This window comes from Camelus bactrianus, chromosome 5 (assembly GCF_048773025.1).
Source record: "Camelus bactrianus isolate YW-2024 breed Bactrian camel chromosome 5, ASM4877302v1, whole genome shotgun sequence".
Taxonomy (NCBI): domain Eukaryota; kingdom Metazoa; phylum Chordata; class Mammalia; order Artiodactyla; family Camelidae; genus Camelus; species Camelus bactrianus.
The window spans coordinates 42,100,683-43,117,852 of NC_133543.1; the positions used below are offsets into that span (position 1 = coordinate 42,100,683).

At 39.8% G+C, this 1,017,170-nt stretch overlaps 5 protein-coding genes, 1 long non-coding RNA gene, 2 other non-coding genes and 1 pseudogene across 41 annotated transcripts; 3 read left to right on the forward strand and 6 right to left on the reverse strand.

Annotated features, from left to right (window-relative positions):
* Nucleotides 1–15,806: 15,806 nt before the first annotated feature.
* Nucleotides 15,807–82,936, reverse strand: LOC123613197 (pancreatic progenitor cell differentiation and proliferation factor pseudogene; annotated as a pseudogene).
* Nucleotides 82,937–90,438: 7,502 nt separating this feature from the next.
* On the reverse strand, nucleotides 90,439–191,553 carry ACVR1 (activin A receptor type 1). Of its 2 annotated transcripts, none has more exons than XM_010971338.3 (11): nucleotides 191,412–191,553; nucleotides 157,831–158,013; nucleotides 140,147–140,220; nucleotides 122,088–122,351; nucleotides 119,680–119,891; nucleotides 116,096–116,195; nucleotides 112,353–112,499; nucleotides 105,983–106,258; nucleotides 102,730–102,927; nucleotides 92,390–92,520; nucleotides 90,439–91,657 (listed from the first exon to the last, which is right to left on the reverse strand). In XM_010971338.3, exons 3-11 carry the CDS (start codon nucleotides 140,211–140,213, stop codon nucleotides 91,523–91,525), a joined length of 1,530 nt encoding a protein of 509 aa, XP_010969640.1. In that variant the 5' UTR covers nucleotides 140,214–140,220; nucleotides 157,831–158,013; nucleotides 191,412–191,553; the 3' UTR covers nucleotides 90,439–91,522. The 2 variants fall into 2 exon arrangements, with proteins under 2 accessions (XP_010969640.1, XP_010969641.1); XM_010971339.3 differs by having other exon boundaries at nucleotides 157,719–158,013.
* Nucleotides 191,554–269,046: 77,493 nt separating this feature from the next.
* On the reverse strand, nucleotides 269,047–269,153 carry LOC123613209 (U6 spliceosomal RNA). The gene has a single exon (XR_006720563.1). It is a non-coding gene; the product is annotated as a U6 spliceosomal RNA (small nuclear RNA).
* Nucleotides 269,154–290,572: 21,419 nt separating this feature from the next.
* Nucleotides 290,573–616,552, reverse strand: CCDC148 (coiled-coil domain containing 148). Of its 15 annotated transcripts, none has more exons than XM_074363720.1 (23): nucleotides 616,323–616,552; nucleotides 616,047–616,210; nucleotides 598,436–598,561; nucleotides 564,041–564,103; nucleotides 562,941–563,062; nucleotides 556,559–556,662; nucleotides 551,440–551,522; nucleotides 548,519–548,670; nucleotides 547,044–547,139; nucleotides 546,782–546,963; nucleotides 524,856–524,994; nucleotides 522,418–522,624; nucleotides 480,422–480,562; nucleotides 459,679–459,797; nucleotides 426,407–426,521; nucleotides 424,200–424,340; nucleotides 394,120–394,229; nucleotides 316,255–316,455; nucleotides 308,385–313,230; nucleotides 303,589–303,784; nucleotides 299,517–303,495; nucleotides 295,249–295,313; nucleotides 290,573–291,322 (listed from the first exon to the last, which is right to left on the reverse strand). In XM_074363720.1, the coding sequence occupies exons 2-18, from the start codon at nucleotides 616,069–616,071 to the stop codon at nucleotides 316,362–316,364; spliced, it is 2,019 nt and encodes a 672-aa protein (XP_074219821.1). In that variant the 5' UTR covers nucleotides 616,072–616,210; nucleotides 616,323–616,552; the 3' UTR covers nucleotides 290,573–291,322; nucleotides 295,249–295,313; nucleotides 299,517–303,495; nucleotides 303,589–303,784; nucleotides 308,385–313,230; nucleotides 316,255–316,361. The 15 variants fall into 15 exon arrangements, with proteins under 15 accessions (XP_074219821.1, XP_074219816.1, XP_074219815.1 ...); XM_074363715.1 differs by having other exon boundaries at nucleotides 308,385–309,714; nucleotides 313,137–313,230; nucleotides 616,047–616,552; XM_074363714.1 differs by having other exon boundaries at nucleotides 308,385–309,714; nucleotides 311,001–313,230; nucleotides 616,047–616,552.
* On the forward strand, nucleotides 358,038–389,709 carry UPP2 (uridine phosphorylase 2). Of its 3 annotated transcripts, XR_836488.3 has the most exons (8): nucleotides 358,038–358,369; nucleotides 363,795–363,912; nucleotides 369,782–369,940; nucleotides 372,686–372,800; nucleotides 376,508–376,717; nucleotides 378,871–379,017; nucleotides 388,011–388,137; nucleotides 388,461–388,597. XR_836488.3 is itself a non-coding variant. In XM_010971340.3 (7 exons), exons 1-7 carry the CDS (start codon nucleotides 358,308–358,310, stop codon nucleotides 388,610–388,612), a joined length of 963 nt encoding a protein of 320 aa, XP_010969642.1. In that variant the 5' UTR covers nucleotides 358,041–358,307; the 3' UTR covers nucleotides 388,613–389,709. The 3 variants fall into 3 exon arrangements, 2 of the variants coding, with proteins under 2 accessions (XP_010969642.1, XP_045363648.1); XM_010971340.3 differs by lacking the exon at nucleotides 388,011–388,137 and having other exon boundaries at nucleotides 358,041–358,369; nucleotides 388,461–389,709; XM_045507692.2 differs by lacking the exons at nucleotides 358,038–358,369; nucleotides 363,795–363,912; nucleotides 388,011–388,137 and adding an exon at nucleotides 366,216–366,334 and having other exon boundaries at nucleotides 388,461–389,709.
* Nucleotides 616,553–616,702: 150 nt separating the features above from the next.
* On the forward strand, nucleotides 616,703–826,754 carry PKP4 (plakophilin 4). Of its 17 annotated transcripts, none has more exons than XM_074363696.1 (22): nucleotides 616,703–616,849; nucleotides 681,734–681,870; nucleotides 727,964–728,076; nucleotides 753,205–753,239; nucleotides 771,197–771,328; nucleotides 771,439–771,629; nucleotides 774,399–774,951; nucleotides 779,979–780,167; nucleotides 781,804–782,027; nucleotides 787,667–787,795; nucleotides 788,894–789,107; nucleotides 804,095–804,278; nucleotides 806,999–807,116; nucleotides 808,586–808,777; nucleotides 808,978–809,151; nucleotides 811,965–812,115; nucleotides 815,270–815,465; nucleotides 819,272–819,356; nucleotides 819,478–819,595; nucleotides 822,120–822,248; nucleotides 823,930–824,003; nucleotides 825,751–826,754. In XM_074363696.1, the coding sequence occupies exons 2-22, from the start codon at nucleotides 681,739–681,741 to the stop codon at nucleotides 825,997–825,999; spliced, it is 3,582 nt and encodes a 1,193-aa protein (XP_074219797.1). In that variant the 5' UTR covers nucleotides 616,703–616,849; nucleotides 681,734–681,738; the 3' UTR covers nucleotides 826,000–826,754. The 17 variants fall into 17 exon arrangements, with proteins under 17 accessions (XP_074219797.1, XP_074219799.1, XP_074219800.1 ...); XM_074363698.1 differs by having other exon boundaries at nucleotides 781,807–782,027; XM_074363699.1 differs by having other exon boundaries at nucleotides 771,197–771,322.
* A 63,126-nt stretch (nucleotides 826,755–889,880) lies between these two features.
* Nucleotides 889,881–896,814, reverse strand: LOC123613202 (uncharacterized). The gene is made up of 2 exons (XR_012506999.1): nucleotides 896,560–896,814; nucleotides 889,881–895,831 (listed from the first exon to the last, which is right to left on the reverse strand). It is a non-coding gene; the product is annotated as an uncharacterized LOC123613202 (long non-coding RNA).
* Nucleotides 896,815–920,316: 23,502 nt separating this feature from the next.
* On the forward strand, nucleotides 920,317–940,962 carry DAPL1 (death associated protein like 1). Its single transcript, XM_010971354.3, has 4 exons — nucleotides 920,317–920,471; nucleotides 929,120–929,207; nucleotides 932,858–932,918; nucleotides 940,680–940,962. The coding sequence occupies exons 1-4, from the start codon at nucleotides 920,414–920,416 to the stop codon at nucleotides 940,794–940,796; spliced, it is 324 nt and encodes a 107-aa protein (XP_010969656.1). The 5' UTR covers nucleotides 920,317–920,413; the 3' UTR covers nucleotides 940,797–940,962.
* A 54,128-nt stretch (nucleotides 940,963–995,090) lies between these two features.
* Nucleotides 995,091–995,278, reverse strand: LOC123613215 (U2 spliceosomal RNA). Its single transcript, XR_006720568.2, has one exon. It is a non-coding gene; the product is annotated as a U2 spliceosomal RNA (small nuclear RNA).
* Between the last annotated feature and the right edge of the window lie 21,892 nt (nucleotides 995,279–1,017,170).

Consider the following 1,017,170-nt stretch of genomic DNA (forward strand, 5'->3'; position numbering starts at 1 on the left):
TGCTAGACATAAGACATGATTTGTTCATCCTTTTACCAATTCAGAACCATTCTGAACACTTGAGTCTCCTTTCACACACCCAAGAATTCACTATATTGATATGAAAATTTTAAAGTTTTAGGAATTGGAGCCTTGCAAAATTAAGGTTAAAGATGAGAGCTGTGGATCTAGGGGTTAGTGAGCTTTGTTTCTGAAGCTCTGCCTTGCTAATACGTTTATACATTATGTGGGTCAAATAAAAACCATCTCCAGCTCTTGCCATTGCTACTTTATCTTTGTTTTAGTATCATGATTCTGTTTTTAACAATTTAAATATTATGGCCATGGATTTCTTAGCTCAAGTAATTATTTAATAATTGGACAATATCCTCACTGCAGAAATATCAGACCCCTTATGACTACCTACAATAAAGAAAAGATGCATATAGTGCTAACTGTACGCTAGGGGTGTGCTCTGATGCTGTCATACATTAGCCCACATTATTTTTACCACACTTTTATAAGGACAGTTACCCTTCTCATTTTAGAGGTGAGGTGGACACAGATTTTAAGTGACTTGCACATTGAGTGTGAAGCTTTGATTTTTAACTCGAGTTTGCCTAACTCTAAAGCCCTTGTTTCTCTGACTAGTCAAGAGGGATACAATTAATTTCATCAGAAATAATGAAAGGAACTTTATAAAACTGTGTATTTTTGAGCCCCTGAAGCTTCTAGTTCAGTAGATCTAAGTGGAACTTGGGAAACTGGTAAGGACTTGATTAATGGTATCTATTGTTAATTATTAGTTATGCTGCTTCAGTTTTTCTAATAAGACCAAGAACATTAGAGAAGGATGTATTAATATTCAAAGCATTGTGTGAATATGCAAATGTGCATCTCACTGGGAAGCATTCCATAACCTTGTTCAGATTCTCAATGAGGCCCTTGATCCAAGAAAGTTAAGAACCGCTGGATAGGGCAAACACAAGCGGGTTTGTTCCATTTTTTAAATGAAGGTTTCTATTCACACCTGACTACACTTTATTTGTCTTTTAAGAATACCAATGTGCTCAGGGTAGTTGTGTTTATTTCATATATTGTTACTCTCAACTCTATAGGTCACAAAATATCCCAAATTACAAACACCTCTGGACCACTCCATTTTTCATACTAATGCTTCTTCATCTATCCCACAGCCTCTTGGAATTTCAAAAGTCCATGTGATTCAGATTCACAGCCAGGTTTGGGAACAACTAGTATTTACTGAAACTCTTTGTGTAACACTAATCCTAGTTATTAACTAATACCTCTTTACTAACTAGCACCCATTGGTGGCCTGAAATACTAAAATTTCCCTAAATACATCTCATATATGCATAGATGCTACAGACGTTTTTAAACAGTGTATGTCTAAATTCGTGATAGTTATTGCTTTTGTACACCTTTCGTTATGAACATAAATGCCTGATCATTAGGAGTGCCATTTTAGTGTGAGATAACACTCATCATCCTATCTCTAGAGTCTATTCTTCAAATTGATTCCTCGATGTGAATGAGCACATACTATTGATTACTGCCCCATCACTCATTATCTCCTTCCTTCTGATTTGTTGGTTGCAATGTTTCCGGCCCCCTGTAATAAATTATCATTGGTCCAAGTCACTCCCTTTGCCAGTGATTGGTCTTGTAATAGGCATATGACACAGTTATTACTCGTTAACAAAAAAATTGAAAGTGGGCAGTCTCAGCGTTGGTTTGGTAGGTCACATTGTCATAAAGAACCAAGGTTCCATGCAAGTCTCAACTCTGCATGAATGATGTATACCCTACTTTTTTGAAAAAGAACTTAGGTTCTTACCACACATTGATCTAAATCTATAGTTAAGCATTATTGTTCTCAGTAAAAACAGAATGATTTCTGTCAGCATCAAAGCTGGAATTATCCAAAGACATTTGATAATATCTATTAAAATAGATAAATTTAAAAATAATATCTAGTAAAAACTGATTAATTTGATTATATAAATGATCAAAGTAATCAGTTTCCAGTGAGCATGGCTAACAAAATTGTCTTGAAGAGGATATTGTAGGCAAGGCAAGGAAATGGATGCCAGGGTTACACTGGACAGAAGAGTCTATATGAAGCTGAAGAGACGCATAATCGGTTGCCCCACTGCAATGGTAAAATATTCCTTGGTTTCTTCAGATTGTGAGAATCCCTGCCAAATTGATTTAAAAACAAGAACTTCAACATTATGAAGTGCTACAGACAATGTTTAACAGCACAATTTATTCATACTATTCAAAGTGATCATGGCTCAAATAAATGTTATGATTTTAGTAAGGGCTCGCAAGAGCTCACCATTTGATAACCAGGATGTCATTGAGAGGACACAGCCAGTCATGTTTCCCTTCAATTCACCTTGGATGATTTTTTTAAACCACTGTGAGCAAACTTGACTTGAAATGTATTCAGTAGCTTATGTAAATGCTTTACATAACATATTACATGTGAGAAAAAGAATTTTCTATCTAGGATTATTCATGTAGTCCAAATTTTTTGTCATTGTTCTCATTTTGTCTTGTTTTTGCTTAAGAATGCTTTCTCTTTGCTAGCATTTACTTTTAAAGGCTCCAGCAAAAAGCCCTCATCTGAGAAAGCATGCTAAGTTTTAGGTGTTCAGGGGCGAGGTCAATGACAAAACTAGGAAACGTCTAGTCTGCCATAAAAGAGGATCAGGTAAACTGCTGGAGTAACTAGAATGCAGGTCAGAAAACTTGAGGTCTTTCTCTGGGTCTTCCACTAACTAGTATGTGTTTTAGGGCAAACCTATTTAACCTATTATGACAACCAACATGTATTTAGTCCTTGCAACATGATAGGAATTTTACCAAGCATAAAAAGGGGGTTTTCTCATTTAAACAACTTATTATCCCTCGTAGGGACTTAATATTATTGGCTTCATTCTCATATCAGAAAACTGAAGCCTAGAATTTACAGGTAAGTTCACACAGCTAGGAAGTGGTGAAGCCAGGATTTGAACCCTGACAGTGTGATTCCATAAACTAAGCTTAACCACATAGTCTTCCCTCCTCTCCTAACCTCATTTTCCTCTTGTATATAATTGCAAGAGAAATATATTAATAAGATAATTTCTAAGGCTCTTTTACACTTCAGTATTTTTTAATATCTGTTTCCATGTACCTTGCCCTTAAGCAAGCTGTAATTCACCAAGAAAGATAAGTCTGCAATACAAATATATATACTGCAAGGCTATCCATGGTAAAAATGGTAAAGTTCAATTTCATAAATATTAATTCAGCACTGCAGATGTACCAGATGTAGTTCAATTATTTAATTGATCATGCATTGTGCATTTATACATATAAATATTCAAGATGGGAAAGCTTCAAGTTTGGGGAGGAAATGGCAAGTGTGAACTGATCATTTTAATAATATGAAAGAAATGCCATAATAGAGAGATTCTTAGGACACTCAATACAAGGAAGCACAAGGCAATTCCTCCTGAAATAAAGGGAGAAGGAGGTGAGGTCAGAAATCTCCTCCTCTGGAAGAAGATGTCCAAGCTGAGCCCCAACCAGAGAGCAGAACTGGCCAGAAAGGGAGAGGGTAAGGGATGGAAAGTGTAGGAGCAAAGCCACATAGCAGCGGACCAGAACTACACATGTGGGAAACAACAAATACTTTACTGTCATTGGAGCTTCACATATGAGGCAGGATAGAGTGGATGATGAGACTAGAGGAGTAGGTGGGGCCATGACATGAAGTGATTTATTATTTTTAAAAGCACAGATTATAACAAATTGATGATGATCAGCAAAGAAACTATACACAGACCACCTTTATCCCTGTCTTTGCCCAAGGGAGACGTCACTAACAGATCACCAGTCTTTCCTCACTGAACCTGGTTGCAGTCACACAGCCCTCCTCAAATCAGTGCTCAGGGCAACTACCACTAATGGACTGCATTTTGCATTCAGGATGGATCCCATCTGCCATTCCAATTGTAGCTGATGGGCTGCTATCCAGAAGCTCTTGTCAGGCTAGCTGTATACAGTCAATAGAGGAACTTGTTAAAAATACAGTTGTAAATATAGTACACTGAGTGGACCCTGATACTTTGTATGTTTTTAAAACACTGTTCAGCTCTTTCACATTATTTTATGATATAACCGTTGCCAACCACCACAGTAAGTTTTACAGCTTTATGTACTTCTTTTTCTTTTTTTAAAAACTGAAGTATAGTTGATTTACTAGGTTTCAGGTGTGCAACAAAATGATTCACTTACACATATATATCTATTCTTTTTTAGATTCTTTTCCAAAATAGGTTATTACAAGATATTGAATATAGTTCCTTACGATTATCTATTTTGTTGGTTATCTATTTTATATATAGTAGTATCTGTTAATCCCAAATTCCTAATTTATCCCTCTCCCCTTTCCCCCTTTGGTAACCGTAAGCTTGTTTTCTATGTCTGTGAGTCTATTTCTGTTTTGTGAATAAATTCATCATTTTTTTAAGATATCACATATAAGTGTTATCATATGATAATGGGTCTTAGTGATAGCCTGTATTTTTAATAACTTCCACAGATAATCCTTTTGCACTGCCATGTTTGGGAACCTATGATGCAGAGCATTCAGGACAAAAGGAATGACATAGATCCAAAGTTGCAAAGTGGTAGGCCCATAAGCTAAATTTCTTTCATATGTTTTATAGGGCTAAGTGATTTTTATATATTATATTTTGCATTTATATTTTATATTTCCCAATATGTAAAAATCAGGGAAAATCACATAAAATTAGGATTTATTCTTTTTGCTTCTCCTTAAAAATTAGAAAACCTGTAACACTGAACTTCCATTCCAACATAGTAACAACCAGCTAGAACTGAACAAAGCCACCTCTTTGGATGGGGCATGCACTTACTATTTTGTCACAGTCCTCTTCATTCCCTGATGCCTCCCTGCTACTGCAGATGAATATCACTGCTGCTTAACATTATGCTTTCACTCTTGCTTTGCTTATGCATGTAGTGTCTACAGACAAGAAGAAAGTGAAATATTTTTTGGACCCTTGTCTTTGTCAAAAGCAGGAAAGCAAATGACAGACCATAAAAGGCCATTCTTAGAGGCAGAAAATTCATGAATATTAGAGCATCAATCCCTTTCTCATGAAATTTCAAGAAAGATTAATGATGTTCTTGTGCAATGGCTTTGCCAAACAACTGTTAAGTCAGTTTCACAATTTTAATGATACCAGGGAAGTTTCATTCTGCCACTGTTTTTCTTATATGTTAAAGAGTAAAAGTTCAGTAGGATTGCAGCAGAGAAAGAAAGTCCGTCCCAGAATGTGACACTACTTGCTGCAGTGCAGAATTTAGTATGATGGGGCTCATGCAGTTTGTCAGCAAAATCACCTCATTATAACTTGGCACCAGCTCTAATGAGGACCTCGGCATTTTCTAAACATGTGCTGGGCCAAAGCCAGTCCAAAATGTAGTGGTTTGTGGCAATCTTGTTATACGCCCTGATTATTTGTGATCTCATAATTGGTTTTCCAATTGTATTCTGAAAATATAAATAACCTTAGGTGAGATTTTAGAAGTAACTCTTCCATTAAACTTCATGGTAAGGAGTACTGTGTAAGGATAACCATGATGTCATTTTTGTTAAGTTTTAGTCACACAAGTGTTGACTACATTCTAGTGAGAAACCTTTAAACAACAAAAGGTGTAGAGAATAAAAAGTGAAAATCTCCCAAACTCTCTCTCCTACCTCCCACTTCCCTCACCCCAAAGGATCCCACCCTCCTCATCAGAAGCACCCTAATATTTAGGTATGCGTTTTCCCAGACATTCTTCTACATAGTTACATACACCATATGTACTTTTCTCTGGAGGATTTCTTATTACTCTGGAATCACACCATACATTTCATCCTGCAACTTGCATTTTTCTTATAATAATATGCTTGGGAAACCTTTTCTCAGAATTTACCACGTGATTTTTAACCGTTATATAGCATTTCATATCAACCATTCCTCTATTGATGGATATTGAGATTGTTTCTATGTTTTCTCTATGATGTGGCAATTAATTCCCTAAATCATGTAGAACTTAATATGGGACTATTTAATATTTAATAAGGTGAATAAATTACACTAATCCATACAAGGGAATACTTCAGAGTCAACAAAAAGAAATAGCAGCTCAAATAGACTACTATTATGAAGTTAAAAAGCAAGGCATAGAGGGGTGTATAGATTATGGCAGCATATATGAGGGAAATTTTTGTATACACACACACAAACACACACACACACACAGAAAATCTCTGGAAGAATTCACAAGAAAAGGAAGGAGATAGAGTGGTTGAAAAAATAGGAGTGTGAGAGAGGTTGATTTTTCATTTTCATCATATACTCCTGTGCGCCTTTTGAATTTTGAATCAAGTATAAATTTTACTTATTAAAATAGTAGTGATTAATGTTATGGAAATTTATAAGGATATCTTCAACAGGAAGCACTTTTTTTTATAGAAAAAAATGTTGAAGGCAACCTCAATGTTTATCAACAAAGACATAACTTTTTAAAGTTACCTGGAATAATGTGTAGTTGTTAAAAAATTAAACTTGTGTTTATACATGGTTGTTCAGTTTTAAGATTAAAAAACATGTCACCATACAGTAAGTATAATCTAGTCCCAATGTTTATATAACAAAGACTACGTATGTATATGTATATGCACATATCTAGGAGTGTTCGTGAAACCGGGCCTGGAATTTTACACTCTATGGATACTTGAAAAACAGGGTAGTGGTAGGTAATCACTCTCGTTTTTTATTCACCTCTGTGTTGTTTGAATTGTACAAGATAATGTATTACATTTATCATTAAATATATTATCCATGTAATTAAAGTCACTGAGACCTTATTTGTATTTGGAGAATGGAGAAGTCAGAGACCTGGTGATTATATAGCATTACTACCTTGTGATTTTTAATTATTATTTTATTATTACTTTATTATTTTTCTCTGAGTTTCACAGACATGCATATTTTCTATCCAGTATATGCAATATACTCAAACATTAGGAAATGTATGTAAAATAAATGAGAAATATTTACTTGTTTACCATATGTTAAAGTTTATATGCTGAAATTAACCTACAGTCAACATTTAGACCTCAATGAAAAGAAAAAGTGCTTGATTAGGTTAAAACAACAACTGGGATTTCACATTAAGTTAAGAAAATGAAGGGGAGAGTATAGCTCAGTGGTTGAGTGTGTGCCAAGCATGCACAAGTTCTTGGGTTCAGTCCTCAGTGCCTCCATTTAAAAAATAATAATAATAATAAATAAATAAATAAATAAATAAATAAATAAATAAATAAATAAATAAATCTAATTATCCCTCCCCCCCAGAAAAGAAAAAAAAAGAAAACAGCCTCAATTCTAACTCTAAATTTTTTACTATGTATTTATCCTTTTGAAGCCCTGTGTCAGGCCAATTTACAGATGGTCTGGTGAGCCATAGGAAAATAACCCAGTTAGCTCATGAATCATAAATAGTTACTGCAAATAGTTATTAATGCAGCTTCTCAAGGCATATGCTTTACCTCAAGGGAATATTTTACCCATAAGTTAGAATCTTGCTCAAAAGCAAAATAGGTAGGTTGTTGCTCTGCTTGTAAGTGAAGCTGCCTCATAATGAAGTCCTTTGGGTACTTCATAATCTAAATTCCTCACCACAAAGAAGGATTAAAATTAATTCAGTTTCATACAGAAATTCTATTCTGTAGTTAACACAGTTTATAAGAATCATGTTCTATAGTTTTCACACTTAAAAACCCTAGAGCACTCCCCAAAGTACTAGAAGAACTTTACTTTCAGATTTTTTAGAATGTCAACTCTTATTGGAGAGAAAGCATGTTTTCCACATGTTCTTTAGCGTACTTGAATCTTTAATTGTATTTAACAGATATTAACCAACAATGAGTTTTGCATTTTCAAAAGAAGTCACTTATCTTGCAGATGCCTAACGAACTAGACCTGGGATGGTTATGAAATCTCCAAGAACTGAAGAAGGTAAGTCAAGTCCTGTTCAGAGTTACCCAAGTACAGTTTAACTTTATTCCAAGAATGTGGATGTTTAACTTTATCGTTTTAGATATGAGAAATGTATACTGTGTTTTTACAGTATAACTCAATTTGAAGCACTTCTGAATGATATTAAAGAGAATGAGTAAGAATACTGACCTATACAATCCTTCATAATTAAGGACATTGGTGGTAAAATGACTTCCCTAAAAAGCTAAAGATGGTTGATATTCTATGCCTTCCATGAAATGTCCATGCTAACAGGGCCAGGGAGATATGTAAAAATATTCCAAGAATCCTATTTTGATCAATAGGCTGTCTCCATCCTTACCAAACATTTTACTTACGGAAGAGTAAAGAGCTTTGGTTTCTGCATTTTTTTCCCTTATAAAGTGGACATTCTGGTGAAGATTGTATTACCTAGAAAAAAAAGGCAAAGTATAATATTAGAAAGATCACTCTCCTGGAAATCAGAAAATGTGAATTGCACTCAAAGTTCTGCCAAGAATTGGCCAAAGGAAAGCCAGTTCTCAGTGCTCCTTAGCTCCTCATTTTGAAAAATAAAAGGCTAAAATTAAAATTTCCCTAAGGTCTTGCCAGGCCTAAGGCAATATAGAATAATGTTTAAAAGACTATCCTCAATGATATATACTAAGTATATATATTGGGGCAGATTATTAATTTTCTGTGCCTCAGTTGCCTCATCACGAAAATCAGGGCAATAATATCTACCTCATTTGATTATTGGGAGTTATCAATGAGTTAATATGTGTCAAGAGCATAGCATTCTCAATAATAATGATGGCAGTGATGAAGGTGGTGGTGGTGGTGGTGGTATTGATGATGGTGATTTTATGAACTGAGCCTTATGAGAGGAAAAAGTAAGGTAAAAATATTTGGATCATCTACAAGCTGTATAAAATTCTAGAAAATACAAAATGTGATTATACATAATGATCAAAGAGAAACTCAGTTAAGAAACTTTGTAATGTTAAGTCTTGTCTATGTTTATCATTTTTAAGCCAACTTTTACCTTAGACAATTAATCATTGAATAAATAAATCCCCAATTCTATTAATTATTTTAAATACACAATCACATTAAACTTAAACATTTGACTTCAAGTTATAGGCACTGAAAAAGAGTCAAATGTAAGTTTTTCATTAGACATAGAGATTCTTTGAGAGTGATATCAAGTCTATTATTCTTTACTTTGTTCTCATCCCACAGTATCCCCCACACCATGCTTCTCTCACCATCCTGACTTGGAGACAAATGTCTCTCAGTCACTTGGTCATAAAATGTTAACCCTGGAAGAGTGGGCAATTTATCAAAATGAGTTCTAAAAACATGAGACTAGAACATGTAAACGTTTGAGTGAAGGGATCTGTGATGTATTTCTGGCTCTCCCCATTTTGTCTTACTCTGCTACCCTTGGTCAAAATTCTGCGTTACTCTGTGTCCACATATGTAATTTTTAAAAGTGGAAAGAACATTACACTTCCCTGCATCATTCAAAGAAAAACAGGAACTTATAGTTGATAATTCACTCTCAGATTCAAAGATTCACCTTTCCTTAGGTGACTGACATAGAACAATTCTTCAAAATATCAAAATGGAGCCCTCTGGTACCCTTTTTCACTTCCTCTTTTTCTCCCTCAAGAACAGAGCCACCACTGGATACTAGTTTATAAATCCATTTTCAGAAATAATTAGTCACATACTCCTAAGAAGAAGAAAAAAAAGACTCTTCACAAGTCAACAAAGTAACCTGTATACCACCTAAAAATGGAAGTTCTTAAGCCAAGATCCATAATCCCACTGCCAAGATAGCTAGAATTTCGTCCCTGAATTTAGTGTGCCCATTGGTTCTCCTCTGCTTCATAAGGACTCCTCTCTTATCAGAGTAGCTGTTTCCTGAAGAAGCCTAGTCTAGTGAATGACAACATGAAACACCTTAGGCAAGCCTCCAGGAAGCACTGTTTTGCCAAAAGATGGTGAAAATCTAGGTTAATGTTCTCCACCTCAAGTCCATGTCCCTGGGAAACTGGGGGTGCAAAACTGAAAACCACTCATTTCAGGTTTGCAGAAACTCTGCAGGTAATGACTGACAGGAGCTATTATCAACACATGAGAGCCATGCTCACCAACCAATGAGAGATGAGAGGGGATGCAGCAAAAGGGTAAAGGATGCAGTTGCTTTCAGAAAAAGGTATTGTGGTTTTGAAAATGACAAACTCAATCATACGCTTCATAGGAAAGCCAAATCAAATGTGTTTGTTTTAAACTCTTTTAAATAAATTTTCCGCACTATCTCCCAGTTCCAGTGGAGAAAATCAGCCTTCAGCAAAATTATTAATAAGTTTTTTGGGGGTAATCTAATCTCTTCTTTTTTTCATCCAATGCCCAAGGATAAGCAAGTTTCTTTTTTAATTTACCGTAAGCTGCAAGCAGATATCCAATTGTGTTAAAGTTCTGTGAGGTAAGAGTAACATGGTTGAAAGTGAGGGCCTGAATTGTCTCCCTGCAAATAAAGTACATGAGCTTTAAATAGACTCAGTGACTTCTATTTTGGGTACTCAGAGGTTTATTTTTTACTTATTGGATGAAAGTTATCTTTCAAAATTTGAGATTCTTAAGTTAGTGAGCTGTTGTAGTTAATGAGCACACTTGTCGTTGCCTTACAGTTTTGTTCAGTCATCTCCATGTCTGTGATGTCTGTCATGAGGTGCAAACGTTCAGAGCAGAGTCTCTGCCTAAGCCATTTTGTACTGTTTCTACTCAGCACGGGCCGTATAGCAAGTATACTCTTAAAGCCAAGTAAAAGCAATACAAGAGATTTGAAACAACAAAAGCAGCAACTCAAGTTTGTAATGAAAAATGAAATTCATGTCTTCCCATTTGGCATAGGTCCCCATAAGGGCAAAAACAGTGACTCATTTACCGCTGTATTCCCAACACTGAGCACAGTGGCTAGCACGATGTATGTCGGTTGCCTTAATCATTACTTGTTGACAATGAATTAATAAAGGAGGTCTTTTTAACCCACTCATAACCCAGTGTGGCATGGTGAAGTGGCTAGAATACTTGTTTCCTCCTCTGTCAAAGAAATGATAGTATTTTATCCTACAAGGTAATTTGTAAAGAGTGAGTGAAAGAGCATGTGCAGACATAGGACCTGGCCCAGAGCAGGTAGTATTTGCTGAACTAGAATCTTAGAAACTTTTAAATCAGTTAATCAGCAGGAAAAGACGTGGATTCCACTTATTCGCAGAGTTTATTTGGGTTGAAACAGCCTGCTTCAAGAAGAGGAGGTAGACTTCACCCTTGATGTAGGGATCATTTGTATGGGGTCCTCATTCCCTAGAAGTGGAGGCTGCATTTATAACTGCAAAGGATTTGATGAGAACAACTTGCCATAGTCCAGAATTTTAAATCCATATAAATGCTCCCTGAGCTCCGGGGCACTGTGTTGTGCAGGGTAGTAGGGAGCACCGCCGATATTTAGGTCTGTCAACCCCCTTGGGCCAGCGTCCCCCACCCTGCCCAGCTGAGAGCCTGCTTCAGCAAATCTATAGAACCAGCTACATGTTTCAAAGGCCTGAGTATCCATTTTGGAGTATCCAGATCTCTTCTGTTTCTCTCTCTTTTAGACATAATTTTTATTTTAACTGATTCATTTGAATTTGCATCAGGGAAATGTAAAGTGAGATAAAGAAAAATATATTAAAATCAATTGAATTTATTAGTTACTAGCTATAAAAATGGATGTAGTAAGGGCAGGAAAAGATGACATCAAAACCACGGTTTCTAAACAAACCCTGTCCCCAGGTACAGTGGTGAATTGAGAGTGATTAGAACTACTCTTCTCAGGGTCCAAAATATACAAAGTGTGCTTTATCCAAATTAATAAGCTAATAGATTTAGAGTGTTCTTTTCTCTTTGACAAAAGGATCTGAGCCCAAGGTTAGTGAAATAAAAATCTTGGGCAAAGCAACAGCAACCAAAGCAGGCAGACAAACCAACTTCTCATGTGTTCCTCCCTGTGACTAAATGTTACAGTGAAGAAGCTGATGAGATTTATGAAATTTCCCAGTTGACACACTGGAACCACTTATTTGCCACAACAAGAGAGCACTCTGTGTCCATGACTCCAGATTTTATTTCAGATTGTTTGGGGAGGGAAAACAAATCTCCTGCTCTAAGAAGGAACACCATGTGCTACTGGAGACATTCACTGCCTTGCCTCTAAGTAACTTACAGAATATTCTACAGCTTTTACTGGTATTCACATGGAAGCATTGTTTGATGGCAATCAACTTATTTCTTGCGCTCGAACAAATACTATCAGGCTGTCTCACGGTGGCCTATGTTTATGGGTTTCAGGAGTATCATTATGCTAACAAGCCATACTTTATAACCTCAAGGAACAGAACCTTAACAATGGAATCTTAAAACTATGGAAACTGACTAGGTGACTATTCTAGGGGCCAGAGAAACTCCAAGCAGTCCTCAAATTGCACTATTAAGAAGCCACATACTTGGACTCTGAAGGAGAACAAATCTGAGCATTTGTTGAATCCCAGAGCGACTCTGAAGGATCATGGTGCTGGTCAGAAGCAACTGCTGTTTTATTACATGCCTCAGTGCTCCATTTTATTGCAATGACAAAAATGCCCACTCTCTGTGTGTCCATCTCACTGTTTCTGATTTCTTTTCCTCTGTGGCTGTAGTTGGTACTGATGGCTTTGAGAGGGGAGAGGCTGACTGAACTTTTTAAAAGTTATTTGCTATCCATAATGTGCTTTGGCATCTATTGGGAATATTTTAATTACTGATTCAGTTTCAGTATTGGTAATTGGTCTTTTAGTATTTTCTATTTCTTCCTTGTTCAATCTTGGGAGACCGTACCTTCCTAAGAATTTTTCCATTTCTCCTACATTGTTTATTTTATTGGCAAGCAGTTGTTTGTAATAGTCTCTTATGAGCCTTTATATTTCTGTGGTGTTGGTTGTAACTTCTTTTTCATTTGTGATTTTATTTATTTGGGACCTCTCTCTTTTTTTCTTGATGATTCTGGCTAATGGCTTATCGATTTTGTTTATATTTTCAAAGAGCCAACTCTTTCATCAGTTTTTTCATCAGTCTTTTCTATTGGCTGTTGGACAGGGTGGGTCTGCGTGTTGAGGCTATTAAGGTAATAGGTGCTTGCCAGCACCAGTGTCCATGTGGTAGAATGGGCTGCTGCCAGTGTCTGTGAGCTCCAGTTGCCTCCTGCCTCTCCAGGTGATCCTCCAGGATCAGCAAGTAGGTCGGACACATGCTCCTTTCAGTTTACTGCTTCTGCCCTGGGTCCCAAAGTATGTGAGATTTTGTGTGTGCCCTTGAAGAGTGGAGTCTCTATTTCCCACAAGTCTCTGAAACTATCCAAATAAGTCCCATTGGCCTCCAAAGCCAAACGTTCTGGGGGCTCATCTTCCCAGTGCAGGACCGCTGGGCTGGAAAGCCTAATGCAGAGCTCAGATGCCTCACTTTGGGGGGAATCTCTGCAGTTGTAATTATTCTCCCTTCCTGGGGATATGGGACTTGACTATACAATGACTTCACTCCTCCCACCCACCTTGTTGTAGTTTCTTCTTTATATTGTTACCTATAAAGGAATTTTCCTGGTACATTCCAGACATTTTCATCAATACTTATTCTCTAAATAGTCGTAATTTTGGTGTGCTCCTGAGAGGAGGTGAGTTCAGGGTCCTTCTACTCTGCCATCTTGCCTTATATCCAAGAACGTAATTTTATCAAATTGGGAAAGTTAGGAAAGAAGGACATCTAGTTTTTGGAACGAAGTAATGAGTTCAATTTTCTAAATGTTAAGCTGGAGATAAAGTTTTAGAAATGATAAAAAGCATTCTGGGATTGAATTCTTTTAGGTAACATTTAGTTAAAGGTTTCTTTACTTCTTAGTCCCTTTAATACACTAACTTGCAAGAGGAACCCCAAGAGGGAAGAAACAACATATTATCCAAACTTAGTTGATTGTAGACTGTTTTCTCAAAGAAACTGAGACTGATGTTCTCCTATTTTAATCTCTACCAAGGTTCAAATTTCAAATGCTGTGGCAGTCCACTCAAGGAGAGTGAAGCCTGACTTTGAAAGTGATTGTATTAATTTTAATGTGCCCATGTGCTAGGAGAATATTCTAAGATTCTAGGGTCTCAGTCCTGAGTGAGAGACAGCTACTACTTTGTAAAGATCAATCCTGACACTCAAATGCAGCAATCTCCAACAGCCTTGTATTTCAGTCCCATTTTTACTAATTACTAACTACCATATGCATTCATCAATTACATTCAGATGTCTAGGGTTTTTTTTCTCCCCATCACCAAGAAATTCTCAGACACCAGCTAGATGTCCTACATCAACCCAATTCTGACACTATCTACTGGAGATAGCATCAGATCCCACAGGTTAAGGACTCAATCCTATAAGGCCACCCTGCTTCAAACACAATCCTAAATCCAGGTTGTCACCTGTGTTTCTGACCCACTGGCTGTAGATTAGTGGTTCCAATGATCCTCTTTGGTTTTGATTAATTTACTCAGAAAAACATTTCACTCACTAGATTACTGGCTTATTATAAAAGGATACACATCAGGACAGATGGAAGACAAGTTATGAAGAAAGGGTGTAGAGATTCCATGCTCTCTCTGGGATGCCACTTCTCTGCATCTCCACATGTTCCCCAACCCAGAAGCTCTCCTGACCTGTACTTTTGGGTTTTTATGGAGGCTACATAGGCATGATTTATTTAATCATTGTACATTGGTGATTGACCTCTATCTCCAGCCCTTCGCCCCATGGAACCCCCATGGGGGTGATGGAACATGTGTGGGGAAAGGGGCGGATTGGACTGAAAGTTCCAACTTTCTAATCACATGATTAGCTCCACTGGAAATCTGCCCCATCCTTAGGTGCTTTCTGGGCACACACAGACTGAATAGGGACAGCCATAAGGAATACCTTGAACACTGCAATTAGCAACTATTTCATCTAACTTCATAGAGACAGAGAAAGTTAATCAAAATTAGAAGGGAGAAGAATTTTTCTCAATTGAAAGAGCAAGATTAAAAAACCTGAAAAAGCAAGTAATGAAACAGAAATAAACACTTTACCAGATAAAGAGCTCAAAGCATTCATAGTAAGAATGCTAACTTAATTTGGGAAAATAGGTGAACATAGTGAGAATTTTAACAAGGAACTAAAAATTCTAAAAAGAAACAGAACTGAAGAATACAATAACTGAAATAAAAAACATATTAGAAGGAATTAACATCAGACTAGGTGATACAGAACACATAAATGATAGAATAATGGAAATCACCCAATCAGAACAGCAAAAAGAAAAACAAATTGAAAAATGAAAACAGTTTAAGGGATCTCTGAGACAACATCAACATAACAATATTTGCATTATAGGAGTCCCAGAAGGAAAAGTGAGAAAGAAAGGGATCAAAAATGCATGTGATGAACTTATGGCTGAAAACTTTCCAAACCTAAAGAAGAAAAAAGATATTCAGGTACAGGATGCACAGAGGGTCCCAAACAAAATGAACCTACGCCAAGAGATATCATAATTAAAATGGCAAAAGTTAAAGATAAAGAGAGAATTCTAAAGACAGCAAGAGAAAACAAAGAATCACATACAAAAGGACCCTCCATGAGGCAATCAGCTGATTTCTATGCAGAAACATTGCAGACCAGAAGGGAGTGGCATGACATTTTCAAAGTACTGAAAAGGGACAACTCGCAACCTAGGATAGTCTACCTAGCATGATTATCATTTAGAATTGAAGGACAAGAGCTACCATGTGATCCAGCAATCCCACTCCTGGGCATATATCTGGGAAAGATGAAAACTTTAATTCAAAAAGATACATGCACCCCAAAGTTCATAACAGGACTATTTACAATAGCCAAACCATGGAAGCAACCCAAATGTCGCTCAACAGATGAATAAAGAAGATGTGATAAATATATACACAATGGAATATTACTCAGCCTTAAAAAAATAAAATATTGTCACCTGCAGCAACATGAGTGAACTTAGAGAATATCCTAAGTAAAGTAAGTCAGGCAGAGAAAGACAAATACTGTATGTTATCACTTACATGTGGAATCTAAAAAATAATACAAATGAATCTATATACAAAACTGAAACAGAAGACTCACAGACACAGAAAACAAACCTATGGTCACCAAAGGGGAAAGGAAAGTGGGGGAGAATAAATTAGGAATATGGGGTTAACAGATACAAACTATTATGTGTAAAATAGATAAGCAACAAGGATTTACTGTATAACACAGGAAACTATATTCAATATCTTGTAGTAACCTAAAATGGAAAATAATCTGAAAAAATATATAACTGAATCACTTTGTTGTACACCTGAAACTACACAATATTGTAAATCAACTATACTTCAATTAAAAAAATAAAAAATAAGGAGAAAGAATTTATTCAGACACTGAGATGAACTAAAAGAGTTCATCAATGCCAAACCTACCCTGAAAGAAGTGTTAAAGGGTCTTCTCTAAGGAGAAAAGACTATAAGACTATATAACAAGAAGTAAGAATCTATAGAAAAGGAAAAATCTGACTAATAATGGCAATAATAAAGGTTGAGGATCATCCACTTAAATAAGCTAGTATAAAGATTAAAAGACAAAAAAATTATAAAATCAACTATGACTAAAGGAATAAACATGAAGATGTAAAATATGACATTAAAAACAAAATGTGGGGGAAGGAAGTAAATGCAGAAATTTTAGAATGTGTTTGAACTTAAAGGACTACCTATTTAAAACAAGTAGATATAGTTATAGATCAACATATATGAACTGGTAACAGCAAATCAAAAACCTACAATAGATACATAAAAACTAGAGAGAAAAGAATACAGCATACCAGTAAAGACAATCATCAAACCACAAGGGAAGAAACAAAAAGAAGAAAAGAATAGAGAAGAACTACAAAAGCAACCAGAAGCCAAGTAATAAAATGACAATAAGTATATACCTGTCAATAATTACTTTAAATGCCAATGGATATACACACACACACACACACACACACACAATGTATATGTATATATACTATAGAATATTGCTCAGCCATAAAAAGAATAAAATTCTGCCATTTGCAACAATGTGGATAGACCTAGAGGGTATTATGCTTAGTGAAATAAATCAGAGAAAGACAAATACTGTATAATACCACTTATATGAGGAAGCTAAAAAATAAAACAAAGGAATCTATGTAACAAAACAGAAACAGACTCACAGATATAAAGAACAAACTAGTGGATACCAGTGGGGAGAGGGAAGGGGAGAGGAACAAGATAGGGTATGGGATTCAGAGATACAAACTACTAGGTATTAAATAGATAAGCAACAAGGACATATTATACAGCACAGGGAAATATAGGCATTATTTTGTAATAACTTTAAATGGAGTATAATCTATACTCTGATGCACTGCCAGTCTAAGCACCAGTAGTGGCTGCCCCTGTCCTGCTCAGATGCCGCTTTACATCTGAGCCGCCTCTGTGTCTCACAGCTAAACCCTCGCACGAGTGTGGAGCTGTGTTGTAAAGCAAGAAGGACTGGAGCATTTGCTTGGCTGAGGCTGGCGTGTGCTTCAAGGCAGTTGTGGGAAACTGATCAGCCACCCAGGCAGTTTTCATTCCATCCTCTCTGTCCTGATTCAGGAGCCAGCAAGTGTGTAAGTGCTCCTCAGGAGCAGGGTCCAGGCTTCCCACGGCCCTCCTGTTCGTCCTACTGGCCCTCCAGTCCAGCCAAGGGGGCATGTCTTTCCGTATTGGACCCCAGGACTGGCGCACCCAATATGTGGCTTAAAACTAGTCACTCCTCAGGGAGAACCTCTGCCTGTATAATTTCTCTTTTTCTCTGAGTCCCCTCCAAAGGCCACAGGTCTTGACCTGATCACTTCTCTTTCCTGCCTACCAGATTCCGTGTGGATTTTTCTTACAGCCTTGGTTGCACGAGAGTCTTTCGGCCAGTCTCCAGTTAATTTTCAGTGAGAATTGTTCCATATGTAGATGCAGTTTTGAAGTGTTTTGGGGGGAGGTGAGATCCATGTCCTCCTACTCCACCGTCGTGATCTCTCTGTGTGCATTTTCTTTTATTCTGGCACGCTCTATAATATTTCTGTCAGCCACACGTTTTTTTTTTCCCTTTCAGATTTTTGGGGAGAAGAGAGAAAATGGTCATGGCAGAGGGGGATGAGATAGTGTTAGGGATGAGGTGAAGAAACCTAGTATACAATGATTTATAATATTTTTTAAGCAAAAACATCAAAACATTGCTTCACCTGGGAATAGACTTCTCAGTTTGATATGATTTCCCTTAGTCTTACACAATATGGAAATTCAAATGGTGATTTTTTTATGTGACATCTTCTAATATTTTTAATGTTTGAAAATAATTTTAAAACTTATTTTAATAAAATTTCTCATTTAAAACAATTCCTTTGCAACTTCGTCGTTGAAAAATATCTCTGATTCTTTCTTCCTCCTAAATGGAATTACTGCTGCATCTTCTCTTAATTTTTCTCTCAACCAGTGTTGGCTTACTTCCTCCATCCATTAGACTCACTCTTTTTACTGCTTCTATAAGCTTGTTCAAAGCCATATGAATCCTCTATCCCACTATTGGACAACTTAGAACTTTTTTTTGTTGGAGTTGTGAGTTTAGATACAGGAACCCCAGGAATTCCCTAAGTGGTTCTTTATTTTAAAGAAAAAATTTTATCTTCCATTTCTTAATTGTGGAAGTAGCCATTAGGTATAACCCTTTGGTAGCAAATATGAAAAACTATCAAAGGAGCTAAATTAACAGTTGTATTTCTTATTGCTATAGAATGTCTCAGGCATCAAATGCAGAAAGGCTACTGAGCCACAGGAAAAGACCAGAACTAGTTACTGAAAATCTTTCAATCCTCTTTCTCTCTTACCTCAGCATCTCTCTACGCATCTTCTTCATTCTGCTTTCTCTTTGCAGCCAGCTCCCTTTGTCTCTCCAGACTACAGATCAGACAACAACCACCCCAAGTTCCTGAGTTTACAAATTATCATTTAGTCTGTACACAGAAACTAGCTTGATGTTATTGTCATAAGTCTGCATTCCATTGTCATAAATCTGCATTCTGATTGGTTCTTGCTTGGTCCCATTTGCCATACCCAGGTGACTGAGTCACACCAAATAAACATGGCTGCAGTTCAAGTAAAGAAAATTTCTCAAGACAGTGTGGGATAATTTAGTCTGTGTGCTGGGTGTATACCCCAAAGTGTGACTCACTCAAAAAAATCTCACTTAACCAATGAGACTTATCAAACAGACAGTGTAATATAGTATGCTTTCGCAAATTTTAGTATCTGCATACCACCAATATAATTTTTTTCCATTTTCAAGAACCAACTACCCTATTATTTACTAAATATACTTCTTAGATCAAATTTAAGGTACCATATTTCCCTGTTCCTAAGCAATTTTCTGAAGTCACAGGGTTGGTGTGTTTTTTCTAATGTACATTAATATACATCTATAACTACTAAATTAAACTGTTAAAATAGGAAAAAAATTTCATGGATGGTCCACTAATGAATCTCTTGTCTGGACTACCTAGTCAGTCTCCAAACTAGTCACCTCAGATCCAGCCTTGACCGTCCCCAACCCATTTTCCATATTGCAGCCAAGTGATCTTTTAGACACACAGATGTGGTCGTGCTGTCCTCCTTCTTCAACTTAAATGCCTAGTGGCCTCTCCTCATTCAGTGAATGGCAACTCCATTCAGCCTTCAGTTCAGGTCAAGCCCTTGGAGTCATCCTTGACTCCTTTTCTTTTTCTAACATCCTTCATCCAATTTATCTGTATATCATGTAGTGTCTATCTTTGAAATGCATCCAGAATCTGACTACTCCTCACCACTCTTGCTACCACCCTCATCCAAGCCACCATCATTTTTCACCTGGATTATTACTATAGATCCCCAACTGTTTCATTTATTTCTACATTTACCCTCTTACAGTCTATGTCCACATGGAAGCCAGGGTGATCCTTCTGAAACATAAGTCATATTATCTTATTTTTATGCTCAAAATGCTCCAAGGTTTCGTATCCCATACAAAGTTGAGAACTTTAGCTCCAATGTTCTAAGATTCCCTCTAAGATCTCTTCCCAGACCCTCAATCTTCCTTTCGCTGGCTAGGTTCTAAGAACACTGGTTTCTCTGCTGTTTCTTAAACAGTCTAAACATGTTCTTATCTCAGGACATTTGCCTGAGCTGTTCCCTTTACTTGGAACACTCTTCTTATAGCAAAATGGCTCCCTCCTTTACTTCTGTCTTTGCTAAAAATTTATTTTAACAAGAAATCTTTCCTTGTCACCCTTTGTAAAATAGTACTTCATACCACCATTCTTTGTTCCTCTTTCCCTGCTACATTAATTCTCACGGCACCTATCACCACCTGACACATTGTATTTTTTGTTTATCTATTTGTTATCTTTGTCTCCCTCCCCATATAATCCCCATGATGGCAGGGAATTTACTGTGTTCATTGTTCAAACTTTGGTGCTCAGAACAATACCTGTTTCTTGATGGATGCTCAAAAAATGTGTTGAATGAATAAATCAATGATGTAAGAATGAATAAGTAAATGAATGAATGAATGAACATGACCTTCACAGTTTCATGGTCTACCTTCAAAGTCCCCCTCCAGTCTTCTCTCTTACCACCCTGCCCCTCCTTCTCTGTGTTCCAGTCTTTTTTTTTTTTTTTTTTTCCCTAAACTTCTAAAACTTGCCCTGTTCCTTCCTGTGCCAGGGCCTTTTATGCATGCTATTGTGCCTACTAGGAACATACTTTCCCTTCCTTCCTGCTTAAACCTCAGAGAAGAGTTCCTCAGGTCTACGGGCAGACCATATTCTATTATGTGTTCTCCTAGCATTGTGTGCCTTACTTTGGATCACTTGCCACTGCTCTAATTCTACATTTATTGATGGGATTATTTGATTGTCTCCCCATAAGAGTAAGATGGTGTCTTTTCCATCTAGGTGCCAATACAAATATTTGTTGAATAAATAAATGAATGCAGATCTGGGTCCTAGTAATAGACCTGTAAGCTAATTTTCTGTATAAACTTGGGCAAGTCACTTTTTCTTGCTAGCTGTCCCTAACAGTAAAACGGGGAAGCTGGTCTATACGAGGCCCCATTCAGCTTTCCCTTCTAGCCCTTTGATTTTCTGTGGAGTTGAAGGTAGCCATACTCAATACATGCCTTCTGTTTAGATGAATGAAATCTAGTGAACTCAAAGTACATCCTACATACTCATTGAAGTAAGCTCTGTATTCTTTGTTCTTGAGCTCAAATCACTTACAGGCAAAATTTATTTCCTAAGAGTTCTTTTTGTTCTCTGATTCTTTCTGCTGGGAGGACACAGTTATCATGAAGCCTGTCTGACAGTGAGGAAGGTAAGTTGAGTTATGGCAGAGCTATGCCAGAGTCCTCTCCCAGTCCTGACTCTTCACACAGATCATACTGCTTCTTGACAATGTGTTGACCCCTTTAGGTCTTGTCTGTTACCTCATTTATCTAAACATAAGAATGTTGGGGACAGTGTTTGCTTTAAGAGGCTTACTGTGGGATAAAAGAAGGAAATATGCTCCTGCAGTTATTAAGCAAGTCCCAGGAAAACATTTTATGGAAGGACGGTTTTCCAATTAAAGCCTTTTAGCTCCTATACTCAAGTCTTCTTTAAGTTCCCTGTTTGATCTCTGAGACTTGCAGAATTAACAGTAAGGGACCTTATCCAATCCAAGCCCCAAAGTCTGTGGATAAAGGAACTGAAACCTAGAGAAACTGAGTGAGAGTGAGTTGTCTAAGGTCACAGAATTACTTAAATGCAGAACTAGGAATACAATCTAGGTCTGCTTCCTTGTCTAGTGTTTTCCTAGGAACCTAACATCAGTTACCTAAGTTGATGAGGTGGGCATGACTAAGTTAATGCAAATCAGCACTCCCACCGCTGAATTCAGCACTGAATTTCAAGGCCCCACATCACAGCGTGGGGTGTTCAATTATCTCTATTTTTAAGTATTCAAGAGTCAGATTGTGTTACAGACCAATCTGGGCTTGGTGGAGGCAGGGTAACGGCACCCAAAAACCCTGCATTTCAAATTAAAAGTAAATTCACTCCAGTTTTCCTCAGGGTGGCTCTTTGCTTTAGCTAGAACTTTCCCCTCACATCTGAAAGCCTTACTCTTATGGGCAAAGCTCAACAACTTCAAGGCCATGTGGGTCAGAACCAATTGCCTGAGGAGGAAGATGTATTTAATTAGAAGGTTCTTATTTCAAATGGAGAGCAACCTGAGGATATTGATGAGTGATGAGTGGCTTTTTTTGGAGGAGCTATGAGATTCCAGGTGGCACTTAATGAAGTATATCTGGAGTATGTCACTAAAAGGGGCTAGGCATCTTTTTGACCCTGGGACAGCACAGTCTGATGCCAGACTATGGTATCCTGTCCTTGCCTCTCCTCTCTCTGTTGTGTAGCCTTAGGCTAGCCTCTCTCTCAGCCTCAGTTTTTATGATAAAGTGGAGATTAAACATGGTGTTCACCTGGGAGGGTTGTGAGTTTTCAGTGAGTTAAAACATGCTTTGAACCATGCCTGGCACATAAAACATATTTACTACAGTTTTTGTTATTATAGTTATTGATATAATTCCTTTTACCTTCCTTTCTTGTCTTGGAAACACTTCAGTGGAAGGTGGATGATCTCTCGGAAAAGACTCCCCCCCACAGCAGATGCCACATGGGACACTCTGAGGGTCCATATACTCTTCAGTGCTCCCCCTTGTGTTGGCAGATGCTTTGTTGAGCCTGCATTGTAGTTTGATTTCTGCTGCTGTCCAATCCTACTTCTTCCTCCTGACTCCCTCAGAGGTTGATCCCTGATTATTACTCTGTATGCAAACTCCATCTCAGCATCTAGAGAACCCACTCAATGAACATCGACTTCCAAAGGAAGTGAGTAACATGTAGCAGAAAGAGTTTGGGAGCCAATAACAAAAAGTAAAAATATGGAAAAACATTTGAACTCTCAGGTTCTCGGTTTCCATATCAATAAAATGAGGGTAATTATCTTTAACTTGCAAGGTGTTGTGAGGATTAAGGGAAAGAGTAAAGGACCAAGCCCATAGTAGTGTACACTGTAAGAGTTAATTTGAAACCCCCGCACCATTTTACCCTTTTGTTTTCTTCAACTTACTTTTTGCTCTTCCTTTTCCTAACCCAGTCATAGTTTTCCTCTTATTTCACATATTCTTTTTCCTCTCCCTTTGCTGTCTCTTCATTTTTCATCCCCTTTTAATTTAGTCCTTTAATCAATGTTATTGAGGTCCACTTTATGTACAATGAAATGCAGACATTTTAGCTGTGCAGGTGAAGAGTTTTGAAAGATGTGTACAAAGGTAAATCCACCACCACAATCAAGATATAGAACATTTCCATCACTGCAAAAGGTAGCCTTGTACATCTTCCCAGTCAATCCTCACCTCACAATCCCAGCATAGTTAGTCATTGATCTACGTTCTATCAGCATAGATTGGATCTGTCTCTTCTAGAGTTTCATATGAATGTAATCTTATAGTATGTACTCTTTTCTGTCTGGCTTCTTTTCTCACGACATAATGTCTCTGAGATTACCCATGTTGCGTGTGCACCAGGGTTTGTTCCTTCTCGCTGCTGTGAAGTAGTCTATTTATTATGAATGTATTACAGTTTGTTTCATCATTTGCCAGATATTGGGCATTTGGTTGTTTCCAAATTTTGGCTATCAGGAATAAGTCTGCCATGAACACTTATAAGTCTTTGTGAGGATACATATCCTCATTTCTTTTGTAGAATTGCCAAGTCATATGTTAGGTGTATATTTAACTTCATAAAAAATGCTGATATCATGTTGCATTCCACCTAAAAAAGTAGGCAAGCTTCCATTGCCCCACATTCTCTTCAGCACATGGCATTCTCTGTCATTTTAACTTAGCCATCCTAGGTGTGAAGTGAATGTATCTCATGATTTAGTTTGCATTTCCCTGATGACTAACAATGGTAAACATTGTTTCACGCTTTAATGACCTTTTGTATATTTTTTGTGATGGTTCTGTTAAATATTTTACTAATTTTTAATTTTTTTTCTCTTAATTACTGGGTTGTATAATTTTGGCATGTTATTTTCCGTGTAAATTATTTCTTAGATATATGTATTATGAATATTTTCCCCAATTTTTGGCTTGTCATTTTCTGTAGATCATTTTTTCAAAGAGAAATTTTAAGTTTTGATGGAGGCCAGTTTATTTTTTTTTTTTATCATGGTCTTTGTGTACTATTTAAGAAATCTTTGTCTACTCCGAGGTTGCAAAGACTTTCTCATACATTTTTCCCAAGAAGTGGTACAGGTTTTACATTTTTTAGCTTTCATATTTAGGCTGATAGTCCATTTCAAGTTACTTTTTTCACATGATATAAGGTACAGATCTCACTGCTTTCCATATAGATACCCAGGTCTAGTACTACCTGTTGAAAAGTCTTTTTTTCCCTCCATTGAATTACTTGGCATCTTGTCCAAAATTATATGACTATAAATATGTAATTTATTTCCATTTCATTATCTATATATCTATCCTTATGCCAGCAACAAACACTCTTGATTGTTGTGGCTTTTTAATAAGCCTTAAAATAAGATGTATATAAGCCCTCAAACTTTGTTTTTCTTTTTTGAGTATAGTCTTTTGGCTATGTTAGGTCCTTTGCCTTCCATATAAATTTTAGAATCAGCTTGTCAATTTCTACATAAACCTCTTGACCCATTGCAATGAGCCTTGTCTTGAAGTCTACATTGTCTTGTTTTAATTTAGCCATTCCAGCTTTGTTTTGGTTACTATTTGCAATATATACCTTTTCCATGCTTTTTAAAAAACTTACTGGTGTCTTTATATTTAAGGATTTGTTGAAAGCTGGTATACATCTTGCATTTTTTTACTCAGCCCAACAATCTCTGACATTTAATTGTAGAGTATAAGCTCTTTACATTTCATGTATTTATTGATATGTTTGAGGTTAAATCTAACAATTTGTTTTTTATCTGTCCTATCTGTTCATTGTCTATTTCTTCTTTTCCTGCCTTCTTTTCAATTAGTTCCCAATTTTTTCCCTTTCATTCTATTTCCACTAGCGGTTAATTAGGTATACCCATGTGTTTTGTCTTTTAAAGTGTTTGCTGTAAGCTTTACAATATGCATTTTAAACTTAACACAGTCTATCTTCAAACTACATCACAAAACTTCACATATAAAATGTAAGAACTTTACAACAGTATAACTAACATCCTTTCTTCTCTCTTTTGTGGCATAATTGTTATGCATTTTACATTATAAGCCTCCAAATACATTGTTTTCATTATTACTTTAAATAGCTATTTTTAAAATTTTTTAAATGAAAAAATGATACCTTTTCTATTTATCTACCCATTTATCATTGCTGGTCCTCCTTATTTAAGCTGGCATCTGATATAAATTTTTTTCTTGTTCTGCTGGCAATGCAGTCACACAACTTTTATTTATATGAAAATATTTCATTTTTGAAAGATATTTTCTCTGAGTATAGAGTTTAGATCGACATTTCCCCCCAGAACTTAGATACATTGTTATATTGTCTCCTGAATTTCATAGTTTTTGATGAAAAACTTGCTGTGATTCTTATCTTTGTTCACTATATAATGACATTTTTATCTCGGGCTGACTCAAATGGTTTCTCCTTTATCACTGTTTTCTTTCTTTCTTTTTTTTTTTAAAGCAATTTGATTATGATGCACTGTGGTTTTCCTTATACTTGTCCTGCTTGGGGATCATCAAGCTTCTTGAGTCTTGGTTTACAGTCTTCTTCAAATTTGAAAAAAATTTTGGCCATTACACGTTCACATGTCTCTGTGCCCACCCCTGCCCCTTGTTTCTTTTTCTTTTTCTTTTTTTCTTTTTCTGGGATTCCAGTCATACGCATGTTGTTGTTGGAGTTGTTGGAGTTGGAGTTGTAGTTGCTGTTCTTCTCTATGCTTCATTTCAGAGAATTTACATAGAATTTTCTTCTAGTCCACTATCTTTTCTTTTCTTTTTTTTTTTTCCTTCCAATTTCTAATCTGCTGTTAATTCTATCCAGTGAAGTTTTTATTTTAGATTTATAGTTTCCATATGTTGGAGTCACTTTTTGATTCTTTCTATATTTTCTATGTCCCTTCTCCTTTGTATTCACTTTCCCCCTGAATTCTAAAGCATAATGATCACAGCTGTCTTAAAGTTTCTGTACTAACTCCGCATCACTGTAATTTCTAGATTCGTTACTACAGACTGATTTTCCTCCTTGTTATTGGTTATATGTTCTCTTTTTATACATATGTAGTAATTCTTTATTAGATTCTGATCATTGTAAATTTTATGTTATCAGAGTGCTGAATGTTGTTGTAGTCCTTCAAAAAGTGTTTTTTGAGCTTTGTTCCGATAGTCATTTAGGTTTTTGTCAGATGAGTTTGATTCTTTCCAGGGTATTTTTAAAAGACTTTATTAGGGCATGTCTACTATACACGTCACTTTATGGCAAATTAATCACTCTTCTGTGGTCTCTACCAAATAGTTTTTCTGTTTAATAAAGACTTTCACCCTGACTATTGGGAACTCAATATATTTCCAGTGATGTATGAACTCTGTGGTTGTTCTGCTTCCAACTTCCTGGCAATTGTTCTCCCCTTAGAAGTTATTCTTTGTGTATTTGTAGAATGTGCAGATTGATATTTAATCAAACACTAAAGGAAACCCTATGGATATTTTTTCTCTCCCTTACTCATCCCTGTATACTCTGGCTCCCCCAGACTCCTTGGACTCTGAATTGTCTCCTCTACCCAGTGAGGTTGCTAGAGTCCTTTCGGTTCCCTCTTTCTGCACTGAGTTTGAGAAAGTACCTCCAGGCAGAACTCCTGGCAGTCACAGGGTGTACCTTGTTAGTTTCCCATATGTCAGCTATCACAGTCCCGTGCTACCTGTTGTTAATATCTGAGAATTGTTGTTTCATATATTTTGCTCAACTTTCTAATTGATTATGGCCTGACAGTAAGTCCAAACTTTATTTCTTCCTAATGGCTAGAAGCAGAAATCCTAATTTTAATTATTATCCAAGGTTATACATAGATAGAGATTAAAGAGTCAATTTTCCAGTATTTTCATAAAATAAAACAAAACAATATCAGTCCCCTGTTCTTGACCCCAATACTCACTCACAAAGGCCATCAGTTTCAAATGTTTCTGTTGATTGTTTTCATATTTACTTCAATTTTGCTTATGTTGCTGTTTCTTGAGTCTTTTGTTTTTAAACATTGAATTTCTGCCAGAGAACACAGAGATTTGGCTTTTTGTCACATTTTTCACCCTTACTCCATACATAAAACTTGGCCCTCATTCCTTCCCAATACCATCTGTCCCTTCTAGCTCTGTCCCTTCTAGCTCTGTCATCTTACTGAAGAAGTTTCTACAGCCTAGAGCCTTTGGACCTTCTCTGACTTGGTCTCCTTGTCATCCAGATCCTTTGTACATTTTCCCTGACATCTCCCTTTACCATCATCCTAGGGATTCCCTTTGCCTGTCTATTGATTTAGACTGCCTGTTTCCTGTATCCCTTGTTTTCTTTCTTCTTGGTTTACCACTTCATTTTTTGGTGGATCAAATCCTCTGGTAACTACGTGAGAAAAGATACATGAAAATATTTTTGTTTCGTTATGTTATTTATTTGCTTTTTGTGAAGTTGTATGCCTTTATTTTACCTGCATATTTGGTCGACAGTTTTGCAGGTTATATTTTTATAAACAGTTTTTATTTGATTAAAAATATTTCCTCTTTTCCTTGTTTGCTAAGAATTTTTTCATAAATAGGTGGGTTTTGAGGGGGTTGGGGTTTCTTTCTTTTTGATTGCTGCTTGGAGTTTATTTTCTACTTGATGCAAGGCACAGGGTTATAAGGTGTCAGGAAGGCTCTCATGTGGCTTGGGTAGTAAAGAGGGGGTTCTCTCAACCTCCTTTTTGGTGTTTCGCTGTTTTGATATTAAAGAACCCAACTGTTTCTGCTGGCTGTAGCCTGCTTCGTCTCAGGGAGGGGAGGGAAGAGAACGGGGAGGGCTCTTATGAGCCTAGCGCCTTGGGAGGAAGCCTGGCAGCTTATGGCGGCCACTCAGGATGAGACCAGGAGTTGGTTTTGCCAGGCTGCCGCCAGGCTGCTGCCTCCCCATGTCTTCCTGACCCAGGTCACAGGTGATCGTGCTGGTGGAGGTCTCGGGCGATTCCAGGTGCTCTGGGGACTCCAACACTGTGGCCATGAATGGGAGAGTGGACTTCCTGAAAAAGAAGCTAGCCCACCAGTGACCCGGGTCGGCTTTGGGGAGACCGGGTTGGGGGGATGGCTTCCCCAGGGTACCCCGCACTTCCGCAGCACCTGTTACTGGAAGTGGAGCCCGGGCGGCGCCGGCAGTAGTCGTGGGTGGCCACGAGCGAGCCGCTGGAGCGGGTGGCTGCCGTGGTTTTGCTTGTGGGCTGGTGGAAACCTCGGTGGCGACCCCTCGTGGACCTCGGTGCACGATCACAGGTGGCGGGGACCAGGATGCTAGGCCACGGAGCCCATTTGCAGAGGTGACCGCGAGCGACCACTCCACCACCCAGACACACGGGCCATGAAGAGATGTTGAAATTTATCAAATGCCTTATCTACGACTCTGGTTATAGAAAAATTTTTGCTCTCAGAACTTGAAAAGCTTGACTTCATTTTTTTTCTAGCTTTCTGGTGTTGTGATATTTGATCTGTATGTAATGTATTTTTTTTTCTCTCCAGAAGCTTTTAGGATTTTTTTAATCCCTAATGTTCCAAAATTTCATAACGATATAGCTTCATGTATTTTAACATTGGTTTCCTAGGTAAGGAAATGTTAAAATTGTGTGAGCTTCAAATAGATTTCTGGGACATTCCACTCTTTAGTGCCAACAGAAAAGCCTCAGAGCAGGAATCAAGAGGCATGCAGTATTGATTTGAGGTGAGATGTATGTGAACCTTGTTGGAGCCGGCAGATCTGGTTGCCATAGCAGTGACTGAAACAAGAGATCAGGAGGATCTGATGTGTTACTAAGAGGTGTCTGATACAGTGTGGGTCTTTTTGCTTCCATCATACTGAGCTTTTCATGAGCCCCTTTAGTCTACAAAATTATGTTGAGTTTTGGAAAATTTTCTCAAATTGCTTTTTGACAACTACCTGTCTTCATTTTCTGTTTTCACTTTCTGGAACACCTCTTAATCAGATTTTAGACTACCTAGATTCTTCCTGAAATCTTCTGTTTTCTGTTATTTCCATACTATGTCATACTGCCTGACTTTTGAAGAGATTTTCTCAGCCCCACCTTTTAATTCTTTGTATTTCTTCATTTCTACTCTCACTTAAATTTCTAAAGAATTTTTATTGTTGTTGTTTCCAAATATATGTATGTACACACAGACACACACACAGAAACACACACAAACACACATTTCTGATCTTATTCAATGCTTACAGCATTTGTCTTCGAATTTTCTGAATATTAATTATAATTCATGTGTTGTTTTCTAGGTTTGCTTCTTCATAAAAATAAATTCTTTGTTTTATCTATGTTTTATCTTTTTCTTGACAGTTTTGATCTCTGTATTCCTGTTGGAGTTGTTCCCCAGGTGTTGCTGATTATCTGTAAGAGTGGGACTCTGAAAAGTTGATTGAACTCTGTCTGTGCATGGGTGAAACATTTAATTAAAGAGCTTCCAATGTCATTGTCTCAAAGACTTTTCCTCTTGGCTGGTCAGATTCCTTAGAGACTCTTACAATCTTTGACCCAGAGGGTATATGCTAGGCTGCATTGGAATCCAAATGGGGCAAACGGCTGAGAGCAGGACATTTAATATGCAAACTCTTATACATCTTCTTTTTCAGGTTAAGAACCCATTGTCAACTGGGTTTGGGGTCCTCAGCCACAGACTCTATATTTTACCTTCTCTAGAGAGTAACTCTGATCTTTTCACAAGAGGGAGAGGGAATCTTGGAAGCTAACTTTTTCTTAAACACAGTTGGAACCAACCACTCTAATTTTAATCCCACCTTCACACCATCTCTAGAGATACCTAGTGTGAGTAATTTCTGAGCCTTTGGAGGTTCTACATTATAAAATGAGTTACTTCTTAGCTCTCCTATCAATTTAGGATTTAGCTTGTGGGGTCTGCTAAGTCATCTGTTTTCCAGCTTCCAAAAATTTGTGACTGAAATCTCTTCTACTGTTCTTACTGTGGAATTCTTTCCCAAATCTCTTTCTAGTGGAAAGTAAACATACACTTGAAGGTCTTCTCTTCCCCCAACTCTAACAAATAGAGATGCTGACTAAATTACGTATGAGGCAATTCTACTGTTCCTTATGTCTTGAAAAATTTAGGTCTCAATGTGTTTGTAGCATAATAGAATTTGTGTCTCTTAATGTGTCAATTCTGGCTTTTTGGGGGTTTACAAAAGGCTACACAATTAGTACATTATATAACACCTCATTCATGAATTTTTACACCATTCAAGTACAATATAGTAGATCTGCAAATGCTTCAATTTATTTGATTTTATTCCTCTGCACTCAGTTTCTAGATTAGAGAAACAAGTTCCTGACAGGAATTTAGATAAAATAAAAATTAACATTCTGGTATCTATCTTGAGGCTGAAGAGATGTGGGGCCACATTCTATACACTTTTATATCTAAATGATAAAGAGAATTGATGTTCCAAATGATAACCTTAAGACATTTTAATACCTCTATGAAATAAAAATTATGTTTTATCTTTATGAGATGGAATCTTAAACATTTCAGAAAAGTTTTTAACAATAATAGTGGAATGTGAAGAGATTTCAGGTTAACTGCAATTCACCAGAATGCTAGATTCCCTCAAAGAAGTAAATAAACTAACAATTGTCCAGACTATTTAACTTAGGGATGAAAGAACCTGAGTCTATAGAATTGTAGGCTTGAGCCCACATTCAACAGTAGCAAACTTTTCCACTAAGAATCTGTTTTAGTAATTGCTTTACAGTTGTTGCCTCTAATGAAACTTGCAGAATCACAATGAATAACCGAAGCAGTCTTCTGTGGAAAATCAGTGCTTCACATGTCAATTAAAAAACAAAACAAAACAAAACAAAAAACCGAGAAAACATTTTTGAGACAGTTAGACTTTCATCTCTGAGCTCTGATGGATTCAAACTAGTATGAAACAAAGTTTTTGTCACTGAGGGTGTTACAATTTAGTCAAGGAGAAAGACATCATACATAAGTATTACTATAAAGTAAGAGAGTACATGCCATGTTAGTGGTAGGGATGTTAATGGCTTTAGATGTAATATAAAGGAGGTAGGAAAACTGCATTCAAGGGGCAGGTGGATCCACTTAACCAGAGGTGAAATTAGTCAAGATGGTTCTTGCTTTTGTTTCTGAGCTCATCCTTAGGTCTTGGGTGGTAGGAACTCAGGGGAGTCATTTTGATGAAGCAAGTTGGAATATCATATATAATATATATATAAAATATATATATACATATATATATATAAAATATATAATATAATATAATATAATAATAGATATTTCATATATGTTTGTGTATTAATCAGGTTTCTTCTGGTGACAGAAACACATTGTAAACTACTTTAAGCCAAAAAACATTCTACTGATCAATGTGATTGACAAGGTCAGTGATAAAATGGATCGGGTATGAATAGATCTAGATGCTCAGGTAATGTCATGAGGAATTTATTTCTCTCTGTCTCTTGGTTCTGCTTTACTCTATGTTGGCTTGATTTTTGGTGGTTTTCTCCACATGCTGTGAGTTATGAGCATCAACTTGAGTCTTATGTGGCTGGTATAGCTTTCCATTTCAGATTAGAGAACTTTCCTTCTTAGCACCCATATTTAGGAAGTGTCTGGGAGGAACTCTACTGGCCTGCTTTGTGGACCAGTCATGATGGACAGAGGATGACTGACTGAATATTAATTACATGGGAAGCAGAGCTTGAGTCTGGTACCTTAGACCATTTGGTCAACCTGACACCCTTTGTCTTAATCACCTGGGATAACGAAAGAGCAGTTTCTCAGTGGAAAGGAGCACTGGAAAGGGGGAGTCAAGAAGTGTTGTTACAGACCTGAAATTACTCATTTTAGCTTAATTTATGCCAATCAACTGTTAAACATGGCTATTCCTTGAGTTTCAGGTTGTATATAGCAAGAGTCACTGACTTTAGACATAGGTGAAAGAATGGACAGTTGCAGCTGGGGATGTCACATATGTTAGATATGAATTATCCCATCTTTCAGGTATTTCCAATCATCAAAGATCCCACTCTTGAGAATATGTTATTCCTTGGGGACCCAGCTCCTAGCATGACCATTAACACATCTGGCACTCACAATGATAATGTGCTTTTGAAGAGTATGAAGACTATGCATGTTCAATAGGACCTCAAGATTCTTTTTAGGTTCTTTTGCTCATGGTTCCTAGTAGTCTTCACACTTCTTTTCTTTTTCAGTGGATTCAGAAGCATAGGGAATTGTACTTACTAAAGTCCCATCTGTAAGACCTTGGTAGACTGAGAGGAAGAACCAAATCTTCTTAATCCCATGTGAGAAGGAAAGAAATACTCATGGAGAGAGGAATGCTAGTTGTTTGAAGTCCAGGCAAAATACTGAGGCCTTGAGACATCCAAGAATTGAAAGAGTAGGGAAAACTTCAAGGCCCCAGGACAAGGAAAACCTTGATAACTGTTGTAGCTTTTCAGATTTGGGTTTTTAGGTGGTTTAGGCACATATGAAAGAATGAGAATGAGAGAAAGAGAGAAAGCAAGAGAGAGAGAGAGAGGCAATGATTGGGAAATCATGGAAGGTAGACCAATGGTATGGGTAGATAAATGTTGGGCATCATAAATACTGCCTAGGCCTCATCTTGTTGTTTAGTAGCAAATGTCTTGAGCAATATGTTAAGAAAGTTTCAGAAGCTGCAGGGAGGAAGGCTATAATTAGTTCAAAAGATCAGCCAGGGGCTTGAGCATGGTAGGAGATGTACAGGCCCAATTATTCTTTCTAGGCCACTTGGTAGAATAGTCTAAGTAAATACCCAAAGCTCAAACCTAAACACAAATATTTAGACTGCTGCATGAAACAGGAAATCAGAATTACAAAATGCTTTAATCTGTCAAATACTTTAAGAATTAAACTGAGAAACACATTAGTGGACTCCTAAAGATGGTTGGTTAGAGATGGGGCTTGGGGAAACCCAGGAGAAACACATTGAAAAGATTATGTCAATAGCTTCAAAAATCACCTGTGAGTTTTGGGGTAAGAATTTGTGCTTAGTAACCAGACAAATGCAAGGACGATTGGAGCAGACTACTAATTAGCAATCAGTCATTGCCTAATGTTAGTGTGCTTGTCAGTTTCAGTTGCCACTCAATCAACTTAAGGATGCTACTTTATATATGAAATAACACAAAGTTTCCAAGCACCTCTAAAAGGGCTGTCCTTCATTCAGCGATCAAATATTTATAGAACATCTACTATAAGCCAGGTGTGCTAGGCTCTGGGATATAAAACTGTTTATGATACACTTCTTCTCTATATGGAGTTACACATGTAATAAATGCCAAAATAACCCAACAGCCACAGAGCTATAAGAACAGAGAGAAAGGAGAGATTCATCCTGCCTCAAAATTTAGGGAACACTTCACAAAGGAGGTAACATTTGAGACAGGCTTTTAAGGGTTGACTAAATGTTGTTGGCTTCACCTATGTGCTTTATCATTAAAAAAATTTTTTGAGCTCCTTTATAGATAAGGTATAACAAAGAGCTAAACAAAGGAAGACTGGGATAAAAAAGAGTTTACTTAGTTTAGCTGAGTGGAGAACATCAAAGGAAGAGACAAAAAGCTTTGAGTAAATGGTATGATCTAATTATATATTGCGTGGTGCCAGCTTCTCTTCCTTTTTTATTATTATTGTAGTAAGAACACAATATGAGATCGATCCTTTTCACACATTTTTAAGTGTACAATACAGTATTGTTAACTATAGGCACAATGTTGTACAGCAGGTCTCTAGAATTTACTCATTTTGCACATCGAAAACCTTATACCCTTTGTAAAGTAACTCTCCATTTCCCTCTCCCTCCAGACCTTGGCAATCCCTATTCTACTCTCTGTTTCTTGGAGTTTAACTATTTTAGACACCTCATATAAATGAAATCATGTGATATTTGTCCGTCTGTGATTAATTTATTTCACTTAGCAAAATGTCCTCCAGGCAAACCCATGTTGTTGCATACGGCAGGATCGCAGCCTTTTTTTAAGGCCAAATGATGTTCTATTGTATGTATATACCACATTTTCTTTATCCATTCATCCACTAATGAACTTTTAAGATGTTTTCCTAGCTTGGCTATTGTGAATAATGGTGCAGTGAACATGAGAGTATAGATATCTCTTCCAGATCCTGATTTTAATTCTTTTGAATGAAATTGGTGGATCTCATGATAGTTCTTTTTAATTTCTTGAGAAACCTCCCTACTGTTTTTCAAAGTGGCTGCACCATTTTGCCATCCCACCAACAGTATACAAGGTTTCAACTTTTCCACATCACCACCAGTGCTTAATTTTTTTTTTTTTGATAATAGCCATCCTAATTGATGTGAGGTAGTATCTCATTATGGTTTTGATCATCTCCCTGTTGATTAGTGATGCTGAGAATCTTTTCAGATCCTTGTTGGCCATTTGTATGTCTTCTTTGGAGAAATGTCTATTCAAATTCTTTTGCCCATTTTTTGATTGAGATATTTGTTTTTTGTTTGTTTTTGCTATTGAGTTGTAGGAGTTCATTATATATTTTGGATATTAATTCTTTATGAATATATGGTTTGCAATTATTTCCTCCCATTCTGTGGGATGCATTTTTACTCTGTTAATTAATTCCTTTAATCACAAGGATTTTTGGTTTAATGTAGTCCCACTTGTCTATTTTTGCTTTTGTTGCTTGTGCTTTTGGTCATGGCCTGCATGTGCTTTAATTTAATTGCCAAATATTTATTGCATATTTACTAAGCATAATCCAGAGATCCAAATAAAGACCTGGAGGTGGTAGAAGCAAACCCATGTTTCTCAGTAAAAAGTATCATAGTCCTTACGTAAAATTGAATTCCAAAGGAAATGGCAATCTTTATTTTGAAGCTATGTAGCCAAGTGGTAAAAAGTGCAATTCTGGAGCCAATCTGCCTAGATTTCTTAGACAATTTACTGTGTCTCAGTTTCTTCATCTGTAATATGGGATAATAATATTACCTACATACCAGGGTTATTGGGAATATTAAATGAGTTAATGCATGCTGAATTCAATATTCCTTGGCACATAACACTCAATAAATGTTAGCTAATATTATTACTCTTTTTTGAAGACCAATAACTAGGCTGTATTAAGATCTTTATTCAGGCTCTATTTTATCAGGTGTCATAAACTTCCAGACCCTTGCAGGTTTAGGCATCCTGGTTAATCAGATGTGAGATCTGAGTGGGAACATTGGTATATCACTGATGATGAGATTTGCTTATTTTATCCATAAAGAAAACCTAATTTAAATGCTTTCTTAAACCACCAGATGCTGTTTTTGACCACCAATGGCAAACTTCTCTCATTTTTATTCTTTTTTTAAAAAAAAATTTAGGTCTAATTAACATATAGCAAAATGCACAGCTCTTAAGTATGCAGCTTGATGGGGGTTTTTTTACATATGGGTGTACCCATGTAACCATCACCCAGGTCAAGATATTGAATATTTCTATAACCCTAGAAAGTTCCAAGGCCACCCTTAACTGGTGTTTTTAGAACACTGATTGCCTGGCCACCAAGGAGCTTGTTTTCTCTTAGTTTTCATCTTAAGATGCACACCATGCTGCTTTAGATGACATCTGCTGTCTCATCAAAACTTTCTACCTCATGGCCCTTTCACTTAGGACATACCTGCCTTTTGGCTGATAAATAAATAAGGTTTATTTCATACAATGTTAAAAACTAATACTTAAGTTATCATTTTTCCTTAGATAATATTTTAAATAAAACCTTCTATGCTTTAATTCGCAGAAATGATTAATGGTAGGAATTTTAATTACCATGGTATTGTTTTGGTATTGTTTTTGCACCAGAGGTCTGTCATACTCCTAAAGCTACGTCAACTTTGTGGTCATATACACCGCTGGCATCAGTCTGACTGATTCAGCTGGCACAGTGCAATCAGGAATCTAACGGTGGGGTCAGCAGATTTTTTTCTGTGAAGGGCCAGACTATAGAGCTTTTTTGGTTTTGTGTGCTATACAGTTTCTGTCAAGACTTCTCTGTCATAACTCATCAACTGCTGTTCTAGGGCAAAAGCTACCACAGGCAGGAGTCTAAAGTAGGGCGTAGCTGTGTTCCAATAAAACTTTGCTCATAAAAACAGGCACTCACTGCAGTCTGCCCACCCCTTGTCTGAGCTTGGCCTGATAACTATGCAGGAAAAACGGATGTGGGGCGTGAGGACGGCCGTGTCCCAGGCTTCGGTTGAGCCCCTGGGACGTGCCTCGCTAAGTGTGGGTCCTTGGTTTTGTGCAGGAAAGAATTCAAGAGCCAGCCACAGTTGCGTAAAGGTAGATTTATGTAGAGAGATACATTGAAAGGCAAGAGAAAGGCCACGAGGTGTGGGGGTTGGGTGACCAGATTAAAAGTAGGTACACTCCATAGACAAGAGTGTGAGCCCGTCTCCGAAGAGGGAGAGAGAGAGGGCGGCAGCTGTGAGGGGCAGTGTTGCCCGTGGGCTCAGTAGCTTCATATGTTAATAAGTGGAAGGACCAGTCAAACTAGCCTGCGGAAGGGTCTGGGATTCCCAGGAAGTTGGCCATTTCCCACTCTTTGACCTTTTGTGGCTAGCCTTGGGGCTGTCATGGTGCCTGTGGGCATGTTATATACCAGGCTAATATATTACAATGGGCGTATAATGAAACTCAAGGTCTATTAGAAGTTAAATCTCCCACAATCTTGAGCCTCAAGGCCTACTGGGGGTTGAATCTTTCACCATTTTGATGTTAATTGCTGTAGCATTCCTTGAATGGGTGGGCTCTGCCCCCTTCCTGTATAAATAACAGCTCTGTGACCTTGGGGGAAGTCACTTAAAGTTTTTTTTCTTCATCAGTGAATGAGGATGTTGCTACCATCTCAGCTAACATATAAATATGAGAAGAAAGGATCAGATTAGACAATTTTCATAAAATCACTTTATAAAATGCTTAATGCCAGAGTAATTAGTTAATAACAATACATAAACATGGAGGCTTAACCAACTAATATTGGGTCTCCTGGAAAACTACCACCTTTGTTTTCTTTTTTTCTCTCCCTCCACCCCATTCCCTACCTGTTAATCCCTGTTCATAATGCCTCAAACACACACATACACACACAAATACCACACCACTAGAACTCTGTTCTCACCTGCTCCAGCTGCACCCTGGGCCGCCTTTTCCCACTCACACCCACCAGGCTTGATTGTTCCTCTTCAGATTAGACCACCAACTACAGAGTACATATCATGACTGGCCCAACTTTCTTCCTACAAGGGGTGATTTGTGGATAAATAGCTTGTTCCAAAATGCCCTTGGAGCATCTTACAAGAAGAGTCTAAAAAATCAAATGGAGTTTATGATTCTAAGTATATAAAATTACTTCTGAGAAATTCACTTATAGCCCAAAACAACAAACTCTGGGAAACTAGGAGAAGTTCAGGGTTAGAGGATGCTGTGTGAAACCACTTGCCCACATAGAGTCGCATTTACAGAGGGGAAGCCATTGACAGCGTGGATAGGCAGGTGGGCTAGGGAGAAAGACTGAGTCTAGACCCAGCATACCTGTGCCAGTTGCTAAAATGTACAAATTAAAAGAAATAGTGGGTTTGTGGCAGTGGTGTGCTAGTAAACCAGCTCCCTAGGGGAAAGCAGGAAAGCAAGCCAGCCCTGTTTGTAGCACTTCTCAATTTCCATGGTGTAAATACTCCACCAGGGATGATATCAGGCTACCAATGGATTAGCAACCAGCTCACAGAATTGTTAACTCTTTCACAATCACTAGCACTGACACCTCCCTGGATCCACAGTTTCAACTAACAGGCAGATTAGGTAAAATAAAACAGTTTACCTGTAATAATCCTTAAAGGAGTGAAAGCCCTTCAGTTTTCTAACTCAGACCAGGTAAGTTTACAGGCAGAACATTTTCTCCATTTCTTCATCCTTGGTCCTAAGAAAATGCATAGATACTAAGCTCTTCCTCTGAATGAAATAGTATAACTAGTTAACAAATTATTCCATCTATACACACACACACACACACACACAAACCTCACTACGTTCTTCATGAGCTAATGTCTGCTTTCTCCCCCAAGTTATGCGCTCTGTATGTTCTTTGTACATATTAGGAGGATTTTTGACGGAACTTTTGGTCCTTGCTTATTTGAAATACAGTCCTCAGATAAGCAGCACCACTTCACCTGAGAGCATTTTAGAAAGCAAAGTTTCAGGTTGTACTCCTGATCTAATGAATCAGCTCTTTAACGAGATCTGAATGTGCATTAAAGTTTGGAAAGATCTGCTCTGTGCTTCGTTCAATTTACACTTAGGAGCTAGACATAAACCTTGATGAAATTTGCTATTTACCAGACCACGAAAATAATAATCAGTCTCGTCTCTATATAATGATGTTTTGAAAAATTCTATGTAGATTTTTCTTCACTTAAGACATAAAATACAATTCCAGAATTAGTCTGATTTTAAACACAGAAGAAAACTGTCCTTTGCAGAATCATGGCAGTAAACTCTTAGGTAACTACCAAAAATAAGGTAAATTGGAGAGATGGTCTTGTCTTGGTTCAAATCTTCCCCTTCAGCCTTATGTTTGTTATTTAATTACATGCTGTGATAGAAAGAATAGTGCCCCTCCCCCAAGATGGCCATGGCCTAATCCCTAAAACCTGTCGATACGTAACCTTCCATGGCAAAGGGAACTTCACAGATGGAATTAATTAAGGATCTTGAGCTGGGAGAGTATCCAGGTGTTGCCCAATGAAGTCACAAGGTCTTAAACGGGAAAGAGGAAGGCAGGAGAGTCAGAGGAGCTATGATGGCAGAGGCCCGGGCAGGGCCAGGGGGCCTCTAGAAAGTGAACGCGGAAAAACGACAATTCTCTGCCAGAACAGCCATGATCCTGCTAACACCTTGATTTCAGCTCAGTGAAACCCATTTCAGACTTCCGACCTCCAGAACTGTAAGATAACAAATTTTGTTGTTTTAAGCCTTAAATGCGTGGTAATTTGTTAAGAACCCAAAACATATGCCTGTCTCCCAATCAGGCTGAGCATTTCAAAAGGATGACACTATATTCTCTATAATTTGGTTGACTGCAGTGCCTTTCTAGTAGGTTTGTCATAAAGGTTTGGGGAAGAAATGAGTGAATGCTGTGGTGATCCATTCTCCTACAGTGCAGCTAAACCTGATCTCATACTCTCACTACTTAAAGCCTTTCAGTGGTTGTCCATTCTCTTAAAATAAACATAAGCCTTACCACGGCTACAAGGCCTGCGAGGCCTGCATGGCCAGACTCGTGCCCACTGAGCTAGCCCAGCCTCCAGCCCTCAGCACTCACTCCCAGCTACACTGGCTGTTGTTCATGTTTCAATTCCTCCCCTCCCCCTCCAGCTCTCCATGTACACGATTAAACCCTATTTCTTCCTTCAGAGCTCCCTCAAACATTACTTCCTCCAGGGAGCTTATCCTTTGCTTTATAGATTGAATTCCTTTCTTTCATAGGACTTACTTCCATTTGTAAATATAAAGAGATTTGTCTCCAGTATGAGATTCTAAGCTCTATGAGAGCACAGCCCACGGTCTATTCTGTATTTCAGTGTCTGTAGAGAGCAGGGAACCCCACCCCCACCCCCCACTTGCCCCTCCTCCACTATACCTACCCCTACACACCACTACCTGGAGTCTTTTCTTTCAGAGGCTTATCAAGCGGTACAGCGCGGGATATATGAAGCCTTGAGGCATTACCAACAAATCCTACTTTGCGGGCACCAACACTAAATTTACTGTGTCACGTCAGGCACTGAGAAAGTTGTGTTCCCTCAAACCTCATTCTATCAAGGAGCTCTCACTTCTCCCCAGTCAAAATCAATGATGTTTGAGTGGTCTTCAGTCCCCCTTAATATTAAGTGTTCTTCAAATTCAAACACAGTGCTTTGCCTTAAAGAAGCTGGGCATCAGGTCCTCCTGGGCTGTGAGGTTGTCAGGAGGGAGAAAGGGTATGAAAAAAATCCCAAAGATATATTACTTTACATTCACACCTCATGTGTTACCATCATTTAATATTATAATCGAATAGATGCGTGAGTATGGGCTCAAAGAGTTTAGACCATGTAATAAAAACTGTGCTTAAGTAGCCCAACTTACATTTCAAGCAGCCTTATAGTTTTGCTCAAGCAAAAGCAAGTTCATTTCCCTACCCAATAAAGGTCTTGCACCCTCAGAGGAAGATAGACAGGACTCCTGTACTGACCACCTGTGGAGCAATAGCTTTGAGTAATTACCTTCTCCTAAGGTGAAAGAGCTCATATAAGTGATTTTTTTTTCCAGGGCTTCAGTTTACTAAAGATTCTGATCTCACTTATCAAATGCTTAATAGAGTGATAAAGTACACAGTCTGTTTAAATCCTGTCAATGTTCTACACACAGTAGGGTTTTACAGTTTTACTAAGCGATGGAGAGTGATTTTTAACCAATTTCTTATCATTATAAGTGCCCATTAGCATCTATTAATATAAAAGTTAATTAGTTGTGGGGTTTTTTTTTTTTAAATACCACTCCCATCTGCTTGAAAATCTTACCCTTCCACCCAAAGTATTTTGAGTGCTTACTTTAGATCTTAGCAGTGTTAGATGTAGAAAAGGGAATTCCATTCTCAGTGAATTAAGTGCGTAATGGAAAAACTACATTAGTATGAAGTTTATCAGTAGATAAAAGAGAACACGTCTTAAAAGAAACAATAAGGGTAAAATCAAAATCAAAATCAAGAAAATGAATTCTACTAGTCTTACACTTGATTTTCACCATTTAAAAATATGGGCCCCTAGATGTTTCTAAATATTTGGAATAAGAAATGCTCAATAAATAACACCTATGAATGATATTTAGTGTTCTAAGATTGGTATCTTGAACTTGAAGCTACAAAGAAGTTGATTGTATGGTCCCTTAGCTTTCCCTAACTAACCCAGCTATAAGCAAAACAGAGACACTTTCTCAAAGTTGAGCAGTGAAGAAAAAATAAACACATTTGCTTATGCATTATCCAATTTTAAAGTAACTTTTTAAAGAAGCTGTTTGTAGTTGTGTACTTGGCAAAATATTAAAGGGCAATTTGCCAGTAGCTATTAGAATTTAAAATTTCATTTCTAAGAATTCTAAAGGATAATTTGCACAAGTATATAAAAACATACGAACACCTTCTGCTTTGTAAAACACTAATAATTTCATTGCCTAATAAGAAATCTATTAAGCAAATTGCAGTGGGGCACCATCAACAGCTGTTTGGAAATACCAAGTTATTAACACAAATAATAGCCATGCTACATTATGCTGTGATAAAACACTGTGTAACAGTATTTATAGCTTTAAGTGTTTATTTTTGCATTGAAGTCTAGAATGATATGATAAACTATTAATAGTGAATATATCTAGAAAATGGGATTGGGGAAGGAGGCAATATTATCACTTTCTATTTTTATAGAAATAGGTTTTATTTTTAATTCACTAACAAAAGTATAAATGTCTTTTACCTTATTTGCATGTGGACATATGTTTTCAGTTCTTTTGTGCAAATACCTGAGAGTGGAATTGGTGACTAATGACATTCCCACCTGCAATATTCAGATGTGATGCTACTTGATGCTATTGTAAGTGATACACACTGTTTTTCGTTTCTGTTCCCAATTGTTGGCTGCTAGTATGTAAAAGTACAATTGATTATTATAAATTGATCTTGCTAACCACATTTATTCTAGTGGCTATATCCTTAGGATTTTCTATCTACATGATCGTGTTGTCTAGGAATATAGTTTTACTACTTCCTTTCTAATCTATGTGCTTTTTACTTTTTCTTGCCTTATTGCCTGGCTGGGATCTTTTATACAGGGTTATACAGGGTTAAAAAGAAGGTATGTTCTTGTCTGGTTTCTAGTCTTAGAGGGAAAGAAACTTAATATTTTACCATTAAACGTGATGTTAGCTGTAGGTTCTTCATGGCTGCCATTTATCAGGTTGAAGAAATTCCCTTCTATTTCTATCACTGAGAGCTTTTTTTTTTTTTTATCATGTTAGGAATTAAGTTTTGTCAAATTCATTTTGTACATCTACTAATCTTATCATGTGGTATTTTTCATCCTTTTAATATATAATGAAATACATGAATTTTTGAATGATAACCCAAACTTGCATTCTTGAAATAAACACCTCATTTTTCATTTGTGGCTGGATGCAAAGTATATGTTGCTGGATTCAATTTCTATTATCTATCCCCTAGTTTTAGTGAAAAATAATTAACATATAACATCATATTAATTTAAGGTGTACAGGATAATGATTTCATATTATCTTGTGAAATGATTACAATTAATATAGTTAACATTCATCACCTCACATTTTTATACATTTTTTGTGATAAGAACTTAAGATTACTCTTTTAGCAACTTTCAAATACACACACAATATTGTTAATTGTATTTATTGCCATTACATTCCCAGAAATGTTTTTTCTGATTATATTCTATTATAGGTTATTAGAAAATATTGAATATAGTTCTCTGAGCTATAAAGTAAATCCTTGTTGCTTACTATTTTATGTATAGTAGTTTGTATCTGTTAATCCCATACTCCTAATTTGTCCCTCGTCCCCTTCTGGTAAACATAAGTTTATTTTCTATGTCTGTGAGTCTGTTAGAATTTTGTATATAGATTCACTTGTATTTTTATGATTCCACATAGAAGTGACATCATGTAAAATTTATCTTTCTCTATCTGACTTAACTCTACTAACTATAGTATTTTCTAGGTCCATCCACATTGCTGCAAATGTCAGTAATTCATTCTTTTTTATGTCTGAGTAGTAATCCATTGTATATAAATACCCTATCTTAAGCTAATCATCTGTTGATATGCATTTGGGTTGTTTCCATGTCTTGGCTATTGTAAATAGTGATGCTATGAACTTTAGAGTGCATGTTATCTTTTCGAATTAGAGGGTTTTTTTCAGATATATACCCAGGAGTGGAATTACTGGATCATATGTCAGTTCTATTTTTATTTTTTTAAGGAACTTTTGTACTGTTCCCATAGTGGCTACACCAATTTACATTCCCACAATGTAGGAAGTTCCCTTTTCTCCACACTCTCTCCAGCATTTATTATTTGTAAACTTTTTGATTATAGCCATTCTGACAGGTATGAGTTGATACCTCTTTGTGGTATTGATGTGAATTTCTCTAATAATTGGTAGTGTTGAACATCTTTCCATGTGCCTGTTGACCATCTGTATGTCTTCTTTGGAAAAAAAAAATGTCCATTTAGGTCTTCTGCCAATTTTTCAATTGATTTCTTTTTTCTTTATTGTTGAGTTATATAAGCTGTTTGAAATTTTGGACATTATCCTCTTGTCAGTTTCATCATTTAAAATATTTTCTCCCATTTTGTAGGTTCTTTTTATTTTGTTGATGGCTTCCTTTGCTGTGTAAAAGCTTTTAAGTTTGATTAGGTTCCATTTATTTATTTTTGCTTTTATTTCTTTTGCCTTGAGAGACAGATCTAAGAAAATATTGCTACAGATTATGTCAGAATATTTTGCCTATGTTCTCTTCTAGGAGTTTTGTGGTTTCATGTCTTACATTCAACTCTTTAAACCATTACGGATTTATTTTGGTATATGGTGTGCAGGAGTGTTCTAATATCATTGATTTACATGTAACTAACTGTCCAGCTTTCCCAACACCACTTGTTGAAGAGATTGTCTTTTCTCCATTGAATGATCTTGCCTCCTTTGTCATAGATTAATTGGCCATAAGTGCATGGGTTTATTTCTGGGCTGTCTATTCTGTTTCATTGATCTATATGTCAGTTTTTGTGCCAATACCATGCTGTTATGTTTACTCTACCTCTGAAGTCTGGAAAAGTTATACCTCCAGCTTTGTTCTTTTTCCTCAGGGTTGCTTTGGCAATTCTGGGTCTTTTGTAATTCCATATACATTTTAGGATTGTTTGTTTTAGTTCTGTGAAAAATGTCCTGGGCATTTTGATAGAGATTGCTTCGGGTAGTATGGCCATTTTAACAGTATTCTTCCAGTGCAAGAGCATGGGGTATCTTTCCATTTCTTTGCATCTTCAGTTTCCTTTGTCAGTGTTCTATAGTTCTCAGCATACAGGTCATTCACTGCCTTGCTTAATTGTATTCCTAGGTATTTTACTTATTTGATGTTATTTCAAGTGAGATTGTTTTTCTACTTTTTTCTTATACTACATTTTTAGTGAAAAAAAATACAACAGATTTCTGTATGTTAATTGTATCTGGCTACCTTACTGAATTCATGTACAGGTTCTAATATTTTGAGTGGCTTTATGGCTTTTGATAGAGTATTATGTCATCTGCAAATAGTGGCAGTTATACCTCTTCACTTCCAATTTAGATACCTTTTATTTCTTGTCTGATTACTGTGGCTAGGACTTCCAGTACTATGTTGAACATAGAAATGGTGAGAGTAGGCATCCTTGTCTTGTTCCTAAATTTAGTGGAAAGGCTTTCAGCCTTTCACCATTGAGTATTATGTTGGCTATGGATTTGTCATAAATGGTTTTTATTATATTGAGATATATTCCATCTATACCTGCTTTGATGAGAGGTTTTATGATGAATGGATGTTGAATTTTGTCAGATGCTTTTTCTGCATCTTTTGACAAGACTATGTGGTTTGTCTTTCCTTTTGTTAATGTGGTGGATCACACTGATTGATTTGGGTCTGTTGAACCATACTTGCAACCCTGGAACAAATCCCACTTACTCATGGTGTATGATCCTTTTTATGTATTGTTGGATTCAGTTTGCTAATATTTTGTTGCAGAATTTTTGCAGAATTTTGTATCTATATTCATCAAAGATACTGACCTGTAATTTTCCTTTTTGTAGTGTCTTTGTCTAGTTTTGGTATCAGGGTGGTGGTGGCCTCATAGAATGCATTTGGTGGTGGTGCCTCCTCTTCAATTTTTTTAAATAATTAGAGAAGGATAGGTATAATTTCTTTTTATGATTGATAGAATTCCCTGGTGAAGCTGAGTCCTGGGGTCTTTGCAGGGATTTTTTTTTATTACAAATTCTATTTGTAGGACAGTTTTTTTTTTTGTTTTGTTTTGTTTTAATTACAAATTCTATTTCACTCCTAGTGATCGGTTTGTTCAAGTTGTTTCTTCTCAATTCAGTTTTGGCAGGCTGTATGTTTCTAGAAACTGGTCCATTTCTTTTGTCCAATTAGTCGGCATCTAAGTGTTTGTAGTATTCTCTTATGATTCTTTGTATTTCTGTGGTATCAGTTATTTTTCCTCTTTTGTATCATGTCTTTTTCTTTTTTTCTTTTGGTTTGGGTTTGTTGATTTTTGTCTTTTCAATACACCAGCTCTTGGTTTTATTGATCTTTTCTAGTTTTATTTTTCTCCATTTTATTTATTTTCTCTCTGATCTTTATTTCCTTCCTTCTGCTGGGTTTTGTTTGTTCTTTTTCTAATTCTTTTAGGTGGTAGGTTAGATTGTTTACTTGAGATTTGTCATGTGTCTTAAGGAGGTTCTGTATCACTATGAACCTTGATGTTAGAACTACTTTTGCTGCATCCCATAGATTTTGTAAAGTTGTGTTTATACTTTTATTTTTTCAAGATCTTTTCTGATTTCTCTTTTGATTTTTTCATTGAGCCATTGATTTTTTATTTTTTAGTAGCATGTTGTTTACATTCCATGTATTTATTCTTTCTGTGGTTGGAATATAGTTACAACTATTGTGGTCAGAAAAGTTACTTGCAATAATTTCTATCCTCCCAAATTTGTTGAGGCTTGTTTGAGACCTTTTGAGGCTTGTGACCTAGTATGTGGTCTATCCTAGAGAATGTTCCATGCAAGCTTGAATGTATATTCTGGTTTTGTTTTGTTTTGTTTTGTTTTGTTTTGTTTTGTTTTTATGTAGTGTCCTGTTGATATCTGTTGATTCCATCTGATCTATTATGTCATTTAAGACCTCTGTTGCTTTATTTTCTGTCTGGATGATCTGTCCATTGATGTCAGTAAGGTGTTAGCTTCCTACTATTACTGTGTTATAGTCAATTTCTCTCTTTATGTTCTGTTAGTATCTGTTTTATGTATTTAGGTGCTCCTATATTGGGTACATACATGTAAACAAGTGTAATCTCCTCCTCTTGTATTGATTCCTTTATCATTACATAATGCCCTTCTTAGTTTTTATTTATGGCCTTTGTTTTAAAGTGTATTTTGTCTGATAAGTGTATTGCTACCTTGCTTTTTTGTTTCCATTTGCATGGAGTATCTTTTTTCCATTACCTCACATTTCCATTTGCATGGAGTATCTTTTTCCATTACCTTGCTTTCAATCTGTATGTGTCTTTTACCTTGAAGTAAGTCTCTTATAGGCAGTATATTTTGGGTTCTTGTTGTTAATCCAATCTACCACTCTTCTGATCGGAGCATTTAGTCCTCTAACATTTTAAGAAATTATTGACAGGTCTGTACTTGTTGCCACTTTAATCCTTTTTTTCTAGTAGTTTCTGTAGTTCTTTGTTCACTTTTTTGTTTTTCCTTTTGTGATTTGATTTCCTTTAGTAGCATGCTTAAGTCCCTTTTATTTTATTTTATTTTGGTTTTTGTGGATCTACTGTATGTTTTTTGATTTGTGGTTACCATGGAGGTCAAGTTTGTTGACCCATAACTGTCTCTACTTGCTTTAAATTGATAGTCATAGCAGTATGAAAACATTATAAGATATCTAGGTTGTTACACTCCTCTCCCCTACATTTTGTGATTTTGATGTCCTATCTTACATCTTTCTTTGTATCCTTTCACTGTGTGCTGTATTTATAATCTTTTTTATTATTTTGTTTTTTTAATCTTTATACTAGTTTATTTAAGTAATCTTCAATCCTTTTATATATTTGCCTTTCCTATTGGATTTTTCACTTTCCTATAGATTATTCCTCCTTTTCTATTTAGAGAGACCCTTTAACACTGCCTTTAGGGTATGTTTAGTACTGCTAAATTACTGTAGTTTTTGCTTGTCTGAAGATTCTTTCTTCTCTCCTATTGATAATCTTGCTTTGTGTATATCCTAGGTTACAGGTTTTCCCCTCTCAGGACTTTGAATATACCATGCCACTCCTTTCTAGCCTGCAAAGCTTCTGCAGATAAATCAGCTGATAGTCTTATGGGGGCTCCCTTGTAACTGATTCTTTTGCTGCCTTCAGAATCCTCTTTAACTTGATCATTTCAATTATGTAAATTGCTTGAAGTTTTTTTCCATTCTTTAGTTCTGTATGTGTCTTTATGGCTAAAATGAGTCTTTTGCAGGCAGCATTTTGTTGGATCTTGTTTTTTTCCTCCATTCATCTGTTCTATGTCTCTTGACTGGCGAATTTATGTTTAAAGAAATCCATTTGTGTTTAAAATGATTATTGATCGATAAAGACTTACTACTGCCATTTTGTTCATTGTTTTCTGGCTGCTTTGGTCCACAGTTCTTTTTTCTTATCCTGCTGTTTTTTGTTTTGAAGCTTTTTATTAGCAGGATGCTCTAACTTTTTTTTCTTATCATGTTCTTTTGTGTAATAACTACAGGTTTTTTCCCTTTTGGAAATCATGAGGCTTACATAAAATATATTAAAATTTATAACACCCTATTTAAAACTGATAACAACTTAACATCAATAGAATTCCTAACTGTTACACTTTTATTTCTTCTTCCCTCACATTTTATGTTACTATGTTATAGTTTATATATATTTTTATGTTGTATATCCAATAACACATTGTTATTATGGTTATTTTTATCAAGGCTATCTTTTACTTTTAAACTAGAGTTGTAAGTTACACACCATTATTATCATTATACAGATTCAGACCTTTACTATATGTTTACCGTTACCAGTGAATTTCATGCTACTGTCTTATGTTTTTATGGTGATAATTAGTGTCCTTTTTCTTCCACTCAGAGGATTCCTTTTAGCGTATTTTGTAAGACAGGTCCCGTGGTGATAAAATCCCTGAACTTTTGTTTATCTGGGAAAGTCTCCTTGTGAAGATCAGCTTTGTCAAGTATAGAATTCTTGGTTGAGTTTTTTTCTTTTAGTATTTTGGATATCTCATACCATTCTAGCTTGAAAAGTTTCTGTTGAGAAATCTGATTGTCTTATGGGGTTTACTTATATGTAACTTCTCTTTTCTCTTGCTGCTTTTAAAATTTGTTGTTTTTGACAATTTGATTATAATATATCTTAGTGTAGCCCTATTGAGTTTCAACCTATTTGGAGTCAGAGCCTCATGAATCTGGGTGTCCATTTCTCTCCCAAGTTTGGGAAGTTTTCAGCCATTATTTCTTTAAATATCCTTTTGGTCCCTTTCTCTACTCCTTCTTGAATTTCTGTAATGCAGTTATGGGGGTTTTATTGTGTCCCATAAGTCCTGCAGGCTTTCTTCACTCTTCATTCTTTATTTTTTCTCTTTTGACTGGGTAATTTCAAATGTCCTGTCTTCTGGGTCATTGTTTGTTTTCTTTATGGTCAAGTTTGCTTTTGAAGCTCTCTATTGAGTTCTTCAGTTCATTTGTTGTATTTTTCAGTTCTAGAAATTCTGGGGTTTTTAATGGCTTTTATTTCTTTGAACCTCTCATTTTGTTCATGCATTGTTTTCCTAATGTCATTTGTTGCCTTTATATGTGTCACTACATTTAAGAGAATTTTTTAAATTCCTTTTCTGACATTTCATAGATCTTCATTTCTTTAGGGTCAGTTACTGGAACTTAATTTACCTTGGTGTCATGTTTACCAGATTTTTTTTTATGTTTTCTGATTCCTTACATTGGTATCTGTGCATTTTAGTGAGCGATATCTTCTTCCAGACTTTATGGATTCCCTTTGATGGGGACGGTTCTTCACCTGTCAGCTCAATTTGTATTTCTGGATATGTCAACTGATAACATTCTTGGGTAGATGGGGCTTACTAGCATTGTCTATTGTTGGTCATGGCCACTGCCCAAGCTCCCAGTTTGGGGAGTTGCCACTGAGAAGAAATTAACAGGACCGCTGGCTTGATCCCTGTGTAGGACGGGTTCCCCAGTTGCCTGGGTGCTTTGGTCTGACTTCCTAGATGATAGGGATGATACTATACTCATAATAGGTGGAGCTATGAATTAGCTTTCATGTCCCGATAGAACAGTAGAACTGACTTGAGGGTCCACATGTCTTGCTCTTTGGGAACCCAAGTGAAGCAAACTATGTGCTGAATTTCCTGGCTAGATGGGGACCTTGGTTTTTTTCTATAGATGGGGAAAATCATGGACTATGCTGTCTGCTCAAGTGCCACTGTAAGCAGGGCTACTGGATGAGCTATACAGGTTTCCTTGTTCTCTGGGTAGGTTCCCTGGGTGGGGAATGCCGAGGGCTGTATTTAGTAATAGGTAGGGCTATGAATTAGTTTCCCTACCCAGGCAGAGCAGGAGAAGCAGCTCCAAAGTCAGTAAGGCTCTTTGTTTGTGGTCTTAACTCTTAGCTGACCCATGCCCCAAGTTTCCTGGCCAAACAGGGTGGTTGGCCTTACTCTGCAGATAATCAGCTCTGCCTGCTGGACTTTGTTCTAGCATTGCTAGGCTAGACAACTCTTTGAGTGCTCTGGTCAGTCTTTATGGTCAGGCAGGGATGATAGTTTTATTAGCAGTGGGTGAGGCTATGAATTAGCTCCCCTGCCTAGGTGGAACAGGAGGGCCAATTTCAAGCAGCTTCCCAGGTGTTCCTGACCAGGCTTTCTGGTTGGGAGGGACCAAAAGCTATTCTCAGCAACAGAAAGGGTTACGAATTAGTTCTCTTCCCTGGGTGGAATAGGGGAATCAACTCCAAGCCTAGCAAGGCTCTTGTCTGTGGTCTTGAGTCAAGCCAACCCACTCCTCAAGTTCCCTGGCAAATGGCTTTGCTCTGTGGACAATCAGCTCTACCTGCCCTACTTTCTACTCTAGCACTGCTGGGCTACACGCTTTCCAGGTGTTCTGGCCAGCCTTTTTGGTCAGGTGTAGTCAAGACCTATACTCAGCAGTATGTCAGGCTATGACTCAGCTCCCCTACCCGGGCAGGGGCAGAGCAATGTCCAGGGCTGGCATGACTCTTCATTAAAAACTCAAATCAGGCATTCCCGCACCCCACCACGTTCCCTGATCAAACGGCACCACTGACTTGGTTTTGCAGATGAGCAGAGCTGCTGATTGGGATTACTGCTTGGGCACTGCAGGTAGGAACATGGTCTGCCAAGATCCAAGTGCCAGTTGTTGCAAGCCCCTATACCCTTCTTATTCACAAACAGAATCCCAGTGGTCAAGTCCACAAGCAGACTTCCCTGCAATTTATGTGGGGTGAGACTAGAGCCAAGATTTCCAAGAAATGACCCACAGTGCTAGTAAAGCTGAATGTCCACTCTGGGCTCTCTTTTCCCATTGGAGGATCTGGAGGGTCAGCGAGACCTTTCAAATGTTGTGCTATGCTAGCGTACGGAAGAGCAATGTAGTGTATAGCCATTCTTCTTACCCTTCTAATGTGGTCTGTTCTGATTTCTGTTGTGCAGGGGGTGCTCAAACTCACCCACATGTTCTAGGATTTTCTCAGTAGTGTCTTGTCCATGAGTAGTTGTTATTCTTATGAGGGGGAGTAAAGTTAGGAATGACCTATATTGCTGTCTTGGTGATGTCACCCTGGTTTTATTCAGTTAATCTTTCTCATTTTTCATGTATGTCAACATCTAACGTGACCTTGGGTACCATAATTGCAATTAGGAGCATGCTTGAGAATGATGTTATTCAGAGGCCAATTAAGTTTTTGCAGCAAGTAACAAAAGCTAATGAGGCCTAGGCCTTGTTGAGTATTAAAATAGTAGAGAAAAAGCTGACTGTGTTTTGTAATATTACAGATCTCAAGAGTGTGCAAAGAATAAGCCTTCATGTGTGAAGAGAAATTGGCAAAGAAACTCTCAGCCAAAAGTCAGAATGCATGTTTTCTTCTGATTTCTCTCCTTTCCTCAGTCTTATTTTGCAACACACTCCCCTTCAGCTGGCTTTATTTTCTACCCAAGCCAATTGTACATTTCTGAAAATGTAGATATCACAGCTTTTCTTACCTACCATTGCTCGGTGAAAGTTGCTTACAACTATACATGGTGCATAAAAGGTGTTGAGCAAACATTCATAAATATTAGAAAATGTTTCTCAATCTCCTGAAGATGACGCCATCTTTCAAGATTTTCTATAAATTCTGATTTCTAAAAATTTTAAGAAATTTTAAACGCATTCTATATGAACCTATGGTATTTCAAAATCATCTTTTTGTGAAAAAAAAAATATCCTTGTATGAGGTGTGGGCCTTGCTCATAAGAAACATTAATAAAGATTTGTAGATGGTAGGCAAAAGGAGTTCCTAGAAAACACTTCCACAAGGTAGATTTTCCCAAGTAAGCAACCCAGAAAAACATTCCCCCAAACTCCAAACAGATGAGTCTGCCACCCTGTCACTTTGACACCACAACAGCAAGGCATTACAACCCCTTAGCTGCAGCCTATGAACAGACATTAGTGAGAGAAGAGATTTAATGAATGCCTTATTTGAGCTAGCAGTTAGATATTCTACACTTCTCCCTTCATCTCTTTCCCCACCTTTGTTCTCTCTCCTTTTGAAATCTTTGCTTCTATCTACTAGCCTCATGATTCATTTGGTCTGGCTCTGTTACTGCATGTTATCATGAACTACCTTTTTTTGTGTGTCTTTGTCTCTACATGCTAAACAAATCATCTAAAAGACAACTATTATTTAGCTCTTTTTAAAAAGTAAAATACATAGAATGCATGTAGAAAATTTGGACCTTAGATCCTCTTGGTTTTGCAATGTTTTTAAATTTGGCAGATTTTATGTAACAATCTATAGTTCTGACTTATCTTAAAAATTGGAAAATTTGGCAGCCTGAGGTCATCGTTTTGTAGGGCAGCAATCAGCTGGAAATGAGTAACAGTTGCCTCCTTTGATTGGACACATACTCTTCAGTGTGTCTCATTCCCCACTCTTTCCCTCTTATATTACCCTCAGGCTACCTGATTTATTTATATGTAAGAGCCCTAGATTAGACACAGCTGTCAAGGAAAGCAGGTACTATAGGAAGGTCCAGCAGCATTTAAGATACATTCATTCAGCATCTACTACAAAGGGAGGCGGGGAAAGAATATTTACTAGATATCAAGTATGTGCCAAGTGATCCCAGCTATCAAAAGGCTCATGCTGTAGAAGGAGAGACAGCCAAGGAAACAAACAGCCCAAGTACAATACGATGCGTGCTAAGAGCCAGGCAGGGAAGAAACAGGTTCTTGCTTGCAACCAGTATTCCTCTAGGCAGGCACTGACAGAGCATGATTCCAGCAGCAAATATAAACTCAGTCATCAGAATCTGCATTTAGGACAGAGCTTCAAAAACTAGGTGAGATTATCATTACAAGGCAGGAATGAGGAGTACCTAAATTCTCCATACCTCGATTTTCTCGTCTGTAAATGGGAATAATAATGACCTAAAGTAGTCTCTCACTAAATTGCTGTAAAAATTAAATGAGTTAATGTATTAGATAATGTTAAGCCCTTAGAAAATGTTTGCACATATCAAATGGCTTATAAATGCTAGCTATTAATGATTATATAATAACTTTAAGACAGGGCTCTAAGGTAGGAACTTGATAATGGTGGCAGTGGTGAGGTGAGGCAGTGAGGGGATACAACACTTGGTCACAGAGAACATGGACAGAGGTCACTGAGTGTACCCAGACAAAAGAGACAGTGTAGACCTTGTAGCAATAAAGAGCTCCTGGCCCTGGACTCCTGTTACCCTGAGAGTACCCTTTCCATTTTTGTATGACCGTCTTCTTTAAAAGCAGGATGGCAATTGTTTTTTATGTTTCCTAGGATCTGCTACAAGCTTAGCTCTTAGTAAATTACCCATAAGTGGTTGTTGAGAAAAGTATATGAACATTTGAGGAAATCTGAAACTAGATTGTTACCAGAGCCTTGGGTATGGCAGGGTGAAGCACAGAGATGAGGGTATGGGGGCTCCAGCTGGGGACCTCAACAATTCTGTGGGCAAAGAATATGTGGTACAATTCCTGAGTACTCACAACTTTTGGGCAATTGTATTCAGCTGTGTATGTTGTCCAGCAATTAACAAAATCAACTTCTTTTTCTCTATATATAGTCACTCTTTCATACTACCCAAGGTGTTCCTCAGGCTACAATCTTTCCTTCCTAAATTAGGGTCTGTTCAGGAAGAGCCTATTTAAGTATGAATAAATTTACTCTTTGGCAAGGAAGAAGCAAACCACTTACTGAAACAGAGTAGCAACTTTTGTTTCTTTTCAGTCCTTGTCCCATTTTTGACTGGCAAAGAGGATAAGAAGGGCCACTGTGTAGCCAAGAGAAACGGAGTGAAGCCTTTTGGACAAACAAACCTTGCCTGCCTGGAAAACTGGCCCACTGCTGTCAAAAGGCCAATTTTTTCAAGATAAGTTCTTTTGCCCAATATTGTTGCAACTCCTGTCTAAAGCATGCTGCCCTATGTCATGAACTTCTCTCCTCTTTTTTGATGTTGCCAACGTCCCCTCTGGAGCCAATAGCCTGTTTACCAGGCATAGCATTAGGGACCGAGAAATCCCAAAAGCTGGGGGCATGGTCCCTGAACACAGTTCCTTAGTTTGTTTCCCTTGAAAGCCTTATGTACATACTACTATTAGTTACTGCCAGTGCTCAGCTCTCTACAACCCTCTCATCTCCCAAACTCCTCCCTCTGCTCTAAGAGAAGAGGAAATTTGGAAAGAATTTTCCTAAACGAGAAACTTTCCAAGAAGAAAGACTGTTTTCTCCTTCCTATATTCTCTACATCTTGAATAACCCCATCGTCTTTAATTCTCTTCATGATTAGGGATGACTTGTATGCAAGTGAGATTGGCAGCTGCCTGGTTACAAGGATTCAATGGCATTTGAAATGTTACCTAAGACTCCTTCCCTCTTTATTAAAACTGTGGGTTCTAAGGCATTGGTTCTCAAGTTTAGCACCCATCAGAACTATACGGAGGGCTTGTTAAAACCTAGATTTCTAGGTCCACAAAAAGCCTCCCCATCCACAGTTTCCAATTCTGTATGTCTGAGATGCAACCTAATTTCATTTCTAAGAAGTTACCAGGTGATACTGATATCATAGGTCTAGGGACCACATGTTGAGAACCATTGTCATAAGGTATCAATTCAGTCTAAAAACTTAATCAGTAAAAACTAGAGACAAAACATACTATGTAAAACAATATAAAAGATTTCAAGTGAGATCTGGAAGCAAAGTCCTATATTACAAGAAGAGTATTCACCTGTGTTCGGGTCAGTGCATGGAAGTGAGGAAACTACCCAAAGCTGGAGAAAAAACAACCTGAAAGGATGAAAGGCAACTCCCCTTGGTCTTCACACAGGGCCAGAAATAATGCCTATTTCTAAGGTTGAAAATGATCATTCATGGGCCATTGGGTAAAGTACATGGAAAAGTCTTGCCTCAGTAGTGGGGGATAACTGTCTCCAGGCAGGGCAAAATTCCAGACCCACCTAACAAATTTTAAAAGCAAGAACCAAAAGTGCTAAAATGTTCCCAAATAACAACTACAACCTAGAACAAAGTTTATAAATATTTAAAAGAATACAAAAATAACTGGCATCCAGTAGGTAAAACTCTGAGTGTGTGACACCCAATAAAAAATTGCCAGGATTATAAAGGAACAAAAAAGTAGGACCTATTAAAGACTTAAACATAAGACAAGACACAATAAACCTCCTAGAAGAAAACGTAGGCAAAACATTATCTCACATACATCTCAACAATGTTCTCCTAGGGCAGTGTACCCAAGCAATAGAAATAAAAGCGAAATAGACAAATTGGGACCTAATTAAACTTATAAGCTTTTGCACAGCAAAGGAAACAGTAAGAAAAACAAAATGACAACCTATGGAATGGGAGAAAATACTTGCAAAAGATGAAACTGACAAGGGCTTGATCTCCAGAATATATAAACAGCTCTTATGACTTAAGAAAAAAGCAAACAACCCAATCCAAAAATGGGCAGAAGACCTAAACAAGCAATTCTCTAATGAAGACATACAAATGACCAATGGGCACATGAAAAAGTGCTCAATATCACTAATTATCAGAGAAATGCAAATCAAAACTACAATGAGGTATCACCCCACACCAGTCAGAATGGCCGTCATTCAAAACTCCACAAATGATAAATGCTGTAGAGGGTGTGGAGAAAAGGGAACCCTCCTACACTGTTGATGGGAATGCAGTTTGGTGGAGCCACTGTGGAAAACAGTATGGAGATTCCTCAAAAGACTGAAAATAGACTTACCATATGACCCAGCAATCCCACTTCTGGGCATATATCCAGAAGGAACCCTACTTCAAAAAGGCACCTGCACCCCAGTGTTCATAGCAGCACTATTTACAATAGCCAAGACATGGAAACAACCTAAATGTCCATCCACATGCCTGGATAAAGAAGTTGTAGTATATTTATATAAGGGAATAATACTCAGCCATAAAAATGACAACATAATGCCATTTGCAGCAATGTGGATACCACTGGAGAGTGTCATTCTAAGTGAAGTAAGCCAGAAAGAGGAAGAAAAATACCATATGACACCACTCATATGTGGAATCTTAAAAAAAAAAAAAAAAAAGACAAATGAGCATCTATATATATAGTCACTCTTTATAAATATAAATATAAAACAGAAACAGACTCACAGACATAGAATACAAACTTGTGGTTGCCGGGGGGAGAGGGGTGGGCAGGGATAGACTGGGAGTTCAAGATCTGTAGATACTGACAGGTATATATAGAATAGATAAACAAGTTTATAGTGTATAGCACAGGGAAATATATTCAAGATCTTGTAGTAGCTAACAGTGAAAAAGAAGATGAAAATGAATATATGTATATTCATGTATGACTGAAAAATTGTGCTCTACACCAGAAATTGACACAATATTGTAAACTGACTATAGCTCAATAAAATATAAACAAATAAAAGAAAATACAACCTATTAATAAGAAAAATCAGTGAATTTAAAGTATCCCAGGATTGACACATATTAGAATTAGCAGACAAGGACATTAAAGCAGCTAGTTTACCTGTATTCCCTATGGAGAAAACTTTGAAACATGGAAGATTTTTTTAAAATACTCATTTTGAACTAAAATTCTAGAGGTAAAAAAAATCTATCTGAGATGAAAAATATATTAAATGGGATTAATGGCAGATTGGACATTACAGAGAAAAAGATTACTGAACTTGAAGATGGAGAAATAGAAACCCTCAAAAATAAAACAAAAAGAGAATTACAAAAAAAAATGCACAGAGCATAGTGAATAGTGATAACTTCAGGTGGCCTAATATGTATGTAATTGAAGCCCCCAGATGAAAGGAGAAGAGCATGGTGAACTAAAAAGAAATTTTGAAGAAGTAGTGAAAAATACTCAAATTTGATGAAAATAATATATTCACGGATTCAAAAAGTTCAAACACCAAACACAAAAAAAGAAAAAACCTACACAAAGGTACATTATAATCAAATACTCAAAAGCAGTAATAAAAACACAATCTTAAAACCAATCAGAAGGGTAAAAACCCACATTATTCTAGAGAGAACAGAGATGAGGACGGTGTCAAATTTCCCATAGGGAAAATGCAAACAAGATAGTGGAACAAGAAAAGTGTCTACTGAGAATTCTATGCTCAGTGAAAACTGAAGGTGAAATACTTTTTCAGACATAAAAAGCTGAGAGAATTCATCACCAGCAGATATGCATTACAAGAAATGTTTGATTCTTTCAATTCAAGGACACAGTGTATCTTTCCATCTGGTTGTATCATCTTCAATTTCTTTCTTTTGTCTTATAGTGTCTTATACTTTTGGAGTATAGGTCTTTTGCTTCCTTCAGTAGTTTTATTTGTAGGTATTTTATTCATTTTGATGTGATAGTAAATGGGACTGTTTCCTTAATTTCTCTTTCTGATATTTCATTGTGTATAGAAATGCAGCAGATTTCTGTATATTAATTTTGAATCCTGCAATTTTGCCAAGCTTATATATATATATATATATATATATATATATATATATATATATATATATATATATATATATATATATATATATATATATAGTATCATGTCATCTGCAAACAGTGACAGTTTTAAGACTTCTTTTCCAATTTGGATTCCTTTTACATCTTTTTATTCTCTGCTGTGGCTATGACTTCCAAACTATGTTGAATAGAAGTGGTGAGAGTGGGCATCCTTATCTTGTTCCTCATCTTAGAGGTAATCAAGCTTTCAGCTTTTCATCACTAAGTATGATATTAGCTGTGGGTTTGTCATATATGACCTTTACTATGTAGAGATGCATTCCATTTATGCCCACTTTCTGGAGAGTTTTATCATAAATGGATGTTGAATTTTATCAAAAGCTTTTTCTGCATCTATTAAGATGATCATATGGTTTTTATTCTTTAATTTGTTAATATGGTGTATCGCACTGACTTGCAGATATTGACAAATTCTTGCATCCCTGGGATAAATCCCACTTGATCATGGTATATGTCCTTTTAATGCATTGTTGGATTTGGTTTACTAATATTTTGTTGAGGATTTTTGCATATATGTTCGTCAGTGATATTGGCCTGTAATTTTCTTTTTGTAATATCTTTGTTTTAGTATCAGAGTGATGGTGGCCTCATAGAATGAGTTGAGAAGTATTACTTCCTCTGAAATTTTTTGGAATAGTTTTGGAAGGATAGGTATTAACTCTTCTCTAAATATCTGGTAGAATTCACTTGTGAAGCCATCTGGTCCTAGACTTTGCTGGGAGTTTTAAAATTATTGATTCAACTTTATTACTGATAACTGGTCTGTTCATATTTTCTGTTTCTTCCTTCAGTCTCGAGAGATTGTGCCTTTCTAAGAATTTGTCTATTTCTTCCACATTGCCCATTTTATTGGCATATAGTTGCTCATAATAGTCTCTTATGATCTTTTATATTTTTGTGGTATCAGTTTTAATGTCTCCTTTTTCATTTCTGATTTTATTGATTTGGCCCTCTTCTTTTTTTTGATGAGTCTGGCTAAAGGTTTATGAATTTTGTTCATCTTTTCAAAGAACTAGCTTTTAGTTTCATTGGCCTTTTCTATTTTTTTTTTTTTATTTTTAGTCCCTATTTCATTTATTTCTGCTTTGATCACTATGATTTCTTTCCTTCTACTAACTTTGGGTTTTGTTTGTTCTTTCTCTAGTTCCTTTAGGTGTTGGCTTCATTGTTTATTTGCAATTTTTCTTATTTTGGAGGTAAACTTGTATTGCTGTAGATTTCCCTCTTGGAACTGCTTTTGCTGTGTCCTATAGGTTTTGGATTGTCATGTTTTTGTATTCATTTGTCTCTAGGATTTTTTAATTTCCTCTTTGATTTCTGTAGTGATCCATTGTTTTTTCAGTAGCATGCTGTTTAGCCTCCACCTGCTGGTTTGTTCTTGTTGTTTTTTTCTTTTTGGACTTTTTTTCCTTGTAGTTGATTTCTAGTCTCATAACATAGTAGTCAGAAAAGATGCTTGATATTATTTCAATTTTCTTAAATTTTCTGAGGCTTATTTTGTGGCACATGTGATTTATCCTCGAGAGTGTTCCATGTGTACTTGAATGAGTATTCTGCTGCTTTTGGATGGAATGTTCTATACACATCTATTTAGTTTATCTACTCTAATGTGCCATTTAAGGCCAATATTTTCTCTTTTAATTGAAGTTTAGTTGATTTACAATACAGTGCTACTTTCAGGTGGACAGCAAGTCATTCAGTTACACATAATTTTCAGATTGTTTTCCATTATAGGTTATTACAAGATATTGAATATAGTTCCCTGGGGTATACAGTAAATCTTTAATCCTTAACTATTTTATGTATAAAAGTTTGCATCTGTTAATCCCATATTCCTAATTATTCCTCTTCCTCCCTTCCCCCCTTGGTAACCATAAGTTTGTTTTCTATGTCTGTGACTCTTTCTGTTCTGTATATATGTTCACGTGTTTTTATGATTCTACATATGTGATATCCTATGATATTTGTCTTTCTCTGTCAGACTGGGGCTAGTGCTGGACTACTGGCCAGCAGAGTCAGGTTGTGGGATCTGGATGGACGGTCCAAGGGTCCCAGAGCTGGTGTTGCATCATTGGTGGATGTGGCCAATTTCTGACACAGTTGGCTACTGGACCTGTGGTGGCTTGAAGTTTGTGTTGGCCTGCTAGTGAGGGGAACTAGGGCCCAGCAGGTCCCGTGGCAGTATCTGGCCTGCTAGTGGGTGAGCTGGGACCATCATTTGTGGTTTTCTTGCAGCTGGTGTCTGCCTACTGGTTTGTAAGGATGGTCCAGAGGCTAGACCAGGCTCATTGGTAGGCAGAGCCAAGGACGAGCCAGTCACAGGGCAGAGTCTGAACTGCTAGTGAGTGGGTAAGGTCTGCAAGCTATAGTTCTGCAGGTTTTTGTGGCTGGTGTCTGCACACTGATGGGTGAAGCTGAGCCTGAGGCTAGAGCAGGCTCACTGGTGGGCAAGACCAGGGCCCCGCTGGTCCCAGGACAGGGTCTGCTGATTTGACCTTCTTTTCAAATGCTACCTGTTTGCTACCCTCTTCCACCTTTTGACTTCATTAACATCCCTACATCCATCGTACAATTAACCATCTCTACCCATCCGTATACCTAACCGAAGCTTCTGCTGTGCCATATGCTGGTGTCTACCAGTTGGCTGGTGATGCTAGGCCCGAGGCTAGAGCAGGCTCACTGTCAGGTGGGGTGGGGGTCCAGCCAGTCTGAAGGCATGGTTTGACCTGCTGGTGGGTGGAACTGGATCCTAGGGTCTCTGGCTGGAGGGTTCTAGAGGTCTCGAGTCTAGTACACCTGTACATTGCTGCATAGGGTCCAGTCTTGGGGCCTCTGGTGGGCAGGGCCATGTCCAAAGGCTGCTGTGGACTCATGGGGTCTTCAGGCAGTTTGTCTGCTGGTGGATGGGGCTCCGTCCATACCCAGTTAGCTGCTTGGCCTGAGGCATACCAGTACTAAACCCTACAGGCTAGTGGGCAGGGACAGGGCTGAGTCCTAGGGCTAGTAAACTAGAGGGCGGATTCCAAAATGGTGCTTGCCAGCACTAGTGTCTACATGGCAGAAGAAGCTCCAAAAATGACTGCCGCCAACGTCTATGTCCCCTGGGTAAGCTGTAGTTGCCTCTTGCCTCATCAGGATACCCTATGATCAACAGGTAGGTCTGACCCAGGCTCCTATCAAACTACTGCTTTTTCCATGGGTCCTGGAGCATGTGAGATTCTGTGTGTGCCCTTTAAGAGTGAAGTCTCTATTCTCTATTTCTCTGGCCTTTAAAGCCAAATGCTCTCTGGGGGCTTGTCTTCCTGGTTATAGGACCCCTGGGCTGGGGAGCCAATGTGGGGCTTGGACCTTCACTCCTTTGGTGGAACCTCTGCAAACTGTGGGTTGCCTAGTGGTGTATGGGACTTGACTATATCATGACTCTGCCCCTCCCACCTGTCTCATTGTGGTTCCTTCTTTATATCTTTATTTATAGATATTTGCTGGTATGTTCCAGTCTTTTTCATTCATAGTTGTTCTGCAAATAGTTGTGATTTTGGTGTGCCTGTGAGAGGAGGGGATCTCAGGGTTTCTCTGCTTTACCATCTTGGCTGATCTCAAACTTTTCCTATTCTTAGTATGAGTTAATGCATCAGCAATATTACCAAATAAGTTTAAACAAGTAGGCCAAAAGAAGAAAAAATTATCAAGAAGACTTTTAAATTTGGATTGACAGACATTATTATTGATAATAAACAGTACTTTTAGTAATATAACATAATAAAAATATTATTTTAATTATAAACATAACTTTATTTCAGTCAGCTTTTTAGTGTCTTACTCTGGACAGCCAAGGATCTTCAATCAATTAGGAATTCCTTTAAAGGGAAACACAGAAACTTAGAAAAAAAAAAAACTTTTAAGAAACAGAAACAAAGGAGTTAAAAAAACTTAAAAAAAGTATACCAAAAAAACTTTAAAAAAATGTGTAACATTCTAAGTGATATGAGAAAATTCTGCATCCTAAAATAAGAAGTCTATAAAATGGTTTTTAAACAACTTTTGGAAATTAAAATATTGTCAAGAAGTGAAATAATGTGAAACAATACTTTGTGAAATATATAATGAAATATTGATGAGAAATGAAAACTTCAGTATAAATATTGGAAGGTAAAACTGCAAAAATATTAATATCTAAATTTACTGTGTCAGGCACTATTCTAAGCACTTTACGAATATTAACTCATTTAATTTTTACCAAAAAACCTATGAGATGGGTAGTGTTATCTTCATTTTACAGAAGAAACTAAAGCACCAAGAAGTAAAGTGGCTTGCCCAGAGTCAGACAGCTACTAAGTAGCAGGACTAAGATAAACATTGATGCAGCTGTTTGTAGAGACAATGTTCTTAATCTTCATGCTATGACAAAGACAAAGATCTGGAAAATAGGAGATAAAAAGTTTATTGTTTTTAATTGGAAGACCAGCCCAGAAGGTTCAACATCCAAATAATAGGCAATCCTGATAGAGAACTATAAGGACAAGGGTACAAATCCTAAAAATTTTGCTGAGAAAAAAAATGTCACTTAAACAAAGACTGATAATCAGATTACATGAGATTTTCAATATCAACACACAAAGCTAGATGATTCTAGGGGAAAAGTCTAACTTAGAATTCTTTACCAAGCCAAATTCTTAATTTGGTGATATAATATAATAAAGACACTTCAGACCTGAAGGTCCTCAAAAAATTACTTAACATACTCTTTCTCAGGAATTTCCTGGAAGATGTGCTTCAACAGAACAAGGGAGTAAATGGTAAGGAAGATATTAGGAACCAGGATTCTTACACAGGAACAAAGTAAGGGAAACATAATTGTGAAGGGAGACCCCAGGACAACAGTAGTGGGTCTAGACAGAAACCAGTTAAAACTGGAGCAAGAAGATAGAGGGCTCCAGGAAGGGATATCTTTAAGAGAAAATATTGGTAAATTACTTTGTGTGGATGGATTAAGGGATTAACACACTGGCAGTGTGTTTGATTAGGAATTAAAGGTTGGATATTGAAAACTAAGCCAATGCCTAGAGAATAAAATCATCAGAGAAAATAAATTTATAGGAAAGGAAATGTAATCATTGGTGAATGTTTAACTGATGGTAATAAACAGTGGATACTGACAACCTAAAATTATACTCTGTAAAAATCTATGAAGGAAGAGTTGTTTTTTTTTTTTTATCACTGCTGCTTTTCTTGGTAGTCAGAAGTAAGATGAGGGTGAGGAGAAACTGAGAGAGAGCTAAATGTTCATCTTCTCTAGAAGTTGATAGATAATATCTACAACTTAAGCAAATATAATTATGCTATCCAGAAAAACAAAGGCAAAAGATCAGTAGAGACCATTTTAAAAGGAGAAAGTGGTTGTTGCTGTGGAATGGGAAAACAGAAGCAGGAAATGGCTGAAAATTGCTATTTTTTTTCCATTTTATTGAGAAATAATTGACATACAGCACTGTATAAGTTTAAAGTGAACATCATAATGGTTTGACTTATGTAATTTTTATGAAGTGATTATCACAATTAGTTAGCATCCATCATCTCATATAGATATAAAAAACAACAGAAAAGAAAAAAATTCCTTGTGAGAATTCTTAGAATAAATATTCCTAGTACTTATTTATGTTATAACTGGAATCTTGTACCTTTTGACTGACTTCAGTCAATTCTTTCTCCCCCAGCCTCCTGGCATATAATAACCACAAATCTCTTTTTCTTTGAGGGTTTTTTTTTTTTTTTAAGATTCTACATATAAGTGAGATCATACTATATTTGTTTTCTATCTAATTTGTTTTCCTTAGTGTAATGCCATCAAAATCCATCCATGTTGCTGCAAATGACAGGGTTTCCTTCTTTTTAAACTGAATAATATTCCATCATATATATGTACATTTTCTTTACCCATTCATCTGTTATTGGACACTTAGGTATTGTAAAGAATGATGCATGAACAAAGTGGTGTATTTATTTTTTCAAATTAGTACTTTTGTTTTCTTTGAAAAATATCAAGATGAGGAATTGAGGAAAAAAGAACAAAGCTGGAGGCATAACCATCCCAGACTTCAGACAATACTATGAATTTATAGTAATCCAAACAGCATAGTATTGGCACAAAAACAGACATATGGATCAATGGAACAGAGGAGAGAGCCCAGAAATAAACCCGCACATCGAGGTCAATTAATCATTAACAACAACCAGTAAGAAGCCTGAGCAATCCATCTTACAGCTGAAAGGAAATAAATCTTGTCGTCAACCTGAATGAACTTGGAAGGAGATTCTTCCAGTCATTCCCTGTCAAGTCTCCACAGGAGAATCTGATTTTTATAAGACCTTGGTAGTAGCCCAGCAGACCCCGAATACAGGCCCCAGTTAAGCCTTGCCAAGATCCTGATACATAAAAACTGTGAGTTAATAAGTGGACATTATTTTAAGCCACTAAGTTTGTTATAATATATTATGTAGTATAGAAATCTGATACCCTTGATACTTGAAACATAAAAGGAATGGTTAAAATATAGGGAAACAATTTTTTTTCCTATAAAGCTTGAGTTTCAAGCCTTATTTTTCTTAGTGATGTTTAAAGAAAGTCACTTTGGGATGCAAAAAAAAATCATCAACAAAGGAGGCAAAAATATACAATGGAGAAAAGATAGCCTCTTATGTAAGACATGACACCATAAAACTTCTAGAAGAGAATGGCGGCAAAACATTCTCTGACATAAATCGTAGCAGTTTTTTTAGGTTAGGCTCCCAAGGCAACAGAAGTGAAAGCAAAATTAAACAAATGGGATCGAAGCAAACTTACAAACTTTTGCACAGAAAAGGAAACTATAAACAAAACAAAAAGACAACCTATGGAATTGGAGAAAATATTTGCATAAGATATGACTAACAACGGATTAATTCCCAAAATGTACAAATAGCTCATACAACTCAATAACAAAAAAACCCAAACAAGCCAATCAAAAAATAGGCAGAAGACCTAAATAGACATTTCTCCAAAGAAGACATACAGATGGCCAACAGGCACATGAAAACATGCTCAGCATTGCTAACTATCAGAGAAATGCAAATCAAAACTACAGTGAGGCATCACCTTACACCAGTCAGAACGGCCATCATTAAAAAGTCTACAAATAAATCCTGGAGAGGGTGTGGAGAAAGGGAACCCTCCTACACTGTTGGTGGAATGTAAATTGGTGTAGCCACTATGGAAAACAATATGGAGGTTCCTTAAGAAACTAAAAAAATTACATGATACAATAATCCCACTCCTGGGCATATATCCAAAGAAAACTCTAATTCAAAAAGATATATGCACCTTAATATTCATAGCAGCACTATTTACAATAGCCAAGACACAGAAGCAAACTAAATGTCCATTGACAGATGAATGGATAAAGAAGATGTGTATGTATATATATATGTATATACATATATATACACACATACATACAATGGAATACTACTCAGCCACAAAAAGGAATGAAATAATGCCATTTGCAACAAAATGGATGGACCTAGAGATGATCACACTAAGTGAAGTAAGTCAGAGAGAGACAAATACCATATGATATCACTTATATGTGGAATCTAAAATATGATACAAAGGAACTTATTTACAAAACAGAAAAAGGCTCACAAACATAGAAAACAAATTTATGGTTACCAAAGGGGAAAGCAGGTGGGAGAGGGATAAATTAGGAGTTTGGGATTATATCTATGTATATGTATAACTGAATCACTTTGCTGTACACCAGAAACTAATACGACATTGTAATCAACTATACTTTATATTAAAAAAAAAAGGAGAAATAGTTATACCAAAAAAAGAAAAAAGATGTGTAATTTCTGGATCATATAGTAGTTCTATTTTAAAGTTTTTGAGAAACCTCCATACTGTTTTCAATAGTGGCTGTACCAATTTAAAATTCCACCAACAGGGTGGGATTCCCTTTTCTCCACAGTCTTGGTAAAATTAGTTATCTCTTGTCTTTTTGATGCTAGCCATTCTAACGTGTGAGGTGATATCTCATTGCAGTTTTGATTTGCATTTCCTCGATGATTAATGATGTTGAGCATCTCTTCTTGTGCCTATTGGCCATCTGTGTATCTTTTTCGGAAAAGCATCTATTCAAGTCCTTTGCCCATTTTTGATTGGATTTTTTTTTTTTTTTTGCTATTGATTTGTATGAGTATTGATATATTTTGGATATAAACTCCTTATCAGACATATGGTTTGCAAATATTCTTCCCACTCATTAAGTTGCCTTTTCATTTTGTTGGTTTCTTTGCTGTGCAGAAGATTTCTAGTTTGATGTAGTTCCGCTTTGTTTATCTTTGATTTTGTTGCTTATGCTTTAGGTATTATATTAAAAAAAATCATTGCCAAGACCCATGTCATGGAGTTTTTTCCCCTATTTTTTTTCCTAGGAGTTTTGTGGCTTCCAGTTATATATTTAAGTCCTTAATATACTTCGAATAACTTTTTGTGATTGGTGTAAAATAGGGATCTAGTTTTATTCTTTTATATATGAATATCCAGTTTTCCCAGCACTGTGTATTGAAGAGACTGTCTTTTCTCCATTGAGGATTCTTGGCCCCCTTGGCAAATATTAGTTGACTGCAAATGCATAGGTTTATTTTTGCACTATCAGTTCTTTCTCATGGGTCTGTGTGTCGGGTTTCTGTCAAATATCATACTTTTTGATTACTTTAGCTCTACAATAGTGCTTGGAATCAGGAAGTGTGATGCCTCCCACTTTGTTCTTTCCCAGGAGTGCTTTGGCTATTAAAGATCTTTTGTGGTTCCCTATAAATTTTAGGTTTGTTTTTTCTACTACTGTAAAAAATGCCATTAGATCTTGATAGGTATAGCGCTGACTCTATAGATGGCTTTGGGTAGTATGGAAGTTCTAACAGTATTAATTCTTCTGGTCCATAAACACAAGATACCTCTCTATTTATTTGTGTTTTCTTTGATTCCTTTCATTAATATCTTACAGTTTTTGCTGTAGAGATATTTTACCTTCTTCCTTAAATTTATTTCTAAATATTTTATTGTTTTGATGCTATTATAAATGAGACAGTTTTACTTCTTTCTTTTTCAGGTAATTTATTGTTAGTGTATATAGAAAAACTACTGATTTTCATATGTAATTTTGTATAGACATGTTTACTGGATTTTTTGATTAGCTCTTTTTCTTACAGTTTTATTGAGATATAAGATATATAGCACTGTATAAGTTTAAGGTATACAGCATAATGATTTGACTTACACATATCATGAAGTGATTATCACAATAAGTTTAGTGAATATCCATCATCACATATAGACAGAAAATTAAAGAAATGGAAATTTTTTCCCTTGTGATGAGAACTCTTAGGATTTACTCTCTCTCATATACATCAATATTAATTATATGTAATGTGTTGTAAATTACATTCCTAGTACTTATTTATCTTATAACTGAAAATTTGTACCTTTTGACTGCCTTCATTCAATTCCCCCTCCCCACAACCCCTGCATGTAGTAACCACAAATCTGATCTCTTTTTCCTATGAGTTTGTTTGTTTTTGAAGTATAATTGACCTACAACAGTTAGTTCCTGTTACATAACATAATAATTCGATATTTCTATACATTTCAAAATAATCACCATAATCTAGTTATGATATGTCACTACACAAAAATATTACATAGTTATTGTCTATATATTCCCAACACTATGCATTTCATACCTGTGACTTATTTTGCAACTGGAGGTTTGTACCTTTTAATCTCCCTCACCTATTTCTTTCCTTCCTAGATCCCCTCCCCTCTTGTAACCACCTATTTGTTCTCTGTATCTACAATTGCTTCTGTTTTGTTAAATATTTTTAACACCTTTATTGTGGTATAATTCCTGTACAGTAAACTACACATATTTCAGATGTACAGTTTGATGAATTTTGATAGATGTTTCATCACGTTTGTTCATTTTGTTTTTCAGAGTCCACATATAAGTGAAATCATACAGTATTTGTCTATTAGATTTAATAGCTTTTTTGGTAGGGTATTTACAATTGTCTATGTATAAAATCATATCATCTGTATATAGAGATAGTTTTACTTCTTTCTTTCCAATTGAATGTTTTTTTTTTCTTTGCCTGATTCTCTGGCTAGGACTTCTAGTACTATGTTGAATAAAAGTTGTGATAGCGAGTACCCTCCTCTTGTTTTTGATCTTGGAAGGAAAGTTTTCAGTCTTTCACCATTGTGTATGATGTTTGCTGTGGGCTTGCTGTGTATGGCCTTTATTGTGTGAGGTACATTCCTTCTGTACTTTAATTGTTAAGAGTGTTATCATAAACAAATGTTGAACTTTGTCAAATGATATTTCTGTATCTATTGAGGTGATCATATGGTTTTTTTCTTTCATTCTGTTAATGTGATGTACCACATTGATCTGCATATGTTGATTCATCCTTGCAACCCAGAGGTAAATCACACTTGATCATAGTGAATGATCTTTTATAATGTGCTACCAAATTCAGTTTGCTGGTGTTCTCTTGAAAAATTTTGCACTTACATTCATCATGGATGTTGGCCCGTAGCTTTCTTTTTTTGTGGTGTCCTTTTCTGGCTTTGGTATCAGGGCAATGCTGGCCTTGTAAAATGAGCTTGAAGTGTTTCCACCTCTCTTCAATTTTTTTTTTGTTTGTTTGTTTTTTGTTTTTTGTTTTGAAAGAGATTAAGATGGACTGGTGTTAATTCTTCTTTTAATGTTGGTAAATCTCACTAGTAAAGCCATCTGGTCCTGGGCTTTACTTTGCTGGGAGACTTCTGAGTACTGATTCAATCTCCTTACTAGTAATTGTTTTCTTCACATTTTCTATTTCTAATTGATGTAGTCTTATTAGATTTTATGTTTCTAATAAGAATTTTCCCATTTCTTCTAGGTTGTCCAGTTCATTGGTGTATAGTTGTTCATAGTAGCTTCTTATAATCCTTTGTATTTCTGTAGTGTCAGTGGTCAGTCTCCTATTTAATTTATAATTTTGTTGGGTTGTGTCCTTTTTTTCCCTTAGTCTAGATAAGTTTTGTCAATTTTGCTTATCTTTTCAAAGAACCACTCATAGCTTTGTTAATCTTCTCTTTGTTTCCCTGTTCTTTATTTTATTTATTTCTGCTCTAATCTTTATTTCCTTCTTTCTGCTAACTTTGGGCTCTGTGTGCTCTTCTTTTTCTAGATCCTTAGGGTATAGAGTTAGGTTGTTTGAGTTCTTTTGTTTCTTATATTATAGGTGTTTATTGCTATGAACTTCCCCTTAGATGTTTTTGCTGCATCTCATAGTTTTCAGTATGTTGTGTTTCCATTTTCATTTGTCCCAAGGTATTTTTAAAGTTTTCTCTTTAATTTCTTCTTTGATCCATTTGTTGTTCAAGAAAGTTCGTTTCCATGTGTTAATGAGTTTTCCTTCTGTTATTGATTTCTAGTGTAGGTCATACCATTGTGGATCAGAGAAAAATACTTGGTATATTTCAATTTTCTTAAACTTGCTAAGGCTTATTTTGTGTCCTAACATATGGTCTATCCTAGAAAATGTATAATGTGCATTTGAGAAGAATACGATGTTGTCAGGTGGAGGTTCTGTATATATTTACTAAGTTCATTTGGTCTATAGTGTTGTTCAAATCTGCTGTTTCCTTCTTGATTCTCTGGATGATCTATCCATTGTTAAGACATTGGTATTAAAGTCCTCAATTATTATTGTATTGATGTTTATTTCTTCCTTTAGCTATTAGTTTTTACTTTATATATTTGGCTGCTCCAATGTTGGGTGCATAAATATTTACAATTATTATTGCTTCTTGATGGTTGATGCCCTTTATCATTATATATTGACTTTTAAATCTTTTTTTTTAAAACCATTTTTAGTTTGTTTATTTTGTATGGTAGATGTGTACCTACCCCTGCTTTTGGGGGTTACCATTTGCTTGAAATTTTTCCATCCCTTCACTCAGTCTATGTATGTCCTTCAGGCAAATGTGAGTCTCTTGCAAGCAGCATTTTGTTGGATCTTGTTTTTTGGGATTTTTTAAAATCCATTCAGCCATTCTATGTTTTTTGATTGGAGAATTTAATCCACTTATATTTGAAGTAATTACTGATAGTCGAGAACTTACTGTTGCCATTTTGTTAATTGTTTTCTATCTGTTTTATTTATTTTTTAATTTTTTTCATTGAAGTACAGTCAGTTATAATGTTGTCAATTTCTGGTGTACAGCACAATGTCCCAGTCATGCATATACATACATACATATGTACATTTCCATATTCTTTTTCATTAAAGGTTATTACAAGATATTGAATATAGTTCCCTGTGCTATACAGAAGAAACTTTTTAATCTATTTTTATATATAGTGGCTAACATTTGCAAGTCTCAAACTCTCAAATTTATCCCTTTCCACCCCCTTTTCCCTGGTAACCATAAGATTTCTTACTCTGTCTACAAGTCTGTTTCTGTTTTGTAGATGAGTTCATTAGTGTCCTCTTCTTTTTTTTTTTTTAGATTCCACATATGAGTGATATCATATGGTATTTTTCTTTCACTTTCTGGCTAACTTCAATTAGAATGATAATCTCTACATCTATCCCTGTTGCTGCATCTATCTGTTTCAAAGATCCACTGTTTCTTTCTTATCCTGCTGCTTTTGTTGTCTTTTGATATCTTTTGGTATCAGTAAGATTTGACTTCTTTATGTTATTTTGTATAATTACTATAGGCTTTTCCCTTGTGCTTCCATGAGTCTTCCATAAAGTATGTTAAAATTATAACATCCTTTTGAACTGATAACAACTTCAGTAGAATTGCTATACTTTACACTTTTACTACTCCTACCATTCACATTTTAGGTTATTAGTGTTACAGTTTAGATATTTTATAATTATATAACCAATTTTAGATTATTATTGTTATGGTTACTTTTACCATGCTTTTAAAAAAAACTTTTAAACTAAAATTGTAACTGAATTACACATCATTTTACCATATTATAGAATAGAACTTTGACTTTATCATTTCAGCGAGTTTTATGCTACCTACTTATATTTTTATGATGTTAATTAGCATCCTTTTCCTTCCACTCAAAGAGCTCCCTTTAGTATATTTTGTAAGGCAGGTCTAGTTGTGATGGACTCCTTGAACTTTTGTGTGGGAAGGTCTTTATCTCCCTTTCATTTCTGAAGGACAGCTTTGCCAAATATAGAATTCTTGGTTGAATTTCCATTCTTTCAATATTTTTAAATAAATCATAACATTCTCTCCTGGCCTGAAAATTTTCTGTTAAGTAATCTGCTGATGTTCACCTGTATAATTTATTTTTTCTCTTGTTACTCTTAAAATTCTTTGTCCTTGACTTTTGACAATTATTGTGTCTTGGTAGGCTCTTTCAGGTTTAACCTTTTGGAATTCTCTGGGGCTTATGGATGTGAGTGTCTATTTCTCTTCCTAGACTTAAAAAGTTCTCAACTATTATTGCTTTAAATATACTTTTGGTCCCTTTCTCTTTTCTCTTTCTGGAACTTTCATAATGTGGATTTTGTTTCTTTTGATTGTGTTCTATAATTCCTGTAGTCATTCTTTCATTCTTTTTGCTCCTCTGACCATATAATTTCAAATGTCCTGTATTCTAGGTCACTAGTACTTTCTTCTGTGTGATTGAGTTTGTTCTTAAAGCTCTATTGATTTTTTTTTTTCAGTTTAGTCATTGTATTTTTCAACTGTAAAATTTGTTTTGATGGTTTCTATTTTTTTGAACTTCTTTTTTGCTAGTGCATTGTGTTCCTAATTTTATTTAGTTGTCTGTGTGTTCTTGGACTTCACTACTTTAAAATGGCCATTCTGAACTTTTTGTCTGACAATTCATCGATCTCCACTTCTTTAGGACCAGTTATTGGAGCTTTATTAGTTTCCTTTGGTGGTGTCATGTTTACCTAATTTTCTGTTATCCTTTATTCCTTATGTTAGTATCTGTGCATTTGAGTAAGCAGCTTCCACTTCCAGACATTACATGCTGACTTTGGCAAAGACATTTCTTCACTATAGTTCAATATGAGTATCCAGATATGACTGCTGATAATGTCCTAGGGCAGATCAGGCTGGCTTGCTATCAGCCTGATGTTTTGAGCTAGGCCACTCCTTCAGCTCTGAGGTCAGGGGGTAGGGAGAGCCACTGGCTGGCCCAAGTGGAGTCTTTAGGAGTCTCCAGATTCTTTGATCAGGCTTCCTAGACAGTTGGAACTGAATACAATCCTCAGCAGTAACAGACTACGAATTAACTTCCCTGCCTTGGCCAAGCATCATGATGTGCCCCAGGACCTGTACAGCCCATTTTGGGGATGTAAATCAGGCAACACTGTGCACTGAATCCAGATGGGACCACAGGATTTTCTTCATCTTGGTGACATACTCTGGACTGCTACTTTTTATTATAAACCTTGAAGAACTATTAATCATTTTAAACAGTGATATGTATAACTTAGAAAAAAATGAGATTACAAATTCACTAAGATAATTATTAGTCAACCACTGAGTCTCTTCGTAATTAGACCAATCTGACTTCCCAAACTAGCACAAAAGTGCCATTCCTTCAACATTCCATAATACATTCTCACTATAGAAAGATGGGAAATACAGTAAATATGAAAAAATAACCCAGAGTAATACCACTCAAAGATAATGGTTAAATATTTTGTATAGTCTGAGTTTTTTCTAGACTTTTTTTTTTAAACAACTCAGTTCATATCTGGCAAGTACACTTGTGTCCTATATTCATATCTAAAAATGTTGCAGCTATATAAGAGAAGATCATTTGTTGGGGGAAAAAAAGCCAATCTCTCATTCTCATAGTACAGCAACTTACTATGCATATTCTACTGAAAAGAAAGTCAATGACATCATTCTCATCCAAAAAAGAAAGTAGAAAAATGAGTAATGTCTTTTAACAAGTGGCAATACATGGTATATTAAGAGCACAGGTGCTAGAATCAGTGTGCCTGGGTTCAAATCTCAGCTCTACTGCTTTTTGTTGTAGGTTGGACATTGTCAAAATCACCTTGAGTGTCAGTTTCTCTGTCAAATAATAATAATAGTGCCCACCCACTACTATTGCTATGAGGAGTACCTGTAGAACAGTGAGCACAGTGCCTGGCAGGTAGTGAACATTCAGTAAACATTATTATTATTTTTATTATTAACAACTATCTAGTGGATAAAATTTACACCACAAAAATATATAATACCAGATAAGATGAAGAAGGGGCTGTAACCACACCAAACACAAAGGTCGCCAGTGTGAGAGGAAGGATGGGAGGGAAGCCTCTCCTCTCTGGAGAGGCTTAACAGACCCTTAATATTTATTTGTTAAAGTGCATCCACAATTCATCTATTTAACAGAAAATCTAAAGAGTTTTGGAGTGACTTTGGCAACATCAGATTTGGGTATAAAGAAAAGATTTTATGGGGGTGGGGGTTTAGGTAATAGCTACTTAGGGTGATTCAGCTGGTGCAAACTGTCAAAATCACACTGCAGCCGTAAACTCAGTGTAGGCTTTGCATAGCAGGAAACCTGAAACATGTGAATTAATTAGGTTTGGAAAAACTGTGCCTTGGGTCCCTGATGGAGGGACAGTGTGAGGCAGGATGCTTTGGAAAGAGAGATTAGGAGCCAAAGATAATAGAGACCTCTAGTAATTAAGGGAATCCTTCAGGGCATTCTAATTTAAGTGGAGAAAATGTCATTTATTTAGGGACACAGGTGGAGAGAGAAAGGGAGAATAGCTCCTCTGTGGAGAATCTAATATTCTAGAAGATGAGTCCAGGACATGTGTCACTCTGGAGTACAAACACAGTAAGAAAGAAAACAAATGCCAGACCAAATGATCTTCATTTTCTTAGCCCTTCTCTTAGGGAGATACACAAACTGGGATAGAGGGTGGGAAAAGGCCAGGAGGAGTCACAAGGTAGATGAAATCCCCAAAACTTAAGAATCTGATTTTAGTTCTGCTACTAATTAACTGAAGTTAACTTCACTATTGCCTCAGTTTTCTGACCAGTAAATTGGGGGTATAACATCTGTTCTACCTCAGAAAGGATCAGGAAAGAGAAAGTGCTTCCATCAGTCAGAGTTCAGTCAGGGGACAGAGAGACCGCACCAGATTTTTGTCACTTTTTAGTAGTAAGGATAAAAAAAAAATTATTTAATAGGGTAACTGAAAAGGCCAAAAGACACATTAAGATATGGTGAAGGAAGAAAGTACCAGAAGCAGCTTACAGCCCTAAGGGTTGAGCAACAAAGGGGAGAGGGTGGAATTATTAGAACTTAGAGGCTGAAAGCAGAGGACCACAGAGCTGACATTCAGATCTCAGAAGAGAAGGTCCTGAGGGGCTGGTACTGGTGGCTCTGAGTTTAGAGATGGGGCCCCACATAGCTGGGGTCTGCCCTCTGAGGAGTGAACACTCATCAGTTGGTGCTGGTATCTGGAGGTGGGAGCACAAGAAAGCTACTTCTGCAAATTTTAGAGTAGCTGCAAACTGGGGTCCACCTGCTGCTAATGGAAGGCACTGCTAGTGCTGGAGTGAAGCTGAGAGAACAGGAAGCAGGCTGCAAGGAGCAAGTCTCTTTCTTCTCTTGCCTCCAGTCTCCCTCTAATACCTCCCACCCCCCATCCCAGCCATTATGGCAGTGCCAGGCTGGTGTGCTCTTAGCCCAAGCATCACAAAGTAGCATATAAGAGAGAGGGTTTTCAACTGGGAGACAGTAGCTTCAGGACTGGTACAATGCCCACGAGAGATTGTGAGAGCTCCTGTCTTATCTTATAGGTGCTTCAAAATAGGGCATCTCTAATATATTAGAGAACAACTAGGGGCTGCTTCAAGGAACTGTGCAAACTGAACGTGTGCTCGCTCGCCCCAGCACTTTTCAGTAGTGGCCGTGCAGCTCAGAGGATGTGACCCAGTGCAATGAAGGTAGAAAAGGTTAACTTTGAAGACTGATGTGTGGCCTAGAAAAGTTGACACTGTTTTTGGAATCAAAAAGTCTAGTCCTGACACATCAGCAAACCTCTTTGAGCCTTAGTTTCCTTACTGGGCACCAAGATAGTATGATTCTGTGTAAACCTGGCTTTTCCCAGGGGCTGTTTTCTTAGTTCACCCATTCCCTGGCCCATTCAAATACATAAACCTTAAGTGAGGTTAGGTTCCAAGGTCAGCAAATAAGGGGGAGGTGAGCTGTGGTCAGAATTGCTTAGAAATATGCCATTTTGAGGCCCACATAGAACCTATCCATCTACACAGCCAGATTATCCTCTAGAATTAGAACATCTCTTTCAGTGAGTGAGTACCAGATGAAATCGTTAGATTGCTGAAAGGGCCATGTTGTACAAAACATACTGTCACTAAATGGTTAGACTACACTCAGCCAGTACATGGAATTGAACTCAAATCTATACATTTATGTCTTAGAACTTGCTCCCATATGAGTTCTGGAGCCACCAAGGAGTCACTAAGAATGGTAAGAGATGTTTGAACAGTATCATTTACTACTCTAGGCCTTTTGTTTCTTTGTTTTGTTGAATTATGTGTACAACACCCAGCAGAATGACTAAAATGAAAAAAAGTCTAAGTGTTGTTGAAGATAAAGAACAACCAGAACTCTTACACATGGCTCGAATATAAACTGAACAACCCATTTTGGAAAGTGGGAACATATGCCAAACCATATAACCAGGATTCCACTCCGGCATACGTACCCACCACCATCCATATGGTATGATTTTATACAATGCTCAGTAATAAGTGGATGCAATCTATGCTGTTAGGAGTCTGGATAGCAGTTAGTCTTGGGGTCTAGAGTGAGACTGGAGAAGAGAGGCTTCTAGAGTACTAGTAATGTTCTGCTTCTTTTTCTTAAATTGAAATATACTTGACATATAATGTTGCATATATTAAATTTAATATAAATGTAATGTGTATAGCATGTTAATTTGTCACATTTACATATTATAATTTGATTGCCATTGTTGCAATAATTAGCACCTCTCTCACACTACATAATGATCCTCTTCTTAAGTGGTGTAGAATAAAGTCCTAATCTTTTAGAAAGTTTGTTGATTACAATACAATATCATTGTCTATATCCACTATTCTGGACATTAGAGCTCCAGGACTTACTTACTACTTGTAAGTTTTTACCCTTAAACATCTCTCCTATCCCCCCACCTCCATCCCCTTGTAATTACCTATTACTCTGTTTTTACTAGTTTGGCTTTTTTAGATTTTACATTAAGTGATAGCATGATGTGCACAAAGTCCATGCATGGTGTCACAAATGGCAAGACGGCCTCCTTTTTCATGGCTGAAAAATACTCCATTGCATACATATTCCATATCATCCTTATCCATTCATCTCTTGTGGGCACTTAAGTTGCTTCCATATTTTGGCTATTGTGAATAATGCTGCAATAAACATGGGAGTACATATGTCTCCTTTAAATCCTTTCTTCATTTCCTTTGAGTATATACCCAGAAGTGGATTTGCTGAATCATATAGTAGATCTATTTTTTTTTGTTAAAACTACTAACAATTCTTTATTCTTCATCTCCCTCTTTATTCTTATTTTTATTGAAGAATGGTTGGTTTACAATATTGTTAGTTTCAGGTGTACCACAAAGTGATCGGGATATATTTTTTCAGATTATATTCCATTATAGGTTATTACAAGATATTGAATATAACTCCCTGTGCTATACAGTAAATCCTTGTTGCTTATCTACTTTATGTATAGTGGTTTGTATCTGTGAATCCTACACTCCTAATTTGTCCCCCATCCTTTCGTAACCATAAGTTTGTTTTCTCTATGATTCTGTTTCTGTTTTGTATATACTTTTTTTTGTAGTATTTTTTGGATTCCACATATAAGTGATGTCACAATATTTGCCTTTCTCTGAATTATTTCACTAAGCATTAAAAACCTCTAGGTATAAATACCACAAATGGCAATATTTCAATCTTTATTATCTATCTAGATAGATAGCTAGCTAGCTATATAAAATTATAAAATAATCAATCTTCTTAAGCCAGTCCCTGTTGATGGGCACTTGGGTTGTTTCGATGATTTGGCTATTGTAAAATAGTACTGCTATGAACACTAGGGTTCATGTAACTTTTCGAATTAGAGTTTTCATCTTCTCTGGACATATGCTGTGAAGGGGGATTACTGGATCATATGGTAGCTCTATTTTTATTTTTAAAAGAACTTTTAATTTATTTTTAAGAATACTATTCTCCGTAGTGACTGTACCAATTTACATTCCCACCAACAGTGTAAGAGAATTCCCTTTTCTCCACATCCTCTCCAGCATTTATTATTTGCAGACGTTTTGATGACAGTCATTTTGACCATTCTGTAAGGTGATACTTCATGGTGGTTTTGATTTGCATTTCCCTAATAATTAGTCATGATGAACATCTTTTCATGTGTCTATTGGCCATCTGTATGTCGTCTTTGGGAAAATGTCTATTTAGATCTTCTGCCCATGTTTTTTATTAGGTTTTTTTTTTCCATACTGAGTTATATGACCTGTTTGTATATTTTGGATATTAACACCTTGTCAGTTGGCATCATTTGCAAATATTTTCTCCAATTCCATAGGTTGTCTTTTCATTTTGTTGATGGTTTCATTTGCTGTGCAAAAGCTTTTAAGTTTCATTGGGTTCCATTTGTTTATTTTTGTTTTTATTTCTTTTGCCTTAGAAGACTGAACTAAGAAAATGTTGCTACGATATATGTTAGAGTAGGTTTTGCCTATGTTTTCCCTCTAAGAGTTTAATGGTGTCGTGTCTTATATTTAGCTCTTTAAACCACTTTGAGTTTATTTTCATATATGGTGTGAGGGAGTATTCTAATTTCATTAATTTATGTGTAGCTGTCCAGCTTTCCCAACACCACTTGATGAAGAGACTGTCTTCTTCATTGTATGTTTTTGACTCTTTTGTCAAAGATTAATTGACCATAAGCATGTGGGTTTATTTCTGGGCTCTCACTTCATTTCTACTGATCTATATGTCTGTTTTCATGCCAAAACCATGCTGTTCTGATTACCGTAACTTTGTAGTATAGCCTGAAGCCTTAGAGGACTACACCTCCAGCTTCGTTCTTTTTCCTCAGGATTGCTTTGGCAATTCTGGGCTTTTTGTGGTTCCATATAAATTTTAGGATTATTCTAATTCTGTGAAAACTGTCATGGGTATTTTGATAGGGATTGCATTAAGTCTCTAGATTGCTTTATGTAGTATTGTTAAAATACAATATTAATTCTTCCAACCCAGGAGCATTAAATATCTTACCATTTCTTTGAATCCTCTTCAGTTCCCTTTATCAAATTCTATAGTTTTCAGCATATAGGTCATTCATCTTCTCAGTTTATTTGTGGTATTTTTTGATGTGATTTTAAATGGGATTATTTGTCTCTTTCTGATATTTCATTATTAGTGTAAGTAAATGTGACAGATGTCTCCATATTAGTCTTATATCCTGCTACTTGCTGAATTCATTTACTAGTTCTAATAGTTTTTGTATGGACACTTTAGGGTTCTAACAATGACAGTTTTACTTCTTCCTTTCCAATTTGGATTCCTTTTTTTTTCCCTTGCCTGATTGCTGTGGCTAGACTGCCAACACACTATGTTGAATAGAAGTGGTGGGCATTCTTGTCTTGTTCCTGAATTTAGCAGAATGGCTTTCAGCTTCTTGCCATTGAGTATTATGTAGGCTGTGGGTTTGTCATAAATGGCTTTTGTTATGTTCAGATATATTCCCTTTATACCCACTTTATAATGAATGGATGTTGAATTTTGTCAATTTGGGGGGGGGAGCATCTATTGAGAAGATCATATGGTTTTTGTCTCTCCTTTAGTTAATGTGGTATATCACTTTGTTTGATTGCATATGTTGAACTATCCTTGTGACTCCAGAGTGAATCCATCTTGATCATGGTGTATGATCCTTTTTGTGTATTGTTGAATTCAGTTTGCTAATATTTTGTTGAGGATTTTTGCATCTATATTCATCAAAGATATTGGCTTGTAACTTTCCTTTTTGGTAGTGTCTTTGTCTGGTTTTGGTATCAGGGTGATGTGAGCTTCATAGAATGACTTTGACAGTGTTCCCTCCTCTTCAGTCTTTGGGAATATTTTGAGAAGGATAGGTATAAGTTCTTCTTTGTATACTTGGTGGAATTCCCCAGTAAAGCTGTCCAGTCCTGGGTTTTTGTTTGCAGGGAGTTTTTGTTTTTTAATTACAGATTCTATTTCACTTCTAGTGACCAGTCTTTTCAAATTGTGTTTCTTCTTGAATCACTTTTGGCAGGCTGTACGTTTCTAGAAACTTGTCCATTTCTTCTAGGTTGTGCAATCTGTTGGCATACAACTGTTCATAGTAGTCCCTTATGATTTTTTATATTTCTGTGTTAATCAGTTGTTGTTCCTCCTCTTTCAGTTCCTATTTTGTTTATGTGGGTCCCCTCTGTTTTCTTCTTGGTGAGCCTGGCTAGAGATTTACCAATTTTTTAAAAAACTTAAACAAAACAAAACAAAACAAAAAAAAACAGCTCTTGGTTTCATTGATCTTTTCTATTTTTTTAAATCTTTATTTCCTCTCTGATCTTTATTCCTTCCATCTGCTGACTTTGGGTTTTGTTTGTTCTTTTTCTAATTCTTTTAGGTGGTTAGTTAGATTGCTTATTTCAGATTTTTGTTTCTCGAGGGGAGGCACATATCACTATGAACTTCCCTCTTAGAACTGCTCTTGCTGCATCCCATAGATTTTGTGTTTTCATTTTCATTTGTCTTAAGGCATTTTCTGATTTCTTCTTTGATTTCATCATTGACCCATTGGTTTTTAAGTAGCATATTGTTTAATCTCCATGTGTTTGTTTTTCCCTCATTTTTCTTTCTGTGGTTTATTTCTAGTTTCAGACTGTGGTGGTCAGGAAAGATGCTTGAAATGGTTTCTGTCCTCTTAAATTTATTGAGGCTTGTTTTGTGACCTAGTCTTTGGTTTATCCTAGTGAATGACTCATGCACATAAGAAAAGAATGTGTTCTGGGGTTTTTTTTGGATAGAGTGTCCCGTAGATATCAGTTAAGTTCAACTGGTCTGTTGTGTCATTTTGGACCTCTATTACCTTATTGATTTTCTATATAGATGATCTGTCCATTGATGTCAGAGGGGTGTTAAAGTCTCCCACTGTTACTGTCTTTTCTCCTTAGATGTCTGTTAGTATTTGTTTTACACATTTTAGGTGCTCCTATATTGGGTGTGTATATGTTAAAGAGTGTAATATTGCTTTTTTGATTCCTTTATCATTATACAATGCCCTTCTTTGCCTTTCTTTATGGCATTGGTTTTAAAGTCTATTTTGTCTGATATGAGTATTGCTACCTCTGCTTTCTTGTTGTTTTGCATGAAATCTCTTTTTCCATTCCTTCGCTTTAAATCTGTGTTTTTTACCTTAAAGTCAGCCTCCTGTAGGCAGCATATTGTAAGTTTTAGGGTTTTGTTTTTTTTTTTATCCAATTTGTCAGTCTCTGTCATTTGATTGGAGCATTTAGTCCATTGACAGTTGAAGTGATTATTGATAGGTATGCACTTATTGCCATTCTAATCTTTTCCAGTTGTTTTTGTAGTTCTTCTTTGTTTCTTCTTTTTGTTTTTACTTTTTTGGTTTGAAACTTTTCTTCTGTAGTATGCTTGAGTTCCTTTCTTTTTGGTTTTTGTAAATCTACTGTATATTTTTGCAATGTAGTTACCATGGAATTTTAGTATGTTGACCTAAAACTGTGTGTACTAGCTTTAAACTGATAGTCATTCAGGTTCTAACACATTCTAGAAGATTTATATTTTTGTACTCCCCTTCCCCACATTCTGTGCTTTTGATGCCCTAATTTAAATCTTCATGCCTATACTTCTCTTGTTTATTATAGCTGTAATCACTTTTACAACTTTTTTAATCCATGTCCTGGCTTATTTAAGTGATCTTCAACAGTTTTATATATTTGCCTTTCCTATTATGATTTTTCCCTTTCTTATAGATTCTTCTTTTCCATTTAGAGAAAACCCTTCAATATTTCTTTTACAGTAGGTTTAGTATTGCTGAATTCTTTTAGTTTTTGCTTTCCTGAGAAATTCTTTATCTCTCCTTCTAGTCCATTGATAATCTTGCCCCAGCAAGAGTATCCTGGGTTACAGTCTTTTCCCTTTCAGGACTTTGAATACATCATGCCACTTCCTTTTGACCTACAAAGTTTCTGCAGAGAAATCAGATGATAGTCTTATGGGGGTTTCCTGGTAACTGACTTTTTGTTTTTCTCTTGCTGCCTTTAGAATCCTCCTTGTCTTTAACTTTTGCCATTTTAATTATGAAATGTCTTGGTGTGAGTCTGTTTTGGTTCATCTTGTTTGGGACTTTCTGTACTTCCTATACCTGGATATCTATTTTCTTTAGGTTTGGGAAGTTTTCAACTGTAAAATCTTCAGATACTTTCTTAATCCCCTTGTTTCTCTCTCCTCACCTTCTGGGACCACTATCATGCATAGGTTTGCATGCTATATATCATCCTTATATCTCATATGTTACTTTCAATTTTTTTCATTTGTCTTCCTGCCTGATGTTCTGATTGTGTGATTCCCATTATTCTATCTTCCAGATCATTGATTTGTTCTTCTGTGTCATTTATTATGGTGTTCATTGCTTCTTGATTGGTTTTTATCTCAGCAAGTGAACTGTCTCTTTTTGATTGGCTCCTCTTTATACTTTCTAGTTCCCTGTTATAGTCATCTTTATTTCTATGGATAAAATTTCTTAATTACTTTAACATGTTTATTACTTCTTTGTTGTTGTTTTTTAAGTATAGTCAGTTACAATGTGTCAATTCTGGTGTACAATACAATGTCCCAGTCATGCATTGTTACCTCCTTTTTGAACTCAAGTTCTGGTAGACTGGTGAGTTTTTTAAGACTGGTGAGGTCTGTTTCGTTATTTGTTATTTCAGGGGATTTCTCTTGTTCTTCTAATTGGAGTAGTTTCTCTGCCTTTTCATTTTACTTAACCTTGTCTAACTATGAATTTAGAAGAAGCAGTTATCTACTGTGGGCTTGAAGAGGTGCTTTTATGTGGAAGCACACCCGTGTAGACTGTGTGAATCCAGTATTTTTGTTGCAAGGGGTGGTTTTGGTAAGGACACCAGCCGCATCTTTCCTCAGGGTAGGCTGGCCATTATCCACTTGATAGTGGTGTGGTTGGTGGTGTAGTATCTAAAGCCTGTGCTGGATTTGAGGCAGGGCTTCATCTTTGCTACTTGGCGGTCACCACCCTGTTGGGGACAGGGTCTGCTCCCCAGTTGTTGGAGTAGAAGCCCTGAGGGTTGGGTTCTATCAGCTCTGTCGCCCTTGAATGTGTGCCATGCCCCAAAGGAGGCAATTGCTGAAGCAAGTGAGGTCTCTGCAGTTACAGAGGACTTATGTGCCACCTGTATAGATGCCTGCAGTTCTGTTGAGAGGCATCCCAAGGTCATGTCTCCTTCTCTGTTTGTCCAGATCTAGTGCAAGTTTGTGGTATGGAGTGTGTTAGGGGTTGGGGTGTCGTGGCTGCAGGAATTGAGGTGACTGTGCTACCTTAGATCTGGGCTGCCTCTGTGGCAGACTTCTCCCAAGATCTGTCTGCCCCATATCTAGTGCTAAGCTGCAGTGTGGGATGGATGGAGCAAGGTCACTCTTGCTGAGAAACAAATGGCTGTGTACTCCTGCCCAGGATCTGTCTGCCCAAGGTGCAGCATTTAGCCACTGAGAACTCTTGTGGTGCCACCTGATGTACGCTCTGACAGTATTTGCTGCAGCTTTACCTGCTGCCCTGTGCCCATGCTGACAATAGATTCCATAGCTCCACCTAGATCAAAACCCAGGCACTCAGCTCTCTCTCTCCATAGCTAGACTGAATCTTTGCCCAAATCCCACACCAGGCTGTGGTGTAGAGTGAGTAGGGCGAGGGTGTTTGCCCTTTTGGACTGGGAAGTGCAGTGAGGTGGCAGCTGCCAGTGCAAGGTTCTCTCTGCCCTGATTATTAGCAAGCCAGCACACATGTACTCCTCTTGAGTATAGGCTTCTCCAGCCCTTCGTTCTGTTTCAGCCCATTCCCCAGCAGGCAAAGGGGCTTTTTCCCTCTGTGCCAGGATCCTGGGACTGGGATTTACAGATTGTGGCTTGACCTGCTCACTCGCAGGGAAGGTCCACCCACAAACTTCATAACAGATCTCTCCCAGGGGTGCAAGTGCTAACCTGATACCTTGTTTCCCCATCCTACCTGCTTGCATGGAGATATTTCTTACAGCTTTGGTTATATAGGAATCTTTCTGCCACTTTCCAGTTAGTTTTTTTTGTGAGAATTATTCCATTTGTAGCTGTATTTTTAATGTGTTCGTGAGCTCCATGTCCTCCTCCTACTCCATCTAGATCCCCCTCCTTCTTATTTTTCTTCTGTAGATCTATTTTTAATTTTTTCAGGAACTTCCTTGTTGATTTCTGTAATGGTTGAACAACTTTGCATTATCACCAACAGTGTGCAAGTGTTCCCTTTCCTCCACATCCTCACTGGTGCTTACCTCTTGTGTTCTTGTCGATAGCCATTCTAACAGATGTGAGGTGACAGCTCATTATGGTTTTGATTTGCATTTCTGATTAGTGATGTTGAACATTTTTCATGTACCTATCAGCCATTTGGATGTCTTTGGAAAACTGTCGATTTAGTTCTTCTGCACATTTTAAAATCAAATTTTAATTTGTTACTGAGTTGAATTCTTTATATATTTTTTATGTTAGTCCTCTGTCCAATATATGGTTTGCAAAAATTTTTTTTCAGTTCTGTAGGTTGCCTTTTCATTGTTAATTGTTTCTTTTGCTGTGCAGAAGTTTTTAAGTGTGTCATGCCCCCATTTGTTGACTTCCGCTTTTGTTGTTTGTGCTTTTGGTGTCATACCCAAAAATTAATTGCTAAGACCAATGTTGAGAAGCTTTTCTACATTTTCTTCTAGGAGTTTTATAGTACCAGTCTTATGTTTAAGTCTGATCCATTTCAAGTTAATTTTTGTAAATGGTGTAAGCAGTGGTTCACTTTCACGGTTCTGCATATGTTGATCCAGTTTTCACAACACCATTTGTTGAAGAGACTACCCTTTCTCCATTGTGTTTCCTGGCTCCTTTGTCAAATATTAAATGACCATATATGAAGGGGTTTAATTCTGAGCTCTCTATTTTGTTCCATTGGTCTATTTTTGTACCAATATCAAACTATTTTTATTACTATATTGCTTTGTAGTACAATTTGAAATCAGGAAGTGTGATGCCTCTGGTTTTGTTCTCTTTCTTTAGTATTGCTTCAGCTATTTGGAGTCTTCTGTGTTTTCATACAAATTTTAGGTTGTTTTCTCTATTTCTGTGAAGAATGACATTACTGTTTTGATGGGGACTGTATTGAATCTATAGATGTCTTTGGGTAGTATGGATATTATAACAATATTAATTCTTCTGATCCAAGTACACATGATGTCTTTCCATTTGTAGATGTCTTTGATTTCTTTCAGCAATGTCCTGTAGTTTTTATTGTATAGATTGTTCAGTTCCATAGTTAAATTTATTTTTAAGTATTGTTTTTGAAGCTATAGTGAATGAGATCATTTTATTTTCCAAATGTTTCATCATTAGTGTATAGAAAAGAAACTGTTTTTTCTATGTTGACTTTGTATCCTGCACTTTAACGAAATTGTTGGTTAGTTTCAATTTTTTGGTTGATTCAATATTTTCTATATACAAAATTATATCATCTGCATATAGCAACAGTTTTATTTATTCCTTCTCAATTTGGATGCCATTTCTTTCTCTGTCTTACCTAATTGCCTTAGCTAGGACTTCCAATACTATACTGGGTAAGAATGGTGAGTGTGGGCATCCTTGTGTTGTTCTTGATCTTAGAGGGAAAGCTTTCAATCTTTCACCATTAAGTATGATTTATTGTGGGTTGTCATATATGGCCTTTATTATGTTGAAGTATGATCCTTCTATACATCTTTTGTTGAGGATTTTCATTATGAAAGGATATTGTATTTTGTCAAATGCTTTTCATCTACTGAGATGATCACGAAAATACGATTTTTACCTTTTTTTTGGTATGATGTATTACCTTCTTTTTTGTTTCTCATGTGGCAAACCATCCTTGTACTCTAGGGATATATCCTACTTGGTCATGGTGTATAAACCTTTTTAATGTGTTCTTGAATTCAGTCTGCTAACATTTTGTTGAGAATTTTGCTCCTATATTTATCAGGGATATTAGTCTACAGTTTTATTTTCTTGTGGTGTCCTTGTCTGGCTTTGGTATCAGGGTAATGCTGGCCTTGTAGAATAAATTTGAAAGTGTTCCGTCTCTCTCAATTTTTTGGAAGAGTTTGAGGAGGGCTGGTGTTAATTTTTTTAATGTTTGGCAGAATTCACCAGTGAAACCATCTGGTCCTGGGGTTTTCCATGTTGGGAGGGTTTTGATTACTGTTTCAATCCCTTTACATGTTATTGATCTGTTCAGATTTACTAATTCTTCCTGATTCAGTCTAGTAGGTTGTGTTTCTAGAAACTTAACTTCTAGATTATCTAATTTGTTGGCAATAATTATTCATAAGTCTTTTTATGACCATATGCATTTCTATAGTATCAGCTGTAACGTGTTCTCTTTCATTTCTAATTTTATTTGAGTCTTCTTTTATTCTTAGTCAAGCTAAAGGTTTGTCTGTTTTTTAATCTTTTTGAAGAATCAGCTCTTGGCTTTGCTGATCTTTTCTATTTCATTTATTTCTTCCCTGATCCTTATTATTTCCTTCCTTCTGGTAAATTTGGGCTTAATGTGTTCTGCTTTTTCTAGTTAGGTGGTTTATCTGAGCTCCTTCTAACTTTTTAATACATGCATTTTTATCACTACAAATTTTCAGAACCAGTTTTGCTGCAGTCCATAAGTTTTGGTGCATTTCCATTTTCATTTGTTTTGAGATAACTTATTTCCATTTTAATTCCATTTTTGACCCATTGGTTGTTAAGAAATGTGTCAGTCCACATATTTGTAGATTTTCCAGCTTTCCCCTTGTTGATTTCTAGTTTCATACCATTGTGGTCAGAAAAGATAGTTGGTTTGATTTCAGTCTTCTTAAATTTGTTAAAGTTTGTTTTGTGTCCTATCATACAGTCTATCCTGGAGAATGTTCTGTGTGCATTCAAGAAGAATGTGCATTCTGCTGCTGTTGGATAGAATGTTCTATAAATGTCGAATCCTTTTGTTCTAAAGTATGGTTCAATTCCAATGTTCCCTTGTTAATTTTTTGTCTGGATGACCTATCCACTGCTGACAGTAGGGTATTGAAATCCCCTGTTACTATCCTGTTATCTATTTCTTTTACAGCTTTTAGTATTTGCTTAATTTTTCAGTATATATATATCAGTTGGGTGTGCATATATTTATGATTGCTTTATCTTGATGTATTGACCCTTTTATCATTATATAATGACCTTCTTTGTCTCTTTCTACCATTTTTTTGGCTTGAAGTATACTTCTTCTGGTAAAATTATGGCTACTTGCTTTCTTTTGGTTTCCACTAGCATGAAATATCCTCTTCCATCCCTTCACTTTGAGCCTTGGTGTGCCTTTAGGGCTGAAGTGAGTCTCCTGTAGGTAGCATACAGTGAGGTCTTAGTTTTCTTTTTAATCCATCTAGCCATTCTGTGCCTTTCAGCTGGTGAATTCAGTCCATTTACATTTAGAAAGATTATGTAAGGACTTACTACTGCCATCTTATCATTTGCCTTCTGCTTGTTTATTGTCTTTTTTCTTCTGTTTCTGCATACCTTGGTAAATCTGTGGTTTTCAATGATTTGCTCAATCTCCCCTATTTTTTCTATGTTTCATGTCTCTATTATAGATTTTTGCTTTGTGGTTACCACAAGCTTACATAAAACTTCTTATAGATAAAACAGTCTTTTTTATTCTGATAGCAACTTATCTTCGTTCACCTATAAAGGTTCTACACTTTTACTCTTCCCCTTTTATATTTTTATGTCAAAATTCACCACTTTTTATGCCATAAATTAACACATTATAGTAGCTATAGTTTAATTTTTTTCTTTAACCTTTATACTACAAGTAAGTGGATAATACACCATTCTAGTGTAAAGTTAGTTTTCTCATTCTAATTTCACCTTTACCAGAGTATTATGTACTTTCATATATTTTTGTAACACTAATTAGTATCTTTTCATTTTAGCTTGAAGAACTCTTTCAGAATTTCTTACAAGGCAAATCTGTGGGGTTGAACTTCCTGTTTTCCTTTGTCTGGGAAAGTATTTCTCCTTCATATCTGAAGAATAGCTTTGCTGGGTAAAGAATTTTTGGTTGGCAATGTTTATGCTTCAACACTTTGAATATGTCATTCCCCTCTTTAATGGCCTGTTGAGTTTGTGCAGAGAAACTCAGTGATAGCCTAATGGATATTCCTTTGTAGATTATTTTGTTTCCCTGGTTGCCTTTGAGATTTTTTCTTATTATTGATTTCTGACAGTTTCATTAGAATGTGCCTTGGAGAGTCTTTCTGCATTGGGATAATAGGGTGTTTGATCAGTTTCATGGACCTGTACATCCAATTCCTTGCTCAGGTTGAGGAAGTTCTCAGCTATTATTTCTCTAAATAAATTCTTTGCCCCCTTCTCTCTCTTCTCCTTCTGGTACAATTAATCTTGTATTTGCTTTTCTGGTAGATTAGAATCTGATAGCTCTCATAAAGTTTCTGCCCTTTTTAAAAATCTTAGTTCTCTCTTCTAACTGAATCATTTCTAGATCCCTATCCTTTGAGTCATTCATTCTTCCATCAGATCTGTTACCTATGCTAGCTGCTATTGCAGTCTTCAGCTTATTCACTGAATTCTTCTGCTCTAGGATTTGTTTAGTTCTTTTTAAAACTTCAGTCTCTAGTAAAGAAAGTATGATCATTAAATTTACCGAGTTTATTGAATTGCCTTTCTCAGTTTTCTTAAGGCTTGTTGAATTTCTTTGTAATAGCTATTTTGCATTCTTTATCAGTTAGATCACAATATTCCATGCCTCTGAGTTCAGTTGCTGAAGAATTATCATTTTCTTTTTGTGGTACTGTATTTCTTTGATTTTTTTCATGTTTGAGGTTATGCACCTCTGCTCTTGCATTTGAAACAGCAAACACTTAGTGAAGGATTTGTTTACTTTGGCTGTTACAGGTCAAGAGGCTGGTAGTTAAAAACCTTTCTTTTGTGTTCCAGAAGGTGACACTATAGCTCAAGTTTTTGGTTTTTCCTACTGGAGTTGGCTCTCAAGGCTGCATTCAGGAGTGTACAAAGAGTTGGGATGTGTGGGCTTAGCATCTGGGACTTTGGAGGTACCCATGATCTGACAGGGAGATCCAGGTATCTGTGAGTGGACCTTCTGCGTAAATCTCAAATCAGATAGCAGGAAACTCATTTTTTCAGTGCCCTCTGGCATTCCTGTCTGCCTCCTTCCCTTTCCTCTTCCTCCCCCTCAAAGAAAAGAAATCCCTCCTCAGAAATCCAAGTGCTGCTGGAGACAAATGGGTCCCTCCAGCTGCAACTCATGAAGGTGGGCAGCCTGTCACTCATCACTTGCACTTTCCACCTCCTCTGGCAGAGAGGCAGCCACTGATGCCAACAAAAGCCTAGAGTACTGCAATGTCACCATGGCAAGGAGGTTCCTCTTTCTCCTCCGCTTTCAAAGTCATCTCTATCCAGCTCCAGTGGTGTGCTGGGATCTCCCATCAGGTTTGCTGGATCTCTACAAATTCTCTAACTCCCATGAGTGTCCACTCAGTTTTGTACTCTCCAGATTCCCCCTTTCCTGATCATGGCAGGGACAGGTAGGGTAGGCTCAATGACTCCCTTGGATCCACAGCCCTCTCTGAGGTCATTTGTACCTATTTTCAGATGCGCCTACTCTCAGATGTCCTGGTACAATGTACAGAGGCACTTTTGGTCTGTTATGGATGTCTAATTAGTTAACAACCAAAGGGGAAAGAAAAAGAACAATTCATGCTGCCATGATCCTAACTTCACTCCAGAGAAGTCAGTGTTCTGCTTCATGATCTAGGGCTGTTTCCATGGATACAACCACTGTATAAAAATGTCTCAAAATGCATCAAGCCATATACTTTTATATATGTATATACAACTTCAACAGATGTTAAATGTGACTCCATTCTACTTCTGGTGGGTATTTAGCCAAAATGATTGAAAAGAAGGACTCAGAGATATTTATACACCTACGTTCATGGCAGCATTATTCACAATAGCCCAAAGGTAGAAGCAACCCAAGTGTTCATCAACAGATGAATGGATAAACAGAATGTTGTATATATACACACAATGGAATATTATCAGCTATAAGAAGGAAGAAAATTCTGCTGTGTGCTATTACAAAGATGAACCTTGAGGATATTATGTTAAGTGAAATAAGCAAATCTCACAAAGGACAAATATTGTATGATTCCACTCATAAAAGGTACTTAGTCAAACTCAGAGACAGAGAGTAGAATGATGGTTGCCAGGGCCTGGAAGGAGTGAGGAATGAGGAGCTATTTGTTCGGTAACTGATACAGAGTTGTAGTTTTACACGATGAAAAAGAGCTCACTGGACAGATGGTGGAGATGGCAGCACAAGGTGAATGTACTTGATACCACTGAACTGTACACCAAAAAATGGTTAAGATGGTAAAATTTGTTCTGTGTGTCTTACCACAACTTAAAAAAAAGTTAAATGTGACTTTAGCATTCATTTAGTTGGAGGGTATATATTAATGACGTTATTAACTTACCTCTGGTGAATACTGCAAAATTGTAACACCTCTACCCTTATTGGGCTACTCTAAACTACATTTTCAACCCTGCTGAACAAAAGCAGTGAAAAAAGCCAACAATGGACTTTTCTCCCCAAGCAGCAAGGTGAGATGCATGAAACCACTTTCCCATCACACAGTACCTTATACCAAACAAAATGCTTTGACTTCCTTTCACTTAAACTCACAACTCCCTTGTAAGGAAAGCAGGTCAGACAGGTCTGTTACTCTCATTTCAAAGTTGGGGAAACTGACCAAGAAAAAAATCACAGCCAAAAAAGCCCAAAATTTAAGCTTTCTGATACCAAATTCAAGCTGGAAGGCATCCTCATAGAACCCTCAAGTTCATTAATAGACTTAAAAAGCAAATTTGATTTACAAACTAGTTTTTTGCTCCAGTTGTTTCTGTAAGAAAATGCTTTATATTGTGTAGGTCTTTTTTGTATGCTGGAAAAATTCACTTTTGACTTGAAAACATTTTATTTAATTTATACAAATAACTACTAAATACAAAAAGTAGATTAAAACAAAATAGTTATTTTTTTTTCTGGCAGAGTTTAAATGCACATAATGGATAATTCCGAAGAAAATGCATTTTCCCCACAGCGTTCAGGACTAAAATTCTACTGAAATCTTTGCTTCTAAATCAGTAATATATTCGGTGGTGTCACATGGGTAATGGCTAAATACGTTCTGCATATGAACTGAAAAAAATTATAGTCTACACACATATAAAATGTGAAGCACTTAAAGTGTGAATTTAACTGATAATAAAAGAAAATGTCCATTTCAGAGTATAGTGTTAAAAACATTTCGGTAATAAAATCATAAAGACCACATAAAAATAAGCTTTAACATATGCACGAAGTAGTTTTGTAAAAACTGCTAAGTGCACAAGTAATAAATAATTTGCAAAGTTGTGTATAAACAATTCCTAATGTTCAGCATCATTGTAAACATCAGCACATGTGTAAAATGCAGCAAAGTCTGACATTACATTTTGTTTTGCCAAATTGAATTCCTATTATCCAAAGACAGACCAGTGGAGTACGCAGCCAACGTTTTGGCAAGTTGGGTCTTTAAAATTAAGAGTAACAGTGCAAGTAAGGAATGCAAAGAATTCCTAGTGCAATAAAGAAGAGAAGCACAGGCAATATTGCTGATTAAAAATTCACCACCTCCTTGAGTTTCCCGTGGGGAGTGTCTAGGAGACCTGTGAAGATATGCAAAGCCACTGTCTTAATGCCCAGATCTCTTTCAGGATTTCTCTGTGTTCCTCCAGTTCCCTACCTTTGCAACAGTGTCTGTCCAACATTAGTCTCTGCAGTGTGAACAGTTTGTGAAATGCCCAGTTCAGTCATTGAGCGAGGTTAGGGTGGTTTTGGTGTCTCCCCAGCATGCGGCTGGGTAAGATGTCTGCCTTGTCCAAGCAGCCATTTGGGGAGGCAGACAGACGGACTCTGTTCTGACAGCCAGTCAGGCCAGCCTTAGGTCCCAGCTGGACGACAACAATGTCAGACCTTCCTTCTTGACACCATGAAAATGTCAACAGTCAGTTTTCAATTTGTCTAGGGAATTATCAATTTTGGTCAAAGTCTTTTTGATACGCAGGGCTGTGAGTCTTGCGGATGGATTTTGATACCAGCATTCTTTCATCAGCTTGGCCAGAGAGGTTAATGTCTGAGGAGAGAAAGAACCAACAGCACAGTGAAAAGTAGCTGGGCAGGTGTTTCTGTCAACCATTTTGCAGGACTCTGCAGGTCTTGTGAAGTTAGAGTGACAATAATGCCATCTTCCTTAAAGAAAGCCTTGACCACTGATAGAGAAGCCACTCTTGAGTTTCTTAAACTCTGTCCTTTGGACTCCTCATGCTGAAGTCAGTTGGAACTGACTTTATCGAGCCAATTACTTAGACCAGACTGGACCCCTTGATGGTTTTATGGGTGCTAAAAGCAGTAATACTAAACCAGAGTTAATACTGGAATGTATAGATAAGGTCATTTCTCAGTGTCGTAAATTTGCTACTACTAAAGAGCGGCAATAAGGATCTTCAGCATTAAACAGCTTATGTTTGGAATTTTAAGTATGCAGAGATGAAAGGAGGGTAAAAGCACCACTCGGGTCTCTTGCTTTACAGGTGAAACTGCAGTCCTAGGGCTAGTGGCATAGTAGGAGCTAGGCCATAGGAGAAATTTTTGTGAATGTTGTCATTCATTAGCAAAATTTATTGGATGTGTAGCTCCTTCAAGAATGAGAGCATTTTGTGAACCTATTAGGCCCTTCTGTGTAAAATCGGGAGACACAGCAACAGCTAGGGCAGAGCATTCAAGAACTAGACCAGCTGAAACTCAAGCACCTGCAACAAGCGAACAGATGAAAACAGCTCTGAAACTAAGAAAGCAGCACTCTTACCGGGTCTGAGAACCATCTGTTAGGTATGTTGGGCCTCTGCTGATCCACACAGACTACCTTCCTCATGTCTTCAAAACTTGGGTCGTTGGGAACCACATCATAAAATGGTGGCTTGTAATCCTCCACGATACCTGCACACACAGACAGGAATGGTGTCGGGTTAGCGAAAGGGCAGAGGCTCCCCAGGGTTTTAGTGATGGGCGTCCCAAGTCACCATGTGACAGGAAAACGTACTAATCATCTTCCTCAAAATTCAAGGTAATGCTGAAAGCTATAGGTAGGTCTTAAAATAAGTGGAGAACAAAGCAATAAATCGAAGCCCTTCAGAGAAATGGAGGAAAGTAATTATTAGAAAAAAAGTGACTACTTCTCAAGCAATTATAATTATTAACAAAACGCTCCCGAGAGTGTATAGAAACAACTCTTCAATGCCCAGCAGGGCATAGGAGACAGAACAAGAACTCCTTCAGTGATTAAAAAGGGACAAGACACCTAAAGAAGGCACATGAATCTAGTGGTTTCAAACCATAAACTTCAACAAAAAGTTGTCCACAAACTAGAGCTAGAGGTAAACAAATAACCCAAGACCATCATCTAAAATACCCTTTTTTTGTTATGATATGGTTAGGGAAAATCATTGCTATAAAATAATCCCTCCCATTGGGAGGATGCAAATAATGTTCTATGAAATACTCATTTCCTCATTCATTCCTCATTCCATGTGTTCTGAGTACCCACTGTCAGACACAGCTGTCTGTTTGATGGCTCTATCATTTCTTCTCAGAGCAAAGGCACAAAATGTAGAGGACAGTCATTTGGGAAGGAGAAGAATGGCTGAAAAGAATAAACACTCCCCTTACTCCCAAGCAAATATGAAAGTGGCTGATTTCAGCATCTGCCCCTGTGTGGTTTCCACTGCCTTAGAAACCTTTTTCCCCAGCAAAATTACCTTGGTTCCTTACTTTTCACAGAGAAAAGTAGTTCCACAAACTGAAAAAGTTAAAGCAGTAATTTGGAATTAGAAAATTGATGAAAGAAAAGAAAGGAAAGAAACCCACAAAATCCATTATCTTTCTTCCACCATCAAAGGCTTCAATGAAGAGGACAATGGATTACTTGGTGTAGTGCCTTTTTTCCTTCCTCCATGCAACTTTCTCCTATTTATAAATACCTACCAGATTGTTGGTGCAGACAGAAGGAGGCTGTTTTAATAATTAAAACCATTATTAAGTTTTTCTAGTTCCTACAAGCCACCTGAAAAGCTTCAGTCTCTCTTTCATTTATCAAAGAAATTAACAGTAAGAAGCTGTTCTCAGAAATTCCATATAAATACAAACCAGTTATGCAAAAAATTAGCCATCATAAGGAACATCTATTAAACAACTACAGATTTTTTTTTGTTAAACTTCATAGATTCAGCTAAGTTTATTTTTTAAATAGGACAGAGTCTAAATTATATTTTTAAAAATTCTACTTGCTGTTAAGTCTAAGTAACTTACCCACTTTGCTTGCCTGTGTTGGTCAATGGATTAAAACCTTTCTCGGCAAATCAAAACTTTCAGAAGACCTGGGATGCCTCATCTCAGAGGCCCTATCTACGTCTCTTGTAAGGGCCCTAGGAAGCCTTCAAAAACTATTTTAATTCTTTTCAGTACATGTACTACTAGGAGACATCACATAAAATAGAGCTGGACCTAGACCTGCAAGATAATTTATACCTTTATAAAGGCCACATGAATTTATAAGGAACAATAGAATTGTGCCCTGCATCATCTCTTGACTTATCTAAAAGCCTGGTTTCATTCTTTTAAAATCTAGCATAATAGACAATATTTGGAGTAGTTGCCTGGCTAGCTTGGGAAGGGTTCTGTGAACGTAAATAGTAATACTACATTGAATTTTCCTCTAAATGCAAAAGAACATGGCTGGATTTTTAATACACAGAATCTAGGGATATTAAACTTCACTATACAAAAATCAAGTTTTCCCTTGGGTTTACATTTTCCATATTTTAATCTTACTAAATTCCACCATGTTTTAACAAAAGGAATGAAGTTTTAAAAGACCATTTAGTTGATTATGCATGGGATTTTGTCACACCTCTCTTTCTTCAACAATTGGTCAAACTGTTGACTGTTTCCATCTGATGTTGGTCATAATTCCTCAGAATAAAATAAACCTGGGATTAAGCTCCAGCAGTCACATAGAACTCCCCTCTGGTCAAGGAAAGTATTTCAATCAATATAAAGTACACGATATACCTACAATGTGTGGAACACCATACTAAATGTTGAGGATGATAAAAGTATAAGACATGCTCTTGGTCTTCAGTGAACTCAAAATCTAGTGGAAGATGAGGACAAGCCTCTTTTTTCCTTAGATAATGGAAATCTTGTTTTTAAAAAAAAACCCTCAAACATTTTTTTTATCCCTTTGTATGCTTACTTTATATCTTGAAAGAAAAGAGAGATTAGAAATTCTCACTTATGTTTTACTTGCTAGTTCCCAAACTGGCTCAAAAACCATTTTGATGTCTCGAACTGTGTTACCCGGAGGTTGTCCCTGGCACTAGGGGCATAAAAATTAAAAAGATGCAATGTTAGTGATGAGACTAACGGGAAAGGAAGACACGAAAAAATAAATTACAATCTATGAGCAGAAAGAAGAGGTGGAGGACATGGTACTGAGCAGGTTTGTTAAGTACCAGATATGAAGCAGGTGCCGTGGAAGCTCAAGTAAGCTTTCCAGGAGCTAGGGCTTGGGTGAACACGGAAAGATGAATTTGCAAGACAGAGAAGATGATGGGACAAGAATACACCACGGAGATGGGTCATTGCATTCCAGGAAGGCAGGGTGGGCAGGGATGGGGCAACGACAAAGACTTGCAAATGATCCTTCTATGTTGGAGAGACAAAGGGAAATTAAGTTCCCTCTGGCTGAAATCAATGCACATGGTGGTGGGAAGAGTGAGAGGTCAAGGTTGGACTGTGAAATTACTTGTATTGTCAAGGTAGAAAGTTACTTACTACAATCGTTCCTCACTTCTGCCAGAAAGTGACAAGCAATCTGGATAGCAGGAAAAAGTGGACTCTCACCTCAGTCCTTTTATGACAGCATCCAGTGAGCAACTGCCAAATTGTGAGCCAGCAAATGACGGCAAGAATTCAGGAAAAGTGACTAAAATACAAAATACTTCGAGTGCCAAAGGAGTGGTACAAGCAACAAAGGACCCAGGAATGCAGCGGAAGAGGAGCTCTTAAACAATGGTCAAGGAGGGGCCAACCCCCCAGGTCTTGCTTTTGCACATAAGAGGGTGTGATTCAAAGGGCCAAGGAAAGAATCAGAAATTATTTATAACCTCCTCTCCCACAACTTTTGACACATGTATCTGATCCATACATTTTTTTTTCTTGGACACATGTCTGAAGTTTTTCTTTGCAGCAAGTACATCTTTACCAACCAAAACCCCATATCATTAATTTGCTGCATGATTCTGAGTAAACCTCTTAATCACCTGTTTCTGGTTCCAACATCTTTAAAGCACAAACCCCAAAGCTGATGTACAGATCAAGGACGCCCCAGACGGTGCTTCAAACAGCAGGAAACACCAGAAGGCTCTTTCTAAAATGCAAGTCTCTGGAAACAAGGCTTCCTCGCGATCCTCCCTATCCAAGACCAAAGGTTTTGGGCTTTCAAAGCTGTAGGGATTTCTCAATTGCAGATGAGGGATTGTGGATTTGGTTACAATTTGAATAATCCGAAGGTGTAGCTCACAGCCATCCTTTCCTTCAGAAGAAGAAACAGAACCATCCAGGGAAAACTTACTTGTCCAAATTCACAACTAACTGATGACAAAAATTAACCAGAATCCAGTTCTCCGTTTGTATCCTAGAATTCTTCTAAACAAACCAGAGGCAGGGAAATGAGCTGATCTCACTCAGCAGCGCATGTTACTCCCTCTCCACGGCCCTCCAACCTGTGCGGCTCCACTATACCCAGCATCTACCTCCACGCAGAGAGCTACTGCTAAGGGTTAACTCCTACACAAATTATGAAATCCTTCAGAGATCAGAACATTACAACTAAAGCCACTTTAGAGAGAATTAGAATGGTTCATGTTTAGCTTCTGAGAGGACTCTAAGTTAATATGGTGTTTCCTTCAGGGATGGCATGTGACAAAATTGGATGCGGTTCATGGACAAAACTTTTTCATCATATTCAATAACCGCATATGTATTTTTAACATCACCTTCCATTTAATGCCATGTGATACCAGTTTTCCCACTCCCAGGACTGACATTAATTTCCTTTTAAAAAGAAACTAAGATTGAAAAAGCTGATTTAGAGGAACTGATTAAGAAAATAATGGTACAAGTGGTACTCGGGTATGAAAAATCATAAAGGTAGTACATGTATGAATGAATCTTGGGAAACACTGTTTGCAGAGAGGCATTTTTTTCCTGGTAAGAATAGGATTCGTAAAGGTATATCTACCATATGCTTTGCTTTGCTTGACATTCCTCACAGGAGGACTTCAAAAGTCAAAAATGACCAATAAACAAATAGAAGAGGCTGCTCAGAGCAGAGGTGATGACAGCCCAGGGGTTTCTGGTACCCCCTGACCCTGCCTCCCTGCCAGAGACTGCAGAGAATCAGCACCTCAGGCATTCCTGTAAGTCTACAGTGAACACGGGCTGGGAAGCCCTGCCTTACCCCAGGGAGCGGAGATGGAAAGACAGCTCTGTTCCCTGCTAAGTAACATACATGTGCGGCAGCTTTGACCTCATCCTTCACCCCAACTGCATTCATGGGCACATGGGACCATGCACATCATTCGAAGTCAAGACAACTGCATTCTCTGAAATCCTGTTAAAAGTAACTTCTGTTACTAGGATTCTCGGTAATGGAATAGCCAAAGTAAATAGTTTACAGATTATAGTTAGGCACTATTAAAAATATTTATTAATCATTTACTAATATTACAGTTGTCAGAGGGGAGGCCAAAGGGCCAAGGAGAGATGCAGAGCCCTGCTCTGATGAGCTGTGACCAGACGCCTGATACCTCACACTCCCAAACCTGAGAGAAGCTCCACACAAAGTCTGAGGCTCTGTCCGCGCCCCAGGGGCAGTCTTTATTCCCTGCCCTGGGTGAGACTGAGGTAACATGTTCTGTCTTACATGAGAGCTCCAGAGTTCGGTCCCTAACCCAGCCACATCAACATCACCTGGGGCCCTGTAAGAAAGGGAGGTTCTCAGTCCAACCCTACACGTATGAAATCAGAAATCCTGGGCGTGGGTTCAGCACTCTGTTTCTAGGTCATTCTGTTGCACACTCTCCAGTGTAAGAACTATGGATCCAAGCAAACCCCTGCTTTAAATTCATACAGAAATTTCACCCCAAAAGGGTGAGAAAATGGTTTTCCTTCCTACCAATTCCAAACTCAGTGTCAGTCTAAACACAAAGAATAAATTCCAAAAGACACTACTGAGAAATTTTCAGCTGTGAAAATGGACTTAGCTCTCATTTCCTGTACAGACACAGCATGAAGTTTATTATTAGTAGCAAATAAATATAAAATTCCTATGAAAATATAAAATGCAACATATTTTTATACTCATGGTTCACTTGAGGATCATATTGCTCCAAGAGAACTATCTGGTCATCAATTTTTATAATGGAATCAGAAACTCAAAGGATGCATAATTATAATGACCGCCTATGATAAGATATTCATATATTTAAATGAGGTACATTTTATATGCAATAATTTCAAAAATATATATTCTTTTAATGACACTTCTTAAAGCTGGTAAGGAAGTGAAATAGGTATATCACACCCTGGGGTGAACAGGATATTGTAAATTAGAACAACTCTTATGGAAAGGAACTTGGTAATATGTGTCAAGTCTTAAAAACTCCCTCCATAGTCTTTGACCTAATGGGTCTATTTTTTTTCAGATTAACAATAATTCCCCAAATGAAAAAGTTATATGAAAAGATGTCTAGTACTGGCCCCAGGTGGAGGAGACAGGATGTCCAACAATATGAAAATGGTTAAATTAATGAAATCTCATGTGACCATTTAAAATAAAAACAGACTTTTTAACAACATTAAAAAAACACAAATGAAAAAGGTGATACAATAAAAGCTATATATGACAAACCTACAGCCAGCATAGTACTCAACGGTGAAAAACTCAAAAGCTTCCCACTAAAATCTGGGACAAGACAAGGATGCCCACTATCACCACTCCTATTCAACATAGTCCTGGAAGTCCTAGCCACAGCAGTCAGGCAAGAGAAAGAAATAAAAGGGATCCAAATTGGAAAAGAAGAGGTAAAAGTGTCATTATATGCTGATGACATGTTACTATATATAGAAAACCCTAAAAGGTCCACACAAAAGCTACTAGAGCTGATTGAAGAATTCAGCAAGGTAGCAGGTGACAAAATTAACGTTCAAAAATCAGTTGCATTTCTTTACACTAACGATAAATCAACAGAAAAAGAAAGTAAAGAAACAATCCCCTTTAAAATAGCACCCAAAGTAATAAAATATCTGGGAATAAATCTAACCAAGGAGGTGAAAGAATTATACACAGAAAACTATAAACCATTGATGAAGGAAATTAAAGAAGACTTTAAAAAATGGAAAGATATTCCATGCTCTTGGATTGGAAGAATCAATATTGTTAAAATGGTCACACTGCCCAAGGCAATCTACAGATTTAATGCAATCCCTATCCAATTACCCAGGACATATTTCACAGAACTAGAAAAAATCATAATAAAATTCATATGGAACCATCAAAGACCTAGAATTGCCAAAGCATTACTGAAGAGAAAGAAAGAGGCTGGAGGAATAACTCTCCCAGACTTTAGACAATACTATAGAGCTACAGTCATCAAGACAGCATGGTATTGGTACCAAAACAGACATATAGACCAATGGAACAGAATAGAGAGCCCAGAAATGAACCCACAAACTTTTGGTCAACTCATCTTTGACAAAGGAGGCAAGAATATACATTGGAATAAAGACAGTCTCTTCAGCAAATGGTGTTGGGAAAACTGGACAGCAGCATGTAAAATAATGAAGCTAGAACACTCCCTTACACCATATACAAAAATCAACTCAAAATGGATTAAAGACTTAAACATAAGACAAGATACAATAAACCTCCTAGAGGAAAACATAGGCAAAACATTATCTGACATACATTTCAAAAATTTTCTCCTAGAAGAAATAAAAGCAAGAATAAACAAATGGGACCTAATGAAACTTACAAGCTTCTGCACAGCAAAGGAAACCAGAAGTAAAACAAGAAGAAAACCTACGGAATGGGAGAAAATTTTTGCAGGTGAAACCGACAAAGGCTTGATCTCCAGAATATATAAGCAGCTCATACGACTCAATAAGAAAAAAATAAACAACCCAATCCAAAAATGGGCAGAAGACCTAAACAAGCAATTCTCCAAGGAAGACATACAAATGATCAAAAAGCACATGAAAAAATGCTCAATATCACTAATTATCAGAGAAATGCAAATCAAAACTACAATGAGGTATCACCTCACACCAGTCAGAATGGCCGTCATTCAAAAATCCACAAATGACAAATGCTGGAGAGGCTGTGGAGAAAGGGGAACCCTCCTACACTGCTGGTGGGAATGCAGTTTGGTGCAGCCACTATGGAAAACAGTGTGGAGATTCCTCAAAAGACTAGGAATAGACTTACCATATGACCCAGGAATCCCACTCCTGGGCTTGTATCCAGAAGGAAATCTACTTCAGGATGACACCTGCACCCCAATGTTCATAGCAGCACTATTTACAATAGCCAAAACATGGAAACAGCCTAAATGTCCATCAACAGGTGACTGGATAAAGAAGAGGTGGTATATTTATACAATGGAATACTACTCAGCCATAAAAACCGACAACATAATGCCATTTGCAGCAACATGGATGCTCCTGGAGAATGTCATTCTAAGTGAAGTAAGCCAGAAAGAGAAAGAAAAATACCATATGAGATCGCTCATATGTGGAATCTAAAAAACAAAAACAAAAACAAACAAACAAACAAAAACAAAGCGTAAATACAGGACAGAAATAGACTCACAGACAGAGAATACAGACTTGTGGTTACCAGGGGGGTGGAGGGTGGGAAGGGATAGACTGGGATTTCAAAATTGTAGAATAGACTACACTGTATAGCACAGGGAAATATACACAAAATGTTATGATAACTCACAAAGAAAAAAATGTGACAATGAGTGTGTATATGTCCATGAATAACTGAAAAATTGTGCTGAACACTGGAATTTGACACAACATTGTAAAATGATTATAAATCAATAAAAAATGTTAAAAAAAGAAAAAGGTGACACAAAATTGTATCTATACTATGATTACAACTAAGTAAACAAATATGTACATAGTTGCATAGAGAAAGAGGGGAAAGAAAGATGAATGTTGGAAGGTAAAAGCAAATTTTTCTTGTTTTTCTCTCTACTCATTTTTTGGTTTGGGGGTAGTAATAACTATAATATTAATAAAATTAGTTTGCAAGCAGCTCTGAACACTTTCAAGTTTGAGTTTAAACTGATTTCTGTGTGTGTTGTGTGCACATGCCATGTGAATATTCATGGGAGAAGGGGGACTAGAGAGAGAAGAGAAAATATCAAATCAGTCACTGCCGAGGGACAGTAGCTGATTTAAAATGAGACATGACATCCCCTTAACCGCCCCCTAAAAATCACACCACACCACACCACAGAAACTCAGCCCACAAAGTGCTAGGAACTAGAGTACAACCTAAATCACGGTGTCAGGGAAATCAGATCAGAAAGCCCCCATCATAGTCTCTCTGCCTCTACCCTTCCCTATTTTTTTCAAAAATAACGTTAAACACAACATCAAGAAAACTACTATTTGCTGAGCTACATTTTCAACTGATGGCTTTAATTTCCAACAGACTCCTATTCATCACAGCTGATCTTCAGAAGCCATTTGAGTTTAAGCTTGTGACACAGGGAACAAATTTGCAACATGAGTTTTTACAAAGCCGAAATCCCAAGTTTCTGCCAAGTTTGGCTTTCATCACGCAGGCTAGCTTGGCGGGGCTCCAGCACACCCACAGCTGGACTGCTACCATCCTGGCCATGGAATATTAGCCTCCTCTTCATGTGGGGCAAGTTCCCCACCACACGGTTTATTATAACACCAATTCTTCCCTAAAGTGTTTTTAAGACTGACTAATTAGAATTTGATTTTAAGTCCTAAGGTACTCAAGAATTAGGGTGGGGGATGGGGAACTGAAATCACTGTGCAAAATTTCAGGCAAAGTTCAGAGCTTTATAAATCAGCAAAACAATCTCTCTGTTGCAAACAATTCTCAAGGCACTGGAATGGCACAAAATGCCAAGTCAGTAGCTCCTGACAATTGAGAAACAATTACCAAGAAATGTTCGTGACTCCATCCAAAAAAAAGTACTTCAAAAGAACTGTCAGGTTACAATGTATGTATGTTTATGCATAATCTGAAACATGGGCTTTGATAACCTTAGACAGTTTGTTAAAAGCAAACATACTGTGCTCTTAGGGGGAAAAGAAACCTACCACAAAAACTTATCAATTTTAATTTTTGCACACTAAAACTATGTTACATTACCCAGATTCCAGAGTACAGTGTACTTAAAGTTCAACAGTGTATTTGTGGCGGATTTGAAAGATGGAGGTGAGAGTTTACTATGTCGGGTAATGGGTTAAAAATGATACACACACGCCTCCCTAACTGCTGAGGTAAGACCATTTCTTACACTTACAAGAGGACCAGCACTGAGCCTCCCACTCAAGGTTTCCTGAATTTAAACTTCACTTACTCAGCACATACAGCCTGCTGCTTACAAAGGTGTGAATTCTGAGTGGACAACCTGAGTCTCTTCTCAGTAATCCAAACTTAAGTAAAAAAAAAAATCTACAGTAGCCGACTTCACCCTTAGATTCCCTTGAGCAGTCTCCTCGCACTAAACCTCCCTTGTGAGAAGCGCAAAGAAGGGTGGGAAGGAAGGCAGCATAAGGAAGATGGAGGAAGGAAGGATTTAAAAATGGACTGGTCAAAATAACGAAAAACAAACATACAAAGAGGGAATACATAGTCTCTTCCAGAAATTCCACAGTTAGAACAGACATCCCTCATGTGCCTTCGACCAGCCGTAAATCAGATAAAAATGCCGACAGCTTGGCAAGTGTAATTCACGGAGCACCATGGACTTAAAGGCAGCAGCATCAGCAGGACTGGGACAAGGGCAGTATTGCATCACATCAGATACTTACCATTGCTCACCATCCGCCTGGCCACTTCCCACAAGACAAGTCCAAAGGCCCAAATGTCAACTCTCTTATAAGAATCGAAACAATCCACCTGAATGGTCTCATCGAGAACTTCGGGGGCCATGTAGCGCTTGGTGCCCACACGAGGGTTGTTCCCCACGTCCAGCTGATTGGTGCTCTGGGAATGCATGACTGCCAGGCCTGAAGGGAAGAAGATGACAGTGTCAGACCACTCGCCGCCTTCCTCATGGAGGGTTGCCGAAGGATTTGTAACCAACCCCAGTCAAAAGCGCCGTCTTGTGGTGTCTGTGGTCACTGCCACACTGCACCCAGAGTCATCTCTGGAGGCCACTGTGATGACTTGTGTGAGAGCAGAAATGACAGGCCAGGCACATTCTGAGGCTATCAGGTTAATACATGAACCTCGGAGACAGAAAGTTTTGGGGAGATAAACTAATGTACCAAACCAACGTGAGGCTGGTGTCCAAAATCCACGGGAAAGCAGGCTCACAAGTTAAATGGGAGCCTCAAAGTGGCCTAATGAGAAGCTAATTAAGCTCTCAAGCTCCACCACAGCTCCAGTGAGGCTGCAGGCACAAACTGCAGAGATGCTGAGGTAATTCCTCACCACAGAAGGGCTGGGTGCGCGGGGCACTGCTCCGTCCCTGATGGAGGACTGCTCATCAGTACAGTAACACCACTCACACCCGCTGGCTTTTCTCTACACCCTTGGGTCCAGAGAACCTTAAACTGGATCTCAATTCAAAGCACAACTCTCACATTAAATGGTTTTGAAGCACCTGCTTAACTCATGACTCATTTCAGGATTCCTCAGCCAATTAGAGAGACTTGGCATTCTTCACAGATCGGAGGGAACAGACAGGTACATGCATGGTTTGTTCAGGAATGGAATTACTTTTTGAGGCATATGCAGACCAACTGAAAACGATTCCTGTAACATGCAAAATAACGAAAATTGCCAACGTGGGGCAAGAAGGCCATGTAAACCTTGGCAACACTACGGGGATCTAAGTTATCGATGGAGATGCTTCTCCTCCCACTCTATGGCTCTGAAAGTGTGGGATGATGACTATATAAAGCCAAGGAGATAACACATATGTCGTCTCAGCCTTAATAATTACCAAAGATATTGGCAACCACATTTGACTAAGTCAAACTGGTGCCTCTTTCCCTTTTATAAACCCCAAGAGTCTATGGCAATGATATTAAAAAACAATTGATAACTTTTAGATGCGATAAACTGTGATTATGCAAGAGATGTATTTTGAGGTATTTTAAGGGATGCATTTTGAAATATTTCTGAGTAAAGAGCTGCAAATTATTTTCAAACCAATTTGCAAATATATATACACACAGCCACATACAGATAAAGCAAAAACAGCAAAATTTTAATAACTATTGAATCTAGGTGTTATGGATATAAATGACCACTATACTATTTTTTAAACCTTTCTGTTTAGAATACTGGCATTTATGCTAAAATACTGGTAGTTTTGCAGTATTAATAATACATAATTTCTAACAAGTGGTCCTTAATTTCTGAGTATAAAGTAAAAAATTACAAATTATGGTCCTATAGGAGCTGTCTCCTGTACTACGAATCTACTCCCCTAAATAATGACCCCTTAACATAGATTTCTGTACGAAACCACATATCCAATTGGAACACTATAGGCCAAAACAAATGCAGTTAAAGAATTAATTAATTAGTTGGATTTGTACAAAACTCCTAAGTCCCATAAACCAAAACCAACAGCTGTCTCAATTTGTTCATCTTCCCTAGGCCTCTGGACTATAACAGCATAATCATCTCTGAATGATTGTTCGCCAAGCATTTATAATAATTTTGGAATCTTGTAAGAATTGTGTGAGGTGGGCATAACTGATTTTTAGTAACATGAATATACATAAACACACTACTATGAAAGTTTCAAACAGCACAGAAGTATCACACAGAGTGTCAAACCCTGACGTCCCCCGTGCTGAGCCCCCATCCTTGCCCTGAGTATAAGCAGGCCAAGCACTTAGGGCAGGTAAATAGATGAAAAGACCTGCACAAAAGTAAGAGCCAATAATTGGGAAACTCAAATCACTTTAGCTCCATAAGCCATGGCAGAGCCATAAAAGTCTTCTATACTACAACTCAAACTGCCCACAAAAACTTTAGGGCCACGCCTGTTCATACCAGGAAAACACTATAAAATAATTCTTCAGTGTAAATGCAAAGACTTTAAAGGGCTTCAAAAGAAATAAATTTTCCTGCCTCCCTTGTGTTTAAAAACAAACAATAGATTTTATCAACTACATAAATAAGAGTTAATACTGCCTAAACTTTGATCAGTTTAACAGTAACTACAATTATATGAATATAAGATAAAACCATTTTTTTATTCAACTAGAGTGAGGATCCTCAGTAGTCCACTGAAATGCATAACCAACATTACAACTCAGTTCTCATTAGCATAAATACTCAGCCAATATTCTAGGGGTCTAGAATGAATAGGTTTTATATAGAGTGCCACTAGAAATGAAAATAATCTTATTTATAATGCAATTAAAGCTACATTAAGCACTACCCTAACACTGTAAGAAGGAGCTATCCAAGCAGGGCAAATGGTAAAGTGGTTTGGGGACTTTTTCTTCTTTCTTGGTTGATCATTTTGCCTTGGTTACAGAAGAACAACTTAGAACCCAGTTTTTAAGACAAACTCATTCCATAGGTTATTTAATTGTGTACCTACTTTGTGTAGAGACTTGTAAAATCAGAATGCAACCCTACTGGCTGCCTCTGAGGGTGGGCTGGAGTAGGGACTGACTGAACAAGCATGAGGTGACTTATAGGAAAATGAGAAGGTCTGTATCTTGATATAGATTTGGATTTTACAGCATTTGTCAAAACTCTGAGAATGTATATTAAGACGTGCATTTTATACAAAGGTGTGTATGCTGAAGACTCTGGAGGGAAGGGCTCTTTTGTCTGCAGTTTACTTTGAAATGTATCAAAGATTAAGATGTATTGATAAATGGAGGATGGAGAGATATGCGGTAACAGTAAAATGTTCATGGGAACATCTAGGTGGTAGATATACAGATGTTCTGTGTGGAGTCCTTTCAATCTGCATGCTTGAAATTTTTCATAACAAAATGTTAGAAGGGGAAAAAGATGCAACCTGGCTAAACAATGGAATACAACAAAAGTAAAAACAGTAATTTAAATATATTTTTAAAAATTTACCCAAATCTGCTATGCAACACTGTCCATTCTTCTTAACCAGGATGTTTTTGCTTTTTAAGTCTCGGTGAGCGATGGCTGGTTTCCCTTGGGTCCCAAATATCTCTATGTGCAAATGTGCGAGGCCACTAGCTATGGACAGCACTATTCGCAGGCAGCTAACTGTATCCAGGGTAGTAAGCTGAAGATAGTCATACAACGACCCCATTTCATGATAATGCGTGATTAACCACAACTGTGTACTGGAGTGTCTTGATGTCATGTCAGAAGCAATGAAACCTAAAGAAAGCAAAAACAAAATTAAGAGACATGAGAATTCCATCTCATAGCTTTTAGTATACAGAAATAGTGACCATACAGTAGAGATCACCTAAAACAAAAAATAAACTCACCAACTACCATGAGAGGAAGTTTACAGAGACATCAATAGAGAAAAATAATATATTTATTCCTTAAAAAGGCACTGCTAGTGAATGGGAAATTCTTACATTCATTGTAACTAATCCTTTAAATAATCCTTTAAAATATTTTACATTGCATTAAGATTCAGAAAGGAATAATATCTTTGTGCTTACTCATAATGATAGTGTCAAACCCTTTATCACATTGATATTCAAAGCACAGATCATTCAGCAACCACCCAGGAAGAACACTAAAACCCAGAATCTAACACTTGTGATCTAGCCTTGCTCTGCTTGTGATCTGCTGTGTAATATCAGGCAACTCATTTGGGCTCTTTGGATTGTCTCTGCTGTAAAATCAAGGGGGTGGGTTTGTATTAAATATCTGACTGATTCATCAAATAAACAAAGGAACCCATCAAGTAAAACAAGCACCTGGGATGTTTTCTTGTCAGTCACACAGAAAAACCAAGATGATGGTGTTTGTTGGTTAGAAAAGAAGACAGATTTGAAAAGGAAAAATTGTGATATAATGTGAAAAATCCTGTAGTACATATCTGCACAGGGCAAGAGGAGCCCAGAGCAGGGAATCATAATAATTCAGACTAGATAGTACCACAAGCTACCATCAAGAAGTGACAGCTGAAGTGGTCCTGAAAAGAAGTGATATAATGAAAGATATAGATAAAGAGGAAGGCAGACATTTTTCTGGCCATTCTGAAGGGATTTTTCAGCACACTGAAAGAACTTGAAGTCGGAGGCACTTCCTAATCTATGAAATAAATTGTGATATGTGTGCCTGTCTTTTCTGCTACAGAGGCACTGTCCCAGCATGAGGGATATACTTTAGGGACACACAGACAGTGAAGTATAGGACTTAGAAATATGAGAGGATTTGGGGGGAAAAAAAAAAGATGCATATGATATGAAGAATTAAATGACTTATGCAAGTGTAAAGGAAAAGGCAAATATGTAAAAATTCCTTACTTTTTATAAAGTACTTTATATAAAATTCGATTTATAATTTAATAATTTATATAATAACATGATTTATAATTTAATTTATCACTTTCACAAATATTTTCTCATGGGATTTTTCTCAATAGGTCAGTAAGATAAGTATCATTATATTCGTTTTCCAAATAATGAAGTTGCTGCTGGGAGGTGCCAAGGATCACACAGCTATTAAGTTGCTACCAACTCCAAGTTGGGTGCTAGCTGATCTGGTGCACCATACCTTGCCTAGGAAAGCTCTGGGGAGAAAGAAAGGTTCCCTATTTGATCATCATCATCATTGACAACAATGGAAACAGTCAATAATTAGTGAGAACTAGCAATGGGCCAGGCACAGTTCTAAACACCCCACAAGCCATCCTCCAACAACCACACAAAGGAGGCAGAGTACATCACGCACATTAAGGTCAGTGATGGTCCCCAGCAGCCTACTCTGGAACCCATACTCTTACCTGCCATACTACCCCCCAAACAAGCTGATTTCAAATCACAGAAAGACAATTTGTCATCTGTATCCATGGGACATCTGTAAAGTGAACTGAATGACACTTCCGCACCTTGGTCCCCTATCTCTTTCTCCCTCTTCCTGAGCTGGTCCTCACAGCCAGCTTAGTCTCTCACTCTTCCCTGTTCTCCAGTCTGTCTTTGTCTCCCAGAGCTGATTCTCTTGGAGCCCTCAGCTGGCCATAATATCAGTCAAAATGTGCACTTAGACATTAGTTATTCTTGCTAAAGAAAATGTTTCTGCTTTATCATTTTAAACCAAATGATATTCATCTTTAATGACTTTCTCAAAAATAAATATCATAAACTATAAAAGCACCACTCAAAAGAAATTAAATTACTGCCGTATATTTGGGTAGCCTTTACTGATTTCTCTGCCCAAGAGAGAGCAGCATCTAACTGACTAAGTGATTACATAAATGTTTATTCTCTCACCTTCCCTAAGTCCCCAGGTTCTTAGAGAAGGATTTTGTCTGTCCCATTAATTATGCTCTAGACCTTCAAGAAAAATGAGTTTTAAATAAGCAGGGTTAAAAAAAAAAAACCTTTCTCTCTTGCATGAATTATATAGCTACATTTGCTTCAACATGCTAGAGCATTTTTATGGGACTTTCGCATTCTGAGTCAAAGAACTTTGCTCCTAGTGGAGACTGAACAGGTGCCTATAAGTTGGAACTCTAGCACAGCCACTGGATGTGTTCATAACATGGAGAGAAAGTGATCAGGGCAAAAACCTCTTATATTAACAGTCACAGTCATCCTCCCAGGCTCCTCAAGAACTACAATAAAACCCCAAATCTTAAGAGAAGTAATCAGTGCCCTTTGTGAGCCTCTCACTGGCAACTCTCACGGGAACCAGGCTCTGGGCATCTGGACAGCTGCAGAGTGCGGCCACCACACCGGGGAGCACAGTGAGACGCTGAGCCCAGGAGCTGCACTACTGGGCGCCCACTGGGCTCCACCAGCCTGAGCTGGGTGATCCCACGTATGCCACATGAAATGGCTTCGTTGGTTTCTCGTTTGTAAGATACAGATAGCATCACCCTGTATCTCAAAGGGTTATTGTAAAGATAAATGTTATTACAGATAAAATGCTTCAGAGGATGCCTAACACACAGTAAGTTTTGAAGAAAACTGGTTATTATTATAGTTTAAAATAGCTCAGGGTTCAATTAAAACCACAACAATTTTGTAATTTAATATCTTTTTCAGGTAGTTTCCTTCACTTCCAACTGATCTCAAGAAAGTCTGACTGATTAAATGGTTAGGAGTACCTTTTAAGAGCATGGGCCAGTTCTGGAGAGGGAGGGTGGTGATGGCACAATGTGAATATACTTAACTGTCACTTATACGATTAAAATGGTAAACTTAATGGATACTGTACCATAATTTAAAAAAAAAAAAAAAAGGAGTATTAGATGAGACTTTGGCATGAAAGTCTAATTAACTTAACCTCCCTGGTTTTTGTGAGGAAAAGCATGCTCAGAAACACACAACTTTGGTCCCTAAAGATGCTAGAGCAGAAACCAGCTTCTCAAACTCCCAGACACTGTCCCAGCCACTACAACACAGCCTCCCATTATTCATTTATTTGTTGGCTTTTACACCCGATATAGCAGAAGGATGAGATGAAATCCAAACTAATCACTGGGAAAATATCATTCTGGGGGGATAAACAATGAGGACCCAAGAGTTTGTGTGTGTGTGTCTGTGTGTAGGTAATTTAACTATAATTCAGTGTGGGCTAGAGTAATTTAATTGTGTATTTTGCAGGGGCTAGAGTTAGCAATACTCAAGGGTGGAGGGAACTCATAATCTGATATTCAAAATAATATGCTCTTTTGACAGAAAAGAAAATGATCATAGAAAACCTTCAAGTCTCTACATCCAAAATACCGCTAAAGCAGTGAAAGAAGTTTAATCAAAAAGGATAGTGCATTTCTACAAGCTTTCTCTGCTAAAAGGACTGACTACACAGTAAGATTAATCCATATAGCTATAATTATGATGAGGGTAGAAAAGAGCTCATGAATCCAGAATTTCCATGGGTCATTAGGTAATAAGAAGTGGGCAATGTTTTGCCCTCTGTGATCACACTAAGGGAACCTAACTTCTCTTACAGGGATCCTATTGCAAAGGTAACTTTCAAATTTTCCTTGTGATCAAATCCAATTTAATAAATACTTACTGGGCACCTACCATATGCAGGGAACTGTCCTCAGTACTGGGTGTAAAAGCCAAAACAATGGAAATAATTCGTGTCCTTGGTGTACAATGGAGTGGCATCACAGGTCATTTAACTCAAGAGCATGGATAAAGTGACTATTTGCAGAGCACAGCACTATGTAGAGCGTTTTGCTCAATGAGCCTGTGAGCCCCAGGGGAATGAGTGGGGCTGCCTGAACACACCCTTTCTTCAGTGAGTCTCCGAGCCCATGTTCTTCTCAGCGTACGTGCACCTGCCCACTAAGAGTAATTCTGCTGTTCAAAGGTAAGTACTTCTTATACATCACGGCTTCTAACACAACCAGGGCTTTAGCTGTTACTCAGTCTCAGTCTGCTCCAGTGTCAGAGAGAAAAACTGGGGCATTTAAAGATAATTTTGACTGTAGATGAATTTTCACCTCACACTCTTGACTCTAGAATCTAAGAAGCTATTCCACGAGCTAACTACCATGTGGTTAAGAATCAGACCATCTGGTGTGATTCTCAGCTCCATTATTTAACTTGCTGGGTGATGTTAACCTTTCTGTACCTCAAAACCTCATCAGTTACAACTAAGAAAACACGTGTACCTAACTTCTTACAGTCATGGTGAAGATTAAATGGGAAAAGGCAATAAAACACTTAAAGCAGTGCCCACTGCATAGTAACTGGTCATTACTGTTGTTATATACATATCTAACTGCATCATCAAACTGATGTATATAACATCACACTGTTAGATACATCATACTGTTACATACATACATCATATGATGTACTTAACATCCTACTGTCGTTACATTCACATCTAACTGCAATATAGGGCAGTCTATGACAGCAGATGTGCAAAGTGCAGGAGTACAGAAAAGCACAATCAAATCCCATGGGAGAGTCTGGAAGGGAACTGAGAAGTTGTGATGGAGGAAGGGGCGGTTGGAAAGGGGACGGCGGTTGGAGAGGGGACAGGGTTAATGAGTGATCAGGAGTAACATGAACAAAGGCACAGACATGTGAACGTTGATGGCGATCCCAAGGAATGGCAAGTACTGGAAGTGGCTGCACGTGGACATATTCATAGAGGAAGCTTCAGAGTGAGCCTCTCTGAGACCCCAAAATAGGGAATCTGGAATGCCAGGCTTGGAAGTCACAAATGTTGCAAGCAACGTGGGAGTCACCAAAGATATTCTGAGCCAAAGTGTCTCAGCTCCCCAGTGGAAGATAAGTCACTGCAGCAAGATGGACTGGAAAGGGAAGACCAACAACAGCAATACTAGAGAGGAGGATTAGGTGATGGCAAGGGCCCAGGGGGTAAGGGAAGGAGAGAGAATGACAGCAGGAACTGAGAATTCTGACACGGAACATACCACCAAACTGTTAAAGCAAAGCTTTGGACAACTGTCAAACCATTATTTGCAGACAACCTGACTCAGGTTTAATACTAAATTGGCAGTACTGGAAGAGAAATAAATTCTGGCAATGGCCTTTCTACAAGCCAAACCTAATCCAATAGCTACACAGTGGCCAACATTATCCTACAAAGAGTCAAATTCTGTGGAAACTCTGTATCCACTATTAGAGAAGCATTCCAGGCAGCCTTCATCATACATGTATTAGTGTAAACACATTTAGAGAAGCTTTTCAAAAACAGAGAAGTCACACGGGCTAAAGGAATTTTCTAACCCTTTCTACTTCAGTATTTCAATGGGCTCGTCACACACTTCACAAATGTTTCCAAGCTTTAGTTTCCAAATTAAAATGTATGCTAAATCCCTCTCTAAATCTGGGCTTTAAAAACGATGCCTTGTTTGAAGGAATGTGCATTTAATTACGACGTCCCTGGGAGCTATGAATCTCTATGAATCTCTAGGAAATCGTCCAAAGATCTTTCTTCGTTTGATTCAAGTAATAAATATTCAAAAAGGGTGGGGTAGGCAGAACTATGGAGGAAGCCTTGAAGTGAACAATATGGGGCAAATTTTTGTTATTTAAATAACAACCTGCAGAGTAAGAACTCAGCAATAACAATTTCCTTTTCATCATCCAGAAAATCTTCAAACTTAGCTTCTCTGCAGATTTAAACAAGAAATTTGTGTTAAGAGATAATTAGACAGTGTATAAATGCTGATAATCCCCTATGCCACTTTTTAAGAGAGATCTGCAAATTCATGTACACCAAGTCAGAGAGGGCAAAGGAAGGCAATTATTTCTTTCTAGATAAAAATTAATGAGAGAATTACTTCTGTACTCACCTAAAATATTTTCATGCCTCAGCATCACAGTGTTGTACAATTCTGTTTCCCTGAACCACGACTTCTCATCCCGGGAGGAGAAGATCTTCACAGCGACATTCTCCCCTTGCCAGCTGCCCCTCCACACCTCACCATACCTGCCTTTCCCTGTGGAAAGCAACACGGGGGGACATTGGACAGGAGGACAGGACAGGCAGCCAATAAACTTTGTGCCTGCAACTCTTAACTCCTCCCACGGAAAAACACAATTTGGGGAAATAAATACCATAACCTTTTGCCTGTAAAGACATCCAAAAATAAGGTGAAACATGTCCCTCCCACCCACCCCACTGTGCTATCAAATTAAATCCTCTCAGAATGTGCATTTGTACAATCAGCTGCTAATTACAAGGTTACATTTACATTCCTCTATTAAAATGTAAGAAATGCATATGGTTTGCAAAAGCATGTGGAAGTAAAATTTAGAAAATGGTAGATTATTAGATTTTAATGTTGATGAAAGCCAAAAAGTGTATGTGGCTAAACTGAATAGCTTCCTTGATTCCTTCCCTTCATAAAAGATCAACATAGGCATTTTCTAAGAGTCCAAATTTGTGAATTTACATATGCATTTATATTTTTCACAAAGGAGACTATTAAGTTTGAGATGTGTCTTCTGAGGGATTAAAGATAACACACACACACACACACACACACACACACACACACACACACACACACAATGCTGTGTAGGAGACTGACAGGCAGCCACTGCCATCCGTAAAGGGTTTCTTGGTGGGGGATATATTTCAAGAGAGAATTAGCAAAGTCTTAAACACATAATGCCAGGACAGGACAGTCCTGATTTCTGACATTGATCATAGGGGTTCGCTTGTGAGACAGCCCCCGTGATGCCAAAAGGCAGTGACTTCGAAAAGGCCACGTGGAGAAGACATTTTCAAAACCACAGTGAGTAGTCATGATCTGATCCACTGCGTGCATGTCCCTTCCTGCAACCGCAGCACAACTGTCAGGTTGTCAACTCCACACCCCCGCTTCTATTCTCCTTAATTACAGGTAGGGGTGATCAGGGAAGATGGGAGGAGGAGGTAATTACCACGAGACTACAGGGATCAACCCAGGGTATAATTGAGGGGAAAGACAGATTCGGCACCTAGAAAATGACGCAGCAGGAGATGTAACTGGCAGGGCAACGGGGCTTTCTACCAAGGCAAGTGGCTGCTGGGAATCATGGCTTGTGATAAGCACCGCCCGCACGTACAGGAATACAGAGCTTTGCTGAAAAACTAAGGCACTGAAAACCCAAACATGGAGAGAAAAGCATGTCTGTCCAGGCGATTATGTCCTAAAATATAATCAAAACCGCCCAATCTAGATTCCCTTACGATAAGCAAGGTCCCTATTAAATACTAATGACTAATCCAAAGAGGTGTTAAATGTAGCCAGTAGGTGGTCTTTGTGGGCCACTGTCAGGTCACAAAAATAGTATTTAGTGCAGGATTAATTTTAATAAAGCCCTAGCAATTGCCCAGCATTTGTAGTTTAAGATGAAGGCTACTGCTAAGATCTACAAAATCAGCTCCTAGAAAATGGTACACTAATCTCTTTCTGCCTTTGGTTCCGTTCTGTATCTTTATTTGCCCTTTGTCCTCATATTCTCATTAGGAAAGAAGGGAAAATATCCCAGAGCATTGTGGACATTACTATAAAGTTGCCTTAAATCCTTTTTTTTTTTTCAAGAAAAAAAAGATAGACGTCAGTGCAAGCAGAATTGAACCAGAAACCTACTTCAATGGTTTTCAAACACTTTCAAGTTGTCAAATGCTTTTTACAAATGCAACCTAATGCAGAAGTCCCTAAAAACAGAAGCAGAGCTGCCCCAAAGTCCAGGCCATGAAAACCCAAAAGGGGATTCCTAAGGTACCTGAAATTTGAGGGTTCACTGATCACCATCTGTACCGACTGATCGAGTCCAACTTCCCATGTATCTGAACCAAAAATGGTAACATATTATCCAAGTAATTCATTACATATATTTTTATACAAGGCTGTACCACATGAGCACTAACTAGAAGCTACTGAAAAGGCAGTGTTTTTATTAAAGTCTTCAGCACTAAACCAACAAAATGCTCTGACTGAACTTACACTCTTTCAAAAAATGCTGAAGAATATCTATACAACAGGAAATAGTATGCATTTTTTTTAGTACGTATTTTTAAAGGTGCAGTGTTATTTTGCCCTTTGGACTCTGGAGTCCATCTCTGAGGACTGACCTTGAGGGCTGCTGCTCTGTGAAGGGTGAGAGGCCCTGGGACAGGAGGGGAGGGAGTCATGTCCCCCTTCACCGCCTTCTACCTACCCAGGTACCCTTGTTCATCAAAAACAAAAACGAAAAACAAAAAAAAACCAGGATGTCATCTGGCACAAGAGGACAACCCTGGCTGTAAACAGTGGCACACTGGGGGCTCTCCATTCTCACTTTTCTACTCCCAGTCCACCGTGGAGAAGCAGCAGGAAGCAGGGGTTCAGAAATAGCCACAGTAGCTACAGATCCAGAGAAAAGGCGACAGGCCCCTGCTGGCCGCCTGTGTGCCTGAAGGTGGCAGTCGCTGCTTTGACTACCTCTGCCCACCCTCTTCCACTCCTGCATTTGAGGGTGTCCTGGTTTCCAGGAAAACAGGAAGAAAAGTTGGAGGATAGCAGACAAGTGGTAAAGACAGCTTATGATGGCCAGCCACCTCCCCAGCAGGAGCTGCAAAGCCAGCCCAGAGAAACCAGGAGAAGTAGGAGGAGAGCGTGGAGATGTTTCTAGTCCATCATTGCTACTGTGGCCAACCCCGAACGCCATCTAAGGGGATGTGAATGAAAACTATCATGTGACTTGCAAATGACCACCTCACAATACTACAACTAATACAACTCAGGACTTACGGGGAAAAAAAGCATTTTGCACCATCTTCCTAGAGGGCAATCCGACAGTAAATAAGACAAGCCATAAAAAAATCGCAAATTTTGACCCAGGAACCCCAATTCCTGGGAATGTATTCTGTGCACTCAAAGAAGCAATGTGCGCAAAAACTTTTTCAAGCAGTATTATTAAAGTTATCATTCAACAGACAATTACACAATCTTTCAAATTTCTGTGATGTGTACAAATACATGGAAATGTATGTGAGCTTAAAACTGAAAAAAAGGAGCACAGATTATTATATACACACTATGATTACATCTCTACACAAATAGGTTCCAATATGGGAAAAAATGTGTGGCCATAGAGAAATGTACATAGCTCTTGCTTAAATAAAGCAGTTATAGATGTAGCTTTGCTACATTTCTTTCTTTTTTGGTTAAGGCAGGGGAAGAGTGAGAGAATTGCAGTCACCAAGTTAATTGTCCAAAAGCCGACTTACCTCAGCTCCTCCAATGCCAATGTCAGGAGCAGCCATGTTAATTTATTTTTAAGCAATCCCATCATCCTGAAGGGTCTAATTTAAACTAAAAGGTTTTGACGAGGCATTCTCTGTCCTAACTAGTGGCAGACTACTTTGACAAGAGCTTCACCAAGTTCTAGTGCTCCAACACAAGTCACAGAGATTAGAGGCATAGCCACACCACACAGCTACCTCACATTTGACCTTTAACAAGCAACAGGCAACAAGAAGCAGATTTTCCAAGGTCCATTCTGTTCCTAGAACCACAGCTATCACCGCACATAACCCGCAAAGGAAAGGGAAAACAATTACCGACACACTCCAGCAGTGTGATCTGACGAGCCACTGTTCTTTGTACCAGAAAAGGAAGACCAGAGCCGCTTCCCGATGTACACGAGTGATCCAATAAATCCTGTGGTTCAAAACAAGGAGAAAGAGAAGCTATTGAGGAACAGCTCCCAGGTTAGAGAATGAGCATGCATGTGGGTGTAACTTGCACAGGGGCAGCAATCCTGGACTGTTCGTGTGTGTGGAAAGCCCCACCGGAGGAAGGCCTGCTTTTATTTCAGAAGCTAGCATTCTCCCTAATATATGATAGGTTTTTTAGAGGGATAAGTAGTTCTTTCTTGTATCTAGAGTTTTAGAATAAAATACACAAAAAAGAAGCTGAGTGGACAAAGTCAAAGATGCAAACTAGAAAGTCCAAGATGCAGGCAGAGCTAAGCTCAAGGGGAAGCAGTAGACAGAAAAGCGAGTGGAGCAAAAAGAGGAGAAAGGGCACGCAAATCCAAGAGCTGGGCAAAGCTGACTGTGTTCTGCTCTGCTCATAGGTATCTACCGAAGGATCCACTTTAGTTGACATGCCTAATGTTCTAATAAGGAACAAACAAACTAGGAATAAGGAACAAGCAACTCTAATGCTGTTTGTCTTGGAAAGACTCCAGTGGCCATGTGAGGTCCTTTAAACTGGTACACTCAAGAGGAGAGGGTACGTGGATGGAGGTTACCTTGTAGGTAGGTGAGGAACAAAAGAATCACAAAATTAACTCCTCTATGTCATTTCTTGATGTCAATTTCCCACAAAGCAGGGAGAGAAAAAGTCTTTCATTAAAACATAAAACCATACCCCAAATCTACTTCTAAAAATGAACACAGTACAAAAAAGATTCCCAATTAGTTCATTCATAAATTTTCCCTTCTTACTCTCAGTGCAAGCCAAGAAGCAGAAGCCTTCTCAATCAGGAATGGATTCTCTATAATAAGCAATATTGTGCCCATGGTGATTGTGGTAAGGGTGCAGTGACGTTGAGCTAACGCTCCCCCCCAAAGCTTGTCCTTTCCCAAACATTTTAGCTGGCCTGTTAAAGTAATACATTCTTTGTTTGAATTTCATCATCTTTTACTTACTCTGAGCATCACTGTGAAGTACTGTTGATCAGCAAAATTACCAAAATCTGAACATCCAAAGGAAGAAATTTAGAATCCTTAAAAGCCACAAAATGGATAATCAACAAGAAACTGAATGTAGATGAAGCAGAGTTTCATATCTCCTTAACCCTCTCTTTGGCTGTTCTTTTTTTCTCTTTATTCATTCAATTTTTTTGAGAGAATAATTCTGAAAATTAAACTAATGTGTTGTTTCATCATAATGTATAATCCTGGTTCTAAACCTAGTTCACAGACTTCAGGGAGGGGGTGGTATCAATCAAAGACTAACTAACAAACATCTACTTCAACTCTTGGATCCCAAGGCTTCTTTTTCAATGTAGGGGAGCTGTTTAGTCAGGTATGCATTGCTGTATCACATAAATGAGCATCTCACTTAAATAAGCTAGTATGTAGACCGATAATGACAACTTGTTTTAAACAGTGTTCCTTACGGTGTCATTGTATCATGATAGTCATCTAACATGGTTGGGTTGAGACTATTTTAACATATACTTCTGTTCCGCTTTCAAAATTATAGAAGCCACTGAAACAGTAATTTACACTGGAAATCCCAATCATTGCCCAACATGATCAGTTACATTAGTAGCTCTGAGGAGCTAAGTTCTGACTGTCTCAGAATCTTGCTTTGCTAAAAGCTTTGTCGGGATGCAGAGCCTTGTATCTTCCTTGCTACTAAGTCAATGAACTCATTTAATTTGCCTTAAAACTTGAAAGAAAATTCCAAGTACCTTTCTAATGAAAACCTGTATTTCTACACTTTTTAAATGAAACATCCTTATTTCTTCTTTTCCCAGTTTCGCTGTACTACCACGATTTAAATAGGTAAGTTAAAGGAGCCAAACAAGATTGCTTCCCCCTTTTTTCATACAAAAAAGTACATCTGACTGTGGTCCAGTGATGGGGAAGGCAGTAGGATGGGATATTTCTCAGCCTGGATCAGCCATCATCAGATGTTTTAACAACTCGCCAAGGGTTGTAGTCCAGCTGTACCAACTGAGCTAGGAAGACTGGTGAGGTCAAGTCTTCTCCAGCAAAAAAAGCAGTCGCAGGGCAGGCTTAACTGCAGGACTCCCAGACACTTTTAAGTTTGTCGTCGAGGAGAACAAGACTTAATACAAGATGATCTTAGGTGATACATGGTCATGGCATTAAATAACACTGAATAACATAAAAGCTACCACCTTGATCACCTTTCTTTCTTTCTTTTTCTTTAATGGAGGTACTGGGATTGAACCCAGGACCTCGTGCATGCTTAGTACTGATCTACACCCCTCTCCCCTTGACCATCTTTCAGTTCATCAGGTTATGACAAGAAGAGTCTCAACTGGGTAACAGCATGTCTTTAACATCTCACTAACAGTCACAAAGCTTTGCCTTTTTCAGAGGAGCACCGGCTCAGCACAGTATCCCTGTAGAATGTTATTACTTTTCCCTTTGGCACTTGATGGCACCCCATCCACAGAACGTGATTCCCTTTCCTCACTTAAAGTTTAAAGTTGTTTTAAAAAGTGAAAAAAGAAAGACAGTCACTTTTTAATGTCATTTCATCATTTAAAAATGTGCAAAAGAGTAACTCTAAAACAAATAAAAACAATGGTTTCTAGCCCTGTGCTGTCTGCTAGGATAGCTACTAGACATATGTTGACACCCAGTCAGAGAAAGGTGGCTGATCTGAACCGATACGTGCTGTATATGTAAAAAACACAGCAGATTTTGAAAACTCAGTTCCCAAAAAAAAAGGGGGGGGGTGCAAAAATATCTCATTAATAATTATTTATGATTATATGTTGAAATGATAATAATTATATACAGTAGGTTAAATATAGTCTTAAAATTAGTATCACCTGTGGTTTTCTTTTTTAACTTTTTTAAAAATGGCTACTAGCAAAATTTAAATTACATGTGCCGCACGTTTCTATTGGACTGCCCTGGTCTAACCAAATGACTGCACTCCACAAGGGGGCAGCACAGGAACATGAAAAATTTGATAGCCACTTTTTTGGATGTCGGGTTTTAAAGTCTTAAATTATAGTGTTGAAATAATCTAGAAGGGATTTTTAATATTAAGCAAAAGATGCTGTTTTTGAAAGCACTTTTATTGCTAAAAATAGTGTTACTAAGTAGCATAAACTCCAAGCCCCCCCCAAATTATAGGCAACCACTGTCTGTCCCTCTTCCTTTACTCTCAAAAGAAAAATAACTACCAAGAGTCAGCAAAAATAAATCCACTCCCTCAATTAATGTAAATGTCTAAGATAAATGTTCTCACATAGAGGAGACTAAACTTACACAGAGTATCAGCATATGCTTGCTTAGGACATAATTGACCAACGGCATGTATACACACTGTCTAGTCACCAGTTACTGGTTAGCATTTATGCTTGAAATAAGAAAGCATCTTCAGCCATCTTTGTTATGTTTGGGGTCCCCTGGGGCCACAAACTCACTGCTAAAGTGCTGTCTCCAACATTGGTGGTGATGAGCCCTTCGATGGTGCCGTACTCCACATCTCTGGGATTGAGGCGTTCTTGGTTGCGCCTTTTAAATTTTCGGAAAGCGACTCCCAGTAGGCAGGCTAGAAGGCAAACTGCAAACACTACAGACAGGATAATGAGGCCAATCTCCAAGTGGAAATTCTGTGTTCCAGGAAAGGATTTCCCTGGAGATGGGAGAGGAAAGGGTAATTGGCTGTAAGGATCATTGTTGACTTAGTATTTAGCATAACTGATACCTAACGAGTAGCTCCTGCTCCTGACCACACTGTCTTACAAGCCGCATAGTGTTAAAACTAAAACACTTCCTAACACCTGGCCAACAGCCCAGTCATTTAGTCCTTATTCATTTAGACACAACTGGAGTTTGAAAAAATTCCACTGAGAACCAACTGTATTAATGCATCTATGTGAAAAGTATTTTTAAAATATAAGGTACTATACAAATCTCTGATACTGTCCTTATTAACGTAGATTGGATCTGTAAGGATATTTTATCATCAAGCCCTGACAGACGGACATTACACTGAGATATTCCTATGAGAAAGTGTTACCTGAGTTAAGACCAAATTACCCAATCTGTGGTCTCGCTCTTCAGTGTACCTTGGACATACATTGCTGAATTCTCGTTGCTCTTTTTACATCATGATTTTTGCCAAGGAATCTATTCATTCATCTGATCTATAACTCACTTATTCAACATTCATTCATTCGCTCAAAACAGTCATTCACTTACTCATTCATTTGCCGAATCGCTTATTCACTCCCTGGCTCAGACATTGTTCATTACCTTTCAAACATGCATGCGTGCACCCAACACTCCCAGGTCACTCAAGCAAATATTCAGAAAGACTTTCATCTTGCCTAGTGAGTTAAATCAAAATTTCTTAGTTAGATGGTAAGGGCCAAGATTAAAAGATCCCAAAGCCATAATCACCTATGAATCTCAGGTCCCTTCGTGACATTATGTCACCAAGCCCTGTTTGCCCCAAAGTATGCTTTACTCGTTTCCACATCCCTGGCCCCTTCAGCCATCCAATCGCAATCCTAACTTCCTTTTGATATTTCTTTTAACTTTCCAAATCAAATTAATCAACAAGTTGGCACATAATACTCCATCATACATGTCATTTGTACGATAAAGTGTAAAACTAATTATATACAACATTAAATTATAAATATTGGGCCTCCCTAATTAAATTAGGAATTCTTTAAGTAAAGAAAATAAATTTTCTATTACAACTCTTATCTGGCAGAGTATTCTGCAGATTAGAAACTTCTCATACTGTAGATAAAATTTTTGTATAAATGCAGACATTTCTCTGTGGTGTCTCCACTCTGTTGATAACAATTTAACTCACAAAGTTTAAGAGTAAAGTTTATTCCATCTAGCACCCTTTTAGTTGTAACCATTTAAATACTTGAACTCTCTTTCAAAAATCTCCTTCATTATTCAACCCTATTTGCTTATCAGAATTTACCTTTCCCATATGCCTTAAGGTCCTCACCATAACTTCAAAAATTATATGATCTTGTATCAGCTTTTTTTCATTTTTCTGCCTCCTCCCTTACTGGCTGACATTTCTGGCCGTGGATATTCTTAGTAGCCTCTCCTACAGTATATTTCTTCTTTTGTGAGTACAAAATTGACTATTTACGTCTATTAAAAATGTACCATATACTAAGAGAATAAATTCGGCTTCAACTGAGTCCACAAAGACAATTTTTTAATTAATTAATACTTGTAGGGACTTTGGCATCACAATTTAGTGCTCATTTTATGGGGAAACAGTTTCAGAGGAGGACTGAAATCCATCGTGATTATTATACAGAGAAGATTCCACAAAAACCACAAGGTTGATATGAAATCTCACCCAGCTTCAAGTTTCAGTGATAGATCACTGGGCATCAGATATGGGAGACTGTCTTTGTCTCCTTTCTCATAAAGAAGGGAAGGTATTCCACTCGGGCACTGAAGCCTTATGTTTCATTTTCCTCCCTACACACTCAACATAGATGACTATTTACCAAGCAAAATTGTTTCACGAATTATGACATCATAGCTCCTTAACAGAAAAGGGTGCCAGGAACTGTTCACCTCTCATGACAACCAAGAGAGATCTGGGCAGCCAAATGGTCCCCAAGGTAGACATCACCTTGCTCACTTTCCCCCAAACATCCATCCTCCTTGTAGATTCCAAAAGGCCATGCCTTTCTCTTCCTCCCTACAGCTACCCACCTTGCCACCCACTGTTCAAAGAGTAGGAGGAAAGCCTTGTGGCTACTTACATCTTTAACCCACACAGAGTCAGGAAAATACTAACAAAAACCCTTGATCTAGAAATAGAAAAGCCCATGGGAACCTTTAGTGGGCAGCTGGGCTGTGATGTTCCTGTTACACCAGTCCCCTTGGCAGCACTCCACAGCTTGGCCAGGTGACGGCGGGGTCTTACAGGTCATCTTCCCTTGCTCATAGACCTGGAAGCAGCCTTTCTGGTAGACGTGGAAGCCATCGTTTATGCTCAGCGAGGAAAAGCACTGCTGGCCTTCACAGTGGTCCTCATTCCCACAGGAGAGGCCTTCACACACACACATGTAAAGTTTGGGGTTTACCTTGGGCTTCTCATCTGCAAAGGAGAGAGAGGAAGGAACACAAACAAACAAAAATCACTGCATGGGTTTTGCCCCCATTGGGGGAATGATAGTTTCGCCAAGACCATTACAGCAAACACACTAACCAAACAGCAAGTCAGGTGAAGCAACCCCACTGACCGTGATGTCCATATTCTGTTATTTTGTATCCCTCACCTGACCAACCACCAAATAATAACCACCTCTCAAGATACAAACGTGTTCATGTAAGTTGGGTATTCTTTCAGGACCTACTCGGCCAAAGAATGGTTGGTTATCATCTGTCCACAGGCTTCTGAAAATGAATTTCTTCCACTGTGGTTCATGTTATCATTGGTCTCATGGGTTCTCCTATCCCAATACTTGAATCAAAATAAAATGTATTACCGGAACATAACACTCATTACCTTAATTTTTTTTTTTAAAGGCTCCTATAGATGGTTATCTGTTAATACCAGCTCTTGCTAGCTCCAGATAAATCTCCACCAACTAGCAACACGAGGACTGCTGACGTTCCTGCCATCAGCTGTCTGCGTCAGAAATATACCAGCATAGTGACAGTGTACGAGGATGCACAGTCTCTGACTACAAATCCATATTATCAATATTTTCAGCTAGATGTCTAGATCATTTTTCAACAGCAGTAACACTGAAGTTTTTACATTGAATACAATGGGATCTCATTGCTGTTTACTTCAACTGGTAGGAAAAAAAAAATTGGAACCAATTACTGAGGATGAGGGCACAGAAAGACAAAGGGAACAGAACGATGCCTGAACAATACGGTAACCAGAGGGCCCAACGGAGCAGCCCATACCAGATGGGTCCAAGGTGCAAGATGGATGGTCAGCGAAGCTCACCTAATCAGACCTCCTGTCTCTTTCCAAAACACTCACGTGCAGTTTCATCTTTCAAGTCACTCTCTTTCTTTTCCCCTCCTTTGTTAGGATAAATAGTTCAGACCTGCTGGTCCCAACAGCTTCCACTAGTGGGGAAGGGAAGTGAAAACAGAATGTAAACAGCCAAGTCCTGGAGGCCACAGATTTAGTCAGATGAGGCCACTCTCACCCAAGTTCATATATGGAAAGTCTGCTCTCATAGCTCCCTCCGAAGGTCTACAGCACAGACAGGCCGCCTCCTAATCCTGGAACCCCCTGCAGCAGGTCTGCAAAATACCTGCTTCTCTCTTAAAATAACAGGTCAGGTGGCCGTGCTTCCAAGAGGAGACCTTCAGGTAAGGTCTTTGGAAATGTCAAGCTCATTTACACGGATTTATGTGGGTGTGTGTAGAGGTGTGGGTTATCTCAAAAAGAGAAAAGCATTCTTAGGCTTTCTTCTTCCCTCTTCAAAGAAGCGAAAAATAGTTCACTGCCCACTGCAGTGTGGGTGCCTCGGCCCACAGAGTAAAGTGCATGCGGACACACAGACACAGGCCTTCTATTTATAATTGACTTGCTAGGTCTTTTGAAAACCACAAGGGGCTCATCCAAGAGCAAAGACTTGCCTGAAAGCAGAAAATCTAAAATAGCCGCTGACAGTGTATGTATGTCACCAGTCTCACCCCCGAGAATCAAGAGCTCTCAGACATTTTTAATGAGCAAAAATTTTAATGAGCCAAGAGATAGTCTTTATTTTCCCTGCCTAGAGAAATCCAAGAGAAGTTCCACCACCAATTCTTTTCTATGAGGATGAGAAACATATACATCTGTTGACATAATCCGGCAAAAAGTTTACACTTGCCAAACGCAAGTGGAAAGATAATATTTCTAGGGAGTCTAGACATGCTTGCCACTGTCAAATGGCACAGAGCTGGACTGAGGGTTGCCAACTATGCTGCCCAACAGGTGAGGATTCTTCGGAGGGAAATAGATGAGGGGAAGGGGAGGGTTAATGGTGTCATATTGATTTGTTTGTGATCACAGCAGAGAATTTTTTGTAAAAAACAAACTTTAAAAACCGTGCGATAGTTCAATGTACACAAATTTGCAACACAAACACGTATTTTATAACCCTAAATAATTTTTAAAGGTCAGTAATATCCAAAAATACATACTTAACACATTAAGGAGGTTGTATCTGTTGGTGCCAGGCTGGGGATGAGGGGTTAGAGTTGGGATGAAGGGATAAAATGAAAACAATATAGGAGAGGAGCTGCTCATGGACTGATAATGAATTGAGGGGTATGAATCATTCAACTCGCTGCACCTAAGTCCACCAGGAACAATAAACAAGCAACTGCAGACTACAGAAGGCGCACTCATCACTGATCCTACGGAAATGGATGGTCCCGGGTACCAAAGAATTACTGACACTCCGTGATCCTAATAAAAAAATGTCAATTTTTAAAAATATAAAATAACAACAATAATAATTTCTCTGATACGCTCTCAGAGTAAACTGTGCTTTAAAGTTTCACCCCAAACTGAACTCTAGGTCCACAGATGCAAGATGCACACTGCCTTTCCAAGTTCCCCAGGGGGCGGTCTAACAGATGTTTAAACTATAACCTAAAGAATTTTGCCAGAATTGGGCAGCCTTCAGTAAATACCATCTTTAGTAAGATTCAACCCACTCTATCCAACTGTGCAATGCATACAGGCATAACAGACTATAGATCTTAATCAGATCTTACCCTGTCGGGTCATAAACTAAGTCCAGACCCAGGTTTTTCATTTCTTCCCTGCCCCAATCAGAAAAAAGAAAAAAACGGGAAGCAAGACAGTTCTTAATTATCTGTAATAATTAACTCAATCTCTGATACGGAGGGACCGTGAGCTCAGTTCAGCAGTTAGCAAAAGCAAAGTACAAAACCTTCACCAACTTTGCTTCCTATTTTGCTTCTCACCAATGTTCAATCTTCTTAATTTGTATATTCCCATATAACTAATTAGCAGAATCCTTGATGAATCGATTTTTTTTTACATAGAGTCAAATATATATAAAGACCCTAAATTCACAAAATATAAGAATGACCACATGCACCCACACACACATATGCACATAAGCACACTTGTTAGTTAAATGCCACTTTGGCAATTTCATCCAACGGAGTGGATTAGTTGAAGAGATGCCAAAAGGATTTTCTGGGCTAGGATTACCAATTCAACAAAGAAGGTTAAAAGCAAGGTAGTAACATTTTCAGATCTTAATATTCACAATTCAAAGGAATACAGCAGGCCCCAAAATGCCTATGACTCACTGTTTTAGTCTTGTTAAAATTTAGGAATAACCATAACATGTGTGGGCCTGTGATATCTTATTTGGGATGGGCTTGTGGGGCAGGGAGGTGTGAGAACTATCACAAAACCTTTTTTAGGGCCACAGGCAAGGGTCCGTGCACCTCTAATCTCTCAGACCGTGGCATAAATACACTACACATCAGGGAACACTAAGGAAGGATAATCACCTTCTGCGGCCGATTTTCTACAGTCTGGCCAGGAAGCACCCTCTCTGACATGAAACATTTTACACTTGCCTGTGCAAAGAACTCGGAAGTGTCCTGGCAGAAGGCAGCAAGTCTACTCTTCCTAATTGACGCTCATTTAAATAATTCAGTAATTGAAACGTCAAGCCAGAGGTATTCCCTCTCTGCGGAGCTCACCCACACTGTTTGTTCTAAAGGCACCTCCTGGCATTACTCAGTGTTATGGCTGGCACTGTGTGCCCTTTGTATCCCAAGAACCAGGCCTGTGTGAACACACTCGCAACCCGCGTCTGGCTGGGAGCGGCAACAAGTTTACAACACTCGACACCCCTGGGAGGATGCAGGGCTGGCTCGTCAATCAGAGGCACAGGCTCGGAATCCCAGGGGCTCACTGTGGCCAAATCTTTGAAAAGATTTTTCTGGTTCCGAGAGATACTCAGCTCACCATCTGGACACACCTCCTCTCAGAGCCTAATCCTCGACTGGCAGAGGAAGAGGCAGAGCAAAGAGCATCGCGGACGTTTTAAGACTGTCCCCAGTTCGGGATAATCTCATGCCTCGTAGTAAGAGTATCCACATTTACGTCTTAAGTGGGACTTGAGCAATCTGGGCACAGCACGAGGAATGGATCTCCCCGTTCTCCCGCCCACCTGCCCAGTCATGCACTCCAGAAGGCTTTAAGGCATTTAAACTGATTATCATTCTAAATGGTGCACCAAACCCCACGTTTCCCACTAAGTCTTTGACACAAAAGACAAACGGGAAAATGCTCCAAGTAAACCAGCCTGTAGCTGATCCCAGGAGTCAGCAAAAGGAACAGGCTGAATTTCTTACAGGCTCACCTCAAAGGAGCCTAAACAACAATGCAGCTATTAGACTATTGTTATAAAGTCCAACAGCTCAGAACTTTATAGGCTAAAATAGGAACCCCAAACATCCCTGGACTCTTTCCAACAGTATAAATGATTCATTCATTTGAAATGACAGCTTATATTAGGCTCACTGACACGGGAGTCCTTCCATCATTCCTAATCCGAGAGTGTGGTGGGCACCTCTCCAGAATCTGAAAGCATTTGAGATCTCTGGCATTAAACAAAGGCTTATGGATGGATTTTGCAATGCCAGGTATCACAGCCAGCAAGCCTGCTCCTAAGACAGAAACACAAAGGTCCATCCGGAATGCCTAGTGAAGGGCATTTGATGGTCTGGCAAGAAGGCAGGCTATATGCTCAGGAAAAAAAGACGCCAAGTGCCTAAAGGCTCTCATTGTACAACGCCCACTTAGGGAACCCAAATCACATTTTTTTTTTCTGATCAGAGAAACTGATACTTGGTAAAGCTGTAAAAGCCAAGAAGGAAGTATGTTCCAGGAATTAAAGAGAGAGAATACAGACATCCGAACAAGATCACCAATACATTAGAACAATAACAACAAATAATTTTAGGGTTTCCACGATCTTGAACTCATCTGTCCTCTAGTCCACATGTGTTCTTCCTCCAAGTGTTTGTTCCCTCACAGAGTAATGGCTCCCCTCTTCAGATGTACAAGCCTGATTCCATGAGCCTCAAAATGGAGACACTGTGGTTCCCATGATCTCTGCCTTCTCCTCCTCCTCCCCTCAGATCCCCTCCGTTCTGGGACTGCCTCTTCCTGCTTCAGGACCTCAGGCCCGCGAGGTATGGAATTCCCTCCACAAGGAACACTTGGCTCCCTCCCTGCCAACACCCCCACCCACCCAGTCAGTGCCCATGCTCCCCACAGAGCTCACCTCACTTGCTGTTTCCTCAGAGAAGCCTTTGTTCACACACCCAAATGTAAAGCTGGAGCCACCCGTCTACACTCGCATACGTCTACACTTGCATATGTGAGTCTGCTGGCTGCTGAGCACCCCAGCCTCCCTCTAGACTACGCGCACCCTGAGGGAAGGGACCGGGCCTACGCGCTCACCGTCGCACACCCCACACCTGCCTCAGCGTTGGCAGGAGGGCAAGCCCGATGAACATTTGCTTCAGAATGAATTTTCTCTCCACAGAAAGGATTTAGAGGTGGGAAGAGACATGACGCTGGCTTTCAGAGCAGCCTGAGCCCATAAAGTCTTTAAATGTCAGCAGAGATCTTCAGGCACGGCTTAGTCACCGAGCCAGCATGTCTGTGCAAACCTCTTCTTTCCACAGGAGCTCGCCACGGCGTCACATCTGTTCACCTACTCGGGCTTGCAAGGGTGGAAAATTAGCACTTTCTGTGGTGTGCTAGGTTTTGTGTTTGCTTGTTTGCGTGCTAGAAGAAAGAGGCAAAACACAAGGGTTCCTACAACAAGGAGTTATTTAATACATTAACAGAACAGCAGGGCTTTTACCTCCTGCTCCTTCCGTGGATGACTGATTTGAGGACTTTTGGCTACTCTGACGCTACGGTGATCAGGACGATCAAAGCACTCTAGCCAGTGGAGGGAGGTCATGCAGGACTTGCCTGCTCAGCAGGGAAACAGATGCCCCTGGTCTCCGCTGCCACTTTCCTCCTATCAATGAAAATAATGGCGTTTTCAGCAGGGAGTGAGGAAGAGTGAATTACATCATTTTCCCCTTCTTGCTTTGCTGAAGGTGATAAGGATTCCTAACTCACCCTGCATTTGAACTGCTGAAGCTGAAAGGGGGGAAAAAAAGAGCTCCATCTGTTTATTTTGTGTATGGGCTGACTCCTTGTCTCTGAAATAATCCATGTAAGTTAAGCCTATTGCAGCAGCCACATCTATTTCAAAGCCAAAAACCCAGTCTGTGTTTAAATGACTAATAAGTTAAAGAGCATTGTGGGGTGCTAACCCAAGACAATACTGGTCTGTCTTTTCCATGCTTTTTAAGATTCCCTGAATGTAGCACAGACTTAGCTTTAACATGTGTGCTGTGTCCATGAAGCCACTCCTTCAAGTGCGGGAAAATAAGGACTTCTTCATTTTGTCTTCAAACTTTTGCATCGTTGCTTTAGAGAAACAAATGATTACAAGGTCCAATGAAAAGTACCTACTAAGGAATTCTTTCAGCCGCCACAATACACCCCGACTTCACCCCACCCCCACACATTGACAATTCTTGAGTCTGAGTGAAGCTCCATTTATTGGAAGAGCGACGGGGTACCACAGACTGAAGGCAGGGGGTAAAAAGAGCTGGGGAATTACAAACATTTCACAGAAGTCATTTTTTGTTTTGATTCAGAAGACGCAGTGATGCGGTACCACCTATAGAAAGTCTGAGGCTAGACGCTCTGTTCACAGGATGGGAAGACATGCTCCTGACTCATTTGGGTTGGCTCCCCCTTACCCCCAGGACATCTGGGGAGTGCACACTGTTCCAGTGAGGGTTTCCTACCAGGCTCTATACTGACAATTCTGATTTTACAGGAAACCTTAAGCGAGGGCTGTACGTGGAACTGGACAGCAGAGAAGGCGCCATGGGGCGCTTCAGCGCCCAGCTCCCACCTCTGTTTCCCTCCAGTGCCCTGCTTGACCTTCTTCTCTGGGAATCAGGGACAGAGCCTCCAAGGCTGCAGATCTTTGCTCTGCTTACCAGCAGCAAGCCGCCACCACACCCTCACATCCTTTCCGGAAGCTTTCAAACCACAGAGATAAACCCTTCAAAAGATGGGCAGGGCTCCAATTTGTTAACAGCAGTCGTAGAATGCCAGCCTTTAGGCATCGTGGCACCCAAAGCTAAAGGTGAAAATATATAGAATTAGTGAAATTCAGCTCAATTCCTCCTCTCCAGCTCCCTACCATACCCAACCCCAGAGAAAAGCACAGAGGAAACAAGGTAATGTCTAGACCAGTTTCTTTCCAGCCCAAATGAAGCCAAAGAGATGAAGATATTCAAAGGTGAAATACTGGGGCAGAGCCCAAGCCTCTGATATTGCTACTTCCTTATCCTCCGATTTCCCATCATGTCCCAAGGCCCTGCCAGGTCCAGAACTCCACGAAAGGTTAGGGGAGAGAAGACTCCCATGTCTTCAATCCCATGAATATATGCTGTGTGCGTCTTTATTCCAGCCTTTATAACTTGATCTTCGCTTTGCCTATCTTCTTTACCCCATCAGTCTAGTTAATTTGGTCCACAAGAATTTATTAACTCCCAGATCCAGCACACTTAGGAAGACTGGCTCCTTCATCCTAGATGAAAGACCCACCAGTCACCACGAGACAGCTGAATGCGGGTCATTTTGAGTTTATTCTTTTTTTACCCCTGAGCCCACAGAAAGGCTCCAGGTGCCTATACTCCAGGTAGAAACAGAAAGCATTTCTTCAGAGTGCTACAAACCAGAACCGGCTTTTTAAACACCCGTCCCCTGCCCCCCAACCCCCGCCCCCACCGAGTCTCTGTGGCTGAGCCCACTATCCCCAGCTTCCACAATAATCTTGGACCTTGGCAGAAGACAGGCAGCTAAATCTGAGATGTGTCACGAGGCCACTGGCTGGGGAGCAAGAATATCTAAACACAAACCAAGGCGAGAGCAATAGGCCAGGGTTTCTGCAGAGTCCCTTTTGGCTCCTGTGGCTACAGAGCCCTGACAGCCTAAAGATAACCCCAGGCTCTCAGAAGGGTCACTTTTAAATAGTAGTTTTAATACCACCAGTCATTTCAGAAGTATTTCCTTCCAGAGCCTGCTTCCATCCATGATGGCGTGCCAAGCCTGCCCAACGATGGCAAGCCCGCTGGAGAGACGAAAGCCCAGAAGGAAGTGGAACAGTCCCAAAGGGAAACAGACAACTCCTAACGTGCTGGGATTCTATTCCATGCCTACACTTGGACTGCTGGGAAAGAATAATTTAGCAAAGAGATACCTTGTAGAAGTGATCTACTGATAATCACTGGAGATTAAAGAGCAGGTAGAAAATTAAACAAAACAATTTATCTCAATGTCTCCTCTTTCTAAAACTGAAGCAGGATAAACTAGGATAGCTACCATCCAGGTTTTCTTTTGGAGGGGGGCGGGGATATATATATATATATATTTTTTTTTAATAATACTGGGGATCAAACTCAGGACCTCTCTACCACTAAGCTATACCCTCTGCCCCTAATCCAGGAGTTTTTTAGGAAAGCCTTTCCATCCATGAGAAAACTTGTACCTCTTAGTCTGTTTGCTGGACCACACTTTGGCTGAGCAAGGAGAACAGTGTGGAGCCTTCAGCACACACTGTACACACGCAGCCGATGCAGCTGCCAACCAACCACAAAAGTGCCCAGTGGAACCACTCAGAAGAGCCTGCTGCTTTTTTGTTTCCTTTTAAGCCGGGGCCAGAGTTCCCAAGATCTTCCTAAGAACCACTATAATCTGCTCAGCCCCTCACCTATCCACCAAGTGAGCCCTCACTGTCCTAAATGGCAGTCAGCCAGGGGCTGGTGTACAAGGGACAGGTGCTCAGTGGGCTATTTTCAGTCGCTATCAGCTCAAGCGCGAGCTGCACATGCTCAGTAGGCAGGCAAGTTCTGATTGCATTTCAAACTCTGGGCAGCCAAGAGACATCCACCTTTCACAGCTGCCAGGGCAACCAGCTGCCCAGTGCTCCTCCCAAGACGGGAGCAATGAAAACAGTGTAACCTGGCCGGCCACCACGCCAGCGAGCAAGCCGCACCTCTCATTTCACTGCCTGGGTTATTCTGAGCTGGGCTTATTGACACTCCATGGCAACATGGGAACAAAGGGCCAGCTAGAGGGATTTACACGTCTTGCAAAAGTTGCTAGAAAAGTCAGCAGCTCAGCCTTCAGTCTTCATAATAAAGTAGCAGTGGAATTACTGTTAGATCATCGTTGTTTGCTGCTGTTGTGATTATTTGTGAGCTACCTGGAACAAAGGTCTACTCCTGACCCTAAGGTTGTGTTTTTGTTTTGTTTTTGTTTTGTTGGCCACCACCAAGTTGCTATAGTTGGGATGCCTTTGAAAATGCAGCATGTGGGCCTGTCTGCCCCAACCCTGCAGGGGGACTAGTTTTTCCCATCCCTTCACCTCTTGTCTTGCCGGAGCCTATGATCCACCTCCACCACACAACCCTTTCAAAGCACACAAGTTACGTCTCATTAATATTTCAATAGCTCTCACTGCCCTCAGGATACAAGACAAACACCTTAGGCACATGGCCCTGCCAGGGTAGTAGGATCTCAACTCAACCAAAGTGCCTTCCGGAGGCTGCTCCGGCCATGCTGGTCCACCCGGGCGGTGTCCTCTATACCCTCCACGTCTCTGGGCTGGGCCCTTCTTCTCTCTAAAAAGTCTCCCTCAGTCCTTCCTTTGCTGGTATAATGCCTGTTCATCCCTCCAAACCCGACCTCCCTGGACCGCTGTCCTCAATCCTAGCCCAGTGTGCCACAAGGGCCCTTCCTGTCCACACCCCCAGGGCAGTGCTGTAAACTTGGTTTCCTCTAACTAGACTGCGACTTCCTGACAGCAGGAACCCCTTCTAGGTGTGCTGACATCACCAGTGCCTACCCGTGTGCTCAGGCTTACTTATCAACTGGAAGGATGTAAGGCTGTCTTATAACTGATTCTCTTTCCCAAACTCGGAATAAATTCTTCGAAAGGATGTGCTTTCTTACCATATCCTCAGCCCAGATCAGTTCCTCAGTCTCTTATAATATTATCTTTTTGATATTGTGGTAATATTATTGTAGCCGGCAGTACTTTATTCATTCAGCACCGACAACACACCAGGCAATGTCATAGACACTAGGGATAAAACGATGAACACCACCAAGTCCCAGTCTCTCTCAATCTAGGGCTCACTTTGCACGGATGGCTCCTCACCACCATCCCATTACTGGCCAGCACGGTGCTGTGGTAACGGTGCTGAGAGGTGCAGTAAACCACACACAGAGAGACACAGGAACAAGGAAGAAGGTGGCTCCCGACGGTGTTTGACTCTACTGGTTCCTATGCATGGTCAAGAGCCTTCCCTTCAGAAGATACTCATTGGCAACATTATCTGTATCAAAAATTACCCTAACCCTCTGCAAATGTGACACATATGAACTAGGACATGATGTTAAAGATAAACAAAAGCCATGACTGCAGCATTATATACATCACAGGAGTCAAACTGTAAACTGGACTGTGGTTCGGTTTTTTTTTTTTTTTTCTATCTACTCTTCACAACTTTCCTGAATGGGACTGGGTTTTGGGCGGTGGAGATTGTTTTTTTGTTTTTAATTCAAACTGGCTTAGTGTAAGTACCAGAATTCAGAAAGTCAAACAAAGCCAGCAAAGAATAAAGAGGGAACTCTCCCCCTCCAAATCACTGTTTGAATTAAAAAAAAAATACAGGCAGAGGTTTGGGTTTGTTTTTCTTTTTAAAAGGTGAATTTCACCAACCACTTCCAAGAGGAATTTCTCATTCTTCCTCCTTTCCTTCTCTTCTTCCCACATCCCCCAAAGATACATATCCTCAGAAAGTCCATGCTCCACTCTGACCCATAACAAAGAATTAGATGCAGCATTACCGTGGATCTAGGAAACACCCCGCTCTGCAGAGCTCAGATTCAGCTGATTAGAATCAGGCAGCAGCTGTTCCAGTGTTATGACCACGGCTGAGAAGGCACAAACGTAAACTTCCCTCTTCCTGTCAAATCACTGGCTTGGAGAGAGGGGACGGTCAGGCTACATGAAGTTGTTATAAAAAAAGAAAAAAAAAAAAAGTAAAAGGTTCGGGGCCAGCACTGTCGGAGACTCCGTGGGTGAGCTGCCAGAGCTTCCACCTGAAGGCGGCGGGGACTTCCGGGCAGCCAGCTGCTGGGAGCAGGCTGGAGTTGTCTTTTTTTAACTGTGGGTTATGACCCATTTGTGGGTAGTGAAATCGATTTAGCGGTTCAAGACAAGGTTTCTCTCTTTCTTTTTAAATGAACTAAAACCAAGTAGAATAAAAAAAGAGAAGAAACAAGAGTACATTAAACACAGTAAGAGTAATCACTCTTTCACGAAATTTTCTTTTCAGACGTGTGCGGGTCCTTCTCCAAAATGTTTCCAAATGTAGATGTACTAGGTCCAGCTCTAAAATGTCTCTTACTGTGAGTCACAGTGAAAATTTTGAAGGCCACCCCGCCCCGTGTCTTAACACTATCTTGGAATCGACATGAGTCGATATCTGAGTAAGTATGACTATTTCATATAACCATTATCTATGGAAGCTTGCCTGAGGTCATGCTGGGCTGCAGAGGAAAGTTCTGGAGGATGGTCAGCTGTGTTTGGGGAGGGATAAATTAATTTTTAAATGTGCTTTGTTTTCCTTCGTGTTTACTTTTCAAGAGCAAAAGTTGCACATTCCTCCAAATCCCCAGCTTCACCAGTTTTTCCATAAAGAGGAGGCAGCATCCGTCTTCTCCCTCTTCAGACCTCTCTCTATGAAAGAGAAGCTTCGAAGCTGTTGCACGCCCACTCACTGTTGACCACAAGGAAACCATTTAATGAGCTAGGGTCTTGGATTTGTTTTCCCATCTGTTCCATACTTGACTTCGAATTTTTTAGAGTCCTCTCCACACCCTACTGCTAACTCCTGTCATATAAATGCATTGAATGTGAACACTTTATAATGTTCACTGGAAAAAAAATTGGACGTGGCTTTAGTTTAACTGCCCACAGCTGAAACAAACATCCCGCAGGAAGGAAAGGCTGAAAGGCAGTTCTGTCACAGCTCACTTTGCCTCAACTAACACACCAATGTTCTGCTGAGGTGAGAAGTTTGACGATGAAGAAGCAGTATCTCCAAAGTGTGCAGCTCCATCAGAGATTTACATTTGAGGTCCTCATAGTGGCAGATAACTCAGTACATCTTGTTTCTCTCCCTAACAAACCCCTGGTATGATGATGTGTCAATGAAAAAGATTTTATTCTGAATGACAGGGATAAATTATAGTAACAAGAAATGAGAGCAACAAACTGAATACTGAGACTTTTCTCTTACATTCATTCACCCCTTCACGAACTTCCTGAATTCTCAATAATGAGAAATTCAAAGAAAGGCTTATTCTATTCTTCATCCTTGGTGGCAAAAGAGGGGCACCTTTGTGGACCCTGACAAAAAGTCTATTGAAGTGATCTCCTCCCTTCCCTCATTGGGTAATTGGGCTGGAAAGTCTGAGTAGTGATGGCTTCAGAAATACTAAAATCAAGTTAACCCAGAAAATAATTTAGTACTTAGCAATCTTCTCTAGGACAGGCCAACATGTCTTGTGACAAACTCTGCAAAAGTCCAGTCTTTCTTGCTGCAATAAAATCTAACCATGGCTTGCAAATTTAATAAAATGCATGTCATCTTAGCTTTGAAATATTTCTGAAGCAGCATTCTGCTTCAAGTTACTTGTGTCATGGTTGTCCCTGCAAATGCTCACAGGGATCATTATCCCTGTAAAACCAAACGTGGAGGTTCTGGAACAAAAATGGACTTCTGCCGGGCGGCACGACAGCAGTATTACAGCATGAGTAGTCTTGCTAATGGGAAGGAAAGGAAGGATATACAGGTAATTAGGGCTCAAGTGCTCTTCTTGGTGAGAGCAAATAAAACTCTTCCTGCAGCTGAAGTTGTATACATAATGAACAAGAAAAATGAATACTGGTAGGAGAGATGAGAAATAAAAAACACAAACCCAGTTAAAAGGGATTCACCATTTACTATTATAAGCTCTCACCTCCATCTCTGAAGTAGATCGGATTGAGCTGGATTCTAGCACATACCAAATATAATGTGAATGTGCATGTGGTTAATTTAGGGTCCTAAAAAATGCAAAATTCTGAAGACAGATAATGACTGAAACTCTTGAACACCATTCCTCAAAAGTGTATCACACCTTTTACTGGCTGTGTAACCTTCAGCAAGAGTTTTAACCAATTCAAAAGCACACTCCCACTAACCGATCTCACTGGGACAATCATGAGGAACACGGGAAATAACGCAGATGAAAGAGCCCAGCGTCTGGCACGTGTTACCCACTCAGTAAGTGTTGCCTACAAGCCATCAAAGAGGTAGTCACAGGAAACAGTATTTTCCAAACTTACGGGGTCTTTCTGGTCCCAGAGCATTTAGGATAACATAGAAATAGAGAAATTCTATTTCTCTCACTTATACTAGTCAAACCTTGCCAAAAATCGCTGTTTGTGACCTATTATTTGAAGTGTTAACACTATACCTAATCAATACTTAGGAGACATTTGGAAATAATTTGGGAGACAAAGGGAAAGAAGGTTTGTTTTTAACAGACTAAGAGGACTACGATACCCAACAAAATATATTAGAACAAAATCTCTATGACTTTCTCATTTATGCACCAAGAATGCCATCTAGCTCCACGGAAGCCCAATTAATAAGGTGCTGTGGCTGCTTCCAAACATCAAACATGGGTCTGCTTCCTTCCAAACGTGGTGGTCTAAAGCCCGGCACTGGACAGTCCATGAGGCCAATATAAAGCTTTTAGTTATCTGCCCTATTATCTCCCTCTTCTGGTTAAGTATTTTGTACTGAACATTTGCTTTATGACTAATGTTGAGTGTATTAGAGTGTACTACACACAGTGAGGGGTTCTCAGTGGTCTTTTTTAAAAATTCCTAGTAAATATGCAAAAACAAAGAGCCTTTTCATAGACTATGCTGTTGACAGTTAACAAGGAGTTGAGTCACAGAGGGAAGATAAGACTAAGGCAAGCGCCGTTGTGATTAGAGCACTCTAGATTTAGCACTCACTGGATATCCTACTCAAAAAAGAAAAAAAGAAAAAGAAAAAAAAGCTATTGCAACTGAAGGATGCTGTGTTCTTCCATATTTGTAAACGTCCTAGTGGTGGTGTTATATTAAATAGCAAAACCTTAGTGGCTTCCATTTCCTTTTCAGCCAGACTAATGTGTTTCATTACAGATCTTCACTGTGGCATTAAGAGGTCACTTGCTGGATTCTTTGGGCAGCTTAAGAGCTTAAAGCAGGAAAAAACAACCCATGGCTTGGTTGCTAATATTGTTCCATAAATGCCCTTTTCACCTCTCTTCCCCATGCTTTCTCCACTTCTCCTTCTCTATTCATACTCCATTTCCACTCTTTTTTTCCCATCCTGCCCACACCATGGGTCCACCAGGAGAGGAGACAAAAACTTAAAGACGGGCACCATCACCCAGAACTGACACAGTACGTGGGGGAGGAGGTGGGGGGTGCATGGAATTTGGGGGGACTTCATGTCACAACATTCTTCAGGTTTTTTTTTAATAATGATAATATTGTGTAGCAATTAAAAAAGGAAAAATCCTAACAACTTGCCTATTATAATAGTTTCCAGACACTGTCAAGTGTCCTTGTATAAAATTCACCCCTCAGCTGAGAACTACAGTTAACCCAGCAAATCTTTCCAGCCCACTTCTTCTTAATTCCTTCAACCTAGGAGCCAACCTCTCTTCTAGTTAAAACACTTCCTATTCCTTTAAACTTGCCACGTAGAATCCTTATTTCATATCTTTTTGGTACTAATTAAAATGATTGTGATCTTATTAGAATGTATCAAACAACACTGCTTAGAAAAGGACATAAACTATAGATACCTAAATTGGTTTACATCAGCACTTTCCAACACAAACTTTATGTCATATACCTTATGCAAATGTAAATTTTCATAGTAGTGAAAAGGGAACAGGTAAAATTCACTTTTTTAATTGTCTTCAAAACCCAGTGGGTACTTTACACATACAGCATATCTCAACTTGCCTTAGCCACACTCTGACCGCTCAACAGCTACCTGTGGCGACCAGACAGGACGATGGAGGTCCACGATGCACGTCAATGAACGCGGGATGGAGGGAGGAGCAGATCAAGTATTATAAACTGAATATGTAACAAAATAGAGTTCTAGTATGTTAAGCACTGATTTCTCCACAGTGTTGGCTACACTAATATTATATGTCTCCTTGGAAACTTACCAAGTATATAAAGCTGATCACCACACCCACAAAAGCCTGTACTAGGACCATCAGTCTTACTGTCTCATCTGATCACAAGGCTGGGAGTCACACTATACGCACCACTCTTCATGGAGCAACCTTTGTAAAAGATAGTGTGAACTGCTCAGTGAACAGTAAAATAGAGTTTGTTTATATATCTAGAAAGATGTATACCAACATGCTAATGCTAAAAGCAGTTACATGTAAGTTCAGGGAATTATAGACAACTTTTATTTTCTTTATCTCTTGATTATCTCTTTTGTGGACTCTGATAGGGGCAGTACCATCCCTAAGTAGCTTTTGGCAAATGGGGAGAAGGGAGGATTGCAAGTATGAGGAAGAGCCTGAGATGCCAAAGGCTCTCAAACGCCTGTGTGGTCCCACACAGCTCAGAGTTACCCTGTGCCCCCACAGGGTCTGACTGTCCCACTGAACATTCATTTACATGAAAAACCTTTGTATAATTAATTGAGATTAATACCTAACTCTGTCATACATAAAAATACAAAGTAGGTCTTATCACTGTCTTAACATATACAGAATTGTCCCAAAATATAACTACTGTGAAAATCAAGGGACAACAGTTCTCTGTTCTGTTGGGACACTACAAAAATTTGTTCATCAAATGGGAAAATTCAATAACTGAAGGCAAGACCGCGTGAGATAATTAAGTCACCAATACAATCCGCTAGTACCAACCTGTTTTCTGTTTTCTAAGACATCAAAGATTATCATGTACATGTGTGTGTGTTTATACATATATTATTACTTCATTATATCTTCTAGTGCACTCAAACCCAACTACACTAGACTATATTACATTTGTTTTACATATCATTTTAATTATATGACATGACATATTTAATTACATAATATTTTAAAAGAATTTTCTCTTTATTTCAGATAGGGAATTATACTGAATTTTTAAAATTTATGTTTATAAGAATGATGTAGTGTGTATAAGAATTACACTTCAAGAAAATCAAAGGGCATTATCAAATATATATCATAAAAAGTGTTCACATTAAAAAAAATGAAATCTAGACACAGACCATATATCTTTCAGAAAAATTAATTCAAAGTAAATCACAGACCTAACTGTAAAACATATCACCATAAAACTATTATTAGATAACATAGGAAAAACCTAGATGACCTCACTGAGTATGGGAATAACTTTTCAGAGGCACGATCCATGAAAGAATTAATTAATAAGCTGGACTCTATTAAAATTAAAAACTTCTGCTCTATGAAAGACAATGTCAGAAGAATGAGAAGACAAGCCACAGACTGGGAGAAAATATAGGCAAAAGACATATCTGATAAAAGTCTGTTATCAAAAATATACAAAGAACTCTGAAAACTCAACAATGAGAAAACAAACAATGCAGTTAAAAAATGGGCCAAAGACCTCAAAGATACCTCACTAAAGATATGCAGATGGCAAACAGGCATATGAAAAGATGCTCCACATCATATGTCATCAGAGAAATGCAAATTAAAACAACGAGATACCACCACACACCTATTAGAATGGCCAAAACCCAGAACACTGATAACACCCCATGCTGGCAAGACTGTGGAGCAACAGGAACTCTCATTCATCACTGATGGGAATGCAAAATGGAACGGCCTCTTAGGAAAACAGTTTGGCAGTTTCTTACAAAACTAAACATACTCTTACCATACAAACCAACAGTTGTGCTCTGAGATATTTACTCAAAGGATTTAAAAACTTACATCCACACAAAAACCTGCACATGGATGTTTATGGCAGCTTTATCCATTATTGCCAAAACTTGGAAGCGACCAAGATGTTCTTCAGTAGATGAATGGATAAATCAACTATGGTACATCCAGACAATGAAACATTATTCAGCACTAAAAAGAAATGAACTATTAAGCCATCAAGAGACATGGAGGGAAGTTAAATCCATATTAAGTGGAAGAAGAATCAGCGGTTGGCAGGGGTTGCGGAGGTCGGAAGGGATGAACAAGTGGAGCACAAAGGATTTTTAGGGCAGTGAAATACTCCATGATACTATAATGATGGATAAATGTCATTACACATTTGTCCAAACCCACAGAGAGTTCACAAGAGTGAACGAATCCTAATGTAATCCATGGACTGGGGTGATTATGATGTGTCAATGTAGGCTCGTTAACTATAACAAATATGCCACTTTGGTGGGGGATCTTGAAGATGGGGGAGGCTATGCATGTGTAGGGGCAGGGGGTATATGAGAAATCTCTGGACCTTCCTCTCAATTTTGCTGTGAACCTAAAAAACAGCTTTAAAAAAATAAACTCTCAAAATCGGAGGGAAGGGAGGATTGTTAAATCTGATAGGATTAAGAATGAACTAGTGTAAACAGAACAGTATCTTATCCTACCCCAAATAGCTGTGAGCCACTTACCTTCCATACTAGGGGAAGGGAAAGCAATCATCACTAGCACAGGAAGAATCATCACTCCATCTACCATTGTACAACTGTGGAGGGAAAAAAGAGACATCAGGAAAATTAAAAAATGAAACTGTAGGATGACAACTTAAATTAAGCACACCATCTTCAAATTGCCATTCAAGGCCTTTCTTACAAATCCCCCTCACATATGTTGCCTTATTTCTTAGTACATTTAAACATATACCCTTTTACACGGATCTAAACAAATCATCTTAAAGAGGTAATCAGATTTACTTCCCACGGGTGGCCCCTCTCAGGCAACTTTCTCTGAGTCTTACAAAGAACTCAAAAGGGACATGAAAAATTCTCAGCTGGGCCAGGCATTCCTGAAGGACCTGAGGTTTGAATTTTGTCTTATCCTATCAGATGCAAAATTGGCATCAGGTTAAACCCTCTGAGAAGCATGAATACACTGTTCTAGTATGATGTTAAAGATTAAGTCACTGAATAATCCAAGCCGAACTACTATGTTTGAGTCTTACTTTTCTTTCAAAAGGATTAGAGGTAGAGCAACTACATCAAAGATAAAACAAAACAGAAACTGTAACTTATCCCTCATCTATGGCAAAGCAATGCATTCTTACATGAATCTCAAACTTGACAAAGCACAGACACAGGACAGGAAGAAATCATATAAAATTTTAACATATCAAACTATAATGGAGAAAACATAAGATACATTATATAAATTTCAAGTTGATATTGCCCTAAGACTACACTGGCAGAAGCTCAATTTTCTGAGTCAAAGGACTACAACAAATTTTCCATTTGAATAATTCCTGCAAAATTTTGGAAATATGATGCGAGTTTGGTTATATGAATTCTTTATTACACGGAATAATTTTAAGAAATTAAACATTTAGCTAGTTGCAATTTTCTGGATGGTAAAATGAAGAGGAAGCCGGTAAAGTCCTTTAATGACTAGGTTAGTGTGCTATCTTACTCCTACAGCTTTAGAGCAAAGAGTAGAAGCCCTGCTATTGAAGGGGTCTAGAATGTCGGACACCTTTTGACTCATCAGCTTAAAATCACACTTTTTGGTTACTAGTCTGATTGTTCATTCCGCATGCCCCTATCCTCTTACCACACTTCAGTTTGTCCATAATTGTATTTCAGACTATGCCTTCTCTAATAGCAAGGTGAGGGAGGGGGTAAAGGAGAGTTTAATGGACCTGGCTTTTATATTTTTGAAAGCACATGGAACCTGAGTGATCCCCTTTTACTGTTGTCGTTGTTGTTGTCATTTCCATGTTCACATAGATCTTTTCTGCAGCAAGCTCTTATTTGTGACATACAAATGCCTCACTTGACCTTGGGGCCCTCACAACCAGACATTGGCTCCTCCATCACCATCTCACCTCCATGCCTTGGAACAGGAACACACTGTTGGTTCCTTCCACCTCAAATGCCCGGCGTCTCCTCCCCCACCCCTCTCCTACCCAATTCCCTCCTCCCGTCATTCATGATCTAGCTCAAAAGGCAAACGCTTGGTGCAACAACTCTTTATCAGCAGTGATTTCAATCCCCCAGCACTGGTCTAATGCCACTCGGAATCAATCATGTGTCTATGTCAGTCTCCACCACTAGCCCACTTGCCTCCAAAAGGGGTACAAGCATCCAAGGATCACACAAGACAATTCATTAAATTATGGGATGAAGATGCTAACATTTGCATCTTACAAAAAATGTTTGAATCTAATACAGCAATAATTAACCTGAGCCTTTATTTGGTCTCTGTCTCAGTTCCTTGTGACAGTCTAGTACAAGAGGTATCCTGCAGAAAAAGTGGGAGTTACCTAATGTGAAAGAATGGACATGGTTTGCTTATAGAATACAGCCATGTGCTATACTTTGGAGGGTCCATTTAAGTGGAATTACAGGTTGTAATGTCTAGTTATAATGAAATGAGCCCTCCCCAAATTGCAAGTATTCAAAAACATTAAAGAAACTACAAATTGAATGTTATTAATGAAAGCACCAGAGAAGAGTTAAGAAAATGATGGAGCTGGTATCTCTATTCCTAGTCGTTCTTTCTTAATCACTTTAGAAAAGCAATTAACACTCAGTGCAATCCAGACATGAAGCAGGCTCCCCAAAATCAAAATTTAAAAATACCTGAAAAACTCATTTGCCTCCAGTATCCTAAACAATAAACTTTATCCTGAGTGACTTGAGATTTTAGTCCATAATACAATGTCATTACCATTAGCAATACGTTAAATATTTCATCTTAAATCTTTTTAAAATTCTATTCTATATGTTTTATAATACCTACTTTTACTTTATATAAAACTTATAACCAACATACATATTGAGGGTGCATGCTCAAAAAACGTTTTAACTGATAGGACATACCATTAAAAGCCTTTGAAAACTACTATACTATCTCAGTCTTATCTCTGAAGCCCGAGTCTATCTTCCCTTACTTCTACAACTATGGAGAGCCTACTACATACTAGAAACTAGAAACATAAAATGATAAAGGTATAAAAATATGGTTCTTACTATCATGGACCTTACATGATCTATCTATGGTGGTAATCAAATAATCACCTAGAAGATGCACAATTAAAAACTGAACTAAGTGTTAGGAAGAAACAAGGCTAAACCAAAAAACAACTAGAGATATTCTGGAGGGTGGAGGAGTTTCCCTGGGGAGGTCACATCTAAGAAGGAGCCAGAAGGATGAGCAGGAAGTCCTATAAAAAGGCTAAGCGTCCGTAAGCCAGCACGTGTGCGTGCGCATGCGCGTGATGGGGTGGGTAGCCAGCTGGGGCGGAGACAGGAGAGCGTTTAAGGATAAAGGCACAGCTTCTCAGCTTCTCAGCTTCTCTACAGGCCCTGTGGCCGGGGGAGCATGGTGTGTCCTAAAGACTGAAGGCATATTTCACACGTGAAAAAATAACCAGGCTAGGACACCGAGAGCCTAGACAGGAGTTACAAGGAGAGGAAACCCAAAAAGGCTGGAGCGGTAGCCCCCGGTCAGAACCCAGGTGGAACATGGTAAGCCCTAGCAAGCCCGCTACTCACCTCTCTTCATTCCTTGCCGAGGCCCCTCCCCACCCCATTCTCTCAGGCACCCCAACCAGCTGGCTTCCGGCCCCTCTCTGGACCTTTGTATATGTGATGCTCCCGGTGACTGGGCCCTTCTTTCAGGACCCACCTGACAAGTTTCTACTTATCCTTCAAGTCTCAACTTAAATGTCACTTCCTTCTAGAAGCTTGCCTGAACCCTCATATGCCCTCATTACACTCTCATATACCACTTCGTTAATTTTCATTCACAGCACTTATCATGATTAATAATTATATATTCATACTTGGGTGATGCTTATGAACATCTGTCTCCCTCACTACACTGTAAACGTCATGGTAGCAAAATCTAGTCTATTCTGTTCATCACTACCAGAGCCAAGTAGGTGCACATTTAACACCTGTTGAATTCAAATTTTCCAAGAATTAATCAGCTCAATTTAACTCTAAATCCCAAAGAATTAGAAACTACCCCCCCGCCCCACTCCTAACACACAAGCACACACACGCCTGCAAAGAAGTAGCACGATTAAGACATTTATCGTCTCTGTAACTTTAATCTCTAGAACTTAGTTCAGGTGATAAATAAAGCCAGCAGGTAACAAGCTTCAAGCTTCAAAATCAAGAATCCTTTCCTATTTAAAAAATAATTCTAAAAGACAATCATCATTGGCAATTTTTTCTGTCATAAAGCCAACAAGAGCCCATGCCCCCAAACATCTTTTAACAGATTATTATTGTACAAGCAAAATTAAAACACAGTAATTTAGGCTCCTAAATGGAAAATAGGGGGAAAAAAGTTATAAATTCAGGCTTCCAAACTAATCTGCTATTTCTAGATAGCTAGCTCAAAATCTGCCAGAAGTCTTTGGGGAAAACAATGTAACAATGTCAGCATCACTTGGTCGCCATTTTGTTCATTGTCTGCAGTGTCTCTGCCGACCAGTTAATTCGGCTATTAAAAATGATACTTTCAAAAGGAAAGGTGTGGGAGGGGAATGTAGAAAGGAGAATGTTCTGAAATAAATTTCCTGATCATATTTTAATCATAAAAAAAAAATCAATATGCTTAAGTCCCAACTGGAAGCCCCAAGGATCGATGTCTAATTTCAAAATATCCTAAAAAGAACATATTGTTTTTGAAAGTAATTTTCAACCCCTTTACTCTCAAGTATTTTTGGCTAAGGAGTTTCAGATGTAGGTTGGCAAAAAAGTGGAACTGGTGGTGGAAAAGGGAGTGGTAATGCTTCAAGAGTTCAGGGATGTTTTACTCCAGTGGTTTCCAAACTTTTGGTCTCAGAATCTATACTCTTAAACGTTATTGGGGGGGGGGGGAATAAATTGGGAGTTCAAGATTTGCAGATACTAACTACTATATATAAAATAGATAAACAAGTTTATACTGTATAGCACAGGGAACTGTATTCAGTATCTTGTAATAACTTATGGTGAAAAAGAATATGAAAACAAATATATGTATATTCCTATATGACTGAAGTATTGTGCTGTGCACCAGAAATTGACACAACATTGTAAACTGACTATAAACTTCAATAAAAATATATTTTAAAACAAGTCAATACAAAAAAAAAGTTATTGAGGACTCTAAGGAACTTGCCTATGTGGGCTATTTCTATCAATACATACTCTATTAGAAATTAAAATGGAGAATGTTTTAAATACTGTATTTGTTTTAAAATAACAATAAGTATATTACCTTATATATTTAAATTTAAAAAGAACTACATTTTCTCCCCCCAAAATATGTATATAGTGAGGAAAGTGGCATTAGTTTGCATTTTTGCAAATTGCTATAATGTTTGGCTTAGTAGAAAGCACTGGATTCTCATATATGTCTCTGCATTCAACCCGTTATGACTGACTGAATGTTGTATTGATGAAGTATATATGGAGAATCCAGCATCACACATGAAGCATATATGTCACCAGAAGAAGGACCTTGTGGGACCCCTGAGAAAGTTTTGGAAACTCCAGAGAATCCTGGACCACACTTTGAGATGCACTGCCTTACTCTTACATGATCAGTCCTTCTACAATACCAGGTAACCAGATGGTACCAGGTATTTTAGGCTGAGCATGTGCTCAATACCTGACAAAAATGTTACTGCTCCATAGGTTTAGAAATCTCATTAAACTCTCTAACATCAAGGAAGTCAACAAGTCTAATGGTCAAGGAAGAAGGCATTAGATATGTATTTCATGTAGGAATAATACTTTATGTACAGAACTAAATATTTTTGAATGAGACATAAAACTCTGATAAGAAGGTACTCCAGTGTCCCATCTCTTTTAGGTCTAACCAAATCCTTTTGCAATGTTCTAAGGCCAAAATCCCTAACTGAAAAAATGCATAGGCTACTAGGGATTACAGAATATTATCTGAAAGGTTCATAGTATGAATTCTGCCCCTAGTATATACCACCTCCTTTCTGTTCTTGGATGGGACCCTCTATCCCTGGTAACTGATCTTACTATTTCAGACCAAGGCAAGGAGCTATTTAGAAAAAGGTTAGGGACCTCCTGTCTTAAGTGAGATACCCTCTTTAAATCAGTACCACCTCTCACAATGTCTCAAGACTATTCTCTTGGGAGACAGAACAGTTCCATGATATTTTACTAAAAACAAGACCACAGGGCAAAACAGAGCTGCTCTCTAAATCCCATGGGACTTTTCAAACTCCATTTATAGAGCAGACTGATATTCGGTTAAGGAGCTAGTGTTAAGCTCAATTTTTAACATGTGCGGGCTTGAGACCAAGCTTGGCACTTCTTTTGCTCATCACAATTTTATAGCTGGATAAAGCCACACATATACTGCAATACATTATTCCCCCCAAAGTCACAAAGCATCTTGATGTCAGTCACAGAATAATCAAGGGTATAATATACTCTATCTTCAACCTTTAGAACTCAAATTAAGCAGTCGACTTGATAATCTACTATAAGAATAAAAGATATTTCTGAAACCTAGACTTTGAACAATACACAACTTGTTATCTGTATGTTGAGGATGAAGGGAAAGCTGTAAGATCTACTCTCAGATTCTTTCCCATTGGAAAATTCTAGAAAGTGTTCATCTGCCTGGCCTGGTGGCCTAGACTCTTTTGGTTTATCCATTTATTCAGCACATAATTTACTGAGCACCTACTCATTCAACACGGACTTTCTTGTTACTTTCTCCGTTCAACTTCTAATAATCCCCAAGTTACAAAGAATCTTGAAAGATAAGTTGTACATTCACCCACCCCTATTTTGAGTGACTTTTTCACCATCCATGTAAAGTCATTCACTCACCATTGGTGACGGCTCTCATGACTGTTCCACAGTAGTTTTTTCTTTATATCTTTTGCTGGCCTATGCTATGCCTTCCATAAGGAAAAAAAAAAATCACTCTCTTAAATATAAAAAGTAGAGGCAAACAGAAGAAGAATTAGAGTGACTCTGCTTTGCTCTTAGTTATCGTCAACATTCCACCACTATTGCAGTACCTGCAGTGGGGCTCACTAAGCAACCAGGCACGTGCTTAGGGATTATACGTGTTATCTCATTCAACCCCTCCCCAAAACACTCTAAAATAAATACTCACATTAATCCCATTTTACAGCTAAGAAAATGTGTTCGTAGAAGTAAGTTGCTCAAGGACACAAAGTCAAACACAAGGCCTTCTGACCGGAGTTCAGCTCCTAATCAGCCACCACTCACAACCTTCATTAAACTAGCCAGCCACAGTCTGCTTCTGTTGCCCTTAACATTTTATCCGAGTTTCAACACGTTGTGAGCTTTAACCATCCTGATTTTCCTCTTGGAGAACAATCTTTACTCATGGTTATTTGGGCCACCTTTCAATCATGCCCTCTTTCAATTTCTCTAACCTCAAAATTAACGTCATATACTCTGTAACCTCAGATTATCCCCTTACCCCTGAAAAAAAAAACTTGATGTGAAAGGAGAAACAAGCCACTTTGCCAGTGCACATGTGGTCCCTACCTCCCACCTCCCTTCATTCTTCAGTTCTCTTGTGACTCATATCTCAAAATAAAAGCAGGAATTAGTGTAAGTCAGGCACACTTGAGGGGCAAAGTTAGACCCAGTCAGACAAATTCTAGACATAAAACTTTGAGGGAAGGTATACTTACAACAACTACCGCCAAGTGGGACAAAAATCAGCCATTATGTGACAACAGCTATGTCTCTTCTCTGCTCAACAAACAGAGAGAGAACTCAAGGGCAGCTTGCTCCAAACTACCTGGGCCTTTGGAAAGGGTGGAGAGAGACCTGGGCTGTCAGTTACAGCTGCAAAGAAAGGCTCAACCAAAGCCATCATACCATGTAAGTTAAGTCAGGGTCTTTTCTCTAGTTCACCAATGACCTGTGAAATATTTTTAACACCACACTCTGTCTGAACTGACAATGTGCAAGTTGCCAGGGCGCGGTTTTATATAGACCCCAGTGCTGCCGGAGGGTTGCTGGTGGGGTGTTACTTTCAGAATATTAGCATGTAATTTGATCTTTCGAGATAGATGAATACAAATAGCTTCTTGGACAAGTCCTATAGAACTGAAACCCAGCCCCTGGATCAGTTCATCCTGTAGTTAGAGGAAATAATTACAGATTATTTCAGGAAAGAAAGGGTTTTGACTGAAAGAGTTACACTACAAACATTCCAGCTGTGACAGATGGACCCAAGATACGGTTTGGAAAGAACAGGAAAGAATAATATAATCTGTTTAAAAAAAAAAAAAGGCAAGAGGCAGGGAAATGAGGCTTAATTGAACGAAAATAAATAAAAGGTTGACATTAAGCTACCATAGAAGAACCCAAGAATCCCCAGTAAATTTATTTTAATTATATACAGGATGAAATTGACTCTGTTACACCCTACCAGATATACAGGTAATTAATGAAGCTAAGCTTCTGGGAGTCCAATGTTTAGACCGCCCACCGCCTGCCTTGCTGGTATCTTGAGACTTGGTTTTATTTTGACATGCTTGACTACATGGAAACTGTCCCTCATTTTCCACTTCATTCCCTCTGTATCAAATAGCCATGGCTCTCCTGCTTTGTTTCAACTGATAGGACCCCATCATCTCCCAGCTGTTTTGTTCTCTTCTCCTAGGCAGCTCAGGGCTCCTCTCCTACCAGTCCACAAACTGACTGGGACCTTTTTTTTTTTTTTTTTTTTTCCAAACCTACTGGTAGGAAAGACCCTGGTATCCCTACCCATTCCCCAACAAAACTGTGAAGTCCATCTAAAATCTCACTTCCTCCCAAAGTCCTCAGCTAGGTGCCTTCTCAGCCCTCAGCCTCATGTCTAATTCTGCCTGCAGCTCCCCCATTAGCCTAAGGCTGCAGACCTTCTGCCCTCCCATTACCAGACATGGTGTCTCAGGCACTGGCCCCCTGACACAACTGTCCCAACTCTAAGGCTCAGATGACTAACCTGTAATAATCTGAGGGCATGGGCAGGGATTAAATAAAAGAGATGTCAGCACCAGGGACGTATACTTCTCTCTTTAAAACAAAACAAAACAAAACAAAACAAAACAAAACAAAACAAAAAAAAGGGAGATGCTGGAGCATACTTTTGTGGTGGTGAGAAAAGCCACCCTTTATAAACCAGCCTGACCAGAGCCCTTCTCACCCCCACGCCCCCCACACACTCAAGCCCATTCCTGCCTCAGACCTTCCCACCCTCGGCCCTGAATTTCACCTCTGGGCCTCTTCTTCACAGCACTTAACAACACGGTGTGAAATTTGTCACTTGTGTATTAGTTCATTGTTTTTTTATTATGTTTCACCCTCTCCCATCCCTCCTTACTCCACATACCAAAATTTAAGCAGTATGAGGGTAAGAACTCTGTCTGGCTCACGGCTAAATCCCTGTGCCGGGCACATACTAGGCACTCACTATAAATTACAACACATTTATTTTAACTTCTTAGTCTACCCCATGCTTTGGTTTGGGTGGGGAGAGGCAGGTGAAGTTTAAGGAATTTTATACAGCCCGGCAAGGAAATGACTGGGACAGGGGGCTGCTCCTTATCCTCAATGCAATATAGTTGTAACCAGGTATTTGAGATAAATTAAAAGATATCATTTGTTACTTGGACTTCAGTTTTCAAGGGTGTCATCCAAGAGAAGCAGCCAAACAAAAAGACGGCTGGCAGACTCCGGGTATACCAGACAACTCCCTGGTGGACAATATCCCATTTGGACAGGACTGCTTGGCTCTCCAGTTGCAGACACCAGCTGATCTGCCCAGACCCATCCCCAGTGACCTCTGAGACAGCTTCTGCAGCCTGAAAATACATCTCCTACAAGTCAGAAATTGACATTATCTTCCCCCCACCCTCCGCCTCCTGCCAGTCTTCTAACAGTTATTGACGCTATTTGGAAAGCCATGCTTCCATGCCTATTAATAACATTCAGAAAGAACCCTGAGGAAGTGTCAAGAGAAAAATAGATCTGGCTGATGAAAGCCAAAGACACAATCAGAGGTTACAATTAGCAATTAATACATTTGAAGAAAAAGAAAAGTTGTAACATCTTCTGAATCATGTATTATCTCTTCAGGCTTAAAACAAAATATTTAGCCAATGAATTCAAGGAATGCTGAGTCAAGAATACCAGTCTTGACAGAAAGAAACACTTTCAAAGACCCTGTATCTATTTAAATAGGCCAGCTACTCACTTCATCCCCACATCAATTCCAGGGAATTTAGCCTACAAGGCTGATTATAGTTACTTACATCTTCATAATGTTTCTCCAGGTGACACCTTAAATAGCAACCAAATCAATCTATTCTAAAATAATGGAACAACTAATTAACATTAATCTTTAAAAAGACTTCTTCTTAGTGGTCTTTCTCCTCTCCCCTCCCCCGGCCAGAATGTGATTAATGGAATTCTCTCACAACTTAGCTTGAAATGTGCTTTTGCCAGTCGAGCAGCTAAAGCAGAATCAGATAATTGTGGTATGACTCAACAAATGCACAGCTGTTCATTTAAATATATCCATCAAAAGTATAAATACGATCATGAGAAAGAAAATGAGCCGTGTACACAGGGTCAGTGTACAAGTTGAACAAGTTAGCATTGAAGTAACCACAACAGAAAACAAGGAGGAAAGGAGATGAGGCAGAGAAGGAGAGGCTCTGACACCAGGTAAAGTGACCGGAAAGCTGGGGTAACCGAGAAACCACCCACCCAACCCACTCATTGACCTAAATAAGAAATTAATGGTAAGTTAAAGGTAAAAAATAAACGCATTCTACTAAGTGAGGAGAAGGAAACGAAATCTAGGAAATAGAGGATGCTCCCAAGTACACAGCGGCAGAAAGCCTACGGAGCAGAAGTGATGAAGCCAATCTGCGATGAAAAACAAAGACCCCGAGGCAGAGAAAAACAGGGGAGGGGGATCCGGGTACTCACCTCAGTCCTCTCCCCATTGCCTTCCAAGACTGACATTAGGAAACCTGGAAAACGTGGGAGCCCCTCCAGTAGTCAGTCCCAAAGCAAAGAACTGAAACATACCATCCTGTACCCGGCAGCCCCTCTCGGAGGTTCTGCACGTATGAGAGTGCCACCTGGACACGAAGAGAAGGGAGTCAAGAAAGAGAAAACAGAATGTGAAGGGGCAGGAGGGGCGCTGAATAAGAAAAGAGGGCCGTCGGACACGCAGACCCCACTCCCTCCTTCCTAGGGCATGGGCAGAAGGCCCACTCGGAACTTGAGAAGCAGAGATACTGAAAAGACCTGGGTACCTCTCCTATTTTAATATGTAATTCAAATATTAGCAAATAGAAAGAACATCTAATCCATGACAACGATTTCCAAGCTTTCCTTGAACGTCAAAAATCAAGTTCTCAGTAGTGGGGGGGAGGGGCTCAACCTCATGCTTGGCCTGACCACTCAGTCATCATCCTGCATGAAGAACCATTCACGTCCTCCACACGGACAGGCAAACCTCTCTTACGTTATTAGAAGCAACAACTAATTCAGCAGCCGCCGCCACTTCCCTCAGCCCCAAGTCCGCGCATTTCTACCCTCTTCATCATCTTGCAGACAACTTTCTAGAAAGAGCACTCTACAAAGCTTCTTCCACATCCTCCCTCTCCTCCATCCAGTCCATCACTGAAACGCCCTCTGACTAAGGTTCTAACCCTTTGTAGACATCACCTGATCCTTCTAATTTGAAGGGGGGCTTCCTCAAAACTCAGATTCTGAAGCTTTACCCACAGAGATTTTGATTTCACTGACCTGAGATGAGGTCTAGGAAGCCCCCAGCTTCCCGCCTCCAGCAACTCAGGTGAGGCAGAGAATGCTGAGGGTGGCGTCACTGGTCCACTGTGCAGCGTGGTGGTGCTGGAGACCCCCTTCCACCCCTAGGTTCTTCCCTAGTGGGGATTCGGTGGCTCCATCTCGCTGGTGTCTTTACTCTTATGGTTTGGACCTTCTCAGTTTCCATGGATGGGAGTTCCCTCTCCTGCTAGTCACTCATCTCTTAACTCGTCTGGTTTCCCTTGAGGCCTCACATTGCAGCCGTCCCTTCTTCTCAATCAAGATGCTACCCAGCTTCAAGGCCACTGAACCAAACCACCAGGTTAAGAGTCTTTACTCATGTTCTTCATTCCTTCCTTATCACCTTCTTCCCCTATCATATGTCCTTGTCTTTTCACTGTATATAAAATTTTCATTAAAAAAAAATTTTTATAATAGGCATTTCAAGTTATATAGAGAGAAAAAAGATAATAAACCCTATTTTTAACCTCCCAGTTTCAAAAGTAAGCAACATCCTACCACCCAGTTTCAAAAATAAACAATCTTATTTCCTCTTTTCTCCCCATTTTCCTCCTGGGGTGTGGTATTTTAATGAGAATCCCAGAAGTCACAGCATTTCACCCACAAATTCTCTGACAGATAAGGACTTTCTCTAAACATAACTATAAAATCAACGTCTCATCTAACAAAATTAAAAGTATTCCTCCTCCAAATATCATCTAAAAGCTAATCAGTGTCTAAATCTGCCAATTTTCAACAACTATAAACATCCCCTACTTCTCCCCCCCAAAATTAAGAGGAGAATGGGGATAGCATATCAAAAAGGAATGGTTTTTATCGCTTTTCAGTTATCATAGTTAGTGGCACAGTGTTAGGATTGTGGCGGTGTTGAGAATGCTGTGTGAATCCCATGGAAGACAGCAAATGAGTAACTACGGTGTATTCAAATTCTACCGTCCCCTGCTATTGCAGAGAGCCAGAACTCTCTGTGTGGACTAAAGGAGTTAGAGATGTGATATAGAAAAGGTTAAGTAAGAACCTTACAAACTGATGAACTCATGGAGTATCTATTATTTTCTGTCCACTAAAAAGGCCTTGAAACTATGACCTACCCAAAAGTAGTGAGCATTCCCAATGCCCAGACTTGGGGTAAAACTACCATTTCCCAGTAAAAGAAAAAGAACAATTTGAATTGAACCATGAGGATGCCATCACCAAATCTAGCCAGTGGAAAATTAGACATCAAACAGCTGCATTCTTCAACAGATAAATGGCAAAGAAAGGAAAGGGTTGGAGGGGGAACCTGAGGGTTAAGAGACTTCAAAGACATAAAAAGATGTGCAAGAATGAACTGTGGTGCCTAGTTGTACACATGCAGGTGATAAAACTGCAGTGAAGCAATTACTATAGAAGTGAGGAAAGTGGTTACCTCTGGAGAAAGACAGGGACTATGACAGGCATGGGACAAGGCAAGGGGCTCGAGGGAGACCGCTAATATTCAGTCTCTTTACCTGTGTGGTGGTCACAAAAAATATTCACCTTCTAAAAATGAACTAACCTATGTATACATTGTGTGATAGCCGTATCTGTGTTTTATTTCACAATAAAAAGGTAAAAAGGAGAAAACTAAAGAGGAATGTGTTGTTCTAAAAAAGGTGCAGACTAACACACACACACACACACATTCTTTGAGGAAGTTACAACATTGCATATCTCATAGACATGCAAAAATTTGCCCAGGTTTGTGTTACAAGTAAGTTTACATAATAACCCTCTGAAATGTCAAATGTTTTTTACCTTCTAACAAGAAAATTGTTTTTTCAAGCTCTAAGTTAACTAATTTTCATAGAGAAATAGGCATATTGCCTAACCATTATCAGAAATCTGGTATTAAAATAAAAGTAATACAACAGCTTATGATAAACTGTTCCTTCCTCTCTCCTACTTCAATTATATAAGTTTTATGAGTCAAGGAAATAGAAAGATTGTAGAGTCCAGATGAATGTTTTCCAAACACCATGCAACATTCTCATCAAATAAGAAAAATTAACATCACAAAGATGTGAAGCTTTCCTCATAAAATTTATCTGTACATTTAACACAATCCTAATAATCATATTAACAGGTTTTCTTCTTAGGGGGGAGGGAGTGGTAACAAGATATGATCATTTGAAAGTTGATATATTTTTTAAAAACCACACACACAAATTAATATGAAAATTCAGTAAACTGGAACTTTAAAGTTCTGTAAAGGGGAACTTAAAATAAGTATGAAAATTTAGTTAAATGAAACTACCCCAAAAGAGGAAAAAAAAACATATTAAGTGCCAAGAGTTTAAAACAAACAGTGTGATCCTGGTACACACATAGGCAGAGAGATCAATGAAACTAAATGGATATCCTAGAAATAGAACACAGTGTATATGGAATTTATAATACAAAATAAATCAAAAAAGAAAATTTGGAACTATTCAGTAAAATTGAAATGACTAGTCAATGTGATGGACACAGCTTATTTTCCACTAAAGTTCCTTCTTGGCTTCTTCCTGGGCACATGCTGACCAGCACTGCATTCCTCACCCTCCTTCACAACCAGATGTGGCCACATGACTAAGTTATCACCAATAGAAGTAGAACTGACATGTGATCACTTGCTCTGGACTTTCTCCTTCATCCTTCACATTGAGGGAACACAGATACGGTAGCAACCCAGCGACGACCACCCAGACAACTACAGTGACAATTACTGGAGCAACGGGACAGAAGGAACCTGAGTCTCAAAGACCATAGGACACGGGCAGGTCTGCTGACCTGCTGTGCTCACAGTGGAACTGTTAGGTGAGGAAAAAATCAACATCTCTGTTCTTTGAACCATAACATATTTCAGTCCCTTGGTTACAGCAGCTCAGCCTTACCCTAATTAATAGAGCACCTAGAGAAAAATTAAGTTGGATTCATACCCAACATTCCAGATGGATCAAAGATTTAAGTCTAAAAAAAGAACCACATGACACTACCAGGAACCATGCGGTAAGTTTTTAACTCTAAGAATGGAAAAGGTCTTTTAACTGTGATACAAAATCCTGAAGCCACAAAAAGTTTGGTTATATATTTCTCTCTATATTTTAAAACATCTTTCATTACCATCTCTGCCACCAGAATACAAGCTCCATGGAGCAAGAATTGTGATCTGCTTTTTTCACTATTTGTACAAACCTACTGCCTAGAACAAATGCTTAATGCAGAAGGGGTAGGCAATAAATATTTGCTGAGTAAATTGGTAAATTTAAGTATATAAAATCTTAAATAATGTACACAGCAAAATAATTATTTTTATACAAATGACCAAATATAAATATCATGTATCACAAGAAGGGGGTGTGTGTGCTAATTTTGTTAATGCAAAGGAGTGCCTATGAACAGATAATAAGAAAATCAATAACCCAATAGGAAAACAAAGAACAGTAACAAAGAACAGAACAGGAAATACAAATGGCCTTTAAACTTATAAAAAGATGCTGAATGTCAATCGAAATAAGCAAAAACACAAATTAACGCTACATTAAACTGTCATTTTTCACTTATTGATTTGGCAAAGAAGAAAACCTATTAGTCTGACAATTATACTGTGATTGGCAAGGGTATGAGGAAGCAGGGTTCTCATCCATTGCTGGTGGAATCTAAAACTTTGCAAGCTCTATGGACAGAGCACGTTGGCAATAAATTTTCATCCAAATTAAAATGTGATATCCTTTGACCCTGCAATTCCACTATTAGAAATGGATCCTACAGATATGCTCACAAACATGTATAAAATGATATATGTATAAGGTTATTCCCTACAGCCTTGTTCATGATAATAAAACTGGAAATGATCTGTATGGCCGTAAGTATAGTACGGGTTAAATAAATTACAGCCCATCTCTACAGTAGAATGGTAGGCATCCATTAAAAAACAATGCAATATTAATATGAAAAACTTCCAAGAAACATTATTTCAATGAAAAAAGCACAGAAGAGTGTATGTTGTTACCATCTGGGGGAAAAAATAGAAATGGCAATAATCTTTGGATTACGTGCTGGCATGTTACATATGCCTGAAATCTCTGAAAGAATACATAAGAAGTTGATAACAATGGTTGTCCCTAGGGAGGCTAACTGGGCACTTGGGAGACGGAGGGAGGAGGAAGACTTACTTTTCACTCTTTTGTAGCTTTTCAATCTTACAAACATTGATTACAGCATTCTCTTTTAAAAAACAAATATTTTATAAAATAACAACAATACAAATATTCATTCTCAGCCCCAGATATCTGAAAACTTGTCTGATGATTCTCACTGTCAAGTACACTAGGAAGCTATCAAGCTGAACAATTTTAACCCTGTTTCATAATTAAGAATCACAAGGTTAGCAATTAACTAACACCATCATCTCCTCCTCTTCCGTCAACTATATATGCAAAACATAGTCATTCTCTTAATTCCATCCCTGTTATTCATTACTTCCTCTTGAAACTCATTCAACCTCATCCTACCTTAAGTGGGCATGAAAATATCTCAAAATGCTCCAAGGATGCTAGCCAGAACTAACAACTATGCTCATCTATTAACACAACTGAGCGCCAAGGAAGTTCCTTCTAGGCCCCCAGAAGATGAGAACTTGACATAACTGACACCTTGTCAACAGCCCAAAGCTGTGCAGCATCTGCCTTGGAAAATAACTCACATCCGAATAAAAGTCCAATGTCAACAGTCATAGCTTCTGTTTCTTCCCTAATGTGAAGGTCTCCCCGCCCTCATCCCCGCATCCCCCTTTAAATTACAGGCTAACCCCTCACTTGAGGACTGGCTGTTATTACATTACAGCCATATAAGGAACACTGAGCAGTCATTACTTACACAGAGATTCTGCTTAAAAGGGAAAACTCTGCTTAAACAGAAAAACGTCCACAACACAGCAGCAGAAGGAAAAAGCAAGCTGTAAAACTCAATGTGCAGTCACATTCCATCAATTTTTTAAACATAATTAATATCCATATTTTGTGTGTCCATGAAAAGATTTGTATGTGAAAAATTGTGTGTTCCAAATTATTAGCTATAGGTAAAAAAAGGAAAGGCGGAAAATTCATCTTTATACTGTTTTGTACTATTTGAAACCAAACAATCAAAAATAAACTTTTACATAAAAGAATAAAGTTTTTAAAAGAATAAATTAGACTTTTCTTAAAAAAGAAAGCAGTTGACAAGTACTAGAGACTTCCTCCAAAAGTTCTGAACCTAAGAAGCGGCAGAGACCTCCTGCTTCTGTGTCTATGGACAAGTTTCAAAGCACATCCGGGCAATCTGGACATTTAACACAGAGACACACTCACCAACAACATTGAGCATTTCAGGCCCCCCCTCATAGAAACAGGCTCTATTCTAAAGCTGGCTTTTGTATTACCAGCATAGCTTAACACAACTTTAATAGCATTTCATCCTGAGAGTGAGACTTCTTACATAGGTTTCAAAGTACTCCAAGGAAGCATACTATGAAAATGTAGTTCTGGGAAAGGTAAAAGTATGGAGACAATAAAAAGATAAGGGGTTGCCAGGGAGTGGGGGGGGGGGGATTACCAGGTAGAGCACAGAGGATTTTTAGGGCAGCGAAACTTTTCTGTAGGAAACTATAATGCTGCATATATTATACATTTGTCCAAACCCATGGAAAGTACAAGGACAAGAGCAAATCCTAGTGCAAACTATGGGCTTTGGCTGATAATGATGTGTCACTGTGGGTTCCACTACTGTAACAACTGGACCACTCTGCTGGGGGAGACCGAGAGTCTGGGACAGGTTGCGGAGGGGAGGGAATCTATGAGAAGAATTCTCTGTACTTTCTGCTCAGTTTTGCTGTGAACGTAAAGCTGTTCTAAAACACAGTCAATTTAAAAAGAAAGAAAAAAAATATGTAGTGACACTATAAAGTGAAAAGAATGGCAGAAGTATTTAATATGTAGGGAAATGCGGGTAGTATCTAAACAACTTAGCCAGAGTTAAAAGATAACTGAGCAGTTCCACCAAAAAAAAAAAAAAAAAAAGCCTACCTTGGAGGTAATGCAAGAATAAAGGAACTTTATGGCTCGATCCTAACTTTCTTATATTGGATTCATATAAACCGACAAAATGATCACTGTGGCTAAGAATTTACCGTGTAGGTTTGGTCTCTGCCAAAGCACTAAAAGAGGCGGTTTGTTGCGAGGGCTCTGCCGGCTCCGGCAACGCCGCTCTGAGCGCTCCCGGGTAAAGGCTGACTCGGCTACCTTAGCGCTGGCTCCGGGGCATCTCTCCCAGCTGTCCTGCCAGCAGTCGCTCTGCCCCGGGGCTCCGCTCACTCGCTGGCTGGAGCCTCGGCGGTGGGAGAGCGCTGGCGCCCGGGGTCTCCGGGAACGGGACGTTCTCCAGTAGCTCTCGCTGGCGGCGGGACGCTCACAAGTGGCTCAGGGCTGCAGAAGGAAAGGAGAAAGAAAACCAGCTAAGCAGAAGAAAATCCTGCAGTTGTGAATGGGCTGGCTAAAGGCAGAGCACACTTGACGAGCCTCTCAACTGGGACCACGAAACGACGGCGGATTTACATCAATCGAACCCAGGGTGGAAAGGGTTGGAAACAGACACGCAGGATGCTGAAGTCATAGGTCCACACTGGTCTTTAAATATTGTTCTAAATGACACAAAACCCAGTAGAATCTGCAGTTGGTAAATTTCAAAATCAAGTTCCTTTCAAGTTCATATACCAGGTACTCGAGCCCATTACAAAAACAAAACAAAACAAACAACAAAAAAATGGCTTTGCCTACATTAATTATTACATGTACCTGGGAAAAACGAAGTTCAAGCAGTCCACAAGTATAGAACGAAAGTTTCACTCCAGACTCCCAGCTGCTCCCAGAGACATGCATGTACCAGAGTAACCAGGTTCTTGTGTAACTACCCAGATATAATCTGGTTTGGGTCCATTTGCAACCACCATTCTCAGCAATAGAGATCTAGTTCAAAGACTCATAAAACAATGGTGGGGTTTGGAACACAGAGCGGAAGGCAAGGGGGCTCAAGATAACTATCAAAAAAACAAAAAACCACCCAAGCTCCCTTTTCCTTTAGGAAGACTTTAGAAACATCAACATTTGCCAAAGGAAGAGGAAATTTTTATTAGAACCAAACTTTCCCATTCAAATAGTTAAGTAATACAAACATTGAAAAATTTATTACTTTCAGAAAATAGCACCTCTTTTTTTTTTGTTTGTTTTAATTTCAAGGAACACTTTACCAAGAAAACTTTCATGTAAATAAATCTAAGCTGAAAATAAACCCAAAATACAGCATTCCTCAATAATTATTTGTAAGGAAAATCACATCAACCTTGAAATTCAAGGGAAATGCTTTACAAATAATATCAAAACTTACCTCACTTCAGTTTAAATTGAGGCTGTCAACCAATTTGAAAAGAGAATCAAGAATGTAAAAATAAGACACTAAAAATAAGACACACAAAAATATCCCCCCGTAGAAAGGTCAACCAGAAATTTGACATTTTCAGCAATCATTTAGTGAAGATAAAGAGTAATGATCCATTTCTAGAATGGACATCCTTAAAAACAAACTCTTTGGCTAAGCGGCATGCACAAACCTTGAGTTTCAGAACAAACAGTTGAAATACTGAAATTTTCCAAGATGCTGGGGCCAGGGAAGTTTGGCAGTTTCACACTGAAGTGCCTTCCTGTCTGCCAAAGATTGACTGCGTTTTAAAAGGGGGCCAGCACTCGGCGCCCTGTGTAGGGCCAGCTGTGTCTTCAAGTTTTAGGGACTGTTTAGGGGGGAGCTTTAGATAGCAAGAAAATAGAGAAATGCTAGTGCATAGTTCTTTTAAAATGATTCTTTTTTAAAATGAGAGATTTTTTTAAATTACAAAGGTACTTCTAATTTCCCTTCCAACTTCTCAGCCCTATCACCGTTCCTGCAGGGAATTCCTTCAAGACTGTGCTCAGACTCTCCTGCCTCGGTTCAGCCTGCCCTAATGACTCTCACACTTTCCAGATCTTTCCATTCTAATTCCTCTGGTAGTTATAACCTATATGACTCAATTCTATAGGACCTGGCACTTAATCATCTGCCTTAAATTTAAATTGAGTTTGTCTTTAAAAAAAAAATTTTTTTTTAAGTAGGTAAGGATCAAATACTATGCTTCTGCAATAGCCTTTTTTCATTGTACCTAGCATATAGTTGGTGCTCAAGAGTTACTGGATAAAAATCAAGTCTTCAAATTAAAGATAACTTAGTACTTGTTTTAAAATTCATCAGGCTCTCAGTAATTCATGAACTGAAGTCAAAACTGTGGTGTACTATAAAGAAGAGCAGGTCAGTAAAATGAGAGCAAAGATAGAAAGCAAATTCCAAATACTTAATTCTTCCCACGTTCTACCCAGGACCCATCTCCGCACAAACACACTTCATGCCAATAAGCAAGGCTGACAGATCCTGAAAGGCAGTGGAAAGGAGCTGTGCTCAAAACCCCAAGAGTGATTTAAAAAGTGAAAACAAACAAAAAGAGGCATGTGCACCAATTAAAATCAGTGCTGTAAGATAAATTCCTACACAGGTCTTCTTCGAATTATGATGCAGTTACACCCCAATAAACACATCGTAAATTGAAATTATCATTAAGCTGAAAAATGCATGCACTACGCCTTACCTACCAAACATTATAGCTGAGCCCAGCCTACCTTAAACTTGCTCAGAACACTTATATCAGCCTAGAGTTGGGCAAAGCCATCTAACACAAAGCCTAATTTATAACACAGTGCTGACTGTCTCATGTACTTTACTGAATACTGTACAGAAAGCAAAAAACAGCATGGCTGTAAGTGTACTGTTATTGACCCTTGTGATCAAGTGGTCAACTGGGAGCCGCCGCTGCCCAGCCTCATGAGAGAGGATCGTACTGCATGTTGTTAACCTGGGAAAAGATCAAAATTCACAATTCAAAGTCCAGTTTCTACTGAATGCGTATCCCTTTTGCCCCATCTTGTGTAAGTCAGAGACCATGTGCATATGGCGAACTGTGGCAACATGTCACAAAACTTTCATTGAGCTGAGTTTTTTCCAAAACCTGAGCCAGTTTATTTGTTCAGCTATGGAGGCTTAATTATTGGCAACTATCTCGCCACGTGAAAATCTTGCCCTTAAAGGTCAGAAGCACACTTCTGTGAAGTGGTGGCAAGAGAGTGTGAGGAAGTGGAAAACGAGAAATCCAAAAAAATGTTCTAACTGCAACTGCAGGCTTATCATAGCAATATCTTTTTCTTTAATTCAATTTAAGAGAATATGCATAGTTCCTTAAAGGCCGTTGTAATAAGATGGGACTGAGTGACAGGCAAGCATAAAAGGTACTTAAAATCAAACATGTTCTTAGCAGTCAATACAGCAGCCAAGCAACAGGGAAAAAAATCAGGGCAAGTTTTCTCAACTTTTTAATTATAACTATATCCTTGGCTTCTAGAAACTGTGGCTTCTAAACATTACAAATGCTCACCTTTTCAAGACATCATCCCTTGTATAGTGGTGGATGTTAAACAGACTTACTGTGGTGATCATTTTGCAATATACACAAATACTGAATCACTACATTGTTTACCTGAAACTAATATAATGTTAAATGTCAATTATACCTGAATTTAAAAAAACAAAAAAAGAAAAAAGACATCATCCCATATCCTCCCCATCTACCTACCCAGCCTCCTAACCCAAATAAACCATGCTGTATCTTGCTTTAGAATTACTGTTAGCTGAAATTACTTTAAGCAGCATATGGTAGCAAGATCATGGACTTAGGAAAAAGCTAAACCCGGTTTTCCAATCTGCTAAATGTGATCTTACACAAATCATTTAATCCTTGTTCATTTCAGTTTCCTTTGCCATGAAACAAGGTTAATATCTCACATCTTTAAGAGTTAATAATAATGCCACCTTGTCATTTAGTGAGCCCTTAGTTCCAAAACTGTGCTAACCACATACCTGCATTATCTAATTTAATCCTAATAACACAAAAATGGAGAGGTGGACATTAGGATTCCCATTTGAAAGATAAGAGAACGGTGTTAGAGAGGTTAAGTAAAACTGTCCAAGATCATACTTCTATAATACGTGACAAAACCAGTCAACCCAAGTTCCGCTGACTCCAAAATCTGTGTTTTTAATTACCAGTAAGTATAATTGTATCCTGACTATTTGTAAGAACTGAATTGAATGCTTATAGTAGATATTCTTAGTATCCTTTCCTGTCTCCTACCCCTTAAAATAATAGAAATGCTAAAGCAGCATGGTAGAAAGACATAAAGCAAGTCCATCCCAGAAAACAACACAAATCATCCACATCACACTACAACTGTCCTCTTGTTTTGGCTCTAAAGTAACATCTCTATAACCAAGTGTATAAATGTCAAGTATCCTTGAAAAATAATCTACTCTAGACATTTGAACACCTGGACAAGACAGGTATTACCTACTAGTAATTCTGAAGACAGGTAATAGAGGTATCAACTGGTTGCCAAGATTCCCAGTCTCCCAGTGGGGAAAAAATAGGTCACATGCCCTAGACAACTGATAAGCTCGGGGACACCACAGAGCTCAAAGAACAAGGAGGCCCTCATAAGGTGAGGAAAGACAAATGCTGGCTGAATCAGGAAGCACAAAGTGTACAAGGATACAGCAAGTTCCCTTCTCCAGCTATTTCCAAATTCTCTGTAGATCGCAAGCTTTGGAATGTGGGAATGAGAAATGGGAATTTCCAAGAATTTCTCCAAAATTTTCCAAATTAAAAGTTATTAAAAAAAATACTTCAGACATCCTCTACTCATTATTATGGACATCTAAAAAAGTGTTAAGTAAGAAATAAACTTAATAGTATTTACAAAGAATTGTAGCCGATAACAAACATTCAAATGCTGGAGAATATCAGTGAGCATTATTGGGTAGTATTCCAATAGCAAGCCAAATCCAGGCCACGGTCTGTTTTGGTAAATAAAAGTTTTATTGGAACAAGCCCCACTTGTTCATTTTATATATAGTCTATGGCTGCTTTCACACTAAACAGCAGAGTTGATAGTTGCGACAGAGTCCAAATAGCTTGCAAAGCCTGAAATATTTACTGTCTGGCCCTTTGAAGAAAAAGTTTGTTGATCCCTCTAGTAACCTGCATTTGGATCTATGAGGAAGGTTAACGGCACTACATAGAAACTGCCATGTTGAAACTGCCATTTTTAAGGCTGATTTTGCTTTGAAAATGTATTTCTTGGAATACCACTCACAGGATTTGTATACAGTATGCCACGCATATACATTTATATTTATTTTATCTACAAGGATGACTCACCAGTAGCAGCAGACAGGGCCATGGACACACATTTATAACACAGCAGCAGCTACCAGCAATCATGACCAGTTCTCTCCTCTGCGCTCCTATCCTGTCCTGGTTCTGGGAAATGTCAATCTTACCCTTCAACTCCACAGGTTAGCTTTCAACTTGACATCAGCAGATTCCTTCCATCAACTAACGTTTCTGTTCATTGTTTTAATTCTCACAGAAGAATTAACACTTTTCCCCATTTACCTTTTTTCTTAACTGATTTTGGGGGGTGGGTGGGGAGGGATTTGGAAAAACATAAATTTCCCAAGAAATCCTGGGCAGGAATTCTGCCAGGAAAACACTAGTCTCTTCCTGTGTATATTTAGATACTACACAGGGCTCAAACTCACTAGAAAAAGAGATGAGGAGAAGAGGCAGGCATGGGGATCAAGTCTCCAGGATGTTTTAAGGAAAAGATTAAGGTCTGTTTCAAAGCCATGGGAGAAGACCAACCAAAGTGGCGACAGGGTGAAGGCAAGATTTCCTATGCTTTGGCACCTGATATGGATTAAAGGTCCAAATATGAGAGTATCTTTCTGCTCCAGAAGTTAAATTATAATTTGGCTAAGATGAGAGGTATCCACTGTGGACTATGACATGAGTGAGTGCAATTAAGTACCAGACCATAGTTCTGAAGATAACCTGATTGTAACTTATAACCTCAAACACCCTCATCCAAAGTGGTTTGGGGCCCATCAAATTCCCAGTTCTCTGTCCAGCCAAAGGCTTATTTGTGCCAGAAATATGAAGCACAAGGATCATGATAAAACTCAAGAGAACAAAGGCAGTGGGAAGTAGTAGCAGCAAGAGGGTCCTGGGTTGAAGCCCAGCCCTGCCCATCACCACACAGGTAATCCTGGGCCAGCTGTCTGAGCCGCAGTCTCTCACAGGCAAAATGGGCGTCATGACTTCCTTGCCGAGTTGCCATATGGGACATACACGGCATATGGTGGGTGGTAATAAATGATAGCTATTATTATAAATTTAATACTTAAGGAGCAGGTGTAAGAAGAGGAAACAGTGAGTAAGACTGAGACTCACAAGGGTTGAATTAATCGGTTGAATCATATCAAAGTGCCAAGATTTGACCATTTTGACCCATAAAAAACTGTAATTTTAAAATAAATATTATAAAGAAAGCCTGAAAGGAAAGAACATGAAAGACTAATATCCCGTACTCATTCCCCTACTGGTGGCAGCTTAGAAGAAACCCAGACACCAGACGAGAAGGCTACAGACTAAAATAGAATACACCTTCATCAACTCCTCACTAGACAGGAGGTGTGACTTCAGGGAAGAAAAGATTCAACAGAGACAGAAAGACAAAGAAACACAAACACACACGTATACACACACACCTCACTCATAGGTAGCCCAGTAACTCACTCGTTCTCCCTCTTCCTTCTCTATCCCTACTCTCTGCTTTTCTCTCCTCATTTATTTCCCCACACAAGGCCCAAAGCTGGCTTGTTAACTATTTTGGGAAGGAAACAGAAGCAGCATTTTTGGTCCACTGATGTTACCAACTGCATGGCAAGCCTTTCTGCAGGCCCTGGAGAGCAGCTGGTAGCTCAGTAAGAAATCCACTGGATCCATCACATTTCCCCCCTCATTTTTCTATCTTCCCTTCATACTACAGGTGTTAGTTTTCTCAAATTCTGTTAGTCTTCCCCTAGTTAATGGTTCTGTGGTTGATTCACAGAGTCATGTCAATTCCTGGATGAGATCTGAGTTTCAAGACACCGAACTCGTCCAATCCCAAGCAGCTCTATTCCAGCAATGTCTAAGTCTCCAAAAAGGGCTGAGTGAGGAATCAGAGCACCCTGAGTAGACAGGGATTAAGAATAGGCAGAGGTAAAAGAAGGAACTTGTCTTTCTTCCATCCCCTCAATGCACTACTCTCTAAACAGGGCCAGACTTCACTGGTAATCAGATCATCTTTCTCTGTTGGGCCCCGCTTTTGCATATGTAAACCCCATTCTTGCAGAACTTCCGTGCTCCCCATTTCCATGAGACATACGCGTTTTATCTGCTGTAACGTGGTAATCCTTGATGATTACCCCTATATGTGATGCTACGGAGGCTTTCATCAGTGGATGACCTCAAAGCCCTTTTTACAAGAGTTTGCAGGATGCCACCCACCTGGGCCGGAACCAGATTTTCTAGTTTTCTAATGGGGTGTTTGTTTCTCCAAAGCTTCACTCTGGGGTTCCTTGTCTGTATACCTTTACTAGACAGATATTAGCAAAGCTTCAACAGGGAGCTTCTTGAAAGTAGGGACTCTGTATATCCAACCTCCTGCTGTATCTCCAATGCCTGGTCCAGTATCACACCAGGCTTATTTAATTATCTGTGAAATGAATGAAGCTTAAAATTATAGAAAAGTGAGAAGTTTTAACAATTTCAAGCTCATAAACTTGCTAAGTAAAATGTCTCAAGCACTAAATGGCTAAGTTTCTACCCTAGACATAAATTCAAAACAGCGCAAAATGTACCAAACTCTTATTTGACAGGAACAGGTTAACACAAACATAAAGAAACTTATAATGAATTGTACTGTAAAAAACTATAATGGAGAAGATTTTTTTTAAAAAACAGATACATATATATATATATATGTATAACTGAATCACTTTGCTGTACAACTGAAAAAAATATTGTAAATCAACTATACTTTAATAAAAATTATAGAAAAATTACTGTTTTGTAAAAGCAGTCTTCATTTTAGAATGGCAGTAAGTTTTCCTAGTACATTTATTAACCAAACAACTACTCCAAATTAAGGTTAAGTTTTTCAGAACCATATCTATAGAAATTTCTAGAAACATTGTGGGGGGCAGCTTTTCCAATAGAGAGGTACCCAAATAAATGAACAGAGAACTAACGCTTTTAAAAACCATTCTTTCAGTGCCCTCTTGCAAATATTCACATCAGTTATCAACCTAAATGAAGTTTTCACCAGATCATTCTCCCTAATTAAGGTTCAACAAGAATAAACTGAATAAAAGGCGACCGACATTCTTTTTCTAATTGTTCAGTTTAGTGTATTGTTTGTCCACAGGCATATAGGCATGTCTAAGGCTAGGTGGGAAACTGCTTGCCCCTGTGTGGACAGAACAAGGAAATAAACAAAAAAAGACCCAGTATAGTTTAAAAAATATTAAAAGTAAACAATATTTTTCATGGCTTTGTTTTCTTAATGCTGTTATAGTGTGCTGTGTGTACATGTATTACATTTCCATAATTATGCCAAACAAGCTATGCATATTATAAGTAGTTGCCAGACCTGTAATAAGTTATCTGAAAAACTAACATGCAAGCTTACTGAAGAGAAAAATAGCCTCTTATTTATCACTTAACTTTATAATAATTGGGTACCATCCCTTCCACACTACACAGTCAACAAATATTTGCTGACTGATGAACAATGAGATTAACCTAAAGTAAGATTAAAGTCAAGAATCCAGGGAACTCTGGGTCTACCGGTGACTGAGAAGCCTTGAACATTAGATTTCAAACTCTGCTCTATCATCTCCACGGGATCATTGCAGGGAATCATCAGGCGCAGCGGAGAAAACACCGCCCTGATGAGCAAGACACACCCCTGCACCCCTGACACCGGGAGGCACCTGTGTCCTCTGGCATCCGTTTTTCCTAACTAGAAATGGAGAGTGGTGGCCCAAGCTGCAGAGTTTCCTTCTTCCTCAAAGATTCTCTGTTTAGATACTTCTTTTACCACTGCTAGCAGGATTCGTCAAAAATTACGTTAACAGGAAAGGTTACCCCTTTACTTAAAGACGGTTTTCCAATCTACTCATGTACTGAGATGGCAACCAACCCACTCATTAAAAAAAAAAAAATAACATCTTTCATTTAATTTAGCAATTTCGTTCTTAATTTGCAGAGGTTTGCTTTTAATTTAATTTGCCTACCAATAATTTATTGGCCAAACAAAGGATAACTGGGTAAGAAAATGCACAAAAGGGAGTAGAATAACAGTGCGGGTTGCAGGGGAGGGGGTCTATCAAGAACAGTCTCTCAAGGGGCATGAGAATGCATCCAGTTCCCAAGACAAGGAGCCCGGATTAACAAAACTAAAGTCAAGGTGTCCACCTCACCCATCACACCAAATCTGCTCATCTTTCTTTACGTCCAGCCTCATGCAATGGAACCACCAATGAACACTGATGAGCAAGTTGGAAACTGAGGAGTTGCCTTTAAAAATCCCACCACTGTCTTTGTCCCAGCCCTTCCTGTCTCCCACCAGCAGCACTCCAACTGCCTCCTCCATGATTTCCCCTAAGTACCTGCCAACAGTGCTGCCTCTTCCTCTCCTGAGCATGTGCAGATCCCTAATTTCCAGGACCTAGCCCGAGACCTCTCCAACCTCATCCAGTCATCACCCCACAGGTACTGTGACCCTCACTGCACCTTACAGCTCCCTGAGAGCACCTCTATCCTCGATCTTGTTCACCATCTGCCTCTGTACTTGTCCGCCTGAGATGTCTTTTTCCATCTGTCAATTCCTAAGCTTCAGGATCAGCTCAAGAATCACCTCTCAATGGAAATCGTCCCTGAAACCCCCAAGCCCACACCCTAAGATGCATGCATCCTCATTTGCTGTTTCCAAACTTAATTATCACGGCACCTAAAAAGTGCACTTCAATTTATTTTTTAAATTTCACTGTCTAGTGAGTCTGATTTCCTAGAAGATAAGTAATATTTTTCATTTCTCAAACATCAGGGATTATAAACAATAGGTCCTTAGTAAATGTTGATGGGTGATAAAGCCTGATAAATGGATTCAAAACAGAAGCACAACCCTCCAAAAGAAGGATGAACAATAAAAATTGAGAAGTAATTATGCTAATGGAAAAAAGGAGGTAGGCCTACCAGAATCCACTTTTAGTGTTGTCATGGCTTTTAATTCAAAGGGAAAAAAAAAAAAAAAAAAAAAAAACCCTCCCCCAAATCCCAAGTTACAGAGTCTGAGAGAGAGCTAAAGTGTTTACTTCATACAAAAAGATAATATGTAAATTAAATGTACACACTAAGCCATAGCTTCCTACTGATTTACATATGATAAGAAGGAAGTATTCCCTACCCCAACATATTAGACCATAATCTTTTTCTAAGTTACATATATATAGAAAAGTAGCTTGAGAGCAACACTCAAATACGATGCTCACACTGTAATATTACTGGAAACTAAGATGTTGTCAGTAAAGTGTAAGAAGCGAAATGCTTCATCTCATGAGAATAATGTTAATTTTCCGAGAAAACTATTCCCTCAGTGGAGCCAGGCCCCCACACGATCCCCGAGGCTTGGCTCTCACTCTCTGGCCTCCTTCCAGACGTCTTCAGTCCAGGTGCTGGGGGCCGGAGTGGGGAAAAGATGACTTCTTCTTACCATGACAAACGCTATCTTTTTAATGGTTCTCCCCCTCAACCCAATTTCCCAACCCCAACCTTTTTATACCACATAGTGGGAAGAAAAGAAAAAATACATAAATTGTTATATAATATAATAAGCATAGAGAAGGTAAGAGAAAGGAGGCCAGGGCCAAAATTGAGCGTTAAGGAAAACAGAAGGAAGATCCAAGGAATGAGCGCGCCTCTTATTAGCACTTTCTGGCTGGGATCACTTTAAGTTTACACATGAAATTGCTTAATGCATGAGTCATTTCAAATCACGACTGTATTGATTCACTTAATGTGTTCACGCAAACCTGCAATGAAGATGACCTAGAAGTCTTGAGATGCGAATGATTCTCCAATCAAAGTAAGGAGGGGTGGAGAGGTGGCAGACATTTGAAAAATCAAAACCATAAATAAAGTTTATAAATTTTTAAAAATCCTGTCATTACCCCACACCTCATGGTCACGCATGCGCGCGCGCGCGCGCTCTCGCGCCCCCTCCCCCTCCTCTCTCTCTCTCTCTCTCTCTCTCCCTCTCTCTCCCTCTCTCTCCCTCTCCCTCTCTCTCCCTCTCTCTCCCTCTCTCCCTCTCTCCCTCTCTCCCTCTCTCCCTCTCCCTCTCTCCCCCCTTCTGAGATGGCCCACACTCTGTCTATGGAGTATCTACTTTTACTTTAAACTAAACACCCCACACCTCTTGGCCTCTCTTCCTCTGAGACGGCCCACATTCTGCTTATGGAATGTTTACCTCCTAAGTCGCTCTCCCTTCTGAGTGAGATGGACCTCACTCTATGGAGTGTGTGTCTCCCTGAATAAATCTACTTACACTTAAAAATAATTCTTTAATAAATAAAAATTAAAATCTTGTTTTCTCATTACAAATGGGCAGGAAAATGTGAGATTTCTTAGTTTATCAAAATTGAGCATAGGTTTTAAAAAAAAAAAAAGGTTGAGGATTTATTTTTCTGGAGGATTCTGTGACAGGAAAGGAACACTAGTGTCAGTGGAGGTGGGGATGGGGGAGGTTGGTCCAGGAACTTGGCTTCTACCCTCACTTAGTTCACAGGATAACTGGGAGCCCAAACTTCAACTTCTATTTCAATGGTCTTAGATTGAAAATCAGTCTTACATGCTGATGGTTTCTTTGGGGGACGATGAAAATGCTCTAATGTTGGATAGTGTTGACAGTTGCACAATTCTGTGGATTTACTAAAAGCTACTGAATTGTACATCACAAAAGGGTGAATCTTTGGTAGATGAACTAACTCAATAAAAAGATTATCTTTAAAAAAATCAGTCTGAAAGCTCCTACTCCTTTTTCTGTACAACTTAGACCTCGAATGTGTGCTTTGCCTGTTAATGGCATGGACATACTTTGTCTCTCATTCCATTTTGTGGAAAGAGCCCAAACTTTGGAATCACACAGTTTGGGAACTGAACCAAGGTCTGCCACTTCCAAGGCCCTGGGAACTTGAGCACATTACTGTCTGAGCCCCAGTCCCCCAGCTATAAAACCAGCAGACACTACCTACCTGTCAAACGAGGAAACCGAGGATCTGCAAATCACCACCACTCAGGCTGATGGTAACTGGCAGAAAATTAAAATGGGGTGCGCTCTAAGAAAGGACATATGAGGGGTGAAGAGAAAGAAAAAGGGAAGATGCAAAAGCAGGAAGGATATGGCAAATGCAGAGTCAGGGCCACAGCCAGCTTACCTAGAATCAGGGCAAACCCCTCTGGAATCCTCTTTATGGTTTCAATGATGCTCTGGAGTGGGGGTGCTTGGAGTGGGAGGGTGGGGAGAGGGCTGTTCCCAGAGCAAGTACTGTGATCAGACTAGGTTATCTATGACATTTACATCTCTGGATCCTTACTCAAGTAGTTTTATGTGAGTAACCCCAAAGCAGAGACATTTTCTAAACTTTTAACCTCCTCAAGTGTCATTAAGCAATCAGTCCACTAATGGAATTATAGCCTCTTGATTTAGGTTGCTTTTAATTAGAACACATAGTTTTGCACCAGAATTCATTTTTTATAGATTAGTTTTATATAATAAAACATGCCTGAAGTTGATTGTATGAGCAGTCTTTTCATCACAAGCCTCAAGATTCCATACCTGTGATTAATTTACATCAGCACAAGCTGAAACTTCAGCTTTTCCATCATTTGCAATATTGTAACTCTTCAGAAGCAACTTACCTGACAATTAATACAAACAATCTATATTTACCATCAATAATCCAAATTCCCAATTGGGCCAGAATTTCTAATGTGAATGTCTTTATCATGGCTTTAGCATCATTCTCATTTAAAATGTGCACTACTTGTCAAGCAACAATTAAAAGAAGAAAAACAAATTATATATATATATAATGTATATATATATATATAATTTGTATGTTATGTACACACATATACATATTTATTTTTTAAAAACATATAAACTTTCAGGGGAGGGTACAGCTCAGGTGGTAAAGTACATGCTTAGCATGCTCAAGGTCCTGGGTACAATCCCCAGTACCTCTATTAAGAAAATAAACAAATAAAACTAATTACCTCCACCCGCCAAAAGAAACATATAAACTTTATGCCACATGTTTCTACCCTTGAAAAGTAATTCAAGAAGAGCTAAAGAGAGGAGCAAACTGTCCTCCCCCAAGTTAGAGGCCACACCACAGCCGACTAAATTCTCTCACTCCAAGTTGCTCAAGACACCAACGGGTTAACAAATCAGTCTTCCTCAGCAGCATGTTAAAGTGCCCGGGAGATCAGAATGAATAAAGAAAACAAAACATTAGCAATTGTCTCTGTTTACCATTCACACTGTCAACAATTCTGAGAAAAATTCCACTGAATTTCAGGTCACTAAACCCTGGTCCACTTCATAAATATTTGTCTACTGATTTTGCTTTTTTACTTTTTAAATCCCAGAGGGAAATGATAATGTCCTATAAGTGTTAGAGTGGCTTCGTTTCTAAAATTGGCAGGAAGGAAAGGCTAGCTTCTGTTAGTTCTAATTTTGAAAGCATTAAGTATTGGGGGAGGGACCTCTCAGATAATAACTTTTTTTTTTTTTTTTTACATCTTAGTTGTCTCGTGTGCGTTTCTGTTGGTTCTACCAGCACTGCTGTGCAGTCAGGTTTATTTTAAGGCGACACATTCTAGCATAAATTCAACTGAGTCTCCCAGAACTTAACAGCCAAATTTAGACTTAGACTGGCTTCCCACACCCGGCAGGTGCCCTTCCATGGCTGCTCACGCTGGACATCTGAAGAGTCGGTCAGATCCATGTCTAGAAGCTGTTTTATTTTAAATATAATTTTGTATGGTGAACTTTCCCAACATACACACAACAAAAAATGTTTTAACTTCGACTTTAGAGTTTCAGTCAACACCCAATGCCTTTGCAAAGACAAGATCCAGTAAGTAAGATAGTTTAGGGGAAAAAAGGCAAAGATAGAAATATTCCACAGAAGCAGGGGCCTGTCAGGGTTGGGAAAATCTTCCACTGCTACCATATGTGAACATATTCTCTCTGGAGAGAGAGAAGTGGTTCCCAACTGTGGGGCTTATTATACACCAAACATCAAGATTGGTAAGGAAACTAGTATCTCACATACATTTACTGTCATTTCTCAAATAACTATGAATTCCTGGAGAAAGATATATATCCATGTAACATATATGATATGAATATAATCAGTTTATATACAATAAATATATACACAATGAAAATGGAACTACAACCTTTAGTGAAGGCTCTAATTATTATTTTTATTTTTAGGAGATTACCAGCACTCCACGCCCTAGCCCACCCCTGGGTGTCCTCCAACACTGTCTTCTTCCTCCCCTACACGGTGGCTAAACCCCAGAACAGAGTCTGGACTGCCCTTCAGCCCAGTCATTTGCCACCTTTAGTGCCTCAGGCACATAACTTAATGTGCCTCGTTTCCTTCATCTGCAAAATTAAGATTAAAAAGAATTGGACCTGCTTCACGGAGTAATAATCATCAGGGCAAAATGAGTGACTACAGGCCAAGCACTCAGAGCAGAACCTGACAGATGAGCACCGCAAAAGGGCAAGCTGGTACTGAGACTGACGTTGTTGTTATTGTTGGAATCAGAATCTTGACTTTTGTGATATTCATTTCCTTGCTTTTCTTAATAGTTCTTATCTTTTAATGACTTAAAAATAGTTACTTAGACTCGTCTCCGAACTCCCTCCTCTCTGGAAGAACGCAAAGGAGAGGGTGGTGCTGAACCAGCTCTAACGCTCGTCAGAACCTCCCGACCTCAACAGTGAGCAAGAAATGACTCGCAGAGCTCACGATGAACAGCAACTCTAGCTCTGCCACAGGGCAGGACTGAAAACCACTGGTAAGTCCGAGGATTCCTCAACCAGTAGTTTATTGATGGACCACAGGAAAGCCCACACACTGATAGCAAGTATGCAGACTCCATCCCCCAAGGCTACCTAGTGAGGAGGCACTAAGAGCTAGTCACCACCACCCAGCCCGCCACCTGCCGCCTTTAATGTAATACACATACTCCTCTTCATCAGTAGGGATGCACATACGAACATCTATCAAGGACACTAGGGAGCCATTCACACTATAAAATCTAAAACTGAAGCCCGAAGTGTCACATCTGGAACTCACCCAAGTCCTTCAAACATATAAAATAAATACAGTGATACCCCAACATTTAGAAAAAGACAAGCTAGCACAGTAGTGCAAGCATATGTTAAATAAAGGCCATTTAATATCTAGTACTAATCACTGAGGAATTTATTTCCTCAGAATGGTCTCTCTAGTTTGCCAGCTAAAGAAATACTATCCTAGGAAAGGCCACATACTTTTCAAAAATGACTAAAATAAAGGCTTTATCTAGAAGAACACAGTCTGCCCGTAGACCTACTTTGCTGTCCTTAGTCACAAGAGAAGAAACTATGCTTAAGACATTATGGCCACTGCCACTGGATGTGGCCGGAAGTGGCCTGGGAGGGAGAGGTCTGCAGCCAGGACCCTTGAGGCCACTCACAATCTACAGACATTTCCATAGGGAAACACAGGCAGCACCTACAATCTTGACTCACTGCTCTTCCCTACACATTTTATCCAACATCTTCCCTCTGCGGTCAAAACCCTCTATTTCAAGAAAGTAACCTGGGCAAGCTTCACTCCCAGCCAAGCCACCACCAGCTATTTTTGTCAAGATTCACTTCCTTCTGGGTGCTTGGACACACATCCCCTGCCCTGGCTTTGCCCCGTAGGAAGTGACGGCCACCCTCTGACAGCAGGACTTTCCTTTAGCTCTGAGTCCCCAGGCCCTGGTGCCTGACTCAGGGCAGTCTGCTGAAAATAACTGTCTCTCCTCCTCCACAGAGCCTTCCAGGATTTAAAACCAGTGTCTACTCCCAGCCCTCCCTGCCAGCATTATGACAGGTCTAGATAAAGAACACCTCACCACCTCTTCTGGATGCACGCTACAATTATGGGCAAAAAATACCACACCATTGGTTCATACAATTTGTTTCATTCCAGCTACACCCAAGAACAGCAGGAACAGACTCTGCAGCCTTAAGGAAGTTAATTCCTCAAGCTTTATGTTTCTTTCACCTGTAAAATGAGGCTACAGATACCAACTTCCTAATATATATAGTCTGTGGCATAAGACTTGGCACAAAAGTAAAATCCAAATATCTGTTCCCTCCCCCCATATACCACAAATTAAAAACCCAAAGTAATTTAGATTTCAAACTCACAGAAAACAGGTAGGACAAGGGCATCGGAACACCTCTCTTTTGAATTTTCGTAACTGCTTTCTACACCACTCAAATAGCACTTCTTTCCTTCCCTTCTCTGGAGACCCCAGTGCTTACGTGGCTGTGAAATGGGAAAGGACCCAGATGAGGTCTCCCACATGCAGCCCTGCCTGGCCCAGGGTCCAAGCAGAGGACAAGCTCAGAGAATGCGATCAGAAAGCACACAGAGAATGAATGTAACTAAACTAAGTCTGCGCCACTCTCCAAAATGAGATTTTGTGTGTGTGTGTGTGTGTGTGTGCGTGTGCTAAGTTTGAACACTGGAAATTCAAAGATACTTGGGGGGAAACTAAAGCATTACATCCGTGACCAACAACTTCTCCTGGTTCTTAAATAGAACTATCAAACTTTAAGGATTGTAACACTTAGATACATTTTGCATAAATCAACGATTTCTATTGTCACAAACTAGCATAAATAGGTCTGGAAACTACCAGCCAACTTCATTCTGTGAGGAACCATTAAGTTTTAATCAGATGTGGTTCAGTTTCTGGAACAGTGAGCACTAAGAAGGACTCATCAAGGAAAGTGGGCAGAAGTGAGAAGAGGAGGAGGAGGGAAGGGGGAGGAGGAGGATGAGGAACAGAACAAAAGAACCGCCCCCAAGCCAGCCTTGTAGCACAGACTTCTGACTGAACACTTCTGCCCCTCTTTGCAGCTGTTGTCTCCTGCAGTTGGCACAGAGCGCTGCCAGTCTGGGACCAGCTTCCAGTGAGGACAGCATTGTTTTATTGGCTACTTAGGCAGTGCACACACCATTAATGGAGTTTTTATCTCTCCATTTTCCTGTCAGTACAGAACCAGCCAGTCTGACTCTGTTATTATCATTAAGAAAGCTTTTTTTCCCCCTCCCCACACACACTCTTTAATCCAAACAACATCTGGGAACTTCAGCCTCTATCATATAAAAGGGAAACAGATTTAGAGGGAAAGGGGGGGTGGGGGATACAGTTCCAGCCACACTGAACAACCAAATCCCACAGCCAAACTTATCTGGAGTCACCTAATATCACTGAAACACTGTTCACTTCAAAAGGCGAGGTACTTTTCACCACATTGCTTTAAACTTCCTCTAGACCTTCACAATATGGGAGGGGGAAAAAAATCTCATTTTGACATGTAGCTTTAAAAAAAAAAAAAGGAAAATGAAAATTGTATTGCTGCTTTCCTAGAGGGGAAGTTCACTTGTGAAATAAAAGAATAATATTTAACTTATTAAAGAATGATTTTTTTCAAAAAAGAAAAAAAAGAATGACTCTGTATGAGATGTCACTAGTGAGTACATCTCCAGTGTACACACTAGCAGGAAAAAGCTGGCGCCATTAAACCCAGAAAATATGCCCTCCTGTAACAGACAGCTGTCTCCTCTGTCCTTTAAGTGTGCTTTTTGCTTAGATCATGCTCCACGAGTCATGGAATCAATACTGGGAAATGCACAGAGCCGGCCACGCTGCAGCTTCACACAGCAGAGCAGGTTCAAGCCACACAGCTCCGCTGTCCCTTTCCGGTCCCAGGCACACGCACCTGGGGAGAGCGCACACCCGCTTTCCACTTCACACTTGAGCATGCCTCGTGGGGGCCCTAACGTTGGTCCTTTCAGCATTGCTTTTACATAAGCAGAACCTAAAAGTTACAGACCTCAAATATGCAGATGTCCAGCAATCCATCATGCCCCTCCCCCCTACTCCTTTCTGAGTTTTCTAGAATGCACCAAGAGCAACTATTCTCAGACTGGAAGGGATTTACTTCCCCAGAAATGCTCATCACCCACGTAGAAGACACAATCAGAACTGAGCATTTAAGGAAAGCCAAAATGTGAGTGTCAGCAAAGGTTTAATAGTTTATTTTTAATTTCTCTTTTTGTTCCATTCAGCAAAAAGAGGAGGAAATCACTGACTGTCTGAGCCACAGGCTCCCGCTCCCTGGAAGCTTTGCCTTAGAGCCCCTCAGTCTGCTGTTAATGACAGTCTCAGTAACCTGATCCTCTCACAGTGGGAGACTTGAGTAAGCACTGGCCTCTCTCCGGTCTCGCCTTTCCATTGTCCCACCCTGCAGGGCCAGCTGTTTCTGACAGCCAAATTGCTGCGTGCTAAGCGGTGAATGCTGTCAGAGAAGGAATTTTCATTTCTATAATGCATAGGCCTCTGCGGACAAATTATCCAGCTTATGGTGCTGGCTGCAGGATGCTGCTCCGGGCTGGAAGCATGGCCAAAATGCAGCCTCTCCTCCCTTCTCCCCAGCTCCAAGCTGACAAGACTGTCACCCAAAAATGAATCTGAATGGCCAGAGAGAAACAGAACATATGCTTTCAGGTACAAACAAAATATATGTCAAGTCGAGCTGTCCAGCTACAACCTTTGATGTAAAGGCATACAGTGAAAGCTAATTGAGCTAATGTCCCACCAAAGAGCTACGTAGTATGGCATCCATTAAGACCTACTGTAATTTGATACCCCGCAGTGAGCATCCCTGAGGCATCAGCAAAATCACTGGCCCTGTGCTTCCAGGGGATGTCAGACTTACCTAGAAAACACCCAGAACTTAGAAGGCGGTAACCATCAAGCAACAATCCAGGAGGTGGAAAAACAATACTCTTTCACGATGATAAAAAAAAAAAAAGGCCCCCAATATGTGATTTATAGAATAATTTTGGAGAAACTGCCTCCCTGGCTTCGGTCCACACCACCCCCCTTCCAGCAACCACCCCTGACTCTGGGCTGGGGTACAGCCCCCCTGTTCTGAGTGGATGCCAGGGTAAGGGGACCAGGCTAATCAGCACGCTGGATTCCACTGAGGTTGGGACGTGGCCCACGCTGGTCCAATCAGTGATTCTTGGGATTTTATAGGAATTGCTAGAAAAGAAAGTTAGGTTTTCTCACTGTACTTAAACCTCAGAGAATATGCCACAGCCATTTTGCTAACTCGACAGGGGAGCCCGCTGGAGAATGGAGCCAAAAAACAAAAAGGAATTAGGGGGAAAAATACCTGGGTCCGAGGGACACTGGTGGAGTCCTGGGTCAGCCTGGATCGAAAACCTGCCTCACCCTAGACTCCCTAGTATGGCAGCCGTGTGATTCTCCTCTTACTAAGGCTAACCTGGATTGTGTTTTCTGTCCCTTGCAAATGCAAACTAACAGGTGAACCACATCATTCCATCCTAAGAACACCCACTGGTGAACACAAAAGCTCATGCGATGCCTTAGCATGTAAACAAGGAAAATTTCTGCATTTTTGGTCACTTCCTATGAGAACTTACTCTTTCTCTTCTCTCCTCTAGACTTTATACCCTAACATGAGCTAACATACACAACACATCATCTGGTCCTGACCTCCTCTGCATGGCAAGTATAAATATCTGACCCGAATTCAAGGAGAGATGAGGAAGCTAAAATCACGATCCATGTTTTCTTTTGGGGTCATAAATCTTCACACGGCCCGGCCCGTGTGGCACAGAGAAAGTGGACACTAGTTAGTGAGTTGTCCATCCACGCCATGTCAATGAAGCCAATGCAGGGAAAGGCCAGGAAACCTATGCAGTCCTGACCAGAAGGGGGAGGGGGACACCTGCCCTGCGCTAAGCGCTCAGGTCGGCCAAAGTGTCAGCACCTGCAGGCTGTGAGCCGCCACGGCCCTCGCGTGCACCATGTCCTGCAGCCATCCGTTTTATCATTAACCACTGTCTGGCCAGCAAGGGCAGGGTTCGGTTCAAGAACACCAGGAACTTTAAGGCAGGAGGCATATCCACAACTGCGGTGGGCCCACAGCCACTCACTAGGACTATAAATATCCTCCTGGCTGCCCGCCCGACAGCAACCACAATTCCTGCTCCCTTGTTGGTAACAGAGCTGCAGGCCTTTTCCCCCAAGAAATTCGGCACAGCCCACCAGGTATGGTGAAGACGATGAAATGTGCACATGAGCTGACTCAATGCCCTGGCAAGCCTGTTTCTCACCCCCTTCTTGTCTGTACTTGGCTTCTGATCCACAAAGATCAAAAACAGGAGACTTTAAAGTTGAAAATCATACAAGATCTCAGTGTGGTGCTTAGCAAAAAAACTGAAAAACACAAGGGCTCAAAATTGTGAGAGAGAAAGGGAGGGAAGAAAGGAATAAAACCAGCTTGCTCTCAACCCCTTTTCATCAAGACAGTCATTAAGGAATTCCAAACCCTTGTATTCATTCTTTTATCTGAGGATATGAGGGGGCAGGGTGGGGGTGAGGGGTGACCTTGCCCTGACTCCTCACTTGAGGTGGTGGAGAGCAGAAGGAAGCACAAGATGGTCACTGGGATAGGAAAATCATGTAAATAAATAAACAAACGACTGCATTTACCCAGCTGCTTCTCAGGGATTAAAAAAAATGGACCAAAATTCTCAGGACTGACTTAGGCTTAATGGTTAAAGATCCATCCAATCCCTTGACCCCAAAGATCACCCCAGTGCTGCAGTAAGTCGTCCCAGGGAAACGCCCCTTGTTACAGCCCCTGCTGAAAAACAAACCATCATGATTCAAGTCCTGAAGAAGGCCCGGGATACAGTCTTTTGAACCATTTCCTGTCCCGTTCCTGGCACAGCGCTGTCGCACAGTCGGTGTCCCAGTGTGGATGGGTCTCTCCTCCAGACAACTTCTTGACCCTTGGGAAAGGCCAATTTAGAAACAAACTGCATAGAGTAGAGAGGGTATTCTGAACCCTACCAAGCCTACTGCCTTTTCTCCCCGCAGCCATTCACTCACTTGACCAGCATGTACTGAGCACCTACCAGGAGCCAGGCGCGGTTCTGGGCACTGGAGGTAAAGGAGAGACCAAGTTCCTACCCTCGTGCAGATCACATTCAGGCAGAAAACGCCACATGGAAGTTCTTTCATGCATCTGACCTTATGTCTCCTGCTCTAAGGTCCTAAATCTGAGACGATTCCCTCCGTTATTTTTTAATTAATTAATTTATTTGGGACGGGGGGCAATTAGGTTATTTATTTTTTTAAATGGAGGTACTAGGGATTGAGCCCAGGACCTTGTGCACGCTAAGCACATACTGTACCACTGAGCTCTACCCTCCCCCTGCCTCCATTATTAAGAACACCGCATGCCCCTACATAAGGATTACTCTCACTCATGGACCCACTAACTCTGGCGAAAGCCTTCAACATCCAGTCACAGAACCAATATCCAATGGCAGGTGACGGCCCAGTTTACTCAATTGCTAGCACTCTGTGCCCTATCTTCCCCCCAGCCCCAGAATGGTCTGGCACACACAGGGGTTTAGGGAAAGTAATTTTAATCCAAAATATTGTCTCTGGGCAGGAAACTGTTCTAAGGCTCTTCAGTCTGAAAACCAGCAAGGCAGCAGATGAATTTAAGGCTTCCTAGTGCAAAGAACAATGCATTTAATCACACCTTTATTATAAAAGCCAAGCGATACAGAATAAACCTCTCATACTTTAACAGTCACAAAATTATTGCTAACAATACAAATTGAACACTAATTAAACTATACTCTAAACTCTATCCCTCCATTGAGTCTGCAGGTAAAGGCCTTGAACTAATGAGAAGTGTAGCTTCACAGAGCCAGCATGATAAATGCTTCAGCTCAGGAATATAGTCACTAAGTGTGTTTTTACTCATATCATTTTTCTATCTTTCTACAAACCAGCCAAATAAACACCATACAGCCAGGCTGCAATGGCTAACGTATTCAACACACACTACCCAACACACACTGGACTGTTACTAAATCCTGCGAATTAGAAGCTTATTTGCTTCCTATGGGTGACTTGGAAACATCCCTCAATATCACCAGTGTCTTGATTCTCCCTGAAAAATAAATAACAGGAGCCACAATTATTTTTTAACATTTCTCAGGCACCAGAGACTACTATGCTAGAGATATGCATGCACATTACCACACTTAATTCTCCCAGAGGGCATGGCAATACAATAAGAACTATTATCTCCATTTTGCTATGATAAAACTGAAGCTCAGAGAGGTTAAGTAGCTTTCCTAATGACACAAAGCTGGGAAAGCGGCAAAATGAAATTGAAACCCACACTTGCCTGACACGATCAGCCATTCTTACCCATAAAGTCTCCACCCATGATGTCACGGCAGAGAGTGAACATGCACCTTTTGGAGCAATCCTGCCACAGAACGCCGTCACCATGAGCAATGGTTAGATTTCACAGACTCAAGCAGTTATATCAGGATTCATGGATATAACAAAACTCCAAATCAAGGTATCACCAGCTTGAAGATATTAGAAAGGCTAAAAATCAGTCACCTTCAAATGTTTAGCACAAAACAAATCAGAACACCTGCATCCATTCAATGTAAGAGAGACCAAAGAAAAAGGAAAAAATAAGGTATTATCAGATAACCTTGAAATTAAGCCAAATGAAGAAAATAGTTGGGAAAACTGCCTGAGACCTGTGCTCACTGCTGAGCTTTCAAGAGCAGCTGTGGGGCCGGGCGAGGCCAAGGAGAATGAGACTGTAGGGCAGGTGACCCTGTGAAGCCACCTCCTGAGGAAAAGTGAGGTTGGGGGCTGCCCCCAGCACGACTCTCCACGGTGCTGAGGGAGATTAAGCTCCAGTGCTGATAAGAACTGTCCTCAAGGTTTATAAAATCCACCAGAAAGGATTCCAGCGAAGATCAACACTTCCAAGAGACCAGGTAGACCCAACTAACAGCGATGGATCTGCCAATCGGTGCGACCTCCAAACCCACTGTCCCCACTACGTTTGCCCTTGCGTTTCTCTGCTCTGTTTCAGATCTGCAGCTCTGCTGCCAACTCTGCTCTCTCTCAGGTACTCACCTAAGTTTCCTGAAAAATAAAAAGCTCCCCCCCAAAAAAAGAGTGCCAAAAATAAACAAAAAACTGCAGTGAGAAAGATCACTTGCTCTATTTCAACACAGCATCCTGGTAATCACTATGCCAGGATTTTACCTTGCCACTTTTTATTTTATTAAAAAAAAAAAAAAACCTTTATCACTTTCTTAAACACCCTGCCATGAGCTAAGGGTTACATAGCAAAAGAAGCCTTCTTGCCCTCGAGCCCTTATAGTCTGGCCATGCAAAATAACAGGACAGAGATGAGGGGTTCCAAATCATGTAATTATGCCAGTGATGTCAAGAGGTCAAAGAAAGAAACCACGACTGCTGGCTGAGGTGTTGTAATAGGTTGAATGGTGCCCTCTCCCCACCCCCAGCCTCAAGAGATACATCCACATCTAAACTCCCAGAACCTGTGAGTGTGACTTTATTTGGAAAAGGGGTCTTTGCAGATAAAATTAAATTAAGGATCTTAAGAGGAGACTGTCGTAGATTATCTGGGTGACTCCTAAATACAATGACAAGTGTCCTGATAAGACACACAAAGGAATCATTCACAGAGAGAACAGGAAAAGATGTGAAGATGGAGGCAGAGACTGGAGTAATGCAGCCACAAACCAAGAAATGCCTGGAGCCACCAGAAGCTGGAAGAGGCCCTCAGAGAGGACATGGCCAGGACCGACATCTTGATTTCAGACTCTGCTCTCCGCAACCATGAAAGAATACATTTCTGCTGTTTTAAGCCACCAAGTTTGTGGTAATTTGTTATGGGAGCCCTAGGAATCGCATACAGATGGTGGAGAAAATGCTGCTGGGAAGGCCTTAAAGGGCGAGTGCAAGGAACCAAAGGCAGGAACAAGAGACCACAAGGAAAGAGACAATCTGGTCATAGAGGAACAATGAGGAAATGAATGCTGCTGCTTGAGAGACTGAAAGACAGAGACAGAGAGACAGAAAGAGAGGGAGGGAGAGGAGCCTGAAATGTACTTGGGGTGACACAGCAACTTGAATGTCTATCTAGGTCACATTATTTTATTAGCTAATAGGGGAGTCACCAAAGATGTCTGAGTAAGGAAATAAAATGTACAACGTCATGTTTTAGGAAAAGTAATCTAATATTAAAAAGAAGGCTGAACTAGAAACAAATATCCAGCAGACTTTCCTTCTGTGAAGAAAGATTCTTGAAGAACAGAAATCAAGTGTCCACGTTCTAATCCCCAGAATCTGTGAATGTTACCCAATGTGACAAAGGAGCTCTGCAGATGGGGAGGTTCACAGCAGAGAGAAGACAAAGTGACAAGGGAAACACTGGAGGGATGTGCTTGGAATCTGGAGGGAGGAGAAACAAGCCCAAGAAAAGGGCCTCTCCTCTCAACACCTCCTGAACTGGAAGAGGATACACTTGTGTTGTTTCAAGACACTACACTTATCACGATCTGTTATAGTAGCAGTAGAAGACTAAGTTTTATGTTTCCTCCTCTGAAATTATGATAAATCTCCCCTCTCCTGAACTCTTTCCAAAAGTGTTCTTTCTTGCTTTTCCCCTTGGCTCACCCAAGCCAGTCCCGTTTCATGCTTCCAACATTCACGTGCAGTGTCCTCTGTTTTCAAACACTTCCTGAGTTTCTTTAGACTTTTGTGCTCAAAACTCAACATTATCACCAATATATGCCATCCAAGGTGGGGGGGGGGGTGGAGAGAATCTGCTAATCTACTCACCCACCCACTTTGTTCCAGAAAGGATTAAGAAGAAGCTGTTTCCACTATTTACAATAGCCAAGATGTGGAAACAACCTAAATGTCCACTGACAGATGACTGGATAAAGGAGTTTTGGTATATTTATACAATGGAATACTACTCAGCCATAAAAAAAGAATAAAATAATGCCATTTGCAGTAACATAGATGGCCCTAGAGATCATCATTCTAAGTGAAGTAAGTCAGAAAGAAAGAAAAATGCCATATGATATCACTCATATGCAGGATCTACACAGACATAGTGAACAATCTTATGGTTACTGGGGAAAGGGGGTGGGAAGGGATAAATTTGGGAGTTTGAGATTTATAGATGTTAGCACAATATATAAAAATAGATTTTTAAAAAAAGTTTCTTCTGTATAGTACAGAGAACTATGTTCAATATCTTATAATAACCTTTAATGAAAGATTATGAAAACAAATATATGTATGTATATGCATGACTTGGACATATGCTGTACATCAGAAATTGACACATTATAACTGACTGTACTTCAGTTAAAAAAATAAATAGTGGCCTTAAAAGCAAAAAAAAAAAAAAAAGACAAAAAGAACTTACATAAGAGTGCCTTCCAAAAAAATTTGACCCCAGCTGTAATAAACATTACATTTCAACTTATTACATGCCTACAGATATAAAACTAAAGAAACAATTCATGAAGCATATCTTGTAGTAACCCATAATGAAAAAGAATATGAAAAGGAATATATGTATATATATATGTATGACTGACTGAAGCATTGTGCTGTACACGAGAAATTGATGTAACATTGTAAACTGACTAGACTTCAATAAAAAAAAAGTCATCATCAGGGAAAAAAAATTCATGAAGCAATTCTTCCCGGGAAAAAAAATTCATGAAGCAATTCTTCCCTTGCAACACATGACTTTTTATTTAAAACTTTTATTTCTAACGCTGAGTCTAACTCACTAAATTGATTCAGTAATAGATCGAAACCTAGTTTGCAAAAACAATAAAGCCGGGGTAGTAGGGACTAAACTGGACAGGAGGAAGAAGATAATTTCAAAAGGCAACTCTCCTCTAATTTTATGGCTACAGGGGAGAAAAGTTTAAAAAAGTTTTACTTTGCAACAGAGAGTCAATTTTTAAAAAATCTTTGAAACAATTTGTATTAAAAGGAAATGATCTGTATTAAAAGGAAAGTTTTTAATATTCTCATTAAAATTTTCTTCTTAACCACTGCCAACTCCCAACAACCCAGCAGGATCTCAATTTTGAGACTCAGTTTGATACTGAATCTTCAATTCAAGGAATCTATATGCTATGACATATGCAAAGGTAAACAAGATATAATCCTTACCTTCAAAGAATTTATAACCTACCAATAAAGAAAAAAATGAAAAACACAGAACAATTATGAACAATAATGCTGTGGGAACACTGAGGAAGGAGGAACTGGTTTTAGCCAGAAGATGAACTATGACAAAAGCTGTATGGAGAAAGAAATGGCATTTGAACTGAGGAGGGGGTAGAACAGAGGGGAAAGCAGTTTACATATAGAGGGACGTAGACACAGCAGAGGATAGAGGTTGGCAAATAAATAAGTGGCTGTGGCAGATTTAAAACATGGCCGTCAAATTCTTTGGCCCTGTTTCCATCAAGAGATGGGATCTATGCTAATTATTAGAGGAATACAAATCAAAACGACAATAAGGAACCACCCTACACTGGTCAGAATGGCTACCATCAAAAAGTCTACAAATAATAAATCCTGGAGAGGGTGTGGAGAAAGGGGAACCCTCCCGCATTGTTGGTGGGAATGTAAATTTGTGCAGCCACTGTGAAGAACTATGTATGGAGGTTGCTTAAAAAACTAAAAATAGACTTACTATATGATTCAGCAATCCTACTACTGAGCATATATCTGGAGAAAACTCTAATTTGAAAAGATACATGCACTCCAATGTTCATATAATACTATTGACAATGGCCAAGACATGGAAGCAACCTAAATGTCCATCAACAGATGACTGGATAAAGATGTCTCACACACACACACACACACACACACACACACACACACACACACACACACACATTACTTTGTCATAAAAGAAAATGAAGTAAGGCCATTTGCAGCAACATGAATGGACCTAGAGATTATCATACTAAGTGAAGTAAGTTGGACAGAGAAAGACAAATATCATGATATCTCTGATATGTGGAATCTAAAAAAATGACAAATAAACTTCTTTATAGAACAGAAACAGATTCGTTGACATAGATACCAAAGGGGAAAGGGGAGAAGGATAAATTATAGAGTTTGGGATTAACAGATACACATTAGTATACATAAAATAGATAAACAACAATGACCTACTGTATAGCACAGGAAACTATATTCAATATCTTGTAATAATCAATAATGGAAAAAAATCTGAAAAAGAAAAAACATATATATAGAGAGAACTGAATCACTTTGCTGCATACCTGAAATTAACACAACATTGTAAATTAACTATACTTAAATTAAAAAAAAAAAAGTGGAATCTGTATAGCCCTCACCCCATGCCTTGAATCTGGGTTCTGTGACTGCTTGACCAATAGAATACAGAAGTGACATGGTACCAGTTTCCGGGACCACACCTTCAGAAACTAGCAGCTTCCATTTCCTGTCTCCTGCAACACGTGCTCTTGGAACTCAGCCGCCATGCTCTAAGGAAGCTCAAAATCGCCCATATAGACAGACCACATGTAGGTGTGTCAGCTGACAGCCAGCATCACAAGCCAGACCTGTGACTGAATGAGCCTTCAGATGATTCCAGCCCCCAGCCTTCAAGCATTCCAAGCTGAGGCCCCAGACATTGTGGAACAGAGGCAAGCTGTCCTTGCTGTGCACTTTCCAAATCCCTGCTTCACTAAACTGTGAGTACAATAAAACGACTTTTGTTTTATGCCACGACATCTGAGGTGATTTACTGTGCAGCAATAGATTGACGGAACAGCATAGGCAAGAGCATAAGAGGGCATGGTAGAAGATAACCATGGAAAAGAGTTTGAAAGAAGATGTCACACATCTTCAAGTCAATCTGAACAATTTAAAATTTCTTCTCTATGCCATGGTGAGCAGTTGATGGGTTGAAGGTCAAGAAAATTATATAACTGGATTAGGAAGATTATATTAGCAGCAGCATACAGGGAGGCGTTCCAGCAAGCTCAGAGAAACACAACATAGATACAATAATCTTAAGTGTAGATCTCATAACTGTCCCCATTTTACAAATGAAGTGCTTAAGAGGTAAAGATCATCTAGAATAATCTGACATCTAATTCAGTAGCAAAAACTCATTGGCTCTGTCATCAAAATACATCCTGATTCCAGTCAACTTCTCATAGCTCCAAGCCTGGTCCAAGCCATTACTATCTCCCAGCTAGACCACTGATTATCCAACTAAACTTGCCATTCATAATAGGTGAATAACTCTGCAGAATACCCTATTCAGTGAGTTGGGTCCCCTCACCACATGTTAAGTCATGCCAATGTGAAACTGCCATAACAGCTTCTAAACACATAATCTCACTTTCTGTACCTATCACATTATCGCCTGTCTTGGGACAAGCCCTATGGGCTATGGTTTCCAAATTCCCTACAGACCTCAATCTTTGGGATTTGGAAGTGAGAAAATAGGATTCCTGAGAATACTTTAAGTCACAAATTATTTTTAAAGTACTACCAACATTCTGCACTCTTTACTATTAGGAGTATCTTTTAAAAATTGTTTAATAATTAAGAATGTTAAAGTCTGGAAGTATTTACAAGAACTGAAGCGTATAGAAAACATTCAAACAGTGGAAAACGGCAACAAACATAACTGCATAGTATTTGAATAACTTAGCAAGGTTAGCAGCACCACGCAGAATCACATGTCAAAATAGCCAATTTAAGGACTTATTTTGCTTCCAAAACTTATTATCTCTTGGCACACTACACATAGGGTTTTACTTTAAAAATACTCTACACATAAACGTATTAATGTTTATTTGCAAAATGACTCACTGTTAACAGCAGACAGGGCCACGAACACACTATACAAGCATAACTTGGCAACAGCAACACGCAAGTCTGCTGATTAAATCGTGACCACTTCTCTCCTTCGTGCTCTTCTCCTGATTCCCAGAATAGTCAACCTTAACCTTCTACTCCATGTGTCAGCGTTTCCTGCTCTGGCTTTCCACTTGAAGTCAGTAGTTTCCTTAGGGCCAATAACATCTCCATGTGGACTGTGGCTAGTGGCTACCTTACTGGACAATCCAAGTATCAAGAATCTTAGAGGATGGAAATTGGGAAAAAGAGGAATAAGCTATCTCAGAAAATTCTGAAATTTAGGGGAAAAAGAAAGGAAGTCAGCAAAAACCAAGTCAGAGAGGATCAAGTGATCAATAGAGGCTTTGGAAAAATAAAAATGAGGGGGAAATGCCAGTCTGTAGACACAGACCAAAGTCCCAGGCAAATCTGAGAATGGATTTTAAATACTGAGTGAGTGATAATCCCTAGGGACCCTAGCACTAAGAGCAGGTCATACAAGGTTAACCTAACTTTCTTTTCTACTAAGATTCTAAAACTAGAAGTTCAAGGAAACACAGATTTTAGCAAGACGTCTAACAAAGTATCTTATGAAATATCTGTGGACAAGATGGACAAAAGGTAAGCAGATATATCCACAAGTTACTGCATTTAAAGGGTGGGGCAGGAGAACTCATGTCTTCCCAAAGTAACAGAAGTGGAATCCAACATATTCAACAGGCTAGTACTGTGGGTGAGCCCTGACAAACTAGAAATTAGTCAAGGTAACTTTAAGTAAAGGAAACAAAAGACAAGGGCACAAGGAGACAAGAAGAATTCAAGAGAAACAGGCCTTAGCAGCATCCTGACATGAGACCGATGCGATACGAGAAATTTTGAGATTTTGGTGGGTAGTCAACTCATAAGTAGGACAACGTGGCTCTCAGAAACGCAGCCGTTTTGGCTGCATAATACAAGCATGGGAGCCAAACAAAAATAGGAGAGAAAATCTACTCAAGAATATTGTAATCAGTTCTAAATACCAATTTTTAAAGGCTTTCAAACAAACAGAAGCATGAGCAACAAGGTGGGCAGAATGGTGGTGACCACGCAGAGCCTCTGAAGACACTCTGCTCAGATAAAAGAATATCGGGGTGAATACAATGGGTCTAATCCTGGAAATAGAGTACTGTACTCTATTCCTTAGAGCTGAAAAAAGAGGAGCTATGACCAAAGGATAAACAGAAGCTGCATTTACCATAGACAAAAAAAAAAAAAAACCAACCTAAAATCAACCTTCTGATGGTCAGCATTGTCCAAAGACACAGAGGGCTTGTAGTAGAAACTGCATCCCCCAACTTGCAGAATTTCAGCGCGGCCTAGGGATTCACTCGGAGGATATGATGCAAAGCACTGCAGACCGTGGATGGTTGGACTAAATAACTCCTCCCAACCTTGTGACGCGACCACTAAGAAGAGGCCACTGAGGAAGTGATGGACACCCCTGAGGTACTCGCATCTGGTCCTGACCAGGCAGTTTGTGAATATTTAATGAATGGGAACAACTTCATAAGAATATGGGGAGAGAAAGAATATGATGTTTCAGAGAAGGCGAGTGGGGGCTAGAGAGGGGGCTGCAGCAATGAACACAGACTCGTTTTCTGAAATGCTTCCTCAGGAAATAGCTTGTGAAAGTCATAGGGTTTAAAACATTTCGTTTAATGACAGGAAAGATGTAAGCTATTTCTAAGCTCAAGGGGAAAAGCCAACAAAGAGGACAAATTGGAGGAGGTTGGGGAGAAAAGGACAGAGAGAAAGAATAAAGAGCAAGACCTTGGGAAAGGAGACCAGACTCAACCTGAAAATGTCTGGCCCAGAGTAAGTGCTGGATAATATGCTTAAGACACATTTTCACATGTACAAACTAAAGTATTTAAAATTGTTCTCTTTTAAATAGTTATGCAAACACACCCAAGATAGGTACCAATTTTACAACAAATATCACGGTCTGCCATAGTTCTGCAATCTTCTAAATGGTATTAATTCCCAGCAAATATAGCTTGCATGGAGTTCCTAAAACCATACAAACATCAAGATTCCTTTAAAACAATTTATATGTCATGGTATCAAAATTACACAAAGCAGGGGAGGACTGTCCAACAGATTTAACCGTCAAGACATTAGGTACTGATAATTGGGCTATACCAATATGCAAAATAAAACAAAATAAAAATTCAAGACATTAGCAGATTACTTTAATGAAAGGTAGTATGCCAAGATATTTAATAAAATTCTCTCATAAGACTTAGCAGTGATATCATAACAATAATATCTCAAAACAAGATTTTTTAAGTTAAAATGAATAGTTCCAGGCTCAAATATTTTTCAGAACAGACTAGTAGCCAAATGATTGTTACTTACTTGAATTACTGTAATATCCTTCCTGATCAGAGTCTCACAATTACCCAAATGTATAAAATAAATTATATTAGTCTGCTCAGAATGTCATAATAAAATACCATATGCTGGGTGGTTTAGACAACAGAAATTTATTTCTCACAGTTCTGGAGGCTGGGAAGTCCAAGCTCAAGGTGCTGGCCAAGTCAGTCCCTGAGGAGGACTCTCTTCCTGGTGGCAGATGACCACCTCCTTGCTGTGTCCTCACATGGTGGAGAGACAGCAAGCCCTGTGGTGTGGCTTCTTATAAGGGCACTCATCCCACCAGGAAGGTCCCACCTCATGATCATCTACAGTTAATTACCTCCCAAAGACCCATCTTCAAATACCATCACATTGTGAGGCGGTTAGAGCTTCAACATAGGAATCTGGGGGAAACACACAATTCAGTTCATAGCATAGATAGACAGATAACATTTTTAAAGATCATCCTCAAAACTGTTGCCAGTGGTGGCTCCAAAATCCAAATCTAATCAGATCCTTTCTTATCTAAAATTCCCCAATAGTTATTGTTCAGCACAGAGTAAGGAGTCCTCACAATGTAGCCTTCACCCGCCTCTCCGGTTTTATGTCACATCAATTTCCACACGTTCCCCTAAGCTATAGTTAAACCAAACTACCTGTTACCCCCAGCGTGCACCATGCGCTCCTTACGCCTTCCTCCTTTACACCGAATGTCTCTACACTAGAACACCCTGCCCTGACATCACCAGGCTCACTTCCATTTATTCTTAACTGTGCACTTAATCTCCTTGACCCAGAACCTTCTGTACACCCTTTCCCCAAAAGTGAGTTAGGTGTTTCTCCCCTGGACTCGCTGCAGCATCCTCCACACACCTCTGTGGCAGGCAGCACTTGCCAAGCTGTACATGAACTGCTGATTCATGAGTCTCCCTTACTAAGCTGTGAATTCCCCTGGGGCCAGGAATAGCACCTTTGGTCCCGGTGTCACCAACACATATCAGCGCAGAGCCTATAACATAGTCACTATTTCAAAAAAGTAAAAAGTAGAAGAATACAGTAAAAGCATGAATCAAATAGATCATAAAAGAATTGGAAAAAAGAAAGAAGATGGAAGCATTTTTTAATCCTAACACTTCACATCCATCTCCCATAGACATATTTCTAGTTAGTCAGAAATCTGGACAAAGTTCTGGCAATTATCTCAATCCCCAGCAAAATGGAACACAACACAGAAATCACTGAAGGATCAAGAGCAAAGAGAAAGGAAAAGAATGGCTAGGACTGGCAAGCACGGAACTCACAGCAGCGTGTCCATAAGACACACTTTACACTCTTCCAACGTCACAGGTTAGTTGACTACCTTTTAACATTTTTCATACAAGCCAATGAACAACTGGTGGGCCCCTCACAAAAGAAAACGTCTCAATCAGACTTGCCGTGGCACTTTTAGGTTATAAATTGCCAAAAACTAAAAACAGACTTACCATATAATCCAGCAATCCCACTCCTGGGCATATATCTGAAGAAAACGCTAATTCGAAAAGACACACGCACCCCACTGTTCAGAGCAGCACTATTTACAGCAGCCAAGACATGGAAACAACCTAAATGTCCATCGACAGATGATGGGATAAAGAAGTTGTGGTATATTTATACAAAGGAATACTAGTCAGTTATAAAAAAGAATGAAATAATGCCATTTGCAGCAACATGGATGGACCTGGAGATCATCATTCTAAGTGAAGTAAGCCAGAAAGAGAAAGAAAAATACCATTTATCACTTATACGTGAAGCCTAAAAAAAAAAAAGGCACAAATGAACTTATTTACAAAACAGAAACAGACTCACAGACATAGAAAACAAAACTAACTTATGGTTACTACAGGGGAAGGAGGTGGGAAGAGATAAATTGGGAACTTGAGATTTGCAGATACTGGCTACTAAATATAAAATAGATAAACAAGTTTCTACTGTATAGCACAGGCAACTATATTCAATATCTTGTAGTAACCTATAACAAAAAAGAATACGAAAACAAATATATGTATGTTCACAGATGACTCAAACATTATGCTGCACACCAGAAATTGACATACTGTAAACTAACTATACTTCAAAAAAAATAATAAATTTTTTTTAAAAAGCACCTTCCCTAGAAAAACAACTCACCTGTGTCTCCCTCGTCAGTAGTACCAACTTTATATACAGAAGTCAGAGCAAACCTGTGAGTGGTCTTGGGGAAAAGGCTTTATAAAATGGAAAGTCCACTACAAACGCCAGCGGTCATTACTGTCTGAATTACCCATGCCGGCTGCTGGTCCTTCAGCAGGAGGGGGCTGAATTAAGCAGAGGAAAATGACTTTATGCTCATGACTCATATTTTGCCTTTTTCTCCTCTCAAGAGAAACAAGCTCTAATGATACATTTTCTGATGACCAAACATTAACTCATCTGCTGAACTCTCCTCAATGACTAAAAAGTTCCTCACTTTGTAATGAGGCAGCAGCTTGAAATTTTAGTGTAAATATGAGAGAGTCAAAATGTATTCCTCTTCCTCAACCCATGACACCCTAAAAAATAATAAAAATTTTTAATGTAATCTGAAGTGCAGATTTTTAGACATGACTCTAAGATTATCCACTATTAGCCCTTAGCAGAGGTAGAAAAAAAGGTGCTCTAATATGCCTCTGTCCTGTGGCTCTAATTAAGTTTGATAAAGGTCTTCAGTTTTCCCCTCTAAGACATCGTCAGATTTGAATTGCTCCTGTCTCCTCATCTCTCCTCAGTGTGCTCTTTTAAAAGTGTCTCCACATCTTTCCAGTTTCCCCTGAGTCACTCCTTCCTGCTTTCAACTTTTCACCGCTCACTCAAAGCCTCTCCTCTCTTGTCCTGAAACTTGCTGATTCCATTTCTTTACTCTCTTTCATCATTCCCCTCCCCCAAATCCTAACACCGGACATTTAACAACTCCTGGGAAAGATCATTTTAAAAAAAAATTTGACAATGGCCCATTGTGATAGAACAGACAATACGTAATACAAAATAACATCTCCCTTGTTTCAAAGTAACCAGTATTTATTGAGTGCCCACTGTGTGCCATATAGGGGCTATGAAACAAGATCAGCTTTCAGTAAAGCTGCGAGCTTTGTGAGGAGGGCTGATCCACCTGCACGTCCCTCCACTCAACTCATCAGACTACCCCATACACCAAGGAGGGCACCTCTGAAGTCCAGAGATGTTTGGGCCTCTTCCACTGTGATGACTTCTGGTATTAAAAATACAAGGAAATGTCAAAAGAGAGGGACAAAAACTGTATTTTAAATAGTTACAAAACATTCCAGGCAATATTATTGGGCTGGTCTCAAGATAATGACATGGTCCAGTAATGAGACACAAGTTCAAAGTTGCAGGATCCAGGATACCTTCTTTCTATCCTGTTGGTGTGTTTGGGGGGTACTATCATTCAAAAATAGTGTCAAGACCAGCATGAAGCAAGGTCTCTACAGAGTAGTGAGTGGAGGAGTCAGTAAACAACAGTGACACAAGGTCTCTGCCCTCAAGGAATTTACAAACTAATTGGAAAAAAAAAAAAAAAAGACACACTCTCCAACCTCATTCCCCACCCCCTACCAATATAATGGAAGAAATATTGCACCAGGAGCCCAGGATTCCATCCCAGATCCATCAGTGATCCATCACTAAGTCATTAACCATGAGCAAGTCCTCCTCAATAGATTTAAACTTCAGTGTTTTTATTTTTTTCTCCTGTAAAATGGAATAATACAATTTTTGGTGCTGCCTTTTGTACAAAAGTTATTGAGAGGCTCACCTAAGATGTGGTGCTGTTTTGGTCAACTGCAAAGCCCTCCATGAACGTGAGCTCCGTAAGAACAAAGGGTGAAAACTTAATCACATGCTGCCTTATCATCGCTGTAAAAGAAAGTTAATGACATTTATAAACACATAAATTCTGAACTTGGCATTGTTGTGTCCAGGGAATAATAAGAGAAAGACGGGAAGAAAAGGTGTGTGGCTATGATCTAAAAGTAAAGCAGTTTTATGGGGCCCCGGAGAGCCCTGGCAATTTTCCCGTGAATATCTAAATATTCCTTGTAATCGTTATTCCTTGTTGAAATAACTTCCATGAATAACCACAAAGATGACTACTCCCCAAACAAACCGAGATTTATTCCCTAAGGTCCCATACTATCTTAGGCTTTTTTGGCAGTTAAAACTTCTAGTCATTTGCTCTAACAAGTCTCCTCTCAATCCACTGTAATCTTGCTTCCTCCCTCACGCTAAACTTACACAAACACGGCTTTTGCCATCCTAAATTACCAAAAATCAAACTTCCCTGGAGAACTCTTACCCATTTGGATCACAGGACTACCCTGGGGAGCCTTCCCTGCCCCCAAGTGAGTGAGAAGACACTCCCCTTGGTATCCCTCCCACACCTTGGCCCACACTCTTCGCTCAGGGTCCCTTCTTCCTGCACTCATTCCATGGACCCTGGTGTGGATCACCCCCTCAACCCTTCTCCCAAGTAGATGGATCCCCACCTTGAACTTCAGGCCACCGGAACCCGGAAGAGACTCTCATCCATCTCCAGCCCAGCCCTTTCTCCTGAGCTAGTGCTTTCCTTCTGGCAACCCAAAGGACAGCTCCCCTTGGATGTCCCAGGGCCTCTCAAACAGGACTTGTCAAACTGAGCCTGTCACCTGCCAGCATTCGCCAGGCCTCCCTCCTCTGTTCTGTAATCACCATCTATCCCCAGAGCGGCCTGAAATTCTCTTATCTCACTACCCAGATCAGACCAGCCAGCTCGACCTCCTAAACAGCCCTGAAATCTCCATCATCCCCTCCAGCCACATTTGTCACTGTTTCTTGGCCACACTGCTGTTCTCCCTGCCTCCACATGAGTGTTCCCCAAAGTATGCAACATGTTCTACTGGTGGTCCCCCAACATGATGCTCAGAGGTTCTTAAACTTCTCTTTTCAGGGGTTGTTTTTCTCATTATATGTTAAAATAAATTCTTAAGGTGTACATCAAGACCACATTTTCACAGGTACAGTTTCTTTGAACAATCATCCACATTAGAACAACCTGGGGACCTTTAAAAATTCTGGGTACATTCCAAACTAATTAAATCACAATGGGGGGTGGGGAGAAGGGCATCGGTTTGGAAACTCCCTAGGTGCTTCCAACGTGAAGACAAATTTGGGAAAATTCCATTAGAATGGGCCTGAACCAGACATTTAAAGGAAAAGACCGAACCTATCAAAAGAAAATGAAGTAATTAGTCAAAGGCATGGTAAACAGATAGGAAAGGTGCCCAACTCACCATGGTTTACCCAGGACTTTAGCACTGAAAGTCCAGGATCCCGGGATAGCTCTCCGTCCCAGACAAAGCAGGAGAGTTGGGCACCGCATTCAGATAAGGTAGTATCTGCAGTTTGGGGACAAGACTGTGTTCAGCAAAACACTATCCACTCTCCCTGGCATGTTGACAGCTATGCGGCTGGAAAGGGTTCCACTGTGGAATAAACTTGAAAGACCCCAGGGATATCCCAGAATAGATGATTAAATTAATGGTTGTCCTCAATGCTGGCTTCTCAGAACTTCCAATACTGTACTCTGGTCATTTATATTGTCTGAAAGAAGGACACGTACTGCATTTCTCAAGCTCATTTGAGGACCTTTTTTGTGGAGCACTTTGTGATTGAGGGTTCCAAGAAACTTCTTGTTAAATGTTACCTCACTCGTACTTCCAGACAATTTTCAGAAAAAAGTAAATCTGATAATGTCATTTCTTTATTAGAAAACTCGTGCTTTTTTAAAAAAAAGTCCCAACTCCTTAGCAGTGGTCTCTGTCTTCCCAGCTCTCCCATCCTACCCCTTCCTGTGTCCTGATCTAATGAATTTCAAATGTTCAGAAGCATCCAGATGATCTAGAGCTACTGCTGCAATGCCGATTCTGATTCAGTAGGGCTGGGGTGGGCCTGAGACTCTGCATTTCTAGAGATGCCAACTCCCAAATGGGGCCACTACTGCTGATCCAAGGACCACACTTGATAGCAGGGCTCTGGTCACACTCAGTTCTAAGGGCGCTGTCCTTCCTGTAAGCCTCTGTGCTGTGAAGGCCCTTTTCCCACCTGATACTTTCCTTCTCAACCTTCAAGATGCTCGAGAACATCACTGCCTTAAGAATATGACCTTGTTGCCTTCTCAGACAGAACCACACATCTCAGCCTTATCTTACGTTTACAGCTCCATTCAGGTGCTTCGTTGTGGTGTGACTTGGCTATTTATTTTTCTGCCTCTCTCCCGCTGAGCTAACAGCCTTTTCATCATCTGTGTATGCCCAGTGCTGGGCATACAACAGCTAGTCAGCAAATCTATACAGAAGGAAGGGGTGGTCACACAAGAAAGATGCACGAACTTGGTCTAGGGAAGACTTTTAGAAAATGGGGTTGTTATACACAAATTATCAGTCTGGAGTTTTGTGGTTGAGGATCTTCAGCAAAGAGAAACAAGTAGAATTCACGCTATCATTGTAGAGAGTCAAATCACAAAGGAATACCATCGCCTATTTTTTTGCTCCATACAAAATAATAAAATTCCCAGTTTTCTTGAAATGAAATCTAAATCCAGATAATCTTCTGATTAACATTCAACAGACTGAAATCACCAGGCACAGTGCAACAGGAAACACCATTTGACCTCTAAGTATGCGTTCATTTACTTTACGAAGAAGCCTTCTGACAAGTCTAAGTTTAAACAAACTTTGTGAAAAGACTACTCCGGCAGGTTTAACGCAGTTACAGCTGTCAAAAGCATGGGCAATGTATCACACTTAAGAGAGCATTTGAAAATGTGTCAATAATTATAACTAGACACTTGTACCAGATCTAATATACTTTCATTATCCTTTAACTTCAACTGATGTAAAATTAAAACCAGTTTCTTAAACATGCAACTCTCAGATCGTAATTTAATTCTGAAGTAGATATAAAACCTGTCACACTAGAGAGATACAGTACATTTTACTGAAGAGGATAAAAGGCCACAGTATTGTAATATATCATTTTAGGTAAGGTGACCACCTTTAATGCTGAAAGGGTAAAATACATTACTGAGGTGACAAAATCTTCCAATATTTACTTCACCTGTTTGTATTTAAAGTTTTTCTCCTCAAAATGATGTATGACCCATACAGCCTCGAGATGATAACTATTAATATTCTGGCTTACTTCCTATTAATCTTTTTTTCTCTATATCCATATGAATATAACTACAAACCTGAATTGTACTATATTTTACATTTGTTTATGTTTATGGAATTGTACATAACTTATGTCTATGGGATTGTACTATTTTAGTGTCTGTCTTTTTCTGTTTAATGTTGTCTTGTATCATCTCCATGGTCATTCTATTCATTACAAAAATCTTCTGTGTGCCTACAATGGACAAGGCTAGGGACCAGGATACACACATACACACACAATACAGAGTACCAGACACAGTCCCTGTTCTTGGTATTTACCCTACAGATAGGCTGGCAGTGTGTATAAATATATATGTATGTATGTATTTAAAATAGTTAAGTGCAAGGTACAGAAAAGAAGGCTCTAACTAGATGGAATAGCCAAGAGAAACCTCTTTGAGAAGGTACTTTTAAGGTGGAATCTGTCCCTGAAAAGTCATCTAAAATAATATTTGTGATTACATAATTTCTGTATTATTCATATTTTTTTTATATATAGCCTGTATGTATATATCTAACCTTTATAGGTTATTGTAGAACATTTAAGTCATTTCTATTTTTTTCTTTTTCTTTTTTGCTACTCTACAGAGAGTAGAATAAATTTGTATAAAGAGCTTTAGTGTTTTTTTTTTTTTTGATGAGTAACCAAGGGCTCAAAATCTTTCCTAGAATAATTACATTTATATTAGCAACCTAAAATTTCTAAGTCTTTCAAATGAAAAATTCAAGCATGCTGCTTAATTTCAGGGGAGCCAATTCTAAAGAAAAAAAATGCAGTACAGGGAATAAACATGAATTTTATATTACATTTTATTTACTTGGGTTTGAATTTTTAAATACATCTAATTTGGTAACCACCAGGAAATCTAACCATCTTATTAAACTACACCAGCTAAATATTTCAAAATTTTAAATAATCCCCTATTTTACCTACTTCATATTACAAAACAGTTTGAAGGAGCTAAAGCAACCCACTCTGGTCTGCTGCGAAGTCATAAATAAAATTTTGCTGTTTCTTAAAGGCTGTCTATCATAGGCCTATTGCTTTTTTTAAAAAGCTATTATGAAAATAAAACATTTTTCCCTAAGTGTAAAATCCATTGCCTCTAATCTTGATCAATAATAAAAAGCTGACTATATGAGTTTCTTGGTCACTAAAATGCCTTACCATCCACCATATTAAAAAAAAAGAGAGAGAAAACTAACCATATAAGCTTTGCTTTTAACATAAAGCACAAAACAGATACAGTGCTTTAAAACAATCAAAGTAAAGCTGTGGTTATTAGCAAGGCTCCCAAAGCCCAGGGTTCTTCACAGATTCAAACTCACACAGGGGGAAAAAAAATCATCCAGCTTCATTCACTGCAAGGACCAAAAAGGAGGGAGACTGAAAGAGAAGCAACAAATTAGCAAACTTTAGAAATAGCTCAGTCTATGCCCTTCTTGACAGATGAGGAGGAAAAAGTACCACAAAGAAAAAGGTTAAGAAAGTGACTTTCCTGGGCCACAAAATCGGTTTACACCAGAGAATGGACTAGCGCTTGGGTCTTACGTTGCTTTCTCATCTCCCCTGTGCCCGTTTTGCCTCACTGACACACCCAAAATCCAACTCATGATACAACCTATACTGTAATGTCAAAATGTAAAAAACCTTTACTTCGGCAATTCCAATCCTAAAGACTTACCCCCAGATATACAGAAGATAGAAAGCCAGATGGATCTCCATTTCCATCTATATATAAATCAATATGTAGATATCGTAGTAAATGTAAAGATAGTCACTGCAACACATGTTACCTAAAATAACAAGTAAAAGACTGGCTAAATAAATTGTGATACATCCATACAATGAAATACCTTTCAAAAGAATGAGAAAACCCTGTGGTATGGATAAGTGAAACATTTCCAAGATAAATTAAATGAAAAAAGCCAGGTATAGAACTGAAAGGTGCACAATATGATACAATATATATATGAAAAACACATTAGTATGTGTCCATATATGGAAAGACTAGCACTGGTAAGATACACTGAGTTTTAATCATGGTTTTTCTCCAGAAAAAAGTAGAAGGCTGGACGACATAAGTTACCGTTCATGATATGCCCTTCCTACACCTCAAATCTTCCCTTGAGCATATGTAACATAACATGCATTTCATTTGTAAAACACAATACCACAATAACAATCATAATATTACAATGAATAAAAAAACATGATTTTTAAGAAAAAATATATAGGAACCCATATGAACATGTACATGTAATGAAATAAAGCTCTGTAGGTATTAGAAATAAAAAGCCAATTTGAAATTTTAAAAAAAAAAAAAAAGAGTAGGATGACACAAAAAGGAGACTGAAACATGTAAGATAAAAGTCTCTATGAGAACCAAAGCAATGCCCTCCTGGAAGATTTCCATGTTCAATACCCACATCTGAAAAAGATTCACTCCACTCGTGCTTGAATGTCCTCGAACAATACAACCTTTAGGGATCACACGGGAACCAGGGAGGAGAGAGGACCTGGCTGCTTAAGTAACAATGAGTCGGAGGGAATCCTAAACAAACAAGCCAAGATAAGGGGAAAAGCTCATCTGCATTTGAAAAGGACATTCCATTCTAAACTGGCTAAAGTCAAGAGTAAGTCCCAAACTGAGCCATTCTCTTTGGACAATCTTTCCCCATTCAGGATTATAGCAACTTTTTTCCATCACCTGCAATCCAAAAAAAAAAAAAAAAAAGTCATTGTTTTAATCTCTCACCTTAATAAGGCTCAGTAAAATAGGCTTAAACATAAATTACAGGTGTCACTCATCAAAAAGTGTATCTGCCTTCGATTCTGTGAGCAGATGTTCACCAGTTCCCATGTTCCAAAGTTGAAGATTGTTATTGTACTCCTTTGCTAGGAAAAACATGTGGTTTATTTGCAAGACAAGGCATTTGACCCAAAAAAGTCAGTAAGAGACTCTGGACTGTTTGTAGCTGCTTCCCTTTATCATTCAGACCTTAGTCCACTTTCATTTCCAGACGGCATTTCCATCCTCTCCCACAGCTCCAAGCCCTCACCTCCAGGGTTCCAGTACCGTGTTTCCAACTCCTCACAAGACTCAAGTAAGCCCTCTTCCATGCCCTTGTCCCACCAGAGCCTCAGTCCCAACACCGTGCCCTATCTCAAACCAGCTCCTCTTATCAATCTCCCCTTTTCTGTTAAGATCAACACCATCTTGCCAGTCACCTAGTCTCCAAAAGTCAGATATGCTTGCCCACCACCCAACCCTCTCTCTTGTCACAAAAATGGTTTATTCAGTCTATGGCTTCTCCAGCCCAACACCAAAACCCTAATTCTACCCACTCCGATTTCCCCTTAGCTGTCAACCATCTCACCTCACCACTAGACTAATCATGATGGACAACAGAAGGCTATCAAATGGGCTCTCAAACTCATCTGCCTACAGGGACGATGCAGGCAGCAGACAGGAGTGAGGCAGGCCAGGAGTATGAAGAAATAAACAATAAACAGCAACTGACGCTGGGCCTCAGTGTGTGGGGGAAAACAGGGTGAGCCCAGGCTGCGGTGAACACAGCACACACACCCCCTTGGACAGACACGGTCACAGGTTCCTGCAGGAACACAGGCTGAGTGTTGCCAGAGCATTCAGATTTGCAGAAGCAGGTGGAAATCTGGACTTTTTATGGGAAATTTTCCCATATTTAAATGTTGGGAACCATTTTTTAAAATGTTTTAAATGCAATATCAAACAGGACAGAACTCTGAGGAGCATTCAGCTCTGAGACCATCAGTTTTCAACTTCTGCTATAGAGCATGGTGACCTGGGGATTCACAGCCTGGGTAAAGCTCAGATGTGTGACCCTGGACATCTTCCATCACCCCTCTGAGTCTCAGTTTCCCCTTCTGTATATGGGGGATTATAAAAGGAAGTACCTCATGGAGTAAGTGTGAGCCTTAATGAGAGAATGCAAGTAAGGGGCTTGATCAGGCCCTCTTTTACAGGGATCACTTTATTGTTGCTATTTAAAATCAAGTCAAAAACCTCTATCTAGCCTGGCATTCAAAGTAAACCACAGTTTGGCTCTAAATCTCCCTTTCGAAGTTTTCTTCTAAAGTGCTCACCTTAAGGTACTCCAGTCACATCACAAAGAGCTTTTAACTTTTTTAACTTCCGGGAGTTACCATATATGCTTGGCCAAAAAAGTAGAAAAGGAAAGGACAAAAAAAAGAAAAAAGGAAAAGAAAGGTGGGGGAGGGTATGCAATATAACCATTTAAATAGCACTGGCCATTCTACTTGGGACCCCTTGGCCCTGGAATGAGTGTAAACCTGGAGACATGAGTCTGCTCTTCCTTTTAGATGTCTCACATCTTGATGCCTCTCTAAGAAGCTGCACCTCAAGACTCAGTCTGACTCTGGTGACTGAAAATACGTACAGCTCTTTTTTTTTTTTTTTTTTTTTTTTTTTTTTAACAACTTGGCTCTGAAACAAAAGCCAACTACCTCATTTACTTGCCCCATTCCCTGGGTTTGGAATGTTGCCTATTCCACAACCTACACACATATAGATACTTCGCCAAAGGATAACGTCAAACTGGTACTTCCCTCCAAGGCCAGCCTAACAGCCACTTCCTCAAAGGTGTTGTCTGATCCTTATCCATCTGTTTCTTGTGACCAAGGTACTCGTTCTGCCCTTTATAGTTACATGTGCAATTCTTCAACCCCTTATTCAGGTACACCTTAAGATCAACTTCATTTTACTGAACTTGATAAATGCTTAATAAATGAAGGACAAAGAGGGGAAATGATGATGGAGCAGCAAGCAGCAAGCAGCAAGGCAGGGAAATGTTAATGATAAGGACAGTGACAACAGTGGTTGCTGCCACTGGATTATGCGCTTACTTACATCTCTGAATACAAAGAGCTGTCCCCTACTAACCACATGCTATATAGTTAACTAAGTAACCATAGTGCACATCTGAACACTAAATGTATGGGGTCATCTTCCCCACCTCCCTCTCATCCGTTCAGGACACGTGACTTGCACAGGCACTCCTACTGTCCCCGTATTACTGGAAGTCACCATCCCATTCAAACATCATCTAATAAACTGGGAGCCAAGTGGCTCCTGCCACCAGTTTTAATTAATTAGCCCTACCTTCAATGCTGAGTGGGATCAAGACAAAGATGCACTCTTGAAGCTGGTCCAAAACATACTAGTCTCTTTAATCTGATCTGGAGAAGCAAAGACCCCTACACAGAGAAAAGAACAATGAAGTGGGGGTATAGTGGGAGAGGGCTATCTGTAGAACTACTGAGACTCAATACAAAATGAAAAACAAAATTCTCATCCAGATTAGCAAATAAACAAATTAAGGCTGATTGTCACAATACCTAGAATAGGTTTTTTCAAACTGCTGTTTAGAACCCATTAGGAACTTGTGAAATCAATGTAGCAGATAGAGACCAGAATTTTTTGTAACGAAACTTGAATAGAAATTAGAAAGCACTGCAACATTGTTTTGTAAAATGTGTAATTCGGCTTTATTTTTAACATGGATGTGTGTGTGCGTGTACTCAGTCATGATGCAAAATGAACTGCCGAGAGTCAAAAATGTTTTTAAAACACTGAAATAGAACGTTTGTGTTTACATAATCTCTGGGGACTAAGATTTTCCATTTTTTTTACTAGGCCATACTTGTAAAGTAAGAGAATGTTTGTTCTTGCCACCTGTTGAGCACAATAGTTCAGTTCTTCAAGTTCAAAGAAGCATATAAAAATATCATTTGGCACACTTTTCCCTTCCCATTTTCCTTATTCTCAAAAAGGGAGCTAAGGGTCACTCTAGAAAACCTCCTACACTTTTTCTTCCTACTGGTTGTTCCGCCACACATTTCTCTCTCATGTAAGTCCCTGACATTAAGTTACAAGCCCAAAAACTCTGGCTCTCTTGGTGGTATCTGCTTATCCACATTCACCTACCACTTAAGGGAAGTGAACAAGTGTACTGGATTTTCACCCGGGGTGCAACATCACTCATCAATGGATGCAAAAGTGAAGAGTCAGACCTTGGTTTAAAATATCTCCTCAACCCATCCCCTCTACACTAGAAATGCCTTTTCTTGAGTTCTTTTTATGGCACATTTTTCTCAGTACCTGCTCTCCAAACTCCAAGTATCATCCCACGTCTAAGACCCAGGGTTGTCCAAGATCACTCCTACCTTCCTTTATCCCCTCTGCATGTTTCTCATCAAACTCAAGGTTATTTTTTAGTTTAGTTAATAATTCTTCTGTAATTGGCTCAAAAAGAAAAAGAAACAAAAACTAGCATTGTCTTATTTTCAATGGCATCCATGCTGCTTGGTGGCCACAAAGACCCAGCCTGGCTTTCATAGACAAGCAAGGGACCCAGCCGTCAAGCATACAAGCAGAAAAGGTCTACACGGGATACGCATTCAGTTCAGCCCTTAAAAACCTACCGAAAGAGGAGTTTACTTTGGATTCCATCCATTTTCCCAAGAGGTCATCTACCTTCCACCTCTCACATGAGCACTGCCTCCCACACTATGTTCACTGGCAACTGTTTGAGGACACATGCAACAGGAGAAAGTCAGTGTCAGGGAGTCAATTCACCAAGGGTTTGAGTCCCAGACACACAAACACAAGGTACTGCAGGATTTCTTGCTCTGAGGGATAGGAAAAATTAGTTGAGATATTCTTCTCCCCAAAAGAGGTGTCATCCTGAAATCCAAAAACAATCAGGAAAGGAAACATATACTGAAAAGAATACAACAGATGTTTGTTGAATTCACTAAGTACAAGTTACAATATCAAGCATAATAAAGGGATATCAAAAACAGTTCCTTTTACCTAGAGTGTCTTTTGTCCCTGGTTCCCAAATTCATCCTTAAGGACCACTGTGTCTGGCATCATCTTCTCTGAGACTCCCTCTCTGATTGTCTAAAGTCCTGGGTTCCTTTGCTCCCCTATGTGCAATCATCCATTCACCCCCTCAGCAATTAAAAAAAGAAAATTACTGACAGTGTGGTCTGGGATAGGTATTATATTGGGAACAGGAGATATACAAGAGAGGAGTAAGACACAGTCTTACCCTCAAGGAGCCCAGGGAGAGAATATGAAAAGTTTTAAATTGGTGATGGGGAATGAACTGTGTAGAATTAAAAAAAAAAAAAAATGGAGGGTTGAATAACTTGAATTCCTTTCCATCTAAGAGATCAATTAAGCCCCAGAATGAGCAGTGAAGATGACAAAACACTAGGAGAACATCAAAAGGCAAGACCACTCGTGCTTGCAGTGAGACCACTCTGAGCCCTGAAGGACCTGGCTCTCCCCAAAAGTGAGGACAAGAGGGACAGAACAGCCAAAGCTTAGCCTGAAGATGAGACAGCTGAACTCCTACAAACCCATCAGGACACCTGTGCTAAATAGGACCCTCTGATCTCACTCCTCCTCCAGAAAACAAACTTCACCTACTACGTGAACCTCCACAAAATTGGGAAAGACTAAAACTTAAAGTTACTTTCCTAGTCACAGAAATAAAGGTCAAATACCGAGAGCAAACAATGAAGCAACCCTCCTGGGCAAAGTGGGATGCTGGTCAGGGACTGAAACCCAAAAATCAAACGAGTGAGTAGCGGTGGCTTTGGAAAACAAAGCTCTCATGGATCACGGACGAGTCTTTAGACACAAAAACAAGCTTGGGTTTCCAGAAATGCATATAAGGGCACGAAAATATTATTCGATTGTGCAGCCGGTTTGAATACTGGGGATGGGGGTAATATTTGTTTTAACTTCGAAAAGGAAGCCACTGGGTCTCATTAATTTTGGAAGGATAAGTTCTAGTAAAACTACCTTCCATCCGAACCAAAGGCCGTTATATGCCAACCACACCAACTTGATGAAGCTCTTTCATAAGGGGTCTTTAATTGGAAGGCCCTTCTCAACAGACAAATACTGGTTTGGAACTTCTGATTCTTAAACTAGCACGGCCAGCAAGAGCAGTCTACAGCCAAGTGCCGAAAAAGAAGAGGTAAATCTTCCACTTGGTTCTTCTAAGAGTTGGAGTTGGCCACAGAAAGAAACACAAAGTTTTCACTCTGAAAGATCAAAGAAGGCATTTTGTACCAGGAAACCCAATTCAAATCCTCTTTTCCAGGAATAAAGCCACAGTGCCCAATATTTGCTTGGGAAAATAAAACAGGAGACTCTGTGGACTCCAATTAAAATCTCTGATGGCTTTATTTCCCAGCCTCACCAGTGAACATTTTAGCCAGGCATTGCTTTAATTTAAATACTGGCTTCCTGGTCTGAACGGTCACACTTACCACTGGGTAAAAACAAATGCGGTTTAACACTTCATGACAGCATTCTCTGCCCCATCCTGAGCGCTGGATGTACAAGACAGGGTGATGCTGAGAAGCGCCAGCTTCAGCCCAGCCCGGGTCTCCCACAACTGCAATCACGAGAAACTACGCTGCAGCCCATGCTTTAGTCACAATATTGAAAGGAGAAAATGGGGACGGGGGAGGGGGGTAGACATACTTCAATCTTACTCAGGTGTGACAACAATCAGCTTGCTTTAAAATGATCACCTGGGGTCTTGTCAATCAGCCAATAGCTCTTGCATGCCTACTACACACAGGCACCAAGCTAAGCCTGTAGTCAGAATAGTGCCATGAAATATTCCCCAAGTAATCATTATGTTAATGGTTATGTGTTTAATTTTCTTTATCTTTTTACTAAAATGTATGTATCGTGTATGTAGGTTATAACGGCTAAAAATAAAATCAGCACCCATGAACCCATCACTCAATCTAAAAGCCAGAATATCAACCAATACTGTACAATCTACCTACCTCCTCCAGCCCACCCATCCCCAGGTCCCTGAAACACACACACACACCAGGTATTCATTACCCTGAATCTGGGTTTCAATATAAGTATGAACACATCTTTAGGATTATCTCCTAACCATTAACAGGTGAGTTGGCTTTCCAACCACAGCAGTAATATATTATTTCTTTTTAAAAGATGATGACTTTAAGGTTTTTTTTCAAAGGTGAATCATTGCTTTAAACAAAAATACTAATTAATAGACTAAGTAAGACAGACTTAGTTATGGTAAACTCATAAAGACAGTGTACGAATGAATGAAATTAGCAAATGCTGGCAAGAGTGGCTGAGAACACGCGTTCAAGAGTCCCAGAAACTCCTGGTTCTAATCCCTGCACCACCATTGACTTTGACTAGCTCTTCAACTTTGGGCTACTCACTTAATTTTACCAAGCCTCAATTTCTTATTGTAAAGGAATGAAATAATAACAAAACATACAGTGGTTGTGAAAATATAATAAACAAGTGCATGTAAAGAGCTGAGCATGGTGCCTGGCATGTATCCAGTCCCTCTCCTCCCCAAACCATCATGTCTGTCATTAAACTCACTCAAAACATATCAGAGGACTTTTGCCACCATCAGTAGTTTACTTCTCCTTAATTCCTAACACGTAAAAATAAATCAAGAGGCAGGGAATCCAACAGCAGAACAAGCACAGAGGACAGTTCCCAGTCCCGGCTCCTGTTTGCCTAAAGTACAGTACATACGCATTGATTCCATCTTCACCTCATGACCTTGAATAGCTGGATCATTTTTCAAATCTACTCATTCTGCCACATCCCTCCCTCCTCTAGAAGGCCGGACTACTCAGTCCTACCTTACCTAGAAGCCTAGCACAATCATCACAGGACTAGTTCAGTGCAACTGAGGGTAAGACAGAGGCACAGTCTCTGTTTGTTGATTTAATCACTGTTATCTGTTCTGTGGACAGATGTACAAAATTTGGCAAATTACTACTCTGAAAAAAAAAATCATTAAAATACTATTAATGGCACTGAGTTCCTCACTTCTGAAATTAATTAATTACATTCTTGAATACGGCATACAACTCCATCCTTACTCCACAACCTTAGCATTCTTTTAAATTACTTATAGGTAACAAGAAATGTTATTTGGATTCAAATGATCACTCTCTTTCTTCCAAGGTACAAAAGTTGTAAAACTACTACCTATATCAATTTAATTTAAAATCACTCTTTCCATGTCAAATAAAAGTCACCAATACTGCTAGAAAAGGAGAAAATGAACCCATCCTGGCCCTTGATTTTTTGCCATCTATCCAGAACTGACTGCAACACCATTCACCACCCTTGATATTTTCATGAAGTGGGACAGGAGAAACGTGATTATCCAACACACAATTCCGTCGATTTAAGGCCTACACATCTTGGCCTCAAAAGACTTCTGCTTTTTAATCCCAGGACAGAAAGCAAAAACAACTGAATCACAAAAAAAGCAATCTGGTCTTAGGCAAATGATTCAAGTCCTGTCTAGGCCTGATCCCTGTGTCCCCATCAGTGAAATGGGTAAGGCCCATATTTCATACTTCAGCACACTGTAAAACTGGATGGCAAGGCCAGGGTCTGAGGTCAGCACTAGTCTAGTGTCTGCTGGCTGCCCAAGCCCGGGCCCCCAGCCAGCCACCCACCTCCAGAGACAAGTGCCAGGACATACTATAGTGTTTCCATTTAAGGCCCGCCACTTGGATCAACCCATCTCTTGAAATTTCTTACCACCACCTTTCCAGGAAGAATTTTTTTGGAGGAAAAGGGAGGTGGTGTCTATTTTTTGCCACCGCCTTTCCTTGAGCTGTCAGAGCAGTCTGCATCTCTGGGACAGGATTCTTTAAAACCACTGGGTTAGTCTGTGTCTAAATCCGAGGGCCTCTTTTCAAAAATATACAAATTATGTATGAGATCAGTCCCTTTTCTCATCATCTTATTCCCATAACACACACCTCAAAAAAGAAAGAAAAGAAAGCTCAATAAAACGAACAAATCCTTTGTATTACTTTGTTACCTCTCTCCCAAAGCCACAGTAAGCACAACTTTTTAACGGAGACTTTTCTTCTGCTACTAAGGGGAATGTTTTCTTCCCCTAGTAGCTTCCTCTATAGCTTCTCTCCTATGCAAGGAGCGTTCAAAACTCCAGGGGAAAAGGGGGGGGGGGGGTCGGGGGAGAGTGGGAGACATATCTGGCACAAACTGGACAGAGCTGAGCCAGTCTAGAACCCGACGGAAGTTAGAGAGTCCAGGAGCTCCAGAGGCCCACATCTCTCCCCAGCGCGCCCAAGGTTCTAGCCTCACTGTTTTGGTTACAGTGTTGAAGGAAGGGTTTTAAACTTGGCAAAGTACCGTGCAACATCTGTAACCACATTTGCCTTCTGGGGATCGGAAGATGAATCCCACATTCCTGGCTTTGAAGCTTTTAGAAACTGCAGCTAGGAAGAACGGAGGGAGGGAGGGCGTAGAGCAGAGTTTATTGGCTGTCTCTCCAGCAGAAAATTCCTCTTGGAAGAGACGGATATTTTGAGGGTGGGGGCGATTCGCCCATCCCTTTACTCTCGACCAAGCTCAGCGAGGAAGGTGAGCCCCGTGGCCAGGCGACCAGATCGATTTACAAGTCAGAGGCGCACACCCTGAAGGAGTTCACCACATGCATAGACACACGCGCACTGCAAACCAGAGACCACCCGACTCCATCCCTCTGCCCTCTCCCATATCCCACCAGCAGTTCAGGCCCAAAGCAAGACAGTTTCGTTCCGCGACTGCTTCCCCCACCGAGAGTGGATTGGCAAGGGGGAGAAAGGAATGAAAGCGAGGGGGAGGCACCGCAGACGCCTACCCTCCCACCTCCAATCCCTGCCCCTTCTCCCGTTAGGCTTCCTCCTCCCTCGGTCCTGCCGACTCCGGCAGGCTCGGCCGGCGACCCGCCCTCACCTCTGGTCCCGCGGCGGCGGGGGGCTGAGCCGGGGGAGGCGGAGTGCGAGCCAGCCGGGCGCTGCAGGTCGGCGCGGCGCGGCGCGGCGCGGGGCGGGGCGGGGCGGTGCAGCCGGCGAGGGAGCCCGGAACTCCGCGGGGCCGAGGGCCGGCAGCCGGCCCCGAGCGGCGGCGGCGGCGGGTGCGGCGGGCCGGTGCGGGGGGCCAGGGGCTTTCCAGCCCTCGGGCCGGCGTGGCTGGCCTTGGAGCAGCCTGGTGGTGGCAGCGGCAGCAGCGGCAGCCACCCCGGGGAAAGAGCCGGGGGAGGGAGGGGAGGCGGGGTGAAGAAGAGGCGGAGGAGAAGGAAGGGGAGGAGGGCGGGCGGAATAAACTTCCCGAGGCGCCGCGGCACGGGTTGGGAGGACGGCCGCGGGCGGGGCGGGCGGGCCGGGTTGGGGCTGGCCGGGGGGGTAGCGGGGGAGACGGTCACTGAGAGTAGAAAAGTTCCCCAGCGCCGAAGGGGAGGCTGCGGCGGCGGCGGCGGCTGCAAAGAGCAGGAGCCGGAGCGGGAGGAGCGGGGGGAGGAGGAGAAGGAAGTGGCTGCGGAGCGCTCGGCCAATGAGTGTCTGGAGCTGTGATTAACCAGGCAGCAACACATCATTTCCTCCCGGCGCGGATCCAGGGAGCCGGGAGGGAGACGGAAGGCGGCGGGGCGGGGCCGTCCCCGCGCCCCCTGCAGGCGCCGGGCCGGGGGCGAGCCCGCCGAGCCCCGCCGAGCCCCGCCGAGCCGCCCCCGGCGCTCCCCGTGCTGTCTGGCCGGCCCGGAGGAGGCTGCGGGCGCGCGACCCGCGGGGCTCCTCGCAGGCAGGGAGGCGGCGGGGCAGGCCAAGCTGGGCTCCCACGGCCGGGGTGGGAGGCGGAGAGGCCGCGCGGCGGGGCGAGTGCCCAGGTAGGCGCGGGCGGGGCTGTCTGGACAGCTCCAGGGGCGCGCGGGGCGCGCGGGGCAGGCGGGCCGGCGGGCCGGCGGGCGGACCGCCTCCCGGGCCCCGGGACTGCGGGCGGCGCGCGGCTGGAGTCCTGCATGGCCGACTTAGGCTGGATTCTCAGAGAGACGCCTCGGCATTCTCATTCAGGCCATTTCTGACCGGCCTGCATATCCCCTTCCACTTTGCTCGTTTCCTCGCAAGGTCTGCGGTCATGCAAGAGCTTGCCATTTTCGCAGTGGGCCTCCTTAGTAATAAAAATGCACTGGGGACAGAGCGGGGTTGAGGGGGTGCTTCTGCGGTAATCTAGCCCTGTCCTAGGCGCCATGGGAGCTTACGGTGGAAAGGAAGGAACATTCCCCGCCAAAGAGAGGCTGACAACCTCGGTCCTTAGATACACAAAAACACTCCAGTGTGCTAATATTATCCAGAGCATCAAAAAGGCATGCGAGGATCAAATTTTGCATGGTGCCTGCTGAGTGTAAGGAAAGCACCAAGCCATTTTCTCTTCCTTCTAGAAGTTAGAACGTACAGTCCTATCACAAAGCCAAATAAGAGCGTGAAACCAATAAATGTGAATACCATTAAGTATTTTTATCTCTACAGATTCATTCATGCAGCAGGCATTTACTGGATGACTGTCTGCAGTACTGCAAAAGGTTGCAAAGAAAATGGAAGATCTAGTCCCTGCAGGTCAGGAGTTTAAAATCTAATTAGAAACACAAGGCAAATACACACGAAACCCCTAGAAAAGAATCCCCAGGTATCATATAAGCAAGAAGATGCAGAAGGCTAGGGATATCTTTCCATTTGAAGGGCTTTGTACCTGTATGATTGGTAAGCATCAGGAGAGGAAATTTCAGGTCAGTCGAGCAAGAGTGTCTGTGCGTGTCCTCACTCTGTAGAACAATGTAGCAGGGACCTCAGTATCACTTGGCTGAAGCAGCAGCCCCTGCCACTTACAAACTGTTTGACCTTGGGCACATTTTTAGCCTCTTTAAGAAGGGAAAAGAGCCTGTCTTATGAGGTTTGTTGCGGGGTTCAATGTGGGAGCTTCTCAAGCTGCTTTGTAAATATTCCTCAATCAGGTCCATTTACGGAGTCCTCATGTTACTGGGCTCTTCTTGGTAACCTCCATTGTAGACTCTGCTGGGCTGTAAGCTTTATGAAGGCAGGGACCAGGCTTTGGTATGCCAACCATGTATCATCATGCTTAGCAGAGTGGCACGTGTGAGTGCTCAATAAAGATCTGCTGAATAAGTGAATAAACAAACTAATGAATCCTGTTGTGCTTTTAACTGTTCCTTTTATCTTTTCCTTAGTAGTGGTCTTATTGTGTGAATGGCTCAATGCAGAACCCTCTAACTCAACTCGCCTGTGACTACTCCTGTATTCCAGGAGACTCTGGGAGGATTCTGGATAGTTCTGTGGCCTTGTAACATAGATAAATTGAGAGAGAGAGAGAGAGAGAGAGAGAGAGAGAGAGAGAGAGAGAGAGAGAGAGAGAGAGAGGAGAGAGAGAGAGTGTGTGTGTGTGTGTGTATAAAACAGGATACACAAGGATACGGCCCTCCACACACCCCACCTATACAAGGAAACAGCCCAAATACAGTCCTTTGGCCTGGATCCCTTAATCCAAGGTTTCTCAGCTGTGGTTCTATAGACATTTTTGGTTGGATAATTGTGGGGTACTATCCTGTGCAGTGTAAGAGGTTTTGCTGCATCCTTGACCTCCATCCGTTAGATGCAAAGAGGACTCCCTCCACAGTCATCACAACCAAAAGTCTCCAGACATTGCCAAATGTCTTTTGGGGGTGGGGTGGGGGGAGCAGAATTACTGTGCTGGTTGAGAGCCACTGCTTTACATCTAATCCATTGATTTAACTGGTGGAAAATCACACTACCAAAGTAACTTGAAGGAAACACATCTTCTGTTATTCTAAGATTCACAGATCTCCTCCATCGTATGTTTCAAGGAGCACGACTCTTGCTAATTAATTGCCTGCTGCATTGTGAATTGGCAACTCTTCTGTTTTCTGCATATCCTCCTCCTTTACGCCCAGATCAACATGTTCATTTCTAAAAGTCAACAGCTTTCAAAAACTATTAGGAAACAGGGTCTTGAGCAACCGGAGAGACCTGTACAATATTTTCTTATAAAATTGAGGGAATTTATTCCATAAAATTTTGCAGATTGGAAGTGATACAGATGTAAGTTGTACTTTTTATAAAGTATTTCATTTAATCTTATCCCCCCCTGCTTTTTTTTTTTTTTTTTGGCTGGGAAGAGGCAGTTAACTAGGTTTACTTATTTATTTTTTTCTTGGAGGTACTAGGGATTGAACCCAGGACCTCATGAATGCTAGGCATGTACTCTACCACTCAAGCTATACCCTCCCTAAAGTATTTCATTTAAAATATCTAAGTAACTACATTGAGTGATTTTCACTCATCTTGAAGCCATTTCTTTTTGGCTCCAAGAGAGTTTTCCTTTCATAATGGTATAAAAGAACATGGTTGATTAAAACCTATAAAGCAAAAATCAGCTCAGTTATATATATCAACTTTCAGAAGCAAATTCTTAAGAAGAATATTGGTGAGATATTTGAGAGCTAGTGTTGAGAATCTTGATGGATTGATGTGCTGCATTTCAATTTCTAGAAATTTCTGGAAGAAAAGATAAAGGGTTGAAGGAATGAACAAACAAAACAAACAAATTCTGAGAAGTCTGTTCATTTGATTTAAGCATGTGGAACAACAACAACAAAAAAAAAAACCTGCACCCAGCAGGCAATAGTGATTAAAATGTGGGCAGACATTTTTGTTCAGCAAGACAGTATCATCTGTCTCATTAAACAGTTATTTGAAGCATTGGCTTTATAGTTTTGTTCATATTTAGTTTTGGTTTTATAGTTGTGTAATGGTTACAAGCATATGGAGATTAGTTTACATCTCATTTAGTGATTGTTCACATTTAACTTGAGCATGAAGACTCGATAGGCATCCAGACTGCTTAGAAAAAGGGCAAAGTTTGAGGGCAGATGTGGTGTATGGTAAAGTGATTCTCCTATTTCTATTTCGTTAGACTAGAACTAGGACACATACTCTTAGGGGATCTCCAAGTTCTCTATGAAATCCATGGAATTTATGTTTTTGCTTCAGTTACAATATTTTCAAAAGAAATTAATATCATATTAAAGTAACAAATATGATGCATATTCTGGGTCAGATGAATGCCTACCATGCAACCATTATTCCACTACCCTTTTCTGCTATGTACCTATAAGAACATGCAGTTTATTTGAAATGAAATTTTATTTAAAAAAAATAAGGCATCACTGAAGGTCCATGGAGTTTTTTTCCTTTTAAAAGTGTCTATTTCTCAAGTGTGAGAAATACTGACCCTGCTGCATCATAACTATTCTTGGAGAATGATGATTTAAAAGAGCTTGAGATCTGGAATTTGGTCCTAATCCTGAGACCCATAAGAAACCAATGTTATGTTCCAAAGATTGAAATGACTGGATCAGAATAGTAAGGAGTGGAAGGGAAAATCATAACCTGAAAGGATCACTAAAAATGCTATCAGGACTGGCACTCTTCTTCAAAAAGTAAACATGTAACCAGTCAGGTCAGACCCTTGTTTATCTTACAGTTAAACTTTTCCGGGTGTATGAATGACTCATTAGTTGCTCATTACATACAAGACTTTATAAGCCATCTACCATATTCAAAGACCTGTGGGAGCTACACAGGACTCCTCAACCTGCCTGCAGTCACTCCCCACTTGGGATAGTTCATCCAGTCACTCCTGGCACAGCAGGTTACATGCAAACCAGTGTGCGGCTATGAGCCAACCGTGTGATAAGAGGCATCACAAGACCATTGCAAAAAGGGAAAATTATTCATTACATGATAGTGAGGCACTTGGACAAAAATCTTGTTAGTGCTTCCTTCCACACCATTCCTGAAAATATTTCCAGAAGGAATAAAGGGTTAAACATTTTAAAAATTATAAATTAACTCAAAGCAAATATAGGTAGAGACCTTTGTATGGTAGATTTTCTAAACAAAAGTGATGGAAGAAAGAAAAAAGATTGGTTGGCTTAACTCTAAATTTTTTTCCCTAAAATATTTTAGGGAACAATCAAACAAAAGAAGAAGGGAAAAGAGTCAAGTAGTGAAACTACTTACAATATATACTCAAAGTGTTAAAATCTTTACTCTATCTTTTAAAAACTCTTACAAAGCAACAAACTGTACCTTTTAATAGAAAGTTGGGCAGATGTCATGAATGGACAAGCAAAAATAAAATTTTACAAATGAACATTAGGAAAAAAGTTTACTCTAAAAATTGAAGAAAAGGTAATGAAGTCAAAACTGAGATAAAATATTTTACACAATTTGTCAGCAATTGAACATATTCTGTATTGGTAAGATTGACTTTATAAAGAACATTCAGTTGCTGTGGAGAGTGTAAACTGGAGAACAGTTTCTTAAAGAGAACTAAGTGATATAGATCTTAAAATATTTATACCCTTTGATACTTTAACCTCATTTCAGGAATTTATGAAAAGAATCATCAATCACACAAAAACTTGTATAAAAGGATGATCATCATCTAATAATTTTGGACATGCCAACAATAAGGCATAAGTTGAAAAAATGAGATACAAAGATAATATTCCAACTCCATGACTCTTACAAATGCATGAATCCTTCACACATATATACAAAGATGAAAGACTAGAAGAAAATATTTCAGGATGTGTAGTAATTATCTTTGAATCATGGATAGGATTGACTTTTATTCTTTACACATGTCTGTATGTTCCAACTTTTCTATATTACTTTCATAAGCAGAAATGATTGTTATAAAAATAGAAATACATATATTGTAAGAGGGTCTGACAATCATAGAACAAAACCTATCTGGTGAAGAAAGTATATGGATTTATATGTGTGAAGAGGGAGTGAGGATGTGGAGAACAGAATTCAAATTGCACATTTTTGTGCTCTCCTGATAGGTCCATTTCTTTCAGAAGAAAATTTCCCAGAGGACTCAGAACCTTATCTCTTTATTTCTCATCATCTGTTTCTTTGTGACCCATTTCCTTGCAGGCTTGAGGGCTAGATGCCCATCAGCCCTGTCTAGTTCTTGCTCACATTCTGAAGTTGCGTGAGTTTCTAATTCTCTTAACTATGGTTAATTTAGCTACATCGTAGAGATGGAGATTTTTAAAAGCTACTCCCATGGATGAATGCCCTCAGGATGACCAAATTAATTTCTTCCTCAAATTAAACTAATATATTTTGAATATAATTGTGCAGTTCTTGGTAGGATCCAGCATTACAGCGGGTTTCCATTTTTGAAGGAACATTCTTTTCCCTGATTGGTCCCTCTGAACATTGGCATCATGAAGATATTTTCATGGATAAGAAATCAAATTAATTTCCCAAGTCTTCATGTAGTCCTACTCTACCAATATCTAAAATCCAAAGACTTCCTTTTTATTAACCTACTTTGGTTTAATGAAACTCCAGAGATCAGCAACTAAGGTTAATTACATATAGCTGGGAGCTAGCCGTGTGACCTTAGGCAGGTGACTTCAGATTGTAGAGCCTAACTTCAGCCTAGCTTCTCCTACGGTGTAAAGTGAGGGGTGAGTTGCATTTCCGAGGTCTCTCAGTTTCAAAATTGCACGACTTGAGTTAGAGTTCCTAAGAAGCTTATTATCTGAAGTTGCTGATGCTGTGTTTGCCATTTGGGGGGACGAAGAGCTTAAGATCTAGGAACTGACAAAAGGCCACTGTGACTGGAGTGAAAGGAGCATGTGGTGAAATGACCACAGAGGACTGAGGTGGTCCAGTTCCTTCACGCAGGTCTCACAAGAATGAGGCAAGGGAAGTGATCAAAGTGGTTTAAGCAAGGGAGTAAGTGACAAGTTTGCTTAACCTCATTTATCATCAAACCCAAGACATCTATATTCCTTATTAGCAACATTTTTTTCCCTAATAATTATTTGTTTTTAAAAAAGATACAAAGTATGCAAGAACAAAAGGATATATCATATAATGAAAAGTAAATTTCAGGATCATCAGTTTCCCTGCCACCTACCCTCTCCCTAACTCCACTTCTGCATTCACCCACAGAAATGTTGTAGACCTGTGCAGCTATACACGTGTTCTCTTTTGCTTTAACACACAGGGTAGCATGCTCTGCACTCTCTGTCCTTTGCTTTCTTGATTTATCAACATATCAGTAGTACCAGTCCTAGTGATATACAGTCTTTGCTATTACAATGAAGTAATTACAACACATTTTTAATACTATTTTGGGGCCCCCCTTCAAGGAAGCAGAGACTCACAGAAGTCTGAAGTCGGAGGGGACCAAAATCTCACCTAGTCCCAGCCCTGCCATTTAACCCATTTGAAGTGTATAATTCAATGATTTTTAGTACATTCAGAGTTTCAGTCATCATTACAATCAATTTTAAAACATTTTCATCACCCTCAAAAGACACCCTGTACACATTAGCTCACCATATTTACACTTCTTATTCTTATGTATTTCCTAACAATTTTGCAGTAAGTTGTACTGTTACAATAAAAGTAAACCTATTAGGCACAAGATTAAAATAATGCAATATTCACTATGAAAAGATACAGAGAAAATAGAAAAAGGTATTTCAAAGAAAGTAAAATCACTTAATTTTACTCTTTCTGATAAACAGATACAATATTTTAGATAATTTTCTTAGTCTTTTCTGTGCATATATTTATGTATTTTATAGAAATAAACATAGTTTTCTCTTACTCATCTTGATTATATTATGAGCATTTTCCCAGGTAACTAGGTATTTTCTGCGAGTATGATCTTTTGACTGATTTAAATCTATGGCTATACCACAACCTTGACAGCATCTCATTATTTCCTTGGGATAGATTCCTCAAAGTAGGACTCTAGATCATATTTCCAATTGCTAAGTAATTTGAACTGCTTCCAGTAGCTTGTCCATCTCACCACACCCTCTATTATCCTTGCCAATTTGGACGTTTAAAACATTCGTTTTAATTTGCATTTTTTGATTGTTAATGAGGTTGTACCTTACTCGTAAATATACCCACTGTTTGTATATTTCTAATTTTCTTTGCAGTGAATGCCCTTTACCCATTATTCCATTGGAATGTTAGTGTTATTTTTTATTGATAAGAGTATAAAGAGCTTTCTATGTTTCTTTCCTACTAAGCATTGACCAGGTAGAAATTTCAATCTATAAACAAGTTTTAAAGATAAACTTGGTTTCCACTTATTATTTCCCACATTTTTGCAGTGGGACTTGCTGCCTTTCTTTAAGGGGACTCTTTTCATTTCTCTTTTATTAAAGAAATTGCTAAGGATGAGGCGTGGGGCAGTCTGCGAAGTTTTTAGAGTTTGATAAAACAGTAGTTCACCAATTTCATTCTAAACCTCCCCAAATAATACTGTATTTACTACCAATAACATAAAACTGTTTTAATAAGGTTTCATTTTCCTGAGTAGCTGAGAAAGTTGTGTTCAGCCAAGTACATCCATCGCTGTAAAAGGTAACATCAATGCTGGGCCAAATATATGAGGGTATATAAAATGCACCCAAGTCTCACTTCATTTTTCTCTTTGACAAACATGAGCTTTTAAGCCAATGAACAGTCTAAAGTTTAACTATGACTCAGTTCCTTCTAGTGCTTCACCACAGAGTACAAAAGGTTACCAGATCCTCCAATTTCTAACACAGAGATCCAATTTGGAATGAAGGAAGTAAACTTATTACTCTTAAGCAGCTAAAGATGTTATACTGATCACATCTAAGAAACTGGAGTTTCAACATGTGAAATGTGAAAACATTTGAATCTCTTGAGGAACTTGAAAGGGGAAAAAAAATCCACAAACAGCAAGGAAAAAGTATTGATGACAGTGATTATTCCTGGATAGAAAACTGCCACATAACCCATTTGGCGAAGAGAGAGGAAAAAGGCAATTTATTGATCTGAGCAAATACACAGCAAAGGCCATTCCACACAGCCTCTCACAGAGCTGAGATGAGCTTTCGATTTAGGAAAGCTTAGTCTATGGCTGCTAAAGGTCGTGGTTCCCTGTTGACAAATCAAGTGTAGATTTGTTGACAAATCAAATGTTCATCAGAAGTTCCTCTACCATGAATTGTCTGCTTTACTTTTCCTTTGAGGATTTCATAATGTTATGGTTTCTTTTTAAGGAAAACGTTCAAACATAAACATAAAAGAAAAAAAGTAGAGTAATGAGCCCCATGTACCTATCACCAGGTTAAACAATGATCAAGATTAGGCCAGACTTCAGAAGACCTAAACAGACATTTCTCCAGTGAAGACATACAAATGGCCAATAGGTACATGAAAAGATGCTCAATATCGCTAATTATCAGAGAAATGCAAATCAAAACTATAATGAGATATCACCTCACACCAGTCAGAATGGCCATCATTCAAAAGTCCACAAATGATAAATGCTGGAGAGGCTGTGGAGAAAAGGGAACCCTCCTCTACTGTTGGGAATGTAAATTGGTGAAGCCACTATGGAAAACAGTTGGGAAGTTCCTTAAAAAACTAAAAATAGAGTTACCATATGATCCAGCAATCCCACTCCTAGGCATATATCAGGAGGAAACTCTAATTCAAAAAGATACATGCACCCCAGCGTTCACAGTAGCACTACTGACAATAGCCAAGACATGCAGGCAACCTAAATGTCCATCGACAGACGACTGGATAAAGAAGCTTTGGTGTATACACACACATACACACACACACACACACACACACACACACACACACACACACACACACACACACACACAATGGAATACTACTCAGCCATAAAAAAGAATAAAATAATGCCATTTGCAGCAACATGGATGGACCTGGAGATCATCACTCTAAGTGAAGTAAGCCAGAAAGAGAAAGAAAAACACCATATGATATCACTCATATGTGGAATCTCAAAAAAAAAAAGAAAGAAAGAAAGAAAGAAAGAAAAGACACAAATGTACTTATTTACAAAACAAAAACAAACTCACAGACATAGAAAACAAACTTACAGTTACCAAAGGGGAAATGGGCAGGGAGGGATAAATTAGGAATTGGGATTAGCAGATACAAACTACTACATATAAAGTAGACAAACAACAAGCTTCTACTGTATAGCACAAGGAACTATATTCAATACCTTGTAATAACCTATAATGAAAAAGAATATATATATGTGTAACTGAACACTATGATATGATACCAGAAACTAACACAACATTGTAAATCAATTATACTTCATTTAAAAAAAAAAAAAAAAGATTAGGCCAGACTTGATTCATCTATTTCCCATTCCCTCTTTCTCACCCCTTTTTTGTGAGGGGGAAGATATTATTTAACAGTAAACTTTAGCCATCATGTCATTCCATTTGTACACATTTCAGCAAGCATCACTAAAACATATGGACATTTTCTTAACCATAATGCCACTATCATACCTAACAAAATGAATGACTACTTGGTATGTCCAATCCCCAGTTTAAATTCTAATCATCTAGATTTTCTCAGAAAGGTCTTTCATTAAATCAGGATCCAGACAATACCTGCTTGTCTCATTTGGTTATTTGGCCTTTGATTAAGTCTCTTTTCATTTTGAGATCACTTAGTACCCTCTCCTTCCCCCAACCCCATGCATTTTTGTTAGTGTTGTCATTGGTGATGGTGGTGGTGATGCTGATGCCATTGGTTTGTTAATGAGACCAGGTCACTGGGCTCCACCTCCATTTTGCCTTTTAACTGTAGAAGAAATAGAGGCTTAAAGAACTTGAGTGAATTCCCCTAGAAGAGGTAGTTAATCAACAGAGTAAAATTCAGATCTCCTAATCCTGTTCTATCTTGCCCTTTTTCCATATATCATGTAGTCATGTTGTTTTATACTGTCGATGATTTTAGTGTTCTAGTGACTCAGAAAATATTAGAAACATTTTGAACTTTACTTCTTCCATGTTTGTTTACATTTAAAATTTCTACTATTTTCCAAAAGTTAGTCGGATTTAGAATTTGCAGCTTGCTCTTCCCCAGAGCCTGGCCCACTGAAGTTACTCTATAAATGCTGCTTTCTGAAAGTATACCAAAATTAGTTGAAAAACTCAAGTTTTCAAAAACCAAAATGAAACAAAATCTCATAGCAGATCAATAAAAAGTACTAGAGCTTTACATTTGAAGCAATATTAATCAAACAAAAATGCACCAAAAATTAAGATCAAGCATTAGAAATTTAGAAAACCTCAAAAACAAATTGATTTACTGAAATCTATTCAGCTAAGCAGGGCTTATATTTTTTCTATTAGTGATACAATTAGTACAAGAAATAAATTGTGATTGTTAGTAGTTTATATGTTCCCAGAAAGCGTGAAGGTAGAGAGGACACAGGACAAATGAGGGCCGAAAAGACGTCTTCCCTCATCCATTTCTACAGTCTCCAGAGCAGATGGAGAGAGGAAACCAAAACTCAAATCCATTTTAATGGCTCCTGCTTTGTCCTTTTTAACAAGTCAACCAAGAAATCATTTTTTAAAACCAGTTTTTACTAATAGAGACTTTTATTTGCATATGCTATATGCGATCTTCCTGTGTTCAAGAATTCTGATTAGGAATTGTTGCTTTCAAACACAACTTCCTTGCATAAAAATGAAAAATTCTTGGCTGCATTTTCCTCTTAGTCCTTATAAGGCTGTTAAACCAGGGGTCACCTACCACTCTCTGGACTTTGTTTATTTCAGTCCTTAAATATATCTGAAGAGATTTTAAAATATTTGTTACAGTGGAATAGATTCTGCATGGTTGCTGCTGAATCTTTCGAGAAAGGAGGAAAAAACTCATTGTTTTGAAAAACATGTTTTTAAAATAATTTTATGGAGTGCAGATTTTGTAAATGATCATGTTAATTGTTGGGAAGGGGTTCCCAACCTTGTTAATGTCCCCTTCCCATTAGGCTTTTGTTCCCCAGCCTTGAATATGTCATTTTCTCCCACAGACTGCATTTCTAGGGGTATAATTGCTGTCTCCATGTAAAAGACAACTCATGTGCATAAATTTCCACTCACTGAAACAAGACTGCCTCCCCTAATTTTAATGCAGATGTGAACCAGGGGGTAGGGTTACACTTACTTCCCCAAGCAAAATGAAACAGATTACATATTAAATATTGTCTTTGGAACCAGGTGCACAGAAACAACCAATTACCTAGACAGCTCATCAAGTCCTGATATGTTTACCACATTGTTTTTTGTTTTCTCTTTAAACATTTGGCGAATTATTCTGAGGCTTTCATTTCTTTATAATGAACAGAATATGCTTATTAATAAAGCCCCCTTTGTGTGATTCAGTAACAGTTGACTCACAAAAGCCTTTAAAACCACGTTTGAAAGTTTCTGAACTGAGCTTGAGTTCCTATGAAGACACAGCCTTAGTACGGCAAAGAGCAGAGTTCTGTCTCTTCTACTTCTGGTTCCTCCTCTTTGCTAAAGATAATTTAAAGGAGGAGAAGGGATGTGAATTTGTCAAGAGAGATGGGGGGGTGGGTGCTTCTGTTCCTCCTTTAGATTTTTTTTTTTATTCATACTTAAACGTTACAGTATCCGTATTAATTTACCAGGTTTTGGTCACTGCTCATTCTACCATCTTGAACTCGTATGCATATCATTACTCCTTTGGGGTTTTTAATGAATTGGAAATGCTGATGAATTCAAAAGCTCTTTCAAGACTGGTTTCTGTTATTCCAAGAGACTTTTACCACTTCCTGAGGTGGAGCTGTTTTAGATTTCCACAAAGTCATTAACCTCCCAAAGATTAGTGGGCGGAATTGTGCAAACCATTAGGAAGGTTGGAGGCAAGGGGTCTTTGTGGTGAACATGCCTGCCTCCAACCTTTCTAATGGTTTGACTTCCTAATAGTTTGGACTGAGGGGAGGGAGGATTGGGGATAGGGAAGAGGAAAATGTTACTGGAAATTCCATGGAAAGGCTTAGTGGTAAGTGGCCCAGAGATCAACCATCTGCTGGTTGGTGGTCCCACTGGGACTGACCTGCTGAGAGTCAGTCCTTAAACCCTTTATCCTCTGAGCTTCCTTTGGAAGTTCAGGGGAGCTCGAAGCAAAGTAGGTGAAAATGCATAACAGGAAAAATTCTGTGTATGTGTGTATGTGACCAGGGGGCAGAAACTGAGTGTAAGCCTTATGTTTTTCTTTTTACTAAAACAATTTGAGACATCTTAGAGAAGATGAAACTTACAGATATGAAAGTAGAAAAAGAACTTGAAATCATCAAGAATACTACAAGTTACTCTCATGCATTATGGTCAAACTGGAAGTTCATCCAAGATTTGTGGAGAACTATTTGACAGTAGTATACTGCAAAGTTACAAATGCACACACCCTTCGACCTTGCAATTCCATTTTAGGAATATCTCCCCCACATATCCTCATCCACTGTGAAGTGATGTATGTACAAGGTTTTCTTTGCAGTGCTATATGTAAAAGGTTGAAAACAACCTAAATGTCTGTTAATAGGATACTGAGTCCTTAAATTATGATACATCCTTACAATGAAATACTATGAAGTATTAAAAAAGAAAGTAATAATAAGGAAGTTCTTAATGTATTGATATGAACTGTACCCCTCAATATAGCAGTAACTGGAAGGAAACAGCAAAGTTCAGGAAATTGGATCACATGCTACCATTCGAGTTTAAAAAGAAGGAAAGCCATACGTCTATATTGACAAGTACAAGTGGACAAAAATTCTCGGAGATGGCTGGGTTGGGGGGATGAAAACAACAGAAAGGCAAGGACAGGGTAAGATGTTTCACTACTTGGAACAGGAAAAAGTTCCGAGGAAAAATTGCCAGGTCTGGAGGGAGGCAGTCCCAGCTCTGGTTACCGATTCTAGCACTTTCTGACTCTGTAACTGCAGTTTCCTTATCTGTGAAATGGAGAAGATGATACGACTTGCCGCATGAGGGAGTTGAGGACATTAAATCAGGGACACATATAACCTGGAGTGGAGGTGGGACGGTGCCTGGGATATGTTCATTAAGTGCGGGTGGTCACCATTACTCTTCTTAATTACCATCACCATGAGCTTTCTCACAAATAACTAGGTATTTGGGGGAAGAGGGTGGGAAACGGGTTATGGAAGTGATCAACTAAAACAGAGCGTTTCCAGCTCCAAAAGAGTTTGCTGAAGGGATTGACATCATCAAAAGCATTTATAGATCACCTCTCTACATTGGCACTCTCCTCTGCAGAACTGACAAGGACAGACCCTCTCCTGAGTTTCCTATCATGCACCTCTTTTTCCAAGTTCTGATGGAAAATGGAAAGACACTGATTGGTGTCTGGCTTGGGGCAAACAAAAACAGGTCCCAACTGCAAAACTTACTATGCTTTCTGATAAAAAAAAAAAAAAAAAAAGATGGGGAGGGAAGGAAGAGAGTGGATATTTCTGTACTACCAACATGATTGCAGGAAGCAGCCTGGGTGGCTCTGCCCTGGGCCAGCAGTGAAGGAAGATGGTGTTCCTTGCAGAAGTATAGAAGGTCTGGCTTAAAGGTTCAACTGACCTGTGAACTTAGGAAAGCAGAGAATGAGGTTGTCAAGCAAGTGGACACAACCTTGAATGTATGTGGCCCAGCTCTCCAAGAGTCCACAGATGGACTCCAAGTTGTCCTGAAAACCCAGAAATTATATGCAAAAGTGTGTTTGTATACAGTAATATGCATTTTGGGGGGAAATTTATAACTTTCATCAGATTGTCAAAGAGGGCTGTGATCTCAGAAGGATTAGAAGCCCCCACTAAACTGATAATAGTGTGTCATCCAGCATCGGGAGCCGGAGGTGCATACAATAAATCTTTTCCCAAAACACAGAAGGAAAGAATAAAAGAACTACATCTCTGCTATAGCTGCTTCCTAAGCTGTCGGCCTTGGACTTTTGTTTTGCCATATTCGCTTTAATTATTATTTGCTGAATCTTCTTTATGTTTGTTCAGTTTTTAAACTTAAATGCCTAGTTTAGCCTCATCCTATGCAAAAACATCTGAGACATCATGGATATGTTCTGCCACTTGCAGTTTATTTCCTAATGTACGGTAGAAGACAAGTATTTTTGGAGGGGGGTGGTAAACTAGGTTTATGTATTTATTTATTTATTTTGATGGCAGTACTGGGGATTGAACCCAGGACCTCCTGCATGCTGAGCACTCATTCTACCACTGAGCTATAGCCTCCTCCCCAGAAGACATTTATTACTTTTAAAATTTAAAGATGTTTGTATCATTTCCAAAATCATTTCTTGCATGCACAGAGTTGGGCTTAGGGCACTTTAGAAAACCCTGACTCTAGGTATTCTAAAATTCACATCATGCATTCCACTTCATAGGGAAGGAACCTGAGGCAGGAGGCAATTAACGCAACTTAACAGAGATTTTAAGCAAATGGGGGAAAACTTTAAGTCAGGTACCCGGCAATGCTGTATCTGCTAATGACTCGGCCACGCTGTTTCTCATTGCTATGCAGACAGTTTAAAGAGATTTTTAAATGCTCTCACATTTCCCCACTACCACATAAAGAGAATCAACTAGACTAGAGGAAAACCTTGATCGATTTAATACTCTGGTAATGATCCCAGTCCCCAAGGAGGGGGAGGGAGGAGCCAGTGAGTTTCTTTCTACTCAAATTCCATCTCATTTTTATTTTCTCTTAATGTTTTTTTTGAATCCCAAGTTCCAAAACCTGTCCCCTATTATGCAGTGCAAACGAGAACAGATGGGGAAAAGTTATGTTGGAAAGGGCTTTGGAGGGCCACAGAGAAGAGAAATATGACTACTCAATGTGTCACACACCAACCTGCAGCTGCCACCAGCCCTTCCACACGACACGCTGCGTATGGAACCAGCCCGGTACTCGGAGGAGCAGGCTGACTGCAGGAAGGGAGCGCGATGAAAGAACAGTCGCTTTACTTGTGTTTCCTTGAAAATATGAATAACGAGCATAGCAGCAGCACAGCCAACAAAAGAGAAATCAATCCAGAGGCCAGCCTGGAAAACAGTGAGCTGTACCCTCAAGGTTCCCACATGCTAACTGAGAATTGGCTTTCTCCTGCCTTTTTATAGCAAAGCCATGCCTCAGCATTTTTCAGTCACCATTCAGGTCTTTGTGCCGTCTAGGAATTCTTCCAAAAAGGTCGTCCTGGCTTCCATGCTTGATGAAAGCAGGATTTTTCTCAGGACACACAAGGTGCTGGTGAGTTCACCAAATATTTCAGGGGGCGAGGCAGCCGATCTGGTTTCCAATGGCAGCCACTAGCTGTGAGACCTCAGGCAAGTCACCTTCTCTGAGCTGGGTCGGGGGGACGGGGTCCATCATTGAAAAAACAGCTAACATGACTTCCTTCCGAGGGTGTCTGTATTCGAGGTGATGTATAAAAATGCCTGGCACAAGAGCATAGCTCAATATACAGCAACTGTAATTACGGTGATCATCAGAAAGCGTGGAACACGTTGTTCTCTCTTTTCTTTGAATTCAATATAAAGATATTGGCTAAGAATCCCTGAGAATCTCTGTTGAAAGCAATTATAAGGTTAACACAGTTTAAATTATTTGCTTCAAATGGTGATTCAGGTCACACAGATGGTATCTGTGAGCAAATCTTCATGTTGTAAATAGTCGTGTTATGAAGTCCCGCAGGGACTTCCTCTGAAATTGGGCCCATCTTTGTAGAGTAAATGTGCAAAGACTTTATATAGAGAACCCTGTTTTCCTTCCCAGGCTGTTTAATAAAACTACCTAGATCAGAATCTCTATGGGAGGGTGTTAACATTGCAACATCTCTAAGCTATGGAGTTGAGGGATCCTCATTTTAAATAAAAATGATGGAGATTCTCAAGCATGTTGGAAGTTGGAGAACCACTTCCTAAAGGAACAGAGACAATGATAATTGTAATTCTGAGCCATTTCAAGCTACCTCCCCTTTCTCACCACACACAGGCAGGCCCAGAAATGCAACAGCTGCTATTGAGACAGAGGTTTGGGTCTGGCCATCTGAGCTTCCTTCCCCACAGCATGGTCCTCTGGCTTTGCATGGTGTTTAGTTAAGGCTGCATTATCAACACTCTCTTTGTCCATAGGAGACACCCGTGTGGTTATAGTTCATCAGAAGAGAGTGGCCATGCCTCCCAGTTTGCCTGGGGCAGCCCTGGAGTGCCCCATATAGTTATTAAAGCACTTGTTTTCATTATCAAAAGTGTCCCAGTTTGGGTGATGACTTACATCATTACCCCAGTTCTAGAGGAACCTGGATAAGCACATTTAGGATATGAATGAGGGCTGGAAAAATATCTAAGATCTGTTAATCACCAGCACAGGTAAGACACTCCTAAACACCGTCAGCAACAATGAGGAGGTGTGTTGGCTGAAGTGACATGGGAGTGACCAAAGAAAATTGTTTTATTTCAAGTTATTCCATAAATTGGCATTAAGAAAAGAAGGGCATGGAAAAATTAGGATTCTAGACTGGTTACTATCTCCCCTCTCACAGAAGCAGCTGAACAGAAAAAAAGCACAGATCTTGGCACCACATAGAGTTAGATATTATCTACCTTTCAACTTACTGGCTGTGACCTTGGTTAAGTTATTCAATATCCTTGATCCTCACTTTATTCATGTGTATAAGTGATAATAAAGCTGAACTTCAATTGTGAGGATTTAATGAAACATGTGTACAAAGCACCTGGTGCCATGACTGGGTTCTTAGTAACGTTAGTTTGGCCATTATTCTTTCCATCATGGCCACTTCGCACTGTGGTTCCACCAAAGAGATGTGACCTTTAAAATAAAGAGACTTGTAAGAGGAGTCACGAGGGTGCTGTGAGAATGGGAATAGACTGTAGGCAGGAAAACATTCTTCCTTCCTTTCTTCGTTCCTTCTTTCCCTCCCTCCCCCCCCCTTCTTTTTTTCTTTCTTTCATGACAAACTCAAAATCACAAACTTTTTTTGGAAGGAAAAGAAAGTAAAGGGACAAAGGGAAAACTGTGACTCAAGACTGATCAAGAAAGGCACTTTTATAGTCCTAGGTGAGGTGAAAGCAAAGGAAGAAAGAGAGAAGATATGAAAGGAAAGAAAGAAAGAAGGGAGGGAGGGAGGAAGGTAGGAAGGGAAGGAGGAGAGGGAAGAGAGAAGGAAAAAGAAGAGAAAAGCAGTGATGATATGTGATCACAGGTCAGCCAAAACCTGACTAGAATTTGGCCTGAGAACTTCCGTAAGAGGTGCTGCTATATGTTGGGGTGGGGGTGGTGGACACAGTCCATCCTATGGAAAGGATGCTACTGTTCATCTAACTGTTGCCTCTCAGCCATCCAGACTGCTGTTTGGGTGGGCGGGATGGAGAAATACTATTCTGTTAAAACTAAGAGCTTTGAAGTGGAGACAAACACAATCTGGTAGTATTACAGAGGTATTATTCACCCTGATGACTCATTCTCTTTGGCTCCCACACAGCAGAGGCAAGAAGTAAAATCAGTGACCTTGAAGATGTTGGCCAAGTATAGATCCAGACTTAAGGCCTGATTTCTCAAATGAACACCTGTGTGTGTGTGTGTGTGTGTGTGTGTGTGTGTGTGTGTGTGTGTGTGTGTGTAAAAAGAGAAAGGAGAGAGGGAGGGAACAGGGGAATACATGGTAAACAGTAAGAATGTATGGTGAGCAATTCTAAAAAGCCAAAATAAAAACTCTTAATATTTAAATAGCTAACTCAACTAATAACAAGCACTTACAAGGAAATAACCACTGTGTGAGTAGGTCTCAGCTCAAAGCATTGAAAAGGCAGTTCAGTGTGGAAACATTCAAAATAAGAATTCTTAGCTAGGAGCTGAGTATGGAATCCAGTCCTGGTCCTGGATTCAGTTCTCTCTCATTTCCATTTATCATGACTCCATGAATCCAGTTTGCCGAGAGTAGTATTTTGTTTTCCAAGCCACACACTGCTCTATGCTGAGAGCCCTACAGACGAAATTCAAACAGATGCAGTCCCCAGGCCTTTGACAACATGCAAGAGAAAGCAGAAAATAATAAAAGGATGCAACAGAACATACAGATGTGCAGGCAGCTGCACAAATGGCAAACAGAGTCACGGCCTTAGACCAGATGGATGGTCCCTGTGATCTAGCAAAAACTTATCGACGTGGAAACCAGCAATCATTTCAGGTTGACAGAGATAGTCTTAGAATTGTACACTGAAGCCTCAGAGAAAAATACAAGGAAAACCATTAAAATATTTGAAGCTAATCCCCCAAAAAAGAGAACTACAGGAGTCAAGTACCAAACAGCCAGGGTAGAAAGGGTTTCCAGTTACGGCGTGCACCCCATGGTAGTGGAGCACAGCACTGTAAACCTTGAAGAATCTCAGGCTGGTCACCGTGTCTATATGGACAACAACAGAGGGCTGGATTGAAAGGGTTCTAAAAGATGGCTTACAGGTAGACTTGACACAACCAGCCTCCTACAGTTTGTTCTTAAGGCAAGTTTCCCAAAGTTTATAGTTATGTTTTGGGTTATATTTGTCCCTCGGTGTTTCTACCTATATAAAATTTTTACTTTTCTTGGGTGCATATAAGTTACAGGAAGTAAGGTGCTGTTTGCTCAGAATTCATAGCTATAATCCTAAACAAAAAACTCTTAGGGTTTTTCTCTGCAAGTAGCAGGAACTCAACTCAAAACAGCCCAAGGAAAAAGGAGATTGTATGAAGAAAAAATTCATGTTTTTTCCATATCCCAAGAATGGAAACATTGCTGGTCTCAAAAACAACTGGAACCACACAAATACCATGAGCATTCTCTATCTTCTGTCTGTGTCTCTCCATCCGTCTGCTCCACTCTCTTCCCTTGCTGACTGCCAACCTGTCTGGGGTGCTGACAAGTGCACACGGGAAATACAACTGCCAACAGGCACAAGTTCACCTTTCTTCCACTTTAAAAAGCAGTAAGACTGAGCTTGAATCTCTTAGTCTAACTCCAAACTCCTGGGGAAGGACTATGATTGGCCCAGTTTGGGTCAGGCACCCACCCCTGAATGAACTAACTGTGCCCCGATAGTCACACTATATTATCTTAGCTTTCATCATGACCCGGTTTGTTTAGTACAAGGGACAGTCCTGGAAAGGATGCTACTGTCTAGACAAATGGTATCTGTGTACCCAGATGCTTTGGGCTGTAAGTAAGAGGGTATTTATTACCTCACATAACAGAAAGACTTGTCTGAAATTTGGTGAGTCTCAGATTCAGATCAATTCAATTCAGCCAGTATTTCCTGAGCACCCACTGTATGCCAGTGCTGCTTTATGTGCTGGAGACGTTTGAGTGAGCACAGCAGACAACAGTCCCTGCCTTCAGGGAGCTTATGCTCTGTGGTCGGTTAATTCAGGGACACAACAACATTAAAAAGTTCTCAGGGTTTTTGTTTTTGTTTATTTTTAACTCTGCCAAACCCAGCATGTCAGCTCTAACAATCTCTGACATGAGGAACTGAACTGAGACACATAAGTTTTAGTAATTTTCCTACAGTCTCGCAGCTACTAATGGAGGAATTGTGAGCCCAGATTCTTACCTGGTGTGTGGTGCTGCCTCTTGCTCTGGGGCTGGAGGGCCCAAGCCTGCCTGACGCATGTGGTTGTCTGATACCTGAATAAAATCAAGGATCTATGAGCCAGGAACAGGTGTAGGAGGGGTTCTTCTACAGAGGGAACTACCATGATTTCTACAGGCTGTTTCATTGGGACTTCTTGGGACAACTGTATTTCCAGATCTTAAAACTGACCGTTTATTTATTGGTTAGATGCAGTCCTGGAGGTCACGGTCAGGAGAGAACCTGGGGGTAGCTCACACAGAATCAAGGTGCCTGTAAGTCAAGGTTCCTATTTGCAAAGGTGTTGACCAGCACAGAAGAGGGGGTGGCTGATGGCCTGTCAACAGGCAGTTTTCCAAAAAACCAGAAGAAGAAGTTTGATACGGCAGAAAGCGTACAAAGAAGAATTTAGAGGCTCTGGGCATAAGTCCCTACAGTGGAACAATCAGAAAGTCCTTAAGGTATGTTGAGGCATCATTTTGGCAGAGGTTGAGGAAAATTATCTTCATTTTCTTTAACCAAGAAAGGTGCTTTTGAATCTCAAGTTCCCAACCTTGATTTAGGTGATTACTATGCAGTGGTAGAACCTAGGAACTTCTGAGGGGGAAAAAGCAACAATTTACAGAATTTAGATAAAATAATGTAGGAGGAAGAGGAGGAAGAATCATAGATACTTCTATGAGATACAAACTGGAGGCATATATTTAGAACAACAATAAACCTTCATATTAAGAGACAAGGAAATCATCACAAAAGCTGATAAATATGCAGAGGAGACTCAATCATATGTGCAATGTTTTATTTCATCTACTGAGCAGCGGGTAGACAGGTATGTGTTATTCTCTGGGCCTTCCTTTATTTTTTCTGAGATATTCCATTAATAAGAACAAATTTAGTATCGTTTTGCTTGTTGGGAATCTGTCATTTGTAATTTGATGAGTTGCCCTTAGTGAGCAGAGAGGTGGGGAAGAGGATTTGAGTTCTGAGGTCTCCCTCCTTCCAGGAGGGACCAGATCTTGGGTCCCTGATCTTAGATCATCAGCGACATTCCTCGTATCTTTGTGGCCACAGTGCTGCCTTCCTCTCCCCTGTACCCTGCTCCCCGGCAATTTTTCCCCTTTACATTTGGGAACTCAGTTGGGTTCAATTTGCCACTGCCCCAGCTGCACTGAGGATTGGGTGTAGCAGAAATTCAGTCTCCACTGGTATGTGTCATTGTTCCTGAGTCAACTCTGCTTTTCAAAAACACAATATGTTATTAAACAAAATCTCTCTTCTATTCTGAACAACAGACTAGCGGTTTGTTTTTTTGTTTTGTTTTTTTTTTTAATTTAGATTTAAGAAAATAGTACACATGCCTAGTCCACTCAAAGGCTAATCGTCTATCAGGGTTTACTGAGAGTTGCTAGGGTGGGTTCCCCACCCCCAACCCCAACACCAGTTTTTGAGTCACATTAATGGCAACGTTTTGCTATGAAAATGCTAACTTCTCCTCTGTTGTGCTTCTGCTGTTATTCAAAAACAGCCAAATGGATGTTATTGAAATCCGGTCCCAAAAAAGGTTGAAATTGCTCCCCAGCTGGGCCTGAGACCCTGTGTGCCAAATTTCAGCCTAAAGAGAATTCTTATATTTGAGTCACTGTGAGCAGCTGAAAATATGAGGTTTGGGGTGGAAATGCTAACAGACTCTTAACTATCATTTTGCAAACCATGTGATTATAACACAATGCAGACCTCCTCTGGAGCAACTCTCTGGCAAAAGCAACAGAAACAAGACGTCTGGGCCCCAGAGTTCTGCCTTTACAAGCTTCTGCCAGGCTGGCAGCAGGCTGGGAAGGCCTGAGGACGACACTGCTGACATTTCTGTTCTCGCTGAGGTTAAAAGACGGGCCCCCCTGGTGAATTTCTGAGGAGTAACAGAAGTGTGTGCAGCTCATTCCTTTACAGGGCTCCTTGGAACACGGATGTATGGTCACCCTTGCTTGTTCTGGAAGTGTTATCGCCAACACGGTGCTCGGTTCCAACCAGACACAAATTGTTTGCCACCTCTAGTCCCATTGGCTTAGTCACACTTGCTCCCATTCCAACTTGGCAAAAATGCCTGCACGGCTTGGCCACTTGCTTCTATCATCTGGCATTTAAACGTGGGCTGAATCTCTCCTCAGTAACGTCCGGGGCCACGGAGATGCTTTAGTTCCAGGCATTGAACACATGCTCCTGGTGGCAACTGCCCAAATATAGGTAGAGTTTCCATAGGCCAGCCCATTCACGACCCTTCACGTGATGGAGAGGTGATTGCAGCTTCTTGGGGGAAGCCTCCCAGGAGGGGTGTTTCCAGAAGAGCCCCTCACACCTCCCACAACACTCAGCCCTCTCTTGGGGCTGTGGTAGAAAACTTTGTTCCCAGAGCCCAGTCAGAATGTGGCTAATCTATTCCTGCCACTTAACAGCCAGTCTACTTTGGGCAAGACATTGAACCACACTGAGCCCTAGTTTCTTCATCTATAAAACAGAGATAGCACGTGCCTTCAGTCCAGTTGCAAGGATCAAAGAATGTGAGAGTGTTTCCTAAATTGCAATGCACTATACACATTTTTGGCAGTGTTATTATCTCCAGAATCTCATGATGTCAAAGTTCAAATCTGAGTTAAAACTATGGTTGAAGTCAGTAGAAGTGGATTTAAAAGATCTGCTCCCATCAGGCACAGCAGGCCACAGGTTCTAAGATTCAGTAAGTGTTTATCAGATGCCTCCTATAAGCTCAGTTCTCTGCTAGGGGTTACAAAGGATACACAGAAAGTGAAGACATAATCCTTAACTTTAAGAACATAATTTAGCAGGAAACACAAGATCCCTGATAATGAAGCGAAGATGCTTTAGATACAGTATCGTTTCAGAAGTGGAGAGGAATGAGGACGGCTAGAGAAGTAGGGGTGGCTTCACGGGAGGTTCTATCGTTTGTGTGTATCAAGATTCCTTCTCTGGAGGATTTGATCTTCCACCCTCCAAGTGGTTTTAGTGGGTTTGCCAGTCCCAAACCCATTACGTGAATATAGCACAATGCAAACCTCCTCGGGAGCAACTCTGGCTACAAATGAGGGCCCAGGCCCCAGGCTTGGCTCCACAGTAGCCCATCCTCCTAGCTGGCATGACTGAACAAGGGAACGGCACTTGATGCAAGGCAGGCCAATCAAAAATCCCTCCCAAGATACTAGTCTTTAGCTGAAGATGGTATTGAAGGTGAGGGCTTCAGCCATTTTGGAAAATTACTCAGTTTCCCTGGCTTTTTCCCATGTGTACATGTTATTAAACATTGGTTTGATTTCTCCTGTTAAAAAAACTCAAGTTATGGAAGGACATGTGGAGCAGGATAACAGATCAGTGGGGTGCTGGAGCTGGCTCACACTTAGTGGCTCATCTCCTCCCCTCTCTCCATGCCCTGACATCATGCGGTAGCTTGAAATTGGCCATGGTGGGAATGTTTACACCACAGAAACCGGCAGCCGCTTTAAAGGTCTTTTTTTTCTTTTTTTTTTTTTTCCTCTTTGGAGAGCCTCCATGGTAAATGCTGTTAAATATTTACTGGGATACTATTTAATAATATTTTTATAAATATTAAAATATTTAAACACAATATACCATAGTAACCATATAAAGACAGGTATTTGGTGTGATAAACATCACATTCAGGATAATGATTATTTCTTAAGAGGAAGGAAAGGAATGTGATGGGAGGGTTCCACTGATCTTGAAATGTCTATTTCTTAAACTGAGGAGCAGGTCCATGAGATTTAGTTCTTTCATACTTTATACTTGGTGTTTTTCTGGAATATTTTCAATGAGATATGGAAACCAGCATTCCCACACAGTACAGTTATGTGGACAAGGCAGGGGGAGGCACTACACTTGGTCTCTATCCTGGTGCCATCCTGCTAGCTTGACAGCGATGGGGAGTCTGTGACTCTCAGGCTGGGTGAGTGGATGGACCAATCTCTATCCTGGTGCCATCCTGCTAGCTTGACAGCGATGGGGGGTCTGTGACTCTCAGGCGAGTGAGTGGATGGACCAGATGAATCTGCAGTATCTCTGAGGCTGCAGGCAGGGGCCACATTTGATTTTGAGGTTTCAAAGGAAAGAGGGAGTAAATAACACAATGGAGAGATGGGATGATCTGAGGGGAATCTTTTAGATGGTTAGCACGATCTTTTCTGGAGGACTTTCAGCTCTAACTGACCACTACAGGCCACCAAGCAGACGGGGGCAGTATTTGGTTACAGGCAGCAAACAGAGCTTATGTTGTTTCAGTGCTTGTTTCTAGTCAGCTTGGGTCATAGAAGAATTCTTCTAGAAAGGGTCACGTGTGGGAAATGGTAAGGGCAGATTTACAGCAAACACAGGTCAGGAGCTACTAGGAAAGGGTGACTGTCACTAGGGGACGATCTCCCAGCCTTTCTGTTTGGACTTCTGGCATGTTTTCATTCCTAGGTGAGTTCCATTCCCCTCGCTCTTGAAAGCAAGTTAATAAAGCATTTATAGGCTGATCTGGACATTGTATCTCCCCCTGACCTCCCTCCTCTCCTTCCCATTTAGTGATGCTTACAGCTTGCTAAACACACCATAATGTTTCTGCACATGCTGTTCTCTCTGCCTGGAACCCCCAACCCCACCCACAGTCCTTCTCTTTCTTTAAGCCACTCCTGTGTGAAAACTTTCCTCCCACCCCTCCACGTGAGCAGAGTTTCTCTCTGTCTCCTCTGGGCCCTCCTCTTCCTAGGGCCTGCCTTCATCATTTCTCTCTTCACACAGCATGTAGTCGCTGCTGTTCAAACACCCATCTCCTCTGCTGTAGTGTTGAGTGCCTTCCTGACAAGGATCCTGTGTTATTTAACTTCCTATCCCTAGAGCCTAGCATCCTTCTCTCTTACTCTATCTTTTCTCTTTAAAACTGTCTGCTGGGGGGTGGGTATAGCTCAGTGGTAGAGCACATGCTTAGCATGCACGAGGTCCTGAGTTCAATCCCCAGGACCTCCATTTAAAAAAAAAAAAAAAAAAAAAGACTGTTTAAAACTGTCTGCTAACACCTATGCAGACTTCAGTTGTAGGCAAAGAAGCAAGGTAAGAGGGGTCAAATATGCCAAAGACAAGGAAACGGACACTAGTTGGCACAAAGTCATAATCCATTCATTTGTGGAACTTCACTTGCTCTAGTGCAGTTTGTGGCAGATAAACCAGCCAAGACACAAAGGTGCACAGAAGGCAGGGGTGCAGGGAGGATAACAAACTCCTGGTACCACCCCTTCCCCTTCACCTGTGAACCTCTTCTGCTCTGTTTTTGTGTCTCCTGACCTGGCCTGGAATCTCCTGAATTGTTGTCAACAGGCAGCTATTTCATATGTGTTATGCCCTGAATTCTGTTCTGAATACAACGCTAGTAGGTTCCACTAATTAATTAAATTGTACTTCATAGACTTGGAGTCAGGTCTCTTGAATACAAGATGCAAATTTATGCAACATATGCAAATCACTCATGTTCTCAAATTCCATGAACAAAATCTGGTAGCCTTGAGATAAAAAAGCCTCTGCCAAGCATCATCTCTTCTAATTATTGCTTAATTTCCCCCCACCCCCCACCCCCACTTTAGCATTGAACTAATACTTTCAGGCTTGGCAGAAACTGGTAGAAATACAACAAGAGTTGAGTCCTAAACAGGAAGTTCCTTAAAGGCAAAGACTCCTTAATCTATTTATTTTATGTTCTCCGGTGGCTCCCAATAGACTATTGAGCACACATAGTCTTGTGCAGTGCACACCACCACCAGTCCTGCCTAGTACATTAGGGATGATGCAGATGAACAGAAGTCAGCAGCTCTGCAAGCTCTGCAAGCTCTGCAAAGCATGGCAGTGAAGTCTAGAACAAGGAGATGGAGACCTGCACCGTGGAACACACATGGCTACAGAAATTCAAGTTAATTAAATGTAAATCTTCAAGTTCAGTTCTCAGAATAGCCACATTTCAAGTGTGTAGTAGCTACATGTGGCTTATGACTTGCTTATTGGGCAGCACAGATAGAGAACATGTCCATCATCACAGAAAGTTCTATTAGACGACACTGGTCTAGATCCTTGCTCCGCAAAGTGTGGTCCTTGGACCAATAGTAAGGCATCACCGGGGAGCTAACTGGAAATGCAGAATCTTGAGCCCTACCCCAGGTTCACTGCATCAGTATTTTAACAAAATCCCCAATTCACTCACATTCATATTAGAGTGAGAGTCGTTGGCCTCTAGAATACATCTAGAATAGAAGTCAGTGGTTCTCAGATTTTAGTGTGCATTGGAATCATCTAGAAAGCTGAGGAAACACAGATTGCTGGACATCAATGTGAGTTTCTGATTCAGCTGGTGTATTAGTTTCTTAGGGTGGCTGTAACAAATGACTACAAATTGGATGGTTTAAAACAAGAGAAACATATTCTCTTTCTCATTCTGGAGGCTAGTAGCCTGAAGTCAGTGTTGGCAGGGCTACGCTCCCTTTGAAAGCTTCCTCAGGTAGGAAGAATCTTCCTTGCCTCTTCCTAGCTTCCAGTGGTATGCTGGCCATCTTTGGTGATTCTCGGCTTGAAGCTGCAGAACTCTAGTCTCCACCTCCATCATCATATGGCATTCTCCTCTCTGTGTCTGTCTTGTCTTATTCTAAGGACGCCAGTCATATTGCATTAAGGGCCCGTCCTACTCCAGTATGACCTCATCTTAACTTAGCTAATTATATCTGTAAGGACTCTATTTTACATTTTGATGTGCTAGGGGGCTAAGACTTCAGCCTATCTTTGTGGGGGAACATAATTCAACCCATAAGGCGGGGGGGGAGTCTAGGGTAGAACCTGATAATATGCATTTCTAACAACTTGCCAGGTGAGGCTGATGCTGCTCAATGGACCACACTTTAGAAACCACAGGTTTTTCTAAAACACCTACAAAAAGGACTGCATAGAACTAAAAGTTAGATTATGTTATAGTGATAACTATTCAACTTCCCAAATGTGCAGAATTCCATTTTAAAGCATACTTGAAAGATTGTCATCCAGCCTGTGCATGAATACTTCCAGTGACAGGGTTCTCATCACTAGCAGAACAGCCTTCTCCTCAGCTCTGCCTGTGAAAATTCACACCCTTGAACTTTCTGAATATCTGCTCTATCTAGATGGATCTAGATATCTGATGGCAGCTGAATGTCTCAATATTGAACTCTACACTTCCTCTGTGTGACAGAGTTCTCAGAATCCTCTAGATTCTGGCTTGCTTCTGAGGGCACATTTGTTGCAATTTTTAAGGGTGATAATCATGCCTCCAGTTGGTTATGAATTAATTCAAAATAGACACAGGAATCCAACAGATGAAGATCAAATGATCAGCTTTATTTCTGGTAAACATACACTGGAGAGTAGAACCTGGGCCTTGACCATAATCAGCCTTCCTACTAAGCCTCCACCTAACTGAATTCATCTGACACAGTCAGAGAGAAGCAGGGTGACAATCTACACTACTGTGCAGGGTTTTGAGGGTAAGAGTTACAGCTACTACCACATAAAGGCACCACCATTAGGAGAGGACAGGTTTCCCTGGAAGAGGGAAAGGAAAGCTACCTACCTTCTCTTCCCCCAAACACACCCATCCAATAAGATCTTCCTTCTCCTCTAACCAGGTTTAGCATCTATTTGGCATTCATTTCCACTGTCTTCCCCCTTTCAAAAAGAACCCTGATGTTATTTACAAGAGCCCTCCTCTTTCATGTTGCCTAAATGTCTCAGGAAGCTGATCCTATTTTCAACTCAAGGCAGTCGTAGTAACTCCAACCCTTCGCAAGGGACTGGTTCCAGAGTGCAGGTTTAAGGCAATCAATGCATGGCATTATTCTCAAGCCTGCTGTTGAACCAGGGATGGGTGCATGACACAAACTAGCTTAATTAATCTAAAGGTGAGAACTTTTATTCACTGACTGGAGGAGAGCATTTCTAATAAGGAAGCATTTTGTACCAGGACTGATGGTAGCCATCTTCTAACCACAGGTGGAGGAAGTCTGGAGAAAAAGCCTCCACCTAGAGGCTGGAAGAGTTCAAAGAAGAGCAGAGAAGTTGATTCCTGGCTCCAATTAGAATATGTTTGCTCTACCTTCGAATTTATTGTTGTTATTATTATTATTATTATAAAACTCTAAATTTCCTTATTGTTTGAGTTAGTTATGTCAGTGTTTCTGTCATTTTTAGGTAAAATAATTCTTAATAAAATATCCAAATATTATTCCCGTGGTTTAGAAGTTTCCTCAAGGAATCCTAAAGACATAGGACTCAGTCTCTACCCATCAATGCTCCATTTTAATTCATTAATGATGCTTTTAAAATATGTGCCCTTAGCTGACAGATAATTCCAGACATTGTACTACCATCAGCTCCCAGGACCCAGCACAGTACCTGCCATGGAATACACACTAAGCAATCATTTATTGAACACATGCAGCTGGAGACTGCATTAACATTTCTAGCAGACACATAATAGTTGTCATATTAAGTTCCAATGAACTAAAACCCTTAGAACATTTTTATATAAATTTATGTCAAAGCTGTCTGTCTCCACCTTGTATCTGAGCAGTTGCATTGTGTATGGAGTTTTCTTTTGAAAAAAATTTAACCTAAATAAAGGCCTTGATATTTACTGCTATTCAAGTGCTTCTAGGAGGGTCTAGCCTGGGTCACACACTCAATTGAGATGATTTTTAACTGGGGTCCCATCATTTGTCACAGCAGCTAGTCTTCCTATTTTGGTAACAACTTGAAGAGAGAATACATTCGTTCTACATCTTCTTATGAGTCAAATAGCAAAATGTGGACTGAAACAGCAGCAAGAAGAGAGGACCGACTTAAGCTCCTCTTTGCCAGAAGTAACCACTCAATTTCTCTTCATGCATCCCTAAATTGGCTGGGAAAATAAGAACTTGTGCCCTTCCAGAACGGTCAGGATCATGACACCTACCACTTCTAGTCCACTCCCTCTACTTCCAACCATGCTTGGCGAGTGGTGAATTTTGAAGAAGTTACTGAAAATGCCTGACTGAGTCCTCTGTGAGTTCTCTGAAGTTGCCTCTGCTAAGGACATGCAAAATCTCCTCCTCCACCAAGCCCTGAGCTGCCTGCTAGTGGGAAACCCACAGTGGTCTGGCTAAGCCCACAACTAGTTTAACTGTGTGAGCGATGGAATGTCAGGAATGATTAGGGGGTAGATTGTGGGCACATAACCAGCCATGTTCTCTTTTCAGTTTCACCAAAAAACAAAGCTGAGGGTTTTTTCTCTACCAGGATGACATCTATCTTTATTTATCCATTACTTCAGAATTTAGACAGGTAGGAGCAATTTATTATTAATAAACTACTACCAAAGCTTAATCTTACACAACATTCTATGCTTGATTTTTCAATGGCTTCAAATCTATCAAAAAATATGTATAGTTACTGAGGCTTTCAACCTAACCAAGATTAAAGCAGGTTGATGACACTCCCCTAATCTGACAACTTAATAGACCAACTAAAAAGGGAAAAGAAATGAAATTGGTATGACTTATTTCGAGTAAACCCATCATAATTTGAAATGATTACTTTCATAGTTCCGATTGCTATAATGAATTACCATAGACTGAGTGGCTTAAACAACAGAAATTTACTTCTCGTAGTTCTAGACACTGAGAAGTTGAAGATCACAGTGCCAGCATGGTCAGGTTCTGGTGAGAATTTTCTTCCTGGTTTGCCATCTTCTCCTCATGTTTTCACATGGCGGGGGGCGGGGCGGGGGCGTGGTGGGGAGGGAGAGGGGAAGCTCTCTGCTGTCTCTTCTTACAAGGGCATTAATTCCATCATGCGGGCTGCACTGTCATGATCTATTTAGTGCCCAGAGGCCCCATCTCCAAATATTATCACACTGAGGATTAGGGTTTTAACATATGGATTTGGGAGGGGGGAACCACAAACATTCCGTCTATAGCCATTACTATGTTCTTTTAAAAAGTTATAAATCATCTGTTGCTTAGTGGACACAACCTTGAATATATGTGGCCCAACTCTCCAAGAGTCCACAGATGGACTCCAAGTTGTCCTGAAAACCCAGAAATTATATGCAAAAGTGTGTTTGTATACAGTAATATGCATCTTTTGGGGGCAATATTAAAGCAAATCAGCCTTTAATTTACACATTTGCCGTTTCTATGATCCCCATTTTTCCCCTTCCTGGAAATCAGACTACTTCCTCCGTATCTTGTCTTTTGAAGCCACTCCCGCGAACCACCATTCCTCTGAGGTTTCTATGGCTGTCAAATAGAACTAGAGTTTCCTTTGGTCCCACGGAGTGGAATTCCAAAGATCCAGAGACTTGAACTCATACAAACCACCAGGTGAACTCCCACCAAATCTTATCTCTTGAGAAAATTAAAACAAACTATGGCAACTATCACTCCCTATTTTCAACTATCTATGAGGGATTCAGAGATCCACGGTTGGCAACAATCTGTAACTTTGCTGAGGCACTTGGCTCTAGCCCACTCTTATAATGGTAAGTGGCACCAGTGTGACTAGCTAATGACAGCCTCGTCAGTTGCCCCACATCCCCATCTCAACTGTGTGTTCTGTGTTCTTACTCTTTACCCATCACGATGACTGCAACTTCTCTGTCTTTATGAAAATGAGGCTGAACAGAAAGCTATCACCTATTGCTGTGATGGAAGTAAAAAAGGCTAAAATAAAGATGACATTCTTGAATTTAGAAGTTGTGAAGACCTTAAGTCAGATGCTTCATGAATGCCGGGGCTCATGCACTTTGGTGGCATGATAACCTATGGAAACACAGACTTACATCGTGTTCTCTGTATTTTTCTCCTCCCTTCATTCCAGGAAGGTGGTTAGGTCGTTGGTTGGCTGAACCTGAAGCTGTTTCAGGGTACTTTTGCTTCTTATCTTCTGTGAAAGGCTGAGTATGTAGAAGAGGTGGTACTAGGAGTTCTACAGGAAGGTCAGAGAGAAGTAGAAAGAGCTTTTCCTTAGAGAGGGAAGAGTTAGAATTTGCTGGGTCCGTGATGCCACTTACCAGGAGAAGTGGCAAGACCACAATCGCACAGAGAGCACCAGGATTCCAGGGACCATGTGGGGTGAAGAGAGAGAATAACAGAAAGAACCGTGTGGCCTGAAGATTAGACATTTTAGTAGAGATTGCTAAATTTCGTCAGTATCTACTTTGCCTCTCCTTCCCGGGCACACAGGTCAACTCTATTTCTCTGCCAGCCACCTTTCATCTAAGTGGAGCCAAGTGACTGAGACTGGCTGATGGAATGTGGGCTGAAGTAGCCTACACCACTTTTAGACCTGGCCCTTAAAGATATCCTCGTGATCTCTCCACTGTCACCTCCAAGGTGACATTTCTCATCTAAGAGGCAGAAAGCAAAGGACTGCAAAGCCTAGACAGTGACTGGAAGAACCCATGATGGAAGGAGTCTGGATCCCTGCATTCCTGCCTGAGGACAGCTGCCTGGGATGGCTTCCTGACAAAGGAACATCCATGTTGGCCTGAGTAAGAAATAAACTTCTCATCTCCAGACACTGTGGTCTGGAGTCTTTGCCTGGTAACTGGCTTTGATTGCCCTGCCTAATGCACACGTCTTACCCCTTTCCCACATCACACACATGCCTCCCAGATACCGCTATCTGAAGCAGAGGCGGAGACACAAATAGCTGAGATTGACTTTCTCATCAGCTCAATGGGATCCTAAGAGTTGCATTTCATTTGACGTAAAGAAAATACATTACTTGGAAACAAGACTTGACATTGTAGACTCAGAGCTTTATCTCATTTCTCCATCTGAACTCCTTTTTCTTTCTGGAAGAGACAGAACTAAGGAAACCGGCCTCTGACAGACAAGATGCCCCAACAAATGCCTAACAGTAATGCTTCCCACCGAAGTCAGCTTCAGCTTCCTGACCTTCCATTCCCACCTTTTTATCTTCAGCTCTTCTCGTCCTTCCAGGGTATGGAAACGAGCCTTAGTGGTCTGGTTAGCAAAGAGTTAAACTTTTCTTTCAGGTTCTTCGCTTCTTCAGTCGATTAATTAGATTGAAACTTCAACTTCAGGCTGCCTGGCTGGTCTCTAGCTAATGCTGTCTCCTGAAATACTGCCCACCACACACGCGCTTTTGACAGCGAGAGCCGCTCAAAAGCCTCTCCACGCCTCTATTCCAGGAATAATCCAAGGAGAGGGTTGATACCTGTGAAAGCTGAGTGCTAAGGCCCTCTCTGTCCACCGCTTCAAAAGAATGACTACCCTCAGCCTGCCTTTATTTTGTGTTATAGCTCTTCTTTTTCAATGAAAAGTCCCTGCTCTCTTTTCATTATAAAGAATAAAGAGCTTTTCAAGTGTGAGTTGCTAAACCCAGAAGGGAACAGAGCTATTTTTAAGAGGGTTTCAACTCTGAGCTGTTACACCAGGCCAGCCTGCCAGCCACAGAGGTCTTCCGGGGAGGCCGAAGGCAATGACAGCCTCCCTTCAGGAGGGGATACTCAGGAAGGAAGCTCCTGGGGCAGAAGCACACTAGCTCTCTGGCCCACAGACAGCCCTGGTGCCTGCATACCTGGCTCCTCCAGGCAAAACCTCGCAAGGGGGTCGGGGGAGTATTTTTCATTCTCACCCACTTGAGGTTTGCCTGCTGCCTTAGGTTTCTCACATCCACTTCCTCCAAATAGGAAACAATCTGCTTGATTCTCATCCGGGAGCACAGGGAGGAGGGGGGCCGCCTTTATGTCCTCTCCTATCTTTGTCAAGCCATATGCAACTGGCAGCCACCACGCTTCTCTCTGCGGGAAGAGGATAATCAGAGCCGGATTCCGAATGAAAGGGGGAGCACGCAGAGTCGCCTGCCTCCCATCCAACAGTAGTGGAATCCTTGTGGCCCGGGGCAGGCCAGAGCTCTTCTAAAGTCAGTACACTTTAAGGGTGGGACTGGGCTCTTGGATTCAGATCTAGAGGACCTGGGTTCAAGTCTCCCCTCTTAGAGCCTCTGTTCCCTTGGGGTAAATTGAGGATAATACCACTGCCCTCTCAGAGGTGCTGTGCGGAGGATTATCCACCCTCATGTGGGTATGGAAAGGTTTGTCAACCCTGTGGTGTTACACACATGTTAATCATTGATCTGAAGGCTGGTGAGATAGGCACTCAGATTTCTTTCAAGAGCAGAAAATGGTGCTGCTGGATGACAGAGGAGATACTGTCAATTGGATAGAAACTATTAATGATTTGGGAGGGTTGAGATTATGTTTTCTATCTTCCCATTTCTTTAAGCTTCTCCACCAGAGAAAAAGGTCAGGGAATTAAAACTATTTTATTGTTCTGGTAGCTTTGGGGAGTAAAAGACTTGCATATACCCTAACATAGTGAAAGGGAACAAAAATGATCAACTATTTTTATACAAAGAATGGCTAAATGATATACAGATAGAGAAAGTTATTTGATTATGATGTACCTTGTACTATAGAGGTATAGAGTTTACAGATATATAATTATTTAAAAATCCTCTTAGAAAAAATATAGGCAAAAATAGGATGAATAGACCTAAGGGAAAAGAGTGCACATATACGGAGGTGATAAGGTTAAACTGTTACAAAGACAGGGCAACCGAAAATGCTCTGAGCTTCCGAGAGGCCAAAGCAAAAAGGGAAATATGGTGTTACCAAATTTATATCTTTCATAAGGAACCCCCTACTGCTACCAGTTCCTCATCCTTTTTTATCATAAGACTCATAAGCAAGGATATTTATCTTCAGGAAGAGAATACTTAGGGAGTTTCATTATGGTCTTCTTCGTGTATTTGATGGGCTGCCAAGTACAATAAGGAAAGATTGCTTTGGGTAATTCCAGACCACAAAACTAGAATCAATGAGTGTAAGTTAAAGGGAACAGATTTTGGTTAAAAATAAAGAACTTTCTAACAATTAGAGTTGTCCATAAATGGAATGAGCTGTCTGGCAAAGAAGTGAGCTCCCTGTTACTGGAAGTGATCAAACAGAGGCTGGCTAACCATCTGTTAAGTATAAAAAGGATTTGTGCATAATGAGAGAATTATGCAACAACATAATACAAGATTCTTCATGACAGTTTTATTTATAATAGCAGGAAAGAAAATAGAATCAACCTACATGTCCAGTGATAGGGGATTAGCTAAACTGTTTATGGTACTCTCACATGATTTATTATTTACAGATTTTTACAGATGTTAAAAATCAGTAAAATAATGACATGGGTAATGCTTATAGTCTATTACTAAGTGAAAAAACAGGCTACTAAAATAGGATGTATATTGTGATACCATTGTGTAAAAAAATTTTTTGAAGAGAAAAATAACTCTAAAGAGTGCATACATGAAAACATTAATAGTGATTACCACGAGGGTTTGAATTACAGGTGATTTTCCTCCTCTGAGCTTCCCAGGGTTTTCCAAATTTTCTACTTCTTGCACTTACCACTTACAAAATTGAGGGGAAAAAAGTAAAAAGAAAAAAAAAAACTCCCAAAGAGTCTTATTAACTAGTAGTTTGAACTAGAGGATCCTGATAATTTTTCAAACCTAATATCTTACCATTTTGATTTTAAACTTAGGTTGATCTTTGTCTCCTATACAATATTTGCCTTTTAAAACCATTTTAATCAAATATAAACACCTCCCCGCCAAAAAAATATTGGCTTCAATTATGAGGTTTTGGTATAATTGAATGCATTTCTGATTGCTAGGGCCATTTTAATCTGAAGTCTCTTTTGGAATTATGTGGGATATAAATTTAAAAGTCTACACATGAGAGGAGAAAGAGCTTTAAGAATTGGAGTCAGATACCCCTGGGCCTCAAATTTTGGCTCTGCTCCACGCCACTTCAGTTTCCTCAACTTTAATCTGGGATAATAATAATAGCTAAGATTTGTAGAAGATGCTCTGTGTGCCAGGCACTGTTTAAGTGCTTTATGTGCAATGGAATCCTCAAGACAATCCTCTGAGGTGAACTCGATTCTCCTTATTTTTTCAGATGACAGAACTACAGCACAGAGAATTTCAGTATCTTGTCAAGTCAGGGAGCTAGAAAGTGATGGAGAGAATACTAAACCGCAGGCAGTTCAACCTGAGACTCCACGGTATTAACCACAATCCTATGCCGCCTTACAGAGTTGTGAAAGGATTGATGGAATCAACATTCATAAAGTACCTAGCAGAAAAGTGGGCAGCCAGTGTGTTAAATTTCTCCTTAAATTTCTCTATAACTATTTGGCCCCAGAAATACTTCTAATTATCTTCCCCAAGATTGCATTCAATCAACATATTGCGGGGGTGTGGTTCTGTGGTAGGTAGTCTTCTGAGTTCCTTATCAATGGCACTCATGTCAAACCAAGGGGTATTAGAAATCATATCCCAGACTCTCTTCTGGGACTGGTTCTTTAATATTTCATCAATGATTTGCATGGATAGAACAGAAAATAAGCTCCTAGAGCTGACAGATGATACATGCTGTTAGCAGATGACACCCATCGTCAGTTCGGAAGGCGGGCATCCAGGACAGGATTAGAATTCCAAATGGCCTGGCAAGATGGAGAAGAGGTGGAGGCAGAAAGAATGAACTTCATTAGCAGCTAACACAGTGTAATATGTTTATTAAGAGGGGAAACATTACACACCGGCACAGCAAGGGCAGTGCCTAGCAATGAAGGACCATTGCTGGAAAGAGTGAGGGGATAAAGTTGCTCCTAAGCTGCTGCAAATGAGACAGAATGTCACATATGATTCCGGAAATGTATGAAAAAATAAGACCTAGGTTGGGGTAAATCAATTTTCCCATTATATGCCATATTTTTAAAACTCTTTTTTTTCCAGTGCTGTGGGGTTTTATTTCAACCTTGTCCTGGACATTTTGGAAAAGGCACATGGAAAGCAAAAGAAATCTTTATGATTGCAAAATCCAACTTGAGAGGATAGTGAAGGAACTGAGATCTTTTCAATGAAGACGGCAGTAAGTGCTGACAATTCACGTAAGAATTGTTGACAGAGTGGCATCTGTGTGCCAGTCTTTGAGCTAGGTGCTGGGAGACCAAGAAAGTCAGACCTGGTTCTCAAGAAGCTCAGAGACAAGAGGATAATCACTTTTCAGTTTATAAAGACTATTGTGTAGAACTCTGATATTTGTGTCATTCCTGGCGAACTCCTATGCCCTCTTTCTAGTATCTCCTCTCCTTTCCTTTCTTTCCCTATTTCCTCTTCTTTTCTCTTTCCTTCCCCTCCCTGGACTTTAGGTCTGTGATTGGAACCCACCAGCAGGGCAGGGTAGCCAGGTGTATTCAATGGAGCCCCATCTGAGACTTTGCCAGGATACTAAGACCCTCCCTTCTTATAGTTCAAGGTATTTCTATAAACTTATCTTTCACTCTCCATATACTCCATTAAAATTGCAGGCAATAAAGCAAAGCTGGGAAAGAGAAAAATAAGTTCCCAGATGGTAAATAGATCAGTTTGGCTGAAGAGAATGCTAGAGTAGATGCATTACGAATTTTATAATATTAAGGAATTCAAATTTTCTCTTGTTGATGACAGAAAATCAATGAAAGTTTGTGAGAAAGGGAATAAGATCAATTTGGGGTTTTCGGAAGAGTAACTTTATTGTAGTAGACAGAATGATTGGTTAGGAGACAGACTGGAGGCAAGTGTCCCTTCAGAGGGTGGTTACTGTGCTATAAAAAATAAGGGCCAGGGGAGGGTATAGCTCAGTGGTAGAGTGCATTCCTAGCATGCACAAGATCCTGGGTTCAATCCCCAGTACCTCCATTAAAAATAAACAAACAAATCTAATGACCTCCCCCACAACATAAATAAATAAATAAATAAATAAATAAATAAATAAATAAATAAATAAATAAATAAATAAATAAATAAATAAATAAATAAAAATTTTTAAAAAGGACCAGAATTTGGCAATTTGAAGAAGAGGCAGAAGATACATGGAAATGAGAGCCACTGTAGAGGAAAAGTCAATACAATTTGGTGCCTAAGTAAATATGAGCAGCAAAGGAGAAGGGAAATGAAGAGAATCCATAGGTAGTAGACAAGGAAGTTTGGGAAATGTCATTAACTAACATGGGCCAGTGGGAAGGTGAGAGTGGCTTTTGGGAAGGGGATCATGATGGGTTCAGGGCTAGACAGGTTGTCTTTGTGTTGATGGTATAGATAAATAAAAGCCATATATCCAACAGAGAGCTAGGAATAGATTTCCTAGGTGATCATCCTCACGGAGGTAATAGTGTGTTTTGGACACCTCCACCTGTATATCCCACTGACACATCACACTCTACTTGCCCACCACTGAGCTCTGCTGTCACTCATGAGCACGAAGCGTAATTTGCATTTCTCCTCAAGGTTAGTCTTGCTTTTAAACACCCAGGCTACTGAACTCAGTCATATCTGGCACCTTCATCTCCCACCCTTCTGCTCCTACGAGCAACAAGTCACTAAAATAATTGATTCTAAGAGCTAAGTATGCGGTGTATCGATCCTATTGCCATAATCAATGCTTGCATGATTTGTTCCCTTAACTATTACACAGTTTTATAACAGGTTTCCTTGCCACAGAAGTCTGTATTTTTCCACTGCTTACAGAGTGAAATTCAGTGTCTTCCAGGAATGAACATACCTGTCCAGTCTGCTCCCCAAGAATATCTATACCTACTCAAGCTGAGAGCCCTGCCAGCTCCCCTGCCTTTCTTTAATGATGCCAGGCATTTCTATGCCTGGGGTGCCTCTATTGCTGCTCTTCCATTATTTTGCAATAATTTTTTCCACTTAGGGAGAATATCTTTCAAGTTCTGAGTCACGTGCTAGTCCCATTGTGAGGGCTTCTCTGACCTCCTGTTGCTTGTCTGTCTTCACTCATGTTGCTTTTTCTGAAAGCCAGAGCCTGAACCAGGGAGGTGGGAGTAGGCATGGGAAGAAGCAAAGGATGTCACAAAATCTAAGCAAAGCATTGTTGGGAAGAGAGACACAGAGACAAGAGAAGTTAAAGATAAAATGACAGTCTTGGCCAGTCCTTGTTGCCTGGGGAAAATTAGAGTGTGCTAAAAAAAAAAAATTTTTTTTGGCTTTGAGTATGTTTGGGTTGAGATACCAGCAATGAACCCAAATCAAGCTGATAATTTTAAAGCCTTACAGAAATAGAGTGGTTAGGCTAGAGGAAAATATTTGGAAATTACACGCAAAGAGATAGTACAAGATGCGTAGAGAATCAAGGAAGAGAGGATGTGTCCAGAGAAAAGTCTCTTAGAGACAAGGCTGGTCTGAGGACAGAGCTATAAACGTGTTACCAATTTCTAAAATGAGAGGAAGAAGTTCGACTAGCAAAAGAGCCAAAGACTGGCCACTGGTGAAATGACACATTTTAGTTTTCCTAAGAGTTTTTTTCTTTCTTTCTTTCTTTCTTTCTTTTTTTTTTTTTTTTTTTTTTGTCCTTAAGCTTTTCTGGGAAACTTTCCATTTCTGAGATATTGTGCTTCTGACTTGAGGAAACTGCTGATTCTCTGCTCAAATTGGGTCAGTTTTGATTATAAATCTTGATACTCAGTGGTGTGAAAATTAGTCATTTTTCTTTCAAAAGAAGTATTCCAATCTTGTATGAGGATATCTAACTAAAACCAACAACGACAAAATATTAGGCTGTAGAATTTAAAGAGAAGTGCATTAGCAGGGGTCTGTTTTCACATGATCTGACAACATATTGGGGGTGGGGTGGGGAGCTAGGATAAGATATGTTAAGATGGGTTCAATTTGTCCAGATCACAGCTTCTGAAAGAACTTCTGTTTAGCACAGGAGTTCTTTGTTGTCTTTGGAGAAATTCATTGAAATAAAAATATTATAAAAATACATGCTTATTGTAAGAATAATTCAAACAATCCACAAACATAGACGTAACTTTGAAAACCCCACCATAATAAACAAATTGGTATACACCCTTTTAGGCTCTTCAGAATACATACACAATCATATATGCATAGACATTTTCTATATGTAATTTGTCTGACTTCTACCATCTCATTTCCCCTAAAAATAACAAGCTATAGCAATGAGCAATTACACTAATAAAGGTTATATTTGTATAGCACATTCACACACATTACATTTCACATGCATTATCTCCTAGATCCTCACTCTTACGTTCAGAAGTAGGCAGGGTGGGATTGTTGGTGTCATTTGATAGACAATGTCATTTGTCTCAAGTCTCAAAGCTATTGTGCTAAAGAAGCTGCATCCGGACTTGGGTCCTCCATCCCAAACAACAGGTTCATTTCCTACATTATGCTGTTTCCCACAGGGGGATTTCCACATCCAGGTCCCCCCAGCCTCAGCTAAAATGTTCTATAGAGTGTGTCAGTTCAAAATTTGGATTAGGATACACATCTGAATGTCACCATGCAGTTGCCTGGTAGTTTTCTTGAGATGGGAAAAAGGTGGCCTTGCCAGCTTGACCTGCCAAGGATCTGGATTACATCTTATAGTGATGACAATGGAACGTACAATAAAAACTCTAGAGAACCCTGCACTAATGTCTCTACATGTAACACTGACATCTCTGTGTGTAATCCAGCTAATAAATAATTTTGCAATGGGCACATCTACTACTGAAAAAAGTGCTGTTAAAAAACACAGGACAACCGGCCCAAAATGGAGTCCCTTATGCTAAGTCCCAAGTCACCAAACTGAGATTTAACTTCATTACAGTTTCAGCTCTCCCAGAAATGGAGTCTTAAACCAGTCAATCAAGAATCTCCAGAGGTAGGGTATAGCCCAGTGGTAGAGCACGTGCTTAGTATGCATGAGGTCCTGGGTTCATCCCCAGTAACTCCATGATAAATAAACAAACAAACTAACAAATAAATAAACTGAGAAACCTAATTATCTCCTCCCTGAAAAATTAAAAAAATAAATAAATAAAAAACTAAAGGAAAAAAACAAAGAATCTCCTGATCATCACTAGTTAGGTAATCTGCCTGCCAAATCCCTGCCATTCCCTAAAGAAAGTCATCGTGCAACGAACCCATTTTTTGCCTAGTATAACTTCCTTCTTCCTGCTCCCTTCTGTCTATAAAAGTCTTTCATTTAGTACAGCTCCTCAAAACTCCTTTCTATCTGCTATATTAGATGCTGCCAGATTCAGATCGATTTTTGCTCAAATAAGCTCTTAAAATTTTTAATATGCCTCAGTTTATCTTTTAACAGTTCTAAAGAAGAGAAATTTCAGAGAGAGATGCAAGATATAGCAAAGTGGAAAAAGCACTACTATATTTCATTTCTGAGAAACATACTTTCCCCCACATTTTAATACCTGGAAATAGGCATTCATCATACAAATCTATGGGTCTTTGATTTGGTAAAGAGCAGTAAATGGGGACTCGTTAAAACTAGATTCTTGTCTAAACTCCTGCATTTCTCCATCTTGGGCAGGCCATTGGAGATCCCAGGGTTGTGAACATGAGGTGACATATGTGATGCCCAGTACCAGCTACCCAGGAGGTGCTCTCAGCGTTTGAGTTTGCCCCATTCCAGTTACTCTTCTTTGCACATTGAGAGGATTTTCTCATTTAATCCTCACAGTGAACCTCTAAGGAAAGTCCTCTAAATACCCCAGTTTTATAGATGAGCAAAATGAGATTTTAAAAGTTTGAATGAATACAGCTATAGGTAATAACTAGTAAGTGGCAAGGCTGGAGATTGAACAAGGTAATACAAAGCCAGGGACTCCCCAGTAACCCCAACACTATTGACCTACTTGTGTCCTGTGATTTAGCATCACTGTCCTTTTATTTTCCTTCTTCTTTTCCCATTCCTCTACAGGTTTACTAGCTGACTTTGATTTATGATAAACTAGATGCCTTCAGGATTATAAATGTGGAACTGGTGAGGGATGGCAGACATTAGGAATGGTAAACAACATGATTCTCAGTCTGTACACGTGTGCGCACACACACACCCCCCCTCACCAGACTGACCTTTGGATTACCTTTTGCACAGTGGCAAAAAAATTAAACAACACATCAAATTAAACAAGCCGAAAGAGAAAACAGCAGCAACCACAACCCTGGACTGGGTCTTAAAAAGTAAAGCGAATTAAACTTACTAGAAATCCTTGCAATTTCCTCAAAACATTATTGACTTCACCTATTAGTTTGGGAACTTCTGTTAAGTCTCCAGTAATAATATATATTCCAGATGGATTACAGCAATACTTGAAAAAACTTCAATAAAGCTAAAGGAGACAGGGAAGAGGAGAAGTTAACCCAGGATGGATCCATAGCTTCCCAGAGAGGAGGTCTCCAAAATGGTGCTTTTATTGAGTACCACCTATCAAACAAACACTAGGTACTTTCTTTTCTCTCCTGTGTCTTTTCCTCACATCATTTCTGTGGCCAGGGGGTTCCATTTTACAGATAACACAATTAAGGCTCAAGAGGGGGAGTAACTTGCTCAAGGTTCCCCAAGCCTCAGCTTTTCTAGTACACATGGCTAGGGGGCAGAAGCAGAGGTGGTGTAAGCAGATAGGGTTGGGGGTCCCTGGAGAAAGAGAACTAGGAATGGCTTTCTTGACATAAGAGAAGCCATTTTTCAGGGGGAGAGTATAGCTCAGTGTCATGTGCTTACTTAGCCTGCATGAGGTCCTCAGTTCAACCCCCAGAACCTCTGTTAAAATAAATAAATAAACCTCATTACCTCCCCCTTCGCCCACAAAAAGTATTTAAAAAACAAAGAGAAGACGTTTTTTGCCTAAGCCATTTTGTGATCCAAGCCTGGCCATGATGCTTTGCTTTTGAACAGATCTTAGCAATTAATGATTTTAGGGGAAGTGATGGAATGCAGGAACAAAGAAAAAGTAGGCAAAAAACAATAGTTAAGCAATAAAGCAGAGTCCTCGGCCCTCTTCAGGGGATACACATCAAACCTGGTACATATTCTTGAGTTCTGCAGGAACCGAGGCCCCCACCCCAGGGACATGCTGAATCCCACACTAGTCAGAACTTACAGAAAAATAATGTTGACTTTTTCTGACCCCTGTGACTTCATTGTTGACCTTTGCTCCATTCTATGCTGGATTTTCCTCTGTGCAAGCCCCTTTATGAATATGCATGTGCTGCCCAAGCCCCTTCATGGATATCCATGCACCCTTAGCTTGAAACTTCCCCCATTTTGCTGTTGGGAGAGACTGCTTTGGGAAAGGCCTCAGTGTTCTCCTTATTTGCTGTAATTAATAAATCCCTCCTTCTCCTGGTCTTTGGCTTGGCTGTGTCTTTTGGCTTGACACCCAGCAAGAGGCAAACCCTATTTTGGGGTAACAGTATCATGAAGCCAGTGATGACCCTCAGTTGTAAGCCTCGAATCTGACTTTATTCATAGTTTGTGTTCTCTTTCTTAAAGAGAGCCCTCCAAACTGTGTAAACACCATGCTCCCCCAAACCCAGATCCACATCTGGATGGGAGTCAAAAGGCGTGACAGCAGCCATCTTGAGCAAGTCAGCCCCTGACTCCAGCTCTCTCCTGAGCGAGGAGAATGCCATGGATGCCAGGATCTCTGGCCAGATCCAGGACAGTGTGATTGTATACACCCTACATTTCTCCTGGAGGCCTCCTCTGTCAATTTAGCAATCAATTCTCCTGTGCTGGCTCACCACACAGAGAAGCTGGAAGGGCAATGTTGACTATATTTTCACAGCTTTGGTTTTTTGATTAATTGTGTAGTTGTCCCTAGTCTGTAGGAAATGAGATGCCAAAAGGAAGGGGAGTGGATCCCTTCCAGACCTCTACAAGGCTCAGATTATACTAAACCAGGAGCAAAACCCCTTTTTAGCATCTGAAAGGGAAGGCAATTGTATTACTAAGCCTCACTCAACCGCCTCCAGACTTTTCTCAGCCAGAGAACAAAGGGAAAAAAGCAAACACCACTTCACACCCTTATTCACTGGAAGTTGAAAGAGACCTCCCACTATACACAAGTCCTTCTAAAGGTCAGCTTGGGAGTGTATCGAGGAGGAGGGCACTGGCCACGGAACAAAATGTTTACCATCACTCTGAGGCAGACTGCTTCTGTTTTCCTTTCAGCACGTGCACGGGGTACATCTGTCAAAATTGGACATTTTCATCCTGATTTGCTCACTGGTGGCCAAATTATACTTCCTTGGCCCTCCTCAGTCTTTTTCAGTTGATTCCAATTGAACTAAGAAAGCAGGGCCATCCTGAGCCAGGACAACTCCCTGGGGATGATTATTCATTCACATTCATCAAGTCAACAGCTACTCATTGATGTGTAATACGTATCAAGCACTGTGCTAGGCGCTGGAAGGATGTAATAATGCAAGAGCCCAGGCAGTCGCCTGAGAGCTTCAATTCAATGGGGGGGGGAAGACCGGCATTAAACAATGAAACACACTCTGTTATTTAAGTACAACGGTGATAAATGTTTGAAGGAGCACAGTGTGCAAAGAGAGCTTCACTGGAGAGTAGTGACCTCACATGGGTCACTACAAAGACCTCACACTCTTTGACAAAGTGAAGGAGTAGGAGTTAACTCTGTGCAGGGTTGGTTGAGATCATGCTGATACAAGCAGTAGCAGGCAAAATGGCCCTGACTGGGGAAAAAGACAGCCTGGCACAGGAACGAGGAGAATACAAATGTGGCTGGAGCTCAGAGGACTAGCCAGAATGGGGCTGGAGGGGAACTTCCGCAGCACTTTGTATTTTGTAGGCTTTTGCCTTTTATCTCCAAAATGATAGGGAGCTCGTTATGGTAGTTAATGAGGGAAGTGACTTATGTGCTTTGCAGGATAGAGAAAGAGTTTTAGAGGGCAAGAGATTGATGAGGGGAGACCATATAATAAGTGCTGTCAAAAGTCAAGATAGGTAAGAGTTCTCATTTTAATGAATTCCCTGGGGGTCTTGAGAATGCAAATTCTGATTCAGGAGGTCTAGGGGAGGGCTTGAGATTTGCATTTATAACCCAGCTACCCAGTTCTCTAGTCCATACCACAAACAATTTAGTAACAATTTTAGATCAAAGTGTTTGCAATGGAGATGAAGAAAAGCAGACAAATTTGAGAGCTCTTGTGTGGGAAGTCTCAAAAGACTCTGACTTGGACAACTTGGTGGAAGGAGGTGGCATTTATTGACACAGGACACACCAGAAAAGAAAGAGCAACTTTGCGTGGGAGACAAAAAGCTCAGTTTTGTAGATGTTGAGTTTGATGTGTCTTAGGAATATCTAAGGAGGCAATGGTACATATGGATCTGAAGCTCAGGAATGAGGAGGAAGCTGGAGTTACCAGTCTGTAAGTGGTAACTGAAGCTATGAGAATGGATGCTGTCAGTGTAGGGAGAGAGTATAGAGCAGGGGTCAGAAACTCAAATTTGGCCTATTGACCATGTATTGGTCTTCTTGTAAGTATGCTGGGAAGAGAAAAGGTTCAAGACAAAGCATGTATTTAACATCTGAGTGGTCATGAGACAGGATGGAAGGGGGCAGGGCACAGCCAATCAAGGAATTACAGCAATTTAACACCAAAATGGTGGAAGATTCACCTCCTACTTGGCCTTGAGGATTAAGAGGTTTAACTTCTAGTAGACCTTGAGTGTCATTATATGCTCATTGTATCAGCGAGATCAAATAACATGCCCGCAGGCGCCATGACAGCCCCAAGGCTAACTACAAAAGGCCAAAGAATGGGCCGTGGCCCAATCCCTGGGAATCCCAGCCCCCTCCCCAGGGCAGTTGGAATGATCCCACCTGTAGGCGTGTGAAGCTACTGAGCCCATAAAACATGGCAACACCATGCCTAGTGGAGCTTTTATGCTCTCTCCCCACTTTGGAAGACCCACGCTCTGTCTATGGAGTGTGTATCTACTTTTACTTTAACCTGAGCACCCAATTCCCACACCTCTTTCCTTGCCTTTCCCTTGCCTTACACTCTGTGCAGTACACTTCTCTTTAAATAAATCTACCTTTACTCTATGGTGGCTCGCACTTGAATCCTTTCCTGCAGGAAGCCAAGGACCCACACTTGGTGGGGCACGTCCCAGGGGCTCAACTGAAGCCTGGGACATGGCCCTTATCATGCCCCACATCCGTTTTCCTGCATCAGTCAGGAGAAGCCAGCAAAAAAAAAAAAGTCTGAAAAGAAAAGGCCAGAGAGGCGGAAGAAAAATCAAGTTGTTAACCAACAGTCATTGCCTTTCTTGCTGACAGAACAGGTTTTAGACGTAGGGATGGTTTGAAATCCAGGAAGATAAACTCCCCCTATAGCCCCAATGACTGAGTCATGGTTGATTTAATCTAGACATAATAATCTCATTCCACTTGGCCTGAAGATTGATCCAATAGCAGGCTCGGGGAAAAAAGGAAGTAGGCTGGGGTGAGTGGGGATTCAGGAAGGCATTTTTCTTTCCCATAAAAAGGATAAGAATAAGAAAAGGGCTTCATAGTGTCACTGCTTCCCCCTTGTCCCTGCTCTGAACTCAGACATGACATAGAGCAATGTCCGCCATCCTAGGACAGAGGGGAGATAGAGTGAAAATTCAACACTTAAGCATGGTGAAATTAAAAACTAAAAAGTGCTGATGACACAGCTGAGCTGCTGACCTGCTCTGGAACCACCTCCCTCTAGTGTCTTTGTCAAGCGAGGTGACAAATGCCCCTACTGCTTAAGCCACTGTCAGGGAGTTCTGTCACTTGCATTTCCAGCTGTTACTTAGAGTATATTGTACAATGCACTTCTGGAGCTAGACAGACATAGCACAGATAGATACAGTGCTCAGCTTTGGATATGCTGTATGTTTCCTCATCTGCAAAATGGAGATAATAATAGTATCTATTCCAAGAACTTTCATATACTGTTGGTGGGAGTATAAATTAGTAAAGCTACTTTGTGAAATAATTTGGCAGGATTTACTAAAACTGAAAATCCATGAAGCTTAAGGTGCAGCAATTCACTTCTAGGTAAATCTCAGAGAGACTCTTGCACAGTGCATCCAGAGACATGTACAAGAGTATCCATCCAGGCACTTCGTGCAATAGGAAAGAATTAGCGATAGTCTAGATATCCATCAGGAAAAAATTCATAGGTAAGGTAGAGTATATCAATGTGACAGTATACAATGGAGCAGTTTAAACAGATGAACTAGCTCTCTATATATATCAACATGGATGGATCTCAGAAACGTAATGCTGAATTAAAAAAGCAAATTGCAGAGTGAGACGTGCTGTATGATCCATTTATATACATTTTAAAAGCAGACACTACACTACATATTTTTGTGGATCTGTAAGTCTATGGAAAATAGATTGGAAGGACACACATCAGATACACTTGGGGATGAGGGATAAAGGAGATAAGAAAAAAGAGGGGTCATGTCTAGACAGATGATTATATAATGCCAGCAACGGAAAGGAGAGACTGATTGAATCAATTCAATTCTGGGCATCTGCGGCTCAACCTTAGCAACAAAATAAAACAAAACAAAACACGAGTATCGGTCTTCTAGGATTAAATGACATGATAGCCCAGTGTCTAGCATATAGTAAGGACTTAACAAATGGTGGCCGTCATCATTGTTAGGGTGCTCGCCTGCTGTGCTCTGCCTTTTTGCTTTCCATAGGTTCCTTCCAGTAATCTTAGAAAGATGAGGTGTTTGGTTGGGTGTGTCTCTCTGTACCTACATTTCCAATTCTCATTTATTGGTTTGAGGGCTATGAAAGCAAAAGGCTGGGTTTGGGCCAAGGTCTTGATGTGCTCTGATGCTACCTGAATGGGCTAAAAAAAAAAAAACCAAAAACCTGCTACCAGGCACACCCAGTGTGCAGCCCCAGCCCACCAGTCCCCCAAATAACCACAAAGAACACTTTACTAGTCTAAGTCCTTGCATCTTCAATAAGTAAGTTATATTAATTAGGACTAGACTGAGCAAGAAGGAGAATTTATTGGTGTATGTGAAAATTGGGAATTTCAGGGAAAAGAACTGGCTTCAATTTTCTCAACTGAATTGGGGAATTCTCATCGCCTTGCACCTACCTACCTTTGCTATTTACACAGCTGAAAGTCTGTTCTTGCAGTGTCCACTTCCAGGTACCAATTTTTGAACCAGTTCTGCAAGGAACTGAAAGGTTTGACTCACCAAGTGGAGAAAGGAATTTATTGGAAGCAGACTCTATAGTTCACAAAATTAGAGGAAATGCTGAAAGCCAGGTCTTGGAAAGAAAGGAAAGCAGGAAGCTACATCCTCTTAGCACGGAGTACATTCTGTTTCTTTAGGTTATGTCATGGGAACAATCCAATCCACCAACCTAGCTTCCCACTGTCATTCTCCCTGAAGAAAGAGTCTAATTGGCTTAGTTTGGGTCATATGGGGGACCCTGTGATTGACAGTCCTAATAAGACTACATAGAATTGGGAAGCTGTAGTCTCCCCCAAAATAAGCTTCTTCCAAAACAAGGGTGGGGATGCTGGCCTAGCAAAACAACAGATGTCTACCATGCAGCAAAAGGTAGCTTGCATCTTCTTAGAGAGTTTGAACAGTCACAGACAGAAAGATATGCTATTATAACTTCACTATCAGCTCACTTATGACATGGGGAGCTTCCCTTCATAATTTCATCTCTTCCCTCTTCCATACCTGTAAAATGATGTTCATGACACATTCCTTTCTTATATCATCAGATGTCAGTCTCCATAAATTAATAATTACTCAGAGCTGGAAAGGGTCTCAGACCTCTTAAGGGAGTGATTCTCAACCTTGCTTTGGCTGCACATTAAAATCACCTGGGACACTATTTAAAAATGCACACATCCAGAGATCCTGATTTAATTGGCCTGGGAGGGAGCGCTTGGGCATCAGTATATTTTTAAAGTTCCCCAGGTTATTCTAATGTGCAGCCACGATGGAGAAGCCCTGGCACAGGCTTCTAGGGATAGTCTGCTCTCAGGCACTGTCATCCTGCAGGAAGTTTCTCTGCATTTTGAGAGGTGACTGTCAGCTTGTTTCAATGATGCCAGGAGGGGGAGTATCTTAGTTTGCTCCAGCTGCAGTAGTAAAACACCATAGGCTGAGTGACTTAAACAACAGAGATGTACTTTCTCATATTGTGGAAGCTGCAAAGTCCAATATCAAGCTTCCAGCTGGGATCAGGGCCTGGGGAGAGCGCTCTTTTCTGTGTTCTCACATGGCGGAGAGGGAATACGCTCTCTGGTCTCAGTTCTTATAAGGACACTAATCCCATTGGATCGGGGTTGCACCCTTATAACCTCATTTCAGTTTAATTACCTCTGTAAAGGCCATAATCTGCAAATACAGTCACATTGTGGGTTGGGGTTTCAACAACAAGTTTGGGGGGTGGGGGGACACAAACATTCAGTCCATAACAAGGAAGTCAGAACTCACTGAGCGGTATAGTGTGACTCAAATTGTTAGGAACCTCTGTTTCATATTAGGCCCCAAACTATCTCTTTCCAAATTCTTTCTACCTGTTAGTCTTCATCCTGCAGAAAGGGTTCAGAGAAACAGGAGGCAACTAACACAATGAACAACCATTTTGCTAGGTATTTCACATACATTCTCATAATTCTCATTCAGGAGGCTACTGTGAGGAAGATATCATTATCTCCAATTTACAGATCAGACGACTGATATCAGAGAGGATGAGTAATCGATCTAAATTCATAAGACTGACTGTGGCAAAATGAAAATTCACACCCAGGCCTTTCTGCCTCCCGAGCCCGAGCTCTCTCCACCATCGTGCCGCAGTCATCCCTTCTACACGAAACTCTCTCGGATACAGGAGGGTGAGGTTGCCTCTAGGCTTGAAAGCTGTGTCTGCCTCCTGAGAACATGCCCCGTCCATCCAAATGCTGCTTCTGCTACTGAGGGTGTCTTTCTTTTCTTTCTTCCCTTTATTTCATACTTTTATTATTCATGCTTTATCCTACTTTTGATTTACTTCTCTCCCACGTGACCTTATTTTTCCTCAGCGTCTTTTCTGGAATTCCTTTCATTTTACAGACTCCAGTAGAGACCAGACTTCAGCATGTGTAAGAATCATATGGAAATATTCTGATTGACTAGGTGAGGTGGGACAAAGGATCTGCATTCAAAGGAGCAGGCAGGTGATGGTGCTGCCATTGGTTGGTAGAGGCCACTTGGAACGTGCTAGCATAGATGCACTTTTCAGCCTTTCTAACTAGCTGATCTGTAGGAAGGGTTTCATATGTTTTTTCACTTTCTCCTCAAGAGGGAAGATCAGCTTTTACTTCCAGTTCCTACGACTATGATGGGCACAGACAGAAAAAGCTTTGAGAAGGTAGACTCTCTAGGTCATGAGGGCAGGACACTATGGTTTGTACACAATGGGATATTTTTTTCTGCCATCCCCTTCCCCTTTTTGCCACAACAGCCCTTCTCTTTTACTTTGGGGGAGTGCTTTTAGCTTACACTGTGTGATCCTGGTGGGTCTGTCGATCATGTGGCCCCACAAATTCCACCATAAGAAAGGACATAGGGGTCAGAATGTGTACACCACTTCCCTGGTCACAGTGATTGAAATCTAACTTGTTCAGCACATGATCCACAAAGGGCCAGTTAGATTTTTTTTTCAGAATTGCCATAAATGCTAGGAGAAAAGAGGTGGGTTTTTTCCCTCTTCTGTTACTAGCTGCTGGGATGCTGCAGACCTGGTGATGCTGGTGGTCATCTTTGTCCTCACATGGAGGGAACCTATTGAGGGGAATGAAGCTAACACAAGGGAATAGAACCTGCAGGTGGAGAGGAAGAGAGAAGCCTTGCATCTAGTTTTGCTGAAGCCTGTTTCTCCCTTGGATTGCCCATTCCCTTCAGTCAATAGATACTGTTTGGTTTAATCTTGTTTGAGTTGAGTTTTTGCTTTTGGCAATGAGACTCAAGTTATGAAACATGCCCACCTTGTTCAACACTGCATCCCCGGTGCTTAGTAATCAATACGTGCTCACAAAATACTCAGCAAACGCATGAACAGAGCGAGATCTCACTGCACAAATCCTTTTCTGGGGCTCAAAATTCACTAAAATACCACAGCTCTTCCGGGTAACTTCATGTGGAAACTGCTTCAGACTCTCTCTGTTTTGATTCCTAGGCTGGAGCAGATTCTGGGGAGAGAACAGTGATTAAGGACCCAGACTCTGGCTTCAGCAGAACTGGGTTCGGATTATGCCCTTACAACTTGCTGCTGCTTTAACACCTCTGAGGCATAGGCTGTGTTTGGTTGTTTGTTTTTACCTGCAAAATGAGGGTCATGTTATTTATGAAGCAATTATCACTTTGATCTGCTCCATTCATCCTCTTCACTCTTTTTTCATAACTAAACCTGGTCTTCTGGCCCAGCATGGGCATCTGTCCCAGGCAGGGCCAATGAGAGCACCTGTGTCCCAGCAAGGTCGGACTAACTCTGCTTGGAATTCGAATTGCTCGTGAAAATCCACAGAAGCGGTTGAGACGGTCATCCGATGACAACACCACAGACTGAGAAAAGCTGAGACTGAGCTCCTCAGAGCCGCTGTCATTTCTGTGTTTCCTAAACCTGCTTGGGCAGCCCTCCTGGTCTGGGAGCTGGTCCAGAGGCCTTTCGATACATCTTTTTTGTTAGTTTATAAAGGATACAACAAAAGATCCTCAGCAAAATCAATGTACCTCACAAGTTAGCTTTGATAATTAAATAAGATACATGTGAGGTAATCTGCTCATGCTAGGGATAAAATAAATGCTCAGTAATGCTATATTTTTTACTCCAATTTGATTTCTTATTTGGTGGACCCTATGTGGTTAAACAAATGAATCCTGGCTGCTTGTCCGGAAGTCAGCTATATGGAGTTGCCCATGTGAGAAACAGCTTGACTGTGAACTGGAGTCTATACACCAATGTCTACTCCTATGTCTTTGGGGAGGGTAAGAATCAGACGGAGAGATTCTGATTCAATAGGTCAGGGGTGGGGAGGGGGTGTCTAGAGCTCAAGTTTGAAACTACCGATTATTTTCTCTCTCCGTGGTGTCTTAATCCCTTCTGATTGGCAGATATGTGAAACTCCCGTTATTTTTCAGTTTGGGGCTATAGGAGCAGATTGATTGCTCTTTGAAAAGCCAGCGCCCCCAACATTGATTTCATATGTATTACGTGTTTTAAATCAGTCTGTCTGTTGGCCCCAGATCGCCAGTCCCCTGCTGTCCCCGCCGGCAGGCCGTTGCCTGTGTGCTTGCGTGGCGCAGCGCCTCAGGACCAGGGTCCGGGGCAGAGAGCCCTTCGTCCTGGGACACGGGGCGCAGCCGGAAAGGCGGCCGCCCCCTCGCCCATCATGCACCGCACGTTCCTGGGGAACCTGGTGCTAAACCATTCGTAGACGACCAGCTTCTGGGTCAGGGTTTCGTATGTAGCAGAGCAGCTCCCTTGCTGGGATCTATTGAAAGTCAGCCCTCGACACAAGGATTTGTAAAAAAAAATTAAGAAAGAAAGAACAAAATTTTAAAAATAAAAGTAAAGACAAAAGATATAAAAACTAAAGAAAAAGAAAGAAAGTTCTTTAAAAAAAAATCAGTCTGTCTGTAGTAGGCTGAATAATGACCTCCAAAGATATCTGGTTCTAATCCCTGGAACCTGTAAATGTTAAGGAAATAAAGGGTTTGCAGATGTAATTAAGTGAAGGATCTTGAGAGGGGGGAGATATCCTGGGTGGGCCCCAAATGCCACAAGTGTCCTCATAAGAGAAAGGCAGAGGGAGATTATATCCACACACAGAGCAGAAGGCAACATGAAGACAGAGGAGGATCAGAATGATGCAGCCACCAGAAACTGGAAGAGGTGAGGAAAGGATTTTCTGCCCCTCCAGGGCTTCCAGAGGGAGCACGGCCCTACTAATGCTTTGACCTTTGCTAAGCAAAACTGACTTTGGATTCCTGGCCTAGCGGACCGTGAGAGAATAAATTTCTGTTGTTTGAAGCCATCAAGTTTGTAGTAATTTGTTACAGCAGCTGCAGGAAACTAATACACCACCCTAAATACATTTGTCAAATGTATTGAAAATCTGTCTAACCAAAAGCTGTAAGAAATGGAAACTTCATTCTATTTATATAGGTTTTGGGGGGACCTTTTCTCTCCTGCTAACTTGCCAAACACCTGAGAAGAGTTGTTACTGCACTGTTTCAACCACTCCTATGGTGTGGCTCACAGACCACTCTTCTGTAACAGATTGACCTGCTTCTGATGCAGTTTCTGCAGAAGCCCTTAATGCCCCTCTGTCCGAGATAATAAGCCTTTCCCCCACATTTCAACCTTCTCCAGGAGCAGGAGACTGGTTCACAGCACAGTGGCCTTCACCCATCCCTCCCCTCCCCTTGGGATGGGGTCATGTGAGGTCAAACCTCTGGGAGGAAATAAAGAACACTGCTAAAGTTTTCTTTCTTTCCTTCTCTCCCCTAAGGTAATGATCATTTAAATTTTTCTCATACAAATGTTTGTAGAAAAAATTTAGACAATGTGAAAAAATATACAGTAAATAGCTCAAGTTCCTCTCTCCACATCTTCCCATTTTACTCCCTTCCATATATTTAACCACTGTTAAAAGTTTGATGTTTCCTTGCAGAAATTTCTTTAAATGCTCACAAACTCCATTGGCATGTACATGCCTGGGTGTCCACTTGTACACAAACAGACACAGAGACTTTTTTTGTTTTAAATTGGAAACAATAATGGGAAAGGTTAAATGCTGAATCAAAGCAACTCTGTTATGCCAAGATTAGAGCTATGGTTAGGAGAAACAGAAAACTATACTTGAGCTGGGGACATCTGGGTAGATGTTATTTAAGATTTTGAGCCCCAGACTTCCCTGAATCCTTCTGACCTGCAGAAGTGACCATCCCTCTCCATTAAGAGCTGGCACTCTTTCCTTGTTTGAAAATCATGCAGAGGCCTTTCCCTGCAAGGCCACATGCTCCTTCCTCATGATTTGCCCCCATTTCCCTTCCTGGCCACGAAGGCCTATAACTAGGGTTAAGTTCCAACATAACATAGCTGGGGACACAATGGGCCTGATAAGGAAGGGAAGGGACTCCTACCCAAAGGAGTTGCAAGACCTAACTAGAATGTATTGGTAGGAGCTGGGACTGGATTCTGAGGCTACTTCATCAAGCAGACTGGAACAATATATTGGATACAGGAGAGTTTATTGATTTGTGGACAATCAAAATATAAGATTTAATACCCTGTTAAGGATCTGAGGAGATGGTGTGAACTCGTGACTAATACAGATCTTAGAAGCATAGAAAAAAATGATGGCTCATAATAAATGAAGCTGAAATGCCAGAATTACTATGGTAGACAGTGGAGAACGGAACTAAAAGGTTTAGGGAAATAGACATGCTGAAGTGGATATCCCTGCAAGGCTGGAAGAGACAGCAGATGGTATGTACCATGGGAAGGACTACTAGACTCATCAATGCCAAGGCCATAGGTAGTGCACTGGTGAGAGGAGAACCAGCATCACTCAAAAGTTTATAAGACAGGATTAAATGAGAGAGGTCATTACAGAATTAGGCTCAATGGTAGCAGTGGGGATGTTAGGGCCCCAGATCAACAGACAGTAGGTAGTGGCACTTAACTGCCAGAAGCAAGGGGGATGTACCTTTCTTAATAAGTGGCAGAGTCACAGGATAGCCAAGGGGGCCTGACCTGCAGAGAGTAATGGAGATGGTTACAAGAACACAGTATTCCTATGGGCAAAATAGATGGGCACCCAACAAGGATACAACTCAGCTTGTACTGTTAGAAGAAGAATGACCACTAGATTGAGGACAGTTAAATGTTACGAGCACTTGATCAGCTCCTAGATCTGAATTAGTTTTTAGGTACAAAACCCACTGACTGAGTAGTCACCTATAGTTAGGTATCTCAATCATTTTGAACACTGTGGGAAACAAAGGATTAAACTGATGTTGATATTCTGAGACCTGAAGTATCATCACAGTCTCTGTGTTAGAATGGAGGCTTGTCAAGTCTTGCTCAAGGTCCTGCTTACAGGACCTATGGGATCTACTGATCCACCCAGCAGTCATTTTCATGATCCGGGAATGTACAATTGGGATTGAACTATGTAGCAGTTAACGGAGATCTGACTCTGCGTTCTTGGCCTTTGGGGGTAAGAGTTCTCATAGTGGGAAGTCCAAGGAGAAGCCTCTGAAAATACTCCATCACTCCCGAAGTCCCATGCAAGACCAACACCAATATCACAATCCCAGGGTAGGGAGACAGAAAAAATTAGTGCCATCTCTAAGGATATAAAAACATGCAGGGATGGTGGGCTCTATTTAATTTGCCAGTTTGGCTCCCAGAAGAAACCAGATGAATCTTGGAAAATGACAGTTTACTGCAAACTTAAATTGTCCCCCTCATTGCAGCCACAGTACTAGGTATGACTAATATCTTTACTAGAGCAGATGAACATGGTTTCAGGTACACAACACATGGCCTTTGGCTTGGCAAGTGCATTCTTTTACATTATGATCAGAAAATAGCCTCAGGAATAGTTAGCATTTACACAGAGTGGGTAATAATACATATTTACACTTTATTCCCAAAGCTGTGTTAATTCTCTGCTTTGTGTAAGAATATAGTCCAAAGAGATCTGGGCCATCTGGACATTTTATAGAACTTCACACTGATCCGTTATTTCAATGATATTATATTAAGTTGGGCTAAGGAATAAGGGGTGGCCAGCATACTGGAGGACTTAGTAAGACATACCTGCTCCATGTGAAATAAACCCTAAAAAGAATCGTATCCCTGGTGCGTAAGTAAAATTTTGTAGTTTTGTAGTCAGGGGTGTGCCAGGGCACACCCTCCAAAGTAGAAGCCAAATCATTGTATCTTGCACCTCCAATACAAGGAAGGAATTCCTATGCCTGGTAAGTTGATCTCAGCTCTAGAGAGCACATCTTCCACACCAGAGCATGGCTCTCCAGCCCATAAACCAAGTGACAAGAAACATTGCCAGCTTTGAGTAGGTCCCAGTGCAAAAAAGAGTTCTGTAGCTAATCCAAGCAGCACCCTGCTGCTTGGGCCCCAAGACCCTGCAGGTCCTATGGTATTAGAGATGTCACTGGCAGGAAAGGATTCAATGTGGTAGCAGGGACTACGGCAAACCCCAGTGGGAGAATAAGAGTACAGACTCCTGAGATTCTGGCACAAAAAGAATTACGTATTAAAAAAACAAACAAACAAACAGCACCGTACGCATGCTATTGGGCACTGATACAGACGGAGTGCCTGATCATGAGACACCAAATGGCTGTGCCTCCAGAACTGCCTGTCAAGAGCTCGGTTCACAGAGAGCCCTCAAGTCATAGCCAGTTTGCATAAGAGTCCGAAAGGCAAACCGCTCGAGCCCTGTAGCAGTTTGCTGTAAGATGAGCATGAACCCCAAGTCTGAGCAGCACTAGAGAGTGGAAACAAGCTGCAGAAGCACTGGCCCAGACTCCCACGACCTTCACCACTGCGCACCAGCACCTCTCCCTCACTTCACTACGATCAAATCGGGAATCTCTTATCACCAGCTGACAGGAGAGCAAAACCTCCAAATTTGATTTACAAACAGAACAGCTTAGTATGTGGGTGCTTAAAAATGGGAGCAGCTGCACTGCAGCCTCATTCTAAAGTGGCTTTGAAAGACAGTGGCGAGGGAAAATTCTCCTAGTGGGCAGAGTTTTGGGTAATGCACCTGTTTATCCACCTTATGTGAAAGAGGTGGCCTGAGGCTACAATATATCCAGACTCATGGGCAGGCACCCATGAGAGAGTAAGATTGAAAGAATGGAACAAGGAGGTGGATGAACATATGGGAGTGGGAACAAAGCGTGAAAATCTTTGTATTGTATGTTAAAGCCCAGCAGAGAGCGTCAACTACGGAGGAAGATCTAAACAGCCAAGTAGACAAGATTACTCCGCCAGTCCCTGTCACCAGCTATTTCAGTGCTGGCTCAGTGGGTACATGAATGTAGTGGCCATGGCAGGAGAGATGAACGCTTGGGTCCAACAGCATGGGTTCCCACCTACCAAGGCTGATTTAGTTGCTGCTCCATCTAATGCCCAGTATGCCGGCAGCAGACACCAATCCTGAGTCCCTGATATATAAGACCCTTCCTCAAGAAGACCACTTGGTGTCAAGTTAACTACATTGAGCCTCTTCTATCCTGGAAAGGCCAGAGGCTTGTTCTAACAAGAATAAACACATATTCTGGGACTGGGTTTGCTTTTCCTGCCTACGAGGCCTCTGCCACCATAACTGTCCAAGAACTTACAGAATATTTTTCCTCTGGGCAAGAATCCTATACAACATTGTGTCAGAGAGGGGAGCCCACTTTACTGCAAAGGAGATATGGGAGTGAGCCTATGACTACTGCTCACAAGATGGCCAGAAATATGAGAGACCCATGGAAGGTTATCTTCCAACTCTGCCCAAAGAATGATAAAGACATATCAAAAGGAATTTTCTCAAAAAACTAAAAATGTGACCCAGCAATTCCATTCCTGGGTGTATATCTGAAAAGATATGGAAGAAAACCAAGTATATATACATACATAAAATGGAATACTATTCAACTACAAAAATGAATGAAATTTTGTCATCTGTAGCAACATGGATGAACTGGGAGGGCATTATGTTTAGTGAAATAGGTCAGAGAAAGACAAATACTGGACTTATATTCCACTTATATGTGGAATCTAAAAAAGACAACAAACTAGTGAATATAGCAAAATAGAAGCAGACTCACAGACATAGAGAACAAATTAGTGGTTACCAGTGGGAGGGCAACATAGGGGTGGGGGAGTGGGAAATACAAACTACTGGGTGTAAGAGACTCAAGGATGTATTGTCCAACATGGGGAGTATAGCCAATATTTTGTAATAACTATAAATGGAAAGTAACCTTTCAAAATTCTATTTAAAAAGTAAAAAATAAAGAGCAGAACAAAACAAAACAAGGACACAGAAGCCAGCTTGAAGGGGTGCTCATTGGCTAGATTAGGAAAAATCTGAGCATGAGAATAATCAATTAGTGTAAAGAAAAATAACCCATTGAATAAAATAGTAAACTATGACTCTATATATGTATAAATAAATAAATAGTCTCTCTTTCTCTCCGGTTTTCTTCTTTACATGCCTTTCCCTCAGTCCTGGGATTTAACTCCTTAACAACGCAGTAGCTCATAAACTTTGGCCTCCGATTCTATTTTGGGGGGAACCCATGCTACGATGACAGCCATTGTCCTATTTTCCCCTGGGAGTACAGTATTTCCATTTTGATTTGTAGTTGATCTTTATCTACTAGATATACTGGATATTGAGTTCTTATAATTTTCAGACTTCCTACTTGGTCATCTATCTACTAATTTTCAACAACAGAAAGCCTCAAATTACATACAATAAAATTCTTTTTTTTTTTTTAATGATTTATGCTTCTGAAGTTTCGTGTTAAGCAATTTGTCCTCATACCTAAGCCACAAAGATGTTCTGTTCTATTTTACGCTATTAATTAATAGTTGTAACTTTTATATTTATTCTTAAATCCGTGTGGACTCCATGGTTTTTGTTGTGTTGTGTAGAGGCCCAGTCTTATTCGTGTGCCCACAGCCAGCTGTTCTTTAGTGTCTACTCAGTTCGCACATGAATATGTCCCTGGCACTCATTTCTGTTCCTTTTTGTCCCTGTTCTTGAACCAAACCAGCCTTACCGTGGTGGCTTTGTACTGTGTCACATTAGCTATGCTGGAAGCACATCTCCTACAATTCTCTTTTCTGTATGGTTCTGACTTAGTGTTGGCCACGAGAGACGTTTTGTGTGATATTTGAAAAGTAGAAAATGAAAGGGCAGCTTTTCTTTTTCTTTCTTTTTAATGCTCTGAAGGTCAGTGGTACAGTGACCTCTTACACAGCTGTCACTGATCTACTGGCTCATCTTGTTCTGTCAACCCAGACATTCAGCTCCTCCAGCTCCTGACAGATCTTCTCCAAGTTCTGCCCCAAGTGTGTGGGCACCTCCGTGGTGAAAGGTGCTACCTTCCCTCGCTGGTCACTCATAGCATTGAGATGGAAGGTGATGAGAGACAGATGTTAATTCTACTTTGTCCTGTGGGTCTCAGTTTGTCCTCACTGGTTCCAATGTGTTTGTCCTCTCATCCACATCTAACTTTCCTTTCCAACTGCTGGTCTGTCTGACCTATAAAGACTTCAAGCTCAACCCAAGATGCAGGTCAAACAGCTGTCCTCTACCAGCTCCCACAACTGCATGGCATCTAACACAGTGATAAATCATTGTTCCGTACCAATACCAGAGACTCTCCATTTCTCTTGAATTCTTCATTCATGTAAATATATCCTGTTCTTTATTACTATTGCTTCAAATATATTTTAATATTATAAAGTTTTATTCTCCTTTTAAAAGGCAATCTAGGTATCTGAGGATATTGCTTTTCCATATGAACTCTGAAGTATAAATTTCTCACAAAATCCAACTAGAATTTTGATGAACCGTACTAAATTGATTAATCTGGGGAGATGTTGTATCTTTAAAATATGAAGTTTGATTCTTTCCCATTATAACATCACGAGAGCCATGCTGCATATGGTGTTTGAGTCTCTAGTATAACACACCTATATCAGGTCTGTCTTCTTTTTAAATATAGGCACATACAGCTATAAATTTCCCTCTAGGCACTATTTTCATTGCATCCCATAAGATTTGGTATGTTGTGTTTTCATTTTTATTCACCTCAAAGTATTTTCTAATTTCCTTTTGACTCTCTGATTATTTGATTGTGTTTAATTTCCACGTATTTGTGAATTTGCCAAATTTCCTTCTGTTATTAATTCCTAATTTTATTCTACTGTGGTTGGGGAGCATACTTCATATGATTTCAATCTTTTGAAATTTATTTACACTCGTTATATGGCCTAACATATGTTCTACCGTGGTAAATGTTCCACATGTACTTGAGAAGAATGTGTATTCTGCAGTTGTTGAATGGAGTGCTCTGTAAGTCTCTGTGAATAGAATTACAATGTTGTTCAAATCTCCTACTTGTTTGATGATTTTATATCTAGTTGTTCTACCCATATTGAAAGCGAGATGTAGAAATCTCCAACCGTTACTCTTGAATTGCCTATTTTCTCCTCCAATTCTGTTAATTTTTGCTTCAAGAGTTTGGGGTTGTTAGGTGTATGTATATTTGTAACTGTTCTATCTTCTTAATGGATTAAGTCTGTTATCACCAAATGTTCTTCTTAGTCTGTAGTAATAATTCTACTCCTAAAGTCTACTTTGTCTGATATTAGTACAGCCACTCCCAGCTCGTCTGGTTATTGTTTACCTAGTATATCTCTTCCTATACTTCAACTTCTTTGTGTCTTTGAATCTAAAGTGTGCCTCCTATAGACAGCATACAGTTGGATTTTATTTTTCTCTCCATTCTGCTAATCTCTACCTTTCAATTCAATATCTTTTCATTTAATGAAATTACTGATAAAGTCGTGTTTATATTTGCTATTTTTTTATTTGTTTTCTATATATCTTATGTTTTTTTTGGAGGGGTCCTTCCTCTGTTACCTTTGTGTTAAAAGAATATTTTTGACTTTAATTCCCTTATTGATTCGCTTACTATATTTTTTCAGTTATTTTCTTGGTGGCTGCTATGAGGATTACAACTAACATCTTAATTTATAAGAATCTAGTTCAGATTAACACCAGCTTAATTACAATAGTTTACTCCTACATGGCTTCATCTTCTCTCCCTTCATTTGTGCTGCTGTTGTCATACAAATTACACCTTTAGACTGTGTGCCCATCAATAAAGAAAAAAATAAGGAATGCTTTAGAAATTTGTAAGTCACTTTTGCACAGGGGCCATGCTAGTCTTCTCTCTAGTGTTCCAATTTTAGTATATATGCTGCCAAATAGAGCAAAACATGATGTAATATTGCCATTAAAAACTACTCTGGCTTCAGTGTGGATAATGAATTAAAGAGGAGGCCAGTGTGGAAGAGAAGACTACATAAAAGACGCTGCAATGTGTCAGGTAAAAGATGATAGAGTTCAGTACTGGAGTGCTGGAGAAGAGGTGTAGGCAACCTAACTAATTTGAAAGATAATAAAGAGATAATATTAGCCAGCTCTGTGACTAGATATAGGGGTCAGCAAAATAAAAGAGTCTAAAATGATTAATTCTCTGTATCATGTAACTGAGGGAATTATGGTGATATTCACAGAGAGAGATAACTTTGAAATTGAAGCTTTGGGAGAAAATACAATGAGCTCAATTTTAGACATTCTGATTTTGTGATGCTTATAAGATACTTAAATGGAAATAGGAGTTGTTTAGTGAAGATGGGATATTTAGGTTTGGAACTTAAGTGAGAAATAAGAGCTATGAATAAAGATTTGAGAATGATTAATATGTAGATAATAATGGAAGTCTTGAGAGTTTATTAGAATGTCCAGTAAGATAGACAGAAAAATAGAAACTGATAATAGAAGAGGATGAAGGGTGGAATCCCAAGGAATAATAATATTTTGAGTTTGAGGAAAAGAAGAGGATTCTTCACAAGAAAGTGAGAGTGGCTCTACAAGTATCAAGAAAACCAGAAGAGTGTGTTGTCATGCAAGTTGAAAGAATGAAATATTTCAAGAATTGAGATGCCACATAAAATAAAAACTGTATTATTTTCACTGGAATTATCACTAAGGAAGACCATTAATAACAGTGCCATATTAAAGTTTGCTGCACATTTTTTCTATTCCTCCCATCAAGAGGAGAAATCTATTTCCCTCCCCTTGAATCTTGACTGGATGGTGTTTTATCAACCAATAAAATGTGGCAGAAGTGAGACTGCTCATTTCTGAGTCTGGGCAGCTTCTGCTTTCACAGGCTTGAAACATTTCCCCTTAAAACCAGTGTTCATGCTGTGGGAAGCCCACATATGGAGGTGCCATGAGGAGAAGAACTGACTTCTATCTAAGCTCCCAGCCAAGAGCCAACATCACCTGCTGGCTATGCGAATGAGCCATAGTGGATGTTCTAGTCCAGTCAAGTCTTCAGATGACCACAGGTGCAGACAATGCCATGCAGAACAGAATTACCACTTGTGCCTAGTCAACCCACAGAAAATCATGAAAGACGATAAATGGTGGCTGCTGTTTTTAATGGGACCGTTTGTTACACAGCAATTGATACCTTATTTTATTACTATTTTGTAACACCTATAAGAAACAACGTCCTCTTGGGGCATAGTAGGTATGAACTGCCATAGGCTGAAAAGTGACTTGAAGGATAGGAACTGAAGACAATTATTTTAATAAGCTGAGTGTGAAAGAGAAAAGCTATTTAGAGTGTTATATGTAAGAAGGTTTGTATTTGACAAAGGTGTTATGTTAGTATTTAAATACAAAAAAACTGAAATGATCTTTAAGATGGTGTTAGTATAAACAGAATACAGTGACGATACAGAAGAGAGATGAGTTAAGTGATGGAGGGAGGTTCCTGAAGAGCTGGAAGAAAATGTTATTCAGCCTCCCCCCGAAAGGATCTGACTGGTCTCATTAGATGTGATCCACAGAGAGGCCCTGATGGGTGGATAGGCATATCCTGACTTCTCGGCAGTTACCCTGTGGATAGCTGCTCTTGGCTTAGGCACTAATTGTTTTTCTAGTTATCTGTGGCTAGGCTCTTAGGTTGTATTAGTTAGGATTTGGGGGGCTATAAGTGACAGAAGATATATTTCAAAGAGACTGACACATAAATCTGAAGTTTGAGGGTTGGTTAATTCAGCAGCTCTACAGCATCATCAGGGTCCCAGGTTCTTTCCATCATTCTGCTCTGTCATCCTCAGACTTTTGCCTTACTCTCTTAGATGGGCTCCTGTAATTATCTCAAGATAAATGCTGCAGTCCAAGGGGTCATATACAGAAGGTCATGTCAAGGGACAGAAATAGGAGGTTTCTCCTTGCATGTCCCTTTTCCATAAGTCCCACAGCAGACTTCTCTAATGGTTAGAATCTCATCATGTATTCAGTCAACAGCAAGGGTGATTTTAGGTAGGTTGTTTAAACTTGGTAAGCCTCAGTTTTCTCATCTGTAAAACAGGTAGCCTAGTACCTATCTCAAGATTATAATAAGGAATAAAAGACACTATTCTAGTAAGTGCATAGCACAGCGCTTGCCTCACAGAGCCTCTTCTCATCCATGCCATCCTCCATACTGGGTTAAGAGTTTCATTTTCTAAAAAGCAAAATTGAGATTCTTTTCCCATTTTCAAATGGGAGCCCACAACCAGCTTAAAATAAATTTGATTCATCTTCTGGTGCTGGGGTCTACTTTCCTGCAAACACTCAGAAGAGGAAAAAAAATAAGTAGATGTCTATTATAAAGGAAAAAGTGTGGATGGACAACTAACAGTATCTGCTCCGTCGGACCAGTAACGTGTAAGGAACTGACCTGGTTGCCTTGCCTCTGGGGGTGTGAGGATCCCTGTGTGCTGGGCGGGAACCAAGGTGTCAGAGGTTTCCGTCTCAGGTAAAGGGGAATCCAGGCACAGTAGAGTACAGATGTGAGGTACGTGTTTGGGTGATAAAGGGGGTGAACATTCAGTGATTTACGCTTATCCCAACAATACCCCTCATAAAATAGCCTGGGCTCCACCACAGGCCTGAGTCTGAGCCAGAATAATAGATTATAAAGTTCTTTGAGCTCCAAAGAGCGTGCTAACATGAATACTAAATAAGTATTTGTGTTACATGTTACTAAGTAAAAAAGATATATATGTATATATACCATGCATTCTCAAATGCAATATGCTTTCTCTAGCAACAATTAAGATTTCCCATCTACATGCTCCTTTTGCTTATCTCAATAGACACAGTGCCATCTACTGAAAATAGAGCACCAATAGCCATGGTCCCCCCAGGGATTCCCAGAAGAGCCTCTCTCTCTATGAGCTCCTCTCTCACCCACCTCCCAGATGGACTGGAGGGAGTAGGCGGAATCCACAGGCTGTTCTCCTGTCACAAACTGTAATGCATCTGTTCTCTGGTGCTTTCCATGAGCAGCAAGAGTAAGACGGTCCTGTAGGGACCTAAGGAGCTTGGCCAGAAATTAAAAATGTCTGTGAAAGCTCTTTTAGGCTATCCTCTTGCCTTCAACCAGGTATACGTTTAAACTCCCCTAGATAGACAAGGCGTGCTTATATATTAAGATATCAAAGGAGTATTGACATGTCCTCCTTTGAGTGACTATGATTTTTTTTTCATGTAACAGTGTAGCAATGTATTACAGTTATTTTATCTTTCTGTGAGATTTTCAGTGGGTAGAAGAGATAAGAGATTAATAACAGAATCCTGGAACATGATCAAGTCTGCTATGTCTTTGGGATTTGTGGATAGCTTAGGTCGCTGATGAAATTCACGCATGCCAAATTCCACAGTTTAGTTGAGTGTGTCCTCTCCAGGTCACAGTGACTCTTGGTTTCATACATCGAGAAACAAGAGGAAAATTGTTGCTGACGTCTAGCCACCAGAGTCAGCAATAAAACAGGAAACTGAGCTCTTTAAAATACACAGCCTTCTGCAGGACCTACTCAACCCCTGCCTTCTCTGCCTCTCACACCACCATCCTTCCTCCTGAGGAATTCTGGCTCCATCCAGCAAGTAGCCCTTCAGGGACCATTTATAGTTTAAAGCTTTGGTCTGAATGGATTCTGATCTGGCTTTCAGTAGTCAGGCCTGGCTTCCCTTCCATCTGCCCCTCCAGGTCTGGCCCCATTCTCTCCATTGCATCTGCTGCTCATTCTTTCTGCCTTCTTTTTATTAGATTTTTCAAAGCAAAATTTCCCACACTTAAGTTTGTGGTCTGGTAATTTATCACAAATATTCTTGAAACTGCCTTGTTAAAAGGGGCATTTGAAGCTGAAACCTAGGCATCTGTTACCACGGTGACCACCAACAACTACTGAGACCTGCCTGCTGAAACCAGAGAGGTAAGGGTCACATGGGCGGGAGACTGAAGGCAGGCAACTCCAGACTACTGCGCAGAGGAAAAGGCCCCAAGCCTCTGACGTGGGGGTGGGGTTCTCAGCCTTGAGCTGGACAGCCTTCTGTGCAACAGGAGGAAGCAGGCCAGTGTCCTGCTCCTGAATTCTCTATATCACGCAGTTTAGGAAATATGGGAACTGGAAGTTCTTTCCACCACCAGGTTACTAAGGAGAGTGTGAATTCCAAGTTTATAACTTGAAACTTACTTGATCACGTTTGCATGTTCTGGAGCCATTTAGCTGTCTGTGCCTCAAATTATCAATTTGAAAAGGCAAAATATTCCCTATGTCGTCAGATTATATGAATGTCAGTGAGGCAACAAAGTGAAACCTTTTTGCAAACAGGGTGCCACGCCCACGGAGACCAGACTCCACGCTCTGAGTATCCAGAGCCTCTGCAGGTTGCTGTAATCACCTTCTCTCTCACACAAAAGACAATTCCTGCAACAGAGAGGAGCGCAAACTAACCTCACTGATTGCCTTCCCAAGCCAGGATCCTCCCGGAGTCCCACTGTTCACTGGGCCTGTCAAAGTGAACACTGGTGGTTAGGTGTGTCTTGAAGTGCTACAAAGGTGGTTATAAAAAAAAAAGTGTATTCAATAAATAATGAAGGTTACAAGAAACACAAATTATACTCCTTCACCTTCTGCTTTCTTTTTGCAATTTTGGATAGAATGTTAAAGAGATACTTAGGAGTGGCAAGCATTGTATTGAAAAGCAGAAGTGTCAAGTCAGGCAATATATAAGGGAAAGACAGGAAGATCTATACATACAAAAGGTGTGTATGTGCTTGGGAGTACTTTTTGTGTGTCAAACTACATATTTTATTAGTTTGCTTTCTTGGTAGAAATATAATGCATTGAATCAATAGGATTAGACAAACATGACAGACAGAAAAATACATGTTGGTGAGTAAAGTATGGAAGGATACAGACACGATAAAGAGGAAAATACCGGACAGTGCTGCCATTCCTATGACCGCAAGCGAAGGGGGTGCCCTGGGGTGGAGTCTTGGTAGGAATTCTTATGGAACAATAACAGGATCACATGGAGGAGGGGTGGAGTTATAAATACAAGTGGATGCATTAAATCTGCCAGATCTAAATTCTTAGGCACTGCATCCTTTTGTCATCTCTTATTAGCACAACTGCCATCAGCATAAATGACTGAAGTATTAGTGGATTTTTGACGTCTCACTCATGTACCTGCACGAAGGAACTGGAGCAGACAGAGCTCATTCTTCAGGTGGTCAGAAGTAGGCAGTCTCCTACCTGAAATGTTCTAAATTCCCTTCTTTTCACAGAGTAGGTAGGGAGTCAAACCTTCCCAGAGATAGGTGGGGTGTGGAGGAGTTCCCAGAATGTTGAAAATAGTTGGATGTTGGAACCAGAATGGGTTCACCATCAAAGAAATGTCTTGTGTGTTTTTTGAGAAAGGATAGACAACGTAATTCCTCACAAAATTGCTAGTTTTGTGGTTGTTAATGAGAAATCTCCAAAAAAAAAAAAAAAAAACCTTTTACTGTTTACATCTCAGACCTTGTAAATCATGAAATATAGTTTCAGTTTGTAGTGTAAGACCTATGGAGTAACATGGTTATTGCTGTTAGCTGTAAATACAGTCCTTTATTATGGTTGCAGCTTGCTCTTCCTAAAATAAAATTCAGCATTTGCTGAATTTAAGTTTAGCTTGGCTTACTTTTCTGCCAAACAGAATATAAGCATACTGGATATAATACTGCATTAGCTTTCTTTTCAACCCAAAATTTGAATGTTCTTATCGTTTATTATTAAACTTGTACGCAAAAACAAAATGGGAAATTTTAAGAGCATAATCTTTGGCATTAGAGAGACCTAGTTCAGATCTTGACTATGCCACTTGATCAGTATTCCTCACTTATCTGTAAAAATTGGATGAGAAAAATGCTTGTCTATGGCAGTTATGAGACTGAAAGGAGCTAATGGATTTAGTTTGTATTGAGGTATTTGCATAGCTTCGATAAATAATACCTAGTCTCCTCACTCAAGTCCTGAACAAATTAAGAAAGAGACAAAAGAGTAAGGCCAACAGGAGACATTATAATCAGTAACACCGACATTGGAGAGCATAAGCTTCCAGATCCGGAACACCAGAAATAGATTTACCACCTGGTCATAGTCCTAGACAATGGGTCCCCCACTGGGCAAAGGTCTTTGCTACTAATCTTACAGCTTGCCTGAGATCAGCTGGGAGCGCAATCTCCCTGTGAGGAGATTTGCTACAGAGAGAGGAAGAGGCTGGATGATAAATACCCAGTTTCTTCCAAGCTTATCAATGAAATAAATCACTCTTCCCCCAGGGAGGGTAAGTGAGGAGGTGGAAGTATCCAGGAGGGTTACAGCTCCTGGAGCTCCCTCTCATGGGAGAAAGCATCAGGAGTGAAGAATCAGTGCTCCCTCCAGTAGAGTGTTTAGCACAGTGCCTGGCACAGAGAAACATTTATTATATGCGTTAGAACATAAACTGAGATATATTACAATTTTTAAGAGTTTATTTGAGCAAAAAATTATTTGAATCAGGCACCATCCATTCTAACAGACAGAAAGGCGCTCCGAGGAGCTGTACTAAATGAAAGGCTTTTATAGGCAGGAGGGAGTGGCAATTTTTTACTAGGCAAAAAAGTGGGTTGGTTATTGCAAGGTTACTTTCCTTTAGGGGATGACAGGGGTCTGTCGGACAGATTACTCAACTAGTGATTATCAGGAGATTCCTGATTGACTGGTTTAGGATTCCACTTTTGGGAGAGCACAAACTGTAATTAAGTCTTGGTTTGGTAATCTGGAACGTAGCATAAGTGACTCCATTTGGAACTTGTTGTCTTGTTAACATATGTCACTTATGCTATTATAATTACTGACCCTTAAGGAAAAGTGAAAAACTCACAAATTAGTTTTGGGACCTTGATACATGTGGGAGAGTGGTAGGTGGCAAGTCTAGAGAAGAGGCTGGAATCTGAATAGCAAAGATCTTCGTGGTCTGTAAGATGAACTTCCACTTTATTTTGTAGACAGTGGGTAACCAAAAGTAATTTTAAGTTGAGGAGAGACCCTCAAGTTTACATTTTAGAACATGAACTCTAACTGCAGTATATAGGACGAAAAAGAGTCCACAAGCCAGACACTATGCTATGCCCTTAGTATAGTGCTCTCTCTCAATCACCACAATAATCTTGACAATTATACACAATCATTATTACGATTTTACAGATGAGAAAACGGAAGCTTTAAAAGTTTAAGTGACTTACTCAAGATACTCAGCTTATAAATGAAAAACCTGCAGTTTGATCTCATGTCTCCCTGGCTCCAAGACTCAGGACTGTCTTCATGAGCCTGTGACTTGTGCATTCACAACAGGCTTCATGCTTAGAAAGGTCCTCTTCCTGATTTAATACTCTGTTGTTGCCATCTTGAAATTCTTAGTAATTTTAGAATAAGAGGGCCCACATTTCTGTTTTGCACTGGGCTCCTTAAATTATGTAGCCAGTCCTGCCAAGATATCTTTTCTCCCCGTTACTCCAGTCACCGCTTTCACCAAATCTGGAGAATTCTGCACAAATAAAAATCTCCTTTTAATCAAAGAACCATGAAAAATTAACTACTGTAGGTGGAATATAAATATGTTGACAATTATATATGGATGTTTTTACATTTATACGTATAAATATCCACCATTCAAGCCAAATCTCCATCACCAAACAATCCTTTCGCAGATTTCTTTGGTTCCCAGGACCTCCCCAGTGCTGTAAGTGGGAGCCAGGCCAGAAGTGGTGAGGACATGGTATGAAGTTTATTGGGGGGTAAATACATTCATGTCTAAACACATGTGTTTGGTCATATTCCAAGTCCAAATACAAATTAATTTAGGATTATCTTTTTGATGCTTTCCATATTTCAGCTCCCATCAGTTGGCACAAATAATTAAGGGATGATGGAATACACATTGGCACAATCTCACAACTTCTTTGAGGCTATAGGTCCCTGAAAGACAGGCAGCTATTACAGAAGATGGAGGAGAGTATTTTAGAAAAGAATGCTATGTGAGCAGCATTGCATGGGTCCCTTACTTTTAATCACCATCTTTAATCATGAATTCATAATATTCTTTGAAGTAAGAGGCTACTCCAAATCTCTTCTAAAGACTTTTTTCCCATTAAAGATTTGAAAATACAAAAAGAAAAATTCTAGAAAAATTATTCTAAGTCCTTCCATATTTTTTTCATAAATACACACACACACACACACACACACACACACACACACAGTTACAAAATGGAAAATAATGGGCACACAGTTTGTAACCTGTTTTTTTTTTCCACTTGATGTACTAAGGATTAATAATTTTTAAAAACTTTGATAGTTTTCTTGGCCTTTTAATTTTTTCTTTCTTTCTTTTTTCTCTTCTTTCTTTCTTTCTTATGAAGACCATTGTAAATAAAAAAAAATTTTTTCCTTAGGCTAAAGTGAAATATCTTACTCAAAGGACATGAACATTTTTAAGGCCCTTGATATATATTGCTCAATTGCCCTACAGATATGGTTTAACAAAATACAGTCCCAGTTCAGTGTGAGAATGCCTGTTTGCATGAACTCTTTTAAAGTTTGGATCTAAATCTATTTAGTTTTTTCCTTTTAACTGCTTGTCAAACCAAGGTGCACACTGTGTATCTTGGGAGAGCAGAAGATGCCTGACATCTCATCCACTCTGTCCACGTGATTGTGGAGACAGTAAATTCTCTCTCCTTTGAAGAGAAGAGCTTTTCTTCATGGTTTGCCAGAGCTTTGGCTATATCTTTATTTACCATAGCTCTTGTTTGGAGACATGACTATTCCCTAAACATACTTTTAAAAAAAATCTAGTTTTGGATTTTCTCTGATCTCTTCTTTTCTTGCTAAATGATTTTATGATTAATGTATTCCCTCACCTATTGCTTTAGAACTTGTTTACCCTTGATCAAATAAATGGTTTCCAATCTGAATTCAGAGTTAGTCACATTGTTGCATATTATTACCTAAGTCCAAGCCCCTAAAAATGACTTGTAAATAAGAATTAGATCTAAAGAAAACAATTCTTTCAATTAATTCTAAACCTTTGAAAGCCACTTCTACGCTTGAGTGGTGTTCTTTGAGGATTTTCACGGCTATCAAATCCTTCTAGAGCTTTCCAGAATTCAGTAGAGAAGGAGCAGCCTGCAAATCAACGTTTTGGGTAAGCTTAGGTAGTACTCTCAGGAGTTCAGACACTTTTCCAAGTCCTAGGTTTGCTTCACTGGAGGCCATACTGACCAGGGCCCGTATCAATGAGACGGTTAGTAGGGAATTATTATACTGAAACCTTCTCTGGCCAGAAATTGAATAAGTAAGTTGAGGACAATATGATATGCTTTGAGTGATAAGCTGCATTCTGAAGAGACATTTATTCAGTGATACTAATAAAGTAACCATAATTCTTTTCATTAACTGCTTCCATCTCAGCAAATATTTTTAGTCAACTAAAGGACCAAGAGATTAATAACATCAACTTGATTAACAACATCAACTTGACTTTTAACTTTTAGTCTCAGCAGTGCATCCTCACATCACAGTCGTAGCAGAGTGGTGTGGGCTGAAGAGAGGGCTACATGCAGGATCCCTCCCTATTGTTTTCTTATAACATTTCTTTGGAATAGTGCCCTAAACACGAAGGGTAATTTGTCTGCCTATAACATCAGGGGGCTGCTTCTCTGTTTGCTTATTAGATCAAATAGGAGGATGAACTAGAAAGCTTATTAGGGAATCATTAAAACATATTTGGAATGCCACATAATATTTTGCTTCTGGCTCTCCTATTTGTTTGTTTTGCTACCATTACTCTATTGCTCATTTGGGGAATCTTTGCTCATTTTTTTATTAGAAGGTTATCATTTTTACAATCTATAATATTGAACATGTATAATGATCCCTTATATTTTTAGGAAGCTAAAATTGGAGTTCAATATTTTTTAGAACCCTGTTGCTTACTAGTAATGGAGAGAAGGCAGGATGAGGGATTGAAATTATTTTTAAATTATTAGCAAATCCTGGTTTCTCAAAAGAGAAATTTTTGAATTTTCTTTTCAGGAAAAGAATTTTCCTTTACATCTGCTCCTTAATTTCCAGATCTACGTATGTTGGCTGTGGGGGAGATGCCATCATGTAACGGTCTCTGATTCAAAGCACATCCTGAACTCCATCTTTTCAGGTTGTTGTCTCTCAACTGCCACCATAAGTGAGTCTTCAGTAAGCCATTCCAGCTTTCAACAGCCTAGCTTTTTCTGAGAAATGGGTCTGTGGTAAGACCATGTATTTCCATGAGCATCTAGTCCATTGTTGTACTTCTTTTGCTGGGAAAACCCTGTGATAACTTTACCTGGAGTAAATACCTTGAAAGGGGATGTCTATTCTTCATAAGATTACCTACAACCCTTCCCTCTTACTACTGAATCTGTGGATTGGGTCAAACCCAGCACGTTCCAGGGAATGGGTACACATTATGATCTAGGAGGAATTAACTTATACCCCCAAAGAATTTCAAGGCCTTACTAATAATGTGTATCCACAGAAGCCTGGAAACTTCCGTAGAGGTGCATTTTAAGGGCATTTGTCCAAAGAAGATATAACAGTAGGCTGGGCTGAATTCATTGATATGGGTGAACTTCCTAGAGATTTTGGATTTAACGTGTCAACTTGTGCAGTAGGAGGTGGCTCTAACATCTTCCTTGGTTGACTGACCAAAACTTGGACTCAGCGGTGGCCTGTATTTAATGAGATGACATGCCAGTGATTCCCTGGCATGGTGTGGTGGAGGGAGTCCACAAGCTTAAGGAGATAAGGATGTTGGACTGAACTGATCATGTACAACTTGCATATCCATCCCCACACCTCTGTTCCACTAGATGGCCCCAAATGCATTTCCTTCATTAAGCCATTGGGAAGTACATTAGCAAACAGAGTATCTTCATCATTAAAACACTCTGTGGTTGCCCTCATTGGAAAGCCAGGTATGATGATCAGGAATACTGCTGCTGACAGAGGCTCCCTTGATTATGCTGTGCCTTGGTATGGGTTCTTCATGTTTCTTTTAATTAGGGGTTATTGAGTTTCTTAGATCTGGATGTTTACATTTTTCAACAAATTTGGAAAAATTTCAGCCGTTATTTCTTCAAACATTTTTTTCTGTCCCCTGTTCCCTCTCCTTTTCTTTGGGGTCTACAATTGCATGCAGGAGGCTGCCTGGGATTGTCCCACAGCTCACTGATCCTCTGCTGATATTTTTTAGTCATTTTTCTCTCTGTGTTTCATTTTAAATAGTTTCTATTGACATGTCTTTGAATTCACTAGTGCTTTATTCTGCAGTGTCTTATCTGCACTTAATTCCATTCAGTGTGTTTTTCATCTTAGATGTTGTATTTTTCAACTCTATAAGTTTGACTTGAGTCTTTTTCATACCATTGTCTATTTTTTATTCCCTAACACACTTATGGTTTCCTCTACTTCCTTGAACATGTGGTTATCCTGCGTTGGACTACTTAGTTTTATTATCTGTGTCATTCTAGGTCAGTTTTAATTAATTTTTCTTCATCCTATGACATTTTCCTACTTCTTTGAACATCTGGTGGTTTCTGATGGGATGCGAGCAAGCATTACCTTCATATTTTTAGATGCTGCATATTCTTGTATTTCTGTATGTATTCTTGAGCTTTGTACTAGGATATACTCAATTTACTTGGAGACAGTTTGAGCCTTATAAGGCTTGTTTTTAAGGTTTGTTGTGTAGGACTAACAAAGCTCAGGACTGATGTTTTTTCCATACTAATCTTGTAATATATTTCTGAGTACTCGACCCTAGTGTCCCAGTATCAGAAGGTTTTCCATTCTAGCTTGTGGGATCGCCAACTATTTCTGGATCTATCTGGGCTCCGAGGACTGTTTCATCTGCTCCATTTGAGTGTCTTTCCCCAACCTTAGGTGGTTTCCTCACACACATCTTGGTCACTGCTCAGCTAAAGAAACTCTAAGTAAGCCTTAATATATTTACAGGATATTTTTGATGATAAATAACAGAAATCCAATTTACATTAAGTAAAAAGTTATTTGTTGGCTCGTAAGAAAAATCCAGGGCTAGAATCTCCTTGAAGACCCTGATATAGGAGCAAATGAGGTCATCTCTTGTGGGCTTGCTCTTGCTCTGTCTCCATCTCTCTCTTCTCTCTGGTTCTCTTTGCATAATATTGTGTAAGTTCTTACTGGAAATGGCTCCTTCTAAGCGGAGGGAAAGGTGGCCCCAGGCAGTGGCAGCTTATCCTTCTAGCTCTCCCTAAGTTCATGTATCAAAATTCAAGGAAGACTTAGTGGCCTGTTTGGGCTACAGGTTCATCACTGAACCATACATCACACATGGGATGTGTACTGCTCTGATGGGCAAAACCAGAGTTAGCCCTACCTAAAATATATAAAATGAGTTCTTTGCAGGAAAGAACAGTTTTGTTACTGGGAGATGTTGAGGGAGAAATGTTGAGTAGACAAAATGGCAATGACCACTGCACTCAGTTTCCTCATCTGTAAAGTGTATGAAATATTCTAAAATGTGATAATGTCTTAAGAGCTTAGCATAATACCTGGCCTATGATGAAATCACAATAAATTTTATGTTACTATCAATAATCCGAGCTTGGTACCTCCAGGTGTCAGTAAATTTATTCACTTCTCTGCATCACTAACCTTCAGTAAAGAAGTTTCTCCTTTGTCCCTCTGTGTCAAGAGTGACTTAAATTCCTAACTATGGGGCCTCAGTTCCCAGGTAGCTGGGTTCCTGATCATCTCCCATTGCAATTTCCAAAAAATCCCTGTTTCTACGTTGCCTAAGCAGAGATCTTGTCTAAGCATCAAATCAGTAGCAGGAAACAGATGGCCCACTTGAATTGGGTAATTTGAAGAGGGTTTAATAAAGGGATTATTAACAAAGGTGCTGGCAGGTTATGGAGAAATCACAAGGGGCAGTGCACTGCCTTTGGCTAGTAGAAGAGTACTGCTATTCTTCAAGGCCTGAAAGGACAAGGGATAGAATGGTGACTGGAACCTGAGAAAGAAGACACCTGACAGGAGACGTTCAGCTGGCCCACAGTGACCCATGGTGAGGGAGCCAGTGAATAAACACCTTGACCTCTCCTCTCTCTGATCTCCTACATTCCCCACTGGGTGGATCTAACAGGAAGCCAAAGGGCATAGGAGTCTGTCATTCCAGTGGAAGGCCAGCTTGCTGCCTAGGGCACAGAGAAGGGTGGCAAAGGGAAAAGAGGAGACTAGAGGAACAAATGGAAAATGTCCAGCAAGCCCTAGGTCATGGCCTTACTTTAGACGCTTCTCCCTGGGTGTACATATCACACCTGTTTGATCTTATTGGTTGATTTCCCAGTCCCTTTGGACTCGTAATTTTGTTCCTATTCTCAAAACAATCTATTTTGGGTTATGTTCACAAAACTTATGTCTGTTCAGGATTTCCCTGGTCCTAAGGTAGGGAACTCTGAACATCTATAACCTGGAATGGGGGAAAAGCATGGCTAGACGGTCTGTATTTATGACAGTGAAAGACTGGTCACAAGTGCCTGGAAATCTGCAGTCTCATAACAGGAGGTTTTGTTCTTCAGTTGTGAACCTTGAGTGCATCCTTAATCAAGCCATTTCTTGAAAGAGGCGGCTTTATCCATGGACTGGAGAGAATTTGCATCAAGAAAGGAGAGTTGTCACCTTATGTGGACTCAAGTGGGAGGAGACGACTGGGGTTAGCTTTAAAGACCACCCTCTCAGCATCTTCCATGGACACAAAGTTCACCTCATTTCCCAAAGTCCTTAGAAAGGAAGCCAGGGATGTGGAGCATAGGTAATAAAAGATTAATAATAATAATAATATAATATAATATAATAAAGAGAGGAAGATGAGGTAAAAACAAGTTGTTGGAAAAATATACAGAAGTCAAAGGAATGGGTGAAGTGATGACAAAATGGAAAAGGAGAAGTACTAAAGATCAACTTTCAACTCAGGAACCACAAGCAATCCTGTAATTACAGAGGAAGAGAAGGACTGAGTCCTGCTTTGGCCGTGGCAGATGAACCAGAGGCCAAGCAGCTGCCAATTAACGCAGTTAGAGGGAAATGCAGGCCTGGCCCGCGTGTCTGCTCTTTGTTTCCAAGCCCGCATTATGCTCTCAGAAACACCTTGGAAGCAACTCAGCAAGGCAAGTAAGGAAAAGAGGAGGCCCAGCTGTCTGGCAGGCCTGCACTGACCCAGAGCTTTGCTGAGCCACTTGAGATGGGTGGTGATCTCAGACTGGTTACCTCAAGAGATGGTCCCAGGGGTGGTTTGAATATTTTGGATACATTACCTAATATATCAAAAGAAAACTCACAACCCAAGTGCCCCTTGGCTGACGTGCACGTTGATTCTCACAGCCTTGGTCTTTCAGAGATCAGTGCTCTGTTGCTGTGTTGCTATTGTCAGGATGGAAAAAATAGAACCATTTTAATGTTGTGCTGTTTGCATTTCCCGACAGTGAAGAAGCAGCCCATTATTAGCTAGCAACACTGTTGTGACATCAGTGGTGACTCTGCTGCTTGGGATTCAGCTCATGAAATATCTTCCTCCCTGGTGCAATTTTTTTTCTTTTCTTTTTCTTCTTCCACCTTCCGTGTTTCATCCTCATGCAGATAACCGGCTAAATGGCCATGCCTGCTTCTGGCCTTTTTGAGAATGGGATATCAAAAATGCTAACACATATTTTGCCTGCCCTAGTTCCCAAACTTTGGCCTCCAGGAGCCACTTTTTTATGGCTATCCCTGAACGGGCAAGGGAGCTGTGCCTGCTGCGCTGGCGTGGGCTGCTGAGTGGAGTAGGGAGAGCCCAGCACACGGAGGGTCTCTGAGCTCTGTGCTGGCATGGGAGCCTGGGTGGGAGGGGTGACTGCTCCCTGATGGGAGGGAAGGGAGCATAGGAGGGGCTGCTGTGGATTGTGGGGGGCTGGTGAAGGAGAAAGATATCCTTGCCAGGGATGGGGGCAGTGGGAGTGACAGGAAGTTGGTTACATGCAGGGGATTAATTCCATAAGAAAAATAACTGAGGACAATTGAAGTCAGGATTCTCATTATTGGAAATGAGAAACAACATATAGAAAGAGAGAAAATTAAAACTTGATATAAGAACTGAATGACATATATTAGTATGATCTCATGGTTTTTAGCATATGGAGATACAGAAGTAAATATATGTAAAATGTACATACATGAGTTTCTGTATATTTTGTATGTTGCAACCTTTTTCTAAGTTTGGGATCGTTCAAAAATAAAAAGTGAAAAAAATGTTTATACTGGTATAATAGTACTATTTAAGATGGAGGCATAGGACTAACAACATAGTGGTGTTAAAAGAATTAAATGACATAATTCACGCAGAGGTACAATACAGTGTCTGGCACATCATTAGCTCTCAGTATCTATTCTTCTTATCTCCTAGGATAGAAGCATACTGTGAACATTATTCTGTACCTTGGTTTTTTCCCACCAAAAATGTATCTTGGAAATCTTTTCATAACAGTTCATACCTTGTTTTTTAAAATTAATAAAGCTAGCTTGCATTCTTTATTATATTACTGTTATAATTAGAAAAACAAAACAACAATGATTGTGGGGGGATAATCTGCCTTAGCATGTCATTGGCTGATGACTCATAATTTAATTAATTCCTGTTGCTAATGGAAACCTCTGGTTGAATAGGCAGAGTTGTATTTTAATAGCAGCTCTTTAGTGGAGAGTATAAGAAAAAAATATCCAACACCAAATCTATGGACACATAGATGTTCTCGCTAATTATCCCTACTTTTGTAAAGCTCAGAATCAAAAGCATTGGGTAACGAGAGCAGCTGGCAAAATTCATTCCTTCAATCATTTCTTCCATTTGTGGACAAATCCTTATTTAAGGACTGCTATGACCAGACACTGAAGGCAGCAGTGAACTAAACAGAGCCCCTGCCTCTTGGGGCTCTCTCCTAGTGGGAGATAGGTAAGAATAACCACCAAGTCTTGTGTGATACATCAGTTGGTGATAAATTAAACATTAGATCTGTCCCTTCCCTTCATGAAGGAAGGTAATTTGGTAATTTTTAAAAGTTTATGCCTTATCAATCATTTAACTTTTACTAACCTTTTGAGCCTGGGTTTCTATACATCAAAAACGGAGATGATAAAAATTATCTCATAAGGTTGTTGTAATCAAATATGTTGAGTGCCCAGCATAACAAGAGCCCCTTAGCAGGTACTTGATGAGCAGACACCATCACTATCTGTAAGCTGTACAATTTTTGGTTCTTGTTTTTGAGACTAAGAGAAAGAGGGTGGCTTTCATTCTCAGTGAAGCTGTTTCCTTTCCCAGGTTGGGTGTGTCACTGATATGTCTCCAGACCTCACTAACCTGTTCCTGATTAGTCACACTTCCTTGACTGTCCTATCACACCTCCCACCCACAGGAGTGGGAAGTCCATTCTTCTACTGGGTTGCCTGCCACAAAGAGTCCTAAGAAGCCTGTCATGGTCTCTTGTCACCTACCCAGCAGCCCATACTTTGAACAGTCTCTTTGCCCCGCCCTGTACTTGGGTTCCAGGGAACTCTCCTCCAAGGCCATGGCTCCCACTAAACTCTCCAAAGCACACCAAGTCCATACTTGGCCTTGCAGAATAGGCTGAGTCTCTGGGTCTTTATCCTGAAAACACAGAGGAAAACTGGAAGGTTTTAAGAAGGGGATGACTTGGCTTAGTTTATACTTTGAAAAGAATCCTCAGATTGCTCTGTAAGGAATGGGGAATAAGAGTAAAGAGAAGAAGCAGGGAGAGTGGGTGTTCCTGCTGGACCCCAGGTGGGAGATGGACACTGGATCAGAGGGGCAGAGAGGAAAGGGAAACCGCACAGGCTTGAGATAATTTAGCCACTTTGGAGGCAGTACTACAGTCCTGCTGATGGATTTGATGTAGGAGTGGGAAGGAATAGGGAAGTTTTCAGCTTACACATTTGGGTGAATTTATATGACTGTACCATTTATTAAAAATGGGTAAAACCATGATGTTTAATAAAAACTCGACTGAGTGCTGAAGGAATCTCAAGTTGGGTGCTTGACATTGCAATGACCAGTGCGTACTCATGGGGCTTACAGCTGGCCCACAACAAACCTCAGGGTCCCAGGCTAGCCCCTGGAGGCCTATGGGTGGCCAGAACCAGCTCAAACCCACCTGTAAAATGTCTTGGGCTCTGCAAGCCTCAGTCCCATACCTAACCCATCAGTCCCCTTAGAGCAAAGCAGTTTCTCTCCTTTTCTACACTGAAGCATGCTTATTTTCCACTTTAGGATGGTTAAGGATGGGAAAAATCATCCCCCATGGAGAGGATGGCTTTAGCTACACTGCCTAGCCAAGGTGACCAGCAAAACACCCTAAATTACATTTCCCAAAGTCTGAGCTCTTCAGTCTGAAACCACAGTAAGTAGAGGATAGTCCAGGTTACAAACATTTTATGGCCAGAAAAATTCTGGCCTGAAGATGCAAGAGCACAGTCCAATTAAAGACGTCCATAATTCCCATTACAAAGCAGAACATTTCACATGTCATGGACTGTGGTGTCTATATTCAGATATATGGAAACCTCACCACCTTTTCCAAGAATAAGAGAGAGGTCCATGCTTCACATTTTTGCAAATAAAGGGGCCATTTACATAAATAAAAAATAAAACCAACTTCCAGGAATCAGTTTTCTGGGCGAACAAACTAACAAACAGTCTCCAGTGGACATCCTACCATGTGTACACAAAGAAGCCTTTCTGTGGAACAAGCTTCTCATTCTCGTTCTGATTTAATAAACACACGTGTCAGATAGCGGGGTCTTGATCAGAAATGACAGCAGATCTGCTTTCCAGAGCAGCTACTACCAATGACTGGATTCAAAAGGTATCTTTAAGACAGGGTGGGGAGAGGTGGACACCCCTAGAAGAAAGATGTAAGAGTCCAAATAAGCCAGCAACTCAACTCAAGTGTAGTTAGGAGAGTCCTCACCATCCCGGCTCCCTTTGCCTGGCTGTGAGGTACCGTTTCATTTCCTTCTCTGAGGTTGGTACTCAGCTCCACGTTGCCAGCCTCAGCAGCAATAAATAATGATGATAGCTCACAACACTGATTAAGCCCTTTCTGTATACTGGTAGGCAATGTGACAAGCACTTTACATGAATCGTTTTGTAACCCTGTAGTAAGTATTTGAAGTAATAATAGAGTATCATGATACTCATTTTGTACATAGAATCACCGACCAACCCTGAGATTAAGCCCTTTGCCTGATATGACACAGTTGGTGTCAGAAGTCAGGCTTTTGTGATTTCAGTCGCCCAAGCTCTTTCCTCTTTGCATTCAGCCCTTTCTAGTTCCCTTTCCTTGTTTCTCCTGGCCAGTGCTTCCTGTTACCAGCTTCTCCATTCAGCTAACTTCCCACAACAGATTGATCTTGTCCAGTTCTCCAGCACTCAGAGAGGGTTCCCTGGCAACCCCCAAACCTTGAGGTTCTCCCAAAAGCAGTGACTTTCCAAGTGCTCTCTGCTGCCCCCACCTGGCAAGCCTTAACACTGCTTAGTTCCTTGGTCAACACACACTTGATAAGGGTAGCATGACTTTTTAAAATACTTCTTTTTCTCTGATTCGGATGCTTATGTACTACTGTTTAAATTAAAATAATAGTGATACATCATCAAGACCAGGATCTAAGAATACATTTAAGGTCTCAAAAGTGGATTAAAGAGAATTTAAATTTAACCTGTAATTGGATACATGGATCCTCAAGAAAAGTTAATGGGAAGTATTTCAAATTCAAAATCTTTTTGGGGGGTAGGGTCTAACTTAGTGGTAGAACACGTGCTTAGGATGCACGAAGTTCCGATTCAATCCCCAGTACTACCATCAAAAAATTAACAAATAAATAAACCCAGTTACCTCCCCCCCCAAGTTTATCAAGATTATCAAGTTACTAAAAAATACAATTAAAGATATAATTTTAAAAAAAACTAACTTAGGGAAACTATGACAAAAATAACAAAAAATATAGAAAGACTGCTTATTTAAGAAATAAATGGAATAAAAAAATTAACCAACTATCAAAAACAACAAACTTTCCACAAGGAGAACTTTAGGCACAGACTTTTTAAATGTTCAAGCATTATGGGAAAAAACCAAAAAACAAACAAACAAAAATCCTTTGAGGCTTTTCCTAGAGACGAGAAATTATGATTTTTAAAAAGATTTTGTGTCTCTTTAACGTGATTTCTCGCTTATACAGTAGTCCTCCCATATTTGCAGCAGATAAATTCCAAGACTCCCCAGTGGACGCGGGAAACCACAAATAGTACCGAGCCCTACATGTACTACGCTTTTTCCTATATGCACACACCTATGACAAAGCTTAATTTGTAAATTATGCACAGTAAGAGATTAACAACAATAACTAATAATAAAACAGAACAGTTTTAACAATACACTGTAATAAAAGTTAAGTGAATGTGGCGTCTTTCTCAAAGTATCTTGAACAAACGTAATGCCTTTTCCGACTTAACTAAGCACTTACCACGCGCTGTGGCCATAGCTTTTCCATTCTGAGGTACGACAGCAAGACTATCACGAATTTCGTTTTCCTTCTTCACAGCTTCATGGAGAGAAGATTCCTTCTTACCGTAGATCTTAGCCACTTCAGCAAACGCTATCTCCCTTTCCTTAAGTTACGAACTTTCACCTTTGCAATTAAAGGGCGCACTTAACAGCTTCCCTTTGGCGTATCTTAATTACCAGCATCACAACTCTTCGGCTTTGGGGTCATTATTAAGTAAAATAAGGGTTACTTGAACCCAAGCACTGTGAAACCCCAACGCAGACCTAGTAACTGCGAGGGCTTCCGAGCGACTAACGGAAAATAAGCGGGACAAGGGGAAGATTCAAATCCCGGGCAGGATATCGCGAGATTTCATCACGCTGCACAGAACGGCCCACAATTTAAAGTTTGTAAATTCTTTATTTCTGGAATTTTCCACATATCATGTTCGGACCTTAGTTGACCTTGAGTAACTGAAATGATGGAAAGCAAAACCTTGGATAAGAGAGGACAGCTGGAGCGTTGCAGGAATGCCATTCTAAAGTGTAAACGTACTATTTTGAGAAGGTCATTACCTTTTCAGCTTATTAGAAATAAGCCAATGTGAGATTAGTAATTCTCTTTCGGAATGCTTAATTACTTGTTTGATTCTGTTGTGTGCGAGGCATAGAGTAGGTGTGCAGTCAATGTTTGATGAATTATAAGGAATACCTAAATAGCTTTTACAAGGTCCGGAGAAGTGGAAAGGAATGTTATTTGACTTGGGTTAACACTGGACTTTTTCCTAAATACACAGTTGTTTGAAGGCTTTACTCAATAAAATACTGTACTGGTACAATGAAGTAGTGGGTATCCCGTTTCCCCAAAGTTAATGACTTTCTCAAGCATTTGGCTTTCTTACCATACGATTAGCACCATTATTTCTAGGCCAATCAATAGGAACAATTCCAAGATTAAGAGCAATTTGGATCGTTATTCTCCTTTCATCACATATTCATTCTTTTCTGTTTGAATAAGACCTGCAATCAGTGGTATTTACCAATCTTTACGGGGAAACCTTACACCAGTGATTATTCTTGTCTTTGCAGGTATTAAACGCCATTTCAAATATCCTTTCAATAATTTTGTAGTAGCTAATGAAGTCCATTTTTTCCCCAGATTTTGCAGGCCACTGAAAGCATACTGAACCCCCAAGGGTCTTTAAAGAGTATGTGTTGTTTAATTGGTGGCAGCTGTTCCTTAGAAAGTTACCTAAGTACATAAAAGTGCTTTTTACCCTGTTTAATAGCTTTAAAAAAAAAAAAATCACAGTTTAAGTTATCCTTGACATATATATGGAGTACACAAAGATCCCCTGAAGTTCTTTGATATTGAAAATTTCAAATATTATAACTCACATGTATGCAAGAAATTATAGGACAGTACCCTTTAATTTTGGATTTAGTTACTAAAACTTAAAATATATATATATATATATATATATATATATATATATATATATATATATATACACACACACACACACACACACACACATATACTTTTGGTACTCTGGATAAATTTCTTCAAGAGAAGTTATTAATTTATTGTAGTTAATTCTAAAGCATATACACTCTATATTCCTTGGATGAAACATTTTCCTGCTTTGTCTTTGAATTCTTTCCAAAAATCATTAAGTACTGGATACATACAGTAATAGTAGATATGCTTAAAATGTCACTATTAATCCAGTTTATAGCCTCTAACATTTTCCACGAGGAATTTCAGAAAGAAAACCTTACGCAGACATCTAATATCCAAAATAACCAGAGCCAAATATAATGATTTTACAGTTGAAGGATAGCCAAGACGCACATTTTCTGAGTGTGGTTTTTACTGAGAGTCCGCATGTAGATGAAATATGGCTTTTAAGAATATAATCTTCATGGAAAAGGTCTTTCTTGTCACAGCACTGAGCTGACTTTCAAGCCAAGGTCAAAGTCCTTTCTGCAGGTCTATTTTTAGGTTTTCCATTTCTCAACAGGAAGCTCCTGGTTTTGAGTTAGTGTGACGCAGACTGCATCGTGCTGCAGAAAGAAGAGGGACGCCTCCTCTCTGCGGCTTTCCCTGCTTCTGTCTTTAGACTTCCTGTTTCATGCATCCCAGGGACGGGTTGTCACTCTCCCACTTGCCCGCCCCCTGTGGTCACCCTGCCGCATTAAGCAGGGTGGTCTCTGAGATGGCAATGGCATACTCGGGGCTCTTCTTCCTTTTGTCCTTTTTGGATTGTCTGAAAGAGTGGTGACCTTATGTTATGGTTATTAATCAAGAGTTGTCCTGCTCTTCAAACTGTCAACCTGAAGGCAAAAGCAGTGAGGTCAAAGTGATTTAATTTAGATTGAGATGGAAGAGACCAGGAAACAAGAGCATGTTGAAAAAAAAAGTCAAATACCATTCATTTATTTTTGAAATTGAATACAGAGCACATAGAAGTCTGTAACAAAAAAATAAATCAATGCATTTCCATTTCATATTATGGCCTTTCACTGGAAGAGGCAGAGTGATGAAGATGAAAGGATCAGAGAGAAAGACAAGCCAGCAACCTTGGTGTGAGCAGAATCTTAGGGGAAAATACCTAACATAATAAGCATGCATTTTTCCCCCCAAAAGGAATCACTTGGTTTTTAAAACAAGTATTTTCTAAATTTGTTATTAGCAGTGCTTTGATTTTGTGAAAAGTTTAGAAGCATATACATCCATAAAATATTTTTTCCTCAGTTTTTACTGAGGAAAGATTTCAATATTCAGTTCTGGATGCTGGAGACTATTGCATCCTTGCCTGGCGCCTCGTAAAATTTTACTTTCATTGCAGAGCAGCCCCACCTGGTGGTTATTTGTAAACTTTCCACTAAAGATACGTTGCATTTTCACAGTCATGGGCAGAAGTGGGATCCTCTGTTTTCATTTTCTCTGTAGGCGGGAGGAAGTTGAGCAAGAAAGAGGAAAGAGCATGCATCAGTTCAGTTTAAAAGGCCACAGACCAGAGAGGGGAATACATGGCAGGGATTCAGTACATGTGGGTTGAATTAACGTTGCTTGAAGGGAGAGTTGGGCTCAAGGCTGAGAGGGAGTCCGATAAAGTCCCTCCAAGGGAGCATTGCCAGCTCCCTTGCTACCCTGCAAAAGCGCTGCACCTTGTGCCTGTCTGCACCACCAGGCCTCGGAGGCTTTCCATCTCTGCATCCCTACCTCTTAACATGGAGCTTTGCAATGCCAGGCCCCTGGAGAGGACTCTGGTTTCACCTGGCAGAAACACAGCTGGAACTAGCTTCCAGGAAGATAACCAAATTAGCCAGAGGTACAGAAGTGGTCAACGCAGAGAGAGCTGAAGCAGGGATGTGAATGCCAGCAGGATTCCTCCATCCTGAGTGTCTGAGTATCTCTGCTTGTTGCCTCAGTTTTCTCCTCTGCTTCTTAACTGGTGCTTGGCTGCTCCCAGACTCATATCTTCCCAGCTCTCTATCTGGAGGGAAGACGATCTCTTTCCCAGCCAAGCTTTGAGAAAAGCCAGAGAAGAAGTCTGATTGGCCTGTTTGGGGCCACATGACTACCCTTTGAGCAACTGCAATGGCCAAAGGAGTGAGATACATTGATTGGCTAAGCTTGAGTTGGCCACTGGTCAGCCAATCACTGTGGACAGGATGCAGGGTTGTATGAAAGGACAGAATATCTGTCCAGAGGAGGGAGAGAAGGTGCAGTTCCTCTAGAGAAGGAGATGAAAAGATCGACACACCCATCTGAAATAGATTCCCTCCTTCCCTCTCCTGTCTATGTCCATCACATCACCCAGTAAATATCTGCTTGATAAATGAAAGATTTTCTAGATGAGTAGGAGATCCCAGGGTAGGTGTAAGTGGTACTGAGATGGGGGTTGGGGTGTTGGCTATTTTCTGGAGCTGGTGACATCACAAATTCCCTTCCTTTAGGAAACTCTGGGGCCTTTCCCCCTCCCTGGATATGGTCATGTATGTTCTTCTTTCTTCATTATAGCTTAAACCAAGAATTCTGGCTTTTCTCTACTTGACTCAGAAAAATACATTCTTCATTCTTTGGGTATTTTCTCCTCCTCAGTTCTGACTTTGGTGTTGGTCATGCCTTCCTGAGAATAATAAAAAATAACAACCACGAGGAAGTTTCAAAGGTTTGATAATCTTACTGAATTTCCCTTTTAAGATATTAGAAAGATGCACAAAATCCAAAGGAAGTTTTCCCTCCATAACATTGCTTTGATTTTATTTAAATACCTAAGCAACTCAGGTTGCTAAAATAATTCAAGTTCACTTTTGCTTTTCAATGTAAAATTTCATTTTGAGCATTTGTTTTCTTAGATCTTGTAAACATGATTTTGAGTCTTTATAATATTTCATTGTATTTTTTCCATAACTATGTATCTTTCCATAACCATGTTCTTGGAATTTTGGTTATTTATAATTTTTATTATTATAAATAACATTGTGATGAATTCCCTTGTGATCTTTTATCATATCTTTGATTTTCCCTAAAAAAGATATCTTGAAAACAGGATTATTATATTAAAGCATATGAATCTTTTTATACATGTATTCCATTTTCCCCTCATCATAACCTTTTTGTAATTCTTGATCACAGAAATTTAGTCAGCTTCACAAAGATACATGTACAAGAATGTTCAATGTAGTATTGATCATAATAGTGAAACATTTAGAATAACATACACTTTGACAGTTAGGGTTTAAATAAATCATGATAGAATCATTGAGTGGAACATTATACAGCTATTAAAATGGTGATGTAGAGTTATACTTATTTGAGTTTTTCCTCTTTTTTCTTTAAGTGTTATTGAGATATAACTGACAAACAGCACTGTGTAAGTTTAAGGTGTACAGCATAATGATTTGCCTTATATACAGCATGAGATGATCACAACAGTTTAATGAATATCCATTATCTCGTAATGATACAAAATAAAAGAAATGGAAAAAAATTTATCCCTTTTGGGATGAGGACTCAGGATTTATTCTCTTGACAACTTTCATATATAACACACAGCAGTGTTAATTGTATTACTCACTCTGCACATCACATCCCTAGTACTTATTTACTTTATAACTGAAAGTTTGTGCCTTTTGACTGCCTTCATCCAATTCTCCTTCCCCTCACCCCCTGTCTCTGGTAACCACAAATCTGATCTCTTTTTCTATGAGTTTGTTTGTTTTTGAAGTATACTTGACCAACAACACTGTGCTAGTTCCTGGTGCAAAACACAGTGATTTGATATTTCTATACATTTCAAAGTGATTACCACAATAAATCTACCATCTACTATCATACAAAGATACTATATAGTTATTGACTGTTCCCCACACTGTACATTTCATAACTGTGACTCATTTATTTTGTAACTGCAAGTTGTACTTCTTAATCTCCCTCACCTATTTCACTCATTCCCCCATTCCCCTCCCCTCTGGCAACCACCTGTTTGTTCCCTGTATCTCTCACTGTTTCTGCTTTATGCTTGCTCATTTGTTTTTTAGATTCCACAGATAAGTGAACTCATACAGTATTGTCTTTGTATGTTTAACTTATTTCACTTAGCATAATACCCTCTAGGTCCATCAATGTTGTTGCAAAAGGCAAGATTTCTGATGCCTGTTGGCCATTTTTATTTACTTAACAATAATTCACATTTTTCTGTGTTATGGACATTTTAATGGCACACAGCTATCCTATTATGTGGATGCATATTGTAACTAAGCAAGTTCCCCATTGTTGAAACTTTAGATTTCAATTTATTCTATTTTAATTAATTCTTATACAAAATCTTGGTGCACATATCCGATGCAGGCATGAAGTGCCCACGTTTAGACGTATGTTATAACTTCTAAAGATTTAGACCTGTGGTACATGGACCTCTGTTTGCACTCTTGCCTGGGCCTCAGGATGTTAGGGGTGGGTCTGGATGACAAGGATCAGATATTTACTCCCAGATGTGGAAAGGCCTGGGCAGGGAGGGGCTTAGTAAGGTGAGAGGACAGCACATCGTTCATGACCTTCTCTCCCTCCCAGAATGGTAAAATGAAAACTGAAGCATAACCTCGAGTTGGGAAGCCAGCAGTGTGCTTTGGGGCAACTCACTAGGAATAGATGTGTTTGGTGAGGAAGAGACATTATGGGTGCAGAGTCCCTGGCTGGCAACAGGAACTCAATCTTATTAGTTCTTTTTGCTGAGAAGAAGGGTGCTTACCTACGGGTCTTCCAGGCACCTTTACATATTGGGATAAAAACCCCTTCATGCAGCAAGACAGGGGGCTGTGAAGAGAGAGCAGCAAATGAGCACATGCCGGGGAAGGAACGTTTTGTACCACTTGTTTGTACAAAAGGCAAGCTCAGGGGTTTGGTTTTATGTTGTTCACACAGTAAAGTCACAGACAGGGGCTTCCCAAGAGACAGTCTTCTGTAGCCACTGTCTACCCTGAACAGTTCCGAGAGCTGCCTTTTGCGCCCAGAGGCGGCAGAAGCCTGCTTCGGCAGGGTCCCTGACGGGGAGGAACTGAGCTATTTAGGAATGAACTACCCACCTACTGTTAAGTAATGTTCTGTCTCCAACAGAGTCCTTCCACGTAGGAAAATGTGCTGTGCACTTGGCTGCAGCCTTTACTACGCATCTGCTTGACGAGGTTGAACTGCAGCTCTGAGGCCCAGCTCCGAACCAGCAAGTGGTCCCTGAAGACTGCCGGCATTAGGAGCCGGACTACAGCTGCGCTGGGTGCGGGTAGCAGCGAGCCCACTAGGAGGGTCTGGTGCAATCAATTAGCAAAGTGAAGCGGGGGAGCCTCTCAGTGGATGATTGCCTCTCCTAGAACAACCCCATCTAGCAATACTCCCCAGAGTTATTCAAGCAGTGCTGGGCTCTGGAGCATGGGCCTTGCTCCAGTTTTAAGCTGGAAGGTAGTAAAGTTGAGTTATGGGCGTCCCAAAATCCAAGCAAAAGCCACGGTCTCCTTAACACAGTTTTCCAATAGTACTCCCCATCTCAGTAAAAGTACAGTTAATCTGGACCTCCCCCCACCCCTTAATGTTAGAAAAGAAATGTGTTTCTGATAATCAATGATCCTTTTGCTGCACAACTATATTTCATCAGGACTGTGGTTGGCAAATTGCTGCCGCATAGCATAAAACAAAGCAATGAAACATAAGACACGCACCCTGTTTATTTTGCTACTGGTGGACACAGTTGTTCCCTATTATCAGAACACAGAAGCAGCCACACAAGCAGAATCATACCAAATTCTATCACACCTTCCACCCCAACACAACAAAACAACCAAACCACTGAGTTTCCAGGTAACTGCTGGGTCACAAATTCTTTTGCAAATTATGCTTACATTCCAAGAGCCCTTGGGTTATATGGTGATAGAGTACCTTGGATGCTTGGCCAAGCTGATCTGTAGGAGGCAGAGAACTCGGTTTGGCAACAGTAAAGATAATAAAATTACCCATATTCCTATCTCTTAAGGAATCTTTTGCACATCATTTCATTTATCTTGCTTATGGTCATAAAACAACAACAACGTTTTTTTTTTTAAATGAGAGATCTCTTTTTTTATTCTTTTTTTTGTTGAAGAGTAGTCTACTTAAAAATGTTAGTTTCAGGTGTACAGCAACTTGATTCAGTTATACATCTACATACATATATATTTTTTTTCCAGATTTTTTTCCATTACAGCTCATTATAAGAAATTGAAAATAGTTCCCTGTGCTGTAGAGTAGGTCCTTGTTGTTTATCTATTTTGTATATGATAATGTGTATCTGTTAATCCCAAACTCCTAATCTAGCCTTCTCTACCTCCTTCCCCTGGTAACCACAGTTTGTTTTCTATGTCCGTGAGTCTACTTTTGATTTGTAAATAAATTTGTATCTTGAGAGATGTCTTTTTTAAAATGTCAGTTGAGAAAAGATTTTTATCAGTCCTTTCCATTAAGACCCTCTTTTAGTCTCCTGGGTATTTACTGAGTACCTTGCAGGGAACTCTTTATTTATTTATTTTTTTGCAAGGAACTCTTCAATGTGCCACCTTGTACAGAAGTTGATGGGCAGTCTATGTTAGCAAAAAATACTCTGTGAGCTAGATAGCCCCATGAAGTTCTACACCACTGGTGTATTTCTGCTACTTCATTTTTTTTAAAAAATGAGTTCAAGAAACAAGCGCTGTGGGCGTAGTTTTGATTACCCAAGGCCGTACCCTCTTCCTGTGGAATTTGAACTTGAGATTAGCTCAGGCAACCTTGATGATTGCTAGCCTTCATCTCTAATCCTGGAGGGAGACCAGGGGTTTCTCAATAATTAAGTGTTGAGATGGTCCCCTTCCCTCCTCACCTCACAAGCTGCATCAGGTGGTTGCTGTTTTAGGCATAAGTCCAGTCCTCTTCAGTCCTCCCCCCTGCACAAAAAGGAGAGCCAGGGAAGGGTGACTAGACTGTAAATGCTCATTAGGGTGCCGTGCACTCGCTTCTGTGCATGCAGTATGTTAATAAGCCAAGATATTACGGCAGAGGGTCCATAACTAATCTACCGTAATAAATAAGAGTAACAGCAGTGCTACCAGTATATTCTATGGATATTATGTGCTGCTGGCAAAGTGTGACATTTTGAATAAACTTTATTCTTGAGGTATTTAAAAAAACATAAAGGCAGTAATGAAATATGGAGCACAACATTAGTTGACAGCAATTCCTGCCTCCCAAGACGCTGCTAAATAACCAGAGTTTAAATCTTCATCTTGAAATATACAGCTCTTCTACGATTTTAAGTGAGTTGTAAAACTTTAATGGAGTGTACCCTAACTTTATTTTTTAAATATTCTCCACGTTTTTAGTAAAGGTGACCCAGAAGTACATTGTGAACAATAAAACAACATATTTAAGCTATTAAATTCACCTCTCTAGCCAATATATATATAAGCCTTTCTGGTATGGACATCTCTCCAGGATGGAAGTGGGAATAGGGAAGAACCTGGAATTGACCATTTACCCAAAACCTACTGATTTTAACTCCAGAAGTGACTGGGTTGTACTTCAGATGGGCAAACTTAAAATTTCTGATATGAAGATGAATATATGTATGTAAATGCACGACAAGGACATTGTGCTGTACACCAGAGATAGGCACGTTGTAACTGACTGTACTTCAATAATAAATAAAATAACATATGATACCGGGGGGGGGGGCATTTTTTTGCTGCCAAGTTGAAACGAGGATTCAAAAGCTAACACGACTTGTAAAAACTTAGAGAAAGTCAAATATTTGTATACCTGAGTGTTGAAATTGTGAAAAGTTCATACTCCCAAGTCCTGGCTTGGAGTTGTTGTTTTTGGACGTGAGAAGGCTGATTTAGGCCTTTGGGATGAGTTCACGCCCATATAAGGAGAACTAATTTTAAGTTAAAAAACTAATTAGGATACTCAATTTTTATTTAGTCTCATCACTGAGTTGTGATTCTCTGATTATATCAAACTCCTGTATATTTCTTCGTGAAGTACAATTTACTTTCTACCTTTCTTTGTTTCTTCTTTTCAAGTGTACATTCTTTGAAAATAGCTCTAGTCTATTAAATACATATAGTGTGTATGTAAGTGTATTCTATGGGTATAATGTGCTGCTGGCAAAGCGTGACATTTTGAGTAAACTTCATTCTTGAGGTATTTTAAAAAACAAAGGCACTGTATATCTATCTATCTATATATAATGTGTATAAAATATTTTATGTATATAAAGTGTATACACACAGTGTGGCCTCCAGCTTAACACGGTATGTGCAACCTCGTTTGGATGTTATGACAACAGTGCTTTAAAAATGAGAAAACAAGTCGTCTGTTTATTTCTTCTCTTTCCCACTGAAGTTACCTACAATAACTAGACTGTATCATAACCAATGAAAAGCATTCAGTTAAGTTTTTTTTAATGTGATGCCATATTAAGCATTATCCAAAGAACACTAGTTTTAGCCACTGACTAAAAAGTTCTGCTTTCTGCGAACTCTCATGAAATAGCTACTCCCCAAAACATTTACTAAGACTGCAACTGTTTCCCCAATTCGGGGGTCTTGTTAAGACTAACACCCTCTGCTTCAGAATTTATAGAGGACAGGGAACGCGGCACTGTGTCTTTTTTCCTCAATCGGACTCTACTGTGTGAGCATTAGTTTCCTTTTTTCAGTACTCCACTGCTCCTGCCGTCTCTTTTCTCCCTCAATTCGCAGCCTCGGTTTGTTGCGAAGGGCAGAAGCCAAGGCGGAATCCAGCCCACTGGGTTCAGAGGCTACGAGACTGGAAGGTTTCGGCCTTTAGCAGAAATGTGCTACTTAGTCCCCCCGGCTGGAGAGCCGGTGTGCAGTGCAGACACACGCATTTCATTTCAGGCAATGTTAGGTGAACAGTCAAGTTTTCAGTGCGAGGGAAAAAGGAAATCCTTTCTGTTTTGTCAATAGACTCTTCCACTCCTATCATACTCACCGGAGGAGTAGGAGAGAGAAAATCAGAGAAGAGTGGCGACGAGAAGGAAGGAACAGGCAAGGCGGTGAGATGCACAAGGCGGAGGAAGCCGGAGAGACTCCAGGATCCAGTGCAGACGCGGCAGCCCCCGAGGGGCGGGGCCGAGGGGAGGAGAAGGCGCGCTGGTTGGTGGGGCTGCGGGGGACCGGGGACGCGCGCGCGGCCTCTTTCACGCCACCGCTTTCTTTAGGCTTCACCCCATCATTCACAGGACACCTCTAATGTCTTCTGTCACAATTTGAAAATAATCCGTACATCTATCAAAATTCATCAAATTGTACATTTGAAATATGTGTGGTTTACTGTACAGGAACCAAACCACAATAAAGGTGTTAAAAGAAAAAGAAAAAGTAATCCAACCATCGTTTTGCTTTAAAAAAAAAAAAAAATTGAAAAGCTCTTCCACCATGGCCTGTGCAGGATGTTTCTCAATAATTTTTATATCCTCCAAAGTGGAAGGAATTCAAATCCTCTAAAATATACACACATAGAAATTTTGACTTACAAACAAAATGCGTACCTTATTTTACAAATATCCCTGTAGTGTAACTATTCTTGAACTATTTCAAAGGACTAGCATTAAGGCGCTTTTTGGAGTGATGGATCCGTATCCTGAAGGTAGTTACACAAATGTATACACATGTTAAAATTCATATAACTATATACTGAAAAAAGTCAATTTCACTGTATTTTTAAAAGTAAAATAAAATACAACATTTCATTGCCACAAGAAGAAAAAAAAAGCCCAACTCCCTTGTAAGATCCAAGGTCTCTCTCTCTGTAATTAGCATGAAGGCTAAGGTGGCTGTTTGGAAAGGAATAGATGTGCTTGAAAGGTCCAGACCTACTCTACTAAAACAATAATGCCCCCAGTGAAACAACACTTGTTAAACACTGTGAGAGTCCCCCAGAGTCACTTTCCTTGAGGAGTAGGTGTGTTCTGTTTTCCCCTCTGGGTGTTCAAATAGACCGAAATTCAGGAGGTCTGTGCCCTCTTCTCGACTTTGCATCTCACTTTCCTTGAACCTCAGTGGTCCTGCTTTGCAAAGCGGGGCTCATTACTTTCCGGGTTCTTCAGCCAGGTTGGTATGAGGATCCCCTCAGATGAGGTCTGGGGAGAGAGCGATGTAAACTGCCCCACGGGTAAGTACAGGCATTAATAGAACCAGCTCTGTGTTCCCTCAAGTCCAAAGATCCAACAGCAGGCTCGGGGGGGGGGCATTTCTGCTCCTTTGCTGAAAAGGAGAAACAGAAACGGAATTGGTCTTCTCTTATTCCCCAGGAGACTGTAAATGTTGAGACTCCCAAGCACTCTCTAAAAAGCCCTCACTCGCACAGCCTGATGCCCCAGGAAGAAAGGAGGATGCAGCGGGAGTAACGTCCAGGGAGCTGGAGAAGCCCGGCAGAGCAGGGATGAGAAGGACTCCAGGCGCAGGCCGAAGTTCAGATGGCACATGCTGAAATTGTCTATTTGCAGCTGGGAACAAAGTGCTCCACCGACGTTCCGTGGTGTTGAAAGTAACCCCTGTGGCCAGAGACCATTGAGGCAGCATAACTAAATGGGACTGCTTAGTGTAAGAACTCTGAGATTCTTTTGACTCATTTCTCTTTTTCCAACTTTTGAAAGCTATGTGATTACAGGGAGATATTTCAGTGTCATGGAAAATGGAAATGGATGCCCAGCTTCAGAGCAAGCAAAGAATGGTGAGAATGGTGGCCACTTACATGGGTAAAGGGGACAGATGCTACTTGACTACAGACTAGGGGTTCTTAACATTTATTGGGCCCCTTTGGCAGCCCAGTGAAGTCTCTGGATCCCGTCTCAGGATGATGTTTTTAAATGAAATAAAACACATAGGACTACAAAGGAAACTATGTCAAACTACAGAGATCCATAGATCTAGATTAAAGACATTTGTCTCAGTACAGCAGTATGGGCTTTGTAGTGCCAAATAGTTTGATTTTCTAAGAGAAGCCAAGTTCCAAATTTTCTGATTTTTAAGGGTCAACATTTTTTTTTTTAATTGAGCCAGTCTACTTAAGCACACATCTGAGTTGGGTATGGCTGCTGGTCACCCCTTTGATACCTTCTTATTAGAGACTATAGGAGACTCCTTGTAAACAAGGGTGAAGATCCCACATGATGTCAACAGAAAAGACTGGGGACAGTGTCATGACCAAACCAGGGAAAGCCTAACGAATGGCCATTTGTCTGATAGAAGAGGACAAGACATGGCAGAGTGGATGTATGTATCCTGTGTGCTTGGATTCAAGTACACAGCAAGGTCAGTAATTATTTTCCTTCTTTTGCGATCTCAATTTTAACATCTCATCTTTCACATGATTTCCCACTGAGATATTTCGATAGATTTTTTAAAGTTTGACTTTGGGATTTAAGGTTTTTAATTTGCTTTTATCACTTATTTCTACTTACTCTTAGAAAATAGATTTTTCTCCCCCACGGAATAGAAAAAAGGAGAGAGCTGGTGTCATGCTATCAGCATAGAAAGGTAATATATGGGAAGTCACAAAAGGAAAAAGAGAGGGTGAAGTCTCTACTTCAATTTCTACTTAAAATTTCTTAAAATAATCTCTAGAAAAGATTTTTATCTGTTCTGAACATAATTGAAATAAGGTAAGATCAGATAATTGTCATTTTATACAATTAGAAAATATATTGATTTCTCCAAAGAGTCATGGGATCCATATACACTTACTTACAAAAGGGTGCCCACATTCCAATAAACGGAAGCCACACCATAAGGCCCGGAAGTTACTTTTTCAAATGGAGTCAGTGAAGTGTGTAGCTTCCTAGATCAGTGGCTTCTAAAATTTTTGACCACCACATGAAGAGAAGTATATTTTACATCATGACATACATTTATTTATATGATATATTTATATATTTATATGATATATATTTATGCATGACATAACATATATTCATATTTTATAAAGATAAAAGTTCCATGAAATAGCACTTACCCTTATTAAGAGACGTGTTGTCTAAATTTATTCTACCCTGTTCTATTTCATTTTAAAATGTTGGTCTGAACCCACTAAATTGATGCACGACACTCTAATGGGCTGTGATTTGCACTATGACAAACAACGTTAAGGCATGGTTCTTCAACCCGAGGCAGAGCCCCCCATTCCCAGGTTCTCTCCAAAAACTGCAAGGCCCCTCAAGTCTGGACCAGGTCCTTCTTTCTTCATCCAGGCTTATTCAAAGACTAGGTGTGGAGGTTCTGGGCAATAATCAGCTTCTATCCCCTTAATTATTTGATTTCTTTATTCACTCATTTTTTCATTCCTAGTTTCATTTATTCAGTGAAATATTTATCGAATACTCACTATGTGGCAGATACAGGTCTTACCTCTAGGGCTACAGGCATATAAACAGATAACGTCACATGTTAAGAACTGAGCTGGGTATGCCCAGGTAGCGATGGGGGGGTCACAGAGGAGTGGCACCTGGTGGCAATGAGCTTGAAACAGTAAGGAGAATGGGCCGGAGGAGGCCTCTGACTAGACAATCTCGTGCAGGCATCTTGGTGCCCTCCAAAATAGGCTCCTGGGTAGCAGGTGGGTCCGTGGACCAGGGGCCTAGGGTCTGGGCAGGGCATGGGGAGGGCACCTGTCATCACAGACAGGTGAGCTGAAGTCTTTGGAGAGTAGTGGAGGGAGAGGAGAGGAAGTGACGAGGTCATGGGGTTGTGGGAGATTTGAAGGGCTCTGGGCCCAGCGCTCAGTTTTCCTCCCGCAGAGATTTGACATTGCGAAAGCGTGTTATTTTCATGTTGACAGAAGATCTTGTGCTTCATTGTGACACTTCCCAAGAATTAATTCCTCCAAACACCAAAGACTTAATCCTGAATTTGGAATGAACATAGGGCTCCCAAGATCGCTTCTCAGGAAGAGTCTCTTCTGCGTCTGAAAGCTCAAAATTACAAGATCACAGAATGTTAGAGCTGGGAAGAAATTCAGTAACGGTCATCCACCTGCTCTCATATTACAGACGAGGACGACCTACCCAAGTCCACACTGCTGTCAGTGGGAGACCCCGGAAGTTGGTCATCTGCCTCGAGCACGGGCCAGCGTGCCACCCCCACTGCGGGCCGGAGGGCGGCGCCCTGCACAACCGGGTCACTCTTTTGGTGGATGATGGCTTCTCAGAGTTCAGCTGAAGTCAGCAGGCCGCTTCAGTCTCTAGTGGACTCTCCTTTGTTCTAGCGGCAAACATTCCAGTTGGCAGGAGCTTCTGAAACTCGCTGCATCGGTCCCTTGCGCTCTCTCTCTCCCGCTCCGGATCCCCTCCCTCCCAGTGCCTGGGGAGACTCCTTAGGGTCAAACCCATTCGATTTGTTAGGCCTCTAATTTCTTCCTTTGGTACACTAAAATGCAGAACGCTTACAAATTTAATGTGCAGAAGAAATCAGATAAAGAACTTTTAAAAAACATAAATCCCAGAATCCATCCCCAGGCATTCCAAGTCTTAGCTCTTAGGGAAGGGAAGCCCAGAAACCTGGCTTTTTAATCTCTTTCTTAAAGACACTGGTATATGTATCCCCTTGAAGCACATTTTGAAAAATACAGGAGTAAGAGCACACTGAGTGTGAGTAAAACAAAGACCTGGGCTCCCAGCAAGTTGTTTCTTCTCTTGACTAAAACAAGTTTAAGGCCTCAAGAGGCTTCCTCCAACTAAACCACGGAAGCCACTTCAAAAAGCGTCCTTTACCCAGACTGCCAGGAAATCTCCACAAGTTGACCTGTGAAGAAGCAGGATTGGGTTGTGAACCGCATAGGAAAAGATATTGGTAGTCTTTTAATTAAGAGTAGGGCCCCAACCTTGGGAAAAACCAGCAAAAGTCTTAGTGGCAGATTCCACAGTGGCCACAAGGTGGCGATCTTCTGCACCTATTTGAAACGCTCTGTGCGTTATCATCCAGTTTTAGCTTATATTCAATATTAAATACATCATTAATTTTAAAAGTGTGCATTAATTTTAAAAGGATGCAAGAAGAAATGGTGTAACAGGCGAGCCTTCAAGCTCACGTTTCAGTTAAATACTGACCTGCTCTAGATGGAGGAATTTAGTGTGATTTCCACATCAGATCCCAGAAAAAAGATAAAAATCTGTTTGAGAAAAGGCTGTGGACTTTGCAAAATGAAAAATGTCACTCAAAAAAAAGTGTCTTGGAAGCTTTCTGAGAAGTTGGTTTTTCGGAGTACTAGCAGATGCAATTTGGTCATTAAAAAAACATCATCTGGTAAGATTTCCTTTTTATTAGTCTGTAGTCAGGATCAGAAAATGAAAGGGGGGCAGGAAGAAAGAAATAAAAGAAAAGAGTTCTGGATAAACTTAATAACACCAGGGTAGTCCTGGACCAAAAATGACAGCCGAGCTGAGGCTTGGCTGGTGTAGACCGGAGCTGTTTCTCCTCTACTCAGCTCCCCGGGAGGGCAGGAGCAGGTGAGGAAGCCAGCGGGCTGGGAGCAGAGAGAGGAGAACTTGAGGATCACCACAGCACAACTTCAAGTGAGCAACACAGCCTCGGACCACTGGAAGGCCAAGTCATTGTCAAGGTCACTGCAGGCCTGGGACCTCAGGGACAGAGAGGCCATTGGTTGGGCTTACAGTAAGGTCAAGGCATCATTCCGAGGGACAGGCTGCAAAAGACAGCAAAGGCCTCGGGCCAGATATACGTACATATCTGTGCACATTCAGTAGGGGGAGTGGCTGTTGGCCAGAGCCTCACACTGGGGTCATACATTTGAATGTAGGATCAATGTGTCTAGGGAGGTTAGTCGGAGGGGATGTAGAGGGATAAAAATCACATCCTTTCTAAGGGCACAGGGGAAAGCTGGCTTCACATCCCACCCTCACTTTTCCTTGTTTCTCCCATTGTGCTCTTGGTCAGGATAGGAAATGGTAGAAGGAAGAAAACTCCTTCAAGAAGAAAGAGCTGAGGGGGCTGTTGTCTTAGAAATCTGGAGAATGTGGGAGAGAAAGAAAACCTTTCTCCTTTCTCTTATCCTCCAGCGTGGGGCCAGGGCAAAGACTCAAGGTCCTGGTTGTTTTGAGGGACAGCTGCCCTTTGGTTCGGGGAAATCAGATGAGAGCTCTGGCAGAAAGGATAGAGGTTCTCGACACATAGCAGGTGTGTCTCCAGGACTGTAGCCCATGAGAGCCTTCCGTGTGCTGTTAGACAGCTGGAGGAGATGCTTATATGGCTGAGGAGAGAAGATACCTAAGAGACAGCCTCCTTGGCAAGACCCTCTTCCATGGCATTATACAGGGATCCAGGGAGATGGGCTGCTCAAAGCTAGGCACACAGAAAGAGCTCAAATCTTGCCAAGCGGTTGTGAGACCTGGGGCCATGTTTAATGTAAAACACTGTCAGTGATATAAAGGCAATCAGTTTATTTGCTAGCCCTCTAAATGAAAACCCTATCCCACACCCAGTGTGACGAATGCCTTATCTTTGGGGTACATGTCTCACTGACCTGGGCTGATTTTCTTACACTCGGGTGGTCAACTCTGAGGCAGGAATGGAGAAGCGTAGAGGAGGTCAGTTTTAAGAAGCAACTTTCTGAGTTTTTGTTTGTTGATTTTTACCTTGCATGGCAGACTTCATATTTGAAGATGAAATTTCTGATCCAGAAGGCGGCAGGGAGGGGTGCTCAGAGGGATTTTCTGATGAGTAGGCGTGGATTTGCATGGATTTGTCCACATTCTCCCCTTTGGTCTCTACATAACTGCCAGCCTTCTGCAGGCAGTAGCCCAACCCAAGGAAAGTGAGGAAAGCTGACCGGCTTGCACAGGGGCTGGAATTCTGAAGTGAGCCTGGTGGGCCCAGAGCCCTTGGCAGCTGCTCTGCCTGTTTCTACACCCCTCATTACACACATCACACTCACGTGCAAGACAGTCAGTTGGAAATGAATGCTGCCTTAAATGAGACAATTTTGAAAGTATGAATGGTCAAAACATAAAATTAGAAGTCAAGACAATTTCCCTCCAACTATTTAGAAATATTAAACTAAATATTTAATTTGAACTAATAATAAGCTAAATGCACTATTCTCAGATTGAAACAGCACTTTCAAATAATTGTAATTAGATTTTTTAAAAAGAATTATTTAAAAAAATAACATTTCCTTTGTGTGACTGGTAGTCAAATTACTAGAATCTTAGACATTTTGATCTCACTTTAGATAATTAGCTGCGCTGTGTTAATTTCCAACAACTGTGTCTTTGAGTTCTGTCTGGCAGCCATGTAGATGCTAGTATCACAGAAAACTTGCTGAACGGCCAATATGTTGAATGCCTTGGCAAGGCCACAGAATTACAGTATTTAGTAATATATACTCCTTGCTCTAAGTAGAGTGACTATACGATTTATTTCCAACTTCTGAAACTAAAAGGAGGCACTATTAATAATTACTCCAGGAAAACAGCTATAACCTGGGACTTCCTTACTTTTAGGCAAGGTTTCTTCTTCCATGGTATTTTACGGAAAGGAGAGAGATACAGACATAAATATAGATATTATTCAAGTTCTCATGAAGTTTCTCATATTCCAGGTCATTTCAAACTTCTTTTTATTTTAACAATAAAATACTATTTTTAAAAGATCCTGAAATGATTCAGTCACTTCAAGTTTTGCCTTTTAATAGAGGTCAGCTAATGGAAAGGAGTTGTTTAAAAGGAGGCATAAAAACTTGGCACAGATTTAGTAATTATTCTTGGGGACAGTCCCTCAAAATTTCACTTGTTGGATTTTGCAAGCATTTAAAAAAGCAGAAAAGGTAAGTGGTTGTGCTGTCAACTTTAGGATGAATGGAAGCTCCTATTGTTACGACAGCTCATGGTTTGAAAGGCATTTTTCAGAGACATCATCAGACATGATTTCTCATAGTCAAACAATGAGAAGCATGAAGACAAGTGCTCTGGACAACTTAGTAAAAGGTAACAAAAATTGGCCATTGTGTTGAAGGAGACAATGAAGATGGACTGTGTAGATGGAGACTGAATATGGGAGTGGAAAAAATTCTAAATTAAGCATTATTTTGTGTAATACATGGTTTTTAGTATCAATAAATACTTTAACAAATTATTATGAGTAGACACTCAATTATTTCATCCATCTCCTTGAAAGTTTATATATTTACTTATATATTTCTTGGAAGGGGTAATTAGGTTTACTTATTTTCCTAATTTTAGAGGAGATACTGGGGATTGAACCCAGGACCTTGTGCATGCTAAGCAGGCACTCTACCACTTGAACTATACCCTCCCCCTGTGAAAGTTTATATATTTAAATCAGCCAGAAACTGTCCTTTGGCTCTTCTTATAAGGAATCACCCTGTATTTGGGGTCGGCTTATATCCAGGCATATGTTGTAATCACCATATGGGGTTCTGTTCAGTGCAGTTTTGTAGTGGTAGGCTTCTAAGATTCGGGCTGGGAGAATGAGGGGTCCCCCTGACTCCCTGTCTGGGCAGAAGCGTCGTCAGGACCCCAAGTGACAGAGCAAGCCATTAAGCCTGTGAGCTCTGTCTTCTTTATCCGAAGCCCAGCTGCTGTTGTTCAAAACCCCACCATGCAGGGGAAATGGAAGATGACCACCAGGTTCTCTGCAACCAGAACTCTCTCCGCGCCGCCCTCACTGCCATGGGGCGCTCCATCTCCACCTCAATACAGACCCAAGCCCTGACCCGGTTTGGTGTCAAGATGGTCTGGGGCACATTTACCAAAAGCCAGACACTGGGTCGGTCTGGAAAGAAGGCTGTGTCGGCCTGGTCTCTTTCGGCCTCTTGGAAGCTTACCGTCTAGTTGGAGGTGGGCAAGGCAGGCCCCTGTCCTGACCAGCTCTGCGCCTGTACGCCAGTCCCTTAAACTCACTGAGGGAGTGAGATGAGTTTCCTTCCAGAGCTGACTATTCCTTTTATCTGGGAAAATAAAAGTAAAAGGACAGTGGAAACTTAACATAAAGGTACAGAAAATGAACACCTAAGAAGTAAAAAGAAACAAGGATCAGGGCGGCTGAAGCAATCAGGCTTTCTTGGCAGAAGAAAATTAGGCTCCCCTCCTCCATTCGCTGTGGACTTTTAGTTTCATAGATTTTGGAGTAGGAAGTAAACTGAAGGTCAGGGGAGGAGCACCCACGTACTTAAGGCCATACATATACATAAAAGGGCCTTAGGAACCAAAGAAAATCATCCGGTCTCCCAAACTCGAAAGTAAGGCATGACTTGGTATGTGGAGCGACTTGGGAAAAAGGTAGTTGTGTTCCTGGTGGCCTTGCTCTTAAATTGGATGACTCAGTTCCCCTGAGTTGGTCCTTTAAAGGAACATCAGAGATTTTGAGGTGCTAGGGGCCGGTTTAGGGATGGGTGAGGAGTGCAGGAATGGGGACACGAGAGTGTGGGAGCATCACCAGGACCACTGAGGTCACTTGGTTGACCCAACTGCTTTCTAATGAAGATCTGAGGAGTCAGCCAGTGCCAGGTTGGGGGGCTTACAGCTCTGACACCCTTCATTCTCCAGTTTGCTCCAGTTCCCTATTTGGTTGGCACCATTTACAGCTGGGGAAACAGTTACATGAACTTCTTTGTAGAACTCACATGGACCACAAGCACGCCATCAGAAAGCTATGAGATACAACTGGGGGAGGGTATAGCTCAGTGGTAGAGCATGTGCTTAGCATGCATGAGGTCCTGGGTTCAATCCCCAGTACCTCCATTATAAATAAATAAGTAAACAAACCTAAGTACCCACCCCTCCCCTCCTAAAAAAACTTTTTTAAAAGTTATGAAATAAAAGAGAAAATAGATTCCAGGTCTGCAGCAATCCAGGTGGTTCTAATTCCTACACTTGTGGTTTTCTTTAAAACTTTAAAACATTTGCTTTCTTTCTTGGAAACGATTTCCCGCTTGTTTTAAGCAAAGATCATTGGATGCCAGTCATGATCATAATCATCACAATTATCATCAGAGTGCTTCCCTTGTGTCCTTCCCGCTCTGTGCTTTGTGCTCATCACCCAGAATGCACATCGTCAACAGCTGAATATTGCATTCAGTTTTGGGCAGCACATTTCATGAAGGATATTGGAAATCAGGAAGTTCCCAGGAGAGAGTTGCCGGGATGGTGCAGGATCTGGAAACCACAATAAACGAAGAACAGGCAAAATTACAGAACATCTCTGGCCTGGAGAAGAGAATCCTAATTTTAAAACTGAGAGTTACGAGCTGCCCATAATGCAGAAGGGACCAGTTATAGCTTATTTTGACTTTTGTAAAAAAAAAAAAAAAGAACTTAATAAAACATAGAGCTGTTCAGTATTGGAATGGGCTGGGATGAAGTCATGAGCATCCTGTCCCCAGAAATGCTCATGGAGAGACGGGATGAGCATCTTTCAGCGATGCAGTATGAGGGACTTCTCCCAGGGTAACTTGCAGGGAAAGACTCTGTGTTTGAACTAAGGATATAAAAAGATGTACAACAAAGCGCCTGCCTTCTGAGGACCTACTGTCTTTCACAAGGAATGATGCCTAAATAAATATGTAAGTAACAAGACTAGGGGAGAGCTGTGGGTGGGGAGTGTAGCGGTGGATGTGAAAGGCTTCATTAGGAGGTAGGATGTGGGGTGGCTGCTGAAATGTGACCAGGACTCAGGTTAGTGGTGAGGGAGAATCTGGAGGTGCAGCTGGGGCTGCAGGGAACACTGTGAACAAACCCTTGTGCTAGAACAATGGATGTGCCTAGGACACAGAGCAGTGTTTGTGAGGACAGGGCTCATTGAGATTAGAGACCACTATAAAGGCCAGATCCGGGAAATTCTCAAACTCCAGGTTGTTGCAATAAGTCCTCTGCTGGTAATTAAATTGCTAAATAGCAGTGCCTTTTATGTTTGACATGCAGTGCTGGCCTCTTCGTGCAGTACTTCAGAGAGGCCAAATGCTATGGTAGACGCCACGTAATATCATGGCATTGTTCTGACCTCTTTCATCACTGGAGGATCTCGTCCTAACAGGCTCTTAAGGGAAATAGTACATTCTTTTGGCATTTGCCAGTATCAGCCTACCCACCCCAAACCCTCAAAGCCCACTGTATAATTACCCCCAGGAGGCCAGAGGTCATTTAGAGCAAGTGCAGGCAACACCCAGCTATTAGACTTCAAATTTCAGAGCTCTCCCTAAACTCCAGCCTGAAGCATTTTCCAAATGGGAGGGGCCCCAAAGGTGGGGGGGCCTTTGAGGTTGGTATTTCCTGTGTGCGGTTTGTGAGGTTGGCCTGGGCAGGCTGTGTGCCTGTTGGGAGGGGTGTAGCTCCACTCTCAGGGGGCCCCCTCCCCTTGGCACATACCTCCCCCCGCTTCTGTATTTAGCTAGGCATCTTGGGAAGGAAGCCCAGGTGAGACCTAGGGCTCCTGTGTGACTCACTTCCCCAGATGGGAGAGTTGACTCAGACAGGGAGTGCTGAAAGGCAGATTTTCCAGAAGGGACCTTCCAGTGAGACTATAAGCAGCCAACCAGCCAGTCAGCCAGTGCCTCTCCTGTTTCCTAAGAGAACGAGGAGAAGCTGGGAAGTGGGCAGTCCAACAGTTTAGTTTCATGCAGGGTGATTTCCTGGCCAAGACGGCAGCAATAATTGCCCTGCTCCGTACAGGAGCTGCCTGCAGACAGTTGCCCCCCGGTCTCATTTGAGGGGTCCCAGAAGCCCCACAGTAGCCTACTCTGAGGTTTAAGATGCTACCATCAGGATGGATTCATTGGCTTGCAGCATAAATCTCACTCTGAAGTTCTCTTTAAAAAAGCAGTTTCACCAGGATAGAATAAATTAGTCTATTGGCTCATTCCTCCCTGACAGGAGGAGCGTACTGCCCTGAAGTCATGAGGATTTGGAGAAGGCAGCCGAAGACAACTAGATGTTTTGACTTCAGAGAGCAGAGAGTACCAGGGGCCACATTCACTTCCTTTAGGACTTGCCCCGGCCCAACACAGACCCAGTCAAGCAGCATCTTCTGGCTCTGGGGACCCAGAGCCCAGGATAAGGTTCTGTGCTCTGAAATAGATACTTCTGAACCCAGTTTTAAGTTCAGTCTCTCCAGGAGGAGAAAACACAGGAATCTAGAGTTTGACCATGATCACCACTTCCACCCTTCCAACCTTGCCCTGCATTGCCTGGAGTTCTTGCATTCATTTTCAGCACCCGGCTTTCGTCTGGAGTTGGCTGGAGATTCTCAAGTCTGTTCTCTGTGAGGAGGAAACCCGTTTTCTCTGAGCAGACATAGCACTCTGCAGGTGTGGGAAGTTCTCCATCTCCATCCTGGTCCAGAAGCCCATGTTCTGGGACCATCACACACAGAGCAAAAGCTTCTGCTCAGATGCTTTTCAGAGAGAGAGAAACTGTCCAGCAGATGTCAGTAAGTTCCAGGATGTGCCGGGAGCCTTGCTTGACAGTCAACGGTGCTCTTTTCCAAGCCAGCTCAGCATTCAAAGAACTCAGAGGGCATGTGACTGACCAGAAGGCCTTTAGTAGTGGAGCTCCTGAAGAGGACAGCAAGGAGGGGAAATAGAAGTTCTTGTCCTTGCAGAGAAGAACGGAGATTTGTCATGTGTTTGAGGGTTCCAGGAAGTCTGTGCTACTGAGCCCAGGCTGAGAAATGCTTGGTGAAAGGCAAGGCAGAGATTGTGAAGCACCAGACAGCAGTTCATTCTGCCTATTTCACTGCCACCAGGTACAATCCGGTCTGTCCTTGCCTAGGGGCAGCCTGTTCAAACCACACTGAGGTTCCTCATCCAGCCTGAATGAGGACTTGGCTGACAGCAAAGAGCGCAGGCACCATCAGCCCAGCCTAGAGGACTCCGTTCTGCACTAAAGGGACCCTTCACCCCATAAAGTTGTGCAAACTAGGATCCCTAGAGCCACTATGGCTTGGCCTGGGCCCTGCTTCTGGCTTCACATCAGACCGAATTCTAGAAGAGGTGAGGCAGAGGTGTGAAAAAGAGCTCTTCACTTCACTGCATCCTTTTTGTCTGATCAGTATTTATTTAAAGACTGCTATTTCCAAGTGTGGGGCTAGAAACTTTGGAGGGTATACAGAGATCTAATGTGGGGTGCCTGAGTTTACGGGGCTCAGGATCTTGAAGCCGACTCTGGTGTCCACAGCTGCTGCTGACCAGCACACTGTCCCATCTGCAGTGTGCTGATTCCAGGCAGAGGAATTCCTCCCCCATGCTATAGGATCTTGGTTAAGTCTCTCAATCGATCATCACCCACTACTGCTCCGGATATGGGACTGTGACCTAGGATGGCTAATCCGTCTACACCGGCATCCTTATATTCTGTTTCCTACGGCCAAAGGAGTGAAACCAGCCCATCAATTGATATTTGACCTGCCACACTGTTTCACACTATACAGCAACCAGCATGAAATTCTCCTGGGAAGGGACGGATCCAGTGATGTTCTTATTTAACATGGGATGCACTTGGTCAAATACACACGTGTTGAAACTGGCTTTCTTCTGATTAGCAGCTACTCTCATCACCCTAGAAAGTTGAGTTTCACATTCTACCTAGATTCAGGAGTTTTGAAGGACGAGGATTGTGTCAAATAGCTGGCCAGCAGTTTCCAAGCACTTGGAGATGCTGTGCTGACATGCCAGTCCCCTGCACGGTGGGAGAAGGATACACTGTCATTAGAGAAGGGCTAGGAAAAGTGCTTGCTGAGTATTGTAAACCATTCTCCAAGACTCATAGCGTTACACATTCTATTAGTAAAGCTATATTTTGTGTTTTGCAGTTTTCTTTTTCAGAGTCGAGCCTAAAGTGTTTTCACTTGAGCCTGAAGAGCAGAGGGAGAAGGCACTCAGCCCTTTCACCACTGCTGTACCCCCATGTGCTAAGCAGAGACATAACGTGTTCCTGCTGGTCTCACAACTGGCCTTAACACAAAGCTCTTGGCCTTGGCATTCATTGCCAACCCATTAGTGGTGGCCTACTATATGGTACAGAAGATGAAAGCTGTTTTCCAGCAAACACTATAGCCAGTGGTGCAGGTTTATGTAAAGACCCCGCAGGAATTTTGCTAGCTCTTATCTGTTCCTATGCTGGTGTAAGGCTTAGAGAAACACACAACTTCAAAATCAATCAACTGTAGATTGTGACACTGATACTGTGAATATAAATGTCTATGGAAAGGCATATGAAGATAAGACCAGTAACTTTGAAGTACTCAATATGTCAGTCTCCTGTCCTTGTGGGCAGAAGATAAATATTCATTGAATGAATCAAAGAGTGGTGATCAGTTGAAAGGGGTAGGGTCAAAATTTCACATTTCCAAATGTGTTTTGCTTCACACTGACTGGTTCTAGACAGACAGTCAAGGAGACCCAAGGTAGTCTGTAGGTACTTTAAAAAAAAAAAAGTGACGTATCTCCAACAAAACGCTGGCTCAGTCTGAAGCCTGCACTGGGCTGAGAAAGTTTTCTATTTTCAAGCTCATTTATTTCCTGGAATCTCAGATTCATTCTTATCTCAGAGGGCCAACCCTCTGAGAACTTGACATAGAGGACAGAAATGTAACAATCCATATAAAAAGAATATATTAGTTTCCTAGAGCTTTTATAATTAAGTACTGCAAAAGGAGTGGCTTAAAACAACAGAAATTTATTCTCTCACAGTTCTAAAGACTAGAAGTTCAAAATCAAGGTGTCAGCAGGGTTGGTTCCTCCTGAGGGCTCTGGAGAATTTGTTCACTGCCTGTCTCCTAGCTTCTAGTGACATTCAGGGATTGACGGCTGGCAATCCCTAGCATTCCTTGACTTGGACATACATCTCTCCAGTCTCTGCCTCCATCCTCACATGGTGTTCATCATAGTGTCTGTCTTCATATGGCCATCTTTTTATAAGGACAGCAGTAATGGACTAGGAGCCCACTTCACTCCAGTATGACTTCATCTTAATTAATTACATTGGCAATGATTCTATTTCCAAATAAGGTCACATTCTCAGGGTGCTGAGACTTAGGACTTTGACATATTTGGTGAGGGGGTGGAGAACACAATCAATCCATAATCGGGGATGAGAAATTTTCAGACTCTGCCAAATAATTAATCTTGCCAAAGCATGTAAGGTAACATCTTAGAGAGGTTTGATTTGCGACAGCAGGTTCATGGGGCTTTTGAAAGAAACTAAGACATCCAATAATGTATTCACAAAGGACAGAAATGTTCCTGTTCTCTTATTTTTCCATCTCAACTCTGATTAGAATGTCAACAGTCACCTAAAAGATAAAGGCTCCATATCTCATCACCAATTTCCAGAGCCACCTTATTTTCAGTTTCTCAAATTTGAAGATGTCAGGAACACACCGTTCAGTATTTGTATCAGTAGCACCAGCTTTCTGTATCTTGTTAAGATGCCTTTTCTCCCCAGGGCTTTCCACCTACCAGATTTTCCACACAGCTTCAGTGCATGTAGAAATAGAAAAAAAAAATATTCCACAGAGGTTAAAGTGATGTGAGGCTGAGTCGTTAACAGGGTTGTGTCTTTAGGATAAGTGGGTATTAAAATAGTCAATTTCAAAGAAGTAGACTGATCACCCCGTTTTGGTTGCACCAATAATGAGAACAAAGTGATGATACTTTGTGTCATTCATTTGCTAGTGTGTTTATAATTTTTCACTGGGCAGATGCTGGAATGATATATTTTGTCTTATGCAGCAACACTAGACAGACAGCTAATATTTTTTTCCAGTTGAGTTATTCATAGCTCAACACTGTTGTAGAAAGATGTCATTTCATTCCTTTTACTGCAGAGAAAGGAAAGAGTTTGTGCTACTCTTCACCGTTGAGCTGGAACAGCCTGTGGCTAATGCCCATTTGCAAAACCACATTGGGAGAGAATTTTTTACTCTCTCTGCTTTCTGACCTCCCCAAAGACATCACTGTCAAGTGCGGGCATTAAAAGCTCTATTGAGGGTTTCTACAAAGATGGTAGGGAAGAAGGGAAGGCTGTAGGTGCCCAGCATTTGGACTAGATTAATCTTACCCCTGTGGACTAGGCCACCAAGACTAATGATACGCAGTCTATACCATAGGTCCCACTGGGACACGCATAATTTTCTCCAGGGAGGAAATGCCTTTCCTTGAGAGCCACAGGGTTCTGTATGCTGCACTGAGAAAATCTAATCCATTTCGGCTGATTACACTGAGATACTCTCTGTTCCCAATTAAATCAATTATCTGAGTAATCTTCATAATTAACGGTAGAAGACTTGAGCTGTCAGGACTGGCTGGAGCAAAAATATTTGGGTGTGTGGGTTAAGCCACAGTTGCTCTGTGGGTGTCTGAGGCTCAGGCAGGGAAGGGGGCCGACTGCACACTGGGGCCAACTTTCTCAATTAGCAATGGACTTCAACTAAATGGCAGACAGTGCTTTCACCTAGAAGTTAGGAGACAGTGTTCCTGTTCAACCTCTGGCACTAGAGAGCTGTATCACATTGAACACAAGTCTTCTCTTCAGAATGACTTATTTTCACTTCTGTAAAATGCAGGAGGCAAGCCAGATGGTTTTTGTCAGTATTTACAAAGCAAATGCTGAATATCAGGCATTGTAGTGAGCATTATTTCATTTAAACCTCATAACCAAACTTCTAGGACAAGCAAGACACAGAGAGGATAAGTAACTTACCCAAGGTCACACAGCCAGTAATTTTCAAAGACCAGAGAATCTCTCAGCCTCTTGACGTTCAGTAGGTATTCTGTGAGAATTGTTCCACATGTAGATGTACTTTTGATTCATGGGAGAGGGTGAGCTCCGCATCCTTCTCTCCTGCCTTCTTGACAGCCCCTCCTCTCAGGTCCTTTCCAAAGGTGATTTTGACAGCCATTGCTGAGAGTCAAGTGGAAGGAAGACTCTGTGTTTCAATTAAGGCTTAAATTAATTTAGATTCTTGCTATTCCAAATCTGTGGATTAACAGCATGGGTATCACCTGCAATCTTTCTGGAAATTTGGAATATCAGATCCTCCTTCAAATGTATTAATCAGAACCAGTATTTTCAACTGGATGCTTTTTAAAGATTGAGAGGCACTGATCTGAGGCTGGCTCTTGGTCAGTCAAATTGGAACCACTGCAGGGGATTTCTGTTTTCTGTCACTTCTGGTAAGCTCTGAAGGCCCTAGGCCGAAGTGCCAGGAGAGGGGTGCCTTCTTTCCAGAAGTTAGTTTTAAGCCATTTGCACAGTGCCAAGAATATGTGTTTCATTTTTTAATTTCTTTCCCAAATCATCTGCGTTTGACTCTCTGCTCCACTTCCAAAAGGAATCTTCCAGTAGCCAGAAGAGCTCTTTGTCGGCTAACCGCAGCGGGGGAGGCCATTATGAACAGATTAATGTATGTGCAGGATGAAATTCTCCAATGTCCTTTTCCAGGCAGGAGAAAATGCTGTTCTAACTCTCCCACTGGCTCTTCTCCTTTATATAACAATGATGCTACACAAAAGCTTTCTATGGAAAGATAATTGGATTTCTAACTCTATTTGTTCAGAACTCACTTAACATTATAATGGCCCTAGTTATATTGTTTTATCAACTCATCAGTAGTTAAGTACCAATTTCTTAATAAATGTCTAGATTTTTGTACCTACATCTAGCATTACCAAAGCAGGAAGGGAAAAAGCAGCTAGAAATAGAAATCCATTAATAAAAACAGATACCACATAGCCTTGCTGCACTAGGCTTAAATGCACTGGGTAAATTTAGGTGCTATTTTTTTTATCTTAGCTATGTATGTATTTGCTTAGTGTTTAATCACTGTGGTACTTTTGGCAAGTGGGTCACCGAAGAAGAAAAATATAGCCTGTATTCACAACTGAAGTGCCAATTTAACTCAATCTAAAATGAATTAAACATGTACTTTAATCTAGTAGTGATTATCCCTCCGTCGCACTAGAGATGGCAACAGAACCCTGTTTCCTGAATGCTCTAGAGCTTCCCCTTTGACATTTTAGGGGGAAAAAAAAAAAGTAGAGATAGTACGTGCGCGCGCGCGTGTGTAAGGATTCTAAGGATTTTGTTTGTTTGTTTCCGTTATGTGCGATGGGGATTTCTTTTCCTCTTTTTCAGATATATGATAATAATGGCTTTTTTCCCAATGTTTTTCCTTCTCTACTCTTCCCCTGGACGAGGAAGAAGCTACCACTTAATACCGGAAACAGAACTGAATGCATTACTTGCTAAACAAGTGAGAGCTGTGTTTGTAAGACTCTAAAGAAAGCAGATGTGTGCTCTTATAGGAGGTTTGGGGATGCCTGGCGCTCAGGGATTGGTGGTCTTTTAGAAGGGGGCGTGGTTAGGGATTGGCCGACCTGCTGCCATGGAAATCAGTTACTGAAGTGTGGCTGCTGCTGATTGGCTGACTTTCACAAGTGTATGACTGTTGCTGATTGGTTGGCTTTCAAAAAAGCATAGTTACAAATTCAAAATTATCATTAATTGGTTGGGAAGGGTTTAAACCTGAATTTGGTAGTTACTTGTTACTACGATCAAAGGGCATTCAGTCTTTCTTTCTTGAATTGGAAGTATTGGCACTTTTTATGTTCATCTCCCCCCACCTTCCCGTCCCCCTATCCCCACTACACCCTACCCCACCCCAGCCGTCTCAGGGAGCCTGTACGCTCATCCTGGTGTGAAATATTGGGAGAGAGAATTTTTACGAGTCCCTTGAATCTTAAAGTGCCCATATTTTGGCACTCTACCCTAGGGTAAAATAGGAAATACATGGCTCCTGTGAGGGCCAGTCCCCCTTCCAGAGGCAGCTTTTCTCAAATCTCTTGCCATTCTTTGTCACGGAGCCCAGATTCGGCCTTTGGTCACATTAGAACAGCCTGTACCTATCAGCAGTAAACTCATCAGTAGTAAAGTACCGATTTCTGACATGGAGGAAGCCTATCGGTCATCCCTGCTCTCAAACTGCTCCGTAAAATTTAACTGTCCTGTGCCCCACTCCTTCAGGCTTCTCCTTTCCAAAAAACCAGGTGAGGAGAGTTCCAGGCAATATAATGTATTTCACGATGCAAAGTTGTAGCATAACTGTTAAGGGCAAAGACCCTGAGTAGCACTCTGTGCAATACATCTGTTCCTGAAAAGGGACACAGGCATGTGTCCAAAAAGAGCACAAAGACAAACACACAGATATTCTAATTCCAGCTGGTGTCATTTACCAGCTGCATGATATTGGGCAATTTACTTAAACTCTCTGAGCCTCAATTTCCTTGTTTGTAAAATGAGAAAGAGGTAAATCTCAGTACTTGTCTCACAAGATGATTGCAAGGGTTCAATGAGAGGAACACCTAAGACACATAGGATGGTACCTGGTGGGTAGTAAGTGCTCAAAATGTTGGTTATATCATGATTTGCTATTTTTATATGTAATAAAATCTGGTGGTACAGTAGAATAAGGCCTGATCTGGAATTCAGAAGGCCTGCGTTCAAATCTGACTAATATTCCTAACCAAGTGGTCAAGGGTTAGTCACTAAACTTAGAGACATGATTTCCTCATTCACATAGTAAGAATCCATGCATTGCCTACACATAATTGAAGATAATATTTACTAACCTCGTGGTGCTATTTAAATCACCTTCCCAGGGCTTCAATTTTCTTACCTATAAAATGGTGCTAATAGCTGCTTAGTCTAAGAGAGAAGGTGGCTTTGAGTATTAATGAATTAATATAGATGAAATGATAAGGAACCACAGATATCCTCATTAATTGAGGACAATTGATATTTGATAATTGGTGTTTAAAAAATTAAAGGAGAAATCACTTAAAACTGGAACCAGAATCTCACCATACATGGCATTTTTAATAACTGATTGAATTTTAGTATTAACAATATAACAGTTATCTATCTTATATTCACTAGACTCATATCATAATTGTAATTATTTGTGAATTATTAGAATTGGAAAATAAAGTGTTGATTTTTTTTGCCTAATTGGACTGACAAGTTTTTTAATTAAAATTTTTTCTTCTAGCTTTATTGAGATATAATTGACATACAGCACCATAGAAGCTTAAGATGTACAGCATAATGATTTGACTTCTATCCATCATGCAATGATTACCACAATCAGTTTAGTGAATATCCAAACTCTCATATAGATACAAAGTAAAAGAAATAGAAAAAAATTTTTTCCTTGTGATTAGAACTCTTAGGATTTATTCTCTTAACAACTTTCATATTTGACATACAGCAGTGTTAATTATATTTATTCTGCTGTACGAGGCATCCCTAGTTCTTATTTATCTTATAACTGGAAGCTTTTAACTTTTGGCCGCCTTCATCCAATTCCTTCTCCTCTCACCCCCCACCTCTGGTAACCACAAATCTGATCTCTTTTTCTGTGAGTTTGTTTATTTTTGGAGTACAATACCTACAACACTCAGTTCCTGGTGCACAACATAGCGATTCACTAATTTTATACATTACAAAATGATCACCACGGTAAGTCTACCATCTGTCCACCATGGGAAGTTATTACAGTATTATTGACTATATTCTTCAGGTTGTACCTTTCATCCTGTGGCATTTATTTTGTAACTGGAAGCTTATACTTCTTAATCTCCCTCACCTAATTTTTGCATTCCCCCACTCCTCCCCTCTCAGGCAACCATCCGTTTATTCTCTGCATCTATGATGCTTTCTGTTTTGTTAAGTTTGTTCATTTGCTTTGTTTTTTAGATTCCATACATAGGTGAAAACATGATATTTTTCTTTCTCTGACTTATTTCATATGAATAATACTCTCTAGGTCCATTCATGTTGTTGCAAATGACAAGATTTCCTTTTTTTTTAAATGGCTGAGTGATATTCCATTGTGTGTGTGTGTGTGTGTACACACACACATATATTCTCACATCTTTTAATCCATTCATCTGTTGATGGTCACTTAACTTGCTTCCATATCTTGGTTATTGTAAATAATGCTGCAATTGCTGTAATGAAGATGGGGGTGCATATTGCTTTTCAAATCAGTGTTTTTGTTCTCTTAGAAAAAATGTCCAGAAGTAGAATTGCTGGATCATATGGTAGTTTTGTTTTTAATTTATTGAGGAGCCTCCATACTATTTTCCATAGTAGCTGCACTAATTTACTTTCCCACCAAAGTGCACAGGGTTCCCTTTTCTCCACAGCCTCTCCAACACTTGTTATTTGTTTCTTTTGGATAATAGCCACTCTGACAGGTGTGAAGTGACAGCTCACTTGGTTTGATTTGCATTTCCCTGATGATGAGTGTTGCTGAGCACCTTGTCATGTGCCTTTTCATCTGTTTGTCTTCTTTGGGAAAATGTCTATTCAGGTTCTCTGCCCATTTTTTAATCAAGTTATTTGTGTTTTTTGTGGGTTTTTTTGGTATTGAGTTGTATGAGTTCTTTATATATTTTGGATATTAACCCCTTATCAGATATACTGTTTGCAAGTATTTTCTCCCATTCAGTAGGCTGCCTTTTCATTTTGTTGATAGTTTTCTTCACTGTATAAAGGCTTTTTAGTTTGATATAGTCCCATTTGTTTATTTTTGCTTTTGTTTCCCTTGCCTGAGGAGACAGATCCTAAAAAATATTGCTAAGATCAATGTCTAAGAATGTAATGTCTATGTTTCTTCTAGGAGTTTTATGGTTTCAGGTCTTACATTTAAGTTGTTAATCCATTTTGAGTTTATTTTTGTATATGGTGTGAGAAAGTTTGACTGACAAAACTTTAAGACCCCCTTTACTTCATGTTTGACCTTTGCCACACAGTTATTGAAAGGGTCATTTTTTGCAAAAATATTAAAGGACTTATTCTCCCAAGGGTCTCTTTTAATTCTCTGATATTTAAATCACTCTCTTATGAAGCTCAAATTGTTTCCTTGTCCAATTGGATGAAAGCCTGCATCTTTTGCAGGATATGCAATTTCACTTTGTTGCAATAAATTTGCATTTGATTTGCATTGTATTATTGACCACATGGGAGTATCCGACAAAGATCCTGGTGCCATGTGTGAGGGCTGACACCAGTATAATGGGGAGTTATGATTAAATGGGAACTAACTGTCAAAGTGGTCAGTTGATTAGTGAATCTTTTTCTGTCCTGATAATTTTTGCTTTCCCACCTAATCTTGGGACCGCAGACATGTAGTTAATGAGTCCCCTTACTCCTATTAAAACTGTGGTCCAATTCCCAAGACATTGATTTGGGATCAAATTTTTCAGAACCAGATTGTATTTCAAATGCCCTTGGATGGGAGACACTATTTTAAGACATCTTTTTATGTTTCTCAAGTAAAATGAAAACCTACCTAATCTCTGACTTAATCTTACTCTCCTAAATCTGGATTTCCAGGAATCAGATTTTCTTAGAGCAGGGAACATCCACATTTCTTTGGCGAGTTGGGGGCCAGTGATGTTGTCTCACTTTTGTCCCTGCAGGCAAGGGGCCAGGTCTAAAACCATTCTGCAGTAGGCACAGATGGGGCAGGTATAGAATAAGTCCCTCACTTGCAGGGAAATAGTGAATTCTTATGTGGTGACCCACTCCCTTTCCCTGCTGCCCTGACTAATACAGGCCTGTGGACTTCTTTCCTCGCTGTCCTCTGTAGGCAAGAAGAGTTGATGATTAAAGACATAAGCAGGCCAGGAAAGAACAACCCCATCTCTTCCTGAGCACCGCCCATTACCCATAACATCCCCTGACATGTCTGTCTGATGTCTGTCACCATCACAAAAGCCATCCTTCCCCCATCTTGAACCAAGCTCCACTTTCCTCTCCAATGGGATTAGCAGTGAATACAGCTGAGATCAAACAGGATTTCATGGTGCTTTTGTCAGATTTCCTAAGCAGGCAGCTGTGGGCAGAAATTTAAACAAACAACAGGCCTTTTAAGGGGCTCCTGAAATAATCTTGTCACCGTTGACCTTATAGCTCTGTTTCCACAGTCTGACCCCAGTATGAAAAGAAGCCTGTGTTCTGAGAAACTGGGAAGACCCTTTTGAGTGTGCTTGGTTTTCTTCTTCCTCCAAAGAAGGACAGTGGATGGGAAGGGGAAGGGGAGGAGAGGGGGGGGCGGCTCTGAAGAGACTGCTACACTGGCTGGAGAGGAAGGGAGGTGCCATGTTAGGGAGGAGGCCTTTTGAGGAAATGAGCGACTTCCACCCCTCCCATCACCCCAAATCTTCTCAGGACCGAGGGCCCGCTGCCCAACCTCCTCCTGCCAGGTCTAGGCCTGCAGAAGCTGCCATGTCCCATCCACAAAGACCCAAGCCCAATGCTCACAGTCTTGAAGCCTCACTTCATTATATCTGAAGACAGTTCTAAATGCTTGTAGCTTCTCATTTAGGAAAGGGAAGAGAAATCCTCTTGGGAAAATCCCTTTGAAACACTAAGCTTTACTGTTTAAAAACTCACTGGGACAGCTGGTTACTCTCCAAAGAAACCCCAGGGCTGCTGAGTATTTTAATGAGAGATCTTTGGGGTCTCCTTGAAAACTCTGCTCAAAAAGCCCAGCCTCAGGGGAACTGGTCTGAGACCACCTTGCAGACCTGTTCATAAAATCCTTTGGGACTGGAGTGTCTGGAAGGTGGGTTTAGGAACATTGGGCAACCCTGGCATTGCAAAACAGTGTCAGGTGGTGGTCAGGTCCTGGGACATCAGAAGTCATGCCTGGCAGATGGGCAGAGAGAACTGGAGCCTCCACAGAGGCATCAGATGCCGCCCACCTTCGGCGGCTGTCACCTGCATGCAGGCGCTCAGCAGTGTCTGAGGAAGCCTTGAATGGAAAGGTCGCGTTGCTCTGTGTCTGAAAAATCATGATTCAGTAGGAGGGCCAGTCATGCGGCAATAAGCAGTGTCATTCAAGGGTCTATTACATGCTTGCTCAGGAAGACCCAGAGAGTGCAGAAGCCAAGATCCTGCCCATAGAGGTGCTTATAGTCCAGGTGGGGAGATAAGGCCAGGAAACCTGACATTAGAAGGAGCAGTTCTCTGGGGCTGATGCGCCATATTAATGGAAAGTGTAGCCTCTGGCATTTGCTTTCTTTGCGTGAATTGTGCCTCCATCAACTTACCAGCTCTCAAAGTTTGAGAAAGCTTCTGAACTGCCAGGAGGCCCAGTTTCCTCACCTTCAAATGTTCGTATCTTAGTGCCTGCCCCACAGGGTTGGCACAGAGATCGAATGAGCATCCCCTGTGAAGCACATAGCCCATAAAAGGTGCTCAGTAAATATTAGCTACTGATATTAAGTGTTATTCAGAGATGGAATATAATGAAGCTCTAAGGTAGGGTGGTATGGCTGAGAGTAACCAACGGTTCTGAGAAACAGAAAATAAGTTGCTTTTGAGGTGGGCTTGGAAAAATGGGTTGAATTTACATTAGCAGTGGAGAAGGGCAAAAATCATTTCAAAGCATGCCAAAAAAAGTAAGAGAGGGCACCGACAACAGCGTGTCTCCTCCTGGGCCAGTTTGGACGTCGGCCTGCCTGGAGGAGAGGATGCTGAGCGTGGTGGGGATTCATCTTAGTTGACAAGAGCAGAGAATGAAAGCTGGACGGAGGCAAATCCAAGTCAATGTGATGGGGAGGAGGGAGAAGTCGGACGTGTAAGTCTCTGAACCGAAGAGGATGTGGAGAAGGTGGAGTTTCAGGAAGACTACAGGGGCAAGAATGTCAAGATAACAGGGAGCAGAGACCACAGAAAGTCTACAGTCAGGCCAGCCAGCTAGGGTGACATGGAGGTGATCTGGGGTTGAGACAGCTGGGATCTGGGGTAGGGTCGAGGAATGGATTAAGACGACTTTTACAGGAAACATGAAATAACACTTGGTGACACGCACATGCACAAAGTGTACATTGTGGCATATGAAGGCTTTAATTGAAAGCTTTTGTTCATTTGGATATTTTGGCTTTAGGGAACAGAAATGCCCTCAAGTTAAATCAAGCAATTAAAGATTTGTACACAAGCGTGGGGACTCAGGAAAAGCTAAACAAAAAAACTAACAAAAGGAGGCCTCAGGGAGGCAGTAACTGGAGGGTCTTCCATAACACAAATGGCTCTAGTAAGATGTTTGTGGGTTTCATTTTAGTGCTCTACCAATAACAGACTTAATTTTGCTCTACATGTTGCATTTCAGTTTTCTTACTTCTGACCAACTCCCTCACCCTTTATAAATATATTTCCTATTCTCTATAGTGCAATAGGGATACTATTTGCAAAATATTAAAGTAATACATTTTATCTTCTTCCCCCTTAAGTCATAGTCTTTGTAGCTTTCCACCTCTGAAGCTCTAGCCATAAAATCCCTTGTCCTATGAGGAAGGAACAGTTTGAAAACCAGGCTTGGGTGAGAGAGAGGATTTTCTAAATCCCTTTCAAATTTTAGGAACTAACCTAGATGGGTCAGATCATAGACTTTCTCCCAGGGAATGGGGATGATACCCTTTCCATCTAATCTAGCCAAGTCCCGAGGCTTGACTAGTAGTGGTGGAAGATAATGTGATGCAGGGGAAGCTATAGAAAACCTCATCCTTTCTAGCCTGAAGAACTGTGGGAGAAAGGAGAGAGGCAGAGGTGGAGGCAAGGAGACATCAGACACCTATTTTTCTCTTCCTCTTATCTCCTCCCACCACCTTAAGGTCAACTGTCAAAGGAAGTGGGTAGCCTTAGGAAATTCTGAGGTAATCTAAGGTACTTGAATAGCATGAGATTCTGCTGTTCTCCACACCTGGGACTCTGGAAGGCAGTCACTTCCCCCGTCGCCCTCTGCAGCTCTGCAATAGCTTCATCAAAGTCAACTCGGTAAGATGAGCTTTCTGATGTTTCAGTGTATTTGGTCTGCCTTTGGTGCTCCAGTGATAAAAGAAACTGAGAATCTGGGGAGCTCAAGTTCTTAGCAAGAGTGTTTTGATGCCACAGTGGATGAATGAGAAGGAGTCACAGCCCTTTAGTATCAACAAGAGCAGAGTGAGGCCACATGAGCCAGGGAAGGGCCACCAGCCACGTTCCACACTTCGAGAGACCAGATCACAAGTGCTACCACCTGCCAACGGCTGTTTTGAGTGCCGTCAGGGCCAGCTGCGACCAGGTATTCAAGGCTGTGGCGATTAGAGGAGACAGGATATCACATGGCCTTTAGGCCTCTTCCCATTCGGAGCCACGATGTCACTTAAGCCCCACTTGCCACATAGACCCAGACACCATATTGAAATAGGGAAAGGAAAGACACAAAATTCTAAAAAAACTGAGTAATACAAACAAAATATCGAAATTATTACCTCAAGCTAAGAACTAGACTAAGGTGTTTTCTTTTGCCCTGTTCCTTTTGTTACTCAGTGGATGGGGATTCATGAAGAAGATTAAAGGAGTTAGAAATGAAATGAGGAAGCTATATTGTCTCTGCACAGTGGATCTGTAGTTTAAATGAATTCATAACCCTACCATGAAAGTGTCTGCTTGCCCATAGTTTCCACTCCCTCAAAACCTCACTTGAACATGGTCCATCACGACTTCCCAGCCAACTTCTCAATTGCTCTCTAAATCATTACCTGCACTTTCATTTCTCAGTGTTAAATGTCCACTTTGCACACAGTGTGTTAGTTCAGGGACTCTGCAGTCAGAGAATCTGCTGGGCTCAGATCACCTTTCTGGGCCAGGATGCATGGATTGGGACCTGACTCTTGGGTTAGGAAATAGGAAACCCAGACGTACACAAGAGAAGTTCTAGGCAAGTGTCCGAGGTAGGTAAATTAATAGAAGTCAATTCTCTACTCTTTCAGCTATGCTTAAAGTCATGACCAAAGAAAAACTAGGGAATGTGCCCCACAAATGTATAAAAATGTTGAATCTTGATGACACATTCTTTCCTCTGAGTCTCTCCACTAGACTTACATAATTGTGACTGAGTTTCTCCACTATCAGAAATAAGCTGAAGGAGTTCTGTAAATTTCACCTCCTTTTCCCATATGAAGAATCAGGAATCAGTCAATTCTTTCTTATGCAGAATTTCATTTACATATTCTACCTACTCAGATATTACAGTTAATAAAGTGTTGGCATTATATGTTATAGTGGAACGTGATTTTTCAAAGAATTCAAATATGTATATTGACACAGATAATAAAATCACACTACACAGTATCCTCATTTTAAAATTCAGAAGGTAGCTCAGTGTTTTGCAGCCTCTCTGGGCTGTGATTATGAAAATGAGTGATCATTTTCTTTACATGTGCTTCTGAGAGAGTTATGGTTAATAGCCTCAGTCAGTTTATAATTTTATCCCACATTGCATTTATTCCAAGTTTCACTCCATCCAAAAGCAACTCTGAGGTGTCCTGTGGTGTATTTCCTACCTCATAAACATCTTTGTCAGGAACTCCACATGTTCACTCAGCAGGGGTGTTGAGATTCACTTAAGGTGAACCAGTCGTAAAGCCCATCCCAGGTGATCCACACTTTAGCATGAGTGAGGAGGTGCGGAGCCAATGGGGAAGCCACGGGCTGACCTGAGGGGTGCTGGTTACTCATTCGTCTAACATCGGCATATGCTTAAACCTGCCTTTTCTTCAAGTTTGTATGTCGGTGGCAAAAAGAACATGCTGACATTAGGATTTGGTAGCTGACATCAGTTTTAAACCTGGTTATTAGGGTCTCCTCAGAGACATTACATGGGCTTGCCCAAGGCCAAACCAAGAGACCAAAAGAAATGGGAAAGTACAAAAAAGTGTTTTTTCTTCTAATTCAGTGCCATTCCTTAATGTCATATGTGAAGACAATATTCATTTCAATATCAGCTGTAATTGTTGAAAAATAATTTAAGCTCGAGGCAAATTATAAATGAATGTACCTTTAATTATATTTGCAAGGGGACAGCTCATCACCCTTATCCCACGGCCCTGTGGCTCATCCATTAATATATTTTTATTCAACCAGTATTTAGTGAACATTTACTGTGTGCCAGACTCTTGGAAGTTGCTGGGGCACAAGTTTTCTCAGCTAGCTTTTCTCCTACTTCAGCCCTGATATATGAGGATATTTGCTTGTTTTGTTGGATTTTTACTCTCTGGACAATTCAAAATCTGAAGAGAGAAGAGGTATGTAGGGTGAACGGTCTTGAGCAGCGTTCAGTGGAGGGTGAGTGAAGGGTGGGGGCCTCTGAGAATCCACAGCTGGCTGTCCAACCAAAGATGGATTAAGGTGTCAAGTTGCTGGCCTCTCAGCCAAACACCTAATTGGGTACACTAAGTATTACTGGTTACAGAATAGGAAAGAACCCAGGACTTTGCATGAACTCTTTACATATTTTGTACTCTCTGTGGTTGGAAGAAATACTTGGACAAGACAAGTGAGCCGGGGCCGGGGCAGTCTCAGACTGCCCACTGGGCAGACTTTCGGAACAATGAATGTTTAAGTGTTTTTTGTTTTGTTTTGTTTTGTTTTGCTGCTCCTCCGTGTAGTCATAGTCAGGGCTGAACTGAACTGCTCAGGAAAACAGATGAAACTGAAGGCCCCCCCATTAACCCTTCCTTCTCAGTTTCCCTTGATGTAGCACATTATCTCTTCTCTAAGTCAAACAGATATTTTAAAATATTGATTTAAAGAGTTGCAAATTATTAGTTATCCAAGATTCCTGCTTCCATGTTTAACCATATTCTTGTTCCTTTTGGAACTACCATTTCAGTGGCTTGAAAAGGAGGAAGTCAGAAAGCCTCTCGAGGACCTGAAGGGTGTCCAGAAATAGAGGTGAAGACCCACCCAGTTTCTACCTGTTTCCCTCTCCTAGCTAGGCAGAGCAGGATCTTGAAAGATGTGATGTGAGTGACAGTGTCCTTGGCCATCTCTCCTTTTCCACTGCAGTACCTCACCTCCTCTGGGTACCACTGCTGTTGGGATGAGCCCTGACAATTGAGGTCTCCCCAGTGTGGATCCAGACACTCTGCATGCCCAGCTGTGTACACAATTTAATTGTGATGTGTCTGATCCCTGGTCCCACTAGGTGACTTTCACTAAAGTACCACATTCTAAAGTAATGGTTGGCCATGGACCCACATCTAATGTCTCCATAGAAAGATAGAAATTAAAAGCAAAGCATGAGAAATAAATACCTATTTCAAAGACATGCAGCTGTCACAGGCTCTGGGATAGACGGAGAGTGATTTGGGGGGTCGTGCATCTGACAGTGACACCCTCCAAATCACAGCAGCTGGTGGCGGGGGTGTGTGGATAAAAGCAACCCCTTCCATGCCACAACCCTTCTCTCTTCTTTTAGCCCATCAGTTAAGTTCCAAGTTGTTTTCAGGATCAATGCAAACCAGAGGACATCGAGTCTTATGTGTTTTTACCCCTATTTTCCTTTTGAAATTTCCTCATCTGTGTGTGGCCCAGCATTTCATAGCAGAGAATGGTTTTTCAGCCTCTTTCATTTTAGGAGGTGATACATCAGTGAGTTTTTTTCCTACCGTGAACAACAGGTGCATGGAAATCATAGTCAGGGGGAACAGGCTGTAGCCATACATCAGACTTTCACATACTCTGTGGGAAGTGGAAGCCCCACACTTAAACTGCCTCTTGCATTTGGCATCTAAGACCATTTCAAAGGTCTAAGTCTGTAGTAGAATGGTCGTCAGCTTTCATCTGGGATTCTAAAGTGAAGTGGGGAATATTACCCGCAGAGAAGAAGTGTGTAAATGCTTTCCATTAGTTTCTTATGATCATACATTAGCATTCAAACATATTTGTTTAAGGCTGAAACCCTGTTGACAGTTTTCACTTGAAAGAGATTTGAGCAAAATGGCTCTTAGATGATATTATTTATTTGGACCAACAAGCCTCATTGCAATTTGAAATAAAAATCTCCTTGGCTCCAGGGTTCTTCCTTCACAGTGGTGATTCATTTTTTATTTCTAATAGTCAATCTCCTTGATTTCCTCAATTTTATTTTTCTTTTGTGTTTTTCCTGAGTAGAGAAGTGGAAATATTAAGAATAATAGGCAACAACGGAAAGTGGAGGGTTTTATGCTTTGTTCCTGACACAGAAATTTATCAGAGAAGAGCTTAGCTAAAGAGATTCATGAGAAATAAATAAGCACCTTTATGGGCTAAGGCTTTCCATGAGTGTATTCTGGAAAAGACCATCTCCTGGAGACAGGTAACATATTATTTTCTTTCTTTTGCATTTTTAAGAACCTGTGAGGGCCGTTAGCAACTATCTGCTAAAAGCATAGAGGCAAAGACTCTAAGTGAAGACTGAGAAGTAAACAGTTTGGCTCCAATTTGTTCACATGGATTACTTGGCTTAGGTTCTTTTTTTTTTTTTTTTTTTTTTTTTCATGCACTCCTATATCCTGTCCTTTTTCCCTGATGGGGTAAGAGATGAAAAACTGCATTAACTCCTGGAAAATCCCAGTCTCTACAAGAGACCTTGAAATCAGAAGGATCTGGTGTTTACTGAGGGAACAAAGAGGATGAAAATGCTATGATTCAAGGAACTTTCAAAAATGAGTTTTTATTTGCTGCAATCAAATGTGAATATGGAATCTGAAACTGGCTGGCCCTCAGAAGCAGTAATATAACTGGTTATGAGCTATTCAAATTCACTGAGGGACACGCTAAGGAATACCCATATGGAATAGTCTTAATTTTGCAACAACTGAATTTGTTTAATTTAATTTTTTCCTATGAAATTTATAAACCAGGGGAGGATTTTGTACACTTTATGATTAAATCAACTTTCATGATCATTTAAATTCCTCAGTCAGATGTTGAGAAAGGAAGGGGTTCCGGGGAACGAAAGCTAACAAAGCTGTGCTGAGGGCATATGAAGAAGTATCTGTTTTTCAGAATCCAGACTATCAGAGGAGATAACGAAAAAGAATTTAGAAATGTTACTTGAATAAAAGACAACAATCACTAAATTTTACCGAGTACAGTGCTATTCACAGACAACATTTCACTGAGTTTTCACAAAACCCTGCTAGTAGGATGTATGATTCCCATTTCATGGGGGTGAAATATGGGTGTTTTAAAATGTAGGTAATTTTCCTGGCCATCCTGCACACACATCTTCCAACAACAAATCATGCAGTCTTTTTCCTAACCCAAAGTCCTTCCAAGTAAATGCCCTGCCACTCTGTGGTAGATAATTCATCTTCCAGCTACAAAAATATAGGGATGGGGTTAAGGTTTTCAGATTTACCAAATAAAAATGTAGGACACCCTGTATATGTCTCAAATACTGTATGGGACATACTTCTAAGAAATTATTCACTGTTTATCTGAAATTCAAATTTGACTGCTGTCCTGCATTTTATCTGGCAGTCCTAGATGGGGGCTATGGGCTCTTGCTGAAAGGGAGGAACCTGAAGGAAAAAGCAGGTAAGAAGTTGGAACCCAACAATAACTGTAGGATCCAATCAACAGTGAGGAACCTTCCTAAGGAAAAAGATGCATCTGACTTACTTTATTTTCACATGAAACTGCAGAAAAAAGGATGATGGTGGAGATGTCAGGATGTGTGTAAACTGAGAGGAAGTACGCTTGAGGCAAATGTTCAATGAATAGAGACAGCACTGGGTTAGTATTATCCAGAAAGGATGTTTGTGCTTACTGTTAGATCTCTAATGGCAGGTGCCCTGGACACCAACAGCAGCCACTCCTTATGCAGGTCCTGAGTCACTGAATTAAAAGCACACACTTTGGAGTGATATTAGCTGCCACGTGTTAGCTCTGTCATTTTGAGCAGGTCACATCATGTCTTCGAGCTTCATTGCCTTTATTTGTACAATAGAGTTGATATTACTCTCTTTAAGAACTATTTTACTCAATAAATGGCAGGAGTGGCTTATTTTCTTCCTCTTCCTCCTCATCATAATCTAGAGTAGGAACTGGTAAACATTTTCCCAAATAGCAAATATTTTCAGTTTGATGGGCCATAATGGCTCTGTCACAACTACTCAATCCTGCCATTCTAGTGAGAAAGCAGCCACAAACAACGTGCAGAAATGGCTGTGTTCAACGAAACCTCATTTACAAAAGACGCCTTGGTCGGATTTGGCCTGAGGGCTGTAGCATACCAATCCCTGATTTAAAGCAGGGCTCCCCAGTCTCTTCCCACATCTCATCATCATGGGGAAAGGATGGGGAAAGAAGGAAGGAGGGGCTGCTGGACCTGGTGAATTAGCAGGAATTTATCTCTGACTGGGTACCAATTGTATGTGGTGAATAGCACCTGCCTCATTTTTTTTAATACTTTATTTTTAGAGCAGTTTTAGGTCCACAGAAAAATTTAGTGGAAGGTACAGAGAATTCTCATATACCTTCTGTACCTACATGTGCATGGCCTCCCTCATTACCAGAGTGGAACATTTGCTACAACTGATGAATCTCCACTGATATATCATAATCACCCAAAGTCCATGGTTTACATTAGGACTCACTTTTGTTGTTATACGTTCTGTGGGTTTGGATATGTATGTATATGCCGTGGTATAATGACACGTACCCACCATTATGGTATCACACAGAGTATTCTCACTGCCCTAAAAACCCTCTGTGCTCCAGTTATTTATCCTGCTCCTGTCAACCCTTGACAACTGCTGATCTTTTTACTGCCTTCATAGTTTTACCTTTTCCAGAATGTCATATAGTTGGAATCATACAGTATGCTGCCTTTTTAGATTTGCTTCTTTCAGCGAGTAATATGCATTTAAGATTCCTTCATGTCTTTTCACGGCTTGATAGTTCATTTCTTTTTGCCACTGGATAATATTCCATTGTCTGAATATACGAGTTTACTTATCCATTCACCAACTGAAGGACATCTTCATTGCTTCTAAGTTTTGTTAATTATGAAATTGCCAAAATTTTTAATGAAAGCTGCTAAAAAAACATGTGTGCAGGTTTCTGTATGAACATAAGTTTTCAACTTCTTTGGGTAAATACCCAGTTGCTGGATTGCATGGTAAGAGTACATTTTGCAAGAAATCACCAAACTTTCTTCCAAAGTGGCTGTAACACTTTGCATTTCTACTGTCAATGAATGAAAGTTTCTGTTGTTCCACATCCTTGCCAGCATTTGGTGTTGTCCAGTATTCTGGATTTTGGCCATTCTAATAGGTGTGTACTGGTATCACATTGTCATTTAAGTTTCCATTTCTCTGATGACATATGATATGGAACATCTTTTCATATGCTGTTTTACCATTTGTATATCTTCTTTGGGGGTGTGTCTGTTAAAGTCTTTGGTCTATTTCTTAACTGTGTGTTTATTTTCTTTTTGTTGAGTTTTAAGTGTTCTTTGTATATTTTGGATAACAGCCCTTTATCAGATGTGTTTTCTGCAAATGTTATCTCCTGGTACACCTGCCTTTTGGGAAGCCCTGACCTACAGGAATAAGTATGAAAGATGTAGATTTTCTATCAAAACTCCAAGGACAAGAGTCGACTTTTATGCATTTTTATAATAATATCTAATATATACTATGTGTTTATTGTGTGCTGGCTGCTGTGATAAGCACTTTATATATATTATCTCATTCTGTACAGTCCAGACTCCCAAAGAACAGGTACTATTACTTTACTATCCCCACTTCACAGATAAGGAAACTGGGATTTGGAAAAACTCACATGATCACACAATCATCCAGAATTTGAATTCAAGCAATCTGCCTCCAGCATCTGGATGCTTGACTTCAATACCGTATCACCAGTCCCAGTGCCATTAAATACAATAGAGCTCCCTCAAAACAAAGGAAGAGAGAAACCAGGTGTCCATGTGCCAAGGACAGAATGTTGGAAGGCACTGAGGCATGAAATAATGTGGTGCATTTCAGAAGTGGTAAGGACTCTGGCATAGCTGGTCTTATTCTAGGCTTCTCACGTTCCTCTGTCTCAATAAGTGAGACCCATCCAGTTGGTCAAGCCAGCAATCTAGAAATCACCCTCTGCTTTTCCTTAGCTTCATGACCAAATCATCAAATTCCATTGGTTTTACCTTCTGCATCTTTCCAGTCTGTCTACGTCTCCCCATCTCCTCCATCTCCAGCACCACCCTGGTCTGTGCTACCATCAGCCTCCACCTGGATCCCTGCAATAGCTGTGTAGCTAGTATTCCAGATCCACCCCAACCCTGTCAACCCACCCTCCTCACTGCAGCCAGAGTGAGCTTTCAAAAATACAAATCTAATGATGTCATGTCTTCCTCCCCACAAACTCTTAATATCTCTAATAGTTTACCATTGCCATCAGGGAAAGACAAAATCCTTGGCTTGGCTTCAATGTCCTGTGGGGTCTAGTCCCCCTGTTTCTCTTTCCAGCACCTTCGCACGTCATATTCAACTCACCCTCCCTCATTCTGCACCAGAAGCAATAACGGTTCAGTTCCTTGTACTCCACACGCTCCTTCTCAGCACAAGGGTTTTGCCCCTGCTGTTCCCTCCACCTGGGATCCTGTCTCCCTCATTCTTCACCTAGTTAATATACATTCTTTAAATCTCACATCAGGTTTTACACCCTCAGAGCTGTTTTCCTTGATAAACTGATATCTAAAAATGCTCTCATAGACTAAGACCTTCTCTTTTGTAGAATCTACAAAAACTGTGATTTTAAGTTAAAATGGGTATTTAGTGGCCATATAGCTATTAAGTCAAAGGAGAGCAGCAAGTTCAGGTATAACCAACTCCAGAGGCTCTAATAATGTCCCAGGACCTCCCCTCTGCTGTCCCCTATGTTGGCTTCTTTCTCTGCTAAACTATCTGCCCATGACAAAGATTATGTTGTCCTCACAGCCAGTGGTCCCAGTTTAAAATCTCACAGGACAATTCGACATTTGTTTGTCCGATTAAGTTTCTAATGTCTGTCTCTTTCCCTGGATGGCAAGGGCACCCTATGTACTTGGCACATATCCTGGCACAGAGTGGAGAAATGGGTGGATAACTAGCCCTAAAATGGGGATGAGGAAAGGAGAGGAAGGAGATAAGACTAAATCAGGAGTGTGATGCCTTCAGGATGGTTTTCTGTGGGGCGATTCCTGATTCTTTAAAATTAGAATGAAGTTGATACAATCAATATAGAAGCAGATGGTTTCAAAACCAAAACTTGGAGGAAATGAGAGGCCTAAGAAGAATTACTGTAATATGAAGTTTTTAAAAAAAATTTATATACACACACACACATATATATTAGAGCACTTTTACATCGTTAAAAGATGATTGCTGAATAATTGAGGAGAGTACAGAGGACCCATATATCCACACTCAGCTTCCACCATTAGTGACATCTTACATTAGTATGGTACACTTGCTACAATTAATGAACTAATATCAATGCATTATTATTAGTTATAATTAAGCATTTATTCAGACTTAATTTTTAACATACTGTCTTTTTTTTTTTTTCTGTTCCAGGATACTGTATTAGTTTCCTAAGGTTGCCATAAATTATTCCACAAACTGGGTGGCATGAAACAGCAGAAATTTATTGTCTCACAGTTCTGGAGACTAGACATCTGAAATCAGATGTCAGTCGGGCCCATGCTTCCTCTAAAACCTGTAGGAAAATTCTTCCCTACCTCTTCCTAGCTTCTGGTGGTTTGCTGGTGATCTTTGGTGTCCTCAGCTTGCAGCTGCAGAACTCCCATCCCTGCCATTGTCATCAAGGGCCTTCTCCTCCGCTCTCTTCACTTGGCCATCTTCCTATAAAGGCACCAGTTGTACCGGCTTAGGGACCTATCCTACTCCAGTATGCTCTCATCTGAGCTAATTACATTGCAATCACCCTATTTCCAAAAATGGTCACATTCTAAGACACTGGGGATTAGGACTGCAACATATGTTTTTGGGGGATGATACAATTCAATCTATAACAGACCTCATCCAAGACACCACATTATGTTTAGTTGCTGTGTCTCCTTAGGCTCCTCTTGGTCGTGATAGTTTCTTTAACGTTCCTTGTTTTTGATGACCTTGAGTTTTGATGAATACTTCTCCAGTACTTTGTAAGATGCCCTACTGTTGAAATGTGTCTGATGTTTTTCTCATGATAAGAGCAGGATCATGTGTTACTTGTAGTCAGAAAACCACAGAGATAAAGTCATCACATAATATCCAAGGTGCATACTGTGACCATGATTTATCACTATTGATGTTCACCTTGAGCACTTGTCTGAGGGCATTTTTATCAGGTTTCTCCACTGTGAAGTTGCTTTTTCCCACCCTTTTCACATTTTCATATTGTACATTTTGGAAGGAAGTCACTGAGCACAGCCCCTAAGGAGTAGAGGGTTATGCCCCTGTTCATTTAGTGTGGAATACACACATAAGTTATTGGAAATTTATCTCCATGGGATATTTGTCTCTTCTGGCCATTTATTAACTTATTCAGTCATTTATTTATTTCAGTATAAACTTGTGGATAGTTATTTTCTACTTTGGGTCATAATTCAATATTACTGTATTTATTTTGTTGTTCAAATTGTTCCAGGTTTGCCATTGGGAACTCTTTTCATTAGGTCTTGTGTCCCTTTGACATAAATCCAATCAATTTTTTAAAGCAGGTCTTTATTTTCTGGCACTGTAAGATGCTCCAGGGTCATCTTATATGTTTCCTGCTCCAATATCAGCCAATTCTCCAAGGAGTCCTGATTTCTTTTATTGGAGAATCATATGAGAAACCAAGGATCTGGGCAATGAAAAGGGTTTTGGATAAGGGAAGTGACTGACTCAGGAAGCTGAGGGGGAGAAGAAAGTTGTAGGCACAAGGGAATCGCCCAGGCCAAGCAAAGATTTCCTGATTAGAGTTCAGAACGGTTAAGGAGGAGAGACATGAGTGGAGGGACGTAAGTGAAGAGGACAAGTGCAGACGGCCCCAAAGTCAGCCAACAGATGTCAAAGCAAATGACCTTGTTATTACCTGAGCGGCTGATTGTCAGTCACTGAGGAGATCTTCAATAACTGATTGAAGACAGCAATATTCCATTCCTGTCCCAACCCCTAAAAATAACTATCTACTTGGTTATAACTTCAGGGTTTTGTAAGATCATAGACCCTTTCAAAAAGCCAAGCAAGACAGAGAAACACATGATAGGGATTCTCTGCACTTACAGAATTCGTTTCCTATCTCTAGCCATTTAGTGAACTTGACCATCAGGAATCCAAGCTGCTACTCTCGGCCAGCTTCATTTTGGACACGAACGCCTACTAGCATTTCACTTATGAGGCTATCTGAATTGATGGGTAGGATAACTGGCTGTTCATTGAACTGGACTGTTGAACAATTTGAGCCTCTCCTGAGTGCAGTCCCATGTGAAGTCATACTTTAACCTAGGCCAAGTATTACATCGTGACGTCAAGGCATGACCAGCCTTGAGCACCTGGCTGGCACAAAGACAGGCTTTAGTGACTGACGTTGGCTATGTTGGGCAAAAGGGCAAAGGTAAATAAACTTTGTCTGTCCTAGGAAGGCTGTACACAGAGTACAGGTTCTTTAGTTGAAACACTGGCTATTTACTAGCTATATAACTTTAGATATGTTTTAATATCCCCAGGATTCAATCCCTACACAATGGAAGTAATAAAATCTACTTCAAAAGATTCTTGTGGGTGGAAATGAGATAATGCATTTGTAATGTTCTGAGAACAGTGTCTGGTACACAGAGCCCTGGAGAGGATACACCCCGCTTTCTGTACTCCCCTCCTCAGTAAGGCCTCCTTTTCCTCTCCCACCCTTTCCTTCCCTTCGAGCACTGAAGCCTTTGTCTCATACCGTAGCGGTTCATGGCTCCTAAATTCAGCCTTCTATGCAGACCTCTCATCCCACAGTTGTCCCAAACCAAAATAGCTTCTCTCTCTTCACCACTCATCAAAATTCCCATTTCCTGAAATTCTGATCTCAGTCAGATGTTAAGAGAAAGCATTTTGCTGAGTTGATTAAAGTCCATCATAAAGTGTAAATAGCTTAAGGGCATTACTATATTAATTAATGCTTGTTATTAGTACATGAATATGTGTTACTTTGTTCGAGCACATTCTCTGATGTATGCATGTGTGTGGACTCTCCCTGTAACCTGTATCCATGGTTATTAGGAGGGCAGGCTCTGGAATTAGTCTGCTGGGTTTCACATCCAGATTTGATCTCATACTAGCTATGGGACTTTACGTGAGTTACTCAGGCTTTCCACACACTAGTGTCTCCGTCTCTAGGCAGCTCTAGTAAGGGCGCTGTAGGGCGAAATGAGGTGCTTTATGGAACCTTCTCGGAAGAGTGCCTTGTGGAAATAAGCTTCCCGGTGAAAGTTAGCTATCGTGTTAGCTGATAACCAAGGCAGTCATCCCCCTATCCTAGCTCTGCTTTGAATCTCAGGAAAGGTGGAACTCAATTTCGTATTTCTTCCTCAAAAGTTTCCTACTGATGAGAAGAACATTTCCTTTTGTTTTGTTCATAACTAGAGAGAAAAATTCCAAGAACTCAGCATCCAAGCATAAAGTCATTTCAAGATTTGTGCTATGGACTGAACTACGTCCAAGTTCCTATGCTGATGCTCTTACCCACAATGTGATGGTATTTGGACAAGGGGCCTTTGTGGGTAATTAGATTTAGATGCGGTTATGAGAGCAGGCCTTGTGATGTAAGTGCCCTTGTAAGAAAAGACACCAGCTCTCTGTTTGTCTGTCTCCCTCTGTCTGTCTATCTGTCTCTCTTTCTTTCTGCCATGTAAGGACACAGCAAGAAGGTGGCTATTTGCAAACAGGAGGAGGGTTCTTATCAGGAATCGACCATGCTGGTACTCTGATGTTGGCCTTGCAGCCTACAGAACTGTGAGAAAATAAATCTCTGTTGTTTAAGCCACCTGGTCTGTGGTATTTTGTTATGGCAGGCCAGGCTGACTAACACAGTCTGAGTGCCGCGATGGTCCTACAACCACCCAAGTATAAAATATCAGAACTCCTCAGTGACCTGGTAGAAACTTATAAAGCTAAGACTTTATTCATTAACATGTGACCAAGTTCACTATGTTAATTATAATCTCAGGCTACAACCCCAGCCAGATGTCTTTTAGATGAATCCTGAAATTGTTCTCTGAGATGGATAAGACCTCTGGAGTCATCTGATTCACATCACCGTGTGGCAGATGAGGTCGCTGGGGCCTAGACTGGCTAAGAGTCTTAGTGGAAGCCACACAGCTGGAGCCCAGGTTCTCTCCCTCCAAGGCCTGTGTTCTCTTCCCACAACACCTCAGTGCAGATCATCAGTCTCAGGGAGGCTCTGGAGGGGCTGCAGAGATTTAGCTCAAACCAGAGTGCCTAGAAAGAGTGCAAAAATTCCCTAAGCTTCATGTGCATGTGAGAAAATGTTGTGTAGCAGTGTTAACCTTTTAACTACTCTAACTCAGAAAGGTGAAGAAATTATGGCTTCTTTGTTTTCTAGAATCAAGCTGAAGTTTCTCCTGAATTCCAGCCTATCCCGTCAATGTGGGAGGTGGGGGTCCACGAAGTGGTGGGGTTGGGACAGTGGGCGGTAACATCTGCTTTTGCCAACAAACACATCACTGTCTTTTCAACATAAACAGTCCCTTTTAGCTCATTTGGCTTATATGGGGTTGGTCTTGCAGGTTTCTTCCCTCTCGCCCTGCTTTCTCTCAAGATGACCTTGACTCTTTGTGTACAAGTTTGTGTGCTATTCTGTGCTGTTAAGTCTGGTCCTTGGCTGGTATTTGCTTAGTTGCACCTGGACTTGCATCATCTTTGGGTGCAAAAGCAAGTAATTCGGTCCTAGTCCGGGACTCCACTAGTCCACTGATTCTTTCAGTGGCTGCTGTCCCTCGGAAGGTGGGAACTTTCTGATCCTCCAGACCAGAGATGGACACACTGTGACCCTAGGGCCAAAGTTTGTTTTTGTAAATAAAGTTTTATTGGAACATGGCCATGCTTGTTTATTTACACGGACTATGGCTGCTTTCATGCTACAAATACAGTCCTGAGTAGTTGCAAAGGGAACTGGTCCGCAACGCCAAAAATATTTACTATCAGACTCTTTAGAGAAGCAGTTTGTTGCTCACTGCTCTAGACCGGTGCTGTCTAACAGAAATTTCTGCTGTGATGGAAATGTTTCATATCTGCCTTTCAATATATTAGTCACCAACCACATACTCAGTAGAGCACTGGAAATGTGGTTAGTGCAATTAAGGAACCAAATTTAAAATTTTATTTAGTTTTGATAACTTTAAAATTCAATTTAAATAGCCTCATGTGTCTAGTGGCTACCATATTGAGCAGTGCAGCTGTAGATGCTCTGATCAGGCCTCCAGGAGCCAGGAGTTCTGCCTCAGGATCTCCTCTGGCCACTTCCCTCGGCTTCCCATTATCTCTTCGGGGACACGCCAGCAGTCCCCGATGTTCTAGACCCCTCCATATCTATGAGATTTTACTATCCAGCACCACCCTCTGGTACCCCAGGTTTTGACCCAGGGATAGGCTGCAAAGAGGAAACTCTGGAACATTCTTCTTCCATAGTCTACTGGGTCGGGGAGGGCAGGTACTTCTTTCTTCCTTATGTGGCTGCAACTTCCCTTACAAGATGCTGCATCCCTCTCCTCCCTGCGCTCATATTCATTCTTTTCCCTTTCCAACACCATCAGTTGGATGGGGTGCAGAGACAGAAACTAGATTAACTGTAAGGGAAGGTCAAGGTCATCATACCAACATTCCAAAACATTGTCCTTCCGAGGACTGCTGCATTAACCTGTCATAAAGGTTAGAGGCTTGACTATGCTCCTAGTCAGTGCACATTTGTTGAGCACCTAAAGTTTCAAGCCCTCCACCCATTGCTAGAAAGGACCCAATCTGTTTCTCTCCCTTTTCTTGTCCCCTCCCCAAGCTGAAAAACATAGTTTCCCAATCACCCCATTGAATCTACTTCAGTAGTTTTAGAGGAAATATTTGCAACAGAAGCAGTCCTTTCTTGAATAACTTACATTTTTCTAAACTATTAATTGTATATAACACTTATCACCCATCAAACTTCATGATTACCTATTTAGTTTCCTGTCTTCCCCTTCAGAATATAGTCTACTTGAGAGCAGAAATTATCTGGCTCACTGCTGTATTCTTAGGACACAGAATTGCCCCTGACAGAAGGTAGATACTCAAATATTTTTGAATGAAAAAACATGTGAATTATACCTCACAGTATGACTTTGATGCTTAAAAAACAAACAAAACTCCTTGCCTCCCAGGGGTGAAGATAGAGAAGTTCAAAGGAGATGAAGGCTGTAGAGGCTCCCTCTTAACTGCCTTCATGAGGAGAATGAGGGGACAAAGTTGTAAAAGAACATAGAATCCCACCTGCATCATAGATTCAAAAAACCAAAACTTTGAGAAGTTAGATGATGACCCATTGCTGGCAGAGAAGTACATAAGCCCATATGCCCTGTTTTCCAAATTCCAGGTTTTCACCCATTCTTTTCTTGATTATAACTACTGCAACCAAGATTAATTTCTGAAACTCATTAATTGACCTAAAATTTTAAGTTATCAACTTCTAGAGGTGTCTTTATTTTTTCAAGTAAAATAATTCAGTTGTGGAAATTACTTAAGTTTTTGTTTGGAATTAACTGGAATCTTTCCTTAAGTATGTCTTGCCCGAGCACCTTTAAGCTGCACAGTATCTTAAATTAGGTTTTTTTCCTTAGAAAATAAAACTGGCAAATAAAATTTCTGAAGATTTATTTCAAATGAAATAATGCATAGAAAACAAATCCTAAGCCATGATGTATTCTGTGCTAGTGAGGCGTTGCTACTGTTACCATAATCAGCAATCCTCAAAAAACTTTGCAGTAAAGTTTTCTTTCTCACCCTGCCAAGAGTGTGAGATTATATAAGATTTGGAAATCGCCTAATGTTTAGTTATTTAATGAAATAGCATAGATTTCCCATTATGGTGAAGTGATAGGAACCTCTACAACCTCATCAGATGGAAAGTAATGGCTCTGAAAATGCAGGAGAAGGGATAAAGGGGGAATCAATGGAATTGTCTTTGCAGTAGTAATTACAGATGGTGAAGTGCTGATGTGGTTTTAAGAAATTTTGAGTGGGGATTTTACATGAGGGCAAACTGAATATCAGGGTAGCTAACCTGAGGAGAAACAAGTCTTGATAAGTTCCTGGTATTTTCTTGCCACAGAACATTACTTAAACATGTTTCATCCAACAATCTCCTGATTTTATGTAAATGAACAAAGTCGATGCAACACAAACAGCCCAAGTTCAGTGCTGATGTTTGAGACAAATCAACATTGAAGTTCACTTTGTTTGTTGCCTCCCCTCTGCATTTTGTTTGAATATGACACAGATCGGAGCAGGGGCAAGAGTAGCTAGGGTAAGCATGCCATTTCATTTCTCTGAGCCTCGGTTTTCTCAGCTGTCAAATGAAGCAGACAGATGGTCAAAGATCACAAACTCCAATGATCACAGGGACCTGGCATGTATTTGTGTGAAGTTTGCCTGGAGGGTTAAGATAATAGGGTATTATTGAGAACCGTGGTTATCCAGATCATGTACATCCTTCCTTAAAGCTGTCACATTCAAAATGTTTAAAACCTCACTGTCCCTAGGGCCTGGGTTTCATTGGCAGGCCTCTGGCTGGCTGCCTCTGGAGTGAAAAATTGTATTCCATGAACCTGTGTCTTTTCTTCTAGGAAACTGCTTTTGACGTTCACCTGTGCAAGTATGACTGCATCTCAGCTCCAAATTTGCCCTTTTTGCTTGCTCGGTGAAAATGGAGGTGGGACCTTCAGAGAGTTTTCCTATGCCAGCTGGCACAAGGTTCAGCTGTGTCAGTATGTGGTGCTGGAGAGACACTGCAGGAGGAAGAAGTTTGCTTCCTGATTCCAGTGAGCTCGCTTGGGAGCTCTTGCACTGTGGGCAGTGTCCAGTTCCTGCAAGTGCAGTTCTCCAGCACCTTGCTCCTGCAGGACAGGTGACTCCTCAAGCATTTGGCTCCCACACTGCATGCAACATCTCCACTGCCAGCTACTGCAGTGCAGTGATTGCTTCTGTGCCCAGGGCAGCACTGAGGGCGACTTCTCAAGCATATGGCTCCTGCAGCCTGGCAGCTTCTCCAGTGTCCAGTTTTGGCAGGATGTGCAGCTTCTCTAGCACCCAGCTCCTGCAGCATGGATGGCTTCTTAAGCATCTGTCTACTGCAGTGCACTCAGCTTCTCTATTGCCCGGATCCTGCAGTGCACTGGGGCCAGCAATTTCTCCTGAAAGCCTTTGGGCATTTCTGTAGTGTAGTACCTCACTGAGACACCTCCCGGTGAACAGCTTTCTCTAACAGCCTAGCAAGTTCCACTGGTGTGGCACTACAGTGACTTCTCTGGCATGCCACGAGCCACAGCCATGTCCTCCAACAAGGTCTGGGTCTCAGCCTTGGTGGGGGGACTCTTTCTTGGCTGCTCTATCTCAGCCCTAAGGGCAGTGGCTGATCCTTACAGCTGCTGTTTCTATATTCTTTAGGGTTCTCTTCACTTCTTACTAGTTAATCTCTTGTTACTCTAGTCTCTTCTTAGAGTTAGCAGTTCTTTATATTGTAATATAAAGAATTTGTTCAAATTACTGTGTGGTTTTGGTTTCATGAATGGACCCAAGTTGAACTACCCTGGAGCTCTCAGCAGCTCTCCCATTTGTGTTGGTGTCATTCAGATAGGACATCCCTACCCACTCCAGATAAGGCATTCCTACCTAGACATCAGACGTGCCTTGAATATATGCTCAGATCTCTTGCCCTGAGTAAAGAATCCAATCCCACTGAACAGATGAGATACCAGAGAACAAGAAAAGTTATACGATTTTTTTTTTATAGTCACGAAGTCAGTTAATTACAGAGCTGGGACAAGAACTGTAGTATTCTGACTCTCAATCCTTTGTTCCTTCCTTTCTGCCGTGCTGACCTTTTTTCACCAAAAATATTAATTAAGCAACTATTTGCATAGGGCCCTATAAGATACACAAATTATAAAAATTTGATCCTAGTTATGCTTCCCAGGCAGAGTGAGCAGGGACTGGGGAAAGAGTGTGGAATTTGGGATCAGAGAGGAATGGGCTGGTCATCACCTGAGGGACCTGGGGCAAACAGACGAACATTGTTGTAAAATGGAAATATCTACATTAGAGTGTTGTCAAGAGGAAACAAGATCACACACATGAAGCACTTGCCATCATTAGACACATTTAGGGGAAGCAGACAAATAAAAAGGCAATTAAATTATGCTGAATTCATTTCATTTCACTCAATTATGTTTCCCATTTGCACATTTCTCCCATGTGTATTTTTCTAAGATGATGAAAGGGCACGGACACAATTATGTAATTTTACACTAAGATAAAATTGGAGATACTACACATCTTCAAGAAAGAGGGCACTTTGGGCACATGTACATGTTTATAATGCTTCATTTTTACCCCCTTAGCTTTGAGGTGTAATTGACAAATAAGGACTGTATATATTGTTTTGATATATGTATACGTTGGGAAATAATCACCATAATCAAACTAATTAAAATATTCATAACTTCACATAATTAACTTTCCCTTCCTTCCTTCCTTCCCTTTTTCTCTAGGTGTGGTAAGAATACAAGATTTACCATCTTAGCAAATTTCAAGTATATAATCCAGTATTGTTAACTGCAGTCACATTGCTGTAGGTTAGATATCTGAAACTTACTCATCTTGCATAACTGAAACTTTGAACCCTTTTACCAACACCTTCCCATTACTCCTCCCCCAGCCCCTGGCAGTCACCATTCTTCTTCTTTGAGTTTGACTATTTTATATTCCACATGTAAGTGAGATCCTGTAATATTTGTCTTTCTGTGCCTGGTGTATTTCACTTAGCACAATGTCTTTAAGGTTCATTCACACTGACACAAGTGGTAGGATTTCTTTCTTTTTTAAGACTGAATAATATTCCGTTGTACATGTACACCACATTTTCTTTCTCCATTCATCTGTTACTGGCCATGTAGATTGTTTCCATCTCTTGGCTACTGAGAGTCATGCTGCAAAGAACATGAGAGTGCCGATATCCCTCTGTATCTTTTCCCGATCCTGGTTCTATTTCCTTTAGATATAAACCCAGAATCCCACATATATTTTAAGAAAAAGAATTGCAGGAGAGACTTGCATCCTTACCTGCCACTTTTTCTGCTCTCCAGTGATGAGTGTGCCTCTAGCAGAGAAAGGCTAAATGAGTTGGAATGAGGTAGTCATTGAGAGAGGGGTGCACACATGCTGCCTGATTCATTGTTCTTTCACATAATCAGCGTGGATAAATGGAAAGTTAACTGCAGTCAGAGAAAGGTATCACAGGTACCACTTTCCGGTCTGTCAGGCACCGTTTGCACAGAGACATTGAGGTCATTCAGTGCAATCACCATTTGTGTTTGAAGTCTCTCTGGGGCAGAGCCTTGCTTAGATGTAATACTGCCACATAAACATGCCTGGCCTTAGCTCTCCAGGAATCCCTCTTTCTGAGCCTTCTTATTTGACTGAGAGATTTGAATTCCATGAACCACACATCATTTCACATTTCTTTATTTGCATGTTTCATAATTTATTTAAAAGAGTGTGTTAAGATGAGATAAGATAATAAATGGTATTAAGATAATTGCCATCCTTTATTATGTGCTAATGAACCAGTTATTTAATATATATTTTCTCATTTTATCTTTCCAGCACTCCATTATTGTAATTACTATCATTTCCACTTTATAGGAAACAACAACAACAACAACAAAAAAACCCCTAAAGTTTGGAGAGATTATGAGCTTGCCCAACAATACTTGAGTCTATTTGGCTTAAAAAGAATGATCTCGTCATTGCCTCTTTACTTGTAGATGCAGTCTACCTTATTTGCCTCTGTAGGTGCAATGTTTTTAGTCTACCATTTTGAAACAGAACAGCATCCACAGACTATGATAGAATTCTGCTTACTGTTTGCTTTTGCTTCCAGAGCCAAGAGTAAGGCTTTTCTCTGAATTCAATGACTTTCCGTTTATCCACACACTGATTATACTCAAGGACAATGCATCATTTGGTATATTGTTTGTCTATTTTATAAATCTTGATGCTCTCTTTCTTCAAGCTTATTAAAGCCATAGTTTTCTTTCCTGGCTAGCTCAAGTCAAAACTTGCCAAACTTTGCAAATTTTTTTTTCTCTACTTTGAAACAGAACTGTGACACTTACCAAAATACCAGCCTCTGCATTTTGTTTGCCAGACTATGACCTCATTGGTGTTTGAATGAAGAAATGATTAAAGCAAAGACTTAGAGGATTAGAATCAGGCGGAATGTCTCCGGTCCTTGTTCCCCTGCCCCGTTCCTCACCCCGAGAAAGGCGAAAGACCAGGCTCCAACTAGAAGAGAGGGAGACGCCCAGTAACCCAGACTATTTGCTAGAAAACCACATGCTTTGGTATTTTTTTTAAGTTTTCACTAAAAGGCATTTACTTTAAAATATTTTCAAGTAAAATTTACTATGAATAATAGTAATATTCGGTGTGCCATGCCTTTGTCCTATTCTAAATGTTGATTTGCAGGGTTGTTACATCACAAACGAGTTAGAGATGTAAGAATCAAGTGTTACCAGGAAAATAAAGGAACAGACACATTCTCATAAAGTAACTCACAGAACATAACAGAATTGTGTGAAATGCTGATATCGGAAAAAAACATGATCATAAGTCCAAAAACTGCTTATGTCAATTCTTTAGTGCCTAACAGAGATGGAGGCTATTTTTAGTGCTTAATGAAAAGCAAGGCTTTTAAACAAACAAACAACAAACTTTTGTCCTGAGCCATATTCTTTGTAATGAACCATGTTTTTCTTTTGTCTGAGGACTGGGTCAATTCAAAAAAATCTAATTTTCACAGTCAATTATCTGTGCTTACTAAACAAAGCATGTGCAGGCAACATGGTAAACTGAGTGACATGGACATATCTCCTAAAGTAAACAAAAGGAATATTGTGCAAAAGTCAACACTGGGTGAACTTTAAGGAACGAAGATAACCTGAAGTTTCAGAAATGAAGAATGTCAGTGCATGAATTGACGTCATCATGGCCCAGTGAGGACCAGACCCTCATGCCAAGGCGCTGGGGTTTCACAGGACACACACACAGGGTCCCAGCCAGGAGGAGGGAGGACTTGGACCTCAAATTCCTGCTTTAGGCTGGGACATTGGAAATTCGGTAACTTCAGTGAAAGAGGATTAAACACTTAGATGACCAGTCTTGAAATGCAGAGGGAGTTTGTGCTTGTTGGCATATGTGGATAGAAAAACAGTTCCTAGTGAGAAACTGAGACAAAGTATGACATGCAGTCAAAGAATAACAATTCATGCTAGTCACCTGGTGCTGAAGTTATCAGGACAGGAAATTAATGTAATTCTGGTCCTAGACTGGGGATACTCTTGAAGCTCCTGGCAGAAGCAAACACAATACCACCACCCTAGGGACACTTGCCTAATCAATCTAGACTGGACACACATAGAAAATACAAGTATGGGCTCAAAAATTAAAATTACAGATAAAATGAGCAAACAATCCCTCCTGAGGGAAATCAGGAATCACCGCCAGGAACTTGAGATAATTTAACAGTCTGAAAGAAGTTATAAAATGGTTATGTTTAAAATGATTAAGTAGACAAAAGATGGAGTAGGAATATATAGAAACAATAGGAAACAATTTACAAAGAATAGGCCAATTTGAAAAGGTAACAATTAGAATATCTACAAATGAAAAAACAGTCCTTGAAAAAAAATCTCAGTGGATAGTGTATCAGTCATCTGTTGCTGCAGTAATGCTATTGCCTTGGACTGAGAGGTAAGCAACAAGGAATATTTATTCCTTACATGCCTGGGGTCAGCGGGGGCGGGTTAGGTGGTGCTGCTGCCCTTGGCTGCGTTTGCTCCCGGCGTCAGCTGGCTATTGGCTGATCTAAGCTGGCCTCAGCTGGCCTCATGGGCGTGACTAGGCTCTATTTTCCATGTTTCTCATCCTCCAGCAGATTAGTGGGCATATTCTTACAACAATGATAGAGCAAGAGCATGAACCACTGACATGCTGTCACTTCTGCCCTGTTTTCTTGATCAGAACAGTGACATGACCAAGCCCAGAGTCAAGGGCAGGGCGGATAACCGCATTCATGGTGAGAGGGCACTGCACTGCACAGTCATGTGGAATAGGGTACATAGGCTGGGAGATGTGAAGAAGTGAGGATGTTACTGCAACAGACTGCAGATGAGTGAAAGAGCTGGTTAAACACACCTACACAGACAATGAGCGAAGAAGAAAAACCTGAGAAAATGTCTCTGTTTGTAGCAGAGAAGCAAAGAGATAGGATATAAGAAAAAGTTAAGACATTAGGAGGACAGACTGAGATGGCCTGCTGTGGATCTAACAGCAGCGCCAGAAAGGACAGTATATTCAAGGAAGAAATAGAATTCCCTGAGTTTATAACAGACCTACTTTCTCATAATTTGGAAGAACAATGAGCCCTGAGAAGAACTTTATTTTTTAAAAAGTCATACAGAAACGCCCTTTAGTAAAACTTGAGAATATAGAGAGAAAATCTCAAAGCCACAAGATAGAGTAGACTGATTACTTGCTAAAATACAACTCGTAAATGAAAGCAAACTTTTCACCAGCATCAGTAGGTTCCATAAGACAATGAACTAATATCCTGTGAGGATGGAGAGAAAGTAACCAGCAATCTGGAATTGTATTCCATACTACACATCACTACAACATGCAGGCACAATCAAGGCAGTCTTCAGACAAAAGCCCACGCTGAAGAACTATTATGTAATGTGCTTTAGAAAGAAAGAACTTAAACACGGAAGGAAGGAATAAGGTCTGAGAAGCAACAGTGATCAAAGACATTGGCAGATGTGGATAATTTAAATGATTATTAACTGAAAATACCACAATAATCATAACAATGACTAATGGGGGTGAGGGAAGGCCTGAAAATAGGGTAGATTAAGCTACTTCACATGGAAAATGTGAAGTAGTAACTGGAGTTAAAGAATTACAAGTTCCTTGTGTTATTTGGGAGAGGAGTCGAGGTATTAATTAACCATACATTTTGTTAAGTCAAGTATGCTTGTTAAAATGTAAGGTTAACCATTAAAAGAAGAGAAATAGAATGCATAACTTCAAAATCAACAGAGGGAGATAGAGTCTACTCACTCTGCAGAAGGCAGGAGAGAGGTGAAAAGAGCCACTATCTCTCTGTCTCTCTATGTATGTAATTAGAAACACAAAATAACCTGGAAGCGAATAAAAACACACCAGTCCTCACAATATTTGTCGAAGTATTAAACTCAAAAAATGCTTGAAGTTTTAATCATGAAGTATTTCAAACAAGTAGAAATGTGCAGCTGGAACCTCACTAATAATCAGGGAAATGCAAAATGCAACAAAGAGATACCATCTTAAGAGCATCACATGGTCAAAAGAATTATACAGCTAATGACACCAGATTTATTGCCGAGGATATGGGAAGTTAGGGCACATCATACACTGTTGGCACAAGTGTAACTTGGTACTTTATAAGGCAGTGTAAAAATACCTAGTAAAAGTGAATACAAGTGGACGTATGTCCTGATAATAGAGAAACTCTCATGTGCATACACAAGGAGATATACAGACAGATGCTCACAGGGAAAGACTGGAAGCAACCTAAAAATGTAAGGTATAAGGCAACCTAAAAAAAAGCGAGTTGTAAAGAGCATATACAGTATTCTCCCCTCCCCTCTAGATCGATCGATCGATCTATCTATCTATCTATCTATCTATCTATCTATCTATCTATCTATCTATGTAATTACTACACAAGCACACACACACACACACAAGCAGGTTTATAGTATGTACATATAATCTGCTCATGTAGTTTTAAAGCAGTTATAAGCACATACTTAAAAGCGGAAGTTATAAAACGTGCCCTAGAAGGACATCCACCACCTCTGCGGAGAAAGCAAAAGTCACCTAAAGATAAGGAAGGTGTGTGTGTGTGTGTGTGGGGGGTTGTAATGGACTCATTTTTTAAAAATCTGTATTAAATATGGCAAACTGTTAGCGGCTGTAAAATCTGTGTGGCAGCTACACGGGCATTTGTTCCAGCTGCACATTTCTACTTGTTCGAAATATTTCATGATTAAAAATTCAAGGAATACTGACTAACATAAAATAGAGGAACACCCACAGGCGTCCAGCAGAGAATGAAACACAAAGCCAGGTGATGTGGTCGCAGGAACTGCACTTTTGGAAAGTCATGACATTCCTCAGGTGAGGCATTAACAGAAATGTAACTGTAATCATGATTATGTACTCAAGATTTCCTGTTTCTGTAGAAAAAAATTAATGTTTAACTCAATGGACTGCACTTAGCAGTGTTAGGAGAGCACTGTAAAACATGCCATTCTCTGTCCCTGAGCTAAACCCAAATTAGAATCAGTCAGCTTTGAAATTTCATGACTTCCTGGGCATGGACTTCACCACCTCCGTGATGTATTAGCATTATTTTCCCATCTGAGCCCTCTTGGGCTGCAGCAGGAATAACTTTGGTTTTTTGTGAGAGGCTAGGACCGAACATTCCTGGAGTTCCAAGGGAAACAGCCCCTCTCCCATTTCAGTGTGAGATTTGTGAAACTCACAGAGCTTCCTTCTAACTGAGAGTCTCATCTCCCAACGTTCTTCACGTTCTTCACGGGGCACTTTCGTCTGCTGCTGAGAAACAAATGCGGGCTTTGATCTCCGAGGCCCAAAGTCACTGGAATGATGAGGAGCCTCTCAGCCCTATGCCTTTTAACTCCCTTTTCAGGGATGGCTCTGGAGCAGACAGAACTTGCTGCAGGCAGGGTGTTGAACTGGACCCAGCTTTGGGGGTAAAATCATAGGGAAGCCTGAGATGAGTTCAACTATAAATTACAGTGGGTTTGAGGCACATTTTGAAAGTCAATTAAAATTTTGGCAATGAGATGATTTTAAAATCAGCTTGATGACTTGACTACCGCTTTTGGGGGGGGGGGTAATTAGGTATATTTATTTATTTATTTTTATTTTAATGGAGGTACTGGGGATTCAACATGCTAAGAACACGCTTTACCACTAAGCTAAACCCTCCCCACTTTGATTACCATTTTAACGGGGCTATTTTCTTCAGAGGCATCCACAGTACACACACCCACGATAGCTTAGCTTTGAGCTCCTTTCCCAAAACAGGATAAGATGTTGTAGAGAGATGCTCTTCACATCCCAATCCTCTGTCACCTTTAAGACACGTATCAAATTCCCTTCTCTTGTTGATGCCATTCTCCTTGGACTCTTGTCTTCTTTAAAGGACTGCAGCATTTAAAAATAGTGGTGAAACAGAGTGAGTTCTCACAGCTTTGTTGCTGGGCAGACCTAGGTGTGAATTCCAGTCTCGGATGACTCATTATAGGATCTCAGGCACCTCATTTAACCTCCCTGAGCTTCAATTTCCTCATCTGAAAATTGGGACAATAATAAGACCCATTTCAGAGGCTTGTGGTGAGGACTGAATGAGAGAGCCCAGAGTCTGGCCTGGCATAATGGTGAATCAATTACTGTTGTTACCAACTTCCTCTTCTCATTGTTCTCTCTGTGATTTTCCCTTGTCCTTCAGATTTCCATTCCAAGAGTGATTATTTTGAATTTAGAGAAAAGCATTTTCATTTTATTCCTGTCTGCTATTGATTCAAAATATCATGCATCATTTCCAATAAAATAGCTTTTTTTGAATTTTTCACTTGGTATTCTGTGCCTCACATTTCCTTTCCTCAAACAACATTAAGAACAGAAACAGTCTAAAAGTTGAAGTCAAGCACGTTCAGAAGTCACGTGGTTTCCGTCTTAAGTGCCTCTGTTGATCAAGCCACTTGAGGGACTGCTCCCCTTTGCGGGCTGTTAATTCACGGAGGCGCTGGTGTTGGTGTCAAGATCAGCCACTGGGGAAGAGGAAATTTAAGCTTTTGTCACACTGTGGGAGTTGTGTTCCCAGAAAGAAAGGCCAATGAAGCAGCCAGGGCAGTTGTAGGCTAAGTCCTCTCCATTTGGAGATTGCCGGAAGAAGGAGCCTGAGAACAAGGACCATTCTTTAATGTCTTTTATGCAACTTCACCCATGAACAAGCTTTGGACATAGTACGTGCTTGCTAGTCACTTGCTGAGTGATCAGTGTGACACCTCCCATAGAGAGAGTCACCTCAAAACAGACTGTTACGGACTAAATGTGTCTCCTCAAAATTCATGTTAAAATCCTAAACAGCAAGGTGATGGTATTGGGGTAAGTAAGTCACAAGGGTGGAGCCCTTATGAATGGGCTTAGTGCCCTTATTAAAGAGACCCCAGAGAGCTCTTTGCCTCTTTCCACCGGGCTAGGACGCAGGGAGAAGATGTGGTCTATGAACCAGGAAGCAGTCTTTCGCCAGGCACTGATCTGCAGACACCTTGACCTTGGACTTCCCAGCCTCCAGAACTGTGAGAAATAAATGTTTGTTTTCTAAGTTAGTCTGGGGTATTCTGTTGTAGCACTCTGAACAGACTGAAAAACAGACCCTATCAAGGAGGGCTGATGACAGTCAAATCCTCCATCTCCCCTAAAAAAAGCCCTAAAAATAAATGTCCATACCACACGAATGGTGTTCTTTTATTTATTCTTTATAATCACGGCCCAAAGAGAAATTCCTGGCTAAATATACTTTAAATATGAGAAAATATGATTCTGTAAGGAAAAAACAGATCAATGCAATTTTGTAAATCAAGAGAAGTTATTTTCATAGAGAGAATTTCAACTTTATAAAGATTCCAGATGTCAGTGCTCTGTGGGTCCTGGAAAATATGTCATTGTTTTGTATTTGTAATCTCATACACAATGACTGAACTTTAAAAACAGGACCGCAGTAACTCTAGCACCCCCCCGGGACTGAAAGCAGGAGGCTGCAGTCCTGTGCGGGGACTGGGGGATGCTGTCATCCTGCCCGTGGTCTCAGCATGGTTCAGCCTTCACCAGAGTCCCCTGCACGGGGCCCTGCTCACAGCAAAGGCTTCATCTGCTGCCCCTCCACGTGGTCCTGTCTGGAAGAGTCTCACGCAGACCGAGTATAGTGTTCTAACAAAACTGTGGAGGGAGAAGTGGTCTAAAAAAGAGAAACACAAACACTGTGGTGCTGCTGGCGTTTGTGCTAGGAGGTCGATTCTTACTTCTTCTAATTGTAGTGGAGCTAGTCCTTGTGAAACAGACTGCTGAGCTCTCTTCTCCGTTCTGGGTGCACGGCTATTTTCACAGTCGATGTTCCCACCTACCTGCTGGGGGATGGGAATCGGAGTAGGAAATTCTGATGCTTTGATTAGGAATTTTGAGTTCCTAGTCAGGCAATGTGGAAAAAAGAAAAATATTTTTTAAATGTTTATGTTTCTAGTAACATACCAAAAGCTAGGTCTGCGGAATTTGAACACGGAGATTGCTAGAAGTCAGGGAGAATTCAGAGTATAAGGGTATTTCACATCAGACAGGGAGGAGAGGTACAAAGAAGGCCTCGCCTTCTAGTTATGAGAATGAGAGGGCAAGAGAGTAGGGCAAGAAGGTCAGACAAGGGTCCCTGGTCACCATCCACCTCCATGGGGATAAAATTGAAGGGAGAGAGTGCTATATAAATATCCAACTAGACACAGGTCAGCCTGAGAACACTGAAACCCAAGGCCCGCATCCTTCAATGCAGCTAACCCAGGGGAGGTTGCAAGTCTCTAGGAGAAATTCCATACTCAGAATGGGCCCGAATCCAATGCTGGGTGGGGCAATTAATACAGCAAAGATGGAGAGAAAGGAATCAGGAGAGACAGCCAGAGACCACATCAGTGGCTCCCCAAAGCCTAGATCTGGCACACAGGGGCTCCTGAAAGTTCCTGAGTGCTCTCACAAGGGATCCAGAGGTTCTCAGATGCTGGTGAGCTGTCAGAGGCGGGGAGACTGAACAGCAAGGCCACAAGGGGAGGGGTCTTTGAGGCTGGGGACAAAGAGTAGAGGCAACAGACTTCAGAGATGGGTACATGATGTTCCATTAGCACCAGATGGAACTAGCTGCATCTCAGGGGCCCCATTCAGGGACTTACAGACCAACCCAGGTAGCCACAGTTTCCTCACAAGGACAAGGCGGACAATGCCTCACTTGCCACTGCCAAAGGACAAGGAACTGAGCACACCAATCCAGGAGCCCTCCTCTTTCCCACTGCCAAGAAATCAAGTCAGTCCCTCCCACCCACTCCATCCAGTAGATATCATTTCAGATAGAAGCAGTGGGCAGAGGCAGGAAGTAAGAGAGACTGAGCATACGTCTGAAGGAGAACAGGTCGTCTAAATGAGAAGATTTAAACCAAAGTCATGAAGATGCTGTTGACTGGCAAGTTTAAAGTCACCACCCTCTGCCCCAACTTCCAGGCCAATGGGCACCATGAGAAAGATTAGATGGATAGTGGAAAATAAGGTACATTATCTTTGCACATATGTGTAAAAATGTTAAGCTGCAACACATCTACACTCTAAAGGAAACAGTTGTGTATTTTTTAATACTTCCCTTCCAAAAAAGATCTGAAGCAACTACAATCTATGTATTGGAAAATAAACACTAAAGGAAAGATCCAAAGATTCAGTAAGTTTTAGTTGTTAGGCATAAGAGTAGAATGATGAAGATTCACTTAATACACGTGTTTCAACCTATAGAAGGTTAGTATGAGACGGATGATAAGTTGCACCTTCTCTGTTCATGGAATGTCAATATTTTTAGGGACGAAATCAGAGAAGCAAGAACGGTCCTAGTCACAGCTGCATCTCTAGCACTTCCTAGACTTCCCAGAGCAGAGTGTATGTTCAGTAAATATTTGCTGAATGAATAAAAGAAAAAATAAACTGCTTAGCATCAGAATGGATAACAAGACATTTTTGAGCTCTTTCAAGCCATCGATGGTGCTATGGGCCAAATGGTGGAGCGGAGGATCTGGCACGGCAGGAGGAAGGGACTCTCTGTTACCCTATTCCCATCCTGAGAGACCTGTGCAGAAAGAGGGGAAACAGAAGGGAGTGGATGCGGGAACTTTGCTGTGTGTTGTCATCCCTATCTCCCAGGCTATGAGGTTGGTGCCGCGGTGTGTGTGTGTGTGTGTGTGTGTGTGTACGTGCATGTGCGCGAGATTGTTTCTTGGGCAGGGGTGATTGCTGTACCTCAGGTAAACTGATATGACCTTTAGTGGGTACCTCATGTAGAGGCCCCCTAAGAGCAGAGGCTCTGGGCCAGGGCAGAAGGGCTTGGTCTGGGAGGAAGGAACAGCACGGCCTCTGGGAGGCAGGCCTAGTCCAGTGGGCCTGGAGGCCATTTGATCTCAAATTAGACTTTACACACATATACCCGTAACTCGCTGATTGCACTGGAAGAAAGGGAAGAATGTTAGTTACCTTTGAACTGGGTTCCATTAAACTTACAGTGTGTGATGTATTAAGCAATGTTTTAATAGGCCCTACAATGTCTTGTGACTAACACAACTTGACTATTGTTTATTAAAAGAGTTAAGATGCCAGTTCATAAAATGTCAATGTTTAAAGTGCATTCCAATTTGTATAAGCCTGTTTGACCTTTCTTTATTTTTCAAAATACCAGAATCTAAAAAACTGAAAGCCACCAAGGCCCTGTCTGAGATGACCTGGTGCAAATACATACAAGTTAAACCACATAGAGCTACTAACAGTTCTCTCAATGTGATGCTTTTTTTGGTCACCTCTGTGCATTTTACACGTTGTTCCCTGGGTAGGGAGCACAGTCTTCTCACGTTCACCCCGCTTCCACCCTCAGCAATATTTTGGAGAACTGACTACATCTTTCTTCAAGAGTCAACCCAGGTATCATATCCTCCCAGAAGGCCCTGCAACTCCCAGCCTGGGTCCGGGGCCTCTTCTTTGAGTTTTCATAGCTCCTGCCATGTTCTTTACCACCCATCTCTCTTCCCCACTATAGTGAAATTCCTTTAGGGAAGACATCACCTATCTCATCCTCTTTGTGTTCTCAGCATTTGACACAGAGCCAGACACTGGGCAGATGCAAGGTCCTTACAGCACGATTATGGGAGCCCCAAATCCCTAGTTATGCCCCTCTCCCCAGTGTGATGGGACCACTGTTGTAGGGGGTGGGTATGGTCCTAAGTCTACATGAGTAATTATCACAGATTTGGGAGAAAGAGTATCAACAGGAGAGAGACCCAAATGCCACTCAGTTACGCGCTGGGACTCTGATTTCTTTTTTTCCAATATTAGAGGTTCAGGGGCAAAATTAAGGCAGAGAGAAATTTTTTTATGAGCGCAAGAGTATGAAAATGCTGGCACTGTGGAGGAAGACGTTAGGAAGTGAAATGTTTTGTCTCAGGCCAGACACTGCAGGGCATGGATTTGGTGGAGCTGCTGCAACCCCGCTGATCTCAAAGCAGTGCTGAGTCATAGGCTCTTCCTGGCACTCGGCCTTTGACTACAAAACACCCAGCAATGGCACGAGTTTGCTTTGTGAGTGCTTTCTAAAATGAAAACTTTTCCTCTTCTTGTTCAAGTGACTGGCCTTTTGCAATACAATCAATGACAAAAACAATGATTGAGGAACTACCTCTCATTAAGAGTAGGACTGAGTCTTAAAAAGACTGAAAACTAGGGAAAATAATCTAAGACTTCCCAGAAGACATGAATTAGTCCTCTGCTTTCATAGATTCTACAAGACTACTCTGCATTCCACCTTGTCAATGACCACCTTTCATAACATCCTGGGCTTTGTCATACCGGGTCCACAAATCTTTGCTGGCACTCCCTGGCACTTCTAGAGATCAAGATTATTGCTGACAGAATTTGCACTGGAAAGCAACATGTCAATTAGTCTAATTAATTCACTGGAGGAAATAATTGTCTAACACTGATCTAATTAGCTAACACTGTCACCTGTCAGAGCTACAGGTCAATGCCAGACTGGCATTGGGTGGTCCTCTTCATTATACCCTAACAATAAATAGAGAGACACAGCATGGAATGCCAAATAAAAGTGTGAAGGTCCCAGCAGTGGTAAGCGGGCATAATGAATCTCAGAACTGTCAGCAGTTGTTGGGAAGGAGCAGCAGGTGGCCCACTTTGAGGTGGCTCAAAGGTGGGTCACTTTTAGGTAAGAGACACATGTCTTGTGATAAACTATAAACAGGAGCTACTGTCCCAAGTTACAAGCAACACACACATGTTCAGTCTTATTCTGTCTCAAAGTCGTCATTGCCTTTCCCAAGTTCAGTTTCCTTGGAGATTTTTGGATACCTAGGGCAAGGTGACAAATGTCCATTTGTTGGTAGCAATGGCAAGATTTAGGCTGCTACCTGGGTTCCATATTTATTCTCTTTCCTTCTTGATCTATAATCTTTGCTAGCTGATCAAGATGAACTGAAGGAAGCTGGCATAGATTTCAAGGGGTTTGTCCACAATGACTGTCACCAGGAAGACGAGTCTCTTCCACCATGGAGACCCCAATTAAGACATGGGCATTTGATTCTTCACTGTTATGCACATTCTTACAAAGAAATTCATGCATGTTATGAAATGCCTTTATCTGCTGCTGTTTGGGCATTTATGGACATTTAATGCTCTGATTTCCCTGAAAGCCATGAGGCTAATATTCTTGATGCTCTCACCAGCATAGAACTTTGGTTGATTGCCTTTGGAGCCGGGGCAAAAGAGAAACAGGGTGAAGTTCCTCTAAAGTCTTTTAGATTTTTCTGTTCCTAGAAGTGCGAAGTGAGAAGCAACAGCAAACATAGTAAATTCCTGGATTTCTTAACAGAGACCCTGTTTTCTGAAAGTACTAGTATGTATTTTGTTATTCTACCTAGGTTGATCTCTGACAGCTGCTTCATTGGATTTTGCAGGCAGCCTTGGGTTTAGCCAAATAAAGAGGCCCCAGGAAACAAGTTTTGTTTAATTATCAGACTTTCTGTGTGAATTTGATGGTCAAAGTTCAGATGAAGGGGTGTTCTGAGGTCCTGACGTGTTTTTTTCTCACTTGTGATCACAAAGAATGAAAACAAGTTGGTGACAGGTAGGATGAGGTGAGAAAATGAAATATTTCGGAACTGAAAGTTTTCACATGTACTGGACACATTTTGAGACCACCTGGTAGATTTGTTATGGAAATCAATAGAGGACTTGCAACCACACAGAGTTGTCTCAAAGTAAATAAGTCTGTGTGCTACCCCAGACCCATGCTGGGACCAAGGCCAGATGTAAGGAAAGGGTGCCCTGGTCAAAAGTTAACAAGCCAAACAACCTATCCTATTAAAGAGGTAGGATGCCACACCTTCAAGGGAACCTATCTTCTTGGGGAAGTGTTGCTCTGACAGCTGAGCTGCAGTATAAAAGGCCATGTCAGGGAGAATATTTTTGAATTGATAAGAGAGTTTAGAATGCTAAGGGGAAAGTTCCTTCAGCAACTTCGGAAGAAAACTTAAGTTTTAAGAGAGATTATCATTCAGCCTTGTCATTCGACTATGATTTGATCTATGATTTAATAGCATATCACAGTGTTTTTTCTTTCCTGACATCAACTTAAGAGTGACTATCCTCATAAAACAAAGTATGGCTTCAATTTTCCCTGCTTCCAGTACACCCATGAGATCTGACAGGAATACATATGTTGGGTGAGTAATTTTGATTTTTCATTGGCTTTGATGACATGGAGGTTCTTTGGATTTTATATTAAATGTTCAGAAGATGGACCTCTACAGTTATGTGTTTCTTAAGTTTAAAGATGATATACTTGGAACACAGCTCAGAATGCAAAACAAAATAAAAACAATGCTAATTTTCTTCTCAATGGTATTTTCATTCCTTAGTTCTTGGGAGGGGTTGGCTCATCTAAGAAAGTAGGGCGATATGTCAATTATATCTCAGTAAAAGGGAAAAAAGTGTCGCAAAGGAAGTCACTAAAAATAGGTAAAAGTTTAATCAACCTGCATGAATGAACAGAGTCACAGTTCAACCTAGAATTCAGCCTGGAGCTCAGCCTTTAATTCCAAGACCATGGGCTGTATCTGAGAAATAATTAAAGGGCCCTCCCAGTGTCTAAGAGAGATTTAACTGTGTTGCAGCATATTACAAAGTGATTTCATATGCTTTGTGATGGACTTTACATAGAATTCACTTCTAAAGTACCGTGTAGGTTATTCATCTCAGGGGTAGACATAAATCTGCTGAAGCTATCTGCAAATTTAGCTCCAATTCTTGCCCCAGGTTCACAGAACATAATAGAGCATTAATCTTCATGAGGCTTAAAGAATTTTTCCAAGTTCCCTCTGGTTTTCTGCGAGTTGTGTGAAATGTCTGGCTTAGAGCCTCCATCAGGTCAGCATTTCAGAAAATGCTCCACTTACCCATCCCAAAAAGAGGTAGCTTACTACTGTGTTCATTTCTTCAGGGAAGCCAAGGAGAGAGAAAAGGAAACATTATGAAGGTGAAGGTAATGGTAAAATGGAAAGACTTCTCAGCCAGCATGTTACTTTGGTTACTGTTATTTTAATACTGACCATGCTATGTAGCTTGTCAAGTTTTGCTAAAAGACTTTATTCTCAACCCTATTTTTGGCTCATGTTTTAGGGGCAAAAATGCAAAACAAGGTAGAAGAGAAAACAGTAAATGCAAGTCTATTTAATAGAAATTATATGTTTTGGAAAGGCTGAAGTATTGCAATTATCTGATTCACACTGGGTTGAATTTGGCATGATATCCCAAATTAGTCTTTCCTTTGGTCACTGGTGGAGTGCTTCTTGGTGAGCCCAATGGAATAAAAATCTTCTACAGACATCCTCTTGCCCCTATGTTTTGACCAAGGGATCATTAGACATTGGGATAGACATCAAGGAAAACTAAAGAATGAATTAAGAGGAATATTATAATTAATGCAAGAGAATATAATTAATGGTTATGCTAGTTTGAGAATTCCTTCTTGAAGATAGGAGAGGTGGAGTAGATTGATGATTTTACAAATACAAAGGCCCACAGATCTCCTTGACCAACTGAATTAGAATTTCTAGGAGTTGGGCCCAGGTAGTGGTACTTTTTAGAGCACCCCAGGTGATTCTGATATATAGAGTCTGACTCACTTGAGTAGATGAATGACAGTCTTTTATAGAATAATGATTCATGGATTCAGTTGGGAATCAGAAGGGAAATCTCCAGATAGTGAAAGCAGTTTGGGGAGAGTAAGACAGAAAGTGTAATACAAGTTGGAACAGAAAGTGGATGGCAGTGTTTCTTAAATTTAAAGTGCATAGGGATTAAATAAGAATTAGTTAAAATGCAGACTTTAATTCAGTAGGTCTAGGGTAGGGCCTGAGATTTCGCATTTCTAACAAGCTGTCCAGGTAAAGCTGCAGCTGCTGCTGGGTCACTGACTACAATTTGTGTAGCAAGAGATAGTGGGTAACGTCCTCTTGCCCTTCACCAAGAGAAGAAAGGAGATGTCTTTTTGTCCAATGCTTTGAGGCTTTGAGGCTTCCTCTGAAGTAGAAAGTATACTAACGTCACGGAGTGCTTTATTTTTGAAACTAGCTATGATCCACTAACTAATTAAGAATTTGTTACCCTAAATGTTTTTGAAATTAATAATATTTCTGTTCTACTTCCTGAACAGTTAAATTTAATTCAACAAATAGAATCTGTTAAGATTTAGGGACTAAGAAGGATATATGTGACAGCCTGCACGAGGGAATTCATCATCTTCCTGGGGAGACAGAAAATTCACATGTGAAATGTTAAATAAATGTTTTAGGAGCACAGTGCAGGGTGGAAATCGTACTGACCAGAGAGGAAAGATGCTTGGAAAAGCCTTCACCCAGGAGGTGATATTTGAATTTGACCTTGAAGAACGAGTAGGATTATAATAGGGGGAAAATGGAGGGAAAGGGGAAGGATGCTTCAGGAACAAAGGCCTAAAGCTGGGGTTCTTAACTTTGCACATCAGATCATCCGGGAAGATTTACAAAAGAATTTCTAAGTCTAAATTAATTGGGGCCTGAGCACCGTTGTTTTCCGCACAGTTCCCTGGTGATATTAGTGCACAGTCAGGCTGAGTATAACTGGAGGTATAGAAAGATGCAAGTTTTCTGTTAAGATGTTAAGAATGTGATCCTTAAAAAAAAACAAAACAAAAGAATGCGATCCTTGAGCCAGCAACAGCAGCACCAATGAAAAGCTTTCTAGAAAAGCAAATTCTGACACACACACACACCCCTAACCTGTTGAGTCAGAATTTCTGGAAGAGGAGCCCTTGAAATGTCCAGTGATTCTCATGCTTGTTAAACTTTGAGACGCACTGGCCTATAGAATTGAGAGCTTCTATGGGACTCAGAGATGACATGCCCACCTACACTCAGACACGGGCATACATACCACCCCGTGGAAAGTTGAGGAGACAAAGAAGTGTGCAGAGATGAAGAGACAGCAGTGAGAAATATTTCCTCAGCAGGGTATATGGAAGGATCGCCACGGGAGCCAAAGGCCACTGGTGCAGGATGCAGCGCTCATGCAGTGGGGAAAGCGGCAGGAGGGCTGGCAGCCACGGCATCGCTAGACTGGATGGTGTGCCCAGGCTGTGCTGGGATGTCACACCTGAGATGAGTGGGAGTGAACAGGTGGCCACAGAACTGCCCTGGGTAATGATGTGATGGGCTGACATCAAGAATGGCTTTAGTGGGGAGGGTACAGCTCAGTGGCACAGTGCATGCTCAGTATGCATGAGGTCCAAGGTTCAATCTCCAGTACCTCCATTAAAAGTAAATAAATAAATAAATAAATAAATAAATAAATAAATAAATAAAACTAATTACCTCCCCCTAAAAAGTAATAAAATAAATTTTAAAAGAATGGTTTTAGAAGCTGTGGTGTATATATATATATATATATATATATATATATAAAAATATATATGTATATATACACATACACACACACATATATATTTATTTATATGTGTATATATGTGTATATATATTTATATGTGTGTGTGTATATATATATAGAGAGAGAGAGAGAAAACTCAGCCATAAAAAAAGTGAAATAATGCCATTTGCAGCAGCATGGATGGACATAGAGATTATCATACAAAGTGAAGTAAGTCAGGCAGAGAAAGACAAATATCACTTATATGTAGAATCTAAAATATGGCACAAATTAACTTATTTAGAAAACAGAAACAGACTCACAGACATAGAAACAAACTTATGGTAACCAGTGGGTAAAATGGGGAGGGAGGGGTAAATTAGGAGTCTGGGATTTGCAGATACTAACCATTGTATATAAAATAGATAAACAAGGTCCTACTGTTTAGCACAGGGAACTATATTCAACATCTTATAATAACCTATAATGATAAAGATTATGAAAAAGAATATATATGTATAACGGAATCACTATGCTGTACACCAGAAAGTAACACAACATTGTAAATCACCTAAACTTCAATTAAAAAAAAATGGCTTTAAGGCTTTCTAGCTGTAGTCTTTTCTTTTTGGTAAGTTTGTCTTTCCATTGGCTTCTTAGTAAATCTACACATTCTCTTCCGGGCATCTGGTGGAAGAAGGCTGCTGGAACACTGAGTCTCTACACTGAAGTGTCCTCCTTCTTATCTTAGCTTCTGTTTTTAAGTCTTACTTTCCTTATTACAATAATTTTATATTCTTATGGTTTCACATGCTTACTGACATTAAGAATTTCACTGCACCACTTCCCCTTTCTCCAAGCTCTTCAGTCTCACTTCTTCTCCTTCATGCTTTCTCTTAAGCATCTCATTTTTTTATAAGCTCTAAATCCTATTTCTCCAGAACTCTGTGCCCATTTATTCTTTCTTTTTACGTATTATACTGTCATTCAGTCTCTCCAGGTTCATACTCAGCTCTCTGCCTCCACCCCATCATCCTGCTTCATTTATTTCTTATCTTCTAATGAAAAAAGATCATTTCTAAGTATGTTGACAAAGAACTTCTTATTGGTCAGGTAGGCTCATGCTGTTTAAAATGTCAGTGGCTTCTCGCTCAATCCAAAACAGGCTGATGGAGTAAACGAGGGTGTCTGCTCTGCATAGCCATTCAGACAGAGAGAGGGAGAAATATATTTGAGGAGATACTATTATTTTTTAGGAGCCAGGCCTAGAAGTAGACGCATCACTCCCAGCCACATTCCATTGGCCAGAACTCAGTTATATGGCCTCATCTTACTGCAGGGGGAGCTGGGAATATGGTCCAGCAATGTGCCCCGGTGGGAAAAGACTGGGACTCTGATGAATGCACCGCTTTCTTTGCCACACCCTACTTTCTCATGTCAGCCCCACTAAAGCTAGTACCTGTCAGGTCCTCCATGTTGGGAGGTGTAATAAGGAGAGCGAGTTATTCTATGCTGAGTGTACATCGGGAATGCTACACACATTAGCTCATTCAGGCCTCAGGGCAATCTTGTAAAGTAGCTATTATTTTCACTGTACCAATTTTACAGATGAGGAAAGTAAAGAACAAAGATACAATAATTCACCCAAGGTTGCACAATTAGTATATATGTAATTGAACTGGTAGTGGAATCAGGGCAGTCAGTTCCAGAGGTCGGTGGCTTATGTTACACAGACTCTCATGCAAAGAAAGTGACCATCAGGGCTGGACAGAAATGGATAGAAATGACTGTTCTGTAATCTACTGGTTGTATAATCTTGCACACGTTTCTCAACTTCTATAAGCCTTGGCTTCTTCATTTGTATATTGAATTATTAGTATTACTTACCTGATAGAATGTTACGGGATTAAATGAGGTAATGTATTTATTATATGCTGCCTTCATGACATTGTGGAATTTTCATGCTTAATGCTATGGCTGGCACACAGTAAATGCACAGCGAATATTAACCATTATTATCATTATTATACCACATTGCTTCCTTACAAATCAATTAATCCTAAGTGAAGGTTTGTGTCCAATATTTGGTATAGCGAAAGCCACTTCTTATAAGCGTAGACTAATATTTCCCTTTTGTGTACTAGCTCTTCAAATTCCTTTACACCATTTTTGTATTATTTTTTTCAGAAAATGTTTTGTTCATGTTGAAAATCCTTACCTGGATTCTATGGATGAAGATGTTCTCTATCACTTGGATTTAGGAACAAAAACACACAACCTACCAGCAATGTTTGGAGATGTAAAGGTAAAAGTATTTCTTTCCTGTTTAGGAAAAACAATTGTTTCTTCTGGTGATATTTCTCCTTATCTTCGTAACATAAACTTTACACATTTAGCTAGAGAAATGTCGGAGGTCCCAATAGGAACCAAAGCCACACTCAATTCTCTGAAACAATTAAGAATGTGTACATGATGAATAATCATTTCCACCTCAACAACATATAAAGTTTCCCAAACTAAATCTAATTCAGTCATGGTATTGGACTCCTCTGGTCCCTAGAGATAAATACAATTTTACTGGCAATACTGCTGGGTGTTCAGAATTCATTCTGATTCAGTTCACTGTTTAACATCTACATTTCTAGAAGAAACTCACTAATTCTCATTTTATGAAATTACTCAGTAAAACTAACAATACTATCGTATTCTATTTCTTAAAAATAACCATTATCCAATATGTCATAGTATTAAGATTTTTGTTATTTCATATGAAATATGAGAACATTGTTTATGGAATGCTGCTAGGAAAATTATACTTTTGTATTATTTATTTTATCTTAAATATATATGTTAATTATAAAAGTAGCTTATGTTCATTATTTGAAATTGGAAAAATAAAAAAAAGAACAATGATTTTTAAAAACACATCTAAAAAAACCCTACCATCTAGACACAGAAACCATCAGCCTGTTTTCTTTTCTTTCAATGCTTTTTAATAAATAGATTTTAAAATAGTTGGAGTCACATAACTTTACCCACTGTGTTTTTCATGTAACTTTATGTCATTAACATTTCTCCACATTATATTCTCTTTGAAACACATAATTTTTGGATGCCAAGAATTTGACATTGGTCTCTGCCATACACTATGTAGTCTACTACTGACTTTAATGTTGAAGTATTTTCTGTTATAAACAGCACTCAAGTGGATATTTTTGTACCTACATTTTTTTCACATTTAAGTCTATTTGCTTAAGATAATATATGGAAATGGTCAAGGGAAATGAACTTTAAAAAATATTGTTTTCCAAATGGCCTACACCTATTTACAATCCCACCAGTAGAGAACTATGTAGTTTTCATTTGATTTTATCCACTCCTTTAGCAATTGCAAGAACAAAAATAAAATTCGCACATCCACTGTCTCAAATCTTCACATTCTCTCTTTTAGTGGATTTAACAGATAGTCATTTCCTCCATAAAACAACAAAATTGATTTCAGAGTGGTCAAAGGTGGTTAACAGGATATACCATATAGTGGCTGAGCTAGGACTTGGATCAAATTCTTCCAAGTACAATTTCCAGGGACTTGAGAAAGTCCCACTGCACTAGGTGGACTCTTAGAGTAACCATAACTGAGAGTAGTCCATCAATTGTCAGGGGGCATTGAAGAAAGGGGAGGAAGAAGAGGAGGATGTCAGCTAGAGGAAGGAGGAGGAGAAGCAAGGAAAAGAGAAAGAGAGGGAGGAGAGAAGAAATAAATCTATGACGTTCATCAACAGTAGGTGCTAAATTGCTTCCTCCCCCTGCCATCTCCCCTAGGGAATGAGGTGTGAAGACGTGGGCTGATCTGATCTGACCCACGGATTTCCCTATTCCCCTCCAGTCAGCTTTTCTTGGCCTCCCTCCATCTTCTGCTTCATCTTCTCAATGTAACCTCTCTCCCTCCTGCTGATTCTGATGTTCCTGCTCCAAGAGTAATTGATCAAGGCTGTCTTTGGTACTCATTAACCAGACTTCATCTGAATTCAAACGTTAGGTTTGAGGTTCATGCCTCACAATGATTTTCCCAGAATACTTACATAAAAATAACTCTGATTAATTTAAAGACCCATCGTAATTTCTAATTAGTAACTAAAAGACTTGTGTTTTTGAGACAGAAGGTGATCTATTATCTACACATCTAGGTATTAGTCTGTCCTCTACCTGACTTGATTTTTATCAGCATTTATACTCTATCTGTCAAAACCACTATCCAACCTTATAAGCTCACAACCCACCTGGTTGTGGACCCTTTTTGTAGGTTCTCTTCTGGGTGAAAAATATACGCCCTGGTTTAGAACCCATTTTATTCTACTAGAGAGCAACTCTATTGACTGGGTCATTTTGATAGGAGGCAAAAGTGCGTGCGTGCGTGTGTGTGTGTGTGTATGTGTAGATTGGGGAGCAGGTGACATAGTTCCAAACGATGGCTGTTTAACCTTTCTTTAAAGGCAACAGGTAAAGTCTGACTTTTGCTCTTCTCAGAAACCTGCCCTCTTCCAGTCCCATTCTTATCTGTGAGTAAGAACATGCTAGGTTCAATTTCTTGACCCCCTTAAATCCCAGGGCAGCAGTTTTAGCTAAGAAGAGAGGACATAATCCATCAGTACCTGAAAACAACCTTGTCTTCAAGAAGATGATAATCATTACTCATAGCCAATCTTCAAAGGAAAGGAGAACTTTGGGTGTGTACATTTTAAATCTTAAAGAGTCTGATAATCATTCCTGTTTCCTTCATTTCCTTACCTACTGTATTTTTAAAAGTTTTGTTAGCTGCTGCTTCAAAATATCAGTGGCTTAACACAATGTAAGTTTGTTTCTCATTCACACTGAGTACAAAGAGGGTGTCCCTGGTCAATGGGTGGCTTTCCTCCCACTGGTGATGAGAGACTCTGGCTCCTTTCATCGTGTTGCTCTGTCACCTTCAAGACAGAGTCAAAGTCTCCTTGGGTGTCAACACCCATTCAGCAGACAGACAGAAGACAGTCTGCAGATAGACAGAAGACAGTCTGCAGCATCACCAGTGGGAGAGTTCTCTGGGCACGGACTGGAAGTGACACTCTTTACTTCTGCTGATATTCCAGTAGTTGGAACTCAGGCATATGGTCTCATCTAACTGCAAAGGAGGCTGGGAAGTTGCACTTCATAGTGTGCCCAGAAAGAAGGGGAAAGAGCTTTGGTGAACAGCTAATGAATGTCTTTTGTCATATTGACTTGAATGTCATATTCATTTTCTGTTGTTGAAAAAAATATAGCAATGTTTGTTTAGTTAATCCTATTGAATTTACATTTTCCTTTTAAAATTCTTATATTTTTATATTTTAAGAATACAGAATAATATAGCCTACAAAATTTAAATGTTCAACTGTTTAAAAAAGTTAATTGCTGTATCAGAGGGGAACACATAAAAATATTATTTTATGTTTCATATTTTACTTAATTAGTCCTATTAGTACTAACTGTCACTGTTAACTAGTCCTATTTTATTTAAATAATAGCAATTTATGTAAATGAAAGATAAATAATACAACATATTTTCAGGTGAAATAATTTTTTAAAAAATCTCTATCAGTTCACAAGAGAAAGGATATTTTTGGTTCTCCAAAAGTTAGAAGGATATAATCTATATAAATTTAAGTGTATCTGTTATGCTATTCCACAAAAATGGTTGAACAAAATTGAAATCAGTTGAAAAATATAGTGGAGGGTCTTTAAAGTTTATCTATTCAAACTCAATCTCCAAGTATGTCTTTTATAAAATCACTAACTAGTACCCTCTAATCTCTCCCTAGAAATTTCAAGTAACATGGGAAAGCATTATCTTATAACACTCTGTCATATACATTTTAAAAGTCTCTACACTCCTTTGTTGACATACAAAACACCTATTCTGCAGTAGGACCAGATTAATACAACGTGGCGAAGCTGAGTCTTTCAAGACGCTAGGCATATCTGAACGTGAGTTCATCCTGGCAGTCATTAGGAAGGTCCTTAACATATTTTTGTAATGCTTCAAAGGCTCCTTCCCAATACGTTCCTATCTTTGATAAAACCAGGACAACTGATAATTTGGGGGGGGACATAAATCACAGAAGTTGTCACTTAAGGCCAGTGTTGGCTGGTGGTCTTCAGCCATATTTTACTTCTCATTAAAGCAGCCAGACTGAAAACTGTGTCTAGAGGTGATATTTAGTTAAGTCTGATTTAGAAGTAGGGCTTTGAGAACAAAAATGCTTCTGTCCATACTTATCATCTTTATGTCTCCAGAAACATTCAGAAATTCCAGTTGATTACAGCAATATCTACAGTTCAAAGAAGGATTCCAACCACAAGCTATTCCAACATCTGTTTTGGTTTTATGGTCAATCTGAATAGTTGTAATTTACATTTACTGGCACCACACAAATGAGGTTATTTTCAAACTACTGTATTTTGCAAAAAGGAAACAACAATAAAAACGACCTCCTTATACTTAGATCTTGAGCCAAGGCTTACCTATCTATACCAACAGAGGGGAAGGTTTCCCAAATAATCAATAATAATTTAAAAACTCACCTTAGACCATGGTCTAAAGATAACTCTTTGTTATTCAGCCCTGATGGCTAACTTTCATTGCCGTTCATTACCAACTCTAGCCCCGACAGAGAAACTCATAAGAGGGCACAGAAAAGACAATAATGAGGGTAGAAGAGAATCAGAGGTCTGGATAAAAGGATAATTACATCCCATAACTGGGAGTGAGGGTGGCACAGCAATTATTGCTAAATGGAAACAGAATGCATCATGTCATGAGACCACCCAATATTCGCAGTAAATCGCTTGTGAACCAGGCACTGACTCTACAACCTCAGATAGGTACTTCTGTGGGCAGATGCTCTTTATTCCTGTGAGGGACCTCACCGGCAGTCCTTCTGATGCTCTGCCTAACACTGCTCACATCAGTCAGGCACCACCAGCTGCCTTTTCCTTACTAGCTTTGAATTAGCTTCATGTATACTAAATTCCACAAATACAGAGACAATAAGCAAGCTCAAAAGTAGGGCCAGGAAAGTGCTATATGATCTGGAACATCTTAATCAGAGATGGGGTTGGGGTGCAAAGCCAGGTTTAACCTAGCTTCAAAAGGCACTCCTTTAAGCACTGTGTTGCCTTAGCTCTCTGATTTGGATCTTTAGACTCTGGGCACCTCACTGCTCAGCTTGGATTGCAGAATGACTCTGCACCTGGCACGCTTCTGTGGTCTGTGCCTCCTCGGGTCTCTGACATCTGCTGCCACTCCTCCTCCCCGCTGCTGAGCCCTGGTTCCTGCCAGGTGGGCTCTCATGCATGCTGCTCTTAGGCCACTCCCATCCTCTCTCTGGCATCCTCCTCTCCCATCCCTGGTGCTGATGTACCCCTAATAGGCACTTGCACAAACAGCTACCAGACAATTTTATCACTATATTTTACACCATACTTTATTAGCTTTGACACCCTTGACCGTGACGCGTATTGTAATTGCAGCGATGTTAAAATGTGAATAAGGCAAAAATAAAACCAAATCATTGGAACTGATGAAATATCGTAATGAGAATTCCAGTCTACAATGATAAGGCTTGTTTCATGAGAATTTCTTCTGAATGAGAAGTTAGAAAGTCTTGATGTGATTTCTTTAAAACCTTAGGGTAACATAGTATGTTTTACAATAAAAATGTATGATTGGGAATATGGAATCAGAAAACATATCTCTAAATTTGTAGTTCTCCTTTTGTTCTCGTGTTACTTACTTTCTATGTTCTTGGTATTTACATGTGAAGCTTAAAGCCCAACAACGTGCTACCGGTATCAACTGAAAATGCTGGTTGATACTCACTATAAACAAAAACACCAGGAAACACCCACTCAAACAAAATCAACTTACTTTGATTTTGTGATTATCTTTTTCTTTACTAAGTACCTCAAACTTTGTTTCTGGTTGCCTTATTTACAGGTTAATGATGCAAATTAGTGAACTCCTGAACATAACCCATAATATCTACATATACTCTTAAGTTTATTACTGAAAAATAAAATAAAACCATTAAAGTTGAAAGGTGACACTTGCCTTTTAATTTCAGGTACTAAGGCAGGTAATTGTTTATTTTTATTAACAGTTTGTCTGCATTGGCGGGAGCCCCAACAGAATGAAAGCATTTGCCCTGTTCATGCATAAGGAGCTCAGACTGGAGGATGCTGAAGAGGACATGAAGGACATCTGTGCCGGGACAGACAGATATTGCATGTACAAAATTGGTCCCGTGCTCTCCATCAGTGTAAGTGCTCAGTGGCTGCGTGTCAGGTAGTCATCACAAGTTAGAAGAAAGTGGAAATTTCCAAATACAGGAGGGATATTTTTTTCCCCTCCTGCTATGCATTTTCACACAATTAAATTCAGTGTCCAGGTGTGACATTCATTGTTGGAAAAAGTCCTAGGGGCAGAAAATAGCATTCAGTGCTACTTTGGTTTAGTTTATTAGTTACCTCTTGGCTATGCAAGTTAGAGAAAAAAGCCTCAAAGCACACTTGTCTTCAGTTGGTAACTGATTAATAAGCCATCAGCAATTTTTTCTCCTCTATCCTTTATCCAGCTTTGGGAATGTTGGGATTTTAGTACACAGGGGCCAATTTTCAGGATTGCCAAGGTGGTGCCATTCAACATTGTAAGCTCTCTGAAAAGCTGCTAACGCACTTACACAGAGCTCTTGCGAATTGCTCTCCTGTATTTAGAATATGTTAATAGCTCTGGACACACAGTGTCCTGAGACAATATGAAAGTGGAATGATTTGTAATTTTAGGGAATGCAGAGACCCTTTCTCTCTTGGACTCAGGATTGCATACACTTAGGAGAGTGTAGATGCGTGTGCACCCAGCTTACCTTCTAAGTTGGTCTCTCTGCCACAGGGCTGTACTCTGAAACAATAGCTCTAAGTCTGTCACGCACCTGGACATGGCAGCCCCATAAGGGGTATAGCTGAGCATGCCAGGTGACAAGGGAAGAATCCACTGTAGAGGTGTGACAATTCTAAGGAGTTGAATTGTCTGTGACAACTGCGCCAGGGAATAGCTGCTCTCCCTCAATTGCTCTATAGTACCTGGAGATGGAAGGATGGATGATGGTGGCTGAAAGCCTGAATGAAGAAGGGAAGACTGTGCAACACCAATGGGACAGCTAGGTTGATGTCCTCTCTGGGCTAGAATACCTGAAACTGGCTTTGGACTCAAATGAGAAAATCCATTCATTTATATATTTGCTCATTCAGCAATAAGAGCATATCTACTTGAGAAAGAAACTGAATATCCTCTGCTCTTTGTGAATTTTGTCTTACTAACTTTTGCTTGACTTTGAGACTACAGCTCTTTGTCCTTTTTTTTTTTTTTGCACAGTAACTGGATAAAGGCAAAAACGTAAAATTTGTGAAAATGTGAAACTATCATAAACAAGTAGTAAAACTTCAGAGTAAGATATAAAAACTGCAGTAGACTGATCCTGCTGTCCTGCCAGGGGAGAAAGAACTAAAATAAGCATCATGTCCAGAGGGGTCAGCCAGTGAGAAATGAGCCTCACTCGGCAGAAAGAGGGTTTCCAATTGAGACCTCTTCTTTAAAAATCCTTCCTCTCCAGCAGCTGCTGAGATGCGTGTGTGTGTGAGTGAGTGTGTGTGTGTGTGTGTGTGAGAGAGAGAGAGAGAGAGAGAGAGAGAGAGAGAGAGAGAGTCTAGCAGAAACACAAAGCCCATTTGTCATTTTATCACCAGGCTGCATAATAAATGATAATCATAAACCTATCAAATATCTGATTTAGAAGGAACCTAATAGATCACATAATGGTTCATTCTCTTAATTTACAGTTGAGGAGATGAGATTTAGAGAGTTTACTCATTAGTGGCAGAGCCCAGACTTGTTAATCTTGGACATACAATTATTATAGGTTTGATTCATGCCTTCAGGAGACTTAGAATGCATTTGGAAGTCAGGACGTGTTCCAGGGGAACCGAAAATGGGGAACCCAGAGGTTCAGAGTTTCCATAGTTTAACATTCTTGATGGTGAGTGGAAGGAAGCTCAGGTGTAAACATTATAGTTATGGCTGCAAGGCTTTTCCAGATTTGTTAATGAGAGAATTAGTGGCAGCCATTACCTAATCTTCCATGTTGCCCCTGGTGCTTTTCTGCACACAAAGTCTTTGTGGCCAAGAGTAGAATACTGAAGAACACATTTGACTCTCTGGTGTTAGGAATGAAATAGACATCAATTCTAAACTTAGCTCCAGCCACTACAAATTCCAGCATGGAGAATCTTTCTAGAGCATGTTTAGAACATATTGTAACCAACAGGAGTAGCTAAGTCCCCTAACCTGTGTTGACTCCTCTTCTGTGACATTGATTCTACTCTTCCAAATGTTGAGGAAAACCAGGCTTATGGTCATGATTTCCATCAACTTAACCTCACCTACACATTCAGTATATGCTCCAGATTGGTAGGTAGAGATTTAACCCACATCTCTACCCTTGTACCTTTCAAAGCTCACACAGAAGTACCAGGAAACAATCAAAGCTACCTAGGAGCAATGAAATGGGTTCACTCTTTCATTTAGTATGGTGGAAAAGGACTAAATACATGGCAGCCAAATCTCTAGTTCCTCGAAATCGAGTCAATCCTGCAAAAGCTCTTTTTCAAAGGCTCACTCTGAAGAGCCCAGTAGGGAGAGGAGAAATGGCGCTGCCCCGACACACCAGTATGCCCCGCCGTCCCCACCTTCTGCTCTTGGTGAGGAGGGCTGAACTCAGTTTAACTGGCAGGGAGGCACCTCTCTCTGATCGTCACAGATGGACCCATCTATCAGCATGTCATGTAGGCGTCAGTTAGAGCTGACTTACATTTTCCTCAGCTTTGGCAAAGTCATAATGATTATGTAAATTTATCTGAGGGCTGTTAACTTGTAATGAAGGAAGAAAATATGTCCTGTGCGTGTTATCAGTCTGTGAGATGTATAATGACTTTCTCTTTTCTCTTCACAGCATGGCATGGGCATCCCCTCCATTTCTATTATGCTTCATGAACTCATTAAACTACTGTACCATGCCCGGTGCTGTGACGTTACCATTATCAGAATTGGTACATCGGGGGGAATAGGTGAGATGTACTGATTTACACTGTTAAATCCAAATGCGTGTCCCATACAGGGCAATTGCCAAAACACAGCAACATACTCAGAGCCCAGCAGAAACCCAGATGGACTAAAAGTGTCAGGAGGCTGGGCTTGAGGAAATTTAGAAATTTAAACTTAAAGAAAATGAAAGAAATGTAAAGACACATTTCTCTTTTTTTCCTGCATGGAAACCTGGAGTGAGCGATGCCCCTGTCTCTGGCCCAGATGGACTTAGGTGTTCTTAAGGGGAAGAATTGCTAGGAAATAAGTTTTGAGGATAAGAATAAACTTCGAGGGTTAGAATAAATTTTGAAGCTTATGAATTTTATAAGTGACAGAAAGAAGTGCTTTCAAGTTAAAAAAAATCACTAAGATTTGCCTTGTTTGTCAGCTAAGTAAGCAGACTTTAATAGCTTTAGGAAAACATTGCTTTTAGCTCATGTCAGTGACAGCCTTTTTCTGGCGGGGTATTTTCCTCATCAATACACCAGGAGAGATCAGGCTGGGCTTTTAGGGAAGGGACAGGTGATGCTCCCTAAGGTTCTCTCAGAGCCCCCCTCCCCCATTTTTTCTTGGCTGGTCAGGCAGCTGTTCAGAAGCCTTGTTTAGGCCTCCCCCCCGGGCTGTGGTAAGGTTCTGAGGAGATCTCTTCCTTTTTCAACCTTTCTTCAGGAGCAGGTCTTGTGAGGGGTTGATTTTACTACATCACCAAATGCAGGTTCAGAGCATGGGCATTGTAACTGGAAAGGTTTGGTTGGCAGAATGACAGGACCAAATGGGAACTGTAAATAACATTGAGATTTTGGCCTTAGAATTACACATTTTTGGAGCAAGACAGGACCTCAGAAATCCTTAAGCAAAGAACTAGAGAAGCGGCTTGTCCAATATTACAGAGCCTCAGGTGGCTGAGTCGTGCTTCACTAGAAACAAAGATGTTCAAAAAGATCACGCCCTTTCCACAGCTGCAGTACAGGAATAACTTCCAGCCAAGGCCCTCCCAGGTGGATTAAAGAAGGACATCTATGGACGTCCACCCAGAAAGAGAAGGGAAGTGTTAGAAATCATTGTTACATCAAGCATCCTTCTGAACTGTTGTTTATCCAATGTTATCCCAAACAAGCAATAGTAGGGAGCGACGAGTCTGAGGATGCAGTGGATAACATTGTTATTAGGATTGCTTATAATTCTTGGGGGGTGGGTTACAAGGATCTGTCTGCATAGCCCATGCCATGTACCATCCTGACTGCTGTGGCTGCCCCTTGATATTAACAAGTGCCCAGCATGGGCAAGACTGCTGAGCGTCCAGCTCACGGTCATGGTTTTGTTTCAGGGCAACAGGATACACACAGCCCATGTATCGCAGTGAGGGTCTACGAACTGTGGGAAACTAAAGCGCTGTGCTATTGGGGATACCTCCATTTTGAAGTTCTGTTCTCATTAAAAACTCTCAGCTTATCGACAAGATGTGTTTGCTTGTTTTAAGAAATACTGATTTGCAATTTTTCAGTAAGTTTTCTATTATGGGGAGCAAAGAAACAAGGCAGTAGCTAGAGAAGAATATGAGTCAAGAGAAGGTGTTTTCACAATAAGAGATGTTGTATCACTTTCGAAAAGTCATTTGGAATTACCTAATAGAAAGGAAAAACTATTGATGTAGGGAAGAGAGGAAGACTGCTGGAATTATGTTCTTAAATAGGCAAGAGGGGATAGGAATTAGTGCAAAAGCGCAATTAGACTGGGAAAGAAATGAAGACAGTTCATACATAACAAGAGAGAAGTCATGTGGAATCTAAAAAATGAGACAAATGAACTTATTTGCAAAACAAACAGATTCACAGACACAGAAAACAAACTTAATGGTTACCAGAGGGGGAAGGGGGTGGGGGGAGGGATAAATTGGGAGTTCAGGATTTGCAGATACACACTACTATATATGAAATAGATAAACAGCAAGGTCCTACTGTACAGCACAGGGAACTATATTCAATATCTTGTAATAGACTATAATGAAAAAGAATATGAAAGATATATGTATCTTGAGATATAGCTTGAGTTTTTCTTTTTGTTTTTGCTGATCCTACTACTCCTTAGATGAGCCAACAAAACTTGATGATGATAAAATACTCGATTAAATAGTATTTTGGCCTTTGAAAGACTTTAACCAGGATATAAATGTTCTAATACATCCAAATATTAGGATGGCATGTGAATGACTTCATTTTGATGCCCACATTTTCAACTTCATTCTCAGTCATTTTCCTATTTCTATGTCTTGTAAATAATTCAAGAAGCCACCTATTTGACTTATTTTAAAAGTATCTGACCTGCAAAGGCTCTATCATCAGAGTCCACCTTGGGTCTCTAGCTGGATCTTCTAAATGAACCCCATGTTGAGCAATATTAGAATTTATTAAGAACCCAGAAGGATATGGCAGGAGTTGATAAACATTTTCTGTGCAGGGCCAGACAGTAAATATTTTAGGCTTTACAGGTCATATGGTTTCTGTTGCAGCTTCTCAACTTTGCCATTAGAATGTGGAAGCAATCATAGAAAATATGCAAATGAATGAATGTGGCTGTGTTCCAATAAAACTCCATTTACAAAGATGGGTGGATTTGGCCCATGCAGATCTCCGTCTACTGCATCTCTATGGAAGCATTAACTCATTCAACAAATTTTTATTGAGTACCTATAATGTGACAGACATAATGCTAGACCTGGGGAGACAATTGTGGACAGACACTGCTCTTGCCTTTACAGAGCTTATGTTTTATCAGGGCAATAGACAAACAAATGAGTAATTACAGAAAGTGCGATGAATGTTAGGACAGAGACAGTCTAGGGCACTATCAATATCCTCTCATCCAGGCTCTAAACAGAAATCAGAATGGGTCAAAAACTAGGTCAAAAGCTGGGCCTGTGGAAATTCGATGTAATCTATCTGCATTGCCTTTTAATTCCTTTCCCCTCTGTGGATTAAGACCTTTTGAAGGAAGTGACTCAAGCTGACACCTAAGGAATGAGCTGGTGTTAGTCGGATGAAAGTGTGTGTGGGGGCGGTGGGGGTGGGGGGAGGAGAGAGCATGCCAAGCCAAGGGAGTAAGACTTGGCAGAAAACGGTTTCTCGAATCCCTGAGACTTGAGTTCCAGAGTCCCAGGAGCAAGCCAGTCTTTGTAGCAAAGGAAAGTCAGCCATGAGAACTAATTTACAAGGGGTCAGAGAAGGAGGGAGGGAATAGATGTGACAAGAATCAGAAAGAAGAGGGGACAGAGATGCAAAGAAATAATAGTAATCAAGGAGTTGCAGAGAAGATTAAATATCAAGTAGTCACATCACTTTATGAAAGCTACTTGCTGGCAGGCTCATTTAGTTTATTCCAGACCTAATTTATTCAAATTTGAGCCCGAAGGCCGGTACTAATTTGCATGTCCAAGAGTCATGTTTGCCTTGAAATCTAAGCACCATCACATTGTAAATGTGAATCTGGAAAGACAGCAAATGTAAATGCCTGTTCTGAATGTTACCATTTAATTGCATTTGGAAAAGAAAATCATTTAAATGATGAAAATGGGGAGAATCGTTAGCAACCAGCATTAATTAATGTTGGCAGAAGAGATTACAAACTATGTGTCGAAAGTAAACCCTAGGTGACATTCTTCCGTAACCACTTATCTGTTCCCACACGGCAGGGATTGCACCTGGGTCTGTTGTAATAACAGATGAGGCCGTAGACTCCTTCTTTAAGCCCCAGTTTGAACAGATAATCTTGGACAACATCGTCACCAGAAGTACCGAACTTGACAAAGAATTGGCTGAGGAACTACTCAACTGTAGCAAAGACATTTCTGACTTCCCAACCCTCACTGGACATACGATGTGTACCTATGATTTTTATGAAGGTGAGAAGAATTTATAAATTGTGAAAGCAACCAAAAATTGCTAGCAACTCTGTGTTATTCAAACCCATAATTTATATTAAAAACTCCACTTTAGAGAATAGTCGGGGATTAAAAAAAGGAACTGAAACAGCCTTTTCAACTTCCTAAAGCACAGGAATGTTAGGACGTAATAAGACGCAGCGACACATACATAATGAATTTATTTCGAGAGTGGGTTTAATCCTCCAAGAACAAATTGGATACTCGAATGCAATTAGTGATGTTAGCAAAATCTTATCTCTGTTTATGCCTTTAATTTAAATTGGTGACTCTAGGAGAAGGGGGCTGTGTTGATTCTGTGTTTCTGCCACTTTGAGGTACATTCATCTGTACCTAGGCAGGGATCTGTACTCAGGAAAGAGTGGGAGCCAGGAAACAGGGAGAAATCTTAAGGGGAGGAAATCCCAAAGGGATGGGGTAGTCTCAGAGCAGTTCTTTTATCTCTCCTTTATCTTTATGAGTAAAGGCTCCCCAAATCAAGTTTAGGAACAAACTGAAGGTAACTGCCAAGTAACAGCTCTTGCTACAGGGGGTGAGGGGCCAGCAGGAAAAACCCTCCTGGATGGACCCTGCTCGTTTCACAAGAAAGACGCTAACCAGTCTTGGTGCCTATCCTTGGAGGGCATACTAGAAACTTTGTGTAGTTGTGTTTGAGCGTGTTCATCAAGCTACATATTATTACACTTAAAATTATTTTTCTTTTCTTTTCCCTTTGGATCAAACTTAAGGTATTACATTGAATCCTAAACAGTTACGTGTGGAGATAGATTGTATTACTGATGAATGTTCCTTCAGGTTAGATGAGGTGTTGTCCCCACATACATGTTGTAAAGTGGGAGGCACTTTGGGTCTGGTCGTGTTGAGACCCTGTCACAGGCCACTGGCCCCTCTGTCAGGAGGGTTACCAATGGCTTTAAGCTATGGCAAATGCAAATGGTGGCCTGTTGGAGTCAATGTTTTCTGTGGGCTGCACAGTATTTTTAAATACATGAATTTATTTTGCCAACATTTATCATTTCTGGAGATTTCATGTGAAAATCCATACTTTGGGCTTATTGAAATTACATAACATAAAAAAAATTAAGGTAATTTATGCATGGCGGCCCTGGCAAGCCTCGGCCTACATCTGGGGCTATATTCACTGAAGAGGAGGCGAGGCTGCTCCCTGCCAACCAGGCGGACTTCAGGGACATTACCTGCTTGGCTTCTGGGACATCTGATTTGAAGCGGCTTAAATAACACTGCATTAGTGGTGTTAGCCGGCAGTTCTAAGGAGGACCCAGGAGAAGCAGACAGGGAGGATGGAAGTTGCATGAAAGAGAGAGGAAAGGGAGGCAAAGGGGACTGTTAAGATAATGGGTGGTGACAGAGTTTACTGGCCTCCCAGCTTCAAGTCGGCTGCCCTTGGGAGTGGGGCATGGTGAAGTCTGTTCCCAGCACATGTTGGGTGGAGGAGGAGTGACAGCATCAGCATCTTTTCTCCACCTCCTTCTGGCCCAACTAATTGGTATGGGTGGAATTAAGTGATAAGTGAACACTGAGAACAGCCTGGAAGGGGAAAAGTGACCACAAAAGGGTGGCATGCAGCCTAAAAGGTGTGTGGCAGAGAAGAAGGTGGGTGAATCAACTGTCTGTATTTGCCTACCATCGGTCCTGATGGGCAGGTGGGATTGCAACATCCAACCACCATCCCCATCCCCAAATAGCTCATGATCGTCACTAGGGCTTCAAGCCTTTTTCTCCTTCCCTAGCATCTGTCCCTGGGCCATCCACCCATAGGAGAAACCTGAGATTTTCCTCAAAGGGCAGATGTCACAGTGTCTCTCTGGATCATGCTGTCCCTGGGCATAGTGCTGGCTGCTGTGGCCACTCAGTGGTCACGTGCCCCAGAGCTGGGGTGCTCAGTGCCATAGAGACTCCTCTTAATGTGAGAACAGCCTTGCTCCAGGTCATCTGATAGGACGATTCAGTTGGCTGGGTTTATGCTATTGAGGTGCAGGCCCACCAGTTAGAGTCAGCCACAGAGCACTTGGGCTGACAGCAAGCCCCTTGGTGATACCACTGCCACCATGGTAGGACATCACGTCGCTAAACAGTTTCCATTCTTTTTTCAGGCCAAGGTCGACTAGATGGAGCACTGTGCTCCTTTTCCAGAGAAAAGGGGTTAGATTACTTGAAGAGAGCATACAATGCCGGCGTCAGGAATATCGAAATGGAATCTACAGTGTTTGCGGCCATGTGTAGACTTTGTGGTCTAAAAGGTAAGATGTTCATGAATGTCTAAGGTCAAATTCCCCTCTCTCATGAAGTTATTTTCACTCTGCAGGAGAAGAAAAAGGAATCCAGCTGTATATTACTTGGGGTTGAGTGCATGATTATCTCATAATATCTTGTGAGCATACGGAATATTATTCCCATTATGCAAACGAGGAAACCAAGCCTCAGGGGTCAAAAGTGAGTTGCCCAAGGTCACTGGCTAGTGGGCTATGTAGCCAAGACCTGACAGCAAGTTCTGCTTTCTTCACCCTGCTAGTGGCTGCTGTTTTCTAGCACAATTGAATTTATTGACACAAAATATTCCTACAGTAGTCCAGCAAAGGACAAAACATTAGTGGAGTGTTTTTTTAAAGTTAGTTTACATGCATTTTTGCTGTTTCCAACTTTTTATTTTGAAAAAAAAATCAATAATACAGAAAAATTGAAAGAATAGTATAATAAATACTTATGGAACCCTTTACCAAGATTCAACAAATTTTAATATTTTGCCATATCTATGCATACTCTCTAAATACATATATACACGCATATGTATGTGTATGTATTATGTGTATGCATAAATATGTGCACACACACACCTGTTTGCTTTTTTCCCCTGAATCATTGTGAATGAAATGCAAATGTCACACCACTTAACTCTTGTACTTCAGCATCATTTCCTAAGAATAAAGACATTCTCCTAATGACTGCAATACCATTATGAAACCGAAAGAGAAAGCTAAGGAAAGTAACATTGGTTTCATAACATCACTCAACATCCATTCCATATTTAAATTTTCGAATTTTCCTAAAAATATCTTTAAAGATTTTTTTCTCATGCAATATTGAATTAACTTCACACATCATATTGCTTGGTTATATCTTTGGACTTTTACATCTAGAACAGTCTCCCTAATTTTCTTTTTTTCTGGGGACAATGGATGTTTTGAAGAGTCTGGACTGTGATCTTGTAGAACATCCCATGTTCTAGATTTGTCTGTACGCATCATCACAGGGTTTCCCTTGTGCATCCACACCGCGTATTTCCTATGAAGTGGAGGTGAAGTCTGACGGCTTGACCAGACTCAGCTATGTGGCAAGAACACTTTACAGCAATGTAAACTTTCCATTGCCCCAATCAGGGAGAGGTAATGTGACGATATCCCACTACTAGTAATTTTGAATTGGATCACTTGGTTCAAGTGGTCACTGCTGTCTCTCTCCATTGAAATGTTAAAGTTTTCTCTTTGTAAGTAACCAGTAAACTCTGGGATGATAACTTGGCATCGTGTGAGTGAATATCCTGTAACCCTACTGTCTTTTCCTAGGGATTTTAGCATGGGCTGCAAAATGATGATTTTCTAGTTCCATCATTTATTAGCTGCAATTCTTCTTTAAGGGGAGCCTCTCTCTCTTTCTCTTTCTCTCTCTCTCTTTTTCTTTTTGGTGTCAGGGAGTCATTATTGTTTTGTGGATATTGTTCAAAGCAGTGTGTTATACACGGTTTCTGTTATTATTCTTCTTGATACTTAAGTTATCCCAAATTTGGCCAGGAAGACCCCTTTCTAGCACACTCTTTTATCCTTTTGACATAATCCTCTTAGCTCTTGAGAATTGTCTTGCTTTTAGGCACAACAGGATTCTCAGGCATCCCTTACACTTTGCCTCAGATCTGGGACCAGCCATTTCTCCAAGAAGCTCTGGTTCCTTTGGGTGGAGAATGGTATTAATAAACCAGATATGAGTGTGATATGTATTTTTATTTTCAGTGAAACTATTACAGTAGAACCACTAACCTTTTAGCCAGAACTGAGAAAACCTATTGAAGTAAAACATAATTTTCACAAGGGCTTATTGGTATAACTATTCTCTGTGATTTTAAATTATTTTCATAGTCATCCTCTAGAACTAAAAAAAACTGTAAGTTTTATTGATGTAAGAGTATAAAGCTGCAAAATTAATTATTATTTATTGATGTAAGATTATAAAGCTGCAAAATTAATTATTCATTATTGACTATGAAAGCTTCAATCTAAAGCAAGACAGCACCATCTAATATAATGTTTTTGAGTGGGAAGCAGTCTCCAAATATCAATAATGATGTCCCAGAAAATGTTGGAGCAACTGTTCCCAGAATTCATAGTTTTGCATTTCACATAGCAGTTATCTTTTTTCAGGAAAAAGTTCATAAAATATATCATCTCTTCAAACATGTTTTATAGAATGCCTACTGAGTGCCTGGTACAATACTAAGAAGCCAGGTTTTCAAATCAGATCTTTGGTTGATAAGATTTGTCTCAATCATTATCTTCCTAAGGAAAGGATTTTTTTCTGTGCATCAGGTAGTGGCCTGAGTGCCCAGGCACTAGGGATACAGCAGTAAATGTCACAGAGTCTCCACCCTTATGGAGCCTAGAGAAGAGACAGAAAACTGCAAAGAGTAATCTATAATATCATGGTACTATGGTACTTAGATGCTGAGGAGTGCAGTGGTGAAAAATAAGGCAGGAACAGATAAACAACAAGTTGCTTCTGTATAGCCCAGGGGACTATGTACAATATCTTGTAGTAACCAATAAGGAAAAGGAGCATGGAAACAAGTATATGTATGTGTATGTATGACTGAAACATTATGCTGGACACCAGAAATTGACACATTGTAAACTGACTGTACTTCAATTAAAGAAAAATAAGGCAGGGAAAGGGCACAGGGACACCCAAGATAGGGAGGAAAACCATAAATTAAAACAGCCTGGTCTGGGAAGGATGCACAGAGAGGGTGCCATTTAGGAAAATGCCGTGTGGGTATTCGAGCAAAAGCAGTCTGGGGAATGCAAATCTAAGGCCACCAGGAAGGAGCATATGGAGTGTGCTGGAGAAACAAGGAGACCAGGGTGGCTGGAGGGGAGTGACAGCAGTGGAGAGGGGAGCAGAGGGAGGAAGTGCAGATGATGTGGTCACTCTGAGAACTGTGACTTTCAATCAGAGCAAAATGAGAAGCTATTGGATAGAGAAGTAAGGAGATCTGGCTTGTGTTTGAACAGGAGAACACTGGCTGCTGCTCTGGGAAGAGAGCCTACTGGGGTCAAGGGCAGGAGCAGGGAGAGAAGGAAGAGGGCTGGTGCAGCAGTCTAGGGAGAGAGGATAGACCAGTGCAACAACAGCGGAGGAAGCAAGCAGTAGTCACAATCTAGATACCTTCTGAAGGCAAATCCAACAAGATTTGTTGACAGTTTGATGTGAATTTGGAGAGAAAGGCAAGAGTGAAGAACGACTCCCAGGTTTTTGGCCTGAACAGCTGAAAGGATGGAGTTATCGGGATTGGAATAGAGAAAAGTGGGTGAGGATTTGGGAGTAGCAGACATCAGATGGAGGCCAAGTGAGCAGATGGATTTCTGAACCTGGAGTTTAGGTGACAAGTTTGGACTGGGGAAGTAAAATCATCAATTGACAGCATATAGATGGCATTTAAAGCCAAGCCACGAATCCGATGACAAAGCGAATGAGGTAGAAACAGGCGAAAAAGCTGGGGGTGGCAGGGGGGACCTAGCAGAAACTAAGGAGTGGCCAGTGCAGTGCACTATGCCTGCAGAGTCAGTGTCCTGGCACCAAAGAAGGAACCTTCAAAGAAGTAAAGAATTACAGCACGATAGTGCTTATTTGATTGCAAGTGCAATTTTAATTCCAATGTTTGTCTTTATTGTCAATCAATTTTAACATACAAAACTAGAGACAAAATGAACGCGGTAACATTGCTAAAAGCACATTTTAGAAAGAAGTTCTCGGCCATAAGAAGAGATTCATTGCAGAACCACTATTCTTAACTACTCCCATCTCTCGGAATGCATGGACATGTAAACACTCGTAATGTATGGGTGAAGGATGCAAATACATCCTTGTCATCTTTAGAAGGTCATCATTAACACCCCCTTTCAGGGGAATGATAGCATCTGCTTTTCTTGTCACAAGCTAATGAAAACTGGAGCCTCAGCTAGGGGCAGCTTGACCTTGCCTGAGCGGCAGCCCACCCTGCACATGATCTGCAGGAACACCTGGATTCAGATATTTCTGCTCCAGGAAATGTCTCCTTACATTTCTTTCTTATGGAAACATCCAGTGGTCACCTGATTCATGGCTCCCCGTGATATGCAAACGGAGTAGAATTTGGTAACCAGTTTAGTCAAACATAAAACACCAAGTCACGAACTGCTGCCCTGATGTATGTCTGGGGATGACCATCAGTTCTTTCTTAAGAGGCAGCCAGAAAGGGTTCTCTAGGCTTGTGAACCCTGGACCTGAGTATTTCTCCCTTTGAGGATGTTGTCAAACCCTCACAGAAGTTATCTTGTTAGGAGGGATTTTTTTTTTTTTTTGTCCTTGCTGCAAACCCTTGTGCCCTTGCTCTCTCTGCCACCTGTGGGTACCCTCCTGGACTCTCTCCTCTCTAGCCTGCTGTACTTCTTGCTTCCTGCTGCATTTTCCTTTTCTCCTGTTGCTGAAGCTGCTGGGAGTTGATCTCAGTCTGCCAGTAACTCTTTTCCAGGCCACTGTTGCAGCCTTTGTGTTGAACAGATCCCCTCCAGGCTGCCAACACTTATGCTAAAGGTTGTGTCTGTAACTCTAGTTCTTGGGAGTATTTCTGTCTGAATTCCTTGGTGAGGAAAGGGACTCTTTATGTCCTTCAGACACCACTGTTTTCAAAGGTCAATTTCTGGTACAGGAAGATCAACCACCAAGGACACAGACAAAAATCCCATGCATATGATGCTACCATGTTCCCATCTTTCATCCCCACTTCATCACATCCTTCCCTGACAGCAGTGAAGCTTGGAAAAGCTTTGTATGAGCTAGAAAAGCTTGCTTGGGGGAAGGCTGAGAGAGGCTTCACAAGCAGCTGTCTTAACATAGAGGACATTAGGGAGGTCATATATCAATAGTAAGCAACACTTGAAAATATGTTTTGCCTGACACCAAAAGCTCCAGGATCCCAAGCCTGTTGCCCCTCCCCCTCTATCCTACTTCCATGGTCAGTATGACCCTCCACCCAGCCTCTCCAGACAGCCTTCTCTAATGGCTTTTTATGTCCCTTTGGTACTACCAGATGACTAGATAACCCACCTGTCCTCATACTAAGGTGATGATGGCTGATGGTTTCAGCTTATAAAGAACAATGTTTTATTTATTAAACAAGGGTCTTCTAGCGACTCAGTGTCCTGACTCAGAGGAGTCACTCACTGAGTTTGAACTGGTGCAGAAACAGATCTTTCTACACGCACCTGGGCAAGGAGGTTTGGGGTCCACATGGACTACCACTTCTTGTCTTTGTGATTCATATATGATCTCGCTTCATCAGAGAAGTTTTGCCTGCCAACCTAAACTAAACTCACGCACATTCATTCACTCACTGACTCACTCACTCATTCTACTTCATTGCTCTGCATCATATTTACCACTATACCAGACCAAACTTCGTTTCTTTGTATCTTAACTCATATATTATTTTACATATATTAATGCATGAAAGTATGTATTCAGCATCTCTTTTCATTATAATATAAGTAGCGTGAGAACAGGGACCTTTTTAAAAAAATCATTTTCTTGCTATATCTCTAGCACTTAGAATAATATCTGCCATATGACATTCAATAAATATTTGCTAAATGAATGAACAGATGAGTGAGCAGAATGACCACGCCACCCTTATGACCATGGAAGATAGCTATAACAAGTTCAACTGGTTCCTTCATTCATTCCCCAGCTACATTTATGGCTGGGAATGGTCTAAAGGACTTTGGAGTGCCTAGTAATTGTCCCAATAGGAAGCAAAGCTGTAAGGTTAAGCCTCCCTTTGCTATAAGGTTCATACTATACTTCTGCTAAATCTGCAGCCTGTGGAGCTCCTGATATTTGATAGGTGGACAGACTGCGTGAAATGGGGCCACGGACAACCACTCACTGTTGTTATCCTGAGCTCATTATCCTGAAAGAGAATAGTGGGAATCCACTGTTGCTTTAACAAAGATTCAGGTGAGGGAAGTAGTGGCCTTCACAAAGGCTGAACCTTCAGAACAATATAAACCCAGTGTACAATGCTGTGTAAATGCATTCATCTATGGTTTTATAATATGCATACATACGTCCCTCTCTTAAGCAAAATCTACTTTAATTAAATCCCTAACATTCTGATTAAAGATGATAATCCTTTTGCACTGTGAACTCGTGATAAGTTTGTTCAGTTTTTATCCATCTTTAAAAGACAGTGCCGGCTTCCTTTTGTTTCAGTCTAGCTGTGTTTTGATGCCCACTTGCTTGCATGGCAATACATAAAACCTAATATTTATCCAAGATTAGGTTCACTTAAATCTTCTTTGTCTTTAGTTGTTGGCAGCACTCACATGGTTTTTCTTTGTGTAAAGGAAGAATTCAGTGTTATTTCCTTTGACAGATACTGGGAACTTTGGGGATATATTCAGTCTTCATAAAATTACTTTATTACAGTTCAATGAAAGGGAGCAGAATCCTGGCTTTAATTCCATTTTATATTCTCCTGCTGGTCCCAGCAATGGAGGCTGCTGGGCTCCGGGAACTGCAGGGTGATCACCGATAAAGTGAAAAAGATATTAGAACAAGGTCTAAAGATTATATTCAGTCTGGAGCTAGAACATTTCTTAACTCAAAAATGGGGGAAAATTGGGGTTTTGAAATATTATTACCCGAAGGCAAAAGGCAACCAATTGTAGCTCTTCACCCTCATGGTAGCTCATCAGTGATACTGAGGCTCAGAGAGGTTAAATAACTTTCCCAGGTTCTCACACTTAATAAGAAGTAGCTGAACTGGAATTTGAGCCCAGTGATGTCTGACTTGAGGCCCATACTCTGCTGCTGCTTCTCCACAGCCTGTCACGGATGCACAAGGTTCAGGGTCTCTGTTCAGAGGAACAACAGCAACAACAACAACAAAATGCAGAGTTTTCTATTTTAAAAGTTGTGAGCAGATAGGCACACCACTTTAGCAAGCAAACCCTAAGGGCTAACCACATACCAGGATGGCTAGTGCTGGGATCAAATGCAGTGTTGCATTGATACTTCTTCAGTAGTATGCACAGTCATTCTTTCACCAAGAATATCAGTCAGGGTATTTGGGAAATCAGACATCAGTGGTAAGGAATTCATTTATTAATTTCATAAAGACAAGTTTTTAAAAAATGACTTCTTGCTTTGCTGGTTTTCACATATTTTAATCAAGGTGGGCTTCAGGGGCCCCAAACCCCTTGAAATAATATAAAATTATTTTGTGTGAAAAGAGGTTCCAGTTGCAACTTTCATCAGATTTGCAAAGGGACCGAAAAAAAAAAAAGATCCCAAAGAGTTGAGAACCCTGGGAGTTCCTGGTGCGGCTGAGGGTGCACTGAGGTCCATGTTCATACTGGTCTGTTCCCATCACATTGCAGCCTGTGGTCAGTGAGCTGGCAACTGCCTTGGTGACAGCTAGGTCACTAAATGTCCCTTTGCAGGAGCAACCCTCCCTGCCCAATTTGAGGATTATGGTGGTAAAGCTGTCAGGCTTAGTTTTGACAAATTGTTTTGGGTAATTAGTCCCTTTTAATTGCTTGTGGAAATAGTCATTTTAGGCGACAAGATTATTATATGCTGCTTGTTAATGGGTCCTCCAGCATCAAGAAAACACCACTGAGATTGCCATGCCCTGTTCCTGTCACTCTTTGGTGTTACTCTTAAAAACACCAGAGAAGACGCTTAGTTAAGTCAGCTCCCTCTCCGTGACATGTACCGAGCATGAATTTCTTTTCATCCTTCTGCCAAGTGGAGGATTAGAGAAGGACTTTCATCTTTTCCCTGCTACCACCAGCCCATGTCGGCCTTCGCAGACTTGCTGATTATTAACTTGAAAAAGCTGGGGAAGTTTCTGGCCCTTCCCTTTGCCTGTTTACCTGTTCAGCCAAGTTGCTTTACGACCGAATGGGTTTTGAATAAACAGGGTCCTAGGCTGTGGAATATTTGACTTAGCTCAGGTTGGATATTTTCATTGCTTTTCACTTCACTGGACAGGAGGGTCCATCTGACTGCTAGGTCAGGGGAGGTCTCCCTAATGGTTCACCACATTCCAGCTCTGGGGAGGAGGAGGGATGGGAGGTACACAACTCTTCTCAGCAGTTTAGGAAGCGAGGAATTGATTGGCTGTTTACTAGCTATGTCCTCCTGGGCCATTTGTTTGACCTCCCTAGTCTCTCATTTCATCATCTGTCAAAAAGGGATAAAAATAATAGCCAGCTCATGGAACAGCTACAAGGTCTAAATGGTATCTTAAGTACCCAGCACATGGCAAGAGCTAAACCAAACAAAAGAGATAGCATCGATTATAATTACAGTCCATCTCACCTTCTCAAATCTAGAGCTTATAAAGAAGACTAAAATTGTGGAGAAGTCAAAGAAACAAATATTATACTCATACCCAACTTTATCTTCATGACCTCAAAGCTTGTATATGTAGCCATATCTAATCCCAGATACACTGAATCCTTTTTAAAATGGTGCAGATGAAGATATATATTATTATACTGCTATCCATTCAAAGTGGTTGACACTGATTTCAGTATGTGTAGCCACATTCGTAGAAATCAAAGATTGCATGAGAAACTGACAAGAAAGCATTTGTAGGGGACTCAGTGTTTCTCTCTAGATCTGTTGGAACAATCCAGAGATGCTGCCTTTATGATGCTTTCTCAAAAATGAGAGTTTCATTTTTTTTAAGAGAAAGATGTTTGTTCTTTTCCCCTCGTTTTCTAACTATCATGAGGTTTTATTCTCATTCTTTAGAAACTAAATGCTAATAAATTTGCTCCTTCCTGGAGTTGATTCTTATAAGTTTTAGCATTTCACTTTGGTTTTTCCTCAAATTTCATAAGGATCAGTACTCTCCTTTATTGTTATTTCTTGGGATTAGAGTTCATATCTCTTCTCTATTTACTTCACTCTCCAGCAGGCAAACTCAAACGTTGCATCAAAGGAGTAAAATGTCATCTGAGGAAAAATGCCTAGCTCTCCAGTTATATCCCCAAGTGAGAAAAGCCTTCTCTAAGAATTGGAAATGGAATAGAAAGCTGGAGGTTTGTGCATTTTGGGTGGTGAAGATCTCTCTTTATTGTTACCTTGAATACAAAGCTTTCCCGAGACTTGATCTAGCCAATTGTAAGGAAAAGGAGAAGGGAGAGTTTTGAAAATTATTTCAGTTAGATAAAGTGTCTGGTGAGAGTCCACAGAAATATGAATTATAACTCATATGGAAGGCTAAGGGGTTCAGTGGGTCGCATCTACATGACAGGGAAAACAATACAAATTATGTGTATTAGGGACATGGGGGTGTTCAGCTAATGCTTCCATACATGAGATAGACTCATTTGTTCAATAATGGTGTTATTTACTCTTCTAGCTGCTGTGGTCTGCGTGACACTTCTTGACAGACTTGAATGTGACCAAATCAACTTTCCCCATGATGTTCTGGTGGAGTACCAGAAACGGCCTCAGCGCCTCATCTCCAAATTCATCAAACAGCGGCTCGGGCTTCGTGACCAGACATCATAGCTGGGCAACCCAGTCCTTCCCTACAAGTCTATAGTTCCAGTCGTAATGTTGAAGTCTTATATAATTTGTGGCATTTTAATATAGTTCTCATCCACATGCTAAAATCATAATTGAATGATTTAATAAAACTCTTTCTCTTAAAAAATGGATTTTCTTGTAAAAGAATTTAATAACTCAGATTCAAATTTCATTTTAGAACAAGTTAACTAAGTCAGTCTAATAATTAAAATTGTAAAACTCCTGTATTGTGACATTTGGAGTTTCATATGCAGCATTAATTAAGCTCACATCAAAATAGATCAGCCACTTGTAGATAGTTACCCATCACTCTGTTTCTGAAACCAGTCCAGAAATTCATGTTAGAATGTTGTCAGGCACTTCTAGGTGCTGGATAAGTGACAGAAATTGATCATGCACATTCAAAATATTTACAGAAAAAAGTGTCAGTGTAATATAGGTCTACATGAAAAAGCTACCCTTGGGGAAATATGACCATACTTTTTTTTCCCCTTGCAAGATTTCAGTGCACCATCGAACAGGATTAGCAGCTTAGGTTTGCCCATGTTTGTGATTTTTATCACAAAATATAAAAACTCTATATCACACATTGATTTTTCAAATGAAAACCTTTGGAAATGCAAAGAAAGATTTTCGTTTTTCTCCAGAAATCACAAATGATTAAATCACCTTCTAGCAACCTTTTTTTTTTTTATGGAAATGTGTTTGAAGAAGCTGAATTTTAAAATTTCATTTTAACATTAACCTCATAGGCTGAGGAGTTAATATCAACTGAATTTAGACTTGAGTTCAAGAAGTTCAAGTCGTCCTTTGGGTGAATTTGGATCTTGTCTGCACCTTGCCTGTACCCCTGTTCAGGTCAACCCTCTGGGAGGCATGGTGTGATTTAGGGGGTACCCTACGCTCTATATGAGTGGATGCCACCTGGAGGAGGTTTTTTGAAAGCTGATACACTTAGGAGTTGGGAAGCATGGATGGGGGATGAGTGGAGGATGGCTTACCAATCTTGAATGGTATGTAATGTTGTGTACAAATATTTTTTTTGTTGTGGCTCAAATAAAGTTTAATTCTAACCATGATAGAGGTTTTTTTTTTTTTTTTTGCCTCCTTGTAATCAATGACAATAAACAATCCCCTAAGAGGTAAGTCAGTTTTGGGACTTTTTATGGCAATGGGTGTGCTTGATGTGCAATTTTTAAAGATATCCCAATAATTGACCGTCAAATACCAGAATCAGAACTCAAAGTAAGGTAGAGTAACACTGCAGTCATTAGTGGGGTTTTCACTGTTTCATATTTTTTTAGACCAAGTGGAAAGTACTTCAGAGTGTTCTTCATAAGCCTTCAATTTGAACTTTCATCTATCTACTCCTGGAAAATCTTCTTTATTGAGAGAAGAGGAGATTATGATTGAGAGAACAACTAAATAATCACAGTTAATCCTCCTCTCAGCTCCTGTCTAAGGCTGTGGGGGGTGGGGCATATGCACTTGTGTATGCATGTTTTCTGCATGAGTATTTCCTGTCTCAGTAAATGGTATCAGCCGCACAAGCCAGAAACTGGGAAACCTCTTTGATGATTCTGTCTCCTTCATTCCCACATCCAGTTGCCAAGTCCTGTTAACTGATTTCTCCAACCTGTCCACAAATGGAAAGCCTTCCTGGTCCTCAAACCAGAGTCCTCCCAGCCTCTGCCACAGCCTTCCACAGCGCCCTCTACAGCCTCTTAAAAGTACTCATCACAGCTTGCAATTATGGCATGGCTTGGGTCTTTATTTTAATTAATGTGCTTAGACTATCAGGTTCATGAGGACAAAGACTGCATTTATTTTATTTATTGCTGAACCCCAAGCACCCAAACAGTGTCTGCCTCATTCTAGGTGCTCAATAAGTGTTTGATAAATGAAGGAAGAATGAATCCTTTCATATGTTTCCCCTATAAACTCTCACTAAAATGCCTCTAGTCTTTGCAAGACTCATCCTTTCTTTATTCAGTCCTTTGTCAGCTCAGCTCTCCTTGGCCGTCCCTCCCACATCTCATTTTGTCGGGTGGAAAGTCCCCTGTACCATCAGTATAGCGTTGCAGTGATGTCTAGAACTTCTTGTTTCCTCCTAGAGCATGGGGCTTTCCCCTCTGTCAAAACCCAAATCCAGATTCACTTCCTTCAGGAAGGTCTCCAAGTTCAATCCCCCCTCAGTGCATCATACTTAGTTCCTTTAGAACTAGAGTTGCACTAGGAAGATATCAATGTGTCCTCATGTATATGCTGCATTGAGAACACTCATCCTTTTTCATGAACTTGGGTAATGGCTGCCCAGCTGGTCTTTGGAGCCTCGTGTCTCCTTTCTCCCCTTCGACTGCCATGGAGAGTTGCCCACTGCAGGCATTCAGCCACTACTCACCTCTGCTTGCTGCACATCAGGGAACCAGCTCTTCACCTCACCTCTCACCCCACCATCCCCACTCATTCAGCCTTGCTCTCCTAGAACTCCATTCAAGAAATAAATAGGCTTGCAAAAACTCATCCGATTATTTCTATGTACCAGTGTTTATGTGCATTTTTAATATTTTTTCCTTTGTACATTCATTCATTATAAATCCATATCCCTCCTTCTTCCCCCAAAGAATCAGAGGCAGCTTACAAGGATAAATAAAAGCACATCACGATAGTATAAATTAGACCTAAGTGGGAAAGAAAAAGGAAAAAGGAAGGGAAGGGGTGTCGTTGGCACAAAGTCTGAAGCTAACACCATTATGCATCCCCTACAGCCCACGCACTGGGAGACAACAGGCCCTAAATTGGCTCCAGGCTGCCTAGCAGTTGCTTCATAAAGAGAAAACATTTACAGCATCTCCAAGATAAAATGTGAACTAATGACCAGAAGAAGAACAACTAGTCCTGGTTCTACGAGGCCACGGTGTAGTGCAGTGTGAGTGCGGGAGGTGGGGCGGGCGAGGGGGTGTGTCAGTGCATTTGCTCTATGTCACTCTCAAGACTGATGCATGTCAGCATCACCAGGGAGGCCTTCAGAAACACTGTTTGGGGCCTCATCTCAGACCAGTTAAATGATCAACTCTGGGAGTGGGACTGGGTAGCCCTATTTTAAAAATTTCCCCTAGTGATTTTCAGCCTGGGTCAAAAGCCATGATTTAAAAGAATGAACAGTCTGTGAATCTGGCAGGCACCCCTCCAGCCAAATTTCTGGAAGTCTTTTGATGATATCTCCACTGGAACAGTTATATAAAGGTCAAGATTTTCTAGTTGACTCTCACTCCTTGATGTCAAGAACAGTATCCTTTTTTTTTTTTTTCCAATTGAGGTATAATTGACAAATAAAATTGTATATATTTTTTGAAGTGTACAGTGTGATGATTTTACAACCCAGACATTGTGAAATGACTACTACATCAAGTAAATAACACATCCATCATCAATTGCCAAGATATGGAAACAACATAAGTATCTGTTGATGGATGAATGGATAAAGAAAATGTGTTCTATATACATAATGGAATATTATTTAGCCATAAAAAGGAAGGGAATCCTGCCATTTGTGACAATATGGATGAAACTGGAGGGCATTGTGCCAAGTAAAATAAGCCAGACAGGATAAAACAAATACTGTATAACATTAATTATATGTGGAATCAAAAAGAGCCAAACACATAGAAACAGTAAAATGGTTACCAAGGGCTGGGGACAGGAGATGGGGAGATGTTGCTCTACGTGGTCAAAGGGTACAAATTTCTAGTTATAAGATGAATAAGTTTTGAGGAACTGATATACAGTATGGTTACTATAGCTAATAATATTGTATTGTATACTTGATTTCCTTAAAGAGTAGATTTTTAGCATTCTCACCAAAAAAGGAACAATACCTTAATAATTTTAGATCCCCAGCAACTTGCATAGTATCTGACACATAGTAAAAGTGAATTCATTATACATATTTTATTTTTATATATTTATATAAATATATACAACTCATTTTTATATTTATATATATTGTTATGGATTAAATTTTTGTGTCATTCCACTCCCCTCTCCCACCAAATTCATATGTTGAAATGCTAACCCTCAGTGTGGTTATATTTAGAGATGGGGGCCTATAAGGAATTAGGTTAAATGAAGTCATAGGATGGGGCCCTGATCTGATAGAAATAGTGTCCTTATCAGAAGAGACACCAGAGAACTCACACTCTTTCTCTCTATGTACACATGTACTGAGAAAAGGCCATGTGAGGACATAGTGAGAAGGTGGCCATCTGCAAGCCAGGAAGAGAGCCCTCAACAGATACAGAATCAGCTGGACTCTTGATCTGGGACTTTTAGTTTCCAGAACTGTAAGAAAATAAATTTCTATTGTCTAACCCACCCAGTCTGGTATTTTGTTACGACATCCACAGCTAACTAAAACATATGTCATATATATGAATTATATATGCGTGTGTGTGTGTGTGTGTGTGTGTGTGTGTGTGTGTGTGTGTGTATAGTGTAGATAATACATATAAAAGAACCCCTCCCAAAACAAAGGCACAATCAATCAATCAATTAAAGCAAATGCATAGCTGACTGCCTGTCAAGTTAATTTTGTCAAAATATCATCCCTTGACCAACCTTGTTTGACAACCATGTGTCAGTATAATTTGCTATGTGGGCTCATGAACAGCCATGATCAGCTCTTCTGCTCCATGTTTCAGCCCCAAACACACCAGACAATTGACACACAACAACTGCTTAGTAAAACTGAGTCTCTGGTCCAAAATGCACCCGATAACTTCTGGCTTATTCTTACCTAGTTATAGAATGTTATTTAGTGCTTTGCACCCTATAGGTACTTAACAAGGACTACAAACTATCAACTTCAGAAATGTAACAAGTGAGTTTGAATTTTATTTCCTTCGTTTAAAAACATAGCTCTTAACATTTGGGATTCATTTGGGAGACCATTGATACAATCAATGGACCCGCTGAGTCATGACAGGAGACCTGTGTCCCCTATCACAGGCCACCGCTCCTCTGGGTGGCCCTAGTCACACCACTGTCCTCTCTAGGCTGTGGTTACTGCTCCCCTCTGGATCCCTCACATGAGGGCTGGTAACATTTATTCCAGCTACACCATCCTTTGTTGTTCCTTAAATTCTGCCCATCCCTTTGTAAATGGTCCTTTCAGTAAATTCTCTCAGTTCCCCAGTTTAATTGTGCCACCTGGTTCCTGCTGGGACCCATGAATACAGCCTCCAAAATACATCTGGGGACTCAAAACCATTTGGAAAAACCTAAGAAACTAAAGTCATTCTATAAGCAGATCTTTCAATTACAATTTTTTTTTTTACTGCAAAACAAGTTAGTATTTTTCTTCTTAACTGGTAGAATACTTAAAAAAAAAAAACAAAAAAAACCCTCTATTCAAGAATGTATGCTTGTATTGAAAATTCTCCTGAAGCTCTCCAGGGCTGGGAGCTTGGGAAACACAGTGTTCGACTTACATTTTCCTAGCTGGCTGCTGGGCATCCCACGTATGAGAGGACTGAAAGCTTGAGTAAGAGACAGATAAATGGCCTCTATTCCTTGCCTCCAAGCTACATGTTCCGTCATCCTGTCAGGGAAGGAAATTAAAATTGTCTGACACACTGAGCTTCATAAAATCACACTATTCTCTCCAGGATCCTGTGTGCCTCTAGATATCTACACCACAAGGAGTCTTTTGTGAGGATCCAAGCTACAATCTTCATCTCAGGATTAGCGCTTAAGTCCAAGAATCCTTGATGACTAGGGTCTCTCTTTGTCCCTTTTGAAAAATAAACTATGTAAACTTTTCTTTCTCAATCCTCCTGAACTTTCTCTATCTTTTAAGAATCCTAAAATAATAGCCAGTGGCTCTACCATCCAAGTCTTCTAAGATGAATAACTGAAAATACTTATAATTTGCAACCTGCTTCATTATTCACTCCTCAAGGGTTTTCTCAATTTCTGAGGTGCTTTTTCACTCCTCCCAAACAGGTGTCACTCAATCTAGAATCAACTTAACATTTGTTTTTCTAAAAACTGAGTGTAGCAATTTTCACTTGAGAACAAAAGCCCACCATTAAACCACTTCCCCCAGAAACCTTAAATATGATTTCAACATTATTTTTAAAAGTATAACATAGTTTAAAATATCATCAGGCAACTAGTCTAGAAATCAATGTCATATAGTCTGTACAGGATTAGAAAAAATTACCCTCCAAAAGGTAGTAACTTAAGATTGTGTCTATTTTTTCCTATATTTCTAAAATTTCTCAGAAAATCTGTTACCCTCTACAATAGCATAATCGTTATCATTGTGAAGCACTGAGGACATTCCAGAGTTACAGAAATCATCTGAGTAATCTGATTTTGCCCCTTCCTCTGTTGGAAAAGGAAGTACAGATCTTTAAAAATCTAGATTCTTCTTTTCACTTTCATATCACTTTATTTTTTCATCTGCATTTAAGGCCCTTTGCATTTCCTCCCAACACTGTAACCAACAAAAACCAATGATGCGGCAAAGTGTTACCCATGTTCCACTTACTCTGGGTAAATAACCAACAGTGGACACCAGTCCACCACCCAGGTCTGTCTCCTACCCTCCCTGGCCCTATCTTCTCCTTTCTTCCCCTTGGACTCCAGAGGTCTCACCTGCGCTAGAGCTGGTTCCACGACTGATTTAATGTTGCAATGCCATGGACCTGGTCTATGTAAACATGCAAATGATAGAACAGATGTATTTACAGAGGATCTACTTTGTGCAAGTCACAGCGCGAGGTGTTGAGGGAGAGCAGGACAGTTACCTCCTTTAAACAATTTACAGCCTACTAAGTTGGAAGCACTAAGACAAACTGTGGATCACTACAATTCAAAGATAATCTGATAGACTTGAAAAGAGATGTGGGAATAAATGTGTTTTAAGGAGTTACTGGGGTAATGATCATGTAGAGCTGAAAAAATGGTGGCTATTCAGGATGAGCTTTTTTTTAAAGGGCCATAATTTTGAGAAAGACTCTCAGGAGGGTGTGGCCATCAAAGAAAAAAGCATGAAATAAGACAAAGGAGGAAAATACAGGACATATATAAGAATAGTGAAGAATCCTGCTTGCCTGGATTGGAAAGGTAATTTGGGGCTCTATTACATGGGGTCCTATAAGTCAGAGTGAGGAGATGGGACCTTATTCCTAGGCAAAGGGAAGGAGCTGAAACGCATAGAGCAGGATTGATCCGAAGTCTGTTAGGGATGAGTGTAAGGAGGAGGAGGGAGGCTGAGATAATTACCAGTGACAAGAAGCTGCACCTGAAGCTTGCACAAAAAGCAAGACTTGACTGGCTCCTCTCAAAATAGCCCCACGTTTGGGGGAGGGCAGAGATGGAGTAAAGATAAGATGGGGCTGCCAAAGACATTATTTTCTTGTTCGACTAGTCAGCTCCCCTACTTCTGAAGGTCAGTGCCTTCAAATTTTCACCTAATAAGTTAAACAGCTTACATATTTCAGAATAAAAATTCCCTTCTCCTGAGAAGATGATGTGTTTCCAAACTCTCTCTTTTGCTAAAATGGCTAAAGAAAGTTCAAAGCTGACGGAGCCAGAGCAATAGCCGTAGGAGAGAATGGCGTTTAAAAGACTGATGAGTGAGTGATGTCAGTGGTGATCTCAGCATCTATTTAGATAAAACTCCTTACGGCTTTGTGGCTAATAAAAAATTAACTTCCCCCAAAGGCTATGTGTATAAAATTCAATACATTAAAAAATAGAGGCTCTGTGAAATGCTGGCACATGCTACAACATGAATGAACCCTGAGGACATTATGCTAGGTGAAAAAAGGCAGACACATAAGGACAATGATTGTACCAAGAACAGTCAAATTCAAAGAGAAAGAAGGTAGAATACTGGTAACCAGGGGCTGAGGGAAAGAGGCAAAAGGAGTTACTGTTTAATGGGTACAGAATTTCAGTTTGGGGTGGTGAAAAAGGTCTGGAGATGGAATGTGGTGATGATTGCACAATAATGTGAATGTACTTAATGCTGCTGATTTGTACACTTGTAAAAGGTTAAAATGGTAATTGTGGTGAGTATATTTTACTACAGTGAAAAAAAAAAGCCTCATTGAAGTCTGTATTGTGATTATAACACCAAATTCTAATTTACTAATTTTTAGAAACAAAGTTCATGCTATATGGTCTGGTGGAATCATGCCCGCTGACTGGCAATCTACAGGGCTTCTCTGGTCTACTGGAGAAGTCACGTGGCTCTAAGAAGCTTGCTTGACGAATGAGGAGTCAGAGCAAGGAGCTGGGTCTGGTGATGGTTACCAGTGGAGAGATGATTTTGCCTAATGTTCTCATCCTCAATATAGGAATATATCTGCCAAGGAAGCCTGAATCTTTGCATCAGTCAGTCCGAGCACTCTTCCTCAAGACAGTGTCACCAGTCAAGGTTATTTTTCAAAGCAGTTTATCAGAGTCAGGAAGGCAGCAAGAAAATATGACTAACACATCAATAGCTATTAGAAAAAGTGATGAAATCTAAAGTCCTCAGTAGAGAGAAGAAGAGCAGGATCAGGAAATATTCTTATAGGATCAAATTTTGTGATTTTAAGATGAAAATTTTAAACCCAACATTCATTGTCCTACATAGAAATGCTTTGGCATCTTGATGACAGTAGAAGACCAATTAATAAGGCTGTTTACCTTTTCAGGTTGTCATGGCACATATGAGACTCTCTAGGATTGAAATATGCTACTAGGGAAGGAAAGAAACTGGTATGAAGTGGGGGAAAGATAAGAAGAAAAAGGAAATATTGAGAAGGAAGGGAGACAAATAAGGAAGGAAGATAGTTGTGAAATACTGTTGTGAGAAGAAAGAAGTCTCCATGAGATGGAGAGCTAACATATATATCCCAAAGCACTGGAAATAGCGACAAAGCTGCATAAAACATTTCTGGAAGAGAATAAAAACACACTAATAAACAACAAGTTTCTACTGTATAGCACAGGGAACTATATTCAATATCTTGTAGTAACATATAATGAAAAAGAACATGAAAAGGATATGTATGTATATGTATGACTGAAACATCATACCAGAAATTGACACAACATTGGAAACTGACTATATGTCAATAAAAAAATATCTGGGGGTGAAAAAACCACACACACATAAAACATGGTACTAAAAAGGAAGAAATTTAAAGCCAGAGTAGTGACCTGAGCAGATACTTGATAACCTGGAGGCTTGGACTTAAAGTTCATGTAGACACATTTTGGGTGAGGGGTTGGGACTAAGACCCAACAGAAAAAACAATCTGACCACCCACCCAGGAGACCCTAGTGAATCTTGTCTGTCTCTATTTAGGCAACCAGCAGGGAAAAACATGTAATTTCCTGAAAAGTCCAAACTCCATGCTTGATCCTTACTCAGGCTTGCAGTTGAAATTTATACTGAATCCCTGGAAACCCCAGTTCGAAATATAAACAGAAAATTAGGTTGTGGAACAGAGATGCCCTTGTCACTCCTGGTATATATAAATGCAAAACTATGTGTGGAAACACAGACACACCTGGGTGGAGGGGGATTCTCACAAAATATTCAGCCTCATTTAATATGAGCTCACCATAAAAAGTCACAGAATAAGCAAGTCACAATTTTGTGTAAGGCACAGTCAATGGTCACAAAATACAGGAGGATTAAATTCAAGAACTTGAGTTACCAGACTGGGACTTAGAAAGTGACTATCAAAGAAAATTATTATTTTAAATTATTAAAGTTATAACAGAAGTAATTAAAACACAGGAATGAGAAATGGAAAAAGACAAGGCTGCTGTGAATGACATTGATGATGATAATAATAATAGTGCAGCACTGACCACCTGCTAGGCACTTTTCTAAATGCTTTGCAAATATTAATACATTTAATCCTCACAACACTGTTAGATTGTATTATGAGGTATTATTATTTTCCCATTTTATAGATGAGAAAACTGGCACACAGAGAGGTTAACTGACTTGCTCCAGGCCACACATCTAATAAGTGACAGAGGTGAAGTTTGCACAAAAACAATCTTTACCCAAATGTCTCAGTCATTTGAGCTGCTATATATGAAACAAAGATAGCATAAGCTGGGTAGCTTATAAACAACAGAAACTTATTCTACAGTTCTGGAGGCTGGAAAGATCAAGTTCACTGCTGGCATATTTGGTGTCTGGTGAGAAGCCATTTCCTGGTTCATAGATGGCTGTCTTCCTACTGTGATCTCACTTGGACAAGGGGGTAAGGGATCCTTGGGGTCTCTCTTACAAGGGCTCTAGTCTCATTCAGTTGGGCTCTACCTTCATGACCTAATCACCTCCCAGAAGCCCCATCTCCTAAGACCATCACATTGGAGGCATCAGACAGTGTTTAGGGTTTCAACACATGAATTAGGGGGGAAACACAAACTTTCAGTCTATAGCATCAGAGTATAGGATCTTAACCACTACAGTGAACCAAGACCCTTTTATATCCAAATAAAATTTAGAATCTCAAATATTTCAAAATTTGAAAATTACAAAAATGAAAAAAGTTGAAATTATAAAGAAAATTCAGTGGATGAGTTAAATAGTAGATTAGGCATAGTTGAAGAAAGATTTAGTGACCTTTAAAAGAGAACCAAAAAAAAAAAAAGTGAGAATACAGCACAGAAAGAAAAAGAAATAAAAGTATAGAAGCAAGAGTAAGAAGCATAGAGAATAAAATGAGACCCAACATATTGCTAAAAGAAGTTTCAGAAGGAGAGAATAGACAGAACAATTAAGAGACAGTATTCAAAAACATAATACTAAGAAATACCCAGAATTGGTAAAAGATATAAATATTCAAGAAGCACGATATAAATAAAGGTAAACCTTACATGGGAATATCATAGTGAAATTACCTAAGAAAATGAAGGGTAAATATTCAAAATAAGCAATAAAAGGAAAGAGAGGGGTTCTCTGCAAATAACAGCTTGACTGATGACACATACCCCAATAGCAGCCGTAGAATCTAGAAGACTCTAGATTATTGAGAAGATTATATATTTAGAGTCCTGAGGAAAAACAGTGTCAACCTAAATTTTACACCCAGGTAGACTATCATTCAGGAATGAGGACAAAATAAAAACTTTTTTTAACAACAAAGATGGAGAGAGTCCCCTACATTTAGATATTTGCTGCAAGAACAACGAATTGAAAGATGTGCTTCAGGTAGAAGAAAATGAACTCAGAAGAATGTGTAGGAGGCAAGAAACAATGCTGAGTAATGAAGTTGGTAAACACTGAAAAATCCATTTGGGGGATTAAAAACCAGTACTAGAGAAAATTAAAATGGAAAACTGAAGTGTGATCTGTGGAAGGGTCCTGAGGGCCCACAATCACTGGGAGGAGAGTAGAGCTTGGAATGACATTAGACTTTGTTAAGTTACTCGCAAGTATTAAAATATAAGGGCTACCATCCAAAGAATGGGAGTCGAATGCTGAATTATCAATTAGGGGGGAAATGACAAAATAAAGGAAAACTTGATCAAAGTTGTATAATAAAGAAAGAGACAGAACAAAAAAGATTAGAAATAGCATGATAAATAAGGAATAGAATACCAGGTGACAGAAATAGATCTAAATGTACCAGTAACCACAGTGATTGTAAACTGACTTGACTCATCAGTTAACAGGCAGAGATTATCAGCCTGAAAAGTAAAACAAGATCCAACTATATCCTATTAATGGGAGAACTTCTAAAACACGATACTGAAGATTGACATTGAAGAGATAGAAAAAGGCATACCAGACTTAGATTTCTAATAGGATGGAGAACTGTCACCCCAAACACCCAGATCTGGAAAAATCACCCAGAGACACTGTAAAATGTCTTATTAAGCCCATAAGAAATTAGGGGAAATCCTTAAGAGAGAGGAAAAGCAAAGAGGAAGCCCATATCACAGAAGGAGATAAACACAAACACAGAAAGTGGAGCCGCCCTGAGTCAGGGGTCAGCAAACTATGGCCTGGAAGCCAAGCCCGCCTCTCCTGTTTTCCTAAAGTTCTGCTGGAACCCAGCCAAGCCCAGTGTTTACATACTGTCTCTGGCTCCTTTGGCATTACAACAGCACAACTGAGTAATTTCAACATCTCTGTTGCATGACTGGCAAACGTGAAAATATTTATATCTAGCTCTTTACAGAAAAAGTTCACTGACCCCTGTTCCAGGGGCCCAGGGTGAGGTAACATGGAGTGAGGCATAGAAATCCAAAGGCCTTTGCTCTGTATACAGTGAATGAGGTGAAATGGAAACTCCCTCAAAATAGGATACTTGAAACTACATTACTCTATGAAAAATAATGGGTTGAGGGAAAATCTGACTCTCTGCAAAGGGCTCAGATGAGGAAAGCTAGCTGGCAGCCTGCCACTGCTACTGGGATTACTGAGTTTAGTGGCCACTGCCTGGACTCATGCCCACCTAAAAGCAGCCTGCCAGCTCAGAGGTCCACTTCCAAGGGCATCTCTCAGCACCCTCCAGCTGTACTCTAAATGAGGTGTTAGCAGCCTTTCTTCTCTTGTTTCTGTTCATTATTTCACTCACTATGGTTGACACCTGTGTGGCCCCAGTTAACTCCCCAGGTAACATTTATCATTGATGTTACTCTTCTGGTTACAAAGTTGCATGTTTGGAGTCATCTGTCCCCAGCTTGCTTGCTTGCTTGCTTGCTTGCTTGCTTGCATTCTGTTACTTTTAATGCACAATATTACAGCATGCAGGGTTAAAACATATATATATATATATATGTTTTATATATATATATACACACACACACACACACACACATACCACTATTCTTTTTGGAAGACCTGAATGCAGTAGAAACACCTAAATGTAGATGCTTCAAATTGAAATATTAAGTGCTTCATTTAGCAATGTGTTTTGGTTTGTTTTTTAGCAGAATGATAATACTAAGAAGTAATTTTTTTCTAAATCTATATTTAGATTACCATAACAAGGAACACTGTCCTTGTTTCTGAGAGCTCTGTCCTTGCCTAGATAAGATTATAGGAGATTTGGGGCAGTGACTGAACCATGACCAGAAGGTATGGGATTGGACCAGTGTTCACTTCATGCTGGAGAAGAGACTGAAAAAACAATAGGCTGGGTTTGGTGCTGTGAATTCTTGATGTACCCAGCACAGTGTTGTTCAATAATGAATAATTCCTTGAAGAAGGTACTGATTGCTAGCTTCTCATGGGTACTTGGTGAGAACTTGGGGCAAGCCAACCCCATTGGGAGGGGATGGATTTTTCATTTTCCCCTGGACCACCTCCCTGACACCCCTTTTCCTTCCCCCCATCAATAGTCCTGGGAAGACTCTAAAGGAGAATAGTTTCACCCCTTGGGAACTGAGATTGTTGGAGCCTCGCCTCCAGCTGGAGAAGGCACATGGCTTCTCTCCTGGATGCAGGCTGGCCAGACACAACCACATCATGGCAGGTGATGCCAGGGAGAATTGGTGGCTGGTGGGAGACCTCCTGGAGAAGTGCTGGCCTATGATCACATCGAGTGTATTAGTTCTATATTTCTCTGGTTATAATCCCCCTTCAGTCTCTAAGACTTCAATAAATCCTGTGGATTGCCACAGGCTACTAGCATGTGAAAGTAAGGAAATTCTGTTTTCATGCTTGGAGCAAAGCTGGGAGGGAGGACAGCAACTGCCTATGTGAGGCCAGATATGAGATGGCTAAAGATGATCTGCTGGGCAGTGGGGCTGCAGATGGAGCCACGGGGCTGCCTGTGATGAAAGCTTCAACCAGGACACTTTTGTGTAACACGTAGGCATTTCCAAAAACACGTGTGGAAGAGAAACAGGTAAAAATACTGAATGGTGGTTATGACAAAGCCATTTATATATAAAAAGAAGTGAGGCTTTATTTTCAGATTCACTATCTGGGACTCCTGGTATTTGGTGCATGAACAGATCTGGGGAAAGTTCTATGGACTAGACCTTGGAAACAATGGCTTAAGGGAATAACCCTCCTGAGGATTCACATTATTGTAAGTGCTTCAACTATTGATAGGAACTTAGCGTCTATTCCAGATATTGGGGATAGCTAGGGGGCCTTCTCAAATCACACCATTATGATACATTTGAGCTCACACCCAGGTAAAAATCTAGAGTGAGTCCTCATGCCTGACTGGTGGCTTTGTCCTATCACTTTCTATAGATTCCCAGCATAGTTCTAGATATTTGTGACAAAAGAAATGACCAGACTGGCAAATCCTAAGACAAGGAGACAGTAGAGTTCAGGGCTCAGAAGCCAGGTTATCTGGCTTTAAAACTAGGTTCTTATGAGCTGTGTAATACTGGGCAAGGCAAGTCACTTCCCTGTGCCTTGGTTCCCCAGTTACACAATACAGCTAACAAAAGTGCACACCTCACAGGGTTGTTGCTGCAGATTGAATTATTTCATACATGCAAAGCGCCTAGAACAGTGTCTGGTGTGTAGTTAGTGCTCAATAAATGCTGGATGTTCCTACTGGAAGTTCAGGCAAAGGACTGGATGTAGTCAAGGATCTGTCATTCGAGGGTTTTGATTCAGATATCTGCTTCTCACAACAAACCACCTTAAAGCAATAATGCATTACAGTTTCTCATAATTTCATTGGTTGACTGGGATCATATGGGTAGTCTTTCTGCTTGTCTCACTGAGGGTCTCTCATGTGGTTGTAGTCATGTGGTGGCTGGAGCTGGAGTCATGTGGCGGCCTGACTATAGTGGAATGTTCCAGATGACTCCTTCTCTCCTGCGTCTGGTGTTTCAGTGCTCTAGGACATAGCAGCTCTTTCCACAGAGCTTCTCATCCTCCAGAGCTCAGAATAAACAAACTTAGAATTCAGTTTTCTCCTGCAGTGATAAGAATCAGAGACTCCACTGATCCTCACTTTACATCACCCCAAACCTGATTTAGTCTAACCAATCATAAATGGTTCCCCCAACCCAGTCTTCTCCTTGCTTCTATCCAACTTATATCCTGCCCTCATATTAACCTTCCAAAAACACTGTCTTTGTTTTGGTACCCAACAAAGCTTGAACTATTAATACTGTCAACATGATAATGTTCAAACACCTTAGGCTGTTATTCAAGGGTCCATAGGACTGTGTCTGAGAAGGATAGGGTTAGGTTGGAGGATGACAGAAGGGAAACTCACATATACCAACAGGTACCGCTTTCTAGCTCTATTGAGCCTCTAAGGGTATACCAACAGCACAAAGGAAACATCTGAATGCTGTATAATTTCTTTCATTATAGGGACAGACCAAGGAGGCGACAATGGTCAGAAGCCTGCAGGGATGAAAAATCTGCTGAACAAAAGGGCTCACAAAAACTTATTTTCTTTCCTGCTAGATGGGTAGCATGATCAACTTCTGCTACTTTGTAAAGCCACTCAAGCTACATCACTTAAAATAATCATCCATGCCTAATGTTTGAGTTCTGGGTCCCCATGTTCTTGCTGCATAATATTCTACAGTCTTTCTTTCTCTGCCTGCATCACAAGTTTTGCAGTTCCCTTTATCTACGCCTGTGTAGAGGGCTAGGAGATTTCCCATTTCTCCGCAGAGGTTTTCTGAGGGCCGTCTTGGCCACGGTGGACCACAGAAGTCCTCTGTAATGGTGTCCCAATTTCAAGTTTAAACTTAAATGCCACACAATAATAAGTCTACTTCAAAACTCCCCCTCTTCCTTGACATAAACCTTTGGACTCATCCAAACTGGTCGATTCTTTCTGTTCCTTTTACTTCCTACTTCTTTGTCTCAATGCATAAGGTGGAAAAAGATGATAAAGAAGGAATGGAGAAGACATGAGTTGTTCCAATGTCCCAAGAAGCTGAGGAGCTGGATCACAAACCATTAGGGAAGCATGTGGGACAAGAAGTGTCTTGCCCTGTAGTTCTCTCACCTCTACTGCCTTTTACTCATATTTTTCCTTAAATATGTGAGATATTCTATCTCCTCAAATTCTGAGCATGCTTTAGGAAGAGAAGGGATTTATTTTAAACTTTTTCTACCATGTATATTTATCTTTACCCAGAGAAGCTATAGATAACTATTTCTTGGTTGAGTATCCCAATTAAAGGCAAAGTTCATACAGTTCACCCAGCCATCCATCAATCAACCCCATTTAATGAGTCAAAGAACATTTACTGGCTGACCCTTATTCACCTTGCAGCCCTGCTAGGGGGTTGCTCATCACAGCGCATGGTTTATGCAGTTCCAGAACGCTTAGACTCCCCTTCATCTAATACACAGCACCCTATAAAACACTCAGCTTTAAAAATCATTATTATAAAAGTAATACAGGCTCACAGCAAACATTAAAACAGTATAAAAGGGCATAAAGGGAAAAGCAAAACTCTCCTGGTCACCACTCCACCAAAATTTTCTATTCCAATTACTCAAAAGCAACAGTTGCTGACAGTTTCTTTTATTTCCTTCCAGAAATGAGCATTATTATTTTTACATAAGTGAGATCATTCTATATCTATTTTTCCATTGTTGATCCCCTTCCCTCACCTATATGGTGTATCTTTGTTCTCTTTTCATATTAGTCCAAGTAACTCTCCTTGCTTTTTCTTTTTTTGGTAACAGTTTTACTGAGGTATAATCCACACACCATATAAGTCACCTATTTAAGGTGTATAACTCTGTGGCTTTTGGAATATTCATAGGGCTGTGCAGCCGTCACCACATCCTCATTCTTTTTAATGGTTGCAGAGCCTTTGTTTTATCCTATGCCATAATTTCAGTATTTGGTAAACTGAATTAAGCTATAGATTGGGACTGAGAAAGTAGGGGAAAAAAGCAAATTGTCTAGAAGCATAAAAATAAAGATGCTTTGAGGCTTCCACTGCTTTTTTAAGTCAATTTTAAGTAACTCTGTTATATTGATATGAAACATGGTTGGGAAAATATTCTCTCCACATTATCTGGATCTTTTCTTTCCAAATAGCAGGGCCCTAATAATCCATGTGGACAGAAATTCCTATTGCATTGTGCTGGATTTCCTTTAGAAGTCACTTATCTTCACTGCCAAGTAAAGCTTTATTTCATTTTAGTAAGTTAAAAAAATTATCTTTAATAATCCTCCCAAACTAAGATAGCTTATAATATTTCAATAGTAACATGACTTTTTTTCTTGCAGCATTTGTTTTAAATATAATGCAAAGGTAAGTATTTCAGATTAACACAATATTTATAAAATGTCTAAAGAAATGTAAGCAAATTGTTTTTGAAATTGTTTATAAATATTAGGGATTTTAAGCATATGTGGTGTTAAGTAATACTGACATGTCTGGGTAAATGTGCAAAATAGAAGGAAAATAACGCAACTACTCTTTCCCCATACTTACATTTCCACATAACAAATTCTCTGAGGGACAAAAAAAGATATTTGGTAATATTAGTAAGGCCTATAGTGACATCAGAAACACATATTTAAATAATTTAAATAAATGAACCTGAATCAGGTTAGGCAGGAAAACAGAGTTAGACTCAAGTACTATGGAAGGCAGGAAAGAAAAGAACCACAGGCACTTGTTAGTATAAAAAGAGGAATTACTGTAGAGGTTGGAAAACATCTTTCTATAGATTTTTTTTTTAACTGAAGTATAGTTGATTCACAATGTTATGTTAATTTCTGGTGTAGAGCGTAGTGATTCATTTATGCATATATATTCCTTTTCAGATTCTTTTTCATTGTAGGTCATTACAAGATATTGAATATAGTTCCCTGTGCTATACAGTATAAACTTGTTTATCTATTTTATATATAGTAGTTAGTATCTACAAATCTCAAGCTCCGAATTTAACCCTCCCCCGCCTTTCCCCTCTGAAAACCATAAGTTTGTTTTCTATGCCTGTGAGTCAGTCTCTGTTCTGTAAATAAGTTTTTTTCTGTCCCCTCCTTTTGAAAAATATGATAACAGGACAGATTTGATGCCACATTCCTCCCTAAGGGCTGAGACTTGATTCCATAAGGTCATGCAGCTTGTGCATTCTGTTGTTACAATCCAGTCCCACAGTGAGTCTCAAAGTGAAATATCCAGTGTTTCTAAATGTTCAACGTCTAAGTTCCTGAAACCTTTCCCACTCAGGACCCATCTAGCACTCGGCAGTAATCTGTCAAGTGTTCATCCTCAAATGATCAGCCAACATACAACCATTTTTCTGAATTGAACAGATGTCAGAAACAGTAGAATTCTCAGATCTTCTTTTCTTCTTAGATCAAACTTCCTCATTTCTGGGATTTGACTGAGATCTTAAAAATCTGTATCTTAGATTCTCCTCCTGATTTCTCCAGGCAAAGTCTTGGTCTTAAAAGGTATGCCATTTTCCCAGGTTTCCTTAAAAATGTCTTTTACCTTCAAAATGACTTCATACTTTGGGGGAAGGGTATATCTCAAGTGGTAGAGTGCATGCTTAGCATGCATGAGGTTCTGGGTTCAATCTCCAGCACCTCCTCCAAGAATAAATAAGTAAATAAACCTAATTACCTCCCCTACCAAAAAAATAAAATAAAGAAATAAAATGACTTCATACTTCACCTCAGTGTCCTGGATTTAAAATCTAGCACATCTAAGGAGATGGTGGAGTTGTTTAAGTGGGGACAAAATAAAACCCAAGAAAATACAGTTCCCATTAAAAATAACCAAAAATATGTCAGATGTAGGAATCTCCACCCTCTTCATGCTTTTAAAAAATAAAAATACTACATAGAACTTTGGATATGTGGGCTGAACTCTGAGAAGAGAGAAAATAATTTTCAGTTCTTCCTTCCATAGAGTGGAAATCATTGTTATGAAAAACAGTACTCAGCAATTAGGGTGATGTTAAAAAAAAAACAAACAAACCTGAAATGTTCTCTTCTTCCTATTTTTTGGAGACAGAGGAAATGATACTCGAGAGGACAGACTACAGAGATGGAGGGATTACCTACAGAGGGCGTGAGACTGTGGTTGGTGCATTAGAGGAATTGAAAAAAAGAACCGTGTATCACTGTATCCATAGCAGCAAACAACAAAACCCACTTTCCTAGTTTAAGAAGGAAAGCGATCTATTAAAGGGTGTTAGGTAGTTCCTAGAATTTCTGGGAGGGTCAAAACAGCAGTGTTTGAGGCTATCCAATGAGGGAAAAGGCTCAACCGTCACCAGGACACTGCTTCCCTGAGGACCCGCTGCAGCTCTGCTAGTCCCATGAAGCTTTGCTCACATCACCTACCCGGAGTGCTGGATGCTAGAAGCTATGCAGTATGGTAACGCATGTTACCCAGAATTATTGTGGTGCTCATTTCACAATGCATACAAATATTAAAACATTATGTTGTACACCTTAAACTAATATAATGTTATATATCTATTATACCTTAATTTTAAAAGGAAGAAAAAGAAGGCAGAGGAGGGGATGATGAAGACATGCTGGCTGGCAGAACTAGCTGGAAAAAAATAATACACACAGGCAGACCTTGGAGATATTGTGCATTTGGTTCCAGACCACCACAAGAAAACAAATATGGAAATAAAGCGAGTTGCACAAATTTTTTGGTTTCCCAATGCATATACAAGTTATGTTTGTACTATACTGTAGTCTATTTAAGTGTGCAATAGCATTATGTCTAAAAAAATGTTCATACCTTAATTGTAAAATACTTTCTTGCTTAAAAAAAAAAAAGGCTAACCATCATCTGGGCCTTCAGTGAGTCATAATCTTTCTGCTGGTGGAGGGTCTTGCCTCAAAGTTGATGGCTGTTGACTGATCAGGGTGGTTGCTGAAGGTTGGGGTGGCTGTGGCAATTTCTTAAAATAAGACAATGAAGTTTGCTGCATCTACTGACTCTTCCTTTCACAAAGAATTTGTCTGTAGCATGCAATGCTGTTTGATGCCAGTTTACATACAGAACTTCTTTCAACATTGGAGTCGGTCCTCCCAAAATATGCTACCTCTTTACCAACTAAGTTTATGTAATATTCTAGATCCTTTGCGGTTATTTCAACTGTCTTCAGAGCATCTTCACCAACAGTAGTTTCCATCTCAAGAAACCACTTTCTTTGCTCATCCCTAAGAAGCAACTCAGATACATCTTCAGGCTCCACTTTCAATTCCTGTCTTCTTGCTATCTCTACCACATCTATAGTTACATTTTCACTGAGTTTTAAACCCCTAAAAGTCATTTATGAGGGCGGAGATCAACTTCTTCCAAACTCCTGCTAAAGTTGGTTATTTCTACCTCCTCCATGAATCACAAATGTCCTTCATGGCATCTAGAATGGTGAATCTTTTCCAGAAGATTTTCAATTTACTTTGCCTGGATCCATCAGAGGAATCACTAGCTATGGCAGTTACAGCCTTACCAAATGTATTTCTTAAATAATAAGACTTGAAAGGTGAAATTACTCCTTGATCCATGAGTTGCAGAATGGATATTGTGTTTGCAGGCATGAAAACAACATGAATCTTCTTGTACATCTCCATCAGAGCCCTTGGGTGACCAGATGCATTATCAATGAGGGGTAATATTTTGAAAGGAATCATTTTTTTTCTGAGCAGTAGATCTCAACAGTGGGCTCAAGTATTCAGAAAAGCGTGTTGTAAACAGATGTGCTGTCATCCAGGCTTTGTTGTTCCATACATAGAGCACAGCAGAGTAGATTGAACATAACTCTTAGGATCCAAGAATATTCAAAATGGTAAGTGAGCACTGGCTTCAACTTAAAGTCATCAGCTGCATTAGTCCCTAACAAGAGAGTCAGCCTGTCCTTGGAAGCTAGGCATTACTTTTTCCTCTATAGCTATGAAAGTCCTAGATGGCATCTTCTTCCAACAGAAGGCTATTTCGCCTACACTGAAAATCTCTTTAGTGGAGCCACTAAAACTGTGCCCCATAGAGTTAACAGAAGCTAATAACTAATAGAAATTGTCTTAAAGAATAACAGATAAAGGAACAGTTTGTTAAAACCCCTTTGCTTGAAACTATCCTCAATGATTAAGTTCACTTTAGTTTTGTTTTTTTTTTTCCTTTGTCCTTTTCTTAAATTGCATACCATTCTGACTTCACCAGCCCGGTTGTTTTACAGGAACTTGGAGTCAGCCCCTGCCCAGTGAGAGCTGGCTGGGGGCTGGATGGGACCACTGACCCTAAAACGGGACCTGGACAGGTGTCCCATAAATGGTCTTTTGACATCAGAAAGCTGGAAAACTCCACCCTCAGGTCATGCTAAGTGCCTCCATTTTGATCATGCAGAAACGTAACCCAGACGTGCCTGCACAGAACACCGATTACCTCACTGTCTTCCCTACCTCCATTCACCTTTCCCCATGCCTGAGACCACCCTGCTTATCCCATAAATACTCCAATTCCCCCAGCAGATCTGAGCCTTGCTCTCCGAACTCACTTGGCTGCCTTGTGAATAAATTCTCTGCCGTAAACCTCAGCATCTCAGCCTTTGACTTGCAGTACATCTGGCAAATGGACCTGGTTTGATACCACCACCTTTATTAATTAGCTAGGCCTCCTGGAAAACTTGCCACAGCTTCTACATCAGCACTGGCTGCCTCACCTTGCATTTATGGAGACAGCCTCTTTCCTTAAACCTCATGAACCAACCTTTGCTAGCTTCAAACTTTCCTTCTGTGGCTTCCTCACCTCTCTCAGCCTTAACAGAATTGAAGAAAGCTAGGGCCTGGCTCTGGATTAGGCTTCGGCTTAACGGAATGTTGTGACAGTTTTGATCTTCTATCCAGACCACCAAAACTTGCTCTATATCAGCAATAAGGCTGTTTTGCTTTATAACGTGTATGTTCACTGGAGCAGCATTTTTAGCACCACACTCTAACCCACTGAGCTAACCGGCCGAGCTAGGAGTAGCACTTTTAATTTCCTTCAAGAACTTTTCCTTTGCATTCACAACTTGGCTAACTACTTGGCATAAGAGATCAACTTTTGACCTTTCTCAGCTTTTGACATGTCTTCCTCACTAAGCTTGATCATTTCTAGCTTATGATTTAAAGTGGGAGACATGTAAGTCTTCCCTTCACTTGAACACTTAGAAACCACTGTAGGGTTATTAACTGGCCTAATTCAATATTGTGTCATGGGGAATAGGGAGGCCCAAGAAGAGGAAGAGAGATAGGGAATGACTGGTTGGTGGAGCAGTCAGAACACACATAACGCTTATCAAGTTTGCTGTCTTATAAGGGTAAGGTTAGTGGTGCTTCAAAATAATTACAATAGTAACATCAAAGATCACTGATCACAGATCTCCATAACAAATATAATAATAAAAAATTTGAAACATTGTATTATAGAAATGTGACAAAGACACAAAGTGAGCAAATATTGCACATATAGTGCTAAATAACAGACTTGCTTGACGCAGTGTTGCTGCAAACTTTCAATTTGTTAAAAAAAAAAATGCAATACCTGTGAAGTGCAATAAAGCAAAGCACAGTGAAATGAGGTATGCCTGTAATTTAAATAAGTAAATAAAAGCTATGCAGCCATTATACCTCCAGCTGAAAGCCTCCACTACTACCCTTGACAGGAAATGGATTCTTGCTTTCTCCCATAGCGCTCTTATGAATGAAGTTGCAAATGGGTGCATTTTATTGCCAAATAATATAGCATGAGAGGCTGGAGAAATTGAGAACCTACCTTCTACTCTGGGAGATTGATGCATAATGTGAGATATTGCCCAACTGTAAGAATGGTGTGACTAGGAAGCCACAAATCATGGCAACTATCCTCCATTGGCAGTATGGGTCCAGTGTTGGAGCTAGGCAACAGCTAGAAAGGCAACAGCTCTTGACAGATTAGGTATTACAAGTGAGAGAGGGGAGCATGGTATCATGAGTGACAATCAGATTTTAGATTTGCATAATATGATGGATGGTGGTACCATAACTTTGATAGGGTGGGCTTGAGGGAGGAAGATGTTTAGTGTAAGAAAGGCAAGTAGGATTAAGAGTTTAGTTTGAGGGACACTGGGAAGATGACAGCAGAAGTGGCAGAGTTTTTTAATCTTTTCAAATTAGCCTGTAAAAAGAAACAAAGATAAACAGGACATAAAGCCCAAAACCATGGAGATAATCTTCAATAGTAGGTGACAAGATATTGCCACTGAAAAATATGAATGGGTAAGGAGTAATCACTGACAGTTACAAGACTTGAATGTACCTTCTTTGCAGGACAGAGGAAATCAAGGAGTATCAGATGGACCTAAGAACCCTAAAAGAGCCAAGAAATATTCACTGAGAACTTCAGCTAAAACTGAGAGGAGTTTTGCACTCTTTAATAATAAATGAGTATAGGAGTTTATAGTAAAGTCTGAAGGAACTCAAAAATCTGGGCCCCATGAATTCCTAGACTATAAGTCAAAACTTACTTCTAGGACAAAACCCCACAATAATGAAACTTCAGCAAAGAGAATACAAAGTAAGCAGCACAGGAACAACAGAATCAAAGGAAATAGCAGGTCCAGATAAAAGTAGAGGAAGACATATCTCCAGAAAATAAGCTGCCAAATTTTTTGAACATTGTGCAAATACAATAAAAGAAAAAACTCTCACTGTGAAGTTAGAAGAAATATCTTAAGTCACAACCACTTCTGAAAGTTAAGAAAAGTTCAAGTATAAATGAGTAAAGAAAAAATCAGATCTTAACATTAACATGAAAAAAAGAGATAAAGAAGCAGAATAACATCCCTACAGATAAATGAACACCAGAGAGAAAATTATAACCTAAAAGTAAAATTATAACCTAAAAGTTAACAAAATATGAAAATGGTACAAAATATGAAAGAACATTAATCAGAATTAGGAAAACTCAAAATTAGATGATACAGCCTCAGGAAAAATTATAAGCAAAAGAAAAACATTTCAGAATGAGGTTAACTACAGGGAATAATTCAAAAAAGGCCAAAGGATTTGAATGGGCATTTCTCCAAAGATCTACAAATGGTCAATAAGCACAAAGATTCTCAACATCACTAATCATTAGGTAAACGTGAATCAAAACCACAAGATATCAATTCATATCCATTAGGATGGCTGCTAAAAAATAACACTAATCATTAGAGAAATGCAAATCAAAACTACAATGAGGTATCACTTCACACTAGGCAGAATGGCAATCATCAAAAAGTCTACAAATAATAAATACTGGAGAGGGTGTGGAGAAAGGGGAATCCTCCTGCACTATTGCTGGGAATGTAAATTGGTACAGCCAGTATGGAAAACAGCATGGAGGTTCCTTAAAAACTAAAAGTAGAATTACCATATGATCTAGCAATCCCACTCCTGGGCATATCTGGAAAAGACAAAAACTCTTAAGTTGAAAAGATATATGCAACCCAATGTTCACAGCACTATTTACAATAGCCAAGATCTGAAAGCTACCTAAATGTCCACTGACAGAAGAATGGATAAAGAAGATGTGGTGTGTGTATATATGTATATGGAGTATTACTCAGCCATAAAAAGAATAAAATAATGCCATTTGCAGCAACATGGATGGACCTAGAGATGATCATACTAAGTGAAGTAAGTCAGACAGACAGAGGCAAATATAATATGGTATCACTTATATGTGGAATCTAAAAAGTGATACAAATGAACTTACTTAAAAAGCAGAAATAGACTCACAGACATGGAAAATGAACTTACAGTTACCACAAGTGAAAGAGGGGAGAGGGATAAATTAGGAGTTTGGGATTAAAAGATATACACTACTATATATAAAATAGATAAACAACAAGGACCTACTGTATACCATAGGGAACTATATTCAATATCTTGTAATAATCTATAGTGGAAAAGAACCTGAAAAAGAATATATATATATATGTATATACACACACACATATATGAATCATTTTGCTGTACACTTGAAATTAACACTGTAAATCAACCATACTTCAATTAAAAAAAAATAACAAGCATATAGAGCTGGAGAGGACATGGAGAATTTGGAACCCTTGTGCACTGCTGTTGGGAATGTAAAAAGGTATAGCTGCTGTGTACAAAACAGTTTGTTACTCGAAAAATTAAATACAGAATTACCATATCATCCAGTGGTTCCCACTTTTGGGTATATATTCAAAAGAACTGAAAGCAGGAGCATGAACAGATATTTGTACACCAATATTCACAGCAGCCTTATTCATGATAGCCAAAAGGTGGAAACAAACTGCATGTTCACTGAGACATGAACAAAATGTGGTTTTAAAAAGTGGTATATACAAACAGTGGAATATTATTCAGCCTTAAAAAAGAATGAAATTTTGACACATGCAACAACATGGATAAACCTTGAGAGCATGATGGTAAGTGAAATAAACCATTCACAAAAGAACAAATACTACATAATTTGACTTATATGAAGTACCTAAAATAGGCAAACTCATAGAAACAGAAAGTGAATAGTGGTTACTAGTGGCTGGGGGAGGGAAGAGTTTTTGTTTAAAGAATTTTATTTTGTGGTAATGAAATGGTTAGGAAGACAGATAGGAGTTATGGTCACATAATAACGTGAATGTCTGAAATTATTTTCAAATAAAAAGTTTTTTAAAAACCTAAGAAAAATAAAGAGATCAAGAGGATTCAAGAGAAAGTGATAAAGACTATGAACAAAGCAGATTCAATACAGTATAACAGCAGAACAGGAGTTCCTGGGGGCAAAAATAAAAAGGGAGCATAACAAATACTAAAAATTATAATTTAAAAAACATCCTAAAATGATATCAAATTTATATTGTGAAAGGGAATAGTACAATGGTTATACTGATCCAGAATGGCCAACATCAAGATAAAGTCCAGTACAACTACTGTATAATAAGAAAAAAATTTCCTTGGTGTAATCAGGCAAAGGATCAAGTGATCATCAGGGAAATTAAAATCAGATTATAACCAGCATTTTAAATAGCCTTTTGACATTTTATGCTAAGGAAAGAATATGCAAATAAGGTATTTCTCTTTTTTTTAATTGTTATTGAAGTATAGTCAGTTTACAATGTTCTATCAATTTCTGGTGTACAGCATGATGTTTCAGTCATACATATACACATATATATATTGGTTTTCATAATCTTTTTCAGTATAAGTTACTACAAGCTACTGAATATAGTTCCCTGAGCTGTACAGAAGAAACTTGTTTATCTATTTTATATATAGTAGTTAATATCTGTAAATCTCAAACTCCCAATTTATCCTGTCACATCCTTTTCGCTCCTGTTAACCGTAAGTTTGTTTTCTATGTCTGTGAGTCTGTTTCTGTTTTGTGAATAAGTTTGTGCTTTTTTGATTTTTTGTTTTTTTAGATTACACATTTGGTGATACCTCATTCTCTTTCTGGCTTATTTCACTTAGAATGACGATCTCCAGGTCCATCCATGCTGCTGCAAATTGTATTATTTTAAATAAGATATTTCATATCCAGGCAAAACTGACTTCCATCTACAAAGACATCTGACAAATTTATCAACATTCAAGAATTCAGAAATTATTATTTCCATGAATAATTCCTAAAGAGTATTCTAGAAAACAGACAACCTAAATGACAAGAAAAACTGAAAGACTGGTGGCAATCAGTAAATATATGTTTATTTATAGAACGAAGATTAAATTAGGGCTAAAAGGGAGAGAATATAATATTTGTATAATCTTTGACAATATACATATAGGACAACTATAACAAAAGGAAAAAGAATAGAAATTGCATAAACATTTTTATTATTTGTTTTTATCAAGTTGGTATTTTTATTCTAAGACTGTTGTGTGTAAAATGTGAGATAATGAAGTTACTGAATTATTGACATCATATTCTAATTCTAACATTGTTGCCAAGGAATGTGAGCAGCCTCTAAAAGTTGGAAAAGGCCAAGAAACAGATATTTCACTAGAGTCTCCAGATGGGAATGCAGCTCTGTTGACATCTTGATTTTAGCCCAGTGAGACCCAAGTCAGACTTCTGACCTTCAGAACAATAAGATAATAAATTTGTATTGTTTAAGCCACTAGATTTGTGATAATTTATTACAACAGCAATGTAAAATTAACAAACTCCAACCAAGAACCATACAGGCCCAGTCAACCCACAAAACCATGAGAGCCAGTAAAAAAAAATTGTAGTTTTGAACCACTAAATTTTGTTAAAAAGCAATAAATAACTGGAATAGTAAGGAATTTATCAAGTCTATTAGGTTGTCTTTAAAGAATCCATGAGCCAAACTGAAAAGACTTCCACTGGGTAAGGAGGGGATCATCTGAGCAGCCATAAGGATAATACTTCAACAGACTGAAACATCAAATAACTTTAAATCCATGACTTCATACAGATGCAACAAAAATTATCACCTTGGATGATGTTGGAAAGCCAACTCATTATTTTGAAAAGTGATATGGAAAAAAAGGACTCAATCACTTAGCTTACTTTTTTCATACTACCAAATATCAGAAGAGGAAATTTTTTCTTTATATAAGGTTTCCAATTAATAAAGGAAGGAGAGATTGAATTATAGCATTTCTATCATGTAATCTATAATTGGTGAATCTAAGCATTGAAAATTAGTGGCAGCTAAAATTTCCAAGAAAAAGACTCAATTATACTTCAATTTAAAAAAACACATAAAATAACACAACATTGCAAATCAAATATACTTCAGGAAAAAAAGGCTCAAACAGATTTTATATATATATAATATATATATATCTCCTGATAAAAGAACATAAAACCACAATTAAGGGGTCTTGGGGAAAAAAAAAACCTGAATCTGAATCTGATATAGCCTCTAAATTCAATTACCAATTTATAGCACACGCAAAGAACAGAGGACAGAGGAACACATTACACTGCACAAGGAGGACACAGTAAAAAAACCCAACATAGGAGATTCGACAACAATTTACACTTATTTATTCAAACGAATACATTTCAAGAGAAAAAACAAGGATGGAGAGGGAGGCCTATAGATTAAAAGACATTCAGATATAATTTAAAAGCTGAAACTAAAATATAGTATTTAAGGATCTTCCCTTGCGTGATTCAATAATGAAGAGAAGACAGCTAAAAGGTCTAATCCTGGAGCTCTCCAACACAGAGATCACTGGGGATGGAGGAATCAGCAAAAAGAATGAAGAATGACTAAAGGAGTAGGAGGTAAAGCAGATGGGTGTCACAGAAGCCATGGGGAGAACATGTTCAAGGTAGGGTAGTTGTCAACAGAGTTAAATGCTGCCTTGAAGTCAGTAAGATGAAGACTGAAAATGGTCATCAAATTTGTCGACATGGAGTTCACGGGTGACCTTGCTAAAAACAGTGTCAGTGGAGGGTGAGGCAAAGCTAACACAGAATGAGTGACAGTAGCTAGAAAGCGAGAAGACACCAAATATCTACCAGCAACTCTTCCAAGAAGTTTACCTAAGAAGAGGAGCAGAGAAATAGCCTGGTAGCTAGAAGAAAACACGGGGTTAACGGAGATTGACTTTTAAAGTGCGATTTATTCCAGCATATGTGTATGCTAAGGGAGAACTTGAGGATATGGGAGAGAAAGAGTATAGCCAATAAGAGAAATTGTTGTGGAACCACAAGGGAATGAAATCCAAATCGCAAGGATTGGTGTTTGAAAGAGAGTTGCGCCCTCTGCTAGAGGAAGCAAAATTTTAAATGCAGACTTGAGTTTATCTGTAGATTTGGTGGTGCGGATGTGAGGGACCTCCTACCAGATGGATTACTTTCTTCCCGTTTATTTTGAAGCAATCCCATCACCCTCAAAGATGTGGAGTTGAATCAGGCTATACCATTTATTAACCATGGGATTCAAGGTAGTGGTTTCCAATTTTTTTTTTTTTGGATCATTACCCATTAAGAAATATATTTTTTGTTGTAAACAACTATATACACAGACATGGATAAGTGAAATCAAATTTCATGCCACAGTGCTTATTCCTATTGGGTAAGTACTTTTTTTCCTCCTTTTTAATGCCACTTGACAAACTGGATTGGCAAGAGCCTAAGTAAAGCAGAGCACAAGGGTTGCGGGGGAAGATACCTATTCTGTGCCAGGGTAAATATGACTCCCAGACAGTGACTGTGCCTGCTATCTCAGAAATTCCTGTAAATTAGAGATATTAAACTTTTTAGCCAGTCTCTGACTTATTTCTGATGTACTCATATACTAAGAAATTAAACTTTTAATAATTTGCTTTCTTAACGTTCTTTGTTCAGTTTGCTGGGAATTTATAGCATTGACATATAATATATAAAACACTTGTGTACACTTTAAAGAATAATTAGAATCATACAATCACTATCCTAGTTAAGCAAAAATATTTCCAGTAACTTGGAATTTCCCACCTCCATCTATCTCCCTACCCCTGAGAGGTGATCATTACCTTGATTTCAGTGTTCAGCATATTCTTGTTTTCCCCAATTGTTTCACCACCTACGTATGTATCCCTAAACAATATAGGTTAGTTTGGCCTGTTTTTGTACTTTAGATAAATTAAACACAACCCAGTGTGTATACTTCTACATCTGGCTCTTTTCACTAAATATTATGTCCCTGTTCATTTTTTTTCATTTTCATTGCTATGTGCAATTTCATATTATGAATATATACCATAATGCTGATATCCATTCTACTGTTGATGAGCATTTGGCTTGTTTTCATTTGGGAATGCCAGTCTACGTCTCCTTATACACACATGAAGGGGCTTCTCAAGGGCATGTAACCAGGAGTAGAACAGCTGGATCAAGGTGTATGAATAGCCTCAACCTTACCAGGTAAGTCCAAATGTGCAGTTTACATTCTGTCACCAATGGAAACTTCCTGCTGTTCTGTGTCATTGTTTCTTGATATTGTCAGATTTGGGGGGGTATTATTACCAAACGGTGGGCACACATTGGTATTTTATTGGGGGTTTTAATTGGCATTTCCATCTTTTCATATGTTTATTAGCCTTCTGGATTTCAGATTGCTTTTATTTTGTGTCATCTAAAAAAACACTGGTCAGGACTCACTAGATTGATTTAATGACCCACAGTTTGAAAAACAACTGACCAAGGATATATTTCACTTTTCTGAATCTATTTTCTTATCTGTAAAATGGGGATGACAACCTCATAAGGTTGTTACAATGGTCAAACAAGACATTGCACGTGAAGTACATATATGGTGCTGAGCACACAGTTTGTGTTTAATGATTGGTAACTATTACTAACACTATTTTTAAAAACAAATAAAATTAATAAGTTTGGGCATAGCCAACATCTAGGCTGCTGCCCAGGTCTCAACTAGTATTTTCATCACAACCACAAGTACCTACTCTACAGTTCTCAAAATGGTGGCACTACCTCCTGCTGTGTGTCAGCAGCTACTGGTATTTGTGTGTTTGGAAATAGTAAAAAAAAATATGTTTGAATACTTGTATTTGTGTGATTGTTTAGAAACAGTAAAAAATTTATGCTTAAGTTTTATTTGAAACACTTCTTTTCTATAAAATCATCTAGATACTTAGTAGATAACGTGGAAATTTCAATAGCATTCCACATTTTAAAACATTCCTTCCAAAAACCCATACAAATACATTTTTCCAAGCCAGAAGAGATATTCCTATGCTTGAAATGCTACTTCTAATTTCTAATTTATTCTTACAGGCTAATTTGCAAAATGAAATTGTTTGCATGATTGGTTTGCAGTAAACATGGTATACCAAATTGGTTTCTAAATTTAGAGAAAGGTTGAGTCTCTTCTTATAATCAAGAAATAATAGCAGTATTAATGATAATGAAACTTCCATAATTAAAAAGTCACATTCTGAAATAACAAGAAGAAATGAACATTAGTAGGTAGCAGCAACATAAACTGTAATTCTTGCAAATAGTTATTTTGAACTCTTTTTATGGGAAAATGCAACTTACTAAATGATAATATATGTACCATACGTGTCATCATTAAGTGCCATAGTCTTTGGAGAATTTAGTACTATTAAACGTAACAGTTTACTGGAGATCGTCATTCTAAGTGAAGTAAGGCAGAAAGAGAAAGAAAAATACCATATGATATCACTTACATGTGGAATCTAAAAAAAAAAGACAAATGAACTAATTAACAAAACAGAAACAGACTCACAGACATAGAAAACAAACTATGGTTACCAGTGGGGGAAGTGGGGGAAGGGATAAAATGGTAGTTCAATATTTGCAGATAGTAACTACTACATATAAAATAGATAAACAAGTTTATACTGTATAGCACAGGAACTATATTCAATATCTTCTAGTAACCTATAATGAAAAATATGAAAACAAAAATATGTATGTATATGTATGACTGAACCATTATGCTGTACACCAGAAATTGACAAATCATTGTAAACTGACTATACTTGAATAAAAAAACAAAGGTATTGGAAATAATGCATAAAATTCTAAAAATCATAAAAGACAAAGTTGTTTTAATAGATGCTATGACTTCTATGTCTGATATTTTAAAATTTCAGAAGGTAGTAATTATTGTTACCCATATAAATGTATTTAAAGAAAAATCTTCTTTATGTGTAATACAATTTGGGGATGAACTCTAGATTTTAAATACAGTAGACTTCATATCCTTTCTTGGAGGTTTTTGAGGACTGATTTTTGGTAATATCGCTTTGGCATAAAATGTTTTATGAAGTCCAGCTTCTCGAAGTGCTAACTCAAAACGAAGTCTAGGGTCAGAAATTATCTGTAGAAATAAAACACAGTTTAAATAAATAGCAATTCACTGAAGTAAATTTTATCACTTAGTCCTGTATTATCCCAAACTGTATAATTTGCTTTTGCTGGACAGATAACTAGGTGACAATAAATTGTGTATTTACAGTGACTATATCCTGGTTATTTTTACTGAAAATATCCAAACCTTTTTTGACATTATCAGTTTCTAGTATATCAGTGGTTTCCAATACAAGATATATAGAATATTGTATACTAGATTAGTCAAAATAAAACACATTAAAATTATTAAAAGATGAGATAAAAGAAACAACTTCAGTACTATCATTGATTTGTTATTTATTAATAGCTGGGGTTATAAAACGTAAACAATCATTGATTAAACCTAAACCACAACTTGTACATGCGTCTTTAAAACAGACATTTTAATTTCTCTATCGTTTGGCAATATGTAAATGAAGTTCAAACACATGGCCACTATTTGAGAAACAAAATCAATAGAACTTGTCTTCCAAGGCTGGATTTCTATTTCAAAGCAGAACTAGAAAATGGTTCCATCAATCTGATCCTAAGTGGGAATAGACATATGAGTAGTTCAATTTGTTTTCATTTATAGCTGATTGGATCTTATTCCTCCTTCTATGAATATTAATGTCAACAAACACTGTCTGCAATGATAAGAAGGTACCACATATGGATTTCAGCTAATGAAGCATTTTGCAGGAAACTGAAGTCCCTCTAGAGGATGGGACAGTGAGCTGTTGAAAGCAGCCCCTCCTTCAAGGAGCTGGTAAACTAACAGAGATGATAAGAATGTACACAGATAACTACAGTCCGTGGTAAGATGTGACAGATGCTCCAAGAGTAGCAGAACACGGAGGTACATCTCCTGGTGCCGACGAGACTAGGATGGTCTCAGGTAAGGAGGACCACTTGAGCTAACTGTAATGTCCAGCTTATTCTTCTATAATGCCAGGGGTAGGGAGAGGAAGAGAGATCAAGCCAGAAAGGAAGGCACATTTTGCAAACTTAGAGATGAAATTGGTCGGTTTGGAATCAGGGTAGTTTGAGTAGAGTACCTGGTACCATTGGGGAACACTGAAAAAGGGCACTTCAAAGACTGGGGCTGGAATTTTAAAGGCTTGAAGGCTATGCCAAGGAGTCCAGGGAGCTACTAAGGTTGTGTTTCTGTTTTCAGCTTGGAACTAACATAACCATTGTTGTTGCACAAGAAGATGCATCTGATTGTAAGTTCAGGATAAACTAAGGGGGCAGAAAAAGAAGAGATGGAGACAGAGTGCTCACAGTCTACTGCAACTGTCTAGACATGAAGTAATAAGTACCTAAAATTGGCTGGTAGCAAGCAGGAGATAACTGTCCAAAACACTATGAAGGGAAGGATCGATGGAACTTGGCAACTGATCAGATACAGGGACCAGGGACAAGGATGTCAAGAATAATAGAGATATTTGTATCTGAAAAGCAAATATTGGAGCCTTAGACCTAGGTTTCTCCTCCTCTGCTCCAGGAGTCTCCCTGCTCACTCTCATCCATACCCAAGGATCCACGTGCCACCTGTGTGCTGATGCCCTAATGAACTCCAGGATTTACCTTTTTCCCCAGCTCCAGAATGGTGAGTTTTGAAATGTTTTCATAATTCTATTTTTTCAACACATATCAGGTGAAATGAAGATCTCCCTCACCTGTTGACCTCCTTTTCCCCAATTCTTGTCCCCAGAGGAAGCCCCTCAGTTTCCTGTAAGAGTGTGTTAGACATCTTCACCCTAAACCTGACACGAACAAAACACATTCTCTCTCCCTAAGTCTGTTTTTATTTCTGTATTCTTGTAAGGTTAACAGCAGCCCCACCTAATGACTATAATTTACTGAATTACTACTAGGTGCCACACAATATTCTAGGCAACAGACATTTATTATCCTAATCCTCACAGAAACCTTGCAAATTATTGTTTTACAGGTGAAGTAAACAAGACAGGAAGGTGTTAATAGCTTACACAAGTTCACACTGCCAGTGAATAGTGGATGTGGATTTGAATCCAAAATTCAGGCTCTTAGCATCACTGGCTGCCTAGTTTAGAATCACGCTCTCCTTTCATTATGCCGTCTTGCTCTCAGCCAGAGGCAGCCACGCCAAACCACTTCTAGGAGGGCTCTACCATCTTAAAAGGATCTGACCCCACCCTCTACCCCTGTCCCTCACCCCCCAGCCCCACCCCCACCAGTTTTTCATTCGAGACACGCCACTGTAACATAAACCTGATTATACCATTCACCTGCTTCAAAGCCTCACCTCTGCTCACAGGATAAAGGTCAAATGTCTTAGCAAGTAAGCTCTACTATATTTTTCACAGTCTGAAGGGAACCTGTGTTTCCAGTCTCAGCTCCCAGGACCCACCCTTGCCCTGTACCTTACACTGAAGACACATCAGTAAGGGCCTCTTTCCACTCTCTTCTGCTTGGTGAAACCCTTGTTTCCTCAGCCCAGGTACCTGAAAGCTTCCCAGCTTCCGACTTCAATTCTTTGCATACCCAGCTGCCCTCCCTGCTTTGGCTTGTGGAGATACCCGTGCCTCTTCTAATTAATCCCTCTCCCTGCGCCCATACCGCCCCCCAATCTGTTTTCGCTGTTGTTCATTTTTAACTTAAATCATCTGGAATGAACTCTTTTACTGCTGCCAAAAATCCTCAGCTAAGGTGGAGCTTAGTTTCCCCTTCTCACTTTCTCTGACTTGGCATTCAGGGTTGCCCGTTCACTCCCTTCCTCCTGCTGCTGCAGCCCTTCGCTCTCCATTAGGAAGGTGACCTCACTGTTATTCTCATGCGGGCTGCTTTCCCTCCCAAACCAACTCCCCTGCTCACTTCCTCCACACAGGACAAGTTTATCTTGTTCAGGATGCAGCCCTGGCACCTGCCACAGTGCCAGATACAGTATATGTCCCATAAATATCTGTCCAGTTAATATGTGAATTGTTCATCTTTTTATCCCCTAGCAAAGTATGAAGCACATGGTAGAGGAACACTCGATAAATTTATGATAAATTTGTCAGCGGGTGAGTGGATGGATTTTCCTGCTTTTTAAGTAATTAAGTAACCATTTAGCTTTTCTTAGATTTGTAAAGTTAAGTACTTTCTCCTTTAATTTCAGTGATAACTATTCATTCGTTTGTCCTTGCCCCCTGTCTTCAATCCATCCATCTAAAAAATCTTTTAAAAATCTCTTCTCAGTTATAGAAACAGACTAAAATGATTCAGGAGGTCCTAGATATAAATAACCTCTTATTACCTTTTGCCACAGAAAATGTTTTATTTTATCATTAGTTCTGATATATTATCTTCTGTTCACTGGGCTTTCAAAAAGCTTCCCTCTGCTTTGTCTTATCAGCACCATCAGTTGTTTCTTTAATAGGATTTAGGTTACTCACTTAAATAAATTCTGAATATAATTAATATTTATACAACAAAATGCAATATTAACACAACTTCAAAGTAAAATTTTATAAATTTCTTTGGATTAAAATAATTTTCAGTGACAGATTCATAACATTCTCAGATAAACTGTTTTGTTCTATAGTCACGTTATCAACTATTTTAGAATATTAAGAATTGTTCAATAATTATGCACTATCACTTAGAAATAAAAATTACACTAATATGCATGGTATTTAAATGTAAATACTGAAAATAATTTGTAACCCAAAACACACACTTCTACAGTTCTTATCATCATCATGGCTTTTGCATCAATAGTGCTAATTTCCGTAATTACCTGCTGTTCATTGTATGTATTCAATGTGAAGAGTGGCTTTTGAAGAATAAATTCTTCTTCAATTCCAATACCCATCCTTGCTTTTGATGCCATTGTATCTGACATCATTCTAACAGGATCAAATTGAGCGACAATAGTAACCTATGAGAAAGCAAGCATGGTTACTTGGAACAAGAAACAAGCTAAATACTTCTGGGCAACATTATTAATGCTTAATGTCCATTAAAGTTAAGAAATTTTATTAAAAATTTCATAATTATAGCTATGATTACTTTTCTTTCTGCTGCAAAATCAAGGGAAATTTTGTATAGAAAACCCACATATTCAACCACCTTGATAGTAACCAAAAGTAAAACACATTAACTTTTAGCCAGTAGCAATCTATGGCCACAGTAACAACCCCATGAAGCTTTCTAGAAAGTTTAATCTGATTGAGCTGAATCTAAAGCATATCATTTATGGTAAAGTCGGGTGTGTTGGCATTAGTGAGCACGATGCGTGAGTTTCCACTGCAGCAGGCAGCTAGATTTCCAGGGACTGTTATAAACCATTGTTCTCTCTTTTACTGAAAAACTGCAGAGTCATTTTAACCCAAATGCCCTTGTCCTTTAGGATAATTGAAATCATTCAAACCCTCATCCTAATGGAAAGAAGCCACTAATTTTGTAAATTATGTGCACTATTAATAACACCTGCCTGTTAATTCCTAAAATCAAGAATTAGCATTAAGAAAATGGCACTTTTAATACCATTTAGAAATTGTAATGGCATGTCTGGGGGTTGAACTGCTTTATTATAGGTCTCCTAGCCAAAATGTCTTATACTATAGTTCTAAACCCTGATTACAGATCACAGGCACAAATATTTCCTCTTTCAAAGGGCTCAGAGATGGAAAGAATCCCAGTCATATGGGCTCTGCAGTAATCAAAATCACATTTTGGACAAGAATGTGTTTAGTAATAGTGACATTAAGTTTTGTCCCCAGGATGCCATATTATTATTTGCTAATGATTGAATAATTTAAATTTTGTTGAACCTAAGATGACCAGGACTTACATTCCTATGCTCTGAATTTATTTCTATAATCTATTTTATTTGATTAAAGATGATATAATAGTTGAATGCATTTACACTTCCTCTTTGCTATCTCATTTAACTAGACATCCTTGGTTTGAATACAGTTTGACATTTACTAGTTATGTGACTTTGGAAAACCTCTGGGCTTCCTTGGTTTCCTCTTCTATAAAATAAGAATATTAATAATATCTACATCATAGGGTTGTGGTAGAGATTAAATGGGGGTAAAACCTAAGAGCATTTAGAAGAGGGTTTTATACATAGTAAATACTCAAAAAATGTGAATTCACATCACTACAAACCTATGAGGCTGGTACTATTATTATTATTCCCGTTTTTCAGAGGAGGACACTTAGAGGGATAAAGTAAAAGACCTAAGTTTCCTCTGCCAGTAAGTAGTGAACTGGGTGATACCAGGTTTGAAAAACACCAGAGGCCAAGTTCTTATCCCAGGTCCAACGCTGCCTCCACCAACATGGATGGGAAACCAGACAGTCATTTCCCATCAGCTGGGAAATGGTGTCAGAGTACAGCTTATGAGTGGAGCTAATCACTTTCAGGTTAAAAACTCTGAAAAATTACCAAGTAAAACTCTTTTATCCCATTTCCCAAGTTCCTAAATTCCTGCTCTTGCCGTCTACGTCTATCAAAACTTTTGCCTTTTATGAGCCAAAACAATGGGAGGCTCTTATTTCTCCACAAAAACAGTATTGTTAAAAAGTGAGTTTTAACCTGGATACATCCAAGCAGAGGTTTCTACCCTGTAGAGGATTATCTTGCTCAAGCTTCAGCACAGTTTTTTGAGGAGAGTAATATCTTTTGGCTAGAAGCAGAGTTTCACTGCTGTAAATGGATACTATTTAGCTTATAAACTAGAAATAATATGGATGCATTTAAATCTTGGGAGAGCTTTTTAAAAGGCGCTGATAAAGTTCCTTTAATATACTAAGAAACTGGAAATGGTTCAGCATAAATCTGATTGCTCCCAGGAATGAAGGTCAGTGTCCCAATTTGGAAAAGTTACATTTTATATAGCAGATGTCATGAACTAAGCCCTAGTAATAATGTTATTAAGAGCACTTAGGAACATTCTTTTAAACCACCCATGAAAATTTCCAAATTAAAAACACCTGTTTCCTAAGGGCTGCTAGCCGCCTCTCTCTCTCTTCTTCAAGTGCTTCTTGAAGGGCCACTTCTTTTTTCTCCATCAAACGCTTTTCCAATAATTCTTGTCTGTATTTAACCCTTTAAAAATAATGCACAGGGAAATGGGGAACACATCATGACAATGCTGGATATTGTACGGTTAAGAGTGTAGGGGCAGAAGGCATCCCAGAAATTGCATCATAGTCATTTTGTTCTTACTTGCTTTTGGTTGATTTCTCATAGCAAAACAATAAAGGACATGTGCATAAAGTACAGTTTACAATAATTCTAACAACAGTCAGAGAACTGCCTGTCATGGGGCAGAAAACCTGGGGTAAAATCCAATCTTCTCTTTCTTCATTGAAATCATCGTATTAACACTCAGACTGTCAGCTGCCACAGCTGCAGCTGATCCAACCCAACAGATGACAGTCCCGCTGGAGCTATTACAGCAGTCTTCTGATATGTTTTCACACAATTTGAGATGTTAAAAGGCTATGTTACTGATGAAATATACATAATTTTAGAAAGACTAGTAAATAAAATACTATAACAGTACTCCCAAAGTATCTCAATTACTAGAACGTAAAACAAAGTTCATCTATATTGTCACTCATTTTGTCAAGAATGCCCTTTCTGGGTGGACATGTGTGCTTGTTAGGTAACTTTGAAAATTGCACTTTGACTGTAGATGGCAGCAAAAACATGACTTTCCCTTAGCATTCGGTTTCCATCCTCCTTAAAATCAGCAGATATTAGAACAGGGTATATTTAAATACCTTTTTAATACTTCCAAGTTCATTTCGCCCTCCTCTGCTGCCTTTTTTGGGGCAGCCTTCCTAAACTTCCTTTTGCCCAAGGTATTCTTCTATTGAATTGTAGAGATAAGATTTGTCTTCTCAAAAAAGTGGGCACTTGGGTTCTTGAGGGAGTAGGAGGCCTTCAATCACTGGCAGTGTAGATTTAACTTCCTCTATGGCATTGGTCACAAATGTGCTTTGCCCTTAGTGTGCCCACCTGTATTTTCCATGGGTGTCCCTTCACTAGACCTTCTTGTTCTGGATCTTGACATTTGCTGAGGTGTTCACTGTGCACCAAGTCTTGTGCTAAGGGCTTTACCTGTTGTAGCTCACTTAGATTTCACAACAACCCTACATCGGGGCACTATTATTGAGCCCATTTTAAAGATAAAGAACTGGAGGCATAGACAGGTGACGTGACTTGTCCAAGTTCTCACACCCAGAAAGTGGCAGAGCCTGAGATCAGGGTTGGCATCTGAGAGTGGGTGACTTCTTCAATTTTGCCCCACCTAGTCACAGCCCTGAGCAGGGAAGGGTTCAGAGGGGCTGGAACAGAGCAAGTGGGTGACCAATAACAGAGAAGGAGATGCCCAGGAAAATGCTGGGAGGCTGAGCCTGGTTGTCACCTGGTTCCCTCAGTGATTTGCTCCTGGGGAGGAAAACTCTTTAAAACCAGGTTGCTCCTGAGGCTGGCATTAAAGCAGCAGCCACACTGGGAGAGGAGAGGAGGGAAGCGGGCAGTAGATCCTTGCAGAGTACAGAACACAGAGTGGGGTCTGGATGGGAGCTCCTAAGCTCCTTTGATGGCTGTTGGGCATTCTCCCCATCACCCCCTATTTCAGGACTCAGTACAGTCAGATATACAGATTAAAGAATCTGAGTCCAGACTGCTCCCTTTCTTCAATGCCTCCCTATCATGCATGGAAAGCTTTATTTCTCATTCCCTCCATTTTCACTAAGGCATGACACAACCTCCCTAGTGAGGTTCTACTCAATTTAAGCACTGAGGACAAACTAAGTGAGCTACTGTGAAGGTACAGTTAAAAGACACCTTGGGATTTGATAATTACCACATGTTAATTCTCAGAACCTCTGAAAAGTTTCTCTTCCTTTGGGATGCATAGGTTGCTTTGTCTGCAACAGAGTTTTGGTTACTTTGTGGAAAAGTAGTAGTTGTTTTAGTTAGAGGAGCTTGCCTAGTGAGGACAAGTTTGCAAATGAGGCATCTGAACCTGTGTGCTAAAGAAGGCTGGCTCACACTTTACTTTGAGGCTCATTCATTCAACAAAAATTTGTGCCCTGCATCAATCACTGGAGATAGATTTCAACAGGGAGACATGCTCCTGCCCTCATAGAATTGACAATCTAATGTGGATACAGAGACCTAGGAATTAAGACACAAGGTGGCTCTTGCTCTGATGGGACAGTAGGACAGAGGCCATGGGACAGGCACCTTTGGGACATTCAGGGGAGCATCCAACAGGAAGTGCTCTAAATTGCAGACCTAAAAAAATGAGCAGGAATTCACCAGAGGGGAAGAGAATAGAAAGAATGTTCCAGGCAGAAAAAAAAAAAAAAGCATATGAAAGCCCATAAGTGAGAGGACATAATATTTCTGAGGAACTGAAAAATGTTTGAAATGACCAAAAATGAAAAATGTAAGGTGAGGAGTGCCAAGAACTGAGGCTGGAGAGGCAGGAGAGGTGAGATTGTGAGGGCTTTGCAAGCATGAGTGCTTTGATCAGGGAAATGCGATCAGAAAACTCTCTCCTGTAATATGGAGGAGGATGGCTTGCAAGGCCAGAGAGAATTCTCCAGAGGCAAGTTGATGGTTTCCTGAACCAAGGCAGCAGGAAGAGTACTGGTAGGAGTTAAGAAGAAGACATGGGTTTATTTTTGTAGAAAACAGAATAAATAGGAATTGTTACTTTATTTTATGAGAGAGGGGAAGAGAGAAGTTAAGGTTTCTGTTTTGCATGGTGAACAGTGGTGTCCCTCACTAAAACTGGGATCTTAGAGAGACAGAGGGAAAAGAAGGAATTAAGTTCAGTTTAGACATAGACCTGCTGTCATAAGATCTGGGCTGGAGAAGTGGATGTAGGTCTTTATCAATGGCATGGGATTAAGACCATGGGACAGATGGCATCAATCAGAAAGAGACTGTAGAGTAAGAAGAGGGGTAGGCCTAGGATTGATTCCCAAGGAAACAACTTTTTTCTTTATATATTTTAGTATTTATAATTTTTTACCATTCATTCATTGACTACTGAGTACCCACTCTGTGCCACCGGCTGTTACAGGTTGGGTGATTGCACTGATTAAAAAAACCTGCTCTCGTCATTTGCAGCAACATGGACGGACATAGAGATTATCATACTAAGTGAAGTAAGTCCAAAAGACAGCAAATATCATATGATATCACTTAAATGTGGAATCTAAAAAAATGAGACAAATGAATTTGTTTAAAAAACAGAAACAGATTCACATAGAAAACAAACTTATGGTTACCAGGGGGAAAAGGAGGGAAGGGATACATTGGGAGTTTGGGATTTGCAGATGCTAACTACTGTGTATAAAATAGATAAACAACAAGGTTCTACTGTATAGCACAGGGAACTACACTTAATATCTTATAATAACCTATAATGAAAAAGAATATGAAAAGGATATATATATATTATATATATATATATATAATATATATATATAACTAAATCACTATGCTGTACACCAGAAACTAACACAACATTGTAAATCAACTATTTTTCAATAAAAAAACAAACAAAAAGCCCCTGCTCTCATAGTGTTTCAATTCTAGACATATATATTTCTTGATGTATTTAAAAGAAAGGAAGGGGGAATTATCAGTTTAATTTATCCACTTTGCTGCAACCCAAGGAAGCAACTTCTAAGAAAAGGATAGAAGAGGAGGAAACTATCAAGGAGAATGAGGAGAAATGGTGCCAAAGCAGCTAAGGAAAGTGGGATCAGCAATGTCACAGGTTACAGAAGATGAGTCATAATCCAAGATAATCATTGGATTAAGTAACAGGGAGCCACTGGTGATCTTGGCAGTAGACAGGCAGCTGAAGGATTGGCAGGAGATAAGGAAATAAAGAGGGAGAAGAGACAAGCTCTTCAGTAAGACTGGTCCCCATGGGGAGGAGAGAAGCAGGGTAGTGCTGGAGGCAGTGCAGAGCTGATCACAGTTGCATTGGCTCCAAAGTGATGATCAGTACAGCTTTGACTACCGTGAAGATTTGCCGTGGAAAATTTAGGGACACGGATACAATCAAAGTCCTCACACTTAGAGATGCTCTAGTTTAAGCTCAAATAATAATTTACTTTCAAGGGGGAAACTCTTGATGCCTCTTTCTTTTCCCAGTCTGGATAGAAAAATGTCTTTGCCTAAAGAGAAGTGATGCAGAAAAGCCCCTGGGAGAAAGCCAGATACTCACATATTCATAGGGAAAGAAAATAGCAACCCAGTAAAGTCAATCATTTGGAAAATTTTCCACTTAAATACCTTTAGCCATTTGAGGGAGCAGATTTTCTCCAAATTAAACTGTTGCTATGAAAGTCAAAGTCAGGAAGTGGCAAAACTCAACAGTCTTTAAGCTGTGCACTGAATTCCCAAACAGGAATCCTAGCTTCATCTCTCAGTCTGCTTCATGCTCCCTGAGTCTACAAAGGCTGAGGGCGCTGCGGAGGAGGCCTTTTGGATTCCTGTTTGGGGAGAAGCATCATATTGTTCAAAAGCAACAGCTGCTGCAGAATCAGGCGCAGCATTAACAATAATCTGAAAAGGATTTTGTTTAAGCCTCCGGGCCTGAGTGTAGATGAAGGGACGAGAAGCTGTCACATAGAAATGGAGAATTTATGTATCATGTTGAAGACTTTTCATGTGTGTACTGCACTCTAAGAGATGAGTATACAAATGCAGATGGTTTGGAAACACCACGAACTTTAGTAACAGCCTCCGTTTGCTTTGGTGAAACTTCAGTAAGAACTGGGCAAAACAATAAGTACAAAATCTTGACCTCCTTCCTATCTGGAGACACGGGTAACTTCAGTCCAAAAAGAAGCTACAGCAACCAAGAGGGGAAAAAAGACTTCTAAGTAATTGCTGATCGTGGCAGGTTCTCCTTTTTTTTTTTTTTTTTTTCTTTGTCTTTTTTAAAGCTTCAGCAGTAAATAAAACAGCATTAACCACATATCTTAATTAGGTTACTCTAACCAGCCTGGAACTCACACCAAATATGTTTCCAGAAAGTAATTGGCCCGACTGAATGAAAGGCAGTTTTTAAACAAATTTGCTACTTCATTTTTAAGTGATGTGGCTCACTCACCATTGAACAAGAAATCTTTAAACAGGCACATGCTGGACGTATTATTGCCAGAGGGGTTTCAGTGGCAGCATTGTGGTGAACCTGTTTTTGCCGACTGGGAAATCCAGCTTGGGCCTACACCTCACTCAGAAAGTTGTTCTTCCCACTGAGCACAGAGCACAGAGCACCCCTCCTTAGCACCAGGGGACTCCAACAGGGGAGAGTATGCAGACCCAAACACAGGCAGGCCGGTGGCAGTGCCTGTCCAAAGGTGGAGGGCTGGGGGGGAGCAGATGGAGGGGCCAGCCCAGGGAGGAGAAGGGAGACAACATAACCGGTGCTCACATCGGGGGCATCGCCCGCCTAACAGTATGGGTGGCAAGACTCTACGCAGTCGGGTTCTGGCTAAGGGCATAAGCAGAGACCAGTTTCTGCAAATGCAATGTGAATCTTGATACAAGGCAGTGACATCCTGCTACAGATCAGCATGGGACAAAAACAAAGAGGATTCACAGAGAACTCGCGGAACCAGAAGGAGATGAACCCACGCCAGCCCCAAACAGAGACCATTCTTCTTGCTCAGAATGCTTACTGGTTCCTCTACAAGGTGTAAAGGCAAGCTCCTATTGGAACTCTATCTTTAAGGATTAATTAAATTAGTCAACATATAGCTCTTTGGGCACCTACCATGTGCCAAGCCCTGTCCCAGATGCTCAGGATACAGTAGTGAAAAATAAAAACTAGACAAAAAAAAGAGTCTCTCCACCTCTTAAATCTTACATCATTTGTGGTTTGTTCTACATAAGCATGCCTAAATTAACATCCTAGTAAAATATATAAAATGGTTTTAATAAATTATTTTTGAATTTATCACAAAGTGCTAAATTACACAGCTCCTTCTTATATTGCTTTAGAGTGATGGGTTTTAACTGTGACTGTCATTAGGCTCAATGGAGCTTATGAAAACTTCTGATGCCAGGGTCCTGCACCACACTCATTACATCAGAATTTAGTGTTGGAGCTCAAGCACTGGTGTTTTGTTAAAGTTTTCCAGATGATTCTAATGTGCAGCCCAGGCTGACAACAGCACTGCCTGGACCAGGGGGTCCCTAATTTGCACCAACATCAGGGTCACCCAGAGGGCTCCTGATTCAGTAGTGAAGTGACACCTGAAAATCTGCATTTCTAAGAAGCTTCCAGGTGACGCTGATTCTGCTGGTCTAGGGACCACACTTTGAGAACTACAGCAAAGATAAATATAGAGGGACTCTGCCTGACTCCTGTTACCCAGACAAAACCAGGTACAAATTACTACTAGACAGAGCTTCTTCTTTCTGGTTGCATGTGCCAGATATCACAATGCCTCAGGATTGATCCAGACTAGAAGCTCTTGCTTTAGTGCTACAACATTCAAGAGTAGAATCTTGCAACCCCACCCCACCCCCATGGCCCTAACACACATGGATGACAGTTTCCCTCAGTGACAATGGTCCTCCAGGCTTGGGTTACTATTAGTGATGGGCATTTGCAACAATGGCTGTTACTGAACCTCTTTCTTTCCTCCCAATGGACAAAACACTGGTGTATCCTGGTGACAGTTGAAAATCTCAGGCTCCTGGTGATATTTAAAGGGTCTATTCAGTAAAATCAAAAAGGGAAGAAACAACTTAAAAGCATTTCAGCCTTAAAAGAGACCTGTGAGCTACTTCTCTTGGGAAGAGTTCTTGCAGCTCCAGGGTGGGTAAATATTTTTCATACTGGAATGAAAACCCATAAATGAGAGTGATAAACGTTTTCCTGTTGGTTGTAATCAGTTCCAATCTGGCCATCTGAGTTCACTTGAGTTAGAAATGCAGAGATATAAACAGCTGTGAAAAAAGGACTTAAACCAGGGAATCCAGAGTTAAATACAGGACAAGATGTGAGGAGAGGGTTTTGAGAGAAAGAACATTGCAGATATCATTTTAGCCCTTTTCCCAAGTTAGTGCAGAAAGACATTTCTGCCACATTTATCCTCCACTTCTTGAACTGTTCCTACCCCTTTCCATCTAGTTTTCAGTAATCCTTTTATATTCTCACATAGTCTCAAAATCTTCCTAGAATAGTCCTTTCCAAAAGCATTTCAAGTAGGGTACAGGAAATAAAAGATGCATTGTCTATGGGGAATTTAAAACAATAATAAAAGCCTGTCTTTTTTTTTTTTTCTTTTTAATCACTATGCACTAGCAGATCTAAACAAAGTTAGTGATTTAAAAAAAAATTCCCTCCATTGGCGCATACAAGGCCATCTCACTGTCTCTTGGTTGCTTCTTTCAAATGTTTTCCTTAATTGAAAACCAGAGCTTCTCAGGTGACACTCCTTCCATTGCTACCCTTTACAATAGTGGAGGAAGAAAGCTAGCATTTTCGTGACTTTCCAACAATTTCAGAAAAGTTTTACCTATTGACTTGGGCTTACCCCATCCTCTTTCTAATAGGGTTCTTGGGATCAAATACTGACTGCCCAGGTCACTGCCTGACATTTACTGAGGATTATTCAATACTCCTCCCTTACAGTCCCTTAACCCCCAACAGCATTCACCTCTCCTCCACTTCAACAGCCCACTCCTTAGACCAAACTTGGAGCTTGGCATTACCTAAAACTTTTGAAATCATGCATAATTAGTCAAATCCATTTCACCTGCCTTCACCAAAAGGTCATTTTAAGACTTGCCCATTCTCCAAGCTGCACGTATCCCAAAGAGCAAGATGTTTGCCCTAGTTGTTTTCCAGGAACTGTATCTAATTCGAGCTGAGCTGGTTGTAACTTGACAGGACCACAGGCCCTCCAACTGGGCATGCTTGAGTGTCTGCTAAGCGACCTTTTGATTTCAGAGGGCTCCACACTCCAGATCCTCAGATTATGCTAAGCAGCTCCATTTTTTAACGTGCAGTAGTTTTATTATGCCTGAGCAGAACCATGCTTACTGCACCTTTTTCCAATTAACTTTCCCCTTTCCCCCCACACTCCCCATTCCTCAGACTGCCCCGCTGCTTTATTCTTTATCCTACAAGTACTGGAAGCCCCTTGCCTTTGGGGAGGCAGGTCTGAGATTTGTTCTCCTGTCTCCTGCTTTGCTAATAAACTCTTTGCTGCAAACCTCAGGCTTCTCAGAGTTTTGGCTTGATGCCTCTCAGGCAAAATGAACCTGGTTTGGGGACACTATTTTCCTGCTAAATTTTTAAAAGGAGGGATTCTGTTCTGACTCCAGTCTCTAGGATCACCACATATTCGGATTAAGGTTGCACATTGTGTGACTCTAGGAATGGATTGCCTTCCAGTCTCCTACCCTTTTGATGTTCTCACTCATTTAACCTTACTCAGCCTGCTACTACCTTAGCTTATCAGGCTCTCCATTTTTTCAATGATATTTATTAACTGTGAACTATATGCCAGGCACTGGGCCAGGTCTTCCCTCATGAACTTCACTATCTACCTCTTCCTTTTCTCCCAGGCTATGAGACACAATCAGATTTTACTTCATTCTCTCTCCAGCTTTGGATCCATGGGCTTATCTCTTCAAAGGCATTATCACTAGGATCTTTTTATTGTCTTCTTTTCTTTCCACATCTGCTCTACCAATTTCCAGCCCTAACTCTTTATTGAATTTATTACATATTTGTGAGGTTTGAACCTTATCTGGACATTTAACACTCCTCCAGAATGATTTTATTTACTCCAGCTGCTTAAAACTCTCCCTCTTAGGAGAGAACCTCACCTCCTACTTTACTGAAAATAAAAGGGCCATAAGCATTCACTTTCCCCACCATACCTTGCCCACTTGCAGTTGTCAGGACTCATCTTTATTCATCCTTCGCTCCCTAAACCTGGGCTCTTAATCTCATAAACCTAGTTGTCTCTAGGATCTTGCTCCAGAAGTGAGTCTCTTCCTTTCCTACTTCTTCAGTCTCTCTCTCTCCCCTCCACAGTTCTTCTTCCTCTGCATACAAAATTCTTCAAATGGGTAAAACCTGTATCTCTCAACTCTCTCTTTTCAGCTACCACCCTCATTTCCCCATCACTGCAAACTTTCTTAAATGAAAAAGCTATACTTCCTGCCTCCAGTTCTTTGCTTCTTATTTAGTACAAACTCCATGCAGTCTGACCTCTGACCTTTCCACCCCAGACTGTAAACTCAGAGCCTTCTCTTAGAGCTCCACTGACTTGACCTTTCTACGATGCCTGGTACCAATGACCACCTCCTTCATGAAGTGCACGTTCTGTCTCTTATTGATTTTCTTCCTTGTCTTTTACTGGTTCCAACATGAACCCTCTTTCCACAACTTAAAAATATTGTCTGGGAAATATGATTTCAGCTACAATCAAAGCATGAATAGCTGCAGCCTCCACCTCCTTCAAAGCCCCAAGTCCTTTGATCTTTTATTTTTCATCTGTGTAATTTCAGGATTGGCTTCAAATAAATCCTTCAAATGTAACTGTATTACAGTGATAGTTAAATGCAGAGCTTCTGCTTTAATGGGCATCTGAACTTGGTATAATGTTGACATCCTTTCATCAAAACTTAAGAACAAACCTAATGATACACACCTAAGTAGAAGTCTGGAATTCCTCCCCACAACCTCTTAGAAATGAGCCACCATGGTACCATAGGTACCATGGACAGGGCCAAGATTCTGCCTAGTCAATTATTTTGGGTCCCTTCTAATCCAAAGGCAGAGAATTAAGTTCCCAATGTTTAATACCTTATAACATGGCTGCAGCAATTTTAGCCTTAAATATTTACAGTATAGTTAGTCACTCAGCTACTTAAAAATCACAGAATGTCTAACTTTGAGCAACACAACTTCTTGGAGCCAAGAAAATCTCTTATGTGTTTAAACAATTGACTGGTGGCACATTCGGGATTATTAGCTATAAACCACTTTATAAATTGGGAGATATCTTCCAAAAATAATGACTTTGATAGTAGAAGAGTTGATATTTTTTTATTCCTGCTTTCTGATAGTAATTGTATAGGGCCTATTGTATACCACCTATTATAGGCAAATCTAGATTTTAAAAATTAAACCACATTGTGGTAGATATCTTTTTTTTTTTTTTTTTTTTTTTTTACCATCTAGCATCAACCTAGTAACATCAATCCCCTTCACACTGCTCTCCTCATTCCATGGAGTTCTATTGAAGCCTTTAATCAGAGAATCCCTCCACATTTCCTGATATTAGTGGTTTACATGTGACCAGATAAGGGTAATAGTAGGACATTACAAATATGACCATGTGATTGGCCTTCAGTGAGCACATGAATTCAGCTGAGCCAATCAGAATCTTTCCCTGGGGATTTGTATATGGATATTGAAGAAGAAAAGCCTTCTCTTCTCTCTGAGGTCACTAAGCTTGAATGATATGCTTAACCCTGGAGCTGCTTGTAGCTATGCCTCCTTTTCCTTCTGCCTCCCCCAGCCCAGGCACGTGAGGAAGTCCATGTCAATGCATAAACAGGTACAGAGTGAATAAGTAGAAAGAGAGTGAGCAGAACCTGAAGACGCCATTGGAGTAGCTGAGGCAAGACCCACTCCTGGCTTCCTGTGCATGTGAGTCAATTCATTCCCTTTTTTGCCTAAGCTAGTTTGAGTTAGGTTTCTCTCAGTTGCTTCTCAGGAATCCTGACTAATAAACATATCTTCTATTTATAAGGGAATACTTATCTTTTTACTCTCTATAACAGGAGAGCACATCAGAGCTGTTTCAGGTGGTAATCAGTTCATTTCCCAAATTCATGGCCCATGGAATGTTAATATCCCACAGGATGTTAACACATGTGCTGTGAAAAATGTGTTGAATGTTCTAGTAGGTTGGCAGAAAACTAAAAGAAACAAAGTGAAATAGATTTCTTTACAGTAGGATCTCTCAAAATATTTATTATGATATGGTATGCATGACAAATCTCCAGAAGGAGGATTTAGTTTGCTTATTTTCCAAAATTGTCTGATGTTAGAAACCTTCTACAATAGAACCCAGTCTGGGAAATGTTACTTGCCTTTCCATGAACAAGCAGGGACATTCAAGTAAACAAATTAATGGCCATAAACACATATACGCTTATTGATTTGTATTATAGTTATTTGTTTTCACGTGTTGCTTCTGTTAGACTGCATCTCCTGGCTACATTGGCTATGTCTTAACTGCCTTTATATCCCCAAGAACTAGCATAATGCCTAAAACAGAAGGCATGCACCAATACATGAAAGACATAGTGAAAGATGAATGAATTTTATAAGGTATGGAAAGCACTCAATTGAATTTCCTAAGTTGTAGGTAAATAACAGGACATAGGAGTTGACAAAATTAAAAGTTAAGAATAAATTGAATATACACTTCTCTATTAAGCCTCTCTAATTAGTCAGTGGCTATTCCTTTGTAAGATATTTAATTATTTGAGGGGTGAAAGAGAAGTCCAGTCACTGGAGAACAAATCAGGTGTCCAGTTCCTTTGGACAATCAGGAACCATTGATGCTAAAAGGCAAACTCAAAGTGACATCCATGGAGCAAACTGTGATTTTGAAGGGGCAGCACAGGAAAGAATGAACTGAAATTTAAAAGGCAATCCAGGCAGATCAGCATTTATTTGCCTAACTGCCTCCTTATGTTTATTAATTCAATGTATTTATATTAAGTGCCACAGATATGAATGTTTAAAATTATATTCTGAAAAACATAGGAAAAGCCCAGAGCAACTGGAAACACCTCTCATCAAGTACAAGGGCAGAGGCTATAACTGGATTTCTGAATATTTATAGGAGCTTGCTGCTTGCCATTGTATGAGTTCACTAGGAAAAGGCATCTGTTATTTGACACTAACTGGGTAATTTGCACGGTGACTCTTGAACTCACAAATGGCTTATGGTAAAGTTTAACATCACAATATGTATCACATTTTAAAAATCTTTAAGATGCTATATAATCATTTTATCTGTTGTATAAGAAGGGAGCTCGTGTTGAGGGTTTACCTCACAATATTAGAAGCTGTCTTTAAATTCTCTCCACTTCGGTTTGTAAAGAAAAAGACATGATTTAAATGCAAGAAAATGACAGGCATGAGTGATTAGTTTCATTGGAGCTTTTATTTTTCCCCTCTGAAGAATTCTTAGAAGGTATATATAATTTCTGACAACCCTAATTTCAATGAGTGTCTCAGAATCACAAATACTGAAAGAAGTATTGCTTCTTTCATTAGAACTTTGAAAAACCATGCTAATAAAATATGCCACTGGGTTAACAAATCATATTCAGTCTGGCTTTATCTCTTTTTAACTTCTGATTTTAATTGGTCCTCATTTATCCAGGGACAGACACCTGTATCATGAGGACGGAACTGCTTTCTCTTCTTCAGGAGTTGTGATGGGATAGCACTGAGACAACAAAAGAAACCCAGTCCTCTCCCTCAAACAAACGATTTATGTAAATAAGATGAATAAAGCTTGTCGTCTCTAATACTGTCTGAAAATCCCCCTTACACTCTCTTTCTTCCTTCCCAGGTCTCAGAACTTCTGTAGACAGCAAACATCAAAAAAACCAAAGATTTTATAATGATTCAGCCGCCCACAGCAATGAAGTAAACCCTGATTTTCCTTCAGCCTAGGAAAAGATCAGCAAAGAGGCTTCACAAACAGCCTCTTAACTTTTGAGGTTAAAAAAAAAAAATCACTGTGGCAGAAAGGTTACTTTCATAAATACCTTTGGGGATTTTGTTTCCTTTCTCTTTGCTTCTTTTTCAAAGTAACTCTTCTAATTTGCACCCCCTCCCCATACAAACATTATAAAGTATTTTCTTTACCAGAACTTTGAGGTTAGGCATTTTAAGTATACTTAAAAAAAAAAAAAAAAACAAACACAAATGGTAAAATATATTTAGTTTGGGATGTGACTTTTCTAGTGCCTCATTTCCTTCACTCCTTTAAATGCTGACTTACTCCCACTGCAGTTGGAGTTTCCTCTTTCAAGTTTCACCTAGCTTCTCCAGTGACTTCCTGCCCAGCCTTGCCTCCCTAGCAATCTCCTTTCAGAATCCAGCCTTTGGGAGTGAGCTCTAGAATCTTTGTTCCATTTCCCTTTAGAGACAGACACCTCCTCAAAGCGGTGCACCCTAGTGTCCCACCAAGTGCACACTGGTGTTTGGATCTCGGGGTAGGCAGCTGTCCCCAGTGTGCCTCAGTGAGCTCTGTTGCCCATTGGGGCAGTGTCTTCAGGAGAGAGGCAAAAGCTGATATTCTCAAAAGGATGTTACTTGAGGTCAAGAGAGAGATGTGTGGTTTTCTCCAGAGCCCGAGCACATAAAAGTTGAAAATAGTATTACTGACTAAATTGATAGGGAACTGACTTTATTGGAAAAGATCAAACAAACTGGAAGGAGATTCAGATAAGTTTACAAATAATACCCTGAGGTCCCTGACCCTCAGCCTTCTTTTTAAAGGAGACCTATATTTTCTCAAAAGCATTATTTAGGTATGGGCGGAAATAAATCTCCAAAAGCCCTGTCTTCCTTTCCTACGTTGAATTAAAGATGTCCACACCCATATTCCATGGGACTTCTCTTTGGAAGGCTTTCAAAGGAAATGGAGAAATTCCTAGAGGAGGTCATGGGCCATAGTATAATAAACAGACAAAAGATGCACAATTTGTACAATTTAACAATATATCAGAATTACAATTAAATGCCAAATGTGGGGAAAGGGTGGACAGGATGAAGAGAAGTAGGGTAGTTTCCTAAGGAAGTTTCTTAAGTGAGATAATTAACTTCTATGAAATTTTATTTTGATAAACATTACAATGGCCAAGTGTTGGCCCAACTGGACACAGCTAACAAGGACACTGAGAAGTGGTTGTGTCTCATATTCACATTTTGCATACAGAGTAAAGTTACTACATGAGAGGCTCCTTAGGAAGAAGAGTGTTCTCCTGTCACAAGAACTTCACAATAATTGAGCCCAGAAAATAGGCAGAGTGGGCTCTCCCATGGGGACTGATCCTGATGCCCAAACAGTACACCGCAGGAAAATCCACTTAGCCCACGTTAAAATGACAAAAGGGGCGTGAATCTTGCTCCTCGATGGTAGATTATTTGCTCTAATCCAAGCTACTGGGCCATCTAATGGCCTGGAAAGCAAAAAGAAGTCTATTTTAGGTCCTCTAAAAGCTATTAGCTGAATGTCTACACAATTCTAATGTCTAAGAGATATAGCCAACCTTGTCACATATATGTAAGGCAACTCACATTTTTCTCTCCAAGTGACTCTAAATTTTAATCTTTATTGTCCTCTCCCAGATGTCACAACTCCTTTCTGCCAGATTCCCCATTATTTCAAGAGACAAGAATATTCCCTGAGGCCTCCTTCTGAATATACATCTTTCTGAGATCATGTCTCTGGTTTCCCTGAAGACTGTCACATTGATAAATCTATCTTCTGCCTGGATCCTTGATTTTGAAAATAATTTTATCACCTTAGCCAGGCACAGCCAACATTTCTCTCTTATACATATTCTTCAGGCAGAAAGTCTTGCTTGGTCTGTTCCATTTCTGTGCATAAAAGCATTCATATGCAGAACTTGGCATAACTGTACATGGAGACAAGCTTTTTTGTAAATAGGCCAGTTACCACACATGGGCCACAGGAAGACCCTATCTGAGCCTGGTCCAGCATAAAATCAGTTATGTCCTTTCCATGGAAGCCTGGGAAGGTATGGCGTGTGGAGCAATACTCTGACAGATCGTAAGGATTAACTTGCACCAAAAGCTCCCGGTATTAAAAAAAAAAAAAAAAAAAAAAAAAAGGCATCAAAAAGCTTTGCTTTTTTAGAAACATTTAGAGCTTTCAAGCCCACACACATTCAGATAGTACTGATTAATCCTCTCTCTGTTTGTGGGATTTGGAAGAGCTACAAACTATAAAGAGCCACAATATTTTGACTAAGTGATACATTCTTCTCTCTAGGTGTATTTGATAGAAACTTTTGGACTTTCCTCCCTTCAATTAATAAAATGTTATAAATATAAGAACATTTGAGTATATGAAGACTTTACAGGAATACAATTGATAAATATACCTACTTCTTTGGTATGTATAAAGTGTTGAGAGTTTTAAAAATCATCTTTTTGCATAAAGCTTTATAGTTTTCAAGGTACTCTCACATATATTAGCAAGACAGATTCAGTACCAAAAAAATCTTATTATTCAACTCTTATTTAAACAGAATTCATTACTCACTTCCTCCACTTCTCCTGATTATATGAGAGAGGGTATTAGAATTTTTTAATTTAATTAGGATGTATACCCTACCTGTTTCCAAACAAGATTTGAAATGACCTATAATATTAAACCCATGGTAAAACTGCAACATTAAAAATCAAAGAGGATACACACCCAGGTAAAAGAAGATGTCCCTAAGCACCTGCAGCAAACTGTCACAGCTGGGCTGTGACCTTGCCTCTCACAGGAGTCAGCATTTGCTCACCAGGTGGGAATGCAGAACCTCTGGGCCTGTGTAAGAGTATGTTTCCAGACCTGTCTCGCCAGCAGGGTCCCTGGATTAATTATGCTGCTGCATTTCTCAGAAAGTGGCTGGTAAACCAATTGTATGGGAATCGTCAATGGTGCTTATTTTTTAAATGCAGCTTCATGGACCTGACCTAGGATGGCTGGTGGTAGGGTTCTGGGGATGATATTTTCATATACCCACCAGGTGGTATTTTTGCTCTTTAAAGCTTGGCAATCCTGCTTTGCTGGGACTGGTGCCTGTTGCACAGAAACTATAGAAAACCCAGCACCAAGAAGGTAGAAAACTGTTCAGTGATCAGTCTCTTGGACGCTGCTGTATGCCTTCCTGTTTTTGCCTGGGCTTGTCACACTTTCAAATGCTTTGCCCACTGCTCACTTGATGTTTTACTTTGGAGGGCCCCATATGCCTAGCTCAGAGCCTCTTTTTATGATCATAGGCCACCCAGGAAATCATTTTTAAAAGATTATGGACAGCACATCCTCAGAATTCTCTGTATTTGACTTTGCTTCCAAAGCTGCCAGTATTAACAGGATGATCAGATAGAAACACTACCTCCACACCTAGCTCCTCAGTCTTCTACTCAAGACATCAACGTTTCTGGACATTTTTCTTCAAACTCAGCAACCTATCCAGAACAAGTGTAGAGTGTCTGGTGGATGCATGAGGCTAGGACCTCACTTCTGAATTTTGGGAGCGTTCACAGCGCAGGCAGAACAGCTCATAGGGCACAGCGGGTCTGCTCACAGGAGATTCCATAGCAGCTGGTAGGGACTCACAATGATCTTTTCATGGGACTTAGCCGTATGATGTCCCCCCTCTGCTGGAGTGCTTAAGAACCCTAGTCAAGTGCCAGAGCTGCCTCAGACCAGCTGGAGGGAGCCAAACACTACACTTTTAGGACCTTTGCAAACTAGTTGTTGAACATAACTGTTAATAAACATTACATTACATAAACTGAAGGCGAAATAGACTATATCTAAAAACAAAGATAACAAATGCTCAAAACTCATCATTTTTTAATTGCTATTATCTAGGCTCGTGAGGTTATTTACATCTATTGTATCTGTATGGTAGAAATAATATAAAATGGTGTGCAATGGCGTAATTCTTCCCAATTCTGTCCAGTGACATCAAGTTGGTCGTTTGAAATAAGCCATGGGGGGAGGATCTACACCCTAGAAATCAACAAATGCAACAAATCAGGGCTTACTCCCATCTTCTCCTCCCACCCCCAGCCAGTTGTTAAATATTTACCAGTACTTCATTGCTCTGAACTCAGTTAGTATTAAGATGGAAAAACACAAAAGTACAATATAGTTACTTGACATTTCCCAGCTTGACTATTTCCTCCAATCTGCTTTCCTTTCAATGTGGTCTAACGTCTCCCAAGTCAAGGTCTTTGGAAGCAGAACCTCTGCCAGATAACTGATCTGAATAATGTGCAGTCTGAGTTGTTACTTTACTTATTGGCTCTCCTAAGATGAAGTCAGAAATTCTACAGAGATTTTATATCTAAAAATTTTCCTGCTTAAAATCCCTGCTCTTTTACCTGCATTGTCTCTTAGATCTTCCCCTGCACACGTGTGTCTGCATCAGTGTTTGCGTGTGCATATCTGTATACACTATGTAACAGCCGTATTGTTCCTTCTGACTGGCTAATTTTAACTTAAAATAACTACAATTTAAGCCCAGCTTTGTATCTACTAAAACACTAGGAAGGGAGATCATTTAATGTCTTAAAATCAATACTTGGATTCTTAAGAGGGAATTTAGGAGGTCAGCAAACGTTATTAAAGGATCAGGAAACTGACTCAGGAAAAATCCAAGGAAAGTAAGACTCCTTATATGGCGATGATAAGGCTAATGGGAAACTGAAAGTGATATTAGAGAGTGATTGGGAATTTCATACAGAGGAGTCATTGTTCTCTGTTTCCACTCAGGGTAAGTCAAGAAGGATTCAACTTACAGTGCTTTATAGAGAGAACTTTACAAGAATTCAGTAAGAGAAAATTATCTTAAGGTTGCTTTCACCTAAGGTTGTTTTTAATCAGCCATTTTAATCAATGATCCCACGGAAGCTTAAATTGAAGGTAGAGTCTTATTACTAAAAAGTCACCCAGAAATGAACTCAATGGAAGATGGGATGTCTGGATTTTCCCCCCAGGTAGATACAGGCTTTAGCTTTCTAAATATTTTTCAGAGTTCTAAGCTTAACTGAAGATCATATTTACTAAGGCTAACCCAAATAGATAGGGATGTATAATTAAAGGACAAGGACATAAGTACCTAAGACATGCAATACTGAACCAGACCAAAGAAACATTATGTCTGAAACTCAGTTTCTGATCATGTCAATGAGGTCCTTTTGTGGGAAGGCAAGTGAGGGGCTCAAATCAAAAACTTCCCTTAATAATCCACTAAGTCCATTTGTGTGTCTAATTCCATTTTGAACTAATTTATGTATTAATATGTGCAACCTCATAAGGTAATTACTTTCCTAGTTTTCACTACCACTCTCATGGCAGATATAGTTTCTAAATGAGGTTCTTCTAGTATCCTGGAATTTTTAAAATCTTTATGCATGCATTAAAATCCTTTTGGAAACAGAAAGGGTATAAACCACCAAATGTATTCATTAATTGTTTAATACAATTATTTATAATTAATCAAGTGAGTAAAACAGAATTTACGTGACTCAGATCCTACCAGATTTAAGTTTTCCAAGGTCTTAGATTGGCCTCTACTTATCCTTTCCCCACAAACTTTCCCCAACCTGCTGCAAATTTCATGCTTCAATGGTTCTAAATCATTTTCAGTTCCTGAAAATTGCCATGGAGATGTGGCAGTAACACTTCTTATTTCTGGGATGTTTTCTTTCCACCACTTCCTGACTCCGCCTTTCACCCTCTGCCTGGTTTAGGTGCTGCTCCCAGACGTTCCCATCTATGGGTGCTGGCCCTCACAAAGAATATCCGAGTTCCCCATTAGACTGTCAGGTCCTTGAAAACAGGGACTGTGTCTTTTTTGTTCACCCCTCTATGCCAAGATGGTAGGCATTCAATAATAATGGTTAAATTTATAAAATAAGTAGTTCAATGGGTTTAAAATAATACCCCCACTGTGTTCATACACTAGAGGTTCAGTCCATCAACTCTGGCCTCTACAAGAATGGCACAACTTCATGGCCATTATAGTTATTGTTGTCTGAATCCCACTAGGCATCATGCAGTCCCTCAAATGCAAATTTATGATGATCTTATACACATGCCAGTTCATGCTTCTGCATTCTTTCCTAGTGGTGCCTGGGATTTCATCGGACTTTTTGGCTGATATCTTCAAGCAATACATGTAGTGGCCTCAAGATCTGTTTTACAGGTTGGAAAGAACCATTCAGAACTATCATCCTGTAAGTGTGGTTTGTAGGATGGAAGCAGCAGAAATGGTGAACTGAGTTTAAATTTATCTTGTTTGATTCTCTGTGTTACTGGGAGCACAAAGTTTAGCCCTCTGTTCAGCAGAACTAAAAAGCCACTGTAAAGTTCAAGAACATCTCCTCCCCCAAGGAACAGAAGCAGGAGAAACTTTCATCGTGATGAGGGAAATCAAACAAATCTTGATTTTGAAACAGCTTTGTCCTCACAAAGATGACTTCTTAAGGGAGGAAACCAAAACTAGAGTGGAAAAATACAGGCAGGGACTATCAGACTTGTAAAGATTACTCAAATGTAAAGAAGTCTGCTCTAAAGTTGTGTGTAGGCTTTATGGGGAGAATAGAAGAGGCTCATGTAGCAAGGTATGAATTTTTAAAAATATCTTGGTCTAGAAGAGATCCTACTTAGCTTTATTAGTTTGCTGTAAGGTATATGATACCTTAAGCTTAGAAAATAACTCTCTTGTAAATGGTTTAAATAAAGAAATATGTTGATATTAAGACAAGTTTTCCGTTTATATGTTATTTTAAATTATTTTCTAGACTAGATCTTAGATGCTTCTAGATGATATTTTCTGAAATAAATCAAGATTTTTAACTCTAAGTTCTTTCTGTCATAGGAAAATTGCAGGTGAGTAAGGACTATCATTTTATTATAATTATTAGTAAAAATATAGTTATCTGCTTAGGTTGTTATTCAGAACAAGTACATTTTTTTTTTGTCATTTGAGAAGAAAAGGGTCAAATGATACAACCTCCAGCTTGTGACTGAAGACAATTAAAGACTGGCATTTAAAGTATAAACATTTCTTCTCTGTCTCTCCCTCTCTTCATAAATTTGCTTTCTTAATGATTTTAATCAAAAGCTCAGAGAAAACTAGAATTGATTTTTCTGTCACAAGGCTTTGAAAAGCAGCCCGAGAAGGTTGAGACACTCTCAAACTAGTCATTCTACTAGTGGCTATAAATCACTCTGATGGAGGGAGAAGGAAAATGAAAAGATTCTACACTTTGGTCCAAAAAATTAGCTGCACAAGACAGGGGTGGGGAGACAGGGGTTAGTGGTACCATGTAGGAAAAAGATGGCCTTTATCCAGGTTCACACATTGAAACTGGTTTTCATGTCTCACAGTTTATTTTAGTCTGAACAGTCCCATCACTTTTTTTCCCAGGACACTGACTTTTTTGAAGCACTTAAAGAAGTTGTTCTGTAGAATGTCTCTCTTTTTGGACTTGTTTCATTATTTCCTCTTGGTATCTAATTATTTCTTTTTATTCTTCTTCCCCCTGAATTTCCCATAAGTTAGGTCTCAAACAGGGGTCGACGAACTACAACTCACAGGCTAAAGCCCACCCTTGGCTTGTTTTTTAAATAAAGTTTTATTGGCACACAACCAATTGTTCGTATATTGTTTATGGCTGCTTTCTGCTTTATATAAGAACAGGGTCGAGTAGCTGTGACAGAGACCATATGGCCCACAAAACCTAAAATAATTACAATCTATCTCTTTCTAAAAAATATTTGTCAATTCTTAGGCTAGAAAACTGGTTAGATTGAGGCAAAATACTTTTGGCACAAAGGTGACATATTTCCTATTCATCATCTCACGAGGCACATCATCAGGCTACCCAGCTACTAGTGATGCTAAGTTAGTTCATTTGGTTAAGTTGGTGATGGCCAGATTGCCTCATTGCAAAGGTAAATTTTTTCCCCCTCTTTTCATTTAGTAAGTAATTCATGGAGTGATATTTTGGCTTTATGTAAATCTATTACTCAAAAATCTTCCATCTAAAGGTTTTACTGTCCGTTGATGATCTTTGCCTGAAATAATCATTACATTAGGGATTGAAAAAGGTCACTTTCTAAATCTATTATTTTGTCAACATTTATCAGCTGACACAATAAAACAGCCTAAACTCACCTTATAATTTCAAATCAGCCATTTTCTTTTTTTCAGTTAGCCCTGGTTCCTTTAGGTGAAAATAGTATCTAGGAATCAATATCTAAATTGATTTAGATACTAGACTGTATGATTTAGTACACAGAATGAATGACCTATAGGCCTGAATCTTTATTATCTGGCCCTTTACAAGAAAAGTTTACTCATACCAGGTCTAGTGGGATGACAGAAGGAAGGGGCACTACACATTTAAATGGTAGTAGGTATGCTCATTGCTACTAAAGTGTCATTGTTTCTAGTGGCACTTTCAGTGACCCTTTCCAGAGGGAGAAAGGTTTATTTAAAAAAGAAAAAAATCACAAGTTCTTATTGATATTGTCATTTTACATTTAATATTATAGTGTCTTAAAAATGTTATTTAATCTTTTTCATACACTGAGTCCTAGTCCTGTTAACACTATAATGTTCATTTATATGTTTTATCCTACCACAAAAAAAAGGTAAAATATTTCAAGGTCACAATACCAATATTACCACTAATCTTAGACCCACTGAGTGAAGTTTAGGATTTCTATTCTTTTTCACTTAGAATACATCCAAATAAGGATGTACAGAGTATTATTTTCAAAAATCACTTGAAATAATTTTTTTTCTTCATGTGACTATAATTACCTCAGTTGGGGAGGCTATAAAAATTCTTATGACAATTAGGAAAAGTTGAATATGGACTGGATGCTAGATGATATAATGGAATTATTGTTCATTTTCTTAGTTATTATAATTGTCTTTGTTCTTACCAAATTCACACTAGAGTATCTAGTGGTGAGGTGTCATGATGCCTGCAACCTTCTTTTAAATAATATGGTAAAACACAGTGGGGGTGTGTGTGTGTGTGTGTGTGTGTGTGTGTGTGTGTTTAGAGAGAGAGAGAGATTACAAATGAGAAAGCAAAATACTAAAAATCCATACATCTAGGTAGAAATTTTTGTACCATTCCTGCAACTCTTTAAGCTTAGAATTTTATTGAAATTAAAAGTTAAAGAAAAAAGTGGAGAAAAAAGAGAAAGATGATTATTAGTTCTAAATGGATTTTAAAAAATGAATCATTTACACATGCACCAATATTCTGCCACCTTGGGCAAAATTAATTAATGTGTATATCTTGGGGAAGAAGCTTTTAATTCTGCTCTGCTCTTGGAGGAGGGTCAGACCATACCCAGAGCTCTATGTGCTTTACTGTGAAAGGGAATAGACAAAAAAGAATGCAATGAGAGGAGAGACTGTCAAGTTTTCTTAGCTTTCTTTCATTCTAGTTTGGTCTATCTAGAGGCTGGTTAAGGGTGGAAATCAAGTATATATGAATATTTTGCTTTTTTAAGCAACGGCATTAATGCCCCCCCCCCTTCACCATCCCATTAGACCTGGGGTTAGCAAACATTTTCTGTAAAGGGCCAGATAAATATTTTAGGTCTACAGGTCATATGGTCAATGTATATGTCATATTGTCACTGTCACCATGTCATTGTGGGCCATAGAGTTTCTGTTTGTGTTAAAACTTAGGTGTCACTGTGGCACACAAAAGCAGCCATAGACAAATGACTGGACGTGGTGTGTTCCAGTAAAACTTTGTTTATGGACACAGAAATTTAAATTTCATGTGGTTTCCACACAACATGATGTCTTCTTTCTTTTTTTTTCAACCACTTAAACATGTAAAACAAACAAACAAACAAACTTCTTAGCTTGTAGGCGATGCAAAACGTAGACATAAGGCTAGATATGGCTCAATTCAGAGGGAAAAGGGGGAAACTTACAATTGTACCTTTGTGTCCGCTGCCTTTTAGCCACCCTCCTCGGCTTTCGTGAAGGAAAGGGGCTCCTTTAGATGATGTGACAGGTCAAAAGCACATCAATGCTCTTAAGCCACGAAGCCAGCCATTGGAGTCTCCGCCCAGATCTTAAGACTAACTAAGTCCAAGAACTGTTCTAAATAGGAAGGCTTGTTTCAAATTTGTCATCAGTGTAGTTGGGAGGAGTCATAATGTAAGTAATCATAACTAGAACCTTGAACTATCAGCCCAGGATCTAGAGAGAGAGTCTCACTTGCTTCTTTTGCAAGTGAAGCCACCCCACTGTCTTTGTACTCTGGGGCCTTTGTCTTGACAGATCCATGTCATGCTAATACCTCTGTGTAATCAAACTAGTTTGCTTCCAGATATGAACTTGTCTTATTTAAACAAATGTATATTAGATACTGATACAAATAACTTCTTAAGTAATAACCTTTGTTTACAATAATTTATATCCTTTTATTATTATGACCCTTCCATAGTGACCCTGAACCGTGATGTGTGGTGAACCATGCTGGTGGGCTCCTTTGACCAGTGAGGGTTTTCCCCTAAGCCTTCCTCTACCATAAATGACAATGAGTGGAAAGCATACCCCTTCGAAAAACAGCTTATAAAAGGAAGGACTTACAGGGATGGGAATGAATATGTGGGAAGAGACAAACATAACTATCTTTAATGTTCAAATGATTGTCAAGGGAAAGAAGGTTCAGACTTGTTCCACATGGTCTCAAGCACTAGAAGGAGGATGAATGTGTGGAAGCTGGTAGGACAGATCTGAGTTTATGACTAAAAATAAAGAAATAGAGGAAAAGAAAAAAAAATCCCAATATCTGTCCAAAGACGAAATAGACTGCCCTGGAATATAGCAAGTTTAATATCAGGAGATACAAACATGACTAAGATATATGACCACTTGGTGGAGAGGTATTAGAAGAGATTTTAAAATTAAAATCATTGAACTAGATTACTTTTGACTTAGGACCTTTAATACCTTAGGCTTGACAATTTTGAGATGGCATTCTTTGTTTAGGGGAAAAAAAGACAAACATAAATAACCAAAAGAATGAAGCCATTCCTTATTTTTCTAGTTTAATTATAACAAGGACAAGTGTGGCTCATTCTCCTGCAATGAATCAAATCCCCCTTATTTGCATAGTATTTGTTTATTCTAGTTATATTCATTCTTTCACTTAAATGAATATTTATTGAGATGAAGTTACCCTCAATGTGCCAAATATGAGGCTACCTTGGTGAAGAGACACAGATTTCACTCTCATAAAATCAATAATTTTCCAGAAAAGATGAAAAATGTAACAAGTAATTACAAAAAAAAAAAGATGTTGAGATTGTGCAGATATAGGGCACAGTGATGGTCTATAAACATGATTACAAATCCATTAATACTCCTCCTATTTTGGGAGGAGTTTGGGTCCCTAAATTCCCTTGATGGGTCTTTGAGATTTCCAGGACTGGGTCATGAAAGGTCATAAGCCTTCTGCCTTGTTTGATGGGAGATGAGCTTCGGGAGCCTGGAGGTACTGTGCAGGAAGTCCAGCTCCCCTGAGCCCACTGTGCTTTGAAGAAGTCAAGTCTCATGGAGAAAATATGCAGAGCTCCAGTTGACAGTTCCCAGCTACTCCTAGCTTTCTAGATATCCCAGAACTAGAAGTCTGAAAGAAGTCACCAGATTATTCCAGCCCCAGTCATTCAAGTCACACTCATCCATTCAATTCTTCCCAGCTGAGACTAGAGACATCATGGAACAGAGACCAGCCATCCTCTCTGGGTCCTGTCCAAATTCCTGAGCCAATGGATCCACACATATAATAATTATATTGTTGTTGTTTCATGCCAATCAGTTATAGGGTGGTTTGTAGTAGTTCACTGCAACAGGCACCGTGAGAAGATTTATCAAGACCTAAGCCTGTCTAAGAATCAGAGAAGATCTCTCTGAGGAAGTCACATCTGAGCAGAGACAGAGAATAAGAAGAAGGAGTTAGCCACAAGAATATTCTGGGTAAAAGAAACAGTCTGAAGAGTCAATGGAGGTGACAAAAGCCCTGAGCCCGCAGGAATTGACAGAGTGTAACAGTCTGCAGAGGAGTGGGAACGGCAAGCGTCAGGTGGGAGATAAGAGATGAAGCAGAGTCTGACATGGCTTGTCTCACAAGCAACATTAAAGCATCTGAACTTGATCAGAAGTGTGAAAGTCAACCACCGAAGGCTCTTCAGTACCAGAATGGCCTGACTGGATGTATTTGCAAAGCAGGTGAGACTGAAGCAGTGAGAAGCTGTAGCCTTAACTCAGGTGTGAGGTAGTAGTAGACTGCCCAGGATAGCAAGGGGGATCCATATGTAAAAGGTGAATTCATGAAACTTACTAAGCCCTTGGCGGTGGGGGTGGGGAGTGAGAGAGGGAGGAGTCACCTGGGCTTCTGATTGGGCAGTGGGGTGAGTGGCGTGAGTCATTTACGAAATGGAAACACGGGAGGAAGAACAGGTGGGCGGGGTGATGAATAGCTCCATCTGGGGCATGGGGAATTAGAAGTGCCAGAGAAACATCCGTGTGCAAAGCCAGGAGACAGCTGGCTAAACATTACTGATAAGGAGGAGGATATGGCGAGGAACTGCAATACCGAGTGTGTATTTTAATATGAGGCTTTTTAGATGTTATTTCCATTCATTATGCTAACAGCCACGTGGGAGTGTTCTGAGAGGTAAGTAACCTGCCTAAGGTCACAGACACAGGAAGTGGTAAGGTAGGGATTTCAACACAGATCCTCTTACTCCATGTTCAAAGTGAAAGACACATGGTACACTTCCAATGGAAAAAAATCACAATGCCAGGCGATACTCTTTGGATTTTGAAGGCAGCAAAATCGGCCTTTGGGAATGCTTCTCCAGTCAGGTTAGTGGGTGACTTGAAAAGCTCGCAGTTTTGAACAGGGGCCAGAACAAAAGAAACTATCCAGCTAGTCTAAGCCACAGTGAAGACAGCAATGCTACTTGGCCCTATGACACTGGGGATTCACTGGTGCACTGGTGTATTATGGATGGCCAGGATGTTCTTAACAGCCTGCCAGAAACATTTATAAGTTTTCCTCTAGTAGAGACCCTCAGGATTTGGCAGCGCACACATGCTTTCTTGCAAGTTATGCTTTTTCTCTAAAGAAACAGCTCTTGGCTTGCAATTGGACCCTCGTCATTATTAGGATAACTATGATCTGTTAAGCAGGTGCAATGTAATAGGCACTGAAGTTAAGTGCTTCTATGTTTTAACTCCTTTATTCCTCTCAACAACCAGGTATTATTTTTTAAATCTCCATTTTATAGGTGAGAGTTGGTATCAATTGGATTTTTGTCTTTAAGACATCTGATGACAATGAGCTGTAGGCTACCCAAATATCTTTCAATAAACTCTTTTTACCACAGAATTTGACAAGAAATGATCTCTGTTGTTTGCAAACTAGAACTCTAGTTAATACCGGGGGGCTAGGCTAGATGCTTTCCAAGATTCCTCCCAGCTCTAAAATTATATGACTCTATAAAACTCATATTAAAATATATAAAGTAAGAAAACCCAGATTGTAAACATGCTCCTTTCACTAACAAAACAATTAGTTTAATATCACCTGATAGCTCTGTGTGTGTGTACACATATATTTTTTTGTAGGCGTAGTTCCAAAGGGTAAACACCAAGTGCTTGAAGCTATATTGTATCCACCATGATGGCAGCATTTTGTGAAAGCTGCCACTACATTTCTTTCAATCTGTGGCTTTATATTTCTATCACTTCCATCCATAGCTGCTAAATTTCTATCTACCCAGCCCTGCAGCTTTATAAAATCTTCTTTAAAGTTTATGCCTAAAAGATATTTCATTACCTGAAAGTACTGAATAAAGCTCCCTAGCAAAGGGGTTGGTGAAAAAGACATCAATACCAGACAGAGTGGTGCTCCACTTCATTCCCAAATACTATGTGGGGCACTGGAGGACACAGGGTCCCTGTGCTGCAGAAGAGGGACAGTAAACCATCTACCTCTCTGTATTAGTGTAAATGTTGAATGGGAGAAAGGTAATGCAGTTTCAAAACAACTCAATGCCCGAAGAGAAGCTTTCAAATATCTGTGGACTGAGATAAAAGTCTGTATTCCTGGGGAAGAGAGTATGAGATAACTTAATCTTGAAAATACCGTAGCACCTAGCTGTTCTGTTTGGAGTTACAGCATCTGCGAGCATTTCACTGACACATACATATGAAAGAAAAAAAATCACAGTGGGCACTGAAGGGTGCAGTCATGCTCATTTTGCATAAAAATGCATCATAAAGGGTTTCAGAATATTGTCTGTTCTCTACCAAACATACCTGCTGACATTTCATTTTATGTCCTAAACAACTATATGCAACAGACAGACCAACTTGGCATCTAGTAGAAATCCAGTAGCTTTTTAATGAGCAAAGATTTTTAAAACCAAAGTTGTAAACATTTAAGTAAAAGCAGCCCCAAATACTATACAAAAGGCACTCTCCAGTTGCCTGTGGTCTGGAAAGGGCCACAGATCTGAAGCTGGACTCGTGTAACTCGGGAGATGAATCACTATCCAAGACCTCTAGAATGACCCCAGCTGTGCCATCCCTGTCTAGCTGGTGCTCCGTCTGCCCACTGGCACAGGTTTCCTTGTTCATTTTCACATTAAAATGACTCTACATTGCTTTATCCATAAATTTCTTAGTCTCTCTCAATCATGCTTGCTCAGCTAAGATCCATTCAAGGACTGCTACAATTATGTGCAAATAATCTGTGCATCAATGCCCCAGTATATGAAAATACAGACACACATGTCATAGTCAGTTATGCTAAACCGATGAACAGGTTCTACATGTTACTATTTTTCTTTAGACAAAATTACCTCTATAGGTTGGAAGATAGCATGTTGGCTATCAATGGGGTCTCTTTCAGTCTTTTAAATTAACTCTAATTTGTGAAACTTATAGCATCATTTAAAACACAAAATAGACAGTCTTACTAAGAACTATATTTGCTTGCTGTCTCACGGTGCTCATTGGTTGACATCATTTGGCACAACCACTTGGAATGGGGATTGGGTTGACAGAGATTTAATGAACAAGAGCATTACATTAATTTGGGGGAATCTTGTGTTGAGAAGCAAAAACAACAAATGTTTGTAAAATTTCTGTTGAAGTCACTTTACTAAACATATTCTTTAGGAATCTCAGATTAGACTCTAGACCCACTTTAAATGCCCTTAATGTCTTCTAATACAACATGCTGAGTTTTGCATATTATTAAGACAAGACATGGAAAATAGAGAGAAACAGCTGGTTTTAAGACTCTGAAAATGCAATAACTGTCAATTCCCCACTGTTGGCAAGACCCCAAAACACACACTAGATTAAGAAAGCCAATCTAGTGTTAGGAAGGCAGCTGGCTCTAGTTTCTTCCTTCCAAACAGTCACCGCCATCTTAAACTTCTGGTATTTGTTTTATGACATAGGAAAACTCTCTTCTTTTGGAAACAATAACTAAAAACTAGGGTTTGTTGCTGTTAAACATGTTTGTGAGCAAACACACACACACACACACACACTCTCCTGCTTGGAGAGAAACATGCAAGATTTTTGCTTGCAGAGGATGCCTAGAATCAATCAACTACTCCGTGAATATAGTTTCACCTACATGACTTCCCTGAACTATTTCAGTGAGGGTGTAGCGCTGGGAAAAGAGAAATCAGGAGCACATCAACAAAAAGTGAAATCTTCTCAAGAACCCAACAGATGACTCAAGGCCCATACTTGAGAAAGTATGGAAGGAACTCTAGGACACTGGTTCTCAAATGCTGCTGCACTTCTGAATCCCTGAGGATTTTCAAAAACTGCTGGGGCAGAAATCTCATTGCCAGAGATTCTGATATAATTGGTCTAGGGCTTGATCTGGACATAAGGACTTTCGAATGCTTCCCAGGTGATTCTATGGCAGCCAAGAATGGAAATCCTGCTCTAGTGTTCCATTAGCATTGGCAAAGGAAGTGCTCAGAGCCCATACCTTCCACTTGTTGGCTGTGCCCAGCTTCAGTTTTCTAGTTATAAAATTATATGCAGAAGAATGGCTTAGCCACGTTCATCTGCTTTTAGAAATCTGTAAAGTCACTTCCTAGAGGATATAGTTTAAAACATTTTAATACATTAAAATTATTACAAAGGAGGTAAATGGAAAAGGCAGGCTATTTGTTAAATTAGAAGAAATAGCAATGACTATAAGTGAAAGCCCACAATTATATCCATCCTTGTAGAAACAATAATTGGCAAATACAGAAGGGGAGTATGTGTTAGCTGCAAGACAACTGAACTTCAGAAAAGTTAGGCACTGAACATTTGAATAAGGATTTGCAAAATGTCCTAACGACACGGTGGGAAAAAGGCCCCCATGCATGGAAGGGTGATCTAATTTCTGTTTGTTTACTCTGCAACTTTCAGTGGTAATAGAAAGCAATGACATTTAAAAAGACCAAAAAAAAAAAAAAATGAGCTATGACCATTACAAGTCCTTACTTTCCACTCCTCCCTGTATGTATCTAACATAAAAGATACTCAATAAATTATGGGAAACAGTACAAAGATTCCTCAAAAAACTAAAAATAGACTTACCATATGATCCAGCAATCCCACTCCTGGGCATATATCCAGAGGGGGCTCAAATTCAAAAAGATACATGCACCCAAATGTTCACAGCAACACTATCTACAATAGCCAAGATATGGAAGCAGCCTAAAAATCCATCAACAGATGACTGGATAAAGAAGTTGTGATATATTTATACAATGGAATACTACTCAGCCATAAAAAAGAATAAAATAATGCCATTTTCAGTAACATGGATGGATCTGGAGATTGTCATTCTAAGTGAAGTAAGCCAGAAAGAGAAAGAAAAATACCATATGATATCACTCATATGTGAAATCTTAAAAAAAAAAAAAGAAGAAGAAGAAGAAAGAAGACACAAATGAACTTACCTACAAAACAGAAACAGACTCATAGACATAGCAAAGAAACTTATGGTTACTAGCGGGAAATGGGGTGAGAATAAATTGGGAGTTCAAGATTTGCAAATACTAACTACCATATATAAAATAGATAAAAAATAAATTTCTATATAGCACAAGGAACTATATTCAATATCTTGTTGTAATCTATAATGAAAAAGAATATGAAAACAAATATATGTTATGTATATGCATGACTAGGACATTGTGCTGTACACCAGAGGTTGACACACTGTAACTGACTGTACTTCAATTAAAAAAAAGTGATGAGGACAAAATACAGCTTGTAATAGATTGAGAGGGGAAATATAATTAATACATGAAATGAATTGCTGTATCTCTTTTTTAAGTTGAACTGTATGAAATTGCCAATACTTAACCATTTTTGACCCAGGAAAATGGAATTTTCTTATTGCTCAACTTAATATATGTGCTAATTTATGAGTATGGTTTTCAAGAAACTTAATCTTAGAATTAAAAAATAGAAAAAGGAAATAAACAACAGAAGTTTTCAAACCTCCAAGGCTATGTGGATGTGTGTTTTTAACAGAGTTGGAAATTGCTTCAAGCCTTCTTATTCTGATATGAGAAAAATGCACCTACAGTTAAAATAAACATGAGATTTGTGAATTGTATTTCAGTAGTAGAGAAAAAGCTTTTAACCAATCAACCACATTTTTGTGTCAGGATGGTTACAAAAGAACATCACTTCTGGTTCTTGTCAGAAGCAAAAGCTACCAGCATTTGTTACATGTTGAATTCCGTCTCTCTAAATCACAAAATGAGGACTTTGCTTTTATCTATAATATCATCCAAAATCTTCTAAGAATTATTTTCTGATATATTATCTGGATATTTTAATGGCCTTCCTCACTGATGTCCCACTGGCATGCAAGGATTGGATGGATTCATAATTATCTGAATCTACAACCTTTCACATGAGTCAAATATGCAGATCATAGACCCTTAAAAGTTGATAGTTCACTTAGCCCTCAGAAGTTATCCAGTTCAGTTTCACAAAGGACAAAACAGAGCCTCGGAGAGGTAAATCAATGACATACACTTACTGAAAGAAGATTTCATGCTGAAGCCCTGGTCTCCTGGTTCCTAGTCCTTAGTACACTTTTCACTGTGTTATAATATGCCTTTTCTCCCTGTTATGTAATGCAGGCCAATCTGATTTTCCTTTTCCTCTTTTCATCTGGAGTTCTGAGTCAGCTAATCTTGCTAACTACTGGGACAAGAAGCAAAAGGCTGAAATGGCTCTGTAATCAAAGAAACTCCCTGACTATGAGGGGAGATTTTATTAGAAGCATGTCTCCTACATGCTTAGACTTCACATCTGTTCCTTTTTTCCACCCCCTTTAATTCCTGAGGCTCTCTTTTGTTTCCCCAGCATAGTTTCAGACTGTCCAACTAGCCTTTTGACCCCAACCTGTGCCTTGCCTTTAGTTTTTAGCTGCACATGGGTTTCTGTCCCTGACCTGTGGCCTGGCCTGCCTTCTGGTATCCTCTTATATCTTGGTCTGTGCTTGTTTAACTGGTTTCTCATTGGTTGTTTCACCTTTTAGCCTTGAGCCATACCTTTGCTATATTTTTTCTTCATAGCAGATTAAACTCAATTTTAAGTCCTGAGATACCTGGAAAATCATGTGAATTTCATCCAGAAAATCCTTGGGAATTGCTTGGCATCTGTGTGGAACCCCAGATTCACTCTGCAGGCTTGGTGACTGGAGTTTGAAATAACTCCCATGGGTCACAAAAGAAGCTTCCTAGATATAAGTGAATCTTGCTGTATAAAATGGTTATGTCACCCTAAGTTATGTAAAAGTCAAAAATGAGATTTTGATTAGTTTAGAAGACTTCATTTTTCAGAGAAGTTTTAGGTTCACAGCGAAACTGAGCAGAAAGTACAAAGAATTCCAGGCAATTTTTTTACATTGGCTAACTGTAAAGAAAACTTATTGTGATTTATGTTATGAAATAAAAGATCTATTTTTAATTTATCTTCTGTGGAAAATCTACTCAGGAGCTAGCTAAACTAGATAACTATGCCAGTTACCAATTTATTGACTCTCAGCTCCAAATCCATCCTTCACTGTCTGCTCTTTGAAAATAGAGACGGACCCTGTAACTATTTCTGCTTTGCAGCCGGCACAGTGATTAGCCATGTCAGAAAAGGGTGCTGGAGAGATGCTGAAGACATAAGGGGCTTTCCTTCCTAGTTCCAGTGTTTACTCCTTCTTACTCCTGCTTCATGGCCACCAGTAGCATGTGTGGAGGACACCCAGTGGTGCTTGTGCCCATGGAGTTCACTGGCACCACATGGTTAGCTTCCCATCAAATTCCAGAGGTAATCCCATGGTCAGATTTCCACTGAGTCTTGCAAGCATGAGCATCGCAATGGCTGACTTGTAGCTTTGGCCTCCTGCACCCACGTAGGGCGTTTCCTGCTTGTCCAGTGAGTGCACACAAGTCCTGGCTGAGCCCATCCAGGAACTTCCCCACCTTGGAGCAGGCCACAACCACACCTTCTACAGGGAGATCTGAATCCCAACCATGGAGAAGGGGACCCCACTTCCAAATTTGTGTCTTCCACGAGAATCCTCCTTCAGCCAGCCCTGTTCTTTAAAGTTCTCTCTACCCCTTTATATGACATAATTTTTTGGTTAGAATTAATATTCTTTATCTTAAACTTTCCCTATTCAAATTACTATGTTGTCTCTGTCTCCTCACTAACCCTAATTGGTACAATAACCTTGGGAAAAATAACTTTAATTTTTTGGTGCATGCATTCATAAAATGGAGAAACCTGGTAAGCTGATCTCAGATGCCCTTTCCACCATTAAAATTACATTGTGCTAGGGAACTCAGGGTTTTTCCAATATTGAGTCGATCTGAAGTATACTAGAATGAATACCATATCGCACAGTATTATTGGGTATTGTCTTCCTCAGCCTCAGTCATAATAAATGGGTCTCCCATCTTATCTGAACAATGGTTTCCTCCTTCTGGGTCAAAATACTGAGTCACAGCAGCAGCCAATATTATTTCATGCACACAGTGAGCAATCAAATACTATGAAATCCTCTGTGAGGGTTCTAACTAGGAAGCTGTCTAAGGAACAAAATGGAAAACCAGAGATTCCTGTATGAATATGAGAGTCTGAAATACACTACAAATATCAGTTTATCCATTAGTGAATATAAATATTATAAGGACATATTAAGTATAGATATTGTTTGTCCTAATACATTACAGAAAACTCCATTCACCTAACACATTACAGAAGACCTTCATTACCACACAATTTCAATTTTTTCTTTTACCTTTCTCTGTCTTTTACTGACTGTTCTGCCATTAATTTCTTCAGTTCTTCCAGACGCCGAAGATCTCTCATTTCCATTTCTTGCCATTTCTGTTCTTTCTCAGCCCAGTATTTTCTTATCTATTGTATAAATGTTACATAAAATTTAAATTAACAATAGATATGCAAAAGCAAGGAACCAAGTTATGACATTATCCATTGGTTCATATAGCAAAGATTCAATTTGAATGGCACTTCCATCTTTTTTGTCTCTTAGATCCGCTTACAATATATCGGCAAGAGAAAAAATAAAGCAAAACACGAAAGTACATGTCCTGAGAAACTGCATGGTTTAACAGTTTCTGAAGTGGAAATATAACTTGTGCTGAGACCTAAGGTTTTCATCTATGGCTAAAATAATCGACTTTCAGGGAACCACAATAAAAGCATGTGATTGTCTCTAAAGTATATGATCTACCTGTTACTCAAAAATATTTTTATCCTCTTATGGTAATGTAGTCTTTAACAAATATAGCATTAAACCTATTTTTACTTTAAAAGCATGGGTTTATTCATGCTAATGGACAGCAGGATGTTGAAAGCTTTATGCATCTGGGGAAGTGGCAGGAGATAGGTGGGAGGAAGGAGGAAAAGAAAAAATTAGCAGAGTTGTGATAAATAGTAGTTCTGACTTATGTGGTAAAATGAAGGACAAATTTATCAAGCTTGAAAAGGTGAAAGCATTATTCTCACTAGGCATGTTTTCCTTCCCTTCTCTTGGAATGGAGACAGAATGAGAAAATCTGAAGCACACATAAGCTATTTTCAGGGGGCTGAAACCATTATTCAGGGTTCACTTCATGATGAGGCAGCTGAAATTCATGTATAATTGACAGAGGACCATTCAACTACTGTGATCCGCCATGTTGTGTCTGGGTCAAGAACTAGATCTTGCTGGTAAAAAACAGTACCTCAGTGGTGAATGGTGGTGAGTGACCACCAGCAGAGGGGCTGCAGCAGAGGATGGGTTAGCCTCACCCCAAGGTGGCATTTTCCCTTTTGAGAAATGAATAAGAAAAGCTAAGTGGTTTCCAAACTTGCCCAGCAATATGGTCTCTGCCCACTGGGGGAACCAAGAGAGGCATCCCAAGCACCAGGGCCACAGCCACAGCAACCCTGCCGTGGGGCCTGCCACACCAACAGCCACAGTAGTGACATCCATTCAACGCTGAGTAAATAACTGGATGATCCACGGGTGTGATTCCACTCCAGAGACGACTGAGACCTACATTTAGAGAGAACAGAGATGGAACCAGAAAGGTAGCAGCCCAAAGATGGAAAGTGAGAGAGATGGTAAGAGAGGGAAAAGAGGAAACACTAACTGATAGTTCAGAGTCCTGACTGATAAATGCCAGGGCATTCTATTAGTGCCAGGTACGGAAATGTTAACAGTCATTGCATCATCTCCCTCTGGGTTAGTTAGTAAGTGATCTTTATTTTATTCTTTATACTTCTCTGTGTTACTTTGCTTTTTGCAATGAATATACATTTCTTTCATAATCCGAGAAAATAAAGCTACTTCAAAACTAAAGTTTGAGAAAGAACAGGTATTGGATGAAAGAGCATTTTTCTCTGGATTCCGAAAGACCAGTAACGTTGCTCACTCCCAGCACTGACCTTGACCTTGGAGGGAAGTCAGTGGTCTTTTTGCCAACAATCCCTTGATTACAAACAGACCAACCCCAGGTTGCTGGTATCATCAGATCACTGACACCATTTGGTGCAGTGTTCTGTGCTGGCCCTAGAAGTATGTCTTCCCTGAGGCTTTTTGGCATCTCAGGACCAATTATTTCCATTTTGATTCTGATATCCTTGGCCATTGCTGTAGCATAAAAATCAATCTCTCTCTCTCTCTCTCTCTCTCTCTCTCTCTCTCTCCCTCTCTCTCTCTCTCTCTCTCTCTCTCCCCATTGTTTTGACTGAAATTCTCCTTAGTGAAGGATGCTTTTCTTCTGATGCCCCATGTGCCAAGAGGCTGGGGAATGGTTTGGACATCTTCCTCCTTGTTAATGGCTACTTTAAGACCATGATGCGATCCCTCTCATGTATAATGCCTTCTTCCTTTGATGTTTACATCATCTAGCCTATATCACCCTCTGCCTGTCCTTATCACTGGCATGTGTGGACTTCCAGGTCACTCTCAAATAGTCATCAAGAATTCAGATATGGGGGTAAGGGGTTGGGAAAGGATAAACTGGGAGTTTGAGATTTGAAGATACTACTATATATAAAACAGATAAACAACAGTTTCTGTATAGCACAGGGAACTATATTCAATATCTTGTAATAACCTATAATGAAAAAGAATATGAAAACGAATATATGGTTATGACTGAAACACTATGCTGTACACCAGAAATTGACACAACATTGTAAACTGACTATACTTCAATTTTAAAAAAAAGAATTCAAATATGTGAGTCACAGCCACACAAGACCTGTCCAGAACAACTTCCACCTTCCTAGGTGACTTCAGTCTGAAGCCCCACAACCTGCTAACCTCCCAGTTCCATGACTCCCTCCATTCCAATGAACCACCTCCACCTCCACCCCCAGGATTCTACTATCACGGAGAACGGTTCCAGCTCTGAAAGCTTCAATTATAGCCATCGAGCTTATGACCAGAACCTACGGTCCCTTCCCCATCATCCTCTGTGTTCTGGTCACATAATTTTATTCATCTAGTGTAGCCTTCACCACAAGGCTTTGCTAATTAGTATACTAGTTCCTCTCTCCCACTAGACTGTAGAAACTGATTTATTTATCTCGGCACTTCCAACAGCAACTAAGGTGTCTAGAACATAGAATACATCTAATAAACATGTAATTGATGAAAGAATTATACAACTGTAGAAGCTGGTACCAAACTGATGGTTTCAGCTGAATCTTTATTGACAATCAGCTTTCCTTTTATGAATTCTTGGTCGGTGTCTCTCCATTGCTCACGGTGGTATTCCTAAACCTGTTCACTATGTTAAGCTCCACATTTGTCTCTATCTCTTCATTTTAGCAGAGGAAATGGAGCCCCTAAAAGATACCTTCCTTGATGTCCTGCTTGTCAGAGGAAGAGGTGTCCTTCATCCTGTCCAAGACTTATCCCTCACCTGGGCTCCAGATCCTATTCCCCAATTCCATCTCCATAATCTTACTCCATCTTCTACCCTTCTTTCCCCTGTCCTTTCAACCTCTTGGTCTTTGCTGCTTCCTTCTCCTCACATGAAAATCTACACAAATCTCAGTCATCAAGAAAAATTTTTAAGAACTTTCTTTAGACCCCCAAGACTGTAGTACCACACCCATCAGTGTTCCCTTTCAGTCAAGAATACTTACTGTTCTCCAATTTCCTATTTTACTCCTCACCCATGACACCCCTACCTCTGCCCCAACTCCAATTCACTACTCTCACCAGTGACTTCCAAATGATCAAATCAAGTCATCCTTTCCAACCCTTATTTTATGTGATGTCTCTGTGTATTTGATTCTATCCACCCTTATCTATAGTCTTAAGACACTACTGACTTTGGCATTCATTTGTTCAACAAATATTTATGAAGCATCTGCTTTAAGCCAGATATTCTGCTATGTGCTTGGATATGGTGCTTAATGAGAAATAAGGTCTCTACCTCATGGAGCTGGGGGTTTCTAGAAAGAGAGAGGGAGAGAGATGATAAACAAGGAAGTAAAAGAACAGAATATTACCTGTGAAATTCTACGAAGAAAATAAGTATGGTGATGATTTAGAAAAATTGAGGTAGAACTATTAGATGGCATATTTTTAAATGACATGTGAATTACACTTTGAAACATGCGAGTGAGACAACCATGAGAAGAGATGAGGGAGACGACTGCGGGGTCTGTGAGCTTCAGGTGCAATAGCACTGAGTGGGGAAGACCTTGCACGTGTTCAGAGTTGGGGCTAGGCCAGTGCAGCTGGAGCAGGTGGTGTGAGTTAGGCCTGGAGGTGTGTTTGGCAAGCTAGATGGGGGCTAGATGATTACGCAAGGATTTAGTTCTAGAACGAGGAAAAGGTACTGATGAGTTTAAAGCAAGGAGTGATATTATGTGACTTACATTTTAAAAATACAGCTCAGGCTACTGAGTGAATAATGGATGGTACAGGAGCAAAGGAGAAACAGGGAGACCAAATAGAATAAGGTAAAAATGATCACCTGGATTCAGGAAATTAAGTAAAGTATTCAGATCTGAGATGTGCTTTCAAGCGGAGTCAGAGTGCTCAGTCAAGGATTAGATATGGAGATTGAAGGAAAAAGAAGTCAAGGGTAATTCCTAGGTTTTCACTAGAGCGACTGGTGGGATGATGCGACTAACAACTGAGATGGAAAATTCAAAGCATAACTGGTTTGGAAAAGACAGGAGTTCAGTGTTGAATATTAAAGAGTTGAAATGACTGTAAGACATTTAAGTAGAGATTCCAAGTAAACATCTGGAGGTACAGATGGGTGGCTCAATGGAGAATTCAGGGCTGGAGGTCTAAATTAAGGAGCTATTCACTTAAAATGGTCTTTGATGCCACAGGACCGGAGGAGATCTGTAGAGTGAAAACATAAGTCAAATAGAGAAGGTGGTCGTGCACTTTCATGTTTATCTGCCTTTTGCAGTTTTCTCAATTAGCCTAACTGCATTTTCCTCCTCCACCTGTTGATTTTACTCTACCATTAAGACCAGAACAAATGGCATCTCCTTGAATATTCCCCTGAACCCTCTAGGAAAAATGTTAACTCCATCTTTGGTATACCAGGGGTCCTTAATTCAGGCTTATTACCCTCTCTTCTTTGTTCTGCCTTGTACTCCTTGGTTCATCTGCGGGAAGGTCTGCCACTGGATTGTTACTGATACATTTGGGCATTTCTGTCTGGCATGCTCTGCCCTGCCTTGTTGCCTGCTAAAGCCCTCCTGTCCATCATTTAAGACCCAATTTTAGCATTGCTTTCTAAGCCTTCCTCCTTCTCCCTCTCCTCCAGACATAGTGTACCTTCTAAGGCACTATTTTGTATTCCTAGCACAAAATTGGGTGAGTGGAAGTATCTTTTGGTCTCTGGTCCAAGAATAACAAAGTTGTGGATGGGAACTAGGCCAGCAGTTTTATTTGCAGAATGGTAAAGTCTGAACTAAACACTTCCCTAAGGACAGTTCCATTCACTCTCCATCAATTAATAAGAGCAGGAAGTGTGTGTCATGAAATATTGGCTTGGCAAGCCTCAAACTAAAGTTAAGTTTAAGGGTATTTAACTAGACCTTTGGGACATCTGTTGAGACACAGATTTTAAACACACTGCTTTTAGACTCCTTTTTTTGAGGGATCCTTATAACATTCTAATGACAGGGGAAACAAAGCACACGTGATAAGAGTTGAATTTAAACCCTGTCTCTTGACTTCCAGATGAGGTTTCTAGAAAAGTCTTGCTTTTCTGAAAAATAAAACGGGCCCTCATTGTCCCCCATCTCCTCTTGTTATTGCTCATATGTACTGAATAGTCCTCATTCATAGTCCCACATTTTGTTCATTTTTGTAAAGTTAAGCCAGTAAAAGTATAAACAAACTGAAAAAACTATTCTCTATAAGATTTATGGGCCAAAGTAATGCTATGCTATCTTTTCAGAGGGTGTAAGATCGTTTTTATATCCCACCTTACTTTTGTAATCTTGCAAACAATTTGTTTCCTAGTAAAAGCTCCATTAGTAAACATGATGCTTATGATATTCAAGTACAACAGAGATTAATTTTTTAAAACTTGGACTACTATTACACAACCATTAAATTATATTTTTTCACTCCTTCAGTCCAACATGAAATAATAATTTCTTGTTTACACATAGAAACCAGAAAGTTAGGGCTAAAATATTATAGTAGGAAGATAGTTTGGTCTCTGATTTCAAGCAATCTATGTGATGTTGAATCTTTGAACAAACAGACTTCTGTACCTTGCTCCTCAGTCATTTTTCCTAAAGCTTTAATGACTCATTCAGGAAGAAGTCATAATTCTTAACCAGATAAACAAATTATATGAACTATGGAGTTCAAAATATCCAGTTTGATTCCTCATAAACCACTTAGATAGAGCAATTTTTATTCCATTTTCTAGATTCTAATTTATTTAGTGAATTCCTTGCATCTTACATCTTTTCTACTTTGGCCGGGAATATCCACCCCCACAAAAAAGTAATATTGCTACATATGAAAATATAACAAGATCTCTTTATTTAAAAAGTTTTTTTTCACTTTAAATTTTCCCCACTTGTTTCATTTAGATGAGCCTGTAGCACATAAAATCACCAATTGAGGTATGACTCTTCTTCCTATGCAATCAATTTGACAATCATCTATATTTTGCCAGATAAATTTTCACACATTTGTTTGAACTGAAAGGCAAGTAATAGGCCTTATGCTGTAGCATTTATTTGTGTCTAGCATATTTCACCTTGCAGATGAGAGGTACAAAATACATACTCGCTAAACTAATCCAGTGGAAAACAATATGGAAAAGCAACATTACACATACTACTTTTCTTATATCAACTCATATAAATCCAACACAATGAATAAGCATCCAAATCGACAATAATGACAGACCACAGGCAATCAGTGGACCCACTCATTTAGTCACATGGAGTATGGAGGTACATGTAATCCCAACAGAGTACGGTGACATGGTACTTCCCTAAAATAAACTGTCCACAGAAGCCAGATTAAAGGTTTTTTGTGTAAAGATGGACACTTGGTCACTTCCATCCTCAAAATCTTTCAGCCAATGTAATGTCTTCTATACATTATGGAATAGAGATATCTGTGGACTTTAATCCAGGACTTGCTGAAGCTTCCGAATAAAAATTTGGCTCCAGAATAATTACTTTGCAGGTCATTCTTTAGGCAAAGATGGAAAAACTCTCTACGTGGGTAAAAAATCCAAAGCTAGCTCTTTGGTTTTTAAAATAGAAAGCAAGTTTTCCCACCATCCTGCCTGGTTATTTGAATTTAATGGATCTCCTTTCAGTCCACAATTTAGACTATTTGTATTTCAGCTGCTTATCAGTGTCCTAAACTTGAGCATTTTTGCCACAACTCTCCAGTCTGATAAACAAGCACACCCACCGCTGGCAACAAGGTAAATTGTCAGACTCTTTCTGAAGAATAAATAAGAAAATAACTAGCAAAAGCTTTAAGAAATTAAGAAATAAAGTTTAAGAATTAATAAGCAGGCACCTATGCAAAGATTTAGGTATAGGGATGTTCATTACAACCTTAAAAAGGTAAAAAAATGGAAAGTAATATAACACCCCCAAATAAGAAATCAGTTAAATGCAATATTTCACATGAGATACCATGCAAACACTAAAAATTATGTGATAGGAAAATATAAAAGATATATTGATAGACGGAAAAAATAATATATGTAGTATGAGTCTAGTTAAATTAAAATACTTGTGTATACAGAAAAAAGAATATAAGGCCATTGTTATTAATCTTTTGTTAGTGGTTTAGGGTGATTTTTATTGTATTTTGTGTGCTTGTTTTGTACTTTCTAAACTATCTACAATGGACATAAAATACTTTATAATTACAAAAGTATTTATTTTAAAAGTCTGGCCAAAAAAAGTCAAAATTTAGAAGAAATATCTAAGGGACACAAATATTATTATTCATTCTGGAAGTTTTTCAATCCTTTTCCCATATCAAGTCAGATAACAAAAATACTGTATATCCTTGTGTATAACATTTTCATTTTTTATCACCTTGCATGAAGCATCACATTCACTTTCTATAGAAGAATTTCAGAGAACTATGACTTAATTTTGCAGTAATGCAATATCCTATGAGGGTTGATTTAGACTCAGTAAAACTTCTACGGAAAATCCTTTCCCCTGGGTGGTTTGCCTCCCTCCCCCCACCAGCTCCTGATGTGCTGGATATTGTCTATTATTAGCAAATAAGAGCTAAATGCTTCCTTTTAACTTTAACCATGTTCAATTACAGCACCCCTTTTTAGTCCCAGTTTGCTGACATAACTGTATTCCCATCCTCTTAATTTTTTGTCTCTTATTCTCTTACTAATTTTCTATTTTAATGATTCCTAATAGGAAACAGATGGCACACTCAGAATTAGGATAAATCCAGAAGAATGTAACAAGGGGACAATGACAAAGAAGGTTGGAATGCCGACAATCACGAGGGAACAGGCAGTAGCTGGGCTGCTTCACCCCCCGAGACCAGAGCCAGAGAAGGCTGTGTGGGGAGGGCCACCTGTCAGGAGCTGGGACCTTTGGTGGAGGACACAGCCAGGCAACACAACTCTGCAGGGCTGGGACCTGGGGAACAGCTCTCCCAACCTCTCTGTCCTCTGTCATCCTCATCTCTAGTCTTCCACTTTGACTGAACCCAATCAGAAGCCAGAGGACAAAGGAGCCTTATACAGGACAACTTCCTGTTCACAGAGCAGGATGGACAGTAGATATGACCCAAAGGGTAGATATCTAGCTCAGTAACATTAGTGCCTTTATTAGAAGCTGTTCTGAAGTAAGTGATGTCTATAGTGTAAATAAATAACATGAATCTTTTAGGTGATGTTTGCTTTGGTCACTTACGTGAGAGTTTTTTTTTCTTCCATAGCAGAGCTGCCTACTCGAATTGGCAATAGCTATTTTCTGCTGTGATGCAGTCTTACGTCCTTAGAACATGATGAGCCAAGAAAGTATTCTGGGGTAAACACATTCGTTATCTCCCTCTTAATTGAAATGCCAGGTGGATTTAAAAATAACTGTGATGTCTTCTTTAGGAGGAAGGTCTATTTTCAGTAGGGGCATTGAAATATTACATAATGATCATGTCATATGTTGATATTGCTAAAATGAATTTGTCTGTAATCTTGTTTAATTTCTCTCTTTTCACTATTCATTAAGAAGGGAGTATATATCCTGAGGAGGTTGTATTTCAAAGCCTGAAGTGTCAGGGAGAGTGAAAAGTGAAAAGTAATCAAACCTCAGAGTCATTCAATCATGACTTCCTAGAGCTGAGGTGACTTAAGCAATCATTTAATTCAAACACCTCATTTTACAATTGAGGAGGCAAAATCCCCCAGAGCCTACATATCTTACCCAAGGTCACCCACCTTGTTAGGGCTTCCTTGTTTGGCATATTTCCCTCTATATCTCAAAATCAAAGTACAGTTGTATTTTGCTTGTTCACTAAATTCATTCATTCAACTAATATTTATCAAATGCCTTATATCAGGCACTGGAGGTAATGAAGAAAATGGACAAATGCCCCCTTTTTATGGGGCTTACATTCTAGAAGAGAAAGAGAAGACAGTCAATAAATAAATGAATAGATGTCAGAGGAATGATAAATGCTAAGAAAAAAATTAAGTAGAGTAAATGGACAGTGACAGGAAAGGAGGATGATATTTGAAGTCTGGTCACTGAGGATGGATGTTTTCTCTGATAAGACGACATCTGAGTGGGACCCTGAATGAAGTGAGAAAGGGAGTTATGCAGCCATCTGGGAGAGGAACCTTCCAGGCAGAGGGAACAGCCAGTGTGAAAGGCTAAGGGGACATGTGCTAGGGTTGTTTGGAGCAAGGTGAGTGAGGGGGAAAGTGGTAGGATATGAGATCCAACAGATATTGAGTGTGATGCAGGGAATGACATAATCTGATGTGACTTTTAAAAGCATCACTCTGACTGCTGTGTGGAAAACAGACTGGAAGGGGAGAGTGGGCATGGAAAAGGAGGAGGCAGAGAAATTAATTAGGAGAATAAGAGGTTAATATAATAGCTCTAATTTGAAAGGTATAGCCTTCTACTTATGACAATAGGTAAAGGTGGGGATATAGGGTGTGAGGAGGGAAAAATAGGTGTCAAAGATAATACCAAGGCTTTTTAGATCAAGCACTGGAAGAACAGATTTCCATTTGTGGAGGAAAGGAATATGGAGGAAAGAGGTCTGGAGGGGATAACAAGATTACATTTGGGGTATATTAGATTTGAGGCACTGGGATGTGTGAGTTTGGAGTTCAAGAGAGAAATCTGACCAGAGACATTAATTGGTAATTTTAGTCAGCATATAAATGGCATAAAAGTATATTGGATCGGTTGAGATGGCCTAGAAAGTACACATACTTAGAGCACTGAGGCCCCAGGGCACTTCACAACTTAGAAGGAAGAATGATGAGGAGGATCTGTCCAAGCTTACTGAGGAGAAACCAGTGAGATAAAAGAACAAAGAGAGAACGTCTTCCTAGAAGCCAAATAACAAGTTTTCCAAACAGGAGGCAGCAATCACTTCCATCTTAATAGTTCAAATAAAGTGAGGACTGAGATCTGACCCCTGGAATTAGCAACATGGAGATCACTGATGACCTTGAAAAAAGCACAGTTTTGCTAGAGTTGAGGGACAAAATGGCTCAAGACAATGGGTGGAAAGACATGGAGACAGTGTATATAGTCTACAGAATGGTGAGATTTTCTTAAGGTGGGTGGTGTGAGGTCAAGGGAGAGTATTTTTAAAAATATAAGTCATAATGGTATATTTGTAGGTTAATAGGAAAGGTCTAGAAGAAAAGGGGGAAACGGTGGTGGGAGTGAGATTGAGTAGGAGAGAGGAAATAAGATTCTATGTTTAAATGAAGGGGCTGGCCTAGATAGGAGCACCGTAAAAGGAGGGAAGGTGGGGAAGGGGTACAGACTCTGACAGGTTGGTAGATGGGGAATTGGGAGACTGGAAATTCTCTTCTTGTGACTTAAGATGTCAATAGGTTAAAAAAAATCACATCAAAATCATGAATATTTTCTTCAGTCAACTTAGCAAAAGAACACCACCAAGGAAGCAATGAAGCCATTGTGTGTGTGTGTGTGTGTGTGTGTGTGTGTGTGTGTGTGTGTGTGTGTGTGTGTGTGTTTAATCTGTTCATAACGCATGTCTGTACTTGAAACTTCAACAGTAATCAAACTATATTGGTCTAGTTTCTTGTAAAGCCGTAATGGTTCATTAACCCAAGGAGAGAAATCCTAAGAGAAGATTTAGAAGAAGACAGACTGTGTGCACATGTAGAACAGAAAAGAAATACTCCTAGTAAGCAGACTATTAAAGAGATTTTAAATGATCAGTGACCTATCTGTTTAATAGCGCTGAGTAAACTAGGACAGGACCAAAGCCCTGACAAAGACCCTAAAGCAAATAGTTCGAAACGGAGGTTTCTCAGAATCAATTAATCACAAAATTAACAGCAAACAGCAAGCCCAGTGATGGACAGTACAGCACAGTGTTTAAAATCATGGACGATGGAGTTAGACCTCCCAGGTTCAAATCTGAACTGCACCTCTTAATGGCTATATGACTTTGGGGAAATTATGTTCTCTCTATGTGTCTCTGTTACTTCATTTATAAAATGAAGATCATATTAGTACCCACCCCTTAGGGTTATTAAGAAGATTAAATGAACATAGAGCAGTGCCTTGCACATAGCAAGCATTGTATGGGTTCTGTTAATTAAATCAAATCGCCATGAATAATAATCAAGACCTCGCCAGAAAATACAGCCAAAAATTGACACCTGGAGTTAATTTTTAAGACTTTTCTTTTAAAACTGCCTGCTGGGAAATCTTTTACAGAAAAACAAATACATCTGGCTCTTGATCATCCAGGGTGTTTTTATTTTCTCCATCTGACTTTTTCTTAAAACTGGATCCTGACAAAGAGTAGGAAGATTCCATCATCAGTTTTGCCACTTTTAAAAAAAGAAGTTCTAGTGGAAATTTTCACTTTTAAAGGACAGTGGAAACCAGAAGAGTGAGCTTCTTAGACTACCAACCTACTGCTCTGTCACCTACTGACTCACACACCGAGTGCAGACTACGTTTAGACTCACATTAGAAGGTCGTAATCAGTTAATAAGCTATGTTAATGTTCACTTTTAAATTTTAATAACAAAATAAGGAACATTATGAATATTTTTAAATTATATGATCCTTGATTTCTTTTCTTTTCTCCCATACCACATTCATTTCTTTACTCATTCAAAACTAGAGGATTGGTATTAAGTATTCCGAATATAAAAGTCTGAACCTTCAGTTTATTCTGGAGTCATTTCTACATAAAATACACATTAAGTATCTTCTCCTTTTGACCACCTGAATATCCTGATCATTAATTTAGCTACTAGGTTTCATAGCTCCAACTTTTGGGGGTGTTTCATCAGATTCCCAAACAAAAAGACCAATCAAAAGAAAAACACCCAGTCTAACTTTGCCAGATCACATTTCTAGGAATTAGTAAATGAAAGAACCACAAAACTGAGGGTGGGAAGTTGTTCAGCGGATTGGTCCTCAGCCAGACGGGACTACTTCAGCTCTAGTGGCAGGTGGTTCCTTTGCAAAGATGTTTGTAGTGAGAGTTGTGAGTGGGCAGATGTTAGAGCAGAGGTCAAACTCGTGTTCAGAGGTTCAAGACATGTTTTTAGGGTCCAAAGAACCTATGAGTTTTTATATTCCATGTTCTCCATTCTATAAAAATATAAAAAAGCACTATCAACCAATTTTAGATCATCTGAATGTCACTGCATTACTGAGCACTGCTACAGTGCTTTCTGTTTGTGTTCACAATTCAGTTGGTCCCCAGTGATATATTACATAAACTGACAATATTTATATCTGAAGTCATTTTAGTCTAAGTGGGATCCAGTTAGATCAATCAATTTCTCTCTCCCTCCTTCCGCCTCCCTCCCTCCCTCCCCCCACCACCACATTTACTGCACCTCAAGGTTGAGAAGGAGCAGCATGAGGGAAAAGGACCTGGAAGAAACGGAGGAGCTGGACCAGGAAGTGTCTCTACCAGGAGATGCTTTCCAGGCAGTGATCTGATTTTAAAGGTTCTTCTCCCCACTACCTAAATCCCCAAGATCTATATCACCCTCCCTCTGTAACAGCAGAGCATTCACTGGAAATGAAAGGCAATCAGTCACAAGCATTTAAAGGAAATTGCAGAGGACAGTTCCATATCCTGCAGTTCCTATGGGGCACAAACGCATACAAGAGCAATTAAAGGCCTAAACAAAAGGAAAAAATTAATAGAGAGTTGATGAACCCTACTGGAGTCAGTCAGGGCAGAAAGTTTATACTCTAAGGCCTGAACTTTGACCAATTATGGCAAACTAATAATTTTTATTGGCACAAGAGCATTCACACTGGGAAGCAATCAGACCAGCATGGGCTAGTGTGAGGATAGATGCGCAAATGATGGCTGGATGATATAGGACCAGGAAATAAGAGAAGAGAAGGTCTAGGCACATATAAGGGCAAAGGTACTACCCACCACCTCAAGCTTAGACCACCATCAATACCCACTGAGATGGGCAGGCAAGTCACCCCATAATTGTACATGTGTATGTACACAAATATACACATTTGTATGTTCTATGTATATGTGCATACATATTTAACTTACTACTGTCTACAGTCAGGCTTAATTTAACTAATTACAAACTCCATATTCATTCCATTTTATATTTTCAGTTTTTCTCTATTAACACTTTTATTCTACCTAAAGTTTGAAGTTAAAAGAAATGCTTCTGTATTGTTAGTAAGAGCATCTATTTTTTTTTTTTATTTCAGGGGTGTAATTAGGTTTATTTCTTTATTATTAATGGAGGTACTGGAGATTGAACCCAGGACCTTGTGCATGCTAAACAGGCACTCTACCACTGAGCTATAATGTCCCCTCTCAGTAAGAGCTTCTAGTAACTTAACCAAGAATTATATATTTGGGGCAGAGCAGGGATTAAATACATCCCTTTAAAAATATACTAGAAAAGGGCAATTTCTGTTTGAGAGAGGTGACCTCTTAAAATCACAGGAAGGGACAGGGCATTGTATGTGTCACATTAAAGGCACTTGATACATACTTATTGAATAAGTGAAAAAATGAATGACTGGTCAGCTTATTTGGAACTTCAGTGAGCCCTTTGGGATTATACACAATCTTACTGTTAATACCGCTCCCTTACTAGGAGCTGACACAATCATTCTATGTGTGAGGTGGTGGGGAGTGAACAGAGCTCTTCCTGAGCCCACCTGGGTGCTCTGATTCCACGGTCGGGGTAGTAGGCGTACCAGGTGCCGAGTAGTGTTATCAGCCTGCTTCCTGTTGACAGAATTTTTTGGCGGGGGAGAGATGGGGGAGGTATTAGCCTTCTTTCAATTTATTCCCCCTCTGTCCATTTCAGTCTAATCTGGCAGTGTTTCTGACAAAATTTTCTCAAGAACCAAATGGTCTTTGTGGATTTTATGGGATTCACTCCATTAGACAAAAGCAATATGCACAGGTCCTTTTGAAATAAGTCCTTCTCTCTCTTGGTCTCCTGTTGATGTGGCTGAGAGAAATTGCCCTTAAACTTCCCAGAGGCCCTCTACTTTGAGAATATCTATCAGAAACACCCCTTATCTCATGGAAGGGTCCATTATACGAATGGATACTCTGACCTTTTGATCTTTTCATACTCTCAGCCTTTTCTCTATGCCATGCTGTCATTAATAACCTCTTAACTCTAGAGTCTTTTGCCATATGATAGGTTCAGAGTTTCCCAAAGCATCAAGTCCTGGTTCCTTTCTGTGTAACAGTTCTTTCCTCAATTTCCCTCTCTCCTTTTTGCTATAAGTAGCAAACCAAACCAAACCAAACCCAGGTGGCATCTTCAAAACCTTGGAAGTCTTCTCAGTTCATGACATACAAAGTTTTTTACTTAGGAATGTTTCCCATCTAACTGCAGGACAGAACTGCCTGAGGCTTTCTGCCATCACATAACAGTGATCCTCCTTTCTCCAGTTTCCACCAATATGCCCATTGCTTCTTTCTGAGCCCTCAACAGCCACACCTTAAACCTCCATACTTGTATTAACGGTCTGTTCAAGGCATTCTAGTCTTTTTTCTATGATGCTCCTCAAAATTCTTCCAGCTTCTCCTACTTCCCAATTCCAAAGACACTTCCATATTTTTACGTATTAGTTATAGCAGTATTTCACTTCCAGATACCAAAATTTGTATTAGTTTTTTTTAAACTTGCTGTGTCACAAATTACCACAAATTTAGCAGTTTAAAAAAATACTCACTTAATAGCTCAGCATCTTATAAGTCAGAAGTCCGGCAAGGCATGGCTGGCCTCTCTGCTCATGACATTATGAGGCTGAAATCAATTTGTTGACAAAACTGAATTCTCATCTGGAAGCTATAGAAAAAAGTTGCTTCCAAGCTCATTCCTTTTATTGGCAAAATTCAGTTCCTTACAGTTACAGGACTATAGGTTATAGGGTCCTTTTCCCCTTCTGGCTGTCAGCCAGAGCCATTCTTATCTCCTAGGGGCTACCCACATTCCCTGCCATGTGACCTCTTCAATCTCCAAGCCAAAAATTATATGAGTCACGTACCTTTCATGCTTCTAATCTCTGCCTACCCTCCTGTGACCAGCCAGAGAAAACTCTCTGCTTTTACAGGGCTCACGTGCTTATGTCAAGCCCATTCAAGTAATCTCCCTTTCTAAGGGTGTGTGCATGCCATACAACCTAGTTTGGTATTTATAGTCCTGGTGAGTATATGGGGTACGTATCCCAGGAGGGCAGGAAATCTCAGGGTCCATCATAGAAGCCTCTCTATCACAGGTGTTATTCACTGGCCCCTTTGAGTCCCAACAGTCCTGAAGAAGCAGAGTTTAAAGTCTGGGAATTCTTTTAAAATTAGTATTCTGTGTTTACTTTTTTTTCACTCTTGGCTCTTAAGATCAGTATATTACTAGACTAAGAAATACTGGAGAAGAGATTTCATAATATCACGATAAATTACCCTGATAACCCATAAGTTGCCACACTGAGAGAAAGGTTTTGATCTGAATTGGGAAAGCAGAGAGCTTTTTGTTTCTTCTGAGAAGCAGCACTGTTCCAGCCCTCTAGCCTGCATTCTGTTTATGAGAGACTACCCTCTTTTGTTTTAGACTCGTTCCCCTCTTCCATGGTTATCTGTTGGATGAATATAATTCTGAGTATTTGCCAGGTCATCTGAGGACAAGGGGAAGCACCCAAGTGCCAAGGTTCTACTGAAGCCTGAGTCTATTGGTATTTACTGGTGTGATGTCCTTTGAGGCTAAGACATCACAAAATGATTAATTCCTCCCCAGAAACATCTCTGAGGTAAGGCTGAAGGTCACACGGCCAATGGAGTTATCCTGACTTCTGATAATGTCCCCCACCTCTCATTTGTATAATATGAAGTGGCTTCAATGCTGGATTCAGAATTGGGGAAAATTGGGAGATAACTGTGACATGCTAAATCAAGGAACAGATATGTCTCCTTTCTATGAGATCCTCGCTTAAAATCTCCATTTTGGGAGAGAGGCTGAAACCACCCTTCCCTTGGAGCCCACAGAATGCTAGACATCATGCAGCAACAAAACCTGCTAAAATGCTGTGATGCAGAGCAATTTGTTTGCTATTCAGGCCATCCGAAGAGCCACATCTAGTGAAAGGGTGGTTCTGGGACCAATATTACTTATCAGGCATTTTGAGGTTCATCTGGCACAGTAATTGTCTTTCTTACAACAGCTGTCTAGGGAGAGTTTATGGAAAGGCACCATTTCTTGATTTTATCATGACACTTTCAAAAGAGGAGAGATGCTTCTTAAATATTACCATTATCACCTAACAGCTTATGAATCAAAACTTTCCTTGAGTCTTGAGATAAAACTATGAAAACTGAATATTATATTCAACTAGAGTTTTAAAGCACAGAAGGAAAAAGTGAGCTAATAAATTTATATTTGCAGGGAGCTGGCCAGGATGCCAGAATAAACTTTGACACCGGATACAAATTAAAAGGTCACTCCAGCAAAAAGCCAATATTATTTCCTAAAAGATAAATTCCTGGGAAGAAGAATTAGGATAAAGCTGATCTCTTGTTCAGAAATCCTGGGCGGCAAGGTTTACACATGGCATAGTTTCTCTATCTCTGTTGCTGCTCTCTTATGAGAAGAGAGTCAGGCAAGTGAAACAGCAAATGGAGAGAAACAGAACACCAGTTAACACAGCAACCAGTCTCAAGTCAGGGGAGGTTGCCTGTTGGGGGTTAAGCTTCTATTAAACGCTGAAGAACTAAAATTCATCTCCAACATAGAAAATACAGAGAATCTAGATTTGTGGTTAGCATATATAAAGGTAGTCAGAACTTTGGTCAGTATGTCTGAGTTGACATAGAAATTTCCTTTCCCACTTTAAATTTTGGACAAGCTATCCCAACAACAACTACACACACACACTGCCCCAGTGCTGAAAATAAAGATGGACTCAAAATCAGAGTAGTGAGGGGGAGCCAAGGCCAAGTGGCTCCTGGGGAGAAGTGGACCTGAGATAAGGCCTGAGGGGCTGGTGGCCGGACCTTTAACATTAGCTGTGGGACCTGTGCACAGAGAAGCAGGAACAAAGCTACCTACAAAGAGTAAGACATTATGTAGGGCTTGTCCATACCCAAAATGGGAACTAGATACATCATGACCACCCCCCCAGGGAGTGACATGGTGTCAATTTTCTGCTTGGGACCAGAGGAGGACAAGTTCAAGTGCAGAACCCAGGTGCTGAGTCAGCACCCACTCCAAGCTCACAGCATGGGTCCCAAGTCTCCAAGTTAATATACAAACTAGTTGCAGGCCAGTAACATGCATAGGCCCCTGACCAGAGGCAAACATAAAAGCTCTCTGTGGAGATGTTCTTACTACCAGGTCATAGTTCATAAAGAAAAGCAGAATTCACAAAAATTTCCACAAAACTACAGACACTACAGGCAAAATGTAAAGGCAAATGACCAATGAAAGAAAACATCTGCAACTCACATAACTGACAAAAAGAAATAGTATCCAGTGGGGGAGAGTGTAGCTCAGTGATAGAGTGAGTGCTTAGCATATAAGAAGTCCTGGGTTCAATCCGCAGTCCTTTAAATACATGCATACTTACATACCTAATTACCTTCTCCCTGCCAAAATGAATAAAATTTTAAAAATAAAATGAAATAAACTTCCTTCCTGATCAACAACAAAAAAATAATATCCAGAGCTTATGAAGAACATCTAGAGATTAAATAAAGAAGGCATAGACAAATGGACACAGGAAGCATGAATAAGCAATTCAGAGATGAAGAAAACTGTCCAATAAACATGAGATTTTCAATCTCACAAGTGACCAGGAGAATCTAATTTAAAACACTGAGAGACCGTTCTCATTTATTAGATGGGCAAAAGTCAAATAGAATAGTTTTAATATCTTTTAAAGTCAAAAAAATCCTATAAAGTTGGAAACATACAAATCCTACAACTGAGTGGTTCCCATCCCAGGCACACCCTAGAGAACGCTGTGCGTTCATGCCCCAGTCAATATGTACAAGGTGGCTGCTGCAGCACAGTTTCAAGAACAAAACTTAAGAAACTTAAATGTCAACCACTAACAGATGGGATAAATGGTAGCCTAGTTCCACAGTGGAACACTATGTAGACATTAAAAGGAGTAAACTAGGTCTCTGTGCATGAACATGGCTATGTCTCAAAAAGTAAGGCTAAATGAAGAACTAGATGCTACAGAATGATACCGTGTGATAATATTCATGAAAAAAGTAAAAGAAATAAAATATGTATTTAAATATGTTAAAAAAGCAATAGATGGCCTGAAAGATAGCAATAAAATTTATGCTTGAGATTGCCTTTGGGGCGGTAAGAAGGGAAATTGTACTGAGAAAGTCCTCCAAAGACGACTTCAACTTTATCTATAAAATAAAATGAATCTGAAACAGAATGTAAAATGTTACGTTTCAATGCTAGGTGATGAGTACTGATGTGGTTATTATCAATCCCTGTACTTAAAATTTTTTTTCCAAATGTAAGAATTATTTTTTAAAAGAAAATAAATAAAGTAAAACATATGCCTTGATCCCATACAACTGCAGGAGGTTGACCATGAATTTGGCTTAGAGCTTTATTATTCCTTCTATTACTGTTTGTTTTGTTGTTGTTGTTTTGGTATCAGGTCAAGCCAAATGTCAACAGCTTATCTGCAAGTCATGAAGGTCTCTCATCTTTCAAGATGCCTTTCTCCCATTTCCAGAAATCTTACAGATTGCAGAGAAAACAGCTAGCAATGTCTCTCTATCCTTTCCTGTATAACCAGGCCAATTCTCCAACTCAAATTTAACAATTAAATGCACTTACTTCAGTTCTCAGTACTTGAAACGTATGCATATTTTCGCTGTCTTTGTAAGTTCCCAGAAAGCAGAACTGTATCTAAATCTCTTCAGATGGCACTTTAAATACCACATGCATACAAGTGCTTAAAAATACATTGCTTTGTTTTTCATGGTCGTACTAATTAGAAGAGAGGAAGTACTATGAAAGGGGCCCAGGTAGATGACAAAACCCTAAATACATGTTTTCCACTTCACAACAGAAAATAATTGGCAAATTTTCCCATAGAGATATATCGTTCACATGCGTCATTTGAAACATGATTGATATTTCTATGTGTCTCTCTTGATGGGGACTTGATGAAACCACCCAACTTACTTAGAAGTTAAACCATAAATTACATCTTCTTTACAGCTTAAAAATCGTATAACTTGGGTATGTGTTGTTTTTTCGCACATGCTGACTCTATACCAACTTGCTGACATAAACACACAAAGTAAGCAAAGACAATGACAACTGAAGTATAATAACATGCAGAAAAACTGGCTCATAGCTATATGGTTGGTCATAGCTTAAAGTATCAATTGTGTTCACAAAAGCAAAAACGTATTCATCGAGGACTATGAATTAGTCAGTCATTCTTAGGAGTTTAAGCAGCTCAAAAAGAAAACATTTTTTATATCATGCAGATCAAGTCAATACAGCTGTAAAGGTTAATGGAAGTTCCTTTCATTATATGATGGAATTGATCATGAATTGCCTTTGGTGTATTATTTCCCCAGAAGTCAAAAAAACCTTAAAGAAAAATATTTTTTACTGTAAATTCTATCATTTTTGTGGTGCGAAGAAACAAAATATCTAAATAAATGTCCTATGTATATTTTAAAAACCCCCTCTTCCACAGGTTGCCAGCAACCATTTTAAAGCTGTTAAGAAGTGTTCCGATTAATATTTTGAAGACTGAGAAACAAATGTTCATTCAAACGTAGAAAGAGGAATTTTTATCAGTATGAAAAAAATCAAACAATCTAACAAATAATAAACCAAGAAGTAAATTCTGTAAAGGGCCTTTTGGTATTCCATGAATTGCACTGACCCTGATATAATGTATTTTCCCTATAAGGACATCTTTTGATAGTCATTTGCTGCACAGCAGTCAATCAAAATGCTACCCCAGTACCTCTGGTTTTGCCATGCTCCTACTTAGTACAAGGCTTAACAACAGTCACAAACCCTGTCTTGTCCTTATCTACAGCATCTCTCCTAATCACAAGTACTTGTGCTTGTGCAGGTCAATAAAGTGGATTTTCCTCCATGTCCAAAAATCTTTTGAAGCTCAAATAAACGGAAGCAAGACTCCACCAGCACCTTTTGAATCTTTCCAACAACTGCCTATGAGAATTCCATGCCAAACACGAAGATCAGTCAAAGCTCACTCAGGCAATTAAGCATCCATTCACACATTTACAGCAACTGCAGATTTTATACCTTTTTTTTCTTCTCTTCTCTTTGTAACAATTCCTTCTTCTTCCACAGTTTCTCTTTCTCTTCTTCCTTTTCTCTTCTTCTGACAGAAATTTCCATTTCCAGTCTTGCTACCTCTTCCTGATGGGCTCGCCATTGAAGAACCTGAAATAAATAGAAATTCATTCCAGTGAATGTACACACTCAAGTGATTTCACAGATCACAATGAGAATAGGTTCTGTATCAAGCAGATGTCAAAGATTTTCCATGTACACATTAAAATTCTGCGTGCACATGACTGTGTGATATGTTTGTGATGTGTGCAACAGATGTATCTGTGTTAGGAGAAAAGCACTGAAAAGGAAAAAGTGTTGAAAGAAAAAAAAAACTTGAGAATCACCTTATTCAGAGATTCTTCACTTGGATTCCTCGAGTGAAATCCTAAAGGGACTGTGAACTGATTTCAAAGGATCTGTGAATTCTCACAAATACTGTGTAAAAGTTTTTGTGTTTTTGCACAGGCGTGTTTTTCTGGAACAACAGTTCCAGTTTCTGGTCAACAGTTTTCAAATTTTTCCCAATGATCCTAAGTTCCTAAAATCAGGGGTTTAAGAACCTCTGATATAGTTCATCCTGATTTTATAAAACGAGCCTGAATGAAGATGAAAAAAAAAAATTAAAGACATTTAAAAGAACTTTCTGAGTACTGAGAGGTATTACTGGTAGAAGTATAATTGGTACAGCAGTCTAGAGGACACTGGGCAATAAGTAAATATGTATAACACTATGAAATATGCATAATATTTGACCCACAACCCCACTTTGGGGAAGTTATTCAAAGAAGATAATCAACTGGACAAGTGCACAAAAATGTACCCAAGGGAATCTTCACTGCCATGCTGCTTAAACAGAAAAAAATTGGAAGAGTCTAAACGTTTGGCAGCAGGAGATGACTTAAATTAATTATGGTACCTTCATACAATGACTGTCATCAAAAAGGATCTATATTTCCATATTCACCAACACAGAAAATGTTCACACTGTATTATTAGATGCAAAATAGCAGGTGTAAAACCACATTTATAGTATGATCTCATTAATATAAAATATCATCTGTGTACTGCACATAGAAAGCAATTTAGAAGGAGGCTTACTGAAACAATAACATTGTTTATCTCTGAATAGTATCATTTCACGGGATATAAAAAATTTATTTTTAAGAATTTTTGTGCCGATTGATATTTTTACAATAAATATGCATTATCTTTGTAAGCAGTTAAACCAATGAAACTAACAAAATAAAAACATATCTTTATATGTTCCATGTAGACATGTAGCTAACAAAGCACAGAGGAGAGAGACGGAGGGATATGAAGAATTCTTTTTAGAAAAGGACGAAACTAGCATTCTCAGTTTGATGCCTCATTGTCTTATATATTTGATATAAGCTTGACTCATTATAGTACTGTATAAAATGAAAACTGAATATTTAAAATATCCTTAAAATATGATGAATTGATTAGTTAAGTTCTTTTTGCACTTTTATTATTTAAACTTTGTTTTCTAAAATATTTATCAAAATAACCAAGGAAATTCAGACTCTCGGTTTTCAAACATAATTAGGCTTCCCCATCTGCTCCTTGTCTTGGCCATATTTACCTTCTTCTTTGGAATTCCATTCCTAGAATAAGATCATCTGTGCCTTCTGTCCCAATCTTCAGTTTCCAAACTGTTCCTTCCTGTAACCCACCTTCCATCTATAATACACTATATCAAAATCGTGTCCTATCAAGTGTTGCCAGTGATCGCCCTCCTGACTACCCAAAAGATAGTTCTCAGTCCCCCTTTCCTTAACCTCACGTTAGTTCTTAACCCTGTCGACCATCTCTTCACGTTTAAAACTCTTTCCTTCCTAGGCCATACACCGTTCTCTCCCGCTTCTCCACCTGCGGATACTACTCTCTTCCTCCAGCTTCCTGTGCCCACCCTATACCCCTAACCCAACTGTTATCCTTTCTCTTCAACCTCTCTGCCTCTCTCTGTTCATTATTTGATGCGCTCGTCCTCTCGTATGAGTTAGCCTATCACTTCTGTTGGTCTGTCTCTAAAATGTACAGTATCAGCTCGGTATTTCTGTCTGCAACCCCATCCTAACAAATGCTTCAAGGTTTTGCTGTATGCATGTGCACTCAAAACACATTTCCAAAATTAAACTCAGCATCTTTAACTATGCCACAGCCTCACATCAAGCCCTGTATATCTGCCTCTTCTTTCAAGCATCCTGGTTTGGTCTAAGAAACTACAAGTATCTCTGTAGTTTACATTTTTTTGACTATGTACATCTATCAATATGACTAATTCTTTTTTTATTGAAGTATATCTGGTTTACAATGTTGTGTTGATTTCTGGTGTACAGCATAGTGATTCAGTTATATATATACATATATATATATATTCCTTTTCATATTCTTTTTTATTATAGGCTATTATAAGGTATTGAACATAGCTCCCTGTGCCATACAAGGATTTATCGTATGTGAACTTTTTAATCACGGCCATTCTTATTGGTGTGAGGTGACACCTATTGTAGTTTTGCTTTGTGTTTCTCTGATAATTAGCAATATTGAGCATGTTTTCATGGGCCTATTGGCCATCTGTATGTCTTCATTGGAGAAATGTTTGTTTAGGTCTTCTGCCCATTTTTGGACTGGGTTTTTTTTTTGTTATTGAGTTGTAGGAGCTGTTCTGGAAATCAAGCTCTTGTCAGTTACATCATTTGCAAACATTTTCTCCATTCTGTAGACTGTCTTTTCATTTTATTTATAGTTTCTTTTGCTATGTAAAAGCTTATAAGTTTAACTGGGTCCCATTTGTTTATTTTCGCTTTTATTTCTATTGCCTGGGTAGACTGCCTTAGGAGAACACTGCTACCATTTATATCATAGAATGTTTTGCCTATGTTCTCTTCCAGGAGGCTTAAGGTGTCTTGTTTTATGTTTAAGTCTTTATGTCATTTTGAGTTTATTTTTGTGTATGGTGTGAGGGAGTGTTCTAACTTCATTGATTTACACACAACTGTCCAGTTTTCCCAATACCGCTTGTCAAAGAGATTGTCTTTTCTCCATTGTATATTCTTGCCTCCTTTGTCAAAATTTAACTGACCATAGGTGAGTGGATTTATTTCTGGGCTCTCTATTCTGTTCCATTAATCCATATGTTTGTTTTTGTGCCAATACCATGCTGTTTTGATTACTGTAGCTCTGTAGTATTGTCTGAAGTCTGGGAGGGTTTTTCCACCAGTTTCATTCTTTTTCTTCAGTACTGCTTTGGCAATTCTTGGTCTTTTGCGATTTCATATAAATTTTACGATCATTTGTTGTAGTTCTGTGAAAAATATCCTGAGCAATTTGATAGGGGTCAGTCAATATGACTAATTCTTTAAATTTTACCTCTGACTTGGACAATCTTATATTTCTCAAGCTCAGATGAGCTTTTACTTAGGACAAATCAATTTCTAGACTACTGAATTTCCCTAGGCCACTTTGCTGTAATTCCTTAGACCACCCAAAGTCTATGTGCCAAATGTAGTTAGAACAATTCTAGAACACTCATGGGGTGATGTCAAGTGCTCTGAATAGGACCTAAAAATTTAGCTTTCTCACATCCAACCAATGCCCCACTTTAACCTACCTAGTGTGTAATCTCTAGGTAGGTTTTTCTCTTGTGACTTTTCTTGACCATTCTTGTTCTTAGCCTCATGTATGATCCAAACTATTCCCCCAACTGAAATCCCCTCAATTTCCCCCTATTTCATAAAATGCTTCTTGGCCCAGCACATGTCCCACATCTTCCATGAAACATTCTCCAACCCACATTCATCTCCCTTTTCTTATTTCACTTATCATATCATAACTGCTTTCTAGTCATTTTGAGCATAAAGTTTTTATTTAAAGCAGAGTCCATGATAATATATGTATTTTATCTTCCCCTTGTACTGTCTAGCACTGTGCTAGCACATCATAGGTACTTAATTAAAAGCTCCCATTTAATTTACCAAAATAAATATTTTTAATGAAACATAATAAATGAAAACAAAAAGATAGCATTAGAGTATACCATTTTGCAACACCTAATGATATAATGAGTCCTTGTTCATGGTCATCAGTTGCTACTAAAAACTTCATTTAACAGCTGATAGGAAATGTTATAATGGATAGATCAGGCTGGCAACAGTTGAAAACACTGAATAATCTTAAACATTGAGAAACAATATCTGTAGAAAACAAGCAGACATTTTGACCTCTTGATGTAAGTATACATCATTCCCATGAGCTATGTTTGCCAAAAAATAAAAAAGAATTGATGAAATCTCTAGACCTGTCTGTCAGGTTACAGAAAATTCAGTCAATGGAGAAACATATTCAAGAACTCTATAGGAATACCATCAGCAAGACAAATCCGAAAAACTTTCAAGGATCTAACCTATTACAAGGAAAAAAGAAGAAAGGAGACATATGCATTAAAAGAGACTCAAGAAACATCAGCCAAATGCAGTATGTAGCAATATTTGGTTTCTGATTTGAATAAGCCAAATATTTTAAAAATCATGAAACAATTAGAGATATTTCAATATTGATTAGTTAGTTGATGCTATTAAAGAAATACTGTTAAAGTCTTTAGCTATGATCACAGTATGGTTATGCTTTTTTAAGAGTCCTTTTACTTTTAGAGGTACCGACTGAAATATATATGGAAAGATATGATGTTTGGATTTGCTACTGGGCATGTGCAATGGGCATGGGGAAGCAGGCAAGGGTATAGAAGAAACAAATTTGACTAACGCATTGATAATTGTTGAAGCTGAGTGATGATAGACTGTTGTATATGTTCAAATTTTTCCACACCAAAAATTCTGTAAAAACATAAAAATAAACCATAAAATATAGTGTACATCCAAAAAGACTTATATAATAAAATATTGTAGTCTCAAGATTCTCAGACAATGAGACTTGAGACGCACTGAACTAATAAAAAGAAAAATAGTATACATTCAGCCTTTTGGAGCACCATTTCTCAAAGTTACAATAGAAAGAAGTTTGGGGTTTGGAGTTACTCTTCTCATCTTTTGATTTAAGACTAATTTATGGGAATTATCATTGAATGACCTTTGCAAATCTGATGTCATATGATTTAAAGAAGCCATATATGAGCAAAGATCTATAATGGGAGAAGATTTTCTGTTTTCAAAGGCAAGGATAGCAAGAAAATAACCAGACCAATAAAACTAGGCTAACCCAGTTTATTCACCAATTTACCCAGTTTACTGTCCTAGTCATTTCCAAGTCTAAATGATGTTTCTCCTGTTCTCCAGAAAAGATAAGATTGTTATATGTTTTTAAACAGGGCACACACACCATAAATCATGAAACAAATCTAAGTTCGGCAACCAAAAGCCAATGGGTAATAGATGCTAAACTATACACACACACACACACACACACACACATATGAGAAATGCTAGGACAAAAAATATTCTTGAGCAAGTCAGCATCAGCCTTTAGAAACTATGTTGCTTCCACTTCATATTGGAATCATGAGAATGGTCAGGAAACTTTAGAAGATTGCCTGGAATCAATGTCACCATATCATCTGTAATTGTATCTATACCTCAAAAAAGGTGAAAAGTGAAGGAGAGAAGGTTGCCGAAGCCAGCATTATAATCTAAGTAGCTAGACTTGTGAGATCTTGACAAAAAGACACAGGCTCCGCAGCAATCAGTATCCAGGCAGGAAGGTCCCGGCACTTTTTGGAATGCACAATGGACGCGTCAAAGACTGCTGGGAAAAGAGGGCAATTGAAAAAGTCTGTATCCAGTGGATTCCCACAGTGGCAGCCAAAGGATGTGGATGACTCCCATGTGGAGAGAATGACAAACGATTATGATATTTTCAAGATGCCCAAGAACAAGAAAGCTGGCAGGTGGGCAGAGAAATCAGTATTAGCACAATAGGCTAGAGTACAGAAGACTTCTGAGTGAACAGTGAGCAAAAGGAAGAATAGCCCAGAAGAACATTTTAGTGGCTTTATTTTAAAAGGTTTGGTAATTATGTAGCTTTAAACAGAGCATGTGAACATAACTGTGTAACAATAATAACCATGAAAGAACATTACTAGAGTGGCTGTCAGGAGTGCATTATAAGGAAAACATTATTCAGATTATTAACTACAGGACATTTTTCCAGTTCTTTAGTTAATACTTTGTTTAATATTCCTGCCAAAGGTACTGTCTTTGAATGAAATCTTAACCTAACAGAGAACAAATGAAGTTTAAAATATGTTCATCTGTTGCAAATAATAAATTAAGGATTTATACTGAAAATGGTTACTAGCATTGCATGTACTCTTTGCTCTTAATGTAAAAGTAAAATGGTTCAAGTGAAATTAAAAAAATACATATTATCAGAGTGAATAAAGCACTAGAAAACCAAAAAATGAAACCCATGAAAACTTCAAAGGCAATAATGGAAATTAAGATCAAGGTAACAATTTTACATCAAAGTTGAGAGGTTTGAAAATAATTGTAAGTAGTAATGCAGTATAAAGGGAATGAATATTGAACTTGGTCAGAACACCAGCTTTTTTGTCTTATCTCTTCCACTACATTGTTACTTAGAGCAATGGCTAACCTAGTTTTCTCATCACATGTTAAAGTGTACGACTGGATCAAGTGACTTCTATAGTTTCTTTAAGGTTTTTTTTTAGCTTAAGTAATCGATTTTATTACTGTCAATTTCATTACTAATTGTAAATAATACCCTATAAGTTCTAATACTCTGATCTATTTTATATTTTCCTTAGATAGAGAGACTGCAACACGGCATGCTCTGCAATTGTCTTCTGTGAGCAAAATGAATTGCAATGAGGAGCATCAGGATTTTATAGGCCTGTTAAATACTAATAGGCAATTAAACATTAACTGTGAATTCCATCAGCCATATTTACAGAAACATTATATCATGTGTGTTGTTTCATATAGAAAAAGTACCATCTGACCAGTGCCTGTAACTAACAATAATAAAACATTAAAAATGCATTTATGAAGGCTTGTTGTGCACCAGGCTTATGCTCTGTAAAGGCATTAAACACACTTCACCTGGCTGACTTCTGCTTATCTTACACAAGCCTAAGCTTAGACATCCTTTGCTCCAGGAAGCCTCCCCTAATTCACCATGTCCAGGTTGAGTGCCTATTCCCTGCTTTCCGAGTACCTTGTCTCTCTCTTCTATTACAGCACGCATTGACATCGAACCTTTTGGATGTGCCTGTACTTGGCTATAAACTTCTTAGGGGCAGGAACAAAATTTGTCTTATTCATAGGCTCTCTCCACTGCCTAGCATGGTGTGAGTAGGCTTCAAGAACTACTTGTTGGTAAATGCAGAGATAAAGCTCTGAAGCTATGCTTGGAAGTTAGATCTACAACGTTTCCCCATCTCCCCACTGGATTGGTCCTTAAAAAGAAAGGTACCCTCACCAGACACACATGCTACCATTTTCTGACTCCTCCATCAGGACTCATGATCATTGCTTTCCCCGTCCAAACTATTTCCAGGATTCCTAAACTCCACCTCTGCTTGCCTGACAGGGAAAATATCTAGAAAATCTCATCAGGATTTCAACAACAAACTCATATTTCTAGCAATGTTAGAGGATGTGTGCAAAAAGGTGTCAAGCAAATCCCTTTCTGTCTTCTCCTTAAATGTTCCTATCAGCTCCTAAATTCAGTTCAGCTGAGTAAACTTCAAATTTCCATTTTATTAAATCTTTAACAGCCTGATAGTTCCATTAAATTCTTTCCAAATGTCCCACCATTTTTCAGTATTACCTAACTAAGCTTTTTTTTTTATCTTATGTGTTCCATTTATGTTTAAACCTCACTCATGAAATACAGTACCTGTGATTTTGCATACGTTATTAAAGCCTTCTATTCTCTCCTTGGCATTTTTGCTTAGCAGAAAGATTTGTTTTTTCCTCTTGGTTTCACAATTGTCCTTTGGTTTCTTGGGTGACTTCCTAAGTGCATTTTTTTAATCACCTCTCTTTGATAAGTGCTTTCCATTTTCTGGACTTTTTTATTAGTCTTTTTCAGAATATCAATGATTATGCACTATTATCTTGACTGTTTCATGTCTTTTTGAATAAAATCTTGCAAAGTTTCATCTAATTGGGTCTTCACCTTAGTGTAAAACAAGATTTGTAGAGGAAGAAACAAACTAAATGTTAATAAGCAGAAAACTATCAACAGATTTTTTTTTCCTAAAGGACAAAATTTATAAACCTATCAGTCTATTTTATTTATGAAGTTGACAAAGCCAAATTGTATAATAGTCAGAAAATGGGGCTAACAGCCAGGAAATCACTTGCCTGCTGGCTATGAGATCTAGGGAACTCATTTCCCATTTCTGGGCCTCCAATCCTCTTTGAAAAATGAAGAGGACTTAACCAGTTTTTCAAACAAAGAGTTACACTCATTAGTGGATAATGAAATAAATTTTTTGGATGGGAACTAGCATTTTTTATGGACGAAAACAACAGAAAATATCAGAGTACATCTCATGTCATTACAATAATGCTGTTTCAAGAAATTTTGTTTTCTGTGTGTGTATGCATGTGTGTGTGTGTGTGTGTGTGTGTATTCATTTGTGATATAAAATATAAAATACATGTCTCACTGTAGGTCACAGTGAAAGAAGCTTGAAAACCACAGCAGGAAGTTCTCTGTAATAGCTCCCAATGCTGAGATTCTATGGCTTTGTGATATAAAGACCAAAGCTATTGTGCTGCTGTCATTAAGCCACAATCCATATTCCTCCTGCAATCAACACAGAAGCATGATGAGAGAACCCAGGTTTTGAAATCAGAAAACAGAGCTTGAGTCCTACCTCTGAGATGTACTCAAGGTATTCCCTGGGGTACACTGTTTAACCGCCTATAACTTAGGATTAATGTAAAATGGGTAACAATGTCGCATATCTTACAGGATTGCTGTGCAAATACCATCAATGTGCACAAACCAGAAACTCAGGACTCATCTGGACACTGCCTCTCCCTGACACTCCATATTTAACCCATTGCCATGTCCTGTAGACTACCCACATCCCCATCCTACTTCCACCACTCTTGGGGTGAAGTCTAAACTCCCAACCATGGACAACAGCACCTCCAGGACTCAGCCCTGCCTCTGTCTGCAGCACCAACTCATAACCCCATGCCAATCACAGACTCACCCTCTGTGCTCCAGGAGCCCTGGCTATCTTACAGATCCCTAAACAAGCCACATTTCCTCAAGCCACATGGATGTTGTCCATGCTATTTCCTTTGCTTGGAATTCTCCTCCCCTCCTTTCTGCCTCCCTCATACACTCTTCCAATCAATACTTACTCAGTTCCAAATTTCAGCTCTAGTGTCTGTCAGGAAAGCCTTATATGAGGTAAACCCCACCCCAGTTGCATGCTCCCATAACATTGTTTACTTTGTGTTCAAGGTACTTACCATAGTTTGAAATTAGACATTCAGTCTTGTGATTACATGACCAGTGTCTGTTTCCCCACTAGACAGTGATCTCCATAGGGACAGGGACCATATCTAATTGGCTCACCACTGTATCTTCAGTGCCTTACACACCACCTGACACTTACAGATGCTCAATTAATATGTTTGAATGGGTGAATAAATGAGATAAGAAAGCATAAGTGCTACACAAACGTTTACTACATTCCTGGATTGCTGCGATTGCTTTCCAGTTGACTTTCTTGACTCCAGTGTCACTTTGATTCAACCCATTTGGTAGATATCTGTCTATTGGATTAGTTTTCATGTATTTTTGCTCTCCTGCAGATGATTCTAATAATAATGGCTTTGCATGGCCACCATTTCAAGTGGCTTTTATAGCTATTTACTTATCTGGACATCACCTTGTTCAAAGGAAGACTTAATCTTTTAAGGCATATGTGAACTTTACTCCACACATATGAACTTTTTCACACATATGAATTTCCTATTATTCTCCAGAGCAAACAGACCAGCCCTTCATCTTCCTCCTCCGCCTCTTCCTGTCCTCCCCACTGCTCTACATTCATGCTTATCTCTGTCCTAGGACTTTGCCTGGGAAGCCCTCACTCCTTTTCATCTGTCCTTCAAGGTCATGCAGGGACCCTTCCTAATGAATTCTTTCACCATTTGTCAATCCCACCTCTGGCCTGCATCCATGGACAGTGTCTAAAATAGATGCTATCCAGTCACTCTTTAACCTACCTTGCTTTATTTTCATTTCACTTATCACTATATTAAATTATATTATTACCCTAACAGTTCTCATCAGAGGGAAAATTTTTTTCTTTTTATTGTATCTATATGAAATGATGGAGGTTAACTAAACCTATTTTGTGGTAATCATTTCCAATATGTATAAATCAAACCATCATGTTGTACACCTTAAACTTATACAGTGATGTATGTTAATTATTTCTCAATAAAACAAAAAAATGTATATTTTTGATCAACTGATTTATTTTCTTATCAGCGTTTCTCACTAGACTTTAAACTCCATGATAGCAGGGACTTGGCCTCACTCACTGTTCTAACCCCACACCTGGAACAGGGCCTCACCCAAAGCAGGCATTCAATGACTATTTCTTGGGTGGATGAACAAGTATCTAAAACCCAGATTAGCAACTATATACCTGTTTAGTCTCTAAACCTTGGGTACAGAAGACTACCATTTAGCATGTCACTCCTGAGATTCCATAATTTCAACAGGAAACTTTAAACTGCCCAATCCTTACACACACATCGTACTTCCTTCCATCTCTCCCCTCTCCGTCTCTGCCTCTTTGGCCTTTTATCAACAAGATAGGCTAAAGTCATTAAAGTTTCACATAGCTAGTAGGTCCTGAACTCAGCTTTAAACTGTTCATAAGAAAGGAGGAGGAGTTAGACTGTAAGAGAACAGAAGAATTCAGGAAACATTAAGACTCTAGAGTACATACCCTGTGAATGAGGGTCTTGAAAAAAATTAGGTTTATATATGCATATAGCTGTCTTCCCCCAGTGGACAGAAGGTACTGACTTATTCACCTTTTTATCTCCCATAGAAATTATCTCAGTGCCTGACACACAGTAAATGTTAAGTGTGTGTTAAACATATTTAGCACTTTATTATCTTTATAAAAAGATTTTATTTATGAACTCATAAAATTCCTGGAAGAAAACATAGCATGTAAGGTCTTAGACATCAGTCCTGGTGATGATTTTTTGGATTTGACCCCAAAGCAAAGGCAACAAAAGCAAAAATAAACAAGCAGAACTACAATAAACTAAAAAGCTTCTGCACAGCAAAGGAAACTATCAATGAAATAAAAAGGCAACCTACTAAGCGGAAGAAAATATTTGCAAATTATAGATCTGATAAGGGGTTAATATCCAAAATATATAAAGAATTCATACAGCTCAATAGAAAAAACAACCTAATTTTAAAAGGGCAGAGGATCTGAATAAACATTTTTCCAAAGAAGACATACAAATGGCCAACAGGTACATAAAAAGGTGCTTAATATCACTAATCATCAGAAAAATGTAAATCTAAACTACGATGAGATGTCACCTTACACCTGTTAGAATGATTATCATCAAAAAGACAAGAATTGACAAGTGTTGGCAAGGACATGGAGAAAAGGGAGCTCTTGTGCACTGTTGGTGGGAATGTGTATTGGTACAGCCACTATGGAAAACAGTATGGAGGCTCCTAAAAAGAAAAAATAGAACTACCATATGCTCCAGCGATTTCACTGCAGGGTATTTATCCAAAGGAAATGAAATCACTATCTTGAAAAGACATCTGCACCCCCAATTTCATCGCACAATTATTTATAATAGCCAAGACATGGAAACAACCTAAGTATCCATCAACAGCTGAATGGATAAAGAAAATGTGATTGTTATATATATATATATAACCAAAAAGGACACACATAATAGAATATTATTCAGCCATAAAAAGAAGGAAATCCTACCATTTGCAACAACATGGGTAGACCTTGAGGAAATTATACTCTGTGAAATAAGTCAGACAAGGACAAATACTGTATGATCTCTTATATGGAGAATCTAAAACAAAAACAAACCAAAAAAATGAACTCTTAGATACAGAGAATAGATTGGTTGCCAGAGACAGAGGGGTGCTGGGTGATCAAAATGGGTAAAGGGGGTCAAAAGGTACAAACTTCTAGGTATAAGATAAATAAGTCCCAGGGATGTAGTGCACAGCATAGTGACTATAGTTAACAGTACTCTATTGTATATCTGAAAGTTGCAAGAGAGTAAATCTTAAAAGTTCTCATCACAAGAGAAAAAATAGTAATTATGTGTGGTGATAAAAGTTAACTAAACTTACTGTGGTAATCATTTCACACAATATACACATATTTCAAATCATTATGTTGTATAGCTAAAACTAATACAAAATTACATGTCGATTATACCTCAATTTTTTTAAAGGAAAAAATGGTTTTGTTATTAGCCATTTCCACGCATATCCCACTTCCCAACTAGATTATATACTTCTTATATTCTAAAGTCAAGGTTTACACAATTTTTATAATCCATAAAATCTACTACAATGCTGAATTCAAAGAAAGTACTCTATAAAGGTCTTTATTAAAGATACCTATGATCTAGGGGAGAGGGTATAGCTCCAGAGGTAGAGTGCATGCTTAGCATGCATAAGGTCCTGGGTTCAATCCCCAGTACCTCCTCTAAAAATAAATAAACCTAATTACCCCCCCAAATAAATACATTAAATCAAATCTTATTAAAAAAAAAAAAACACCTTTGATCTCATGAACATCCTTTAAGAAAGCTGAGACACTTTCTGCTGAGCCCTAAGTTTAATTTCAGTATCAGAGATTTTCTATAAAGCCACCAACCCCAGAAATTACTTCACTTTTGATTCTGCAGTTCTGAGCATTCTTATCTTGGGCTGTGGTTAAAAATAAAATACAAATAAAATATCTAGCACATTTGCCTAACAAGGCATTTGTCTAATTAATGCAAGTGAAATAGATTACAGAGAAGAGAATGAGTTATCTAGAATCTTTTCCTGTAATTACAATGGTAAGATGTCTAAAGGGAGAAAGTGGGAGATGTACATTACATAATGCAAATAAGTATTAGTAAACTATTCTTAAGTTTACAAATTTACTCTAGCGTAACCAGACATCTCAAAGTTCTGGTATTTTTCCCTTAGAGTTATTATTTTAATGAACAGAACTTCAAGAGAAGTGTTCATAGATCAGTAACCACTGGAACAGTTTTTTCTTTTTATGAGAATAAGGCAATTTTGGAGCTATGAAATGGAGACAACTGCTGTGAACAAAAATTAAGGAAAGTGATTATTGAGTGTGATAAAAAGTGATTACAGTCTATGGATTTCCTAACTCCTAGGACCCAAACAGGAAGCCTTCGATGAGAATATTTTTCTTCCCATCAACTCAGTTCTTTCCAGATAGAGTACAGAATCAACAACAGATAACTTAAAGAACTTGGCAGTACTTTTTATCTCTTCACACAAACTCATTACATCTTACCTATATAGGGGGGCCAAGAAGAGAATTCAAGCAGAGATCACAAGATTAACTGGAAAAAATCATAAAAGAAAGTGATTTCCATTATCACCAGCATAACTCCCTTCACTTAAGATGTTATTCAGCAATAAATATTTCAAACTAGATATGGTACATGTTGCTATATACGTATTGCCTGAATGCCTTCCTGCAGAAAGAACAGTCGGAACATATCAGAAAAGAGAACAGGCAGTATCTTCTTAGGGGGAAAAAGAAAGCAATAGGAAAAAAGGGAGGAGGGGAAGGGAAAAGGTAAAATGAAAAATTAAGGGGCCATTACATCCATGCAAAGGGACCTCACCCAGATTACCCCCCAAAATGCTAGTGGAGGTCACACACATCAATCCCCTGAGCATTCACAAGATGATAAATCCCATTATCTTGAACTTTTTCCAAATAGATACTAAGAAAGAGGCAGGATGCTGGTATTACAATTATGTTTGTGGAGATGGAGAATCTTACTCTTTTCCATAAAGTCTTGGTAGATCTCTGAAATGAATGTTCTGAGCAGATGAACAGTAGAACAGTGTGCATTATTTTGAATTCATTTGCTTTATGTTCAAGATTTAACTGGTTTTGCTTCTAAATGACAACTCTGCTGAAGCTCATTTATACATTCCTCCAACTTCCCCGATCTTCTAAGCACGTACTCTGCATATGGTTCTCAAAGGAATAGCTATGACCCCCTACATAAAGTTCTATACTATTCAGCCAAGGAGACAACTCTGTCCTAATCCATAAAAACATATTAAGTAGAAGATATAAAGCATGATGGTGTGAATCTAATTGCCACTTATGCTAGGAAATTTAGAAATTTGAATTTGATCTTTTAAGTCTATGTTCTACTCCAAGTTTCCTGCTTAAGGATAATTACTCCTAGCTAGGAAAAAGACCCTATCTGTCACAACAGAGCTAACGTAACTGACCAATGATTCTACACATCATTATGTGTGAATGCCTTGGGGATTTCTTACATTTAAAACTATTTTGTCTTTTCACAGGAGTCAGATGAGTTATGGCATTCCAGGTTTCTCATATGTGTGGTTCCTCTGTCATATATATTTCATGGATCACATAGGGAGAGGCTCTAGTCCTTGAATAATACTGTTGTTAGCATGTAAATTGAGACATAGTCTGTGAAATTAGTAAGAAAGTATCTCTAATTTATAATTGAATAAAATCATATTTAAGAGCTGGTGACATGTCAGAATTAACAACACCCATTGTACATCTTCATCGGCTAGCTGGATTCACCTCCTGTTTGTACCTTCCAGTGTTCCCAGGGTTTCCTTTTTGGTTCTTTTCCTTTTACTCAGCCTATTGGGCCCCCAGTACCATGAATGTGCTCACAGCTCCCAAATCGATGGCTCCAGATTCGTATTTTCAACCGCCTAGTGAGGAACCCACAGCCACATAAAAGCAACACATTCAAAGACAGAATCAGCATCTTTCCCTCAGAACCTGTACTCCCTGTCTAGGTTGATGACATCATATATCCCCCAGCTCACCAAGCCAAGAGCCACTCTAGGCTCCTTTCTCTCCATTACCTTTCACATTCTGTCACAAAATTCTCCTTAAGATGTCTAGACTCCTTTCTATCACCTCTGGCTCTAAAGCTACTAAGTTAAGTTAAACTTTCATCATCCCTTTCCTAGGCCTTGAGAAGCAGTAGACCTTGGACTCCCCACTTTCAGATTTATCCCATGTCAATCCATCCTTTATATTATGCCTGACTTATCCTTTTATAATGAACAGTCTGATCCTATTACTCCATGGCCTCAAGCCTTTCAGTGGCTCCCCATTGGCATAAGTTCAAATGTCTGCTGGGGGCAGGCAAGTAGCAAAAGTGAGGAGAGTAAGACACCCAGGTGGTGGCTGGGCGTGGACCCAGGTGGACAGGCACACACTCCACCTCAAGGCACCTAAGGGAGGCAGTTGCTTTTGACCCTAGCCAGCTGTTGTCATACAGAAATGTAGGCTCTGAGTCACCAGATATTCCAGTTTTTCAAGAGATGCTGGAAGTCTGGATATGTATGCACATTTTCCAAAATTTTAACATTGAAAATACATTCACATTCTTAAAAAAAATATGATGCCCTAATTTCATATATAGGCCATCAGTTTTCAACTTCTCATCTACCAGATAAAATTCCAACTCATGCCTACAAGGTCCCCATCATCTGTCAAAGAATAGTCTTTATTTGCCCTCTCTGCACCAAACCATATTCCCTGTACCTTTGGCAAACTACTTGCAGTTTTTCAAACATGTCTGCCGTTTTAGGTCCCCATGGCTTTGAACAGTCTTTCCTATTTCTGGAACACCCTGCTTCCCTACCCGCTTCTTGTTTTAGTAGAAAATTGTTACTCACTTCTCCAGTTAAGACTCAAGCATCTCTTTCTCTGTAAAGCCTTCCCGGATCCAGCCACAATAATTAAGACAATTATCTTTGGTGTAACCACCATATCTAGGACATATACTTCTTATAGCATTAATCTCACTGAATTGAAATTATTTATTTTAAAGTTGCCTCCCCTATCAGACAATGGACCTCTTTCAGGGCAAAGACTTACTTCAGCTTTTCACTTCTATTCTCAGCCCATAGCCTATTAGTCTACACATAATAGTATTAGAACTGAATTGGAGGTAAGTGACTGCACCATTTCCCCCAGTTTATAGCAAAGTATTAACAAGAGGAAAACAGACAGAGATCTTCATTGATGTCTGAAGGAATTTAACTTTGCTTTCACATTAAGATAACAACTTCAGCTTCAACTGAAAAGTGCTCGTAACCTGCCTCTTCTAGGCTGGTCAGTCCTTGATGTGTTATGCCGTGGCTTCAGCCCTGATTACTGTCTCTCAACCCTATAGTTTTCCTTTTTCCACAATTTTATATAAAAGGGATTATACCACATGCAGTCTTTGAGTTTGGCTTCTTTCACTTAGTGTAACACACCTGAGAAGCATCCACGTTGTTGCCTGTACAGAAGCTGACTCTTGCGTTGTTAGAAATATTCTGTTGTATGGATGCAGCACAGATGGTTTATCCACTCACTAGCTGTAGGACATTTGGGTTGTTTCCAGTTTTTGGTGATTACAATTAGTCTGTTTATAAACACTTGCTGCAGGTTTTTGTGTCAACGTAAGCTTTCATTTCACTTGGATACGTAGCCAGTAGGATTGGTGAGTCATATGGTTAAGTGTAAGTTTAACTTTATAAGAAATTGTCAAACTGTTTTTCCAAAATGGCTGTTCCATTCTGCATTTCCATCAGCATTTCCTGTTGTTTCACATTCTCACCAGAATTTGATATTGTAAGATTTCTGTTTAGTTAGTTTTTACAGAGAATAGGAGTGACTGAAGCCATTCTGACAAAGTGTAGCAGTATATCATTGTGGTTTCAGTTTGCCTGACCTCTTCTAAATCACTTTTCCTTCACCCTTCCTTAGTAGTTGGTGGACCAGACATCTCTGTGTCCCACCTTATGTCCCCCTGGCCAATCTTCTGACCGCAGCTGTTGTTGTGGCAACCAGCTGCTCACAGGTAGGACCTGAAAGCAACTCAACCTCACCTCATTTTCACCATGTATCTATCACTTTCTGTCCCATGGCTTCTCTGTCCCCACCCAACATGTGACGTATTTGTTAAAAAAAACCAAAACCTTCTCATTTCTGATACATGTGTAAACCTAGAAATACAAAAAATGTTTACACCCTAATGGGCAACTCTTGACCAATGGTGGATTGAAGCTGGTGAATACATACTCCTTCCCTTGGAAGAATAGTTCCATCCTTTGGGAGAATAGTTCTAAGGCATTTTCTCTATGGCTGCTCATGGGATCCCCAGAGGGAATGAACACAGACCAAACATTATGTTGCCCACAGCAGTGATCAGCAAAATAATATATCCTGGGGGTGGGTATTATTCCCTTCTTCCTTGTTTGACTCTTTCAAAGCCCCTACTTTTCTTCCTTGAAGTCACTTTCCAAAGCCCTTGTCTTGGGCCCTACTTTAGGTGGTATCCAGGCTAAGTCACCTTTGGGAAGTATCTCAGCTCAAAGGGGAGGTAAATAACAGAACAAAGCAGAATCTATGCTGATACTCGCTGTAGGGACACAACAGCGAGTTGTGTCCCTCTTCCCTCTTTGATGACTGCTATATTTAGGCATGTCTGCAAGCACAAGATAGAAGATTGCAAAGTTATATGACTAAGCTGTTGGACCTTTAATACTTAAATACATGTCTTCAATTAGAACCTTAAGGAGATATATTAAGATAGTATTTTAAGATTTATTGAAAATTATAAAATATTAATGTCAACTTGCTAAACATTAATATTTAAATTTTATTCCCCACGAAAGTAATTTGTAAATTTGTATTACCTTATTTTACTTGCACATCTTGTCACAGAGCCTCATGTGAGTAATATGAAAAACAACGGGGGTGGCTTGCCTAGGTGTAGTCTTCTATGGAAAGGGGGTGTCAACTCTGTACAAGGGCTCACACCAGGTCAGGAGAGAGGACATGAGTGACAGTGACTCTTGTGTCATTTAGGACAGAAGCAAATAACAAAGGAAAGGGCTACATTATTTTATATGAGGAACAGAGTCCTTGATCCTGACAACTCTGGCTACTAAAGCTACACTCAACTGGGTCCGATAAAACTTACCTCTAGGAAATGTCCATAGAGAGAATAATTTGTAGGCAAACTTGGGATCTTGAAAAGGTTTATATTATTATTATCTCATTTGGCAACGGATACCACTTTTTCAGTTGTCCATGCAAAAGTAGCTTTTGTCAGCAAGCAGGAGAAAGCTAGTCTATTCAGAAGGATAGATGTCTCAATTTTCTTGATGACAATGCAAGTCTAACTTGACTCTTTTTAGCATAGATCGTTCTGGCATGTATACATTACATGTATGTTTTGATGATATCTTCGGGGACTCTTTGTGTGGGGTTTCTTTTCTTACTGTCGAAGCATCCTTAGTATTTTCATAAAAGGTAAAAGCTGACATGATGGTAAACAGAAGCCACTTATGTGAACTCCTAGAGGATAACCCTGGGTTTTATTCACAGTTTATAGGCTTCATAGATGAATGGTAGAGAAAAAGCTCCTGGGAAAAATGAGCAGTTCACATTGGATGTGACTTCAGACAAAAATGTTCAAGAGAAAATTATACAAATAATTGCTTAGTATTTACAATAATCAAGCACTGTAAACATTTACAACATACTGCCTTTGTGAAACAGATCTATCCTGTTTCAGCATAATCATTACCACCTTCCCTTTTACCAACTACTGGAATTAATGATGCAGATTTTTAAAGTTAATAAGCTATTCTGAGGGTTTTCTGTGTACTCTTCTAAATCTCTCAGATGGTAATTCATCAGCATTTGAGTAGCTTGCAATACTTCCATTTTATTATACTGAAAACAGATAAAATGTTGTCTGCTGACTATTTTCATTTAGGGGTAAAACTATTATTTAAAGAACATGCCTTAAAACCAAACATAGTGATTTTGTCATGAATGTAAATTGCTCTTCTCATTTCTCTGTTCCCCTAAACACTTCATGTTGGAAATCTTCAACATCTTACATCCTCTTTGCCTCCCTATAGTAAATTAAGTTATATTAATTCATTATTTGTTTTATTTGATTTTTCTTCTCTATTTCCTCTCCTCCTATCCAAGTTCAAAAGGCTAGGCTGATGCTCAGCTGTTTAATATTGGGATCAATTGTAAGTGAGCTCTGAGAAGACATGAACATTACCTGACAAGCTTAAATATGGCATTCCGGGGGCGGGGGGCATAGCTCAGTGCTAGAGCACATGCTTAGCATGCATGAGGTCATGGATTCAATCCTCAGTACCTCCATTTAAAAAAAAAATAGCATTCCAAAAGATTTTCATAAGATTAATAAGGGGAATTTCTACAGCACAAAGAGCTGTAGCTCCACTTCAGACTTAGGAATGATCTTGGAACAATCACAGGGACAAGAAGAGCACATGCTAGAGGTAGAGACAAATGCAAATGGGTCCTCAATGCAAGTTGGTCTCCCTGATGGAGGAGAAGGCTTTGGTAATTGCTCTCTACACCTCTGGTTTATGGAAGGTGAAGTATAGTTCTTGGATGAATGAAATAAAGTACCTTTAAACAAAAGTCAAAAAGAAAAAGAGCACAACTACTGCCAATTCTTCAGCAATTCTTATCTTTGTCATAGACAAGAGAAAAGGGAAACTACAATGCCTTAACCGTACATCAGGCATGAAACTCTCCCCGGGCAGGTGGACTCAAACCTTCTGATGAGGCTGTAGAAGCCCCACCCCAGAGAGTAGGACGTGCAGTGCTTGTGCCGGAATGGATGTGTGGCGCTTACTGCAGAGGATGGGGCAGCTGAATGCAAGTCTGATGTGGAAATTAATCTTGCTGGAGTATCCAGTCAAGGTTCAAGGACAGCTTGCCTAGAATCAAGCATACCAACATCCCCCTTCCCTCCACACACGTATTTCCTCTCATTCACTGGGACAGAATGAAACAATAAAATCCAGAGTGTATCTTTTGGACCTTAAAAACTTGTCTCATTATCTGAAGCCCTGGAGACACAAAAGATAGATTAATTTTTCTTCTAATTAAAGGTTATGACTTTGGAAGAGGCTGCAGAATGTGAGAAGGAAGTAGCTGGCTCCAAACAATGCATTAAGAAGATTTGGTTTCTGCACCATAAGCTACGATTCTAGATCAGTGAACTCCTAGAGGAGCATTTTACAAAGATCGGGAAGAAAATGTTGGTAAGGGTCATACAGATCTGACATAGAAGATGCCAAACGAAAAGCAGATGAAGATGAGTAAAAAAGTGTACATTATGTTGACAACAGGCATCATCTAGAGAGAACAACAGTGAAGAAGACATTTGATGATTATCGTAATAAATAACAGGAGATCCCCAATGTCCTCATATCTCTTTAACCTGCAACTACAAATGAAGTCACATTAGCATTTGTGACTGCCTCCTCAGTCCCACTGTAGCCCGTGAGTGTTCTAGGGATTAACAGAGGGTATACTAACAACCACATGTCTGATGGGTATTTATATCTTTCTTAGACAAGAGGGGAGGAGCTTGTACCTTTACTTTGTATCCACTAAGTCTGCAGCTCTTACAGGGACCCTGCTTGAATGTCGTCACTGGTGCTTGCAAAGCTACCAAACTCTAGAGGTGCTAAGCAGTCCTGCATTCCCTCCAGTCCTTAGTGATTCTGGGTTCCTCATAAAAGTGAGTCATGCTCGTCACTGCCTGTTTCAAAGGACTCAGATGCAGTACCATCCCTCCATCATTATCTCTCATTTGTCTCAGGCACCTGAATACCTGAATAGATACATGGCACAAAATTTGAGGAACAATTTAGGTTCGGCAGGATCTACATTGCTCCACTGTACCTCCTGAAAAATATTACAGGTCTACTGGAGAGATTTCAACCTCAGCCACTGACTCTTTCTCAGAGAAGAAAATAGTGTCTTTTCTGCAGCTCCCTGGACCTTGCTATGGGCTCCAAGCCTAAGGTCGCTGGCCTCCATAGTCATGTTCCAGGACAGCAGTTACAGAAGACCCCATGCTAGAATTTATGCAGTCTTACGTGAGATGTTAAGATTTTACTGGAATATCCCTAGATGTCACTAGCCTCTCGCTACAAATGAAGTCTAGGATCTGACCATTCAACATGGAATCCATGGACCAGAAGCAAAGGCATCACCTGGGAGCTCATTAGAAGGAAAGTATAATCTCAGATTCTACCCCAGAATGTGCAGATTAAGGAGATCTCCAAGTGATGCATGTTTATACGGAGTATGAGAAGATAATATTATAAACTGTGTCCTAAACTTTGCCATTTTAGAAAATGACATCACTGACAGCAACACTGTTAATGGATCTGAGTTGTGAATGCACACAGATGTATCCACTTGCATCTGCTCTCATCACGGTCACTGTGATTCTACACCTACATGCAAGTGTCTGATCACTGTGTCTTTGGTGGTGCCACACCCAAATGTGGGCACACTGAAATACATATTATTTTATTTTACTTCCTTTTTATATTATTCTTACAGTATTACATTGACTTTATTTTCAAGGCACATGTGGGTTGATTGTAGTTTCTATGGATTTCATTTTGGGAGAGTAAATGAGATACTGTAGAATATTTGTTACAAATAGGGGACTTTGGTCTGAGGACAACGACAACTAGTGCTAAAAGTCATGGGAACCCATTCATGGATTTTCTTTTTACTTTTTTCTATTGAAGTATAGTCAGTTTACAATGTTGTGTCAATTTCTGGTGTACAGCATAATGCTTCAGTCATATATGAACATACATATATTTGTTTTCACATTCTTTGTCACCGTAAGCTACTACGAGATATCGAAATATTGATTTTAAGCAGAGGAGTAACAGGGTCAGAGGCTTTGTTTTAGGTAGATTATTCTGGTGTCTGTTTGGAATACAGATTTAGGGTTACACGGCTGCTGTCGGAGGAACTGATGTGGCTGTAGTCCAGGTGAGTGTCAGGAGTGGTCACAGACCAGAAGAAATACTGGGCAGAGAGGATTCTGAAAAGCAAGGATGAGAGGATTTCAAGAAGAAAGGGGCAAGTCAACAAAGTCAAATGGACTTAGAGGAATTATGTAAATTAGTAGGTAGGTGGCCCCCAAAAGCATGCACAGCTGGGAACAAACAAAGCCAATTCTCTTTGCCTTGGCATGGGTGTTGGAAGGAACTGAACATGGAAAGAAGAAAGAGCAAGAAATGTTTTATTGCTTTTCTCTGAGCAGCATTTTCCCATTTATTCCTACGTCCCTGCAAATGATCCTGTAATCTGTAGGAAATGGCATGGCTAATAAAATTGCAGAATGAACTCTCATCCTAAATCAAATGCCAAATACATCACTTCTGGCAGGCCAATTGTCTGTGACTCAACATCCTTATCTGTGGCATAGAGACAGTAATTTGTCCTCTCTCATAAGATAACTTTGGTGACAGAAAAATATATGTCAAAATATTTTGAAAGTTAAGGACAATAACTAAATTGTGATTGTTGCATTGTTTCGATTTAGACGATATAATACGTTTCCATTCTGAGCATCTGTATGCACAAGTGGGAGTCACACCACTCACTTCTAGGTAGTAATTAGGTTTTTCCTTTCTCAAAAAAGAAAGAACTTTCTGATATTAACACTTCTCTACGGCTTCATACTAGGGAATTTATGTGACAAAGGGGCCTAATAATTCTTTGACTTTTGAAGTCTCTTTTCTCAAACCCCTGTCAATCTCGTTTTATAATCAAAGTATATTCTTTGGAGACCTTTGGTGACAGCTGGAAGTCAGAGTTACAATTGGTTATATTTATTCAAAGTATTCTGTAAAAGAGTATTGATGGGGAAATTTTAAATTGAAAAAAATCTCTGGAGAAATGATTATTGCTTTAGAAAAGTGTAAGTAGTCATGACAACTCTGGAAAGACACATCTTATGGTGAGCATTTTGCTGGCAGTGGAAGTTTCAGACAGAATCATCCATGTGTATCATGAGCAGTACTTGTCAGTACCCGAAGAGGTTTATGACCCGAGCATCTATTCAATTCAAAATCAAAGAATTACCATTATACCTATAGATTTCCTGACAGGCTCCCCCCACCTTTTTTTTTTTTTTTTAGAAATAAATGTCTAATTTCTCTTTAAAAAAAAAAAAGTAAATTGATTTAGTTAACTAAAAGGTATAAAATGGTGATATTTAGTTATAAATTATCTATCAGACTTACTACTCTAACAAGAGTCTTATCAGGCCAGGGTGGGACACTAGAAGTTTACTAAGTTTGCATTCAAAACTGCCTCATTCTGCCATTGAGTTAACTTTAAGACTGAGCATAACATTTTACGCTAGGTGAGCTGGAACCCCATCCAGACACACAAAACGGCATTTCCATGATCACTCATAAGTACGTCTCTCAGCCATATGAAATACTGTGAACTAAGAAGGTATCCAACATGGTCAGTTATACACAGATAGTCATGGTGTTGGAACCGACCTTGAACAGGCCTCTTAGGTCAGACTAAGCCCTATTATTATAAATGTCACACATTGTTTTCTGGAATATGCATGCTTTGTTAATATGACAAATGGAAAAAGTAGGATGCCTCATGTTCCTTATCAGACTATAAACACAGATTCCAAGCTGTCCAGCTAATACCAGAAATTCACTAACGATGCAAATTCACTACAGAGATACTAAAATTGCATCTTACAAGTGAATAGTAGAATTTTAGAGGGAGATAATTTAGTTTAACACTTTTACAGACAAAGAAATTGAGGCCTGGGGAATATTAAGTAATTTGTCCAAGTCCGCACAGGTAGTGCCAGGGCAGAAACTGGAATTCAAGAAGTTCTCTTAAGAAATAAAATTTGGAGTAATTACAACAGATTGTGGTTTTCAAGTTAATATTGCAAATGTGTTAAGAATATATCATTATTGAAGAATATTCATTATCTTTGATCATTTTTATTGAAGAATATTCCCAGGGCTACTGCATGTGGTTGTGCATGGTGGATGCAGAATACACCTTGGGGGAGTGGTGCCATCTGCAGAAATTAAAGTTAGATAGTACACAACCTGAACGACTGTTCACAGCAGGGTTTGCTGCTTATTTCATGCAAAAAGCCCTTTGGAGGATTTGAGGAGCTACTCTAAAGTGGCCTACATTTCTTTGAGGTAAGGATCAACATTCTTGATACTTAACACTTCATACCTACTAAGAAATGCTCCAAATTAGGCTGACAATTTGTCATAATCAAGGAGAATAATGAGTGACCTACATATATCATTACTATTCTTCTCTCTAACAAGTAAGGAAAATGATAACTAATGTTTATGGAAATGTTCATTAAATGCCAGGGACTGTGCCACGTGATTTACACACGTGGCCTCATTCATACTCACTAGAGCACAGTGAGTTAGGTCTTTTATTTCCTCTGTTTTGTAAATGAGGAAACAGAGGCTCAGAAGGGTTGAGTAACTTGTTCAAAGTTAATGAGCTCATAACCGATCTAGATGAGACATAAACCATAACAATCTGCCTAGTACCTCTGGCCCTATCCACCACACCAGTGTTTGACAAACCTCAGTTACTAAAGTGTCCCCTCATAATCAGATTCACAGATAATCTGTGGATATTAGTATTTTTCTTTAAGTTGACTCACTTTTTAAAAACTTATTAAAGTTATTTGACTGACTATAAAAAAAAAGAATCAACAGACTAGGTACTTCAGACTAAACTTTTGGATGTACAACAAAAAGAATAACTAGCCAAAAAAAATTTTTTTTTAATAATGATAGTAACTTCTTAAAGAGTTAGGAAACCTTCTTAAAGATTGAAAAAAATTAATGGATCAAGTGAGGATTTCCTTTGGGGAATTTGGAAAGCTACTCAAAATCACCCATTCTTTTTTGAAAAACTGGGAGGTGAGCATTTGGGGGGCATTAGCCAATGGGGGAGGAAGAACATGCTTTGAAAAGATAATGGAGGAAACATGGATTCTGAAGGGCTGTACTAGTGGGAGCCTGCTTGTGCTCTAGGGGCATGGGACTAGAAGCAGCTATAGATTTTTAGGGCTGGAGGAACAGAGTGGAGCCTAGCATTCACCAAGAGCAGAGATCTGAGTGAAACAGCCTCTGCTCAGGGCTGGGATCCTGGATAATTTGAGTGACTCAAAAAATCTTCAAGCCTCGATCCTGGGGTTTTAATGCTTTCACATATATGCCAGAAGGATGGAGCATGTTTTCTAGATGGGAATAATATCACCCAGGCATCAAATTATTTCTATCAGCATTTTAAATTCAAGATCTAGCAAATATCCAGCTGGGGGAGGAAGAGCAGTGCTTTGGAAAGATCATAGAGAAAACATGGGTTTTGAAGGCCTGCACCAGTGGGAGCCTGTCTGAGTAAGAACCAGTAAAATCAAAAGGCATTTGAAATTCTGCAAAAATCATCAGAAACAGACTGTAAAACAACTATGCTTCCTATGTTTATAGAGATAAAAAGCTGAGCTTAAAATTTTAAGCTCTATGAATTTAACTATGAACATCTACAAACTATGAATATTGACATTCCAAATTTTGAAAAAGAAGCAAATAGAAATTCTAGAACTGAAAATCAGAATAAACAAAATTAAGAATTCAGTGGTGGGTTTAATTGCAGATTAGTAATAGCTAAAAAAACAATTTATAACCCAAAAGACAAGTTAGAAGAAACCATCCAGAATAAAATACAGAATACAAAATAGAGGGGATATATAGAAAAGAAGGTAAACTCAGAAACAGAAAAAGCATTTAATAATAATAATAATAATACTATATTTACATACACATAAATACATACTACCCTTTAGCAAACTAGGAATAGAGAACTTCCTTAGTCTTAAATCTTTCTCTTTGAGATCAGGAACAAGACAAAAATGGCCCTTATCAACACCTCTATTCAATAGTGTATTGGAGATTCTAACCAGTGCAGTAAGGCAAGAAAAATAAATACAAGGTATAAGCAATGGAAAAGAAGAAGCAAAACTGCCATTTATAAATAGTAATATTTGACACATAGACAACAGAACATAATATAGAGATAAATTACTAGAATAACACTTAATGTATTAATATTAAAATGCTCTAGTTGTTCATAGTTAATATAAATTATATTTTGATGTTCTAGTAATAAGCATTAGATATAATATTTTTAAAGATACTATTTTCAATAGCATCAAAAACACCAAGTACCTGGCAGTCATTTAGTAAAAGAATGTATAGGATCTCTGCAAAGAAACTATATAACTTTAGGAGAGAAATTAAAATTAAGGAAGACCTAAGTAAATTAAAACACACACCACGTTCCTTATTTTGTAATGCTCTCCATTATTGCCAGATTTATCTATATATTCATTACAATCTTAAACAACCCTCAACAGGATTGTTTTTAGATGGTGGTAAACTTTTTTTAAATGTCTATGGCAATGCAAAGGTCCAAGAATTACTAAGACATTTATGAAGAAGAACAAGGTAGGAGGAAATACCCTATCATGAATCAACACTTATTTATAGGATAAAAAATAAAATTGGAACTTTGTTTCATGACATTAAAAAAAAAAATTCCAGGTGGATCACAGACCTAAGTATCAGAGGCAAAAACAATAAAGGCTTTAGAAAGTTAAAAGGAAAATATATTTCTGATTTCAGTGGAAAGGAAAGATTTATTACCCAAAATACAAAAGCGCTAACTGATAAATTCATTATTGAAAAATTTTAAACTTTTCTTAATGGAAAGGTACTACAAAGAAAGTGAAAATAAAAGATACAGAATGAGAAAGCGTACCTGAAACTCATAACCCACAATGAGCTTATACGCAAAATATTTAATGAATGAGTACAAATTGATAAGAAAAAGGCAGACAACCAACTAGGGGGAAAAAAGGACAAATCATCTGAGCAGGAAATTTTACAGCTATCAGACTGATCTTACACGTCAGTCTCCTATTAAAATCCTTCGATGACCCCTCATCACACACCAGCTCCTTGACACTGCACTCAAGGCCCTGCTAGATCCAGCACACACCTTCCTGTCGTTTAGCCCTCCTCTCATTACTCCCTGTCCACAATGTGTGAAGAGGAAACACCAAAATGCTTTTGTGCCCTGACAGGTTGTTTCTGATCTGTGGGAAACGAGCTCATCTATCCCATGTCTGGAGTGTGTTCCCACTTCTCACTTGACCAAGCTAACAAATGCCATCCTTTAGGATTTAGTCCAAATGGTTGCCTCTCCCAGTGCTTATTACTGCTGCCTCCTCCTGTAGGCTGTGTACCCTCCTCTGTGCTCCGATAAGTTTCACACACACCTCCTCTGTGGCACTCACCACACTCCATAACAACTATGTATTTGTATGCCTGTCTCTTCTATTGGGACCTGGGATCCTTGAGGGTATCTCATTCATCTCTGTATGCCTGGTGCCTATCACAGTGCTTGGCACTGTGCTCAAAAAAGATTTGGTGACTGAGTAAATGAATGAGTTATGCTACATACAGAGAAAAATAATTTTTATAACAATCACTAAGTAAATCAGTAACACGCAAACCCTTACGTCACTTGCAAACACTCAGGCATTCAACATATGTCTTTTACAAATTCCATCTTTGATGCAAGTAAAAAATAGGCACAGAGCCCAGAAGAATCACTTTTAACATGTCTCTTATGGTCCTTTCATGCCCAGAAATTTGATTCTCTTTATTATAAATGCCTCGGGCACTAACAGATCATTTTTTTCTCATTTTTTGTTCAGCTTTATCCCTTCACTAGTCTGCCTCTCTCATCCACAATAAAGAACTTCCAGCAAACCACCATACCAAATGTAACATTCATTATAATGAGACAATATAGGAGAAATTCAATACATCTTATTTTAGACATTTACAAAATGGGGATTTTCTCAAGTGGTCTGCAGTGAAAAAACACTATTGGGAATTTACTGTGTTAGAATCAGCCTGGTAACAAGTACGAAGCGGTCGTTGTGCTCAGAGTACTAAATGCTCCACTATGTAGAAATGCACTCAAATACCATACATATGGAAAGAGAGATTTCCTTCAATAATTAACATATTTAATTTCCCCATTATCACCCAGAAAATTCTGTGAAAATACACGACACATCAAAAAGATGACCTGATCCGCCCATTTGTGACCTGTGAATTCTACCCTTGAAATTCTTTTGACAAAAGATCTCCTGAGCTGTCTGCGTAAGAGCAATGAATCAGGACTAGAGTTTTTCTACCCAATTATCCTCTCATTCACTGTATAAAGCTTCCCCAGTCAAACAAAGCCGGGGTGAGAGGGCCAACTACAAAAGCAGGGCTGCCCTCTGAGTTTCCAGTGGGAGAAAAGTATATATAGAAACCAGAATAAGCTCCGTTGTGATGAAAACTACGGGGCTGGCCTTAAACAGACTTAGATGAGTTAACACCATGAGCTGATTTTAAAACGCAAATTTTTTTAAACCATGAGGAACATCAAAGCCAGATGTGAACAATTTGAAACACAGGTAAACTACCAGACAACATAGATGGGTAACCAAGATTCTTTCCATAACACTTTGTTTTAATAAAATAAATCTCATACAAATACAACCTATTCAAGGGCATACGAAGTTAATACTGGTGCTTATTGAACATCTATTATGGATTGTAACTGGTGGTAAGCATTATGATACAAATGAATAAAAATGGACCCTCCTCTTCATATGTTTAGAGCCTGGAAATAGACATATAAACAAACATGTACATCAGTTGTACTAAGTGTAATATGGGAGGTAACTACAGGGAGAGAAATGTGGGGTGGGGGGAACGACACACTTACCAACTGCATTATATGTAAAAATCAGCTCTCTAGAGAAAGTCACACTGTTAATATAATGATATTTATAATGTAAGAGGGGCCAATAGACCTTACCCTTATCTGTAGACTCAGTTGTGCCATAGGAAAGTGCTGATAGCCGTTTCTGACATACAAAAACAGTCATTTGACACATTTTAACCTATGAGTTTCAAAGCAAAATTTCATTTGTTTATTCCACAAATATTTGGTCATCAAAGAGCGAGTGCAGGTAGAAGAGGAACGAAGAGAAGGAAGAGCAGACGGCACCGGTGGGGACTAGGAGAGGCTACGGGCTACAGTCACCACTTAACCAAATCCTTTCTTCCCCGAGTCTCCCCTAAAGCACACCATAGACTCAGCCCTCCTGGAGAGCTGTGCAGCATGAAGGACCCTGGGTTTGTTCTTGTAGGAAAGAGGCCATAGAGACCCTCTGTGGGACTGTCTGGAGCAGAGATGGGGTCTTAGGGAAGTAGCTACCCCCAAATCCCTTGCTGGTAACTCACAGTCACAGTAGGCTAATTGTGCCCCTCATTCATTCTCTTCTTCTTTTGTAGTAACGACCGCTTAATCTTGGCTGGACATCAACTACCTAAAATATACTCCATCATTCAGGTACAGCAGCTAAGACTAAGTATTAGTTCACGGGAAGTCAAGTGGACCAGATGGTGTGATTCCTACAGGGCAGTCCCATAACCTTCTCATTCCCTTCTTCCTGCTGCCTGGGGAAGTTCCTCCACTTCCTACAGTTTTGTCTTTGCAAGAGGATCCTATGAATGAAATATAGTATGCAGCCTTTTTTGTGCCTGCCATTTTCCACTTAGGATAATACCTTTGAGATATGTCCATGCTATGGCATGTATCAATAGTTCATTACTTTTTTTGCTAAGTAATCATCCACTGTATACAAGTATCATAGTTTGTTTATCTCTTCCCCAGTTGAGGGCATTTGGCTTGTTTTCAGGTTTAGCAATTACAAATAAAGCTGCTATACAGGTTGACTTACAGTTTTCTGTGTGCACACGTATTTTCATTTTAAATGAGTAAACATCCAGAAGTCGCATTGCTGTATCATGTGGAAAGTGTGTGTTTATTAGTATAAGAAACTGCAATGTTTTACAAAGTGACTGTGTCATTCTCCCATTCCCACCAGCAGTGTGTGACAATTCAAGTTGTTCCACATCTTTGTCAATATTTGGCATGGTCAGATTTTTTTTTTTAGACTTTCTAATAGGTATCTACTTCTATCCCATTGTAGTTTTAATTCGCATTTCACTGATGACTAATGATATTGAGCATCTTTTCCTGTTTTATTTGCCATATAACTTCTTTGGGGACTTTTCAAATATTTTACTCCTTTTTTATTAGGTTATTTGTTTACTTATCATTAATTGTCTTCACGCTGTCTTTCAATAAGCAGAAGTTCTTAATTTTGAGAAAGTCAAAATTGCCACTTTTTTTCTCTTTTAGGGGTAGTGCTTTTGGTGTCGTGTTTAAGAATTTTTTGCCCAACCCTAAGTCATAGAGATTTTCTCCTACGTTGTCTTTCCCTGTTTTTCATAGTGTTCAGTTTACATTTAGGTCAATGATCCATTTTGAGTTAATTTTTGTATAGGTCATAAGGTATGTATCGAGGCTCATTTATTTTTGCATCTGGATATTCAATGGTTCTCATACCATTTGTTCATAAAACTACCCTTTCTCCACAAAATTGACTTTGTATCTTTATTGAAAATCAACTGACCATCAGTGTGTGGGTCTACTTCTGGATTCCCTATTCTGTTAATCAAGACACACACTTTTGTTTTTTGTAGCTATGTATTTATTTTTGATAAGAATTTTTAAAAATACTAGCTTCCTAACTCCAAGTTGTGGCTTCCTCTCTTAAATTACCCAGTCCTTGAAATTATCATTTCCTGCACAAATTCACCATAAAATACGAACATCCCATACAACACATCTTACACGAAGTATTCTCATTTGCAAAACATCTTGTGAGATATTGTTATGACTTGCCACTGAAATACAGGCTCTTATTGTAAAGAACATCAAGAAGTGCAGTCTTTTTTAGACTTTATAAAATAGACCCCAACTAAGACATTTGAAGAGTGGGGCTACTTTGAATATATTACTTGGAACTAATGTAAATTCATCAGGTCCCCAAGCCCTGTGCAATTTCAATTAGCTACCTGCCGAGAGCCACAGGCAGCATCATATAGCTGTACAGAGGAATGCCACCTGCCTCTGTGACCAAACATCACTCTAGTACCAATGCCTATGATTCCTCAAAGCTCTCTTGATTCTGCAGATATTACACCCACGGTTAACCACAGAGAACGTCTCTGTGAACGTCTCCAGCTGCAGAGACTGTAGGGCCCCTGGGCCCATCCAGTACTGCATGAGATTCATTGGTAACTCTGAGTGTGTGGATGGTGCACGGCACAGTTGACCACATCAAAACATTCACGGACAGATGTCCTAAATTGGCATAAACTACTGAATCCCTGCCTTGGTAAACTAAACATACAAATTTTTTCAATTACATTGCTTTTTTTTCTTTTTTGATCAAGGAAGCAGATAATGTGTGGATTGTGAATTCCTAAGAAGAAACCTGCAATGTCTCTCATTACCAAGGAAAACTCCCCTGAGATGATGCCAGAAATATAAACAGAAATAAATGACACTATGGACATTGAAAGATTGTTACTATGTGGTAAAAGCATCCTTTCCGCTGCGTCTAGTCCCACAGGCCATGTGACTGATGGGTAAGGTTTTGTGGTCACCTCTCCCTTTGAGCTGATCTTGTAACGGGAAGTCCTGTGTGCCTATAGCAACAATCACAGCTTGAATCAGGTAAGTGGTGGGTCATCACTGGTTCTGAGTCCTGCTCATCTTAACCTGCAGTCTGCACGAGGGCAAGTTAGAAAAGCATAACAGAATCCAGACATCATCTGCATCAGAGTTATTAGTTGTGCATGGCAGAATCTACCCTAGTTAAAGAAGGAAAGCATTTTTTTTAATTGAAATATAGCTGATATACAACGTTGTGTTAATTTCTGGTGTACAGCATAGTGATTCAGTTATACATAGATATATTCCTTTTCATATTCTTTTTCATTATAGGCTATGACAAGATATTGAATATAGTTCCCTGTGCTATACAGTAGGTGCTTATTGTCTATTTTATATATAGTAACTAGTATCTACAAATCTCAAACTATCCCCACTGCCTCCCCTTTCCCCCCCGGTAACTATAAGTTTGTTTTCTATGTCTGTGAGTCTGTCTCTGTTTTGTATATAAGTTCATTTGTGTCCCTTTTTCCCCTTAGATTCCACATATAAGTGATATCATATGGTATTTTTCTTTCTCTTTCAAGAAGGAAAGTATTAATTACAGGGCTTTAGAAAGTTCTCCAAGTCTTCAGAAGGGTCTGAGAAGCAAGCACTAGACTAAGTTTCCAGGAATAACATCCAGAACCACACATCACAGACCTGGTCTGGTAAAGGTCACACTGGCTCTGGCACAACTGGGAAGTTGCTGCCATCACCACTGACCCCAGAACACACTGTCTTTGCTTGTAATCACACCAGCGAGGGGGATCCCCTTGCCACATCTGTCTCTTCACATAACTGCTTCTCCTTATCTTTCATTCCAGTAGTTTGATTATGATGTGCCTCGGAATAATTTTCTTTGTATTTATCCATCTTAAGAGTTTGCTGAATTTCTTGAAAATATAGATTGACGTCATTCATCAAATTTGGTAAGCTCTTGTCTGTTATTTCTTCAATGTTACCTCTATCTCATTTTCTCTCTCCTCTTTCTGGGACTTTAATTATATGTCCATTAAACCTGTTTATTATGTTTCATGTCTTTTATGCTCTCTTCTCTAGTCTGCTTTTCACATTAATATTTTTCTCTTTAGATGCTTCAGTTTGAATATTTTTTATTGCTCTATCTTTAAGTTCATTAATTCTGCCTTCTGATATGTCTGGTATGCTCTTAAGGCACATCCAATGGGCTCTTAATTTCAGGTATTATATCTTGCATTTCTAGAATGCCCACTTGATTCATTTTTATATTCTAATTTGCTGTTCCATATTTGCATACATTTTGTCCATCTTTTCTACCACTTTCTTTCATGTATTAATCATAATTATTTTATAGTTTTTATCTTTTAACTACAATATCTAGATCATTTTTGATGCTGTTTTATTTCTTTATTATCTATCAGTCACCTTTTCCTGTTTCTTTGACTGTTTGGTAATTTTTATTTTGGGCTGAATGTTGTGACGGATCTATTGTACAGGCTCTAGGTTAAATTTTTTTTCTCTAAATGGTGTTGGGTCTTTAGTCTGGAAGGTAGTTAAATTGCCAGAAAATCTCCTGGATTGTGTTGAAGTTTTATTTTTACTTTTGTTTAGGGTAAGTCTGTTTCAGTTTTGTCCATAATCCTCGAGTGCAGCCCACACCCCTAAGGCATGACCTCTTGGGAGTTTTAACTGTCCATAGTGTTCACCAAGATTTCCCCACATTGGCTGGGCTAGGATTCCAATACCTACACCTCCCAAAAACTGTGTGGCTTCCAAAATCTCTATTAAGTTCTCAGTCTTCCAGCAGTTGTTCTCTCTTGGCCTTCTGATGTCTCCTTCTGTGCATTCAGAGCTTATAAGCTGGCAAAGGACTCATGAGATATCCTTATATGTGTTTTAGAGGCTCTTCATCTGCTGTTCCTTCATCTCTGGTACCTTATCCCCCAAATCTTAGGTGCCTTTGCAACCCAAAATCCAATATCTGATTTCTTCACCTGTCAAGACTGTAATTTTCTGCTGAGGTTACATCTCTCTCCATTTTATATTAAAACACGACGTCAGGAAGAAATCCAGACTGAATAGAGGGCTCACTTTCAAAGCTTATCTTATTTCAAGCATCTTATCCATGCACTGGTTTTCCAATGGCTGAAAACATTTTTTAAAATAATATTTTGTTTAGTTTTTATAGTTGTTTACCATGATATCAGTTATTCATTATCACTGGAATTGAAACTCAAAAAACTCTATTTTGAATTAAAGTACCATATACTATCTGATTTGTGAAACCTAAATCTGTTCTCCAACAGCAAAGGAGGCTAAAATCTGTGGAGAAAGGGGATTACAGAAGGAGCAGGTGTATGTTATACCAAGACGAATAAGATGGGGTTGCTGCTTGCAGTCGTGGAGGGGACATAGTTTTTTTCAGTGTTCTAGAGTCACTGGCATGTCAGCGTTATTTATAACGGACTAGAGAGAACCAAGTGTGGATTGAACCTAGCCAGAGACTCAAGGAAGTCTTCCTGCAGCAGATACTTGGGCTGAATCTTGAAGATGAGTGAGACTTAACCAGACAAAGGAAGGTAGGAGAGGCCTTCCAGACAATGCCAGCAACGGCAGGGGCAAAGGCACAGGGCAAGGAAACAAAACCTCGCACAATGCAGCAGCAGAGGAAGCTGGAGAGCGGATTACAAGGAGTTTGGTATTTTTAGATCATAAAGTGGGAGGTGGAGTGTGTTAGGAAAAGAGGCTGGGAAGGGAGCTGGGGTGTGTGTTACTGAGGACCTGGAAAATCAGGCTAGGAAGTTTGCCATTATTGTAAGCAAAGGGGTGCCACTGAGGAGTTGTCATCAGAGGGTGGAGTAACTCCCCTGCAGTTTAGGGGAAACAGAGAAATTCAGGGTGTAAAGCAAAGCCATTAGAAGGCTGCTGCAGTGCTTCAGGAACAATGGCCAGGGCCCCGTGATAGAAAGGAAGGGGGAAATAGTTGAGAGAAAATTTTCCCAAGCTGGTAGGTCACTTGAGGGTGGAAAAAGAGGAAGCTAAGATAAATTTCAAGAAAGAAGTACAAATTTACTAGGGGAAAACAGATTTCTACTTTGGACACTGAGTTTGAGGCATCTGTAGGCTTCTATGTTGGTATAACCAGTATACAGCTGGATAAATGAGGCTCAGAAGAGAGCTGTTCAGAGATGGGAAAAAAGATTTGAGGGTAACTAGCATCTAAAGGTAGGGAAAATCATAAGAGGGATTGGGAGTCAGTGAACTAGAGGGAGAGAAGAGCAAAGAGCAAGGACAGAAACCTGGAGGACCCCAGGGGAGTAGGAGGGGCTGACAATGACAAATTCACAGGCAGACTGAGAATTGCTGTAAGATATGACAAAGTGAATAATTTTTTAGAAGCTGAAGGGTGAAGAATGTCCACAGTGAGTAGTCAACAGTGAGGAAAGAGGCAGAGAGGTTCGGTAGTATCAGGAGGGAAGAGTGGTGACTGGACGAGTTAATATGGAGGTTACTGCTCATCTTGGAAAGAAGAGAGGATTTTAGTGAAATGAAGAGGTCAGAAGTCCTGGAGGAAAAATAATCTAGATTAGTCTTTCAAAAGGATGACTTCAAATGAAAGGGTAGAGAATAGGGACTTCTCAGGAGCTAGAGGATGACTGAGAGGAATACTCCAAAGAGTAAGAGAGAGAAAAAATAAGGAAAGGGGATAATCAGTAGAACCCAGTTTCTAAAGTGGTTCGATGGGTCAGAGTCCCAAACATTAAAGGGAAGGACTGGATATAAACATGTAGGAGATATCACATCCTGCATCTGCAGGAAAGCAAGGGACTAGCAGGAGACAGAAAGACACAGGGTGAGGGAGGCAGGAATTAGAGGTCCATGTCACACCTCCAAAACTTCATTTTTTTGATGAAGAAAGAAGTGGGTTGTCTCCTGGGAGTTTGGTGGGGAGGGTTTCTGGTGTTAGGGAAGAGTCTTGTGAGGACTGGTGACCCTTTGAAACACTGATAAGAGGAATAGAGAGAATGAGTGAACTAAGGACAAGACTGAGGAGTCTCACGTGGACATTTCATTGTGAGTCCAGATGAAGATGTCGTTTCCTTAGCAGCACTTGGCTACCCAGGAAGGACACAGAGAAAGTCTACCGTGAGACAGATCTGAGAATGAGGTTCCCAGCCATTCTGTAGATAGGTAAGGATGTTAAGGAATCAAGTGCACAGCTAACAGAGTGGTCTAGGCTGGATGCTGGGGAGGGGCTCCTAGTCTAGGAAAATTTAGGGGACCAAAGAGCAGGTTTAGTTGGAGCAGGAGAATGAGAACTCTGCTTTCCTGTGTGCCTCTTGCCCCTCTTGTGAGATGCCTAAGAGCCTCTACTTGCTACGGCAACCATTACTGATAGAAAAATAAAATAAAACAGACAGAGAGAAAGAGAATTCATTATTTCAAAATTCCTTTAACTCTATTCTTCAAGGCACAAATCATCTAAATCATCCCCCCAAAGCCCTTTTAAATTCCAAGACAGAACAAAATTATGGTTAAATGTTTAACTAATGTTTATTATAGCTAGCATGTTGGTTCTAGAAAGGTCAAATTTATGATACAATGAAGTAATATTTTTCACATTCTGTGGGTCTATTTTATAGCACATTGGGGCCCATAGTATAATAAACATCTTCTGTTATTTTGTAAGATCCTTGTAGGCAAAGCTGTGTCAGGCTGAGATAATACTGAATTTCGAGTCAAACGAGCTGGCATGAACCCTAGGCAGGTCAATCTTTCAGGGCTACAGCTTTCCGATTTGTAAAATGAAGAATAGGGATAAAATCTCCAAGTTTCCTTCCAGGTTTGAAAAAAAAAACCCATGAGCATAATTTAATATTTTTAATTACTACACAATCAATAGGGTTACTCCTTTTCTTTTATATTTTTGATCCTAGCTATTTATTTTCGGTCCTGGCTAATTTATTGAGCCTCAGTTCTTGATTGGGAACACAGACTCCAATGATAACACTGTCTTAGTAGGAAACAGAATCCATTTTACCATAATTCACTTTATGTTCCAATTTCTCCACTCTCTGTGTACATTTGCTCTTTGGAGGTTTCATCTCCAGACGTTCAGAGATAGCTGTTCACCATCTTGTGACCGTGGGTCTCTAAGGAGATGCCATATTACATTGCCTCCACTGAACCCAGACCCTGATTTCATGGGTGGGTGCTCTACTGCACCCCCTGCCCATCTTAACTGAGATTTGTCACTAAGGGTAGTATCAGAAAATGGCTACAAAGCATCTATTCGAATGCCTGAGATGTTAAATTCACTCTGCAGAGTATGCCTGAGATATTGGGCAGCATGATGTGTGGGAAATAATCAAAACACAGCATTATTTCTGTCCTCTATTCAGATGTTTCTCCTGTCACTAGATGAAAACTAAGCAGAACCCATGGCTCACTCTTGGGTGAATGTCCCATAGTCATTTTATTTTTGTTATTGTTTTTTGGTGTTTTTTTTTTAATTGAAGTATAGTCAGTTTACAATGTGTCAGTTTCTGGTATACAGCATAATATTTCAGGCATACATATACAAACATACATATATTCCTTTTCATTACAGCTTACTACAAGATATTGAATATAGTTCCCTGTGCTACACAGAAGAAACCTGTTGTTTATCTATTTTATATACAGTAGTTAGTATCTGCAAATCTCTAACTCCCAATTTATCCCTTCCCACCCACTTCCCCCCGATAACCATTAGTTTGTTTTCTGTGTCTGTGCCAGAGTCACTTTAAGTCGAAAAATACAGTCCTGATTCAAAATTAAATTGTCCAGTTCCAAGAGATTAATCAACTCTTCCCTCTTTATTCAAAAGATGACATTTCCTTCATCCCCTAGATGCCTACACCATCAGAGTCCAGGAGTGGAAGGGAAAAGGTGGGGAGAAGTAAAGGGGACAACAGCAGGGTTCCCATTAGACTGCTGACTGACACCCTAGTAAACCTGGCAGGTGCTTAATGCCAATTCTTGCCTTCTTATCAGTTTTGTTCTCTGGACTGCTCCTAGGAAAAGTCCCCTGATATGGACCATACACATTTTCCTTTAGCTACTTCTCTTCCACCTTTCAGTTTCCCATTTATTGCTGTTCCACCCCACTGTTTTGGGTGGAGCCCAAACCTCTGGCAGGAGCCCTGTTGGGCAAAAATCCTTAGGCAGGATGATTTTGAAAATGACCCCATGCCACTAGCCAATGATTTCTTAAATACGGCACATAAAAGATTGATAGATAGTATTTCATTAGGACCTTCTGGAAAGCTGGAAAGAAGGTCGCTTTCCCATTAACCACAAGAGAAAAACTGAATAGCCTGCAACATCAAAACTTTTCTTGAACCCATCCTAGAGCAGAGGTCACAGGGCAATAAACTAGCCTGAGATTTAAAGAAAGGTCGATGCCTCTAAGAAGAGAGGCAACGTGAGAACTGGCTTACCAGAGGCAGAGCCCCTGGGAAAGATCAGACCATTATAGAAGGGGAAAGAAGGTTGCAGGTAAAACTTTGTGATGATGTGATAGTTACATTTTAACAATTTGCCGCTGCAGGAGAGTGTGAGCTTATGTGTAGAACTCCTGGAAGCCACAGATGCAAGGGGAATTCGCTTTTCTCCACAAATCTCACTGAATGCTCCTAAGAAAGATTGAGGTCAGGGTAAGCAAGCAGAGGAAGCCTCCTATGGTTGTGCAAGTCTAGGGGAGAGGAACAAAGCCCTACAGAACAAAAGCCACTGTGGGCAGGGAGGGATGCAGAGCAGCAAATCCACCAGAACTAAGCGTAGACCCTTTACCGCTGGGGAAAGGGAGCAAAGAAATCCTCCTCTCCTGGGATAAGAGCAGGGAGTTCTCTCCCTCACAAGAATCATCAGGACCTGAGAGTTTGGAGTTTGTCTGCCATGGGGAGGAGGGCACAGTCATTGGGTAGGTTCTAGCCTCAAGACCCAGGGACATAAGTCCTGCCTAAGCCTGAGGCTGCCCCAGGAAGGCAGAATGCCTCTTCCCCTGCCAGGCTAGCAAGTGGCTAGTAAAAACTTATGCAGGGAAAGGAGTGAGAGTGGCAAGTTTCTCTCTGGGGCACAGGCTCCCAGAGAAAGCCTCAAGCCTATCCTGCCAGAAGCAAAGTCACACTAAATGCCAAAACTGGTGAATGGATGGACTGTGATAAATCCATATCATGGAATACTACTCAGCAATAAAAAGAAAAAACCATTGATCTATACAACAACACAGCTAGGTCTCAAAGGCATTATGATACGTGAAAAAAGCCAGACTCTAAAGAGCACATATGACATGGTTACATTTAAATGGCATTCTAGAACAGGCAAAACATAGGGACAGAGATCAGCACTTGCCAAAGGCTGAAGGTGGGTGAGGTGTTTACCACAAAGAGGCCTGAAGGATTGTTAAAGGTGACAGACCAGTTCTATATCCTGATTGTGGTGGTGGTTACATGTACACTAAAAAAGGTGATTTCACTGTATATAACTTATATCTCCAAGACATTTAAAAATTAAAAAAAAAACAGAATTGCATTAAAATTAAGAAGTTTTGTTCATCAAAAAACAACATTAAGAGAGTGAAGAGACAAGTTACAGACTAGAGGAAAAGTACAACTTGTATATAGAATATATAAAGAACATACAAATGAATAAGGAAAAAAGCAGACAATGGAATAGAAAAATGGGCAAAAGACATAAGTGAACATTTCACAAGAGAGGATATTCAAATGCCCAATACACGTAAGAAAAGCTGCTCAACAGCTTGATTTTAAACGCAAGTGAAAATCATAGTGAGGTGCCTATACACATCCACCAGATCAGCTGAAATCAAAGATTGGCAATACCAGTGTTGGTGAGGATGTGAAGTAACTGACACTGGTTGCAAATTTGTATAACCTCTTTGGAAAACTATTTGGCAGTTTTTACTACAGCAAAACACACATGAGCTTTATGATCCAGCAATACCACGCCCAAGTATTTATCCAATACATACAAGTGCATAAGTCCATTATAAGACATGTTCAAGAATTTTCATAGCACCATTATCATAACAGCAAAAGCCTGGAAGCAGCTCAAATTTCTATCAACAGGAGAACATATAAATAAATTGTGGTGTGTATATATATAATGAAATACTACCCAGCTTCAAGAAGAACAAATAATTGCAACACGCAACAAGGGTGAAACTCACAGATATGATGAGTGAAAGAAGTACAAAGAAGTATATACTGTATGGTTCAATTCATAGAAATTCATGAAGAAGCAAAACTAATCTATGGTGATGAATTCAGATTAGTGGTTATGGGTGGGGCTGGTATGTACTAAGAAGAGGCATGAGGGAGCGTTCTGAGATGTTCTGTATCTTGATATCAGTGGTATTTCTATGGGGTGGCATACATTTGTAAAACTTTATTCAATAGCACACTTATGTTCTATGCACTCTACTGCATATGTGTTTACCTCAATGTAATACAATAAAAAGAAAGTATCACCTATAGCGTAGCTCAAGGGTTAATGATCACATGTGCAAAGTATAAACAGACTGGAGTATATAAGGACTTATCATGGCCCCTGACCCCTGAGTGTTTCTTATCAGCCACAGATGGAGAAGAAACATGCATTAGTTCTGTAGCCTGTGGTAGATCAGGCTTGATGTGGGTTCTATTGCTTTTGGGTCCCTAACTCATGCAGTGTCAAAAGAATTATCTTTTTGTGTAAAAAAAATGCAGAGCAGACATTTTTCCTGTAGGCATTTTTCACTACAGGAAAAGAGACATTTGTTTTTACATACTATTAATTGCTATAATGCGACATCCACCAGGTTATTTTTTTCCATCAAGAGAACAAAATTTCTCATTGCACCATCATCCTTCTACCATGTTATTTATCAATAAATCAAGATTTGTGCACTTTACAGTATGTATGCTGTACCTTGATACAATTTTTTTGATGGCCTGGCCAACACTCCCAGGGAGGCCAGACCCACGTGGGACCTCAGGACTCAGGCACCCGTGACTTGTCTGGGGGATGCAGTTACTCCCAATGCAGCAGCCACTCTTATTTTCAGTTCTGCCACTGAGGCAGTCAGTCCCTCAGTATTTCCCTGTGAGCGTCAGACACCAGTCATCAAGCCTCCAACGACAGGGAGCCCCTTGCTGAGCCTCTGAGGAAGAAAATCCCACCTGCTCCCCCTCTCACTCTGTTAAGGGCTCACACATAATCCATCAAGCTCTCCCCAATGTACTTCTTCACAAATCCTCTCTCTTCTTCATAACTTGACCCTTTTAAAATTTAAAAAAAATTTTAAAAATTGAAGTATAGTCAGTTTACAATGCTGTGTTAATTTCTGCTGTATAGCATAGGGATTCAGTTATACATACATATATATATATATATATATATATATATATATATATATATATATATATATATATCCTTTTCATATTCTTTTTCATTATAGGCTTTTACAAGATATCAAATATAGCTCCCCATGCTATGCAGTAGGTCTTTGTAGTTTATCTATTTTATATATAGTAGTTAGTATCTGCAAATCCTGAACTCCCACCCTCCCCTTTCCCCCCGGTAACCGTAAGTTTATTTTCTGTGTCTGAGTCTGCTTCTGTTTTGTAAATAAGTTCGTTTGTGAACTTGACCCCCTTTTATTCATCTTTAATGTGAATGAGAGGTCCATGGGTCTGAACCAGCATCAGACATTTACTTTATAATCATACTCTGCACCTTCATCCAGCACCTCACTCTGGTGTTCAGCATTTGTGGTTGGTATTGGGTACCCTCAATCAAAATGTCAATAATTAACTTCCTGCTATAGTTACTTCAGGTTGAACCATATGAAATTGTTGATTGTTCACAATTTTTGACCTAAACAATTACAACTTCGTATGGTTCAAACTAACAATTTTATTCAAAATAGGCTTTTTAGAGAAATGAGACTTTAGGTTGGAACTGAACGAAAGGGAAGAGTGGACTCTTAAAAGAATACCCAGGCAAATACCGAAATGCATTCTGCAAAGCGTCTCACCTTGGCTTTCAGATCAGCACACACTTCCTGTTGCTTTTTCCTGTCCTTAGCCATCGTGCTTTCCATTTCATGAGCTGCACAGGCCTCGGCGAGTGTCAGCACAGCCTTCTGTATAAAGTCTCTCCTATTCTTATTCCAACTTGATATCAGGATCCTTCGCTGCTCCTTGGCAAAGCGATACTGGTCACAATATTTCTCATGTTCGACCTGAAAAGACAACAGTTGGTAAAAACTTACTATGAATGTGAGCCTATGCTTTATGTCATTGTTACCAAAATGAATAAAATGAATTATAACCAATGATTTTGTAAAATGGGGGACAAACATCGTAATAGCAAATGCAGCCATCAGGACCAGGTACCAGTCCCAGGGTTCTGAGCCCCAGGCTAACTGGTGACTGAGGACTAGTCATTTAACATGTTTAAGTCCTTATATAGGATGGAGTCAGGCCAGGCAGCCCTAAAACAACTTCTGCCTCTGTATGGCAATGATTCTATGAGCAGAAAACATTATCTCCCTCACATATAATTTCAAAAATGTTCCATTTCTAAATCGGATTTGGCATATTAACAATGACTTCAAGTTCTTCAATTAGACGTGCTAATGAACATTAAAAATTGCTACAATAATCCTGAAAACTCTATTTGCCCTTGATTACTGAAACAATCAGATGTCAGGACATCTAACTTGAAGTAACTACTGTAATGACATTAACCCTTCCCATCCCTCACTCCTGAGGGGATGACATTCTAACACAGGTACCAACAGTAACTGCTGGCAATCAATCCCAACCCCAGGAGATCTCAGAGTCTTGAGGAAAAGAACAGAAAGGGAGAGAGCCTGAGAAGTTTGAAAAATCTCTGTCAGTAATCCTGAAATACTTTTTATATAAAGGTGTGTCTCCTGAAATTGAGAGTCAGTGACCTAAATAATTCTTTATTTTGCCAGTATAGGCCTCATCTCTGAATTTGACACATTATTTAACCCCTAAGTGGTATGAGAAAAGAAGCTAGCAAGCAGAATAAGATTGGTCCTACCTAAAATGATAATCTAGGTATGGTTAATTAACTGCATAATGAAACAGGCTATGGCTTCACTTAAACCAAATACCAGATACTAAAATCTCTAAACTTCTTAGCTTTATTCCCCAAAGCCAGGAATATGCTTCAAACCTGTCAAACATTAAGAAAGGAAGTATATGCCATGCAGAAATGATGTCAATCAACCCAAAGCAAGAAGTAAATGTAAAAATCTTTATCACATTAATAGGAGGTAAATACAAAGATCTGTATAGTTAAAAATGACAGCTGGTCACAGAAGCAAATAGAATCAATAGGAATTTTTTTTAAGATTTAATTTAATAAATCAAGACTTGTATAATCTAGAATGAATTTTTATATAACATGTTTTTTACATAACAGGCATTTGCTATGAAATAAAGGTCAGAATTAAAACAAATAACTGTTGGGTGGTGGGGTGGGAGGGAGAGGACAGGAGAGACTGGTCATACTAGCTTTGTGACCTTCGCATCAGTTTCTTTATCCGAAGAATAAGGATATCATCCTTCTATCATCCACTGTTACGTGTGTTACAGGAGTTCACACATGACTGACATAAGTTCTATACACATGTCAGTATTGTCACTTGCTTGATTTAAAGCAATTACAAACATGAAGAGTGTGTGATAATATTTTATAGCATGGCTCTTTTAAAAGTCAAGAGTCTCTGCATATTTGTTTATATATACATTTTAAAGTGAGTTACTGTGAAATTCACTGGTGACATAGTAACTTTTGTTTCCCTGTCTTTGTGGTCTTGTCCATTAAAGAATGAAACCATCATTTCCCAGGCCCTGCTCAGGGAAATTTCAGCCTTGACTCCGAGTTCTGAATTTGGAGCGCTTGTGTTTCAAGCCCATCTAGGGGGACCAAGTGGAATTGTGGAGGAGATGGTATAGGTAAGCACCAGCTCCTAAGGCAAGTGTTGGCTTCCCCATGACTAGAAGGGCTAAGGTGTTGCAGGCTATGTGAATGGTGGATCAGGTACCACACTTACAGGCAAGACCCAGAGATGGCAGAACATCTGAAGTGGGTAGGTGAATATACAGACACCTGGAGGTCAAACACTAGCAGAGCAACCCAGGGGGCCATGCTGAAGCTCTCTGAGGCAAGTAAACTACAGAAGAGTAAATGTTGCTAAAGGGGTCTCTGTCACACCTTATTATGCACCATATAGACTTGAAAAATGGCAGACTTTCATTTTTCAGACTTATTATTTTCTAGAGTGCAGGAAAAAAATAATTTTAGAGCACCATTTAAAGTGTGTGTGCATATGTGTGTGTGTGTGTGTGTGTGTGTGTGTGTGTGTGTGTGTATCACTTAATAATTATCAACCACTAAAACAATTTAACATGTTAGTATATAGGGTCCAGCACTCACTAAATCATGCCTCGATTTGCGAGGAAAATATCTTTGTAACATGTCCAGATACAGAGTCCTTCTGCCACAGAGATCCCCAGGATACTGATCCAAAACAGCTTGGAAAATCCAGTGGTCTTCATCACTTAACTGGAAGTTTCTAGAAATGACAAAAATGTCATAACATACTGTGAAGCAATCATGGAGTTTGAGGGACTTCAAACTGTTTAAGCTGTTAGCAGTGATAATGATTACATAAAATGAAGTCTTTTTTTTTTAAAAAAGAATACATTATCCAAATTAAATGTCTGCTATAGAAGAGTTTCTAAATTCTAACACAGTGGGTTTTTTCAGTCCTTTATTTGGTCTTGCCATGAGCTCTAGGCATAATTTGAAGTTTGACAACGAAACATATTTTTAAAGTATTTATTCTGTCTTGCCTCTAACAACATTTTAAAAATCATGACCAATGAATGAAATAAACAGAGATTGGGAAATAAATTATTAAGCATACATATTAAAAAGGAATTTTGCTAATTCAACAAAGTTCCTATTTCTGGACAGGAGAAAAATACAAATGCAGATAGTAAAATGAACAAGTACACAAAAGAAATGACGGCCTGAGGAAGGCACTGATTTAAGGTTTGACTTTTAAAGTGTCTAAAATTATCTTTTACTTTCCCCTCTAAACTTCTTGATTTGTGGGGATAAGCCTAGATAGTAGTAGTAGAAAGATAACCAATGACATTCAATTTCAGATCACTAACGGAGTCATTTGTAAATAGGATCCTTCCCAATAACATGTCCACCATGCTCCAAAATGCCTTTTTAGTTCAGAACACTCCTAGGCACTGGCCTGGTTTGTGTTCTGTACAAACTACTAGCAAAGCCCTATACAGAGTGAAAAAGTTGCAATGTCAGCTTGAACGCTAGGCTGAATTAATGTCTCTTTATTATTCTAAGTTTATTTGCATATTATTATTCCTGTTGGGATAATCAGATACAGATGCAATCAGAGGGGATATTATTAGCAACAAATATTTCTTTGGTCTAAAATGGAGACTTGCTATTGTTTATTTCTGCGATGTCAATGGTCTTGTGTAAAGTTAATTCTGTAATTTAAAGAATTTTTTTACAAAGTCTTCTATGCCCTTGAAAAGTATTTGACAATTTAAAATAATAAAAACCTCTGTAAACCAATGATACTAATGGGACTTGTACTGTCGTCATCCAAGTTACCGTTTCTGTAAAGTATCTCATTATTCTGATAAGGAGCAAGAAAGAAAAAAAATTCTTTTTCAAAGAAGATAACCTGATTCAACAGCTCTATAATAGGAAGAAAAAGTGGGCTGGAAGTGTTCCATCAGGAAGAAGCAAACTCTACAGTTCTTCCATGTGACATAATGATCGAGCGCAGAGAAAGAATTTGAGATGAGTTCATTCATTGAACACACCGCGTGTTTGGGTTCTGTCTAAATCAGTTATGTATGTAGAGACAGCCAAAGGCTTCTGAAAATAAAGCATTTCAAATAGGACTCTTAAGCCTAGAGAAAGGCTTGCCTGAGTGTACTTGGATTTTAAAACACCCTCAAGTCTTCATGGACAGGATCTCAGGTCCTTCCCTCAAGGAACTTGTTCATTCATGATAACATAAATGCATTTTAACAACAGAGTTAGCTACAGAAATTCTCTGTTACTACACAGCAAGCAACCCTCCCCCCCCCCGCAAAAAAAAAAAATAGACCCAAAGTCCATGTCCTCAGTAATGCTTTTAAACATTCTGTAATCAAAGGGACTTGAATATGGTTTGAATTTCCATCTTTATTTGATTACAAATACAAATGTGTTGGAGTGTTATGTGCTGGGGAGGAGGAAGTGACAGAATCTAGGTCCAATAAGTTCTCTATTCCTTTAAATTGTCATCTAAAGGATGCTGTTGGTGCCGTGCTAGATCACATTGATGAGCTAGAATTGCCGTCATCGAGAGGATGATAATACAGAGATACACTTCCCTCCTCCAGAGAATTGTCCTGGGCCAAATGGGACCTGCCTCATGCAGGAGGCTACTTTCCCACCCACTTTTGAGAGCCAACACCAGCCAATGATTGGCTGACATGGGGGTACAGAAGGCCAGCCCACCTGCCTCAAGATGAAACCAGCTCTGATGCCATTTGTGCTCCAGCCTTTCACTGGGAGAGCAAACTGTAGTCTGTTTCTATTGAGGTCTTCTGCACAGACATTTCCCCTCCTCCATCCTGTTTCTCTCATCATCCTTCTCCTGAGAGCACTGTCCAATAAATCACTTGTTCTTGCGATCCTTGCCTCAGATTTGCTTTTACAGAACCTGACCTGAGACAATCTATGAGCCATTTTACTCATAATTTTCAGAAATAGTTTAAATCCTTTGGTAAATGGTGAAGTACTTCTAAGTTAATTGCTTTGATGATCTCTCATACTGAATTGTAGTATAAGATTGTGGCTATCCTCAAAGAGAAATGCAAGTTGCAAATATTTACAAAAATGCTTTTTAAATAAATGCACACATTAAGTAGTGTACATTGCTATAAATAAATATAGCAGCAGGAGAATTTGTGGCACTCAGTGCATGTTTATACTTTGCATGAATGTATTAATTCGGTCACATTTTAGTGACAACATTAAAACCACTTAAACATATGAAATGATAATATAACATTAAAACTAGATATTTCAAGCCAAGTGTGCCATGAACAATGATCACATCCACTTTGCTCTTATTGATTTTAGAAACCTCGCATCTCAACAGCTTTTTCCAATTATCACAATTACCCAAATTGTAAGGTATTTTTCTAGTATATGTAGGATAAAAATGAAAAACATACTTATAAGAAATGATATATATATAAATACTCACAATATTATTATTTTTAGAGTATTTATAGCAGTTTCCAGAGCCTCCGGCTTAAATTCTGAAGCAAACATTCACATTGGCCATTGTAGTGGCAGAGTCAGACACCTCCATCAGGGTGCTGTTTGTGAGGGAGAAAACACCCACCACTACACACACCGAGCCTTCTGGGTGGGTCTGGATGGATCTGGATGGATCTGAGAGGACTATTCATACGTGATAGCCTCTTCACAATAACGAAGTAGCCATCTCCTATTTAGCATCTAAAATAAAATCAACTTTAATATATCTGAATTTTTAAATTCAAATTTGAATATTTATCTTTTCTAGTCAAACTTTCACCTTTTTTCATAGTAAAAAAAAAAACCTATATAGAATAGCATAATTATAGAAAATAACTAAGGTTAGCTTTTACCTTCCAAAGTTCTTGTTTAACTGCTTTGCTGGTGTTTATGATGATAGAACGAGCTAAATTACAGAGATGTTGAAAAATAATCTGATTACGCATCTACTTTCTGAATTTGAAAAGTGACTGTAATTTTTTAAAAAATTTAAAGACTTTAAAATTATCCTAAACTTTTGCATTTTTAAAAATATCTTTAGACAAAAGATCTTTGGTAGGTCTCTGCAATTTCTGGGGTTTTTTTGGCCCATCCAAAATGCCTAGTTTAAAATGTTTCATAATTTTCATCTTTATAATAGAACATCTTTATAATATAATAAGATTTTACAGTTTCTGGGTTTATTGGACACGAGAGAAAGAAATTTTAGCCTACAGGAGTGGGAGCTATTTACCACTCAGTCCTCACCCACCATCTCCTACTGCCAAATACTGAAGTCCACCAATATCATTTCATCATGATTTCCCAGGATATGAAGCAAAACATGTAATTCAGAAAAGGAGGCTGACAAGGCTGTGAGAATTCAACCAGACCAAGGCCAACTGTCTCCCTAATTCTACCTGTTTGACTCATTACAAAAATCTGAAACTGACTCACAATTAATTTAGCTACCGATTTTCACCATAGTTTAAATCACTTCCCTAGGATTCTGGTTCCATGACATCAAAATACACTGGAGAGGGGAGGGGGTGGGCAACCAACGGTGGCAAATAAGACATTTAGAGTAACAGGTCCTTTAACAGCTGAAACAAGTCTATGAAACTAAACACTGTGTAGTCAACCTGGCTGAAAGTCGTTTTATACTTTCTCAGAGTGAAAGGGGCTTTCCAGCAAAGTGGTAATTAGTGCCTCTGGAAGCTAGCTGATGCCACTATCAGCATCTGATGACTGCCTTGACTGTCCACAGTGAATCTGCCCCAAAGAGAAACTCTTATCTCTTCAAGTGTAAGTGTCAGGGGGACACATAGTTTTCCTCCACTGAGAAACAGGACTGCAGTGAGCCACCAGTGGATTAACGTGGATAAAAGATGCTCTGACACAATCTGCTTGTTTGGCTGCAGTAAGTCTGACCCTCTAGAAAATACAACTTGATATCACTTTTCAAAGCTGTCTTTTTAAATCAGACTCTTCCAAACACTGAATCTAATTAGCCTGTTTCCTGAAACTGTCTTCTCGGCTGGCTACCCATCACCCCACCCCAAGCCTATCATCCAAATATAAATCTATCTTTGATTTTCAGCCTGGTTTACAGAGGGTTCCCTGGCCTCAGACTCATCTCTGACCAACCGAATTTGCTCCTTAGATCTTGTTTGGGTATGTGCATTGTCTTTCTGGGAGATGCATTCCCACTGTGCAGTCCTCACCTCCAGACTCCCCTGGCTCTGCTCAGTCTGGCTACTAGGTGGGAGCTGACAGCCAGGATAAAGTGGGCTCCCAGGAGTATGGTCAGAATCCACTGAAGTGAAGAATTAACAACAACAACTAGGGGCCCATACGTCAAAGTCAGAACTTGCACCAGCATCCAAAGCCCCCCTCTAAGGGGTGACAGGAAAGTGAAAATACGGCAGAGTTCTGTAAGTGATGACTCCAGAATTTCTTATAAGAGAGTTTAGGGATGGGATCTGATCAGAAGAGGAGGCTGTCATTTATTTGGAAGCTGCAATTGCTATGTTCATAGCAAGTATAGTTTTTATTTAGGTATTTTTAAAGTAGTTTGCATAGAAAGCTCAATTTTTTACTTAGAATGTATATTTTCTGACAGTGGAGTAGCTAGGATGGTGGCAATACATCTAAACTGTCCTTCGTCCCTACCAACATATGCTACTATTTTAAGAGGCAATACAATTCCTAGTGGAAGTTTTGAGATAATGTGATCAAGATAAACCAGCCTGTTAAAAGTAAAATGTAATGGCTCAGTCATCCCAAATGCTAGGTTTTAAAGAATTATATTCATCATAAGAAATTTAAGGAAAAGGCAATTGTAGCAGACATTTCCCGTACTCTTGATCCTGCTCATCAGAATCCTGATTTTATATCAGATCTACTTCCCTCCAAAGGCCCCCCACTTCAGGGAAGGTGAGCCCCATTCCAGCCCCAGGGGTGAATCTTGATTGATCTTAAGCCATTCACAAACATCCATTCTCAAGTCTCCCATTTCTCTGGCCAGTGTTTGATAGAGTCATGGACAAAAGACCCAATTCCGCCCAATGAAATGTGAGACATCTGGGGCAAAGGTTTCCTAGCTCTAAACAAGTCAAAGAAGACGAGGTCCCTTTCTGCTTCTGAGTGCTGAGGTGTGGAACTGCTGCAGTTGTCTGGCAGACGTCATCCACCCTGCAGGAAGGCAGGGCAAGAGAATGCAGAAAAGTAGACCTCACTGTACTTGGACTTCTCTCTTGGACTTGCACTTTGTGTGAAATAAGAAATCACCTTATTACTTATGTTACTTTGACCGGAGCTGGGTATTCTCTTACTTTTGTCCAAAGATATCCTATTTGATAGCTCACTGAAGGGGAGAAAAATAACATTTTTGAATGTAGCATCCTGATATTGCTTTGGAAGGAAAGGACTATGAAGGATGTAGAGATTAAAAAGATGGAAACATAATGTGGCCAGAGACCAGCATCTATAGTAAAACTCAGCTGACTGGGAAAACACCAAAGACTGTTTGTAAGAGCAAAATCCAAAACTAAACAAAAATAGCTCAAACTCAAAAGAACAAAATCAGTTAAGACAATATAATCTGCAAACACATTATTTGCTCTAATTAAAATTAAAAAATCCTTCGATTGAGCCAAAATCTGCCTCCACATTACAATTGTATTCTTCACTTTAGGGGTACAAGAACATTTTTAAGTGCAATAAAGTTGAAGTGAATGGAGTTATTTTATATAGATACTGTGACTCAATTTTCCAGGTTCAAAAGCAAGAAGAGTAGAACTGGGCTACTTCTTTGAGATGAGATGAGGAAAAATTTAATTAACCGTCATGAGGACTTCTGAAATTTTAATTGTCACGTAAAATCACTTATCAACTCAAACCAACTACCAGTAATGATTAAGAAATTGTTAAGACTGAAAATAGAAGAGTGATGGTTCCCTCTCAGTCTGTTAATTTTTTTAGACATTAATAATGTTTAATTTTATGTTCTTTTAGAGGCACTAGTGTGGCAAATAAACATAAACCTGTGAGTGTGGTGATTATTATTTCTTACATTACTGGTTCCCCACAGTCTCAGTTGTAATGATAGGTTTCCTCAAAGGATTCTATTTACCCACAGTCAGACTTCAACATATAAAGAGTAGGGAAAACTTGTTATTAACGATTGATCTGATCTACAAAATAGGCGTTATAATTTCTCCCGTGTCAAAATTTGACAATCCTGTCCATAGAAATTTTAATCTTGTCTCTGCTTATAGCGACACATTTTATTATTTTAATAACAAGTTCTATAGGTATTATCAAGGTTAAAAAATAACATGTATCAATTGTCCTGTACTCAAATCTGTCAAGCTGCTATGTTTCCACTTTCTCCAATCTGATTCACTCAAGCTTAATTTGATTTCACACCCAGCAAAGAACAAACCTCTTGTAAATGACTCTCACTCCATCCTGTAAAATCCTGATTTTTCAGTCTCCTGAAGTATTAAAAAATGAAACCTCGTGCACTGTTACACTGTGTAGTTTTTAGTTGAAACAATTATATCAAGAAGGCAGATGGGGGCTGCAGTGATACTAACAATGCGACTGCTGAATTAGAAATTTATAGCCACTATTCTTAAATATACTTTTCATAAATACATTTAAACAAACATAACATGTAAGTAAATATACAGACAGAATTATTAATTAAGCAAAAGCAAAATCTAAGATGGATTTTGGGGATATCCTGCAGAAATTGGACCTATTTTTTTCTCTTGATAAAATGCATTCCACCATAGCCAAGAGAATTTAAAATATACATTATTCTCACAACAAACCCCAAGTAGGTTGAACAATCACCAAATGTAGCTTTTCATTCAAGATCTTAAAGTAATTAAGTATTTTAAAGGATGTATTTAAAGAGAAAGCTATGAAATGCACATGACAAACAAATAAAATCACAGTCTGCAATTATTACCTCCCCACAAGAAATATAAATTCCAAGGTAAGGTTGGACAACCCATGTGGGACTATGCCAAGAGCAAATGGGAGTTGCAGTGACCCAGGATGTTGCTTGAGTGGGTCATGTAACCCATGTGACTAAGCAAACACGTCAGTTTTCAAATAATTATGCTCCTATTTCTGAGCACGTCTCCCCTTATTAACCACCCTTGACACACAACCAGCCCAGACAAGAAATGCAGAACCCGAGACTGGACATGCCCAGGCACTAAAAGTTCCTGAAAGTTCTGAGACTACATTCTCAGAGAAAAAATGCCACCTGGTAATTAAGGCGTCGACGTTTTAACTTGTTATGACTTCATTAGGTAAGCAAATGTCAGCTGTTTCTTATGCCCCCTTCTCTTTCTTCTATCTCGTGTTAATCAAGCCACAGTCACACATGTAAGTACAGGTTTGTTCAAATACTTTTTTAAAGAAAATCATGTGAGGCCACGCTCTGTGTCTTGAATGCGGGCTTCTGATTCTGGTGTTTATCTATTTCATTTTTTATCTTTTTTAACTTTTTGCCAATTCTGTTGGCAAAACTCACATAAGGACTGTGATAGAGATATGCTATGTAGATCAATATTGAAAAAGAGAGAGAAAGAGAATATGAACAAGACCCTGGTGATACACAACACAGCAATAGCCAATGCCCTTATCAACAAGTCCAAAAGATGAACCAAATGATATAAAGTCCGTTGGTGAAAATATAAATTGTTTCTACTTTTCTGGAAGGGAATAAGGCAATATCCTCAGAAGCCTTAAATTTTTCAAGCCTTTTGACTCAGGAATTTCATTTCTAGTAGTTTCTCTTAAAGGAGTAATCATGGGATTACTCAAAACATAGTGACAAAGTTATTTGTTCCAAAGTTTTTTACAACAAATATCAAAATATGTAATAAATAATTGTCCCAAGCCAGGAAATGGGTTGAATTTGTGTAGTCGAATTACAATCATACTTTGTAGTATCATGCACATAATAAACAATAAGCTATAAAAGAATATTTAATACAGTGACCTAAAACATAGGTTAGTATACATGTATTGAAAAAATAAATAATATTGGATCTGACTCATAAACAGGAAAAACAACAGATATGTGTAGAGTATTTTTTCATTTTTATAAACAACACAAATACACAAAATGTTACCAAAGGATATCTCTAGGTACTGTAAACTTAGACAAACTTTGTTTTTCTCTTTGCTTGCCTTAATTTATAAAAAACTTTCTCTAATAAATGTCATTGTTTCTGTATTATGAGAAAAAAATAAAAGAAAAAATATAAGGATAATATCTAGACATCTTGAAAGTTACCAATAATTAGGGTAAATCAAAATAATTCAGTTGAAAAAATATAAAACTATTGGGCCTTGGCAATGTATACACAGAGGGACAAAGCTTTTAAATTCATCGTGGATTTCAGTTCAGATCTGTAACTCATAAAATAATAGAATGATAAATTATGAATCAACATTATAAAATTTAATATACTTATCCAACAATGAAGTAGAAATCACTTGTTATCACTGCAGAGCTTTTGTCACATATTGGCTTCAGATCAGACAATTATGTCTCATCTATATGATTAATTCATCCAAATGTTAGGAAATTAAAGCCACCATCTCATGAGTCTAAAACAAGCAATTAAACTTGTCTTCATGTTACTAATGAAATACAGTCCAAAGAGAATCTAAATAGCATCAAAAATGTGCTGAATAAACAGGTTCAACTGCAGTCAACTTTTTAAAAACATATGTTTTAGTAAAAACCAATATCTTTCAAAGTTTTGTTGTCCAAGATAGTAGCCACTGGCCACATGTGACTACTCAGCACTTGAAATGTGGTCAGTCCCAATTCAGGTGTGCTGTAGTGTGACAGGCAGAATGTAATATATCTCATTAATACATTTTAAATATTGATTATATGTTGAAATAATATTTTGGAACTATTAAGTTAAAATACACTATGGCATTTTATCTTTTAAAATATTTTAATATGGCTAATTAAAAATTTTAAATTATATATGTGGCTCACACCTGCGGCTCGCATCACACTTTTTTTCAACAGCACTGCTATAGTAAGTAGTCAACTCAGTTTACCAACATCCTGGTACATAGACATGCTTGAAGTGGTGTGGTGTGAGGGAAAACCTTTCTATTCAGGTAGCACAAGAAACTCATTCCTGCTCAGTTGTCTAGTAGTTCAGAAACTGGGGAAATTGCTTACCTATAGCAACAGCTGTCAAATAAATCTGTAAAACAGAGCTTTTAAAATGGGGTATATTGAGGATTCAGATGAAATGTACTTGTCATGTCACCTAATAGGTGTCAATAAATATCAATGGGCTCCTTTTCCCCCTTGAACTTAGACTTTTTTAAATCTGTATTTTTTTGCTTTATAAAATAGAAACAGTGCCATATATATGCCAACATTATTTATAATGTCACCAACTGGGGATAATTATTGTTTATTTGGGTATATAACCTTCCAGTCTTCTTTTCTGTAGCTAAATGGGTGTAATATTTTCAGAGGGAAAAAAAAAAAAAGAGAATCCATGTTATGCAAACTATTTTGTGGCCTGATTTTTATTTGCATAGCAACTGATTGCAACTACCTGTGTCATTAAAAGTTCATTAATTATTAATGACAGTGTGGTATTCCACTGTGTGGATATATCATAATTGATCAGACGAATCCTCTACCTGTTGGCTGTTTACTCATTTTGAAGATGTTGCTATCACTAAAGAAAGAAAAACAATATTGAGAACCTTTGAAGCCAACTATTTATGTCATTTCTATGATTATTTCCTTTAAGATTATTTCTAAAGTGACAAAGATTATTTACATTTATAAAGATATTTCATGACATATTGCCAGAGTGCCTTCCAAAGGAGTTTATATGCTAATTATGTATAAAAACGCCCATTTCTCCCACTTTGATAAATTTCTTTTGTGTTTTTATCATTTTATAGGTAAAAATGTAAGTATCTTTAAATTTTTCATTGCTTTGATGAATAGCAAGGTTTTCATAAATCTCTGTCATTTGTATTCAGAATTACCACCCAGAGTTCCACAGACGGCCACCATGACATCAGCTCGCCTCCCGCATTGGCACCATGCACTCTGCATCCCCACCTGTGACTGCAGTAGATGAACCATCTGTGCTTATTCCTCTACTTGTGTGCTAAATCCCATTACTGACTGGATCATTCTCATCAGCCTCAAACTTAATAATGTTTGTCCCATTTTAGGCAAAACAAAAGACAAAGCAACAATACAAAAGTCTGGCCCTACTTCCTTGCTAACCTTTGCAAAAGAACTTCTCAAAATAGTTATCTATGCTCACTTGCCTTCAACGCTTTCCTCCCATCCACACAAATCCAACCCAGCCAGGCATTTGCTCTTACTACTTCCATGAAAATGGTCACCGATGACCTCCATGTAGAGACAGCAGTCAACTATCCGTCCTATTTTATTTGACTTAGCAGCATCTATTCAGTGAATCGCCCCTCCTCAGCTCGCAGTGCTGACCACTCCCTCTTCCCTTGCCTTCCAGGATAGCACTCTCTTGGTTTCCTTGTCATATCTCACAGAACTTTTCTCAGTGTTCTTTGTTATTACCCCTCTTCTTGCTGACACTGTAAGGCCAGCAGATCCAAGGAATCAGTCTGTACCTTCTCCTTTGTCCCTTCGCACACTATTTTGGTGATCACATCCAGTTTCGTGCTGATGACTCACAAACATGTATCTGCAACTCAGATCTCTCTCCCAAACTCCAAACTCACAGAACTGACTGTCTTCACAAAATCTCTACTTGGACGTCTTATAGTATCAAACTCAACCGGTCTAAACCCAAACACCTGATTTTCCCCACAGCCAGACTTGCTTTGCTTACAATCTTCCCCATCTCAGTTGATGGTAACTTCATCCTTCCAGTTGCTCAGCCTCAAAACTTTGGACTCTTCTTTTCTTGCTCTTTTTTTCACACATCATATGAAATCTGTCAGCAGATGCTATTGGTTCTCCCTTTAAAATGTGTCCAAAAGCTGACTAGTTCACACACCTCCACCTCCTGATCCAGGCCACCATTATCTTCCACCTGGATTATTCCAATAACTTCCTAAGGGCTCAGTCTTTTCTTGCCCCGCCTTTCCTCCATCTTAAGCACAACAACTGCTTAAGTGATCCTGCTAAAATGTACGTTAGGTCTTCTTACTCTGCACACTTCTCTCACACTTCTGCTTCCAGTAGTTTCCTGTTTCACTTGGAATTAAATCAGAAGTTTTAAAAATGGCTACCAGGCTCTAAATGACCCACCCTCACCCTCACTTCTTTGACCACGACTTCGACTCCTCTCCCCATCTATCACTCTGTTCCTGCCATGCCAGCCACTTGCCAGAAATATGCCCATGCAGTAAACACTGGCTAGCACACTTAGATCTCAAATTTCTGCACGGTTAGTCCTCTCACCCGCTTCATGACTTTCCTTCAATGTTGTTAGGCAGTTTAGATAGAAATGAGCACTGGGCAGGGGTAGGGGAAGGGGAAAGGAACAACCCAGAAAATGGCAGAGTGTCTGCATTCAGGAAAAGGGACCCCAGAAATTTTTACTTTCTCTAAATAAGGCCAGTAAAAGAAGCCAGTTAAAATCAAAGCGCTGCAGCTGAGCATGGGAGAGGGCCGTGGTATAACTTGACCCAATGAACCTGCCCAAAAGGGGATGGGCGTGCCAGAGCGCAGGGAACCTGAGTGGTCAATCAATCAATCACAAAACCAGGATATAAAAACAGGAAAAACAAAGGAGCAGCACCATTTTTCCTCTCTTGGATTGGCCTGCTCCCAATTCTCAGAGCGTACTTCCACTATCTTTTTTACTTCACTAATAAAAATCTTCCTTATAACATGCTTTCTGTCTCTTGTCAAAAATTCTTTTTTTTTAGGTGACTAGGAACCCAGGTTATTCTTATTTCCCTTTTCTGATAACAATGTCACTCTCTCAACCAGGACTACACCCAAAATTCTCTTCAAAATTGCCATCTGCCCACACCCCCACAACCCCAGCAACTTCCCTTCCACTCTAATCTCTATTTTCTTCATAGCACTTATCACCTTCTAATACACTATTCTGTGTAATTTACTTACATATTGTGTTTATAGTTTGTTGTGTGTCTCCAAGTTGCTTCATGAGTACAGGGAGTTTCGTCTATTTTATGCCAGTAATTGCTCAAAAAATATTTGTTGAAAATATAAATGACAAATCACTTCTTCACCTCTTTTGGTCACTTTTCTCTTCTTGCTGTTCACCAATCTATTAATTTGCAGTGTCTTTATATATTAGGGATTTTAATTTTCTGTGCCTGGTATTTGCCAATACTTCCCATTTGTCATTTAATTTTTAACCTTATTATTATTTTTTTCCTTAGAAACATTCTTTGTTTTTAGACTAGGTTATATATTTGCAGGTTTTAAAATTCAAAAGCTATAATAAAAGGGGGGTTATGATAAAAATTCTCCCTCACACTCACCCCCCCCAGGCATCTAGCTTCCCTCCCCAAAGGCAACAAATGTTATCAATTTTTGCATATTTCTGAGATATAATTAAGCATATATATGCATGTGTGTATGTGTATGAGCAAGTACACATTTAAGTTTTCCTCTTTTACACAATGTTTACTGTTCACTGTGTACAAGATTTGCTTAACCTTATATCACACCCTAACCCCTACCCTTGGAGAGTGTTCTGTGTCAATGAATGTTAAGTATTTACATTTTTTTAAAATCTGGAAAATAATACATTGTATGGTTGCACAATAATGTATAAAACTAGTCCCTATTGATATTGAGATTCTTTCATCAATCTTTAGCTACTACAATGAGTAACTAAAAATAAATTACTATATATTCAAGTATATAGTTGATCCTTTAACAATATGGCAGGGTGGTGTGAGGAGGGGAGGGTTGGGGGCACTGAAATTTCCCTGCAATCAAAAATCTGATTATAACTTATAGTTGGTCCTTCTAGTACTTGGCTCTTCTGTATCTGAGGTTCTGTGTCTGCAGATTCAACCAACCATGGATCATAGTTACTATAGCATTTACTATTGGAAAAAAAAATGTGTAAGTGGACCCTCTCAGTTCAAACTCGTATTGTTCAAAGGTTAACGGTATTTGTATACCTTATTAAGATATGGAAACTATTGGGACAAGGTGTATATGTGCTTTGAGATTTGATAAATCCTACCAAACTTCTCTCTGCAGAAAAGTTAACATTAATTTAGACTCCCTTTCAGCAGAATATGAAACACCTGTCTTCTTACACCTGTACATCTGTTAGGTTTAGTTGCACATGGCAGACACCCCTTAAATTCTTTCAGCATAAAGAATGTATGGTGGCTAGATAGTAACTGATTTACATTATAATTGGAAGGGCTGGAGGAGCAATTTCCAACACCCAGAAAATCACAGTGCCTCTGTTGTGCTTAGGAAAAGCCCCACCTACCACCTCAGGAAGCTGCAACTGCAGACCAAGATCCACAGGAGCTTAATGAGCGCCCCACTCCCTGTCTCTATCTCCCTTAATTCCAAATCCAAATCATATTATGCAAACATTCTTGATTGTTAGAACCTAAATCACATCCATTGACTAATCTCTTATGACAACATGATATCATTTACAAAATATTTAATATAAGATAGCAAGAGTCCTCCTTCATGATTGGTTTCTCCACCTCCAGGCTTTCTGGGCTATTTTTGCTTATTTTTTTTCCCATGTAAAACTAAAATTCAGATTAGTATTTTTTTAATCTTGTAAATAATTTTATTGGAATCAGATTAAATTTATAGACGAGGTAAATATCTAGAATTGTTGAAACTTCTATTCTAAAATCAAGATACGGCTGGTTCAAGTTTTATGTTCTCAAGTAATGTTTTAAAGTTTTCTTCCTACAGTATAGATCTTTCACATTTCTTGCTAAATGAGCTCTGAGATATTCTATATTTATTGTTGCTGTTGCAAACTATGTTTCCTCATTGGTTATATCTTCTAGATAGCCATTGTTTGCATATATAAAAACATGTTTGGTTGTATTTATAATTTTATATCCAGCCATCTTACTAAATTATCTTATTACTTGTATAGATTTTTCTGGTGAATGCCTTGGATTTTCCAAATAAAATCCCATTATCCAAAAATAAGATAATTTTACCTACTTTGTTCTATGTTTTTTTAATATATGGTTTGTTTGTTTGTTTATTCTTTAATGGCGGTACTGGGGATTGAACCCTGGACCTTGTGCATGCTAATACGCTCTACCACTGAGCTATTTCCCTCCCCTTTCCTTATACGTCTTATAACTCTAATATATTTCTCATCTCATTTTGTTGCCTAGTATTTACAGGATAACATTAATTAATGGAGGTAATTGCAGATACTCATCACTTCCAAAGGTGTTTCCTTCTATTGTTTCCCCATTAAATTTTGAAAGGTTTACATATTTTATAATGGTAAAAAGTATTCATCTATTAATTTTAACATTTTTACATTAAGAATAGATGCTAAAACCTTTAGTGGCATTTTAGTGTCCATAAACATAAGCTGCATTGGATCTCCTTAGATTCATTATTTCAATGTATATGAATATCAACACTGGAGATTCACTATAATATTTTATTTCATATTTTTGTGTCAATAGATATAAATGACACTGGGCAATAATTTTCTGTGCAATAGTTATCAAGTTTTCTACCAATGTTATGTCTGCTTCATAAACATAACTTAGAAGTTTTTCTTCTTCTATGCTCTGGAACAGTTAAATAGCAATGGAATTATTTATTCTTCTTTATTTATTTTTAAAATTAACCAACTTTATTGTTTAGAGTAGTTTTAGATATACAACAGATTTGAACAGAAAGTACAGAGTTCCCATACACCCCCTGTCCCCACACATGTAAAATTTCTCCACTGTCAACATCCTGGACCAGAGTGGTGTATTTGTTGCAATCAATAAACCTAAATCGACATGTGATTATCATGCAAAGTCTATAGTTTCCATTGTGATTTATTCCTGGCTTTGTACATCCTATAGGTTTTGATAAAAGTATAGTATGTATCCACCACTGTAATATTTTACAGATGGTTTCTCTGCTCTAAAAACCTTCTGTGCTCTGCCTATCCATACCTCCCTCTCCCTAACTTGTGGCAACAACTAATTTTCTCGCTGTCTCCATAGTTTTGCCTTTTCTGGAATGTCATAGAGTTGGAATCATACAGAATGTAGCCTTTTCAGATTCTTTTGCTTAGTAATATGCATTTAAGTTTTCTCCATGTCTTTTCATCACTTAATAGCTCATTTCTTTTTGGTGTTGAGTAATATTCCATTGTCTGAATGTACCATGGTTTGTTTTATCCATTTACCCGCTGAAGGGCATCTTGGTTGCTTCCAAGTTTTGGCAATAATTGATAAAGCTGCTATAAAATCCACGTGCAGGTTTTTGTGTGGACAAAAGTTTTCAGTTACTTTGGGTAATTATCAAGGAGTACAGTTGCTGAAAACTGAATATGATTTGCTTAGATGTAGGGTTTTGTTTTTGTTTTTATTTTTGTTTGGTGTTTGTCTTGCTTCCTGTTCTCTGAACTTCCTGGATTTGTGGTTTGGTGCTGATAGTAATTTGGGGAAATTCTCAGTCTCTGATACTTAAAGTATTTCTTCTGTTCTCTTTCTTTCTTCTCCTTCTTGTATTCCCACTACACATATATCTTATACCTTTAGTAGCTGTCTCACAGTTCTTGGACATTTTTTTTCAGTCTTTTTTCTCCTTGCTTTTCAGTTTTGGAAAATTCCATTGCCGTATGCACAGGCTGAGAGATTCTTTCCTCAGCCATGTTCCGTAAACTAATGAGTCCAATGCGAAATAAGGTATTCTTCATTTCTGCCATAGTGTGTTTGATCACCAGCATTTCTTTGATTATTTCTTAGAATTTGCATCTCTCTGCTTACATTATTCCTTTGTCCTTGCATGTCTAATTTTTCCTACAAATCCCTTAGCATATTAATAATCATAGTTTTTTAAAAATTCCTGGTCTGATAATTCCAACATTCCTGCCATATCTGACACTGGTTTTGATGCTTGCTCAGTCTCATCAAATAGTACTTTTTGCCTTTCAGTATGCTTTGTAATTTTCTGTAGTCGTTTAAAGGCACACATGATGTACTGGGTAAAAGGAACTATGGTAAATAGGCCTTTAGTAATACAGTGGTAAGATGTGGGGAGAGGAGAAGCCTTCTATAGTCCTATGATTAGATCTCAGGCTTTTAGGGAGCCTGTGTCCCTGGACTGTGAACTTCACCAATCCTCAGGATTTTCCCTCTCTTTGGTGGGACAGGATGGCTGGAGAGGGCTGGAGGAGGGTAGTTCCCTTCTCTCACATGGAAAGCTAGAGCTGTTGGACTTGGGGATTTTCCTGCCCCCAGATAGGTTAGGGTCTGATAAAGCTAGCAGTTTAGGCTCTGATAAAATAGTTTCCCTGAGGGCAGCCTTTGTTGAGAACATAATGCTCTGGAGTATTTCAAAATAGTTCACTTTCCCCTTCCCTGGCCAGAGGCAAGAGAGGATTTTTCTCAGATATTCACTGTGAGAACCTGGTAGAACTCCTTGAGGTAAAACAAAAGTCATGGGACCCACATGACTCAGGCCCCCTAGAGTTTTTAACTTTCAGAGTTGTCAGCACACAGCTTCCAGCAATTTGTCAGTTACTGTTTAGGTTTCCCTACCCCAACCTTGGTTCCTGTGAAGGTTTCTGCTGATGGGTTTCTTCTCAGGCAATTTGTGATTCTCTGTATCACCTACATCTCCAATTTTGGGGGCAGTGGTTTGCCCTGTGACATTACCTCTCTGATGTAGTTAAGGACAGTTGTTGATTTTCCAGTTTGTTCAACTTTCTACTCCTTGTTAGAGCAAAGTGACAAATTCTAAGCTCCTTATATGCTGAACCAAAGACTGGAAGTCCATATTGATTCTTTAAAGATTTAAAACTCACCTGAGAAAAATACCCTGTTAGATTTTTTTAAATGTTTATGTCACTGAATTTATTTAAATTTTTTCTTTATGATTTTCACTGCAGGTAACATGTTTTAAAAAGCCATCTTCAAGATTACTTAATACTTGTTTTTATTTTTAGTCTAATTCTTTCATGATTTTTTTCTTCTTCACATTTTAATGTGCCTGGGGTTTACTGAGTCACATGGAATAAGAAAGAGATCTGACCTTATTTTCTAATTGCCTGTTTTTAATGCTATCATATAAATAATCCAATCTTCCCCTCAGTTAAAAATTTTTACCTTTATAATAAATTAAATTCTTACAGATATTTTCTGTTTTCTGTATTTCTATTTTATTCCACTGATCTGCTACATATTACAGAGATATATAAAACTTTCTAATGTATTTTAATATTAAAATATATGCTTATATTTGGCTGTGTAAGTTTCACCACTCCCCTAACCCCAATTATTCTTCATTTTGAAACTTTGGGTGACTTTACAAGCTTAATCACCCTAATGGATTTTTGGAATAATGTTTAATAATTCTTCAATTGTGACTGTATTAGATTGACAGATTAATTTCGTGAGTCATGGATATTTTGAAATCAAATCAACTACTGTATAAAATTAGGAATTTTATACTCACACTGGTTTAAGGCATTAATATGGACTAATTGCCCTTGAAAATCTAGCAGTGAGGTTGGCTTCCCATGCAGTCAAACAGGGTTCCCAGCTCAGTTTCCCCATGATTATCTGGGCTCCGTCCTTTCCTTGTGCACTGTTTCCTTCATTCACAAGTTAGCTGCCAGCGGCCCATTCGCACAGCTATGGACGTTCTTGATAGATCCACAGGGGAGAAAAGGCACTACCCCTCACAAGGATCTGACAAAAGTTCTGAGCTTTACTCTGATCTGGACCACCCTAAGCTAGTTGCTGTAGCCTGGGGGAATGAGGTTGCTGACTGGTGAATGCTCCCAACCAGGCGTAACTTTGGATCTGGGGATGCAGTCATTCCAACCTAAACTGGCAAGCTGCTACAAAATAGGGGGAATTAAAATAATACTGGGACTAACTATGGTGTCCACTGCCTTTAGCCCAGTGAAAATTTCTTATAATTTAAAAATGTCAGGGGGAGGGTAATAGCTCAATGGTAGAGTGCATGCTTAGCATGCACGAGGTCCTGGGTTCAATCCTCAGTACCTCCATTAAAACAATTGAAAAAATAAAATTAAAATGTCCCAGATTGTTCACCCTTCTTATGGTTTAGCAGTGGGCACCTGCTCACTTGTGCAGGGGTGCACATACAGGTACATAACCTATGTGAATTCTCACAAGGCCAAATAACTAGAATCAAAAACAGAAATCAAAATAAAGGCAGACATTGGCAAACGAGAGTCCAATTAATATTACAATTGAACATACAATTCATTGTGCTCATTGGAACAGTGTATTTACTATTCTATTTATGCATTGTTATATTATTTAATAGCAGTGTATTTATTCAAAATAGCCCATTTACTCTCTTCCTCTTCAATAAAACTGCTTCTGAAATCTCATTCAATTTTATCGATGCTTCATCATTCCCTGCCAGCATGTTTATAAAATAGTCTCTTCAGCGGTTGTTTGCATGTAGTTTTCATTTGGTCAGGGTACACACGTATATGTTGCTTCCCCGCAATATTTGAAGCTTTCTCAAAGGCAAGGTCATATTCTAGTCTAGCCTGTCTGTTGAACCCTCTACCAAGGAGCTTAGCAGAGACCACTGTATATTAAGGATTACCCAATAAATATTCATCAAGTGAAACATATCATTAACTACATAAAATTTATTCTGGATAATTATACATGGCCAGCAGACTATTAAACTAGAATTTATGAAACTATATTTCTCCGAAGTAGACTCCTACCTCTCCCATAACAAGCCTCACCACTCTCACCTTCATTGTTTTCACCTTTAATTCAACTCAATTTGCACAATCATTTATTTAGAAGCTGCTATGTGCCAGGATGTGCTAGGTGCTAAGGATACAAATAATGCTAATAAATTACTTTGACTTCAAGGGGTTTACAGCCTAGTCATTTAATATCCCTTCTTAGAATGTCCTCATTACCACCTTCCTGCCTTATCTAATCCTACCCATTCCTCAAACTCCATAGTGAATTTTACTTCCTCCATCAAGGCTTTCTAAGCTATTTTTTTCTTCAGTATTTCTTCTCTCTGCAGAAATCTTAGTATGTGATGTGTATTCCTCTTATTCACTATTTAATCTTCAGTAATGGCAATGGAGCTATGACTCTCAACTTCTTCTGAGTGGCACAGGGTTGCACAAAGGAGGAGCAGAAACAGAGTTTAGATTAAAATAAAGACAAGATAACTGGCTCTAAAGAATAGATCCGACTGGAAGGGAGCCACCACAGGCTGCTAAGGCAAACTCCTCCACGTTAAGGAGCTGTTAGCCTAGAAACACCACAGTCTCAGCTAGCTTTCCTAGAGAACAAGATACCATCTGGGAGGAGAGGTCACGGGGCAGCCAACTTGCTTTAATAGGACAGAGTCAGATTTATTTTCCTCACAGCCACAATCAGTCTAATTACTAAAAAAACAAAACAAAACAAAACAAACAAAAACCCTCTCTTTCTTGCTTGAAGAATTTTAAAATTTCTTTAACAAGGTTGGGATGGGGAGGGAGAGAGGATGTTTATTTTACAGTTAGAAACAAACTAAGTGCATGGTTAATATTTCACTGTGACTGAGTTTCAATTAAAGTGTAATTAATTCAACAATCAACTATAAATGATATATTAATGTTTTTCTCCACTTTATTATAAGATAGAAAGAAAGGAAGACAGAGAGGCAGAGAAGGAGGAGGCTCTTAGGAGACCAAAAACGTGTCTGCCCAGGAGGAACACATGACCATTCCCACAGAGCAGTAAGAAAGCAGCTTAGGTCAGGAAAGTCGCAGACTTTACCCGAGATTGCCTTTCCAAGTGTGCTGAGACAAGTAGAAGCTGTCACTGAAGAGTTCAGCTCAAGAAGCTACCAAAGAAAAGAATTACACTTGGTAGGATTTAAGATTTTCCTTGTTATTCATTTCTTAACACTAGTAATTTCACATAGAGGAGCTTCATTCACAAGCAATTCATTAAGAAATATAAGACATACTAATACTCATCACATTTATCTTCTCTGACTTCAAAGGAAGAGCCTTTAACTTCTAATTTACTATAAATGTGTCCCTTCAATAGTTTTCCTGTCTTTTAAATATACATTCTTTAGGAAAAACCTTAAAGTCAATATAATAGAGTAAAAGGCATGTTTTCCTAGAAAATGTTCCCCAGAAACTTCATATATAGAAGACTACATGAAGTAGCCAGTTGATCTGACCCAGGGTGGCATCTTTGGGTTTGTTCATTAAATAAATTTTAATATAGAATTTACACTAGAGAATATGACCCTGCCAAAACTAAATTCTAAATCACTTAACACTATAGTTCTCATTCAGAAGAAGACTGTTATTCTCAGGATTCAATCAAAAGTACATTTTCTTACTGCTATTTGCAGCAACATGGATGGACTCAGAGAATATCATACTAAGTGAAGTAAGTCAGGGAGAAAAAGGCAAATATTACATAGTATCACTGATAAGTGGAATCTAAAAGCTAATACAAATGAATCTATACATGAAAAAGAGACAGACTCACACACATAGAAAACAAACTTATGGTTACAAAAGGGGAAAGAGAAAGGGGGAGGGATAAATTAGGAGTGTGAGATTAACAGATACAAACTGCTGTACATAAAATAAACAATAAGGATTTACTATATAGCACAGGGAACAATGATATTCAATATCTTATAATACCCTGTAACAAAATATAATCTGAAATACATATATACATATATATATATAATATACAACTGAATCACTTTGTTGCGTTGCTGTACAACTGAAACTAATGCGATATTGTAAATCAACTAGACTTCAATTTTTTAAAAGTGCACGTTCTAGAAAGAATTTATACAACATACTTTGTGTTCAGTATAGGACAAAATCACAGTAGATTATAAGTAACATAATTCCATGGGTACAATTTCCATTGTAATCAATTATTAGCACTGATTTGTGAATTCCCACTGGAGAGGAGCATCAATCTTGAAGTGAAAATTCATAGTTATCAAAAATTCATGTTTGAAAACTATTTCTTACTTGTGCAGTAAAGAGATAAATAAGGAGTATTTTTATCAAGTTTCAACCTTATAAAAACCTTTAAAAACATTATTTCAGGGTAACTACTTCGGAGGAAAAAAAACCCCTCTCCATTCAATAAATAGTCAATCTAAACATTTATTGATAGATTGTATTCCAATGACATAGTACCTATAAAAACGGTAAGTCAGAATTATAGTGACCCCTAACAAAAATTAAAATGTGGTGGCAAAAATCTATATAATTCTAGTAGCTTTATCTTACCTGTATACGTCTTCTAACTGCAGATCAAAATCTTGAAGTTTCTTTTGATATTTCTCTGTGAAGCTACAGAACTCATTAAGGATTGAAGATTTCAAATCTGAGTATGGACACTCCAAAGTTTCAAATTCCATGGGCAGTTCACTAAGTAGGTTAATTCCTTCTTCTGAAGAATGATCTAGTATCTGAAAAAATATATATATATATGATTGTTCTATTTACTGTAAATGACAAACTGATAAATTACTATCTGTATCACACTTACTTGCACACTCCATTCTGAAAGATTATTTTCTATTTTCTGTTGCTCTAGACTGAGTCTTTCAAAGACAGCTTTTAATTGTTTCTTCACAGAGTCAACCTAGAGGACATTTAGAACAAGTAGTATGCAAATTATTCTGATTTAGCCAATATTTATATTTAATGTCACAGGAATTTTTCACAAAAGCCAATAAGTGATGACAAATTAGATAAGGGAAAGCCCCTTTGAGGACCTATGAAAGAGGGTTCAAGAGATGCCTTAACCAGGCAGTTATCATCAAAGGAGCCTTAAAGGGGCTTCCAGACACATAACCCAAGAATGGGCTCAGTCATAGCCACTCTGCACCCACATTTGGATTTTGTCTGTGATCAGACAGAGAGCTTATCAGATTGCCTGTACTTCAATCACCCCCTCCTTTCTTTGCATCCTTGCCTCTAATCCCCAGCTGTGCAAGGATTTTTAATTATTCGTGAAAGCAATATGACAACACTACAGAATAACTGAAAAAATAGAGTAAGAAAAATCACCTAAAACTCTACACCTAGTGAAACTATGATAACGAAGCTTATGCTCTAGTTGAGGGAGGTAGTCAATAAACTAATTTTAAAAGTAAGAAAGTATCCAGAGGAGGTAAGTGATGTAAAAACTGGGGGAGGTAATGGCGAGTGACTGTGGCTTCTCTCATGTGGCTGATCAGGACAGGCCTCTCAGAAAAGAGGACATTTAAGCTAAGACCTGAATGATAAAAAGAGCCATCAGTGGGACAGCCAGTGCAAAAGCCTTGAGACAGGAAGGAGTCGGGTTTATATGAGGAACTGGAAGAAGGCCAGCAGCAGTGAGACAAGGTTGAGTAGGAAAAGGAGAGTGTCAGTTAGGGGATGAGACTGAAGAGGTAGAGAGGGGGCTGGATGTACAGGGAGGAATTGTGGGTGAGCAGGAGCCCAGAGATTTACCAGGGAAATGACCTGATCCCCCTCCCCTAAGGCTGGATCTCAAAATACACTGGTGGATGGAGGGGCAAGAATGAAAGCAGAGAGACAAGTTATAAGGTCACTGTAACATTCCAGGTGAGAAGTGAGCATGCTTGCAGATTCAGGGATATGTTTCAGATACCAAGTAGACAGAATTTGCTGTATCTTCTATTTCAATACACCAGACATATGTGTTTCTTTTTTTCTTTTTTTTTTTTTTAACATTTTTTATTGATTTATAATTATTTTACACTGTTGTTTCAAATTCCAGTCTAGAGCACGACAGACATATGTGTTTCTTATCTCAAATTGTTCCAATGGGGATAAAAATAAAATATTACATTATTAAAAGTAAAGGTAAGGGGGTGAGGATATAGCTAAGTGGTAGAGTGCATGCTTAGCATGCACAAGGTCCTGGGTTCAACCCCCAGTACCTCCAGATAAATAAATAAATACCTAATTATCTCCACTATCCCCCAAAATACAAAGTAAAGGTAATACACTGACCTCTTCTAGTACTTTCACAGAGTTAAACTCACTCTGTGAGTGTGAACACTGTGAAATGGGATGCAGTCTGTATTTTAGATCTTCTCTCAATTGCTGAATAGGATGTATCACATTTTCAAGATATATGCACCATTGTTCTGCTAACTCTCGTTCTATGGTGAAACAAAATTAAATCAAATCAACACATTATTAAGCTTCTTCAAGAACAGGTCATCGGGATGCAGATTTATTTTGGGATTCCTTTAGAAAAAAGACAAACAGCAGTTAATATTAAAAAAACATGAAGTGGGAGGGTATAGGTCAAATGGTAGAGTGCATGCTTAGCATACACAAGGACCTGGGTTCAATCCCCAGGACTCCTCTAAAGACGAATAAACTTCATTAACACACACACACACAAACCACCATGAAATGAGTGGCCCACTTTTTTTTTTCTCTTAATATATATTTTTACTGAAGAATAGTCAGTTTACAATTTGTTTCAATTTCTGATGTACTGCATAATGCTTCAGTCATACATGAACATACATTTATTCATTTTCATACTCTTTTCCACCATAAGTTACCACAAGATATTGAATATAGTTCCCTGTGCTATACAGTATGAACTTGTTATTTACCTATTTTATATACAGTAGTTAGTATCTACAAATCTTGAACTCCCAATTTATCCCTGCCCACCCCCTTTACTCCCCTGATAACCTTAAGTTTGTTTTCTTTGTCTGTGAGTCTGTTTCTGTTTTGTAAACAAGTTCATTTGTCTTTTTTTTTTTTTTGATTCCATATAAGTGATATCTATGGTATTTTTCTGGTTTGATCATTTTCCTTTGTATTAGCTTGGCTTCTTTTGATTTTTGTGACTTTATTGCATGTTTTTGATTTGTGGTTACCCTATTTTTCAGGTGTATCAACCCCTTACTATATCTGTTTGCTTTAGACTGGTAGTCATGTAGGCTCAAACACATCCTAAAAAGAATGAAGGAAAAAGAAAAAAAAGAAGAGAGAGACCAAAAGATCTGTATTTTCTTGCTCCCATCTCCTACCTTTTATGATTTTGATGTCCTTTTTTTTTTTTTTTAAACATCTTCATGTTTATTCTCTTGCAACTCATTGTAGTTATCGCATTTCCAGTTATGGTTTTCTTGTGTTAATAGTTTCCTGCTTCTTTTCTATTTAGAGTAGATCTTTCAATATTTCTTTTAGGATAGGTTTAGTATTGCTTGATTCTTTTAGTTCTTGGTTGTCTGTGAAATTCTTTACCTCTCCTACTCTAAAGGATAGTCTTGCCAGATAAGAGTACCATAGGCTAAAGCTTTTTCTAATTCAGGACTGAAAATATCTTGCCACTTCCTTCTGGCTAGCAGTGTTTGTGTAGAGAAATCAGCTGGGGGGTCCCTTGTAACTAACTCTTTGTTTTTCTCTTACTGTCTTTAGAATCATTTCTTTATCTTTAACTTTGGCCCTGTGTCTTGGCTGTTATCCCTTTGACTGAGGGTGTGGTTGGTGTGGTGATCAGAGCCTGCCCTAATTGTTGTTGTGGAGTGGGACCTCCTTTTTTGTTCTGTGGTTGTCACAGCCTTGACAGGGGCCAGGTCTGCTCCCCCGTTGCTGGAATAGAGGCTTCTAGACCCACTTCTGAGCTTTGGTGTGTGGTAGGCAGGGTTGGAGAGCTTTAGCTGAGAAGAATCGCTAAGCATACCTCTGCAGGAGATGTCCACTGGGAGGTGCCCTCTGTGGTATTGTCTGTCACTTGTTATGTGGGCTTACACAGTACTCTGCTGACACTGCTGCTGTCCCCGCCTGAGCTGTGGGAATGTTGGCCACCCGCTCTGGTGTCCCCCAGGTTCTGGGCCCCAGGAACCACCAGCACATACCTGCCAATGTTGGGTGCTAGGGCCAGCTGTGGCGAGCGTGCAGTCACACACCTGAGTCCGTGATGTGCCACAGTGTCGGCGCAGACCCCAGCCCCGCCTCTACGTAAGGCAAGGTACACTGGCCTGCTGTAACAACCTTTACTCACCCGGGCTGTGCGCCAGAACTCCGCTCACTGCCTGTTCCTCCCAGGGGCACAGGTCCACAAAGGGCCAGAGAGAGTAAATTCACCCTCTCAGTCCAGCCTGTGAAGCTGCAGGGCCGCTGGGTATGGATTCAGCTTTTAGCTCCACCGCAGCTCTGACTGACCCGCACCTCTCTTCTCGCGAGAACACACCAAGGATGGTACCAAACAGAGAAAGCGGCTGTGGCGGGGCTGCGGCGCGGCTGCGTTGCACCCCCTCCCCCCACCACGCACACCAGCAGTGGAGGTTTTTTTATGGGGGTCCCAGGCAGTTTTGTTCCACACACATGCCCAGCCAGAGCTCATACCGCCCTCTAGTCCCCTGAGGCTGCCTCTGTGCAGTGGGCCCCAGCCCTCTCCCTGGGCTCATGACAGATCTCCAGGAGCCAGCCCTGGCTCGTCCCTGACAGCTCGCGTCTAGGGCTGGGGATCGCAGAGACCTTCTGTGCCAGTTTCCGTTCTGTCTGCCAAGTGGCTGCCACTTTCTCCTCTGAGCCTCAGAAGCTCTGCTTCTGTCCCCACTGATCTCCCAGCTGGAGAGGACATCCCAGCATGAGGGTGCCTTTCTTTCTTTGCCGCTCCCTCCCTGCAGGACCCATCCCACACTGATTTTTAATTTTTTCTTTTTTTCTCTTAGCGGATTTTGTGAGAATCCTCCTGTATTTCAAAGCAAGAGGCACTCTGCCAGAGTTCAGTAGGTGTTCTGTGCGATTCATTGGGTTTGTAGATGTAATTCTTGGTGTATTTGTGGGAGAGGGTGAGCTCTGAGTCTCTCTATTTTGACATTTTGGCATCGTCCCAAGTGGCCTACTTTTAGCTTCAAAATGAAACTCGCCTTTAAATATAGGATTAAAAAAAAACTTACCAAAATTCAAAAGGTCAGAAAGACATTCATTTCCAATGTTCTCTTCATTGAGAAAGGATTTTATTTCACATTCCATTTTACATCTGAAATAGACATCTCAATCAGTTCTTCTACATCATAAACATATATATAGGTTTAAAAAATAACTAGCAGTAGAAACACTCAATTAAATATTTTTTCACCTGTTCATTAATTCAGATCATATACTAAATTCCTAACATGGATTAGGTGCATGCAGGACACTGAGACAGAAGCTTGGGTGAATACTCCAGGAAAAGTAATAGTCTGTGCAAGGCAATAGTGTGGTACATTATCACATCGTATCAGGTGGAGTGAGCTCATAGCTTTGGGAAGCCACTGAGGGCTTTAATTAAGCTGACCATTTCAGAAAGATTTCTAGGGCAGCAGGATAGAGGATGGGCTGGAAGGAGGGGTGACCAACAAAGATGGAAGATGAAGAGGAGGGGATAGGCAAACCTGGACCGATAAGGAGGCTATTTATAAAGTTCAGATACAATGAGGTCCTGAACCAGGAAAATGGGAGTAAAAGTATATATTTGTATACACCAAAAAAGTGATAAATCTCAATAATCCTTTCCTATATCATTTAAATATAGTCATTTTTGAGTAAAACTATAACCAACGCTCAATGGACATCTAAAAATATTGTAGTCTATCCCTGATTTATGGCAGAGTTAATGAAGTCATGAAAGAGTTTTGATATTATAATTGTTAAAATACAATGTTAAAAATGGTATAAAATAAGAAAATAGCAACAATTACCACACTTTAACACAATGATTATTTTCATTTCTGCATGTTTCTAGCCCTTGTCTACATGCGTGAATATTTTAAATAGTTGTAATTATGGCATATTTACCATCTTATATTGGGTCTTTGTAAATAATATTTTAAGATAGTTCTAAATAATTTTCATAATTATTTATTTCAGTGGCTGCAGAATATTCTATTTTATATATGTGCCATCATCTTCTAGGACAATTTACATCCATGGGACAGGGTTTTGTTTTTATGTATAAAGGAGGGGTGCTGTAGTAGATGACACTTCACTGTCAATTTTTCTAGCATATAGTTTTTGTCAGAAGTATTTTTAGGATCACATTTGAAACTGTTACATGGAGAACGGGTGCATAATAGTCGAGTAAATCCAGAAGCTATTTCATAATGGGCTATTCTAAACAAAAACATAGCACTTACAAACCATCTAGCTCAGCCCCCTTATATTTCCTCCAACAGGAGAAGTGGTTTTGTTCATATAGGAGATCAACCTGCTACTGTGCAGGTGATAATTCTAGTAAGTTCCATCCTGGCTTCCTAGGTTAACAACCTGAGCCATCAGACAAGACCAGCCCATTTCTCTAATTGTCCTAATTGCCTAACAAAATCCAGAAGCAAGTACTACAAGACTCTGGGACTAGCCTGTAAATGCAGGCTAACATTTCCCAAATTGTTTTCTACAAAACAGAAATGTCAATAAGATACTAGGAAAAAGTGGAAAATGGTGACTTAAACAAAATCAGACACGTTTCCATAGAGCAAGATTTCTCAGAAACTTGATTATGCCAAAGTGCATTGAGGTTCTCCAACAAGGAGATGAAATTTAAAGTATTTTCCTAATTTATAGGACCATGAAATTCATTATTCTCCATGGAGTATCTTGAAGAATATTTCCGGATTTTTTTAGGATATAATTTAGGTAATATAGATAAAAACTCGGTGGACTCAAGAGCATTAAGTTGATAACTTTGGGGAAGAGAACTCTGCCTGTTCACCACTGACACGCTAGACTTGGTTCCAGGTGTTCACCAAGTTGGAACTCTGCAGCACATACAGCTGCTCCACATCTGAAGAAGGGCCACAGGTAAGCCAAATTTCCAAGTCCAAATCTGCCAATTTAAGTCCCTCCTAATGCTATTTGGCCTGTCCTCTGGTACCACTGAATATGACAGTACTACAAAAACCCTCCTGAGTTTTTGTGTGATCGTTTGCCTAGATGACATATTAATCTACTTCCTAGATATGCCCAGTTGCAATGCAATCACCTACAAGGTAAACTAGCCTGGTGAGGACCATTTTGAGCTCTCAGGAGTCTATTTCCAGGACAGGTCCTCATCCTTCCAGGATGCTGCCAAAGTTCTAGGTGTAGTAGAATCAGTCTCCTCAGAAAATCAAAAATTACCCAGAGCTTCCTGTGATCTCTAGGGTAACCACTTTGTTACCGATTTTGGAAGAACAGGTGAAACATGGGGTGCTGGAGAATGGAATGTCAGAATCCATTTATAGAAACAATACGCAAAGGGCCATGGATCATGAAAGGAAGAACAAGAGAGGATGTTAAAGTTTCTTCAGTGGAACTAACAGCCAGATCTGCAGAAAATTAGGGCACTGGAGCTGGCTTAAGTCCAAACCATCCTTCCAACAAGGAAGGAACTCAGCAGATCAGACAGCTTGGTAACTCAGACGCAGCTTCAGCTATTTGATCTGATCTGCTTCTCCCTACAACCCACCCCCTCCCCGGAATTTGGATCCGCATCTCTCTTGAAAGTGTATCCCAAGCTATGCACCACAGAGGGCAGAGAAGGAAATCTCACAACTGTTGGCTAAGAAATGAACTTAGAGGGAATTCTCAGGTGGCCTGAGTCACACAGTATGAATACTGGTCTCAAATTCATCTTTAAAGACAACTTTTCAGACAACATTTAATTGTTGTTGGTAAAACCCCATGATATCCTCTCTGTGAAGGTGATACTTTCAAAATAATGCTTTAGAACTAAAATTGTGAGCAAGAGATCATATATATTTCTAACAGAAACTATAGTAAAAGTCGTAAGGCTTACAAATAGACAACTCATACTTTATTATTCAAAGGTTCTTATTAAAATAGTAATTGTAATTCTTTACCACATGGCCAATATAAATAACTTCCTCCTTAACCTCGAAAACAATTATTCTGAAACAAGGGAGCAAGTGTTCCTGGGAAAGTATATCAAGGTCTTCAAGGGGTGTAGTTTGTGCAAGTATATTAATAGTAAATATAATTTTATAAATTTAAATATTAAATTCTATAAATTTAAATAAAAATGTAATTTTATATTTTGATGTCAATTGTCTAGTTTTCTTAGTATAGATTTCCAAGAATTGAAGTTTGACAAATTTTTTTTTTTTTTTTCCTAGCGGGCTAGACCAAGTAGATCTCAGGTAATGTGAATGGAACTCTGTGGAAAAAAAAAAAGAAACTGCTCGGCTCCGAGGTCAAAGAGCACAGGAGGTAAAGGCAAGTGATTCAATACCACCGCCACATAAACTAGCTTATTTACCATATGCAAATAAATTTAATCATCTGAACCTCAAAATTCTCATGTGTAAAATGGGGCTAATGATGAAACCTACCCTGTAGGGTTGTTGTAAGGATTAAATGAAATTAAGCATGTAAAGTACGTAACATATTCCCCAGCATATAGTAAATTGCCTAGCAAAAGTCAGATGTCACTGTGGGCCCTTACCTTCTGGGACCTGAGATTCTCAAATGAAGTCTCTTATGGTGATGCATAAGAATATTTTACTTTTATTCTTTTATTAAAAGGGAATGTAGATTTTAAAGGTTGAGAGACACTGATAGAGCTTAAACTGATTTTATGGTGGTCCCTAAATTCTTCAAAAATCTAGCCATTTCTCGAACTTTCCTATCATGAATAGTTTTTACTTTACTGAACACACGTTGGAATTAGCCTACATTCTAGAATAACACAGAAAATTATCTTGGAATCCTTTTTTTGCCCAATTTTCAGCCGTACAGGTTTCAAGACATGAAGGTTCTTCCTACTTGAATGTCCCTTACTTCCATCGTCTTTGTGCCATTCCAGGTCAGCCAAAAGAACTACTTTCTATAATGATATGTATGTGCCTCTTCTATCTAGCCCAAGAACAGCTTATACACATGGTAAGAGATGTGTGCAACAGGCAAGATAAAAAACTTCTCCCAGTGTCTTTACATTTAAGCTGCATCAGTGAGCAAGTTAATTAAAACTTCCTAATGGCTTTCCTTTTTCTCATGTTTCAAGTTACACAAATTTTCAAAAAGATTTTTTCAACATTCTCTCTGTAAAATGTGACATTTTGAGGGAGAAAATGGGCCTGATTTGTTTTTATAACAGCAGTAGGAATGACAAAGTCTAAAATTTTATTTTTTCTTTAAGTTATACAATGATGTAAAACCATTTCCAATCATTGGCCTTTTACATCACAAGTAGGCGTCCCTTGCCAGAACAGGAAACTCCTATCAATATGAAAAGCACCAATGCCAAAAGTAAGGTTAATGGTATTTAGAAATTTAATTTGGAATGAGACCAAAAAACTGTCTAGTTTATATAAAATACAGCTTACAAATGTACATTTCAAAAAGAGTACTCTATAAATACCACCATCATTAAAGTAATATATTTGCCTCAAGGAAACATATCTGCCTTCTCTTTCTGTCTCGACCTTTGAAAAGAAATTTGTATCTCAAAGATTACAGTTGAAATCAAGTGTAGAATCATTATTCCTGTCTTAATTCATCTTGAAGTGACTGATGGAAACAACAGAAAAAGTCAAAAATCCAAGTTGAACAAGTTAGTCATGATACAGCTGCATCTAGAAATCCTTCAACTTGAGTCCCTTCGTTCATTTGTTCATTCGTTTGCTGAAAGCACTTACCTGTTTCCATGTATCCTACATAAAGATGAATATGATGGGGTGCTTGCCCCTGAGAAGTTTATCACTTCATAGGGAAGACAAATATACAGATAAAACACCATAATCCAATGTGCTAAGTACAATATAAACAAATACAAGTATGAATGGGAGGGTAGAAGAGTGAGTGATTCACAGATAGAGAAGATTATCTCTTCTTTTCCCTAAGGAAGGGAAAAGCCATGTTAATATATTCACTGGATTCCAGATTAAATTGAGGAAATGAAAGGATTTTAATTTGACTGGCATTCAACTGTAACTTTAAATTTTGATTATCATGGCTTAATTCACAGGGAAAGTTACAGAATATCTACTTAGATAAGTGAAACTTGTACGTGTTCTTACTGAGATTTCCATCACTTCTTACCTGACTTCATTTAGTCTTTGGTGTTCCTGCCACCACACTTGCTTGTGTTGCTTTATTAGTGTTTGTTCTTTAGATATCTTTGAAGTCTGCACTGCTTTTCTGATCTAGATTTAGGGGAATGAAAAGGAGCAATTTCAATGTTTTTACATGTATTTTTCTCAATAGAAATGTTTAGTCTGTATTTTCTAAGTTAAAAACCTATTTTTTTCTACCCTATTACTGCATGTTTTAACACTAACACCTTTCTAGGGAAAGGTGAAGTAATTCTATTTTCCATACATACAATAAATAACACCTTAATTCATCCAGCCCCAGAAAATTTTGCAAGAGTGTTCCACATATTTTCTTGCCTTTTTATGCATCTTCCCTGCCAGGCATCATTATTTCCATTTTATGAGGACCCTGAAGTTAAGAGAGGTTAAAAGACTTGGTGACGATCATCAAGCTCACAAACATCAGAATCACACAGAACCTTGGTGTTCAGGTTAGTTTTATGTGATCCTTCAGCACAGGGTGGGGAAAGGTCATTAGATAAGTTATTAGGAAGCCTGGCTTTAGTCCCACTTCAGCACCTGCTAGAAATGTGACCTTAAACAGTGCGTACAATTTTAATCTTTCAACTCCACGACTCTGTAAATGAATTTTTTTTATTTTAGGCAAATATTTATATGAAGGTACTAAGCAAAGAAATAGTGCAAAAATCAAGTAACTCTGAAACCCAAATTTACAACTAAATTTAAATTTTCTCTCAATTTTATGACTTTTAAAAAATATAGTACATAATTCATATTTTGGGGGTTTTGCTGATAAGCTGTGTCAGGCCTAGGTCTGTTTGCCAGATCCAATCTTGGTCAGCTCCCTGATCTGCTCCACATGGGAGACTAGCCTGTATTTCTCAGACACCCCTATCAACCGGCTTCCAGCTGGGCTCAGCCAGACGGAGACACTGGTAGTGGGAGATGGAGGGGAAGGAGGGAAGAAGCCAAAAGAGTACTCCTCCCACCTTCTCTACTGTCAGAGGGGTCTCCACCAGTGTCTGCATCCTCTCTATCGCTCCATTTCTTGACAATTCTACTATGGTTCCAACTATCCCTAGGTAACCTCAGCCTATGGGATGTGCTACACCCTTGCTCCTCCTAAATGTCCCTCTTACCCAGGCATAGCAATGACTCCCTGCTATTATAATTCCTGTATTGGTCCATAGTCCTCTGGCTTCTCAGCTCCATCATCTGTATAACTATTTCCTGTATTAAAGACCCTTCTGCTCTAAATCCCTAAGTGGCGTCTGTCTCCTGGTTAGACTCTGACGGACACTCATGTGTATGCTGAACTTGTGTATTACACATTCATACTTTTAAACATCTATAAAAGTGCTAAACCCAAATCAGAAACTTGATGAAATACGCATATTTTATATTTTCTCTGCTACTAGAATACTTAGTACCCTGAAAGCTTTAACAGATCAATACCGAAGATGTAAAAACTTCAGAAGTCCTAAAAAGACTCTTTACAATGCATGCTATTTCTAGCTGTCATTCACTGATTACTTTAACCTTGAGTTTATCTTTCTGCTGTGCTGGTTACTGATTCAGAATTAGAGGTGTAAGAAAACAAAATAACCTAAACATTACTTTAAAAAAGCACAAAGTCAAAGTCAAATCTTTGCTTAAGAGTGCTTCAATTATGAAATTTAGGAGAAAAGTACATTTAAATCAGAACAGGACACTGCAGGAAAACATTCAGCAATCTATGTTTCACTAAAAAAAAAAGTACATACAAAGTGTTTCTAAAAAAAGACACTCTAGTGTTTGCTTTAAGAATGCACAAAACTCATCCTATTTGCCATTGACAGTCTCTGAAGTTTGTTGCAGCAGGCACAACTTTTAAAATTAGATTTTTTTGATATATTTGGTTTATATTGTACAAAAAAATTAAAACATATTGGTGAAAGATGTAGACACATTTTTAGAGCTTAAAAAAAGAAAATCAATGCTTCTGCCTTTGGGCCCAGGGAAAGAGCAATTAAGTAGACAACGAAAGTCAAAATAAAACTACTGTTTCTCACTAGATACTTCCTATATTTTGCAGAACATCGTGATTTTTTGTAAATTCCCTCGTTGACCCTCCTTCTACCCTCAGGCCAAAAATAAAGAAAAATAATCTTAAAAGAACAAGAAGATTTAAAGTTGTATCTTTATCAATAGAGTGATTTCTAGGTGATTCCAGTTCATTTTGCTTAACAATAGACATTTGAAATCAGTATTTAAGGTGGATGACCATTTATGCAGAATACTGATGAATTAAAAATAAAAAAAATAATACATTCATAAAAGAATCAGAAACTGGAGGTTTCCTATGAGGTTTATTATGATGATTTATTATGAGGTGCCTTGAAATGCCATGAAAGCCTTTTGGACCAGATAATCCATCTTTAGATATAAACAACAACAATTAATAGACAATTTAAGTGTTGGTTACATGTACACATGTCAAAATTATTGAGATGTACACTTAAGATTTATGTGCTTTACTATGTGTAAGTTATACCTCAGTAAAGAACTGTCAACATAAAGGTTTTTTTTAATTACACTAAGATGCAATTCCTCATCTATCAGGTTGGTAAAAACTCAAATGTTTAACAAGACACTGTGTAAGGCTATAGGGAAATACGCTCTTTTTTTATGTTGTTAGTGGAAATACAAAATGATGCAACACCCCCCCCAACCTAGCAAACTTACTTATAGAAATCTATCTAGTGAGAGGGTATAGCTCAGTGGTAGAGTGTGTGCTTAGCATGCATGAAGTCGTGGGTTTAATCCCTGGTACCTCCATTAGGAATAAATAAATACCTAATTACCTCCCCTCCACCAAAACAAAACAAAACAAAACAAATAAACAAAATGAAATCTATCTGAAAACTATATTGGCAAAAGTATAAAAAGATAAATGAACAAAGCTATTCACTGCAGCACTATTTGTACTAGAAAAAGACAAGCACACGAATTCCTTCAATAAGTGTTCTTGCCAAAATAAATTGAACTTAAATCTTATCAAGTCTCTGGATATAACTACCAATTTACTGGAAATACAAGAAACAGAAAAACATGTTAAATGACATCACCAGGATGTCATCAGCAAAATCCAAACTGTAAGAAACTGTAAAGGACAAATACTACAATTCAAAAAACAAATTACAAGAATATAAGAGGATGGAGGAGGAAACCTAAAAAATAAAAATCAATTGTAGTATATGAATATTATTTAGATACCAATTTGAATAAATTGTAAGAAACACTTTGGAGACAATCAGAGAAATTTAACAATGACTGATTATTAAGAAATTATTAACATTTTGATAGTAATGGCATTATAGGGTTTGGGGTTTTGTAGCCCTAGTGTTTTAGAGATACATGCTGAAATATTTATGGTGAATATTATGATGTCTGAGATTTGCTTCCAAATAATCTGGTGCAGAAGGAAATTGTAGGTGGGAGTACAGAGGAAACAATGGCCAAGAGCTGTTCATGGTTAAAACTGGATAATGTTACATGGAGATTAATGATACCATCACTCTAATTTTGCATATTCTTGCAATTTTCCATAATATAACATTTAAAAAAAAGAATTAGTACATGGAATACTTGAGTTGGACAAGAAGAAATAATCATTCTTGCTAAGTAAAGAAATTCAAATAAAAATAATTGTAAAGATCTCTTTTATACTTTAATTGGTAATGAACAGTTAATATATAATGTACCAAAAATTGGTCTCAGTTTTCAGTTCGAATCTACTATCTGGCTTCAGGTTCAATTTTAGCCTCTGAAGGACTAGATCATTCAATGCTCACATCAGTTATCTTATCTGACATCCCAGAACTTGTGCATGATCAATAACACAGCAATTACACAGGTGACCATCACATTTAATTAGTATAACAATACCAGTAATAAAAATCAGACAAGTCTTCTGAATGTATTGTTTATTAAAAATACTTGTGAATTTCTTTTCAAATAGAGCTAAGTATTCTAGATATAATTTGAAGCAAAAATCTTCTTATGTGCTTTAAATGTTAACATTCTATCATTCAGCTTAGCTATGTTTACATTTAATATTGCCACAATATATGCTATAATAATTAACAATGACTGTTAAAGCTGTTAATTTCATGTGCAAAAAATGAGCACATTTAGTTAGTAAAATAAATAGGGAATTGATTGATAATTCATACAAATATTGAGAGAATGTGTTAACTATATAACATTAAGAAGACTAAAATACTATTTTTAGCCAGCACATATTTTATAAAAAGGTAAACAGTAATATAAGAAAGGATAATAGAGACAAAATTATCATAATTCTAGTTGGTATAGGCTGTTTGATATATTAGAATTCCTAATATTAAACAAAATGAACTATAAGAATATTTAATTTTCAGCTATCTAATTCCATTTAAGCCATGAGTCTTTCAAGAAAAAGTCCTATTTGAGAATTGTTCATATCTTACAAGAATAATTTAAAAGTGAAATGTCAACTTACTATCTTTAAATTAAATGAGGGGAGGGTGTAGCTCAGTGGTATAGTGCATGCCTAGCATGCACAAAGTCCTGGGTTCAATCCCCAGCACCTCCATTAAAAATAAATAAATAAATAAAATATAAATAAATTAAATGAGAAAGGAAGCCTCCAAAATTCATGAAAGCAACATTCCCAAAACATCTTCCTTAATCCAGATACAGTAAAAAATGAAAATTGTATAAAGAAAAGACATTGAAAGAAAATGATGAGGTATCCAGGACACGTTTCGTTCTCACTGACTGAAATTCAAAACAACAGATACTACAAAAATGCTTTAAAAGTACAATCCTTTATTATTATGAACCAATGGAGACTAAAAATGGAAGCAAAAAGCTTGTCAAAATGATTGCTATAGACTGTAAACCACTTTCAGTAGTTGAACGCTAGACATTTTTTGAGATTTGCCATGCTATGAATCCCAGGTACCAAGTTATTTCCAGAAAATATACAATGAAAAAGCTTCTTCATGAATTATACTCCATGAACAAAAGGTTATTGATGTTATTTAAAATGTCAGTTGAGAATGATCATCTGTTTAACCTCACAAATGTATCACACAGTGACCAGAGAAGCAATATAGTAGCTGACAGTGCTGAGAAATTATCATTCCTGCATTTAATGTCAAACTTTAAAAACCACATTAATAATTTAAAATCTTAAATGTTTATTCTTTGATAGCAATTCTATCATCAAAGAGAAATTCACTTTGACCAAATACTGATTTTAACATTCAGTGATTCCATACTCATCCAAAATATGCATTTGGATAGATGAATAGATGGATGGACAGAAAGACAGCTGAACAAAAAGATACATAGAGAGAGACAATATTAGCAATATACATATATGAATATATACACACAGTGGACTCCTGAACACACGGGTTTGAACTGCATGGGTCCACTTAATACATGCATTTTTTTTTTCACTAAATACTGCGGTACTGCATGATCCACAGTTGGTTGAATCTGAGGTTGCAGAACCGCAGGTATGGAGGAACCTCGGGTTCAAAGGGCCAATTAGGAGGGCTGACTGTAAGTTATACACAGATTTTCTTCCAGCAGATGGTCTGCACTCTAACCCCCAACATTGTTCAAGAGTCAACTGTACATATTCCAGTGCTGGAAAGGGTGTAGACAAAATGTTTGTGGTGATATTTTTATCACAATGATACTTTAAGAAAGATCTAAAAAACATTTATATTTTTTAGCCCAGACATCCCAATCATGAGAATTTATTTGCAAAAGGTGTTTATGCATAAACATATTTATGGAAGCATGATTTCCAATATTACAAGATTGGAAAAAATCTAAATATGCAAAAATCAGGACGGGATAAGGTATACATCTTTTTCTATTTAGAGTACTCATCACTCCTGTTTTTGTTTGGCTAATTATTATTGGCCTTGGGATCCCAATTCTAATGTCACTTTGTCAGAAAAAGCTTCCCACCCAATTAGGATCAAGTCCTGTTACTGTACATGAGACACTATTTTTAAATTGGAGCTTATACTTAATATAATTGTATTTCAGGGCTTATTTGATAAACACTGACTTCCCTCCCCATCTCCTGCAAACAGTACACCCCATGAGAGTAAGTGCTATAGTTTGCTCACCATTGTATCTTCAAGGCACATAATAAATATTTGTTATATGTCTATGCATGTATAGATCGTGTATATACAATGGATCAGCATAGAAGTCAGAAATATGAAAATAGTTTTATTATGATAATTATATAAGTGATTTTCTCATAAAATTTCCCAGAAAACACACACACACACACACACACACACAGAGCTACTAACCTTTAGCTCTGTAGAGGCAGAAGCTAATTTTTTTGCTTCAGTTAATGCATACAATTGTTGATAATCTACTGGTTTATACTTGATGCTTCTTATTCCATTTTTCATATGGAATACCAGATTATCTGTTTTTCATTAAAAACAGAAAATGATGAAGAAACAGTATTGTGTTATTGAAAGTCAAAATAGAGTTATGGCAACATATTGACTGCCTGTCTTATTTTTAAAGATTTTTAAACAAATATGAGAAGTAACATATTATGACATTCATAGTATATTTGAACCTCTATCTCTGGAAATTTAAAAAATATTATCACTATATTCTTGCAAAAATTACTTCTAAAAGGGCATGAAAGGAAATACTTCTATTTTAAGTTAGTATATTGAGAATTTTAGAAAATATATTATCAAGATACAAAGTGTGACCATTTTTTTTATTTAAAAAGTGTTAGTCATCAAATGTGAATATTTAAGTATCACACTATTATAAATCAAGAGAAATAAATAGAATTTTTAAAATCATAGCTACATTTTTAACTTAGAAAAACTGAAATAGTTTTCAAATAAATTTTTTAAAAGGTTGAGACTTAAAGCTAAAAAATTTAATAGGCCAAATAACATTAAAATGATATAAAATGTTTGGGCAGGCATTCTCCATCCAAATATATAAAATGTCCTTAACATGATATTAACTTGATAGGAACTATTTTGATAAAGTAACATGATATTAACTATTTTGACAAAATAAAATAGAGATAGAGGATACTATAAAGCCAAGAAGCATGAAATACAATAACCCAAGTGCGACAAGCAAAAAATGTACTTTTGCCTCCATGAAAAATTAACCTGTGCCCTGTAAAGCAATTGAGATTTAGTAAGTATATCATGGGTCACATGACTATAAGAAGGTTCCAAACAATTTTAGGACGAGCGCAATGAAGGAAAGAATGATTGTCCTGACCATTGTAAGGGAACTGGAGAAATCTTCAATGTGACCAAAAGATGAACCTTCTATTATTAAAACTTTGAAAATCAACATTTCAATTTTATATCATGCATAATCCACTATAAATCATAAAACAGGCTTAGAAGTAGAAAAATACCTGAGCTGTCATTCCTCTGAATTGTCATGAAGGGTCGGTCTGTTTTATTCATGTTTTCCGTATCTATCAAAGAAACAAAGACAGCTAAAATTTCATAATGTTATCCTTAAAACTGTTTTAAAGATACGTTCATTGTAGTGGTTTTTAAAATAAAGCCCAGGTCTAGGTGCCATAACTCTTTGTATTTTATTAAAATGTGTTTCTCCTTGCTCGTAGAAGCCTCCTTCTGTTAGTTTTTTCCCTTTGTGCTTTTCCTGGTCTTGGTCTCTTCTTCATCTCTTACCTCTTAGTCCTCCTCTCTTGTGATAACCAATTATAAAGGTTTTTTTTTTACTTTTTAAGTAATATATTATAACTTTCTGTATTTTCTTTTGAAATCTTTTATTGTCACTTTGGTTAAGTGTATAAGTTTTGTTCCATAGTGACCTCTGATCCTATTTGACCAAGTGTTTTAAAACATTTTTGATATTTTTGACAAATTTCCCAAAGATTTCAAATTCTAATTGAAGTCTGTTTGACTGCTAGCTAACTTTGAGGTTTTCTAAAGGCTCCTGAGATATCTCAGAGACAGAAATATTAAACTAATTACACCTATTCAGTATGTTAAATGATATGGGAAGCATTGTCAAATGAGTGGTAATAAATCTTCCTAGGTTATATTGTATGGGAAATGTTATTAATATAAATGTTCTAGAAATTATATGAAATTTCTAAAAGTTGAATATATCCTGCAAAAATGTTATCAGTTACAATTGTAGTAATTATCTTAAAATGTATGCCATAGCAATAACCAAGTTTGTCAATTGCATTGTAATCAGATTTTTAATTATCCCTTTTCTTTTAAATTGAAGTATAGTCAGTTTACAATGTTGTGTTAATTTCTAGTGTACAGCACAGTGATTCAGTTATACATTCCTTTTCATATTCTTCTTCATTATAGTCTATTACAAGGAATTGAGTATAGTTCCCTGTGCTATATAGTTAGACCGTATTGTTTAATCTATCTTATATACAGTAGTTAGTAGCTGTAAATCCTGAACTCCCAATTTATCCCTCCACCCCCTAACCATGACTTTTTAAATCTTTTGTCATTTATAGACAGTTATTGTTTTGATCCAATGCTTTTGCAAAAAATGCTTCATCTTCAAGACTCATAGAAAGGACTTTTTGACAAGTACAGGTGTCATAAATTTTAGATCATACCACTGAACTGGGTAGGAAATTAAAGAAGTATAATGGAAATCCTGACGACTTCATGAAGCTATTAACGGAAGATTAAGATCAAGGATTTGTCACCTATTAGGACTCAGAAGATGGAACATGGAACATGGTTATAATTTTTTTTAGTTTTTTTGTCTGAAATATTACTGGGTTTTTAATTTGTATGTTCCAGACATAAGGAAACCCTTTCCCTCAAGCTAACTATGACTTATAGTAGTTTGGTAAACTATACCTTCATAAATAGAGTTGAAACATTTATCTTTTCTCTCTACCTGATCCCTCCAGAAACTGGAAACCTTAGGTTCCCAGAAGCCTTTTCAGGTGAATAAGGCTGAAAAAACATTTAAATATAAAGTTAATTTTAACATATGTGATAGAGAATCTAAACTTTAAAAAATTCATAACCTCAACTAGTCTCTTTGGGGTAGGTAAACAATCAAGACTTCTCTAGAGATGAGAAAAAACAGCAAAGAGATCATTTATGTAACAAGGCAATCTTTTTACAGTGTTAAAAGTTTGTATTCTTCTCCTTCCTAAGAAAATCTCTTTTAATACACCAAAGAAGAAAATGTTGGGGAGGAGGGTATAGCTCAGTGGTAGAGTGTGCGCTTAGCATGCCCGAGTTCCTGGGTTCAATCCCCATTAAAAAACAATAATAATAAGTAAATAAACCTAATTACCTCCCTCCAAAAAATTAAAAAATAAATAAATAAAAACAGAAAATGTCAGTTTACTTAGGCTTAAAATTGCACAACATATTGATAGTTTGTTAATTCTAAATTGCTTAACTGTGTAGATGTATAGATTAGCCAATTACCTCATGAGGGTAGATTTTAAAAGACGATGAGGATTCTGCTAGACCACACAGTGTGAGAACAATACTGAATCTGAAGAAATATCTTGGATGTAGCATCAAATTATAGCTTTTTTCAAATGAAAGATCTCATGACATTTTAAGCATTAGTTAAACCACTATGCCCAACGTCCCACTTACACAGTATTTTTCCAACCTGCCGTATTCTCTTTCAAATTCTAAGTACAATGGCACATTTACTTCCATTTTGAAACTTTATGCACTGTTGTTAGCATAGGGGAAAATTATTGTTCTGGAAAAATAAATGGAACCAAAAGATAAACTATTAGAGCTAATAAAAACAGCTACATAAAGTGCTCAGTTACATAATAAACATCTCATAATCAATTCTAACATAATGGGGTAAGTTCTCATTCAACAGAGCAACCAAAACAAAATAAACATAAACAAAATATATAAGCATAAACTGTACAAGAAGTTTGTAGGATTCATTTTCTAAAAGAGTACAACAATTTGGTAAAGGAAACAGAGCTTGAATAGAGAGAGAAATAATTCTGTGTACCAAATATTTAATAGTGGCAATTTGAGGGTAGGAGGATTATATTTGATTTTGATTTCTTTTTGTTACTTGAGCATATTTTCTAAATTTTTGTTTTTTTATAAGAAAAAGGAAAACATATTAAAAAAATACTAAGCAGGGGCAATAGTTATTTCACTATATATTGGGATAAATGCTACCACAGTTTTCATATTCTACCAGTTAAAAAAGAAACTGAATTTCATCACACCAAGGATCCTTTAAAATGTGAACTTGTACACAGGAGTATAATTTTCCACTCTAACATTGAATTAACATTTCTTACTACTCTTTTCTTATTAAAAGACAGGATATACTAAGTACATTTGTAGAATTTTATAAAAGTTGGAAAAGCTAGCATTAGAATATTTACAAGGTCATTTTTTAATTCTCTCTGGGGAATAATTATATTAAACTATTTTTTCAATTATGAAAGTACTGGTTAAATAATATCAAAATGTATAGACAACTATGAGGTAAAAATCAGAATTTCCAGGCTACTTGGCCCTAATACTCCACTTGGATTTAGCCCTGGTAGTCATTTTTAATGTTTTATTTTATATTCTTCTGAAGATTTTTTATGCACATACAAGTGCATATCCAATTTTTATGCAAATGCAATCATGATATATGTATAGTTCTACAAGCTGCTTTTCATTTAATAACTTATCTTTCTATATCATTTTGTGTGCCCGTGTTTATATATATGTGTATCTTTAGTGGTTGCTAAATGACACATATGTATATGATATATATGTTATTATCATCATTAATATATATTATTTAACCAGTACAAGAATCCGAAAAAGAAAATTCCAAAAATATTCTGCCGTTTTATTGCAAAACAAAATCTTTAAAATCCCTGCCGTTTTCATAATTCTTATAAATTTTTTAATGAAGCAAATTCTACACAGTCCACCTTTATGAATTTTGCTATTTATAAAAATCCATAATAGCTCAAAAAGGACAGTTTAAATCAATCTCACTATTGAAAAGGATTCAAATACAAATCTACTAATCCCATATGCATTTCAGTCTGGGGAGCAGACTCAAGCAGAAAGAAAAGAATTAACCAAGGCAAGGGACCTAGAAGTTTCTGGGGACTTGAGAATTCCACAGAGAGTGGAGGTGAATTCAGTGGAGCCTCTCACGCCCTTACTCCTGCTATGTCCTCAAATCTATTTCAATCATTTTAAAAGCCCAGAAGAAAATGCATATATACCTAGTTTAAAGCAGTACATAGTTTAAAAAAAAAAAAAAGTAGGGGGTGTGGGGTGGAATTTCCAGACACTGAGGTGGTGGGGTGGGGATTAGATGAATTCACTCAGCTCACAATGATAGTCTCAGAAATCTGACCAGAAGCTGTGACTGGCAATTCCAAGTTTTGGCAAAACAACTGGGGAAATTTAGTAATTATTTATAAAGAAATACTATTCTGTCCCCAGTGTTCTTCCAAATGTGGAACCCATAAGAGATAAAAGTGATCCTCTGCTAGGAAAAGACTCACCACTTGTCCTGCTTACTTGAGTTGCCATTTTGGACCTGCTGAAACTGAAGACTTTATCAGCTTTCTTCTGACACAATTTGGGAACCCACTTTCTCATCCTACACACCTGGACTTGAAGTTAGAGGCTTCTCTGCTTCCTCCTGGCCCCTTTTACTGCTAAACTCTTCATTCATAGACAGGTATCATATAATTCACCCCTGCAAATCATTTGTACAGATTTTCACAATACCCTTTTATTTGTTTTCCTAGACCCAGGATGAGTGATGTCTCAGAATCCTACGTATTTCTGATCTAACAAATGGTTTCCTATTGCTTTCCAGGACAAGGTTCAAACTGCATAGTTGACAAGGACCTTTTACAGCTCTTGCCTATTTAGCCCATTCTTTCCCCATTATACCATAAGCACACTACTCTGCATTCCCAAAACACTTGCAAATCCCTGACCACACAATATGTGTGGAGGGCAGAACAATGGCTCCCCGAAGATTGCCACATCCCAATCCACAAAACCTTTGAATACATTATATGGTGAGGGAGAATTAAGGTTGCAGCTAATCAGCTGATTTTATCTGTGGAAAGTACTTGGGATTACCCAGGTGGGCCTGATGTAACCACAAATCTTCCTTTTAAGAGGAAGGCAGAAGAGTCATAGAGAAGGAGATGTGAGGACAGAAGCAGAGGTCAGAGAGAAGAAAGATTTGAAGATGCTACCCTGCTGGCTTTGAAAGGGGAGGGCTGGGACACGACCCAAGGAATGCAGGCTATCTCTAGAAGCTGGAAAAGGCAAGGAAATAAATTCTCCCATAGAGCCTCTAGAAGGTATGCAGCCCTGTTGAAAACTTGATTTCAACCCAATGAGACCTATTAGGGACATCCAACCTCTGGAATTGTAAGACAATAAATCTGTGTTATTTAAGCCATGAATTTTTTATTTGCAATTGGTTATTTAGCAGTGGGAAACTGACAATGCTTTTTCACACTTCCCTGCCTTTGCACATGCTGTTACCTGTGTGGGGGATGCCTTCCCAGCCCTGGCTTCTTCTGGCCAATGCCTACCTATTTTTCAGTCTCATTTTAAGCATCCCACAGGAGCCTCACCTAATCCAGGTGACGATTTTTTTCCTCTCTTGTGTTGCTATTGTACTTTGTGTATATCCCTTCTGATGCAGTTATTCGTTTGTCCAATGGTTACTGAACATCTATCACAGACTAAGGGATATAGATTTACTCAGTTTCTACTTCATCTGAAGTAGCCCCTTCCACCCTCAATCACTCTTTATCCTCTCATTCGAATTCTTTTCCTTCATAGCACTTCTCACTATAAGGCACTATGTATTTATTAGTTTAATTACTTATTGCTCAATTCTACAACTAGGATGTATGAAAGCAAGGCCTTTGGCTGATCATCTCAGTTTCTCCAAAGTGCCTAAAATAGTGCTGACATATTAGACACTCAATATATATTTGCTGAAAAAGCATCAAGTGATTTTATTTTCAGATCATAGTCCTGTCCCTAAATCTTGGTGTTTGAGGCAAACACATAGTTTTCACCTCCTCTTCTCCAATTTTTAAAAAAATCTAGGCTCACCTGTATGAGATAAATTATTATAAAGAACAAACTCCAAACCAAAATGGGCAGTGGATTGAGGTATACATCAAGAAGTAAGGAAAAAGAAAAACTCCCATGTTACCCCAGTGAATCTCAGCACTGACTGCAAATTCATGTTAACTACAGTTGCAGGTGCCCCTTGACCAGCTATTCAGCTGCCAGTCACAGCATACAACCCCCATCCCCAACACGCAGAAACCTGGGCAATGTCTCTATTTACTAGTAATCAAAGGATGTCTCTGCCATTTTGGTATCCAAGAGCTTGAGGGTAAGAAGGACATTCTTTGCATAGTAGACACACATTATCTGGTCTTTCTTACCTCCAACATATATTAAGTGAAAAAAGCAAGTTGCACTATGATACATACCATATGATACCACTACATAAACAAGCTCAGACACAAAAGAATGCTGTACAACCGCCCTGCCAGCTCTCTTTCTCTTTCCAAAGGGAAAAATCTACAGGTTATAAAAACAGACCAAACTAAAGAGGATACTGTAGCTATCAGTTAGTTTCAAAGGGGACTTTAGTTCCATCTGTAATGAAATCTTGGTTTGTGGGTTTTTTTTGTTTTTTTGTTTTTTCACAAAAAGAACATACACATGTGTATGTTAAGAGTAATAATTAAGAGTAATAAATATTACCCCAAAAGGTCTTATTCCCTAAATAATTATATTACCTATTATAGAATTAATGTGATTATATTCAAGTTTCTAAGTGATTATCCTGTGGGTTCTGTTGGTGAGAATCCCACAGCCTGGCCACCCGATCACACTCACCTCTGAGCCTGCCACACTTGGACAAGTCCTGGAGCACCTCGACCCTACCAACTTGCAACAACCCAGTGGCACCCAGCCTGAAATATCCAGTTAACATTATCTGTAGTTTTGGATATAATTCAATAATTGTTACACAAATTTGTTGTGCCTTGTATAAGAAATTTCTTTTGACATCTTCTTTAACAAGGTGAAACACAGCACTCTTTCTCTTGATTAATGATCACAAATGCATTGCTCTTTCTTCTGAGCCTAAGCTTGTTCATTAAGAGAAAAGTGCCAACATCAAGCTCACAAGCCAGGTTACAGAGTTCAACCACTAAATGGAATTTTGAGGTGGCTTTTCACTATTACTGCTGAGGAAATGCTATTGTCTGACATTTAAAAGTGTGGCAGACACAGCTAGGTGCCAATATCCACTCTCCCTGTTTTCCTTCCTAATAGAACCCAATTTTGTTCAGGGTTAAAGCACTGGCCTTCCTTGATACCCCTGAGGCTACCCAAGTGACCATGTGACGAAGTTCTAGTCAATGAGATACAAGCCCAAGTCTGCTGGGAATTTGAGGACAAGATCTGCTTTTTCCTATGGGCACTGCCCCTTCTCCCCTGTCCTTCCTCCTTTATTCCTGCCTGGAATGTGGATGTGAAACGAGGTATGGGGCGGCCATCTATTACTGTGTAGTGAGTATACCGATGAAAGATACACACTAACTATTGCAGAAAGCAAAGCCAAAGGGAGCCTGGGACACTGTTGATATCAAGAATCTGCTGTACCTGCTGTGGATGACGTCTCTCTAGACATGGTATGAGAAAAGCAGACAAGTCATCCACAGCGGGTACAGTATAAAAATCCTTCTAGAAAAGCACCCATCAATACAAGCACAGGATAAAATACTAAAAAATATTGCTGCCGTTGCTCTTCAATGGTAGCATGGGAAAATTACAGTTAGCAAAACTTCCTATTTTAAATCCCCAGTAGTTTCTTTTGCAGTTTCAACATAGCTGAGTGAGACTAGGTAAAAAGATGTGTAGGTGGTTCTGGAGGGGGAAAGAAAAAAGTCCTTGAAAACTTAATTCCACTATCAAAAAGTAAAACAGACAAATGTGTCTGTGGGTTTTCAACACTCCAAAATAAATCATTTTTGCACAAAGGATGAATTATGTGAGAAATTTTCTTTTAAATGCTACACAAAAGCACTTTAAAAAATTTTAAAGAAAAATAGCAATCCACCACTCTTTAACCACAAAGACTATAAAACTGTTAAATGACGGTGCCTGGAATGTGGTAGCACTAATACACTTTGAATAAATGAAGTAATACAGGGTAAGAAATATTCATTCATTTTTGTGTTATTGCCAGTTAAAGATCTCTAGGCTAAGCTGTGAAGAAACAAAGCATTAAAGGATTAAAGGAGTTAAGATAAAGTTTAGAGGAAAGGATAGAAAGAGTGAGGACAAAGAAAATCTGACAGAACAAAAGAGATAAAAAAGAAGATTGTGTTTATTTACTTCTTACTTCCTCTTTCCACTTCCTTCAGATTTGGGTCCAAGAAAAAGACATCCTCCCTCCCAGAAAGGCCACAAACTCACAGTTTAGATCAGCTGCACTGAAGTGGCTACAAGCCTTACTGCAGAGGCAGCAGGGCAGGCAATTCTGAACCATCAAAGGTGGGCCCTAAGGCATGTCTGGGTGAGATTTCCATTGACAAGACACAGAACAGGCTGAGCAGCTCTGCTCTGGAAAAGAGGGAGGAGTTTCTGATGTGGGGAGAGGGGCTGGATGGGGAGGGTGTAGAGAGAGATGTCAAACAGCCTTTTCCTGTGTCAATTTCTGTTTCAACCCAGTCCTTCACACAGAAAAGGAAAGGGAAATTCTCTACTATCCCTTAGTTCATGTTCTCTTTCCACAGGGATCCTATTCTCTGAACAATAACTGGAAATTCCTTATACGGAAAAATCTCAAGAATATCCTACGAAAGCTGGGGAGGTAAAAAAAAAAATTTCTTTTTTAAGTTTCTTTCCCTTAGAGAAAGAGGGAAGGAAGAGTTCTGGGGGGTCAGTGGTGGGAGGTGGTGAGAGAAACAAGCTGATGGTGTAACACAAGGACAAACAGTAAGAATTATGCTGTATAGGATTTTCCACTTGGCTCTAACAGTACTATCAAAATACATTGTTTCAAAATATAATGGTTAATAATATATGAAATAGTTGACTACTATTTATCAGTGGTCATCAAAAACACGAGATACATAAGATACCTATGCAATGGGAGGTTTTAAAAAGGTAGTACTAAAGAGAACACTATATTAGACCAACAAAATTGGTTCGTTTAAAATACAATTGAAATCAAAACTGCACATCCTCAAAACTAAGGTGTACCTTAACTCCAGAGCAGTGTTGGGCTTTGGAGTAAGGCTACAGTAGACTGACTTCCAATGCTACCACTTACAAACCATAGGATTCTCAGCGAATTATTTAAATGGTGGAAAAGATGTAATACTGTAAGGATGTCAACTCCTCGAAATTGATTTATACACTCTCAGTTGCAATCCTAGATTTTTTTGTGTGTATATGAAAATTGGCAAGCTGATTTATTAATGTGTATAGAAATGCAAAGGACAAAGAATAGCCAAGGAATCTTGAAGAAGAGAACAAAGCTGGACAGAGCTGGAGGATTTACAGCATGGTATAATAAGATCCACTATGAAGTTGTAGTAATTAAGACAGCATGTTATTGGAGCAAGAACGGATAAACAAGGCAATGAACAATATAGAGTCAAGAAACAGATCCACACATTATGGTCAGCTGATTTATGACAGAGGTGAGTCACACTGCTGTGCAGTGTGCAAAAATACAGTCTTCAATAAATGGTCCTGGGTCAATTGGATGTCCATATGGAAAAAATGAATCTTGACCGCCTCCCAACAGTCACAAAAATCAACTCCAGATGTATTAAAGATCTAAATGCGAAAGATAAAAAATGAGGCTTTTAACAGAACACATAGGAGAACATACTTGTGACCTTGGAATTGGCAAAGATTTCTTAAACAATTCAGCAAAAATAGCTAATCATAAGTGGAAAATGTATTAAGTTGGGAAATACTAAAATTAAGAACTTCTGCTCATCCAAAGACTCCACTCAGGGAGTTAAAAGGCAACCCCAAAAGTAGGAAAATATATCTGCAATACATACATTCAACAAAGATTGGTATCCAGGATATACATCTATTTTAAAACACATAGAAATTAGTAAGTCAGAGACAGACAACACAATAGAAAACGGGGCAGAAGACCTGAATAGACACTCCACACACACAAAAACGATAACTAAAAGGCCAACATACATTCTAAAAAGGCTCAACTTTATTCATCAGGAAAATCCTTTAAAACCAAAATGCAGTATCTCTATAAACACACTAGGGTGGCTAAAATGAAAAAGACAGAAAATACCAAATATTGGTAAGAAGATGGAGCAACCAGAGCATTCATACACAGCTAGTAGGAGAGTAAATTGGTACAACTGCTTTAGAAAACTTACCAGCAGTTCAGTTATATGACACAGACAATCTACTCCTACGTATATCCGACAGAAATGCACACGGATTTATTCACCAGGAGATACCTATGAGAATGTTCATAGCAGCACCATTCCTGGTAGCCCCAAACTAGAAACTGCCTGAATGTCTACCAGGGGGTGAATAAATAAATTGTGGTCCTTCTGTCTGGAACATTTTCTCAGTCTTTTCTTGGTTTTCATGATTGTGACACTTTTGAAGATCACAGGCCAGTTATTTTGTCCAATGTCCCTCTACCTGGGTTTGTCTCATTTTCTTCATGATTAGACTCAGGTTTTGCAACTTTGGCAGGAATATCACAGAAGTGATTCGTGTTCTACTCACTGCATCCTATCACTTGATTTCCATCTGTCCATTACTGATGATGTTCACTCTGAACACTTAATTAAGGAAGCATCTGCCAAGTTTCTCCCTTAGAGTTACTTTTTTCCCCCACTTGTAATTTGTAAGTATTTTGCGGACAGTTGCTTCGAAATGCTGTAGATAGCTCATTCCTCATTAAACAATTAATTCATGTGTATATGTATTTGTCTATACTATCTGTGGAGATTCATTTTATTCAGTGGGTTACAATCTGCTATTATAATTATTTATTTTGATACTCCAATTATCCTCACTTTGGCAGTAGAAACCTCTTCAAGCTGGCTTTTGTGTCCTACTTAAAGAAAACAAAAAACCCAACCATTCCTATCTTTTAGCTCACAGTTCTATAGGTCAGAAGTCTGCATGGCATGGCTGGATTCTTTGCTCAGGGCATGACAAGCCTGAAATCAACACATCAACCATGCTGAATTTTTCTAAAGAGGCTTTGGGGGAAAATCTGCTTGCAAGATCATTCTTATCATTGGCTGAATTCATATGCTTGCAAGCTATAGGACTGAGGTCCCCATTCCTTGACTTGTTGTCAGCCAGGGGCCACTCTCAGCAACTTAACGCTTGCATTCCTTGCCATGGGATGCCCTCCATTTTCAAGACCACCAGAGATAATCACTCTCATGTTAAATCCCTCCCGTGCTTTGAGTCTCTTTGACTTCCTCTGTCTCTGACCTCTCAACTCAAATTTGTAGAGCTTATGTGGGAAGATCAGGCCCACTAGATATTCTCCCAATTATAAGATCAACTGATCTGGGACTTTAATTACCTCTGCAGAATTCCTCCTGCCATATAAAATAACACAGTCACAGAAGCACTATCTCCTGACATACACTCCTGGGAACTACATAAGGTGCTTTTGCTGGGGAGCAGGGCTTCTCATGGGCCATTTTAGAATTCTGCCTATGCATACGTAAAGTGCTAGAACCGTGCCTGGCACATTATAAACACTATACATGCATTAGCTATTATGATTATTGCTCATCTGGCAAATTCACAGAAATTTAAAAAATAGCAATGACACAGGAATGATGAGAGTGTAGTGAAATGACACTTCCATGTACCATCAAAGAAATACAAATTTATAAAAGCTTCTGGAGATTGGTTGTCAACGTGTATCGAAAGCTTAGTATTCGCACTTCTAGGAATTCATCCTAAGGACACAGTCAGAGGCATACCCAAAGATATATGAAAGAAGGCATTAATTATAGTATGTTTACAATAATAAATATGTAAAAAGAAACCAAAATCTCCTTTTAAGGGTTTGATTAAATAATATGGCATAGCTATTCAATGGAATACTATGTAGTCTTAAAAACAAAAATAATAAATAAACATAAAAATATAAGGAGGCATATTCATGTTACAAGTGAAAGAATTACAGGTTACCAAATTGCCTGTGTAGCCTTACCCAGTTTTCATCCAAACACCAAATGGACTCCTACTTTTCTCTTTGTCTCCTGAGCTGGGTAACAGTTAAGCTTGGCATGGCAAGATAGATCTTAGCCTTCTCACATTGCTGTTAGTTAAACAAGGCTTCTGGCAACTCCCTAGGGGAGCCCCGGCATCCTCCCCAGAGTATGAGGGTCACGTGAAAGGGGAGAAAGCACTCCCTGACACCACTTGTCTAGTCGTGCCGTTTGCCAAAACAAGGGCGTCCTGCAGAGGAAGGCTCTGCGTCCTCTCCCCTGGCGCTCTGTGCTGCCGTCTTCCCCAAGGCCTTCCTGCAAGTGCAGAAAGTGTGGCCTGGCCTTTCATCTCTAACGCGTAGCCCCGCTTTATGCTAAACTGCTTAAATTACACTTTCACTTAAGATTTTAGACTATGGTTTTCGGTTGGTTTTAGCTATAATGAGAGGTATCCCAGGGTAAAATATATGTATTAATTGAGAAGGGGGATGACAGACGTTAACAATCATTGAGAGCACCTATAGTGCACTTTAAAATAGCTACTATTTGTCCCTTTTACAGGTGGGAGAACTGAAGTTCAGACGGGTTAAATGACTTGTACAAGGATGCACATTTAGGAAGTGGTAAAAATAGGTTAAGGATGTACACTTAGGAAGTAGTAAAAATAGGTTTTGAAGCAATTGGTTTTACCCTTTTTATGATACCAGTGAGATTATATATATACAAAAAAATTTCAAAAGTGTCCCAATAGATCTTAATAATTAGCCTAACTTAAGACCTACGGCAGTGCACATGCCTGCTTTCCTATACATGAAGGCAAATTAGCTACAAGCTATGTGATTACAGAGCAGATTGATTTTTTTCTCCTAGGCTATTTTCATTTCAGCCTTTCAGACTTCAACTTTCAAATTAACCGATGTGCTTTTAACCGGAAGATCCAGACATCACCACAGGTTCAGGTTGAAACAATTCTTCCCATTGTTCTTTCAACTCAGGGAGAGACATTCTATAGTTTTTGGAATAGCACTTTTCCATAGATTCAAAAACCAAGGATAATTTCTTCCTTCTCTTGCTATTCCCTGACACAATTCTTGAGAAAAGTGAATGCCTAGGCCCCCAAAGTCACCAACTATCCATTTCTTCTTCAAGGACTTTCTCTCCTATCCTTCCCAGACTCCTTCCCCATGCTGCCCTCTGTGCCACTGCATAGACACGCCTCCCCCTCCAGCTGAGTTTCAAAACCTCATATCAGGCTGTCCCTCCATGTATATTCACACTCTCCTCATCCTGGTTGGGCTCTGGCACACTGTGCTGGGTCACTCCCAGTCATAGGTGCCTCCCCCACCATTTCATTTGAGTTCTGACACCCATCTCAGGCTGCTCCTCCATGTGGGTGCAGGTCTTACCCTGGTTGGTCTCTGACACTAGTGCAAGTCAACCCTCCCAAATGAATCCTCTCCTTTCTTTTTGGGTTCCAGTACCAGGCTCTGGGCCACCATGTTTCCCTCTCCCTTCCAGTGGAAAGAGCAGCCCTGTTCTGCCCCATCTAATGGCTTTAGGACTGATTGTTCAGGAAGGAAAGAGAAAGAAGAGAAAACTGGGTAGAAGATACATTGTCTTCCTCCTAAACAGATAATGCACCTCAACAGAAATTCTCTATTTTATTGCTATCATGATTTAACTGTTTTCTGTTGAAGACTCTCAAAATATTTGATATATAAGTTAATTTCATCTATAAGTAGACATACTCTTAAAATAGGGACCAGTCAATATTTCCTGAAACCTTTTTAGTCTAAGAAATTGATATCTATGTCCATTAAATTTGAAATTGATTACTTTTTAATGATCATAAATATGGGTAACCAGTGATAAAGGAAGGGAACAGTACCCAGTATGCCAACCAGGGAAGAAAAATATCATACCACTCAAGCTCACGAGCCCTGGGGCTGGAATGTTAGGTTCCAAACTCAGCTTTGAGGCCTTTGCTAAGTTCCTTAACGTCTTTGTGCCTCAATCTTCCCATTTGTAAAATGAAGATAATAATGGTACTTCTTAGAGTCATGAGGAGATAATTTACAAAGATTTCTTAGAAGAGGATCTAACATCAAAAATATCATCAGGAAATATTAGTTATTAATGTTATGACCAGTTTCTCACAGATGTCAGAAATTGTGTCCATAGACTGTGATTCTTAGACCCTGATTTGAGAAACAATATATTAAAATGTAGACTCTGTCACTTAGGTGAACACTTGGCACTAATGTCATCATAACTCCATGAACACAAAACTAGGTACCAAAATTATATGAATGGATTTAAGAGGATATGTTTATATTCTTCCTTAAAATTGTGTTTGAAATAAAAACATAAAATGTAAATTCTCATAGAGAACTTACAAATCTCCTAGCATGTGTTAGCAGTCTCCAGAGTGAGAATAACTCCTTATAACACAATAATATATTTTCATTCTCTCTACAACTTGAGGTAGTATAAAGAAAGACTAAACAGTCTTTTACTGAATTTGATTTTAGCTTAAATAGGCAGGCTTTCTTTCAATTATTCTAAATAAGAATAACCTAGAACAACAACAACAGCAAAAAGAATAACCTGGAAGAAAAGAAAGTTTATTCATGATGGAATTCATGTTCATCAACTGCAGATCATGAGAAGATTATGATAAAGTTAACTGAGTAGATCCTAGATCAACTCCAGTTTTCAACCCACATTCCCCTAAGGGCTAGATCAGTACTCTTTCAAAAGCTCTTATCCACATCTTCATAAACTAATTAAAGTAAAACTTCCTTTTTCTTCATTTTTAAATAATTTCACCATACAGCTAAATGAAGAATGCTCTGTAGGACCACCACTTTACCTGTTTAGATCCATCTTGCCCTCTGACTCAATTGGTAATTATTTTCTCAAGATTTAACAAGTTTCCAAGACAAGTTTCTCACATTTTCTGAATTCAGCACATAAGTTTAAGTAGAATAGGGAAGATGAAATGTTCTGCTCTAAAAATGGGCTGGCACCTCCTTTGGTCATAGAGAAATAATGTCATTGTCAAACATGACCCGGGTTAAGGTCCTGTTGGTAGAGAAGGAGCCTTAATTGACTATTCAGAAAGACAGCAGAAAGACTACATTGATCATGCTTTCATATGTATGTACCTTGTTACTAACCAAGGTCATTTCTTAGCACTTATTTCAGAGAAAATTCTAGTTGTCTGATGATTTAAGGTGTCCCATTTTATTTTTTTTAGAAAGTTATTTTAAGAACTTCTATCCTATTTACACGCTGCTTGGGACTATAGTAGACATAAAATAACTGCCTTTTGTCCTTAAGTGAAAAACGTTTTAAAAGCACCAGAAAGATTTAATACAGCTATGGTTTATGTCATCTTGAAATTCACACATTACATGCCTTAATTCCTCCCAGACAGAAGGTTGGAAGGGGACTGACTCCCTGGGCAGGGAGTTTTCACTCAAGACAAGAGGAGAGAAGAACCAAAAGGCATATCAAGCACACGGAACAGGGAATCTAAGGGCCAGATGTGCCTGGAGGAGAGTTATTAATGGGGAAAGACTGGGCAGGGAGACCCAAGTTCAGAATGAGGGAAATGACGCTGAAGAAAAGCAAATGAGGCTAAAAGCAGGAGTGTAAGAAGAGAGGAGTGGAATTGCAAATTAATTACTTAGAGTAAAAAAAATGTTCAAAATCTTTTCAATAGCCAAATTCTTTCATAAACAAAATTCCTTCTCCAAGATTTTAAACTGAAGGCCAAAGGAAGCTTGCAGTCAGTCTTTACCCAGTGACTAAAGTTCTAAGATATAAAGCTTAACAGCTGTCACAAACCATGTTTCCCACTAAAAGAAACTGGTCTGCGGTGAGCATGCATGAAGCCAGCGTGCTGAGAGATGGAGGGTGTGAATTTTTCTGAGGCCAAGGCTGAATCCTGCCTTTCCCTCAGCTTCATTTGTCCCACCTTAGTTGGTATTCCTGAGCCTATAATTTTTAATTTTACTTAAGCTAGATTGCATTGTAACTATGAATCCTGAACAAATACATTCAAGCAACGTAAAGATTTGGCAGGAAGTCACTTACTGTTTGCAGAGCCCCTGAGCATCTCCACAAAGCACCAAGGTTCCCCAGATGAGAGACTGAAAGCTACTACCCTAACTAATAGCTATTATTTGAGACTTGTCTTTATGAGCAGATGTGTGCTGGGGTCAGAGATGAATTTACACCTACTTCATTCATTCACTTGACACATCAGACTCTTATCATGTGCTAGGCACGGCACTAGACACAGGGCTACAACAGTGGATATAAGAGACATGCTCCCTGTCTTCATGGCGCATGCTGTCCAATGGCCTGCTGTGCTCACGGACAGTGACGACAGAAGGCCACCTCTCCTTGTTATTGATGGCTGCTACTCTTTCATAATAACGCAATGAAAAATGTTAGTGCTTAAAATGAACATTCTATATTTATCATGAACATTTAATTAAACAATCAATATCATTTGTGAAATGCCTAAATCACGAGTCCTAAGAGATACTAGGTCAGCTTATACCTACCATAAAATCTTAGAGAACATTTAATCAAGATGACATGGATGAATTAAGCATTTGCTACCAAAGTAATGAGGCTTTGTTTTATACTACTAGTTATTGATCTTGTTTGGCTCCTTTAAAATATTGGGGCAAATGATGTCTTTCTTTTACTTCTGAAAGGTAATTGTTAGCCCATATGCCTTTCCTTAGCGTTTAATGTTATTATTTATGAATAGAAATGATTAAAGGATCCCTCTATTAGGAAGCCAGACCTTCCAAGGATAACCAATCCTTAGACAGTAAAACAACGGAATCCAAAAGTGAGACCTGTAGCTGCAGTAGCATGACATGATTTGTAAGACTTTCGCTGCTACGCCAAAGGAGGCGGCCTGGGCTTGCAGGGTTATGGAAGTACACCTGTAAGCATTTACCAGAAATACCACTGGGGCTGTGACCACACTAGGGATTCAGGTGAGCATTTCAAGGTTCCACAAAGTTTCCACAGTAACAGAGGCACTATGGAAGGTGTGAGAGGACAAGAGCTGGGTGAGGATCTGAGCCGGGGGATGCAGTTTTAGGGTGAAATCATAGGGAGGTGGATCCCCAGTTCTTCCCTGAACTCTCTCCATCAGACAGGAAGTGATGACCTCACCAGACAGATTCACACTGCAGGATCATCATGTAATCAGACATAAATCCACTTCCTGCATCTGAGTCAAGATGATTCTTTCATCTTGGTTCATCCCCCCTAGTTTTGGGTTGCATCGGGTACCAGCTTAAAACAGAAAAAAAAAAAATTACTTCCATTTCTCTGCAGAGCATTCACTTTTCTACAGTGGTTCTTCCATTGATTTATCCACTCACTCAGTATTTACTGAGCACATACTACATTCCAGTCACTGTACTAGGTGCTGGAACTGCAAAGATGAAGATGACACAGTCTCCATCCTCCAAAAGCGCTAAGCATATAGTGTCTAAACTCACAGAAGTGGTCTCTAAACTGTTGTATTACATACTTCTAGTAAGTGTTTTAGTGTGTTCTGTCAGTAATGGATATTTACTATTTGCAACTTATTATAATCATTATAGACTTCTTTTCTTGTATTCCTTTCATCTCATACCTCAGGGCAAAATAAACCTTTAGGATAATGTTCCTAGGTAGCAAGAGTTGATGTAAATCTATACTTTAAATGATCTTAATTATTTTAAATCTTCTGTAAAATGCAATCAGTTTGCTATTGCTATTGTCTTTACCTACAGTGGGTCTGATGGCGGGATCTCCAGGTATTACTGCACACAACCCTGTGCTGTCCCGCTGCTGAGTAAGCCCTCACAGAGGGATGGAGGAGTCACTTCTGGCTTTTTCTCATCATTCATTGTGCCTAAATTACAAATCTCATCTAGAATCCAGGGATGTTTGCAGAAACACATTTAAGGCACTTGTCCATTTTATGAAGGTTATCTTTGGTTAAGAAAAAAGTTAATGTAATCAGTCGATCCTCTTAAAACTAGAAAAAAAGTAATTATAAGGTTTCATAATGTGCTGAGTATGACAAATGAATGAGAGCAAACTTGGTACAATGGGGGACTGAGTGAAGGAAGTGCCATGCATTAAAGATTAGAACCACTTACTTTATTTCCTTAGATTTGAAGTAGAATATCTAACACTGCCTTCCTGTACCTTCCTGTATAGGATTGACCTGTGCTCCATTTAGAAGAACACTAGTCTGCAGAGTAAGACAAAGAGCCTGACATTAGAGGTATCAGAGCACAGAGGGCACACAGCCTCGTTTCTCTAGAGGTGGGAGGCAGAGGTGGAGAAAGGGCGGGCAGGTGATGTGCAAGGCGAGGCTTACAGTAGGCTGATTTCATTACGTGTAGGGGAAGAGAAGGTTTTAGAAGACGCAGCTATTTAAGCTAGTGGGGCACAGAAGCAGAACGTGTTTGGAGTAGCACGAGCAAGCCATTCAGGGTGGCGGAAGTTTAGGGGGCCAAGTGGGCAGCCTTAGATACAGACAGAGAAATAAAAGATGAGAAGGAGACTGGCAGAAATCTGCTGGTGCCAAGAGCAGTGATGGCTTCAATTTAGAAAAGGAAAGCCAAAATTAAAGAGATGAGCTGACGGGAGAGCAGATCACAGAGGTGGATAGATTTTTAAAGAGAAATCATTGAGGAGCATGTCATATTAAAAGACACTGCTGTAGAGCAGCTTTCTTGGGAGCTAAATAAATGGCTCTTAATGCTAAGAATATCACAGAGAATGGAGCAGTTACCCATAAAAGTCTTTCCTAGTACCAGATATCTGTGGCTTAGACGAATGGAATAATTACAACCCAAATCAGATTTTAAAGAATACAATGACCATTTTGCTTAATGGCCAAAGATCTTTCTAAATTCCTAGCCTCTGATATTCTGTTATTTGTAACCTCTTACTCTTCAATACTTCTAAGGGACTCTGGAGATGGACCCGTAAGAAAAGTGTAGGTTCAAAGAGCTGAGTCCATGTCATTGAACCTTATCCCACTTACAATCACTGGCCACTGGTTTTGAGTTTATCTGCCAAAAATGAAGCTTGGCTACTCTACATTAATATATGCATACATTCAAACACTACCCCTCTTATACCAAATCATTACACTGTACACCTTAAATATCTTACAATTTTATTTGTTAATTATGCCTTGATAAAGCTGGAAAAAATACTACTCCTCTACTCCTGGAAAATCCAAACTTTTGCAGAAAGACAATATACTATACTTAAGGCAGCACAACATTACCACTGACAAATAATTAGGGAACTGAGTCAAGGACCTCGAGTTGCATCTGACCCACAATGAAAGAATAAAAACTGTTCATAACTGCTTTCCAAAATGAAAGAAAACGGGAAGAAAGTAGAACTATTCTGGGATTGCCAAAAAGTTGAGAGAAAGAGGATTCACGTTGCAAGGAAGCCTGAGCAAATTCTACAAGGGCTGGTGCACTAAACATTAAGGGGATGTTTGGGGCAAAGTTGTTTAATAAATAAGAATCAGTGCTAAGGCTTAGGAGATGCCAGGGAACTCTTAGCATGGAATCTCCCTGAATTCTTCCAACCTCTTCTCACTCTCACTTGCAGAAGGCAAAAAAAGAGATCTGAGGGAAGCCCACACTCTTGGGCTTCAGAAGTGGGAGAGAAAGACCAAAGAGGACTTCACCCCCTCCACTGCTCCCTTTCATGTGCCCTATGCCCTCAGTAGGGCCTCTCTGCTTGAGGCAATTCTAGATTTTACCTCACAAAAGCAGTAAAACTTGCCCACTGTATTCTTACCAGACCCTGACAGCTAAGAATTTTTTCATTCATTCTGCTTCAATAACAAAACTCTGTTGTTTGTTCTCCTTCTACAATGTGTTATCTCATTATAAAAAATTCAACAATACATAAAAAGTCCATCATAATCCTATCCCTTGGAAACAGCCTTTTTGTGGCGATTTCTTCAGCTTTCTTTCATTATTCATTGGGTCTGTTCCTTAATTCTGAACAACAAAAAAATTAATTTTTTAAAAGATTTTATTTTTATCTTAGAAGTATATAAGATGTTCAAAATCTATTCAAAGCACAAATGCTGCATTCTTGTATTATAAATATAATAGGATACAAAGCACCAAGCAATAATATAGCCTTGCCTATTTGAGGGGATAGCTCTAGCCAAAAAGTAGAAGTGGCTGACAGACTTGTGTATCTACTGTCCTGCTTCTGAGACAACCAGAAAGCTGCCTGTGACCTGGGGGGTGGCCTGATGGTGGCCCATACTTCCAAATGGCCCCTTCTTCCTTGCCGCCCTAGGGAAATTCCCATGATCTCAGCTAGTTGTTGGAAAGATGTAATCTGATTCACTTCAGGTTAATGTGCGAATGAAGAAAAGATTGCTTAAGCAGGGACCTTTCCAGGAGTATGTTTGTTAAAGCAAAAGCAACTCAAAAGGCTAGAATTTCAGTCTGGGTGATAAAGTGAAATGGGAGAATTTCTGCTAGTGTCTGAAGATCATTTTGATTAGAGGAACTATCCCCCATTGAAACTGAAAATCACAAAAACGTGGAAAGCCTGTCCCCGCCTACGAGAGTTCTAGCATAATGCTAATCTCATTGCAATATTACACTGTATAAAGGCAGGAGACTGGAGGAGGAAGACCATGGGCGTTGGAATAATGCACCTGTGAATTCAGCCCTGCCCCTTACCAGAGGAGTGTCTTTGACCAGATGTTTTGGTGGGTTTTTTAATTTTTTTTTATTTATTTTTGGGGGGGAGGTAATTAAGTTTATTTATTTAGAGGAGGTACTGGGGATTGAACCCAGTGCATGCTAAGTGTGTGCTCCAGCACTTGAGCTATACCCTCCCTGCCCTGTTGCTGTTTTTGTCATTCAGCCTCTCAAATGGCTTTCCTCACCCATTAAGCAGGGTCACTACGGGAATTTAAATGAATACAATAGCATATATGAAGTGCATGACACACAATAGGTACTCAAGAATAGGAGGTATTGTTTCTTTCAGATTTCTGCAGTCTTCTGTTAAGCAACAGTTAATGGAGTGGTGAAGGATGGTTCTACTACTGGCTGATGGGGACCAATACACCTCTCCCACGGTGTCGTTACTGGAATGGTTAGAATGCTGTAAAATGTTTTCCTGAGAGAGGTTCGAAACCAGGCAAAATTTGGTACCCAGACAGAATTACTTTACCCTTCACAGTGCTTAATTTATTTTTTCTAATTGGAGTTAGTCAGCATTTATAATTAGAAATATGACATCAAATCCCTATTTCCATAATCTTTTAAAGAAGTGTATTCCCTCACGAGAGCAACTGCAGGAGTAAGCCACAGCTAGCTTTTGTGGGGGAGAACATAAGATCTCCAGGAGGCCACAGTCCTCACCGTGCCCTAAAGTCCCCCAACACTGGGGAAGACCATCACTTACCGTTCAGCAACCAGCTTGCATTATTGTCGACTTGCTACCTCAGGGCTCTCTCTACTACTTTTCATTTCCAGCCTGGCTCCCATGGTCATTTGAGTCAGTGACCTCTGCCACAAGGGCAAATTAATACATTTCACAATATACAGCAGTATGTTTCAGTTCTGAAATCAGATAATTTGGGTTTGAATACTGATTCTCCAGATTACTAGTTTGGGGACCTCAGGCAAAGTACTTCACCTCTCAGAGTCTCAGTTTCTTCAATCCTACCAGAGAAATAGTAACCGATTCATCTCCCAGGGTTGTGGTGAGGTCTGAATGATGTAATGCACATAAAGAACTTTTCATCATACCCAGCCAGGGGCAGTAAACGTTAACCACTACAACGAAGGGGAGGAGGATGATGGCAGTGATTGCTGCTGCTGCTGCAACTGTCACTACCACTACTCTGAGTAGTACCAGCACCATTACTTACTACTGTTATGTAGTGGAGAAGGATAAAAACATTTATGGGCTTCCTTCATTCTCATTTCTGCTTTCTCAAGCAGGAAATGGAAATTCATTTGAAAAGCCCTAGGGAACTCGGAGCTTTTTAATAGTGGGAAAGAGCAGTTTCTATCTGCGGCTGCACAGGAGCCCAGTGAGATCGGCTGCAGGATGAAGTGAAAGTTTCCAATCTCAAAGGCAGCAAGACCACTGGTAAGCCAGACCCACACTCAAATCCAGGTGTAGAAGGCAGGACTCTGTCTCAAAATCCCAGCAGGAAACATGTTTTAGATAAACCGCCCCAGCCGAAAGAACCACAGTGGGGAGAAGACAGGCTCTCTAAAGACTTGAAGCTAGAAAACTTCAGAGGGACAAAGGAGATATCCAACAAGTTAATAGTCATGCAGGGAAGACAAGCCTTTCTCTCTGGGAATGAGGTGCTGGCAGAACAAGTAGGGAGAGGGCGGGAATGCGGGCAGGATGGAGGAAATGGAGTACAAACTGCGGTCAGAGTAGACAAGCCCCGACCTCCGCTAGAAAACCCAAGACAAGACCAGAAGGGAAGGGAGATCACGCAGACAGGGAGAATTCCACCAAGTGTGACGGCACTCTGTCTGAAATGACTTCTCCTTCGGGCTCCCACAAAGTGGAGGAACACAGCCGGGTTGTGCACCGAATGCACTCAGCAGCCCCAAGGCAGAAGGTTCATCACCAACACAACAACTAACATCCATCTTTTACAAAGTATTTTCCTGTTTATCATTTGATCCCAGACTAGCTCTACTAAGTGAAATTCTCCTATTTTACAGATGAATAGAGAAGAGATTAAATCAATTGCTTAGAGGCACAAACCCAGTAAATGGTGAAGATTGCTAGAGCTTAATTCTTTTGAAACCCATTACTTTGCACTGCTCACTGCACCTTCTTCAGAAACCATTTTATTCACCATGTGGTTTCCAAGTTTGTTTTTTCCCTTTATAATTTTCCTGCTTGGTTTCAGGAAGTTCTTTTTTATTGTTTGTTTCTTGGTTTTTTTTTTTTTTTTAATTTAAGCAATTTTATTTTTTAATTATTTATTTTTTAATTTTATTTTTTATTAAAGTATAGTTGATTTACAATGTTAGTTTCAGGTATACAGCAAAGCAATTCAGTTATACAGACATACATGTATTTTTTTCTTTTCAGAATCTTTTCCATTATATGTTATTACAAGAAATTGAACATAGTTCCCTGTGCTATACAGGAGGTCCTTGTTTGTTTCTTGTTTTTAATGCAGATAAGCCTTGGTTGAACACAGAAGAAAAAGATCAAGGAAAATATATGTCAAATCGTGGAACAGTATAGCTAAAGAAATTAGTTTCCCTGGGGTGTCAAGCATGGTGTCCCCAATAGTCCCACCTACAGACCAGAGTAACCCAATTTCCCCATCACTACCTTAACCCTCGGACCACTAGAGTCGGGGATTATGATGTGGTAACATTTCCATCGGGGACTTATAGTAACTTCATCCAAAATGTCTTCATCCTCCCAATGGATAGTTTAATCTTGTGTTATTCTAGTAGAATGAAGGATTATAGTCAAGAAGAGACTGTGAAAAGTTGTAGAAAAATGTAACTCAAAGGAACATTCTCTGCCAGGATTTGGAACTTGCCTGTTTAGATAGTAAGACTTTGCCAAGAACTTTCCAGTTAATACTAAGCTTTCAACACTGATTAGAAAGTAAAATGGACTATCTCAAACTAGAGGAATTTTTTTTTTCAGTTCTGTGATTCTGCTTTCAGACATTTTTCCAGAGCTGAGAATAGAACATATCTATAAGGCTCACAGTCCAATGAACTAAACAATGTAGCTTCTTCATTTTTAAAATGGTCTGTTTTGAAATGAATAAATCTTAACACCTCATTAAGCTAAGAAAAGAAACAAAAGGAAAGAAATAGTCTCTTTGGCCAGGAAAAAACTGAGATAGGTTTGAAGATACAGAAGCTGAAGTTACTTGGAAGGCTGCCAGAGTAAACTGAATCAATTGATTCAATTTTTTTGATTCAATTTTTTTAATCAAACAAAACCCACCACAAATCTTTTTCCTTTTTATCTGACCGAGAGTCTGTGTTTTGAAGTTATACAGACAAAATGCCTATCAAACCCAATGACATATAAAAGATTCACAGGGGATGTTGGTATTTCATAAGATAGAGATTTAAGAATCTAGTGTGTAAGTCTGTAAGACTGGGCTCTCAAACAAGTGTGTGTGCACAGACACACACACGTACGCACATATAGACATACGCACACCTTTTCTCCAGAAGGCACAAAGGTACTCATTTCAACCATTGGGGAAAGCCCCTGCAAAACATATAAAGTATCTCTTATATCATCCATTAAAGTGTGTATTTTTAGAGCTACTGACCTTTATGTGGACTAAACAATAAAGTTGTTCACAAACCTGGCACAGAGCAGCTTTTCCAAACTGAAACAATGAACCGCTGTCCCTAATGAACCCGTCACACTAAACAATTAAAATGGCATCTAGCAAAAAATTTATAAAGCCATTGTAATATGACAACATCAGGATTATTGGTCCTGTCTCAAGAAAAAAAATCATTTTTTTGCTTTGGCATTTATGTAAAAAAACAAAAACAAAATAAATAAATGATTTATTTATTTATCAGAGGAATGGACTGAATAAATTAAAGGCAATCAAAAGAAACTCAGTGCTACCCAGCTCCCCGAGCTGCTGCCAAGCTACCCTGGGCACTGGTGGCCACAAACAGGTTCTAGTAACACAGTCTTAGTAACAAACAGTCCCTGTGTGGATCCAACAGACCTGAATTCAAGTCTTAGTTCCTCAGTTACTAGTTGCATGAGCACGGGTAAATTACTTAACCTCTAAGCTTCCAGTCTCTTTTGTAATATAAATATTATAATGCTAGTCGCCTAAGAGAAGTTAGGCTGTATGCAGTTATAAATGAAATTATATGTAAAGAGTTTAGTACAGTGCCCAGTATAGAGCAGATACCCCCAAAAGTTAGTCAATATTATCATCAAGAAATCTCATAGTTACAGTTGAGACAGGAGGGAAGGGGGCAGGGCACAACCATTAAAAGAATGATGCAACTAGGCCCAAGATGACAGATTTCACTTCCAGTAGACCTTGAGCCTCATGGCACACCCACTGGTGCCACGACAGTTCCAAGGCAGACCATAAAGGACAAAAAGTGGTCAGTGACCCAATTCCTGGAAGTCCTTGCCCCTTCCCTAACACAGTTGGAATAATCTTCCCACTTGTTAGCATATGAAATTACCGAGCTCATAAAAACTAACCATTCCCCCACCTCGTGGTGGTTCTCCCTTCTGAGTGAGATGGACCGCCCTCTGTCTATGGAGTGTGTATCTCCCTGAATAAACTTGCTTTCACTTTACCATGCCTTGAATTCTTTCCTTCAGGAGACAAGAACTTATACTCTAGTAAGAGTGACCACATAATTTCTTATCCAATCAAAGGCACTTTTGAGGTTGAAAGGGAGTTCTATTAGCAATATGGTGGCAGGGATGGAAGGTCAATCTAATCATTGTCTGTGAAGCATAATACACTGGGGACCAAGAACAAGGTTTTAGTGATAAGCAAAATGAAATACAAATCGTATTAGCAAACAAGGATGCCAAGCTACCCTTGAATGGAAATATTAGCAATGAGGAAGAGCTCAAGTTAATTGAAAATTTCTAGTTTTGAAATCAATTAGTTGATATGATCACACCAGAAACAACTGTTAACGTCAAAATTGTTTCAGCATTCTAAATTTAAACATGTCAAGCTCATTTGCATCACTTTACACAAGACCTTGAAATTAAGAGTTTTAAAAATCTACATTTATCATAAAACATCCTTAACCATTTCTTAGATATATATACACTTTCCCATGTGGTGTTTTCAGTATAGCTTTTAGCTAGAAATTCAACTAATTTTAAAATTATGTAAGAAATAGCACAGTAGTTATCTAAATCATCAAACCAGGAAGGCAGTAACCGGGACAGTGCGTCAGAATATTCCAGTCACTAAAGGGGATCAGCCTTCCTCTCTGACATCCATAACTCAAGCATTGTGTCTCCAGCAAATTAACCAATCCTGAAAATTGTAAACATGCAATCAATGAACACTTATTTAAAATCATCTTGTTAACTTTGATAACTCTATGGAGATCTTGTGAATGTGTATATAGATAATTTCATCAATCCTCTTTGCAAAGATAAGGTAAGTTACTAACTGACAAATGAATCAGTAGTAAGATTAAAAGGGCATTTTGGGGAATATATCTGGAGGGAACTCTAATTAGAAAAGATATATGTACCCCAATGATCATAGCAGCACTATTTACAATAGCCAAGACATGGAAAAAACCTAAATGTCCATTGACAGATGACTTGATAAGTTGTGGTATACATATATACCCACAATGGAATAATACTCATCCATAAAAAATAAAATAATGCCAAATAAAATAATAAAATAAAAACAATTACAGCAACATGGATGGACCTGAGATCATCATTCTAAATGAAGTGAGCCACAAATAGAAATAAAAATACCATATGATTTCACTTATATCTGTAATCTAAAAACAAAAAAAAGGGACACAAATGAACTTATTTACAAAACAGACTCACAGACATAGTAAACAAACTTATAGTTACCAGGCAGGGAAGGGGATAGGAAGGGATAAATTGGGTGTTCGAGAGTTGCAGATACTACATACTGAACATAAAATAGATGAACAGTGAGTTTATACTGTATAGCACTGGGAACTCTATGCAATATCTTACAGTAACCTATAATGAAAAAGAATAAGAAAACGAATATATATATATGTATACGTATGACTGAAACATTATGCTGTACACCAGACATTGACACAACATTGTAAACTGACTATACTTCAATTAAAGGGGGGAGCTTATGGATAGAATTGTAAATTTTTTCCTTTTTTCTGAAAGAAAGGGCAAAAGCCAAAAATGCCTGTTTGTTTTCTTGTATTTTCATCAAGAAACATAGAAAAGAATAATAAGAATTTACCAAAAAATGGTAATATATGTATGAATATGGTGACTTCTAAAACTATTTCTGTGATTATTTGTGAAAACATGAAAATTATAGCTAGCTTATGGATGTGAGAACAATCTGGCTGAAACATCTGCCTCCTTGCTGACTGCCAGGATGGGTCTCTGTGATGTGGCTGCTGGACCAGCACTCCTTCCTCCATCATCTCAACCTCCGTCTCCCTGAAACCTGCCTGCTCTGTGACCTTGCTGCCCAGATTCACATCTACTTGGATAGTTTGAATCCTACAAAAAAAAAAAGTTACAATAATTTAGAAGCTCTGGCTTGTAAGAGACCTTCAAAATCTTTACACAGATCCAAAGGCTCTCCCTAACCTCTCTACTACCCTGGATGGAGCCTAAGCAGAAATTGAATTCTTCGCAATGGAGCTAACACATAGGGTTAGGCAGGGAGTTCACTGCACAAGGAGGTCTGGCAGTGGAGAGAGATGGGGCTGAAATCTCAACTGTGCTCTGCTTGCTAAGCCACATGCCGTGGTGTGGGGTTGCATCTGTCTGTTTCTAATTCACACAGTGTCCGGGGGGCTAGTGTGAACCCTGAGTCACGTTTGGCCTACAGGTAAGAGACTGGCCCTTCTGCATTCTCTGATATTCTTCCCCTCACAGTGAGGCAGGAAACAGTACAATATACACTCTCAGGAAATCATTTTAAAGGACAACACTCTCGACACTACAGTTGGGTAGGCAGATAACGTTTCCAGTGTTACCAATGAGCCCAGTTTGGTCTAGATTACCACAAGTGTGCTTTCTTTCCTGAATTTCTCTCTCTTCTGTCTCTGTTTTCTTCTCTGTCTCATTTCTCTCTTCCCTCTCTTCCTCACTGGATATTTCTCATTCAACTCTTCCCATCCCCCGAACTCATCCCTAAGACCTTGAAGTAAACAAGATTCTTTCTGCCCGAGTTTTTGATACAATGCTCAAATTTGGCTTGAAACAGTTCTCTTTGAAGCCATCTGCCACCCAAGCTGTTTGCATCCTTCCCTGAATTCCCATTTCTAAAACATAGGAGGAATCAAGGAAGCTTCATCTGTATTCACCCCTCTGACTCCAGGCTGCCCCCTGTTTCTTATCACCAGCTCCGGTTCCCTTGGCTCCTTCCTGAGGCATCTTCTTTCTTTCATTACATCTCTGTCAGGAGTCATCCAGGCTCAAGGCCATGGTCCCTCTGTTATTCCACCAACAAACTGTCAACTTTCTGCTCTTTTCATAAATAGCATCCCCCACATCCATAGTTGTATCAATATACACGTGTTTTCTTTTTTTTTTTTTAAGATATATTAAGCAAAAAAAGTACAATGACAATATATGTCCTATTCAACTGGAAAGAGAGATACATAGAGTCAGGATACTGACACAGTTATTAAACTTTTGGTTGTATAGCATCTGATAGAAAAAAAAATTAAGGATAATGACATCTACATATAGAGCCAAATTAAAAATAAAAGGGGCTCCAACTGAAGAATGTTTCTCAAACTGGCCCATGGTTGGAGTCCATTATCATATGTCAGGGTTAGTAGAAAACTTGTAATTATATGCAAAAAATTTTTTGTTAACCTTCCTGGGGAGAAATTACACAGATTTCATCAACTTCTCAGGGGGAATCTTTGACCCAGATAAGCTTAAAAATTGAAGAAGAGTCAGTGACTGAAATATCAAAAGAAACTCACTGTAAGTAATTGATAAAAGTCATCTAATATTTAGCCTTTTTAAGTGCAAATATTAAATTCTATGTGTAAATATTAAAATGATCTCATCATTGCTGGGAGTATATTATGGGATCAGGTAAGTTTTTCCAGACCACTTAAATCGCTTCATACACGATCCAGAAAATGTGAAGCTATTCTTTAAAGTAGCATTTCCTAAATGTTTCTCTGATGATGTGAATCACTTGGGATGCTGATATTCTAAAAAGAAAGAGTCCTGGCTCCCACTCCACAAATACCGAATGAGAAATTTTTTTTACTACTTTTTGTTTAAGATTTTATTTTTTTAGAGCAGTGTTAGTGTTAGGTTCACAGCAAACTTAAGAGAAAAGCACAAAGATCCCCCATATACCCGCCCTGCACCACACATGCATAGATAGCCATTATTAACATCCCCCACCAGAGTGGTCCCTTCGTTACTATTACTAAAACCACATTGATGATTATCACCCAAAGTCCATAGTTTATATTAAGATTCACTCTTGGTGTTGTACATTCTACGGGTCTGGACAAATGTATAATGACATGTATCTATCATTATAGTATCAAACAGAGTAGTTTCACTGCCCACTAAAACCTCTGTGGTCCACCTATTCACCCTTTGCCCCTAGAAACAAGTGTCACTGATGAGTCTTACCAGTAGGAAGCATTTTATGAAAAATTTCCCCAAGTTGCTATTAATTAATACCCTTGTTCATCACACAAAAAATGAATGGACTAACAAAAGGAAAGCCAGAAACCCATGCCCTAATTTTTAAGAAAGTATCATCTCTTAAAATTAGAGTCCGTTTCTTGCAAAATTTTGAATACAAAGAAATGATTAATAAACTATACTTTAAAAACATTTTGGCCTTTATAGCAATGCAACAAGTATTAAAATTAATTTTGTAATACATCTGTAGCCAGGTAGGTACAAAGATTTTTCTATTCAAACAATTTTTTCAAACCAGGTACAATACACCTACTGAAAATATTTGGAGAGCTTCACGCATGTGAGTCTAGGAATCTGATGAATTATTATGCCTAAAGTATTAAGAAATTATTCAAGGAATCTTAGCATAAAAAGCAATATGTTAAAAGCAGCAGCAGGGGGGTCAAGTATTCTCTCTCAGACACATGATTCCATTAAACTAATAGCTTTTTCACAAAAGGAATGATTTTCTAATGTATTAAAAATCACCCCAGGGAGATTATTTAGAATGGTCATTCTAATGGGCTAGCCCAGCTAGCTTACTCCACAGCATCAACTTTAATAAAAACATACTGGGAGGAAATTTCTTTTTAATTTTAAGTATTTAATTTTTTAATTAATGTAATCAATTCAATCCCACAAATATTTGTTTAGTATCTACTATAAGCCTGGCTCTAGGCTAGCTTCTAAGGATAAAGTAAGCAATGAGTAAGGCACAATTCCTCCCCTTAAGAAGCCATCCTGTTTTAAATTTTTAAAAATATTTTCCCCTGATTTTAAAAATTTGGGGTAAATTAAATCAAGGGTTGTCAAACTTTCTATAAGAAGTCAGATAATAAATATTCTGTTTTGTGAATCATACAGTCTCTGTTATAACTATTCAATTCCACTGTGTAGCATGAAAGTCACCACAGACAATATTTAATGTAAAAAGCATGGTTACAATATAACTTTATTTACACAGTCAGATTTGGTTCTTAGGCTACAGTTTGCCAACCACTGGACTAAATAATTTGTGAATGCTTATTTAACTTTTTAAATGTTCATTTGAAAAGTTTCTCATATCTGCTTTACTAAAAATGATTGATAGGACCAGGAATACCAGGAATAATTAAAAGTAGGTATACTAAGGAAATAGGGAATTAAAGAATTACAGGGAAAAAATAGGCTGAAAGAAATTAAGGAAGTTGTTAGAGGAAGAAAGGCAGCATCACCCAAACAGAAAGTGGTTTATCAAGAGCGGTCAAGCTCTATAGAGCAACTCTGAAAACTTTAAAACCTTTGTGCAACAATAGCAGTAATAACAATATACTGTAGAATAATTTACTTCCATGCAAAATCACCTTTATAGCTCTAACTTGCTTTAAAAAGCAGATGTGTCTAAGAATTGAACATAAAATCAAAATGTAATGTAAAAACATTTTTTTAATGAAAAATACAAATAAGCATAAAGAAAAAAATTATCGCCTCAAATACTACCAACCCAGAGACACTGCTTTTTCACTGAATAATTTTCAAATGTGTGAAAATAGCTGACTCTTCCAAGGGTCCTGCAGCTTGAAGGATCAGAGCTACATCCATTCATTCACGTTCTAAGTTCACATTTTCGATGGCTGCAGTGATCAGAGCCCAAGAGTCTGCCACCGCAGGGACAGCGTGTGCCAGGCACTATGTGAGGAGCTTTCTGGAGACCATCTCACTGAATCCACCCCAGGAGGCAGGTACTATTATTCTGTCCATGTTAGAGATGAGGAATCTGAGGCACAGACAGGGAAAATAATTAATGGGTGCTCAAGCAGCCAATCAGTGGTAGAATCAAAGTAAGAACCCAGGAATTCTGTCTCCATCATCTGTGCTCTGAACCTTCAGTGCTTCCCCTAAGAAAAATAAGTGTGTGAACACCCGATCAGGTTACTCTGCCATCAGTATTCTGACACTACTTGCTTTCACTGTGGTAAATGTAAATATAAAAAAAAAAAATGAATGTTTCTACCACTTATGAAGAAATAATGGAAACAATGCCACAATTTTCAATGGTTTGGTGAATAAGTCCTTTTATTACCTTTCGGTAATGAATTTGTTAGTGAAAGACTTTGGTTTCTGAGGGCTACAATTTAACCACTCAGGCATTAGAACAGTCAGTGGTTCTGAACTTTGAGGGGGACTCAAAGCTGTTGCAAATATGACAAAAGCCACAGAAACTTTCCCCAAAGGAATGCACACAAGTATGGTGTGATGGCCCTGGAAGTACCCTTCTCTAATCGCCATCCAGAGAACTCCTGCTAGGAGCAGAGTTGATGGACAGCCCCAGCTACTGCACCCTTGGATCTAGGCCAGTGTTCACAGCAAAACCTCACTTCCCCTGGGGCTGCTTCGAACCGGTAACTGAGCATGGCAGGGATACTAGTGCCAGTGCTTTTCTGCCCGACACAGAATGCTTCCAATGAGCAACTTGTCCTGGGGACTCCCCACCAGCCGGGCTGAGCCTTTCTTGGAACTGCTCTGCATTCTGAGACTTTCTACCCAATCCTTCTTTCCCTTTCTCCCTTCACAGATGTCAGTCTTGCATTGTGGACTCATTGCTGTTTACTCCTGCTCCCTCTCTTTTATTTTCCACGGGGATTTCTCCATAAATTGAGCTTATCTAATCCTGTCTGGATGTCTGTTTCTTGACCCAAAAAGATATTCACAAGTATGTACAATGCTGTGCACCTTTCAGAGGGTTGGCAGAACCTCAAAGTCCATTTGCGGATCCCTTAGGATGTAAGAACACCAGGTTAAGAACCTAAGCAGATGGTACAATGAAAGTGAAATGAAAGATACTAAGCCAACATCTTTATAATTCTGCTTTAATAGTTATAAGAATTTGGTCAATGATTTAAAAAACATGTATAATCCAAATCTAAATCAATTAACTACATCTAAACACTGGTATATATTATTGGTAACAATGAATCATAGTTACTTATTTTTCTTAAAAAATCTAATGGAAAATAGGAGAGCCATAGAAATGCCATAAATTTAAAAAAATTTTTAATGTTTTCTTAAAAACTGTTTTCTGGAAAGAGCATTAGACCATGCAATACTGAAACCTGAGCTCAAATCCAACCCTTGTCCAAGCTTGCTGAGTTACCTCCTACAAGTCACTCAACTTTTCTGAGCTAAAATTCCCTTATCTGTAAAATGAAGGGGTTGAACTAGGTAATTTTCAAGGAACTTTTAAATTCTTAAAATTTCATGATAATATATGTTTCTCTCTGTGGTGCTAGGGAAATAAAGCTATTTCTAAAGCAAATATAGTAATATCACTAATGTTTTTTCAGAGGAAACTGATCATAACTTTAAGTATATTTAAAATCCTCAAGATCTGACCCTTGCCTCCTTTTCTGGACATACACACTATGTTCTAGCAACATCTTCTTTCTGTTCCTGGTACCTCCCAAGGTCATTCCTGCCTCTAGCTCTGTTGCATCTGTCTGGAAAGTAGTTCTTAGAGCTTTTCAAATGGCTGGCTCCTTCTCATAGTCCAGGTCCTGGCTGAGACCTCACCTCCACCGAAAGACCTAATGTTCATTCTGTCCAAATTACTACCCCCTCCAACATTCCCCAACCCTCTATCAGGATATCCTGTATATCTTCTCATCAGCAGTTATTACTGTTTCATTGTTTGGTTGTCCATTCCTCCCCACTAGAATAGAATCTCTATGGGGCAAACATTTCATCTGTCTCGTGTATCACTGTCTCCCTAGAATGATGCCTGGCATGGAGGAAGCATTTAATAAATGCTTGTGACGTGAAAAAAGGAGTTAGCAAATGAATAGATGTACCCTATGAGAAAACATAACATCTTAACTTTTAGACGAGTGAAAGGAGCTATAAAAATTTTTCCTATTCAATTTTTTTCAGGGTTCCATAGAACCAGACTATAAACTTGTATTGTTTTTCACAATTAAAGAACATAATAACCCAAATGTAAGCCACAAGTAGCATTAGTTTTAGCTTTGGGCTGGGTTTTTCTGGGGAAGGTCAATAGAATTGTATGGTGATCAATACCAAGATCATGTTCTAACTCATTGAGCAAAAAGGCTTAAATCATTTAGCTTTTAATATTTGGAAACAAGCAAGTATCAAAATAATTCTATTGATTCTCAAAGAATTGAAAGTCACAAGGCCTAATAATAAAGTCATGAAATAGCTCTAAGAAAATTTAATTACTGTAGAAAGGTTACATTAAGAATGAGTCATAGACATTTAAAGAAACCATTTTTTCCCTTCACTTAATTTGATGCCATAAAGTCCAAGGAACAGACAGATTTGAAGTGAACTCTCAGTTTTCCATGGTAGAATCAGGATTGTAGTAGAAAGGGTAAAGTTTCTGGAACTTCATAAATCCTGGCTCTGGTACTTACTAACTATGGCTTTGGGTAATTCATGTAATTTCTGTGGGCCTCAATTTTTAATCTGTAACATAGGATTAGTAATACATGTTAGTTTTGACTTATGTAAATATTCATGAAACCATCACTGCACACAATCAAAACACTGAACATAAACATGACCCCTAAAACTTTTCTCATGTACTTTTTTTTTAAGGGTACAGTTAATATTTTATTGTCACTTATCAGATGGCAGTCAGGTATATAGTTTTCATACTTGATCTTTCCTTTTCGTAAATAATAATTTTTAAAAAACTACAAGTTTTAAATAGCCAATGGCTGGTCATGTCTTCAGAAAACATGATCAGATTAATTCATTAATGGTGGCTTCACGTTTTTCCTTATTAGCTCCAGAAAATTCATCCACCTTTTGCCCCTTTTTAAAAAACTGGAAGGCTGGCATGCATATGACTTCACACTCTGAAGTAACGTCCTGATAGTCATAGACATCTCCTTTAAGGAACACCACTGTGGAATAGTTTTCAGAGAGAGAATGAAAGAAAGGCTTGATCATTTTGCAAAGCCCACACCATGTAGCTGAGAAGTCGACTACTACCAGTTTATCTCCTGCACTGTTCAAGGATTCCTGAAAAGCATACTTGCTCCTGACCTGCTTCACCATTTTGGCTGCTGGGGTCTGACGAAACGACGGAAGCGGATCTGAGGCGCTTCACAGAGCTCTCTCTCACGTACTTTTTCATCACTCCCTTCTGTCTCTGCACTTCTGATCTCCTTTCTGTCAACATAGATTAGTTTGCATTTTTCTAGCGATTTATGTAAATACAATCATATGGCATGTACTGTTTTGAATGTATCTCTTTCATTCAGGATAGTTATATTGGTTTTCATCTATGTAGATGTGTTTATCAATAATTCCTTCTTCGTTTCACTAGGTGGAACTCCATCGTACGTATATACATCTATCTGTTTATATATTCAACTGTTGATAAATTTTGGGGTTGTTAACACAAACAAGATACTTTTAGGTGACCTATGGGTCAAAGTAGAAATCACAAAGGAAATTAGGAAATATTTTGAACTGAAATGAAATGAATGAAATGAAAATGAAAATACATCACAATTTGTGGGATACAGTTCAAGCAGTGCTTTCACAGGAAAAGCGATAGCATGAACTTCTCATATTCAGGAAACAGAAAAAAAGAGAGGAGTCAACTATATAACCATATAAATAAAATCAACTGTATAAACTTTTACTTTAACAAGCTAGAAAACAAAAGAGCAAATTAAACCTGGAGCAAGTATAGAAAAAATTTAAAAATAAGAGAAGAAATTAATGAATAGAACAGGAGTAGCAAATATGTTCCTTAAAAGGCCAGGGAGTAAATATGGTTTGCAGACCACAGGGCCTCTGTGGCAACTACTCAGCTTTGACAATTCCAAATCAGCATTGTTCTGGTATCTTCACACGTATAAATAAGGAGAGAAAAATAAAATGCAGCGTTTGGAAAGGAGAACTAACACTGTATTTATTCAAAGACAGCAAACTGTGTGTGCCCATAAAAAATACTAACGGATCTCTAAAAATTTTTTTAAAGTTACTGAAAATAATATGAGAGTTTAGCAGAGTCACAGGATACCAGGACAATACATAATATTCTATTGTATTTCTACCTGCTGGCAATGAACATTTGGAAAAAGAAATAAGAAATACCTCATTTACAATAGCATGAAAACTATGAAATCCTTAGGGATCATAACAATATACATTCAAGATCTCTACGTTAAAAACTACAAAATATCCAATCAACTTCCCAATTTTTTTTTTAACAAAAATTGACAAGCTGGTTTTAAAATTTATCCAGAAAGGCAAAAGGCTTATAATAGCCAAAATACTTTTTTTTCTCATCAGCGTTTTCTTTTTTCTCTTTAATTGAAGTATAGTCAGTTTACAATGTTGTGTCCCAAAATACTTTTGAAAAAGAATAACAGAGTTAAAGAACTTACACTATCTCATTTCAAGACTTACTATAAAAGGTGTAGTTATCAAGACAATATAGTATTATGTAAGGATAGACATATAATCAAAGAAACAGAACAGAGTCTAGAAATAGAATGCACAAATATGGTCAATTGTTTAAACTGTAGTTAAATATACATAACATAAAATTTACCATTTTAGCCATGCTTAGGTGTATAGTTCAGTGGCATTAAGTAGATTCACATTGTGGCACAACTATCACCACTATCCGTCTTCATAACTTTTCCATCTTCCCAAACTGTAACACTGTACCCATTAAACACTAACTCCTCATTGTCCTCTGCTCCCAGCCTTTAGAAAACACCATTCTACTTCCCATTTCTTTAAATTTAACTATTCTAGGTACCTTATATAAGTGGAATTTGTTCTTTTGTGACTGATACATTTCACTTAGCATGTCTTTAAACTTAATCCATGTTGTAATATTTATCAGCATTTCCCTCCTTTTCAAGGCTGAATAATATTCCACTGTGTGTATATACCACATTTTGTTTATTCATTTATCAATGAACACTCGGGTTGCTCCTAACTTTGGCTATTATAAATAATGCTTCTGTGAAAATAGGTGTACAAATATGTTTGGCTCTCTGTTTTCAACTCTTTGGGGCATATACCCAGAAACAGAATTGCTGGATCATATATATGGTAATTCTATATTTAATTTTTTGAGAAAGTGACATACTGTTTTCCACAGCACCTGCACTATTTTATATTCCCACCAGTAGTGCATAAGGATTCCAACTTCTCCACATCCTTGTCAACACTTGCTACTTTCTGATGTGTTTGTTTTTTGCTTTGTTTTGTTGTGTTTTTAATAATAGCTATTCTCATGGATGTGAAGTGATTTTTTTTTACTTTTTTAATTGAAGTATAGTCAGCTTACAATGTTGTCTCAATTGCTGGCGTACAGCACAATACTTCAGTCACTGTGTTTTTATGTTAGGTTGATTTTGACAACTGTATGCTGATATTCACAAATACACGCCGACAATTCAATGAGGAAAGGCTGGTCTTTTTAAGAAACGATGCTAGTTACCTATTGTAAATAAACAAATGTCAAAACTTATCTCATACCATACATAAAAATTAACATGACAAGTAAAATTATAAACCTTCTAGAAGAAAACACTGGAGAAAAATCTTCGTCAATCTGGAGTATGTAAAGATTTCTCAGATAAGACAGTAAAACACAAATTCTAAAAAAAAATTGACACAGTGAACTTTATCAAAATGAAAACTTTTGCTCTTCAAAAGACACTTTCAGAAACTTAAATGTAAACAAAACACTAGGAGAAAATATGTGATACATTTATCTGACAAAGAACTTATATCCAGAATACATAAAGAAGTTAGATGTCAATAGTGAGAAAACAACCCAATTTAAAAAGGCAAATTATTTGAACAGATGCTTTACAAAAGATATACACATATCCAATAAGCACATGAAAAAATGTTTAACATCTTTAGTTACCAGGGAAATTCTAATTTAAACCATACTAAAATACCACCACATACACATTAGAATGGCAAAAATTAAAATACAGTTGAACCTTGAACAACACAGGAGTTAGGGGCACCAACCCTCCGTGTGGTTGAAAATTCACGTGTAACTTAGAGCTGGCCCTGCAAGTTTTCCCATCTGCAGATTTAACCAACTGTAGATAGTATAGTACTGTAGTACATACTGTTGAAAAAAATCCATGTACAGGTGGTTCCTTTTAAAACCTGTGCTGTTCAATCGTCAACTGTATTGACAATACCAAGTATTGACAGGAATGTGGAGCAACTGGAACTTGATACATTGCTGTTGGAAGTGGAAAATGGTATAGCTACTTTGGAAAACTGGCATTTTCTTAAATAGCTAAACGTGAAACTATCAAAGGGCCCCAGCAACTTCAAGAGAAACAAAACATGCTTCTACAAAGACTTCTATACAAATGTTCATAGCAGCTTACTCAAAATAACCAAAAACTGAAATAATTCAAATGTCTATCAACAGATAGATGAATACACAAATTATAGTATATACATATAATAGAATACTATTCAACAGTAAAAGTGAACAAATGATACACACAATATGTCTGAATCTCCACTCTACTGAATGAAAGTAGTCAGACACAAAAGACTACATGTTGTATGATTTCATTCATGTGAAATAAATCTAAAATGACAAAAAGCAGATCAAGAGTTGCCTGGAAAGGGGCAGTGAGGGAAATTTCTGAAGTGATGGAAATGATTCTGTTCATGCTTACATGGGTGATTGATCTGTCAATACTCATCAAACTATTCTCTTAAAATAGGTATACATTTTATGTAAGTTATAATTCAATGAAGTTGCTTTTAAAATAACAGCTCATTTCCATCCTAATGTTCAATATTAAAAGATAGAGAAAATAGTAAATAGGAAAAAAGATAAACACTTATCAGGAAACTGGATAATTTGGAAATTAGAAATTCAATTCTAAGTCTCTCATGAATATGAAGCTTATAAGGGTGGACTCTAGAAGCAGAATACTGATCATAGCTTTCCTAACAGGTGTGAGATGATGGCTCATTGTGGTTTTGATTTGCATTTTCCTCATGATTAGTGATGTTGAGCATCTTTTCATGTACCTGTTGGCCATATGTATGTCTTCTTTGGAAAAATGTCGATTCCATTCATCTGCCCATTTTTTAATTGGACCATTGTTTCTTTGTTATTGAGTTACATATCAATTTCTTACATAATCATGCAATATGTGACTTTTTCTCTTAAGTTAGTAATTGAAATAAAATATGCAGAAGATGTTTTATTAAAAAGCAAATTATTTGCTATGTAACATCCTATGGATTGGGAATTTTTATTCCCTCTTTTGTTGATACATTTCTTTTTGAGCTTCAAACACACTATTTATGATCTGCAAAAGTACATGTAGTAAGAAACCGTTTGTCAATATTGTTTAATATTATATTTTCTTTTCATCCTAGAAGAGTGTGAGGAAGAGTAAAATATTCATTGATTTATCCAGATTCAATATCTCCTACATTCACCAGGTATTTACAATATTATAATATTCTAAACACTATAGAATTTTGGCTTCTTAACAGTCAAAATCTTTTCTTGTGCTTTTAGTGTTTATGTGACATTTGTTATGCTTGCTCTATAGAACATTCGGTATAATGAGACTCCTAAATCAACCTAAATTAGCACGCCCTCCCCCTTTAAAAAAATCATAGGGTTAAATACTGAGGTGTAAAATATGCTTTGCACAGAAATTAGAACCTTGTTAGATTTGGCTGCCTTTTCCTTATTAAAAGAGTTGTTATATATTAAAAACCTGCTTTGATGAAGAATAGAAAAAAAAACCCATTATCAAAAACAAAGACTTGTTAAAGGTAGTATCAAAAATAAATAATTAGCTTTTATTCAATGAATGGCTAAATCTATTTTGTGGTTTGAAAGAGCTAAGCACAGATTGCTTCCCTTAGACTGTTAGCAAAGAAATGTTTTCATCAATTAACACTCTTTGCTAAGAACAGTTTTTTCCAGTGCTATTTCTCAAATACAGTATTACAATAAATAGGTGTACCCAAAGGACAATTCCTGGGCTTTTTTCTTTGATGTCTGAAGAGTACAATAATTATGGCATGCCTGTTCTGAATTATGGGAGAAAACAAAAAAATCACATTTCAAACAGATAATTTACTTGCCATAGGTAGCCATTCCTGCAAATTAAATGAGAGGTACATCACCCACAAATCATGCCAGTCCTCCTTTTCATCATGCTGTTGTCCAACATTTACATTCCAGGAGGATGGAAGCAGAGAATACAGAGTCGTTGCAAAAGGCCAAGAACTATAAGGACACACCATTCCACTCACCCGGGGCTCTTCCCCTGCCTCAGATTTACCCTTTCCTCTTGCACCCTATGCTGACATCATTACCATTTTATGAGGGTCTGTGTAGTGGGACGCAATAATCACCAACATTTATTGAGCAATTTCTCCTAGCCAGGCACTACCCTGAGAGCTTTATCTGTTTTGATTCGTTAAATCCTCACAATAATGCTCAGTAACACCATTGTTCCTATATTGCAGAGTTGGAAACTGAGGTCAAACGTCATACAGCTGCTGAGTGGCAGAGACCAGACGCAGATCCAGGCAGTCTGGCTCCAGAGCCCATGGACCTAACCTCTCTGTTCTGCTCCCTCTCAGTGAATAGAGACCACTCCCGGGTGGTGGTGCTCCTCTGCACTCAGACAAGTGGACCTCTGTCATGCTTTTTTAAATTGAAGTATAGTTAACTTACAATGTTGTGTTGGTTTCTGGTGTACAGCAAAATGATTCATTTATATACATTCTTGTTCATTTTGTTTTTCATTATAGATTATTATAAATGATTGAATATAGCTTCGTGTGCTCGACAACCCAATCAAAAACTGAGCAGAAGACCTAAACACTCATTTCTCCAATGAAGACATACAGATGGCCAATAGACACATGAAAAGATGCTCAATATCTCTCCTTATCAGCTGCAAATCAAAACTACAATGAGGCATCACTTCACACCGGTCAGAATGGCCATCATTGAAAAGTCCACGAACGATAAATGCTTTGTTTAGTAAAAGGCTCCCTTGTTAAGGTAAGAGTAAGGTCTCAGATGGAAAGAAAGGAAAGCAAGATAGAAGTGGGAGTTAAGGGAAGAGATGGATCTGAACAAGGAAAAAGAAGTCTATTCAAAAATAGTTCATGGAAAAAAAGAAAAAGAGGGTGGTGGAAATAGACCTAAGGGCTACAGCAAAGTGATAAACATTTTCAGTAAATTTATTTCAAAAGAAAACACAGCCATGATTTAGAATGAGATCATACAGTATGTCTTTTTATACATGAATTAACATAAGCCCGGAAAAGATACTAGTCTGACTAATACATTTTACAGATCAGTAAACACAGGGCCAGAGAGATTAAATGCTTTGTCCAAGCCTTAAAGAAGCAGGTTGCACAGGCAAGGCTAGAACCCAACCAGATCTCCTGACTTTGAGCTCAGTGCTCTTCCACCAACTATATCAAACACAACTTGTCAGCTTTTAAAACACAAAAGTGGTTGTCAGTAGGTTTTGACTCAATTTCAAGAACATAAAAATAATTACAGTGTATACATATTAGAGATTAAATACAAAATCCCTTAAGTTATCTTCTCAATAGTCAAATAATATTATAAGGGAATAGTACAGATAAAGTAGTCATTTATAAATGCAAGAAAGAACTCTTGGTATAAATGCACATTTTTTTTCTCTAATCGTCTTTCCCTATAAACATTTTAAAATTGACATTATTTTCGTTTTGGAAAATTAGTCACAGACAAATAGTATATAGTAAACACAGTAAAAAGTCTAAATCGTATTAATTTCTTCTTTATTAGAGACTGTTATGGTTGGAATTCAGAGGAATTTTAGGCTAGGAGTTATACAGCCAGTTTTAATGCTAGCTTGTAATTTCTAAGGTTCTTTCCAGCTCTAAAATTCTATAATTTTAGAAAACTGATAATTGAAATAAACAGTGGATTAAAATATTAAATTTAAGATTTGACCGATGAAATTAGGATATACCACCAAACATAAGCCTATAAGAAAATTGTTTATAGTTGCGTCAAAAAAGAGATTTGGGGGACAGGGTATAGCTCAGTGACACAGTGCATGCTTGGCATGCATGAGGTCCTGGGTTCAATACCTAGTACCTCCATTAAAAAAAAATCAAATAAATAAAGCTAATTACCTCCCCCTCCACAAAGAAAAGAAAAAAAAAGAAATATATAGCAAGTTCATAAAATGCTAATGATTATGCTATCTATGGTATTTTAGACTATTTTAGTTAATAAAGAAATGTTAACAAGTGTTAATGTTAACAAACAGAAGGAAGGATGCACAAAGGAAAGTTGATGTAAAGTAGAAATGAGGAGGCTTTTTCTGAGATAAACTCTCAGATGCCAAAGACCCTTGTGTTTATGGTCAGACGTAGGTATAATAGCATACTCATACTAAAAGTTCAGAAGTCCACACATTTTATATTTTTTAAGTTTAAAAGTTAGTTATTACTGTTTGTGAGAATGGAGAAGTATATTAAGCCTCATTTTCATAGATGTGGGGCAGAGGCAGTGGAAAAATAAGTAACATTTCCAAGGCCAATAAATCACTGCAAACCTAGGATTCTGAAATCAGGTTTTCTCTTGAGCATACAAATGTATTAATTCTGTGTGGGTGGAATTTTTTTCTTTTCTCAAATTATCTACAGCAATTTCCTTTGCTTTCTTCCCATTGTGCTGTTATTTATGTCTCACTGTCACACCACTTGGATGTATCAAGAGAATACTCATCTCAATACTGCTGAAGACCTCACTGACCTCTCTCAAGTCAGATCACAATAATGATTAGCATCTCTGATGAAGTTGGACACTTAAATGAGATTTATTGGAGACAAATGATCTAAGTGATCTTCCAGACCAAAGGAAAAAAAAATTTAGATGAGAACACAGCCTTCCAAAAACTTATTTCTACTACTGGGGGGAGACAGAAAAGAAAAACAAACAAACAAAAAACCCAAAACCAAAAAAAACCAACAACAACAACAAAAAACAAAACAGGAAGGGAAGGGAAATAGGAAGGGAAAAAAATGTATACTTTAAAGATATTCTATTAAAACTGAAGTCTCCAAACATTCTCTATCACACACCACTATTACTAAGCATTTCTTTTGTAACTAAGCATTTTTTAGCACATACTTGTAAAATTGTTATAGATTCTTCAAGTATAAAGTTGTACTAAAATGTTGTAAATTGTAAAACACAAATATAGAGAAATCCATAAATACAAATAAGGTATAGTATTGATAATTTTAGTAAATTTTACTGAGAGTTATGTGATAGAAAATGTTGCATTACTTGAAAATGGTGGTTTCATAGCTGATCATAGTGGGCTCAATGTCTGTCAGTTAATTCCCATACTTGGCTTCAAGGACTATAATAGTTAAATAGACACCACAAAGAGATATGGAAGGAGTGCAAAATTGGCCTCATGTACTCAATTATGATACTCAAATTTCAGCTTTATCCACTTATTGTACAAAGGTTGTAACTTAGTATTTTTCTCTAGTAATTTTCTGACTTCTCTGATATCAATCAGCTTTCCTTGCAAAGCTTTTTTTTTTCCCTCCTTTAATGTTTAACAAATGAGATCTAAATTCACCAAAATGCCATTTGGAAGATTTTCAATCATCTTAAAAAATGTTTCCAAATTTACTAAGTGTTCATATATGAGACTTTAAAAGTGATGTACTTATGCCATTTTAAAAAGTTTGTATTTTTAATAGCTATATTGAGATCTAGTTGACATTTAATAAAAATACATCCATTATAAATGTAAAATGCAATTATTTTTATTAAATGTATAATTGTGCAATCATCACCACCTTGTAGTTCTAGAACATTTCCATCATCTGGAAAAGTTTTGTCATAACCACTTGCATTCAGTCTTCCCATCGCAGCCCAGCCCAAGGTAATCACTGATCTGCTTTCTGTCTCTATTTTTTTCCCCCTTTTTTTGAAGTTTCATGTAGATAGTATCATACAACATAATGGCTTTTTGTGGCCAGCTTTTATCCTCTTAGCATAATATGTCAGAGGTTTATCCATGTTGTAACATATATCAGTAGTTCATTATTTTTACTGTTGAGTAGTATTCCATTGTGCAGCATTTTATCTAATCACTAGTTGATAGACATTTGGATTATTTCAGTTTTTTTCCTATTACAAATGATACTTTAATAATTCATATAAAAATCTTTGGACTTTTTATCTCTTTTGAGTAGAGTTCTAGAATTATAATTTCCGGGTCATATAGTAAGTTTATATTTATATTTTTAAGAAATGGTCAAACAGTTTTCCAAAGTGGTTATACCAACCAGCAATTTATGACAGGTACAGTTTATACACATCCTTGTCATCATCACTTGGTAATGTCAATCTTTTGCCTTATACTTTTTCTAGTAGTTGAGTAGTGGTATCATATTGTGGTTTTAATGTGAGTTTCCCTAATGATTAATGGTGTTGAGCATCTTTTCATTTGATAATTAACCATTTGTATAACTTTTTGGTGAAGTAGCTATTCAAATATTTCACCCAGTTTTAAAATGTATTTGTTTGCTTTCTTATTTTTGCTGTTTAGAAGTTCTTTATATATTCTAGACGTAAGTCCTTTACCAGATTATGCTTTACAAATATTTTTTCCTAGACTGGGGCTTGTCTTTTCATTTTCTTATTGATGTCTCTTGAAGAACAAAACTATTTTTTATGAAGTCCATTTTATTAATTTCTTTTATGGACCATGATGCAGTGTCATATCTAAGAAATTCTTGCCTAAAGCAGGGTCACAGAGATTTTGCACTAAGTTTTCTTCGAGAAGTCTTATAATTTTAGTTCTTAAAGAACTAACAATTCTTATAGAAGTTTTATAATTTTAGTTCTTAGGTCTATGATGTATATTTAGTTATTTTTACATATGGTATGAAGTAAGAGTATAAGTTCATTATTTTGCACGTGAATGTCTAATTTGATGTTCTTTTTCCTATGTTTGTTCATTTTAAGACTGGTTTGTAATTTCTGCAAAAAGTGTTAGCTGGGATTTTAATAGGGATCACATTGAATCTATAATCAGAGGTCTTATATTTCTTTTTAAAAATTTATTCCTAAGTATTATATTCTTTTTCATGTTATCTGAAAGGGAATTGTTTTAAGTTCATTCTCATTTTCATTTTCAATTTGCTAGTTCTTAGCATAAAATATTAAATTTGTTTTTGTCTTACATATTATGACTTTGCTAAATAATCACTTCTAGTATTACTTTTTTTTGGTATATTCTTTAGGATTTTCATGTATAGGATCATGTCATCTATGAATAAAGACAGCTTTAACTTTTCCTTTCCAATTTACATGATTTTAAATCATTTTTCTTTCCTATTACAATGGCTAAAACCTCCAGTAAAATGTTGAACAGAAGAGATGAGAGTGGGCATCATTTTATTCTAAATCTCAGGGGGAAATCATTCAACCTTTTACCATAAATAGGACATTAGCTGTAGATTTTTCATAGATGTACTTTATCACATTGAGGAAGCTTCCTTTTACTGCTAGTTTTTAAGCATTTTTATTACGAATGGGTGTTGGATCTTGTTAACTGCTTTTTTGCATCCATTTTCATCTTCATTTTTTTCTTACTTAAAAAATTTATTAAGCTACAGAAAAAAATACGACAGTTCTTGACTTCTGGTCCCTGACAAGATGATAGACTAGCAGGTGCTATTGACTTGCTCCCCCAGGTCAATTCCAGGGATGCCCAGAAGCTGTAACCAACTGTAGAAGCCCTGTGATGACAGTTAGCTGACTTACTGTGTAAAGGAAACAGTGGCCCGAGATGGAAAAGACTGGCTGCCACGGTCAGAGAACAGGATAGGGGGAGAGCTCTTGCTCTTATTTTTTTCTCCCCTGCTGCTCTGATCAGCTTATTGCCACCTCTGTGAAGCAAAGAGCTCTGGAGTTAAGAAAAATATTGAGGTCATTATTTCCCCAGAATTTAATTTAGGAGAACTTCAAATCTAATATTTTAAACAGCATTTCAGTGTGATGATCGTTTGATGTTCTAGGGTTGGCACTGAGTCAAGAACTGCTTTTCAAGTAGAGATTGCTGACTTGCCAGGTCCCTGCATCTGTCTGACAGCCTTCTCTTTCTTTGGGCTTCATTCAATGGTGGTGGCCATATGGGTTCTGTCAGTAAGTAGCATGCTTCCAATATAGGTTCATTTATGAGGACTGCCACATTCATTTTTGACAGAGAGTTTTACTAGATAAAGAAATCTTGATTTATAGGTTTTTTTTTTCTTTCAGAATCTTGAATATGTCTTTCCCTTGCCCTCTGGTTTCCCTTGTTTCTGATGAGAAGTCAGCTATTAATTTTATTGTGGTTCCCTTGTATGTGATGAGTTGTTATTTTCTTTTTGCTTCAAAACTTTTTCTTTTTTTCTCCTTTTTCAGTTTTATTACGTAGAATTATTACAGTTTGACTGCATATACACATTATATTGCATGTAAATACATATATTCAGTATACTGCACATTTAAAACTTTCTTTTCTTTATCTTTCAGCAATCTATGATTAGTACCTAGCATGGCTCTCCTTATGTTTACTAGGGATTTAATATGTTTCTTGGACTGTAGATTAAAATTTTTACAAAATTTGGGAAGTTTTAGGCCATTGCTTCTTCAAATATTTTTTATATATCCTTCTATCCTTCCTTTTCTTCTTTTACTCACAGCTGTCACATAAGTTTCTGAGGCTCAGTTCATTTTTTTTTTCTCAATCTTTTAAAATTTCTGTTTTTCAGATTGGATATTTTTTGATGCTCTAAAATTTCCATTTGGTTCTTTTTTCACAATGTCTGTTTCTCTATTGAGAGTCCCCATTTGTTGAGTCATTTTTTCTTTAAGTTTCTAAGCATATTTATAGGAGCTATTTTGGATTAGCTGTCGACTACATTCAACAAGTGGGCCCACTCAGCATGTCTACTGGCTGCATATTTTCCTGAATTTGGGTCACACTTTTCCGGTTTTTTTTTTTTTTGTGCATATTTCAATTTTTTGTTGAACACTAGGGATTTTACATAAAACACTAACAATTTTGGATGGAGTCTGGTTTTCCTTCTGAGATGTTTCATTAAAACAATAATTACTAGAACTTAAACTTCAGAACTTGTTTCTCCTGAGTAATGGGGCTACTGATGTCTCTGATAAATTTTCCTATCACATTTTTATTATTTAGCCTGGTTCCTAAAAAATTAGTATAAATGTTTCTTGAAAGTAGTATAAATAAATGTATAAAATAAATATAAATTTGAGTATTTTCTTCCTATACCAATGGTGTGGTAAAATGACTCTACCCTGAAGAAGGAAACTTATTGCTCATCTCAAAATTCTTTTCTTGCTCCTAACTTCAAAGGAAGAAAACTGAGAGTTGGGAGTATAAGGCTTTGAGGTTGGGGAGTGGGTAGTAATAGACATCGTACTAAATAAAGTTCTTTTACTCAAACTAGGCTGGCAATATTTCGAAGTAGACAGATCATTCATTTTCTGTCTTTGTTCTTTAGAAATTTTTAGACTGTTGCTCTTCATAGACCAATAAAATGGTCATAATATATGTTTTGTTTTATTGGAAATAATTGCATACTATTTTAGTGTAACCTTTTGATTGTAAGGAACAAAGACTCCCTAAAGGCAAACCAGGGAAAGGATGGGTTAGAGTGAATACAAGTAATGGATCATTTTTAAAAAAACTTTTTGGGGGTAGGTAATTAAGTTTATTTATTTATTTTTCGGAGGAGGTACTGGGGATTGAACCCAGAACCGTATGCATGCTAAGTGTGTGCTCTACCACTTGAGCTATACCCTCCCCCTGTAATGGAGCTCTTGAAGAGAGGGATATCTGCACTCCCATGTTTGCTGAAGCATTATTCCCAATAACCAAGATCTGGAAATAACCTGAAAGTCCATCAGCAGATGAATGGATAAAAAAGATGTTGTATATACATACAATGAGATATTATTCAACCATGAGAAAGGTAGATAGCCTGCCATTTGTAATATCACAGATGGACCTTAAACAAATTTTGCTAAGTGAGATAAGTCAGAGAAAGAAAGACAAGTACTATATGATGTCACTTATACGTGGGATCTAAAAAGGTCAAACGTGAAAATCAGGGTCAAATGGTGGTTACAAAGGGAGGGGTAGAGAAATATGACTGATGTTGTTTAAGGCTATAAATTTGCAACAGGTGGCAAATAAGCCATAGAGCTCTAACATACAGCATAATTAAAAGAGACAGCAATATTGTACTATAATTATGTAATGTGATAACTATTGCTGCAATGGCAAATGTATTACAATACATAAATGTATCAGAGTAACACACTGTATACCTTAAATTAACACAATATTATATGTCAAATATATTTAATTAAAAAAATCTCATGGAACAATAAAAAATGAAGGATATTCTGTCATCATGGGTAGAATAAGAACCCAGAAAACATGAGGACCAAGGCAGTGTTCTCTCTGGCTCACTTGTTCTCTCAATTCCAAATTTCCAGGGGAAAAAATCTGATTGGCAGTATCACAGGTTATGGGTCAACAGTCAGCCAATGGATTGACTACTTTTGAATCAGGTCCCCACCAGGGCTGATTCCATGCCAGATGCAAGGTCATGAGGCATGCAGGACTGCTTACTTCAAGGGCTGTGGATACAAGTACTTAGAAACATGTACCTACCAGATGTTTGATGCCTTTCTGATTTTATGAAATGGATAAATCTGCATGATTCTACCGTGTTCCAAAAGAAAGAGCAACCTGGATGCTTCAGACGGAAAAAATGTAGGCAATCCATACTTAAACTGCTTGACAAAACTGAGTTTCAAATGCTTTCCCCAATATACTGAATTGTACGGCGTTACCTCTGAATTGATAACTTCATGCCAAAGCACATGCAGCCAGTTCTCACCCACGTTCCCTCTCTCCGAGGAGTAGAGATGGGTCCTGCTAGAGAGGAGATCTGAGGCCTTTCTCTTAGGAGGCTACCTGGCAGAAACCTCTCCTCTGCTCTGCCATACATTACCTCACTTTCCACACTGAGCCTCTAGTCCCATCTTTTTCCAATTATCTCCCAACATTACTGATTCCAATTTTTCATTGTTAGAAGTCAAATTCTTCCAAAGACTAAAAGAAGGATTAATAAATGTTGGCTGTTCTTAGTGTGTAAGGCCCTTGAGTAGTCCAAGGCACTATGGAGGCTACAGTCAGGACCACGACATGTACTTGATCCTCTAGGAGAGAAGGCTCAGACACAAATAGCTATGCCACAGGGGTGGAAAGTGTTAAGTCCACAATAATACGCTAAAGCAGAAATCATCCTCTTCAGAGGAAGGATCAGGAAATTTTCAGAAAAGGCTTTACAGGTAACTATTTGGCTTTGCCTCTAAAGACAGGGGAGGATTTGCATATTCAGAGAATGGGCTGGAGATGGGATACAGCCAATTCAGCAATCCTGAGTAGAACTATTATTAATCCCTAGCATGCTCTCTCAGGACAAATTTATTCCATTGCTGTCTTTCCCTCATTTGCCACCTGCCTCTGTCTTAACATTCCTTTAAAACAGACACACAAACAAACAAACAAACAAAAACAACGCCTTCCCCACCTCCTCTGGCCTCCACACACTATCAGTTAGTGTGCTTTGTGAAATTCTTATCTTCACTGCGCCTGCTTTCTGCATGGGCATTCAAGAATGGCAAAAGAGACAGTGTTCCTGCTTCTCCCTTTTCCTTGCTATCTCTGCTATTCCTTATGAGGAATTAACTGTTAGTCATTGTGGACTAAGATGAAAATGACAAACATTGGAAAGTTACAAAGTTTTCATAATCATGAAAGGTTCAGGTTGACTTATTTCTGAGTTGGTCATTTAAAAGGTCCCTTGGATTTCTGCAGTTTAGTTTTGTGCTGGAGGATGGCGTTCAACAAATTTTCTATCCTTGTCCTAGGACCCACAGTCAGCTGAAGCAGAGGCCCTTCTTCCTCTTTTTCCCAGGAGTTACACCCACCAAGGTGGTAAGGTTAACAGGTTAAATGCTTCCTTTTCTCAAGTAAGTCATTTGCATTTCTATGGACCCTCAAGGTGGGAGACAATGGTTTCTACCCTCCTCAGGAAATCTGGAATGGAGGCATTGAAATTTATGAGTAAAGGGCACTTTGGTAGAGGAGAATTTTATTGGCAAAATGAGTTAGAATTTTGAGGAGAGAGAGCCTCAGATTCATTTCATTTGTATTTAAGGGCCAGAACATTGGAGGTGAAAAAATAGAAACCTCAAGAAATTCCCTTCATATTGTCTCTTGGTGAAAAGAAAAGCCAATAGATGGAGATGGAGTTAGAATAGAAGGAAGGTGGTTTTTGCCAAAGGTCAGATACTTGTAAGATGTAGGAAAAAAAATTTGGAGGAAAGGATGTAACACATGATCTAAAAGAGCAATTATAATCAAAGGAGGAAAATTCTGGAGTGGGAGGATGGCCAGTGTTTAGGAGCACAAGTGGAGTGTGAGCTTAGAACAGAAGGCTGGCACCCTTCTCAGCCAGGACTGAAGGAAGTGATGAAGTGTGAAAAGTGAGACTGAGGTTTAGGAAAGTTAAGTTGAGAAACCTTATGGTGGATGCCTCAGCCTGGTAGGCAAGATCATTTGCAAAATAGGAAGAAGACCAAGTACAGTGAAGGCTGGAAGAGAGCAGAAACAGGACAGATTTGGGAGAAGTGCCATCAATAGTGTCCTTGGATAAGTGTCCTGGATAATCACCCTCCTGAGGAAGAAAGGAATTTAGAGAATCAGTGAAGACCTAGCCAAGCCTGGACAGCATAAACTTCTAGTGGAACAAAGTGATTTCTTTATCCAGCAACGCTTAGAGTTGTGCAGGAGCAAGTTCAAAAGAAACGTTTCAATGGAATATAGGAATTACAATAATAATAATAATAATAATAATAATAATAATAATAATAATAATAATAATAATAATATTGAATGACATTTTAAAGGACATTATTCTTAGTGGATCTTAGTAACATTTTAATCATTACAAACATGAAATACACAATGTTAAAATACTCCTCAATCGTGATCTGAGAAAAATGCAAAAAGAAAAGATTCCTGGGTAAAAAAAAAAAAAATCAATTAGTTCTTGTTCTTACCATGCTAGCCTAAGAAAAGAAAAAAGAAGTATCAATGTTTTACTTTCCATTGGGCACATCTTCCATTTATTATTGTTACAAATTTTTTTTTTTAACTGTCATTGGTATTTTGTTAGTACATTAAAAATGAGTCTTATTTACAAAAATTTGCATTTTACCTTTTCTGTTCTCCTATAAACAAACACAAAGGAGAGAAAGAGGGCAGAAATTGAAAGCATGATGAGCTAACTTCCATGATGGCAAGGCATGAAACAGCACTCCAGGGCCCCTGCTGATTTCTCCCCAGTTATGGAAGTATTTAGGGGAACACTCATTTGTTCAGCCGTTTTGTTCCACAGTCCAACCCTGCATAGAATTATCAACTAAGTTCAAAAGTTACCACAAATTGTAGAGATGTTTTTCTAATCAAGATACCATATTAACAATTCTTACTTATTTTTGTAATTTTCAATTACAGTAAGGTAAAAATCAATAGCAAATATTATCCAACTCAAAATTCAGGACATAGTAGTTAGACATATGTAGCTTGCACATGCATTAACTTGTTTTTCTCAAAAAAATACTTCTAATTTCCAAAATCCTATTAACTTTTTCACACAATATGGTTCCTCCAACTTGAAGGGCAGTAACATAAAAATAGTCTTCCTACTAAAGGGATTAGTATAAAGATGGCAAAATCACCAAAAAGAAGGAACAAAGAGTATCAGTGGCTATATCATAAGAGCAATATAAGGTTTAAAAGCTGAATATTTTCATTAAGTCCTGCTTTAATAGCTAGTATCTAAATACGAAAGTTATTTACAAAAAATTGGTACTGACAAACTAGCACAAAGTGACTTTAAATTAAAGCAAAGCACTTGTAATTAAAGCTCAAGATTTCTGCGTGTATTGATTCCATGCCTCAGTTCATTTCTTTATCAGATTTAGAGATAAACTAGAAAATATCCAGAAAACAAAATCCTTCAACTGTAATCTATTTCCTTACTCTCTTCTTAAGTCCCAGAAGACATGAAGGATCAGCTCTATCACCTGTGTCTTCCCCACCTTGTAAACTCTTAGGGGAAAGAACATGCACCTGTCAAAATCACAGCGCAGAATGCACACACAGATGGCTGTTTAATAAATCCCTCAATGGAGAGACTAGAGGTTTGCTTTGGGAAGCAGGAAACACGTTATCTCATGTATTGACTCGATGACATCATCAAACAATACGTTAACCTGTTTCCCCACTAAAATATCATCCGAAGGAAATCGTCTTTGAGTCTCCTTTAACTCCTTTAAGTCTTTAGACTCAAATTTTTGAGGCAAAATTCGCCTCAGGGAAGGGGGAGTGGTTGAGAAGAACAAGCAGAATTCATATGGATCACTGACGTCAGAAAGAAGCAATGATTTAAGGGATGGGTGTAAACTCACCTGAAGAAGCAGAAGCTGCACACATGTCAGAGGTCAAAGGGCAGAGGCTCAGGGACTCCTCAGTCGCAGGAAAAGTGAAACGCCCACTCCCAGGCTCTCAAGGATTCGTATAAGGGCTCAGCTGTTCTGCCTTTGACGCGAGGAACAAACCCTATCATGCATAGCTGGGGTTGACAGGAAGGCAGAGCAAAAGCTGCCTCAGATTTCAGAGCCAGCCCTCGGGAATCCCCTAGTTGTTCTTTCCCCCACTCCTCCCGCTCCCAAAGCCAGAGATACCTTCTACCTCATTCCCCACCTTCTTCAGGCCCTCTCCCGCTTAACAGCATCGGTCTCTATGGCGACCTGAAACCTCAGTTCCCATTGGTCCGTTCAATATGAGGGCCGGGCCAATGGGGAGGGCCAGCCTTCTCCTTTCGACCAATGGGGTTGGCAGGGAGCAGGTCCGGAGACGGCGGCGTGCTGACGTTCCCGGGAGCCCGGGGCTGACTGGGCAGGAGGGCTGGCGGCTGGGCGGGCGGCGGCGGCGGCCTCTGGGCAGTAGAGGGGGCTCCGGGGCTGAGTCCGCGTTGACGCCGGCCGCGGAGGCGGCACCATGGGCAAGGGGTAGAGGGGCAAGTTGGCCACCGCCGCCGCCGGGGGTGGTGGGAGAGCCGCTTCGGGGTAGGGGGCGGGTGGGGGAGGGAGGGGCGGGCAGCTGCTCGGCCGCGGCACTTTTTTAATTTTTTCGAGTGTCGCAGCGGCGACCCCTCGGCGCCTATGTTCCTGATCCCCGGAGCGACGACGGCCGCTGCCTAACCTGGAAAGTAAGTATGCGGGCTAGCGGGAGGGCGCGGAGACTCCTGCCCTCGAGACCCCGGGCCGTCACCCCGTCGTGCCGGAGCCGGGACATGCCTGTGAGGGGGGCGGGGGTGAGGGGTGGGGGACAGGCGCCTCTCTCCCGTTACCCGGTCCCCACCGCCTCGCGGCCGCCTCGGCTTTCCTGCCCCGCCTCGTGTTCCTGCCCGCACTCGCCTGCCTGCTCCCCTCCCCCCCGGCAGGCGCACAAGTTTCACCCTCCATTTGCTTTTCCCGACGATTACTCTCCCCAAGTCTCCCCTTCATGCCGCGCACGACCCCTCCCCACGTTGGCCTTTTCGGATCCAGGGCCCCCAGCCCCAAACTTAGGCGCCACTCCGAGCCCTCCTGGAGGTCTGCTCGGAGGCTTCCCTGCTCCTGCCCGCCTTGGCACGCAGCCTCGCGCCCCCAACACCACTTGGCGCCCGCCTTCCCCAGCCCTCGGGGCTGTCCGTCCGTCCGTCCGTCCCTCCAGCCCCAACTCCTGCATCTTGTCCCCCTCCCCTTCCTCCCACGTTCCTTCTGTCTATACTGTCTTGCGTTTGCCCTCTGAGTCCCGCGCTTGGTGCCGGTCGTGCCCATCCTCCTCTGTCCAGTGCGCCCCTCTCCTCGCGGCGTATCCTCACGCTCCACCCCACTGGCTCTCCAGCCCCAAGCTTCCCTGGCCGCCCTCTTGCGCTGCCGCTTCCTTCTTTCCCTGCCAGGAGTTGAAGAGGAGCTGCGGCACTCCCCAGGCGAATTGGGTGTCCCTGCCCACCGCTGGGGCTGCCCAGGACTCTCTCCTTTTCCCCCTACCCGGGAAGCGAGGGGGTGAGCGGCTGGGCCGAGATTTGGCTGCGTGTTGGCTGAGTGCGACAGAGAGCGCGGGCAGTGGAGGCGCCGCCGCGGCCGTGGCCTCGCGGGGCGCAGCAATAAGCAGGTGTGTGTGTCCGCGGGGGACGCGCACCGCGGGCTCCTCGGCTGGCGACAGATTGTGCAGGAATGCGAGGAATGCACCAGGGGCATAGTCCACACGGCCCGCCGCGGCAGAACTAGCGCCTTCCCGGCCCAGCTCTCGCCGCGCTGCCAGAGGTCACCGCAGCATCTTCGGAGCTGGTGAGCCTAGCTCCACTCGTCTCCTCCCTTTGCATTTCTCCATGCGGCAGAGAGGGCGGCGGAGGGGAAGCGCGGCAGTTCTGTCGGGTTTCAGCTAGCCTTTCGTCTGGGATTTTGCTGCATTGGTCTCCAGGACCGTGAATTTCGGACCGATGGCAGTGTAGCCAAGGTTATTGATCATTGCACAAGGTTCTTGGCAAGTTTGGTTCGCGAGGTTTGAATGGTGCCTGGTTTTTACTATGGTTTTCTGAAAACCTGCAAGAAAGGGTGCCGAAGGTTCTTAGAGTAATGAGCTTGCAACCAGCGTATTTTAGCTCTATCCAAAAAAAAAAAAATGCCTGTTAATGCTCATATACGGGGATATACTGCAAGAGAGAACTTGAATGCATCACTTTGCTGTCGTAAGAATTGTAATTTTTTTTTCTCGCATACTGGGCTGTGTTTAGACCTCTTATAATACATAATGAATAGAAACAGAGAAGCAGTGTTTGGTCAGCGATGGGACAGATAGAACTGTCTGGTACAGTTAAATTCGGGGCGTGTCAGTTACCATTGGAAGTTACATGGGTACTACAAGATCATTTATATTTCACGATGTAATTTATTAGTTGAGGTCCCGGTTCTTTTGTTGTTGCTGTTACTGAGTTTGACTAGGAAATAAAAATATAGCCCTACAACTTTTAAAGAATGGTAATTATGTATAAAATAAAAAATGATTAGTATACATTTTTGGTCAAATTTTATTTTCCTTAACGCAGGAAAGCAAATTTTTGACAGAAGGTTCTTTTCTAGAATTGGGCCTTAGATTCTCTTATTTTAAAAGGTGAAGCAGAAGACTGCTTCTTTTGAATGCAATGTATTACTATAGAAAGTATCTTCATTTCTGTTGTCTGTGAAACAGTGGAAATGGTAACGTGAAAATGAGAACAACTGATATCCAAAATATGTGTTTCTGGTTGTGGAAAAGCATACTGTGTGTACATTTATTTGAAACAATTTGCTTTGGAGGTTGAATTTACTATAAGCCTCTCCGTACTTGGGTATTTTGTATCAGATTCAGAAAGATAATAAGTTGATTGTCCAGCTGCCTTTCAACACTTACTGGGTAGGGATCAAGGGCATTGAAAAGTATAAAATGAGAGCCTTTTATTTAGTTAAAGACTCGAAGGAAAGGAAAAATAGTAAAGGGAAAAAACTTTGTGCTGGGAAAGGTTGTATCTTTTGCTGCTGCATTCTTTTTCATGTTCATAATAAGTAGACCTTCCAATTTAGAGATTTTAGCTCTAAATTAGAGTTAGTAACACTGTGTTAGATATTGGGAAGTGTTTGGAGATGCCAACAGGAAACATTATGTAACACTATCCTCACAGCAGAATTTAACACGTGCTTATTTGATTTGATGTGAAGATTAGAAAGTAAAAGCACATTTAGTTTGCTACATTAGAAATTGAGATAACCCATTCAAGTATATAGAGAATGTATATATGTGTGTGTGTGTGTGACTGGCTGTGCAGTTTTTTGTGCTTCAAGTAAAAGTTGGCTTTCAGTTGGAAAAATACTGTTTGTTATAGATATTTGAAGAGAGGAAGTTTTAAAACTAGTGATTGTTCACAATAAAATAAACTGTTTTGACTAAAGTACATTCCCTCCCCCAACCTCCGTTATTATATAAGGAGGTGCTGCATTTCATGTCTTACTATGTTATATGGAAGATTCTAAATTGGATGGCGAGTGTCCATTTATCTTAATTCTTACCTATACTGCTTTTGGAGGGAGATAGAGGAGCAGGGTAGTGATGGAAAGCATAAGAGAAGGTAAGCAGAAAGTAGGAGCAGCTGGCATTCATCCAAGAGGGGAAGAAGGAAAAAAAGGATCTTGCTGCATTTACAAACCGAATAAACCAAAACTGATTCTGTGAGTAGTTCTGATATAATTTGAATTTAAAGAAACTACTACCAAACTCAGTTTAATAAAAACTTTAGCAATTGTATGACCTTGAGTATTTGGATTGTCTATGTTAAGTCAGAATTGCAGTTTTCTTTTCTATACGAAATGGGAAAGTAATTAATTTAAAACTTTTAAATTCACTTAATTTTAAAAAGTCCAATTATTGCCAGTTTTCAGACTGAGTTATTTCTTTGCTGTTGACAGGGGTTGATTTAAATAGAGAATTTTCATACCCTGGATGATGCTGATCATTTGTTAAGTCCAATGCCTCAAATTACTGCTTTGAAATATGAAAGTATTTTGAGAATGCTGTGTAATCTAATGGTTTTTTCTATTTCAATCAAGAGGTATGTCCCTAATTTGCTTAATTCTGAAATGGACATTATTCCTTCGTTTTTAACTGGAAGATGAAGTGGAGGTTATTCTAGAGCTTAAACATTCATGGCATTGTATGTCACTTGGGGAAGCTGCCTTCACACCTTCAGTGTACTGGGAGATAATTCCTCAATGTGTTAAATGGTTTTATAGTGCCTTTCCTGCACTGAAGGGGGAAGAGGAATCTGATTCATAACACCAAAGGACTGGGTAAGTTAGGAAAGTTAAGTAACTGTTTCATGCCCGGATTATAACTACAAATAGCTGCAAACAGAGAGACAGAGGTAGACAAAGTAAAACTTTAAGTATACCTGGATATAAAGCTTTTATACTGCCAGTAAGTGATGATAACAGTCAGCAAGTCAGTTTGATGCCCTGCAATAAAAAGTAACAGGCTTCTTTTAGGGTAAGGGGATCAAGACCCTAAGTCACAAACAGCAGTAATTCGTATGCTTGCTGGTTTCACTTGAGAAGTTGTACAGCATTCAAAAGTTGCTCCCATTGTCACTTCAGTAATTCAATGGAATTATCTTCACCATTTGGAGGCTATGTTACCATAATTAACTTGGGTATGTTACATGATGGTGAACTTTAATTCAACTTAGAATGCTATAGATATTCCATTTGTCATTGGTCTAAGTTGTTTTTTTCCTTTTGTAATTTAAATTTACTTTTCTTTGAGGTACCGATAAACGTTGGCTGCATCGCTGATTTCATTATTCATAGTCTTGATAATATTACAGTTTATTATGACTCATATATAGTGATTCATTGCAGGTGATAAAATGTCATTGGAGATTGGATAATAAATTTTTAATACTATAAAATATATAAATTAAAATATGAAAGTTTGAATTATTTTAAGTCATGTCATTGTGAAACATTTTTTATGAACTGGGTGATGCCTGCTGATTGGTTAGATGCTAGTCCCTGTGGGCAGATATTATATCATATGGCCCTCACAAAGTCCAGAACCCACAAATAAAGGGTGGGGAGGGAGGGGGCCAGGGGAACCAATGGCCATTTTTCTTCATCAGCCAAGGCATGTTTAACTTTACAGTTAATGTAATATTAAATATGAATTTGGTGAGTTCCAGATATCCAACAGCATTTATTCTACTCTTCCTTAATCTGAATTTCTTCCCCTTTCCTCACCCCAACCCGCAGCACACACCACCACCACCACTGCTGTGTCTGTCGACTTGGAGAGGCAGAGAAAGCCCCTTTTGAGGGGCTATTTGCCTAGAATATAGAAGTTGGTGCCTAGTGTTCCAGATTGAATTTAGAGTGGATGTGAGGTTTCATCATAAAAATGATGTTGTATATGAAAGTTAGGTAAATGTGAGGTTGAAGAGGGGCTCTCAGGGTACTGTGCAGACTTTGGGGGCCTGGCCAGCTCTTAGCATACAGTTTTTCATGGACACCCACAACCCATTTACAAATAAACTTTTAAAACACTGGGTAGGTGGTGTCTGAAATTCTGGTCCTCTATAAGCTGTCTCTTAAATTGAAAACATGAGAAGGAGGTAAAAAGCACCCTAAACTAGAAATTAGGAGATCTGCCATTAAACCTTATGACCTTGACAGACCATTTGGTATTTGGGTTACAGCTTCTTCCTTTTAAAGTTGCAGGGTTTGGATTGCATTGATCTAAGATGTATTTTCGCCCAAGATTCCCAAAGTTCTGAGAGTCCTTCTGGTTTTTTTTGGGGGGGGGTAGTTGTTTGTTTGTTTAAGGAATAAGAAAGTTTCATAAGCATTTGTGTATATAGTCAGGCCTGTTTTCCCTCCTACCCCAAATCATAGCAACAAGGAAGTTAAGTTTCTCTTTTGAGACTTTTGAATCTCCCTCATGTTCATCTTAGGTGTTTTTGTTTGTTTGTTTTCTTTAACAGTATAATTTTGGGAAGTTGGAGGAGGGGAATAAAGCATGCAGTGTGTTTAAGATCTCTGCCTATTCTCACCCCAGTTCAAGGTGAACCGTGGTAGTTTAGGCCAGGGAAAGTCTTTGGGATTTCACGTTCATACTGAGTGAAGCCCATGAGAAGTGTCATTACAAGGCAGTGATGTGTCATAGTTATCAGCCAGAGTGTCATGGTTCAGTTCTGGCTCTTCTATTCACTAGGCATGTAACTTGGTAAATTATATAATCTCTCTGGATGTCATTGTGCTCATCTGTAAAAGAGAATGACAAAAGTGTTCATTTTGTATGGTTGTTGTGAAGACTAAATGAATTACTACATGTAAAGCACTTACAATGGGGCCTGGCTTAGGGCCAGCACTTAATACATTTAAGTCATTTTTATTCTTACATTGTGGTACTTAATGATGCTTTCTGTAGTATCTCCTATATGCCAGGCAAATTTTTGGTTTGTTTTCTGTGATCCTAGTCAGTATGATTATGAATCTAAGTAGGATATTTCAGGGAAGAAATGAACTACTGAAGAAAAATTGCTGTGACCTTGATAGTTTGTAAGAGGTTGCCTTTAAAGAAGATAATCCAGCAGAATAAATCAACTACGGGCCTTTTCAAAATAGGGAAGTTAGACCTTCCTTAGGCAGGCGATACTTAGAGCATGTAAACAACACTGACCAACATGTATAGGAGGTTTGGGTAAACACATCTTAATGAACTGTTATGTTTAAAAGATAAAGACTAATAGTATTATATTACAGGAGCCAAAGTAAAGACACTTGCAAAATGTAAAACATACCTTTTAAATATGTATACAGCCATTGTATTTGTCATTCTAAGCGGCTGTGTCTTTGCTAGTCAATACACAAAGGAAGTGTTAGTGTTAGTCACTTATGAACTAAAATGCACCTTGTAAACGAACTCTTTAGGCTGCCTTTTCTGTCTGAAATTCACACTTGAAATTGGCAGGACACTGCCAAAGCAAGACTAGAATAAAAGTTCAGAAGATACTTGATGTAAACCAACAGACAGTGGTTTAATAGATATAGAGTCTGTAGTCCTAGACCTGACCGTTCAGCTAAGCAGGTGTGTGTCCCATGAGCAAGTCCCTTAACTCCTCTGGGCTCTGGTTTTCTCATCTTACAAAATGAAGGGGTTGGGCTAGATGCTCTCTAGAGTCCTTCTAGTACTTATATTTCACAACTCTTAGCACAGCAAGTGTTCTCATCCTGTTATATTTTTTTTCCTTAGCAAGAATGTACTGGCCTCTCCTTAAGAACTTATTACAATTTACCCTCTGGGGTAAGGGGAGAAAATTGAAGTTGTACACCTGAAATGCTCAGCTCCTAAAAACATGGCTGTTGCAGCCAAATATTTGGCCCCATATTGGCTGAGTTAGTGGCTACCTTCTTGGACTCATTTGTTAACAGTCAGTCTGCTGTGCACATTTGAGGCTTAAATGTGCCTTGTTGAAACTAAATTTTGTTGAAACTAAATTTTCCAGTAGTTGGATAGAAATTGAAGGAGAATTTAATTTAGGATGTGGTTAGATGAGACTAGTCTTGTTAAAATGAGAAAGACCCGCATACCGTTTGCTTTGGTTTGATTTGTCCTCAAAGAAATTAAACAATTGAGACAGAGTTATTCTTCTGGAAACTAATTTCCATAAACACTCTATGTTCATAGAATCTCACTGATCCGTATCTTGTTATAGAATACAGGTACTTTTATTTAACTGTAAATTTTTGCATATAGACAGCCTATCAGTGTTCAGAAGTCATGGTGTTTTTCAGCAGGATGATATTTTACTTAGATTAGTGCTCTTGGATCTGTGCTTTAAAAAAAAAAACAATTAAAAAAATCCAGTGAAGAGATTTTCTCCTTGCTCTCTTCCACAAAAGGGGAAAAATCCTTATAGAACTTACATGTGTATACTTCCATATACAGTAGTTTTAAAATAATTGAGACCGGCTGTGTCCCTATGCTAATTCAAAAGGTACATTATTTTCAAAAAGGAGAATCAGTTATACAACTAATGTATGCAGTATTGATTGAATTCTTGGTGTCATGATCAGAGTAAATACTTGGAACAGGCTCTTAAGTTTCTATACCTTCAAGAGAATTATAAACACTCATATAAAATGGACACCAATATTAACCACTTTGCAGTGAAGTGCATCATATTGTCTGACACCTGCACCCTGGATTGAATGGGAAACAAGGGCTGATCTAGTGAGAGGTAACTTCTTACTCCCAAGTACCACCAGGGGTCCAAGTGAGGGGACTGAATACAAGTAGTGCTTCAGATATTTGCTGGAGTCCTACTGTTAGTGAAGACTTGTGTTCTGCTTTAGATCCCTCTTATTTAAAAAGATACATGATTCATGTTGTTTGCATTTAGTCAACGTTCATTTGTCCCCTGCTCTGTATCATACTCTGTGCTAGGCCTCATGGCCAAAAAGTGCTTTTTCCCTAGGGAGTTTAATAGTCTGTGTTCGGTTCAATATTCAGAGTCTTCATCTTTGAGGAACCTGTGATTAATTTTACAATCGAGTTGGGAAAGATAAGACACATGAACTGGAAAAAACTGTCCTAGAAAACTTTGGTATATAAAGAAACATACTAAATTGTTCTGTAAGTGTAAAGGATGAGCTGCAAAATGATTTTGTATTAGCTAGGTTTTAGCTAAACCTACTTTCTGGCTGTGTGTTATGTGATTCATTACTAGAATCTGGATAGACAGCCACATTAACCACTGTCTGGCTTGCTTTGGAAAAAGCCTGCATCCAAAACAGTGTTCTCCACCAATAATGAGATAGTGATTTCAGAAAAGATTTTAATCATAAACTTGATTATTATGTTTATGTTTCTTGAAATACTTTATCTCATAGCCCATGTGGAATAATTGATCACAATGAAAATGCATTATTTATCAAGAACCATAATTTATGCCTTAAGACCTGCCATTTTGAGTACCTTCTTATTTTCATTTTCACATAGCAGTACTTTGGTTTATTGTGTTTTTCTTTATTCTTTGTGCAATTTGTGTCCCTTTATAGGTCCAAGCTTATTATCTATTATTGAAAATATTCCCATTTGTTGTTATGAATAAACAGAAGGATGTTTTGAAAATCTCTTGTGACATCTGCTAGAATAAATGGTCTCATTGAATCTTACCTTGAATCTCAGACTGATGCACTAATGGGAATTTTCCGCTTATTGTCAATTTGTCAATGACTGAATAAGCAGTAAAGTCACTTTTTAAAAAACCACCAGAAAAGGAATCAGCCAAATTGGACTTTCACAAGAACTGCTATTATTTTGAGATCTGTGATAAGCAACTCAACTGTTAAAGTCTAACTCAGACTGTCCACAGATGAAAAATATGTGTCAGTCTGAAATCTTTGGCCAGTACGTTGGCAGGTGTCAATCTTCCAAAATATTGTTTCTGAGTCACTTGATCAGATGTCTAAATACAATATTCCATAGAAGCAGCATTAATCCATAAATCCACCATCCTAAGATGTAATTGGAGTATATCAGTTCCGTGTTCCCATGGTCCTCCTACTTCCCTGAGCTACTTGACAGCAGAGACCTTGTCTTTTTGCATGTCTTAATCTTGACCTCTTAGTCTTTCTAGTACCTTAGTTGAATGAATGGGTTTCTAATTCCAATCTTGGAATACTTTCACCTGCTACTCTTGGATAAACTTCTCTCTACCTAATGCCAGCCCTCTCTCATTTTGTAAACTACTTTTAAACTGTTTGGTCTTAGACCCTCAAAACTACTTATCATGCATGTTTCAATGGAAAAACTGCATTCTGCCTTACTACCTTTGTAATACAACTTGCTAGATAAATAATTCTTTATATCAAATTCCTTATTAAAAGCATGAATTAGAAATTTTTAAAGAGATTGATTCATATTCATTATTGCCTGGATTATAACTATGGTAAGATGAGTTTACATAGGGTACTGTTTCTGAAACTATTAATATGTAGCTATGAAGCACCAAGACCAGCTTAACCAGGCTTTAGCAGTATGACACTAAGCAAACTTTGTGTCCTTGCCTTTTGTGAATTAGTAGTATCTTTGGTATATTCAGCTAATAAATTGGGGTAAAAAGTAGATGCAATTTTAAGCACATGAAGTTTTTTTAAAGGAAAAAGTTACTAAAATAATACAAGTATAATTAGCACTATAAAATTACATAAACATTAAAAGTCATAAAACAAAGTTTCACACCTTGTTTTGACCTAATGTGTGCAGCAGACCTTTAATTTGGTTTTAACAGTGTTATTAGAAATACTCTTAAACATTTTGGTGGTTCTTCCCCCAACCTCAAGTAATCACTGTGATAAAATTTAAATAAATTATAATTTTAAACAATTAAAATTTTAATTGAAGTATAGTCAGTTACGTGTTAATTTCTGATATACAGCATAATGTCGCAGTCATTCATATATATACACATATATTCATTTTCATATTCTTTTTCATTAAAGGTTATTATAAGATACTGAATATAGTTTCCTGTGCTATACAGAAGAAATTGGTTTTTTATCTATTTTTTATATATAGTCATTAGCATTTGCAAATCTCAAACTCCCAAATTTATCCCTTTTCCCCTGGTAGCCATAAAATTGTTTACTATGTCTGCAAGTATGTTTCTGTTTTCTAGATGAGTTCATTAGTGTCCTCTTTTTTCTTTTTTTAGATTCCACATATGAGTGATAGCGTACAGTATTTTTCTTTCTCTTTCTGGCTTACTTCACTTAGAATGACATCTCCAGGTCAATCCATGTTGCTGCAAATGGCATTATTTTATTCTTTTTTATGGCTGAGTAGTATTCCATTGTATAAATATACCATGACTTTTTTATGCAGTCATCTGTCGATGGACATTTAGGTTGCTTCCAAGTCTTGGCTATTGTGTATAGTGTCTATAGTGCTGCTATGAACATTGGAGTGAATAAACAATTAAATTTTTAATTATGAGGTAATTATAAAGTCACATGCAGTTATAAGAAATAATACACAATCCTGTGTACCCTTTACCCATTTCCCCACAATGGTAACATCTTGCAGAACTATAGTACAGTATCACCACCTGGATATTGACATTGATGTGATCACGATACAGAGTATTTCCATCACTCCAAGGGTCCCTCGTGTTGCCCTTTTACAGTCACCCCCCCCACTTCTCTTCTATCTCGCCCCTCCTTAATCTCTAGCAACCACTAGTTGTCCTCTTTCTATATACTAAAGAATTATATCCAGTTCTATAAATTCTATAATTTTGTCATTTTAAGAATTTATATAAATGTAATACAGTGTGTAACTTTGGAGTTTTTTGTTGCTTCTATTCGTGTAATTTTTTAGCAATTCATGCAGGTTGTTACATGTATCAGTGTCCTCATCTGTTTTATTGCTGAGTAGTATTTCATAATAAATACATACCATAGTTTGTTTAGCCATTCGCACTTTGAAGGATATCTGAATTATTTTCAATTTACAAAGCTACTAGAAATATCTGTGTACGTGTTTTTGTGTTATCATAAGTTTACATTTGTCTGGGGGAAATGTCCAGGAATGCAATTAATTACTTGGTTAAATTATAATTTTTAAAGCTCCCTTTCTATATTATACAGTGAAATACATATGACCTCAGTAATTTAAAAGTTAGGTATATAGCTTTGGTAAACAACAAAAACTTGCCTGTAAAATCAAGTCTTGTATCTTTTATTACCAAGTGTTTTACAAATACTGCCTCCTATGAGTTTATCTCGTTTTTCACAAAGCTTTATCATTGATTTTATTTTTTTATTTAAGTATAGCAAATGGACAATATTATATACATTACAAGTAAACAATATAGTGATTCCCAATTTTTAAAGGTTATATACTCCATTTAGTTATTACAAAATATTGTCAATATTCCTTGTGTTACATAATATATCATTGTAGCTTATTTTATACATAATAATTACTTTGTCCCTCTTTGTCCCCAGCCCTATATCGCCCCTTCCCACTTTCTTCTTCCCACTGGCTCTGGAGAACTAGTTTGTTCTATATCTGTGAGTCTGCTGCTTTTATGTTACATTCACTAGTTGTGTTTTTTAGTTTCCACATATAAGTGATACCATATAGTTTTTGTCTCTCTCTGTCTGATTCATTTCACTTAGCATAATGCCCTCCATTCACATTGCTACAGATAGCAAAATCTCATTCTTTTCTTTTATGGCTGAGTAGTATTCCATATATATACACACATATTACATATACACGCACACCATAGCTTCTTTATCCATTCATCTGTTGATAGACACTTAGGTTGCTTCTATATCCTTAGCAGTTGTAAATGATGCTGTTTTGAATTTTAAGCCCATCATTGATTTTAAATGGAATTCATTAAGTTGCTTTGTAGCTTGAGTTCAGGGTTTGTTTTTTTTCTGTTCTGTTTTGTTTTAGACAGCAGATGTATTTAATTTCCAGTAACAATACTGTGTTTTAAAATGTGATTTTTAATATTTGTTCTTTCAGAATTTCACCTCTGTATGATGTAAACAATTGTAGGTAATATTCTTGCAAAAAAAATGTTTATTGGGTACCATGCTAACAGGCAAACTGGGGATGTAAAATAAAGACAGTATCCTTGTATGCCATTGGAATCGATCCAGTTGTCAGGTGGAAGCCAACAAGCATACCTGAAACTTTTAAAGGCAAGGAGTCTTCTTTCTTTCCTAGAAGAGAAGACATTTTCCAAAGCACAATTTTCTCATCCTCCATCCTCAATTTTCCCCCTGCTTTTTGCATGATTGTTCCATGCAATTTAAGCCAGAGAAAAATGGTGGAATTGTATCTGGTCTACATAAAATTATCACGATTGATAATTTGATTTATTTTTAATAATACCTTTTCTACCTTGAATGTCAGATATTTCTTTTCATAGTTAAAATGGCATCAGGTCATTTAACTAGTTTTTTACTTTTTCCTGTATTGCTTATATTTATTCTAAGATTTTTATCGATGCTTTTAGCATTCACAGTCTTCTGAAATCATAGCTGAGAAGACAAGTGATGACTATAATTATTCCAAAACGTAGCTTATACGGTAACATTCTTCTTCAGTGCTGTGTTTTTAAGGATTTGATCCTTTCTCTATATTTGAATGATATAATCAGCACCCTTTAGTTTCACAGAAATGTGATCTTCCCAACAGATTGTATATTCCTCAAGGCTTTTCTGTGCACTAGTATTCCCTTCTCTGCCTGGCAATCCTGTGGGGTTTTTTCTTCAAAGTCTGACTTAACAACCCTTCCATGGTGAAGCCTTCTTTGCCCTTCTCTCTGGATGTAAACCTTCCCACCTCTGCTTCTTAGCACTTTGCATGTAACTCTGCCACAAATATATGTCACACTGTGTTTGAATTGTTTCTGTGTCTATGTTTCTGGCTATGTTGTGAGTGCTGTCCAGGTGAGAACTGCGTCACAGCTATCACTGTAACTCTCATCTAGCGATGTGCCTGACATGCATTAAGCACCAGATGCCTGCTTTGGGTGAATGAATAATGAAATACTTGGTTTATAACCACAGTCGTCCCTCTCCCCTCTAACCCTCGATGACTCCCGATTATTTACCCTGCAGGATGGCTTCAGACTCCAGCCTGCCTACCATTGAAGGCCCTTCACAAGCGACCCTAATTACTCTCCTTCCTGAACCTTCCACATCAGAAAAACCAGTTTCGACTCACTGTTGCTTACCTCCCTGCGCTCTCTGTTTAACTCTTCACAGTCCTCCAAGACCTAGTTCACGTCCCTCCTCGTGTGTGTGATCCTCCAGGAACACTGGCTGACAGTCATCTCTCCTTCTCCAAATGTCTTTACTTGTTCTCTGCCTTTTAATGATAACCTTCCCGTGGTGGTCTTTCTGTTGTTGTGTTGGGCTGTTAATGTCTACTGGTTAACTTTTCTCTTGTCTCTTTCCTCCAAGTTGATTGTAGATCTTGAGGAAGAGTCCTTGTATGTACCTTTGCTATCTGCCAGGTGACACATTTCAAGTAGAGGTCGTCTCTGTTGGTAGTGTTGTCAGGCAGGGTAAGGCTCTAATTTAGGTATACTGAGATATGTACGAAAAGACAGCCTCTTGCATCTTTCATTAGTAGTTATTTGCGAAGCACCTAGTTTGTGCCAGTCTTTGGTATATGTTCAGGTATTTTGGAGACCTCAGTTTTAAAATAAGCTACATCAAAATGAAGTTTTGATGGTTTGGTTTTAAAGACCCCCTTTGCCAAGTAAGCTGTAATAAGTGAGGTTTTGATTCTTTAAGTATTGTCTTTTATTTTTATGTAATACTGTCCCATGTTGAAAAGAGTGAACCCTGAGGCTGAGAAAACAAAGAAAATTGTATATCTTGAAATTTTTATTTTAACAATAAAAAGATTATATGTTTCTGAAACTGCAGAATTGTGATGTCCAATCTGGTAGCCACTGACCACATGGCTATTTATATTTTTAAATTAAAAATTCAGTTTCTTATCCTCACTGGTTACACTTTAAGTACTGAATAGCCACATGGGGCAAGTGGCTATAGTAATAGGCAGATACAGAACATTTTTGTCATTGTAGGAAGTTCTTTTGGATCTGGCATAGAGAGTAGCTGGGACCAGTTATAAGTAAAATAATAAAATTGTAAATGCTTTTAGAGTAACAAAACAAAATTAAATAGTTTACAATTTCCAAAGCACTTCTATTAGTATTCATAATAACTGTAAAAATAGTTGATATGCTACCTTCATTTCACTAGCAAGCAAAGTGTAAGAGAGTCTCAGGAGTAAGAGTCAGTTACTCTTAAAGGGTATTAAAATAAACTATAAGTTCAATCTGTGGTTCACTTCTTCACACTGAAACATAATAGTTATTTAGTACTTTGTTAATATTTAATTACTGAAGTATGGAAAGTGTTTGATGCACATGAATGTGTGATCTTACTTTTTTCTTCACTTAGAATACCAAGTTTAAAAAAAATTCTGTTGGGCTTATCTTTTGAAATTTTCAATGGAATTCAGGGAATTGTGGCCCATACCATTTATTATGGAGGCCCAGCGCCAGGTGTGGGAAGGGCTGTGGAAATGATGCGGAGAAGGCCTACTCCCTTTGTTATGGCCAACACTCAGGACATTCCCTCTTGGAAGTGATGTTATAGTAGCAGTTGAGCCTCAGAGATCCCAGAAGTATCTTAACTGACTGCAGAAAGGCTCAGTTGCCTTCGTGGGTGTAGCAGCCTCATGTCCACCAGAGCCTTTTCCTCTACCGTGTTCCGTCTACCTGCTCAGGCCTGTAGGGGAGGCAGAGGAGTAAAAGGCAGAGTGCTTGTCCTCAGAAAGCTTGTATTAACGCTTTTCCATGATTCTGGGATAACAGAAGGAAAATGATTGCTTTGAAAACCTTTGGTTTGTCATTTTACTTTGAAAATTAATTTAAAAAATCACTTGAAACACATAGAGGCGTGGGTGCGCAAAGTAAGTTAAACCATGTGCAAAATAGAATTCACTGAGTATGTATAGAGAGTGTCACTTTTCTTTGTAATCCCAGGAAAACCAAAGCACAGTCCCCTCCCTCCCCTTAGTTTTTCTTTTAATGCCAGTCTATGACACAGAGATTTCATCTGATTTTTAAATTTCCGTAAACTAGCTTCAGAGCAAAAAAAAAAAAAATCCTGACATACAATTTGAGTTACTTTAAATGGAGATATCTTAACATTTCTTATTTTTAATATTTAACATGCTACAAATCTCTGCTGTGTCCTATGGTCTTATTTTTCACTGCTTGAGAAGCTGGTGGTTGACCCTCCTCATAGGGGAAGTTCAGTCTGTACCCAGTGTGCAGGCCCCTTCTCTGCCTCTGCCTCACTTTGCTGTAGGTACATTAGAACTGGTAGTCGGTCTGAAGACACTTTTTCATTCACCCTTTTTGGATTCACTTTAATTTTCAGTTGTGTGCTGAGCTTCTTAAAGCTTTCTGGAGCAGAGAAAGAGCTGGGGAAGAATACATCTTCACCCTGTTGAAGCCTGGGCTATCTGTAGAATGAGACTGAGTAACTTAAGCATGTTTAATTTTTCAATAATCAGAAATGTTTAAATGCCTTTGTTAAGTTTAATGCAATAATAAAATGGAATTACTTTTCAATGACTAGAGCTGCTTTTCTTCGAAATAATGCTTACTTCAATAAATGGCAGTTAATAGAAGAAGGGAATTATCCTGATTTTGTACAACTGTGAATAAGATTGGAGAAATATTAAAACAGGTATTCACTGATATTTAGGTTGGAAACTACTGCTTATGTCAAATCACCTAGAAGAGATGAATCTTACTTTCGGTTGTGTCTTCTCATATGTGTGACGGGCTTCTGTTACTGCAGTGATGTGCACAATTTAAAATAAAGCACAGTTTTTCGTGTCAGCACTTGAATGCTTTTTTTTTTTTGACAATGAGCAAAATGTTAGACATTTCACTGTGAATAGCTCTCATGATCCAGAAAATTCGAGCAGACAATTTAATTGTTCTTGACTGTAAAAATTAAATCTGATACTAAATTTAATCCAGGAATCTATTCATGTAGGATTTTCCCCCTTATTTCAAACAAAAATTAAACTTGCATGTCTAAGCAACTACATTGATGTAACATTCAGAAGAAAATTCATGCTAAGTGACTTATAACCCAGCCTCCTTACTCCCTGATCATTATTAATCCTGTAATTTGACTTTCCTCACTCCGTCCATAATCATGTTCGCGTCTTCATCTTTAAAACTTTCCTTCCACCAAAGTCCCCACTTGGGCGAAGATTTTCTCTCCTTCACCTCCAAGGCCCTGAAAGAGTCTCTACGCTGGGTGACTCCGTAGTGTTTGTTGAGAAGGTGGCCTGGCTGGAGGTGGGACCAGGGGCTTGAAGCTGTGTTTATGACAAGGATGCTACTTTTAAGTTAGACTGCTCAGAAAATAGCGACTTCATTATACTGACAGATTTCCAGCTACAGGGGGCTTTCACCAGTGTCCTAAGGAAGACAGGGGTTTTTGCCGTGCCCTCAGCAGGCTTTAAAGCTTTTGTTCTATAGTGGAGACAGGAGAGATCCAGGTGGGATTTCCTGCCTTTCCCAGAGCAGCTGCTGTTCCCTTCCCCAAGGCCTGCACCTCGTGGGAGGCAATCTCCACCTCTGGCCAGTCTTTAATGGTGGCACCTGGTGGTGGTGGTGGGGTGTCCATGTAGAAAAACCTGATTGTGGGTTCACCTCCTGTCTGTGGCCCTGCAGGGTTCTTCATTCTCTTGCTTGTCCACATTCAGCCTTTACCAATTTGCTAAAAACTCTAGCTCATTTCTTCTTACCAGCATTCAGCATAATTGCCCCAGGTAAGCAAGCCCATCCTTGGAGGTGCCTCTCTTTCCTTAATTTCAGGTCATTTGGTTATACAGAGGTTTCGGCTCTCTGATGAGTTGAAAAAAATTGTGAGTTGGCAGATTGTGTGGTGTTATCGTGGCTGTCATCAGGGTGAGATCTCTGCTCTTTCTTCCTTTGTCCTGGAAAGAAATGTTATATGCATTTACAGCTGCTTTGAAGACGCTAATCTTTCCACTTCAAAAGTCAAGAACTTTTAAAATCTTTTTATTAGCGCTTTTTTATTTTTCAATAACCTGTCTATGTGCTGTCACCCCACTAGACTATACATTGGAAGTCATGAAACTGCCTGGCACAGAGCAAGCGCTCAGTGCTTGTAGGCATTGTAGTTGGCATTTTGATCTGAGTGAGGGCGCTTTCTTACAATACTTAATGTGGCAGCAGCGTATTCTGTTTGCGCCTTGCCCACATCCTGTGGCACTCTGTCAGCTCATTGTCTTCTGACCCAACAGCGTCCTACTGCAGGCCCCTGGGAGTTTCAGCCTGAAGGCTTTCTCTGCCACCAGTTGGGTCAGGTCAGAAGTGCCAGGAGGTAATCACCCTTAGGAACAGCCCCCAGCCTTTAACTCATAGGAGCTAGACCAGTAGCCCAGCTTCTTGGCCCCTTAGTTGAGGCATCCCTGAGGCCTGTCCTCTGCAAGCTCCTCAGGCCCCCAGCGGCAGGAGGTCCTTTTGCTCAGAGCAGTGACATACTCACTAATGCACCGCTGTTCACTTCCTTCCCTGGCCGACCTTAGTGTCTACCTCCTGGGTCAGTTACTTACACTCCAGTCCTTGTCTTGGGTCTGCTTCTGGGAAATTGCAACTCAAAACAGTTAAAATTCACATAAATATTGAGACATTTGAAGTTGTTCTATGCATTAGGAACAGCCTACAAAATCAGGGAGATTTGAGTGTATGCAGTTGGGTCTTTTTTGGTTTGTTTTTTGTTTTTTGTTTGAGAAGATTTATAGCTTTCAACAGATTTTTCAAACAGTTCTTTGCTTCTCCCCTCCAAAGAAGATAATTCCAATAAAGGGAAAGAAACACCTCCTTTCCCCTCTTTTAGCTTAAGACTTTTGAGCAGTTCTTTCCCTTTCAGAGGACTTTTTAACTGAGTCTTTTTAGATGTGATCAGGAAATCACTGGGGCATTGTAGATACACATGAGGTCATATCTCACTAACTGGATTTTAAAGATAGGACTTCAGGTTTAACTTTATGTTACTGATTATCATCCACATGCACAGCAAAAATGTACTGTGGTGTCACATTATACCATGCCTTCCCTCATTTTGAATTGGGAGCTCATCTGAGGGTTTGAGTTAAAATAGCATTAGTTTTGGGTTAGAGAACCGCTGTTTTAAATATAGGAAAATTCACTTTTAAAATAGTTTTTTTTCCCAGTTATGAATGTGATACATACTGTTATAGAAAAATCTTTAAATGCAGAAAACCACAAAAGAAGAAACCTACCTATATTTACCTGTGTCCAGAGGTGAACTGCTGTTAGTATTTTGTTGTAAATAGTCAATTTTCTTTTTAAATGTATGACTATGTTAAGGCTAAGCCACAGATATCATGATCACACTTATTCGAGGATAACACTGCTGATGAAGTTTATGTTTATAGAATCACTAAATGTAGCCCCTTCCTTTTACAGGTGAGAACCTGAGGTCTGGAGAGGTGATCTCCCAGGCCCATTTGCATGCCTGGCTCAGGAGGTGTAGTGTTTCCTCCATGGTTGTGTCTGTGTGTATCTGCAGCCTGGTCATCCTTCGTGGAAATATTCTTTGCAGGCTGGGCCTTCCGGATCCCAGTGGGTCCCTCCTTTGATGGATGCCAGATTGTTCTCTGCAGCGTTCACCTCTGCTTCACTTTAAGGTAGTCAGTTTGTTGCTCCAGTGGTCACCTTGACTTAGGTCACTGTGGAGGAGTTACGTGGGAGACTTGACTTCTGGCTGGGTGGCAGGAAAGAGTGACAGGTGTGCAGCAACTTTAGAGTCTGTTACTGATATCATTTTTGTCATCCAGTCTCCAAGGTAGATTTAAGTCTTGAAGCTGAAAAACAGTGAGACCTAAGTCATAGGCTGAGGCTTAAAGTAGATACCATGTTCATATTCCCAAATTATCAGCCAGATAGTAAAGTATATGTTGATCTCACTGAGAGATAACATCTTTTTCTGTCATTTCACAGATTTTGTGTTTGAATTTAGGTTTTAGGTTGTATGAGTTCTTTTTAATCTTTGTATAGTAGTTGCTGCTTTATGGTTTTAAATTTGAGGAAGTGCTAACACACACACACACACACACACGCTATGGAATCCAGATATAGCCCCAGATTTGACATTCAAGTGTTTTCCAAAAAATGGAATCAAACTTCTGCACATTCAAAATGTACCTTTTTCTAAAAAGTAAATACAAGGTACACACTTTTCCTGAATGACTCAAATGTTCAATGTGAGATGAGTCAAATCATTGATCCCTGAATCACTCATTCTCACTGTGTCACCAAGACATTCCAATGGCCCCCTCTATCTATTCTTGGATTTAGTATCTTGATGAAATGGCCTAGCCCAGGAAAATCTTTCTGTTTCATGTTAAATAGCTGGCCTCGGTACTTGAAGCTTTGGTCTAGTGGTGCGTTGTGATGTTGACAAGTAAATATGAGAAGCTAAACCAAGGATACTATTGAACAAAATCTTAGGCCCTGGAAGAAATTGGTGCAGTGGCCATGGGTGACACACTAAAGAAATTTGCATCAGGATTGGTCTTCTATTGATATAGTCCAGTTTGTTTCTTGCTTCAAGTATCATGTCCTATGGTCCTTTAATTTAAATCTAGGAAACTTGGAAGGGGTGGAGAAGGCCTATTCATGCTACCTAGCTGGTCAGTTTGAAAATAATCTCTTTAGAGGCACAGTCACACCCTGCCGTGATAGTGTTAGTGGGATACAAAAAATGCAGTCCTGTGGAAGGCGGAGGTGAATCACTGCAAGGTTAGTGACATCACCAAACCAAGTCTGCCTACAAAGTTCGCCAGCCACCAGCTCCAGAGTTTGACTGTCAGTATGTTTTGAATTTTTTGTGTGTGAATTCACATTATCCAAATTTGTGTAGCTGTGAGGCACTTTTTGCTGTAATTTGTTCAATACATAAAGCCTTTCCTTCATCAGTACCAGACTTGTTCCTCTCCTGAATTTGTTGGTGACTAGAAACAAATCCAGGATAGGAACCAGTTGGTATCCTTTAGTCATTTCATCAAAGTAAAACAGTAAAACCATCATCAGTAATGAACAGAAATCGTTAAGTGCTGATTAGGTATCTCTGATATGAGAACACTGGCAATGGCCACCAAATCTTATGTCTGGAGTCTGAACCTGACCTCTTGGTTTAGCCAGAAGCTGCTTCAGACCCTTCAGTGTCTGCGTGCACGTTGCTGTGCCTGATGGGGAAGACATCCGGGAGTTCAGTGTATTCTGTAAGCTCTTCATCCACAGTTTACCTCCATTGTGTGCACCGAGGACAGGAAGAAAACTTGCCGACAGCAGTAGATGGTGGCCCAACTGTTTCAAGGCTAAGGAAACTTTCTCAGAACTGCAGGTCCAGTAGGATTGCATGTCAGCATCCTGGGCAGGGTATCATGTTTCCCATTAGCTAATTTAGATGAGAATTCAGGACTTTATAATCCCCTCCCTCCCCTGCAAAAATATTTAAAAAGAGGAAATGATCTAGGCCAGCTCAGCTGGAGGTGTGCTTTTTATAAATAAGGAATTGGAAGAAAACCTTGCCAAAGTGAATGAACTACTTCACTGCAGCAGAAGTATCAGCTCCTGTGTCACCTGAAATATTAATTATGGCCTCATTTCTCTGGAAGCCAAGCGACAAGGGACAAACCCTGTAAAGAGAAGTGAAGTATCAGTCTTACAGCAAGGTTTCCTTGAATTCTACCACATTGATCAACTGGGATTAGGCTGAAGTTCAATTTTCTGGTAACAATTCCCTGATTTTAAAGATGGCTAAAAATATAATTCTGTTATGCAAAGCACAAAAACTTGCGAAATTCTACCAAAGGGCACACAGAAGATTTATGAGGTGCTAGTAATATTTTATTTTTAATTGTGAGTGGTAGGGATATAAATATTCATTTTATTGTAATATTGATTTTTAAATTCTACAAATATATTAAGCTCCCTTTTTCGTGTCTGATGTATTAGACATTTTTAAAAAGGAAAACCAAAATACTAAACAAAAAGAATAGTGACAGATAATGGATAATAAGATGGCTTGCTGTGTGTATAAAACATTTCACTTGAGAAACAAATGGCTAAAGCCCCATGCCGGGTAAGCTGTAGGGAGTGGCTTCTGAGGTTTGCAAACAAATGCATTGGTAACTATAATAATACGTCGTATATATGTAACTGATAAGCCAAGGACAAAGTTTATATTCTCAGCTCTTGTATTCTAGGGAGAAATTTCTGGTTCAGGCTAAAAACATTTTTCGTATTCTAAAATAGACTGGCAAAGGTTAGAGATCTTACATATGCAGTTTTGTTTTTGAAAGGGTGTGGTTTGAAGTTTAACCTCATGTTAGCTACAAGATCTGAGGTTGTTAAATAAAGAGGAATTTTAGCATTGTCTCATATCATAAAGACATAATTGTTACTTAGGTTATTTATTATTTTCTTTTTTACTTAAGGAAGCATTCAGTAAATTTCTGTGCCTTAAAAGTAATCCCATTATGTTGTATGTTTTGTTTCTCCCATTCAGTGAGTTAGAATATTGTAAGATGAGATGCGCACAAGTAGATGACTTGCTATGATTTTGATTTTCAAAGTTTAATAAACACTTTGGACTATGCTGACAGTATATGTGGCTTTTTAGTTCTTTGTGCTGGAAGATGCACAATTTAGAAGTGTTGTACTAAGTGCTAATCAAGATAGATGGACTCGTCAGCAAGCATTTTCATCTGCCTACTGTCCACCTTGGCAGTATGTCATTTTTCTATTAAATAGCTTTATAAATATGTTTGATTGAATCACCTAGCTTATTAGTAATGGCTTAAACCAGGATCAACATGGTGAAGTACAAACAAAATATTAATTAGCTACATAATATTTTGGTAGTTGTCCAAAAACATAATCTGAAGTATAATGGCAAAGGGTGTCAAGAAGGCCAAATTTCTAGTTATAAGAGAAATGAGTCATGAGCATGTAGTGTACAGCATGGTAACTGTAGTTAATGCCATACTGCATATTTGAAAGTTGCTGAAAGTGTAGAACTTCTAAAAGTTCTTATCACAAGAAAAAATTTTAACCATGTGTGGTGATGGATGTTAATTAGACTTCTTGTGGTGGTCATATCTCAGTAAGTACAAATACTGCCTCACGCCTGAAACTAATATAATGTTGTATGTCAATTATACCTCAATAAAAAAACATAATCTGAACTTTTGGGGTAAATAGAAGCTGGTGATCACTAATGATGATGAAACTTTGTTTAGGGTTTTTATGGACTATTTTAAAGGTAGAAACGTACAGAGAATAATGTAATGCACACCCATGAAACTATCCTTCAAACTTAAGAAACCTTGTTTTGCCACATTTGCTTAAGGTTTCTGAAGTTGGTGTTTATCCTTTTTCTTATGTGTTTATTTTACTACATATGTAAATTTATATAAATGTGGGCTTTTATATTGAAAATCTTTGTTATGGTTGTATGATTTCCTGTCATTCCCCCCCCACACCCCCGCAGCCCACTGCACTTATGAGTTTGTAAATTCCACCCCTGAAGTACTTTGAAGGAAGGGGATTCGTTCCTGTTTCTTTTCTAGGCTGGGCTGCTACATTAGCATTCTCCAGGTTTTTCTTGTTTTTTTCTGTTAATGGGAGTTACTTAAGCAGCATTATTATTTTTTTCAGCCTTTTTAGCTCTCAGACAATGTAGATGTTAAATATTAACCAACTTTTAAATGCAGCATAAATTTTAAATTTTATCTTTCCTTGATATATTCCTATTTAAGCTTCCATAGGTAGTTTGACATTTTTGTACTTAAAATGAGAATCCTGATATATCTATCACTTTAGGAAAGTACTAAACTAGTAGCAACCATATTAAGGGAAAAAAATTGTCTTCTGTATCTTATTTCACTAAGCATAATACCCTCTAGGTCCATACATGTTGTCACAAATGATGGAATTTCTTTTTTATGCCTGAGTAATATTCCATAGTGTGTACATACATACGTACGTACGTATACACATACATACACACTGCACCTTTATCCACTCATCTGTTGGTGGATACTTGAGTTGCTTTCTTACTTGCCTTATTCTACCCCAGTTTCTGTTTGTATTTTCAGGGAGAGAAATTTCAGCTCATTTTTCATGTTTACATGACTTAATATTGAAATCCAAGGTTTGCCTATAACTTTGCTACTCAGTTTTGCTTTGGCTCTAAGCAACAGCTAGGGCTGCCCATGTGGCTTAAATCTTCTTCTCTCAGATCTCTTTGTCATCTCAGGAGGATGTCAGAAAGAGAAGAGGAACCCAGTCTTAAACTTTAGCTCAGAAACTGCTGTTGCTTCATGGGGACAGCCAAATGCAGAATTCTCCTTCATTCACCAGAAATCAGTTAAACCTCTGAGCTGGCGCTGACTTCTGAGTAGAAAAGAATCTAGAGATACAGGAGAATTCTGTTTCTATTGTTTAATTGTTTCTATGTCTGTGAGCCTGTTTCTGGTTTGTAAATCAGTTCATTTGTATAATATTTTTAAATCCCACATATAAGTAATATCATATGATATTTATCTTTCTCTGACTTCACTTCATATGATAATCTCTATGTCCATGGCTTCTAGTGACATTATTTCATTATTTGTATGGCTGAAAATGGAATACAGTATTCTGTTGTATTTATATACCACATTTTCTTTATCCATTCATCTGTCAATGGACATTTAGGTTGCTTCCATGTCTTGACTATTGTAAATAGTGCTGCTATGAACATTGAGGGTGCGTGTATCTTTTTAATTAGGGTCTTCTCAGGATATATGCCCAGGAGTGGGATTGCTGGATCATATGATAAATCTAATTTTAGTTTTTTGAGGAAACTCTGTACTGTTCTTCATAGTGGCTACACCAGTTTGCATTCCCACCAACAGTGTGGGAGGGTTCCTTTTTCTCTACACCCTCTCCAGCATTTATTATTTGTAGAGTTTCTTGATGATGGCCATTATGACTGGTGTGAGGCAGTACTTCATTGTAGTTTTGATTTTTATTTCTTGAATAATTAGTGATTTTTTTTTTAATGGAGGTACTGCGGATTGAAACCAGTACCTTGTGCATGCTAAGCATGTGCGTTACCACTGAGCTATACCCCTCCCCCACTTCTGCCTATTTTTTGATTGGGTTGTTTGTTTTTTGATATTAAATTGCATGAGCTGTTCGTACATTTTGGAAATTAATCCCTTGTTGGTCATATTGTTTGCAAATGTATCTCCTATTCTGTAGGTTGTCTTTTCATTTTGTTTATGGTTTTCTTTGCTGTGCAAAAGCTTCTAAGTTTAATTAGGTGCCATTTGTTTATATTTGGTTTTATTTCCATTATTGTAGGAGACAGATCCAGAAAATATTGCTACAATTTATGTCAAAGAGTACTCTGCCTATGTTTTCCTTGAGGAATTTTATAGTATCCAGCCTTACATTTAAGTTTTTAATCCATTTTGGGTTTATTTTTGTATATGGTGTTAGAGAATGTTTTAATTTCATTCTTTTATATGTAGCTGTCCAGTTTTCCTAGCATCACTTATTGAAGAGACTGTCTTTTCTCCATCATGTATTCTTACCTCCTTTGTCCTAGATTAATTGACCACAAGTGTGTGGGTTTATTTCTGGGCTTTCTGTCCTGTTCCATTCATCCATGTGTCTGTTTTTTTGTGCCTGTACCATACTGTTTTGATTACTGTAGCTTTGTAGTATAGTCTGAAGTCAGGGAGCGTGATTCTTCCAGCTCTGTCCACCCCCGCCCCCTGCATTGTTTTGGTTATTTGGGGTCTTTTGTGTTTCCCTACAAGTTTTAACAAATTTTGTACCAGTTCTGTGAAAAATGCCGTTGGTAATTTGATAGGGATTGCATTGAATCTGTATATTGCCTTGGGTAGTATGGCCATTTTAACAATATTGATTCTTCCAATTCAATAACATAGTATATCTGTCCATGTGTTTGTGTTGTCTTCAATTTCTTTCATCAGTGTCTTACAGTTTTCCAAGTATATTTTTCTTTTGTCTCCTGAGGTAGGTTTATTTCTAAGTATTTTATTATTGTTGGTGTGATGGTATGTAGGATTGTTTCCTTAATTTCTTTCTCTGATATTTCCTTGTTAGTGTATGGAAATGCAACAGATTTCTGTGTATTAAGTTTGCATCCTGCAACTTTACCGAGTTAATGATGAGCTCTAGCATTTTTCTAGTAGTGTCTTTTGGATTTTCTATGTACAGTATCATGTCATCTGTAAATAGTGACAGTTTTTCTTCTTTTTTTCCAATTTGGATTCTTTTTATTTCTTTTTCTTCCCTGATCACTGTGGCTAGGACTTCCAAAACTATATTGAGTAGAAGTGGTGAGAGTGGGCATCTTTGTCTTGTTCTTGATGTTAGAGGAAATGCTTTCAGCTTTTCACCATTGAGTATGTTAGCTGTGGGTTTGTCATATATGGCCTTTATTATCTTGAGGTGTGTTCCCTCCCTGCCCACCTTCTGGTGAGTTTTTGTCATAAATGGATGTTGAATTAGAGAAAGAACAAAACACACCCAAGATATTTAAAGAACAATTATATAAACAGGAAATTAACATAATTTTAAAACCAAATAATGAAGTGCTTTTAAAAATTGATATATAGTTTACACACCAATTCAGTGGATTTTAGTACATTTACAGAGTTAGGCAATCACCATCACATCTAATTCCAAAACATTTTCATCACCCTCCAAATAAACCCCATACCTGTTAAGCAGTCATTCCCCATTTCCTTTTCCCCCAGCCCCTGGGAACCACTACTTTACTCTCTCTATGGATTTGCCTATTCTGAACATTTCATATACATAGAATCACACAATATGTATACTTCTGTATCAGGCATCTTTTACGTAGCATAGTGTTTTTAAGATTCACCCAAATTGTAGCACAAATCAGTATTTCATTCCTTTTTATGACTGAATAATATTTTGTTGTTTGGACAGACCTTTTTTTGCTTATCTGTTCATCAGCTGATGGACATTTGGGTTGTTTTTATTTTTTGGCTATCAAGAAAATGCTGCTTTGAACATTCATGTGTGTTTTTATGTAAACTAAAGTTTTCAGTTCTGGGTAAGACCTAGGAGTGGAATTGCTGAGTCGTACGATAACTCTATGTTTAGTTTTTTGAGAAACTTCCAAACTGTGTCTAAAGCCGCTGTAGTGTTTTACTTTCCCACCAGCAGTGGGTGAGGGTGTGATGCTCTATAGTCTCATAGACTCCTGGTATTGTCTGTCTTTAATTTAGGCTTTCCTGATGGGTATAGAGTGATAGCTCATTATAGTTTTGATTTACATTTCCCTAATGATTAAAGACATCTGAGCATATTTTCATGTGCTTATTGGTAATTTGTATATCTTTGGAAAAACATCTATGCATGTCCTTGCCCATTTTTTGATTGGCTTATTTCAAATGCTTTTATTACAAGTATTATGATTACTTCTGGGGAAAAGAAAATTTTGTAGGAATGAATGATGATGTCTGAGGAAAATACATGTGGAGAATTGACTACCACATAACACATTAAAAACATTTGATTATACAAATGAACATTACCCACTCACTTGTATTATTGAAGTGGCGTCAAATTAGTTTATAGCTTTAGTGTCAGATTTTAAAACATTATTATTAGAATTGGAAGCTTTTATTCATTCTTGAATTTTTCCCTTCTAAAGACCTCTTCTCTTTATACATGCCTAAATTCTTTAAAAATGTAGAGGGGTACCTGTCTGCATAATAAAGCTGATCATATTTTGCTATAGTTTGCAGGTGAAAAAAATAAATATTAGAAAATGTTTAAAAATATGATGTTTTATTCTATTCTACTTAGAGTAAGATTGATCAAGTTTGTAGATTTGTTAACTAGGGTCTGTCATGCCTTAATTGTCTATCTATCTATGAGCCACATTTAGCTGTGTAAGTTTAAATTTAAATTAATTAAAATTAAAAACTCAGTTCTTCAGTCACACTTGCCACATTTTAAGTCCTCGTTGGCCACACACAGGACAGCACAAATGTACAACATTTCCATTGTCGCTGGAAGTTTGATTGGGTGGTGCTGGCCTAGAATTACTTTGTTCAGTTGTCCTCAAGTGCCAGATCTTTAAAAAGAGAAAAAAAAAAAGTGCCATTTAATTAGTTGCTTCCGTACTTACATGACCTGCCATTATTCTGAGATAGACTCAAAGCCTGACCATGATCTGCAAGGCCTTGTGTGACGTGCCTTCTTCTCTAAGCAGAAGTTCTAAACTGGCACCCTGGCCTGTACAGAAGTCCAGATTTCTAGCTTCTCTTAAAATAATAGTCATTGTTTATTCAGTGCTTACCTCATGGAAGGAACTATTCTATGCATTTTATGTGAATTAGTTCATTTAATTCTCACAGCAACCCAAAAAGCTAGGTATTAATTATTAGCTCTATTTTACAGAAGAGAACATAGAAACACTTAGCAGTGAACTATGTCATCTAGGAATACACAGCTAAGAAGTGACAGAGATGGGGTTTCAGTCCAGGACGTTTAATCCTAGACCCCATGCTCAGAACAACTTGCTCTGCTGTTTGGGTTCTATGAAGGAGATATGTGTCCTTTCCCCCTTGACCGTTTTCTTTTTAGAGCTCATTCCAAGCATCTGATGTGTGCTTGGTGGTCAGTATATATTTGTTGAGGGAATAAATGAAAGTGATTTGATGTGACCCATCACTAAGGTTGGACATGAGACCAGGATCTTTTATAAGCGAAAATATTTAATCCTTTAATTCATTATCTTCTATAAAATAAAGGAATGATACTGAAATTTCTATAAAGCGTGTTGGATTCTAATGCAAAAAAATGTGTAACTTTATAATGGCCAAAAATTTGTTTTTGTAGTTTTGTTTTGATCAGAGTGTGAGAATAGGTATTAATTTGCTTATTTTCAGTAATACCCATCCGTAATGTCAATAATTAAAATACATTAGCATATGTAGTCTGATTAAGGTTAGTAGCTTGTTGATTTATTTAAAACTTTTAAACAGCATTTATATTTTGTTACAAAAGGAAAATACTGATTTGAGCCACATTGAATTGTTTTTATATCTAATTAAATCTGTAATCATTAATGGTGGAATTTAAACTAAAAGCATTACAAAAATGGAATTTGATAAGAATAATTGTATTTTTTGGCTTCTAATTTGTAGTCATAGTAAAGTTATTTTGGAGATACTTGGCAGCTCAGTTTCTAAATTTTTACTTTTGTCATGGGCTATAATTAAGCTAGTTTCTTCCTATTTAAATATGTTAGATACAAGAAAATTTTATTATATTAAGTTGTGTGAAGTATGGAGACATTATTAATTGTGTCATAAAAAGTAGAATGTTTTTTCCCTTGTGGTTTTTATTAAAGTAATAAATTGTGGTGAAATCAAGAAATTTTAACAGAATGTGACTGAACATTTTCTATTGTCCTAATGGAGTTTTTTTGAAAGCTAGTAGTTTAGTGGCCATGTAGAGCTGAGTTTTAGGTGAAACTGAAGACTTAAAGCAAAAAGGTTTGAATGACTGAGATCCATAGGACCTACAGGCCTTGCCCAGCTTTTCGAGCAGTGGTTCAGCTCACTGAGAGCTACCGGGGGGGGTCAGGTAAAGGATGGGGTTTAGAACAAAGTGGGCCATATTCCAAATCCAGCCTTTCTCGGCTAAACCATAAGGCAGAGAATAAAGCATAATGAATTAGTATCTGCTGCATGGCAAACTGAATTTGGGAAGCAATCTAGAAAGATACTTGAAAAGATGTACCGTTTGTATCACTGACAGCATACCATCGTCCTGAAGTATGGAATAACGGTGATTGAAAATCATTCTGTTTTGCTTTAGATGGTCCCTCCTGAGTGTGAAAAACTCGAGGCTGGATCATAGACAATGTGTGAGTGCATTGACAATCTTTGTAGGTTGAGTAAGGCTGTTTGGACACTGATCATTTCAGTCATAGCTCTGCATGCAAAGAATGGTTTATTGTCAGAATGGTGGTAATATTTTAAACACAAAAATATCTTCCATATAACTTGTATGTAACTCCATAGTCATATACCTGTTTCCAGCCCTATGATACATTCCTTAGGAAATGTTACAGCAACATTCTTATATTCGGTGTAACTGTAAACAGGGGTGGGACAGAGAGCACAGAGAATTGGCCAGAACTTATATCACACAGTGATTCAGCCAGTAGTGGTGGTTCCAGCATTAGCCTGGCAGCTTTGTGTAAACATTAAAAACAATTGCAAGTGACATAGTGGTGCCTTCAGGCCATATATAGGACATTTTAAACCTGCACAGGGCCTTTTTAAAAATTGCATTTGTATAAAGCATACAGTGGGTCTGTATATTTTCTCTTTTACTAGTTGTCTTCACCATAATCTTTCAAAGTATACACTCTTTATCATTGCATATGTTTTACTCACCAGGAAAGACTAAAAAAAATCTGTGACTTGCCTAGGATCCTGCAACTAGTAAGTAGTAAAATCGAAATTCAAACCCTAATTTTCTGATGTGAAAAGAAAGGGCCTCTGTTTGATCGTGCTACTTCTGAGTTAATGTGGGCAATGTCCTATGTACAAGGTACCCATGGATTTAGAGTTTTGGTTTGTGCAGGTATTATGTTTATATAATTATTCAAGTTAAAGTTTGATAGGCTTGTGCTGAAAGAACTTGAACATTAGAATAGTTTCTGCAAATACTGTTCTGCACTTCTTTTCTGTATGCATTTTGATTGCCAGGTAAGGGCATTGTATGACCGACCCACTGCCAGGCACAATCTTGGCTCACAGGGACTCAGTGTTGTTGAATGAATGAATGGAAAACAAAGATTTGGCAGATGTTTGTGTCTTGTAAATGTAGTGATGAAATGTAACGTGTGAAATAAATTAAGTAGAAAACTCCTGAGACGTGCCTAAATCATAAATGAAAAGGTTGATTTGTTTCTTCAGTTAGGGAGTTATTCACTTCTGAATTCATTCCACAGGATGAGATCTAGGTAGGCCCTCCACTTTTTTTCAGTTTCTACCCTCTATTCCCACAAATTTATGCCTGCCACCTACTAAGTCATTCCTAACTGTTGTCTGTGTATAGTAGCAGATTTCTACAAGCATCATTACAAGTCAGATTTCACGTGCTCGTGAAACCAGATTATAAAAATATTTTTGAGGGAGAGGTATAAGATACAGATAGAGTATAAACTTGCAAAATGTCTAAAAGCTTAATTTAACACATGCTTGTTGAACTTACTAGTGCTCTGGACATCCTCCTCTTCAGCCCTACTAGACTTCCTTTACCTCCTCAGCACTTCCTTCATCTCCTTCAGAGATGGCTCTTCATTTAGTCTTATTCTGACAACTGATGCTTTTCCAGAGATGGTGCCTTGCTAAATTCGAGTATGTACCACGTGCTCTTTCCTTAATTTTTGTTATCTGCACCACTTATATTGTTCCACCACTTCTGAATAATATGAGGAAGACTTCACAGAGAAGGGATCATCCCTGACCCTGTCTTGACTCTGATGCTCACTGTCTCACATCCAGGTATCCAGGTTTCCCATATATGGTGGAATATGGTAGACAGCTTTTCAGAGACCCTCCAGTGGTCCCTCCTTCCTGGAATTCATACCTTTTGTGCCAGTCCTTTCCCTCAAACATGGTCTGAATTCACTGTTTGCTTCTAATTAATAAAATATTCCTTAAGATGGTGGAATGTCACTTCTAAGAATAGCAGTATTAACAGTATTGTGACTCTTGATAGCTTTGTGGTGAAAAAACTTAGAATCTGCTTCTAGGGGAAAGGATGAGGCCTGTGCTGTTTAAAAAGAGCTGTTCAGAAGGGATGTGGAAACAGGAACAGGTAAGCCAGGCACTATCCTTCAAAAGATAGCTTGTCTCCTGTTGACTGTGTGTGTGGCTTTGGAGAAGGCATTATGTATCTCTCTGAGCCCTTATTTTCTCCTCTCTGCAATGGCTGGGGTTGGACTTGAGGATTTTGATAAATCTCTTCAGTTCACACTCTCTACATCCAGGAATCTAATGTTTTGCTTTTTGATAAGGATGTTTAATTTACAACAAAAACAAAAAAATCCCATCCAGGTAGAGTAAAGTTAAGTTTTTCCTTCAGGAACCTCATGCTGTAGGTATGAAATTGCAGTACCATCTTAAATCTTCTGATATTATTTCACTGGATGTTAGCTTATCTGGGCTTCTCTTTTCTGAGTTACTATTTACAGTAGCTTCCTAGACTTACACTTTTTATAGTTATAAAGGTAGTTTTAATGTGGTCCCACACTATCTTAATCTTTTTGAGTTTGTGTTCCTGACAAATCAAAAAGGTCCAAACGTTACTTGCTAGGGGAAAACAATATGTGTCCCTTTCTCTACACTGCATGTGTTTTGTTCCTCCTGTGGAGTTGGCCTGAAACCATCTTCTGTGCTCTGAAATGTTCCTGGTATCTAATAATGGCACTCAGAATACTGATGGGGGTTCCGCTGACCCTGTGGCCTCCTGCCTTAGCTGGATGCAGGCAGATGGTTTTTTGCCATGAGTTCTCTTTTCCCAGCCCCTTCCCACTCAGGTCTTCAAGACTTATTAACCCTTTCTTTTCAGTGTCAGAGTATCAGAAACTAAATTCTACTCACTGCATTTAAGCCCATTTGGTTGACAAAATTTTCTTGCCATTGGGAATCAGTGGAAATAATTTTTAAGGCTGTGTTTGTCAAATAAGACAAACATATATATTGTAAAAATATAATTATGTCCAGCAGAACATTAACAAGATGAAGTAGGAGGACATTAAGGTGAGGGGCGCCTGGGTTCCTCAGGTTTGGCTTGCACGCAGAGGAGCTCTAAATCACTGTCACAGCTCTCCCGCACCCCACTCCCGCCTCCTTTGAGAAAGTACCTAATAGTGGGAATCGTTTTTCTTCAACTGTTGGTCTTTATTAAGGATTAACAATTAGGAGAAGTCTCAAATTGTGTTTTTAAATAGATGCATTAGAAATACTAGATCAAACATTTGGGTTTACTTAAAATATTTTCTGTCAGCTTAAGGGTGCGCAAATCACGCATACAAGATGGCACCCACCTAGGGTTTGTGGAGAGTGGAACTGGGATATTTGTAGCCAAAATATGTGAATTTAGCTTATGAGCAGTTATTGTGCCTCCAGATTGGCTGGTGCACTGTGCACACACCAGTGCAAGGGGACCTAGGGAATCAGCTGTCCACCTGTTTTTCCTGCTAGGCCTCTGGTACCTCTGTGATAACAGATCTAGTTACCTAATCAATTAAAAAAAACTCTTTGGAGGGAAAGCAAATGTGATATCTGCAACGAAAAATGTTTACTAGAAGTTTTTGAGGGGGTTAAAACATACATAAGTGAAGTCTATGAATTTTTGTGTACTTTCAAAAAATCCTATAACAAATTTCCACTTATAATAGCTGTTTTTAAAAATTGCTTTTCGGTTTAAATGGTGATAATAGCTGATTCGTCATGGATGAAGTTTGGAAGTGGGAAGTAGCAAGTTGGAGTAAGGAGGTCCTTTTCTGGAGGAGGAAGTGCAGATAGCAGTGCTCCTTTAGAAGGCGGTGCAGGGCACAGCTTTAAACATCCGTCTAAACTGTCTTGAGGAGGTTTTCAGCAGTGAACACTCTAGAAGACTGACAAAACTGCTGTTCTCACTTCTGTTTTTTCTCCCTACTTTGTTCACATTGCTAATCTTTATTTTGTAGAAAGTTTCTAGTTGGACTTCAGTTAGGGTTGAGTTGTTTGTCCATCTCGGTTGGTGGCACTTTTTCATCATTGGTCTGGGTCAGGCCCGTGTTTATTTATTAATTCCTTGTCACCATCCCCTTCATATACCCTCGCCCATTACCATGGGCACTATTCTAATGTGGTTAGTGTGTTTCTTTGTTTGTATGTACATTCGTGTAATGTATATTTTGTATTATGTAAATTGTTACATAAATGGTAGTATTCTCCGTCAGTTAATATTTTCACTCAGCAGTTTAAAGATGTGTCCCTGGTCCCATGTGAATATTAGCTTGTTGATACTGACTACAGCTGAGTTTTTATGATGCACGTTCATCCAATTTTGCCTCTCCAGTCCTGTGATGTGGGTCCAGATTGCTTCTACCTCCCCACCATCACAAAGTGGGCTGCATGTCCCTTGGAATTTGTGTGACAGTTTTTTGGGAACTACATCTAGGACTACAGTTGTTGGATCATAGACTGTGAGTGCATTTAATTTGCATATGTGATACACGGTGGTTTCTAGAATGGCTACATCCACCTATGTAGCCCCAACACCCCACCAACACTTAGCTGGTACAGCTTTCTAATTTTTGCCAGGGTATCAGGTATAAAATATCTTACCTTGTATTTCTCTGACTACATGTGAACTTCACCATTTCTTCATCTGCTTGTTACTGTTTTTGGAGTTTCCTCTTCTGTAAATTTTTTGCATACAGCTTTTGCCCATCTTTCTGTTGGGATTCCCATCTTATGTTGATTTGAGGGGCATTCTCATACTCTCATGTTCTGGATAAATGCCTTTATTGGGCGTTGCAAAAAATCTTCTGATCTCTCATCTGCCTATAAACTTTATCCTTGGAAAAGACACCCTTAAAATATGCTTTCAGAAAGTTTGTTTTGTTTTGTTTTTGCCTTATGGCTTGTAGGTGTTTAAGTCCTTCCCTGTCCCTAGGTTTTAAAGATGTTTTTCCAATGTTTTCTTCTTTTAATTTTAATAGTTTTACTTTTCACAGTCTGGCTTTCTTCCATCTGGAGTTCCCTTGGTGTCATACTGCCCTGATTCAAAGTCTTCAAGTGGCCTAAGTTGCCTACAGGGTGATGCTGGAGCATCCAGAGGCATGTGAAGCCCCTCAAGGTCTGTCTCACACCTTTCCTCCTGTTAGATGTGCCTGCAGTGCGCACCTTACTCACCTTGGTATTCCAGGTGCACAGAATTTGATGTTGTCTAAAAACACCCCCAACAGAAAAGTGAGCATTGTGACATAATTGAAAAGGTATTTTTCCAACGTAAATCATTTTAAAGCCTAGAAAGAGGTAGTCCTTTTACTAATTTTTTAATAGAAGTACTTCTGTTTAAATGGCATAGGTAGTGCCTTCTCATTGCTTCAAAAGTCAAACAGTAGAAATGTGCAAAATAGGAAATGAAAAATTTTAAACTCCAACCCTTTCATACTATTTTTTTCCTCCTTATTGTACATATAATTATTTGAGTAGAGGCTTGGAGAGGGATGTCAGAAATCCCAATGCCCAGGCCATGTTCTGGACCAGGTAAACCAGAATCACTGAGGGCTGAGACCTAGGTACTGGGATTTTTAATAGCTCCCTAAGTGATTCTAATAGGCAACCAATGTTAGAAATACTAAGTCTTACAATGCCTTAAAAAATAAAAAATGGGTCATATCAAACGTATTGTTTTTCCCCAAGTACTTGCTATGTGAGATTTAAAAAGCCTACCTTTGATTTAAAGTTCAACTATAATGAAAAACTCTATTTATTTTGAAAATATCCAGCATGCCAGCTCTGTTAAGCAACTTGATTAGCATTATAGAATAATTTAATTAAAGTGGTTAAGTATTCTTGGAAATAATGGTAACTTTTGACTTACATGTTAGTGATAGTATAAAGTTCTTCCCTGTTTATATTAGGATTCAAGGTTTGTCAAAATCCATAATATTCATTCGACCAGAGTCCTCATGGGTACTTTGTTTTCATTGTGCCAAATGACAGAATATAGTCAAGTATTTATTCTTTTGTAACCAAGGTTTGTAAAAATTAGAAGTCAAAAAAATGAATTTACTCAAAGTAAAACTGCCTTTTTTATTTTCACCCGGGAAATCATCTCATTTCTAATCTTCAATCACTTCCTCTCCTCTGGCTTTCTTCTCCTTAAACATCTTTCTCCCCAGATGTTAACAACAGCCAGAAACCTTCACCTCCTGAGAGCTGGCCTGCGCTCCCTGCTGCCTTTCAGTCCAGTACCCGATACAGTGATGCTACAGTGATGCTGCCTCCTCTTCCGCTGTCCCTGCTCAGCTCCCCCAGCCCTGCTTTTCCTCCCCACACCACGCTTGCTCTGCTGAGGAACATACTCTTGATGTCTTCCCAGCAGCATTTGGTCCACTGACTCCTTAGTGAAATTTCTTTTCCTCCTTGACTGTTAAGATACTGTCTTTTTCTGTCTCCTTTTATCTGACTTCTGTTTCTTAGGTTTCATTTCCAACGGACACTTTCTTCATGCTTTCTTTAAGTTACCATTTTTCTTTCTTATAAAAGTGTTATATGTGTTCATGGTAGAAAATGTGGAATAATAAAAAAAAAAAAGATAGACTGTCCAAAGTATCATCACTTAGAAACAGCATTTTGGATGTTTTGATTTTTTATGAAAAATGAGATCGTGCTACATATGCAGTCTTTACACATAGCCTTCATTTCCTCCCTTCCCAGTCATAACATCTTTTCCAAACTATTTCAGTATTGGTTAGTTTCAGCTTTTAAAAATTCTTTTAAATTAATATGCATATGAAGTCAAATAATACTAAAAGGCATGTAATAAATTACAGTTGTACCCTTGTCTCATTTTTCCCCCAGAGGCATACAGTTTTAATTATGTTAGCTGTTTTTTCTGATATTTATATCTTTATTTCTCAATAACATGGTTGTAATATTTCTTAAGTCATCAATATTAGACATTATATATTTACTTATTATTTTGTAAGTGAAAATTTTTGCCTTGAATCTCTTTCCTTTCTTTCCATTTTCCTAGTATGGATTTTCACAGTCTTTAAAAATGAAATTACTATTAATTGTTTGCATTATTTTGACTATGTAAATATCATTCACCAATGAGCCAAGTAGTCTTTTGTCTTTCTTTTTGTATTTATCCTCCAGTGGAAATACTTACCTCATTTTCCCATTTCCTAATTTTGTTTTGATCTATGGCTGAATCTTCCCACACCCTCTTTCAGCCTCTTAGTACCATTTTCCATGTAATGGTCAATCTAGCAGATAATAGCATTTTGTTGTTTTCTTATGACTCGCCCTCCCGGGACCAGCCCTCTGCCTTCTTGCTCTAGATGGGGCTGGTTGCTCTCTAGGGCTGCTTCGTAATGTCATTGCTCCTGACTAACCCTCATCAAGAGACTGAAGGAATCCCTGATGCCTCTGGCATGTCAGGAGATAAATTCAATGATACAGTGATGCTAGCAAATTTGGGCATTTGAGAAGGTCTCAGAGAGTCTCTAGTCCCTGCTGGTGTCACGCACTTGCTGCTGACAGTGAGCAGGATGAGCTTGGCATCCTAGTCTGTGTGTGCCTGCTCATTTGTTGACACTCTGTCTTAGGAATATTGATCTAGGTCTGACCATTGGTTTCCTCTCTTTCCTCTCCAGCCCTATGTAGATCCCTTCTCTCAATCTTTTACTCTCCTGTGTGATTGTTGATTGCACTGCTAACTTTTTTTTTTTTTTTTTTTTTTGGTCTTTTGGGAAGAAGGGAATGGAATCCAGGGGTGCAGGATCCATTTAAAACAAGACTGACATTTTCCAACTTCAGGAAGTAGGCAGACTCTTACCAGTATAAAAATTGGATCATTTTCTTTTTAAAATTTAGGAACTTCAGATGTTTCACTGATGAAGAGGGAAAAGCTGTCTGCACTTAGCATATTTCTCATTATACAACTCCAGATAGTCATCTGTTACTTTACTGTGGCATTTTGCTCTGTTTTCAGCACTCTGGGACAAGAGGTTATATGTTCTCTTTATGTGCATTCTGAAAATCATGTCACTGCAGCACTAAAATTGTTTTTTTAGATTGTGGAGTGGGAAATGAGTTCTGTTTAAAACAAAACAAAAAAAGACTTCATAGTAGCAAAAAAAAAAAAAAATGACCTTTATGCAGTCTTACCTGAAGTTCAGTTGAAATATCAACTGTGCCCAAGATATGCTGTGAACTAGGAAGTTACTTGCAATAGTGTGAATAAGTAACTTAAAAATACCTTAATTATTTAAAAGTAGATGAGCAAATTATGAACCTGATATGTCTTAAGTTAACATTAAGAATGATTTATTTTGGAATAAAATATTTGAATGAGGTAATCACAGATAGTATAAACACTTTAAAATATGATCGTAAATTACTTTCATTATTATTTTTATTTAGATTTTTAATATGAAAATTTCTAAACAAACTGCAAAGACTTCTGAGGTACTAAAAATGCATTTAATATTTCTTTTAATTCATAAGAGTTATGATATTTTAAAACCAATTTAAAGTTTTAGTTTTGCTATTTGCTTGTCCTGTAAATTTGAGCAAATACTTCAACTACTTTGAACTTATTTCCTCTATTTCCTTATCAATGAAGTCAGGATAATTCCTACCTCTAGATTTTTTTTTTAATTCAATGGCCATTCTGTTTTTTTTTAAGTTCTGCCTTTTTAGTAATGAAACTATTGAAACAACATGGAGCCACTTTTTCGTTTTCTGACAAAGACTGGAAAAAAAGAGAGCCTCGTACAGATGAAGGCCAGTGAGACCAGCTCACAGTGCCACAACTCTTCTAGAGAGGAAGTTGGCCCTAGGCATCAACAGCTGTAAAAAATCCAGAAGGTAGATTTGGTTCACAACTATTTTTTTGATTTACAGTGTTGTGTTAGTTTCTGGTTGGTCCATGACTTCTAATGTACTATAAGATAATCACTCAAGTGGACAAAGACTGTTTCCTGCTGAGTTGTTTAGTGTATTAAAAATCACTTAATGTCTAAACATTAAGCTAATATTTCATACAATATACTTCTATGTAGCCAATAAAGGTACTCATGTTAAAAAAAGAGGTGTATGTACGTATTTTTGACCTTTTGGTAAGTGGATAGCAGTTTAAACATTTTTTTTTAATGATTATAGTGATATGCTAACTTTTGCTATTCTGGGCTACATTTGCGTTTATACATTTTTGAGAGCCCTTTCTTTTTGGCTTATGGCCTAGTTTATAGCTCTGAATTCTCTTCCCTTTTGCCTCTTTTCCTACTCTTTCGTTCCTTTGCTTTTGTTTGCCCAGAGCTGGATATAAATCACGTGGAGAAAATAAATACTGGTTGAGAAGTTATCTTTAAAAAAAAATCATCTTTCAGTTCTTTATAAAGTGTGGCTGTAGAAAATGGTCTACCATTTTTTCGTGGAAACTTACTGGGTGGTGGTTAAGAGCTTAGGAGTCAGGTAGACCTGGGCTTGAATCCAGGCTGTCACCTGTTTGCTGTGTGACCTTATGCAAGTTATTTAACTTCACTGGCTTCTGTATTCTCAACAGTGAAACAGGGATAATGTGTAACTCAATTTTGCCTTGAAGATTAAGTGATATAATGTTTGTAAAGTGCTCAGCACTGACTCATAAGAAGTATTCAGTAGATGATTGCATCAACTTTTCAATGATGAGGTAGAGGCCAGACCTTATTTCAAATACTGTCAGTGTTTAAAATCCCAGTAAATGTTGCCTACTCAGTGTATCATCAAAAACCAAAAAAAACAAAACAAATCAACAAAACAGAAATGTGGGATAGAACTCAAAAGTTTTATCTGATATTTGGGAAGTATTATAAATTTCAGTACAGAGTGTGGCAGAAAGAGGATGAGGAAAGGATTATGGGAAGGTGGAAAAAACAAGTCTTAGCTCCTAAGTAAATGAAAAATATAAATGATGAATAGACGACTACCTTGAGGCAATTGGAGGATGGGCAGCAAAGGGGGAGGGGATGCTAAACTGTACAGTTCTGCACATCTTAAGTGAATGTGGATATGAAGATGATTTGAAATGGACAGAAAAAACCTATCCAGATACAAAAACACTTTTACTGTCGTCGACATTCTCATGATGGACTCTGTACATTGGTACTTTGTCTCAGAACTCTAGCGTATTGTTAGTTTCACGTAGTGTTCAGAAATGTTAATTGTGTTGTGAAAAGCAATTTTGTTTCTTGGGCTTCTTTCAGCATCACTTTAGTAGTAAAAATCACTGGGAATCTAGTTTATTGTGCTGATGTTGGTATGTAGCCATCTTCCCTAGGATGTTTCTTCTAATATCTGGGGATTCTGCAGTGTTGAGCCATGGACGGAAGTTGGGAGGGCACACAGCCTGAGGTTGTTCCAGAATTCCTCCTCTCTGCTCTGCTCCTCTATGCATTCCTGCTCCTCTTGTTCAGACAGTGCTGTTGCTTCTGTAACATCAGTGGGAAGGTTGTGAGTGGTTTTTTCCTTTGACGTTGAGAGATTTTGGGGGATTCTGTGCTTCTCCTGACCAGGCGTGGCTTTCTCCGGCACTGCTGGTGACAGTGACATCATAGCCTGTGGCCACAGAAGAGAGCAGAGTTCCCTGCCTCACCCAAGCTTTCAGTGCTCCTGAATCCAAAATAAGTGTGGAAGCTTGCGCAGTAAGAACAGTAAAACACCCCACATGAAAAAGGCTGCCGTCACGGTGCCCCCAGGGGTCCAAAATAGCAATTACTTTGGATTCCCTGCATATTTGAGCTGTTTACTAAGGTGGCTAAATGCATAAGACCAAATGACCCATTGGGCTCTTATTTAATTTAAAAAATGGACCCCTTTTGCACCAGCACTGTAGATGTGAACATCTCCTCCTTGGGCACAACTGCCAACCCCAGTGGGCAGTGTTCCAGTGGGGCCCCCACCTGAACCCACAGCCTTTCTGCTGAGCCCCTGCCCCAGCCCGAACCCGCTGTCAGTGAAGCGTGCCAGTCACACACCGCACTCAGTTTCCCAGCTTGTCCTTACTCCTTGTGACCCACTGTGTCTCCAGCTCTAGAGAAACTGTACTACCACCGAGATTTGGCTGGGTAACATTTAGCATCTGTCTGCATTTAAGTCAGAATAGCAGAGGCCAGCTTTCTGATAATCCTAAAGGTAAATTGGCCACACGTCCACTGGCTTGGAGAAAAATTTGTGGTTGTGTGGTGGCTGAGCAGAGCACCACTGACGCTACTGCAGTTTGAAAGCTGGGTGGCCTGGCTCAATGACAGCACGTTCTAAATCTTGCCGTTGTCTTAGTACTTCTTCATCCACTTGCTTAAAAATGAGGTCAATTATTTCTGGGAAAAAAAACTTGGTAATACTTGCACCAATTTAAAAATGCCCTTGTCTATAGATTTGTCTAACACTTCTTGAATAAAATGAGGGATATTGGAGAACAAAGAAGTGTAGGGAGTCAGGGCTTAGAGAGCAGGACACACGAATTGATCGAAGTCTCACCTCCCTAGACTTGAATTTGCAATTTCTGATTTTATTATTATGCAGTAACATGTATCAGAAAGTGAGATGGGACTCCCCCAGAAATGTCAGAAAGCTCTGATTATTGTACTAACACTAGAGAAAGCAGTCATGAAAATCACCTTCAGTAGTAAGCTGTTGCCACCTTTATGGACAGTCTGTAAGGTACTTTAGGATATTTTAGATTCATGGATAATCAGGGCAGACTAATCTTGCATGTTTGTTTCCTAATTGCTCTATTTTTAGCACTCCCATCATTTCTCTTTCCACTGGAACAGCAGATCACAGTGGAGCGCACACACCCAAGCACAGTGGCAAGTGCGAAGGCCCCAGTCAGCTCAGTGGCTTCCGTAGAGAAAGCAATCATCCTGATAACTGCCAGTAATGACAACCTTGTTGATTACACCAAAGTCTATTATTAAGCATGCAGGAATTTTCGTTTTTGCCTTACAAGTATGTTTTTGTTCTTTGGTAAACCTGCGTAATAGCAAAAAGTAAAGATAACTTATCCTTATTGAAACTTGAGTTCTATAAAGAAAAGACGCAAAAGCCTTCCCTTTTTATAGATATTTTGTCTCCCTGAGCAACAGAAAGTGCAGTCCTTATTTAACTCAATGGCAATGCTATGAGAAAAATATAAGCCTGCAGATGGTAATGGCCTTTATTTTTTCCACGGAGGTACCTCCGAATCAGAGTCAAGGCTTAACTTCAACCCTGGGCCCGTGACGGCAGGTGTGAGATAGAGCCCGCTCTCCTGTGTTGTTGGCCCAGGGTCCCTCTGAACTGTGGAGCTGCTCTTGTAGGGTTGCCCACTTTAGGGCTTGAACCTGGACTGAGCAAAAGCCTCTGGTAGCTGATGAAGCTGTGGTTCCAGATTAGGTCCTTGCTGTTTTTCTGCTCATCTTCCCCATCAGAGTGACCCACCAGGTCTGCAAACCCCATATGTCCAAACTGAGCTCCTATCCTTGGCTCTTCCTCTCCTTTTCCCAAGTTTCATGAATGGTACCAGACATCAAACCATAGCTCGTCTTTGACTTCTTTCCTTCCTCTGCCCTCATGTTCAGTCAGTTACCAAGTCTTACTAACTTACATGTTTGATTGACTTACTTCTGTAATATTTCTCAAACCTATCTTTTAAGCTCAATGCCCACTTCATTTTTCCTCCTACCTGAACTGTTGGGATAGCTCCCAACAAGGCTGCTTTTAACTAGGAGCCATCTTGTAGAGTTCTCACTTTGTCTGGGACTTCAGAAACCGAGGAACATTGACCATGAGTGCTCAACCTGGGCGCAGGTGGGTTTTAGATTGAGCGCAGGGACAACAATCATCTTCAGAACTTCCTAAGGAGGGCCCTGGCTCCGTGGCTCTCCCTGGGGCAGGCTTCCCTACTCTGCTGCCTCCTGGGCCCTGGCCTCAATTGGGCTGTTTGACTTCTGAGATGTGTTACCAAAAAGGCTATCATTACCAATGATAACCTCTCACTTAATAAAATATAACAAAAAGAACCACAACAGAATTCCTAATGTTTATTGTTGCCTTTCAACTCTGCCTTTTTGGCCCTTTTGGGTATCCACTGATGTCGCCTGAAGGAACCATTTTATTTCTAATTGCTACGTGCCAGGTTGTTTTATGTGCTTCTGCTTCTCAGCGTTCCACAGATGCCACATTACTCAAAGCTATGGTTTAGTACATCTTCACAGATTTCTCCCTCCGTGCTCTACACAGCCTCCCTGCTTGAGGTTCTTCGGTAGCAGCTGCCTGCACACCCTGCCGACATCTATCCACAGCACATGCCTAGCCAACTGAGCTAAACTGGAGTGAGCATGGCTTCAGTTCCCGTGAACTGGCTGTGCTCCAGGACTCTGCCACTCCAGTCTTACCATCTGATGTTAAGTGTTTTGTTGAAAAGGCAGATTTAAACACTTCAGTGAGAGCAGAACCAAGTTTCATAGCTCTGTGAAAGGCGCATGATTATTATTTCAGTCTCTCTAAAGTGTGTTGGTTTTGATTCATTTTCGTACTATCTTCTCAGCACATGCACAGTGTCACCACCCAGTTGTTTACTTAGGGAAGGTTTTCTTGCCCAAAGCAGGTTGTGACCTTGATCTTCCCTTGTACTTTTCAGTCCATGGTATCTTTAAGACTACACGGTCATGTCTCATCACTCAGGGGCTTTCCCAGATCTGCACTTCAGAAGCATGGTCGTTGGCCTTCGGCAGCTACTGGAAATGTTTGTAAAGCACGTTGGATCATGCTTACAGTCTCACTCCAGTTTTCTGAGGGCTGGAAGCACTCAGCGAAGTAAAATAAAGGGGAAGCCATTATCTGACTTTGCTTCACTTCATTCATGACTATCCACATGGATTTAAGACTATGATCGTGAAACCTCAAGACCTTAGTGAGTACATAAGAGCAGGCATATTTTAGGAACTGGAATAATCCAGGTTGGCTGTTGATGTAAGCTTAGCAGATATCATGATGATAGTTCCTGGAAATAAGGTACTGGACACATTAGTGACTTCCAGGTCCATTAGAACCCAGATTCCTGCCTTTGTAGCTGAGGGTCCATAAGAACTCTGGTTCTAGTCTCTTCTGAGATTGTTATCTTCCTTTCCTATTGTGGGGCTCCCAGAAAAAGCTTTCAGAGAAGCTAGATCTCTCATTCTCAAACCAGTGCCCTGGGCTGGAAACCTTAGTTTCAGTCATCTCTGAAGTCCCTTTGAGCTTTAAAATTCTGTATTAAAAAAAAAAATTCTGCCTCACCTTCATTCTTGCTGCTGCTCTTTCCCTGACATCTCACCTGTCTCCTGGTCCCACCTGGTCTGCAGTTGAAGTGTCTTCTCATCATCCCTCACCTTCCCTGTGTATCAGTTGTTTCTAGCAGAACTCCTGCCACCCCCGGACTTCTCTCTGGTCCCTCGGCCTAGCTAGTCCCCTGTCAAACAGAAAGCATCTCCAAGGCACTGCTACTCTTTAGAGAAATACCCAAATGAACCTGGTGCAGTTGGAGACAAAAGGTAGTTCGCAAAATTAGCTCACACGCTAATAGGTGCTGCCTGTGATACAGAATGTTTGTTTACATGTGCTATAGCCTCCATAGTGTGTTAGAGACGGTTTTGGTAAGAATAAAAGTTAGACATTCATAAAGCAAAGAATAGTAAGCTCCCTCTGTTTTAAAATAAACTTTTGGCACAAATCCTTGAGACTTTCGGCTCTGTGTCTTCTATTTATATATTTAAGAATGCTATGGGAATTCTTGGTAAGATGTGCTAAAGACATGAGACCCATCCTGTACCTCGCTTAGCTTTGCTTTCCACATCTGTTTTGCATAAATCCAGTTAGAACCTCCCTCGTAGGAATTCTTTAGCCTAATTAAAACTTTGAGCTGTAACACATGTGAAGGAATTGGAAGAGCTCCTATAAGTGACATTTGTCAGATGATAGAAGCAATATCCAAATTGTTAGCTGTGCTTGCTGCGCTTCTGATAGTTCATAGATGCATGTCAACTCACGTAGAAGATATGTCGGAAGGAATTCCAGTGCTGCTTTATCTTTGTTTCATATTTAATTTAATTGGTAGCTGATTAAGAAAGACTGCAGCATAAATTCTCTTGATTCTCCTGTTACCTCTAATTTCCTCCCTCTCCGAGGGTTCAAAAATATTTTGATAACTTATAAACAGCTATTTCACTTGCCGACTAAGGGAACTTGGTGATTAAAATGAAATCCCATAAGTAGTTTTATAAAGGGAAGCATAATTTTGTAAAATGAATTTATATTCTTGTATAAAACTTAATATTTTATCAAATCATATTTTCTTAGTAGGGATACACCTCTAATTTTTAAAATTATGCTTTGGAAAATTAAGATCTTACATATCTTTGAAATTTGGTACATTCCAAATATTTTAAACACCTCCTATTTTTTAATTGGAAATTTTAGCAGCTGAGCAAAGTCCATGCCATTCCTTTACCCAGAACGATTTTTCATTTCAAGCCCAATAAATGAAATATTTTTGAGTTAACTATTGACATTCTAGAGGTACAGGATTATTCCTATAGTTAAGAAATTGTGATCTTTAACATTTTTATTATAAACTTTTCTGTAAGTATAAACCCAAATTCTGTCTTCATCTTTGTGTGTACAGTCATGAATGCCCTCAGTTTCATTCTGTCGCTTTGGAGATTCTCAGTCTTTAGTGTGTATCCAGAGGGCTTGTCGAGAACAGACTGCTGTACCCTACTCCCAGAGTCTCTGATTCAGCAGGTCTGTGGTGTTGCTGGTCCTACTGGACCACACTTTCACAACCACTGGGTAGGAATTCTAGTAAGTAATCATCTACTGGGATTTCCAAATATAATGAGTTTGAGGAACAGGAGAACATAGGAAAGGTAAGAACAATTTACTAGAGTTTTTATGGCTCCCAGAGTTACAGTTAAGTTACTTTTTAGCCATATGCCCTTTCTTGCTGTTCTCAGGATATTGCATTTTCCTTATTTTGATTTAAATGTATATAGTACTGACAGTGTGGCTGGTATTACTTGGTAAATGACCAAATGTACGTTTGCCAATTTTCGTTAATAATCGGTGAATGGAGCATTGCAATGACTTTTATACTGTTAACTTTGCATCAGTGTTAGGACCTCAATATAGATAGGTTTCTATAAAGCACATGTCCAGAGCCAGGTTTCTATAAAGGGGACGTCCCATAAATGTTGAAATGAGCAAATGAACATAGCAGTTTGTCTTCCCCCAACATCCTGGACTTACTCTTTGAAAACTGGGCTGATCCAGCTTTGAATAACTGAAAGTTGTCTGGTTTGTCACTTCGCTGTTTTTGCCATCTTTGATTCTCATGCTTGTATTCCTGAGGGATGGTTATCTCACTCAAAATTCTACTGTCAAGAGTAGGAAACAAGTTTAACATAAAATCAAGCCTTCACTTTTCTCTTACTCGTTAATAATAATTATTTACTTGAATAGGTAATATTAACTTCTTAAAGAAGCTCCTTTGTGATGATTTGGGTTCATTATTCAGGCCGGTCTTTTGATCTTCTAAATATATATTTTCAAAAATTTTCTTAACCTGGAATGTAAGTATATGGCAAGTTAGATATTATTTTTCCATGCCTCTTACATATTTCCAATTCTTTATCATCACATTCTAACCAAGTTTATTATGATAGTTCCCAAAATGTTGAATACATTAAATATCCATATAATGTTATATTTTCCAGTACATTACTTCAGTGCAATTTCAGTGATGTTTCAGCTTAGTTTTTAATGACTCTCCTGTCGATTATGACAGATTGAGTCACTGTAGACTGCCAAACTACCTGCTCATATCAAGGGTTGACAGAGATGCTGCTTCCATACAGGAAAACGGACAGGGGAGCTTACTGGTGTCTTCAGGTGGAAAGTAAGAGAAATTTCCATCCTGTTCTGGTTCTGATGCCATCATCTCATGGACTCCAGCTTATGAGACATTTCTGTACAGCTCCTGCTTACTTCATGAGGATATAAGAAAGGTACTCCGTAAACGCGACAGCCTTAGGAAGGTGATGAACTCAGCGGTGGGTGTGTGCAGAGTCTTTGAGTGTCTGCAAGGACACCCTGTTGATGGCCAGGAAACGTGAGAATTGAAACTGAGCTCAGGGCACCAAAATCGTATTTTTAGTGGTTAGCCTAGAAGTGATCATCAGAGCCTTAAGATATCACTCCCCACCACGTAGATCTGCTAGGAAAGCCAGACACCTTAGGAACTCCTGGAGCTTAGGATGAATCAGGAATCAGAAAATTGAACTTGAGTCATGACCCAGGCTTCGCTGAGGCCCAGGTTCTTCCTCTGCACTCTGCTGCCTGCTGCCAGCTGTTGCTGTTGATAAACTAGTGAACAAAGTCTGTACTCATGTAGCTTAGATTTGAGACAAGGAGGGAATGAGATCAGGTGGGTAGAAGTGTTAAGATGAAAAAAGCTGGGTAGGTGAGGGGAAAGGATTGAGGGCCCTGGAATGCCTGGGAGAGGGTGGTGGTGAGTGGTGAGGTCAGGCTCAAGGTCATGAAGGTCTCAGATGAGGTAACTCAGTGGTGTGAGGTTAGAGACAAAGAGCTAGAAGGGGGGAATGTCAGGGCCTGGACCAGCAAGTCCAGGGCCAGTTGGAGGAAGAGGCAGTGTCGCCGTTCCTGCAGTGCACATGCCGGGCAGGGGCCCTGAAACGTGGTTGTGGCCTACCTCTGCAGTACTCAGGGGGCACAGCCTTCACCTGTGAGTTAGAGCTGGCCTCATAATGAAACATTACAACATTTGGAAACAGCAAGCCTGAGCTTTTCTCCTCAAAGCTATACTGTGAGAGTTGAATTTTAAAAAGGTTGTATAGTATGAAGAAAGGACTTTTGCGTTGAATGCTAACAGGCATGTGTTTCTTCTGGCATTGTATTGCTTTGGTTGCACACTGCAGTTGAAGGAAGCTGCCTTGCAAACCCATTAGCAAGACTGTGGGCAAGTTGTGTCCCGGCCCTGAGCCTTTATGTTAAGTGATTTTCCTCAGGGAACTTCTGGCTGTTTGTGGTCCAGGAGAGGAAGAAGGTCCTGGAGGAGTAGCTCCTGCTTTTCTTTTTCTTTCTTTCTTTTTCAAGTATTGGTATTGCTCTCAAATTTATTTAGAAAAAAAGGTTAAAACAAGGAATTTGGAAAACCACTCAACTAGATAATCATCAAGGCCCATCTTGTTTCTCAAGTTCTGTGAAACTACTGTTTTTATTAGTCCTCAAGTATATTTTGCTACCACATCATTTAGCCACAAAAATGTTGAGATTTGTGTTGGTGACCTTAGACGTTTATGACAGAAGAGCTTCTTGCCTTGCAATGTACTTGGTACAAGAGCATCTTTAGCAATAAAGAGTTTTTACTGTGTTTAATACTATTTGTTTTGTGATTACTTTTGAAATCTGATTAAGAATTGACACAATTTTCTCTTCAGAATTTTTACTTATGTCTATTTATTTTTAATCTTTTGGTGAAACTTTATGAATTAGAATATTCTAAAACGCTGAAGAAAATTGGAAACAGTTAGAGTAGAACTTTCCCCTATTTCCTCTGACTAAAATGCTTATGTGCAATGTTGCCAGGACGTTCCTATAGCTGTAATTTCACCATGTGTACTTTTAGGAGGGATGAAGCAGTCAACTGCTGGTTAAAATATTTTATTTCTGACTAGCAAAGATAAATCCAAAGTGGTTAGGTTAATAAGAGAACTGCTAAGTGCCTTCTAAAAGTGCCGTATTTAGTTTATGGTCATCCTTCGTGACTGCACTCATGTTTGGAGGACATAGTCTTGTGAGATGCTGGTACTGCTTTGTCTCTCATGGATAACAGTATGGAATTCTGGAAAGTCAGGGGTGGGAAACAGCTGAGCGATTCCCCTGGTTAGCCTAAAGCCTGTTCCATCCAGCCATAGACTGTTTCGTTCTTCCTGTTGCTTTGAAGGCCAAGGTGGCATGTCCATGACGTGGGATGTTCTGTATTCTATACACTTAGCACGATCTGTATATTTTGCAGTGGTGCAGATACATTGATCCATAAGTGACTGATATCCCATGCTGAGTCGGAATGCATGAGTTCAAGTCTAGAGAGAGACCCGTGTGTTTCTCAGTGTTTTTCTGTGACTGATCATTGTAAAGGCAGGAGGATGAGTTTATACTGTTACTGGAGTGGCTTTGTTGTGATGTAATTTCAGGAGCTGCTCATGGCAGCTGTTAGTCGAACGTAAATTGAAAGCCAGCTGGTTTAGGTATCTCCGTGGTGAAGATCAAGAGAGTGCTTTGAAACCGGGACTTGGTTATGGCAACATGAGACTATCCCAGCTAACAAACTCTCGAATGTGTTTCATCTGACGCTTCCCCAGCTCCATCCCTTGCTTCACCTGCTCCATTTGAAAAATGCTACTTTCTTGGGGGGTTGAGTTGCTGGTCTTGACAGGGGACAGACTTTTGGCTTCTTGGTTAGTTCAGTATTTTTCAGTTCTTTTGTGATCATCAGATTATTGAAGTTAACGTTGATGTCTTGCTCAGACTTCTTTTGTCTCTCTCACAGATAGCAGAAGAGTAGTGGAAATACATTCTGTTAAGCCATTGTTGAGAAAGTGATGTCTGGGGTTGGGGTCCTTAGAATTTCTTGAATGTAGACTGCCACTAGGAAGAACTCTCTAAACCTTTGTTGCCAGTTGAATGCAGCGTAACGTGAACCTAGTGCCCTCCGTGGTGAGCTTTTGTCCACAATGAAATGTTCCTGGACCCATCCCCAGGAGTAGACTTCTTCCACCTCTGCTTCTTGTGGCTCTGCCACAGAGTAGCTGCTCCCTTTCTCCTTTGATAGGTGTGTCCAATTTTCCCCACCCAAAGAGCATCTTATCCTTTAGACATTCCATATAAGACATTGAAAATAGAAAGGAAGATGCCAATGAGGGAAAGTAAGAAACCACTTTGTGTCCTAGGCAAGTCCTCATTCCCACTGACAATTCTTGCATGTGTTTTATAATAGTTTATAAATGATATATAGGTAGAAAATTGATACTGAGAGCTCCAGCTGCTCTCAGAGTAGTAGGGAAGTAACTCAGAAAGATGAGAGAATTGTTGAACTATAAAATGAGCAGATTGCCTGTTCAGTGCCTTTTTCTATCCCATCAAAGTGCCAGTTTGCATTACCTTCACCAAAACATTAAATTAAATGTCTTATTTATCATGGTGCCTCTAATGTTCAAAATTCTGTATGTTGCTGTCATTCTTATGAGTTCTGAGGGTATGTACTTCTATGTGGACAGATGGTACTTATGACACAGCCTTTATAACTTTAGTGGGCTGGAATGGGTATCAAATTTTTATATTCACATTATTACCTTAATTGTAGAGAGATTCTGGGGTGGCTGTGGAAAGTTGTCTGACATGTGTTCTCTTTGTACTGCCAGGGTTCTAAATATTTATCAGTCATTACTTATTTAGAGTCTGTAATGTCATACTTTATTGGTAAATGTTCCACCTTTCAGAGGGCATTAGGTAGGTTTTCTGCAGTATCTAGGAGACTTGAACATACCTCTGTCAGCCTATCAGTGAATTTATAAAGGCAGATTAATAAAAATTAATAAAAACAAGTCTTCCCTCCCCCCCAAAATTAAAATGACATGAAAATGCATGCAGGGCACAATATTTTAAACTCAAAATTTCATGCTTATTTTTTGAGATCTGATTATGTCACATTAATTTAGATTCTGATAGATACATGAATTCGTAATCAATTCATTTTGATAGACTGAGGTTATCTTTATACTGTTAATAATGACGTATTAAGCTAAAAATTAAAAGTGAAAAAATTTTGAGAGATGTAAACATAATCACTAAATGCTGCTTTTGATCTGTTCATTAAATCAAGACACAGATCTATATTTTTATTAGCAGCAATAAAAATGTGTCTTTAAAGTATGGAATAATCCATCCAGTCCTTTTATTTTCCTGCCCATTTAATCAGAACAGGTTGGTGTTTCAATATATTGAAACATAACCAAGACTTTGATAACAGCTTTCTAGATTACTATGGGATTCATAGCTCTAATTTATAGAGCCTCATTAAAAGTACATTTTAATTATACAGTAGATCTGTAACGGAGGATTTCAAAATACCAGCATGACCACATCGTGACATTGGTTGTGTTATCTCCTGCTAATGGAATGTAGCTTCCTTGACTTGTGGTTATTTTCCTAAATTCTTCCTTCAAGAAAGTCAGAATCCTCACCTTAAAAGAAATGAGTTATTTAACTAGTAAAATTGAAAATGAAATCTGACTCTTTCTGACATTTTTAGTGCCAACTACTGAACAAAAGACTTCTTTAGAGAAGCTGTTTATTCAGTAGTTCTTTGACTATGAGCCATCTAATATATTAAACATTTTTCAGTAAGTGCAGCAGGAGAGTGACAGTTTTTGTTTTCAGCTCCTCACAAAGCAAAATCTATTCTTTCAGCAGGCACTGTGTGCACTGCGTCAGCACATGTGTTAGGCACCAAAGAAAACACAGACATCTAAGACAAGAGTCCTGGTTTCAATAAACTTAAGTCTAAATAGATGAGGGAACATTTATAGAGCAGATACAAGTGGGTGGAAATGAGCACTGTGTACTGGGTAAGACTTTAACTAGATTAGTTGGAGCAGAGAGGTGAGTCATCCAAAAATAAAAAATAAAAAAAGACATTTCCAGGCACGTACAAAGTATGTGTGTAGCAGGAAGAAATGGCTTGGTGAAGCGAAGGCAGTGAGCCCGGTTCTACACTTGCTCATGGAGTTTAAATGACAGGAGGTGTCGTGGCTACGCTCAGGGAGCAGCAGAAAGCACAGGGCTGGAGCTCTGGGAGGGAGAGGAGGGGCTGATTCCACTCATACTGCCTCAAGCAGCAGATGGAAGGCATGGCAACAGCACCATTCAGAGAGGCTGTGTTGAGAGGGAACTCCTGCTTACAGGGATGCCCACAGTTTGGGGACAAGCAGATACAGAGGGGCTTCTTCCAGATTTCCCCCTGACTGTTGCCTCTGGTTTCTGGAGTGATCTGTGTGGCTCTATCTGCTTCCATGTCTCCATTCTTCATCCTTCAAAGGACTGCTCAACTCCTGTTGTTCCCAAAGTGGTCAAGGAAGACTTCCATGAGCCTGAGTGAATGGAGGAAGGAAAGAAATGTAGAGGAGAGGGGACAAAGGTCTAGAAATCCCAGTTAGAGTCCACAACTGTGATACCAGTCTTCATGGAGCCTTTTCTCAAATCCTTTAAACTAACGATTTTTATTTTCCATACATGTTGTATAACGTTGATCAAAAGTGTGCTTTTTGGTTAATTTGAGACATACAAATTTGAATGCTAAAACTTCCAGGTACTTCAAAACAAATAAATGGTCTACCATTTGGAAGAGGAGATTTTGCTGTAACTTAGAAAAATTTAATCTGTTTATTTGATGAATAACATTTGCTTGGTTAACTGTGTTACCTGAATTTCCTTCTGGAAAGCAGTGATACGTTTTATTTGAGAGAGGAAGATATGTATAGATAGACAGATGGACACACTGAGACCAGTTAGGAAGACGTTTTCAGGGTGAAACATTTCTGTTTTCCAATTTTAGTTTTGTTTGAGCTTTCCTATAGAAAACATTTACCTTTCCTCTATGACATGCCATTTAAATTTTACACATGAAATAACATATGTAAACACAAGCTAGTCATAATCTATACCTACTCTGAATCAGTCCCATTGGGTGTTTAATAAAGAAATCCCAAGTCAAGCATATTTAGTCATAAAAATGGGTAGTATTAAAGTCAATAGAAATAGTATGGCATGAATTATATCTTAAATTTTTTTTAATGTTATAATAATACCTTGTCTGGAGAGAAGTTTTTCAGGTTTCTTGTTGCAAATTGGAAGACAGTTCTGTACTTTTGTATGCATTTGTGCTTCTGGGGTGACCAGACTAGAAATACACAAATACTTTGAATTTTGATGAGGATGGGCTTTATTTTAAAGTGTATGAAATAGGGATAATTGCCTAAGTGCTTTCTGTATGTCACCTGTGGAATACTGAACCACGTTTTCCTGGTTCTTGGTTCTGAAATTGTTTGCACTTAAGATGATAAAATGAACTGGTTTTAGAAAGCAAAATTTTAAGAACAGATTTTAGACATAAATAATAGCCTAGAATTAAGGCATTGTTCTGCAGAAGTTGATATAAACCAGTGAACGTTGAAAGAATCGAGTTTAGTTGCCGTGTGTATGGTGGTGGCACCACGCACGTGCACGGCAGGTGTGTAGCCGTGGTAGAGACTGTGGATGGGGACACGGAGAACCTTCCCAGGCATCTCTGTAAGTACGAGCTGTTTTCATCATGTTCTAGAGTGACTAATAGACATGTTACTCATGGCGATTAACCTTTTCATTTCTGTGGGTTCTGTGTTAACCTCTTCTTAGATTTCTGAAGTTAAGTGAATAACTCTGTGGTTGTCTTGGGTAGAGACCAGGTCTCCCCCAAACCCCGTCAAAGAGCTTTGAAGTCCCTGTAGTCCTGAGCCTGTCCTCAGTTCTGCAATTCTAGGAGCTGGGGCTCGTCTATAAACCAGAGCACTCATTTATTAGGTCATTAATTCATAATCGCTGAAATGTCCATGGTTGCCCAACAGGCTTCTCCCTTTTGGCATCTGGGTAACTGTTGCAGTGGTGAACCTAGCATCCTGTCAAAGGCTACTCTAAGCTGATACCGTTTAGTTTTTACCTTCTCCTCCTCTTCCTTAGCCCTGTTTTCTAACTCCAGGTCACACAACCACCTTCACCGGCTGGGGGTACCTGATTCAGTTGCACTCTGCCTCAACTCTCACCATCATATTAGGCAACGGTAAGGCCTGGTAGACAATCCATGCTTTTTCTGCCTTCACGGTTCCTTCACCTTCTCATCTCCAGAGTTCTCTCTCTCTCTTTCTTCTCCTCCTCCTCCCCACCTAATTTTAGACTGTTGGCGTTTTCTGAACACAACACATGGTGATGTTTTATAGCTCTGTCTTTGTAGTAACTCTCATCTTCCCTGACATCCCTCCTACTGTGGCATGTTTTATGATCTTCACTGTTGCATTTATCACACTGTTTTTATTCCTTTCTTTCCTGTTAGACTGTGAACTCCTTCAGCATCTTGATGGTTCTGAAATCTAACGCTGCTTGGCATGTAAATGGTTTTTTTGATGAAAATGCTGATATATTGTCATTCTTTCCCTCACTTTGTTTCATTCCTTCCCTGAACAAACTCTGTTGCACACTACTAGGTTTTAGGCCCTTTTTTTTGGTGCTGAGACTACAGTGCTGATTCAGCTGAAAACAGTCCCTGCTCTCACTGGATCTAGAGTGTATGCTCGGGGGATGCAGAACAGTGAGTAGGAAATTCAGTATAGTCCACTGCATGCTCCATCTGTGCTCAGCAAAATGCTAGAAGCTTTGTGATTTTTTCATGTGCTTTCTTCAAAAAGCTGTTTGGAGATGTTGAGTGTGAAAATGTGTTTGTCTTCTTGAAAGCAAAATACGGGATTAAGCGTACAGAATCTAAACTGATTAAAAAAGACTGAAAGATAACCACAATTTCTCTGATTTTAACTTGCTGAAGACAGGGACAAAACGAAAGGCTTGTTATTGCAGTTGTTAATCTATCATACTTTCAGTTTTAATGCCTTTTTAAATCTAGAATTTTCCATTTTACTCTAAAGAGCTACTTAAGAAATTGGAAATCATTAGATGCATTATTGCTTAAATCGATATTGTTAAAAGTGACTTTAAGCATCTGTGAAATCAGTGTTTTTGATGATTTCCTTTTTCACCTGTGCTTTCAGTAAAGCACCTTATAGATTAACATCTGTCCTAAACAGAACATGTTTTAGGCAGATTGTTATATATCCCAGATGGGAAGTTGGTCTTCCCAACCAAAGTACCAGTATGTACCATACACATGGCCTATTTCCACATGAATGTTCAAGAGACAAGCATGAAAAGTATAATTAAAACTCACACCTGGCCTGGAGCAGACTGGGTTCTTTTTCTGGAAAATCATTTATTACTTCATTTAGAAGTGAAGTTTTCCAAGAAATTGGTACCCAGCTTACAGCCAAAACACAATTTTGTGCTTAATTTTGTTGGCAGGAATCTTTACTGAAAAGAGCTTAAATTTTTCTGTACCATTTTCTTAAAAGTACTTAATTAATGTTTTTCTTTTAATAGGCTGATGTCATTGGAAAAGCAAATTTTAACTGTAAAAGATAGAACAATATCTCTTTTAGTTACATTTGCTCATTAATAGTAATTATTTTATTGTAGGATTTCCCAAAGCATTTTCCTCAGAATGTTAACAGGTAGCCCTCAGATTGAGAATCAGTGGGGGAAGGATAGCTCAGGGGTAGAATGCCTGCTTGGCATGCATGAGGTCCTAGGTTCAATCCTCAGTACCTCCATTAAAACAAATAAATAAACCTTATTACCTTCTCCCACCCCCCTCAAAAAAAAAAAAGAAAAATTGAGGATCAGATAAGTGTCAGATACTGAATTAGGTAAGATTAAACAGGTTCATTTACTTTAAGATTTCTCAAAGTCTTTAAATGTTCTGTACCACTGCTTCTCAACCTTAAAGATATATACAAAACGCTGGTGATCTTATTCACATGATGATTGATTCAGTAGGTCTAGGGTGGGGCTTGAAATTCTGCATTTCCTGTAAGTTCTAAAGTGTTGCCAGTGTAACTGGTCCACAGGGCTCACTTCAAATAGCACGATTTTTAGGAGTCTTCAAGAGGAAGCATGCTCGGCAGAATTAACTAGAGAAACATTGTTTTTCACATGTTAAAAGTAGTCCATGGAGCATGCTTTGAGAATTTTAAATTTTAAATTGAATCTTTCAAGTTACAAATGAATTTATAATTTATATAGAAGTCTTTTAAAAAGTCTAATACAGAACTTGTAGGTTATCAGCTAGACCGCCTGTGTAAATCCCAAGGCACTGAAAGATCATTTACCTAGTCCACATAAAAAGAAAAATCAGTATCTTGGACTAAAAAGACAACCACTGTATGAGATACCAGGTTGTTACTAGATTGTATACTTCTTAGTTTTAACAGACCTTGTAAATATTATTAAATGCCCCAGTCCTTAATTAAACAATCTTACTTTGTTTTTATTGCCTCTGGTAATTCACTTATAAATTACCTTATTTCTAAATCCCCATATGTGCTATGCTAGTGGCTTTATTAGTCTTTAATCTTTAACACTAGCATTTGATATGAAAACTAATGATAAAAACAAATCTTTTATTTAAACGGCTTGAGATTTGATATGGCTTACCATACCCTTAGGTGCAAATGATATAAAACAAAAGTCTAGGGAGATTTTTGAGAAATCTAATGAACCTAAAGCAAAATTTTAAATATAAAAGCTTAACAAAATTAATTAATACATTATAGATGGGCTTTTCCCCAGCTGGATCCTTCTGCTGTACCTGGTACAGTGTCTCCATGTACCCCTGCCCAGTGAAACCCTTCCTTGAGCACCTGCCTTCTGTATTTGAGCTCTTACTGCCTCGATATCTCGAGCTGCATTTTATCGTAGTTGTTTATTTATCTTTTCTTTCCTTTTAGACTATAAATTGGATTGGAGGTCAGGGTCTTATTCATCTTTATACTTTCAATTATACCTGGTTTATAGTGTGGTACATTGTAAGTGGAAGATCAGTAATACATTAAGTAAATTGTATCTTTAGAAGATAATTCTGCATGTAAATTTTAATTTTTCAGTCTTAGGATACTTAAAAATTATGTAAGTTAAAATTTTTTTTCTTTTTCCTCATTTCTTGTCTTGGTGATTGTATCAGTTAGTATTACTCATTCATCATCATCTACCAAGTCATCCTAAATTTCAGTGGCTCAAACAGCCATTTAAAAATTTCTCACAGTTCTAGGCTTGATAATGAGATTCTGCTGGTCTTGCCTGGGTTCGCTCAGGTGACTGCAGTCAGCTGGCAACTTGGTCAGACTTTCTTAGAGGCCTGTCTTACACATTCCAGGGTCTTGGCTGGAGTGGTGGGATCGCTGGGCCTAGGTCTCCCAAGGCATCTTTCAATCCCGAGCTCTGTCACAGCATAGTGATCTCAAGGTTCCCAAAAAGCTGCAACGCCTTTTAAGGTTCAGCCTCAGATATTGTACAAGATCACTTCAGCCACCTTCCACATTCAGTGGGCCCACCTCTTCCTGAGAAAAGAGCAAAGGTGCAGTCCCCTGGAGTTCCTGCATGTGCACTTTTTCCCACAGAGTTAAATAGAACATTCGTACAGTTTTACTTTCTTCAGCTCCTCACACCTCTCCTGTTGATATCATGTGAAGTTTATTTAGACTTAATCTTCAATTTCTAGTTATTTGCTTAGCACTGTTTCTTGTGTACTAACCATTCCTTGATCGTATTTGTTATTTGGTTGCAGGACTTCATTTAAAGATTATTGAAACCAGATTCTCTTGAGTCCTGGTGTGTCCTAACATGCCTCTATTTTGACTTCATATTTGAATAATAATTTTTGGTCATTACTTAGGAGTTATTGCTGTATCCACTGTAGTTGGTAGGAGATCTCATGCCAAACTGATTCTCCTTCCTTTGTAAACAGTTTATTTTTCCTCCATGATAGCGTTTACAATCTTTCCTTTATCCCTGGAACTAAGACATGTCAGTGGATTGGGTCTAGATGTAGTTTGCTTCATTCATTTATTCACTTATTGGCCCATTTTAAGTATTCGTTTTCAGCTCTGAGAAATTTTCATTTCTTACTTCTTTTAGTATAAAGTCTCTGGCTGTTTCCCTTTCATGCAGTTTTTAGTTTAAACACCAAGGGTGCTGGTTCGACCTATTCCACTTTACCTTTTTTTTTTTTTTTTTTTTTACTTTGGGAATTTGGTCCCTTCTGGGCACCAGTGCTGACTGAAGCCCTGCTCTCTATCTGATCCCTCATGCTTTGGCTGCTGCTTCAGCATGTTCAGGGCAGGGGCTGACTACCTGGATGCATCATCTCTCTCCCCTTGATTATCTGATCTGGGCCAACCTAAGCCTAACATTCTGGACTCTACTCACTCTGAACCTACAGCTCCCTCACCAACTGCTCCAGCCTCTCAGCGGACTTTTTTTTCCCCCCTCAACAGACTTTGTTTTCTTTTGTGTTTTAGTTTCTTCTGGTTATTTTGCCATAGATCTGCAGCCATTATTTTTTCTGATACTTTGGCACACTGATGGCATCTTTAAAATTTCTAGGCTGGCTAATTTTCTTATCTTAGAAAAGAGAAAATGCCTTTTCCATTATTTCATAACGTTGTGAGTTGGGAAAGAATGGAAATGTGTGCTCATCTTGCCTCTTGATCCAGTCATCTCCAGCTCAGGGATAATTTCATTCTCATCCTGTTATCCCCATCCTTTTTACACTCTTTAACATGCCAGACATCTACATGCCATAAAGGATCCCAAATCCTAAAAAAAACTGAACCTGTAGTGTTTTCCAAAAGAGATTCCCTTTTTGACTCTCTTTAAGAAATGTTTTTTTGGAAAGGTTGATAATTACCAAAGTGCAGCCTGTGTTTATCCAACATAGATTTTTTGTTTTTGTTAGCAGTTTATAGGGGTTACCTGCAAACCTGTTATAGGGACCATGTCAGCCCTCCACCTGACTCCAGGGAGCACTGTTCACACAGAACACAGTGTGAGTGGCCACCTCGAGGTGTGAGTGGTGCTATATATTAACTGTGTGTTTCATTTTCAGAAAGTATTATTGAATAGTATACAGGGTTGAGGGCATTCTATTTTATAATGTGAGCCCCTTTTATTGAAATGAATTCCAGACATTTGTGAACCATAAAATTATACTTAGTACAGTTTCATAAATAGAAGTAGTTCAGTTCTCTGAAAAATAGATAATCTTTAATATTTAAGCTGTTAAACACTGTCTTATTCTACTTATACTCAAGTTATTCTATTTGTAGATCACATCTAGTAAGGATTAAGCATATGTTTATTCTACTGTATTAGTATTTTTCCTTTTTCATGAAAAAATAACTGGGATAGTTAATAAAATATATAATTAGAAAACATTAAAAAGCATACACACCCATCAATTACTGCCCATGCCAGGCCAACACCCCAAAAGTTCTTCATGTGTCCCTCTGAGATCACAGCCTCTTTCCCCACAGTGGTAACCATTCCTCTGACTTTGGTGATAACCATTTCCTTGGTACCTACACATGTATCCCTCATAAACAGTTTTATCTTGCCTACTTTTAAACTTTACATAAGTGGAATTCAACTGTTTGTATTTATTTGTGACTTGCTGCTTTTATTCAGCATTATGCTTGTGTGAGTCGCTCTTGTATAGAGCTGTCATTCATTTGTTTTATTGCTATCAGTGAAATGTATTGCATGACTGTACGCAATGTATTCATTCATCCCATTGTTAATTGTCATCTGGGTTATTTTCAGTACTTGGCTTTCTCAAAGAGCGCTGCCATGACCATACTTACATGTCTCTCCAGGTGTTGATGTGCAGGAGTGTCTCTATATAATCAGGAATGGAATTAATGGACTGTGTAATATATGTATCAGCAGCTCAACTAGATAAATGCCAAAATGTATTCCAAGATGATGGTTCCCGTTTACTTACTCATCAGCAGCCTGTGATATTTTTTCACCATTGTTCCACATCTTTGCCAAAATTTGATATTAGTAAATGTTTTGCCATTTCGGTGGTTGTGCGTTGATATTTCATTGTAGTATAGATTTGCATTTTTATAATTACTGAAGAGGTTGAGCAACTCACTGTCGGCCATCTAAATTTCCTTTTTTCTGAATGACCTATTCATACTTTTGGCTTATTTTTATATCAGACTATCTTGCATTGATCTTTTGATTCTAATAATAAATCTATAAGTCAGAATAATTATCTGCTGTACATAATTCATTCTCTTGAATTACTGTGCTGTTTGGCATATAGCTCTCTTCTAAATAAATTCTTGCCAAGAAATTTTAATTTTTTTTTTGATGAACTATCTGATTAGACTTTAGTATGTAGCTATCTCTAAGGTTCCTAAACAGTTGCAGATTTTTGTGGTGCTCCTTATTTCCAGGATATTTTAAAACTATAACTGTGAAAAGTATCTAGTATTCCTTTTTAGAATTCTAGAATAGACTCCATATGGTACTGAAGGTGTTTTACTTTTGAGGCATATTCCTAATTCCTAGTACTCCATTCTTTTCTTCTGTAATATCTGTTCCAGTTTCATTATAAGTAAAGCAATGAAACTTGTCTTTGCTATGTAGGATACTCAATTTTTTTAAAATTTTACTGTTAAAATATTTTGTTCATCTAATGCTTGTTTAACAAACTTTTATTATTCTATATTATTAATGTATTGCTTTGAGTCAAATTTAAGTATTTGTGCTTATTTTCTGTCCTTTATTATTTTTCTTAATTCATTTTTAGACATTATTTTATCTTATCAATTTTGAAATGGTTGTTAACAGTCATCGTAACATTTTCTGAGTGTTAAAAATGAATTCATGAGATGTGTGTTAGACTCCAGATTACTAATGCAAGAGAGCAGAGAATAAATACACAATGTCCAGTTTATTTCACTGGATAAGATGAAACAAAGTATACTTATGATACTTGGACCAAAAACTATCAGTAAGGAGAGTAGAAATGCATAAATAGAGGGAAATCCAATATCTAGTTGATCTTCTAGCTCAGAGATTTAGCAGCGGTGATTTTGTGGGTCAGTGTCAGAGGTGGTAAAAGGGATTGTAGTTTTTGAGTCCTAGTGCCTGTATGATTACATCCATAGCTTGCAATGAAAGCCTTCAGTGATCACACTGGAATGTATATGGCTTGCATCCTTGAGCAAAAAAATTTCCTGTTAATTCGTGAGAGTTTACTCTAAGATACACACACACACACACACACACAGTATTACCCTAACACTTTCATGTAAAAGCTTCTTGTCTTCAATAAAGTTAATAGTGAAAACACATAGCAGTTCATAGTCAGCTCTCCAAGAAGTGTTTTACAAGACTCAAAAAAATGCAGTCCAGTAGAGTGATAAAAATAGAGACCTGGGCAAAGAGGAAATTTAGTAAGGAAAGGTTGGGATAAGATGAGAACACACTTGTAAGAGTTAGTCACAAATGCATCTCTGAGCTGTTTGAATAGCCAAACAAAAATTGTCAGCACTGAGATTCCCAGTACCATCCCCTCCTCAGGGCAAGCACAGCTTCCTGGCCTGCAGGTACCTTTTTATAGAGAGGTGTGATGTGGTGAACAGCATTCTGAAAACTCCTGAGGAACATTCACATCAATTCAGAATATAGAAGCTGTCCTATCTTAGTGTCAGCCTCGAGATTCAGGGAACTTTGTTTCCCGTTTCTAACACATGCAAAGACCCTTTCTATACCACCCCTGCTCCTTGGTCATCTGAACTGTGGTTCAGGATCTCTTGTGATGGGAAATGTACCACCTTTAGAAGTAATCAATTCTTGAAATTTTGGACATACGACTGTTAACTCCAAAAGGAAAGACCTTCCTGAGCTTGCCCTCAGGGGTCCAACTTTTAATTTTATAATACATTAATTAAGTATAAATAAAATATATTATAAATGTAACTATCAGTGAAATTTGATTCAGAGTATAAAGACAGTAATAATTTAGCTTAATATAAGTTTGTTACAAAATCATTAGTTTTTGGCCTACCTTTTGGGACCAAAAAGTCTAGCATTGCTTGTGCATGGCAGTCCTGAACAGATTTACAGACATGTGCTTGTCTGCATGGTCCTTCTCATCTTCAGGTCAGACTCTCTTCCTGTTCCATTAACTGTTCCTCCTGTGTTCTCGACTGAGCGCTGAGCTCATAAGGAGCCGGAGCTGTCATTCATTTCATTCTTGTTCCTGTGCCTGGAAATAATGACCGAAGCCCTTTACCAACCCATCATCCTCTCTTGAATAGATATACTTGTGTCCATTCCTGTCAGTGTGCCCCCCGTAACCACAAGTGGACATGTCCCAGGGCGCCTGAAGGAGAGACGTATGCTCACTTGCCCCCTTCCTAACACCTTAAATACTGATATCAGTGCAGCACAGCATCACCGTGGCTTTGCCGCAGCCTCGTCTCCTTCATAGTTCACTCACTCTGCTCTTGAACCTCAAGTGCCTAAGTCTTCCCCCCGGGTGCTGCGGAGCTAGCCTAAACACAAGACCCTACGTTTATTTATCCCTGGTGTTTTTCTCTCATCAGAGGCAGCTCATTACTGCAGTGTAGCAGTGGTTTTTGTATTTGAATTTTGTCACCTGATAAGTTCAGAATTCTTAGTCATTGAAGAATTTGAGCCTACCTTGTATGTTATGATGTACCTTATGGCTAAAGTTTTTGGTTAGGGCTGGGCCAAGATCCGAGCTCTCTGACGTTACATTAGAAACCTCTGTAGGTTGATGTATTTTGTTCAGCTATTTACAGATTGTGAAAGTCAGCCGTTGCCCTTGGCCAGCCCCATTTCTCTGCTGATGATACTATCGGGGGACTTCTGACATCATACCTGCCTCACTGGAGTCTAGACACACTGCATTTCCATGGGTACAGTGCCAAAGAGAAATTAGACCAGCTTAACGTGACTTTTCTTTGGCGTGCTCCTTTTCGGTTCTCACACATCATCTCTTGGATAAAATCCTTGTAAGAATCTCACCCAGGATCTATGTCTAGCTCTCTAGTTTGTAACGTGAAGAGAGTCTACTTTCTCCTTTCCAAAAACAGCCATGGCATTTTCCTGCTTCCAGTTTTCTGGCACCTCTTCCATTCTCTGTGATTCTCCAAAGAGCCAAAATGGTTCAGCAACTTATTTGTAAGTTTCCTCAGGTCCCTAAAATGGGATTGCCCAAATCGGGCAAGTTGAGGTCATCGAGGGATGCACAGAGCCTAATTTCTCAGTCTCTTTGCTATATAAGTACTCATTGCTTTTTCTCTTTGCTGATGGGAAGAAGTAATAATATTCTGTGACTTTAGTCTTAGTTTGATTCCTTCCAACTCCTCACATTGTTATGCGAGCTACAATAAATCCAACAGAATAAGAGGTTTATAACTTGTCAGTATTATGGCGTCCCTCCTCTGTCCCATGTTGGTGATGGTATTTGGGGGCTGTTCCCAGGATGAGGCATAGAGGTGTCTCACCCTCAGTTATGTCTGGGTACCATGGTCATCGTTCTCCATCCTGTGGGTGTTAGTAGTCGTCTGCAATGTCTCCTAGTTTTTGTGGAATCTGGGAATAAAAACATATCTGCCTATGAAAGTCTCCTTTCCTGCTGAGTAGTAGTTTCTTGTACAAATTTATGAACTCTCCACCAACCTCCTCCTATTGATTTTCATGTTGTTATTCCATCATTTGTGTCTTGCTATTGTGCCTTGATCTCATCTGTATTTTGCTGACTCAGCTAGATGATGAGCCACTGATGGTCAGTGACCTTGCTTTATACCTGTGTCCCCTTTATCACCCCGGCATATGACGTGGGCAAAGTAGTATTCAGAAAGTGCCTGTCTGATATCATAAATCTGGACAGTCATCAAAAAATAAATATTATGAAATTAAGTGTGGCGCACTCACGGTGATGTAAGATAATTACAGTAATATAATTCAATATCTTTCTTTAAACAGTAAGGCTTCTCCTGTTTATAGTACAGAATTAATAATTACTTCCCCAGTGACGTTTCAATTTCTCCTTTTCTCAAATTCTCTTTGTTCGCTGACATTTTGCTTCTCTTTTTCTTACACATTGGTTATTTCATGATATTATACTCTTGATATTTAGAATTTTTGTTTCTTGGCATTATTATTTTTGTTTCACTGTTGCATAGTAACATTTTTGTTCTTTGCAACCATCTGCTTATTTTAAGGTGTGTAGTTTTTCAATGGCTAAATGAAATGGCTTAAATGCTAAACTAGTATCTTTATGTGTGGCTTCTTTTTCTTCGTAGACTTTATCTCTTGTCCATAATGGGCACCGGGTAAATATAGAAATGCTTAATTTTATCCAGTTGATGATATGATATTTTAAGTATATTATTTTATATCTTAACATAACATACATACTAAAAAATAAAGGTTACCATAAAATCATTCCATTGTGCTGTATGAAGAATTAGTAAGTCATTTCGTGAGGAAAGGGTGGTTCAGCAAAGGGCATGTTCCAGGGCACTTAGATTTTGATGCTGGGCCCACTTATTGCAAATATGAAGCTCCTTCTCCCATGCATACTTGAAGAGACCCTCTTCCTGGCAGTTGGGGGGGCATCCTCGCCTTGGGCACCACAGATGGGCAACAGAGAAATTAGCTGCTAGAGCCAACACCAGGACTCCTCATGGAAGGTCCCACTGGGGGAGAATGCATAAACTCATCAGTTCTATTGTCCATTTCTGCCTATTAATATAGCAAGAATAAAGCAACCTAGCACCCAACCAATCCTCACTAACGTGGAAGTCAGGAGAGTAAGGAATGAGATGGAGGCTCAGGTGATAATGTTCATCTTTTCTTGTCTTTCAGATTATGAGTTTGGAAATAAACAGCAAGGTGATATTGACATTTGAGGGAATGGGCGAAAAAAATCCCCAAATCATACTACAGAACTGAACATTGTGTAAATTGATAAGAAATCAGAATACAGCAGTAGACTAATTTTTAGGAGAAAACTGAGGAATGTCATTTATGGCCTTGAATGCCCATATACAAGTATACAGAGTAATGGATTGAACAAATATGGTCTTAGGATATCATAGCACTTGGTGAGGTTTGCCTAATAACTATAATGAGACATGAAAAAGACAATCAGTTCTTCCTTCATGTATTCTTTGGCAAACATTAATTGAATATCTTATGTATGCCAGGCACTGGGCCAGTCTCATGATGTGATACACTGTGCTCTCGAGGTGACAGGCAGAAAGACTGACAGGTAAACAAGTTTTTAAAATGTTTACATTTCAGGTGAGCATCTTTCCCCAATCTTTTTCAAATTTGTAAAAAGTCCACATCAAATCAGTAAGTTTCCCGGCAAACACACCACTCTCAGTAAGTGTTATCTTAGGAGAGGCACCTCATCTCATGCCAAGAACCCATTCTTCTGTCATAAGCTGTGGTCCGGAAAAGTAAATTCCCTTTCAACACAGTCTCCATAGCCACTGTCGTCTTTGCATAATCAGATTCCTCCTAGGAAACCAAGCTAGCTATAACGCTCCACCAAAGATAGCCTTGTTGCTCGTTGTGAGTGCCTTGCACTTCTTTTACATACAGCAGAATTTTGCTTGTTTTCAAGTCTTCCATGAGTTTTAAACTCCCTTTTTTCCTATTGCATAAGCCTCTTCTGTAATCTAAAGCATTAGCACATTCGTAGATGTCTTCTTGTTTGTATACTTCTTTGAAAACTGACCCTTACAGCAGTCTAGAGTGTTTATTATTATTTTGTTCGTGATAAGATAATCATATTAACATATAATGGTTAGCTGTTCAGAAAATTCAGCGATTTTATAAGCATCTTAACAGCTTTATTGTCTTCAGCATATTTTTCATTGAGTCCTCCTCCCCAACCCTTTGTCATGTCATTTTTTCCTGTGATGTTGTTTGAACATTTTCTTAGTATTTATTATTATCATTATGGTTTTATTGCTGTTTCTTAGTACATGGTAGCCCTAGCTGCACTTTTGGCCCTAGATACTGCCTGTTAGGAATTGCAGAGCTGTATGGAGTTGTGCTCATCGATCATCATCGGTGTGGAAGTCTGTGGTAGTTCCTGGTGGAACCATCTGCAAACGCTCAGCCCGCCCTGTTGCTGCTCAGGGTCTTAGGAGACAGTGTTAACCCTTTGCCTGCTTGATTGTAGGAGGAATGCCAGCTCCTGAGCAGGCCTCACTGGTGGAGGAGGGGCAACCACAGACCCGCCAGGACGCTGCCTCCACTGGCCCCGGCATGGAACCCGAGACCACCGCCACCACTATTCTAGCTTCCGTGAAGGAGCAGGTACAGCCTCTTATTTTAGAATTTGCAATTCATGATTTCTTCAATGCCTTTAAAAATTAATCTTTGGATGTGTTTTAAATTTGTCTAATGTCCTTGACGCCTTCACGTTTTCTAATTATAAGGTGTTTACATCCCTGAGTACATTGGGATGACTGGCAGGTAGAGCCGCTCCAGGTGCCAGTCAGAATCGGAACATGCAGGATACTTGTGCGTCTGCAAGTAAGGACAATATCGATGGTGATTGGTGTCTCTGTCTCGCCCTCCTCACACAGTGTGTGCATGCACGCAAAGCTTCATCAGACGTACCGCACATTGCTGACTTTTCTGTCAGGGCTCTGGCAGCTCGAGGCCTGTGATATCCTTAGATCTGTTGAACATTTTAGCACAGGTATTACGTAGGGTTGTCTCTGTGAGTTTTGGATCAAAGGCTATATTTGTTGTGTTTGTCTGAATTAAAGTATACTCATTCCGTGAGCTAATGTTCTAAAACATGTCAAATTGTGCTAGTTTGCTTAAATGTCATGTTTATGTTGATTTTTTAAAGGCACTTAATACTATTTATCCTTCAAACCCAAGTAGCCTTCTAAATTAGATTTTTATCTGGTGTGTGTAGAGAAATTGGAATTCCTGAATTTAATTGCTTAAGATTTAAAAGCTTAATAAGGTGAATGTAAATTTAAAGCTCCAGGGACACTCTGCCCTCTCCCTAGCAAAACAAACAAACCAAAAAAGGATACGCCCTCTGTGAGGGTTATTTTGTTGGAGATAATCTAATACTAAAATTTCCTTTTTAAATCTTATGATTAAATCACTGGTTTTGTTTATTTGTTTTTCTTTGAGAGATACAAACTTAGATGTTGTATATAGGCTGGAATATTCTTTCAAAAATCAGATTCAGCAGTTCAAGCGACTAATGATGAAAAAGAGTAAAGGAATGTTTAATACTTCATTATTTTACTGTTTGCTGTAACTTAAAGCTAGGGTAACTTAAAGCTAGATATGTGTCTAAAAGCCTGCTGTAGAATGAGGAGATGGGTCTGCCATTAGAAACAAGGATTTCACAACTTATTCTAGTAGCAAGATATCAAAATATTTTTCATTCCTCACTGATATGTGAAGTTTTTAAACATTTCACAAACTAAGAATTTGAGAAGATACAAGGAAATTCTAGTCAGTACTGTTTTCATTTCCACCAAACTATGGATTATCCAAGCTTCTATCATCTCTGAGGGGGAAAAAAGAACTTTTTTCTTATAACACTTCGTAGTTGTTAAGATTTGTCCCAAGGAGCTGTAAAATGAGAAGGCTCTGATTTATTTGGGGCTCTTAGTGTACACTGCGTTTTGGTGAAACATGGCAGTAAATTCATCAAAATGCTCAGAACTGACTGAAGACCAGAAACTGTATTCAGTAAACATAACGACAGGAACTTAGTGTTTATATCTTGAAACCAGATAACTCTGCATGTTGAAGAAAATTGGAAACCTGTCATGATTTTAGCACTCTTAATTCCTTGATGGCCTCAGATGACTTCAAAATTTTACCATTTGCAAATGAATACTATTCTGAATGGGTATTTTATAGGGGATAGCAAAAGGGGTCTAGTTTCTCAAGGTAGCCAAAAAAAGAAAAATACAGATTATTTGCTATTTATTAAAATTCTTACATATCTCCCAGAGTATTTAGTTAGTGGGAAGATATGCTCTCTTCTTTGCTCTTATTGCTGTTCTAAGAATTTGAGTCCATTAATATACTTTTACAGTTTCATTCTTAATTTCTTTTAAGATTGTCAATGCTCAGTACTCAGTATTTCCATCACTCAACCCAAGACACCATATCTATCTCTTGTTCCAAGATGCTTGCCTGATTTTAAATAGCTAACTCTGGTTCCCATAGGATTTTGTGGCACCAGGCAAGACACTCTAATTTCTCTGTAGTTGAAGTAAGAGTTTCATAGACTTTTTTCTGAAATATGTCACTTGCTTTTTTTTTTTGTCTGCCAAATTAGACAGCACCGAAAAGTTAAATAAGAAAAAGAAGGTTGGCTACTGTTTACCTTATATATTTGATTTTAAGATACTAGTCAGTATGTGGCATTCTTAGTCATGTTAAATTCAAATGGAAGAGTTAATTTTAGATTATGTCCTTGATCATGTTTTGTATCAAAAGAGCCGTATTCCTGGACGGGATGTGAAATTATAGGGAAAAAACACACCTCACTTTCGTAGACATGGAGTGATGGGATCAGCTCTGCTGATCTCAAAGAACAGACCTTGTATGGTGACAGCTGTGTCTCAGGAATGGTGTTTCATTAGGGTGAAGACCCCCGTCAGTGCAACTGGGGAAATGGCTGGGTTCCCATCCTGCCTCCACTACTTACTGTGTGATCTTGGGAAGATTATTAACCTCTCTGTGCCTCAGTCTCTCATCTGTAAAATGAGGATAATAATAGTTATTGAAGACATTAAATAGCCTATGTAAAAATTTTACAACACTGCCTGGCACTTAGTAAGTGTTCATAGTGAAGGCTAATGTTACTATTATCATCATCGTCTCTGCATAAGAAGAAAATGCCCTACTTAAGAGGAGTTGGTGATCCTGCTTTTAAATACGTATATATAGGGATTCAGTGAGACTTCTTTCAGGACGCTGATCTGAAGACAAAAAAACTTTCTGGATAGTGAGCCATATTTATACTGGGACATTATTTTACTTCTGCATGGTGTTAAACTTTTAAAACTCCATACTTGTCTCACCAATTAGAACAGCTCTATGTATATATTATAAGAAACTAAGGATGTGAAAATAAGTTTTATTAACATGCTGATGTAGTGCAGTGCCAAACATAATGTCAGGGTACTTGATCTAAGGATCAAAGGACTGAAAGCAATATCTTTTAACATGCACCTGAATTTTGAGAGGAAGAGCCTGGGTTCTTCTTGTGAATTATATCCAAGCCACTGAAATACCTCACACGAACTCCCTGTGGGCAATTCATGGTAAGTAGTAGGCAAGAAACTGACAAGCGACTGGTAGTGGTCTTGTTAACAAATCACTAGTCTATTAATATCTGAAATTGGATTTAGGGTGTCATAGAAACAATGAAATCTTCCTCTTCTGGGCCACTCTTTCCCAAGGATCCTTAGCGTCTGAGCTGTTCCTTATTTCTTGACAAAATAATTAAATTCATATTCTCTCTCTCTTACGAAGTGATGACCTTTCACGTTGATGTCAGTCATGTAGATGTATGCGTGTGCAGTTAGAGAAAAAGTTCTTACTCTTTTGCAGATAGAAAGAAGGAATCTACTTCTGTTTAAGGGCTACCTCTTTCATGAAGCCAAGTTCACCCCAGACTGAAGACAGATCTCTCTCCTGACCTTCTTTAGCCCTTTATACCACTGCTCTGACTCCACATATGTGCCCTTGGATCGTCTAATAAAAGCTACCTAAGGATAGAGCCATGGTGTATGTGTTGTTTCACACACGTGTTACAGGCCACGCCTCCCCTGGCCCCTTGAATGTTTTAGAGCTGCAGTGACTGATTGTTCAAGGAGAGAGTGGATAAATAATGCTGGCTATCAGATTGCTTTGTCACCAACTGACTGTTTTGTGAGGATAATGGAATATGTCATCACATTTATAGAAACATCGCTAAGCAAGAGAATCTCACAGACGGCACCTAGAAAACTAGTTCCCTGCTGTATGTTCTTGTCTTTTAAGACGATTTGAATTGCACCCTACTCATACTGATCTAGGAATTAAATCTGATCTCTGCATGGAGCAAACCAAAATTTCATTTCATGTGGGTGGTCAAATAATGATACAGGTGTTATAAATGTCATCTTCCATCTGTCCAACTTAGCTGAAAATTAAGTATAGGAAATGAAAGGATGTGGTTATTTTGGTAATATCACAAAATATCCACCAGTATCATATGTACCAGGTAACCAAAGAAGAAATGTTTTTCAGTTAAGGATCATGCTGTAAGAGCAATAAAACGTCAGTCCGTGGGAATAACAAAGTAATGCGATCCTTGGACTCGAGTCTGAAATCATAGGAAGTATCAGTTGAACTTAAGCCACCAGTTGGCTGTTGGATGTAATCAGGATCATCATTTGGCAGCTTCTGCTGTTCAACTCAACTCCTATTGAGAACCTAGCAGTCAAGATGAATACAGATGTTGGAAGCAATGTTTTTTGTATCCTGATAGTTTTCAGGCAAACTTGAGAATGATCTAGTGCCTAGTTTGATATCTTTCACATAGTGAGTTAAAGAAATATGGCCAAATACGGTGCCCTCAAAGAGCCTTTCCTTCTTCTGTGAAAACTTAAGACTAAAGTGATTGATTCATCCTTAAAATGAACAGCATGCCTTTGGATATAGAGAAACTGGAATTTGATAAGACGTTGACTCATCCAGAAATTTGCTGCCACCTCCTGCAACTTAGATGGGTCAGCATGCTAGCTTCACAGGCACAAGGAATCAGTGAGCCCAGGGCCACGAGCTGGCTATTATTATCAGTTTGGAGAGTATTGTAGTCTCTTTTCTTTTCTTTTTTTTTTTTTAATTGAAGTATAGTTGATTTACACTGTTGTGTGAATTTCTGATGTATAGCATAGTGATTCATATGTACATATATACACATACACACACACACATACACACATACATATTCCTTTTCATATTCTTTTTCATTATAGGCCATTACAAAGTAGTGATGTAGTTTTTATATTGATAGAATGTCATCCTTTAAACATTCTTTAAAAGACCGTGTGGCTAATCCTGGGTAGGGTTAACAAGTATATTTCATAGCACTACATAAGGTGCAAGTTGATTTGCATTCTGTAAAAACACATATGTAATATTTATTATACTCTTTCATCTTCTGTCATGAAATTTCTTGAATAATTGAGATCGCTATTTGAACTTGGCCTTACTCCCTAAGTGCTCTAACCTCCACTGTTCTCCCACAAACCACACTCTCTTATTTTTGCTTTATGATTTAAGAAGTTTGGAATCCACATTTAAGGTTGAGGGCACTCCAGATAGCATGAAATGATAAGCAAGAATAGATTTGGTAAAAACATGCTAATTTTATGTGTACTCCTCTAAACTCTAGTGAAGTCCTAAATTAGGTACTGTGTGCACTTGTTATCTTTGATGAGTGAAAATTGCAATGTTCTTTACTTGTGAGGCTTTCAAAGAGAATACCACCTTTCAAGGTAATATTTTCTGACTTTGTGAAAATTATAATTCTGCTTTCAGTGTGTCCATGTTAATTTAAGTGATATTTAAATATCACGGAGTGAAATGAAAGTCACTAGGGATCCTTAATTTTTGAAGATAAAATAGGAAAATTTGGAGCCCAGTGGTGGCCTATTGATATACTTCATTTTTACATGGATCTGTTAGCTTCAGTAATTACACACCCTTTCCTGTATGGCAGAATGCCCAGAACTGAACAGATTCCAACACAATTATTTACTTTATTTCTCTGAAACTGAAACAACTCAGTTGTTGTACACCTGCCTTTGCAACTTCCTTTTCTTTAGCCCCTAAGTTTATTTACAATGAAATAGTTCTCTCTGACACACCTCAGCCACATGCAGAAGATGGAATTTTTACTTCAGCTGTAAACAAGCATAGTATGTATAGCTTAGTTCAAAGTACTATGCTGTAAGTACAATACCCAAAACTTCACAGCTTTCCTCTTAGTAACTCAGTAATTTTTCCTGTTGGTAACTGAACTATCCTGGCAATTGTAATTATTGTGTAGTGTGCAGGGAAGTCTTCTGTGCCTGAACTGTGTCATCAAACACAAGGTAAGACTGGATCTCTTCTTGGTGACTTCTGTGGGATCATCAAATTTTACAGCTCTACCTCATTAATATTATGGGAAATAAGGTTCAAAATGAGGTCAAGCGGTAGAGCTCTTGTGATACTATTTGGCCTGGATTCAAGAATTCTTGAACCCTGATACTTCGTTCTCAGGAGATCAGTCCTCTTAAGTTTCATGTGACATGGTCAAAATTTAACATTTCTCTTCCTTGTGTTAATGCTGTAGGATATTCCCCACTTGAAGTATCTCTGTAGTTACACAGTACAGAAGAGTACAACCAACAGGTTTGTTCAGTATTTGAGTGTACAAAAAACTTGCCCTTGGATTGCCAAGTTAGCTAACAACAAGCATATACATTTTTTACATCTGCCCACATTTTACAATAGTCTGATGAATGATTAGCTGGACCTGTGAGTAAAGTTCCCCAATTTTACTTGTCCCAGGCATACATTTTGAATAACTGAGTTTTTGTTCTATTTGATTCCATTGAAGACATCTTTTTAGATGTATTGACACTGTAGGTGGTTTTGTTTTGGTTTTGTTTTGTTTTGTTTTATTTTGTTTTTTTTTTTTTTGAAGAGCTCTTAAATTCCAGGAATTTGAACAGATTTTGTCTGGCTCATTACACACAGTTGGATCACACCTGCAGACATGGACTATATAGTAGGTGCCTCCTAAATGTTTATTGAGTTAATGAACTTAAAAATGTAAAAGTGCTCACTATCCCTCTGTATAGTCAGCTTATACTTGCTTTTAACTAAATAAAAAAATACTGATTGAAAGCCTCCTGTGGGCAAAGGCTGTCCAACAAAGAGTAGGGAGGGGTGGTAAGGAGATTTATAAAAATGGGCTGTTTCATACAGTTTCTCCCCTCAGAAGAATGCAGAGTCACATACCATGTTGTGTATTTTTATGTGTGGTCATTGGCACATACTGAATATTCATTAATTGAAACCACAAAAATCCAAGAATATGTACTTTTGCCCCATTTTTTAGTTAAGCAGGCTATAGATATGTATTGTCAGTTTTATGTAATTTGTTAACTTGGGCATTATTAACTTTAATTTTTCCCATTGAATTCTCTTTACCTTTGGTTTACATTTGAAAGTAACAGAACATTTTCCCTTTTATTAACACTTAAAGTCAACCCTGACTTTACATATTTTAAATGATAATTTCCTTTTCAGTTGAATAGCTCAGTTCACAATTCCTGTTCAGAGTTAAATTATGAACATAAAGAATAATTTTCCCCCTGTACATGCACACTTCATGCGATTAAATGTAAAATGAGTGACTGCTGAGTTGGTGCGATTAAATGGGGGACAGGATCATTTAGCATTGAATTCTCTGCGCTGCGTGATTGTTTTTCTTCTTTAGAATCACTTTTGAAGAGAAAAACAGTTTAGAAACATACTTGTGCCCTCAGGTGTAACTCTAAAGTTACTCCATAGCTATAGCCAAATAGTCTGTTTTCATGTTTATGTTCTCAATTTCTCAATTGTCGTTTTTGTTACTTTTGCAAAAAGAGGTCCATACGGTCTCGCTCCATGTGTTTTTATTTGATGCATGTATTGTTTCCAGAGTGATCAGATCTGCTTGTACCTCAGCAAAGTAATGTGGGCTTTGATTATTTCATGTTAAGCATTCCTAAGAAAAATCATTTAAAATGTAAAGTTCTTTTCACGTAGTTCAAAGACAAATTTATGTCTTAGCTCATACAATCTTAAGAGTTTTTATGCACTGAAACCTTAGTAATATAGGGGTTGAAAATAATAGAAACACTCTGCAGGCAAATTGAAAGAATACATTACTGAAACATGACGATAAATGCATGTTATAAAATTAAATTCTATATAAATTACTTTTCAGACATGAAAATGGCTGTCATAAATTGGCAAATAGTTTTCTTAGAGTTGAAATTTCTTGGCTCTTGAAAGAAAATTAATTTTCCTTTAAAAATTAGAGTTCTTGGCATTTCAAATGTATAGATTATTAAATTTGTATTTTGTAGACTTTTACACATGAAAATTCCTATAAAGCAGCATAACATCAGAAGAGTATTCATCATGTTGTATCATCTACCCTAACAAACTTATATCTGATTTATAACTTTTCCTAAAATCATTCCTAAAGACTAAATCAAGATAAAAGTCCTTAGCCACTGCATATGGGTTTCTAACAAGCTATTTTGAAGGAATCAGTTCTTACCATTTCCTCTCTATTTAGCATTTCTGCATTCTATTATTCCTTTAGAAATTCTCTTCTATCCAAAGTTGACATAAACCATCACTTCTCTCCTTTGCAAAGTATTTTCATAAATTGTTTTATTAATAAGAAAGTAAACCTGTCTTACCTCAATGTGGAATAAATTGGCATCTCCTTTTTTCATTCATAACCTTAGCTTCCTCATATGTTTCTTGCTTTAAAGTGACAGTTGTTGGAAGGAAGGCTTACTGGAGTTTTCCCATTGCATCAATTTCTCATGTGTTTCTTATTAAGGTGAATTTTTTTTCCTACAATGTAAACAGTTAACAAGAACAAGATCTTCATTTTTCTTTTATTTAGCAAAGTATAATGAAAAAGTGAATTCTTATTAAATGATTTTGTGGAAAAATGTATCTTAGTAATTGCTGCTGTTAGCATTCTTCTAAGCGTATTGATAGGAGATTTGATGGTCTGTAGGTAAAAATAGGAAACCTATATTTGTATAGCTATGGATTTTAAACAAAATGCTATTTCACTTAGTTAATTTGATCTGCACTACAGGATGGGGAAAACATTTTATTGATACAAAACTTTCATTTGGTTGAATTTCTTTTTTAAATTTCTCAACTCTTTTTTAAAAATAATTATTATTATTTTTAATGGAGGTACTGGGGATTGAACCCAGGGCCTTGTAAATGCTAAGCACATGCTCTTCTACTGAGCTATTACACTTACCCGCTAAATTTCTTAACCCTTGATAAAACTTCTTTTGATTTCCCATTAAAAACTATGAAGACAATCACTGTATTGTCAGAGGTTGGAGAGGAGTTCTACTCTAAGGCCAATAGAACAGGACTGAGAACCATCAGTAGGTCATCTATGCCAGGTCTGCCATTGTGAGAGCAAAGACCCTAATTGCTTTATTGGGCCTGCTGGCTTTTTGATACAAGCGACCTGCTATCCCTTCTTTCTCTACCACCACCACCACTACTACAGGAAACAAATGAAAAAAGTTTTTAAGATTTTATCATTGTCAGTAAGATAGAAGACTCGATGAACTCTGTGGAATAGAAATACATTAGGAGACTAATTATTTACTATGTGCCAGGCACTGTGCTAAGTGCTTTACATGGAAGATCTCCTATATTACTTACCACAACTTTATGAGTTACTGTTGCAAAAATGTCTGTTTTTTGGCCACTGAATATCTGAGCCAAATTTCTTTGTTCCATGCATTTTCCCACCTTAATAGACTTGATGGGAAAATATATAGTCTTGAGCTGTACAAGTAAATTGTTTCAGGAAGTTGTTTTCAATCCTTAGCCAGAATGGTTTGTGTTGCTTGTAACTAAAAACCTTGAATTATGCAGATAGATACTATTATTATCCCTATTTACAGATGGAAAAACTAAAACTCAAGAAAGTTGAGTGGCTTGCCCAAGCTTACACAGTCAGTCAGCAGGGAATCTGGGATTCACATCCAGGCAGTTACACTCTAAAGACTCAAACTGAAAATTGAAATTTAGAGTGGAGTCAATAAAGACCAAAATGGATACAGAGGAAAATTGAATCCTTGGTGATGGTAAGATTATTAGAGAACTTATCTTGGAATATGGAAGAAAGAACAAAAAGGATATGATAGATGTCACTAGACATGGAGGCCATAGAGAATAAATCTAACATAAGCATTACGGTTGTTCTTGAGAAAGATTTTAGAATAGCTAGAGCTGAAGCAATACTTAAATATAATTTAAAATTTCTAAAGCCATTAAATAGTATGACTGAGGGGTAAGGTTTTCAAAAAGGTAAGAAGTTACCATAGACTGATTTTGACAGAGAAAGAAAGAAAAGAAGTAAGTTTGTATAGGTTGCAGGATGTGGAAAACTTGTCAGATGAATCATGGTTGAAATGGAAAATTTAGCGGGACTGTGACGGCAGTCTTCAGACCCAGAGGGTATCGCGACACAGTGGTTCAGAGCAGGCTTAGCCCCGCTTCTACCCCTGGCTGTGCCTGCGGCTTTGATCAAGTTACTTCAGATGGACGCTTCTCTGTCCTCATTTGTAAAATGAGGATAATGGTTCCAATCTTACCAAAATAGTAAGTCCTCAAACATTCACTGCAGTTGTTATCCTTGAGATGATATGTAGAAAGGTTGTGGAAATAGCTCATTCTAGCACAGGGCTCTTAGGAGGGACCTGCATCCAAACTGAAGAATGCTCAAAGGCAAAGGCCCAGGCTAAGACTTGGCCCAGGGAAGGGGTTCCAGCCAGGGGACCAGGTAGAGGTTATATGCAAGAGGGCCCTTATGGCATCCTGCTGTTGAAGCTGATCTGAGGAGGCTGTGCCTGTCTGGACCCATGGAGTTAGGGGTTGTGTCATGGCACCTTAAAGCAATCCTGCAGACCCAGCTCTTCGAAGGTATCTTTACAATGTATTCAGAAATCTCATTCAGAGATTCCTCAGATATATCTTTGTCAGTTGCCTTGGAGGGAATTTCTACAAAGTATCGTTAAATAAGAAAAGGAAGATGCAGAGAAGTATACAAAATACACATTTTTTTTTTTTTTTGTAATGCCACACTCCAGGATATAAACTCCAAGGACACTTTCCACTGTATTCCAGAGCTTAGAATAATGTCTGGTACTAATCAGCTCTCAGTACTTGTTGAAAATGTTTGTGTGTTGATGGAAAATAGGGAGGGAACAAAACACAAACATACAGGTGCACATCAAACTCACATTAACTACCTAGGAGAGGTGAGGGAGGAAGTCAGAAATCCCCTCCCCAAGAACACAGTTGAGGGGCAGTATACAAAGTTAATCAAAAGTAAATTTTCCTCATGACATGTGTATGATTGTTTATACCTGATCATCTTTTCCTTTTTCCTATAGAAAAATCAATTTTGCCCAAAAGTGGTAGTCATAAGAGATTTGTTCAAAAATGGATGTTTGTTTCTATAGTGAAATGGTGGTCCTCGCATTTTGACCAGGACCACGCACTTTGGCTTCCTCTACCTGTGCAGACATCAGCCTCTCTAGTCCCACAGCTAGTGACAGCAGGCTGACTACTTCTCAAAATGATGTCACTCATTTGGGGGTGAGGAGCAAGGCATCTGTACTGACATTATTGTATTTTCTAGCTTTTAAATGCTTCCAGCAATATTTCATATTTCACTGAAAATGTAGCCTTAGTGAGTCATGTCTAAGCCTGAAGAAATCCTGGTGCTTTTATGAAGAAGTTGAGAGTTTGTCACTGCTGTGATGGCACATACGTCTAATCTGTTCTTGCCTTCCATAACCTGGATTCACTCCAAACCCAATTGTAATCACTCTGACTGATTTATTTGAACTGGCAGAGCTCACATCGGTAGACTCTAAATGTTCCCTTATGATATATTCCTACACAGAAGAAGGTAAATGTGGTAATTACGATTGTCTTATTTTATGACTAGAACCATGCAAAAAATATGGAGCCATTTCCAACACAATTCTTGTACCTGGAAAATAACATGCCAGCTTCAAAGTCCCCAGGCAGACTAGAAATGCACAACAAAATAGAGTAGATTGGCCACAAAATATTGCAAAACACAAGATCTGCTGGTCTTTGGCCTTTTTAGCTAGCATTTTGACTGTCCTAAATAGGTTTTTAAACATCTTGAGAACACCGTGTTCCCCAGTACAGGTTTTGATTCCCATAGCAGATAAGTACTGGCAAGTTGGAAGGGTAGGCACCTGGACAGCTCAGAAAAATGTCAGATGGCCACCTGAACGCCAGGCTGGGGAGGCTACCAACAAGGAAAGCTGAGCCAAAGAAGCTCAGCTCTCTCCCTTCCCTTCAGCTGGACTCTCTGGAGGGGCTCTGGGCAGGGGAACCATGATCAGCCCGTCAGGACTCTGTCACGCCCAACCCCCAGCCCCTGAGACCCTCCTGAAGAATCTCACAGGGCCCTGGGGGCCTCCATTTGTCCTGAGGACATCACTGTACCACAGCGAATATTTTTAGTGTTAGCCTTGTTATTATCAGTAGTAGTAATCTGATAATCCTGACTCATCGGTGAACTCTTACAGTTTCACAATACTCTTGTAAAGAATTTTGTAGTTTCTTGGTATGATGAATGCAGACATTGATGTCAAATTGAATGGATTCAAATCCAGGTCCCCGCAGATAACTTTATGCTGTTGGGCAAGCCCCTTAACCTCTCGTAGCCTAACTCCTCTGTAAAATTAAAATAAAGCCCAGTGTGTAAGTATAGATTATATATTTAAAATGCTGATAAAGTACTTGCTATTTAATAGGTGGTCGGGCCCCTATTTAGAAGCAGAGCTATCTCAGCTGTTACATGAATATTGAAGTTTTCTCTGTCTCTGGGATTTTTAGTGATAAAGCTGTCATTCAGATCTAATTGCCCCTGAAATTGCTACAGCAAAATGAAACTACCCACCCGGTGTGGAGTGTTGTTTTTTCTGTTGCTCTGTATTTCCTGCAGAGTGCAAAGTTTATTTTTCATCTTCATCTACCAGAAATCTTTAATTCCCAATCTTTCAGTTTTGTTTGGTAAGTTGAGAAAATCCCATCCCCACCCCCTTTTTCTTGTTAAAACCTGCCTTAAGTCTCTTCCTTACCTGAAATGAGTTTGAACATTCCACAGTCTAAAATAACGTAGTATGATTATTCTGAAAGAGCTCTCTGCTGGAAGCCATGAACTGTTTTAAGAATATGCACCGTGGCTGGTGGACGCAGCAGGTTCTGACTCCCGGTGCAGGATGAGACACTGAAGCCACCTGGTGTCCTTCCGGTCCTGCAGCCATCCCTGAGGGGTGGGGAGTGCTCTGTTGTGAACCCCAACCCCTTAAAGGAGATTTCCAAATCATCATATTGCAAAGAATCTACTCATTTCCTTAAAATAAATTTATGAAAAGGAATTATTTCTTTAAAGTTTTAATACTTTCAATTTTAAATCTTAGGCCCCAAGTACTATGCAAGATTTTGTGTTCAGTAAGCCCTTATTTATCTGTAGGACGTGTCTACAATCCTAGCAAACAGATGGCATAGATGAGAAAAAATACATTACAAGTGAAATGAGTACCAGACTCTGGAAATAGCAATCCCTGACTTGTTTTTCCTACTAGGTGGTAGGAAACAGTGCTCTGATGCTGTGGCAGTTAGTGAGTATCTATATCCCAAGCACAAATTATTGACAGTCCTTGCTTATCGTTAACATTTATTGAGCGCCACTGTGCATGAGACTAACTGAGCACTTTGTACATGTCACCTCATGTAACCCTCACAACAATTCTAGGAATCTGTTGCTATCATTGTCCCCATTTTACAGATGAAGCAGCTGAGGGTTAGTGAATTTGTGAAGCTTAAGTCTACCAGAATGTAGATCCTGTCATTCACAGCAAAAGCCCTGGTTCCTAGAACCAGGATGCAGGGGGCTGCTGCATACTAGACACGCAACTGATAGTTGTTGGATGACTGAACTTTCTCAAATTGACACATCTGGTGAGAATCCAGGGATTGGCAAAGGATTCAATTCCAGAGGACCATCGGACCCTAAAGCCTATAGCTTAAACTTATTTCATTTTCTTGCCCCTCTCCTCCTTCAGTCAGCCCTGTATTAGACAGTTTCAGAGAAAGAGAAGACATGATCCCCACCCTCCAAATGTATAATCCAACAAAGATGCTTACAGCCCAGTAGAGGTGTTCAGAATATACTTGCTAAGCTTCAGAATAGTAGTTGAGGCAACTCGGCACTAAAACAGTCAGCTCTGCCATAAACGTGTTAATTCAGCTCAGGTTTAGCTGCTATAATGACGAGACATGAGAGTATCAAGGCTTAAAAAAGATAGAAATATATTCCTTTCTCCCGAAAAATTCCAGAGAGTAGTGGTCCAGAGCTTTGCTGCATGGTTGCCGTCCCTGGGTCTGAGGCAGCTCCCAGCTCTCAGTAGGTCCTGCCAGCAGGTAGGGGTAAAAGAACCAGGGGAATAGACACAGTCCTTTTGGAGGGCCTTCTCTGAGGGGGCTTGTTCCTCACAGGCATCAGACTGGTCATTTGGCCATGGCAAGCTGCCCCAAAAGTTCAGAATGCGGGCGCCAGCTGGGCAGCCTTGAGTTCAGCTAAAATGATTACCAACAAGCAGCAGTTTTGGCCACAGTCTACCGGGGAGGATGTGGGCGTGCTGACGCCGGGCCCTTGCTGCTCCTCTGCCCTCTGTTCTCCCTGCGTCACTGCACCTCCTGTTGATGAGGCCAGGCTGAGCCGTGCTGGATGGTCCATGGTCCAGAAAGGACCAGAATCAGAGTCGTTACACTAACTGATGCCATATTCTCTGTTTAAAATGTGTACTGAAGAGGTGCTTTGGAGGGTAGAAAAATTTGATTTCCTTGTGTTCTCAGAAAGTTTCTGTTTTTAAATGCTTCTCAGTTTCCCCTTTAACCCTAACTATGCCAATTTTTGAAATCCTAATAATATTGCTTAAATTAAAAAAAAAATTCTGATACTGAACTTTTCATGCTATTGCCATCCTGTAAAATAGTAATGGAAGTTGCTGCATGTGCCTAGTATGAGTAATGTTGCTATGAGATCCTAAATGTTTCATTTCTTTACTTCTGCCTTCCTGCATGTGGAAAAATTATACTCCCCCAGGACCTTAAATGTAAATGTATTTGAATAATATCATCTGTCAGCATGTTGAACACAGATTTTCCCCCTATTACCTGAAAACTTTCCTTTACAGTGCATAATTGGAAATGAGTAAATTTTAAAATGTAATCTCAACTAAAACACTCCATTTTAGGAAAACAAAAGATGTTTTCTAATTCAAAAATTTTGATCTGTAAGATAGGAAAGTCATCTATCATTTTTTGACTTTTTACTCCCAGTATCTAGAATAATGCCCAGCATGTGAGAAGTACAGTATTCAAATATTTATTGACTAAATTGTATTTAAATTTTTAAAATTTCCTATTTTATCTGTATGCTTAGATTAAAATACTGCAAAATAACTTACTTAAAATATTTTGGTAATAGCAACTACACAACTACCCGCAAACACCCACTATGTTCACATCCAGCACGTGCACCCACACGCACGTACACACATGCATTTATTTGGAGGTCAGGCCACTGGCAACTTCAGCCCTTTGAAACATTCTAAAATTTACCATAAAAATGTCTTTAGGTCCTCACCCTCACCCTGTTGCCTCTAGTTTGCAGCACATAATTTGGTTATCTTTGCATTTTTTGTAGGATATGTTTTAGATGTGTGAATATAGCTAAGGAGTTGGGGGACAAGGTGAGGAGAGGAACCAGAGGGCTGGAAAGAGAAAACATGGAGATCAGAATTAGAAGAAACTGTGACAGCGCCAGGTGACATTTCTGTCAGGGAAGGAGACAGAACAACTTGAAAGGCCAGCCCCAGGAATTAGCGATGCCTCCGTTTGGTTGTGGTTGTGCATAGTTTGTAGTGAAATTATTATTATCACCTTTTAGACAAGTGTGTGTGTTCTGTATATTTAACAGGCCAGGAGAAAGCAGAAAGTAAATTGGCGTTTGAAGGATCAGCTTTGGATATCCAGAAATTTTAATCCTGTGAAACAGCTCTTTACTCAAAGATGACAGAGAAAGGGAAAATTATTACATAGTACAAAGAATCCATGTAGCCAATTTTAGAAAGAAATGCACTGAAAGGTTACAGCTGGGGAGAGCAGCACTGAGGGATTAGACTGATGCTACCCATCTAGTTATCCTCATCAGGGAGGCCAGGTAGAATTTTGTTGGTAGGATAATAAATAGTGTTTACTGAGCACTGGGGCCAGGCCCTGTGCAGGTGATGGCAGTGTGTGTACCTGATTAAATTCTCCATCGCCTTGTAAGTTAGTAATTATGCAGATTAGCTTATTTGAAGTGAGGGGACTGATGTGTAAACGGGTTAAGTTGCTCTTTGTGGTTCCCACAATTCATAAACAATTAGCAGGAATCTTACCCCAGCACACACTCCCCAACCCCTCCTGCCATCAGTGGTGGAGCCTATGCTCCTGCCAGGCTTCTGGAGCCACGCTTAGTTGAAGCAGGACCACTTCCTAGTTGTGTGGCCCTAAGCCAGCCACATGGCATGGTATTCTAAAGCCTCAGTCCGTCTTTTGGGTGATGGGAATAAAAGTAATTGGTTGACTCCCTATCACATAAAGGCATTGCGATATTCGTGAGAGTAAAAAGCACTTAGAAATCCTCTCCTTTGTAAAAATTGTTATAATTCATTGTTATGATATTCTTATAATCAGCAAAATAAGGATAAAGTTATATCCATTTAGGAATTATTACTAAGTAGCCTTGTGCACTAAGAAATAGGATTAGGGTGATTTGGGCCTCAAATGTTTTCAGATTAGAAATCTGTTTTTCATTCTCCCTGCCATAAATATTATCTTCGTCCACATCCCCATCCCCCTCACTCCCTCACCTCGCCTCCTAGCTTATCTGGAAAGGTCCTGATTATATTGTGTTCCTTGCATTACATTGGTATATAAGCTGCATACAGGGGACAGTGACAATAATGAAGAATTTGTTTTGTTTGGTGATTCCTTTTGCAGTGATTATTGACTGTGGTCTGAATGGAACGTGCCACCAGAAGGCATCTGATTGTGGCTCATGCATCTCTGCATGTACATACCTGTTATCTGCATATAACTGACTGCTGGATAAGTTCACATTCATTGCCTGTCCGGACTTTAGGATGGCACCTGACTGTCAGGAGAGAGCCCTCTTTACCTGCAGGTGCAAATGGGGAGTAGCCATGGTGAAGTGGTATTTAAGGAAGCTGAGCTCAATAAATGAAACTTCACTCCTCACCCCATCCTCCTCACCCCAAGTTTCCTGAGACCCTCAAAGGTCTCTCGTTCACAGGCCCACCCTCTGCAATGAATGCACAGTGCCATTGGGCACCCAGAGACCCAACACCCGTAGTCTTGACTCTAGAGCATGGCAGAGAGCAGGCCTGGCTTCCACATTTCGTTGGGAGTTACTGGGCACCAGACAGTTGAGCACGACTTCTGGTTTGCTTGGTTACCTCAGGAGGAAGCCTTCCTTTGCTTCTCCCTTTGGGGGGCATGGCTTCCTCACTGGGCACTTGGGTTGGCGCGCACACTCTCTCTCTCCTCTTTCTCTCAACTCCAGCTTTAACAGCTGTTTCCTCTTCCTGCTTGCTCAGTTTTGTCCTTTTTGCTCTCCAAGCCCACCAGCAGTAGTGCCTCCTGTTTGTTCAAAGAAAGGGAGATGGAGAAGAGTTTTGAAAGTCTGAGGTATGGATAAGTCTGTTTTTTAAGTTGTCAACTGCTGGAGGGCAAGTGCCCTTGGTGTTATTCATAGCAGAGCATTAATAAAATCTCCTAAACGTAATACTTTTTACTTGTACTTTGTTACAAATACCACTATAATGGAGTTTAAGCAAGTGCAGAAGTTAGGATTTTCCTAATACCTGCATTCAGTTCATCATCACACTTATTTAAACTTACTTTAAGTTGTTATTCATCGTCATATCCAAGAACAACAATTATAGCTATTAATTTAGATCAATCAATAGATTGATTAGTAGATACATAGGTACGTAGATCTCTGTATGTTTACCACCTAGTGGGTGTCACACTTGCTTCAAACCTGGCACAGTAGTTTTTCCTGTCTGTAAACTGTTGATAAATTCTCACAAATGCATTGTATGATTTATCAGTTTAACGTTTATACAAATTCTTTGAAGGTAAGAGCTCTACCTAAGTACGAAGAATTATGATTGCTTTCGCCATGTAATTCCCAGGACTCAAGTTCTCCTGCATGTGGTTTCTCTCATGATCAGTCAAAAAAGGTTGCTATGCAATACCTTTGAGAGTTTTTCAAAATCAGAAGCATATTTTTGATTGAGGTAGATACTGGATTATTCTTGCTGGTTTTAATCTTTAAAAAAGATAAACTGTAAATTTAGATTAAAGTGGTATCTCTTCAGTCATTTATACATGGAATACCTTTTGATATTTGGATACTACCCATCAAACCCTTGGCAGTAGACTGTCAGAGTATTTTTTAAATGTATATTGAATTTGTGTCACTATTCTGTGATTTATTCAAACTCAATTTTGTTTAAGTAGAGAATTCTATGTGACATGCTCTAAGTAATATTAAATGAATAAGAAAAAGATTGCAAGTATCAATCTTTAGATTCCTTTGTCCAAAGAACTTGGTGAAGTTCTTTCCCCAATTTATTTTTTCATATAGTTTTCTGGGGGTTTTGTTCAGACATCATTTTTCTTCAGATTTTTGTTTCGCTTTCCTTGAAAGATGATGAAAACCATCTATTACTGCATTCAAAGAAACCTGCAAACAGAAGATGCTTACGTAAGGATGGTTAGATAGCAGAAACAAAAGGCACTGGGTATTTAAAACCTGATGCTTTCTGAATGTTCCTTTTCTAAGTAGTCACAAGATGTTTGGGAGTTCAGTTGACCTTGGTATACAGGGGGAAAAAATTGAAACTTCCGTTGGGAGAATAGCAACATAGGGCATGAGCCAAAAAAATGTAAGCAGCCCAAGTGAGGTGTCAAGTTCAACCTAATTTCACTTTTGAGAAAAAGATTCCCTCTCAGGCAGTTCAGCTTGATGGATAGAAGATAAGCATTAAAAAAACAGCAACAAAAAACAAAACAAACAAAAAAATGGAAACATTGAGGCACAGATTATGAATGAAAAAGTGAGGTATGATTTATGGCTTGAGAGAAAAATAGGCCTGGTGCATATGCACAAGTGCCTGAAATGTCAAAGTTCAGGTGGCAAAAGGTAAGAGATGAATTGGAATCACACAGCACAAGGCAACAGGAAGTCAAAGCCTTTTTTTTTTTTTAATGTTTATTCTGTCACTGAATGGTGGGTGATTGTAGAAAATGCACTTGACTTCTTAGCATTCCAACTTTTCTACTAACATGGTAACCAGAGATGGTATAGCGTGGCTGTTCAGAGAGTTAGGGTCTGACCAATCTGGCTTGAACTTTGAACTCATTTTTTTTAATTCAAGTATAGTCAGTTTACAATGTTGCATAAATTTCCGGTGTACAGCATATTTCAGTCATACATATACATACATATATTCCCTTTCATGTTCTTTCTCATTATGGGTTACTACAAGATATTGAGTATAATTCCCTGTGAGTATAGTTCCCTGTGCTATACAGTATAACCCTGTTGTTTATTCTATATATAGTAGCTAGGATCTGCAAATCTTGAACTCCCAATTTATCCCTTCCTATCCCCTTTCCCCTCTGGTAACCATAAGTTTGTTTATGTCTGTGAGTCTGTTTCTGTTTTGTAAATAAGTTCATTCGTGTCCTTTTTTTAGATTCTGCATGTAAGTGATATCATATGGTATTTTTCTTTATCTTTCTGGCTTACTTCACTTAGAATGACAATCTTCAGGTTCACCCATGTTGCTGCAAATGGCATTATTTTATTACTTTTGTGGCTGAGTAGTATTCCATTGTATAAATATACCACAACTTCTTTATCTAGTCATCTGTTGATAGACAATTAGGTTGTTTCCATGTCTTGGCTGTTGTAAATAGTGCTGCTGTAACATTGGGGTGCATGTATCTTTTTGAATTAGAAGTTCTCTCTGGATATATACCCAGATTTGGGATTGCAGGATCATATGGTAAATCTATTTTTTAGTTTTTTAGGGAATCTCCATACTGTTTTCCATAATGGTTTTTGAACTCATTTTTAAAATGTTAAGTATTAAATCAGGGTAGTAATATACATGGCAAGTATGTTTCAAGAATTTTATCAAGAAAACTACTTGTGAAATTCAAATTTGTATTCTTTTGCATATTATAAAGACAAAAGCATACTAATAAAGAAGAGCCTGAAATACATCTAAATTTTAAGTAGTACATGTAACATTACACTTATACCAAAGCCAGCAGAGACATTACAAGATAAGAAAACTATAAACCATTATCCCTCATAAATATAAATACAAGAATCTTTTACAAAATATTACCAAGTTCAACTCAACAATATATAAAAAGTTAACTCCCCATGACCAAGTATGGTTTACCCCAAGAATGCAAAGTTGGCTTAGCATTTGAAAATTAAGCAATGTAATTCACCATAGTAATAGAAAAAAGAAAATACTCTTGTTATTATCTCAGTGGATAAAGAAAAAACATTTGATAAAAATTCAATGTCCATTCATGATGGAGTGTCTTGGCATACTCAGATAAAGGGCATTTATGAAAAACCTAAAGCTAATATTATGTTTATTGTTGAAAGACTAAATTGCCTCTAAGATTTTGCAGTAAGTCAAGAAAAAGAAATAAAGGCCACAAAAATTGGAAAATTAAAACTATCCTTTTACACAGAGGACATGATTTTATATGTAGAAAACTCTAGAGCAGGAGTCAGCAAACTACAGCCAAATTTGGTCTGTCATCACCTATTTTTATATGACCTCTGACCTAAGATGGTTTTTTTTTTTGTTTTTTTTTTTTTTTTTTTTGCCTGTTCCAGGGTAAGATGGATACAAACATGTTAGAAAACAGCTTGGCAATTTCTTATAAAGTTAATCAGATGCTTAACCTTATGATCCAACATTTCTCCTGGGTATAACCCAGGAATTAATGAAATAAATACATCTGCACAAAAACTTGTATATGGATATTTATAGCACCATTATTTATAGTACTCCTAAATTAAAGGCAATTGTCTATCAGTAGGTAGAGGAGTAAACAAATTGTATTATGTTCATACTACTCAACACAAAAAAAGAAACCACTAGTACACACAACAGTGGGGATGCATCTCAAAACTATGATGAATTAAAGAAGTCAGACACCAAGGAGTACACACTACACTATTCTGTTTACATAAAATTTTAGAAAAGGCAAAATTCACGTATAACAACACAAAGCAAACCCATGGTTGCCAAGGAGTGAGGGGAGAGGCAGTACTGAAAAGAAGGCAAGGCAGTTTTTGGGGGGGGGGGTAACGCATACCCTAAACCTGATTGGAGTTGTGGTTCATTGTGTGTGTTTAGTAAAAACCCATCAAACTCTGCGTCTTTAAAATGGGTTTGTTTTATGGTATGTAAGTTATATCTGACTTTATAATAAAAACATTATTTGTTTTTGCAAATCCTAATGCAGCTTGGCTTAAACTAGACTGTGAGCTTCAGCAGAGCACAGGCTCTGTGGTAGCGACCTTTTTATCTCCAGTATTTAGCTAGGTACTAGACACCCAATATTTTTGAGCAAATGCCTTGAGTGAAGGATAGAAGCAAGGTGAGGTAATAGGCTGAGAGTAGGAGAAGGAAGCTACCTGGAGCTTAGCCAGCGAGGCTCACAGGCCAGAGTTCAAGTCTGCTGAGGCTGGGTGAAGCTGTCATATATGAAAGTTTGTTTTAGATTTGTTCATCCTAACGTTTATTTTTCTATGGGAGAGGAATGTGTATCATGTAATCCACCACGGCTGAAATTACAGATAACGTCTTTCGGATGGCAGACAGGGATTCAGACGATTAACTGTTGGTGGAGTATTTTATATAGGAAATAATTTTATTGAAATAACGTAAGGAGCCTATGTTGGTAGTTTTAATAAAATCAAGCCTGACTCATCTATTTGAAGACCAGGATTATGGAAATAACATCTTATGCTTCAGGAGTATTTTAAGATTGAAACAGTTATATTCATATTTACTTAAGAAGAAACAGAATTGGTGGATAAGTCAAACTTTAACCCTGTGGAAAAATTTAATATTTCTATCTGGCTTCTCTGTGTGAACTCTGAAGAAATTGCTTTAGGTTGTAAACTCCCTAAATGTTAAGTTTCCAGTATTACGAGAGGGTACTTTTACAGGGAAGGATCATGTTTTATTTCACGTCTCAAAAATAAACCTGAGTCAATGTATTCTGCTTTTTAATCCTTTAAAGATTTTATTGCAATATATTTCAGAGTTTGGGGGAAAATTCTTAGTGGCTTTGCAGTTACATTCCTGTAAGGGAGAAGTGATTTGGTTGAATATGCACTCCATTGTCCCCAGATTTTGACTTCTTTCTGCACCCTTTGGGAACTGCTAGGGCTACAAGTAGTTAGGTGCAGTCACCTCTCTGCAGTCCATCCATGTTTCATCCCTGTTTATTTTAACCCTGATAACTCATTGACTCATCCTTGCCGTAGTGTGAAGCATTTGGTTTTATGGGCTTGTTTGGATCAAAAGATGCCATGAATCCAGGAGATGCATCTTTGTGTTTTTAATTACATTGTGTCCCTGTAACTGGACATGGACACGTCCTTGGAGAGAGAAGAAAGTTGACCCCCATTTGTGGAATGTTCTCAATTAGCTAGTGCTTCATCGATACATACCAGACCTGGTTATTCTGGCCAATGGGACCACTTCCTTACAGTAGAGAGTCTTATGGGATTGGTCAGCCTTACTTGCAGGTAGTGACAAAACAGATGAGGATTTCTTGGGCTGTAGGGAGTGGACTGCCTTCCGCGGAGTCATCCAGTATGTCTACTTGTGAAAACTTAACCCTAAAATAGAAATAGCAGAGGAAAACCCCATATTTAGCAGTCACGATAGTAATAATTATTTTGGGCAAGAATCACCAATTGCTGCTAAAACTTAGTGGGTAAGGATGATGAGGAATAGGATATTTACATAATCCACTTACATAGTTCAAGGTTTCTCCCCACAAGATATTATTAATTACAAAAGGAAAAAAAAGTAGCTTTACAGTGGAAAAATCTGGTACAGACCATCTAAATCAAGTGATCTAATTTAAAACTAACAGTAATGGAACAAATCATTATTTGCCTTTTCCCACTTTCTCCCCCCCCCCCCCCAGTTTAACATGCAGCCATGAGTTTGAATAAGCTAAATTTTACATATAATTTCCTTCCCTCTGCTCCTCTCCGTGCATAAAATATCCTAACCAGTGTCTCTGGACCATGATTTCCAAGATGGAGCAAAAGCTTTGGTTGCCTTTCTTATTATTCTATATACCATAATATATCAGCACTTTTTGACTGGTATATGTCTGTACCTTTGCAATGTACTGATACATTTGATCTTACCTCGCTGGGTCATTTGTCTAGCTGTTTGACTCTGTATAAATATCTGTTTTAAATTTTTGAAATTTAAATTTAAATTATGGCTTTTTTGCTTCCCAGATGGGTCTATGAAAGAACACAGATCCTTCAAAGATACTCATATAGACCTACATAGGATTTGTTATGGCTACTTGGCAACTACCCATGTATCGCTGTGAGACCTCCATGTCTCTTGGGGTATATTGTTCACCACCAACACTTGATCCATCTCCTTGATGAATTTACTCTGCAGACGTCAGTGCTTTCAGTGGTCTAGTGCTCAGTGTGATTCTGAAGTTGCCGTTTGTAAGCTCACTGTTCCTAGAAGAGTGAAGGTTCCCCTCCACATGAGATGCTGACACATCACCAGAGACAAGCTCAAACACCTCTTACCTTTTTATGAGTAGAGAACATGTTTTATCCTCCTATTAAAGTTTGTTTTAAATAGACAAATTTGGAATTGAAAACAGGCAACTTTTTTCTCATTTATAATTTATTAATAAGCAGAGGGAGAAGGCAGAGATTGATTTAACTTCTGAGCCCAAAATTTTAATCTTTCATGTTGACTAGTTTGGAAAGGATTGTTAATATTCCAATGCATGTATTTTGCATTTATCAACAAAATTTAAAATTAAAAAAGTTTTTGATTTAATTACAGTGATTTTATTGAAGATGTAGTAGCTTTCTTTGATAAATCTTTTTTTTTTTCAATTATTGCTTAAAAGTTGTATGGGCTTATAGAAATAAAAACATCTAAATTGTGTAAAATATTTACAGTTATGCCTAATGTGTATGGTTGTGGTTTTTAAAAGGGTTCTAAAATGATTCAACCTAATGTGAATGTCATTCTACCTCAGAGCAAAATGGCAACATCTTAGAGGAGAAAACACCAGAAGGGTCAGGACATGTGGAGGTTTAAAACCTCACTGTCCACTGGCCCTTTCTGTGGCTCTGCTCCAAACAAAGTCACATTTATAGATCTCTCAGGAAACAAAATATATTCTACTGCCAATGAGAAGTTAAATTGGACAATCTATTGATGTGGAGAAATGTTTTCCTGAAACAGGAAGTCTATTTGTAATGTGCATCAAGATGGATTAGTGAGTGAATCTATAGCAGAATTGTCATTATTATGATAAAGGCACCTGTAGGTGAAAATGTCATAACTTAACATAAAGAAAATACGGCAATGTGTTAATGTTTTTAAAGCAAGTTTATTGAGGTGTAATTTGCATACAATAAAAGATACCCTTGTGAGTAGTTCTATGAGTTTTGACAAATGAATACAGTCATGTTATCATGGTCAAGGTATAGAACATTTCTATCACTCCCAGAATATGTTCTGTAAAAGATTTTTCAAAAGGTGCTTTTATTTCCATTACTCTAGGAAATGGATCCCCAAAAATGTTGCTGCAGTTTACATCATAGAGTGTTCTGCCTGTGTTTTCCTGTAGGAGTTTATAGTATCCAGTCTTACATTTAGGTCTTTAATCCATTTTGGGTTTATTTTTTATATGGTGTTAGAAAATGCTCTAATTTCACTTTTACACATAGCTGTCCAATTTTCCCAGCATCACTTACTGAGGAGACTGTCTTCTACACTGTGTATTCCTGCCTCCTTTGTTGTAGATTAATTGACCATAAGTGTATGGGTTCATTTCTGGACTTTCTCTCCTGTTTGGTTGATCTGTGTTCCTGTTTTTTGTGCCAGTACCATACTGTTTTGATTACTGTAGCTTTGTAGTATAGCCTGAAGTCAGGGAACATGATTCCTCCAGCTCTGTTCATCTTTCTCAAGATTTTTTGGCTACTTGGGGTCTTGTGAAGGTGACAGTGAATCTTTGGACAGACACATTATGACACAGCAAGCACTTTGCCACTGAGGCTGTGACTCCCTTTTGTGGTGATCCCCAGTCCTCCTCTTTGGCTGCCCTGTTTGCTAGGGCAGTAGCTTTAATGTAATTCTTTTCCAGTTTGACAGGTTTGTGGAGTCCATCTGCTTCTCAGTCCCAATGGAGAATCCCTGGCCCTCTATGTTCTCATGAAAAACAGTCTTCAAAACTGCTCTCATCACTAAAATTCTATAGCTGTGGGTTTTTAAGTTTATGCAGGACTGGGTATTTATGTTTTAAGTATTCAACATTTATCGTTACTTTGTTAGTTTAGGTTTGCAAAATGAATACTTTAAGAGAAAACTTACATACTTCTGGAAAACAAATGGGGCACCCTACCAAGAATTCACAGGCTAGGCAGTCTAGCCTTTCACAGATGTGAATAACAGAAAATAGGTTAGGCTGCTTATTTATGTTTTTTAATATCAAAAATACAACGATATATTCAAAGTGACTTACATGAGTCACTGTTTTTAGAATAACGTTTTGCAAATACAATTACCTAGTTGTCATTACTTTTTCTTTTCACTATTAAGTATTAATGATCATTTCTCTAATGTAACTCTGGTTTGCCTGCTAGGCTTAAATGGAAAAGAACAATTTCCTTTCTTAGTGTTAAAATTCCCACCAGGCCTGTGGTCTTTGGGTTAACTTTACCAAAGCAATTAAAGCTATTAACAAGGACACAGTTTTTATTTGGCCATTACAGCTGTAGACAGAGAACCCCAAAGTGTTTGCCTCTAGGTTATGGAAAATGCATTAATTTGTTTAGCACTACTAGTGCTTCTCTACAGCTTCCCTTTACTGTAGCAGCAAATGCAAGTGGGTGAGCCAGTTTCTTGGCTGTGAAGCCACTCCCAGCGTAATTGATCAAATTGGCAGGCACTTAGCTTGCCTGCTGCTCTTCTAAAACCATCTCAGCCAAGATTCTCTCATCCGATATTTTATGACCTTTGGTCCTTCTTTATCACAAAGAGTGAAAGTGTAAACTGAATGTAACTAAGTTTTAAAAGAGAGATGTCAGCCACTTATTTACCCTGGCTCTTAAGGGAAAAAAGTATTTTCCTAAAGAGTAGTTTCTTAAAATATAGGCATATCTGTTCCTAAAACCTTTTGATTTTCTGCAGAAAAATTTTTTTAATCTTTGCAACTATTTATATTTGCTAATTTACCAGTGCTTACTCTATTTAGCTGTACTATCAACCTCACTTTTAAATTATGTTTGCAAAGTTAATTACACTTATCTGTAAATGAAGAAATCAGAATAAGTATTTCATATTAGCATAATAGCTCTAGGAAAGTAATTTTGCAGCTTTTTATTGCAATATTAAGTAACAAATGGCCACTTTGAAAGAGCCAAATTCAATTTCAACACTTTTTTGTAGGCATAATAGACTTGCAGTAAATTCATATGCTGTGCTTCTGTACTGTGATCGTGGTGGGTAGAGTAATGCGCCCCTCTCCAAAGATAAAGGGTCCTAAAACCTTCGCCTGTGTTACTTTGGAAAAGAAATCTTTATGGATGTAATTAAATTAAGGGCCTTCAGTGGAGGAGATTATCCTGGATTATTCAGGTCAGCTCTGAATGCTTTCACAGACCTTCATGCAAGAGAGAGGCAGAGGGAGATGTGACACATGCACAGAGGAGAATGCAGTGTGAAGGTGGAGATGGAAACAGCAGTGATGTGGCCACCTGCCTAGGTATGCCAGCAACCGCCAGAAGCCGTAAGAGGCAAAGAACAGATTCTTCCTTTCAGCCTCTGGAATGAATGCCTAGATTGCCATAAACTGACTCTTGGTAAAAATATGGACATGGAAGGTGCTTTTCCAGTGAGAGCTCAGAGGAAATGAGGAGTATGTAGCTGGAAACTAGAGAAAAATTGATCCTTGTTACATAGTGGGAGAAAACTGAATTGTCTCCCACAGTTGTGTGGGAAGCATGTAAGCAATGAGTTTGGTATTTAGCTGAAGAGATTCCCAAGCAAAGTGCTGCCATACAGGAATATTAAGCATAGAGTTTCCTTTTGGCTCCAGAGTCCAGCAGTTTGTAGGCATTGCTTCCTCACACTGTGGATCAAGCCCCCGCTAACTGCCCAGCTGTGACTGCCTGCACACTGAGCATGAGACCTGGCACCCCAAGGGACTGGGGACTGCTGACCCGCCGCTGAGACCTAAGGTCCACTGCACCAGCACCTGTGCTCAGCTGGCTCTCCTTCTCCCTGACAACCCACAAGTTTTTATCTTACTTCTGGAGACCTAAGCACTCAGTCTCACACCTTGCATTGTCTTAGTTCATCACCAGAAGTCCATGCCTGTCTGGTTTTCCTGTTAGCTGCCAATGTCCCTTTCCCATCCTCTGTTTATCCCCTTGTCCAATCTAACCCTCATTCTCCCTGTGCTCCATGCTGAACTCTTCTCCCACGTCCTCTGGAACTCCTGCTCTGTGGGCAGCCACTGATCCCACATCTTCAACCTTCTTATGTCTTTCTTCCCCCACTTCTTTCCTTAATAGTAATCTGGTTGTCCCCCAAGGGGACCCCACAGTCTGTGAAACTCACTCTAGGGACATCTGGTTATTTTCTTCACCACTGGGTTTCTTAAGCTCAGGAAACAGTCTTTATTCTCCTTGCTGCCCAGGCATTTACATATGTACTCCCTGCACTCCGCCCTGCTCCTTTGAGACCCTCATGCCTGGCTGTACCACCCCCTCCTCCTCCTCCTCTTTGCTGTCATTTGACAGCTGTCTGGTCACTCAGCCCCCAGTTCACGGCCACTTGTCCAGCTCTTCCACCAGGAGTCTCTGGGTGACTTCAATGTCCACCGGACAGCCCATTCAGTCTCTGGCAGAGCAGTCTGGGGCTTCCTCATCTGAAGTGACCTTTCCCTTAAACACTATTCTTAGACCAAAAAACCCTGTCCTTTAGCTCACTTCCTTCTTACTGGCCCCCAAATAATTCCTCATCTTTATTAAAAGCTCCTGTTTGTTGTTTTTGCCACTCTCTCTATGTCTTCAGCAACCCTACTTTTGATAGACTAACTCACATGGTCCGAGAATAGGGAAGGGAGATCCCCCCACCAGAAAAATCAGGATAGCACATCTAGAAGAAAGGTAAAAAGATGCGAGGTGGCAAAAGCAACAGGTGTCTGTTACACAGTGCTTTCAGCATTTCATATTTCTGTTGTATTAGGATTATTTTCTATTTGCTTGCTTGAAATAAATAGTCCTGGATGTTCTAATTGTATGAATAGATTTTAAGGAATTTGTCTCAAAACCATGCCTAGTCAATTAAATATAAGTACATGTTTATTTAGTGAAATGATAATTTCTAATTGTGCTCTAGGTAGTTCAAGGAACATCCCAGCCTTCTAAGAAGATGGCCAAATACAACATCAGCAAAAATAAAAGGAAGTAAACAAGGTGTCTTTTACTGATCTTATGTAAACTTTAAGTGCTTAGAAAGTAATTTAAGGTTTGAGATTGTTCTGTCAATTCTTTCTTCTCTGGATACTGTCTTGTGTATTTGTAAATGTGAGCCATCTGTCCTCCTGCCCAGCAGGCTCCAGGAACACTGCCTTTCCCTTGCAGCAGGTATATATTAAGGACATGTAAACTGATTTTGATAATAGAGCAAAACGTAATTAGAAAGGCCAGTCTGCTACAGAAGCTTCGTACCATGCATCACAAAACCAAATGTAAATAATTTGGATTAGATCCACACCGTTGGGTGTTTCTAGTAGCATAAATAACAGAATCGGTTGCATAAAAATAACTCTTTGTGAACATTCCTCTGTCCTTTGATTTGAATATTTCCAAATGTTTCACTCTGTCTCCAGCATCATTTACAGCCAAAATGGAGGGAAAGTTGGTTAGATGTATTGTATTTGAACATGAAGATGGATGGTAATAATATGGATTTGCTTTGCGTTGATTTTCTGATGAATGGATTGGGTTTTGCTCATGCCATCTGTATTCTCACCTGGTCTACTTTTGGTTATGACATAATCCGTAGGATGATTGACATTTTGTGATAATCCTCAGACATAAACTACTTTTTTTCCTCTGTAGCCTGTTTTTTGTTATTAATATACTACCCCAGCTGATCAGTAGGCCACGTCCAAATATAATCTACCACGAATCTGAGAAGGTTTGAACCTCGGGGGGGGTTTCTGTAGTTACTTTGGCCACTGTTTATTTAGCTCAAGGTACATAGTACTTTAATACTCCTGATCAAATTCTAAGGGCAGTACATTTATTCTGTCATTATCACAATGGAGAATTAAACAAATATTTATGAATCAGAATAAGGAATCAATGTTTACCTGTGAAAAAAGGTAATGCCTTTTTTTGTCACATTAGTAGTTTGTGACATTGGCAAGTTCTGAAATAGTTTAAAAATCCATCTTGTTTTCAAAATCAAAGTGAAGTGGGCTACATACAATTAAACACATCTCAATGTTGAACGTATGTGTGAAAAATATCTTCACAGAGGGATTTTTAAAGTTATTCAGTATACTGATGGCATACAGTTTAGTTTAACAGCTCGTTGTGTTGTAATCAAGGGTGTGAATAGGCAATCAAATACTTCTGTGAAATTCTGCTCCCCAGAGAATTCATGGCACGCCTGTTGCTATGGTGCAGTCTCACCTGGGACTTGTTTAGCATTTTTCTCAATCAGATATATTGACAATAATGAGCTTAAAAACAGAAATCCTCATAGAAAATTCAGAATGGAGAAATCCAGTTAGAGCAGTAGGGCTCTTCTTTTCCTGCTTGCCTTTACGAGTTCGTATGTGTGGTCCCAAGAGTTTTAAGATCCACCAAAGGCATTTCTCTCTCTGTAAAGTGAGCTGGACCTGACAGAAGGCCCTGTTTATCGGATAGGAAACCATGGAGAAGCGCATCTCTAAAAAAGCTGCAAACTTGATTCTCTTCATCCAGGCTGCTTCCCTGGAACTTGAGACCATCAGCGTACTATTTAATAGTGCCATCTTGTTCAGATACTGCCAAAGAAAGACTTACAAGTCACAGTTATTAAATTGAAGGAGATGAACACATCAGAGGAAAAGAACAAGCCAGGCAGTGAGACTTCTGTTGGATTCCTTGGGCTTGTATTGTTTTTAAGAGATGATTATCTTCCTCTCTTCACCTGGAAATCAGTTTCATCGCTACACTCTGTAGGTCATGGTGTGAGGCTGAGAGACAGTGATAGCGCCAACTCCAGAGTGACACCTCTTAGCTTCATGTCCCCACTCTGCCGCTTGCCAAGTGGGTGACCTTAGACACTTACGACCTACATCTCAATGAGAATAATGATAACGTACCTCATGGGGTGTTTACAACAATTAACTAAGAGATGCTTAGCACATGGAAGTCATTCACTGGGTGTTGATTGTACTCACCATTTATAATAGCCTCAGTACAATGTCTGGCTCATAGTAAGCACTTAGTAAATAGCTAGTAATACTAGTATTATAATTCCTTTAGTGAATCTGTGCTAGATACAGTCTTTTAACAACATGGAGGGAAATATAAGAGAATGGTTAAATTGGATGTATTTGGTCATAAAACAGTGTGCTCATATGGATGAGATGGGATAGTGAGCCCGCAGACAGCCCAGCCATTGTGCACACTGTCCTAGATTGCAAGGCTGCCAGGCTAGGGTTATCAGCCCAGCAGCCACTACAGTGAAAGTGTCGTCATTCTTAAATTAGATCCAGCTGCACATGTGCTGCTCTAAAACACTGTACTGTTCAAACCAACTTAGTGTGTGCTGCCAAGAAAATGATGGTTTGCTAAATTATGTGTTTTTACCTACCATTTGATATTCTTAACATTCGTTACACAGTAATGTTTAAATGCTTTATTTTAATTAGAAATCCATTAGCTTATTTTAAAAGATAGGTCTCCCAGATGTGTAGTGTAAATGGCATTTTAGGTTGAGTTTCAAGGAGAGTGGGAGAGAGCCATAGCCTGCCGTGTGGTGGTCCCTTCCACCGGCCGTTCATTCACTCTGCTGATGGGCTCAGAAAGTCTCCTGTGGCAACCTCTGTCATCCTTCCTTCCCAAAGGGACCAGTCTCCTCATCCTGGCTTGCACACTCAGGCAGGCAGGCAAGGTCCCAGATGCTAAGACTGGTGCCACTCTAACTAGCCTCCGCTTACCAGTGCCTCAGGCCTGGACAGGAACACCAACTGAACCTGATGTTCTCAGGACCATCTGCACCAAAGCATTTGGCTTAAGGGTGGCATCCTCTCACCATGTTAACTTCCTGCGTCTAGAAGGAGAGAAGACAGTCACAGAATTTAGCTTGATCTTTTTATGTCTGTTAACTGGAGGTATGAGTTGTTGGTGTAAAACTGACTGGCCTGAATATCTTATAAAAATGAGGAAAAGGCTGTTTTTGGATATTTTCATAAAATAGACACAAAGAAGGAATTTTTTAGTAGGGAATTAAGTTTATTTATTTTTAATGGAGGGACTGGGGATTGAACCCAGGACCTCACATGTGCTAAGCACACACTCTATCACTGAGCCATACCCTCGCCCTAATTTTTTAAATTGATATATAATTGACATATGTTAGTTTCAATGTTACAACATAATGCCTAGTTAAGGAATTTCTTAATAGAGTAAGATGGTGAGAAATACTGAATACAGATTTTGGATTACATTAAATCAGTGTCTGAATAATAAACAACACCTTAATATATTTATCCACCATCCCAGTACTGTTCATCAGCATTGATATTTTGATGTCATCAAGCTGACTATATAAAGAAATCTCACATTTTAACTTTGTGAGGGTCACTAAATCTGCTGAAATTACTTGTTTTGAAACTCAGTAAGTAGAAAGCAGAGCATGTGATAGTAGCAAGAAGTAACCACTCTTCCCTTAGTCATTTGTCACGAGTGGTACTTCAGCCACTGCTTTCTTCCTGTGATTTGACGTGTAAAATTGGATCCTCTTTATATGAGGATTAAGAGGGGAGAACAAAAAATGACACAGGAGAGCTATTGAGAACAGAATATGATCAAAAGATGAAAGAAGTAAATCATTAACTAAGTGGTATAACCTTGTACAATACCAAGAGCTTATTAGTAAAAATACAATCCAGGACATCTGTCTACAGTCCAAATTACTTCAACCCTTTCGGACAATTGCATGCAGTCCTCACTTATAGATGTAATATTGATGGATGTTAGGTTGTTTCCAGTTTTATTTGATTGGTTAGCGTGGGGTACTTTTCCAAGTGTATCCAGAGTCTCAGCATTAGAACTGATGGGGCAATAGGTAGGTATATATATACGTTTTTTGTTTTTGTTTTTGTTTTGTTTTATTGCATTCCCCTCCCAAGAGTTGGCACCAGTTTACATTCCCGTAGCGCCTTTTCTCTGCACCTTACCAGTGCCTGGAACTTGTAAATCTAAGTGTTGCTGCTCATTGTTTGAAGGTCGTTAGAGTATTATTGAACCCCTTTAGAGTACTTTAATAACTTCAAAAGCCAAAAACGTCTATTCTCCTCTCAAACAAAATGCCATTTTCCAGGGATTGGATTGGTTCCTGAGCAGGTTCTGTCCTGATAGTATTTAAACAATACTTTTTTTTTTAATTAGACCTTTTATTCTTTTCTTGCTTCTTAGTTTTTTTAGTTAGACTTTAATTAAGTCGTATGCTAGTTGTAACAAGTGAAACAATATAAAGAGATAATATAAAAATTTAAGCAATAATTTGATCCTTTTCTCATTCCCACCGTCTTCTGGGTAACCAGTCTTACTGATCTGCTGCCTTCCTGTCACAGTTTTCTCCATGCTCAAACCAACCCATATAGAGGTTTTTTTACTTTATTATCTTTTTGTATTTTACTCAGCTCTTCAACTGCCTTTTTTCACTTAATTGCATATAACAGTCCTTCTGAGGCAATAGATAAAGGTTCAGCTCATTCTTTTTAATAACCACATGCATAGTAGTTATTACATGTAATGTGGAGATTCCATAGTCTGTTAAAATATTGACATGTAGACAGAGGTTCAAAGTGTTCATAACAATGCTGCAATTAATATTTTATGCATGCAGGTGCTTTTATTTCTGCAGAGTAGATGTCCAAAAGTGGAATTGCACAGTCATGAGGAATATGCATTTTCAATTTTAATAGATGTTACCAGATTATAATAGCAAATCACACTAATGTGAATAATATGTGTATGTGTCCTTCTCCTCATGTGTTCCCCTCCCCCCAGCCCTGGATGGGATGCTTTGGAAATGTTTGCCAGTATGATGAAAACTGACCATCTTGTTATTTGGTTTTCTTTCTCCTTATGAATGAAACTGAACATTTTTTCTGTTATTATAATTAGCATTTACATTTCATCTTAGATGAATTGCTTGTTGATACTCTGCCTATTTTTACTATGTTTCTGTAAATTTGTTTGTATGAGATTTAAAATTTCCGTTACGTTAAGTTTTGTTACAAATATTCATTTCTCTCTTTTGGCATTTGACTTTGTTTGCATGATCTTTTGGGTTATGAAGTTATATTTTTATGTAGTCAAATATGCTTATTTTATCCCTTATGATGTTGGGTATTTTTTTAATCTTCTTCAAGGAGGTCTCTGTCAGCCCAAGGTTATAAACATTCCTAGGTCATCTTTTCATACAGTGGTTTTTCCACCCCCTACATTTTTTATAGAACGTGTGTGTGTGTGTGTGTGTGTGTGTGTGTGTGTGTGTGTGTGTGTGTGTGTGTGTGTGGTTGAGGTAGTCATCTAGCTCTGTTTTCTCTAATTATACCAGCAGTTTCCCATTGAATGAAATTCTACCTTTGTCATAATTAGTAAGTTCCCATATTTACTAGCATCTGGCTCTTTAATTCTTATTACATTCCAGGGCTTTATTTGATTTGAGAAAATGTTTTGAAGCAGTAAAGTCAATTACAGTTCTAAATATAACCTTCAGGAATAGAAAATGAGACAACCTTAATTTTTGCAGCTTCCTATAACGGAAAGAGCGAGAATTTAGAATTCCTTTCCCAGCTCTTCGCTTATGAATTATGTGACCTTGAGCAAGTCATTTATTTTGCCTTTCCCGCCCTGTGATTGCTTAACTCACTAGTGCCTGTACTTTTGTAAGGATTAGAGAAAAAAATATGCAGAGTGCTTGGCCCACAGTTGGCATTCATTTGGTGGTACTTAGTATTAATAAGAGGACTTTCAATAACAAATTATACCTGTTCCAAACATCAGGGGGCAGATGTATTATTTCATGAGTATATGTTGTGTGCAAGAGAAAAAGAATCTAAAATATGATAATTTAAAGATTCTTTCAGACAAGTAATTTAGTCTGAACAATGAAAATAACATAATGAAATCTGGTACTTTTTTCTAAGAACTTTTTCTCTTTTTCTTTTTCTTTGTTTTCTGCTGAGAGCCACATAGACCTAACACTAGTAAAACAGCATTATTTAACTTGTATGCTTTTTTCTTTTTTTTTTTTTTTTTTAGCTAAGTAGGAAAAATACAGCTATTAAATAAGAGTAACAGAGAGTAAATTTAAATTGCTTTTCTATATACATAAACAGTAGAAGGAGTTGGATGTTAGGGGAGAAAGCAAGAGAATCAGAGAAAAACAGGGACACTGAGTATGGAAGGACTTGTGGACTTGAAGAGTGGGGTGGGCATGAGTCTGAATGCAGGCGCATTGACGTGCCCCAGTTCTGTCCTAAGACTTTAATGTTTCTTCTACGTTAGATACGTCCTATGGTTATCAATAATACATTGCTTTTCCTTAACCTTATTTCTCAAGATTCCCAGGACGGTTTCCAGAGGTTTAGAAACAAATGATGTTAGTGAAGCCATATAGATAGAATGTAAAATTAAAAAGTTAAAAAAACAAAACAGTTGAATACCTCTTATACCTCTTGAACCAAGTAACAAGCCTTCCCAAGGAGCCATTTAATTGACTAGAGCACAACTAATAAATATATATTCTTATACCAGTAACTTCCCCCTGACACACACACACTTTAGCCTTAAAATAGCTGCAAAGCAGAAAGAACAACTGTAGAAGGAAGCCTAGTAATTTGTAAAGTATAATCATAAAAGATCTACCTGCACTAGACAGTATTTGTTTTCTTTCCCCATTACATTTCATTAAGTTGCTAACCAAACCTTAAATTAATCATTTAAAAAATTAGCCTCTTATTCCCTAGTGCTATTTATTAGACCTACTGAAGAAAGGGAGATTAAATTTAGCCTTGTTTTGTTTCTCTTATCATTTTCATATTCTTTGCTGTGTTTGCAGTAACTAGTCCACTTAGAGGAAATGGGAGATTGGTCATTTATTTCTCTCACTTTTCCGTTTTAGCAAATAATGATCTATATGCATTATTATCATTTGTGCAGTCAATTAACTCTCAAATAAGCATCTAACATTAGGTGATACACATCAGTGCTCTTGCTAATTTTGAAATATTTATGTACACTAAAACCAGATAAATTGTTAATGTTAACTCATTATTATTTTTCGTAATATCTTAATGAATTTTAAAGTAATGCCTAATCAGGTATTTAAGACATTACATTTTAAGGAAAACCACCTTGTGTTTTTGACATTAATTTTACCAAATACCTGCTTTGTTGGAAAATGACAGCAAGACTTGTCGCTGACAACTATAACTAGCCCTGGCTCCCAGAATCCATTTTTCATGTTGTGGCTCTTTTACTGAATATTTATTTGACTACTAGTAAACATAAATTAGTAAAACATCAACTAATAGAAGACTTAACTAGCATTATTTTCATTTACACACACTTATTCATACACACACATATTCAATGCTTAGGAGAGAAGAAGGTAAATGAAAATAAAAGAAGACATTTCTAGTTTAATAATTTAAAGTGTCAGTGGACTGGTGGACAGGTTTTCAAGAACATCATACCAAGGCTGGGGAACTCCTGATTTTCTGAGAGGCGGGTTACAGTGCCTGAGAGAGCAGGGAACTTGGCAGATGGAAACAGGTATAAGCAGTTGAGGGGAGGGGATGCAGTGGCTTGGAGTAAGTCATGTTAACAGCATGAAGCCACTCTGCCACTGAAATTATGCACAGTATTATTTTTCTTTAAAAAAAAAACTTATTTATCCCTGCCACCATGAATATGAAATTCCTGATAGAGCTAACTTGTTAAAAGAACAAAATTTGGGGAAATCTAGGTTCTTATTCTAGCCCTGCCTTGATATCTCTCTGTGACTTTAAATAAAAGTAGAAAACTCTTCTGTACCACTGGTTTTTCTAATTTCTTTTATCTACATTATAAGGATATGATTATTATTATGTTTGAAGTGCTCTAAGAGTTTCATAAAGGATCAGCCATAATATATTATACCTGTCTTTATATAAAAATACTCAATAATCAATAAATTTAAGAATGTATGTAATCAATTATAACATACTAAGTAAAATGGGCCACGTAAAATTCACCCTGAATGAATTAGCAGGGTTTTCTTGTCTAGGTTTTGCAGGGAGCTTGATGGATGAAATACAGACTTCACTTTCCTATAAGAAGAATTCAGCCTAGTAAATCAAGCAGGTGTGATGGCCAAGTACTTGACCCAAGGGCTCGGTAGAGGACTGTAGGCCCACAGGAGGGTTGTATTTCAGGTGGATGGAGCAGTGTGAGAAGATGCTTTGAGTGGTGTGTGTAGGAAATCCTGAATTGTTCTATCCAGGGTCATGAAGAGGAGTGGCAGGAGACCGAAAAAAGGTACTTGGGGGGCAGACTGCAGTTGGCTGTTTATAAGTTGTATTACAGGTTGGATGGAAAGGGCGTGGTACACAGTGTCAATACCATGGAGTTAGGAGTCTGACTGTTGTGATTTCAAATCCTAGTTTTGAATGAATTCAGGGAAATCAGCCCTCTACGAATGAGGGTAAACCTTGATACCTTGCAGGCTGACTAGGGAGTTAACAAAGTAAAGCATATCAAGCAGTTAGCAGTGAGCCAGGAACCCAGTAAACATGCAGTAAAGGATAGAGATTATTGATGAGTAGTATTATGCCCTCAACAGATTTATCTGGAAGAAACGTGAAAAGCAGAGGCAAGGCCCCTCACCACCATGGTGTGGAGAAGACAGCGTGGGGTTACTGCAGTCATCCACAGGTAGCACTGGCAGGAATGGCGAGGGAGGAAATGGATTCAACAGTGGTAGGTTGAGTGACAGGATTCGGGAAGCCATTTAATATATGAGGACTGGGGAATTAAGTAAGAGAAAGGGAGGAAATGGTGGAAAGGTTAAAACACCTGGAGTTTGAGCCTGAGTAAAAGAGGAATGGTGGTTCCATTAAGTCTGTGCTTCTGGATCTTTTGTATGCATGAGACTCTCCTGGAGGACCTGTTCAAGCACAAGTGGCTGGACCCGACTCCTGATTCAGAGAAGTTTCCAGGTGATGCTGATCCTGCTGGCTCAGGGCCGGTACTGTGAGAACCACTGCAGTGGAGAAATAGAAAACACAGGAGGCCGGAGAGGTGGGTGTGGGCTTGGCTCATCCTGCAGGAAGAGCTGTTAGCTCATCACCATTGAAAACATCAGTTTGAGTCTGACTCAAGATGGTGGATTTGGACATCACTGGTGTACATAGACCCGTGCAGTGGTCAGAGATCACCGGGGGAGAGATTAAAGAGCCACGGCAATGAGTTACTGTTGAGTAGGTAAGGTTTTATGAAGCCGTCAGTGGTGCCATGGGAAGGGCTTTTACCTCAATGCCTTAGTCTTCTTAGCCTCTAAGCAAAACTCATTAGTGCGCTTTAATGTAAACCTCTCTTCCTTTATTTTGATGTCCTCATAAAGGAGCTTTGGTGACAGAGTTACAGATAAGAACTTGGGCTTCAGAATATAAATTTAGAGCATCTGGTAAGCTCTGCTATTTTCTCTCTGCTTCATTAAAACTGGAGGATAGATATCAAAGCTAGAACTTGGTATATTCCTGTGTGGTTTGATAGTAGGATAAAACACCAAAGATCTGAATGTTGATCATCTCATCTCCTGTTAGAATGTTAGCTAGTATAACAAAAAATCAGATTGGTGGTTGTGTCTTGTATTTTTCTTTTATCTTAAAGACAATCTAAACATAAGAAGCAGTGAGGGGCAACTAATCCAGCAGAAGCATCCTAATGATGTGTCCCCTTCCTGTCTTCAGAGTGGCATGAAGTCAGGAGTTTCCATTTGAGGGTTAACCCTTTGTGGTGACCTTCCCTTTGTAAATATTCATCCTGGTTAAAAGGAATTAAAATTTTGTTTCCCAGTGTAAGATATTTTTAATTTGCAATACAGGATAGTACCTCTTAGTTCAAGCATCCCTAAATACAGTAAGAATGAGCTGAATTTTTCAGTGTTGCCTAAGTTGTGTTCTGCAAGACAATATTATTTCTTGAGATGTTAATAGTTACTTCTTGGAAAAGGAAAAGTGTGTGTGGTTTCAAGAAGTCAAAGAATTGCTAGGTTATGCAAAGTGAGCCAATTTCCTACTGGTAGACAGCTCAGAACTTTTAATATGCTAGTGTCACTGTGAACCCCCAAGACTTGGAATTGTCTGGGCAGCATTTTTCAAACTGACTTGAAGATTTGAACCCTTTCCTTTAAGGGCAGACCTGGGGGACAGTGGGGACACTGATGTTCTCAGAATGTGGTTTGGTTGAGAAAGGCAGTGTTTGTTTTTAACAAAGGGATCTAGTCATTACAAAGGGGATAGACATCATATGCTTGGCATTTCCATAATTAATTGTGCTTGATTTTTATCAACTACCAAGGAGACTTAATAATGACTTGTCAGTTATTAAGTAAACTGGTAGACGATCAGGACATTTGATCACCTCTGCACTATTGGGTGGTTATTTTAAGGTTGAGAATTTTCAAGGATGCTTTGAAAATATGACTGCTTTGGTTTTGGTATCAGCCTAAATTAAGGAATGGTATTTGAGATGTTTTGTGGATTTCTTATTAGCTCTTAAATATTCATTTTTAAAATAGTTCCCTAGGCCTGATTTAAGAGCTTCAAAGATATGATCATGGCCATAATTTACTCATCTTTTAAACATGGGAAAGAGAAAAAAAATGCTGTAGTACGTCCTTAGATAGGACATATGCTGTCAAATCTTCTGAACCTTAAAAATCTGACATTATCATTCAGTGATATTTGATCTTTTAGTGATATGAAACTCTTTCACCATACTAAATTTGAAATGTGAATTATTTATTGGAAGATTGTTAAGCAACAATGATTGAAATAAGAATGCTTCCTTAGTTAAGTGCTGATTGCATCAAATAATGACCATGTCAGTTTATTTCCTTCGGTATAACCAGTACTCAGAACTTTCCTGGTGAGATGAATAGGCAGGGAAAGGTATGCTGACGCCTGGTGTCATGTACTGCTGATGTAAATTGACTTGTAGTACACAGAAGAACGTCTTTAAAAACTATGTATTTCAATTTATAGTAAGAAAATTATACAGAAGCCTTAGAAGCCAGGATTTCAATGATTTTAATACTGGGAAGACACTATCTTAAAAAGGAGTCAATTTAAAGATAAATATTTAATAGAAGGTAGTATAGGTCAACTAGGGAAGAAAACAGAGATTGAGGAGTACTGAGATCAAGAAGTCCTGAGATCCTGATGAGAAAGATTTGAGCATTAAACTGAGCGGAAGCTGACAATTCAAGAAAGAGAAGCAAGATCCTGGAAGAGACAAGACAGCGTGGAGGGGCTGACCTTAGACCAGAAGGAACACTGCCTCCACCACGTCTGGAAGGGAACTGAGAATTAGTGAGAATGTGGGGACAGGAGGCTGAGTGTGTCATTGCTGATGGCCTGATAGGAATGCCTACTGCTCTTTCTTAATGGCTACCATCATGGCGGTGGTGACTCTTGTAGCCACTCCTGAGTTAGTGAATCAGTTAGAACAACTTGGAGTAAACAGATGCTAGTGATACAGGTGGGCACCTATGGTTGGCTGGCATGAGCCCCAAAGCACAAGGAGCTTTTGCACGTGTTTGGAAGAGTAATGGTCTCTACCAATTAGGAAAAAAAGAACACGGCTTATTAATGTCAAAGACGTAGGAGGCAGTATGATTACAGATTGTACTGACAGGAGAAGAATGAAAAATATTGTACACAACTTCCCACTCATAAGTAGAGGTTCTGAGGAGCCAGGAGAAGGCCAGCTCCCTGCTCTGTGGCATCCCAGGTGTGTTGTGTGCAGAATGCATAGTCCTTACCAGAGTGCAGTCAGAAAAAGCAGTATTTTCAGGAAAGAACTACATTACAATTAAAGCCTGTAGGTGGAGAGTCGTCTTAGTAACCCAGAGATGGAGAATATTCTGAGAATTTGGAAACCGGAATGAGGCTTTAATTGGGCACAGTTGGAAAGGGTCAGGAGATAGGTCACTGCTGGCCGTCAGTGAGGATTTAATGAGGGTGAGAGAGACTAGGCCACAAGAGGGTGAAGTGAAGTCTGCCCTGTTTTCAGTGCTACCCCAGAGTCCTTGAAGCCGGGGTCTGGAGTGGTGCTCTTCCTGCTTAAAGCTTCCCGGGGCTTCTGGAAGCCAGCGGCAGGAGACAGGCACCTCGTGACTTGATGTGTATGTAGTATTATTTCTGTTTGAAAGGAACACTGAGTCACCAATTTAAAGCCTCATTTAGGGCTGAGGTACCTGGAGTTGAGGTAAAGGTAAACCTAAATAGGAAGGGAGAAATAAGAGGTTTCACTCCAGATGAGCAGCAGGAACAGATGGATGTGAAAAAGGACCAACTAGAAGTCTCAGAAAATACTGTCATTGGAGAAAAGTAAAATAGATGAGGTAAACCCTTAAGGAGGCAAACAGAGAAATAGTGAACCGAAGGAAATACTGAGAAACTCTCCCTGAATGTAGCTCAGAGAAATTAAGAGAAAATATGAAAAAGCTGGGGAGATGCCCCATTGCTGGCATATTCAATACCCTAACCAGTCTTTCCTCTGAAAGAAATTAAATATGCTGAATAAAGTATTTAAGTCGTTTTTTTAGAACCAAGGCTGAGCTGGCAAGAAAGTATTCACAGAAACAAAAACCAACAAGAGAGTCTCCTAAGCTAAGCAAGCAGTAAAGCTGGCTTCCACCTTGAAGGTACGTGTCAGGCCTAGGGGACGCAGAGGGGCCGTCTGCCAGCACATGCTGCATGCCCTCTGAGGGCTGCCCAAGGCGAGGACTCTCTGCGAGATCCCTTGCCTAAACCTCAAAGGTTGCAAAGCTACAACATTAGTGTAAGGATATTGGGAAACCTGTCCCACAGAAGAGGACAGGGTTGGGTGCTAGTAGCCCTAGGGGAAGCGTCTGCCCCTGAGAGTTTATCATATCTATGAGATTAAAAACCTAAATGGCCAATAAACATAAAAAGATACTGGTTAGCAGGGAAATACAAAATAAAATGAATGCAAGATAGCATCCCATGCCTATCTGATTACAGGAAGGAAAGAAGGAAGGAGGAAAGGGAGAAGGAAGGAGGGAAGGAAGAAATTTAAGCACCAAAATGCAAGTCAATATCAGTGAAAATATACAGAAACTGAAACTCACGTGTGCTACTGACTGGACTATAAATTGGTACAACTACTTTGGAAAGTAGTTTGAGAACCGTTACCAAGTTGACGATGAGCATAGCCTTCAATCCAATAGTTCCACTTCTCCATCTCTACTGGAGAGGTCTGGCACATGTGCACAAAATGATTTATACAGGCTGCTTATTTTGCGGCATTCTTATAATTGCACAAAATTGTAAACAACTCAAGGGCTCATCATGATGAGAATATACAGATATATTGTGCTGGAGTCATACAATAGCATACTATTGAGCAATGGAAATGAACTAGATCTATGTGTCCTGGTATTGCTAAATCTCAAAATCATATTACAATAAAAGCAATCTGCAGAAGACTGGGTATAGTATACTGTTAATATAAATTGTATGAATATGCAAAGCAATATATATATTATGTATGAATCTGTATATATGGAGTAGTAGTAATATAAAATATTCATGTGAGTATTAAACACCAAATTCAGGGTAATGGTTTCATCTGGGGAGGGAGGAAGAGAGAAGAATAGAACCCAGGAAAGAGAACCACGGGATTCATTGTATCTGTGTTCTCTCTCTCAAAAAACCTGAAGCAAATGTAGCAAAATAGTAAGATTTGCTCGAGCTGGGTGGGGTTCAGCAAAACTCATTATGTTACTATCTGTACTTTTTCTGTACATTTAAAGAATCTCACGATATGGGAGTGAGAAAAGAATTCTGTCATATAAAAGGAAGCCAAAAAACCAGTACTGTCTAAGGGTGAGTTCTCATGGAAGGGGAGTCTTGCATTCAGGGTGTTTATTACAGACCAGCATGTGTGGAGGAGAGGGTAGGGAGAGGCAGGCCTGGGCAGGGGAGAAGTCTGAATACCATGTAGGCCGATCAAGCCCACGGGAAGCTCTGGAGCAAATCTGGGCACCTCTCAATCGGTAGCTGGATGCAGTACACCCAGAAGGGCATGCCCTTGGGCAAGGAGCTTCTCTGCCACTGGAGCGCCCCTGAAGGCACTGACTACTGAGGCGGCAAGTCCTTCTTTGGGCCGTCTCAGACCATGCAGCTCTGGTTGCCATCCAAGTTCATGAAAGTGAATCTTTGTGTTCTTCTGTTACCTTGACTTTCAGAGAGTATTTATCAGTATACTTACCTGAGAGAGATGAGGTCAATATAAAGAAAAGCTTCCAAACACATGTGAACTGACTCCATTTTTTTTTAATTTAGTTTTTATTTAGGTGGATAATTAGATTTTTTTTTAATGGAGGTGCTGGGGATTGAACCCAGAATCTCGTGCATGCTAAGCACGTGCTCTACCATTGAGCATACTGTCCCCCTAAACTGACTCCATTTCTATGGCGTGTTAGTAGCTTTGGCTTTCTAAGTTTCTTTATGGTCTTGTTGGACAGAATTTAGGAGGAAATTGTCAGCTACCAAATCATGGGCAGTTTTAGCATGATTTCCTTGTTCTTCTCAAAGGACTCCCCTATAATTTAGATGTCCAGTTTTAGATACCTATGTAAGAATCAGCCTTCACACTCTATGTTTAGAGGATAAAATATTGAAATGTAAAATTTATAGGTGGTATCTCAGCATAATCATCTTAATGAGTGTGATTTTGGAAATCATTACATGTGTTTTTATATGACTGTGTAATGCTATCTTCCACATCGAAGAAAACAGTAGAGACAGAATTGTTAAATCTTTATATCCTACTCATCCATCTTGGTGCCAGTCACATGTGGGAGTTCAAATTATATTCTGTAGATGTAATATTCATAATTTTACAACAAAGCATACATATATGTTACTTGTAAATATTCACAGGTATTATGTAACCATTACAAATTAGCTTCCTGACCGTCTGCTTTGAGGGCTTTGATGATGTCCTACTTGTGGAAAGTGTGGGCGAACAAAGGGTAGAATGGTTTGATAAAAGCAGCCGGTGATGTTCAGTATTATGGGCTCCACAGCCAGGAGGGATACAGTGTGGCCTTTACTCGTCCACATGAATGTGGAAGGAATAGTCCAACTTCTAAGAAAATGTAGCTGCATCGTGGGTACATAGGCTCTTCTAGCAACTTAACAACCATAAACGGTTTCTACACGTTTTGGTCAACGTTTCTAGTTGCAAGAAACAGATGGATCATGATGAAAGAAGAAAAGTGTTTATTAAGTGATTATAGGTGAATTCCCACAATTGTTGCAAGAACTGGAGAACAAGACTCGAGACCAAGCTTCCAGGAACTGTGTCAGATCAAGTAAAGAAAACACTGCCACTGCCACTGCCACTGCCACCAAGCATAAACATCATTTGTGTGCAGGTCCTTTCCATGTTAGAAACTTGACCTTGAATCCTACTGTAGGGGAGTAGAAGAAAGGGAGAAGAAAGAGAGAAAACGAGCTTCATGTTTTCTGATGTCCGCGTCTTGGATTCAGCATCTGAGTCACTGTCGAGCATCTTCTTGGTGGAGCCAGTCACCTGTCTCTTCTTCTGAGGGAAGAAATTGTGGGACAGTAAATATTGGCTTCTGCCTTCAAGCAGGAAATCCCCCATTTCTTTGTAAGGATGCTCAAAAGGCCATAGGCAGCTGTAAGCATGATAAAAATCCACTAAAATAGAATTTTTTTTCTATTATTGGAAATTTTTTTCATGTTCTAACTTGAAATGTGCCTTAATCCTACACTGGTAAATTTTGGCCATCCCAAAATGAAGAAAACACTTGAGCCCTCAATCCCTAATAGCCACTGAACTGAGAAAAGTAACTTGATGGCTTGGGGAATATTTTGAGACTCACAGATCCTTTCCTGGGCTAGCTTGATACAAGCAGCCATTCTTCTGGGAAAACAATTGAGCAAAATAATGGAAAGAATAGAACTGTATCACAAAAAATATGATACTGTTTAAGGGCAAAGAAAGACTAAATGTGAAGTAACCATACTATTTGTCCTTAAAATAATTATCTTACCCTGTTACCAAGTGTTGCACAGTTATAACTGATCTCATCTTTTGTTGTTGAACATTTATTAAAAGCCTAGGAATTGTTAAGCAGAGGTAGGCAACATCCCACTCACAGATTGTGGTCCTGTTGTGCAGTGTTATTGAGCCAGCTGTTTTTGATTCAGGCCCTGCCCTCTACACTCACTCCAGTTGGGCTCTCTAGAAAAGGACTCTCAATATCAGGAAGCAGTAAGGACTTCAGGGGCTATTTCTTAAGAATTATTCTGAAAATAGTTTGTAGAATTTGCACAGCCAGTGCTGTCAAGTAATTGCACATTTGCCTGATTCCACAGGGAGTTAGTACACTTTTGAATTGTTTTTATTTTTCCATGGCAAGCAAATAGACATTGTCATAAATATATTGTCAATAATATTATAATTATAAACAAAACTAAGGTCGTTTTATTTCTGAAAACTTTTCTAAGGGTAGTTTCTAGGCATAGGGTTCATCTGCTGGGTATTTTGAACTCGCAGCCATTGTCCAGTTAAACTGCTTACAGTTCAGCATTTCCTTTGAGTAGACTTGTGAGGAGTTCCTACGGCACCAGGGAGCTGGGGGTGTTACTGGGGATGTCACTTGTGGCTTAGCACCTTCAGAGTATACTTGATTTGATTTGTAGATATTTTGTAGCATCGCATACTTCCTGTTAAAATCCTGTCAAGGTATCAACGAGATAAGTACAAATAATGTTAAAACATCTCCTAGAATAGAACTTCTTTGCCTTCATAGTGCATCATAGAATGAAGAATATAATTTCCTTAGACAGTCTTTCTAGCTTTTTAATACAATTTTAAATTCTGTTTTATGGCTCAGACTTTTTCATTATTTTTTTCTCCTTTCCCTTCATACAGTGACACATGAATGCATTTGTGACAGTAGAAAAAATTTGTATTGTAGATAAATATAGCAAGACTTTTTCTGTGGGATTGTGCTTTTTTTTCATAACAATTAAAAGGCTCTGTATCAAACACGGTCAAGTGAGTCTTGTTGTGGCAGTTGTTTTTAATGCTGTGCTAATGCACAGCATGAGGGATGTAAAAATCAGCTGCTGAGGGTGAAGAGCTTGTATTGGCTGGTGTGCCTCTAATGCAGGCACAGCAAGTAAGGACTCTGCAAACCTTACATTTACTACGTCACTAGCAAAAGTACCGTTTGAAGGTTCAATTCGAACCCCACCCCCCAAAAAAGGCCAAATAAAGATCTACATGTTTCCAGCTCCAAACAAAGGCACATATTCTAGTGCCTCTGAGTTTGTAAAAGCTACAAATTAGTAGGTTGTTTTGGCCCGCAATTCTACCCAAAACCCCAATTTCATAAGGCCACACTATAACGTTGTGTTATGGGTATGTTCCTGTGTTTCCTGTGACGTACATGAATTATGCATCTGCCTGAGCAAACTTGGTGCCTTATATGCCTTTTATTTCCTTGACTCACAGGAGCTTCAGTTTCAGCGACTCACCCGAGAACTGGAGGTGGAAAGGCAGATTGTGGCCAGTCAGCTAGAAAGATGTAGGCTTGGAGCAGAATCACCCAGCATCGCCAGCACCAGGTACAGGGCCAATGGCTCGATCTTCTTACAGGTCTTGCAGTCACAGGCCATATTAAGTTGTCCTAGATGCAGTGAATGATCCTTTTAGTGTTGTCACTGTTAACCTGCCTTCCTGAATTTGACAAAAATGTCAATTTATTCTAATTTTGAGAAACCTCTTGTGATATTAACCTTCAATCCTGTGCCAGAAACGTTCTGTATGGATGGCACTGGTAAGCTTCTCTAGCAAAAGCTCCTATACTGCCTTTAGAGATTTGATTTCTTACATGTAGACATGGTTAATGGATGTTTTTCACAATTAATTGCTAGTTATTGCTAGTTATTTGGTAAAGCTGATTGGCTTTGAAAACCTGGTATATGTGTGTATATATATATATATTTTTTTTTTTAACTAAGAGATATTTCTATGTGAAAACATTTAGCCAGCTTCTAAAAATACCTTCAATTTACCTTGGGTGTTTCCAGAGCTCTGTAAAAGTACTATACAAAATACTATGTGAGATAATTGTACAGTCAAATGTAGTAAATACAAAGCTAGTATATTACTGAAAACACACATTTAATCACAAGGATTGTTTTATATTTAAATAGCCTCTTATGCTGTTTTAAAACATCATTACTACATAAATTATTGCCACAAGCTCCAAATGGTGAAATCACTGCTTATCCAATCTGGAGGCTCCTTTCTTAGTATTTACATATTCTAGTGAAGCCTACCATAAAATACTTCTGTTGCTTGCACTTTTAAGCCTGGTTTGTTTACTCCTCAGTAGGTATGTGCCCATAGTTAACTTGTCTCTCCTTTGTTCCTAACATCATAATTGTTCTGCTTCTCAGTATCTTCTGTTACTTGTAGCCAAAAAGTCCTTCTTGGTGAATAGAATGCTTTCTGTAGTTTCTCTTTCCCAGCTGGTTGCTATGCATTTAAAATAGGAGACAGATAAGTTGTATTCTCATGAATTTTTTTTATCTCTGACTCTTAACAGTTGTGCATATTTTAGTTTTGTATGTTTAGTAAGGCATAAAACATACAAATAAGATCAAGAAACATTTTAAACACAGATATCAAATTATGTGATCATTTAAAAAATATCCAGGCAGGTTTTTTTTATAGGAAGAGAAATTATAAGCAATCTGTAAAATTATAAATCAAAAATTTCTAACTCTAGCTTTGTGCTACTCAATTATATAATTATCAAGGATGTTAAAATTGTCAAAACAAAAATTTATTTTACTTTTATTCAGTATTTTTTAAAGGTTATTGATATCTTTAGCACCATAAAAAGCAATTCACAAACTTAATGCAGTATTGTATATTTCCAAAAAGTATGGACCAAAAGATTTTTTTCAAATATAATTTTGTATTATTAGAAAAATTAAATCAAGGTTTAAAGATTTCAGTTAGGACTTTCTTTCATTCTGGCAGTTTAGCCAACTAAACTAACATAAAACTTTTCTTAATAAACTCCTAGAAGTACTTGATATATCAATAATTCAAGTCAGTACTTGGAGGAAATGGCAAAGGAGAAAGGAAAATCCCTAGATACTAGAGATAGAGAACCGAAAGCTGGAGCCAGAAGCATTTGAGCTGCCAGGGCTGGAGGCCCTGACCCAGTCGAAGCCCCAAAAAGCACTAGTCTTAGGTTTAATACACCTGCAGGGACCAAAGTATGAGGCTTTGTGTGTTCATGGTGGTACACTTGGACTTAGGAACACCGCGTTAAGCCATGACCCTCAAAGGACAACCCTCTGTGTGCACCACGTGTGGGTCTGGAGCCCAAATGTAACTGTGCATTATTCAGGAATCCCCAGCTGAGAAACTAACATCACCAAAGATGAACTCACAATCAGATAATAAAATCTCAAGTTGAAAAAACTCAACGATGAGTGAGAATCAGCAAGCAGGAGAGTAGAATTTAAAACTTTAAGAACTTGATGTCATTGGATAAAGTCTGACAGGTGTGCACAGGAAAAGAGGTACAAAGATGCTTATTGTACCATTATTTACAAAAGTAAAAAACTAGAATCAGTATAGAAATGGGAAATGAACTGTGGATAAGTAAACTCAAGAGCAGTTAAATAACTACATGTGTCAACATGGACACCTTTGCAAAATAGACAAGTGAAAACTATGTTACAAAAGGATAGATAGGTGGTTATCATTATGAACATTTCAAAATATACACAATACTGAATTTAAACAGTGTGTGAAATTATTTATGATTCAGTACATGTCTAATAAAAGTATAAAAACTGTTTTGGAATGACGTCAATTTAAGATAGTGGTACTTCTAGAAAGGAAGGGGAGGAGGAAGCTATCAGGAATTAGGCTTTGGCCAAATCTGTAACATTTTATTTAAGATTACCATTTGGAGCAAACATGACAAAAAATGTTAACATCTGTTAAGTGAGGGGGTTATTGATAACATACATGACTGTTAGCTTATTTTTCTATACTTTTAAGTTTTAATATGTTGAATAATTTTATGGTTATATAGTCTGAATTAGCTAACTCTATAACTTTGTTAAAAATCTGCTAGTAAAATACATATTGTGAGTAATACTTACTATCAGTGATTTAGGGTTTTGTGTCTGGATCTCAGTGCCTGGCTTGGTGCCCGACGTGCACTGGGGCTCAGTCAGTGAGCATCCGGTGAATGAGTGGGTCCTGTAGAAATGGGAGCCAGGCTGACCCAAGAAGGAAGGAAAGTGTTTGCAGGGGCATGTGTGATCCCCACTGTGGCTGTACTAGAGCCCCAAGAGGCTTGTAGTGTCTCGGATGTGTCCTAAAAGAACCTAGAGGCTTATGAAATTGGAAAGGGAAAGCTGGTATTGGATTGTGGGGAACTAGGGAATGCTAAGCTTCACCCTCATTAGGTCTATAAAGGAGATCCGTTGAAACTTGTTGTTGGAGGCAGTCCTGATAGTGTAGGATGTGGGTCAGAGTGAAGAGAGGCCAGGCAGCAGGACAGGAGTCTAGTATGGAATGGAGCCATAACTGGAGTAAGGATGTGTCTATTCGGTGAACTCCAGTTGGAATGGTAATTGATCCACTTTTGTTGCCCTCCTCTCGTCTCACGTTAGGTTCTTATGTATTCTTTATCTTACTTTAATTTTTACTTTTTAAAAGTTGGATTATGATTGATTTACAATGTTGTGTTAGTTTCTGTTGTACAGCATAGTGATTCAGTTATACATATATCTATATTTTTCATATTCTTTTTCAGTCTAGGTTGTTACAAATTATTGAAATTAGTTCCCTGTGCTATATAGTAGGACCTTGTTTATCTGTTCTGTAAATAGTAGTTTGTATCTGCTAGTCCCAAACTCCCAATTTATACCGCCCTCCACCCTTTCTCACAAACACTGAAAACAAATTTATGGATTCTCATGTATTCTTCATACCTCTAAGTGCTAATCCTTTCTTACAGCCTTTCCCAGATTTCTCCAGGAAAGTCATCTCTCTTCTTCTGAACTTTCATGATTGTCCCTCTGTCCCTCCTTTGAGGTGGTAAGGCTCACCCACCCCCACAGCCCTGGCACAGTGTTCATTGAGTGAGTATTGAAACATAATTAAGCCCCGTGTGATCTGAGTTTCTCAAATAAGGATGCTTTACCATTAGGTGATCTACTTTTATCTCCGGGTTTCTATTCACCCTCTCTCGTATCTGCCTTCTTCACACCTTTCAGTGTGATTTTCAGTGAACCTTAAAAAGACTGTTGACACATTTACTCTGTTCTGTGACCACGAGGTTTGCACACTGCCAGGAGCCCATTAGAAAATGGTGTTAGTGAAAGGAGCATAGGTTTTTATTCTGTCACTTTAGAGATCCCCCTAGTGTCTGTCAGTCTCCACCATCAGTCTTGGAACCAAAATCTAAAAATAGAGAAAAAGAGAAAATAGCTCCCAGACTCAAGCCCTCTTTCCTGTCAGCCATGTCTGATTAGCTCAAAGGAAATGAAAAGTATGGTCACTACTTACGGCCAGGAAGCTTCCTTTTGATTCAGGTCCTTCTTATGTGGAAGTGAGTTTAGTCAGCAGGATAGGGGATTTGAAAACGAGTTATCTTCCATATTGCTTGATTTAGATTCTGTGTCAGAGTTGGTAAGGTGATCGGCAAGATTTTCTTATTTTTCCCAGTCCAAATATAATCTCAAGCGATAATGAATGCTTTGATTTACTTTTTCAGTTGTCCGAAGTTTTTGCCATGTTGGCTTCACCCTGTGAATAAGGAGGAGGCAGTGGCATGAGGTCCTGTTTAATACATGTTTCTAATATTGTGATAAATAGTATACTGTAGAGCCCTCTCCCAAATGGCTCTAAAATTCGGTTTCCTCACACTTGGAGTACCAAAGATGGATTTTTTTTAACCCGTGCCATGAGGTGTTCCCATTTTATAGTAGAAAAACTGGGCTTCTGCATGTAATTATTTAGGAAGTGTCCTAAAAAGTGAGCTGCACAATTACCATTGGCAGTTCCCTTACAGTGTGCCTTCCTGAGAGCTTTAAAAATCTTAGTGATTAAAATGATTGCTAGGCTTTCTATTAATGACCCTTTGGAAGCCGTACTCTTCTAAACAAGATGTAATAAAAACCCATATGTAATATGATTGTTCGTTTGTTTTATTGACTGCAGAAAAGCATTACTAACACAAGTAATAGCATAAGCAATATAAATATATAATGATCCTTAATCTGGAATTGATGGTGCTTGTATCCAAAAATGATATATTAGACCAAAAATAATCACTCCAACTTTGAGAAATCCTGAAGATGAGCTGTGGGAGGAGTTAATAGCAAATTCACAGACTTTCTGCCTTTGTACCAAGTATGCTATAGTTATCTGTGCATTTAATAGTTATGTTTTAGTACTTGACCTGATTAAAGGTACACTGTGGAAATAATTAGTAAATTATTTCTTTTCTGCATTTACACTGAGTACAGTATGGTTATATATATTTAATTTTTACCTTATTTAAAATAGGCTATGGGATCAGTCAATAGAGAAGATACTGACTTTTGCATTTTTTGAGTATACTATAGTTTCTCTGCATTTAATATTTCATCTCATAGAAAATAGGCTGTGGAGTCAGTTTACTGAAAAGTTACAACCTTTCTGCATTTTACAGAGTACACTGTAGTTATCTATGTACTATTTTACCTCTCCAAATGTATTTGAAACATCTTTAGAAAATACAGAAACCAACAGTGGAGTGAGGGAATTAGGGCAAAGGGAAGACTAGAAAAATAAGATGGAGCCAAGGTTTAAATAGTTTACAAAATGTATGTTATTAATATTCCATGCATTACCTGCGAGTAGGGAGCCACTCTGGCTCTGAGTGTCCTAGTACCCATGCTAAAGAAAGAAACAGTAATGAATTACATGATTCAGTGTCTAGAAGACGAAAACAAACCAGGTTGCTCAGGAGGATTCACTGTTCCTGGGGCTGAGACTTGAGTGGTTTCTCTTGTGAGCTGTCATTGAGAGACCACTGCAAGATGAGGCAAACAGTGTCCCAGTAGTCTCTCTCTAACTTACAAAATCAGGCTCATAGTGTGCTTTCTTTGATTACTGAATGAAACATAAATGGATGGAAAAACAGCTTAGCTAAAATTCCCCCGGAGGCCCACTCTGTCTCTCCAGTTTGGCTGGAGGATAATATTTAGCATATGTATAGATGGATCAGTTTCAGGTTTTCCAGGCAAGCAGCATGCCATGATGACTGTTTCTGTCCACAGAGCCTTTAGAGCATGGGTGGCAGTGGGTACTGAGATGTGACAGGTCCTGTGTTGCAGGTCACTGTGCCAGTGCGCATGCCTTAGCAACAGAAATGGTCCTCAGGGGACACTGACGTAGGTACAGCACATCCCAGGAGAATCTCATAGCACAGGCACCTCACAGGACAATAATGCCCTTTAAATCTCTTCATTCCCTTGGGCTAAGCAACAACCTTCAAGTCCAAATTTTGATGAATATAGAATTTATTCTTTTTCTCTTTGTAGTATCATCAGTGGGGTATTGTTTTCACCCTAGTCTACTTTATATTTCTCTGGATGGGGCTACAGCGAGGGGACTTACCCTCACCCTGGGACCACCCCTGCCCATCTATACTCCCAAGGGCATGGAAGGGGACAGGGGTGGCCAAAGCAGCATTCTAACTTGTTTTTTAACTGTGGAGCTACAGAATGCTCATTTAGACAATTTGTAAAGTTCAAGAAAGTATAAAGAGAAAAATCCATAGTTCTACCATTCAGAGATAACCACTTTATTTTTAGGTCCGGTTTATTGAAGTATAATTTACTTAACAGTAAAATTCACCCTTTGTGGCATACAGTTTTATGATTTCTGGCATTTGGACATTTAGTTACCTAACCACCATCATGATTGACATATAGAACGTTTCCATTAGCCCCCAGAAAGAGACAACCACTTTTAAAAGTTTGCTGCATTTCATGATCTTCAAAAAAGATTTTTTTAAATTTAAGTTTGAGATAATTCCCTCCAGCTAACTTTTTATCTTATTCCTAAATTCCCACTTTGATATGCTTGTTCTAACTTCTAATGGCTCTCACCTGCCTGAGGAATTCTCAGGGAGATAAGTAGCTTGGAGCTGCACCCAAGGGATGTTAATTTAGTAGTGGCTGGGAATCAGTACAGGCCGCCAGTGGCAACCTGCACTCTGTGAGTGGAGGCCTTGGCCAGGGGAACTACTTACTACAAGGCCAGCTCGGCTGTCAAGTGTACAGGGTATGGCGTGTGCTGTGTGTTTCATCCGAGCAGACAAATTACACCAGTGGTTCAGCTTGTTGGGTAACAAAACTGTGGAAGGAGAAGAAAATATACTTCAAATTGAAGAGTCAGTAAATATAAATTTGATCATCTCAGAATTCAAGAAATTATCTCTGAAATTTTATAGTACAGAAGTTTAAAACTGTTTCTGATAGCAGGCTTAGAGTCTGACCATTGCCCAGAAACAGAAACTTCACTTCTCATTTACTTCTAGATAAACAGTGGTTGGTAAAGAGAAAGTTTATTTCCTTGGGACACATAAAGTGGGTCTACATATTTTATCTTGTAAATAACGTGGCTCGTCTGCTCCTTAAGATGAACCACTAAATTTTCATTTATATTGAAGTCAAAAAGAGGTACCTAAAAGGTGGACCTTTTAATAATTGTAGAAAAACACCGGTGGCAAGTTTTGGAATTAAAGTATAGTTTAAATTTTTTGTTTTGATTTTTTGCACATTGTTTTAAAATTTGTTTATGCCAGTTGGAAGCAGTTGGCCCCTTCACATTGTCTGTCCTTTAAAGGATTGCCATGGGTGTTAGGAAGTTACTCTAGACCCTGAGAAATACCCTGTCCATATGTATCCACTGAATGTGGGGGCAGGGAATGGGTGGCAATATTGAAATTAAATGACTTCACACTCTTCCTGAGATTATCTCTTTGTTTTCAGTTAGTTTGAAATTCTGCTAAAATAGAATTCTTTATGGTTTCAAAAAGGCCATACCATCTTGACAAATAGTCTTCTTATCTCCATTTAAGAAAAGAATTGTTATTTTTTAATGAAAAGATTTGATTCCCCACTACCATTCAGGCTTTTTTTTTTTTTTTTTTTTTTTTTTTTTTTTTTTTTTTTTTGCTTTTGCTTTATAGGATCATCTGGTAGTACCCATCAGGCTCCCACTGATACTATTAAAAACTCTGAAAATGGCTTAGGGCTGACAGTAGCAAAAAAGGCATTTTCATGGGTCAGGTCTTTTCTTCAGCAGTATTTTTAAGTCATTGTGAAATACACTTCCTCAAATGGTACATCCTTTAAAAATGAAGTCTTTGAAAAGATGGAATGTTTGTGACTTGACATCTTATTGCTTATTTAATGTACCACTTCAGGAAGATGCTTGATAAAGTTCTGTCCCTTTGACCTTCAGTGTTCTCACCAGCCAAAACCTGAGGTTTTTAAATAATAGTTTTACTGAGATAAAGTTTACACACCATAAAATTCATACTTTTAAAGGGTATGATTCAGGATTTTTCAGTATATTCATAGAGCTGTACAGTCATCACCACTCTCATTTTAGAATATTTTCACCACCCCAAAAAGAAGCCTTCAATCCATTAGCACTCCTTCCCCATTCTTCCCTCCCTCCAGCCCCCCAAAACCACTAATCTATTTTCTGTCTCTGTGGATTTGCCCCTTCTGGACATTTCCTGTACATGGCATCATACAGTGTGTAGCCTTTTGTGACTGGCTTCTTTCACTTAGCATGATAATTTCAAGGTTCATCCATGTTATATAGCATGTATCAGTACTTCATCCCTTTTTATATCCAAATAATATTCCATTGTATGGATATACCACATTTTGCTTATTCCTTTATCACTTGATGGACATTTGGGTTGTTTCCACTTTTTGGCAATTGAGAATCGTGCTACTGTGTCTCAGGTTTTAAGAAGGGAAAATCCCAAGGGTTCTGTTTCAGGCATTCTTAGTTTAGAGGTATGGAGAGGCACTGGGAGTTGTAAAGATTCCCCTTAGCCTCTCTGTTCTTCCTCATATTCCTTACAAGGGCTTGCTTTCTTTTTTGTCTCCTTTGCTTTCTGTTACGGCAAGTCCTTGTATATTGCTGAGCTAGTTGAATTAGTTTTAAGTGCATAGTAGGTAAGCTATTTGGGAGCCCTCTGATGTTCATCAGAATATAGTTCAGCAAATTTCCTTTCTTAGTGTTGTATTTGGTCACTAGTGACTCTTAGTAGTCAAACAAACAAAAGCTGTCTTGAGTTCATTTGAAATTCAGACTAAATGAAGAATAAACTATTTGATATTTGAATGTGATTATCAGAAACCCTCTTTGGGATCTCTACAGCAAATATTTAATAAATGGGTGCACTTCTGAGCAAGTTTAGTAACACTGAATTTTTATGATACAACTCTCCTGTGTTAACACAGTAAGGAGTAACACATCTGAAAGATACAAATGAGTCTGTGGCTGACCTGCAGCTCTACACAAGTCACTTTCTGGAGCAGTTTACTCAAGCACAGTTCTTCCAAAAGGCATTTTAATTGTTAACTTCTCATTGCCATTCCAGTCATAAGCCAGTTTCATCTGGGACATACAATTCCAAGTAGCAACTGTCTCTACACTTTTGAATTAAACTTACATAAACTAAGCCTTCTGTAGGGCGTGAGCCCAAGGTAATTCAACCAGTATTCCAGTAAGCTAAATTATTTTAACCTAAGAAGAGGCCAAGTAGTTTTCATAAATACTAGACCTAGAACATTATGCAAACAAAATGTTTTAATCATAGTGAATAAATATTTCAAAATGAATTAACTATTTCTTTAACTGAGCATTTTAAAATGTTAAGTTGGTGATATGGTTAGGAAGAACAATAAAAAGAGATCAAGTTCATACTTAATCAAAGTTTCAGATTAAGACTATTTTAATATATTTGGTTAAATATAGAGGCAGCCCACTGTATTAATTTTCCTAACTAATGAAGAGGAAAATAGTTTTAAAAATTCAGAAGCCCATGCATCTAAAATATATGTACCATGCCATTATTTAATTAACTTTTAAAGAACTGTTTTAATTTAAATAATATTATTTCATTTTCTTTCATTTTTCATAGTTCACATCCTATAATTACTATTCCTAAAATATTTAACAGTGATGAATTACTAAATCAATACAAGGATTATATTACTAGCCCCTGCTCTTAGTCATTAGGTTTTTTTTTAACCATGTGTATATATTGATAAATTATAATTTAAATAGGCCATATAGTTTATTTCATGATAGTTTTTAGGAAAATTTACCTTTACTGCTTTATAAAAATTAATAACTGCTTTAACTCTGTATTTTCTTTTTTTTTTTTTTTCTTTTGGGGGGAGGGTAATTAGGTTTATTTATTTATTTTTAACTTATTTCTCTATTATTATTTTTTCATGGGGGTCCTGAGGATTGAACCCAGGACCTCGTGCATGCTAAGCGTGTATTATATTACTGAGCTATACTCTCCCCCCATCCTATATTTTCCTATTACAATTATTTTGTGTTTTTTAGTCTTTGTCTTGAGAAATGCCAAAAATACTAAAAAGTACAGAGAATAATATGAGAAAAATTCAGGTACTTACATCTCAGAATTGAAAAGTGTTGATAATTCATTATTTTGACTTTTTTATGTAAAAAATATGTTAAACATATAATTCAAGACCTCTTTGCCCCATTCTCCCTTCCTAGTAGGTATTAGGTAGTATATAGTCTTACTTTGTATACTTTTATATAATATGTATACATCACATATACCCGTGGCCCATGTTTTGTGTTGCTTTTTTAACATACACAAGTGGTATAATCCATGTGTCAATATGCATCTTGATTCCTCTGCTCAATGTTTGAGCTCTATTCATATTGATATATGTAGATCTAGTTTAGCTTTTTAACTGCTGTTATATATTTATGCCATAGAAAATTAAACTGTCCATTCCCCTATTGAAGAACATTTAAGTTCCACTTTTAAATATTTTAAGTAAAGCAGTAGTGACCATCTTGGGACTTATCTCCTGGTTTACATGAGTAAGATTCTAGAAAAGGCATCATTAGAAGTAGAATATTTGGGGCATAATGAATGCACATTTTCAGTTTTTCTAGATCTTGCTGAATTACTTTCTCAGGTACCTCAACAATTGCACACTCTAAGCAGTGTGTGGAAAAGCTCCAGGTTTTTTGTCTCTCTCTGGCTCTCATTCTCTCTTTCTTGACCAACACTTAATATTAGGCAGGCTCTTTGAATTTTACCAGTCTAACGTTATCTCATTTCACTTTATATTTTCTTGATGACTAGTGAGATTGAGTAGCTTTTCATAGCCTAATGATCCACTTGCATTTCCTCTTTTATTCATATCCTTTGCCCATTTTTCTAATGGGTAATTTGGCTTACTCTTTTTGGTTCTGTCATTAGTTTTATTGTGCTGAAATAACTCTGGGATATATATCTTAAAACAGTACAGGCCTTAGTACATCACAACACAAAAGTACACTCTGTTAATCTATTTTTAGAATGAAAATCTTTAGTATTATGACAGATATGTAGGAGAAACAACCTCTTACATGATATATGATAGTGGTCCCCAAATTCTCCTAATCTGACCAAACAAATGATGCTGACATTCCTTTCTCTTTCCACATTTCCTTTAGTAACTCTGCATTTATTTTTTTCTGCAGATGTTTATGATGTCTTCTCTAAATTCACTCAGTAAATATTTCTGCCTTTGCTATCTTGTAGAAATACAAAGATACAAAAGCCTGGAATTTCCAATTTAGTAGAAGGGACCTTGCTAGTGTGTAACTATGATGAAGCACCCAAATATCAGCATAAAATATATGTCTATATTTTATTATTTTTAATTTTTGAAGAGTGCTGTATTGATCAGATTACATTGTCTGTCCTGGCTCTATCAAGGGAGGTCTTTGACTCTCATATCCTTAGGTAAAAATACTTTGTAACTCTCTTAGACAGGAGAAAACAATAGCTATTGAGCACCTATTACATAATACACACTTATGCTGATCAGTGCTCTGTACCCATTATCTACTTACTGTTCAGTAGGTTTTCCTTTTTGGTTTGTTTTGTGTTTTACTTTGCTTTGGTTTTCATTATTACAGTACACATGAATTTAACATTAAGATATTTTCTCCAAAGGATAGTGTTGTTCTATTGGTTTTTCCACTGGGGTGTCTGGAAATTGATCTGGAAAGACTTAGGCACTCCATTTACCTCCACGCTACCACCGCAGATAGACACAGTCTATGTAGAAACTGCTTGCTATATAAAGGCAACTATAAAACCCTTACCCCCCAGCCCTACTCCACTACCACTATTTTGTCTCTCCTTAATGGAAACTTTGGAGTGACAGCTATCTCTATTCTTGGTTGATCAGAGACATTACAAGAAGTCATGTAGATATTAATTCAAAGATTCTAGAAAACAATCTTGAAAAACTTTGCCATTAATGTACTTTCTGCAGTTCATTATTTGGGGTAGGGGCGATTTACCATTCCTTCATCTAATGACTTTAATCATTATGATGAAATAAAGGAAAGTTGGTGTTAAGTTCACATTCTCATTACCATTTGGCAGGTTAAGGACACAGAGAAAGATGTGGGTGATGAGATGTTTCCTCAGCCCTTCAGAGACCTGCTGCTGTATACAGCTCTAAGCCAATGATGTATAGAAAAGGAAATTGGAAATGTGATTATCTACCTAAAAGTGAAAATTGTCCATTAGTGCATTTTCAGCAGTTAATCAGCTTGCCATAAAAATGAACATGGCATGTCTGCCAAGTGGAGGAAACACAACTGACAAGTTTGCCAGACTTTGTGGTGACTGAATTGTTATTATAGCTCTCCTCCCTGAGGCTTCACAATCTGTTTAATAACAAATCAATCTAATCTGTTTTTTACATAGATTTTTTTCTGCTCTGCTGTTGTCTTACTCCACAATTAAATAGGGGGTAAAACACGCTAAAACTGAAGAGGGAAAAAGCCTGTAGGCTACAGATTTTCACAGCTAAAAATCTTGTATTAAACAATTATACATTTTAACCACTGTCAAATAGTTTATTCGGTTTGCATTATTGGACTGCTTCTAAGCCAGGGAGCAGTGTCTTCAGGGTATATGTGTTCATTTCTTCTAGCCTTTAGCCTTTTTTTTTTAATTGGAAAAGAACAAATATCAGCCAGTTATTCTAGGATCCTATGATCTGTTGTTTCTGCTTCAAAATAAGTCAGTTAAAGGCTGTTCTACCCCCAACTTTAGTTACATTATCAGTAGCAAGGCTCTTTGAGCCATAGAGAAAATTCAGGTAAAATTATCAACCATCATATAAGAACTGGGGCTTAGGAAGTACAAACTACAAATTTATATCTATTTCCTGAGCAATATTAGCAAAATACTTTTCAGTAAAGACTATTTGCAAATAGTAATATTGTATTCTTTATGAACATAAATACAGAGGTAGAAACTGTACTATTGACCAGAATAGTACATTAAGAACAAGTTTAGAAGTTAAAATCTTGGCTGAGTTTTTGGATTTTGGGGGTTTTCTTGCAACCACTGACAAAATAATGTACCTAGATCAATGATCATCAGTGGCTGCGCAAATTATTAGCTGAAAAGATGATGGGAAACTTTACAGTGAATGGATCATGCTGACAGCACCTGAACTCACTGATCCATCTTATGTTCTACAGAAGACAGAAATTACAGCTTTCGGATGTGATGCAATGGGAATTGCAAACCATCACCTATGACAGATTCTTGCCCCTAAATTGCTCAACCATCTAGCTAAAAGTACCAGTTCATAGGAGATCAGAGACAGAGGAACATGTTAAATGACATTGTGCTCATCTGTTAGTTAGATCTAGTCTGTTGAGAATTCTGCAGGGCAAGTGAAATCATTTCAAACAGGAAAAAAAAATAAGGGAGGGCAAAACTAGGCATAAAAAGAATTTTTTAAAGACACAGCAACCAAATGCAATGTGTAGACCTTGTTTTGGTCTTGATTCAAATAATTATTTTAAAAAATTCAGACAGGAACTTTGAGTGCTGGCTGGATATTTGTTGATCTGAAGAATTTTACTGGTAATTTTTTTAGGTGTGATAATGTTATTGTGGTTATGGGCTTTTAAAAGTATGTATTTTAGAGAGACATCTAAAGTATTTATTACTGAAGTGATAAGATATCTGAGACTTGCTTCAAAATTATCTAGTAATGCAGAGAAAATAGTGGGCAAATTTATAGATGAAATAAGTGTGACCACCACATGTTCCCTTTTTTTTTATTGTTGGAGCTGGTAATGAAAACATAGGGGGTTCGTTACACTATTTTGTTTTATATGTATGTAAGCATGTGTGTTTTAAATGTTGCATAGCAAAAAGTTTAAATGTTAAGTGATTGGGCTCTTAATTTTCTGACTGAAATTATGGTTAAAACTTAATTGCTTCATTTTTAGGATAGTCATAATTCTTAAAATTTTAGTGATGGATGTTTTCTTCATTAGTTTAAATGAAGAGTATGTAAGTTAAATTAGACTATGAATCTACACAATATGTGCCGTATACTTCATACTGCCTTTTCTATCAATAATGTTGGCTCATTGTGGCAATTAATGGGATAGGGAGCAAAGGGGAAAGAAAGATAAAGCAGGTCAGCCACTTCATCTGTCATGATGTGAACCATCATTCCTCTTTTCATTCATATTTCTTAAAAGGAGAGTGCTGGATATTGAAACAAGGAATTTAACACAGGCTGGTCCAGCCATTTCCCTTGTCTGTGTGCCGTGGAGGGCCTGCTCCATACTGAGCAGTGCTTATGGGTCACCCATTAGGTACCAAGAATGCTGTCCTAAGAGACTCTGTTTTCCGGTGTCATCATTGTCTTTCATTCTCATTCATTCTAACAGGCGGTTTTCTGTTTTATTCCCCTATTCAGTAGTTTGGAAACCGTGTACACTTATGTGTGAGGGATAAGAGAGAAGAGGTTAAGTAGGGGGTTGTGGGACAAATTAGGGATCCGAGAGAGCTTTCAGGGGAGATTTGGAGTGTTCTAGAACTGCTTTGCTGGGTCCTGTAAGTCTTACTACCTAGAAGCCCAGCATATGCTCTGCCAGATGTTGGCTGTGTCCTTTTGTGTCCATTCTTCTTCCTGGGCAGTTATTGATGATGCTGGGTCAGTACTCTGTCCCACGTATGTGAATCCATTCCTCCTTCAGCACTGAAACAGCTGTTTATGGTGCTTGTCCACGAATCGAGAGCTGACAATGCTGTTCCAGTGAGAAGCATAATTTTTTCCAAAGCAAAGCAGAAGTTTAAGAAGTATATCATGTTCTTCCTTTTTACACTCATAATGAAAAAAAAAGTTTCCTTAGAAATAAAGAAAGTTAATTATTTATAAAAATTTTAAAATGCAGTTTTCTTCTAGGTCATCAGTGGGCAGAAAGTGAGTATCATTCTTTAGACACACACCAAATTTGATAGTGTCTTTGCATGAGTATCAGAGAATGGTATGTGAATAAATCATCTGCTTTTGAGTGCCTAAACAGGATAAATAATCAGGGTGGTACAAGTTTAATTTAACATTTAGTTTTATAACACCTTAAAATTCCTTTTAGGTAAATTTTTATATAGGCTTTTTAAAGCATTTTAAATTCTACATATTCAGAATGAAATTGTATATATCATAAACAAAGCTATGTGTAATGACAGATTTTAAAGGTTTGGGATTCTAGCCAGTGTATCTCTGCACATGTTTACGGCCTAGTCCCACGTTAACTCTGTGCTCAGTCTCACGTAGCACAAGTAGAAAAACAGGCCCTTGCTCTGCTCCTTACCAGTGCCAGCTTTCCTTAAAAATGTAAGATTCGATTTGTTTTATACATTTCTCAAAAGAATGTATTTGTGAATGCTCTTTCTTTTCTCACTTTAAATTAAAAAAAAATTTCCCCCTTTCTGTTTCCTTGCCTCTGAAGGAATTGGAGAGAACAGAAAGGAGAGAAACAGTAGCATTTTGTAGACCATCAACACAAATAATTCATAGTAGCCCATCCATTTCAAAGCTTGACTCTTTGCCTAAATAGGATCCTTCGTTATAGCAGAATACTTAGGAAAGAGAGTTTGGTGTTTTTAGCCATTTTACTATTTTCATCTCAGTTGCTTTCACTCTTTCAAATGTCAGCTGAAATGTTAGAAAACCTTCTCTTCTGATTTCTGCTTTTACTGGTTGGAACACCTGTTGTGGAGTGGTCTTAAACAGAAGTCATGCTTCTTGTATAATTTATGGAAACACCAGAGGGAACTGTTTGTCTCCTTTTTGTCTAGTACTACATTCTTTTTGATCTTCCCCTTCCCCTGTGGTCCTCTGGATCTTTTATTCATAGATGCAGAGCACTTACACAAAATGCTTTTGTCAAGGAATATTTAACATCTTCTGAAATGTGTTCACCTCTAGTCCCTGTGAAAGTTGCTGGAGTTGTTTAAAGGGCTAATTTGGTATGCCCTGTGCCTTTAATGTTTTTGCTGTGCAGCAAGCCATAATTTTCTCTTGAAGAGACTGGTTGTAATATTATGTCTTTTTATCTTACCTTTTCCTGGAATTCATTTTAAGCAGATGTTAAAAGGGTCCAAAAATATGGTAAAGTAGCATGAGGGAAAACTGGAATGAAGAATTGAGGAAGCAAGGATAAGAACCAAATAGAGTCGGTAATGAGACCAAAAATGGCCCCCACCGTGCTCAGGTAGACATTTTAAAGACTGAAATTGTAAAGGCACATTCTGAGAGCATGGCCAGTTTTTTCACGTAAAGTGTTGCTGAGAGGAGATATGTGGGTCAGACTGTAAGTTCCCGTGTTCCATGGAGCAGCAGACCTGCCTTCCTGCAGCCCTCATGCCTGCTCCTTCTGTTGGTCACCCAGGTGTTTGCCCCATAGGCACAGGTGGATCGGCACAAATCTACCCCACAAGTGGAAGGGGATTCGGGCTCGTGTCCCGTTGCTGATGGGTCAGGAGCAGCTGCATCCTACGTTAAGGACATCACTTTTAACTCAAGTGCCCTCTCTTTCCCCTAATCTCAGTATCACCGTCAAATCATATAAATAATTGTAAGAAGAGATCCTTTGCCCTGTCTCATTTGTTGTGCCTTGCTTAGTTCTGATTATACGCATATACCAATTTCAGGGGCAATTTAAAACCATAACACACAGAAAGAATAGTAAACTACAATTATGAGCATGTTGTCATGGTTTCACTTTTCCTGACTGCTGATATCCAGTGGCCCTTTGGTAGGAAGGAAATCAATCTCCATCCAATAGAAAATGTTCTGTGGTCTGCTAGCATGATAAAGAGAACACAGAAGGGAGCCTCAGTCTTGAAAAATTGCGAATTTGAATGAAGAGCTTTTGGTTTTGGTTTTGTTGAGATTAATTGTGAATAGACAATAAGTAGATTTGGGAGAGGCTCCCCAAAATGTAGCTGAGTACTACAAAGGATTGCTTTCTGAGTGTTACTGCCAAGATATCCTTATAGTCTGTAGGCTAGTGCTTTTTCAGACTGGCGTTCTCAGAGCCCCTTAGGGATGCTAATGTGGTGGGTGGGGATAGCTGTCTGCCTTCCAGCTGCTCTCCTCTGCCCCAGCCGGGCAAAGCAGTTACCTTCACTGTCTGTTCTACATGTTTGCCTTCTTGTCTCTGCCTTACTGAAATAGCTGCGTGGGAAAATAGCTATCCATACTTGGCCTGGGAAGAATAATCGTGATGTATTGTCTAATTTTTGTCTAATTGCCCTAGTTCTGGCAGTAAGACAGAGGTCAGATCTCTCTTTAATGTAAAGGATTTATTTCCTGGTTAATTCTTATCTTTTTTTTTTTTTTTAGGGTTTTGTTGTTGTTGAGGGGGAGGTAGTTAGGTTTATTTATTTATTTACTTTTTTTAGAGGAGGTAGAGGGGACTGAACCCAGGACCTTGTGCATGGTAAGCATGTGCTCTACCACTCTCCCCCTCTAAATTCTTATCTAACTGAAAGTGAGAGATCAGGTCCTTGTTTCTCAAACACAGGAAAAACAAAACTAGTTTTAACCTAACAGTTACCTACTAGAAGGTGGTCTGAGTTCCTGAAACATCAGAAAATGGTTTATGGCATTAGAGAGCCCTCGATTCCATCTCAGGCTGCTAGACCCCACTTCTCACCATGCTGATGATGAGTATAAAATGAGCTCAAGGGCAGTCTTGTTGAGGTCAGGTTGAGGGGAAATTTGACCTGCTTACATGGTGAATGTTTTAAGATCTGCAGCTTCCACAAGTTTTATCTTCAAAAAATGGCCTTCTCAAGCATAAATTCAAGAGCACTCAAGAACAGTAAGGCCCAGAATGAACTTTCCCTAGCTGAGAACTCACAAAAAACTAATGGAATATTTTACAAACGCATTAAGAGAAACTGAACAAAGTGCTCAGTGTACTAATTAAAAGGGACGTCATAGCAATACTAGATACCATACTTTAAGTCTTATTTGATTTGTATAATGTTATTGCTGTATCATAATTGAAGATTTAATTATAATTAATGAAGATGTAGAAATTTAAGTGTTAGGTAGAATGGACTAGTCAGCTAAGGGAATTTTTATTTTAATTTATCTGGTAGCACTCCAAAAAGAGACTAAAACTTGAGAATCATTAATAATTATTTTGCCAGATTCCTGGTGGAGAAAATCCTAGGTGCATAAGAGGGAATCTAGAGTGACTGGCAGCTGTGGAGCCCAGCTTTCATATGGAAGAAGATTCTGAAGCAGTTCATTAAAAAGCAATTTGTAATACCTAGAGGATAACAAGGTGTTAGGTAATTTTGATATGACTTAATTGCCTCAAAATAAAAACCCAAACAAACCAATGTTCCTTTTTCTTTTTTAGCTAAGAGATGGACCTTGTAATCAATTTTAAAAGCTGATTTATCAATATTAGAGCAATGGGTTACAAAGGAAATTTTAACAAAAGAGTTGTCAGAAGTTTTCTCCCAATGGATTTAGAGTCCAGAATACCTACACCTTTGCTAATGGAATAACTTCAATTAGTAGAATAATAAAGCCCACCAATAACAGATGGAGATGTTGAAAGGTAATTTTTAAACTGAGGCAACCACAAATTGAAAATAAGACAGTAATGAATTTGTAGAGAAGGGGGAAAATGTAGTTTGCTATTTCTTTAAGTTACTGAGATTTCATCTATAAGCATGTGGTTGTTCTTGAATTCAAGAGTTAACATGTGCAGAAGAAATACCAGAACTTTTGTGTGTAACTCAGAACTTATGATCAGAGCTCAAACTAGCAAAACTAATGAGAAGATCAAGAGTAAAAAGTCAGACCAGCAAAGTACCAATGCATCTTTAAAAATATTAATAAGACTAATGCACATATAATCAATGAGAATTCATCTGTTAATTACTTCTGTTCAGGAAAGGAAGATCACCTAAGAATCATTTAACAAATTATGAAACACTATGCTGTAACAGTGAAAATACGTAGATTATGTAATGCTACTAAATTGGAGTGGTTTAAACAACCACTGGAAGAGACTGTCATCATACAAAGGGGAGACATGATATGTCAGGTGTACTTGCACGTGTATGACTGTGATGTTGATGGTCTCTCAACTGGCTGATTCCTAGCACTTCACAATTTTTGAGCTGTAGGAGTTGAAGCAAACTCTAGAATATAACAATACATTTCATATTGCTGAGTACTTCTTCCCCCAGAGGCTGCGGTTCCAAATTCCACCTGGGTTGTCCCAATACCAATTTAATAGGAGAGTAGGAGAGCTTGGTCTTGTGTTTTGTTTTGGAAAACAGCTGTTTTGGGTTGCTAGAGAGTCTTGAATGCTTTTCAGTCACAACACTGCTGGATCCAGCAGAGCGAGTACTCTCTTACAGGCTTCTGGCTTTCAGATCAAACTTTCAAAAGTTTCTTGACATCTTCTTGCCATGGAAGGACACGTGATCCAATGGGGGGGGGGTTCACACAGTGTAATGAGTAATTGCAAGACAACTGTGAGCACTTTGCCTCTTCTCCCCATTATATGCCAGCCTCTAACACTGTCTGGCACTCAGTGGTTGATCAACACATATTTTTTGAATGGAGTCATGTAATATGTACAATAAACATCTTTTCTATAAAATGTTCAAAGAGCTAAAAACAAGGTGGGGAATCTGACTCCTTCATAGAATGATTGAAACAGTTTATAAAATAACGTAGGATTAGCCTTAATAAAGAACAACCCACAGTTAAGTTCAGCTATCATTTACTTAGCATCCTGCTCAGTGCTGGTTGGACGCAGATAGAATTGAGACGCTGCCTTTACCCCCAAGAAGGCTATAGTCTGGTAGTGGAAACAGGTAAACAAATAACTGTAGTTACAGTCATATGAAAAACAAAAATCGAGATAGATTATTGGATCCATTCTTGACAGAAAGGAAGAAGTGATCAACTTTCATCAAGCTAATTCTTGAAGGATGATTGATGTTCATCAGAGAGAACACTGTACAGGGTGTGTAGTCTAGACAGTGGTAAGTGTTCATGCTCTATTCATAAATAAAAGTTTCTAGAATACTTTGTTTCAGTGATACCTGTCCATTAATACTAAGTGAAATTCAGTTTGCTATTGACCATGCTTAATTTTTTTAACTATTAAGGTTTCTATATCTATATACACGTGTGTGTATGTGTGTACATATATGTGTGTATAGAATTTCTTAACACAGTGATTTTATTAAAAATAAAACAAAGTGGAATAATGACAGTAACCTGGACTTACTAGTGATAGAAAGAGCCCCATCTAGACCAGGAGAAGGTAAGGGAAATGACATGGTGAAGTTACCACGTAGCTCCATCAAGATTCTCCACTGCGCCTCGCCTGCTGTTTCCCTCCTGCCGTCCGCTAAAGCAGACTGGAGCACATCAGACACAGTAGAATCAGGAGGAGTTTGAGTACTGACTTGATTAAGTAGACTATTTTTGAAAGATACTCCTATTATTAAGTGACAGAAAGTGAAGGTAAACACTGTTAGAGTATTCCATTTCATGGATATATACCATCTGTATTGTTAACATGGTGCCACATAGACCTTTCTGGGATTTGTGTAATTCTGAGTTTCCATACTGTGTTCCTACACGTTCTCCCCTCAAAATAGCACTGGAAGCGTGAAACAGCCTGGTATGTGAGGAAACTGCGAGTAATTAGAAGTGCCTTGAATGTAGGTTTGTGTGGGAAAGGGTGAGCCAGGAGGAGCCAGGTGGTGGAGGGCCTTCTGTGCCATACTGAGATGTTTGAACCTGTGCCTTACTACTGAAGGTGCTGGAAACTTACTCTGTGTGGATCTGTTGGGCGTTAGCATCAGGAGAATGATTTTCAGCTCTGAGTGTTTGAAGCATCACTGTAACAGCAGCCTGGGAGGGAGCCTGAAGGGATGAGAACTCAAAGCCAGGCAGACAAGTTAGGAGAGGGACTGAAGGATTAATTCAGCCAGAAGACGCTGAGAAGACGAAGGCCTGAGCTATGTCCTTGGTCATCAGGATGAATCCAGAAGGTGTGTTTTGAGTGACTGCCACATGCCAGATACTGTGTGGTTTCTGGGGGTGTCTCTGTGAATAAGACAGACTTTCCTGCCCTCATGGAGCTTACACACTAGTGTGGGGGGCGGTGGGGTAGACAATAAAATATCTCCATGTTCTTCAAATTGAGTGACTCAGTGGTAAAGATTAAATGGGAGGTCATTTGGGGAAAAAAAGAGTTTCAGCGTGTTGAGTACAAAATGTGTTCTATCCAGTATGCACTTGGAAATACGGGTCAAGAGTTAAGGAGTGAGGGTGGGGAGCATATAGCTTAGTGGTCCCCAGTACCTCAAATAAATAAATAAATAAATAAGTGCAATTACAAATAAATAAATAAACCTAATCCCACCTTCCCCCCAAGAAAGAGTTAAGGAGTGAGGTTTTAGCTTTTTTCAGAAGGCCTGTTTATATTTGTTTTCGGTCATAAAACATCAGTCAGGACTTTAACTACAAACAGAATCCTCTCTGACTTGTGTAAGCAGAAAAGGAACTTATCAGAAGCTTTTTGGTATCAACTTGCAAAATCTCTAGGAAGGTCAGAGAGCCACATTCTGAGTAGGGGTCTCCAGGAACAGTGCCGGCTGCCACTGCCGGGTCTCCCACAAATGTCCCCCTCTATGCCACTGTCACCCCTCATCTGCCTTCTGGGAGACCCTTGGTCACTGGCCGGCTCCCTGGCTGCAGAGGAGTGTGAACTGGCTAGTTTTCTCACTCATAATATGGGAAAATATCAAAATAAGGATATTTCAAAGACAGTCATAACTATTCAACAAAGATATTTTTGCCTCCATTTACGTCTGTGCATGAAAAAGAATGTAATTTCTTAAGTGAATAGAATTTTACAATGATTTTACTGCATTTTTGATGTACTATTATGATGAAGGCCTGATATCTTCCTTAAAACAAAACTAATGTCTTTCACATTAAAATGAATTGCCTTGATTTATTAATTTGCTAGTGAACTTGCTTTTAATTGTTCACTGTCTAATCAGACAGTCCCAAATTGATGAATGGATTTCATTCTAGAAGGTTGTTGATAATTAAGTTATTGGAAATTGTGAGTGCATCTTCCCACTGAAACAGAGTTATGGATGATTTTCCATTCTTGTATTTTTAAATGTTTCATATTCCAGTGGAAGCATCTTCGGGTGGGACATGAAAGTGGATGGGATGGAGCCAGTCGTGGGCACAGGACCTGTGGACACGTTGTAGACATTCAGTGAAAGTTGGGGCGGTGTTTTCTAGGAGTAGAGGGTTGGAGGGAGAGAGGGAAGACGGAATATGCCCGTGTCTAACGTGGAGCTGCCTCTCATTTTATTGTTCCAATAAAAGTGACTTAAAACATTCAGTGACTTAAAACAGCTTTTCCAAACTGCATGTATTTACTGTCTGCTCCCTGAATCCCAGAGTGGTGAACAGTTTGAGAATCATATAAAGTAAGTGGTTCAAAAGGAAATAGACTGTTCTGAATAACATATAATGACCAGTTATTACACAGAATTGTGGGATGAGTGTGAAGGTAATTGGGCTGAATATATAGTCTTTAAAATATACCATGGAATTTGTTGCTTCTTTTTAGTGCTCAGTATTAACTTGTTTTCCCGGTGATTTTTATTGTTCGCCTGCAATAGAGTAGGGAAAAATAATTTTAACTGAGGCTTCCCTTTGCTTTCAACTAGGAATGCCTTATTGTGTTGTGATGACTGAAGGTCTTTTCAATAGCCAAAATGCTGTTTGCCTGATTGTTATACAATGAGGCTACTGGAATTTCCTACCTAGAGTGGGCGGAGAATGATTTGACCTGTTTGAACAAAGTAGTAAGTAATAATTAACATACAGCTGATCTTCAAAACAGTAAAGAACTCAGTGTTGCTTTTTCACAATTTGTGTTACAACAAGATATATTAAGCATCCTCTGTGTGCCAAGCTATATGTTGGGCACTTGACCTAGAGAGTTGGACACAACAGCTGCAGCCCTCACTCAGTTTGAGCACTTAACATGAATTGTATTCTGTGATCTATAATTTCAAGAGTAAATAATCTTGTAACGGTATTTCATTAAGGTTTATGTAAATTTCAAACTCAGAAGATAATAGACTTTATCCTTCCCAACAAACCTGAGGTATATTAAATATTTCTGGTTGGCAGTTTGGTTTACCATGTATTTTAATATTGACCAAAAATATGAACATGTTGATAGGAACACAGTTGGGTAATCCCTCGGTGCTTAGAAAATTAACTGAGGTAATAGAACTAAATAATAAAAACATATTCAAGAGAAACAGAAATTCAGTCCAGGAGACCCCTTTTGAAGTCACAAGAATGTGACTGCATACCTTCAGGAGCAAGACAAAGGCGCCCTTGTTGATATTTGACCAAATTTTCATCTTTTTCCTCCCCCCTCAGTCAGTCATTTTGAAACCAGTTGGGGGTACATCAGGTAAAGAACATCACCTCACTGGGTGCTGAGGATGAGCATTAACTGATTGACTCCATTCACGGGAGCCTGCCCCCTGCTTGCAGCTCAAGCCCCTTCAAGGTCCCGGAATGTGAACTGATGTGCCTCTGGTGACAAAGAGGCAAATCACAGACAAAATTGAAAGTTTGGGAGCTCCTACTGAACCTGGAGTTTTTAAGCAGTCAGAATTTAATTAACCACTCACTGACTTGGAAAATATCAATGGGTTAACAAGAAGTTAAAATCTGACAACTACAGCACTGAGAGGATTGTTCCTTTCTTTAATTTACAGTGTTTCTAAGCCCAAAGTCACATACCTTTTCCTTAAATTGAATGAACACTCCCAAAATACTTCAATATGTTCAATATGTGGTTTGTTTTGATTTCCAAAAAAAAAAAAAAAAACAAGTACAGATGTTTGAAAAGAAAAAAAATCCTATTAGTTGTACTCCACAGAAATAGCTGGTAGCACTTTGGTTTTTGTTTTTCTCCACTTCTTCCTGGGGATATTGTGTGTGTGTATGTGTATATGTGTATAAGTGTGTGTACTTGGTGCAAAAATGGGATCACAAGCTGTTCTACCATATAGCACAGTGGGGAGAAGCCCTGGCTTTGAAATCAAACCATCCTAGGTTTGAATCCCAGCTCTTCCAGTTACTAGCATAAAAGGCTTTGGCCAGTTTTTTAATCTGTACAATAAAGACGATAATAATATATCTGTCATAAGGTTGTTGCGAATAATATAAAGGAGATAATACATGTGAGGTACTTACTCTAGTATTTAACAAATACTTAATAATCCAGCCTCTTGTTCCTGTGTCTACCACACTGTCCCCTCAGCATGATGCTATCTTGTATTTCTTGTATTTTTTGAGGGGGAGCAGGAAGGTACAGGTATGTTTTTATGCACAAATTTATTTAATTAGTACTCTGTAAATGAAGAAAAATATGTAGTTAAAATTTTCTCCTGGCTTGTAAAACCTTATACTTTGATATAAAGTCTTATGATATTTGAATTTGATAAGGTAACATCCTATTCAATCTAAACCCGTTAATGTACATGTGTATTATAGCGTCTACGGCTTCTTTTGAAGATGAGTAAATTGAATGAACTTCTTGACAGCCTTTTAGGTTCTTTTCAGTGTATATGTTGTACAATGTATAATAAATATGTTGTTTTCATCTGTATGTAGTTTTCATATTAATTTTCCCACATAAAGCACCATGTCACAGTTAGTTGTGTGTTCTATTTATCTTAGCCAACGAGAATCATATGTCACTTTATAACTTGCATTAATTTCCAAGTAGTAATACAGTTTTGTCCCAGATTGATGTGGAAGCTTAAATACTATCTAAAAATTAACTTAGAACAGTAATTTTAAATTTCATTTGTGGTTTTTATACTTTAATATAATTAAATATGAAAATTAAATGTTTATATGCAAAACAGATCCACAGTTAAGTTTTATGACAAAGGATGTAAATGTTACCTTTTTTTCCTTCTTTTTCTCTAGCTCAACTGAGAAGTCATTTCCTTGGAGATCAACAGGTACGAGTTTTGAATCATATAAAAAATCTTTCTTATGTTTTGCACAGACCAAAAAAAAAAAGCCTGCTTTCTTAATTCACTACCTCGTGGTGAAACCAGCCAGGCAAAACCTTTAATAGTGACAATATCGAGATACTTTGCTTTGAAGTAGTACTTCTTAATACACTTGATTTTTCTTTAAGTACTTGAGTAGATTTGTATACATCAGCTGTAGAGAAGTTAAAGCATTGGACGTTAACATTTTTATTATTACCTCAATATCTGAATTTTTTTTTATTGTTAAGAAGCACAGGGATGCCCTCACAAAGGTTTTTATATAATCTGGGCAAGTTGGCTAATCAGTTGTGTAAGTCAAGGTCTTTCGTTTCACAGTGTTTCTCACACTCAAGAGTTGCCTGAAGTGTTCATTTTCTTTATGTATCCAAGTGTGGATTATCTGGTATCTTCTAATACAGTCTGGAAGTTTCTCATGCAATTTATCTTTTTACCCTAAATTCACCTCCTTTAAAGGATGAATTACATTAAAGACAGTGCCTGCCATTTTTACGGATATTTGATGTCTTCATACTTAGTCCTCATTCATTAAAGTTCGCTGAGCAGCCACATCATAGACCAAGTACTGTCCACGTTGCTGGCCAGACAGTGATGGACACGACATACACGTGCCCCTCACCTCCCGTGCCCCTCACTGTCCCGTAAAGGACAGTGCCAGCAATGTATAAGTGCTGGAATAGGCCTTGAAATTGAAATACTTTGGCAATTTTTAAATAAGGCTTGAATGGAGTAAAACTCAAATCACCAAATGCCTGGCATCTGAGTTTACCTGAACCGGTACCAAGATGTTACCAGGTACCTGGTGTTACTCATAGTGCAAACGAGGCCCTCTGCTATTTTATAAAGAAGCTGTTCCCAAGAACTGTAGTATTTTACTCAAACCATAGATTAGGCAGAGGCATGTGAAAAGCTGCTTAACAATAAGACTTACAAGCAGCAGTTTAATACAAGGAAAGACATGCCATGAAGGAATATGTGGTTAACTGCCAAGTAAGTATTGTGTGGGAAACATTGTTATAAATGGACAATCCACTTCTGAGATAGTTTTGCAGAGAAGATGAGCCTGTAGCCTGGGGCTTGACAGGTAGCAAGGGTGTTGTCATTGGGCAGCAGAGGAGGTGACAGAAATGTCTTGTGGGAACATTTAAAACTGGTTTGGGAAGAGATAAGATGTGCGAAGTTTAGACAGCCACACTGGGTCAAATTAAAGAGATCTGTAAATACCAGGGACTTTGAGCTCTCCTGCAGGTCATGGGGAGCCACTAGAAGTTGTGGGTTTTTACTGCCAAAAGCCAGGCAGGCACATTGTATGATGGTATCTATTTATACCTAGAGAGAACGAACTTAAATGATGAAGACACATCACAGGGAATGAGTATCTGGGCTCTTGGTGTCCCTTCTACCTCCCCCACCCCCCAGTGCATTTATTCAACTTTAGTCATTTGACTGCCGTCTTCATGACTTACTAATGCATAAAATATAGATAGATAAATAAAATATTATAGATAAAATATTATATTCATGTATTTCATTTAATGTATGAACACTGTATACTCATATTTTTATATATATTCCAAAATAGTGCCTCAAATACTTTAGTCTTAGGGAAATACAACTCCAGTATTCATCTGTCCTCACCACGGCTACATTCATAATTCACACCTAATAACTATATTTCGCCCCTCACTTTGGTCAGAGAGTACTCTTGCCCAAATTCATATTCGAACCTGGGAGGTGTTACATTTACCTGCCTTTTGCAGGGAGGGGAAAGTATACTAATCTTCAAACACAGCAAATACAAGTAATAGTTACTCCACTTTCTATTATTTTAACTATATTAATGTTTCTTGTGTGTTTTCTTAAATTTCCCTACTTTTCAGCCATACTTAAGGCATTTAAGTTGTAACCATGGCAATGAGCTATAATGATAATGGTAGAAAATTGAAGTTTGATCATAGGAATGAAAGAGACAAATCTGGTTTGTTTCCTGTTCCTTTTTCTAAGCAGTTACAGATGCCCTTTAGAAGTCTGATTGTAAGTAAACAGGATAAAATGACAGTTTCGCTTCTACTTCTACTATAAAGTTTAACTTTGTCTTCTCTTTACCACTTTGCATGCAGAGATAGCGGATATAATTTGAAAATAATCTTGTTTTTAGAATTTAGTGGTCCTACCCAGAATGAGGTAGGGGTGGATTAAATATAAAAAATATTGAAAAGGTCTTTGGTCTATTTTGTCCTAGGCTAGGTCTTGACCGAAAAAAAAAAAAACAACTTTATTCGATTGTCTTGGTTTCCTTTAAAAAGAAAGATTACATGAAAGGGTTTAGAATTGAAGGTCTGTTATTGTTCCTCATTCTTCTTTAACATTTACTTGAAGACACTTTCTCTACTCTCCCCTTCCTTATTTTGTATTACAAATTTGACTTGAAAAGCTTTTCAGCAATAGGGCTTGTTAGCAAGGCAGTGGTTTGATCTCTACCTGGGAGAGATCCCTGCCTACTCAGGTGTTTTCAGGATGTTATATTCTGTTGAAATGCCAGAAATTGAGACCAACTGCTGAATTTGTTTTTAAATAGCTAACTTACTGCAGAGTTACTTTCTAAGAAAGAGCTCGATGCCCTATGAGGAGAAGATTTCTGTTTATGATTCAGTTTGGGAGAATCAGCTTCCTTGTTTTTTGATTGGTTGGTTGGTTGATTTTTAACTTGTACCAGGGATCATAGGCTATTGGAAAGAAAAAGCCAAAGCCTTGGACACTCAAAGAGGTAACTTCCCAAAGCATGGGGAAGAACCATCCATTCTTGAGAACATTTTTATCTTCCTCGGCTGATTGGGAAAGTGTCTTAAGGAGAAGCTTCCTTGGATATAATAAAGTTGTTTGGAAGCATTTATGCTCTGTTATTATCTTGCCCTTTTGTTGCCTTCTCTCTTCATTATTCTGTATTTTCTAGCTTACCATCATTACATACCTACTCTCTAAAAACACAAGTGCACATCCTCTTGTCTTTTATGAAGAGGGGAATTTATCATTTTCTGTTTGGGCATTGTGTTTTCCTTAGCCTTGCATTTCCCATGACCTTGGGTTTTGTGTGTGTTTTTATGTATATTCTGCTAAAAAGGAGTGAAGGGGGAATGTTGTCTTAGTGTTTTTTTCTGTTTCCTCTGTTGTTAGCCTGCCATTTTTCCATGGTTCACGTCTTCATATCTCTTACCAGTATATGGAGTTGTACAATCTCTTATGTTTCACCAAAATTTGAGGTAGCTTTTAAGAATACATATGATAAAATCGAAAAGTAAACTCCAGAATCACAGAAAATATATATTAGAATAATAAGTAAAGACCTGAGGAAAGTGAGAATGCAAATGTATGTACATGTAATTATACTTCTTCAAGATGGACCATATTATGGAGGATATCTTTTAAAGAAAAAAATCTTGAACTTTCTCTTTCAAGAAAAAGCACACCAGTTCAGTCCTAAATAATAATAATAATAACCATACACAGTGTACGCTACCCACGAGGATGAAGCTGTTGAAGCCATAAATTGAGTCCTTTTGTCAAAGTGATCATGGCTTGTTACTTAAATCCTCCAGCCACATCCTGTCAAGTGAATTTTGCCACAAATCACAATTTCAGTTTTTCTGTTTGGGGGGAAGAATTACCAGTCTAGATGGTTGCCAGTTTTAGTGCTTCTGTGTAACATGAGGTGGGGGAGTGGCATCAGTGAGAGACTCCATTCCTCCCCTCCTCTTTCCTACAGATTAGGACCAGGAACCTTCTACAGAGCTGGAGTGCTGTGTCTTTTCCCACCAGATCAGAGAATCAGGCTCACTTTGATCTGAAGAAAGTACTCAAGAAACAGTTGCAGAAATAGATATTAATGTATGTTGAGTAGGTGATTGGGAGTTACTACTCCTGATCAAACTGAAGAGGCCAAAGGATTGGAGTCGCTAGTAAAGAACAAGTTAGCAAAAGACATAGGAGCATAAAATTTCTGGTTGACCCAGAAGGCACTAAGGGATTAGCAGACTTGGGTGAGTCTTTCACAATAAGTAGGAGAGAAAATATTAATGAGTCCATGCAATTCAAATATTTGATGTTTGACAACAAAGGTGAAAGGAAAGGAAAAAGATGGTGGAAAAGTAGAAACTTTAAGCTGATCAGATTATTTAATTTAGCAGTGCCACATGTATTTATAGTGGAATGTGTGATAATGCCATAATTTTAACGTGCTCTCCATGCCACTCATCACTGTGTGGTATACACGGATGTGAGTTATTAACATACTACTAAACTTAAGGCTTTATAAAAGTTAAGTTTTAAATTTTCTTTATATATTTAAGTTTTGTTTCTAAAATGTATGAGCACGAGTTTCTTCCACTGGGATGGGTTTTAAAAACAAATAAACACAAATACTGAGGATAAAAGATAAACGAGAGACTAGCCCTAAGTCAATTTATCTTTCTTTTTTTCTCCGTCTGGAGCAAGTAATTTACAACACAAAAAAGCATCAGCACATCATGAGATAAGACGCAAACTTAAATGGGAAAACTTTATGCCTCAGTAGAAATGTACTGAATTTATAAAGGAGATACAATAGGAAGTTATATTATACATATTCATAAATAGGATGCTAGATTAGCAATCATGTATAAAGGACTATTATTTTACTGAGAATTTTGAATGTTATGATTTATTATGGCTGTAAACCCTACAAATGACAGAATTTTATTTCTATTCTTCTGAATACCTGGAGGAGTACAAATTTCTATTAAAATCAGCCTTTTTGGGCCTTTAGCAACATAGCTTCGTGATCACCTCTATAAAAGTTCGCTTAACTTTTTGATGTTTTATTACACTTTTAAGATTTTATTACAAAAGTAAGACATGCTTATTTAAAAGAAAAAATTGTCTAGAAGAATTTGAAGTGAAAGGTAAAATTTTTCTTCATTTCCACATCTCCCCATACCATGGCCATGGTCCCTGCTGCTCCCCCATACACAACAATGTAGAAGAAAATCTGAAATAAGATGCACCAAACTGGTAAATTAGTGTGTGAGATTGTGTGTGTATGTGTGTAAAATATCCACACACATTTGCATTTGTTTTGTTTTGTATTTAATACAATGAGGATATATTATACATTGTTCTATGACTTAGTTTTTTTCCTTAACAATATAGTAAAACCATGCACGTGTTTCTGTATCAATATACAAAGATCTGCCTCCTTTTCAGTGGCTGTCTGTTGTTTAGAAAATTCAGTAACCAGTCCCTTATTAGTGAACTTTTTTTTTTTCAATTTTGCACTTTAACAAACAATGGTAAAAATTTTCTCTACACATCTGTCTGAGTGTCTCTGTCAATTACATTTTTTACAGGAGACTGCCTGGGCAAAAGTGTGTACATTTTTATTTTGGCATTAGTGTCAGATTGCCCACCAAAAATGTTTAGCAAAAGCATGTGGGACATGGGAAGACTTTTCCTCTATCCTCTTAGATTATGTCACTGGAATTTAACTGACAATAGACAGATTAATAGGAGGAAAAAAACAATTATTCATATACATCTGGAGCTCACCAAAGGAGTAGCTCCCCAGATGGCTAAGGTTGGGGATTATGTACCTAAATAGAGGAGAGGAGGCAGGCAGACAGGCTTCTGTAGGAAGAACACATGGGTTTCTGGGGAGCAAACAGGAGCCGAGAGTTTGTGATGACATTTGTTTACCCAGGTGTGAGTGGTCTCTGTGTTGTTTTTTTTTTCTCCCCTTCATTCCATAAAACTCCCCCAGAAGGGATCCATGGCAGCCTCACTCCCAGAAGTTTCTGCTTTTCATGAAATAAGGGAAGCTCCAGAAGGAGTTCTTTCTGTATCTGCTGAATCTCCAGTATCTATAGTTTAAGATAATCTTCATGCCAACTCTCAGGGTCCCAATAGTATGTATCCCTACCTGTACCAACTGTTATGCTTGTCTGTGCTTCCTGTGTTAACAGTGGATAGTGACATGTGAAGTATAAATCTTCATGAATGTTTAAAACTTTAAGAAGTTATTAGGCTTTTAAAAAATTGTTTCTAATTTCCCTGTATCGTAAGCTTTATGGACAGATTAATAAAGTTATTTAAAAAATAATTATTAAATATTCATTAAATGGGAATATTGCATGACGACTTCAGCATACCACTGACCATTATATTATTTAATTCTTATGGAAACTGGAGATCAGCCTGATCTTGGAATTTAATAAAATTGTCATGTTTCCTGTCAGCTTTGCTTTCTTTCTTCTTATCTGCCTCAAAATGATCAGATACATTTTTTTGTCAACAAAAATGCAATGACCACTGCCAAAATAAGCAAAAACCAAACTCTTTATCACCACTGGAGGCAATTTGGGTGCCTCACTTCAACACCTCACTCCAGAGGTTCCCAAACTTTGCTGCACATTAAAATTGCCTGTGGAGCTGTTAAAATTTTATTCCCAGGCCTCCCCCACATACAGTTAAATCCAAAAGTCTGGGGCACAAACCAGAAATCAATAATCTTTAAAGACCCCTAGGTGATTCCACTCTGCAGTGTGTGAACTACTGCCTTACTCATAATTAAATCAGTTTAATTACTAGTAATTAAAGAGAAGAATTAAAGTTTATCCTCCCTGTCCTGTACAGATTTTATTTCAGAATAGCCAAATAACCCTAGTCATTCCTAGCTATCTAAAGATTTCTAAAATATGCCAAAGAGTTCCTACTGATCAATGTAGAAAGAACAGTAAAATTAGAAAAACCACCAGTTTGCAGCTCCTAATGAAATCATTGATTCAAGCAAAGATTGTCAGTGTATGAAAAATAACCTCTGTTCTTAATCTTAGCCTCACAGTAGAGTCACCTTGGGAGTGTTTTAGACAGTTCTGCTGACTGAGTCCCATACCCTCCCACTTCCACCCCAGGGGGTTGCAGTGTGCAACCAAGGTTGAGAATCATTACATTAGTAGAAAGGAAGATAGTGAACTTGAAAATAGATCAGCCTGCCACACCACAGGAATTGGCTGATTGATCTGAGCAAATGTAAAAGCTATGATGTGACATGATGTGAAGTACACAGCACCATGCGTAAAGTATTCAGCATAACTACAGAAGTTTGACCTGAAAGCTTTTAGCTCTAAATTTCTCCTTATAAGCAAAATTGAGGCCAGAGGATATGTAAATGCCACTACGAGACACCCATCAAACAAATTCAGAATGTGGCGCATCCTCTTGAGTTTATTGCTGTGGTTCCAGCAGTGAGCCAGGAAGATGAAAATGGGGAAATGGGCTATCTTTTTGAGATTTAAAGGACTTAGGTAACCATCGCAGTTAAATGCAATTGGTGAACCTTATTTCAGACTGACGAGTACAAGCCACTGAAGAAAGACATTTCTTGAGACATCAGGAAAATTTTTAATATGAACTCATTGTATGGCATTATGGGATAATGGTAGTGTTGTGAAGTCCTTATTTTATAGAGCTACATAGGGAAGTATTTAGAGTTCTGATGATCCGATGTGAGGGGTCTGTTTTAGAATACTGTAACAGAAGAAAGGAAAAAGATAAATGGAGTGTTAGAAGTGTGGCATACAGTTGTAATGATTAGATCTGGGGTGGTCAATTATGCTTTTCTGTTTTTATGTATGTTTGAAAAAGCTTAATTTTTAAAAATTACATACCGCTTCTTTAAACAAAGGACTCAAAGTATTGAGGTTAAAATTGTACATCAGAGGGACCTGATGCATAGAAGCCAGCAAACTGTTGACCACACTATGAGGGTTCATCCTAACAGGAATGAAACCAACAAGAGATGATGGTGTGCGCTCCCCGGCCAGTGGGTATTATTTCACTTGAGTTTCCACGTAGATGGAATTTGGTTAGATGAATTCTTACTAAGCAAAATTACCTGTAACATGCTGGGCATCAGCTGAGAACCCCACATTATCACTCTGTGTGTCCATGGGTGGCAGCCACCAAATAAGAATGTTAGCATTCTGCTTTTGCCAGCGTGTACCTGAATGTTCCCAAGCCAGTTATTCACGATATATGAACACATCCCCCAAAAGCTTAAAATTGTAAGTTAGTACTTTGTGTAAAAATCAGATATCCTGCTTTAGCCTTTAACATTTTATGCTTAATTCAAACATGTCAAATAAGTATTTTAAATCTCCTGCTTTTAGTGATATGCAAAGAAATATCCTTTTAACTAGCTAAAATAAAACAGAAATTGTCAAGTCAGAATGCTCTTCTTTTTCCACTACCACCACCTCACCACACAGAGCCAGCTTTCCCAGTTTACAATGGTTACTTTGGGGAACATTAAAAAGGCTACAATTTATAAATAAATCTCCACATTTCATTTTTATGCCAAAGGTAGCCTGCATTTAGCTTTATCTTGATAATCTTTACCAAAAATGATAATCCAGTAGAAACATACGGGAAAACCTAGTTTCACAAGACCCATTTATTTCTTTTGATAGGGAATACGTATGGATTTTTTTAAAAGAAGATTTTTTTTTGGTTTTTTTTTTTACAAGAATCTATCTTATATCTCCCACTATCAAGTATTTTCATTTCTATCTTTGGTAACGTTTTTTTCCCTAGAAGGAATGAAGTTTGTCTTTGAAAAAATATTTGAGTGATTTTTGAACACTTATTTTCTGTAGACCTCAGACTTTTTACATCACAGCAAATCCCTTATTCTTTTTTCTGCTTTACTCTTTAGGAGGTGAGCACCCCATGGCCTTTTATGACCGCCACCTATTAAAGTTGGACACTTATGTGTGTGATCCATTTCTTTTCATCTTTATATTTCTAAACTTCTTGTTTTTCTAGTTTTCCTTTATAGGTATAATGGAGTATAATTTTTTATGGTAGGTGTAACACCTGTATTTTAATTAGTACCCAGACTAAAAATACTTAATCAACACTCATTTTAATATGTCTGTGAAAATTCCTATTTTTTTTTCTATAAAGTATTTCTAGTCATTTTGATTCCCTGACCAGAATTCAGAAATTTGAAAATATTTATGACCAGGGGGTCTCTCTGTGACATACAAGCCTAACATACTTTTCAGATTGTTATTGTAGAAATCAAATAAAGCACTTTATAGCAGTTGATACAGGTACGAAGTTTGCTTAGATTGTGAAATTAAATTCAGGTAGATGAGCTGTTGCAGTGGATTTCAAGGCAGACTATTGATGTTTAGAGCAAGGTTTAAAGTGAACTAGAAGGTACTTCAATAATAAGGGTTTCTGTTTTCCAAGGCTTTTCACACAATGTTTTCTGGATGAGTAAAAGTTTTAAGAGCCACTATCTTAATAATTTTTTAAAGATGGTATAAGTGTGCATAAGATCCAAGAACCTAGATGTACTCAAGAAAACCAGACTTGAAATAGTTTCAAGAAACATGGTCTTCTGCCCATTCTCCCTAAGTCTTTACTCTCATTAAAACCCAACTTTTAAAGGATATTATAGGTATGTAGTAGTTTTCAGTTGAGTCAACAAACTCCAAGTATCTGTGATAGTCTTAAAGTATCAGTCAATATCCATCTACGTCTTCTGTGGATTAAAGAGTGTTTTTATGCTCCATACTTTCATCACCCTGTTCACATTTTCACCCTGAAACAGGATTTCCCAATGATCTCATTGCCTCCAATAATAAGGTTACCTGCCATAGAAATGAGTCTCGTACGTCAGAGAAGTTACTGAAGAGGACAGATCTTCTGGGGACTGTTTTCCAGGTCCCCTTCCAGAATTAGGCTGAGAGCTTTACTTCTTAGCCATTGAAGGCGCTGGAATATTTCTGCAGGGGCTCTATGCCAAGTAGACTGCCCCCCCGAGCCTATGGTCCTACAGGAGGTGAGAGTCCCATGGCCAGACAGGAAGCTGAGTCCTTGTAAGACAAAATTTTATACTCATATTTTTCAGAGTATTGCCTCAACTCATAGGTCGGAGTTGGAAAAAATGTGACATACTCAATTCCCTTAACTGTCAAAAGGGAGTATCATCTGCCTTAACATGGCAGACTATTACCATCCCAAGAGTCCTGCCAAAATCCACACTATACTGCTTTTTATGCAGGAGCAGACCCCTAAACACTGTAGCAACTCCAGACAAGGAGACTCTAGTGTAAGGTTATAGCATGCTGGATTGTAAAAGACTAGTTACAGGACTGTATGTACTAAAAATTTCCTTACTGATCTCTATTCCTGTTTCCATGGTGATTTTACACACAGTGCAGACCACTGTCATTTCATATAACAGACACATAGATTACCAAAGCAGAGGCATTTTAATAATTTCAGTTTCCTTAGAGAAACCTTAGACTTTTTACTGAGCATATGTTTGTGCATACTTGGTATGTATTTCAGAGGGTACATCGCAAAAAAGATAAAACAATTCACTTTGTATTTCATCTTTTACTATGAGCTTAATGGGATGGATAATACAACATTTTCATAGCCCTACAACATTATTGTCCCTTACCCACTAATATTTTTCTTAGCTGTAACCTTCTACTTTTTCTAATTAATCATCTTTTTTCAAAAATACTATTCAGGCACTCAGATGAAATATAACAGGCAAGAAGGACCATGTTTTCAATAATATCCCTGTCTTAAACACAGATGGAGATTATTTCATTATACCTTGAAGTTTGTTCAGGTTCTTTATTTTCAGACATTCACTTTTTTGGAAGATGCTAATTTGATGTTTGAAAATGTCCCATAGTATATTTCTGCTGTCCCAGAAAACATGTTTGTGATTTTTTTTAGAAAAGGTAACACATGTTCTTCAATACACAGATTAAGGAGGTAGCATTCACATTCTGTTTGCCATTTTTACTCATAAAATGTGTCTCATTTTCATGTTCTGCTTGTGCTAAATCACAACATGCCAACTATTTAACTGTAGTTTACAGCATTGATCATGAAATGATTAACCCCACCCAGTAAATCTCTGTGAGTTTCTCTGGTAAATTAGACTAGTATCTTTTTCTGTTCCACATAGCAGATGTTTTTAAAAGAAAGATTGCATAAATAACGTATCATTAATAATTGTGACATACCATACTACAATAAGGAATACTTTATTCATTAATTAGGAAATGACCCTTTTGCTTATCTGACATACAGTGGCTATGTGTATATAAATTTATGTGTGTGTATAATTTGTGAATTACAAGTTTTCAAAGAAACAATAAAAAAGTAGTCAAACTGTTTTGAAAACAATCTCATTTCCTTTGGATGATCAGAAGAGATTTCAGTATCTTTATCTTTGCAGATATACACTATTATTGGACTCCACAATGTACAATATAATACTGTATAGTTGATATACAATATTACATTAGTTTGGAGGGTGTGATTCAACATTCATATGCCTTACAAATTAACCATGATAAATCTAATAACCATATGTCACTGTACAGAGTTATTACAGTATTGTTGATTATATTCTCTATGCTGCACATTACATTCCCATGACTTACTTATTTTATAACAGAAAGTTTGAATCTCTTAAGCCCCTTTACCAGTGTCACCAAAAACTCCCCCATCCTTAACTATTTGTTTTTCCTCTGCCTGTGAGTATGTTTCTGTTGTGTTTTGTTTGTTAGATTCCACATATAAGTGAAATCATGGTATTTGTCTTTCTGTAATTTATTCACTTAGCATAATACCCTCTAGGTCTATCTGTGTTGTGGCAGATGGCAAGATTTTGCTCTTTTTTTTTTGGCTGAGTAATATTCACACAATGGAATATCACATCTTTATCCATTCATCCAGTGGTGGACACTTAGATTTCTTCCCTATCTTAGCTATTGTAAATAATGGTGCAGCAAACATATGGATGCATATATTTTTTCAAATTAATATCTTTGTTTCCTTCAGGTAGATATCCAGAAGTGGAATGGCTGGATCATATGATTACTTCTATTTTTAATATTTTGAGGAACCTCCATACTGTTTTCAGTAGTGGCTGCACCAGTTTACAATATCATTAACAGTACACATTATTTTTGTATATGTTGCATTCCTTTGCATGTAGTTGTCCAGTTTTCCTGACACCATTTATTGAAGTGACTGCCTTTTCCCCACTGCATATTCTTGGCTCCTTTGTAGTAAGTTAGTTGACCATATAAGCATGGGGTTTTTGTTTCCTGAGGTAGTTCTGTATCACTATAAAATTCCCTCTTAGAACTGATTTTGCCTAGTTTCATAGACTTTGGAATATTGTGTTTCCACTTTGATTTGTCTCAAAGTATTTTTTTACTTCCTCTTTGATTTCTTCATAGACCTATTGGTTGTTTAAATGCATGTTGTTTAGCCCCCAGGTATTTGTGTTTTTTTCCAGTTTTCTTCTTATATTGATTTCTAGTTTCATACTATTGTGGTCAAAAAGATGCTTGATACAATTTCAGTCTTCATAAATTTATTGAGTCTTGTGATTCATCCTGGAGAATATTCTATGTGCTGTAGAAAAGAATGTGTGTTCTGCTATATTTGGGTGGAATGTTCTGTACATATCCATTAAGTCTATCTGGTCTAACATGTTGTTTAAAGCCAATGTTCCCTTACTGATATTCTGTCTGTTTGATCTGCCCATTGATGTAAGTGAGGTGTTAAAGTTCTCTATTATAGTATTGCCATCAGTATCTCCCTTTATGTGTTTAGGTGCTCTTTTGCTGGGTACATAGGTGTTCAAGTGCTATATCTTCTAGTTGGATTAATCCCTTTATCACTCTGTAATGCCCTTCTTTGTCTTTTGTTACAGTCTTTATTTTAAAGTCTATTTTGCCTGATAAATGTATTGCTACCCCACTTTCTTTCATTTCTGTTTGCATAAAATATATTTCCCCATGCCTTCAATTGTGTGTCTTTGAATCTGAAGCAAGTCTATTATAGGCAACATATATATGGGTCTTGTTTTTTTAATCCATTCAGCTACCCTGTGTCTTTTGATTGGAGTATCTTGTCCATTTGCATTTAAAGTAATTATTGATAGGTACGTACTTATGGTCATTTTTTTAGTTGTTTTCTGGTTGTTTTGTAGTTCTTCTCTGTTCCTTTCTTCTTCTCTTTTTCTCCTCCCTTGTGATTTGATGACTTTATTTTTTGTGTATCTGTTAAAGGTTTTTGGTTTGTGGTCCCCATGAGTTTTATATATAACAACTGGTGAATATAGCTATATATTTTAAGTTGATGATCACTTAAGTTCAAGCACATTCTAAAAGATAAGGGTTTTTACTCTCCTCCCAGAACTTTTTATGTTTTTGAGGTCGTACTTTATATCTTTTATCTTGTGTGTCACTTAACTAATTGTTTTAGATATAAATGATTTTACTACTTTTGTTCTTTAACCTTCATACTAGCTTTATAGGTTATTTATCCATTAGCTTTACTATGTTTTTCTTTAAAGTGAGATTTTTTTTCTGTCATTATTTTCTTGATTCTAATTATAGCATTTCTTTTCCATTTAAAAAATCCCTTTAACATGTTTTATAAGGCCAGTTTAGTGTGATGAACTCCTTTGGCTTTTCTTTTTTGGGAAACTCTTTTGATCTCTCAATTCTGAATGATAATCTTGCCAGGTAGAATATTCATGGTTGTAAGTTTTTCCTTTCAGAACTTTGAATATATCATGCCAATCCTTTCTGGCCTGTAAAATTTCTGCTGAAAAATTAGCTAATAATTGCCTTATGTGGGTTCCCGTGTATGTGACTTTTTTTTTTCTCTCTTTATCTTTAACTTTTGCCATTTAATTATAATGTGTCTTGGTGTGGATCTCTTTGAGTTCTTGTCATTTGGGACTTCATGCTTCCTGTACCTGGATATCTGTTTCCCTTACCCAGGTTAGGAAAGTTTCAGCCATTATTTCTTCAAGTATATTTCTTTCCTTTTCTCTCTCTCTTCTCTTTCTGCAACCCTGTAATGTGAATGTTAGTATACTTGATGTTGTCGTATAGATCCTTTAAATTATCCTCATTTTAAAAATTTTTTGTTGTTGTTCTTATTGGGTGATTTTTCACCACCCTGTGTTCCAGATCACTGACCTTTTCTTTGATCTGCTGTTGATTTCCTCTAGGGCATTTTTTTTTGAACTTTAGTTATTGTATTCTTCAGGTCTGATTGGTTCTTTTTTATATTTTTTCTGTCTTTTTTGAAGTTCTCACTTAGCTCATCCATTCTTCTAGTTTGGTAAGCATCTTTATGATCATTATTTTGAACTCTATCTAGTAAATTGCTTATCTCCATTTTGTTTATTTCTTTTTCAGAGGTTTTGTCTTGTTTTTTCATTTGGAAGCTATTCCTTTTTCTCTTCTTTTTGTCTGGTTGTCTCTGTTTTTTTCTCTGAGTTAGGTATATCAGCTCTTTCTCCTCATGCTGAAATGGTGGTCTTATATAGAAGGTCTCCTGTGAGACCCAGTGGCACAATTTCTCCTGGTCACAAGAGCCAGGATCTCCAGGGGTATCCCCTATGTGAGTTGCATGTGCCCTCTTGTTGTGTTTGGACCACAGTTGCTATGGACATTCTGTGTGGGGCTGTGCCCCAGCTCGACTGGCTGCAAGATTTTGCAGGCACACTGGTATGCTGGACTAGCTCCCTGGAGTGGTAGCCACTTTGGAGGGGTGCCAGTATTAGCTGGGGCCACCATTGGGTGGGGCAGAGTAAGGACCACTTTTAAGGGGCCAGCTGATCTGGGTGGGTTGAGCAGGGCAGGTCCTCAGGAACACTTGGGGCAGAATGCATGGTGTATGTTAGATTGAATAAAGAGTGACAGGAATGGCACCTGCCAGTGTAAGGGAAGGAAAGTAAAAAGAAAAAATACTGGCATCTTCCAGTGCTTCTGTTCCCAGAGAGAGTTCCAGCAGATCTCTGCCATCTGGCACACACACCCAAATTAGTGAATCTCCTTCTCATATGACCTTGATGCTTTTCAAGCTGCTTTGGCCCTGGGACTTAGAGCAAGTGAGTGTGTGTGAGCCCTTTATGGGCAGATTCTCAGTTTCCCACAGCCCTCTGGCTTTCCCAGACTTAAGCATCACTGGTTTTCAAAGCCAGATGTCATGGGGGCTCATTTCCTGGTGCAGGTGCCCTGGGCTGGGGAGCCAGATGTGGGACTTGGATCCCTCACTTCTCAGCAGAGACCTCCATGTTTATAATATCTCTCCCACTTGTAAGTTGCTGCACTCAGGCTGTGTGTTCTGACTAGACCGCATTCCCTTCTACCCATCTCAGCACAGTCTCTTCTTTATGTCCTCAGTTGTATAAATTCTGTTCTGCCAGTCTTCAGGTCATTCTCATAGTTGTTGTATACATAGTTGTAGTTGTGTGTAGGAGGTGAGCTCAGGATCTTTCTCTACTCTGCCATCTTGATTCTACCAAGATTATTCACTTTAAATAGCTTCTCTTAAAAAGAGTTTAAATGAGCACAAGTGCCTGTCACCTGGTTAGTGAGAAAATGTTCCATTGGGTAAAATTGCTGAAGTAGAGGTTTTTAGGGTGCCTCTTTCTCTTTTCTTATTTAAATAGTATCTCCTAATGGTTAAAAGAGAGACATACATGGAACGCTAATGGTTTTGGTTTCCATGGTGATAATTTTTCAGATTCTAATACTGCATGCCACCTAGTGTTTCCAAGCCAAAAGCTTTGATGTATTGGTATCCTAGGTTTTATCGTGTACTAAAGCTGAAGCTAAGAATTGTCTAAACATCTTCTTTTTTAAAATGGCACCTTTTTCCCTGTATGAGCAGTCTTGAGGCTACCATAGTGATAATTCCATATCTATAGCTTGTTGCCATTTCATACGTGATTTTTTTCCAGTGTTCCATTCCTGGATGAAATAAAGATGGAGTGCTGCATAACTGATTTCCGGTCATCTCTTGTTTAGCTTCTTCAAGGCATTCCGTTCCCTGTAAACTCTTATAACCTAGCAAACTGTGTCTTTTACCTAGTCCCTAATAAAACTCCTTCACAAATTGCTGAATACAAATGTTTAGAACTCTGGAAAGACAGAAGACTTAAAACTGAAGCAAGTCACTCTCCAGTATTATTAGCCGATACTTAGATCATGTGTCAGTGTGTACCGGAGAAACCATATACAATCTATAATCTGTATTGAAATTCCAAACTTTAGAATTCAGAGCTCACAGAACTCTGCGACCTAGAAGTATACTGTCAAATGATAAATCTGGAGACAGGTTTATTAACAACCTATATTAAGAATGTCAGCAAATCTTTCTGGAGGCAAGGAAACAAAACCTTGGATTGAATCTGACATCAAGTTAAAGGTTTAGAATGTGGCATTCCCAGTTCTCCCATAAACCTCATATTCACTCTCCATACTAGCTTGATCAGCAATGCCTAAAGAGTTTTACTTTGCTTTCCAGGGACAGACCCTGTTGAATGCAATAAAGTAAAGCCACAGCACAGTGCCAGGCTTGAATCAGCACTCAATAAAGAGAAGCTGCTGTTCTTACTGGGAATTCGTTCAACAAATATTTACTGAGTACCTACTGAGTGCTCTACACCTATGCTAAGCTTTGAGGATACAACAGGAAGCAAAGCAGACAAAAATCCCTGCCCACACTGAGCTTATATTCTCATGAAACGAGATGGTGATAAGGGCTGTAAAGAAAGGATAGGCTGGCCTCCTGTGATAAGTGAATACTGCTTAGATATCACTTCCTTTAGGAAATTTTTTCTTAAGCTCCTTCCCCGTGGACAGTAACACAAATGCGCGCATGTGCATGCACACACACATACAAACACACACGAAGGGAAACACCATATCTTTTCTCATAGCAGCATTCTTAGAGCCTAGTGTATAGTAGGACCTTAATAAATAGTTAAAGGAAGAAAGTCGGAAAAGAAAGGCAAATTAAGACGAAATAATTGAAATTATTAGGATTGTGTACACAACTCAGAATGTGAAGCAGACTCGTTTTAAATTTCTAAGGTGGGAGTGAAGTGGCATTCCTGGAAAAATGTTTGTTGGCAGCATGAGGGTTAAATTTGAGAAAGAAGAACTTGTCATGAGGATAATCAGAACATGGGCAAATGTATTTTGAAGATAGTAGAGAAAAGAGAACATATCTGAATGGAGTTTGGAAAAGGCAATATAATCTACACCACCTAAATTCACAGCATGAAAAACAGAAGTTGGAATAGAGAAGAAGATAAATTGTTTTGTTTTTTAAGTTCAGGATGGCAAAATGGTATAGTTGAAAATGAAACAAGATAATGGGAGAGAGAGATTTGTCTGGAGAAAACAGTAATGTGGTTAGATTTGTCTGTATTCATTTGGAAGAAGACCAAAAGTATAAAATAAGAAATTGGGTAAGAAATGAGAGTTTCCATTGTTAACAACTCTGTCTAGAGTTGCGTTGACTTTAGATGATATGAAATATGACATCAAAAGCTAGCCCTGCCTTTAGAGGTTTCATCACAGACTTAATAATGTGAACATCATGCAGGTTTTCATTTCAGAAGTTTGAGATGTGGAGGATCTTTTTAAAAAACAACCACCATTCTCAGAGTCTGAGAGGTGAGTTTTCCAAGAGAAAACAAGGTTGGTTTTCAGATTTTGATTTAATATAGTGTATAAGTTAATTTGTAGCTGATAATCAGAGTGAACAACATTCCTGAAATTCAGCAAAATATATTAATAAACTGAGTATATGGAACACTTTCATTTAGAAAAGGGTCATAATGATTGTGCAGTCTAAGGTGAAAATAGGCTTGTATTTTAACTTGTGTGAAGTCTTGAGTTTGCAGTCTTGTATTAAGATTATAAGATATTACTGACAAATACCTGAACCTTTTTTAGCAAGTTTTTATGTAATGTCGCTCAGTTTAGCTGATTAAACTTATCTTCTTGCAGATGTGCCAAATACTGCTGTAAACAAACCTAGAGTTTCTGACACTGTCCATCCAAACAACTATCTCATCAGGACAGAGCCAGAACAAGGGGCCCTCTATTCACCAGAACAAACATCTCTCCATGAAAGTGAGGGTCTGTTGTGTTATCTTTTAAGTATTAGATTTGCTTTTCATATTTCCTTTTTGAAAATGAGCATCAGAAATATAAAATGAAGATATTTCCTGCTGGTTTCATTCCTGCAGGATCATTGGGTAACTCAAGAAGTTCAACACAAATGAATTCTTATTCCGACAGTGGATACCAGGAAGCAGGGAGTTTCCACAACAGCCAGAACTTGAGTAAGGCAGATAATAGAGCGCAGCATTCCTTCATAGGATCAACTAATAGCCAGCTGGTGAGGAATTCAAGAGCTGAAGGGCAAACACTGGTTCAGGTAAGCCAAACACAACCAGATCCTCTTAAAGACGTGCCCCCCTAATTGAATACCTGTTATAAGTATTCCTGCTTAAAAGTAAAGCCAATACCGACCATTTTGAAGTTATAGAATGGATAAAGTAGCAAAATCGCTTTACACTATGAGTCCATGGTGATAAGGAATTTTTAGGCATGAAACTGAAAATGTATTAGTTCCTATTAATGAATTCTGATTAATCCTGGGCATAGGAGACTAATTTTTTTGAAAGCAGCAAGTTTGGCATGAGGAGAGTAGTCCAGGGAAAGTATGAGAGAACTGGGTGGAATGTTCTAGTCCCTGAGGGGTTATGAGTTCCTAAAAATACTAGAGCTAAAAACATGCTATAAAGAGTCCTCGAGGGCAGGCAGTTCCCATACCTGCAAAAAATGGGACTGGCCCATTCTAACCAAAGCTTTTGCCTTCATCACTGGAATTGTTCTCTGAAAACACATTTCTTCCCTTTGTTAGGATAGAGATATTCCTGCCTATAGAAAGCTATGTATAGAAGCGTACCCATTGTGTTAAGTTAGGGTGTTCTTACTTGATAGTCAACAATAGTAATGATGATGCATATGTATTCATAAAAACTCCTTAGTTCGCCACTCATCGCCGCTTTATTCACATCAGTCCTTCAGCATGTGCTAGAAGTAATAGGAGTCCCGAGTGGCAGTAACCAATGAGGATAGCTGTCTTCCAAGTTCCCCATGATTTCTCTGGAACTGAATAATGGCAAGATGATCAAAGAAGTTAGGCAAAGACTAAACTTCTCATAATGCAATGCAGGAAGCCCTGAAGGTACTCTTGCAGCGGGCCAGGGTTCCCGGTGCCAAAGGAGAAACACAATACGACTTGGCTCAGCAATTTAAGGGAAACTTTTAAGTATTAAGAAATATTTCTGTAAAACTCACACAAATATGGTGCATAAATTTTTAAGCTGAGACAGGAAGTCTTGTTGCCGAAGCAAACTACTTCCAGTGGCACCTCCATTGCTCGGGTGATACGTTTACTCCTCTGCTGTGAGGGATGCTCTGATGGGAGAGTTTGGGCAGCTTCAGACTAAATATTTATAGGTCATCTGCTTAGGTGAATTTCTGTGTCAGCAGGTCTAAAGTCACACTTCTGAATAATACTTAGCTACAGAACAGTCTGTTTTTCCCCTAAAAATGGTCGTGTTACCTTTTTATTTAATTTTTTTTTTAAACTTACAGTACGTTTTGTTCCTGGAGCTGAAGATTGCAAGGGGGTCTTTAAAACTGAATTTGTGTGTAGTCTAGGCAACACAATTTCTAGGTATCTGGGCCAAGTGTCATCCCATTTTAAAAGTAAACGGCTTATACATGGGATTTTAAAAATTATCTTTAGTGCTGTTAAACCTCAAGCATAGATTTTAATTCTCTGTCTACTAATTTTTAAACCCCCTCTTTCGTGCCTTGTTGTTTATTTACAATCCCCTTCCCTCCTCAGATCTTCTCTCCACAGCTGTTACCTTCCCAAAATTGTTGAGTTTGAGCATTCGAGTGATCTCAGAGCAGGTGTTTCAGGCAGCCAGTTGCTTATGACACCTGGAGACAAAGTGTGCTTCCTCTTAGGACATCTGAGATTATACAGAGTCCTTAAATCATCCCTGTTTCTTCCTTTATTGCCCCAACAAAAAGTGAAAGGGCTTGGTGACAACTCTTCCCTGGGAGTCACTAAGGAGATATAGAGTAGCCTGTTTCTGGGCTTGTAACCCAGGGCCCTGGCGTGTGTTTCCCACTCCTGTTCCCTCAGGCTGGAGGCCCAGCCCAGCCACCATTCTTCTTCATTATCGTACTGCAGCAAGGAAGGGGTTGGAGACTCTGTTTGCAGGAGTCTGCAGGTTCATAGAAGAACCAGCCATGGCAGTGATGCTCTTCATTTCCCTGTCTGCTCTCGTCCGGCTGGCTAGGCCAGGAACCCAGCAGAGATTTTGAGCATTCCTTCTGCTGGAACAGATTTGAGGGTACCTCTGTTTGCATCTCATTAAATCCACCAGCTAAAGACAAGAACTTATAAATCAAAGGAGGTAGAAAGAAGTGGCTGAAATCACTCAACAGCCACAGTTGAGCTAAAAGCAGAGAGAGATTTGACTCAAGCACCTGTGCAATCACGCTGTCCCTTGAGACTAAATCCACAGAGGAGAGTGTTGCATTGGACCCCAGGCCCTATCCAGACTTTCACTTATTCCACTTTGAAAAAATGCATTCCATTTGTTAATGGGGCCAGCCCATAAAGACAATTATAGATACTGCTCTAGTTATATTTACATTAACGTATTGGGAAAAAAATTTTTTTTGGTTTTACGTAAATGCGTTACCTTGACCAAACTTTGACTCACAGGATACAAAAGTACACTGCTCCAGTGACCCTTCACACTTGTAATATAACATCTTCTGTGTGGTGAAAAAATGCATAGGCAGAGGGTAAAGAAAATGTAAAGATAAAAGAAAAGGGAATATTGAATGGCTTTAGATCTCTCTTTACTGGTTGATGTTAGTATTCTGAAGGGGAAAGGTGGAGATTAAACCATGAAAAAAAAGGTAGAACAAGAAAAACAGAATAAGGAAAAATTAAGATCCAGCTCGAAAGCATAAAAAGGAAAAGAAACTTAGATGCCTGAATAAGTAGTGAATTCACATTCTGTAGTGAGCTATGTGCGTTTTATTTCTGTAATGACAATGGACACAAAACCCTGGATAAACCCGTTCTCTTTTCTCCCCCTTTCATCAGCCATCAGTAGCCAATCGGGCCATGAGAAGAGTTAGTTCAGTTCCATCTAGAGCACAGTCTCCTTCTTATGTTATCAGCACAGGCGTGTCTCCTTCAAGGGGGTCACTGAGAACTTCTCTGGGTGGTGGATTTGGCTCTCCGTCAGTGACCGACTCCCGACCACTGAACCCCAGTGCATACTCCTCCACCACATTACCTGCTCAGCGGGCAGCCTCTCCGTACTCTGCACAGAGACCCGCCTCCCCATCAGCTGTACGTCGGATTGGGTCAGTCACCTCCCGGCAGACCTCCAATCCCAATGGACCAACCCCTCAGTACCAAACCACCACCAGAGTGGGGTCCCCACTGACCCTGACGGATGCACAGACTCGAGTAGCTTCCCCATCCCAAGGCCAGGTGGGGTCATCATCCCCCAAACGCTCAGGGATGACCGCCGTACCACAGCATCTGGGACCTTCACTGCAAAGGACTGTTCACGACATGGAGCAATTCGGACAGCAGCAGTACGAAATTTATGAGAGGATGGTTCCACCTCGACCAGACAGCTTGACAGGTGAGTACAAGGCGACAGCACTACACAAAGCCCAGCGGGGAAATCTTCCGTGCAGCCGTTGCTGAAACAGAGCATGTAAGGTGGAAAAATTTATCTGAAAATTTATACTAGAGACTTCAGGCTGACTTGTCTTTCAGGCTCTATAATTTTTAATGCATCAAATTACATACATTGAAATCATCAGACCTCTTTTGTAATGAATACATTTCCCCTGTTCCTCACGATATTACGGTATAAAAGGTTCTGTTTTGCATTTTAGAAGAATTGGTTGGAATTCTAAACGGTTTGTGGAGGTTTTTTGTAATGAAATATTTTTCGTTAGCTAGGACTACCCATACCCAAACCCGTAAGCTATGTTAAAAGGTGGTATCACAATATTTCAAAATTTTAAAAGTAATTCCTTAATAATACAGACTAGAATATGCATTTCCTCACCTACTGCCTTTTTAGCATCCCGATATGAAATGCACAAAGTTGTTGTGAACTACCTTCAGATTGCACCAGTAAGGTCTCTGGTGGTACAGCCATTTCCTTCGGGCATTTTCCATGGTGGTTTTCCCACATGATATATAGAAGTAGTATTGTTTTGATTAAAATGAAATTCATCTTTAACTTCTTTCTTTTAAAATGAAATTCATTCGTGTTTTAAATTATATTTTAAATGTAACATGCATGATGGTAAAACATTAAAACTATGCAGGAAAATATAAAATGAGAAGTGAAAGTCTCAACCTCCTCTCCCCCCGTCCCACTCACCAGTTTGTGTCTTCCAGAATGTTTGATTATATATAAGTACATATGTTACATACAAATGTGCACACATTGTGTTTTCTCTTTTATGCTGAGGGGATTCTGTTATATAGATCTTCTATATTCCTTGTTCTTTTTTTTTAACATGTCTGAGAGTTCCACTTCATTCTCTCAAGAGATGCCCAGGACCCCATTTTATAGATGTATTATAGTTTGTTTAATCACTTCTGTTAATGGACACTTAGTCCATTTCTCATTTTTAATAGTTTCTTATTTTTAGCTATTAGAGACAGGGATGCAACATGTATTATTCTCCCTGCACATTTACACATAGATACTAAGAAAACTGTGGGATCTATTTCTTGAAGTTGAATTGCTGAATCAAAATATAGGCATATTTTTTCATAAAGAAACTGTCAAATTGCCCCCAGGAAGACTTTAGAGATTTACATTTGCCACCCATAGTTTGAGCGTGCCTGTTCCCTACACCTTCACTGGCGCTGCATATTGTCAAAGTGTCTTCATCTTCACCAGTATGGCAGTTAAAAGGCTATATACCTCATTGTTGTAAGTAGCCTCTGTTGAGTTATGGCTGAGGTTGATGATTTCATATGTTTATCAGCCGATTTATTGCTTTTCTGCAAACTGCAAGTTCTTTTGTCTGTTTTTATAATTTGTAAAAGTTTTTTATCCTTGAAATAAATTAACCCCTTGTAATACATTTCTCCAGGATTTTTCTCATTTAATACTTTGTCTTTGACTTTGATTTTGCTATTTCTTATTTACAGAAGTCTTTTAAGGTTTTTGTGTAGTAAAATTAATATCCTTTCCTTATGGCTTCTGGGAAAGGTAAAAGCCTTTCTGAGATTTTCTAATTGAATATTTTTGCACTAAGAATTAGTACTGAACTTGATTTTGAGCTCAAGAAACTTCCTTGTGGAGAAACCACCTCTTTCTCATTCAGCCATCAGAGGGGTATCCCTAGCTTAGATGTTTTCTGGCATGCCTCTGAAAGGATGCAGCAAAGTGAGGTAGGAATTATTTATGACATTCTGCCTCCAGAGGAAACCTTAAAAGATAAGTAGTTCTGAGAATTTCTGTTCTTGCGACCTGCATCCCCATATATGCATACACCAGCGACGCAGAAATCTACGCCTGCAGTGGTGTAAAGAGGAAACCCAGGAAAGAGTAAGCACATACAGAACTGTCTCCATGTTTATTAACCCTGATGGCTCATCTCCTTTGATTTTAAAAAGTCTGCTTCTCTGACAATGCAGGTGCCAGTTAGACTTTTATGTTTCGGGGAGAAAAAAATTACCCCTAGCATATTATGGATTTTTTCCCCCTAGAAAACGGCAATCTTCAAAAGAAGAAAAGAATTTCTTAAAAATGTTCTAGGGAAGCTTTGTTTCCCATCAGCTCTCTACCTGCCCAATTATTCTGAATGTGGATCCTAATTTGTGAAATCCTTTCTTTTATTCTTATTTCAGAAAGTGATGTGCTTGTCATTTTGTTTGCTGTGGTTCTTGATTTCAAAGGAATAATAACCTGCTAATTGATAAGCCTAAAGCAGTAGTTTTTAGTGGATTCAGATGCTTGGCTATTTGGTGACCATAATTTAAATGATGATAAAATATATGTATGAATTACTTCCTTCCAAAGAAAAGATATGTCTGCCCTAAAATACTCATTTGAGTATAGCCATAGCACATCAGGAAAAGTTTGGAGAATAAAAAGAGTTCATATTTGGAAGGTAAATATATGTTTATTTCAGTATCTTAAAATACAAAGGTTTTAAATCACAAGGAATATATCGTTGTAATAGGTAAACTAGTATGTATTTGTGGGATTGCAAATAGAAACTGGTGGTTGGATAAATAATACTGTGAACACCAGAGTTTTCCATTTATTTGGAGGGAGGTAAGGTTATCAAAAATCTGTGGAAATACTTCTGGAAAGATTATTTCAGATAACAATTACAGAACATATATCACTTGTCTTCCAGCTTAAAAGATACTAGCTTACAGTAGCTTTTCTACAAATAATCATTTAACTTAATCTATAGGGGCTGTGTAATTTTTAAAATATTAATCTATAGGACTGTGTGTTTTTGTTTTAATGCATGAGTAGGTAAACAAAAATAGTAACAGTCATTGTTACGTTATTCAGAAGGATTTTTAATATCAAGAAATTGCTACATCTCACTATAATTCTTAAGTTTTTTATTTCCCATTATAGTCTGTCACATACAGCAATTTTATCTCACTTAATTCTATCACCAGTGAATTGTTTACTGGATACTTTTTATAGTTCTGAGTGGTGTAAAGCTCATTTTGTTAACCTTTCTTGTGAAATTATAGTAAGTGTTCATGAAAGTTTTCATATTAAAATGCATTCCAGTGAAGACTCCAGCCAGATCCTTGCACAATAAGAATCTCACATTCTGAATGGGACAGAAGGCTTTGGTCCCATTTCACAAGTGGAGGTGGGGTGGGGACGAGGGGCACAGGGCGGGGCACGAGGCCTCGGGGGATCATCCAACTTCAGGAGCATCCAGGGTTCTGCTTGCCTCTGCCCAAGTGTGAGTGATCTTCAGAGTCTTACAGTGAACCAAGTGTCTGTGGCTCTGCTGAATGTTAAAATGACACCTCATACTGAGAAGATTACCAGGGATGAGGTGCTTTTATCCACCCACTTTATGTCACCGTTAAAAACAATGCCTACACTTTTGTTCAGGATAGTCATGGGCTCTGTAAAGAAATGGAGTTTATACGATGCTAAAAATGAAAAATCTGCCAGTAAATCAAAAGCTGAAATCTTCAAATGATAACTTACAATAGCAATCATAATATTGTCTTTAGAGTTACATGGGCTTCCCTGGACCCCTGGAGAGCTAACCTCCCTCTTTAACCTTATATTTGTGGAGGGCTCTGTCCAGTTCAAGGTTTCTCCTACCACGTCTCATTGGTCCTTGAGAAATAGCTTTGTCCAGGGTTGGGTGTTCAGTGATAGAGCACACAGAGGGTTTCCTCTCAGCCTTACCAAGAAGTAGCTCTCTGAGAGGGATGAATCACATTTCCTTTAGGGCTCTGTTTCCTCGATTTTGAAATGGGAAGATTTGGCTGAATAATCTCCCAATTAAAAAGTTGTTTAAACCTGTGGTCTTCATTTTAGGAAATAGGAAGCCAGTAGCTGAAGCCCACATTTGTTCACTTAATTTCTCTCTATGTTACATTGCTGTCCAGGGTGGGTAGTAATCATTCATTTTAGAAGCTTTATGTATTAACTTTCTTGCTACTGCTCACTAAGCGACATGTAATTACCACTTGCATTCAGGCCCATTTGCTTTTAGTTGTGATATGATTAACTGAACTAACAGGATGTGAATGAGTGTATCTTTTTGTAATTTTATTTACTGTGTTGATTATTTGCAGTGTTTTTAAAAGCAGATACATGCTGACTAACTTCAGTTTGTGCTTCTTCTTGCTCATATTTGGAGTGTAACCTTAGCTGATATTGACAAAATTTACTTACTAATGATGACAAATCACAAATTCTGAGCATCACAATATAGAATATGCTGATTCACTTTTTTAAAGAAAATAAAACTTTTGGGTTTGCAGTCTGCATTATTTATTAACAATTAGAATGAAAGAGTATTTGAAATGATTTGATATTAATACACTAACTTTGTACTTTTCCTTCACGCTAGAAAGAAGGTAAACAAGAATCTGGTATGTGTGTTCCTTTGAAAACAACTGTTTTGTTTTAGTTGTGGTAACAAATAATAAAATAATACTTCATAAATCTTACTGGTTCACTAATAATATTTTAAATTTTGTAGCATAAAATCCAGTAAAAATCATGAATGAGTTAATTGAGACAAAGTTCAGAGCAGTTCTTGAACATCAGGCTTTCTAGGCACTGGTATGTAGGTGTTGTGTTAGGTGCTGGGATTTTAAGAGGCAGGGGACATGATGGCATTCTCTTTTGGGGCCCAATCATAAAAAAGCTTATAGTTGGGAATGAATTTCAGAGTATCGAATTGTTTAATAATTTCTTGTGTTTTTTTTTTAATTTACTTATATTTTACTGCCAAGAGAAAGTCTTATTTTTAGAATGTATATAGCATCTTGTTCATATCTGGCATCCTTCTCTTGTAGAACTCACGAGGTTTGGTGTTTAGACTCAGATCTGGTCCTGTTGATTAGGAGTTATTCCTTTAAACTCACCACAGTTTCCGCAATTCCTTAACGATGTAATTTTCCTGCCTCTAGGCTTACGGAGTTCCTATGCTAGTCAGCACAGCCAGCTTGGACAAGACCTTCGTTCAGCTGTGTCTCCCGACTTGCACATCACTCCTATATATGAGGGGAGGACCTATTACAGCCCAGTGTACCGCAGCCCAAACCACGGAACCGTGGAGCTCCAAGGATCACAGACAGCGCTGTACCACGCAGGCTCAGGTGGGCGTCAGCACTGTTAGCTGGTTTCCCAATTTCACAGGCCCAAGAGTAGGAGGATTTTATTGAGATTGGGTTTCTTTTTAAAATGAGCTTATATTGCCCATTTGATTGTCAGATAAGCAGCTATATGAAAGCAGATCAATACGCAGTAAAACAGAAGTTCATTTAGTGCCTGATTATAGGCGATATATCTTTACCTTGGTTCAGTCTAATCAGTGAACATAGTGATGATACTTTAATTGACTAGTAAGTTTGTAGAGCTATAGATCTGACTCCTTGGGTTAGACGCATATCAGATATAGAAAGGAAGGCCTCTTTTGGAATATTTCCTTATAATTTTTGTTGCCTAGGACATGAATTTAGGGAAAAATCCCTGCGTGAGCTGTTTGGCTTATCTTTGATTTAGCACATGTGTAGCCCAGGTGTATTTGGTATTACTCTTTTTTAGATAGTGGATTTCCTCTGAATACTCAAGTGATAGAGTATGAAATAAATATTCCTTATGATGGACTCAGTCTGGGACAGAACGCAGCGATGGCATTTATAAACATCGGGAGCTAGTGCGTCTCTCCCTTGTACTTGTCACTCCCGGAAGCTGTAGCCTGTGGCCACAGGACCTGCCAGACTGCTGCAGGTCTGGCGCACGGAGTCTCAAGGTGCTCTCTCTTTAAAAAGAAAACAGATGCAAAAGAGGTAGTACAGGCTTATTAACATGCCCATAAATGAACTCCTGGTAGCAGTGATAACCCCCTAAAGTAGCACAGCTCTAGGAGACATACCTCACAGAATACCACAAGGGAGCAGGCTGAGTTTGAATTGCTTCTTGCCAAAAACTGACAATTCTGTCCACTGAGGTATTTTTTTTTCCTAATAGAATGTACCAATTTTTAATGGATGTTAGTGAAGAAATATTTCACCTGTTATGCTCTGTAAACTGAAGAATTTCTTTAATAGGATTAAGAAGTAATGTTAAAATATTTTAATTGCAGGAAGAATATGTATACAATCATTGGAAAAATACCTCCTGCAATAGTTCAGAAAGAAATGTTAAATACAGTGTACCTGTACCTTTATACAGTAATTTTAGGGAGTGGCTATAGAAGAATTTGATATCTGTCTTCTTTCTTGTGATATGTATCTTCCAGTGTTATCAAAATCCATAGGTTTATAAATAAAAGTATATCAAAATAAGTAACCTATATACACTGTCTAAAGTTTGATGGTTTCAGTTATCTACACATTTGAATAAATTTGTATAAACTTGAATAAATATCTCTTTGGTTGTTGCTAAAATGAAATTACGAAGTTTTGCGATTTATTTCTAAGATTAGTTTAATTATTTCCTATATTTTGCTTGCAGTTTTGTTGTTGATCTTACTTGTAATACTATGTTAGCAGATTTATTGTTTCATTCTTGTTTTTTCCTGCTAATAAAATTGACATAAATATTATTTGTGTATGTTAAAAACTTCAGCACCCATTCTGTCACTAAGGAGCTAGATTGGTAGGACCTAAAAGTAAGCAACTTGTATCATTGTTAAAAACTATAATCCTTAAAATAGAAAATATTTTGACTTTGGAAAGTTATCACCTGGCAGAGAACCTTCTAATCTTTTTTAAAATGTTGACTTTCTAGTAGGTGTTGGAAATCTGCAAAGGACGTCCAGCCAACGAAGTACCCTTACATACCAAAGAAATAATTATGCTCTGAACACAACAGCTACCTACGCGGAGCCCTACAGGCCAATACAGTACCGAGTGCAGGAGTGCAGTTACAACAGGCTTCAGCCCGCAGCGCCGGCGGACGATGGCACCACGAGATCCCCGTCGATAGACAGCATTCAGAAGGACCCCAGGCAAGTACTGCCGACAAGTCTCCAGAGTGCTGCCGTAGCTCCGGGTCAACCATTTCCTTCATTCCAACCTTTGTCCAAGTCACTGTGTGTATTACAATACCAATAACTCCTTACTTCTCATATTTCCAGTTGTCTTCCAGCACGGTGGGTCACTGAGATTAATTTCATTTTAAAGATAGGTTCCTTCTTTCCAGGCTTTAGTAATAAAGTTAGAGAACATGCAGGTCTGTGTGAGTGTCTGCATCCATCGTTGAAATGCTTCACCAAGGCAACTACCTGGGACGGCCTCTTAGTCTGAACTACACAGAGGATTGTAAAGGCTCATTTTATACCTGTTCCTTCATCCTGGCTGACTTCTTAGATGATGGCTTCAGAAAATGCATATGGTTGTTTTAAACTGGGAAAGACTAATGCCATGTACGTTTTTGATCATATTGGTCAATGCTGTGTTGGGCTTTTATTAACTAGGTCCTTTGAAAAGCTTTCTGCCATTTAGGGGAAAATAGTTCACAAGCAATTCTCATGTCTCATAAGCCAAAAATATTTGGCAATTAATAGACATTTCTCCTTTTAATTTTATTTGGCCCTGTAGAAAACATATTTTATTAAGACAAGTATGAGTCATTTAGTAATTAATTGATTTGGAAAAACTAGCCTCATCTTTAATGAAAGCCATTTGAAATACTCAGGAAATAAATAAATTTAGAAACTAAGAGAATTTCAGCTTCTGAAAGAATGAAATTGTTAAATTTTAAGCAGCTTGAGAATTATTTTAAGGCATATATTAGCAAGATTTCATTCACTCATCGCCCGCAAATAGTAGTTTCACTGAAAAATTGTTATTATTATCAATTCATTTTTAGCAACCTACCATCTTATTCTAATGAATGTGATTTAAAAGCATGAGTGAGGCTTTGGTTATTAAAACAAAATAAGGTACTTTTGAGTGGATTAGGAAGTCCAGTGCCCCGCTAAAACCACTCCACTTCACTCTTTTGCCTTAAATTCTTTACAGTTTATATGTACTTTTGGTTCTGCTATTCCTATTTGCTACCCTTCTGTCATTTTCAGGATTTTTAAAAATAATTTCTCTAATAGCACCTCCAAATCAGAAATATTTTTACATGATTCCGCTTTTTTAAATTCTCAAAATAACAAAATCCTAGGGCGTCCCTATAGATACAGAAATTCTCAAAAGGGTTTTGAATTGTAGGTAATTTAGACCATACCTAGACTGATCCTGAAGAGAAAAGAACAGCTACCCAGAAAAGCAGTGAAGCGCGATTAGAGCTTTGCATTTAATATGCATTCCTGGAGACTTTAGTTTTGCACTCTCACAGAAGCTTGTTCACAGTAAACAAGGATTTCATGTCTGATAATATCCTTCAGTTATTCATAGTATGATAATTTCATAGTCTAATGCATAACATTGTTAGTGCCAGCTTTGATTATGTAAAACTTTACTGATAATGCATTTTGTAAGATGAATAAATGATTATCTTATAATAACAGGTGCATTTATTCTAGTTGAAACTGGAATCCAAGTGAATTTAAAGTTTGAATATTCAAGCCAAAATAAAAAGCTCGTAACAATTACTTAATTTTTAGTTTTAAAATAGCAATTTTAGTATTTTTATTCACATCTAAACCTACTTTATCATTAATTATGTGTTATAGTTAGCCTGAAAATCCTTGTAAGACTGAAGAAGTTATTGATGTTTTCTACATAAAAAGAAATGTATGAGTTTTTTTTTAACAGTTGTTTGGTTTGGAAGCAGAATTTATTGATAGTACAAATAATTCATCTGAAGCAAGTAGCAAGGTACTTCCTATGAAAAGTGGCAGGGTCTGAAAGAATGACAGCATCCACAGTGTTCTTTTTGAGCAGGGCTTCGGCTCTGACATTGAACAGAATAATTCCATTTACCATCCCCTTGACTTTATGTTGTCAAATATTTTACTTCTACATAGATTACAAAACCCATAATTCAGTGTTGTTATTTTTACTGTAATCAGTTGTCTTTTAACAAAATTAAGCTATGTTAAAAAGATAGTCTATATATTCACCTACATACTTATTTATAATTCTCTTCATGTCTTCCTATTAATTCTAGTTTCTATCCCTATTCATTTCCCTTCAGCCTGAGGAACTTTCTTTCGCCTTTCTTGTGTTGCATGTCTGCTGGCAATACATTCTCTCAGCTTTAATTTATCTATGTTTTTATCTTACTCAGTTTTAAAGGATAGTTTGGCTGGATATAAAATTCAGGATGTGGCAAATAACAAAATTACTGACAAGTGTTTTTGATCCTGTCACAGTTGGTTTTGTTCTTTGTTAGGACAGATCTGTTTCCCATTTATTTCACTCACACATGGCCCTTACTCTGTGGCATGGTTCTTACTCCTAAACATGGCCTTTGTGGACACTAAATGCTGAGGTTATCAGTGAGGTCTGCACTGTGACTGGGCTGCAAATCCAGTGTCACCTCGTGTATGTTCAGCTCTCGTTCCAGCAGCAGCCACTTTTCCCCAGACTTACATGTGCCTGCATATGTACAGCCCAGGGCTCAGCTCAGGACTTGTGAGTGATCCTTGTACAGACTGGTAGAATCTCCTCTACGTAACTCTCTCCTCTCCAGGATCCTGCTCTGCAAATTTTGACCTCTTTGGCATCTCCAAGTCCAGTCTTTACCCCTCAGTTCACTAAGACCATTATGCCCATTTGGACTCAGCTTCTTGTGCTGTGATCCAAAAAGTGCACTGAGGCAGAAAGCCAAGTGAATATGAGGTTCCCAGGGTGATGCCCCCTGCCCTGCCCTTCAAGGATTACATTTTTGTGTTACTTATTGTCTGGAGCCTGAAAACTGTTTCCTCATACATTTAGTCCAGTTTAATGGTTGTTTATGGTGGGAAGGCAAAGTCCAGTACCAGTTACTGTGTTATGGTTCAAAACAGAAGTCTGGGCTTAGGTTTTGATGAAGTAAATTTTGGCAGGCATTGATGCCACTTGGCCAGCCCATGAATTGATAGCAGTCTTTCCAGGATAAATTTTTGCTGAATATCAAGGTTGGAGTTATGCCAGCCAAGCCCAACTGCCCATCTCCAGCTGGAGCCTCCCCTTCGTGCTGTCTGGCTCCAGTGGCACTCAAGGATGCCAGGAAATCTTGACCATCCCAATGCCATTTAAAAATGACAAAAATATGTATTTGTGATGATTGGGTCATCAGGGAAAGATAAAATCATACTCCTTGCAGTCTGTTGATTGTATCGTAGATTTATATAATAGGCTTTAGACAGATTTTCATCAGAAGTAGTTAACATGGTTTCAGTGCATAAAAGGAAATCTACACTTATTACAGAGAATGCACCTACTTAGTATAGTTCACTTTTCAGGGATGATGAATATTAAAACATCTGATCGTAATTCAAAGCATGTAAAACACTGTAATGTACATCATCACAATTTAATCATCAGAGCCAGCCTAAGAGGAAGTTAGAAATGACAGTTTTTTTATTCCTATTTTACAGTTGGGGAACCTGAAGGTCTAAATAACCAACTGGTTTTCAGAATCACATGGCAGTTGAAGGACTTGGAACTTAACCATAGGCAGTCTAACTCTAAATGCTGTGCTTTTTCTGCTCCATTATCCCGCCTTTCTTGGCATTTGTGGTTTTCTCAATGCCCATTAATGACATTATCACCCAGTCTGTCCCCCAAGCCAGAAATTGCTATCTCACTTGACTTCAGTTTTCAGTAGATCATCTGGCTGCCATGCAGAGCAGACAGGGGAGAGGGTGATATTTGAAGCAGAGAGAAAGTGTAGGAGGCGTAATGGAGAGAGGGATGGATTTGGTTTGTATTAAATATTTTAGAGATAGTCAACAGAGCTTGCTGATGGATTGGATGAGAAGGATAAGAGAAAGAGAAATATCAAGGATGGTTCTATTTTATTTTGACCACATCTAAGGGTAGTGGCTAGTCTCCTTGCCACCAGCCGTTATCTCCCTACACGGAAATGTAACCGTGTTGCTTTCTCTCACTCTCCAGCTTTAAAACCTCCATCAGCTTTCTGTTCCTTGTGTGTGGAGAAAACATAGACCACTAACCTCCACTGCTTAGTTACTAGCCCTCGGTTCCTTTCTGTGGATATCTAATGTTATCTGATAGTGCCTACCTCATGGGACAGCAGTCAGGTAAATGAGGTTAATACCTAAAAAGGTCTTGGCATAACACCTGACACAGATAAACTCAGTAAGTAATAACTCTGTTATTGATATGAAAACTAAACTTTTTTAGTTTGACATACAAGACCCTGTACATAAAATCATGTCTTTTTCCATGTTTTTATCTCTGGCACCTGCTGGGGCACCTGTAGCAGAGTAAGAATGCACTAGTGGTGATCTGAATGTGTGTGTTCAGGTATGGAGAGGCCTTCGCCTTTGTAGTAGACGACCCAGTGATTACGTGGAGCCTTCCCAGACCAGGAGGAACCCTGGACCTTTGAAAACTGGGCAACAGAAGTATCACTGGGTCATTCAAAGATTTTTGCAAAAGGTTTATTCAGGATTAATTCATTTTTGACTAACGGTTTACTTTATCCTGTTACCACAGTCTGCAAATGTGTTGCTTTGGGAACCATTTGTAAGAAGCTGATCTTTACCTAACATAAGCATAAATTCACATTTAATAAGGATTCCAAATAGTGAGCCAGTCAAATGACATCAGAAAATTCTGACAATGTGAAGTTACCTTAAAAAAAGGTAGTATAACAGTATGTAAATGTATTTAGTAGCACGATTATACACTTACTGTACGTGAAATGGGGTAGCATAGGGAGTGGCAGCACAGACTGAAGGCAAATGCTTGATCTACTGTTGACTAGCTGGGTGACTTTAGGCAAGTTGCTTAGCCTTTCTGCTTCAACGTCCACATCTGTAAGGTATAAGAATAAATGAATTAATAGGCATAAAGTACCTAGAATAGTGCCTGGCACAGAATAGGTGCTCATATATTACGTACTATTTCATAATGTAAATCTTTGAAAAAAAATTCTGTACATGCAAATGCACATCTGACATCTGCTTGCATGTGTAGGAAAAAAAGACCAGCAGGAAATGTCAGCAATGGTTTTCTCTGGATATAGAATTACTGAAAAAAAGTTTTTATAATATATTTTTATGTTTCTTTTATCAAGAGCAACCATATATATTCAATTACTTAAAAATTGTCAGGCACACAACATTTCCAGTAGCCTTTCTTCCTCCCTGCTCGGGCCTGCCATCTCCCCCAGCTGAAATTCACGTGAGCCCTGCACCTGCAGGCTCTACATAGGTAGAAAGGCGTAAAATTAGAATCAGGAGGAGGAAAACAAGAATGGAAAAGTTACTCACATTAAGAACCTCCTTTGTTCCCCTGAATCATTCTATGTACCCTGATTTCTTTAAGATCCTAAGCATCTGAGCCTCTGCATATATTCATCAGCAGAAAAAAATTATTTATGTATGTATGTATATTGTAGGATTTTTGTACCATCCAATTGTGGCCTCAGCTGAGGTTTTTTTTTTTCTGACAAATGTTTCATTCTGTATATTGGTAAAACGGGAATCTTCCTTTATGAAGCCATGTTTTCCTCATGCAGGGAGTTTGCCTGGCGTGATCCCGAGCTCCCTGAAGTCATTCACATGCTGCAGCACCAGTTCCCGTCGGTTCAGGCAAACGCGGCAGCCTACCTGCAGCACCTGTGCTTTGGCGACAACAAAGTGAAGATGGAGGTACAGGACCAGCGGCCGGGATGCCGGCGTCGGCGGGGTGGGGATAGAGCGGTGCCTTTCCCTTTAGCCGCTGCGTGCTTAAGAAATGACCAGATGCAATCTAGAGACCCCTTTAAAGGGGTATTTTGATACTAGTTACTCTTTTATTCTTTTTAGTTAAGAACTTATTCATTTCCGCATTTCTCAGGGAAAACTAGGAGGAGTATATTTCTTAGAGTGCGTTTAGCATTTTCAAATCTTTTGTCCTTTCATTAGCTTATTACAAAACATAAAACAAGATCAACTTAACTTGCATTTTTAAAGTATTTTCTAAAACTCTATTACATAAAAATTACTGTGTGTACTAGTGTACACACATGTATTTTATGAGATACTGGTCAAAATCGGTGCCAGCAGACAATTAAGTAAAGTTACAGAGGATTTATAACTGTTACTAATACTGAACATGTATGAATATTCTATTTCAGATTTTAAGGTTTCTTGGCATTTGTAGAAACACAGTCACTGATTTAACACTTTAGGCTTTTTTCCCTCTGCAGTGTCACATAGAACATTAGGGGTTTTCATCACTTTAATATTCAGAACAACACACAGTTATAGACCTAAAGGTGGATGCAGGAAATAAAGCACAGAAATATTCTCATAATGTGCTAATAAAGTGACACATAGAAGAAGATTGAGGGAGAGTAGCCTGGAGAAACAATTCTGAAAACCAAATGGCTCCAGTAAAAATACCTTCCTGTGTTGTCTTTGACCCCGCATACAGCTTTGTTGTGTGTTTGTTGGTTTCCCTCAGAGGTGACAGCATAACCCCTGCGTGCGCTCAGAGGGTTGGAGTATGGCCGTGCTCCCTGCACGTGACCTTTAATCCATCTCGATCTCCCTTCCCTTCTTTAAGCCATGAACCCATGATAAGAGATTCATCTTGGAGCATGTCCTTAAAAATTTATAAAATGTGTTATTTAGAATAAAAAGTAACCTTTTGAAATGACCTGGAGTTGTCTGTTTTCCATCATCTTTCCCTCACAGACATTTGTTTGATCACTGATTTGATTCATCACGTGTCACTTAGTCCTGGTCCCTAATTTTTTATTCTAGGTGTGCAGGTTAGGGGGAATCAAGCATCTGGTCGACCTTTTGGACCACAGAGTTTTAGAAGTTCAGAAGAATGCTTGTGGTGCCCTCCGAAACCTTGTTTTTGGCAAGTCTACAGATGAAAATAAAATAGCAATGAAGAATGTTGGTGGGATACCTGCCTTGTTGCGACTGTTGAGAAAATCTGTTGATGCAGAAGTAAGGGAGCTGGTCACAGGTGGGTAAAAAATGTGATCTTGTCTCAAAGGAAATGTTGAAAACCATCTATCTAGACTCTGCCCTTGTACAGTGGTGTTATGAAGGACTTGGAGGTTCTAGCTAAGAAGTGATGATACAGCGCTCACAACTGACACAGGCTGCATGTGAGTTAATCTGATGACTCAGGTCTTGTAGTGCTGCAGAGTCATCTCTACTAGTGTCATTTACTGTATCTGCTAATGCGTAAGTATCAGCTAACAGATGTCTTGTTCACAGACGGCTGAATATGTCATTTTTTATTACATATTCTTTGTTTTAAACAGACTGGATCCCCTTCATTATGAAAACAAACTGTACGTAGTGGATTGACTACCTTCCCCTCTGTTCAGCCAGAGTCTGAATACCTGTTAGTAACTCAGATGCTTTTCTAGGTACTGGAGGCGTAGAGATGAAAGAACTCAGTCCCTGCCCTCAAGTAGCACTTTGACTCTGAAGGAACACAAGTGGTTCAGTGAATGTCAGTGAAAAGTGCAGGCGCCAGGACTCAGTAGATGTTGCATTGGGAGCATGGCGGATGGGCAGGGAAGTTCCCTATCAGTGTGAAACCAAAGCTGTCCTAAAGGATGAGGCATTAGCTGGTAGACAGGGGAAACGTTTGCAGTCACACGCAGAGGCTCAGAGACAGCATGGGATACGGGGTGGGAGCTACCGGCAGGAGGAGGATGCTAAAGGAGACAAGACCACATAGAAACGCAGGCCTGGTTTGGGGAACTCGTGTGAGGGTTGTCCCCCACGCGCAGTGGGAGTGGCTACAGGACATGGCATGGCTGGTTTGGTCTTTTAAATGCACCCTTCCAGCAGGCAGCGGGTCAGGGATTGACTTGAAATAGAGGAGCCTGGCAACTGGGAGGCCTACAAGGAGGTCAGGAGTCTAGAGATAGCAGCTTGAACTCTACCAGCGGTAGAAAGAAGGGTGGGCAGTGGAGAAGAGGGAGCTGTGGGAGAAATATTTCACAGCCAGAGCATGATGGTTCAGTGTGGGGAGTGAGATTCCCAGAGGAACCAAATGATGCTTTTTCTTGAGGTCAAGATGAAAGAACTATTCTGCAGGAGGGTGAATTAATGACCTTTTTATAATTAGGGGGAAATACCAAGTGTTCATTAGGAAAACAGTTAAATAAATGACAGTATGTCTGCACAGTGAAGCCACATGTAAGGGTTAAAACAGGTGCATTAGAGTTATCTGTAGCAACAGATAAATCTCTAGAAACATTTGGAGAATGATAAGCCCAGTGTGGTACTGTGGTGTAAGTTTTAAATATTCAGGTGAGGCCGTAGTTTATTTTTTGATACAGGCACATGCAATAAAGGTAAAATTTTTCACTGGTATGCTAAAAGACAGATTCAGGGTGGTGGTTACCTTTTCAAGGTGCAGATGGAGAAAGGGGGATTGGTGGTTATAATTCAGCTCTGTTTCTTTAAAAAAGAAAGATAAATCTGAAACAAGTAAGACAGCGTGTTAATATAGTTGACCCTTGAACAACATGGGGGTTGGGGGTGCCAGCCCTCCGTCTAGGTAGTTCCTCTGTATCCTGGTTCCACATCCATGGGTTCAGCCAACCACCAGGGGTGCAGTTCTGTGTATTTACTATGGAAAACAATCCGTGTGTAAGTGGGCCTGTGCATTTCAAACCCCTATTGCTCAAAGGTCAACTGTATTTAGCAAAGCTAGGGGTGGTGGACACCTGGGTGTTTGTTTTATATTTGCTATGCTATTTTTCATGCTTGAGATACTTAATTTTTAAAAATTTTAACAACAATTTTGTGAAAATTAATCCCGTTCTCCACTGGCTTCCAGTGTGAAATCAGAGCTGTGGTTCTGTCAGCTGTAATTCAGTGACAGTTGGGAATGTAGCAGACCATCTCAAATCTAATATTTAATTAAGGGGAATCAGCTTTCTTTTTTTTTTAATATTTTATTTATTTATTGTTGTATTTATTTTATTTTGGTAGCGGCGGAGGCAATTAGGTTTGTTTTTAGAGGAGGTACTGAGAATTGAACCCAGGACCTTGTGCATGCTAAGCATGCACTCTACTGCTTGAGCTATACCCTCCCTTAAGGGGAATCAGCTTTCTTATAAGGTATTCATGTTCGAAATAAGTACACCATACTTCAAATAAGGTATGAAATTTACATACTAAAAGTAAATACACTTTACGTATAATCTTAAACTCCAGAATGGATTGTCTGCCCCAGTGTAGTTTGAATATTAATGCTTTAACACATCTAAATTACATATTGATTTCTTAGTATGTACTCCCTCTTTCTAAAATGCTTTTAAGACATCAGACCCTCTCACACCAAAAAATAAATGATTTACATTTACATATAAGTAAGTATTCTGTGTGTGTGTATAAAATGAAATTAGAAAAAGCTAAATAGAATTAAGGAAAAAAGATTATAAACATATCCGATCTGGAAGTTAACACAATCCCTGTGATTACACCCCAACATTTGTCTTAAGCTCCCTGTTAGGGAGGCACAGAGAAGACAGTCTATGAGCGCATTCTTCCCTCGCTTGATGTTTCTTTCCCATCACTTTGAACTTCCTGTGTAACATTGGAGTGTTTTCTCCCAGTAACACACCTGTGCAGCCAGCAAGGCTGCAGAGTGATGTGTGCCAGCTCCCCGAGGGGTCTGCGGCAATCCAGGGACAACCTGACCTTGGAAGCACAGCCTCTCCTCAGACTTGGTTCTCGTTTAACTAGGCAGATCTATCACGACTTGTTTCGTACATCCTTACCGTGAGCTTTTTTTGCTTCTTCTGTCATAATTTCTCAAAGGAGGAGTAAGTCTTAGCTGGATTTTTGTTTCTGAGGTTTTATCCTTGGGAGAAACTGTTACAGTGCCTTTCCTGAATTGAGCTCAAGGAATTTGTGTGATTTAGGAATAAACAAGAAGTAAAGTACATGAAAGTTCGGTGATTTCTTTTTCATTTTAGAATAAATCAAATTAATTAGAAGTAGAGCCAGACTTGATACTAAGGGCTTTCATGCACTTATTTACCAGGTGCATACTCTGGATGTGAGAGCTGATTTAGATGCTTTACTCCATATTTCATCCTTTCTGTGTGGGTACAGTACTAAGTTGCTGAGAGCACAAGATGTTTTAAGACATGGACCTTGACCTTGAAAGGCGGATGTGAGTTTTCCTAATTGAAAAAGCTACTCCCCTAATTGTATCACTTCCAGTGTAAAACTAGCAACAAACTCTGATATTTCTTTTTTGGAAACAGCTGCCAGTACCTTTTAGACTTTTTTTGAAGTATTTTGTGGGCCATACTTACAGGGTAGGGAATATTAAGAACTGCTTTATAACTCTGTATTTTTACCTCTAACGATTTACACTGATATGTGGACTGATTGCTTATGAAATGCTCTCTCCAAAACTAGTCTTTGCTTTGGAATGGGAGTTGTAAAAATATATAAAGGAATTAGACTAGAATACTTCAGAATTGAGTTTCCAGTTTCAAAATGCTAAATGTCAGCCCAAGTTTGATTTGTATATAAACATTACCTACCTGATATGAAATTACCAAGTCATGATACAAATCTAGCAGAGTTGCTTGGGGTGGGGGTGGTGGGGTGTGTATTACATGTATACATATATTTATAGGTTAAGATTTATGGAGACATGAAAAATTATTCACATTTCTGAATTCCAGAATTTAGTGGTACCAGCTTTAACTGATACCAGTAATATTTTAAGAGCAACTAATCCCTTGATATGTTTTAAAGAATGACAACATCAAGAAATCCCTGAGTTCTTTCATTAATTGTTACTTAAACCAAATACTCAGAAGCTGTCTTTAAATCGTAGAATCACAAGGTTGGAGGGGACCTCAGAATTCATTTTGCCCAATCAGCCATCCAATTTATGAAGCCCTTGTACAGCTTTCACACACAAGTAGCCACCCCACCCACCATGTGCTTGAATCCACAGGGATGGGGAGCCCATTACTTCGTGGGGTTAAGACTGAGCAGCAGGGTTATCCAGAAGGCAAGAAGATAGGCCCTCAGGAGCGCATTTTGCCTAGGGGTAGCCCCATTAGTCCTAAATCCAGCCTCCCAGACATCTTACCAGTAAAGTGTGTCCCAGTCTGAACCATTTTCAGCAAACCATGTCTGCTCCACACGTGGGCAGCAGGGAGCTGGGTGACCACGTCACCCAGCATTTCCTATCAGCTGCCCATCTCCTAGAAGACCCCCTTTGAAAAACAGAACATTATCCTTCCAAATTTTATTGCTCTACCAGCATCTCCACAAAATACTACGGCCCTGGCCAACCTTGAGGGTGCTTGGCCTTGGTAGGTTTGGCCTAAGAGTTCTTCTGTGTAAATTGTAGTCAGCTTAGGATCATGAAACGTTAGAGCATGATGAACTGTTGTGTTCAAAATAATGTATTATTTGAAGAAGTTACACTTCCCTTGAAACTAGGTATTCTGTTGTTCTTAATATTAAGTAATTCAACCTAGTTATTAATCCAAAGCCTTTTCTTCTAGTCTCCTTTGTTTCAGTTTGGCATTTTTAATGTACTTAAATGAAGAAATTTTAGCTATTCTTTTAAAAAGATGCCTTTAAATGCATTAAATGTAATAACTGCCCAGCGCCTGCATTTTTGGCCACATCTTTATTTGCAGGGGGAAAAAAAGAAAAAATACTTTTGGCCAAGTATATTTTCCCAAGACAGTATGCCTGTCATTGTTAATTAAAATAGTTCTCTAATGTGTAACATGATTCTTGTGTTTTCTTCATTGTGTTGAACACTTTCCAGGTTGAAACCTAATGAGCTTTTCTTCCAGTAATTGCTGATATGTATAGGTGCTTGGGTGAGGTTTTTTATTATCAAGATACTTTCTGCCTTTATTGTGCTGAAACCTGAAAGCTGCAAGAAGTATGGTTGTTCCCCAGTTGGGTTATAAAACGAATGTCTGCTAGACCACAAACTATGGATGGAAAGCGGGAACATCTTGTCACTAGAAAAGATATGTTGAACTCATTTGTTCAAGATAATTAAATAGTGTTTCTAAGCTACAATATATGAGTTTCAAGTTATTGAGCATCCTGAAAGCATCATTTTTTTAAACTGTAGAAATTGAAGATATCACATCGAATCTAGAGGCATGCCTTTTAATGTACCAGATGTCCCAAAATTTATCACACTTCTGTTGCCCCCATTAACACTGGTGTTAAATACCAGAAAGTAGCCTTTGAATAATAATGGACTTTGTTTAAATGACTGCTATATTCACATTCCTTCCAGTTTAGCAAGTGATTATTCATCCATATGGCTAAGTAAAATATTTCCACATTGTTTATTTTAAAATTTTTGGATGCCAGTGATGGCTTCCAGATACTATGAAGGACATGAAATTAGGCATATTGCCTTCCTGATCATTAGCTCCATATTTCTAATTAGACAGTAAATTAGTAAGAACATGATAGTCGTGCACCAATGAAGGGTAGATGGGCCAGGCGAAAGTTTAGCAAACAGCAGGACGTCCTGTAAAGAGCCAGAGCTTAACAGGCACGCATTCAGCCTTTTGGACTGTTACGTGCCGCAACAGGATGAAATAATTACTAAACATGTCCCCTTGGCCTAATTACTGTGCCTTCAGAACAGTCATTTATTCTCTGGTCCAGAGAGGAGTTGGCCTACTATTTTCTGTCCTGCTTTTTGTGGGCCCGCAGAGCTGTCAGGAGCCGCCTGGGTAGTTTTCAGAAATCCAGCAACACCTCCTCCCAATTCCCAGCCCAAGTCAGTAGGAGCCTTACCACTGGCCCACTTTGTAAAATAATAGCAACAGAAACGTGCACTCTTACTTACTGAACATCGCCAACCGTAAAAATTAGTCATGAGAAATAAAATGACAAAGGTTTTATTGGTAATAAGACAAAAATAGTTTTTGATAAATGAGACAACTACTTAATTCAGAGTCATACAACTTGGAGCTGGAAAAGGCCCTTAAAGAATCTTCTATTCTGCCCCCCATATTACAAGATGAGAAACTGGGGTGCAGAGAGATTGAGTCCCTAGGCTGGGTTCCTGACATGCAGGCTGCAGCCCTCCCTTCCTTGCCCCTGCTCATGCTGGCCCGGCTCCAGGCCACCAAGAAGTGCAAGGCAGCCCTGAGATCTGGGGGTGCAAATGCCCGTTTTCACCTGTCATTTCCCTTATTCTTTCAAATTACCACTAAAAAGGGAAAAGAAAAAAATTGCCACAGTATCTCCTTTACTCCCAGAATTTCACCTAGGAGTATAGAAAAGTACTGTTGAACTTGGTCATTAGCACAGCAACCGCAAACTACACGTGAAATGTGATTTTAGTCTTGTGAATATTTCAAGATTTATAGTCAGAGGGTGAAAAGATTTGACCTTTTCAGGGGAATTTGACTTCCTATTCTGTGTGCAGGCCTCTGAATGCTGAGCAAGAGGAGGTGGTAGAATGGGGAGCACTTCGAGTTCCCTGTAGAATTCAGGTGCCCAGACTGGGCAGGATGGGGTTCCTCAGCACAGACAGGCCCCACAGTAACACTCCCTCAGGGCACGTCAGTGTGAGAAAGATGACTTAATTCTTAAAAAAGATGCCCAAGAGACCCCGCCCAGGTTCCTCAGGGACTTTGCAGTTTCTGAGTCTGTCTGATGTCCGGGGCTTAGGGCTGGAGGCATTTCTGTCTCTAAGCTGCTTCTGCTGGGCCCAGACAGCCGGGGGGAGCTTTAATGCAGTTACAAATGAAGAAGCACGTGCCTGGAACACACAAAAGTCAGCTGTGGAACCTACAGCTTCAAGGATGTTTCCCAGGGAAATCTCTGTGATAGTGTAAATGACCCAGAGACCGAAGTGGCCTGATGAACAGCCAGGATGGCCGGACCACTGCCCGCGCTGCTACCTCTGCATCAGAGTGGTTCCCTCAGGAGGATGTCCCCTCATGTGACCTGCTCACATTTGTAACCTCGCCTTCACAGAGAGAATCGTCCTTTACGTCCCTTCTGGACAGTTCTCAGTCAGCATTCTTAAACTGTAAGCTGATTTATTTTTGGTGGAAATACCTTTCCAGGGAATGTAGGACTGTATGCCTACATGATGTCATTAATTCCCCCAGACCTACCCATGAAGTTGGGAAATTACCTAGATAAGAAAGAACATGGTGAAATGCAAATGTGGATCTTTAGAAACTGATAGATCTTTTCAAAGATGCTGTGATCCACCTTTGTACCTGAAAAGTCACAGAAACACAGACTAACCCTTGTGTTCTTTAAAGACTCTAAAGGTCTATCTGTGTGCTTCGGCTGGGGAAAAGGTTAAACAGAAGGAGCAGCCCCCTTCAAATTGAATATGTAGGCTGGGCCCCCACCGTGGGCAGCGTCTGCGGCTAGCACGGGTCTTCAGTCCCACACAGCCCCCTCCTGGGCAGCCTCCTTCCCGCAGATCAGCTGAGCCCTCATTCACAGCTGCTGCGGAAACCAGAGGTCATGGGCACAGTGACCACAGCTGGGCCTGAGCTGGCGTTCCCATGCCTGGCATGGAGTATGCGTCAGCTGTGCAGGTGAACAAGGCACGCCCACCAGGCCTCCCTGTGGGACCCAGCCCTCGGGGCAGCTGCCCACCACTCAGGAGGCCAGCCCTGCCAGCCAGCCAGCGGGTAGCAGAGCCTAGCCTGGGGCGGGGGTGCAGAGAGAAGAAAGCCCGGAGGGGCGCCGGTAGGCCAGGACCAGGACTGCATGAGATGGTAGGGTCTTGGGAACCCTGGGAATGATTATACACCACCATGGCTTGTTTTCCTCGGAGCTTATCCAGAGAAAGGCATTCCTATAATTGAAGACAGTACTTTTGTCCCACTCTCACAATAATTGCTTTCTCTTTGTTTCAATTTCTTTTCAGTTTCATAATTTATTCAGAGCATTCCAGTCCTGGTGGAAAGTTTGAGTCACTTACCTAAAGCCACAAATGATAGCCACTTCTTCTCATGCTACTTTTTTCGCATGCAACCCCTTCTTCATTGATTTCCTCGTATCTGTTAAGGGCACCATATTCTCACATGGGCCAAGCTGTTGGTTCATCTTTGACGTCCCCGTCAGCTTGCATCAGGCTCCATATTCTCATCACAGGCACTCTTCTTTCCTCTTTGCCTTCGCATCCCCTCCACACTCCTTCAGGTCCTCATCACATGCTCCTTAAACTGCCGTCTTGGGACATAGGCTGTGCCCCTCTCCTGGTCCGTCAGCCTCTTCGGCATCCCTGGGATTACTCCTGTCCCTCCTGCATTCCACACCTTCCCACCCACCAGTCCAGACCTGCAGCCCCTGTCCCTGCCTCCCCTTCTGGACCCACCGCAGCCTCAAGCTTCCTCTTCTCCTGCTCCTTCCAGCCGGGAGGGCGCCCCCTGCCCCTGCCCGCTTCTCCCTGGCCTCTGCCCCTTCCCTTCCAGCTCAAATGCTGTGGTCCCCAGTTCTACACTGAGGCAGAGGTTCCCCTGCTCAGAAAAACATCCTTAGAGAGGCAGCATGGTATCGGGAGTGAGTATGGGCTTTGGAGTCAGATCAACTTGCTTCCTCCCGGCTCTGTGACCCCAGGCAGATCCCCTCGCCCGGTGCCAACTCCCCAGTGATCAGCACAGTACCTGCCTGCTGCTCCGAGTTTTTGTGGAGTTCGTGGCGTGAGATGAACAAGTGTCTCTACCAGCACTTTCTAGTGGAAGTGTAAATGCAGTACATGGGTCATTCTAAACTTCCTAGGAGCCACATTAAAAAGGAAAAAAAAAATTGGTGGCTATTTCAATAGTGTAGTTTGTTTAAGCCAGTAGTTCTAAAATATCACTTCAACTTGTAAGCAATATGAAAACTATTAGTGAGATGTTTTACATTCACTTTCTTCATAGCAGGTCTTTGTAATCCAGTGTGTATTTTACACTTACAGCATATCTCAGTTTGGACCAGCTGCATTTCAGGTGCTCAGGAGCCACATGCAGTTGGTGGTTACTATATCGGACAGTGCAGGCTTAGGCTGTGCTTGGCTGTAAGTAACATATCTAAAAAGCATGAGATACAGAGCTTTAATGGCCACAGTGGGCAGAGATGAAGGTGGCCATATTGTAAAGGGGTATAGTAGCCATTGCATCTTGTCATTGCTCTCTGCCCAACAGAAAGTCACAGAGGTTTGTAAAAACCCTGCTGGGTTAGGGGAGAGTTTGGGGGCAGCTGGAGAGAGAAGAAATAGAGATGCGTTTTCACTCGCTCCCGAGTGTTTCAGCCAGAGACCTTCTCAGGAACCGCTCTGGAGGCCTGTGCAAGGAGCAGGCAGGCGCCCTGGGTTCAGAGGCCCACATTCCTGCCTTGTTATCCACAGACTGCAGGTTTACGAGATGCACACACACACTTGGACCCTCGTATGCAATCTGCCACCTTGATGTTTTATATTTTCATTTTTAGTCCAATATTTCTACCCCCATTTTTCAAGAATGCTTGCAGGGTGGGTATACAGGACACCAGCCTGTTGCAAGGAGCCCAAAGATGCAAAAGAGCTGGGAGGGGATGAACATATATACCAGGCGGTGATCTGACCCCCAGAGAGCTGAAGCATGACAGTGGCTTGTCAGGATGCTTGTTCTGTGCCAGGGACGGTGGGGCCAAGACCTCGTCGCCTCCCATTTAATGCTCTTCACACCGTGAAGGCTTGGGTGCCTCGAGGACATCTCACAAAAGAGCATGACTGAAACAAGAACGTCAAGAACAGACACTGAGCAGGAGGCCAACTCATGAAATAAAATGCAGGGGCATGTCCATTGGTGATATTTGAAGAAGAACTAAAATACTTTGGGGGCTGTTGGGGTTTTTTTTCCCTTTTTTGCGGTGTTCATGAACATTTATGTTGTTGAGTTTTTTTATTTTGTGTGGTTTTTTTTTTTTTGATAATTAGGAAACAGTATACATTGAACATTATATAAAAATTAGTGAGTTCAGATTTCTTTCATATCAGAAAGAAAAACAATTGCATAGGCTGTAATGTATGCTACAAGAGAAATAGCGTTTTCCAAATATTGTCTGGTTGGTTTTTAGTGTCCTTTAAGAAATACATTTTTCAAATGGTGCTATTATTTTAATTAATCAAGTAAAATCAGTCTCTAATTTAACTATCAAATTATCATTTGGCTGTTAGAATAGCTATAAAGCTAGTTTTAAATGTGAGCACTTTGAAAATTCTGCAGCCTAGGATTTATGTGAAATGGTATTTTAATTACTTCATTCATTCTTTGTGGGGAAAATGAACTTTCATCCCTTATGGCAGTATTTCATTGTGCCTATCGGTTGCTCATAATTATGTGTACTTTTTCCTGTGGTAGAGAATAAGCAGTGTTTTCTACAATAGTGTGCATGAAATTCCCTAATATATTCTAAATTAGTTTGTGTGTATATATTCTTAGTTCTCACAACAAATAGCTAATTGCTTTAAATTAAAGAAAAACCTCAAGCTTCCTAAACTGAATTATAGTTTATTTTTAACTTTCTCTTTGGGAACCAAGAGACAGTGGAGAGTGCTGCTGAGTATTTTTGAAGCAAATTTTGCATTAGGCTATCACGGAGGTTGATCATGTTGATGGAGAATGCTAATCCTTCAGCTCTCTATTTCTCATCAGTCTTGCTACACGTGGGAGTTGGTCTATTTTCTATTCATTACTTACTGCTCTAAGAACATTCTTCCTGACCCATTAAATGAAGCCCTAGACAGTCTAAGTGGAGAGAACATTGTTTTATTACTGCTTTAGTGAAGCAGGTGCACACAGGTATTATTAGTTGGTCTCCAGAATGGTGCTTTTTACTTTGAGTAGAAAAACCAAATTAATCATTCCATAGCTGGGGCTTTTAAATTTAATTGAACCTTCTTCATCCTTTATTGGTTGATCAGAACCAGTTGTTTTAACTTTCCATAACCTTTATGTTTGAAATAGAACATGGGAAGAAAAACCAGTGTCTTGAGACTTGCTTTGATATTTGGAATAGGTAGTTAAATCCACACCAAATGTTGTAGGCCTTCGTGTTACATGATAAAACCTGGGATTGGAGAGATAATATAACTCTTAGCGTGGGATTAGAGAGGTGTCTTTGTGTGGATCCCTTGAAATGCCATAAGCTTTGCAAAAATAGAATCTTTCCTTTTCTCTCACCAAGAATAATTTTGAACATTTTTTGAAGTTGCAGAAAAAGAAAGCCTTAATTTCTATAGCAGGCTAGTTTTATGATCAATAAGTCATCTGAGTTGACCAGAAGATACTCCAGTCTGCCTGTCTACAGTCTACTGCAGGACTACGCATTTTTAAATTCATATTTTATAATGGGGCAACCCTGGTCCTTTCTATTTAGCAGTTTGAGGGATGGGGACTTGGGCATTGGGGTATAACTCTACTTCTGGTTCTGGGACATGGGGCAGCAACGTGATTCTCCATAGCTAGGGTGGTGATTTCAGCAACCATCTGTTTTGGTCTTCGTGTGAAAAGCAGGCAAAACTATGCTGGTGAATTCCCTTAAAGATCCAGAGCATTGTTCTGACCCTCTCCCCGTAGTTACAGACTTTAAAGACTCTCGGTTTTAAGAAAAAGTGTAAAAGGGAGTGAATACTTAGCAGCTAAATCTGACAGGCAAGAAATAAAAGGGAAATCTAAAAGCAAGTACAGGCTATTAAATTGTATCCATCAACATATTTCTGAGCACCTATTATGTGCCCTGCATATGTGTAATCAGACATGTAAATAAATGGGTGATTGATAATCTGTTACTCATACTTGCCTACAAAATTAAATTTAGAAAAATAAATACTCATCAACATGTAGAATTTCAGTCCTACAAAATAATTAAATAGGAAGTTAATTCATTTTGTGCATCTTGACTCTTAGGTATGTGTAAAGTACACAGTGCCTGGCACAGAGTAAAACCACAGGAAGTGTCATGTTACTATTGTTTATGCTGATTTAGGAACATTTATGCTGTCCAATCCTGTGTAGATGTCATGGCTAATAGTAAACTATAGAATGCTATATGACTCCACTGATCATTCTAAATGCCTGGTAAGGAAAAGAAAGAGCCAGACAAAATTCTAGTTCCAGTGCAGAAAATCACGTGAACCTGCAAATTTGGAAAATATCCTCTTGTCAGAAGTAGGTCTTACAAGTAGCCAGGAGTGAAAGCAGGAACCATGAAAAACAAGCTTTTCTGCCAGTGATCAGAGAACTTCTAGGCATCAGCTCCAAGACCCAACGTGCTGAAGAAGCACCCCGCTTCTTAGTCATGTTTTCACCTGAAGTTTGTGACTCAACACTTGGGTTTTCTGTGGAGATGTATCTAATTTTATACCTGTCGCCTCCAATATGATAGGCTTTGCTTTCCATAAACCTTGCCTTAAATTAACTTTTCTGGAATGCACTTATTCTGTGAAGTAGAACATAGCTTATTAGAAAATGCAGCACTCTCCCATGTGCTAAATTTTGTGGAGTGAGGAATTTGAAAGACTTTCACAGAAATTTGTTCCAGTGCCCTTAGGAATCGTACGTTATAAAATTGTCAGCTGGGGAGGTTAGGAAATGGCCCGTCCCCACCACTGGCCCCTGTGGGCTGCCCCCGTGGCTGGCTCAGGCCCCTTCCGAGCCCTGGGTGGAGCGTGGTTGGCCTCGTTAGCAGGAAATGGTAAAGCCCTGTTCACAGCAGCCGCTAGCACCCCACCTTCTGTGCCTCAACCCGCTCCCCCTTCCGTCCTCTCTCCCCTCTCCCCGCTCCCGTCATTTGGGTCAGAACCGACCTCCAGAGACTCGTATTTCACCCTTATCTCCCAGGTCCCTTCCGTGGTCATCAGTCCTCTGATACTTTCCCCCTAAAACAGGACTTTTTAAATGTCTTTTAGACACAAGCCCCCCCCCTTTTTTTTTTTCAAACAAACTCACAGTGAAGCCCAGTATTGGGAACAGAACCACTCTAGGTGAACCGGGGAGGGGTCTGGAGGCCAACCCCCTGTTCTCTCCCCGCCTCTCACACAGCTGCCCCTGAGAGCCCAGTGAGACCCCCAGAATCCAGGGAGCCTGGTTTGAAACCATTCATGTAGACGTAGCCAGTTTCATCCGAATCCACAGAGCAGTCTTTCCACCCGTGGTGTCTAAGTTCATGTCGTCAGCACCTTCAGGTGTGCTGCCCTTTCCCCAGGACCCGGCTGCTGTGGCCACAAGATGATTATGGGAGCAGAAGTCTGTCCTGGTGGACAGAACAAGCTGGCAGAGGCAAAGCAGGGTCTTTCCTTCTCCTGACTGTAAACTGCCAAGTCCCCCTGGAGTCCAGGCCTAACTAAATGGGTCACCGTGGAGGCTGAGGTCCCGAAAGGCTGTGGTCGTGGTGGACTGTCCCACCCACAGAGGAGGAGCAGAGAAAGGGTGAAAGTCCTTGGGGAACAAGGGAAACCCAATCAGTGAGGCTGAGAAATCAAAGCCAAGTGAAGAAGAGGAGCTAACACCGCTCCCGCAGAGCCGGGACCCGGAAGTTTCCCAGGATGAGCCCAGGCATCTGCCTCCAGCCATTCTCCACAGTGTGTGCGGGGCGGGGCCAGGCCTCCGGGTTTACTCTCAGAGTATTGTTTTGCCATCATCAGTTTCAGCCTTTTGCTTCTATCCCTCCTTACTCCAAAAAGAAATAAAGCTCCTGTCAGCTCTCTCCTGCCTCCCTCCCTTGTGAGGGGCCCTACGATTTCTCCAGGCCCTGAGAAGGCTGTGCAGACAGTTTCCAGGCTGGCTCCTGGGTCACCGCACACTGAGCAGCAGTTTTCAGTCTTGTCTCTGGCCCAACATTCTTGATTAATCGTGTTCACTAGCCTGACAGGCTTCCATGGACATGGGCTGATTTCGCCAACTCCCTCCCTTCCACAGGGCCTCAAGCGTTTTTGTGTGTTGATAATTCTAAAAACACTGTACTGACTGAACAGCTCACCAAGGATACATCAGGAGTGTAGGGCTCTGGGGGCTTCAGTGCAGAGTCAGCCAGCTGCACCGTGTCCCCTCCACCCACTCCCCTATACTTAGGAAAATGCATTGACGTGAAAATGACATTGGATTAAGTATAATCTTGAATTTGCTCTAATTTCTTAAAGAGTAATTGTTAGAAAATGTGTGTGCTATAACAATAATTTACTCCTCTTATAGTTGACACAGACATGAAGACCCTCTAGTCTGCTGAGAACTCAAATAGCAGTCTAATAAGCTACATTTAAGGTCTGTTGTCCTAGCAGTCTTGATGTGAATTACAATATGGGTAGCTTTTCATTCATTGTTAGTCTTGCCTACATCCAAAAAGGAATGGTAGTAACTTGCACATGCTAATAAAACTCTTAACATGGAAATAGAACTGTTTAGACCTTACCAGTAAGGGAGATGAAGCAAATGTAACCACAGTCTGTGCCAGTAAAGTTACTGCAAGTGTAATATTTAAGCCTGAGCTTCCCAGTAGCAAAAGTAAGAAGAGGAAGTGTGATGAGAAAATGTCAGTCTTTGGAGAAAGAGAAGTTTTTTCCAAGTACTAAATTCAAGAAATTGTTTGTCACACAGAACACTGAATATAGGGGATGATACAACGAACCACATTTTTACAACCATCACAAATGCATCATATTTATCCTCGATTGGATTGTGCCCCCCCCCTCACAGAGTAACTAATTTGCTTTGCAAGACCACAGTCATCTCACCTGATAGATACATAGGCTCTAAAACTTAAGGACGACTTGGTAATACGCTGCCAGAAACTCACATGTATTCACTCAACATTTATTAGTGGTCCATCCCAGTCTGGTTGTAAATTCAGGCCATACATTAGGTTTGGAACAAGCTAAGTTTGCAGCAAATAAAGCTAATGTGTTTCTTTCATTACTAAAACTGCAGGATTTCAAATTGATGATTTTATTTTTAAAATCTCGTTTTTTAGGAGTTCTTTGGAATTTATCCTCCTGTGATGCCGTAAAGATGACAATCATCCGAGATGCTCTCTCAACTTTAACAAACACTGTGATTGTTCCACATTCTGGATGGAATAACTCTTCTTTTGATGATGATCATAAAATTAAATTTCAGACTTCACTTGTTCTGCGTAATACAACAGGTTGCCTGAGGTAAATTTTTTATTTCTTTTTCCGCTTAAGTCTGTGATTAAATATATGTCACAGGCAAGTTGATTTGAGGATGATTTATTTCATTTCATCTATCTAAGTTTCCAAGTTTATTTCAAAATTTAGGCCACTAGGCTTTGTTATCCTGTGAGGAAAACATTATGAGCATGAACTAGTGGCTTGAAAGACATTATCTTATAAATGTCTCTTCTGTAGATTAGTCAAAAAACCCTTTTAGACTGAAATTACTGCCAAAATTCCAGTGTTTTCCACTTTAACAACATTTTTCTGGCTACCACATTCTGATTGCTAATGTGTCTGCAGCCTGGTTTTTATTTAAATTCAAAATGTATTAGTAAATAAGTAAGTCATGGGGATAAATGTACAGCATGGTGACTGTAGTCAATAATACTGTGTTGTAAAGTTGAAAGAGGCTAAGAAAGTAAACCTTTAAAGCTCTCATCACAAAGGGGAAAAAAATACTTGGTAATTCTGTATGGTGACAGATGGTAACTAGACTTACTGTGGTGATTATTCCACAGATGTGTCCAAACGTCAAATCGTTGTGTTGTACACCTGAAACTAATATAATGTCTGTTAATTATACTTCAGGTTTTTAAAATGTGATGGTTGAAACATTTTTTTGCTTTTAAAAGGGTGCAGAAAGATATGGTTTTAAATAATCATTGGGTTTGAGTTTTATAAGTAAATGAAAGTGAGCCCAAATACTATTTTCAGTCCTTATCTTTGGCATTTAAAATCCATAAAGCCTCTTTTAAATGTACACAGTATTGCTCATTATTTGCCATTAACTCTCATCAGCTCAATTTCCACCCAGGTTCCTAGGCTTACAAATGCCCTGAGAACTTGAAACAGAAGCCTTGGGCCAAAGTGGCCTGGTGATAAGGAGAGTGGGTTCTGGCATCAGACAACCTGGCTTCCTGTCCCACTCTGAACCTCAGTTTCCTCATCTTTAGAATGGGGGTAATAATACCATCTCAGAGTTGTGAAGAATCAGCTTGTATAAAGTTCTTCAGGTAGTGTTTAATACACAGTGAGCGCTATTTACCATTTACACTAAGATGTCTGATCATCTCTACAACAGGGAGCTCGAGAGAGGAGGAGAAGAGGGGACTGGGCTTCTGCATTGAAGCCTTCCACTGTTGTGACAGGTGACTGTCATCCTCCTCTGCTACAGTGGGGCAGGGGTGACAAGAGTCAGGCTCCTGGAAAACAGGCAGGCTCCCTGACTCAGATGCCTGCATCACAGCGGGGGTCGCATGGCCTCTACTGATGACTGGTGAGGCAGCATCTTATCCTTTCCCCGTCAGGAGAGACAGTGATCACTTAACTGTTCTGCCAGGCTTTAAGGAAGGGCCAGGGGCAGGACATACGCTCGGGCTCCCCCAGTGGTTCAGGGCTCTTAGCATTTGGTGAATGCCTTCAGTGTAAATTCAGTGATGAACAAAATAGACTAGGTCCCTTCCCTGATAGAACCAATTTTTTCTTGAGAAAGACAGATAAACAAACAGGAAAATAACAAGTTGCCACTAAAAAAAATAGGGTGACATAAGAGTCATTAGCTGGTTACTTTGATGTCCAGATGGCGTCTCATAGAAGGTAAAGTTTAAGCCTAGGTCTGAAATATCACAAAGAGCTGCTCATTTGAGGGTAGATGGGGGAGGTGAGGGAACGCAGGTTTTAGGCCAAGAAAACAGGTAGTGCAGAGGCTCTGGGGCACTCAAGAGGGACCCACAGGCTGAAGAGGCTGAGAAGGGAAGGCAGCAGATCTTGGCAGAAAATCTTGGGTGGAAAACCAGAGGGGTGCAGGGTCCCAGGAGCTCGCAGAGGAACAGAAGAGGGCAGCTCTTAAGAGCTGCTAAGAGGTCACTCCAGAGAACAGTAGAGGGACCATGAGTGATAGTATCTCTCTGGCCCAAGAAAAGCAAGGTGAAAAGAAAAGTCATTCCAGATCCCCTTTATCTAGTCTGTTTGCAGAATCTCAGTGTTAGCCTAGAACCCTTGTTAATGGGACATAAAATAGATTCTTATAGTTTGGTATTGATTCACGAAGGTGACTTGATATCACAAATTTCAACATGGATGAGACCTAAAACAATTTTCAGAGTGCTTTTATAATTTAAAAGATGAGAAAAATGATAGCATAAGCAAATGCTCCTATTTAACTTGAAATGTTTCTACAAGAAATGGTGTGTTTCCACTGTTAATTCAAGAAGCATTTATGATCACTGACTACATGCAAAACATTTTAATATGTGCAGGGGACTGTAGACACCTTATGGCCTAACGAGGGAGGTAAAATAAAGCACGCCTAAAACTAACAGCCATGGCTTTTACATGGGGGGCACTTTTCTAATTGCTTCATACGTAGCAACTCCTCTCTCCTTCCCAGGAACTCCATGAGATAGTTACTGTTACCCCTCCCCCTTTTTTACATACAAGGAAACTGAGGATAAGCCCCAAAAATAATTATCTTCGGAGGTTTGAAGGTAGCCTGTCATTTGAAATGGCAGAGGCGGGCAAGGGGAGGGATACAAAGTTGAAGCTCCCTGCTCCCTTCTATGTGTGTGGCTAACGGGGAGCTGGCTGTTGTTGTGAGCTCTCACGATACTAAAACGCAAGCTACGTGGCTGCAGTCTGTCCTCTTAGATTATTAAGCTAAGACTCCGTGCTAATGAGCCCACATGTGTCTGCCTGTGTAGGAACCTCAGCTCTGCGGGGGAGGAGGCGCGGAAGCAAATGCGATCCTGTGAGGGGCTGGTGGACTCGCTCTTGTACGTGATCCACACGTGCGTGAACACGTCCGATTATGACAGCAAGGTGAGTGCCCGCCCCGCCATGGGAGCACCGCTATCTGCATGCCATTGACTCTTTCTGGAATTCTTGACCCTCTCCTCCTCAGTAGGCTATAGTCCAGCTTAAAGGCAGAGTGTCTCTAAAAATTACAAGTTAACAGGGACATGAGGACTTAAGAAAAGAACCTTAGAACAATGAAACCTCAGTGGCTCCATGTGGTAAACGACCTAGCAGGGTCCAGACCTTCTCTGTGTTTCTCCTGGGCTCATTGTCAAGGTGATTGCCCCACTGCTGCCGCCTCCGATTCTCTATCCCCTGCTGCCAGGATCAGATCCACCTGTATCTGAGTGTCTGCTGAATGAAAGTTCCTGGTTGAGGCACTGGAATCTTCCAGTGTCTCTGCCCTTCTTGCCTCGGCACCAGCTTTGGATGCCCCTTTCTGCATCCTAGGTTTCTGCCTTTCACCCCCTCCATCTGTTGCCCTGCTGGTCAGTCTGTTCCCAGCATGCGCTCTTCTCCCCTCCTATTTCCTCCATCCCCGTGCTCACACAAGGCATTCTGCTCATCGTTTTTCAGCTATGATGCTATCCAGGCTCTGCCCCAGCAACAAGGGCTAGAGAAGGTGGTATAAACAGAGGAGAGACTCAAAGTATTAGGAGCGCCACGGCAGGCTGGGCACTCGTTCAGGATGGGCTGGACAAAGAGAGGCCATAAGTAGGCCTGAGGTCATAAATAATACCAGTCTGTGAGGGACAAGAGTGAAGAGTGCTAGGCTTGGGAGGAGGTGGAGGAGAAATTCAAAGTGACAGCGAAGTTTTTATTTGAGCTTCATTGACCCAAAAGATCTGCAGATGAAATTGAGAAGAGTAATCAGAAGTTGGAAGGGGAGCTTGCTGGGCAAAACTGAACTTGATTTTAGACACTCTTAGTTGGGGTGACAGCCTCCCAATTAGAGGTGTGATTCAGACTTTAAGGAGCAAATGACCATATACAGAAGACAAGATTTCAACAGAGAAGAGACCATGGAACCTTCCACAGGGAGAGGGGAGAGTTGGGAGTGGAAGGAGACAGAGATGACACTTGGGTAGGGGCAGGGGTTGCTGTGCCCAGGGAGGGGTTGGTCACAGGTGCTGTCATGATTAGGAATGATTTCCAGTGGTGAGAAGGAGTGAGGTTCTGGAAATTTGGGTGCATGTCTGCCACGGCAGCAGCCCAGAAGCGAAAATACTTGGCATTTTCTCTTCCAGAGCCTCACACATTTCAGCAGGAAATCAGATCCTCAGATGCATTGAGGATGGCTCTGCACTGTCAGTTGGGTATCCCATTAAAAACACCTGGAATCATAACTCTGACTCTAGGTTGTTTTGGGTTCCCCTATGTGAAAAGCAGTTCTTTCATATTCCAGTTTATTTAGTATCACTGGGGCTCGGTCCAGAAGCACTTTGCGCTAATGTGCTCTGATGGTGCTAATCGTGCGCCGTGTTGGGTTTCAGACCGTGGAGAACTGCGTGTGCACCCTGAGGAACCTGTCCTATCGGCTGGAGCTGGAGGTGCCTCAGGCCCGGCTGCTGGGGCTGAATGAACTAGATGACTTACTAGGAAAAGAGTCTCCCAGCAAAGACTCGGAGCCAAGCTGCTGGGGGAAAAAGAAGAAGAAGAAAAAGAAAACACCACAAGAGGATCAAGTTAGCATTTTATTTGACATGAAACTAAAGTTTCATTTTTCTGGGAGTAAGGAAGTCACATACGTGGCCAGAATAAAATTTTTTTCTCATGATGCAGGTTTTCTACATAGCTTTAGTTGAGTCCAGCAGAAACACTTGTTGTCAAGTGTTGGGTTCTGTGTTCACTTTGCTTCCACTAATGTGTGCTCTTTGTCTTTCAGTGGGACGGAGTTGGTCCCATCCCAGGACTGTCAAAGTCCCCCAAGGGGGTTGAGATGCTGTGGCATCCATCAGTGGTAAAACCATATCTGACTCTTCTAGCAGAAAGTTCCAACCCAGCCACCTTGGAAGGCTCTGCCGGATCTCTCCAGAACCTCTCTGCTGGAAACTGGAAGGTAGGATGGCTTCCACTCGTCCCCTCTTCTTTCCACCTGTGCGGTCAGATCAGCAATGAGAATGGAAAGGGACACGTTTGTTTAGAGTTGGGTTAAGGGTGGGAGGAAAAAAGTGGGGAGACAGCAGTCAGCTCTGGAGATCCAGAGATGAATTTGACATAGCCCTTCCCCGTGAGAAAAACAGACAGACCCGAGTCAGTACAGTGTAGACTCTACTGGATATGTGTGTGGTGGGGTCGGGGGTGTAGAGGAGGCAACCCTGATAAAAGGCCAAGAGAAAGGCCTTATGGGGAGGACATTGTGGGCAGAGATTACAGGCTGATTGTTGGGACCTCAGGGGCAGGACAAGGACGAGGAGTGCCTATTGCTGGAGCATCATGACCAGGCCTGACCACCGAGCTTCAGGAGCTGGAACCCAACCTGCAGACTACCAGAGGGGCCACTGAAAGGGTTTAAGCAGACCAGCGACATAGTCAGGCTGACGTGGACCTTGCTGGATCCCTTTGGCAGAAGCACGGGCGGTGAATTTGAGGAAGAGGAAAGTTGAGGCGGGAATTCTTTGGGGGAGCCAGGCGACAGATGCCAAGGGCCTGAATTAGAGCTGAGGTTGGGCCACCAGTCCTCCCTCAGACATTTGCAGACCATACATCCGTACATGTGGCAAAGTTTCCACATCCTCTGATATGTGTGAGACTTCTTCATGAAAACTGAAGATTTCCTCCTGTTACCACTATAAGCAAGATCACAAAACTTTTTAAATGTCATCTGGCAACTTCCCAGACTATCTCTGAAACATTTTCAACCTCTAGAAATTTCCTGACAAGTGTATTTTAGTAGGGTTATTACAATGCTTGTTTTGGGTTACTTCTACCACCACCACCACCTCCCAAAATGACAGTCTTCTGGCCACCGTTTTTTCCATGAGAGTGAAAAGCATTGCTAGGCCTAGGAAGGGTTCATTCCACGCAGCCAGCTGCTCCAGTGAATACACACAGATAACTGTGGCCTAGCGCTAAGCCACCATGATTATTTTGGTTTTGTTCTTCTTGATTAAAGGGCTAGTAGCTTAGCATCTAAGTACTGGCTCAGGAGCCAGACCCCTTGACTTTGAATCCTGCCCACCCCACCCCACTTGCTAGCTGGAGGTCTGAGTTCTCTGTCCTTAGTTTCATTATCTATAAAATGGAAATAATACCTACCTCATCAGGTGGTCGTGAGGATTATATGAGACAGTAAGTCTGGAGGGCCTAGAACAGCACCCAGCACATAAGTATTCATAGGTACTTATGTTGGTGATCTCTAGCTTCTTATGACCTGAGAATCATTTGATGATAATAGAGAACACAGTAATTAAAATAGATGTGATTGGAGTTGTAGAATTTTATTTTCTGGGATCACTGAGTGAATAAAAGTTAAATGGCAAGGTCATTTAAAATGTAAACATTATATGGAAATGATTTCAAAAGTATCTAAAATAGTAACTGAGACTGTCGGCCCCTCATTAAGAAAACACGATAATCATGGCCACAGATGTTATGTAGTCAGAAGCTACTTCAGGAGCGGTGCGGCCGCAGGTCTCCAGAAGTGGAAGGGAGGCGCTCGGAGCTGCGCTAGGCTGAGCTAGTTGGTCTCCCAGTAAGACGGGTTGCTTCTGTCCTTGCAGGTTTCAGAGGGAGAAGCTGCCAGGCTACCCAGGTGCTTTCCCTGATAGCAAATCATGTGTTCTCTTTCCCCCTGCAGATTTCTTTTGATTTGGAAAAGAGGAGTATTCATTTCATATAAAGAAAACTAATGGGATCTTTGAAATGCATCTTTTCCTTTTATTTTGTGTTATTAAAATAATCTCTGTTGGTATTAGAGAAACTGAGTGATCCATCACATGTTTTAATGTTGAGAATAATACCAAGGGCTGGCAGATCTTCGTCCTCATGGCCACGTATTAGATGGTTTATGAGCAACATTTTTCAATTATCCTCAATTTTGAAAGATAGTTTGCATTGGTAAAAATGTCAATGGAAGCTCAAAACAAGATTAAAGACCCATTTTCAAATGTTACTTTTGTTTGTTTGTTTGTTTCCGGATGACTTAGTGTTCATTTCCAGTGGGTGCAGTGCACAGACTGACTCACTGGACAGACTTGCCTCGTAATCACAAAAGAAGTTCCTGACTGCAGATTAAAAAAGCAGCAGCAGCAGCAGCAGCAGCTAACTAATCTTGAATGAGAAAGCATCTTGCACACAAATACACTGAACTTTTTCCCCAGTGTGTATGAATTATGATGCTTGACGTTTCTGGATAATTCCTTTTCTTCTGAGGCAAGGGATTTTTTCCAGGCAATTTGCTTGAAAGGTTACTCTAAATGTTGTTGCAGAGAATGCAGGGGGAATATGACTTGATGGAGATAGGTTCTCCCTTAATGTGCCCTGATCAGTTACCATCTCTGCGATCCTATTTATAGCCTCTGGACCTGGCGTGGGGCCAACTGCTGAGAAGACACACGCCATCCCCGTCCTTAATCATGTTTATGTATCGAAGTAGAAAGTAATCACTGCCTTCTCTTTTCTGCACAAAAATATCTGCCAGATGGTGGTTTGAGGTTTTCAGGCTTTAGGATTTCTTTTTAAATCAGTCATCGTGGCTTAGCATTCTCCCAAACTATGGTTTTCTCGTTACCAGCATCACAGATTTAATCTCCAATTGGAAAGAAACCATTTAATCTATTAGTTGCTTCTTTGGGAAACATCTTTTTTAGGCAGTGGTAACAGCTGAGAGTTGAACTCTGTTTTATATTATTACCTCGTTTTGCTTCCTAGTTTGCAGCATACATCCGAGCAGCTGTCCGCAAAGAGAAGGGCCTCCCCATCCTCGTGGAACTTCTGAGAATGGACAATGATAGAGTTGTTTCTTCCGTGGCAACTGCCTTGAGGAATATGGCCTTAGATGTTCGCAACAAGGAGCTCATAGGTATGTCCAAACTATAGGGACACCACAGTGTTTATAAAACTCTTCTTTTGGTTTGTAAAAAACATGGCATTGAAAATGATTAGCCACTGAGTCCTTGTCCCTGGTTTCTTGGCATACTTAGTACCCCCTTGTCTATCCTTTCTGACCATTCCTTTTCAGCACGAGGCAGGCTCAGTAATCACTGATCAGGAAGGTAACTTTTCAGAAGAGCTAGCAGTTTCAGTCACACATTACAACATTACATGATTGATTTGGTGTCTCTGTTTCCCAAGAGAGATTCATTTCTTGAACAGAAAAAGGCCTAATTCTCCCTTTTCTGATTTTTGATACTTACATTTGCTTTATTCACCAAAACTGCCATGTTCTAAATTTTAAAAAAGAAATCACATGAGTGTTTTGTAGCTTTTCCCTCTCAGATCTGTATAAATGCTTGTTCTAAAACAGAGCTGCTGTCCCAAGGCCTGACTGAGCCCTGGGGCGGATCAGGATGAGGACAAGGCAAGCAAGGTACCCAGGGTGCAGAATTCTAGGAGGCGTGCACCCTCGGGTCCATCCCAGTGTCGGGTTGGCACTCACATGAATTCGAGGATGAGAGCCTCTCCCAAGTTTGCACCCTAGGCAGCTCAGCTTGCTTGCCTCCGGGGCATGGCCGCACCCCAAGCAGAGTGTGGGGTAGAGAACAGGTTAGAGACCCTCCAGTAGACCTGAGGTTAAACCCTGGATCTGCTGCTCACTGGCTGTGTAACCCGGCGTGTCTTGTATTGAGCCCACTTGGCTGCATTCCTTCATCTAAACTGGAGACTCTTCCTGGGCCCCGTCTCGGAAAGGGAGCTGACCACGCCTGTTCGCCTCATCATGGGCTTGCTGTGAAAATGCGATGGCAGGGTGAGGGGCAGCTCCTCCTACACTGCCCAGCTCTACTCCAGGCCCACAGCTGATGACAGGTCAGGGGACAGGGAGGGGGACTTGACAAGCTCTTATGTGGATTAGTGAATATGTATTGAGCGCATATTAAAATCCACCTGCCATGAGAGCTAGTGAGACAGAGATGGAGGAAAAGAGAGAAAGACCAAGGGCAGTACTGTTTGCCTTAGAGAGTGGCTGTGGGGACTCACTGTGGCCACCTCCACAGAAGCCCCTCACCCAGTGCCTTGCAGAAGTGCTATTTTAAATTATTGCCTAGCTTAGCCTGCTCTAAACACACCATTCCTCTGAGTCAAATGGTACCCCACGGAGAGGAAAGGCGCTTCTCCCAAGCCCTGCTCATGGTCCAGCTCATGCCTGATTCCAACAGATGTGCTATATCTCTCAGTCCCTAATTTCCTTGAGAGAAATTCTTTAGGTCCCTGAAGAGATATTTTTAAAGTTATTTCTGTTAATGTATACTGTTTGTATTTCTTATAAGAAGCCCGTACAGTTTGGAGATCTTAATGCTAAAAAATAAAGGGTTGGCCACACCCATCTTCTGGCCTGTACCTCCCACAAATGAGGGGATACACAGGAGTGCAGAGGGCGCAGCCAACTCCATGAGTGCCAAGGCCTTTGGGAAGAACAAATGTGTATTCAGAGGCCTGGCCTTCTCTCAGTGCATCTCCGGATATTCTGTGAACATCCTAACCCCCTTTTAAATTTTGATGAATGTTTTCTCCCTCCACTGATGAGCATTATTTTACCCAGCCAGGGCACTCTTGAGCTGTTTCATGAGTCACTGTTTCTTGTTCTCTTCCTTCCTATGAGATCTGAGCCCCTCCAGCATTCGATATTTGGTCTAATTCACCCAGCACTTCTGTTCCTAAGAACATCTGACCCCTCCACTCTCTCCCCACATCCATCACCAGTGATGGACTCTTCTCCCCAGAGTCATTTTTCACAAAGAAACAAGGTGTTGTCACTTCACAAAAGTTACTGCATATTCAGCAGAGTCAGACCAACCCAGCTGTCTGAGCTGCAGGCTCTGAGGGAACCCCTAGGGTCACTCACAGGCAGAGCAAGCTGCCTTATCCCACGCCTCTGGAGAGCAGTTGAAAATTGCGCCTTAGCAAAATGACAGATTACATGTCATGGACCTTTTGGTCATTCATGAGTATTCAGAATCACCAGTGCTACATCGTCTTCTGTTCTTAAAAACCACATTTATCTCCTGGCTTACAGTGTCATCACTGTTTTCCATTCTTCATAACAACATTCTCTGTGAGTAAGCCAGCATCTTCCTTTGATGTGCTGTAAATTATGCAGCATGTAGTCAGGCCCTGTCTCTTACTGCTTACCCTTGTATGTAAATAAGTCTTCAATAAAAAACCCATTTAGAATCCACTCAATTATTAGCATAGGGAAACAAAAGAAGATATTTACTTGAGCTTTAGTTAATTTCTTTGTGGTGCAGTTATTTCGGTTTGTCAGTTAGTAATTGAAATTGAAAACGCTAGAGATCATCTCTCTTTGGAAGGAGTAAGAGAAGTTGCGGGTCTGGAAAGAGATGCTTCAGGAGCAGGGCTTCCGCAGGCTCATCCTGTAGAGGGCTTTGCTGTTGCATTCCCCCCGGGAGAGAGCATGCCCCAGTTCTAATACCAAAACTTTACTTGTGTCTTTACAAGAAATGAACACATTGTTACTGATGTCAGACCAACTGATACAAACCTTCAACTTGATAAAAAAATGTGTAACTGTGGCCAGTTCACATGTTGCGATCTAGAAAGATCTCATGAAAAGTGTTGTTTGGCAGCCTTACTTGGTCCAGCTTTAAAACTTATTCAAAGAAAAGTTTTTAAAAGCTTTAAGAGGAAGTTGAGGTCATTGTGATGCATAGGAATTCAGTGGAGACTAAAATTTGCTATCATCATTCCTTTATTCTCACTGTTAATGAAAACAGTTGAACGGAAGCAACTTGATCGGTGTACCCAGTTCTGTGCTGATTTACATTTTCTGTCAGCAACTTGCAGTATGGTTTAGAAACCAGTCATGTCTCCGAGTGGCAGTGCAGCCACGTTAACCTTCCTGACAGTTAAAAACGTTGGTCGTTTTCATCTTTGCATGAATTTTTTTCTTCACTGGAGGCTATGTTTTTGAGAGACAGCCCAGGCACAGGCCTTCAGTGACAGCAGTCACACAAACCGGTCCCTCCCGAAAGCGGAATGACCTCTCTTGCCTTGGGCAGGTAAATACGCCATGCGGGACCTGGTCAACCGACTCCCAGGTGGTGCAGGCCCCAGTGTGCTGTCCGACGAGACCGTGGCGGCCATCTGCTGCGCACTGCACGAGGTCACCAGCAAGAACATGGAGAACGCCAAGGCCCTGGCTGACTCGGGGGGCATCGAGAAGCTGGTGAACATAACCAAGGGCAGAGGAGACAGGCAAGTCCGCTCTAAGGAGACGCTGGCACTAGGCCCTTGCTCCTGGGATCGTCCTGACAGGGGCCTTCATGTCAGGGATGCATTTGCTGTGGGGAAGGGTTTCTTTCCGCATTTCTTATGTGCCAATAAGCAAAGCAGTTTCCAGCAGTTAAAACCTGTTTTACTGGGAGAGGCATTTGCGGCCACATGGCCCTTTTTCTGGGCTTTATTTTCTTGGAGTTCCCCTCACCCCCACTGTCTTTCCTGTCCCCAAAGCCACACTGGGTCGTGCTGACCCCTGGATGAACCAGACTTGCCGTGACCAGAGACACTGTCTCTCTTGCCCTTCGGCCCCACTCCAGGCTCAGGGCCTGTTCCACCAGAACATCTTGAAGCCTCAGTTGTGGGACTGAATCCTCCATAGGTGCCCGGAAAGTACGGAGACCACCGCGTGCAGCGAGCCTGCCATGTGGCCTAAGGATGTGCCCTGGGCTTTTCATGTCTCTTCTGGGTGACACCCAAGTGATGCAGGATTTAGAGGATTGGTAGCAAAAACAGAAGGTTTCTTGTTGTGGATCTAGAGCAGTGAGTAAATTTGCCTTCGCATCAGAGCAGAGACTCCTTCAAGGAGGAGGGAAGTGTCAAGCTGCTTGTCGCTTCCCAATGGTGGTGAGGTGGCCCGCCCTGCTCTCCCCACCCCTCCTCTGGCCCAGCGCCGCCGGCTTCCCCAGGTGGTTTAAGGCACCCTCAGGCATCTGATGCCCCCAGGAGCGGGCACTTTATTTTTGTTTACTGATGCATCCTTGGTCTCTAGAACAAAGCCTGGCCCATACTAGTAAATATTAATTGGCTGAGCATCACTAGAACACACTTTGTATACTTTTGAAGGAATTTCTAAAATATAAGAATAACGGAACAAAGCATATTCTCACCTCTGAGAAACCACAGCTACCAACATTATCCATGTCTCCTTTCAGTACTTATGTACCTTTTTATCTCATTAGTAATAAGTGCACACACACACTCGATTTTTTATTTCAAAGGAAATGAAACATTACAGATAGGGCTAAGGTCTCATTCCACTAACTGCCCCTCCTGTTCCCCTCCCCTCTCCCCTAGGAGTAACTGAAGTCACTTTTAGTGCTCCTAAAATTTTGTGATAACCTTTATTTGTGAGAGGCATAAGAGCTGGAGAAATGCTGAACCAGTGCCAAAACCTTTGTATATATATATTTTTTAAATTACTACCCAGTCTTTCTTTCAAAACAAGAGATTCAGAAGTCCTGGATCAAACATGTTCTGAACATACAAGAACTTTCCTTATGATTCATTCACCAAGTATCTGTCTGCTACCCATATGCCACGTGCTACAGCAGTGAGCAGGTCACACCTGCCCTCGGGTAGCTTATGTCCCATGGGCAGAGTAGACGAGGGACCGGCAGAGTAAGAAGCACACTTCTTAGCCTGTGGGATGGTGCTGAGTGGGGGCAGATAATAAAAGCAGGGATGGTGATAGGGCATGCCTGGATAAGGAGGGGGCTTCACCATTTCAGACAGGTTGGTCAGGGAAGGCCTCGAGGACATGGTGCCTTTTGAGCACAGACCTGGAGGAGGGCGGGGAGAGCATTTGGGGCAGAGGGAACAGCATGTGGGAGGGCCCTGAGATGGAGCTGTGCGCGCCAGAGAGAAGCAGCAGGAAGCCAGCAAGGCTGGAACAGAGCAAGTCAAGGGGGAAGAAAGGAGAGGAGTCCGGACCCCATGGGTCAATGTAAGGACTTTCACTCTAAGGAAAACTGGATGCTGTTGGAGCATGTGCAGCAGAGGAGAGACACGATCTGACTTCCTGAAAGGAATCAGAATGACTTAACAAACTGTTCTCCCCCAGCTCCTAGTGGAGACTAATGGTGGCAGGAGTTGAGGTGGTGAAGGAGTAGTCAATTCTGACATGTTGAAAGGCAGAGTCGATGGAATTTGCTGAAGGAGCCGCTGAGCAGCATGAGAGGAGGAAGATGTCGAGGAGGACCACCACGGGGTGGACGTACCCCGAGACATGGGGGAGCCTGCAGCGGAGCAGGTGTTCAGGGAAGACCAGAAGTTTGTTCTGGACGTGATACACTTGAGATGTCTCTATGACGTCCACGTGGAGTGTCTGGTCAGAAGTCAAGTTCAGGATAGAGGTCCAGGCTGGATATCCATTTGGGAGTCCGAGGGTATAAATGGCACATTTAGAAGAGGGAGATGGGATGAGAGCAACAAGAAACGTAGAGAGGAAGAGAGGCTCGAGGGCTGGTGTCATAGTTCGAGGTCAAGGAGACAAGGAGCCAGCAGGTGAGCCCACGAAAGGGCAGGCAGAGCACTCAGGAGAGCCGCCGCACGGGCTGCCCCGGACGCCCCACTCAGGAGGCGTTTCAGGGGTGGGCACATGTCCCCTGCTGCTCAGTCAGTAGGACCAGGACAGAGACATGTCCAGTTGAACAATATGGAGGTTTTAAGAGAAGCTAGGATGAGAGAAGTAGAGACAAAAATTTATTACTCCTTCCAGGAGTTGTGCTGCAAAGCGGGAGCAGAGAAACTGCCTTGCTTTCTCAGGAGTCAGGTGTCTGCTCATACAATTCATCTCTAAAAATGTCTATCCTTGCTGTTGGCGTCGCGGTGCCGACCTGGCACGTCCCTGCTTTGTCAGGTGTGGCAGGGTAGCCACTGGGGCCAGGCCTGGGGTCTGCCTTTCCCACCTCCCTCCCAGCTGCCCAGTCCTCAAGGACGGAAAGCCAGCAGCAGCGTCGGCCCAGCTGTGAGGTGTGAAGACCCTGCGGGGCTATCACAAGTGCTGAAATTCCCTGTGTTCTTCTCTTCTTGGAGGTATATCTCCTTGCTCTGTAGTCCATTTTGGTAATACAAAATTGGAAAGGGCTTTCAGTGGGTTGGTTTGACCTGGTTCTGCCCTTGACTCGGCAGGGTCACCGAGAAGAGTGAGTCTGGGGCGGGGGCGGAGGCAGAGGTGCCCAGAGCTCCACCTCCAGGAACAGAGCCGGTGAAGCCCTCACACTGGCCTGCACCCTACCCTTGCAGAAGCCCCCAGAATCATCACAGCCCAAATTCTGTCGTTACAGGCGGAGAAAGCCTTCCAGACTGCTCACCTCTCTTCTTCCTCCCTTCAGGAGAGTTTAGTTGGGAAGATAAGGAGAAGCAATCAGATTTGAGATCCTGTAATACACATGTGAAGTCAAATTTTCAGTGTCAAAAAGAATTCTGAGGGCAGAGGTGCGCAGTTACCCCTGGGGCTCTGATGCACCCTCACTTGGCAATCTGAAGGCCTTGGCTGAGGGGGAGCTGCAGTCCCTCTTCACTTAACAGTGGGGCCCCTGATTTAGAGGAGCAGCTCCCGAGTGGCCAGTGAACAGCAGCACTCAGAGCACGAGCCGGCGTTCGGCAGAATGTCTTCAGAGAAGGGAAGTAACAACTGGCCATGGTTTCCGGATTAAACACTAGAGCACACAGGCACATTTGTTTGCAAAGAGGTATAATTGACGAGAAGTAAAACGAAGGTGTTTTATACGAAGGCCTAATAATGGGGGTGGTACTTAGGTTAACCTGGGAGGGTGCTCGACACTCAGGATGGGCGGTCATGGTTAAAAGCCACCAGCTCATCCCAAACTTGATCAACTCCCAGGTACACCTGGTTCCTCGACGGTGGTTTCCGGCAGTGCCTCCTTGCTCCCTGGTCCCTGGGGAGATGGTCTCTCGGCCGTTGGCTTGCTGCCAGTCTCTTGAGGTGGAGCCGGAGGCTGTGCGGCCCACATTCATGAACATCCTTGCTCTCTCCCCAGATCATCTCTGAAAGTGGTGAAGGCAGCAGCCCAGGTCTTGAATACATTATGGCAATATCGGGACCTCCGGAGCATCTATAAAAAGGTAACTTGCAAGAATAGCTCCAGCATAATCAGCATTCATCGGAGCACACGTTCGTAATCATTTATTATAATGAAATGTCGTTATTCGTTTTGAGAGGTTTCTTTTTCTCTTAACTTAACAGGATGGGTGGAATCAGAACCATTTTATTACACCTGTGTCAACGTTAGAACGAGACCGATTCAAATCACATCCTTCCTTGTCTACCACCAACCAACAGATGTCACCCGTCATTCAGTCAGGTCAGTGGGTACCCTCCCCTTCTTGGCGAGAGCACGTGTGTGACGGAATGTTGTTTCCCATCCAGAGAAGAATGAACATATGCTGATGAAGCCTGTCACCTCCAAACACTGAGGGAAGGAGAATTTGCTCTTCAAGTAGAAAGCCTTCTTTGGGAATTACATGCCGTTGTAAACAGCACACCCACTTTCCTCCTTCCGTTTTAAAAGTTTATGCCATGTTTACACCAACCACAGTGCATAAAAGCATTCCATGGTCCTCAGTGGTATCCATTCCCCCAAGATTCTGCTTCCCTGGGTTTGCAGAGGGGCCTGGGAATGTGCATTTAATAAGCTGGCCCGGTGGTGCAGATGCAGGAGAGTGGAGGATCACGCTTTGAGAGCCACTAGGTTGTGCCTGAACCTGGCTGCCCCTGTCTGCCTGCTGGCCATAAGCTTGACATCTCTTCCAAAATGATTTTTCAGTTTTCTTGGTGGAAACTCTTAGAAACAGTCCTTTAGACATGAGCTTAAGACCCACAGCCTGGGAGAGCCATGATTTCCACCTGTGCCTTCCTCCTCCCCAGTTAAACCTCCATCCCAGGCTGCATCCCAGGCCCCCAGCATACACTGCTCATGGGAACAGGCCCTCCAGGTGGGTTTACAGGAATTCCCTTTGATTTGTAAGTTGGGAGTCTTGGCACCCACATTACCTACTTTTATTGGTGGTGGTTAATTTGGTAGAAGGAATATTTTGAGACAAACTAAATTTTTTTTGTATATGAGGACAGACTACTAAGTCAAGTCAGTCCTGTAAATTTAATTCTTAATTAAATGAAACAGGAAAAGCAATAAATTTCTTTTTTTTTAATTTAGCTTTACATTTCCAATTCTGACATTATAAATATTATCTGTTGTATTCAACTCTGCTCCTCCTGGCAGTCTTACTTCTCATGTGGACAAATGTGGCCAAAAAGACTAACATATGACTGGTGGTTCTACCACATAAGTGGATAGCTCTGCTCATACCAGGAATTTTAAAAAATTATCTATGCCTACTGAATACAGTGTATATTTATATCTGAGTTTTTAAATTACGAGTTGTTTTCTTCAGAGAGACCTCTGCTTGGTTTTTGACACATTCTTGCTGTACTCCCGGGGGTGGCCTGAGCCTGTCTTATTTGATAAAAAGGCACAGCCATCTGTGGGGACTCAGGAAGAGGGGTGCTGGGGAAGCAGGAGATTTAGCTGCTTCACAGAGGGCATGTGTACAAGCAAAAGAATAATTTCAGGCAAATTAGGACATAGTTACTACAAGCAATGAACTTGTTTTGAGGACCTCTTAAATGTACACACTGGACAGTGCTGATGAGCCGTCCAAGTTCCTAGGTCCCTCTCTGGATTCCCGTCAAAGGCAGGACATAATTCACACTTGCTTCTCCAGTTATTATAGGGTTGATCATCCATCCCTTGGCACTAGTGTGGTGTCCACTTAATGGGCACACCTCCTGCCTTGCTGATGTAATTGTGGGAGGCAGGAGGGGACGTGCTCTGTCCTGCTGCCTTCTAGAAAGTAAACAGGATAAGAAGCACATAGAGCCTACCCTTGCATGCTCACCCTGTGACAGGGAAGTGACTTTCTAGGGAAAATATTTCGATGTCAGTCTTTCCCTGAAAGCATCCGTGCATGCAGAACCACTGGTGGCAGGGGCTGGGGGCTGCTGCGTTCAAGTGGATCCAGTGAATAAGTGACCACTCTTACTTCTAATTAACTTCAGTGCAGGCAAGATGAGTTTTTTAATCAGAAAAAGATGTGCAGTGCTTTCCTTCTGTGCAGAAATGTCCACCAGGAGACCCATGGGTAGATAAGTTGTTATTAAACGTTGGGCTCCAGCTGGGATACAAGAGCTGGGCCTTTGTGAGGTGGGGCTTCCCAGCACCATGAGCTTCCTTATGAGCCAGGCTTACTGAGTTTATGTAATTTCCCTGACAGCTGATCACCATAGAAGGAACTGTAAATTTTATGGGCTGGGTGTTCTTATTCAAACACATTTAGAGATGCAGATATTTTTGAAATCTTCAGAAATCAAAATATGCCATAAAACATCTATTTACTGAAGAGCTATACATAAAGGATAATAGATGGGTGTGTTACGGGCAACTGAACTGAGCTCATAAAGTAGCAAATACAACTCTTGCATGACTGGGACGCTCCCATCACTCGCTCGGGTTCAGAGCTCTTAGCGGGCAGGTCACTGAGCCCCACTGTCTCCGTGGGGAAACTGCACGGTCCCCGCCCCGCAGTCCAGCAAGCTTGGGAGGTGACGGCACTGTCCTTCCAGTGGGCGGCCTGCAGGTCGCCTTCCAGGGACCCAGGCTGGCTGCCCTTCCACTCAGAGCACCTCTGAGAGCTGACGTGAGTGCCAGCCGCATGCTCTTCAAATTACTGACCTTTGTTTTTCCAAAGAGGACTTTCTAGAGACACTGACAGTCTGATTTCTCTCTTCTCCTCTTTTTCTCTCCCTCCTCCTCCCACCTCTCCCTTCAGTCGGCAGCACCTCTTCCTCACCAGCACTGTTAGGAATCAGAGACCCTCGCTCTGAATACGATAGGACCCAGCCACCTATGCAGTATTACAGTAGCCAAGGGGATGCCACACATAGAGGCCTGTACCCTGGTAAGACGCCAGTCGGGTGTGTGATAGAGTATCTCGAAAAGCCGTGTGTCCCCAGGCACTCGGCCGGTGGCCCGGGAGGTAACCTGTGCCTGCATTGAGACGATCCCCCAGCAGCAAACCATGGTCCAGTCTCTTCACCTCCTGCTTCAGGGGCAGTTGTTGCCTTTTCCGCTTGTTTTAAGCAAAACAAGATAAGGTGGTGGTCTGGTGACCACACATAAAAAGAGCACTGCATCCAAATGAGAAATCATTTCCAGCCACCCCGCAGCGCAGGCCCTTTGTCCTGCCCTCTCCCCACTCGAGCGGTCTCCCCCTGTGTGTTCCAGGGCTCCCGAACCCTGAGCTCTGTGACCCTGGGCAGGGCCACATCTCCTGGACTGGCTCATCTCTTAAATTCAAACCTGTGGATGGAGATCAATTTCATTTACATTTTCGTGAAAGAGAGTTTGAATGAATAACAGCATATATGATGTGATTCTCTTCAGAGTGATTATTTTTTAATAACAAAAATGATGTTGCATAGTATTAATATTTTTATGTCCTATTCAGAAAGTGTGCATATAATTTATTCAAAGAATGCCAACCTGAAGGGTTACCAAGATTTCATATTGTCTCCATTCTCAACTATCTTGCAGATTATAACTACTCTAGAGGTCTCAAATAAGGCAGTGTGAGCTACCAAAAAGTGGGAGTCCTTTCTCACAAAACCTATTTATTAAAAAGAAAAAATAAAAGCTGGTGGCAATTTAACAACTGCTGGGGGAGCAGTCTCAGTTGTGCTGTTGTCTTTGAAATTGTGATTTCACAAGACTGTTTACTAATCGACTGTTGTTACTATGGCAATTAATAGCTCAGAAAATTGCAGACGCTACATTTGAGACACAAGCTCTTTGCAGAGGAAATGCACATACAAACTGAAGTGCATTGTTGCTTCAGGTTTGCAGCAGCCTGCTTTATTTTAAAGATCGCCTCCTTAGCATGCGCACCCTTCTGTATCTTCTTTGCTTGCTTCAATAAACTAATTTGCCTCAAATATGTTTCATTTTCCTCATTAAACAAAAATAAAAATCTTTGCTAGCCTTAATAATACTAGAAGGTTAATCAGTGACATCATCGGGAGTCCACTGTGGACTCTTGAAAACAGCTGTCTGATTACCAGGTTCTTTTTGTTTTAAAACATACTTAAACATGGCAGACACAAGAACGTGCCTCCATGTGGCCAGCCTGCTCCTTCCAGGACCTGGGACTTTGAATCAAAGCTGCTGTCAAGGCATGGAGCTTGTTCTGCTGTGTTTCCCTTCCCCCATTTGACCCAGGGCTCGTCCTCAGAGCCCTGGTGGAAAAGTCATGTTCCTCGGCTCAGGGAGCAAGGAACCAGCCAGGGAAGTCTTCACAAGCAGGAACAGCTCCCCACAGTGACCAGTGGTGGAGAAGAAACCCTTTTGGGGTGAGCTCTGCACTGGCGTGGCTTTTTGGTGAAACACACAAAGCCTGTCTGCCGTATTCATTAGCCCCTAACAGCAAGCGGCTCAGCAGCAAGCGGGCTGGATCCAGGGAACCCAGGCTGCCGACTGTCCCGGTCTGTGCAGGGGTGGCACCAGCCCAGTGCAGGGAGTCCGCACAACCTAACGGACCGGAGTAATGAGCGCTAGTTTTAATTTCATAAAATATTTTCTTACAGGCTCCAGCAAACCTTCACCAATTTACATCAGTTCCTATTCCTCACCAGCAAGAGAACAAAATAGACGGCTCCAGGTGAATTTGCAATATCATTTTTACAGAAGGCCGATTAGCAGGGATCAACACAGTAAGGGGTCCGCGCCGGTTGACTTACCAGAGCTGGGCCGACACGGCAGGGGCCGAGGAGCTTTCCCTGGGGGTCTCGCTCCTCGGAAGCTCATCTGGGGTATAAGCCAATCACTTCCACAGTAGCCTCAAGTCCTGGACTATCTGTATTGGTACCACCATGCCACTGACGGGAACCAGCTGAGAAGTCTAACTCCTTTTCTTTGCCCAACGATTTCCTTTTCTCACCCTTTTTTTTTTTTTTTTTTTCCTGTTAATCTCTAAAATCTCTTCCATCCTCTGGGTGGGGAAAGGTTGGTAAGCACACTTCATTCTCTCATCTTACTGTTCTCTTTTTTACATACACCTTTCTCCATCTTCATGGCTCCCTCTCATCCAAGCCACTGTGGTTGGAAAACCCGAGTCCACAGCCAGATCTCTTAGGCTCAGAGGTCACATCAGACTCAGCCCTGCAGGGTTGAACCCCACTCTCCATCAGAGCACAGATGAGTGATTGTAATATTCAATCTCTGCTTTTATGGGGTGCCTAAAATTCATTTCTGTCCTTCCTAATGCCATGTCCACCTGGGTCATCTGATCACTCCTCCTACCTTCTAGTAACACATGAGCACCAGGGGTTTCCCAAACAAGCCTGCAATCTGCCTGCAGATTCGGATGCTCTTAGACCTCCTTCCATCTCATCATCTTTTCTCTGTAGACGGAAGAAAAGGAAACTCAAGTTATTCCTAATCTCGACTATAATTTTTGAGTCAGGAGAAATAGCCTCAGAATCAACTCTAGCTTAACAAATCTAGCTCTGAAATCCTTATAATGTTAGAATGCATTTAGTTCCAGAATATGGTATTAATACCTGTGTTCCATCTTAGGAAGTGGGGGGCTTGGGGATGATCAAGAGGAAAGACATTAGAACCATTACAGTTTTGTTCCAAAGCTGTGAAGAAATTAACATGAAGTCAGAGATAAGACAAAAGGAAATGGGGCTGGGTGTGTGTGCCCACGTGTGTTTCACCTTGCTTCCTCACCGATGGATTTGATTATTAGCCCCAGTTGGGGAGGGGTCTTTTCCTTTAGAATTGTATTTGCTTGTGTGTCTTTTCTAATTTCACTACTCCCCTGCCTGGAGATTGCTGTTCCTTTCAAAGCATAGCAGAGTTTCCAGAGGGTAACGGTTAACCAAACTACATATTTCTTTTAAAATTGAGGGATGGACTCAATCTTCGTCCCTGAGGTAAATATTTTTTAAAAAATAGTTCTGCAATTATACAACTATCCAAAGCCCAAAATCCAGCCTTTAACTAAATTCATGATGTGCTCATGGGTCCCTTGTGTCAAAGCGAAACTCAAAGCCATCTTTTCATTGGGCACACTCAGGCTTCCACAGCAGAGCACAGAACTGGGCCCATAGTGAGGAGGGAGGTAGCCAGGGGCTGTCTTAAGCTCTCCCGAAGGGCTCACTTGTAGCGGCCCTAGGACAGGACTTGAGTAAACTCTGCCAGCCCACCTGTAAACGTAGCTTAACATCCTCACAGTCAACTAGTAGACATACAGTGTGCACCAGAAACAACTTTGAACCATAAATTAACAAGTACTGAATATTGCTTTAAAAATACAAAGCAAGGAAGCCCACCTTACTTTTCCCTAAACATGTATTTCCAAAAATTGCCTTGATTTATTTGCTCTTTCATTTTGTCAACAGCATCAACAGCTGTACTATAGTCAAGATGACTCCAACAGAAAGAACTTTGATGCATACAGATTGTATTTGCAGTCTCCTCATAGCTATGAAGATCCTTATTTTGATGACCGAGTTCACTTTCCAGCTTCTACTGATTATTCCACACAGTATGGACTGAAATCAACTACAAATTACGTAGACTTTTATGCCACTAAACGACCTTCTTACAGAGCAGAACAGTACCCCGGGTCCCCAGACTCGTGGGTGTAGCATCAAGATGCTCCGTGGAACTCTTTCTTTCTAACCTTGTTTGGATCGAGATGAGAAGCCTGTCTTGCTGATTTGCTGATGAAATGTGGAAGTGACACAGAAGGAATGAGTGAAGAGCATATTTTTTTTTCTTTTTTGAGGAATTATCAGGGAAGTAAGGCAACCTTTGGGAGAGAGGACTTTCTAAGCTCTACTTAGGTGTTAGATCTAATTACTTGTAGATTCTGTAGTCCGGTGAAGGTGTGGGCGATGTGATGAGAGGTTTGAGAAATGGGTGAAATGAGATGGGGGATGTGTAGGTCAAATCAAATTAAAGATGATTTTTTTAATGTGAATAAAGTTACGTTCTGATAGTTTGTACAGAAAAATAAAATAAAATGGATGCCCTTCCTGTTTTATTGCTATTACTAAATGTCAAGATTGTATGCTATTATGTCTTGTAAATTTCTTTTGTTGGTGTAAATATGGAAATGCCACATTGGTTAAGTGCCATCATTTGTAATGCAGTGTGTCATTTGAAAAGAGAATTAAGAAACTGACAGCTTAAAAAACAAATGGGAAACCCAAGGAACTCTCAGCAGTTAAAGACAAACTACAACATGCTTTGTTTCCAAATGAACAGCATACCTTTGAAGCACAAAGTCCAGTCTGGAATAGCAGCGCCATGTCCATTCCCTGCCTCTTTCATAGGACACTTCACTGCCATTTTCTATGCACATGGAAGAAAAATAAATGTGGAGATTTCATCCTTGGAAGTTTGTTCCCTGTGCTTTATTTTCTGTGTGTGATACAGAAAAGCAGATTGAATAAATGCAAATCCAATTACATGTTGGAGACAGCTTAAATATATCCAACTGTTTTGGACTTTTCCTAGTTTTATAGTTAATACATTTTGTGAGATGGATTATACCGAAGAATGAAGCTGTGGACTTTCGTCCTCTTTACCTAGCTTAGTATTTTTATTTCTTGGGATCTGTTTTGAATTTAATGCCCATTGCCATTTTGCAGTGTTTTGTTGTTGTTGTTTTTGCTTTTGGTTTTTCAGACTGCTGTACATTTTCCCTTCATCAAAGGGAAATGACATCTGGCAGCCTGGCCCTACCTAAATTCCTTTTGGCATCATTTTAAGAACTCAGTAACTACCTAAGAACAGTTGCTGGGCACTTACTGGCTGGTACCAATGTAATAAACCAGACCAAATTCTAAATAATTATTTTGCTGCATAATTCCACGAGACACAGTAATTCCTAGCTTAGAGACAAGGTGGGGAAGCCCCAGCATACCTGGTAGGTAGGGGTCCTGATAACACCAAGATGCGTTACTTCTAAGTCTTTCTCTATCCTTGGAGATATGGAGAAGCACCACCAGCCCCAGGAGGCCAAGTCTGAGGCCTTCCCAAGTCTTGGTAGTTTCTACCCTGGATCATATATGGAAGACAACGCGTATGGCAAGTCCAGCCCAGAGGTGCTGACTTAGCATGTCCAGCAAATGTGACACAAATCCTAGATAAAACGTGTGCGTTCATGTTTGTGAGTTTACGGACAGAGGCCCAAGAGAAGAGAGCCTTCCCTTGCTGAATGGACCACAGCCCAAGGTTAGGCTCCAAAGTGAAATGGAAATGCAAGTATAGTAAGATTCCTTAAGTCTGCCAGTGGGGAGCCTGTCTGATGTGCAGGCTTTCTGAAATGAGCCAGCTCCCACCATCAGGCTTGCCCAGCTGCCCCCGGCCTCACCTGCCCTGGAAACAGCTCTCTTTAGATGGCAGAGGCTGCCAGATTTCCCCCAAGGGACTGGAATCAGGACTTTGGAGATATCTGGTATCCATCTGAGTTTCGAATCACTGACTTCCCTGAATCTGATTTTTGTGCCTCTGGGTTAAGGGCCTGACCCCGGGGAGTCAGGATACAAGGGAATCTGCAGCTGGCCTGAGCTAACTGACCGTGGCTGTTGCTTTTAGTGACCTCATTAGCCTTTGGGGTAACTTAGTAGACCCAGGTCCCCCATATGACAGGCAGTATTTCAAGAACGGATCCAAGTTTGGGTTGCAAAGAACTCATTTGGGCCTCCAGCCAGACCTCGTGATGGGGCCAGAAAGAAGCCTGTGAATGAGGACTGGGCAGAAGATCAGATGCCCGCTAAGGTTCCTTCCTTGTGACTGGAGGAAAGAACCAGCAGATGGAGACTGGAAGACGCAGAACTGCATCACGGAGCAAAAAGCTGAGCCCATAACCCCTCCAAGATATAGGAATAAAAAGCTCTGCTAAAACAAAGTTGCCTTTTTGTTGCTGCCCCAAAGTGTCACCAAGTAACATGCAGAATTCAGCCCTCGTGAAGAGGGCTGTGGTTCCACTCAGAGGTTGGCATCTTTCCACCCCTCCTGGTGAATCAAGGCTGAAATGAGGCAATGTTGGTGAGCTCGCACAGTGTCTTCACCCTGACCGCACATCAGAACCCCCTGGGCAGCTTTCACAACGAGGAGGGCCTTGCCCTGACCAATCAGAACCCCAGGAGGTAGGGTCCAGGCATCAGGGTTCTTGAGACTGCAATGTGCAGTCAAGGTGAGAGGCCCCCTGGCCCTCACACCATTCATCTCACTGCCTTCCTGCCCTGTGACCTGAAAATGTGGTTGGAATTTAGGATGTGGAGTTTCTGGAAGAGAGTGATAGAGATTTGGTGTGTTAAAATTGAGATCTTAAACTTAGAATGTCAGAAGTGAGATTTTTCTTCTTGCCAGAGGATGTATCTTTTGCCCATGCATACTTTTTTTTTTTTTTAACTTATAAAAGCCCAGGGGTGTTTCATGAGTGTCAGAAATGATGACCTCACTTAACTCTTCAGGTCATCAGTCCCTGGCCAGTGCTTGGTTGTCCACACGACTGCTGATTCTTGCAGTGAAACGCCACTAGATCACTTTACCCAGCACTCACTACGCACTACTAGTATCACAGACATTACCATTTAACTCTAACAGCAAACGTACGAAATCTATACTAATAGCCCATTTTACAGACCCTGAAGCAAACCTGGAGAGGAACTTGCAGAAGATGACACAGTGAGTGGCCAGGGCAAGGTTAGTTAGCATCACAGTCCACCTTTACTACAATGCCAGTGTTTCTAAAATTCAGTAATCCGAGTTCCAACTGAACTATTCTTTTCCTGAAACTTTATCACAAAGAAAAAACCATCATTACTTGCTGTAAATAAAAGGCAACCATAAAAATGAACATTTAACTATTAAACATACAAGTATCCATGTACCATCAAAATTTACTGTCTGCCACCACTGGTGTTATATGAACTTCATTTTTGGAAATGAGGGTCCTGATCATTCTGATGTGTATGATGATTTTGGCTGGGCTGAGAACTCCCCTTAAAAAAACCTTGTGAACCACATCTATGAACACAAGGCCCATTAAAACAAAATCTGCCACTGGGTGACCCTCTCATTTTGGGGCCTCAGCCATACCTTTGGAGGAACATGTATCTAAATCCACTGATGGTGGTTTTATTTCCATGATCAAACCAGATTATAAAGAAAAAATATTTGTAAACTTGGCCATTGCTGTTCACTTAGGGTTTTTTCTTTTAATTGTTTATAATAGCATTATTTATAATAGCCAAAAACTGGAAACAACCCAAATTTCCAATAGGTGAATAGATAAACAAATTGGAGTACACTCGTGTGGTGGAATATTAGTCAGCAATAAAAAAGAATGAGCCCACAGGTACTCATAATAACATGGGTGAATCTCAAAAACATACTCAAAAAGAAACAGACACAAAAGAGTGCATACTGGATAGTTCTAAGAGCAGGCAAAAATCATCTATGGTGATAGAAAACAGAACCACCATTGCCCAGTAGGTACCAGTATAGACTAGAGGACTTTAGGAGATGATGGAAATGCTCTACATCTTGACTGGGGTGGCTCTTACACAGGTGTGTGCATTTATCAAAACTCATCAAAATCTAGACATGAGATCTATACATTTCATAACATACAAAATTTACTCCAATAAAAAAAGAACACTTACTTCAGAAGTCACTAAAGAAATGAGTGATGACACTGTCTGAGACTTGGTTTTATGACCTAGAATCAAAGTTACCATTACTAGTCTCCCAAGTTGAGAAAAATCCAACTTACATATTTCAAACCTTTTAAAACATCCACTTAGAAAGTGTTTCTCACACAAAAGATTTGAGCACAGAAATTTTTGTAGTTAGATACACCAGTCTACTTAGAAGCTGACGGCTTACCAAAGTTAAACAGAATCCTATAAAATTTATATTTGAAAAGCACTATATGGGCGAGTCCTTTTGAATGAGCTATGACTGGACAGATTTATGTGTGTGTGTTGACAAGAAATGAGCCTGAGAAGTAAAACTCAGGCTCATGTTTAAACATGTTGCCAAGAGAGAAAAGCGTGTCGTCCCTTTTATCTAATGATCCAAAGAGATGTGTAAATAAACCACCTCACCCACCTCGGTGCTACCCAAGCCGCGGGGAAGGAGTGTGGGAGAGGAGCCCTTTCAGCAACGCACCAGAGAGGTGTTCGCAGAAAAGCAAATAGGTCAGTGAAATCAGAGGCAGAGCAGCTAATGGGATTTCTTTACCTCTACAAATGCAGAGTGGACTGAATTCAAAGGGAATCTTTGTTGGAGGTCAAGGAAATCCTTGCAGGAGAGGAAGCCGTCTTAATTAATGTGCAACCAGTGAGGGAGACGAAGGAGAACAAAGGATGCAGAGCGTATTTGGGATTCCATGGGGGGCCTCCACCCTGACAGAGAGCTGCCCTCTGCTGACCTGTGCCAGGGGCTGGACCGGGCCTCGGAGACCAGGTGCAGCCACAGGCCGCCACCCGCACAGAGACACTTCTCAGCTGGTGCTTGTCAATTCTGCCTCGCGTTAGAAGAGCCTGACTTTTGACTGCAGCCTTACTCACCCTTATGATAACAGTTTGCCGTTCGGCATCTGTGTGGTGGCTTGGCTCGTGGTCTTTATGAATGCACTTATTCAGGGCAATCCTTCAAGGCTACAGACACAAAAAAGGAAATTATTAGCAACCAAATTATGACTTGAATTGTATCTGTTTTAGTGTTTTTCCCTATTTTTATGTCAGCAGCTTCACTGAAAGCAGCTGGCATGTCCCCTAAGTGGCTATTTGTGCCCACTGATGTTGCCGAATTCTAACTGGAAATCACTAAGAAGCATTTGGTGCTGTCATAATCGTCTGCGTGAGCCACAACTAGCTCTTTCATCATTAAGCCCCATCCAACGGTTGGGGGAACTTTGATAAAGACTTCATGACATGATGGGCTATTTCACCCTCCATGCACACCCCAGGGTTCCCAGAGCTGGCCAATGCACCGTCTTGCAAAAGAAATTAAACACAACTTGTTCTGAGTCAAAGGTGTCATTCTACGATCAGTGGGAAAATCTCCAATTCTTCCTTCAGAAATCTCCTAGAACTGTTCATGTACTTCCCAAAAAGCAACACCCCTGAAGTGTGCCCTGATTTGCTGGTGATGACCTGTCATGTGTTTGGCTCCAGTGCCTTGCCGAGCTGCCACCCACTGAGTACTAAGCTAATAAAATGACTTCAGGGAGGATGGTGCCCTTCCAGGACCTCTCTTCAGGGTTCTGCAGTCAGCAGCCATCCCATCCCAATCCCTCTCTTTTCTTTTCAGGTGGGAGAATGAGTGCAGTGAGGTGTGCCCAGCCTCCTGGGGGCCTAGAGAAAAGGATTCAATCCAGATGGGCTCCAGGTTGGGCATGACTGTAACAGGAGGGGGTCTGGCCATTATAGAATGGTTGTGCTGTGAGGAATGCATGTCAGGCTTTTACAAAATATTTTGTGAAGACAAACCAGGAAGCACATTCTAGAGCTGAATGATTAAAATATTTACACATCCACCAACACCCCTGCAATCATGGTTGGCCTCAGTGACCACAAGTCTCCTTTTTGTCTCAGAGCTGTGGTCAAAAGATCATGGTGTGTTTATTCAGTTTGCAAATAATTAGGTGCTGGTTTTTTCACTTCTACTGCATGCATCCTACTTTCTAATCACTTCTTTGATCATTAACACTTCTGTGGAGAAAAGCTATCAGGAAAGGTGCAGTGATACTGAAAATCATCGAGCCTGTCACTATATAACACCTTAATTAGAGAAAAGCTGGCCCAACACCACCTGGAACCGCTAATATTATCCTCTGAGGCCACATCACTGGGTTGTGGTAGTGACATATCATCACTGAGGAATTTTATTTGGATGATAATAACAAAGTCCCCAAAGTTGTGGCTTTAACAAGATGAGTTACAGCAGGTCTTGGATTTTTTCCTCCCTCACATACTGAAACTAGCAAAGAAAGGCAGATCAATGCTAGCACAGTGGTTCTACAATGTCCTCAGGCACCCAGGCTCCATCCTAATCTCTGGCCACAGCCCTTATCCTCATGGCTTCCCAGGTGGCTGCAGGAACTCCGCCATCACATCCTCATTCATCAACAAGGAGAGAGGAGTCGGAAGTATGGAACCAGCCAATTAAGTCAGCCTCCTAAAAAGAGACTTCTAGAATCCACCAATACATCTCATTGGAAGAGCAGTTTTACCTGGACTCATTGCCACCTCCACTCATGTAGGGGGTTCTGTTAGAAAGGAAAATGAGGGAATGGAAAAGGGGAAAGCTCTGTAAGTCTCTGCCCAGATGATGCTACGAGGTGATCCCACCACTTCCATTACTTGGGTTCCTATGAATGTAAGCACCAAGCCAGAGACCCACGTTGTATTAATTCTGTGCTTGGGTAGAAGCCACAGTACCCATTCGTGCCTCGACATGGAAGATAAACAAAGCTGAATAAAATTTCTCAAGCTCAGGTGGTTCTAGAAACAAGGTCAGTTTCTGTTTACTGCCCCATCTCGTAGTTTAGATGTTAAACATGGGAAGTCCGTTACCATCAATAATCTATAGTCAGAAACCCCACCCTCTGGTGGCTTCCTATCTCTGAGGGGCAGAGCCATAGGAGTCCTTAGAAGAGCCTCAGGAGTCAAGGAGAGGGAGTCTGGGCTCCTGTCCCCACTGCATCAGAAATAGCCCACCAACAGCAGCTTTCTACATCACATGGCCGCATAAGATTATTTTAGCAAAGTTTCTACAGCTGAAAACAAACAAAAGTAATGATAGCCATTGCATGCCCAATGCCTGACCTTGTGAGCAGCTCCTGACTGGCAAGTCTGGTGGAGTCATAGCAGCAGCAGCCTCCCTCAGCTACCCACTCAATTCACCGCGCGTCTGTGGAGCATCCCCGACAATGTCCTTGGCACTGCATGAAACGCAGAAAACTGATGAGGCTGCCATCATCCCAAGAGCTTGCAGCCCCCCAAGCCCATCAGAGCAGACAGCAGCCATCAAGCCTGAGTTCGGCTGTCAAGGTAAAGCTTGCAGAGTAAGAGGGACTCATCTTTGGGTTAATTAACTTGAGGTTAACTCTAAGCAAAGGCATCAAGAAATAAATGAGAACGGCATGGGGCGAAGGAGAAAACCTGCTGAACCCAAGGACAGGAAGAAGGTCAAGTGCAAAAGGCAGAAAGAAGCAACAAAGAGTTCCTCTCAACTAGTTTGGATAATGAATAAACCTCCTAATAACTCTTTGCTGAGTGTTTACTAGGATACTGGGTGTCAAGGACTGTCTAAGTGCTCTACCCACATTATCCCATTTCATCTTCATAACAATCCTAAAACAACGTGCAGAAGAGAAAATTGTGCTCAGAAACAGAGAGTAAGTGGCTCAAGGTCACATCCCTCAGTAACCTGGATCTGTTAGGCTCTAGAGCCCCCAGGAGCCCAGCCTGGTCTCCCCAAGGAAGCAGAAGAGCAGTTACCCCCAGCCTTCACATAATCCACATTTATGCCAAGTAAGCCCTCTCCAGGGATCCAGCCAGGGATCCCTCTCCAGCTTCCTACTAGCTTCTGAACCAAATTAGACTCAGATAATGCCAACTAGCTCTGACGTTTGCCTTAGCAGAGCTAGGAAAACGCCATATTGGCTCAAATCAAACTTGGAAGTTTTTACAACTATAGAAAACCATAAAGTGGCCTGTTCACAAACTATACTCTGAGTTTCGGCAGATCTGCAGCAAAAGACTTAATGGAATCAAATGAACGCAAGAGAGCACCTTCCCAGCTCCGCCAGCTCGCTGCCAAGAGGAGCAACTCAACTGGACAGTCTGAGGTCTGGGCAGGAAGGAGGAGGGGCAGGGGTCGCGGCAGTGCAGCCTGGGGAAGGGGCTGCGGCCTCACAGCCAGGGAAAGGCCCTACCCTCTGCCCTAGCTTTTGTGGAGGAAGACCATTCCCCAATGTCAGCTGACTCGCAGCCCTGCAAATCTTAAACGGGAACTCTGGACATTCTAGAAAATGCTGAAGGAAACCTTTTTATGTCTCCGTTCTTCACTCACTGTTTCCTCATCACTCCTCTTCAAGGGCAGGGGAGGGACCTCCTGAGGAGCCCAGGAAAATCCAAGGTAAGCGCAAAGGAATCTCCTGGCAGCTCTGAGCTCGGGGACGCCCCGAGTCCTGGTTGGGTGAGTTCCGCTCACCCAGCTAACTAGAGAAACCTGCTTTTGCTCTGGCTCAGGCTCTAAGTCCTAAATCCACGTCCCAGTTGAGAACGCTGGCACGTGTGTGAAAGCGCGGACACCTGTGCGAGCCCCGCCGCGGTCCCGCCGTCAGGCGGGAGGGGCGTGCGTCTGGCGCCGCCAGCCAGAGGGCTGCCTCCTCAGCGCACAGAGGCCTAACTGATTCTCCGGATGGAAACCAGGAACCCCTCTCTGGGAAAAGATAAGAGGTTTTGTCTTCAGTGCCTGGGGTACAGATACCGTGCCCCAAGAGCGGGAGCCCGCCTGGCTAATTCGGGCAACCGCCCCAAACCCCGGGAACACAGCTGCCCTCTTGAAGAGACTGTTTTCAAAAACATGGCGCGAACCTGAGGCTGAAGCTGGATTCCCCACCTCTTCCCTCGCATCCCCACGTGGAATTTAAGACAGTCAAGTCCACAGTGCAGGTCTGAGCTTACCTACCCACCCCAGTCAGAGGCCGGCAGGCCAGAGAAGCAGGATGGAGGGTGTGCGGGCGTGGGAGCAAAACACCTGGGGCCGGGCCGGGGTGCGGGGGCCCGTCCCCTAGCCAGGTGCCCGCGCCGCGGGCTGACAGGGGCTGCACGAAGTGGTAGCGCTGCGGTGTTTCACGCTGTGTCTCAGGCACTGCGCAAAATCCCTCTCGTGCATTCTCTCACTAGGAGATTGTAGGGAAAGGCCCCATTTTACAGACGAGGAAGCCCAGGAGGAGAGAGGTTAAGAAACTCACCCCAAGTGATGATGGCCGACTGTCTGCCGCCGGAGTCACCTCCCAAAATGAACACTAGGCTCTCACCTATGGGATTAGCGACCGCCCCTCTGCCGGGAGAGCCGGGAACGAGGGGCGGGAGCTCTCTCACCCTTTGTGGGCCAGGCGTAAACTCCATTCCAGCTTCCGTCGTGTGACTGGGAGGATAAGGCAGCTCAGACCTGCCCTCTCTTCCCATCTCTCACTGTGTCACTGCCCCCCTCTGCGACATCTTCAGTACCCGGTGTTCCCCACTAGCTCTAGAAGGCCTCCTTTTCTGCTTCTCCCCCCAGCCCCCGCCCTGGGCCTGCCCTGGGCTTCCAGTCACCTCTCTATCCAACCGGATGGGGTGAATGCTTCCCAGCCGTCGCCACCCCCAAGCAAACCCACACCTGCACACCTGGAGTGAGCGTGCAGCCAGCCCTCACCTCCTCGCTGGAGCAAGCAAGTGGATTTCAGGATACTAAGCAGCTCTCCGCACTCAGGAGACCACTTCATCCTTTTGCTGAGTAAAAGAGTTTCCCATGTTCTTGGAAGATTAGTTCCACAAGTTGTCCCTAAGAAGAGTTTTATGGTCAGGTAAGTCCAGAAAATGGAGCGTCTTATCTCCCTGGTGGAAATTCACAATACCTTTAATGTTCATTTTGAAGGCTCTGAAACGACTAGAAATAAATACTGGATTCAGAAGTCCAGTATATCTCAAGTTTATTTGACCCAAGAACCTTTTCTTTTGGGGAATGGGCACCTTTTCTAGAAACAGTGTTCAGTGAAACACCCTCCGTGCAATATAAGAGTAGATAAAAGCTATTTTTCCTTCGTCATAGGTGAAGGTTCTTTTTTCCTTACACAGTCTATACTTTTATAATTAAACTAGATCTTCATAGACTGTAAGATCACCTTAAATTCAAGATAGCCTAATTAAAATCTGAACCCATTTATTTATTCTGTGGAGCTAGAGAGTAGGCTAAAGCATGGCCCAGAGGCGCTGATGCTAAGTCACGTAGGGGTGTTCTTTACCCTCAGTAATGTCAGTGGTTCTCAAACTTATTGGTCTCAAGATCCCTTTATGGCCTTAAAAAACATTGAGAATCCTAGAGAACTTTTGTGTATGTTGGTTATAGCTACTGATGTTGATGATATTAGAAATTAAAATTTAGAAATGTTTAAAATATTTTAATATTTCATTAAAAAATAAACCCAATACATGCTAACATAAGTTACACATTTTAGGAACAATAACTATCATTTTCCAGAACAAAAAAAAATCAGTAAGAAGAATGGCATTGTTTACATTTTTACAAATTTCTTAAATATCTGGCTTAATGGAAGACAGATGTAATTTCATACCTGCCTCTACCTTCGGTCTGTTCCGACATCACACGTTGTGTGGTCTTCATAACATGCCACTGTATGCTGGTGAGAGAATAAGAGTAGAAAGGGGAAAAGACATAATAGTACTTTGCCAGTAATCGTTTTGACCTTGTGGACCCCCTGAAAGCGTCTCTAGGACCCCGGGGTCCCTAGACCACACTTGGAGAACTACTGCTTCAGATGATCAGCCCAGTTCGTTCTCCCTCTGCATATACAGGAGAGGGGTTGGGGGATGGATGCATCTCCCTGGCTCCTGAGATGAGCACATCCATGACCAAGGTGTCCACTTCTCAGTGGGCCCTGGTGCTCTGGGCTGGCTGATGCTTCTTCCTCTCCCCTGCCCACCACTTTTCATCATGGTTACTGGAGCCCAGTAGAGGAGGGGTCATTTTGCATGTTCTGGACTCAGAGGTTTTTAAAGGGCTTTGATGTATAGAATTTCATTAACACCATAAGGTCCCCAAGGTAGCCATTGTCCAAACACAGATATTGCCTTCATTTGTAAGCCACCAAATTCCTGCAAGGATGGGTTTAAGCGCTATCTATAATCCAAGCGCTATTCTCCTGCAGGCTTTGAGTGGGTCTGTGATATAAGTCAGCTATCTTTTATAAAGATGTGTGTTTTATTCTTCTTCACACATGGGAGGAGGATGAAACAGTGTTTCATCTCGGCCCTGGGAAATTTGAAGCCCAGACACAGAAGAGAACAGAGGGAAAGACACCTGCTTTGGTAGATCTGAGCATCAAGGCCACGTGCTGCCTGCTTGCCGGAGCCCCTCCCTTGGGTCAGCCCCCAAGACTGAGTGAGAGATGGGTCTAGATGAGTAGGACCTAGGTATGTCCTTGTTCTGTAGAGCCCGCAGGTGAACGATCAGACACAATTAACAATTTTTCTGCCTTGGGCCAAAAGGAGAGGAAATGCAACTCTGAGAGCCCACTGAACACCACGGCAGTAGCTGTACCCCTGTTCCCTCTGCACGAACCTGTGTTTATGAAGCTCAAGTTAGAAGTTCTGGTTTTGCAATTGGGTGGATAGGACATAGTCCCAGCTCACCCACTCATTAGCAGGGTGACTTGAGCAAAGCACAAGGGTCATTTGAGTCTCAGTTTTACCGTCTGTATAGTGGGTTATTATAGGACTTGCTGAGATAGTGCAAGTGAGCACTTAGCACAGTATCTGGCCCACAATAATTACTCCATAATTGCTAGCCATGATTTTACATGTTCTAACATGATTAGAGGCACAAAAGTGTAGGCTCACCCTTAACATTTGCAGAGCACAGGGAATATATACCACACAGATACACAGATATTTTTTAAATATAAGTCAGTTAATACTGTTATACAAAATGTTTCATATATTGATCCCAACAAGTATTTCTTCATAACAGCAAAAATTTTAAAGCACACCCAAAGGTACGGTTTTTATATGACTGAAAGTTTGCAAGATGTCAAATATGACTGAATGTAATTATTATACATATCTGGGGGCTGGTAGTATTTGAATAAATAATAAATACAAACATAATTCATTATTAGAAATATTTTTTCACAAAATACTTTCTTGTCTTCATTTTGGCAAAATCATTAGTGACGTAGCTATGATCAACTTACCAATTTTAGACACCAAAAAGGTAGGTCCATCCCCTTCTGTGTATTCCTTCTGCTCAAAGTCTTGCTTTTTCCCCCAACAGACTAGCACAGGAAATGAACTCCACAGGGACTGTATGGAGTCCGTGGTTGTGGTGGCAGTTTTAAAGCTTGGCCACAAATCCTTTGGCACTCCTCCCATTGAAAGTTCCCTGTCTTGATCAGTTCAGGCTGCTATAACAAAATACTTACGCTGGGCGGCTAATAAGTAAAAGAAATCTATTTCCCACAGTCCTGGCTGGGAAGTCCAAGAACAAGACACCAGCAGGTTCAGTGACTGATGAGGGGCCCCTTCCTGGTTCATAGATGGCCATCTTTCTGCTGTGTCCTCACGTGGGAGAAGGGGTCAGGGAGTTCTCTGGGTCTCTTTGTTAAGGGTGCTAACAAAGTGAGAGCTCCGTCCCCATAACCTAATCAGCCTCCTAAAGGCCTCATCTCCAAATACCAACGTGTCGGGGATTCGGTTTCAACATGCGACTCTGGAGGGACGCGAACATTCAGCCGTAGCAGTCCCCTTCCCTTGCATCTGGGTGAGCTTGTGTTAGACTTGTCCAGTGGAGCGGGGGGGAAGTTCAAAGCCACAGCCAGTGAGCCTGACCTGGGAGCCAGTCCCCTCTGAATCTGTGGCTCTTGCTCCTAGTCTGCACGCTGTCTTCCTCGGAGCACAGAATGTCTGGAGTGGGTACCTACACATTCTTCAGGCAAATTAAATTTTCTGGAAGTTTGTGTTGAGAAAACTAAATTAGAGCACTGTTGAAAAGGGCACGGCATCTCAGGAAGGATTAATTGAATCAAAACATCCCTGGGGATGTTTTGCCCCAGGATGGCAAAACTAATGTTCATTTAGCTCTTTTGTGTGGATGTTTTTCTTTTAAGCTCCCAGCAAATATTCTTGACAATGAGAGACCTTGTAAGGGATGGGGTCCGGTCTTCCGAGTCTAGGCCCTAGGGTTTTCTCCTCATGTCCCCTGAGAAATTATGTCCAAAATGAAAATAAAAGTAACTTGTTTACCATGTAACTTGTGGAGAGTTGAAGAAACAACTTTATATTAATTTATTTTACACAACCTTTTAGACTTCCAGTTTTTGGTCCACCAGGAAAGGAGTTTGGAAGTCGCCACTCTGTTCTAACAACAAATAAAAAGCTGAGAAGCAACACCTTTTCTTAGATTCACCAGAGAACTGAGGTCACAGAGAAAACCACTGCCCCAAAAGTTGGAGAAACAAAGAGGCAGATACAGAGAATCACAATTTATCAGAGCAGAAACCTCTGTGGGAACAAGTGCTGGGGTAGGAAAAGCTAAAGTGTAATTAACAAACGCATGGAGGCTCAAAAATTCACCAGTCTCAGCTCTGAGAGCTAAAAACTCTACGGAGCCCCGGTCTTGGGTGGGCAGAGGGCACACTTTTGTGAGTTCTGCCTCCAGAGCCCTACCAGGTTCTCACAGGGAAGATGGGAGGAAGATCCCCTCATGCTTCCAGCAGGAGGAAGAGAATGACAATCATTTTGAAAGAACACCAGAGCATTTTGTTCTTCGTAACAAGGCCTCCCCTCAAGAGAAACGATTTTACCAGACCTTTCCTGTTGAGCTTCACTAGAAACTAACCAGCCTCGGGGGAGGCAGATACAGTTTCAATTCCACTCCCCTCAACTTCCTGTTCCACCTAAAGTGGGAAAAAACCCAAGAAGCACTTGGGAAGGTCACAGCCCAGGAGTGCAAACTGCAAGTCTGAGACCTAACGCAGGGCTGTAGAACACCCGCTCTCCCTCTGCACCTTACCACTGCAACACTCACCATTCACCCCAATTCCTTTTATCCAGAACGTCATGTCTAGCTTTCAACCAAAAGTTACAAGGTATGCTACAAGGCAAAAAATACAGTTTGAAGAGATGGAGCAAGTATCAGAACCAGACTCTTACGGCAGGGATGTTGTTTATATCAAGTGTTGAGAGAGGGGAGTTAAGGTCTCCAACTGTAATTGTGGATTTGCCTGTTTCTCCTTCCTCTTCTGTTTGGTTTTGCATCATGTATTTTGCAGCTCTCTTGTTGGATGCACACACACTGAGCACTGCTAAATTGTTTTCTTGGTTTACCGTGATATAATGTCCTTTTTTGTCTTTGGTATTTTTCTTTGCTCTGACATCTGGTTTATCTAATATTAGTATAGCCACTCTTGCTTTCCTTTGGTTAATGTTTGCAAGATATATCCTTTACTTTTTTTTTTTTTTTTTTTTTTTTTTTTTTTTTTACTGTTTAACCATCTTTAAATGTACAGTTCAGTGGCATTAAGGGCATTCACACTGTTGTACTACCCATATCCAGAACTTTTTCATGTTCCAGAACTGAAACTCCATACCCATTAAACCATAGTTCCCCATTTCCCTCCCCCACCAGCCCCCATGGAAACCACCAATCTACTTTCTGCCTCTATAAATTTGACTACTCTGGGTATCTCATATAAGTGGAATCATACAGTACATATTTTTTGTGACTGACTTATTTCATTAGCATGATGTCTCCACAGTTCATCCATTTCTTAACAAGTGTCAGAATTTACTTACTTTTTAAGGCTAAATAATATTGTATTGTCTGTATATACTACATTTTGTTTACCCATTCATGCATTGATGAACACTTGGGTTGCTTCCATCATTTGGTTATTGTGAATAATGCTGCTATAAACATGGATATACAAATATCTCTTTATATCTCCACTTTTAAGTATATACCCAGAAATGTATCATATAGTAAGTCTGTGTTAAATTTTTTGAGGAACCACCATACTGTTTTCCATGTGACTGCACCATTTTGCATTCCTATCAGCAATGGACAAGAGTTCCAATTTTCTTGCATCCTCCCCAATGCTTGTTATTTTCTGTTTTATTTTTTAAATAATAGCCATACTAAGGGGTGTGAATCAGTTCTGTCCTTTTACTTTTAACTTGCCTATGTCTTATTCAAAGTGAATTTCTTATAGACAGCATAGAGTTGGGTCATGTTTTTTGACCCAGTCTGCCAACCCCTGTCTTTTAATTTGTGTTTTTTAGACAATTTACAGTTAAAGTAATTATTAACATGTTAAGGCTTAAGTCTGCCATTTTATCTTTGTTTTATATTTGTTCTCTCTGCTTTTAATTTTAATTTTAATTTTTTCTGCCTCCTATTGGGTTACTCAGGTAGAATTCCATTTGGATTTATCTATAATTTTTTTAGTGTATCTCTTTACATAGCTTTCTGGTGGTTGCTCTAGGTATTATATTATGTAATATATCATATAATTATATTATGTAGTACATAATGTATTACAGTCTACTGGTGGTATCATCTTGTCAATTTGAGTGAAATACAGAAAACTTAGCTCCCTTTATATCCTTTACCCTCCTCTATTTCTAACTACCTTAAGTATTTCCTCTACATACATTTAGAACCACATCAGGCAGTGTTGTAAGTTCTGCTCCAACCATCAAACATAATTTAGAAAATTTAAGAGAAGTAAAGTCTACTATCATTACCCATGTTTTTGTTTACCATATTCTTTCTTCCTTTCTGATATTCGAAAGTTCCTTCTTTTTTTCATTTTCCTTCTGTTTAGAGAAATTCCTTTAGCTATTCTTTTAGGATAGTTCTGCTTGTAACAAATTCTGTTAGTTCTCCGTCTCAGAATATCTTGACTTCCTCTTCATTTCTGAAGAATATTTTCATTGCCTATAGGATGCTGACTGTTCTTTTCTTTAAGCACTTTAAAATTACGCTGATTCCCTCTGGCCCCCACGGTTTCTGATGAGAAATCCACTGTCAGTCAAACTAGTTTTTCCTTATAGGTACGGGTGTTGTTTTTTTCTGGTTGCTTTCAAGATTTTTTATGTCTTTAGTTCTTATAATTTTTAAAAAAATCATTTTTTTTTTAATTTTAGGGAGGAGAGGTAATTAGGTTTATTTATTATCTTTCTTTATTTAATGGAGGTACTGGGGATCAAACCCATGACCTTGTGCATGCTAAGGATGCACTCTACCACTGAGCTGTAGCCTCACCCTAGAAATTTAGTTATTATGTGTCTTGATGTAGATTTAAGTTTATCCTATTCGGATTTTACTCAGCTTCTAGAATCCATAGTTTTACATCTATTGTTAAATTTTGGAATTTGTCAGTGATTGTTTCTTCAAATACTTTTCTTTCCTTTCTTCTTTTTCTTTTCGGAACACCAATGATACAAATGTTAGATCTTTTGTTATAGTCCCACAGGTGTCTGTAGTTCTGTCTGTTTCAGTCTATTTTCTCTCTGTTGGTCAGACTGGGTAATCTCGATTGTTCAGTCTTCTAGCTCACTGATTCTTTCCTTTGTCCCCTCTGTTCTGCTGTTTGGCCCATCTATCCAGGTTTTTAATTTGGTTATTGTGTTTTTCAGCTTTGAAATTCCATTTGGTTCTTCTTCATATGGACTATGGTGTTCTGATACTTTCTGTTTCTTTGCTGAGGCTTTCTACTTTTTTACTTGTTTCATGTATCCTCATAATGGCTTACTGAAGCATTTTTACCATAACTACTTTAAAATCACATCAGATAATTCCAACATCTTTATCTTTTCAGTGTTGATCAACTGTCTTTGAATTCCATTTGAGATATTCTTGGGTTTTGGTATGATGACTGTTTTCCAACTGAAATGTGGATATGTTCATATTATTTTCTGTTTTAGCTGCCTTTCTTTGACATTGCTCAAGCAAGGGAAGCGGGAGTTGTGCTGCCTCATTATTGCCATATGGAGGTGCAATTCTTGGTTCTCCATTCAGCCTCCATTGACACACAGGAATGAGGTGGCCCCTTGTTACTGCTGGGTGGGAGTTCTGGCTCCCACCATGGTCTCCACTAACACCATTGTGGAGATGGTCTTGTTATCACTGGGCAAGGCTGAACATCCTGACACTCCAGTAGGTCTCTGGGATACCACCCCAGCCAGGGCTGGGGGAGGAGGTGGTGAGCCATTGTTCTTGGGTGGTGGTGGAAATCTAGGCTCCCTGTGTGGTTTCCAGTAACACTGCAGGGGAGGAGGTGCATCATTACCAGCCAGCAGGGATACAAGTGTGGACTCCCTACTTGGCCTTTGCAAGTAAAGAGGAGGCAGGGGCCACAGTATTTCCTGTGGTGTCTGGCTGGAGTGGACTTGTTATTGTCTAAAAGTCTTCTCTCTTATTAGAAGACTCCTTTCCTGGCCCTTTGGCAAGAGAACAGGCTTTTGTAGGAGATTGTTTTGTTCTGTTTTGGTCTGTGTTTCTGTTTCCAGCTTCTTTAGCTCTAAATTTTGATAGATGAGGCAAGAAGAAAACCCAGAGAACTCATTCCTGTGTCATTCCTCAGTTCCCACGTTCCCTAGTCAGGCTGCCTTCTTTTCTCCACCTGTTAAAGTCTTCTTATGTTTGTGCTATATGCAAATGCTCATGGTTTCCAGTGGTGATTAGCAGGAGGAATAGGGAAAAGTATGTCTGCTCCACCTTCCCAGAAGCAGAACTCTGAGAGAATGGTTTTTAGCAGTGGATTTCTTTTTTAATGAGGTTGATATCAAGAACAGCATAATCTTGTCTCGTTAACATCATTAAAAACTATAGATATTTTGTATAGCCAAAGGCATAAGAATGAACATTGACATGTACCGCCCTGGATTAATGAGACACATTAATAGTTGTGCCATGAGAAAAATACTTCTCTGAGATCAGAAATACCTAGGAAAGGCTGTATATTGTGTCCCTCCTTTTGGGATTCTCAATGTAATTAGTAAATTAAAGGTTCTGAGAAGACCTGCAGTAAAGAATGTCCTAATTTTTTTAATCCAGTGTCTTCCAGATTAATTTGAGCCTGAAACATGTTTTCTGGAATATCTGACCATATCCTGTAATAGTGTCCACTTTGGAAATACTGAGCCACACACATAATCCAGGGAGTTCCATCAGGACCCAGGCTCTACAAGGGAGGCGGCTGGCATCTCTCTGTGTGAACTGCCCTCCCAGTTCTCCTGGAGGGTGGACATTCTGTCTTGATGGAACATGCACAGTAGAGGAGTGGAGGGAACAGAGTAATCTTTTGTATTTTCCCAACTCTGGTAACCTGTGCTTTTACCTTCTTTTAGTTGCTGATTTATTTTTATCTGTACACTACCTCTACAAGGTAAGAGGGGAAAGTATTACTAGTTCCATTTTGCAAATGATGAACAGACATCCAAAAAAATGTGTGTTCCTAGAAGAGCCAGGTCTGATCTGTAGCCTTTGGGCCACAAAGGCTGTTCGTAATTAGTGAGTCCCTGCAATTCCTGACTAGGGCCCTGTCCTGCCAGACACGTGTAGGGTCTGACGTCCCGGGCCTGCCCCCCGGGATCCTGTGCTGGGCCCCCTCGGGCCTCCCCAGCAGATGCACACCTATGAGGCTTCTAGAACTTCACTGCCTGCGCCCTGCTCCACACAGGCCTCTGCCAGGATGGTCTTCCTGCTTTCCAGAAACCTTTGTTCCATGGAAAACAAGTGCTGTTTTCCAGAACAAAACCTCCGGGGAGGTGAGGGGAAGCTAGAATCCTAAATGCAGGATGAGGCTCCAAAGCGCTCCCTGACCCCCATTTCCTCTCCAGCCACCACAGCCCACCATGCGACTCAAGAGGGGAAGTGGCTGGGACTTCCGAAAGCAGATTTCCTAAGAAGAAATGTTCCCAGCAAGCATAACATCCAAGTGGCATGCCCCCTGCTCCCAGAACAACACAATAGTGATTTGTCTGCCACGTTGCCTTCAGGGAATCAGGAGGAGGAAATGACCACTCTCCTCTTTTGAAGGACGTTCAGCATGAGGGAAAAATCACTGAATAAAATGAGATGCTGGGTGATGCTGTAAAAACTAAATGTCCCAGAAAAGAGCTCCTGTCTGAGAGCCTCAATATTTACCTTCCTCCCTGGTGATGTCATAGCTCCCCTTTCCTCTGCAAATGGTCAGAGAAGAGGGCAGTTCTTTAGTGGGGAAGAGATGAGAGAGGACAAGGGATTTTGTGGTCAACATCGCCAGAGAATGGAATTCAGCGTTGCCTACAATTAGTTCTTCCTTCCTACTTAACAATGCTTCTTGCTACGAAGAACATTAACTGAGGCGTGAAATTCTTAAAGAGTTCCCCCACTGACCAGGCTGCTGCAATGGTTACAGGAGTCCTTGAAGTCATTAGTGACTGCTGTTAAAATCCAGCTATGACCTGTAAGGGGAAAAGTATTGCCAGACGTTTACTCATTCGCTTAGATTAGTTTCTCCAGCTTGACCAGATAGACTCAAGGAAATCAGACATGGAAACAAGGCAGATTTGATTGGGAGGGAGGTCAGAAAAACACGAAGCATGTCCAAACAATAGGCCCACGAGGGGCCCAGATAAATCAGTGTGGGCAGCTTGGGGCCAGCATGAGAGCCCTGTGCACTTGAGGCAGCCTCAGAGATGCTGAGGAAGAGGGAAGGATGTGCTTTATTTGTTTTTCTTTTTTTGAAGTAGATTTGACATGTAATGTTGTGTACATTTAAGGTGTACAACGCTGTTGATGTGGGATACATTTGTACACTGTAATGTGATTGCCATGGTAGCAATAGTTAGCACCTCTGTCGTATCACATCATTACTTCTCTGTTGTGGTGAGAATAATTAAGACCTAGTCTCTTAGCAGGTTTGATTATTATAATATGATATTGTTGTCAGTATATTGCACATTAGATCTCCAGGACTTAATCCACTAATTGCAAGTTGTACGCTTAAACGTGTCTCCTGTTTCCCCACCCCCAGCCCCTGGTAACCACTGTTTTACTCTCTGTTTTTATGAGTTTGGCTTTTTTTAGATTCCACATATAAGTAGTATTATAGAGTATTTGTCTTTCTCTGTCTGATTTACACCTGTTAGAATGACTCTTATCAAGAAGACAAAATAAGTTATTGGCGAGGATATGGAGAAAAGGGAACCCTTACACAGTGTTGGTGGGAATGTAAATTGGTGCAGCCACTATGGAAAATAGTATGGAGATTCCTCAAAAAGTTAAAAATAGAACTACCATGTGATCCATCAGCTCCACTTCTGGATGTACATCTGAAGGAAATGAAAACGGTACCGAAGAACTATCTACGCTCCCATGTTCATTGCAGCATTATTCACAATAGCCAAGATCTGGAAACAACCTAAGGGTCCACCAAAGGATAAATGGATGAAGAAGATGTGGTTATGGACTATTATTCAGTCATGAGAAAGAAAGAAATGCTGCCATTGACCACACCATGGATGGACCTGGAGCATATTCTGCTGCGTGAGGAATGTAGAGAGTCAGCTGAAGGAGCCGCAAGCCCACCTCAGACCACGCCTGCACCCGCAGGTGGAGCATGATGCAAGAACAGTCAGGATGGCGTGGGTTCTCCCCTAGATCCTGTTATCACCACCTCGCCTGCAGGACAGTTCCTCCTTGGGTAGATCATCTCTAAGGTCATTTTCAGCAATAACATTCTATGATTTAAAAAAATATTCTGGGGTATTTTATTTTATTTCCCCAGACATGCATTTTTATTACATATTCACCTCAACCAATGATAGAACTGTGTAATAGAAAAAGCGAAAGACCCCACCCACCTCCCCAGCCCTACTGGCCCCAGGTTATTGCCCCTGGAATTTCATTTCTACACAATGAAAGCAGAGAGTTTAAGACCCCGGGCTCTGGAACCACATGGCTTGGTGCAAATCCATTCCCTGCTCCTTCCCAGCCTTGGGCCTTGAGCTGTCCTCTCCTGCTTTTGTCCTGATCCTGATCTGTACCACTAGGACGATAAGAGTCTGCCTGTTACTGTGAATTAACACGTCTAAGTCCAACAGTGCCTCCTGCACAGCACTCAGTACCTGCCGGCTAGTTGCCTGCAGCAGACCCCCGCCTGTAATAAGGGAACAGTAAATTTAGCAGACCTGGGTGCTACCTGCAAGGAGCTCACAGTCTAAAGTCAGCCCAGGCAAAGGCCAGGACCCACATTGTGTCTGTTCCATGCCCCTCTGTGTGGATATTTTAGAGAGAAGGAAATGCTGGTGAGAGCAGAGAGTAGGTAAGGAGCTGCACGGGACCGGCACGCCTCACACGCAACGTCACAGGATGCAATCCCTTCAGCCAAATGAGTCCTCAGAGGAAAGCTGGACAATCCATTTAAAAACAAGCATCTGAAAATGGCATTGCCGGAAAAAGCAACAGAGGGTTAGGGTTAGGGTTAGTGACGAGTTTTTTAAAATCCATTCCATGCAGAAATTCCCAATCAGGCATTGTCTGGCACTGAATACTCTGCCCCAGAGAAATGCAGAAATGCTTCCTGACACAGAGAACAAACAAAATCCATCAAGTCCACATATACCCTTGCCTCCCCTGACTTATATCCTGCCTTCTTCAGCCTCCACCCAAAAATGAGTTGAAGACATTTCCAGCAGGCACCCTGCCCAAATGCATGCTGTCTGGCTTCTCCAATTCATAACACAGCAGCTTACCCCTGGACGGATTCAGTGACCTGTGACCCCAGGCTCCCTGTCTGCCCCATCAGCCAGGCCCCACTGAGGCTTTCCTGCTCTGAGTGCCAGCAGCCCCTTCCTCTGATTCTTTAAGGCTTATTCAGATTATAGAGGAACATTAGGGGCTGACAGGAAAATCATGGGCTTTGGAGTAAGGACTTAACATCTGTAGGTCTCAATATTCCTCATCTCTAAAATGGGCTAATAGTAGTGCCAGCCTCATAGGCTTGCAGTAAAGACTAAGTGAGATGATAATGTAGATAAAATGCTTAGCATTATGCCTGGCACGTAGGTGATACTCAATAAAAATTAATCCACTTGTCACTTCCTATTATAAGTTTGTCAGCCTGTGTGCCTTAGTAGACTGAGCTCCTCCAGGGTAAGAACAATGGCTTAGCTGTCTCTGTATTTCTCACTCCCTGTAGCTCCAGACTCCAGAGCAGTGGTGGGGTATAGTAAGTACCCAGGGTATTGGTTATCTGTGGCCATAATAATGCTGCATAGCAAACCAAAATTAAAACAATCACTTAGCTCATGATTAAGCCAGGCTCAGCTGGGTGGTTCTTCATGTCTGGGCTGGGCTCAGCTGCAGGTCATGTGGTCTCTGCCCTGAGGATGGGGGAGGGTGATAGCCATGGTCTCTCATCAAACAGAAACTGAGCCTGGGCCTGTTCACTGGACAGCTGGCAGAACCCTCAGAGTGGAAGAATGAAAGGCCTCTTGGGGACCAGACTGGAAACTTCCATCATCACTTCCACCACATCCTGTTGGCCAAAGCAAGTCACAAGGCCAGGCCAGGTTCAAAGGAAAGCACAGTAGATTTCATCACTCCATCTCTTAATGGGAGGAGTGGCAAAGTCACCTTTTAAAAGGCAGGATTCAGAGAGGAGTGAGGTGTTATTGCCATGTTTGCAATTTACCACACCCAATTTTTTGAATGAATGAGATTAGTTAGGGAGAGAAAAATGAACCAAAAAAGCAGTAAGTAAAAAAGTCAAATTTAAGTCCTCACAGTCATAGGCAAGGACACTTAAATTCTAGGTTGCTCAGTACAAGTAAGATGAAAATTGACCTCTCAAACCATTAAATAGTCAAGCGTTCTCTAAGGTACAGTAAAGAGAATATGTGCCAATTGGGGGATAAATCAAGAACCTCCTCTCCCGGTGTCTTGGGAAGGCAGATGAGCCCGGATTTATCGAGGACACTCGGCCTCCTGACAGCAGTATAATTACAGACTCTAGCATCATTAATCAGCAACCGCTGACAACGAAAGGAGTCTATAAACCTCTAACTCTCTCTGTTCCAAAATTGATTTGACTTAAAAACAATTATTTAAATTCCACATACTTGAGCATTTGGCTTAGGAGAAAGAAGGAAAAATACTGAAAAGAGAAGTTTGTGGTTTTTCATTCATTTCCACCTCTTGAACATCTTTTATTAGCCTTTCAACAATTTGATGAACCTTTGTTTTACACACACACACACACACACACACACACACACAGCTTCTATCAGAGAGACTCTCACCAACACCAAATAAAATGAATTAGGAAAGTCCTCACTCTGCCTACTGCAGGAGGCCTGTCATCCCCCAGTGTATCTGTGAATTTCCAGGAGCCCACATTCATCTTGTCATTCCTTCCTGCTACCTACTTCCTCGCTGTCATCCCAGTTCCTGCAGTGCCCGCCTCTCTCCCTTCTTAAGATGTCCTGGAATGGTGCAAAACCCTTTCATCCTTTCTGTGAAGTTCTTTGTCTATAGCCTCAAAATAAGCAAATTTTGCTGAAGGTTTTGTGGCCAAAAAGGGTAATTACAGCACAAAGTAGAAAGTAAATTCACTGTCAGGTAGACATCGCTGTTCCTAATTTTGATTGCTTCTACTTACCAGCGGGGCTTTCTCTCTAGCTCCCTCTTCCATGTGCTGCTGGCTTATGCCAAATCACTGTGCTCCGTGCTCTCCTCGGAGTGCTTTCTAGACCACTGTGTCCTCTCTGCTGGCCTGGTCTTCTAGCCTCTCATCTCCTCCTCCATGCCAACAAAACTTTAATGGTTCTTGATTTCCAAGAGCTGTTTAGGTTATTTTGTCTCATCCTTACCCATCCACCTCAGGCCCATGGACCTCCTTTCTCAGCACTTGGGAGGTTCTTATAATTGTTTTCCCCAAAAAAGTACACTTCTGTGTAAGAACAATTCTTCCTCTCAGACTTCCTTCCAGTTGAGCTGTGTTAACTTCTAAAAGAGCAGGTGCCTTCTGCCATCGGTCCACTCTATCTGCCACATAACTTGAAAGCTCAGAGAGCTGTCTCACCTCCATGCCTGATGCCTCCACCAGAAAGCTCATTCCTCCAGGTTAAGGAATTATATCCAGAAGACACACATACTCAATTTTTTATTTGGAAGAAGTAACTCATTGAGCTAGAAGTTCTCAAACTTTAGTGTATATGAAAATCTTTCAGTGCACAGGTTAAAAACATAGCTTCCTTAGTCCCATCTGGTCAGAGTCTGATTCTGAAGATCTGAGGTGAAACCTAGGAAGCTGAATCTTTAAAAGCATCTCACCTCCACCTCTCCCTCAGGTGATTCTGAAACAGGCAATCAGTCAATCACACCTTTAGAAACACTGCTTTTCTGTTTGACCTATGGAGAGGAAAGTGGGGGTGCCAAGGATCACATTACCCACTGTGTTGAGTTTCCTATGACTGCTGTGACAAGTTACCACAACATTAATTTGCAGTGTTATTCACAGTAGTCAAAAGGTGAGAACAAGCCAGTGTCCATTGATGGATAAATGGGGAAACAAAATGTGTATACATAAATTGGAATATTATTCAGCCTTAAAAGGGAAGGAAATTCTGATACGTGCTATGACAATGGATGAAACTCAGAGACATTATACTAAGTGAAATAAGCCAGACACAAAAGGATGAAAGTTGCATGGTCCCACTTACACGAGGTATATTCATAGAGGCAGAAAATAGATTATTTGCTAGGGTTGGTGGGAAGGGGAAGGAGGAATTTTTAACTGGTATGGAGTTTCTGTTTGAGAGGTGACAAAAAGGTCTGGAGCTGGATGGTGGTGATGGTTGCACAACAAAGTGAATGTACTTAATGGCACGGAACTGTACACTTAAAAGTAGTTAAAATTAATAAATCTTATGTTATGGATATTTTAGCAGAATTTTAAGAAGCTAAAAAAAACAAAACCTAGATGTTTATCCTTTCATAAACCTGGAGGCTAGAAGTTGAAAATCAGCATCACGGGCCACGCCCTCTCCGAAAGCCCTGGGGAGGATGTGGCCCTCGATTCTTCCAGCTTCTGAGGCTGCTGGCACCCTTGGCCTGTGGCCGCATCACTGCAGTCTCTGCCTCTACCTTCGTATTGCCCTCTTCTCCGCTTTCCCTGTGTGAAATCTCCCTCGGCCCCTCTCTTAGAAGGACTCTTTGATTGTATTTAGAGCCCAGATAATCTCCCCGTCTTCAGATCCTTAACTTAATCACACCTATAAAGTCCTTCTTTTGCCACAGGTTCCAGACATGGGTATCTGTGGGGGGCTTCTTCAGCCTGCCGCACGGTCTGTCAGTGTTCCAAGGAATGTGGCCAGGATGGGAGGAGAAGAAGGGGTACAGAGCTGGGATTTTGGCCACAGGGAGGCAGGTCCAGGGGAACGATGAACATCGTGGTCAGGCAAGGGCACCACTCTGTAGTTTTCTGGTGTCAGGGATGCCGTCCCAACCCAGTGGGAGGAACCAGCTCAAGATGGGTCCACCTGTCAGGGAAGGGGTGGCCGGGATGCAGCCAGGAGCCAAGTCGCTGCCCAGCCTCACAGATGCTCCGTGGCTGACCTGGTGGTACTCAGGCACTCCCAGTGTCACGTGCTCTGGAGCCAAAAGGGAAGCAGAAAGCGACCACAACCTCCCTTGTGCCCACCTTAGACCCCACTAAGAACACCTGAGATCTATAGGAGGAACAAAGAGCCAAGTTGAGCTCCTGCTGTATGCCAGGAATCGAGCCAGGCTCTCTCCATAATCTCATTAAATCCCTACTTCAGCCCTAGGAGAGGGGTCCGTCAGGCCCCTTTCACAGATGAGGCACCTGCAGCTCAGAGAGCTAAAGTGATTTGCTTATAGTTACACAGCAGATCTGTGTCCCGTCAAGCTGAAGGGCTCCAGTTCCAGCTGGACAGACCTGGGTTCACATCCTGCCCCTGTCCTTACTGGCCATGGGGCCTTGAATACACCTGTCTGCACCCGCTCCCCCATCTCTGTCCCCCGCCGGGGGGGGACTGCTGCAGCAAGTGTCTACCTCATGGGGTGCATTGTTACAAACATAAGCGTAAAGCTCAGCGTGGTGTTTGGCTCTGGTTACAAGGGAAAATGCCCAGATAACCGATATTAATATTCCCAGCCCAGCCCAGGTACAGAGAGCTAGGCCTGCCCCGGCCCAGGCTCCTCCCTCCCCCGCCCGGCAGGAGGGCCCAAGGCAGGCTGGGCGGGAAGGGGGGTTTCTGCACAGAGGAGCGCCCGGGCTCGCAGCAGCTGGACCTTTCTGGTCCCTTCTTCTCTGCCTCCCCAGCGAGCCCATTACTAACCCTCAGCAAAGGAAGGGCAGGGAAGCCTCGAGATAATCCCTTGCTGGTCACCACCCCCACCACCCCCTCCCGGGTCTCCATGGCATCAGGGACTGTTCGTCCAGCTCGCTCGGGGCCCTCAGCGGGCCCAGCCTCTCTCCCAGTGCTAGCTGCAACCGCAGGGCCGGCAGCCAGGCTGGAAAAGCAGGGCTGACCCCACCCCCTGCTCAGGTCTCCTGGGGCTTTTGCCCACACAAGAGCCCCCTCAGAGCCGGGAGCAGTGGCAGGACAGGCCTGTGATTGTCCAAGCTGTCTTAAAGAGTTTTAGCAAACACAGCTGGCCCCACAACAGCCTGACTCACGTTGCTTCTGGAGGTCACGTTGCTTCTGGAGGTCACCTAGCCAGGGTGGGGTGGGCCCCAGGGAAGTCACAGGGGCCCCGCTGAGCGCCCACGGCCTGGTGGGAGGGGAGTGATTCCCACGGGCCTCGCTCTGGGCACACCTCACACTCGTTCAGGAAGGAGGGAGTCTGCTCATTACTGAGCACCATTGTCTGTGAACCCCGTCCTCCCCATCTTAGGAGAGGGGCTGGTGCTTGATGAAAAGGCCCCAGGCTCGGCCTAAGGCCTTGGTGAGTTTTTCCCAAATGAACCTCCTGCCCTCCGTTCCGGACCTACCTGCTCCGACCTGCTGTCTCTGGTTCCTGCCCGGAATGCCCATAACTGGCCTCTGCCCCAGTCCCTCAGATCTACCCCCTCGGAGCTCACTCAGCGCCCTGCTGGTTGCCCGCCAAGCACAGTCTGGTCCGTCACAGCCAATGCCCTGGCTCCAGGGCTCTCGCCGATCAAAATCTGATGCCTTAAATCTCCTCCTTTAACTTAAAAGTGAGAAGCGCTGCAGGCCTAGCAGCAAGACCCACATGGCCTGCGTGTGACATCAGTGACCTAAAGCAGAGCCTTCCTGACATGTGAGCAGATTCCTTGTCTTTTATTTTTTTGTTTCCTTTTTAAAAATATCTTAACAATTTCTTTTAAATTTCCTTTTTGGGAGGAGGTAACTAGGTTTATCTGTTTATTTTTTTAATGGAGGTACTCAGGATTAAACCCAGGACCTCCTGCATGCTAAGCACACACTCTACCATGGAGTTATGCCCTCCCCCTCCTTTGTTTTTATTACAGCTTCACTTAACATTTGCAGACTGTGGAGCTGCAGAGGGCCTTGAAGGATATGAAGTCCAGCACTTCATTTTACAAAGGAGGAACCTGGAGCAAGGACGTCCTCCAAGGCACACAGCTGGGACCGGAGGTGTAAATTGTGTGACACACCCCCCCAGGACATCATTCCCGTTGGCAGGATGACAACGTGGATGACAGGGTTGGAAACTGGAGTCTTACCAGAACTCTCCCCAAACCAGGATCTAAGCCTGTGTCCCAGATGAGTGGGAGTTTACGGGACTGACTCAGGGGCCCGGGTGAGCAGGGTGATGCACAGAGAGGGCTGGGAGGCAAAACCCAGTCATAAACAGGCACAGACTGATCAAGGTGTCTTCAAGAAAGTGGGGCAGACAGAGGGGATCCAGGTACGACGCCTTGGGTTGGCTTCAAGGCCTGGAGGTGGGGCAGAGAAGCAGCCCTCTTCCCTACCAGGGCTGCAGCGATCAGCGAGGTGATGAAGGTGTCCGGCAGCTCTTGCCACCTGCTCTTACAAACTGGACAGCTGTCTGAACTATCAACTCCATCAAATTCACAGTCAGCTTCAAAACCAGCGCAAGCAGGTCGATTTTTGTAGGTGCTTCATAGTATGAGCAAGACCCCACAGAGCGGACCCTCCCGACGCCAGGCCCAGGGACGGCTCTTCCCACCAGACCAAGCAGCTCATTGTTCAAGCAGAGCCTAAAGTTGTTGGAAAAAATATATTTTTATTTCTTATCTATCAATGTTTTTACCCTTCTCGCTTGGCCTGTGTGAACAAGATAGGGCACTAGGGCTTTAGCTAATTTTTAAAGTCCGTCTAGTTCCACGACGAGTAGCAGGGGGAGGAGTGGGTCCGCCATCCAGCCTCAGCCAACTCGCAGGTGGAGCAGGTACTCTGGACCTCAATGTCTCCAATTACAGACATTAAGATAGAAGACGAAGAACAGATTTACCTAATGAAGGATGATTTTTCAGGACTCCTCCCCTACGTGCACAAGCACTTTTCAAGGCTTATAAGTAGTCTATGTATAATTTGCGTTCCTTTCTTTAAAAAGGCCCCCAAATGACATACACCTAAGCCTCTAAAACTTCGTCTAACCCCAGATGGCATCAGGTAGCCAGTTCAGAGGTGCTAAAGAGTCAAATTTTGAGGAAAGAACCCAAATCCCTGAGACTGTCTCTGGCTTTTACTAGCTCCTTTTTTCCCTCCACCACTAAAACGTTGGTGATGTCGGTATCCACAGCAAGCTAACATCAGACATTCACAAACATGATTCTATTTGAAAAGCCACGGAGCTTTGGATTGCCATGGTGTCTCTTATTAATGAGGAACTTCCACAGTGAAAAATAAAACGAAGTTCATAAAAAATTCAGCTTGCCTAATTTGACGTGAAGGTTGCGAAGCAGGAGTAAGCCAGGAGAAGGAGAAAAATTAGGTAAAAAAGGCTATGAAGGAAAGATGGAGGCTGGTCAAAGGAAAGAGCCTCCGCACAGGGTCCCCTTACAGCACAGGGGAGAACGTCACCCTGCCCCTGCTAATACTCTTAAGTAGCAACTGAGATCTCATCCAGCAAAGACCCGCTCTGTGCTAGAAGACTGATGGTACAATGTTATGAAGAGATTCAGTCATTCGTTTTTCACTCAACAAACGGTGTAAGTATTTGTCAGTAGACGCTGGGTTTATAATGGTGAGCAAAACAGATGCGGCCCCTTGTTCCAGTTAGGAGGGTAACTGTCAGCCTAGGGGGGCTGAGGAGGGATTCGAAGTAAGCTGCCCAGCTGGAAAAAAATGCGCGAGCAGCCAGCAGGCTACGAAGCAACACTTTATCGCGGTACAAGCGGGTGGTTTGCGGCGGGGGTGGCGGCAGCAGCGGAGCTCAGCACTTTCTTCTAGTTCAACAAGAGGGCCACGCCCACGTGGCACACTTGTCCTGCTTTTACCTGTTCTGCCCATACATGCGCATTGTTCATTTCTTTGTTCATACTGCTTACATAATGCTGCTAGCGCATGCGTACCTTTACTTTCTTTGTTCATAAGGTTTACAGAACTGGCGCATGCGTCTCACACTACCAGCGCATGCGTACACTTACGTCTTACGAGGTGTAAGCAATTGTGAACTTTGGCCTGGGCCCCATGGCCTACTCACTTAAGGCTGCTGACAGGAATACAGACAAGCAGAGGTGACCGCCTGCAGTGTGAGGTGTGCTTTGAGCGAGGAAGTACAGCATGTTAGAGGAGCACAAAGAGGGCATCTAATCCAGCTTCCGGGAGTCAGGAGACTTATGTTGGGGAGCGAAGAACCAGCTGAGGCCTGCAAGATGAGTAGGCATCTGTCAGAAAAAGGAATGAGAAGCATGTTTTAAGCAGAATAAAGAGGGAAACAGTTGAGGGTTTCTGAAGCACTGTGGACCAGGTGTGTGTTGGGTTCTGGGAGGAGGACGGAGAAGGCATGACATAAGAAGGGGCTGGACACAGATGTTTGGAAAGTCTGAATGAGGATGGTGAACTCTACCCTAAAGGTAATGAGACTGACTTTAGGAAACCACCCAGATGGTGTGGGGAGTGGACTAGAGAGAAGCAAGGGATAAGAAGACCCATTAGGAGAAGACAGTGGCCTCAGTGGAAAGAAGTGACAGCCTTGGGAGGGAGAGATGTATGTGGATTCAAAAAACATTAAAAGGTACAATGGATGTGCTTTGATAATTGGTTTGAAATGAAGTGTGAAGTGTCCGAGTGTCCAACGATGACCTCAGGTACGTCTGGCTTGAGCAGTTGGGCGTCCAGATGGTAGAGCCGTTTGGAACGGCAGAAACTCCAGAAGGAGCATGTTTAGTGCTTCTGAACTGAATCACCCATTAGGATAAAAGGAGGCTTCAGAATTCACAGCAGAAGGCCTGGAAAGATTGAGTTATTGAAGCAACGGAGGCCAGGGCAGAGGAGGAAAAGGTAAGAGGTTGGGAAGTCCAAGAGAAAAGATACTCAGATGAGAAAAGAAGGCTATAAAAACCATATGTACAATAAAATACACACAAAATATGTGCAAAGAAAAGATACTGGCGGTATCTTCATGACCAGGTCAGCAGCAGTGAGATTACTGGTGATTTGTGTTTCCTTCTCCTTGAGTGGCTGTATTTGCAAAGCTAAAGATTGTAAACAAATGTGTGTTTTTTTAATAATAAAAACAAGTTATTTTTGAAAAGTTGCTATGTAGGTGAGGGAAGATGATTAAAGGGCTTTTAAATAAAGTGAAGCACTTAATTGGAAAGGGTAGCAACAACCCAGCTAGCGGACGCTGGAGGAGATAAGTGACATGATTTACCATGTCACAAATGTGGTTGCATATTGGGATCACCTGCACAATGCAACACTGACCCTGGATCCCACCTCCTGAGATTCCGGTTTAATCGGCAGGAGGTGTGGCCTGAGCTCTGGAGAGTTTTTTTTTTAATGCTCACAGGTGATTCTAACATCAGCAAAGATGGAGACCCACCAATGTAGTCATTATCGAGAAGTTAGGGGATCACTTCAGAGCGGCACTTTGAGTCAACTGGAAAAGAGTAAATCTCCAGGAGAAAGTTACCGTGGCGAGGCTATGAGGAGGGGCCAAAAGCTAGCAAGGAGCCTCCTGGGTCAGGCATGAGGCCAGCCACACAGGATGCTTTCAAATGAGAGCCAAGTGAAGTGAGCTTAACTCTAATGTTTTGGGAAAAAAAGTGATGGTGGCTGGGGGGAGCTCTGAGAAACTCTGCAAGAAATGGGGGCATTTTACGTGGCAAGAAATTCTGTAGTTTCAGAGGCCTTCATGTGGTCAACAGGTGGGGAGGCTGGTACCATATTAAAGGCACGGAACTCTGGGTCGTTCAGCAAGAGGCCGTGTCAGGACAGCAACTCGGCTGAAGGCCTTCAAGTGCACAGGGGACTGTGTGGATCGTATTCACCGACGCTGAGGAGCGGTTTCACGCAGTCTGCCCCAGGCTGCGTGCTGCGGTGCTCGTGGCAGAGCTGTGCTCCCAGAGACGCTGGTTCGGTGGAGCTGCAGTCACGTCTCTTTCGAATTCTGGCCCCATCGCTGACGATCCCCCGTTCTTCTTGGGTGAGTTATTTCATTTCTGTGACCTCGCTCTCTTCACTTGTGAAAAAGATGATGATAAAACCTGTTTGACAGGTTTCTCAGGATTAAATGCAATAACATTGTGAAAGCCGCTAATAGGTTTTTAAGATGTTTTGTGTTTGCCAATGTTTGAAATAGGAACAGGAGATACAATAGCTGTTGGAGTCAGTTTGTATCCATGTCTTCCTGCTTCATTTCCATCTCTCACCTGATAGCTTCCCCATTCTGTAACTGTCTGAATGCTAAAGTACAGCGGCTGGAGCAAACTCCATTGTTCTCAGTAGGAGATTTAAAGTGTGGAGTTGGCGGACCTAAAAAGTGTAAAAAAAGAAAAAACACAGAGTTAACAAACTCAAAACTTGATGTTGGGAATCATCAGAGTGAAATAATGATTGCTGAAATTTAAACTCTGAAAGAAAAGGCAATTGTGGTAAAGTGTGTGGGACTCTCACGTTTCATTAAATCCGAGATGCCTTTAGTTGTAAGATACATCGTCATTTTATGTATTATGAAGGAAAAAGAATGTTCCTAATTACGCTATGACACAGTGCTTTCTTTCCTTATACAATTTTATTTCCTTATTGAAAGCCATTTTAGGTTAAACATCTGTTGTTACTGTTTGTCACTCATGCACATCTAAGGAAAAAAACAGTGGCAAAGTTGCTTAGGTGTTCTGCAGAACTTGTTCACGTTCAGTCTAATTCTCCTGAATCACTTTTCAGTCATTGACACACGTGTTTTTCCACCCTGTAATGTCCTCTGGGCTTTCAAGTGAATCGGTAATACGTGCTGTCATTACCTCCCACACCTTCTTCTTAAGCCACTGACAACTCTTTGCAAGCTTTTTCGCCTAGCATGTGATGAGCAGCCTTTCTGGGCCTATCTCAGTAACTAACCATAACTCAGCTTTATCTACCTGTGGATATCTTCCCTTCTTACGTGCTATAACGCTGTGCTTCTCAGACTCTCTTGTTCATACAAGTCAGCTGCGGACCTTGTCAAAAGCTGATAGAAAGTAGGTCTGAGCTAGGTCTGAGATTCTGCAGTTTTCACACATCACTGGGTGAGGCCAACACGTCTGGTCCCAGTACCACAGTTTGAGTAGCAAAGCTATAAAGCAATTGGTTCATTCAGTTGCTTCTTTGTGGGAAAATGAGGAAGTACGGTTATTCCACCAGTAAGTACTTGTTTTGCAAATATCAAATTTCTGCCCTGCTGCTCTGTTTTCATGCCCTTCTGTGTACACAACAATTTTTCATTTCAATACCAAATTATACTATAATCTCCTTGAAATTACTTAAATGGCAGTGAAACTCAACATGTGTAGCACCAGCAATGGATGTAATTCATAGTTGTGATGGTGGAGTAAATAGCTAGGACCAAGTTAATGCATGGACGGTGAGCGCTGGCCTCCAGAGCTGATTGGAAGCTGTACTCTGATGTCAAAGATGCCAAAAAAGTGCAGCTTCAGCTCAAGGAAACATGGAGAATCTGTTGCAAGTCTCTGTTTTAATATCTACAGTTTTTTTTTCCTACTTAAAAAAATGCTGCAATCAGCCTTACGAAGTATGAAAGATAACAGTAATAACCCGAGTGTTTCTCAGCGTCTGTGTTTTTCAACCTTTTGGCTTCACCTATGTGAATGGAGCATGAGGATGGAAGTTGAGTGTGTGAGCGTTGGTGATACATGTGTTTGACAACTGACTTCTCGGTGGTCAAAATCACCTGAACCTTGTAGTAAATGCCTGAATCTATTCCCTGCACACACTACGCCCTCTCACTGAAGCAGCATCTTTGGGAGCAGGTCCTGGGGGGCTCTTTCACCAGGTCCCCCAGGGAGAGCCTAACTCAGCCTAAATTTGAGAACCACTTGTTTAGTGTCTTCATACCTTGCTGCAGGATTCAGTCTGTCCACCTCCAAGTGGGGGCACCTACCATCTACCAAACACTGCCAGGTGTTACAGGGAGCACCACGTGGTCTGACAGTGTTTCTCCCCGTCCTCACGGATCTTACACTCCAAATAGGTTAAGAGAGAGAAGACTGTGTCATGGGCATTCAGATGTGGGGTGGAAGGGAGGGAAGAGGAGGTTGCTTCCAATGGATATGACTGGAAAAGGCTTTATGGAGAGGTGGGAAACACGCTGGATCTTGAAAGGGGAATGAAGTTTGGAGAGCAGAGGAAGAGGGCATTTCAGGCAAGTGGCACAGATAAGCAAAGGCAAGGAGGCAGAAAGCCCTAGTCCTTTTCCAGAGATGGACAGTGGACCATATGTTCAAAGGAGATGGTTTGTGTCACAGAATCACAAAGTGCAAGCTTGCAAAGCTTGATGGGAATAAGGCGATGCTCCTGGAGAGGCATCTGGTCTCTCCATTTAGAGTTTTTTTAATATGATTATTTCCTTTTCTTTTTCCCTCCTCCTCCTCCTCCTCCATTCTAGTCTCATTTCAAATTGAGAGAGCAGACCCCTAGCCTTTGCTTTTCCATCAGTACCATGGGCCATACCCCTCTCCCCTTGGCGCTGGCTTCCCCTGCCACGCAGCTCGCTTCTGCACAGACTCCTGTGTCATACCCCCTCTGCTGTCAGCTGGCGCATGAGGAGAAATGCAAGCTCAATGCAATGTTCATCTGAGCAAAACACAGCTCGAGAGGAAATTGTGCTGCTCTGTTGCAAATAGCATATGGTACCTCCCAAAAGCCAAAAGAAATGATTTTTAATCATCTGCTGTTCAGGATTATCCACGCTCCCTTTCCTCAGTGTGGATAATTGAGGGTTGGCTGTATCTGGATTTCAAAGCAGTTTGGACTTTATTGAAAGCCAAGGCTCCCAGTTTGCACCCCCACCCCAGTGGGCATTCGTGCCTGTAATTAAAATGACCTGTGAGGGGAAGGCTGCAGAGGTACCTCTGATGGGAGTGGTCACCAGGGAAGGGCACTTTTATGTTGCATACGTGAGACCGAAATGATTGCAGCTGCCTTCCATCAGGAGTGATGGCCTTTGTGCTCTGGATATGGAGTGCCGTTACCTCTAGACATTTCAGTCAGCTCTCCAAAAAGCCTTTCGTGAACTTAACACCTTTTTATTTTATTTATTTTTAAAAAATTTAATTGAAATATAAATGATTTACAATGTAACTTTCAGGTGTCCAGCAAAGAAATTCAGTTACACATATATATACATGTATTTTTTGAGATTCTTTTCCATTATATGTTATTATGAGAAATTGAATATAGTTCCCTGTGCTATACAGTAGGTCCTTGTTTTACAATAGATCCTTGTTTTTTATTTATTTTATTTATAGTAATGTGTACCTGTTAATCCCAAACTCCTAATTTATCCCTCCCCTGCCCTTTCCCCTTTGGTAACCATAGTTTGTTTTCTATGTCCATAAGTCTATTTTTGGTTTGTAAATAAGATTTGTATCAATGTTTTTAGATTCCACATATAAATGACATCATATGATCTTTGTCTTTCTCTGTCTGACTTACTTCACTTAGTATGATGATCTCTGGGCCCATCCATGTTGCTGCAAATGGCATTACTTCATTCTTTTTTATGGCTGAGTAGAATTCCATTGTGTATATGTATGTATACACACGCACGCATGCACGCATGCACGCACGCACGCACCCTATGTCTTCTTTATCCAGTCATCTGTTGATGGACATTTAGGTTGCTTCCATGTCTTAGCTATTGTAAATAGTGCTGCTATGAACATTGGGGTGCATGTGTCTTTTCAAATTATAGTTTTCTTCGGATATATGCCCAGGAGTGGGATTGCTGGATCATATGTTAAGTCTATTTTTAGTTTCCTAAGGAACCTCCATACTGTCTCTATAGTGGCTGCACCAATTTACAATCCCACCAACAGCTTAACACTTTTTTAGAGTGAGACTTCACTGTGGTGCCCGTGGGGTTTCTCAGTGATACAAGAGGAGATACTAGAAATTATTTGTTTTAAGGTGTCCAAAAACTGGCCAATATCCTTCTCTCCTTGCCTGTATCATCTTGGAAGAGGTTCCATAGAGACTCCCTGCACTGCTGAGTATTTGCCTCCGCATGCATCCCCCTGCACCGCACAGACCCACAGCCAGCAGCCTGCGTGGCCAGCTGATTCCCCACCGAAATGAGGGCGGCCTCAGGGTGAGGACAGAAAGCCATCGAAGACTTTCTTCCCTGCCCTCAGAGAGGACATCCCAGCCATTCTCATGATTAAACCCAGTAACTGCTCCCATTAGCTCTGTGACATCTTCCCCGAACCATCGTGGTTGCTGATTAAAGAGAAGCTGGATTATTTTTCTTAGAAGAAAATTAAAACCACACAGAGAGACTAGGGTGGGTGGGGGTGGGGCTCTCCACGGCAATGTTCTTGGTGAGAACCACAGATGGCTCCACCTGTCTCCACTCTGGTGACATCTGGTGCCCCCCGGTCCCCGAGGAGACAGGATACTGCCCAGTAGATGTGCCTATCTTGGGGGCGCTGCCCCTCTGGCCCTGCCCTCATCAGCATATATCGACTTCCCCTGAGTGTCAGGCACTGTGCTGGGTCCCGAGGGCAAAGCGAGTTGTCCCCAGGCTCCCTCTCCCACAGGGAGACTGGCCCACAGCTCTGAGCATCTCAGGGAGGATTTCAGGCGGTCCTCCCTCTGGAGCTGTTCCACCCTGCAAAGCTGCCGTGCATCTTGCTTTATAGACTGCAGAACTGTGGCTCTGCCTCAGAGGCCAACGTCTCTCCCTCTGGCTCAGAAGAAATGACCTCTCTATTGGCAGCTCTCCCAGCAAGAGAAAAAGCCTGTACTTCAAATACAGTTCCCCCCCCCCCAAATAATAAAAATAAGGTGCTACCCTGGTGTTTCCCATCTGTGTGCCTGCCTTTTATGGCCTGGACGCTTGACTCTCATTAGAGTTGCTGATGAAAAGCTGGTGACTGAGCATAGGAGTGGCTCCAGGATTTCTGTATGGGGGGCCTTTGGGGTGGCATTGTGGTCAAGGGCAGGGCCCCTGCTTACTGAGCACACTGCTTATTTGAAGGATGCTGATGAAGACTGTGGGAGGGTTAAACTCTCCCATCAACCCCACCAGTCCTTGGCAGCACCCCAAATTAAGCCTTTGTTCTGTGAATGAAGCCAGCCCTGGGAATCAGGAGAGCTGAGGGCTTGTTCCAGCTCTGATTGGGGGAGGGGAGGCTTGTACAATCCCAGAGTTTTTCAGAGACTTAGGATCCTCATCTGTAAATAGACTGGGGTTGGACCACATCATCTCTAAAAATCCTTTGCAGTGAGTCCCTTGACCTTGGAGGAAGGAAATGAAATTGCAGATACAGTCTCCAATCCAGAAAAAGCTAATGATGGTGAACATATAGCTGCAGAGGAAAAGCTGCATGAAACTGCAAATGGTGGGAATGATGGAAAGTTCTTGCTTTCCATCCACTGGCATCTGTCACCACTACTTCTGGCAACAGCCCCTAATTTCCATTTGGGAAGGTCACCAGGTTCTTCCAGGGATGGAACCCATAAACTAAAAGATATCCTGTGTCTCTCACTTCTCACCAGCTCTGCCACCACCCCCTTGTCCCAGCCACTGTTGTCTGTGCCGGTTTTGCCCCAGACCCCCTGCACAGGAGCAAGGAAAGCTTTGGTTGTTGCTGTTACCTGTTTTATATGTGTCTTTTATTTTTAAAAATATTCTTTACTGAGATATAATTGATGTATAGCATCATGTAAGTTAAGGTGTACATGTTGGTTTGATACATTGATATCTTGCACTATGATTATTACAGTAGCCTTACTAATACTTTATCATGTCACCTATTTATCATTTCCTTTTTGTGTTGAAAACAGTTAAGATTTACTCTCATAACAGCTTTGAAGTTTATAATACAGTATTGTTGACTATAATCATACAGTATTGTTGACTATAATCACTAGGTTGTATATTCAATCTCCAGAACTTATTTATCTACTAGCTGTAAGTTTATACCCTTATATAACATCTCCCCAATTTTTCCACCCCCAGTTTCTGGTAACCATCATTCTACTTACTCTCTGGTTTTATAAGTTCAGTTTTATTTAGGTTTCACATATAAGTAAGTGAAATCACATTTTTTTTTTGTCTTTTTCTGTCTGACTTATTTCATTGAGCATAAAGCCTTCAAGTTCCGTCCATCTTGTTGCATATGGCAGGACTTCCTTATTTTTCTTAGTTGAATAATATTCCATTGTGTATATACACTACATTTTCTTTATCCATGCATCCATTGGTGGACATGTTGTTTCCATAGCTTGGCTACTATGAATCATGCTGCAGTGAACAAGGGAGGACAGCTTCCCCTTCTGGATACTGATTTCAGTGCCCTCAGATACATACCCGGGAGTGGGATTGCTGAATCATATGTTAGTTCAACTTGTAATTTTTTAAGGAAATGCCATACTGTTTTCCATAATGGCTGCACCAGTTTGCATTCCCACCAAGAGTGTATAAAGTGTTCCCTTTTCTCCACATCCTCGCCAACATTTGTTATCTCTTGTTTCTGATGAAAGCCATTCTAACAGGTGTGAGGTGATAGCCCACTGTGGATTTGATGTATATCTCCCTGACTTAGTAATGTTGAGCAACTTTTCGTGTGCCTGTTGGCCATTTGTACTTGGAGAGCTTTTTCAAACCTAACTCATGTCATGTCTCTTTCCTTTGAAATAAAAATCTCTTTACCACAGTCAGAATAAAAGTCCATCTCCTTCCCTTGGCCTGCAAGGCCCACATCTCGTGGCTCTGCCCCTTCCCCACCTCCTCTCCCATCGCTCCCTGCTCGGTTCACGCTGCTCTGGCCACCCTGGCCTGTGTGACGCTTCCTTTGTAAGCCTGGCTTGCTCTGCCTCAAAGCATTTGCACTTGCTCCCTCCACCCAGAACATTCTATTCCTAGATGTTCACGCAGCCTCTATTCTCATTTCATTGGAATCTCTACTCAAATGCCACCTCCTAAGAGAGGCCTTCCCTGACCATCTCACTTAAAACAGCACTCCACCCCACCTCACATCACTCTCTCCTTCCTCATCTTTGTTTGTTTTTTCTTAATAGCTCTTGTCATTTCCTAATTTTGTATCATTTTATACAATGTCCTTGTTTGTTTTCTCCCTACTGGTAAGTCCCAAAAGGGTGGGGGTCTGATCTGTCTTGTCCCTATTATGTCCCCAGAATATACAATAGTGACTGGCACATAGTTGCTGTGCAGTAAACACTAGATGAGTGAGTGAGTGAGCAGTGAGGTCAATCCACGCATTCAGTGTCCTGGCCACGCTGCTTGATTCAGGGTGGGCATGTGACTTAACTGGGTCTAGGTAGAGTGAACCCCCAGACTTTGCCAGGACGACAAACTGCAGGGACATATTCTCCTTTGCTGCCCTAAGGGTGGTAATGATGTGAGGCTGAGGCCAGAGCTGCCAGATGGATCCGGAACCAGGGCCAACACAGGGGAAACAAGACCAAGGGGCAAAACCTGGTGGCATCCTTAGGGCCCTGAATGAAGTGACGCCTGAAGCTGGAACTTTCTACATGCTTTTCAACCAACATGAGCCAGTGCATTTCATAAGCAAAGTAGCTCTGCTTCTCCCACATCCCCCAGACGTCAAAGCAAGGCTCAGGGGAAGAAAAAATGTTGAGTGACCTAGGCAAGGTCACAAGGTCAGATTAGGGCTCAGTTTCAGGTCTTCTGACCGCTGTGTCATGCTGGTGTCCTCCGCACAGCCTCCTAGGGCCCTTCTCTGGGACTGACGGCGGCTGTGCTAACCCAGCACCTGGCGGGGTGGGGTTGGCTTGGCCTCAAGGCAGAGCCACCTGCTGTTTGTGTTCTTTCTGTTTATCCCTGGCTTTTCTTCAAAGCACCCCACCTGCTTTTGCAACTATTACAAATATCTGCAGCAAGACTAGAGGAGACTAGTCAGATGATGACCACAGCTGTGCTTCGGCATTAGACACCAACAGACGTCCAGCCGACAGAGCCTGGATTAGCCACGCGCGCATCTGTGATTGGGCTGGCGAAGTGACACGGCCCTTCACAGCTGTTAAATCCTCGTTGTCCGTCGGCCCCTCCAACGGTGTGAGATAGGAAGTTCTTATGTTTTAGAGTAGCAAACAGTGGCCTTTGGCCCCCACCGGCTCCTCTCCTGTGAGAGCCGCTGAGGATGCTTTTGCTGGGCTTTTCCCACAGGCCTGGCCACCTGCCCTAGGGTGAGCTTCATTTCTCAGAGCTGGGCTCACACTGTGTCAATCTTGAGCCCACCTCCTAGGCCTGAGGTCTTTCTAGCACCTTCCCGCCGACAGCCCAGGGGCTGCTCAGGAAGGAGCCTGCAGGGAAACATCTCAGCCACACTTCCCACGTCCGCCCCAGGCTGCCACGCAGTGTTGAGTGAGCTTTGCGCTGGAGGTGGTGTCCTGGGCTCCCCTGCAACACCCACAGGCACTCCCTGGGGGTCTCATTCATCCCTGGGAGCTGTCACCATCCATCCGTGGCAGCATGCACAATAGCCCACCAGGAGCCTCTCCTGGGTCTGGAATAAGGATCTTCTGTGGCTCCCACTCTGCCTCCCAGCCAGGCTGGTGGGTTTCTCCCCCGCATCAGTCTTCTCTGCCACTCCGACCAGGACATACCTCAGGCTGGACACTCGAAGATCCCGCATCTGAGGGGTGGCCCCCATCTCAACATACGGCCCTACAGGAGAGGGGCTGGGAAACTACCCAGTATGGAGTCCGATTCAGTGAGTAAAGAGGGGAAAGCAATTTTGACTTCCTCAGGCAGTTCCCAGAAAACTAGTCTGGACAGAAAAATGCCCGGTTTTGTCTGTCTTTGGACAGAACCCACTAGGGCTGTACTAAATGGCCATCTGGCTCCAGACCCCTAAGGGTTGGATGATTCCCATAAATTCATGGTCTTCCAGCAGGGAGGTGCGTCAGAATCAGGGAGGGGGACCTGGGCTCTGCCTGCGGACATCTGTGGTCAACAGTCTGGGACAGGACCGATACACACGTTTCTCCACACCTCTTCTCCCAAAGCCTTGAATTCTGTTGACAGAAAGGAAAGTTCTGAAGATCCAAGGAACCTGGAGAGGTGATCTCAGCTGACAGGGAAGACGGCCCCCTCCGATAGCAGACCATCAGCTCGTGGGTTTCAGCTGAAGATCAGGTGTCACGTGCTGCAGAGCCGAATAGAGCCAGTGACCAGCACTTTCTCCGCTGCCTTCATTCTCTCCTTCACTGACATTGACAGGAATCTCCTCCTGATTTGTCCCTAGGACAGCCAAGTTCTTACTACTGGGGGAACAAAGACAGCTACCAGTGTCTATGGGGCAACCCATGGCAGGCAGTGGAGACAGTCTACACACACCCAGTGCTCGGCTCACCCCAGCCAGGACCTCAGTGGGAGGCTGGCAAGTGGGAGCCGCCCCAAGCCAGTGGGGCTCCACCCTCCTAAAGAGTTGCCACACTCAATCCCGACAGAGACAGGGGCAGGTTGGATATCCCTGGGGAGAGCCTGGCCATAGTTCAGCAGGAAGCAAGTCATGCATTTGTTGGTGGCAAGGATTACATTTCACCCCGGTCAGCTGGCTCCAAGCAAGCAGCAGTAATCTCTGCCCTAGAAGGCAGTGTGTGGTAGGCTGTCTCCGCAGCTGGACCGGGAAGTGTGCAGCCACAATGCGGTTTCTACTGTCAGTGATAACAGCTGGCACTTTCTAAGTACTGTTCTAAACACATCCTGTTGTTAACTGACTAATCCCCATTATAGCTTTATCAGGTAGGTACTAAAATTACCCTACCTGATAGATAACTGAGGCACAGAAAGGTTGAGTAACCTGTCTGAGGTCACATGGCAAGTGGGGGGAGGAGCTGGGAAGGATGCAGTGTTCTGCCTCCAGAGTTCTCCATAGCTTGGCTCTGAGGATGGGGCACAAAGTGAGTCTGTAATTCTGTCAGGTCCATGTTCAGGGACCCATCTGATTAGAGAGAGGTGGTGACAGAGGCACCTTCTGCCCAGCAGGGTGGTTAGCACTGGTGTAGTCTGGGCACTTGGGGTCAAGGTTTTCATGACTCATATCTATGTGACGGGTGACATACACACACCATCAGAGCATTCCTGACAGGTGTGGCTGGTGAGGCAGAGCCAGCCACCCACCGTGGACAGCTGAAGGGCTGGGGTACCTCAAGCTTCTGCTTTCCCCAAACACAAGTTCCAGTATTGGTAAGGAGAAACAAACCAGAACAAGCTCCAAAAGAGCCAGCTCCACATCCCATCCTAGGCAGCTGAGTGGTCCTAGGAGACCCACTCACCTCAGGTGGGTGCCTGAAGGGGGGCCCCTCTCTGTGCCAGGCTTTGGAGGCACAGAATAGAAGCACAGAACGCTGGCCTCATACAACCCTAGCGGGCATTGTCTCTGGGTAATTCACAAGCACGGGCATATGCGAGGGAAAGAAAGGCCACCTGCCCTCTCCTCCTGTGTGTCTGCCTGGGAGCTCCCTCCCCTGCAGACCCTGAAGAGGGAAATCAGCTGAAAGCACTGTGAGGAGTCCCTGTTCCTACCTACACAGGGCGTGGGTGAGTGGGAGATGCTGAATGTCTCTGTGGGTGGAGCAGAAGGTGCAGGGCGGCGGAGAGCATGCAGAGACGGGGAGGCTGGTAAGAAAGCTGCCTGGCCCGTGGGTGCTGCACTGTGGATGTGGGAGAATAGGAATTCAGTGAGAACCAGGGCAAGAAGGACCTGAGATGGAAACAGGTGGATTTGACCAAGGGAACAAGGAATCCAGAACTCGGGGACAGAACTCCCAGGAAGAGCCCTGTCCTGGGCTGACAGAGCTGTAGTCCCTGTCACTCTGGGGCTTTAACTGCTACTCTGCGTGAGACTGGTCCTCTGAGGCAGACACCTGGCATTTATTGAGGAAGAAGAAGAGGAGAAAAAGGTGGAGGGCAACATTTGTGAGGCCCAGTGCCAGATGGAGGCTCAAAGGAAAGGCTCCCAGTCTCAATACAACTTATACAGTGAGTGAACGTGCAACCAGCTGAGCGTTTTCTCTTTCCTCTCTCACATGCACCACCACAAACACACTCCCCCACACACACTCACGCCCCACACCAGGGTAGCAGGCCCCATCTTGGAGCTCCATTCTTGGGGCCATGTTCTGGACCTGGGCCCCCACCTCATCCAGGAACTTTAGAATGGCAGTGACTGTATCCTCTGAGATAAAGTCCAGTGAGGCCGCCTTATTCTAAATCCTGTTCTCCAGTGAATGCTGGCACTGTTGGTTTCTGGCTGATGAGCAGAACCACAAAGACAGACAACATCTCAGATGACCACTCAGTGCTTGAGGAAACAGGCAGGTCACCACCTAAATCTCCCCCAATAATCACAGTTGCATTTTAGTCATTCTGGAAGGGAGACATGGCTCAACCTCAACCCCAGAGTCATGAGGTTCTTCTCAGGTAGAAATGGTGCATAATTATCATGGTTTGGAACCAGACTCATAATCTGCTCCTTATTATTTATCGTTATTTAAAGCATCACTTGTTGGAATCGCTTCATTTTAGATTCTATACAATTTCTCTCTCAGATTCTCTCCCCCATTCACATCGCAGTTGCTTTATAGTGGGAGACAGTGAGGCCACGGGGGGTGTATTTGCAGGGTGGACTCTCTTCCTGGGATGTGGGGCAGGCCCTTAGGGTGTTTGTGAAGAGAAATGAGAAACAACAATCCAGTCGCACTAGTTCAGCGGTCACGAAAAGGCACACAAGCCTGGAGGTCTCCGTGGCCAGCAGACCCCATCCTGTACCCTGTGCACCTTTTATCTGTGATTGGGGGTGGAGGAACCCAATGCTTCAGATGAACTTTGTTGTTGCAAACACCCATCTCCTGGATCCCTGAGTTGGTGTTGCCCAAAGCTGGGAGGCCTTTGGGGTTTGTCAGTCTTCTTACTCAAGTTCTCTGTTCAGTCTTCAGAGTCCTGAGGTGAGGAAGAAGAGGGCTGCAGTAGCTTCAGAGAGCAGTGCAGCCTCACCAGAGTGCATGGTCCAAGAAGTCCCTGTGAGACTCTTGGGGACAGATGTCACAATGCTCGGGGCCAAGTATCCCTGGAGTCTCAGATTCTCAGCAGTTAATGGAAAATCCCCCCTGGGGAGGATCTGCCCTTGCAGGTTCCACCCAAATTGTTCAAAGAAGGAAGCCTAATGGCAGACAAGTGTAAACGTGTAGTTCAGGGTTCTTCTCAAGCTAGGAATTTATTTAAAGTTATAGGTCTTCCTACTTCTTGCAGATGTTGCATTCTAGTCTATATTTATTTGTTCAATATAAAAATATTTGAATTAATCACAAGCTAAATTATAACTTTCACCCATAAGTCTTCTAATTAAATGGACTCTCCAGGAAAATGCCTGCTCTTGGACTTAGTGCACTAAGAGTGGACTTATTCTCTCCGTTACTATGGGAATTGGAATAATAACACAACTTTCACTACCGTTCACTGACAGTGGAATTCTGGACAGGACATTGTGCTAAGTGTTTTCTTCTTTTCCACTTTTTAAAATCAAGATATAATCCACATGCCATGAATTTCAACCTTTTTTTAAAGTGTATAATTGCATGGGTTTTAGTAGATTCACGAGGTTGTGCAACCCAAAAAGCCATGCTCTGTGCATCACCCCATGCCCTTTAGCAATCGCTCTGGATTCCTGTCTCCCCCAGCCCCGGGCAACCCCTTATCTACTTTGGCATTCTTTCAGATCATCCTAAACAACAACTTTGTGAAGGATGAGTAAACTAAGCTGCTGAGAGTTTCAGGATCTGGACCAAATCCCACGTGTGCCTTGAGTGTCAGAGCCAGGTTTTAAACCCAGGTCTGTCTCACTGCAGTGCATGTACACGCAGACACATCCCCTCATTTCCTCCCTCTCCGCCCCCCGCTGCTCTCATCCCGTCCAGGTGCCCCAGTTCATCCAAGGGACCTCGCTCATGCCCCACCTCCAAGGGACCACACAGCAAGCACTCTCTACCAGATCCCTTCTAGGGATCAAGCCATCTCTTCTTTGCACAACTTTAGGATGAGGTCTATCCCCCACTGGCCCAGATGCTGCCAGGCAGGGCTTGTGATGAAAGTAGGACCTTGGCTGAAAGTAAAGATGTGCCAGATGCGCGAAGCTGGAGAACAAGGAAGTGCCAAGAGAGCAAACAGGAGGACCAAGAACCCACCTCAAGTCTTTGGGGGCAATTCATCCTGTTCAGAACCATCCCAGTGGCTTGTCACACACTTAGGATATGGCTGGTAGCCCCTGGTCTTCTATTTGGAGAAAATAAAACCCACGTGGTTCTTTCATGATCAGTAAATGTTTCCAGAACAGCAAATTCAAGGAGAGTAGGGATGAGAGAGAAAAACTCCTTGGAATCTTACATGTCAAAACAACCTTACAAACAAAACAACTCGGTCATTAGGCTCAACCATCAAAAGAAGCAATTTTTTCAGGTTGTTGGCTCTCAATGTGAACTGCTCCTTCTGCCAGAGCACAGACAAAAGTTCTTGATGGCTGCGTCGTTTAAGTCAGTGCTTCTGTTCAGTGCAACAGCAGGTGGGCTTGTCCCACGTGGTACAGCGCGTCTTTACCAGTGAGCACCTTCTGTGTCCCCTGAGGCCCCTCTTCCAGCGCTGTTGCCAGGGGAAGCAGAGGAAAATGATGCTTTTCAGCTGTGACCTTTCTGCTGGGAACTCTCTCAGCTGATCAGTTCTCTATACGTTTAATGTGATATTTGTGGGGAGAATGACCTTCATTAAATGGCAGGGTCAAGTGCACCATTGGAGGAGGGAGCCAAGAAACATCATAAGAGTAACAGGAAGACAGAGAAAGGAGTTAGAACCCCTCTTCCCTAGAGTGTTGAATAAATCCAGAAAGACTGAAAAATGTCTCTGGGGCAATGACTACAGCTTCCCAACACTGACGGTTGTAGAGTCAAGGGCTCACCACCAAGCTCCCATGTACTCGCTCGGTAAATAAAAGCAAAGGGTGAAGTGAGGCCTGGCTCCTCGGAACTCACTTTGCTGTGTTCTCGGGAGGAGTCAGTGTACTTAATTTTATTCAGCTGGTGTGAAAGGCATAAACGTCAGCGGTTCTGTCTAGAAGCTTCCCACCCATTCTTAAAAAAACAAAACAAAACAAAACAAAACCCCCAGAATCCCAAAGTGATTCCTAAGGGCCTTTGGAAAGAGCAATAAATAGAACGAACCACAAAGTGCAGCTGCCAGTGAGCTTTTAGAGTCGGCATTTGGTTTTCATGTGCCTACAAAAACCCAGACAATCAGAGCATGCTCAGGTAATATCCAAGGAAAAATATTTTTCTTATGGCCTTAAAGATGTCATTGCTTGGTTATCTTGTCGGTTTCTCCCCAAGACCCTTTGAAATATAGACATAGTTCACGTAAGGAAGAAACGGTATGATAAAAACAAGAGAGCATGTGTTTTGTTTTGGCATCAAGAACATCTGTATTTGTGCCCTGGCTCTCTTTTACTAACTAGGTGACCAGGCAAGTTATTAAGGTTTTTTAGCCCAAGTTTCATTTTCTGCAGAATGGGATTATCAGTTGAGGTTCTTGGGCCACAAGTCACAGAAAGTCTAACTCTTAATGCTCAGACAATGAGGGGCTGAGAGCCTGACATCCCTGAGGACCAGAGGAGCCGCAGCGGGTGCCGGCGGAGCCTGCTCCCTCTCTCTGTGTCTGGGCTCTCTGCCCCACCACAGGTCAGCAATAGAGAAACGGCTGCAGAAGTTCCCGGCCTTTCCTGCCCACACAGGTTCAGGAGAAAAAGACTCTCTCCTCCAGCAACTCTCAGGAGAAAGTAAATTGATTTCCCAGAAGCCCTTAGCTAACGTCCTCTTGTTTCCTGTTGGCCCAAAGAAGTCACGTGCCATTTCTTAATTAATTGCTGTGGTGAGGAGGGTGTCATACCCTGATTGGCAGAGAGCTGAGTTCCTCAGCCTATCAATGGCAAATGATTCCTCTTGGATCATGTAGGCCCACTTGTAGTGCTAATGCTGGGAGTGGGGCCCACCTCCTGGGAACACCAAGGGCTGGGAGAGAGGGACGGGTGTCGATGCTTAGGTAGGCAGTGTTATGTTAACCATTTCACAGAAGATGTAAGAACTGACGGAGGTGTGTGAAAGTACTCAGCCCCACCCCTGGCACAGAGTGAATCTCAGTAGAAGTTTCTCCAGGTGGAAGGTGGGGAAGAATGGAGTGAGGATGGAGTGAAGCAGAAATGACTCCCTCACATCTGGAGGCTACAGGTTAGAGAACATGCTTCTAGATTGCTTGAAATTCTATCCCAACATTAGTCCACCACCCACCACCCCTCAAACACAAACATTTAGTGTATTTAGAGTTAGGACCATCCTCAGGATGCTTCTAAACTCTGGAGTACTTTTCCTGGCTGAAAGACACAATGTGGCTGAGCCTTCCTTTCCTCCCATTAATTTGCTCTTAGTAATTGCCATCTTTGTAAGTGGTCTCACACTGTTCCCATAGGCGCCCCAAACGCCACAGTGTTGTTTAACAGAACTTTCTGCAATGATGAAATGATTTTAGTGCTGTCCAATACTTTACCCACTGGCCACTTGAAATGTGGCTAGTACAACTTAGGAGTTGAACTTACAATTTTAGTTACTTTGCATTTTTAATATAAAGAGTCACATGTGGCTAGTGGCTACCGTAATGGGTAATGCAGCTCTAGACTCTAGCTTCCTAAACGCTGAGGCAGAGTTTCTGCTTCCTCTCTATCTCACCCCAGCCTTCAGTCAAGCCCTCGGAGGGCCCTCCATCAGTGCGTTTGACCGATAGACTTAAGTGATGCCACTTGGCACTGAATCATGAATAGGCCTGCCCCCCCGCAGCTGTGTGACAGAGTGCAGAAAGTGAAATTAACCTGGGCATGAGAGTGATGTGCTGCTTGCTCCATTCTCTGCAGCAGTGGCTTGCTTGATTATCTGGGTCATGATCAAGTCTCTTCCTGGCTGGGTTTGCATGCGGCCCTGTTAATCGTGTAAATAAGAATGGCCCTGGACGGTGAGAGGAGCTGCCCCCTCCTGATCTTCCTGGCACCTGGCCTGCCTTCCAAGTTGATGGCCTTTGTCCTGGTCTCCTGCTCACTTGGGCACTTGCTGAGATGATACAGGCTTGAAAAGGGGAGGGGAGAAAACCTACTGCAGGAGCTGAGCAGACTGAATACATTCTTGCTTGACCGCTCAATCACCCCTTCTACCATTGTGTACCTGAAACTCTGCCGCTGACACTCTCTCGGGAGTAACAATAGCCTGGTGAACGGGGCCCTTTCTTCTCGAGCTGAGCGTTTCCGTGGGCGCACATTACCTAGCTCTCCTCGAGGGAGAGGCCACAGCTCTTGGTCTGTGATTCTCAAGTAGATGCAGTGCCTTACCCCCGGTCATCAAGATGATGCCATCTTTAAATTGGATCCAGAGGCATTTAGATTTGGGGGTTGTTTTTCTGCTGGAGTGGGGAGTAGCTTCTTTATTAAAAAAAAAAAAAAAAAAGAAAGTCCCCCACTTCTGAACTGATCCCTGAAGCTCAATTTGCAGATGAAATCGCATCTTCTCAGGATATTTATTGCGGTGTGTGCGCCACCTAGAGGCCGCTGCCTTAAATTCAGCCAGTTCCAGCCACCAACCTGTCCTCTCTTTTCCCTTTCTCATTTTTCTGTGTCAAACAAAAGACCTCAGAAAACCTGTCTTTGCTGAGTAAACTCGATTTCGCTTCTGCCTCCTCAGTGTTGCCTCTCTGTGACCCCAGACTCTCCTCTCACGGAGCCCTCGGCCTAAGGGAGGCCTGGCCGTCTTCCCAGGACTTTCTGGCCTCTGTCAGAAGGAAAGAACTTTTCAGGCTGTCTTGAGACTTCAGAAAGATGCTCAAGAAAGATGAAAAGATCCTTCCTGCTTACACCCCAGACCTACACAAGCCGTCTCAGTGCTGGCGGCCATCTGAGCCGCACTCTGGCTGGGTCCCTCTGCGTGGGACTCAGTCCCCCAGGACTGAAGATCCAGCCGGCACCCCACATCCCCCTCCTGGGACCACGGCTGTGCCGCACAGCACGGATCACGAGCTGCGCCCAGGGATGGACACCACGTTCGGGGAACTGATACCAAATATTTTATTGGGGTCATTGCTGTTTTATTGTGGCAAAATATGCATGACAGAACATAGACCATTTTAACCACTTTCAAGTGTGCAATTCGTTGGCGTTAAACATATGCACAATGCTGTCCAGTGATCACCACTTCCGTCTCCGGAGCTTTTTTGTCATTCCCAACCAAAAAAACTCCACGTTCGCTGCACAATGACTCCCCCTCCCTCCGCTAGCCCCAGGTCCCCTCTATTCTACTTTCTGTCTCTATGAATTTGTCTAGGCTAGATAGCTTATGTGAGTGGAATCATGGCATTTTTGTCATTCTGTGTCTGGCTTAGTCAAATATTTTTAGTTGTGGCTGTTGTACTTGGGCTCTAGAGACCTGGCTTTCATTTCTGTTTTCTCTGGAGTCGAGATAGGAAAGAAGTCAGCAGAATGAACTTAAACCTTACCCTTGAGCCACCGCCAAGCCTGGTTATGCGCTCTGGCTGGGCGTGCCTCTGAAAACTGCTGTGGTATTGAGGAAAGGAGGAGCCACAGCTCCGGTCTCTCAAAACAAACAAGGAAGGGTCTATTGTTTCGGGGCTTAGGGGAATCAGGTCTTGGCTGGCATTTCCTGGCCGGGTTTTACAGGCATCCTGAGAAGGCAGTCCCTGTGAAATCTGATGCGAGGGGCTGCCAGGCCCATGGGTAACTGGAGGATCCAACCCTGGAAGTTTGGGGGAGATGGGAAGAGGCAGCTCTGAGGGTTTGGATGTGTGGGTGGAGTGGTTTTGGGGTTTGTGTGTCTGGGGAGGACCTGAGGATTCGGGGTGAGGGGCCAGGGTCTCCACTTCTTTCCTCCTCATTCCATGGAGAGCCGATCGCATACCTTACAGTCATCTTATTGCACTAACAGAGTGGACCCTCTGGTAGAAGTGGCCAGGAGTATGTGTGTCGGCTTCAACTCTTTCTATGTGAAGAAACTGTATTTCAGAAATTCCCAGGGAGCAGGGGATTGGAGCACTGGAGTGAGTCATTGTTAATAGTAACAACTAACATTCACACAGCATTTAAATGGCTTATAAAGCACTCTTCACTGGCGTGATCTCATTTTTTATCCCAGAGAGCAGAAGGAGGTAAGGAGAGTTTATAAGTGGCACCAGAAAAGGGTGCATCATTTACTGGCATCGATTAATGATGGTCATCTCAGACTTGCCCATGGGCTTCCGCCCTGAGAGAGCTCCTTGGCTGAAAAGAGGGACTCAACAGGAGGTTCCCCCAGGAACCAGGAAACGAGACCTCAGAAAAAAGCATATTTGACTGGGAATTATAGCAAATTTGAAATGGCTCCTATGCTCAACAGAAAATGTTGAGTTAAATAATACCATTTCTTGCTGGAGAGGGTGTGGAGAAAAGGGAACCCTCCTACACTGCTGGTGGGAATGTAGTTTGGTGCAGTCATTATGGAAAACAGTATGCAGAGTCCTCAAAAGACTAAAAATAGACTTACCATATGGTCCAGCAATCCCACTCCTGGGCATATATCCAGAGGAAACTCTAATTCAAAAAGACACCTGCACCCCAATGTTCATAGCAGCACTGTATACAATAGCCAAGACATGGAAACAACCTAAATGTCCATCGACAGATGACTGGAGAAAGAAGTTGTATATTTATATAATGGAATACTACTCAGCCATAAAAAAGAATAAAACAATGCCATTTGCAGCAACATGGATGGACCTAGGGATCATCAGTCTAAGTGAAGTAAGTCAGAAAGAGAAAGAAAAATACCATATGATATCACTTATATGTGGAACCTAAAAAAAAAAAAAAACTTATTTACAAAACAGAAACAGACTCACAGGCATAGAAAACAAACTTATGGTTACCAGGGGGGAAAGGAGGTGGGAAGGCATAAACTGGGAGTTCAAGATTTGCAGATACTAAGTACTGTATATAAAATAGATAAACAATAAATTTATACTGTATAGCAGAGGGAACTATGTTCAATACCTCATAGTAATCTATAATGAAAGAGAATATGAAAAGGAACATATGTATGTACATGTATGACTGAAACATTATGCTGTACACCAGAAATTGACACAACACTGTAAACTGACTATACTTTAATTTAAAAAAAAAAAAGCTCAAAAAATTACCATTTCTTGGCAGGACTTCTAGAGCCTCTAATGTGTTAGTGTGTATTGTGACTTCCCAAATGGGGGTTAGTGTATCATGTGTCTCACACATATTTTATCATGGAAAAGTGTTTGAAATGAATGTTCCTAGGATGTAGCTTGGGAAGTCCGGACTAAAGAGGTGGGTCCCTTGGTCCAGGGAGAGACAAGGATCACCACAAAATGGAACCAAAGAGCTCTGCAGAGAGGTAAAGGCAGCTAAAGATCTAAGCAAGATGGTCTGAAGCCCCGAGGAGAGCAGCTGGCAAGGGCTTCCTCAGGAAGAGCCCACATCCCCTCAGGTTCATGGAGAGTCCCTCAAACTGGCCAAACCCTCTCATGCAGGAATGCAAGGACACCTCAAATCATCTCGTCCGATGGAGATCGCCCCTAAAAGGAGCCCTCAACACAGGCTGGGAAGCCCCTCAAGCATGCTTTTTGGACGACATACTCATTTGAATGGGGTTTAACTTTCAGCGTGGATAAGCATAAAAGTTGTTGGAATTTGCTTTCCCAGCCTCTTAAATCAGCATCATAGTTACTATTGCTGCCATTCTGGAGGGCTTTCAGGATGCCGAGTGCTGTCCTGAGCATTCTCCATCAGCGTTTTCACCTGACTCTCACAGCAACCCTTTGGGAGAGATCTTATTACCATCATCATTTTATAGATGAGGAAACCGTGTCTTAGGAGTGTCAGGTGTCTTGTTGTTGATCACAGCTAGTAGGTGATAGAGCCTGATGTTAAGCCAAGTGACCTTGGAGGCTCTGTGCTTAATGAACCATGAGGATTTACTGCCTCGTTGCCTACAGACAGGATGGCTAGTTGCCCCACCTGCCTAATCATGCTCCCTATCTTCCTTTATTTCATATTTCCCAGCTTCCCTTCCAGCCTGTTCCATGACATGTAAGCAGAAGTTGTTGGGTGTTACTTCTGGGAAGGCTGTTTAAAAGGCTACCATGCTGAAACGCACCCTGTGGACCTCTTCCTGATTCCTCCTGCCTAAAACTTGGAGGTGATGGCTAGAGTTTCAGCAGCCATCTTGGGCCATGAGGTGTCCTTGAGGATGGACCTCCCCTTGCTAAGGATGACAAAGCAGGAAGGTAGAAGTCCCTGCCGATCCTGGAACCAACACATCCATTGTCGACTCCACACCACCAGAGATAAATTAGCCTTCGTTGTATTTAAACCATTGTTATTTGGGCTTTCGGTTCTGTGACTTGAAATCCTAACAGACACACCAAGTCATATTTCAAACTGTGCTTCCTGGTCTGAATTTTTAACTGCCTGCCCATCAATGAATAATTTCCTCCCTGAAGCCCTGTTTCCCTCCACACCCTATGCCCCAGGGAAGCATGTTCCCTCCCTGTCTGAGTCAAGTCCTAAGTCCCAGTGACCTTTTCCACACCCGCACAGCCTCTCCCTTTCTAAATCTAGCAGTTAATACCGTACCCACATCTGGCCCTGCATTCTTTTCAGCATCATTCAAAATAGTATTAGGAATGTTTTCTACTAATGACCGTTTGGGGAGAAGCATGGTTTAGTGTAAAAAGCATTGACCTGGTAGAAAAATAAGGGGGTGGCTCTGCCCTTTACAAGAAGCAAGGTTGTAAGGGGAGAACTGGGGGGCGATCGCTTCCTCGACATGAGCCCAAGACCCCCTGACTCGGCCAGTAATGACTTTTCCATTTTATGGGAAGCAGATGGGATTTTAATGGACTGTGACTATTATTGTCTATTTCCTTTAAGCAACTTACACTGAGATCTCCATGCCCCTTCTAGGCAATAGGATGCGTAGTCACAAAAAAGAAGGTAATCTTTGCAAATTCCTATTTAAACCCTTTTCTTTAGAAATCACACTGCTTTATCTCCCCCCCCCACCCCATAAAAAGAAGAGACCCTGGCCCTTCTGAATTCTAAATGAAACAAGGGAGTTGTGATTGGATAGTGCCACAGTGCCACTTTTTTTGCCCTGAAGAAAATAAACAAACCCCAAAATGGGTTGTTTCGTGATACAATAAACATTAGGACACTCTCGGCAGGGGAAGGCGGGGTAGGGTGGGACAGAGCAAAGGAGCGGACGCCTGGACGGCTGGCACAGTGCTCCTCCTTCTTATCAGAGTTTTCACTGTGTACTCATTTATGAAGCTGTACACTTGTTTTATGCTACTTTCTGTACTGATATTATATTTAACATAAAAGGTTAAAAAAGTGGGAGGAGGGCGGTAATCATTGTCCAGTTAGCTACAGGTGGAAGAGTGTTGCATAGGTTTTCTCTTCTAATCCTGAGCATGACTGCGTAAAACATCCTTTTTTATCGTCATCTTAAGAGAGGTGGAGTCGGAGGCACCGAGTGGTTGAGTGGCTGAGTAACTTGTAGTTGGGAAGTGCCCAGGTCGGGCTCCAGTGCAGGTGGTCTGGGTCCCCCTTTACACCCGCTGGACTAGGGGGTTGGGGTCAAGGGTAAAACCACTGAGGCTATTTCTCTTTAGGTGTCTTGTGTTTCCATTTTGTTGAAATAAGAATAAAATGTGGTCTTGCCGGAGGGGGAAGACCTAATTTTGGCAAGCCCTTAAACTCTTGTGCCAACAAGCGGGCCCAAGCCCCTTGTTCCGTTCTCAGAGTGACATACTCTGGTAACCACCCATCCTAGTGCACCCAGGTCTGAGAGGTGTCCTCACACACAGGACTTTTGGTGCCTGGGGAAAGTCTCGGGCACGCTGGGAGAATCGGTCGCCATAAATGGTCCCCTGCATCAGAGGGATGCAGGGACAGTCTCCCCAGAACAAAGCTCAGGTGACAACTGGAATGTCATGACACATCATGAGCCACAAACCCCCACCAGAGAGCACACCAAGCAACGAGGACGTCTGGCCACTTGGAACCTGGCTAGGCCGGGGGCTGCCTGCGACTGAGTCTACCTTCTAATGCAGAAAACTAAATTAATCCTAACACCTCGAGAGAAACAAAATCGATGGTAGCATAGGAAGGGTCTGAATAAGAGCAAAATTTACATCTCTTTGTATTGGGCCATAAATCCCCCTTGGACTTCCCATCAGTTGAGACCGTGTTTAATTCTGTCAGTCACTGAGCCAGCACCGCGGTCTTAGCAGACAAGGATTTGCGCGCGCTGCTATAATCCCTTGCTGTGGACCAGGGCTCCGGGCATCCACAAATGTCACAGGTGCCCCTGCAGCTGTTACCGTGTTGGGCTCGTTGTCAGAGGAGACGTGATTCAGCAGAAGCCATTCCACCTGCCACCAGCATCCTTTTCCTCTGGTTGCGTAACGGGAAGGAGGCATAGACGTGGAATTGTAGAGTCGTGGAGGTGGAAGGGACAAGAGAGGAGATGCGTGACCGGGGGGGAGGGGGTGGTGGGGCAGCAAGGACATTACAAATGACCACCCTGTGATTCACTTCTGTGCATATTCCTCACTGTATTGCCTTTAATATTCATTCAGCAGTGTTTGTTAAGCACCTGCTGAGTGTTTATTCTAGGCACTGGGGATCAGCAGTGAGCATCATAGATGAAGTCCTCATCCTTGTAGAGTTACGTTCTGGTGGGGGAGCTAACCACCCGGAGGAGCCTGTATTCTCATGCCTGGGTCCCACAGTCTTGCTGCCTTTGTCTCCTGTTCAGTATGGATTTTATACATAGAATATTATCATGTTAGCTTTAAGGATCTGTTGCAAAGGTACCATTTTTTGAAGAACATGCTTGGGAAGAGTGATTGGTACCGCTGCTCCCCAGTCTACCTGTATTTCTTCCTTAATGAACATCTCTAATCCAGTCCTAGGAACACCAAGGCCGGCCGCACGGGCTGTACACTGCACAATGCCACAGGGCACCATGTACTTAGCTTACAGTAGGCCCTCCTTGACCGGCACAACCTTAGGTGATACCCCTGCCCACCACCATCTGCTCAGTGTAGAAACCTTACCACCCCATCCTGCCAAGGGATGAGACCTTTGAATTCTTCCGTAAAGATGAGTTTATCCTACTTGACTTCTAGTTCTGAAATCTTGACATGTCTTTGTTCTTTCTAAAATGCAAACTAATCTTATCACTCTGTTCAAACCCCTTTAAGTCAGTGGCTTTCAAACTTCAGTGCAAGGCATCTTACGTTATGACCCAGCACGCATATACGTGTGTACACACACACACATACAACGAAAGCCCTCCCCTCTTCTCCTTCCCCTGTGCTCTCCTTCCTGGTGAGGAGGGCACGTCAGTTGACGGTAGGACTGTGGAGCCAGACTCTGGCTTTCGATCTCAGTTCCTCACTTACTAGCTGTGTTAACAAAGCACCACAAATGGGCGGCTTGGAACAACAGAAATATATTCCATTATAGCTCTGGACGCCAGAAGTCCAAAGTCTGGGTGTTGGCAGGTTAGGCTGCTTCTGAGAGCTGTGAGGGAGAGTATGTTCATGCCCCCTCCCCTCGCTTTGGGGACAGGCAGAACCCTTGGTGTCCTTGGCTTGGAGGTGCATTGTTCTTGCCCCGCTCCACCTTCACACGGTGATCTCCCCACGTCTCTGTCTTCACGTGGCTGCCTTCTTACAAGGACCCCGGTCATGCTGGATTAGCGGCCTGTCCTGCTCCAGTGTGACCTCATCTTACCTAAGGACATCTGCAACTACCCTGTCACCAAATAAGGACACAGTCTGAGGTAGTGAGGGTTAGCACGCCAGTGTATCTGTTTTGAGGGGGTCACAGATCATCCCGTAACAGACCTGAGGCAAGTACTTCAGTTTCCTCACCTGCAGAATGGAGATAACAGTGGTACCAAGATCTGAGGATCAGTGGGTTCACAGTGAATGCATAATACTCTCAGAACAGTGCTGTGACTGACTGTATTAATTGCTGCTTAAGAATTCACCATTATTATTTTATTTTTATGTGCTGGTTATGAACCACTGTATTGATTTCACACCTACATTTTAAAGCTCATTGCTGTAAATGTACCTGATCCATTGCTGTTGGAATAGAATTTCAACTTCCCCACATGGTTCCCGTGGTCTACCTGATGGAGCCCCGTGCTAACCACCCCGCCTCCTCTATGCCAGTCTTCCTTCCCATGGTGAACTTCTTTCAGTTATCTGAATATGTCATGATCACTCTGGCTCCCAGGGCTTTCATGTAAGCTCTCATTCTACTCCTAACCCTAATTATCTGGAAAAATCCTACTTTAACTCTCCAAGAATAACTCCTCCAGGAAGTCTTCCCTGACCACCAATTATGGATTCTCATAAAGTTCTTTCTGCATAGCACCTACACACTATATTATTAATGTCAGTTTACTTGTCTGTAGCCTCCCCTACCAGCTCCACAGGAATATGGCATCTGTCTTAAAAACTACTGTGTGCACACCACCAGCGACAGTGCCCAGAAAATACTCCTGGTTGCCTAACATTTGTCTTTACTAATTGATCTTGTTCTGGTATCAATGACTCGGGAAGACTAAGGGACCTCTTAGGGTGAGTGATGACTGGTCTGTTCCAATCACAGAAACCCATTCGTCTCACCAGGAACTGATTTAGGGATGGGCCGAGTGACCCACTTCTGGTCCCTGAGCCCTGAGGGGTGGTCTGCTGGGGCAATTTCTGGGAAATAGTTCCAGGAGAATCCTAAAAGTGTCGTGTGAGAGGAAAGAGCCCATGCCTGCCCCCAGGTGAGCAGACGGGCAGCCGTCCTGCAGCCACGGTGAGAGGCCCCAGGACAGATGCTCGCATGCTGAGGACGGCAGTGCCAAAATGTGGAAGGAATCAAGTCCCTGATAATTTTGCTGACTCTGCAGTAACCCTCCCTAGAACTGCCCTGTCTCTGGACTTCTTGTAATGAGGTAATACCTTTTCCTTACTCTTTACCACCATTTAGGTGAGGTTTTCCATCACTTACAGCTGAAAGCAACCTGATACAGGTACTCAGTAAATATTCTTGAATGAGTAAGTGTTTATACACTAAACACATTAAAGGGGGAGAAGAGAGGAGAGAACTAGAAAGTTCCCCAGCTACCAAGAGCCGCGTAGGAGAGGACTCTTATGCAAACTATGTTATTTAATCTTTGCGGCAAACTTGTAACTATGGTAGTTTTATGCATATTAGAGATGAGGAAACTAAAGCTCAGAGAAATTGTAACTCCTGTCCAAGGTCACAGAGTTGGTAAGAGCTGGAGCTGGGAAACATTTAATTACTGTTTTATGAGGACTCAGTTCAGCATGTGAGCTGAGAGTTCTCATTGATAGCACAGGGTGTTTTGTTTTTTTGTTTTTTTTAATTTCCTCTTTTCCCCTTCTTTCATTTCCATTTACATCTGAATTTTTGCCTGCTAGTTTAGAGATTAAGCAATCCAATTTTGATCTCATCTGGGTCACTTCTGACTTTTGACCCATACTCAGGTTTATTTACCCCAATTAACTTCTCCATCCCATTACTACCTCTGTGTTCCCCTCCAGAGTAGTGTGTATCACCCCTCCTCGGAAAGGGAGTGCCCAAGGGACCCTACCCAAGGGCAAATCCACGTCACTTGGTCTCCCCAACTCCTCTCCTACCTCCCATCAAGTTGATACTGGACTTTCTCCAGGGTTGCCAGCAGCCCACGCTAGTCTGCCAGCTTGGCAGGAAGCCTGGCTATGGGAAATGAACCCCATATATATCTAATTCCAAAACACACTGTTTTCACTATTCCACAAGGCCTGCATAGACACAGATAGCCTACAAGTATATTCTACTAGTAATCTTAGAAAAAACAACACTCATTTGTTCAGCTTTCTGCAGCCCTTTTGTCCCGAGGTGGGAAGAAGTGAAGGAACAGAGAATGCAGTCTTTCCCTCCACCCACCAGAATGTCTGCCTCTCGCAGCCAACATTTCACAGATGAATGTCATAGAAAATGCCTTAGCTGCATCCGGGGAATGTCAAGTGCTTTCCTCAAGTTTCTGAGGGAAAAGCAAACAAACAAACAAAAACTGTCCTTTCTGCAGCAAAGCCCCAGGAATTGGCTGTCAGGAGGGCCTTGTGAGCCGACAGTCATGTGCCCTCTAGTGGTCATCTAGAGGAAGTCCCAGCCAGATGGTCTTTTCTGCAGGAAATCAGCAGGGAGTGGCGGGAGAGAAAAAGACAGAATGCATCAGAACACTTTAATGATCAACTTTAATGGTGGAAAGCCGCTTGCCTTGGAGTTTTATTTAAAATGCAGAGTACGGGTTATGGGCGTTAAAACAGACGTCTAAGCCGTCCACAAATCTGGCAGGTTTCACTGACGTTGCCCTGGCATTGGCCTCCCAGCACTGAGCCCCTAAGGCTTGGATGTGTTCCTGAAACAAGGGTGCAGAGCTGGAGGAAATCTACTTGCCAGAATTCCTCCTGGGAAGGGAAGGCTGTTTTGGGTGGGAAAACATTTGATAAGCTGACTCTTGCGTGGAGAGAATCATTCTGGCTAGACTCGGGTGGTGGTGGTGGGATCTGTTCGGTTCTGTTTATTGCAGATGAAGAAGCGAAAGATGGAAAGGATGAATGAAAAAGTGGAAGAGCCCGGTGAGGGAAGGGTGCCTGCTCCTCCATGTGTGAGCTGTCCCAGTGCCAGCCCCACCACGACCCCACCCAGCCTTCAAATTAGTCTCTACGGCCCACTAATGAGTCAGGGGGTCCTTTGGGGCATCTCAGAAGGGGAGCTGAGCGCTGCAGTGGAGTCAGCACACAAGTGAAAATAGCACATGGGCACAGGAGGGGTGTGGCCTTGAGAAGCAGGGGAGTGAGCCCCATGAGCTCACAGTACGGTGGGAAGGAACTGGACTGTAATTATCTGAGTTTAAGCAGCTTTCTGTGGGGGAGAAAAACCTTAGCTGGTAAAGTTGTGCAGTAGCCTAAACTTGGTTAAAGTAGATGTTCAGGCTTGGGTTTTCAGAGACAGCTACCCAACTTAACAACAACTCCGGCCTGAATGCCAAAATTTGCATTATATTAACAACAAGATACCTTGATGGTTGTCCATTCCAACTCAGAAAGGAAGCATGTGAATTAGGGTTCAGAAACAGGGCCTGTGATCATAGAACAATGTAATAAGCTGCTGGAATGCCTTCAGATTTAGTTATTTAAATTTCCCCAAACTGGGGGGAGAGATGTCAGGGAAGATAGACCTGGGTGAGCACCCCAGGTCCAGAGACTTGTCTGTTAGAATATGACAAATGAGCAGCAGATCTAGGACTCAAATCCAAGTCTTTCACTGCAAACCCCGCATTCCTTTCCTATCCTACATTGCTCGTCCCGTACAGAAAGCCCATTTTTATTGTTGTGTTGATGTTTTATGGTGAAGTAGCTTCAACTGAGAAAAGCTCAGTAGTCAAATCCTTCTCTCTGACCTAATCTACTGCCTTTCTGTTGGTACTAGAAAAATCAGAGTTATAACAGCCCTAAAACTGCCAACACACCTGAAAAATACTTATCTCTTCGTCTAAGGATGGGACCCAACTGACCAAATAAAACCAAAATATAGCAACTATAACTGCCTTTGCCCATATCGTTCATGTGTGCCTGGAAACAAAGTTTATTCCTTTCCATCAAGAATTCTTTCCTCCCAAATAATCCAGGTATGTGGCTTCTTAACATGCATCGTCTTACACACAGACACGTTGAGAACAGAATGAGATCGTACTTCTCTTTGCCTTCCGAGGGCCTAGCCCCTTTTGACACCTTTTGATAAATGGAAAGTGGACAAGTGCTCCGACGTGGGCAGGCGGAGGAATTCTAAAGCTCTTCCAATTCTACAGCAAGAGAGGACAAGAAAAAAGTGCTAGTCGTGCAGGGGCACACACTCACCTCATCACTAGCCAAGTCACAGTTTCCCCGGAAGCCTCACATTCATTGCTGATGATTCATTCAGCTGCCTCCAAGCGCTATTTCCGTCCTCCGGACTGACTTGGACAGGCACGATACAGTGAAGACAATTTGGAGTCATTTACTTTGTTTCTCCAATAAAAGAAAGACGTGGATTTACACAGCCTCTCTTCTCCAAAGAGCTCAGCATGCTTGCCCATCTGGTGTCTCATTTGTTTTGTTTGAAGACTTTCCTTTGAAGTCAATAAGGTCAGTCAAGTGTTCAGACCAGGGCAGGTGAGAAAATATGTAGTCTTATGTCCTTATTCACCACAGGGGGGAGCCCTTGAGCCCTCCAGTCACACATTCAGGCAACGGACACCTACTGCTCACCTGATGGGCCAGCACTTCTCTGCAGGCACAAGGGCATTTCTGTCCACAAGCAACCCCAGCCTGCCAAGTCTAACAATGGAGTGAGACACATGAACACAGAATTACAGTGTAGAATTGCCAGATAGTGTGATAAGGGCAGTGCTGCAGGCCTGGGTCAGGTATGACTATGGAGAGTCTTGGGTGGGCATAAGAGGGAAGGAGTTACTGAAGGGTTTAGAAAGTAAAGCTTCAACATAAGTTGTAGTAAGTGAAATAACTGGAAAGATGGTATTAAATTCTTTCTAATTAGTTGAGTTAATTAAATCAGACACTTCACTCACCAGAATGACTGCCTTACCCATTTTCTCTGCTTGACTGGCAAATTTGTCTAAAAGGACTAAGCTGTGCTGTGCTTAATAATCACAGAGTAAATAGAAAAAATATTCCCTCTGCAAAAAACGTAAAGCTTCAAATAGCAAGTGTTAATGAGGATGTGGAGAAGTTGGAACGCTTGTGCATTGCTGGTTCGAATATAAAATGGTTCAGCTGTCGGGGAACACAGTTTGGCGGTTCCTCAAGAAGTTAGACATAGAATTACCATATGACCCAGTAAATCCACTCTGAGATCTATAACCAAAAGAACTGGAAATCACTACTCAAACAGATCCTTGTGTGTGCACGTTCGTAGCAGCGGTATCCACATAGCGGCAGTATCCACAATCGTGCAAACAGCCCAGGTGTCCCTCGACAGATGAAAAGATGAACAAATTCCAGTACATCCATATGGTGAAATATTATTTAGCCACAAAAAGGACTGAAGTGCTGATACACACAACAACCTAGGTGGGCCTGGAAAACATTACGCTAAGTGAAGGAAGCCAGACACAAAAGGTCACATACTGTGTGATTCCATTCACAGGAAATATCCAGGATGTGCAAATCCATAGAGACTGAATGCAGACTGGAGGTTGCCAGGGGCTGGGAGAGTGCTGAATGAGAGTGTTAATGAGTAGAAGTTTTATTTTGGAATGCCGGCAATGTTTTGGAACTAGATAGGGATGGTGGTTGCATGACATTGTAAATGTACTCGATGCCGTGAAATTGTTCACTCTGTAATGATTTGTTTTGTGTGATATGAACTTCACCTTAATCATTTGTTTTTAAAGTAAATCTTGAGCCAAGAAGTGACTGGGCACAGGAGGACAGCCGGATCTTGACAGACGGCTGGGAGGAGGGCATCTGAGTCAGAGCCTCATGTGTAAGAGATAAGCAGGACAGAACAGAGGACACGCACAGTGTGTCTGGGCAGCTGACACGGTCCCCTGTGCTGGGTGGGGGCCCACGGGGGAGGTAGGCTTGGAGAGGGATCTTCCCAGGAGTAGAGAATTAGACGGCAAATAGTTCACAGACGTATTTTCATTCAGTTTCTGTCCTGTCACAGGCCTTTCCCAATGCTTAGACAAAAGACTGAGGGAGGGTTGGAGATGGCCCAACTCGGGGAGAGGGGAAGGGGGCACCCCAGCACTACGCAGAGCAGACCAGGCCTCACCTGAGGCCCAGACAAGATTCTTCTCAGAAACTACCCACTCTAGGTCTGTCTCAAGCCACCGCTGGAACACGTGAGTGATTGACGCCCCAGACTCGGAAACCACAGGGCAGGGCTGCAGCCATCTTTGCTGGGGAACCTTCTCGGACCTTTAAGTCACAATCCAAAGCAGAGGTCCTTAACCTTTACTGTGCCTCTTCATTAACAGAAATTGTGCAATAACCTAATCCAGTGACGGTCCTAATACTTATGCTGTAGCGATAAGGATAAATGACATTCTGAGCTATCCACAATGTCTATAACGTGATACAAAAACGTCCATGATTTCTCCTGCTGCAAAGTCACAGGAGTTGCAAACATTGTGGTGGTTTTTGCCTCTATTCATGGCTAGAGGAAAGGCTGAATTTCATTAGAGGCTAACAAAAATGAAGATGCATTTCTCGGACCCCAGCTTAAAAACACCTGTGTTACAACCTGGAAGGGAGGTTATGGGGCAGCAGCTCCTCCCTCACACTATCACTGGTGTGTAAGAAAAAGAACTGAAGTATTGTGCATGGCTGGCTTGGCCTGGGCCTGTTCCCGTCCAGGCTGGACGGCAGGCAAGGGAGAGGTGATGAGTTGAAGGAGGGAGGGCACTGGAGAGGGGGAGATTTCAAAGGGCATGGTCAGCGGGAGGGACACATCTAGGTACTTGGGCTTCCTGCCTGCTTGGGTGGCTGGGAGTGTAGTGGTGTCTGCATTTTTCTCTCTGTAGAACTGGTCAAGCAAGTTCTGCTCAGGGAGGTTTGTGTACCACCAACTGAGCAGGGTTTAGTAATGACATCTCTGCTCAAGCAACTTGTATGTTTGTGTGTGTGTGTGTGTGTGTGTGTGTGTGTGTGTGTGTGTGTGTGTGGTTAGGGGTAGAACATGTATAGAAAAAACTCCCCAGAAATTGCTCTTATCAGACAAAGGATGGAAGAGGGAGAAACCCAGCTCAGTGCAGTGTGCCTCTCATTCTATCACAACAACCAAAATGCAAGCCTGCCCCCTGTTTTAAAGACCCTCCTTCCCTTGTAGGGACCTCATGGGCACTTGGAAGGAATGGCTATTAAATGCGTGACTTACTCTCTGTCCTGGTTCCTGTCCCCCCATCCCTGCAGCTGCATCCTCAGTGCAGCCCCAGGCTACCCCCACCCTCTTCTCCCCTCCCATCTGTCTGTACTCTCTGCCTAAATGTCATCACTCTTCAATTTGGCCTCCAAGTAGAGGAGGGGTCTTTGGATCCAGAGGATCTTGAGAGAACCAACCACAGCGTCTGGTCCTTCCAGATGCTCGGAGTGCAGCTTCTCCAACCCGTGGGTTCTTGCTGCCGTGCAGTTCTAGGCCCTTCTCTGACCAACTGTAGCACTGCTGGCCAGGCAGGTGGTGCTGATGCTGCAGGACCCAGACTCAGCTCTATGTTTTGTTATGGACTGAGTCATACCCCCCACACACATCAAATTCATATATTAAAGCCCTAATCCCCAATGTAACTATATTTGGAGATAGAGCTTTTAAGGAGGTAATTAAGGTTAAATAAGGTCATGAGGGCGGCCCTCTAATCCAACAGCACTGGTGTCCTTATAAAAAGAGGAAGAGACAGGAGAGGTCTCACTCTGTCTGCTCATGCACAGAGGAAAGGCCATGTGAGGACACAGCAAGAAGGAGCCATCTGCAAGCCGGGAAGAGAGTCTTCTCCAGAAGCCAGACTTGATCTTGGACTTCCAGTCTCCAGAACTGTGAGAAAACTAATTTTTGTAGTTTAAGTCACCCAATCTGCGGTTTTTATGGCAGCCCGAGGAGACTAGTATAATCTTGTAAGACATGAAGAATCCCACATCCCACCCCAGACTGGCTGAATGAGAACCTGCATTTAACAGGTTCATTCATGAGCAAATTGCAGTTTGAGAAGCATTGGCTTAAAACTGTATGCTGCTTTTGATACAAAAAAATTGTAGCACTCATGAACCTCAGGTATACTGAGAGCTAACAAACAAATTAGTTGAAATGGCTTTTTATGCCAAAAACATGCAACTGGAGTGGACATCTGATGATTTTATCTGCCCAGCGCTCCTTTTCCTGCTTGAGAACTAGCACCTCCCCTGTGGTTCCCACAGTGCTGGTCATTCATGGAGCTCCATCAGCTGCCTGTCCACAGGGGTGGACACAGGGCCCAGGGCTGGCCAGTCCTGGTACCTCGTCTGTCTGTCCACTATGACTGGTCGACTCATATGCATATGACCAAACAGGTCCAAGCAGCCTCCCTTGAGATCTGATATGTGGATGCCGAGATAGAGAAGGTCTCTTTCCTTTGGATCATAAGCTGTAAGGAAATAGGCTTAGAGCCTCCTTGCATCAGCAGGGAAAAAATGAGGCCAACCTGCAAAGAAAATGGGAGATGAGATGGTGAGAGACCCCTGACAGCATTGTTTGGGCACCCCACCCCACCCCAACCAGCTGTACCATTGGAGTTACCAATTCTATAAGCCAACTTGTGCTTGAACTTGGTAGAGATGGGTTTCTGCACCCAATACATTTAGGTATATTAGCATAGTTCCCCTCACAAACCCTGTTTGCCATAAGGCAATATTGAGTCCAGAGTCCAATCTAGTGTCTACATATTTCATGTGCACCAGGCATCAAGTGGAGAGCCAGGGATACCAAGGTGAAGAAGGCACAGCCTCTGCCTTCAAGTTGCTGACAGTCTGGAATCCAGACTGATGGAGATTCAAAGATGGGAGGAAATCATGCACTAAAAGTGCTAGGTTCTGTCATGGAGCTCTGAGAAAAACTGCAGGTGAATGCAGAAGACAGAGGGAGAAACTGTGCAAGAGACCCAAGAACAGAGGAAGGCTTGACAAAGGAGTTAACATTTGAGCAGAACCTCAAAAAGTGAGGATGTCCCAAGCGTTTGAAATGGAGAATGAGAAATGAGCATGTGTAAAAACAAGGATCTGTGAAACACCTGTGGGTCCCCTGGTTGAGGGGATGGTGAGAGGTGAGACCGTAGAGATGGGTTCAAGGACGTTGTGAAAAGACCTTGTGCAGCCATAGAATCGGATCTCATCTCGAGGCAACACAGAGCCAGTGTGGATCGTTGAGCAGAGAAGAGCTATGAGCAGATTTGTGATTTAGAAACATCCCTCTGTAGGTTAAATAGGATCATTAAACCATGAACCCCTGGATGGCAGAAACGGCTCTGGTACATGGTAGCAGTTAATATTTATTGAAACAGAGACAATGACAGACTCAGTGGAGGCAGAAGCAGTGGGACTAGGGAAAAAGGGAGCAATTTTGAAAGACATTTTTGAGCTAGAATCAATAGGACTTATCAAACAATTAGGAAAAAAGGAAGGAATTAAGAATGATTAAAGTGGTTTCTCCCTTGGCTGACCAGACCGGTGGGAATTAAGAACTAGATAGAGGTTTTCAGGTAAAAATATTGGCCTTGCTTTGAACATATTAGATGGGGGCCTGGGAATGCAGAGTGAATTTTCTGGAAGGAAGTTGGCTTAACAGACCAGGAGCTCAAGAAAGAGGACAGGGCAAAAGATGAGTGGGCCTGGAAGTTATCATCACGAGAGTGCATCAAGAGAGGTGCTAGTCGAGGGAATTAGCCTCTGAAATGCCAGAAGTTGTTCAAATTGTGATTCTCCAAAGGAATGTGTCATACTCATGAACAACAAAGCTCCCCTAGGCCCCACACCCCCATAAAACTGAAGACTCCAGAAATCTGACTCCCTCAGCATGTCTGGGCCACAAACCAACCAACCGTAAGCTTCTGGAGATTCTGGCGGCAGCCGATGTTGGACCACGCATGAGAAACAGCACCAGAATCCGCGGAACCAGACAATGTTTGAAGTCCTCCTGCCAATCCTTGGATGACCACGGAGTCCAGACGCCTTTGCATCTTCCCATTTTCCTGCCAAACTGGCCACACACTCTCCCTCTCCCGGAGCCCCTGCCTGCACCTCCATGGGCGCTTGACCGGATGCCCGGTCCTTGTGGTGGACACACACCTGAGCGCAGGGGGCAGACACGGTGGGAACCAACAGCCCAGGGCTGGTTGTACCAGGGATTCTCAGCCAAGCCCTCTGGTTCAGTTGAGCTTCAGAACCAGGTTGGAATATGAACCTATCTGAAAGATTACTTTTCTTATTGTTGTATCTTTTCCTTTAAAAAAAAATGAATTGACATGGAAGGATATCTCTGCTATAAAGTAGGTTGTATCACTGTACTATAGTATGACCGAAGTTTGTGTGTGTGTGTGTGTGTGTGTGTGTGTGTGTCTGTCTGTCTAGAATACGTCTGAGAGGATGTACAGCCAACCCTGGAAGCTAGGATGAGGAAGGGGGAATTCAGAGCTCTGCCTTTTTAGCCTCCATATAGTTTGCTGTTTTCAAAAAAATTAATTTTCAAGTAAAACTTTTTTCGAGAAGCATTGAACATTTAAATCAATTCTAGAAGAGGGGGAGGGTATAGCTCAGTGGTAGGGTCTGTGCCTAGCATGCAGGACGTCTTGGGTTCAATCCCCAGTATCTCCATCAAAAATAAATAAATGAATGAACCTAATTACCCCTCCCCACAAAAAAAAAAATCAATTCTAGAAGGACAGCCCAATGTTTAATAGATTTCCAAGGCGTGTGTGTGAGCATGCATCACTGAATATCATGGTTTCATGTAGATGGTCTTAACCAAGTCAGGACAGGTTTCTGATGACTGGCTGAACGAGAAGGCAGCTTCCTGTCCCTAAAATCCCTGCCTGCCAGTCTCCCTTCATCTCTCCCAGGTCAGGTAAGAACTTGTCTAGGGAGCATGTGTAGGAGAAGGGAGTTACCACAGTGGTAAACATGGGGGTCACTGGCTGCACGGACACTTGTGAAACAAGACCAGGCACTGGATTACTTACAGCAGGTTCATGGGGAATTTGACACTCTCTGCCCAGACTAACCCAAGTTTATCATCCCCAACCTAAGCTAACATGAAGTTCATAACCAGGTCAGTGATCAAGTCTAAAGCTGGCTTGTCCCTGACTTGAAGGCAGGTGGGTGCATGTTCTGGGCTGACTCCTTTCCCTTGGCAAGAGCTGGATTCCTGACTAGTTGAGGTACCCTTCCTGCCAGCCTGGGGAAAGGCTCCTGGGAGCATAAATCCTGAGAGCCTCCTTAGAAAAGTCAGAAGAAACCAGGAAGAATCAGGAATAACTAGCTCAGGAAATACTTCATAAAGGCAGAGATTTTTTTTTTTTAATTCTCATTTGGGGAATTAAGAAATTAAGAAAAATTAAACATAAAAATCATAAAAACATAAAAATCCATTGTTTTAATGGAAAACAATGAACAGGCATTCTTTGGAGATACTGCGGGTTTGGTTCCAGACCACAGCAATAAAGCGAGTCACATGAGTTTTTTGGTTTCTCAGTACATGTAAAAGTTAACTTCTGCTACTCTGTAGTCTATTAAGTGTGCAATAAGGTTATGTCAGAAAACAATGTACATACCTTAATTTAAATGTACAGAACAAAAAACAGTTACAATAGTAATATCAAAGATCACAGATCATAGATCACCATGACAAATATAATAATATTGAAAAGTTTGAAATATTGCAAGAATTACCAAAATGTGACACAGAGACAGGAAGTGAGCAATTGTTGGGAAAATGGCGCCTATAGACTTGCTCGGTGCAGGGTTGCCACAAACCTGCCATTTGTGAAAAAGTGCAGTATCTGTGAAGTACAGTAAACCGAGGTATGCCTGTCCTCTCTATTAATTTTGGATGCTCTTTAAATATTAGGAAATTGAAAATGTCAACATCAGTGATAGGCAGCCCAAACAGGAAAGGTAATTCCTTTACATCCTGCGACAACAGCTCTGCTGCAAGAACCCCACCTGCCCAAGGCGGTGGGGCGGGGGGGGACTGTTAGGAAGGGAGCCTGAGAGGCTTCCTCTTTGCCCCCTCGCCTCATCATCACCTCCACCCATCAAAGGGCTGGCCCGACTGCTCCCACCACTGCAACCTACAGTGTCCTCATTCTCCACTCTCTCTCTCTTTTTTAAACTGTTCTATCTTTGTGTACATATTTGCTTAAAACCAGCAAATTCCTATGCCAGGTTCAGGTAACAGAAGGGCTTTATGAGTAGTTTATGTTGCCTGGACCCAAGGTCTGCTGCAAACACAGTCTGGAGTGAAGTGAAAATAACACCCTTCTAAAGAGAGCTTAGAGATTCTCATCCAGTAGGAATTCCACTCCTTTCTCTGGGAACAGGACTGAGTTATATCTGGCCACAAAGCCACCATTCAGAGGTATAACCAAGAAAGGAGAGAGCAGACCACCAAGAAACAAGATCAACTGTGCTGCAGTGCAGTGACCACAATTCAAATCACCTGCACCCAAAGGTAAAATTACAGAAAATCTTTGTAGGATACATGCACCATCAAAAATGAGATCACTGCCGTGGGTAACCTGGCAGCTGTTCTAACCCATGCCACATTTAAAAGACTGTTATGAGGATGTGGAGATAATGGAAACCATGTGCATTGTTGGAATAGAAAATGGTGCACCCACTGTGAAAAACGGTAGGTGATTCCTCAAAAAATTAAACATACAATTACCATATGGTCCAGTAATTCCACTTCTGAATTTATACCCAGAAGAAGTGAAAGTGGAAATCCAGCAGATATTTGTATACCCATGTTTGTGGCAGCATTAGTCAGAATAACCAAAACGCAGGAACAATCCAAGTTGTTGATTGGATAAACAAAGTGTGTTACGTGCACACGATGGGATGTTAATCAGCTGAAGAAGAAAGGAAATTCTGACACATACTACAACATGAATGAGCCTTGAGGACATTACGCTAAGTGAAACAAACCAGTCACAAAAAGATAAATATTGCATGATTCCATTTATATGAGATAGCTAAAGTAGTCAAGTTCATACTGGCAGAAGTTGAGGGTGTGGTGGCCAGGGCCTGGGGCAAGGAGGGAGTGGGGAGTTTGTGTTTAATGGATATCAGGTTTTAGTCTGAGAAGATGAACAAGTTCTGGAGATGGATGGTGATGACAGTTGCACGACAATACGGGTGTACTTAATGCAAATGGACTATATACTTGAAGATGGCTAAAATGATAAATTTTAAATTGTCAATAATTATAATAAAATAATAATAGTTTTTTACAGTAATTTTTAAGACTGTTCTTAGGCCACAAAGAGCAGCATTAAGTTCAAGGCACACTGATCCATGTTCAAGTACATCCGTTTCTACTTCCAGAACTTGGCTAATTTTTCTGGCTATGACATCAGTTGTTAAGTTTCCCTGATGGTATCACCTGGTTCATGATTTTCCATCTTGAGCCTTACGCTCCTTGTCTCGTGGCAGCTGGCACCTCCCCTGGTCTCCCTGAACCACAGCCAGTACCCACGGCAGCCTCTGCTTGGCTGGCTCCGGCCGGGCCATCTTTGACTGACCTCGTCCCTCCTCATTTTAACCTCACAGGCCCATCCTGACTTCTTGTTTTAACAACACTCACTATTACCGTCATGTAAAACTCCTCAAGCATGCTAACGTGCTCTGTACAGAGCAAGTAGAAGGCCTGTTTCCCTGTCCTGGCAGATAGCGTTCCAAGGGTGACGGTGAGCTTCAGAGGGCAGAATTTACTGCTCATGTTTTGTTTTTAAGAGTTCTTAGTGGAAGGAGTCTAGCCCAAATGGACTTAGAAATAGAACCTAGAGATGGTAATTTCTCATCTTTTTGTTTCATCTCTCGCCTCTTCACTCTGTTTTCTCCCTCCCTGTGCAAAACAAGACAAGCAAACAAAACACGACTTACCTTAGGTAGAGTATGTGTTTTCACTCCGTTCTCTAAAATACTGAAGTCTTTGGAATTTCAGCTTCTTCCCCAAGCAGACTTATCAGAAAGTTCTTTTCAAATAAGTACTTACTGTAACTATATTTTGGTAAAGAAAAGTTAAAATGAAAAATTTTCATATAGTTACAAATATGCATATATGCACCTCATTTGTATAGTGTTTTGGAGTTGGCCATGTACTTTTATGAGCATAATCTGATTTGATCTTGCCAAGAACCGTAGGAGGCAGGCAGGATCATCAAGCCTCCAAGTTATAAATGCAGAAACTGAGGCCCAGAGAGATTGAGTGTGGCCCAGAGTTAGAGGTGACCAATCAAGAAAACCGAGATCCACTCCAAGTCTGCTCCTTGTTCTCCTGCTCTCTGTGGTCCAAGCAATTAGCCGAACACCATCAGTGGCCACCATTTTAGCTTTCAATTGTGTGTGGCATCTGGAGCTGACCCTAGAGTACCAAAACTGCATCCCGGCCCTCAATAGATAGTTCAGTGAGAAAGGCAGAATTTAGTACGAAGTGGCACGTGCCAGTCACCAGTTATACCCTACAGGCAGCAGATACAGCAGGCAAAGTGTCCTATGCTTTGTACCATGTGAGCAGGCAGGACCTACACAGTATAGGACTGACAACCTGGCAGGACCTGTGAAAGGAGCTGGAGAAATCCAAGACCCTCTAGAAAAGGATTAGCTCCTATGAATGGTCTGAACCATTAGACACTGACTGAGCTGGTCTCAGCCAATTGTTTTGTTTGGCATGACTAGACTTGGGACTTTCCCACCCTTTTCTATGATAGACTCCAACAGTGACTCACCTCCTTTTCCAAATCTTGCCACCATCTCAGGTGTGCTGACAAACCTGGGCTAGAGCCTCAGATGTCCTTGCTCTCAATTCTGCCCTCCATACACCTGTCCATAGTTCCTCCTCTTCCTCTGGAATTACTGCTCAGTCTTTCCTGGAATATTGGTGTCCCACCTGTCCCTGTAATTTAAGAGAGAGAAAAATCTTTGGACAAATTCTAGCCAAAGACTATTTCAGCCAACAAGCATCTATTTAGCAAGACATTTAGCAAAATAGATGCAAAGCATTTATGACCTTGAGTTTGAGCAATCAGTAACCATTAATCACATTAATAATTAACCAAACAGGCATTTACATCTGTGATTTACCCTCCGTGTGGGTGGAGTAGGTGGCCAGTGGAAATTGCCAAAGGCTTGCCCAAATTATCTTTCTGTCAGATCACCTAACTTGGAACTTGCAGGGAATTCTAGAAGCCTGACACACCTAATTGCTACCATTAAAGAGACTCTTGTTGATTCTTTCTGGACCCATTAGCAGTATTGTGATATTAGCTGAGAGGTCTCAGAGGGACACTGGAGGGTATATTTTTATGGGGGCAGAGAAAATGGAAAGTCTGAAGCATAAAGCATTGACTAATCAAGGCTGGCCTGTGGAGCAAACAACGCTGAGTGGCCTTGGACGACCTAGCATCAGGGGAAGGCAAACAAGTGGAAGGAGAGGCGCCAAAGACGGGGTGGCCTTCTCCACAGTTTGGCCCTGGACAGCCCTGAACAGAGCTAAGGGAAGCCTGTGGAAAAAGGGGTGCTGCCTCTCGATGCCTCCCAAGCTAGCCTCTGCCTGGGAGGGTGCAGAGGGGGAGTGCCAAGGCACAAGCATGGCCTCCCATCCTATGTCAGTTCCAAGACTGGAGAGGCCTCTTCTTTGGAGGCTCTCAGCCTAACGCTTCTCTGAGCCATCCATTCTGCAAAGAGGACAAGGCCGTCACACTTTGAGATGCCACAGCCCCTTGGAATCTTCTGAGTAGAATGGGATCCTGCTCCAGTTTTCTAGTCCATCCAATTCATTGGCCAAATTATTTTGTGCATAACATTAAGTCTGTGACCAGCCTGCCTTTGGTGGGCTGCCATATTGTTAATGTGCCAGAAAACAGCTGAGATTAAAGCTTAATGGAGCTAAGGGAAATACTCTGGAATGAGTATTAATAAGCACCAAGTGTGAAACTATTATGTGGGATTGTTGCTGGAATAAATCACCTTGTTAAATGGCCTGGGATACTTTGTGGTCCACAGACTACAGCCCTCTGTTCTTGATACTCCATCAAATCCAGGAAAGCATTCAGTATTTCTCCTAGACATTCTTCCTCTGTAGCTACTGGAAACCAAAACTGTCTCTATGGTGGGAATTTTAAGGACAAAATTTAGAGCTGTTCCAACCATAAATGTGATGTTTTATAACTGGTTAATTTTCCATAACTTTGTGGGTTTTTTTTTTTTTTTGTACTTGTAAATATATGAATGAGTGGACTGGGAACTCGTTATAATTTAATATTAGAATTTCAAGAACTTTTCTTGAGACGTACAAACTATAATTTCCACTTTTTTACTGCGGGGATGTGTACTGTGTGAAGTTGGTTTAGCTAGAACTGCTTTTTCCAGCATCCCCTTGTGGTTCAGAGATAGAATTGGCCAAAAGAGGAATCTGTGTAAGGTTTGGAAGGCGGGAGGAGAGCAGTAGCTGTTGTTCTCCGCTGGTGACGGACACAGAGGTGCAGGCAAGTTTTCCTCACTCTCTCCTGCTCTGGGTCCAGCTCTTCCCAACTGTAGGCACTACTGACCAACAGCCCCCATGCCCCTCAACAGAAGCTTGGCTGCAGACTTTCAGAAGCAAGTCATGTAGAAATCACACTTTTCACTGGGTCCCCTTTATGGTCCTACTCTGGCAACTGGAGTATCTGGTTTCCCAGAGAGATTCCCCTGCAAGTTCCGCATGGCTCACCATACCCATCCTTGAGGGGCAGATTCATGACTTTCTCTAATCCCCCAGCTCCTCCTACCATGCCCTTACTTCTCCAGCATCTCCCACGCTTGTGTGATGAATCCCCTCCTCCCTAATACACCTAGTTCTGCTTCCCTGATGAAACCCTGACTGAGTCCCTCACTTCACCATGTTGGAAGCAATCAATCAGACAAAGAGATTTCACAGAGTTGAGTTGCCTCCACACTTATTTCTGTAGAAAGGTGAATGAGGCTAAACTCAGTATCTATTACTAATTCTCAGCAGAAATTAACAAAGATCATCTAAGGTGGTAGTCTATGTGCATCCTCTTTCTTGTGATCTAAAACAAAGACCTGGCCTTCTTAAAGGCACTAAGAAGGTTCAAGTTTTAAATTGTCCTTTGTGGATTTCAAAGATAGTGTTAAGTAGGGTGAGCATCAGCTTTCTGCAAATCTTTAGGCCCCAGTTTTACCTGCGAGTTCACACTAGTGCACAGAGGAAAAGGGAATTGGAAGCTGTGGTTTTTATGTTGTTTAGAAAAACGTTAAAAAAAAATCTTTATTCTCAAAAATGTTAGGATACTTTGCTCTTGAAGTTGAGAAGTTGGGGGAAAAAATCCTCTTTAATCTAGAGGAAGAAGCAGGAGTAGAAGACAAGTCACAAGCTGCCTTTTTCCACTTTGTAAGTCCACCCAGTTAATCTGCTTGACATAACTGGAGAAAGAAAAATAAAAACACATGGAGGGAAGTGGCTTCACCAAAGCTCAGCAGGGCAGTCGAGAATATCCAACATCGCTGGGATGTCCCCCCGGGCATCCCAGGTTGTTTGCTCAGCTGGGCCCCTTGACCATGTTTCTCTGGGCGTCGTGGTGTGAGCTCCACCAGTCTTCAGTGATGCAGGGTATCTGCTTTACCTGTCCCCTTCCTTGCCATCCTCTGTCACTCGGTGTCTGCACTTGAGCTAGACTCTCGACAGAGCTCCCTCCCGAAAGCCTCTCTAGAATTCTCACCCTTGTAACCTTCCCTTCTGTTGTTCCTCGTGTCATCAACTTCATTCTCTCAGCGTCACGGTCGTCCTCACCCCTCATATCTCCTGCCTCTCAGCTAAGATGTGAAATAAACACATTTTTATCAGAAAAGAACACCCACTGGTCAGCCCTCCCTTCATCCAAGGGTACTAACTACATCTTGATCCCATGTCAATGTGGCGGCAGAAGGCAGACTCTTCACTGAGTATCCCGGGAACCCCACGACTCCGAGCACGCTGACTTGGTGTTCCTGGCCTGTACTGAAGCTTTGTGGGTCACACAGAGCGGTCAAGCCAAGCAGCACGTGAGGTACTTCTTGTCTCCAGGAGCACTGGAGCGGTTTTCTCTCCAGGGTTTCCCCGTACGTACGGCTGCCACCCCTCTGGCTTCTCCCTCCTTGATTCTCCCTCCCTGCTCCCTACTCCTTTTTCTCTCTAGAGCATTTGAGCTCTGCTCCAGCTTTGAGCTCATTTTTGCAGAGCCTGTCTCTGCAGACTCACACTCTCCAAGGTGCTTAACCAAACAAAGACCTGTCAGTTGACAGAAACCCTCTTTGGAAGGCAGTTTATCCACTCCCTCTTGTCACCTGACTTTGCCCCTTGGGGCCTCACCTTTTCTCTCAAGCTTATCATGCGTATTTCTAACGAACAAATATAATGCCCTTCTCAAGGGGAAATCTAACAGCAGCTAAGAGAATAAAACGCCTCTTATGTGCTTCTGCCCTATGGATTTCCATGGAACCACTAATCTTATCTGGGTATATCCTCAATTACCAATTTATTTTATGGTTTGTCAATTGCATAGTCTCATTGAAAAGAATGCAGTCCTTTCCCTTTTGCTTTGTTTTTTCTTAAAGTTGCTGTTCATGGTGAGCATGATCTAGAGCCGTTTTGCACAGGCACTGGAAGCCAGGTAGGCGTCGTCCTTCTAGAAGTGTACTTCCTCTTAGGTTTCAGTATTTGCTTGAAAGGAAACTAAATGGACATCTAGCAGAATGGGAATTACTGACTTTATCTTGAGAAATGCAAAATAGGACCAAGGTTTTTCTGAGTCTGACCCTTAGCTCTGGGCCTTAAACTAGACGTACTTTCCAGCAGATTGATTTACCTCTGTAGCATAAGCAAAAGGCATAATCCCTCAGCAGGGCACATGGGTAGGAAGACCATTTCATTTGCCGAGGACAGTCCTGGCATAATTATAAATAGAAGCCCTTTTCATTTTCAAAAATGTCCTGTTTGGGACAATACTCCATATGGTCACCCTGGGGGAGGCACCTACAGCCTGGAGCCTAGTGCAGTGACTGCCTGCAGCGGAGGGGGTGCCTGGAGGGCTTACGAATGTGGGCTCTGTGGTCCAACCATCATGTTCTGGCTTCCTCACCAGAGTGCCCAAATCAGTTAGGGTTGTTAGCTATGGGGTGGCTCATCCAACATTGCCAGAAAAGCTGGAGAGCCATGCTTAGAGGCCCGGCATTTGGAGCAAGATCCAAAATCCCAGAGCATAAGTGGTCTGGCAGGGGAAGCTGCTGCTCTGCCCTTGAGCACCATGATGCATCCTCTCGCCGCCAGCTAGCCTCACTGCAAGCCCTAGGACGTGACCTTGCTGCAGGCGGCACTGCCCTGAGAGGGCTCTCCATGCCGTGTCTTCAGATGGCAGGATGGTCACCCAGTGGAGCTCCAGGTGACCCCTCCTTTAGGTCATGTGCACATACCTCTTGAATATTCACTTTGGCTTTGCTCCTGTGGAGTCTCATCTACGTTGGAGCCCCTGGGTCTCTGATTTTACTATCTGGGAATATTCTATTCCGATGTTTGTATGAACATATAAGTGAGTGAGCACGAAACAGGCTGTTCTGTAAAGCTATAGACCATCACTATAGATAGAGAAGAAAAGGGTCATGTAAAAATCCTCTGTTTAATCTAGAAATATTAGAGGGACATGCTCAGACTTTATGGAGAAAGGCAGTACATACTGACAAAAAAAAAATCATTCATCTACCCCTAAACCTATCCCCACAGTAGGCTCTGCGATACCTTGGCTTTTTTATGGCTCATAATGAGCAATTTTTTACAGATACTGTCCAGCTCCTCAGGACAATGCCCAACCTGGGATTTACACGAGAGCCACTGACCTTGCTACATCAGCAGGTCGTTGTCTCAGAGTCCTGTGCCTTTGAGCTCTTTGGAGAGGTCACGGGCAGGGAAACGCTCTCTAGGCCCAGTCACATTAACCCTCCCGGTCTGGCAAAGACACCCAGGCAGACGAATCTATGGGAAGACAGAGCACAGAGTCGGCACTAAACGGAGAGGCAGATGCTGTGCAGGCTGGTGTCTCCGAAGCTGGCATTCCCATCCCCAGCCAGCAACCGAAATACTGTCCGTGCTTGCCAACCTCCACATTAGAGAGCTCAGCCTGGCTGCTGTCGTCCAACGAGACTAATGGACAGTGACGAGATCTGAAGGTGATTCAGATGTGTTCAGCACTCAGTCATGCTCTTGGGAGAGGACGTTCTCACTGTGGTAGACAGAATTTTCTGTTTTAATTACAAATCACTAGTGAACTCTATTTGAAATTTTGCAAATAATAAGCGAGTCCAGGTCTCAACTTGGATTTTACAACTGGATGCTGTGAGAAAATAGGGTAATCACTGTTGCTTCCAGATTTTCATATGCTGAGCCTCTGAGGTGCTCGTGAAACCAGAAAGGACAGGAAGGCAGGAAGCCCAGCTCAGTCACCTATCTGGATCCTAATTCATCTGAGACGTGGTGTAGGTTTGTTATGTTTCCTTCCTCTGAACCTTGAAATTTTACAGAAAATCGATTTGGGGCTGATCATAAAAATGATGACAGTGAGGCTATTTCTGCTAAAAGAAAGGCTAAGCCTATTTTTAAGATCAAAACAGATAACATAGTTTATTTGTGAATGAGTACAGAATGACTGAATTGGAAAAAAATAAAATCTATGTTCAGAATAGATAATGTCCATGAATAAGTCAGAAGCTGACCTCATGGGACTTCGGCTAGCTTGTAGAGCAACTTGTGCAAGTTAGAAAAAGGCAGCTCCTTTTGGGGGGTTGAAACCTTGGGGAACATGGCTGTGCAATGAGGCAAAAGAAGGCACACCAGGGTGCCTGGTGCAGGGGAGGTCCTGGTGGGACTTGGTGAGGGTCATCCCAGAGCCTCAGCTTCGGGTCAGTTTCTTGATGGGTCCTTCTGATCTTGCACTAAAAGCAGAGTGTGGAGGTATAAAGGCAATAGAACTATAATGGGTTGAGTTATGTCTCATCCTGCAAAAGATGTAGACATTCTAACCCCCAGTACCTGTGAATGTGACCTTATTTGAAAATAGAGTCTTTACCAAAAATCAAGTAAACATAAAGTCATTGGGGTGGGCCTCTGTCCAATGTGACTGTATCCTTATTAAACGGGGGAAATTTGGACACAGAGACAGACACCTAGAGGGAAACCAACGTGAAGACACGGGAAGAGAAGGTCATCTACATGCCACGAACGTCCGAGGCTACCACATCTAGGAGAGAGGCCCAGAGCAGGTCATCCGCTCTTACCTTCAGAGAGGCAGAGCGTGGCCCTTCTGACATCTTGACTTTGGACTTCTGGCCACGGGCATTGTGACATGATAAATCTCTGTTGTTTAAGCCATCAAGTGTGTGGCACCTTGTTATAGCAAGACTAGGAACCATATAGAAACCAACAGTAAGAAAGCAAAGCCTCCGAGTGTGTCCTGGACCAGGAGGTCTGGATTCATCTGAGCCCACCACTCACCCAATTGTCTCCCAGGGGTGTGGAAACCATGGAGCTGAGGCCAAAATGAGACTCAGGATGGGATGTGGAATTGCAAACTACAGGGGAGGGAGGAAGGCCGACTCTGGAGGAAGATGGAGGGGGCAACGCAAGCCTGGTCGGAGTCAGGGCTGCACTGGGGGCCCCTGGGGAGAACGTCCAGCAGATGTCTCGCCAGTAGCACAGGGACTGCACAGACAGAAGGGTCGAGCCTCAAGTCTGCAGAATAAAGATAAGGCTGTGAGGTCAGAAAAGCAAATTTGAAGCCAAGAGGCTTGAGCCATTTGGGGATGAAGAAAGAAGTTCCTGACCAGAGTCAAAGCAACTGGGCTGAAGGAAAACAGTAACAAACAGTTCTTCAAAAATAAAAACGTGTTAATGATATGTTGATTTCACTTCCATAAAAATAAACAAAAAGATACAAAATAAAAGTGTGTGAATTATTCATTATTGGTCGGTCTATTTTCCTTAATACGCACAGAAACCGAGAGGACACTGAAGGTTACTGGGGGATTTTCAGCTCTGGCCAGAGACGGATACGCCTCGTCAGGATGATTACATCACACCAAAAATGTAATTGGCTCCTTTAGGCCACATTTCTGAGTGTTTTCTATTTCCCACAGATAAACATCAAACCATAAATCACAGGTTTGATCCAAGGGAAATACTAAAGCAGTTGCCAGTTGAGAAAGGATAAAGTCTGATGGCCTAGGAGGCAATTTACTGAGTCTCACGTTACATTTGCAAAACACCTGGAACTGAACTGAGCCTTCAAGGAAAAGGCAAGTCAGTGTTTCGGAACAAAAATAGAATAATGCATGAACTCCACCCACTCTTGACCACATCTGAGGGAGGCCGAGGCGCTGGGTTTCCTTTCTGTTCGCCGTTCTTGTCTCACTCACACATGAGTAACTACCTCCCTGAGGTCAAATCATACTGTCCCAAATGGGTCCATTTTCCTAGACGGTCTCAAACCATTTCATAACCACATTCAGTTTAAATCTGCTTTCCTTGCAACCCATAAAAGAGATGTCACATTCCTCTGCCACACAAAATATGAACATTTTCCACATCTCCAAATGAGCGAAAGACTGCCCAGATGTTTGTTATCCAGAGTCCTTCAATTCAGAGAAGGCCTGGGAACCTTTTTTCTTCTAAAGAAAACTGTCTCATAGAAAACAAACTTATGGTTACTTAGGGGAAAGGGGGATATATTGGGAGTTTGGGATTTGCAGATACTAACTACTATATATAAAATAGATAAACAACAATGTCCTACTTTATAGCACAGGAAACTATATTCAATATCTTGTAATAGACTATAATGAAAAAGAATAGGAAAAGGAATATAAATATATGTGTATAAATGAATCACCATGCTGTACACCAGAAATTAACATAACATTGTAAAAGGACTATATTTCAATAATAAAAAAAAAACTAGCTCCAACTTTTAGAAGATAGGACCATAAGTATATCACATATTCACAACAAAACATATCTATAAAAATCTTTGGAAATACAAATAATGATAGGAAAGCTGTTTTTCGGCTTTGTTTGCCAGAGCAGCTGAGATTAACATGTATGTATGTGGCATTTACTTCACATCATATGACAGCAGTGAGATGCTTCCGTGTGATGCCAAGCAAATAATCTCTGAAAGTGCTACCTGGAACTTTAATTTTGTTATCTTTGAGGAGATCTTTGAGGGAGTCAAAGGTCATTTATTAGATACCATTAGATACAATTTTACCAGATTAAATAGAGCTTTATAAAAAAATGTAATAATTATATAAGTTTATCCAGTTGGGGAACACTTTAATCAGTAACTAAACTCAACCATGAATCAGTCTAATCTTAGTGATAAAAATGATCAAGAATACTTAATTGAGCATTTTTTAATCTGCTGTGTTCTATTGTATGAAGACACTGAAAGATACACACATGCAAACCACACAACCTAACCAGTGAAATGATTGCGCTCGAATCATTTGCTGTAATAGGAATTGCAGTAGTAAAGTGGCAACTGTCACTCTCTCTCGGGGGGTCTATTACGTCCTGGGGGTGGTGCTTAGGATCCACCTGTACTGTTTCCTTTATCCTCATAACTCTTTGAAGCCGAAGTTTTTCTCTCCATTTTAAGAGGAGAGGAAAGAAAACTGAGGCATAGGGAAATACTTTCCAAACATCTCACTGTCAAGAACCATGAAAGATTTTGAGATTTTACCCTACTTGCCAGCTAATGACTTAGCCTGCCCCCTTTTCATGCATGCTGGTGGAAAGACGTGAAACTACCGAGTCAGAGACAAAGGACTTTACTTTCCTGGCGTGGTGGACAACATAAGCTTCCTATACGTGTGGATTTCCTAGTTCAAGTGGCCAGCCATCCCAGTTTCCCCAGGACTGTTTCAGTCTGAGCACCGAAAGTCCTGGGCAAATCAGGGCACTTGGTCACTCTAGTTCCCATTGTCCTCTGAGTCTTACAAAGGGACTGGGGAGCAGCCCAGATGTGGTGACCACACAGCTGAGGAACCCCAAACTTAGGAGACCCCCACTTTTATAAGGAAGTTGCTAATAAACTTGCCCAAGTTTTGCCCCCAAATGTGACATTATTTTTATTATCTTGGATAGCAAACAAATCTGTCCAGTGCCCCAGAGGGCACTTCTATATCTTCTAAGACTGTTCACTATACAAATGACTTTGAAAAGATTATCTGATACAAAAGCTGTAACAATGTACAGAAATGTGAGAGACTAGCGAACTATTTCCCAACTCCTACAGCTGTTAAGTGGGGAATACAATGTTCAAATCCAAGTTCTTCAGATGTCAAAGCCCACGTGCTATCCTGCTCCTAAATTATCATGCTCAGATCTACAGAGTTAAGGTCAAAAGAGGGAGCTTTTCTTTCAGTTGAGGCTTGGAACTCTTAGTCACATTTAAAAAAAAATACATGATATTTTCAATCTTGTATGAACTTATGGAATAGAAATTTGGAGGTATTGCAGAAATGACACTGTAATCCAAAATAAAGTTAAATGAGTTGGTTAAGCTACTTGACACTACTTGACTTCCAGGGCTCTTCCTGCCCTGAGAGTCTGTGATTCTCCTTCCACATTCTTACTACCTGCTATTTTCTTTCCTCTCCTTGTGATGAATACTTAATATGAAAGTATATTCTTCTGCCTCATTTTGAATCCAGGCAGAATTTCAGCCAATAAGCTGCAGTGTATGTTTTGATACCAGAGTAATTAAAAAACAAGTTCCGTTATACAAAGAAAAGCAAAGAAGATTACAACTCAGGCTTTCACTTTTTTTAAAAAAACAAGTTTTCATTAATTGTACAATGGTAACCACAGTATCATATAGGTGTGACTCTTTTTAGGCAGAGTTTAAAGCATACTATTTTCTCTAAGATTCAGATCAAATTTCCTTTTTCTTTTTGTTAACCCGAGGTGCTAGCAGGGGAGGATATTACTGTATGTTTTAAAAGGTTATTTTGATTTCCTTTCTGTGTAACACTGGTGCTCCTCTCTACTGCCCTCTAAAGATCAAAGAAAGATGAAAAGAAACAAATAAGCCAACAGAGAACAAAAGATCTGTGATAAGAGAGTTTCTTCTATATTGCCTGAGTGAGCATTTGCAAAGAGGTTAAGCAAGGTATGAAAAAGTTGATAAATCAACTCATTCTTCTAAGAGGTAGCTGGTGATTAAGGTACCCTCAGGCCATGGTCACTCAGATTAGCTTGTAGGAACAATTATGGATCCCATTCTGGGATCTCCAGGCTGCTTAGGGACTGTAAAGATGAGGAGTCAGGGTTCAGAGCTATTTTCAGTGAAGGCAAATTACACACTCTTCCAGCAGGGGCTTTCAAGAGCTGGACCACCCATCCAAATGCATGAAGCAGGAGCAACACCATGGGGAATGGTGTAGCCTTCGGCAGACTAGAGAGCACTTGTCCCATCTAAAAATGCTCAAATTCAATTTTAGTAGAACTTCCCCCAATAGACCCTGAGTTATCTGGGGGCAGTCAGAGGGCCAGACTGCAACTCTGCCTCCCAGGCTTACGCAGACACCTTTTGCTGGAATTTCAGCGGCAGTGAGGAAATGCCCATAAAAAAATGCCCACACATTTGATAAAGCAGGAACGTGACTTGCTTATCAGATGCTGTCTGACTGATGAAATGTCTCAGAAGCTGGAGTCCATGAGAGAGAGAACCATGAATAGGGTGCTTAGAATGGAGTTGGTTTTCTCTCCAAATGTAGCAGAATCTGGCGTGCTCCGAAAGAAACCAGAATGCATTTGGATTATGAATAAATATTTAATAAAATTTGTTTTCAGTAGGCTTATTTTTAGAAGAAATACTTTTTTGAGACCTAAGGGCTCTGTTTTCTATGCCCCAACACAAAGCATGAAGATGCCCTGCTTGGGAAGCACACACGTACAGACCTTACTGATATCTCCACTGGCAAACTGAGTGGCGTCCAGCCCTAGTCCTGCTTTTCTGAAGCATTTCCTGCTGGCTTAACAACACAGGATGCTGTGGGCCTTTTACCCATTTGGCTTTATTTTCCTGTCCCTCTGTACATCTGTCTGGTCACTCCTGTCTGTCGATCTGTTCCTGGGAAGCTCGTCACTACAGGCCCTGCACCTTCTTAGTCTGTCCCATACTATTATCCATAAACTGATCTCATTAAAAACACAGAATGCTGGCATGTAAGTAGGGTCCAGTGATCTTCATGGCTTTGCTCTTGAAACCAGCTCCCCTCCTCCTCCTGACTCCAACACACAACTGCCGCTTTTTACAAGGTATTCTTTGTGTCTTTGTTTTTACTTTCTTCCCTCTCTTGTGCCCAATTTTTTTGAGAGTCAACATTTATGTTTTATTGAAGTATAGTCGGTTTACAATGTTGTGTTAATTTCTGGTGTACAGCACAGTGATTCAGTTACATACATACTCCTCTTCATGTTCTTTTTCATTGTAGGCTACTACAAGGTATTGAATGATAGTCCCCTGTGCTCTACAGTAGGCCCTTGTTGTTTATTTATTTTATATATGGTAGTTAGCATCTGCAAATCCCAAACTCCCAATTTATCCCTCCACCCCCTACCTTTCCCCCCAGTAACCATCAGTTTGTTTTCTGTATCTGTGAGTCTGTTTGTTTCGTAAATAAATTCATTTCTTCTGCCCAATTCTTGACATTTCCATTCTTCACCTGCCACCTTGGCTGTTTCTGACCTTTTCACAGTTCACAGGCTTAAGATTCTCTTCTTGTCATTTCTGTTTCCATGGAATACACAGTGCTTGCAGAGGAGCACCCTAAAAGTTACTATTTATCACAACTGTTTATTGTATTGTCTCCCAAGTACATCAGTAAGATTCTTCGGTGACCTGGACTGGTGGCCCTCCCTTTCTGAAGTGGAATTCTGGAAGTTGGAGCAGCCAGCTTCCCTACTGACTGTTACTGGGACCACACAATTAAGATCAAAACACCTCTCACCATTGTGCTTCCTGGTATAGCAGATGCCCCTTATCCACAGGGAGACTTTCCACGACCTCCAGTGGATGCCTGAAACCACAGACATTACTGAACCCTATGTATACCATGTTTTTTCCTATATGTACATACTTATGATAAAGTTTAATTGATAAATTGGGCACAGTAAGAGATTAACAACAATAATAAAATAGAACAATTATAGCAATATACTGTAAAATAAGTTATGTGAATGCGGTTTCTCTCTCTCAAATATCTTATTGCACTGTACTCACCCTTCTTGTGATGATGCGAGATGATAACCCGCCTGTGTGATGAGATGAAGTAGGTGAATGACGGGGATGATGTGGATGATGTGACGTAGTGTTGGGCTACTAAAGACCTTCTGACCATCCATCAGAAGGAGGATCATCTGCTTCCAGTGATCCTGTATCAGCAAGCCCTGACCCCATCAGTGGCTGGAGATCCTGGGTGGAACCGAGAGGGATGGGTGAGATTTCATCATGCCAGTCTATGAACTGTTTATTTCTGGAATTTTCTATTTAATATTTCCAGACCACGGTTGACTACACGTAACTAAAACCACAGAAAGTGAAACTGCAGATAAGGAGGAACTACTATATGTTGAGCATCAATAACATGCATTTGTTTTGTGCCAACCACATGCCGGGAGATCTGCATAACAAACAGACTCCATTCTCCTAATCCCTGTCCCACCCTCTTCCAAGCGCATGCGCATGCAAAGATAAAAATGCTGATGTTGCTAGTTAGCCTGTGTTAAAATACATCCAGGGGCTGAAGAGACCCAGAATCCAAAGTCAAGATTCTTGTCCTAACTGTTCTGCATCTTAAAATCCATGACTTTGTATTTCTCACAACTACACTCAGATACAGGATTTCAAATCGTATATAATCCAAGCAAAGCAAAGCAAACTAAGAAACTTTTCTTAAAATCTCTGTTTCATTGTGGTCATGTAAGAAAAAAGGAACTGTTTTTGTCGTTATCTGCCTTGAAAAGATATTTTATTCAGAAATCAGATTTTTAGCTGATATAATTCACTAAACTTATTAATGATATAATATAAAAAGTTTAGTATGTACATATGTGTTTTATTGTTTTAATCACCAGCCAAAGCTCTTAAAGAGAAGATGATTTTTCAGAAAGTGGGTATTTTCTCACAATTTGTCTTCAGCAACAGTTGAAATCAAATTCTATAAGGCCTGTCAGTGTCTTCAAATTTTCATTTATTTTTCAACTTCTAAAGCACATCAATCAGCACATACACCCACTGCACAGTGTAAGAGAGAACAGAGCACATGTGCCTCCTTTCCTAGCCTGCCCACACCCCTACCCACACAGCACACATCCTTACTGAAGATGGATTATTGCAGCTGCTCTCATACCCATAGGGAAGGGAAGGCCCAATGTAGGGGCATCTGTGGAAATCTTTCAAAAAGACTTTGCTTGTAATTTCATCATTCTATCATGTTTTATAACAGGATTACCATAAGATATGTTTAGGAAAGTCATTTTTTATGGTTAAAATGGGATTAGCTAATAGGTTTGAGAGAACTATAAAACCATTCAGAAAATAAGATTATTCACTGTTGTGTTTCTATTTCTTTATTTGAATGATAGAGAATTATCTCTTATCTAAGATAACCATGAAGTTGATACTCCTTTCACCAAAGCCTGTGAGCATTTAGAAACATAATATCTGAAAAAAAAGATACAAATGAACTTATTTACAAAACAGAAGTAGACTTACAAACATATAAAACAAACTTATAGCTACCAAAGGGGAAAGGGTGGGGAGAGATGATTGGGAATTTAGGATTAATAGATATATGCTACTTTATATAAAATAGATAAACAACAAAGACCTACTGTATAGCACAGGGAACTGTATTCAACATCTTATAACAGCCTATAATGGAAAGGAATCTGAAAAAGAATATGTGTGTGTGTGTGTGTGTGTATACATATAACTGAATCACTTTACTGTACACTTGAAACATTGTAAATCAGCTTTACTTAAAAAAAAAAGTTGCAGATATTGTAGAATGGCTTGGGAAAAGTCATTTTCCATTGAGAAACCACATGGTCTAATTGTCTTTGACGAAATGCAGTTTTAAAAGTAGCACAGTCTATTTTTAGTTTTTTGAGGAATCTCCATACTGTTTTTCATAACAGCTGCACCAAACTACATTCTCACCAACAGTGTAGGAGGGGTCCCTTTTCTCCACAGCCTCTCCAGCATTTATTGTTTGTGGACTTTTGAATGATGGCCATTCTGACTGGCGTAAGGTGGTACCTCATTGTAGTTTTGATTTGCATTTCTCTGATAATTAGTGATACTGAGCATTTTTTCATGTGTCTATTGGCCATTTGTGTGTCATCATTAGAGAATCGCTTGTTTAGGTATTCTGCCCATTTTTGGATTGGGTTGTTTGTTTTTTTCTTGCTAAGTTGTATGAGTTGCTTATATATTCTGGAGATTAAGCCCCTGTCTATCTCATCTTTTGCAAATATTTTCTCCCATTCTGTAGGTTGTCTTTTTGTTCTTATGGTTTCCTTTGCTGTGCAAAAGCTTATATGTTTAATTAGGTCCCATTTGTTTATTTCTGCTTTTATTTCTATTGCTTGGGTAGACTGCCCTAGGAGAACATTGCTGAGATATATGATGGATAAGTTTTGCCTATGGTTTCTTCTAGGAGGTTTATAGTGTCTCGTCTTATATTTAAGTCTTTAAGCCATTTTGACTTTTTTTGTGTGTGTGGTGTGAGGGAGTGTTCTAACTTCACTGATTTACATGCAGCTGTCCAGTTTTCCCAGCACTGTTTGCTGAAGAGATTGTCTTTACTCCATTGTATGTTCTTGCCTCCTTTGTCAAAGATTAATTGACCAAAAATTTGTGGGTTTATTTCTGGGCTCTCTATTCCATTACATTGATCCATTTGTCTGTTTTTGTACCAATACCATGCTGTTTTGATTACTGTAGCTCTGTAGTGTTGTCTGAATCCCACTGCTGGGCATATATCCAGAGGAAATCTTAATTCAAAAAGACACCACCAATGTTCATAGCAGCGCTATTTACAATAGCCAAGACATGGAAACAACTTAAATATCCATTGACAGATGACTGGATAAAGAAGCTGTGGTATATTTATACAATGGAATACTACTCAGCCATAAAAAATAATAAAATAATACCATTTGCAGAAACATGGATGGACCTGGAGAAGGTCATTATAAGTGAAATAAGCCAGAAAGAGAAAGAAAAATACCATATGATATCACTTATACATGGAATTTTAAAAAAAGACAAACAGACTTATTTATAAAACAGAAACAGACTCATAGACATAGAAAACAAACTTATGGTTACTGGGATGGGAGGGAGTAGGAAGGGATAAATTGGGAGTTCTAGATTTCCAGATACTAACTAATATACATGAAATAGATATACAACAAGTTTATACCATATAGCACAGGGAACTATATTCAATAGCTTATAGTAACTTACAGTGAAAAAGAATATGAACACGAACATATGCATGTTCCTATATGACTGAAGTATTGTGCTGTACACCAGAAATTGACACAACATTGTAAACTGACTATAGTTAAATAAAAATAAAAAATAAATAAAATAAAATAATTTTTTTTAAAAAGTAGCACAAAGCAAAGAAACCTGATTGCCTTTAAACAAGTACTTCCTGAGGACCTATATTTTGGTTCAAATCCAGGATACTATGAAATTTCATTCATCATCTCCACAAAGCATTATGAATGGGGAGAGTGGGATGATTGCAGGAGTATCTCACAGACTGAGGTCACGGGAGGCTGGGGGTCAACCGCAGCAGGGGGCTGTAGAGAGAGAGGGAAGTGAAAGCTCAGGGGCGGGGAAGACAGAGTGAGCAGCAGGCACTTAGAAACCCAACAGCACTGTGACCACAGCAGAGACTTCTGCCATCGAGAGCTCCTGGAAAGACATTTTCCAAGGCCCCTAAACTTTCACTAACATTTTAGAGGCAGCTGGCAGAAGCATCCTTAAAAGTGAGACATAATAAGTAAGATGAAGACATTTTTATTCCAAGTCAAATGAGAAAGAAAAGAAGGTAGAAAAATGACTGGAACTCAAACATATTTCAACACTGCAAGCCAGCCTATACGTCCCACAAATATCAGAATTTAGGACCAAAGGGAACTTGAACCAAAAGAACATTTTTGTTCTGAGCCTTTCACAGTGTTAAACATGAAAGTCTGCTCCCCAAATCATGTATTCTCTCCTCCCCAGATGAAGATGTAGGTTTCTCCTTTGGCACTTCATTTTCTATGGAGAGACAAGTTTTGTTTTCAGTGTCTAATAACGTTCTTTAAAAGCAGAATGTCAGCTAAACTGACGGGCCAACCTCAGCATCACACAAAGAGGGACAACAATGTGCCTCTTGACATGATTCAGCAGGACGTGCACAATAACCCCCATGAAGTATACTTGCCAAAAAAAATAATAAATCCAACCTGAATCGGATCAAGCCTCTAGAGCTAAACACCAGTTTGCAGGAAGTAACAGTCAGCAGGAAAACAGCAATATGACAAAGCCAACAAAACTCAGAGTGTGGCAAGTCCTGCAGGGCTACAGACCAGATTCTTCAATAGATAAGAAAAAGGAAAAAAAAAATCAAGATTTAAAAAAGACTTAACAGACACACATCAACCAAATGCAATCTGTGCAGTGGTTTGGATTCCAGGGTGAGCAAACCATGTGTATCAAAAAACTTACGAGACAATCAGGCAAACGTGAATACTGACCAAATATCTGACGATTTTAAAGAATGACTATTAATTTTGCTTGCGTGACATAATAGTCATATTTTAAAACAACAGAATCATTATGGTGAAATTATATAACACCAGAGATTTTGTATCTAAGTAGTCCAAGGGGCTGGGGAGTTGAGGGGTCGGCAGGGTGCAGCTGGGAGGTGGTTACAGTTCAGACAAGATTGGCCGTGTGGATAATTGCTGAAGCTGGGTAACGGGAGCATGGTCCTTTGTTGTGCTGTTCTTGCTTCTTCTGCATATGTTTGAAAATATATGTTTGAAAAAATATGTTTGAAAAAGGGTTTGTTTAATGAATATTTAAAAATTAAAAAAAATTTCTCTAGAGGAGACTTTTGACATGTATGTTAATAATCTACATGTATTTTCTAATTTATACAAGAAAATTATCAGTGTTGCTTGTCATACTGACAACAGCATCTAAAAACTTCTAAAAAGCAATAACAAAAATGACCAAAATACCAACAAACCAATAGAAGACACAGCATAATTTATGAATCAACAATTCACAACAAAGAAAACACCAATCAGTCTTAAACATTAAAAGATGTTCAAGCTCACTCATGCTAATGATTAAAGATAAAATAAAATATTATTTTTCACCCCTCAGCTTCACAAAGGTCAAAAGTTGGCATATTGGCAAGATGTGGCGGGAGAAGTCACTCATGTATTTCTGGTGGAAAACGCCCTCCAACTTTATGGAGGGCAATTTGACAATATCAGTATTACAAGTGCACGTATCCTTTGATACAGCAATCTACTTCTAGGAATTTATCTTGCGGGTAAACTGGCACACACAGGCAAGGGTGCATTTGTGCAAGATTATTCATTGTAATATTATTTAGCATAGTATATGGACAGAAACAAATCTTCAGCAGCAAGGTACTAGTAAAATAAATTCTGATCCATCCAAAAAGTAGAAGGCTATAAAATCACTAAATAATAACAAAGCTTTTATGTCTAATTAGGAAATTATCTTCAAGATATACTGTAAGTGAAAAATGTTAGGTACCCAATAATGTATGTATGTATTAACAATATGTGGTATTAAAAGCTATTATATATGAATTTCTTCTAAATGTATGAAATATCTTAGGAAAACTGATAACCTTGGTTGCCCACAGAGAGACCTGGAAGTTGGAGAAGGGAGGCAGGGATCAGGGACAGAAAAGCATATAGATTCACTATATACCCTTTTGTATTTTTTGAGCTTTGAATTATAGGAATGTGTTATTTGTTCAGTAAGTAAAATGTAAAAGACTTTGGAGATGTTAAGTTAGGTGACTAATTTGTAGGAGACCCAAGACAGGGCTTTGTCGGCAAAGAGACACAATAAATACTTGGTGGGTTGTCCTAATGGTGGAATGGGACTTACAGAGCAAAGGGGGTCCTCACATGACTGCAGGGTCTCAGAATTCATGTGAAGGGATCCCCAGGCTCAGAAACCCACTCCCTACCCAATGTGGCACCAAGAGAAGACCCCCACAGGCAAGTGTGTCTTAGCCCTTTAAGCCAAAGGACCAAGTGTACGTTTTCTCTGTAGAGTCACCCCCATACCCCACATCTCACCTAGAACACATTTAATGGGGAAACAGCAGAGAAAATACTGAATGAGAAATACTGAAAGAGAAAACAAAGCACTAAAACTGATCCAGATTAAAGAAAAAAATTACAATGGATGTCTATGAATTTCCAGCTATGGTTTTTCCCTCTGACAGGAAAGGCAGGGAGGGCCTCAGGCAGGAGGAGAGGGAAGCCATCTGCAGAGCAGATACAGTCAAACACTGGTCCACAGAAGCCCGGTGGCTGGCCACCCTTCAAGGTATCTCCTTCCCACGGCCTGTCTGGCCATGGTTAGAACTTCTCTCAGGATCTTTGGTCCCTGGAGCTTTCTAACACGTGGAAGGGCCACTCATCCCTGTGACGTATAACCTCATCTCAGCACCTGCTGCCGGGAGAGTAATACTGCTCTCGGGCTGTTTTCTTGTCAGTGTGTGGAACAGATTCCCAGCAGGACTTTTCAGAGGCGTGCTGGTCGTGTCCAGCACCAGGACAACAGTAATGACCAGGCCGACAATAGATCAATAGCAGCTGCCAATCATTTCTCTGCCACTGTGTCGTGTTTAACAACTCAGCTGCCTCTCCTTTTCTCCTTGCATGGCCTTTCCCCACCTATCCGATGGGCTTACTGCATTTTCACCTTTTTGGAGTTGGGAAAGATCAGGGGTTGCAGAGATGGGTGTTTTCACTTACCATCTCAAGTGAACTTCTGTGAACAAGTGACTGATTATCTTCTAGTGAAGACTGCCTGCCTCTCTGCTCTGACACCCCGCACCAAAACTTCAAGGCCCAAGGCAAGAGGAAGTGTCCCTTTCACTGTTTACCTTACTAGCAAGGTTGACTAACAGCCAGACTGTGTCTCTCTGCCATCCTGCACCCAGCACCCAGACTTGTTTTGGTTGCTGGGGAAATCCTCAGGCTGCAGAGGTGTGTGTCTGGGTGACAACTCAGAAGAAAGATCCCTACGTACAGCTCAGGATTATTAACGGAGCCTTTGTTTTGGGTCCTGCAAATGGAGAGAGGCGCCAGCACAAGTTGGCTGCTGAAGAACACCAGGGATTAAAAATGTCCCCAGAGAAAAGGAAAAGCCCAGTGTTTTGGAGAGAGAGGGGGGAGGAAGGCCTGCTACTTCTTAAAGACAGACAAAGGAAGCTGGTGAGCCCAGGTGGGCACTGGCATCTCAGACACCTTGGAAAACAGAGGACAGGGCCCCTGGAAGGGAGCTGCCCTTGAAACCATACCACCACGTGAAAGTTACTGCCCCCTGGTTAGCTTTCTGGCCCGTCACTCCTGACATCGCGTTCTCACACTTTCAGAACTGGGGATTCAATGCAGGATGTAACTAACATTAAAAGAGAAAAGGTAAAGTATAAAAATGAGACACAGACTGCACACCTGCAGGTGCATGAAGAAGGTAATGATGGCTCCCCACACACACATTAAAAGAAGAAAGTACTATGATGAAAGAGTCATATAATTTGAAAATGTTATTAATGTCTTTAATGTTACATTGTCCTTTCATTTTAAAGACAAAAAGCTCTCTGACCACCTCAATGTCTTGAGAAGCCATTTTACTAGGCTTTTAGCATTACTAAGCTCATTCCCCAATACTTTGGTCCTAGCGAGAACTATACTCTCCCTGCAGTTAACGAGACAAAAGTCTCTCTTAAAATGAGGCTTATAAGCCCATTTAAAGGGTAATAACATATTGCTTTCCTTGGATGAGACTTTGATCCTGATGGAGGCTCTAGGATAGCCCCAAAGTAAATAATCTGGGGTCCACTCACCTCACAGCTTGCAAAACAGGCCTGGCTTTGAGTGAGTAATAGAAGACAGCAGGGAAAACCTCTCCACCCCGAGAGGTGCGCGCCCACCAAGGGAGTCAGAATTGGAACTCCGGGCCTCTTGTTCCTGTGGAAGCAGGTGATGACAGCGTGGGGAGGAACATACTGGAAGAGGCCTCCCAGAAGGAAAAACGCAGTGGCCTCATTTTTCCTTCTCCCCCTCCTCTCTTGATGCTTCTACAGTAAAACAGGTTGTCTTGTTGTAGGTCTTGCTGCTCTGTTATAGATTCCCATTTATAGTCCTGTTACTAACTTAGAGATATTTTCCATGTTGGGGTAAAAGGAAAAACAAAAGTCAGCATGGCACCTGTTCTACTACGAGGCTCATGTTAAATGTGTAGGGTTGGGAGGAGGCTAAAGAAGATGCCCTGTGGAGTCTAAGTAATTTTTCATGTTCCATTGGTTATTTCTCTTTCACCATCGCTTCCTGAACACCCTCAACTCCCATCACCACAGATCAGAGTTTTCCTACTTGGATTTCAAGAGCACAGACTCTAAGGGGTTTTATTCAGAGCCATAAGAACAAAGGTTTCATAATGAAAACAGCTTTGAAAATGTTGCCTACTAACTCCCCCAGGGAGGTCCACAACATACAACCACTACTGAAGGCTTTGCACGTGAATGTGGGGAAAAGGAAACCTATTCACTATGACTTCCTGGTAAAATAAGGCAGCATTTGCTCAGAAGTCTTCCTCACTTGGGCATGCATTATATTCTAGCCCAGTCAGCTAGGCGGTCCTTGGGACAGACTCTCCTAAGGAGCGGTTGCCCTTCGATGTCCCCCTTGCCTTCTGCAACTTGTGGATACAGAGGTAATCCAGGAGATCTGGGCAACAATCTCACGTCTAGGTTTTTTATGCTACAGACCTGTGCCGTTCTAAATGGTAGCCACAAGCCACATGTAGCTATTTATATTTCAATCAATTAAAATTCTTTAATGTTAATTCAGATTCAAAATTCAGTTCCTGAGTTGCACCAACCACATTTCAAGTGCTCAAGTCCCATGTGCCTGTGACTACCATTTAGGTCAGAACAGATACAAGTATTTCTATTGAAGTTTGCTGCCAGAGACTTTGTCAATCATAGAAGGAATCCTCTTAACCTTCTCATCTCATCTTCTACAGCCCTCATGAGACAGGGAGATTCTCTGAAAGCAAGGATGGGGTTGTGTGACCTCTGAAACCCAGATCACAGTCCAGGGCACTGCAGAAAAGACCACTCACAAAATATTAGCCAATGATACAGGTGGCCCCTTCTCTTCGTTCTCATAGCATGTACCTACCTTGGTCACAACACTATGGCACAATTTTCTCTCCCCTCCTAAAAAAATTATTGGCTTTTATTGGTTTAAAAAAGTAATACAGAAAAGCTGAGAAAAGATAATAAAAATCAACAGGTAATACTCTCACCTACAGACAATCACTCAACATTCTGGAATATTTTCATTCATTTCTTTAACAAATAGATATTTTTATTTACTAAGTTATAATTACAGTAAAACTCACCATTTTTATGTGATATGCATATGATATATGATGTAATCACCACTACAGTCAAGATATAGAACATTTCTATCAACCTTCAAAGTCCTCTCCAGCTTCTTTATGGTCAAACTTCTCTCCCCAACCCCTCCTCTGGCAGTCACTGGTCTGATTTCTGTTCTATAATTTTGACTTTTCAAGGATGTCATATAAACAGAGTTGTATAGTAAGTGGCTTTTTTAGTCTCATTTCTTTCATTCGGCATAATGCTTTTGCAATTCACCCATGCTGTTGCAAATATGTGCTCACTCCTTTTCATTGCTGAGTAGTGTTCTATTATATGAGTAACCTGCTGTCTGTTTATCCATTCTACAGCTGATGGACTTTGGGGTTGTTCTAACTTAGGGCAATGATACAATAGTTATAGAATAGAGCTGTTATGAACATTGGCACATGGGTTTTTTTGTGTACATGTTTTCATTTCTCTTGGGAAAATTCCTAGGAATTGGATTGTTAGTCAAGTAGTAAGTATGTGCTTAATTTTATAAGAAACACCAAACTGACGTCCAGAGTGGCTTTACTAATTTGCATTTTCACCAGCCATGTATGAGAGTTCCAGTTGCTCCAAATCCTCACCAGCATGTTGTAGTTTCCTTTTTTCTTTTTTTTATTTAAGTCTAATACATACGTGGTGTATCTCATGGTTTTAACTTGCATTTCCCTAATAGTTAATGATGTTGAGTATCTTTTTATGTACTTATTTGTTGTCAATATCTCTATTTATGGAGTTTCTGTTTGAATCTTTTTCCCATTTTTAGTTTTTTAAATTGGGTTGTTTGTTTTCTTATTACTGAGTTGTAAGGATTCTTTATACATTCTAGATGCCAGTACTTGTCAGAAATGTGTTCTACCAATATTTTCTCCCAACTGGGGGCTGGTCTTCATTTTCTAAACAATGCAGAACTTTCTAATTGTATTGAAGAACAAAGAGACATTCTGAGAACCTGCCATATGCTGACCTTTGATCAGCAATGGAGACACAGTAATACCTAAGCATAAATTTGCACCTTTTCTGTTTAACAAAATAGGCATCTGTTGGTTTACAGCTTACTTTTTCACTATCTTATCATGAGTATTTTCCACATCATTAAGTGTTATTTCAAAACACAATTTGTAATGTTTTCATAGTATTCTCAGAATTATCTTTAACTATCCCTCTCTATTTGGGGATGTTTATTTTTATTTCAATTCATACTTAAAAAAAAGAGAGAGAGAAATATACAGTTGCCGTCCTTTGCAGAAATCTCTGTACACATCCCCAATTATTTTCTTAGTATAAATATTTACAGTTGCAAAGACTGAAATAAAGGCATAACACTTTGTTTCATAATTGTCTCTTCAGAAAGATTACTGATGTCTTGAAGCAAAGATCCTATCTTGCCTTCATTGTCATGCCTGTAAATGACAAAGAGCCTGTCACATTGAAGGTGCACCATACATACTTGACGGGTAAATGGTTGGAGAGAAAAAGAATCCCACTGAGCTTAATCCTTTCCCCTTCCTCCTGTGAAAGAGTTCCCTTAGCCGTCTACCTTGACTTACCAGATGAAGGGAATAAGAAGTTTTCTTTTAAGAGAAAACTTGCCAAGGAGATGTAGGTTCCCAGAAAAGCTCGATGACAAGCCCTGTTGCTGCTCAGCAAAGCCCTGAAGGGGCCCCGCCCCCAGGCCGTGTGAAGCCATAAAGCCCGTGCGATGGGGCAGCGGCAGCTGGCACTCAGCCTCCCGAGCACCGGCGCACACTCGCACTGGCCCGCGCTATGGCAAATGAAGCGCAAGCCCCGCTCTCCGCACTGAAAGGGGGGCATCCTCCCGCAGGTAGGCTGCCCACCTGCCCTCCGTCTTGCGCACAGCAAGGCCGCGCTGCTGCTGCTGCCGCCGCCCCTCCTTCCATTGACTCCTTCGACAGAGGCGCCCAGCAGAGCAGAGGCTCTCTCCTCTCATTGTTACTTTAACTTCATGCAACCTGCTTTCCTTCTTTATCTCTGATACTTTTACGCTTGTGTATAAAAACCACCCGGAAATTTGTCAGGCTCCGGTTGAATTAAAACGTAATTATACCTGGGAGTACGGGGATTCCGTGCTTGTGGGGAAGAGTAGGTGAGGAGCTTGGACCCTCCCTCCCTGGCTGTAGGTTAGCAGGGACACATCCTCACCTGGAAGGTGATTTATTGCCATGGAAACATTCCTCCCTAGAGGTTCCAGCTTTCAGACTCAGTCTCTCCAAAATGCCTGTACATCGTCTGACTTCGTACCCAGGCAAACCAGCTCCACACGGAGGAGAGCAACCCAGTTTCTCCCTCCCTCCTCAGGCACTGGGGTTGGTCAGTGTTATCAGTGATGTCTTTTGCCTGTCCCCAAGCTGAGGGCTGAGGAGCACTTTCCAGTAAGGATTCAAGCATGGGAGGGGCTGACTAGAAAATGTAGCTATCAAGGTACTTTGCAAAGCATCCACAATTCTTTCTTTCTTTTTTAACGTATGCTATTTATATCAACTTTCTGGAATATGGAAATTAGTTTTATTGTACTTAACCATATGTTCATATAGATTGGCTGAGGCATGCAGGCCTATTTTTAGCCGGTTTTATGTTCTTTCAACTGCCTTTCTTCTTTCTTTAAGAAAGATCTCAAAAGCTTGACTGCTTTGTTCTTGCCTTTCTCCATTATCAAAATTTATTTATTGGTATAATTCTCTGGCTCCTCTAAGCTGAGGTTATTTCAGTCATCTTTGCTGCAGAGGGTGATGGGCAGGTGTAAGCTTCACAAAGCATCAGAAACTGACACAAGTTTTAGTAGCTTTCTGGTGGGCAGCCCAGCTGAAAAGAGTCAGAAATTTTACTACTAATTCTGAGTTTCCAGTTCTCAGCACGGTGCCCTGATCTCCTGTGGCAGGCTCCTGACATTTTATATTTGTAACTGGATTTAGTAATATTTAATGTTCTCTATATATAAAGTTAATGATGCTAACTAATGATCCAGAACCATCGATGCAAATTATTAGAAGAGAAGTTTATACATAAAGACAAAACAAAACACTGTTCTCTTCCCGCCACTTCCACCCCAATCCCTCATTAAATAGTTCCACTAACACCTGATTTGCTAAATGACATTTATACACAGAGATAAACTTAACCAAATGAAAGTTTGAATGAAACCACCAGGAACTTTCTGTCCCCACCACTAATGATTGCTAATTACTCTGTGTACACAGCACACCAGGACTCCATCAGGCATGTCACAATGCCTCTGGCATGACAATTAATTATTATGAACTGTGACACTACAGATAAGAGGTTTGGGATAATTAGAATGGAGATGAAGGCAGACTTTTTCCTCCCCACAGAGAATAAGGGAACAAAGAAGCCTCATCCTTCAACTTGCCTTGATACATATTTTAAGTCTAAACCAGATTGCTACAGTACCAAATTTTATTTATGGAACAAAAAGAATTCAGGGCCAGAATTCCATTAAATTTCACCTGATTTTTACAGGCGATAGACAGATCCCTGAACATGGGACGCAGACATGATGTGATGGGAAAGTTCTGACATGGCCTTTGGAATCAGACAGACCTAGATTTAAACCTTGCTTCCCTCCCATGTCTCCCAGCCTCAGTTTTCTCATTTATGAAACAGGGGGCAATAAATAACATCGACATTGTAAGGTTGTTATGACTGTGAAAGGAGATAGCCTATGTAAGGTACCCAGCACATGAATGTTAATCCCTGTAAAATGCAGGCCTCGTAAAACACATAGCTGTCAGAAGAAGTTATTCTCCCCAACTGCAAGACCTCTGGATGTTTGAGGGTTGCAGGAGGCACTACCCGCAGTTGTCAGAACAGAAGGAAATTGCGGTAGATCCATGTGCCTGCCCCATCATAGTTAAAAATGAAACCACTCAAAAGTCAGCCGGCTGTAACTCTTTCCCACCTATGGGTGGAGTGCTTAGTGGTTTATCTTTCATGTATATTATATAATATATTGCACCTCTGTGAGCTGTGGTTATAAATTTATGCTGCGAAACAGGACTACATTAAACATGAGGAGGCCTGGGCTCTAGGAAGCTTAGCTTTGGGTTTTCTGCAGTTTTGATTTGCTTTGCTCTCAGTTTTATAAGAGCTCCATTATATCAACGACCAAAAACGTGTGACTAGAAGGGAATCCAAGGAAGCTAAGCACATACACTATGAACCAGAAAGAGCAGTGGTTTGTGAGTATTTCCCATATTCATTGCACTTTTTAATTTAGTTCAAGGCAAATGAATCAGAGCCATTGGAGGGGTCACCAGTGAACCCCCAGAGAGAATCAGTTTTCTGGCTCATTAAAGAGAGGGAAGCTGGGGGAGTGTATCCCTAAGTGTGGAACTAATGCTGAAAATGGTGATGAAGGCGGGAACCATAGCTGCAGAAGGACCAGTATCATTTGTTAAAAAGCAAACACCAAAGGCTTAATTCTCTCAACTCCAGTCCGCTCATGTCACCTTATGGGAGTCGATCAGTGAGGTCCAAAAGAGAGTTTGCGAGACCCACTACCCCACACATCACAGGGGCAGAAATTTGATGACTGCAAAAATGGCTGCTCTTCACCCATCCCTGTGTGCCTGGCACTGCACAGAGCCTTCTAGACACGGCAACAGCCCTGCAGACTGATGATGTACCATCGTCCTTGTTTCACAGAGGAGCAAACTCAAAGTCAGCAAGGTTGATGGACCTACCCAATGCCACATAGCTGGTGAGCAGTAGGGCAGAGATTTGACAATGAAGTGTGCCCCTGCCAAGCCCTCTCTCCTTGCTTCACAAATGTTTCCGGGGGGAGGTGGGGGTGGCAGGTAGTAGAGAGCATGCTTAGCATGCCGGAGGCTTGGGTCCTGGGAGTTCCCGTACCTCTATTAAAAACAAAACAAAACTTAGTTTTTCCTGATGAGGGTCTTTTGGGTCTTGACTGGCTGCTTAGAATTTGTACCCCCAAAATCAACTGCAAATGCAAAGGAAGTGTTTTGCAAACATGCTAACCTTTTAATTAAAATCTTTAAATGGAAGTTGGAAGTCACAGGCAGAGTTTGCACAAAACTTTGTGGAGTTCAGCTTTTTCACATACATCTTCCACTGATGAGTGAAGGAAAGACGCTCCGTTGTTCTTACAGGCTTTGTCTTTCTTTATCTTGACTCCTCTCTAGCAAGCACTGTGCAAAATGCCTGGAAAATCTTAACTGGAAAATTACTATCCAGTGTTCTAAACTCAAGGGTCTACTTTTGAAAAGTTAGAAACACTTACTCAGCCATAGGAAAGCAAAGTTTCATTTTCACCACATCAACTAAGGTTTTTTTAATGAAATTATCTAAAAGAGCACCTCTCTCTTACATTTTTTAAAATTTCTATTTCATTTTGCTTATTGAAAGGACCTAAAATCTTACCATGTGCATCTGTATTCAAAGTCCTGTTAAAAAGATAAATCAGCTCATTTTGTACTTTGCCCAATTCCAGTTGATCCTACTACAGAGTGTCAAAGGCAGTATAGTCTCAAACATGGAATTATGTAAATGATTACAAATTTAAATGAACTAATTTAGTTACTGTGAAACCGAAAAGATCCCATGAGTCAGACTGTCTGGTGTAAGCAAAATGGGCAAGAATCCGATTGTGTTGGGTTGCAAATGTTTGTTTACAATGGGTTGTCTAGATCCAGGGAGATAAGTGTGACCAGTATACCCAGAGAGCTTTGAAGATGACCCTCCCACAAACTGGTTCCATCTGGTTCAATCACCCCGGTGTAGTGAGAGCCTTAATCTCTGTCTCAGTGTATCCATCTGTAGTATGGGGAGAGTCTCTTCTGATTCTTTCTACTGTACATGGCTGACCAAGTGAGATTAACTCCCAGAACAAGTTTGGTACAAGAACTATGCTCTGAAAATCTGAGGTATGGTTTCCTCATGCTTCCTAAATCACTCAGAGCCCACAGCCCTGGGTGGATTCAAGGTCTCCTGGATGGAAGTATGAATCTTATGGGAGGATTTTTAATTCCCCGTCAGATGTCTCTGTTTTATTATTCTTAAGAATGAAGAACTCCCATGTTTGCATTCTGTTAAAATTTCTCCTGTCATTTGTTTCTCTAAGTGCCCTATATTCTTTCGAAAAGGAGGGAAGTGATGGATTTTCTTTAGTAGGTAGATGGAAAGAGTCAGAATCACAGCAAAGACTTTATAATAAAAATCATCTAGGTCAACTTCTACCAAATTCCCCAAAACCCCTCTGAAATATTCATGGCAGATAGACTTCTTTTCTTTAATACCAAAGGGGCCAAGGACATATTATTGTACTGGGCAACCTACTTCACTTTGAGTAACACAGTTATATGTAGCCACACTCTGCCTTTCTGGAACTCTCATTCTTTGGTTTTCATTCTCTCCTCTGGAAAAACAGAAATATAAATAATAATAACTACTAATTATTAAGTGCCTACCATGTACCAGGTGATTATATCACCTCTGTTCTCAAGAACAACATAAACAATCAGTATTATTCCCCTTTTTAACATGATATATCTCTTTACTTATTTAGATTGGACAGAGTGTTGCAAAGTTCTTTCTTATCCTGAGATCCATTTAGATTTTCTTTTTTTTTTAATTAAAAAAATTTTTTAACATTTTTAATTGAAGTACAATCAATTATAATGTGTCAGTTTCTGGTGTACAGCACAATGTCCCAGTCATGCATATACATGCACATCTTTGTTTTCATTTCTTTTTCATTAAAGATTATTGCAAGATATTGAATATAGTTCCCTGTGCTATACAGAAGAAATTTTTAGCATTATTCCCTTTTGAAGGATGCAGAAACTGAGCCTCAGAAGAGTTTAAGTATCTTGCCCAAGGTCACAGAGCTTAGGAGGGGTAGAGTTCTCTGACTCTGCATAACATTTCCTCACCAGGAAACCATTCCTCCTCCATATGATGGCCCCTCAGGTTCTTGAAGGTGGCCCCACACGTTCCCTTGAGTCTTTGCTTCCTCAGAAGTGATCTTTCCAGATTCTCCAGTTCCTAGTGTGACAAGGTTCCCTCTCCACTCTGGTCATCCTCCTCTGGACATTCTCTAGATGGTCCATGACCTTTCAAATGAGTAGCACAGAACTCAACATCCCAAAGTCCTTCTCATTTTTAACTATTGCTTGTTTTAACTCTAACAAGCTTGCTTCCACAGTAGGCGATAATACTTCATGGAAAAAAATGTGTAAAAACAATAGCACCAGAGACAACGGAAGGAGCCCTAACAAGACAACACTCACAGCACTCCGTGTTCTAAAAGCTCTGTCATGGGGAGGATAAAAGACGCTGCTGGAGGGTCCTGGAGGCCCCAGCTCGGTCCAGAGATACTGTGACTTGATTCCTCTTGGTAGAAGATTAACAGTGCTCTGAATACCACCCCCACCTATAACAGAGGCACCCCCTCCTCAAGCAGCCTTCCAGAAAAAGCCATCCCTTGGTTTGTTTCACTTCTGTATTCCATGGCTGTTCAGAAGATATTTCCACACCATTTCACTTCTGTTGCTGATTATTTTGTATGCCTTTTTTCCGTGTGTGTGTGTGTATGTGAGAGTTTAAAGCAGCCTATGTATGAAAAATAGCATTTTTTTCCTGGACTGCATCTAATCTTACAAAATTCTAGTGAGATGCCTTTATAATCAATTAAAAAAAAAAAACAACTTGGTGATTCAAAATGACCAAGTAGAGTTTATCCTATGAATACAAGAATGGTTTGATAGTAAAATATCCATTAATACATCTTTAAGCCTTTTACATCTATTAATATAATTAACCACATTAAAGAGAAAAATCATATGATCATATATACAAATGCTAAAATTGATTTGATAAAATTCAGCATGTATTTGTAATTTTTTAAACCCAATGAAATAGTAATGGAAGGATATTTCCTTAACATGATGAAAGAAATATATACGAATATATGGAAAATAAATATGTGTGTATACATCCAATTAAGTATACATCATACTTTATGGAAAAACACTAAAAGCAATCCCTTAAAAATGAGGATGACAAAGATGTCCACTATCACCACTGAGGAAGTAACATTACAGTTATTTGCAGATTGTATCTTTTTTTTTAACCTGGAAAACCTAAGAGAATCAACAAAAATATTATAAACAATAAGAGAATTCAATTAAGATCTGGTTATAAAAATTAATAACATTTATATAAGAACAACCATTTGTCTATTAGAGCTATAATGGAAGAACAGATCCTAGTTCAACAGCAACAACAAAGATAAAGTGCTTAGGGAATAAACCTAATAATAAATGTGTAAGAGTTACATGAACAAGTTACTGAGGAATCCAAAAGAAGATGTAAACAATGGAAAAGCAGACCATGTTCTTGAATAGAGAGCCACCAGGAATATACAGACATGAATTTTCCCTTTTAAAAAAAAATCTATAAATCTAGAGCAAGACCTTTAAAAAACTACCAACAGGATTTTTTGGAGGGAATTGACAAACTAATTCTAAAGTTCATGTGGAACAATAAATATGTAAGAACAGTTAGTAAAATTCTGCACAGAAAATGTAGCTAGGACTATTGAAATTAAAATATATTGTAATGCTACAATCATTACAGTAGGGTTGCAATAGTGTATAAACAGACAAGAGAGAACAGAAGTCCAACAGGAAAAATGGGCCAAAAATTTGAACAGTTTATAAAAAGAAAATACAACTGGCTTCTGAAACACAGAAACAGGCTCGACTTTTAATAAAATGTAAGAAATGGAAATTACCTTTTTTTTTTTTTTTTTTTACTTATTGTCTGACAAAACCAAAACCTTCTTTAGCTCACATTGCTGCGATAAGGAAACAATCACTGTCACTATAGCTGGTAAGATTGTAAACCGGTGCCACCTCTGAAGTTCAGGTTGGCAAGATTTAACAAAATTCCAAATGCACGTACTCTTAAGAATAAACAAGATCACTACTAGGAATTTATCCCATGGATATATTTCTGCTTATACAAAATCATGTATGTAAAAAGATATTCATTGCAGCATTGTTTGTGATAGTAATGGAATAGAAATGTCTAAAATGTCCAACATTTGGGAATTGGTTAAGTAAACACAATGTTCATAGAATGAGATTTTAAAGTAGATGTTAAAAAGAAAGGTATTCTCTCTGTATACATTGAGAAATTACTCCAAAATACATGGCTGAATGAAAAATATAAACAAGGTGTAGAACAATGTGCATCTTATGCTGCCATTTAAAATAATAATAGTAATAATACATGGATATATGTATAGAGTATCTGTGGATAAATATAGAGGAAACATAACATTAGTGGTATCTAGGGAGATGAACTGGAGGCTTAAAAACAATGGTAGAAGAGAGACTGCGGACCTTTTCACGCCTTTTGAACTGTGTGTTTTATGCATGTACTATTACATAATCAAAAATTAATTAAATCATAATTTTAAAAAAATGATGAAGACAATTCACGAGGGCATTGAGAAATAGAGTAAGTTTTCCTATTTTTCACTTTATTGGAACTAGTTTTAGAAAATTGCCAATCTGATATTTCCAGAAAAAGAATTAACAGGTTCAGACAAACCAGTGTTCATTTAGCTTTTTCTCATTTGAGTTTGTCAGATTTCAGATGTGCAAATTTCCTGGGAACAGAAAAGAGTATTTGCTTTGACTTGCATTCTGAAATGGGTTGTTCCTTTTCAAAAGTTGATTTCATCTGACATTGTTAAACACTTGAATTGCTGTTAGGTCATCTGTAGCCTAATTAACACTAATTGATCTCTTGAATGGCAGGATTATTAATGCAATTTAATTACTTATTAGGACATCTGAGCTCCTCCAACATTGGAGGTTTGGGGTCTGGGATGGAAGGTGGGTATCTGGTGGGATCAGAGCATCTCTTCTGAATTAAATGCCTGTTATCACTGCATGCCCTGACTTTTGGCTCATTCTCCAATCTAGTTTTTGAAAGCTCTGGTTGGGAAAATAAAAAAATGCAAGCCTTGCACAAACTTTAATCTTGTGGGAAAACAGGAGGGTCATATTGTAATTGTCAGTTGCTATCATGAAGAATGTAATTGGTTTGATAATAAGAAAAAATGTTTTTCAGTGAAATGCCTAAGGGTATATGTTGTTATCTCCTCCCCAAATCAAAGGTGTAAACTCCCTTGCTTTTTTAACCTCAGTTCCCCATCTCTGAACACAAACAAGCAAACCACAGTCCTTCTCTCCATCCCACCTTGTTTGCCTGAAATATTTTTTCTTCTATTATGCTAGTGCAGGGTAACTTTTTACTGTGTTGTTTTAGATAGATAAAAGTTTAGCTCTTCAAAAAAAATAAGTTCTGAAATTCTTCCAATCTAACTTCATACCTTGAATAACAAAGCAAACTTCTTGCTGCTCTAACCATGACTCCCTGTTGATGCTTATTTGTTTACAGTAAAAGCTGGAGGAAAGCGAATTTCCAAAAAACAAGAAATTGGCATCTTGGAGAGACACACCAAAAAAACAGGATTAGAGAAAACCAGGTAAGGGATTGCTTGCCTTCTTCCTCTCGAGGAGTTTCAAGTGCCTCTACTTCCAGGAATCAGAGGCTTTGCTGTATCTAGGACAAACCAAGGCTCCCTAGGCATTTGCTAACCAGGGTCAGAAGCAGCATGGTTAGGGTGCAGTGATGAGGGGACAAGATGGATGATGATGGAGGAGGGGAGGTGGGGAGGGGGGTGGTGGCCAGCAGGTGAGAGGCACCCTTAGGGGAAAGGTAACTATAGTCTGGAGGGCTCTCTCTGCCCATCCTCCTCCTCTCTGCAGCCAGCCCAGCTGCCTCCTACTTAAAAAGCACGGTCCTGAATGTCCCTGAACCTGACTCACATCCCTGTATCTTATAACTTGCACATTAGCCTTTAAAGTACTGTCCCTACACTGGCCCTGTTTTTAAAACATACTTTCTGCTGAAGCAAATCTCCTGAATTAAAAATAAATGCTTTTTTGTTTGTTTCTTTTACATTCATCACTTAATTACTTAGAAAATAATGACCACTATATTTGGCACAGCCGGAAGGCATCTAGATACTGAGGTTGTTTTCAACCTGCTCCTTCACCATGACCTTGATATATTGCGCTGCTCTCAGAGCTAAGCAGAGAGCTGTGAGCTGGATCCCTCGCACAAATGGCCATGCCACTCTATGCCTTGGGAAGGGAAACAGTGCATTCAAAAAGAAATAAACATGGGAAAGAGCCTCCTCCAAGTGATGTAATGAGGGGCACTTCAGAGACTATTAATTTCAGGATGGTTTCCATAGATGAGTTGATGAATGATCAAAAGGAGTGAATTGGAGGATGCGCAGGCATGTCCGTGAGTTAAAATGGTAACAGTCTCAGAAAGAAAATGTGGACAGAACAGGCTGTGGAATTTCTCTGGTATTTTGTTTTGTTTTTTTCATACAAAATTACTTTTTAGATTACTTTTAAAGTTTTCATCCTGATTTCTGGGACGGAAATTTTTTGAGGATTTTTCTACTTTAAAATGAAATGTGTTGGGGGAGGGTATAGCTCGTGGTAGAGTGCCTACCTAGCATGCATGAGATCCTGGGTTCAATCCCCAGTGCGTCCATCAAAATAAATAAATAAACCTAACTACCTTCCCCGAAAAAAAAAAGTAAAATAAAATATATGAAATGAAATACTCTAACCATTATATGTAAAGAGTTCATACAATTCAGTAGCAAAAAAGCAAAGAAGCCAATTTAAAAAGAGGCAGAAAATCTAAATAGACATTTTTCCAAAGAAGACGTAGGACATACAGATGGCCAACAGGTACATGAAAAGATGCTCAACATTATTAATCATCAGGGAGATGCAAATCAAAACTATATGAAATATCACTGTACACCTCTCAGAATGGCTATTATCAAAAAGTTAAGAAATAACAAATGTTGGCAAGTATGTAGAGAAAAGAGAACCCTTGTGCACTGTTGGTTTCAAATATAAATTGGTGCAGCCACTGTGGAAAACAGTATGGAGTTTCTTCAAAAAATTAAAAATGGAACTACCATATGGTTCAGCAGTTCCACTCCTGAGTATTTAACTAAAGAAAATGAAAATACTAACTTGAAAAGATATATGCATCTCCACTTTCACTGCAGTATCATTGTAGTAGCCGAGATAACAGAAGCAACCCAATTGTTCATCGACAGATGAATGAATAAAACAATGTGATACACACACACACACACAGAGGAGTATTGTTCAGCCATAAAAAGAAGGAAATGCTGCCATTTGTGACAACATGCATGGAACCTGAGGGCATTATGCTAAGTGAAATAAGTCAGACAGAGGAAGACAGATACTATATGACCCCTCTTACATGTAGAATCTAAAAAAGAAAAAACAGGACAACGACAACAACAACAACTCGAGCTCATAGACTCAGAGCCGATTGGTGGCTGCCAAAGCTGGGCTGAGGGGTTTGGGGCTGGGGTATAAAATGGATGAAAAGGATCAAGAGATACAGACTTCCAGTTACAAAATAAGTAAGTCCTGGGGATGTAATGTACAGCATGGTGATGGTAGTTAATAATACTGTGTTGTGTATTTTTAAGTTGCTAAGAGAATAAATTTTGGAACTTCTCATTACAAGAAAAAAGTTTTGTAACTGTGTACGGTGAGGGATGTTAACTGGACTTATTGTGATCGTTTTGCAATATATACAAATATCAAATCATCACGCTGTACACCTGAAACTAATGTAATATGTCAATCACACCTCAATTTTTAAAAATTTGCCCCTTTGGTGTGAAGTTTTTGTTTCTTCTGAATCAGAAAATAATCATCACATGTTGAAAGCAAAGCTCTTAAGTCCTCAAGGGTAGGGGTGACATGTATCTCTCCTGACCCAGCGGCTAGGACAGTTCCTAGAGTAGAGAAAGCACCCCTAAGTGACACCAGGCTTTCGCTGAATTGCCAGCTGGTTAATTTCAAAACCTATCTCACTGCTAAAGTCTGACTCGGCATAAGGCCTGTTTATTGTGACACCAGTTAACAACCCTGGACCAAGGGCTCAGGAACTAAAGACTCATAGCTGGAAATGACCTCCTCTTTGGTCCCCAGGGGACAAGTCATTCATTTCCCTGCACCTCTACCACTGGGACTTACTATTAACTCTAATATCAGGTGAACAGTGCGGGGAGAGGAGTTGCCTGGAAAGTCATAAACTGGCAGTTGGAATCCTCTTTAAAAATTCAATTGTTTTCTAATTAAAAGTTATTGAAGATGGGAGTTGGACTGTTACAGACCTTAAATAGCAAGAAATAGTTCACTCCTGCCCTATTTACCTGGGACAGATACAGAAATGTGGGACCTGAAGCTTATAGAATTATGGGGCTATTTTAAGGAAAAATAATAAAAAAAAATCACAAATATGAAATGGCTATGGCCCCTCTCAGGGCCTTGGAAGGAGACTGTGCAGTGAGAGGCCCTGATAAATCCACCTCTGCTCTTTACGTTGGCTTTGTGTCTATGTGGATATCACTGCCTCGATTTCATGGACACACAACTCTCCTTATATCTTCTAGGAGAATAGCTTTTGAAAAATATACCATAGAAAGTAAATTTCTAAGCATCATCAATCTATGTCCATTTCCTGATAACTTCTGCTCACCAACACAAACCGTCCAGAAAAAAAATCTGCCAAGTGCAGAGTTCCCTTCAAGAAACTGCTCTGTAGACTCAGCCCTGATGGAAACTCTCCTACAAAATAACTTGGCCTGAGACAAGAAACCAGGCACAAGAAAGTATACACTGGATAGTGCATTTTATGAAGTATAAATAAAGTCAGAACTAATGTATGGAGCTGTAACAGGTTAGTAATTATCCTTGGGGGCAACTAGTTTAACTAGTGTTACAAGTTTGTGAATATTCACCAACCTTAATGTTGGTAATATGTGTACTTTTCTACATGGATACTGTACTTCGATGAAAAGTTTTAAAATATTAATTATGTTTGGCCTAGCACATGGGCACACAGAACAAGATTTTTATTTGTTTGTTTTTGTTTTCTAGGAGTAGCCAAGCAGAGTGAAAGCTTAAAGGCCAATTAGAAAACACTCTGTACAAATCATTTAGTCTCTTTCGTGGGAAAGTTTCTGTTTCTATATGAAGTCTCTTTTCATCTTCACAGTGCCATTGCAAATGTCGCCAAAATACAGACGATGGATGCCCTGAGTGACACGCTGGAAAAGGTGAGCTGTGGGTGAGGCGCGTCACGTGACTGATGCTCCCAGCCAGTATTTGCTCAGTGGATTCGACTGCATGGGTGACTGAGCTGATGACCACTGAGGTTTTTTCTAACTCAGAGGTTTGATCTCCTTGCGAAAGAATCTACTCTCAGTTCAAGGAACATGAAGTGGTTTTAATGAGAAAAGCTGATTCTCCCAAATTCCTGATGTCTAACAAATCATTTCCAAAAAGTAAGGCAGAAAATAAAGCAAGAATCATGATGCCAAATTGGCAGAACTTTGCTTTGCCATCCCAAATAGTTCTTGGGAATGTTGGCATGTTGTTATAAGAAAGACAGCCTGTGTGTTGGGAATTCAGCACTTTTTGACCTCACTCCCCACCACTGCATTCCCACAAAGAAATGTTTGATTTGAGGCCAGGATGGGTGGTGGAGGTTTGCCCAGTTTAGGGCTGGAGGAAGGCTGGGCACTGGCTGGCTTTATCTAGTAGTCTATTTATAAAGGTAGTTGACCGTTGCTATTTTTATTTCTATATCTTGAATTCTTTTGAAGTAGCTCAAGAAACTCAGAAAGTTCTTCCTGCATACACAATTGTTTAGTTTTGGATTCAGTAGTTTGTTTTTCAATGTCATTGAGTGAGCTGAGTGAGAGTCCTTATTCTGCTTCTAGATGGCAGATACGTTGAATTCAGGCATTGAAGAACCACTCTTTCTGCTGCCCCCACATTTACTGAAGGGACAGTTACTGGGCATCCTTGGTAGAAGGAAGACTTGCTGTTATTGCCAAAATCAGAGGTCTGAAAAAGATTAGAGTAGAAGTGTTGCAGCTAGACTTCTGGGTCCCCTATTTGGCACTGGCGTCTCCACTCACTTTCTCTAAGACCTGGAGCAAGTTAGTTAGCTTGTGCCTCAGATTCATCATTTGTAAAATAAAGATAAGGAAGAGTATGTACTTCAGATGATTGTTGTGTGGAACAAATAAGGTTCTCAAACAGGGCGCTCTTGGAACAGTGCCCAACACAGAGTGACCTGTCTGAGCTCTCTGATCTGATTAGTAGCGTTGGTTTTACGGCAGCCAAATGAGAAGGTATGTCTGAAGTCCAGAAGGCAGGTAGAACCAGGCGAGATGTTGACCACAGACATTAGCTACAGAGCCTTCTCTTGTGGGGGCTCTGTTCTCTCATCAGGTAGATTTGAGGTGACAGCATGTGACTCTTTGCCTTCTGGGTTTAGACGGAGGGCAGGGATGGATGATGACCTGCCAGGGCAACACCGGCTGCTCCCTCCTGCTTCTCGCATTCTCTTGGTCCTCCACTAAATGCCCCTTCCTCGGGGGCAAGGTTGTAAGTAGAACTAAATGGGGTAGACACATTCCTGTAGAATACGTGTTAACCTGAACTAAAATGTTTAAAGAGAGTGGTCAGTAAAGGTTGACTATGTACATTAGGTATGGTGCCAGAGTCGGTGTTGATCTTATAGACATATGTGCATATGTCTATGACAAAAAGGGTTCTTTCCCTTTCAGTTAAAAATATCACTTCTGGGTTTCAAAGATAAAAAGAAGAATCAAATAACAATAACAATAATAAGTTGTATTTAGAAAACATGGAGCTGATGTGCTGTTACAAATATTTTTAACAGCAATTATATCTGTTTTAAAGCCCTTTAACACTTAGCTCAATGCCCACTGGTGTACGGCTGTTTGGTAAGACCGCAGAGACAACTGGCTCAAACAGGTTTCGGCATCAGAGGTTGGGAGCTTGGGTCCTATGCTGGCTCTGTCATTTGCTAGCTGTGTGTCCTTGGGCAGGTCTCTTCACTTTTCTGTACTTCTGTTTCATCATCTGGAAATGGGAATGTGACTATAGTATCCACTTCACAGAGATGTTGTGAAAATTAAGTGAAGTTATATAACATGTGCAAAGGACTCAGCACAGAACCGGACCACATTAGCCTTCAGTAAGCATTATCATCTATTCCCAGGGAGATATCCTAGGGGCATCTCTTGGAATCCAGGCAAAGGATAAGTGGCCAGCAATAAAATCAATTCCCAAGGTTACCATAAGTGACTATCTTGAGTATGGAAGTTGGTGGGATCCACATGTTTCCTTACAGCTAAGAAAAATCCTCCCTGAATCTATAATTCTACCTGAAGTGTAATAGGATTTCATAATAAAGGTCAACCTGGGGTGGAAAGACCAATGCCTTTTAAAAAATAGATCCGCTGTGATCAGTGGTTGCCACAGGTTGGGAGGAGGAGGTGACCACAAAGTGACAGGAGGGAAATTTGAGGGGTGAAAGAACAGTTCTCTATCTTGATTCTGGTGGGGGGCCACAAACCACACATGTGTGAAAACCCATAGAACTGAACACTAAAGAGGGCATATGTTTTACTCTAGATAGATTATACCTTAATTTTTTAATGAAAAAAAAAAGGATAACTATATAGCCTCATACAAAAAAATTTTAATGTATATAAATAGAGATATACATATGTGCTGATAAACATTCACCTGCATTACAAATGATTCTCCCAACAATATATATTGTCATGAAGATCTAACAATATACGATTGGCTAAAAGAAATACAGTAGCAGAAATGAGGGTCATAGCCTCTGCATTTATTAATATTCATTCATGCCCTCAGCTAGAATTATGTCTAGTTCCTAGAACACATGTTAATTCTCATGCCAATTTAAGAACTTAGAAACAGAGAGAGGACAGCCCTAGTCAGAAGGCCTCATCAACCATTGAACCATGGCAAGAAATTTCTATCTATTTGCTATTTATGTCTGGTTTCCCTACTTTAAAACCAACCTGGGGTTTAAGATTTGGGAGATTGAAAAACAATTCCCCAAAGGTTGGGATTGTACAACTCTAAGTGGCAAGCAGCCTAAAATTTTCCCTCCCACTCTCTCTCACTCCTCCCCACACAGACCTCGCTCCTGACTCCCTTTCTCCTACCCTACCCTCCTCTTCCAGCCCCAAATAATGAGAATTCTTGTTGCCCAGTGATGGGCCGCATGTGTTTATTCCTGCAGAGAGGAGTTATGTAACCCAAAGCTCTCTCAGCTAAAAATCTGGGAAACCTGGTCTTAGACTGAGTTCCACCTACTCCTTAGAGGTTGTTTGACCTTTTAGAAGTCACGTAGCTCCTCTGAGATTTCTGATTGCTCATTTACTTGTTTTTTTTTTTTTTTTTTTATAGCAGGCAGTGAGAAAGAATGATGCTGCCAAATATATTAATTCTCTTGTGAAGGAAAAACCGGGCTGGTCTAACAAGATAACTCACAAGTCTAGGAATGTGAAGGAGAGGCTGGGCTGGGCTAACAAGATAACTCACAAATCTAAGTATTGGAATACTGATCTGAGTTCTGCTAGACTAACTTGTAAATCTAGGTTAATTAGTGTTGGTTTGCTGTTCATGTTTTTTGCTAGCCAGCTGGGTTTTCAAAGATACATATCTGGCTTTGGAATGTTGGTTTGCTGACTCCCTGCCTCCACCTTTGTGATGATAATGCTGCTAAAGCTGTTCCATGCCTATTGGCCGAATACCCCAAGCTTGTACTTTACCCTATAAAACCTCATGTGCACATCTTGGAGGTGCTCAGAGCTTCGGAGCAGAAGCCCCTCTGAGCCCGCTGGCGTAATACATCTAAGTACTCCAACCCTCCGAGTGGTGCTTGTTTCTTGACTGGCCTGTCATTTCCGTAACACTGTGGATAGTTACAGATGTTAAATTTGGCAATAGTTGGTAAGTGTCTCTGAACATAAAAGCATACAGTTCAAACATTAGTAACGGGGTTGGGTTATGGTGTGGAGTGGGGTGGAGTGTTCAAGCCTAGTTAGGTTGGGGCCACTTTTCAAGCTGCCAGCTGTGTCCCCATGGCCAAAGTTAGTGAGATGTGAATGAAATTGGATCCTGGGGAGAGGAAACCAGCAAAAGCATCTGCAAATCTAAAAAGGTTTCTCTTGTTCTGTAAATTAACATCACCGTAGGAGTAGCCGTGAATTTCATTGACTCAAGCTGAATGTTTTGTTTTTAAGCACTTTGCTTAAAGGGGTGTGGAAATCTAAGTGCCAGCATTCAAGTTGGAAGATGAATGGAAGAGCTATCCGTCTGCTAACACCACCTAACTTCAGGCACTAAAACAAAACCTGCCGCTGATTTTCTTGCATCTAGAATTTCTTTCATAGCTCTAATCATAAAGACTTTTATCATACTTCTTTGACTTTTTCTCTGAAACTAAAAATGTTGGTTCTGAAGTCACAGCTACCTAAGGTGATGGTAAATTCTCAATGTGGAAGTTTCTATTGATCTGCTTTTCAGGTTCAATATTTTGCCCCTTTCGGGATGGAACCACAGCAAGGCAAAATCCTTACACATATGCTGGCCTCTAATTCTTTTTTTGTGGGGTTACCCTAGATTCTTTTCCTAATGAGTCAGACAAACACCTTTCATTCTACAAACCCTGTCATTTTACAGACGAATAATGAAAACTGCAAAGTGTCCCCAAAGTTAAAATGCCAGACTAAAGCACACCTGGTTGCAAGCTGGACTCTGGAAAGCTGTTCCTATTTATTTCTAGTTCAGACTTAAAAATAAAATACTCCTGTCTCCAATGATACAAAAATCTACAAAAAAAAAAATTAGGGTATTTAAGGGTTGACTATTTTATTCATAGTTTCATCGATTCTGAAGGTAGACCCTTTATAGACTCTCTGCTCACAGCCCCCAAGTCCTTCTACGTTAGGATGCTCCTGACTGAAGGTGTGGGGTATATGAAAAAGAGAACTTGGCTCTCTTGTTGTATTTTCATGAGTTGCTTTGAAGCCTTGACACTCCAAAGTCTGTACACTTGTAATGTAATAATCATGGACAGTTTCTCTAAGGCTATTATCCTTGCTAGAATTATTTCCACTTTTTTCTCAATCCTGCTGATTTTCTTTTTTCCCCCTAAACTTTCCCGGACCAGTTCACAGATGGCCAACAACTCCCAGGGGACAGTCTCCCATTCTTTCTGATCTGTGGCATTCCCCTCTTGAAAAGCAGTTGAGCAGACCTTTTAGAACCTCAGTTAAATCCTTTAGTTCCACTGGAACCCCTTGTGCACTATTGCTGGGAATGTAAAATGGTGCAGCCACTATGAAAAATAATATGGTAGTTCCTCAAAAAATAAATATATAGAATTACCATTCGTTGTAACAGTTTAACTTCTGCATATATATACCCAAAACTACTGAAAGTAGAGACTTGAACAATTTCTGTGCAACAGTGGTCATAGCAGCATTGTTCACAACAGTTAAAAGGCGGACACCACCCAAGTGTCCATCAACATACGAATGGATATGCAAAATGCGGTCTCTCACTCTATATATAAAATGGTATATTATTCAACCTTAAAAAGGAAGGAAATTCTGACACATACTACAACATGCATAAACCTTAAAGATATTATGGTGAATGAAATAGGCCAGACACAAAAGGACAAATATTGCGTGATTCCACAATGATAAGGTACCTGGAGTAGTCAAATTCATGGGGACATAAAGTAGAATGGCAGTTATCAGAGGCTGGGGGAGGAGGGAACAAGGAGTTATTCTTTAATGGGCACAGAACTTCATTTTGGTATGATGAGAAGTTTCTGGAGATGAAGGGTAGTGATGACTGTGCAACAATGTAGGTGTACTTCATGCCACTATATCCTTAAAAATGGTTGAAATGGTAAATTTTGTATGTATTTTACTGTAATTTTTAAATGACTAAAAAGAAAAATGTAGCCCCTGAATTGTGGAGATAACTTTGGAAATGACCAAATAATGAGTTAATGCCAAATTAAGCAATGTATGTCCTCACAGTTTTCCTCTCCCCTTTCCTTTCCCACCTCCACCCATCGTCACTCTGACTTCTTAAGAACAGCAGTCAACATTGTGGCTTTCTCTCTCTCTGTCTCAACTTGTCATCTTGCCCCATCCTACCTTGGCTAATTGCCCAGATTTCTGTTACATAAGAATTACTTGTTTGTTTCCTTTCTCACCACCACCCCCTTTACCTTACATTTGACTTTAAGTAACTTGCCAGGTTGTTCTTCCTACCTGTAATCTCTGGAATGTGATTTAGAGCTAACCTGAAATAATCCATGTGTTTTAGTTGACACTAAAGACACCTGGTCTGGAAGAAAACTTCTGAAATCAGTGACCTCTTAAGATTCTTCCTGGTTCTAATGTTAAAAGAAAAGCAAAACAAAACACTTTGCCCTGACCACACTATAAAACACATGTTATGTGGTATGATAATTGATCTGACAAAAAAAATCACTAGCTCTTTTTTTTTAGATTCTAAAGCAACATTTATGACCAATACCTCAATTATGTTTCTTCCTTTCTACTAGAATACCAGCTTAGACCATCCTTGCGTTTAATTATTATATAACTTTTACACCTTCTCACTGTAAAAGAAAACCTTTAGAAAAACAAAAGCAAAGTAAAGAAAAAGACCAGGAATTGCTCATATTTCTACTCCTTAGAGATAATCGTTAACACATCAATGTATGTTCTTCGAGCATGTTTAATTTTTTAAGACCAAGAAGAAAGAACTTTCTGGAGTCAAGTTTCACATGAAAGAAAATGCTGTGTGCCTAGAGGTCAGGGACATTTGAGAAGAGATGTAAGGCACATATATTTTCCCTGGCTTAGAAGAGCCCAAACAAACCATAAACAGTGTGATGTTGGGGGTCATGAACAGTTTATCTCCCCTTTTATTTGATTTGAGTGTCAGGGCAAGGGCATCTAAGTTCAACGGTGATAAATTAAATTCCTAGTGAGCTGAAGCATCCCCTCCTTGCTGGCCAAGAAAGATGTCCTTAGATACATTTATGTTGAATCCATGGGCTTAAAAACCCAGAACTGGAATGGACCCAAAAGACCACTGGGTCCAAATTCTCCTCCTAGGGAAACCATCTGAAAGACTCAGGGCATTGGGCAGCCTTTCTTTAGCTGCCCTTAATGTAAATTCCATAAGGTCTCTTGGTTCCATATGAAATTCCTATTATTGTCAAAATCTGTGTTATTTTAAATCTACTTAAGCTTATTTCCTCATAGATGTCTTCTGCAGAGATGGCTAGTGAGAACTTTTGTTACCTGAAGCTAACAAGTCATCCTCAGCCTTCTCTTTACCAGGCTGTTGAGACTGAACCATTAAAAATGGCCACTATTTGACCATTTTTTACCTACAAAAATAGCAATTTCACATGCTTCAACCTAAAAAATAACCCTAACTCTTTCTAACTTCTTTCAGAGGTTCTTTACTTTGGATCTTTTGACATCTGAGAGGTTCCCCCTCCTCACCCCGGACCTTCTCCAGAGTCCCCGTTCCTTCTTAGCATGTATTGTTCCACGTATGCATAGTAGTGGGAGAACAACTGCTAACATTAGAGGACTGATGAGGGTACAGTTAACCATTTTTGCCTTTAAAATGTCACTTCAAAACATATATAAATGCACATTTATTTTTCACATATATTATCACATATAATCTATTTTATAATTTTAAAAGTTAGAAACATGCTCTGCAGGAAAACTCGGGTTAACACATACACCCTTGGGTCCAGAGGTGGAAGTGGCATGGAAAAAAGAGATACTGTCAAAGAAGAAAACAAAATTGTGAAATTCCCCCTGACCAACTGTATTGCTTTCTACTACTTTAATACTTTATGACCCAAAAGATCCAATAAGCTTATTTTTTTCTTTCCTTCTCACCTTTAGCTCAGCCATAAATTTCCAGCAATAGTGCACATGGCACATCAAAAACCCAGACCTGCTCTGCAGAAGGTCACTCCACTGAAAAGGATCTACATTATTCAACAGCCTCGAAAATGTTAAGCTGGAACGTAAAACACAGCCGTCTAGCCAACTGCCTCAAATATCTGAGAGCTTAGCAAAAAGGAGCAAAACATTCCATAGGCCTAGTGAACTTGCTTGATAAATAAAACAGCTTTTGTATCTTTTCTTTTGACTAGGTAATAAAGCATCCAAAGTTGTAAATCCAGTGCATTTGGGGGCCTCATTTTGGTCCTGGTCAGGCTCACATTGATGCTGATGTGTGTAATTTTGTTAGGTAAGTGGAGAACCTAGAACATGGGACTACTCCACTCCACCTCCCTGGATAAGCTCTTTTCTCCTGGATGCTGACCTGAGTTGCCCCACCCACAGCAAGCTCTCCCTGGAGACAAAGGTTAAAAGGAGTACACTGAGGTTTTCAAAGGCCACCATCCTATGCAGACATGAGGAATGGTTCTTCTGGGTGTGTTTGTCTTAAGATGCTCGAGTTTTCACATGAGGTGAAATGTGTTTTACAGTTTCCCACATAAATATATAGTTTGTTTTGAAGGTTTGGTCAGGAAAAAATGAAAATATTGGATTTACTATAGACATATTCTCTTTTGCAAAGCAATCAAGGTCAGAAGGTAGGATTCTAGTTACAGTGGGAGGTTTGCTCAGGGCCTCCCACAGAGTTCATGCTCTAGAACTGAGTGGGTCCTAATGCTACAGGACATTGTGGTTGGGGTGTACACGTTGGTTTTAACTGGAGGTGGAGCTGAGAGGGAAAGTTTTGTAGCTAAACCTGCTCTAGCTTCCCTACCTTCCAACACACACACACACACACACACACACTCTACATATACTCATGTGAGTAGCCAAGGGCATCTTCAGCTGTCACTAGGGGACCACCACATTTTTTTCCACAGAAGTTAGCTGCCACTCATAGTTCCACCATTCTGTATCTCTAATTAATAATGCTACCCAACAGTCAGCATCGCTCTTTGCCCAAGGAAGTAGTCAGCACTCCAGTTCATCACTTTACAAGTGGACAACCCTTGGAGTATGACCTGGTGCCAGGACTGTCTCTGATTCCTGAAAATCCAAAGGCACCTGGCTAAGGCCCCACGGTCATGACGATGCATCCACCTTCTGCCCTGCATTGTTTGGCTCTTTTTCAGGATTAAGAGAACTGTTCGAGACAATATCAAGCTTCCAGTCAGTGCCAGCATGAATCAGTAAGACAGTCCTAATCACCCCATATCAGCTTAGCTCAGTTCTCAGTCCTCTGGGACTATTGTCAGAAATACTCCAGAAAGAGAAGTGTTGCAAGGCATATAAATGCACAGAAGTTCAAGGTCAGTCACCATCTCCCCAGGGGACAGTAGCAAAGTGTGAGAAGCCAGATGGCGGGGTGCTGGATGTAACACTGGACTGAGATTAGGAGACTGGGGTTCTACTCCTGAGCCTAACTAGGTGGTAAACCTTGCAAAAGCCACTTAACCTTTCTGATCCTTCTCATACAGGCATAAGAACATCTGAGCCCTTCAGCTGAGCCCTCCCAGTGGTGTACTGGGAAGAAGACAAAGTGGACACTGAGATTTGTCAAAAGCCATTTAAAGGGTTTTGAGAGCAAGGTGGTACCAGGATGATTATTCTAGAAGCTACCAGAACTACAGTAGCAGGAGAGAGCTATAAGAGATGGAGCAAGCTGAACCTAGAGTAGGAAATTCAAGAAGATCTGGGCTAGATGACAGCAGGGAGGAAACTGGGGGGGTGGGGGGTGGGGAATGATTGGACACACGGGAAGCAAAGATGGTGGCACATCAGCCTTTTCTGAGGGTGACACGAGGGCCAACCACCCGAAGGAAGGGTGAAGAGAAGGGGCACCATTCTCTCTGTCTAGAGACAGGGGGACTATTGCAGGGGAAGAGAGGCCACTCAAAGGGAGAGTGGGCGTGAGGACTTACGCCCACAGTTGCGGCCCCTGGAATCACCAGATCCGAGGAACTAAGAAGTCTGATGTGAACTCCAGATCTGAAAGGAAATTGGGATTATCTTGGAGACTGTCTTGGAATGAATGGAAATATCTTGGAGAAGAAAGAGGACAAGGCGGAGAAGAGCAATCTGTGGCGATAGGGCCGCAAGTGTGGAAAGCCCAGGGCCGCTCCGTCTCCTTCCGGGGGGATTGCGGCCCTGGGGTGCGCGGTGCCCCCCGCAGTCCCTGTGATGTGGTCACGGGCCCAGGGAACGCCACGACGACGGGGGATGGCGCGTCGGTCGGTGCAGGGCTGGGGGCTTACTGACAGACACTGGAGCTCAGGTTCAGCAGGCTCTGTGCTGGGCATGACCAAGATGAGTAAGACACTAGTCCTGCCCACCAGGAAATCCACGTGCTGAAAAAGCCATATGGAAAGTTTAGAAATGGCTCGGTGAGGGGTGAGGGACATGCAGGGGATGAGGTCGTGTACAGTTTAAAACAAAAAACAACAAAACTGTGTTGGCTGTGGAGATCAATAATCAACGACTCACATGCAGATCTTTAATAAATATTGAACTTTTATTATGGAAATATTCAAACATAAAAATAGTTGAGTGAATATTATTATACTGAACCCTCAGGTACCCGTCACAGTGCTTCAACAATGTGCCAATCTTGTTTTACCTCTAATACCAGCCCTCCCTCCCCCCACATCTGCTCCACCTTCCCTCGCTTTTTCTGGATTACTGTAGAACAAATCCCAAACCTTAAATGTTCACATATGTTTTCTTGGTATGTCTCTTGGTATGTTTTCACCAAGAGATAAGTGCTCGTGTGTGTGTGTGCACGCATGCGCATGTGCATGCACTCTGTCTCTGTCTCTCTTTCTTCTAAATTGAATAGAGCAAAAGGAAGTATTTATGTAAACCATCCAAGAATCTTTCACCATAAAAAGGAGACTGGCACTGCTAAATCAATACAAGAGCCAGAAACCAAAAATAAAACAAAACCAAAAACCACACACGCATGTGTGCACACATGCATACACACACACACAGAGCTGAGGCAGTACAGCCACAGAAAAGACTTCTGTGAAATTTGAGAAAGCAATGAGAAGTAGAACTTCTGGCTGGAGGGGAAGTAGAAAATGAAGACGACTTTCAGGTGGAAAGAAAGAAAAAGGGGTAACAAGAGGTACAGGATGAAAACACTAGGGACGTTAGTCCTTGTTGAAGGAAAGGATATAGAGAACACTTAAAAATAGCTGGTTCTGAGGTCACTCAGAGGAAGAAAGGGGGTAAGATAGGAATAAAGGAGGGTAAGTTAATGGCAGTAAAAACTAAAATGGATTTATTCAGCATTTATCAGATCCCGCCTATGTGAGAGGCTTTTTTTAGATGGAACCCAAGTCCAATATGTGGCACTGGTTCATATTGTGCTTTAAAATGAATGTCTAGATGTCAGCTGGAGCCGCCACTCCCTTCAAAGAGATAAGATTAGCTCAACATCCATCCTGCCCCCACTGGATGTTCAAAGCCCTCCCCACAGAATCTCTGAGTCTCTAGGGGGTTACATTGCCATGGTCACCTCTGATTTCCAATGAATTTGTTCATTACTTGCTGTTGCCTGTATCCCACCACCCTGCTCTGGGCATGGGACCTGGCCCTTGTCCATGATTTTCTCAAATGCCTACTCCAGAGGGTGACAAGATTTACCGAAGACTTGACAGGGAGTTTACATCACAGGAACCACACAACCTCCAATAGAGTATTAGATATCCCTTCCCCCACCCAATTCCCACTCCCCCCTCCCCAACCATTGTTTTCATTGCTCACTGCACCCTTGGCAGTCTCATATCCTCACACCATCTTGCTGGATGCTTTCCACTTTTCTCCTCTCCTCCTCCTCCCCCTAATTTCTATTCCATTCCAAATCAACAGTTTCTCTAGTTCTCTTGACTCCTGGAAAACCACATCCTCAGGGAGTCACCTTATCCCAAAATAGTCTCCCTGAGTCTGGCAAGCCTGACACCAACTCTCAGGAGGTCAACATTTTCATCCAAATACAATAGGATGGATGAATGATCAATCAATCAATTAATTAGTTAATTAGAAAAAGCAAAGTGACAGAGAACCTGAGCCAAGAAAAATGAAGAGTCAATGGAAAAAGGGGAGAACTTGTAAAGGAAACATTGAAGGGCTGAAAGAAAACACACACACACACACACACACAATTAAGGCAGGTAGAGCTTTAACTAAATGATTCTCCACACAGTATTTCATGAAATAATTCACCAGGATCGTGAGAAATGGTAGCTGTCATCCCATGTTACAGATGAGAAAAAATAGCCTCAGAGAAGTTGAGTGACTCCCCAAGGTTTTGTAGCTTGTTATGTGGTGGAACTTCTCTGGGAATCTCGTAGTCTCAAATCTAGAGCCGTCTCCATCACCCCATAAGAATACAGGCTGGAGCTGAAGCTTAGAAATCTCTAAAAAGAGAGTATCTGAATATAACTTGAAGTTAAGAAATGAAGCTGAATTCAAAGAGAAATATGTGTGTAAGAAAGGACTGCTTTGGGACAAATCACGTTCCTCGATGGGAGAAGAGCCACCAAAGTTCAGATTTCCAGATTTTTGTTTAAAAGTTTGAAAAGATTGTGGAAGTGAACCAGATTAGATCTGAACCCTCAAAAGAAAGAATAAAAGCTTAAAAAAAGGAAAACGTGCATAGGACGCCTCTCTTGTGTGCTGCAAAACGCATGAGGCTGGGGGCAGTGGATAAACAAAAGGGGACCCCTTGAATGAAGTGTTTGTCATCTGCCTGTAAAATGTAGACACAGAGAGGTGAATGTTTTCCACAAAGGCTTTCCAAATCAATCTAAATAATTGCAAAAGCATGTTTGGATGACCAGTAGGCCCACTTTATGGGCAAATGTGAGACAAGACATCAGACCCATGCTTGCACCAGTGTTTTCAACCCCAGCATGACTGGGGTCAATCATACCACTACTATAATTATCAGAGACCTGTGAGGAAAGAAAAAAGGAAGCCTCAACACAGAAATGCTCCTCGTGAACAAAAGTTTCAGTATAGTTTGAAAAGAAAAAATAATGTGAGAGAATTGAGTCTTCCTAGGCTTGCCAGGGTTGGGAAACTGCCCATATTAGCCAGAACCACATCCATATTAAAACAGCAATTTATTATGAATAAAATAATTTAGGCCAACACTGTGGGTCCAGAAGAATTTTTTTGCCTTTTTTCAAAAAAAGGGCCCATCAGTTATTCAAGTTTAAAAATCATTAGATCGGAGAGAGGGATATTTACTTAGCTGTTCATGCTGGCTAGCCGTTTCAATATATTAGGATTGAGAGTATCATAAGCAAAAATGCCAGAGGTCATAAAATGTAAAGTGAAAGGTTTTATCACTTCTGCTCATGCGATCATAGAGATTGAAATGAATTTCTTAAAACACAGGGAATTGGGCAGGAAGGGAAGAACCGAAGTCGTGCTCCCCTTTAAAGCTCTCCTAAAAATGAAACATTTTTTAAAAATGACACAAAGAGAGCTCTCCAAAGAAATATAGCCAAAGGCTTTCAAGAATAAAATAGGTATTGTCACAAAAGCATTTAAGGGAGAGCACGGACAGATAAAACCAAGATGAAAACACTGGGGCAGAAATAGTGAAATCAAAGAACAGATGAAACAGGATGGAGACGATGAGAGAGCAGGAACAGGTCACAGAAGAACAAAACACTCCCTTCGAAAGCTAACATCTATGAGAAGAGACAGGATTGCCACAAGATTAAAATGGGCAGAACAAGGCGCCAAGAGAGATCCTAGAGATAATGGAAGGGTTCAACCAAACATATCAAGTGCAAGGAAAGATTGAGTGATGCGCTTGGCTGTGGGCTGATGAGGAAACGGGCATTCTGATAGTGGACATCATGGGGTCAAGTGGTTCTAAGTGAGCTGGATTCTGAAGCCAGGAAGCACTCCCGTGTCCAACCAACGTGCCACTTAGTTCCAACCGGCTTAAAATAGTAAAAAAAAATGGGAAACAACCCAAATGCCCATCCACTTATAAAGAGTAAACAAGATGCAGTGTATCCACGTACTGGAATATTATTTGGCAACTGAAGTACTGCTAAATTGGGTGAATCTTGAAAACACTATACTAAGTGAAAGAAGCCAGTTGCAAAGGACCACGTATTGTATAATTCCATTTATATGAAGAAGTGTCTGGAATAGGCAAATCTATGGAAACAGAAAGTAGATTAGGGGCTGCCTAGGGCTAGGGGTGCTGGAGTGTGGAGAGGGTTGGGGGTAGGATCTTAAGTGTATGGGATCTCTTTTTGGAGTAATGAAGATGTTCTATAATTGTATTTATGGTCACACAGCTCTGAAAACAAAAACCATTGAACTGTACTCTTAAGTGAATTGTATGATACATAAATTGTCTCAAAAAAGCTGTTACCCAAAAAAAGGAAAAGAAAAATTCGTTTTGAAACATCAGTCACGTGTCATAAAACACATAAAGAAGTTAATAAGGGTCAGCGCTGTTTTTATATTCTAGCTCCCTCACCACCCAAAGCTGAGGCCCCATCCCCAGCCAGGCTCGCTGCCCTCACTGCTGGGGCAGGGCGGCTGAGAAGCTATTCTTGGGACTTGGACCAGAGCTAGAAGCAGTAACAGGTGGCAGGCATCACATAGAGTATCTCACTTCCACAACAGCCCTGCAAGAAGGGTATTATTATTATCATTCCCCTTGGAAAGAAGAGGAAATATTTATGAGATTATATCCTTACTAAAGAGAGAAGCAAGGATGTTGCAGAGACAGGGTTTGAGCCCATTAGACCTGATGTCTCCTCCAGGACTCTTACTCCAGGGGTGGGGTGGTTGCTAAGAGTAGGACACCACACTCTGTCCACTGTTAGTGAGATTGCGGTTAGTCCTCACCTCCTGGAAGATAACTTGGCAGGATGGATCAAAGTCATAAAAAAAGAGACATACTTTTTGATCTAGCAACTCCACTTCTAGAAATTTACTCTACAGAAATCAGGACAAGTGAACAAAGATATATATAATATATATAAACATAAAGATTTTCATCAATGTGTCATATACACAGTAATAGGCCCCCAAGCCACCCTTTTTAAAAGAAAAATGCATATTTCCATCCACAGAGGACTATTAGTTTTGGCATGACATCCCTTTGTCATGGTGGAGCTCAGGAAGGGCATGTGTGAGAAGAAATAGGGGAGAAGTTTTTTGCTTTGTGATTACCATGAGGCTTGCTTATAACAGCTTTTACCTGTAACAGTCTATTTCAAGCTGATAACTTAAGTTTGATTCCATTCTCAAGCTCAACATTTTTATTCTCCCCATCATCACATTTTATGTTTTTGATGTCACAGTCTACATGTTTTTATCCTCTGTATCCCTTAACTAACTATTATAATCAAAGTTATTTTTACTACTTCTGTCTTTTAATCCCTATACTAGCTTGATAAGTGATTGATCTACTACGTTTACTATATATTTACCTTTCCAGTGAAATGTACTCTTTTGTATGCTTTCTCGTTACTAATTAGTGCCCTTTCTTTTGCCTTAAAGAAGTTTTCTTAACATTTCTTGTAAGGCTGCTATAGTGGTGATGAATTCCTTTAGCTTTTGCTTGTCTGAAACTTTCTCTCCTTCAATTCTGAATGATAACTTTGCTGGGTAGAGTATTCTTGATCAGAAGGTTTTCTCTTCCAGCACTTTGAATATATAGTGCCACTCCCCTGGCCTATATTTCTGCTGAAAAATCTGCTAATAGTTTTATAGGAGTTCCCTTTTTACATACAAGTTATTTTTCTCTTCATTCTTTTAAGGCTCTTTCCTTGTCTTTAACTTTTCACATTTTAATGATAATGTGTCTTGGTGTAGGTCTCTTTGGGTTCTTCTTATTTGGAACTCTCTGAGCTTCTTTGATCTGAATGTCTGTTTCCTTCCCCAGGGAAGGATAGGGAGTTTTTCAGCCATTATTTCATCAAATAAACTTTCTGCCCCTTTCTCTCTTCTTCTTCTGGGAGCCCTGTAGTGTGGATGTTAGTCCATTGGATGTTGTCCAATAAATCCCCTGGGCTATCTTCACTTTAAAACAATGTTTTACCCTATTTGCTGCTCTGATTGAGTGAATTCCACTGCCTTGTCCTCAAGTTCACTGATCCTTTCTTCTGCTTCATCTAGTCTGTTTTTGAACCCCTTCAGGATATTTTTTAGTTCTGTTATTGGATTCTCCAGCTCTGTGACTTCGATGTGATACTTTCCTATATTTTCCGTCTTAGATGAAATCATCCAACTGAAAGTATTGGCAACTAGTTCAGTGTTGCTTCAAATGCTGTCCCAGCCAAACAAAACCTGCCAGCCCATGGCTATGGGATATTTATGTGTGTGTGGATGTATTTTTTGTTCCCCTATGTTTTTTATAGCACAGCATCTTTTAACTCAGCTTGTTTCAGGGGAAGGTGAAATACAGTTCAGAACAACAGCCAAAAAAGGCATTTCTCAGTGTGATATTCAAAAGAGACCTTTTAAAAAAATACATAACAGGAACAATAGTTTTGAAATTCAAGCTTTTATTGCCAAGAGTCATGTTCTTGAGAGTGTAAAGAGCTTTCTGTATTCTAAAAACTTCTGTTTTTAAATTAAAGTATAGTTGATTTACAATGGTGTGTGAGTTTCAGGTGTACAGTAAAGTGATTCAGTTATATAGATAGATAGATAGATAGATAGATAGATAGATAGATAGATAGATAGATAGATAGATATACACATACTTATATATACATGTATATATATATATATACTTTTTCATATTCTCTTCCATTATAGGTTATTATAAGATATTGAATATAGTTCCCTGTGCTGAACAGTAGGTCCTTGTTTATCTATTTTATATATAATAGTTTGTATATGTTAATCCCAAACTCCTAATTTATCTCTCCTTCCCACCCCTTTCCCCTTTTGTAAAACTTCCTCTGAAAAATCTATAACAGGAGGCTGGCTCTCTGAGAGCCCACAGTATACTGCAAGATACAGGAGCAGTATTCCCTCAAGGTAAGAGTTTGACCACTTGGTTGGCAGGAGCAATCGGAGACAAGAGGAATAGTATTACACAGAAAAGTGACTCCTAAATCCTTCAAGTGGGTCTGGAGGGGAAGGGGGAGCACTTATAACCTGTTTCCCTCTTGAACCCCTGGAAGGAGACAGCCTCTTTCAAGCCCCTTGCCAGCAATTACCAGCTGTATTTGAGTAGCAACCTCAGTGGGTTGAATCTAGACAGAAACAAGGACCAAGTTAACCTCTCCTTTGACAAACCTCTCTGACCCTCAGGAGGCCTGGATGGTACCAGAATTTCCCATAGGCCTCAGAGGAGATGGAGAAGGTGAGCTGAGAGGGCTGGCCTGCAAGCAAAGGGTCACCATGGTGAGGGATGAAACCACCCTGTAGCTGAGGGCTTTGGGGCGGACTGTCCAACTCCCAGCAGACATCAGGGAGGGCCACATGGCCAGTGGGAGCTGAGGTGGGCTGTGACCCCACCTCATTTGTAACAAGCCATAAGAACAAGCATTTCTGGGATTCTCAGGCACACTGAAGTCAGAGCACAATTGAACTCATGTTGCATTTTACCTGGCCGGACACTGGAGGAAAAGTGTACAGTGGAGATGAGGGTATTTGTAAAAGAATGACTCCAATTACCCAATGAACAGACCAAATCCATACCTGAGGTATCAGCTCTGTAGGGGTGCACAAAAATGAAAAAAAAAAGTTTTAAGAGTATTATATTCTCCCACCACTTCCTCCCTACCTCCTCTCCAAAACAAAGAAACAAACAAAATTAGTCACCATGAGAAACAAATCAGAAACTGGATTACTTTGTACTTGTTGAATTGCATCTAGGACAAGGGCACCATAATTTTTTCAGCACCTAGGACATCTAATCTGGTCCTGATTTTCAGACGAGTAGCTGTACAATCCTATTTGGATAAGCTGAGGAACAAAAGGTGCTGACAAGAAGAAAATAAAGGGTTCAAGGACTCAGGGTCTCCAAGGGCTCCAGGTCAGAGAGCTGGCATGCTGGGAGGGAGACTAAGGAAAGGTGTGGTCGGAGCCCACTTGAGGGCAGGCTCTGGGCTGTGGCCATGGGGTGAGGTGGCTAAGTGCAGCTGGAGAAGGGAACAAGGTTACTGCAGAGGTCACCGGGATAAAAAGGGTCGTAGGGTGGAGAAGAGGACCATGAGTCAGGTGCCAATCTCAGTGAAAGCCAGAGAACATCCCAAAGCTGAGCGGTGGTCAGATGCAGTCAGTTCGCTGAGTACAACCTGTGACCCACATGTTACCATAAATGGACCTTCACCTAATGCAGCCCCAAAGGCAAATTATATTGAGTAATAGTTTACACAGAATACTCGTAGAATTACACATTAACTAATAACATTGATTGTCACTCACGTTTGTCAGATTTTAGCAAAATTAGGATCTGTGTGCAAGATTAACTCTTTAACTACTACTTACTATGTTTCCTATGAAACACGTACATAAACTCCTTCCCAATTTTTCAGCTGACAAAAGGAAATATGTTATTTTCTGAAAATTTTGCTTTTAAGCAGTTAAAGTTGAACCCAAGCTGCCAGGGGAGATTGTTCTGTGCATTTTTACTTGACATTCAAAATGAGGTTGCAGAGAGAGCTTCTTATTCAACAGAAGTGCCTCTTTTTTTTTCCCCTTAAGTCTCTAGAGAAAAATTACTACCCAGGAATGATTTTTTTTAACTTGCTTTCATTTTCCCTGTGCCAGACTAAGTATCCCTGAGAGAAACCAGACCTTTTCAGAGAATCCAGACTCAGTGCCGTTGATATGCAACTCTGAGTGAATTAACATTTTTCTTGCTGAGATGACTAGAAAATAGACTACAAGAAAACTTGTTGACTCCTAGTTAATCCTTAGTTTTATAACACATTAGGCTGTCTCTTCTCCTTAATGATTTAAGTATCTGATACTAAGCTTTCTTGTCAAATACATGAAAAGTCTGGCTTTATTCTATCTGAAGTTTGTAGCTAAATATTTATCTCTGGTCTGAGAAAGAGGGGAAGGTCCACTTGGTTGTGATGGAATGCCTTTCTGCACACATCATCAGAAATGTGTGAGATGGTGACTCAATTACTGCCATTTTAAATGCTTGGGTCTGCCGAGTAAAGGGGATTCTTTTTGTCTTCCCAACAATGTTCACTTCATTTTCTCTAATTTTTACTTTGCTAATCAAGACTTCTGTAAGATCTGAGGCTGCGCTGGATCTAACCTAGAAATTTGTAGGGTGCAGGGAGTCCTGAAGGTGAAAGCAAGCAGTTTGATATCCTTGATGCGATAGATTAAATGCTCAGTTATCCACATGGATAGAAAGGGGATAGTTAGAAAAAACAATGTGCTATCCAATACAAAAGCCCTTTTTTAAAGAATGAAATAATGCAGCAACATGGATGGACCTAGAGTTTATCATACTAAGTGAAGTAAGTCAAACAGAGAAGACCAAATATTGTGTATCACTGATATGTGGTATCTAAAAAAATGACACAGGTGAACTTACTAACAAAACAGAAAGCGAGTCAAAGACAAAACAAACTAAAGGTGTCAAAGGGGAAAGGGGTTGGGGGAGGGATAAATTAGGAGTTTGGGATTAGCAGATACAAACTACTATATATAAAATAAATAATTTCCCACTGTATAGCACAGGGAACTTCATTCAATATCTTGGAATAATTTATAATGAAAAAGAATATGAAAGATATATATGTGTATACATATATATATATATGAAACTGAATCACTTTGCTGTTCACCAGAAACTAACACATTATAAGTGAACTGTACTTCAATTAAAAAAAATACTTTTTATTTAATGTGAACTCTTGTCCAGATAGATAATACAACAACGTGCTTATGACCACAAATTGCTTGTAGGATCTGAAGGGAGATATTGCCAGACTTGCTTTCCTATCTTCTTGGAATCTTTAAAACCGGTAGACAGGGATGTGATGTGTGTGGAGACTCTTGAGGAAGAATTCTGAGAACTACTAGGGCCTCCTGAATAGGGAGGTTTCTGTTACGCTTTAAACCAGGTGCATTATTTTCCTATTGATGCCGTAACAAATTACCACAAACATAGTGTCTTTGAAAAAACACAGATTGACTCTCAAGTCTTGGTGATCAGATATTCAATTCAGTCTCATGCGTTAAACTAATGAGTTCCTTTCTGGAGACTCTGGAGGAGAATCCATTTTCTTGCCTTTTCCAGCTTCTAGAAGCCACCTGCCTCCCTCTATCTTCAAAACATAGCCCTCCAACTTCTGCTTCTGTCGTCAGATCTCCTTTTTCAGACTTTGGTCTTCTTGCCTACCTCTTATGAGAACTCTTGTGAATACACTGGGACCACCCAAGTGATCCAGGTTAACCTTTGCATCTTGAAATCTTAAATGAATTGCACCAGCAAAGTCCCCTTTGCTTTGTGAAGTAGCATGCTCACAGGTTTCAGGGATTAGGACGAGGACATTGTTCAGCCTTCCACACTGGGGCGGTCCATGTGCCCTCAGACCTGGAACTGAGCCTGGTCTCCAGTCACCACAGCAGGTTGAACTTGGGCCAGAGCTCTGGAACACCCCATGTTACCCCAGAAGGGGAAGGGAAAAGATCCCAGTTCTTATCTCACCTGAAAGAGAAGAACTCAGATGGGAGGTGGAAGCATTGTGTAGTGAGAGATTTTAAAGGTTTTATTTAGCAAAGGGAAGTACACCTCCAAGAATAGAAGGTGGGCTGATCCAAGTGCGGAAAGCAATGGTCTTTGCCCCTTCTCTTATACCTTTGCTTAGAGATAGTCTCTTGATTGATTGATGCCTTTTGCCCCTGGAGTGCTTAGTCATGCTCATCCCAGTTTGTGCATGTCCTTACCCATGATGCACACTGAAAAGCCCACGGTGTGGTGGAGGGGAGGCTAAACCCCAATGCTAATTATATTACAACAGGCATTGGTTCATGTACAGTTAGGTCCTTGTCGCTACCGTGCAGTTGCATCTGTTGGGTTCTAACCAGTTTCTTGCTGGCAATTGTTTAGAGGAAGTAAAGCCTCTTAATGCTGAAGGCGGGCATAACGCCATCTTCCGGACCATCCTCCACCTTGTCTGCCCAGTGCTCCCACTTATCTACCTACCTAACACCCACAGTCCAGTGCACCTTCTGCTAGGTCTCTCTCCCACTCCAGAATCTGCTTCTGCTCTAATTCATCTGAGCGACCAGGACATAGTTGAACAGCCATGGAGAAGAGCTCTCCAGTCAGTGCAGAGAACCCACAAAATCATTTCAACCCAAATGAAACAGATAAGAGCAATGAGGATGAATTATGATTCAATAAAAATCTACTTGTATTTTTGCCTCCCTCTATCTCTTAAAGATTTGTTCAGGGAAAGGGTGATCCTGCCTCCACAAGTGTCTCCATGCCGGCACTGTTAGCATTTCAAGCAAGACAAATTTTGGAATATTTAGCATTCCAGGCCCTTGCCATCTAAATGCCAGTAGCACCCTCTCCCTCACACTGCGACAGTCAACACACTCCCACACATTTCCTCATGGTCCCCAGGGAGGGCGGCATTGCCCGCAAACTCAGCAGGGCCTCAGGGAGCAATTGTTTTATGGTCCCTTTAGGTCACACACAGCCTCAATTCAGTAATTAGGATGCTTAAGCAATACAAAAAAATTAGAATTCTGATGGACTGAGGGCTGCTGCTGGAGGAAATCTGTTATAGGGGAGGGGGTTGTGGTCGACTTCTCCCTTGTCCCCTGTCAGGGCCCCAGCTTGCTAACTTGAGTGGGGAGAGATCATGGAAAAGAGGGCTGAGAAGCTTCCAAGTTTCTTGCTGATGGCTTGATCACAACTGACTTTTCTTTTGGGGGACTATTTTGGGTTTTTCAGAGATTCCATCATTGGGAACTCTCAGGAACTATGGAATACATTCCATTCTCAAGGCCATTTCCCCTCCATCCCTGCCCTGGCAGTGCCCTGCCCCGACAAGGGCTCACCTCCCTCTGGGTAAAGGGTCATGAGTCAAGAAACTGCTTCTCCACTCTGCAAGTGGTGATGGGTGATGGGGCCGCCAGTTGAAATGTCACCTCTATGGCATCTAGATACCTAGTTGACACTTTGTTTTAGAATCCTATTGTGATAAGGAATTAAGAGAATTATTTCAAAACAAATCATTTAGAGCTGATTCTTCAATGACTAGAGAAACTCTGGTTCTCTGAGTTTCTACAACATTGTACATACAATTCATTTTTATGATCCAGTACCTTTTCAAGCTGAATTTCGAACACAATAGTCAGAATGCCCTCTGTCTGAAAGAGTGTTTAAGAAGCTTTTTTCCCCTCTCATTAAAATGCTGTCCTTCTCTTTTCTACTGAATCTTAAAGCTCTTAGTCCTGATGCCTTATATTTTGGTCCCTTCAAAATGGAGGTTTGGGGACCCATAGGTAGCTTCTCATTCTTGTTCTTTCTCTCTATTTTTATTTTTTAACTTTAAGGAATATCTGGAACACAGGGGAGTGATGGCTTCAAATATGATGAAAAGATAATGACTTGTTTCATATTTCCCAATAACAGCTATTGCGTGTAGCACGTCACAGCTCACAAAGCGTCTGGTTGTAGGTGTTCCCTTTGATCCTTAGGAGGCAAGGACCAGGCAAGCCAATTTCACAGGTGAAATAAGTGAAGCCCAGACAGAAAAGGAAGGGGAACTAACATTTAGTAAGCACTATTGTATGCTAGGTGGGTTTTCTTTACACATTTATCATTTCATTTAATGTCCATAGTGAAAATATAAGATAGGTATTATTATTGTCCCCAAGAAACAAAGGCTCAGAAAGATTAAGTACGTTACCCAAAGTCACACAGCCAGTACCTTTATGTTTAATCTGCCCTCTTGAACTAAGAAGTCATCAGTTACCCACTAAATGCCTTGATATTCACCCTATACCAGGAATAAAAAAAGGTCTCAGGGTGATTTTGTCTGTCTGTTTTATTGGATTCCAATGCCAGCAGAAAGCCAGATGGCCAAAAGGAGTAGACTTTTATGGTTTCCAATTTTGGCATTTAAGAGTGAATGGAAAGGAACATGAATCTGAGGAAATAGCAGTGCAAGGCATCTCACATCTTTGTAAAATGATTACTTTGAGACCAATCAAGCCAAGACAAACACTGAATCATTTCAAGTGAGACAAACACAATCCCATTTCTACACTGCTCATTAGGACCCCAGAGCACAAAGCTCGGGGGACCGGTGATAGACGGTTACATTCTGGAGCACCCTGTAAACATTTCCAGGACCTCCTCTGCCCTTTGTCAACTGTACATTAAACAGCTTCCTCAGCCCAAGGGGACCCTTCCTTTGCAGACCTCCTGCTGGGCAGGGCCTTCTACGCATGCTTTCTCTCTACCTATCATTGTGGGAAAGCCCTGTTCCCTCCCTTTGTTGCGGAGTTCTGTTCTGCCCTGAGTACTCAGGCTTTCCTGAGCCCCTTGTTCCCTGCAGTTGTAGAACTCTTGCTGACTCTTCTGCTCAGTGTGGGACTTCATAATGCGTGGTTTTCCTTGTTGCCATTATGCACGCTCAAGTATTACTATGATCAAGCCTTTATAAATCATTGAGTTGTGGCAAAGATCTGTGTAATGCAAGTTCAGACGCTGATGTTTTACTGGACACAGGAGATTCTTAAGAGATCAGAGCATAAATATTTAGCAGGTATGATGTGTCTATGCGCACAGTAGCACCCAGCATGGGAGAATCCAGCTAGCACTGTGGGCAGGACTTCACCGGGGAGGATGAGGTGGTTAGTATATGTAAATAATGGGGGGGGGCATTTAAGAAGAGGACAAGGCAAGTCTCAAATCTGAATGGTACCCCAGAAGGAAACCTCTTTTCTCTGAACTCTATAACCTCACTTCTAAGCAGTTTTATGGTGCCAGTAATTCTAAAGCTAGTCAGTATGAGCATAATGAACTTCTTGCCTTTAGAACTATGGATGGTGGAATAAAACACCAAAGGATCATGGTAAGAACTCATCCATAGCTTTCTAGCATCAAAGTGGTTAAAGCAGGTTGTGGGTTTACAGAAGCAGGTCTGCACTGTCCAGGGACGGAGTTCACTACAGCCTGAGTCAGGAGAAAAGGCTCAGATGTCCTGCCTTCAGTGATAGGTTTTTGGTTTGAGGGGTTTTCCTGAACTCATAATAATCTCTTTATTGATTATTCTCTTGGACCTAAACCCCCTCCCCATATTATATTACAACCAGGTCAGTTCTACAAGCTTTTGAGGCTCCCAACTTCCAATGTTGTTTTGCATTCTCCTATTTTAGATTTTGCTTCATAACTTTATCATTTATTTTACTTTTTTATTGTGTAAGTTTGATATGTACCATATTTCTACTTCTGTACACCCTACAACGTGCTCACCAGTAAAAACTGTTTTCATCCATCACCACACAGTTGACCCCTTTACCCGTTTTGCCCTCCCTCCCGCCCCTTCCCTTCCCCTAAGTACTTCTCTGTTCTCTGTAATGATGATGGTTTGTGATTAACACAGAGGAGTGAAGACCCAAAGGCTGGTTTGTAGCTAGAACCTCTGGCTCTGAAGTCAGCTGACTAATACAAATACCGGCTCTTTTATTCCTGAGCCATGTGGAAATTATTTAACCTCCCTCCCCTGTGTCATCTGTAAAATGGGAAGATTAATATCTAACTTACAAAATTTTGAGAATAAATAAAACAGTGCCAATGAAGCACTTAGTACTGTGGCTGGTACTCAAAACAATGTGAGCTCTTTCATCAAAAATTAAAAAAAAAAAGACCATTAAGAAAGTAAATAGGTGTTGAACTATAATAATAAAAAATAAATAAATAAATAATTATGTAGGAAAAAACAAAACAACAAGAAAAAGAAAATAAATATGTAAGCTACAGACTGGAAAAATACATACAGCAGATTTATCTGGAAAAGTAATCATATCCAGGATATTATATAAAGAATTGCTACAAATCAAAAATAGATGAATCACCCAAATTTTTTTCAATGGGCAAAAAGCTTGGACAGACACTTCACAAAAGAAGATGTACAAGTGGATATTACCACATGAAAATGTACTCAGCATCATAATCCTCAGAGAAATGCATATTTAAGTTTAGTGAGATACCATTTCTACCAGTAGGATTAAAAATCAAAAAGACTGATGACAGTAAATGTTGACAGTGATACAGAGTAACTAGGGATCTTGCATATGGCTGGTAGGAGTGTCAAACTGTACAATCATTTTGGGAAACAGACTCGCAGTTTCTCATAAATGTAAGTATGCATGAATCCTCTGACCCAAAAATTATATTCCTTGGTATTTCCCCAAGAAAATTAAAACATATATCCCCCAAAAGATCTGAGTATGAATATTTGTAGCAGCCTTATTCTTAATAGCCTCAAACTGGGAACAATCCAAATGCTCATCAGCAGGAGAAAAGATAAACTTTAGCACATTGCTCCGGTGGATTTCTACTTAGCCATGAAAAGAAGCCAACTCCTGATACTTGCAGCCACATGGATGACTCTCTGAATGAGTGAAAGGAGCTGGACACAAAAAGGACATTGTGTATGAAGCGCAAGAGCAGGCACTTGAGACCATGGTGCTGTTGTGCAAGAGGAGCTGACCGTAAAGGGACACAAGAGAACTTTCCGGGGTCGTGAGATGTTCTGTCAAGTTTTGATTGGTGGTGACATGGCTGTAAACAGTTTTCCAAATTCATGGAACTGAACATTTAAGATCTGTGGATAGTACTGTGTTAAATTGGGATGGACCTAGAGATTATCATACTAAGTGAAATAAGTCAGACAGAGAAAGACAGATATCACATGATATCACTTATATGTGGAATCTGAAAAAATGAGGCAAGTGAACTTATTTACAGAATAGAAACAGACTCACAGACAGAGAAAACAAACTTATGGTTACCAAAGGGGAAAGAGGGTCAGGGGAGAGATCTTGCAATTAGCAGATACAAACTACTATATATAAAATAAACAACAAGGTCCTATGGTATAGCACAGGGAACCATGTTCAATGTCTTGTAGTAACCTATAATGAAAAAGAATATGAAAAGGAATATGTATATGTATGGCTGAATCACTATGCTGTACACTTGAAACTAACACAACATCGCAAATCAAATATACTTTAATAAAAAATTTTACACCAGTAAAAAAATAAATGAATGTTACTTATTATTTTATTGTTATTCCAACAAATCATGTCATCAGCAGCAGTACTGGAACATGCTTTGCAGCTGTCCAGGATGCACCAGCAGCTCCAAGACTCCAGCACGTTGTGGTCCATCCAAACTGAACTGGACTGGACTTCCCTGGTGACTGCACTCTCGTGACTCAGATTTTCTCTCAAGTCTCCAACTGTTTCTGTTGCTTCCTCTGTCTTTACTTCTCTTGGCTTCTAATATTTCCTACTCCCCTCTCTTACCCGCAGAATGATTGGGTGAGTCAGTTAGCATTCTATCTAGTTGGTGTGATTTCTCATATCCGGCCACCTCAGAAACCTCCGCTCTCCTTATGTATAACATACAGAGTTGCTTTTGTCAGAACTCTATTTCTTTTCTTTTTCCAGTTTTATTGAGATATAATTGACATACAGCATTGTGTAAGTTTAAGGTGTACAGCACAATGACTTGACTTATGTATATTATGGAATGATTACCACAGTCAGTTTACTTCACATCCAGCATCTCACATAGATACAAAAGAAAGCAAACAAGCAAGAGCAAGGAAGGAAGGAAGGAAGGAAGGAAGGAAGGAAGGAAGGAAGGAAGGAAGAAAGAAAGGAAAGTTGTATTTTTCCGTGTGATAAGAACTCAGATTTACTCTCGTAACAACTTTCAAATATACCACACAGCAGTGTTAACTACAGTCACCATGCTGTACATTACATCCCCATTATTTTTTTATCTTGTAACTGGAAGTTTATACCTTTTGAGGACATTTATCCAACTCCCCCTCCCATACCTCTGGTAACCACAAATCTGACCTCCTTTTCTATGAGTTTTGGGGGCTTTATTGTTTTTTGTCTTGTTTCTTTAACTCTACATGTACATGTTTTTACCCTTAAACAAAATCTCCACAATTCCTCTGACGCTAGCCCCTAGTAAACACCATTCTACTCTCCATTTGTACAAATTCAGTTTTTTTAGATTCCACATATAAGTGAGATCATACACTGTTTGTTTTTCTCTGTCTGACCTGTTTCACTTAGTATAATGCTCTTAAGTTTCATCCATGTTGTTGCAAATGGCATTTCCTTCTCTTTTACAGCTGAATAATATTCCATTGTTGCAAATGGGATTTCCTTCCTTTTTTTTTTTACAGCTGAATAATATTCCATTGTGTATATACCATGAATTCTTTATCCATTTATCTGTTGATGGACACTTAGGTTGTTCCCGTGTCCTGGCCATTGTAAATAAGGCTGTTATGAATGTGGGAATGGAGATACTTTTTTAACATAATGTTTTTATTTGTCAAAACCTTATTTCTAGTCCAATTTGTATGGCTAGGTTGGAAGGGTCTCATGACACAATTCATGGCAACTTGGGTGGGAAGGCATGAACTCAATGGGCTGTGGGTGGTGGGTACTTGGAGGTCCCTGAGCCAGTCATTGTAATGGCCACTTTCTATCACATGCAGTGTCCCTGGCCCCCCAGTTTATAAGTCCCTGGTTGTAGTTTTGGAGCACATATCACTGCCACAGGAAGGATCCAATTGCATGTGTTTTACACCCATAAGTCTGCTCTAAGACTTGGTCAGCTTACTGACGAGGTCACAACATTACCACAACATATAGTTAAATACATGCTTACTGTCAACTGTTGACATCCCAAAGACCACCAGAAAAACCTGTTGATAAACATCATCTTGTATAGCAGGATATTTTTAGGCTGTTAGGACCTGAGCTGAGTAATTTTTCAGGCAGCTCTTGCAGGGTGAGAAACTGGTTGGAATTAGGCAGAGTTTATGACACAAGAGCTTTGCATTCATGGGTTCAGTGAGGCCAGGGTCTTGAGGGGTGTCTTTCTGAGCAGCTGTTATTCTTGATTGGGAAGATACTTAGTGGGTTCATACTCTTATCTTCCAAGCGTAAGAGTTTCTTGGAACAAGCAACTAACTTATTTCTGCTTGGTCTTAGCGTTAGTTAACACAGGGACAGAGAACTCTGTTTTTCAGTTCTTCCTGATTGACTTCTAAAATTTTAAAGCAATTTCTCACCTCATCTATTTTACTCTCCTACCTTCAGATCCATCAGTCACAAAGCATAGTTTTGGTGTGAGTCATAGCTGTTGGAGACCTTGGGCTATGAGAGCAGGTGGTGATGGCGTGTCTACTGTTTCTTAGATTCCTATGAGACAGTAGGATGCTTTCTGTATTTTATTCATTGTGTTCATTCTGTTAAGTTTATGATCCAGTGTACTTCTCGATTTCCTCACTTCAAAAATAGGGATAATAAATGTATTGACCCCATGGAATTGTTGTGAGAATTAAAAGAGTAAGTGTGAAGAGCCTGAAAATGCTTATCGTCATGAGCCCCTCTTCTCTCTAGCCCAGACCCTACAGCATCTGTGAGGTCATGAACACACCCTGGCAAGTCCTTCTGAGGCACCTGCCCTGGTCTTCTCCTGCCCCTCACCTCTTGCCCTCAGAAACCAGGTGCACCAGCCTGGCCAAAATAATTATTTAAAATATTGAGAAACGTCCATCCAGGTGTACACGTGCCTCAATTACCCTATCACCGCCGCACTGCCTCTCCCGTGGGACGCTTAATTTTCTGTTAGGCAACCAAAGGGTAGACACCTTTCCCAGGCTTCCAGAAAAGTTTCCAGACCCTGCTCAGCACAGCTCTCCCTCTGCTCCCAGCCTCGGCTCTTGGTTCCAACCCTGACACCCTTTTGCTACTTCCTCTCCCAATATTAATAATGTGTAGCTCTGTAAGAAATGTCACTACAAGCCATGGGGCTCTATTGAGATATACAGTTATAAGTAAAGAATCTCATTAAGTTAATCACTTGAGTTTAATTCCACTTAGCAGTCATTTACCAGCCCCAGCACTATGCTGAGCTGGGGGCTACCAAACAAGGGACTCTTCCCCAACGTCAGCTAGAAAGTGTCCCTGGCTAGTAAGCCCAAAGACTGAGGGCCCAGTAGGTCATCTCGGCCACTGGGATTTGGCCAACTCCCTGACCATCTGCCTGTTCCTACAGCAGTTGGCGACAACCTTAAGGCTGGTCCCAGTATGTTCTCCTGGTATTTATCCATCCAGCCACATCCAGATTGAAGCATTTCTCTTCCACTGGCAGTCTTCTCTGCTTTGCACCCAAATGCCTGCTCTATCCTGCTTTTCTAGGAATTAGAGGCTGTTGGTTTCCCTGGAAGGAATAAAGAGACATTCCCGGTTTACATACTTACTGCTTGAATCCTGTGCCGCATGTGAGAGCCATAGACGTCACATCTCATGCACGTGCAGATCCCACCCAAGGTGGGAGTTGGGGTGGGGACAGTCACCACAAGCCCCCCTTTTCCTGAGCCTTCCCCACTGTTTCAAATGTCATTGGCAGAAGTTCTGTTGCCTCAGGAGTGGGAGGAGGCACAGCCTGTGTATGAAGGAACAGATGGCTGCAGTGGGGTGGGGCTGAGCGCACTCCGCTGCCCTGCCTGGCTTGTCCTGGCAAATTCACTGGCTAGCACAGCCTGCGTACTGCACCAGCCACCTCCACTCTCTCCTGCTGCCTCTCGTCCTCCACTGAAGCCAGCCTTCTCTTCAGCTCTGCTCTGCAGTCTGTTGATTCTGCAGGCTGCAGGATAGACTGCCAACCTCTCAGCTTGGTCCATTCTCCACTAGTCACAGAGTGCTCCTGTCTCCTGACCTTCCTGTCACTCCTAAAGTTTTTACACCTGCAGCCACTCTCTAGCCTCTGCCCCAGGACACAGGCTAATTCTTCCACCCAGAATTCCTAGGACCTGCTCTCACGTTCTTCCTGCCTATCAAACTCCTATTCACCCTTCAAGACCCACTCTAATATTTCTTCCTCTGGAAAGCTTTCCCAAAGGCCTCTGTGGTAAGACAGTTGTTGCCTCTTCAGAGTTCCCCCAGCACTGGATTCCTACATCTAATAACATGTATTTCAGGTTTTATTATAATTTATCTGTTTACATATCTCTTGCCCCCGTTAGACTGTAAGGTCCCCAAGTACAGAATCCTCGTCATAAGTTGATGTTTGGTATATTTAATAAATAAATTGTAAAAAGTCTAATTCAGAGTCTGTGCTTATAGTTTCTTCTTAGGCTTTAAGAGGCATCTCAATATTATCAATACTCTTGTGCCTCCCCCTTTTCCCTCCCCATTCACCCTTGCTTAGGGGTTATAAGAAAAGGGAAATTAAGATGGCTGTGAAGTGGGACATGCATGTCTCTGGAACCTTCCACCTGCTCTTTTCTGATGCCTTCCCTCCCACCCTCTTTGAGAACTCTCTCCTCCTCCAGATGCCCAGAGAGAGAGCATGGCCAAGCACCATTAGTGCGCGGCTGTGGGCGAATCCTGTACCATTCTAGGCAGCACCTGAGAAATGGGAGGTGTGAGCCAGGTGATGCCTAAGGTTATCCGTAGTTCCGACAATCTGTCAGGCATAAAGAAAGTAATTGGAATTCTAGGCATTCCCAACTAACAGCAACATTATTTCTGTGCAGAGGGCCTTTTCAGTGTCCCACAGAATGTCTGTCCCTGTGTTTATCTGTGAATGAGGCCAACTCTGATGGCGCCTTCCCTTCCTGGCACCTCGCCGCCCACCACTTCTGACTCACGGCTGCCTCCTGCGTTGCCAGCGGGGCCCCTTGGGAGCCTTATTATCGGCTTGTTCATGTGGACTGGCAGCTGCTGTATCCTGTGTAGTCCAATCTGTCCACATCAAAAGTTCCTTGTATTTTTCCCATCTCCTGAAGTTTAAAAAAGCCACCACGCACACTGTGGACTGTTTGCAGAGCCTCTCAGCAGTGGAGAGGCCGGGCTCTTGCAGTTTGCAAAGCTTTCTGTCAGCAGTTCTTTGATGGACTATGCAGGTAGCACGCTGCACAATTCTAAGGGGGCGCCCTTCATGCTGAGATCCTTGTGGACTTGTACCTGCATTAAAGTAACTTCCTGGCAGCTGGCAGCAAGGTATCTGAGGAAAAGGTGTCCTTTTCTTATTTGCACAAAGGTAACTTCTTTTCCTCTTCTTACAAGCACACGAATCCCATTATGGGGGCTCTACTCTCATGACCTCATTTAAACCTAATTACTTCCCAAAAGCCCCAGCTCCAAATCCCATCACACTGGGGATTAGGACTTTAACACGAATTTTGGGAGGACATACTCAGTCCGTAACAGTAGGTGAAATGCTGCTTAGCTGCTTCTCAAAATAATAGTGAATACAGCTGTGCTTAGCAATTGATGGTTTACTGTTTGAAGACTCACTTCAAAATACTCGCCTGACTGTATTAACGAATACTAAATTATTATATCACGAACTTCATCCAACCTCAATCAAGCCTGACATTGAAAGACCCACCTTAAACCAGACCCCAGACACCTTATAAACATCCCACGTCTGGTCTCCCTCTTTGGAGACACTACTAAGACTTTGTCAAGGCAGTGACCTCCACTGGGCATCAGCAATCATCCATATAAGCAAGAATTTTAATGAAAACCAAAATAACTATTATAGGACACACAGAAACCCCCCATGTAATGGATTTTTGAAAAGGAAACTAAAACTTATACCTACATTTGGTGTGTTGCAGAAATGAACAGCACCAGTTTCTATTTTTGAGCCTTCACTTCTGCAAATTTGTCAATGATTGTCAAAATCAACCTTCTCACATGTTTAATAGACAGCAGAACTGTCTCCACCCATGTCTAACAAAGAACACTTTTAATTATTTTAATTTTGAAAGTCTTCTTTCAAATGAGGCAATACATATACAGAGTTAGGGGAAAAACTTAGCCATGAGGCTGAGATTCGCAGAGATTTATCATAATCTTATTTCACAATAAATCCCAGAGATCGCGATGTTGTTTATGTCTTTGTTTCCTCAGGATGAATAGTAGCAGTTTTCAAACATTCCGCCCCACCTCAAATCCCCTAAAATGTCTTCACCAAAAAATTCATCATAAATTTCTACTATATTTGATTTAAATTTCCCCAATTTTTCTTTTGCAAAAGTCACAGAAAGTAGCTGAATGATAGTAAACATTGATTGTATTTGATCGTTTACTATAGAACGAGGGTCCAGTTCTTGGTGAAAATGATTGAAGCATTCAAACATTGTCCTTTTTTTTTGGTATTACTGAAGTATAATTGGTTTACAATGTTGGGTTTACAACATTAGTTTCTGGTGTACGGCATAGTGATTCAGTTATACGTATATATATATATTCTTTTTCATTATAGGTTATTACATGATATTGAATATAGTTCCCCTGTAGTATAGAGTAGGACCTTGTTGTTTTTCTGGGTTTTTTTTTTTTTTAACATTTTTTATTGATTTATAATCATTTTACAGTGTGTCAAATTCCAGTGTAGAGCACAATTTTTCAGTTATACATGAACATATATATATTCATTGTCACATTCCTTTCTCTGTGAGCTACTGTAAGATCTTGTATATATTTCCCTGTGCTATACAGTATAATCTTGTTTATCCTACAATTTTGAAATCCCAATCTATCTCTTCCCACCCCCCACCCCCTTGGCAACCACAAGTCTGTATTCTATGTCTATGAGTCTATTTCTGTTCTGTATGCTTTGTTTTTTTGTTGTTTTTTTTTTTTTTAGATTCCAAATATGAGCGATCTCATATGGTATTTTTCTTTCTCTTTCTGGCTAACTTCACTTAGAATGACATTCTCCAGGAGCATCCATGTTGCTGCAAATAGCGTTATGTTGTAGGTTTTTATGGCTGAGTAGTATTCCATTGTATAAATATACCACGTTTTCTTTATCGAGTCACCTGTTGATGGACATTTAGGCTGTTTCCATGTCTTGGCTATTGTAAATAGTGCTGCTATGAACATTGGGGTGCAGGTGTCATCCTGAAGTAGGGTTCCTTCTGGATATAAGCCCAGGAGTGGGATTCCTGGGTCATATGGTAAGTCTGTTCCTAGTCTTTTGAGGAATCTTCATACTGTTCTCCACAGTGGCTGTACCAAACTGCATTCCCACCAGCAGTGTAGGAGGGTTCCCTTTTCTCCACAGCCTCTCCAGCATTTGTCTGTTTTATGTATAGTAGTTTGTATCTGCTAATCCCAAACTCCTAATTTATCTCTCCCCCTCCCTTCCCCTTTGGTAACCGTGAGTTTGTTCTCTATGTCTGTGAATCTGTTTCTGTTTTGTAAATAAGTTCATTTGTATCATTTTTTAGATTTCACATATAAGTGATATCATATGATATATGTGTCTTTCTCTTCAAACATTGTCTTTTTAGTTACTTCTGGCAGTGAAAGACCAGCATCTTCTTCTGTTTCTCCTGATATTCTTCAAAATGTCCGTTTTCCTTAAGCTTTGTTTTTGCAGAGTGAATGGTGTTCCCTACTACTTCTATGTGCCCATATTCAGTGACCAATTCTAAAGCTTAGCATTTCACCGTACATTGTTCTAGGTTGATCCTGGCTGTTGGCAAATATGTTTGTATGGCTACAGGGAATACAGAATTAAAGTTACTTGAATTCTATTTGTCTTTATAATCACTGTGTTATCATTGATTATTTCAAATCTACGGTTTAGACTCAGGAATGTGTGGTTCAACTGTGCCCAAACTGAGGTCTAGTGATTCCAATTTTATCATGAACTTACTCCTGAAAAAAAATGCTTGTATCTGAGTCTGCATGTGTCATAGGCCAACTGTGTGACTGGAAGTTCTCCACAGTAGCTTCCATAATACAGAACACAGTGTTTATGAAAGGATACGTAACAATACTGTGTGTAATTGGAAAGATACATGTGTTATTAAAACTGAACAGAAACCAAAGTAGTTTTTAGAATTGAGACTAGAGAAAAGTTTTTCAGGGGGAATTGTTTTATCATTGGCATTGTTTAGAATTGACAGCTGATGGTGATAATAAAAAACAGGCCTTTTGGGTAGGTTTTATTGTTGTTTTTAAATTCCCTTTAGACAATGCACCTCTTACACCTGCAAGAGAAAGGTTGTTTCCATTGCCCTCCCATCCGTAGGCCACCAACTCCTACGGTCAGCCAGGGATGGAGACGGGGAGACAAGTGAGACTTAAGTAAGACTGTGATGTACTCCTGTAGCAGGACTTCTCAAAAACAGAACACCAGGGAAGGGGACCCTATGCCCAATTCAGGAGAATATACTGATTAATTTAATCAGATTTTGTGTTCAGTCCCCCTTGCCTGTGATTGATTTAGGCCTGAGTGTTGGAATTATAGCCAAAGAGCTCGATGTCTGTTGTGAGGGCTTTCAAATCCATCGCCGTACCCAAAGCATTGTCTATAGCTAAGGCTTATAAATAAATCACAAACACATATATGTATAATATAAATATGTGAATGTATACATACATATACATTGGAAACACACGTATAAATACATATCATCTTGTTTGCAATGTATGTGTATACTCTTGACATTAATAAAAATATATCCACATAAAAGAGGTACTAAATTCATAGTAGCTTTTTGTCTTTATGTATTTTTCTCAGTCAAAAGATAATAAAAGTACAAATACTATTAATCCAGGTTAATGGTTTACGTTTATGTTTCAAAGGAGTCCTCTTTATTCTATTCTTTGTCATCGAATATCCGTTATCATCCAAATTTTCTACCAACCACCAGAGGGTAGTATAAACCAGCAAAAGGTCCAACCATCCATTTGGCTGCAGAGTAGTCCCCAGACTACCTAAGCAGTGACAAACAGCTATTCCATTAGAATGACCAATTTAGGCAAAACAATTCAGGTCCCTTTTTAAAACAAATTTTATTTTTTATTGAAGTGTAGCTGATTTACAATGTTAGTATCAGGTGTACAGCAAAGTAATTAAGTTATACATATACATGCATGTGTGTATTTTCTTTTCAGTTCTTTTCCATCCTATGTTATTACAAGAAATGAAATATAGTTCCCTGTGCTATACAGTAGGTCCTTGTTGTTTATCTGTTTTATATATAATGGTGTGTATCTGTTAATCAGGTCTATTTTTTAACAATTCAAAATGAAAGTACTTTTACTAACTTCCATAAGGAATATGCAAATTCTAACCAGTTAGACAACCTTAGATATTAAGTGCTCAGAGTCTAGGGTCAGAGTGACTGGATTTAAATTTGACCTCCACCCTTAATGACAGGGTGACCTTGGGGAAGTTTTTTCCTCTTGATTTCCTTATCTGTAAAATGATGGTAATAACGCAATTAGAACAGTGCCTGCCTAGCACACAGTGAGCTGACTCCGTTAGTGTTAGCTTTCTCAGAGGTTAAGCACTCAGGCTCTGCAGGGATGCTGTCTGCACTCAAATACTGGATCTACCAAGCTAAACAAATAACTTGGGCAAATGATTTTTCTTAGACTCAGTGTCCTCATCTGCTAAATGTTTGACTAACTATACCAACCCCAAGATAATTGCTTGAAGACTAAATGTACATCAGCACTTAGGACAGAGCCTGGCACTTAGTAAAATGTAATATGTGCTTACTGTCAGTATTCTTTTGTGATTACTAACAGTATTATTTTTAGACTTGTAATGAAAGACTTGGCCCTGGTATTTGTGCGAACTTGAGAAATAGCAACATGGAATACACTTCCTGATTCTTGCTGAGGCTGGACAGGCTCCTGACCGTGGACTACTCATCCTGTTCTGAAGCTCTGCCTCTCCCAGAAAACTAAATGGAAATTTGTGCAATTAAGTGGAGAATTTGATCTTTGTCAATAATGTGTACAGTGTTTGTCCCTTTCAAACTTGCTTTCTTTTTGAAAGGAGACATTTTATTTGGATCATCCAAAAACTTTGAGTTTCTGCTCTAAGACTGTGCCCAAGGTGTCATCCCTTGTGTATTTCCAGACAGACTCTTACAGATCAAAGTGAGTGTCTGCTTTCTCCCTACACTGGTATCTGCCGGGGTTCATACTCGTCATTGAACAGGGATGGCTTGGCATTGGCAGCCCAGCTTACATCCTATTTCCACGGAAAAATTTGTCATTTAAGAAATCATACTTCAGAAAAATACGGAAACATCATCAGTCATTTTAAGTGTTTTGTCTGCCAAAACAGTTTGATGGTGTTGGACTGTTGCTTAGCATATAGTCTCTTTTAGTAATCAAAAAAAAAAAAAAAAAAAAAAAAAGAAATGTTATTAATATTGGCAACAAAAATGAACTAATTTCATGAGCTTACCAATGTTACTGGAGGATTTATAGGTTGTCAAAATGAACCAAGACGGCCAAACTGCTTTGGCCAGCCTAACAAATCCCGAAGTTGCCAGCCAATCTGGTCAGTTTTTGGCAGTGAATTGACTTCCCTGTTAGTTTTGCTCAGTCTCAGCTCTGAACTTCCTCTTTAACTGGACGCCATCACTGCTCAAATCAACCCTGCTGCAGACAGAGCTCCAGTGGTGATATCTTGGAAAGACGGAGAAAATGGCTGGGTAGAACTACTCTAAGCTCTGGATCACTTCCAGAGGACAACTTCCCCACACAAACCAAAGAATCTGTTTTCATCAAGTTAAAAGTTCAAAAGACTTGCCCCCAAAGTCAGAACTTCTGTAGCTGGACAACTGGTGTTCCAGTGTGATCATGTCTGCCCTTTCAATACAAAAACTGAAGCACTTTGTAAAACCTGAAAACAGTTTCAGACATTAAAAAGATAGACACCACCCTCCATAAAAAACAAGAATTTTCATGCACTGTGGAAACCATTCAGAGGCAAAACATTACATCCTAGTGAATATAATAGGGTCTTGCATCCCCCTCTTATTTGAACACAACTCTCATTGACTTAAAAGTGACATTTCCAAACGGGCTGCAAGAATGATTTGTCCTCCAGACAAAGCAGGCTGCATTTGTTCTGGTAGAATAGTTTCTCTTCTTTGTCTCCAGATAATTTGATACAGCATTCATTCATTCAAGTGTGACTCTCATTTGAAAATTTTCTCAATGAGACCATTTAAAAAATATTTTTTAATCTGGAATGTTCATGAGTTACTCTAAGGCTTCTTTCAGCCTTTAACCCTGTCCCTGTGAGCCTAACAGAACTGCCTACATTTTTTGAAATAAAATTTTTCACAGTAAATTTCCACTTAAAACTGATCATCCCCTAAAACTTTGTTTGGGCTAGGCATGTGCAGTTTATGTTCCCAATGTTAGGACAAGGGATTTTTCTGATTGCTTCAAGATTTTTTCCCCCCAAATAAAATGACAGGTTATCAGCCCTCAGACTTGGGAAGGAAGGGAAGCCGCTTAAATGATGGCTAGTGTCCCCCACGTTCCTGCGGCAGTTTTAAGAAGAGTACCAAATCTCTGTGAGTTTAAAAACAAGTGCTGCGGAAACCAGAGCTACAGGGAGTACTGTTTTCTGTTCTGGGAAATGTGCCCCGCTGGGAGCCAATCTCCTTTCTACCCACCTTCCCCAGTCCCCCGCACTTCCTGGCCCTTCAGGTCAGAATCCCCATAAATTTCGGGGCCTGCCGTTTTCTTGGGGCAGAGGTGAGATCGGGGAAGAAGAGATGCCAAAATCACATCTTCATTAACTCAAACAAAGCAGCCCTGCAAGGTTTACATTTTAAGCCTATGAATCTTCTTCGTGATGGTTCCCATGTCTCTTGAAATAAACAACGTGGAAAGAAAAATATTGTGGTCTCTGCAGCATTTTGTTCTGAAAATAGCTGTGCAGGAGAGGTGAACTAGTGGCACATACCCGAGCAAAGCTCTCTGACATCACTTTCACAGTTGCCTCTTTTTTTTTTTTTTGTAGTTTAGCTGATTTAGAACCTTGTATTAGTTTCTGGTGTATAGCATAGTGATTCAGTTATACATATATACATTGGTTTTCATATTCTTTTTCATTATAGATTATTGCAAGTTACTTAATGTAGTTCTTGTGCTAAACAGTAGGATTTTGTTGTTCATCTATTTTGTATATAGTAGTTAGTATCTGCTAATCTCAAACTCCCAATTGATCCCTCCCTGGCTCTTCCCATCCTCCCTGCAGTAACCTTAAGTTTGTTTTCTACGTCTGTGAGTCTGTTTCTGTTTTGTAAGTTCGTTTGTATCATCTTTTTAGATTCCACATGTAAGTGATATCATATGATAATAGTCTTTCTCAATCTGACTTAACTTCACTTAGTGTGATAATCTCCAGGTCCATCCATGTTGCTGCAAATGGCATTATTTTATTCTTTTTGTGGCTGAGTAGTATTCCATTGTATAAATATACCACAACTTCTTTATCCAGTCATCTGTCAATGGACATTTAGGTTGTTTCCATGTCTTGGCTATTGCAAATAGTGCTACTATGAACAGTGGGGTGCATGTGTATTTTCAAATTAGAATTTCCTCTGGATATATGCCCAGGAGTGGGATTGCTGGATTATATAGTAAATCTGTTCTTAGTTTTTTTAAGGAACCTCCGTTCTGTTCTCCACAGTGGCTGCACCAATTTACATTCCTACCAATAGTGCAGGAGGGTTCCCTTTTCTCCACACTCTCTCCAGCATTTCACCGTTGCCTCTTTCTAATCAAGTTACCGCAATACCTGTGTACCCATAAGAAAGCCAAAATTAGCAGGTCTCTTTCATAGTAAAGGTAAATGTGAGTTAAATTTAGGACGAACCAGAAGGCAGCCTGGTTAGTGGTTGTGCTTTGCATTCAACTTCTGTTTTTAGCCTATGACTAGGGTTTAAATGAATAATCAGTATTTAAAGTCAGTGTGGCCCTTTAAGGCATAAATAACTGAGACCATCAATGAGATTGTTAAATATCAAAGAGGTTACTACTACTTCCTAAGTTTCCCCGTGAGTGAGAAGTGAGTGATCAGATTCAGAAACACTTCATTTGATAAAACTAAATGCGATTCTTCTCCTCGCCAATCTCCTCTGGAGGCTTTGCTCTTCACTTGAGCAAATTAACTGAGAGTGAACGATGATCAAAAGGAAAACTTACCAGAGCCAACTCCATACATCGCTGGTGAGGCTGAAACACAGATCAGAAAAAGTCTTTAGTCAGAGATCAGAAGCAAAAGGCACAGATAGAAGCATGCAATGTCTGCTATAAATAAGCAGGAAGAAAACAGAAAGCGGGTGAGGTCACAGTCAGGAGAGGACTCTGGTGCTGCACCGCTCCTGGCAGGGAGAGCCTGAATCACCGGGGGCTCCCGAGTTGGAGTCTCCCCATGCCCACCCCACTCCTACACACACCCTACACACACTCCACCATCCCCACAAACAGCACCATGCACAACACCTATATCACACACAGCACCACACACACAACACCCACACACAGCACCTCACACACACACACACCAGTTCTCTTTTTTGTAAGTAGGGTTTACACAAGCCCCTTGAGTTTAGTTGAAATGAACAGAGGGAGCTTACATAGGAGTTACGGGTCCAGGCTTTAAGAAACAGAAATCTGAAAATCACTTCTGGAATACATCCCACCAAAATTACTGCACACATATCAAAGGGCCAGTGTGCAGGGTTATCAATTGTGGTGTTATTTATATAGAAATAGTTGAAAACAACTCAGTGCCCATCAACAGGGAACTGGTTAAATAAGTGGCCCCTCCACCCCACCGCAGAACCACGTGACTGTGAAAAGTGCTGTCGGGGAATGCTCTCCAGGATACATTGGTGCTGAACAGCGTGCAAGTTATATTATTTCTAGTGTAAGGAGGGAGAGGACACAGGAATATGTATTTGTAGTTACAGAAAGGAACTCTGGAAGAAAAGATAAATTAATGGAAGAGTTCTCCAACTGAGGTTGCACAGTCGGGCAAATGTGCACAGAGGTGGGCTCCTCCTGGGGAATGACTTTTTAAATGATTTTTGGTTTTTCAACTATGTGAGTGTATTATCTATCCATAAATTTTTATTTAAAGTGATAATAATACAACTCAATAATAAAACAACCCAATTTTTTTTAAATGGGCAACAAATTTGGACACTTCACCAAGGAAAAGATATGGATAGTAACTGAGCACATAAAAAGATGCTAATTAGTCATTAGAGAAATGCAAATTAAAGCCAGAATTGATTTTGTGAATCCAGAAGAGGTTGATGAGAGGCTGACCTTCAATTGTGACAGATGCACAAAGCAAGGGGGACAAATGTTTAGATGCAGGGCCATTAGGTTGGAACTTTGGTAATCCCCTTACCAGCAGTTTGGGGTGAGATGCTGAACAGCCACGTTATCAGAATAAAGGTGAACCATAATTAAAAAAAAAAAAGAAAAAGCCAGAATGGCTCAAATTAAAAAACCCAATAATACCAAGTGCTGAAAGGAAAGTGGAGCAAGCAGCTGGAACTCATGTATGGCTGGTGGGAACTTAAAATGGTACGGCCACTTTGGAAAATGGAGCATCAGTTTCTTATAGTGTTTAATAAACATTTACCGTTGTTATCCAGCAATCCCACTCCTACGTTAGCCAAGAGAATTAGATACTTGTATCCCCCTGCAGCCCCCCAGAATCCAACACACTTGTACACAAATGTTTGTAATAGCTTTAATCATAGTCACCCAAAACTGGAAACAACACAAATGTCTACCAACTGGTGGAGAGATAGTTATGTTGCTGGAATACCACTTAGCAGTAAAAAGGAGTGGACTACTGACACATTGAGCAACGTGAATAAATTTCAAATGCATTCTGTTAAGTGAAGGAAACCAGAATCAAAAGGCTACATATTGTGCAGTTCCATTTATGTGACACTGTGAAAAAGGTCCTGCCATAGAGACAGAAAACAGATCAGTGGCCAGGGGCTGTCGGTGGAAGGAGGTTTGCCTACGAAGGAGTTTCAGGGAAACTTAAGGAGAATAGAATCGTTCTATTTCTTGATTTTGGTGGAAGTTAACACAACAGTGTGTGTTTGTTAATTTCTAGAATTATATACCTTAAAGGGGTGCATTTTACTGTATGTAAATTATACCTTAACAAACCTGACTTTTGTTAAAAATTATAATAATAAGTAGGAGGGCGACATGGTCAAGTTTCTGCTTTGGAAAGGTCATTCTGTGTTGCCATGTGGTGAAAAGACTCGGGGGAGCAAGAGTAAAAGCCAGTTTGCAGCTGTGGCAGTGGTTCCATCAGTCACCTCTCCTGATACCTGGGACCAGGGTGGTGATGGTGAAGATGGAGAGAAGCAGGCCCATCAGAGACGTATTTTGGAGTGGGAATTGGGAAGATTAGCTAATGCACAGGATGTGGGTCAAGAGAGACCTACAGTTGTCAAAGGGGACTCCAAAGCTGTTTTAACTTCCTCTATGTCTTACACTGTTCAGGCTGCTATAACAAAAATACTGTCCATTGGCTGGCTTAAACAACAATTTATTTCTCACAGTTCTGAAGTCTAGGAAGTCCAAGATCAAGGTACTGGAGGACTGGATGTCTTGTGAGGGTCTGCTTCCTTGTGTGTGGACGGCTGTCCTCTTGCTGTGAACGTGGAAGGGGTCAGGGAGCTCTCTGGGGCCTCTTTTATAAGGGCGCTAATTCCATTCATGGGGGCTCCACCCTCATGGCCCAATCACCTCACCTCCCAGAGGTCTCACTTCCAAATACCATCACATGGGGGATTAGATTTCAACGTACAAACTGCAGGGATACAAACGTTCACTCTGTAGAGTATCCCGTTTGAGGCAGGCATAGAGCGAAGACCATCAAACAGTTCCGTCCCTAATTCTACCATCAGTCACCTGCAGAACCTCGACAGACTCTGTACACACAGGCTAAGGGCTAGAATAATGATGTAAAAACTGGAGACTATGAGACTGAGAAGCTTTACACTGTTTATCCTAGAAATTAAAAAACAAAGAACTAATCCAGTCAAGGCCTTCTCAAGAAGGGTTCCTTGAATGAAGATACTCCCCACTCCAGATGGGCAACAGCAAAAAGATAAAACACTGTTGCTTGTATTTTCTGGCCAACATAAAATGGCCTAACAAGGAAAGAAGAGAAAAAAAAAAAAATAGCTGAAATGTATTCCATTTATTAATTGATAAAAAATCATTGTAATTTATTTGTATTAGTTCTTGTGTCTGTAAAGTTCCTTTCTGATGCTTGCACATGTTTTTTCTGTGACTGATTTTGGACTGACCAGTGATTGTCCATTAGCCTAGCTGGGACGTTCCTGGCCACGCCACACGTGCTCACCCTAGTTTGGATCTAACAGTCTAGAGCCAGGCAGTTGCCTTTGGTCACCTCAGTTCAAAGTCATTTGGTCAAAATAGCTCAACCAGATCTTACAATGTCATGTGACGTTCAACAGGATATCCTTTCAGGTTTGTGCTGGTGAAAGCCCTTTGTGATGAAAGTGAACACCATAAAGAATCGCAATAATAGAGTCCAAACCTACCATGTACAACCTCTCATTTTATCTCACGCATACACACACACACACATATGCATACATAGACACAAGTATTTTCTGATTATAAAAGTAACACACAGAGGCTGTAAAACATTTTAGAAAGTCCTCCCCAATTCTGCTTTCCAGATATCCACTTAGCTTTTCATTATATATTTCTCTAGATTGTTTTCTATAGAACTACATGTTTACTTTAAAAACATTGCTTATACGAAGAGAATTTAAAGAAATTCAAGCCAAGATATACACACTGGGTATTAATACCTTTACCCTGATTAGGAGGAGGAAATTATATGAGAAGATATACCCAAATACCTCAAAAGGATATGTCTAAATAATTTATTAACTTTTAAAGTATTAATCTAGGGTTGTTCCCTTTGATGGTTATCAAGAGAATGTGATTGAAAATTTATGTAAATAGAATAAAATAAAATCACGGAATTATCTGAGAATTATCTGATTCTATGTAAAGATTCTTAGCAACAATACTTCACAAAGAATTAATACATTTAATGTATGATAGTGACAGGGTTAAGGACATGCTGCCCCCAAATGTGGCATCTTGGCGTATTGAATGTTTTAAGCTGAAGGAGTGTGAGAAGTGGCAGATGTGGAAAGGATGCTCTGATCTTCCCTTCTCCTGGAAGCAGGTCCCAGCCCCTCAGGTGAGAATTGCTTTCTGTGTACCCAGAGAAAAGGCAGGACACTGAGAGGAATCACAACAAACAGGTCTCCTCCCAAAGTTGCCTTCAGTTTAGTCCTCTCAGCTCATACCCTTCTGTCCTATCATGTTTCTTCTGAAACTTTCCATTCTTCATCAAACCTAGTATAAAAATGTTCAGGTTTAACCATTTCCTGGGGTCTTCATTTCCTTATGAAGGCTCTTGTGTCACTTAAAATGCATTTGAATGCTTTTATCTTGTTAATCCATCATTTCTTGCAGACCTGCAACCAAGAACCCAGAAGGGTATTTGGAAAATACTTTTCCCCCACTATGATAGAAAATGTTTTATTTTGTTAGAAACACTTTCTAAATAATATAATTTATAAGTATATGCCCTTAATGCATTTAGCCATTTGAATTAAGGGAAAATAGTGATTCATAACTAGTAGGTAATTAATATCAAAATATCTTGTTTGTCTAGACCTACCCTATTCCAGAGAGATTAAGAAAACCTTTAACAGAAATGTTTTATATCACCTTATATCTTTCGGTCATAAAAATATTTTCGGCAATCAAAAAACACCCATATGCGGTTTCAAAGGTCAACTAATACTTACAGAATTTTAAATCATAAACAATAACAGCAGCAACAACAACAAAACAGCACTCAGTCCCGGAAGTAGATTCCCCAAAGGCAGAGGCAATTTCGAATTCACTTAGCTGTCTCTCCTCTTATATTTAACTCCTTATTTTTCCTAATAATTTTACACTACTATATATTGATTAAACAATTTTAGACATTATCTACTCACTTCCTGCTATGAAAGATAAGAATTTACTATCCTTTCACCACTCCTACACATGCACACACACGAACTTCTCCCTCTCTATGTATTTTAATTGTAAGTTTGTACTAAATGAATATTCAGGTTTTATAACATAATTATAATGCAAACCTTGCTCATCCGTAAGCAACATTTTATTTACATTTCTTTTCTTACGCATTTTTTGTTTTTTGTGGAGTTAAATACAGCTTTGTTATTTGTTTAGTTTTGCTGTGTGTGTGTGTGTGTGTGTGTGTGTGTGTGTGTGTGTGTAGGTATATATAGAGAGAGGGAGAGAAGACTTTTCTTATACTGCTCCAGTTCTCTTCCCAGTAACGTAGTCAAGCTCCTCAAGTATTCTAATAGTTCTTTCTTTTTTTTTTTTTAATGGAGACATCTCTACTGGATCCTTCCATCCTTTTATTTCTGTCTGGATTGGTTCACGTCTAGAACTGCTAAATTTTGTCAGTGTCTGACATTTCTTCATCATCACTGTGGAAATTGAACGTGCCACTCTGCTTTGTTGGAATCCCTGTTTTCCCACTCAGATCTTCTTTTTTGATTTATTTTCTGCTTTGGTAGCACACATGCTCCAGAAGCTTCTTGAAAGATCCAAAGAAAACAAAGGTTTTGAGATTTGCTGGCTTGAAAAAACCCTTTTTTGCTATCCTCATATTGGGTAGTTTGAGTGGAGAATCAGGTTGGAATTTTTTTCTCAGAATTTTGAAGACATTAGCTTTTAGCTGCTGGTGTTGTTGAGAGTCCAGTGCCATTCTATTTCCCTGTGACCTTTCTTTTTTTTCTTTCTGGAAGATTGTGGATTCTTTTTATCCCTAATGATGGAGGATTTTACAGTGACGCGCCTCGGCATGGATCCTTTTCATTTCTCATTCTCAATGGGACTCGTTAATCCTTTATTCTGGGATATGTTCCTGTATCGTGTCTGTGATGGTTAATTTTATGTGTCAGCTTGACTGGGCCACAGGATGCCCAGATAGCTGGTTAAACATTATTCTGGGTGTGCCTGTGAGTATTTCTAGATGAGATTAACATTTGAATCAGTAGACTGAGTAAAGCAAATTGCCCTCCAATGTGGGTAGGCCTCATTCAATTCACTGAAACCCTGAATAGAAAAAAAAAGGCTGAGTAAGAGAGAATTCACTTTTCTCTGCCTGACTCTTCCATATGGGACATCATATGGAAGAATCTTTGGACTCAGGCTTGGACTAGAATTATACCATTGGCTCTCCTGGGTCTCCAGCTTGCTGACAGCAGATCTGGGGACTTGTTGGCCTCCATAATCAAGACAGTCAATTCCTTATAATAAATATGTTTAATTTATATAAATGTAAATATATACACCATTGGTTTTGTTTCTCTGGAGAACCCAGACTAATACACTAGCTGACAATTTTTGCTTCTTTCTTTTATTTTCTCTCTGAAATCCTTATTAATCAGATATTGAACCTTTTAAACTGCCCCACCTTGCTTTTCTTTCCTTTTCTAGCTTTTTTGTTCTACTTTTGAGAGATTTTTCAAATTTATCTTTTAACCCTTCTTTTGAATTTTTTACTTAAATCAACATATTTTTAACTTCTAACGCTTTGTTGTTGTTGTTGTTCTTTAATGATTCCATTGTCTTATCATACTATTTTTATTTTAAGGATGTAATATCATCACTTTTCTTTCAGAGGATGTTAGTCATTTGCTTGAACTTTTCTTTGGTTCCTTTCACTGTCTTTGATTCTTCTGAGTTCCTTTTTTTCTGTTGTTTTGTTCCTAGTTTTTCATGTCAGAGGCTTTCTTCAAAAGTCTGCTAGTTCATATTAAAAGTGAGGTGCTAAAAGGCTGATTGGAAGCTCTAAGAACTTGAATGGGGCTTGTTGAATGGGTGAGTTTCACTGTAGGGTAATCAAGTGGAACTTGGACATTTTACGGGACAACCCTAAAAGTCAATAGGTCTTTTTTCTTGGAACTTCTCCAAAGAAGATTATCCAGTGTGCTGACTGAGGGGTATAAGCTTTCCTGTCAGTGTTCTGGGAGCTGAGGAAAGGAGAAGGCCTGGGGTGTCGCCATGCAGCATGCAGCCTTTCACTCAGTCTCACTGTTTCTGTCTGGTGCCTCATCCCTCCCTCAGCTGCACCTGTCATCATCCCTGAGTCCAGAGTCTCTTGGCATAATCTCTCCATGGATCAAAACTCCCATTTCCTGCTGAGGTTGAGGATGTAATCACTGGACGTCATGGGGTGAGGTAGAAGTTCAAGGGTCTAATTGCTTTTCATACAGACTCGTAACTAATTTTCCTGTTTATCTCACATCTTACCCTTCCTGTGAGTACATGGTATCTCTAATTTCTGAGGCTCTCAGGTGTTCTGGGCCATGAATCGGTTTGCTTCTCATTGGCAACCACCTCTGCAGAAACATAAGCTTCAGTTTTACTATTCTGATCATTCAGTTACCACTTACCCTCCACTTTTAACCTTCCAAAATTTTGTTGATGTCTCTAATCCTCTATTGCTGTCTCTGGTCTATTTGCCTTGTACTGTCTCTTTATGTCTCTACTATCATTTTGGTGAGATTTTAGGAGAAAGCATAGTTGAACACAAAACACATATTGTAATAGATACACAAGAATCCTTACAATACCTAAGTATAGAGAGCAAAATGCGAAAGCACCGTTCTCCCAAGCCCTCCGTTCTCCTAAGGCAGTCCCTGTCTGTGGTCTGATACACATACCCTATTACACATCAAGTCTATTCTTGATGATAACACACACATAGATTATTTGATTCTACTTTTTTGTTGTTGTTCTGGTTTTAGTTTTGTCATTTAACAAAATGTTTTGGAGCTATTTCCATATTAGTACCTATAGGCCTATCTCATTCTTTTTAATGACTATATAATATTTAATAGGATAAATTTATCATTTATTTAACCATTTAACCACTCTCTTCTATAAACTTTGTACACACACAGAGACATACATATACACATATACACATATATATATCTTCTTAAAAGTCAAGTGAATTAAGTGACTAGAATTACATAAATATCAAATAATCATATATATGTAAGGGAGGGATCAAAAGGACAATGCTATATATGTAGAAATCTTCACTGTTGAGTTATGTGTAACAGTGAATGGGAAGAGCCATCTCCATTGCCTCCACAATCTGAGGTATTAGGATTCACCTCCAGTTAAAGATGTGCGGTAATTAAGCTGAAGCACCCCTGAAGCTATGTAAGCCTCTAGACATAAAGCTGTGTAAATCAATAACTCCATGGTCCAGTTTACAATTTATATTTTTACAAAACATGTCTCCACTAGTTGGAACAACTTTGTGTCAATCAGAGTCCTGACAGGAAACAGATGGGACTTTCAAATGGGGAAGGGAGGAGAATTGAATGAAGGGACCGCTTTCAGTGGCATATCAGGGTTAAGGGAAACCAGAAATGCACTGTGAGTGTTCTGAGGCTTGCAGCAAAGAGCGCCATCACCACCTGGGGATCAAGGAAAGAAAGCAGTTCCTGGGCCCAGAGAGTAACTCTAGCTGAAAGAGAGGCCACCCATAGGAGCTGTGGCTTGGCAGAGGGATACAGCCAGCCTTCCGAAACTGGAAAGGGAGGAGATGGGGGAAACACCTGACCTCACTCTTCGTCTTGTATTTTTGTTTGCTAAATCGGGGACCTCTAGGTGGGGAAGAGTAGAGAGTCAGTCCGGAGGGGCAAATGGAAACTAATTCTCTTATATGAAGAAGGTACATTAGTGTCTTAACTTTGCTCATTAATAGCTATATCCATGGACCTCAGGGCAAAGCCGTTCACCAAGAACAACAGACAATATATTTATCCAATCATAGTAATGAATTAATTACATCAGCAGTGAAAATTACCCACACATCAGCTTATAATTCCAATTATATAGGAAAGAGACTACATATAAGAAGAGTCCAAAAAATTAAAAGATTAACTTTGGAAAGAAAATCATCCCGTGCCCACCCCCTCTCATTAGTGTTTAGTTTCTTTATTATTCCAGCTCGGGGTCTGCAAAATAAGATATGTCATCAGTACTGAGTGGAATGTCTCTGTCCAGGCTCTAGGAGAAAAATTCCATCACAGCTAGGGGTTAAACCCACCAGAGGATGCAAGAGGAATAACTTGAGCAAAGGATGGGAACCATCCTTCTGTTTATAATAAATATGAACCAGTGACAGAAACAACATACGAAGAAGAATATGGATGAGGTCCATAAGAAAGCAGAGTCTCCCACAAATCAATGTGGTGAAATAGTATTCCTGGTAATTCCAAAGCAGCAATATTCTTTAAGAATAAAGTTTATTTTAATTTATAAGCAAATAGAAAAAACTTGGAGATGAAGTATCTGTAGCTATTCTTACCTTAAAACAAAAAATGACTGGGGAAAAAAGGGCCCAGAGGAAGCATTGAGATTTTATAGGTTTGAACATTACTTTTCCCCTAAAAAAAGTTTTTTTTTAATTAATAAAATAAGTTTGACTTACTCTATTTCCATATTTCATCTATTTACTACCAAAACATGACATTTTTTTGAGCAGTTTAACATGTTGTACTTTTTATGAGGAAATTTGTTTTTAAAAAACTACTGAAGTGGGTTGATGATTAAGGTTCTGCCTTTGGCTCAACAACTAAAAAAGAGGTTAAACTCACTTTAAGTGATGGGCTAGTATTTTCACCTTGACGCCTGGGAAAGTCCAAGATTCTGGTTTCCAAATCGTGACTTACACAGCACAGACACCTGGGATGGAGCACTTTTTAACACATTCTTCCTATGTGCCAGAATTATCTTTCAGTAAATAATTTTGAAATGAAAAAAAGAATAGCAAAAAAAAGTGAATTTTTTGGAACTTTCTAAATATAACTGTGTCAGTAAAAAACAAATATTACAGTTCCAAAGAAGGACTGAATTAATTCTGTTTCATTACCTTAAAGTAGGGTTTTGTTTTTTGTTTTTTGTTTTAAGGAGGGTGAACACATAAGGAAAGCTTTCCAAGATGTGACTATAACAGGCTGACACAAGGGCTTTTGCAGTGATGGAATAATTCTGTATCTTGACTGTGGTGATGGTTACATAAAACTACATATGTAATAAAATTGTGTGGAAATGTACAGGCACCTACAAATGAGGGCATGTAAAATTGATGAACGTGGGATGAGGGCTGTGGCCTGTACCAAGGTCAGTCTCCTGGTTTTGTTATTACACTGTCGTTATGTGAGATGTCAGCATTGGGGTAACTGGGTGAAGGGTACTGGAATCTCTATATACTATTTCCTCCAAAAAGTCTTTAAAATTTTATATACTGTGTGATTCCATTTATTTGATATTCTGAAAAAGACAAAAGAATAACAACGGAGATCAGCTGTTTCCCAGAGAAGGGGAAGAATGTGACCCCAGAGGAGTAGCACAGGGAGTTTTGGGGGGTGATGGGACAGTTCCATATCCTGATTGTGGTTGTGGTGATGTTAATCTACACATATGTTAAAACTCATAGAACTGTATACCAAGAAAATGTCAATTTTACTATATGCTAATTATTTTAAAATTTTGTCAGGATCTTAAATATTTTTGGAAAACTCTTGAAAGCTTTTGAATCAGACTTCCATTTAAATTTTGAGATATTGGGCAAATTAGGCCTCAGTTATCCTATCTGTAGAACAGTGATGATAGTAGCCATCTAATGATAAGGTGTGTAAAAAGGCCTTTGCACGTTTTCTAGCACTGAGTCTAGCTGAGACTTCGCTTTGTAAGGAAATTTAGCATAAACAAAAGAGATGACTGGATGTCTCTAATGGAAAACCGTATCATTTAGAGTACACCCTTTATCTGATTTCTAGCTTTTCACTGACTTCGAGCTATTTTATAATTCTGAATTTGTAGATATTTGACAGCAATGCACTATAAGTTTTATCCAGTGTCATACAAATAAGTTCTGTGGTGGAATTGTGGTGTGGTTGCTTAAATTGACCCCACATGCCTAAAAAAAAAACCCATCCTAGTGAGGAATGCCAGATTTGTGTCCCTTTGTAAATTTATTTCAACATTTCTTTATTCCATATAAAATTGTGTTTCTTTTGACTTCTCCTTTGAAACGATTATAGTGCATTTCCAGTTTGCTCACTGAATAATGAGTTAAGTAAAATCTTTAACATTTGTTCATTTTATATCTGCATAAGAGTCAGGATTTTACGTTTTTTGGAAATCTACCCTTTAACAATTTTATAGCTGGAAAATGCTCAGAGGCAATGGGAAATTGTCATAAAAGTACTAAGCACAGCATTTTAGATACTAAGTCATTCTGGCTGTTTTGAATTATCTGGGATTTTAGTGTCTTTGAAATAAATAGTCCTGATAATCAAATAAAGTTTTTGTTACCCTTATTAATAATGCTTTGAACAGAGTAGGTCCTTAATTAATATTTGCTAAATGAATCAATTGAATTGTTACTTATCTGAGATTGCCTAATCAGTTGGAAAGACAGACTTCAGCTTTTGTACTCACGGGCTGAGGCAAAGATCCACAATGCTCCTCCTTACTTGTTTATGGTTGTTTCAAATTTTATCAGTCTGGAGGGGCTAGGTTGTAACAAATAGCTCCCAAACCTCAGTGGCTTAACCTAGCAAAAGTGAATTTCTCACTATTCACTGCAGCAAGGGGGCTCTTTTAATCGTTGTCACCCAAGGACCCAGGCTGCGGAGACTCCAAGCTAACATTTACCTCTCCAACCGCTGCAGCAGTGGGAAGGGAACCTGCCTGCCACATCATATGCGGGCTTTTCAACTTTCACTGCAGAGAAAAAATGAACACGGAGGATGAGGTGCCCAGCAGAGGAGACTTCGTTTTTTATCGAGTTATACTCATTTTACAATGTTGTGTCAATTTCCAGTGTAGAGCACAATTTTTTAGTCATACAGGAACATACATGTATTCATTGTCGCATTTTTTTCGCTGTGAGCTACCACAAGATCTTGTATATATTTCCCTGTGCTATACAGTATAATCTTGTTTATCTATTCTGCATATGCCTGTCAGTATCTACAAATTTCAGACTCCCAGTCTGTCCCTTCCCACCCCCTTGGCAACCACAAGTTTGTATTCTATGTCTATGCATCTGTTTCTGTTTTGTATTTATGTTCTTTTTTTTTCTTTTTTCTTTTTTTTTAAGATTCCACATATGAGTGATCTCATATGGTATTTTTCTTTCTCTTTCTGGATTACTTCACTTAGAATGACATCCTCCAGGGACATCCATGTTGCTGCAAATGGCATTATGTTGTCTTTTTATGGCTGAATAGTATTCCATTGTATAAATATACCACATCTTCTTTATCCAGTCATCTGTTGATGGACATTTAGTCTGTTTCCATGTCTTGGCTATTGTAAATAGTGCTACTATGAACACTGGGATGCAGGTGTCTTTTTGAAGTAGGGTTCCTCTGGATTTATGCCCAGGAGTGGGATGACTGGGTCATGTGGTAAGTCTATTCCTAGTCTTTTGAGGAATCTCCATACTGTTCTCCACAGTGGCTGCAGCAAACTGTATTCCCACCAGCAGTGTAGAGGGTTCCCTTTTCTCCATAGCCTCTCCAGCATTTGTCATTTGTGGACTTTTGAATGATGGCCATTCTGGCTGGTGTGAGGTGATACCTCATCGTAGTTTTGATTTGCATTTCTCTGATAATTACTGATATTCAGCATTTTTTCATGTGGGGAGAGTTCTAATAATATTGTTAATATAAACCATGGAGATGTTAGCTATCTACTCTACACCTTCTTCCCTCACAAAAATGCTCCATTGCCACTGCCCCACAAGAAATCACCATTTTTAGTTCGAGTTTACAGAAAAAGAAGAAAACGCTTTCCTTTTTATTATCACCAGCTGAGGTCCCTGGTAGTGGTGAGGAGAGCCTGGGGCCACTAATCTAAGAAAAGGAATAATCAGAATGTCAAAGGGAAAACTGAATGCTTGGAAGGAATCAAAATAAAATTTTAAATGAGGAAACAAAGGAGGAGTGACAGAAGAATTCTTATTGGATAAAAGTAAGGAATTTTTCCAAAAGCAGATCGATGGATTTGATAAAATGTTTCCCTGACGATCTACTGTGGGGGTGGCTGCAGAGTCTTGGTTGATGTTTTGTGTGCTCTTTGGTGAGGAAAGAATGATTATGCCCTGGCACAGTTTTAAAACAGGAAGAATGAAGGTTTTAAATCACAGTTTTATTATAGGGAAAATGTAGCCTGCATCAGAGGACTCAAAAAACCCAGGAAGTGGAGTGTAGCCAACAACTGCCTGGGGGCTTGGTGGGGGGGGGTCTGTACCTGGATCCTGACCAACTCTGTTTCAAGTTTATTTGATTGAGAATTTCACTTTGAAAAGAGTACTTCATGGGGACCTTTGGGAGCTGTCAAACTCTGCCCCAGGGCAGGAGATTAACGGCTGCGTGGACCAGCGGGGAGAAGCCTAGTAAATCAGAGGCCCCTTGTTTGTGGGTCTGTGGCTTACAGGTGGCAAAGTAACAGGCTGTGCCTCTCTGCGGGCGCCTCAGGGACTTCAGAGTTTACGGGTCAGAACTAACCACGTGGATGGAAAGGAGCATCCAAAGGCATTCTCCAAACTGCTGATTGAAAAATGGGCTTGAATGAGCCTGCAAAAGAAAAGTTTCCTTGAATTATCTATCTTCTGGAAGGATCTCCAGGAAGCTGGTAACTGTGGTGGCCTCTGGGGAGGAAAGCAGCCCTTTTGTGTCTTATGAGGGGGGCGGTCAAGTGTAGCAGTTAAGAGCATGACCCTGGAAGCTTTGGTCTGTCCTTTAGTGGTTGCGTGGGTTTTCGACCTTCAGTGGTCTCAGTTGTAAAATAAGGATTATAGTAAGGATTAAATGAATTAATTATATGGAAAGCAGAACACTGAACATAGTGCTATACAACTATTGGCGTTGATTATCATGTGTATTTGCATATATTTACCGACTGAAAAAAATTTAATCTTACGTTTTTATAGAGCAAATAGTTATTTGTTCATAATCTATTTTCTGGGATTTTATTTTTATACATGAAACCTTACAGTTAGATGCCACTGTAATGCCCCTCCCTCACTCCATCTCCTTTTTTTGCATTTCTTTTCCATGATTCTGTCCTGCATTCAGCTATGTGATGGTCTGGAAGTGTAAGGGGTCATTTCCATCAGTGGCCCCCATCACTCAGTTCTCCAGTTATCACCTGAGTGCTCCCCAGAGAGCTTATCAATAGCCAAGGAAATGAAATAATATTTACTACCCTGCAGGAGGTCCCCAAAGAGGGGACAATATGCTCTTCCTCCATTTTATTTTGCAATTAGGAAAATGCCATCTCCAATTTATGCCTAAGGGCATGGATGTTCAACTAGAACTACCACTCTCCATTTTTTTTTATTTTAAAACAATTTCAAATATATAAAAGAGATAGAATATATAACAACTGTCATAGATGTAGCACTTAGGCTCAACAATGTTAACTTTGCCATATTTGCTCCTTTTTTCTCTTAATTGTTTTAAACAAAATTAGAGAGCATGACTTTTTCCCTTTTTTCTTCTTTTTTAAGTACAGCTTTCTTGAGGGATAAGTCACAGACCATACAATTCACCTATTTAAAGTGCACAAGTAATTTTAGTATATTCACAGATAAGTGCAATCCATCGTCACAATCATTAAAACATTTTCATCACCCCAAGAGGAAATCTTGAATCCTTAAGCTGTTAACCCCACTTCCCTTCACCTCCCCAGCAACCACTAACCTACTTTCTGTCTCTATTATACATTTGCCTGGTCTAGACGTTTATGTAAGTAGAATCCTACAATATGTGGCCTTTTGTGACTGGTTTCTTTCATCTGGCATAATATTTTTAAGGTTCATCCATGTTGTGGCATGAGTCAATATTTGATGTCTGAATAATATCGCACTGTATTATTTATTCATTCATCGGTTGATGCCCACTTAGGTTGTTCTCACTTTTTGACTACTATGAATAAGGCTGCTATGAACATCAGTCTACAAGTAACCTTACATTTTACCCTTAATTTTTTTATATTCATCTCTGAGATAGAAACATTTTCTCACATAACCACAATATCATCCAAATTAGCAATCCTCTAATATAACCCAATCAAGACACAAATTTCTCATATTTCCTCTAAATCTCTTTTATGGTTTGTTTGCTCCAATCAGGAACCAATCAGTACAACACTTCCATTTACTGTATTACATTTGGTTGTTTTGTCTGTTGAGTGTATTTTAGGTAGAAGAATGCTATACCTCCCTCCTTTCCCCTGATATTGACATGTTGAAAAGCCACCATCCTCTTTTAAATCACCTTCAGGCAGCCTATGAGAAAGCAGCAGACGGGGCTTATAATAGCCTCAATTCTAGCATGTTCATCACTCTTTTTGCAGTGAGTTTGAATCTCAGTCCACTAAATAAGTGTCACTTTCTTTCCTTATGCAGAATTTCTACTTTGAACTCTGCCCTGTTCTACTAAATGGTGGAAACTTAATTATGATCAGCTTGGGATTTCATCTTTCCCCAGGGTGGCATCCAAGCTCCTGGGGGTTTACAGAGTGTGGACACGTGTCGGGGAGTGGGTCTTGGGTGCCTGGACTGCCATCTCTCCCTTGCGTCCCCTGAAGCAGCTACGTGGTCCTCTGTCTACTCAGCCAATACAGATCAGTGCTAGGTCAGTGTCCCCTCAGCCGGAAACAGGATCTCCTTAGGTCACCTGGCTCTTTGGTCCTTGTCTTTGGTAGTCTTGAGCACACAAGAAACATTTAACGGCTCCAATTTTCAGCTGTGGGATTAGGCATTCCATGGGGCCATTTTTGGTCTGATTGTCTAGACCTGTGCTATCTGATGTAGCCTCCAGCCATTGGTGGCTGCTGAGCACTTCCTTGAAATATGGCTACTCCAAACAGGTGTGCTGGGACCATAAAATACATACTAGATTTCAAAACCTTTGTATAGAAAAGGGCAAAATGTCTCATTAATAATTTCCCTATCCATTACAAGTTGAAATGATGACATTTGAATATATTAGGCTAAATAAAATATTTTATTAAAATTAATTTCATCAGTTTCTTTTTACCTTGTTTAACATGGCTACTTACTAGAACATGGAAAATTACATGTGTAGCTCAAATTATATTTCTGCTGGACAGGGTGCTGGTCTACATTTTCCATGTGGCCATTTCTTCCCTACTGTGCCACCAATTCTGGTGTTTTACTGACTCCACAAACTATTCTGGAGTGAGGTTCAGCAGGGTGGGAGGTAGCGCTGGGGCCCCTCTCTCAGGACCACTTACCCATATCTCACTTGTTTCCTTTTCCTCAACTTTCCTTTCTCCTCCCAGTTAGACCATATTTAGTTGGGGAGTAGATAACACAGCTTTTCAGCCAGCCTTCCAAAACTGTTGTTTATACCCCACCTGAGTGTTTGCAAGTCAAAAGCCAAGAATTTGACCCTGGTTCTACTGTGTTAGTCTCACCCTCAGGCAGTCTGTGCATAAAACACCCTGACTGCTGCCAGCATGGGGAGATAATACAGAGAAGCAGGAAATACTGGGCATGAAAACTGCCTCAATTACTATACCAAGCATTACTTATCATTCTAGAAACGTGTGTTGTGCAGGGATTCTGTGTCAAGCGCTGGGCTAGGATTTGGGAATATCGTGAGGAATAAGACCCAGGTCCTACTGTCAACGAGGACAGGCCGAATGGGTGATTTAAGCATAGAGATCCATAAACGGGCGATTTAAGAACTTGTAGAGGCACTGGAGCTGAAATATCTGCTCAGGACCCCATAGGGCACGAGGAAAGGACTGTGCGGCCGGCTCTGCCGCGGGGTGGGGCAGAGCAACAGGGAATGCAAGCCAAAGTGCTGTGAGAACCGAACAGTTTATTACGGACTCAGCGCCCCAGGGAAGTCACTCTCCAAGCTTTGGTCTCCTCAACTGAGAAGAGTGTGGGTGATTTTGACCATTCCCTCTACCTCAAAGCACTGTTGTGAAGGAGAAATGATCATTCCAAAATATACCAAACTCAGCATGGCTTGGCATTGGGTGGTGAGATTATGGGACCATTATTTTGTTCTTAATATTCTGTATTACCCAATTTTATATAATAATAAGCAAGTATTACTTTTATAATCAATTTTTCAAAAAGAACAATTTTATTTTAAATTTTGCCTTTGCTGCCAAACTTCTTGAACTAGTGGTCTATACTGGCTCCCTCCACTTCCTCCCCATCCACTGAATCCAACCATTGTAATCTGGCTTCCACCCCCTCAGCCAAAGGTCTCCAGTGGCCTCCCACTTGCCAAGGCCAATGACCTCTTTTCAACCCTTGTCCAGTTTGACTTCTCCACAGCATTAACACAGCTTCTTAAACTTTCTGAAAATCATTGTTTCAATTATATAAGTAGTGTACCTGAACTACAAAGAAACAAAAACAAAAACCCATCATCTACAATGTCACCACCATGGTACAATCAAGGCCACTTTGGTATATTTCCTGCTAGTTTTTTCACTTAAGTATATTTTTACATCATTATGGCATGAATGTATGTCCAGCTTGGAATTTACAGCCTCTTTCTCGAAACTCTCATTTCCACAAAACAGTTCTTTCCTGGGTCTTCCATAATTCACTCATCTTTTAAACTTGCACACTAATACACAAAACTTTCCTAAAGTGCTTGTTAAAGTGCAGATCCCTGGACCCTACTCTAACCCCTCACATATATTCTGCTTCATTAGGGTTGGTTTGGGCCCAAGAGCCTACGTTTCCTGCTTTCTCTAGCAAGTGGTCCAGAGATCCTACTGAGAAACACTGTTGCAGACTCACCCTTCTGCAACAACCAGCTTACCCACCAACTGAAGACCAAAAACAACTTTGGAAACCCTAACCAGTGTTTCATAAGCTCAGATTCTCTAGGGGTGGGGTCTGAGTATCTGTATATTTTTTAAGCCCTTCTTGTGATTCTGATGAACCATAGCCTTACCTATAACCACATTATTCTGTTGGCATTTCCCACTTTCGAGTCTCAGGGCCTTTGTTTGTGCTGTTACCTTGGCCTGGATTTCCATTCCTCCTCACATTCATCCTTGAAGCCCAGCTCAAAGGTGGCCTCCTCTGTAAAACTTCACAGAGGCTTCTCGTCCATCTCCTCTCTCCTTTCCTGTTCACAAATCCCAGTTAGTAATTTAAATGTCTATGTCTTTAAGCTGGGCAATGAGCTACTTGGGAGCAAGTATAGTGGATGTATTAGTTACCTATTCTTGTGTAAGAAAACTCCTCAAAGCTTAATGGCTTAAAACAGCAATAAACATTTATTATCTCACCCATCTCATAATGTCTGCAGTTTGGGAATTCAAAAGAAGCTTAGCTAGCTAGTTCAGGTTTGAGTCGCAGTCAAGGTGTAGGCCAGGGCTGTAGTGATCTGAAGGCTTGTTTGGGGGCTGGAAAAGCCACTTCTCTGATGGCACATTTCAGTGGCTAGCAAGCTGGTAACAGCTTGGGTAGAGGGCCTCAGTTACTCTTCAGGTGGCTCTGCATAGGGCTGCTTGGGCATGCTCACAACATGGTGGCTGGCTCCTTCTAAGAGAGAGCAGGAATTCTAAGAGAGAGCAAGGTAAAGGCTATAATGTCTTTAATGACCTAGCCTTGAAGATCACACACCATCACTTCTGTAGGATTCTGTTTGTCACAGAGGACAGCCATGATACAGTATAGAAAATCATGCAAGGATTTAAATACCAGGAAGTGAGGCTCATTTGGGGTTGTCTTTGAGGCTGACTACCACAGAGAGTATCTATTCTTTTTCTCTATCCATCACCCTTTGCTCTATGTGGGAAATACATTTCAAGTTTTCCAACTGGATTGAACTGTCCACATCTGAGGGGGAAGCATATAACCTAAGCCTGGCCAATTTGAATATTACATTCATCCGGCCAGAGTGGTCTGTTAAATGGGCATGTGATCAACTGGAGATAATCAGAATCTTCCTTGATTTTTGATATATGGATTCTGGGGGAGAAGGGGTCTCTGTTTTGCTATTATGAGCTCTAAGAATGATCTTAGCTGGAGCTTCTGAAGGCCCTGTGTTCAGGTCATACTGGAGGAAGCCATCTTTAGTAAGAGAAAATGAGGCCAGCACACAAAGAAAGGCAAAAATGAGCAGAGATAAATGGAGAAAAGGGAGTTCTGATGAAATCATTTGAGCCCCCTTGATTCAGCCATGCCTGAATTTTCAATTACCCGAGTCAGTAAATTTTCTCTTAGTTTAAGCTAGTTTAAGTTGGATTCCTATCACCAGCAACCAAAACAACTCCAGCACATCAGCAGGGTCCATGTCTTATTCCTCTGGAGTTTCCAGCACTGCGTACTCAATTCAGGTTGAATGAATACATCAATTAATTATTATATCTTTACATAAAAGCAATTTGGTATATGCAAGTATTGGAGATTTTTTAAAAAGAATTAACAGCGCACCAAGTAAGTAACAGTTATGAGAACACTAAAAATCCTAGAACCTTGAAAAGTTTGAGAGTCTGGCTGCCCACTCAACCATTTTGTTAGTCTACTATGCTTAGTCTCCTATAGTTCTGTGTGATGTGGTTGAATGAGTGGTTTACCAGCATCCTGAGTAAGTGCAGAGCTAGGCTGAGAAAAGGAGGACTGTGGGAGATGCATACCATGTTCCCTCAGTGACAGGGAAATGGAAGAAGACCCTAGTGGACCTCTAAACACTTGCTTATACAATATGTGGGTAAAATTATGTTGCTGGAATTAGAATGAGTAAATCAGCCAAGGACAGCCAGAGGATGCTGACTGTGGGTGGGGAGGTTTCTGGTCTCTCTAAGAACCATGCCCAGAAAGGAACTTGCATAAGCAAGATGTAAGATCAGATTTATAGCTACAGGTAAGGAGTTCACCAAATGACTGTGCTAGTCATCAGATTATCCCAACTCTTGCCCTAGCTGAGGGACTGCAAGGAACAGAGAAAAATAGGGCTTCACAAAGGAATGTTTTGCTATGATTTAGATGAGTAACCTCACTCGTGTGAGTGGTTGTTCTAGTATAGGATGATATAGGGAGATAGAAAGGGAACAGAGCCAGATACGGGAAAGAGAAGCAGCTTGTCTGCTGCCTGCCTTTCTCGTCAAAGTCTCCTAATACTCGGCAGCTTTGCTGCATCTAGGAAAACTGTTATATACATCATCAACCAAGAGACAGGTCTTTATTTTTAATTCATCACAGAAGCCCTACTGCCAAAATGATGCCTGACAGAAGAATCTCTCGTTGGGAAGGGCCTTTTCCCAAGCCAAGGAAAACCTCCGAATTCCTTAGTTTTCCCCGGGCTCTTAGAGCAAGTCCAGTTTTCTTTAATTTCTATAAACTCCTGTGGCTTCTGGTCATATACCGACAGCTGTTTTTCAGAAAGGAAATGTGTCTAAAACAGTAAGAGCCTGGATTCTGGAGTCAGACTGCCTAGGTTCAAATCACTGCTTCCCCACTTACTTGGTCTTATGATCTAGGGCAAGTCACACTTTGTGCCCCAGATTCCTCACCAGTGAAATGGGGTTAATAATATAATAGTATCTCTTCATAGAGTTGTGGTAAGTAGTAAATGAATATATATATTCAGATATATAGAGTTTAGAACAATGCCAGACACATAGTAAACCCTATATAATTTTTGTTATTATTGTTATGTAGACAAAACTACACTTCTATGAATCTTCCCCAAATTTTTGTCATTGTACATATATTTTTCCCCCAATTTGACCCTCTTTTTTTTTTTTTTTTTTTTCATTAACTACATCTCACGAGAACTACTTGTGGACCAAATGTTGTTCATTGGCTTCAGCCAGTTTGGTGGTGCATGTTTGTTAGCATTTTGGTGGGACCTCTGCCAGTTTGTATCCTTAGACTTCTCGCCCTGCACAGGGCTACTGGGTGCTGAAAGTTCATGAAAGTCAGTTTCCAACCGAATTCCACGGGTGGACACAGATTAGCTGACATGCACACGAGGCAGGCATGTGTGTTCCCTGAGCTCACGACTCCCGATCAGAACCCTTCATGAAAAGTTCACTTGGACCAGATGCCACAGTGTCCTAGAGCAGGATCCAGCCACACTTCTCGTCCGATCAGGTGACAGAATTCTGCACTAAGTGGCAAGCACAGGACTAAAACACCCAGGCCCGGCGCACCATTCTGGGCTCAAATTCATGCCCCATTCATTTAAGGGTAAGATGCCCAAGTAGTACACATACCTCTATAACCTTACACTTCACTAATACATTATTAGGTTATTTCTAACATCTCTTATGCTAAAGAATATATCCTCTAGTGCAGATACAGACTAAACTGAAATAGTTGAAGGAGCTGGAGGAGCCACTGTTTCCAAGTCCAAGGTCCTGATTAGGTCCCTTCAGTGCTGACAGACCACCCCCTAGAGTGTGTATTCCCCATTAGAGCACTTCAGTGTGTTCATTAATGACTGTTAGGGCAAATATTAAAACTACCTTTTAAAGCACACACATATACCTTGTTAAGCTGAAGTATTTCAATTATGACAATAATTGCCTAATGCCAGTGAAACCCTTAGACAGTAACCTGACTTTTTTTAGGTGACAGTCTACCTGTTGATTTTGATTTGTGAAGATATTCATAGATTCCTCATTAAAAATGAATAATTAAAATAACATCAGCTGATAAAATACTCTCTTTGCAAGGAACTTTGACAGCTCTGGATTTTATAATCGGTGAAAAATGAGTTTTCAGCTGTGCCGGTGGGTTGGAAGTGATCCTATGTGCGACTCAGGCACTAACTAGACCTTAATTCCAGGATTATCAGTGGGAAACAGTTTTCAGTGGGTAGACTTTTGATGAAGCAAGTGGAATTTCAGAACTTAAATATCAGTGTATTACCACGGAAGATCTTTTCAACCTTTGCTGTCTGTAGAAAACTTTGGTTTACGGTACAAAAGCCACGCAGCCAAAAATGATAGGACAGAGTTCACTGACATGTTTATTTAGGCCACACCTCACCCACTTGCTTTTGAAATTGAACTTAAATTTGGTCACAGTAAGCAAAATATTAAAAGAAAATACAGATACTTACTTTTAGTGTTCTTGATGGTGCATACATTCGGCTCTAGTTAATTGCACAGAGAGCAGCAGGAGGGCACAGATTTTCTGCAGGGTAAGGGAGAGAAGGCAGAAGGAAGGAAAGTTTAAGAAGGGCAATTGTGGAAGACAAGCTTTGTCTAGTTTGAAGTGGATGGTGTATCACTAAAAGCCTGAACCTTTTGTGGTTTTGTTTTTTGTTGTGTTGTTAGGGGAAATGAAGGAACCCTGTGATTATTAAGGTGTAGCAATTCATTGGGGTGTAAACATGAAGCTGTTTACCTGCACCCAGCCTCCTCTGGTAGAATCCTTTCTTTACTCTGGTCGGTGAACTGCCTTAACTCAGTGATATCTCTATAATTCCACAACTTCCCAGCCTCATCTCTGTGCTCAGCCCTGTTCATTTTTAAACTTAAATATCAAAAACAAAACAATACAAAACTTCAGTGTCAATCTAGTGGAAGTGGGGGTGGGAGATGTGTCTGCTCTCACACCTGCGTCTTCTCTTTCCCACACGGGACCACCCTAGGTTTGGAGGATGGAATGAGATCTCCTTACTTGGCTCCTTTGGACAGGGTGGGTGCTCCCACCGAGGTTGCTGCTGCCTCTCCAATACCAACAGATTTTCTTCCTCCTCTATAGCTGCCCAGGTTGGCCCTCCCTGAGTCACATGTCCCTAGCACACAGTCTCCTGACACAGGGCCTATCTTAGGCTCAGCCTCTTCTCTCCCTCAGCCCAAGGGGTCCTCTTGTCCAAAATTCTGGCAGGATGGCTCAAGCTCAGCTACTTTGTCTACTCCACTTACAGGAAATCCTATCCTTGCAGTACAAACAGTGGAAATGCAGTCTGGAGCCTCATTAAGAGTGAATTAGAGGGGAAAAAAAAAAGAGTGAATTAGAACACTTTGTAGGAGAAAAGGGGAACAATAGAAAACAATCTGTCATTAACTCAGAAGGAGTGTACTATTCCTGGAAGTAGTGCAATTCCAAGTTGAGGCGTGGAGCGGATAGAGTAAGCACCCAATCCATCTCCTAATTCCAAACATTAATTTAATTCCCAGAACACAGATAAAAAAATACATCAGGTGCTTTACTTTGTAAGACAGATACTACGTTTGATTTGAGCTAATAGAGAAGAGATAACAGTTCTGCTTAAGCCACACCCGTCCCCTTTTACACTTGAGGTGGAAGCCGATAGCTCCAGAAGTCCACACCCATCCCCAGTGCTCCAGATCTTACCCTGATATCGCTCTAACCTGATATAATGCTCCTGAAGAAACATCTTTCTTACTGAAAATTAGCTCTGATGTCTTCTTCCTGAGACCCGATCCAAACACCTCCCTTATGTCCTTACTCACTAACCTTAATTGATCAGCTCCATCCTCTCAGCTCCCATATTTTCTGTAACCCCTTGGGAGTTAGGGGAAAACTCTGGGACTCAATAGACTACTTTTTAAAAACTTTTTATTATGGACATTTCCAAACATTAACAAAAGTAGAAAGAAGAGTGAAAATCTGGCATGTACTCACCCCCCAGCTCAGCAGTGATCAACTCATGACCAATCTACATTCCTACCTACCTTCCCTTCCCCCCGGACCATGTGTCTAAAATAAAAGAACTCTTTGTTGTTTTAAACATAACTGCAGTACCATAAACCCACCTAAAAACTAAATAGCAGTGCTTAATTATCGTTAAATATCTAGTCCATATTCAAATTTCCAGAATTTTTTCATAAATTGGAATCCTAACAAGGTTTTCTATTTGATTGAAATGTATCTTGCATGAATCAGATTACATTAGGTTATACTGTGGTAGCAACCAACTCCAAAATCCCAATGGCTTAACAACAAATTGGGTTTATTTCCTGCTCAGGTGAATTTCCATTGTGAGTCAGCTCTGCATCCTCTTCATTCTTGGCCATGGGCTGAAGAAACAGTCCCTATTTGGGATACACCCACTTCCTGGCAGATGGAAATGAGGAATGATTGAAACACAATGACTTTTAAAACTTCTGCTCAGAAGTAGCAACCATCACATCTGATCACATTGCACTGGTCAAAGAAAATCACATGGCCAAAGCTGATGTCAGAAGGGAAAAGGGATGTATAATTCTCCCACAGGAGAAGGCAGCAAATACTGGGAGTAATACAATCGACCATACCTTGAAAATCCCTTTTGATTTATAGGTTCCCCTTCTCATCTTTTTTTTTTTTTTTTCTAATTTACTGGCTGAAGAAATTGGGTCATGTGTGCTGTAGAATTTCCTATATTCTGGATTTTGCTAATTGCAACTCTGTGGTGCACTATTTAACATGTTCCTTTGTCACTTCTACTTCTTCTAAACTTGTCATTAAATACAGAGGCATTATCAGATGCAGGTTCAAATTTTTGGCAAGGACACTTTCTTGGTGGTCATATGTGTTAATTATCTCTTGTTGTGTAACAAATTCTCCCCAAATTTGGTGGCTTAAACCAACAATAATCATGTGTTAGTTATCTCACGGTTTCTGTGCATCAGGAATTCAGACAGGGCACGGGGGAATTGCCTGTCCCTATGTTTTCTGAGGTCTAGCTGGAAAATTCAGTCTAAAGGACTAAAATCATCTGAAGGCTTGACTGAGGCTGAAGTTTGTTCAAGGTGGCTCACTCATTGGTTAGCAAGTTGGTCTTGGTAAATGGTCTTTTCAGTGTGAGCCTGTTCACAGGGCTGCTTCAGCATCCTCACAGCATGGTGGCTGACTTCCCCAGAGTAATTGATCCAAAATACCAACAATGAAGCAGCAATGTCTTTTATGACCTAGCTTGTGAATTCATACACTGACACTTCCATTGGTCACGAAATCAGCCGTTATTCATTGTGCAAAGTCTACACAAAGGTATCAATACCAAGAGAGTTGGTTTCTGGGAGCCATCTTGGAGGTTGGCTATTACACGTATCAAGTGGTTTTTGATGTTAAAACAGCAAGTAGGGATAATCTATATCATGTTATGTGAGACAATGGTTTCTAGCATTTGGGATGTCATGGTCCAATAGAATTTTAAGGGGAAAAACAAGGCCTAAATAGAACAACTAGATCTTCATTTTGCCATGTAAAGTCACTAAAAAAAGAGTAATCTGTTAATTCTACCATTATCATTTTTATCATTTTTTTAAAAAGGGCTTTTTCATACAGACAGACATTGTCTCAGGATGAAGAATTATCGGAGGAGGATATAGCTCAAGTGGTAGGGTGCATGCTTAGCATGCATAAGATCCTGGGTTCAATCCCCAGCGCCTCCTCTAAAAATAAGTAAATAAATCAATCTAATTACCACCCCCTGCCAAAACAAATACTTTTTAAAAAATGAAGAATTATCATTGTAGATGTGGAACATGGAGAATTCTCCTAAACTGCTGGTAAGAATGTACATTGGAAATCCACATGGAAAACATTCCATAGTCAATTTGAGAATTCACATACTCTATCACCCAACAATTCCACTCCTAGGTATACACCCCAGAGAGATGTACACACACACACACCAGGAATCATGTACAAGAATGGCTATAGCAGCATGTTAGTGATAGCCCTGAACTGGAAACAAACCAAATGTCCATCAACAGTAGCGTGGATAGACAAAATGATGTATATTCATGCTATATGATTCCCTTTGTATAAATTCCCCAAACAAGTGATATTGAAGTATAGTGCTTTGGGATGCATGCTTAGTTGAAAAAAAGTTTTTTCTTTTAAAAAGAGAAAGAGTGTAATTGTTATAAAAGTCAAGTCATGGTTATCTTTTGGGGGAGTGGGGTTTTCTGATTTTAAAAAGACACAGGTGGAGACTGCTGGGGTGCTAACAATGTGTTTTTTATTGACCTTAGTGATAGTTACACATACATTGCCTTGATAACTCATTAAGCTACACATTTAATTTTTTTCTGTCTGTGTGCTATATTTTACCATAAAAAGGGGTTTTTAAGAAGGAAAAATAATAGCCTTCTTAATTAAAAATTTTAGCTTCAGGGGAAACTTTTTTTAAAAGAAGACCATCTGTTCTTTCTCAGCTCCATCATCCCTCTCCCACCCCTTTCTCCATACGGGGTGTCAGCAGGATCTCTGCTAGTTCCAGCACTGGCAGCTTCACACGAGAGACACTCTCACATGTCCCTGACTCAGTGAGCAGGAATGGATGTGGTTACATGCACACACACACACACACATACATGAAGCTTCCCTCCCTGTGCTTCAGGAAGAGGAAGCACCTTTGCTCCTCTTCCCAGGTTGGCGAGAAGAGGGAACAGTCTCTTCTTAGGAACTCTGCATCCTGCCACCAAAAGTCCCCCACTTCTTGTTCTCAGGCCTTCCAGGCAGGAATGACAGCAGACTTGCTTGCTCTTCTGACAGGCACTGTCAGCACGCCCGGCTGGCAGCCCCAGTGCCCGGCAGTGCCCTGGACTAAGGACGAGTGGTGCTTCGTGCTGTAGTTCTCAGCACTGGGCTGAATCGCCCATTTTGGTACTGGGCACTTTGCAGCATCCTGTTACACCACTGTCGATGGAGCGTCTGTTATAAGCCAGGGGTTTTGCTAGTTGTTTCACAGCATGTAGTGCTTTGTAACTTACAATATTTTCTTTCATTTTCATAACAATCCTATGGAATAGGTGGAAGATATCAAATTATTTCCACTTTTCAAGTTGGTCATTGAGTGAGACTCGAAGTTTTGAGTGTCTATGGGAAAATCGCTGTAAAGGGCTCGTCATATCTCTGAATATTTGCCGTATCAATAGCCTCATGGTAGAAAAGTAGCCCTGGGTGGTTCCTCAGACAGGGTTTGATGGTATTTCCCCCATTCCTCACCCCCAGCCCACAGCTGATTTTCAGAAATGGTTACTTGACTCAAGGGCAGCCAAGCTAACGGGCTGAGATATATGGGATGGCCTGGAAAAACAGATCTGCCCAAACAGGAATGATGGTGATTAGGTAGCTAATTAGATTATCTCAGAAACATTTCATGAGAAATACAAATTAGCTGTTGTTATAACAGAAAAAGCTACAAGACACCAGAGATGAGAAAGTTTTGCACAGATACCATAACACAGGAATCATCAATAAACAGAGTATGAGTAAAAGTAAGGTAACTGCGCACAGAAAACATAGGCTTGTTTGATACAAATAGAAGGTGAGTTATTTAAATGGCATTGGCAGGAGCACTGGAAGCAAAGATTTCAGGGGACTAAGTTCCCATAATAATAGGGGAGCAGCACTCCTGCTGCTGAGTGGGCTTAGTCTAGCCTCTGTAGTTTCATTCTCCTACCCGCCTTTTTTTTAAAGTTTCAAAAGATGGCCGGGTTATGAGGACAATGATCAAGGAAGACTCCAGGAAATGAATATTATATCTTGTCTAATGACAAGAGAAAAGCCTTTTTTTCCCCCAAGTATTGATGGAAAAGTAGCAGAGAGAGAAAAAAAGAAAGTTAGAAAATCAATCCAGAAGTCTATATCCTGGGTTGCATTGGTGGTTCAGTGGTAGGATTTTCGCCTGCCAGAAGTCTATATCCTGATTAACAGAATAGAGAGATAAAGGGGGGAAAGTGAACAGAAAAAAAAAAAAAAAAAAAGAATAGAATGGAGGAAATTATAAAAAAAAAAATTGAAGAAAAATCCCCACAACTAGATGATATAAATTATCAGAGGGTAAGGTCCCACTGAGTGCTCAGTGACACAGATGAGACAAGCAAACAAACAAAAAGTATGAAACACATGATCCCACACAATCCCACATAATCTGGGGTCACATAATCCCAGAACACCAGAGAGAAAGGGATGAGACAAAAAAGCTTCAAAAAGCACATATATATATACACACACACACATATATAACTTGCTGTACACCAGAAACTAACACAACACTGTAAATCAACTATACTTCAATTTTAAAAAAGCTTCAAGAAAGGAAAAACAAATGACACACAGAGGAATAGGTAGGAGAATGACACTAGACTTTTTAACAGCAACATTGGATGTCAGAAGACAATTTTGAGGAAACAAATATTTATAATTAACAGCCAGCTAAACTGTTAGTCAAGCTTAAAAGAAGAATATAAATATCTCTAGTCATTGAAAGCCTCCAAAGATTTACCTTTTAGGTGCCCTTTCTAGGAAGTCATTCAAAGTTGGGCTCCAGCAAAATGAATGAGTAAACCAAGAAAAAAGGCAGCATAAAACAAAGAAAACAGGAAAGCTGAAAAGGGACTCCCAGGCAGCTTAGGAAGCCAAGAGAGCATTACACGTGTATGTAATAGATATACTCTCACATGTCCCCCATTGAAACAGGATAATGGCAGCTTGCAGAGGGTGGTCTCCAGGAAAAATGATGATGAATGCATTTGAGAGTTTAGCAGAATTTATATCTTTATGAGAATGAGTCTCATTGATTCATACCAATCAACTATATTGTTTTAATTACTGTACTGAAATTAGTAGCTAGCAAGAACATCCTCGTTATCCTGCTTTTTCAAAATTTTCTCTTTTGGATAAGCTAAAAACAACTTAATTCAGAAAATAAAATCCACTTTTGAGTTTATAAAAAATATAATTTGGATTTTAATTGTAAATTTTTCATTACAGTATAGCAGGGTTAATACTTAGCTGATATATACTGCTTGGTTCTTCTGGCTGTTTACAGTTAGCATCTGTTTTGGTTGCTTGATATCCATGGCATATCAATTTTATGTGTTTTAAAAGCTCTGTGGCAGATATATTTAGGTGGGCATATATTTGCCCAACTTCACTACATTTCCCAGCATCCTTTGCAGTGAAATGTGAGTGGAAGCAATGAATGCCACTTCCAGGGCTGGCCAGTAAAATTCTCCAAGCTCATCTCATCCTCTTCCCCACTTCTCAATTGCTTAGAACATTGATGGTGACAACCAGAGTCATCTTGAAATATCATAAAGATGGTGGAGACACTACAATCCTGGATGCCTGAAGAACTATGTGGATATGAGCTGTGTCTATGTTTAAATGTATCTGCCGTTCCCCCAGCCCCACTGCTACTCACAGGGAACTTTGCTTTGAATTAATACAAAAGAGAGAAATATACTTACTGTCTTTGAGCCATATGACATTTTTAACTAGTACTGCAGCTTAGTCTAGCCTAATACAATGACTAAACAAATGTTGCACTTTTGAAGGGTAATTTGATAGGACCTATCAAAATGGTAGAAGCAGAAATGCTGTGATACAGCAATTCCACTTATAAGAATGAATCATACAGAAATACTTAAATAAGCAGGCAAAGTTTTATGTACCAGGATATATACTGCAACATTATTCATAGTAACAAAAAACTGTAGACAACCCAAATGTACATCTTTGGGGAAATGATTAAATAAATTTTAAGTATCTAATGAAATGCTGTGTAGCTAAAAAAGAATGATCCATGTGTTGTAAGGAGAAATGATGTCCTTAATACATTATTTTGTAGCATTTTTTAGGCAGAGGGGGAGGTAATAGGCTGATTGATTGATTGACTGATTTATTAAGAGGTATTGGGGATTCAACCCACGACCTCATACATGCTAAACACATGCTAGACCACTGAACTATACCCTCCCCTGTCTTAATACATGATTTAAAGAATAAAATTTTGCAAAATAATATTTATAGCATTTTTCTAAGAGTTTCATAAAACAACTATAAATATATGTAAAACGTGTATGTAATAGATATACTCTCACATGTACCTCATATGTGTATTTGTTGTGCATAGAAAAAGGTCTAGAAAGTTATGATCAATATATTAATGGTGATTACCCTGTAAAGAATAAGAGCACTATGGTGGTTTTAAAGAACGTCTATAAGTACTTCAGTACTCCTCTCTCCAAAAGGTGAGGCCCAATTTCCCTCCTCTTGAGTGTGCGCTGGATTTAGTGTGTGTCTGTGTGTGATTCCTGGGATTGGGTCATACATGACTTTCAGCCTCCTCCTTGCTCTGTCTTTTGGATCACTCACCCTGGGCACTCCCACCTCGTGAAAATACCCAGCAGTCCTTTACATGTGGTAAAGAACTGAGGCCCTCTGCCAACAACCAGCACTAACTAGTCAGGAGTGAGTGGGTCCTGCCTTGTCAGTGGATCTCTCAGCCCCAGGCAAGCCTTCAGATGACTGCGGTCCCTGCTGGCACCGTGACTGTGACTTGTGAGAGACTCTGAACCCAGAAACACCCGGCTAAGCCACTCTGGATTCTGCCCCGAAGAAGCTGTGTGAGATAAGCTATGTTTATTGTTTTAGACCATTACATTTTAGGGATAATTTTTTATGCAGCAACAGGCAGCAAAAATGAGTATGAAGAGAAGGGTAGCAGAGAACACTTTAAAAATTTAACTCTTCATTTTTTACATTTTTATAATTAGCACTTACGATTTTTAAACAACAAAAAAAATTAAGTTGAAAAGGGCAACCTTTAAGGAAAAGCCAGTCACTTGCTAGACCTAGAAAGAATAATGCATATTTCAAAAAACATGTAAGAAACTCAGTGACTGATAGTGGTGATTGCATATATAGAGAAACAGGCCAGAAACATAAAATATCTGCTCCCAGTGACAGAAAACATAAGACATTGCCAGTCATTGATCATTATGTTTTTCTGATTAAATATTAGCCAGTCATCCCTGACTTGCAAAGGAGAAAATCACAGAAGAACATTTCTCTCTGTTGTACAAATATTTATGTTTGTGTTAACAAAGGACAAAGAACCCCTTTCTGATTTTTTTCCTTGAAGAACGAGTACTTGTATTTGCAGTTTTGATGAATGGTAACGCCACTAGTTAAGACACCAGTTAAAGAAGTTAAGTTTTTAACATCTGCTTCTCCCTCATCACCTCTACAGTCTCTGGGTTGTACCCAGAAGAGTGTCACTATTTGTCTTTTGTTCACATCATTTCCTCTCTTCTACCCAATTATTTATCTCTGCACTCCTTGTGCAAACTCAGAAAATCAAAATCAGTCTAGCCAGGTTGCAAAGTAAGAACTTCCTGAAAAAATACCACTGACTTAATGACTTCTCCTGTTCATAGTTACATTTAATTCCTCTTGAGCTAACGGCACCAGGGGACTGATGTCTGCGTCCTGTAGCAACTATTCCCATCATTTCTTCCTCTCCATTTAAAAACATTCCTTAGTGCTTACAAAAGGTATGGGCCCGAGAGTTCTTTATGTAAGTATTGTATGTGCTGTTATATGGGATTTTATCCACGTACCAGCTTTTTTTAAAAAGTAAATATTAATCTTGCCTGTTACGTAAACTAAACATCTGTAATTTTCCATATGCAATGATACCATCAAGGGAGGAAGGAATGTAAGAGAAGAAGGGGAAAAGGCATTAAAAAGAGAATGTCAGGCTAAGACAAAGGAATCTAGCTAGACCTAGACCATCTGTCTGAAAAGCTAAAGTAATTGTTCAACTTAAATTACGTCATCAACCCGAGTTGGGGTGTTCAGGCCCATTCCAGTGACGGCCATTTCGGCTAACCACCCAAGTAGTATAAAAACTTCTCTCAACCTGTTCTTATTCATTTGTAGTATCCAGGCTTAATTAGCGTTCAGACAGAACCTGACACCAATTTGACTCATTTAAAATATGTTAGTAAAATAATTGTCCCAACATCCTCCCTTAGGCTCCTTTGCTAACACAGCCAAAGCATCCACTGTAACATTCCCCAAAAAAGTCCAGATCTATACTGTTTTGACTATGGAAGCAGGCCTTTTGGGTACTGTTTTATGGTCTCATTTGGATTATGGTGGGCAAATAAGAGTGAGATAAAGTCCAAATAAACTGGCTCTCAAATTCCCATGTTTGTGTGGATTTATTTGGTCCTTTGATGTCTTTTTTGTTTCTCTGTTGGAATGTTTCAAATATGCACTTAAGTCACCCATAGAAAAGGCTGCTAATGTAAATGGACGTGTGTTTAGAATGGGCTGTCATCTTAACCCTCCCAGAGATGCAAACCCCATAAAACACAAGGGGTCAATTGGAATTACCTCTTCTGTTTCTTCTTTTAAATATGAGAGGTTGCAGAGTTCAGTTGCCCTTTCCTTCTCGTCTCTCTGTTTATTCAGGTGACTTAAATTTTGGCTGTTATAAGGAGGGGTTGACCCTCAACTCTAGGACATTCCTCTTAAAATTGAGTTTTGACTTCCATGCCTTACTGATTATTTTAAGAGTACTATCTGAGTCTTTGATACTCTATCTTCACAGTGATTTCCATTAAAGAAAATAGTAATATTGGAGTGTATAATCTGCAGTGTTTGAACTCTGATTGTAAATGTTCTTTCCAAGTTTAAAAAATATTTTGTCATAAAAGTGTTATAAAAGTAATACTAAAGAAACATTAGAAGTGGCGGAGGTTGGGGTGAGAATCATCTGTAACCTATAACTCAGACACAAGTCTATTGCTAAAATAGACCTAATCAGAGAGGAGGTGGGGCATTGACCCACCCAGCACCTCCAGGCTGGTAATATGGAAGCTGGTCAGAACTGGCTGCCCAGCAGCTCTAGAACCAACCGCGTCGCAGAAGTGAAAGGACCGCTTTTCATGTGTAGTGTTGTATCACAAGCATTTTTTGGTACAGTCTTCACAAAGAAAGAATTATATTCTTTCAAGTTTAGAATTTTTTTTTAGAGTGTACTTAGAGAAATCAAAATTAACTATGTTATATCCACATCTTCAACTTTCGTTGAGTACTTACGGTGTCACTGTTAGCTATGTAGTAGAAATGAGACAGTGAGAAAACTATTTTAAAAGCTTAAAGGACCATCCTCTCCTTGCTGAAAACCACATCTCTCATAAAAGCAGGTCAATGGTACACAACCGGGCTCTACCGGAGATTTCTGAATAGAATCTGTCTCACCAAAGTGCTTGAGTATGTATTTCAAATCAAAATGTGAATCCCTTTCAGAATTTGTATATTCAGAGCAATAGCATAAAATATATACATGATGCTTTTAATGAACTTCCCAAAATTACAAATAATCTTTGAGGATTAAGGGTGAGAATTATGGAAAAGCCAAGAGAGCTCTTTATAGCAACGGGGCATCGCCATGGGTAATAGGAGGCATTCTGAAGGGATCACTTGAAGGCTTTAGAGAAACAGAAATAGCGTAACGCTGCCTCTTAATTTGATGGCACTGTCTATCCAACTCACTTGGCATCCTGAGTATCTCCTTTTCCGCAATCTCGTTTTATCATTTTTTAATTTCTGTTCCGGTGGGGTTCAGTTTCAGATCCTTGGTTAGTTTAGTTTGGTTTGTCCTCTCATGTTACTAATGACGCCCCAGAAATATGGACCATCTGGCTTTGTGGAGAGAAGTATTTCTTAACAATAAGCTCTTCTCTCCTTTCCCAATCCTTCTATTCTACCTGCTGCCCCAAGTTTGTGAGGCTGTGAGCAGCTGAACATGTACTAGGAGGCTTGGGAAAATAATGGAAAAAGCACAGATTTTGGAATCAAATGAAACTTAAATCAAATCCACATATGAGACAGGACTCTTGGACAAGTTACTTGACCTGTCTAAGCCTCAGATTTTTCACCTGGAGATTAAAGTTAATATCAAAATTTGTTATGAGCATTAGATAACATCAGCGCTATGACACGCAGCTGGTATATAACAGGTGCTCAGTGATGCTAGTTCTCTAATGTCAGTGCAATTCGCCAGCTCTTTGTGGTGCTCCCCTTCCTAGTACACGGTAGGCTTGCACTTCATGGCCCACTATTGGTTGTGTGGGGCCGTGGGACTGGTTCTAGCTAATGAGTTGCAAGCAAAAGCAACATAATATTTGAAACTGCCAGTGCAAGGTGTCCTCCTTTGACATGGTGACTGGAAACATTCAAGATAGTGGCTGCTCTCAGCTTGGGTTCAATGACCATAATGAGGACAGTGTCCCTGCTGACCGGTGAAGGCTGAAGAGAATGAACAAGAAACACATTTTGATATCTTCAGCCACTAAAATTTTAGTATTGTTACTGCAGCATAATCCAACCTTTCCTGTTGGTTTCCTCTACTTGAACAACCAAGTATAAAAATGGAGAAAAGAGGGACACAATTTGATTACTGGATTGAGGAGATGTCTGACTGGTTCTCTGATTTCACCCTGGTCGATATGGTGAGGTTATACTTCCAGAGGGAAGTTAGAAATAGATTTTCTGGTGTTGGGGGTGGTGAATCCATATTTCAGTCCAAGTAGAGAATCTTGAGGAAGCAGAGATTTGAGGACAAGCTATTTATGGTGTTATATACTGACCCTTGGGAAAGTTTTGAGAAATCTCTTTGAGTTTTTAGTAAATTTCAGATTTACTCTTGGATGAATCAACAACATTCTTTTCTCTCTGCCCTCACCACCAATCTTACTTAGGAAGTATTAAAATGTCCTTGCGTTCCAAAGAAATTAATCTAATATATTAATAAATAAAAATAAAGCATCTCTTGAAAATAAACATTTCTTTCCACCAAACAAAATAAACATTCATCAAAATACTTAAATGTCCTATTCCCTTCCCCCTCATAAGTTTTCTAGATTTATCAATAAAATCATCTCCTTAGAGGACCAATTGAATATAATCTAGCAGTAATTAGAAAAAACTACAATACAATGTCAAATTCTATTGTAACAAACGTTATTACAGCTAGTGTCTCTGAATAATGAGAATGTTTACCAGTCCTAGTTGATAATGGAAAGCTTTATGCACTATTTACCATAACTGAATTCCAAAACAATAATTGTGAATCTCTCTTAGTGCTCATTGCAATGACAGCTGACTTATAATCATGATGCTTTGTAGAAAAATAAAAACCAACCTTTATTGGGCAGGCAGGATGCTGAGTGCTTAGATCAGGATTGCATTCAGGTGCATATAACAGAAACCCAACCTCAGTAGCTTAGCCAAATGGAGTTCATTTTTCCCACTTAACAAGAAGTTAGGAGGTAGGTAGTCCACTCCTGGTATAGCTGCTTGAGAAAGTCATCAAGGACCCAGGTTCCCCGTGGCTTCCTGATCCACCATCCTTAGCATGTAGCTTTTGTTCTCTTAGTTACAAGATGGCTGCCTTTCCTGCAGGTATTTCCATTCTATACAGAATGAAAAAGGAAGGGCAAATAGCAAAATACGCATGCCAGCTGGCCTTTTTTTTTTTTTTTTTAATGAGACATTGTCACTTTCTTGGAAGCCTCTCCCTATAGAACAGAATCAGATGGTCACCATAGCTATAAAAGAGTCTGTGGAGTGAGTATTTTAGCCAGGCACATTGCCACTTCAAACAAAATTGTGTTTCTGTTAATAAAAAAGAAAAGGAGAATGGATCTTGGGTAGATAACTAGTAATATCCTCCATAGGGCCTTTAGGGCATTATCCCAGATCTTTGCAACAAATCTGTGAAGTGATTACTGTTATTTCCTGTCATTTCCCCATTGTATCTATTAGGAAACTGAGGCATAGAGGGCTAAAATAACTTACCTAGGGTCACACAGATGGTAGGGGGAGAAACTGGAAGAGGAAACCAGACACCCTCTGGAAGATGATGCCCAAGTAATCACAAAAGGCAGAAATGGCAAGCAGATCAAGTGTGGAGCATGGTTCTCCTGGAGGTTATCTAACTGCTTAATCAATCACACAGAGGGCCAACCCAGGGCATGGCCAAGGTCTCTTGGGCAATCTGCCAGCAGGTCCCTATGGGAGGCAGTTATGCTGTCATACTTTCCCTGCTGTAACCACATACTCTCAGACTCCAAATAGTCTTGAGGCAGCTGTCACAAGCATCTGGAGGAGCTTGTTAATGAGGCAGAGTTCATGAGTCCAGAAAACTTGGCACATCGAGGTTCTGGGAAGCAGCATGAGTTGGGGGGCGGGGTGAATGAAAGGTGTGGCCTTTCTGCCCTCTGGGTTTAGGGATTTTTGTTTTAGGCACCAGTATAAGGCACTTTAGGCTTGGGAAAGAACACATCATTTTGAAGCAATAAATATTTGCAAAAATCCAAATAGTCATTAGCATGATGTGAGGTTTTTTTTTTTTTTTTTTGTACTCACCCTGTTATCTTTATTCATTACGTTAACTTTAACAGCTCCTGGCCTATAGTAAAATACATGAAGTATAGCAACGAGAAGAAAGGCTCAGCTCAGGGCAGGAGAGCAGAGGCACTGGGAGCCAGCCAGTGTTCTCAGGTTGTAAAATAAAATCTCTAGACCAATTGGACACTGGCCTCGGGCCATGGCAGTGATTAATGCCAGAGTTGTAAAAAGTGCTATGGTGGGAATGGTTAGCCAGGTTGTATTTTGTGCTTGTGTGTGTGTGTGTGTGTGTGTTGGTTTTTTTCTTCAAAGCAGATTAACATGAAAGATGTAACTTTCAGATGGTTTGCAATCAAAAAATGCAATTAAAGACCCATTTACTTTTCTCTTTTAATTAAGAATTTAAGCAACTTTATAGAAGAAAAGAAGCCTAAAAAACATTAAACTCTAAACTAGTTTCATTATTTCAAGTCTCCCCTGATCTTTGTTAACATACTTGTGTACGTTTTTACACAACTGTGATTATTATAGTACACATACAATCCTAGGTTCTACTTTTTCACTTACATTTATTTCCTGTGAACATTTTCATACTTATATGAAATACATTTTTGTAAGGTTTAGAGTATTTTATTACATCCATCTACCATGGTTTTCTTAATCATCTATTATTGAGTATATGGGCTGTTCTCATGGTTTTGCTGTTACAAAATGATGCCACTTCCAACATCTTTGTACAAATTTTTAATTTCTTTTTTATCTTTAGGTTATTTCTTTCAATTATGTTCTCCTAAATGGCACTATTTAGTCAATGAGTATGAAGTTTCTTATCTCTAACTGTGCTTTGACTCACAGTGTTATCAGCAATGGAGAAATGCACCTGCTTTTCCAAATCACTGGATGTGCTGGCTATTTACCTGTTGTCTCTTAGCGCCATATCAACCCTCCTGTAATCTGCTGTGAAATGCTGGGACTAGAAGCCTGGAAAGTGCATTTCCCAGGCTTTGTTTCTAGCTGTGTTTCTAGCTGGCTTCCTGTTGAGTGCTGCCAGTAGAAGGTGCTGGCAGAGAATTAAAAGGCATTAGAGGAAAAGGGGAGAAGTCATAGTTCTCTTTCTGTTTCTGGCAGTGTCCGAAGAAGTGACTCCATCTCTGGATACCCTCTCCCTGGTGTTTCCAGCATCCCGTTTGGCTCTCCCAGTAACACAGTAAGAGGTGCAGTCTTGTGCTGTTAGAGTGCTGCCTCCTCCTTTTTGTTGTCCCACCTGCTTTCTGTCCTTCTGTCCTACTAACCTCAGGGTTACCTACCTTTCCCTTTTTGACCTTTCAGCTCTCCCAGCAATATAGCTTCCTATATGAAATGCTCTCTCTTTGAGACACCAAGCTCCTGACTAGACCCTTGTAAGCTGGATTTTATAATTCTAATATATATTTGATTAAGGTAGTGTGTGTATGCTGGCTCCTCAAAGTCTTATTTTGCACTTTAAAAAATTACTGGTGGAAATGGATTTCATCTGTTTGTCATCAACCTAATTGCTCTTCATGTCTTTAAGAATAATGATAAAAGTTTCTAGGTGAGTACATATATCTTAATACAATAAATTACTTGTATGAAACAGAACAAACTAAAACTAAACGTTTCATTAGCAAATACAACTGATTTGTAAATTTAAGTCTAGGATCTTGATTCAATTTGGTTAGCTTATTTTTCTGCTTTAACAAGGGTTGTAGTGAGTTGAGTGGTGCCCCTCAAAAAGAGATGTCTATGTACAAATACTTGGAACTTGTGAATGTCACCTGATTTGGAAAAAGAGTTTCTGTGGCTGTGATTCAATTAAGGATATTGGGATTAGATCATCCTGGATTATCTAGGTAGGGGACCTAAATCCAATGACAAACATCCTTAGAAGAGAAAGGCAGAGAGAGATCTGAGATAGAAAAGAAGAAGACACAGACACAGAGGAGAAGGCCATGTGAAGATGAAGGCAGACTCTGAAGTGATGCAGTTACAGCCCAGAAATGCTTGGAGCCATCAGCGCAGGGAGAGGTAAGTACTGGATTCTCCCCCAGAGCCTTCAGAGGGAGCAGAGCACACGATCCTGCTGACACCTTGACTTTAAACTTCTGGCCCCCAGAACTATGGGAAAATTAATTTCTGTTGTTTTAAGCCAGCAAGGTTGTGGTAATTTGTGGCAGCAGCTATAGGAAGCTAATACAAATATTATACAATTTCAATATTTATTGATAACTCTTTTTTTCTTTATTCCATTTGTAGTATTCAAAGAATTTGTAAGTTAAAAGGGGAAAAGTTCACATAAATATTGCCCTTAGATAATTAGGTTTCAGATCCTTCTTTACTTGTAGCCATCTCTTATTTAGTATTTGTCCCCATCTTTTTTAGGTGAGATTTGTTACACGTTGTTCTTGTTCTGTTCTTTTTTGTTCCATTTTGCTAATAATTCTAATAAACCTTGTAATTAGGCCTCTGTGTCACTCACGTTCAAGGAAAAAAAAAACCTATTAGCTTCTTCCCGACCCAAAACTCTTACAATTAATTTATCTTTGCCTATGTTTTTTCTTTCTAATCTTTATTTTATCATTTTCATTCCATCTATTATTTCTGTTCTCTTCCCTTTATTCTGCTTTTTATTGTATCTTGACTCCCAACCTGGCCTTTTTTTTTAACTGTGGTGTAAAAAAGCCCATAAAACTTGTTTTTTAATGACCAAAGTTCTCCTTGATTATTCCCCCCCCCCCTTTAGTTCACAATTTGAAGAGTTTTTGTCTGTAATATTTGCCAATTGTGGTGGATATTTGTTGGTTTGCTTCTCCCTAATCTGGTATTCTTTTGGGAACTTATCCTTTCCTGGTGTTGCCCACATGCTTCAAGGCAAACTAACCACCCCTGCTTCTGACACCAGAGACAGGCCATAACTGACCCCAGCCAGTCAGCACGTTCCCGGTCCTGTCCACTGTCATTGACTTAAGAGTGGACATTGGACCTCAGATGGTCCAATAAGGGTGATTTTCAGGATTCTTGCTCATAGTGTTGGGACAGGAATGTGTGTTCTCTTCTACTAGATGCCAACAGGGAAACACGCAGTCCAGTTGCAATTGGCAGCCACGCTCCATAGTCAAGGGGAATCAGCTTTAAGATGAAGGATGAAGCTCACATGGTACGTAGCTGAGCCGGGGGTGGGAAGAAAATCAATCTCTGATGACCTTGTTGAGTTGCTCGGTCATCCTGTTTTGAACCTTACTCTTCCTGTGGCCTTGCCACTTAAGTGAGCCAATAATACACTCTTCTTGGTTAAGCCCTTTCTTAAGCTGAGCTTTCTCTGATGGCCTTAACTGGTATATCAAGAATAATTAATTAGTTATTTTTATTAAGACATGTGAATTCTGAATTTTTTGACCAATAACTCTAATACCTGTTACTATTTATTGAGTATCATTCTATGTACCATTAAACTGAAAAGTAGTTACAATCATTGTCATCCAAGTGTAATTCCTATGTCAGCTGCGGAGGGAGGGAGAAGGCATAGAAGGATGCACGGAAGCAATGCATTACCATAAACAATTTTCATTTTAGTAAGAGGCACCCTCTCATTGTTATAATGTCCTTTAGCCATTCCCTTGTAGGGAACTTCTCAGAGCAGTGGCAGGGAAGGGGGGCTTATTCATTCACATTGCCTTGTACCTTTTGCTGTCTTGCAGTCTCTTCTTACCTCCTCTCCTCAGAAGCAAACACAAATTCCACTCCTTGTCACACTCGGAGCTATCTGGCCCTTGACTGTGATGCCTGGCCACTTAACTTCTACTCAGGAGCAAAGGTCTCACCTCCTGACCCAAGAAATGTTTTCCCAGTAAATACCATCTAAAGGGTAACTCTGATGCCAGTTATTAAGATAACAGTTTCACCTTGGGTTGCAAAGAGGTTAAATCACTTTGCCAAGGGCTCAGAACTAAGAAGGGAGAACTGGGCTATGAATGCAGGTCTGCTTGTCTCTGAAGCACCAGGCCTTTTTATTACGCCCTGGCGACTTCCAACAGGAGCAATAAAGGTGCTGTGGGACTTCGGGGTCTCGGTTAGTAAAGGCCACGCACCTGCCACAGTTGCTCTTGGGAACTCGCTCTGGGAGCTCTCAGCTGCCATGTAAGGGCTGTGCTGGGGCCACTGTGTGGAGAAACCACGTGGAGACAAATGGGAGATGCCTAAGGAGCCCCTTAGAGACCCTTCTGGGTCTTCCTAGTCCAGGCCCCAGACCCCACCAGAGCCACATTCTAACTGCAACTGCCCAACAGATCCTGAGTGAGAACTGCCTAGCTGAGCCCAGTCAAACCCAAGATCGCTATTATGTAAAGACACCGAGTTTGGGGTGGTTTAATACACAGCAATAGATAACTAGGACTAAAATGCACAACCTATAGTCACTCAATCACGCAACATGTTCCTTGTCCTTACAGAGCTCAGGTTCTAGTGGAAAAAGCTGCCAGACTCACTATGACAGCTGTTAAGTCACTCTGCCAATTGGTTATTAGCATTATTTATTGTACAGATCGCTCTTCTCAAGGGCCTCTGGATGTTAGGTTTTAATCAACACATGGGAACAGTCTTTGCTTTTGATACACTTGTCACTTTTAGTGATGGTACACAGGTACACAGGTTGTTTAATGGCAATTTTTTCTATTTCCTGGTTTTCATCTTCCTGAGTAGTTTCTTGCCATCTGATTTTTTAAAATAAAGCTTTTTGTTTGAGATCACTGTTGACAACAGATGTAAGAACTATTATAGAGCTCTCCTGTCCCCTTCACCCAGTTTATCCCAAACAGTAATCTTGCAAAACTATGTTACCCCAAGGATATTGACATCAATGTAGACAAGAAACAGTACATTTCCATCACTACCAGGATCTCTTTTGTTGTTCTTTTATAGCCATTCTGCCCTCACTCCCCTTCGCATCAATGCTGACTCCTGGCAGCCAGTAATCGGTCCTCCATTTCTATAATTCTGTCATTCAAGAATGTTATGTAAATGGATCATACAGTACATAACCTTTAAGGATTATCTTTTTTCATTTAGCATAATTCCCTGGAGATTCATCCAGGTCATATGCACCAGGAGTTCACTCCATTTTATGGCAAAGTAGCCCATGTCATGGATGTACCAGTTTATTTGACTATCCATCTGTTGAAGGATGTCGGGGTTGTTTCTACTTTCTGGCTATTATGAATAAAGCTACTATGAACATTTATGTATAGGTTTTCATGTGAACACAAGTCTTCATTTCTCTGGGATAAATGTACAGGGGGGCAATTGCTGGGTCATATGGTAGTTGCATATTTAGGGTTTTTTTTGTTGTTGTTGTTTGTTTGTTTGTTTTAAGGAAACTGCCCAATCGTTTTCCAGGTGGCTGTACCATTTTATATTTCCACCAGCAATGTACGAGTGATCCAGTTTCGCTGCATGCCACCTGATTTTGAATAAATTAAATATAGCCTCCCAGATAAATATTAGGACAGTTTTTATTTTAATTGCAGGTACCAATTCTTTGTCAACAAGATTTAGAACTCTAGCATTCTGGTTGGCTTCTGGGGGTAGGCTGAGGGTGTGGGGAATTAGAAAGAACACAAAGCGCCTACCAGGGCATCATCTAATTTTAACCCTCAGTGATCGCTGACATATTTTGGGTTCCTGACGTCTTGTTTTAACCTGTTTCTATTGTAATTGTATCAGTAATCTCTTTCCCTTCAGGTGGTCTTTTCAAAGGCACAGAAAACCTTGAAGAGTGAGAAGCAATAGATGAGCTGTAAAAGCTAAAAGAGCTTTGAATTCACTGAGAGGTAACAGGGCTTTAGCTACAGCTCACTAGGTAGTCAAATCAGTCTTTACTAAGTAGCTGGTTTGCAGAGCAAATGCTCTAGGTGAGGGGTGACTTCTCTAATGAAGCCCGGTGATAATTGCATCATGCCCTATTTTCTCTCAGGCAGAGATGATTCCTGTTAAAGCCATGGAAACATTTAGACCCGACACACACACTCTGCAGGTTTTTAGACAGAACTTCTAATTATTGTATTAAAATACCAAGAGTAGTTTAAAAAATAGTTTTTCTAAATGGAGGAGTCCTGGTTTATGCACATTTTGGCTTGGAAGTTGTCTCTGTCCATTCTGCATTGTCCTTTAGCAGAGAAACCTCTCTCAGTTCTAGGAAATTGATTACCACCATCATCAATAGTATCAGTGTACCTCATCTGTTTCTGAACTAGGCTGCCTGATCATCAAAGGGGAAACAACAAACTGATTTTTGAACCAAACCAAGGTTTCCATTTTAGGTACACTGTCCATATTTATGCCCCCTGCTCTCCACCCTTGAAACCAAATCTTGTGGTAGGTGCTATTCCCCGATTTATATTTCTTCAAATAAATATGCAACTGCAAAGGAGTTTTGACTAGTGCTTGGTGTCACAAAAAATACTTAAAGGGGTTCAAGCTCATAATCTCATTAGTGTATCAGTACTATTTCACAGAATTGACAGGATGGTTAGTAATTAATAACATAAACAAGATGGTAGTGGCACTTGCAAATAATCTCAGCAAGAATTTTTTAAAAGGAAAAATTTCCTTTTAATCAGTATATTGTGTAATTAAGAATTTCTATATATTGATTTGCATAAAGTGAGGTCCACCTTTATGGTATATAGATTACAATTGTTCCTTTTTAACACTAGCATAGAAGAAAAATGTAAATGGCTCCAAAAAATACAACTCTGTAAATGTCTCCTGAGTGCTACTGTTTGAGACAGGAACTGCCAATTTACCTCTAGATGAGCCCCTGAGAGTTTGATTGGCATTTTTACCTACTACTAAATCCTCCTTAAGGCACCCCTCCTCGCACACTGGGCACATGTGGGCACTCTGGACTGCTCTGATCTAGCCTTTAGGTTGTTATTCCAACCAACATGGTCCCAGGTAGTGGGGAGGGAAAAATATTGCTCATTATATGTTATATAAAAATTAGCTTTGGTAGAGCATTTTCTGATTTATTTCTGCTTTCCGCCTGATTTCATTTAATCTTTTCAACAACCCCGTGAGGCAGAAATTCTGTTGCCACCATCCTTACTTTATAGATGAGGGACCCAAGGTGCAAAAAAGAAAAAAAAAAAATGAAATGAAATGAATTGCCAGGAATCACCAACAGTAACTGCCAGAGTCAGAACTGGAGTCTAGATATTATGACTGTAATGTCCATTCTTTTTTAAAAAAGGAAAGCACTCCTCCGGAGGTGGGGAATATTAAAATGCATTTGTTTTACTCAAAGTTAACAGCACATTTCTCATTTCTTTTTAATCTGTCTTAAGCAGACTCAACAACATTTACTGGAGGGATTATTGCCTGATTGCATTACCTCACCCTTCCTGAACACAGGAAGTTTCTATTTCCCCCTATAGGCCATTTCCCCATCAGAAGATTGGACTAAATCTATATTTAAAATGTTAGTCAGATGGCATGCTATCTTAAACCAGTTTCTCCCAGGATTTTAGTTACTCCTGTATTCTAATAAGGAAATGTGAACCCTTGAATCTATCTCCCTACCTTCTTCCCTTAGTGGATTCGTTATCAGTTTAAATAATTCACTGCCTCGCCCCTACTGGATGAGTTTCTACAATATTGGCAAGCCATGTGTAGACCCTTGGAGGCGTTTATATGTCCCATTAGGTGACTCTTTTAATTTCACTGCTTGGCTGACTGTGTACAACTATGGCTTCTGATTTCCCTGGATGGATGTCTGCCATTAGCCCACATCTGACTGTGCGCTGTCTCTGTGTGGGGCCCTGGGTTATGACACATGCAGGCACTGTGTCAGGGTATGTCATTTCATTGCTTTTCCCAACTGATTCCTAACAATAACCCAACTTATTTCATTACTCCCCAGGTCTTTAAAGTTTTGTTTCCTCCTCAAAATGTTAAAAGGAAAAGGAAGAATGAATGGGTCAAAGGAGAATGAATTCTATAAATATTAAAAACAAACAAACAAAAAACAACACTCCGAAGTAGGCAAAAAGTGTTTGTGGGCTGAATTCTTTTGAGTCTGGTTTGCCTACCTTGCCTTAATTTTTTTTTTCAGTCCTGTCTCAGTTTTTGCATTTAATTACTACGCTGCTTTAAACATTTCATTTCTCACTATGTATTCCATACTACACATACAATAATAAACACTGGCTATGATCCTAACTTAGGCTTGCTTTAAAATAGAAGTACTTAAGAATCTGAGCCAGGGGAAAAAGCATACTAACACTCACAAGGCACATTCTTTTCTCATGCCTTCCTCAGCCTATTGCCCTGGGCAGTAAATTGTAAGGTAAAATAACCAGTTTATTATTTGCTGTTTTTTTTTTTCCCCACTCTGCTGAGAAAAGCTACACTCCTGGCAAACTGAGAGAAAATTTAAAAATGGAATCCAGTATGCTGTATGTATGTTTGGTGAACGTGTTCAATATACAATATTCATGTGATCTATATTTCTCTCTCTCTCTCTCTTTTTGGCTGGATTCAACAGAGATGTAATGAGTGAGCTTTTGAAACTGAATGGGATAAGCAGAAATACCCTATGAAGAGCAAGAGGTGACTCTTGCTCTCCCCTTTCCCTAAAAATGCAAACAAGCCCTTCCCTAACAACTAACCAAAATCATCTTTATTTGTTTGAAAGGAGAAGATTTTTTAAAAGCATTAAAATTCATTTTTTGAATCTACGCTCCACTAATACTTCACATATTTAGATGCTTAGGAAATGTTCAAAATTTTTTCTTGTAGACTTGATCTTAATGGAGCTCCCTTTTTTCCCCCACCCATGAATTTTTATTACTCTGTATTTTTGGCCTTATCCTCTATAAAATGTACCATTTTTACTCACAGCTTAAGATAGCTTTGATGTTCTTAGCATGACATACTGTATGTAATGTTAGCTGTTTAAAGCTGGAGATCAG

Bases quoted from the DNA above. Each gene is read 5' to 3' on its own strand.
- ACVR1 (XM_010971338.3), bottom strand. From the start codon at position 140,213: ATGGTAGATGGAGTGATGATTCTTCCTGTGCTAGTGATGATTGCTTTC. The intron at 116,196-119,679 runs GTGAGTTTGTGG...TTTGAACCACAG, and splicing joins TTGGAGACAGCACTTTAGCA to GATTTATTGGATCACTCGTG. The intron at 112,500-116,095 runs GTAATTGTTTTC...TGCTTTCCACAG, and splicing joins CACACTGCTGGAGTGTGTCG to GGAAAGGCAGGTATGGTGAG.
- UPP2 (XM_010971340.3), top strand. From the start codon at position 358,308: ATGGCTTCAATTTTCCCTGCTTCCAGTACACCCATGAGATCTGACAGG. The intron at 363,913-369,781 runs GTAAAAGTATTT...TTTTATTAACAG, and splicing joins CAATGTTTGGAGATGTAAAG to TTTGTCTGCATTGGCGGGAG. The intron at 372,801-376,507 runs GTGAGATGTACT...CCCACACGGCAG, and splicing joins TGGTACATCGGGGGGAATAG to GGATTGCACCTGGGTCTGTT.
- CCDC148 (XM_074363720.1), bottom strand. From the start codon at position 616,071: ATGTGTGCAGCTTCTGCTTCTTCAG. The intron at 563,063-564,040 runs GTATTTTTCTAC...AATGAAAAACAG, and splicing joins TCAGAGGAATGACAGCTCAG to ATAATCTGGTATTCCATATG. The intron at 522,625-524,855 runs GTGAGTGCTGGA...TTGTCTTTTCAG, and splicing joins GCAAATCGAGGCATGATTTA to GTCGAACATGAGAAATATTG.
- PKP4 (XM_074363696.1), top strand. From the start codon at position 681,739: ATGCCAGCTCCTGAGCAGGCCTCACTGGTGGAGGAGGGGCAACCACAG. The intron at 780,168-781,803 runs GTGGGCGTCAGC...TTGACTTTCTAG, and splicing joins GCTGTACCACGCAGGCTCAG to TAGGTGTTGGAAATCTGCAA. The intron at 819,357-819,477 runs GTAACTTGCAAG...TTAACTTAACAG, and splicing joins TCCGGAGCATCTATAAAAAG to GATGGGTGGAATCAGAACCA.
- DAPL1 (XM_010971354.3), top strand. From the start codon at position 920,414: ATGGCAAATGAAGCGCAAGCCCCGCTCTCCGCACTGAAAGGGGGGCAT. The intron at 920,472-929,119 runs GTAGGCTGCCCA...ATTTGTTTACAG, and splicing joins AGGGGGGCATCCTCCCGCAG to TAAAAGCTGGAGGAAAGCGA. The intron at 932,919-940,679 runs GTGAGCTGTGGG...TCTCACCTTTAG, and splicing joins TGAGTGACACGCTGGAAAAG to CTCAGCCATAAATTTCCAGC.